Source organism: Ambystoma mexicanum, chromosome 9 (genome assembly GCF_040938575.1).
Source record: "Ambystoma mexicanum isolate Mex_15411 chromosome 9, UKY_AmexF1_1, whole genome shotgun sequence".
NCBI classification, from domain to species: Eukaryota; Metazoa; Chordata; class Amphibia; order Caudata; family Ambystomatidae; genus Ambystoma; species Ambystoma mexicanum.
The window spans coordinates 268835501-269988933 of NC_090931.1; the positions used below are offsets into that span (position 1 = coordinate 268835501).

Here is a 1153433-nt window from a genome sequence, read left to right on the forward strand (position 1 = left end):
CAATGATGGTTTTAGAGGAGTGGAAGGGGGCAAGGAGGGCCTCGCACTGTGTGCCACTATTAATGGGAGAAGAGGGAAAAGGAGAGAGAACAGAGACCATATGAGGGGTCCACAGGCCTGGAGAGGGAACGACAAAGAGGATGTCGGTTAGGGTCGGTCTGGAGGAAGCAATGGTGTAGCTATCAGTGAGAGGGAGGCCTGGGTTGGAGACCAGATGTCCCTTTTGAGATTCTTCCTGCAAGACTTAGTAAGAGGGATAGGATAGTCGATAGAATAGCAGTTAGAAAAGATAGGTGAGACAAAGAGCACCATAGAGGGCGCAGGGAGAAAAGAAGGGGCGGGTGAGGGTAACCCAAGCAGGGGGAGTGGTGGGCAGCGCAGGGGGCAGACAGGATAGGGGAACATGGGAGGCACACAACATGGAGGGGAGCACAACACAGAACAAGAAAACCAGTCCTTCAAAATCAGATTCAATACAGAACGAAATCAGGTGCAATAAAGAACCATCAACAAAGCACTATACACAACATACACAACAAGGAACCTAGAAGTAAAGAGTGCAGGCAATGCAATGTAATGCCAAAACTGTAGGGAACAACACAATGTCGATACAGTAGAGAAAAAACAGCGGCAGTGTCAAAGTACAATGCAGAAACCTAACGCACCGAGGCACAGTACACAACTGAAGAACCTAGAAATAGAGGAAGGCAGGCAATGCAAAGGTACAGCAGTGAAACAAAAACAATGGAATGGCCAGGGAAACAACACGCAAGGCATAGACGCCTTAACTTGCAAAGATACCGTTTGACAAGCAAATAACAACTTTAGCAGTATACCCTGTGATAAAACACAAAAGAAGGGGCACACACATCATAGGGTATTTGTGGGGTTAGTCCGTTAAAAATTTAAATGCAGTTTAAAGAAAACTGGTTGATTTCAGTCTAAGAAGAATGTCTCACTTGTGAAATGTCCTTTGTGTTGTTTCTATAAAATTGTAGGGCGCACATGTAGAAAACAATAGTGTGCCCTGCAAGCGGGAAGCCTGCTTTAACATAGATGGCCTCCATCCTATTGATATTTATGCCCGCCCACGGGGTATTTTCAGCCCAAGACAAAAGGAAACTGCATTTGGCTACGTCGGGGCCTGATATGCAGAGTAATGAAAACACACAGAGATGACTGCCAAACTGAAAAGGCAGCATTTAATTCTCGACTGCCACATCAAAAGGCTGTTTTCAAATAAAGAGAAATACACTTAATAAATTGTACCTTGATTGCAATTGTCAGAGCTCAAAATCAGATGCCTACTTTTCAACACCAGTGACTGATGCTAAAATGCAGCATGTATAAAAGGAATTGTTTACCATTGAAACACCTTGGCCTGAATCCCATATATATATATATCATAAGGTGAAGGGGACATTGATGTCATGATGTGAGATATTCAAAGGCCTCATGTGAGATATAAATATATTCTTCAAAGTGTGAGTTTTCTGTGCCTTCCCCCCACCAGATGCCGAGTTGAAACTCTGCCCTGGACCTTTTGAAGCTCATAGAGATAAGATTAGTGGCCGTAGCTTGGACTAGCAGATGACCCCATAGATAAACAGATGGATTTAAATTTGATTTGCGGTGTGGCCCAGGACTTGAATGACAAATGACATGTTGCAGAACCGCCTCATGATGCTGAAAGGGAAAAGGGTATGCCATATGGCCAGAAAGATAAGGGCACTATATTTTTGCGGGTGTGGCGCAAGATCCATAATGTGTTGCACAATGTAAAGAAGGGGGAGCTGCCTAAAAAGATCTGCTGGAAAAAGTGAAAGATTGTTGCAGAATGTAACCTTGCCTGGGAAACTGCTTGAAATTACCTGGGTTGGAAATGCTGATGAGATTGCAGGAGAAAACCAATAAAGGGGACAGGGGCTAGGATCTATGACCAAGGAGAGGCAAAATAGAGGGATTGAACTTGGAGAATATCCATTACTGGTGGTGGATTCTGATGATCTCTGTCCTGTACCTGTAGATGACCTGAGCCTGATGTCCTTTTTCCTGAGCGCAAACCCAGGGATATTCATGTAAGCACACATGTCCATCCACACCAAGCTGGGTGGGGATCTGATTGATTGAATAATTTTCCCATTTTGATTGAGTGGCACACAAAGTAGATCCTTAGTACTTTGATTAAATAATAACTTGGGGGCGCTGTTGAGCAGCCAAGGAACATGGCTGCCTAGTCGGTGAGCTCCGTCTCTACCCATCTGAATCTTTCATACATCGGCGTTAATCTGCAAGCCTGCCTAAACCTGCTGCCACGATTCTTCTAATCTAACTATCCTATTTGTGCTGCCGAAGTATGGGGAGAAATCGGTGCCTGGAACAGACACAACGGACATTTGGGCCTGTGCCCCGTGTGGCCTCCCTGTGGAGCCTCGCTGCAGCCGCTCGCGGCCGCAGGCATACCTCTCTCCCTGGAGGCACTCCCCCGTCTGACCACTCGAGGGATAGGATCCCCCGCCGAGGCCCTGCGGATAGAGACTTGTGCGGTGCGCCGGCCGCCCGCGTACATGTGCTGCGGCGCCCTGGGCTGCTGTTCCAGCAGCCGCTGGGCTCCTCAGGCTGCCGCTTGATCCTGCTGCCGCGGGCCAGGTCAGAGCCCCCCGTACCCGCATAAAGCCACAACCCCCCTGCCCTGTGGGACGGGGGCCTCTGGAGCTAGACTGTGCCGTGAGACGCCGCATTCATGGAGCGGTCTCAGTCTCCCTGCAGGCTGTAACCTCCTCTGTTGACGCTGCTCGCGGGATGCGGGTGTGGCCCCCGCGTTCCCTTGAGGCTGTGCACCTGCGGCTCCATCAGTGGCCTACCATCACGGCCCCAGGGCCACACCAGGCCAAGGGGTGGGTGTTTTTTTTTTTTCTTTTTCTTTTTTCTTTTTTTTTTTTTACCTCTTCTTGATCTCCATCAACAACTGCCCCGGTTCTGCGCCTGCCCAGGCGGAGTGGGGAGCGCCCCCTGAGAAACCAATCTCGCGCCACGGAACATGCAAGCCTGCCCGCCCGGAAGACTATAAGGTGGGTGTTTGTCCCTGAATTACACCCCTCTGCTCCAGTTTAAATGGTCCCCTGCCCACCTCTGCACTTCATCCTGTGTGCTCGCGCGGGAGCTTGACCGGCTCCCCCCAACTCACGCTACTTTCAGCACCTTTGCCCCCCCACAGACTACACCCTGGACCTCAAGTCCCCATCACCTTACTGGAGTGGCAGTATACCCTCTTGGCCACCGCCCACGAAGATCCACATATCCACGACCCCGGGACCTTATGCGGTTAAGCTGCTGCCTCCACGGGGCGGTTAGGAGCTACAACTCCTTCCCTTCTCAACGTACACTGCCAAACGCAGGTACATCTTCCCGGCCGGTGAGAGCCCCTTATTTGTCTCACTAACGAAGTAACGCCCAGCGTTCCCCACCACACTTCGTGACGCCTATCAAGTAAAGCTTGCTGCCCCTCCCGGGTTCACCTCCACCTGCTGCTCTGCCATTACTGCCTCGTCACGACTTAGCCCCCTCCACCCTGGCTTGATAATACCGACCCAACTGCTATCGGGCTGCTTAGGCGTTGCAACCACTGTCCTACTACCGTCCCCCCCTCTGGGGACTCGCCTGCGGCCACCTTCTATCCCGGCAAATTGGGCGCTACTTTCCTCCACTGCAATGCCCAGCAAGGCGAGGGCTAGCGGCAAAGTGGGCGCCATGGACAAGTTCGCCAGGATAGCGGCCAGGGAGGACCAGACATCATGTTCTGTTGCACAGGAGGGGGAGGAGGACAGGCCAGACACCCCGCAACCAGACTTATCCGCTATGATGGAATCCATGGCCAAAAATTTTGCTGCCTTCCATGAAAAGCTAGACGATATCAACGCGAACGTGGCCTCCCTGAAAGCGAAAATCGACCAACATGGGGCCAGGATCACTGAGGCGGAGCAAAGGATAGGAACCAATGAGGACAATGTCCACACCCTGCAAAACACAGTCACTGAGCTCGTCAGAGACATGAAACAGGTCAAAGCTAAGTGTGAAGACCTAGAATCGAGGTCCCGAAGAAATAATATTCGAATAGTGGGGGTTCCCGAGCCTGCACTAAAGGGCCGCATGGAACTTGCAGTCGAACAACTCATCAAAGACCTCCTTGACAACCCTTCACTCTCACCATTCTTCACGGTGGAAAGGGCACATCGGTCCCTGGCACCCCAGCCGAAGCCGGGAGACTTCCCCAGACCAATAATTGCAAAATTGTTAAGTTATAAAGACAGAGACCACATACTCCGTCTGGCTAGGGAGAAAGGAGAACTTAAGCTGGATTCATAAGTCATCAGGATTTTCCCGGATTTTTCGGTGGCGGTGCAAGCGGAGAGGCGACAATTCAACGGGGTGAAAAAAATGTTGAGAGAAAGACATATTTAGTATGCAATGCTTTTCCCGGCTCACCTAAAATTTACCCACCGTAACAAACTCTACTTTTTCACTGTCCCAGATGAGGCGGTCAAGTTCATCGAGGCACAGATTCCACTGGTAGATCCTCCTGAGGAGCGGATGGACAATGACTAATGCCAGGACTTCCGACTCCCGCAATTGACTCCAATGGATGTGGTGTACCTATTGTAGTCTCTCCCTTTGGGCTCAAGGCTCCCCCCTCTCTGTCCTGATGCAGTCCGCTGTGGCTCAATATCGCTGCGGTGAGCGTACAATTTACGGTGGGATACACCCTTAGTCCAATTAACTCTAACACCACTCTCTGGATCCGAACATTGCAAAGCTCAGCTTAACTGTTGTACACTGTTTTAGGCAGTTCAGTCTATGTCCTTGCTACTCTACAACATGACTGTCCTTGCTTCGTAACCTTAGTTTCATTAGCCATTCAAAGGATTGACTTTGTATCATCCGAATAATGTAATACCTAATATGGGTCCGACGGCAACGGCAGCCCCCATTGCAACTGCAATGCCCTTCAAGGCAAACTGTTTGCATTTAAGCCCCTGTTGGGCGGGTTCTCAAGCGTTGCCAAGTTGGGGACGGCACGCAGTTGTTTGCTCTAAGGGTGGGTACCTATACACTGCTAAGACACACAGGGCGGTGAGGGGTATGGTAGGGGGGGAATGTTACGTACAAAATGGCAGGTTGGTTGTGACGGGTTTCTCAGAGGGGCGTTTTTACGCCACTGCAGTACACAAGATGGGAATGAGAGACAGAATCTACACCAGGGACGTCCCATAAGGTATTTGCATGGCTATTAAAATAATGACATGGAATATTTGGGGACTGACTAATTTTCACGAAATCCCATAAGATAACGGCATACGCACAAAGACATGGGGTCGAGGTACTCCTATTACAGGAGACACACGCTCTGAAACTCTTGTCCTCGAACCTGGCACACACCTGGGGTTCCAATAGGTACTACACCCAATACTCAACTCAAGCCAGGGGAGTACTTACCCTCATTCACAAATCTGTTCACTTCACACTCCACACATCCCATATCGATACAGAGGGAAGATACGTGATTCTACATTGCACTTTGTCTAATGAAGAATGCTTGCTTGTCAACTCGTACGCGCCCAATACTGATTCCCCCGAATTCCTAGATGCAATGATAGCCATCCTTACGAAATACATAGAGATACCCATTATATGGGGAGGGGACTTTGATAGAACAACCACTACTTGCAGGGCCACAACTCGGGCTGCCACACGGCTCTGTAACATATGAGCTCTCTGAATCTACACGATGTATGGAGGACGCTCCATCCCCAGGAAAGAGACTATACGTTCTATTCAACTGTACATGACAGTTCCTCAAGAATAGATCTGGTCCTCCTGTCAGGTAGCCATGTGGGCAGGGTCCTGGAGATTAAAATCCTCCCACACACGCTCTCTGACCACTCCCCTATACTCCTGCAGATCCAACTTGGTAATACACTTTCGGCCCGACCCGCCTGGCGCTTTAAATCTGACGCCCTATCTGACATTGTTTTTAAGGCGGAGATCCTCGCGGACATAAACACATACTTTGAAAATAACTATCCATCCGAACACAGAAAGTACCCGCTGGGAGGCATTTAAAGTGTACATATGTGGGATGTGTATCTCTAGGGAAGCCGGGGTCCTTAAAACCATCAGGCAGGCCCTAAACAACTCCGAAGCAAAGCTCAAATCCCTAGAATGAGAGTACGTCTCCAAGCCGGCTCCAGCAACCCTAGCAAAGATAAGAACTGAATTGGAACAATTTGAGTCACATGCCTTAAGCGAGGTGCGTTACTTTGCCCACCCCATTGCCGCCCGCAGATATGGTGAAGGAGACAGACCAGGTAGAACTCTGGCCAGGCTGGTGGAGGGTGGCAGGACCCGTATATACAGTATAATAGATGAAAAGGGCGTAAGACATTGGACGGATCAGACCATTCTTGACGCCTTCACCAGCTTCTATGCCAACCTATATGGCCCCCAACTTGAACACACAGCACAGGATCTAGACGACCTACTGGAAGGCATTCCCATGACCCTTATCTCTCAGAACACCAAAAACTGTCTTGATGCCCCGTTCACCCTAGACAAGATAGTCCAGGTAATTTCCGACCTTCCCAAGAACAAGGCCCCGGGCCCTGACGTGCTCACATCTGAGTTCTATCAGGAACATGTTGCCATATTAGCACCTGTACTCTACGGGGTCTGGTCTGAATCACTCTGGTTAAATACCCTCCCTCCCTCCTTAAAAGAAGCCGTAATAACAGTCCTACCCAAGCCAGGGAAACCCCCGGATGAATGTGGATCCTATAGGCCCCTCTCCCTCATTAACACGGACACGAAAATCTTTGCCAAGATAATCGCCAACAGGTTCCTCCCATTTATGCCCCATTTGGTCCACGCTGACCAAAGTGGCTTTGTCCCCGGTCGCTCTACGACACTTAACATCTGCCGTTTATTCAACGTGCTGTCCAGAATTGATCCGAATGCTAATGTAGTAGCAGTAACATTGGACGCCTAAAAAGCATTTGACATGGTCTCATGGCAATACTTATGGGCGGTGTTGGAAAAAATGGAAGTGGGTCCAAATATGATCTCCTATATTAAGCTACTATATACGGAACCACTGGCGAGGGTACTGGTCAACTCTATTCCCTCCTCTCCCTTTTCGCTACACAGAGGCACGCGGCAGGGATGTTCATTGTACCCCATTCTCTTTGCGCTTGCCATTGAAACCATTGAAACCATGGCTGATCACGTATGGGATCGACACACCGATAAGGGCATTCGGCTACAGGACACGCCGGAAATCATCTCAATATATGCAGACGATGTACTTCTATATGTCAGAAACCCCTCCACACATTTGGACCCGATCATCCGAGACATAACTAAAATTGGCACATACTCCGGTTTCACTATCAACTACTACTAATTTTCCCTCACACTATAGCAACTCAACAACCGGTGTGCGAATACCCGCTATGCTGGTCCCCAGGCGGCATAAGATACCTCGGGGTGCATGTGTCGCTAACCAGAGCTTCCTTGCTGGCGGACAACTACGAGACAACAGCACAGCTCATTGAGCCCAAGATGCTCAAATGGCGCAATCTCCCTCTATCCCTTGCGGGCAGACTCTCTCTAATAAAAATGATAGTGGCCCCAAGCTCCTCTACATCTTTGCTAACGTGCCTGTGTGGCCTGGGAGGCAATACTTCAAGAGGCTCCATTCTGAGTTTGCCCAATTTCTGTGGTACTCCGGTGTGGTCCACAAGAAGTGGCTACAGATGACCTTACCATATGAAAAAGGAGGTTTCACAGCCCCAGATTTATTACTATACTGGAACGCGCGCAGGCCCAGCATGCTACCCACTGGTACACGCACTTGAACCCGCCCCCACATGTAAAATTAGAGAAACTGGCAGGAGCCGGGACCAACATCATGACCCTGCTACTCCACCGCACACTCCAGACAGACGCTCCATCAGACCCGGTGGCCATGATCAGAGCTTGGAGGAGTATTCTGCACTCTAATCAAGAACAATACCCATACTATAAGTGGCTCACCATATGGCAATTTCCCAGGCTCCCCCCCCCACACATGACCTGCACCTCTCGAAATACTGGGAAAACCTGGGTTATCGAGCACTGACCGACCTATTCCCTGAGGGCACCTTTATCTTTATCACCCCTCAAACATGGCGGCTCGAACACTCCAACTCAGCGCTTGAGATGCTGCAATATTACAGGCTTAGAGCGGCGGTACGGGCAATGTGGCTTTCTTACCCAGACGAACCCCCAGACCCACCCGAGCTCCAATACATAGCAAACTCCGCAGGCAGTAAGGGCATAATATCCTCTTTGCACAAAATGCAGCTGGAAAAAGGAGTAAATATATCCCACAATCCACGGGAAGCATGGGCCAGGGAGCTCGAAACGGAAATCACAGAGGATCTGTGGGGCAAAATGTGTGCACACATGCGCAAAGTTTCCATTAGTGCCAGATTCCGCTGTATACAATACAAACTCCTCAACAGGCTCCACTGTACACCGCACAGAGTTGCGAAATTCACATGCACCCTGACTCACACATGCCCGAAATGTAGATCAGATGAGGCAGATCATATGCACATGTTTTGGTCTTGCACAGTGCTCAAGGCGTTTTGGGTGGAAGTGGCCAAAGCGCTCTCAGAAATAATTGGATCACTAGTAGACCTGAACCCATTAGCCCTATTGTTCGGAATTTGGGTTGGGGAAAATGAAAGGAAAATGTAAAAATGTCTGAATGTAAGCACTATTGTTGCCAAAAGATGCATATTACAATGCTGGAAGCGCCGCTATCCCCCCACCCTCCAAATGTGGCTGAAAGCCCTAACCTGGGTACAAAGGTGCGAAGAAGAGTATATAGGATCCCTGCCTTCACCATCGCGCCCCAAAAATGTATGGTCAGAGTTCTGCACTTTCTTGAATAGTAGAGACGAGGTTGAGTGGAGCTCCACCCCCCCCCCCCATCAGACCAGGCCGACCTACCATGAGGAACGTGACATTTATGCTTTTCTACGCTGATACTTCCCCTCACCCCGAAATGTCTGAAATTGTTTTGATGTACTGTCTCCGTACGCTACTATGATATTTGATTGTCTCTGCTATCTCTGTGATGCACCTGTTTTAACATTCTGCCAATAAACAAAAGTTTAAAAAAAAATAATAATAATTTAACTATTTCCCACATAGCCGAAGAAAACACAGTGATTTTGTTGCAATTCAAACTCAACAACATTGCTTCCAGTGCTAATAAGGTGATAGTCTGTAAAATAATTAGTTACTCCTATTTATTTCTTTGCCAACCCCAGCATTCCCTAAAGGGAGGAGTGCATTAAAAACTAAATTCCCTATTGCTCTCCATTACCCTGAAACCTGCCTTAAAGCAGAGGGGTTCCAAATAGACAACTGAATACCTATTGTATTCTGGGACAAGACCCTGTCTTCCCAACCTTACATAGAGTGGAGTCACTGATTTAATAGTGCACATTCTAGTTGGGTGTGAAAGTGACTCTTAAGAGAAGGGAAACCTGGCATTGTATAGTGGTGAAAGAAAAAAAGGGTTCCAAATAGAAATCCAAAGTGTTTGTTCTGAAAAGCTTGATGTGTTATAAAACGGCCAGCTTTGCTAAAAGTGCAGCGCCAGCCAACATTCCTTGTTACATGTGATTAAGTTAACCTGAACTGCTAGCCTTTTCAAGTGTGCAGGGAAATTAAAAATACAAAGTGCTGCATGTGTGATATTGTTGTCGGGGGGAAATTCTGCCGGGGTCGGCCGGACCGTCCGCAGACCTCCAGGCAGGGAGGCCCCAACTCCTCCCGTGTGTATCCCAGATAAGATGAGATAGAGTATGAGACGCACACAAGGAGCAAGGTGACTCTGCTGTTTATTAGACAAAACGGCAGGGATGGGTCAAGGAGCGCACGCGTTCGTCCTGACACACACACAATCGTGGGGCTCGCAGGCCCTTTTTACTGTATTATGACGCGCTACTTGCGTCACTTCAGAAAGTTAACAAAAAACCTATCGCCACTCTTAATTGGGTGTTCGAGTGGTAGGGTTAGTATAGCACACATATAGAGAAAGATATTAGTGGACAAGGTGTAGTCAGGTGGTATATCTGGGTTGTCCCTACAATTAGATACATGAAAATTGTTACATGAAGGCTCCTGAGGATTGGCTAAATGTGCTGGCGTCAGTGATAAGAGCCCCATGTTCTGATTGGTGCGCCCGTGAGCTTCCCAGCCTGGGACCACCGTCGTTCCCAGCTCTCGGTGTACCTGTAAGTTGCAACAATGTTTCACTATGGGTACATGCAGACAATGTGAGGACTTATTCATAGCTAGACGGGATACCGTTCCCACAGTTGCAGATGTCCATTGAGCCTTTCAAGTGTATCTGCCAGTGTCTCGTAGCGAGGGATCCAGACGCCTCTGTTCTCCCGGGTTTGGCATCTCGTCAGGTTCGGCTTGATCACGTGGGGAGGGACCGTGAAAGAGGCATAATTCTGCACAATTAATATTGTTTTTCTACTGTGCGTCTGGTTTAATTTGTCGGTGTGACTTTAACGTTGGTGCGCGGAGTGCGAGGTTGCAACATCGTGCCTTTGATGATTTGCTCTTGGAACGTGGGTTTGCAACATTGCGACCTTGGCTGGTTGCTTCGCCAAGCTCATTCTGCAGGATCAGCAACTGACTCTTGTCTTGTTGATGTCCACGGGAGCTCTTGTTTGAGGCCTACTTTGGCCCGGTGCATAAATTGTCCGTTTGGTACACAGGTGCTTTAGGTTATAGGAGCATATAATTCCATAATCAGTATTGTCTTTATTATATTTCTCATGGTGGTAACTGGTTTCAAAGAGAAGCGTGAGCAAGCTAGTAAAAAGTTCATGACGCGTCTTGCGTTTCCGCATTCTGAAAGCCTATATAAAAATAATAAAGATGCACGTCCGTGAATATGCCTGTCGCCTACGTCATAGCACTGAGTATATTCTTCGTGTAGGTTGGTGTGGGAATGTCCAGTGTGTATATTTGTACAGATGTGCTTCCCGTTGTCTAGGTCGTCATGGCATCTCTAACGACGTGTAGATTTTAGTCTAGTTGATCCGCGCCGCAGGTGTCGGCATGGCCAGTGCGGGCTGCTGGGCAAGCAGATGGACACATCCGTATGTTCCTGTACCAGGGTATCTGGTCATCTGGTAAATGGGCAAACTCTTCTCGTGGCGGGTGTTTGGGTCGTGACCCTCTAGGCCAAGCGCGAGAGGTGAAGGACGGGAGCCTGGTTTTCCATTCTCCCACTTCAGTCCCCCCTCTGGTCGACTTGTCGACCACAAACATATCCTTCTCGTTATCTCCTCTTACTCGCCATATCTTAGTTATTCCTCCGAGATGTCCATAGTGGTTTACATGATCTTCAAAGGACCAATACATATATTCACAGGTACCCCCAGGAGTACAGTATACCCATCTTCCTATGTAGCTCCTGGGGTTTCTTGGGTTCTCTGTCTTTACTGATGGTGGGTCTAGATGGTTGGTAATTATTTGGGTGCGCAGCTTCTCCCTTTCCTGTATTATTACACCTGTATGCTGGCCGTCATCTGCTGGCATCAAGGGGTGCATTCCCACCATTTCCAGCAACTCGTCAGTAGTGCGTGCCTTTCGTGCCTTCCAAAATCTAATTATGATCAGGGTAGCTTCAGCCAATATAGTACAGCCCACTATTATTTTCAGTCCATCTGACAGCCAGGATGGCATCCACGACCATAATAGTGAAAACCAGCTCTCATCCTTGTTCACACCATTGCTTTCATCCGTCATTTTGGAGTGCATCTGAGCTAATTGCGAAACTGCTTCTGTCAGTGTACCATTGTCAGCATCATTGGCAGGTATGAACGTGCAGCATGATTGTCCTATCTTTGCACAAACTCCTCCTTCCATTGCTGTGAGAAGGTCCAATACATATCTGTTCTGTAGTGCTACCATCCTTACAGCTCGCAGCTCCTCTTTTATTGCATTGAACCCATTTACTGTAGAATTGATGGTCATCATTAGTTCCCATCTAGTTATTTGGAGCCATTTTGCGTTTGCGTAAGCCTGTAATCCCGGGTGTATTATTGAGGAGAAGAACATTGCTGCTCTGCTGAATAGTCTGTGTTCTGGCGGTATTGATGTTAGTGCCGTTTCCGACCTTCCCCACAGGTAATTTCCTGTCAGCGGCTCTCCTTGTCTTTTTCTTCTATTTAGGACAGTGTCATTGCTGTTGGTCCTGTTCCCTTGCTCCTCCCGGAGTGGTGCAGATCTCTTTCTTCTCTCATCCCCTTCATTCATTCTAGGAAATTTCGCCACATCGACGTGCTTCTTAGGTACCACTAGTGATGGTACATTGACGTGTACCATTGTGCACACACCATTCCACAGGGGAGGCAGTGTATGGTATGCCTTTTCTCCACAGGCCCAATAATGGTCCATTATTACTGCTGTTCCCGCTCCCCCCTCAGGTAACTCCGTCACACTTGCGCAATTGGTGTTATATCCTACGTCCACCTCTCCTTTATGCTGGTAACATACCTTGGGCGCAGTCAATGGTAGTATCGTTATTCGGTCTTCATCTTCTTCTACCCACGTGAGCATTGGTACATACTTGATCCACGTCGTCCAACATCGGTGATTGTGTGTCTCGATGGTTGAGATAGTTTCTTTTGTTACCATGTTGCTGCCAATCACTCCTATCTCCCAGCTGTTATCCAGATACACCTTTCCTGTTATTGTCAGTAGCGGCCTCTCCCAGCATCCTTGTTTACCCGGAACTTCAGTGGCGTACCAATCACATGGTAGATACTGCAGTGTTACTTTCTGTGTTTCTCCTTTTGCAGGGCCACTTGTTATATATTTGAATGCTTCAGCATGTAAACTGGTCTTGTGATAACTCAAGTAGGTCTTGAGGAAGTTGTTTTCATATGGGTATGAGTCTCGTGTTTTCCATGTCATGTGCACTACAGTTCCTTGGAATCTTCCTTTCGTCTGGAACAGTGCCAAGTATATTATGCACTGCGCTATCTTCTCATTTATTTCTGTGGCAACAAATGTTCGTGAAGCACTCATGGCGTATGGTATTAATGAGCAGACGTAGCAGCTATCCTCAGTTGTCTGCTTACCAATGCGGGTCATGTGTTGGTACCATATGTTGTTTGTGACGTGTGCTGAATCTTGTACATAATTATCAATACCTTTATTGTCTGAGTATGTGCTGCGTTTAACTCTATTTTTCTTTGGTGCAATGTTACTACTACCACCTGACGTAACACCTGTTGCAGCAAGGAACGGGGGTATATTAGGTTTGGGTGCAGCAACAAAATTGATAGCACAGCTATACTGCCATACAGAAGCAGCCAAAAATCCGGTGATCATCAAAATCCCTATTATTTTTATTACAATTGCTAATCTCACCGGCATTTTGCTCTTACCTTGCTGCAGTCCTGGCAGCTTATTCTTGCGACGTTAAAGTTGCCCGCCTAAAAATTCTCAGAAATGCTCGTTTTTAAATGTTAGTTTTGTTTTGTTTAAGCTCTCCCTATCAAATAGTCATTCAGTGCCCAGGCGAAGAGCTGCTCCCACGCTACTCTAAGTGATTGGTCTCTTAAGACCGGCAAGTATGGGCGGAGGTGGGGCATGTAATATTCTATGGCCAGGAGGAAGGCTGTGTAGTAAACACGTACCCTTCCTCTTTTTAGGTATGTTGGCCTTTTTATTTCGTATACAAATTGGTGTGACAATTCTTCTGGGTAGTTATCGTCTGGGAGTACCATCTACGCCTGGACAGTGGACTTTGTTAGTTAGCTTTCTACTTAATAATACAATAATACGCAGTTCCTGTATGTGCGAGAGAAAAAAGAGAACATTCACGTGTTTACATGTGTATTTGTGCGGCCAATGTCTTTCAGTTTAAGTTACAACTGTCCTTTGTAGTTAATGGGCGGGGGGGGAGATGGCGTAATTATTTTTACTCTTTGAACGTGTGACCATGGGGTGGGCAGTGTAGTGATCACCCCTTTCTTCGTCAGTTGTTGTCTCTGGGGTGTCTGGGTAGTGAGAAGGTAAGGGAACAATTGGGTCGTTGTCTGTGGTAGAACTTCCTTCCGCTGTCAGGGATGTTGTTGCTGTTGTTCCAATGGACCTGTCGTTGGCGCTGGGGCGGGTCTGCAGTTTGTATATCTTTACATCATGTAGATGGTTCCAAGCACGCTTATCCTTTAGTTTTACTGCTCTTGTTGATACGTCTTCTACCAGATGTGGGCCGGTGAACCTTTTGTCGTTCCACTTTCTATTGAAATTGCGAAGTAGCACGTGGTCACCTTTGGCTAGTCTGCACAAGTTCTCTTTTTCTAATTCTGTACTGGCGCCTTCTTCTTTATCTCTGGTGGACCCGCCCCGCGTGCGCTCGTGCTGTTGAGACACAAACACAACACTAGTAATCAAAGACGACACATATTGATACATTTCATCACCTAGTACACTCGCTGAACTTTCGTGGTCAGTGAATGCCCTTGACGTTGGCGTTAGGGGAAGGCGCATTTGACGTCCAGTAACCACCTCGTGTGGGGTGAGGTGGTGGTCGGACCCTGGCCTGTTCCTCAGTTCGAACAAGGCTAACGGAAGGCAATACAACCAACTTTTCTTTGTTGTTTGTTGTATCTTTGCAATTGCCTCCTTCAATAAGCCATTTAGGCGTTCACATACACCGTTAGCCTGTGGGTGATATGCACATGCAAATTTGTGCTTTATGCTCAGCAGGGCTGTGATATGTTGGAACATTTCGTTTGCGAAATGTGGGCCATTGTCTGATCTTAATACTTCGCACACTCCCCACCTGGGGAAGACCTCCCTTACTATGAATTTGGCTGCTCTAAATGCATCTGGGTGTGAACAGGGCCCTGCTTCAATCCACCTAGAAAATGGGCATACTACTACAATCATGTATCTATTACCTTGACATATGTTGATCATATCAACATAGTCAATGTGGAGGTGCCGAAAAGGTCCTTCTGGCCGGGGTATGGTACCTCTTATCACTTTTAGGGTATGACCGGCCGTAAACTGTTGGCATGTGAGACAATTGCTGATAAAATTTGACACATGAGAATTTAACTCGGGACAAAACCAATCATCTCTAATTCGTGCTGCAATTATTTCCTTGCCTGTATGGGCTGGGTGATGTAATTGGCTCAGGGCGGTATTTAAAAGTGCCAACGGTATTACAACTTTCCCAGTACCACTCTGGCGCCATAGTGCGTCGGTTGGTGACATTGTACATCCTCTTTTTACCCATATTTCCTTTTCGGCCATTGGTGCTGCTGCTTGTAATTCCATAATCTGTGTGGCTGGGAGATGGGTATACCCTTCTCTTATTAACATCTCCCTAGCCATTCCCCTCCCTCTCCCTCTCTGTGAGTCTGTGGGGTCCCATATCTCACCAAAGTATGCAGCATATTTCGCATGTGCGTCTGCTGCTGCATTCCCTTTTGAGACGTGGTCTTCACCATTGGTGTGTGCGGTGCATTTTACTAGGGCTAGCTCTTGGGGGTCGTTTATTACTTCAATTAATTCAGCCAACAAGAGGGCATGTTGCACTGGAGTGCCGTCAGCTCTCCTAAACCCTCTCCTCCTCCATTTTGTTAGCCCTGAGTGGACAGTGGATGTAACATATGCACTGTCGGAATATATTGTTACACGTTTGTTAAAACTTTCTTTCAATGCCAATATTAGTGCAACTAGTTCAGCGGCTTGAGCAGAGTAATGCTGTGGTAACTGTACACATTTCATAGCCACACACACCGGAGCCTCCATCATTTTTACCACTGCTGCCCCAGTTCTCCGTATCCCATCTCCTTGATCAATAGTTGATGACCCATCAATAAACAAAAGCTCACCTCCCTCTAGTGCATTCTCTTCAACTTTTCTAGTACATGAATATATTTCATTTAGTTGGGTGCAGTCGTGGGCGTAATCTCCCTCCTCAATTATTTCTGCTAGAAATCTTGCAGGGTTAACAGTGCTACATCTAACAATCGCTAGTTCAGCCCTAGACAAAATGATCTCATAACCTGATGCCCTTTGTGTCGTTAGTGTGGACTTGGGTTTATTCAATATTGCAAATAATGCATGTTCCACAAACAGTGTAGTTGGACACCCCATGGTTATTGCTGATGCCTTTTCTACTGCAAAAGCAGCTGCAGCGAGGCCTTGTTCGCAAGGGAAGTGGCCTAACATCACGGGGTCTAAGTGACCGCTATAAAATGCTACTGGTTTATAGCCCATGCTTGTTTTTTGGGCCAATACTGCTTTCATTACTGCTGAGTCGCAATGTGAAAATATAAAAAATCGTCGCTCATAGTCTGGGGATGCCAGTACTGGAGCTGTTGATATCGCGTCCTTCAATTCGTCAAATGCCTCCCTCATTTCCATAGTCCACCCCAACCTTTTCTCCCCTTTATTTGCTTCCTTCAACCCCTCAAGCAGGGGTCCTATGTATGAGCTGTAATCAAATACCCATGCTCTACAGTAGTTGCATAACCCCAGAAATTGCTGCAGTTCTCTCACAGTCTGTGGCATGGGAGTGCTTGAGATGGCCTGTGCTCTTTGTGGTGCAATCTTTCTTCCATGTTGGGATATCAGTTGGCCAATGTAGAGTACCTGTTCCTGACAGTATTGTATTTTTTCCATGTCTACCTTATACCCCTTTTCAGCCAATATAGTCAACATTTTTAACGAGTCCTCTCTGCATTTACTTTCGTTTATACTGCAAATTATTATGTCATCCACATATTGTAACACTGTGCTTTCCACCTCAACGTTACCCAAATCCATCTGTATTACTCTATTGAAAATTGAGGGTGATTCACAATACCCTTGTGGTAACCTGGTATGTTTCCATTTAGTATTTCGGTAAGTGAAACTTGTTAAATCTTGTGAGTCGGGGTGTAATGGTATTGAGAAAAATGCATTTTTAAGATCTATTACTGTAAATCGTGATGCCTCTGCTGGAATGCCACACAATATTGTGGCCGGGTTTGCTGTTACTGGATATTCTGCTTCCACTATGTTGTTCAAGGGCCTTAGGTCCTGTATGAAGCGCCAAGACCCCCCTTTAGCCTTGCGCACTGGGTACACAGCCGTGTTACATGGTGATTCTGAGGGGACCAATATGCCATTGTTTATAAGGGCCGTTATAGTTTCATATATGCCCTCATCTGCCTCTTTTGACAATGGGTACTGTTTTACTCTTGGTAGTATTGCACCTTTTTTCAATTTTATCCGTACACCCCCTATGCTTTTAATGCATCCTACGTCATAAGGGCTAATGGTCCATAATGATTTGGGCACCTTTGACATATCCTCCTTAAAGAAAGGGACTGGGGTGCATGCAGGTGCCTCAAGTGCCATAGCAATTTTCTGCGCTATTTGTTTGTGAGCCACTCGTAACCATATTTCTACACTCATCATGAACACCATTTCCCCCTCCTCCTTTTCTTCTGGAAACAGTTCCTCATCTGACACCTGGGTCAACCTACATCCTTCTGCTAGTGCTATCACTGCCCTCCATGCTCTTCCTTCTCTGTCTTGGGCGTGCACAGCAATATACTCAGCTGTTGTAATAATGCTTTCAATGTCTATTGCAAACACCTTTCCTTCTTGTTCATTAACAGGTGTTTCTGGTCGGAACAGATAAGCTGCTGGCCTCCTCCATATTTTCCCTTCTATCCCTGGCATCCATGCAAATGCCATGTCTGTTCCATACTGGAATATCTCGCCATCTACTGGTTCCGCCCTAATTGCTGTCTGCCCACAGTATGCTTGCATAATCTGTCGTGCTGCTAGCATGTTAATCCCTGGAGTAGAGCAAATTATACCATCCTCTGTAAAGGAGATTGTCATATTTAACCTATTCATTATGTCCCTCCCCAGTATATTTACTGGTGAGGCACTATAATACAAGAGTGGAACTGACAGATCGTAATCTCCGATAGATAAGGGAACGTTATCAGTAAAAGGAACCAATCCTTTAGCCCCAGAAAATCCTTGGGTGTTCATGGCTTCGCCTGACATCTTAAATTTACCTTCCCTTATGCAAGACCGGGTTGCCCCGGTGTCAACAAGGAGCGATAACTTTTTGTCACCTATCGTTACCTCTATGCGTGGCTCCTCCGCACTATTAGGTGTTACTGACAGGATGGGACACACCAAGGCCGTCTGTGGGCTGTCCTATTGGGGGTACAATGATTGGCCATTTCCTGTGTAAGGGTTGTGTCCCAATACCGTCACCCTACCCAATTGCGTTTGTTCAGTTTGGGGTTGTTGTGTTATCACTACTTGTTGTTGTGGCAGTGGCTGTTGTTGTGTTAATTGCTGTTGCTGCAGTGGCTGTTGTTGTGTTAATTGCAGTTGTTGTATGCCCTGCTGTTCTTGTGGTGGCCTAGGTTGTGCCTGCTCATTCCATGCTGGTGTTCCTGGCCTGACCCTACACGTGCGTGACATGTGTCCTAGTAGTCCACAACTCCAACACACGGGTGGTTCTCTGTTTTGCCATGGGAAGCTCCCTGTGTTGTCCTGGTATACCGGTTGCCCTGTGGGGTAGGAACTTCCAACTCCCCCCACCTGCTGTTAGGTATTATATCCGTATCCTCTCCCTCTCATAAATCCTCCTCTCCCCCTGTTATAACCATAATACCCAGCTCCTTGCATTGGGTACCCTCCTCCCACGTTTGGTGCGTGTAATTGTAGTGGCGGCATTTGCTGTATTATACTTTGTGGAGGTGCTATTAGAGCTGGATCTTGTGCAGCCACTACTTGTGTGGGGCTTTGGGCCATTGTTGTGGGCGCAGTTATTAGTGCCCCTTCCATTGTGTATTTAGTTAGTTTTTTCTGTACTAGTTTGGCCTCTTCTGTTTTCCTGTCCTCTTCCTTTTGTTTCATTTTTCCTTGCCATATCCTGCAGTGATGTACTATTGTCAGCTGTATTTCAGGCCATGGTTTTACTTCCATTCCCACTACTTTCTTTAGTTGTTTCTGAACTCCTTCTGGGAGCCCTTGTACTAGTATATGATAAAATATGGCTGGTGTTTTATCCCATTGTTCTCTAGTTTCCATGCGCCACTTCTCTTGAATATCCTGTATATAATCAACAGGATCCTCATTCTCACGCATCTTACGGGAAGTAATTGCTCCTATGTCTGATGTGTCTGGGTACTGTACTCTCAGTGCCTGCCATAGCGCATGTCTGCAGTTTGCAAATGGCGCCCCATCATGCGATGTGTTCGTTATTGTTATCCCATGGAATCCCGCTCTCTTCCAGATGTCGTCCGCTCTATCCCCTAATATTGATATTAACAGGCCTTTCACATCTCCTACTGCTAGTTTCTGCCCTGCGGTGTGTTTTTCCATTTCATATATCCACTTACCCGCACCTCCACTTAGTGATGGGAGCCTACATTTTATATTTTCTTTATCCGTATGCTTCCATGGTACATACTGCGGTCTAACCCCTCCTCTCTCCAACAGTGGCATTAAGTTGTGTCTTGTGTCACCCTTTATGTTCCATAATATTGAGTCCTCACACCCCTCCTCCTCCCCCGTTTCCTTTACCACTTCAAATTCTTCCTTACTACCCCTCCTCCTACCTACCTCTCCATCCCTTCCCCTTGTTTCGTCATCTCCTGTGTTTAATATTGGTATGTTTATCTGTCTGCCTTGCCTGCGGCTAGGAAGGTCTCTAAGCCGGCATGCATAGGGAGTCACTTCGTCCATGAAGGGCGCAAGCTTTATTGTGCGCAGCGTGCGTGTGGTGGTTGAGCATGTAGGGTGCGATGGGGGAGGGCGTGATGGAGATGGCGATGGTGTGGCTTCATGGGTTTGTTTTTACACTAGTTGTTGCACCCTCTCCTCACTTTGTTCCAGCTCCTCCCTTCTCTTACGGATCCATGGCGAGTCTATGTTTGTTCTAGTGAGGTACAGCTTATCTAAGCTTTCCCTTTCACTCTTTCTTCCTACCCTCTCTACTCCTTCTTCCTCCTCACTGCAAAAATCAGTCATAGATGGTATCCCCCACTCTGTTTTTTTCCCTTTTACTGTTACTGTTTCTAAGTCTATTAGCTCCATTTCTCCTCTTCCTTTGTTACCAACTGTTCCCCCTGGTGTTGATGTTGTTGCTACTTCTCTACTTCTATATACATCCCCCCATTTTTCACTCTCCTTATTTCTCCCTCCTCTTTCCCCTTCACTCCTATCCTCCATTTCCCTACTATTTTCCTCCCTTTTCCTTTTTAATTCCTCCATTACTTCGTTGCTCATCTGTTCCAATATTCTTTCATCTTCTTTCTTTCTTTCCCATTTCACCCTTTCTCTTTCTATTGCTTTCCCTTCTTCATATTTCTTAGCTGCCTCTGATACTACCCTCCTCCTCCATATTTCCAATTCCCTTTCCTTGTCCTCTTCTTCCTTCTTTTTTTCTCTCAACACTACTCTTGACACCCTTTCTGCTGCTGCTCTTACCCTTCCATCTTCTATCCTTTGCTCCTCATTTCGTTCCCTTAATTTGTCCAATTCGTTTTTACCCTCTTTCCTTTTCCTCACTCTCTCTTTTTCCCCCTTCTCAAGCTGTGTTAGTAATTCATTCTGCTCATCCCTTAGCTTTGCCAATTTTTCCTCCAAAATCTCTTCTCTTTGTCGTAGTAGCTCCTCCCCCTTCATCTCACTCTCCCTTGTACTATCCTCGCCTGTTCTCTTTACTGCCTCCCTTTCTTCTCCCGTTAGTGAACCCCGTAATTTTAATAATATCTGTGCAGCTACCCACTCATCATGTCCTATCTCTACAATCTGCTCTTCTCCAATCCTCCCCTCCCCCACTATCTTCCTGTGAGCCACATATGGTGGAGGGCTGTATGCCGGGTTCGAGTATCCTTCAGCCGCCCTTAACTGTCCTTCTATTTCTCCTAGTTCTCTTAAAGGGTACAACCCTTCTCCCTCTGTTTTCACTCCCGGTGTTATGGGTATCTCGTTGCTCGGTTCCTTTTTTATGTCTTCTAATTTATCAATCTTTTCTCTTCCCTCTCCTTCATTCTCCGCATTCTTTTTCCTTTCACACCCCTTTTCCCCATCCGTTCCCTCTTTCATAATCTCCTTTACTTCCGGTGTTTCTCCCATAGAAAACATTCCATTTGGTCCTGGTCGGGATCCCTGGAACATCCTCCATAAGTTAAACACCTCCATATGGCTCGCCAACTTCTTCCCCTTGTATGTATTGTGCAGATGGTTTAGCAATGAATGTTGGGCATATGGATCGAAACTACCATTAGGCGGCCATGGTGTTAACATTTTGTTATCCGTCCCCTGGGTCCACTCTATGCTGTACTTAATTAATTTCTCCCTATGGGGTGGCAGTGTGGTGCATATGTGTTGTAGTGGGGTAGTGAGGGTGTTCCCCCACCCTCCCGACCCTGTCCCATATGACATAGTTGTGCCCCACTTGTTACTCCTCCCTTCGCTATCAGTTTGCAATTTACAACCTTATATTGTTTACCTGGCCCCGTAAGTGTGGGGACTTACGACAATCCTTTACAAAGTATGCAATAATAATAATTTTAAAAAAAACAAAAAATAATAAAACACAAATATATATATGTATAATTTTGTATTGTATATTCCTTCCCCTACGGCCCCCTGCGGCCGAAGCGCACGCAGCCCCCTGTGACTGCGTACCCCTTACGACGATCTTATACAGTCGTCCTTATTCCTCGTTCTCCTCCCCCTTTTACATTTGCCGTGGCCGGCGTTCTCCGTGCTCAGCCACGCCCCTCTCCCCTTCTCCTCTTCCAATCCACTCGTTTATTGTTTATCTTCGTATCCGCTCCCTCATCATTTTTCTCTTCCCCACCACTTTCAAAACTCAATGTTCCTTGTGCTCGTGATATCCTATAAAATCCCTACTGGTGACGTCACCGATGTCTTTACGCTACTAGTACATTCTCATTATTAATTTCAAAATACACTTGCAATTTACCCCCGCTAACCCTACAGCTGTCTTCCTGTCTCTCCTGGAACAAGGTAATCTCATCAATAATATAATCGGACTGCACACGCTGCGTCGCCTCGCGTGTGATACGCCCCTCAACAGGAGGGCTTAACCAGCCAATTATCTTCCGTATTTGGCAACTATGCAACTAGCTACCCCCTACAGGGAAACGTCATCTACCTATCGAGTTTCTTGCTCGACCAATAGGAAACCTCATCTACCTATCGAGTTTCTTGCTCGAACAATAGGAAACCTCATCTACCTATCGAGTTTCTTGCTCGAACAATAGGGAACCTCATCTACTCATTGATCAATAAATGCCAAATCGTAGGAAACCACACACGCCCACCCCTACACGTTAGTCGCGATTTAGGCCAATCAGTGTCTACGAGCGGCCACACGTGATGTTACGTGCTCCGCCCCCCTCTTTCGCGTGACTGCTCTCGCACTCTTTTCACTCCCTTTCATTCCATTGCCAACACTATATTGTCAAACCTTCGCCGCGCACCTGTGCAACACCTCCCTCCTCCCTTATTTAATTCCTCCCCCCTCCCTCACAATTTCGCATTGCTCGTTGTGTGTGTCCTGCTCACCAAGTTCTCTCGATGCAGGGCCGCTCGACTGCGTGCACCCCTCCAAGCGGCTCGCCACCTCCCCTCGTCTGGACCACGTCTGGACACTCGCCAACCGCGGGCGGGATACTTCTCAACCGGCTCCCGAGGGCCAATATCCGGATTGCGCTGTCCGGTCTTCTCGCAGCTCCGCGATGGTCCTGTAGTCCTCAGAAGGGGGCAACGGCAGAGGGGGCCGCGCCGCCGGGCCTCCTCGCAACGGGAGTGCCTGGAAAAAGTAAAAATAAAAGTCGATCTTAAACAGATCTCAGCAGTGCCTCCAACTTGTCGGGGGGGAAATTCTGCCGGGGTCGGCCGGACCGTCCGCAGACCTCCAGGCAGGGAGGCCCCAACTCCTCCCGTGTGTATCCCAGATAAGATGAGATAGAGTATGAGACGCACACAAGGAGCAAGGTGACTCTGCTGTTTATTAGACAAAACGGCAGGGATGGGTCAAGGAGCGCACGCGTTCGTCCTGACACACACACAATCGTGGGGCTCGCAGGCCCTTTTTACTGTATTATGACGCGCTACTTGCGTCACTTCAGAAAGTTAACAAAAAACCTATCGCCACTCTTAATTGGGTGTTCGAGTGGTAGGGTTAGTATAGCACACATATAGAGAAAGATATTAGTGGACAAGGTCTAGTCAGGTGGTATATCTGGGTTGTCCCTACAATTAGATACATGAAAATTGTTACATGAAGGCTCCTGAGGATTGGCTAAATGTGCTGGCGTCAGTGATAAGAGCCCCATGTTCTGATTGGTGCGCCCGTGAGCTTCCCAGCCTGGGACCACCGTCGTTCCCAGCTCTCGGTGTACCTGTAAGTTGCAACAATGTTTCACTATGGGTACATGCAGACAATGTGAGGACTTATTCATAGCTAGACGGGATACCGTTCCCACAGTTGCAGATGTCCATTGAGCCTTTCAAGTGTATCTGCCAGTGTCTCGTAGCGAGGGATCCAGACGCCTCTGTTCTCCCGGGTTTGGCATCTCGTCAGGTTCGGCTTGATCACGTGGGGAGGGACCGTGAAAGAGGCATAATTCTGCACAATTAATATTGTTTTTCTACTGTGCGTCTGGTTTAATTTGTCGGTGTGACTTTAACGTTGGTGCGCGGAGTGCGAGGTTGCAACATCGTGCCTTTGATGATTTGCTCTTGGAACGTGGGTTTGCAACATTGCGACCTTGGCTGGTTGCTTCGCCAAGCTCATTCTGCAGGATCAGCAACTGACTCTTGTCTTGTTGATGTCCACGGGAGCTCTTGTTTGAGGCCTACTTTGGCCCGGTGCATAAATTGTCCGTTTGGTGCACAGGTGCTATAGGTTATAGGAGCATATAATTCCATAATCAGTATTGTCTTTATTATATTTCTCATGGTGGTAACTGGTTTCAAAGAGAAGCGTGAGCAAGCTAGTAAAAAGTTCATGACGCGTCTTGCGTTTCCGCATTCTGAAAGCCTATATAAAAATAATAAAGATGCACGTCCGTGAATATGCCTGTCGCCTACGTCATAGCACTGAGTATATTCTTCGTGTAGGTTGGTGTGGGAATGTCCAGTGTGTATATTTGTACAGATGTGCTTCCCGTTGTCTAGGTCGTCATGGCATCTCTAACGACGTGTAGATTTTAGTCTAGTTGATCCGCGCCGCAGGTGTCGGCATGGCCAGTGCGGGCTGCTGGGCAAGCAGATGGACACATCCGTATGTTCCTGTACCAGGGTATCTGGTCGTCTGGTAAATGGGCAAACTCTTCTCGTGGCGGGTGTTTGGGTCGTGACCCTCTAGGCCAAGCGCGAGAGGTGAAGGACGGGAGCCTGGTTTTCCATTCTCCCACTTCATTGTTTTAGCCAAGTGTTGCCTAGTATATAAATTAAACTCCATATCAAATCGAATTTCGTGCTTATGATCTTGTCATATACAGAGCAACAAGGTAGGGAGTAATACTCAACAGCAATCCTGTCAATCTAAACAAATATTCACAAAAATATACACATTTTATTCAGTAACATGATAAAAATGCACCTATATTTAAAAGATAAAATGCTAGTGACAATAGAAATATCAGGTTTGTATAGAACCAAAATTCATTACTGATACCATTTGGAATCAGGTTTGTTCAGGATCGTCTTGTTATTATAGACTGTAAACATGAACTCTGACATAGCAGGATCTTAATACAAAAAAACCCAGTGTCTACGAGGTCCTGGTATTGTGCCTCGACATGTTTCAGTTCTTTAACTTTCGTATAGAACTTTCTTCAGGAGGTTATAGCTGTAGGTCACTTAGACTTTAACACAAACATTTTGAAGAACATTATTCCTCACAGTCTCTGTAGCTGTACAAATGGCAAAGGATTGCTGTCGGTATAAAATGGATAAAAAGAAAACAAAAATAAGTAACTGAAGTACTTATTTGTATTACATATCAGGCTGATATATAGTTGTCTAGCCTGTGATGTTTACATCCAAATGAAGAATGATGGTATCTAAAGAGGTACATATAAATTGTATCAAATAGCTATCGAGTGGTCAAAATCTCTGTTGGTTCAACACATATAAAAACATGTATGTATATATTTAGGTTCCTGCATACGGGTTGGGATGGCCTCAAAAATAAGTACTGCGACGAGGAAGAGTTGAACTAGGAGCAATGAAGATAACTGGTAAGTAATGTTGGTATTTCATTCTATCGTCACCCCAACTGGCAGACATTGACCCTGTAGCAGAGGAGCCGGGTGGTGGTGGTTCTGGGCTTCAGGTCCCTTAGGGAAGGATCGGTGTGAGGCGGGCGGAAGGAGTCAAAATGTCTCTGGACAGATCGAGGTACCTGGAGAGGTGGGTGGAAGCCAACGGCGAGACACGGCAGGATGGCAGCACCATGAGAGAAAGAGACAACAGATGTTCCATGGTAGGAGTCTGCAGCCGTTCTGATGCACGCGCCTGCAGTTGCTCCTTTTATTAGCTTGGGCCATGACACAGGCATGGTCCATCTTAAAAGGGCAATACACATGGGAGGTTCACGCATAATAGCACATTCTGGAGGGACATTCTTCTTGGCACCGGCATTCAATAAAAACATTTAATATAAAAGCATATCCCTGTGGAGAGGGCCCAGAATTGGCTCGGAATTCCCGTTCTTGATTGACTGAACCTATCAGAATGTTCTAAAAGCTGTGTAGCCCATAAGAATGAGTTCTGTGGCACCAGCACGAGTAAACAAAGGGCACGCTGACAGGCCCAGCCTCTGTTTGGTTTGGTGTAGCTACTGTTTATTGTGAACGGTAGGTGGGTGGCAATTGAACGCCGACCATAGTGTGCTCTTTGTTAGGAAGTTGCGTAGCCAATGTGTATGGAAAGATGCACCACGACCTGCGTCATTCATTCTGTGGTCGATGATGTGAACATGCACGATGTGGTACCACACCGTGGTCTACTGAGATAAGGCGATTTATCACTATCTTTAGGGGAAATCTGGGTATTGCAAAGAAGAGAAACTGCCCATCGAGAAGGTGCGCCTGAAATCTTATCTAGTTGATGTCTTTGGGGGTTTGGGGTACCTCCTGCAGTGAAGCGCATGGAGAGAGGACGTTTGGGTGCTATTAGACTGATGTACTTATTCCACTAAGATTCATTTTTGATGGTGTTTCTCTTAAATGGAATTCGTGTTTATCAATCTATGAAGGATAAAATGCAGAGTATTCTAAGTTGACACCTACTGGTTATTGGCAGATCCATGTTGAAGATGCTGCTCACCCTATTAATGGGACATTGTTACTGGTGTAAGAGGAGAAAAAGTGTGCAGTGTGTCACTGAGTCATTGATGAAAGCATATGTTTAAGACTGTTGCAAATACCTGGAAGTTCTTCGGAATTTTCATAGTACTATCATTTTATGAAAAAGCAATTGATTGATTCAAAATCATACAATTTCTGCTGCGCTCGCTAAAATGTTCTTTTATGCAAACGTTTTACAAAAAGTCTTTTTACAAAACATCAAAGACATGAGAAAATAAGATATATACGCGTTTAAGGGGTAAATCAGCAGTTACAATAGACAGGTTCTCATCCTAAAATCATGTCTTCATCAAACGGTGTGATGCTTGTGGGATTAATGTACCCCAGGGTTCCCCAAGTGTGGTCTCCGAGAGTCAAAGCCACAGCGTGTTTTCAGGGTATGCCCCTAAACTACAGTGCATGCATATGGGGCTATTTATAGGGCCCCCAGTGTGTTGCCATAACAATAATCAGTGCACCAAAAACGTACCACACATAATACATTTTAAACATGAATACAGTTAGACACTTTATTTCAATACGAAGTCAAAAACAGTAAAGGTCGGTAAGGTAAAAAGGGATAAAAGGCGTTTCCACCCATATTTTATAAAACAGAAATTAAAACGTTTCTAGGCATTGAGGGTGGGGTTATTGGGAATTATGACCTGGCGGGCGTGGCTTAGGCCTTCCAGCCAATGAGGATGCTCGGAGCGGGGGCATTACCATACAGTAATCCTGCAGCTCCAAGCCTCCCTAGTGTACTAATAGCAATAATCCCTTCGCTGGGGGCATTATCACTGTGTTAAGGCTCTTGCTTCTCTCGGGCCTGTAACTATGGGCCTCAGGTTATTACCTGAAGCGGTAGTGCCGCCCCCGCCCCCACAGCTCAGGGCTTATTGCTTAAGAAGTGATAGATGGAGGATGCCCGAGTCACAGGTTAGATAGCAACTGTTATTGTCCTGTATTGCTTATGAAGAGTTTTGGGATTTTGCAATGGACTCCGTTCGAGTACAATATGTTAATGAGCAGTATGTTTTGTAGTGATTTTTGCACAGTATTTCAATGTGAAATAAAACTCGGGTACTTATTAAAAGATGGGCGGTAATGTCTGAGGAAATACTGCCAAAGTCAGCTACCGTTACCGCCACAAGGCGGTCGGATTTACCACCATATTACGAGCGTGATAACAGCGCTGTTGGTGGATATCGAGGAACTATTGCGGGTGGTAAATACACACGTGCAGTAATGTCTCCATATTATGTCCGGAGAATGAAGGCGATGGTACATCCTCCACTTTACCACTACACTCATAATTTGGCATTGCTGAACATGTGCGGTAAAGTGGAAGAAGTAGAATTACAGCCGCTTTCTTGCCACATTTTACTGCACAAATGAACTCAGAATGAGCCTCATAGGACCATTGTCGGTGGGTATCCTAAAAACCTGGTGGGTGGTCTTGAGGACCGGGCTTGGAGACTCTTGTATGCATCGTCATCCTGTATCCTGGCTTGCAACATTATGTGTTACTACTGACTTCTGCAGTTGTATTCGCTCTCCACTCTTGCTTCTCCACTCTTTTTGACTGTTTACTCTCTGTTCTCTCCTCCTTTCCCTTCTCCCTTTTCCTATCTCCTCCCCTTACTTTCTTCTATGCACTTACTCTATCAGAATTGTCCCTGGACCTAATATGATAGCAACCTCGTCTGTTTCCTCCACCCTCCCATTACTGTTTTTTTCCTCCCCACCACCCCTCCAGCACTATCTGAAATGTCATCAGGCCTAGTACGATAGTCGCTTGTTTTGTTCGTCCCCTCCCTTTCTGCACCCCTCTCCCTCACCTTTTGTTTTTCTCTGGCTCTACCAGAAATGTCGTCAGGCCTAGTACGGTAGTCGCCTGTCTGTTTCCATTTCCTTCCCACTCTCCCCCTCCCTTCCTTATCTATGTCTTAGCTCTTGCACTATCTGAAATGTCATCAGGCCGAGTACGATAGTCAATTTCACAACCTTACTGTTCATGGCCTGTAAGAATGTGGTTGTATTTTCCCTTGTTCCCTCCCTTGCCTTGAAGCGCTTTGAAACACATTGTGTATAGGCGCTATTTAAATAAACGATCATATATCATATCATACATACTTGCCAACCCTACCGATTTAGGCAGTAGGCTACTGCTTTTTAAGCAGTCCCATCGGCTACAGATTTGGGTGACAGATCCTACTGCTTTTTACAGTGGCAGGTCATTTATGTGACTCTAAGGCAGGCTAAAGGGCAAAGCATGCAACACATTAATTAGTCTGTCTGTGCAGTGAGCTACTAGGTGATTACTTTGATTGGTCTCAAACCAATCCACTGACCTGACAGCTGCGTGACTCTGTCCTGCACTCTTCCCAGGACAACCCTTAGGTGAACCACCAGTGAAGGCAAGTGGCAGAGCGTAACACCATCACACCACATGTGCCTATCAGACTGAGGGGGTTATCAGTCTCCATGTCATTCAGTCTTCAACTTGCACTGCGGGAATACATATGTATTGCCGAGGCTGCTGGTAAAGAGCAGTGGCAAACGTTGTTTAACAGCTCTGTGTGATTACCTTCTGTGAAGTTCGGTAATTGATTATGCATTTTAAACATTTGAACATCTTTCCATGTTGTGCTGTTTGATGGGTTGTGTATTTTAGAATGCTTCAATGGTGCCAACAACGTATGTTTTGTATTTTCCTGTGATGTCATAGTTATGCGAATTATTATTTTTTAAACTTGAAAAATCCTACATCTTTTTGGGCACAGAATATTGGCAAGTATGTGCATAGTACAGGAGCTCACCCTGGAGATGTCACGCTGGTCTGCTCTGTGAGCTCTGTCTGGTGTGAAATTTGCTGGCCACAGCCCTGCTCTTTCGTCATCGTCCTGTGACTTCCTGTCCTGTCGTCATCGTCCTGTGACTTCCTGTGTGGGAGAGCTATTAGCCAACAGGCCTTGCTGAGAGTAGGCGGAGAGTCTGTGCGGGGGCAGAGTGCACTTATACAGTCTTGTGATCTGACCTGAACTCGAGCGAAGGTTTCCTCTCTCTCCTAGAGTACAGGGTTCGCATGTGCCTTGTGATCTCAAGGTCCTGTTGGCCCATGCACTTCTGCCGTGTGAGATCACGAGGACACTTGAACTTTACGTGCACATTTTTACGTCCTAATTTGTCAGTCTGAAAAGTTTGCACCAGTGTTTTGAACATGACCAATCGCTCTAAAAGTTTAATAAATGCCTTGCAACGTGCTGAGGACACAAGCGGAGGAAACAAACAGCTCTCGAGAATGCTTTGGCACGTGTTTCCCATGAGCCCTCACCACTAACTATATGGGCTAGGACTGATGGGAGTTGTAGGCCAAAACCTCTGTAGAGTCCCACATTGCCTACCACTGCCCTAATAGCCACTTCAAAGCACCAAATACCGCTTTTTTCCAGGATGACATGGAAATGAAGAAGCCTAGCTATTGTTTCATTTTTATATTTGACGCATGACCGCGAGGCACCTTGAGAGAATGGCAGGGAGCAGGGAGGTTGGCGAGGATTTCGGAGGGGCTCGTTAACAGGGCAGTATGCTGCAGAGGGTGCAGAATGGTTATTTACCCACAATTATTTTTGAGACAAGAATGCATTAGGTATATGTTTTATAATTTCTGCATAAAGAGTGTTGGAAGACAACCCGTGCGGGAAATGAAGGACAATACACATTCATCATATCCCTTTTCATACACAAACCTCGCATCAAGGACTCCCTGTGCTCACACAGCCTGTATTTCTTCTATGAAGGCCCCACAAGACTCTACTTTGGCCATCTCGTTCTGTCGTGTTGTGAGGCAATGTTTGATGTGAGCTGGACCTCACATTGTGACTATTGGTGGTATGGCCTGGCCTCAAGGCTCACAGCAGCACCAAACTAATGAGACGGGCTCTGAGATCGGCTTAGCAGATTCTTGCTCGTGTGCAGAACAGCCAACATTTTAGTTTCATTGTGACGCGCTATGTTATGTTATGTTAATGGCATTTATAGAGTGCACGTTCACCCAGAGGCATCCTGGTGCTAGGAACATAACAAATCCAGCCAGAAACGAAAAAACTCACTAAAAGAGGAACCTTTTTAGAGATGCTTAAACAGAAAATGGCTTTCAGTAGCCCTAGGCGAGAACAACAGTGAGTTCCAAAGTTTGGCTGCGGACATAGAGAACGCTCGGCCACCAGTCATAGATAGCTTAAAGCGAGGGGTGGAAATAAGGTAGGCTTCCTGGGAGCGCAAACCTCATTCAGGATTATATGGCCGAAACTTTAGTTGCAGATATTCGGCTCCCGGTCCATAGAAAGCCAGATCAATTATGCAAAGGGACTTGAACATGATCCATTTAGAGACCAGGAGCCAGTGCAGAGAGTGCAGTGTGGGCAAGATATGGGTGCCATAAGGGTGGCCAGCGGCCACCCTAGCAGCCAGATTCTGGAGGAGTTGAAGAAAACAAATAAGGTACAAAGGCTTGGCTAGAAGAAGAGAATTACAGTAGTCTAAGCGACAAGAGAGGAGACCACAGGTGCATGAAAGCGAGGAGGGACAAAAGGGAGGACCTTATGAAGGACCCTCAGCTGGAAATGGCCAGCTTGACAAATGGCACTGACCTGGGACTTAGAGGAAAGAGAAGAGGACATTTTGATGCCTAAGTCTTTGACAACTGGTACAGATTTTGGAAAAGGGTCCAGTGTGGGGATCCAAAAGGTGGGAGTCAGCGTGGAGGAGGCCGAAGGAGGACCAACCACCGGCACCTATGTCTTATCTCCATTCAACTTGAGCCAGTTATCACTCAGCCACCGACCCATAGCTTCCAAACATCCCCTAAACTGAGCAGGGGTGTCAGGTGCGGAGAGATTGAGCCGTGTGATGATCTGGGTATCATCCACAGAGGAGTGACAATGGAGACCGTGGGAGTGGATAAGCTCAATTAGAGGTTGAATGTAGATGTTAAATAGGGTAGGAGATAAGGCGTAACCATGTGGAACCCCACAGGAGAGATGAATACATTGAGAACGAAATGAAGAGAGAGAAAGAGATTGACTTCTGCCAGACAGGAAACATTTAAACCATGCCAGGACAGACCCTGAAAGCCCCCGGCAAGGCCAGGCAGTCCAACAGGAGAGTGTGGTGAACTGTATTGAATGCAGCTGAAAGATCTAATAAAATCAGAGCACCCACACCGCCCTGGTTGGACAGCTGGGCCACATCATTCACAACCAACACTATATCATTCTCTGTGCCGCGGGCGGGACAGAACCCAGACTGGAATTCGGTAAGAAGCTGGAGTCTTCAAGAAAATAACTAATCAAAGGAGGAATCAGGGACTCTAGAAGCTTCATGAGAAAAGGGAGAAGGGAGATAGGGTGATAGATAGGTCAAGTGATGGTTTCTTCAGAAGCAGGATTGCCAATGCCTGTTTCAATTCTGTGAGAATAATGCAAGATGAACAAGTAGCGTGGACTGCCTGGGAAACCTAAGGGACAATATCTGGCATGATGTTTTTAAGGAGACTTAAAGGTGTAGGAACAAGCAGTGAGCCCAATTTCAATCTATGAGTAGCAGCTAGGATATCATCTGCAGTGAATAAAGGAAATACCATGAGGGTACATCCCTAGCACTCTGAATAGCAGGAGCAAATGCTACTGTACTTAAACCAGAGGAAGAGATTTTATTACATACCTCAGTAATCTTCTGTATGAAGAAATCTGACTGAATCGCACAGTACTTGCGATGGAACAGTATCTGTAGAGTAGGTGGAGTTCGTGGAAAGAGAACGAACAAGAGAAAACAAATTATTGGGTTGATTAACTGCACCCTCCACTTTCACAGTGTTGAAGGTGAATTTGGCTTCATGAATAGATTTGTGATAGTGTAGAGTGGCTCGCTGAAACGCGATTTCATCATTCTGACAGCGTTCCCCTGGACCACCACGTAGAGTGTGCATGAATTAGTAAAGACTGTATCAATGCATCTAATGTAAAGGGGGTCTGGCGCCCGTTCTTGTTCACCACAACCCTCCCCAACAAACCATGAGACATAACATAAGAGTACAGCAGTTATAGCCATCCATTATTAACAGTTATGCCACCAGAAAATCTTTAAATCTACTGTGTTTACGGTTCTGCGTCCCACCCGGATATGGGAATATCAGTTCAGTTTGTGGTGATTCTTAAAGATTCAGGAATAATGGTCTGATCCTTTTTAGGATATGGTGGCTCATCGTGAACGTGTTCCTCGTTCTCTAAGAGATGGCTATCGCCATCAGCATTTGGATCTCTGCCTGGTGTAGCAGCCCGTGTCCGTTGTCAGGAGTGGCACTCTATTAAGAGTGGCACAGGACACCCAGAAAGGGTTCGGGTGGTTGTGCCAAATAAAGTGGACAGATAAGAACACACACAGCGGAAAGGAAAGAGAACGAAGAGTAGGCAAGAGTAGCAAGGGAAAAGATACAGAATGAATACCCTCTTGGGGTGTATGCAGATATAGGAAAAGAGTATTCCACGAACCTTGGAAATACTCTAGCCTTCTGCACAGTTTGCTATAACAGAGGCCCACGCTGTTTGCTCATGACTTGGAACAGCAGCTCTGGGTGTCTGTAATGTAGAAACAGGACAAGGGAAGGGGCAGAGGTTGACTGATGAGAACCAACAGACACGCTCTGTACAAAAGGGTCTACAAACAGTACAAGAGAAGATACTACAGACAAATCCAGGAAAGGAGGTGATAGCAAACTAGCAGAAGGAAATGAAAGGAAAGTCGTGTAACAGGATAGGATAGCAGAGGACAGTAAGGAACAAGGTTGAGAGCTCAGAGGAGCAGGAAAGCAATGAGTAAGCCCACAGGAGTAGGACTGTAAGGTAGAATGCCCAGAGGAAAAGGCCTTAGGGCAGCAGAGTAAAGCAGACTGCACGGCAAGGATCCCGTAAGGGCCGGGCAGTAAGGAGTGAACCCTGAGGGACAGGGCCGCTGAACGTAGAAGGTAGCAGAGGACTGTAGAGGGCTGCTAGGCCGAGAACCCAGCGGAAAAGGTAGGTAGTAGGCAGCGGAGCGTGATAAGCTGCAAAGTAGGAAGGCCCAGAGGACAAGGGCTGTAGGTAGCCAGAGTGAGGTAGGCTGCAGAGCAGGGAGCCCAGAAGACAAGGGCTGAAGGCAGCCGGAGTGAGGCAGGCTGCAGAGCAGGGAGCCCAGAAGACAAGGGCTGAAGGCAGCCGGAGTGAGGCAGGCTGCAGGGCAGGGAGCCCAGATGACAAGGGCTGAGGCTGGAAAGCAGCAGAGCGTGATCAGCTGCAATGTAGAGGGTCCGCAGGGCAAGGGCGGAGGCTGGAAGGCAGCAGAGCGTGATCGACTGCAATGTGGAGAGCCCGGCAGGGCAAGGGCGGAGGCTGGAAGGCAGCAGAGCGTGATCGGCTGCAATGTGGAGAGCCCGGCAGGGCAAGGGCGGAGGCTGGAAGGCAGCAGAGCGTGATCGGCTGCAATGTGGAGAGCCCGGCAGGGCAAGGGCGGAGGCTGGAAGGCAGCAGAGCGTGATCGGCTGCAATGTGGAGAGCCCGGCAGGGCAAGGGCGGAGCCTGGAGGGCAGCAGAGCGTGATCGGCTGCAATGTGGAGAGCCCGGCAGGGCAAGGGCGGAGGCTGGAAGGCAGCAGAGCGTGATCGGCTGCAATGTGGAGAGCCCGGCAGGGCAAGGGCGGAGGCTGGAGGGCAGCAGAGCGTGATCGGCTGCAATGTGGAGAGCTCGGCAGGGCAAGGGCGGAGGCTGGAAGGCAGCAGAGCGCGATCAGCTGCAGTGTGGAGAGCCCAGAGGAGCAGTGCTGTGAGGCAGGGAGCCTGGAAGTCTATGGCTGGAGGCAGCAGGGTGGAGCAAGCAACAAGGCAGGGTCCAAGCAGGAGTGAAGGTAAGCAGCATACAAGATCCGTAGGAAGATGCAAAAGGTGGAGGAAGGACTCTCAGATGCAAGAGGCTGAGCCACTGCTGGCAGCAGCCTTTATACTGCCTAGCCCAGCACAGGGGCAGGCTAATTGGTTGCACCTGGCGAAGCACACCTGCAGGCAATCGGCCACCTCCCTTTCTGTTCCTGGGCTGGTGGAAGCAGGGCACGTCCCTAGGGCTTCTGGGGGGTGTAGTTCCTGTGATAACCAATAGGAACAGCCAGGAATCGATGCTTGTAGCCAGGTGCATTATGGTATGCGTAGTTTGTTGGAAATAATAATAAAGCACCAAAGTCTCGCAAATGGGAAATAAAGTTCCCAAAGTAAATATAGATGGATCCAAGAGTCTGTTGTAAATAAATGATAAACATATAGTCCAAATTGAGCGTAAATGGATGCGCCCATGGCGCAGGCATGACAGTATGCCCCTCTCCAGGCCCCTCTCCAGGCTCCCTGAAGACCGACCTACAGGAAGAATGTCTGTCACACCGTACAAGAGTCTTAATCCAAAAAGGCACATCATGAAGCACCAGAAACGGGTTGCAAGGTGAGAGTCTTGAATGACGGAGATAGTACCAATGTTCAGAACCTTTGATGTAGCAATCAGAATAGACGAAGTCTTTGGAACACAGACCCCAACTGTGTGTGCATGAAAAGAGGAACTGTGAAAAACTGCTGCAGGTTCCATGATAGATTTTGCTTTGACGGGCAACAATATGGTGCTGGAAAGTGGAGCCATAGGTACAGCAGAGTTGGTAGCTTTAGGAAGGCTTTCCAAGACATCCGGAGCAGCAATGACAACGTTAGGGTTAGCCGCAGAGAGTTCAGGAGTCACAGCGGCGGTTTTCCCATGATTAGTAGACAGTTCAGAGGTTACAGCAGCAGTGAGATCTTGAATGGCTGTAGAGAGTATCAAGGCTGTAGCAACTGGGTGTGTGGGAGTCATGAGAGAACCAGCGGGCTGCAACGCACCTGAGACTGGTAGAGTAGAGTCTGGCAGTCTTAGTGCTATAGATACACCAGCAGGAACAACTGGAGCAGTAGTCTTAACAGGGAAACCCTTCGCTGACCTTGCAACAGTTAGCATGGCGGATGTAGGATCCGGAAGAGAAGGTGCTGAGGGATCAGGTTGTGTAGCAGAGGATTCTGCTGCAGCGAGCACAGCTGCGAAGGAAGTAGAAATCTGGGCATCGGGAGCATCAGAATTAGCAGTAGCTTCAGGAATCACAGTAGCTATCGCAACCTCAAGATTTGCAGCAGGGACTTGAGGAGTCTCAAATGTGGCAGGGAGTTTAGGAACCACAGCAGCAGGAAGATCATGAATTGCAGTTGGAATTTCGGGTGCTGTAGCAGCTACAGACAGTTCAGGTGTTGCAACTACTGGTGGATCGGGTACCACAACCACTGGCGATTCAGGGGGTATCGAAGAAACTGAAGATGTTGATTGCTCAAGAGTGTTGTCTGATAGCACAGCCACACTTTGGCAAGCCCCGCTTGCCAACTCAGCATGCTCGGTGTGAACTGCGCCAGTCTCTTCAGCTGCCATTATCATTTCAGAAGAGGTTGTAAGTGTGAGTACTGGACAATAGGCAAGGGTGAGGGCGGAACCATCCTTTGACTCAGAGGGATTTCCAATCAGAAGACCACCCTTGTTTTGTGGTGTAATGGCTGTGTGCGTGATTTGACCCACCGGAGGAGTTAATTCTTTTCTGTCAGTACAACAACCTGAGTTTCTGTGGCTGGAAGGTGAAAGAGCTGTGTCAGTCTTTAGAAGGGATACATATGCTATATTTAGTTCTTCCATCTGCTTGGTATAAGTCTGTATACCTTTCTGTATGGCAATTCCAGGCCTTATCATGTCGATCTCTAAAGATAAGATGTCAGGTGTTGGACATAGTGTCAGATGGTCTGGTGACTTGTGTCCCTTCATAAGATTCTTATAATGCAAATAAACAAAGTCATCATAGAGGTCTTCGGTCTTTCTTTTAAGGCGTAGGAGTTGTTCGTGTAGCAGGTAAGTATCATTAGTTTGATCTAAAGCTTCAGAAGCTGGTGTGGCAGAAAATTCGGTTGTAGCAATGGGAAGACTGACCTTAGGGTTATTGTGGTTAGTAGATACTGTGGAAGCATTAAGACAACCGATGGTTAGTATAGGTCTTTTGTACCCAGGACCAGATGCACAAACCTCAGGATAATGACTGCCTTGTCCTGTCAAATAAGGGTTTCCAGCATTCTGGGGAGCTTGCCAAGCTGATCTTGCGCATATCACTCTGGCAACAGCGTATTCTGGTTTAGAGTCTCCCACAATGAGTGCTATATCCTTGTCTGTTGCGGTGTTAGAAGGCTTGTCAGAAGACGCAGCAGTTTTTCACTGTTTGGTTTAACAAGATCTGTAAGAATTCATTATCTTGCTGTAGCTCTGCAACAGATAAGGACTGCGGGTCATAGTCGCAAATGTCATAATAATTGTACATGGAAGAAGGGTCAGCTAGCCAGTGAGTATAGTACCGTGCTTGTAAATCTTTGTTTACTAAGGCGAGACTGTCCTTTAGACTAAGGTTCTTGTTTGCTGTCTTTAGGGAAACCTTAGGTTTATGCAAAGGTTTCTTAACCGAAAGGAAAGCATCTTTGTTCTGTGTGCGCCTTTCCGGCCTATGGAACAAGACATTTTTAGCTCTTGCATTCTGTCAGGAGTGGCACTCTATTAAGAGTGGCACAGGACACCCAGAAAGGGTTTGGGTGGTTGTGCCAAATAAAGTGGACAGATAAGAACACACACAGCGGAAAGGAAAGAGAACGAAGAGTAAGCAAGAGTAGCAAGGGAAAAGATACAGAATGAATACCCTCTTGGGGTGTATGCAGATATAGGAAAAGAGTATTCCACGAACCTTGGAAATACTCTAGCCTTCTGCACAGTTTGCTATAACAGAGGCCCACGCTGTTTGCTCATGACTTGGAACAGCAGCTCTGGGTGTCTGTAATGTAGAAACAGGACAAGGGAAGGGGCAGAGGTTGACTGATGAGAACCAACAGACAAGCTCTGTACAAAAGGGTCTACAAACAGTACAAGAGAAGATACTACAGACAAATCCAGGAAAGGAGGTGATAGCAAACTAGCAGAAGGAAATGAAAGGAAAGTCGTGTAACAGGATAGGATAGCAGAGGACAGTAAGGAACAAGGTTGAGAGCTCAGAGGAGCAGGAAAGCAATGAGTAAGCCCACAGGAGTAGGACTGTAAGGTAGAACGCCCAGAGGAAAAGGCCTTAGGGCAGCAGAGTAAAGCAGACTGCACGGCAAGGATCCCGTAAGGGCCGGGCAGTAAGGAGTGAACCCTGAGGGACAGGGCCGCTGAACGTAGAAGGTAGCAGAGGACTGTAGAGGGCTGCTAGGCCGAGAACCCAGCGGAAAAGGTAGGTAGTAGGCAGCGGAGCGTGATAAGCTGCAAAGTAGGAAGGCCCAGAGGACAAGGGCTGTAGGTAGCCAGAGTGAGGTAGGCTGCAGAGCAGGGAGCCCAGAAGACAAGGGCTGAAGGCAGCCGGAGTGAGGCAGGCTGCAGAGCAGGGAGCCCAGAAGACAAGGGCTGAAGGCAGCCGGAGTGAGGCAGGCTGCAGGGCAGGGAGCCCAGAGGACAAGGGCTGAGGCTCGAAAGCAGCAGAGCGTGTGCAGAGCAGGGAGCCCAGAAGACAAGGGCTGAAGGCAGCCGGAGTGAGGCAGGCTGCAGGGCAGGGAGCCCAGAGGACAAGGGCTGAGGCTGGAAAGCAGCAGAGCGTGATCAGCTGCAATGTAGAGGGTCCGCAGGGTAAGGGCGGAGGCTGGAAGGCAGCAGAGCGTGATCGGCTGCAATGTGGAGAGCCCGGCAGGGCAAGGGCGGAGGCTGGAAGGCAGCAGAGCGTGATCGGCTGCAATGTGGAGAGCCCGGCAGGGCAAGGGCGGAGGCTGGAGGGCAGCAGAGCGTGATCGGCTGCAATGTGGAGAGCCCGGCAGGGCAAGGGCGACGCTGGAAGGCAGCAGAGCGCGATCGGCTGCAATGTGGAGAGCCCGGCAGGGCAAGGGCGGAGGCTGGAGGGCAGCAGAGCATGATCGGCTGCAATGTGGAGAGCTCGGCAGGGCAAGGGCGGAGACTGGAAGGCAGCAGAGCGTGATCAGCTGCAGTGTGGAGAGCCCAGAGGAGCAGGGCTGTGAGGCAGGGAGCCTGGAAGGCTATGGCTGGAGGCAGCAGGGTGGAGCAAGCAACAAGGCAGGGTCCAAGCAGGAGTGAAGGTAAGCAGCATACAAGATCCGTAGGAAGATGCAAAAGGTGGAGGAAGGACTCTCAGATGCAAGAGGCTGAGCCACTGCAGGCAGCAGCCTTTATACTGCCTAGCCCAGCACAGGGGCAGGCTAATTGGTTGCACCTGGCGAAGCACACCTTCAGGCAATCGGCCACCTCCCTTTCTGTTCCTGGGCTGGTGGAAGCAGGGCACGTCCCTAGGGCTTCTGGGGGGTGTAGTTCCTGTGATAACCAATAGGAACAGCCAGGAATCGATGCTTGTAGCCAGGTGCATTATGGTATGCGTAGTTTGTTGGAAATAATAATAAAGCACCAAAGTCTCGCAAATGGGAAATAAAGTTCCCAAAGTAAATATAGATGGATCCAAGAGTCTGTTGTAAATAAATGATAAACATATAGTCCAAATTGAGCGTAAATGGATGCGCCCATGGCGCAGGCATGACATCCGTGTCTTATTAATTCTCTTGAAGTGGGAGGATTATTGAGTTATGGACGATGAGAGCCTGCTGGACCTTGATCATGGTGCCTTGAATAGCTGTTACCATAAGAGGTGCCAAAGCAAATGGCATGCTGAACTTCTCTGTACTTTGGCTGTTCTTTACAAGTACGATGTCACAAACCTTAAGTTCTTCTACATTTGTCTTCTCTGACTCTCTTCTTGATTGTGCGAGGTACACCTTCGCATGACTTCAATTTCAGAGTCGTGGTGAGAGGTTGTCTGCCCAATAGAAGGGTTGCTGGAGCAATTCCTGTTGAGCAATGAGGAGCGAATTGAGACTGACTCAAGAATTTATTCTTTTGTTGTCTGAGTGCTGATCCAAAGCAATTCCTAGGACCTTGTCCAGGGTGCACATGAACCTTTCTGTGCCCCCATTGGCTTGCAGTGACCCATGTGTCTGATATTCAGGCCTTCAAGGAATTGGCTAAATTCTGAAATGTGGCCCATTGTCTGTCTTGATGGGTTGCGGTAGTGCATGGGTGACTCGTATTTTCTCCATCACTGGTATTGCAGCCGCTTCTGCTCTGGTATTGATGAATTCCACCACAGAATAGCGAGTGCGTTCATCAATGAAGATCATCTTGTATTGTCCTATTGGAAGAGAGACAATTTCCACACTGAGGCCCTGCCAGCGCTTTCTCCCTTCTGACATCAACCTGGCGGTTGCTGTATGAGGAATGGCCTGATGGCCTAGCATGGGATGCAAGATTTCAATACTGACTCCAAAACATGTTCAAGCCCCAGAAGTCACACCTTCTCATGTAGGCCAGCACTGGTTTTGTTTTGCCCCTGGTGGCAAGCATGTGCCAGTTGGACTATCTTGAATAGCAAGGATGAATCTCGCAAGAGGAGGGCTTCAGGGGTCATGGGTAGCTGATCACAAAGAGGCTTTTAGTGCCGGTTGAGTCTTTGTTGTGCACTGTGCTTTCATAAAGATCCTCCACTTTCTTGTGGTAAATGCTTACCTGATGATGGTGCAGCTCTCATGGTCATTGCGGGTGGTTATTTCCTCAATGAAGAATACCTTTGGGGTGGTATTTGTTACCACAAAGTGGACATGTCGCTCTATTCAGCAGACTTGATTATTGTCCTGCCCGTTGGCAGCTCAGACATGTTGTAAGAGGAAATCTGCTGGGTTTGTAGTCCCTGGCTGATATGTGATAGAGAAATCATATTCCGGTAGGATTCTCTTTCAATTCTCTGCGTTATTCGAAGCACTGATTCATTGAATACTGGTACCAGTGACTTGTGTTCGATGAAGTAGTTGAAAGGGTTTTTGTGCAGGCATACATAGAAATGTTTGCATCCCCGCACCACACCAATGCCCTCCTTCACAATCTGTGATTATCTAGATTCTAGTGGTATGAGCACACTGCTCTCACAGGCCACAGGGACTACTTATCCTGTTTTCATTACCTAGGTCAGGTCTACTACTATCCCATGAGGGCTCGTGTCAAGTACCAACTCTGTCTGTTGTACCAGGTAGAAAGATTCCAAGGTGGTGTCAGCTGCAAGGGCATTTTTTTGTTGCCTGAAAAGCTTACTGCTGTGGGTAGTCCCAGAACCAGGGTTCCGTTGCCCTTGCTTGTCTCTGGAGGGGCTCCATGAGGGAGGCTAGGTCATGATAGTTAGCCATGCCCGGAAAGCTTTTAATTTCAGACAGGTTTTGCAGCAGAATGGCTTATTTGACATCTGACACTTTGCTCAGATCTGTGGATATGTATTGTCTGTGGAAGACATTCCTGAAGAACTCCAGCCTTTCTTTTCAAACTTTTACTTGTTTCTTTCAGTGTGAGCAGTTGTTCACATAGGTGTTGTAAGTCCTTCTTCAGTCGACAGTTATGTCCATCTGTCGATCATGAAAATATTAAAATATCATGCCTGATATTGATGACTCCTTCAGGGCCGGCAAAGAGTCAATAGATTGTGTCCTGAAAAATTTCAGCTGTGGAGAATATGATGAAGCTAAGGCATTTGTAGCAATGTAATATGATCTGTAATGAGAAGATAGTGATGCGCCATGTGTGTTTACACAGGGGAATCTGGCGGTGCCCTATATTGAGGTCTAATTTCAAAAACTGATGTACCTCCTGCAGCTCTGCAATGATATTGTAGATGAATGGTGTTGGGTGTCTCTTGTACTCTACCAGTCTATTAGAGACCTGCATATTGACACAAATGCAGACTTGGTCGGAGTGTTTAGGTTTCCCAGCTACCACAATGGGCAACACCCAGGGTGTTGGTCCTTGCACTTTTTCTATTGATGTCTGTTTCTTCGAACTTTAGGAGCTCCTGCTCTACTTTGTCCCTAGGGTGAAACTGAACCCTTCTGTGTTTTGGGGAAAGGGGTTGCACTGTATCATTAATGTGGAGGTGTACTTCTTGGTCTTCACCAAGGTAATGCCCTGGAATAGGTTGCCAAATCGATTTAAGAAGTCTTTCTGTTCCCCTTTACAGATGGTGTCATTGAAGTGGATCAGTTTCAGGTTTTCGGCTGCAGAGCTAAGCAGTGCAACAATGTCTGCCATCATCACATAAAATGTGTCCTTTTCACTTTCTTACCTGTGTTGAATCTGAGTGCCGAACATGGCCAGCAGTGGTACACATATATATTTATCTGTGTGCTTGCCAGTTGTGGATTCAGCTGAAGAGATGTGAATTGGACATGGCTCATCACCTCCACGGACACCCCTGTATCGGTGAGAGCCGGAGTGGCCATCCCTGATAACAGCAGTTGGCATTAGGATTTTGGGTGGCCTTTCATCCGTCATCCCAGGGGGGGGGGCATTGCCATAATGCAGTTCTTGTGCATTATGGGAGTCCTCTGAATTGTCTGCCTGCAGTGAGACCACATTTTCTGTCAGCAAACAGTGTTCCCTTTTGGTGGCCGATTGCTGGGGACCGATCTGCAGACCGTTGCAAAGCGATTGAGGCATACACACTTGGAACATTCAATGCCACACGCAAAGCATCTCCCACTATGGAGTAACGTTTGCCACAGTAATCTCAGTGTTGAGTGCATCTAGGGTGTGTGGCTGTGCACAGGTCTTGAGGTGCCTTGCCATAGCCACCATAGCTCCTCCATGCCTGTTTCTTTGCAGTTGTGTGTACTTTAGCCACTGGTACTGTTTGGAATGCAGCCTCCATCCTTCATCCATGCACCTTCATCTTCACTCACCAGTTGTTGTGAGGGCTCCTCCCACCTTGGTGTGGGCTGGACCTCAGATAGGGACTATTGAGGCATGCAGCAGCAGCGCTAAAATACTGAGACTGATGCCGTGATCTGGTTGGAAGATTCCTGCTCATGTGTTGCAACACCCTTCATTTTATATCTGTGGTGATGCATACCCCCACGTGACATCATGTGGTTCTGGGGCATGCATGAATGAGGAACGGCAGACCGACGAGTCTAACATGATGTCAATCAGGCATTTGGTTCTTCTTCACCACACACAGCCCACTACATCATGGTGGGTTATCAAAGAAAGCGCACAGTCCCCAAAGTGCAACTGACCATTTGCAAACCAATGCACCATAAACAGTCATTGCCCTTCCACCAAACGCATATCACACAGTCAGAGACGCAGAAGGAAAACTTGAGAGTATCTTAAAGAGACCTATGAGGGTGGGTGCCATCCCAGACAGAAACCCCTCATGCTATAGTTAAGGCCCATCTCACCGGTCAGGGTTCACACTTGCACATACACAGAGCACAGCTCCGCTGTACTGGCAGAACTTGCTTTTGTTCACCTCAGCCCTCCTTTGGATGTGAGTGAGTGTCTTCCCATGAGATGGAGTGTGGTACTTGCACCACGACCCATAGAGGGCCTCCCAGGAGCTCAGCACCCCTCCTTGAGAGGGCCACCATAAGGAAATTTGGGGCCCGGGGTACAACATATTAGCCCCGTACAAACAAACCAATGAAATGATAGGCCCATGACGTAGCTGACTTCATGGATGGGGAGCGCAAGACACCGCTCATGAAAAAGGAAATTAATAGAAAGGCATGGTGTGGCCAGTACATGGAAATAAAGAGAGAATATTTATTAAACAAACCTTATTAGGAATACACCAAATTAATCAGATTCAGTGAAAAGATATTAAGCGAAAGAGGTAGGAGTGTTCCTTGTGGCCGTTATTCTGCATTCTGAGAGCATTCTGTGAGCTGTTGTGACATGCAAGTAACTTTTCCTGCTCAATTGGAACACAGGACTCTAATACCCACCTCCGGACGCGGAGCATCGCGAGTGTGTGGGAGTGTTCCTTGTGGCCGTTATTCTGCATTCTGAGAGCATTGTGTGAGCTGTTGTGACCTGCAAGTAACTTTTCCAGCTCTATTGGAACACAGGACTCAAATACCCACCTCCGGACGCGGAGCGTCACAGAGTGTGTGGGAGTGTTCTTTGTGGCCGTTATTCTGCATTCTGAGAGCATTCTGTGAGCTGTTGTGACCTGCAAGTAACTTTTCCAGCTCTATTGGAACACAGGACTCAAATACCCACCTCCAGACGCAGAGCGTCGTGGAGTGTGTGGGAGTGTTCCATGTGGCCATTATTCTGCATTCTGAGAGCATTCTGTGAGCTGTTGTGACCTGCAAGTAACTTTTCCAGCTCAAATGGAACACCGGACTCTAATACCCACCTCCGGACGCAGGGCGTCACGAGTGTGTGGGAGTGTTCCTTGTGGCCATTATTCTGCATTCTGAGAGCATTCCGTGAGCTGTTGTGACCTGCAAATAACTTTTCCAGCTCTATTGGAATACAGGACTCAAATACCCACCTCCGGACACGGAGCATTGCGGAGTGTGTGGGAGTGTTCCTTGTGTTCCCTGTGTTTCCTGCGTGACAGCGTGTAGAAGAGAAATCAACAACATGGATATAGCAAACACCGCCATAGTGGATTTTCCTTGGGGACAGAGAACCGATGCTGCGGTCGAGAGCCGTGGAGTTGGCGCATAACAACGGACGCCAACATTCTACGTCAGCAGCAATGAAATCTACAGAGCTGAGCGCACAAGTAAGTGAGGTTTTAACCTTGCCCCCGAAACTGTTTTCTCTACTTGAAGGGGCGTATACTAGCCAGGCAATGAGGGCGCCCGCCTGCGAGTCACGTGTGAGCTTTTCTTCATGCATAAACCGGCAGATAAACTCGGACTACGCGGCTGTGGTCTGCGGCAGCCCTATAGAAAACCTGCCGAGTGTTTATACTGTGAAATGTAGCGCTGAACATGCTGAATGTGAACTAACAAACGTTGTTAACTCAGTTAACTCAGTTGGAGGAAACAAATGGGATCATTGGCACTGTAAGACCCCAGCGTGTAATTTGGGGCAACCTGGGTGCACAAATCCAACTTCAGTGAAATCGGCATATTCCGATTTCGGAATATTAGAACTTTCATAAGAGGCAAGTCAGGTTCCTTCTCTGAAAATCTTAACATGGAGTCTGGTTGCAAAATCCCAGCATAACCCCATGGCAAAGAAAAAATACTTTCTTCAAATGATAAATGAACAAATCGAAAAGACATTGGAAAGCACCACAAAAAATGCTGACGAAATTCATGAAAATCCTCATTGCCGTACAAAACCAACTTGGGCAAACTCAATGAGCGAACAGTTGAATGTGCCTTTGGAAAAGAGCTTGTCTCAATTTGCTTCTGTGGGATCAAGTTCTGTGTGCCCCCTGACTGAAAGTCTCGACCTCCAGAAACGACCCGAGCGGCGAAATTCTTTAATGGTAGCAGATCAGCTACTGAAAAACTTGAAGGAAATTAACGCCTCAATGGCTGTAAATTCAAACAATAAACTGGCGGTTCGAGATCCAGAGCAGAGTCTTTCCCCCAGTCGGGGAACCCTGCCTTCAATGCTCACAGATCAGAATGTTTCTGTTACCCAAAGCCAATCAAACATACCACCACAAAGAAGGAAATTGGAGCATTGTATTAAATCCCCAATCATGAGTTCCCAAAACAGCTTTTATTGCCATAAAGACAAAGATTTGTACACAGATCAGAATCACAAAGTAAAAGCCCACACAATAAATAAATTGAGCTCAACAATGTCTGATGACTCATCTGATGAAGGAACTGCAGATGCCTGACTTATTGAAAGGGACTTTCCAAAAATTCAACGAACAGTGCCGGGGCACATCTACAAAACGCAACCAGAATCTGACCGTAAGGCCTGTAACGATTTAGTTGAACAAATGATCAACGAACTGTGGCCAAATATTATCTCTGTACTAACAATTACCGTGATACCACTACTAAAACTATATGAGCATTTAAATGATTCCTGCAAAGACCAAAATAATCTTTTGGCAACAATAAACTCCAAAATAATCAACATGGAAAGTGTAGTCCAAGAACTTAAACAACAGGAATCAAATGGCTCCAAGGAAAATGAAATGCTAAATAATCTACTGCGTGACCAGTTGAGAAACAACTCAGAGGACAAGCGCCTACTCACAGAAGTTGCAAGAGAAGCTCTTCTGATATTACAAAATCAACAACAACAAAAGGCCAAAGCAGCATAGGATGATGTCGACCTGCAGACCAGAAACGGAAGGCATTTGTTGGATTCACATCCAGAAGCCCTAAAAGATGTCGTACCCTTGAGGGTCCCTGATGTACGCCCCCTAGAAATAGGGGCCACAAGTCTGAAAGATCTGACCCCCCTCTCAGATTGGGCAAAGTACTGTCCTGCCCCACTTGGAACAAGAAAATTCAAACCCTCAACAAAGAAGTACAAATGTTCCCAAGTTAGCTGATGCTGCAGCTTTTCGAACAGGGGATCCAGTGCCTATTGCTTTGACATCTGCAAACGCCAAAGGATCTATAATACCATACACTGATGACTGAAATTTTTGTGGACAAACCCCATCAGTGAGGGGTACACATTTTGCTATCTTTGAGAAACAAAATCTTGGAACAATTCCATAAAAAGTGAATAGCAGCAAAACTAAAAATCAAACAAAAAAAGACAAAAACATGAAAGGTAGTAAAAACACCTTTGCCAAAAATTCAAACAATTTTTTACGAAACATAAAAGCGCTAAATTTTACAATTTTAACTGAACAAAAAAAAGACCACAATAATAAAATCTGCAATAATCATACTAGAACACAAAATCCGGTGGAGAATGATGCAGCTTGTGGCGCAGACTTTGTAAAAGCTCCAATTGTGCAAACAAGCAATGATGAACGAATGATCGAACTACTCGCTAAACTGTCAACACATGAAGCAGACTCTGGGAAAGAACAAACTGACTTGGAAACGAAAGAAGATGGGGACCTTGAGATTTTTACAGATTCTGAAACCAAAATGTCTAACGAGCATGTATCCCGGGATCAGCAAGCCTACGATATCTGTTCTGAAAGACAATGCGCAATCATAAGCCCCACGGTTGATAAGACAAACAAATCATAACCGAATGGAGGAGGCAAAGTTCGATTTATCACAATAGCTGACAAAAGGTTTTCTGCCTTGAAAAGATTAGACTTTGAAGATCGAAAAATGGCCCAAAGCGGGGAATTCAGAAAATCTGAAAAGTGTCTCTGAGTTGCAAACATGGAATTCACAAGATTGGAGAGATGATGAAAGATCGCAAGCGAGCTTTTTCCACGCAAAGAGCAGCAAGAGATTGTATGCAACTGTGGAAAATCGTCTCCTGATTGAGAGAATTTTCGGATCTGAGGACCCGCTAATCTTGAATAGACTAAATATTCTGCAGTTGCTTGGACATAAACCCAAACTGAGAGCGGTGTCATCGGACGACATAAAAATTGTCAAATTCGTAGAGGAGACCTCGCCTGATAGAGTTCTGCTGCACATCCCATCGAGAATCATTTATAACCTGATACTGAACTGTGGCTCCGATCTCAATTTGTTAGGTTTTGACGTAAGGGAAGTTTGTATCAATAAAGTATCTTTACCTGAAAGATCAACAAAGTGCCAAGTACTCAAGAAAGACGAGGAACCAAAAAAGAATGTTGAGTCCCAAGCACTGCCGGGGAGAGGAACCTTGTCAGTTCCTGTAGCTACCAGGGTGGACATAAACATCGCCCCGGCCCAAGATTCTCAGTTAGTTCAGATGTCTCGAAAAAAGACAGTGCCTGTAACGAACAAGGAACATGGAGTTGGCTTTCTGGGTCAATAAATCAATGTGGGGATCTCTAATGCCAAAACGAAAGAAATGATGCACCCTTAAGGATTGGATCTTGTAACACACAAAGCTTTAAGCACCTATTTGGAAGATCCGATGGTGTGCTGGAAAAAACTTGACGTAATTTGCCTACAGGAAACCTGGCTTCAAGAACTGCCAAGTGCGTCCGGTTTCGAAATAGTCATGAACCCAGCGATCAAACAAGCTAAGGGTAGACCAATGTCAGGACTATTAATAATGGCGAAAAAATCTAAACACCTCAAAAATAGTAACATTTGCAAACCCATCACCATACTTACAGACAGCCTCCATTGAAATAAAAGGAAGCATTACAAGTGAAAAAACATTCTTCACATTATAAATATTTACTGGCAACACACTGCCTCCCATGAAGCTGAGTTCCTTGAACTGATTTGCGACACCATTGACCACATAATAGAGAACATCCCGGATCCCATTATAATCCCATGTGGCGATTTAAACATGGAATGTCTACAACTTAAACCTGATAATGCAGCCTTAAGTAAAACTAAAAGAAAAGGTAGAGATCCCTATCAAATTATAACTTCCTGGTCTGACGAAATGGAGGCGAGAGAGATCTAACTCTACTAAATGGTAACATCAGAGGCGACATCCCTCCAAACGCCACCTGGTCTCAAGAGACTCGAGCTTCGATACTGGACTATTTCTATGTTTCAAGCACCATCGTTGAGAAAATTGTTAAACTTGTTGTAACTCAGATGGACCAGACTGATCATAAATTGGTAACAATCGAAATCATGAGGCTAAGCAGTGAAGAAAAAGAATCATGGAAAGTTAATTTAAACATGATGGCAGAAAGAAATAGAGTTCGTATGAATGGGGAAAACATCTCATGTATGTCAGCAATGCTCAAGTCGAGTGAAAATTTGAAATCCTGGGACCAAATACCCGAGACTATTGGAGAGGTATACTGAACAACATATTGGGTTGCGGAACAAAGGCTTCCAGCATTATTATTATTATTATTATTATCTACATGCCTATGACCAGGAGATTGTGGCTAGAAAATGGGACCTAAGAAGAGCATTAAGAGAGGCCAAGAACTGTAACATCGGAGAGAGGCTGCTAAAAATGAAAAAAGCTAAATCGATAGATCATGGCTGCGCTGTCATAAGAACTCAATTATACAAAAAGATGCAGAGGAAATGCTGAAAATTCTGATTAACACGAACTCTAAATCCTTTTGGTCCTTAACTAACAACACAGAAAGCCTCATTCCGAGTAGGGCGGTAAGGGTTAATGGTCACCGGTAACGAGACCGGTGCCGTTAAACCCTTACCGCCCTTCTACAAGTTCCCTTTGCGGGTCCTTCCTTAACGCCTGCTTTTAGCAGGCGTTAAGGACGGGACCCGCAAAGGGACTCCGGGGTCAATAACGGTACCGTAATTTACGGTACCGTTATTGCCGCCTTCCCATTGAGCCCTATGGGGGCTAAAATGGGAATGGGGAATGGCCCTGGTAAATGGGCAATTACTGGTCCCTCCGACCTCGGAGGGACCAGTAATTCCCCATTCACCAGTTTGGCCAACTTCGGAGGCAGCCATGCTGCAAATAGCGGCGTGGTTACCTCCGAACTCGGAATGAGGCCCAGATGCTACTAAAGGATCCTTGCAAGTATCTGCGGTTACTGAAAGTCAATGGATCGCGCACTATACAGAGCTTTTTAAGAAACAAGGAAACGTGCATTATTCAGGCTCAGAACATCATAGCCCCTGGGATTTCAAGATTACAAAAGACGAGATCTTGCGAAACATCAAAAGACCAAGGGCCTCATTACACGGTAGGCGGTAAGAGTTTACCGGTACTGGTATTTTACCGGTACCGGTAAACTCTTACCGCCTTACTATGAGGTCCCTTTGCGGGTTGGAGAATTTAACGCCTGCTTTTTGCAGGAGTTAAAAACCAACCCGCAAAGGGACCAGGGAGCTAATTACGGTACCGCAATCTGCGGTGCCGTAATTAGCACCTTCCCCATTCCCATTATGCCCTATGGGGCAAAAATGGGAATGTGGAAGGGCAATGGGGGAAGGGGGAATTACTGCCCCACCAACCTTGGAATAGGGCGGTAATTCCCCTTTCCACCAAGGCGGTTCTGGTATTTTACCGGCATGGACCAAGGTGCTAATAGCACCTTGGTCCACCGCCGTGCGTGAAATGAGGCCCCAAGTCTATCTAGAACTCCAGGCCCGGATGGCCTTATCAACTGGATGCTGAAGCAAAATCCGGAGGAATGGGCCGATTTTTGCTATAATCTCTTTTTGAACATCATAAGAGAAGGAAGGCTTCCAAAAACTTGGAAAAGTGCACTGATCTTCAAAAAAGGTCTAAGATAAGACCCGAGAAACTTCCGACCAATAGCTTTATTAGATGTTGTTAGTAAATTTTTCACAACCCAGGTACTGAGCCATATAACAACTTGGATCCACGAAGTAGATGCCTTCGATATCTGACAAACAGGTTTTGTAAAGGGAGTCAGCTGCTCGCTCAACCTGTTTATATTGAATATCTTAAAAATGGAGGCAATAAAGAAAAGAACAAAGATTTATCTGGCCTTTGTCGATCTGGCACACGCCTTCGACAGTGTTGACCGAGAATTGCTTTGGACAAAAATGACAGATCGTAAATGTCCACTAAGTTTGTTGAAAGCCGTTCAGGAACTTTTCTCGGAAACGAAAGTTAAAATAAGATTAGATCATAACGGAACCCTCTCCTCTCCAATAAACACCTTAACGGGAGTGAAGCAGGGCTGTCTGTTGGGAGCAACCCTATTTAGCTTCTATATTTCCGATGTTCAGAGAGAATTAGGAGAAGTAATAGCTTTCTCACCGAAGATCAATAGAAATCATATAGGTCAGATCCTATATGCTGACAACATCGTCTTGATTGATACAACGCCGGCTGGGTTACAGTGAAAATTGAGAGCCTTAGAATCATACACAACTAAAAATGGCCTTGTGATAAATGCGGCCAAGACTGAGATCCTTGTGCTCCAAAATCTTATCGGATCAAAATCTTCGAAAAGGAAAAAATGTAAGTGGAACATTGGTGGCAAACAAATTAACTGTGCCTGCAAAGTACCATACTTGGGGGTCATGATTAGCTCTCACATAAACGACAAGCCAATGGTCCAAAAGATAAAAAGGAAATGCAACCTCTTGGCAGTCCAAGGCGCCATGATAAACAAAAAAGTATGGCAAATTTTCTATAAAACCAGCTCTTGAGTATGACAAAGCAAAGGTGATTCCATCATTAATATTCGGAGCAGAGACCATGCTGGGGTGTACGTACGCAACATGGTCGTGGTGGGAGAGCATATATTGGAATAAAATCTTACATCTCCCGAAAGGGACCCCCAATGCTTGTATAAGATATGAATTGGGTCTGACGTCTATATTGTCCCTATATAGGAAGATATATGGCGCTGAAGACTTAGCACAATTCAACATCCTGAAACCAGCCGGGGCGATTTCTACAATTGATGCGATTCAGGCAGAATGGGAAAGTAGATGTCTTCATTTATTAGCTTAATTAAATTCAGATAAAGAATCACTATCAAAAAATATGAACCAAGTGAAAAGAAAACTGTGGGAAATTGATTGGTGTGAAACTTGTGACACTAGAAACGCCCATCGCTGTACGTATCATGTGGCTACAGAAGCCAGGGCATATGGTACGATCCCGAAATACTTGGAAATATTCCCATGTCCCATTAAAAGAAGAACCTACCTGAAATTCCGAATTAATCTGTTTCAAACAAAGGAAATTCTGAATCTACGAAAATTGATAATGACCGCGGATGACTGGTGTCGATTCTGTAAAACAGAAAAAGAGACTCTCAAACATCTGACCCTATATTGCACCAAACTCCTTGAACAAAGATCAACATCAGTGGGGAAGGTGCTGGTTGAAAGACCTTGCCTATCCGGAGAAGATTGGTGGAAAAGGATGTTTGAGGGAGTAGATGTAAAATTAGTATATACTTTGGTAACCTTTCTGGAAGGATTAGAAAAGAGACTGATGGAATGTGAAGTGGTAAAGTCGGTTGAAATAGGTTAGCTTGAACTTGAATCTCAAGATTAAATATGTAATGGTCTACCTACCTCCTTCGTGACGTACGAAAAAATCTTGTGAAGGAGGAAACGGATCTTTCATGGACACTTTCTGCGCCTGTAATTTGGTCTCTTTTCTTGTCTTGGCCTGTTTTTCTTTTTTGTTTTCTTTTTAAAAGTTTGTAATGAACTATATAAAAATAAAAAAATAAAAAATATTTCACTTAGTGCTTTTCTTCTTTGAAACCATGAGCAAGAATCAAGAGCTTAATATCTTTAAAACCTTTACAAATATACCTTAATCAGGAATATCCTAATGCATGCAGGTGTGTACAAGCTAACAGTGTTCCATGCCTCACACAGCACATTGTGATAAACACAGATATGCAACCGCTTGTTTACAAATTTACACACTATCTAACAAAAGATGGTCTGGGTGTGAAGGCTCATCTGAGTTCTTTAGTCAGCATCTTTCTCTCTCTGTGCCTCTCATCATATCCTTCCAGTATGGCATCTTTTGAGTATTAAGTGTAGCTTGTGTTCATATCTAGTGCTATTGTTCCTCCACCTGTCTCTATAAGCTGATTAGGAAACTATGTAAATTACTATCTGAACTACCCAGCTTCGCCAGGGATTTGATTCATCAGAGTTTTAAATCTCTGATCGGTAAGTCTCCTTCAGCTTCTTCAGCAATTTCATTGCTTCATTTTTTAGCAGCACAAATTCTCAGATTAGCAAGTGTTGCTTGAGTTTCTTCAGCAGTTTCATTCCTTCGTTGTTCAGCAGCTCTAATTCTCTTCGCAGCAAGTCATGTTTCAGTTTCTTCAGTAGTTCCGTTGCTTTGCTTTTTAGCAGCATGAATTCTCTGATCATTAAGTCTTGCTTCAGGTTCTCCAGCACTTTCATTGTTCTGTCTCAAAGCATGTTGAATTCTATCAGCTTCATGGTCTTGAGATCTTCCTTCTTCAGAATGTTGATCATGTTTCAGCTTCGATTCGAGATAATGAGCACTTCCTACAAATGAGCACTTCCTTCAAATGCCATCTGTTTAATTGCAACATGAGACATTGATAGGTCTCAAAAGGAATATTAGGGGTATAGATAAAGATTGAAAAGGAAAGGCAAAAGAGAGGAACCATGGGGGACAACATACAGGCCCGCTTCTGGTTCCGATAATTGAGGAAAGCTAAAGGTCGGTTGTGTTCCATTTTTAAGGAAGGACGTTATTCATTCAAGAGCCAGTTGTCTAACACGTAGGTCAAAAAGCTGAATCTTAGAATATTGTGGCAGATTAGGCCAAAAGCAGTCACTGTTTATTTTACATTGGTTATTATTTCTGAGTAGAAGCAAGATTTTTCCTTTATGATCTATGAGTGGTAGCCTCTTTGTTTATTAAGGTACATGTTTTTTTAAATTTAATTCCTATTAATTATCCATTTTATGCTCCAAAGCTCTGATATTGAGTTTGGATTTTCAAGATTTTACTGAATCAGAGTGTCTTGCCTATTACTATGCATTTTTAATTGGTCAATGGAGTCCACATTTTCTCTAATTAATTTGTCAAAATGTGTTATGCAATTGAAAGGGTTGGATAGAATGGTAGCATCAGACACAGTGATTACCCGCAAAGAATAGAAATCCTCACTGATGTTAATATTATTCCACATCCTGCAGATCCAAGAGTTCTCGAGCCCTGGGGCTGGATCTGATTTAGGCAATCAATTCAAAAAAGGCAAAATGATAAACCTAGGGTAAATTTAAGTCAGGTAAAGGAGTTGATGGTCCAGAGGGGCAAATATGGCCTCACGATTGTACCCTGCTATGTGTGTTCTATTGTTGATTAGCATATGCAGGCCTAGACTTTCCAGGGTTGTCTGTAGTCTTTTAGAGAGAAATTGTTCTAACTAAATGTTAAAAGAGAGTGACAGGTAGACAGAAACAATAGCTCACTCCTATTCATTCTTCAGCATGATACCACCTGTTCTTTCTGTTCTGTTCTTTAACATGACCTTATAGTATGCAGTGATTGCATTGGGAAAGATGGGACAGTTATTTTCTTTTGGACATGTTTATTTGAGGAAAAGTAGTGCAGTTGTGTGTTTAGAAGTAAAGTCATGTAATTCTTCTTTGTGTTTTCCGATAGACTTCACATTAAGGAGGGCAGAAAGTGAGGAAGCAAAGGAGCTTGGTCAGACTGGTGTTTTTGAACGTTCAGTTCTGGTTGTCTAGCAGGAGGGGAGTCTCTCGTGTTTGTAGGCTCTTGTCACATTCTAGGATCTGCCTCTGGGTGATGGATGTATTCTTATCAGATGGGTCCTTCGGATCTGATTGGAATTTGGAGCCATGACATAGGAAAGGACTGTCCCTTCTATGTCATCATCAGTGAATGAAACTGGCTGCCCACATAGTGGTTCAGGGTCGGTCACTGGGAAGACAGATGGGGTTGTCAGATGTTATGAGAGGTGGCGCCCTGGGGATTGGAGAGGCCTGCTGTTGTATTGAGGGGGGGGGGTAGATGGGATATGTGAAATGGCGAGGAATGAAGTGGGAAGTGAGTGTGGGGGAGAAGGGCAGGTGTAAGTGGCGTCCTGAAGATCGGGCTACTACAAGTTTCTTAAGATTTTATTCTATGGATATTGTGACAAGTCTGGCGATGTAGTCACTACTTTCCCAGGGAAAACCTCCCCTCATGTGCCTAGGGAAAGGACGAAGCTACTGGACTCTGACCCTGGAGGTGGCTGCTGTGGGAGGACCAGATGAGGGAAGACAACCCACAGGGAGGCAGAGTAGACTCGCTAGGTGAAGGCTGGCATTTCCCTGTTTCTTTAGCTTCTGTTAACGCCACTTGCCTCCCTATTCATGTATGTCATACTGTAGTGTGGGTGTAGAACCTCCAGTCATGACCTATCACCAACTGTATTTATATTCCCATTTGCTTGATAACACTGAGACGAGGAAGAGGACTGGAGTAATGAAGATCACTAGAACTGGAAAGCAAACGCTGCACTCTAGTTGTTGGAAAAGGTTAACAGGTGCCGTGAAATTTAAAAACACCACACCTGGAGAGAAGGAGAGACTCACTTCTTCCGATGTCGTTCGTGGCACCGAAGGAGAGCAGGCTGCAGCGTGGAGCAGGTAAGCTGCTGGAGGTGCCGTCCTGGGAAGTTTGGAAGTGAAAGGTTTACTGTGTTTGTGTCATGGACAGCAGGAGCTGTCAGATGAAGGAGGCGGCAAAGCAGTAACCGGAGAGCAGACAGGGTGCCCTCCCAGCCGGCAAGCAAGCCACAGCGAGAGCAGTGAGACCCAAAGGATGCAGAAGCAGCCAACAGAAACCGGTAGCCCACGTACCGTTGATGAACCTGGTAAGCCCAAACAAGGGAGATGGGACACCGGAGCGATTGAGAAAAGAGACTAAGATGAACGAAATGTATAATTAAAGAATCTTGGGACTATATGAAAGAGAAGGTGATTACTGATGAGAATTGCAAGTCTGGGACAAGCACCCAAATACTGAACCAAATAAGAAAGCCCTGGCAGGAGAGTAAACCAGGCATACAACAAGCCTGGGACCCACACCAAATCAAGATTGCTAAACTAGGAAAAGGGGGGAAGCAGTTTGCCCAATTTGTGGAATTTAGGGGAAGGGAAACTCCCTCCCCTTTTTGCTGTGGAAAAGTCAAGGAAACCTGGGGGGAGAAACATACCCCTTGAGCCTGTGAATTGTGAAACCGTGAAGTCTGTAAACTGTGGAAAGTCAGGAAAGCCCAGGGCAAGAAGAATATACATTGAGCCTGTGATTTGTGAAACTGTGAAGTTTGTAAACTGTGGAAAGTCAGGAAAGCTTAGGGCAAGAAGAATATACATTGAGCCTGTGATTTGTGAAACTGTGAAGTTTGTAAACTGTGGAAAGTCAGGAAAGCTCAGGGCAAGAAGAATATACATTGAGCCTGTGAATTGTGAAACTGTGAAGTCTGTAAACTGTGGAAAGTCAATAAAGCTCAGGCGAAAAAGCACATCCCTTGAGCCTGTGAATTGTGAAACTGTGAAGTCTATAAACTGTGGGAAAGTCAAGAAAGCTCAGGGCAAGAAGAACATCCCTTGAGCCTGTGAATGTGAAACTGTGAAATCTGTTAACTGTGGAAAGTCAATAAAGCTCAGGGGAAGAAGCACATCCATTGAGCCTGTGAATTTGTGATACCTGTAAACTGTGGAAAATCTAAGAAGGTTCAGGGGAAGAAGCATAACCCTGGAAGCTGTGAATTGTGGAACTGTGAAATCTGTGAACTGTGAAAGAGCTAAGAAAGCTCAGGGGCAGAGGCATACTTCTTGAGCCTATGAATTGTGGAAGTGTGAAAATCTCAAGGGAAGTGTCATACCCCTTAAGATTGTGCCATGGTATAACCCTAAGGGAGATCAAGAAAGAAATCACATATCTTGAGTTGATGAACTGTGTAAACAGGAGGAAACCTAGGGGAAGAGTCACCCCTTGAGATTGTGGAGTATGGTAACGTGAAAGTGAAGAGCATTGAAAACAGAGAAATCCAGGGGAAGGGAAGAACTCATTTAACTAGTAGAACTGTGTTGGTTTCTTTTACACTTTGGAAAGGAGCAGAAGACATTTTCCCCTTCATGTTACACTAAGTTTAGTGTGTGAGGGTGAGGTTAGGATTTTAGACAAAGGATGAAGAACCTATTGTTTTGGACATTCTGATACAGGTGTTCTTTAGTTTTGTTGAGGCAGGGAAACACCTCCTGGAGTTAGAAATACGTAGGATTTCCCCAACCCTCTCTTTAAAGTTATCAATAAAAGTCTAACAATCACCATAATGCCACTGTTTACAAGTCTTGATCCCTTACACTATTTATAATTTCTGGGAAATTAATCAGTAGAGGGACTAAAGCCTTACCTGGCAACATTAAAATTAAGAAACCGTTGTGTGCATGGTTACTGAAAAGAGAGCCTTGAAGGTCAGTCATTAACGGAGGGTAGTCTTAGACCAATGTAGGATAGGTCTTGAATTGAATGTGAGCAGCAGGGGGTTCCTATGGTGGTGGTGTATTCTGTTCAGGTGACCTTTAATCCTTCTTATCAAAGGTGTGGCTTTATTATTCGCCAGTGGAGTTGAAGGGGCCACTTTCTTGACAGCTAAATACAATGGGGATAAGGAGAGCAAAATATGTTTGCCAGGATGTCTTCAGTGGCTCGCTGCTTGCCATTTTGCAGTTACAGTTCTTTGCTCACTTTCTCTGTGGCTGTTAGGAACTTTGGCCTCAAGAGTAAACATGCAACAGTTTATGATTGAATTACTTTCTTAATTGTGTTGAATTACTTTATTAATGGCCTATATAGACTTTGACCACAAGTTCCAGCATACAACAGTTTTTTGTTGGCTGCCTTTCTCAATGGTCATAAGACCTTTGAACACATGTCCCTATAATCAAGAGTTCTCTATCGGCTCACTTTCTCATTAGTACTTAGGAACCCCGAGTGCAAGTTCCAACATGCAGCAATTGCCTGTCGAATTACTTTAGCAATGTTCATTAGCATGAAACAGTTCTTTTTGATTTACTATCTAAATGGTGGTTATGAACTTTAACTACAAACTCCAAAGTGCAGCACTCTTTTCAATGTGGCTTTGTCAATGCCCTCTAAATTAGCATGCAGTGTGTCTTTACATTATGTTTTTCTCAAGGTCGTGTGGCATCATGGCTCAGTTCCGGTTGTTTCTCATTGGTCTTTGGGCCTTTGGAGGTTTTTCAGGTCTCAGGCATCTGTCCCTCGGTTTTCCCTCCTGTCCTGTAAGTGAGCTTTCCCTGCTTCTTGACACTTTCTCTCTTCTCTATTAGTGTTGGTCCACATGTTAGGACTCCCTGTCGCAGCTTCACTCGGCTGCAGTAGATTGTGGTTCCCCTCACTTCTGCTCTTGCCTTCTTTCTGTTCTGTCAGGTGTCCATATCCTACCCTCACTGCTCCTTGAAGGCTCTGTTATCTGACAACGGTGGGCTCTCTGCAGCTTGGATTCCCTCCTGTCATTCTAAATGGTTCCTCCACTCACACTGGTGGAACAGAGTATCTCGGACTCTCACAGACATCACACCTAAAGGAAGACTCCTACCTCTACGTTTCCTGGGCTTTTTCTTTTCACCTCGGCTCAGTGAACGGGCCACCCGACTGAAGTAGGGGAGACCAACCTGATACATGATCCTCTGCCTTACTACTGAGTGGAAGGGCTGTAAAGTGAGCCCCACCACAATATCTGCACATTGGTATCCTTATTCCTAGACACCCGTACCAACAGTGAATGATGTTAACAAGAGTGACAGATCGGCCAGCCAGATAATGGGCCTCATCACATATCCAGCAGTAATCCAGTGCAATTACCGGCGAGTGGAAATAGCATTACCGCCGGGGCATGCAGCGTATTAGCATTGCATCACAACCTGGCGTGAACATGCACACCACTCCAGCGTGAACGCTATAAGCACCCAGCAGTAATTGCATCAAAATAAGAGTTACTGCAGAAATATCGGTGCTAATAGCGCTACTGCCGCCAATCTTACCACTAGTAGCGCCAGTTTAAATTGCGTCATCGCTGGAGTGGGAAACATTGTGGTGGCCATTTTGAAAAACACACTCCATCAAATATCTCCACTTCCTGCAGCCATCCAGTCCTAGAAACAAGCCAGAATGTCTCAGTAGAGGATCAGAGGCAAGGTGACTGGAAATCGACTTGGGAAACCTAGGTTTACTGAGGAGGAGCATGTGGTACTGACCAATGAGGTTGTTGCTCACAGTGATGAGATATATGGCACCAGGCAATGCAAAACATATGCACACCACAGGACAGCCATCTGGCACTCCATCAGCCAGAAAGTGACAGCTGTGGCCAGCGTACCCCATGACAGGGAGGACTGCCATAAATGCTGAAACGACCTCAGGGTCAGGGTGCGTTGACTGCTGTCCCAACACCACCAGTAGTCACTGGCGACTGGAGGAGGAACTGTAGAGCCACTGGTACTTACCTCCTGGGAGGAAAGGTGCAGCACGGTGCTAGATATGGAGGGAATAGAGGGAGTTGGAGGTGTGGAGGAGGAGCAGCCAGGAGGCAGGAGGTAAGTCACCCCCCCCCACCCTCTGAGCACAACTACATGCACAAATGAAAGTCTAGCATAAGATTCGCCATTGGAAAGGGACACATGTCAGCAGACCCAGAAGCTGGGCCTGCCAACAGGGTGGAGTGAGGGGGTGGCACATCAGCCCCCCTCCACAGCAGCCATTTAACAGGGCACCAAGGGCACTGCTGTGTGTTACAGCAGTGGGAAGGGGTGGCAAGTGACCTATCCAAGTGCCATGAACACCACACCCCTGCTAGTGCACCCTGTGCCAGCGGGATTGTGGTGCATGAGCAACCACGACACTGTGCAGCAGTCACACCATGTTGCGGGCCCAGTTGTCCTGCCCCATGCTGGCATGGCAGACAAGACACAGGGAAGTACAAGTCCACCTACACCAACATGGACTCAGCTAGCCAATCACTGTACACCACAGCGCAACCCTGCTGGCAGTACAGCAGTGACCCAGAGAGCCATACCAGTGCCATGGAGTAAGCCACCACACCTAACCCCACAAGCTGAGTGCCACATGTGGAGGGCATGTGGGGGCATGAAAGAGCACAAGCATGCATGCCAAGCATCAGCTGCCCCAGCATGGACACCCTGCCCTCCCCACACAGAGTCCAAAGACCAACTGGCCATGTGTCACACACTCATTGCTGCAGCCATCCCCATCATGCCAGGTCTACATGCTATCTCCCCAGACCTGGCATGAATGGGTGGGCCCATCTGGGTGTGGGTCATCCAGGCCCTCAAGGACTGCCATCAGCACCACCACCCCACAAAGGCACAGACAGGCTATGTAAAGGCGGATGTCCCGCCGTGACACCCCGCAACTCAGTAGTGCCAGGCCAAAGTCCAATCCACAACCCACCAAACCCACTGCAAGGGCCACTGCACCCATTCCCACATCTGGAGAGTCTCACATGGAGGCCACACCTCCATGCAGGGTGACTGTGGAAACACAGGTGGACACCAGCCTGGTGGCACCACATATAGAATGGCCACAAACCCCTGGGCACAATCGCTGCCACCAGCGTACACCAACACCTGAAAGCCCTCACTGCTGCCAGCGTGCTCAGTCCCCAGAAACCCTGTGCCACCGTCAGTGTGCTCAAACACCTGAGCCGGACATTGACACTCCTTCATATGGCTGCCCTGTGACAACAGCCCAGTGCCACTGCACAGCCGCCCTCCCATACGGCACACACCAACAAGCAGCACAGTACTGCAGAGGCTGTATGAAATGGAGCAGAGACAGAGGAAGATGGAGGCAATGGGGCACACGCACTCTGAACACCTGCAGGCCATACGTGATGGCATACAAGGGTCCACTCGCAGGATTGTGTGGAGCATCGAGAAGAACCGGGCCACAACAACTGCCAGTATGGCCGCCCTGACACTATACTATATGCCCAGAGGGTCAGGGAGTTGACCGAATGTGTCTCTGCACTGGCAGAGGCCATCCGCCAAAGTAACAATTTGACACTCCATCAGATCCAGGGGCCAGGCTCCATCCCTTCCAGTTCTGTGACTCCCACAGAGGAGTCTCACCATAGCCCACCGAGGCGTTAGTCCCAGCACCATCTGCACCCAAGATCACCTGGGAGTTTCAGGGGGGAAGAGGCTATGGTTGTAAACAGCTTCGATACACTTATTGTCCTGAGTGGCCATGCTGGGGAGTTGGTGATGAAGGATGGAAGGGGGATAGTGTGCTAGGGAGGTGGTGGTGGGAGGAGGGAGTGGGGGTAGTGTGCTGGGGAGTCGGTGGTGGGAGGAGGAGGATGGATAGTGTTCTGGGCAATTAGTAGTGGGCGGAGGGAGGGAGGATAGTGCAGTGGGGAGTTGGTCTGAGGAGGGAGGGGGGATAGTTGGGGTACATCATATCATTAAAACTGTTTAACTTCATCAATGCGTGGACATTCCTGATTGTGTCATAGCATAGTTTATTTACAGAAGTGACTGTCACACAGTGGTGCATGGCTTGTACCAGGGAAATTACTTTAAATGAATTGTCAATCAGTGCCTGGCGAGACAGTCTCCCATCCCTCACATCATCTCTAATGTTACCTGTTGTGGCTTCTGCCTCAGAAACTTCATCATCATCATCTGAGGGTGGCATGTCCACGTCAGAGGGTACGGGTACATTCCTCCTTATGCAGATGCTGTGTAGCATGGCACACACAAGCACTATTCTTCCTACTTTCTCTGGACCATACATTAGGGCTCCGCCTGTACGATCTAGGCAGCAGAAACGTGCTTTCAGGAGTCCAAAGGTGCGCTCAATACACTACGACTCCTGCTGTGTGCGTGATTGTAAGCTATGTCGTGCAGCGTTTGTGGATCACGCACAGCGGGTCATTAGCCAAGCCAGCTGCGGATATCCGTAGTCACCTGCATGGGGAGAGGCACAGACATTAGTCACTGAAATGTGTGGGGGTGGACTTACACAGTATCAGGGCAATAGACACCATGTGCATGCATATGGGGCTTCATCCCATGGCATGTGCCTGTACAATGTCTGTGCATGCTGTGTCACTGGTATCATACATTGTTTGGGCTTCACATGCACCCTATTACGTTGAAGCAGATGCTTTGTGATGCGTCTGTCAGTGACATGTGTTCCTGGTGGCTGTCTTGTGGATGTGTATTGCTCTCATGCATGTGACATACTGGGTTGTCTATTGGCCTTCCCTACATTTGTATTTATTTATTCATTTAAATTTGTATAGCACTCAAACAGCCCTTAGGCATCGAGGCGCTGTTACATGTGATGAGCTTAGTTAGAAGAAGCATGTGAGTGGCATTTAAATGTATGTACAAACTTAGTACAGATATGACATAAATTACAGCAGGCAGATATAATGATAGCGTTGTATACAGATTACAGAGTATGCAGGTGGAACATAATCAAGATTAGATGAAGAGTAGCGTTTTAACAGCTTTGCAGAAGGCTGAATGGGAGGCTTCAGCTCTTGGGGACAGTGTAAGGGCATTCCATGGATGGTGAAAGGGCATTCCGCCGTCATCCCACACATCTCTGGGGGCAGTGGGTCAGCATTTCGGGGTCGGTGTACATGGGTACATGAATGTGACACTGGCAGGGCTGCTGTTGTGTGCTGCAATGTGGCACTTTATTTGTAATTGCTTTGGCTCAGGTATGATGCATTGTGGTATCTGCAGTCATGTGTGTGGTTAGAAATGCTTCTGTATGTGCTCGTCAGCATGGCCGTCCAGGTGTGTCCAACATGTGCATGCTCCCTGGGCTGTACTCTGTTGTTGGTGCGGGGGCTGGCCGGGTACTGCTTTTGGATTTATTTCTCATGCCATGCTTTGTGTCATTATTCACCCCCCCATCCCCAGTTTGGGCAGGTGCTTCACAGTGCATACGTGGAGGCAGATTTACTCACCCACTATCCACGTCTGTTGTCCTCTGTGCCTCTCCATGTATACTGACATTGTGCTGTTCTGTAGGACCATGGAGTCGTGGGTGGAACCTGGGTAGCGGGCACAGCAGAGGGTGATGATGAGGTTGGGGTCGCAGGCCACCTGTGCATTGAGGGAGTGGTAGTGCTTGCTATTTTGGTTCACTGCTTTGGGGGCCTGGGGGGACACCAACACAACATGGGTGCAATCCAGGGCTGCAATCACATTAGGCAATTGGGCAACTGCATAGAACTGTGCCTTCATGTCATTGGCCTGGGCTGGGGTGGTGGACAGTGCAATGCTGTGTTGCACATGCCGCAGGAGGGATATAGCACCTGGGCAAGAACTGCACAGAATGTGGGCTGTGCCATGCTGTGCATCATGGTCACAGAGTGCTGGAAGGGGCCAGCACCCAGGAACGGTAATACTGACACTAGCTTAAGCAGTGGGGGAACAGCTTTATGGATGTTACTCCTGCTCCCTATGTCGTCCTGTATTGTACTGAGAAGCTCAGTAATGGTCTCCCTGTTGCGGCAGTACAGGGTCCCCAACTGGGTGTGTGTCAGTGAGGGTCCAGAGTGAGGGCCTGACCCTAGGGATGGGTACACGCCTTGCTTGGCGTCTTCTCTTCTGTCTCCTCCCTCTGCCCCCTCCTCCCTGTGCTCCCTGTAGCCTGGCCTGGTTGTCCTGCATCTCAACTTCCAGGCGCAGCTTGAGCAGCTACCTGTCCCAGTTCACAGTGGATAATGTCATCCCTCTGGAGTGCATTGGGAGCACCTGTGGCTTCATTTCTGAAACCTGTGTCCATTTACCTCCAGCTGGATGCTGGAAGATAATTGCGCTTCGTTTTCGGCAGTATTAGCACTGGTTTTCGGTGCTAATACCGCCAGAAATGGGCTTGTGATGCAGCTGGGATTGCGCTTGGAGTTGCCGACGCAGATACCGCCAGCTGTAATAGCGCTGGCTGTAATAGCGCAGGATGAATTTACAGTTGCCAGTATTTGCGCTGGCCGAAGCTCGGCGGAGTGGTATTGGCAACGCTAATTCCATTACTGCCACTTTTTAAGGTCACCACCGGAATTGTGATGAGGCCCATAGTCGCTTAGGCCTCTTGTTCCGTTGTTGAATATAGAGTTGCATGTGGGAATAGCTTTCTGCCGATAAACAGGACTGTGTTATTATCACCATCTGGAACTTGCAACAGTGCATCCCTGAAGCCTACACTGCAGCTGTTAATTTGAATATGGAAACACTGGATAAAATGTGGGTCTCTATTATAGGTGGGTTGCGTGATTCCTTCTGTAGATCTTGGAATGCCCTCTTACCACATCATTCCACTGCAGAGGATTTGGCTTGCTGTTGGCCAACATATTGGTTATTTGTTATCTGTTAGGGGACTGTCTCTAGTGGAAAATGGTGGATTGCTAAATTGTCAATGTATGCCCATGTATATTACCTGTGATGGTACAAGAGATGATCCATCAGCCTGTGGAAAGTTGTGGATGCTCCACAAAGGCAGATTGGTAATACCTTCAATTGGAAAAGGCATTGTGGAGTGGAAAACATGTCTTTTTCTTTGTCCTTAGAAGTAGTAGCACATTCCATTATCATCTTTTAAGGTCCCATGTGCTCCTGAATCATGACTCCACCAGGCTCTCAATCAGGTTATCTTTGCAGGGAGAATGGAGAGCATCAAACTCTGAAATCAAGTAGATTTTTCTAAAGCCAATACAGTGCCTATCGGTCTCTTCTGGCATTGAGACTCGAGCAATGGGAGAGAGCCACGGACTAAAGGATGTCTCTTACTTGCATATTTAATATAATCTCTGCCATAACTTGGATCTTGGATTTAAAAAAAGAGCAACGGCAATTTTGCGCTTGCAGTGTTTGTCAGGGAGTTCTCTCCTGTGCTTTATTTGTCAGCAAAGTGATTGCACATTTAGTATGAACAAGTTGCAATGTGTCTAGTTCTGACCTAGATGCCAGGGAGCACATTATTGATACCAAAACACAGGTCTCATAAACAGGATGTTTACATAATACGATTCACAACACCATACAGCAATCTGATACATCGAACCATCAGAAAACATTGGCCCATTCTATCATTGGACCCCGATATCAGAAAGTGGATCACACCCCAGCCCAGTATTTCACATTGCAAAGCATCGGCACTTAAAGTCTACTATGTCCCTGCTTTATGCCAGAAAACACAAAACCCAGCACCAACTGTCTAACATCCAGTCGAGCAGCAGGCTTCCGCAAATGCCGGACGTGTTGTATGTGGTCACATGCACTAACAACACAGACAGTGGAATTTGAGAACATAGGCACACACCACATTCAAGAATTCAGCAATTGCAGATCTAAATGTGTGATTTATTGCATTACATGTGTTTGTAAACAAAAGTCTATAGGTAGCACCATAAGGTAACTCAGGGCCCGGATATGTGAACACCTCAGCATGCTGAATTCACAGGATTAAAAATACCCGGTCTTCAGGCACTGCCAAGAATCACACCAAATGGATCGGAAAGAAGATATAAGATTTGCAGGATTCTCAACAGTGCCATGTGGGAATAGACGTGGAAACCCGGGAACTGCAACAGCGCCAGGCAGAAGCACACAGGATCTGCAAATACAGAACAGTTGGCCATGGTCTCAACAAGGACCATGAATTTAGTGTCTTTTTATGAACCATCTTGTCCTGAGTGTAAATGTTGGTTGGCTTTGATGCTTATATGTATTGACACATGCACACCACCAATGATGTCACTGTACTCCAATCATCCCAATAATCCCTGCTTGTTTTAACACAAAGTCACAGCAAGGATTTGCTTTGCACCAATGTGTGAATTATGCAATTATCCACACATCCCATCTCCAACCACTGCAACAAGGGATACACTCACCCACCTCCCTTCAAAAGGCCAGCGCAGTGAAATTAACATTGTTCTAGGGATTATGTCGCCACCCAACCAGGCAATCAGAACAACACAGTGCTGCCCCAGGCACATGCAGACATGCTCCAGCCAGGCCAATGCAACAGCACAACGATTTGCGCCTGCTTGCTCAAACCAGCATTCACAGACTCCAAATTAAGGCACATCAAGCCCTTGTAGCCAATGTTGCTTCAGAGCCAGAACCGAGAATAATGAATGAGGAAAAACACCTTAACATGAATTATTTAATGACCAAATACGCAAACCTTTTTCTAGGTTTTAAATTCATCAAGCAGCGTTTAATCCTGTTCATTGTTAGCAATCCTCAAGGAATTAACCGAATTACCAAAATATATGTGGATCCAACGCAAACCGTTCATGCGGTTCCTGGACCTTATGACTAACACAAACAGTGAGAAAGATGATAAAGCAACATATTTGAAGATGGCGGCCGCCTTAGAATGCAATTGACTACAGCCACCAATAGTATCTTTCCAAATCCACCATGAGTCACCTGTAACACTCACGTGACTCCACCAATCACTAGACTGGCAAAATTGAATACTTAAAATGATGCAGCGGTCATCCAAAAAACAGAAGACCAAACAATTGGTGAACTCACGGAGAACCTGCTCAGGCACATTTTCAACAACCCGAACCCAGGTAATGAAGGTAAGGAATGGCTCCTCGGAGCCCCGCTGCCATACTGCAAGATTTAGATTGAGTAAAAAGTTAAAAACTGCAGCCCACACTTAAAACGTGTTGAGGAATTGAGCGCAAAGTGGTGGTCTGTAGTCATATTACAGACAGTATCAGCAGATGCCAGCTAAGCCGTTAAATACATGAGCCTAGCACAACCACGGATGACTAGCAGCTAACGCCAAAGTGTGCCAATTAGTACACCACAAGGAAAGTTCTCTGTGCAATCTGCGAAGTATCCTTCCCTGTCTAAACCAGTATCTCGCTGAGTATACACCCACGCTGCCTGAACACGCGGAGAAGTAAGCAACATTGTTTTCCATCTTCTTTACTGCTGTAGATAACTAGCTGTTTCAAAAACAGCAGGACCGGAACGATTGAGAAACCTGAACATCAAGAAATTAATTAACCCCTTAAGCGTTACTGTATCTGCAGCGAAACACTGACAATGAGCGCAGAAATCTGCATTCTCAAGACTTTTTTCACCCACCAGTTTTATTACTGGTGAGTAACATCAATATATACTAAAGCGGACACCCCGATATATGTAATCACATCACCAGGTGCAACAGATCCTAATGTAATGAACCCCCTGTTAATTAAATCTTCCCCCAAATTAATGTCTTCTATCATAGATCATCATGCCTCCCCAATGTGTGCAAACCATGGATCTCAGAACCTTATGACCAACCTCAAGCATTGGACCTCCCAGTCACACCACGTTGGTAAGACGGGACGCCATCCATGTCGCCACCACTAGCCTGGAATCACACCCTATCCCCACCCCTAACAAACTCCACCTCATTATAGGCACTCCTCATTTTCAAGCATACCCCAATCGGAACAAAAGACATTGGGCCTCAATACGCGGTATGCAATAAGGGAAAAACGATGCCGGTAAACGATTACCGGCATCGCGAACCACCTGTAAATGGCCATGTGCAGTGTTCTCAACTGCCACAGGTGCACACAATCAGCACAGGTGGAGGTAATGTACACTGGGCCAGCACAAAAGGAGCACACCACACCCCTTCCCACACCCATTCACACACCAAAATGATTCCAATACTAGAAGCATTACTGGGGCTGGAGGACATGCTTGCATTGCAACTCCAGCAACAACAACAACAACAGGCAGCACAGAGGAGACGCAGGAGGAGAACGAGGGTGAGACAGGCACAGCATGCCCCACCAGTGCAGGCAGTTGTACCACTGAGGCAGCCCCCAATCCCTCGAATCAGAGCCAGTCCATTCAACCTAACCCCTGAGCAGATCGATACCCTGTACCGTCTGGACCGGGACACCATCACCACCATCGTGGACATGATACACAATGACATCGTCAGCCTCATAGACATCCGTACCGCCATCCCCCCTCTACTTAAGGTGGTGTCTGTTCTCCACTTCCTGGCCACAGGCACCTACCAGCACACGGTAGGGCAGATGCATGGCATATCACAACCATTATTCTCACACACACTGAACCAAGTGCTCGATGCCCTCCTGAAGCACACAAGCGACTACATATCCCTACAACGGACTGCCCAGGAGAGCTCCAACACCAAAGTTGGTTTCCATTCACTGGCAGGTATCCCAAGTTGCATCGGTGCCCTCGACTGCACCCATGTGGAATTGGTGGTCCCACATGCCATGGAGGTAGTGTACCGCAACCGCAAGCTATACCACTCCATCAACGTGCAAATGGTATGTGACTCAAACATGATCATCACACATTATTGTGCCCGATTTCCCAGATCAACCCATGATTCAATGGTTCTGCGGAACTCTACGATACCACGCTACATGGAGCGACATGCAGGACAACATTCCTGGTTACTCGGTGAGTTGCATAGCAAGCACATGGCAGTGTGATGTGGGGAGATGAGTGGTGGGGGGGAGATGCATACTTCACCTGGCTGAGATGGGGAGGGGAATGCACACTTCACCTAGCTGAGATGGGGGGGGGAAATGCATACTTCACCCGGCTGAGATTAGGTGAGATAATGAACAATGCCCATACTCCAATACACTGTGCCCCACAGCAGGCCAGACTGGACCCGACACCTGAAAGCAAAATGCAAGACCTAAGCTGCACCACAATGACAACAAGCCAGTACTGCATCCATTTCATGGCCATCCACATGTACACTGCACATAATCAGACCGTATCCTCTGCAACACAATGCAGCGACATGTTGTTGGTATGGTGTGAAGCAGCAGCGCCTCGGCTGGTGCCGCGGCGGCCGCGGCGTGTAGCCGGCCCGCACGAGTCGGGAGGCGCTGCCATGTCCGCGGCAAGTGAGGGGAAAGGGAAACCCGCGGGGGTTAGCCGCGCGGCTAAAACCGCTACGGGTGGACACGGCAGGGCCGCGGAAGAAGCCGCTATGTGCAGCCGCGGCGGGGCCGCTCGGCACTCACCTGTTCGCCCCAGTCCGGGGGGGGGGGGCAGTGTTCACGACGGCGCCAGGATACGAGGGAGCAGCGCCCGGCTCGCCGGCCCCGTGCTGCTCATGGCGCTGACGGAGCTGCACGTTGCAGGGGGGGAGGGCCCAGCATCAGGATGCGTCCCTACGCATCGCGGCCACAACCGCATGGCCAACACCACCGCCCTCCACCACCAGGGGATCGGGAAGAGCGACACACTGGGATGGCAACCCTTAAGAGAGGTGGGACCATGTCCCAGGAACCAATGAGAAGGGGGTTAACTCAACCCCTCAGTGATTGGTGGGGGCTTGATACCTCCAGCTGTGATAAAAGAGCGCCCAGGGAGACTAATGGTTGGTTCTCATTACACAGGACATGGGGAGGAGAGAGGAGAGCGAACCAGAGTGGTGGGCCTATCCGGACAGCGGCTCGAGATAGGACCAAGCCAGGCCTAACGCCGTTGTACTACAGGAGGACAAGACACCGGTGAAGCTAACCGGGAGGACTTAATAGTTATTATTTCAGCATCTGCTGCCTTAAGCCAGAATACATATTGTTTCAGCACTTGCCTGTCTCCGACTATAATTCCACCCTTCACACTGGCGACGAAGGTGGGATTTTTAGACAGCGCTATGGAGTCGTTGATAAAGACCCTGTCTGAGGGCCAACAACAATTGCAACAGATGGTACAACTGCAGTCACAACAAGCAGCTGCGGATCGGCAAGCCTTTCAACAAGCTATACAGCTGCAGGGCTCTATATTGACCACCGCACAGGACAACCAGCATGAGGCCATGTCCCGTCTCACCGATGCAGTGGCCAGCACTAGAAATCAACCACTGGTGCCCTCGGCCCTCCTACAAAAGTATAAGGACGGAGAGGATCCCGCCTTCTTCTTTACTAGTTTTGAACGTATAGCCAGAAACGCACAGTGGCCTCCTGACCGGTGGGGTCAGTACATCGCCCCCCTACTGTCCGGGGTGATGCAGGGCGCCTATCAGGCGGTAAACCCCAACGGCAACACGCCGTACGGGGAGATCAAGGCTGCCGTACTAGACCGCTTAGGCCTGGACGATGAGGCCTACCGGATCCGACTGAGGGAAACCAGGCTCAGGACCGGGGAGAATCCACGCCAGCTATACTATAGGATAAAGGACCTAGCAGAGAAGTGGTTGTTGGCTCCAAACCCCGCTAACCAACTCCTAATCGATAAAATCATTCTGGAACAATTCGTCGAAGCCCTGCCCGGCCAGATGCAGAAATGGGTTAGACAGCACCATCAACCCACCCTGACCGAGGCTGTGGATATTGCATCGGCATACCAGAAGGCAGGCCACTTCCGACTACCAGCTACAGGGGTATCAGCCCGCATCGCCATCCCGATATCCGACCCCCATATGATATGGGGTAACCGAGCCTTACCCATAAGATGGAGACCTTCCGATGAGAACAACAGGAGACCCGAAGACAAGAGACCAGGAAGCGAGGAGAAGGCCCCAGCACCGACCCCTGGTTACAAGCAACCGCAGTGCTATGAGTGCAACGAGTGGGGCCACATAGCCCGGTTTTGTCCCAGGAGAAGAACAGTCGAACCCATGGACATCGGCTATCTGACCCCGATAGACGAGAACGGCGTCCCAGGACCATATGTGGTGGACGTTCGAGTCGACGGCAGACCATCACGTGCACTTTTGGACAGTGGCAGCAGGCAGACCGCCATATCACCAACCGTGAGTAACGCTCCCTGCTTACCTAACGTAACCGTACCTATCCGATGCATTCATGGGGACACCAAATGTTATCCGATGAAGGATGTAGTGATTGACTTAAATGAAACCTCCTCTCCCTTGAGGGTTGCCGTCCTACCTTGTCTCCCAACCCCGGTGGTAATCGGAACCGACCTCCCCGGTTTCGGTCAGACATTAAGGGATACAAAAGAGGGGCAGTCCCCGTCCAAATCCGATGTTGCAGGAACCGACCCCGTCTCCCAGGAACCCCCACCCGGCCGAAAGAGGAGGACCCGGATGGCATGGTGTCAGGCCAGTTATATGACCCGGCCTATCGACTGGAAGCTAGAAGGCAACGAAGACACCATAAGGGGGGAGACCCTAACTGACCCCACCCTACGAGTGGCCAGAGAAAGGGCCGCCCGGGAAGGGGAACCCAACATAGCCAGAGGCCCAGGGTTTCTACTGTGACAAGGTCTCCTGTACCGAAGGTATAAGGGTGACGACGACGCCATGAAGGAACAACTGGTGCTACCAAAGAGCCACCGACTTATAGTGCTACAACTGGCCCACAACCATCCTTGTGGAGGTCACATGGCCTCTCTTAAAACCCAACAAAACCTACTAAAGAGGTTTTACTGGCCCGGCATTTATGGGGAGGTTGCCCAACACTGCAAGAACTGCCCCACCTGCCAATTGACTAGCGGGGTTCTACCCGCAAGGGCACCACTACAGAAAATGCCCCTCATTTCAATCCCATTCCAGAGGATCGGCATGGACATAGTGGGACCCCTGGAACCAGCCAGCCGTGGTTATAGATACTTACTGGTCGTAGTCGACTACGCTACTCGATACCCCGAGGCCTTTCCCCTAAAGGGAACGTCGGCCCGGTTGTTATGCGACCAGTTAATTCCATTCTTTGCCCGAGTGGGGATTCCCTCCGAGATAATCACCGACCAGGGGACCAATTTTATGTCGACCCTCCTAAAACAAGTATGTGGACAGTTCCAGATCAACCAGTTGAGAACCTCAGTATATCATCCCCAGACTGATGGGCTGGTAGAACGTTATAATCAAACAATCAAGAAGATGCTAAGAAGGGTGACGGGACCAGACGGAAAGAACTGGGATCGGGTGATTCCCCTGGTGTTAATGGTGTTAAGAGACACCCCCCAGTCGTCCACCGGTTTCTCTCCCTTCGAGCTCTTGTTTGGGAGACAACCTCGAACAATACTAGACCTGGTTAAAGAGGAATGGGAAACCACAGAAGAAGTGTCTTTAACCGAGTATACAGAGGAATTAAAGGAACACCTAACCGCACTACGTACACTGGCCCAAGATAACCTTGGACGTGCCCAAACAACTCAAGAAAGAAACTATAACAAGGGGAGCCGTATGAGAACCTTTAACCCAGGGGACCAGGTATTGGTACTCCTGCCTACCAGCACCAATAAACTGCTGGCTAGATGGAGAGGGCCGTACGAGGTCACTGAGGTACTAAGCCCAGTAACCTACCGGGTACACCAGCCTGATCGTACCACCCCTGAAAAGGTCTATCATATCAACCTTCTAAAAAAATGGAATGAGCCTCTTCTGGGCGCCTTTGTATGTATCGAGGAAGCCAAACTGGACGAGATCCTGAACACCGTTCCTGATACCCTGAATTCAGTCAATTGGGGAGACACCCTAACCCTCGAAATGAAGACGGACATCAGGAACCGGTTGTCCCCTTATGCTGACGCCTTTTCCGCCTTACCTGGAAGAACCGATGTTCTTGAGCATATTATCAAAACAGATCCCGGACCACCTGTGAGGCTTAGACCCTACCGGATACCCGAAGCCAGGCGAACCATCATCAATTCCGAAGTGGACGAGATGCTAAGGATGGATATCATCGAGCCTTCGGTCAGCGTTTGGTCATCACCCATAGTGCTTGTCCCTAAGCCGGATGGCTCGGTTCGTTTCTGTATGGACTACAGACAATTGAACGCGGTGTCCCGATACGAAGCCTATCCGATGCCTCGGATGGACGAACTCCTGGAGGGCCTTGGAGCAGCCAGTTTCTTAAGCACTCTCGATTTAACCAAGGGCTATTGGCAAATACCCCTTCGCTCCCAGGACAGGGAGAAAACTGCCTTTTCCACCCCACAAGGCTTATATCAGTATAAAGTCCTACCCTTTGGTCTCCACGGGGCTCCCGCCACATTCCAGAGATTGATGGACATCATACTGAGACCGCATACTGGATACGCTGCTGCCTACCTGGACGATATTGTGGTATACAGCCAATCCTGGGAATCGCATCTGAACCATCTAGAACAAGTGGTGGCTGATTTACAGAAGGCAGGGCTACATATCAACCCCAGGAAGACTACGATGGGAACCAATGAAACCAAATATCTGGGCCACATAGTGGGTGGGGGAGTGCTGAAACCGCAGTTGTCCAAAACACAGGCTATCCAAGATATACCGACTCCCACCAACAGGAAACAAATACGAGCTTTCCTGGGATTGATCGGGTATTACAGAAGATTTATCCCTGACTTCTCCTCGATAGCCGCTCCCTTGACGGACGCATTGAGGCTCAAGGGGAATCCCAACCTGACCAACGACCCGAAGGCCTTGAACGCCATAGCACACCTAAAACAAAGGATCACGTCCAACCCGGTCCTCTGTTGCCCGGACTTCCAGAAACATTTCTTTTTACAAACGGACGCCTCAAACCAGGGCCTGGGAGCTGTGTTATCGCAGAGGAATGGGGAGGACCTGCAACCGGTGTGCTTCATCAGTCGGAAATTGTTGCCCCATGAAGCGGCTTACTCAACCATCGAGAAGGAGTGTTTGGCCATCAAGTGGGCTATTGACTCGCTCCGGTACTATCTGTTGGGTCGCCGGTTCACTCTGTACACCGACCATGCACCCCTCCAGTGGCTGGCCCAACATAAGGACACGAACCAGAGGGTCCTCCGCTGGTTTCTCTCCCTTCAGCCATTTGATTTCGTCACGTTGCACAGGCCTGCCAGGTTTCAGCTGGTGGCTGACTATCTGTCTAGGTGTTCACCCTGGCCCGAACGGCCTGGGATTGGGGTGGGGATGTGTGAAGCAGCAGCGCCTCGGCTGGTGCCGCGGCGGCCGCGGCGTGTAGCCGGCCCGCACGAGTCGGGAGGCGCTGCCATGTCCGCGGCAAGTGAGGGGAAAGGGAAACCCGCGGGGGTTAGCCGCGCGGCTAAAACCGCTACGGGTGGACACGGCAGGGCCGCGGAAGAAGCCGCTATGTGCAGCCGCGGCGGGGCCGCTCGGCACTCACCTGTTCGCCCCAGTCCGGGGGGGGGGGCAGTGTTCACGACGGCGCCAGGATACGAGGGAGCAGCGCCCGGCTCGCCGGCCCCGTGCTGCTCATGGCGCTGACGGAGCTGCACGTTGCAGGGGGGAGGGCCCAGCATCAGGATGCGTCCCTACGCATCGCGGCCACAACCGCATGGCCAACACCACCGCCCTCCACCACCAGGGGATCGGGAAGAGCGACACACTGGGATGGCAACCCTTAAGAGAGGTGGGACCATGTCCCAGGAACCAATGAGAAGGGGGTTAACTCAACCCCTCAGTGATTGGTGGGGGCTTGATACCTCCAGCTGTGATAAAAGAGCGCCCAGGGAGACTAATGGTTGGTTCTCATTACACAGGACATGGGGAGGAGAGAGGAGAGCGAACCAGAGTGGTGGGCCTATCCGGACAGCGGCTCGAGATAGGACCAAGCCAGGCCTAACGCCGTTGTACTACAGGAGGACAAGACACCGGTGAAGCTAACCGGGAGGACTTAATAGTTATTATTTCAGCATCTGCTGCCTTAAGCCAGAATAAATATTGTTTCAGCACTTGCCTGTCTCCGACTATAATTCCACCCTTCACATATGGTCAATGCAAATGACCGATGAACAGCATCACAACGGACATGCGTCCATTATTGCGTACAAAAGAATCACATTAAGCCAATATACAGAATTTCACTTGTGCACTACCACAGAAGTGAAGCATGCCAGCATGGGGACATCAAGCGTGGAATGGCAGATCATCAAGAGTCTGGCTTCAACGGTGACATATCAAAGCATACGATTAACTACACATCACCTAGATCATGGCAAAAACTGCCGTGGGCAACCACATTGCATGAAAACGCACAAGGAATAGGACACCCCTGCATCCACTAGACGATGCTATGCACACCTGTCGATTATGTGACTACACACATTGCAGTTACTTTGATTAGCTCAATTCATGCAGGTATATGTGGATGAGAACAGGAAATCAATGCATGCTTTTGTGTCATAGGTACGTGTTCCATTTGATGACATCACTTACACATAACCATTGTTGCACCCATGCAGGTGATGCTGGCTATCCCTTGAAGAGGTGGCTCCTCACCCCTGTCCGGAACCCACAGAACAGGCACAAAGAGGACTACAATCGTGCACATACCCGTACCCGTGCGGTGATCGAGCAGGCATTTGGCCTTTTGAAGGCACGGTTTTGCTGCCTCAGCAGGTCGGATGGGGCACTCCTGTACGGGCATGAGAAGATGTCCAAGATCATCATGGCATGTGTCATGCTGCACAATATGTGCATCAGATGGAACGTGCCTCTGCCCCCTGACGTTGAACTGCAACCGCCTGACGAGGAGGATGAGGAGGGAGGAGATGGGGCTGCACGTCAGGCAGGTGGCGATGCACAGGAGGGATGTGCTGTGCGCCAGCATCTGATAGACCAATATTTCTAATACACATGGATGAAGAGGGTGCAATGGATGTGGGCCTCAGGGCACTGGGTGTTGGGGGGACATGAACACTGTGCACCGTTCACCAATAAAGCACACATACACAATAATCAATGTCCAGTCATGTGATTGTACTTGACACAATGGGTGTATTAACTATTAAGTGAAAATGAAGTGCATGAACCCTCCACCACCAAACACACTCTCCCCCCTTCCCCCACAACTCCCCCAAACACCCTCTCCCCCTCCCCCCACAACTCGCCCAAACACCCTCTCCCTCCTCCCCCATAACTCCCCCAAACATGGCGTGCACGTCAGTGAGGCATTAGTGTGCAAGAGTCAACAATGACAGGCTGCCCCTACTTCCCATGTCCTCTGCCACCATTGGGTGGTTGGGAGTCTGGCCGACGCGAGGTCTGCGCAGACCTGCGCAGAGGGCTGGTCTGCCTGGAGCTGGCAGAGGAGGAGGTGCTTGGTTGCTCCAGTCCCTGTGTGGGACGCTGGCTCTCCATCGCATCCGCAATGCGGCTGAGGACCTGCCTCATAGCTGCCAACTCAGCGCAAATGCATGTCGTACTTGTCTCAATGGCGATTTTTATGTCCTTTGCATATTCCCGACACTCCTCCCTCACCAGGGCACCCTCGCTCACATGCTGTCCAACAAGTGCAGTGAGCTCCTCCTGGCGCTGTTGGATGACGCTGAGTCCCTGGTCTTTTTCCCTGCCTTTGGTTGGTCTTGGTGCAGCTTGCGGCATGTGTCCGCCATCAGGTGAGCTGTCCATGGGACTCCATCTCCCTGCAAATGATCCCCCCTCAGACTGCTCATGGGCGCTGCCATTGGATGTGGGGCGTGGGCTGTGGTGGGATGACAGCTGTGGGCTGGGTGTGCGCTGTCCTACAGGTGTATGGCATGGTTCCTCAACATCAGACTGGGGTGCCGTGGCAGCTGCTACTCCAACCGAGCTGTTGGCAGCAGAGAGTGAGCCTTCTGCCAGTGGCTCCTGTGTGGTTGGACTGGCTGGTGTGGGTGCCATTACAGTGTAGGTCGCCCTTTCACGCCTTGGTGACGTTACGACATGAGTGGCTTTGGGCCTCTGTGACGGTCCAGGTTTGCCAGTGCCCCTTGATGTGCTGGGCCTGGTGCCGCCTTCCATGCCCCTGGCCTTTTTCATCGGTGTTGGGGCCTGCGTCGCGGAGTCCTGCTCCTCACTGTCAGATTGTGAGCCTGTGGGGGACCAAGAGAGGGATAGCATCGGTGATGGGTCAACGTGCATCATGCATATGTTGTTATTGATGCAGTCCTGAGCATTTTGACTTCGAGTTTGGACATACAGGTTTCTTGCCATATGGGTGGGTCATACAGGCATACGTCTGGGTGACACATGTATGAGGTGCTGCATGCATGGGGTTGTGATGGGGATGTGCACAGCATATACATGTGTGTGTGATGCCCCATGCATTAGCTAATTGCAAGGTCACATTTGGGAGAGAACTTCGTACTTTGCATTGCAGTGTTTTTTGTGGACAATCACCTCCACCTGCCGATGACGGCACACCGCGCTCCATTTCCCACACTCCCTCGATTGACTCTATGCCAATAGTGCTGGCACATGTCTCCTCCCAAGCTTGCATCTTAATTGGGGATCCTCCTCCGCCTCCTGTACCCATGGCCTGGCTCCTGTTGGCTGCAAGTATGCTCTGGACATGGAGGCGCAGGTCATCCCAGTGCTTGCGGACGTCCTTTACAGTGCGCGGGGTGGTGCCCACCGCACTGACTTTCCATGCCACCTCCTCCCAGATCTCCTTTTTTTTTAATCTGGGCGGGACGCTGCATGTCTTGAGCAAACGCAAGCTCTGCATTTGGAGCTAGTGCATATGCAAGCATGGTTAGTTCCTCATTTGAAAAACGTTCCTAGCGCTGGCGCGCTGCACCTTTCTTTAGGGCGTTGGGCATTCTCAAGTGTTGTGGGATGAAGTTTGGCCAGCTGTAGTGTTGCTGCAGGTCCTGGGGGCTGAGGTTGGCAATGGATTGTGTTTTTAATAATGGCCGCCGTGCTCCTTCCCGTTCCTGTGCAATGAAGCTACTTCCGGTTCCGCTTATTTACGGTCACCGCTATTAACGGTCACCGCTTTTAGTGGTCACCGCTAATGCCGGATTCATGGATGGCGCTAGTGCTATCAGCGCTTTACTTGATGCCGCTAAGGGACATTTTGGGGTCTTTACCGGCATGGCAGTCATGTCCTTACCAGCATGGCGCAAAGCTTGTGCCCGCGGACTCATAATGGCACGCAATTAGCGTGCTGGTTCGTACATGGATACGTTATTTACTCCATGCCGGTAAGGACTGTTACTTACCGCCTACCACGTGATGAGGCCCATTGATGTTAAATAAGTCTTGCATGGCACCAACTCCACCTCTGGAGAGCTCCCCAAAACCCTGGGCACCAATTGAACTACCCCATAATTTGAGGTTTGTAATCTTGCAGTGACCTGACACATAAGCACTATATAGAAATGTCACCTATATGCGGTCAGCACACACGGGGGCCATCAGTGCAACTGTTCTATATCAGTCACCACACAGCACCAGCACCTGTCCACCAAGAACGGAACAGAATCTAGAAACCAAATAACTGGTTGCTAATCCTGTTTTCTTCCCCGCTTTTCTCTCTCTCTCCCTCTCTCCCCTCCTGATGTTCTTAATCATTGTAACATACATAAATATATGTTCATGAATCACGGAATTGAATAACATGTTTCCATTACCATTTTTTTTTCCTCTTTATTTGCATTTGGTTCAATTACATAAAAACACTTTCATGTAAAAACCTTTACAAAATCTTAAAATCATCAATTCAATCAAATCCTATTAAGCTCTAATTCATTCTCAATATAATTACAAAAGCTTACTAGTTCATAAATTAATGGTTTGTGTGATCCTTGCATCATTCTACACCATAATATTTCGAGGCAATCATCATAAATTTTAGTGTCCTTATTTTTTTAAAATGCGGGCAATACAATATTAGATGTTTCATAGTTTCATAGGGTTCATTACATTCATTGAAACGACAACCCACATAGCCGTTTGATTCAATCACTTTCCAATACTTAATTCTCTCTCTTGTATGATAGAGATTGAATCTAAAACGAATGTATGCCTTTCGAGTGCGTTCGCAAGGAAATAGCGTAATATGTTCGTATCGAGGAGTACGATGTTTCAAGTATGTTCGATATTCCTTGTACAAACTATAACTCTTAATTAGGTCAATAGTTATGCACCAATCCATTTCAAAAAGCTTTTTTTTAGCAAAACACGGGCGATGTTGTACATCTTTAATAGTCGTTTCCATTACCATTCTGAACGATGCACTACAGTAATTGGTGCAACAATAACTATTCACATTCAAACTATGCTCTTCATAAATCAATTTAAACGTTCACATTGTCACCCTGGCAAAATAACATCTCTTTAATTGCCATAACCTTGATAAAGACCCATTAGGTCGAAACACGTGTTGGCTGTTCTGTTCCTTCTCCATTGCCCTATTGCTTCTATGATTATAATAGCAACCTTTGAAAGGGACAGGTCGGAACCAGAAACATTGCAACTTGTATATACTAAATGTGCAATCAGTTTGCTGACAAATAAAACACAGGAGAGCGTTCCCTGACAAACACTACAAGAGCAAAGTTGCCTTTGGTCCTCCTTTATCCAAGTTAACCCCTCGGTACACTTTGGTTGTGGCCCCAGACTAAGGCACATGCAGCGTGCATTTGTGAACGCAGAATCGCTATACTTGACACACGCCCAGCACTGGTGATTATATAGTTCATCGCCCACCCTCCTTGCTCCATACCTCAGTTCACCGTTCATTAGGATAAATAAAGGTTGTAGTGTCTTTGATTAATTATTTTTCCTGTAGATGTTTTGGTGAGAAGATTCTTAGAGAAGTTATGAAAATCTTGAAGGAAAGTCTGTAAATCTGTTCCTTGGTTGTCGGGCAAATTCTCAGGGACACAGGGAACATTTTCAGTCTGCGGCAGCATAGGTCCTCCTGATCTTCATCCTGTTTGGTGATGTATGTGCTGCTCTGTGTTTCTTTTTACATAGACTTTCATGAATGCTTTTATGCAGTTCAAAGGATATAATTGGCTTTTATTTTGTTGGGCTGGTTGGTGTCCTCAATTATATAGTTTACCAGCACATTCTATTACCCTTCATGGACCATGCCATTAGGTGCGTTTCTACTCATTATTGAGATTAGAACAAGCACCTGATCTGTTACCTTGAAGATGAGCACTTGCACCTCCTTGTCATATCCTGTTGTCTGTTTCATTTGAGCTGTTTCTAGATTTTCTACCATAAAGTTTTTGACTACCCACATGCATTCCTAGGTCTTGTGTACAAATTTGTCAGAATTTGCACTGGGATTCTCTTAGTATTCATACTCCTTTTGGACCATAGTCAGTACATCTCATTCATTCATCCCATACACGATTTCAAATGGCGAAACATGGTAGAAGTTAAAGCAGGACCCAGGCAACAAGACAACCAATTTCATCCGTCCTGGTGAACAATCTTGTCCAGAAGATCGTTTAGGGTTTTCTTGAGCCTTTCAATGAGAACATCAGTTTGAGGATGAATTATGAAGCTGCGTAGGCCTTATGGTTTTAAATGTTCCTTAATTTCCTTGATTATGAGGGATGTAAAAGGTGCGTCTTGATTTACAGTGAAAAAAACAACCCCAGCTAAATATGGGATTAAAACAATCAGAAGGTTTGGGGGTGATGTTGCTGAATTAAAGGCATGGTATAGTAAAAAATGTTATTGTCCCTACGGGTCGGCCATGTTTTTTTAAGCCTAAGTGGCTCGATTTTAGAAAACTTTCCTATGGACCTTACCCGAGTTTTCGTCCATTAAACGCACGCGAAAACAAGCACCAGGGCGCCGCCATTTTCTGATAATCCTATCACTTGCCGCATTGCCCACGCTGACCTGCTTTTGCGGCACTAAATCAATTCCCCCGCCCCTTAGCCTGACATTATCCAAACATTCATATTCCCCGCTTCTCTCCGTGACGTTACTGTGCTGCGTAGGCAAACGCGCCCAGTCGTCTTCTACGCGACTCCACACAGAACCCGGAAACCAACAAAGACCATCTCACAACACAGCGCGCCACAATTCGGAATATGAAACTGTACTTTAAAATCAAACAGTAACACGGTATATTTGGTAAAGTACATTTATTTTACATTAAATGTTTAGAGAATATTCAGCAATTGCCATATGAACTCCGAAAGCCATTTATTTACTTTTATCTGTATCCGCCATGGTACACAGGGTGTTGCTTTTCGTTAAAAGAAGCACTTTGGAAGCACGGTGAACCGCAAGGCTGTTCCATCAACTAGGCACTAGTCCATCGTAAAGGTTGATATGTTGCTTCTAGCCACTAGTACAGCGTAAGGGCATGTGGGCCCTTGGCGATCGTCCCATAAAATTGTCAGCGTGCTCCAGTTGTTCACACGAAGCTGCAGGTGTCTACTGTAAAAGCCATCTGCTGGTGTCTTAAACCGATGGCAGTAGCAGAAGGGGAGCAAATACCTGTTATGAAAACAAAAACATTATAATTAGTCTCGCCAGCCGATCTTCATTAATATTACTTATTTTATTTATTACAGCCGATCAGAAACTATTTGCTTGCAAGGATAGTTCAATGGAGTATGTTCGGCTCTAAAATCAATGCGAAAAGTAACGAAATAAATCGAGGCCAACACACAATGATAAACGACAGTTAGTCTACATGCGTGAGGAATGATATGATATATGATATGGCATTTGTAACGCGCCTATACTCAAGTGTTTCTAGGCGCGACGAGGCAGGTGGGGAACAAGGGCAGACAGACAATGATCCTACTAGGCCAGGTGTCTTTCTGATCGCGCATGGGGAAGGGGGTGGGGGGTAAAAGTCCTGTACATGGTTAGTTGAATACAAATTAAATAATAGGGCCAGCTGGTGGCAAGTGCAAGGTAAATGCCGGGAGAAGGGGCTGAAGGATACAGAGACAGTCCCGTAGTACAGGTAGGCAGTGCAGGGAAAAGTGGCTGGGCCAAGGACCGAGATCGGTGAGACCAGTGGACCTGCATGCCCATGTGCCCACTACGAACACGTTTTCCTTGCTTTTCCTCGCTCTTCATTCATTCATTTATTCATGCATCCATTCATTAAATCTTCATTCCGGTATAAAAGCGTGTAAAGATTTACTTACATTATATTTGAAATTTCCATTGTGTCTCTTCGTAATGCAGTCTGTAAAACGGACCGTGCTCTTGACAACGATTTTTCGTATACTGAACTAAAATGAAACTCGGTCTAGTTTCTGAATTTTCTGCCTTATCGTCTCTTACGTTATTGCGCACCCCCTTCAAATGTAGTTCTTTAGGCATGGTCCCTGTCTCAAGGTCAAAAAACAATAGACCCTTATACTTCTAGTGCGACTTGTGGGCATCATCTGGGCGCAAGCTGAAAATCAAAGCCGCTGTCCTTCGCATTCTTTATTTGCAACATCACGTAGTATAGGCATCTGTGAGAACTTGAAGTTTAGAATCCGTCTATGTAGTGCGCCTCAATGTGCAAATGCGAACTGGCTTCTCTCCCAAATGCCACGGCCTGCTTGGCTGGCGCGTTCTAAGTGCCCCAATTTTGTCCCTGTTGTCTGCGAGCTTTGCAGCCCAAATTGAGACATTTAATTTTTGGCGGAAGGACAGGGAAAGTATAAAGTACCACAGGAGTTGAGTTAAAAGTGAGATTTATTGTTTGTTTGTTAGTTTTATTATTTGCAATAAGCAAGCCGCCCCCCCGTTAACAGTGCGCAGCATTTACATTTACATGAGATGAGACATGAGAAAAATATATACATACACATATATGAGGTGAATAGAGAGAATTCAAAGATGACACCCAGCTTGTTCGCCACCCATGATGGTGAAGGTAGGGGTTAGGGCTACAGGTGCACTGTACAATAACATTTATTTACAAAAAGACAATCGTATTGCAATTATTTAAACCGGGATTTGTACTTCACAACCAGCTGTGCTTCGGGTGGGCATGGCACAGTCGCAATGTTCGGTGGCAATGGATCACTGCTCTGCAAAGAAACGTCCAAAATTCCATATCTGTGCTTCTCTAACACAGCAACAATAAGGCCTTTCACAAAGTCGAACTGCATTTCATCATAGACTGGTTTGATCACCCATTGCTTACTTAGTTTTGAAAACACCGAGTGTAGCGAGGCATCCTTACTTTACCCCTAGTCCTAGATTGTTCACGTCCGACATTGCTGTTATGGGCCAAGACCGCTAGTAGAGTGCGATGTTTCATGCCCCAAAAGCTAAAATGCAAGCGCTTTGGCCTGTACTGTAGGCACATATTGTGGAACACCTCTAAATCTCCTGTGTGACAGAATTCTGTCAGTCCTCTCAAATCTCTTGATAGAGTTTTGTCGAAAACAATCTTCTCAATGGCTTTGTGTGTCGGTGAAGATGGAATCAATCACTTCTTCTTCCGTTCCTCCTCTGGGGACAAAGGGCCATGTTCACATTGGTGGAAATGTTGATTTGCTGTCCAGCGGTGAACGTTGGTACAGTGGTGCATCAGTGACTGCCATTTTTCAAGTAGTATTTCCACTGACCCTTCACAAGTTTTTGAGCTCCACCAAAGATGGTTGGTGATAGAATGGGACCACTGCAAAATACTTTCAAAACCTTTTTTTTTCCCTGCAGCCGAGATTTTCTTATTGATTGATTTAGCAAGATGCCATACGTCAAATTGATGTTTAATATGTGGGAACTGCTCTCTCATTGTCTTGGCAAATGAAACGTGTCTATCCGTGGCTATGAGGTCGATGTGCATTCCCCTTGATTGTAGATATTCCACTGATTTTATAAATCCTAGTTTCTCCATGGCCACTGACGATGTACATTGTGTTACCTGCACGACCACCGAACTCACAATTTTCTTACTATCCATGTCCTGAAAGTGGTAGGTGCAGTACTTGGCAGAAAATCCAGGGCTGTCGCACTGTCCATCGCCGGCTAGCCTGAATCGTTTGCCTTCGAATGTACTTGCTAGAGACAATTGTTCAATTTTCCAAGCATCACTAATGGCCGGAAACAGATAATCACGTTGGTATATGTAGCACAGCGCTTTAGAAATGAAATGGAGTCCCACAAACTGAAAGAAAGCCTCTAACTTTCTAAAACTGCAGCCACTAAAAAGTGATGCAGCTGCACACAGTAGATTTCCTGCTGGCAGTTTCCCCAGCATCGGTTGTGCAGACCATGAGAACCTATGATTTCATCTACAGGCGGCATTTATTTTGACGTTACTGCCTTTTATTTGACGAGTCACATTAATCAATGGCTTCCCACATACTTTCCCTCTAATGGAATGCACACATTTCAGCATACTTATAATTTCCATCAAACAACTGTCGAATACAATGTATTTGCTCTCTTTCATTAGACTGTCATCCTGCGTCAACGTTGTTTCGGCCTGTGACGTTGTGGAGATTTCAACACATTGGAAAGTAATATTGCTGATATCAAGTTCTGATGCGTCTATGGATGCTGCGGCTGGTTCATTCTCTGTCATTTCGACATCTATTACTTCAACATTGATGGGAGAACACAACAATGTCGACAGGTTTTTTGGTGGCAAATTTTTGGCGGGTGTAGATTGTGTGAATTGATCTGCAACTACTTCAGAGCTATCTTCAATACATTCAATAACATCTTCTTGTGGTGGTGCGGTCGCACTGTAGCTATGGTCCAATGCAACTTTGCTGTAGTCTCCAAACACAGTTAATTCATGTTCTGGCCATTGGACATGAGCATCTCGAGCCTGAACACGCCTCGCCTCAATTAATAGTTCCTCCATAGTGTACACGGTTTGGCAAGCCACATCTCTCATTCGCTTCACTGTCTGTGTATGTATAGTTCTGACCCACGGGTAACTGGAGGAGAGATTGGAAAAGGGATGTTCAGTTTAAACACAAGATAAAGTGTAGTACAAGTGACTGGAAAAAAACATAAAATAGTCCCCAGCACAAACATTTTTTTAAAGTTATGAACTGTTTGTAACTAACCTTTTTTTGTTTTTTTTTCTTTGCAACTTTTTTGACTCGACCTTCAACGTCTGCAAGCTGTAGCTCCGATTCGTTTCCGCATGTCCTCCCTTCCTCTTGCGCTGCAACGACTATATTTTCTCTATCCGCATAGACAGCACGGAATGAGGCTCCATCGTCTCCCTGAAACATAGTACTTTCATTACTATGTATCAAAATATTGTTAGCATAAAACACACGTGAGGACGAACACACGAGTACATCTCAAGAGCCAAACACGATTTAAACATTGTGTGCAACAATCAAACGACAAGTATTCGACCAGTGATGATCTATATCGATGGAGCTGTCAGTATCCAAACCTCTGGCTCTGCATGGACTGCCATGAATGGTTGTATTGGAGAGGAGGCATCCGCATCTCCTTGAAACACAGTACTTGCATTAGTATGCTTTTCAATATTGGAAACACAACACACACTTGGGGTCGACGGCACAGGTACATATAAAGAGATAACCACAAATGATGCATTGTCCAAAAGAATCAAGGAAAATCTAAATATGATCACATTTCATCGACTTATTTCTCTGATTCCTTTACATCTGCATTATCTAAATGAGATGTTGTGATTGTGGTGGAAGCTCCGTCGTCTCCCTGAAACACAGTACTTGGATTAGTATGGTTTTCAATATTGGAAACATAAGACACACTTGGGGTCGAACGCATAGGTACATATAAAGAGATAACCACAAATGATGCATTGTCCAAAAGAATCAAGGAAAATCTAAATATGATCACATTTCATCGACTTATTTCTCTGATTTATTTACATCTGCATCATCTAAATGAGATGTTGCGATTGTAGTGGAAGCTTTGTCGTCTCCCTGAAACACAGCACTTGCGTTAATAGGGAAGAAAGTATAGCAAATGGAATCACGTTATATGATCACGCATGATGGAGCTGTCATTATCCATACCTCGTGCTGCTGAAGAATATCTATGGATGTTGCAAATGTAGTGCGCACTTCCGAAAGCTGTTGCGCCAATTCGTATACGCATGGTCCCGCTTCCACTTCCCCTGGAATTACTTGAATGTCAGGCTCTGCATCAAGTGCAGGGGTTGACGCTCCATCAACTGCCTGAAACATAGTACTTGCATTAGTGAGGATTACAATAGTGAAAACATAACACACACCTGGGGTCGACAGCACAGGTACATATGAACGGCTAACCACAAATGAATCATTGTGTAGAACAATCAAACATCACGAATTCCAGCTCTGATGATGACGCTCGATGGAGCGGTCAGTATCCATACCTCCTGCTGGTGAAGAACATCTAGAAATGCTGTAGATGTGGCGGACGCTTCAGCATCTCCCTGAAAGATAGTACTTGCATTAGTATGGATAACACTAATTATAACTGAAAACAAACACCAGTGGACGATAACTAAGGTGTATATCAATTGGAAAGCACTAACCAAACATTCGGTAAAATAATTACACGATAAAATAAAACTATTACTTGACATGCATAAAACAAGTCTGTACGGATTAGCCTAGTAAGATTACCTGATAGGCGCTAGAAGTGGTTGATAACTGCGACCACGTCAAGGATGTAGAATGTTCTTGCTTCAGATTCAAGGGATAGTCAAGAAGTTGTAAAGGTAAATTAATGATTGATAATGAAATGCCAATATTAAAAATAGCCATGTAAGGCGACAGAATACTTGAAAAATGCTCAATACAGCACAGTTCCCTGTTCCCATATATATAAATTGCGTTTGTGGGTTATGAAATCGAAAAAGAATATATTGATAAATGTCATTATTCAAAAAACTATACACTCATATCAATATCGAAATTATTACAAGGGATAGAACACCTACAATATCAATTAATCCTTTTGGATACCTACACACTACCGCAAGGCCTAAAGCTAAATCCGGACACTTGACTCACCGGTGGTGGAATGTGGACGAATAGAGTGGGAATAGCGTTTTCGGGCAATTTACGTGTCGTTCGCCGTTTATTCTTCTTTGTTACCCAAGATGTTGTGTACATGTCCAAGGAAAAGTGCCGGCTGCAGATGCGGTATCGATCACCCCTCTTGTCCTGTAAGACTTGTTGGACTCTACTTTCCAGCTCATCCAGTGGATATCCGCAATGTCTGACCCATTCTCTTATTCGATCAACAGTTTTCGGGATTTTAGTGCCTTCAGATTTCGCATGGGTCTTCGAAGGGCAACCGCTAATCGAACAGGCAGGCATTGTTGATAAATCTGAAAAGTAAATATCGACATTATTATACAATCTTCAAGAATAAAGATTTGATACAAAAGTAAATGAATCATACAATGATCAATGCAAGGTTTGTTTTGGTCGCAGGAACTATACCAGTTCATTATGTGCGGCTTAGTATTTGCATAAGTTGCAGAAATGTATAAATGATGTGACTAAAATCTGAACATGTGACTCATCCCTTGGATGTTCTGTATTGCACGAGAAGGAAACATGCTTACATTATAGACTGGACCCCCAAAGGATGCAATTCGATGACAATAGACACAGATGAAAATAAATAGATCTATTGATAGCATAGCAATGGAAACTCAAGTCAATAGCAATGAGACCAATGAACATAGCACTATTGTGTACTCTACTCGCAAATAGATAGAAATTTAAAAATCTGCGAAATATGACTAGGATACATGGCCTTACCTTGACCAACAAACAGTCGGATTCAGCAAGCAGAGCAGTATGTTGCAGGAGAATAGGTGGGTGGCCACAGGTAGCACACTGATGGGTTTGCTCTAAGCGGTCACAGAAGTTCACGGATAGCACGACGACGAGCAGATTAGCGTAGATCTCAGTGGTTGCCAGGTAACACGTTCAGGAGTTGACTTGCAAAGCACAAAGATGTTCTCATGAGACATATCAAGTGGTTTATAAAGTATTAGAAACAGGGGTGTGTTTGTTAATGAATGACGTATGTATGTCGTGGTTTTAGGGGGGCGGCCTGCTTCAAGGGGAGGCTTGGCTGGAGACACGGGGTCTGAGGAGGCCATGTGACCGATGGCCCCTTGGCGTGGGATACCTTTTGAAGTGTACATGTACTTTAGCACCTTGGCCTTTCGCGCTCCTGACAGCCCCCCATGCCAGCGCTCATCCACTGGCGCGAACCGCCTTTGATAGAGGGGGGTGGGATGGATGGGCCTGGGGCGTGCAGATAAGGCACAGGAAGACTGCTGAATGGAGACACACTTATGTGGATTGCAGGGGGGCGGCCTACTTCAAGGGGAGGCCTGGTTGGAGACACGGGGTCTGAGGAGGCCATGTGACCGATGGCCCCTTGGCGTGGGATACCTTTTGAAGTGTACATGTACTTTGGCACCTTGGCCTTTCGCGCCCCTGACAGCCCCCCATGCCAGCGCTCATCCACTGGCGCGAACCGCCTTTATATCAATATATAGTATATCGCCTTTATATCAATGATAGTATATCGTTGCTTATCAATAACAAATGCCACATACCAGAGATTCTTGTGAGCACAGACCCACACTTCAACCGGTGTATTATAGTGGTCAAGAACCTAAGGCCTGTATAATCCAATGGTAATTGTTAGTATAGATATATGTGTGACTTTTATAGAGACATAACCTACTGAAAGACTTTGAACAAGTGTTATTTAGTGCATGCATTATCGAGAATATGTTAGGTTAGCTTAGATAAATAGTGACCACCCTGCTTCACAGCGACCAGACCTTCACCCATTCGGAGCACAGATGTCTGACGTCCATCCTTGAATGGAGACACACTTGATTCATTTAAAAAATCGAAACAACCGTTGTTAAAATATATGTGGTGTTTTATTTTGTATCTTATTTTCATGACCCAAAAATACAAGACTTTAAAGATTATACAGGTCAGGTTGCAGCACAGCGAGAGAAAATCCCCTGTACTGACCGCTGTCACTCGGGAACGTTTCTCTAATGGCACGAACGGCACAGGCGGGTATCACTCTTCGAACGCGGTGTCCAAGCCTCCTGTGGAGCCACCATGTAAAGGAACGATAGGCCACCAGCCTGTACCACCTGTGAAAATGAATGAAACAAACTGTTTTTAAATGACCAAGATAAGTTTAATAAACGTTTGTTGTCAATGACAATTCTTGTAACTAATGGCATTCTACACGGACAAATGCTATCTAGACAATGCACACTATTGAACGACTTACATGCGTTACAATGATATGTAGATGTAATTTTGGATATAGTAGAAGAACATGAAATAGGAGTGGCATGACAAGCAGAGTATACTTACTCGTTACTCGGATTACGAGGACGAACAGTTGCGCGAAGTTCGTGCATAAGCACCATCATTATCCTCAACACGGCCCGTGTGAGGCAGGCTGCCCTGAAGTCTGGCAGCTCGATGATGCATTGCGGTCGTGGCTCGCCTTCCTAAATGTAGGCCAGGCATCCCGAGTTTTCTCGGCAGCAGCAGTTCTCCTCCTCGGTCGGCATTAGCTTGCACCGATTGCATGTGCACCAGGTGGAGACGCCGTCCATGCGACTAGGCCCAGGCTGTTCATCTGTTGATTCGTCCTGCCAACTGCCGTCCGAATCCCCATTGTTTTCGCATGCTTCCCTTTCCAGTAGTTCCTCCTCGGTATACTCGGGCTCGTACATGTAGGGCATTATTGTAGCCATTGTGTGTTAAACAAACTAAAATAATTTATAGCGGTGGTACTGGTATCTGTTCACACGGGCTACAAGCAACGAAGGTAGCTGACCAGAGCACTGAAATGAGTCACAGAATACTCAAAGTAACACAGAGAGAGGAATGGAATCGAAAATCTGCTGCTGTGTGTTGTGAAACGGCCTGCTTATACTTATTGAGGAAAGAGGCGTCCTGCAATTTCCATGGCGACACGTCATTAGCTGAGGCGCAGCGATTGTTGACACGAGACGTGCTTTGGCGTTGGGAAATGGGCGGTACGAGTCTGCTGATGACAGGCTCAGGGTCGGGGGATTTGATTTAGTGCCGCAAAAGCAGGTCAGCCAGGGTGATGGGGGAAATGATAGGATTATCACAAAATGGCGGCTCACTCGAGCCACCTAGGCTTAAAAAAACATGGCTGACCCGTAGGGACAATAAAAAATTTTACTAGACCATGCCTTTAAGGAAATGCTTCCAGGTAGCGAGTTCTAGCATTCAGTCTGACCAGGATATACTTCATTCTACTAAGAGGACATCAGTGACATTTAAGGGTTTAAATGTGCATTCGCAATATCACTCTTACAATTTTTTGGCAGATCGCACAGGTCTGACATTATTTCTTTGCCAAACTGCATATCCTCCAGCCAGTAAAAGCGGCTTAATATATGGGGCCTCATTCCGAGTGTGGCGGTACGGAAACAAGGTGACCAGCACCCTTGTTTCCGGGCCGCCATATTACGAGTCTGTCTGCCTACAGGGACCATAGCGCCCAGCAGGACTGACACTGCTGGGCGCATCGGCCCCCAGTAGGCAGAGTCGTCCCAGAAGCACCGGCTCCGTTAGCAACGGTGCCAGTGCTTCCGTCTCTCTACTCCCATGGAACTCCACGGGAATGGGGAGGTACTGAATCTGCCGCCTGACTTCCCGCTCCACCGGGACTTGTAATGTCCCAGTGGTACCGGGAAGTCAGGCAGCGGATTCAGTGTTTCCGGGTCAGCGGCAACCAGCCGGTGGCACCGGTGGGTTACCGCCAACCTCGGAATGAGGCTAACATAATTACAGTGGTGAGAATACAGGTGAGGCGGGGTTAGTGGAACAGCGTGGTTTTGAGTAGTCTACGGAAGGCATGGTATGATTTTTCGCTTCTTAAGGCGGTGGGGAGTGCGTTCCAATTTTTGGGTGCTAGGTGTTGGAAGCTGGACCCTCCGGCTTTGCTTCTTTTGAAAGTGGGTACATAGGTCTGGTTGGTCAGGTGTGACCTGGTAGGTCTAGAGGAGGTATGGAGGGTGATCCTTTCAGAAAGATAGGGTGGGGCATTGGCAGAGAGGCATCTGTGTGTGATGGCCATGGATTTAAATAGTATGCGTTCTTTTATAGGTAGCCAGTGTGCTTCTTTTCTGGCTTGGGAGATGTGCTCCCTTTTTGGAATGCTTAGGGCTGCTCTTAGAGCATTGTTTTGTGTGACTTGCATTTTTTTAATGTTTTGTGCAGATGTGCCCAGGAAGAGGGCGTTGCAGTAGTCCAATTTGGTACCTACTGTGGCTCTGGCTACATTCAGGCAGTTTTTAGGGGATAGGAAGGGTTTAACGGCGTTGATTATCTTAGTGGTTAGTGCAGCAGAGGAGGCTACGGCATTGACTTGCCGTGTCATGGAGAGAGTGGAGTCGAGGTATACTCCTAGCGTTTTTACCGCAGTGGAGACTGTGATGGTGCAGTTATCGACGTTAAAGGATTTGTATAGAGGGGGGAGTTTATTTAGTGTTTCTTTGGTGCCAACTAGTAGGATCTCTGTTTTGTCCCCGTTAAGGCAGAGTCCGTTGGCTGCCATCCAGGTTTGAATGGCTGTGTATATTTTAGTTAGTGCTGCGGCGTCTTGTTCATATAAGCCAGTAAGGGGGAGCAGGACTTGTGTGTCGTCAGCATAGTTGGTGTAAGCTATGTGGTGATGGTCGAGGTCATTGAACAGAGGGAGGGTGAAAATGTTGTATAGGGTGGGTGCAGTGCAGGATCCTTGTGGGACGCCACAGTGGATGGTGGTTGGGGTAGCGTTTGCAGATTCAGAAAAGACTTTCATAAGTCGACCCTCGAGGAAGGATTTGACCCAGGAGACGGCTTCCGGCGAGAAGTGAGCTTCATTTTTAAGTTGTGTGCCTAGAATGTCATGATTGACCAGGTCGAAGGCAGCAGATAGGTCTAATAGTAGGAGGAGAGCCGGTTTGCCTTTGTCCATGATGTCATTAAGTTGAATTTTAAGGTCTAGAAGGGCCGATTCGGTCCCATGCCCTGGGCGGAAGCCCGATTGCCTTTTGCCTAAGATGCGATTTTCTTCGAGGTAGTGCTGTATTTGTGAGTAGGCGACTTTGTCGAGGATCTTGAGCAGGAAGGGAACTGTTGTAATGGGTCTATAGTTGTTGGCGTTTTCTGGATCTAGAGTGGGTTTCTTGAGAAGGGGGCGCACCCAAGCTTCTTTTAGGCTGGTTGGGACTGAGTTAGAGTTGAAGGATGCATTAATGAAGGATTTGAGGAATGGTGCTAGTGTCTCAACACAGTCTTTGACTAGTTTGGCGGGGCAGGCGTCGCCTTTGCAGTTGGAGGGTTTGATTCTGTTAACGATATCGATTACCTCTTTTTCTGAGACTTCTCTAAATTTAAAGGGTGTGATGTGACTTATCTTTTTGTTCTCAATCACTGTTTCCTTAGGGGATGCAGCTAAGATTTGCTGAGTGAGATTTTTGTGATGGTTTAAGATTTTGGCTTGGAGGAGTTCGATTTTTTTTAGAAGGGAGGTTTGTATGGTGTTACACCAGGCTTGGTCCTTGACAATCTCTTGTGACTTAGTGGCCGGTGTGGAGAGTTCCTTGAAGATGGCGAAGAGCTCTTTGGATTCTGAGGTGGCGTTGGAGATTCTTTCATTATATGATGCAGATTTGGCTGCTATGATGCTTTTTTTGTATTGGGTGGCCAGTGATTTGTAGGACGATAGTGAGGAGGCATTGGGTGCTTTTTGCCATATGTTGAGGGCTTTGCGTTTTTTAGTTCGTAGTTCTTTTAGTTCTGCTGAGAACCACGTATTGGAGTGTTTGGAGTTTTTGGATTTTTTCTTTTGTAGGGGGGCGATGATGTCAATGGCAGTGCTAATGGTGGTTTTGTAGATATCTGCCAGTGCAGCTGGGTCAGATGAGGCAGGGAGGTTGTTTGTGAGAGGAACTAGGTAGGGTGTGATGCTTTCTTTGGTGAGGTTCTTGGCGCTCCTAGCCATGGCTGGGGGTGCAGGTGAGAGTTTTTTTACTGAGTTGATAGGTAGGGGGATGAAGAAGTGAATGAGAAAGTGGTCCGACCATGGCGTGGGCGTGGTGGAGCTGATGTCGATGCCGCAGTTGTGGTCAACTATCCAGTCAAGTGTGCGCCCTTTACTGTGGGTAGGTTGGAGAACTCTTTGTACAAAGCCCATTTCTTGGAGAGCTTGTGCTAGCTTAGTGGATGGTTTATCTTTCTGGTTGTGGAGCCCCAAGTTGAGGTCTCCTAGGAGAATGGTTTTGGTAGTGGTTTTAAGGTTTTCACCTGGCAGGTGTGTGAGGTTGTCTTGGAAGTCCAGTAAAGGGCCTGGTGGGCGATATACTAGATTGAGAGTGATGGTGGTGTTGTGAGATAGTGCGATCTTGGCAGATAGAAAGTCGATGTTATCCCCTAGTTTGGAGGGAGTTTGTCTTAATTCAAGGTGGTCTTTGACTATGAGTGCCACTCCTCCACCTGTAGATGATGTTCTGTCCTGTCTGAGGATGGAGTATCCTGGTGGAATGGCTAGTGAGATGGCTGGGCCGGCGGCGTTGTGTAGCCAGGTTTCGGTGATGGCAAGAATGTCAAGGTTGGTGAGAAGGTCATGGATTTCGGTGGCGTGGGCGGGGAGGGATCTGGCATTAATTAATGCACACTGTAAGTCTGGGCGAGGTGTGGGAGTGGTATTGGGCTTTTTGGCTACCTTCTTGGGAGTGGACAGTTTCTTGTGTTCAGGGGATATTTTGTTTTCAGTTTTGCTTAGAGGGGTTTGCTGTGAGTGTCTGGAGCGGAGGTGTCATGATCTCTGCTTCCAAAAGGTCAGGGTTTTCCCAACTCCCTTGGAAGCAGATCCATAACCCAGGTTCCGAGGGCCAACCAGTCCCAATTGGGACCTTTTGGACCCAGTCCTGGCGCCAGTGGCACCAGGCTCATAAATATGCCCAGTCCCAGCGCTGGAAGCGCCGGGCTCATAATGCTTGGGTGGACTTACCTGCAGCAGACCATGCTGCTTACTTGCCTGCCAGTTGAGCCTCTGATCCTCTTCTGTTTGGAACTACTTTTCCTGTTGGGTGGGGCAGGAGCCACTCCCTAGATTCAGAACACTGGAACTCTTCTGGAAAGCAGGAACTCTTTTCTTGCCTAGGCGTGGCTGTGGAAGGAGACACCTAAGCACTACAGGAGGCTATTTAAACCACACCCGGTGGATGAATCTTGCTTTGCGTTATTCTGCATCCTCTGCAGCAGAACGCTCATCGTGTCTTCTGCATCGGATCCTGGGCCTAAGGAAAAAGGCTTACCATCCTGAATCCAGTCTTCAGCAACACCTATAAAGACAAGAAAGAACAGGTTAGCATTCCGCCATCTGAAAGACAAAGGCTTACCTACTCTTCGTGCGCTCCGGGGGTCTTCACACTGCATTCCGGCATCTGAAAGACAAAAGCTTACCAACTCTTCGCACGCTCCGGAGGCCTTCGGCGCTGCATCCTGCATCTGAAAGACAAAACAAGGTGCGTTTAAAGACATTGGGGAACTTTAATACTCACGTGCCATTACTCCTTTCCACATCTAACCCAGTGGGTATTCCGGCACCCTGCAGCCGCTCCGAGCTCGTACCTGCAAAATAAAAGACAGTTAGAGCGCTTCGTGAAGCAGGCAACAAGCGCTTACTTACGTGCTTCCAGGCGCTTCTATTCATCACACGGACTCCATCTTCAACTCACTTCAGCCCGTCATCCGCCATCGCCGGAACCCTGCAAAACAAGAGACATCATTACTAAAGAGTTTAAAGACCATAGAATTACTCGAAACTTACCGTTCGTGCAGTAAACGACGGACAGCAGTCCTCTGAAGTCAAGAGGCCTGCGCTACCTATCCAGTGAAGAAACTGGTTACAGCACCCTGCCCCGAGGCAGATGGAGAGCTCGCCATTCACTTACCTAAGGTGAGAGCGTTAACCTTTGGGGGTCTACAGGAGAGCAAAAAAGGAAAGAGATAGGGACACCCCAATAACCCCAGTTCATTAATCCCATATTTTCTATCTGCAGACATCTTACTCTTGAAGTCAGGCATACAGTGCACAGAGGTCCAGCCCAAAGAGCCAACCAGGTGCTACACATCACCTTTGAAGATACGGTAGTCGCCCAGTCAAGGCCGGCGCCTCTGCGAGAATCAGGTGAGCGTTACAGAACGCAAAGCCTACCGCAAAACTCTCGCCCAGGCGCTATGGAAACCTTGGATACTGACCACCTAGCCCGGTTACTTGGGGAACTAAGGGCAGAAGTGCATGCAGCTCGTCAGGAAACAAATGCTCTAAGAAGGGAACTAATTATTTCCAAGGAGAGAACAGACGGTCTTGCTAGACAATTGCTACAGTCACAAGCCGGACAAACCCCGTTACCCGCATCGGGGGCAAATTTTCCTTCAACATCCTCTATGAATCCAGTGCAGATCAACCTACCTGGGAATGTACCTCTGGCTCCGCCTGAACGATTTTCTGGTGACCCAAAGAGGTTTTCAGTATTTATCAATCAGTGCCGGTTGCACTTCTTATGCCGGCCAGCAGCCTTTCCAACTGATCAAGCTAAAGTAGCTTTTGTACTTTCGTACCTTAGTGGCAATGCGGCAGACTGGTCGATCCCTCTAGTTAATCAAGATGATCCGGTTCTCCATGATTTTCAAGCCTTTCAGCTTAGTATGGAAAAACTGTTCGCAAGACATTCACAGGGGCAGGCCTTGGACAATGAGCTTCTTTCGTTGCGACAGGGTAATCAAGACCTTTTGGCTTATATTGCATCTTTCAATAGACTAATAGTGGAAACTCAATGGCCTGAGGACAAAAGGATTACGCTGTTTTATAGAGGTCTACGTGGAGAGCTCAAAGACGTTTTAGCCCAAGTAGTGAATCCCCCACAAGACTGTTCGGATTATATAGACTTGGTCGTTCAAATAGATCATAGACTGCAGAACAGGAAGGCCGACCGTTCCAAGTTTGATGCTCGAGTATTTTCCAACCCGCCAACTCCTTCCAAAGGAGTAGACTCCGGGGAACCCATGCAAATAGGGGGTCTGAAAGGTCCTCTAACACAAAAGGAGCGGGAAAGGAGAAAACAGTTGCAATTATGCCTATATTGCGGAAACTCAGGGCACTTTCTTCGAGACTGTCCGGTGAAACCTGCCAAGAAGGCAGTAGGAGCTGCAGTTACCAAAGTTACAAACTCTGAGCAGGGAAACGACCTCGCCCGACAAGAATAGAGGTCCTCTTGCCGAGCGTGAAAACCAGTTCCGTGATCTCGCATTTCGTGATACCTATGGTCCTCATTAGCCCTGATAATCCGGAACGATTACATGCAATTGAAGCTTACGTCGACAGCGGTGCCATCGGCAATTATGTGGATCATGAAATGGTTTTGAGGATGAATTTAACTCTTTGTCCCAAGGCTGTAAAGGACGTCATTACTACAGTGGATGGTACGGAGATAGCCTCCGGGCCAGTAACGCATACCACTCAAGAGGTGACGCTAGTAAGTCAAGATGGACACCATGAGAAGATCGTGTTCGATGTGATCAAGGCCCCTCAGTTTCAGATTATTCTAGGAATACCTTGGTTAGAGAAACACAATCCTCTGATCGATTGGCGAGCAAGAACGGTCCAGTTTCCAGAATGTGTCTCTACTTGTCACCCTCCACCTGGTGTTGCACTGGCAGCAATTTCTTCAGAGACTCCCCAGTTACCTCCCGAATACCTAGAATACCAAGATGTTTTCCGGAAGGATCAGGCTAACTCTCTACCTCCTCATAGGACTTATGACTGCCAGATAGACCTGATACCTGGATCTACTCCTCCTTGTAGTAGAATTTATGCCCTCACCGATCCTGAGAACCTTCACCTTCGACAATACCTGGATCGATACCTGGCGAATGGGTTTATTCGTCCTTCCAAGTCCCCTGCTTCTTCAGCTTTGTTCTTCGTTCCAAAAAAGGAAGGAGACCTTAGAACTTGTATCGATTATCGCTCCCTGAACCAGATCACCGTTAAGAATAGATATCCGTTACCTTTGATCCCTGAACTCCTGGACCAAGTCAGAAAAGCATGCATATATACAAAGCTGGATCTTAGAGGAGCTTACCACTTGGTACGAGTAAAAGAGGGCGATGAATGGAAGACGGCCTTCCGCACCAAGTATGGGCTATTTGAATATCAGGTCATGCCTTTCGGACTTTGCAATGCCCCGGCCGCCTTTCAATATTTTATGAACGATGTCCTCAGAGAGCTCATAGATGTGTGTGTTGTTGTTTACATTGACGACATCCTCGTTTATTCTTCATCGGAATCTGAACATCGGAAACACGTGAAAATGGTCCTCGAAAGATTGCGTCAACACAAACTTTTCGCTAAGTTGGAAAAATGTGTTTTCAACGTGACTGAAGTTGAATTCTTGGGATTCATATTATCACCTGGCGGAGTACGTATGGATTCAAAGAAGGTCGATGCAGTTCTCAAATGGCCATCACAATCCTCCGTAAAAGGTGTGCAAAGCATGTTAGGCTTCGCTAACTTTTACCGCAGGTTTATCCCCGAATTCTCTCGAATAGTCCAGCCCATCACTGCCTTGTTAAAGACAAACAAACGTTTTGAATGGTCTACCGAGGCGGAACAAGCTTTCCAGGATTTGAAGACTAGATTTATCTCTGCACCAATCTTAAAACATCCTCGCCCCGAACTCCCCTACATCGTGGAAACTGATGCTTCAAGCCTTGCCATGGGGGCAGTTCTTTCACAAAAGGACCCGGTAACCAATCAGTTGCATCCCGTGGCATTTTGGTCCCGCAAATTCTCGCCTCCTGAAATCAATTACACGATTACTGACAAGGAACTTCTGGCTATCAAGTCTGCCTTTAAGGCTTGGCGGCATTATCTGCTGGGGGCCCGACACACCGTTACTGTGATTACGGATCACCGAAACCTGCAATACTTGAAAACCGCAAAAGCCCAATCCTCTAGACAACTCCGTTGGGCATTATTCTTTGCCGAGTTTGACTTCATAATTACCTATCGACCTGGTACAAAGAACGGTAAAGCTGATGCCCTTTCTCGGATGGGAGTGGAAGAACACTTGATCAACCCTAAACCTGTACCAATCATTCCCGAACAAAGAATTCTGGGTGTAATCGCCACAGAATCCATAGAGGAAGTTAAGGATAAAGCCAGGCAACTTGTAACTCCAGCAGACATACAGAATTGGCATCTGCAGGGAAAGGACTTTGCAGTAAAGGACAACTTATTGTAATTCCCAGAACGATTATACCTACCCAGCACAGATTTACAGAAAAAAGTAATCTCTTGTTATCACGATTCTTTAATGGAAGGTCATCCCGGTATGGCCAAGACCTCAGAAAAGATCAAGCGCTACTTCTGGTGGCCGTCTTGGAAAAAAGATATCAGAGACTTTATAATGTCCTGTGGAGTATGCGCCCAAAACAAGAGTCAAAAAGAAAGACCAGCAGGCCTCTTACGCCCTATTGACATCCCACCTCGCCCTTGGCATACGCTTTCTATGGACTTCATCACCGATCTACCTCCATGCTCCGGATACAATACGATTCTAGTAATCGTGGACTTATTCTCCAAGATGGCGCATTTCATTCCGCTCAAAGGCTTGCCAACAGCAGCAACTCTGGCCCGAGAACTTCTCGAAAACATTGTCCGGCTACACGGTTTTCCTTCGGTTCTAATTTCGGATCGAGGTAGTCAATTTATTTCTCATTTTTGGCGAAGTTGCTGTCGGTCGGCTCAAATTGATGTGAGACTATCGACCAGTCACCACCCTCAGACCGACGGACAAACCGAGAGGACCAATCAAACTCTGGAACAGTATTTACGCTGCATGCTGCAACAAACTGAAAAAACTTGGAAAGACATCCTTTGGATAGCCGAATATGCCTACAATAACTCTGTCCATTCGGGAACTGGGAAAACACCGTTTTTTCTTTTGTACGGCAGTCACCCTCGAACCTCGGAGTTGGATCCCCTCCAAGATCTTGAAACACCAGCAGTAGACTACCTGCATTCTACAATCACCCAAGCCTTTAAGGAAGCTGTTTCTCACCTTCAAAGGGCTAAAGAACAATACAAGAAAGGAGCAGATCAACATCGGAAGGAAGCCCCTCAATATCAAGTAGGCGACCAAGTCTGGTTATCCACCAAATATCTACCTCTAAAAGGGCCACGCACATTCAACCCAAGATACCTTGGTCCCTATTCCATCACTACCATAGTAAACCCAGTAGCGGTCAAGTTGGACTTGCCCCCGCACGTGAAGATACATCCGGTCTTCCACGTCTCTCTATTAAAACCCGTGCAACCTCAAACCCGACTAACTAAATCTCCAAAACCCATCCTAGTTGATGGAGAACTCGAGTTTGAAGTCAAAAGCATTCTGGACTCCAAGATCTCCAAATCTAAACTATTTTACCTAATTGACTGGAAAGGCTACGGCCCCCAAGAGAGATCCTGGGAACCTGCTGAATATGTCCACACTCCTCGCCTAAACAAAAGATTTCACCGAACATTTCCTGACAAGCCAAAACCCCCGGAGAAGCCCGGTTTGGGAGGGGCCTTGAGGGGGGGTACTGTCATGATCTCTGCTTCCAAAAGGTCAGGGTTTTCCCAACTCCCTTGGAAGCAGATCCATAACCCAGGTTCCGAGGGCCAACCAGTCCCAATTGGGACCTTTTGGACCCAGTCCTGGCGCCAGTGGCACCAGGCTCATAAATATGCCCAGTCCCAGCGCTGGAAGCGCCGGGCTCATAATGCTTGGGTGGACTTACCTGCAGCAGACCATGCTGCTTACTTGCCTGCCAGTTGAGCCTCTGATCCTCTTCTGTTTGGAACTACTTTTCCTGTTGGGCGGGGCAGGAGCCACTCCCTAGATTCAGAACACTGGAACTCTTCTGGAAAACAGGAACTCTTTTCTTGCCTAGGCGTGGCTGTGGAAGGAGACACCTAAGCACTACAGGAGGCTATTTAAACCACACCCGGTGGATGAATCTTGCTTTGCGTTATTCTGCATCCTCTGCAGCAGAACGCTCATCGTGTCTTCTGCATCGGATCCTGGGCCTAAGGAAAAAGGCTTACCATCCTGAATCCAGTCTTCAGCAACACCTATAAAGACAAGAAAGAACAGGTTAGCATTCCGGCATCTGAAAGACAAAGGCTTACCTACTCTTCGTGCGCTCCGGAGGTCTTCACACTGCATTCCGGCATCTGAAAGACAAAAGCTTACCAACTCTTCGCACGCTCCGGAGGCCTTCGGCGCTGCATCTGCATCTGAAAGACAAAACAAGGTGCGTTTAAAGACATTGGGGAACTTTAATACTCACGTGCCATTACTCCTTTCCACATCTAACCCAGTGGGTATTCCGGCACCCTGCAGCCGCTCCGAGCTCGTACCTGCAAAATAAAAGACAGTTAGAGCGCTTCGTGAAGCAGGCAACAAGCGCTTACTTACGTGCTTCCAGGCGCTTCTATTCATCACACGGACTCCATCTTCAACTCACTTCAGCCCGTCATCCGCCATCGCCGGAACCCTGCAAAACGAGAGACATCATTACTAAAGACTTTAAAGACCATAGAATTACTCGAAACTTACCGTTCGTGCAGTAAACGACGGACAGCAGTCCTCTGAAGTCAAGAGGCCTGCGCTACCTATCCAGTGAAGAAACTGGTTACAGCACCCTGCCCCGAGGCAGATGGAGAGCTCGCCATTCACTTACCTAAGGTGAGAGCGTTAACCTTTGGGGGTCTACAGGAGAGCAAAAAAGGAAAGAGATAGGGACACCCCAATAACCCCAGTTCATTAATCCCATATTTTCTATCTGCAGACATCTTACTCTTGAAGTCAGGCATACAGTGCACAGAGGTCCAGCCCAAAGAGCCAACCAGGTGCTACACATCACCTTTGAAGATACGGTAGTCGCCCAGTCAAGACCGGCGCCTCTGCGAGAATCAGGTGAGCGTTACAGGAGGCCTAATTTTTGATTTCTAGAGTTTGTGGTTCTGGGGTGCGTTGAGGGTTGGTTGGGTTTGTGTTCTGTAGGTTTGGTGAAAAAAGATGGGAGGAAATGCGTAGGGGCGATGAGTGTGGATGGTGGGGGTGTGGTATTGGCCATGATGGGTGAGCATAGGGTAGCAGTCATCTGTAGGTGCAGTTAGTTAAGGCACAGTGTGGAAGTCAGGTAACAGAGGTTTGGGCCCTGTTTACTAGCAGTGTGGGCACAGGCACAATGCAGCAATTCACTAACAGTGTGGGGCACAGGCACATAGCAGCAATTCACTAGCAGTGTGGGGCACAGGAGTTAGGCACATAGCAGCAATTCACTAACAGTGTGGGGCACAGGCACAATGCAGCAATTCACTAACAGTGTGGGGCACAGGCACATAGCAGCAATTCACTAGCAGTGTGGGGCACAGGAGTTAGGCACATAGCAGCAATTCCCTAACAGTGTGGGGCACAGGCACAATGCAGCAATTCACTAACAGTGCGGGGCACAGGCACAATGCAGCAATTCACTAGCAGTGTGGGGCACAGGAGTTAGGCACATAGCAGCAATTCCCTAACAGTGTGGGGCACAGGCACAATGCAGCAATTCACTAACAGTGTGGGGCACAGGCACAATGCAGCAAATCACTAATATTCTTGGGCAGCGGCTAGGAGTGGGGCCTGAATCAGACGTACAGGAACGAGAGTCACGCTAAGGAGCTGCGTACATTTGAATGCGCATATGTATGCTCTATAGAGCAGCTTAGAATGGCATAGTGTTACTTACAGCTGGTTTTTGTCCATGATGAGGCAGAGTTTGTTAAGGATGTCCTGGGCAACTCGCTGGTTAGAACCTTGACCACAAGTTCTCAATTCAGCAGCTCTTTCTCGCTTCGCTTTCTCAATAGTAGGTGTGGTCACAAGTTTCAACATGCAACACTTGCTTGTCGGATCACTTTCTCAATTGTCGTTAGAAAATGTAACCACACGTTTCAGCACACTGCATTTCCTTTCAATGGGCCACATTACAAGGTTGGCAGTCCGGTAATAACGATACCGGTAAGGCAATACCGGCATCCATTACCGGACCAGTGTATCACGACCCTTGATGACGGTGCTACTGGCATCAGCAGGGACCCGTTGTGACCGGGTACCACCAACCCAGAATGGGCGCAGGCATGCAGCAGCCATGCCAGTAACAACGGAATGCCGCAAAGTAGGGCACATGACAAGTAGCATGGAAAAGCACTTACGGGCATCCAGATGCCGGTAAGAAGGGCTACCACGATGCTGGTAACACCGGCATTGTGAGGCAACCGTTAACAGCAATCTGTTGTGTCCAGAACTGCCACAGGTGCACACAATCAGCACAGGTGGAGGCAATGGAGTCTGGCGCAGCATAAAAGGAGCACACCCACACACCATACCCCTTCCAAGTCCAAAATGATACCACTGGCAATTGCTATACAGGAGCTGGAGGATATGCCTGCACTGCTACTCCTTTAGCAGGCAGTGAACCATGCAATGCAGAGGAGGTCGCAGGAGGAGAAGGAGGGTGAAACTGGGATAGCACATACCACCAGTGCAGGCAGTGGTACCCCACAGGCAGCCACCAATCCCACGCATAAGGGCCAGTCCATTAGACTTAACCCCTGCACAAATCCACACCCTGTACTCTGAAGGTAGTGTCTGTGCTCCACTTCCTGGCCACAGGCACCTACCAGCACACAGTGGGTCAGCTGCATGGCATCTCACAACCATGTTTCTCATGTGTGCAGAACCAGGTGCTGGATGCACTCCTTAAGCACGCAAGGGCCCACATATCCCTGCCACGGACTGCAGAAGAGGTCAATGCCACCAAAATTGCATTCTATGCACTGGCAGGCATGCCAAACATCATTGGTGTCCTCGACGGCACCCATGTGAAACTGGTAGTCCAACATGCCATGGAGGTGGTCTACCGTAACTAGAAGCTATACCACTCCCTCAACGTCCAGATGGTGTGTGATGCAAGCAAGATAATTACACATTGCTGTGCTAGATACCAGGGATCCACGCATGATGCAAGGGTGCTGCGCAACTCCACACTTCCGCTCTACATGGAACGACATGCTGCACAACGTGCCTGGCTTCTGGGTAAGCCTGACCACAGGGCCATGGGGGCTGTTGTTGGGGGGGACCACAAGCATTTGCAACCTGTCTACTGTCTGGGCCATGGGGGAGGTTGCTGGGTGTGGACACCGTCCTCGATGGCAAACACCACTGTGACCCAAATGTATTCAACAGAATGCATGAGACTGACAATGGATGCAGATGTGCCATGGCCGCACCACAATGTGTAAATGGTAGCTACACACACACCGCTCACCCCTGCTCACCCCTGCACATGGTACATCATCAGACCAGAGCCACAGGTACCACAATGCACAATCCTGCAGTCAGAAGGCAGAATTCACATGAGCGCAGCAAAACACATCACAGGTCATGCAGCCATGACTGCATAATATAACGTTGCCACTCAGGGAATCCCCTGTCACTGCCCCTGCCCGACAGGAACACTGCAGACCACCATGCAATCACGTGCAGCTGAAGGGACCCCTATTAATCCCATGTCACATGCATGTAGAAAACATATTCCATCAAGTAGTCAACAGCACCAACATATGTGCCAGTGGGGCATGGACAATACACAGTACCTCAGTTCCACCATGCCAGTTGACACCCTGCGTCATCAAAGGAACATATCCCTACACTGGCGGACCATGCCACCAATTCCATTGTGCCATTGTGACATGGGTGAAGGTGTTGAGGGACATGTGCATGGCGTCATCACATAGTGGAAATCCTGATAGGCAAACCTACATCCATCATGTTGGACATCCGGCTAATGCATCATACAGTGCTCAACATGCATTCTGAATCTTCCTCTGCCACATACCCATCACATGTGAGTACATCATGGACCTTCTGACCTCATCTGTGTGAATGCTGTATCGGATGTCAAGGTCCCTAAGTTGTGTACGTCACCCATGCCCCCCCACCATGAATAGACAAATAGTGCACCGACCTGATAAGTGCACAGATGAAATGGGCAAATCTGGCAGTGTAAACCCTTTGCATTTGAACATGAACAATGCACAGCCAGTGCACACAGCTTATGACAAAAATACTCACATTCCAAATTACTTTTGTTCCCATGCAGGTGATGCTGGGTATCCCCTGCGACCGTGGCTCCTCACCCCTGTCAGGCATCCACTGAACAGGCACTAAGAGGACTACAATCGTGCACATGCACGCACTTGTGTGATGATTGAGCAGACTTTTGGCCTGTTGAAGGCACGGTTTCGCTGCCTCAGCAGGTCTGGTGGTACATTCATTTACGAGCCTGAGGAGGTGGGAAAGATTGTATTGGCATGTGCCATGCTGCACAACATGTGCATCCGGCGCAACGTACCCCTGCCCCCTGGCATGGACCAAATACCACCAGATGAGTAGGAGGACGATGAGGACAATGCTGCACATCGGCCATGTCACGGTGTGCGTGAGAGACGTGCTGTACGCCAAACTTTGATTGCACAATACTTTTGATGTACTGTGTTACAGAAGGTGCTGTGAATGTGGGACACTGGGCACTTGGATTGGGGGATACTGGGCACTGTTGAACAATGAGTTAACACACACTCAAGAAGCAATGTCCAGTCATGTGTTTTTTCTTTTTTGCACACCAGGTGTATTGAAATTAAACTATGTACATGATTAAACATTGCCCTACACCCTCGATACAGTACATACTACCCCTCACCCCACATGCCCCAAAACCCCCCAAACGCCCACTTGTCGCTGTTGAGTGCAGCCCCTAAACATCACTGGCCGCTGTGCATGCACACCTCGTCGACTTGAGGTGTCTGCTGGGGGGCCAGAGTTTCCCTTGGTCTGACCTGTTTGGCCGGTGTGTCTTTTTGCAAGTGTGCCTTCATGGCACCAATTTGTCCGACCTGGGGCTCCTGGCTATCTGTCGCAATGGGCTACTCATCCTGGTCTCTGTCCTGTGCTCCCTGTTGGCGACTGGTTTTTGGTCTTGGAGTGCTCGTTTTCCTTGGGCCGCCCCTAGGCGTCAAAGGCCTGGTGGCGTCATCGTGCCTTCTGCCCATGTGTGCAGGCGTTTTCTTCTGTGATGCAGCGTGGTCTGCATTGCTGTCTGAATCCGTGCCTGTGGGGGATGGAGAAGCAGGGCATCAGTGATGGCTGAACTTACATCTTGCATACATCGATGTTGGTACAATTTCGGGCATGTGCATTGTTGTGTGCATATTGGAGGGGCGGCCATGGTTTTTGCAGGAGTTGGGGGGGGTTTGTTTTGGCATCCTTCTGGTGCAGCCATGATGTCCATGGTGTCCGTTGGGTGGCCTACAGGTGTGTCGTGCCTTGTGTGCTGTAGCCATGGATCAGGGGCTGTGTGGCATGTGCTGTTTGGTTGTTTTTCTAGTGTGTAATCGGTAGTGGATATGTGTGCACCATGCATTGAAATGGAACAGTGGTGAGGCTGGCATCTCGATGGTGATGTGTGTGGGCATGCATATGTTGTTTGGGTTCCATGTCTTAAAATCGTGGCAAAAATGGCTGTGTATACAAAATATTGCGGCAGAAATGCTGTGGTTTTGCCACCACAATCATGTAAAGGATGCAGGTGACACCCCTGCAATCCCCGCTCCCCATAAATGGTATAATGGGGTACACCTTTACCGGGTCAAACCACAGCATTTTTGCCACAATTCTATTTACCTGCAACATTTTTGCCGCAATTTTATTACCTGATACCGTTGTTTGTGTGTACAATTGTGGGCTCATGTGGTTAGTGGCATTGGGGTTTGTTGTGTGTTTTCGTGGCATACATGTGGCATTACTGTTAGAGCTCACAACAGCTGGGGGTGATGGGCCATGCATTTGCTTTCATCTACTTGCCATTTGGGATACATCATTCTACTTGGGACATCAGGTGTGTGTGGTGGCTTTTGCATTGCACAAAGGGTCACTCACCGTTATCGGAAAATGATGGGACTCCTGTCTCTACATGCCCGACTCCCTCTATAGCCTCCATGTTGATCACGGAACTACAGGTCTCCTCCCACAGTGCCAACTTGATGGGTGAGGAGGACCCATCACCTGTTGCTTAGGTTGGCGGATAAGATGTTATGCACACGCAGCCACAGATCGTCCCATCTCTTGCAGCAGTCTTTCACACTGCGTGGGGTTGTCCCCACTGCAGACACCTTCTGGGCCACCTCCTCCCAGATATTCTTCTTTATTTGCGCTGCACGCTGCAGGTCGGAGCAAAAAACTACATCGGCATGCTCAACAAGGCTGTCAGCAAGCATGTTAAGTTGCTTGTCACTAAACCGGGGCTTGCGCAGGGGAGGTGTACCTTTTCGGGTGGCCTTCGACATGGTCTAGATGGCGGTGTTCAGAGCTATCAAATCCCGGTCCTGTATGCAGAGGATTGCAATGGATTGTGTTTTTCATGATGGCAGCCGGCGCAAATCCTGTTCCGGCGTGATGACGTTACTTCCCGTTCCGGTATTAGCGGTACCGGTATTGGCAGTGCCGGTGTGAACGGTGCCGGTCATAGAGGTATCAGCGATGCCGGTGGCGGTGTCTGTGCATTTGATGATGCCGCTATCGGGTTTTGAGGCCCTTAACGGCATGCCGGTGCGGCTGTTACCGGCATGCCAGAATGCGCGCGCATGCTGACACAGAATCTACCCTAGATTCCGGCAGCAATGCTACACTGACACGGTTGCACCGGCATGCCGGTAATGATGGTTTCTTACCGCCAAGGTCGTAATGAGGTCCAATGTAGCTTAAACACATTAGAAACTTGTATTCTGAATTACATCTTAGCCTTTCAATGTAATTTCCTCAAAGTACTCTAGGAACTCGAAATCTGAGATCTAGAATGCAGACTGTCTACTCAATAGGTCTTTCTCAATTCTACACATCCCTAGGGCTGAATGTCAGTTGTTTCCCTTTGGTCTCTGGGTCGTCACTCCATTTCCAGTTAGTCTTGGTTGCCCATACAGGGGGCCTTCTGCCCTGTCCAGATGCTCGTTGTCGCTTGCTACTGGTGTCTCACTCTCCTCTCCTGGTTTTTGTCCGCATATCAGGACTACCTCCACAATTTCTCAGTTCAATGGCTCGCATCTCTCCCTCATCGTCTGCTCCCACCTTCTCTCGCTGTCACACTGGGCGACTTCACTCTGGGAGGTTGTATCATTTTGTCCTGTCTAGCGGCCCCATGCCTGACATCTGTGGGTACTCCATGCCACAGTTTGGCTTCTGCCCTGGAATTCTTCACAGTATCTTCCATGGGCATCATTTGAAGGTAGCCAGGGGTAGCAGCTCTTACCCCAGGCATACCCCTTGGTCCCTCTGCCACTGCGCTTGTTACCCCTTTATAACGTGATAAATCACTCCGTGAAAACGCACTATCTACGTTAAAAAAGAACTGGTTTTGACAGTTTTAATGTGAGCAATCTCATTCATCTTTGTTTGCAGTTTGCTTAATTGTGACTTTTTAATGTTTTCATCAAGTATGAGAAAAGGGGTGGAATAAGCTCAGTGAGTCAAGCTCTTGGTGCTTGTAAAAGAGTTCATTGTGCAGCCTGTTTTACATTTCAATTCCAAAAGCCAACTCAGACGCACATTCTCACAATGTTGATAAAATGCTTATTATCTCTTGGATAACATTAATATCTGTTAATTGCGGGGCTAACACATTTTAAGTTAGCATGCAGAGTTTGTTGTGGCTGGAAAGGAGTGCATTTAGAACAGGGAAAAGTTGTGGAAGTGTAATCGAGTGCTCAAAGTATGGTGGTGTGAGTGTATACGGGACGTTTGGGCGTGTGGGGGGCAGCAGATGTGCTCGGGCAATCCTAATTATGTTACGGGCAAGATTTGAGAAGGTCATGATAGGTGGTCTGCCCAAAGGCCTTGGATACCAGTCCCGAGTGTATGTGTTGGCTGCGTGAAGAAAATTGAAATAGGTAGATAAAAGGAAGCGAAAGGAAGCGGGAGGATGTCAGCCGATATGGAAATAGCTCAAGAGTTGTGAACATATTGTTAGAGGCAGGAGGGTGGATAAGAGAAGGTCTCAAAAATGTGCCCTCAACACGAGGCTCTGGCAAGTAATCAGCGACCCCTAGCGAAACTCTACGCCCTGTGCATTCTGAGAGCTGAGGGGCAAGCAACTGGCCATACCTGGCTAGTGGCTTGCAACTTGAACCATTTACCCCTAATAATAGTGAGTGTCAATGTATGTTTAGCTTATTCATTTATATAGCGCACCAAATCCTCAGGTATCTAGGCGCATTCAGCATGAAACATGGTTACAGATACATTCAAACAGTCACAAAGGGTATACTCAAAATTACAAATAGGTAAGGTAATGTTATATACAATATGTACAGGAAATGTGCAATGTCAGCATAATATACAAATGAGTTATGTACAGTGCTAGCTGATAGGCGCAGCTTAAGACAGCGTTATGGCAGCTCCTGGGTGAGAAGCCAGTTTTTTACTTTCTTCCTGAAGCAAGAGAAGGAGGGTTCTGCTCTTAGGTCCGTAGGTAGAGAGTTCTGAAGTTTCGGAGCTCGGACGGGGAAGCTGCTACCCCCTGATCTCTGCAGATTATATCCAGAGACTCTTAGGCAGTGTTGTTGGGTCGTTCTACTTGGGCGGTTTGAGATGTTTTTAGAGAATTTGCAGGTCACATATTTAGGTGCTGTGTTGGCTAGGCACTTATGAGTTAGGCCTAGTGTTTTGCAAGAGATTCTGCTCTTGATTGAAAGCCAGTGGTGATTACGCCTGGTGTCTGATATGTGATGCGATCTAGGATCTAGGGCCGATCCGAGGGCGTTATTTTGCAATATTTGAAGTTTATTTAGGTTTCTATTGGTTGTTCCAAGATATAGTGCATTACAATAATCCAGTTTTGAGAGAATAAGAGCTCTGGCCAGAGACAAGCAGCTTACTGAGGACAGGAAGGGCCTGCAGGAGTTTATTAATTTACAAGTGTATGCTGTGTCAGAGGCAGTTGTATTGACTTGTCTGTTCAAAGTCAAGGTAGAGTCCAGGTAGAAGCCCAAGGTTTTGACTTCTTTGGAGACCGGTATAATGTTGTGGTCAATGTTGAAGGATTTGAACTTCTTGTCCAGTTTATTTAGTTTTGTTTGGGAGCCAAGAAGAGGTTGTTCCGTCTTGTCATCATTGAGGCAGAGGCCATGTGTGGCCATCCATGCCTGGATGACAAGATAGATTCTATTCAGAAGTTTAGCATCAAGGTCGTAGTTCCCAGTGATTGGGATGAGAAATGGTGAAGGTCGTTAAACAACAGCTTGGTAAATATATTACACAGCGTTGGTGAAACACAAGACCCATGAGGTACTCCGCAAGTCACCTCAGCTGGGTCAGCTGAGGCGTTGGGTGAAAAGACCCTTATTGTTCTCGGTTCTCTGGTTCAAGAATGATTGCATCCAGGCAGTGGCTTTGTCGGAGAAGTGAGCTGCGGACAAGAAGTGGGTGCACAGTACTTCGTGATTGACCGAGTCAAATGCTGCTGATAAGTCTAATAGTAACAGGATGGATAGGTTTCCTCAATCTATTTGGTCGTCCATTTGTGTCTTCAGGTCTATCAAGGCCGTTTCTGTACCATGTCTGCGTCTAAACCCTGATTGCCGTAGGCCTAGAAGACTGTTGGCTTCTAAGTGAATCTGAATCTGAAGATAAGCAGCCTGGTCTAGTATTCTCAGCAGAAAAGGTACTGTAGTAATGGGACAGTAGTCTGTGGGGATGTTTTGGTCCAGGTTGGGTTTTATTCACTAGAGGAAGTACCCATGCATCTTTTAGGTTAGTTGGGACCGTACAGGTTCTGAAAGAGTGGTTTATAAAGGTGGCTATGAAAGGGGCCAGATCTCTCTCTGCCTCTTGAATGATATTTGACGGGCAGATGTCTCCCTTGCATCTGGAGGGTTTGAGGCTGGTGATTAGATTTTCAACCTCTTTAACCGAGAGGGGAGTGAATTTGAATTGGCTGCAAGGATTTACTGAGGAGAGCTGAATTTTGTTTGCCAAAGGTTCAGTAGAGATATTATGTTTTTTGGTTTTCTATTTTGGTTTGAAGCAACAATATTTTATGGAGAAGAGCGTCTTGGATCTTGGTGCACCATATTCTGTCTTTTGTATAAGATTCGATGGGTGGTACAGGTGATTCAAGCTCCCTAAGAATTGTGAACAGTTCCCTAGAGCCTGAATTGGCGTTGGAGATTCTGTTGTTGCAAGTCTCTCTTTTGGATTGGATGATGGCTGTTTTGTAGCAGCTGGCGGCTTTTAAGAAGGTGTCTTTATTAAAGGTTGTAGGATGGTTTTTCGACGAGGTTTCTGTGCGTCTTTAGAAGTCACGTAATGATTTTAGATTAGCGGTGAACCAAGAGTTGAGGTGTGCCCGAGGCTTTGCTATACACATCTTCAATGGTGCTATTGTATCATTGGCTTGGTTGACAGTTGAGTTATATAAATCAGCTAGTGTTGCTGGGTCGGTACTTGTGTTAGTGTAGTTCAAGATGGGTTTTATTAGAGGCAGTAGATTCTCTACTGTGATATTCTTATTGTTTCCTGAAAGGGTGGGTGGTGCCAGGACTCCAGTGAGGTTAGGTAGTGTACTGACCTGCAGGTTAAATGAGACAATATGATGGTCCGACCAAGCACATGGTGTGTTGGCGAGTATCGAGGTCTCACACGTCAGGTCCGCAGTCCAGTCTAGAATTCTACCTTTGTTATGAGTAAGCACAGTGGTATGGTGGGAGAAACCAAGTTCTGAGATTGAGTTGGCTACAGAGGTGGCAGCATTATCAGTATTATCTTGGAAGGCTAGGTTGAAGTCTCCCAGCAGCAGGATTTGGGAGCCGGGTCTGGTTATCGGCCGAGAGGAGTAGTGAGATATCTTCCTCAAACGTGGATACAGGGCCTAGGGGTCTATACATCAGGTGGATTATTAGAGTATGTGTGGCAGAGAGAGGGAGCTTCATGGATAGAAGTTCAGCTGAGGGGAAATGTCCTTTAGGCAGGGCTCTAAGGCCAAGATGATTTTTAGAGATGACGGCGACTCCTCCACCTCTGGAAGATTCTCTGTCTAGTCTAGTAATAGTGTAATTATCTGGAATAGCTAAGGAGAGAGACGGGCCTGCTGCAGCATGGAGCCATGTCTCAGTAATGGCTTGGAAGTCTAATTCGCTGGCTGTAATGAGGTCGATAATGTCTAAAGCATGTGCTATTAGGGACCTTGCATTGATAAGGGCTCCCTTTATAGGAATGATATTCTTAGGCTTCTTAGATGGTGCTGTGGTATTGTTTTGGAGGGTGGTGGCGGTAGTGGGTATGATGAGAAGAGGTTTAGCGGTCTTAATCTTATTATGTAGAGGTTTAGAGTATAGTTTCTCCCTCGGTAGTGGGGATAGTGTAAGCGACTGTTGGATTCTAGATCCTAGTCTTAGGTTCCTTGTTATTGTAGAGCAAGGTTGGTTGGGCACAGGCCGTGAGGCGTATCGCTGGATTCATTGGATGGGGCGAAGCGTATTAGTCGGCTTAGTGGGGGTGGTGACTAGGGTGTTAGGTATAGTATGATGAACTAGCCATGGAGGCAGAAATGTCGTCGGTGCGAAAGTGTCCTGATGTGGTAGTGAAGTGGACATTATAAGGGAGATTCTCCACTTGCTGGGTGAAGAGATACAGGACTGTGTAGGTTGCAGGGTCGTATACTTCTCAATTCTAGTTATAGTACTTGGGTCAGGAGGGAACACGATGACAAATAGGGCTGTTTTGATTATGATCCAAAAATGCATAAGAATGGTCTTCTTTATAGGCATGGCTAGCAGGCAATAAAGGAAAGCTAATGGTTGTTATTAGAGGTGGGTCGGTATGCATTACCACTTTGTCTCACGCCATGCCACCTAAACAAGATGTTCACAAGATTCTTTCTATTTTATCTAGAGTCAACGTATATGATCTGAGCGAAGGCAAACAGCAGAGGCGATGAAAGAGCAGCCCTCCAGCACCACACGTGGTCCGTGTTTCAACACCGGACACCTGAAACCGACAAGTGAGACCAACCCTCCAGTGTCCCTCGCTGCCCGTGTTCCACTGTCTGAGGCATAAAACTGGCGCAGAGAGAGGGACCCAATATTAGGCCTGGCTCCAAGATATGCTGCGTGCCGTTCCCCAGCGCCGGAGCAAACACCTTCAGCTGGCAGAAAGCTCCCTAGACCACCAGGGGCTAAACAAATGGGAAGAGACCTCCAAACAGACTGCACTTACCCTATGGGAGCCCAGACCAAGCTCCCGTAACACGAACTTGGAGAGTCAAATATCACAGATATTTGAACGCGCTCTGGGACTTAATGGTATATCCACTCTTGGGGTGCTTTGTGGTGCTGGGATAGCCCTGGGGGATGGCAGTACCTGGGCACTGATCCTACCTCCATCAGCCATCCTCCTGATGGCGTCCGTCACAGTTACAGACTTTGTTTCCATTCCCAGGCAAAGTCCAGCCAGAAAAGTGAATATTATTAGTCTCCATATATTGTTTAAGTTGTGCAGTAGTAGAAGCTCACTAAGCATTTCCAAGGGGGGGTGTCTAGATATAGGGAGAAAATGCACCAGGCTATCTGGATTCAAGAATGTTTTTTTAAATAATGTAAGAACCATCGGTGTAATAGTTCAGATTGTACTGAGTCGAGCCTCAGTGAGCTTTTAATGGTCTGGACAAGGCTCAGGGATCCGATCTTATTGATAATTGTAGCTGGGCAGGTATCATTGGAGGAGACTCAGCCTCTGCCCTTAGCCACTATCATTTTTGAGTTAGGGAATGTCAGAGGTGAAAAAGAATTAAAACTCGCAAGTGAATGCTCAAAAAGCGGACTATTTCTACAAGTGTCAAAGTCTACTTTAGTGAAGACATTACGATCAAACCGGCTGACAAAGGGGGAGCAATCGTAATCATGGATACATCCTTTTATGTCAAAAGATGCATTGAACTCCTTAGCGATACAGACACCTATGCCATACTAGATAGGGACCCGCTACCAGAAATCAGAGAACTAATTAACAATACTCTGTTAAAAGCCAAGGAAAACGAATGGATTAATGATAAAACACATCAATATCTCACTAATTCCCATCCGATTACACCAGTCTTTTATGGGCTCCCTAAGATTCACAAAGATAAACAAAAACCACCCCTCAGACCGATTGTTGCTGGGACAGAAAGTATCTTCGACCCACTGGCAGTCTACATTGACAGATTACTACAACCGCTTATACAGGCATCATCCACATACCTAAAGGATACAACAGACTTCCTTAATGGACTTAAAGACTTTTCAGCTATCAGTGAAGACTGCATACTATTCACCCTGGACGTATGTAGCTTATATACCTCAATACCCCATAGTGAAGGTATAGATTCTGTCGAATGGTTGTTACTTAACAATTCAGGTGTGAAAGGTAATCCTCAATTCATTCTGGAGCTACTAAACTTAATCCTCTACAATAGCTATTTTAGACATCAGGGCAAATACTTTTTACAAACATCGGGTACCTCGATGGGATCATCGATGGCGCCCGTGTACGCTAATACTTTTATGTTTCAGTTCGAAAGTCAGCATGTACTGGAACATCCCACATGGGCAGCATACATTTTAACCTGGAAGAGGTTTATTGATGACATTTTCTGCATTTGGTGTGGCACACGAGATGATTTGGACCAGTTTTTTGAATACCTCAATTTAGTGCATCCTAGGATTAAATTTACTATTGAGATTGGTAACCCTTATTTACATTTTCTTGACGTTAACTTAAGCATTGTTAACAATAAGATAGCTACGTCTATATACCACAAACCGACTGATGTAAACAATCTGCTTCACTATTCCAGCTTCCACCCGAGGGCGATGCTCCAAAGTCTACCATATAGTCAAATATTACGCCTGAAAAGAATAATTTCTGACCCAGAAGTTCTAGATAAGGAATGCACAAATCTTGTTAGTAAATTTCAGAACAGAGGCTATCCACCAGAAATTTTGGAAATTGCCAAAGACAGAGCTTCAGAGATCCCCCGTACAGATTTACTGAAACCTAAATCGGAGGTTAAAGACACCCCACTTTTATACATATCAAAATTCTCAAGACAGAGTTTTCAGATCACAAAAAGTATAAAGAAACATTGGAATATTCTTCATAATGATCAAACTCTATTGGAATTGTTCCCCACACCACCAATGATGTGTTTTAAAAGGGGTAAAAATATAAGAGACAAACTGGTGAAAGCTGAAAGAGTACCAAAGGAGAAACAACTTTTCCTAGCTACCAAAAAACTAGGCACCTTCCCCTGCTTAGGATGTATACACTGTAATAACACAATCAAAGGTAATGTAGTGACTCACCCCAGGAATGGTCAAAAAATCAAATTAAGAGACTATTCTACGTGTCTGACATCAGGTGTCATATATATGTTGAAGTGCCCTTGTGGCAAAGTGTATGTAGGGCAGACCAAAAGACCTGTTAAATCAAGACTGTCCGAACACAAGTCGAACATAAGATGTAATAATCAATACTCACCGGTAGCTCGCCACTTCAACATGCAAAAACATACAATTGCCCAACTAAAATACCAGGTGCTAGAAGTTGTTAAACGACCTACAAGAGGAGGTGACTATCAGTCACTCTTACTACAAAGAGAAGCTTATTGGATTGATAAGTTAAGCTCTTTACAGCCCTGGGGTCTAAATGAGGATTTCACATTGAACTGTTTTCTGTGATTTGAATTTGACAATAAGGAATGATTGATCTTTAACATAAAATTGAGAGTCACATTGCTATTCCTGTGTCTGACTGTGATCTAAGGCACTACTTTGTTGAGACTAGTAGATGGTTGCCATAAAAATAATTGCCTGTAAACACAGTGTAAAAATTGTTCTTATTCTTAATTTTCATTGTTTGTCATTCTGTTATACTTATCACATTTAATTTTGATCTTTTGTAAAATAAATGCATTTACCCCATTGAGATTGCTATATTGCACTAGGTTGTCCATGCAATGAGAGAGAGATTTAAGGTTTTTTTTCCCTCTCCCTGCATAATGTGAATCCATGTGATCCACCTATTTTGAACTGATAGGTTACACATGGTCATTAAATGACCTTAGCCAGATAATCTGAATATTATATTCATTTTTTCCGTGCTATTTTTTTCCCTTTTAAGATCCGAGCGTTTCGTTCGATTCAAGACCCTTTGTCATTGCTAATTTCGACTCTATTTCACATGGTACACTATTTTTCTCAACTTTCCTCTCCCCGTTCTACGATGTGCGGACTAGTATTTGTTATGTCCGATTTACATTGCACAATAGGTTTCTGTACTGTATGAATTTTTTCTTTTTAATTTATTTAGTTACGCACCTTTACGCTTCCCGATTTAAGTTACTTCTTGTCATTGAATGCCTAGAGATCTACACCTTCATTACAATATAACCTCGTTCCAAGATGGCCGACCTTGAGGCCCATTTACTTCTTAGTCCTTTTTCTTTACCTATTACTTCAGTCCTCTATTTATCTCCATGGTCACATGTAGTCTCCATGGTTTGTGAACAACAAGCCACTCGGCTGACCAGACTCTGTTCAGGATTGCCCTCCTATGCTCCAGGTAAGCGTGAATGCATGTGCATTTATCTATCTAGGGACCAGGGAAATAGTTCCTTAGTCTCATGATTCCTTTTTTTTCTGTTTTCCTTACACTTTCTTTAGTTGATACTTTAACTGACCTATTACTGCCGGATTCTTCAGCTGTTGACCGGCCACACAATCTTGACATCAGTTGCACATCAGCTTTGAGAATACGGTAATTCTTTACATTTTTTGCCTTGATTAAACACCATATTATGTTTCCATTACTTCATATCAGATTGCTAGGTATATTATACTAATCAGGACTTCATTCCTGTTCAGTTTGGCTATTCGTATGACAGAATTCCCACATACTGAGGCACCTCTGTAGTGACGGCGGGATACTTAAGTTCTACATCCTTATGTGGGCCGCTGTATTGATTATTTTCCGCCCTCCATATTCTGGTTAGGTATGTTACTCAATTTTTTTTATCTCACACCTATGACTGTTACGTTTGAACATTGAGCTTGGCATTGATCAGGCTTTGTTTTCTTTAGATTTCTGGTATCTTTTTGGGAATTAGCCATGTTTTAAGGAACCAACTGGTGTACGAAGACTGTCTATCTATTTTCACCGCTCCGTCCGGTTCTCTGTTTCCGACACTTTCTACTCACAGAGGTAACGATTTTTGTATTTCTTCCATATTAGATTGATATAGCCTAAGAACTATCTGTGTGTTGTTTTACCTACATATTTAATTTTCTTTAGCTTATATTTCACCATCCACGTGATAGATCCCATTAGAGGTAGTACTCTACTAAATCACAGTATGATGGACGTTATACAGTTAATTTTGCAGGAAAAGATGCTTCAGTAGACCTTCAACCCCTCTCTCGAGTAGGGGCAACCTAGTTAATCTTATAATGTTGCATGAATTACAATACATATTAGAACATGTTACATTGTTTCAATTCCCTATTTTTTAGGGACAGATTAATGTTCTAAATACAATTAAAACCATTTATTTTTTAACTGTATACATTTAATATGACATGAACAGTCTATGCATTGTGCTTACAAAATTCTCTTTACTGAATTTATGCTTTCCTTTTACATTAAGAGTCCAAGTGTGGCCTTATGAAGAAGAGGAGAACTTCCTCGAAACGCGTCGCTAATCAATTTGGACTCCATTTTTCTTCAATTTGAGCTTTATCTATTGATACTGTTTCTATGCACTGTAAATAATCTTTGTCTGAACTATAATTCTTGCTGAAAATAATACAGCCTGACTATAAAGATATATATTTTTTTATCTCACACTCCTGTGTCTGACCATATGTGTTAGAAACAAATGTATGTACAATGCATATAACGCAGTTTAAACAACTGTATTGGATTAATCCAAACATTTGAAAGTGTGCAGGGGACGGGAGGGTTCCCAAGTTGAATCCTCTTTCTGTTTACTCAAAGTCTACTTCAATCAGAAGTGTCTTGAGCTCTGATGTAATATTGACCACTTTGTCATGAAAGAAAACTGCAATCTCACTGGAGAGTTGTTTTGATGTAATAACATTGTTAGTTGTTGCTCTAGAGAAATGACGTTCATCTAGAACTTTAAAAATTCTTTAGAGATACTGCGAGAAAATAAATGTTTATTGGTACAAAAACGTTTTTTGGCTTTCAGATATAATTTTTATAATTATTATAGCAATTTTTAGAAGAAGCCTATCTCATCTTTATGCAATGTTGATGTATGCCAGCTGTGTTCTAACCTACAGACATCTCATTTTTTATCTTGCTGCTCCTAATTTTATCATGCACATGATATGATAAGTCATTTATAACGCGCCTGTAACAAGTGTTTCTAGGCGCAACAAGACAAGGAAGGGGAAGATGAAGGGGAACAAAACAAACAATCTTACTAGGCCTTGTGTTATTCAGATCGTGCAAGTGCTGGGGGAAGGCAGAGGAGAAGTGCCAGGGGGAGGGAAAGGGAAAGTGCAATAAGCAAAGCTCAAGTAGGTAGCCAGGGACTGTAGGGTTGCAGATATAATCCCTAGTGCGCAGTAGGCCCGGAGGCAGTGCATGGGGCTATTGGTCATGGACGAGCCTGGTCCCCATAAGGTTCAGGGGGAGGCGAGGTAACCAGTTAGAGCAAGAGAGAGAGAGAGAGACAGAGAGAGAGAGAGAGACAGAGAGAGAGAGAGAGACTCACTTGAGTTGTTTCCGGAACTTGAGGTGGTCCTGCTCAAGTTTGAGAGAGGCAGGCACCAGCTGAGGAGAGCGATCTACCCCCACTCTCAGCCTATAGAAGCGTTTGACCCTAAGAGAGTTGGCAGTGTATGAGCGGAGGGCTTGAGAAGGAAAGTTCTTAGGAAGAGAGAGTTGGATGTAGTGCGGTCCCTGGCCCCACAAATCTTCGCAGCCAATGTAGAGGGTCTTGAACTTGATCCTTGCAGCCACCGGGAGCCAGTGAAGAGATTTCATGGCTGGAGAGATACGATCCCTGGGCTTGAGGCCAAGGACAAGTCTTGCAGTCCTGTTCTGGATTACTTGCAGAGGGCAAACAGTAGAGGCAGGAAGACTTAGAAAGAGGCTGTTACAGTAGTCCAGCCTAGAGAGAACCAGGGCTCTGGAGACAGAGAGCTTCTGGGGGAAAGTGAGAAAAGGAAGAATACCTCTAAGGAGGTGCAGCTGGTAGTGGGACTTCTTAGATATTTCTGTGATGTGAGGAGAGAAGGAGAGGGTGGAGTCAACAATGACACCAAGGTTTTTTGCCTCACAGGAAGGAGCAGGTAGAGGGTCCAATGAGGGCAGCCAGAGTGAAACAGGGAAAGCGGGAGCAGGGGTCCCAAAGAGAAGGATCTCAGTCTCACTGACATTCAGGCAGAGATCGCTAGAGGCACACCATTCCTTAATCATGGATAGACAGTCAGGAATGAAAGAGCAAGGAGAGGAGGCTGAGGGGAGCATGAATGATAGCTGAGTGTCACCCGCATAACACTGACATTTAGGAGAGAAGGTTTAGAGATGAGATGGGCAAGAGTTGCCAAGTAAAGGTTGAAGAGCCAGGGTGAGGGGTTAGAGACCTTGGTAACATCGCATGTGGAGAGAGAGGTGGTGGAGAGAAAGGGCCCCAGTTGGACCTGGGAGGATCGATCGCAGTGGTTGGAGGTCAACCAGGCCGGGGCCTGATACATGATGCCCAGGTTGTCAGGGAAATGATGGGTCAGGATGGTGTTGGTGACCATGTCTAAAGCAGCGGAATGATCAAGGAGGATGAGGACAGAAGGAAGGCTGGAGTCGAGATTTGGGAGCAGGTCTTCACGGGTGTTCAGGAGAGCAGTTTCCATGCTTCTGGCTGCTCTAAAGCCAGACCGATGGTCATGGAGTCAATCAACAGATTTGGTGTGGAGAGTACGCTTGGAGATGGCCTTGGAGTTTGTCCAGGAAAGGAGTGATAGAGATCGGGCGGTAGTTTGCCGGAGAGGAAGGATCGGCAGAAGGCTTCTTCAGGAGGCGGTGCTTTAGGGGGGAGCAGAAGGTTCCCATTGTAAAAGAGTGATTGCAGAAATCGGCCAAGGCTGGAGCAAGGGTGTCAATGTGGTCCTTGATGGTTCTGGAGGGGCAGGGGAGCACCTGCTTGGACAATACTTTCATAGATCAGATTTGTCTAGAAACATCATCAGGAGTGAACAAAGGGAAAGAGGAGAATGGAGGAGGAGAGGGGCCATGGAGGGGGAGAGGAAGAGGAGATCGGGTACAGGATGTCCTGAATGTTAGTGGTGAAGTGAGATGCCAGTGTTGGGCAGAGAGCCTGGGAGGGAACAGAAGAGGTGGAGACTGCAGCAGGACTGGCCAGCTCCTTGCAGATTTTGAAGAGTTCAGCCGTGTTTTTAGAGGCCAGAGAGATGCAGGCTTGGAGGTAGGCTCTCTTCTTGGACAGGACAGAGAGTCTGTATGTGTCATGATGCCTACCTCCAAGGAGCCGAGTCCGACCCAGCAACCCCAGAGGCAGGCATCATTCCCCCCAGGGAAGTGCCAGCAGGCCCAAGCTGGTGCCCTTTGGACACAGTCCTGGCTCATGTTGGTCCCCTGTCCTGGCGCCTTAGGCGCCAGGCTCATAAAGCTAGACATGTGTTCAAGTGTTTCAATGTGCACTTACCTGATGCAGACCATGCTGCCTCATCCAGGCCCTCTTGAGGCCTGAATGGAACTACTTTACCTGTGGGACTACTTTCCAACTGGGTGTGGTCGGGGAAGGATACATACCTGATCGGTGGAAGGATACATACCTGGAACTTCTTCCAAAGCTATTTAAACCACACCCGATCAGCAACTCTTGCTTCGCGTTGTTCTGCTCCTCGCAGCTGGACGCTCACCGTGTCAGCTCCTGCATCTGGTCTTCAGCCACGCCTGTCAGCATCCTGGGTCACCTGCTAAGAGAGAATTGAATAGAAAGAAAACCTTACCTGCTAAAGCTGCATCACGGAGACTTCACACCGACGATCCTGAAAGGGAAGACCTCATTTTAAAAGCATTTCGCTTCGATCGCTGCAGCGCTGCATTTCACTCACCTTTCCTGGGCACCTCCATCTTCAGCAGCGATCATCCGGATCCGCAGCCACTTCCCAGAGCCTAGAGAGAAAAAGACAAGAACACAAGGTGAGAGAAGGAAGGGAATAGGAAAAGCTCAGTTTCCTTCTAAGACTTACCAGTTGGGTCATTCCCATTTCATTTCGGGTCCTGCCGCTTCCTGGCATTCCAGACCCCGGCCCCTATGGGGAAAAAAGACAAAGACATTGAATGAGCGAATGCAAAGACATTACCCGAACACTCATCCAGAACTTACCTGTCATTTACTGGAACTGCACGTTTCACTTCGGGTCGGCGCCATATCTCCGGCATTCCGAACCCCGGCCCCTAAGGGGAAAAAGACATAAGCATTAGCGCTTGCTGCAATAAGACAATGAACCTTATTATTAAGCTTGAACTTTTGAACTTGCTACAGAACTCTTACAGCGCCTCACCTGAATAGTCAAGCTTATTTGAACTCCCATCAAACCTCAATCCAGTGAAGTAACTGGGTTTCAACGCGCCCCTGCATCAGAAGCAGGATGGAGAACTCATCCTTCCAGACCCTAAGGTGAGACTTCACAGGGAATCGTGGAAGGGTATCGTGGAGGGTTGGAAGGAAGTGGGAGGCTTGAGCATTATTCCGTCAGTAGGTAATACTCCCTTTTCACGCACAGGCGAATATTCCTACGAGCCAGAGAAGCCAGAGTAGAGGGGCCCTACCTGTCCATCTTCAGAGTCCTGCGCTTCACCATTGAAGAAGCATCAGCACTCGAAGCCAGACCTGCGCCTCCGTGGGAATCAGGTGAGCGTGACAGTATGGCCTTTGGAGCAGGCAGTAGGCCAGTTTGTTAGAGGATGCACCTTATGCCCTCCACTTCCTCTCAGCCACCCTGCACTTGAGGAAAGGATGAAAGCCCTGTCTGAGTTGGCACTGGATTTAAAACATTTTCACTAATGCGGTAGTCGCATGGATAAATGCTGAGACTTGATTGAGCGTGTAGTCTTGGTTTAAAGGGCAAAGGTTTGCCACAGTCTTGAGAGCACCTTGAGTGCCATTCACATGAAGAAAAGCCAACACGTGTTTCGACGAAAGGGTCTTTTTCAAGGCTGTGATGTTGTGGCAAGGTGAGAGTGCCATTTTGGTGAAGTGGTAAGAACCTGCACATCCTGTAACTTTGACTCCCAGCATTCAGTGCACCCCATCTAAACAATTCTCTCACCTTCTTCTCGCCCTTGGTGCAATCATTGTTTACTATAATATGTACCCAACTGGGCCATCTGTAAACTGAATTATTACCTTTGTTTAACCATTAACATATGCATGTATATAATTGTCACACCACATTCACTTCATTAGCGATATGTACGTCCTCATGTCACTTGACAATGTACTTGTTTACTTATCACAACACTGCTCACAGTAACTCACCACTTCACCAAAATGGCATTTTCACCTTGCCACAAAATCACAGCCTTCAAAAAGACCCTTTGGTCGAAACACGTGTTGGCTTTTCTCCATGTGAATGGCACTCAAGGTGCTCTTAAAACTGTGGCAAACCTTTGCCCATTAAAACCAAGACTACACGTGCAATCTAATCTCAAGACTTGTCATTTATTCATGCCACTACCGCATTAGTGAAAACATTTGAAATCCAGCACCAACTCAGATGGGCTTCCATCCTTTCCTCATACCTCAATATATGGGACTTGGGGAGCATTGTCCCGCAGGAACCCTGGAACAGACAGCAGGAGACATTATAGATTTCGGAACTAGATTAGCGCAGGGATCTGTTTTTCCTTAAAACTCTCACCATCAATTTCTACACCCTGCACTAAGGGTGGCAAGGCTGGAGTCAAACCAAGAGTTTCACTTGGAGGTTGGCTTCATACGGATCCTCATGACATGGGCAAGGACATCAAGAGTGTTAGTGATAGAGAGATGCAGGTTAGAGAGGGCTGTGTCAGAGTGTGAGCCAGCTGCAGGCGAAGGAGGAGGAGACAAAGTAGTGTCAAATGCCTCCACTGACACATGCTTCATGGGCCTGATGACCGAGAAGATGGGTGGCAGTGCTGGGGTCGGTATTACCCAATTTGATCAAATATTATTGATCGAATGGTACATTTCACCCAAATTGGCCAGAACCATTCGATCGATTTGATTCAATCAAGTTGAGTAAGAAACACCAAACATGGGGAGCGGGGGTTGCAGGGGTGTCCCTCACTCCCCATGTTCAGTATTTTTGGTTTTCGGGGTGGCAGGGGTGTCCACCGCTTCCGGAAAATTGGAGGCAGGGGGATAAAAAAAAAGAAACAAAAGAAAAGGGGACACTGAGGTGTTGGATCCGACCAGCGTTAGAGGGACGGAACTGACACTGCAGGGTCAGGAGAGGAAGCAGACGGAGAAAAGGTAAGTATAGGGGATGGGCGATGTATTGGGGGTTGGGTGGACATAGATTTGGTGAGTTTGGCCACGATAAAATTGTATTTGTGGCGAAATGTTCTATGGTCAGTTCTGCCGCGAACATTTCTGCCACGGTCAAACAACCCTGATCCCTGGGGTCGGCTTCACCTGGGTGACAGACAGCGTCAGGTGGGAAGAGAGAAGACGGGATGTTATCTATTTCTAGATTTCCTCATTTTTCAAGGGTCCAAAGGGGTGGTAGCATACTGCAGGAATTTGGCAAAATCATTGAGTGGTTGCAGATGGTTTTCTGGTAATGAAGACCATTTATGGAAAAGTACTGACGTTGTTGCAGAGTCTTTGGTTAATCGATACCTGTATATATATATATATATATATATATATATATATATATATATATATATATATATATATATATATATATATATAACAAAAGACTACAACAATGGTAGGTCCAAGCCAAAGAAAGAGGTTGAGTTGAACTAATATATGGGTCAGAATGAAAATCTCAATCAAGAGTTTAGCCAAGGCTATGCGTAGGACTAGAAAAATGCTTAGATTAAGTCAATTACAAAATCCTTTCAAAAAAGATTTTAGTGCAGGGCCAGTAACCTCCTCTAATCAAAAGTTGCAATCACCTAAGAACACCAACGTTCGAGCATGTAATCGAAATAGAAGATATAAAATCCAATAAAAGGTCTATGAACGGAGAGTTAGAAGGAGTGGTGAGAGAGAAAGCAATATTAAATCAGCTGATATAGAAAAAGGAAATTCCAATATGTCATGTAAAATGTTTAGTGTACTTTAAATAGGATAAGTATACCATCCCTTGGCCTGGAAGTCACATTTTGATTGATGGCTTTATACTCTGTTCTAACAATGAAGTTCAATGACACATGGTAGTCTTCCATGTATCAGGTTTCAGTAATGCATGCAAAGTCTGGTCAGTTAGAATCAGATCAGTTATGAAATCATGAATCAAAATACAATGATTTTCCAAAGAGCTCACATTATGTGATATGTTTGCAGTGAAAGAGTGCCTGGGGAATTTGCTCAAGTATGTTTTCATGTTTATTTTTTTATGATTAGGAATGTGTGCAAGAGTTCAAAGGATGGTTTGTCATCTAAAGGACAGGAGCTTCAAACAAAGCAACGAGAATGGAACGTTTGAGTGATTGACAGGATGTTGCTGTGGCTGTAGCTTGGCACTGTCAAAAGTCCAGGTTTGAATAGACCCACCCATGACTAGCAGCCTCTTTAAGGATTTCAATCAGGGGTCCTTTCCCCAGACAGATATCCCAATCGGTATTGGCCTTTGTCTGCTCTTTGAGCAGGATGCCTAACAAAGTGGAGGATGGCCTCTTACTAAATGGTACTTGACCCACTGGTGGAGCTCTGAACATGGTCTCAATCTCAGCACTATACACAAATATCCCACAGGAAGAGGCATTGGCCATAGAGGAATCGGCACTCAATTGCAGAGATATGCCCCTGCAGAATTTCTGAGTCCTTTATGGAGAGTAGCTTTAAGTAAAATTGACTTCATGTTTGGCAACAAACGTTTGAAGGTACTGCCATGGGAGCAGTCTTTGATTCCAGTATTGCAAATGTATACATGGATGCCTTTGAGGCAAAGTTTATTTTTCAATCTCATGACTTCCGCCAAAATATCCAATGTTGGTGGTGCAACATTGATGATATATTTCTCATTTAGCGTGGAAATAATGATATTTGACATCCATTTGTCACATGGCGTAATGGCCTTAATCCTAATTGGCAATTTACCTTGAACTGGAGTACACAGAAAATATCTTTCCTTGATTTCACAGTGCAACATGCCAATGATTCACTGTATACTACGTTACTTAGGAAGCCCACGGACACGAATATCCTTTTAGAATATTCTAGCCAACATCCTAAACACTTAAAGGGTAATCTGCCACACAGTCAGTTTTTGCGACTATGTCGCAATTGTACAAACAGGACTTCAAACTGTACAAACTTTCCCACAATGAGCCAACAACATGATTACCAAATTCCTAGAAAGGGGGTGCCCATTCCGCTTTCTAAAGAAATTTGCCAAAAGGATATGGTACCTTGATAGGAATACCCTTCTCAAGTCTAATAAAACCACGGCTAACACACCCATGTGTGCCTGTGTTACCACTAACTCCCGGTTTACTCCAAAACTGAAGAAGCTTATCCATAAATATTAGACCTCACTGGACATTTCCAGAAGTCCCAACTATTATTCTCACAACCTCAAAGACAAACTGATAAAATCTGCCATCAGACCCCAAGTCCAGCACTTAACATTCTTAGTGTATTTGCATGTGACACTGCAGGACATTACCCGTGTGGCCCCTGTCTTTCTTGTTCCTTCACAATTAAAGAACGGAATTCACATATTATCAATTCCATTGGACTTTGAAAAACATTACCACATGTCGAACTAAAACACCATCTATGCAATTATCTGCCCATGTGAACGTTGGTACATAGGCATGACTACGTGCATTACACTAAGTGTATTGCTGAGCATAGATCCAGAATCAAGAATGCATAATTACAGGCACCTGTGGTCAAACACTTTCATGAATTTGCACATAATGAAAATGGCATTAAGTGGCTCATCATCGAGACAATACGTGCAGAAGCGAGCAATTATGCGGTATCAAACAGACTTCACAAATTGGAGCAACACTGGATTCATTGATTAAATACCCTCAGAATGGGTCTCAATTATTCACTCAATTGGTGTTTGTTGCTCCCGAGATGAAGGTTGTCTATTGAGCCCTTTTGGACATCTATTGCAGGCCTTTGAGGCTCTGTATAGTCACCATGCCAGGAAAATGAACCATCATGCAAAATGGCCACAATCAGTGACTGTAGCCCCTCCAGAACATCACTGCTCTAGTCTAGACTCTAGTATAGAACAACATGGCATTTTCTGGTGATTTATAAAAAGCGACTACATTTCAGTATGATTGTTTTTTAGTGCTGAGTGCAATGCAACCATGAAATTGCCATTTTTGAATCTGTATCCAAATGCCTGATTTGGGACCAAAGGTGAATCCTTATTTACTTTTTTGGCAGCGACTGCGGTCGCAACTTGACTATCGTGTTGTTTAGATTAACATACACAGGTAATTCCAATGGTTGATTTTATTATTTCAAGCCAGCCACACCAGAAGAACACAAGAACACTTCTTTCTGAACTTCAGGGTACGTTTACAGCAACTGTGTAGTGTAGGACCGCTTGTGGTCTCTGTACGTAATGGGGATGTTTCGGTATTAATCTACCATTTACATATTGTGTCAACTCTTTTTAACACCACAAAATTGGGAACATGGCGATGAACCTATTGAGGAGGTTATTGTAGAGGAATCAAGCTTATCCATGAAATATTCAATCGAAGATATTTATGAATACATCATAACAGCAATAATTTGGCTGCTTTAGAATTCATATGAATCTATGTCCCTAATTTGCATAAATAATGTCACTATTGTAGATAGACTCTATTGCACCTACCACTGCTGAGCATTGAAGATCAGTAACTGCTGCCCACACTAGGAATTTCGTTCTTAGGAAGGCTGGGCTATGTTTACAATGTTAACTGTGACTCACACAGCTGAAACTCAACTTTCTTGAGTCCACTTTTTTATGTGTAAATGTCTATTGTATGTAATTATGCTTATTCTCTATGCGTCTTTTTGATTTGTTTCCCATTGTGTTAATTCACTCTGTTGTTGAGTGTATCCAAACTTGGCATACAAGTCTGTTTTTTTATATATCTGCAATTTTTTGTCCCAATATGAAATAGTTTGAACGTCTATTTGAATTAGAGGTGTGTTTATAAATCCTTTATGTTTATGTTTATGTTGGAACTGAGTCATCTCTGGTAGGAGAGTGACGTTGGTGCCGCTTAATACTCACTGGCAGCGCCAGCAAGAATGTTTGATGTTCGTGATTTGATCTGTTTGTGTTTTGAGTATTAGGTATTACATCTCATACTTATAACAACATCTTCTCTTCTCATAACTTACTGGTGAGGAGTGGCCATACTCCTCAGAGTATTTAACACTGAGGCCCAGGGCGCCACGCTACCTGAAATAACTGGAGTCCCACACGGTAGGTACCGGTCTCAACTCCTTCCTTATTTTTTTTATTTTTTTATTGCATCAATTAGTTTCCAAAGTAAAACTTTAAATGCAAACATGTAAAAAGAAAAAAAGTCAATAGTACGGGAATAAAAAGAGAAAAAAAGACATAAACCAACTCTGGGAGGGGAGAAAAAGTGAAAAAGAATAACAGTTCCCGGTATTCAGACAAAGCAGTACAGAAAAACATAGGCGCTGGACCACTATATGCAAAATTACTTTCACAGATCGTCAAAAAACTAAGTTCAAAAGTGCCAAAGTCAAGGAAACTTTTCCTCCCCATCTTAAAATAAACCACCTCTCTAGAGGTGGAGTAAGTTTAAAATTCTCAAAATATTTTGGCAACCATGTGTCTCTAAGAAGTGTTAAAGAGGTGCAATTCATTATCAAATGGTATAGCGTTTCAGTCTCCTCACCACAACCACGACATAACAGGGTCCGATCATCCCTGTTTTTAGTCCTTCTTCCCATAACTTCTCTTGTCGGGTAGAGGTTCAGGCGAAATCTCAGGAATTGGTACCTTTCTTTAGGAGAAGGGAATCTGTCTAAATAGGGAAGCACTGTACCTCTGCAATAAAGGTCTTCCCGTACCAAGGACAAGGACTTAAAGGAATTGAGCTTTTCCTGGGTCGAGATCCAGTCCCAGTCGAGATGTTTTTTCTTCACCTTGGATGGGTTCGCCTCTAACAGGTTTACTGATCGGGCAATAGTAACCTGTTTGGTGGACAGCGCTTCATTAATGGGCAGGAAGCCACTTCTTTCCGGGGGCAGAAGGCATTTGCTGTATAGGGTCAGAGATTTCCAAACCATACCAGTGTAGAGGGAGGTTAGCCCCAATTCTTTCCTCACACATTCAATGGGTAAAGAAGTTGGAAGCCTCAAAACTCTTTTCCAAAACAGGCCTTCTAGCAGCCGGCAGACTTCGGGAGCCAAAAAAAAGTTACCCTCCGCGGCATAGGTCAAAATAGGTGATACTTTTAATTTGTAGAAATCAATCAATGGACGACAGGAAAATGAGCAGTAACGTTGGTTGATCAAGAGAGCTTGCGATGCCAGATTCTTAACTTTGCTTCTTAGCCTCTACACGCCCGGACCATCGTTGATACTGTTGTTTAATGAAATCCCAAGATAAATCATGGATGAGACTACAGGGACAACCTCCCCTGCCAAGGCCCACCTAAATTTCTTGACGATGTTGTTGGTCCCTAGTAAAAGGATTTTTGACTTTTTGGGGTTGATTCTTAGACCATTTATTCATACTGACCACTTCCTTCACTGTCCCTCGTCATATCCCTTTTCCTTATGTGTCCTGCCCCCTCCCTGATCCCAACTTACACATAACGATGTGGATAGAACTCAAACATGAACATGACACTCACTCTCATAACTTGTCTGTTCATGTTGTTTTTTGTTATTATTACTGGAAATGTTTTGTTTCTCAAAGAGCCTTCTCCTTTTCAATCTCACGTGAGGTACCTGGATACTGTACGGGACTGATTACAGCAGAAGAAGAAAACCAGAGGTCCCCCAGTTATGACTGTGTTCTAGCCAATAGAGAAACTCGCTCCTTAAAAGCTTCCAGCTGATAAACTGAGCTAAGCCTCATTTTAGCAGCTTAATTTATTTAGTCCGAGGTGCTCCTCACTCTTAGAAACTATACCCAGGATAAGGATCCCTACCACCCCCAAGATGTTGGGGAAAATAGCTTCCTGGACATGATCTAAGCTTGTAAGTGGCCACTTCTGGCATTCCCCGTTTTGCAGCTTGTATGCTGGGAGTTATAGGTCCATATTCGTAATGGCAAAAATTAAACTACAAATTCCAGAATGCCAAGTGCAAAATAGGACTGACTGAAGGTATCATGTATGATATGCGGCCACTTGGCAGCTATACATGCCCCTGTTAATACCGTGTTTATCACACATGTCACATACTATACCCAGCATACTGCCACCTTCCCTGCAAGTTTCTCGCCTCAGGATCCCTGTAACAATTCTGCCCCATGTTCCGACAGGTCCTTCATAGCCAAAAATTGTCTGCTGAGAGAACTGAGGGGCAAGAGTCAGGATCTGTTCTTTTGCATGGGAGGGAGGCGGTACTGATTGCTTTCACACGCATGCATCCCAGGCCTCCATATCATCCATGTATGGGAGCCCCCAAGATCCAGTCCTGGGTGTAAGAGATTTAGGTCCCGTATCAGTGCCTCAGGAGCCGGGATGATATCCTCTGGGTCATCCACACGTCATATGATATGACATGACATTTATAACGCGCCTATGCACAGGTGCTTCAAGGCGCGATGAGGCAAGGGAGGGGCACAAGGGAGGACAGACAACGATCCTACTAGGCCAGCTGTCATTTAGATTGCGCAAGTGCGTGGGAAGGGGGATGGAACAGTGCAATACAAGAAGGTACCAATAAGGAAGTAGCGTCCAGCAAGTGGCAAGTGCAAGGGTAAGTGCGGACATCCGGTGTCAGGGGCTGGTAGGCGGACTGTAGGGATACAGAAACAGTCCCCAAGTGCGGTGTTGCCAGGTGGGCAGTGCAGGTGTGGCAAGAGTAGCAGAAAAATAACTGACTTTCTCATCATTGCAGCTTTATAAACCTACTAGACCGGGTTTCATGGAATCTGTTCGCATACATGTCATGGAAAGTGTATCAAACACCACATTTTAGGCGTGTAGTTTATCGATTCTTAGAGGATTATGTAACACCACTTCTCCATCACCCTGTCTGTTCCCTTTCAAGCCTACAGTATACACTCACTCATACATTGAAAGAAAGTCTAAGGGTAAGTTAAAAGGCTTCTATCCCGCATGCAGGATCAGACTGGGACATACAACTCTCCCAGGTGCAAATGAAAGAGTGCCCCACAGTTGCAAATAGCAATGCATTCCTTTTGTGATGTACTGTTTGAGTGTTGACTGGGTTGTTTTTTAGTCGAGTGTGTTGCAAATTCTGCATTTTATAGGATAAGTGTTCGATTAACACTGCTCAAAACGACTACCTGCATAGTGAATTAACTAATTAAAGTGGCCCCCTCTGGCTAAGATACAAGCCCATTTTGACTAAAATAAATGGGCCAAACTAGCTTGATGGGCATGCAATTTCGGGCAATGCCTTATTGCCCTATACGCCAGTCCGAGCCTGCCCGCATGGTGCCTTCCACACAGGGAAACAAGATAGCAAGGAGCTGGAAAAGATTTCTCTATTCCTGGCCATGAACATTGCCCTTCAAGGAGGGGAACAAGGGCAGTGAGACCCTAAACCCTAAACAGAAGCCCCTGGGGGCACTGGGAATGTGGTACATTAAAATAATTCCCTAATGTTGTAAACAGACGCATAGTGCATTGGTTGGACCTCAGTGGAACTCTGAGTAGTCCTCAGGAAACTGAGCACGCTCATGGTACATTGGAGCGAACCCTGTGCATTAGTCAGCCACCAGACACAGCACAGATTCTTGAGAAATGTAACATTCATTCCCCGTTAAGGGCCATTGACCAATCAAGCGGCGAGAATATAAATTCTCCGCACAATGTGCCTGGGGTAATACCCAAATTCACCTTTTACAAATGACCTTTTGCACAATGGACCTAATTATAGTGGTCCTAATTGACCTTCTGCACAATTGACCTTTATATTATTTTAGTTATTTTATATATGTATTGGGTTGGTTTTGGATTATAAATAATTTAAGGGGATTGGGTGGGGATTGCGGGGGGTTTTGGATTGGTGGGGGTTTTGGGGGGTTTTCCCCTGTTTTTATGTCCTAATTGACCTTCTAAATTAGGTCAATTCTCCCGAAGTCAATTCTCCCGAGGTCAATTGTGTAAAGGTCAATTAGTATACAACCGTGCCAGCCAACCGAGGCCTTTCCCTGTGTGGTGCCATTTATTTATGTATTATTTATTTTGGATGTGGGGAGGCAACAGGGAGCCTCTCTTTGTTGCCTCCCCACCCCAACTCCCCCAAAACAAACAATAGCTCTCCCCGACCCCCTCCCTCTTCACACTTACCTGTGGGACCAGAGCTTTAAGCTCCTGCCCCCCGCACATCCCACTTCGACCACCACTACAGAAATGGAAATGGGATATGCCTCTTTATCCCTATGGAGGCGGCCATCTTTTTTCTCCCCTCCCCCCTCAGGAGATTGGTGGCACAAGTAGCATTAATCTCCCAAAGGGAATAAAAGAAAGCCATTGGCACCCTGGATGAACACTGGGTAAAATTATGGCACATTGAGCATGACCCAGGGGTATTGAAAAGGACCCTGGGACATTGAGTAGGATTGGGTCGGCCACCAAGAGAATTTGACAGCCATTTGGCAGGTTGAGCCAACCTGTGGCAACTCAAAGTATCTTACCACAGTGATGAGACACAGGACACTTTGAGTAGATATCCTTCTCACTGAGGCGGTGTCTGAGATGTTGAGCAGTAATTGTGTATCCACAGTTAGCGCTCTAAGGCCTATGGGCGATTTAGCGCTATATAAAAACTACTATAGATAGATAGACAGTTAGGATGTGATTAAGGCCAAAGCTCATTTGGATGTGAAGCCACATCCGCGTCATACCTCTGATTTTGAAGGGATGATGCGTGTGCCTAATCTTTGCCTGATTTTGTTTTTTTTAACATTGTAGCACGGCAGCAGAACGTCTTTTGTGCCAATACAGACCACATTGCGCGATCCACATACATGACACCCCCCCCAAAGAGCCTATCTAGTACTTCTAAAATAACCACTCAAACCTCAATTGTTACTTTCGCAACCAATAGTCCAAAAAAGGAAAAGCAGTTTGCAAAGCATAAAGAGTCAATTTAAATCCAAACACTGGGTTCAGCGCGCGGTCCAGTGGCAAGTCTGGTCCATCTGTGCACATCTTGGAGGGTAACTTCCGCTTCCAAGTGACCAGGCAGCCCCTCCCCCACACCCACTGTGGCTATGACTGAAAGTCATGAGTAAAGGCAAAGGGCTGCTTCCTTAAAGGGATGGTCTAGTAAAAATTTTTATTTAAAAAATAGATAGGCCACATAAAAAAAAATACTAGCATTCTCCATTTTAAAACTTCCTATGTAAAATTTTGAGCTATTCAAGCTCAAAATTCGAAAAAGCAAGCACAGGGGCGCAGCCATTTTGTGAAATGGAGGCCCTCCTGTGCTGGCTTTTGCTTTTGCGGCACTAATGAAGGAAAAGCCAGCCAGCTGTAGTAAACAAAGGCTACCGCTGGGTGGCTTTCCCTTCATTAGTGCTGTAGGCGGAGGACGGGGACCGGAGACCAGAGCAGGAAAGCTGCAGCTGAATCTCGGTAAGTGCTATTTATTTTTTTTACAAAAAATAAGCACTAGCTGGGGTTTTTTTCTAAGTTTTCCGGGCTGGAGGAGCCCGGAAAACTTAGAAATAAAACCGCAGCTTTAAAAACGTTGTATTTATGTTTGCGGTCGCCTTTGAAGCGACCGCAAACATAAATACAACGTTATTGTGTTGGAAAACGCTGCGGTTTTTCTTTCCAAGTTTCTCAGGCTCCTCCGGCTCGGAGGAGCCTGAGAAACTTGGAAAGAAAAACCGCAGCATTTTCCAATACAACCGCGTGTGTTTCTGCCTGCTGTGGCTATCACTTTGGGTCTCCGGTGCTCCCAGGGGAGCACCGGAGACCCAAAGTGAAAGCCACAGCAGGCAGAAACACATGCGGTTATGTTTACATGCCGCGTAGTGTTTCTACCTGCAGCTGATTTCCCATTTGGGGCTCTCGGGCTCCCCGTGGGGAGCCCGAGAGACCCAAATGGGAAATGCTAAATGCTGCCTTGTCTGCCTAAATCTGCTTTCCCATTTGGGGCTCTCGGGCTCCCCACGGGGAGCCCGAGAGCCCCAAATGGTAAAGCAGATTCAGGCAGACACAACGCGGTTGTTTTCCGCAATGCCGCGTTGTTTCTGCCTGAATCTGTTTTTCCATTTGGGGCTCTCGGGCTCCTGCTTTACCATTTGGGGCTCTCGGGCTCCCCGGGGGGAGCCCGAGAGCCCCAAATGGTAAAGCAGATTCAGGCAGACACAACGCGGTTGTGTTGGAAAACGCTGCGGTTTTTCTTTCCAGGTTTCTCAGGCTCCTCCGAGCCAGAGGAGCCGGAGAAACTTGGAAAGAAAAACTGCAGCGTTTTCCAACACAATAACGTTGTATTTATGTTTGCGGTCGCTTCAAAAGCGACCGCAAACATAAATACAACGTTTTTAAAGCTGCGGTTTTATTTCTAAGTTTTCCGGGCTCCTCCAGCCCGGAAAACTTAGAAAAAAAAACGCAGCTTGTGCTTATTTTTTGTAAAAAAATTAAATAGCACTTACCGAGATTCAGCTGCAGCTTTCCTGCTCTGGTCTCCGGTCCCCGTCCTCCGCCTACAGCACTAATGAAGGGAAAGCCACCCAGCGGTAGCTTTTGTTTACTACAGCTGGCTGGCTTTTCCTTCATTAGTGCCGCAAAAGCAAAAGCCAGCACAGGAGGGCCTCCATTTCACAAAATGGCTGCGCCCCTGTGCTTGCTTTTTCGAATTTTGAGCTTGAATAGCTCAAAATTTTACATAGGAAGTTTTAAAACGGAGAATGCTAGTATTTTTTTTTAATGTGGCCTGTCTATTTTTTAAATAAAAATGTTTACTAGACCATCCATTTAATCCCATAGTTGATCATGGTTCTTTCCTAACTTCCCCATACAGCTGCCAACAGCGTTGTCTTTTCTATGGGCAAATATGTCACCCATTCACAGGTTTTTAACATTACAACCTACAATACATTACAGTATTATATTACAATATAATCATCATAATACAATGAATAACAATGACATGTTCCTTTTCGTTCCAAAGCAAAACAGTAATAATATGGTACAACTAGTCTACAATTTCTATCTAAAAGAAAAAATAGACAAGGTAAATACTTACATTTAGGGCTTTGGGGTGGGATGGTCGATTGCTTAAGAATCCAGTGGCTGGAGGCACACTTGGTTAGAACGTTTTTTGTTACACCTGAAGCTGCCTGGCCACTGCAATTCACCTAGGTAATAGCTTTGTAGGCAGAACTGGCCAGTCTAACTCACTTTAATGTACATACATTTAGATAACAGTTCATTTGCTCCCGGCCATGGGACTAGCACACACACAGTACTGACCCTTGTCATTGTTATTTGTAATATTGGCAAAGAAATGATACATCCTTTTCCTTCGGCGAGGGATCACTGGTGATTTCATTTCTTCGCATTGACGATAAGTCTACAGCAACCAAATGGCACCATTCCACTGATGCAATTGTGTGGCATACGACAGAAACTGTGCTGCTCATGTGAAAGGTTTTGGCCAAGCAAAGCACATGGTGACCAATGATGATGTGCTCAGGATTACCAGGGTTTCTAAGGGCTTCATAGCTACGGTTATTGGTTATGGAGTGATATGAACACTCGCCTCCAAATAGAGAGCAGCCAGGGGTAGCAAGGGAGACATCAGGGGTCGCTGCTGCGACCCGTAGCCACCCCAAAGGAAGTCCATGGCAGCCAGGGGAGCTGGGATAGAATTCTTATCACCTCAAGTTCCTTTTTCAACTGGCCTTGTTTTTAAAATAATTGTGTTGCTTTTGTTTAACCACTGGCGAATGGAACAAAAATATCCATAGCTAGCGTAGGGGTGAAACTTGCGCCCGCTTAGATCAGGAATTTGCCTCACTAATTGGTAACAAAGGGGTTCTGCAGCCACCTGTGAAAAGATGGATGATCATTTGAGGCACGCTGACCAAAGATGATAGTGCCCAAGCACTTGCCACATGACAATTGCCCAGCATGATGCCTACCGATATTGCAGAGAACGACTGGCACCTGCGCGCCTATGTTCCTGAAAGGACGCCTACGTCACACCCACTTTCTCCTCACACTGTGTGAGCATGTGTGGCGGCCATGTTTTACAGGTTCGGGCTCTTTCCCCCATTGAATAACAACAAGCCACCACATGGCAAAATGATAAACAGTGCCTCAGGCAGCTGTGTCTAGCATGCATCACAGACGAGCTGGGCACAAAATAGTGGCACAATGCATACTTGCCAACATTCTGTGACCAAAAAGATGGAGGAATTTTCAAGTTTTAAAAATAATAATTCCCATAACAATGACATCACAGGAAAATACAAAACATACAAACAGCACAACATGGAAAGATGTTGAAATGTTAAAAAAGGAATAATTCTGAATGCTAACACTAAATTGCCGGCAGATGCTGTGTGATGGTGTTACACTCTGCCACTTGCTTTCACTGCTGGTTCACCTAAGGGTTGTACTTGCAAGAGTGCAGGAGAGAGTCATGTAGCTGACAGGTCAGTGGATTGGTCTGAGCCCAATCAAAGTAATCACCTACGAGCCCACTATAGAGACAGGCTAATTAATGCGGTGCATGCTTTGTCATGGGCTGGTCTCAAGCAGTCTGCCTTACAATCACATAAATTACTTGCCACTGTAAAAAGCAGTAGGATCTATCACTGAAATCTGTAGGCGCTAGGGCTGCTGCAAAAGCAGTAATCTACTGCCTTAATCTGTAGGGTTGGCAAGTATGCACAATGTGTCACTGAGATGTCCAACACGGCCAATAAAAAGAATACGTCGAACTGCTGCTCCCCAGACACAGTATGCATTCCCACACAACTGCCAGAGCAAAGCACCAGGCTCATATATAATTCTATAGCGACATGCGTTCTCATAGAGGTTCCTAGAGCTACATGTGTGAGCCAGATGTAAGGAGATATGTCTGCTTCCAATGACTGGTAATTCAGTGGTGAAAACGTGTAGTGTGATTATAAGCATGTCTGGAGTTGGTTGCGTTCCTGCGCAGAGGGCGCTTCGTCGTCAAACAGGTCAGGCCAGATGGCTCCCACTTGTGGCAGGTGTGTGTACTGCTGCTTTCCTTCTGCCAGGGCGAAAGGTCGAATGAATAGTACTGGCATGGCAGGATGCCCCGAACCATTCCAGTGGTGTTGATTCTTTCAAATACATCAATCTCTCCCTCCCTCCATCTCTTCCTCCCTTTTGGGGTTTTAGATTCTCTCACTCAGAGATGCTATGCCCAGAGCAGTGCGATTTGTTTTCTGCACCATAGCAAACGGGCACTTCACACATAAGACCGAACAGGGTAATACATATGTGTGGTTATTTGTGTTCCTTTGCAGAGCAGGGAAGGCTGAGCAGCTCAGCTGAACTGTCCCCAGTGGACGCAGGACTAAGATTGAATCGCATATGACTGGTTCCCTTTTGAAATGATATGATATGGCATTTGTAACGCACCTATACACAAGTGTTTCAAGGCGCGACGAGGCAAGGGGGGGGAACAGAGGGAAGACAGAGACAGTGATCCTACTAGGCCAGGTGTCATTCAGGTGCATGGGAGGGGGAAGGGGACAGTGCTGTACAAGGTAAAATGATAACAAGCAAAGGAACGGCCAGCATGTGGCAAGTGCATGGGTAAGTGCGGACATCATGTGTCAAGGGCTGGTGGGGGACTGTGGGGATACTAAAACAGTCCCCAAGTGCGGGGGTAGCCAGGCGGGCAGTGCAGTTGTGCGACGCTGGCGGGGGGGAGGACCTGGGCCCGAGATCGGAGGTGTCCTGGTAGCCAGTGCAGTTCCGGTTACAGCGAGGAGGTCAGCAGAAGAGGAGAAAAAGCCGAAGCAAAGAGAAAGGTTTTGAGGTGCTTCCGGAAACAGAGATGATTCTCCTCAAGTTTAAGGGAGGCAGGGAGGCTGCTCCAGAGATGGCACAGAAGGACCAAAAAACAAATCTGTGGATGGTGGCTCAGAGAAATGTCAGCGATTCTCATTAATTACAAATCTTTCACCCATCACTATTTGGTTTAGTCGTGCCTCTATAAAGTTCACCTTCTGAAGTTGGGTGATAAACATCCTCTTAATGCCTTAAGTTGAATAATAGCAATAATTACAGGTGCCTCCTGTCACATTTTCTAAGAGTTATGCAAGTCGCCCCAATGCTGCTGGTATCAGGTTATAATGTCCCCATACATAATGTCACCTGGAAAAGCCATTGGCAACATTATAAATGGTGACATTATGGATGGGGACGTGTTGTTGTTCAATGTAATAATGTCTCTGCAAAAAACTGTGACTTTTCTGTCAGGAGAGACATTTTCCGGGGACATTATCACATGGAACCATGGGGCTAGGCAACAAACTAGTGATGACAATCTAACAAGTGTAAATCGCTTGGGTTTCTTTTTTATATATTGCACAACAGTTCCCCCAAGGTGATGGGAGTCTTGGATGGTCACTTTTCTTGTAGTTTGCTGTCAGCAGATAAGGCGAGGTTGTGTATCAGGCGGAGTTGAGCCTCTCTAGGATGGGTGGGAGTTCCTATTCAATATGCATTGCAGGGGCAGTGCCCAGGTGGTCTGAGGGTTGGGATCCTGGAAGAAAAAGATAATTTCAAAATGGCATTACTGGTCCCCCGTGGAGGTGCCTACGTGAGCACGGAATCTGGTTATCTTCCGTCACCATATACAGGACCTTCTTTAGCCGACGATATGCCAATAACCCCATCACATCTGCACTCAACCACGTCAGACCAGACCTGCTTTGACCTAAAAACCCTTCCCCAAGCACAGTGAGGCCGTTCTGCTGACCATATCACATTTACATAACGAAATGCCAACCGAAGATACCCTCTTGAGTGAGTCAAGCGCCACTCTGATACACTTTCTTGGGACAATCTATGTCTTTAATGTTAGAGTCTTGGAGATCAGGTTGCGTTCATGAACCTTTTTTTTGAGGTTTGTGACTTGCGCCACCGCGGTCGGCTTGCAGTGACAGCCTATGGCAACAAGCATCCCCGGAGCTTCGTCCCTTCCACTGTGGGCCACCGTTTCTGGGACTTTATCAAAGAGGGCCAACATAATTTTGAAAACAAGAAAGTAAGTCAAAATGACAAAGCAGCGGTTACACAGTACATGTTTCTAGACTAACTGTGATGTCACACGTGGAACAGGCCAATGATATTACACGTCTTTTCCAACTCTGTCCCAGCTCTTTGATATGATATGAGATGACATTTATAATGTGCCTATACACAAGTGTTTCAAGGAGCAACGAGGCAAGGGAGGGGGAACAGAGGGAAGACAGAGACAACGCTCTCACTAGGCCAGGTGACATTGAGATCACGCAAGTGCAGGGGAAAGGGGAAAAGTACGGGGGCAAGGGGAGGGGGCAGTGCAGTACATGGGAACGACAGTAAGATAAATAGAATGAATAAATGAAGCAATAAATAAAAGTGCGGCCAGCTGGTGGTAAGTGCAGACATCAGGTGTGAGTGCTGGTAGGGGGCTGAAAGGATACATAAAACAGTCCCCAAGTGCAGGGATGCCAGGGAGGCAGTTCAGGGGTGCAACCGGCTGGCGAGGGGACCTGGGCCTGAGATAAGAGGGTAGCCAGGTGACCAGTGCAGATTCTGCCAGGAGTTCAGCAGGGCAGAGGAGGAGATAATGCAGAAGCAAAGAGAAAGCTTTGAATACACCAAATGCAATTTTGAGGCACGAGTTAGGGCTGAACTCACTATCATCACACTATAATTGACGTCTTCTTACAAACTATTTAAAGAGGCTTTTTCCTCCTAAAAACTCGGTCTATGTAGACTTTGCAAATATGTTGTTTAACAACTATTCGTCATCAATTGTTCACTTTAAAATCAGAATGAACATGATCTTAGAGAAGATCAATATGCAACCCTTGGATCTCCAATTTCAGTTGAGTTTGGAAAAAAAAAGGCATTTTGTAAAGGATTGTGCCGAATTGTGCAGACCGGATTTATTTATACAAGTCATTTTCAGAATATGCAGTATTTAGAATTAACCAAACACCACGCATGCCATATTTGATGTTATGTCCATGCAACAGAGAATACTCTTGCACACCAAATGGCGGACAAAACACTGGCTTAAGAATATAGATCCAACTTACAATGAGGCCTGTAGATTTTGCAATGATGCACTGGAAACAACAAACATCTGTTTCTTTTTTATTCGCATTTTGAGGAAACTCGCTCTAAAATGATGAAAGAATGTACGCATGCACCCACATCCTTCGCTAGAAATCTAATATGGTTGAAATGTATGTGGGGATCCGATAATGCTATTATTCTTGCAACAGTGCGATAAGTAAATCATATAGAATATGAGTTAGAACATAAAGTAGTTTAAGTTGCTCATTCTTATATGAGGATTCTTTTTATGTTTCTTTTATTGTAATTACTTGTGATAAGTGGAATAATTTGTAAGGGTGCGTTAGCACTAAAAACAAATTCTTTTTAATAAAAATAAAAACTTTTTTTAAAAAGAGGAAGGTTTTGAGGGGCTCCTCAAGTTTCAGGGAGGCAGGGAGGCTGTTCTAGAGGGAGGCCTCAGCCGAAGAAAGAGTTCTACCACCAACTCGTTGCTTAGAGAAGCGACTGACCCTGAGGGTTTATCTTAAACTACTTTATGTTCTAAACCCTGAGGGAGTTGGAGATGGATGAGCGAAGAGCTCGAGAAGGAAGATATTTAGGAAGAGAGAGTTGAAGGTATTGAGGACCCTGGCCCCAGAAGGCCTTGTGGACAATGCAGGGAGTTTTGTACTTGCTCCTCGCAGTCACTGGGAACCAGTGCAGAGATTTCAGTTCTGGAGAGATGCAATCCCTGGGCTTGAGGCCAAGGACAAGTCTCGCACTCCTGTTCTGGATGAGTTGCAGAGAACAGAGAGTAGAAGCAGGCAGATTTAGAAAGCGGCTGTTGCAGTAGTCCAGCCTAGAGAGAACCAGAGCTCTGGAGACAGTGAGCTTATGGGGGAAGGAGAGGAAAGGAAGAATTCTTGTGAGGAGGTGCAGCTGGTAGTGGGACTTCTTAGAGAGGTCAGAGATGTGGGGAGAGAAGGAGAGTGTGGAGTCGAAGATGACCCCAAGGTTTTTAGCCTCACAGGTGGGAGCAGGAAGAGGGCCAAGAGAGGCTGGCAAGAGAGTGACAGGAAAGGAGGGAGCTGGTGTGCTGCTGAGGAGAATTTCGGTCTTGCTGGCATTAAGGCAGAGATCATTGGCAGTACACCACTCCAGTATCGCAGACAGTCTGAGATGAGTGAAGTGAAGAATTGGCGGAAGGTAGCCTGAAAATCAGTTGAGTGGCATCCGCATAGAACTGAAAGTTGGGGCAGAGAGCGGCAATGCGGTGAGCAAGAAGTGCCAGGTATTGGTTGAACAGCCAGGGAGAGAGATTATACCCATGGGGAACACCACAGGTAGAGATAGAGATAGAGGAGAGGAAGGACCCAAGTTGGACCAGGGAGGGTCGATCAGAGAGGAAAGAGTTCAGCAACGCCAGGGCCTGATCGGTGATACCCAGGTTATCACAGAGACTTTTGAGCAGGTTGGCATGGTTGACCGTGTCAAAGGCAGAAGGGAGGTCAAGTAAGATGATGACACAGGGGGTGTTGGAATCGAGGTTGGAGAGCAGGTCTTCATGGATGTTCAGGAGAACAGTTTCCATGTTTCTGGCAGTTCTGGAGCCAGACTGATGGTCATGGAGACAACCAACAGATTCAGTGTGAAGGTTAAGCTGGGAGATGGCCAGCTTTTCCAGGAGTTTGCCCAGGAAAGGAGTGATAGAGATTGGGCGATAGTTAGTCGGGCAGGAGGGCTCGGCTGTGGGTTTCTTAAGAAGAGGGTGCACAAGGGAGTGCTTCAGGGTGGAAGGGAAGACACCAGTGGCAAATAAGTGGTTGCAGAAGTCAACCAGAGCAGGCAGAGTCTGACATAAGTCTTCCTTACAGAGGCTACTATGCATTTAGCAAACAGCTGCTCGCCCTGTATTCTCTTGCTGGTCACTTGTCCCCTCATGTGCAGACCACACTGTTTGGTTACCACCCTGCTGGCCACCTTCGTTTCTTTGATGGAAACCGCTCCTGAATGTCCCTCGTTTCCCCGTTAAATGCAAGAGTGGCCAATACATCTTTTTACTTGCTCCACAGCTATGGAATTCTCTAACTTGTTCGATTTAATTAATTTCAAACTATCAGTCTCTGTAAGGCTGTTAAGACTTATCCTTTTCCTGAAAACATCTAATCTACAGCGAGATACAAACAGGTGCATGCACACTCTACAAATGCATACCAATACCTTTACCAAATCATGATGGCTCAGTGGCCTAACATTACAGCTTCCTTGCATATTCTGAACTCCCTTGAATATGGCTACCCTTTCGGGGCATTCCCAGCAGTCTCTCTTGCCTGAAATGTCATGCATTGTCAATGACCAAACACCCACATCCTAACCTCGAGATTCTGAAAGGGCATAGAGCTCTGCATGAAGGAATCAGGTCTAGACCTGTTCATGGCTGGGCTTGACGATTGGAGGTGAGCTTCCCTAATCCCTGCTTCCAAAGAGGTTTGGAACCAGTGTGTGCATGCTTGGGTAAACCAAGCTCTGCACCAAGTACATCCATAGCTCTACGTAGGCCTGGCATATTCCTGGAGGTACCATCATGGAACCGGAACAAGTCCATGCACACCCTTGCAAACACACGCCTGTGGCAGCAGAAGCCCTACATGATCCTACTTTGGTGTAGATCTAGTCTATGCACCATCTGAAGGGTACCCAGTCAATTTAGCGAACACATTACAGAGTGGTACATTTCACTAAGGACAATGATACAGAAAAACCTTTGAACTCTGTGTAAGCAGTTTTTGATGTGGTTGGCAAATAATAATTAAATGGTAAAGTTATGGGATGTATGTAACTCCCGCCCCCCCCCCACACACAGGGAACAATTGCAGACTGCTTCATGGTTTCTGCGGTTTAATTTAATTGCCCTGCGGTTGTACAATTATTGGCATCCTTCCTTCCCATTAATTCCATAGTACCGAGAGCCCAATACCTGGTCTGAAGATTGCTGCTCTATTAACCGTCAACACTTTTGCTTTGTATAATATTGCTCTGCCTATTTTTGCTGGCAGTATTTTGGGAATGTTTTTTTCTTTATGCTTGGGTTGGGATTTCCATGTTCAATTAGTTTTGTCTGTATTCAGCAGGGACTCATTAAACACTTCAATGTGTGTTCCTCCTTGTGCAGCCAGGGAGGTCTCCTCTGGTCTATGGACTCAAACCAACCTCTGCAGGGATTTCCGCGTAGGTGTAGAAGTAGGAGACTGATACAAAGGTGGCATATTTTTGGCTGTAGACTTTTTTTTAATGTAAAATAAAAGAGTAATTCCTACCTGTCCCTATTACCAAGAGGGGTTTCCCTACCTCAAATAAATACTAAGCATTCTGTCCGGATCTCTGTCCGGAAAACAAGTAGTCCACTGTCAAACCCTATTTCCTGCCCTTAAACTCTTAACCAAACTAAGTAAAGTGGCGATCTTCTTGATCCAGAAGAATGACTCCCTTCTTGTGGATGATAAACCAAAGTTCACTTTCTGGTGATGAAAAGAAAAAGTCCTTTAAAAAGGTAAAAACCAAAAAGTCTCAAAAGCTTTCTTGCCTTGGCGCTCCACCAGTGCACATGGAAAAAGGAAGCCTTGTATCTTCACAGGGTTAGGGGGGTGACTTTCTCTTCCCCTAACCTTCCTCAGGTTTCTTAATGCTTTTCACAGCACCAGGATTAACAACTTATTTCTCCTGGCTTTTATCATATAGTTCACAATGCCAGGGTGAATGGCTTCCTTCCCCTCGTCTTTCTCGGGTTTCTCAAAATGCCAAGGGAATGAGTCCCTTCCCTTGGTTTCGCACACAATCTTCACAATAACCAGAGTGGGACGATTCCCTTCACCTAAACCTTACCAGGCTCTTCACAATGCCAAGAGAATTACCCTCTTCTCTTAGCTTCTTTCACAATGTTCATCAACACCAGGGCAATTGACTCTCTTACCCTGGCCCTTCTCAGGCTTTTTACAATGCCAAGAGAATGCCTCCCTTCTCTTGGCTTTTCTTACTATGTTCATCAACACCAAAGGGAATGTCTCCCTTCCCTGGCCTTTCTCAGACGTTGCTTCACAGCTAACCTAGTTCTCTACCCATACAGGTACTGTGACTATGAAGATCAATGGTGACTTTTGCTTTTTATGTGTGTGAGCTCCAGACTTGCCTCTCTTGCTTAAACTTGTTCTTTTATAGGCTTGGTTGACTCTCGTGCCATGTAGTATCATACGACCCAATGGTTAATAAGGTTTCTTCATAACTTCCAGGGACCCCGACCCTGTATTCTCGGCTCCTCTTGATGCTTCTGGCTTGCCACTGCCTTCTCCGGTCCCCAGCGTTTTTCTGGCAACCCGTTTACCTGACTTCTTGGTCCTCGAGGGTTCCGGCTCTTCATCAGCATCTTCATTCCGCTGCAGGGTTCTTGTGGCATTTGGAGACTTCCTTCAGTCTGCAGCGGCTCTACAGTACCAATCTTTCCCTTTGTGGCAAGTTCTCTCTCACCACGCTTCGCAGGCTTTAGGAGCGCCTGGAGCCTTTGTCTGCCCACTCACTGTCTGGCCCTTCCGTTCTGGACTGGCTCCAGACCTTCCAGTTTTTCACTCGGCGTCCCGACCTGCTTCTACTCCATTCTTGCTCTTTCAGTTCGTCGAGGGAGGGTTAGCTTCTATCATGTCTTCTAGCAAGCTTCTATAAGCTTCTATTCCTTTGTTTGTATGCTCCCACAATGTCCAAATAGACTAATATGCTCACTTTGGTTCCGCAGGGTGCTTTTCTCTGCACATCCTCTTCGTCCCAGTATGAATATGGTCACTCTCTATTGGGTTTGCTGGACTCTTCATCGTCCCAGTTTTCCAGCATACTTCAGGCAAGTAGTCCCTACTCTTCCTCGTCTCAGTGGTTCTCACAAGGATTAGACTATCTACTCTACCCAAGTACATGGGTGTGTGGGAAGTGGTGTACTGTGCCGAGTGAAAGAGGATGAGGGAGATTGGGATGTATTGTGGACATACTGCGTTTTCCCTGAACAGTTGTCCCTAGTCCCATAGGGGGATCCCTCCCCATGAGATCCTCCCGCTTAGTACCACCCCCAGAGGGCCTATCCCGTAGCAGCGTAGCTTCCCTGGCCTCATGGGAAAGTGCTCCCTCCAGGGGAGAAAGGACGATATCCAAGGATTTGTCACAGTTCATGGACTTAACCTTCTCCTTCTAAGGTAAACCGGAAGTTGTAGTTTGTGGTTGGAACTTTGTATGGTGCTTTTGTTCTTTTCATAACCAATGTTGTTGTTTTCCAGTCTGCAGCCTGGCAGGGACCCAGAAGGCCTTACCAATTTCCTGGACCATTTTGTTGTTGCATTTCATGAGGCCCGACAGTTTTGCACCAGATTATCCAGCGCACCAAGCATGAAATAGAGACAACGTACATGCTCAGAAGGGACGAAGGATCAAAACAAAATTAAAACTAATGCGCAAAATGAAAAATATACTGCAAATGAACAAAAACATCTGCAGCACCCAACAACCCCACACCTGATGGCTCATTTGTAGTAAGGCTGGAGGGACAAAACAAAATGAAGAATTTCACACAGAACACAACATTAGCTGTGCTCACCCCCACAAACAACACACAATATTATCTGCTGTCCCAACACACTCACACCTCAACACATCACCAAAGATCAACCTCCCTCCAGGCTTTCTTCCAAGAACTGCACATACACGGATCATTCGCTAAATATTTCCGGTACACCAAGTAGACATCTTGCAGAACATCACTGAGACACTTATGCAGGTACTTACAACCGTGGCACTTCCAATACATATGCCAAGGTAACTCAGATGCTCTTACTACCATCTTCATAACGCATTTCACACCCAACAATACAATCACCACATGCAAAGTTCAGACAAACATTCAGTCACAGATTTACAGAGACTCCAGGAAAGTTTCAAGGGCTTGAGTTCTTTTTCAGCAGTTTACTGTAGGAAATTAGCAGATGTTTCAGTGAAATGGCAGACTGGTGTCTCAATGTAGTGTCTGGACTGACAAGGGCTTGGGGGAGTTGGGGGTCTCCAGCTCCCCCCCCCCCCTTCATCCTCTCATATCCCTTGGTATGCCCACCCTGGCCCAGGCATCCTCAATCCCTCATTAGTACTACTGATCGGTAACCCCTACTGCCTAATCTCTGGTTTTATGCTGAGGTATTCAATGGGTCATTGGGCGGTTGGTAGCTCACTAGAAGCCATATGAAATACATTGAAAAAGTTACAGTAGCAGACATTTCAATAAAGCAGGATGTTTTTAAAGGTTTCTAGCAATTAAAAAGTGTGATACTGTTTGTAAAGAGGAGGACACATTCAGCATTCAGCATTCGTCAAGGGGCTCTGAACTGCAATGTTTCCTGCGCGAAAGCCCCTAAAGTGCACAGACAAATCCCCATGGCTAACAAACCATGAGGCTCATTGCTGCCAGAAATGAAAATATATATATATACACTACAGTGAATTGATGGAATTTTTTTATGCACACTTATACTTGTTAGTGAAACATTGATTTGATTGTAGGCCATTAAAACAAATGAATCCAAGGCAAGGTTAAAAGTTGGCTCCCCTGGTTACTCATTTTCCCAAGAAGAGCTGCCAAATCCCAGTGCTAGAGTATGAATGTCGTGGCAATAAAGCCCATTCAAGCCTATTTAAGGGCCAGCACAGCGAGCTGTCATACGTCACCATGTGCCGCCCGAAACCTTGCACATGGGCAGTGCACTTGAGAGAGGCGCCATTACTTCCTTTAACGGTCTATCGATGATGGGAAATCCAGTTTCAAGCAGCTGCCTCCCAGCCCCCGCAAGCTGTCATACGTCACCATGTGCCGCCCGAAACCTTGCACATGGGCAGTGCACTTTCTGCCCATGCCCCACCCTGGAGAGAGGCGCCATTACTTCCTTTAATGGTCTATCGATGATGGGAAATCCAGTTTCAAGCGGCTGCCTCCCAGCCCCCGCAAGCTGTCATACGTCACCATGTGCCGCCCGAAACCTTGCACATGGGCAGTGCACTTTCTGCCCATGCCCCACCCTGGAGAGAGGCGCCATTACTTCCTTTAATGGTCTATCGATGATGGAAAATCCAGTTTCAAGCGGCTGCCTCCCAGCCCCCGCAAGCTGTCATACGTCACCATGTGCCGCCCGAAACCTTGCACATGGGCAGTGCACTTTCTGCCCATGCCCCACCCTGGAGAGAGGCGCCATTACTTCCTTTAATGGTCTATAGATGATGGGAAATCCATTTTCAAGCGGCTGCCTCCCAGCCCCCGCAAGCTGTCATACGTCACCATGTGCCGCCCGAAACCTTGCACATGGGCAGTGCACTTTCTGCCCATGCCCCACCCTGGAGAGAGGCGCCATTACTTCCTTTAATGGTCTATCGATGATGGGAAATCCAGTTTCAAGCGGCTGCCTCCCAGCCCCCGCAAGCTGTCATACGTCACCATGTGCCGCCCGAAACCTTGCACATGGGCAGTGCACTTTCTGCCCATGCCCCACCCTGTAGAGAGGCGCCATTACTTCCTTTAATGGTCTATCGATGATGGAAAATCCAGTTTCAAGCGGCTGCCTCCCAGCCCCCGCAAGCTGTCATACGTCACCATGTGCCGCCCGAAACCTTGCACATGGGCAGTGCACTTTCTGCCCATGCCGCACACTGGAGAGAGGCGCCATTACTTCCTTTAATGGCCTATCGATGATGGGAAATAGGGAAATCAAGTTCCTGGCGGTTGCCCCTCGAGGCATCGCTCATTGTATTCTGCAATTGTGTGCACAGTGTGTTGAGCAATATTGCACATGTAGAAAACAAGCACTGTATTTCTGAAATACATGCAGGCGACATTTCTGAGACACTGCATGTTTGCGACCAGTGCAAAGCTGATTTCTGCATGCAGTAACAGTAATTACCACATGTGGAATATTGCCAAACTTAATGTGGAAAGTGTTTCTCTGCATGCCTTATTTCTGACCTCCCATCCCCTGAGAGGTGAGAACATCTGGCTTATTACTGTCCTGGCTGTGCCGAAAAACATCTAGGGCCCGATTCATGGAATTTTTTGCACGGTTCAAAATGAAATTGGACTGCATAAATAAACTTTGCACAGTTCCATAAATCAGGGTTTGTGTCGCAGTGCAAAGTCACTTTTCAGCAGTGGAAAGTCACTTTGAACTGTGCAAAAGAATCCATGAATCGGGCCCATAAGCTTTCTTACCACCAGGTACTTCCAGAACCAAGTACCTCTGAAATATGGAGATATCTGGGGGGCTTTTCAGGTGTAAGTGGGTGGCGACCATGTAACTGGCATGATATGATGTGATAAGTCATTTATAACGTGACTGTACACAAGTGTTTCTAGGCGTGACAAGGCAGGGGAGACAAAGGGAGGATAAAACAAACGATCTTACTAGGCCTTGTGTCATTCAGATCGTGCAAGGGGGAAGAGAGTGGCGAAGTGCTAAGCGGATGGAGGGAGGAAAGTGCAGTAGGGCAAAGCTCAAGTAAGTGCTGCCAGCAGGGGACTGTAGGGTTGCAGATACAGTCTCTAAGTGCGCGGTATGTCCGGAGACAGTGCGTGGGTTTGCTGGTCGTGAAGGAGCCTGGTGCCCATAAAGCTCCAGAGGGCGGCCAGGTAACCAGTTAGCGCAGCAGACATGTACATCTGTAGGAGAGGGAGGGGGTGCGGAGAGAGGGAGAGAAGGGGAGAGGGAGAGAGGGGGAGCAAGGGCGAGGGGGACAGGGGGAGAGGGGGAGAGGGAGAGAAGGAGAGCGCGCGCATAAGTTAAATGGTCTTGAGTTGCTTACTGAACCTTAGGTGGTCCTACTCACGTTTGAGAGAGTCAGGGAGGCTGTTCCATAGGGAGGCACCAGCTGGGGAAAGTGATCTACCCTCCACTCTCTGCCTGGAGAAGCATCTGACCCTCAGAGAGTTGGAGGTGGATGAGTGAAGGGCTCGAGAAGGAAAGTGCTTAGGAAGAGAGCTTGGATGTAGTGTGGTCTAAGACACAGCAAAGATGTACACTGCTATGAAGAAAGAGTCCAGAATAGAAGATAGTAAGGATAGGGTAAATTGAAGGGCGGGGGGGGGGGTTTCGGAGTCACAGCATGTTTGGTTTCATGCTTTCAGGATGGTTATAGGCAGAGAAGCAGAAGTGTTGGGGGTGGGAGAGGTGGAGTGAAACGCAATAGAGAAGTGAGTTTTATAAGACCCGGAAACTTTCCTTGGCTGCTTCCTATAGCTTCTTTGAACCATCTGGGGTTTCCAGCCATGCAAACTCTTTCGTGAAGTCGGGACAAAAATGTACTGTTCTGAAGGTCACCATCGAATAAAATCTTACCATTCGTGTACAAGGGGGCCCCACAAAATGCTTTGCGTACACTGTGCATGGAGGGCAGTGGGCCTTAAACAAACACTCCTCAATGGACCATGGAGAAAGAAGAAAGACCAGTGCATGTTATTTTTAAATAAAGTTGTTTTGTTTCAACGTGGTTAACAGAAACCCACAGCCTTGCAGCTTACTTGAAATACAATCCACAACCTTTTTCCCAGGCTTTGAATATGGACATGTTGAACTGTGAGAACTTGCTAAAGACTCTTAAACGGAACCCACATTGGGTGAGCCTTCCCCTCTTTAGCCTGTGTGCGTTGTCTATACCTCTCCATATCCGTGTACTGCCACCTTTCATGGCCTATCCTTCTAAATGTATCCATATCGTTGTACCCTATAATGTTTATCTTTTATTGTACAACATTCTGCGGTTTTCCATTACCTATGGACTGGATGTAGGATGAACTTTGACACCTTATATTATTCATCATTTGTAATTTTAATATGAATATAAAATTACATTTTGTGTAGCACAGGTTATTCATTTGTCAAATAACACAATCTAGTCTTGTTAAACTCTACACTTAGCAACTTACTGACTTGAGAATAATGAGAGGATGGGTTACCCATGCTGGGGTTCAGAGCATTAATCTCCAAGTTGTGCACATAGCTCTGTAGAGGACACATCACACCATGGATTCCATTATTGACCTCCTCTTAGCCAACCAGAATGCTTGTAATACAGTCTATAATCACTGGTATCAACCTCATTCGAAACATTTAGATTAGATAAGCAGCCTGACAAGTAGCATAGAAACAGCTCAGTAAAGGCAGGGAGCAGCCTACACAGTTCAATTCCCCAAACTAGCAAACAGCAATGACATTTAAAAACGTCTAATGTTTATTGTTGGGAGTTCCATGTTTATTACATTCAGTTGCATGTGTGTGCCTGTTTTTTTGCTTGCTAGGAGCCTGTCATATATTGGCGTCGGCAGCCATAGCATGTTTGCACTGCTGTCCAGCACCCTTGAAATGCACAGGTCATCTTTGTCATTGCGGTGAGCCATGCATTTCTAAAACAAATGCAAACGCAAAGAGTCCATCCTCTGCGCTTCTTTCATTTGTGTTTGTGGGGATATGCCCTACAATTTCGTTTGGAAAAAAGGGCACTGATAAACACTGCCTTCACCCCTGCACCGTATTGGTTGTGATGTTGTATATTACCCTCCCGACTCGCCCTGTCCACACTCTACACGCATCACATAACATCCTGAATTGGTTCTGGATACTGCTGTATGCTGTACAGCGTAGGCAGGCCTCTTATAGTGCTCACACTCTTACCTTTGTACATACAATAACTTTCAGCACCTCTGCATATATTTTGTTATAAACAAAGACAAGTCTGAAAGCACAGCAGCGCTAGAGAAGGCCCATGTGTAATCCTGGCGCACGTTCCACAGTCTATGCACCACTTTCCATATCTTCACAAGAAACATGGTGTGGAAGGGCATTTAGAGCACGCAAAAGCATTGGCTAAGTCATTTTTATTGTCTTTGTTGATATAAAAGCACAATTCATGTTTATTGCACTACCTTTTTTAACTTGCACTGTCCAATTGTTTCCAGAACCTTGTGGTAGAAAGCTTTGATGCAGACGTCGGATGAAGGGCGAGGCCTAGCACTGCATGCTTGATGCTGGCGGGGCCTGGTGATTGGTTCAGGTGGATCAGGAGCATTTGGTAAGGTCAGCCATGGATTAATCCTTGACATCCTGAACCATAAAATGGGCATGGGGTTTTAGGGTGCTGGACCGGTTATAGTAGTTTCTGGCCAACCAGTCACATTTGCTCAGGCTGGGACCATGAACCAAAAGGTGATGGCTGGAAGGTTTAGAATTAATCTTTACCACTGGGCAACCCTCCAGACCATGGTTCTTCACCTGCCAAGCGACTAAAGATGGGGAAAGACCACATGCAAATCATGCTTTACCCCACCCCAAAAGGGCCAGTCCTGCCCGAACTGCTTGGTGCCCAAGACAACAAGCATCCCCAAACATGTTTCGGCATCATTGGGTGTCATCAGTGAGGAGTAGCTTGGGTCTCTAGGCCCAGCAGGTTCTGGACCCAGGTCTGGGCATACCTCTGAGTGAAATAAGCAAAACCAAAATGGGATGGCTGGAGAGTTTAGAATTACTCTTAATCATGGGCACTGCTCCGGGCAACCCTGCAGACCATCATTTTTCAGCCTACCAAGCCAATACAGAAGTGGGAAAGACCATGTGTAAATCATGCTTGGTTCCACCCCAAAAGGGGTAGTTCAGCCTGAACTGCTATGTCACAACCCTTCCGCACCAGACCACAATCATCCCCAAACATATTTCAGCCTTGTTGGGCGTCATCAGTGAGGAGTAGCTTTGGTCTCTAAGCCCAGCAGGCTCAGGACTCATTCGCTAGGCATACCTATCTCACTCAAGACCCAAGCTACACCTCATTGATGAAGCCCAATGAGGTTGAAACATGTTGGGGGTCGCTTGTGGTCTCATGCAGAAAGGATGTGACCTAACAGTTCAGGGTGGACTGCCCATTTTGGGGTGGGTACAAGCCTGACTGGCATGTGGTCTTTTACCCTTTCTGTAATGGCTTGGCAGGCTAAAAACAATTTGTTGCCCAGAATAATTGCCAGAGGTTTAACATTTATTTTAAACCTGCCAGTCATCACCTCTTTATTTTGCTTTGTCATCCCTAGTGGGACTGGTATGCCCATGCTTAGGTCCTGTGCTTGCTGGGCCTAGAGATACAAGCTACACCCCAATGAGGTTGAACCATGTATGTGGTTGCTTGTAGTCTCGGGCAGAAGGGGTGTGACCTAACTGTTTGGGCTGTATTACCCCTTTGGGGTGAGACCAAGCATGATTTGCATATAGTCGTTTCCCTTTCAGCAATGGCTTGGCAGGCACATAACAATGGTCTGGATGGTTGTCCAGAGCAATTGCCAGAGGTTTACGATTCATTCTAAACCTTCCAGCCATCACCTCTTTGTTTTGGTTTGTCAGGTTGGGATCTGCCTTCTTGGAGCCCCTTCTCATGCTCCGTGGGATGCCCCGGGAGTGGATCCTGGCTCTGACATTGTTTAATATATACATGAAATTGCTGAGAGATCTAATGGACAAGTGTGGTGTCCCCGTGCATCAGTAATTGTATTACACGTAATTGTATTAGACGTATTTGTACCTGTAGGTGCTGTCAATCACATCATGGATAGCCTTCAGAGGATTGAATTGTGGAGAGCTGCTCATTTCCTGGGGCTAAAGACCTCACTGATAGAGTGACCTCCTGTTCGCTCATGCTACTCTGAGGGTTTAATTCATTAAATGGTCAAGTTTATGATGGATGGTACTCACCCTAAAGGGAACAGTTGCTGTACAGACTGCTTTCTGATTTCTGCTCTTTCATTGCCCTGTGGCTGTGCCATTATTGGCAATCTTCCTTCCCATTCTTTCCATAGTACTAAGAGCCCACTTCCTGATCTGAATATTACTGCTCTATCAACTGGCAACACCTTTTCCTTTATTTTGAGAAAGATTTTTCTTTATGCTTAGGTTGGGATTTCCCGATTCCTCTTCTTCATCACAATTTACAGTCTTGAATGTTCCCTACCCATTTCCAGACTTGTACTTGTCCTTGGGGAACTCTTCACCGGTTTCGTCAGGGGTCGCAGGACCGCTTTCACTAGTTCAGTTTCTGCTTTTACACTGCTTATGCACCCTGCTTGTCACCACGGCCAGTTACTGCTGTAGGTCTCAGTGTAGTTGGTGAATCGCTTGGTCGACCCATGACAGGTCATGCCACCACTGCAGTCTCTTGCTCTCTCCACACTTTCGCCTACCCACTTATGTTGAAGGCTACAGACGGTAGTCTCTGCACTGTTATTGGAGCCAACGGTCCACCCAGTACCGGTCACGCCTTCCCCTTTCCGTCTCTCCCAGTTCACTACGCCGGTTACTAAACGGCTCATCAGACGCTTATTGGGTGTCCCACTGTTCCTTTCTTCAGCCTTGGAGGTGTGCCTCGCTGCAGTCTCCGAATGCCCCTCTGGATGTACAATTGACAGCAGCTATTTAGGCCTTTGACCCACTCAATAGCACCGTTTTCAAGCACTTCCTCTTCCCTACACCTATGATATCATGGTGGTTTGATATTTTACAATAATACATAGTTTTGGACGTGAGCTTATGTGTGGAAGATTCTGGCACTGACATCAGCCTGCGGGGTTGCTGTTTAAAGGGGTCTTTCTCCCAATCCCATCCTTATCCCCAGAAGAGGAGTCCCTCTCCATGAGATCCTCCTGCATGGTACCACCCCTAGGGGAACTATTGGTTAGCGGCCTCACCTCCCTCTCCTCATGGAAAGGGGCGCTCCTCTGGGGACAAGTAACGCCATCTGATGGATTTTTACAATATATGTACACAAAACAACCCCAAACAGAAATATACCTGCCTATATGAATCTCACTATTATAAGTTCAAGCAAACCGGTCTCCATGTAAATATACTGTTTACTGTTAAACACTAGATATCCTGACATTTCTGCTTTGCATTGATCTCTGTATAAACATCACTAATCTTTCTCACTAGAACCTTGTAAATGCTGCAAATATGTTACCATATTTGATTTTCTCCAGCATCAAGAGAAGTATGGAGCCGGAGAACATTACATCAATTAACATTAAAAATATGTACAAATGCACCAACTCCCCTGTGCAGCTGTGAGACAGCTAGGTTTTAACTATGTAGCGGCCACTTGGCGTATAGACAATGGCCAGCTAGCATAGGACAATGTGTTAAGCAATGTACATGCAAAAGGTGGCTTGTTTGCATGGCTCACGTAAGTTTGAATTCACAATGTTCTCAGTCCACATGCATCCTATGTTTTCTGTCTGTGTGGACACAGCTAGCTTCCTAGAGACCTGTGTATGTGACTTTCATCAAACCCAGATGTGTTCTTTCATTTATTGGTGTATGTGTATGGCTTTCCTTGCACATGAATGTTTTACTTTCTATACAGACGCATGTACAATTTCATTTTATGCTTTCAATCTCTTTATATTTCTAGGCAGGAGATGTACTATTCTCTAGTAAGACATATTCTGTTTGATACCCTATTCCCTCCCTCAATACATTGGATTCTGCTTATACATTGAAGTCAAGGGAATGCAAGGGATTTACACTTTGTACAATTTTCAGTGGATAGAATTAATTATTTCAGCATGCATTTCGTTGTGGAAACTTGCATATTATGGTGTGGTCTCTAATGGCGGCATTAACTGCGTGAGGTCTCCTCGATTATAGTTGGGCATGATTTCACTATAATCTATATGACGCAGCACCAGCTTCCGCCACAAACTATATTTGCAAATAAAACTTAGCTTTACAAAGGCAATCCCAATTTAAAGTGGCAGCCAAAATGCTTTCAGATTTGGATTTCATTTTTTCACTGCAAATGGGACCGGGCCTTAAAGAAACCACATCTCACATTGTATTAGAACCCAGAATATTGGGATATTAACATCTGTGTCCCGGTTTTCGAATTGCATCCTCTACCTCGGCATCTACACTTTTATTTTACTCCAAAAAAGGATAAGAAGAGGCCAAAAGACATCTCAGGTAAAACACAAAAGAGTGATTGATGGCAATATTGTGGTCAATATATCCAGTAAGTTTTTGAATCAGCAAAAACTAGAGTTGTTAAACAGTGGTTTATCTTTTCTAACATTTTGCACCAATTACTTTTCTGAAAGGATCAATTAATACAAGTTATTACGGAAAATTAAACTCTGGATGTTTTATGATATACAACGCTCAAGGGAGAGTGATTGCATGACTTTAGATTTCCTAGAGATACATCCCAAAAGTACCTTTAGTCCGAGATTCAACAACACTTTGCTTCCAGTGGATCTAAGTCACCTGGCCGAAGCCCCGCCCACCTGGGGGTCTTCCAGGTTGCCGCTCTTCTTCCCTACTTAGCAAGCCCTGCTCACCTGGTGCCTTCCTGGTTGCTGCTCTTTTTCCCTACTTAAGGAGCCCTCCAGCCTCTTTTCCTTTGCAGATGGGGAGCAGGTGCAAGTGGATCTAGGTCACCTGGCCTAAGCTCCACTCACCTTCTTAACCCTGCCTCTTCCTTCCTGCTCTTAACTCTTAAATCAAGGGCATCTCTCGCCCGGGCGTCCGAAGTGAAGGGCTGACGGAGAAAACGGCAATTCCTGTTTGTACCAGGAGGACCCAGGGCCCGACCCCCTGCTCAGACAGCAGGTAAGCATGCACCAACAGGTGTTTACTCGCTCTGTCCCACAGGCCATCCCTACCCACTCTGGTCCCCCTGGGATGTTTCTTTGTGCCCCCTCCCTTCCCTCACACAGCTGTTGGCTGTTTTGCTTGATTCTTCTACTCTGCTCACCTTCCCCCACTTCTACTCTCCAGCCTACTTCTGCAGGAGTCTGTCCTGATACATTCTGGTTTCACCATCACTGTCTTGTGGCCAATGCTGGATTTGACGTTTATGGACTTCATTGATTCATGGTGCGTCACCCTTTCTCAGCTCTCATGCTGGACTTTCCTTGCATCTTGTACTCATGGTGGCCCTGAATCATGCAGTTCCCGTCTTCATCTTGTATCTTGGCTTGCAACATTATGTGTTACTACTGACTTCTGAAATTGTATTCACTGTCCCCTTGTGCTTCTCCATTCTTTTTGACTGCTTACTCTCTGTTCTCTCCTTTCTCCCTTTTCCTATCTCCTCCCCTCCTCTCCTTTCTTCTATGCACGTACTACAGAATTGTCCCTGGACCTAGTATGATAGCAACCTCATCTGTCTCCTCCCCACTCCCTTTACCTGTCCCTCCACCCACCCCCTTCCAGCACTATCTGAAATGTCGTCAGGTCTAGTACGGTAGTCCCCTGTCTGTCTCCATTTCCTTTCCACTCTAACCCTCCCTTCCTTATCTATGTCTTAGCTCTTGCACTATACGAAATGTCGCCAGGCCGAGTACGATAGTTAATTTCACATTCTTACTGTTCATGGCCTGTAAGAATGTTGTTATTTTCCCTTGTTCCCTCCCTTGCCTTGAAGCACTTTGAAACACATTGTGTATAGGCACTATACAAATAAACTATCATATCATATGTTCGAATCACAGGTACTTAACCATATGAGACACATTAATTACAATAGGAGGTCTCTGGGTACATCAAGACGGATCAGTTTACATAAGGAACTTAGCAAGGGACCTTGCACTCACCATTAAACTAGCAGATAACGGGGGAGCAATTGTAGTTATGGATACAGATTTTTACAATGATAGATGTTTGAGCCTTCTAAAAGATGTAATACATACATATGTTGAGATAATGACCCAGTAGAAGAAATTGGTATCATGATTAACATCATTTTGTACCAGTCAGAATCCAATGAGTGGTTAACTCCCAAGACTAAGGAATTCCTTACCAACAGGTTCCCTATAACTCCAGCAAAATACATAAGCACAGCACTAGACCACCATTTTGGCCAATTGTGGCTGGAATGGACAGCATTTGTGATCCCCTATTAATTGGGTTCTACAATCGATAGTACAATAGACAAGCACATATCCACAGGATACGACACACTTTCTTAACTGTTTAAGAGAGGTCTCTGATTTTTCAGTTGATCACATCTTGTTCAGTTTGTACACCGCTCTACCTCACAATGAGGGTATTGAGGCTGTAGAATGGTGATCCTACATGACGAAACATGTCAAGCCAGCAAACAATTCACCATAGAACTACTACAGATCATTATATTGAATAACTTTTCCTGCTACTGCAGGGTTTATTATTCACAGGCATCAGAAGCTTCCATGAGATCTAATATGGCTCAATCTTATGCAAACATTTTTATGTATACCTTCGAAACAATACATGTCCTTGACAATTTAAAATGGTTAACAAGAATATGTGGAAAAGATACATTGATGATATTTTCAGCATCTGGGCTGGAACTAGATTGGAGCTTGAAAACCTTTTCAAATCCCTTAATATGATTAATTCCCTAATTAAATTCACTTTAGATATAGTAAGTTATACATTACACTTTCTAGACATTGAAGTATGGTTGGGAACAGATGGGTTAAAAACCACTATCTTCTGCAAACCAACTGGCGTGAACAATATACTCCATTAGGACAGTTTCCATCCACGTTCTATGGCTAAAAGCTTACCATATAGACAACTTTTAGATTTGAAAAGGATTATTGTTTAACCAGATATCGATCACTTGGAGAATGTCAATCTTGCCACTAAGTTTAGGTCTAGAGGATACCTAGAGGGCACCATAACTGAAGTGCAGCATTATACTTGGGTAATTGAAAGAGAGACATTATTGAAATCTACACCTAAGAGTAAAGCGGTTCAACTTTTATACATGTCTGAATATTCCAGACAGATCATGCAAATATCTAATATTAAGAAGAATTGGAAATACCTGCATTTTGATCCACAGTTTCCAGGCTTGCTCTCTAAAATGCCGATGATGGCATATAAAAGGAATCAGAACTTCAGAGATAAACTCGTTTGCGCCAGAAATCCCACTAGTGGCATATAGAGAACTCTAGGGCAACTCATGGAATATACCCCTCTCAAATGTAGTAACTGCACTAATATCTTGAAGGGTGGTTCGGTTCAGCATCCTCATACTAGCAAATAATCACATTGAGAGGCTATGCTACCTGCAATACAGCAGGTGAAATGTATGCCACTAAATGTCCATGTGGCCTCCTGTATGTTGGCCAAACATATAGAAACACACAGAATTTGAAGTCACCAGTGGCCAGATATTTTATCGATAAATGTCATAGCATCTCTCAAATTAAATTCACCATTTTAAAAGTTCTAGGAACATCTATAAGAGGCCAATATATGTCCAGGAGATTGATGCAGAGGGAAATTTATTGAATAGATTTCTTGAATACATTATTCCCTAAAGGCATAAATGAAGAAATCAGCTTACACTCCGTAGTCGAAAATACCCTACATGGGGTTGGTATTATTCTACATCTTGGAGAATACATATCTATGGTCAGAATGATGACAATAATATAAATGGTCTGATACAAAGGCTTTTCAAGGTTTTAGTATCCTGTATATGATTTGTTATGGTTTATGTGATACATATTATATCTCTTGATTAGCTATGTATTAGCAACTATGTGTTTTTCTATGAAGCTAAGGACTTTTATGTTCAAAGTAGGTGCTGTTACAATCTGATTTGGGAATATTGTATTGTTAGTAGACTTTTCCGGCTTTACTGTTTCTATAACCATATGTTTAAGTTTAGAGATTGGTAATTTGAAGCAATACATGCTTACCCCAGTCTGGTGATCTTCATAATGTATGTATATTGATCATCCGATTGTTAACAGTACCACTTATTTCATTATGTCATTTCAATATGGGTAAATGATTTAATAAATTGTAATTGATTCTCCTGCTTCAGCAACTTCTAGAAGTTTTCCAGTATTTCTGCTCTTCCAAATTGTATTCATTTCCTTTTTTTCTCTTTATTAGATTGTCATTATTGAGCTTGAATCACATATTATATGTTCTTTGAGACATTACACCATATTACGCAAATATCCACTACTGTTTGTAGCCCTGAGTGGGCAAGGGTCCTATGTAAATAATGAAGGATGAAAGTGAGCAAGTGTGCCAGAGAGCCATGGACTTGTCATTAAGAGACTTCTTTTAAGGTTAACATATAGAAGATAGTTTTCTTTTGAACATCGAAGTCTGCAAGAAAGTTGTGAACTGTTGTACGCCACTGAAGAACTTTTTGAACAATCCACAAGATCGAAGTGTTGGGTCAGGAAGAAGACTAACCCTGGGGCTGTTTCCTGGTTTCTCTCTTTTTGTTTGTTTTCTAGTGGTAGGGTCAGTTTGTTGGTTAGGATTCGGATGGAGGACTTTTATTTTGGACTTTAACACCCTTAGTTTTTAGTTTCGATAGGCAGGGAACTTCCCTTATAGAAATAGGGCAAGTTAGGAATTTTCTTAGAATTGAAATAAAACCACTTTGAACAGGCCATTAAGTTGTCCAGCTCCTCCTTCTGGTACACCACAGTGTACCATTAACTTGTGAGGATGGTACCTATTTTGTAATAATAAGGGTCATTTTTGGACTAGTACCTAGTTTTCTGATGGATTGATTTGGTGTTTTCCTTTGACTTCCAACCCATTCTTTGAGCTGGTCGACTTCTAGATTGGCCTGCTTTTGTGTTGTAGTCCTTTGTTTATTTCTGGCTTTTTCCTCCCCCCGCCCAACTCCTCAGCAATTGGCTCAGGCAGTCAGGTGTCTCTTTGTCGCTGTCCTGGCGGCCATCTCCCCCTGTTCCTTCTCCCTCCCTGAATGCAATCTGTAGTCATGCTGCAGCAATACCAGCCCTTCTCTGGATAAGGAGCATATTAGGCCTTTTTACACACGCAAATCCTGTCAATATGACCCTTTTGATTCTTCCTTGCATACCACTTACACAGGCTATTTATGGCAGCACCCCCATGGAGTTCACTGGTGACAGCTTGGCCAGCAGCATCTTGCAAGTCCTCTCTTTACTTTAGCAATCCACACAGTTCCTTGAAAGAAGCATCTGCGGTTTAATTTTTTTTAACACTCTCCTCTGTTAATTATTCTATCAAGATAATACTTTCTGAGTAATGTAAAAGGGAATTTGTGTTTTGTTCAAGTTGTTAAACTGCCTGCATGTTGTAGGTTACAGTGTTTCTAAAGCATCTTGAATCATGAACATGCTTTTCACTGCTATAGGACACAGGTAGTATTGTGTAACATGAACATTGTCTTAATCTGCTTCAATAGTGGCAGCACAGGTGCAGCAGCATGGCCATTTTATACTTTGTTTTCGTTTCATCACAGAAGCACATCCATTGCATTCAATGGCTTGGGGGTTCTTGATCTCTTGACGTTTTTAGGAGAGCCTCCCCAGAAGCAGTTATTTGGCTTTTGTGAGAAGGAAACACTTTGTAGGTGTTCTATATGAAGATGTATTTTGTCTTAAGATTGCATATGTTCACTTGTATGTAAGGGCACTATATATAGTTTGTTTTCTTAGAGAGCAACAAATAGCTATACACGTGGTCTGAACTTTAACTCCCTTTCTGTCCACGCACCGCAAGCAGGTATAATGGATACAGGTAGAAGCAGTGCTGTATATATTTTCAATGGCGCAGGTTGCAAACAGGACTGCTATATATTCAGGCAAAGTAGCCTAATTTACCAATGGAGCTGCTGTACACATGTCATGGCACAATGCCAAATAATCACAGCAGGGCTGATTTCATCATGCCCACATTTCTTAGCAGGACTGCTATGTTTTGGGACAGTACCTGAATCATAACAGAGCTGCTGTTAAAAAAGCACAAACATGTGTTGGCCTTTTCTGTAGTGAGCTAAAGTACTGAGCAAGAATAATGTCTGACCTCTTCGCAATAACCGCATACAGTGTTAGAAGAGGGCATTGCTGTCATATACTTCAATCCTTTCTACTCAGTCTTGCGCTATTCAAAACTTCTGCTTCTCCCACGTCCGACTGCAGAGTCCCACTGCCAATAATCTAGCACATTTCAAAGCCTCATTATGGAACTCCTGACTAATGTAGAATCGTTCAAACAGCCTTAGAGCTTTTGACAAGCCATTTATGTCAGGCAGGCCTCACATGGAACTGCCAGTGCCCTAACCCTATGTACCTTTCAGTGTCAACTGCCTGTTGGGAAAGGTAGCTCAGTGGGTCAATAACTCTGCTGCAGAGATTATTGTGTAACCTGTTGGATCAAATCCTGTTGATAGGTGAGTTAATGAGTCTGCATCAGAGATATGCATTTAAGATGCAGGTAACATTCAATTGTAACAGAGTTGACTTAATGTATGACTTTTCAAACGGGCTACTAAATGTTCAGTGATTCAGAACACACATTTCATCCAGGATGCTCTACTTGTAATGGCTCAGAACACACAACTCATTTGGGCTGCTATGCTTGCAATGGCTCAGAACACATACCTCATCAGTGCCACTTTACCTGTGATGGCTCAGAACACAGCTCTTCAGGGCTGCTATACTTGTAATGGTTCAGAACACACAAACCATCAGGGTTGCTATAGCCGTGATTGCTTAGAACACAAGTCTTCAGGGCTGCTATGCTTGTAGTGGCTCAAAATGCACACCTCACCAGGGTTGCTATACTGCTGATGGCTCAGAACAGACATCTCATTTAGGATTCTATACTTGTAAAGGCTCAGAAGAAGCACATCCTATGATGGCTGTAATATGTGTAATGGCTCAGAACATATAACTCATCAGGGCTGCTATACCTTTAATGGCTCAGAACACATAACTCTTCTGGGCTGCTATACTTGTAATGCCCCAGAATACACACCTCATCGGGGCTGCTATACCTGTAATGACTGTAAGGACGGCATGGTATCAACAGTAAGACAGACACAAGTGTCCAAAGTTCAAGGGTGTTTATTGAACTTACACAAAGGTGAGATAAACACCAATCTAAATCTACAGATGGGAGCAAGATAGGACCATCAAATAATGATAATGCAGTCCTAGTGGAGTCTTGTCAAATTAAAAAGGGCCTATACTAAAAAACATATTGCCAATCTTTACCACTCATTTACAAAATACGGTGGGGTGATGTTCATTAAAAAGAAAGAAGTGTTCACAAAATGATAAGTCAGGAAGTTCGGGCCATTGATCTCCCTGCCACACGTTTTCAGCATGGGACAATGCGGTTCACTTGAGCAAAGTACACACTCTGGCTTCTGCGGCATGAGGATACAGTTCCATTTTCACAGTTCAAGACCTTCTTTGTCTAAGCCTCTTTACTTCATGTAAGTCTATTGACTCAGTGGGCCTGGTATATAAAATCACCACAAAAACATTTTCCTTTTCCAACACTCAATTTGGATGTTCACCCTAGAGCCCCCTCAGCCAGTCTCAGATACTTTTCAAAGCCAAAGGTTCAATACTGGATCCCCCTCTTTCGGGCTCAGATCCCTTTCAAACTATGTTCAGATAATTCTTTCTCGGGTGACTCACGGTTCACCCCAGAACCCCCTCAGTTGGGTTCAGATCCCCTTCTTTCACTCAGTTAGCCTCCAACTGTCGTGCACAGCCCACTTGTGATGTACTTTAAACTATCAAAGACTTTCGAATGTGCACAGGGTTTAGCAAGACCCATTGCATGTCCACTTCGATCTCATTATTCCTTTTTCTCACATTCAACATTAGTTGGATACCTAACAGAGACCGTCGAATGAGTGCCCATGTGGCACCAGACCACTCTGTGTATGGTATCTTGGGTTGCCTCCCAAAGTTCAATTACTTCTTTGGTTCCAATTTCCCTTGGAAGCAGATCCATAACCCAGGTTCCGAGTGCCAACCAGTCCCAATGGGGACCTTTTGGACCCAGTCCTGGCGCCAGTGGCACCAGGCTCATAAATATGCCCAGTCCCAGCGCTGGAAGCGCCGGGCTCATAATGCTTGGGTGGACTTACCTGCAGCAGACCATGCTGCTTACTTGCCTGCCAGTTGAGCCTCTGATCCTCTTCTGTTTGGAACTACTTTTCCTGTTGGGTGGGGCTGGAGCCACTCCCTAGATTCTGAACACTGGAACTCTTCTGGAAGGCAGGAACTCTTTTCTTACCAGGAACTCTTTTCTTACTTAGGCGTGGCTGTGGAAGGAGACACCTAAGCACTACAGGAGGCTATTTAAACCACACCCGGTGGATGAATCTTGCTTTGCGTTATTCTGCATCCTCTGCAGCAGAACGCTCATCGTGTCTTCTGCATCTGATCCTGGGCCTAAGGAAAAAGGCTTACCATCCTGAATCCAGTCTTCAGCAACACCTATAAAGACAAGAAAGAACAGGTTAGCATTCCGGCATCTGAAAGGCAAAGGCTTACCTACTCTTCGTGCGCTCCGGAGGTCTTCACACTGCATTCCGGCATTTGAAAGACAAAAGCTTACCAACTCTTCGCACGCTCCGGAGGCCGTCGGCGCTGCATCCCGCATCTGAAAGACAAAACAAGGTGCGTTTAAAGACATTGGGGAACTTTAATACTCACGTGCCATTACTCCTTTCCACATCTACCCCAGTGGGTATCCCGGCACCCTGCAGCCGCTCTGAACTTGTACCTGCAAAATAAAAAGAAAGTTAGAGCGCATTGTGAAGCTGGCAACAAGCGCTTACTTACGTGCTTCCAGGCGCTTCTATTCATCACACGGGCTACATCTTCAAGGCACTTCAGCCCGTCATCCGCCATCGCCGGAACCCTGCAAAACAAGAGACATCATTATTAAAGACTTTAAAGACATTTGAGTTACTCGGCACTTACCGTTCGTGCAGTAAACGACGGACAGCAGTCCTCTGAAGTCAAGAGGCCTGCGCTACCTATCCGGTGAAGAAACTGGTTACAGCACCCTGCCCCGAGGCAGATGGAGAGCTCGGCATTCACTTACCTAAGGTGAGAGCGTTAACCTGTGGGGGTCTACAGGAGAGGAGAAGAGGAAAGAGATAGGGACACCCCAATAACCCCAGTTCATTAACCCCGTATTTTCTATCTACAGACATCTTACTCTGCACGTCAGGCATTCAGGGCACAGAGGTCCAGCCCAAAGAGCCAACCGGGTGCTGCACATCACCTTTGAAGATACGGTAGTCGCCCAGTCAAGACCGGCGCCTCTGCGAGAATCAGGTGAGCGTTACAGAACGCAAAGCCTACCGCAAAACTCTCGCCCAGGCGCTATGGAAACCTCGGATACTGACCACCTAGCCCGGTTACTTGGGGAACTAAGGGCAGAAGTGCATGCAGCTCGTCAGGAAACGAACGCTCTAAGAAGGGAACTAATTATTTCCATGGAGAGAACAGATGATCTTGCTAGACAATTGCTACAGTCACAAGCCGGACAAACCCCGCTACCCGCATCAGGGGCAAATCTTCCTTCAACATCCTCTATGAATCCAGTGCAGATCAACCTACCTGGGAATGTACCTCTGGCTCCGCCCGAACGATTTTCTGGTGACCCAAAGAGGTTTGCGGTATTTATCAATCAGTGCCGGTTGCACTTCTTATGCCGGCCAGCAGCCTTTCCAACTGATCAAGCTAAAGTAGCTTTTGTACTTTCGTACCTTAGTGGCAATGCGGCAGACTGGTCGATCCCTCTAGTTAATCAAGATGATCCGGTTCTCCATGATTTTCAAGCCTTTCAGCTTAGTATGGAAAAACTGTTCGCAAGACTTTCACAGGGGCAGGCCTTGGACAATGAGCTTCTTTCGTTGCGACAGGGTAATCAAGACCTTTTGGCTTATATTGCATCTTTCAATAGACTAATAGTGGAAACTCAATGGCCTGAGGACAAAAGGATTACGCTGTTTTATAGAGGTCTACGTGGAGAGCTCAAAGACGTTTTAGCCCAAGTAGTGAATCCCCCACAAGACTGTTCGGATTATATAGACTTGGTCGTTCAAATAGATCACAGACTGCAGAACAGGAAAGCCGATCGTTCCAAGTTTGATGCTCGAGTATTTTCCAAACCGCCAACTCCTTCTAAAGGAGTAGACTCCGGGGGACCCATGCAAATAGGGGGTCTGAAAGGTCCTCTAACACAAAGGGAGCGGGAAAGGAGAAAACAGTTGCAATTATGCCTATATTGCGGAAACTCAGGGCACTTTCTTCGAGACTGTCCGGTGAAACCTGCCAAGAAGGCAGTAGGAGCTGCAGTTACCACAGTTACAAACTCTGAGCAGGGAAACGACCTCGCCCGACAAGAATAGAGGTCCTCTTGCCGAGCGTGAAAACCAGTTCCGTGACCTCGCATTTCGTGATACCTATGGTCCTCATTAGCCCTGATAATCCGGATCGATTACATGCAATTGAAGCTTACGTCGACAGCGGTGCCATCGGCAATTATGTGGATCATGAAATGGTTTTGAGGATGAATCTAACTCTTTGTCCCAAGGCTGTAAAGGACGTCATTACTACGGTGGATGGTACGGAGATAGCCTCCGGGCCAGTAACGCATACCACTCAAGAGGTGACTCTAGTAAGTCAAGATGGACACCATGAGAAGATCGTGTGATCAAGGCCCCTCAGTTCCAGATTATTCTAGGAATACCTTGGTTAGAGAAACACAATCCTCTGATCGATTGGCGAGCAAGAACGGTCCAGTTTCCAGAATGTGTCTCTACTTGTCACCCTCCACCTGGTGTTGCACTGGCAGCAATTTCTTCAGAGACTCCCCAGTTACCTCCCGAATACCTAGAATACCAAGATGTTTTCCGGAAGGAGCAGGCTAACTCTCTACCTCCTCATAGGTCTTATGACTGCCAGATAGACCTGATACCTGGATCTACTCCTCCTTGTAGTAGAATTTATGCCCTCACCGAGCCTGAGAACCTTCACCTTCGACAATACCTGGATCAATACCTGGCAAATGGGTTTATTCATCCTTCCAAGTCCCCTGCCTCTTCAGCTTTGTTCTTCGTTCCAAAAAAGGAAGGAGACCTTAGAACTTGTATCGATTATCGCTCCCTGAACCAGATCACCGTTAAGAATAGATATCCGTTACCTTTGATCCCTGAACTCCTGGACCAAGTCAGAAAAGCATGCATATATACAAAGCTGGATCTTAGAGGAGCTTACCACTTGGTACGAGTAAAAGAGGGCGATGAATGGAAGACGGCCTTCCGCACCAAGTATGGGCTATTTGAATATCAGGTCATGCCCTTCGGACTTTGCAATGCCCCGGCCGCCTTTCAATATTTTATGAACGATGTCCTCAGAGAGCTCATAGATGTGTGTGTTGTTGTTTACATCGACGACATTCTCGTTTATTCTTCATCGGAATCTGAACATCGGAAACATGTGAAAATGGTCCTCGAAAGATTGCGTCAACACAAACTTTTCGCTAAGTTGGAAAAATGTGTTTTCAACGTGACTGAAGTTGAATTCTTGGGATTCATATTATCGCCTGGCGGAGTGCGTATGGATTCAAAGAAGGTCGATGCAGTTCTCAAATGGCCATCACCATCTTCCGTAAAAGGTGTGCAAAGCATGTTAGGCTTCGCTAACTTTTACCGCAGGTTTATCCCCGAGTTCTCTCGAATAGTCCAGCCCATCACTGCCTTGTTAAAGAAAAACAAACGTTTTGAATGGTCTACCGAGGCGGAACAAGCTTTCCAGGATTTGAAGACTAAATTTATCTCTGCACCAATCTTAAAACACCCTCGCCCCGAACTCCCCTACATCGTGGAAACTGATGCTTCAAGCCTTGCCATGGGGGCAGTTCTATCACAAAAGGACCCGGTAACCAATCAGTTGCATCCCGTGGCATTTTGGTCCCGCAAATTCTCCCCTCCTGAAGTCAATTACACGATTACTGACAAGGAACTTCTGGCTATCAAGTCTGCCTTTAAGGCTTGGCGGCATTATCTGCTGGGGGCCCGACACACCGTTACTGTGATTACGGATCACCGAAACCTGCAATATTTGAAAACCGCAAAAGCCCAATCCTCTAGACAACTCCGTTGGGCATTATTCTTTGCCGAGTTTGACTTCATAATTACCTATCGACCTGGTACAAAGAACGGTAAAGCCGATGCCCTTTCTCGGATGGGAGTGGAAGAACACTTGATCAACCCTAAACCTGTACCAATCATTCCCGAACAAAGAATTCTGGGTGTAATCGCCACAGAATCCATAGAGGAAGTTAAGGATAAAGCCAGGCAACTTGTAACTCCAGCAGACATATAGAATTGGCATCTGCAGGGAAAGGACTTTGCAGTAAAGGACAACTTATTGTATTTCCAAGAACGATTATACCTACCCAGCACAGATTTACAGAAAAAAGTAATCTCTTGTTATCACGACTCTTTAATGGAAGGTCATCCCGGTATAGCCAAGACCTCAGAAAAGATCAAGCGCTACTTCTGGTGGCCGTCTTGGAAAAAAGATATCAGAGACTTTATAATGTCCTGTGGAGTATGCGCCCAAAACAAGAGTCAAAAGGAAAGACCAGCAGGCCTCTTACGCCCTATTGACATCCCACCTCGCCCTTGGCATACGCTTTCTATGGACTTCATCACCGATCTACCTCCATGCTCCGGATACAATACGATTCTAGTAATCGTGGACTTATTCTCCAAGATGGCGCATTTCATTCCGCTCAAAGGCTTGCCAACAGCAGCAACTTTGGCCCGAGAATTTCTCGAAAACATCGTCCGACTGCACGGTTTTCCTTCGGTTCTAATTTCGGATCGAGGTAGTCAATTTATTTCTCATTTTTGGCCAAGTTGCTGTCGGTCGGCTCAAATTGATGTGAGACTATCGACCAGTCACCACCCTCAGACCGACGGACAAACCGAGAGGACCAATCAAACTCTGGAACAGTATTTACGCTGCATGCTGCAACAAACTGAAAAAACTTGGAAAGATATCCTTTGGATAGCCGAGTATGCCTACAATAACTCTGTCCATTCGGGAACTGGGAAAACCCCGTTTTTTCTTTTGTACGGCAGTCACCCTCGAACCTCGGAGTTGGATCCCCTCCAAGATCTTGAAACACCAGCAGTAGACTACCTGCATTCTACAATCACCCAAGCCTTTAAGGAAGCTGTTTCTCACCTTCAAAGGGCTAAAGAACAATACAAGAAAGGAGCAGATCAACATCGGAAGGAAGCCCCTCACTATCAAGTAGGGGATCAAGTCTGGTTATCCACCAAATATCTATCTCTAAAAGGGCCACGCACATTCAACCCAAGATACCTTGGTCCCTATTCCATCACTACCATAGTAAACCCAGTAGCGGTCAAGTTGGACTTGCCCCCGCACATGAAGATACATCCGGTCTTCCACGTCTCTCTATTAAAACCCGTGCAACCTCAAACCCGACTAACCAAATCTCCAAAACCTATCCTAGTTGATGGAGAACTCGAGTTTGAAGTCAAAAGCATTCTGGACTCCAAGATCTCCAAATCTAAACTATTCTACCTAATTGACTGGAAAGGCTACGGCCCCCAAAAGAGATCCTGGGAACCTGCTGAATATGTCCACGCTCCTCGCCTAATAAAAAGATTTCACCGAACATTTCCTGACAAGCCAAAACCCCCGGAGAAGCCCGGTTTGGGAGGGGCCTTGAGGGGGGGTACTGTCATGATCTCTGCTTCCAAAAGGTCAGGGTTTTCCCAACTCCCTTGGAAGCAGATCCATAACCCAGGTTCCGAGTGCCAACCAGTCCCAATGGGGACCTTTTGGACCCAGTCCTGGCGCCAGTGGCACCAGGCTCATAAATATGCCCAGTCCCAGCGCTGGAAGCGCCGGGCTCATAATGCTTGGGTGGACTTACCTGCAGCAGACCATGCTGCTTACTTGCCTGCCAGTTGAGCCTCTGATCCTCTTCTGTTTGGAACTACTTTTCCTGTTGGGTGGGGCTGGAGCCACTCCCTAGATTCTGAACACTGGAACTCTTCTGGAAGGCAGGAACTCTTTTCTTACCAGGAACTCTTTTCTTACTTAGGCGTGGCTGTGGAAGGAGACACCTAAGCACTACAGGAGGCTATTTAAACCACACCCGGTGGATGAATCTTGCTTTGCGTTATTCTGCATCCTCTGCAGCAGAACGCTCATCGTGTCTTCTGCATCTGATCCTGGGCCTAAGGAAAAAGGCTTACCATCCTGAATCCAGTCTTCAGCAACACCTATAAAGACAAGAAAGAACAGGTTAGCATTCCGGCATCTGAAAGGCAAAGGCTTACCTACTCTTCGTGCGCTCCGGAGGTCTTCACACTGCATTCCGGCATTTGAAAGACAAAAGCTTACCAACTCTTCGCACGCTCCGGAGGCCGTCGGCGCTGCATCCCGCATCTGAAAGACAAAACAAGGTGCGTTTAAAGACATTGGGGAACTTTAATACTCACGTGCCATTACTCCTTTCCACATCTACCCCAGTGGGTATCCCGGCACCCTGCAGCCGCTCTGAACTTGTACCTGCAAAATAAAAAGAAAGTTAGAGCGCATTGTGAAGCTGGCAACAAGCGCTTACTTACGTGCTTCCAGGCGCTTCTATTCATCACACGGGCTACATCTTCAAGGCACTTCAGCCCGTCATCCGCCATCGCCGGAACCCTGCAAAACAAGAGACATCATTATTAAAGACTTTAAAGACATTTGAGTTACTCGGCACTTACCGTTCGTGCAGTAAACGACGGACAGCAGTCCTCTGAAGTCAAGAGGCCTGCGCTACCTATCCGGTGAAGAAACTGGTTACAGCACCCTGCCCCGAGGCAGATGGAGAGCTCGGCATTCACTTACCTAAGGTGAGAGCGTTAACCTGTGGGGGTCTACAGGAGAGGAGAAGAGGAAAGAGATAGGGACACCCCAATAACCCCAGTTCATTAACCCCGTATTTTCTATCTACAGACATCTTACTCTGCACGTCAGGCATACAGGGCACAGAGGTCCAGCCCAAAGAGCCAACCGGGTGCTGCACATCACCTTTGAAGATACGGTAGTCGCCCAGTCAAGACCGGCGCCTCTGCGAGAATCAGGTGAGCGTTACACAATTCTATCTGCGTTGCTCCTTGCAAACACCTCACACTGTTCTCTTTGTACAATGTTGCCGCTTGCAACCTTGGTTCAAAACACAAGCTGGTTTTGTATCAGTCTCTCCAACCCACCGGCTGTGCTGTCTTTTCTAATGCTGCTTGGTTGTAGGAGCCAAGGACAGTACCACAGCGACAATCACTCCTTCCCGCCTTGGTTATCGATGCAGGAGAGCCCCAGATATCTCCGACACACTGTGCAGGTTTGATAAGCCTTAGTTCCTGGTCTTCGGTTTCTTACTTTCCAAGGCTCACAAATGCAAGTTTAGAGGTCATGGGTACTTCCCTCCTTGCGACTCTCTCTGGTCTCGCATCTTTCTCCTTGTATTAAAATGCCATCTTGGAACTGCTGTTTCCTTGTGTGGTTTGCCTCGCTCTGAATGTGCTTTCGTGCTCCAACTTTCATCCTTGTGGGGGAAGTGTGATGGAAGTCAGGTATGTGTAATAATCTGTAATTTCCTGACCTTGCCTGTCCAAGGTGTTGGGACATGACGGGCATATGGCTCTGGTGTTAGTCCATTGTCGCTCACGGTGAACTGTCCGTGAGAAAGCGTGTGTGTTAGTAAAGGGGCGGGGGGTTGAGTTTCTAAATATCCTACCTTTTAGGATGTGGAAAGGTGTTACAGGGAAGGGGATCCTGCGTTTTACCATCTGGTGTCCTGCTTCCACTTCCCAAAGACCCCTCATCCAGGTGATCCTCCCGCACTGGTCTGCCCCCAGGAACTGGATCCAAAAGTGATGGCTGTGTCCTAGCCACCTGGATGATAGATCCCTGGGGACTAATGGGTGAGGCACCTTCTGGTTTCTCACATGGCTCAGAAGTGGAACACGTACATCCCATGAGGACCACTATACTTGTAATGGGTCAGACCATACAGATCTCATTTGGGCTGCTATACTTGTAATGGCTCAGAAGAATCACATCCCATGAGGACTGCTGTAGTAATGGCTCAGAAAAGCTACATTTCATCTGGGCTACTATACTTGTAATGGCTCAGAACACATAGCTCATATGGGCTCTTATACTTGTAGTGGCATACATTGTTGGTAAAGCATCTGCATTCAAGCAAGTGCTGCATCTGGTCAGACAAACCTAACACTATAATTCCCAGCCTAATGGCCAAAACAAGTTTTGCACACATCTAAAAAAGAGCAACCAATGGTAAAGCTGCATTATATTTTTAATTAGAAAAGGCATTTTTCATTCATTCATTTTACATGTTTAAAGCACTCACACAGCCCGCAGGCATCCAGCACTGTGCTCGCTAGCCACGGGTCCAAAGGCTGGTGGGGGAGGGCACTGGGGGGAGGAAGTGGGGCTGGGGGTGGGCGGGCTATTTCAGCTTTTTGGATATTTATTGGTGCTACGTTAAAATACAAACAAAAAAACCGAAGAGGAAGAGAAACTCTGGACCTAAGCAATACAGGAGAACAAAGGTGTGGCAGGGTGGGGGGTCAAGGGACAGAGAACATACTAAACAATCCAAAATAGGAATTAGAGCAACAGGAAGAGCGAGCAATGAACTGCATCTGTAGTAGCTCTTAACAGAGTTTGTGCCCAAGTATCATGAAGATGAAGCTGGGTAGTATGCATCGACAAGGTTCTTGCGCGGGGAAAATGTTTCCCACAGGTGCAATACATTATTTAGAACCACTTTGAAATGCAGCTATTTTATCACTAATGTTTTCGAACAAAGTTTTATTTTACGCACAAATTGGATAGTTGTCAGCCACTTTTTACTCTCTTGTGCTGAAGGAAACACATTTTTACTCTCTTGAAATTGGATTTACTCTCCAATCCAAAAAATCTTGAGTTAAATACTGTCACTCCAAAATCCTATTTGGAGCACTGACAGAGACCACGTGCTATGCAGTCTTAGGGCCTTTCTTCTGATTCTGATCCATTTTTTGGCTTGGTTTTGTGTGCCTTTTGGAGGGGTTCGTGGGTATTTTGCAATCTTTTTTGAGCTAGTACATGCTTTTCTGATGGATTCATTTGGTATTTTCCTTTGACTCCCAACCCATTTCTTGAGCTGGTCGACATCTGGATTGGCCTGCCTGTGTGCTGTAGCCCTTTGTTTGTTTCTGGCTTTTCCCCCCCACCCACCCCTCAGCAATTGGCTCAGGCAGTCAGGTGTCTCTTTGCCTCTGTCCTGGCGGCCATCTCCCCCAGTTCAATCTGCCTGCTCCCATTCACATTCATTGCGATATGGGCGGGAAGCACAACCATTACTGTGCTCCAAAAATCCAGCAACTCTTACACTACTACTACTACGTAAACTGTGCTAACATAGTTAGCCTCTGAGTTGAATTATGTTATCCTCCATAGTCAGCCATTGTGATACACCTCAAAGTTGGCCATTGTACTTTATTGTTGAAGGAAAAGTGCTGCCCCAACATGTATACTAGTGGGCATACGTCATGCAGCATTTAGATATATTTAGCAGGAAACTAAATGTGTTGCTGCCCAAATGTATTTTGGGGCAGGAAATGTGCTACAATAGACATATTGGGAAGATTAGCAATGCGTCTCATTTGGATAGATTTGGGAAGATTAGCCAGTGTTATCAAAAAACATAGTCCAAAACTAATCTTTATACAAAACCAACAGAAACCACAGTACAACGCAGATGTCCGTTCTGCATCTTGAAGAAATATGAATCCAAAGTTAGAGTAATCTGTAATCCAACTTGCAGATACTATGAGAAACCTGAAGCTGTCTCACCAGCTAGTCCCCGGGGATCTGTCATCCAGGTGGCCATGACATGGCCATCACTTTTGGATCCAATTCCTGGGGGTGCACTAGTGCGAGAGGATCACTGTAACGCTCACCTGGTTCCCACGGAGGCGCAGGTCTGGCTTCGAGTGCTGATGCTTCTTCAATGGTGAAGCGCAGGACTGTGAAGATGGACAGGAAGGGCCCTCTACTCTGGCTTCTCCGGCTCGTAGGAATATACCCCTGTGCGTGAAAAGGGAGTATTACCTACTGACTGAGTTATGCTCAAGCCTCTCACTCTCTTCCAACCCTCCATGATACCCTTCCACGATTCCCCGTGAAGTCTCACCTTAGGGTCTGAAAGGACGAGCTCTCCATCCTGCTTCTGACGCAGGGGCGCGTTGAACCCAGTTACTTCACTGGATTCAGGTTGGATGGGAGTTCAGGTAAGCTTGATTATACTGGTAAGGCGCTGTAAAAGTTCTGTTGCAAGTTCAAAAGTTCAAGCTTTAAATAATAATGTTCATTGTCTTTTTTCAGGTGATGAATGAAGATTCCTTTGGAGACTTCTTGCAACAAAGCGCTAATGTTGATGTCTTTTCCCCATAGGGGCCGGGGTTCGGAATGCCGGAGATATGGCGCCGACCCGAAGTGATACGTGCAGTTCCAGTAAAGATCTCGTAAGTCCTAGATGAGCGCTCAGGTAATGTTTTTGCATTCGCTCATCTAATGTCTTTGTCTTTTTTCCCCATAGGGGCCGGGGTCCGGAAAATGCTTGGAAGCAGCAAGACCCGAAATGAAATGGGAATGACCCAACAGGTAAGTCTTAGAAGGAAACTGAGCTTTTCCTATTCCCTTCCTTCTCTCTCCTCTTATTCTTGTCTTTTTCTCTAGGCTCTGGGAAGTGGCTGTGTATCCGGATGATCGTTGCTGAAGATGGAGGAACCCAGGAAAGGTGAGTGAAATGCAGCGCTGCAGCGATCGTAACGAAATGCTTTTAAAAATGATGTCTTCCCTTTCAGGATCGTCGGTGATGTCTCCGTGGTTCAGATTAGCTGGTAGGTCTCTTGTCTCCCTTTGCAGGTGACCCAGGATGCTGACAGGCGTGGCTGAAGTCCAGATGCAGGAGCTGACACGGTGAGCGTTCAGCTGCGAGGAGCAGAACAACGCGAAGCGTGAGTTGCTGATCGGGTGTGGTTTAAATAGCTTTGGAAGAAGTTCCAAGTGTGTATCCTTCCTCCAATCAGGTATGTATCCTTCCCCAACCACACCCGGGTGGAAAGTAGTCCCACAGGTAAAATAGTTCCTATTTAGGCCTCAAGAGGGCCTGGATGTGGCAGCATGTAAAACACTTGAACACATGTCTAGCTTTATGAGCCTGGCGCCTAAGGCGGCAGGACTGCGTCCAAAGGGCCCCAGCTTGGGCCCGCTGGCACTCCCCTGGGGGAAATGATGCCTGCCTCTGGGGTTGCTGGGTCGGACCTGGCTCCTTGGAGGTAGGCATCATAACAATCACGTGGGTGAGGAGTCTTCAGGGAGTGGGACACCAGATGGCGAGACACAGTATCCCCTTCCCTGTAACACGTTTACCCCATCCTACCAGGTAGGATACTTAGGAAGGCCCCCACCCCTTCACAACACAAACACTTTCTCATGGACATCTCGCTATGAGAGAAAATTGATTAACACCTGACATGCCCCAATAGGATAGTGAGGCAGGGTCAGGCAATTACTCACCATCACACACACACCTGACTTCCATTATACTTCCCCACATGGATAAAAGGCGGAGCACGAGAGCACACTCTGAGCGAGGCAAAGCACACGAGAAAGCAGCAGTTCCAAGATGGCAGTTTAATACAAGGCCAAAGACGGTAAAACAGAAGGGGATCGCAAGGAGGGAAGTTCCCTTGACCTTTTTGACGAGGAGCCGTTACTTTCATGAAACCTGGAGAACAGAAAACCTAATACCAGGAAACAAGGCTGAAGAATCCTAAATTGTGTGTTGGGGGTACTCAGGGCTCTCCCATGTCAATAATCAAGGTTATGGTGGTACTATCCTTGACTCTTACAACAAAGCAGCGCCAGTGAAATCAACACAGCCAGTGAGTTGGGGAGGCCATTACCAGGCCTGTCTGTGTTGAAGCCAAGGTTACAAGCAGCAGCATTGAATGGTGAATGCGGAAGTGAACAGTGTATGAAGCGCATGTGATAACCAACGCAAGTAAAATTGGGCAACAGGTGAGTGATTGAACATTGAAACCAAGATACAATACCTTAAACAGAGTGGTTGGGCACTGTGTGCATGCTCATTCGAAGGTCTCTGTAAGGTATCCAAGTGAGAGGTGGCAAAACAAGAGTGACAAAGAATTCTGAATCAAAGTGGTCCTGCAACGGGTCGAGCTAAATCCTGTGCACAATCAAAAGTCTTTGATGTTAAGAGTAAAGAAAGTTGATGATCAAGTAGATAAAGTTGGTCCATGCCCGAACAAGGGTGATCAGCTGAGAGCTTTTGGAAAACAAGTTTTTGTTAGAGTAAACCAAGATTGGTCCAAGCCCGGTGGAGGGAGACTGATTGAACATGGTGTTGAAGCAGATCTGAGCCCAGCAGAGGGGGATCCGGGGTGAACCATGAATCACCCGAGAAATTGGATTGATGAAAATCATACATTGTGTTAAAGAGGATCTGAGCCCGGCTGAGGGGGAATCTGAGGTGAATAGTGAATCACCTGAGAAATTGAGTGTGTGTGAAATCCTGAGAGGAAAATAACTTATGGTTTGTTTGTCGCATCAAGTCCTCTGAAAGAAGAGATTTGGAAAGGCAAAGATATGTGGGAAGAGAAGGCCCTGATGCTAATATTTGAACTGCACCCTTGTGCTAGAGAAGCCAGAAACTGCTGAGCTCTAGTGTGTCGCCTTGCCTGTGCTGAACGTGTGGGGAAGGGAGGCCAATAGCCTGAATATCCTGACTTGTCATTTCTTGAACACTTCTTCCTTTACATAACATTGTTTCCCACACTATTTGGATTTAGAGGTAAGAATTGGCAATAGGTTTATTAGTATAGGTCCTTTATTTTTACAAGACAACACTAGGACTGCATAATTATTATTTGATGGTTGTAGATTGCTCCCATCTTTAGATTTGGAATTAGATTGACATTTTTCAAACATTTTTGAAGTTTAATAAACGCCCTTGAACTGTGGTCACTTGTGTCTGTCTTACTGTTGATACCATGCCTTCCTTAAAATACACAAGTGGAGTTCCAAGAGAGTAGTCAAAAAGCAGCCTGAATCCAGAACTAGAAGATGAACAAGTCTGAAACATCACAACTAGACATACTGGTGCAAAGACTAGGCAGGGTCAGAAATCCAGGAAGTCAGAAAGCCAGAGAGTTTGTAAAATACATACAGAGTACACAAAGTATGACGCAGTTGAGAAGCAGCACCCTGTTTAAAAGCCTATGCTATATTTCCACATTAGAGACCAACATCTTGCACAATTGGTTGGATTATAGGTCAAAGTATTGATTCAAAAGGACCGAAAACAAAAAAGGTACAAACCCCTTTTTTTACCTAAACAGAAACCCCCCAAAAATATATAATTAAAAAAAAAATTCAAACCTTTTGTTTTTCGATCCTATTGACTCTCACCTTTTGCATTCAAACCTTTTGTATTCGATCCTTTGACTGGACACCAATTGGTTGTTTGCACTTGTTGTGCGAGGACTTGCCAGGCAGTACAAATGCCGGGAATGTAGTACAGGTGATGCTGGTTATGCCCTAGTTTCCAAGTGAGCTAACAGACTCACCACTGTGTGGAGTAGTTTCTCTCCTCTTGCACGGGGAGTCCAGACCATGACATGAGGAAAACTGAGGGTTGTAGGTCAAAGGATTGAAAAAAAAAGGATCGAATGGTAAAAGGATCGATTCAAAAGGATCAAAAACAAAAAGGATCGAAAATCCTTTTTTTTAAAAAAAAAAAAAATTGGGGGCTCCCCCGCCAACCCCCGTTTTTGTGGTAAAAAACACTTTTTTTAACTATACAAAGCCCCCAAAAAAATATAGAATTAAAAAAAAAAGATTTGATCCTTTTGTTTTCGGCCCTATTGCGTCGATGCTTTTACATTCGATCTTTTAACTGGACACCAAACTGAGTGCGTTGTGGGACTTCACTGTGCTTCGAAGATAAAACAAGGTAAGACACATTACCTTTCTGAAACAGGGATCTATCTTTGCGTTTTAGCTGTTTGAATCCGGTGATCAGGTAAACATTTGTTAAAAAAAACAGGGGTATATGGGAGGGCAGATAAAAACTACCCCAAGAAACAAGAGCAAATAATAAGGGGGATACAATGGGTTAAGACTTTCTACCTTGCTAGCTGACAAGCAATGTTTCCTTATATTAAACACATACTCATTCCATCACCGACCCCAGGTGACCCCGTTTGGACTCACGGTTCATCTCTATATTCCCAAATTTCTGAGGGCCATACTTTCCCTCGACACCTTTCCACATCTAACTTCTCTCCCTTTGTCTTTTGGTGTTTCTTCCTCCTGCTGTCTTACTCCCAGCCCTTCGTCAGTCTTAGTGGTAATCCCCCTCCTCTCCTCTAGCTACTTCCCAATTACCGCCATAGTCTCCTTGATGTTCAACCTTTCCTTCTCTTGACTTTTCCCAACCACCTCCCTAGTATTATTGGTGTTTCACTTCTCCTGCTCTTGACTATTCTCAACCTGTTCATTCTCCTTGAGGTCCTCCTAACCTGTGCTAAACTCTTCCCAACCACCTCCTTATCTATTTACTGTTACATCTTTCCTCCACTTTACTTGTACTCAATTTCCCCGTTTAGTCTCCTTCATGTTCTTCCTTTGCTTGACTATTCGAATCCACCGTCTCAATACCTCCTTCAAGCTCTCTCCACTTCTCTCCACCTCTCCCTTGCCAAACACTCCTCCAAACTTTCACACCACTGCTTGCGCTAGGCCTCCTTTTACATGATCCTATCCCTTCACTGTCTGCCGGGCTCCCAGAGAGTCTGTGAATAGTTTCACAGTTTATGCAGCATTGGCCAGGCCCCAACCAGCTGCTGAATAGACATGTGTTGGTTTTTGTAATGTAAGTCTCTTACTTACATCTGACCGTTGCCAAGTCAGTCCACCATTTTGGATTCTGTCCCATACAGGTACCGCAAGCCACAAAGCCTTACAGTGATCGAGGGGAGCCAAAGCCGTTCTGGAAGCAGTTCTGCCCGAGGACAACGTGTTCATTGGTTTAGCTTGGCACAGTTGTTGGGGGCTAACGATATCCGCTTTGAAAGGAACCCAAGACCTTTCTCAGCCACATGGTTTTTATAACTGCATCCACAGGGCTTGTATTGCCTGCAATGCTTCAGCCCACATAGGGCATTAAAATGGCCAGCTTGAACTATCCATCAACGTCTGATGAGCCTCTGCCAGCAGCCTGTGGTGTGGCATGGTGGGGCTGAGCAGGGTGTCATTCTCCATTCTGCCCCAGACCTTACATCACATTGAGGGTTGCCGCATCCTGCCCCATGCCTCCCCCAACCCCACCATACACCTATGTTGTGAGACACTTCCTAAGAATTCCCACTGGAGGATCATATTGAAGTTGGACAACCGAAGAGATCTTGGACCAAGAGACTTCACAGAAATTGCAGAGCGTTGAAGCAGTAAGCCTTGTGTATGGAGTGGGACACCTTGCAAATGATGTTCCAGACAAGAACGATCAGTAGGGATGTCAATGTACTTGCTCTAGAAAACTCTGCAGTTCATTATTAAAAAATTCAAAACGAACCTGCCTGGCGCCACCACGCTCTGCTGTTGTCTCTGATAAAAGCATGTCTCTGAAATACAAGTAAAAGCATACTACAGATCACATAAGAAAACATGTTAGTGGGTCCAATTGCTCGACCAGAAGCTGCTCATTTTCTTTTCTCGAATTTTACCACTAAACTGCAGATGGCGGGTTAGGGTCAGGCAACATGAGTGAGGGGTATGGGGGGCACTGTCTCTGGAGGATAGCTCAGGGGCAACGCACTTATATTGGAGGCAAGCCGATGCAGAGCAACACAGGTTTGATCCCCGGGTCCACGCTTGGAAACCGTTGGGTATTAAGCATGTTATAAATCGCCAATTATAGTTATACATTCTGTGGTAAATAAAAGTGAGGGAAAAACATTTGAGCATTCGTTTTTTCGAGCAATTGACATGCATCCGAAAACATTAGATGTATCACTGCTCAGTGACAATAAAACATGGCAAATAGTATAAAACAACCAGAAATCCTAGTGCTTGCAATAGTTGGAGTTGATGGCTCACAGGTTTAGCGCTCACTTCTGACATAGGGCACGTCTGCACTTTGCAAGTTTGAAGCTCTGATTCAGCCCCTAATCATTCCAAATCTGATAAACTGTAATGCATGTCATCCGTGTCAGAGACTCCCCCTCTTTAGGACTGGACTTGTGGGTGCTCATTTATGCACGGGTAGTGGAGAGAGTGGGCAGGCTTAGCACATACTTGGAAAGAACTAACCATGCCATGCAAAGCCCAGGCGTGCTCCTGCACAGGATCCATGGCAAGGAATTGCAGAGCATAACATCTGAAGAAGTATGACCATGAACAGAATAAAGCGTAGAAGGTGGGTGAAACAAGCATGGGCATTCCCAAAGGGGTCATTGAAGCTCTGAATATAACTCCCAGCACAGGTTGTGTGTCTGCATGGTTTACGTGAGGCTCAGCTTGTGACTGATCCTTTGATTCTGTGCTGCAAATACAACTGTTTTTGGGTTCTGTGGCAAACTCCCCTGCCTCTCCCAAGGGGTAGATGATGAGGTGGGCAAGGGCGGTGATGTTGGGCCTCAATCCTGGACTCTTTAATAAATGCCATCAAACAATGCCACACAAGATATTCCAGGCCTCAGCCTGAAGTAGACTCAAACTGGTAATATGGTCATAGTTTGCTCCCATTTTAGATTTAGGATTAGATTGGCATTTAACCAACCCTATTCAAAAGTTCAATAAACGCCCTTGAGCTATGATCACTCGTGTGTCTTTACTATTGCCACCACGACTTCCTTACACTTCCCATGTATGTAATGGCACAGGTAGGCCTGGATGAACTTTCCTGCAACACACCTGTATCCCATTAATTTAGGGTGATCTGTCCAGGACGAACCTTTAGAAAAGTTTTGTGAGCAACCTCATACATCAGGTGAGCAGACTATAGATATGGCTTAAAAATCATGGAACAATGGGGACGCTTTCAGCAGACACATTTCTGACATTTGTATGAATAAACATAACTGAAAATACATAGTATAACTAGGCAAACCATCCTATCAACATTGGTCAGGAAGGTTGCCCGTAATCCTGTCTGGAGTGTACTGGAATGAGGGTCAAAGGGTCATGGAACGTTTATGCTAACACTCCACCCCCCCTAAAGGTACTTCCGTTCCTATCGTGAAACTGAGCTGATCAGAGAGATCAAGAAAAGAGGAAGGTGACCTTTGCTTTGATCTTCACTTCCCTGTGAAAACGGAACTTCCCCAAATAGCTGCCAGTTCAAAAGGTTTGACGTCCTTTCATTGCAGGAAGTTTTCTCGTGTTTTTATTTTGCTGCAAATGTTTATTTTTTTAAACTATCTAATTTTTTAGGTGGTGTTAGTAAATTATATATATGGGGTGTGGGTGTTTGGGAATAGATACAAATTAAAGAAAATGGAAGGGTTGAATTAAAAATAAATTCGATGGGTTTTTTTCATTAAAAAAATAAATCGCAGTAAAAAACCCCGCAAAAAAACATCCCGTGCAAAATGACATGTTACTGTTCAAAAATGGGACAAAAGCAGATACAACTTCTCGCAAGCACCATACTCGCTAACTGGCCATCACTAAAGTTTGTTCATGCAAGAAGATCGACAGAGAAAAAAAAAAGACAACCAACACAGTGAGTGCTTCCAATGAGCGCATTAATTTATTCACTAGAAAGAGTGCTAAATACCCAGATTTTAATTAGCAAAGAGTGCACTTCTGCTGCTTGCATAAACTAATACAGAACTTTCGTTAATACTAACAAGTTTTAGTTAAGTTAACTGCAGTTTTGGAAGACAGACCCAGTCCATAGAAAATATAAAAAATTTAGACTGTACACATTTTTACATCACATTTAAAAAGAAACATCGCCATCACACCATAATACAGGTCGCACTTAAATACACCACAGAAGTCTCCGCGAAAAATGTTGCAGGTATTGTACAGCCAAAAAAAAGCAGATTTCACATTTACAATTATAAAAGAGGTACAGACTTCCAGTGATGCCACTCACTCCACAGCGCTGCTGCGAGAAAAAGGTTACAAACAGTAGCAAAAATGTGGGCCAAGGGCCCAGCTCCAATTCAACGCATATACATGTAGATTTTGTTTTTTTAAAAAAAACAATTTGCAAACCATTTACTCCAAGAATCGATAACGACATACAGTAGTACAATTGAGGCCTCCTACACAATACTGCGCGCGCGCGCACACACACACACACACACACACATCTAGCTGCACCAACGAAAGAGGGAATCATTGGCGGGATCTGAAATCTGTGATATTAAAGATGGGTTTCCAGAGGAATGGACTCAGAATGGGGGATAGCTGGCCTCTCGGAGACCCAAGTATGAAGTCTTGCACTCCTAAACAACAACTGTGATGCGCCTCATGCATTTGTGAAAAAGGGGTTATCAGCCTGAAAATACTAATGTCTCAGTAACAACTACCTTTCCAAATTCCCGCCCTGTAAAGCCTTAGTAAATTAAATGTATTGGATCACAGTGTTTGACATTTCGATATCCTGCGTTCGCTTTATTGAATTCAAACCAAAAAGGAAGTTGTTGGCTGCACATGGACAAGTCTGGTTCAGTTGTGAATTTTGTATGATCTTTTTTTAAATGTAGGAATCGGTTGATAAACTTGGGCAGACATTGATTCCTTAAAACTGGTGGAACAGATCTACTCATTACTCCTGTAGACCAATGAGCAGCCCAGTTAAGGCCTGTAGAACCAGGAGGACTCTTAAAGAGGCCCAGGTGGCCAGAAGATATTGGAAACTGGAATTTTTTTATGTTAAAGGTTGAAAACTGTATTTGACCAATAAAAAAAAAAGTGTGCATGGTACTCTGCAGGTTTGCAGAACACCGGAAGCCCAGATTTGAAAGCTCAGCAACCAACCTAATGAGATGCCCACATTATCCAAAACATTGTGTCTGAATGAGGCAGGACCAGCCAACCTCCGACACCTGTACTTACTTCATCCCATTGATGAACTTTTTCTTTTTTTTGTGAGTTTTGGACTACACTAAACAAGCCAACGGCACTTCTCAGAAGGAAGTTGGCACAGTGAAAGCCAAGGTCATGTATTGCAGTGCAGAACTTCCAGGTACTTCGAAGTTACTTCCGAGGCTTTGGCAGACTTTTGATCAAGCAGAGAAATGTCAAAATGTTTCAGTTTTAATCTCCAATGCATTTACTCCAATTTTATAGCTTTAATTGCATCTGAAAGTACTCCTTCACTTAGTACAAGCAGAACCAAGAGTCTCATCAGAGCCGTCAGCATTGATGCCAAAATCTCTGCATACTAGCCTGCCCCCCCCCCCCCTCTGGAAAGCAATTACAATTCCCATCAGCCCTACCCAGAATAGAGAATGAGGGATCCTGGGAGTCACAGTTCAAAACATTTAAAAAGCCACAGGTTGCAGACCCATGCCATCGTTCATGACTACGGGCAGGAGATCATCCTCTTGAAGGCTTCTAAACACATACTCCGAAGTCTCTTCCAACACACAGAGGACCCCATAATGCACTGATGTGCAGAATGCAAAAGAGCCTAACACTAGATGTATCAACACAATCTTCTTCCTTCAGCCACCTCAGACTACATAGAAGCACTTTCAAGCAACTGTAGTGGGGCAATCGGGACCCAACAAAGGCCTACAGAGCACTTTTGACATCGGCCAAAACGTGGAAACGAGTAGAAGTCATTCCCCTAAAAGTGAACAAAAAGTGAGCCAAGGCAATGTAAATAAAGCATGAATGCTATGGCAGAGAAGGCAGAGGTGAGAGGCACTGTGGCAGAGACAGGAGGGTAGAGGCAAGAAGAAACAGGGATGGTGCTTGTAATTTCATGAGTTGGCAACTGATGCAATGATGCCCAGTTACAGAATGGTGCCTCTAATCTTAAACAGCCCGGGTCTCCGTGTGGCGTGACTGGTTGTAAGACCGAACCCCCCCAACCCCCGCGCACTTGCCAAACCCCAATCTGGCGAAAAGAAAAGATCTGGACACTTGATCCTGCATAAAAAGACGAACATAAGCTCTTGCCCCGAAAGCTCAAAAATGTATACCAACACTGCTGTGGGGTTCAAGGACGAGAAATCTCAGTGGGCGAAGGAAATGCCAAAGGGGAGGGATACACTCTGGTGGACGTACAGCAGACTGTTGCTCTAGCTCGGGAACAATATATATTTTCCTGACCCTTCTACGCTTGATCTGTCCAACAGACTCAGAAACCCCAAGGAAGCCTAATTATATTTTTCTTAATAGAATGAGCCATCTTATAAGTCTAATGGTTATGTTCACCACATAGTGGTGGATTGATATTTCCATCTAGAAAATACACAATCCCATCGACAAAGGAAAATAAACAATATCAGTGTGCCACATAAAACAAGGTGGCACTAAGTAGAGCAGTTTGGAATCTAGATAACCTGGGGAGTGGCAGCAAAGGTGACAAACCACTGAATGAGGTTGAACATGGGCCAAAGATGGAAAATGTGGGTTTCGCCCACAATTCAATCTCCTGTTAAACGAGGCAGTATCGTTGAAAAAAGAACCTTTTTTCAAAACTATCCCGTATGAGTGAATGATTAAGCCTCTAACAGTAGGTATTTTTTTACACCACTCACAGCCGCATTTCTCAAGTCCAAAAGAAATAACTTTTCACTGTTTAAACCATACAATGCCCTTTCAAGTGAAAGTTCAAAACAGCAAACTATGCCAATGCAGTGGCAAGAAACACAATGGAACAAAATGTATAGCACAGCATGAACCTCTACTCACCCTCAGTTTATCAAGAATAAAAGCAAAATTAGAACTGCAACTGATGAGAGGCGTTGGGGTGAGGGGCTGTGTTGTGTGTAGATTATCATACACACAGGCACTTGCCACTGATAAGAGGATCTGGGGTTGGATTGAGCAACTCAACGGTGTGCGGATTATCATGCACAGTTGGATTGAGCAACTCAACGGAGTGCGGATTATCATGCACAGTTGGATTGAGCAACTCAACGGTGTATGGATTATCATGCACAGTTGGATTGAGCAACTCGACTGTGCGCGGATAATCATGCTCAGGTTTGGTTGAGGGGCTCAGCGGTATGTGCATTATCATAGACGCATATACATTCCATATAATACTATAGTTAGGATTGAGTGGTTTGTGTGGTGTATGGGTATCATACACACAGACATTTGCAAATACGGTGGACGTCTATTCCACATACACATAGAAACTTGTCATTGATAGGAGACACTGGGGGTAGGGTTCAGTAGCTGTGTGGTGTATGGATTATCATACACATAGACACTTGTTGTAGATAGGAGACCCTGGTGTAGGTTTAAGTGGCTGTGTGGTGTATGGATTATCATGCACATATAAACCTGCCCTTGATAGGAGACCCAGGGGGTAGGGTTCAGGGGCTGTGTGGTGTATGGATTATCATACACATAGACACTTTCCATTGATAGGAGACCCAGGGGGTAGGGTTCAGTGGCTGTGTGGTGTATGGATTATCATACACAGACACTTGTTGTAGATAGGAGACCCTGGGTGTAGGTTTGAGTGGCTGTGTGGTGCATGGAGTATCATACACATAGAAGCTTTCCATTGATAGGAGACCCTAGGGGTCGGGTTCAGTGGCTGTGTGGTGTATGGATTATCATACACAGACACTTGTTGTAGATAGGAGACCCTGGGTGTAGGTTTGAGTGGCTGTGTGGTGCATGGAGTATCATACACATAGAAACTTTCCATTGATAGGAGACCCTAGGGGTCGGGTTCAGTGGCTGTGTGGTGTATGGATTATCATACACATAGACACTTGTTGTAGATAGGAGACCCTGGTGTAGGTTTAAGTGGCTGTGTGGTCTATGGATTATCATGCACATATAAACCTGCCCTTGATAGGAGACCCAGGGGGTAGGGTTCAGGGGCTGTGTGGTGTATGGATTATCATACACATAGACACTTTCCATTGATAGGAGACCCAGGGGGTAGGGTTCAGGGGCTGTGTGGTGTATGGATTATCATACACATAGACACTTTCCATTGATAGGAGACCCAGGGGGTAGGGTTCAGGGGCTGTGTGGTGTATGGATTATCATACACATAGACACTTTCCATTGATAGGAGACCCTGGGTGTAGGTTTGAGTGGCTGTGTGGTGCATGGAGTATCATACACATAGAAGCTTTCCATTGATAGGAGACCCTAGGGGTCGGGTTCAGTGGCTGTGTGGTGTATGGATTATCATACACAGACACTTGTTGTAGATAGGAGACCCTGGTGTAGGTTTAAGTGGCTGTGTGGTCTATGGATTATCATGCACATATAAACCTGCCCTTGATAGGAGACCCAGGGGGTAGGGTTCAGGGGCTGTGTGGTGTATGGATATCATACACACAGACATCTGCAAATACAGTTGACTTCTATTCCACCTTACACCCTACAAACATTGGTCAGGAACTCAAGAAATGATAGGCTGATTGCGGTGGCTCAGTGTCCCAGATAAGAGATTGAGGTAGGAATATTTTACTTACTAGCTCAAGAAAGTGTGACCAAAACAGAATTTTGAGTCCAAAAGTAACTTCCATACTTGACTGAAGTTTTGTTGTTGCAATCTCCACTTTCTTTGAGACAAGTCAATCCCGTAAATGAATTATTACATTTTTATCTTGAAGGCCCGATCAAGACCAGGAACCCATTTGCAGAGCTCTTCTTTGGTACCGCTTCTAGGGAGGCCACTGGCCTGCACACAACAATGCAGCAGTGCATGCTGGCATCAAAGACGCCTGCGTTACGATTACCCGTAATTTGATTTTAGGAAGTAAATGGACAGCTACGCTGCTCGTCTGGCGTCCCCTTCATATCTGGGGGCTTACCGACGTCTTTATAAAAAAACAAACTCTAAATGTATTTTCAATATTCATGAAAGGCGCCCTAATCATGATAAGTGGGGAGGTGGAGGGAGCCGAGGGGTCATATCAGACGACCCGCTAGTGGACCCTAAGATTTGGCTCAGTCTGAATAGAAAAGGGACCCTCCCAAAGGAGAAACAAAATCCTCTGATTTCACCTGCCTTGGCAACTCAAAAGGTTGAAGAATTAAATAACTAGTTCGTTCATCAATACCCTGGAACGGGCTAGCAAATGACTCTTTCCCCAAACAAAGCCTAGATTTGAACATTCCAATCGCAGTGCTAGGCAAGTTTCCAAGTTAATCATTTCATGAATCTAAAACACGTCCGCTAAAGGTTCCCAGTGAACAAACGTCTCCGAGTTGTTAAAAGGCCACAGTCACGTTTGCAGGCAGCCAATTAAGTTAAAGAAAGTTTAAAGGGGGCAGGTGTGTAGTAGTGGGAGAAGGGACCCTGACTTCCACAGACTAAGCGAAACGGTCGGGTTCTAATATACATACCAGAGAATCCAACACACCACTAACAAAAAGGACCCTGATTTTACATTCAATATAAAACAATTCGTGGGATGTCACTTAATAGAATTATCAATTAAAGAAGCAAGCACTTTGTGGTGTTGCATTAGGAACTACTGTACATCACATTCAAGTGCACATTGCGTGTTGCAGTGAGCTTCCACTCTGGATTCCTGCAGACCATGCGCTTATTCCTGAAAATCTGCTTATTCTCGGGGTTGCATGCGACACATCTATACGCATAGCCTCGTTCAACTGGTGCGCAAAATGGCTGCTACAGCAAATGGGTTGTGTACACATTTTGTCAGCTAGTCACCTTGATCAGTAGAAACCTCCTGTTACAGCAAGGGCTTTCCCTGAAGCAGATGTTGTGGTTCTAAAGCAGGGCTCTGGCCCTCAAGAGCCAAATACATGCCATGTTTTCATGATATTTACACAAAATAGACAGGCGTACAGGGAATCTGAATGGGTTATTTAGCAACTGGTGGTTGTTGAGAAAACTCTGCACATATGATGCTCTTGCGGACCAGACAGTTCATGGTAATCCAGAAAACCAAGTCTGGATGCGGCTTCCCCAAGACCAGACTTGGACACCCACTTTCTATAGAACAGATTGGGAAACTCGTAACGGTTAAATCGCCACCTATGGCACAAAGAGCTGTTCTCAAATACCATGAAGACTGCGCACAGTCAGAACCAAACGGGTGAACGGCTTTGAGGTTGACTGCTCTTTCTCCATGTACGATTTTGCAATAGGTAAAGAAAAGTGCAAATGAACAGTGCCCAAATATTTGTATACAACATTACACATGTCTACATACACACACAACACACGCACACACGATTGAAAACCTACATATTCATTGCTAATCTTCTTACATTCAGAAACTAGGAGGCATCCTGCTGCAAATTAAGTGCGTTCCACTCTAAGTAGTAGGCAGAAAGGATTGGGAAACATAGTTTTAAGCATGTGCAAAGAGTTAAAAGTCTTTGTCCAAACATGATTTGTGCCGGTTTGGCCTCCAATACCATCTCCAGTTGACCTGTACGTATCCAGATGTTCTATACAGATGCTGCTGCCGAGGATCGGCCTGTTCAAAAGCATTAGAGCCCGAGACTCCTGGCTCCACAGCCAACAACCTTGTCACCATAGAACATCTGCATCCCGATTTGGCGGCTCTACGTTGCATTTATTAGGCTTCTCTATTGTTTTTTCTTACACCCAGAGGCGTAGATAGGGTAGGGCCTGAGCGAGCAAGACCCACTCAAAATCTGTAAATGCCCACTCAGCAGCACTGTGTGGGCGTTTACAGATGTTAATGTTACTGCGGTGGGCCCAACTGTATTAGCTCCAGGCCCCACTTGTTAGACAATCCTGGCTACGCCTCTGCTTACACCAACTAATTCAAGTGGGTATTGCCTCTGGGTAAACTAGTCAAGCTTTACGTTGAGGGTGTTTTAGATAATTGTGGCCACATCGACAGAGACATGTAAAATCAGATCATTAATCCACTCTGCAAACAGCTTGAGATGAGGCCTAGAATTGTAAACTCTTGCACAGAACTGTGATAAAGAAAGCAATCTTGCAGTCATGGGGGCTCTCGACTCAATTTAAAACCCATTAGCCATCCCAAGTCTTCTGCCTTACCTTTTGGAAGGTAACTACATTAGTTTGAATTTTTCGCATTGAAAGGCCACCATGGATCTTTGTTTTAAGGCATTTTGTTAGGGAGTTGGAGGGGGGGCGGACAATCTCAATTTGTACACCTTTTATTTTTTATAATGGTCCCCATTCGAGGATTAACCTTGAACAAGACTTAGAGGATCAAAAGGGAGCACAAGAGTTTATAGCAAATTGCACAGTTTACCCAGAAGGACCAAACTTAGTTTCTGGGTTTGATCTCGCTTATTCAGATAGTATTCCTCAATACTTGTAAATCATCTTTTCACACATTTATCGTAATTTTTATATTCTCACCTTCTGGTCAATGTATCCATCAACTTCAAAAGTCTAATGAACTGATTATCATTTCCAATTCATAATCCCTCAACATTCTAGTTTGTGATGCGTTTAATGGCACCATGTCCAACAATTGCATGAGATCGCATTCTAAGGTGTCTTTAAGGCATGACACATTCCTACACCTGTTTGGTGCTCCAATGGATCACTCCATGTGAGATTATACAGCGGATCCATCTATAGGAATATGTTCATTGGATTGATGCAATTCATGGGTAAATTGACCATAAGCGGAGACATTAAAAAAATAGCAACTCGGACAGCTGTCTGCGAGAAATTAAGAGATATAGTGGCGATCAGCTTCGGAAGAAGGAGTTGCGCAATCGGGAACCACGTTTGGCTATTAGGCATATATAGAATGAGTGACCGGTTCTCTGTGGAAATACTCCGGGGTCAACACAGAGACAGGAGTGCTGTCCAAGTTTCTTATTTGTACAGCAAAATACTCTCACATTATATTCTAGAACGGTATCCTTTACTAATCTAAATCCAGCCCTTGCATACGTGTGGGTAACTGCTGGCTGTAAAACACTGAACACTGTGGTGTAAGGGTTCTATCCATTGGTATTATGACTGGGTACGGATTACCCTTGCCCACTATGCATGATGGTTTATCCACGTGTTAAGGCTCAGATGCTAGTAGGACATTTAGGACTAGTGGGACATTTAGGTTATATATGTATTAATCTATACAATACTTCTACATTGTCAGAAGGCTCTTAATGATAAGTGTCACTATTACCAGAATCAATGATACTTTCATCCACCTCCGAAGGGTGGGGCGTTGAGTTGACCAACAGGGAATCACCACTTGCCCGAAGAGCTCTGCAGCAGGTGCCTTAACACACACAGTTACCTTCCACATTAAAGTCAAACAGGTATTTTCCCAGTAAATTCACAGTGGACGACCTTTATTCCTGACAAGCCAGAGAGCATGAAAACTCCAAGTGCTCCCATAACCTTATTTAGCAGAGTAAGGGCTGGAGGATTTGACCGATAACCTCAGTCAGACGCCTTGGGCTCAGACTGCTAACATAACAAGACCGGGCTTACCGACGCACTGACTGGTCAAATCCAAGTTGGTTTGGTGCTAAGAAACTCCACTGAAATTCATGGACAAATGTTCATTACAGGTATCGTTTGCCATTCATTTCCTCAACACGCGCTGCCCTAATTGCAATATAGAAAAACTGGTCTATCCTTGTTGGTCAAGCAACGGGGTCTACGAATGCTGCCAATTGTTCCCAGGGGCGGGGGTGGAATTTCACATTAAGCAAAATCAGACAGCCTGGTCCAAGCAGGAGTGGCAGGGCGTTATGCATGTAAACAAGTTGCAGCGGACATAGTCCCAACAATGACTCGTGTGTGACTGAGGCGGAGAGGGAGGCAGTATCAGAATTCATAACTGTGTGCCAACACCGGCAAGGTGGAAGCTGGGCTTGGGCAGTGTATGGGTGTCGTGCTGAGGTGCAACGTCTTTAAGTGTAAGGGCCAGCCACACGAGGGCCGACACCCTCCCTGCATTTAGAGGACTATGAAATGACATCCCACTGGGGCGGTTTCAAAAACAGCATGAATTATCTATGCAAATGTGTGTGCCGCAAAGATTGGAAAAAATGTAAACCAGTGAGCTTGTGACACATTAGCCGCTCTCATGAGAGCGCAGGATGCTTTCTGAAAGGCTGAACAGCAATGTCCGACAGATTCCTTGCGGGAATTCAGAAAGTAGGTAGCGGGACTACAACAGGGTGTTTTGACTGGTCCTGAGATACCGCACCTCTCAGCATAATCAGCAGCCAAATCAGCATGGTGGATTAGACTGATAACTTCAAACCAATGCAGGCCACCTGAGCTTCTGCCCATTGAAAATAATCAGCCACTTGTATTATCATCTGTTGTTTAGAAATAAGCTTCACATCATTACAAATCATATGTAAACATTCTTAAAATAAATCCTGGCATTGGAGAGTCAGGTGAATTGTTACAAAGCCAACAGAAGAGTCGTTTGACAGTTTCAATTGGCGCCAGTGAACAGCTCCGGCCATCCGGTGACATTCTGCTGGTTTATGACCGTTCTCTGGGTCAAGAAAGTCACGGTTCTGGCAACCAACGTCTAGTGTGGGGGCTAGATCTTTGAATTGGTCTGCTCCAGGGGTCCCATACCAATCCTTTCAAAACGGGGGACAATTTTGTTACTGCTAATGCTGAAAAGAGGAAAAGAAAAACAGAAACAGAACATTGTTACACAAATTCCAGAATTCAAATGCTAAGGCGAGAGGTTGAAGTACTAAACGGTCATCGCTAAGGACACACAAGAGTGCCCCAATAACTATCACATTGGAAATAGCAGTGCTGGGGGTCCTCCCAAGTGTAGCAGGATTTAGAAAAACATTTGTGGATTTGGAATCCCATTCCAGGTTTTCGGATTACCCCTTCACTGGCAAACACAATTGCATGGGTTTCCCTGGCCTTGTGGAATCCATCTTTTTCTGCTTTGCAACGTGCTTTACAAAAAACAAATGCTTAAAACTTGGTGAGCATTTTCTATGGCAAAGGGCCAACTACTGTGCTTTCTTTGGAGGAAAGGCATGCCGCAGCACTGTGTAGTGAACCAAAGAAATATAAACAAGTCCCATATTCACGAGCAAACTAGATAGGGGAGTCAGTATAAGATTCGGCTCTGTACAATCTGAGCAACACTCGTGGTCAAAGGTTTAGCCAAGACTAGCAGAGTCCCTTATACTGCCCGGATGTATTAAAGGAGGACCAATGTCGCTCTGACAAAGATCACAGCATTTAAAATCCCTCGTGACTGACTCAGAACAAGCTCCCCACATGGGTTCCCCATTTGTTTTCAGTTCAAACCATACCCATAAACACATTCTCATTTGGGCTGCCAATCTGTTTTAGTGCCACCTTGTCCCATAGAGATGAAATCTTTCATCGGATAGTTCCTCCTGACGCAAACCAAATGGGTGTTAACCTGAAACAGCCAGTAGAGACTAGGGCAAAAGTGCCAGATGACTGTTTCCTTAAAGTCCAACAGCTCATGTAGCAGGATTCATACCGAATGAAGCATTAATGCATGAGCCTGCATGGATGGACTGTTTCCTCATGACAGCGCACGTTATCGTCTTCCTCCTTAATAAAAAGTCAATTCACTTTCTGCTCCCTGATGCTTAAAACCCCCAGTGAGTTTGAGAGAAATTTGTGGCCCTGTCCTGGTCCTACTCTAAATGATAGGTATCCAAAAATTACTGAACAAATGACTTTACTTTCACTGTGCAGTAAAACAGCAGTAACAGGTACATGAGTAACTACATTTTCTGCAATGACTAGTGCTTTATAACAAGGAGATGTTGCTTGGAATCCACTATCATCACTTCTGTTGTGTAGTGCAACAGCTCATTGGATGTTTCAAGAGTTCAGCTTTTCATTCAATAGGACATCTTGGAATGGGTTTGGAATGACTGACCTCCCACACTCCCAGTTCAAGAAAGCCCTGAAGAAGTATCCGTTTGATTGAGGAGGAGTTTAGGAACTTCTCTTTCTCCCATTGACCCCATCCTACTGATTCACCCCTTGATGCTTCTCCGTTTGTTATGTCTTGTGAGAGCCCGGAGGCCTGCGGGCGCGTTGGCGCGACATACATTATATTTAGAATTGAATAGGAATGCTCATTATGACACTAGAAGGGGTGAGGAACATCTCCATGGTTCCTAACCACACCACCTGTGAGTCCAGAACTCATAAGTGGCATAACATCTTGTGATCAACATCTGACAGCAGCTTCCTATGCACAAAAAAGGACTAGGCCCTAAAAATGTTCGAAAACCCACAACCACACATTTTGTCTCCACACCAACCTTAGATGACATTAACAAGAAGCATCATTTTTTGGACAACCCTCGTTTCTGCAGCATCAGAAATACAACATTGTTAAAGCGCACTGTGCTATTGCTTAGATCCTTGAAGTCCTTATTACAGTGTACCACAAGACAGCCTGTTTAGAGGACACACAGTCTGTGATAAAGAACACAAATCATCTGGCAGACATTCAATATTTGACCAAATTAGAGCGAAGCAGCTTATTGCAGACGAACTTGTTACCTAGACAACTTCTTACAGAGAGAATAGTTAAATCAATTTCTTGCAGCGAGAAATGTGTTATTGAAGCAACTGCATACAGATAGACTTATTATCAAAGCGGCATCTTGCAGAAAGAGGTTATTGAAGCAACTTCTTGCAGAAAGGGATGCTATCAAAGTGACTTCTTGCAGACGTGGGTGTTATCGAAGTTAGTTCTTGCAGATAGAGTTGTTATTGAAGCAGACAGTTCGCAGCAAGTGAGAAACAGGCAGAAGAAGGCATAAGCTACATCCAAACGGCTGAACACTGATTTTATGCTGATTGTTCAAGAAGCCAGGAAGGAGAGACGGAGGCATGCAAGGCAGACCAACTGATTGTACCATTAGTTACAACCTGTAAGGAGTGGAAAGAGAGCAGTTAATTGGCAACAGTTGAAACAAAGCTTTAGAGAAGCGTTCAAAAGTAACAGTTAGTGCATGGAAATCAGAAATAGCCAACATTAATTTCTTTCATAAAGAACATATATTTATCATTTCCAAACATCATAACAGGAAACCTATGCAACTGTTTAACAAATCACATTCTCCTCAAGATACAAATTGTACATTTGAGAAAATGCATATTGCATGTTCTCACAGGTTAATAGCCCCACATTTGAACTTGAAAAAAAAACATTTTATAATGTTTTTTCCTGGGCCCAGACAACCTCTGTGAAGGAATATTAAAAAAAAAAACATAAATGGCTGTCACTAATATTTATTCATAAGGCTAAACCAATGGCAATGTTAGAAAATCGGTGACCCCAGTCCAGTTGAGACCTCCATAGAACAATTAACTATGTCATTTCCTCCTTCCATTGTAATTTTGCTTTTTATTTTAAAAATCTATTTCATTTTGCTTCAAGCTTTACACATCCGACTACAAAAGGAGAAATGAGAGCACCACAGCAATATGACATCTTTGAATGCCACATACATTTAGCACCCAGTTTGATCATGTTAAAGTTTGGAAAATGTCATTTCACAATACAAAAATAAATTGTCTTTAAACTAAATATTGATAATAAGAATAAAGTGACAATAGTGCCTTAAAGTGCATGAGTAATCACAAAGAACAAGTGTTTCAATACAATAGATCTGACATCTATTTCCTGTTTGCACCTATATACAAGTCCCGTGCCTAGCATACGGCCAACCTACAAACATCTCTGTCTAAATCGTCCATTGTTCACCAGATTATCCTCTATCTCAACCCACTAACCTGAAGATTTATCAACCATGTGTCACTTAATAATCAAGTGCTAACTCACCATATAAGGTTCTGTTCGGGGGAGATTTAAATCTTTCCAATCCCCGCTATTAACAAGCAAGTCAGCAAAATCCACTGGGAAATTAATCTCTTCCCTTAATCTCCATCTGCCCATGATCCGCAGTCTATATCCAAACCAACAAGGAAGAGCTGGTCATATTATAGTAATTATTTTGCTAAAAACACCTGATCAATACGTCTGCAGGGCCAGACAATTAGGTCATCATCATCATCATGTTCGCCACATTTTGGGCATTTGTAATGATCAGAATGACTCCATCCGTTTAATCCAGACGGAGTGTAGTACGGCCAAAATATAAACTTAAATTAGTGAACCCCTTATTTATTGGTATGGTGGCCCTTCGAGAGGCATTGCTGTTACTTTCTGGGGCCTCATTTCTCTAATTTCCACAGTATGGAGCCCATTTCCTCAGCACCATCTCCTTCCAACTTGTTGAGACAAAATAGTTAATCTCCCTTCAATTTGTAGGGAAGAAAATTGCTAACTTGCCCCAATCAAACTTGGCACATGACTTACCGAGACAGGAAAGTGCCTGCCCTGCAGAGAGGTAAAAGAAAAATGGTCTTGCAATATGATACCTTTGAACTAGTTGACCAAAAGGCAGAAAAACAACATCTGCCATCAACTGGCCAAAGGCCAACATCTGCCACCTATGCATTATCCTGTTCTGAAATAACCGAGATAAAATATATTTGACTTAGAAGATGAACAGAAGGATGTTGCAAATGCAGAATCAATGCTACTAAAATTAACCTTCAATCCAACAACACCAGCAGAGATGGCACTCTCTATCATTCTGTCCCCATTCACACGTTTCCTGTTGAAACAGACAGGACAATAATGTTACTAGAGCCATTTCACAATAAGCCAGTTCGCCCATGAGTCCAAAATGGGTTGGGAAATGTTGGCCACATCCTCAAGCTGCTTGGCATGGAACGGACTTGTCCCTAGCCCTTACTGATGTAGAACAAGCAGACAACCTGTTGGGAAGTCTTCAGTTTTCCAAATATTCTTTCCTCCTACCAATTTCACATAAAATATCACAGCTCTTTAACCAGATTAATGGGATTTCCCTGACAGCCATTTGTGATGAAGCCCAGTTTCCTTCCTTCCTTCCCTTCCCTTCCCTTCCCTCCCTTCCCTCCCTTCCCTCCCTCCCCTCCCTCCCCTTCCTTCCCTTCCTTCCCTTCCTTCCCTTCCTTCCCTTCCTTCCCTTCCCTTCCTTCCTTCCCTTCCCTTCCTTCCCTTCCTTCCCTTCCTTCCCTTCCTTCCCTTCCTTCCTTCCTCTTCGCATAGGGCGGGGGTGGGGGGGGGGTCTCCCTTGCAGCATCGCTCTCACACCTGCCATTCTTCCTGAGGTCCAGTGACTCCGCTTACACTCTCTCTTATACCCGGTGTAATGAATCTGGAGTAAGAATCAGACACAGAGCCATTATGGTGATTGCTAAAGACTTTTATGAAAGTAAAAGAAGGGTTGGAGAAGGACCTATCTTGCCCCATCAGTATGAGGGGTTTCCCTGCCTCAACAAAACGAAAGGATGTCAGTGACAGAATGTCCATAAATATATAGTTCTCGGTCTTGTGTACACAATCCTATCCTGACCCTTACAGCTAAACTCAAAGAAATGTGTGAAGGGAGAAAGTCTTTCAGCTTGCCATATGTAACTTTTCCAATGTTCCAACACAAAGTTCCCAAAACAAACAAATGATCAAATACTCGGGAGGGGGGCTCCCCTTCCCCCGAGTTTCTCAGCTTCTTCCCAGCTTAAAGTCACAGTTCTTTTCCCAGCATATGTCATTAACCAATCATGGGCATATGGCTCCCTTCCCCTACATTCCACACATGGGCTTCTTTTCTACTCTGCTTTCCACACTTTATTCACCTTTCCAGCCCAAGAGGCATGATTTCCTTTCCTTGACTTCCCATAGGCCTGCCTGGTATGCCCTCCTGCCAGGACCTTTCAATGTTTGCTGTATTTGAGTGCAGATCCCAGACTCACAATCACACTGCCTGGTTTACTCTCCTGCCAGGTCTCTACAACATTCAGTTCCAAGGGGCATGAGACTTCCCTTGAACCTTCACATTCACTGTGCCTGGGATACCCTCCGGTCAGGACTTCACAAAGTTCTCTGTATTTGGGTGTGGGTCCCAGACTCACAATCACACTGCCTAGTTCACACTCCTGCCAGGTCTTTCACAATCTTCATCACCATTAAGGACACAAGGGGGTATGCCTCCTACCCAAGTACCTCTTTCTTATAGTTCTTCACTGTTATTTACTTCTGTGTACTTGTCCTTAAACTTCCGCAAGCACAGGGATTATTCACAACACTTAGTATGCGAACCGTGGGATTTTGTTCACTACTTTCAGTGAGTAATATGTTCCCAGAGCACAATCCAGTGTCCCAACCCTCCAACGTGGGCTCATCAGCATTATGATGCTACCAGGGCTTCACCGCTCTCTCTTGGGTCCTTCTCTGTGTATGGCTTCACGTCATAGTTCGAGAGGCTCTGCCTTGCAGCTGAAGAGTGTTCGCCTGACACACCGGCTTCCCTTGCTGGCGCAAAGCTTCTCCACTGCCTCACATCCCATTTTGGCGTTTCAGGTGTGCTCAGGGATGCATCTCTTAGCTGGCATCTGACTTCCCTTCTATCAACGCCTTGGCTCTGCCTCACTCTCCACTCTGTACTCCCAGCCTGACCTAGGGAGATTTCTCTGCCCTCGTCTATTTTCTCTGTGGTAGACTATCCATCTGACAGTTAAGCTTCTCGACCGTGTAGGGCAAAGTGAATCTCCTTCAATTTTGAAGCTACCTGCTTTTAAACACTGCGCCACCTTCTGGAATCCACAAACAAATAGAGCGCATATCCAGTTCCGTGCTCCCATACTCTTCCTTGTCTCAATATCGTTACACCAGATGCTAGAAAGAGTTCTAATATTGGTATGCAGTGGTTGAACTGGGTTTACACCACAATAAGCCATAAAAGGTATGGGAGTTTGGGGGAGGGGGGATCGTCATGTTCTGATCATAAAGAGGATGCCATGACCTTACCAGTGTCTCATTCACTCCCCTGAGGGTTCTATCCCCATATTATGATCCTCCCCCGGACAGCCTCTCCCAGGGTCGGATCAGGCAGCAACTGCCCTTCCCTGGCCACATGGGAAGAGAGTTCCACTGAGATGGAGTGAAGACATTGCTGGATTCATCACACCTACTCTACATCTCCTCCCGTCCTTTTCTTTCACCCTCAACTTCATCTCCCCGACCGCTCCTTCCTTTGTTGGGCCCTCAAGTGTTGGTCTCCTGGCTGTCTATGGGTCTCCCCGAACATGCAAAAAATTGCTCATTCTGGAATACTGACAGGCGGCCTGCATGACAGTGCCTAGCGGGAATATATTGTTTCTTAAAGTGGGCGTGTCCCTTTCATTGTGTCCTATACTGCATACTCGTACACATCGCTAGACTTTCTCTGGCAGACTGGACAACAGGGGACTTGGAGAGATTTTCCAGCATGAAGATCCTCTCAGAGGCTCCTGATGCTGGGGCATGCGACTCTGCCTGACATACCGCTGCCTATGTCAGTGCTAATGATCTGCACTACCTGTTGTGAATTCAAGTTTCTCCATAGGAACAAACCATGCTCTCCTCTCACTTAGCCTCACCACTCCTCTCCAATTCAAAATCATATGCATCTTAGTCTTCTACTTAATCGGAAATGCTTTCAGACAATATTTAATTCCATTCCCTTTTGCAATATTCACTCCATATTTGCCTGAGAGTTGTGTGAGGCACCTGAGGGCGTCCTCACTTCTTCTCACCCATGGTCCTCCTCGGAGGTGACCAGGGAAAGGCCATTGCTTTTGGATCCCAAACCTGGGGGTGGATCTGCGAGGGAGGATCACCTGGGTGGTGGGCACTTGGGGAGTAGAGAGAGGATGTCTTTAGAAGAGACATGGTATCCCCGTTTCCCTTGTCAAAGTGAACCCTCCATTCCCCATGCCTTTATGGGCTGTTGTCAGTCTTGGTCTCTTTCTTCCACCCACAATGTCCCACAGACAGTTCACCTTCATTCTTGAACGAGGAGGAAACAACCGGGAGTCATGCACACTTCCATTCATTCAAACCTCCCGAAACGCCACTTTGGTACTGAGATGAGGAAGAGGGCCTTGGAGGAATTACATCTGAACTCCTCCAAGGCCCTCATCCTCATCTCAGTACCAAAGTATTGCTATTAAGAAAGGCATATCCAGCTAATAGGTTTCACCATGGTCAGGCAATAAAAGTTAAGGACTAACACCTGCAATCATTTGCCAAGTACCAGGTGTATAAAAATGGGGACCGCCCAGCACAAAGTGAGAGATGGCCTGGAGAGAAGGACACAGCCTGGAGAAGCGGAGTGGGCTGCAGAGGAACCGGCCTGACAGAAGCCGTGCAGAGCAGAAGCGCGAGGGAGACACCGGGGCCAAGGCTACTGTGAGAGGGTCCGCGATCCTGCTGTGCTCCCTGCCCAGTGCTCAAAACAGGAGCTGTGGAGCAACACAGCCTCCCGATCGCCGCAAGTCTCAGAGAGAGCGAGTGGTGTTCTCAGTAGCTTCCACTGTGGAAGAGCGGAGCTACATGCTACAGCATTACAGGACGGTGAGCGCTGCTTGTTGTGGACTTCTGCGACAGGAAGGCAGAGCGAATCGAAGCAGAGAAATCCGAAGGAGTTGCTGTAGAACACCGGTGAGTGAAAAGAAGGGAACACTCATACCGGGGTGCTCTGGCAGAGAAAAGTTATAAGTAATATGGAAGGCCAAAGCCAGTTTATTTGAATACCAAACAAGCTGCACGTTATTACAAGTGCTATTGAAAGTTGAAACATCCAACGGTGAATAACGAAGTGACTGAAAGACTTCAAGAGTATATTTGGATACCGTATAGAACAAAAGCAAGTGATGAGCACTTATGAAGGACATAAAAGCAAGGTGGTAGTAATCAAAATGACTGTAGAATGAGATGTGTGAGCCGCAGCTGGTGTGGCCAAGTTAAAAGATTGCTAAGAAAGATAGCAAAGCACTGGCCACATATAAAAGAATCCAAGGAACTCCAGGTTATGAGAGAAAACCCGTGTTGGCAAAAGCCAAAGAAATACAGAAAGCATACTGAAGTGCAGAGGGGTATCAGTTGCATGACCCGTAATGGGTGGACCATGTGGTCCGACAACTGCGCTTGGACCTGGTGACCTCTACCTGAAAAAATCAAAGAAAGCCAATGTCAAGAAGGTTATGTTTGGCAACAGTTGTTGAATTGAATTGTAAATGAAAGAACAGAGCAATCAATGTGAACTATTGAAAAGTCTGGATGACCAACGATTTGAACTGGTATTGTTTTGAAAACTGGAAGAGTCAAACTCTTGGGGAAGGAAACGCCAAGGTCCTTGTCTGAACTTGGGTAAGGAGAACCCAAGTATAAGCCAAGTGCTGGAAAAAGCTCAAAACGTTATTTTTGAACACTATTTATTTTGCTGCTGACATCCCTACGCGTTGTATACAGTTAGTTGTGAGGGCAAGTAAAGGTTTTGGACACAGACAGACTTTTGATTTGAACTTACTGACCTAAGCTACGCTTAGTTTTCTTTAGGTTGGGATATCCCACCTTAGTATAGGGCAAGTTAGGCCTTACTCGATCCTTACTCCATTAAGAAAAATAAAGCTTTTGTTTAGAAAGTTTAATCTGTTGTCTGTGTCTTACTTCATGATGCCTTCACATTTGTTACATAGCATTAAAATGAGAAGAGAAAACATTAGACTCGAGCCGAATAGCATAGCTCTCAACCATTTGTCTCGCAAAGGCGGGTGAAATCACCCGATTTTGTTTTTGGCGGGTGAGACGCCCATTGGAATGAATGGGCGTGCAGGAGGCTTGGCGGGTTGAGTCAGCCCTTTGCAAGGCGGGTGACACCCGCCAAAAGCGGGTGAGTTGAGACCTATGGAATAGCTACTTTTGCGTCTGAATTCCGCCAACTACTGAAGTTGGGTACACCCCTAATAGCCATTTTGGCATCATGCAGGAGTGCACGCCAATTAAAAACATATGGATGTATAGTTATTGCAACACTGTGGAGAAGTGTATGTGTGTGGTGAGGGCTGTGCGTGTGTTTGGAAAGAAGGGAGGTGTATTATTATAACAAAAGATCCCTTGAGCTGCAGGTAAGTCTTCTTGTAAGTTATTTAATTCAGTTACATTTTTGTAAAGTACTACAAGGAGAAGAAAGACCCACCAGTGCCCAGTGCTACATTCTCCAACTGTCTCCTGATGAAAACAAGGCCCATCACCCCTAAATAAGGAAAGCCCCCATTTTCTTCTGCATCTCCTTTAGCCCACTCATTTCTTTACATTGCTTCTCTGTTATTCCCCTGGCTTATACTGAGAATTAATTTGTGTCTTTTCTGCTCACTTTCTATATATTCTTCTTCTCTCCTCTTCCTTTTGTCACCACTCTCCCTTTAGTGGCCTCTCCCCCTCTTTTGCTTTGAGTCTGTTGGGGTTTCAGCATCTCCTCCTGTGATCTCTCCACTACCTCCTCTTCTTTGTCCTCTTCCTGCCTTCAGTTGCTCCCTATCCCTGTCACGCCTAGACTACTATCGCCTTTCTAATGTTTCTAGTGATTGGCTTCTTGCACATCCTCTGACAAACTGGCCTGTCGCCTGCTTCAAAGACATTACAGACTTTCCATCCAGTCCAAGAAGCGGGCCCATATTCAAGCTTGCATCTCTGGTTTCACCAACAACACGGCTGAACTTTTCAAAATCTGTAAGGAAGTAGCCAATTTTACCACAGTTTCTACTTCTCCTCTCCCCTCCTAGACCCTTTGCACGGCCTTGGCTTCTTACTTCACTACCAAAACTCAAGACATCCTGTCCTCAGTCTCCTCTACTCCCCTCCCTTCTCCACCTGCACTTAGGCATCCCTTGGCCACTCTCTCTCCATCCCTCCTCCTCTCCTACTTTTCACCCAAAGCACCGGCTGAGGTGATCAAGACTGTTTGCTCTATAAAAGTCTCCTCCAAACAGGTGCTTCCCTGCTCTTATAGAACTTTCAAGGACAATATTGCAGCCCTCGCTCCATCTTTGGCTGAGTTCTGTAACCACTTTTTTGCCACCGGCTCCTTCCCTTCACCTCTCAAGCACTCCCTTGTGCATGCTTGCCTCAAAATGCCGTCTGCCGACCCATCCTCCCTGGCTAACTGCCGCCTTATCTGCGCTACCACCCTCCTGGGCAAACTCTTGGAGAAGCTGGTAATCTCCCCACTAATCTACCACATTGACTCAGTCGGCTGTCTCCACGATCACCAGTCTGGCTTCAGGTCAGCCAGAGGCACAGAAACAGCGCTCATGAACACCCATGAAGACTTGCTCTCAAACCTTGACTCCAACTGTTCTCATCCTCCTTGATATCTCCTTTGCCTTTGACACCGTCAACCATGTCACTGGGCATCACGAATTGGGCACTGGTTTAGCAGAACTCTTTCCTTTTCGAATAGTCCCTTCCAGGTTCGAATGGGCCCTTTTCTCTCCACTTCCTCACTCTCTACGTGCAGCGTCCCTCAGGGCTCTACCTCTTGCCATGGCTCTTTAACATCTACCTTGCCCCGCGCACCCATCTGATTTCGACCTCTCCCATTACTTCCAGTGTTATGCGGATTACACCCAACTCTCCTTTAAGCTTCCCTCCTCTTCCCACTCTTGTCCTCTCTCATTCCCGATTGTCTGACTGCTATTCAGACATGGTGTGCTGCTAATTATCTCTGTCTTAATGTCAGAATGACTGAGATCCTTCTCGTTGGAACTCTCCCCCCTTGTCCCCCCCTTACTCTCTGGCCGCCCTCCTTGCACCCCCTTCCCTCACCCTCGTGAGGCAAAAAAACCTTGGGGTCCTCTTCAAGTCCACACTCGCCTTCTCACCTCATATTGCCGACCTTGCCAAGAAGGCTCACTTACAGCAGCACCTCCTCAGAGGCATTTTCCATTTCCTCACTTTCCCCCAGAAACTAAATGTCTCTAGAGTGTTGGTTCTCTCCAGGCTGGGCTGCAACAGCCTTTTCCTTTCCTCCCTCTTCAACTAATCCAGAATAGGACTGCAAGGCTTATGCTTGGCCTCAAGCCCAAGGACCGCATCTTTCCAGACTTAAAATCGCTCCACTGGCTCCCGGTGGCTGCAAGGGTCAAATTGAAGACCCTCTGCATCACCTACAAGGCATTCTGGGGACTGGGACTGCACTACATCTGACTTTCCCTCCCTAAATACCCCTCTGCTATGTTAGCGGGCAATCCCGCCGCCCCCGTGAGCCCCCCACACCCCCGTGCACACAGAGACACACGGAGACCGATGCTGTTCGTGTGGGCTCCCCGGTGGCTCTGCTGCCGCCGGGCGACGCCCCTTTATTTATATGGCACGCGACGGAGTGAACGTCACTCCGTCGCGTGCTTGCCCTTAAAGGGGCCACGCCACACTCCTCCTTTTCCATAACAACAAACACAAAGGAGGATACAATTGTTCTACGTTCTACAGCACACAAAACTGACTAATCACTACTTTACAGCACACACATTAGGAATCCCCCATTTATTGGCAACCACCCTGGATCCCCAGCGGTGCCTTCACACAGTCCGGCGACCCATCGCCAACATGACCCCAGATCAGTCCGTCACATAGTCACTCAGGTGGGCAGGTTTCCCACGCCCTGTTCTCAGGGGGTACCTCCTGCCACTGTCCCTTACCGGAGTACTTGAGTCGGTTCTTCCACGAACAGGCGAGTCCATGGTGGGGACATCTCCTCCACTATCGTCGGGTAGTTCTTCGCCAGCCTCTACTCGATTCGCTCCCGGGTCACCCAGTCTCCTAAAGAAACTGGCATTTCTGGTCACCGACGATGTCCCATCTGATGCAGTCACCATAGACCCCTTCACCGCTACAACATCCAGGGGGGCGGGCTCGTATGTGAGGGAGAGCTTGCCCTGCGGATGACGGTTCCTCACTAATACCTCATCCCCTGGGGCAATGTTGGGTGGCTTCAGACCTCTTCTCATGTTCTCCGCCCGAGTTCTTGCCAGCCGATCTTCCTCCACCTGCTCATTGTCAATGATGGCGGGCTCTCGGGCCCCTACCTCAGGTACGACATCCCGAGGGCACCTCTGGAAGAGGGCCTCCGCCGGTGCTACTCCTGTCGATGAATGGGGAGTGGTTCTGTATCCCCGTAGGAATACATACAGGGCCCTCTGCAGACATTCACCCTTGCCTTGGGCGATCCGGAACACCTTGTTAAGGGTGCGCATCATGCGCTCGGCCTCCCCGTTTGCCCTGGGCCAGAGGGGTGTGACCTTCCTGTGCTGAATGCCATAGTTCTTTAAGAGTTCAGCAAAGCTCTCACCCTGATACGGTGCGCCATTGTCAGTGCACACAACCGATGGAAGTCCATGGGTGGCGAAGATCTTTTCCACGGCGATCACCACGTCACCAAACGCCAGCGACTCCACAAATTCCACCTCCGGGTATCGCGACCACTCGTCGACCATCACTAGGAAGTGCGTCCCTCTAGATGTAGAGCCGAAGTCAGCATGCACTACTTCCCATGGCTTGGTTCCCCTAGGCATTGTCTCAATGGATGGGTCCCGCTGGGCTGGGGATGCGGCCTGACACCACCGACACGAGGCCACAAACTCTTCTACCCTCCGCTCTAGCTCCGGGAACCACACCTTCTGGCGAAGCCGAGCCTTTGTTTTGGGCGCCCCTTGATGGCCCTGGTGGGCGAGAGCGATTATCTGTGGGATCTTCGTCTGTGGCACCACTATTCTGTCGCCTCTCAGCAGGAGTCCCGATTCCGAGAATGCAAGTTCTTCCCGCACCTTCCAGAGCTGTTGCAGTGCCACCCTGGCTTCGCATGTTCGACGGTCAAGCGCTTCAAGCACCGTCTTCCACGCACCTTGTTGCATGGCCAGTCTTAGAATGGCGAAGCACTCGTCATCATTCGACGCCAGCTCCAGCTCCTCCACCTGCATGGAGTTGGGGGTGGCAGACTCAACGACGAGACGAACGTGTTCATCAGCCTCCTCCGCGGACACAGACGCCCAGGCATCCCCACATGGGTGACGTGACAGATAGTCTGCAGCGTTGCTTACACCAGGCCGATACACCAGCGACACGCCGTATTCAAGCAAGGCAAGCATCCAGCACTCTATCCTCACTGGTGGTCTGGAGGAGGAGCCTGCCATGATGGGTAGCAGTGGTTTGTGGTCAGTGATGACAGTCACAGGACGCCCTAGAATGTATAGGCGAAAATGCCTGCAACCCCACAACACCGCCAGGGCCTCCCTCTCGATTTGCGAGTAGCGTTGTTCAGTGTCCGAGAGTGCCTTGCTCGCATAGGCTATTGGCCGAACTTCCTGCTCGCGCCCCACTTGAGTGAGGACCGCCCCCAGACCATAGGGACTGGCGTCCACGACTATTTCCGTCTGCAGGCTAGGGTCAAAGAACGCCATGGTGTCTTCTGCCGCTAGGGCACCCCGGATGTCATCAAATGCCGCCTGCTCGAGGGGCCCCCATTGCCACACGGAGTCTTTCTTGGTTAAAGATCTTAGAGGCTCAGAGCGGGACGCTAGATTCCTGATGAAGCGGCCACAATAAGTGACCATGCCCAGAAAACTCCTCACCTCAGCGACGTTTTCAGGTGGGCGGGCCTCTCTAATGTCCTTCACCTTACGGGGGTCGGGTGACACCCCGTCCGCTTTAAACACGAACCCAAAGAACTCGATTGTTGTCCTGAGGAATTCGCATTTCTCTTTGTGTAAGGTGAGTCCCAAGAGACGGAGGCGCTCAAATGTCTTCGCAAGGCGGGCCATGTGTTCTGCCTCTGACTTGGAGTGTACTAAGATGTCGTCACTGATGTTGATGACCCCATCCAGGTCTGCTAACGCCCCTCTTATGATATTTTGAAAAACTTCCGCTGCAGAGGACACTCCAAAACTCAGCCTCTTATACCGATACAGGCCCCGATGGGTGGTGAAGGTGGTGATGTATCGGGACTCAGGGTGCAGAACCACCTGATGATATCCTGCCCTCAAGTCCAGCTTGGAGAAGAATCTCGCCCCCTGTAGTTCTGCAATGATGTCGTTCATGGTGGGGGTTAGGTGTCTCTCTCTTTTGATCGCCTTGTTGGGCAGGCGCATGTCGACACAAATCCTTACTGCATCTGGTTGTTTAGGCTTCCGTGCGACGACAATGGGTGAGACCCAAGGAGTGGGGCCTTCCACCTTCTCAATTATGTCCAGCTGAACAAGGTTGTCCAATTCCTGGTCTACCAGATCCCTGAGGTGAAACGGTATGCGTCGGTGCTTCAGAGCCACCGGTTGTATGGACTCATCAATGTGCAAGCGGACTGGTTCCCCCACCAACTGTCCAATGCCTTCAAAGAGGGATGTGTGCTTCTCCAGGAGCTCCTGGATGTCGTCAAGATATACGTTGTATGCGAATGTCACAATCCCCAAAGCTTCAGCAGCTGCGCAGCAGAGGAGCGTGTTGGTGCTCACCGGCGTGACGTAAAACCTTGCCCGAATGCCTGAGTTGCCATATTGAGTGTCAGCCACAAACACACCATCCAGTGGGATTGGAAGGTTGCCTCCAAATGTGAAAATGCGCGCTCTCGGTGCCGCCAGCGGTGGCGGTGCCTGCGCCTGCATTGCATCATAGTGTTGCCTGGCCATCACGTTCACGGATGCCCCCGTGTCCACCAACATGGGTACTGAATCCCCATTGACCAGTACATCGCATCTCGGCTGTCTCTTGGAGTGCGATTTCAGCATTCTTACGCATGACACAAAGAAAACATTCTCTTCATCATCTTCTTCCTCCTCACCTTCTTGAGGGGGGCCATCGTCGGCCTGGTCCACCTGGGCAACATTGGATGTTCTCTGGGGGCGGAAAGAGCCAGCCCTGACAGGTCCCCTGGGGACCATTTTCGGGACCGTGGATCTGCACACTCTTGCAAAATGGTCTGTGCCCCCACATCGTCCACACTTCACTCCCGCTGCTGGACAGTCTGCTGGGTGCGGGAGGTCATATCCACATTTTAGGCACGAGGACTGCGCCCCTTGGGGCCGTGGACTTTGAGTATTCATGGGGCGTCTTGATCCGCGACCTCTTCCGACTGCGCATACCTCTTCCACCCTACCAGGGCGCACGCCCGCTTCCATCCTTGATGCCCGCAGCTCCGACACCTCGTGGCACCTCCCCAGTTCTAGGATGCGGGGTAGTGTTATACCAGGCTCGCGCAGGATTTGACGTCTCAGCTTACCAGAGGAACAGCCCTGAATGAGGTGGTTGCGAATCATCTCATCAGGGTCATTCCAAGCACAAGGTGCCGCCAGCCTGCGCAGGCGCCCATAAAACACATCCAAAGTCTTGTCATCTTTCTGTCTGGTGTTGCCCATTAGGAACCGTTCGTAATCCACATTGGCCATGGGCAGGAAGTGATTGTGGAGCGCAGTTTTGGCGGCATCAAAAGACCCATCCGCTGGTTGCAAGGACAAGAAGATCTCGTGCACAGCAGGGCCTGCAGAATACAGGAGAGTGGCCAACTTACTGTCGTCACTCGTCTCCATCGTGGCCTGAAGTACATTTCCAGCCTGTCCATCCACATCTTCCACCTCTGTCCCAGGCTTGATGGCGTGCCCGAGACATCAAACTCTGGCATTGGCTGTAGGGTACCGGGAGGTCTCTGCAATGGTCTTGGTGGAAGGGCAGGCGGGGGTTGGGCTGGAGCAGCAGCCTGCTGTTGGGCCACGGCGGCCGCTGCACCTTGATCCATGGTGTGAAGCGCACAGGCACCCCGTGATGGGGCCGCAACTTGGACACCAAACACAACCAGTACCTTGATGAGGATCCCAGCCCCTCAGATGATTCAGATGATGTCCAGGTTCGAGGGTTTTCCAGGCAAATGTAGGACCACCAGGTTCCAGACTTCAGCCGGTGTAGGATTGAAGAGTCCAAAAATTGAGCAGGGTAGGCCCCAGTGTGCATCCAGTAGGCCTCCAGGTAGCTCCACCCTTAAACTCGATGAAAAACAGTGAAAATGCAAATGACTTGCATTTCCACCAGCACGTGTTGCAAGCAGTGACTGTCCGCCACTGGATTCTCCAAAAATTGGGTCCGGATCTCTCACAGATGCTTCGTTATGAAGCCGTGAGTTTCCGAGGCCTTGTCGTCAAAATGGCCGCCGGCCACGCGTGTCTCTCCCCTCTCCGCGGCCAACATTCACGGATGCGCTCACACGCGATCATCTGCGCATCTCGGAAACGTTGCCACCTGTCCCAGGGATCGATCCGACTTCGTCGCCATTGTTAGCGGGCAATCCCGCCGCCCCCGTGAGCCCCCCAAACCCCCGTGCACACAGAGACACACGGAGACCGATGCTGTTCGTGTGGGCTCCCCGGTGGCTCTGCTGCCGCCGGGCGACGCCCCTTTATTTATATGGCACGCGACGGAGTGAACGTCACTCCGTCGCGTGCTTGCCCTTAAAGGGGCCACGCCACATGCTAGAGCCCTTCAGTCCTCTATATCTAACTCTCTGCAGGTCAGTCGTTTCTCCAAGAAGAGACTGGGAGGTAGATCTGCAGAATAAAGAGGAGCTTCCCTCTGGAATGGTCACCCTGCCCCTCTCAGACTTGAGTTAGACCTCCTTAAGTTCCAGAAGCTTCTCAAGACGTTCCTCTTCTCCTTCCCTCTCCCCCTTCCGTGCTAATATCACCTCTGCGGCTGCAACTGGCAGCCTGGTCCCTTCAGAGTCATACAGGGGCTAGGCCCTCACTTGGTTAGTCTGACACAGCACCCCCCCCCACCTACCTACCAGTACTCGCCTTCGGGTACTCTTGGCCTGACTAGACTACTGAATCTGGTCCACCCCCTCCTCGCACTTGCTTTCCTTACACCGCTCCCCCTGTGCACTTGTCCTCCAGGCTCCCCTCAGCACTTACCCAGCCCCATGGATCCCCTTCCCTCCTTCATTCCGACCCCCTCCCCTTACCTTCGACCTGACCTGCTCCTCCCCCACCCCAGCACTTACTGTTTGCTGCACTTGCCTGATCCGAATGTAACAAGGCCTGGTAGGACCGTTTATTGTTTATCTTCCTCTGCTCCCTCTCCCCCTTAGTCTTGTGGTGCCTAGAAACACTTTCTGCTGTATAGGCGCCGCACAAATGTTCAATACATAAAAATAAACAATGTTAACCTTTCACCTCCTCTTCAATCCTGCCTTTGATGCTCCTCCTACCCTTCTCCATCTCTCTATATCCCCCATCTCTCTACTTTACCCCTCCCTCTCTCTTTCCGCTTTTTCTCCTCCGCTTCACTGTCATTCGCCATTCTCTGGTCCAACCTCTTAGCTTCTCTCTCTGCTTTTCTCTCTCAATGCTCACAATCCGTCTCTCAACTCCCACACCACATATTTGACTAGATCTTTTATAGTCTAACAGGGCTGGTGATTGTTCCTGTGATTAAGAGACGTGTGGTAGTGGGCACTGTGACTGGTCTGGTGCTGTTGAATCAAGACAACCACGATCCGCTCGCGCCGACATTTCCCAAAAACAAAATGTCGGGCGCGATGCGGGATGAAAACGAGGCTCTGCCTCGGGCTCGTTGCTAGGCAACGTGTGTTTGTTTGTATTTTAACAAACACTTCCGCCGGCAGGCGGAATAGCCGGCGGCCACTCCAAGGCCACTATAAGGCCAGCAACCCTGTTTGCCCCTGTTCGCCGCTGGCCGACGCAAGGAGCTACTGCAAATCCGAACGCCACTGTACGAACTGTTCACTCACCTAATTCACAGGCACCTGCATACCGGATGTAAGTACAACGATAAATGTACCATACCTATGCCATACTTTACATTGGACCCCAACATTCCCACAAACTATAGGCCCATCACCACGGTGCCTTTCTTACTAAAAATACTAGATAAGGTAGCATACACCCAAATTCAGAACTTCCTTGAGGTAAACCACCTCCTTGGCGCCCGCCAATCTGGTTTCCACCCTCAACATGGCACGGAGACTGCCCTCATCGATTTAAAGGCCCAAATAGACTCACTTAGAGACGAGGGTAAATTAGCACTCCTCCTCCTACTAGACCTCTCAGGGGCCTTTGACCTGGTGGACCATAGAGTCCTGTGTAATCACCTGGACTCTGCGACCAACTTTTCAGGGGAGGCTATAGTCTGGATACAGTCATTCCTCAGTGACAGGACCATGAGGGTGTTCTCCCCCTTAGCGGCAGCAGACCCGATACCCATCACTTGTGGAGTGCCACAGGGATCATGTGTCTCGCCTACACTCTACAATATCTTCACCAAGCCACTCTTTGACGATCTTGACAATCTGGGTATCACCTATACTAACTACGCAGACGATACCCAGATTCTCCTACCTCTTTCCGGGGATTACAGGGAAGATCTGGCTTTGGTGAACAGAGTCTATAGCATCGTTCAGGCATGGATGGCCAACCATGGCCTTTGCCTGAACGATGACAAAACGGAGCTCATCATCTTGGGCACCGCTGCTCGCATTTCTAAACTCAACCCAAATTACTCTGCATTTATCATCGATGGTATCACTATCAAGGTCACCAGAGAAGTAAAAACGCTAGGTTTCTACCTCGACTCGACCCTATCCCTCACCAAACAGGTAAACTCATTGGCTTCATCCATGGCCTATACATGTAAATTAATACGCGCCGGGAAACAATTCCTATCAGATGACAGCTGCCTAATCCTAGCTAGAGCCCTTATCTTATCAAAATTAGACTATTGTAGTTCCCTCTACATAGGGGCAACTATACAAACCATCAACAGAATACAAGTGCTCCAAAATAATGCACTTAGAGCGGCCCTAAGTATTCCTAGAAGAGTACATATTTCAGAAATAAGACAAACACAAATGGCTCTCTACCCAGGAAAAAATCAACCGCAAAGCTGCCTCCCTCATCCACAAATGCTTAAATAACAAAGCCCCTAGTTACCTAACAGAACGTTTTACTAGAAAAATCTCCACTAGACCAACAAGAACAGCCAGTCCCAATTGCCTGCTAGTGCCCAGATTTAAACTGACCACTATTGGAGGGTCCAGCTTCCCAGTCAGGGCAGCTCAACTTTGGAACTCCCTACCTCATGCTCTTAGATCCGACCAAACGTTCAACAAATTCAGAAAGAACACAATAAAATGGCTCACCGAGAATGCTATGTAACCCGCATTCGCCCCACGTATCCTCTGTATGTACTGTACTTATATAGATTTGCTATCATGTAAAACGTCAGCTATATGATGACCTGCTTTCTGCACACCGTATTGCACATGCACTTTACTGCCTTACCTTCATCCTGTGGAGCCAAGAAAACTGTTTCTACCATGCTCTGTATATTTGTAACTTCTGTAACCAAGCTGTAAGTCCTCTTGTCTTATGCGCCCTGCTACCTCAGGGTCTGGTGCGCACAATAAATAAACAAACAAACAAGACTTTCCCCATGTGTGTTAGATTGCGCAGCAGTCCATCCGCATCTCCATGCATCGAAGTTAGTTAATGGTTGAGCCCTATCTTGGAAGACTTTGCGTCCCACTTCTCCATCTAATTCCATAACTCCATGGGGCTGCTCTGTGTTCTGCTGTCCTGTTAAGAGCTTAGAGTACTCCGAGTTTGAGACTAAACTGATGAATCCTTCACTAGGAATGCACACGGTTCTAGAAAACATGAGCTCTACAAAACTGTGTGTCAAATCCTAGTGAAATTTTACCAAGTTACTATTTCTCTTCATACAGCACACGGCCATCCTTAGTTTGAAGAGCTCTCTTTCCAGGGAATCACAGAAGGTTTTGTCATTGGCACCATTGTGCAACATCCAGAGGGAGGCAAAGGAACAAACAATGCCATTTACAATGTGCGTTTATGAATATGGGATAGGAAGAAAGGGGAAATATCCAACCTGCTTTCCTTTTACCTCAATGAAGTGGGAGCATGTAGAATATTTTGCATCTGTCATTTTTAATCAACATATCTGTGCAAATACTTGTGTTGGTTAACGGACTACAGAATAAATGGGAATAAGTAAAGATATGACAAAACAAATAAAAACCTAATGGATTGCCATCGGAGAGCAAGCTAGCACTCTCATTTTTGGATATGTAATCAGTCATCAGCACAGGGCCAGTGAAATCGGCAGTTTATCTTCATGGTGACTGGGAGGCAAGTTAAAGGCACGAACAGTGTTTCTAGTGTGAAGGTCTCCAAAGTGTGGGGGTCCCAAGATCGATAAGTGCTGATATCCTCAATGATGGGGTACCAGGGTAGGTGCAATTGTCAAGCCCCAAAACTGCCAGCCAATCCCTGCATATGAGTAATATCCAAAGACACCCTCAAGGACATGCATTGGGGAGATGTGTGCCACAATGGCTTACATCCCCTTTCCACATCATTCAAGCCTTACACATACTGTAGTGCCTTTCTACAGATCTATATTGGATTATTCTCCATGTCCTAGAAGTCGAGGAAAACCTACTACCCACACGGAGCGTCCCCCAAACTCCCATTTCTTTTACATCCGAAAGTTTAATTTATCAAAGCTGCATGCAGAGGAGCCACTTCAGAGCACCAGGCAGGGGGTGCAAAATGCCCCTGTACATTTGCCTAATCAAGGGAGGCAAACCCGGGTTCATTGTTGGTTCATGGAATTTAAGCATGTTGGAGAAGTATCAGCCCTGATGCGTCAATGGACACATCTTAATGATGCCCTCCCTCTGCTTAATGGGGCATGGGGGGGGAGGAGGGGGTTTGTGCCTGGTCAATTTGGTAGTTGAAGGTACTTTAGTGTGCTTGGGACTGGGTGCCCAGGCAACACACCACTGCATCTAGTACCGAAACTGCCGCAACTTGAGGTTTTGGCAGAACGCAAACAAAATTGAGCATTATTCTCTGGATGTGAAGATGGTAGTGGACATTCCTCAATGTGGTATTTATGGTTTAAGGGTTACGATTGTGTCCCAAATCGCCCCTACCTTTCTTAGAGTTTACGCCTAGATTGGTGGGGTGCCAGTTGAGCAGGACCTTGGGCATGGTAGTCCGCTAGCGGGTTTTAGAGCCACCGAATATACTTTTTCTTTTATTTATTCCCACTCAGATCCAGGTGGATCTGGATTATCCAGCTCTAGATGTTCAACAGGTGTCCTATGGCTCTCTGGGAGAGGATCACCTGTGCAGCATTCGGGATTCCAATTGGAGTGTTGCCTGCATAGCGTTGGAATGGGGATATAAAAGATTCGAGGAGTGCTGCAAGTTGCCCCATGTACACATTGAATGGGCATGACAGGGCCCAACAATGAGGCACTTATCACAGCCGTGGGAATCAGCAAACAGCTCAGAACTCGAAGGAGGGTGTTTAAACACTTATTTTATAACACCAACAGGCCCAAAGGCCAGGTTGGACTGCGTAAATGAACGAGGGGATTTCAAAAAATTAAGGAGGGAGTTTCAAAGAAATCAAAAGGGATGAATTCCAGTTTGCTTGAGACAGTACTCAGTTTCTCCTTCACTTCCCTTCCCTTGGGCTCCAGCCTCTGGCAATCAAATGGACGTCCCTGACAGTCAATGTGGTTTTAAGTGTCCCCTACTTGTCCCCTACTCTACTTACTTGGCTTGATTGTGGAGTTCCACTATTGTCAGCTTTGTCTGGATGGTGACATCTCAGATGGCTCCTTCTACCTGCCAGGCTGAAGGGGCCAGAGCTTGCTTCAACTGGCGCCACACGTTGGTAAGGCTGTTCCCGATCTCACTGGGTCCAGGCAGCTTCATGATGGAGTTTGGGATACGGACGATAGACTCTGCTGCAGCCAGCACTGGGTGGTCGAGTTCTGTTTCCTCACGTACCCGCAACATCCGTTATAAACCTCCTAGGCTATTATAATCTCATCTGACTTCCTTCTATGCTTCTTCTCAACACCCCGCAATGATCATGCCCTCGTCATACCCCCCTCCCATCCCCTGTCACTCACCATCCTCAAGAGAAAACCCTGTTGAAAATCCCTACCTGATAAAAGTCCCACTACAAAATGTACAAGAATTATAGAGCATCTTTTCAAAATAGATGCCCGGAGCACAATGAATGTGTTGAACATCACTTGCCAAGTTGTGTCGGTCATCTGCATTGTTCACAAGAGACTCAATCTGCGACAGGGAGTCCATAGCCACAGGGTTCTGTGACCTTCCTAAAGAGACATGTAGACTACTGCTTATAAAAGGAACCACAGGATATAGCGGACAGGAGTATGGTAAAAGTAGGACTTAAGATGCGTTTCTTGCTTCTTCCCCACCAGACAGTGTTACCTTGCGCCATAGCCAACAGATAGTTTCCCTTGATTCTGGGTTCCCAGTTCCTAATCTTTGCATTTTTCCCTTACAAGCTGCCTATTGAGCTTGTCCGGAGGTTCCTTAGGAGTCGGTGTGGAGAGGTTTCCCGGTAGGTTGGTGATGGGTTGAAGAGCCTGGCAGAGCCCACCCTTATTTTCCTCTGGCACTACATCGTGTAGCTGGGGGTGGCACCAAACCCCATTACCCCAACCAAAATAATGTGGCTCCACCACAGACCCCACTGGTTAGGTGGTGGAGCAAAGAAGCGAAATGTGCCGCGGAGCCATGGGTCACACAATCTATGGTGGTAGCCAGGCTAGTGACTCCCCTGTGATGCCCATGATGTGTGTGAGGCGGTGGCGCAGAATGGCATGCTAAGAGGTAGAGGAGGATAAATGATGATGATGAAGGGTGGACGTCCAAGGCATCCAGGATTTAATTCCTGGTGTTCAGCAGGGATGCTTACATTCTTTTCAATGGCCCTTTGCCTGACTCACCGCCATGGGTCAGGGTGTTGGATTTGCTGTACTTTGTGTGTTTCAGCAAAACATTTTTCAAAGATCTGCAAGCTGCAGATTGGAAATGTATCAAAGGTTCAATAGGTTTTGTTTTTAGGTCTGAACTGGTTTTCGTTAACGATGGGTAGTCCTTGCTTTTTTTTACCACTTCAGGTAAATGCCACACACTAAAGAAGATCCTGAACACTTAATTTGTCCTGCTGGCTGTGTGACACAGTGCCCTGCCCAACCCTGGGGAAGAGCTGGGAGGCGGCCAATGGTGCCATGGGCAGACTTGAGCTAGAGGATGCTGGACCCGGGTCCCTGCGCCAAGACTGGGGCAGTCACAGGAGCATTCCCATCCCCATCCCTGCTGACACCATAGCCACCAGGGGGAAGAGAGGGAGTCACAGACCATTAAAGGTACCGCTTTCATAAGCTTGACCTGCTTCGAGAGCCATTCCAGCTCCCTAACCAGACCCAAAGACCCAGCATACGAAATCAATTATCCAACTTTAGGAAACCCAAGACACAACATTTCAAAGCCATGCAGGAGTGAGGAAATGCATTTTTCCATGGCATGATGGCCACGAGTCATGGCTGCGATGCCCAGGGAGATTGTCAGGTAAAAGCTGAGCCCCTAAACCCGTCCCTCAAACTTGGGATAGCCGCCCTATCCAGTGGAAAGTCCAACAGTACCCAGACCTGCTGGATTAGACCTGCCGATGATTTCCAGGCTGGGACTGGTAGATCTCGGATTGGCCTGCATCTGGGCACAGTGGAAGAGGGCTCGGAAGTCCTGAAAACCCATAACCCAACTAATGCCAACTACTTGACAACGGAGCAGGAGCAGAACATGCATGAAACTTTGTAAGAGACACTTTCTTTTCATCACAGCTTATTGGAGCATAAACCTGACTTTTTTTTAATGTTTCATGAACGTACACTTGTCATTTAAAAGGCCTATAACCTTGTGCTAGCTTCTTTGTGCTGCCACTCAAGCTATCTTTTGACTGCTGCTTCATAGATTCTGTTGTGGAATGGTTCCTTTTTTTTCTTTTCTGTGCCATAGTGAATTCGGTCTACACTTCACACATTTGATAGACCATTGTGTCTTTGCTTCCTGCCAGAGTTCCTGTTTTCCGAAATTCCTTTTGGAGGTGGCCAGTTCCTTAAGGAACTAATGCTGGTGGTCCATCTTTCTCTGTGGTGGGTTTTGCTAGGCTATCTTGAATCCTCATGGTGGAGTTCCACCAGCCAGGTCACTACTTATACCCGTGTGCACATAGTTACTGATTGTCATGTTCAGGACGAATACAGTGCCCATTGTGAGTTGCTCTGGCTTTGCCCCAGGGACACTGACCAATTGTTTGCACCACATGTTTGGCCTATGACCCCATCCAGATCTAGGTGGATCTTCTTGAGGAGTCATAGATGTGGAGTCCTCTATCTTCAGCGTAAGCGCAAAGGAGCATTACAAGCCGAGCAAATCCATTTACCAATGCAAGCTCTGCGGTTGATGGTTCCATCCGATAACTGTGGGTGATGTGTACATGGGTAGTAGTCATTTAGGGAGGAAGAGGAGTCCAAAAAGCTGGGGAAGAGCGGAGTGGATGGAAAATGTGGGTAAGAGATGTTTTACGAGGGGATATTGTGTGGGCTATGCAATTTTAGTTTGCAAAAGGGACTACACGTGTGTCAAGTTTTAGACTAACACAGGCTAATTAGATGCAAATGTGACCTCTCAATGAAGCAGAAAAAAGTTATTTCATAAATGTTGACAGACCAATCTTTTTGGTGTAAAATCCCCATACTAGTCTGATACAAAAGGGTATTTTTCTATGCACCGGTTATATGTACAAACAAAAGGGGTAACTGTCCTGTACTTTCTGCGCTCAACAACAGAGTCACCAATGAATTGTTCAAGAAGGCACATATGATCATCTAGGAATTTCTTAACTTTAGAAGGCAGGGCTGCCGGATCCGCTGGGCAAGGCCTGCTTTTGTTTACTGTAGTGATTTGGAGGTTTATTATGGCACATGAAATAGGACTTGTGACCCTGTGTCAATGCGCAGTAAAACCTTTTATGATAAGACAGCTGGCTGATGCAGGCTTTGAGACTCGGCTCTTGTGAAATGTTTGGGTAGGAAAGCACCCTTTCACCTACACACTGTGCATTGTAAAAATTGCAATTATGTTTTAAAACAGGGTGGGTGAATGAAAGAACTTTGTTAAGCGGACACGTACCCAAAGCGGACAGGACCTTGAGTGCACCAATGACGCAAGATGTTGAATGTGAGGTGGCACACACACATGCCACTATCACCTGCATACAGTGCACACCTCTCAGCTGCCTTAAAGTCAGAGGTTTCTCTGTGGAGGCAAGACACAGGCAATGTGGGTAGGAAGGAGTTTCACAGAGTAATGCTCACTGATGAGCTTCAGTGGTCCCAAGTGGAAGCAGTTTGCAAACCCAAGGTTCCGAGCTTGTGTTAGGGAGCAGAAAGTGTATTTCCTAACTGTCCATCGCTGCCTTGCTTCCTGGGGATACATCTCCCAAATAAAGTGGTGCTTGCAGACGGATCTATGTGATCACAGCGGACACGAAATACCGAAAATGAAAAAGAAATCCCGATCATTTCCCTGCAAATATGTGGGGGGTGACCCCCGGAGTCCCCCGTCCCATGCTCCCCTTATATGCTTAATAAACCTAACCCCCTCCCCAACATATAATTGCAGGAAAATGTTAATTTCGAAATTGGAAATTTTTGCATTCTGCATGTTTTACTTCGCAATGATGACATGATCCGCTTGCAGACCATAGGGGGTCTGCGTGATCACAAGGAAGGTCTCTTTACCTGGTTTATTTTTATTTTATTTTTACATTTGTATAGCGCACAAACAGCCCTCGGGCATTGTGGCGCTGTTATTTGAGGGGTACTTAGTTACAGAGGGGGGTACAAGTTGAGTATACATTTTCAGGATTACATTTATACCTTTTGCACAAAGATTTAGTATACATTTGTAGTGTACAACATATTTAAGTACACAGACATGCTAGGTGTGTTAGGCGAAGAGCATGGTTTTCAGAATGCCATGTGTGAGCCCACTGCACGTTATGGAGGAGGGAGGGCGTGCCACTGTGAGGATGCCAGGTATGGGAAGCTAGCGCTGGTTGTCCGCAACAGTTGCAGTTTTTGCATTTCCATGTGAAACAGTGAGAAACACCTGGAACAGTGGCGGGACATCCATGATGTGTGGGGAGGCAGAGCAAAGACGAAACAGACCGTTTCCCAGAGCCAGAACTATTGAATTGATCAGCTTTCTGGGGAGCTGTATAGTGTTTGGTTTGCAGGCCCATTTCACACCCAAGGCTCACATGATTACTGGGGTGCAGAACCTGTCCAGTGCCGAGGTGCAGAAGTAAGAATCTGACACGGAGGGGTCATGGTGATTATTAGAAACGTTTATTTAGGTGCAAACTGGAAAATAAAACCCTATCTCGCCCTAACTCTAAGAGGGGTTTCCCTGCCTCAAATGAAATAACTAGTTTCAGAATGTCCAAAGCAAAAGTGCCAATGTCCAATGTCATGATCCTAACTCTGTCCCTCACATCTAAGTTTAAACAAAATGAAAAATAAGGTCCTTTTAGCCCAAGGTTAGTGGCACCCTTCTCCTGGACAAAATACATTTATGGAACCTTCTGAATCTTCAGACCTTGAAGTATTGGGGACCATCTCCTTTTCCCGGCTTTGTTCAGACTTCTTGCAAAGTTCAACAATTGTTGGGGAAAACTCTGTTCCCGAGTTAGCCCTTCTCTGGCTTCTTTTCTGTCTCTGGGTCCCTGACCCTGACTGGCAGGCCTAGTTTCCTTCCACCAGGCAGGTTTGACTATACAGCGTCTTGCTCCGTGATCATATCGTCCTCCCTAAGCAATATCTGGTTGGCTTACCAGTGAGCTGTCGGCATGTTACGATTTATTTCTTGCTTATGGTTGCGACAAACACAGCGTTTGTTTCATTCCAGATCCTGTACTGTTAGCTCTCAATGGGCAAAAACTGGATGACTTCCGGGTCCCTATCTGTGTAATACAGCATCTTTCTTGCTAAGGTGCACATTCTAGAGGAAATAGAGGGTGTATCCCTGATGATGGTGCTTGATAGTTCCAAAACATGTAGGATTATGTGTGTTAACACCCTCATTTGTTAAATATTCTTTGCACCAATTATACATATGAGCTTTATCATATGATGAGCATGCCGGATACATGTGAACATTGTTTTTTTGTACTACGGTTCTTGTGAATTTGTATTTACTACTACCCTAGGTTGGATACCTTGAAGGGACTTGGTTACTATTAAGAAATATTATTCTCTTTTTGAATTGTTTATTTGTGTTCTTTTTAACATGTTGCTATTAAATCCATGTTTGTTATGCTAAAAATGGGTCTTTAGCTGCATCACTGAATTTCTGGAACCTTTTGACTCATCCCTGGGATGAGCGCGTGGGTGTTCAGAATACACTTTACTCAGACATTCTTTCACTGTGTAAATTTTGGTGCAGTGCCCTCCTTTATTTCCTTGTTGCGACAATGAAGAACAGCCTGAATGCACTCCCATGCTTTGGTGGGTCCTGACCCTAGTTGGTAGACCTGGTTTCCTCCTACCAGGAACAGCGACGAAGAAGAACAGCCTGAATGCACTCCCATGCTTTGGTGGGTCGTGACCCTTGTTGGTAGACCTGGTTTCCTCCCACCAGGAACAGCGACGAAGAAGAACAGCCTGGATGTACTCCCAGGCTTTGGTGGGTCGTGACCCTAGTTGGTAGACCTGGTTTCCTCCCACCAGGAACAGCGATGAAGAAGAACAGCCTGGATGTACTCCCAGGCTTTGGTGTCACATACAGACTTGGCTTACTCACCTGCAAGTACTGTATTTATTGCTTTCACTCTCACAGTTCTCTTTATGTGGGTCCCAGACTCTCACTGCAGGTTTTCACCGGTACCCGACTAATCTTGGTTCACTGTTTCACCAAGTATTCGTCACTTGACTAGACCTTTAGTGTCTTTTGAACTTTGATAGGGTCCTTGGATTGGCTCTGCCACTTTACAGGGCCCCCGGCACCTCGCGGATCATCTGCATACCTGGTTTTGTGGTCTGCGGTGTTCTCGGGAAATCCTGTGTTCCTGCTGTCAGCGCATGTGCCTTCCGCAGTTTCCTTCTATCATCTCTGGAAGCAGGCTCTGCCGTGCCTGCTTCTTCCTGGTCGGCGTCGCACCATTCTTTTACAGCTGCCGCCCTTCTGTGATGTCAGGAGCATCCTCCTTGCTGTTCACTGCTCTGTACCTGCACACAGCACCAGCTTGGTAACAACCTTCTTCTTTGGATCCCTGGCCTGCCTTCCTTCTTCCCCGCACGTAATCAGTCTCATGGCTCTTACTAATCGGCTGTCGAGAACCACTAGAATGGGCAAAGTGGTTCTGGCAGGCATCCTGTACTACTCTGCACTTCCTCATCCCAGTACTGATTGAGTTGTGGTGTTGTAACTTACTAGAGATCTTCCTCGTCTAAGTACTATATACTTCTGTGTTACTACCAAAATACATGGCATAGAAGGGTGGGTGGGTGTGGGTGTCATAGGGTTACTGTGTTCTCCTGAAAGGGTCATCACTGGTCCCACAGGGGCTTTCCCATCACATGAGATCCACCCGCTGAGTATCACCTCCAGGGTGACTATAGGGTAGCGGCCTCAGCACCCTGAACTCATGGGAAGGGGCTCCCCTTTTGGAAGCAGTGATGACATCCTGGGATTCATCACACAAGCCACACACAGAAGCCTGCGGGGCTAAAGTCGCTGTGTTCACAGGGGAGGAAGGGGTTGGCGAGTATGGCCCTTAGGAGGCCTTCAAGAAGCTGAAGACGGACAGCGCTCACTTGCACAGACCAGCACATATCTGTGGCTCTCTGACTGACTGACACCTATCTCCCTTCGTCCGCACCAAGGTTGCAACAGGGATGAATAGGATTGCACTGCTCACAAAGGACTTGATTACAAAATGAAAGTAAAAGGTTTGTGCGCATGTTTGAGGCAATTGAGCGAGTGCACCCATGTGTGCCTTGATGATGGAACAAAGGAAACAATGTTGGGGTGGATTTATCATGTGCCAGTTCAAGGAGCCATGCGATCAATGCGGGACACATCAAGGGGTATTTTGGGATAGCACTGGGGGCTATGGTAGAGACAGGGGGCAGATTAGGGGGCAAATGTGGCAATGAGAATACAACTTGTTAAAAAGGGGAAAAGGGGCATGTCTGGGGCAATGGAACAGGTGTGGGCACTAAAGATGGGATGAGGAAAATAAGGGGCAGCGTCGAAACCAGCATGAGAATGTACTTTACTGGTGCAACCCTAGCATGGCAATTTTCTGCAGATGTGCCTCAATTATCACCAGACGATTGTGATGTCTGCTCTACAGTAAACACATCACGCTGGCATGATGGTTTATTTGGAGCAACACAAGCATTGCATTGTTTAGAATGCAATCACTTTTTCCTTAGGACATGTAGATGCAAACATAATATCCGTCAGTGCAGCAACATCACCTGGGTACTGTTGAAACTGATCTATGTTACAGATGGCACAGAAATCATTCTGAATCTGAGGCAGTTGAAAGTTTTTTATTTTCTTTGTGGAGCCTTCCCTCCCTCTCTCTCTCTCTAGTCTTGTTACAACCCTCCCCCATAACCCAGGCATCCAGAAACCCCTGCTCAGTGATACTGAATCTTGACCCCTAATGTCTAAATGGTGTCTTATGCTACAAGTGGTTTCCTGAATGTTGGCTCACTAAGCTCCCTCAAGGACTGTGTAGCTCTTTCTACTCTAACAAAAGGTTAGTGCTCTAAAAGGGGCAACTGGGCTAGTGCCTTACACTTGCACCCGTTTGAGTCAGGTAATTCTCGCGCGTTCACTCCTACCTCTCACTAACTAGTCTGACCACTCCTTCCTCAAACTTTCACTCCTACTGATCTTGCCTCCATCTTTTGATGTCACTTCTCCACCCCCCACTACTCCTTTTTTCCACTACTATTCCCCTTCTCTCCACTACTACTCCCTTCCTCTCCTCTACTTCTCCCAACCTCCACACTACTACTCCCATATTCAACAATATTACTACTCCTCTCCTGCACACTACTACTCTCCTCCTGCCACTACTCAAACACTCTTTCACATTGTACAGTCAATTTACATTCATCCTTACACTAACCGCTCTACTCACTTGTCACCACCCAAACACGCATACTCACACTGTAGACCCACTTCCACTCGTAAGCCAATACCTCACCTGCTCCACCAATCACTGCCTCCTTCCGCCTGGTCTCTTGGTCAATCTCCACCTTCACCTCCACCTATGACCTCACCACAAAAACACGTGCTTTCGGTTTGCTGTCTCCTGCTAAAATACTCCTCCGGCCATTGCCTGTCCAAACTTGCCTTGTCCTCCCCACCCAGGGCATGTATGTGTGAGGGAAAATCTTGAAAAAGGGGGCGAAGCCCCACCTACTCTTCACATGTTCACCATGATCAAAAGATGGCAGCAAATGCAGTCCAGTGTTCCTGCTCATATTACGAGCCCCTGTTCGGTGGGGTATACAGATACCTCTCTCCAGGGAGGGTTGGTTTTGCTCTCCCTTTTTGTTGCTGGGAGGGGGGGGGGCGCAGGGCTCATTTATGACGGGTTGCGGGGCCCCTCTGGCAGCTCTTCGAGACCTTCCATGCTGCTAAGAAGCGTAGCTGCTTCTCTTTCTGTCACGCAATCTCAGTGCCTCCTTCATCCCTCAGTGATTGTGCTTTGATTGTCATCGGCGCCTCTCTTTCGTTACTTGACCAATTTTGACCTGGCGACAGTGCTGCCTTCTCTTCTGTTGGGGCTGTGTTCTTAAATTGCAGGCACTTACAAGTAACAGAACGACACTGGTGCATATCTAATATATATGAGGCGAGGCTGGAGAGAAGGATCTGCAAGCATGCATGCGTGATGGGGCCACAGGAATTTGGGCCTTCTCTGCTACCATCGTTCACTTCAGGGGTAGGACTGGCTTTGGATCTCTCCCTGGTAGGCCTCCCACCCTTGGCTGAGAAGGGTTCCCATCCCCTCTTTATAAGTCCAGATTGCTGGCCTTGTCACACAAAACTATTATTTAACTGGGCAGTTTGAATCAGAAAGGGCAATGTGGAAAATTGGCAAGACGTTTGAAACGGACAGATTGGCACATTAGGCTGAACATTTTGTAGCCTGGAACGTTGTTGCAATATGCTTGCAGCTTATTCCGATTGTGTTTTATGCTCTGGAGGGTCTAGTCATCAATGAGAAGGTAGATATGGTGTGCCTTACATGAGATATCTCAGTGTGTCAGCTGGGCCTGGGCTGTGCGAGATTGAGGATGGGATGGTGGGTGTGCTTTCAACAATGCAAGTAATTGGATAAAGTTTTGGGCAATTACAAGTTTGGCTGTATTCCAGTGGTAAACCTACTGGAATACTGCCAAAAGGAATCCCTTGTACTGCCACTTTATTTATTTTGCATTTGTAAAGCGCACTGGCTTGCTTGAGAGTTACAATAAGTGGCCCAGAAAAACTTTGTTTTGGTTGGTACAGTTACAGAGAAACAGTCTTATACATACAATGTAAGGTGTGAAACATTCAGAGATGGAGCAAATGTCAGGAATCGTACATGGGTAAGCCCTCTAGACAAAGAGCCTAGTTTTTAATGCCTTGCGGAAGGCAGAATGGGATTCGATTGATCTGATCTCGTTTGGGAGGTTGTTCCAGAGAGAGGCTGCCATTGATGGGAAGCTCGAGCCCCCAGCATGCACTCTGCGCGTGTGAGGTCCGGTGGGATTACCAATGGATAGCAATTGGTGGTATGGCGGTGTTAGTCCCCATTTATGGTGTCAATAGGACTCCATGGGGAGTTTTCAGAATTACTGACAACAGTAATTGCGCCTATTTTGCCAATTTTTGGCACTCAGGCAGTTTAATTACCTCAAGCATTTTGCTGGAGGTTGTTCCTCTGCCTCACCACCAAAGTTGTCGTACGGCGGTGCATTACCATGGTTTTTTCCCCACACCACCATACTTTTAATGAGTCACTTTGTGTTTTCTAAATGCCTGGTCCATCTGTACCCTCTGTATAACCTTTCTACCTTTTAGCACAGACAGTGAGCTGGTCTTGAGAAGAACCGTAGGCTTGGTGTGGAGGCGGGACACAATATGGAAAGCACCCATCTAGCCGCCACCTTCAGTGAGACGCTGCACTGTCCTGGCAGAGACGGGAACGGCATAGCGCAATGATTTAGTGCGCTGAAGGCGCCTCACACTAGCTGCGTGTTGTGTATTCCCAGACGGTGCTTCTTTGAAATGTTATGCCTGGTTTTAAGTTGGGTTTTAGCGGAGGATGGGGCAGCAAAGTTTGGTGCTAGTGCTGAGATAGTGAGGTTGGAGATACCTGTACCCCGCTGCCCCGCTCTTACAAAGAAAGCAGTCATGCATGATTTCTGAGTGGTGTCCGGATCTTCATTTGTAGTGGAGATGGGGTGTGCATCTCCATTGTGAGCCAATGTCCGAAGGCTGTCCCTAGCATTCTGCATGGCGGCACTCTCCCAGTAGCTCACTTTGAACGCAATTCAATGTAGACCTTTCCAGCATCCTTTATGGCTCAGTGCTAGGCAGCCCTTTGGGGTTTGTGGCATCAACCTGCGGAGTGCCGCAGCTCCTTACGGGTGGAAGTGGTGAGCTGCCGCGGTGCTTTCCTCTGTCATGCAGCTCTGGAGTAGTGTTCAGTGACTGCAGTGTTCTGCTGTGCACCAATAAGTAATGCCATTTGTAGTGTAGTAACCAATGGCTGCCATTCCTCTTTTGGATTGTACTTGTGCCAGCATGATGCTCACAAGTGCTGCTCCGCTTCAGGTGAAACAGGCAGAACTGTTGCATTGCGGACTTCTCCATCAGTTTGGAGGTTGCATCGTACTTTGGAACCAGTGACTCTGTTGACACCATTGCCCATCAGAGTCTGAGGTCCTCCAGCTTCAGAAGGAATCTGGCAGTGGTGACCCCTCAAGCTTGGAGGGTGTTTTTCAGTCAGGAGTTCAGGAAGATTATTCAAGGAATGAATAGAGTAGGTGATGTGAGTGGTTGAGTGTTTAGCATAAACAGTTTCCTTTTTCTTTTTCCCCACCACCTTCCTTAACCACTTGCTATTACAGTCTGATGGGGCCATCCCTGTCCAAGGTGGACACAAGGGGGCGTAGTGCTGGTTGGTTCACACCAGCTTCAGTTTGGCAGTATAGAACTCGGACAACATTCTCCAACTGCCTTTCATCATTTATCCTGACAGAAACAAGGCCCTTTTTTCTAAAAGCAGGTTACCCAGGGTTTCTTGGCTCTCATAAGATTGTGCTAGGAAAAGAAAATGCAGTAATGAGCAGTGACGTGCATAATTAACTTTTCAGGCAAGAACTACTGTGAGGAGTAAAGACCTGGCAGCAGCTTTGGGGAAGCAGAGCGGGGAAGAGTTGGTAGTTCAGGCCTATGCAAGGACCCTCAGTTCCAAGAGGAGCTTGGAATGTTCCCGTTCGTAACATCAGGCTGGTTGGACCCTGCTGCTGCCATGAGAGAGCGGTTGTCCAGTGGACTTGTGGGAGAAAGAGGCATTGGAGGGCCAGCATGCAGTTTTCAGCTGTCCTTGCCAGAACCTCAACTCAAGGGAACACATGCTGAGGCGATGGTACACTGCTAATCGGACGTTATGGGAGTGGAATTTGGAAGTGTTTACAAGGACTCAGCCATAATGCTATTAAATCACTAAAGAGTTCCAGAGTTAAATGAAGATGAACACACAGAAAACCCATTTATTGTAAATCGTTAGACACGTTTAGATAGGTTAGGAAGCCTTTCAGAAGGAGAGAGTGACTTAAGCCATGTAAAGACTTCTTCAGGAAGATACAAAGACCAAGCAAGTATTTTAAGAAACAGTCTTGGACCCAAGTTCCTCCTCGGGGCACTTAGTGGAGGTGACCAGGCATGGAGAGGAAATTGGGAAGGAAGAAGAAAGGTTGGATGGACGGCACCAGCCCCTGGCTTGGGAGGGCTTTAGCACCCTGCTTTGAGGCAGAGGGCATACATCTGCTGTCATGTCCAGTTGTGTGCTCTAATTGTAAATGGAGTGACTGCAATAGCCTATCAAATTTCTCACCTTGGAGAGCAGTGCATTTACTCATGTTTAAGCAATCATCAACATGATGGACAGCAACAGCATTAAACGTACAGCGGCAGAGGACAAAAGCCTGCCAGGGCAATATCAATAGAACCTCAAAGATAAGCCAAAGGCTTCACTGCTCGGCTCAGCTATTAGATGGCCCACACTTCCAATAATTAGCATCTTTGTGAAACTAAATAGCCTCTGAATTGGGGTGAAGGATGCATCGAATGTGCCAAAGGAATGTTCAGAATGGGCTTAGAGGAAAGGGGTGGGGTTCAATAGTTCATGGGTTTAAGGGCCCCAATAACGCGCAGATTTCAAAACTGCAACTCAACCTCACCAAAATTGAGAGGCTGGGTCTTACCCTGGAAGGAAGGACATAGTTTCGAACGTTTCATCCAGATTCTGTATTGTGCGAGTTACAGATCATGGAAGGGAGGAATTCCTGAGATTTCTAGCGTTTGTTATTTTATCAATTTCCCATTTCACCCCCCTGAAGGTTATTCTTGTAGATGGTACAGTTGTAGGCAGGACCTACTCGGAGGGAGTGCAGTGTTCAACAGCTCTTGCGGGATTTCAATCTGAACCCGACATGGGGCAAGTGTGCTATATTGCATGTGCTCGTAGGGGCAGGAGGCTCTCTCCTGCAGTTGCCCTGATTACCCTATGGCTTCAGCAAGGTACTGTGACAATATCTCTTGGACAATACAGAGATGTTTATGCTTGCATTTTCCTGCCATTTTGGGGAACTTCTCTCTAGACACATTCCTATTCAAAATGTTGCTGTTTTGCCACAGTAGTTAGGTGGTAACTGTAGTTCTCAAATCCTTCCTTCTTTAGAGTTTTGCTGCAAAGCCGCTGTGTGTGGGATCATGCATAGCCACTCCTATTTATCTTGGAATGCATGTGTGGCCGCATTTTAGGGTCCACCATGGTTTAGTATTAGTAGGCCAAGGAACTTCCTTGTGACTGGGCCATGGGCTAGTGGATATTTAGCTAACGTTGTGACCTCTTCCCACATGTTATAGTGCGATGGAACTTTAATGCAATGTATAACATATAGGCTTACAGCTTACATATTGTGACGGTGTTCCACCTCCAGGATTGTTTAGTGTGTAGCTACTTAGCTAGAAAGGATCATACATAATGTATAGTGACAATATTATACAATGTTTTGCTATGCTTGCAAAACATGACCAAGTGCTATTGTGAGGCTGCCTATGCGTTCTCTGCTACCAACACCTGGTGACTGTGGGTATTGGTGGTGGGAATTCCGAGGCGTGTGTTCTTCAGAGTTTTGTTGGCGACGTCCTTTACCTCTCTCAACTGCTTTTCTGGAACCTCACTCTTATGATACTTGTGAGCTCTTTGAGGGTTTTTTTTCTGACTTGGGTCAAGGGCCCACCGACCTTGGCTTGGGGATGTTGGCACAATCCTGTCTCGTTTTTGTGGCACACATGGCCTCAAGTGGTGGTTTGTTGGCATCTCCCTGTGAGTGTCAAGTGGCTCGGTCTTGTGCTGCTTTACTTCTTTGTACTCTGGCTGAATGTTCTTGAGTTGTGTGTGGTGCATGGGTGATTTGTACAGATGTAAAGTAGGGGCCTGGCTCTCTTTTTATATTGTGATAAGGAGGGAGGTTTGTTGGTTCTTGCATTTGTGTGTTTTGAACGGATGACTTGTCTGATGTCTTTGTCCCGATGGTCCTCCATGAATGCAGTTAGAAAGCTGGTTTATAAAACTGAATAACAGCTCATTGAAAGTTGGATGAGTGATCATGAGCGAATGTTCTCTGAATGTCAGTTGGACCTAAACTGTGAACGACTGAGGATGGAGTGGTAGGTGAGCTCTACAATACAAGTAAATGGAACCGGCAACTATGTACAGTAAAGCTATGTGTTTTCTGCATGGCTGGACCTGTGCCACTGAAACTAACAATAATTCATTTAGATAATGAGTGTATGTGTGTGTGTGTGTGTGTGTGGGCAAATCTGGAACCTTTATGCACCAAAATGCATAGAATGCATAAATGTTACAAGTACTCCCATTCTTGTGAATAGTGGCATCATTTCAGGAAAAACTTTGCAAATAGTGGAACAGCACATGCCTTTCGACCACCTTTGCCCCTGAAAATTGTGTTAAACACTTGATGCTGAAACTTGTTAATCCAGGTTCATCGACCACAGTGGCTAGCAGGACTACTCACCCACATAAGAAAAGTATTAAAAGCCAAAGGCATCCTCACTGTTAAATGATCAGTATAGAGAACTGGGGATGCAAACAGCAAAATGAAGGTACTGCCACGGACAGATCATGCCCGTTCTGCCCAACAGTGAATACTACAAGGCTTGGCAAGCCACAGCCATCTGTGATCAATGCACAAAGTCATGATGGGCCAGGAGCATAGCTCAGGGGAGACACGTTTGTCGTGGAAGCACGACAACGCAGAGCAACAAAGGTTCAAATCCCGGTCTGCGCAAAAAGATATTAGTTCATTAAAAACAACATAATGTTGAGCTGGGCACCCTGGAGCCCTGGCAGGTACCCACATTACCCTGCTTGTCAAAGAGGTGATCCTCTGCCCTCCCCTATTACCAAAATATGTCCTGTGGGCCTACATTGGGGCCCTGGACACCCTGTTCATCTCTTCAAAGGATCCCATTTCAAAAAGCGTTGCATGCTCATTGACTCGCCCTTGCTCCCCGTTTCCAAGAACTTAGTTCTATGTCCGTCTCTTCCTCTATACTGCTGTCTAGGAGCATTGCCACCTGTATTTCTCTTTACTGGGTCCCTTTTTCTAGGACCTTTGTTCCCAGCTGGCATCTTGCCCATATGACCAATTTTCCATTAGCTGTGCTGCCTTCTCATCTCTTTACAGCTCCCTTTCCCTTGAGCTTAGCCCCTCTTCATCCTTCACACAATACCCTTTTCCAGGAACATTGTCCCCTGCTTAAAGGCATGGTCTAGTAAAAAATGTTATTGTACCTACGGGTCGGCCATGTTTTTTTAAGCCTAAGTGGCTCGATTTTAGAAAACTTTCCTATGGACCTTACCCAAGTTTTCGTCCACTAAACGCACGCGAAAACAGGCACCAGGGAGCCGCCATTTTGTGATAATCCTATCACTTGCCCCATCGCCCTGGCTGACCTGCTTCTGCGGCACTAAATCAATTCCCCCGCCCCTGAGCCTGTCATCAGCAGACTCGTACCGCCCATTTCCCAACGCCAAAGCACGTCTTGTGTCAACATTCGCTGCGCTTCAGCTAATGACGTGTCGCCATGGAAATGGCAAGACGCCTCTTTCCTCAATAAGTATAAACAGACCGTTTCACAACACACAGCAGCAGATTTTAGATTCCATTCCTCTCTCTGTGCTACCTTCGCCGCTTGTAGCCCGTGTGAACACCTGTACCATCTCGGTAAATTATTTTACTTTGTTTACCACACAATGACTACAATAATGCCCTACATGTACGAGCCCGAGTATACCGAGGAGGAACTACTGGAAGGGGAAGCACGCGAAAACGATGGGGATTCTGACAGCAGTTGGCAGGATGAATCAACAGATGAAGAGCCTGGGCCTAGTCGCATGGACGGCGTCTCCACCTGGTGCACATGCAATCGGTGCGAGCTAATGCCAACCGAGGAGGAGAACTGCTGCTGCCGAGAAAACTCGGATGCCTGGCCTACATTTCGGAAGGCGAGCCACGACCGCAATGCATCACCGAGCTGCCAGACTTCAGGGCAGCCTGCCTCACACGGGCTGTGTTGAGAATAATGATGGTGCTTATGCACGAACTTCGCGCAACTGTTCGTCCTCGTAATCCGAGTAACAAGTAAGTATACTCTGCTTGTCATTCCACTCCTATTTCATGTTCTTCTACTATATCCAAAATTACATCTACATATCATTGTAACGCATGTAAGCCGTTCAATAGTGTGCATTGTCTAGATAGGATTTGTCCGTGCAAAATGCCATTAGTTACAAGAATTGTCATTGACAACAAACGTTTATTAAACTTATCTTGGTCATTTAAAAACAGTTTGTTTCATTCCTTTTCACAGGTGGTACAGGCTGGTGGCCTATCGTTCCTTTACATGGTGGCTCCACGGGAGGCTTGGACAACGCGTTCGAAGAGCGATTCCCGCCTGTGCAGTCCGTGCCATAAGAGAAACGTTCCCGAGTGACAGCGGTCAGTACAGGGGATTTTCTCTCGCTGTGCTGCAACCTGACTTGTATAATCTTTAAAGTCTTGTATTTTTGTGTCATGAAAATAAGATTCAAAATAAAACCACATATATTTTAACAACGGTTGTTTCGATTTTTTTAAATGAATCAAGTGTGTCTCCATTCAAGGATGGACGTCAGACATCTGTGCTCCGAATGGGTGAAGGTCTCGTCGCTGTGAAGAAGGTGGGTCACTATCTAAGCTAACATAAAATATTCTCGATAATGCATGCACTAAATAACACTTGTTCAAAGTCTTTCAGTAGGTTATGTCTCTAAAAATGTCACACATATATCTATACTAACAATTAACATTGGATTATACAGGCCTTAGGTTAAGGGTCTTGACCACTGTAATACACCGGTTGAAGTGTGGGTCTGTGCTCACAAGAATCTCTGGTATGTGGCATTTGTTATTGATAAGCAACGATATACTGCAGTAGGGGTCTAATGTTAATGCGGCATCTGCTAGGTGGGCATCATGTCGTGGTCAGTGGTCTGGCACTTGAAGAGCATACATTGCAGGTACACAGGGTCACAATGGCAGTAAGTTTCCACTGGCGAGGGCGTGTGGGCAAGGACACGTTTATGGAGATGAACGAGCGATGTGCTTAGTTCAGGCTGGTTCACATGCAGGACAGTGATCTCAGAGGAAGAGTCATGCTCAGTGGTCCCATCTACGCGATTGTCAACCAAAGTTATCACATAAGGGCAAGGGGTGAACCCACTACTGGAGGCACTTGGTCCGAGTTTCTACTGAGAAGTAAAGCATGAGAGGGACCATCGAGAGGGGCCTGATGGCCCCTCGTTCCCACACACTTATCTGCACGCCCACCGGCCCATCCATCCACCCCCCCCTATCAAAGGCAGTTCGCACCCGTGGATGAGCACTGGCATGTGGGGCTGTCTGGGGTGCGAAAGGCCAAGGTGCCAAACAACATGTACACTTCAAAAAAGTTATCTTATGTCCAGGGGCCATCGTTCACATGGTCTCCTCAGACCCCGTGTCTCCAGGCAGGCCTCCCCTGAGGCAGGCCGCCCCCTGCAATCCACATAAGTGTGTCTCCATTCAGCAGTCTTCCTGTGCCTTATCTGCACGCCCCAGGCCCATCCAGCCCACCCCCCTCTATCAAAGGCGGTTCGCGCCAGTGGATGCGCACTGTCAGGGGCGCGAAAGGCCAAGGTGCCAAACTACATGTACACTTCAAAAGGTATCCCACGCCAAGGGGCCATCTGTCACATGGCCTCCTCAGACCCCGTGTCTCCAGCCAGGCCTCCCCTTGAAGCAGGCCGCCCCCCTAATACCACGACATACATACGTCATTCATTCACAAACACAACCTTGTTTCTAATACTTTATAAACCACTTGATATGTCTCATGAGAACATCTTTGTGCTTTGCAAGTCAACCCCTGAACGTGCTACCTGGCAACCACTGAGATCTACGCTAATCTGCTCGTCGTCGTGCTATCCGCAAACTTCTGTGACCGCTTAGAGCAAACCCATCAGTGTGCTACCTGTGGCCACCCACCTATTCTCCTGCAACATACTGCTCTGCTTGCTGAATCCAACTGTTTGTTGGTCAAGGTAAGGCCATGTATCCTAGTCATATTTCGCAGATTTTTAAATTTCTATCTATTTGCGAGTAGAGTACACAATAGTGCTGTGTTCATTGGTCTCATTGCTGTTGACTTGAGTTTCCATTGCTATGCTATCAATAGATCTATTTATTTTCATCTTTGTCTATTGTCATCGAATTGCATCCTTCGGGGGTCCAGTCTACAATGTAAGCATGTTTCCTTCTCGTGCAAGATAGAACATCCAAGGGACGAGTCACATGTTCATATTTTAGTCACATCATTTATACATTTCTGCAACGTATGCAAATACTTAGCCGCACATAATGAACCGGTATAGTTCCTGCGACCAAAACAAACCTTGCATTGATCATTGTATGATTCATTTACTTTTGTATCAAATCTTTATTCATGAAGATTGTATAATAATGTCGATATTTACTTTTCAGATTTATCAACAATGCCTGCCTGTTTGATTAGCGGTTGCCCTTCGAAGACCCATGCGAAATCTGAAGGCACTACAATGCATGTATTCCCAAATATTGTTGATCGAATAAGAGAATGGGTCAGACATTGCGGATATCCACTGGATGAGCTGGAAAGTAGAGTCCAACAAGTCTTACAGGACAAGAGGGGTGATCGATACCGCATCTGCAGCCGGCACTTTTCCTTGGACATGTACACAACATCTTGGGTAACAAAGAAGAATAAACGGCGAACGACACGGAAATTGATCGAAAACGCTATACCCACTCTATTTGTCCACATTCCGCCACTGGTGAGTCAAGTGTCCGGATTTAGCTTTAGGCCTTGCGGTAGTGTGTAGGTAGCCGAATGGATTAATTGATATTGTAGGTGTTCTATCCCTTGTAAGTATTCTGGCGCCTTACATGGCTATTTTTAATATTGGCATTTCATTATCAATCGTTAATATACCTTTACAACTTCTTGACTATCCCTTGAATCTGAAGCAAGAACATTCTACATCCTTGACGTGGTCGCAGTTATCAACCACTTCTAGCACGTATCAGGTAATCTTACTAGGCTTATCCGCTACATACTTGTTTTATGCATGTCAAGTAATCGTTTTATTCTATCTTGTAATTATTTTACCGAATGTTTGGTTAGTGCTTTCCAATTGATATACACCTAAGTTATCGTCAACTGGTGTTTGTTTTCAGTTATAATTAGTGTTATCCATACTAATGCAAGTACTGTCTTTCAGGGAGATGCTGAAGCGTCCGCCACATCTACAACATTTCTAGATGTTCTTCAGCAGCACGAGGTATGGATACTGACAGCTCCATCATGCGTGATCATATAACTTGATTCCATTTGCTATACTTTCTTCCCTATTAACGCAAGTGCTGTGTTTCAGGGAGACGACGAAGCTTCCACTACAATCACAACATCCAATTTAGATGATGCAGATGTAAATAAATCGGAGAAATAAGTCGATGAAATGTGATCATATTTAGATTTTCCTTGATTCTTTTAGACAATGCATCATTTCTGGTTATCTCTTTATATGTACCTGTGCGTTCGACCCCAAGTGTGTGTTGTGCTTCCAATATTGAAAAGCATACTAATGCAGGTACTGTGTTTCAGGGAGATGCGGATGCCTCCTCTCCAATACAACCTTTCATGGCAGTCCATGCAGAGCCAGAGGTATGGATACTGACAGCTCCATCGAAATAGATCATCACTGGCCGAATACTTGTCGTTTGATTGCTGCACACAATGTTTAAATCGTGTTTGGTTATTGAGATGTACCTGTGTGTTCGTCCTCACGTGTGTTTTATGCTAACAATATTTTGATACATAGTAATGAAAGTACTATGTTTCAGGGAGACGATGGAGCCTCATTCCGTGCTGTCTATGCGGATACAGAAAATATAGTCGTTGCAGCGCAAGAGGAAGGGAGGACATGCGGAAACGAATCGGAGCTACATCGTGCAGATGTTGAAGGTCGAGTCAAAAAAGTTTCAAAGAAAAAAAACCAAAAAAAGGTTAGTTACAAACAGTTCATAATTTTAAAAAAATGTTTGTGCTGGGGACTATTTTATGTTTTTTTTCCAGTCAATTGGACTACACTTTATCTTGTGTTTAAACTGAAAATCCCTTTTCCAATCTCTCCTCCAGTTACCCGTGGGTGTCAGAACTTTACATACACAGACAGTGAAGCGAATGAGAGATGTTGCTTGCCAGACCATGTACATTATGGAGGAACTATTAATTGAGGCGAGGCGTGTTCAGGCTCGAGATGCGCATGTCCAATGGCCAGAACATGAATTACCTGTGTTTGGAGACTACAGCAAAGTTGCATTGGACCATTGCTACAGTGCGACCGCACCACCACAAGAAGATGTTATTGAATGTATTGAAGATAGCTCTGAAGTAGTTGCAGATCAATTCACACAATCTACACCCGCCAAAAATTTCCCACCCAAAAACCTGTCGACATTGTTGTGTTCTCCCATCAATGTTGAAGTAATAGATGTCGAAATGACAGAGAATGAACCAGCCACAGCATCCATAGACGCATCAGAACTTGATATCAGCGATATTACTTTCCAATGTGTTGAAATCTCCACAACGTCACAGGCCGAAACAATGTTGACGCAGGATGACAGTCTAATGAAAGAGAGCAAATACATTGTATTCGACAGTTGTTTGATGGAAATTATAAGTATGCTGAAATGTGTGCATTCCATTAGAGGGAAAGTATGTGGGAAGCCATTGATTAATGTGACTCGTCAAATAAAAGGCAGTAACGTGAAAATAAATGCCGCCTGTAGATTAAATTATAGGTTCTCATGGTCTGCACAACCGATGCTGGGGAAACTGCCAGCAGGCAATCTACTGTGTGCAGCTGCATCACTTTTTAGTGGCTCCAGTTTTAGAAAGTTAGAGGCTTTCTTTCAGTTTGTGGGACTCCATTTCATTTCTAAAGCGCTGTACTATATATACCAACGTGATTATCTGTTTCCGGCCATTAGTGATGCTTGGAAAATTGAACAATTGTCTCTAGCAAGTACATTTGAAGGCAAACGATTCAGGCTAGCCGGCGATGGACAGTGCAACAGCCCTGGATTTTCTGCCAAGTACTGCACCTACCACTTTCAGGACATGGATAGTAAGAAAATTGTGAGTTCGGTGGTCGTGCAGGTAACACAATGTACATCGTCAGTGGCCATGGAGAAACTAGGATTTATAAAATCAGTGGAATATCTACAATCAAGGGGAATGCACATCGACCTCATAGCCACGGACAGACACGTTTCAATTGCCAAGACAATGAGAGAGCAGTTCCCACATATTAATCATCAATTTGACGTATGGCATCTTGCTAAATCAATCAGTAAGAAAATCTCGGCTGCAGGAAAATAAAAAGGTTTTGAAAGTATTTTGCAGTGGTCCCTTTCTATCACCAACCATCTTTGGTGGAGCTCAAAAACTTGTGAAGGATCAGTGGAAATACTACTTGAAAAATGGCGGTCACTGATGCACCACTGTACCAACGTTCACCGCTGGACAGCAAATCAACATTTCCACCAATGTGAACATGGCCCTTTCTCCCCAGAGGAGGCACGGAAGAAGAAGTGGTTGATTCCATCTTCACCGACCCACAAAGCCATTGAGAAGATTGTTTGACAAAACTCTATCAAGAGATTTGAGAGGACTGACAGAATTCTGTCACACAGGAGATTTGGAGGTGTTCCACAATATGTGCCTAAAGTACAGGCCAAACCGCTTGCATTTTAGCTTTCGGGGCATGAAACATCGCACTCTACTAGCGGTCTTGGCCCATAACAGCAATGTCGGACGTGAACAATCTAGGACTAGGGGTAAAGTAAGGATGCCTCGCTACACTAAGGTGTTTTCAAAACGAAGTAAGCAATGGGTGATCAAACCAGTCTATGATGAAATGCAGTTCGACTTTGTGAAAGGCCTTATTGTTGCTGTGTTAGAGAAGCACAGATATGGAATTTTGGACGTTTCTGTGCAGAGCAGTGATCCATTGCCACCGAACATTGCGACTGTGCCATGCCCACCCGAAGCACAGCTGGTTGTGAAGTACAAATCCCGGTTTAAATAATTGCAATACGATTGTCTTTTTGTAAATAAATATTATTGTACAGTGTACCTGTAACCCTAACCCCTACCTTCACCATCATGGGTGGCGAACAAGCTGGGTGTCATCTTTGAATTCTCTCTATTCACCTCATATATGTGTATGTATATATTTTTATCATGTCTCATCTCATGTAAATGCTGCGCACTGTTAACGGAGGGGAGGCTTGTGTATTGCAAATAATAAAACAAACAATAAATCTCACTTTTAACTCAACTCCTGTGGTACTTTATACTTTCCCTGACCTTCCGCCAAAAATTAAATGTCTCAATTTGGGCTGCAAAGCTCGCAGACAACGGGGACAAAATTGGGGCACTTAGAACGTGCCAAGCGGGCCGTGGCATTTGGGAGAGAAGCCAGTTCGCATTTGCACATTGAGGCGCACTACATAGAGGGATTCTAAACTTCAAGTTCTCACAGATGCCTATACTACGTGATGTTGCAAATTAAGAAAGCGAAGGACAGCGGCTTTGATTTTCAGCTCGCACCCAGATGAGGCCCACAAGTCGCACTGGAAGTATAAGGGTCTATTGTTTTTTGACCTTGAGACAGGGACCATGCCGAAAGAACTACATTTGAAGGGGGTGCGCAATAATGTAAGACGATAAGGCAGAAAATTCCGAAACTAGACCGAGTTTCATTTTAGTTCAGTATACGAAAAATCGTTGTCAAGAGCACGGTCCGTTTTACAGACTGCATTACGAAGAGACACAATGGAAATTTCAAATATAATGTAAGTAAATCTTTACACGCTTTTATACCGGAATGAAGATTTAATGAATGGATGCATGAATAAATGAATGAATGAAGAGCTAGGAAAAGCAAGGAAAACGTGTTCGTAGTGGGCACGCAGGTCCACTGGTCTCACCGATCTCGGTCCTTGGCCCAGCCACTTTTCCCTGCACTGCCTACCTGCACTACGGGACTGTCTCTGTATCCTTCAGCCCCTTCTCCCGACATTTACCTTGCACTTGCCACCAGCTGGCCCTATTATTTAATTTGTATTCAACTAACCATGTACAGCACTTTTACCCCTCCTCCTCCCTTCCCCATGCGGGATCAGAAAGACACCTGGCCTAGTAGGATCGTTGTTTGTCTGCCCTTGTTCCCCACCTGCCTTGAAACACTTGAGTATAGCCGCGTTACAAATGCCATATCATAGATCATATCATTCCTCACGCATGTAGACTAACTGTCGTTTATCATTGTGTGTTGGCCTTGATTTATTTCGTTACTTTTCGCATTGATTTTAGAGCCGAACATACTCCATTGAACTATCCTTGCAAGCAAATAGTTTCTGATCGGCTGTAATAAATAAAATGAGTAATATTAATGAAGATCGGCTGGCGAGACTAATTATAATTTTTTTGTTTTCATAACAGGTATTTGCTCCCCTTCTGCTACTGCCATCAGTTTGAGACACCAGCAGACGGTTTCTTCGTGAGACACCTGCAGCTTCGTGTGAACAACTGGAGCACACTGACAATTTTATGGGACGATCGCCAAGGGCCCACATGCCCTTACGCTGTACTAGTGGCTAGAAGCAACATATCAACCTTTACGATGGACTAGTGCCTAGTTGATGGAACAGCCTTGCGGTTCACTGTGCTTCCAAAGTGCTTCTTTTAACGAAAAGCAACACCCTGTGTACCATTGCAGATACAGATAAAAGAAAATAAATGGCTTTCGGAGTTCATATGGCAATTGCTGAATATTCTCTAAACATTTAATGTCAAATAAATGTCCTTTACCAAATGTACCGTGTTGCTGTTTGATTTTAAAGTACAGTTTCATATTCCGAATTGTGGCGCGCTGTGTTGTGAGATGATCTGTGTTGGTTTCCGGGTTCTGTATGAAGTCGCGTAGAAGACGACTGGGTGCGTTTGCCTACGTAGCACAGTAACGTTACGGAGAGAGGCGGGGAATATGAATGTTTGGATAATGTCAGGCTCAGGGGCGGGGGAATTGATTTAGTGCCGCAGAAGCAGGTCAGCCAGGGCGATGCGGCAAGTGATAGGATTATCACAAAATGGCGGCGCCCTGGTGCCTGTTTTCGTGTGCGTTTAATGGATGAAAACTCGGGTAAGGTCCATAGGAAAGTTTTCTAAAATCGAGCCACTAAGGCTTAAAAAAAACATGGCCGACCCGTAGGGACAATAAAAAATGTTACTAGACCATGCCTTTAACTCTTCACAATGCCCTTGAGTTTTGACCCCCGTTCGTCTTTTACAGACCCCTTTTCCACAAGCGCTGTACAGCAGAACTCCCCTTTCCTAAAAGCTGCTTCGTCAATCTTTTGGTGTTCCAGGCATATCTGCTCTGGCCAGGCCCAGTGAAAGGATTTGGCTGCGTCAATTGCAAAGCGAGTGAAATTTTGGACCCCTCCTCCCCAACAATGAGGCAAGATGGTATGACTTTAGAAGCAAAAGCGCGGCCATTTGTGGCGCTCTTCTGGTGGTGGCCCAGACCCCTGCTTGTAACTGCCTATTGCATCACTGGCCGTGGCTGGGAGGATGCTTCCAGCAGGAGCATAGATTGGAAGTAATCACAACACAATAATCCCAGCTATTACTCACTCAGCAGACTTCCAGAAGTGCCCCGGGTGGGATAACCTCCTGTTCAGCTTCGGGAGCTTCTCCAGCATGTCCATCAGAAGGGTGAAGCTCGGCCTTTCGCCAACATCGAAGGCCCAGCACACGGACAGGATTTCCTGCAGAACACACATTTCCAATGAAGAGAGGTTACATAAGGTACGAACTTCAACAATCAATATCAAACCTGGGCCAGTTAAAGAAGCAAAGTATTCACAATAATGGGTCGTTTGCAAAGCTTTAGCTGTGTGTGTCATTTTGAACTGCTTGTAGGCCCTCGAATCTACACCACCACTTATTGGCCACAGAGTTCAATCTGCTTTTAATTATCTTATAAAGGATTGCTTCCCCAGAAAGTAAGAGGGGAATTCCACAGGCAGGAAACTGACCCGATGCTTCCTGCAATCGTTGGAATTCAAACTGAAGTATTGTGCACCTTTTCAAAACTTCACTGGGGAAGAAGGGGGTTTCCCCAACTCCCTGCTTACAGGAGGCAGTCATTTTCAGAAATCAGAACTTACTTCATCTATCAGCAAACACATTCCATATACCTCACTTCAGTGGAAAACACAAGGCGGCTTATGGCTTTCTATACGTGTGCGTGGAGGGTGGTTCCATGACCTTTGCAGACGACTTTTTAAATGTAAACAATGACACTACAGCAGGGGTCCACAACCTTTGCCTTTCCAGATGTTTTGCACTACAACTCACATCAGCCCTAGTCAGCATGGTCAATGGTGAGGGATCCTGGGCCTCAGTCCAAAACATGCGCTGAGTCGCAAGGCAAAACATTCAAAATAAATAATACAGGGTTGCATCATGAAAGCAAGCAAGCTACACATACTAAAAGCTGAAAGAGACCAAGTGCAGTGCAAGTGATCACAAAAAGACTAAAACAGACAATTTCATTTAACAAGCCACACATGTGACCGAGTCACTAGTCATCGCCAGATGTTCACCTCCTGTTCAGAGCCAAAGAGCAAAGCACTGTGGGTGGGCATCATTGAAGGAAATGCTCACATTGTACCCCAAGTGAGACCAGTGCCATTGTCTTATCGGCCATCACTATTTCATGAATGGCTTTTTGAGCCTGAGCTAGACTGCTTAGGGATGCACCAAGCAAATGAGTGTTTATCCCGAATTGGAAATAAAACGGTGTGGTGGTGGGAACATCCCTGTGACTGGTGCGTTGAAGTTCTTTGGTATTAAAAGGGGGTAATCCACAAATAACCCGGAAGGGAATTCCTCATCCCATGGTATGCGATTTGATCTTTTTTCCCCATACAGGTGGTACCGATAGCTGGAATTATTCTCCGCCACGAGACTCCAGCTATTTCCCCCAGAGAGCGAAATCTAGCCCAATGTTATCCATGCAGCACCGATGGAGCATGGTTACTTCAGCACAAACTGCACCCTAACCTTTAGGTGCATATGGAACCAGGCAGGGTGCAACCTTAGGCTCTCCTGATGCTTTGGTCTACAACTCCCGCTAGTCCTAGTCAGCATAGCTTATACTGTGGGATCATGGGAGTCCTAGTCCAAACATCTGGAGAGCCTCGGGTTGCAGGACCAATGCTCTAAATAATAGTCAAAGAACAATATAAAATGCCATCAATGTCATCACCGACACCATACAGAATTTCAAATAAATGGTACTCCATGGGGGCACTTTACACTGCTATTCGGAACAATTCTACACTTCCTTTTAGCGCAGTATCAAGAAAGAAGAGTTCAGTGAGTTGACGACTCACCGCAGAGATCTGTATTTAAACAATGGACCACAAATTTGAATCCCAGCAGGGCCGATTCGTCCTTTTGTTTTTCAGAGAAAGATACATTGAGACCATTACTTTGGAATACAAATTATATTCACAGTGCTACTGTTAGGTCAGAAATCCATCTTTGGCTCCTTTTCACCAATTTTGGCAGCGCCCTAGATTTTTATGATCTTTTCTGGTGTCTACGTCTTTTTCTCTTCACTGGGACTTAATCAAAAGCCTTGCTGGAGTCTGCAACTCATGTTTAAAATGTGAGACTTGGTATAGATAAGGCTGCCAGGGCAGGGCCACTGTAAAAGTGTTCCATTTGGCCATTTGGGTGAGTTTTGTCATCATGTGGGTCCGTTTTTCAGATTGGGGGCAGCTGTGTACTTGTCGTTGCAAGGCGATGTAGCCTTTTTTACTGCAATGGTAGACATTTGCTCCAGAATCAACATGGCTGCCTGCATTTTATTTTAAAGTCCAGAAACCTGGCAATTTTTCTATTGGCTGTCCTTCTTTATTTATTTATTTATTTGAATTTGTAAAGCACCAAACGGCCCTGGGGCATCGTAGCGCTGTTATGAAGGCTTGCTTAGTTAAAAAGGTGCATTATAGGCAAACATACATACATACATACATGTTGCTTATAACAGTTACAATAAGCACTTGACAGAGACTAATAGAATAGTGTGCAAGTATGTAGTGCCAACCACTTCTTATATGGCGGCAGCTATATAAATTGCAGGTCAGTATAGGTAAGCAAGAGCATGGTGCCAGCCACATGTTGCGTGGCGGCAACTACAAACATTTGCGTTGTCCAGGTTAGTATATATGTAAATGGTCCGGCCCTGAGTTACGGGCGGCAGCAACACTTATTCACATGGTCATAATTAAGGGTAAATGTGTGGTGCTAGCACAGAGGTATAACATTAGTGCAAGGTTAGAGTCAGCATGTATTAGCATGGGGCCAATCTCATAAATAGGGTGGCAGGTGCATACTAGATACATATGTCTGAAATCTACGGGCAATAACGTAGAGCAGATCTTAGAAGAGGTGCATAGCTGGATTTCTGGATGCATCTGAGACTGCTTAAGATGGTGGAGGTATCAGCAGGCTTTGTTCCACTGTGGCATAAGTAACATCACAGTTGCAGCGCGTGATATGCATTAATAGCGCAGCACTGTGTCTGCACTAAGCGCTCGTTTTGTAAGTGCGCTGTGATTATCTGTGGGCCTTCTGGGCCAGGTCTATGATGTGGGGCAGACTAGGGGCCGGATATACAGTATGGGGGTGCAGGTGTGGAGCTGTCTTTAGTTGATTAGCACAGCTAGATTCGTGGGAAGCAGTGGGGAAGCAGCGCACCGCCATGTGCATGCTCCAGGACGCAGAGCTGGCTCCTCCAAGAAGCTCCCAGCTCAGGCGTCCCACGTCCGCCTCACGTCGGGCCCTCTCCCGGTGCGCTCCAAGCACCCTCAGCAGTCCGTTAGCAGATGTGCGCGGTATCCCCGTCCTCCCGCCTGTTGCCCCCACTGTGTACCTTGAGGGGGGGGGGTGTCCGCCGAGGGGGAGAGGCACCAGGTGGAAGCCGCAGCTGCCTCCATATCAACCCATGTATGCAGCTCTTCGGGAGAGCCACCGTGGGGGTGGGCGCTCCGTTCCACCGTTGATGGGTCCTTTCGGTGGGTGTCTCTCCAGAGCTGCTCGCCTGTAACATGGTCACGAGCGGATGCATCCGGACTCCAAGACAGCCGATCGGGGGCTCTGGTGCCTCCGAGGCCGCCGGCCATCGAGCTCCTTCGATGAGGGGGGCGAGAGCACCACCTCCAATATAATGCAGAGCACCCTCCGGGGCACACTGCAGGACTAGTGACTCACGGGGCCCAGAGCTAGCTTCCAGGCAGCCAGGACATAGGATTATTCGTCCTCCGCAATCGGCCCTGTCCCGGGTCCTTGTTTGTTTTCGACAGTGGAAATGACCCAGAGCTCATTAAGGCTTCCCTGAATAAATGGATTCCATTTTATGACGGATGAGGGTCTAAAAGACACGCCCACTATTGTGTTGACCATCCAGTATGCTATAAAAGCCTTGACTGCCGCTGATCGTGGTACACCACCTCCAAAGATCACGAAAAGTTGGGTCGTCTTGCGCATGGCACTAGTTCTGTCCAAACAAAACTTGTGTGCTGGTGCTGCATTGAGGGTATGTAGTGTTTTTTCACCTTCCGAGCGCAGACCGGAAAAAACACAGAGCACCTCATTAAGGTGCAACGTGCTGACCACCTTTGGGAGGGAAAGCCGATTTAGATTTTAGCACCACTTTGTCTTTGTAGAAGCCGACGTAAAGCTCCTCTATGCAGGGTGCTTGTAATTCCGATATCTTCCTTGCTGATGTGATGGCCACCAAGAAGGCTGTTTTTTGCGTCACCCACTTCAGCTGCGTCGAGGCCATGGGTTCAAAAGGCTTATGCATAAGCACTGTAAGGACCACATTAAGATATTGTGGTTTATGGGGTTTCCTCACCGGTGGGAATAGCTTCATCATCCCCCTGAAATGGGGCTTTATGAGAGGGCCCGCTAAAGAGTAGGTTTTGTATCCTTATTTAGATAAGCTCTTATTGCGGCAAGATAGGTCCTACAGGAGTCCACTGATATACCGGTTTCCGCCAGGTCTGTGAGAAAACTCATCACATCATTCTGCGTTGCCTTAAGAGGATCTGAACTGCAGAACACCAGTGGAAGAAGCGTACCCATTTACTAGTGTATTGTTTCCTGGTGATTACCCTTCTGGCTGCTTTAATGATTGGCACATTTTTGTCAGATAAACCAAAGTGACCATCTACTAGCACTTCAGGTATCAAGCAGCCAGGGACAGTGACTGGGGTGAAGCACCTTTCCTTCCTGTTGTTGGAGTAGGTCTGGCCAGATCGGCAACAGCAATGGACCCCGTTGTTTTAGGCTTTATAGGTCCGACAACCAAAACCTTTTCAGCCAATGAGGGTCCATGATTATCATCTTGCAAGCTGTTGATCGCTTCAGCTCAAGCAGAAACGTGGCCATCAGTGGGATGGGATGGAAGGCATAGAGATAGTCAAAACACATCCCCCAGTGAATTTAAACCTTTTCTCTTCCAAGAGTAGTACAGCACACACCTCTCGTTTGCGTGTGTTGCAAAGAGGTCCACAAATGGCGCTCCCCAGGCTTGAAATATTGCATGCAGTAACTTGTCGTTGATCTCCCACTCATGCAGAGTATGAGTTCAATGGCTAAGGGCATCCGCCCTGATGTTATCGTCTCATGGAAGGAGTGACCCAGTACGTTTCTAGTCGCGCCTTGAAACACTTGTTTATAGGCGCGTTCTAAGTGCCACATCATATCATGAAGTTGCAAAAGTCTCATGTGCAACCTGGCCAGAGGTGTCATGAGAATGCCTGATGACCTAAGACCTAGGAGTTGCTAGGAAGTGTCCTTGCTGGTAAAGAGGTCTTCCTGTAAATTGTGCTGCATGTTTTTTTTAGGCTCTCTAGCTTGTCTGGTGGTGGATAAACTCTCCTCCTTGTGCAATCCCAGGTGATTCTTATGAACTGTGATCTTTGTGTTGGAGACATAATTGATTCCTCCAGATTCAGCATCAGGCCCAGTGCATATGCTTGTTGCATGACCAGTGGGAGTGAAGTCGTCACCTGTGAAGGCGTCGAGCCTCGATTCAGCCAGTCGTCCAAATAGGGGTAGATGTGTACTCCCTGTAAGTGAAAGTGCAACATAAAGGCATCCATCACTTTCATGAAAACCTGTGGTGCTGGGTTCAGACCAAATGGAAGTACCTTGTACTGGTAGTGAGTCCCCAGTACTGAAATATCAAAGGAATTATCGGTGCGGTTCCCAAATTGGTATCTGCATGTATGCATCCTGAAGATCCAGGGCCCATAACCAGTCCCCGCCAGCAAAACTGTCCAGGAGTCACCATTTTGAATCCCTCCATAGGGAGGTAATCAAACTTTGAGAAGTCCAGAATGGTTCTTCATCCCACCTTGTCCTTCCTTGGGAGCGCAAAAAAGCATTAAGTGCATCCCTGCACCAGACTCTTCCAATTGATCGATCTCTAGGGCGTCCAACTTCTTTAGCTTCAGTAAACCTAATAGGTTTGTTGAAAAGTGTTGGGGCAGTGGAGATGGGATTGGAAGGAGATAACCTGTCCATCTGTCTGAGGCTATGGTCCTCCAAGCCGGTAAATGGGGCGAAATCCTTCCACCTAAAGGTGTTGTATGCTTCTGGGCCACTGGAGTGTGTGAGATACCCAAGGGTATCCGCACTCCTACTTCCCCTGGATCCTCTTCTCAGGTGGCCAGGGAAAAGCCATTGCTTTTGGATCCTGACACTTGGGGCGGAGAAGCAAGGGAGGATCATCTGGGTGGAGGGTCCTTAAGGATTGGGAGATGAGTAGCATAGGTGAGACATGGAATCCCTCTTTTCCTTATGAAGACCAATCTAGCCTTCCCCTGACCTTTATAGGCTATTGCAACACAGCTCCCCACATTTTCCCTCATTCAAACCACTCTAGTATTGGGGCGAGGAAGAGGAGCTGCCAGTCATCTGTAGAGCGAAATCGAAGAGCGAGCGGGGCTCGCGAACGAAACAAGATGTAGAGGCAAAAGCAGAAGCATGGTGCACAGCTGCCCGGTGGAGTCGCCAAGGACCAGTGAGTGCAGAGGGAAGCCACTCGAGCCGGGGCCCTCCAGGGGCTGCAAGAGAAACCCAGAATTGAAGTTGAATGAACGAAAGAACAAACAAATGAATGAATGAATGAAATGTATTCACATGAGAAACTGAACTGGAGCAAATATTAAACGTCATTTAACCTGCAAGCGGCGGGGAGAAAGATTGTGCAGATTGAATACCAAACTAAATTAAAGCTTTTGGGCTAAGCTATGAGCCTATGGCAAATGTGCATGAACTACAGATGCTGCCCATTTGAAAGCCAATTATGAAACTGTATGAATCACGAAAGAAAGCAGAGATGGGAACAAAATGAACACAAGAACAAAGTGGTAAAGAAACAAAATTGTCATGAAGTGAAATATACGCAAGAACACAGTGTGATAAGGCCAAAACTGGCAAAGGAGTTGTGACACATTTTGTCAAAACCAAGAGGTTAACAAGGTGAACCTAGGGCTCCTAGTTGTGCGACCTGTAGTGGGTGGACCGTGCGATCCGACAACTGCGCCTAGACCAGGGAGCCCCAACTGTAAAAAGCCAAGGAGGTTGCTGAAGCAAAGCAAGGAAAAGCAACCTGATGAACTGGTAAGAAAACCAGAGCAGTATAAATTTGATCTGGAACTAATCTTGAACTTTTAGTACAAGGTGCCTGTTTGAACTTGGGGAAGGGAACTCCAAGCTATCGTGGAAATGTCTTGAACTTGGGGAACGGGAGCTGATGATTAAGCCAGGAGCTGGAAAGAGCTCAGAACATTATTTTGAAAACCATTTCTTTCATTATTGACATCCCTGCACATCGTTTAGCTTTAGTTGTGAGGGCAAGTATAGGTTTTGGAGACAGACAGACTTAAGTGGAACTTACTGACTAGACTTTCCTTAGTTTCATTAGGTAGGGAAATCACACCCTAGGATAGGACAAGTTAGGCCTTCCACCATCATGACATTTGAGTTAATAAAACCTTTTTGTTTGAATCTGTTGTCTGTCTTGCTTCATGATGCCGTCACAAGTGTCAAACGCTAGGCGTGTCTGTCTGTGACGGCGCTGTTTGTAAGAATGTTTTTCCTGCCCTCATTCTTTTCTTGGGGGTCCGGGATGGCTGCCCTGAGGCTTGGTTCCTTCTATCCCTGTCTTGGTTGCGGGAGAGAAATCCTCTGAAACCGCTATTAGTGCGTTGCTGTTTCTGTTGATACACCAATGTACCAGTGTTTTGTGTAGTACTGGAAATTGCCGACAGGCTTTTGCTGTGGGGTTATGAGCGGTTTATTTTCGCTAATTCTTGGTTGGATGGAAAAGGTTTATCCCATCGAAGGGTGAGGCCTGCACCTTTTTTCCTGTACGTCATTGAGTATCTTTGTGCTTTTCAGCCAGGCTCCTCTACCCAAGTAGATCCCCAGGCACATGTCTTTTGAAGCAGTGTCAACGCGGGCTTCCGCCACCGCTGCCTCCAGCATATCGCTGGCTACTAGTTTGGCATCTCAAAGACTGCCAAACAATTACTCCTCTGAAGCGGTAGGTCATCTGCAAACTCCTCCATCTCACGTCACAGCTTGTTGTTGCACACTGCAAGGATGGCGTCTGCGTTTGCTTATCTAAGGTGTGCCAGCACCAAGGACTCTACCGCAGAGTGTGCAGTGGGGTTACTAGCTAAAGTTGCTCGGTCGGTTCCTGCTTGTAGTGGGAGTCCACCTTCTTGTGTATATGTTGCACATTATGTGGTTTCTCCCTGACTTTTCTGGCTTCTGCCACGATATCCTGTTGCATTGGAATACTCACTCTCTCGGCTTGTCTACTTAGTACTTCTGACAGCCCCAAAAGTTGTAAAAATGGCACTATGCCCCAGACCCGGTCATAAAATATTCTAAGGGATGAGCATGTTCCCTCTTGTTCGTCTTCGTCCTCCTCAGCCTTTGCCTTTGCTGGTGCAACCTACGTCATCTGAATAACTGTTTGTCCAGTTGATCTTTGTGAAAATGTGGCATCTGTCAAGGTGGCCTGCTCTGACGTGGTTTGTACTGGAGCTGTGTGTAAACGCGCAGTCACGTCCTGTGTGGGCACTGCTGTTACCATTGGAGTGGGCTAATTTCTTGTATTAGATCCATGAAAGAAAACTCATGTCTGGGCCTTGCAGGAAGTTTTTAAAGCGGGTCATTAATCATTCCTCTGCTTCGCCAGGAAATGTCCTCTGATCCATCCCAGTGGCCATGTAAGGTTGCTGGAGGAGAGGTTGTGGTATAGCCACTGTGAGGGGTCAGTATTGCGAGGCGGACAACTGCTTGTGTTTTTCTCAGAATTAAGCATTTCATTAATAAAAAGGTGCAAATAAATCCTTGCTACAACTACTCTATCAGGGTGTTCCCTAACTAGTCCAAGAACTAAGGGGATCACTATCACATATACAAAACTGGCCCTCACACTAAACAACAAAATATGAAAGTAAATCATATACAACATAAATAAGTGGGTGAATCCCTTCCCCAGGATTGTTCAGAGTCATGTCCCCAAATGTTCAAAATGAAAAGTAAAGTCGTGAACCAGTTCTTGTAAGTTCCAAATGAAACAAAAGTTCAAACAAAAATCCACTGGTACCAGTTCTTCAGCTTTCAGTTGAAAAGTTCCCTTCCAATTCCAGCCAAGAAAACAGCACAAATGGTAATCCTGGATATTCTTTTTACAAGATTGTTTGCCACAGTTCAAAGAATAAATGAACAACTTCTTCGATAACTTTCCAAGTATTTATGACTTTTGCAGTGTCTTTGTCAGGATGCTTCATATTAGGGTGTTGCTTTCCTCTTTCCAACCACCCTTCTATTGCTGTTACTGTGTGAACAGACTCCTTAGTTGCACAGTATACTGCTACTTCAACCACCTTTAATGTAACATGCCTTGACAGTATTATACACAACCATAGTTCTGGTATATCTGCTTTAACTTTGTACTTTATGATTGTTAGGCAACTTAAAGACAAGACTCTTCGACCTCCACAGGTAGGCATGGAACTCTTCTTTCCTATGCTAATGAGAAAAGGGCAAACTCTTTGCCTCTTCTGTGTTCACAGTTCAAGGGTGTTTATTGAACTTCAATTGTGTTTGAAAAACGCACATCTAAAACTAAATCTAAAGATGGGCGCAAGCTATGACCATCAAATAATAACGCATTCCTAGTCGAGTCTGTCAAAATACAAGGACCTATACTAATAAACCTATTGCCAATCCTTACTTCTAAATACAAATAGTGTGGGGAAACCATGTTATGCAAAATAAAAAGTGTTTAAGAAATGATATGTCAGGATATTCAAGCCGTTGGCTTCCCTTCCTCGTGTTTTCGGCACGGGACAAGGTGGCACACTCAAGCTTAGCACCCTCTCTGGCTTCTCTAGCAAGAGCATGCAGTTCAAAACCTCAACCTAAGGGCCTTTCAGTGCCAAGTCTCAGTCTCTTACTTCAGAGGGCCTGATGCAACACAACAAACATCAAAGTTCCTTTCTTCTTATGATTTCACATATACAACTTCTCAGATGATCTACTGTTCACCCCGAGCCCTCCTACGCCGGGCTTAGGCCCGCTTTAACACAAAACCTTCAATTGGTCTCCGTCCGCCGGGCTGGACCAAATTGGTCTACTTTTCCAATCTTTCTCTACGTAATCAAAATCGAAGACTTACGACTGCGTGGGATTTTACTTGGCCCGTCGCAGGACCTCTTTGATTCACAATTACTTATTCTCTTCTTGATATAACTTTTTTCCTCCTTTCACTTTTGCCACTTTTCAGCTGGATACCTTAGAGAGACCTCCGATTGAGCACCCACGCGCTGCCGGAACACTGTCAAAGGTATTATATCTTGCTTTTAAAGTTCAATCACAATGTTCGTTCCAGCGCTCGTCATACAATGTTGCTGCTTGCAACCTTGGCTTCAACACAGACCAGCCTTATACCAGTTTCCCCAACTCACTGGCTGTGTTGATTTCATTGACGCTGCTTTGTTCTTGGAGCCAAGGACGGTACCACAGCGGCTGCTACGTCTCCCTGCCTTTATTATTGACACAGGTTGCCCCGGCGATCTCTGACAAAAAATGCAGGATTCTTTAGCCTGGTTTCCTAGTCTTACGCTTTCTATTCTCAAGGTTTCTGGAAAATAACGGTTCTTTGTCGAAAGGGCTAGGGAAATTCCCTCCTTGCGATCCCCTTCTGTTTTGCCGTCTTTCTTCTCTCGTTCAGCTGCCGTCAAAAAACTGCTGTTTAATTGTGTGCTTTGCCTCGCTCTGTGCTCTCATGCTTCTCCTTTTATCTGTGTCGGGAGGCCTAATGGAAGTCAGGTGTGTGTAATTATCTGCCCATTATATTGAGACAGGTGAAGTATACTGCTCGGGTGTTAGTCTATTTTCTCTCATAGCGGGCTGTCCACGTGAAAATGTTCATGTTGTGAATACTTGGTAGGATGGGGGAAAGGTCTTAGAGGGAAGGGGACACCACGTCTCACCATCCGGTGTCCCACTCCCACTCCCCCAAGACCCCTCACCCAGGTGATCCTCACACACTGGTCCACTCCCCTGGATCTGGATCCAAATGAGATGGCTGTGGCCTGGCCACCTGAATAACAGATCGCAGAGGACTAATGGGTGAGACACCTTCTGGTTTCTCGCAACTGTCACCATTATAACCTGCCTTTGCTTCCAAACTGACTTTCTCTCAGCTTCAACAGTCTCACCATTACAGATTGTTGATCTTTTTATAAGCCCCCAGCTCCTTCCCCAGTTTCATTCACACCCTCTTCATTCCAGTAGCTACCTTGAAGCTGTATTGCCACACTTCCAGCTTTGAATAACAATGTCACACTTGTATCAGAGGACACTGAACCTTCAACAACCTCAGAATTCATGGCTGCTTTCACTATAGAAAGGGTTCGCCTCTTGGCTTAGTTAATACTTGTGCTTCTAGCCAGTTCAATAACTTCTACATTTACTAAATACTTGTTATGAATGTTACAAGGTTCAATCTTCAAAAGGATATCAGATTTAGGTACACACAACCACTCTTTAAAGAAGGTCTTTAGCTGTAAAGAATCGTAAGTAACTGTATTCCCACTATTAAACCAGAGATATTTTTCAACTCCGGTCATAAACTACAATTGTTCACACACAACCTCTCTTTGATGTAATAAGTCTTGTAACAATTTGTGAAAGTCAACTTTAGGGTTTCCGAGTAGTTAAAAAGTGTTCCCCTTCTTAATTGGAGACACGTGACACTCTGATAACATTTACTAGTTTAACTATGGGAAATGAAAACCTTTCCTTTATATGTGAGCACTTCAACTTGTATTAAAAGTGCGCACGATACATTTTCATTGTCAGCAGGACTCTTCATAACAACAAACAGTTTCGACTTGCTCCCACGTTTACACGACTTAATATAGAGCTGGTAACTAATAACGGCAAGGTTCTCAGGGTGAACCTGAACACAGAGCTTCACTCAGCGGCTCTAAGAACAATGCAGTTGCGGGCTGCTTCCACTTGCCGACTTCTTCTCCCTCTGCTACCACTTAGGCACACTTGGCACCCACACCCCTCTGGAGTGTCTCTGGTCTTGTCTTGTTAACGGGGAGTCTCCTTTCCTCCTCCAACCCTCGGCTTGCCTCTTTACACGGGCCTTGGGTTGCAGCACAATCACAGTTCTGCATTCACAGCCACTAGGCGCACCTGGGAAGACTTTCAATCTCAGCACGTCTCTCTCAGTGCAGCCACGGCAAGGCAGGGTTTGTGAACACAGGACCCTCTCAGAACTTGTAGGTGAAATCTGCTTTTCTCGTGTCCCGGTGTCACTTAATTGATCACACCTCATGAATTGCCCGCTTCCTACTTTTCTCCTTCTGCTACTACTGCCAGCATTCCAGATCCTGCTCCAGCGCCATCCATCCATCCATCCATCCATCCATCCATCCATCCATCCATCCATCCATCCATCCATCCATCCACCCATCCACCCATCCCCTCCTGCTGCAGCCTTGTATACCTCTTAAGGAGACAATTGAATTCAGGTGCAGGTCATTATTATTAATTGCCTGTCCCTGGCAAGAGCTGCTGGGCCTACTTACTTGTCCTTTACTTCTACATGCCTCTTCATCCCTCTTCTTTGTCTCAGTCCCTATGGGATTCTGGGATTCATACAGTTTACTTTAGAAAAGTTGGATTTTCCCACTTCTTTAAGTTTGCAAATAGCCATCAAAAGGGAGGGCTTATGGGGAAAGTTAAAAAGGGGTGCCTCCTAGTCTTCCTGGTCTGACCCCCACTCCCTGTGATCCTCCCGCAATACACCACCCCCAGTGTCGGGATCAGAAAGTACCTGCCTTTCCATGGCCACATGAGGAGGTTCCCAGAACAGGTTTCTGGGGGAGAATCCCATCAGATTGTTCACACCACAAAGGTGCAAGTGACAGACCACCTGCCAGGGTTGTTGATCCAAATATGTATCCCGTGAGGGGACCATCCAGAAGATACATGGGTCAAAGGGCCTGTGCTGTGCCTCTTGTCTGGGACAGCTCTTTTCTTGCATCGCATGTGTTTGCACGGACAAAATCCTTGTCATTGTCTCTGCCACACAGAGAGCGATCTGTGTCCGAGTGCCCTGCATGGATGCTACTGTGCTTAGCTCTTCTGGGGGTTTCCCTAGAGCGGCAGACACGTGGCTCTTTCAGGGTTCTCCCATGTTGGCCACTCTCAAGTGGAGACCCATTTTATCTGGGTTATCTTTTCTAATTGGGACAATGTGTGCTTGCACCAGGGTTTCTACCCTTCTCCTTCCTGGGGATCTGCCCTTGTGCCCACACTGAGTATATCCTCACCCCAAGTAGGGGGTTTAGGTGTTTCCACCCTCCCATGCGTTTTGCACAGGGTAATCCAGGGGAGGTTTCCCTGTTAGGCTTGTTGGCCCTCCCGAAAGCATCCTCGCTCAACCACATACCATGGTGCTGCACGCACTTGCATTTTATAAGGGATTTTCCCCATCCCGGGCCTTTGCGTCTTGGGTGCAGTGCAGGCTCTTACAAGAATCCCTCTTGGGACCTCAGATCAAGCCTGGTATGCCCAGCGATTGTGGGGGTGAAGAGGGTGACTCGGAGCCCTCCAATGCCGAGTGAGACCCTTTCAAGCCTCACCAGCACGAGATGCTCTTGTAAATTATGACTGTTCACTTACATTTTTCCTTGACACGAAAACTTGGTCTGCTACCGCAAGGTCTTCGTTGAATGAGGCCTCTCAACGCTCACGTCTGCGCAGTAGTTAATGGAGGGAAAATGAGGCAGACGAGCGGCAAGTATCCCACACGTGCAACTTCCCCAAACAAAAAAGACAAAGGGCCTGTGGAGGAAAAGCTCAATGGGCTCCCCAAACACCTTCAAAACCTGTTGGGCATAAGCTGTGGAGATCAATTTCAATTTAAGTGCACAACTAGGCAGAGCTGCCGCTTGACGCTCCGTACCCATCTGATGCAGAGAAAGGGACTGACGGAGTAACGTGCACATGCAAACTAAAGATTCTATAATGCTGTCTAGCAGCATGCTCTGGTCCGTCCCCCGTTTGAGGGCCATTCCAAGTTTATGGAGGAAAGAGGATAGGACACAAGAGTACTCATCCTATAGCTTCTGCAGTGATCCACTGGTGCCAGGCAGCTTACATAAAGCTAATGGACCTCTGGATATAGAATATGACCTGCTGAGGAATACAAAAAAATACCAAAGAGAGGATTTGATGATAGATCCTTGAGAAGGAATCCGGTTGCTTACAGAAAATTCACAAAGATGTTTTAATCTATACAAAATATGGCACAATGGGTAGAATTTGGTCCATGGACCGAAATGCATTGGACATTATTGACTGACTGTGTCTTTGAAATAAAAAACCTTTTTATGGACTTTAGATCGTTGACTTGAGAAGTTTGTGCAGAGAAAGAAAGAATTGAATATCGAATTTTATGTAAAATATTTGAGTTTAATATGAATTAATACCTTAACGTATTAGTTACACAAGGGGACTTTCCAATTTCCTCGGTTGCCCAACCCAGAATTTACTTCTTATAATTTAAATACCCCATAAAGTGAGGTTTCTTTGGTGACAGGATGACAGATTTGACTTATACTATATCATTGAACTGATTTTCTAATTAAATAAGCAGTGCCCACTCAGTTTTTTCACTTGCACAAGGAGGCAAACACCCTCTAAGGTGAGGGTAGGCACAGAGGTCAGAGGTATTGAAACTAACTGGTTTTAGGACCTGCTGGCGGATATGGAAATCCAGAGACAGGGTGGAAGATACTAGACTCTGCCTCAGAGAGGCCAGAGCAGCAGTTGGCTCCTCCCCTTCTCCAGTCATAACCTCGCCGACATACATCATTTTGCATGCTTGAGCCACTAGGACCCGACGCGTATCATTTGTCCTACCCTAGGGGGTTTAAAGTGCTTAACAATTTGAACACGTTTTCTAAAACGTCTCCAGTTTGGAGATGTGTGCGCACATGGTCTACGTCCTTCTTCAAAAAATAAAAACAATTTAAAAAAGTAAAGAAAAAACTTGGAGGAATCCCCATCTTCTGCCCACAAAATTACCCTCAGAATTTCTTGAATGAGGGGGAACGGTTGGAGCGGTCCTCAAAAGAATTAAAGCACAATGCAAGTCGCATGATACCCATTTGAAACCTCTCTGGCAAAAGGGAAAATGTGAACGTTCGAAAGCACTTTTGCAGGTGGAGAGAGGGCTCAAGAACATGCATGAAAATGGGTGCGTATGGGACCTGCCTGCCGTACTCAGTGGCCGAGAATTCTACTTCTACGGCCCATCAGTTTGAGCAACTTAATCCTTTTAGAAGGCGAGCAGGGCATGCTGATAAGGAGTGCAAAGTGCCTGGACTTACTGTAACTTCTTTCCCCAAACTGATGGTCGCCAGCACTTGCTTCACACCTTCGCCACTTCCGATTTGCCAAATAAGTGCCTCAGCAGCCTGGCTCTGGAAGGGCCAATCCCGGGCTTGCAACTCGTACCACACAGTCCTGCACAAGAAATAAAAAGCACTTATATAGCGCACATATAAGTACACACACACACAATATATTTTTTATCCTATGCCTTGCCCCTCCCTCCCCTTCCCCAGGCACTTTCCCCCTTCCCTCTCCCCTGCACTTGTGCCATCTCAATGTCACTGGGCCTAGTAAGATCGTTGTCTTGTTTGCCTCCTGTTCCCTCCCTTGCCTCGTCGCGCCTTGAAACACCTGTCTACAGGCTAGGCGCACAATAAATAAAATATCATAGGATATCACTAACTCGGAAGCAGCGAGGGCTCAGCCGTACTTGGATCTGCATGTTGCAGAGAACCCCTCTGCAGCAGTTTAACCCACTAACCTGTTCAATACAATACACTAAGGACCAGGGTCAGTTCATATGGTGGTGTGCACACAAAAACAGAGCTGCAAAGCTAATAACTCCTCCAACTATTCCTATTACCACCACACTAAAAACATGTAGTGGCGAAATCGTCCTTCGTTTTTCCTCCAATACTGTTTCATACAGTTCTAGAGTAAAGACTGCATCCTTTTTTCCTGTATCCTAAACATGCATTATAGATTCACACAGTGATATCCACGCCCATTACTTTGCTCCAAAAACAGATCTTATTTTGCACAGTAATCTCATTATTCTTAGCATTCCTGAGCTCAAAAGAAATATCAACCCGCCCTCATTGGTGTGGCTGAACGCTCAGGGGAAATGTAACAAACATTTTCAAAACAAAAAAAGCAGTTCTCAGTCGTTCGGGTGCAGCAATTTGAAATCAACTTCGCACTGAAAACACAAGTAGGTTCTCCTCGCAAATCAGGAAGGTAAAACCACAAGGGTAGAACGGTGGTCTTGCACAGATGAATTCCTGTTACGGGGGTATTACCCAAATTGTTCGTTAATATATATATATATATATATATATATATATATATATATATATATATATATATATATATATATATATATATATATAGTTTGGGGCGGGTTTGGGTTTTGGGTGGGGGGTTTCCCCCCGCATATATGTTACAATTGACCGTCACAATTCGGTCAATTGTGAAAAGGTCAATTGTCATTCGAACAGTTGTAATACGAACAATTCGTATACAACCGTTACGGGCAGGGATGGGGGGTGGTTGTGGGGGGAGCTCGCATTAAAAAAAAAATTAAAAAAAAATAAAGTTGACCTACAAGATTCGGACTAGAAGACCACAAACTAACTGTGGTGGTTCTAATCCCACAGAACCAGAAATCCATCACTGGGGAAGATAAATGCACATAGAATGGCTTACCCAAAGGCATAGACATCGGCGGCTCTGGAAAAGGGCAGCTTGTCTTCATCCTTACCAGGACACATCTCGCGGACTATTTCGGGAGCGAGATAGCACAGCCAGTCATGAGGCAATTTCAACTCATTCTCTCGTCTGGTTAAAAATAATGGAAGCAATATTAAAAAAGGTCACTGTAAAGTTTCACAGACTAATGATCAATTTCAACAATTTACAATCCTATCCAAACGCTGGACTCTATACACGTTGACTTGTTGTACGACAGTAAAACAATTCATCACTCAGTCGCTGCACTGCTGAACCGTCATCAGGTCCAGTACCTGCCATTTACCTTGGCCAGGCTCCAGCTGGCACCCCCCTGTGGCTCCCATCCTTCATCTAGTACCCTCAGCAGCAGGTTCAGGGGCGACCAAGGAGGACGCCGACCCACTGGACCAGCTCTTGCTCCCTCTTTGATGGTTGGGCCAGGGCAGTCTCACCTTGGAGGGGGGACAGCTGGCAGCCACAGGCCGTTAGCAAAAGGTGCCACCTATTTGCCTGCATCCGGGCACCCCCCAACCCCCTCCAGTGGTGCCCCAACCCCCAGTTGAATGTCAGACCGGAAGACAGAGAAGTAATTCCATGCCTGTAAGTACCCTCAAGCTTGTGCCTAAAAAGGGTGGCCTCCTTGTGTAAAGGACCCTAGTACAACTGCCCATGATCAATGCAGTATCTCTTAAGCAGGCACGTACGACATGAGCCAGAGAATCAGCTACCCATCCCTTGAGCACTATATACCTACTGACACCACCTAGCAACTAAACTCATCACCTCCATGGTCCCCGACTGAACTCTCCTGATGAAAACTTCAAGTGTACTTTACTGTTTTTGTCCTCTCAGATGAGTGCCCAGACGGAGCACTCCTCACCCATGCTTCCTTTCTGAGGTCCCCAACAGACATGTCCCTCCCAGCACTCTATTCTCTTACCTCTCTAAAGGATCAGGAAAGCAAACCCTCTGGTACCCCGACCACTGACCATTACCTTTTCTACCCCTCTCCTTCTACTGCCCTCTAGTCAGGTACAAGCACACAGACCCAGAGATTAGCCTGCACTCCCCTCGACCAGTCCCTCCCTTCCTCTACAATGGAGTGCGCAATAAACACCCAAATAAGCTGAATACGACGCACAATGATTGGTGAGAAGACTGTAAAAAGGAAAGCTTGCATATGCCGCCATGAACAGAGTGCCACTATTGAAATATGGTATCATTTGCTGAAAAAGCTTCATTCCTGCAGTCAAGAGAGCGCTGCCCTATCACATGTATAGTTCGGGCTAAGCAAATTTACAATACAATATTATATTAATGAAATTGAAAAGCACAATGTTCCATGGTAAAGGACTCTTCTGAGTGCACGAGGAGATGAGGAGTACCTCGTAATGGCCAATGAAACCCTGACCCACCTAATGCTGGAAGTGAGAATCCGGGATCATTAAGGATGTGGGGCGAGGGAGCACTGCCCGATGCATGGACAGCACAGCATGTAGATTACCACCTGGCGGGGGGTGGGGGGGTTAGGCAGCGTCCCAGTCATTGGGGAGGCTCAGAACACGGGCATAACCAGATGGTAATTCTGTCGCCCTGAGCCTCCTCAAGGCTGGCGGCTATCAGCTCTACTCACTGGGGGATGAGTTAAGTCTTTTAACCCCCCCTCACCTTCCCCACACCCCCCCCGGCCCGACAAGTACCTGCTTTTCAGGAGCAAACACGCTGGAAACACGTCTGTCTCCAATGCATCCGCTCCCGATCTGCGACAGGACGCCATTGAAAGGAAGAAGGGACTTCACTTAGTCCCTTCTCTGCTTTCCATGGCGGGCATTTTTTTTGTTTAATTTTTTCCTTTTTTTTTTTTAATGGCAGCCATGGAAAGTTAGAAGGGGATACCTGTAGTCACTTCTCCCTTTCCAAGGCAGCGAGTGTATTTACTTTTTTTGTAGTTTTCAATGGCTGCCGTGGAAAGGGAAAACAGACTGCTTTCCCTTCTCTGGCGGCAATTTTATTTCCTGTTCAGAAATGCCAGGTCTGTAACTATGGGTCCCGGGGTCATTACCTGAAGGGGTAATGCCCCCCTGCTCGGGGCTTATTGTTTAATTAAGGGCATCGATCTAAAGGGTCTTCGGCCTAGTCGATCCATCACTTACCCCATTTATGTGGCCTGTGGTAGTCAGGAGTTCATGAAAGACCTTCTGAAAAATGTCTTTGAATATCATCTTTTGCAATAAAGTTGTCACAGAAAACAGGCTAAGTGAGGTGCAACCCCTTGTAAAAGAAGAAAGGGGGGAAAAACAACACTAAAAAATGACTAAAGTAAGAAGGTACTATGGTAAAGACATCTTTCAGTAGGGTTTTTTCACGAAGAACTATCTGAAACTAACTCTAATCCCTATTGTACTGAACCTAGAAGTACCAATTGGAGGAGATCCGCCACTCACACTGCAAGTAAACGCTTCAAGTGGGCCTCTCCTGTACCTCTCCCACAGATATGCATTACTCTTTGCAATTAGAACATCTTGAAAATAATATTCTTAGGGTTTCTGAAAAAATTAACCTTGAAACTTTAACAAGCACAACACAATGTCATCTGGCTCAGACTTGGCTTGAAGCGCTAAGGCCACATGACACCAGCACTGACGCTCCGCCAGTGAATGAAGACGTAAAGACCCAGCGCATCAGCCATAACTGCCTTCAAAGGCTAAACAGCAGGTCACGTTTCGAAATTAACTATACAACCATCGGCGATAATTCGGCAGCACTTCCACTCCACTTGCCCCACCAAAAATAACTAACTGGTCCAATTAATACGCTTACCTTCCTTCCTGGACCACACCCGAGATTCCAAAAAGGCCGAAATCTGTGATGATGACCTTGCCGTTCTCATAGAAAACATTCTTAGATTTGAGGTCCTTGTGCACAATGCCCTTTGCATGGAGATAGCCCATCCCCTGGAAAGAAAAAACAAACACGGAAATCACAAAGGGCAATACGAAGTGCCAACAAAAGAACACTGTAGTGTTTATAAATCATTACACAACGCATTCGTTTTGGCTGAACCTGGGCATTGCCATGCTGGAGTTGATCAAGTGCTTCATTCATCTCATGCTGCGGTACCCTTGCACATGCAAAGTAGTGCATTGCATAAAGGACACACATTTTCACTTCCAATCACAGGGTCACAATATCTCGCGAATGATGCGACTCTAGGAAGGCCGGTTTCTAGAACCGGGCAAACCCAGTGATGGCCTGTGGAACAGCAGAGAGCCAGTTAAGCACCCACCCGGGAGAGTAGGGAGCAGTCGCATTTAACATTATTGAGCACTACAGAGACAGAGGCAGGGGACAAAAGTCTGCCCTGGACACAGCCATGTACCTCTAGTGATGCAGTCAATTGCTTATCAAGCTGCTCAGAAGCTTTGTAAGAAGCCTCCAACCTCCCAAACGAGCATCTCTTTGTAAAACTAAACATGCTTAAACATTGTGATAACTTCTGCACAGCACTGACATGCCAGAATGGAGGCTTGGACGTTTATGGTGAACTGAAAGGGCTTATGTTTTTGCTGGTCTAATCAAAAGGGGTAGCGTTAGCCGGCAGGAGTAGTCGGCTGTGGGGGCAGGAGGGGAGACCATAGTAAATGGCCAAAGGGAAGGCATAATATGAGGAGAGGAACTGGTATTCGTGTGTGGTCTTTTATCAGAGGGCTAACTTCATGTTCTTGTTTAAGGGATGTTTTAGGGCAATCTGAACACCACTAGCGTTTCACATGAAAATCATTGTTTTTGGTATGTTAATCCAGTTGAGACAAAAGATTACTACTCCCAGAAAGCATTGATCTGTTACACGAAAGCCCAGGACTGAGAACACGTGGTTGGGTGACGGAGTCACCAAACTATGCTCCTTTACTGGGAGGGAAAAAAGGTTTGACTCAGTAATGACTAAAGCAAGTATATAACTGACTGTATTTGTTTCTGCCCTTACGCTCCTGGCCCCTTTTAGAAAAGGGGACAGGAGCGGAAATGGAAGATGGCAGGCTGAGGGAATTGCACAGGGGATTACTGCCTTTGTTTAGTGGTGTGTGTCTGTCTGTCTGCATGTTTTATTTACTGTGCAAACAATGCATGTGGAAAGGTAGAAAACAATTATCGTAGCAACAGTAAATGACAAAGCCAACTGCTTTGGCGTGTGTAGTGAAAAGCTTTTCTCTCTTGCTACCGTAGGCATAGTAATCGCATGCCCACGTACATTCACGATCCGCCTAGTGTTACGATTGCATGTCCAAGTTACCATAATTTGATGGGTTTTGCCAAGATATGTTAATATACAATCTATTTCAGGTATTGCCATCATACAGTAAACAACTGGGATCATTGCCAGGTAGTCGAACAATTGGCCAGCTTTTCCCATCAAACAACAGCAACAAGCACAATTGACTAGCCTTTTCAATATGTTGGCATTGTGCTTGCATCATATAAATATAATTTGGTGATTTTTATAGAGCTTCATGTAGATGGACTACTTCTAAGCTCTGTATGAAAGAGGCGATATTGCACGAGGCAGCAGGCCGAAGCTGTCAGTAACAGCCCGCCCACCAAGTTATTGCCATTAGCACCTGTGCAGTTACCTTTGCGCGTGCTAATGGGGATTTCCTTTTTTTAAAGAAAGAAACGTCTTCATCCTGTGGCACAATGCTGAGCAGTGTTATCAGCCAGGAAGTCTGTTTTCAATGTTGATGACTGACATCAACATTGAAGAAGGACTGACTGGACGAAAGTGCTGTGCGGCACCCAGCTGCAGGATATAAGTTTCGCTTTTTCATAAAAACTACACGGGTGCTAGGGTGAAGGGGGAGCATGGAAGGGAAGCGTACCCAACACCAATGACAATGCTCATAAAGCAGCCTTTCCCTTGGTGAACACAGCCCACATTTCGAGCATTCTCATTGGTTGACGATGCTCCCAGGGTTCCCCGTTGAGTGCGGTACTACAGGTGCCACCACATTTCTTTTGACAGATTGAAGGCTGCTTCTCCAGAATGTCCAGTTTACACTCACATGTATTTGTTGAGAGACAATACAATGAAGCTGCCATTAAATCCTATAAAAGCAAAGAATAGCAACACATAAATGGAGAGAGCACAGGCCACGATATAGGAGATACTCCTAAAATTAGACAAAGGTATTATAGCAAATTCACATGTCCTGATGAAGAGGGAACCAAGAAGGCAGGTTTTAAATTTGCTGCCATGCCGGGCACTACAGTGTGTAAGGAACTCATGGTGGCAACAGTAAAGACAGACGCAAGTGATCACAGGTCAAGGGTGTTTATTAAACTGGAAATACTGGGTGGAAAAATGCCTAACCTAAACCTCAATCTAAAATGGGAGCAAGCTTCGACCATCAAATAATAATAAAGCAGTCCTAGTGGTGTCATGTTAAATAAAAAGGGCCTATACTAAGAAAACCCCATTGCCAATCCTTACTCTAAATACAAAAAAAGTGTGGGCTAATGTTCTCAAGAAAGCAAGAAGTCTTCAAAATAGTTCCTTCTCTGAATAGACTTTGGGTGATGACTTTTCATCTCTGGATCTCCCTCGGTCGGGCTCGGACCCGAATGACAAGGGGGACAATTCACTTGCCCCGGTCTTACAAGACTTCTGGTTTTCAGGAATCTTAATGTCTCTTTAAACAGCTCCTCAGGGTTCACCCCGGTTTGTTGGCCTCCCCCTGTGCCGGGTTCACTCTGGCCACCTTTTACAAAACAGTTCACTGTGGACATTCCTTGTTCGGGTTCACTCCTGACAACATACTGTTCATAGGGACTTCAGGACTCGCCCATTTCCATTAGCATCCCTCTGCTGGGTTCACTCTTGCCAACTTTTACCAAACAGATGCGCTTGTTTCTTCAAACAGGATTCACTTCCTTAGCTTTGCAATCACCTGTCGGTCAAAGACTTTTGAAGGTACCAATGATTTTACAAGACCCCTGTATGACCACTTTGACCTCTTTTCACCTCTTCCCAAGGCCTCCTGGTTATGGTAGTTTCTACCATTGGGTAATCACCCAGTGTTTCCTGTCTGAGCACCCACGTGGTGCCGACTCCTCTGTTGCTGGTTTTCCCCCTTTCTGCCTTTCAAAGTTCAAATAAGCCGTTGGCTAGTTTTCATTCAACATAGTTTGGTTTCTTATCAACTCTACCCTCGACTCACCGGCTGTGATGAACCGCTTGGCTTTCTCCTCTTTGGAGTCAAGGTTGGTACCACAGAGACATGCATCTCTCCCCAGCTTGGTAATCAGCACAGGAGGGTCTTGTGTACCGTTGACATCTGCTGCAACACATGCTGGCTATTGTTCGCAGTCTTATGATTCCTTCTGCAGAGGTTTCACTGGCCTTGGTCGGAAAGGGCAAGGTTGTTTCTCTCCTTGTCACCCTCTCAGTATGCGCCATCTTTCTCTTCCTCTTCCTCTTGAACTGCCATGCTGAGTTAGCTCTCACATTGTGCGGTCTGCCTTACTCATAATGTGCTCTCTTGCTCCACATTTGATCCCTGTTGGGAAAGCAAAGAGGCGTCAGGTGTGTGAGGTTCTGGTCAATTGCCTGAATTTGCCGGACCCTTGTGTTGGGACATGTCAGGTAAACAGTTTTATTAGTCCATTGTCTTTCGTGGAGTAAGACAGTGTTTGTGTCGGAAAAGGGAGGTGTCAGCGTGTCCGATTGTTTTACGGGGTAGGATGGGGAAAAGGTCCTATATGGAATTACAACCCTCGTACTAAGTGTTTTGTTAAACTCTGAAGGATGAGATTGATGGGGTTTGTGAGACAGACCGGAATGACCGGAATTATCGTGCATGGAACAGGTGAGGTTGTGAGAACGATAGTGTTTATTCAAAGTATACTGGGTGTTCAGAAAAGAATAATCAAAGTAACATGGAAAAAGCATAATGGGGAGCATTCAGGCCGAAAACAGAAAAACAGGGATTCTAGTAGTTGTGGTTTTCGAAGGTAGCGGGTTTGGGTTCCTAGGGAATTTACCAGATATGGAGGGGTCGTTGGATTTGAATAAGGGAGATCCTTTGGGCGGAAGGGAGTTAGATGTGGAACAGACTTCGTCTTCCTCACCTTCTTCTTTGGTATAATATTGCATCTCATCTGGGGCATTCCCCCCCCGCACCTGAGCATTACCTCGGGCTCCCCTACTCAGATGACCCCCCCCTCGCTCATCCACCTCGTATAGACAAAACACTGCTGAATGCAAAGCTATACTGTGATGATGTTTTTTATCAGTTCTCTCTGTTGCACTCTAAATTTATAGTGATACAGTTTGTGAATACTGTGCTTTTATTCCATGTCTTTCTTTTTTGTTTTAGGAGCACAAAACAGAAAACCGTAATATTAGGCTTCAAGTCGACACATGTTTCAGCTCTTTGCTTGTGATGCACTGTACCCTCGTGTTCACGATGTAAGTTTATGGAGCCATCTTCAGGACATATAGCTAATTATGGACTAAGGATCAGTCAGATGACCACCTCACTATTCATATCACCTTTTGTTAAGGTAGTCAAAATAGGGATTTTTTGGGCGGTTATTTCCAGTCAGAGTACTTGGTTTCACCCGATTTCTTCAAGCAGGAGCAACATCTTCCTTCCAGAGTCTTTTCTTGATTCACTGGGAGGCTTGGTATGCCAGGTTGCAACGTGTTCGTTTGTACAGCCCAATGGAAGGATTGAATCTCCTACAGTCATCAAAGGATGCTAGCACACGCTCATGTTGTTGTAAAAACAGATCACAGTACAGCTTTACATTTAGCAGTGTTTTGTCTATCGAGTGTTGTGCTACTGTGTCAAAATATACTATATATAATCACAGTACATTAATCCCCAGTCACAATTGTATTTGTTAAAGTTTTTGTAACAATTATGTGTAATCATTTTTTGTCTTTGAAACATTGTTAATGTTATTTTTGATGTTGTTTGGTCCAGCCGATCTTACGGCCCATTTATGTACACTGGATAAGGATTTCTAGAATAAGTGAGTGACAGGAGATGTTCTGGTCTTCACTCTCTCTTTGGCTGTCTGCACTAGAAGCAGCAATTTAGACATTGTGAGCATGTCTGTTCGCTCTCTTACTAAAGGTGGGCTAATCTTTCTCCAATAGACAGAAATATGTTTAGACTCTTACACAATCGAGTGTGGTCCCCCGATAACAAATAAACAAGTGGAAGCACCCAACAGAATTGTAAAGGCCCGCCGACAAAGAATAGGCTATTTCCTTAACTAGGGTGTCGGTTCCGTTACCGAAATGGTTGGCACGTCGCCGAGGGGCATATCGTCATCACTACATGGGTGCTAATGATGTTTTTTTTAAAGAAGATAAATGTACCTTTCTTGTTTGGTCCTGCGCCTCATAATACTGCTTTGAGGCTATTATCCATCTTGAAAACTGATGCCATCAGCAGGAAAACAGCCTCATCTGACAGTTGCACTGCGCCAGGGCGTGTAAGAAAGGTACGTTTATTTTTGTTTTCTTTTTTTAAAGAAAGACACCATTAGCATCCGTGTATGAAACTACACAGGTTCTCAGTGGTGAAGGGGGAGCGGGGAAGGGAAGGGGCGCAGGCCACCCAGGCTATTCGGAACACATACTTGTACTAGAAAATACAACTGGTATTCCGAGCATCCTGATTGGACATCACCCCCTCCCAGGGTGCTAATGAGGCAATATGGATGCCACTAGGGAAGCAGGAAAACGTTGTCTTCTAATGCTGTTAGATCTCTCTGCTGCATTTCATTTAGTAGACCACGACACACTCTGTGCCACTCTATCCAATGACTTTAATTTCTCAAAGGATGCTACCCAATGGGTAAAATCCTTCTTAGCAGATAGGACAGCACGAGTGTCTACCGGCAAAGAGTCGACCAACCCCATACCAGTTCCCATAGGCTTCCCCAAGGATCCTGCCTATCACCCACTCTCTATAATGCCGACACAAAACTGTTTTTCGCAGCACTGGATGCTATGGGTGTCATCTACACCAACTTTGCAGATGACACCCAGCTCCTTATTCCCCTGTCCGGTAACTACGAGCAGGATACACAGCTTACCAATCAAATCTATGCATTAATTAAAAACTGGATGGCCCACAATAGCCTGTCTCAATGATGAAAAAACAGCTGCTTATAGTTGGGTCCTCAACTAAAATTAACACCTTACAGTCAGACTATGCATCATTCAACATTGATGGCACCATGATACCAGTAATCAAACAGGTTAAAACCCTTGGTGTCTACTTAGTCGCCAATCTAACAATGACAAAACAAGTAAACACCCACTCCTCAGCCACCTCCTACACTGCCAATCTTATTGCCCTAAGTCGCAAGTTCCTCACGCCCAAAAACTGCGCCACCCTAGCAAGAGCCCTAATACTTTCAAAGTTGGACTATGCAACGTACTTCTAGGCATGTTCAGCACCAACCTCGCCAAACTCCAATTTATGCAGAACAAAGCACTGCGGGCAGCACTAGGAATAAAAAAGACCAACCATATCTCCAACACCAGGAGAGAAAATCACTGGCTACCCATCAAAGCGAGAATCCTATTCAAAACCTTATGCATTACGCCTAAATGCATTGCAAATAAAGCCTCTAAATACAAAAATCCAGTCATGAAAAAATCCTCCACCAGAACTCTCAGACCTAGCAATAATTCACTCCTTGTAATCCCAGGTTACAGAAGCTCGAGAGCTGGGGGCGGCAGTTTCAAAGCCTTGGCCCCCAGACACTGGAATGCTCTTCGGACAACTATCAAGAATGAAGAATCCTTCCAGCAATTAAAAAAAAACAAAAAACAAATCATTCAAAACTTGGCTAGTCAACCAATTTTAATAGACCTAGCCTATCCCAACCAGACTTCAACTTTGCTAACTTGATCAATACGTACCTCTGATATTATTACCATGTACTGTATTTTCTGTCTGACTACCTTCTGCTTATTTGTAAAAATTGTAATAGCAAAACTGTCTGCAACTACACCGTGATACCTGAGGGTCTAGGTGTATAATAAATGTATTAAATAAAATAAATAAATATGACCCGAGGTGGCAGACCGACCCTGTAGGTAATGGCCCGCCGCCCAGGTTTAGGGCCCGAGCAAATGTGTGTGTGTGTGTGTGTGTGTGGGAGGGGGGAAGAGGGAAGAGGGGAGTATTCTTGTGTTTTGCCCTGTGCGCAATACTGTCTAGAAACTGCCCAGACTATAGGATGGCAGTAACTAGCAAATATCGAATGCAAATACCTTGGAACTCGTGTCTAGTAACCGGGTAACCTGATAGCTTCCCTAAAATTCATGGCTCCAGAGCTATAGTGTTAAGCAGATGTTGTCCACAGAGTAGCACGGTTATGAAACTAAGGTGCATTCATTTCACGAGAATTAGCTGGGGGATCAGTGGCAACCCTGGCTGTGCTTTGATCTCAGACTCATGTATCCCCCCCCTGACCTAACTCAGAACAGTGGTCGAAGTGGGCGGGAACGGTCGGGAGCAGTGCTCCTCTACTTTTAATTAAGTTTTACTGTTCCCATACTTTTATATTAAAAAGAAACCGTTCTGGAATTAAAATAAAAGTGTAGGAAGAAGTTGAAACTTTCACTTACAGTGTACTGCACTAAACGTTCCGCTAAACAGCAGGTACATGTGTTTTGGAGTTTGGATTGTGGGTGGGGGAGGGGGTAATGGGGTCTGTGGGGAGCGGTGCAGGCCAGTAGGCAACATAGTTCCACTACTTCTTTTCATACACTTCGACCACTGACTCAGAATGGCACCAGCGATGAACTATGCAGCGTCTAATCCTGGGCGTAGGAAAGTCCCATTCTTTTTTATATTCAAATGGCAAAGTCTGTGTTTTGCTTCCTCTTTCTTTTTAACTCAGAAACTAAAACCAGCTCCCACCCTTCCTACCTCATCACTTCCCGTTTTATCAGGGTCGCACTGGGGCATAACATTTTATCGGGCACCAGTGAAAAAGTGGCCCAGAGTTGCAAATGGCAATTCAGTCCTTTTGTGACACACTGAATAGTATCCAAGGGGGAGTTTTTTTTTGATAAAATGTAAAGCAAATTGTGCACTTTAAAGAAAATGTATTCAGCAACATTAGCCACAGTGGAGTAACTCATCAATCTGTACCACATTGGCCAAAAAGTGGCCCACTGTGACCCAAAAAGAAATGGGCCCACATTTTGCGTTTTTGGTTCAGGCATTGCTCTATAGGCGAGTCCAAGCCTGTGTTTTATTAAGATAGACATGAGTCACGAGTCACACAATAATCTCTTTTCACAAACGTATAAATAAGGTCCCCTCTTGCTGCGCTTGAGCCATTCCTTAAAACATCCTTGGTCACTGTATTTAACCCTTTACTTTTTTTTTCATCTTTGGCTAGTAAGTGGTGCTTTAGTTTCACCTATAAGCCCACCGTTGCAGTGGAGTACAGCTAGCAGTGAGATGGGATGAGAGTAGTGACAGCTCGGGGGTGTTGTTGGGATTTTCTTTCACCAATTGACCCACCCATAGCAATGATAATCAATATGGGCATTACTACCCACTACCTGCCCATCCCCACTGAACACACATCCTCCAAAGATCACTTCGCTAGCCATGTCACACGTTAATGCTGTTTAGGGCCTGCCTGTGTTATTTCTAGCAGTCTCCTGGGAGTTAATGGCTTATTTGCAGCTGCAAAGGCACTAGGGGTGGAATACAAATGTCCCTTCAGCCGCTTGCTTTATACTCAATGTGTGTCTCCTCGCATATGTTCTTTACACTGTTAAAAACAAGCATTGTCAAAGCCAACAGAGTTTAGCACGTGTATAGGTATTATACAGGTAGTGGTCTATCCCATGATTACACAAAAGCCGTTGACGTTGCCCATCCGTGTTTCTTAACCTGGATATCATCAAACAGATACAAATCAGGGCTAGTTCTTCAATTAATGCAAAACATTGCGCCATGTCATACTCTGCGTTCCAGTTTCTATAAAATCCCTCATGTGGACAGGACTTCTCTGCTAGCTCCGAGCATGTGAGCCGATGTGTATGCTGCACACCACGTGCCACACCCGCTCCAGACACACTTGGCCTTCCTAGGTTCCGAACTTGAGACCTGGAAACAGAAGTGGGCAGAATAACTCAACCTGCTCCTACTGCCTGCCCAGTCGGCACTTTTGCTTCGGGGAACCAGCAGCAGAGTTCCTAGTCTTCAACTACCCCAACCCCTTCGCTAGGTAGACTCCAATCGCCAGCCATCCCCTTTTGCTTTCTACTGCTTTTGAATCCTTGATGGTTACAGCCCCAGCCTCACGCCATCCGATGGGCCATGGTCACTGAAAAGTGGTGATCGGTCACTCCCATTCCACAAAAAATAGGGACACGTGGGGGTGGGGGGCAAATATACCATGGGGTGGGCACAGGAGGATCTTCGGTCGAGAACAGATTGAGGAAAGTGTTGACATATGTGGGAACCGGGCTGTGCACGGGTGTCTGGAGAGAAAGGTCTTCGGAGAGGGCACCACTGGAAGCGGTAATATGCAATTTGAAAAAGTGTTGTTACTAATATTTGTTTCACACCAAAAACACCTTGCACTGGGGGGATATGCAAAAGGGAAGAGATATGCACTGGCTACTCTTAGTCAGTGACCAGGTGAACCGTGAACGGAAATAACCATTGACCTCTATTATTACTACAGATATTTCTGAAATAACCGGGAGAAGCCAGTGCATGTCTCCTCACTGTGTACGGAAGTCTCCCACATAAAAGACAAAGGCCCTCATTACGACCCTGGCGGAGTGGGTCTACGCCAGCGGTATTCGCGGCGGACCCGTCCGCCCTACTACGAGATCCCGTAGCGCCATGGTGAGTTTTACGCCCGGTTTTTCCGGGCGGAAAAATCCATGGCGCTACGGGACCTCGTCGTTAATTACGCCACCGTAATTTACGGTGGCGTAATTAACTCCTTCCCCACTCCCATTATACCCTATGGGGCAAAAATGGGAATGGGGAAAGGTAAAATGGGGATTGGGGATTTACCGCCCCGCCAAGGTCGGAATGGGGCGGTAAATCCGCCAACCCCCATGGCGGTATCGGCAGCTTTCCGCCGTGCTCCATGGTGCATATTGCACCACGATCTCCGCCAGGGTCGTAATGAGGGCCAAAGAAAGAGGACAGGAGTGAACAAAACACCACAACATTTAAGCATCAGAATGTGGTGCATGTATGCAAAGTGGCACGAAGAGGAGGCATGGGTTCTTGGCAGCAGCTACAGAGAGCCCTGTATAACCTGCAGGCACATGTTCAAATCCCAAAAGGGGAGACACCACTGTCCATCCTTCCAAGAGCAATACAAAGATTACCCTGGAGTTGGGTAATAAAACAGATTAATGAGGGGGCCAAGGGGTAATTAGGTTATTGGTGTGTGATGTTAAACAGTTTATTATGCAACAGTGTCTTCTTGGACTGTACTACTTGGAGCGCCAATCAATGCTGCTCCCAGCCCCAGCCGACCACTCCTCCCTGGCACTCCTGCTTCCGTCAGTTCCTGCTGCTCAATCTTTGGAACTCACTAACATCACATTTCCCTCACTCCTCTACCTCACCCATTCTCTTGGCCAGGGATACAATCTCACCTACAATCTCTCCTTTCCCCCATGCATTTTTAAATGATTAATTTGTCTTTTTTCCAACATTCAAAACACAATAATGACATGCAGACCAGTAACCCTTTTCCAGTTGCATGGAGTACATGTTTACTGTACATAATGCTGTGGTTTGCATTTGCCCCAGGAGCCCTCATGCAGGTCTTGTCCCACCCGTCCCTGAAAGGAACACATGGACACCGATCCTGCCGTATCGGGCTCCCGGCGCGCACCACGTGGGACGTTGCTGTCGCGCCACACGACCACATCACACAACACAGTAAACAAATCTTGTTGCGTCCCTGTAGTGTGATCCCAACACCCACATTCATCTGAATCAACTGCCTGGGCTGAACCTTCAGAGTAGAGGACATTTTGTAAGTGAATACAACAGCATCAAAGTGTAAACATTAGAGACCGGATATGACGGTGTGAACATTAGACCCAGGAGATAGGATGGGGAGAGAAATAAGGCGGCACATTGAAGACTGTCGACTCAGAACCAAATTCTGTGCTCCATATGAAATAAGAAACAGGGCATCCCCGGATGGAACAACACTTTTCTTATTTGCTCCATATTCTGTTTCTATAGTCACACAATATGAAGCAAATACGAAAAGTGTAGTTCCATTCTATTTCTATAGTCACACAATATGAAGCAAATAAGAAAAGTGTAGTTCTTTTCTTATTTTAGGCATCACACTTTTCTTATTTTAGGTGCAGCTCCGAATTAGGCCCAGGGTGAGTAAAAACTACAAACCGCGGGCAAGTCCTAGAAAAAGGCTTAAATGTATGGCACGTCCTCAACACTACTTTTTCGATGCCAAGCAATGGATGTAGGTGTCGTTAACACAGTGATAACTGTCCCTAACAATGTGGTAGAATTCAGAGGATGACATCTATAGAGGAGACATAAACACACTTTAAAGACAGATCGTGGGACAGTGAAAGAAGGCAGTGCAATCATGCGAGTCAGGGGATGGGGCATCAGCTCTTAAATATTGCCAAGGGCCCATTTCTCTTGAGAGCAAGGACCGACCTCCTCTGCCACGCGCAGAAATGAAAAGTGGGTTTGTACACATCTTACTTTAGCAACAGTTCCTTTAAAGGTCAACACTTAATTTACGAATATAGCCTGGGAACGAAATCTTGCCAACCATGCATGCAACCATTGCTATAGTGAATAGCATTTGTACTTTTCCTAGCCAATTGCAGCGTGGATTAAGAAAGGATGATTGCTGACGTCCAATTTATGAACCGGGGCTTACTCGCAAACACTAAAAACTTAAGACATTGCAAAGAAAAAGCTGTGCAAATTGTGGCTAACTATGGGTCACCCTGGTCACTCAGGGACATTTAGATTGGATACAGGGAACCTGCCAACCCGTGACTGGGGTGATCCCTGCAACTAAATTCAAATAGACAACACTGTTGCTCTGACCTCAGGTTGACCAACAAGTGTTGTATTCTACATGCAGAAGACCAATCCGAGCCATGGATACACTGATCTGGTGAACATCAGAGCAGCAAATCTGATGACTGACATCTTTGCCACAGTTTAAAGTCATATGCACCAATGTTGTTTTACATAATATTTTCTGTAAAAATAATCCTTAGTGTGATCTTTGTACCATCGTAGACGTATACGGGAAAAGAGAATTAAAAAAAAGTAACAGACAATTGGAAGGTTTTTCTACGACTTTAGTAATTAATATGTACATGTCAGATTACATAAAAGAGCAAATCAAGACCTTTAAAGTAAGATGAAATGACAAATCCGATTAATTGTAAAGCTTCTGAACCAAAAAATAAACCACTTAATAAGCTGAAAAAATTCTAAGGACTCCCCTGGAAGTGGATTGCAGTGGTGCATTTACAGACATTTGATCTTGTCCAGGAACTCTGATCTTACCAAGCATGTGCCACCAGTTTTTTTTTATTACTCCCCATTTTTAGTTACTCATTTATCTCTCGGGAGAAATCTCTGTTTACACGGTGCTGCATGTGGTTAGTGATTGTTGGCAGTAAATTACAAACTTGATGCAATGATTGACAATATCATAGGCAGCACCAACTGCACACCAAAACGGTTTCTGCAGTAGCTGCTGATGTTGCAAAGGGTCTAGTTTGGGGACTCCTATCTAGAAGAGTAGTCTATCGCATTTTCCAGGAGTTTTTGTTCAAGGTGTACTTGGATTGAGGATAGGTTTGTTCCTAGGTGTTTTCTGCGAAGCTACCTTCTGAAACAGACGATTTTTAGTTGAGTGACCAGAGTTTTTAGACGTTAAGAGATTGCCTATGGGAGATTATTTCCAGTAGACCCTGCACAGTTCTTCAGTAGGGCGTGGCCCCTCAACAAGATGCCATTTTATTTTGGTCATGTCATAAGTGGTGAGGCATTCAATAGGCACCAGTTTACTTAAACAGGCTCCAAGTTACCCAAAACAATGCTTGCTGTGCTGCGCTTGGCCCGACTAAGCATGAACGTATCTCTGAAGCTAGGAGATCTGTCCACTGCTCCCTCTCCGGGAAATATTTCAATTCAAAATCCTCTCAATCATCCATCGCTGCCCGTCAAACAATGCCCCTTCATACCTAGCCCAGAGTCTCAATATACCAACGTCCACCGGACCACCGAAATCCACCCACAGTCACTGCCTCTTCGCCCCGAGATGCAGATGCAAAAGAGCCGGGGGGTACAGCTTCCAGGTGGTGGCAGCCAACCTCTGGAACAATCTACCACTTTACCGCCGATTCGGACCCTCCTACGCTCTGTTCAGGAAAACGCTCAAGACCCACCTGTTCAATTAACCATTTACTGTACGCACCCACTTCTCTGATCATGTCTGCAACCACCGCCTAGCTGCCCAAGGGCTTTGCACGCTTCAAAAAATTGAAAATAAATACAAATTAAATAACGTTTGTTGTGAAAGCCTTTTGATCACAGTAATGATACTGTGGGAGAATGGAGTTCGAGCTTCACTACAGGTTGTATACCAACTGTTCGTATTACAATTGTCAGAATGACAAATGAGCTTCTGCACAATTGACCGAATATAAACTGTCAATTAGGATATATATGCGGAGGGAAAAACCCACCCATTCCCCCCCTAAACCTCCCACCCAATCCCCTTATATTAATTATTATTACCCCATCCTAACCCTATATATATATATATATCCATACGGTCAATTGTGCAGAAGGTCAATTTGGACCACTGCAAAATGGTCAATTGTGTCATTCGAGCAATTGTACTCTAACAATTCGGGTAATACCACACTACACACTCCAATATCTGTCACAGTTGGTTTGGCTGGATCATTGGCAATGGTAGAAGAAATTAATAGGCTTGCAAATAGGATTAGCTGTGCCTCTTGGATTTGTTCCTGGGTAGTATCAGTTCGATCACCTCCATTTTTTTCACATGGGAACCCACTTGCCTAAGCATGGTGTACCAGGTGTATCGGCCCTTAGACGTTTGTAGCTCTAGCTCGGGCTGCTATCACGCAGTTCAGCCCACAGTAGCAGTGATAATCACACAATTATGAATCCTCTGGAAGCTGTGCTGTGGATGCTGGCGCTCGGAACATCTACACACAGGGCCTACGGCTGCCTCTACCATGAAGTGACGTGGGTGGTTTTCTAGTGCACAACTGTGATGGAGCTTTACCAGAGGCATTTGAATAAGTCAGATGTTGGACCTATTCCAGTTGCCACACTCCTACATCCCAGGCTTTCATCTTCATTCGTATCAGACTCTGCATTTCTGTACGAGGTCATAGGCTGTGGCAGAAGATAAGCCATCATTTATAGCACAGCCTTTACCAACCGCTACTATGGAACACCAAGTGCCAAGACGCCATGCAAAAGGCAAAAGCTGGGCTATAGCAAGAGACAGTAACATAACCTCCACCCTCCCTAATCAGATGGTCTACAGTCGATCACTGGCCACCATCAGAAACCTTTATGCCTCGGAAGCCGAATGGTCGAATAAGCCATTACTGCTGACCAACAAATACTCAAGGGGTAGCTCATTCCATACTATCCCCCTGCCAGAATACACACTAAACGCCCCGTACGTCACCATCCAGAAGAACCACAGTCTTTTATGGTTGCTATGAACAGCTGCCACTGCCATATGTTTCTGTTCCTTAGGTAGGTGGGCAAATATTACCGTGGACCTGAATGGACCACCACCAATGACCCTTCAGTCCCTCAAAGAGGCAAGCTACATTTTGTTACAGCTGTCAACTACCAATCGGCTCCACCGTGGACCTTCTACTTAGCAAGCCTGACCCATGCCCATTTACATCAATGACTGTTATACCTACACTAGAAGAGCTCGGTCAGGGGAGGTGATGGGAGGAACTACTAGCCAAGGAATAAGAAAAGTGTATTGCGAGAGAACATAGGTTAAAAAAAAGAACTGAGAAAGAGCTAATGAGGAGCATAACAGAAGCAGAAGGAATGCACTGTGTTAGAGGTGGAGAGTGAAAGACGAACAAAAAAAAAAAAAAGTGTAAAAACTAGAGAAAGAAGCCGAAAAGTAGAAGTAGGAATATGATAGTTAATTTTGTGAGGAAGAAGAGAGACTGCACGGAACCTGCAAAGGAGAGGAACTAAGGGGAAAAGCCCGGAGAACTCCAAGTGTACGATACACACAGGATCCGGGAAGGAAAGAAGTTACATTTCAACATCAAAAAGCTAAGAATGAGAAGAATTGCAAACATGGCCTAGCTTGAAGGATGAACACAAGTGGCATGAATCCTTTGGATGGAAAATAAGGGGTGAGTAAAGTGAGCCCAACATGTCAATTCCCCTTGGCAGGCATGGCACCCTGCATTGGCATCAGTGGTGTCTCATCTTCCTTTTCCTGAACCAAGGATGCTTCTGGATTGGAGTCACTGGTGCCGCCTCTTATTTAGATCTGCCACCGTTTTGATTGCAAATAACCAAACCATTGGTGATCAAACCTCCCTCGCAAAACACCTTTCCATAGCATGTTCCCGGTGCGTCCAGCCCAGGGTTCCACTCCCCCTTTGTGGCTACTCTCTATGTTACGAGGAAGGAGGTAGTAGATATTGATTTTTCGTTGACGTTTTCTTACCTTAATAATCTCTTGTGCAATCTGCCTTGTTTTGTTGATATCCAGCAACGTCTTTGGATCCCTCACAACGGAGTGAAGCGTTCTTCCTTTGCAGAAACTAAAAACATACAGGTAACAAGAACATGAGTCTACTTTTCAGACAAAAACAAAGGTCAAATCAGTGCACATACTTTAGACATTGCAAATACTGGGGCAAATGTGGTTCTGGTTGGGGCCACAAAGTCAACTGTGGCAAGTTGAAGGTAGTGCTCCATGCAGCACCTAGAGAGTGTTATAGGCAACATCAAATCTCCTATTTTACCTATTGTTTGCCCTACTATTGGGTGGCATGAGGCAAGGCTGTTCATCACGCCTGCTTTTAAAGGCCATTGATGTGGGGATCAGGGGGATGCAAGAAGGATTGTCTCAAAGCTTTAAAGGGAGGCTAATATGTGGCTTTGACCCATGAAATAAATGGCAGTCTTCCAACAACAGACAAATAGATCACCACTCTGCAGACCATTGTTCTAAATCAATCAAGAATTCTTCAACTACAGTAATTGGTTTAATTGAAACATTTTCTTCAGGTAAAATACAGAGCACCAGGTCTCTTTGAATTGTCTGGTTAATCCACGATTAGTGATGCTCGGATGTTGGTACATTCAAACGTATCAATATTTAGGTTATTTAATATAAATCTATTTTATTTTAATGTGTTTTAGTTCATAGAGGTTCACACCATATACAATGTACAGAGAAAGAAACACCAAAAATAAAAATAATCACGTCATACAATTCATACACCATTCGATAAAAATAGAAAAATGTACATAGCAAGTTTAAAACTAACAGTGTTGCATAGACATCTTAAATGCAATACATCATCAATCATGAAGTGCCTGATGAGTTTTCAGATACCCTTTCATTTAATGATAGCTCCACCACTAGCCATACACGCAAAGCCTTCTTAAAAGTGTTCAGAAAGTGGCTCCAAAATACGCCATTGTTTAGACTTTCGTAATTATTCATGAAAGAGCCCAATAGGGTCACGTGGAGAGACCCATGTGGCCGACATTCAGTTAGGATGTGGCCTGCAGTCTCCACTTAACTCTTTTTTTTTACAAATGCAGCAGGTTAGATCCAGTGTGGTTGTTGTTTCCAAGGGTGCCTGCATTTGAGAGTACAGGTCATTTGTTCAATCTCAACAGTAAAATAAACCTTTGGAGAGCAGGTGAGGAGCAGAACATTAGGTAACCTTGGGGAGCTTTAAAACGATGCATTACATATTTAAATTCTTTATAGCTGCTCAATTTTTACATATGTTCATAATTTTAGGCCCAGTCCCACCTTTCCAGCTTTGGAACAAATTATTTCTGTAATATGTGATATTCAGATCCCCAATCAGGTTTCCAAGATATATCAGTAATGATCAAGTAGATCGATTGTGCATACTTATTGCACCTATCTATGCTGTTTCCTAAACGTTCTAATAATGGACACACAGGAGGCACTCGTGTAATAAAAAGTAAACATCTCGTTTTTAACGCAAGGGTAGGTAGAGAAGTAAGGCTCAGCTCCAGTCTAAGTGCCTCAGTTAGAACATTCAGATATAATGGACAGGTGTGTGCTATGGAAACTTGCATAACATTAAAATAAGAGTGTGTGCCTTGATGCATAAGAGTGTGTGCCTTGATGCATCGCTAGAAAATGGCGCATTGCCTTTAGTCTAACAGTTTGGCTCTCACAATGGAATAGGTATGCATCCAGTGATTACTGCCCAGCTTGTACATCAGCCAGAGAGGAAGGAGCACATTTCCTGTTTTTTTGCCCTCTCTACATTAAACTCAGAAAATACTGGTGAATATCCTGACTAAAGCAAAACAAAAGAGGTGATGGCTGGAAGGTTTAGAATTAATCTTAACCTCTGGTATTGCTCTGGGCAACCCTACAGACCATTGTTCTTCACATGCCAAGCCATTAAAAAATGGGAAAGACCATACGTAAATCAGGCTTGGTCCCACCCCAAAAGGGGCAGTCCAGCACGAACTGATCGATCACATCCCTTCTGTATGAGACCACAAGAATCCCCAGACATGTTTTAGCCTTATCAGGCCTCATCATTGAGCAGTAGCGTGGGTCTCTAGGTCCAGCAGGCACGTGGCCCACGTCTGGGCCTACCTGTCCCACTCGGGGTGACTAGAGCAAAACAAAAGACATTAGGATTGTGTATGGTCAGAGAAGCTTTGATGATGTAACCTTCGTTCCAAAAGTGGTGCTGGGCACGGCGGAATATTTGAGTTGGGCCTGGATGTTGAAAAGTAAATGTTTGAAAAGTTCTTCCCTCTTTGGGGGCAACTCTTATTGACCATTTAACATGAATTTGTATTTATTTCCCCCATTTCTATCTCAAGGTGTGCTATTGTATGTAGTACCATGGGCACCACTTAAACTAGCTTTACTATGAGTTGGCATCTATTCTGTCTCTTCTCATCTCAGGGTGCTCTATTAAATTTAGTACCCAACACTTTGTGATGACCTTTCAATTCTAATTAGGGTTTTTATGATATATATTGGGGGTGATGGATTCTAATTTTCTACATATTTTATTCCAGGGATTTTTTTTATTGTGATCATTGTTGTTGGTTTAATGGATTACAATTTTGATCTGAATAAACAAACTGAAAACTCAATTGGATTTGTAAATGTGCTTTCTTTTTATATATTGGTGACGGCTCATCCAGTCTTTCCCCGTTACGCGTAGAAGTTCAATAAATGACCAACCAGTATCACTGCACAGTTTCCACAAACATCTTAAACATAAAATGTTGAGGAATCCTTGTAATAATTCTTATTTGACAAATCATGTGGATGCCAAGTAGGGCCATTACTTCTCCACAAGGCCTCCACTTACTAAGGACTGGGCTTTCAGTTGCCACAGCGACCAAGGAGCTGGTCTGGCCGCCCTCTGCAGTCCATACACATCTAAAGACGCGCTCCTTATTCCCTTTGGATGATTCCAGAGCAATGAGACTAGAGTTTTTCTTTTTAGTCTTACTATAAACCAAACAGGAATCAGTGTATGTCCTCAGCTCAAACTTATTTTTACTGCAGTTCTAAAAATAAACTCAAAACAGCAAAAGACGACAGTTCCTCAGCTATTAGCATGTCATGGCCAAAACCTGTGAGGCTCAGACCCATTCACTGACATCTCAGATTCCGTACACAAGTGTACTCTTGGTTCACTTGGAATATAAGGCAACCAGTTTACTTGCCATCTATCAATTGCAAACATTAGCTGGAGCTTACGCGTGTTGACTCACATTTTCACTTCTCTTCGGTTTCATCAAAACAGGGATTGAAAACCTAATTATTCAAGGTGGTGTAATACTGATGCATGCAAAATGAATTCACGGCCCAAGGCACGTACCTAATGTCATGGATGGTCATAACCCTGTCGCATTGAAGAACCTGTAGAACTATATTTTCAATGCTATGAAGTGATCCACTGCCATAGGCAGTATTGTATTGTGGGGAGATAAAACCATTTCCTGAATTCATTCTACCTAACTTCAGTCTTAGGAGAAGCAATCATTCCCAACAAAGTTAAGCCGATAGGTGCAGGAAAGGTATGTTCACTAGCAGCGCATCATATTCCAACTCCTAAAGTGGCACCGGTAAATGTTTTAGTGGAAAAGAACATGCACAGATCTTCCCAGGGATCAGGGTGTTTGAGAAGAAACCGATGCAAAGAAATGGCAGAGTGTCTGAGATGCCACAGGACCTTATTCCTTCCTTTGGCAATCCAGACAGGGAGGCAGGCAAGACCAACTTGAAGGAGAAAAATTAGCAAACCATTGACCCTGGTGTCCCGCAAGGTGGAAAACAACCCAACAGCAAGTTCTGAGAGTGAGTCTAGGGAGGTGAGCTCTGCTACACCGTCCCTAGGGGTCGAGGCAAGTGGGACCTCACCGGGAGAGACTCCGCCATAGGGGACAAGGACTCCCATTCCTATGAGGAACTCTCTAAAGCTGTGCACACCATGCTTACGTGGGATGCTCTAAAACACCCACGACTTTTAAATAAGACTGGGACGAAGAAAAACATAATGGATGTCGCTATCACCTAGAATGAGAACATGTTCCTTTAAATGGAAGTATCCAATCCTCTAGGACAAGTATGTTGAATAGAGAGTACCAGATGAGCAACACAGAGAGAGAGAGAGAGAGAGAGAGAGAAACAGAGAGAGAGAGAGAGAAAGAGAGAGAGAGAAACAGAGAGAGGGAGAAACAGAGAGAGAGAGACAGAGAGAGAGAGAGAGAGAGAGAGAGAGAGAGACAAACAGTGAGAGAGAGAGAGAGAGAGAGAGAGAGAGAGATACAGAGAGGAACGCATACGCAAGCAAGGGATGGACCCGAGCTGCGTAACATCTGGAGGAGGTAGAGGAGGCTGTGAAGCCCACGAGTTTCAAGCTGGCACTACACTGAACAGGGAGGTGCCAGAGTTATGTTGAATCCCCACCGTGAGAAGATGAATGGGCAGGAGCCCCAAGGCAGGTGGTGGCATGACAACAAAGGATACATGGTGGGCAGCCAGCCCAAAAACTATCACTGATGCCACTGCAAGCACAAAGCAACAAGGTGTCCGGTCACTTAGTAGGATACGGGGACGCTGCGAGGCGAAGAGAAACCCCAAGGAAGACAATGCCGGCAAAAGCAAGTCAATGGGCCTCATTACAAGTACACCGGTCCGGAGTTAACGGCGGCGGTAAAACCATACCACCACCGTTTCCACGTCCGCCCAATCATGACCCGCAGCCCCGGAAATAGCACCTCCTCAAACCGCCACCACAGAGTTAAGGGTCCTGTAAAGTCCACCTGCACGGAAACCCCTCCATTACCGGCAACACGAAACACCGCGAGCATCACAACTAGCGCGGACATGGAAACAACGCCAGAAAAATGGAGTTAAAACCGTGATCACAGTGGCGGTACCTCCGCCACCGCGAAGATGACGTTAAACAGTGCCTGCTGAACAGAATCAGGGCACAGGTGCACCAAATCAGCCCAGCTGGACCCAGCAGCACAACTGGGTGCCCACAAAAAGAGCCACACCCAGTCCAACACAACACAGAATCATGCAGGCAGCAGCTCTAGTAGCACTTGGACTGGGCCTACTCAACCAACAGGCAGCACTGCACATGATGACAGTAATGGTGCAGAGGAGAGGCGGAGGAGGTGCAGGCGCCAACCAGCCAACCCTGCACCTATGGCAAACCCCATTGTGCAGCCACCCCTACCCTGCAGGCAGCCTGCAATACCACGCATCAGGGCCTCACCCTGGAACCTTACCCCAGGACAGATCCACACACTATACCGGCTGGACCGCCCAACAATCCTCTACATCACTGCCATGATTGAGGACATCAGCAGCCACATAGACACCCCCACTGCCACCCCCCCGCCCCTCCTGAAGGTTGTGTCTGTGCTGCATTTCCTTGGCACTGGCACCTATCAACACACGGTTGGTGAGCTGCATGGCATATCACAACCCTGTTTCTCGAAAATCCTGGTACAGGTACTGGATGCCCTTTTGCGCCATGTGTCGGAACACATAGCCCTATCCCGTACCCTCCCCGAGGTCATTGCCACAAAGTTGGCCTTCCATGCCAAAGCAGGCATGCTAAATTGCATAGGTGCACTTGACTGCACCCACATTTATCTGACAGTACCACGTGCAATTGAGATGGTGTTCCGCAATAGGAAACAGTATCACTCACTGAATGTACAGATGGTATGTGATGCCACGCTACTGATTACACACTGCTGCGCACGTTTCCCAGCCTCAACCCATGACTCAATGGTACTGCGGAATTCCACGTTGCCACGGTACATGGAACGCTATGCCGGACAAAGCACATGGCTATTGGGTGAGTACAGCTGATAATGCTCTGACCCTGTTGAAGCGTTATGTATGTGTCCAGGCCAATGAGCAATGTGAGTGTGCCGCTGGACAGCACATGCATCACCCCCCCTTCCCATCTACCAAATAGACAGCGGATACCAAACATCACAAAGGAAGACATGACAGATCACCACAGTGTGCCTGTACACATCCTGCCACAGCCCATCCTGTCACTGTCCCATACACCTTGTGCCACTGCAGACACCCACCCACAAATGGAACACTGCCCTCCCAATGCACGAGATGCCTGTAAATGAGACGTCGTGCATCGACTACTTCAGTACAGTGGAGTCACTCTGCCATGTGTGCACATCACTGCACTATGACATACTCACAATCCAATGTCACCCGCAGGGCACAGTACACATGCACATAAATGTGTAGGCCAATATCCAGTTGGGGACATCCACTGTGATGCCCAATGAACACTTCAAACCACTGCATGGCACATATGCATGAATGAACAATGATACAAGATAGCACAACATCAGATTAAGACATGATACCACAAACACTGACATGTCCCCCCATCTTCATCCCATGTAGGTGATGCTGGATATGCACTCACACCATGGATGATGACACCTGTACGGAGACCAAGGAACAGGCATGAAGAGGCATACAATAGGAAACATGTCCGCACACGTGGAATGATTGAGAGGACATTCGGACTGCTGAAGGCCCGTTTCCGCTGTCTGAGCAGATCTGGGGATCACTGCTGTACAGCCCAGTGAAGACGGGTAAAATCACGCTCGTATGTGCCATGCTGCACAATCTGTGCCTGCGCAGGAACATCCCAATGCCCCCAGACGCAGATGAAGAAGATGGGGATGGGACCACCTCCCCCTGGGGGTGCACTTGATGGCCAAAGAGCACGGGATGAGCTGATTCGCATTTACTTTTGAGACACAGCACATTCACAGCAATGCATAGAGTGATGACAATAAATGATTTGTTGTACTGCAAATGAAATGATAGATGTCCGCACATGTATGTTCTGCTTTCAAATGATGATATATTGATGAATTCACAACAGGGAAGGAGGTGAAATGGTTAGGGAAGCTGTACACCCGAGCCCACCCACCACCCAAACGTACCCACCCCCACCCAGGCCCCAATGTTCAAACACCCAAAACAACCTCCCCACCACCCAAACGTACCCACCCCTCACACCCTTCAAGTCCGCGTGTGTCCTGCAGTGCCCCACACACATGCCATCACTTCTGTGTGCGCTTCTGTGCCTGTGCATCCTTGCCTGAGAGCCCTGTTAGCCGACTCGAGCGCCTCCTTGGACTGGCAGTAGTGGTGCTGGATGGGGTGGTGGTATTGGATGGCACAGAATCAGGTATACATGGCATACGTGCAATATTTGCCTGTTGCCCAATCAACATGGCCTCAATGAGCCTGGAGGTGTTGTCGTTACCCTCCCGCACATGGCGTGCCAGGGTGACTATTGTGCTTGCAAAGCGTCCAATAGACCTTGAGAGGCGACGCACTGACGTGCTGTAGTACCCCCTCTGCAGCCTAGATTCTTCAAGCTGCCTCTCCACCAGCTGGGTGAGGGTTGCCTGCTGCGCCTCCATCCGCTGCATGTGGGAATTCAGCTCTGCCATGGGGTGGGTGACCTCATGGGACTTCTGAGTGAAGCGGGGCTAAACTCCAGCTGATGGAAGGAACCCCAGGTCATCAAATGTGGGCGTCGCCCCCTGTGGCCCAGCATCAGAGTGCTCTACCGGGGCACTGTTGTCACTACAGGCTGCATCCTCTTCAGTGCAGCTGCCTTCTGTGTTGGTTTGGGTGGGCATGGTGGGTTCCCGTGGCACCTGTCTTGCCTCAGGCAGCATGGAGACGGTGGGGATGTCAGTGGTGGTGGCCGGCACATCTGTTGCAGTTGGTAGTGGGGGCTGAGATGCAGAACTGCTGGCAGCATCCTCTTGTGTGGGGGCGGCGACTTGGACACGTTCCGGTGCTGATTGCCTGGCCTGTTGTGCAGTGTCACTGTCACTGGATACGGCTGTGGGGACACAGAGGACATGCAATTAGTGTTGTGGTGGTGGCTGATGGGTGCATCACATGCATCATACAGGTTGGTCATTGTATAGTGTTCGTTACATGCATCTAATTGCTTGGGGTATGCATTGTTGTGATATTGGGTGCCATAAAGATCTTGATGGGTCCTTTGGGCCAGTCATGCACTGCCTGGGGGGGGGTTATTAATGGGTCCTTTGGGCCAGTCATGCACTGCCTGGGGGTGCGGGGGTTAGTAATGGGTCAGTCATGCACTGCCTGGGGGGGTAATTAATGGGTCCTTTGGGCCAGTCATGCACTGCCTGGGAGGGGGTTATTAATGGGTCCTTTGGGCCAGTCATGCACTGCCTGGGGGGGGGTTATTAATGGGTCCTTTGGGCCAGTCATGCACTGCCTGGGGAGGGGGGGGTTATTAATGGGTCCTTTGGCACTGTAATGCCATCAACATATTCTTTTATGGCATTCATGTTTGACCACTTACCAGCATCTGCAGGTGGGCTCACTCCTGCCTTAGCCTCCCCAATCCCATGAATGCCCACAAGGTGGAGGACACTGCTGCAACACTCCTCCCATGCTTGCAGCCTCAGTGGGGAAGGGGGTCCTCCACCTGTCCCACTGCTGCGTTGGGCGGTGTGTGGAGATGAGGTTACGAACCCTCAGCCTGAGGTCGTCCCACCGCTTGTGGCAGTCCTTGACGCTCCTCACTGTCACGCCCACAGCGGTGCACTTGCGTGCTGCTTCTGCCCACACTTCCTTCCTCCGCTGCTGTGTGGCACGCTGTTGATCGGCACTGAACAGCATCTCTGCATGCTCCACGAGCACAGTTAGCTCCGCCTCACTGAAGCACTGTTTGCGCTGCCTCTGCGCTGAAATCCTGGCAGACATGCTGGTGGTCCCTTTTGCCTTCTCACAGTTGGATAGTGCTTGTGCTGACTCTGGATGGCAATGGATTGTGCTTTATATGATGGCCGCCTCTCTGTTTCCGTTTTTTGGCGATCATGGTATTTCCGGTTCCGTGGCGACGGAGTCGGACATGGGTTTTGCGCTACTTGTGGCAGCGCTATGTCCATTTCCGTGGCTTTTTCTGTGATGGCAGTAACAACGTTTCTGCGTCTGTGTGGTGCGCACGACCGACAGCACGTAATCGGACGGTCTTTCCGCAACCTTGCGGACACGGAAACTTTATTACCGCCGTCACGGAATCACCGCGATCCGAAGCTGCCAGGATGTAATGAGGCCCAATGGCAATACAGAGCAAGATGGAAGTTCCCAGAGAAACCAGAATCCCGGAGACGTTCTTCACAGTCAGAGGTATCGGGGAGAATGGGAATAACGGGAGGCCTAGAGGGAATCATATCATGCAAGAAACGCGTCCCAGTACAATCCACAAGGAAAAGTTGGACGTGAAACTGATGAACTTAAATTTTTGTGATATCAGAGAAAGAAGTTTTGAAAATATTGAGAGTGAAAGAAAAGAACAGTGCATTACAATATACTGGGAAAAAAGGGAAGTACCCCAGTATTCTACTCAAGAAGGGAATAACATAAGAGAAAGGGAAAATGATGAGCATTATGCAAAATCGAATAGAACAAAACAAAGTGAACCATAACTGTCCAGGAGAGAAGGCCTACCAGAGAAATAGTATTTTTCAAGAATACTTCGAATCTAGTAACCAGAATTACAGATCTCATGAAAGATCCACAAAGGCTATTTACAAGGAGAGAAAAACGAATAGCCCACTTGAAGAGTTACAGAGACTGATACAAGAAATAACGACAGACTATTTGAAGATTATATACTAATAAGTAATCCTAACACTAGTACCAAAAGTACCCTCACGAGAAGGAAGCCATTCGCTTGACCCAAGTTAGTTATCATAGTGGTAAGGTCAGATTAGTTTGGACAGCGGACTTATTCCTTTGGACATTCATGATTGACTGACAAGCACCTTAGTAACATAGGGAGGGACCACTCAGTGATATGGAAAGATAGGCCTTATATTTTTCTTTTAATAAAACCATGTGAGGCATGCCCTCAGAGTGTCCGTGTCCTCCTCCTGACTTGCCACACTTCTCACAGTTCATCAAGTAAACCATACAGAGCACTAATGTATTTGCATGTTTGTATATGTTATCCTACTCCACTCTATAGATAAGAGACAAGTTGGCATGACCATGTTGCAAGACTTTCACCTTTAGACAAGCTGCTACATTTATCAGACCTTGTTAAAATGTTCTGTTTGTTCTTAAGGGAAATTCCCTAAGCGTGTAGGCTAGTAGAGAGGTCTGCCTTTTGCAAATATATAAGCGCTAATATTGACCACTTATGTAGCATGCACTACAATCAGAGTTGTACCTGCAGGTGCCAATGTTCACAGCCCTTGAATGGATGGAACTTTCTATCAATCTGGGGAGGGACAGGAAGGCCTTCCCTTCTCAACATCAGGCTGTAAGAGCGTGATAAATAACCAGAGAAGCAAAGCAAAGAGAGAAAGATACATAAGCAAAGACAGGACGGAGATAGAGAGAACAAGAAATAGAGAAAAAGAAGTGGGGGTAAGGAGAGGGACAAGGGAACAGAAATAAGCAGTCACACAGAGACAACTCCTAGTGTGACAGATATGAGACCCACAGAGGGAGAAGTTAAGATTGCGGGAGGATCAAGGTAAGAGTATGGGGATTACCAAAAAAGCAAGAGCGAAGGAATTTGCGCCAGAGATGTTTGACCCAACAGATGTGTGGCTGAGAGGAAGCTTCTATTACTGAGCTTTATCCTCTTCTGATCATGTCAAGTAGGGTGCTACATCTTTTGGAGTATTGGCACTGATCTCAGATCAAGACATAAAGTTACTCGGAATTAATACATCAAAGTTCTGGGTCTGAGAGGTGGATAGTACTGACACATTTAAAGCACTAGGCAGCCTGGCCTTTCAGCTGAAAGACGAAACACCATGCAGACCCTACAAATACAAACTTGCAACATGCAAGCTGCACACAGAGCTCTGTTGTGATCACTTTAGCCATGTACACTTGGGGCTGTGAAAGACCCAGAACTTTAAAAATCCACCAAATATCAAAGATCAGGAGCAGTCTGAGAGGCAGGACAAAGCCACAGACGACCTAGTACCCGCCAGTGCTATTACATGTAGGCAACTGGGCAGCGAAGAGGCCCCCAGTGTTATTCTGTGAACTTGTAATGCACTGCCCCACTATTTTGATAGCAATAATTCTTTTTATCACCAAATGCAGCCATCTCATACACACCTCTCCGGCATTGTGGTACCAAATCATCTTTTATAAACAGCTGATACAGCTGGGTGAGACATTATCATCTGGATACCAAGTGTCCCCTTGTCATTTAACAGGGTTGCAGCACCTGCACCTCCAATGCCCTGTCCAAAAGGCTTAGAGACAAACCGTCCTGCGGAAAACATCCATTAAGGCACAAGTCAAGGTCAGAGCATTAGGTCCTAAAGGTTAGAAAACGGTGCCTAGGGAGAGTGACCAGTCATAAGTGTTGAATATAAGCCTCATTGCTGCTGCTCTCTTTTATTTTAGTAATTTGTCAAAGACTAGTTGCTAATCACATATCTTTATGTAGTCTGGACCAGTTAATTGACTAGATTATAAACAATTTAAAACACACCACCAATGCCCTTTATTTTTTTATGTAGACTTGTCAATGAATTCCTATAGCCTAGCCTATCATTATCAATAAAGTTGTACTAAAAAAGAAGTGACCACACACGTACTAAAAATAAGGCCTTGTTTACATCAATGCTGTAGGTAGGTATTTAAATTCTGACAAGCAGAGTTGGGTAGGCCACTGGTAGCCTATGGGAACTTCCCTGAATCATAGATGTAATGCGCTTAGTTCAATCTCTCCTAGGCGACCAATGCTCGATGTGCAACTGGCTTATTCATCAATGTAGAATCCCTGTGGGCTAAAGCTGTCCTCATTCGGTCGACGTGGCCAAAGGTCACCCCCATCTAGAGGATGGATGCGCTCTTCTTTTGATCTTGGGCAACTCTGCCTCACAGCCATTTATAAATAATGACACAACAGCTCACATTCCTAATATTTTTTTAAGGTTAATGTCACTGCAGGTCATTAACAGGTCACCTAAAATAAAATAAGAACACTGATCCATCTAGATGAACTTTGCCAAATGCCCGATTGCCATCCTTGGTGTTTCCTGTGAGAGAAGGGCAGCAGAGCACCTGCTGGGGGGCAACGGAGAGTAGTCATGGCTCTTTTACATGAGGTTTGTTAGGGATGGAATAAGGCCCCAACACTCTCTACATGTGCACTTCAAGGGGGGGGGGGTAGGTGTTGATCAGCAGCAACACCAAAAGCATCAGTAAAAGCCATGAAGGTCTCTTAGCTTTAACATAACTATACATAAACAGTCATGTTTTTAATGTTTAAACTTGCCCGTTTTTTCTTTTGATTGATTTGAACGCTTCTGCCTGCAGTCGTCTCAAGAGATCACTTATTGTGGTCAGTTGAGTATGTGTAAACAAATATATTTCGCAGGGACACTGGTGTGGCTAGCTGATGCTAATCTCACAACTCAAGTACTGAAGCAGTTTGGGCTAGTAGTCCTGGCTCATATCAATTGACTACAGCAAGTAATAACTAGCACAGCAATGCTTTCAATATTAATAAACCCGAAACACACCTACAACATACAGTCTCTGCAAAACACTCAATTCTATGGTTGCCTTAACCCTTGCCCCCTGCCCTGAAAGGTGTACATCGCTGCATTAAAAGCGAATTCCCCCAATAGCAATTAAACAGCGGTCTAAGTGTGGACTATTTGCTGTGGGGGAGAGCAGATGCACTCGGCCAATCAGTCTACAAACAGTAACACACATTGCCATCAAGTAGTGCATTTTAAAAGTGGGCCCATGCAGTTAAAAAGAAGGTCGCAGAGCGTTTCTTGGTTAAGATGTAAGATGATATTTTGTCCAACTGAACATAGCTTGTTTTTATTGTATGTTGTAGTTCACAAAAAAGAAAAAAAAAAAGACCTGTGAAGCAGAAGTTTGGTTTAGTTTAGTGTATTTGCTTGTATAGCGCAACGAACCAGGAGGTATCTGGGTGCTTTTGCTTGCATGTACAAAGTTGGTTGCAACAAAAAAAACAGCTCACAACCAGCTCCCATCCTTGCTCACTTTTAAGTCAATTGTTGAAACCTCTACATTACTAACCACGTACAAATGTATATAAGCTTAAGCTCAGATGGCAAGGGACTATGTGTTTGGCACCATCTTGGGGACGTTGTTAAGTGTCCACCGTCCACGACAGTCGAGAATGCGTCATGTTGTGGATGGCCGCGGAGTTTGGCTAACACCACTGCATGATCATTGCAGTTTGTGCAAGATGGAGAGGGACAGTTATTCTTCTATTACGCTTATCAGAGAAAAATAAAAAATAGATGTGATGGAGGCTGCTCGCCAAGACGCAGGATCTTGTCCGACAGCACAGGGTGCATCGCGTGTCGGTCGATATTACAAATCTTCAAGATAGGTACCACTCATTATGCACAAAGCACAATATCACTGCACCCGGGTGCATTTTCTAGATTTTGCGGATCTATGTGATCACTGCGACCCTCACAATTGCAATGGCTGAAAATGGCGACTTTATAATTTTAATTTTTTTAAACCCCTTTACACCACATATATATGTGGGGGAGACCCCCCTCAGCCCCTCCATATTAATATGATATCCTGTACCCCCCCACATATATGTGCGGTGTAAGGGGGGTCTAAAAAAAAAAGAAAAGTCTATTTTCGGCCGTCGTCTTTGTGAGGGCGACATTTTTGGCCATTACCGATTTTGCCATTGTATTCAAAACTCTCTATATTTGTAGTCTACCAAAGAGCTCGGGGGGGCCCTGTGAGGTGGAATTCACTGCACCATTAGTTTTCACACATGCCTCACTAATTACTGGATTCATCCATTGAGCCCTCTGTAGGGCGTGTGGAGGGAATCATGGTGAGGTACAAATATAACACAATTAAGTTGTACACTTCTCTTCTACTGGTTGGTTGTGTTCTTCACTGTAGCAAGACATTTTTTTACAAACAATCTGTAATGCAAACCACTGCATGTTCGAGTACTGAACATCTTTCACTTTTAAACCTAGAAAAATGCACGGCTGGAAGGAAAGTACATAAGGGCAGTGCGTCATCTGCATATGCACTGCTGATGGAACCCGAGGTTCTGAGACTTACCTTGTAATGATTGCCAAGTGAGGTGGGTGCATACAGGCTCCCATGAAGAGCACAACATTTTCATGCCGCGTCTGTCTGTAGTTCATGACTTCCTTTTTGAATAGTTTGAGATGATCCTGGTTATTTCCGTCAATCTCCAAGAGCCGGATGGCCACCTCACCGTGCCACTTGCCCCGGTAAACTTTACCCCACCGCCCTTGCCCAATGAGCTCCCCTAGTTCAATCTGTTCAAAGGGGATATCCCATTCTTGCAGGTAGACGCTGGTCTGGCTGGCCTTGCGGGATATCTTCCCTCGATAGTGCATCCTCGAGGACGGCAACTCGTCTACCTCGTCGTCCTCCTCCTCCTCCTCCTCTTCTGCTTCAGATTTGGTCGCTTCTTGATCTTCCACCTGTTTTGGAGGAAAGGTAAGTGTTACTTTAGTTGGGTAGACCGCCCTAAAACCCTTTGAAAGCAGATAGCATTGTTCAATATTGCGAAGGCTTGCACTAGGCAGTTTAGCGTAACCATTTTTCTCCTTTCAAATTATTTCAAGTTTGTCCAAAATTATAAATTGCTAACGGCAGTGAAGATTACAAAGCAAGTCTATGTGTATTGAAATTACATTTTAAATTATTCAAGTCATTGTAACATTTTTGTATGAATCAAAGTTTGTGAATTCACTGAAATGGAGAAAATGTGTGATGCCCTCAGGATCAGAGCTTATTTTATTAAGCATTTGACTCCTCAGGGCACTCGTCTCAGATCCTCAAACTATGAAATCTGCAATGAGCCAATCAGGCAAACCCAGTTGCCACATTGCAGAAGTGTCTCCATCTAAATCATCGTTCACATTTTCTGCCTACTTGTGCATTCTTGATCGTAGGCACTGAGTTCAATACAAAATCCTCTTGTTTGCCTTAATGTCAAAACCAGGTTTGTTCACTGCGTAAACGTATCATATGTGGATTGTAATTTATGCAGTTATTGCTACTATGACCCGGAAGAAATGGAGGTCACCTAACGCAGGGCGTATCAGTGCCACCTAGGTTCCTCTATGAATAATCTAGAATGCGTTTTAAAATAAACTCTGTACACCAGTAGGTTATAACCCGATATCCAAGTAGAGATGTCCTATAATAATTCTTTGCTTTTTATACAGTACACTTGTTGCAGTTTCCTTAACCCTAAGCAGCAGATATTTATTTATTTAAAAGGCATTTGTGACTTTTCTATCAGCCTTTAACCTTTACTTAAGAGAAAAAAAAGAGCAGATAATATTCCAAAATAATGGTACTGCTAAACGCATCAACTGTTGAAGGATGACGGTTGAGTCGGCCCATCGGTGATTCGAACATAAAACAGATCTCACCAATAAGTGTTTAACTGAATGGGGTAACAAACCAGTGTAGGGTATACTCTTATAGGGTCTACAGACCAGACAAAGCATAGAAGAGGATGGTATGACGAAGACACCCCCAGAACAGACCACTGAGCATTTCCTCACATGTTACGAAGCATCAGTTAGTATGTCAGACGTGAACCCTAAACATAAGAAAGGTGTTGCAACCCTTCTCACTCTGCTTAGGCTTTTGCTGTGCAGCTTGGTGAACTTTGGAGAGGCTGCAGTGGCAATTGACCATAGGAGTGGAGTACTGGCGCTTTCATTTTTCAAACACACCTACCTTTCATAACGTGACTGGAGACACCTAGCACCCGCACATGAGTCCGAGGCGAGTCCAGTCTTTGCCAGTCATCGCTGAGGAGTTGCGAAGCAGTATGGCCTCCGTTTCATCAACTACAGAGGTCGGCTGTCCACTCTACTGTCGGAGGTTCAGCAGCCCGCCCCCATACGAGAGCGACTTCCAGACTTCCACAGTACCAGCGCGAGAGACCTGCAAGGGCGTATGCTGAACCTAAAGAAAGAGGTAAGACTCCTTCCCACTTGAACTCGAACAGTCCCAGAGATTCCGCGACCTCGCTCAGCGATGGTGCTGTGAGACATGAGGCCGGCGGGAGGGAAGGAGGCGTGCCTGACGCCCACAACTAACAAGGAAATAATGTGTGAGAGACGAGAACACCCGTCACAACGGCAGGCACAGGGACAACAGACGAGACAACATGTGTATTACAAATAGGGCTCAGCAAACACAGACTGGAAAACATTGCTTGTACACAAAACGACGAAAACGGTGAAAGCGAAAAGCTGAAGCAGGACACTGACCCGGCTTCGCCAGTAAGTGCAGAAGCTGGAGACAGTCAGCCAGCCAACGGAAAGGACGGAAATTGTGCCATCGGCCCATTTAAACGTGACAGATGCCGAACTCACGGACCTAGGATTGATTATAGACGCTCAATATGAAAACAAACACCCCAAGAGCGGAATCAGCCGCGGAATCAGAAGAGATTAGGGGAAGGAGTATCAACCTAGAAAGCATTGAAGGCGGCACCAACATGACTAAAGAAGTGAACGAAATAAAGCAAACAAGAGAAAAAAATAACTTGTACAGTCAGAATAAGAAAGAAAAAAAGTCCACTGACGAAAAAAGAGAAAAGAGTGGGAATCTCGTGGAAAATGACATGCAGGCTTGCAGTGAAGGTCTGGACGAATCCATCTACTCAGATGCATCGGAAATTGTGATAATAAGTGATGAAGGTGAAATACACGATGTAGGAAACAGCAGAAGTAGTCAAGAGGTCGCGGCCAACATAAAACAAATAGAAGAAAACATGCACAATATAAGTATTGATGACCAAGACCAACCAAAGACATTAGAAGGGAAGAATAAACAGGACGAAAAAACCAACGAGTCATTAACAGAAACAAGGCCAAATGAGAAAGAATACAGAAAGTTGGAATCCTTAATAAAACAGAGGAGTCAGAAAAGAGAAAGCATACAGAAAGACGGGAAGGAATCATATAGACAAGTCAACCGTCTACTTCAATTAGCAAAGTCACCCCTAATAGGGAAAAGGATCATAGAAAGGAGCCACAGTCATGAAATCTCAATTGCAGAAGAGATAGGAGAACAGGAATGGAGAGAACAATTCATTAAAACAATTGAAGGAAAAACAACAAAGGGCACAACAAATGAGAAAGGACCAGTAAACGGCTACGAAAGCAGTCCAATGAAAATAGGAGGCCGAACAAAGGATCTTGGAGAGAGACAAAAGGTGTACGACATCCCACAAACACATCGTTTAAGGAAAAATCCTAACTTGGGAACAGGACCTCGGCTGGTCTTTAACGCTGAAGCAGCAGATCTATCAATGTTGTCACCTCAAGACAAAGGATGTTTGCAATCAACGATTGCCTTGAAGAGACCGACCCAAACAAACCCACTCATGATGGAGAAAAGTCTAAAAGCAAGGGCAATCTTGTTGCAACCTCAACACAAACGGAGGATCGTGAAACCTCGCCACAGAGAACGGGACAAAACAGTGAAAACAACGGAAGTAAGAACAAAACAAAAAAAAAAAATCACAAAAAGTCAAAGAGTCGGTAGAACAAAGACACATCAACTATATACTCGGATTTCTCCATGGATATAGGAACACAACTACAGAACAATGTTATGGCAGCGTTAACCATCTCATTGGCCCTGTACATGAAACTGTATGAATCCATCAGCGAAAATGTAAAGGACAACAATGCACTCTTAGCGCTGATGCTAACAAAGCTATCAGCACAAGAAATAACTGCTCTAAAAATCGAAGCAAGATTAAATCATGAAGCAGAAACCTCGGCAGCGTGGCAACGAAGATTATTCGACCTAGCCAGTGGAGAAAGACACGAGAAAGACCAATTGACCAATGCAATGCTAGAGTCACTGAAATGGATGCGTAAAACAGTAGAAAACGCAGAGCGGAATGAAAAAACATGTAGTCTAGAGAACAAGGCTAGACACATAGATGACAGGGAAGATGTACAAGACTTACGAGGTACACATGCTCAAAACAGAGAAAACCAACAGCAATGCATAGAAAGTACAGCCGACATAAAGGCAAATAAAGATGTGACTAGCAAGTGGAAAGCTCTGGGGAACAACACACAAGTAAAAGATCAAAGCACCAGAAACAAAGTTGAAAATAACAATCTCCAAGAACAGGTTGAGTACTTAACCATCAAGGAAGCCACAAACAACAACGTGAGCTCGAACAAAGACGACTCCTTGATTGAAATGGGAGAAAGTGGAGGTAAGGAGAACAACACGAACAAGGATGAGCTATACTCTGTATTCAGACCGGCACAAGGGCCGGGAATCCAAAAGAAATAAGGGAGAAAGCTCTAAAGGTCCACAAAGAAAAGAAGTCTAGGGACAATAATTGAGTAAGCCGAAACACACGAAAACGGTCCAAGGTAATCTAAAGAAAGGAGCAAGAGCATTTTTCCGGAACATAAAACCAGCAATAGATAACGCAAAACAGCTAGCGAGCAAAGAAAATGGCTGACCATCACATGTGATCCCAAAACAAAGTGAAAGACAGGTCAAGATCGTAAACAACGAGGAAGAAACTGAATCGGAGTCGATCAACGGCTCAAGAGACTTGATTGAAGACGCTTCTTATTACATTGAAGAGGTCGCCAACAGCTCTATGCTAAAACCAATGGAATATGATGAGAAAATTCAAACAAGTCAGAAGGAACCAGGATCAGAACTTTTAGGGAAAAATGATTGTGAGAACTCACAAATTGACTCCGAAGAGGAAGAGTTTGTGGCACGAACAGGGTTCTTAACAATGGATGAGAAAAGAAAATTAATAGAGAAAAGACACAGAAAGAAGAGTTAGAGACGAAGATAGAGACCTCCAGAAAGAACAATAAGCCATGGAATCCAAAGCAACCTCGTACGGAACAGAGTTACGATCATGAAAGGAGAAACATGGAAAAACTAAAAAATTAACGGGGTCAATTGGTGAGTAAGGTCCTGATTGAAAATTTGCTCGCAGAAAACGAGGATAAAAACCTGAATTGAAAAAAATGTGATGCTCTTCACTGTGTGGCAAGATTGAGAAAATTGAGAAACAAAGACATAGCATTGGTTGAATACATCGACGAAGATCGAGTCGATAAAAGTGATTTTACCTCTGAAGTCGACTTCAGACAAAGAGCTAATATTAAGAGAAGGGAAAGAGCTGTTGAAAAGAGGCTATGAAGTACGAGAAATACACAGTAAAACAAACCTGGAGGATAAGAACAAAGAACCAATTACTCAAGAACAGAGGAAGACGACAAAGGCTACACAGGTCACAAAGAAAGCGATGGAAAATCATCAGAAAGAAAACTTTAAAATAACAGTGGCAAATTCCAATTTGAAGTTGAGAGATGAACAAAGAGAAGATGCAAGAAAAAGCGAGGTTAAAATCGGAGATAGAAAAGATAGCCTGAAGAGAGACGTAGAGCTCCAAGAAGACTGGCAATGGCTGGCAAGTTCTTCATCGACAGAAGGGAATCGTTAATAGCAAAAAAAGAATGCATCACCCGAAGTGGAGATAGTGATCTCATGGAACACAAGGGGTTTCAAACACCTGATGAACAAAGAAAACCCCCAACTAAACACTGCAACAATAATATGCTTACAAGAAACCTGGATAAGCGAACTTCCAGTATACAGGACATTTGAGATCTGTATCAATCCAGCGAAAAAAGGACGTGAGGGGAGGCCAACAGCAGGGCTAATCACCCTTATAAGAAAGGGCAGCGGATGGCGGACAATAGACAAAAGCAACTCAACCAATTTTGTACAATGGACACTACTAGAAAAAAACAGTGACAACAAAAAAGAGGCAACAACGTACACACTGGTGCAAAAGGTATAGTGGAATCCAGTAGGAATAACAACAGATCATTTTCTGGAAGTAATTACGGAAACAATAGTTGCCAGGTTGGAAAATAATCCGCAAACTCAAATAATTATATGCAGTGACCTCAACATAAAATGCCTAAAAACAAACGGCACCTCTCGACTGGAAGCAGTAAGTTTGGGAACATCAAATGCTGCTAGATAGATACAAATGTTAAAAGGATTTAACCTGCACATGCTAAACGGTCAAAAAACGGGGGACATTCCCGGAGCCAACACGTGGTCCAATGGCCAAGTGTCATCTACAATTGATTACATATGGGTATCCTCATCCATAGTAAGAGAAATAAAAAGATTTGAAATTGTAGAACAGAACGACAGTGACCACAATATCCTGAAGGCAACTTGGTGGAGTGAGGTAAAGTCAAAAACCCCACAAGAAACCAAAGCGAAATCTCACAAAATGGAGCTGAACCCGTCTGTCAACCGAATAAGGATGACAAAGAAAGACATTCTAACATTGAAAGGTCTAGTTAAAGAGACAGACAACACCCAGACGGGTCATCTAAATTATGAAACCCTGCTGGAGGCATATATTGAAAAGAAGTTGGGGCTAAACCACAATGCCCTCACGCCTAAACACACATACAGTTGTCAACTAGTGGAAAGAAGAAAACAACTAAGAAAGGAAATAAGAGAATTCAAGAAAAGAAACAATGATTTGGTCGAACAAAGACAAAGGAACATCAAGAAAAGTCAAAGCCAATATAAAAACTGGCTAACAGAGTTCAGATACAGAAGACAACAAGAACAAGGTGAGGCAATGCTAAAGATGCTGCAGAAGATGAGCACAAGAGAAACATGGGAGCTAATTAACAACTGTACATTGAACCAACAAAGCAGGTTAATTGGTGGTGTCTATGACCAGGAGTGGATAAAACACTACACCAACGTGTTCACAGCACGGATAGAAGATGTGGACCTACCAGACATGATAACTGAGCACGCCTGGTTGAAAATGATGGACGAGGAGGAAATAGAGATTGCAATTCAGAAACTGAAAGACTCCTCTGCTGCCGGGCCAGATGGGGTATCGAATATCCACCTGATGAAATATCCAAAATCATGGGCAGCGATAATAAACAAGTTGTTCAAAACAATTGAGACGCAAAGAAAGATACCTGAAATTTGGAACAAAAGTATAACTGTCCCAATTTATAAAAAAGTTCAACGCTATATGCCGACCAACTATCAGCCGATATCGCTACTAGCAACAACAGGAAAGCTATCTGCTGCAGATCTACAGAAGAACTTGACAAGGTGGGCAGAAACAAATAACATTATAGATGCCCGACAAACAGGATTTACGAAGAGAACCAGCACGGATCTAAATCTTTTCATTTTGACAATGCTAAAAACAAACGCAGTGGAATTTAAAAGGGAATTGCATCTGGCATTGCACATTTATCGACCTAAGTCAAGCATTTGACACAGTTTATAGAAGGAAGCTATGGGAAAAGCTAAAAAAGTGGAACTGTCCTGCAGAGCTACTGAACCCAATAAGGGCGCTACACCAAAATACAACAACACAAATTCGGCTGAATGAAGATGGAGATCCGACATCAAACATCGAAATTAAGAAGGGCGTAAAACAAGACTGTCTGCTTGCGGCTACGCTATTTAAATTGACTTCAGTCCGAAAATAAATGACCAGGAAGTGGCGACAATATGCTACGCAGACGACATAGTTCTACTAATGGACGAAACAGGAATTGGACTACAGCGACCTCTAACCAACCTGCAAAAATACATGTTAAAGAACGACTTGATTAACGTGGAAAAATCGAAGATCATGACGGTGAGTGGTAAGAACAATGGCGCAATGAAAAAATTCACATGGGAGATAGGAGGAGAAAACTTAAAAAGAGTACCCGAGATAAGATACTTGGGAGTCGGAATCAACATCTCGAAAGTGGAAAAAAACTGGGAAGACGTCTTGATCGCAAAAATCAAGAATCTAAGTGTGCAAGGAAGAGTTGTGAATGGTAAATTTGGAAAATTCTCACTGTTGCCGGTCAGAATGTTCTATGTACAAAAAGTTCTACCCTTGCTAACATATGGGAGCAAAGCCGGAGTGAACCTCTCCCACAAAATATGGCCCAAGTTGGAAAGTGGTTTTTGGAAACCACTATTGAAGCTACCAAGAAACACACCAATAGTAGCCATAAGATCTGAGCTTGGGCTAGAGTCCTTAGAAGCCACCATGAAATGGAAATCACTAGGCATGTTGAGAAAAATCAGTGAAGAGAGCCCGGCAGAGGGCTACAAAATACTGGCAACGAAAGGTCAGGGCATAGTTCAACCTACCTTAACCACTGGAAAGGGGAATAGAATTGGACTCTAACAGACTTGGAATCTTCAGAAGAAAAACTGGTGACAAACCCTAATAAAGTGAAAGAAAAGCTTTTCAGACAAGACTGGATCTCAACTAGAGATTCCAAAATGAAGTTAAAAAACAAAGAACATGGCTGGGGAGCATCGGAAAAGAAACGTGCTCCCTGAATACTTGTCAAGATTTCCCTCAAACATCCATAGAGGTATACTGATGAAAATCCGGCTAGGAGTCTATCCGACCAACGACTACAAAAACAGAACAGGCGGTAGAGGAACGTACAAAGGACTTTGTAGATTTTGCCTGGAAAACGACCAGCAGGAGACACCATTCCATCTCCTTGTGAAGTGCAGAGCAGTTTCAAAAGTGAGAAACCAAATGTTGACAAGTCACATGTCATCAATGACAAACAGAAGCAACGTAGAAAGATGGGATTACTTCATCCAAGCAAACAATCATAGAATCTCCTGTGCAGGAATAAACCTTTTGGAAAAAATATTGAAAGACAAAGAAAGAGTCAGAAGGAGAAAACACGTAAAAAGACATGGGAGAATAGAGGGAAAAAATGGACATCACTCAAGCTGGTCTAAGGACATCGAGATGGTTATGAATTGGAGTAGAAGGTTTGATAAAAGTTTGCATGTAAACTAAATTTTACACAAAAAAAATAAAAATAAAAAATAAGAAATTGATTTTTCGTTTTGATGGAGATAGATTTGAAAAATCCCAAACCTTATGCTAGGTTTTCAAAAAAATGCATTTGACCATGGCCATACCCACCAATATCAGCCGTCGGTTCTGCCTGAAATGGATAGAGTCTGTAGGCCAGAATACTACGCTCAAGTCCCTCTATGGCTGAATTCTGAATTGTGATCAAAACACACACCGAGCTGGGGGTAAACACGCCTGAAAAATGCCAATTTTCGGCGCAATTATCGCCAGTGGTGTTACCACACATTAATTGCGCTGAAAACTCCACATTAGGTCCAATGGACCCAATGCGGAATGGGGACTAACAGTTAGCACCCAACCCGTGATCCGGCGGTAATACCGCTAGACGGATGGGTGCTAACGTTAATAAAGTTGGGCGGTATCCCAGCCGGAATACCTCCCAACTCCTGATCAGGCCCCAAAGGAGGTGTCTGCAACCAGCAGCTCTCCAGATGTTTGGAACAACTCCCATGATCCCTCACCATTGACTATGACTGACAAACCCAGAGCCAATAGGGATGTGGGGGATCCCAATGTTCACTGTACCGTGGTGCCTGGCACATGGCAGGGCAGAATCACAGTGGCTCACCACAGATCAGTCTTCGAGAGATGGAATGCTCCCATCCAATATACAACAGCACATCGGGGGGAATTAGCACTTTCAGCCCAAATGCTTTGAGAACTTCCAGAAAAGAAATAAGGCAACTCTCCCCAAATGAGAGGTCCTGAAGCTCTCCCCGAGCAGCTCGAGTACATAATGGAAATCATTTCTCTTCACTCGAGTATACAAGCATGTTTAGATGCAGTTATAGCCGCACAGGAAACATCAACAGAGTCATTTCAGAGAGTTTGCGGGTCCTGCAGTACATTCCTCGCTCTGTGGCTCTAATGATTCTACTCTGTGGCTTTCCAGACACAGGGAGTCTATTGTAGCAGGAAGCAAAGTATTGTTCCAAGACAAGAGATCCTCACACAGGGCATGCCATATTTCCCATAAGGGAAAAGCCGAAACAGAGTTGTCAAAGCTTACCCAGTGTGTTTCAAGCCTCTAATGTATACATCAGCTCAGGTCAGGCAGCAGCAGCAGCAGCAGAAGGGACAGTAGAGGAAAAACAACACTAAAATGTGTATCAGATTGTGATAGGCTTGGTCCAGCCCACCGAGCCCAAACGTTTCCCCAAGCCAATCCTAGCCATCCCCCCAACTGCAACACAGAGATACAGACCCTCCTTCAGGGTGGAGGCAGTACTATATAAAAGCACCCAGCCACCTGCTCAGTATGCCGGAGGCTCACATCTGGAGAAGGCTGGAGACTGGACAGCAGTGGAAGAAGCAGAGGCTGGACAGATTGAGGAGGGTGGTGAGGTTGCAGCAGTGGAGAACTTGAGGTTTCATCAAAAAGTGACAAAGGGCAGGAAGAAGTGGTGCGATCTAAGGAGGCAAAGTATGAGGTAGAAACTGGGAGAGAGCAGGAGAGAGCGAATGTGAGCACACGAGAGAGAACAGGAAGAGGTGAAAGCCAAGGGGACAGAGAAGATGTGGTAACATTACAAGGCAGGCAGCTACAGGAAGCAATATCATCAGCACAAGCTCTGGGAAACCAAGAGGAATTAGTGTTGGTGAAACCCAAAGCAAAGTAAGAGAATCACAGAGGATAAAAGTGACACAGAGGAGGCAACATCAAGGGGATGTAAGTTATACAGAGGAGGAAGAAACATTAAGTGGTGATGGTAGCAAATGTGGTACAGAGGAGGATGGAGGTGTGACATCTGGAGGATAAGGGGACACCTCTAAGGAGAGGGAGCACAGAGGAGAAGAAGGGTTAGAAGTAACGACAGCAGGTTGAGAGACCCGAGCAGATCAGGTGGTAACATCCTAAGAAATTAAAGGAGAGAAGAGCATTAAGTGACAAAGGAAGGACTGAGGCGGTGAGAACGGTCCTCTCATTTAGCTTGAGCAGGAAGGTTACAGCGGGCCCAGTGAGCTCTAGGCGCTGAAAGCCACTGACCTATAAACATTGCTTTGGGCATGGTTATATGGGGGAACGTAGATGCCCAGTGATTAAGGAGGGTTCATATAACAGGGTTCTTTATATTAAATTCCATTAGCCCCCGGATGGGGGAAGCTAGTGTTGGGAAGGGGGCATCCCCATCCCGCCCCCTCCATGCGCTTTAAAGAAAGGCAAGATGCATTTGAGGCACTGTGACGAGCCAGGGAGGAGGGGCGACAGTGAAAGGAACGCCTTCCCGTTCATGAGGACCCTATGCTAATGTAATCATTTATAGTGTATCCCTATGGTATGGCCCGAGGTGCGGGCGGCATCGCTATTTTTGCATAGACATTAATAATCCTAGTTAGAAGAGAAGGCTAGCTCAGTAAAGGCGGCATTACATGCATTAGGTCCAAGTACACAAGGTTACAGAAATCTCCAGTCATGCCCGAGCTCTCATGAGGACAGTCTGCAACACTTTCAAGAACAATGAATAAACAGTGCGGTGGGTGGGGGTGCAAAGATGTGTCTTTCAACCAAAAGGAATGTGCCCCACAAGGCCGCAATCAGAGGCCGGCGCCTGGTGTGCAGGTTCTCACTTTGGCAAAAGCATGACCCGGGCCACACCTGAGTGACCACGAGTTATAGCCCATATAACTGACCAAACCCTAAGATCCCCGAATTCCATGACACCAGGTGCCCTTTGACCACCAACCCCTAAGTAACAAGCCTTGAAATGTTCAAAGAGGATGGACAGGGTGTGTTGTTAAATTGACAATCATGTGATTTGTATTGCGAGGTGCTGCGAGGGATACAATATAACAAAACGAGGGCAGAGACCTTGGAGCCGCATGGCGCGGAGGGAGTGAGTGAACTGTGTGTGTGAAGGTTAGAGTGCTGGGGAACCTCCTGTGCGTCAGTCTTGAGGCCTGCCAAGTGCACAGTGTGACTGATAAACAAGCTGTATAATAGGAGTATCATTCATTTGTTGTTTGACCTTCAGCGTGAGAAGATAAGCCCTGCAACACCCATGTGATGGAAGACGGACGGACTGGGCTGGGACCAATAAACTGCAATCCCATATGGATAAATGCAGCACCTGTATAGGGTCCATCCAATCAGCCGCGCGGGTTGTCACCAAGTATTGCGTCACTGATGATGATGTTTTGCTTTCAAGGTTTCAGCTTGCACCTCTCTTTGGCAGAACGTTCTTAGCAGCAGAGCTGTTGCTCTCATCTGCTCATGAGATTAAACTTGCTATCCTTACAAGATCAACTTGGGCCTTTCTTCCCGCGCGGGTTGTATTCTCTCTGGTGTGAGCGTTCAGGGGCTTGCTTTCACTGAGAACGCAGGCTGAAACCGGCGATCTCAGCCCGCGTTTGATGCTGCATGATGGCCGATTCCCTCTGCTGCCATCTTCCTCCCACTCTCTACCTCCCATTCCCCCCCCCCCCACTTACCTTATTTCGGCTGTGGCGAGTGCTGCTGCCGCAGCCACTCCTCCCTTTTGGCTCCCGAAGGCCCCCATGAAAAGTTAAGAGGGGCTCCATAAGGAGCCCTGCTTCCCTTTCCATGGCGACCATCTTGGAATAGTATTTTCCTCCCGCGATCAGGACACTGCAAGGCCTCCCGTTCATGGAAGAAAAATACTTTTAATTAGCCCCGTCCCAGACCTTGGGATGTGTGCTAATGCCATTAAGCCCTTACCCCCAAACCCCCGTTCCAAGGGCTGAAATGGGGGGGGGGGTAATGTCCCAGTGCCCTGGTTATAGGCCCTCGCTTCACTCTGGCTGATAACTTGGGCTGCTGGGCGTTTATTCCCACTTCCATCACTTGGAACGGAGGGTTAACGCCACATTCCTTCTATAAGAAGTATATTTACAGCAGTTCTTTGGCCCAGCCTGTTCCAGGTCTTTTACAGCAAATTCGGAAGGATGGCGAGCGTAATCAATGTAAAATAAATGAGTATTATGGCAACAGATTTAGCCAAGCCTACAAAAAAAAATAATAATAATAAGACAAATTAATTAAGGTGAAGACTATGAGATAGGAGACTAATAGTGGGCGCACCATAGAGGAAAACACACATTCCATTCTAACAATGCATGACAAGCGTTCCTAGACAACAGCCTTATGTGTAGCTGACAATCCATGAGAAGAAAGCAATGAACAATGCTTTGCTGTTGAGCCACAGTTTAGTTTTGTTTGGGGGAAACTGAAAGGCATGGGCCAGCTATGCCGAAGCAAGGCTTTTCCCAATTCAGCCTTCCAGCTACAATGGGAAACGGGAATGCAAGATGCCCACATTATACAAGTCTGTTTATATTTGAACCGTTCACATGCGCCATTACCTCGGCATCCTGCTCATCCGTGGCTTCAGTTTCCATCTGCTCCTCCACACTGTTGAAAGAAAAAGTGCTGAATTTCAGAAATTAGGAATTAGAGGAAATTGGAATGGCCTAAAATGCAGGACATTCTTGGGCAACTGACCACCTTTCTGGACAGACAAAAAAAAAACACAGAGTCTTTAAACACACCTAGATAACGCAAGAAGCACCGTAACAGATTAAATGTTGAAACCTACACTCCTAGGCACTGCGTACAACTCACGGGCTACTGCTTGCGAAAACGGAGCATTGCTTTTTAACCACTGGGAGCCTATCAATCTTACTATTGATCTTGAAAAGGTGAATCTGCAAATTTTAGTAGCTGGTAATCTGTGTTTTATTGTCCATCAACAATGTTAAAATGAATGTCATTGGGGTTAAAGGTTGTGCATGGTCACGTTGTGTGATGTTGTCAGGGTTAGAGGGAATGGCATGGGATGTCACACCTGCTTCCTGTCATGAACATGGATCACACAGATGGCACAAAGCAAAGATTTCAGGCTCATGATTATTTTTAAGAAATGGAAATAAGGGGTTATGGCAACTATGATTAAATGGTGGAGTTTCAACAAACAAATTAGTCAGGCTTCTCATCAGGACTATTTTTTCCTCAGTCCTTCCCTCACTCTCTGACTCTCAGGTGGAAAAAAGTCACTCACATTCCTTGGGGTTCAAGTGCCTTGCATTTCATTCTTAGCCTGTGTAAGGGTGTCGATGAAGGAGACTGACACACGGGTGGCATGATTTCTATTTTGGAAATGGAAAAGAGGTTGGCACTATCCCCAACTGGTAAGAGGGGTTTCCCTGTCTCAAAAGTAATACTGAAAGGGTCCGTCAGGATGTCTGTCAAAGTAAAGTCCACCGTCCTGTGTCAAAAGCTACTTCTATCCCTCACACTATATAACTTAAGAGTAAACTAACATTATGGAGAGTAGCACCTTTCTATAGCTTCTTGAATGGCATTTAACAAAATGTTCCTTCAAAACAAAATACACCCATGGGGAATGAGCCCCTTGCCCTGGTGTGCAGGTTTCAACAGTCTTTACACATGTTCTCTCCAGGAGAATGGCTCCCTTCTCCGGCTGCTTCACATTGACTCTTAGTTCAGGGCAGCCCTTCTCTTGGTAGGTTGTGGCACAGTTCAATCACAGCTTCTGCTTGGCTACCAGGAGAATGGCTCCCTTCTCCCGGCTGCTTCACATTGACTCTTAGTTCAGGGCAGCCCTTCTCTTGGTAGGTTGTGGCACAGTTCAATCACAGCTTCTGCTTGGCTACCAGGAGAATGGCTCCCTTCTCCCGGCTGCTTCACATTGACTCTTAGTTCAGGGCAGCCCTTCTATTGGTAGGTTGTGGCACAGTTCAATCACAGCTTCTGCTTGGCTACCAGGAGAATGGCTCCCTTCTCCCGGCTGCTTCACATTGACTCTTAGTTCAGGGCAGCCCTTCTCTTGGTAGGTTGTGGCACAGTTCAATGACACCTTCTGCTCGGCTCCAGGAGAATGACGCCCTTCTCCTGGTATTACTTGAAAGCATCTTTCCTCAGTGCTTCCAGGTTGATACACACCTTTCCTTTGTGACTTGCTTTCAACAATGCCCAAATATCTTGCTAGGATCACAGATCCTTCTCTTATGACTAGTGGACTTATCTCCGCCACTATAGTGAGGAAGATTTCCGCTGAGCTTTAGTCTCTTTTTGTTGGGGTCCCAGACCCTTGCCTGGTGGCCATTGGGCTTCTCTTCGCCGCTGCAGTTGTGGACAGGGTCCCCAGACCTTTCCCTGGTGGCCAGTGGGCTTCTCTCCCCCACTGTGGCTGTGGACAGGGTCCCAGACCCGTTCCTAGTGGCCAGTGGGCTTCTCTCCCCCACTGTGGTTGTTGAGAGGGTCCCTGACCCTTCCCTGGTGGCCAATGGGCTTATCTTTGCCACTGTCTGGAGGACAGTTCCCTCTGGTATTTACTTGACGCTGGGTCAGGTCCCAGACCCTTATCTTGCTTGGGTTCCAAACACTTTCCTTTAGCCCTCTTGTGTTAGGCCCACTTGGTTCACTCTCCTGCTACGTACTGCCATGAGGGAGATTACTTGTATCATTATTTTCAATCAATCAGTGCTTGCTTTAGTGTTCATTTTTATGTCTTCCATTATCTTCTTTGTCATAGTTGGGGAAATTGACATGATGTTACAATAGCACATGTATGCATCAGTCAGAGGGGGCGGGGGTGTTGTCTCACCTATCACCCAGGTGGTCATCCTCATCCCCAGTAGGGGAGTCCTCCCCATGAGGTCCTCCAACATTACACCACCCCCCCTAGCCTCAAGAGAAGAGGCTCACCCTGGGTAGAAGTGACGACACCTAGCGAATTTGTCACACTCAATATAAATGTTTGCTTGGATTGTTTATACTGGAACAGGACGTTGTCTTCCTTGTCGGCTCCAGCAAAACCAGACACCACCAAACCTAGTGTCTTGGGTCGTCAGGCTATGAATCAGGTATCTGACACCAAGATCTTTTCAGATTGTGTTGGGCCTCTGGGGTTAAATCGGATTATCCCCTTACTAGGATTGTTGGAACCTCTGTGGGTGCTCCCCTCCACCAGTCAACAGGCCTCTCCAGACGGAGACCAATCACTCTCCTGCTGCCTCACTTCTTGTGCTCCTCCTCAATTTTCATTCACCAATTTCACCTTTCTGATCTTTACTTTCTCTTCTCGCTCCTCCTTTCTCTCTGCCCTGACAATGTGCAGCACTGCAAGCAGCTATTTTTCTCCCCACACTTTCACTCTTAGCCTTTTCTATCCCATCTTACTCTCTGATGTTGACTCTTCTTCTCAAATCTCAACCTCCTTCCCCTTATTGCTCCTCGCGCCTCCTCCGTGTTATTTCTCTCCACTCCTCCAATCTCAACTCTCCCTCCTTGTCTTTTCTAGTTGTCCACTCCCTACTTGGCCTTCTCCCCTTCTGCTCCTCAAAACTCCACTCCACCTCTTCTCACATGCACCTTTCCTCCTTGCCATGCCATACATTTCCCTTCTCCTCAAGTCCCCAACTCTGAAACCTCCTGTGAGCCTGCATCCCTGTCAAACTCAGGACATCCCATGGGCTCCGAGCCGTTTAATGTCTTTCATGCGTGTGAAAGCTGTAGGTGAGCGGTGTGATAAGCGTGCTTACAAGGGAAATACCAACCTGCCTTCTGGCATTAATCTGGCAGTGGAGCCTTTGTTGCCCTGCTAGTCAAGGCTGCGCCAATGGTAGGTGGCATCTTACATTTCAAACTCTGGGTTGCAGATGGTGCTGCCAATTAGCAGCGCCATGTCCTCCGGGGTTCACATTTCTGGTAAGTTGTTCTTTCTTTGACATGTGCTTCGCTATGCGAATGCTGGCCTCTTGGGTTTGCAGTGAAACATACAAAATACCAACACAAAGCGGTCTCTCCTCAAGCACCAGTCCTCTGCACAACTGTTGCATGCTCCACAGACCTCAGTGCTAGCGGGCTGAGGCCCACAGGGGTTGAAACATCAAATTCTTTCTTTTGGTTTGAACGGTTTTTCCTCCAGGATACTTTGAATTCCCTTTGAGCTATATATGCATGTGCACAGGCATAACATTAGGGCTTTGCGCAGGGTCATAAGTGTAATTCCTCATAGCAGGGAAAAGACTATGTGGGCCATTGTGTGGTTCAACCGGTTTGGGTTTGCCCCATAATGCACTGGAGCTCCTACAGGACTCCACCGAGTCTGCGATAATGGTGGGAACTGGGGTATACCCTTCAGATTTCTTTGTGCCCCTTACCCAAAGGATTCAGCCCTCTGCTTACCATACTTCTTATGGGAACAGTCTCCTGACCTCCAGGCAACTTTTCTTCTTGGGAGATAGTCTCTTGCCTTGTCATCTTTTTAATTTTGTTAGTTCTTATTGGCCAGGGTGACGCAGGAACTAAGGAAGGGACCTTACACAAGGCAGGGGATGGACTGGTGAGCTTGGGCAATACCCTGTCTCCTTCTGTGGGGCCAATGTCATGAAGTGGGTGACAGCTCCCGACCTTCAAGGTCACCCCAGACCTTTCGCCTACTGAATTGACCCCATGGGGGATTCTATAAAGGTCACTAAACGGAGATCATCGGTTCTAATCGCAATGAGGCATTAGCGTCATGTGGAGGTCAAAAAAGGATTGTACGGTGCCTTGCACCACCAAAGGCGCTAGGTTTTAAAAGGGTGGGAAGAGGAAGAGGGAAGGTTCAATGTACTTTCACTGCTAAACACAATGGCTTATTGCAGCCCCTCCGCAACAGGAAGAAGTGGAGTGGGTAAACGTGGAAATATGGAGTGCAATGAGGATAGACACCCACTCTCACCATTGGTTTTGCCACCAGGAATACTGGACTTGCAAGTACCTTCACCACGTGGTACACTGAGGGACACCGGCCCATTATGACCTTGCTTCCACCATTGCAGATAGTATTTATAACAACAAATATATGATTAGGGTAATGAGCGCGAACCCAGCTTCGAGAAGGTGCTCTTTACAATGAGAGGGGGGGAGAACATGGAGGGGAAGTCGAGACACAGGCCGAGCTAACAACCGGGGCGGGTGGGCAATCTGGCAGCAGGGGATCTACCAACAACCAGGGGCGGAAAAGTGGGCAGCAGATCTCCACGTCTTCCCACAATGCATGCAGTGGTTCCTCTCACCCTATATCTCAGCTTTAAAAGTATTTCCATCTGTGTGTAAAGAGGGCAACGCACCCCTTTTATTCGGTGGCATGGAAAACAATGCAGGGCAAAGTGGGCAATTACTATTTTGTACATTGTTTTAAAAAAATCTGATTTGCACATTATTATCCCAGATCCACGCGCTTCTCGGCGCTGCAAGGGGTGTTATCAGAACTAATGTAATAGCATTTAATGTGACCCCCCTTGGAGGGAGGGGACAGAGTAGGGTCTGCATGAACGTGCCCGAGGCGAGCGGTTACCTCATTTCTCCATTCACATGTGGCATGTGAAAGTGCACGTGCTTAGATTCGCTCGTCCTTTGCGAGGCCCACCAGGTAATGCAGCTGTGCCGGCACACCCCTTCACTTGTGAGGCTGCAAAGTCTTTTGGGTGGAGGTAAAGGTGTCGCACGCCTTGGATTGGCTGGTTGTATTGAAAAACCTCAACTTCCAAAATTGACCACAGACAGCGTTTAGAACGTAGAGGCCGGTAAAGGCAAGTGGTATTTTAAAAACAAACTGGCCATTTTCTGAATTAGTGCTATGGTCATAATGGCAATTCGTTCCACCAATCGCATCGCAGACATCAGCCAGTTGTCCGGCTGCATGTGGCACCCGAACTACACAGTGCTTTAGTTGACCCGGAAGTGGCCGTCAGTAGCGTAGCTCCCTTGTGTAGGCTGCTAGGCAGGTGGGCGGCAAACCAAAGCGTCTACTGTTGGAATGTGAAACTCTTGCGGCAAAACACATTGCTACTGCTTTCACAGGTAGGAGGGAATGGGCCTGCGGAGGCGGCCGCACTTCCGGATTAATGAACTGGGATGCGTTTAAAAAATATATATATATTCGAAATGTATTACATAAAACGTACATTATTGCGAAAGGGGAACATTCTTTTCATGTGGTTATATAGGGGTTTCCTTTCTTTATCCTTACAGATGCTGTGACGAAGTGCCATGCCGTGCACAAGGGGACGTGTTTGCGGGCATTGGGCATCGAGAGACCCACATGCCCTCTTGCCCACATACATTACTGTGTAGCTACAGGAAGCCCCCCAGGGCCTGCAGACCATCAGACAACCCGTCTAACCAAAAACAAAGTCTAGAAATTCAAAAGGGCCAAGTGCATCTAAGAGGGCTCGGTATGTGGAGAGGAAAGGCATTGGGCTAAGGCATGAACACAAAGGAAAGACTGTTAGAATGAGGCGAGCTAGGCCCAATCACAGACCAGAAATCCCTAGCCAAAAGACGCACGGCAGCTGCAGGCTTGAGGGAGCATAAAAGGCAAAGAAAGGACAGGGTAATGGAGTTTGAAGAGAGCAGTGGCCAGCCCAGGAGGACTTTGCTGGAGCTGAAAGATTACTTTGGAGGGGGTAGGAGGACAGAGGGGGAAGGAGGACAGGCGAGCAGGTGACAGGGACACAGGGGGAAGAGGCAACTTGGGAAAGAGCAGGGAGGTTAGCCTGGGAGAAGGAAAAAGGCGGTGAAGATCAGACAGAGGCTGAGGAGAAAGAAAGGCCCCTGAGGCCGGGAAGAGAGAGAAAGGCCCCACAGGCCGGGAAGAGAAAGACCAAGAAGAGAGGCAAAGGCCGCAGAGGCCGGGAAGAGAAAAAAAGAACCCAGAGGCCGGGAAGAGGGAAACATCCCAGAGGCCAAGAAAAGAGAGAGAGAAAGGACCCATAGGCCAGGAAGAGAGGGAGAGAAAGGCCCTGGCCCCAGAGGCCAAGAAGAAAGAGAAAGAACCCAGCGGCTGGGAAGAGAGAAGGCCCCAGAGGACGCGAAGAGCGAGAAAGAGGCCGGGAAGAGCGAGAAAGACCCCAGAGGCCGGGAAGAGAGAGAAAAAGCCCAGAGGCCAAGAAGAGAGAAAAAGAGCCCAGAGGCCGGGAAGAGAGAGAAAAAGCCCAGAGGCCGGGGAGAGAAAGAAAGGACCCACAGGCCGGGGAGAGAGAGAAAGGACCCAGAGGCCGGGAAGAGAGAAAGGACCCAGAGGCCGGGAAGAGAGAGAAAGGCCAAGGAAAGAGAAAGGACCCAGAGGCCGGGGAGAGAGAGAAAGGACCCAGAGGCCGGGAAGAGAGAGAAAGGACCCAGAGGCCGGGAAGAGAGAGAAAGGACCCAGAGGCCGGGAAGAGAGAGAAAGGCCAAGGAAAGAGAAAGAATCCAGAGGCCAGGAAGAGATGAAGCCCAGAGGTTGGCGAGGTATGACAGTTACAAGTGTTTGGACACTCAAACGTGGCAAAATAGACCAAAGCAAAAGTACGTTTTAAAATCCTTTCTTATAAGGTTTTTCAGGGAAAGGGTTGGAAACAAACGCCCGGGTGGACTATGGGTGAAGCTAGAAATAAGAGGGGGGGGGGGACAGCTAAATATAAAAAGTGAATAATATGCATAAACAAAGGTGGGGTCCAGAGGGAGAGGTTGCTCAGCATCTACTGGTAGTCTTAACCTCCAGTACTTGTCCTCTGGGACACCCTATCTATGAACACAAGGTGGCAATACAAAACCCTGAAAATCTACTCCCGAAAGTCTGCCAGCCCCCACCTGATCTGATGCTGGTCTTGGAGGATCTTCCAGTCTTCTTGAGTGACTCCTCCTTTTTAAGCTTGTAAGATATGGTTTGGTTTCTAAGACTCCTTTTCAGGGTTTGAGATTCTCTTACTCCGGTTTGCTTCCAACAATTTGGGATAAAGCTTTCTTCAAGTCCCGATAAACGTTTGTTAGCCCTCCACCCATGTCTCAGGTGGATCTTGTACCTCCCCTCTTGGAATCAGATTGATATTAGCTAGAGTCTTACTTGCCCCTTTTGCTGGATGCTTAGGCTCTCCCTTGACCTCTGTAATAAAGGCTGTCTTGCTGTAGGACGAGGATGGACTTCTGCCTGGTATCTACACCCAGCTCTCTCACTCTGGTCTCATCCTGCTTTCTGTGGATCTCCCCTGGACTTTTCTCCCTGTTTGGGATTTGCTGCTACCCAACGGAAGGATCACCTTTCTGCTCGGATCACTTATGCTTTCTCTAGCTTTTCTGCAATGAGATATTGCGCCCCAACCTCGGGGATCCTTGTAATGGGGTTTCCGTTTGCCACCACGGGTTACCTTAAGGCGATGTGCCCTCACTAATACCCCCTCACTTTAGGGTCATTCCTTTGGCATGGTAGTGAATGGCTTCTCTCAAGCTCCACTGCCCAGTGGTCACCGATTAAGGTTCTCTCCTGATTCCCCGGTCCTTGCCATTGGTTAATTCCGGTTTTGAAATCCACTGCCCTTGTGGATTACATAATTGTTTCTCCTCCACAATTGGTCAGTTTCCTGAGGGCACGGATTGCCTTTTATATGTTTGGGAATTTTAAAAGGCTCCACACACAGCAGCGCCATTTTGCATGTCAGATTGGGCAAGGAAGCATCTGCCATGCATGCAGCGTACTCCGCAAAGCTGCTATGGGCCAGGAGGCTTCTGGTCTTCATACTGTGAGATAGGCATTCTTCCTCAGCGACTGGAGCGTTCCCTGGTGAAGCATGTGTAAGCGCTGCTGTCTTGCCAAAGGAACTCTGCTGCAAGTCCGCATGTAGACCATCGTGACTGCAGCATCTTGGGAGTTGAAGTCCCAGCCAGAGGCTGAGTGCCAGGTGACTTTTCCAACCACAGTGCAGTTTCCTTCACCTGCTCGGTCTACACAAGGCCGAAGGCCATCAGCGGGGAGATTGGGACCACTTGAGCGGTAACAGGGTTGTCTGTCTAGTGGTCATATGTGAACATGTAATCCACAGCGATGACAGTCCAAACTGCTGGTTTAGGAATGTCCAGGGGATCGGTACCCAAGACTTCTGGGTTGTGGGCAGGTGGCCCGCCAAAGGGAGCCCTCATCTGCTGCATTGTGTGTGTGCGCGGGGTGATGAAATGGGTAGCAGCAAGGGTCAGACTGGGCCATAAAATTGTCTCGGGCACAATGAAAAAGAGGCCCACCATTGCAAATGGCTATTCATTCCTTTTGGGACACTGTTTGAATAGTAACCAAGGAGGAGTGTTTTGATTAAGTGTGATGCAAATTGTGCATTTCAAAGAATATTTATTCAGCAACACTGGTCAAAACTGGTGGTCAGTCATAATTTCGAAAAAATTATGTCGAATGACAAAAATGTCCCAAAAAAAAATGTCGAATTACGTATTTTAAAATTATATATTTATTTTGGGGTCCGAGAGTAAAAAAAAAGGGGTAAAACAAAAAAAAAAATCAAAAAAGGGGGGCTGAGGGGGAACCCCCATTTCGAAAAAAAACGTATTGAAAAAAAAATTTGACATTTTTTTTTCGAAAAAATGACTTTCAACATTATTGTTTTCGAAATTATCACTATAAACCGTCAAAACTACTAGCCGGAGAGTGAATTAACTCAACAAACTGGCCCAAATTAGCCCAAAAAAGTGGCCCACTTTGACCCAAAAAACTGGCCCACACCAGCATTTTGTGTTTTTGTTTCAGCCAATGGCCTAATGCCCTATAGGCCAGTCCGAGCTTTGTAGCTGCCAAGCGATGTACCCACTATAGAGTAGGGGTAGTTCCTCCAGCTCACCACAGTGCCCAGAGGTTGCCAAGAAAAAGAGACCTCAGAGGTTGGCCCAGAGAGACTCAGGAGGTTGTAAAGACCCAGGAGGCTAGGAAAAGAACAGAAGCTGAACAACTCCAGAACAAAGAGAAGGTGGAAGACAAGGGTGGGGAGATGGATGAATAAAGCAGGAGAGAGACAGAGAGGGCGAGAGACAGCTAGAGAGAGAGAGAGCAGGAAAGAAAGACAGAGCCAGAGAGTGAGAGAGCGAGAGACACAGTCAGAGAGAGAGAGAAAGAGACAGAGCAAGAGCACAACAGAGAGCTAAGCATCCAACAATGTCATGAAAACACAGGAGGAAATAAGGAGATGAGACAGACATCCCAGGATGGGGACAGCAGACAGCCCAAAGGTTTAGTAACAACCGAAGGGAGAGGAGGAAGAATGAGACCGTTATGGAAGTGCCAGGATCACAGCCAGAGTAGGGTGGGGTTGGCGTGTACTCTGTGAGCTCTACATGCAGAGTCCAAGATTCCTCCACCTCTGAGACCCCAGCTACGCTGCCAAAGACCGGGAGAAACTGGCAAGACTTTCTGGGTGATCCTCGCCTTGCAACCAGTGGTCCCCCACATCGAGAGTGCAGCTTGGTGTATCCCTTGGACCAACACTTTAAGGAGCCAGTAAAGATTAAGCTGGGCATATTGTTCTGCCTTTTTCCCAACTGATTGCCTAAATCAGATCCAGCCCTAGGGATGGAGAACTCTTGAGTCTTGCCAGAAGTGGAATAATGTCATCGGTGAGGAGTTATAGCCTTTGCTGGTAACCACTGTGCCAGATGCTACCATTCTATCCAACCCTTTCAACTGCATAACAGATGTTGACAAATGAATTAGAGAAAATCTGAACTCTGTTGACCCATTAAAAACAATTACCAAGACACTCTGGTTTAAAAAAGTCTTCAAGAAATACAGACTCGATATCAGAGCGTTGGAGCAAAAAAGGATAATTAACAAATACTCAATTAAAAAACATTGACCTTTAAAAACTGCGAGGCTACCACTCAGAGGTCAAAAAGGCAAACTCTTGCTTCTACGCCAAATGAATAATCTGCAAAAACCCTCATAGTCACTGCTTTTTACCTAATTGCCCACAATATTCTATGATCTCCACTTTTTGACCTGAGGGTTAGAAAACTAGCTCTTGAAAGATTAACGTCCTTCCTTAAAAACCAAACACAGACTTTTAGCCTTGCTCAGTAATTGGAAGCAGGAGCATGCCTGTATGGTGTCCCCCATGGTTCCTCTTTTAGCCTTCCTCAGTAATCGGAAACAGAAGCATGCCTCTATGGTGTCCCCCATGGTTCCTCTCTAGACCCTGCATCCTCCGTTTGAGACCTATCAATGCCTCATGTCTCACTTAAACAGATGGCACCACTTGACCTTGAGACTCCCAAACACTAATATCACTGACTGTATCAAGCAACTTTTCCCTTAATCGGCTCCATTTCCCTTTTCCCTCTGCGCTTCCTCCGCTGCCTCACTGCTGGTATTTCCCTTTATTGAGCACCCCCTCATCCGATCCAAGCACCCACTTGCAGAACACAATCCCTTTGTGTCACACCCTCTCCTCTCCCATTGCAGTGGATATTTTTCTTCCTGGCATTTTGACCTTTCCCTACAGGCATATTACCCCACACTACTCGCCCTTCCTTCCTCTTTCCCTGCTCGCCTCCCCCACCGCACAACTCCCCCTGGGTCCCATGCCCCCTACATCCTCACGTGGCCAAGGACATTTCTGACCAGGTCCATCTTTCTCACTCTCTAGAGTTGTGCGCCTACGAGAAGTAGAGCATATTGGAAATGTCACTTTCAGTTTCGTTCTGTGGTCTGTGCACTGCAGAGATACAATGTTGCCCCATGTTTCCTTTCAGACAGGATGCAGCCTCAGTGAAACTCATTTATCAAATCTAGTTATGCTGTTACCAGTAGCAAAGATTCACGCAAGCCCGGTTTGGTGGCTAATAATTTACATATTTGCACAATGTACTGTTTTTCTCCAGGGAACCATTGATTATTTCGAAGTTGCAAACAAAGCATGATCCTACTTCTTAATATAATTCTTCAGTAATTGCACATCTGTAAATACTGTAATCCATCGAGGGTGGCGGTCGAGGAAGCAATCGTAAGACTCTGGATTCATCCGGGAGAGGAGTTAGTTCTTAAGGGTGGTATTGAAGCCAGTTACTGTTGACATGTGCATAATGTTTGGGTTTGGAGCGCTGCACTGATGGAGAGCCAGGAGGCTGAAGGAGAGAATGCCGGAGATGGCACAGGGAGGGCTGGGCGCAGCTGGGTTGGGAGGAGTGCAGAGTGTGAGGGGGTAGGAGTACCAAGAGTCATATCCAGCCAGGGTGAACTGCTACCCATGGATGACGTAGACCACGAGAAGGGGTTTGAATAGGGAGCGACTTTACATGGGTAGCTGCTTCTGTATTAAGGTGGTGGGTGGAGGTGAGCGAGGATCATGGGAGGTTTAGAGGCTATGGTTAGCTCCCAAGCTCCCTAGCAGTTCTAACATATGCGCAGGGCCTTCACAGGTGGGCATATAGTCTTCTGAAGTCCAATACTACAGAAGACCAAAGAACTATTTGTGGACTCTGGTGAAGCCTGTGCATACTTGCAAGGTTTGTGGAGTCCCTGCTCAGCAGGGGCAACTGGGGTAGCAATATTGCTAGTAAACAAAATGACGCCGGTTCCTTACCTTGTGTCTTCAGTGGGCTCAGGCGGTGGGATGACTTGTGGCAGGCTCGGAACGTCTAAGATTTAAATAAAAACATATTCTATTAAATGATATGTCAAAGTAGAAAAGGAAGGCAGCAGGAGTTACAATTCTCTATGTGTGTTGCAAACTGGGCTGTCAGACAATTCCCTTCCGGGTTCAGAGCCAGCAGGGCTCGGTCGCTGGTACGCCAAATAGTCAAAAGTGCCTTCATTTCTGCCATGCTGCAGCCCCCCAAAAAAGAGACCGTAGGTTCCTGGGGAAATTCTTCATTTGTTAAAAGAAAATAATTTCCACTAGACTAAGGCAGAAATAAATGCTTTATCAACCCAGAAATTCCAATTGAGGCTGCAAAAACGAGGAAGGTTCTTACTAGTTTTCATTGAGACAGAAAAAAAAGGTCTTCGGCGAAGGCCAATTTAGGAATCCGCACCTGGAAATCTAATGCTGGCCGAGTCCGGGACGAGATTTCACCCCACAATCAAGGCGCAAAACCGCAAACCCGGCTCTGAGAACACGCAACGGCGTGAACACACCCTATGCGAAGGCTCCCAACTCTACACTCTGCACTGGGACACATTCAGAAGAGCGTTCAACTTTGTGCAGTCGTGTCATACTCTACAACACATTTTTTGCTATTTAAACAGTACAATATTTCCCACACTGTATGTTTCACGCAACACACAGGTATACTTGCACAGACTGCCCCCAATTAAATAAACGAAACAAAGATAGCATCGGATATTTCCCTACCAAAGTTTGTAACACTCTCCCCCATCAGCAGAAACAATTACAGGACCGCGTTGTGCCCTCGCGGCCACATAGAAGAAATAAACCGCATTGTGTTCTCCCATTGCTGTTAGGGCAGGAAAGCAAATGATTGCCCTCATAGTTTCAGCTAGTACTCGGTCAATGAGCTCCACGGCGTCTATTCTTGCTTGCTGCCATTGCACTGCTCAGGTTTCTTTACAATGGGCAACAGGAAGCATCTCCATTGGCTGGCGGTTAAGGAGAGAGTATGTTTAAAGGCGCTCTCCTTGGCCCCCAATTGTATCTATGGCAACGCACCTGTGTACCTCAAAGATCGATTGAAACGGCATGACCCTCCGAGATCCCTCCGCTCAAGCAACCTGTGGATCGCTGGCCATCCCACGAATTAAGTGGGCAAGAGACAACGTGCGCTGATTTCCCACACCAACAGCACAGGCCTGGAATGCATTACCCGCTTAGCTTCGCTCCAATAGATATGGATTTTATCCAGGTTTGGTTAACTTGCTAGATCCTGGATCTTCCCCTTGGTTGAAGGTTTGTGTTGCCCCGCGTCACATTGTCTGTGTTTTTATGCGCCATGATGACTGCAGGCTTTTGACAAATGTTTAAATACAATAAAAAAAATATATATCAAACGAAGAGTGCAAGTTTGCTAATCATTAAGCTGTCAATAATGCACAGCCAAACAGTTTCCCAGCCACGGAGTGCATGCCAAAAATAGGCAAGCATGGCGGTAATGCTGCTGAACCACCAAAGGGTCATAAAACAAAAAGATTACTTTTTTTAATTTGTATTCTTATACTCGTCTTTGGAGTATCACATTTTAGGAGTTACCTCACGGCGGGAGAGATGTGTGAATAACCGGATAGCTACACGGTTTAACCTTTGTGGGGCTAACTCCATCTTTCCTCCTTTGAAGGTTAAGCTATGTGTACTACCAAGCTGGGCCACAGTGGCTAAACACGAACCAGCACTGCGTTCTGTGCCTTTCTCTCCATTGTTCAGTCTTGACCCAGACACTGGCCATGGATTAGCCAGTCCAAATATGTAAACAGTTCCGGTTGGTTACATGCTGTGCCATTTAGTTTAAATGCATGCCCCTCAATCCTAGTGTGGCCAAACGTCCTGGGTTTGCCAGGACTGTCCAGGTATTAGATCATCTGTCCCCCCTTTTTTAAATTTTAAAACCCCAGTCCCGGTTTTGTGAAAAGGCAGGGTGAACCGGTTGTTGGGGCCTCATACGCCCCCCCCCCCGACCCCCGGCCAGCATTGTTGTGGGGCCCTCAAACTCCCAGCATTGCACCAAGATGGCAGATGCCACCCACTGAGACCATAACTGTATGACATCACCAAAGTAATCACGAAGAGGCGATATGGCTGAACACGAACACACACACACACAATAAGAAAACACATGAAGTGCTCGCTGACGCCCAAAAGCAACAAACATGAGCAGCCATGAAAATAAAGATGGAAGCCACAGCTGCATTGAAATTAATGGAAGGCATTGGAAAGGCTCAAAACACAGGGAGAGGCCGGACACACTGATTTCCCTGAGAAATGCAGACAGAGCCAGGAGTGCAGTTATTGTGCAGAACTCTGCCAAGGATGCTGGGAGAGAATGTTTCGAGTCAACAGAAAAGATAAAACACCTGCAAGGGCTGGGAGCTGAAATTCTTCGGAAAGGCAAGCAGAGGAACTCAAATCTACAGTCCCTACAGACGTGATTTGAACCTGGGGAACAAGGCCCATTTATATGAGGAAGGCAGAAACTGTTGTTCCCATCAAACTGAAGACAGAAGATGAAAAAATGTAACGCAGCCAGAGGCAGGAGGCTGGAATGTCCTTGCACAGGTCCAGAGGATTCAGAGAAGTGGTAACCTTATTGGGAAAAAGGCGGTATCCTGAGGCCATTCCCTCTACCCATCATTGGCAATTTTCCCAAGCTGACAAAGCTCACGCTGGCCTCTTGTGGATGGTCCCAGGTGGAGCTACCTGATGTGTATGTCTGCCCATACTCTTCACCCAGCCCCATCTCCTATAAGGTCCAGGAATGTACATTTTATAGTCATGTACGTAATGCTGACTAGTCTAACCGAGGGGGTGGCTTAAGTGGCAAGTTCCGGAATTGTATGTTTCTGATGATATGCTAAAAAATTTACGTGTTAAACTAATAAATGCATTTTAAATTACAACAAAAAAAATGTACATTTTGGTTGTGATGTCATTATGGAGTAAAACCCTGTTCCCACCCTGCAATTGATTGAGAGTGCATTGGAAGCTGCAGACATCCGTGTGCCTATCCCTGCTTTTGAAACGTATCAATAAAAGCAGTAATTTGTCCCATTTCTGCACTCCTCTGTTTCTTGGGCACGGAGGATTTCCCTCGAGCCGACCTCTGGTTTCTCGCTCTGCTTCAAACCATTTGAAGAATCACGGGTATGACTGTATAGCTAGCAATTTATGGAACAATAGCGCTATTATAGTTCAGTAATTTTATATTAAGCTCTCCTTCAATGGTTTCGAACCGTTTGGTTAACAGCGACATGCATTGACTGATCGTGCCACAGAGACTGCTTATATAAAGGCTTCATGGCAAGACCTTGAACAGCAATCGGAGCAAAAGTGACAAGACCTTGAACAGCAATCGGAGCAAAAGTGACTGTTTTGAACATGCTTACAAGTCACAACCAAATCTACACAATTGATATCCTGGGGAATGTCTGGACCTAACCTCCTCAACCCACCTCCCCCCCCCCCCCCCCCATCATTCCACTACTGATGCGCATGCATGGTATGCAGGCGCGCAATGCCACTGAGCTGCATGGGTTTTAGCCACCCCCCCCCTCCCGCTGACATTTGAGCTTCCGGGTGGGGCTTCTGCACATAGCTTTGTGTTACTCAGAGACGCAAGAAGCCTTTCCTGAAACCAGTAGCTTTAAAATGTCCTGTTTTCATGCAGAAAAATGTATTTGCACAAACGCAGCAAAACTTTACAGCTGCAGGTTTCAGGAAAGGCAATAGCCAAAACTTCAAATGGACTGGAACAGCTGTACCCCGACTGCGCTTTCCTCAAGCAGACCAGATACAGGATGCCCTAAGCAAGCAGCATTTTAATAGGGATTGTGCCACCAGTGCCAGCCTTAGCGGCGGCAGCGCCCCGGGCGGTTTAAGAAAAATTTGGCACCACCCCCTCTGAGCGCACTCCTAGCCAAAGCTGGGGCGCCCATTTTTTTGTAACTCCCTGCTTCGCCGTCTGAGCAGGGAGTTAATCACTGGAATAGGACGCTCATGCATGCTAATGCATGAGCGCCCTATTCTAATGAAAACCGCCACGGTCCCGCGTCGGAGCAGGGAGGTAATCGTCTCAATTGGGTGACGATGCTGCCGCAGGCGCATTTAATAACAATAGGACAACTGCCGAGGCTTCTCCCACTATGTCAGCTGGTGGGAGCCTTGAAAGACTCCCCCGAGCTGGCGTGGTGGGCGACAAATGGCACCCCGGGTGGCCCACCCCTAAGGCCAGCCCTGTGTGCACCATAGCGGTCCCCTATACTAGTCCGACACTAATTCAAGTCTACACAAGATGCAGGGTGTCTGGAAAATACAGCGCAGATATCCCCCTGCGGCCCTCGTGCAAATAAGAAGACCGAAGCCTGTTACCGCGATAGGCTGCGTTATTACCAAACAGCCTTTCTCTGCAGCACTTTGATAATTAAAATTGCGGTTAAGTGTAAAAGCGATGCTTTCGTATTGCAAACCCTCCAGCAAAAGATGGACCTCGGCGTGTCTACTGACACATCGGTTGTGTTAGCATAATGTTTAGGTGCAGCGTACACTCACGGGGATATGGTGGCATTGTTGGTTCACGGATTCTGTAATGGAGAAACCTCTACGTTGTGAATGGCCTTACTAGTATTGGAACCCTATTGTAGAACAATAGCGCCCTCATGTGTCCACATTCCGAATTACAGGCTATCTCGAAGGCACGTGTTTCACATTTCATACAGTATCAGGTACATCTTTTAAAACGAAAAGTAATATTGAAATTGACCGAGGAATTATTTTCGAGTTAATAGTAACGCCACTAACGTGGACAATACCACCATATTGTATGTTGCACTGTCAATCAGACGAGCAACAGTTTCAAGAGACAATGATAATAAAAATATGCAGTAAGAAAACAAGAGAATTAACATGAGAGAAATGGGGAACTTTGTGGACAAGGACGTGGGGGGAGTTAGGGGCAAACTAAGATCGAAAATCTCTATTGAGGTCAAGCATTAATACCAAATGCCCCCAAATAATGAAGGAAAGAAAAAAAGCCAACAGAAAAGCACACCAAAATGAATGATTAGGTACAGAGATAATTAATCCACATTCAATGTGATGTCAAAAAATCTTTAGGTGCAGGGGAAAAAAAAACAGCAGCTCTGTGACATAAGCCATATAAACCGCAGGATACACACGTGCCGAAAGGTAATGGACACTCCCGACCCCTGGATTTTTTCTTACACATTAAAACTTGTTTGAAATATTTGTCAAAAACATTTTAGTCTCTTGAAGTTTTTTCATTAACTTTTTCTACATCGGAATATTTAATACTCTTTATCTCACTAAGTATGGAGTTGGTTTTCCAACTATAGATAGTGTGTAGAGGACGGGGGGGCCCATTAACTTTGGACCCTTTTGTATCTCAAAATAAGTAAGGCCACCCCCCGCCTGAAAGACGATTCTTTCCACAGTAGTCATGCAGCACATTGGCTCCATCCTACCCTCCCACCTGATTTCTAGTAACAGAGAATTACCCTTTGCCCACTAGTAGGGCTTTCTTCAAGCAGAGCCTGTGCAGTCTCTTCAGGTCAGGCAGAGATACAAGCAGAACATGCAATATGGTCAAGTGTGGAGACGGAGCCACGGATGCGCCAGTGAAGAGCTCTGATCATCTTCCAGGAATGTGAGGGCATAAGAGCATTTGGAGACTTGGGTGCCAGATAGATTGCCACCCTTCCAGTAGCTGGGAGTAATTGCAAGGTTAAGCCCCTGCACCTTGAGAGGGCCCCAGTCTTGCCTACATCATCGTCATGGGCTGGATCAGTTTGTCACTCAAGCTAGCGCTAGTTTTGGGGATTCTAGACAGGATGTGCGCCCATGTTTCTGTCTGGATCTCCATGCCCAGGCTGGCGCTCCACTCCAGGCTACATTTGTCAAACAGGGGCTAAGATACACTATTGCAATAAACATTGCACCGGTTTTTCCACCTGCTTGCTTAGCCCCGGCTACCCTCTATATCTGTCGCAGACGGCTTTCGAAGGCATGGGCGTAATTTTAGGAGGGGACAGGGGCGTTTTTCCCCCCCAACTTTCATGGCACACCATTTTGTACCCTTTCATTTGGCTGGGGCACCTTTTGTTCAGATGTCATGTCCCCCCCAACATTTTCAGCACAGTTACTCCACTGTTTGAAGGATAATCTTTTGACGGCCGAGACCGGAAGTGCTGCGACTCTCCCGCCCCCTGGATAGACTTTCAGACTGTGCGCATATAGCCAAACAACAAGCAGGGTTTGTTCCTTTTCACCAGAGGATCGCATGTTGTTCACTACTTTAGATTCACTTTGTGTTCCCCCTTAAGTGAGTAAGGGAATCCCGGCATAAACCCCTTGTCCCTTGTGCCTAGAGAAGCAGCTGCCCCCAGCGATGATACCCAGTGAGGCAGGAACACATGTCTTGGGTTGCTGGTTGTACTGTTATTCAGAGGAGATTTGTCTCACCTTTCAGGGCGACTGTGAATGGGACCAGACATATGCAAATGGATATTTTTCGTAGCTGGAAGAAGAATGGTGGAAAAACTTCCATCAACAGAAAAAAAACACATACCAAAGACAGACACGACTATACAAAACTGAAATGCACCAAGCAACAACAAAAAAACATTACAATGAATGGATCACAAACTCAAGCAGCACCCAGAAAGATGTTGTTAATGTTAATGTTAAAGGTCATTTGTACTGTGCACTATCACCACCGGAGTGGTCCCCTGGCACTCTGGCGGCTCTGAAAGAGGGAGGGAGGGATGGGTTAGTGGGTGAAGGCTGGAAAAGTGCAAGATTGCAGTGATGTGCTGTTGGCAGCCTCAGCCCGGTGGTTCCGTCGGCTGGGCCTGGGGTCTATGCGGCCGGTAGTCATCGTGTGCTGATGTGCGACTCTATGTGTGTGTTTGTTTTGTTGTTGCAGTGTAGTGAAGTTCGTGCGGTTTGTTGTGCTGGAGGTTTGTGGTTGTGTTTGGTTTGGAGTTTGAGAGGTGTATGCAGAGAAGGAAATTGTTAGTGGTATTGGTTAGTTGATATCTCTACCTTGGATTGACCAGTTGGGCTCGTGTAATCATACACGATGGGGTGCTTGCGCACCCTGTGCCTCAGAAGGTGCCCGTTTTGCATTCCACATCATCAAGATGAGAAACCCAACAGCATGCAACAACACAACGACACCACCACAAAAAACTATGTGATGACCTGGTAGACCAATTAAAAAACGAAACCTCAAACATCCAGCAGGTCATTCTGAGCACGCCTAAAAACACCAACAACCCCCCTCACCAGCCAATGCCAGAACCATCTACAAGACCAAACAACTACCCACCAATTTCAAAAGAGAAATTCAACAGCCTATTGAGCAAAAGCAACAGAGCCAGCTCTCCAGGAAACCCCTGCCCACCAGAAATATACAAGACTATCCGCACCCAGAAAACACCTGCAGAATATTTCCTTAACCTCTACAACCATTCACTAGCAACAGGAACTCTGCCATGAGCCTTCACAATGGCACACATTAAGTCACTCCTTAAAGACCCATCAGGAAACACGGAAGACCTAACCAACTACTGACCAATCGCAAATATCACAAAGTCTACTACCGACAGCACAACAAAGCTCTCTTGTGCTTCTCCTTCTCAATCCCACTAAGCCATCCCCAAACCCTCCATCCTTTTCAGATCCGCCAGAGCGCCTGGACACCATGGAAATGGCAGTGGTGTGAAGTATAAATGAGAATAACTTATCAGATCTTGGATGAGCAGAACCCCAGCAAGGCCAACCCAGCCTTTCATATTGCCACGGTTGATAAATGAGTACCAACTTTGGTTGGGATGTTAAATGTATGTAAATATGTTCTCTGTAAAGCGTTTTGGCTCAAGGCGCTATATAAATAGTAAATCATTATGCCATTCTTTACCATGTAACATTTCAAATGTAAATAGAATATGAAAAGAATGGCCCTTCAGTCGCTGGGTAGGTGCGAGTGACACCAATACACCGGTTTTCCTTCACAACAAGAAATGTCTTCAGGATTGCATGGGAGTAACTCCAGGAACCTGAGGACTGCAGAACGAGACAGGCTCATTGGCACTGCAACCATATTGTGCATCCCCTCAAGATATGACCAGCATTTGAAGAGCACAAACAAAAAGACATCATTAATAACATAAAATGAAATCCCACAAAGTGTATGGACCAATGGCAAAATATGAAACTCAAGAAACAGTTATTTAGAAAAGTTAAAAACCCTTCGGAGTAGAAACGGCTTTAAATGTCCCTTTTTCCAGATATTTTGAGGATTCCATCATTTCATCATTTTTCGATTCACAGAAGGATTAAAAAAAATAAAAATCACTGAGTGGTAGTTATGGTCTCATTTTTAGAGCAGTTTCTAGATTATTTTTAAAGTCTTAGTTTAGGATAATTTCGTTTTTTATCTCTATGCTTCATTTATTTGTACGTTCTTTGTATTTTACGCTAAACGTCCTCGTTGTAGGGAAGTGCCGACTGTTACTCATGCTCAGGATGCTTATGCGGTCTGGAAATGGGCACTAGTATAGGCTACTGTCACCATGGCTGGCTTACGGCACTGGAAGTGGTTCGACTGTGCTAAGCATCTGGTCGAGGTTGCAATCCACTGTGTTGAAGTCGCAGTGTTTGTCGCTGGGGTCACAGGCATCGTGGGTCGAGGTTGCAATCCCGTGTTTGAGTCGCAGTGCTCGTCGCTACAGTGCGAGTTGGCCACTCTTCGTGGGTATAGCCAGGGGGCATTGTGGTATAATAGGAGGCTCTCCGATATGGCCTGCTGATATTTTAATATGGTTGGTTTATCTAGTCGAATGACCAAGCTTCCCAAACCATTATGGTGCTTCCTTCCTGTCATGATCAAGAATGATACATGTTGCATGGAATTCTTGGAATGATAGATCTTTTAACCACCTAACCTGTGACTGGGTGATCTGCTCCCCACTATTTCCTCCCCTGGTTGCTTGTAGATCCCTTGCTGCCAAATTGTCCGCCATCCTCCTTCCTCATTCATTGTTTGCTCCCCTCTCTTGCATGGCTGCTTCCATCACTGTGTACTCCCCACCCCCTATGACTTGTAAAGTGCTTTGCTGTTTCTTGAAGCTACAGTCAGCGCCCAATAAATACACTAATAATAATGCGAAAAATTGTTTAATTGTTCAATGTTTTAACCATCAATAATACAAACATTCGAAATGTTACCACTTCCTATCTTGCGTTTCCCCGAAGGTATGAAAGGGCTGGTGGCTGAAGTGAAGGTGCCTCACAAACCACTGGTTTGGTCGTCACTTGACCCGCGCTTGTGTGTTCCTGGAAATCTGAATAATGAAGTTTTGCAGCTACAGTGTTTTCGGCCTCTGAATTTCACTAGGTCAATGTGAAGAATCCTACTGATTGTTACTGAAACCCTGCCTAAAGTCTCCTCCCAGGTGGCCTGGGGAAGGCAGACGCTTCCTGGTCCCAACCTGGGGGGTGGTGTACTGTGGGAGGATCACCTGAAAGGAGGAGATGGGGTCCAGGGTGGGGAGGAGATTCTGTGGGATGAGACAGTATTTTTTGTCTGGAAGGAAGAATCTTCCCAAAGTACCTAAAAAGTTTTTGCCTTTTTATAATTTTAATATCCCTAAATCTCATTAAATATAGGGTTGTGGACGCCTAGGGTGTAAAATCTGAGCAAACTTTACCAAAAGAAAGATCTTTTGGGGTATCCCAAACTAAACACCTTCCTCAATCCCAAGGATACAGTGTAAAGGAATACGGAAATGCTGTCTTCAGTAAACTACTTTCCTCTAGAACAGCTAATTCTCAAGGCCCATCGGAAATTAAATCTATGCTTAAAAATAACAAATATTTAAAAAATGAACTTTGTTGAAGGGAACTACAAGTCCCAGAATTCCAAATGGGATGAGGAAGAGGACTGAGGAGGCATGCAGTTGTAACAGTCAGGCAATCAAGCCTAACAGCCATTGTAGTAGTCAGGCAATTGGGCCTAATATCCCACTCCTGAGGGAACCTGGGAGGCATAAAAGGCTCCCTCAGGTGCAGACAAGAGGAAGGAATAGAAGGAGCTGGAACTTTAGCTGACGTGCAGGCAGTAGAAGTGGAAGCAGAAAGACGGCACGAGGCTGGCAAATTAAGCAGAAGTGCGAGAACAAGAGTGACAATAACCGGGAAACAGCAGATTTCACCCATGTGTTCTGAGAGAGTCCTGTTCCCACAAACTCTGAAGAGGCTGCGCAGCAGAAGACATGCAGGATAGATCATTTTCCACATGTTATGTTGACAGAATTCATATAGCTCACTGTCACCCAAGCGTATCATGGAGCTAGGATGAGTAAATATAGAGCAGAGGAAACTAATTATAACAGGAGGGTTTTCAAAAGACGTCTGAAATCCAGATTGTTAACTGTGTATCTCAGAGACAGAGGCAGCGTATTCCACAATTTCGCTGCTGACACCGAGAAAGCACAATCTCCAATCCTAACACAACGGGAAGAAGGAACAGTAAGCAGACGTGAAGAGTAGAGTGGGCTGGTAATGGAGAAGTTTGTCCTGAAGATAACTAGCACTGAGGCCATAAAAGGCTTGATGACTTGAATTCAATCCACTTAGCCACCGGCAGCCAGTGAAGGGAGCGAAGAACCAGCGTTAAAGGATTCCCATAAGGGATATTCATTGCTACCCTAGCCACCAGGTTCTGTAATAGCTGAAGCCGATGGATTAGGCACTTGGGCTGGGTAAGCTGGAGTGCATTACAATAATCAATGCAACTTAATACCAGGGCGGCGACCACCGGTAACCTAAACTTCAGTGGGAGCAGAGGAAGGACCTTCCTACGAATCGTCAGATGGAAGTGTCCAGCTTTGCAGACAGCCGCCACTCATAGAAAGTATGGCAGAAAAAACATCCAGGTTCCTGATCATCGCCACCTGTGCCGGAAAGGCACCCAGTGCTAGGGGCCAGAAGGCCGGATTCCACAGTGAAGGAAAGGGGAGTGGGGGGCAACCACAAGAACCTCTGTCTTGTTGTCATTAAGCATTAGCCAATTCTGATTCATCCAATTCCTGAACGGCTGCCAGGCCGAGGCCAAGACGTGACAACACCTCAGCCTGGTCAAGATCTAAATGCACCAGGATCTGGGTGTCGTCAGCATAGGCATAGCATCGGAAGACAAAGGAACGGATGAGAATCAAAAGAGGCTGCATATAAATGTTGAACAACATTGCGACAAAGGCGGAGAGGAAGAGGGGGAAGAGAGAGCGTCTGACTATGCTGCACCAGAAAGGAAGTGAACCAGGCAAGAACTGAACCCGCCACGCCAATCTTAACCATGCAAGATATTAGAGTAGGGTGGTCGACAGAGTCGAAGGTCGCGGAGAGATCCAATAAAATCAGTGCTCCCATACCGCCTGTCAACCAGCTTGGTCAGATCGTCCTGAATAGAGACCAGCACATGTGAGCTGTATTGCCATGGTTGCCAAGCTGCTGGCGTGCAGGAGACTGAGGCAAGAAGCAATTGTCCAGCCGATGGTCTCGGAAGTAAGAGCAACGCCCAAAACGAATGGCCAGACCGGAGACACCTGTTCAGGAGAAGGGTGTGGGTCCCCAGTGAGCCAAAACAAATAGAAGTCATAGTGGAAGTCGGGAAAGCAGGGTGACCTGCAGAGCAAGTGTTTCAGAAGCCGGTGAGTAAAGCATGGCATTCTAAAACACATTGCTCAAGCATTGCAATTAACAGTAACCAGATCCCTAGTCACTTGCGTAAGACTTTAAGAGAGTAGTAGTTGGTAGTTGTAGTGAAAATCCTCTGAACGATGGAATTGTAACACCATATAAATTGAAGAGTTTCTTACTCACATAAGAGGCTAACATTACACAAAACCCATTGTTCTGCAATTCAAAGACTATTACTGTTCAAAAGAGTGGTCGCATGTCCCTAATTAAGAAGAGGGAACGCTGGTAAGACCATTCCGAACATTCAACTTTGAAAATACAAGAGTTACAATTTGTGCCCTAGGAAAACTACATCAAAGGATGGTTGTGTGTGCCTAATTGTGATTTTCCAAGGAGGTCGGATCTCGAGCCTTTTCTTCTACTACAATACAATTACATAACCATGTTTAAAGCTTGAAAACCACACCAAAGAGTCATTGCAAGTGCCTAATTGGAGTTTCTACCGAAAGACTGAATCTTATACTTTGTATAAAAGTGACATATCTTTCATTCACAAGATGTTAAATAGTGTAAACTGTTGAAGAGAAGAACAAGCATTGCACAAGCCAAGAGGCACCCCATTCAAACGGTATCTGCAGAAATGATCAAATACAAAAATACCTAATGAAAATGATCACATATTTTGGGTCAAATTAGTTAGGGATTTTTGTTAATTTTTCTAAAAAGAGATGGGGAGTGGGGTAAGGGGATATGTTAGAGTATGGGGAAGTGGGGCAGGGGTTCAATAAAAAAAAATGGGTAATTTCTCAGTAGGTCTTTTTTTCCGATCATTTCATCGTAATCCAATCAAACAGTGAAACCAAAATTTTGCGGAGTTAAAAAGCAATCCAGCAATACTGTGAAGTTACTAACAGTTAATGGGCCTAAACCAACAGTACGTAAGTATTACCTGAGGCTAAGAGATTGGCACCAAGGCTTCTGGGTAATTGATGGGCTGAAAGCTGGCAGAAAGGTGTAGGTAAAGTTGGGGAAGGGGAATTGGCTCCTTGTAAAGACTATTTTGAAGCAGACTCAACCTGTAATGCAAAAGACTGTGGAAGCCAGAGAGAAGTGAGTCTTAAAGGCAAACCGAGGTTGTTATCGTGGCAGTTAGACGAGAGGCAAAGAGGCTGCCCCTTTGCAGAAAGCTATTCAGAGGAAGAGTGCCTTGCCTACCTGAGGAGGTTTAAGTGCGTTGTGTCTAAAAGTTATTGAAGCTGTGGCAGTAGTCCAAAGAATTGAAACTAAAGAGGTAGATCTGGATGTCAGTATTTGCTACATTGCAGTTGTCGAAACCAAGGTGAAATACTGTGGGACGAAGGTGACTGCTCTCATGGTAACAGAAGTAGAAATATAGTTGTTGAAGTAGACGTAGCAGTATTAAGAAGTCATCCTGATAAATACACCATTTTGAATGTTGAAACTATAATTCAAGGAATCCTAACTGTTAATCAAGAATGTATCATTGATAATGCGGCTATTGTATTTGCTTTTGAACTGTGGCAAAACTTCCTGTCGGAGTGAGAACGTATGTTGGCCAGGATTACCATTGGGGCTATTTTGCTGGAAGTGGAAAGTGGATAACTTCACACAAAAGAAGATTTGTTGCCAGTGGAAATATTGTTGATGAACTTTTTCTCTGACTTTGAATTTTCAAGAACCGAGTTAAGACATTAGGCCTCATTACAACTCACCCGGTATGGAAACAACGGTAGCGGTAAACCCGCCGCCACCGTTGTTTCCATACCGGGTGATCACGACTCCTGCAGGCGGAGGCGTCAATCCCACCAGGTATGACCTGGCGGGTTTAACACCGCCCGCCTGCAGGCGGACGAGGAAACACCAGCACCATCACGAGATGGTGCCAGTGTTTCCATGATCCCCATTGAGTCCTCTGGGACTCAATGGGAATGGGGATTTACACTATTCCGCCTCTGGAATTCTCGGGTCACCGGGGTTGTAATGCCCCGGTAATTCCGGGAATCATGGAGGCGGAATGGTAATACGAGTCCAGCGGTAACCAGGTGGTTTTACCGCCTCGGTTACCGCCGGAATCGTAATGAGGCCCATTTTCTTTATTTGATTTAACATTTACCACAGTGGCTTTGAATCCCGGGGAAGGGAATTCTCCCAGGAAAATAAAAGGTAATTTAGGAAATACGAATGTTGGTTATATCATGTTGAATTGCCATATCTTTTCTTTAAGTATTTGTTGTTTAGTGTAAGGGCCAGTTATCCTGTGTTAAAGTGTATTCCCTTAGCTTTAGGTTAGCAGGGAATTCCCCAGCAGAGTTGGGACAGTGAGGTATTTTGATATATTTTCTTTTATAATACAAATGGCATATTTTGAGAAATCCTCAATCAGTTGTCCATTTCGCATTTGTAAGGAATGCATGGTATCAACAGTAAGACAGACACAAGTATCCATAGTTCAAGGCTGTTTATGAACTTTAATCGGGTTTGAAAAATGCCTATGTAATCCGAAATCTAAAGATGGGAGCAAGCTACGACCAGCAAATAATAATAATGCAGTCCTCCCAGTGTCTTATAAAAAAAGGGCCTATACTAATAAACCTATTGCCAATCCTTACCTCTAAATACAAATTGTGTGGGAAACAATGTTAAGCAAAAGAAAAGTGTTAAAAAAATATGTCACAATATTCAAGCCGTTGGCCTCCCTTCCCACGTTTTCAGCACGGGATAAGGCGGCACAATCAAGTTTAGCACAGTTTCTGGCTTCTCTAGCATGAAGTGTAGTTGAAAACTTCAACATCATGGCCTTCTGTGCCGGAGTCCATTTGCCGTTCAAAGTTTCTTCTTTCAGAGGCCCTGATAAAACAAACAAATAATAAAGTTCCATTCCTTTCAGGATTTTCCTACGTACACTTTTCTCAGGTGATCTACTGTTCACCTTGGATCCCCCTCCACCGGGCTCAGATCCAATTTAAAGTTCGTATTTTGACATATACACAATTGTCTTAGGATTTCCACGTATCCAATTTATCGGGTGATTCACAGTTCACCCTGGATACCCCTCTGCCGTGCTGAGATCCATTCTAACTCAAAATCTTCAATCAGTCACTCCCTGCAGGGCTCAGACAAATGTATCTATTGTACTACAAACTTTCTTTAACACTAAGCTTTCAATTGATCTCCCTCTGCCGGGCTTGCACCAACTTATCTACTTTGTCATCAACTCCCTTTACTGTATCAACATCGAAGACTTTCGATTGTGCACAGGGTTTTGCTTCACCCGTTGCAGGACCACTTCGATTCACAATCCTTTGTCACTCTTTCACTTTTGTCATCTCTGAGCTGGACACCTTACAGAAACCTTCTATTGAGCATGCACGCCATGCCGGACCACTATGTCAAAGATATCGTATATCTTGGTTTCAAAGTTCAATCACTCATCTGCAGTTCAACTTTACTCGCGTTGGTTATCACACGCGTTTCATACCATGTTCGTTCCAGCGCTCGCCATACAATGTTGCCGCTTGCAACCTTGGTTTCAACAGAGACCGGTCTTGTATCGGTCCTCCAACTCACCGGCTGTTGATTTCACTGATGCTGCTTTGTTATTGGAGCCAAGGACAGTACCACGGCAGCTGGCAATTCTCCCCGCCTTGATTATCGACACAGGAGGGCCCCATTTACCTCCCAACACACAATGCAGTATTCCTCGGCCTGGTTTCCTGTTAGTATGCTTTCTATTTGAGGCTTCATGAAAGTAATGGTTCCTTGTGGAAAAGGTCAAGGGAACTTCTCTTCTTGTGATCCCCTTCGGTTTCACCGTCTTTCTCCTATTGTTAAACTGCCATCTCGGAACTGCTGTTTCCTCGTGTGCTTTGCCTCACTCAGAGTGTGCTCTGCCTTTTGTTCGTGTGGAGAAGTGTAATGGAAATAAAGTGTGCGTGATGGTCAGTAATTGCCAGACCATTATATTTTGACATGTCAGGTATCCGGCTCAGGTGTTAGTCCGTGAGAACGTGTTTGTGTTGTGAAAGGGGGAGGGGGATAAGTTCCAAAGTATCCTTGTAGGATGGGGTTAAGGTGTTACAGGGAAGGGGATACCACATCTAACCATCCAGTATGCCACTACCACAAAACCCCTCACCCAGGTGATCCTCCCGCACTGGTCCACCCCCAGGAACTGGATCCAAAAGTGATGGCTGTGCCCTGGCCAACTGGATGACATATCCCCGGGCACTGGTGGCTGAGACACCTGGTTTTCTCAGACCTTACTGACCCCTCACAGTCGATTACCGAGTTGGCAGAGTGGCATTAGTTCTGGGATGCCCCATGTGTCAGGAAACGGTGGCAGCATTTTCTGTGGGTTACGTCCTATGGGGTGTGGGCATACCTGTATCCACGGAAGGAATGGAGGTTGGCATCACAACACATGTAATATGTTCCCAGAAGCCAATAGAAACTATACTACTCAGAAATCCCTATGGAAGTGGTGCACAAGCTACAATGTTACTAGGGAGTAAGATTAATCTGCAGTACTCCTCAAATGACCTGTGTGGAGATCCGCCCTGCTTGCTGCATCCTTGGTGTGTTCTTTCCTTTTTGTTGTCCCAGTGTTTTTCTCATGGTTTACTATTTGGCTGGTTTCCTCAGGGTAGTCCCCATTCCAGATGTGACCTTGCCCTACCTACCTTTCATCTTGTACCATATCCCTCTATGCTAAATTGCTACGCACCGTTGCTCAAAAGTATACCAGACCTTGCCTTCCTCCCCATAGGCTGCTCCTGTACTCGTCTACAGTTGGATGCCCTTGTTGGTGGACTACTCATTTCTGGTTACGATCAAGGACCGTTTACCAGACTTGCTGATGGATAACAGGTGTTGGATTTGGTGAATTTTGTGACTTTCCTGAAATTCCCTTGTGGATTATAAACTCAAATCCGCCCTTAAAACTTTGGGAAAGGTGTATCCTGATCTTGAACCTATTTTTGTGAATATGCTGGATTGGTTATCTAATACTAGGGGGGTTTGGAGGGAGAGAAGGTTCTGCATCCTATTCAGGTAGAGCTTATTTTATTATCATTTGATCAGTCTTAGGGAATCATGTTTAATTGTGTGTCTGTAGTAGTTCTGCCATTACATTTCTTGCAGCCTTCTGGGGGAGTTCTTGGGTGTTGTAATTATATTTCTTCCCACCTTTTGCATACACCAGCAGAGGGAGGAGGTGTCAAGTGTTACATTAGTCGTAGTTTACCCCCCCACAACCCCCTGCTCTCCCTCAGGGTGCTTAAGCTGTCTGTGAGGGCAAGCAGCGACAGCATCAGGTTCCAGATCCTATCTCTGTGCATTATGGAAACAGGGTACCCATAGCTATCTTAACAGGCACAGCCAGACAACAAGGACACATTTCAGCGCAGCATGCCATCCAGGTCACATTGCAGGCCATTCTCAGTCAAGCCTGCGCAGGTGGGTGCCAAGGTGCTGCAATGGGAGTTTCAGATGGAGAGGCAGTGGAACCCATCCTCTGCCTGCGTTCCGCTCCTGCTGAAAAGTCATAAATGGGAAATGAAATTCTACAAGAACGACTGAGGCACTCATCTGCAAAATAAGAAACTTTTAAATTATATATTAAAAGTTCAATATCCCCTCATTTTTCTTTTCCATGGGTTGTTTTATTTTATTTTTTTACCTGGTTGTTCTAGCAAACGGGGCACATAGCTTTGGAAGATTTGACATCTGCTACTAATTGAGCATCGCTATTCATACACAGAGGCAGCTGGCAGCCCCCTCCACAAGAACCCAACCCAGTGAAGAAAGCGCCACACCAAACCAAGGACAAGCTGAAACATGCTGGGATGTGGGAGAAATGTTTCTGAATCAAAAAATTAAGCAATAAGACACAAGGAAGACTCAACAAATGGGGTTTAAAAAATGAAATTGCAGAAATTAAAGTGTTTTATAATGTACACACACATTGATTGTGAATAGTGCGAGTCAAACGTCCCACAATTCACAGAACAATCCGTGGCACAGAATAAAAGAACATGCAATTCTCAGTACAAGGGATACTAATGAAGTATAAGGGGTACTAATGAAGAGCCAAAAGGGTTTATTGTGTTTCTAGCAAATTATGTGTTCACCACAGAAGGCTGTTTGGTGCGAATTTGCACGGCGATACTGCTCCTGATCTTACATCCCTGATCAAGGGCTATATAGAACCACAACTGGGGATGGGTGAAATTGTTTGAGAATAACTATGACCAATAGCTTGCTCTTTTACAATTAGTTGAAGTATGTTAGGGAGAATTCTCAGAAATTTGCTAATTCCCTTCTACCTTAGAGACGCCAGCTCTTTTTGCTGGACCTTAGGACATTAATTTCTAATCTGGAGAGAGAGATCTTTTCTCCACTCTCTCGTGTATTTTTCTGTGATTTGGTCTCTGTGTTTCTTTTGACTTTGGAGTCTGACAAACTCTGTCTGTCTAGCAGGGCAAGAAGAGAGGGAGGTGCCCGAAACTCCCTGTGCTTAGTCTCCTTGGTTACAGGAATGCACCCAAGGGTGACTGGCTGGAGGGCTGTCCTCTGAGGGTGGCAGCAAGGCTGCGAATGAATGGGAGAAACCTGCATAAAAGGCGAGGCTTTTTGCTTGGAAGGCAGAGTCGACCACTGGATGAAGGAATCCAAAGAAGAACTTGGAAGAGACGTCTTCTGCAACTCCTGGACTGTTCGTTAGCCCGATGAAGCCCTGCTGCAGTGCTGAAGCTCTGAATTTGCCTCGACTAGAGCAGACGTGAAAAGGAAGACTTCTCCCTTTGGGTTGGTGGGACCAATCGACCCCAAGACAAGCTCATCTGGAAATCTTCTCGGAGCTGGCTGCACTTTCATTGCTGCTGCAGGAACCGAAGTGCCAGGGAGAGGAACACCAGAATCGAGTGAGTGTCTTTAAGTCGGACCTGAGCTCCAAGAAGATCCTCTGGACTCCCAGGAAGCAGGACTGACCAAGCCTGAGCCACCTCAACAGAGTGCTGGACCCCAGATGCGAGGAAAGTCCAAAGTAGTATCCAAGAAGGTTTATAGTTAATATTTCGAATGTAATTATTTCGAATGCAAAAATGTCGAAAACATTAAGTCGGAATTTTCTTTTTGAAATGTTTCATTTTTTTTTTCCTTTTTTTAATGCGGGGGGGTTCCCTCCTAAACCCCTGTTTTCTTTATACTTTATTTTACTTACCAAAACCCCCAAAACACATATTAAATAAAAAAAATTATACATTCAAATTTATTATTTATTTATTTTTTTTAGACATAATGTTTTCGACATTTTTGCATTCGAAATAATGCGTTCGACATACTGACTGGACACCATCCAAGAACTGCTGTGTTGCTATTTGCTAGAGACACGAGGAGCTGAAACCGCAAAGTGCCGCTGATCTGAAGTTTGCCCATTGCTGCCGCCGACCTTGAATTCGTAGTGCAGGAGTCCCCAGATGTCCTCCCTCTTGTCCCCATGACTGAGGCCCAGGAACAACAGGATCTGCAGACCTACACAGGAACAGAAGCCAACTGGAACTTATTTCTTCTAACCAAAGGTACTGTAAAACTAAGAGGACTTACCTCTTGTTGTGTAGCTTTGCTAGTTCTCAGTTGACACTTGTCTTGGTTGCTTTGCAGAGTTGATTGCAGCTTTGCCCCTCACAAGCCTCCCAGTTTGAGGCCCTACAGTGATTCTATTTTTTCTACAAAGACTTCTCAAACATTGTGCAAGACTTACTTACCTGCAAGAAGTGCTTCAGCTCACCTAGATTTTTGCTCAATTACCATTGGCTTGCCTGGCTTTCTGAAAGACTCCGCTTACCTCTGACTTTGTGCTTTACCCTTCCTCCAGTAAAAGGGTTAATTTACCTTGCATTGGGAGGTTCAAAAGTACTTACCTGCTTCAGGATATTCAGGATTTTATTCCCAAATCCTTTTCATTGACACCAAACTCAGTATTGCTCTAAATATACCAGTGATATATTACTGTCCACAGTGTCCTAGTTATTTAAGTGACCTCTGGGCGTAGGAACCATCTGTGTGCCATCCCAAATGGGTACTTGCTGATTTAGAGAAACTAAGAGTGTGTATTTTGTAGTGTATTTTTGTGTTACTTATATATTGCTCCCTTCTGAAGAAGGCTTATTGAACTGACTGTTAAATTAATAATTGTTTAATCAAGAAACCTTGAGTGTAAGAGTTTATTTGAATACTTGTCACTGAATCTCTGTGTAAAAACCCTGCTGCTCACATTGACCCCTCTTGCGATAAGCCTGGTTGCTCAGCCACACTACCAACCTGTGCAGTACAGCCTTATACCAAAGGTTGAGTTCCTAATTGCCAGGAGGTCAAGGTTGCTGTAGTCTCCCAAAGGGTACTGCACACAATCTTGTGTAACAGAGTACATTTGATTACTGAAATGGGAACTTCATTTCAAGTATATTCTTCATAACACTGGGCCCTATTTATTGGGATCTATTCAGAATACTGGAAAGAGGCATTGCTTCTATACAGACTGCTATAAACTAAAGCTCTACTCACTCCATGGTTCCAAGAAGGCTAATAAAGGTGCATCCACGCATGTTGAAATACACATGTTGCTCTATGGTGGAAATGAAGGCCCCATCACTTCCAGGTTCCAGTGATGGGGCATACATCCCAAAAATGTTGTTTACAGGATTAAGTGCCCGTGTGGAATATATTACGTTGGAATGATTTTGAGAAAAGCTTAAGTGAGATGGAGGAAAAAGGGGCATAAACCCACATGCACTGGGAACTTGAAGTACCGCTGACTATTTAAAAGTTTTTGATGGTTAGGTGTGACGATTCACTAGATGTCACTGCTCCCCGAGGGGGAGCCCTTTTCATGACGCCGGGAAGGTGAGGCTGCTTCCCGATAGTCCCCCTGGGGGTGGTATAAGGCAGGGGGGATCTCATGGAAAGGGACTCCCCCTCTAGGGATAAGGATCACCATCCAGGGTACAGCCCTTGTGATACATCACATCCCAACATACTCTAACCTTTCCTTCCTCTAAGAACCTCTTTGTAGACAGTAGACCTATGTACTGTTAGAAGATCGATTATCTTAAGGTTCTGAAAAGTACTCAGACAACAAAGAACTTGAACCTAGGTAATCCAAAATTTGGGGTGAGTTGGCCCTGCAGAGCAATGAATATGAAACATGGGAAAGAGACGAAAGACTTGGACAATGGGCCCAGACAAAGCTGGCCACATTGTATAAAATTTGACAATGGACTAATCACTTGGTCTCGAGCAGCTGCGGAGGACGGCAGGTGTGCTGTGCACTGAACGCAGGAGATACAGTCCTGCGTTGCTGATCCGGAGGGGGTTAACTGAACGGTGCTGGCAGTCTGCCACGTCTGATGATCGAAAGGTCTGTAGGAGCAGGCCGGTGTACAGCAGTGGCGAAGGGATGCAGGAACGCAGAAGGCAGCCTGGAAGGCTGTCCCACAGTTGCAGGGAAAGCAAGACGCTGGAAAAGCCAGACTGAGTGTCCACCACCTCAGGAAGCCCCGGCGATGTGTCGAAGCCCTCAACAAGGTAAAATCCAGCACGGGAGACCAGTGCCCTTAGGCCCCTTTGCAACCATAACGTTTGGGTGATACAGTAGGGGCAGAAAGCCTACAAACCATCCCCTCATTGCAGTGGTGAAACGAAGGGGAGGACCCCAAGTACCATAAAGATAACTTGAGAGGGAGAGTCCCTGCCAACAGTGGCGGGGATAAACCCACTGAAACGCAAAGAAGGCTCAAGGACACTAAATGAGATATGAGCCATCTTCCTCGTGGCAGTACTTGGCAGGGAAGTGAACCAAGGGGCCAGTTCAAAGAAGAAGAGAAGTCAGGGTCTGGGACCCTCCTAACATGCAGAGTTGGGTGTTTTAGGTGTGAAGCCTAATGAAGAGAAGACCAGAGGAAGGGAGTAATTACCCTGGTTGTAAGAAAATGTATGAATATTACCAGGAGAAGGTAGTCATTCTCCTGGTAATCTGAACTGTGAGTAAGGTCCAAACAAGGCCTGCGGAAGGGACTCACTCCCCCAGGCTATTCGAGACTAGAGGTCAGGAGAAAGGAGGAATTTTACTGGACCACCCACGAAGCAGTGTGAAACTTTAACCATAACCCAGGACAAGGGAGTCATCCTCGTGGTACCAGAACAGTACCAATTTATTCTTGAGTTTCTAGTTTAAGGAACAGAATTAAGGTTTTCTTGACACAGGATGGTGGACATGTTTACGTCGACAGACATCCCGACAGTCAACTTAGATCTTTAGTTGAGGCAGGGAAACCCCTCTTAGGAATAGAGAAATGTAGGTTTTTCTCTTGCTTTACTGTTAGCCCCAAATATGCCACCTTTGTGTCAGCCTCCTCCTCCTCCACCCTTAGATGAGGTAGATGGGGCAATGTTATACACTCCGCACTACTACTATTATTGGAATAGAGTGATCAGGGGGTACGATTTAGCAATAATGAAGTGGAGCGAGTGGGACTCCTTTCAAAGTATTTGTGAACGTATTTGGACTTCGGGAGAATTCTTGTTATGTCTTTGAAGGTAGTTGCAAGTAAACCGTGCAGTTTGGAGAATCTACTGTTTGAGATTGTTGAAGAAAACTAGAAGCATGTCAATAGTAAGAAATATATAGAGGATTTAGTCTTCTTATAATTTGTACTTGTTTGTTTTATTTTGTAGAACTATTTCCGATTTGACCGTGAAGTCTGTACTGGACTTTCTGGAACTAGAATCAGGTTAATGAGACCCTTAGAGTGTGCGACATGAAATGAGTAGACAAATATGACACATATTTAATATTGTTGTTTAAAATGAACAGATATATATCAAGTGGTTAACATCCCTGAAGAAGAATTATAAATTCGAAACGCGGTGGACCTGACATGAACTGCTTGAGAATGGTGAAGGTCAGTCAAGAGGATTTGAGACTAGGGGGCATCTAATGTATCCAATTTATTTTGTGTTTGTAATAATGGATTGTTTTTCTGAAGACCTTATTATGTTGGTTCATGACATCATTAATGCATGTTAATTCTTGAATAATTTATGTTGTTGAAAGTGAATTTTGGATTCAAATAAGTGATTGTATATGAATATAATTGCAACATCTTATGGAAAAAAATAGTTATCAATGTTTTGATATTTTTCAAAAAATGAAGAGAACTTGAAGAGCCATGAGCTCGATGTAGAGTGCAGGGGGTTCAACCTCGAGTGTTGTTGCATGTTGATTTTGCTCTGATATTTCGTTTAAAGGTCTCCCTTCTTTCAACGCTCTTCAGTATTCCCTTGATTTGCTTCAGAAGATCATCCGGTCCGTTTTTTTTTTTTTGCACTCAGGATTATTGTTTACCTCAGAGATACAGGACCTCAAGCTATAGAAAGATCCAGAAAACCAATCCAATGTTGAGGACCTATTCACACATGGCATGTGAAAAACCTTTGAAGCCGGTTCTTTGCACTCACCGGATTCATTTATAAATGCACGCCTTTTGCTCAAAGTGCTCCAAAGATGGGCAGCCCTTAAACGACAAGGATGGTCTCTCTGGCACAGCAATCATTTCTATGCAAAAAAGAGGCTGGACACGGGCCTACCTCACAAACTAAATTCTCTAAAAAAAAAAAAATGAAAACTGCTGTGGCTTCACAGATGCTGAATAAGAGACAACAATAATACAATACAAAATGACAGACAATTACACTATGCCAAACAAAGCTCACGTGAGGTGTCTGAGACAGGTTCTGCCATTCCTATGCTTGAGCCAATCATTAAATGATATTCAACACAGGTTTATGTGAAATTGAAGGTAGTGTACTCTTTTATATTGTATCTAACCGTATGAAATTTGAATTGAGTATCTGATGAAGTTATAAGAATAGACAAAGATGAAATATGTGTATCTTGATAAATGTATATGATGAAGATATTTATTTATATTCTCTGTATTATGTAATTTGATAACAATTTTATGAAATCATGTGTAAAGTTTTTGTTTAAAAAACTATATCACATTAAAATAAATAAATAAATAAATAAATAAATGAATGAATAAATAAATAAATAAATAACATGAGTGGCTCATATCAACCTGGGCAAGGCGTACCAAAGACTTCAAGAAGGCAGATTCTTCAGGCCCAAGTCCACTTTGGGCCTGCATGGATTCTCTGTACTATTCCATTAGAACATTTATGACAAATTATTAAGCAGACGACAAATCAAATGATCTTTTGCCGATTATTAGGAGACGTTTAAGGTCACTCAATGTATGGTCTTGGAAGGATGAAGAACGAAGTCTGTCTCATGTGGTTAGAGTTGCAGTCTTTTACCAAACCCACTAATGTTTTCACAGGTGTTGAGCCCCTGAGCTGACTCACTGGCAGGGCATAGGAGGCACAATGTGTCCAAATCAGCATGCAGTGTGAATGAACATTAGCACCTTGGCGGGGGGATCCAGCCAATCAGGTAGCTAGGAACGCAGGCTTGAACTGCCAGTGAAAGCCTATGGTCCATGCCGCCTGATGTCCGGCAGCCCCCGCCGCCATCTTTCCCCCACCCACTGTTCCATTCTTTTTAAATATATGTTGACCTTTTCACACCCCGACTTACCAGTTATTTGTGGCAGCACAGGCCCCTGCCGCAGCGGCTTCCCTGCTTCTCCGGCCGCCATTGAAAGGGAAGAGGAGCTCTGAAGAACCACAGCATTTCTTTCCATGGTGGCCATCTTGGAAATGAATTTCATTCCTTTTTTGTTTAGCACCCCAGGCTTTGTTAACTTCCCTGGTCCCTCGTTAAAAGCCTGATCTTTGCTTGGGCCGCTAACACCCGTTCCAGCTCTTGGAATGGGTGCTTAACGCCACATCATTATAGAAGTCAGTATGTTGAGGATTTTATCCTAGAAAGTTTGCCATAACCCTATAATACACCATGGGACATAAAGCCACATTCTAAATGTGGTGTATGCGGAGGAAACTGCGCAAACTAAGTGCGCCTAGATTTCCGCCACATCTGCAGCATTCTAATCCCCAGTGGCATGTAAACTAAATGCAGAAACTCAGTAGTGCAGTTTCTGGGTGGAACTCGCACGCCACTAGGGATCACATCATTCAGATCCCAGCAGAATGCCTTCATTTTTATAGATGGTGCACAGATTTCCTGTGCCCTCGTGGGACCTTGTGCAGTCCACAGAAAATCAGGCAAGATGCTCAGGGCAGCCACCATTGTATACATCTGCTGGGTGTGCAGGCTGGGCACGCGTGCCTTTCACATAGTCCATATGGTAAATCCCCGATTGATTTTCACGCTTCAGGATCTCAGATAAGAGTAAGACAGAGTGTGCGTGACAAAAGAGTAAGACAGAGTGTGCGTGACAAAAGAGTAAGACAGAGTGTGCGTGACAAAAGAGTAAGACAGAGTGTGCGTGACAAAAGAGTAAGACAGAGTGTGCATGACATAAGAGTAAGACAGAGTGTGCATGACATAAGAGTAAGACAGAGTGTGCGTGACAAAAGAGTAAGACAGAGTGTGCGTGACAAAAGAGTAAGACAGAGTGTGCATGACATAAGAGTAAGACAGAGTGTGCGTGACATAAGAGTAAGAGTGAGCGTGACATAAGAGTAAGACAGAGTGAGCGTGACGTAAGCGTGAGCGAACGCGCTCATTTCGAGCAGCAGCACCGAGCGAGTCAGACGCCTCTACGACAAGACACAGAGCCACCAGCCAGTCTACATCAGAACAACCTCCTCCAGCACACATTGTGCACAGAGGAGTAACCTGGCCCCGCTTTCAGACATTTCTGAAACTCTCGGATTCATCTTCCCTCCGCTGAATTATGGTCCTGATGAATATTACCCCAATTACGAGTGCCATCGAAACCGGTCGACCCCACAGGTCATGAGGGCTCTCATGACCAATACCAAATATCTATACGGAAAGGGATAAGATATTGCCACATAACTATTCCTGCGCGCACCCAGATGAAAAGAGTGTGCCTTTTTACTTGAGCTTCACCTCATCACCCCGGCCTTCTGGCCCTTTTATCTGTGCATTTCCAACCGCAGAAATTTCTCTGCTTTCCTGTGACCTACGGGAACTATTAAAAATAACATCACAGGACAACAGAATACGTACAGTTAACCTCTCCCAGGTTGAACCATCATCATACAGCCACAGAATCCAATCTCCAGTTCGGAACAGTGATGTACCTACGCCGTTGGATTTGCCGCACTTTTTTGCCATACTTTGCACTCAAGTTTGAGGATATGAACTTTTAGCTTTACCTCAGATATATCGAGTAATAAAATATTTTTCCTATAAAACCGTTGTTTTTGTTGTAAGCGTGAGCGTGACATAAGAGTCAGACAGAGTGTGCGTGACATAAGAGTAAGAGTGAGCGTGACATAAGAGTCAGACAGAGTGTGCGTGACATAAGAGTAAGAGTGAGCGTGACATAAGAGTAAGACAGAGTGAGCGTGACATAAGAGTAAGAAAGAGTGAGCGTGACATAAGAGTAAGACAGAGTGAGTGTGACATAAGAGTAAGACAGAGTGAGCGTGACAAAAGAGTAAGACAGAGTGTGCGTGACAAAAGAGTAAGACAGAGTGTGCGTGACAAAAGAGTAAGACAGAGTGTGCGTGACAAAAGAGTAAGAGAGTGTGCATGACATAAGAGTAAGACAGAGTGTGCGTGACATAAGAGTAAGAGTGACAGAGTAAGACAGAGTGAGCGTGACATAAGATTAAGACAGAGTGAGCGTGACGTAAGTGTGAGCGTGACATAAGAGTAAGACAGAGTGTGCGTGACATAAGAGTAAGACAGTGTGAGCGTGACAGAGTAAGACAGAGTGAGCGTGACATAAGAGTAAGACAGAGTGTGCGTGACATAAGAGTAAGACAGTGTGAGCGTGACAGAGTAAGACAGAGTGAGCGTGACATAAGAGTAAGACAGAGTGTGCGTGACATAAGAGTAAGACAGTGTGCGTGACATAAAAGAGTAAGAGAGTGAGCGTGACATAAGAGTAAGACAGAGTGAGCGTGAGGTAAGAGTGAGCGTGACATAAGAGTAAGACAGAGTGTGCGTGACAGAGTAAGAGAGTGAGCGTGACATAAGAGTAAGACAGAGTGAGCGTGACGTAAGAGTGAGCGTGACATAAGGGTAAGAGAGTGTGCGTGACATAAAAGAGTAAGAGAGTGAGCGTGACATAAAAGAGTAAGACAGAGTGTGCTTGATATAAAAGAGTAAAACAGAGTGTGCGTGACATAAGAGTAAGAGTGAGCGTGACATAAGAGTAAGACAGAGTGTGCGTGACATAAGAGTAAGACAGAGTGTGCGTGACATAAGAGTAAGAGTGAGCGTGACATAAGAGTAAGACAGAGTGTGCGTGACATAAGAGTAAGAGTGAGCGTGACATAAGAGTAAGACAGAGTGAGCGTGACGTAAGAGTGAGCGTGGCATAAGAGTAAGAGAGTGTGCATGACATAAGAGTAAGACAGAGTGTGCGTGACGTAAGAGTGAGCGTGACATAAGAGTAAGACAGAGTGTGCGTGACATAAAAGAGTAAGAGAGTGAGCGTGACATAAGAGTAAGACAGAGTGTGCGTGACATAATAGAGTAAGAGAGTGAGCGTGACATAAGAGTAAGACAGAGTGTGCTTGATATAAACGAGTAAGACAGAGTGTGCTTGACATAAGAGTAAGACAGAGTGTGCGTGACATAAGAGTAAGACAAAGTGTGCATGACCTCAGTCGTGCTCTTACATGAGATAAAGGCCTGGGCATCATATTGAGCCCTTAGTGTTCCAGCACATACTACAAATGGAACACACCTTCATCAGCTTGAAACAGGGATGCTGTGCATTGGAAGAGATTGTTCTCCAGTGTCTTTCATGCCCTCTTCCACCCATGAGACGTGCTGACCCCAATCAATGCACACAATCTTGGTATGCACATTTCCACTCAGTAGCACCCACAAACAATCAGACTACACATCTCTGGCCCAAAATAACTCCAGCTTGTCTTTATTGCACTAACTATCCTTTGCGAAAGGGGTCAGCAGACTGGCATGCAGATGCCAGCCACGCAAAGTTACACGTGCCAAAAGCAGTCGGCATGCCTTGTGGCGCCAAGCAAAAGCTCTTTCATTGTATAGGATGCAAGCAGGACAATGAATGTAGAGGAGTAGAATGAAGGCACTGAACTTACCTGGGAAGATAAACTGCTGTCTATGCTGAATGTAGAAGGCAGCTTTAAATAAAAGGAGGAGAGCAATCACGCAGGCAGAACACATAACATCGGTCAATTACAGGCGGTCAGGCGGCAGTCAGCAATAGCAGAGACGCCCTCAGTGGCCCAGGGGGCTCTTAATACAGGTTTATTGCCAGCCTTCAGCCTACTGGAGGTGAACTCCCTGTGTGTTCCCACTACAAGCAGGGTCTGTCAGCACCCTGTGCGACATTTTTCGGTGCAAGCTCGCTTACCCCCTATTAATACGTGAAGGTATCATGTTACATATTTTTGGTGTTTTTTTTTTAAACACTGTTTGCTTGGAGTGCAGATTTTGAAAATCACGACATGGTTTTAGACTTGTTTTTGACAATGTTTGGATTATAAAAACCAGATGAAAGTTAGTGTACGGGTAAAACGTTTTGTTAACCTTCCCGTGGAAAGGTGTACTGCAGAGTGGCGATGGTTTGGTTTGGATGTGGCCGTCCTCTGCATTGTGGTAGCAGAGTGTTTGCAGAAAAGAAGAGTGTCACCGCCATGGGGGCCTCCCTTAATGCTGCCTCGCGCCAATAAAGCCAACCTATTATAAGGGATCAAGAGGAAGACTAACACAGTGGCATGTTTGTTGTTTGCTATGAACTCATCTCTCAAAACCATAAGAGGGTGGGGGGAAAACCCATCTATCCCTAATAATAAGAGGGGGTTCCCGGCCTCAAAAATAACTAAGGAACATCTGTGTCAGGATGTTAAACAAAAAAAAAAAAAAAACAAAAAAAAAAAGAGGGTCCTCTGTCCTGTGTTCAAGACCCCTAATCTGACCCTTACACTGTGAACCTAATATAGTGTGCAGAAAGGGATTTCTATGGACTATGCATTCATAGCCTTCTTTCAGTGTTCCAAAATATAAAGTACAAGGTATAGAAAATAAATAAATAAAGTTCCACCAGGAAAAGGGATCCTCCCTTCCCCATGTTTCTTCTTATCCTTTTATCTCTATCCGGTGCCTCAGATAAAGTTCCACAAAGTTTCACTATTCAACAAAAGTGGGGCTCCTTCCCTGTGTCTCTCTTCCCTTTTTAAGGCTTCGCTTTACAAGTTCAACGAGAACGACTTGTCCCTTGAGCTACTCTATCTTTCTTTAGGCCTTGAAGCTTTTAAAGGAAGAATTCATCTTTTCCCTTGTATTCCTTTAACCTTCAATGTTAGTATTCATAATCTTAAATTAAAGGAATCTTTCCATGAGTTTACTTTACACATATGGTGCGCTTTAGTTCACTTTCTCAAGGGGATTGGCGTTCCCTTGCATCTCAAGTTTAATTGTTTCAGTTCGTCACATTCTGTATTTTCCGCATATTTTCTGGGGGTATTGCTCTAACCACCTCTGCTGATTCATCTCTGTGTCCCTGGTGTACTCTCCTGCCAGGGTATTTACTCCTCTCCCTGCGATTCACTTTTATTTATTGGTTTGACAATTTCCTCCCAACTTCAGGTTCACTTCCTTTCCCACTCCTCGTTTACGCTCTTGACCGGATAGCACACTATTTCACAAAGTTCACTTCTCCTGGTTTTACTCTCCTGCTAGGAAGTCACACTGTTTCCAAAGTTCACTTCTCCTGAAGGTTGAGCCCCAGACCCACCATTTGCCTGGTTCAATAACCTGCCGGGGCTTTTCTATTCTCAAACTACTTTCTTTGCTATCCACAAAATAATCTTTTCTAAAGAATGGGTCACCAACCCTTTCTCATTAGAGTTCATTTCAGCTTTCACTTCTTCCTTCAGATGTGGAGTCCTCAACCTTTTTCCAGCACTGTTTGCACTCGCCCCAATTCATGTTTTGAAACGTTTTTTTTCGAAAACTGAAACCCCCAAAAAATATATATTTAAAAAAAAAAAATTCGACCCTTTTGTTTTACGTCAAATTGACTCGATCCTATGGCATTTGATCCTTTTGAATTCGAATCTTTGACCGGACACCGTTCACTTCTTCTGCACACAGTTCAGGTCAGCATCGGCAATGGTCTTCTTGTTCTCTGCATTCTGACCGACGTTAGAACAAGTCACTGACAGAGCCAGGATTTGCCTCTCTCGTCGTCCTGGTGTTCTCTCAGCTGTGTCAACGTTAAACTTGCTAGAAGAGTGTAACGCTTTTCAAAGACTAGAACGCAGCATTGGATTACTGCTTCTTGTCATCTTCCTTACTCCATCCATCCATCTTCCTTATCTCAGTACTGAAATGGGGGGGAGGGGGCACGTAAGGTGTTGGACTGCAGTAAGGTGGGATTTCTTCATCTATACCACAATAAGCCATGCATGTATGTTGTAGAGGCATAGATGCATCATTGGGAATTGTGACTGCAAGCCTATTTTGATCTAGTATTCATCTGTCCCTCTGGAGTTTGTCTTGCCCTATGTGGTCCCCCTGCAGATAGCCACCCCCAGGGTCAGAGTCAGGTAGCGTCTGCCTTTCCAAAGCCACGTAAGGGAAGCTTCTCTCCATAGAATCAGTGATGATGGTGCCAGATTCATCACACTATCAAGAGCAAGTTGAAAACAATGAGGCCCCTGCTGTTCTTGATAGTGTGTTTAGGGCCACACCTGACACAGCGTGACACATGAATAAGTGCTGCGCCTCTGGCACTCACTAATAGAATGTTATTGACTGAAAATGTACATGCCACTTTAAATGGTGTTGCCACGGCCATGTGTGACCACAGCGGTGCTCTTTATTTGCCGTACCGGTGTGTCACCGTCTCTGGTGATATTCATGTTTTACTTGGGTAATAGCTGCAGCCTGTTCCCTGGCTACACATGCCACAGATCATCACTGGTGTGGTGGGGGGAGCACTGGCCCATGGGGATAATGGAAGGTTTCCTGACAGCTGCGGGACTGGAGAAGATTTAGTCATGTAAGCCATGCCTTAAAGAGGCAGATGGAGCTATGGAAATCTACCTGTTTCCGTATCGTCCAGCCCACTCACAGAAGGAAGGGTGAACTTCTAGGACTCTTGAGATCCTGCGATATGAAATGAAACCAAAAACCTAAGTAAACCAAAAAAACATCGATGTGTTTATGTTTTAAAGCACATCCTGTGACCACTGAAGGTCACAGAGCAGGCTGTGGCATTATACAAGTAAAGAATGCATAAACTAGTTTCATTGGAGATGCCACACCGCTTACAGGCACTCTACCACCCGAACCTCAGCCACAGGTCCATCCAGAACCTCAGCGATACGTTTCTATTACCGTGCAAGCATGACCATGTTTGGCGAAGAAATAGAAGATGGGCAGATAATGGGGGAGATTTTCCTCCCTATCCTCTACACCACTCCCTTCTCCTACACCCGCTTTCAGGCCTCCCTTGGCCCCCCTCTTCCATTCCCTCCTATTCTCCTCTTTATCTCCAATTTTACCTAATGAGGTCTTTAGACAAGTCCACTCTATGAAAATGTCATCCAAACAGGTGCTCCCCTACTCCTCCAGAACTATCAAGGACAACATCACCTCCTTTGCCCCAGCCTTGGCTGATTTCACAATGACTCCTTTGCCACTGGACCCTTCCCGCTACTCCTCAAGCACTCCCTTGTGTACCCTCGCCTCAAAAAGCCTTCTGTCGACCCCTCCCGTTCAGTTAACTACCACCCTATCTCCATTACCCCCCTTCCTGGGCAAACGCTTTGAGAAGCTGGCCATCTCCAAGCTTATCCACCACACTGAATCCATTGGTTGTCTCCACGATCACAGCCCGATTTCAGAGCAGCCAGAAGCACAGAAACTTCACTCCTGAACACCCATGAAGAGTTGCTCTCTAATCATGATTCCAACTCTCCTTCCATTCTCATGCTTCTTGACCCTTCCTCTGACTTTGATATGGTCCATCATGCCTCCCTGGAACTTACACTACTGATGTTAAGACTGTGAATAACATCTACGCTGAAATTCAAACATGGATGGCCTGCAACTCGCTTGCATTAAACAATGAGAAGACAAAGCTTCTCATTGTTGCCTCTGGCCCTCTTTTAAAGAAAATTGATTCCATGTACTTGCACTTTATCAAGGGCAACCGGATATCTGTCAGCAAGTATTCGAAAAGACCATCAAAACTTTCTTCAACTCAGCAGATTAATTTTCTTCGCGTCTGACCCTACTGCCTTCCCCTAGTGAACAGCTGGTTCTCTGCTGAATGTCGGTCCTTTTTTGTGCACTCTGAGGCCCACAAGTATGTTGCACTTTATAAAAAATTAAATAAATAAAATCGACTCTGCGATGCCCTTGGCATAACGGACATGGCTCTGGACTGGTTGACCTTCTCTGACCAACCTTCCGAGGTTCAACAGGGCCCTTTTTCTCTCCTCCATCCTCAAGGCTCTATGCTCTCGCCTTGGCTCTTCCACATCTACCTTGCCCCTCTAGCCCATTTGATTTCCGCTTTCTCTTCTAACTTCCAGTGTTAAGCTGATGAAACTCAGTTCTCCTTTGAACTTCCCTATACTGCCTCTCTTCTTGCTCTCTCATTCCGTTCTGTCTGCTATTCAGGCACGATGCACTGCTAAAGATCTCTGCCTTAATGCCAGTAAGACTGAGAACCTTCTCATTAGGACCCCAGCTCCCTCCGTCCCTCATACTCTATGGCTGCCTTCCATGGGCCCCTCCCCTCACCCTCCTGTGAGGCAGAAAAAACCTTGGACCTTGGTGTCATCTTCAACTCCTCGCTCGCCTTCTCTCCTCACATTACGGGCCTTGCCAAGAAGGCCCACTTTCAGCCGCACCTCCTCAGAATCATTCTCCCTTTCTTCTCCTTCTCCCAGAAACTCAATGTCTCCAGAACCTCCCCTGCAATCTGCCTTAATTCCTCCCTTTGCCCCTTCAACTACTCCAGAATAGGATCTCTGCAGCCCTAAAATCTCTCCATTGGCTCCCGGTTGCTGCAAGGATAAAGTTCAAGACACTCTGCATCATCCGCAAGGCGTTCTGGTGCCTGGGACCCCGCTACACCCAACTCTCTCTCCCTAAATACCTCCCTGCTAGAGCACTTCAGTCCACTAGCTCAAACTCTCTGCAGATCAGATGTTTTTCCAAGCAGAGAGTGTGGGTTAGATCTCTCTCCTCCGCAGGTTCCTCCCTGCCCCTCTCAGACTTGAGCCGGATCTCCTTAAGTTCTGAAAGCTTCTCAAGACCCTCCTTTTAACCTTCTCTCTTCCTCCTGCCCTCTCCCATGCTAATGTCACCTCTGCCTCTTGACTGGCTGCCTGGTTCCTTCTGATTTTACAGGGCAAGAGGCTCTCCTCAACCAGTCTACCCCTGCACCTGGTTTCCCGTGAACGCCCCCTAACCTGCACTTGCCCTTCCGGGCTCCCTCCGCCTGCACAAGTCTGGTGCGGCCTGCACCCCATTGAGCCTTTCCAGCCCCGTCCCTCCCACTTAGCACATGGACCTTCCTTCCCTTGCACTCTCTGCATTCCCCCTGGCACTTGACCACCTGGCCTCCCCTTAGTACTCGCCTAACATAACCCCTGGGACCTTTTTCTGCCCTGACCGGCACTTAACCCCCCCCCCCTCGCTTTTACCCCGCACTGCTTGTTAGTGCACTTGCATGATCTGAATGACAAAGCCTAGTAGGACCGTTTTTGTTTTCCTTCATCCCTGTTCCCCTGCCCCCTCATTTGTCTTGCTGAGCCTTGAAACACCCATTGCTGTATAGGCGCAATATAAATACCCAATAAATAAATTGTTGGCGAGGGGAGCACATACTTGCTGCAGAGAGCCATGCAGAGTAACATTGCATGTGCCCAATGGAGAAACCTAAGCAGAAGATACCCAGAGCAAGCTTATGGCTAAGATGCCAAAAGACGATCACTCAAGCGAACCACTGATGGAAACCAGAACAAGAGGACCCAGTCTATAAGAGGATTCTGAGAAGGCAACCAAAGTGAGGGAAGGGGAGAGGTAAGCATGGAACCACAAACAAGCTTATGTGATGAAGATCAGCCAGAGCTGGGGGCGAAGGGGAGAGCCCATTCCAAGGACACCTCTGATAATGAAGAGGTGATGAACGAACCTCAACATAGCTACGGTGAGAAGTGCCAGACGAAGACACAGGCTGGGAAATGACCTTGCGAAGGTGGACAACGAGTCAAGAAACTGAAGTAGGTGCCAAAGGAGACCATGGAGAATACATAGAGTGAAAAAAGAACTGCATAGCGGGAGCTGTGGTTCCAACATTCCAAACGCTTCTCACAGTAGCGCCGACAACGCAAAGAGGACCAAAGAAGAATGACATGTCAGGGGCTGTGGTTCCAACACTCAAAAGGCCTATTGCAGTGGCACCGACAAGTCAAACGGAGCAAGCGAGCAATAGCTTGCTAGAAGTTGTGGTTCTAATGCTGCAAAAGCCTACTGCACTGCCGCTGACAAAGGCAAGGGAACTAAACACAAATTGTGTATTAGTTGTGATTTAATGTCCCTAAAAGTGGTGCAGTAGCGCTGACCAGGGCAAGAGCACCAAAGAACAATGCAACAAGCGTTGTGACTTCCGCACTGCAAAAGCCAACCACAGTGTTGCTGCCCATGCCAAGAGAGACAAGAAAAATGTATGTTGAATTGTGGCTCTAATACTGCAATATCTAGGCCCTGTGGCACTGAAAATAAAGTAATGTAATGTAATTTCAAAGTGCTGTAGGCCATCACCCTTGGCGGACTGAAGTCCAAGTATGAGTAATTCATCACAGGAATTTAGAATGCGTGTGTGCATTATGGCCAATATGAAGGAGTTTAGCGTTGGTAAAGTCCCTACTAGCTACCCATATCAAACTGGCATGTGGATGGGTGCTGTGAGATCATCTGGAGAGTATGTGAATGCAGGAGACTCATGTGACCAGCTAGACCACATTTTTGCTGTGGGGATATCTGCATTCATACGGAAGAGGTGTTGTGCGATGTGTCTTAAGTGTGCTTTGTGGCGACAGATGCGTACAGGTGGGTGGCCTTGCGATCGGCTATCTTCCATGAGGATGGAGTGCGATACATACGTACCCGTATGTTCTGGGTGGTTTCTAGGTTTTGTAGATGTGGTGTGGATTCTGTCCTGTGGTCTGATGGCGTTTCTTTCTCCATCACTCTGTACATTTTATTAGCAGATCCATAGCTGGCCCGGCCGACCTAGAGAGGTGGTTGAATAACCCACATTCAAGTAAAGTAAACCAATGAAGAGTTGCCTATTGGGATTGGTCTTTTTAAACAATCCAAAAACCTAGTGCAGGGGCACAGTCCAGAAAAAAGAACCAGAGAACAATCAGATATTTCCCAAAGATGCAGCATAAGGCCACCAACCAGTACAAAGAACCAGAATAGACACTAGAGTTGTGCTTCGAACATTTCAAGAATATAGTGCAGCGACACCAATAAGCTTAAGGCGGTACCAGTTTCACCGACTATGTAACAGCTGATCAAGTGTCTCGACAATTCTCAGTGGTCTAAGGTTACTCGTTTTGCTCCAGCTCCTGGACTCAGGCATTTGTACACAAGAGGATTACTGGGACCGCGCCTCTGCCAAATCTCCCAGACGACGACGCACGCGTGCTTATAGGTTTATGTTCGGATAAAAAAGGCGCCCGAGAGATATCAAACTGCAGTGACATGGATTCAGTTTCCCTGGGAATACACAGCTACAAAGGTAATGACCGCAGTAAGGGACTGAGTAAATACTTTCCACAGTGAGCAGTGGCCATCGTCCCTAAAAAAGCTGCCACCAGCCACACTGTTCAATAACATTTTCATGAAGTTTGTTTCAAATATAGATTTCCAAAGGATTACAGAGGGTCTTAGAAAGTTCACATGGAATTTTAGACAGTCGGCAATCTATACAAATAGCCGTTTTTCATAGCAGTCCTAAAAAATATGGGACTCAAAACGTTAGTTCAATGGAAAAGAAAAAGTAAAGTTTCAGCCTATTGGTTTCTGCAAAACTAGGACTGCGCATGTAGCGGTCGCTGGATCTCCTCGGCGGTCAATGGTTTCGAAGTTATCCACGAGCAAAAAGAAATATTAGCAGATGGAATCCATCATGGACCTTTCGGGCAATAAGAACACTCCATGCAGTCCATCCCAAGGGAGGATAGCTCATCGACAACGTGCTCGCCTTGGAAGCAAGACGGCACGAAGCAACACAGGTTCGATCCCCGGGTCCGCCCTTAGAAACCTCTGGGTTTCATCTCCAATAAAATTAGAGATGAATTAAGGGCATCCTCCATTTTATGTGAACATTTTGATCACAAAAAGGCAATGTGGTAGTGAGGGAGAGCGGGGGGGGGGGTGTGATAAACCCGGATCTCAGTGAGGAAATAGTGTAAGAAATAAAAACGTTAGCCAATGATGAGTTTTTATGTGAATCCAAGCCCATCTCCAGCTTATCCCGCTCGCCTCCCTCTCCGCCCGACCCTACCCAGTTTTCCTGCACGCATGTAAACGGGTTGCTGGCTCCTAGTGCAGTTTAAAATGCATATGGTAAGAAACCAACCAATAGCAAATTATGTTGCACACACACCTGCTAGTTCTACTGAAACCGGAAACACCAGCGGTACACCAAGGATCATCCGAGCACAGCCCAGAGATGGCCTTTCCTTTCATTTAAAAAATGGACTTAGAACTTCCTGAATGCTCTGGAACCGGAGCGACCATGGCGGGGATCTTTCCCAAGTAAGACCGAAGCTTGGTAATCTAGTGTCTTAGGACAGCCCCTGGACCGCCACCAGTGTCAGACCTGTAGCTTGCCTGGGGGACACCCCTACACATTCCTGCCCCTTCCCCTGATCAAGGCCACAGCAACGCCAGCTTCCATCGCTAGTAAAGAACAAACGAAGCACATTGTTAAAGAGCTATTGCCTTGCTTTACATTAGGAGAATATTCGTTTGTACCATTTCCTGGGACTCACCTGGGAAAGTTTTCATTCCCTGGGCCTCGCCTGGGGAAGTGTCCATTCCCCTGGGGAAGTTTCCATCCATTCCCTGGGCCTCGCCTGCGGAAGTTTCCATCCATTCCCTGGGCCTCGCCTGGGGAAGTTTCCATTCCCTGGGCCCCACCTGGGGAAGTTTCCATTCCCCTGGGGAAGTTTCCATCCATTCCCTGGACTTCGCCTGGGAAGTTTCCATTCCCTGGGCCTCACCTGGGGAAGTTTCCATTCCCCTGGGGAAGTTTCCATCCATTCCCTGGGCCTCACCCGGGGAAGTTTCCATTCCCTGGGCCTCGCCTGGGGAAGTTTCCATTCCCTGGGCCTCGCCTGGGGAAGTTTCCATTCCCCTGGGGAAGTTTCCATCCATTCCCTGGGCCTCACCCGGGCAAGTTTCCATTCCCTGGGCGTCACTCGGGGAAGTTTCCATTCCCTGGGCCTCACCCGGGTAAGTTTCCATTCCCTGGGTCTCGCCTGGGTAAGTTTCCATTCCCTGGGTCGCGCCTGGGGAAGTTTCCATTCCCTGGGTCGCGCCTGGGGAAGTTTCCATTCCCTGGGCCGCGCCTAGGGAAGTTTCCATTCCCTGGGCCGCACCTGGGGAAGTTTCCATCCATTCCCTGGGCCGCACCTGGGGAAGCTTCCATCCATTCCCTGGGCCGCACCTGGGGAAGTTTCCATCCATTCCCTGGGCCGCACCTGGGGAAGTTTCCATCCATTCCCTGGGCCGCAACTGGGGAAGTTTCCATCCATTCCCTGGGCCGCAACTGGGGAAGTTTCCATCCATTCCCTGGGCCGCAACTGGGGAAGTTTCCATCCATTCCCTGGGCCTCACCTGGGGAAGTTTCCATTCCCTGGGCCTCGCCTGGGGAAGTTTACATTCCCTGGGCCTCGCCTGGGGAAGTTTACATTCCCCTGGGGAAGTTTCCATTCCCTGGGCCTCACCTGGGGAGGTTTCCATTCCCTGGGCCTCACCTGGGGAGGTTTCCATTCCCTGGGCCTCGCCTGGGGAGGTTTCCATTCCCTGGGCCTCGCCTGGGGAAGTTTCCATTCCCTGGGCCTCGCCTGGGGAAGTTTCCATTCCCTGGGCCGCACCTGGGGAAGTTTCCATTCCCTGGGCCGCACCTGGGGAAGTTTCCATTCCCTGGGCCGCGCCTGGGGAAGTTTCCATTCCCTGGGCCTCGCCTGGGGAAGTTTACATTCCCCTGGGGAAGTTTCCATTCCCTGGGCCTCACCTGGGGAGGTTTCCATTCCCTAGGCCTCGCCTGGGGAAGTTTCCATTCCCTGGGCCTCGCCTGGGGAAGTTTCCATTCCCTGGGCCTCGCCTGGGGAAGTTTCCATTCCCTAGGCCTCGCCTGGGGAAGTTTCCATTCCCTGGGCCGCACCTGGGGAAGTTTCCATTCCCTGGGCCGCACCTGGGGAAGTTTCCATCCATTCCCTGGGCCTCACCTGGGGAAGTTTCCATTCCCTGGGCCTAGCCTGGGGAAGTTTCCATTCCCCTGGGGAAGTTTCCATTCCCTGGGCCGCACCTGGGGAAGTTTCCATTCCCTGGGCCTCGCCTGGGGAAGTTTCCATTCCCTGGGGAAGTTTCCATTCCCTGGGCCGCACCTGGGGAAGTTTCCATCCATTCCCTGGGCCGCACCTGGGGAAGTTTCCATTCCCTGGGCCTCGCCTGGGGAAGTTTCCATTCCCTGGGCCTCGCCTGGGGAAGTTTCCATGAATGTGCTGTTTTGGGTATTTAACCTTTCTTCCCCACAAGTCTTTTTGCAGAGGAAACTTGTAGACACAGTATACGCTGCTAAACTCTCGCTGCTCTCTGGCTCTTCTGCTTTTGAGGTTAACACAACAGATGCAACCCTGTGCTGCAACACATTTCAACAGTGAGACGGGTGACATGTTTCCACCTGATCACAATTAGTTCTACAATTGGGGTGTTGCTTCCGGTTAAGAAAGAATGAGGTTGCCGGAAGTGTATCAGTATAACAGGAGTCCGTTGTATACACAATTCATCCAGCACAATACTATCCCCTTCCTTGGTAATCAACGAGCATGCACAGGCTTCGACCCCAACATCTTTCATCGCTGCCTCTAAATCAGCACTAATATCTTTATGTCCCGACCTACCGACCAATGGCAGTATTAATTCTGCTACTTTTCAGAGTTTGAGGGTGGGTAAACCTCAAATGCCGGAGATAACTGATCGAACTACAAGAGCACTTTGCATGGACCGAAGCAATGTGGTTATTAACATAGAGAAGCACTAGGGAAAGAACCCTCCCACCTGAAGGTCCTACGCAGGGTCGGGCTGGGTGATTGGTGTGGCCGGAAGAACAGGCACTGTGTTTTTGGAGGATGTGGATCCAGGTACCTGCCACTGTTCCTGAGCACGTGTCAATATCTGCCGAGAGGCTCATCGCATTTGAGGCTAGTTCATCTGAAGATAGACTCACATTTTCATTAGGAAGGTGTGTGCAGTGTTTTTCCAGGACTTCCTTAAATATGTTAATTACTTTCTTTTCCCTCTGTTTTTTACCTTCTTACATACTGGCGTATTAGTCTGTCCTGGGTTTGTTTTTGTTCATTGTGTGTTAGCACTCTGAGCCCTTTGATCGTGTGGCGCTTTATAACAAGGAAATTAATCAAATAAATAGTGCCCAGGCAAGTCCTCTCTGCTCCTCGGTGCCCCCTCAATTGCCACACGCCTCATCTGTTCCCCTGCAACTGCACCCAAAAACCCCAGACCCACTCTCCATTGCTCTCCTGATCCCCTCGTCTGCAACAGGACCACTATGTAGGAAAGTAACTAACATGACACTGCTTCCAATTTCAAGTTGACACTATTAAGATATGCAAAAAGGTCCAGTGTCATTTATTTGGGACTACAGGAACCAGTTCATGTTGGTAAGGCGCACATTGTGTATAGGCGCTTTATAAATAAACTATCATATCATATCATTATTTTAGAAAAAGTCGCCCGACTAGTGTCAAGCCAGTACCAGCATTCGGAGCGTTTAATCTTTCTGTTTTGGATCCACCCCATGCCAGGTCCTGATTTGGGACCGAGACAGTCACCCCTTCCTTAAAGTTCAACGTGGGCCCGACCGGTCATCCTGTGTCTTGCTTGTGGGTCTAAGGTGTCTGCAGATAAAATGGGCTTTGCAATGTACCTCGGGGTGTTCCTGGTGGCCTGCAGCACCTCTGCCTGCCACCGCATTTCCCTTGCTGGCCGAAGACAGCAGGAAAACCCCCGGCCTTGGCCTAGAGTTTCTCCCAGGAAGCGTTGGACGGTTCCCTGGTCCCCGATTGATCCGACACATCACGATCCAGGACGGAGAGAACGGTTTGGCTGCAGGGCACCGGCTCGCGGTTTGGGGTGCAAGACAATAATACGCCTCTAGAAACTTCCAGCTTGGATTATCGCTGGCAGGGGGAGCGTGCGTGAGCAACCATAAATAGGACTCAAACGAGGTGGGAGGTCACTCTGGAGGCAGCGACCGAGGGAGTACGGGTCCTGCGCCTGCCTGCAATGCTGCCAGTCGGGAAGAATCCAAGAGGCTGCACACCACATTAACCAGCTCACTTTGATGTCCCTGGAGCTCCGCCTCTTCTCTAGCGGCCACCAGTGAAACCACTGTAAACCGTTCAGAGAAGTGCTTCCCATGGCACTGCAAAGCTGTCGACGTGCTGGAATAGCCCGCCCAGTGCTCGTTTCATCTTTGCTTTCTGAAATTGGTAGTCCTGCATCTATGATGGAGAGAGCAAAACCACACCTACCAGAATGCAGTGGATGAAGCCAGCCCTGGATGTCCAACCAGCCATGACCTGGGAAAACTTGAGCATTCTGCTACTGACCAGATATAGAAGATCCTCCCAGAGCAGCTCCTCTAGTAACAGCCTTGATCTAATGAATACGTTTTAATGTGAATCTTCCCATTACACTCTTTGACCCATGGACCTCGTACTCATTGAAATGGACTTGGCGTGTCCATGCTGTGAAAAGAACAGTAGTGTCCGGAATGGCTTCCCTCCAGTCTTTTAAAACGCTCTCCTGTGATCATCCTAATGCCAAGTGAGCACTTACTCCAATTGGAAAAGAGTTTCTTGGCTTACCATCTTCTGCATAAAAAACATTTTGCACCAGCTGTTTAAAAAATAGATCCTAAATGACAAAAATAAAATAATTGCACAAGAACATTACGGGTAAAGCCGGTGAATTGACTTGAGGACCATTCTAAAAATGTGCTCTGAAATTATGCGATCAAAGTCACGATAAACAGAAATCTTACTATTCTCATAATTTAGGATCTAAAAAGGCGGCACAATGCAACGCTTCTGCGGGGAGAGGTAGGAGAATGTTGGGGTACGTAGGCACGGGGCCGGACTGCAGGCTAGGGGAGGGCGTCTTACTGCTCCAAACACCAGTAAGGTCTTGCCTAGAAAGTTGGGCCTATTGAAGGATTTGGAGAACCTACAGAAGAGTTCTCTGAAGAAAAGGTGCCCTATTCAGTCCCAAGGTTCAATGAGAGACACAAGAGTTGGATTTTTTGTGCACTGAAAAAACCGCCGGCTAGAGCTGCCATGAGTGGTAAAGTGAAGAAATGCTAGAACGAAGGCAACCACAGTAGAGTACTCTTGGAACCAGAGGACCGGACGCGAGTGGGGAGCGAGCAAGCTAGCTGCAAATTAGAAAATACTTGCTTAAGGCAAAGTAAGCATGCAGGGAAAAGGCTGCAAGAAGGTCTCAAAGACGACCTTAATATAAGAACTCCTGAGGATGACACTGGGCTACAGAAGTGCTGGATAATCATGGCTACACCTGTGGTACACCGGACAAGAGTAGGCAGGGAACAGATCAGACGGTGCACGGAGTCGTTCACAGTCAAACTACGTTACCATGCTTACTGACACCTTGGACCTTCCTCCAAGTTAATAGCAGACCGGTCGGTATACTGGGAAAGATCTTTAAAGGCCCATTTGCCTGGATTCTGGGAAAGGAGATATGACCCCACCATGGAAACACACATTCTAAACATGATATCATTAAAGGGGTTCACCCGGTCACTGCTTGTGGTTGAACACCATTGGTCCAGAAGGAAGGCTGGCAATAAACCCAAGAGGTGATGGCTGTTGTGGCATCCCACATGGCACATTAAGCCTCCTCTTTTACTGAGTGTTCCCTTTGCATTAGAAAGCTGGATTAAATACAGCACGTGATTAATACTCAGCAGTTCAGAAGGACATGCAACATGCTTATCAAAATGGCAAGAAAATCATGCTCAAGAATCTACCCATCCCCCGCCCCCCCATTACCCACACACCAAAGCAAGCAGACACATTTTCCTGATACACTTTCAAACTTTTCTAATTTAAATACCACATATCCAGGAACTTGGTATTATCAGACACCCCAAGTCTCCCTGGTGCATCAGAATACTTCCTGATTGGGCAGCGTTTCCTCGGATCTTGTTACCAAACTCTACCACTTCCTAAAATGAATAAACGGGATTCCGCGATATCTCTGAAACCGGTTAGTTTCACAACAGGTCTCCCTCTAATAAACACACTACAATTACTGGGAATGCAACCAAGTCCTACCCTCCTTCACTCCCAAATTCACCATCTTTATGTTAAGCCACCCGGTTTCTTTATCGTGTGGAAACGCCTAGCTCTCCACATCTGCGTCAAACCAGCCAGCTACCCAAACATGCACCACACCATCCAGCTTTCTGCGAAATAAAAGGGTCAGGTCCACCTGCTTTCAAAGCGCACCTGGAAAGTTGAAGCGGCTGTCTCGCTGCCCCATGGGGGAGGGATTTGGGGGCGTTGTGGCACTAGATGGGTTGGAAGACTGGAATGGTGCAGGGGACGACGGGGTTGAAGATGTGGTGGACGACGGGTTACTGCTAGAGTCTAGATGGTTTATTGCTGGTGGGTGCTCCTACGAGAGGAAAAAGGCACATCGTCAAATAAGTGAAAACATCAACATTATATCAACACTTGTTATATATAGTCATATGATTTTATATTGACACTTATCACACCTGGCGTCATAGCTAGAAAAGTCCTTAAACTTTCACTAGACCTGCAGAGCGAGTTCCTTAGTGTACATATTCAAAGAGAAATATTTACAGCTGCTGTCTATAAAATGGTGCACCTTACCATTAGCTCACTTCATAGTTAGTGCAGTGCCTCTAACCAAAGGCCAGCCATAAAGAGTTAAACGTTTGTCATTTACTGCAAAGTGTGTTTGCAGTAAATGTCAAATAAAAGTTTCCAACATTCCCATACACGCAGGCAAGGCCATGCACCATGCAAATGGTAGTCGTTCATAAAATCTCCTCGCCAATGTGAGTGGGCTAGTAGATTTTACAAGCCCTGCCATGTATCATCTACTATACATTCATGAAGCAATAAGTGATTGTGTGCACTTTCCATATTGCCTCCCTGTCCCGAAAGGGGAAGATACAACCCCCAACTGTTAAAAGTCAAGAGTCTACACCAATGACATGGAACAAACATGGCCTAAATACTAGGGAGCTGTTGCACATCTTGCTAATATAGTCCGAAATGGAGTTGGAAGCCACAATACAGGATGTATTTCACAGGGTAACAGGTTCAGGAGGACATGGAGTGGAACAGGACCTTTAGGTATATTTCCCAGGAAAGGCCGATATGATGATCCACATGTCGAAAGTGACGTAAACATTTTGCAATCGCAGGCCAATAGAAACAGGTGAAATGGCTTATTTACAGCTTGTCGAGAACGGGGACAGGGTGTTAACCATCAGGAGGGTTTAACAAGCAAGGACTGTCCAAGGAAATCCAAACAACCAAGAAGTGGGTGCTGGAGGTATCTATTCCGGATGAGCCAGTGATTTAGCTGCAAAGAGTGGACCATAGGATGCAACGAACCCCAGATGTGGCGAGGATGTGGAACATATACAGAGCTCTCAAGTTTCCAGTGGCAGGCATGAGAAAGACCTCCAGTCTTGCTTTTCTCCTCTGATTATGGAGACTTCTAGTTTTTTATTTCCCCATTTCAAATTTAGGAAAACTGCAAGTCCCAGAATCCAAAGCGAAAACAGGACTGGATGGTCTTCTCACGCATGGCCATGGGAAACTAAAGCGCTCTGCATATATCCCCGCTGCACGACCTTAGCCTGAAAGGGCCCATTTAAAGTAACTCCACTTTGCTGACCTTGAAACCCCTGCATATGGGGCAAATTGGTGACTTTGCCTTATACACCTGCTTTCAATGAATCCAACTAGCTTTAATCCTTGCAGATACAGGAATGGGGTTCTGCAGCCAGTAAAGAAAATATAAGCACACAGGAAGGACAGTGGCTGAAAATCAGGCAGCTGGGTTTTTGTCGCAGTTTTGAACTTCAGTGTTAAAATTGCCGATACATTGCAGTGGCCAAACCTCATTAGTTCAGATTGGGAAAAAGAGCACCCGTCTACGCTGGCTTGTTATGTTAATGAACAAACTAATTGCGTCAAATACATGGATTCATGTGCTGCCAGTTGCCATGGATCTGGAACTCCCACTGAGCACTGCAGGACCGCGGGCCCAGTTTCCTGGACTGGTAATACAGCAATGAGCGTCACTACTCTCCATTATGCATGGACAGTACCAAAAAGACGCCAAGACCCGCAGAACGTGCTGTCTGAATGTTTGAAAGAATAGGTTCGCTGGAAACACGTGAATCAATATATTTGTGAGTTGGGTGAAAGATTGCCACAGAACAAGGCGAACCATGTTGGACCCGCACAAACAGAGCACAGCATTTATATGTAAATAGTTAAGATGCTTCTGTGGAGAAAGGGTAGTACAGTGGGGTGAGAAGAAGCAGGCCAAGAAAAGTAAGAAAATTTACTGTGTTGGTCGCGATCGCAGCAGACAACGTTGGTGCTGGTGTTGGGATGCATGCCCAGCTCCACTGCGCGTCCGCCACCCCCCACCAAGCAGTTCAGACTGAGAGCAATACGTTAAGAGTGCGCACACTTAATGGCACGAGGGGCGGCGGGGAGATGTAGGAAGGGGTCATTAGGATATAGACTCTTGTAGGAAATGTCGAGTTGTAGACAGTAGATATCTCATGCAGTGAAACGTATACTGAACCGCTAACATTTTGGAAGGCCTTGTACGGTTGAGGCACAGTAGCAGAGCATAATATATGTAGGCCTCAGCCAGACTGCCCATTTCCATGCCTGCTCCCATCCCCAGTGATAGCCCAGAAGGTCATTGTATCAATTATGAGAGGACCCTCTTTCTTGTCTCACACTGCAGGCCCATGTCATTTGAAAGGAATGTGAACAGCGAAACGTGGTTAGGGTTGTGTCTGTCCCAGAAGGACGATCTCATGGGAGGCAGGGCAGAGGTCTGGAGCTGCCAAAACATGTATCCTAGAATTAGAGCACCCATGCCCCCAAATCTTCAGTCTATTTGCAGCACCAGATAACCACTATCCAAACTCCGAAATCCCTCTGCGATTGATCGATCAGCAGGCAACCCAGGGAGGGGGCAGATTCCAAGAGGGGAGCACAAACAGAATGGCCTGTGATTTTACTCCGAGGTGCGCAGGATGAGGATAACAAATGTAGGCCAACGGTAGGGAGGTATGGTGGGAGCGCCAGAGTGTCTGGGGTCGAACAAAGCTTCTCGCGTTGCTGAGAGCTATCTTGACCTCGATGGTATCCACTGAGCTCATGTCTAATTACCAGGTGCATATCACCTGGTTGAAACGCGAGAAGAAAGGGCTTTTCATCTAATGAGCCAATTGTGTTGCTAGGGTGGGAACTTATCGAGGCCAAGGACCACGTGGAAGAAGATTGACACACGCAACTGCAGCCAATTATCTGGTGGTGAATAAGGGGCTGACATTATGTATATAGGGGCCCCACCAATGAAAATGATGAGATGATATCATATACCGTTTGCGTCATGAGTGACGTTGTTCCTTAAAATTCTTTGTCTGCCTTGAACTAACCAGTGCGTTCCCTGGCAGTAGGGTTTGAATGCCCCTTCTGACAGCTATTTTTCTTTTTGGAAGTAAAAACCTTGTTATCTTTGCAAAAGGTGTTCTGAGCTTTTTACCCTAGAGGGCAGCATGTATTCCTTGTCTGGTTTTCAGGAGGTTTGCCACACTCTGGCACTGGAAGAGACTGCAAAGGCCCAGGCCTTCACTCTATTAAACCAACGTAGAGTAAACATTGCATGGTGCAGACTACACTAGCGAGGTGCAGGAATGTGAACATTTCCAGGCATGGGCAGTCCAAAGCAGATCTGGCATCGATGGCTGGATAGTTGGTGCAGGCGTGCCCAACATTAATATTAACTAAATATTTTAAGGTGGCAAATGTGATTAATTCACCCATCACACAACCCTAGGTAGTGAAGTTGGAGGTACTCCGGGGATCAGGTTGCCCACCTACTCTGTGAAGTTCAACCTGGAGGTAGAACTAAGGTGCGGACCCTGAGCCCTTTCCCATTCCCTGCATGTCCTGTTTCATCAGACCCACCCTTTCCCCCAGTCGATAGAAAGGAAAGGAGACACGAAAAAAATCACGGTTCCCGTTTTGCATCACATTATCGGTCACAAAATCCAAAGTGGATCCTAAAACATCCGGACTGTAGTCAAACTGGAAAAAATTGACAGGAACCCCTATAGGTCAGTAGAGTACTTTTTCTCAACTTAAAACTAGGAAAGCATAAACACTTTGCCACATCATTTCCAAACCCCACATAACAGTTTGAACTACAGCTACCAGAATGCAACATCCTCAAACTCCCCACACCTGGGACAGAATCCCCATTGGTTATAAGCGTTGTCAAAGACCCATATACACACTCACTACCAATCCCCTGGAAACTAGGACTCTTGAAAGGCGTCTGTTTTCAGAGAAAAAAACCTGGACTGGATTGCCAGAACGGTATACAGTCTTTTTTTCCATCAAAATGTATTAATTGAAATGCTTTTCCATCGAAATGCATATTCATTGAATTTTTTCTCATTGAACTTCCAACTCAAACATACCTGAAAAATAGATGTATGATGTTTGGGTTGGAAATTCAATGGGTCGAGGAAAGGGTTACATTTTGAAAATAGAGGTTTGGGGGATACCCCACCCCCCCACACACCACAATAAAAAATAAACAAAAGTTAGAGGGAGCTGTCCAGTGCTGAAATACATTGTAAATGTATTGAATATATTTCAGCACTGGATAGTTCCCTCTGACTTGTGTAGTGTTTGCGAGCAATTTCAGGGCTGGGGAACTTTATTTTATTTGGGGGGGGGGCTTCCATTAAAAAATAAAAGTTTAAGTGCACTTGCTGACACTACACAAGTTAGAGGGAGCTGTCCAGTGCTGAAATACATTGTAACTGTATTGAATAGATCTCAGCACTGGACAGCTCCCTGTAACGTTACAACATTATGCATGTTTCAGCAAATTGCCATTCAAAAAATCTAAAGTGTTCATATAACGAAACTCAATTCGATGAAAGGGTTCCGATGTATAAACACTTTACACTTTATGTATGGCAACTCAATGAAACATCTTTGAATGGAAAAGATTTGATTGAACTAATCCTCGATAGAAAGATTTCCATGGAAAGACACGTAACCTTCCAGAACGTCATTTGAAATGAGGAGAAGTAATGTGAAAATCTACAGGAAGCACGTGGAACTGAGAAGAACCTTAAACACCTTCCTGGGTTTCTTCCAGAAGCTTTACAAAAAACCAAGCCGGACCGTAGCATAGGAGAGGACAGACTGCTGGCAGCCGGCACAAGACCAGTCGAAGCGTGTGTTCAGCTAAGCACACAAGTCCTAACAGACAGCCCAACAAGTAAGCATCCAGATGCCTTCTCTCACCCAAAGAGTTGAGAAGAGGCCCCAATCTACCCTTCTCCATGAAAAAGCGATTTTACACCAACCCACAGTAAAAACACAATTTTTTAGAAGGCAGTGAGACTTTCAGACAGCTAGAGGCACTAAAATGAAACCTCGAAGGAGACAAGCCAGGAACCCAACAAACCTCTACAACCATCCTTAAAACATCGAGTCTTAACACGAAAGCTCCAAGAACTTTTGAAGAGGAGAAGACAATCATCCATCCGAAGCACTAATCAGTAATCCAAGATGGCTGCCTGATGTTATGAAACATTTGCTTCTTGTTCCCTGCCTGTATAACTAGTTAGTTAATCAGGGTACGGGCCAGCCTCCTTTCTCCCACTGGCTGACAGCTATCCCCAACCTACCCATAAAGCCGGTTTGCTACAAGGGTTTAAAATAGTGCTCAGAGTATTCCAAAAGTAGCGCAATACATTTTCACTGCTTCATTTATGCTAGGGGAGGATGCTTGGATGAAGATAGTGTTGCTGCTGTCCACTATACAGCAGACACCCTGGTAGCTACAGGCTGGAGACACAATATTAAGAAGCGATTGGGAGAACCAACCCTGGTAGGAGGGTCACAATATGGGCTGCCTGGAAAGGATCCCAAATGAGTGGGGAGAAATACTTGTTCCTGGTGAATAAACAATATTGAGAATCCAGGTCTAGGAGAGACCTAACCCGAACATATTGAGCAGCCTACCAGAAGTCTTTGAGAGCCCTTAGACATCCTGTTGTGACAACAAGGCCAGGTGAGGCATCAAGAGACAATTCTGAGAATTAGTGGTCCCAGAGAGAAATCGAGAAACCATAGGTTGTGAAGAAACCTCGTAAAGTCCCAAAGCAGTGAAGGCCAAAGTGACGACAGCTCTGCAGGTGCCCCATTAGGGGACTGTACAAGAAACCAGATAAAGAATTCAATTTTAAGTCCAGTTGGCCTTATTTGGAAATCCTTCTTGCATTTTAGATTAGCTAGGAGGCTAAAGGACTTTGGTTTCAACATTTGTGTTGGCCATCTCTTCTGACTGAGTAGGAGAATAGGGTGCCCTTGAAGTGACAGAGGGTTAAAAGCATAGGTTTAAGATGTTATATTTTCAAGACCTCACAATCTTGCAGTGTAAGGAGCACCAGGAAAACCCACACTTTGTTGGTCCATCCTTGACACGTTATTGAGAGATTCCTAATGGGTACAAGAGGGTTCCCTACTTCCTATAGGATTTCATCCAATTCCTAGCTCTATTACATTCTTGAAATAAAGGCGTTAAAACATTTGTCACATTGTGTCTACTTGAGTCTCTCAAGAGCATGCGACACACCATCGCAAAGACAGTATATTTGTCATTTTTGACTGTTCAAAGTGATGTCTGGGCAGGTGAACATCTCGAACAGTTCAGAGATCCCAAATTGTACCCCAACCCTATCTGTAAACTACCTAGAGCTATGAGGCAGGCAGGCACACTGGACTGAACTAGTACAAAGAACCTGGGTGCATGTGGATGGGGGCATGGCAGGCACCACTACCAACATATGGGCATTGCCAGAGTAGCTCCATCCCATCCAACACAGAAGGTGAGCGGTCTGGGAAAATTATTCAGTCATCTTTTCCCATGATAGTATGGGAAGTGCGAAGATTCATGGGATCTCGTCACTTCTCCCCAGAAGGGAGCCCTTCCCTTTGAGGCTAGGGAGTTGAGCCTGCTACGCATCAATCCCCCTTGGGGTGGCGGAATGCAGGACCTCACATGGAGAGACTCGCCTCATGGGGGCAAGGACTCCAATTCCGTGATGGATCTCCCTAACCCACTTACCTTTGTGAACATGCAATCCTTGAAGTCTTGCAAGAACCAACCTGAGAAGACTACAGTCTGTTATTGTAATATTCCCTCTTTCTTTAACATGACATTATCAACACCAGTAGGAACACACAAGTGATCATGAGTCATCTCTGAAAAGTACTGAGAAGGGGAAGATTTAAGGAGTGATGCAAACTACTCCTTTTCTAAGTATCGGCAGTATTGAGAAGAGGTGGCCCCAAGGAAGCATGAAGAATGTCTCATCGACACAAAAAGCGTGACTTTGGTGCTCCACTGGGGAGGACCCAGTTACAGACCATAAAATGCAAGAAGGGACTTAATGAAATGAGAACCTTGGCGTGAAGTCTGTTAAACCAGAGAAGTTCAAACCTGGGAATGAGGAAGAGAGCAGAAGAAGCTGGTCCTCGGCCGTTGAGGAAGTCTCAGAGCGGAGAACCGACCTAGGAAGAAGTTAGAGGAACCAGGACAACGGTGACGTGTCCTGAGGGAGGTGGGATGTGCGATCCTTCAACTACGCCAACACCTGAATGCTTGGTAAGCCACGGAACCAACACAGTACAGCAGGGAGCGGAGAGAGAGAGAGAGAGACTGTAAGCCCTCAACCAGAAGACGTGAGACCAACACCCCAGGAAGAACTGGTGACGTGGCCCCGTGAGAAAGAAGGTCGCAGGAGTCATGGGAGACCCAGTAGGGGTTTGGGCAATGCTGCTAGATTCTACTTTATTTCGGTTTACACCATTTACAAACAAAATTACAATACAAAGTACTCAAGTATAAAATAGTTACTTAAAATACGGAATATTCACCTATAGCCATCCATTTTAATACAAAAGCTGAATTAAAAGTGCTTTACAGACGCTTGAAAGAGGCAATAATATTCTTCAATAGATCATTTACAAAACATCCATCAACACTAGACAAAACAAAATTCGCTGCCTCTGAAACAGATGGAATATTATTGCGGATAAAATGTCTTCTAAACCACTGTTGTCTTAAATCTAGTAGTCTTGAGCAAATGAGCAGAAAACGTGGTAAATCTTCTATAGCACCACTACTGCACGTTCACTACTTTGTATTAAATGGCCATGACATCCGGCCCCTTAATGGTAGAACATTTAATATCAATGTAGCCAAAACAAGTCTCTGGGTAGGAGAGCAAATCAGGCTCAACAAAAAAGTTGGCATGATGGATACAAGGTGCAACCATTAGATGTCCCAATGAGCGCAAGTTTACCATATTATTTATGACTTGATCAAATTCTATTTCCTTGCTTTCATTTTCAGCCGTTGCTTAGTCATCAACCCCCACCCCCCACCCCCCATTCCTCTCGGCTGCTCAATATCAACCCTCACTTTCTCCATAGGAAAGAGCATTTCTTATTGCAAGGATAAATATCATGAAGGATGGCTTTTGTTAACTCTTCCATCACATTCATAATGTACGGATTCTACGAAGGGCTTGAATGTAACTTCCAAAAATAATCAAGAAATCGAAATTCGGCCCAAACGCTTATATTTAGAGCCCCGATTTCGAAGGCAAGAGCTAAGCCTGGGGTACTTGTACCCAGATCTAGCAACTTCCTTAAATAAGTATGTAAAATGCGATCCAGGGTCAGACAACACGTACTGCCCCAGATTTCACTGGAATATAACACAGGTGGATATACCTTTGCTTCAAGCAGCTGAAGACATTGATCCAGATGAAAGCCGACATGTTTGTGATCGAATCTCTTGAGGCCACCCAGACCTGTCCATAGCCAATTTGCCAGCAGCTCTAAATGTGCATGTAGACCATGAGCAATTACTCAAACATAGGACACCTAGATAGGAGTATGAATCAACAACATTAATACTAACGTTGATTATACACCAAGTAGATTTCCTTTTGTTGGTGCCAAAAAGCAGTATCTTAGTTTAATTTAAAGTCTCAAACCGTTTGCTTTGAAATATCCAGCTGCATATCTCAAACTGCTCCTCAGACCCATGGGAGTTGAATCTAATAAAATAGCACTGTCTGCATATAAAAGAGTCGAGTACATAAACCCCTTTAAGAGTGGCAGGGTTAGACCCAACTGTAATGAACCTGGCATAAAATCTGCTAGAAAAATAAAAAAAACAACAAAGGGGCCATTGGACAGCCTGGATGGACACCTTTATTAGTCAAACACTCCCTACTTGCCCCAGATCTAGAGTGGCCAATAACAGAAGCCCTGGTGTTAGAATACAAGCAGATGATTAATTGCAAAAGGGGAATGAGCATGCCAATTTCTTTTAGTTTATTCCACAAAAGAGAGCGATCTATAGAATTAAAGGCCTTTGCTAGGTTTAGGGAGCCCGCGTATCCTAGACCCCCGCATAGTTTTACGTATTGTTGTCTATGATAGTTGAGGGGACAAATACATGATCGAATGACGTAAAACCTTTTCTAAACCCTGCTTGCTGAATGGATAATCTGTTATTTTCCACCGCCTACAGCTCAAGCCTAGCCGATAAACAGCTAGCACAGATCTTAGACGCAGTGTCCAATGGGGCAGTAGCAATGAGGATCGGAACGCAAGCCCATTTTAAAAATTGGTTTAATTAGGCTCTTAGTCCAAGATGATGGAAGAATCAGAGCAGAGGCAATTTGATTTCTACAAAACCGGAGCCCGCCATTCTGGGAACCACTTATCCATTTCTGCCCTGACGCCATCAGGGCCCGGCAACTTCCCCAAGCATTATGCTTTTAATGGCGACCAACACCGCCTCTGTTGAAAGAGTAATTTTAGTGCTATCACTATAAGTTTGAAATACAAAAGCAGGCGATGAGCCAGCTTTAAACAGGATAACCCTATAATGCGATACCCATTCAGATGGTGATATTAGACTGCGTTGTGTACATCTTTGCGAAATCCACATGCAGCAAGGTTCCAAAAACGTTTAACATTTCTATCCCTTATAGTCATGTCCAACTGCTCCCACTGGAGTTCAATAAATTATCTTTTCTTAGCCTTCAAAAGTTTTTTATACTCCCACTTGATGTTATACATAAACCCAGCTGTCTTCAGTCTATTCCTGGCAGTGAGCCAGAAAATTAAATTTAGCTCTCCGACATTCGCCATCAAACCAAGGAGCATCATTTCGTGCTCCAGTTTGGCAACCAGAAGAAAAAATGGAGGGGTATATACACAGTTTGGCAATGGTGACAGCATGTTTCTCATATGCCATAAGAGTGGCCCCCACATCTTCTGTGAGGTCCTGGGCAAAGAAATTCCCCCTTACAGTCTCGGTCTGCTAGAACGGTTATTAATTTATCTTTAGGCAGCTTCATCAATAGCAGTGCTAAAAGTAGTTCATCAGAATTAGCAGAAGGCATAGAGCCAGTGTTTGGCGGAGCCGCATTACGTGAGACACTAAAAGGATTGTGATCACTCTCTGGGCGCTCATAGACCACAAACTCTAGCACTCTCCCAAAGGAATCAAGCAGTAATCAACCAAAGAGCACCAGAACTATACGTTTGAAGAGGAGCAGGTGGACCCATTATCCCTAACTCTCGCCCCCTGACCGCCGTTCCACTGGAACAGCAGGAGACGATTTGCACTCAGGCAACCAGATCAAATGTATTTTCGCACTGAAGGAGTGGAAGGATGTCATGTGGAGGGTTGTTAGCACTCACCACTAGCACTCACCACTGGATATCATGTAGTGCTGGGTGAAATCATATGTGGGCAGAGTGATGTCATAAAGAAGCTATACAAGGACATACTGAAACAATCTGAAAATACTGAAGAGTAAAAATGTAACTAAAGTGATGAGAAACATGTACGAAATGATACATTTCTCATAAAGACATCATATATACAGAAAAGAATGAAGTAACTTGTTGACCAATAAGTGTAAACATGCATCAATGCAAGGTAGATGAGACATATAGAAGCTTGCTATAGAGGAAAATATAACGTGGCAAAGACGGCCATGATAGCAAAATGGACGCCGGCTCGTGCAAAGATTCAATTCAGCTACCTCAGAAACAGACCAAGGCTACAGAGCCAGGCGACGTTGGAGAATTAGCTTTCTGTGCAAAAAGTAGAGGAGTCTATGTTGGCCTGGGTTCACGGGTGATATTTCAAGGAATAGCTGCGAAACAAAAAGGGAGGCAGACGGATAAGCCATGGACGTGAGACATATTTCTCTTAAATTAAAGAAGAAGAAACCATTTGTAAGAGCCAAAGTATTGTACAATTAACAATGAATAAGGGTCCTACAATATGGAGTGATCAAGTCTCTAGAGGCCAAGAGGAGCAATGACACCCAGCATAATTGAATAGCAGTGAATAGGAGGTCGAAATAGACACATCTGTGGTCTCCTCACGCGTGATCCAGAAGTCGAAACAAGGGCTATTCATTAAGCTGTGGATGAAGATAGTGATGTGCTTACACTCCCTTGAATGTCCCAGAACAGAGAGTAGGCTACAAGGTCAACTACAAATGGGAAAACTTGGCTCATGGCCAGACTGATGAGATGATGGACTGATTGGGAAAATGTGGAGTAATCGGACGTGACTGAAGCACCTGGGTTTCGTTTTGCTTACGTGCTGCTAGCCGAGCCAAAAGTCCAAGGTTGTGTGGGAATGCCAACCAATCAGTGGGTCTATGGGGCATCTTGCTATACAATGTTGCATAGGCCAATCTGCTGCCATTGTGTCTGCTATAATCAGTACAATGCGTATTTAGAGGTAGTTCGAGGCGTGCCTCACAAATAAGAGAGACAGCCAATGAGGTACTAACCCATGTGTATTCTATAGGTAGATATGTTCCCCTAACCAATCCCGCCAGTCGATAGGTTTTACAGTTTGCCACCTAGGATGATGTCAGATTATGTATATTGGGGTATAAAACCTCTGTGTAATCAAGTTTGTGTGTGAGTGTGCATGCTTTAGTCTGATGTCTGCTAGTTGACCCTGCTTTATTAAATGGAGAATAAAGTAGTACTTTTGCATATTCTTTGAGTCTGTCCATTTATTTGGTCGGATATCTTTATTGGTAATCCCATCTAGCATAAGATACACTTCAAGATGCTAGAGCACAGGTTTATGTTGGGGGCTCATCAGCAGGGCATCTCCCATTCACTTCTACAGGGAGGTATAATTAAAAAAAGAATCAAGTAGAGTCCCACACAAATCGACACTTGGCATATTTTGATTTCTCATAGGAATGCCACAGGCCACTTCTTGGAGAAGTCTAAATTATCTTTGTTTTTTCCTTCTCGCTCCGCACTCTCCTTTTGTTCCCCCTTCCATGCACTTCTACCCCTTCCCCCTCTACCCTGCACTTGCACGTTCTCAATGTTACTGGGCCTAGTAAGATCGTTGTTTTTGTTCTCCCCTGTTCCCCTTCCCTTGCCGCGCTCTGAAACACTTGTGTATGAGCGCGATAGAAATAAAATATCAATAACCCGGTCAAGCTCTGTGGAGCCATGCAGTTTAGCATTAAATACTGAAGAGTATCTTGGGAGTAATCTTCCTCGTTACAGTAACTACCAAAAAGGTATTAAGATTGAAGAACATCTCAGGAGTAATCTCCCTCATCACAGTACCAGTGTTAAAATTACCAAGAGTGAAGCGGGCATCGGGAGGAAGCTTCCTCGCCAGAATAATTGATAGGAAGATTGCAATAGCAAAGTGCCTCGGGAGAAAACTCCCTCACCACAATAATCATAAGAGACATTGAGAAACGAGAAAGTTACACGAGGGGTCTCCAACAATAGTGCTGTCAATAGTGCTGTTGAGAATAGTGGAAGAAGCCAAGAATACTTAGGGAGTGATCTCCCTTGTTTTATTGCTCAAGGAGAAGAGCAAGGAAGCCTGGAACTGCACATTGTATTGAAAAGAAAGAACTGTTGGACATTTGGTCAAGCCAAGGAGGAACTACAAGGACTCTTGAAGGTCGTCACCAGAGACCATCCGAAAAAAGCCTTTAGACTGATACAGTTAGACCAGGAGAAGGGAGCCATTCTGCTGGTCTCACCTTTTGTTGAATCAGAAGCCATTTCAGAAGATTGTCAGAAATCAGCCCTGAAGCTGAACCAGGAAGTCATTCTCCTGGTGACCTTCTGTTGTTTCTTTTGGAAGTGGTATGGTCAGAGTAGGATAATTTTGGACAGAGAGCAAACACTTTAGTTTAGTTGACAACCACCCTGACTGCGAAAAACCAAGTTAGAATTCAGTTAGGTAAGGGCAAACCCTTAAGTTGTAGGGAGAGAAAGGACTTTTTTCCTTTTTGTTAAATAAAGCAGTTAAGTTGAAATGCTACCTCTTTGTCCAACTCCTTCCGACTTACCACAGAAGCAGTAAGCTGCCTTACGGCAAGTTAAAAGGCAATTTAACTGACCGCCTTACAATATGGTTGAATTCCACCTCCTCCTTTTGTATTTCCTTCCTTTCCTCCTACTCCCCTCTTCCCCCCTAGGCAACAAGGGCACTTTGAAGAGCCTCATAGAAATGGAAATATGTTGCTATGCTTCACTAGTCTCATCTCTTCCCCATCACTTCCTGCAAGTACCTTCACAGGGGCTTAAGCTCTATTTAAGCAGCCAACATATCCACGCTGCCATGGCAGCTCCACCGCCTTCAAGCTGTTGCCTGCGCAAATGTTAGTTTTCAAAGCACCGGGAGGATTTCCAGCTCAATCTATGCTATATTAAGGCACAGCCAGATGCACACTAGTGATGACAATAAACCAAGGGAATCAAACTGGGGGATAAAAACACTACACCAGCCTCTCCATTAGCCCTACTGGCTGCCCACCCAGTGCACAATGTCTCTCCATTAACAATACTTGCCGCCCACCCAGTGCACAATGGCTCTCAATTGGTCCTACCTACTGCCCACCCAGTGCACAATGGCTCTCCATTAGCCCTACTTGCCGCCCACCCAGTGCACAATGGCTCTCCATTAGCCCTATTTGCCGCCCACCCAGTGCACAATGGCTCTGACCTCTCCTTCACCCAGAATGCACTTTATGTAGGGAATATTAAATACATATATAATAGGGGGAAACCCAAAAGCCACTATATGGATGATGGTAATTTCTCTACCTCTTTATGGGACTCGGATAGAGTATATATCAATAGGAGGTAGATACATACACAACAGCACATCCAAATACAAATTTTATAATTCAAAACATTTTCAATTTATTAAAAATAGATAACACACAATAAAACACAATTAGATTAAAAAAAATACCACCACAACCTGAGATAGGCAAGCGTTTTGGACCGAATCTTAAAGACCGGGTAGCCCAAGTAGAATTAATTGAAACTTGACAGACCAATACATACTCACAATAAGATCTGTTTTTATTGAACAAACAAATGAGTCGTTGCTGAGAGTTTTTGAATTTTATCATCAACCACCCAAACTAAATATTGACTCCACTCCTTGGAAGTCCCCATTTGAATTTCAGCGGGGACACGAGGAGGTAAGCCATGGCCCCTTCTATATTAGAAACATGTTGTAGAATGTAAGAAAGCACAGTATGTATGGATACCAATCGGAACCCCATGTCTTATATAATTAATATGCATTTTGCAGAATACTCCGTCCACTTTGGGGACGTGAGCCAAACTGAAGGATTACTGACCAACCCAGTTTCTCTGTATAGACCACCACCACTTCCAGGCGAGGTAATGATTGTTGTCTTTAACCCCACTTAATGCAGATTTGTTTGCTGCTAAGATTTTAAGCATTATTTAGCTTAAATCTTGTTTTTTATCCTTTACCAACAGCGATCCGATTGTATATTCGCACTGAGGGCGCCTTTGGAAAGATCAATTTAGATCAACCGTAAAGTCCAAGTGACCTCAAAACTATCCTCCTGAAGAAAGTTCCTAATGGAAATAGTGAACTGAAACATGTCGAGGGCAAGACCTAGTAACTGTCTGTACTAGCAATATATGTAGATCTTTTACTGATCAAACTTCAGTGTACTAGTCTAGCAATATCTGACTCTGAAGTCTCCTGATGTCATATTTTTATCAGTGTTGAACTCCTGCGATCACATTAGAAGGTTATAGTGTCACAAGTGCTTTATTTAAAAAAAATATCTAATTGTGTTTAATTGTGTTTCATCTAGTTCTAATCAAATGAAAATGTTTTGAATTATAAAATGTGTATTTAGATGTGCTGTTGTGTATGGGAATATTAAATGCCAGTCTTCTACTAACCTACGAAAAAGATGAACCCGTCTCCTTCCTCTACCTGGGCTGTAAGAAGCATCCCTCATCACTTTGAGGTGGACCACCCAACATGCCATGCGGCCAACTGAATCACCAGTCCCAGCCATGTGGCTGGTATTGCCTGAAAAAAACAAACTCCAAAATAGCGAGGCCCAAAACAGTGATTGCAATTTCGCATCTTTTATGCAATAAATGTTATGTTATGCTAGCGGTACTTGTATAGCGCACCGTCACCAACGGAATTGGTCCCCAGGCGCTTTGGTGGATCTGTAATCAGGAAGGGTGGGTAGGGTTAGTCGGGAGGAGGGGAGAAGGAGAGTGGGAGAAGTGGTGTTCTCGGCTTTGGTGCTAGTATCGGATCGGATGAAGGCCTCGAGTGCTGTGGGTGAAGTTTATGTGTTGTTGATGCAGTGTGGTAAAGTGCGTGCAGATTGCTGGGAGGGAGATGGTTGTGTGGTTTTGTGTGGGTTTAAGTATGCAGAAGATTGAGCGTTGGGTTAGTGGGGTCTGTATCCTGGTTCAGGTACTTATGATTCCGTAAGAGTTGTAAATCTGTGGGTTCAGATGTTGCTGGTTCTTCGTGGGCCGACTTGTTTTGGTGGTGATGCACCTGTATCCTATTGAGTATAGTTTGGATTGGTGGGTGTGTCTGAACCTAATCTTCAGGTGTGGGACTGGGTGGGTGGGTGATATTTGTTCTCAGGAGATCTAGTGTGACCCTGGTCGGTGAAGGCTTTGAATGGTTCAGGGTCGGGGTCGTGTTGCAGTGTTGTCCTTCTGTCCTGACCGGTTCTTTGATTTTCGTGGGGTGAACATCCTTGGGACTATTGTTTAGTTGTAGTTTTGTGTGGTGGGGCATTGTGCTTCCTGCTTTGTATTTGGTGGGCAGTGTCTAGTGATGAAACATTCTGTTTCTCACCCATTGTAATAAATAGATGGGGGGGATTTGGGTATAACAAAGAGGGGCTGGGGGGAGGTCTCTCCCACATTTAATTTAAAAATGAAAAAGTTAATAAACGACGAAAAAAATTGCGGAATTCGACAAAAAATAAATTTAAAAAAAAAAAAAAAATCGCTGTTCTGGGCCTCAGTGTTTTGTTCCCGTTATTGTGACATAGAGCCCGTTTGGTTGCCTCTGGCCCAATCCTTTCAGTTGCCACCTTGAGATATCAATCTACTTCCCTACATACCAGTGCAATTTGGCAACTCCAACATGCGTGTCATGAACTAAATACGTGAACTGCTTCCAAGGGGCAAGCTGCTGCTTTTCCAGCAGTTATTTTATATTATACAAAAGGTATGCAGGGTTAAAGGCAGTGGAAAAGAGATGAAAATAGATATTCCATTCGCCGATGACAGACAGGACTGGTGGGTAGCAGCCCCAGTGAAGACCCTCGGCTCCAGGCCTATAATGTTTATGCAAGCCTTCTAAAAATAAGCAAATCTCAAAGCAGACAACATAACGCAGACATAGCCTAAATCCAACAGCTGTCATTGGGGAAGGTGGCTTGGCAAGCGCAGAGACTCCTAAATTAAGCAGAGAGCATCCGCGAGGCACGATGCCTCCCCGCCTACCTTTTTCGTTAGCGCTTTTGGAAGCGTCCCAAACTGCGGCTCCGCCAATCGGTCCACCGGGTTGTTTATGTCAGAAGGCACAGACTCCGTTCTTCTGATTTTTGCCACTGGAAGAGCGAAAGAGAACGTCATCCCACCACAAACTGACTGGACAATCATTGCGCACAATCGGAATGATCACAGCACACTTACTGGGCTGGCTGGGGTGGAAGGTTATTCTACAAGCGGGTGCTTCTTTCGTACATTTGTTGTGACATTTTAATCTGCAAAGGAAGCAAAAAAAAGCCAGAGGTTGGACCAGGCAGCATTTGGTGCGTTAGCACAAGCGCAGCTAATACCCCACACTTCCCAGTAGCCTGCAGCTCCTTTGGGCAGCGTGCAGCCACCCAATATTCATACAAACAGCCGAATGAGAAAATCGCCCCAAAGAAACCTGCTCACATGAGCTGCTTAGATAGTAAGGATGTGGCTATAGGGAGTTTATAGTGATAGCATCGAATGCAAAAGCATCGAAAAAAATGCATTTTTCTCATTATTTTTCTTAATGGGCCCCCAACCCCTGTTTTTCTTACCCCTTAAAACCCATAATAATAAAACCTTTACCTATGAAAAAATTAATTTTTTCGATGCTTTTGCATTCGATGCTTTGCATTCGATGGAATCACCGGATACCGCTATAGGGTGAGGTACTCAACCAGAGACTTGACCCATAGACTAGGGAGCTGTTGACCTCTGTTGGGCACCCAAACAGGAAGAAGCATGGGGGTTGTAGGGCGTCTGTATCAAGCTGCCTAGGGTCTGCACACCTAACCTATGGTCATAGGTATCGGGTAATAAAATCGCAGCAAAAATGTTGCAGTAAAAAAAGAACTGCGCCAAAAATGCTGTGGTTTGACCCGGTAAAAGTGTGCCCGATTATACCATTTAAGGGGAGCGGGGGTTGCGGGGGTGTCCCCCGCTCCCCTTAAATGGTATAATGGGTCCAGGGGTTGCAGGGGTGTCCCCCCGCATCCTTTACATGGATTGCGGCACAAAAACCGCTGCATTTTTGCAGCAATATTTTGTAACCACAGCAATTTTTGCCACGATTTTATCACATGGAACCCTGTCATAGTCTTTGGCAATGCCAGGAAAGTAGATGGTAACATCTGCAAGAAGCGAGAACGCTCTGCATCCGCTTAAAAGCAGGGAGGTGGCCCCCTTTCCGTATGCCCCTACTAGCTATCGATTCTGGCTTTTCTGAGGTCCTTGCTTTATCGGAGCTTACCATACATGGGGACTCTGAATAAGGCGGTTATTAGGGGTCTATAAGGCTCGCGTTTCCACAAAGGCTATGTGCAAAAATAGAAGGTAGTCCAATCACAAGAAATTGCAGTCGATGGGTCAGTAGGAGGGATCTACCCACCATCAGGCTTTTTTGTGGCCAAATGGTAGGTGGAAACAAAGTGTGGCTTACCAGTAGGAGTTCCACATGTAGGCCAAGATCGTGGTGGACTATTGGAAAGTATTACAATGAAGACAAGGGTGTTCGAGGCTCAGATTTACTCTCCATGGGCCCTTCCACATCACACACCAAATACCAGGTGCTACAGTTAGAACTAAAAGAAGCCTAAAGACCATCTAGTGAGCAGTTTTAGTACCCCAAAAATGACAAACCTAAGATTTGTTTCTTTGTTTGTTTATTTATTTCTATAGCGCTCCGGTCCCAGGAGTATAGGGGCGCTTAGTACAAGGTTACAAGGCACGGTACAAGGTAATAAACAGTGAGGCTAGAACAATTTAAATAGAAATTATAACAGGCAGTGAGGGAGAAAGCACCCAATAGTAACATAAGTGAGGAATAATCAATACATTATATAGCTAGGTCTGACTTCAAAGTTGGCTATTTGTCAGAAGCCACCCAATGACCAGTTTCCTAAATGACTGGAAGGAGTTGGATGCTTTTATGCTCAGTGGCAAGGAGTTCCAGAGTTGGGGGACGAGGACAGTAAAGCTCGAGCCTCTGGCTCTTTTGGAGTTAAATCTAGGCACTGTAAGGCATAAGGTGTTGGAGGATCTCGTGGTTCTAACGGACGGTTTCATGGTGAGTTTGTTGGTCAGGTATGGGGGTGCTAGATTGTTGAGAGCTTTATACGTCAGGCGAAGTGTTTTTATGTCAATTTTATGTTGGATGGTGAGCCATCTGCATGTAGTTCTGGTGGCCGAGATGTGCTTACGTCTGGGGATATTTAGCGCTGCCCGTAGTGCATTGTTTTGAAGGACTTGGAGCTTGTTAATAGACGCTTGATTGGCACCTAAGTAGAGACTATTGCAATAGTCTAGTTTCGATTGTATAAGGGCTCTGGATAGTATGAGGCAACTGTTAGGGGAGAGAAATGGTCTACAGGCTCTAATGAGTTTTCCGGTATATGCCGTGGCTGAGGCGGTTGCATTGATTTGTTTGGTGAAGTTAACGTTGGCATCAAGATAGAAGCCAAGTGTTTTCACATTTTTGGCGACCGGGATGGTGTTGCCATCGATTAGGATGTTAGAGTAGTTAGGACTTAATTTTTGTAGGTTATTCGGTGAGCCAACAATGAGCAGTTCGGTCTTCTCGTCATTGAGCCAATGATTTTACTGATGGGGGGAAAACACTGAACACTTTCTTTTGAAACGTGAAAAAGAGTGTTCTGGGTATTGCACTCGACGTGGCAACAATTCCAGCGCTTGCATTCTTGCTTACCAGACCATACTGGGGCAAGGGCATGAAAAGGAAAAAGAAAAAAGACTTGAAGAATGCCCCAGCTGGAATCTAGAAAAAGGTTCAGGGGTGGAATGGAAGCAATGAGTGCCCCATCTCACCCTACCCCATGATGCAGAATATTGCCGGGTTCTCTTGGTACGCATAAAAGTTGCTGGTTGATGCACTGTTGGCAAAGCATCCGACATGTGCCGGATAACACGCTTCAGTCGGTAAGTATTTTGGAATAAGACTACCCAGTGAAACAGAAGAGATGTTCTCACTTTTTTTGTCAAGTCTGTTGCCAATAGAAAAGGATTACCTTGTGTTCAATAGCAGCTGGGGAAGATGAGCTTGTATTTTGAAGTCTGAAAAGACTTCACAAACTCGTTTCTCTGAGGAAAGTTACTCGAGACCTAATCTTGCCTTGTCTACCTGTCTACATTGTATACTGCTGGGCAAAACGCCTGAAAATAGTGACAGAGTGCCATCTCAGAGGGTGTAAAAGCCTTAGCTTTTTTGGTTCTATTAAAGAAAATGATGCTGGAATTCGGTTTCTGAAAGGGAGCTCTGCTAATCTCACCCCTCCTCCCCTGCTCTCCGTAAAACAGCATGCCAAAAGCATAGTGCATTCATGCTCTTTTTCTGTATCAGTCTACTGAAATCTACTGTGCCAGCCCTGCAGTAGCAAACGTGAAGGCTCATAGGCCACATGTGCATTCCTGACATCTGCTGAAACACAAAGCTCCAACAGGCAGGGTTGGCTTTTTAACGGACTGCATCTCCGATTCAAAATAGAACTGTATCATGGTCAGACTGGTGGCTTATTAAACTGTAAGTAGAAGCCATGCCTGGGTATAGAATGGTGGCTACCAGGGTCATACAATTACACAACCACTGCTGTTTACTATCACTACTAGAATCAACTTGCTGAGCAAAGCTCAGCTATGACAGGGATGTGTATTAGCGGTCTGGCCTAGGTGTCTACACAACAGCCATGTTGTGCAATGGCCAGGAAAGGCGACACCTTATTTCGAGGGAGCAGGAACCCTCCACAGGAGATCCCATGCTAATTGGTGCTTCAAAGGCAGCACAGACATAGCAAAGACAATATCAAAACAGGGCGCTGACCACTAGAGTCCCTTGGAAGTCTGTAGGCATGAGAAAAGTGCAGAGTTAGAGTAGCCAGAGGTGAGAGGTAGGCGGAGAAAGGAATTCCATGATCTTGATTTCTGCTAGGTCTCTGTCCTTCCCATTTCCAGCAGATAATGCAGTCTGGGGATGTCAGAAGACAGGAAACACTTGTTACAATAGCCTAGATTGGACCCCTTCCAGCAGTCTAGCTTTGAACCAACCCTTGTAACATGTTGCCATTGTAAGGAGGGGGGAACACTCTCCTTAGTGGATTCATGTTTGGACTTCCAGATAAGAAGGATTTACCTGGAACTCAGTTAGGGATACATTTGAATCCAAAGTCCTTTGCCATAGAGGAGAAGACAGAGGGTGGCAGGGAAGAGGAGATCTCTTCAACCTACCCATTCCAAGGGTACCTTTGGGGTGAAACTGTTGTGTAGGATAGGCCTACTCCAATTGAGGCACTGCTTCTCAGACCTTGACACTGGAGGTGACAGAACCCCTGCAAGGGCACCCTACATATCTTCCTGGTTAGTAGGGGCAGGAGAAAGGCCTTGTCCTACCCCTGGAGATGCTGCGGTGGGTCTGCCAGCTACCCAGAAGACTACACACAGCCCTGGTCCCCAGCTCAATCTGCTTGTGAACTACACCTAGCTGGACATTGTCTTCCAGCCCCAAGCTTCTTTGCGTCACATGCTGTTGCTGCTTGGACAGCACCACTTGTTAAGCCTAGTCAACCAGCCCATGTACACTGTACCTAATCACAGCCTCAAAGAGCACTAAGGCCTGGTTTGACGCTGTTGAGCTCCAAAGACAAGAAACCAAAGATATTTGAAGAGGCACTGTTCCACTCTGCGGTTTAAGAGACATCATTGACTTCTAAGCCCCTTTTCATTGCCTTTGAAAAGCTATATCCTTAAACATTGACATTTGCTGCTCCAAAAAAAATCTGTGCCTGCACCCCTGTCTTCACCAGGTGGCTCCCTTTATTCTTAAAGTCTGTACGTTCTACGTTTCCGTTACAGGGGTGGGTCTTCAGCATTCTTTAATTAGTTGTGCGGATTGATGGTTTTTATTAAGTCCCTATTTTACATACACTTAATTGGACATTCGTTTATTTTGGTACCGTTCTGCTATTGCTGTTTGTGCAGCAACTGTACTAGCTCACACCCCTCCTGAAGATGCAGCCTGCCTTCAGCCCACGTTACCAAAAGTGGCGAAGGAGGTATACCTGTCGGGCTGTTCCCATTTCATGTTTATGATTGGGATATTTGCTGGTGAAGTACGAGTACTAATTGTAGTCAAAGTCGTAGTAGTGCTCGGCTGAGTAGGCTGGTTAGCCCTTACTCATCCCTGTACACCCAGAGAGCAGTAGTTATTTCATTACAATCATTCCCCCTTGTCGCCATACATTGGGCGCCCATCCAACAAAGTTGTACGAAGGTTTTGTAGCAGACATGAAAAAAAGGGACATTTGAAAGAGGTTTTATAAGGAACCTTTTTTGCGAGCCAGTGGTTAAAGTTCAGAAATCATTTAATCAGACAGTGTTGCATGTGATGGGATCCAGCAGGGATTTTGCCCCTGTGGATTTACACAGCCCTTTGGGAGCATCTCAACATGGCAGGACAGAATGTGACCCCTGATTTTAAACTCTCATGAGGGAATTTGATGTAGAGGATAACAGTTAAATGATTGAGCCTGGGTCTAGGAGAGGAATAAGAATTGGCCCGACTTGAAATCTCCCTAGTTAGCAACCATGGATCATGCAGAGGACGGAGGGAGTAATCGGGCTAGCAGATCTCTTTATGACCCAGGAGTTTACCACATCAGGACTCACTTGCAATGCTTGCACTTCACGCCAAACATCATGCTCTTCTGGCACACTTGGCACACCTTCGATAGCCAAGATTTGGTGGAAAACCTGAGCAATAAAAGAAATGAGGGAATGTGAACATTTTAAGAAAAGAGCATGAAACCAGTACAGTGACTTTACACATTTGAATGGCTACATGAGGAATTCAATATGGATGACCTGCCAGTCCTGTCTAATCACCCATTTCTCTACCACCCACTATAGCGCTTAATGCACGAATGCTCCAAGATCACAAACGTCTTGCAACACTAATGCTTGCTTTATACACACAGTGTATAGTGACGAGGATGACAGAGGGATTTTGGTCTTTTCAAAGTGATATCTTTTTCCAAACATGATCCCTTGCCGGGGTGGGAATTAGAAACGTCTTGGGAGGAACGGAAGAGGGCAAGACTGACTGTGGCCATCTGTTTCTCACTCCAATTAAAGAGCATGAAATACTTCTAATCACTACCCTAGCCCTGCACCAGCTCCATCTGGGATGAAGTCAAACAGGGAAAGTTGTCATCATTTCATACTATTCCTAACAAATAGTTTTATGACACAAAGATCCAGAGAGTCCAAAAGAATGAATCAGAGATTAGAAACTATATTTTACAAAAGAATGTGTAAGTATCGGGCAAACTGGTCTATGTTTAAAGGGTTGCAAATTGCCAGCAACTGGGAGCTATTTAGCTGCTGGTTATAACCAAGAGGTAGCTTGAAACCAAGAGCTACCAGGAGCTCCTTTAGGCTCCTCAAGCAAGTGGTGCCATAGAAACATAGCTATGTGACAAGAACTGTATGCTTGGGAAGGAGTAATTGGGAGAATTAAGGACATAAGCAAGGGACCTTTAAGCATAATGGAAAAGAAGTTCGAGTTTGCATCTCAAGCACAAGATAGAATGGCCACACACTATGTATAAGCTCAAGGTTCACAGATGTAGCTCCTGTCTAAGGGGAGATGACAGATCCCCAGGAGATGCTTTTGGCACCCGGTGAACAAATCCTAATTTCGATCCCTGCTTTATGACCCTAAATACAAAGGTATGTTGTTTTTTGTTTGAGGGCGATAGAGCGAGAATTCTGCCATCTTGTTATCAATCTGTGGATGCCCCTGCCCTCAATTTGTCCCTCGCATCTGGAAAAGCAACTTAAGAAAAGGTAGAAGTCAAGTACATCCTGTGTTTGTGCATCACTTGTAGATGGATGAAAGGGAGGGGATGGCGTCAGAGCATCAGCTAAAAGCCCAAGTCCTATAAGAACTTTCTCCTGGACTCTATCCTAGGATTATTCCTTTCATGAAATGGTGACCATAGACACTTTATCTTGGACGGGAATCTTTGCTCACCAGGGTGACTACATTATCTGTAACCCTTTGGTTTGCCCTTATGAGATCTATATTCTCCAATTTAATTTGCCCCTTGGGACATACACAGGACCTCTGAGATGAAGCGCTAGAAGCATCATGGCAAGTTTGCATTTGCACGTATATGCCATCATTGTCTATGGGGCCTGGAATATACTGTGCGGCCCAGAGTGACCTGAGAGAAGTGTTCCAGGTAAATGCTCCACTCCTTTAAGAAAGAACATAGAGCTAGGGAATCAGACTTTCCAGAGGCAAATGACTAGGAGCCGTACAAATATCTAATATGAAGAAAATAATCTAAGGATGTACCTTGGGGAGGGGAGAGGCTCACGTTTCCAATTATGGACACCAAATACTGCATGTTAGTAAGTATGCAAGATGAGATACGACTAAAAATTCAGAGAATAAATTGGACATTGAGAAACATTGATGGAGTATTAATTTGGCCTACTCAGTCTATCCAGGTAATGGAAATGAATGACCTTTACAGGGTCACTCTACATCAGTATGCATTACACAAACATTTGGGATTAATATCCTCAACTAAGTGGCTGATCGTGAATCAGAAAGACTAAAAAGGGGTCATTATAAGTTTGCCGGTCCGGGAAAATTTCTGGTAATTCGGTCATATGTTTGCTGGTGGGGGTTCACTGATTTACCTCCAGCAAAGAGCAAAGAGCTGTAGATAAAGCAGGCCCCCACTGGGGGGAAAAAAACAGCAGTTATTTCCGGCACCAGTATTACCGGTGCCGGAAAACACCAGTAGTCCTCTCCATGAAGTCCTATGAGATTCCATGGAAGGGGGATGAGGGGGTTTACCGGCTTTTCCGCCACCTGTAATGTCCAGGTAATTCCGGAATATCAGACAGTGGAAACTGTAGGTCAGTTTGCTGGTATCCCACCGGAATTACTGGCGGGATACCGGCAAACCTGTAATGACCCGCTAAGTGTCCTGCGCGTTTAAGGTCTTCATTTGAAATATCTTCATCTCGACTTTTGGCAAAGCCATAAAAGTACACACATAACAATAGAGTTTACATTTTAAAAAATCTAAAGTATTGTGGGGGTACAAAGGTTTTGCCATTATAAAATTCAAAATGACAAAATACTAAACATTTTGAAAAATGATGCATACATATTTGCTTGGTCTCTGCCGAAAGAGAATACAAATACAATTCTATTATGACGCAACCTCAGCGTGCTAACCAACATAGACCTCTTTTCCTTTTAGATGTTTGACAGAGGATAATACATTCCTCCTAATAAAAAGTGTCTAAAAACAATTTCTTTCCATACATACGGTAGACTGAGCCTTTCATAATAACCTATTTATTTGGCCCATTCGTGTGAGTAAATTAAACCTTAATGCTTACTTTCCGTATATGGAGTTGGGCCATATGAATAAAACCAGACAACGCGAAAATCACAAAGCCTGTTGCATAAGATTTCGGCTAACAATGTTCTCATGCCCTATTTTGCAAACCGGTTGCAGAAATGCTGTAGTGGTTTTTTGTTCCCTTCGGATAAAATGAACTGACCGTTCAATTGTTGATTCCAGACCGCAATTAATACTGCCAGTAGAAGTAGAGCTAAACTCGTGCATAGGTGGATTCTATATAGGCACAGTAACATTCATTCCCATATGCATTCTTAAGGCCATTCTCCGAATAGGGAACTTCCACAGCATTCCCGCAGTATCTCCTCCAATACTCGCTCCCATGCACCTCATCAACTAGGATAACTGATTTTCCATGAATGGTTAAGTCTTCCCAAATATCCATGAGATCTAAAGCCCTCACTATAAGTCTACCATGCCTCACCGAATATAAATCACCACTTTCTTGTGGTTTGGAAACATCTAGTAGATCACCTTTAGGGCCCGATTCATGGAACGTTTCCTATGGGATTGCGCCATTATAGAACACTTCCATGAATCAGGCCCTTAAACTTTTCTAATCAAGAGCACTACAGCCAAACATTCAGGTCCCCGTCTGATCCTCAGTCTGTTCTTTTGGTTGTTTACCAAAATATTAAGATCACATTTCAGAATAACTGTTGGTTCAGACATGCTGGCCTACCCTACAATCACCCATCCCTGACTCCTACACGCTTCAGTCTTTTTAACCCTTAATTATGGGTTACACTCAAAGAAATGGTCTTAATGTTGGCTTACCTGTGTGTTACCGATAGCTCAAAGTCTCTTCGTACCCGCTGTGGAGATGCATGAGGAACTAGTGAAACATGGTAGGAGGATATAAAGGAGGGAGTTAACATCATATATAGGTTTTGTATAAACATACCATTATTCAAAACAGTGTTAAGAAAAATAAGAGTCATATTTAAACATAAGTTTCAATACAGCATTGAGGTGATTGCAGAGACGGTTGTATTTATTTGGCACCTAATGTATCCCTCAAGTAGTGTCTGCCACCTTCCAATGTATGCTGGAATTTGGCATTAAAAGGTGAACATTGTTATTGCAAGAAGGTTGTTAAGTCAGATATTCTCTCACCCCTCAACATTTATGCTGACTCTCTAGGTGTCCTGTCTCTTTGGCTCCAGTGAGGCTTAATCCAAAGGCTCGCTGGAATCTGCAGCTCTTGTATGTTGCTTTGATAGCACTTATGGCTACCGAGTGTGGAGGACGTACTCCAAAAGTGCCCCTTAGTGCGCCTGGGTGAGTTTTCTCACCCTCACAAGGTATTTTAGTTGTAGTGCGGTGGTATGCGTTACTTTTTCCTGGGCTCCACTGCATTGTGGCAAATGTTACTATGTGTGAAGGCATCATGATGCAAGACACAGACAACAGATTCAAAGTTCAAACAACAATGGTTTATTAACTTAAATGTCAGGATGGTTGAAGGCCTAACTTGCCCTATGCTAAGGTGGGATTTCCCTAATTAAAGAAACTAAGGAGAGTCTGAGTCAGTAAATTCAACTTTAAAGTCTGTCTCTGTCCAAAACATTTAATTGCCCTCAAAACTAAAGCTAAACAATGTGTAGGGATGCCAGTAAAAAAAGAAAGTGTTGCAAATAAAGTTCTGAACTTCTCTCCTGGCTTACTTTCCAACTCCCCTTCCCCAAGTTCAAGACAGTTCCACAAAACCTCAGGGTTCCCTTCCACAAGAAAACACTGTTCAAAAAGGGCCTCAGGATTCTCTTTTCCCAATGCCTCATCAAACTTACAATGTCTCAGGGTTTCCCTTCCCCAAGACGTCAGCTTGTCCCACTTGCAAACTTTTCAGAGTCTCAGTCTCTCGATATTCAAAATCAGTTCAAGTCAAATTTACACTCCTAGTTTCTTGGCAGACTATAGATTGCTTTCTTTCGCTTCACTTCTGGAATCTCTTTCATACACTTGGATTTGTTCTCTATGTTTCTTTGGTTTTCACAGATAGGGCAAGCCCAGTCTAGGCGCACGGTCCACCTATTACAGGTCACATAACTGGTAACCCTTGGTTTTCTTGCCCACACAGGTTCTTTTGTAACTGCACCTGTGTCCTAGTTCACATTCACTTGGCTTTATCCTTACCAGGCTTTTTGCTTTGTCACAATGTGTTTTCCTCTTTGCCAGTCTCTTGACTGCCACAATGTGCTCTCTCATACAGTTCACTTCGTGGTGCTCTTTCCTTCACTGCGTTGCTTTCACACTCTTCAGCAGTATTCCATACTTGCTTTTCCTTGCATTTCATGCGATTCGTTCTAGCTTTCAACATATTGTACTTCTACTTCACACAAACCTGTCATCAGTTCATGGATTTGTCAAAAGCTTTCATTTAGTTCGGTATTCAATAGTTTGGAGATTTTATTATGTTTCTCACAGTTCAACTTATTCATATTATTCACCACAACCTGTAGCTCTGGGTTAATTGTGTCCCGAGCATCATCTTCAATTCATTCAGCATTTACTTTGGCTCTCTACCAGCAGCCAGAAGCGCCTCGGTTCAAGTGCTCCCTCCTGTTCAATCACCGGTCCCTGGCGTCTCCTTCCGGGTGGCTGCTTTCACTTCTTCCGCTGACACTTTTCCTTCTTATTGCAAGCCCCGCTCACACTTTACTCCTCTCTGGGGGTTGCCAGCAGCTCTGCTCGCTTCCCACAAATGCTGTCGGTAGCTTCCAGCTATCAAATCATTTCCGTTTCATGCAGCTCCTGCTGCGGGCACCCGACCAGTGAGGCGCCCACCTCTGTGACCCACTCAAGGCCCGCACGGTCCTCGGCTGCACAGCTCCTTTGGGAAACCGGACAGTATCCTGGCTTCCCAGTAGGACCCTACGTGGCCTTCTACACAGGATTCTCCTCTCAGGCCCTTAACTCTCGGCCCAGCTTCCCTCCTGCTGGTCTCTCTCTGTTGCTTGCCAGCTTCACCTTTTAGGCCCCTGCAACAATTTGACAGGTTGCAGGTGTGAGTCCTCAGGCCCAATTGCCGGTCTATGGTGAGTGGAGTACTCTGGACATGCAACAGTCTGCAGGCCTTTTCCTCGTCTCAGTACTAGAGTGGTGAAATGACATGTTAGTGTGCACTACTCCTAGTTGTCTCTTCCTCAACCCAGTACTATAATGGTATGAATGAGGGGAAATGGTTTGCAACAGCCTACACAAGGAGGATGAGGTTGATTATTAGAAGAAGGGTACCATGTTTTACCTGCGGACCTCCTCTTCTTCACCCTTTTCCTAGTGTTCCTATATTGAGGATGTCTTCTAGTATTATCCTGACCAAAGCTAAAAGGATAACAATATCCCATAAATGCTGTTGGGACGGAGGGTTCATCATGGAATGGAATTGGGGGATACTGTGTCTCACTCAAGAACATCCCCCTACCATTCCCCACGTCTCCCCTACACAGGTGATCCTCCCTAGCATATCCACCCCCAGGGTCGGAATCCAAGAGCAACGGCCTTTCTCTGGCCGCCTGAGAAGATGACGGGGAGAAGGCAGCGAGTAAGCCCTCACCTATGTTTGTAGCCATCTGCTCCCTGAACAGGAGTAAAATAGCAGCTCTGACTCAATGTGACGTTTCAGCTGGGTTAAGGGTCACCTCAATCCACATCCCGACATGTGCCAGCGCTGATGTTCACTGAAATAGGGAGGCTGGCATCAACCGATTGTGAGGCACCAGATGTTTGGTGCAGGGATGTGACTGGAGGGCTACTTTCACACACAACCCTGGGTGTGTAGCTGTGGAGGCCCTGCACCATTAGCTAGTTGACTGCATCTGAAGAACTCACTGAGGATCTTGTTTGACACACTGCTGATTGACTCCTGATCCTCTGGGAAGATGAAGCTTTGCATCACTACAAACCGGTGGAACAATCTGCAGTGATTCGACCCCTCCAACTGGCTGGGACTTTCAGATCCTTCCTCTCTGCAGCTGCTGCTGCATCTCCCCGGAAGTTCCTGGCCATGTGTGTCCCCGAAGTAGGAGCGCCATTTGGCTGCTGGAGACCAGACACTATTACTTCTGCTGTCTGAAGGTGCCTGCTCCAGTTCTAGACTCAGACTGTTGCTATTGTTTCTTTAAGGGAACCTCATCTTTCCGCTCCTGAATCTTTGGATCCAGACTGGAGCATCTGATGGCTCAAACTTAAGATCAGCATTCTGGAAACTCTTCACTACTGGTGTGTCCACTGACTTGGAGCCAAGTCTTGGGAGTTTATCAACATCATCTGCATTGTTGGTCCTGTTCTTCTGTCACCAGACACTCTGGCTGGACATTCTGCACACAGGGAATGTTACTGCATCCACTGCAGGATTCCCCTCAGACTATCCATCTTCAGATCTTTCACCGAACACTCCAGCAGCCTTCTTCACATCTTGGACACCCAATCCATGGTTGCCCCTGTTCACTTGTGCCTAGGGACCAGTCTCCCGGGCACCAGACCACAACCTCTGGCTCTAGATGCATGGTCCACTCTGCAATCTGCTTTCCTGGAAACCATCATCTAAAGATCTTTATCCGGATCTCCTTGGCTTGGGGTCCCTTGTAGATTACAGCACAAAGATCAGCTCCTTTGCAGCCCCCCTCCCTCACAAAGTTAACTTTCGACAGTTCTTACCTACAATGGAGGCCATCCATTGTCTGTCAGTTGGTCTCCTATGGACACAACTTTTGAACCACTCTAAACTCTTTCAAGTACAAATACTTTTATTTATCTGGTATATTTCCTTTACTATTTGTAATATGTCATTTGGTGCCTTCTTTGCAACCACGCGACTATTTATTGCTCCATTACCAGAACATAGTACTGAATTTGAAAGTAGATTCATCTTTTCTGCACACAATAAAAAAGGATAGTTTCAGGGATATTATGCATGAAGATTATTTTCTGAAAAGGAGTGTCAACTGTACCTTAGTGCCATCTCACTCCCCCTTAAGAGTGAAGGACTGACTGTTCTGCCTAGCAGCTATGACTTGGACTCTCAGGCTAACCTTAAGGAATACTCCGATTTGATTTCAGGTATTTGTAAAATGCGCACACGGACAAAATGAATCATATAGAGGCGCAGATGGTATTAGAGCGGCATAGCAGAATAGGAACATTGACCACAAAGGTCAGTTTGTCAGAGGGAGCCACATACCAAGGAAACAGAAGATGTCAGATATCCTTATTGTTTGAAAAGGAGAGTTTTCAGGGCTCTTCGGACCTGGCAGAATGATTCAAGATTCCTGATTTCCCAGGGAATACTATTCCATAGCGTAGGACCATATACAGCAAGTCTCCCCTTGTAACACAACGTACTGGGGTATATGCAGCAGCAGCAGTTGATCCCCTGAGTGTAACACACTAGTTGGTTGTTCTCAACTAAGTTTGTCAGCTAAATATGATGGTGAAGACCACTTCAAACTTTTAAAAATCAAGCAGGTTATCTTAAACTTAATTCTGTCATCCATTGCCAGCCATTGAAGGGTCCAGCGGGCAGTCGAGACATGGGCAGATCTATTCAGAAAACAAACCAGTCTAACGGCTGCATTCTGGGCCCTTGCAGCCTCTGCCACTGCTTAGCTGGAATTCCAGCAAGAAGGCTGTTGCAGTACTCTAAATGTGAATTTACCAAAGAGCCCACTGCAACAGCATGGTTGCTGCTTGGGATAAATGGCAAAACTTGTCAAAGCATGCGCAAGGAATACAAAACTGCCTGGACCTTGGCACTGACCTCGCTGCCAAGACTGTCCTGCCATATTCATCCAAGATATTTTATTTTGCAGGCGAACTAAGTTCAGCCCAGAGGAAGCGTGAGTCTTGGGAAGCTTCCCAGCAGCGAGATGATGTTTGGCCCAAAAAGGGCACCATATTCTTGGGTGGATTTAGTTGTAGCTGCTTTGCTGACATCCAGTAACTAACTTCCTCAAGACAATGGATTGGCCCTGATAAATGTTTTGTCAACATTTTCTATTTTTATGAAAACCAGGGTGCCATCAGCATAAGAGTGGAAATTAATGTATTGACGCTTCAGGATATTTATCAGTGTACGCAAACAGAGATTAAAAAGAAGGGGGGAAAGAGAGGATCCCTGTGGAACTCCACAATCTATATAAAAGGGGTTTGAAAGACCCCCCCCCACCCCATGTGTGCCTGCTGACACCGGTCTGATAGGAGAGAGTCAAACCATTTCACAGCATTGTCCGAGATATTGCCAATTTCTTTCAGGAGAGTGAGCAGTATCGAATGATCATCAGTGTCAAAGGCCGCAGAGGGATCCAGCATTAACAATAATAAAATATCTTCATTTTCCGTGGCTTCCTACAAATCCTCCTGTACTGCCAGTAATGCAGTCTTAGTCCCAAACATAGGTCTAAATCCCCATTGAAAGGAGTCCAACCGGGACTCCTTTTCAACAAATCCCTGTAGTTGGCTGGTGACAACTTTCTCCAACAGTTGGCCTGGCCATGGGATACCTGCCATAGGTCGATAGTTCTGCAACACAGAGGAATCCAGATTAGATTTTTTCAATAGGAGCATGATAATAGCTTTGAGTTCTTGGGGCACGCTACCTTGCTCCAAAGATTTATTTATAAAATCTGCAATAAAGGGAGCGATCTCCAGAGCTTGACGCTTTGCAGCGCATGCTGGCAGTAGGAATATCAAATCATTGGTGGGTTTAAGCTGAACAATTAATGAGAGTACTTCATCCTCCGATACTGTGCTGAAATCAAAAGCCACTGTGCACTCAGCTACTACCAATTATCCAGGGGGACTATGTCCAATCTGATTTGTATCAAAAAAGTCGGGCTCCTGATATGGAAACTATTCTATCCAGGAGGGTTAAATCAGAAACAAAATACACCAATGAATAGGTTCAAGGGTACTCATACACGAAGGGCTCCCACAATTGGTTTGAAAAAATGACTCTTCGAAATTGTTATCATAGAGAAAGATCTCTAGAGGACTTTTTATGCTGTAATTGCGTGAGTCAAAAACACAACAACACAATTTACAGAGAGAGAATAGACATCATCAATGGTTTGTTGGACCATAACAGAACAAACGTAAATGCTTTAAAACACCATTTACCACCAATGCTCGGGACAAAGTTGAAAATGGTGTGTGTGCAACAAACCCAACCTCTGTGGAGGTTTGTCAAAACAGACACAGTTCAATTGTGAAACAATTCAAAGCGGAATTCTAAAGACAACGTAAAACAACTAAGTGGCAACAGATAAGATTTTTCATGTGTGAACAGCAATCAATGTGCTGTGAATTCGGGGAGTAGTATGTCTACACCAGGTGTTTCGGCCGTTTAGAATTGGGCTAAATGAGCCTCATCTTTGGGAAGGCCATCATCAGGACAAGGTTCTGTACACGGGACGTCTAAGCTATGTAGCAATTGATAGGCAATGTATTAGAGATCCATACGCCACACTGGGCTGGTCTCTAGGTACTCCTTTCACCGAATAACTACAGGTGAAAAGGTCCAATGTGTTGTAAAGCGGTCAGCCATCAAAGGTATGGCTTTGGTGGTGGGCCAGATAGGCTGTCAAAAGGCTGCATGCAGAGAGCGGGGCATCTTCAAGTGACTGAAGGAGCACACTGCACAGCGTGAAAAAAAAAATAAAAAAATAAAAAGTGTGCTCCTTCAGTCACTCGATGCCCCGCTCTCTGCACGCAGCCTTTTGACAGCCTATCTGGCCCACCACCAAAGCCATACCTTTGATGGCTGACCGCTTTACAACACATTGGACCTTTTCACCTGTAGTTATTCGGTGAAAGGAGTACCTAGAAACCAGCCCAGTGTGGCGTATGGATCTCTAATACAGTGCCTATCAATTGCTACATAGCTTAGACGTCCCGTGTACAGAACCTTGTCCTGATGATGGCCTTCCCAAAGATGAGGCTCATTTAGCCCAATTCTAAACGGCCGAAACACCTGGTGTAGACATACTACTTCCCGAATTCACAGCACATTGATTGCTGTTCACACATAAAAAATCTTATCTGTTACCTCTTAGTTGTTTTACGTTGTCTTTAGAATTCCGCTTTGAATTGTTTCACAATTGAACTGTGTCTGTTTTGACAAACCTCCACAGAGGTTGGGTTTGTTGCACACACACCATTTTCAACTTTGTCCCGAACATTGGTGGTAAATGGTGTTTTAAAGCATTTACGTTTATGTTCTGTTATGGTCCAACAAACCATTGATGATGTCTATTCTCTCTCTGTAAATTGTGTTGTTGTGTTTTTGACTCATGCAATTACAACATAAAAAGTCCTCTAGAGATCTTTCTCTATGATAACAATTTCGAAGAGTCATTTTTTCAAACCAATTGTGGGAGCCCTTCGTGTGTGAGTACCCTTGAACCTATTCATTGGTGTATTTTGTTTCCAATCTGATTTGTGCCTTTATCAGGAGGAGATTGAAGACTCGAGAGAATATTACTTTGAATCGTTTTAATCTTTTTCCATAAAAAAAATCTTCTCAATAGGTTAGCCTGCTCGATGATGGTTCCATAGAAGAGGAGGTGCTCCTGGGATGATTCTTTGCAGCATACATTTTTGCATGAAAATAGGGAGATTTGGCTTTAAAAATAGCCTTCTTTTACATTTGTAATTCCCTGCTATGATTATCAACAGTGTTGGCCTCTCTCCATTTCTGCTGTGGCTCCAAACTGTTTCCGCAGATGCATTAATTTCTGAGTAAACCATGGTTTGGATTTATTTGACTTTGTAGCTTTAAGTGGTGCCTTCAAGGAACAAACATTATCCAGAACGGTAGTTCCACAGGACAAAAAGTCATCACATTGCAAGAGTGTGATATGGGATAATATGAACTGGGTTCTCAGTCAAGTCTGAAAGGTACTGCATAACTAGTACCGACAGATGATGCACTTTACATATATTTAGATCATGTTCCGAGCCTTGCCAGAGGCAGAAAGCATGCAACTCTTTTGAGATGTACGGAACCCAAATTAATGTGTGCCCTAACAGCAGTAAAATGTGGTTTGAACACAGACTCTGAACTACACGTGTTTATTGAAAGAACTTGAAACATTTAATTTAAGGGTGTTCAGTGTCATCCTAGCTTGTGACCCCCTTTTTGCAATATTTATTCATGTTATTACATGTATATACATTTCGTTGTGTGATATGAGAGTATATTCCACATTCCCAACAGTGTGCATCAGTGTATTGGCCCTCATGGAGCAACCTTGCATGTAAGGCTCTTGTAGAGTGGTTTCAACTTGTGTTCCCTATTCCATTTGTCCCAATGTGGTTCCCCACAGTCACTTTGTTACACAGCCATCCTTGGTTTGGTCACTTTCGACAGTGGCTTGGCATTCCAAGATTACCTACTTTGGATTTTTAGTCAGTGTCTAAAAAAGGCTTCCTGACCATTCTGGCCTCTTTGCCCTGCCTCCACCTCCGCCCCTATTCTTTGCACTGTTTTTCTTTCTTCTTCCACAGATGACAATAAGTCATCTTTTTGGACAAGTTATCGGTGCTATAATACCAGTACCTTAGTGATTGGCACAATATGTATATTTTCCTATGGTATTGTACCTACTATTATTTTGTATATTTGGATCATATATCATTTCCCACCATTTTTGGAAATTGAAGATATCAAGAGAAGATTAGGATGTCAACCTGTAATTCAGAGATACCAAAGGGCACGTTTTGTGTTGCCAGATTTTGTTTTATGTGTATTATTTGATAGATACACTGAAAAGGGCATTTTAATTTTCTTTTGGGATTTGATATTGTGACTTGTACAGTAGGTAATTCAGGGCAAATGCCGAGTTTCTGTCTACATCTAGAAAAAAAGAGTGCAACATTTTTGAATTGTATGAGAAACCATTTTTGATTCATTTCAATATGAAGTCATCTTTTTAGTCATGGTCTGGTGTTTCGTTGTACTATGAGTGTCCAGGATCTCTTCCATATCAAGTGCTATGATGGATTGAAGCCTGAGGTTACTAAAATCTTGCTGTCGAGAAGGGTGGTCCACCTGAAATGCACATCAGTGCTATGCATACCTCATTATGGATATAGAAATTAAGTTAATAATCCACATTATAAGCAAATGAGTCATCACTTTAGTAAGATATATGGATATTGACGGAAGATAGTCGGGCTTATCTGGAGTACTCTGCCCATTGCTTGCTGGAATTCGGAAGGATCAATTTTTTCTTCAGCTCAGTCTTTCCACTAATGCTTTAATTGCGTTGGTCCTGAATCTCCTTCAGGGGCAGAAACTGTCTGCTATGTCCTTTCCTTGACTCTCAGAAGGACGATGCCCATTTCATCCACCATTGTTGGGTACCCGCTTGCCGGAAGAGGGGGAGAATCTTGCATTCCTCAGAGTCCTCCAATCAGCAAGACTATATTTAACTGCCTTCTACTCGTGATCTTAATTGCGAGTCTAAAAGAATGTTTACCACCTGAAGCAGTTCATATTATATTTGTATCCGCTCCATTTTCTTTCCTTCCGTCATGAAGTAACAATGAAAGCTGGTGTGGTCATGACTAATAATAATCTCTTATGTATCGCTTGCTTCCTAGGACTGGAGTAACATTGGGTGCTATACACCAATGTAAGAATAGTAATTTTAGCAAAAATTGATGAGGGCCCAGACGACCAAGATGGGATTGAAACCCATTGCACGCGACAGATCCATGCTTGAAACAATTACTTTTAATTAGCTTAAAATGTGTATATGAACCAAGTAATATATAATATTTTGTATTTGTATTAATTACATTTTTTTTTTTAAAAAAAAGCTATTTCACATACGAAATATGCTGAACAACAAACAGCTGCCAGGCAGTCTGCTATACAATCAGAATTTGATCCATGGGCAATATACTGTGTGATGCAGATGAAAGGTAGGGCAAGAACTGGGAAGTGGCAAAAAAAATAGGGGAACAAAGAGGTGTATGTAGAGGTGTATTTATAGGGAGAGGTCAGCATATTTGCTGTGAAGGATGTGGAGAGAGGACTGTGGGGGGGTTTACTGGGAAAGTGTGGGAGGCCATTCCAAGTGCAGGAGATGGAGTATGCAAATACATAGGTTGGTGGTCTTCTTGATGTCTGTTGGTATGGAGTTCCATTGGGGGACGAGAGGTGGGAGAAGGGGCGTAAAGGAGAGGAGGCACAGGACGAGTGAGGGCAGGAAAGATTGAGGAGGGTGCTAGTTCATAAGGTATGTGAGGAGAGCAGCGAGAGATCGAAGCAGCCAGGTAGGGTGGGAGGGCTGGTCCATTTACAGATTTAAAGACTAGCAGGCGTTACCTGAAAGGACTAGTGGTGCACATGGAGGGCCACTGATTATCAAGGGGATGGGGGAGGTGAGTGATGATGTTGTTAAATTTGTCAAGTGCGGCAAAGAGGAAGAGAGGGGGCCCTAAGAGGAGGCTAGAGCAGTAGTCAAGAGAACCGAGTAGCAGAATGGAGATGGGATTGTGGGCAGTGTGGTAGGTGAGGAGTGGGCAGATCCTCCTAAAGGTTAGAAGGTTGATCATTGCGATACTAGCAGCAGAGGTGATGTCGGTTTGGAGTTCCCCATCACTGTCAAAAAGGACAGTAGTGTTGCAAGCCTCTGGGGTGGGGGGTGGGGGAATATAGGTCAGAGCAGTAGAGGTACGGCTTGGAGAAACTATTTACTCCAATGGGATGATGGGTGAAAAAAGCACAGCAAACCCATGCCCCAGTACTTCTAGGAGACCTTTGCTTACTTGAGAGCCATGCAAGACACTACAGTTTCTTTTCCTGCAACCCTTTTTTCCCCCCAGAGACACAATCCTACCTTTGATTTCCCACTTTCCATCTTGCATACCCCACTCCAAGACTTACTCTTAATCATCGCAAGGTACAAATCATCTACCATGTTACCTGCATTGATCCAATTACAAAGCAGGCAAGGCTTAAACTGAATGGAGCGGGTCAGATGGTGTATGCTATCCAGCATGAGGTTATGTGCCTATAATTAAGGCCTGGTCTCAAGACTGAGCATGATAAAGTGAACAAAGGTGGAAGAGCCAGAGCAAATATACAGGGCTTAATTTGGTCCAGGTGCCACATATTGTCCACTTACAAACTTTCTTGCCACATTCTGCCTCCTCTTTGGTAGGTCCTCTTTTCCATTTTAGCAGCATCCTGGAAAAGCTGCCATCACATACATTGTTTTGGGCACTTGGGATAAGATACAGAGAGACTATAGGACAACAGCTTTTAATACCATAATGCGGATTCCTTTTGTTTTTCGTCTACAATGGAGCCATGAATATCACATGTGCTTGAAAACAGTGGTTTAGGCGACTTTTTGTAATGTCATGATCCACAAGAAAGTGGTAGCAAATCACAACAAACAAACAATATAAAATAGTAGAAAAAAAGTAAAGTAGCTCTATTCTGTTTTAGCCTCCTTCTGTAGGGCATTGTGACGGCTCTGTTATATGAGGATTTGGGATTAAAAGCAAATTAAGCACCCCTTTGCTAGCGGATACAAGCAATGCTGCCACATACGGGTAGAAGGCCAGGCCTGGTAGTGCACTTCCTTAGTAGTGTGCCAAACTCTTACCATTTACTGGAAATCTGACCAAAGCTGCAAATCAATGAATTGGAATTACATGCTCATTTTAGTAGTGAGCTACTATAGGAACGACCATAGGCAATGGTAGCAGATACAAACTGGTGCAAATACCTGGGCATCTAATATCAGTGCCTGGCAAATGCCTAATACTTACACACAAGCAAAAAAACAGTTGGCTTTGCTAATGTTTTTTTTCTAACAGGACGTCAGTGAAGGACACACATTTGTAAAGTATAGAACTATTGCAGCTTTATGGCAACCAAGGACGCACATATGGCTTATAAATCAAGTGGCTGAAGTAAAAACACTGGCAGGCAATTCGAGTGTAAAGTTTGATGGGAAAGCTTGTTTAAAGAGAGAAAAAATAAGTTCACACGAGGAGGTGTTTAAGGAGTCAAGGTGGCAGCATCTGGGTGGGAATGGTCATAGGAATTAGCATGGCCCTGGGCAGGCAATGTGTGTGCAAATAACCAAACACCACCAATCTATTTACGCCTCCTCATATGCCATTTCTCCCTACATGTACTCTAATGCAATCATTTTGGCTTTTAGGTCACACAAGCGACACCTAATACCCCAAACTAAAAACAGTGATCTTAGTACCTCAATAAGCCAAACAGAATTCCAAAGACAGTGGCACGCTATTGTAGTGAGGTGGCCTTCGCGACATTCAACACACAGAGTTGTTGTCTTTCCTTGTTGCCCAAAGCCTTGAGGCACAGTACAGTGAAGTAATAAAAAGCCCATTGAAACTAGTGAAAGAGGGCATAGTCGGCAACAAGGGAGGTGGGATGACTCCTACGGACTCCTCAATAAAAGCCTACCTAAAGTCTCCTTCCAGGTGGCTAGGGTAAGGCAGACGCTTTCTGATCTTGACTTTGGGGGTGGTGTTCTGTGGGAGGATCATCTGGGAGGAGAAAGGGGCCAGGGGAAAGATCACTTTGTGGGATGAGACACAGTATTTGACTTCCTCTAAGGAAGACATCTCCTCAATACCAAAGTATCTAATGGCTTGTTGTCATAAATCTTCTTTTTCCACAAATTGAACATCTTAATATGGGTAAAAACAATCATAAACCCTTATAAATTGAGAGAAATTAAAACCCTTCTCAAACCCTGGAAACTTAGAGCTAGAGGCGCCACTAATTCCTAAAGGTATAGTAAAAGAAAGTCTGGAATAATAAGTCAAACTCTCAAGAACTTTATTCCTCTATACAATACAATCTTGTGATTCATTCTTATGATAGTCCTTTAAAGAATAGTATAGACAACAGAATTGAGTTTGAGACTGAAAATGAAGTTAGAAAAACTGATATATTATGGACTTCAAGCCCCATTATTTTCGAAGTACTGGGACGAAGAAGAGGGCAAAAGAGGAACAAAATGGTAGAAGTCGTCAGCTTTTTAGTGGAAATGACCCACACCTGAAGGAGACGGGGAGGCTTAAAAGAGCCCCTCAGGTACAGGCCATTAGTGAGCAGGGAGAGCAGTGTGCGCAGCAGAATCAGAACCTAGAGGAGGGAAGTGGATGCCAGGACCACTGTTGAGCAGAGAACAGTAACCAGTCCTGAGAGGGTCTTTGTCTCCACAAGCCTTAATTGCAGAGGTCGTGCAGCGGGAAGCATGCGAGAAGGAGGCTTACCCCTCTGAAGGCCAGTTGTGCACAGGCTGCACAGCAGGAAGCGAAAGCGTGGAAAGCGGTCTTCCCATCAGGGTGGTCTCTGTTGGCCTGCGAGCACCAGAGAGCCTACGGGGCGAAGAAAGCTCCTTTTTTGAAATGGTGAGGGCAGCGGCGTACCAAAAGAAGCAGATTGCCGGGTCACAAGGAGCCCCTGATGCTGAGTACCTGGGAGCAGGGAGGGGATCGAATGCGCACCTCTTACCTGCGGATAGTGACCCCGGAGCTCTCAGACATCTCACATGCTCAATGCAGGCCTTTTCCAAAGTAGAAAACACTTGTGTGTGAGTGAATGCAATACAGGAGGCAATTTTGAATACCAAACTATCAGAAATCTAAGAGAACATAATTTTTCCAAAACAAATGACTGGTGTTAAGCATGCAAGTTTGTTGGAAGTTTTGGAAAGTGCAAGGGAGTACTAAAGAACACCATTGTGAATCTTGCTTTCCCTGAAGAATTTCTTAAAGTCTAATGTTGTAAAGCAATGAAAACTGCAAAACTATTGTAAGCTGATTTTGAACCACAAGAGGCAGTACTTGTAATGAATTACTGTTCGGGCAGGGGAGTATACTCGATGAGTGAACCTTTGAAGAATTAGGCCTGGCATGGGAGTAATCCAGGTGAGATTGAAGTAGTAGGCCTGACATGGGAGTAATCCAGGTGAAATTGAAGTGGTAGGCCTGGCATGGGAGCAAACCAGGTAGAAGTTGATGAAGTGGTGCTAAAAATGTATTCTGACAGACCTTCATGGCTGAAGAAAGACCTGTATAAAACGGCTGCAGAATTGTTATATATCTTCAGAAATAATATGTTGTGGCAAAACATCCTGACAAAGACAATTTATGTTGCTATTGATGAACTAAGAAATTCTGCTTATTGCAAGAGGAAGAGAAAGAACCTTTTTGTTGAAACACTGAAGTGTTGGAACGTTCTGTTGTCAAGACTTTCTGTCGCCCATTTGGAGTCACAAAGAACTGTGTTGGAACTTTGTTACAAACTAGGATTTTCTGGTTTCTTTTTGGAACCGTGGAGCAGAATCTTATTTGAATCTGGGGAAGGGGATCTCACCCAGATTATAAAGAGAGACTATTGTAATATTGTGAACTTAACTCTTATAATGTTGATGCCTTTGAACTGAAATGCATTACTTTACCGAGTTACTGTATGTATTACTGTAAGAGGCAGATATCCTTTGTTAGAGTGTTTCCTTAAGTTTATGTAGTCATGGAAATCCTCATCAGGATAGGGATAGTGAGGTGCTTATCCAACCTTTTTATTTCATAAATTGGCATCTTTTGAAAAACCTTCACAATGTTGTCTGCCTCGCATTTCTGACCCCTCACAGAGTCCTAGTGGCGAGGCAGTGCAGGAGAGGCAGAGTCCATGAAGGCAAGATGGGCAGTGGGAAGTAGGCAGATGTTGAACAATGATCCTGTAAGCAGCTGCAAGGACAAGACTAGCACCAAACACAGATGGCCGAAGGGGGTGGGGGCAGCCAAAGGAACCAGAGATGCTGTTGCAATGCAGAACAGTTGTAAGACCACTGGTTTGCGACATCTACATGAAAAAGCATACCGCGACATGGCAAGACATAGGTGGTGAGCAGGCTGGCAAGTCGCTTGCGGATGCCCACCATTAGAGAGAACTGAGCAGAAAGCCACATGGAGCACAACTTGGTAGACGGAATAGAGAGCGCAATTTCAATGGAAGATTGCTGGCTGGAAGTAAAGTTCCCAGAGCTAATAAAGAAACGGATAAGTGAAAGCTACATGCTGGAACTTGTGGCTAATGAGAGCAAGACCAGAATCCCGTTTACATTTTTATTTTAAAAAGTGGCCACACTACTCTGGGAGGAGCAAGGATTCTTAGAGTCTCAATCAATCGGGTGCAATTCTGACAACAGTAGCAAGAAATTAAGTGACGAGCCACACTACTTGAATCAGTCAGGTGAAATTCAGAGCTTGGCAGTGAGACACTTTGGGGGAAGCAAGGAATTTCACTAGTCCACTTTGCAAAGTGAAATTCCAACTGAAGCAGTCAACAAAAGTAGAGAACACTTGGATCAAACACTGAATCAATACCTTATTCTGTGTGTTGAGTGCTATTTTATGCCAACATATTGCATTGTTAATTGTGTCTTTTAGCACCATAATTTCTGGTACATGCATGCACTTAAAGGAATGGTTCGCCCAAAATGTTTTATTGCCCAAAAAGATGGGCAATAATAAAACAAATACTCACACTTTTTTTTTTTAAACACAGTAAATAATTCATGGAAATTGTACCCAACAAAATTAATATATAAAACAATGAGTTATGATGAATATATCTAAAATGGGGAGCAGGGTGCAAAAGATTGTGCTACATTTATTTTAATTAAAAGTCACTTAGGAGAGTTACAATCAGTCAAAAGTTTTCTGATGACAATTTTAGATACAAAAAGGTGAAATGCTAAAAATCCATTGGAAGAAACATTCATACGGCACTGTGTTGTTTCATTGATGGGTTTGCACTCCAAAAAATCCAAATGCACGCATACTAGCAATAGATTCCAAAGATAATGTAGTGCAAGGTCCTACTGTGTGATGGAGACAGGACTTGTGCTGCTCTGGCGATCAACAATATATAGCACAGGCATTACTCTAATCAGTTTTCCTTACCGGGTCTGGAAAAAAAAGAAATAAAATACTCACTAAATGCCATTTACATTATAAATATACAATATGACTGGAATACATGCTGCAAGAATATTTCATTATATCACTGCGAAACTAAATTGGATATTAACAATAAATATGAGCAAATAAATTTGTGCAAATATTTGGTACATTTATGCTTATGATTGAACTTTACATTTTATCTTAAATATTTTTCACTTACTTTAGAAGAAAAAAACATCTCACTTTCTTTTTTAATTATTTTATTGTCAAAAATGTTTCACAGAGAAACCAAAGCTTAAGGCAAATAAGCAAACTATAATTCAAGCAAACAGCATACAGTACATTACTGAACTGAATAACAGATCGAAGCATGTGTCCCTTCAGAATTTAAAAATGCAATACAACTAGTGAGAGAACAGACTTCAAACTGAATACCAGAGTTGGTCTCAGACCTATGGGGATAAATGTGAAAGGTGTTTAAAAAAGAAAAAAGGAAAAGGGGTTATGAGCAGAGAGAAGACAGGCAAAAGTAAGTAGCTGTACGAGTGCAGGGAAAGGGAAGACTTATGTTAAGGTATTTACAAGAAATGTGATATATACATTTCTTTGCATAGTTTCTTTTCACTTATTAAAGGCTAATTACATAAAATGTGTCTATTTCCACAAAGGAAGGGTTTGATTTCCACCCAACCACCCAGGTCTTTCCTCTTGTGCCAACACTGCTGCTTATAATGTACAATCGTACAATCGTATGTACATGAAGTTTCAGAAACTCAAGAATTGTTATCTGGCAGATGAGGATCGCCTTAAATTCTTAGTTGGCAATCAGCAATACAGTGTTTGTTGAAAGCAGTCTAAGGCCATGCCGACCCACATGACCCATTCTGTTGTTGGTTAAATCAGACCCTCTCCAAACATACAACTGTATCGCTACACAGAGACCTGCAGAGAATCTATGCCATTTCATTCCGTCAACTCAAATGAATACAATGCAATGCGTCTATTTCATCGCGTTTTTCAATTAGTTTAGTTTTATGTGTATTTCACCTAACAATTTGGGGTATCAAAGTTATTTGCAAGTAATATTGCTATATATGGATAATCCCTTCACATAGTATCCCTTAGCATGGGAACCCTACCTTCTTTAAGGTTTTATCTCTTGCTTTTTCCTTTTTTTGCCCTTGCCCATGTTTGCCATTTCTTATTTTTTGGTTATTTAAACTTTAGTATCATTTGAAGGAGGATGGTTTATCTGAAATGTACTTTAAGGAAAGGCTTGGTATGATTAATAAAGACAGATAAAAATGAGGCACAGTTCAAGGGTGTTTATTGAACTTCAATCGGTTGGTTAAATGCCTATCTAACACTAAATCTAAGGATTGGAGCAAGATACGACCATCAAATAATAATAACGCAGTCCTAGTAGAGTATGTCAAAATAAAAAGGGCCTAGACTAAAAATAACTATTGGCAATCCTTACCTCTAATAACAAATGGTGTGGGAAAATGATACATGTAAAAGGAAAGTGTTCAAGAAACAGTAGGTCAGGCTAACTGAGTAGTTCGCTTCCCTTCCCCACGTTTTCACCACAGGACAAGGTAACACACTCTAGCTTTGCACATACTCTGGCTTCTCTAGCATGAGGATGCAGTTAAGACACAGATATCCGAGCCTTCTGTGCCAAAGTCGCTTTTCCAATGAAAGTCTCTTATTCCCAGAATGCCTGAAGTAACAAACAAATGCCAAAGTTCCTTTCTGTCTTACTCACCCCGGGTCTCCCTAAGTCGGGTTCGGACCCCTTTCTCCACCAGTTCATGATGGGTCTCCCTCAGTCGGGTTTGGACCCCTTTGCACCAGTTCACTGGGGGCAGGGGGGTGTTCTTCTCCAAGCTTTCACATCAAAACAATCGTCGAGAACTATTGAATGTGTGAGGCTTTAGCTCAACCTCTGCATGACCACCTTGAACATAACAATTAAATATAGGCTTCCCTCTGCCGGGCTCAAGCCTTTCATCCACAGTTTAGGTGTGCCTCTCTGGCACCAATGGGGTGTTGATTTTTGTATGGGTCTTTTCTTAACTTCAATCTCAACTCCCCTCTCATTGAGATATATACTTCATTTTTCATAGTTCACAACTCACAGAGTCTTTCGAAAAGGCATTGTACTTTTAACCCAACCACTCTGTTACTTTTGATGTTTTCTCAAACTCGCTTTTTGCTTTTCTTTTTTACGTTTTCTCCATATACTTTTAACAGTTCAATACTTCTTGGTTGTGATTTCACTCTTTGTTTCTTACCAGAATTATAGCCGTTTCATTTTCAGCACTTCAAGTCCCATCATGCTTCATTCACCATAAGCTTTTCACACTTGGATTTTTATGCAATCACTATCAATGAGGTTTCTTTGTTAATCCTCGCACTAAAAGCATCCCAGTGTTTCTGGTTTCCCTGAAAATTACAGGTGGTTGTGCTTGAAATGAGCATGTACTTCTCCGCACTCCTTTTCTTCCGGGGTTCGTCAGTTTTCCCCTTTTGCATTCCGGCATTCCTGCAATGCCTCAGGAGAGTGAACGCACACTTGGCATGTCAAAGAAGTGGTTTTCTCCAGCACTGCTTCCCGCTGTACCGGCTCTGCACCACGGAGCTCCTGCTCCAGTGCCCCTCACTAGAGTAGACCCTTTCACAACAGGGCTGCATGATTTGGCATCTTCTGGACAGCAGCTCAGCTTCCTGCAGCTCCCCCCAGTGCTTAGCCTTGCAGCATTCAAGCTTGTAGCTTCTGCCTCTAGTGCTGCTTCTTGCTTCTTCTGGACAGCATCCCCATTTTCCTTACAGTGTGTTTTAGTGCTCCATCTTTTATACTGGCAGAGAGGTTTAATAGGAGTCAGGTGTGACTAGTTATTCAGCTCTGACTGACTCTGCCTGACCTTGTTAATGGGACAAAATGGAGATCACCTATACAAACTAATGGTGCATCGGTCTCTATGGGTAATCTTCGTTTTTCTCTGCCTCTTCCTCATCCCAGTGGTTTTAGGAAACAGTAGTGGAGAGGAATTATGGGAGTTGTAGTTATCAGGAGGGATTGCAAGAAAACCCTGGGGCCTCTTGTCAGGGTAAACGGGTTGAGTGTATGAGATTGGTTTTAATTTCCTGGGATGCATTTTCCTTCTTGTTACAGAAATATACTGGGGTATGAGGGAATTTGGTTGACAGTATCCCATAGCAATTGAAGGAGTGTTGGGCAGGGGTACATAGAAAAGGGGGAAATACTGTGTCTTTCCTTTGGATGTTTCCTTGTCATTCCCCAAGGCAGTGAAACACCCTCAGGCTTTAAACACTATTCACAGTCTGTAGGCCATTTTCGAGTTTTATTTCATTGAAGTATACTATACATGCTGGTAAAATGTCCATCTACATGCCGAAACAAACCCTGTGATACAGCAAGGACATTCGCCTTGAATCAAAGCAATGTTTGAAACTGAAATATGGTGGATCAACCTTCTTGTGCATCTCTGCAAATTTCTGGAATTCACTCCACAAGGAACTGCGAGCAAAAGAACACTTACAATTCAGAAAACCACCCAAAACCTGGGTCTTTAACTCACTCACCTAAATAGGAAGTACTACAGAAAAAAACAACATTGATAAAAGGAGAGGCCCCACGGACAATGGTTCCACCAAAACCGACTCAACCAAAGTGGGCAGGCGCTACGAAAAGAAAGCATAATATCGCCACTCACCATATAAGAACTCTCAGCCTGAACAAAACCATGTAGCCTGCAAGGACACGCAGACCTTTCTCACTGTAACTTACCTGTACCATAGTACCAACTCACTATCACACAGAAAACTGCACAATCGTCCCACATCCAACTCCATAACACACTAAACCTCCAGCAATACACCACAGACATAAAATAAAAGAATGCTCTACGGACGCGCATGCCAAAACACCACCAAACCGATGCCACCGAGAAGCAAACCCAACACACAGTGACTGTTTTTTCTGAACTGAAGCTACCAACTGCACATCAAAGGCTCTCTTGCTTGCTCCCTCTATGTCCCACTAGCCAAATCCCGTAATTCTGCTTCCTTTTCGGATCCACCAGATAGCCTGAAGACCATGTAAATGGCAGTGGTGTGCACAATACATCACAATAGCATAACAGAACACCTAACTAGCTAAATGTGGGCTAATAAGATCTTCACACGTATCGGAAGGAGTTGAGAAACTCAAATGGATAAAACAAGGCATCACCCTGTTTAGGTACTTAATTTTGGCTAAGAGAATATTCACTAAAAGGCACAACATATACAACTCACCTGATTTGTCAAGTTCTCCAGTACCTTCAAGTCGCGTCATTTCTCAAGAGCCTTCTTAATTGCTTTGTGGACTACGTACCAAACTTATATATTTTAGTGTGTCCATTTGTGTTTATTTTTTTATTCATTTCTCATGGGGATAGCAAGCCTTGGTGAAACATCTACAAGGTCTGCTGCAGTGTAGACAACCTGCTGCTCTCCATTATGTTTTGTTCTACCATTCCTAAGCACTATATTTAATGATGAGGCATCATGGGAGTTGTATATTCTCGCCCGCTTCACCATGTGAGCCTGCCAGGCTTCATCTATCGCTAACACTTGGAACTCCTCAACTACTTTGGCAAGGGCCCTCCGTGTCGGCTGTCTCTGCCTGGGAATGGCACCTCTCAGCCTCCTCTACCGCCTCCTCTTTTTCCACCAAAGCGTGACCAGTCTCCCAACCTCATCAGATCCAATCACCCAATGCAGTGCAGGGCAATAACATAATTCAACCGGGACTGGGAGTTATGGGTCCTGGAATGATAAGAAAAATGCAGCTTATATGGGTTCAAATCCCACCACAGGTCCAGCAGGCTGGTCGCAGTCAGGAAGGACGCAAGCTTGGCGATGCTCCCTCTCCCTGGAGCAGCGTCCCTCGGGATTGTCTATCCCCCTCCCTGTCCAGAACATTATTGAAGTCCGCACCCACGATAGTGATCTCTGCCCCATAGGTCTCCAACATAGCCTGTAGTTCCACCAGAAGTCTAGATAGGAGTGGCATGGATGCATAGATGCTGACAATGAAAACTGAATCTTCCCACAATTCACCCACAATCCCCAGATATCATCCCTCTCCATCTCTTATCACCTTGGTGACCTGTAGAGGTATGGATTGTGAGTAGAGCCACCCCACCGGATTCCCCATGGTAACCTGTGTGTTCCACCACATTATACTGCCCTTTCCCCAAGAACCGGCACATTGTGCCCATCAAGTGGTCTCCTGTAGACGGATTACCTCTGCTTTCTGGTCTCCGATATAGCACATTATGAGCCCCATTTAATTTGATCTGGCATGCCATTAACCTTCCAAGTTAGGCATCTGAGTGTTTTATGTTCCATCCCTATGCGTATTCCAATTTGTCAACCCTGAGCCTGTGAGACTGACTGCGTATTGATTAGAGTCACCCTCCATTGTGCAATTAGAACATAACTCCCCAACCCAACTTCCCCAACCCGCCCTCCAACTGAACACCTTCTGTACCACCCTATACTTCTCCCAAATCAGAAGCATCTGTCGACCCTTGAACAGTTAACAGTCCCACTCCTCACCCCCAGGGGACGGGACCTGATGCGGGGGTGGGGGGGGATGGGGCTGCGTGAAGTGGTTGCTCCGTGCCCCACTCCCACGTTCCGCTAGCCAACACGTCTGCTGATGTACAGATCTGGGCCAAGTCAAATAGCGAACCATACAGTACTTGCCGTTTACAAACTGGCCCCCTGGCCCAGGGCCTTCTTGTACTCAGTCATTGGTTGTCTGCTGCCCTGTTGCCTCCTGGGGTACCGGCCCAGGACAGGCCTGATCGGGCCTTATTTGGTGTCATCTGCTGCTGTCTGTCTTCCGGCTGGTTCGTGACCATTTCTGCCCAGTCCCAGCCATGGGGGGACTTGTTGAAGAAGCGCACCTCTGTGGACCACAGGCGTGCATCGATGCATACTTAACCCCTTTCTCCCGAAGCTTCCTCTTCACTGCGTCGAAGGATTGCCTGGCCTTCTGGTCTGCTTTATTAAAGGCCGGGTGGACCACCGCTGCTGCACCATTGTGTACCAGGGGCCCTTTCTTCCTTGTCATTTGGAGAACAACATCACCGTCACGATAGTTCAACAATTCAGGGATCACTTTACTGGGTGGGGCCTCCTGCGGTGGTTCCTTCCCCGGGACTGTCTGAGCATTCTAGTGAGAAGAAACATGAGCCCCTGCGGCCCCATCGATTCCTGGATTAACTGCTCCAGGAACAGCTCCTTGGAGGGTACCTCCGCTTTTTCCGGCTGTCCACTCAGGTGCATGTTATTCCAGTGGAATCACCCACTTGCATCCTCCATCCTGCTTTCAAGTATCGCTGTTCTTTTAAGCGGTGACTGTGTGGCTCTTTGCAGCTGTGTTAATGCATCTTGGACTGCCGAGATGCGTTCTTCGGCTTTGTGGACCCTAGCTGATATGTTCCGGAGGTCATGTCTCAGCAGCCCTATGTCTATGCCCACTGTCTCTATTCTTTGCTCCAGTTGTACCCTCAAGTCTTGGATCACCTTTAAGATTTCCTGCCTTTAAGATTTCCTGTGTTGCCGTCAAGGTTTCCTCCTTACTGCCCGTCTCTTCCCACGTGGCATTAGACTACGGCTGCCCTGTTTTGCCACTGGTGGTGTAGGCATGCATCCTTGTTTGGCAGCCAGATTTCTTGGCTTTGTCCTTTTTCCAGGCAATTTCTATGACTCCTTGCGTGCTAGGTTTTCTCTGCCTCGCTGTTGTATTTCTGCAGCCACCCTCATGCCGGTGGCACTTGTGCATTCTCACCCCTTCCTCCTCCGGGTGGCTGCGGCCTCTAGGTGCATGAAGGTGCCTTCAGGTGAAGCGTTCTTCGGGGGAGGGTAGCCAACACTCCTTTGATTGGCTCTTCTGCCTTTATGCCATAGTTGAGGTCACTAAGCAGGGCGAAGTTTGGAGCAAGAGATGCTATTGCTGTCCTGCCAGGCCTCTCTCTGCACCGGTACTCTGCCTGGGGATCCAGGGTTCACCCGGCCATGACGGAGTGTGCAGGCGCTGTGCACCGAGACCTCCAGTTTGTGGTTATCCTTATATCTGGTAACCGTGGAGGAGCCTTCCTTCTAGCAGTGTTATGAATGGCTAAGGTGCTCCCCACCGCTGTCATTTCACTGGCACAGAGTCTGCTGGGAGGTCTGAGGGCACGAGTATGGTCGTGGCTGCCTGGTCCCCCCTCTTTGGGAGCTGGGTGTTCCATGTGGGCCTCGATGCCCACGTGGCTGTGTGGAGCCCTTTGGCTGCAGGAGCGAGCCGCTTCATGTTGCTGATGTTGGCGCACTGGTCTAAGCATCCGGTGCAGCTGGGAGCCTTCCCTTGCTCTCTGCGCTCACCTCACGTGGTAGTTGTGAGAGATCGTGTTGTGCCACTGACCGTCGCAGCCCTGCTCCTACTTTGTATGGAGCGCCTCTCTGCCGCTCCCCCTCCTCGCTTCTCACCGGTCTCTGTGGCCCGCACTGTCTCGCCGCCCCTCCTCCACCTTCATCTGGCAGCCGCCATCTTCAGATCTTCCCCGCCCATTCCGAGCTGCTTCTGACTTCGGGAAATCTCCCGTTCCACACCACGGCAGGGATCGTTACTTGCACAAGATTGTGCCGCTTTCTTCGGATGGCTCCTACAGCAATTCCACAGTCCAGAGTACAATTATTCAGTGTTTCGGTGGCCTTCATCTATGGTTTCAGGGCAGAACAAGGTGAGGAGCATCCAATCCATGCTCCTCGCCACAGTGCCTCGGTCCCTAGCCAGCATACTTAATGCTGAAAGATCATATGAGCTGTAGTGCAAAACATCTCTGTAGACAACAGTTGCAGACACTGGTTTTACTGAGTCTCAGAACACTTGTCTTCACGAAAATGCAATAAAGGTGCTGATACAGCGCTGTCTAGGGAGGCACATTTACCAGTTGCGGGAATAACGGGGGCGGGAGGAGGCAACCCCGGGGTGGGACAAGGTATCATTGAGGCTGTAATACAAGTGCCTAGTGCATGTACGCGGCCGGAGAAGCCAGGGGTTGGGAGTGGGGTGGACGGGACCATGGTGGGCGCGTAATAATATGGTGGCACAAACACATAGGGTGCTGCTGCACAGCTCAAGTCAGGAAAAAAACGCAGGTGAGTGGAATACCTGCGAATAGCTTATTCAGGGCCTTCACATCAGGCCACCTACAAAATTGCATGAACACTCCACGGCAGTGGGGTGGGGGAAGATTCATTCAGGCTAACCGTTCCCAGGAGACAGCAGTCGCTGGGAACAGAACTAGTCGATACATACAAGGTCGGCGAGCCAAATTCACAGGTGCTCGTAGAGATATAGGGAATTAAAATTCACCAAGCTATGTTCAGGGAGACACACTTGCAGCACAATCAGCGGTTTCAAATCGCCCTTTGGCAGGTGGGTCTGGGAAGAAGGATGTGGGATGAAGGGGCAATCCAGGAGGAGCCAATCAGAAGGCGAGTTGTGGTGAACCTGAAAGGCAACAAGTACACCATGTCCTCGATGAGGTCTACGGGGTCCCTCATTGGTCGGATCCCGTGTGAATGTCTCCCTTCACACCAGCTCAGGGTGTCTCGTGTTTTTCCTATTTGTTCTGACCAATGGCAGGTTAATAAAGTTCCAGAGGTCAGCACGATTCCGTAGTTTCTAACAATTAATGAGGTTCAGCACGAAGCAACGTGGCACCACAAGGAGAGGGGACGAGCCAGGAGAGGGCAGGTCCGTTTGCTGCAATGATTTCTAACTAACTCATGCCTAGCTATAGGGGACTGACGTGACTCCATCAATCTGCTTCATTGGACACGCAATAACTCGAAGCATTAAGTTTAACTCTTTCTAACCATGAAAACATTGTATTCTCTGTATGAAAGATCGGACCGCAGTGGGCGGTTTTGTCAGCTCTAATCAATCAGTTCTGTTCCACTGTGCTGTTTGATTTGTGCTTGCTCAGCTGTAATAAACATGGTTACTTCTTGCCTGGTGCACGCTCTTTTTTGGATGACTTTTGGAAAATTACTGATTACATGCTCTTAGAGGACCGCTAATACAAATCAATACAATGCTCTGGCAGGCAGCAGCCACCCTCATTGGCACACCGGAAAGCTTTAACTCATGGGTCTGCACCCTTTGGTTGGCCCAGTTGTTTTGGATGACAACTCCCATCAGCCCTAGCCAGCATGGCCAGTGGCAAGGTATTATGGGAGACTTGGTCCAAAACAACTGGATAGGCACAGGTTGCAGACCCTGGCCTTTGGCACCACGGTAGAGAAAGCAACATGTGTCCACACTGGGGTTTAAATGTGGCTAATGAAAGTGTGGAAAATGTGTGACTCATTTTCACAATCCGTGAAAAATCATAGGCGAGCATTCCATTCTGTGTGTGCACAGTTCTCCATTGTATAAGGATTTAATCACAGGTGTATTATCACCATCAGCATACGATTATGGTGAGACTAGAACATCTGTGTGGATATGTGAAACATTATAATGACATTCTTTTCAAGAATATGTCATGTGTGTCACATGTTTTATCAGGTTTCCGACTTTGGCAATGCGATGAGAACATCAAAATATTGCCTAATGTTATGTAAGCGCATCTCAACTTGCCAATGACTGGCCCGAATTATGTCCGCCCACATGATGGCCACATCATGTGTGCTTAAAGTCAGATGCAAGATCTTACCTGGTCACCAAGTGTTTATTTTTGCAGTTGAGACATTTGCAACTTAAACATCTCATTTAAGACTTTGTGAGTTAAGAAACAAAAGGTTATTTTTCTAAATTAGCATCCACCTATGGGAGTTTATTTAATCACCACAAGCAACTGGGATATTAATGTGTTTGCATAGCTTTATTCGGCCATCAAAGTATATCCTATCAACATTATAGTCATAAAACAGCAGATCAATCCAAAAAATAGGAGAAAGAGGGGAGAGAAAAGAGACAACAATAATCAAGAGCCGATCCTATTCAGGATACCCGAAACCCCGTTGTCCCAGCCACTATTGCCATGGATGTGAGATTTGCCCCCCTTAGGGAGCTTTAAATGTTACAAGTCTTGGTGGGCCATCAGTCTATAATGGGATGCATACTGATCCAGTGAAGGCATTTATTTAACAGGGCATCCTTTGGCTCTAGCTTGTTTGCTTCCAGTCTGGGTACTCCATGGAGATATATTGGGGCGCCTCTATGCCCACCTTGGACTGGTTGAATGAACGTTCTCTTTTTCTTCTATGGGTACATGCGCTTGTCTCCTCCCTTCTAGGGACATCTATGCCCATCTTGTTTGAGGCCAGGGCCACCAGTAGAGAAAATATTGGCCTATAGTTTGGCGCCCTGCTGCACTTCCGTGTCTCGGGCACACAGGGGGAGGTGATGGAGAGTGATCTTCCAGATACCCATTATTTATGGGTGGCATTCTCGTCACAGTTTATCAGGGGCAAGAGACGGGCGGTAAGGAGGAAACATTGACGGTAATCTTACAAGCTTTTGTTTTCTAACTAGTAGGTTTCTGCACGTACATACATACATAATATGGAGGAAGAGAAGAACTTGCTTGAAAATGACCACACGCTCCTGGTGACGCTTCATGGCTTGTAAATATCATCCAAACCCCAATATGGCTGACATTATTGGACCGTAATGCACATTTCACCATTTTTATATTCCATATTAAAACAATGTAAGTTTGGCATTGGATGAAATCCCTAATTCAAGTGAATGATGTTTACGAGCAATCTTCTGATGGGCGGTATCTGGAAATATAATCTGGACATATTGGCTTGCAATTCACAAGTGAGTGGCCTCTGCTGTTTTTTTTTTTTTTTTTTTTTTATAAATGCATGGTTTAGTATGGCTTGAAACATTTATTTTACGCCGAACCAAAACCCTGGCCTTCAAAGCAAGAAGTTGAATGCCCTTAGATATAGTATTTGTCCCATAACGTTTTAACAAGGACTCGCTGAAATATTCTTCAACTAACAAAAGCAAATAACAGGATTATTAAAACTTTGTTTACTGCTGCCTGCGTCCCTTCCATCACTCAGGGCCTCTGGCATGGTTTTCGAGGAAGGGACATAAGTGGACTTCACAGAAACAAAATGTGGAGTCCCTGTTAAAACGCTGGTCGGCCATTTTAAAATAAGACAATTTCCTGTGGTGTCCCCGCTCCCCATGCTATCCTCAGTGTTTAGGTACCCTCCGGTCAGACTGTGATGGGGTGACGCGCAGCAGAGGAGCCGTGCTAGAAGCCTTCATAAAGGGGCAGGCCGTGTAGACTAGCCGTAGCACAGCCGGCCAGAGAGAGAACTTGCTTCCTCTGCCCAGCGGTCAGCAGAGGCTGGAATGCTACACACCCAGCATTCACAGCAGGAGAGAAGAAAAGTTATTCTGAGCTTTACAAGGGCTCAAGAGCGGATTTGGGAGTGGGAGTATTACTCATTTTCGAAGCTGTGAGGCCAGGCAATTTTTTCGGTAGTTCACATTCCAATGGGGCATTTTGATTTCAAGGCAGTACATCCATATGTGAATGCCAAATTAAGTATACTTTTGTAATCCCCAATTCTTCGCACCCAGCAATTAACGTAAATTATGCAACAAAAGATGTTTTTTGCATCGAGTTCCTCTTCAGATCAGACAGTGATAATATTCGAGTTCCTTCCCACATACTGCTCTGCGCTACCACAAATCCAAGAATACCAATGGAGCTGTCTGGGTGGAGTCTTTGGATTTCTACTTTTTTGGTAGTATGTTAAACCCCTATTTTTGTTTTTTTCAGAATATTTGCCTGTGTTTAGGGAGTAAAGGTGGAAGGTACTCCGTTTATCTTAGGCCTGGCGACGTGTATACTCTCCATAAAATGTGTTTCAAAACATTTATTGAGGGATAATCAAAGGGAAACAGGCATGTTTGGATCAATGCTTTGTAAACAGAGCAAAATAGAAAATGTTTACAGTATGCAATAAAGCAAGTATATATTCTTCCCAGGATAACATAAAACACCACTAGTTTCCAGACAAGATTTTATTTTCACACGGAAGTAGCCACCAAGTCGACCACAACCTCAAGCAAGTTTCAATGGAAAGCCTTATTTTATCGATAGTTTAGTTTGGTTTGTTTATTTATAGAGCGTGGCCGAACCCTCAGGTAGCTGGGCGCATAATCATGTGGATATCAGTTACATAGCGTTGCGCGAAACAAAAAGGGTACATACACTCAATGGTACAAAGAGGGGTACAGTGAGTGACATGAAGCAAGTACAATAAACAGTGAAGAACCTCCTGCTGTTTTTATATTGAATTTGGGAATCTTTGGTTGGTGCAAATAGGGAGTTCTAGTAGGTCTGGTGGTGTTGTGGCTAGAGAATTTGTCAGATAGGTGGCGTGGGGCAGTCAGTGACAGGCACTTGTGTGTAATGACAAGGGTTCTTAACCTAATTCTGTCTCGGATGGGGAGCCAGTGGCTTCTTTGCTGGCCGTGGAGATGTGAGCCTTACGCGGGAGGTTAAGAGCGCATTTTAAGGCATTGTTTTACAGAATCCGGAGTCTGTTCAGATTTTTTGTCGTGGTGCCCAGGAAAAGTGTGTTACAATAGTCTAATTTAGACAATATCAGCGCTCTGGATAAGATGAGGCAGCTGGAAGAGGATAAAAAGGTCTTCAGGCATTGATACGTTTATTGGTGTAGGTGGTAGATGAGCTGGTGGCATTTATTTGTTTTTTCAGCGATAGGGCGGAGTCGAGATACACACCTAATGTTTTGACCTCTTTGGAGACTTTTATAATGTTGCCATCAATGGTGAAAGATTGGTACCTGGAGTCCAATTTATTGAGGCGGGCCTGGGAGCCTACGATAAGCAGTTGCGTCTTATCGTCGTTGAGGCAGAGACTGTGTGGCCATCCAGGCTTGAATTTCTAGGTAGATTTCGTTTAGCTTTGCAACATCTTCTTCATAGCAACCAGTGAGTGTGATGAGGACCTGGGTGTGGTCAGCGTAATTAGTGTTGCTGACACCCAGATCGTCAAGACGGTGGAAGAGAAGCTTAGTGAAGATGTTGTAAAGTGTGGGAGAGATGCAGGAACCTTGGGGAACTCCACATTGGATTGGGATAGGGTCAGCAGACACTGAAGGGGCGAAGACCCTAGTCGACCTGTCAGACAGAAATGACTGAATCCAATTGGTGGCATTCTGGGAGAATGCAGCAGCCGAAGAGGGGTGTTGTATAAGGATCTGGTGGTCAACCAGATCGAAGGCAGTGTAGAGATCCAACAGGAGCAAAATGGCCAGATTGCCCTGGTCTTTGGCTTTGTCCATTTGGATTTTTAGATCCAGGAGGGCGGTTTTGGTCCTCTGCCTAGGTCTAAAGCCGGATTGTCGCAGGCCTAGGTGGTTATTGTCTTCCAAAAGTTGTTGTATTTGGAGGTAGGCTACTCTAATATTTTGAGGAGAAAAGGGACCGTTGTGATGGGTCTATAATTCGTGGGGATGTTAGGGTCTAGATTGGGTTTTTTGAGAAGGGGGAGGACCCATGCTTCTTTGAGGTTGTTGGGGACCACTGAATTCTTGAAAGAAGAATTGATCAGTGAGGTGATGAGGAGCTAGGTCTTTGGCTCGGTCCTTGATGACGGAGGCAGGGCACAAGTCACCTCTACAATTGGATGGTTTAAGGCAAGCGATTATCTTAACTACTTCCTCCTCAGTGACTGGGGAGAAGTGGAAAGGGGGGCAGTTGGGAATGGTGAGGTCTTTTTTACTATTAAGGTTGTCTTTGGCGGCAAGGTTGGCTTTTTTGGCTTCAATTTTTGCTTGTAGAGGGGCAATTTTGTTAGAGAGGGCTAGTTGGATATTATTGCACCAGGCCTTGTCCATAGTGCAGTCCTCTGTGGGTGGCAATTGTGATTCAAGTTCTTTTAGTATAGAGAACAATTATTTCGTACCAGATTTGGCGTCGAGTATTCTCATGTTGTAAATCTCTTTTTTGGTGTTTAAGATAGCAGATTTGTAGGTGGAGGCAGCTGTAGAGAATTTGTCTTTTGTGGAGAGGGATGGGGCTATTCTCCAGCTAGTTTCCACAGCTCTTTTGATGTTGCGGAGAGCCTTTAGTTCTGCTGAGAACCGATTTTGAAGGAACTTTTGGGTTGATATCACTTAGAACCCCCGCGACCTGATTAAATGCAAAAATGTGCACTGTTGCATTGGTGTGCCATAGAACGGAGACTTCGAGTTCCTCAACTCTGTTTGTTTAATTAGGAAACCAGGCTGCTGTGGTCACACCTTATTACTGCGCCAGAAAAAATTATGCTGGAGACTAAGTCCAATTGCTGTTGTGTGATAAGAAAGTTTAATTGATCTGCCCTATGGATTACACGTGTTTCGGCAAGGTGCCTTTCTCAAATCAGGGCTTATCCAACTTTATTTCTCTTGATCATTACTGGAAGTGTAATAGCGGGGATCAATCCCAACTGCAAATATCATTGCCGCATCCCACATTCAAGCGAAGTGTTGCTGCAACACTTCGCTTGAACGCACCTTGCCGAAACACGTGTAATCCATAGGGCAGATCAATGAAACTTTCTTATCACACAACAGCAACTGGATTTAGTCTCCAGCATAATTTTTTTCTGGCGCAGTAATAAGGTGTGACCACAGCAGCCTGGTTTCTGCTGAGAACCATTTGTTGGTATGGGCAATGAGTTTGGCTTTACGTTTGAGTGGAGCTATCTGGTTGAGGGCTAGTTCCAACGTGTTGTTGTAAAGGTCTACCAAGGAGGAAGGGTTGTCATTCTGAGTGGGAAGGTTGGCTTTAGTGATGGGCATAAGGAGGGGTCTAAGGTTTTCTATAGTGATGGTGCGATTGTTTCTGGAAATTATTTGTGGTGTCCTGGAAGGCGGTGTCGTTTTGGGAACAGTTCTGGGTAGCGAGAAGGTGATAAGGTGATGGTCGGTTCAAGCACACAGTGTGATGTCTGTCAGTGAGAGGTTGCAGTTGGCATCTGCTAGCCAGTCTAAGGATCTTCCTTTTGTATGTGTTGGGTTGTTAATGTGTTGAGTGAGGCCTAAGTGAGCAATGGTGTCATTGAGAGAGGTGGCGTGATTGTCGTTAGGGTCATTGAGTCCCAGGTTGAAGTCACCCATGATGATCATTTGTGATTTGGGTTTAGTGTTAGTGGTGAGTAGGAGAGAGATAGCCTCTTCAAAGGTGGATAGGGGGCCTGGAGGTAGGTATACAATGTGTAGGAGAATGGTTTGGGTGTTTGATAAAGGAAGTTGCAGTTCGGCTGAAGGTAGGGTTGTGTTAGATGCTTCTCTGATGTTTAGGTTAGATTTAGCACTAATTGACACAACTCCTCCTATTCAATTTTTTCTGTCAGCACAGATGATGTTATAGTTATCAGGGATGGCGAAGGCTAAGGTAGGACCAGCTGCTAAGTGGAGCCACATCTCCATGATAGCAATGAAGTCAAGGTGGTTTGAGGAGATAATGTCTGCAACATTGGTGGCGTGGGCTACCAAGGAGCGGGCATTGATGAGAGCACCCTTAATGGGAATGGAATTAGGGTTAACTTTTGTGGGTGGCGGAGTGTGGGGTGTTGTGCAGTTTTGGCTAGCTATTAAATCGATATGCGGTGTCTGCTGCATGTGGTTCTTGGTCTGGCTGGTGATCGTTCTAACGGATTTGTGGCTCAGGCTAGTGCGGTGGCTCAGTCTATCGTTTGAGCTTGATTGGTGGAATTACATTCAGGTTGATGGTAGTAGGTGGAGAGAGGCGAGAGCCTAGTCGTGTGTTTCTTAGAGGTGTAGGGCATTGTCTGGGCGGGCAAGCAAATCTGTTTATCCATTCCACTGAGGATAGTGGTTCTGTGTAGAGTGGAGTAGTTGTGTTGGTACAGTTCTGTGGTGAGAGATTGTGGAGTAAGGGGAGGAACGTTGCCATGGTCAATGTGGCACCTCTTAGGGTGACCATCATGGGAGGTAAGGCTCCAAGGTACTGGCAGAAGGTGGAGGCAAGGGTCTAGCGAGTTGATAGCTTGCAGGGGATAGCTGGGTAAAGTTAATAAGTGGGTGGAGCTGTCCTATGAGCTACCTATTATCAATATGTAATATATGCAGGGAAGTGAAGGAGTTAGAGGAATTGAATGTGTGGTGCCTATCCAAGAGCCATCGATTTTGCCAGAGAAACATTTCTCGTCATTTGGTATCTTTACTGGCACAGCAAGACCTACAATACCAAAAACCAACTCGAAAAATCTGATTCTTATAAAAGAAATTGTAGTTACTGCCGAAGCACAGAAAACAGCAAAGATGGGCAAAAGCCTGGAAACACAAAGGTAAAGAAATGTATAAGAAACTTATCACCACCAAAGCTCAGCCTATTTCAAAGAGACACTGGTGTCAAAACGAAAAGGTCTGACCTGGCTATAAAAAAAAAAAAAAACCTCTCTAGTCCATAATGATAACGGAAAGCAAAAACAAGCTCAAAAATGAAGAAGAATCATCTCTGACTCTGAAACAAATGGATCCTCATCCGAACCCTCTTCAATAGATCTGTGTGATCTATCCACATATTCGATAAATGACGATCAAGAGGTGTCCATTGCTTCAAGCTCGCATCAACATGCAACAAGGAGGGAAAGTGGCCTGAACTCTAAGGAAACTAAGACGGCCTGCGCGAAAACCATGTCCGAGCATTTGCCCAGAAAGCATGACACTGCAGCTAATGAACCTGATGAACGTGCTGAGGACCAAAGGTTAAACCCGAAATTCATGGCAAATCAACGCAAACAGCGCGTTCACTTCAAAACAAGGGTTCATATTAACAAAGCTACCAAAAGTGCATTGCAATGCTGCAAATTACCATTACAAAACATTCAAAGTGATGAATCGGAAGTCAACCTAAATCGAACGAACATAATGAAATGTATTCCATTGCTGTGCACAATCGAATCAGATGATATAAAGATTGTAGAATATGCAACTGAAAAATACTCAGACCAAGTGCTTCTACACATTGATTCAGCAGGAGTACGAAACACTGTATTAAGAGCCAGTGAAGACCTTCTATTTTTCAGATTTGAGATTTCGGTTGAACCCGATAAGGATTGTGTTTTACGAGAAGAAAAAGGAACAAAGACTTCCCAACAAAATTTGAAGCGTGTTGACTCAGTAAACTTACGGAAATCCATTAGTCTTTCACAGAATACAAGTCAAGATCGACCATTGTCAAACTCACTATCAGCCAAAAAAGCAATCCTAAATAAGCATCGCACTTTCTAGCCATGACTGACAGATCACGATTGTCCATGTACGATCCTATCTTGGAACACACGTGGATTTAAACACCTATTGAATGAATTTAACATCTCTCTGGACAACATGTTTATAATCTTTTTACAAGAAACATGGCTTTGTAATACTCCAATGCGCGATGGGTTTACTCCTTTGTTAGATCCGGCTGTAAGAAACATTAAAGGGCGTCCAAGCTCTGGCCTACTTACGATGGTGAGAATAACTCAAACATGGTCGGCTCCAGTCTCGGTCAATTCAAATCCGTTTGTGCAAGGCACAATCATTCATACGACGGAAAAACGTACCCAGTCCTGGAAGTATCTACTAATCGTCAATGGATACTGGAACCCCGCAAAAATCAGTACAAACGATTTTGTAAATGCAATCACACAGCTAATCGATTAATCTATCCTAGCTTATAACAACTTGTCTGTGATTTGCTGCAGAGATTTAAACTGCACCTGGTTCCAGTACGATCAAAATTCACAGGCCTATAAGCTTTTGCCAGAAGAACTTCTAGATGCAAGAGGTACACGATGGCAAAACGCCATGAGCACTCGCAAACTCTTAATGTTAAATGGCTCTGCAAAAGGGGATGTTCCAGCAAAAGCAACTTGGCACTGTGAAAAATCCCATAGCATCCTTGATTATATATGGCTTTCAAGAAACATTGAATCAAAAACCATTGATTTACAAATCCAACAAATGAAACATAGTGATCACTGTATTTTGAAATTTGGTTGTATGATGGATTTGACCACATCTGACACTACCTACAAATTACCTATAGAAGTGAATTCTGGCGGGAACCGTTTTAGAGTGAACGGAAACCAGATACAAAGCCTTGGCACTAAGCTCATGAATATCCCAGCTGGACAAGGAATCGACTATATTCCTCTGTTGACGGACTACATCATCGATGTAAATTCATCTATGCGTAATGGAAGATCACAAACATCTATACAGCAAAGCCTCGCATGAAGAAAAAAAGAAAATGCTGAGAGATCTGAGAGCAATAAAGAAAGGCTTGCCGAGGAAAGATGTGGAAGAAGCAGTTAAAGCTAGACGCGCGATATATCGAAATTGGGCAAAATCTCACTCCATTATCGTTGATCAAGACCGTGTGGAATTAATGCTAAACCTACTTGTGACAAAGAACACATGAGAAATTTGGCAGATCCTGAACAAGGATTGTTCGAAATATACAGCTACGGCAACAAATACAATCTCAGGAGATGCTTGGGATTTGCATTTTTCCACAGTCTTTAAGAAACCATCAATCGAGACAACGAAAATAAGGAATGTGGTGGGAACCCAATGGTCCGTCGAAATGTCACAGGATGAGATTGTGAGAGCAATAACAGCACTAAAAAACTCATGCGCCGCCGGTCCTGATCTGATCTCAAATGTGGCGCTTAAAAAACATCCCTATGATTGGGCTCGCTTTATCGGAAAGCTGTACTCAAACGTTGCAGCGTTAAGAAAACTACCCGAATCATGGACCATTGCAATAGTGGTTCCAATCCACAAGAAGGGCAATCAAAACGACCCTAACAACTATCGTCCAATTGCCCTCCTTGATACGATTGGAAACATTTTCAGATCGAACCTACGCAAACAACTTGCGAAATGGGCTGAGGCATCCCAGATTATAGACATCCGCCAAACTGGATTCACGAAAGGTGTCTGGGTCAATGTTAACCTGTTAATCCTTACCATCTTGAAATTGGAAACGCTAAAGGCAAAAGGCAAAATTCATCTTGCCTTTGTTGATATGAAACAGGCGTTCGACAGCGTAAATCGTGGTCTACTCTTGGCAAAATTAGCAAAATCGCAATGTCTGGCAAACCTTGTTGAACCAATTATGGCACTTCATAATCAAACCTCTATGAAAGTAAGATTAAATAATTGTGGGGACCTATCAGATGTGATTGCAACGCAAAAGGGAGTCCAACAAGGGTGCCCTCTTGCTGCAGAGCTCTTCAAGTTCTTCTTGGCCGACCTGCCGAACCATCTTGCACAAGTTCATTGTTTCCCACCAATGGTCAATCGGATCCCGATCAGATGCATTATATATGGAGATTATCTGGTATTGTTGGACAGAACCCAAATAGGACTCCAGCGATTACTTGCATCCCTAAACGAGTATATGGTTAGCAATGAGCCAACGATTAATACATCAAAAACAAAAATTGTGTCAATTGGGAATGTAAAAAATAAGACCGACAAATCGTTTAGGTGGACGGTTGCAGGAGAACCTATCGCCTCTGTAGACTCAATAAGATATCTGGGAATCCAATGTAACAACTCGGTTTGCGAATACTATTGGGCAAAAGAATTGAAATAAAAAATGCAGATGCTTGCCCTGCAAGGAGCAAAAATGTATAGAAACTACGGAAAGTTTTCATTGGAACCTGTCCTCAGATTTTACCTGCAAAAAGTTATGCCAATCATAAGCTTTGGTGCCGAGGCAGGGTGGAATGTCAATGAGCAAATCTGGCATTCGTTGGAAGGGCGGTTCTGGCGATATGTGTTGAGACTGCCACAATCAACATCTTTGACGGCCGAGGCAGGGTGGAATGTCAATGAGCAAATCTGGCATTCGTTGGAAGGGCGGTTCTGGCGATATGTGTTGAGACTGCCACAATCAACATCTTTGACGGCCGAGGCAGGGTGGAATGTCAATGAGCAAATCTGGCATTCGTTGGAAGGGCGGTTCTGGCGATATGTGTTGAGACTGCCACAATCAACATCTTTGACGGCACTGAGACATGAACTGTCAATAAATTCGCTACAAACAAGAGTAATATGGAACTCTATTGCGTCAATGCGAAAGATGTCGCTAGAGCTTCCGTCGCCAGCATATCAAATATTTGGAAATAATTACGATCCAAATAGTAAAAACCTACTTAGTCTCTGGTTCCGCCGACTAAGGTCATTCTTGAAGGCAGCTGACATCAATAACCAAGAGCTATTAAACCGCCCGCAATACGCTAAGAAGAGATTTGAAAATTGGGCATGGATTATAAAACAAGAATCTCGACACAAGTTGGATTCAACCCAATCCATGGGACATGATTATAAAAAACTAAATATACACCCACGATATTTACTCCAATGTCCTTCTCGTCACCATCGAGAACAATTTCTGAGGCTCAGGACAAACACCTTGAAAACAAAGGAAATGCTCTGGAAAAGAAAGGACAAGTAAATAAAAGATAATCTTTGTCGTTTTTGTGGAATGGCTATTGAAACATCAAAACACTTGCTAATCGAGTGTGAACAGACTGTAAACCAACAATCACTACATCTTGGAAAGTTTGCCCCATTAGATGGTGACATGAACGGGTGGTGGGCCAGGTGCATCTCAGGGAATAATATAAAACTTGTCTATGCAACTGTAAACTCCATGGACATGATTTTAAAAGTAGATGTCTAATCAAATTCTTCTTTTCGCTTGATTGAAAGACTGCGACATGTATGAACAGAGCGGGATGCGCAACATCATGCTACGATACTTGAAAGCGAATGTTAAGAATTTTGTTTTTGCTTCTTGTCCCCTTTCTGCCTCTTTTTTTCATCTGTTTCTTGTATATTTTGGATTTTATTATTACTATTAGGTGGTGGAAGGATTTCTTTTCTGTCTTATTGAAACAAAAGTTTTTGCCTCGTGTTTAAACTGTAGTTTCTTATAAATAAAAAAATAAATAAAAATAAATATATGCAATCATAAAGGCAGCACTGGGGAAGCGTTAGGCAAAGGCACAGGGCAATATATGCAATCAATATATGCAATCATAGGCAGCACTGGGGCAGCATTGGGCAAATGCACAGGCCAATATATGCAATCAATATATGCAATCATATTGCTAGTGTTGACAACCATATGAACTTATTAGGTATCAGTATTGTTCAGAAGTGGGCTGAAGGTATAGAGGGCCACGCTAACTGAAATACAGTTCAGTGCAGGCTAGTGCAAATTACTAGGTAGGCTAACACAGTTGAATCTGTGCGGTTAGGCTGCTGGGGCAATCAATATATTTGCCACGGAAGCCGTAGGTACCAGAGTGGTGTTATAAATATGCTACAGTAAGGCAGAGGTGCTGGCGCAAATTAACATACAGCCAGGACAACAGTATGCAATGCGACGTCCTGACGAGCAGGGTACAAGGAATTTTAACGTACCAAGGACTTAGAGCATGCTGCTAGTTAAGAAACAAATGGGTACACTCCTGTGAAGCGGATCACTGAGCTAGGACCTAGCTGCAAATGGGAGTCAAGTACCATGGCACAGCAATTCAAAGTAACAAGGCTAATGCAATAGGCAAGGCGAACAGTAGTAAGGCAACATTAACTGATAGATTAAAGCATTGTTAGCAGCATAAACATTGTTAGAGCGGATCATTGGCAAACATACAGTCACATCGGTACTGGTTTGGGGCAGCAAGCGCGGGAAAACTGTGATAAGGGTAGGCCAGGGGAGACCACACGGCGACTAGGAGTGGTGGGGAGACACTTGTTCAGAAAAGTACATATTGGTTGCTGAACGCCAGTTGCGTGTCGCCAAACAGTGGGATCAGGCTGATGCAAGTCAATCAAAAAAAAGATAGCAAGTTAATGCTTACCCGGATCAGTTCAAAGATGGGCAGCGTTGGACACATACTAGGATGGGCTTGGGTGAAAGATGCAGAGATCCTGGCGCTGGCCTCTGTCGACTCTGGACAGGCTCAGGACAGGGCTGCCTTGTTGGGCAGCCTTAGAGGGTGTGCCGGCGTTCGCCTGCCGGCATAGGTGATTAGCTAAAGGGGATTCAGGGAGCCAATCACAGCAAATCCAGCCTGCAGAAGGCTGTGGTTTCAAAGGCAGATTTACGGGTGACCATCATGGAAAGGCAACTGCCTCGTGGAGGCAAATGGAACACCTAACAGACAAATAGGATTTTGAACAACTGGTGTGTGCCACACTTCACATTAGCCCTATACGGATTACATTTTCTGCCTCCAAAACCTCCTGAGTAATATCATCAGAGCTTTGACACCATCCAGAATCACTTGGGATTCGTACCAGTCTATGCCTAAGATTGTACGTAATGTTACATTTGCCACAAACATTCACCCAATGGGTTTAGTCTATATGGGAGTTGGAAGCCTTCTTCCAACCCTCTGAGCCACTAACTGCCTACAATCTTAGCTTTCAACTGGAGAATCTTGTTGATTGCCAGTGGTGGATAGCCTGTGAAATTGCTGCATACCTATACAAGTCACATCCAAGCACAGTGCCTTAAAATCCACCTTTATAACGTTTTGTTTTCCAGCCACTAGACTCACCATGCTTACATTTTGGCAACAGTCTCATAATACCCAATACAGAGCTGTTCTTCAGCTCAAATCAGCATCTCCCTCGTTCCTTGGCAGTCTGGGTTTATTCCAGTGGAGTTAAAACAGACCATAGTTATTCCCCTCCGCAAAAAGCCCATACTGGACCATATTGCTAAATTCTGTCCTATTTCACTTCTACCTCCGTTTATGAAACTTTTGGAATCTCTGGTTGCCCTCTTATTTCCTCCTTCTTGGAAGACACTGGTTTTTGACCCTTTCAGCCAGGCTATCGTCTGGGACATGGCACGGAGAGTGTCCTGGTTTCTTTGGTTGATGATCTGGACAGACTGGTGGATGGCGGTGGAATGGTGGTGCTGATATTGTTAGACCTGTCGGCGGCCTTTGACACAGTCGACCACCCAATCTTGCTTTCTCATTTGGCTTCAGCAGGCCTCTACGGGTCTGTTTTAGCCTGGTTTTTTTATCCTTCCTGACTGATAGGGACCAAACCCTTCCACTTTTTTCTTTCACTCCAGCTTCTTGCTCTCTGTCTTGCGGGACCCCGCAGGGTTCCTCCTTGTCCCCTTCACTTTTTAACAGCTACATACAGCCTTTGATCCGCCTCATCCACTCCCTTGGCTTCACGTGCTACTCGTATGCCAGTGACACCCAGATCCTAGTTCGATTAGACCTGAAGCAGGCAGAGGTGCCATTGTGCTGGAATCGGTGCTTGGTGGCCATTGGGGACTGGATGGGTAGGAACTGGCTGAAGCTGAATGGGGACAAGACTGAGGTCTTGGTGGTGGGCTCACTCCCAAATCCGGCTCTTTCTTGTTGGCCTGCTACACTGGGTGACTTCCCCATTCCTGGGTCGGCTGTTAAAAATCTTGCGGTCACTATCCTCCACTATCATCCACCTTGTCTATGGATTCGCTTATCCAGAGTGGGCGGCCGTGCCTTTTCGCTGGAAGCTGCCAAACTCTGGAATAGGCTCCCCCCGGCCTTGAGATGTACTTCTAATCATCTGCAATTTAAGAGTCTCTTGAAAACGTTCCTCTTCTGAAGCATATTGGACAGCCCAGATGTGTTTGATGTCTCAGCACGAAGAGGCCTTCAGGTCTATGAGCGCTTTAAAAAAACAGTATAACATAACAAAAATAGGGATGAGTCTATGAATTTGCTCAATTGTAATCAGTCATAAAAGTTTTATTACATTTTCTGGTTTTGCTACGGTCACCATACCCGCTGAGTTCCCCATGGGGGGCGGGGAACCTCTGCATAGGCTGATCTGTCCTCACTCGAGAAGGATTAGCAGGGATTTGAATCCAATTTTTGTATTGATTTTTGTTTGCTTAGAGTCGCATAGGGTTCAGACGTCAGTTAACAGAACTTCCTGTCCCATAACCGTAAGTTTTCCGACCAGGAATAAGCACATTGTTTACCCTTCGTCACCAGAGTTGGCGTTGTGGAGAGTTTTGGAGCTCAACCACGAACACATTGCACCATATGCTACAGAGGACCACATCATCCTTCTATTCAGCTACTATTTGACATAGGAATGAAATGTAAGATCTTGAGGTGGATTACCAAGTCCCTGAAAGACCAGTCCACGCTAGTGAAGCTAGGCACGGCTCTTCAAGATCAACCCACTCTTGCGTAATTCCTTAAGGCGCATCCCTTTTTCCCATGGTGGTTTTATCATTTACATTCACCCTCTGCCATTGCTTTTCAAAAATTTCTCCATTCCGTTCAACGTCTATTGGAATGGGACCCAGGTAAGATGATCCTTCCATGCCTATCCAGAATACAGCAGCCTACCAAAGCGTTGTTTAGCACCGGTTGACTGAATCAGTTTCATCAGCAGCAACTCTCCTTTGCTGATGCACCCAGAACTCAATCCTCACAAAACTCTGCCTAAATTTGGAGCTTACCTCTAGAGACCAAAGTTTGTAATCTAGGAATCGTATACAACCATCACCTGTCCATCATCAGACAGATAGTCTCCGACCGACCAGCATCTGCCGCATTTAAATACACATGTTGCAAAGAATTCTCTTTGCACTGGACCTTCAACATAAGCCTTGGTTATTCAAACCCCTAGTAGTGTTTAAAGTCATCTACTGTAATAGCCTGTATGTAAGGTTTCCTATAAAGAAGCTCCCCCAAACTCCAATGTATCCACCTATGACCTGTGGAACCTCCCGGGAGGACAGCTCAGCGGCAAAGTGCTCGCCTTGGAAGCAAGAGGACACGGAGCAACACAGGTTTGATCCCCGGTTCCGTACTTAGAAACCTCTGGGTGTTGAGCGCGTTATAAATAACCTATCATATCATATGTTGCCTGCCAAGTGACACACAGAGTTGGTGTGCGTGATCAGGATGGTAGCTTGGTACACTGGCTCAGATTATATTGCTATTCCCGAAGTACACACCGTACAGGATACCGAGATCTAATTCTGCTAATTGACATATGCAACCAAAAAGCCGCTCAAAGAAACCACGCAACAAATGACAAGCCACCTAGGGGCCTGAACTGTGGAGCAACCTTCCACAGACATATGGCTCCAATCACTTGAAATGACAGAAAGCCCTCAAAACATACCTCATCCGAAGGTGCTTTCCCACATATTGAACTGTGAACAGCCACTTCGGCACACATTCTACTCCTGCAAGCAAGTAAAATTGTAAGGCCCTCTGGGTCCTTCATCAGCTAGATACATTTGGTACTGTGTAACATAATTTGAAAGCAACTATATGAACAGTTGTGGCAATACAACTATTTAAGCAGCCAGTTGTTAATGTACAGTAGTTGATAAACTCAGCCTTTTTCGGTTTCCTCTTCTCGCTCCAAAACCCTGCATGCTCCATCCTTCACACTCTGCTTCCCACCCCCTTCCCTGTGGGCGCACTAAGCCCTCTTAAGCATCCACAAGTGGAAAGCAGCACAGTACAAAAAAAACAAATATAGTGCTTCGAGCAGAAGCACTCAATGGAACAAGTGAAGCAATCACATTTTACCAGGTGCTTCACAGTAGTGAAGGTAGTAGAAATGGTAGTGGAATGTAGTTGGAATATAAACCTGCTGGCTATGGAGGTGAGTGGAACGCCACACATTTCCTTAAAGGGGAGAGGGGGGGAACTTAAAGGGCAGGGGGCGTAGGGATGTAGGTTTAGGGACATGTTTGACCCAGTTGCTACCCGAAGATTCACCCATAGGGTGGGCTGAGTGGTATCCCGCTGTCTCGCCACCTTTGCAGAGACGTGGCATACTGTCCTCAAGGACAGCCTAACACTGGGAAGCTAACTCCCAGAATACATCATCAAGGAACAGGCCAGTCCATGGACCAGAATATAGTACCAAGGATGAGCTACTGCTGGCTCCGTGTGAACCTGCAGAGGTTAAGAAACAAGATGAGCTGGCCGATCGTTCACCAGGCACTCAAACACCTATACCACGGGAGACTTTGCTGTCACCAGAAGTAACTGCAGTTAGTCAGTGCAAGCCTGATGGGGCTGGAAGGAGAGGGAAAGCTTCTAATCCCTGGAAGCACTGGGGAGAAAAGGCTGGCCTGGGTGATACAAGAGCCCCTCTTAAATCCTTGGGGGAACTGGAGAGCCTGAGGGTTTCCATGAACGACACTGGGAGATGGAAGGCAGAGGGCCCAACCCTAAGGTAGGTGAACAAGTGGATATCGGCTGCCTGAAAACGACCCTGAATGAGGGGATGGAGAAATTCCCTGCAAACCCAAGAATCCTAAATTCTCGGAAGAGAGATTGTAAATCCTGAAAACCCTGGGGTCTATGAGAGGGACCTACTGCAAATCTGGAGAGAGCTAATCTTGGTGAGCCAAGACCAGGGTTTCCTTCTCCTGGGGAAACGTGAAGGCAGGAGTCTTCCAATGGTGATAATCAAGCTCAGACAAGCTTTAAAAAATGAAAGCTCGGGTATGCCGGGGAGAGTTCCGAAGAAGCAAGCTGAAAGCAGAGCGGCTGAAGGAAATCCAGATGTAGTGGCTTTTCAAGGAACATTCCTTGGAACACAGGCCTCTGGTTTTTATTAGCTTAGGGGCAGATATCTGAAACTAAGAATAAGAGTCCCCGATTGGCCACACCTTGGGACATTTGTTCAATTGGTTTAGGCTAGCCAGCAGGCTAATAAAAAAAGACTTGTTAAGATCAGGTTGGGGAACTTTTCTTTTGGCTACAGCATGTGTTACATTTGTAAACTAGGATGTTCCAAGGAGGGACAGGGACTTGTAAGAATACGTGTGGACTTATAATTTGGACTTTTGACTCAGAACGTGGTAGACACTCAAGAGAGAACCCCACTGTACATTGACCCATCTTTGATACCGTTTTTTTAAAAAAGAAAAGATTTTATTGAATTATACAAACAATCAAACAATACAAACCAAACAAACTGTGCACATTCCAACAGTTTCATTACACTTTCTTAACTTCTAAGCACTACTTCCCCTAACCCACCCCCCTTTACGAGTCTATTACATTAAACCTTCAGTTTCCACAACGTGCGGTTCGGTCCCCTCTTCTACAGGCTCCGCCGGGTCAGCTAATGACCCAAACAGTTCGGCTATCAGTGATTTCCAGGCCATCAGGGACTCATTCTCCTCCTCCCCCCCCGTGCTACTTGCTTCTTGCCATGCCATGGTTTCGGCTTCCGTCCATTTTTGCAAAGCTCTCCACTGCACCTCTACCTTTGGCACATGGCATGACTTCCATCCCATGGCAATCCTCCTTTTTGCAAGCACATAAGGCAGATCCCTCAGCTTACTTACATGGCTGAGCTTTTGTGGTCTGGGGAACCCCCCCCAGCAGACAGGCCCACACTGAATCCACTAACATCTTGACCCCTTTTTCTTCCAGTTTCTCTTTCACTCCCCTCCAGAATCGCTCTATGATCGGGCATGACCGGAACATGTGCACCATGCCGCGTTCTCATCACACTTGGGTCATGCTTGCCACCCTGCATTTTTAAACCTCGATTTCCTCCAAGGCGTCATTTAGGCCCTGTGCGTTATGTACAGCTGAATCTGTTTCAGCCTCGCGTTTCTAGACACCTTCTTATGATACCCCTGCACCCGTTCCCACATCCCGTCTCCCATCGGTGTCCCAACCTCCATTTCCCAGTCAAGTCTCAACTGTGTGACCTCCTTCCCCACTTTAGCCATCAGCATTTCATACAATCTGGAAATCTTGTGAGCCCCCTTCAGCTATGTCATATATCACGTCTATGGTGGCGTCTGATTCTTCCTCCAACACAGTTTCAGGCCATGTTCACTTAATCCTCTGTACCACTCTATGATATGTAATATACTGGCCTTTGTGCAACCCTGTTTCTTCCCTCAGCCCCTCAAAAGTAATACTAGAGCCCTCCCGCCAAATATCACCCATTGTTGCCACCCAAGCCGGTTCCCAGTGGTTCCCGAGTATCATACGTAGCTGCGTGTCTGCCCCCGTCAATACAACCAGTGGCATCTGCGGTGAGCATGGGGACGGGTCCTCCATCATTTGACATGCCCTGCGCCACACCTTCCACCCCAGTATCATCATTTTAGGGCTCCCCACCATTTCCGCCCTGGGTACCCACATCATCTCTTTTAAATAAAAAAGGTGGACAATCACGCCCAAACAACCTGAATTCAGAGGTCTCTTTGTCAGAGAGCCATTTAGCAACATACTGTAACTGGCTCGCCACATAGTACGCCTCATAGTTGGGCAGCTTTATCCCCTCCTTTGTCATGGAAGTTCTGTAGCTTCCATAACGCCACTCTATTTCGCGTGCCATGCCACAAAAAGTCCCTACACATGCTATTCAATTTGGTGAAGAACTTCTTAGGAATCAGGTACGGTATGTTCCCGAAGAAGTGTAGGAGCCTTGGCAGGACCACCATCTTTAGCATTGCTCCCCGCCCCATCATTGCCAAGGGCGGCTTTGCCCAAAACTGCATGCACTTCTCAATTTTTTTAATGGCTACTTCTGTATTGCACCTATGCTCTTCCTCCAAGGTGTGGTATATATCTATCCCCAGGTACCGAAATGTGCTAACCGCCCACGGCACTTGCAATACAGGTAACCGCTCCGCTGGAATCCCCATGTACCCCACTAATGGGAACAAGCTGGACTTCTGGGGGTTCACTGCTATGCCGGACAGCGCAGCATATATCCCCAGCACTCTTAGAATGTACTGGAGATTTTCTTCTGGGAATCGCAGGTACAGCAGCATGTCATCTGCATATAGGGAGATCAGATGCCGCTCCCCTTTCACCCCGATGCCTATGGTGTCATATTGCTGCCTCAGATATATTGCTAGAGGTTCCAGGGCCAGTACTTCGAGCATTGGAGACCACGGGCATTCCTGTCTAGTACCCCTGCTGAGCTGCCACCTTGCCGATATCAAAGGACCCTGGCTTTGTACTCGATTTGTGCGATCTCTGCTATCATTTCAGGTGATGTGAAGACATAATCCAGCCTCGTTGATAACTGCTGTGGGGCAGAATAATGTGAATATTGCCTTTCCTGGGGGTGCCTCACTCTCCATGCATCTTCCAACTCAAAGTCGTCCAGCAATGTCTGTAACGCCCTGGCTGCAGGGGCCGGTCTATCCATCTTCCCATCCGATCTGTCCACCCTCGGGTTCAATACGCAGTTGAAGTCCCCTCCCCAGATCATCGCGCTTCCTACACATACGCTCAAATTCGCACTCAATGTCCTAATGTACAACGCTTTGTTCTGGTTCGGGGCATACGTGTTAACAATGCTTATTTCCCTGTTCTCCACCAGTGCCCTCAGCATAACCATCCTCCTGTCTGTCTCAACCACCACTTGCAATCGCTGAAAAGGGACATGTGGCGCCACCCAAATAAGCACCCCTCTTGCATAAGAAGAGTACGACAAGCCCACCAACACCCCTTTCCACTTCCCAGCGATCGTGTCCATCCTCTCTCGTGTAGGGTGGGTTTCCTGCAGCAATGCAGTATCTATTTTCTGCCTGCGCAGGTACAACATAACTTTGTTCCTTTTTAAGTAGCTGTTGAGCCCCCGCACGTTCCATGTAAGTATCTTAAGGTCCCCCATAGCCTGTTCCAGTTCCGTTCCATCTCCCACAGGTGCAGTCTGACTTTGAATTCCAATCCAATCTGTATAGGCTCGCAACCCATTCTAAATTCCCTTTAACCAAAAGCACACCAAACTTCCCGTTCCCCCTCCCTCCCGCCTTCCGTCCCTTCCCCAACATCACACCCCTCACTCCCCCCCCAACTGTTGCCCAGCTCCATCCCTGGATCTCAGGCTCCCCCGCAGCTAGCTCTTTCTGGCTCTCGTCTGTACTCAAAGCTCCGCAGGGTGAGACCGCCCTAGTGGCCAACCTACTACTACTACAACTATAATTCGGGGGGTAGGGTGCTTTCGCCCTGCCGCTCCTATGACGCATCAGATTGACTACACATTGCTATACAATTTGAATATATGTACACGCTACTATATTCCAGTCCTTCAAGTCCGTTACAATCAGCAGTATTTTATCAAAATATCAGCCTCTTACAGCCGCGCCCATTGTTCTTAATCTTCGTCTAGGCACCCCTGGGGTGTTCACTCGACGCCTCAACAGTATGCATACCGTATCCCAGTCACTTATCACGTCCCTCTTGGGTCTCTTCCGTGTCTTGTTCCGGGCAGCCCTGCAGATCCAGCCACGTTGTTGCTTCTTCCAGAGTGTCAAAAAAATACATTTTGCTTTTGTGCACCACCTTCAATTTCGCAGGGTACCGAAGCATATATTTTATCCCGCCTGCACGCAGCCTCCATTTGATGGTCACATAGCTGTACCGTTGCCTCTGGACCAACATAGTGTAGTCCGGATACGCCGTGATGGTGCTCGAGTCCCTTTCGATTGTTCCACCTTTCCGAAAGTACGCCAGTATTTTCTCGCGGTCCTTGTAGTTCAATATTTTGGCGATTATCGCCCTGGGAGGGGCCCCTGGTCGCGGCTTCCTCATAAGGGCTCTATGTGCACACTCCTCTGCGAATCCCTGCGAGAGTTTGCCAGCCCCAATTCCTTATAGGTGTAGGTTCTCGACGTAGTCTGTCGGGTCCTGGCCCTCCTCACCCTCGCTCTCCCTTCTGCTTCCTCTGCTCGAGACTCCAAGTTAGCCACCTGTTTGAGTACATGGATCTCCTTTGCATTGTAAGTGCTGGTGTCCGTGTTAGTTTTCACTGCACCTTCCAGGCTGCTTGTTCGTTCCGCCAGCCCCCTGACATCTTGCCTCAGCAGGGAGACTTCTATGCCCACTGCGTCTATTTTAGTCTCCAGGGAAGTGCGCAGGTCCAACATCGCAACCCCCCCCCACCCCAAGAGTCCCTCAGCTCCGTGATGGCCTCTATAATCTGATGATTGTCAGCCACTGTGGTGCCCTCTGCTGGTACCATCGAGCCTTTGGGTGCGATGGCCGCAGGAGAATGTTGCGTTTTGGCAAAAATATCCATTGTGAGTTGTTTATTCTTATTCTTGCCCACGGCCCCACGCGCTGACATTCTGCGGCCTCCGTTGGGCCTCTCTATCACGATTCAGCATCCTCGTGCCTCCCCGACCATCTTTTCCACCCTTATCAGGTGTTAGTAGTAATCTTCAAGCAGTCGCACCGTCCGCCGCCTCTCGCCGCAGCTTACTGCTCATCAATGCCGGGCGAGCGCTTCCCATGCCAGTCGTGGCGCGGCCTATCTGTTCGCACCCCTGCTGCCCCCGGGCTCTTGCCTGCCGGGTCAGCGTGCAAGCCATCGCGAGACAAGGTTTACCGCCACAGAGGTTTTGCTCCGTCTCCACTTCGCCATCATCGTTCTTTCCCCGCGGCTGCCGTCTCTATTCTGCCGCTCTGGGTGCTCCAGTTTCGTTTCATTTGTTGTTGGCCATCTTGTGTGACAATGGACCGAGCGGCCGCCGTCGTTCGCCGAGCAGTTCCTCCAGAATTCCACTCACGATTCTCTCGGTCTTTATACCGCGAGCAGAACACACGTTTCCATGCATGTATAGTCAATCCTGGAACCAGTATCGCGTTTTTGAAGGTAGTTTTCACGGATCATATGTCGGATCCTCCGGAGCTGCTCAGGAAGCACGTCCTACTCCATGGCTGCCCAAGCCACACCCCCCCTTTGATACCGTTTACCTCAGGATCTCCCTCATTGCTTGCAGTTCCACCACTGGACCCTATCGGCATTTTATGCACACACTTACCTAAAACATGAGTGAATAAAGTCTTGTGATACTCACAAATTTGGTGTCTAGTGTGCCACTGCTTGGCCCTGCCACAGTGAGTACGAAGCGGGAACATGAGAAAGGGTAAATGATATTTAAGGAAGACTATAGGGGTGGGGGTGATGACACTGTAGCACGACAGAGTTCTTTGTAGAGATAGCAAGCACTTTTTAATGGCAATGTTGAATCCCCGAGCAGTGGTTAATTTCTGTTCAGGTGGGGGGGAGGGGTCCTTTCAAAGGGGAGGGAGAACCAGCCAAAGGGGGAAGCAGCAAAGGGTGGGGGGGGGGGGCTTGAGATTGTGGGCTATGTACAAGGGTGTAGCCAGATACAGAGTCAGGTATGCAGTGGGTGGCGCATCCAGTGGATGGTTTAAAGACCAGAAGCAGGATTTCTAAGAGGGATCAGTGCAAATTTGATAGATGTTTATTAGGTTGAGCCTGGCTGCAGTGGCCATCGAAGTGAAAGTGCAGGAGGTTATGGTTGCCATCAAAAGGACACACCCAGACTGTGCGGCTTGCGGGAGGGGGGTGGGGGCGGGTGACATGGTTAGGTGAAATTGGGATGGTAGTAGGGAGGAGGAGTAGGACATTAGAAGCTGAGAGGAAGAGAACTCCAATTTTAAAACACTTAAGAAAAACAATGTAGTGCCATCCAGTGATGTATGGGAGGAAGATAGTTGGAATGGAAAATTCTGTGGTGATGGAGGATCCAGGGTTTGAGCCCACAGATGTGGGGCCTGGTAGAAAATTGGTCCCGACAGCCGGTGCAACAGGCCCAATGGAGACCACAAAAAGGCTGGGATCAAAATGAAATGGCTGAAATTCCCAATTCCCTTTTTTCCTTTTGAACCAGGGAGGAGACCAGGCATTCCACCTGCTGAGTGTCCAGAGGCCACCTGAAGGCTCAGCATTGTCCCTCCCATGGCCAAGTCCACTGACCTAGTGGATGGGTGCCTATATCCCACATGACTGGTCCAAAGTGATCAAAATCAAGTGGCCATGCTTCCAAAGCCGCGAGGAAGGGGAAAAGGCCATTCCATCATCCTAGAATCCTATGCATCCGCACTGACTCTGCATCACCCTACAGCGACACCGCAGGTTGATCCCCTACAGCCCAAGCGACCAGCCCAATATAACACTTGGCTAATGGGAACAGGGCATACTCAACCAGGACCAGTAATCCTGCACAAAATAGTGCCAGCCTCACGTCAAGGACTACTTCAGAAAGATTTGTCAGTTTGCTTTTCCTTTATTTACTTGCCAACTGTCTGGACCTCCCACCACTCCACCCCATTTTCTTTTGCAACTGGCCGAGAGCACCCACAGAAAGAATTGCTGTTGTCATGCTCTGCCCTATGTATAGTGTTTTTGATCAGATGACCTTCTGCTACATTGTATCCTTTCAATGGAGGTCCCTGGTAGCTTATAAGCAAATGCTTAGGAGAGTAGGGTAGTCTGTGAGGTGGACCGCGCTGTGAAGTTCTCAACAATTACCATTTTATTATAATAAAAGGTTAGACGAACACCGCACTCGCTACCATGACGAGGATTTCCCTGCCTAAAATAAACTAAAGGAAACACTCTAACAAAGGATATATGTCCCTCACACTTATACATATAACAAATGAATAAGGAAATACATGGCACTTCAAAACCAAAATGATTGAATTCCCAATGCAACCAAAGTCTCTTTTTATAACCTGGGCAAACTCCCCTTTCCCAGGTTTAAATGTGATTCTGCTTCACAGTTCAAGAAAAGATCTCAAAGAAATCCTGGTTTGCAAGAAAGTTCCAATACAGTTCGATGCTTCAACTTGAAAGTTCCAACTCAGAAGATACAAGGCTCTTCCCCTTCCTTGAACAGGTTCTCAGTTCATTAATAGCAACAATAATTGTCTTGGTCAGGATATTTTTTGCCACACTGATAACTTCTAAAGAAATATTGCTTCTTTGGCACAGCTGTACACCCCTTGGTTAGCACCCCAAACAACAGATTGTCTCTGTCAGGACCACCTGGTAGCACTTGACTTCCACCTGGTCTACTTGCATGTAAGGCCCATAACTTCAAAGGTTTGCCATCAAGGTATACTCCCCTGCCCGAACAGCATTTCACAACACCAACTGCTTTTGTGGTTAAGTTCAACTGATGAGAGGTTCACAACAGCTTCAGTTTTCAACAACTTTCAGCTTCAAAACTTTCAACAACTTTTCAGGGAAAAAAAGATTCACATCAGTGCTCTTTAACACTCTTCTGTAATGATGCTCCTCTCCCTCTGAAAACCTTTTCCCAGAAGGGCAGCCTTTTTACCACTCTAGTTTCCCCACAACAAAACATAACCAATGACTGATGGGGATAAGGTCTCTTCCTGCTTCTCCCTTGGTTTAGGCAATGTGTGTTCATCCCAGTGTGTACCATGTATGTACACAATATGGGCAACAGGTTTCAGAGCTTATAGACCCTGCATTCGGACCCTTCTGCTGTTCGCAATAATGGCTACATTGTATTTGCCTCGGTCCAAGTCTCTCTTGGCTTGTGCAATGCGTGTAGTCATTAACTCTCAACACAGTTGTCGCCTCGGGTTGCTGGGTTTTCCACAGACACGCATATTTAAGGATACAGTCATTTGGCTTTGTTATAATAGACTTCTGCTACCAACTTAAGCATTATTTTCACTCATATGCCAATGCTGCTTCTGCTGCTTTGCAATAGCTCAGTATTCAAAATTACCTTCGTAATTACTTTCACTCATATGCGACTGCTGCTTTGCAATAGCTCCGTATTCAAAAGTAACTTGGGAAGAACAAGTTACTTACCAGCTGGTAACTCTCTTTCGACTGGATGTTCCTCCAACGCATTCCATATCTTTGACATGCAATGTCCACAACTGTGCACTTCGGACACTTTTTCGGCAGAGGGCGTCCTGCGTCGATGGCGTTGGGTCCATGTCCCTGGAGGGCCTCAGTCGAGGACGACATCACAGGATGTTATAAATAGGACGCAAGGCACCGTAGCCTCAGTTTAGTTTTTTTCCCCCCAGAACGTGTGACACCATTCTGAAGCCTGCTGGACTGCACTTAGCCTTGTGTAAACGGAAGCTGCAATCGCATAGGAAATTCTCCTGAGGGGCAGGCTGGGAGGGTGATGTGGAATGCGTTGGAGGAACATCTAGTCGAAAGAACGTTACCAGTTGGTTAAGTAACTTGTTCTTCGAATGGATTGTGTCCTTAAAGGCATTCCACATCTTTGACAGACTCCCAAAGCCATACCAGTAAATGGAGGAGGGAAAAGAATTTAGAATACCCAATTAGATTGTGGAATAAAGAACCGCCTTCCCAAAGGCCATATCCTGACCATTGATGGTATCCAGGGAATAATGTTTTACAAATGTATGGCTTGAAGCCCAAGTAGCGGCATCACAGATATTCCTAATAGGAACACCCCACTGGAGGGCGGTGGAAGTAGCCACGCCCCTAGTGGAATGAGCTCTCAACCCTTCAGGAGGGTCCTTACCCGCCAATCGGTAACACTCCGTAATGGTGAGGATAATCCACTTGGACAAGGTCTGTTTGGTAACAGCCTGGCCCAATCAGTGTCCAGCATTTCCTACAAAGAGTTGATCGTCCACTCTGACCCTGGACATCCTAGAAATGTAAAAGTTAGAGCACTCCTAGGATCTAACCGATGGAGACGGTCCTCTTCCTTACCAGGATGAGGAGGGTAGAAAGATGGAAGAAACTTCTTTTGACTCAAATGATATTCAGAGACTACCTTAGGTAGAAAAGAAGGACGTACTTGCAGTACAAACCTGTCCTTGTGAAACACAGTAAAGGGTGGCTTAGCTGAAAGTGCCTGCAATTCACTCACTCTGCGAGTGGAAGTAGCCGCAACCAAGAACACAGTCTTGAAGGACAGTAATCTCAAAGGACAAGAGTGCAAAGGTTCAAACGGAGCACCCATGAGAAATCTCAAAACCAAATTCAAATCCCAAACCAGCACCTGGAAAGGAGACAGCAGGAATACATTAGTCAGTCCTTTGAGAAAATGAGAAACCAAAGAAAACTTAAAGTAAGAACATTCTTCAGACGAGCGCTTAAAGATAGACGCGCCGCCAGGTAACCTTTAATGGTACCCACTTGAAGGCCCCTGTGGGCCAAAGAAAGCAAGAAAGACAAAACCATAGGAACGGAGCACTGAAAAGGATCAACATGGGGATCCCTGCACCAGTCACAGAACTTACGCCAACGGTACAGGGATTTTCTTGCAGGCCGCCTGGCCGAAAGCAACACCTCCATCATGTCCCAATCCTTATATCTCAACCTTTTAGATACCAAGCGTGAAGGTTGAGAGTCTTGACCACTGGATGGAGAACCTGAAGCACCCCCCCACCACCGCGAACGAGAGCAGGTCACATCGGTGGGGAAGACGGCATGGAGGGCAGACAGACATTTCCAGAAGGTCCGGGTACCACTCTCTCCTGGCCCAATCCGGAGCAATAAGGATCATGTGGGAACTGAACCTATGCAACACTTGAGGAATGACGGGGACTGGAGGAAATGCTTACAGCAGTGGGAATGACCAATCCACCATGAACGTGTCTCCTAAGGCTCCTCAGAGGAAATTTCCTTGAGCAGAATCTCTCGCACTTCCGGTTGACACTGGTGGCGAAGAGATCCACTTGCGGGGTTCCCCAAAGGGCGAAGATCTCCTGAAGGACTTCCTGAGCCAACTCCCACTCGTGAGAGACTGCTCTGCCTGCTTAGAGCGTCCGCTGCCACATTTTCATAGCCGGGCAGATGAACTGCCGAGATCGAAATGTCCTGCTGGATGGCCCAGAAACAGAGCTGCATTCCCTCTGTGCACAACGGGAGTGACCCTGCTCTCTGGCTTTTTTGTTGAGATAATGCATGGCCACTGTGTTGTCCGTCATGACCAGGACACACTTCCCCCTTACCGAGGGCAGAAAAGCCTTCAGGGCTATCCTGATGGCTCACAGCTCTAACTGATTGATGTGGAGTCTGGACTCCGATGGAGAACAACGACCGCTGGCGGTCAAATTGTTGGCATGAGGGCCCCATCCTGTGAGGGAAGCCTCCATGACTACAGTCACCTCTGGCCACGGTTCCCAAAACGGATCCCCCTTCATCAGGTTCCCTTCGTTCACCCACCACAGAAGGTCCTGGGAGAGAGAGCGTGGGATCTGAACAAGATCCGTCATCTTGCCAGAGAACTGCGACCACTGCATCTTGAGGACCCATTGCAGGGATCTCATCCGCAGCCTGGCCTCTGGCACCAGAAAAATGCAGGAAGCCATGAGGCCAGCAACCTTAGGAATTCGAAAGCCAGCAGGCTCTGGGCATGTTGAAACCTGTCCACCATCTGCACAATGTAATGAGCCCTTACCTTGGGAGGCGAACACTTCCCCAACAACGTATCCAACACAGCCCGATGTACTGGCGCTGTTGGGAAGGTGTCAGGTGCGACTTCTTGAAATTCAGGGAGAAGCCCAGCCTGCGCAGGGTGCGGCAGGTGACACCAAGATGATCAAAAGCTAGCTCGGGAGAGCGTGCCCGGGTCAGCCAGTCATCCAGGTAGGGGTAGACGTGAATCCCCGCCTCGCCTGAGGTACGCTTTTACCACCACCATGAGCTTGGTGAAGACCTTCTGGGCAGAGGTCAATCCAAACGGCAGGACCCGAAACTGAAAGTGCGAGTCACCAGCTGCAAACCTCAGGTACTTCCTGTGCGCGGAATGGATCAGCACATGGAAGTAAGCATCCTTGAGGTCCACAGACACCAACCAATCCTGAAACTGAAGGGCCTGGAGGACTTGAGAAAGTGACCATCTTGAACTTGTCATTCCGGAGGAGTTTGTTCAACCAATGCAAGTCCATGATGGGTCTCAACCCCCCCGTCTTTCTTTGGGATCAAAAAATAAGGGGAATACCATCCCTTGTTCCTCTCCGCTTCAGGCACCAGTTCTATAGCGCCTTTCTCCAGCAGGGACAAGATTATCTGCGCAAGGAGCGGATCTGGAAGCTTCAAAGAGAGTTTCCCCGGTGCATTGTCGTGAGGCCGCTGAAGGAAGGGAAGACAGTAGCCGTGGGCTATGGTATCCAACACCCACGCAGCTGAAGTAATGGCCCACCATTCTTTGAGATGCTGAGACAGTCTGCCCTCAACCGGCGAACCATGGGACATGGCCTCATGACTGTTTGGAAGTGGCTACGGCTGTGCCTGAAGGCAAAGAGGCAGCTGCCTGAGCGGCTCTGGCACCACGATTTCTCCATCCACCACGGGTACCTTTCTGATTGCCCCCTTCACTGGCGGCCCCTCTCGTACTACCAGAGGATGAGTAGTATCAAAAGGAACCTCCCATTCATTGCTGTCCCCTAGGATGAAAAGGCGGAGGTTGATGCACCGCGGTGCTCAAAGACTTTGCTGCAGCTTTTGAGTTCTGCAACCTCTCAAGTCTCTCGTCAGCTTTGCTGCCAAATAAATGTGTGCCATCAAAGGGCATGTTGAGAAGACGGGCCTGCACATCCGGAGCAAACCCCGACTTCCACAACCACGCAAATCTGTGTATCACGGTGCTCGCAGCCAAGGATCGGCTAACACTGGCGCCCGTATCCAAACCCGACTGAAGGGATTCGCACATGGCATCCTTGCCGTCTTGCACGAGAGCCAGAAAACCATCCTTTTCTTCCCCCTCGGGAATATGCTCAGCTACCAAGGAAACACTTCCACAGAGTATGTGAAAACCTTGCCAAGGCACACATGGAGTTTGACGATTTCAAGGCCATGCCCCCAGCAGAAAATACCTTCTGGGCACAACCAGCGAAGCGCTTGTCGTCCCTATCCGGAGGGATGGTAGGGTACGCCACCTGCCTCGAGGTGGCCATAGCCACCTGAACCACCAAACTCTCAGAAGTGGGGTAAGTAGATAAATAGCTGGGGTCGCTAACAGAAGGGCGGTATTTCGTAGTTAGATTTTTATTCACAGCCAGAAGAGATTCCGGGGACTACCAAGCAGCTGCCACCCTTTTCTGCAAGGTAGAACGAAATGGCATAACAGGGTCAGCGGACGGACCTTGATCCAAGATATCTGTCAGATCATCCTGCACAAAGTCTTCCGGAGGACTAGACCAGCCCAGATACTCCGAGACTTGTGCCATGAGTCTCCTATAAGAAGACTCTGCATGAGCCCCAAGCTCAGGTCTACCAATCTCCACTTCCAGGGAAGTGTCCAGTCCACTTGCATCATGGAGGGTCTGTCTCAACTCAACCTGACTGTCACTAGAAAAAAGTGGATCATCATCAAGGTCACCAGGTTCCTCAACCTCAGACCCTTTCCTGCTCTTCAAAAATAACATCCAGAGGGGGTTGAAACCCAGGTCTGAGGACAGAAGAGGGCCTGGTGGCCAAAACCGGCCTCACCAACATCGATGTAGCCTTCCTTGGAGAATCCACGATGTCTGGGTACTCCAACGGCAAATTTCGAGAAAAAATCCCTGAAGGCGCCAATAGTGGCGACAACCTCGACGTTGTGATCGCCGAAGGCTTCGGCGTCGACACAGGTGCTGACAGCGCCGTGGGATGATACGACGGCAAGGCACCGATGTCCGAATTGGACAGACACAGCGCCTAACGAGTCGCCGCCGGCCCAGAGCCCTCAATAGGTTGCTGCAGTCTCGCTGGGGACGAGTACCGAGACCAAGAGACGTCTCTTGCGACCTTTCGATTCCTTGTCCATACGGGACCTCGACGGCTCCCGATGAGTGTCGCGTCGCAAACACGAGCAAGCCACGGAATGAGACAATCCTGGCTGGCTTCGTCAGAAGGCGCAACCGGACCCGTGTCCTGCGATTGAAAAATCGCCATCACAGATTTCTTAAACGCCACCCATTCCTCCGGAGTAGAGGACTTTGTAGGGCACGAAACGTTCCTCATCCGAGGAGGACGGGGAAGGTGACCGGTGATGGTGCTTCCTGGAGTGCCGGGACAAGGAAGACGAGCGGCGGGAACCACTCCGGGACCGAGATCCCCAGGAATCCTTCCGACGCAGAGAGGCGCCCCTCGAGTCATCCGTGGAAACCCCATTGGACTTGGAAGTCCGGGACTTAACGGGCTTAGAGTCCCTACCTACTTGGAGCTTCCCTTTCTGCTCCCGCAAGGCCTTGGCATTCAGCGAATGGCATTTCGAGTAGTTGTCTGTGTCGTGCGACTCGCCCAGGCACCACAAACAAATGCGGTGGGGGTCGGTGAGCGACATCTTAGGCTTGCAGTCCCGGAGGTCTTGAAGACGGACTTCAGAGTCAGAGGGGTCGATGAGAAAGACATCTTCAATGAAGAAAACACACGAGGAGCGCCGAGTCTCACGAAGTAACACGTTCGTGGAAAAAACGGAACTGAGGCTACGGGCACCGTGCGTCCCATTTATAACATCCCGTGACGTTGTCCTCGACAGAGGCCCTTGAGGGACATGGACCTGACGCCATCGACGCAGGACACCCACTGCCGAAAAAGTTTCCGAAGTGCACAGCTGTCGACATTACATGTCAAAGATGTGGACTGTGTTGGAGGACACAATCCATTCAAATTACTTTTACTTCTATGTGAGCTTTGCTCACTCACCGTATGCCTGCTTCTGACACACGAGCAGAGACTGAGCACTCTGGGATCACTGCCAGCTTGTGAACTCACCGAGTAAGACGTGCGCCTCCATTCCCCTCGTCGCTTAAAGGACTTCTGCTGCTGTTGCTCCTCGCAACCCAGCAAACTGCTTTGGTTAATCCGCCTTCGCCCACGCCACCCACTATTGGAGCTCCTCTTGTTCTGGAGGCCCTGCGGTGTACACCAGCTACCGGAGACAGGTTTGAGGCCCTTGGGTGCACGCCAGCAACCTGAGAGAGCGTCCTGCACGCGTCCTGCTGCGCAGCCTCTACAGAACATATCACAAGGAGCAAACTTCCCTCCTGCACAATTCCCGCTGCGTGATCTCTGCACAGATTTCTGAAGACAAAGGCCCCCTAAGGACTAGCAGTTGATATCTGCCAAACAGTGTTCCCAACAGTCTTCCCTCTCCTCCAGCTTCTGCCTGGACTGCCAGCACAAAACATGCTGCTTCTGCTTCCTGCCTCCTCTGCTCCTCTCACACAATGACGACTCTATGGCCTGCACACGAGGGGGTCCTTTAAGCCTCCGTCTCCCTCAGGTGAGGGTCATCTGCATTAATTAGCTGACCACTCCTGCAACATGTACCACTTCAGCCCTCTTCTTCGTCCCAGTACTTAGGGAATTAAGGGACTTGAAGTCCCTAATGGAAAAATTAGGCTCTCTTATTTCCGTTTTACTTTGAAACCCCAGTCTGTTCTTTATAATATTCTTTAAAGGAACATTATAAGGATGAGTCATTAGCCCGGATTGAAAAGGAAAAGGGATACTCTTAAATCTATTCTTCACATATTTCCTTTTATTCTACCTTTTGGTGTTCGGGAGGTCTTTAGTTTTACAGGTCTCCAGAATTTTAGAGGGTGTTTAATTTCTCACAAGGTCTAGGAGTTTATGATTGTTTTCACCGCTATTTACACGTGTATCTTGTGGAACAGCAACTGCGTCTCATCTCACGGAGTCCTCTCACTCGGCTGGGCTTTTTCTCCTCCCAGGTGATCCTCCTGCAGACCACCACCCCCAAGGTCAGGATTAGAAAGCATCTGCCTTACCCTGGCCACCTCGGTGGAGACTTTTGGCAGGGGAATTAGTGAGGAGTTTGTATGATTCATCACCAGTCTTTTGTGTCAAAGGGAGAAGAGATCCATGAGGATGAGGATGGAGTAAAGTGGGAGAGTTTGGAGTGGTGAGAAATAACAAGGGAGTTTGAGATGTATGCAAGGGCCATTCCAGTGGAGTGTTTGCTACTAAAGGACAGATGGTGAGAAGGGGAGAGGTGATCCAGTTGAATAGCATACCTTCCATGACATTATAGTATTAATGCTTTGGGTTGCTGGGTCAGTGAATTTCAGGATGGGTACGATAGTCACTTCCTCAAAGCACGATGGAAGATCACAGAGTCCAGTGAAAGGATGAAGGGGAGGAAAGATGGAGACGAAAGAAGATAATGGGTGCTTGATCTTGAAATCAACTGTGTTCTGGATAGGCCTATCCAATTAATATGGGGATGCAGTGACAGTAGAACCTAAAATGAAGAACTGGTTTCATTGAGCTAGGGATGAAGAGCGCAAGGTTTATATTTGCAGGTTTAGGAAAAGGCAAAGTGGGGACAGAGATGGAGAAGGGCAGTAAGAAGTGGTAGGGGGAGCTTGTTCAATGGAAGGGGAAGAACTTGTGAGGAGGGAATATTAGGTTAAGGGAGTTGCTGCAAAACTAGGTTTGGAGATTGTGAAGAGATCAGGAATGGGTCAGATAGGATAGAGTCGAGTTGCACATTATGGTCAGAGAAATGTGTGGGGCTGAAGTCACCTATGAGCACAATTCCTCAACATGTAGAAGGTCAAGCAAGAGGTTGGGATCAGAAATGAGTTAAGACTACCAGGGGCAGTAAATACTGGGGGCATAGGGCCATGATTTATAAACATGTTGGGCAATTCAGGTTTTGAGATGAATATTATGGACTGGCGGGGAATGTGTCAATCAAGGATAGGATACCATTGCCTACACCATTCTACTCTACATCCTATCTCACAGGATGAAACTCTCAGACTATCCTCAAACGGCTTACCTGTTTTGTTACTGACAGGAAACACTGTCTCCATGTCCTCTTTTTGAACCAATACCACACTGGTCAAGTACAGGGTTGTGCAAGGCTCTTCCCTGTCGCCACTCTTCTTCAACGTGTAGGTTTAATCCTTTGGACAGACCCCGAGAAAACCCAATGTCCATTTCCACCAATACACAGATGACATCCCCACACAACGCAAAACAAAGAGGTGATGGCTGGAAGGTTTAGAATTCATTCTAAACCTTTGGCAATTGCTGCGGGCAACCCTCCAGACCATCGTTCTTCGCCTGCCAAGCCATTACAAAAACGGGAAAGATCATATGCAAATCAGGCTTGGGTCCACCCTAAAGGGTCAGTCAAAGCCGAACTGCAAGGTCCAAGGGATGTGACCAAGCAGTTTGGGCTGGACTGCCCCTTTTGGGGTGGGACCAAGCCTGATTTGCATATGGCCTTTCCCCCTTTCGTAATGGCTTGGCAGGTGAAGAACAATGGTCTGGAGAGTTGCTCATAGCAATGCCAGAGGTTAAGATGTATTCTAAACCTTCCAGCCATCACCTCTTGTTTTGCTTAGTATCCCCCCACACAACTCCACAGCCTCAAAAGCTGTCCCTCCACCATTACCTCCTGGATGGCCACCAACTTCCTCAAGCTCAACCCATCCAAAATAAAATACCTCATCTGCCCCCTCCCCCCCAGACACAAACCCAAACTCACCCATAGACAACCCACATATACCCATCACCACATTTGTCAAATTCCTTTGCTTTACCACTGACACCCACCTCTCCTTCACACACCACATAGCTGCTGTCACCAAAACATGCAATCTACAAACTACACCTCCTACTAAAAATCAGACACATACTTCCTCCTGATGACGTCTGCCCCACAGTCAGTTAGAAAAGAAGTTCTCTCCAAGTTGGACTATGGCAATTCTCTCCTCACTGGACTCCCCAGCATCAAGTTTGCCTCTCTGCAAGCCATACAAAATGCACTAGTCAGACGACTCATCCTTCAACTACCCAGACATTCACACACATCACCCCAGCTTTCACCAAGCTCCACTGGCTCCCCACACCCCAAATAATTGCCTTCAAAGGACTCTGTATTATGTTCAAAGCAATGCACTGCAAAACGACATCTTACCTTCATGTCAAACTCAAACCCATCACCCACACAAACGCCAAACAAGCAAGCCAGCATATCCTTCACAGTACGATTTGCAAACTAACATGCACTCAAAAGCAAACATGCACCCACTGCGCACCCAGGGCATGGAACACTCTACCTCTTCATATCTGCACTGCACCCCCCACCACCACTTTCAGAAACTGCCTCAACAATTCCTGTTCCTGCACACATAAAAATGCCCCTCCATAGCCCCTGCTACCACTTGTCTATCCTAATCCTGTTATCCTATCCTGAAAACATTTGCAACTTCTGTTTCACTTCCCACCTTCTCAACCTTTGAGCTTTGTAAGGCACTCTGATAGCCTCCATGTAGGGCCAGCACTCAAACATTATAATAAATTGGGCATTTCAGATCCCATGGAAGAGGCCAACAGTAGGGGGACATGAAAAGGTATTAGGCTCCATGGTTATTCCCAGAAGGATTTGGCGGCCAGGTGTATAAGGTCCAGAAAACGGAGGCGTCTGAACAGAATGCTTTTTAGGCAGTAGACATGAGATGAGGGTAGAGAAATTGGACATGAAGGAGATATTAAGGAAGCCCCAGGTGAAGACAAGAGAGAAAGCAGGAGCGGGGGTGGGGGGCATTACAAAGAACATTGTGGTGAAAGGTGGGTTGATGGTCATGCGGAAAGGGTGGCTGCAATCTGCAAGCACCACTTTACCAGTGGTAGTGATCAACTGACAAGGTTGGCATGCAGCAAGCAGAAATGACAATGTAGGGCAGGTAGTGGACACATTAAAAGACAGTAATAACCAATAAATTACAGTACCAGATCGAAAGAATTAAAAAAATAAGAATTAATAAAGCATTAATTCAAATGACGGAGGACAAGTCTTTGCAGAGGAAATGCGTAATTAATGGCACAATGCAGGAGAAAGAGGATGCCTAGAGCTTCCCTTTCACCTTATTCAATAATTCACATGTTCAAACCTCTCTAAGATATGGAGGCTATTTCCACAAAAGCCATGTTTTGCACGACACTGAGCTACAAGGACACAACTGCCAGCTATGGAATAGGTGCACACTGACATTGCGATTATTTGAGAAACAATGTGTATTCTATACTGCCACTATCTGATGATGCCATGGACTGAACCTTCAGTCCTTTATCACTTACCTTAGAAAACTTAAAATGCACACTGTTAATCAGAGGGTTAAAAAGCATTCTCTTCTGACCTCGGTCACTTGGTTCTCATAGGCCTCAATTTAACGATCAAACAATAAGTGGTGTTTCTCAAAACACTCAATGCAATCAATTCCATTAGGAAGAAACAGAGACATTCACATTTTCATCTTCGTGGTTTAAGAATGGATGGCCATTCCATAGTCTAACACAGGGATCTGCAACCTTTGGCTCGCCAGATGTTTTGGACTATAACTCCCATGATCCTGCCCCATTTACTATACTGGCTAAGGCTGATGGGAGTTGTAGTTCAAAACATCTAGTGAACCAACTGTTGCAGACCTCTGGTCTAACAATGTATTTTCCACTATACAGGTGACCCATTAGGATCTTATACTGTATTCCATTGCAGAAGAGCGAAGTGCAGGGACCATCCTGGTGTTCAGGTGTGATCGGTGTGTGTGGTCCGATCCCATCCTTGCGGAGCTCGCTTTCTGGGACCTGCTGGAGTTGTGTCAAAGGCCCCCTGCATCGCTCCCCTCTCTCATTCTTTCACATTGATATGCATCTGTCGATAGACATTTGTGGATACACATTTTGTTGCTATGAAGCCTCCCAAACGCCATTGTTATGGCTTAAGGAGTGGGACGCCCTGCAATGGGAAGCGCCCTCATAGTCCCTCGGCTTTGACTGCTAACATTAAAAAGACCTTGCGTGCCAAGAAAGCCAAAATATCTCAAGTGGATGGGTAGCCCAAAATTAGTGGCTTTTTTGGGCCCACAGCAACACTAGTCGATGATGGATCAAAAGCTGAATATTTATCTTTGGTGGGCGCTCCCAATGCTGTCAAAACTACACCCTTCACTTCCCTGCTCCTCAACAACAACAAATCCCTTTTAAATTGATGTCCTACACTCCAGAGAAATTCATTAGGGATAGCCACTATTGGCTACGATAACATTATTGGCTCGAACTGTTCTGCCAGCCCCGACCTTGAAAAACTGTTCTCTTCTCCTGAAGAGACATACAGTGAGCCCAAGGTCTATTGCGATAATGATGCTGTGAATTTCACTCATGACCGCTCAATGATGCATTCATTTCCAGGGGATACTCCCAGTGGTAGGACGTTAAATGTTCTCACATCAAAATTGGATGCACTTTTACAGTTATATAGCAATCTGGCACAATATGAATGTGAGATGATAAATACTCTAGCAAGGGTGGTAGATGTCATACTTGGTTGCATCCTCGATCTTATTCACACTCAAGCAGTGGACTCAGGGGGCCATAGTGCCCCAACCACCAGAAGCTCCTGTAGTTCCAGCTCCTCTGGGTGTCGTTCAGATGGATCAGGTTCCATCAATCAGCACACATCAGCCTCCCCTTGTTACATTGTCCCATGCATTGAAATCTCTTATTGCTGGTACCAATGCAATCTTGCAGGACCCTGTGAGTTATTGCGGGAACCGGGGAGCATGCCACAGCTGATCTTCGAAATGAATTCTCGATGATGAATAGCTCACCTTGGGCCCGTAAAAGTAAAAGACAACGGCAGAAGTGCCAATCCAAGAACAAATTATCTTCAGCTAGCTGTTCTGCTCCATTTATTGCAACTGTTCCCAGTTCCATACTGCCACATACGAGTACACACTGGTTACCAGAGAGCAGGTTGATGGCACCACGAGGCAGGTCGTCCTACATGGGCCCATAGATAAATGACTCTACCCTTCTTCCACCACTGTAGTTCCAGCCATGCCAGTGCCAACACGTATGGACTCAAATAATGAGAAGTCGGCGTCAAACCTGGAGTTCCCGTTGAGAGTTCCTTCAGGATCCCCTATTATGGCAATCCGCTCAATGCAACCAAGGGACACTTTCGTTTTTGTCTCCTCGCTCAAATTTGAATCCCTTACCTGAAACCTGGAAACCTCCCCATAATGAGTTTGGTAGTGGGTCACACTTCGGGAATCTGCTAAAAATTGAGGAAATTAACCACAAGCATTTCTGCTAGCCTTATGGAAACAGCTGCCAGGTCTCTCAGCTATTACTAGTGCTGACATACTACGTGTCGAACTGCCAAATTGTTTTAGTGCAACAAACTGGGTTTTAATTGAGTTTGTATCACTTGTGGTAACTTATCTATTATACATGTGTTCTAACATATTGCAAAATTTGTGTTTTTGGCTAACAGTAAGTCGTAAGCAAATAAGTAAGATCAATGATGTTGTTAATTTTAGGGGTTCTGTGATTATTCTTTAGGCCCACAACTTTACTACCGATCATTTGCCTGAAAGATGTAGCCTGTTGACCACAGTAGAAAGTGCTCCAGACAATACACATAGGAACAGAGACCACGTGGTGGGCCCTAGAACTCCCTAATATGAATAAGCAATGACAGCGTAAACATCCTGAGTATGTAGCATCGGTTTCATGGAATTCATATGGTCACTTCTCTTTCTTAGAACAGCCAGTTGGTATCTCACACACACACACATTTAAGTGGGGTATTTGACCACAGGAAGTTGGGTCCACCAATGATTCTCCCAGAGCCAATTACATGGTTTCATTAGTCTCTACTAATATGTATGGACCCCCAACAACAGCCCATGAGGTCGTCCACAATTTCAACTCTGTGCCACTCACCTGATTGCACAATTCGAATCGTCGCGCCAATGTCGTAGAACATAGCTGGGCTTCAGAAACATATGGATGATGCATCCTGGCTAGACCTGGTGTGTTCCCACGATATAATTGCCCTGCAAGGAACTTGGTCCCTGGTGACCCATGACATGCAGGGTTTTGCAACTTTTCACGAACCAGCAGTAAAGGGGAAGGTGGGGCGCCCAAGCGGTGGATTGAATCTCTGGGTTAATGTGAAGTTATTCACGTCATTATGCATGCACCCCATTGTCTCAGGAGATTATATGGAAATATAACTGCATTGTCCTGACGGGTCAAAACTTTTGCTCATTCATTTGTATAATCGATATGACAATATTGTTAGTAAATCCTTGTTTCCATTGCTGGACGAAAGAGTAACCAAAGTGAGGGCAAGTCAAACTGGCCCGATATAAATGAACATTTTTAGAGATTTAAAACTCCAATTTGAACCTCTTGAAATTATGGTGGGGATTACGTAGGAGGAGGCTGCAATATGAGTGTGGGGGAACTGGTGGCAGTTCACTCTAAAAGGAATTATAGACTCGCCGAGGTAGCAGCAAGAGTGCTCTTGGCCCTCGGCCTCAGGGCATGAAATTGAAGAATACTGAGTGATCGCCCTCCGGGTAAAACCTTTAGTATGCTCTCCGAATACAGCCCGTTAGACTACATTCTGGTGAATGTCGAATCTTGGGAACACTGGAGGATTTTAAGGTGTTGAAAAGGCCGGAAAGCGATCGTAATCCTATTGTAGCAGGGTCACTGTTTGACATTAGGGGGGGGGACTAGCGGACCAAAAACTATACCAATTGAGATAAAGCATGGATCCAGACATGCCATTAAGTGGCACTTATTAGAGTTAGAGCCAAAATTACAGGACAAATATGCAAACATTCAGTCCCCACTTGAGATGTTTTGTCTCAATGAGGCTGACAATGTAGATCACTGGCTAAAAGTGCATGAAATGATCGTTAGCACTGTGGGATCTGGGCTAAGAAGGGCTCGGTCCATTGCAGGCAGCAGGGTAGCACTCAGTATCCCGTGGTATGATGTGGAATGCCGAGCTGCCAAAAGGGCATTGATTGAGCATGCCAGGGGGCTTAGGGGAGAGGGCACATTGGCCATGGCTGAATCCAGAACCTTATATCGTAAATTACACAAAACAAAGAAGGTGGAGTATGCCAAACATTTGTGGGACAATCTCTTCCAACCCTCTAAGTTGGGTGATTCCAGGGGCTTTTGGCTATGTCTTGGGTGCGGGAGGAGTAGTGATCAAAATTGAATTCAGAACAGCATCCCAGAGGCGGCCTGGATCGCCCCACTTTGGAAATCTTGGTAAGGCAGATAATCTGGCCTCTAGCATGAAAATAAATTGGGGCTATTTCTGATAGGCCTAAGAAGGGGGACAATGCATCCCTGGTGTTGACCATGCACGACATCGAGGAGGCTCATGTCGCAGAAACTGGGGAAAGCGCACGGGCCGGACATGGTCCCCATTGATTCCTACCAACAGGAGGTGGTTATATGGCTCCCTTATCTGTTAAAACATTTTAATGCCTTGTTGTAAGCGAATAAAGTTCTTTTTTATGGACCCAAGCAATACTTGTCCCCATACACAAGAAGGGAGATGGGGCTTACCCCGCTAATTATTGGCCCATCTCCTTCCTTGATGCGGGGAGCAAGGTGTTTGCCAAGGCGGTACTGGGACATTTGGACACTTGGAGTCAGGAGGTGGGGGCTTTGCACAGCCTCCAAGCCAGATTCCAGCGCAATATTAGTACAGTGGACCACATTTTAAGACTCTACCTGATCTTGGAAAAATATGCTACACTGCGGACAATGAACATTTACGCGGTCTTTGTTGATTTAAAGACTGCATTTGACAGCGTACCTAGAGCAGGATTTTGGAATGCATTGATTAAATTGGTTGTGCTGTCTGGAATTTAAGAGCAATACAAATCACTTTACACCAACAACGGAGCATAAATTAGGCATGGGTTGGATGTCCAAACCACCCCCAGAATAAAAATTGATGTTGGAGTCAGACAGGGCTGTGTCCTTGCCCCCGAGTCTGTTTTGTCTTTTTATGAATGGGGTCATTGATTTATTGGTGGGTGCGTGCACTGACCCCCAAAGTTGTCAGATGAGAGAATTCCAATCCTTCTATTTGTTGACGATGCAGTTCTCCTCTCACTGACCCCGAAGGGCCTTCAGAGGCAATTGACAATTTGAGAGTTTTTAACATTCAAAAAACGCAGTCAATGGTGTTCAGCAGAAATAGGGTTAAGAAAACACCACGACTCAAAGTCAGCTTAAGAAGTGAGGCTATTGAGCAAGTTATGAGCTATGACTATTTGGGGGCCCGACTGGCGGCCAATTGTGTATGTAAAGACCAGGTGAATCGGGCAGGATTAAAGTTGACTAGGCACTGGGGGGCTGTGTCCAGATTCATTCAAGCCCATGGGGCGGGCCCGGTAAGTGTGATCTTGCCGATTTACAAGAGTCGGGCCATGCAGGCAGCCCTCTATGGAGCTGAACTGTGGGGCATTTATAATCCAGGTACGCTCCAGGTTGTGTAACAGAAATACCTTAAAACAGCCCTGGGCCTGCCTGTAAACACGCCTAATGCTCTGGTTTATTGGGAGTTGGGCCTGCAGAGTATTGCCTACATATGTCACATGAGGCCAGAGTTTTTATGGGCTAGACTCTGGACAAATGGCAACTTGGGTCATTATAGAAGAGCTGTTAGGGATGTCTTAGCCCAGTCCGGAGGACCCACCTTACCCTGGCTACCGGCTATCAGAAAAGAGTTGTTTGCCATAGGGATGGCGAGTTATTCGGTCCCGCCTGAAGCAATTCCATGAAACATTTAAATGCAATGAATAAAGGCTTTACGAAAGCATGTGGGAGCGAGAAACCCCAGCAAAACTTACAAGTTCAGCTAGACTGGTCTCTTGTCCAGGAAAGAATATCCTGGTTTTGAATGTTATCTGGACAGACTGCAGCTGAAATGAATGAAAGCTCTTTATATGAAGCTGCATATCGGTAATCTTACCCTAGCGATTTAAAGCACAATTGGAACTTGAGTAATCCAGCAGTCTGCCCTGTAGGGAAGGCATATCACATCACAAATATTGACACGGACACAATGGACACAATTTATAAACCCTTTATTGATAATATTGGGGTTGAAGAAACACCTATTCTGCCCTATATCTACGATAGGAGTAGTCTCGACCATCAAACGATAAACAAAACAGTCCCAGTGGAGTCAAAATGGCCTATAGTAACAAAAAATGAATGCCTTCCCTATTCCTTGTACAGAAAGTGTAAAAAGGAGAAAATGTATGCAAAAGGAAAAGTCAGTGTTCAAATGAAAATGTGGCTGAACCAGCTCTCCTCCCCACGTTAGGTCTCACGAGGTAAGGAGATCCTTATAGGCAGGATGACAAACGCTGGCTCAGCTTTCAACACAGTTCACAACCGTGGATCGAGGCCCTCCTGGCCTTCCACATTTAAAGTTCCTTTCTCTGGCTTTCAAAATAATGTTTCAACCAAAACGTTCACAAAGGTTCCCCTCTGCCACGCTCAGACCTCTCACGCTACAGTTCACACAAAGTTGCAAGGGGGCTCCCTTCCCCAATCTTATGTCACAACCGCGGGTTCCTGGCGTTTATGGAAGAGGTGGAAACATGGCGGCCGTCTGACTGTGCCGCCACGTTGTGCTTACAAGCGCTGTTAGCGGTCTAGTCCTTTCCATCATGGCCGCCGCCGAGTGTATTTCCCTGTTTACGCTCGGCGGCTCGGCGCGTTGCAACTTCTGATTCCTCTTCATTGCTAGCGCTCCTTAGTTCTCTCGCTTGGTGGAGTTCCGCTCCTGTCCTCTTTTCCCCTGCTTGCCTCTCTCATTCTGTTGTCTTCTCTTCCCTCTCTTGCCTGCGCCCCGTTATTCTCTTGGGCGCTTGGTTTGCTCGCCTCCCTTCGCTTTCTCCTGCCTTGCCTCTATTTGAGTTTCCTCTCTCTCTCTGGCTCCCCCCCCCCATTTGATTCCATCAGTTCCGTTCTCTCAACTCACCTTGCTGAGCCCTTACCTGCCGGATTTGCCGGTATCCCATATCCAGCTGGTCTTGGATTCTCCTCTCGTACCGCTTCATCGGATTTCTACGCTCCGAAGGGGTTTTGTGCCGTAAGGCTTTTCCCCTTGCTCGCTTGTCTGTCGCAGGGGGGAGTCACCGCTGATTTGTTCCCAAAGGGTCGCGGTGGCTTCCTCCCGAGGCCGACCCTATCTACACAAGAAGAGGAGGACTTTTACTCATCGATCCCGCGGAAAGAAATTGGACTTCTCATCATCATCAGGTGAGGAGGAAGGGGAACTTGAAGACTCTCAGGGTTCGAGTGGGGTGGACAACATAACGGATAACCCTGTCGATACGCTCACAGCATCAGGCATTGTTGATATCTTAATATATATCGGGTCTCCCTCAATCGGGCTCGGACCACTTTCGGATGTCAAAGTCTTTCGAATGTGCATGGTTTTCTTCATAGACCACCGCAGGACCACCTCGATTCAATGTTGACTATTACTTTCACTCTTGCGGTTTGTTCGGCCTTTAGCTTCAAACAATGCACCTTTCACTGAGACTTTTGATTGGGCTACTTCCTTTCACTGGACCACTCTGTTACTTAGTATCGCTTATCTTGCAGCTGTATTTCACTTTAAAGTTCATTCACAGGTCTGCCTTTGTTCGCGTTTCATCTGCACATGTGCAGCCTTCACTTGTGATATATTGTTGCGACTTCATTCACTTTAAGATACAGCGGTCTCTCAGGCCACTTGCCAACTCACCGTCTGTGTGCGCTTCTTTCTTGTTTGGTGCTTTCTGATTTTTGAGTCAAGGTTAGTACCACAAGCTTGACCTCAACTCCCCAACTCTGGTTCGCTGGCATACTTGAAACACAATGCAATCTTCACTTCTGGGATCTGGCCTTCTCCACGCATTTTTTGCAGCCTGTCAGAGGCAACAACCTCCAATACGGAAGCCTTGGGGTTTTCCACCCGCTATGCTCGTCCCTTGATCTGTTTCTCTGTTCCAGTAGGTGTGCCTTCGTCCCAAAGGTTCTGCTCATTGTAGTGTTCCGCCTTGCTCAGAGTGTGTCTTTTGGTGTTGCCTTTTATTCGTGCAAGGAGAGCTAATTGGTATTAGGTGTATTCACTTAGGGTAAAGTGCTTGACTTTGCCTGACCCGATTAACGGGACATGTCCAGTCCGATGTGATAGAGTTAGTGTGGTTACTCTAAGTCACCCTCTTCCTCGGCCCAGTGTTTTTGCAAAAAGGGCGGGGTGGTTGGGACTTTGGCAAATCCTAAAAAAATAAGATTGGGTAGGTGAACAAAAGAGGGGGGGGAATACCACGTCTCAGCATCGGCTATCTCACCCCCACTCCCCGAAGACCCCTCACCCATGTGATTCTCCCACACTGGTCATACCCCAGGGTCTGGATCCAAAGGCAATGGCCATACCCTAGACACCTGCGAGAGATTCCAGCGGCCTAATGGGTGAGATAACCTCTGGTTTCTCACAGCCCTTTCTGTCCAAATGAAATTGAAAACAGTGCATTTTATCCTGTTTTGTCCAAAGTATTCTTATATTAGAAAAAAATATTTGATACCACTTTTCAAACAGTTTTACGTCAGAAGGGTCAATGAGGCACTCCACCTTTGTTTGGCGGGAGACTGTGAAATAGCAACCCATTGTATGGGGAACTATTTACTTCATGCATGGAGAAAGAACAGTGGGGAAAGATCACCGATCACCAGAGCTCCCGCTTTTTGGCGTATTAAAAGGGATTGGAAGGCAACAGATAAGGGGATCTCATTTGGACATCCGATTGAGCTATTTGAGCTTATCACACTCAACATCTAGATAAGACTAGGCCAATCGAAATCACCCAATACCTCTCCCTTGAGTCCGATAACTCAACCACAGGGAGGAAGATCACCTCCACACATGGTTGGCATTGATTCAGGAGAACCTCATCTTATTTCAAGTTGGGCTACACTAATGGAATGAATAGAATTCCCTTTTCTAAGGTTAAGGTGACCAGGGACTGGTCGCTACCCATGTAAACCATTCAGCTCCAGATAGGAGCAACACCTGAGCACTGAAGTGGACAAGATTATGAGGCTATGAAGAATCAACGTCTTGCCAAGACCCTTGAAGAAGAGATTTGTTCTCGAAACGCGTTGTCACTTTATTAAATTTGCTGAACTAAACTGTATTATGAACTATGATTGAGATATTTTATGTTATGACCGCATTTTGACATTGAATTGTTTAACCTAATTATGTACTTTCTGAAGGCATTTCTTTAAATACTTGGACGATTTGTTTGCTTGTGAAAGTGTGCCGGGGACGGGAGTTCCCTTATTATGGGAAATGTTCTTGTTCATTGTTAAGGTTTAGTCCATGTGCCAGGACTGATTTTTCTCCTCTGCACCTTAACTTGTTTTACATTTCACACATTTTGCTCAAAAATCTTCCTTCTTGATACAATTTGAATAATAAGGTGTGCATTGGGTAAGTTTCGCTTATGGAGAAAGAGATTCAAACATGCTACCCCAATGCCAAAAAATCTTTTAGTCCCGGATAGCTAGCTGACTTATACCATTATATTTTATCTGTTTATTTGAAGTGTTACAGCACAATGTAGATGTTGTATTTTTACTCATTTCTTCTACTAATGACATTTAATATTCATTGTGATTTATACTGCTGTACGTTTTTGTATGTGTCGTTTATGATTGGTGTTGGAAGTTGTACACACCTTAAAAGGCACTAATACCCAATAAATTACAGTACCTGATGGGAGAATTAAATAAAATAAAATGAATAAAGCATCCATTCAAATGGCAGAGGAGGGATTTGCAGAGATAATGCACAGTTACAATTTCCACAATGCAGGAGAAAGAGGATGCAGAGAGCCTCCCCTTTAACCTTATTCAATAATGCACATGTTCAAACCTCTCTAAGATATGGAGGCTATTTCCACAAAAGCCATGTTTTGCACGACACTGAGCTACAAGGACAAAGCTGCCAGTTATAGAATAGGTGCGCACTAACATTATGATTATTTGGGAAACAATGTGTATTCTATAGTGCCACTGCTATCAATCTGATGACGCCATGGACTGAACGTTCAGCCCTTTATCACTTAGCTTAGACAACTTTAAATGCACACTGTCCATTAGAAGGTTATAAAGCATTCTCTTCTGACCTCGGTCACTGTGTTCTCATACTCCTCATAACGATCAAAAAACAATTGTTCTTTCTCAAAACACTCAATGCAATAAATTCCATTAGGAAGAAACGGAGACCTTCACATTTTCATCTTCGTGGATTAAGTATGGATGGCCATTTCATAGTCTAACACAGGGATCTGCAACCTTGGCTCTGCAGATGTTTTGGACTGCAACTCCCATGATCCCGCACTATTTACTACACTGGCTAAGGCTGATAGGAGTTGTAGTCCAAAACATCTGGCAAGCCAGATGCTGCAGAACTCTGGTCTAACAAATTATTTTCCACTATTCAGAAAAGTAACATTAATATAGTAAGTCTATACGATTTACAAGTGGTGGGACAGTACCTACACCTGCAGCGCTGCCCAGACTTTATTTTTGTTTTTACATCCAAGGGAGGATTAAAAAGCACTTTCAAAACACCATGAACTCCTTCCAGGTGGTTGCCATTTTTGATGCCGGGACTTCCTGTATGATATACATATGGGTTTGAAAATATGATGTACTCTAACCCATGCATTTTATGTACCCCAACCCATCACTCTTGTGTAATGTCAAGTGCAGGTCAATCCTCCAATCCCATGCTGTTGGTACACTGAGTTTTTATTCTCACTGAACATCACTTGAGAGTTTTAGGGGAGATACGCCGGTATTAAAAATAAAAAAGAATAAATAGAATGATTTTATTATCCCCATTAATTCAGGCTTTAAAATGTCTGACAAAGTAACAGTGACCGCCTGGTGTTTTTAAATGATGTTAAAAATGAATGAATGTTTTCAGCACTAACAGTAGATCAGATCATATGGGTGGTATAATCAAATAATTTCAATAAATTCGAACACAACGTGATTGTCCAGTATTAAAATAAATACAAGTAACACTTACTTATGAGAAGAGACGTCATCTATCCGATTACCGAGCTGGGACTCATGGGACTTGCTTCTCCTTAAGGTTGAAAAACTTGGCAGAAGCTGAAACATTTTCCGACCGGGTGGAGGAGGCGTGCGGGAGGGTTTTACCTTTAACCGCCTCCTTGACAAGGGTGTCGTGGGTGGTGTGACTGCAATGCCCAGAGGAGTCCGGGGTGTCAACCGATTGCAGTGGGCAACGGCTGAGAAGGGATCCAGCAGGTTGTCCGTGGAAATAAATGGTCCATGGCTCGAGGCAATGCAGTCCGAAGAAGGGATTGCAGAGACGGAGACAGAGCGCGGTTGATGGTGGTTAGTCTTTGCAAATTGGGGTAAACCAGGAGTCTGTGGGAGTCCCGTTGAGTAGGGAAGTTCAGCCGGTGGGGTAGAGCCGCTTTCCCGCCGTCCATCGGAAGAATTCCACATCACATCATCTTTTATTTCTCCACCTGTTCAGCAAGATTGACAGATAGTCCAGATGTTAGTAAAGTGACCTACTATTGAAGGCAGAAAGATAAAACACAATTTTCTTTTTGTGATGGAGCAAGAAAGAACTTCACTTGAGAATAAGCACTCCACAAGGTTTTTATTAGAGTCCGGTACCCGTTTCTCCTCGTTAGACGGCGAACTTTCATGTTCAAGTGCGTAAGAAATGTAACCTCAGTTGCACTCTATGGGATGGGGGGGTCAAAAGTTTTCTGGTTCCTGATGCCAGGGCCAGGCCATGATATTTTGGAAATAGACAATACTGAAATGCTGTTATTTATGTGCATGGATAATATTCAATACGGTCTGCATAGGTGTGTATGAGATCTACATTTTAAAGGTGTGACAAGAGATTATAATGTGGGGCACACTTTGTGAGCAGAGCTTCCTTAAAAGAGGCCTACCACAAATCAAACTGAGATCAACAAGGGGTAAAGGTAGCAGGACCACATGATTTAACATACACAGCACGTGCCAATTTAGCACTCATATCCTTAACAAGAATGTCAACCACAAGGTGGTCAACGATGTGGAATCCAGTGGCCGGGAGTAGGCGTAGGTCATCTCTAGTCTCAGCAGGGCAGGTCTCCTCTCTGCCTCAAGCCTGTCCTGGGAGGGATAGGTGTCCATGGCAAGACGTTCTTTGGACCTTACATTCCCTCTTCATGAGATCAAAGGTTCGGCAAGGTAAGATACTCTCAAGGGAACAGCTAAACACAAAAACAGGAAGGGTCGTAAAGGAAGGGTCAGGATAGGTGGTTGGATAAATCAAGTGATGACCAATTCTAATTGAACACAATGTCTCGAGCCAAATGTCTCTCTGCTAAATTAGATCACCAGCACCTGGGGTATCAGCACTCAGGAAAGTATCTTCCAGATCACTCAATCTCTCAGTGTTGTTTCAAGGGCCTCAGCATGCTTTTTGGTCTTTGCCTCGGCAGAGGATACTGATGTCATACAGCATGTAGTCTCCATTGGATGCTGTAGCCTCAAGATGCCTACTGGGGCAAGAACTGCATCTTACTTCTCTTGCCTAGGGTATGGATAGTCATAAAGTCCGCCCTTCCAACCATTTTCTGCCCCCCCCCGCCCTGACCTCAACTCTGCTCTGCTGCTATGACAGGCACAACAGCGATGGAGCTGATAAGGCGTTGCCTCCAGAGTTTAACATTTGCGGAACCTTTGAAGTGTATTCACTTGAACAATCAACTTCAGGATGAAGGCAGAATGTCAAAGAACCTGTTTTGCCATCATAGGGTGTAAAGTGGCAGCATCCAAAATAATTTAAAAAAGAGCACATGAGAGCGGAAGATGCTATTTGAAAAACAGCCAGCATTGATAAAGCCATGTGATGTGGCTTTTGAATGGAATTATTTTTGTGCACTGACACCAATGCTTTTGCTTTAAATGTGCAGCTGTGCAGGTGATGTTAACATATGCAAGCACAGCCTCTCAATGCCAGTGTAATAACATCTAATGCCATATAATATGCCCTATGCATGGTAAAATAACCAAATGAAACGTGCAGCCTCATTTGTCCAGTTGCTGCCACAATAGTAACATTAATTTGTGATTTGTGTGTCTAGGGCCTGCTTGAGCACTGCTCAAGTCCATCATGCCACTACTTTGCAACTATCTACATCTAGTACCATGCTTCGTCTTCGTCTCAAACTTTGTACTCAAAGTTCTAGATAAATTAGCCACACAACAACTGCAATTGTATGTGGAAGAACAAAATGCTCTTCACCAACAGAAATCGGGTTTCAGAGCATCACACAGCACCCAAACGGCGATGTTAGATCTCCAAAACCACATGCTGGGTCTGGTCAACGGCAACAAAATAGGGATGCTAATGCTGCTCGACTTGAGCGCAGCTTTTGATCTAGTGGATCACCAGCTTCTCATCAAAGCCCTTAAAGAAAACGTTGGTTGCTCAGAAGAAGCAATAAGGTGGCCGATTTCTTTTCTCTCAGACCGCCAGGCGCAGATTCACTGGGGTAATACGTTCTCAGACTCCTGCCCCATACTCTTCGGGGTTCCACAGGGGGCAAGCTTGTCCCCCATGCTCTTCAATATATACATGCGGGCACTGTGTAGCATCCTGGTCAAGGCTGGGGTGTTTTTTACAAACTACGCAGACGACACACAGCTCATTGTTGAGTTGAGTGGAAACCATGAGGAAGATAGTACATCAATAGGGAAAATATATGGCATGATTGATGAATGGATGCAATCCAATTGGATGTGCCTGAATAACGAAAAAACTGAATTGATGACTTTTGGCTCAAATCGCCAGCTATCCAATCTAGGAGGCGAATATAAGTTTTTTAAGATAAAGGACGCCATTATAAAAGTTTCGGCACAGGTCAAAACTTTGGGAATGATGGTCAATGCAGAGGTTAATTCTGAAGCACAGACCAATTACCTCTTAAAAAACACAGCCTACTACCTCAAGTTAATAAGAGCAGTTAAACCATTCCTGAATGAAGCAAACCTGGCCACCATAGCCAGAGCCATCATTCTGTCCAGGCTGCACTACGGGAATGCTCTGATGGTGCTACCGTGAAAGATCTGGCGAGATGCCAAGTGATTCAGAATGACGCGGTCAGACTGATCAAAAATTTGAAAAGAAGGGACCATGTTACAGACCAGAGAAGGTCACTGCATTGGCTAAAAATGGACGAGAGGATAAGCTTTAAATCTCTTACGCTCGTTCATAAGTGCATATACGGTAAGGCCCCAGGTTATCTAAAGAACTGTATAGTTCCATACGCGCCACAAAAAAGTCTGAGATCAATGGGTACAGGACTGCTGGTCATTCCCAAACACAGACGAAAATCAGGGCTGGGCAGAGCCTTCGTGGTTCTGGCTCCTCAAATGTGGAACAGACTTCCTGAGACCTTGAGAATGGAGGAAAATCACTTGGCTTTTAGGAAACGTCTTAAGACACTTATCTTCCAGTAGGAATTCTCGGACTTCCTCTCTTACAGCGTGTAAGGATGCTAAGGGCACATCTTACACATGGGATAGGCTAGGCTGCGTTTGTGTTATGTTCATTGTGTGTTTTTGTCTCAAAGCGCCCTGATGCCCGCGGGCTACCAGCGCTATACAAAACCAAAATATATACATACATACATACTAGATACTGCCATCATATTACAATTCTGCTCCAAACTGAGCTGTACTCTCCCGAGTCCTTCACTCATGCTTACACATAACTAATCACATTTAAGAAACTGTAAGAGTGCAGAAGGAGGAGACTGACAGGTGACAGTGATTGCTATAGAATTTTATTTAATGTAAAAATACAAGAGAAAACCTATCTTTCCCTATATCTGTGAGGGGTTTCCCTGTCTCAACTAAAGTGCTAATGAGTGTCAGGATGTGCTTGTGAGTCCACTGTCCTGTGGCAAACGTCCCTCTCTCTGTCCCTTACACTTATAACTAAACTAAAAGTTGAACCAATGTTCTTGGTGCAGGAGAATGACTCCCTCCTCCTGGACCGGATGGCACAGTTCTGGTTGCAAATTCCTCACCAGGGAGAATGACTCCTTCACCTGGTTTTCATACTTCACAAAGGACAGCCGATCCTTTAACACCATGATTAAAAACTCACTATATCTTCACTCCAGGGGGAATGACTCCCTTTCCCTGTATCTTTGGTTTGATCCTCCCTGCAAGCTCAATTATCAAGAGAATGACTCCTTTCCCCTGAGGTCTGGCTCTCATTGTTTCTCCCCAGACTCCCTTTGCCTGGACATTCTTTTCACGATTCCACAATGCCTGGGGAAGGACTCTTGGCTTTGTTCTCCCAGTTCGCAACACTAGGGGGAATGACTTCTGTAGAGAAGCAGACATATACGTCAGTGGAAGAACCCATGCCTTCACCTACCTCATACTGGATGAAAAATCCAAAGGCACTATGGAAGACACCAGGCATAATTCCTATACTGCATTGAGTGTATGAGAGACATTATGCACTCAAACCCCTACCGAATGTACCCTCGAACTGAAGTGGTAGCAGGAGATCTACAGGTACCACTGAATATAGAGGATCTGTAAGAAAACCTGACAAGAGTAAAATGATGTCATAAGGAGAAGAGACGATGACGCATTAAAACGATATGAAAATACTTAAAGTATGAAGATGTAACTGAAGAAACAAAGTAACCATATATAAGAGCGAGAAAAATACATATATACAAAGAAGATAGATGACCAGACTAGTAGTGAATGTATATAGGCAGAAACGCAAGATAGATGGTCACATGCTGCAGTAGAAAACATAACATGGGTGAAGCGGCCATGTTGAAAAGATGGATGCAGACTTCAATGATGGTAAGCAAAGAGATCAAAGGAGAGAGATCAGAGCTGCACAGCTGACAGAGGCTGGGAACACAGAATCCTGCACAAATAAAGAATAGCTGTTGGCCAGAGATCAAGGATGCCACAGCAAGAATCTACTGAAGTGTACAAGGGGAGTCAATGAGGATAATCAACGTACGCAAGGCATATTTCTCTGAGAAAATATTGGCAAGTGCCAAGAATTGACAATAAAAGAAACCTTATGAGAGACGGAACAACCAAGTCTCCAGAGGCCAAGAGGAGTAATGACACCAAGCTTAATTGAATTTAATAGCACTAAATAAAAGGTCAAAATTGACAAAATCGTGGTCTCCCCACACGTGATTCAGAACTCGTAAACTAGGCCTATTCATAAGCCTCAGGTGAAGATAACAATGTACCTTAACTCCCCTTAAGGTTCCAGAGAAGAGAACAGTCCGCAAGGTCAACTACAAAGAGATGGCCATGTCTGAAGGCTTGGCTGATGGGAGATGGTAGATTGGTTGGGTAAGTGGGCAGTAGCCTGACATTGTTCTCCGCACCCGAGTTTCGTTTTATGTGCTGCTAGTGAGCCAAGTGTCCAAGGTTGTGAGAGGATGCCAATCTATCATGAAGGCCTATGGAACGAGGACTATATAATGTTACATGTACCAATATGCTGCTGTTCTATCATTATAATCTGTATTATACATATTTAGAGGGAAGTGAGGAGCATCCAATAAAAGTAACTAACACTTAGACTCCATAAGTAAATATGTTCCCCTAACCAATCCCTAAACCTGATAGGTTTTATTGTTTGCCAGTAGGATGACGTCATAGCTGATGCACTTTGAGGTATAAAGTCTTTGTGTAACCAATCTTCAGTTTGAGTGTGTGGACTGCAATTCGTTGTTTGCTAGATTGCCCTACTTTATCAAATGGACAATAAAGTAGTATTTTGCAATATTCTTTGAATCTGTCTGGTTATTTGGGTCCAGGATTATTTGTTATGGTAATTCCATTCTGCACATTCAAAACGCTCCAGGTGCTACTGCACAATTTGGTAGCGGTGCAGATGGTTCAGATCTAGTGACCTCGGATGCTTGACGTCTTCCACCATTAGCTGGAAGACTGGAGTTTCCTGCAAGGAGCGGGCGCTACAAACGTGTGATTGGAGATGGTGGGCAGGTGCCTCTTTGGTTTTTCATAATTCTAGGGTGGTGCAATTTAAGTGAAGTGCAGTCTATTAAATACATTTGCTTTAACACAATTTTTCTGTACTAACAGAGGTCTTGCAGTGAGCGAAGCTGTAAGCACAGTCTCTCTAACCTTTCCTGGTGAACAGAAGACAGTTGATAAGGCGTGCAGGCCAGAGTCTGTCCCAATAAAGTCTTCTAGTGTCTTCTAGTCAATTAACAACAGGGCAGGGTTAACAGGACCAATAGCCTCAATAGAGCGCCCTAGAGCCTGCTTGGTTTATTAATTGTTCTGTTTTTGCCTAATCTTTTAGGCCAATATGTCTGTGGAGGGACCGCAGGACCGGTTCCACACCTTTGAGGAGGTCCCCAACACCCCGGGTTAAAGCGAGGATGACGACGAAGGAGCACTTTGGGCCCTGTTTCAGGAAAAAATGTGCAGTGAAGGAAAGGGCTGGGCGAAGAAGCTGTTGAAGGGCGCACAGCTCACGCCCACCCAGCCCTTGGTTGACCAGGTGAAAATTTGGCCACACCCTTTGGTGGACACCCCACCACCAAGTGAGATTCCCACAAAGCCTTTACTTGCCAAAAGGAAGCGCCAGCCTAAGGGTAAGAAAGCACTGGATAATGGTCAGGTGCCGGCGGAAATAGCAGCACAGACCACCACAGTGACATGCACGCCAGTAGTTACAGGTGTGCCATCCGTGGCACCGGCACCCACACTGGTGCAAGTTCCGCTTGCTGGCGCAGCAGTGGTGCCCCCAGGTGGGAACATGCTGGGCACTGAACGAGTTTGAGGAAATGTTGATGACCAGGGGAGGTGGGGGCATGCCTGCAATAGCAGCTACACCGCAGGTGGCAAAGAGCATTTGGGAGGGTCCAGTGGGTCCAGCACCAAGCTTGGCAATGAATGAGTCACCTGCTTCTGCACTCAGCACCACAGCCGCCACTCTGAACCAGAGCGGCAGTGCATTGGTGGTCGCACCTATCTCGCCCCCGACATCCGTAAGAATGGATCAACCTGCAGTTACAGTCGCCCCCTTGCTTTCTAGCAGGTCCTCATTAGTTTGGCACATCCCCCTAGAGATGAAAGGGTGTGTATGGTCAAGGGAGTATTTTGATATATTTTGTCTGCTGTCAGTAGCGGACGCCAGGTCTAATTTAACTCTTAGCCCTGAAGAAGACAAGAAAAGGCAGAAAATATATCAGCCTGAGGAGAATATTGCTAATTGGGAAAAAGTGTTTGCTATGTTAACTGTTATATGGATGGAAAAGTTCCCTGAGCACGGGCCAGGATTGGTGAAATATAGGGAGACAATTGTTGGCGAGGCGTAAGCAATATGGGGCAACAGGATGGAGTGATTATGATAAGAGGATTTAGTAAAATGAGGGCTCAATGCCCCGAGATGACCTGGGACCAAAAAGAAATATATGGACGGGTCGCTTTCATCGGAGGCAAGCAGAGGTTCAGCATGGTTTGGACAGACTTTTACAAAGGAGGCAAGAAAGACCAGAGAGAGAATGGTCACCTCTTTCACAACACCCCCCAGGGACGGGGGGGGGCACGAGCTGGGAGTTGGCAGCTCAAACACAAACGGAGTACAACAGGGGGAAGCCAGACGGCAACACATGCCGTTTCTTTAACAAGGGCAACTGCACATGGGGACCCAAGTGCAAGTACCCCATGATTGTGCCAAATTTGGTGGGGTTCATCCGCTGGTCAAATGCATTAGGGGAGAAGGGGCCAGTAGGAGTCAGGACAGTAATGGTTCCCAGGAGAAATGCCCCCCCCCCACACCCCCAGTGGCCAGTTATAGGATACACAGTAATGGTTTGCAAGTTAAGGGGCCCTCTCCGGTTATTTTGCCTGTTTTAGTGGAACATCTGAATAATTATCCCAAGTGCCCTTAAAGATTTGCTTTTTGGGGTTTCTTGGAAGGATTCTGCATTCCTTATGGGGGCCCATTGACTTGCCGGTTAGCAAAGAACTTACCCTCTGCAATGGATCAGCCATGGGATGATAAGAAGAAGATAAGTAAGGAACTGGAATTGTGCAGAATTGCTGGCCCTTTTCAATGCCCCTCCCCCCCAAACTTTGTGTCACCACTGGGCATAGGTCCCAAGAAAGATCCTGGTCAATTCAGAAGTTCAGTCTTATTCACCATTTATCCTCCCCAAAGGGGGAGTCGGTGAATGACTGGTTGAACCATGAACATTGTTCTGTTCACTATGCCTCTTTTGATCAGGCCATGGTAGTAGTGGTGGGCATGGGTAGGAGGGCCACGTTGGCAAAGATGGACATTGAATCTGCATTACGCTTACTGCTGGTGCACCCAGACAGCTTCCATCTGCTTGGATTCCAGTGGGAGGGTAGCTTTTATGTGGATAAACGTATGCACATGGCTTCCTCAGTGTCATATGCTATGTTTGAGAAATTCAGCACTTTTCTGGAGTGGGCAGCTCGCAGGTTAAAGCAAACGGGTGGCAATTTTACACTACCTAGATGACTTTATGTTCCCAGGCAGGGATGGCTCCAATGACTGCGCCTTTGCGCTGTCTTCCTTCCAGTTTTTGATGAAAGAGATGGTGGTACCTTTGGCTCAGGAGAAGATCGAGGGTTCATGTAGGCTCTTAACTTTCCTGGGCAAGGAGATTGATACTGTGGAGGGGACTTGCAGGTTGCCTACGGATAAAGTCAGAGGGTTGGTGGCAGAGATCTTTCATAATCTGGCGAAAGACAGGACCACCCTGCAAAAAATGCAACAACTCCTGGGTAAACTGAATTTCGCAGCCAACGTGATCCCGGCGGGCAGCGTCTTTGTACGCAGGCTAGCCAGGGCAACTGTTGGGGTTGTCCAAAAGCAACATCACATCAGACTAAGTGCAGCCCTGAAGGCAGATTTAAGGATGTGGCTCAAATTTCTGGAAACTTTCAATGGGGTGCAGATTTGGAGGACCACCTGGGAGAAAAGTGTTGAACTACAGTTGTATTCAGATGCTGCCGGTAGCAAGGGTATTGGTGTGATCCTAAGGCCAGAGTAGTGCGCCCAACAATCGCCACAACAGTGGGACAAGAAGGGCCGGACAAAAAACATCATAATTTTGGAAATGTTCCCCATTGTGATGGCGCTGCTGTTGTGGCCCAAGGCGTTGGTCAACAAGAGAGCACCTTTTTGGTCTGACAATAAGGCTGTTGTCCAGGCAATTAATTTACAGTCAGCCTCATGCCCAGCGGTACTGAGCCTGCTCAGGAAATTGGTGGAGATTTGTCTTCACAGTAACATTGAATTTAGGGCCCGGCACATGCCGGCACTGTAAATATTGCTGCTGACGCTCATTCTCTATTTCAGTGGACCAGGTTTCGGAAGGCCCACCCTGGGGCCAGGCTCGAGGGAACGCAGTTTCGGAAAGAGTGGTGGAAGCTGGTAGCGTGGACAGGGCAATCTGTGTGTTAAGCGAACGTTCGCTCACACCAGGCGTCAGGTTTAGATACCAGCAAAATGATGGTAAGTTCAGGAGTGAGACTGTGGCTTTAAATTGCATGGAGCGCACTGCTGATAAACAAGTGCGCGCGTTTGTGTTATGGGTGCACAAGGAAGGTAAATCTAAAAGCTGGGCGGCATCTCACCTGGCAGAGGTAGCTTTTCATTTTAAATTGGAAGGTAAAGCTGATCCCACAAAAGGGTTCCTGCTGCGAACCGCCCTGAAAGGCTGGGCCCGGTCGGATCCTAGCAGAAAAGACGGCTGCAAGCCCAATGACTTGGTGTTACTAATAAAGTTACTGTCTGCCTTGTCAGGCGTATGTTTTGATGAATATGAATTATCCCTATTCAGGCTTGCATTCTCATGGGCTTTTTTTGGGGCTTTCAGGATCAGTGAGTTTGTTTCAGCATCCAGGAATGACATCAGGGAGGGCCATTGCCTTGGGCGAAGTCTTCCTGATCAGTGAGGGCACGGGCGAGGGGGTCATGATCCGGCTGAGAAAAAGCAAAACTGATCAGCAAGGTAAGGCCTTTAGTATAGAATTGCATGGGTCTCCTCTCAAGGTCATTTGCCCTGTTCACCTACTCAAGCTCTTCCTTGGGATCAGGGCCTTGGCTGCCGGCCCCCTGTTAATTCATGCTGACACTTCTCCCCTCTCAGTTTCAATTCAGGAAGGTGTTGTCCATGTCCCTCTGGGTTGTGGGCATGTGTGGTGAGGGGTGGTCCACCCACAGCTTCAGGATAGGTGCGGCAATCACTGCTTTCCAGCAAGGCATGTCTCCCCGGGCTATAATGAGGGTGGGCAGATGGGAATCTGGCCGATACCGGCTTTATGTAAGCCCACAGACAGGCCCCCCGCCCGGAGACTGTTAACATGTTGACTAACCCCCCCTCACATGATGCCATGTTTCAAGGGTAAAGAGGGATGATGGGGGCAGTATGGCTGACTTATGACACTCAATTTGTTCCTACAGATGATGCAGTGTGGATGATCGGCCATTCATTCACAACACGGGCTGAGAAGAAGGCCTTGCAATAGGCAGTTGGCCCGAACCTAGGATTTAGGGGGACCAAGCTGGTATGACTGGGCACACCTGGAATGAGGTGGCACTCCTTGCTGCCCACCATCCATTGGCAATGACGGTGGAGTCGGGCACCAAGGATGATGGTAATTCATTTGGGCAGCAGCGATCTTGCCAAGTTGGGTCGGGGGCGTTTGCTGGCCCAGATACAGGTGGCCCTGCACATAGCAGCCCAGGAGTTACTGGGCACTGAAATTCTTTGGTCAGAAGTGGTACCCAGACATGTCTGGAGGAATGCCAATTCCCCGGCAGGAATGGAAAAGCCCAGGAGGCGCCTTAACAGAAGCGTGGGGAAATTCACAAAAGCAGTTGGCTTGGGGTATGATGGGCTCTGCTGCTTGAACTCCTTACCTACCCATTTCGATACAGACGGTGTTCACCTGTCAGACAAGTCAGACAAGGGTATGGATGTGTTCTTGATGGCTATACAAGTTGCACTAAGACGGGCTAGCTGCAAATAATGGTTATGGTGAATATGTCCTAGTGTGTGGGGGCATTGGTGGTGGCGTAAGCCACCCCCAAAGCGTGGCAGAGTGTCAGGGCGGTCCAAGCCAGTGAGGGATTTGGCAGCAGTGGTTCAGGATTGGCTGGGCTGGAGCCAATCCATTGACGGGCACTGACTCTCCTTTTAGGGCTTTAGGCTAACAACACTCTGTCAGTGCCCCAAAGTGTCCCACTGGTAGTAACCAGTGTTTGACTGGTAGTAACCAGAAGCTGCGTCTGCTTGTGCCTTTGGCAGACAGGGATGACATGGTTCACACTTACTGTAATGTAATTTATGTGGCTGGGACTGTCCCATTTTTATTGTTTGCTCCAAAATAAACGGTGACCTTGTTTCTTCCAAATAACCTTACAAAGTTGCCTGTGGTTATTTCATGTGATTGTGATACACTGATTCAAAAAATGGGCTCCTGGTTATGGACCTATTCTACCCAGGAGGGTTACTTTAAGACAAAAATTACAATTGAATAGGTACAAAGAAGAGTGCTCTAATGAAAACACACTGTTTCACCCCTTATTACCCTCTGCATTAAAGGAGAAAAAGAAAGAAACTCACTTTCTTTGTTGTTTGGAGAAAATAATAGTTTGTTTATCTATGCAGTTGAAAAAATCAACATAGAGTGAACAGTTCTCCAAACAGCATAACATCACACGGTTTAATGAAACCAACCGTACAGGCTTATAGGATATATTTACAAACACATGGGGTCACATAGTTTGACACAACAGTCGTGTAGGTAACGCAAACTCAATCAAAATACATAGTTTGTTATGGTGATTCATATACTTCAGTATAAAACAACACAATTAGACAAAGTAAGCAACAACAGAAAAAAAAGGGGTTCGTGAATTGACAATTGGTAGTGGACAGTGACAATGCACTGTTTTTGGACGCACCCCGAACAACAGTGCATTGTCACTGTCCACTACCAATTGTCAATTCACGAACCCCTTTTTTTTTTTCTGAGGGTAATAAGGGGTGAAACAGTGTGTTTTCATTAGAGCACTCTTCTTTGTACCTATTCAATTGTAATTTTTGTCTTATTGTGATACACTGGCCACAGGAGGTGGGGGTGACCAATGGGGATCTCCCCGCTATGTGTCCATTTATTCCTTGTATTCGGATTACAAGCCAGGGGCACCGTACTGTCCACACAAATCCTCTGTGTCCCTGTTAGGGACACAACAATACCCGCAATCACCACATAATTCATAAAAAGGGCCGATTTTACACTTTTGTAAATTAAAATCATGTATAGTAGCATTATGATCTGGTATTGTACATAAACCATATCCATCCTCAATGCCTACAGGATGGGGGTGAATTTACTGAAATACAGCAAGTGGCATTCTTACCAGCATGTCAACAGCAAACCTGCAATGAGAGGGGGGAGGGGCAGATACCACTGGTGGTAATTCTCAAGATAATGCCTGTGTGCCTGTAATGAAGGCCAGGAAGTAGTATTTAAATAAGGTAATGTTCTATTAATATTACTGGCTCCTGGTGCTTTTAGGAACAACACATTTGTTGTGACTTGGGGACTGATCCACAGTGTTTTCCCATTGTAAAGTATTCATTAGTTTTTTGGGGTGGGGGGCTTTGAGTGTTGGACCGTGACCAGTGATCAATGTGACCGCCAGAAAAAGTTAGAACCAAGGGTTTGGGCTGCTAGAAAATGTTTGAAATTGCACAAGGGGTTCTCCAGTGTCTTACTTGGGCAAGACCTGCTGCTTACTCTTGCACTCTGAGCACTCCAGGTTATGCCATTCTTCCCATGTAACCTCTGCCTTTGGAATGCTCGAGGAATGACGACTCACCTCCCCCGCCCACCAGCCAACAGTTTCTCTGATTTTGCCAACGCCTTTTGTTGGTTCTGGGTACTTTGAAGTTAACCCAAGCATACGGGCTAAAGCGCTCCCCTTTCAGGTTCTGGCTCATGGCAACCTTTGGGCTGACCACCCTGGAATGTTGGCTATGCCAGCCTTCCCTTTCAGCCTGGCCTGTTCTGAAGTGTCTGACACTTGGTTTAACCAGCCCCTTGTCTTCATCTTCTCTACATCAATCCTATTTGCCTCGGCCAATGCTGCTTCTGACCAACTATTCTCCTCCTCTGCTCACTACAGAACCACCTCACACTCAGGGCGCTGTCCAGAAGCGTGTTCCTCTTTTATAGTAAAGACCTTTTCCATCACTGGTCCGACGAGTGCTCTGGCCGGTGGGTCCATTTCCCCAGGAGTAGCCACATTTATTATCAGCCCCATTCTGGCCAGTGTCTTTCCTTTTGTCTCCTAGAACCTGCAAGGTCATCAGCCTTGTCAGCCGCAGCACCACCCGACCACCGTAAAGAGAGAACTGAATAGCAAAGCACCGGAAGAAGCAAAGAATCAACCCTAGAACAACCAGCTTCTATGCAACCTGATCCAGCCGGCGTGGCGGTGCAGCGAGAGGCAGCTGAATCCGACAGTTTTGATCAAAGAAAACCAGTCTTTAACAGCACTGGCGCTTACCAGTTTGTATGAGTTTAGGCTGCAGGTAAGCTGCTAACTGGGACTTGGTCTGGTCCTGGGACTGGTCAGGACTATGAGTTGACTGGAAGAGGATTATAAATCCTAAGTTGCGCTTATGCCTTAAGGATACAATGATGCATTATATTTTGAACACAGTATGATTCTTTATTGATTAGAAATTCTTGCTTGTATCAAAACCGTACAATTCTTTGCCCATTGTTGGAACATTAAGAATGAAAAAGAAAATAAGATTCAGTGGTGTTCACTGATTTAATGTCTAAACCTCTTGGGTTCAAATAAAGTCTGAATGTCTGGACCTCAACCCGTGTTTCCGTGCCTTTTATGTCAAGCGGTTCTTCAGGAGGTGCAGTATTTGAGAAAAAAAGGATTCTTTTAAACTTCTATCAATCACATTATGGATATGTTCAATTCTCATTTGTGTCCATATTGACTCAACTCTTGAATTCATGCAAGATAAACCTATAAACCAAGACAAAACAAAGTTGTGGCGCCACACTTTTGTAATGATTAAAAGAAAGGTATGATGGGAGGAAAATATACTTACAAATGATTCTTGCTAGACTACTGCAGGGATAGAATGCCAGTGCAAGACAGGGCACGTAGGACACACGGGAATATGCCAGCTTCCGGAAATGTCACAAACCAATGCAGGGGCCGCGGTACTGAATCCTCAGCGAACCAGTGATTTACTGCTGGGAGACTTTCACATGAACTGGGACATTGACTTTGGCAGGCTGCTATTGTGGGAGACCGACGGACCCATGTATATAAAAAAAGGATGGGGCAAAAGCACACTTAAATGCTTTGATGTTTGTAATGCCTCTGTGGGGAAATAAGGGGAACCAGTGGTTGGCCAAAGGAACCAGTGAGTGAAGGTAGCCAAAGGGAGGAAAGAGGAAGAATAAAAAGGGAGGACAGGGAACAGGAAGGTGTGAGTTATTCGGGTGAGGTCAAGGGAGGAGCAAGAGGACCAATAGATCAGGTACAGGGAGGTCCGAGTGGAGGAGACTTATTAAAGGAGCGTGCAAGATGATGTATTGTTTGGTGGGTGTGGTGCTGGCATTTGAGTGTGCGTGAAAGATGAGCGAGTGAAATTTGTAGTGGAAGAGTATAGAGTGAACGGAGGCAGACTGGGGAGTGTGAAAGGAGGATGACTGAGGGAGGTGTGGGTGGAGCGAGTAGTAGTTGCGTGGAGAGTAGGTGTAGTCTGAAGAAGGGCATAGGAGTAGTGTGGAGAAGGGAGCAGAAGTGATGTAGAGTTAAGTAATAGAAGTAGTAAGAGAGACTAGCAGGGAGTAAGGTCGGAGGGTGGAGGGTGGAGGTAGACAGAGCGAGGAACATCAAAGGGATAGAGGAGTAAGTGTCTGGTAAAGAAAGGAGGGACAGTGGGTGGTCTAGGTGTGTGGAGCGTATTAGGAGACAAGGTTGAGTGACAGCAAGACCTAGGGAAAGGAGTAGTTAGTCAAGTGTGTAAGGGTAAAAGCAAGTGGGAATAGAGTAACTGAAAAGCACCAATTTAAGTCATCCATGTGTAGCTTGGAGTAGGAATCCCTTAGTTCAGTGGTCTGCAACCTCTGGCATGCTACATCTTTTGGGCTATGACTCCTGTGATCCCTCTTTATTGACTGTGATGGTAAGGGCTGATGGTGTATTGTAAAACATCAGGGGCAAAGGTTGCAGACCCCTGACCTATATTGTTCCCCGGGGGAGACTTAGACAGATACAATGTTTACCTTTAGGCCTACAAATTTAGCAAGATAGGATTTAGATATTACGGGGTCAACCTATCTCCAGTGCTCATTCAGGGATGGAGGGACAGCCTGTCTGTAGATTAGAAATAGAGGGATTGCCCTTAGAGAGCCACTTCACTACTAAACAAATAAAAAGCCTTGAACTTTCTTCGAGAGTTGGTGTGCTCTTGAGCCTGTGGCGAGAGTTGGTGTGCTCTTGAGCCTGTGGCGAGAGTTGGTGTGCTCTTGAGCCTGTGGCGCGTGGTTTATCACCTTCCACTCTCCGATTGGGACTTGCAAATGAGGCACAACATGTCTGAATCACATGTATGCTGAACCTGTGCAGGGATGGGGTTTCTCAGAGTTTCTTGCCCCCGGGACTAGGGACACCTGCACACAATGTTGGACCCCCGCTTTCCTTTCTCGGTGGGCATATTTCCCCTTGGAAGACACCTTTGAATGGAACACCATGGGAAGGCAGGTAATGTCTTAAAGGGAGAGCAGACACAAAAGAGTAGAAGCTGGCGTTTGGGTATACTGCACATCAACACCAGGCCTACCTTCAGATAAATCTGAATTTGCATTTTCATACTGTGTTTCTGATCAAAACAATATTTTGCAGGTCAGGGAACTCAGGCATATGAATGTGAGGTGGCCTGCTAAGGATCACATCATTTGGTCATGCACAGAATCTAGGATTACGACTTCAGTCTTCAGGTTTCAAAGCCACCAATTTAGCCACTACACCAGATCACCATCAGCAAGACACGGACTACGTAATGTACTGCTATTTATTTTTCAAGTGCATTTTGTCTACTTTTTTACATTTTGCCACAATATCAAAGACTGAAAAAGATGAGTTTGTCAATCTAGTTGAACTGCCTTTAGTTATTCCAAACTATGAGTCAAGGTTGATGACGCATAGCAAGGCTATGCAAGCAAATCCCCCTGCAGCATACTGTAGGCTAAACCTGTTCCAACAAGGGATTAGAAACATTCCGCCCTGACCCCTTTACGTGAAGCTAAGATGTCTCCCTTTTTTCGCAAGTCGCGCAATTCTAGAAATGTGTAATTTGTAACCATAAATGTATTTACGAAACATGCCAATGTAGACCCTGTTAGGAGCCTATGGAAACAGGACTATCACAAATGATTATGTGGGCTGTCATAGGCTAGATGTGCTCAGTTACAAAGTGGTGATGTCCTGGGAAGATGACAATTGGGTCCTAAACTTAAGTATTAGGTGCTGTCCATTCTGTAAACCTTAAATATAAACAGCACTTAGAATCTTTATAGTAGCTGGATATTGATAATTTTTGTATGATTAAGATACTTTTTGAGCTGGATCCTAACACTTCTGTTACAGCGGAGTGGTGCCTATTGTACCCAAAGGGGGCGAGGGTGGTAATGGGACAAGGTGGTATAAACACCAGAAGCAACAGGTTCAGAGGAGAGATTCATCGTTTATATGAGATGTTTAATTTCCATGCATTATCAAACAGACATGATGTCTATATTAGTGGGTTGGGAGGACAGATAACAGAAGTACAATTCAGTTCAAGGCTGATGTCTTAAGTTGGGGGGAGGGGTAAAGTCCTTCCTAAATTGCTGCATCGATATGGTGAGTGTGGGCTAGAGGCAGCTCATTCCAGAGTCTGGGTGTGACTAATCAACTTCCAGGGCACCAGTGATCCAGCAATGAATATCGGTTTCTAAACCATCAATCAGCCCCACACCTCTAGTACACCAGAAGGGATCCGAACAGATTGGAAACACAAGCAAATTATAAACCTCCTTGTCCAATTTTGGTAACGTGGGTGGAAGGGCAGGCTTATCTCTGAAAGGTCATGGATCGTTGGTTAGTTGCAACATAGCGAACATACAATTATTACCCAGTGATAAAAGGGATTGTCCAAGGCTGTATCAAAAATATCTACTTTATTTATATCACAACAGACAGTTCTAGCAACACTACGAAATACACTACGAAATACAACCCCAACCTGTGAAGGAATGCTGAGGACAGACAGTTGAAAAGAAGGAAAAGAGAGGCACTCTGAATACTGACAGGAGGTTAGTCGGTATGGTTAATAACCACAACAGTTTAAGGTTACTTGGCTTCAGCACAAAGGAACAATGGGTCATAATATGTCTCATGGGGCCCTCTGGGAAGGACCTTGGCAACGTAACCACAATGTACCTTGTGCTGTAGGTGTTCTTGATCCACGGCAGGGTTGGGTGGGCTTCAGGGTGCTTTGCAGGATTCTGTCACAGAGTTTGTAACAGGAGTCAGCTGAGGGTATCAGGCAGCAAGACAGTTCGTTGAGCGTATCTGGATGAACGGCTGCAGGTTGGCTTACATGGCTGCTCCGGGTCAGGAATCATTGACTCAGTGCTGATCGGTGGTTCTGAAACACTGGTCGAGACGTCTCAGATGTCTTTAAGCGACTGGGGCTTGAAAAGGGTCAGCGTTGCAGTCAGTTGCAGCTTGAGGAACTTGACTGGCTCGAAAACGTCCTTTAAGGCGGATGTCGGTAAATGCTTGTCGAGGCACTTCTCCCAGCTTCTTCAATGGGCTTGTGTTGTCCTTTAAGGCAGACGGCCCAAAGCTGAGGAGTGCGTTGCAGGCAGCTGCCTTGTCCTTTGTTGTAGGTTCAGAGACCTCCTGGTGCTTCCTACCTAGGACGTTAGCAGCAAAGCCTAGCAGGGCACACTGTGTGCTGGCTGGGTACAGGTTCTGGGGTGGATGGATGGTCCTCTGAGGTCTTTTTCATCCTCTGTTCCCTGCGAGATGTTTAGGGGAGGGATCTTGCTCCCCTTTTGGAGGTCCTGGCAGAAGATGTAAGGCAGACTGTACCTTCAGCCAGGGTTCATTGAGGAGTTCTTATTGCTACTCCTTGCAAAGTCTTCAGATGATCTGCAAAAAGAGGGGCTCAGCCCCTTTTAAAGCCAGGTGGGCCACAGTGATTGGTGTAGGCTAACCCTACCATAGTGAACCAATCCTGGAATTCGCTACCAACAATCTCCTGGATACATAAGGTCATAACCAGAGTGCTTTGCAATAGGGAAGGTAAATGGGTGAAAACTTGTCCCACCCATCTTGCTGTCTATTGCTGGTCAAAGAATCCCTATGATTGATGGATCTCTTTGCGGTTCCTGATTAAAACAGCAGATCTCCCTTGAAGCTGCGGCAAGACCGGACTCTCTGGCTCCTGCAAACCACATTCTCATACCAGAAGAATGAGGTCCCCCTACCAGGGAGACATACTGTAAACGCGCAGTCCCAGACATGACAGTTCACTGTCAATGATACTGGCTTTAGGTTGACACAGTTACATTTAAAAGGTTGTTGGGGCTTCCTGCATCCTTTGTTATCCTCTGCAGCCAGGGCCCATGTGGGCCTGTTTGAAATGCACTCTATTTATATGTTAATCGCTGCCACCAGCTGTAGGGCCCAACAAAAGAGTAGGGAGGATCCATGGAGCCTTTGTTAGTTAATCAGACTGGCTATGGAAGGGGGAAGGTTGGGCCTCCCCCTTTCTGGAGATGCCATAGTGTACTCCTGGCTGTCATATCCCAACTAAATATGACAGGGCGGATTGCTATGTAAGTTGTGTCCACCAAGAGTACACAGGTCTATGCGTGTGTCGTGGTGTGAGCATAGGAAAATGTGTGTGGATTAGCCCCACACATTTTCCTGAGGATGGTCTACCATCATTCCATTTAATTAAACATTTAAAAAAAAGCCCATGAGAGTGCACACCCACAATGTGGATGGTCCAATTCCCCACCTTGAGGACGTAAACAGAGAAGATTCATCAACTTGCCCTTTCTTGCAACCCAGTCCTGCTTTTCAAGACTAGTCAAGCCCTTTGCTCCTGCCTGTTCTCATGCAGCACAAGTTCATGTGCTTGTTGGCTAGAAAGGCCGGCCTCTTCTAATGAAGGTCAACTGTTGCATTTTTTAATTTAGGTGGGCACAATTGCTCAGGAGGTTTGTGCATGGTCGATTTTAATTTGGTGATAAAGGTAGATCTCAGCTGGGACCTGTGACAAAGTGACATGCTTGTGTCTAATGGTGAGGACTGGGGTGACCCTGAAGGCTGAGATACAGGCCCAAGAGAAGGTATGTGGGGGATTCCGCAGATCCCCAACCCCACCCCTAGACTCGTATGTATAATCTGCCTGGGAAGCAACAGTACAGTGGTGAAGACACAGATCTGCGAACAAAACCAAGCTGCTCACGGAAATGCTGCTGCTGGCGTCCATGAGCTGCAAAGTACAGTCAGAGAAGCCCGTTTGTGTAGAGACAATTTTGAGAGTGCTCCTCACAGGTAGACCCTCGGATCCCACTCATTCCCAATTCCTCATGGGTGGGTCAGTTGCGAGTTAATGATGACTTACGGAGAATCAGGGTAGAAGAGGAAGCAACCTTCACCTCAGTTTGCACAGGCTGTACCCAGTCACAAGCCACTTTCACACCACTCACACAGCTGAGTGGTGAGAGTCAATTACCTGACTCGAGCCCCACTGTTTTTTACAAGGGGAATACAGTAAAGGGGAAGCATCAGAATTAGGCGTCGGTGTACAAAAGAGCAGGTGCAAATTAGAGCACAGAGGTGAAGGAGAAAGTGAGAAAAGGAGTAGTATAGAGAGCAGGGAGGAGGGAGCGAGTTGGAGGTGAGGAAAGTGAAAGGTAGGGCCAGTTGGTAGAGGAGAAGTGACTAGTTGTAGAGCTCAGAAGGTGGATGGAGAGTAGAAGGAAAATAATGGAGTGGAGGAGGTGATAGCTGAGAAAGGTGGAGGAGAGACAAGAAGGAAGAACAGATGGGACACCTTTAAGATTTGGGACCTACAAAATGTCTCCATTTTGGTTGAGAAGGTGCCCAGGAACCTATCTTAGGCCTGGTTGGGAAGATAGACTAGAGGCCACTGAAGATGTGGCAATCCTCTGGCTTCTAAACAGCAATGCCATTTCCCGGCTCTACCCCATCTGGGACCCAAGGGAACCAGGTATAGTACCTGCTACGAGTGACCAGAAGATCCAACGCTAGGCAACTTCAATCACAGACAAGAAAGATACCACAGAACCAGGAATGATGTGTCAGCCACTACATATCACAAAGACTTTGAATATCACTTATCCTTTAATGTCTATTAAAAATGTTTTTTTCTTTTTGAACTTTCCTTCCATGGAGATCAATAACCATTTGTTTGCTATGACCAGCTTTTTGCCATGTCTTGAGCCCTAACCTGACTTTGGAGGCAAGTAAATCCTTTTAGTTTTATTTACTATGCTCACCTCATTTATTTTGAGGGCACCGGTTACGACACAAGGTTACAATTGCAGAGGGACTTCAATAATGTATGTAACACACATCAACCTGCAGTGAAGTGATCACTTTTTCTTCCTGTAACATTTATGATGTGGCTAGGGCAGGCTGGTGGCAGTTCTTTTTTTCCGGTGCACTATTCGTTTTACTGCATAATCCCCTTTTGAGGGCTTTTCGAGATTCTTCCTACCCTCTTATGTCAGGGAGCAGCATATAAGATAATGCACTTCCTCGGCTAGTGCCTTTGTGTGGGTGAACTAGTCCGGACTGGGTTTAGGACTGTCCAATAGACATTCCTGCCAAAATGTGTGTTTCTGGGTAAAGGTGGAGTTTGAGACTGCCCAAGATTGGATAAGGTCCTTGCCATTGGTGGGCTGGGGCAAACCCTGGCCCGAAATTGGAACAAGAAGAGGAGACCTGATGCCGTTTCTCAGACTGACCACTGGAGCCAAGATTCTGAAGAAGAGGAGCCTGTGGTGAAAACACAGAGGAATGCTGTCAAGAACCACCCGCATTGTTGGTTCTCTCTAGGCTCACTTTCAGCTCTTCTTTCTCAAAGGAATGCTCCTTTTTGTCACTTTCCCCCAGAGGCTCAATGTTACCTGAGCCCTGGTTCTCACTAGGCTCGAGTATTGTAATAGCCTCCTCCTGAATCTTCCTTCTTCCACTCTGCGACCCCTCCAGCTAATCCAGAATAGGGCAGCAAGACTTATACGTGGCCTTAAGCCCAAGGATCACATCTCTCCTGCCCTCCTCCCCTCCTTCTCTCCTCTGATAATCCCACAGTTACTGTGATTGGTGTCCAGGGCCCTTATGCATCCTCGGGCCCCTGACCTCCCACACCCAATCAGCCTAGCTCTTGTCTACTGTCAGTACTTCTCTTGGCACACCCTCCGCCCTGGAAGTTTGCACTTAATCCGAACGTGGTTCAAGGCTGTGTAGCACTCAACAACCCAAGCACTTCATCTGTGGCTCAACCATGAGCGTGAACTCCCCAGCACCCACCCCTGCCCTCCTTGCTGCACTTGCACGTTCTGACTACTCACAAGGGATAGTAGGTACTTTCTTTCTTCCTTTTCCCTCCACTGTTCCTTTAAATATTGTGTTTTTGTAATGTATTTCACTCCCTTGTTCCCTCCCCTCGCCCTGTGGGCGCTTTGAAACAGTATGCTACTTGCTGTATAAGCACCTAACCAGCAAACAAATGCAATAAACAAATTGCTAAAGCCACCTTCAGTTGAAGCCGTGCTGGTTTTGCTGCAAACTCAGGCGGCCCTCATCAGTGCATCATCCTTTGGACTGTTGGAACCGACAAAATCCTGCACATGAAGCCTGCTGTATAAGGACTTTGGAAGTGTCCTTGTGCCCTCCTGGGGGCTGCATATACAAGGACCAGGCTTCTCTGATGTATCCGTCACCTTCCCAAGCTGCTGTTCCTTGTAGGTTGTAGAGATCAGGTCTAGGATCATCCCTCCTAGTGTTTATGCTTTTATGGATAAAGAGGGGCCTTTACTGTTGCTATGATTCCAACCTAAAGGCACTTGACCAGGGTCAAGTATTACTCTTTGTTAGTCTGTAAAGCCTCTACCCCACACCAAAGGATACATGAATCTCCATGCAGGCTGCACAACAGTGGAAAAGAAATGAATGCCCAAAGGTGAAGACCAGAGGATGCATAGCGATGAGCTAGGTGCTGAGTGTAGACATTGAGAAGTACAATGAACAGGGGAGGAGCGTTAGCAAATTACCCCCAAATATGGCAATTTAGTTTAAAATTAAGAACAATATGCAGGTTAGATATGAAATAAGGGAAATAAGTCTTTGTTGATAAGTTGTCAGCCGTCTGAAATTGAAATGCAAGTTCCATACCTGGGCGAGTCACCTTCCTTAAACTGCTGAGAGCGTCGTTCAGCCTTAAGCACTCTTCCGTACTCACACCATATCGCTTCATGGTTTCCTTTACCTTCAACTCATTCATGTCAAGTAAGGCATCGATCGAAAGGTCTTCTGGTACAGTCTACAAAAGCAAAGTATAAATCCATATTAACTATTTTGCACACGGATGCAAGGGTAAAAAGAAAATCGGGAGACCAACCACTATTTTTAAATAATGACATATCAATCACTATTAATCACATAACTAAATTCTTAATAACATCATATAGAGGGACTTATTTCAGATTCATTGATTTGAGCAATTTATTAAATCCTGGTCCTATCTCTATTTGTGTAATTCTCTGGTCCTGGCCGCTGCTGTAGGGAAGCAAATTGAGATATTAACTCTCACGGCACAAAATAAATCTATCTTGTTATGATGTATTTTATCTTAAGGATCTATATTTATGATATGATGAATAATTCTTGATATGATATGTCATTTATAACGCGCCATTACACAGGTGTTTCAAGGCGCGACGGGGCAAGGGAGGGGGAACAGAGAGGACATAGACAACAATCTTACTAGGTCAGGCGACATTGAGATTGTGCGAGTGCAGGGATCCATTTTATCTGTTGTATTTTACCATTAGGAGTCGTCATTAACTGTTGTGTCCAAGTCGAAGCAATGATGTATTAAGTATGTCATACACTAATACAAAAACTAATCACATAAATGGGTGTCTACAACAGTACAAACAATAGCCCTCCCTCCAAAAATGATGCGGCACCGCCATACTTCCTTTTTTATTTTTTATTTTATTGGTTACTTGTAATGCGCCTATACACAAGCGTTTCGAGGCGCAGCGAAGCAAGATAATGGGAGAACCAGTAAGACAAAAAGGTAGCAATCTTTCTAGGCCTTGTAACATTTAGATCATGCAAGTGCAGTAATGAAGTGCAGGGAGAAGGGGGAATTGCAGGAACAGGGCAGAGGGGCCAGTGAGAAGGAGAGTGACAAGGGAGGCCAGGTGGACAGCGCCAGAGGTAGAAGAGAATACAGGGGAAGGGGGACCACATGCTAAGTGAGAGGTAGGGGGCTGTAATGGCTCAAGGCCAGCCAGAAAGTGCAGGCAGGGGTGGGGGGCATAAGGGAAAGTGCAAGAAGGGGATGTGGGTGGGGGATGGGTCAGGAGAGATCTAGTGCAGGGGTAGACTGGACAGGGGGGTGTCTGGTGCCCTGTATGACTCTGAGGTAACCAGGCCACCAGTCTAGGGCATAGGGGGCTATTAGCAGGGGAGGGGGAGAGGGAAGGAAGAAGAGACGAGGAAAGTCTTGGAGTTTCCAGAACTTAAACAGATCCGGCTCAAGTCCGAGAGAGGCAGGGAGGCCATTCCAGAGAGGTGCCTGTGGAGGAGAGAGATTTTCCACCCACTGTCTGCTTGTAGACGTGTCTGATCTTCACAGTTAGAGTTAGATGACCGAAGTATTCAAGAAGGGAGGTATTTCGGGAGAGAGAGTTTGATGTAGCGGGGTTCCAGGCCCCAGAAAGCCTTGCGGATGATGCAGAGGGTCTGAACGCAATCCTTGCAGCAACCAGGAGCCAGTGGAGAGACTTAAGGGCTGGGGAGATGCAGTCCCTGGGTTTAAGGCCAAGGATAAGTCTTGCAGTCCTATTAGTTGAAGTGGGTGAAGGGAGAAGTTAGGAAGACTGAGGAAGAGGCTGTTGCAGTAGTCCAGCCTGGAAAGAACCAGAGCTCTGGAGACATTGAGTTTCAGGGGGAGGGTGAGGAAAGGGAGAATGCCTCCGAGAACGTGTAGCTGAAAGTGGGCCTTCTTGGTAAGGTCCGAAATCTGAGGGGAGAAGGAGAGAGGGTAGATGAAGATGACACCAAAGTTTTTTGCTTCACAGGAAGGTGATGGGGAGGGGGGGCTCAAGGAGGGTGGTCAGAGTGTGAGAGCGAAAGTGGGAGCAGGGGGTCCCAATGAGAAGGATCTCAGTCTTACTGGCATTAAGGCAGAGATCATTGGTGGTGTGTCATGCCTAAATTGCAGAGAGGCCATCAGGAATGAGCGAGGGGAGGGGGAGGAAGCAGTGGAGAATAGCTTGAAGGAGATCTGCGTGTCATCTGCATAACACTGGAAATTAGGAGAGAGGGTGGAGACCAAATGGGCTAGGGGGCCAGGTAGATATTGAAGAGTCAGGGCAAGAGGATAGAGCCCTGAGGGACACCACAAGCGCAGAGAGAGATAGTGGAGAGAAAAGGGCTCAGTTGGACCTAGGAAGGTCCGTCAGAAAGGAAGGTGGTCAACCAACCCAGAGGCAGGTCTATGATGCCAAGGGTGTCACAGAATCGATTGATCAGGGTGGCGTGATCGACTGTGTCGAAGGCAGAGGAAAGGTCCAGAAGGATGAGAACTGATGGAGAGCTGGAATCGAGGTTAGACAGCAAGTCTTCACAGGTGTTCAGGAGAGCAGTTTCTGTGCCTTTGGCAGCTCTGAAGCCAGACTCCCGAAGCAGTGTCAGTTTTGGAGGAGGGAGTAAGAATTTTCAGATTTGCCCTTAAGATATGTCATGGACAGAATGTAAGACTGCCTTTCCAAATCCTCCTTCCTGGCCTTAAGACAAATCCAGGCAGCAATATGTTGTGAAAGTGTGAATAGTAGCCAGGTGGCTACTGCACAAATATCCCTTATCGGCACCCCTGTTTGAAAAGCAGAAGACGCTCCCATTCCCGTTGTGTAATGGGTCCTAAGGCCCTCTGAGGGGTCTTTCCCAGCCAATCTGTAGCATTCTGTAATGCCCAATATTATCTTTCTAGATCAGGTTTGTTTTGTGACTGCTAGTCCCAACTTGTGACCAGCATACCCCACAAAAAGTTGGCCATCTTGTCGTATTTTGGTCATCCTTGAAATGTAAAAGCCAAGTGCTCTTCTTGGATCTAGCCTATGCAGCCTTTCTTCCTCCTTGCCAGATGTGTAGGCGGATAAAATGATGGTAACAATATTTTGAGATATGTGAAATTTGATACAATTTTCGGAAGAAAAGTTGGCTCAGCTTTAAGAACCACCTTGTCCTAGTAGAAGGTTGTAAACAGTGGTTTACTAGATAATGCTTGTAGCTAGCTCACCCTGCAGTCTGATGTTAACGCGAATAATAAGATGGTCTTAAAAATTAATAGTATTAATGGACGCGAATGGAGAGGCTGAAACAGAGTGCACATAAGACATTTTTATGAGATTTAGATCCCAAATTGGAACTTGAAAAGAAGCAGGAGGGAACACGTTAGTGAACTCTTTCAGAAATAGTATGTCCAACAGCGTCTTGAAATATGACACCTCTTCCGCCAAGTATCCTTTGATGGCTCCAATCTGGAGCCCCAGATTTTCAAAATGTAACAAGAAAGACGACACCATAGGTGTCCTGCACGGAAAAGGGTCCACATTCTTTTCTCTGCACCAGCTGCAGAACTTATTCCAACGGCAGCGCTACAAGGATTTCATTGCTGGCCTTCTGGCTGAAAACAAAATCTCCATTACGTCATCTGGGAGGTCCCAATCCTTATATCTCAGCCTCTCAGAAACCATGTGTGAAGGTTGAGTGTCTTGACTTCTGGATGGAGAAACCGACCCTCCTCTCATGAAAGAAGATCCTCTCTTTGTAGAAGATGCATTGGTGGGCAGATGGACATGTCCAGAAGGTTTGTGTATCATGTCCTCCTAGCCCAATCCGGAGCAATTAGGATCATGGTTTTGCCAAATGTTCTCAACTTCCTGGTCATGTGAGGAATGACGGGTCTGGAGGGAATGCGTACAGGAGTGGAAACTCCCAGTCCACTACAAACGTGTCCACTAGAGCTGCTCTTAGGGGAAATTCTCTGGAGCAGAACAGCTTGCATTTCCGGTTGACACTGGTCTCAAACAGATCTACTTGAGGGGTTCCCCAGAGGGTAAAGATCTCTTGAAGGACTTCCTGCGCCAATTCCCACTTGTGGGAGACTGTGCTCTGCCTGCTCAGGGGGTCCGCTGCCGTGTTCTCCACTCCAGCTAGGTGAACTACCGATCAAGAGATTCCTTCTTGAATTGCCCAGAACCAGAGCTGCATTGCCTCTGTGCACAGTGGCAGTGACCCTACACCTCCTGATATGTTGAGGTAGCACATGGCCACTGTGTTGTCAGTGATTATCAGGACATTATTTCCCCATACAGAGGGCAGAAAAGCCTTAGGAGGTAGTATGATTGCTCTCAGCTCTGACTGTTAGATCGTTGGCGTGTGCTCCCCACCCCATGAGTGAGGTGTCCGTAACTACTGTCATCTCGGGCCATGGTTGCAAAAAAGGTTCTCCCTTCAGAATATGGTCCTTGCAGGCCCACCACAGGAGATCCTGTGCGACACTGCTTGGCACCTGAAGTAGGTCTGACATCTTGCGTGAGAATTGTGACCACTGCATCCTAAGAGCCCAGTGGAGGGATCTCATTTACAGGTAAGCCTCTGGCACCAGAAAAATGCAGGATACCATGAGGCCGAGCAACATCAAAATGTTGCAGGTCGGAGGTTGCTGGGCACTCAAGAATTTGGTGACCATCAGCGGAAGGTGTTGGACCCTCCCCTCGGGTGGTTAGGCTTTTCCAAAGGATGCATCCAGGACTCCTCCGATGAACTGGAGTGCTTAAGATGGTATTATGTAGGACTTCTTGTAATTGAGGGAGAAGCCCAGTCTCTGGAGAGAGTGGCAGGCTATGCTGAGCTGTCCCAGGGCGTGTTTAGGGCTTTTTCTCCCGATCAGCCAATCATCCAAGTGGGGGTAGATGTGAATTTCACCCCTCTCCGGAGACTCGCTGCCATCAACTTGGTGAAAACCCTTGGGAGGAGGTCAGCCTAAATGGCTGAACTCGAAACGTATAATGAGAACCGCCAACGGTGAACCTCAGGTACTTTCACTGCTTGTGGTTGATAAGCACATGATGGTGAGCATCCTGAAGGTCCAATGACCCCATCCAATTCTGGAGTTGGAGGGACTGAAGGATCAGAGAAAGGGTGACTATCTTGAACTTGTTCTTTCTGAGGAACTTGCTCAAGCATCTCAAGTCCAAGATGGGTCTCAATCCTCAGTGTTTCTTGGGGATTAGGAAATAAGGAGAGTACCACCTGTTCCTCTCTGTTACAGGTACTAGTTCTATAGCACCTCACTCTAGCAGGCTCAAAATGTCCTGCAAAAGGAGCAGATCCGGAACTTTGAACGAGTGGCTCTCAATGGAAGATCATGGGGCCTTCTTAAAAAGGGGAGGCAGTAATCCTTGGTTACTGTTTCCAACGTCCATACATCTGAAGCAATAACCCGCCATTCTTGCAGATGCTGTGAGAGTCTGCCTCCCACCGGGGTCTTACGGGCTAAGGACTGAGAGAGGTTTTGAGGTGGCAGAAGCAGCGGCTGAGGGTAAAGTAGCTGTTCTTGGGCAGACTTGGCACCTCTCCCTCATCCACCACGAGGGAATTTTCCTTGGCCCCTCTGACTAGCCAGTCTTCTTGATGTTCCAAAGTTGAGTAGTAACGAAATGATCTACCCCTCCAAGTTGGTCCACTGGGATGTGACGGATGTGGCTTTCAGATAGCGGCGCCAAGTGATTTAGCTGCAGTCTTCAAGTTCTACAGCTTCTCCAGGCTCTCGTCAGCCTTGCTGCCAAACAGCTGAGTGCTGTCGAAGGACATGGAGGAGCCTAGACTGCATGTCAGTGTGAATCCAGACTTAAACCATGCAAACCTGCATCACTGTGCTCGTCGCCATGGCTCTGCTGATGCTGTCTGCTGGGTCCAGTCCCGACTTAAGAGACTCACACATAGCCTCCTTTCCTTCTCTTACAATGTTCAGGAAGCCGTCTCCTCCTTCTCCTTCGGGATTGTGCACAACCACCAGTGTCAGAGTGGGCCATAAAATTGTCTCGGGCACCAATGAAAAAGTGGCCCACAGTTGCAAATAGCTATTAATTCCTTTTTGTGACATTGTTTGAATAGTACCCAAGGGTTTTTTGATAAAATGTGATGCAAATTGTACATTGTACATTTTAAAGAATATTTATTCAGCAACACTGGTCAAAACTATTAGCCGCATAGTGAAGTAACTCGTAAACTGGCCCACATTGGCCAAAAAAAGTGGCCCACTTTGACCATTCAAACTGGCCCACACCAGCATTTAGAATTTTTGGTTCGCCCATGGGCCTATTGCCCTTCAGGTCAGTCCGAGCCTGTCAGCCACCATGGATATACAGTCCCACAGGGTGAACGTACATTTTGCTAAAGCGCAAGTGGCATTTGCTGATTTTAGAGCCATGCCCCTGGCAGAAAACTCTTTCTTCACCATTGCGTTGAAAAGCTCATCATCCCTGTCTGGCAGTATGGGTGATATGCAGCTTGTTTTGATGTTGATGTCGCTGCCTGAACTACCAGGCTCTCCGGTGTTGGATGTTTTGATACATAGTCTAGATCACTACTTGAAGGCCTGTACTTCCTGGTGAGGTTTTTATTTACTGCTGGATTTGTTTCTGGTGCCTCCTAGTTTGACTTTACCGTTTTTTGTAGGGTGATATGAAATGGAAGTACAGGGTCCTTCTGAGGTCCATTATCACGTATATCTATAAGGTTGTCCTGTTCAAACGGAGTAGCAGGCCTGCCTCGTCCTAAAAAGTCTATTACCCTGGGCATAAGCTGCCTGTATGAAGCATCTGCATGCTCTGCCGGGTCTGGTTTGCAAATCTCAAGCTCTGGCGATGTGTCTATGCCTCTTGACGACTGAAGGTTTTCTTGGAGGTCCTTTTTTTCTGGACTCCTCCGAAATAAGGGCCTCAGAAACATTAGGTGTACCAAACTCCAAACCAAATGGGGAAGTATCTTGGTCTGATGGTTGATGTTCCTCATAAATGGAGGATAAAGATTTGAAAACATCCTTACTAGGTAGTGGCTTATAGGTTTTTCCAACCTCCTTCGAAATAATCCAAAGGTTTAGTAGGTAAAGGTGTCGATGGCTCTGACGCAGCTAGCAATGATTTCAAAGGTAATGGTAAATATAAAGTAAAATAAGAAAACACAGATCAACAGCAGATGCAGAGAGCTTGAAATAGAAAATTCAGACTAGAGAAAGACAGGCCAATAACATACGAGGCAGTGCATGAATAATAAGCAAAAGGAGTAGCAACTGCAACAGAGAAAATGAAAAACAGATATAGCAAGAGTGATAACATGAGAGAGGAAGAGGAGTTATATCAACCGAGACAGCACAATGTATGAGGGAAACCGCAATAGAATGCAGAGATGGGAGAGGCGGAGTGACAGAAGAGACCTCAAAACGTGGCATAGCTACACTTAAGGGTGAGAAGAACATCAGAGGGATGGATAGAGGGAGCAAAAACAGGGAGTGGCTGTCAAGCGGGCAGTGCCAGGCAGCAACAGTAGGCCTGTGAGGCAGAGAAGTGATGCTGGTAGAGCAAGGGACTTGACTTAGGATGTTACTACCTGGCATCTGTAGAAGTTCTTACCAGAGTTTTAGTATCCAAGTATAATGGAGAGGACGCTGAGTAGTACAGAGCAACAAGTTCTTTGTCAATCATGTTTTTGAACACAGTTTTAATTTTACAAAAAAATAGACAGTTGTCAGACACTTTTTTGCTCTCTTGAGAAGGAGGAAACTCATTTTAACTCTTGAAATTGGGTTTACTCTCGAATTCTAAAAATTGGGAGTAAAAAAACTCCTGCACCAAAATCCTATCTGGAGCACTGACAAGGCCATGTATAAACGAACCAAAATGTCCCAAAGCTTCACAAAAGCCGTCCCACCCACTGTGAGGCATTCAACCAGCGACAAAGTTATGACTCCATCACATATGCTCTGACTAGGACTGCGACCAGCAAAGACAGGTTAAACCCCCCCACCGCCCACTTGGCATAACTGCCAAGGTTATGGAGGGAAAACATTTACCTCAGGAATGTACTGCAATGAAAGCCCTCTACACAGCACACGATACTGCAGATCACCTCTGCTTTATGGTGGCCTTGGGGGTACCGTCAGAGACCTTTCAGGGAGCATTAGAACCAACTGTGTGCTGTCCAGTTGCCAGCTAGCTGGAAACATGTGAACATTCTGGACTAGGAAAAGAATTTACAAACTACACACTCAGGAGGCTCAAGGCAGCATAGGTAAGACGGGTGCAATGAAATAAACAGATCTTCACTAATAGAGTAGACATGCTTCAGTCACGCATTTTGACCCCCAACAGGTTAACTCCTGGGAGACTGTGTCATAGTTAATTTACAAACTTTAGTCCAAGCACTCATCAATTACCAAGTACCCAGCCATTGATAAAATGCCAGCTACCAACATAACGGTTGTGCAGCACACAGGAGTGTGTACTCAGTCCAAGGCCGAGAAAGAACTAGACCGAAGTCTGTGGTCGTGAAAAGTAAAATAGGCCATGGGATGGTATATGGGTAGAAGGTGTGGCGTGGTGCTTAGGTTTCCTGGGGTGTGCAAGATCTAGATGGTGAGAGTTTGAGCGAGAAGAGTTGCGGAAGAAAGGAGGATGGTAGCGAGGCAGTAGTAAGCTTAGGTTTTTTTTGGCATGTCAACGTACTGCTATAAATCTCGCTCATCAGGTGTGTGACAGGTTGCATAATGGGCTCAAATGGGTGCAAGTACACCTGTAAGATATGTTAGCCAGTTTATTTTGGGTTTATTTTAGGTTCCCTAATCACATTGACACTGCTAAAGCCTGGAACTGCCATGGCTTATGCGGGCTATCGCAGCTACCTCAAGATTTGAACGAGTCAGAGTAAGGATGCGGGGGGTGCAAACAGAGGCAGGAAGCGATCCAAGAATGCAGCTTCCAGAACTCAAAGTTGTTCTACCACAGCCCAGGGCAGGAATATATTCTTAGGGCTCTCCGGGTGACGGCACACTTTGCAGAGGTATGTGCGCCTTGCATCGTTTGGAGGCCGGCAAATGGCCACCATTGCCAGGATAAATAGAATACCGAGATACTCCAAAGTTGGATTACTTAACTGCGCCAGGGCGACCAACCAGTGATGAGAAATTTTTAAAACAATACATGAAGTGATTAGGAATTCAAACAATGAAAGGCCTCATCTTTACATGCAAGATGATTCATTCCAAAAAGTCGTTCTTTTAAGGTTCGTGAAACTTCCATGCATGCCACAAGGAGAGCATAACTGAATAGAGATCTGTATTTTTTAAAGAAATTACATTTTTAATTAATATTTAATTAATATTCATTTTCCTTCTTAAGGAACGCGCAAGCAGTTTTTCTTAAATGGTCTTGTATAAGTGGGCTTGGACGCGCAGCTGTTCATGTGAGGCTTCTTCCGCAGTCAGAGGTGCCGGTGAGGGGGGCTGCCATATTTGCTGAACCAAGTTACGCGAGAAGCATCAACAACAGGCTTTTCTGAAACAAACCCAAGGATTAGAGACTAAAATCCCCCTGCACCAGAGTAATGCATGGCTCACACATCATGGTTTGTCCTGCTGGAGCGAGTAAACTGGTCCTTACTTCACTGTAGAACTTGCCAGATTGCAGAAAACGTAATGCCCGTTTTGTGAAATGCCAACTAGAACATAGTCAACAGTTACGAAAATGACTGTGGGTAAACTCGTGTGTAGCTGCTTATAAAGCAGGCCACACAAAGCGCCTCATTAGAAGTTGGGCTGTTTTCCGGTGGTAGTCTGCTGAAATATCACCAAACGGAATTGCCGTTACCGCTGCTTGGTGCCACGGATTTGCCACAGGATTACCAGTGGTGGTAGGCAGTTTAAATCCTTATTTTTCAGAGGAGCATTTTGCTGGAGGCAAATCTTCTACCTTACCAAGAAAGGTGTAGTACGGCGGTGCGGTAATGCAGTGGTAAAGTTACCACTGCTTTTCCATTGTTCTTTCCCACACTGCCATACTCGTAATGAGGCCCAAAGTTCCCTCACCACTGGAAAGTGATAATCACTCGTCGAGTAAGGAAGGGTGATCTGTGTGCCTGCAGAGAACATGCCAACTGGTGGGTGACCTATGCTTCACTAGGAACTGGAAACTTGCCCTTTTTCACCCAGTCATACATTATGGGTAAAAAGTATTTGGAGAAGATGGGGGAGGGGGTTGCAAAAGGTCCACGGGTTCAGGTGTTGCAGGAAACAGGGCAAGGAATTCTGTACCTACGATGGCTCTCCATCCATCCGAACACCACTGGCCAAAAAACGTGACATTACTCTATTTTCTGGACCCAAGGTAGTTGTCGGCTTTAGTGCTTTTTTTTAGAGCATGCCATAGGGTCAGAGAATAACTTCTTCTGCTTAACCATTTTCTTTTAAAACAAAAAACCACCACCACCATTTTTTGTGAGATGATGGTTTTGATTATTTTCTCATTTAAATCTGAGGAATTGTGCCCCTTGATTGAAAGGTGCCTCGAAAGCAATTCCACCAGATTACCACCGTTGGTAACCTTTCTGCTGGTGGCAAATGCCTGACCACCATCAGCGATAGCATTCTCCAGCAACCCACATCACAACAAAATGCCACCCAAGTGCTATGCAGCAATAATAAACAGTTAGGCAATTGCAAACAAGTAGTTTTTTCCGCAGATAACCAAATACTTGCCCCTGAAATGTAAAAAGGTTATGGCAGGCTATATTTTTTTTTACTGCTATCGGAAAATGTTTCTCCAGGGATACTTCTACTTGTTGCAGCCACTGCAAACACAGAAAAATATATTTTCTGGTGGCTAGATTGTTTTTTTATACCACTGGTGGTAACCAACTACCCCAGCGATGTTTACATCACCGGTAGCATTACACAATTAATAATTAATTTTAATAATAATTTGGCATTTTATATAGCGCTACGAACCCTCAGGTATCTGAGCGCTGCCTATTATTACCCACGGTGTGTGGTGCTCATTTATCGACCTCGGAAGGATGAAAGGCTGAGTTTGGCCCCGCCGGGATTCGAACCTGCGTTAGCAGGTTCTACTTGCTGTGCCACTTGACCGGCTATTGACCGGCAATTGCAAAACCGTCAGGTTTACTACAAAATGCAGTGGTAATCTTGGATGAATACTAATTTATTGCCAATGTATGTCGCTTGAAATGACGTCAGGCCCCTTCAAATATTATTTGGAGACGTCAAAGATGGCAGAAAAAAAAAACAACATCGGGCCAAGGTCTTATCCCCTCATCCCTTCCCTCGCCACCCCATTGCAATCGTCACTAAGGAAGCTGGTGATTGCAAATAGCAAACACTGCAAATGGAACTGAAGGTTTCAAATGATATCTAATGCACTTTGCAGGTAATTAGAGGGGATAACGAAAGTAATAAGCGGCTCTTGCATAAGCACGTGCCAGGCAATGCCAGGACATGCACCTTCACAATTTATTAGATGTTGCCATTTTATTGGTAGTAGCACTGTATAGGTTTTGAAATGTCTTGTCAAGATGTTAACATTATGCGGAACATAAGATAGCACAGGTACTACTGGCAGGCAGCTGGCTCGTGCATCCTTTGCCCAGGTATTAATCTGCCACGGTATAGCCATGAAATGTCTATGTGCTCGAATAATTTGTTTAATCCAATTTGCATTAAACTTCTACACTGTATCAATTTTCATAAAAGAAAAGAAAAAGAGACTACAAATGAAGGAGAAGAAAGTACAGGTAAAAAGGAAAGAAAAAGAAAAAAGAAAAATAGGATAAAATCCAAACGTAAGGATAACACAATATCAAATTTCCACTTTTCACAAAACAGGTGCAGTACCCTTTAGAACATTTTCCTATACGGTGCTCCATTTAGGATTGAATGTAATCCATTCATATGCCTAAATCAACACTACGGATTGATCAAAAATTCTGCTTGCCAGTCTATCAGTGTCAAAAATAATTACAATCCCCAGATTGCTCTCCAATCCAATTCTCCCTGTCTCATTCGCTCATTCACGTCCTCAAAGATCTCCGCAAGCAATTTCGCCAGGGCTATTCTCAAGGCCTCATTAGAGGTTGTCATAAGCCTAGTCCAAAGAGGATGTGTCAGTACCAGGGAAGTCGAGTGAATAAACCCGCCCAAAAGGCAGATTCTCCGTTTTGTATAGTAGGGACATTCCAATACAAGATGAAGCAGAGATTCAATAGAGGCTAATCCACATGCACGACAGCCTCGCCATTGTTTCACTAATAGGAGTTTAACTCCCAGAGCTTCCAAGGTGGGAAAAGCATTCAGGCGAAATTTTTAAATATAGATCTCTGTACCTTTTTGATGGAAATTCTTGTATGTAGGGTCTCAATCTAACTGAGGGCATGCGTAGATGTTGGTTAATTCTATAACATTTTAGTCTATTCAGGTCTTCATAGTCAGTAATCCTGTCCCAGGGTGTTATCTTGTTCTTTACAACAAAGGCACTATCTTTTCGACTTGGATCGTACTCAAATAATTCTCACAATTTCGGTGGAACTTGCACAAAAAAGATTTTCGGTTTGGTCCATGCAGTTAATGTTCCTACAAGTAGGAGCTCAGCGTAAAATCCTCTCCCTCCCTTATTTTAGTACGCAATGATAAGGATCTTTTTATATATCGGGCCCACCACAAAGTGAGCCCCTGTTCCAGCCTACCTGCACTGATAGGAGTTGACTTGGGGAGACCCAGAACCGCTTTCCAGATTTTTCCTTCCAATCTGCAGAGAAACCCCCTGTTATGGAAGGGTATCGGCTCACAACCATATAGTATCATCGCTGTGATTTTTAGTTTAGAAAGCTCAATTAAGGGCAATAGTGAAAACTCACACAGCTTATTTTTTAATACTTTCATCAGTGAGATGCAAGGAATGATTTGATTCCATTTTCTCCTCTTGTATGCAGAGATGATTTCTGGACGATATTGGAAAGCCAAGATAGGTTATAGATGTTACTTGGTTTATCACTGTATGGTTTACTTTGCATACGTACTAGCGCCCTTTATGTTTTGTTGAGAGGGTCATCGAATATGATTTGTGTGGTTTAATCATTAACTGATTCTTCGCCAAAAAGGCTTGACCACCGTCTAAAATCCTTTGTAAACCAGCCAGAGTGCAGTCAATTAATAAGAGGTCATTGGCATAAGCAATAATATTCACCCAAAGATCACACCCTTTTTGGTCATAGACTCCCCATTCTAGACTTTCCTTCCACAGATCGGCCAGGTACAAGTTGAATATGGTGGGGGCCAGTACACATCCTGCCTTACCCCTTCCGTGACTGGTATGGTGTGTGACCACTCCAAGAGTGTCAAGTCTAATTTTTACAGAATTATTTTTGTGGAGGACCTGGATCATTCTCAACAGGCCCTTACTTATGCCCCATTGCCTTAATTTCTTCCATAGGGTTGGGGTATCGATGTTATCAAATTCTGCACTCATGTCCAAAACTGCCACATAAGGTTTTGCCAAAGTTACCACCTATGTCAGAAGTGCAAACGGATAGGGCCAGAGCTCTCAAGATCCCAACTCCCTTCCTAAAGCCAGTTTGGAGGTGGCTTAATATTTGCAATCCCTCAGCCCATTTGGTAAGGCCTTTTAACACTAATCTGGCGAATATTTTTGCTGTGGAATTTATCAGCGCAACAGGGCGATAGTTGGCCGGATTTGATCTGTCACTGCTTTTGAAGTTTGGGACAATAGTCGCTGATTGCCAGCAAGAAGGGCAATCCAAGCCGGAAGCAATGTGAGTGAATAGCCTGTATAGAATGTCGGACCATAGGACTGAGTCCGCTTTATAGAACTGGTTGCACACCCCATCGGGTGAGCTGGTTCTAGAGCTTTTCGGGACTTAATTGATATATCAATGTCTGTCACGTCAAAGTCAAATTTTCAGATCTCTTAGTCTATCAACTTATCATAACCAGAGGTGGGGTGTGCCTTACCAGAGTTACATTTCTTGAAGTAATGCTCGGACCACGATTCCTCTGAGACGCAGCATGATTGCAGAGATGATTGGCGATCATCTGTGCCAATTAGGGTCCGCCAAACGGACCGGATGTCTTTTGTTTCCTAATAAGGATTGGTTCTTCACAATATATGACTGGAGTTTGTGGTTTTAGCAAGTTGTAGTATTCCCTTTTAAGAGTTTTTTCCCCCTGCACAAAGTCTGCCATTTTTTGTGTAGTCATCTTTAATGATTTAATAGCGTGCCTTAGTTCTTTTTTTTGTCGTTGAGCAAAATCATTCTCGTGTCTCGGTACAAAAGGGGCTGGATGGGACAGTCGTTGCTCAGTCCCCATGGGCTGTAGTTTGGCTAGTATATATGCAAAATATTTTGGGTGCGTAATTTCATTCTTAAAATCCTCAGGGATTGACGTCCACCAGTGGTTCAGGTTGAGATCAGCTTTGGCAACCTTCCCACTATTACATATTCTGTTTTTCCCGGTAATAACCAAATTGATCGGTCTGCATACAACCATGGCAGTGGGGGCCTCCAAGTTTATAGTTAAGCCAAGCATCAAATGGTCGTTGAAGGACATCTTCAGTACCTCAAAGGAACATATGCTGGTCCGTTCAACATTACCCAAGAACAGGTAGTCAATTGTGGATTCCGCTCCCAAATTCTGCCAGGTGGGCGTGATTGCGCACGTCTCCCCAAAATGTAGATTTGATTGGGAAAACCCCCCCCCATCTAGAAAAGAATTGTGACCATAGTCTTCCGTGTGTCCGCCTCTTCATTATACTGAATGATTGTTTGACATGCAGACCTCATTTTCCCCAAGCCCACCTTCCCCTTCGGACACAGTAAACTGACAATTAAAATGCCCCCTATAACAATCAGTGTCAGGGGATGCACATTTTCCAGTTCGTTCAACACTTCAATTGGCGAGCAAAGAGAATTGAAGTATACATTCACCATCAGCATGTACAGGGTAGACAAACCCAAATTGTCACACAGAGCCATTGCTATTAGGGCTTCAGATCTGCATTGCCAATTCTTTAGGGATTGGCCTTGAATGTTCTTTGCCGCAGTTGGCAAACCTCCATGAGGGCGACCTCGTTCACCTTTAACAGCTGGTTTATGATTTATAATGCAGCCATCAATCAGGGGGCTCTCCAATGACCATGTTTCTTGAAATAGAAAAATGTCATAGATTGACAGTCGCTTGGCCTGGGCCTTGCGCATAAAGGAATTAAACCCTTTAGTGCTCCTGCAGAGAAATTCTACTTTAGAAGCCTGGTCGTTTGCTTGGGCTTGGTGGAAAGGTGCCAGGGAGTCACTCCCATCCTGCATCAGATCAGTGTCTGTGACTAGCTCACTGATGATTGAGTTCAAAGTGGCAGATCACTGTAAGGTTCTGCTCAGGTTGTTCATAGTACTTCAGACCTCTGTTAATGTAGTAACACTCAAACCTTTGGAGCAGGATATCTTCTTGATGGAGATCGACTACATTTTCAATCAGTTTAGAGGCAAAGTGGACCGCACGTTTACCCAAATGAGACTGATCAAACAAGTGGACAAATGTCTTGAAACACTTGTGTATAGGCGCGTTACAAATACCATATCATATCATATCATGAGATGTGATTGAGGAAAGTTGTGAGATTGAGAAAAGCAGGGCGAACATTCTTGCCCTATTCAACCGAGCAGAATGTTCCTCCAAAAGAACAGATTCGAAAATTAGAGGCCTAACAGGGAGAGCAAGGGAATTCCTGTGGTCACACATGTTCAGTCCAAACGACAGTAACAGGCTTTCTCGCTCTTTCAGAGGTGCACACTTGGCCTGAGGGAAGCGGAAGTTGTTCACTGGCAAAGGGTGCAGACTAGGGACCGGACACTGTGCCAGGAGAAGGACTCCTCAAACCCAAGTTAACATTACTTGTGCCCCCAAAATTTACTGCGTCAGCTTGTGGGAGGCGAGCATCAAATTTCTTTTTTTATTTCTTCCTTTCCACCACTTGCCATTCCAGCTCCTTACGATCCATTTGTCCCCACGTATTAGTCGTGGCTCTGGTACAGAATCGCTGTTTGTCCACCACCCAGGTGCACTGTCTGGCTACTTTGCAGTTGCAGGCTCTCCAACCTTGTTGTCTCTTAGCATGATAGAACTCAGATGATTATTTGTACGGAACATAGCTCTTAGACATTTTTGGGACCCAGTATGCCTCTGCTGGGGAGGCATTCGTTTATTTTTAGACTTTTTCTTCAGCTCCCTTGCCAACCGAGCAGTGTGTGTGCTGACGTCAGCGTTGGCGGAATGGATCACATTGTTAGATGAACTTGAGGTCACTTCCGAGTCTGCCTGAGCCATGTTGGATTCAGGTTTTTTCATCTCTATTACTTTACTAGGGACACCATAGGATAGGCTCACTTCGCAGTTTCATTGTGAATATTACTCCAATCTACAAGTAAAAAGTGAATTTCCTTCAGGGACATCAAGTTTGCTCTAACTTCGTGCACTACTGTATCATACAGTCAGGTGAAAGTCTGTAGAACGACGATTAGAGCAGCGTCACTGAATGGTGGAGGTGAGAAGTGACCAGCTCCCTCACCGCGTTCAGATTCTCCATTGGATTTCCCTCTTGATCCAGAGTACTCGACTCCTGCAATCAAGTTTGTTCCAAGGATTCAAACAGTCCCAGAGACCTGCTTAGCCTATCAGCTAATGACTTGCAGGGTATGAGTTCTCTTTCCAAGCTGACCCTCCGTGGGGGGTGGTGAGATACTTAGCCTGTGCTCGATCTCGCCTAAGACAGGGCCCGAGAACTCACAGACTACAATTTCAGCTGAAGTCAGCGGTTCCTGCCCCGCTTCCATTTCTTTTTCCAGGCTGTTAAGCCGACTGCTTCACTGAAGGATTTTGTTAAGCGCGGGGCAAACAAAAACATGGATCTTGGTTTTATGAGGGGCTAGGTGCTTTTCCCCTGGACATGCTGCGCTTGTAGGAGTAATAGACGCTGATGGCTCCATCTGTTCACTTCGCAAGTTAGAACATTTCTTTAAGCCTTTCATTGAGAGGTATTGTTTGGAAATTGGAGCTTAAGGTTGAACAGTACCTGCCCAGAAAGATCGACCTTTACAATTAGTTCAGAAATGTCACAGCCACCTTTTTAATTCACATAGACCGGAGGAGACTCCTCCACGTTCCTCGTACTGCAAACTGCAGACTACACCAACTCGCGGCCACACTTCACACTTTGTGGCCACACTTTGCTGCATTTCTCCCGTTGTGGGAGGAGCTGGGAGACCACTAGCAGCAAGGAAAGACCAAACGCAGTGAGGTAGCAGAAATCCAACTGCAGACTGCACCAACACTTGGCAGCCACACTCTACCTCGAGTAATTGTCACATTTACAGACATCACATGTGCAACAGCTGACAAACAGTTAAGAGTGCCTGTGTGCATATAAAGACAGGGCCTTGCAAATGATGCCTAGTAAAGTCAAAACGGTGGGCTTTGCCACTGATTGTTTCTGGAGCTATTTCTTCATATTGAACCCCGAGATGATTCGGTAATGGCCAAAAATGTCGCCCTCACAATTACGACGGCCGAAAATGCAGACTTTTTTTTAGACCCCCCTTACACCACATATATATGTGTGCGGGGGGGGGGTATATGATATAATATTATTATGGGGGACTGCGGGGGCTCTCCCCCGCATATACATGTGGTGTCAAGGGGTTTAAAAAAAATAAGAAAAAGTCGGCATTTTCGGCCGTCTCAATTGTGAGGGTTGCAGTGATCACATAGATCTGATGATTCTACGAAAAGGGGGCCTTAAACAACTGTACTGCCTAGAAGCTATTTCTTGCCTTTAAGCCTCATGCATGCATATAGGCGCTATGGCACGATGGGGAAGAAATTAGCGCAAAAATAATAATGTATGCTGCAACAGCACTTTGTTTGAATAAAGGGCATACATAATGATGTTGACTAAAACATTTTGTGTTGGATGCTTCGAGATTGGGTTGTTGGAAAAAGTTCCCATTCCAAAATGGCTGCTCCATTTGCTAGATCCATACAACATGCTCAAAGTTTATCCCACCTCATATCCATCTTCCATCTTCGTAAACTCTCATGCCAATAGTTTTGCCGCACTAACGCATACAAAACAAAAAATATTGGTATCTTTCCTTCACGTTACACAAGTTACGGTCCTAACTTGCAAGACCCATTACTTCATGAAGAAGACCCAACCACAGGTCTCAAGATAAGATGTTGAAGTGGGAGCATTTACTACCCATTTCTTAAAGGTGGAAGTACAATTATTTTAGCAGGTTCTTTTTCTTTTGTAGAGGAGTTTATATTTTAACTCCAAAACAGAAATCCTTTTGTAATCTACACTTCTTTGTGCCTAGTAATCCTTGCAAATTAAAAAATGCATTTTCACATTACTCTTCTTATGAGGCAGTAATAATAATAATAATAATAATAATAAACTTCCTTCGGCCATCTTCTGCTGGTATCACAGATTCAAATTGATCTGTGTAGCTACATGGTGGGAGCAGGCGGCATGCTCCATTGTGTCAGTTGTGTCCTATTATTTTGCTGCATGCACTTTTGTACTTCCCATTGTTTGTTCGGAGTATTTGTCCGTTTGGTATCTAGGATGTAAAGGGCCTGGTTTGCTGCTAATAAATTGCACTGCCTACTACTTTTAGACTTTTGTCAAAAAGTACAAGGAATCTGATCACTAGACCTGCTGCATCTGGATTACTGCAAAGACCTGTACGCGCGCCTAATTTAGACAATCATATCAGCCACAAGTGATCCAAAACAGGACAGAGATTAAAAGTGCACTTCAGATGCCACACAGACTCCTCGAGGCTCTGACATACTGAACTGATCGAATCACCCAGATCCAATAGATCAACAATAGCAAAGAAACTCGGACAGATACTGCTAACAAGGTGCAGCGCGCAGAAAAGAGGTCAACATGGCCAACTACCAAGGATCTGAGGCACCCGGAATGTCACTGCAAATTCAGGAAAGCCTTAAAAAGGTATTTCTTTTCAAAGTAGGTTCAACAGAATGATCGTCCCACAGATCAATGGGCCAGATATCGACGTCCAGCGCACTCACGTATTGGTGGATTGTCTTTGCAACTACAACTGCTGATCTTTGCAGAGCATAACCAGGTCAACCATGGAAGGCAACCTCCCATCAAGCGGCTAGCAGGCCTGAAGGTTCCAATGGATTACTGGCTATGCACCTTTGCCTTCACCCTACTCCCTTAGCCACTTGCTGAAGAGTATGGTGAAGGCAACCTCCCATCAAGCGGCTAGCAGGCCTGAAGGTTCCAATGCATTACTGGCTATGCACCTTTGCCTTCACCCTACTCCCTTAGCCACTTTCTGAAGAGTATGGTGAAGGCAACCTCCCATCAAGCGGCTAGCAGGCCTGAAGGTTCCAATGCATTACTGGCTATGCACCTTTGCCTTCACCCTACTCCCTTAGCCACTTTCTGAAGAGTATGGTGAAGGCAACCTCCCATCAAGCGGCTAGCAGGCCTGAAGGTTCCAATGGATTACTGGCTATGCACCTTTGCCTTCACCCTACTCCCTTAGCCACTTGCTGAAGAGCATGGTGAAGGCAACCTCCCATCAAGCGGCTAGCAGGCCTGAAGGTTCCAATGGATTACTGGCTATGCACCTTTGCCTTCACCCTACTCCCTTAGCCACTTTCTGAAGAGCATGGTGAAGGCAACCTCCCATCAAGCGGCTAGCAGGCCTGAAGGTTCCAATGCATTACTGGCTATGCACCTTTGCCTTCACCCTACTCCCTTAGCCACTTTCTGAAGAGCATGGTGAAGGCAACCTCCCATCAAGCGGCTAGCAGGCCTGAAGGTTCCAATGCATTACTGGCTATGCACCTTTGCCTTCACCCTACTCCCTTAGCCACTTTCTGAAGAGCATGGTGAAGGCAACCTCCCATCAAGCGGCTAGCAGGCCTGAAGGTTCCAATGGATTACTGGCTATGCACCTTTGCCTTCACCCTACTCCGTTAGCCACTTGCTGAAGAGTATGGTGAAGGCAACCTCCCATCAAGCGGCTAGCAGGCCTGAAGGTTCCAATGGATTACTGGCTATGCACCTTTGCCTTCACCCTACTCCCTTAGCCACTTGCTGAAGAGTATGGTGAAGGCAACCTCCCATCAAGCGGCTAGCAGGCCTGAAGGTTCCAATGGATTACTGGCTATGCACCTTTGCCTTCACCCTACTCCCTTAGCCACTTTCTGAAGAGTATGGTGAAGGCAACCTCCCATCAAGCGGCTAGCAGGCCTGAAGGTTCAAATGGATTACTGGCTATGCACCTTTGCCTTCACCCTACTCCCTTAGCCACTTGCTGAAGAGTATGGTGAAGGCAACCTCCCATCAAGCGGCTAGCAGGCCTGAAGGTTCCAATGGATTACTGGCTATGCACCTTTGCCTTCACCCTACTCCCTTAGCCACTTGCTGAAGAGTATGGTGAAGGCAACCTCCCATCAAGCGGCTAGCAGGCCTGAAGGTTCCAATGGATTACTGGCTATGCACCTTTGCCTTCACCCTACTCCCTTAGCCACTTTCTGAAGAGTATGGTGAAGGCAACCTCCCATCAAGCGGCTAGCAGGCCTGAAGGTTCCAATGGATTACTGGCTATGCACCTTTGCCTTCACCCTACTCCCTTAGCCACTTGCTGAAGAGTATGGTGAAGGCAACCTCCCATCAAGCGGCTAGCAGGCCTGAAGGTTCCAATGGATTACTGGCTATGCACCTTTGCCTTCACCCTACTCCCTTAGCCACTTGCTGAAGAGCATGGTGAAGGCAACCTCCCATCAAGCGGCTAGCAGGCCTGAAGGTTCCAATGGATTACTGGCTATGCACCTTTGCCTTCACCCTACTCCCTTAGCCACTTTCTGAAGAGTATGGTGAAGGCAACCTCCCATCAAGCGGCTAGCAGGCCTGAAGGTTCCAATGGATTACTGGCTATGCACCTTTGCCTTCACCCTACTCCCTTAGCCACTTGCTGAAGAGTATGGTGTGCGTATGATGCTCAGCTAATCCTACACGGATGAATGAACAGGATGGCTCTGCACACTTTCTTGGATAAAAACACATGAATGATTTTAGCACAGCCATGTATCTCAACACGGTCCTAGAACTTTTCTGGGACATTGAGTTCTATGACCTTAGTTAATAAAATGCGAGATGAGGGTAGAGTGGCGAGGATTAGGGTCTAAGGTTGACCAGGTTTGCAAAGTTTGTGGTCTAGTCAATTGATTTATAGAACCGAGAAAACACATATGCACAACAGAACAGAGATGGTATCGCAACCAGGACCAAGCAGCTAGCAGAAGACGAGCAACACTTGAAACTAGCTGAAAGAATTGATCATTCACACAGAGTTATGGGTAAAGCCCCAGGGTTCAATTAATAACCTGTAACAGCATCATGGTGCTTGGCAACCTCAAACAGCTACTCCTAAAAGCCTGTAGAGAGACATGCAAGATGTCTAAATTCTAGATCACACTGAGAAGTAGCCCCTGGTGCTGGAAGAGAAGCTACATGCAGTGGCTAACAACAAGCAAACACTTAAGAACATAAAATGCTCTTCTGCTGTTATCAGATGCATGAGAACACAACAAAAGCCTAAGATAGGCATTACTTTATCTTTAGGACGACCATGAATTTTTTGTTCCAATTATTCCAATACTATTTTCGTTTTTTTTTTAACATCCGGAGAACTTCGAACATCACAAGACTTGTGGTCGAACGTGGAGCAAATTGATCAGATGCAACTGTGCTTCCCATGATCTGTTTTGGTCATTTTGGTCAGTGCCTATTCCCATACTTTCCAGCATGGTACGGTTAAAACATTCTACGTGACCATATGCTTCAGAGCAAAAAAAAATGCTGACTTGGCATGAGTGATCCCAATGATCAAGACCTCTTCTCCCTGGATTCTATGGCTTGTAGGTTTTAAGTCCCAGAATTCCAAGCAAATCAAGACTCAATGGCATTCTCACATATGACCACAGGAAACTTGAGAGCTCTGTTAACTGACCTTTTATTTACTAGAACAGTTACGATTACCAGCAATGAGAGTACTGTTAATAGAGAGTTCTGGTTAATAAGATGCTGGATAACTAATATCTAATGAAGAAGCTAATGTAGGAGCTTTAAGTTCTGGCTTTGAGGGAGGATGCATTTCACCCAATTGGGGGACGTTTTCCTCAGTTATACTGAATTTAGAATCAGATCTTTCAGAAGTACTAAGCTTGGATATGGTTTAGCCCTCAGAGTGGCTACTGGAATACCTACTGCTCTATAAGCCTGTAACCTTCTCTAATACCTAGTTCATCTCAAGTCCAATGATCATCAAAGATAAAACAAAGAGGTTACAAAATAGCTCAATTGATATTAGTTACACGTTCATTAGCAGAGGGAAGCTCATTCAAGCAACCTAATATCAGATTGAGAAGCCTATTGTCTGGGACAGCTGTTGTGTTGCATAATTGTATGCACCATTACTCACTTGGAGCCTTGCCACTGTAATTGTGTCAAATGAAGTCCCAAGTCAAAAAAACATGTGGCAACAAACTGACGGCCTGATTCATGGAACGTTTTCCTATGGGATTGCGCCATTATAAAACACTTACACGAATAAGGCCCTTAATAATGTAAAGGATAAAATAACCATGTACATGACAATTGTGAACAAAAGAAAAATGTATTAGGACATAAGAAAGAGTGAAGCAAAACCAACACACAACAAGAAAGGTAGCCAAGGCTTAGACAAACAAGAGGATGTGAAAAATCAGAATGACATGACATCATGTACATTCAAATTATATAAGCAGGATAGTCTGGCATGTATGTTCAATTTTCTTCTCATCTCGCTTTGTCCTGATGAAGGCAGGACACCTTAACACTGACACAGCCGAAACCCAAGATCTCAGGTCCTCAGATATTGTTTTTAAATATTAAGCCTTTTTCTATTATGTGCAGTACTTTTGAATTTAATTCTGTTTTTCACAAACATTGACTATGACCATTTACGATGTATTGTGTTAACATCCATTGATATTTTCTGTGTAATGATCAAACATACTAGCCCATCTTGCTTATTCGTTTTGATGTATGTGTACATTTTGTGGCGAGATGGAGTAAGGAGAGTACAAAGCATTATTGTTTTGGCTATAGACTTTCATTCAAATAAAGAAAATAATCTGCCTCTCTCCATTTCTAGAGGGGTTTTCCCTACCTCAACACAGAACAACTTGGCTGCTTGTCAGGATATAAGTCAACAACCCATATACCGTCCTCTGTCCAAACCGACTAAGAAATTAACCAAAAGGGAATCAATGAAATTCTTATCAAAGCCACCAGATGAATGGCTCTCCCTTCTCCTACTAAAACCATCCAGTCTTAAGCTGACTTAACAGCAGTCTCTTGAACCAAGGTCTGATTTACCAAATACACCTAGACCAGGAGAATGGCTCCCTTCTCCTGGTCTATCTGGAAGAGTTTTGGAGACTGCTCATTGATAGTCCCTTGAACAAGTCTTTTGAAGTCTCTTTACTTCCTCCAAAGGATTTTCAAACAACTGAGCGCAGGCTTTATCAACTCTTCTTATTGTTGCCACTTTGTTCTGATTTTTTATATCTTGACTATTGGGGAGATTACTCACTGACAGTTCTTAGTCCTTTTGATATCTTTCACATGTGTTGGGTTTCCCACTGTGATGAGGTAGATCACTTTAGAGGAATACTTGACCATTTGGGCTCCCTGGATCCCACCAGTTTTTCCCACAACTTCCGTTACCTGTATCTTCACTGGGGAGCGCTACCGGTTCTTCCCAGGGTCTCGGGATGCTGTTGGTTCTGCACGCATTCAGCGAATATTCCTGCTTTCCTCCTCTTTGTTCTATGCAGCTCCAGATAGTTATTGCTGCGGCGGTCTCAGCATGTTTTTTGGACCACACTGTCCACCTCGAAGAGGCCACACCACCGCTGGCTAGATTCTTCCTGCTTCTGCAGAGAGTCAGGTTTACTCCTGCTCGTTCTGTTCATTCCAGCTTCTTCCTCCGAGACAGATTGTCTCTCGATCGGGCAGCGCGATCTTAAATTTACCAGGCCCTGCAGGACAGACATCAGTTTCCCTCCTTGCTCTTCCTACTCCCAAACACACCTAGTCCTTCCTCGGTCTTTACTTTATATTGCTGGGACCACCCATCATAGCAACAATGTTGGTCGTCAATGCCTCTGAAGTTATCTTCATGCCTCCTGGTGGCCACCTCATCATAGTACTTTGGTAATCCCTTCTATTGTTGCTCTGTATGCTTGTTTGGTTCTTCTTCATTTCAGTCCTATCTGGTCTTACAGGTGAGATAGTAGAGACTTCACAATAATACACATTTGTAGTTTCAGGTTGGCAGGGAGAAGGTGTCAATAGGGCCATGGTTTCTGGGCACCAGCATTTAGGGATTCCTTTCGCAGTTGTTATCCCCATGAGGGGAGTCTCTCCCTACGAGGCCTTCCCGCTTTTTACACCCCACTCCCTCCCCCGCCTCAGGGGACTATTGGGTAGTGGCATCACCTCCCTATCCTCGTAGGGAAGGGCTCCACACTGGGGAGGAGTGGCGAGAACCAGTGAATCGTTACAATATCATGTCATTCTGATTTTCCAAATCCTGTTTATCTAAGCCTTGGCTATAGTGCTTGTTGTAAGTTTGTTCTGTCTCACTCTTACTTCTAAAATGTTTCTTTTGCTTGCAACTGTCATGGACTTTACGATTTTATTCATGGTCACACTTTTTTGTACTTGGGGTTGCATTTGTCACAATTTTTGTATACTCTCAGTCCCTACCTTTCTCTAATTGAAAGAGTTCTTCCTTCCTTTCCTTCTCGCCTTGCCACTGTAAACCATGGCGGTTATGGTGTCTCGGCTAGTAGATCCGGCAGGAATACCTGCCCCAGCCATTGCATAGCTTGCACTCTGCCTTTATTAGAGCACCCATGCTTATTCAATTGGGACAATTGTACTCCGATCGCCAGTGTCTCTTTGGCTCTTCCCTGTACTTCCAAGGTCGTCTCTACTATTAGACTGTCTTAATGTTTTTCTTCAAGCTGGTCAATCAAATGAAATGTCTCCCATGCATCTCCAAAGCAGCCCCTGAAATACTTGAACAACCTGAAAACCACGCTGTGTAGGCACGCAAGCTGCCAACCTCACCACACAACGCCATTCCACAACCTCTTGTTTCCACCGCAGGATGTTCAGGAAATGCTGCAGGTTTACAAGTGCAAGGGCTTGCACTTTTAACCTTAAAAATACGCGCAGATACCTGAATTATGGAGTTTGTGAAAAGCCAGAGGAAAGCAGTTCTGGAAACCAATGCGGTCTCTTAACCAATGTAACATATAGAGCACCAATCATGGCCTTCCCATCTTCGTTAAGCTGCCAACGCAACACTTTGTAATTTTGTATTGTAAGATAAGGCACGTGGAAGATTTTACTACTAATTTAAATGCCCAGCTGTTCTGTTGGTTTATAAAAATTGAACGTTGTTATTAAACGGCATCATACTCATGTAATTTTTGCCAATTAGAGGAACTGCGATAGAGCTAGAGGGGGAAATCCGAAATTCTACCCCCAGCGATTATATTCAAGTAAAGACATTACAAGTTGCGTATCCCAACTACACAGGTAGTAAATTATCTGCCAGACCCCATCTCATTGCTATAGTAATCTTTAAGTTTTGATCACTGACAAATTGCATGTCAACATTTGATACTGATGTTCACATCTTCATTGTGTGTACAGCTTTAAAAGGCTATTCAAATGAAAATGGTTCTGGGATTATAATTTAATTTGCTCTATAACATCTCTGATCCTTAAAGCTTAATTGTTTTAAATACCTGCTCAAGAACTTAAAAGGTTCCATTATCCTCTCAAAAGTTCGATTTGCTTAACTGTTATAGTCTAATTTTCTGAAACTGACCAAACGGGATACCTTCAACTACATTTTTGAAATGTTAGGTATTAGCCTGCGGAATACATGTATGTTACGGCTACATTTTACAGGTCTGGGTTTCAATAAAAGAATCAATTTGTTTCAGATGTGCCACGAAACCCTACAAAATATTGAAATAGCCTAATAGAAATTATGTTTGCATGTATGAAACACAATCATACAATAGCAATCTTATTACATGAATGCTATGTTTCCGAAAGTCATTCATAAATATTGCCATGGCTCTATTATAAGGCTGGGCAAACAATGCAGCAATTGCCATCTTTCTCATACCCGGTGGGCATATCCCCTCGGAAGCGAAACTATCACTACCGAATAAAAACCAAACTTCCAGCTCTGAAGGGACCAGTTGGATCTGGAAAGTGTGGCATTGTGTGGCACTACATTGGAAGTCCTACAATGCAGTCCCTTTGGGCCTACTTGAGAGTAAATCAAAGTTAGGCACTATACCAAAGTGACCCTCTATGGTAGCTTCCACAAGAGCAGCTCTTGCTTTATGAATATGGCCAATGAATCCATGAATCGTTCACAAGTCTGCAACCTTTGGCTCTCCAGATAATTTTGACTATGACCCCCACATGATTTCTTTTTTTTTTTAAACAGTTTTTATTATTTTTAAAACAAACGAACAATACAAACCAAACTGGCAGCGTTATTTGCAAATAAACACGTGAACATCAATTAGTCAAGACCAATGCTCCCCCAATCCCTCCCCCTTCAAGAGCTTGTTTATTCTTCTTATTCCGTATCTGCTGCGTGTGGCAGGGTATCACCCTCTTCTGAGACTGCAGAATCCGTTATTGTTCCAAACAGTCCTGCTATTAATACTCTCCATGCTAGCAGGGTACTCACTTCTTCCCCACACTTGTTACATGCCTCCTGCCATACCACCGTTTCGGCCTCCGCCCATTTTTGCAAATCCCGCCACCATACCTTCACCCGTGGCTTATGGCACTGTTTCCAGCCCATGGCAATCCTTCGTTTTGCGAGCACATATGCCAAGTCCTTCAATTTCCCAACAGGTTTAAATTTCCGTGGTCTGGGAAACCCTCCCAACAGGCAGGCCCAGGCCGTATCTATAGTGAGCGTGACCCCTTTGTACGCTAGTTTTTGCGCCACTTCTCCCCAGAAACTCTCAATCACTGGGCAAGACCAAAACATGTGTGTCATATCAGCATCTTCCTTATCGCATTTTGGGCACGCTTGTCGTCCCGCATTAACAAACTTCGATATTCTCATCGGGGTCATGTAAGCTCTATGCGTTATATACAACTGTATTTGTTTTAATCTGGCATTTCTGGACACCTTCTTGTGGTATCCCATAGCACTCTCCCACATCCCATCTTCATTTGTGCTCCCACCTCTGTTTCCCAATCCAGCCTCAAATGCGTCAATTCCTTCCCTACCCGGGTCATCACCATCTCATACAATCTAGTGATCTCATGCCCTCCTACCGATATGTCATATATTGACCCCATAGTGGCGTCTGGCTCCTCCGCCAATACAGTCTCAGGCCAGATTTTATGAATATTCTGCACCAGCCGTAGATACGTGACATACTGGCCCCTATGCAAGCCCGCCTCTTCCTCTAGTCCTTCAAAATCCTTAATGGCCCCCTCCTGCCAGACATCCCCCAATGTAACCAGCCCGACCGACTCCCAATAGGTCCTCATTATCATCCTTAGTTTTTTGTCTTCCCCTACCAAGGCCACCAGCGGCACCTGCGGGGAACAGGGGTACGGGTCATCCATCATTCGACATACTCTACGCCACATTTTCCACCCAAGCAACATCATACCCGGGCGCTCCTTCATTTCAGACCTAGGCAACCAAATAATTTCTTTCAGGTAAAACGGAGTGCAGTCCTGTCCAAACAGCCTAAATTCGGGAGTTTCCTCATCAGAGAGCCATTTGACCACATATTGCAACTGGCCAGCCACATAATAGGCCTCAAAATTAGGCAGCCTAATACCCCCTTTTTCATAGAAATTCTGCAGCTTCCATAGCGCCACTCTATTCCAAGTGTCATGCCATAGGAAGTCTCTGCACATACTATTCAGCTTAGCAAAAAACTTCTTAGGTATCGTGCACGGAATATTGCTGAAAAAATGTAAGAGCCTAGGTAGGACCACCATTTTGAGCATCGCCCCCCGTCCCATCATCGCCAACGGCAACTTCTCCCAAAACTTCATACGGATTTTTCCCACAGCCACTTCGGTGTTATGCAAATGTTCCTCCTCTACCGTGTGATACACATCTATTCCGAGGTAGCGGAAGGAGCCAACTGTCCATGGTATCCATGGTATCGACAACACTGGCAACCGCTCCAGAGGGGTTCCTCTGTAGCTACCCAATGCGAACATGCTCGATTTTTGGGGGTTCACCGCTATGCCAGACAGTTCTGCATACCTTTCCATTATCTCTAGAATATATTGAAGATTTTCCTCCGGATATTTCAGATATAATAGCAAATCGTCAGCATACAGGGATATTAGGCGTTTCTCTCCCCCTACCTCAATGCCTATCATGTCATATTGTTGTCGAAGGTACACTGCCAGGGGCTCTAGGGCCAGAATATATAACATTGGGGACCAGGGGCACCCTGGTCTGGTGCCTCTGCTAAGTTGCCACCTCTCGGATATCACCGCTCCTGTACGTACCCTAGCCAGCGGCTCACTGTACAGCAACTTCGCCCACTTAACATAGCCCGGCCCCAACCCGTATTCCCTCAGGGCCTCGAGCAACCATGGCCACCTCACTGAGTCGAAAGCTTTGACTGGATCTAGGGACACAACCGCCATTTCACCCTCGCTCTTGTTCCCCTGTTCAAATCACTCGGTGGAGTCGCCTGTGGTTGTGGGTTATATTTCTGTTGGGGACATAACCTGTCTGGTCCGGATGTATCAATTTACTAATAACTCTACGCAACCTATTGGCCAGGACCGCCGTCAATATCTTGCCGTCCTGATTCAACCTTGACAAGGGCCTATAGGAGCCGCAACTATGCTCTGGTCTGTTAGACTTAGGGAGCGGTATTATTATCGCTTCTCTAAGCGATTCCGGCAGCCGGCCCACCTCAAACGATTCATTGAGCCTTTCTAGCATGGGGGGGAGGGGGAGAGGGGGGGTTCCTCCTCTCTATATGCTTTATAAAATTTGCTAGGGAGTCCGTCCGCACCCGGTGCATCCAGCTCCTCCCTTTCTTCGGCACTAATCTTAGGTAATCCCATATCTCTTAAAGTTTCTCTTATCTCTTCTCGGTTGCCCCCCCTTTGTCCTCATATAGTGCCCTGTAATAGTCTAAGAATGCCTCATTGACTCCCTCTTGGGTGTCTGCTACCTCTCCATCCTCTCTGGTCATCGTCCTAATCGGGGGCCTAGGGGTTTCGCTCTTGTATAACCACGCCAAGAGACGGCCTGTTTTATCCCCCCCTGCATGCTGTCTCTCAACATACTTCTTATAGTTAAGGTTGCAGAGCCTTTCCCAAAGTTCTGCACACCGCTGCTGTAGTTTGAGTACTAGCTCTGCATCCCCTCCTCCCCTATTGAGTTCCTGTTCGAGTTCATCCTCAGCTTCCCCTAACTCCATTAGGACTCCACCCTGCAGGCCCTTTGATTTAGCAATGGCACCACCTTAAAGGCTTCCCAGAGCGTGCCCGCCGAATCCACACTGCCAGCATTCTCCTCGAAATAATGTGTGATTTCATCCCTGATATCCTCTCTAAAGACCGGATCCTTCAGCGCCTCAGCCCGGAGGTGCCACGTCGGTATCCGCGCTCTGGGGCGGCAGTACTGCCAACCCAGGACCTGAGGCGAGTGGTCCGACAGGACCCTCGCTTTGTAGTCAATTTGGGTGGTCTCTATCACCACATCTGGCGTGGCGAAAAAATAATCAAGTCTCGTATGCAGTTGTTGCGGGGCTGAGTAATGCGAGTACTGTTCCTCATTAGGATGTTGCAGCCTCCAAACATCTGCCAGCCCGAAGTCGTCGAGCAGTGTCTGCAATGCCCTGGCTGCTGGGGTGGGCCTATCAATCTTACCATCAGATCCGTCTACCCTGTGGTTTAGCACGCAATTAAAATCCCCTCCCCAAATGACCGCCTCACCCACACATGCACCCAGGTTGGTACACAGAGTCCTAAAATATGCTGCCGTATTTTGATTGGGGGCATACGTATTTACAATGCACACCTCCCTATTCTCCACCAGTGCCTTCAATATGACCATCCTCCCCTCCGTATCCACCACCTCTTGTGTAAGTTGGAGAGGAACTTGCAGTGCCACCCAGACAAACACTCCCCTAGCGTAGGCAGAATACGGAGCGCCCACTACAGTACCTCTCCACTTCTTCCCCACCAGTTCCAAATTTTGCCGAGTCAGATGCGTCTTTTGCAACAGTGCAATATCAATCTTCTGTCTTTTCAAATACATCATGACATTGTTCCTCTTTAGGTAACTGTTGAGGCCCCTGACGTTCCATGTTACGATCTTAAGATCCCCCATGGCTCATAAGTATCCTCTCCCCTTCCATGCAACAAATCCCACCTGCCCACGCGATACAGATACAGCCCTCTGGCTTTTTCTTGTAGCCTCTTGTACAAACTCGAACTCCCCATAACTATACACACCCCAAACTCCCCACTTCCCTCCCCACCCTCTACCCATCCTCTACCCATCCCTTCCCCAACACCACACACCCCAACTGCTGCCCAGCTCCATCCTCGGAACTCAGGCACCCCCACATATTGCCCTGCAAGCACCAAACAATGCCCAGAGCTCAGTAGGGTGAAGTCGCCCTAATGGCCACTTAACTAAAGTTACTAAGTGGGGTAAAGAGATCCGCTCTGCAAGGCTCCCCTAAATACAGCAATAGTCACAATGCTCATAATATCTTGTGCAACAGTCTGACCTTCTCTGCCTAAGGCCGCGCAAAGGACTATAACCAAGTCCCAGAGATCTGTTCCGCGCCATCTTGTAGCACCCTCCTCGTGCACTACTCATCTCCTCCATCTCCTCTTCCCGTCCAAACGTCAGGCTCCTCGGGACATCCCTGCGCGTCGAGCCATCCCATGGCGTCCTCCGGAGTCTCAAAAAACAAAGTTTTGTGTTTATGAAAAACTTTCAATTTCACCGGATACAGCAACATGTATTTATGGCCCGCCTCTCTCAATCTCCGCTTTACCGTCCCAAAGTTCATGCGGCTACGCTGCACAGTCAGGGTATAGTCCGGGTAGGCCGTTATGTTATCCTCGTGTAATCGTTCCTCCCTTGCGGAAGTGTTCTAGTATCCTCTCCCGGTCCCGGTAATTAAGGATTTTGGCAATTACTGGCCTAGGCGGGTTTCCCGGCGGCGGCCTCCTTGTTAGAGCTCTATGCGCACGTTCCACCGCGAATCCTTGAGATAAGGCTCCTCTGGGTATCTCCTGCAACAGCATAGATTCGATGAACTCCGTAGGATCGTGGGCCTCCGATCCTTCTGGAAGGTCCACGATGCGAATATTGTTCCGTCGGGCGCGTCGTCCTTCCTCCTCCGCCCTGCTCTCCAAGTTGCCCACTCTCTGCACCAGAGCATGCAATTCGGCCTTATGGGAGGCACAATCCGCAGTGTTCCGGCTCACCTCTTTCTCGAGGGTCTCAGTGCGCTCCGCCAAGGACCTGACGTCCTGCCGGAGTAAATTCACCTCCTCCTGCACCTCACCGACCTTAAGGTCCAATGCCGTTTTCAGCTCAGTTACGGCCAGTTCAAGCTTAGCTTCCCAGGTTGCCTTCAAGTCCGCAATCGCAGCCAGGACCTCTTGGTTAGCACCCGTCGCAGGCATGCCGCCTGTAGGCGACTTATCTTTACTCTTGGAATTTTCCGGACCAGGGGATGTCTTAGTGAAGTCGTCCAAGGTGGGCTGCTTCGCCTTCGGTCTCACTGTTCTGTTAGACATGACCCAGAGGACCTGCGTTCTGCACAAGTTACAAATGCGCACACAGTACGCTTCTATCGCCCGACCACCGTGCGGCCTGCTCCCTCCTTTGTTCCGGTCATTGATCGGCCATTTTGTTTCGTCTTTCGTCTCCTGCGCTCCTTATCTTTTTCGCACAAAACTCCACCACCGTTCCTCCCACGCCTTCCAAAAGTTCACCAAGCGCCGTCAGACCGTTCACACACCGGCATGTGTGTTTTCAGCAGTCATAGGCACGTTGTTATGCACTATTTCGCCAGGATCATTTCAGGATCTTGGGAGCTCCTCCAGATCACGTCCTCCTACATGGCCCTCGTAGCCACGCCCCCCACCCCACATGATTTCTAACCAGCAGTGCCAATGGTGAGGGATCATTGGAGTAATTTTCCAAAACATCTGGAGAGCCCAAGGATCCAGACCCCTGCCGTTGTTGGTTCAGTGCAATGGAACTGCATTCCTGTGCTGATCCGGAACATCAGCATTTTCATTCTATAAACCATCGCCATTTTTTTTTTTGCTGACCTACATTTTTGCCAACTTTTTTACTGATTTGTGCACTTTTTTAGCAGCAAAATGCAGGAGGGGGTCCTGCAAGCCAGCCTTACTATCCCTAACCCATTTATACCGTAACCCGACTTACCATATGCATTTTGCCACAAATAGATAAAATAGGCAAAAGCACATTCAACAAAAGTGTAGGTCGGCGAAAGTGGCCTAGACACACCATTTTATTATTATGCTTCCAGAAATCACAGAGGACCTGAGCTTTTAAGCTTAACATCTTTACACCCAGACTACTCAGACCCTCGCTCCTCGCTGGTGACCATTGCACTATACTGTTGCCAACATAAGCACACTCTTAAAAAATGTTTAAACCCAAATAGTATGTGTCCATGCCTTTACCAAGAACAGCATGAAAAAGTGGTCCTTCTCATCACAACATAAGATGGTGTGATTTCATGTGTTCTGCCACGTTGCATTGGTAACCAATGCCAATGCTCGTTTTTAATAGGACTTCAGTAATGTGCACATATAGTGCCTATTAATCGTGTGAAGGAAGACCTGGTTAAGACATTTTTATTACACCAGTAACATGTTTACAGCTCAAATTAAGTCATTCACTCTCAGAAGACCGCTTTGAAAAACACTGCCAGGCACTTCAAGCTGTAATGGTAAGGCTTGAAAAGGCTAGCTTCAAGAGATTCCAGGAGGATGTGTTTTGGGAGGGGCAGGAAGTGGGTGGGAATGGCCATAGAGATTAGCATTGCCATGGGCAGTCAATGGGTGGGCAAATAACCAAAAATCACTTACAAGCTTTCTGTCCATCCTCGTATGCCTTTTCTGCCTAGCTGTACTCTAATGCAACAGTTTCGGCTTAAAGAGGGCGCTTTAGCCCCACCTAATGGCCAAAACTAAACATATGTGATATAAAATCACAGTGTTCGTAGCGAATACCACGCGAGGCTGAACTGCTACCCTTTGCACTATATTGCCTCGAAGCAGCTTTGCGTCCCTGCTGCACACATCCGGGGGTGCAACGCCATGTGCTGCATAATCACGGCACAGAGTGCGCAGTACATTCCTGTCAGGGCCCACAACGATGAAACCGAGGTCCTGCAAAATGGCATCAGCATAGCAAAAGCTTCGGTCCAAAACAGCTAAAAACCAAGATGGATCTAGAGTTCGAAACACTGCGCTTATTTCAGTGAACGCCACTGTGTTGCATAATGAAAAGTAGAGGGCGTGCAGTACCTCCTTTCTCTAAAAGTCAGATCGACAGAAATAAAACCTGAACAATACTCCGCAATGTTTTTCGCTTCTGATTTCTAATGTGGCTTTTAAAAATATACAGAATGATTGAAGTGCTCCCAGCTGGCGTTCGTTCATTGACGAAAAGGGACAGCATGCATGTATTGTAATTTATATTTAATTATACATGCAGTGTCGAAATGACTGAAAGTGAATTTCGCAGCACAGAGTAATGGACCAATTTCTAAAGGATATATATAGAAAGGCGGCCTCTTGAGAGGAGAAATGATTTACCCCCCTTCTATATGCTCCTTCTTCAGTCCCCGCTTTCTTCAATGTCCTCACACCTCTGCACTGTAAAATGCATTTTACTTCTTAGTGAGGGTAAGATCAATGGTCTTGAGCAGCAAACATAAATTAACAATGCTCCTAGGCATTCCTCAAAGGTGAAGCCAGAGATCACAGACCTGTGGAGATACCTCGACAGGTGTGGGTTGCAGAGTCTGTCGGATTGAAGCCAAAGATCGCGGACCTGAGGAGATACCTCGACAGGCGTGGGCTGCAGAGTCTGTCAGATTGAAGCCAGAGATCGCAGCCCTGAGGAGATACCTTGACAGGCGTGGGCTGCAGAGTCTGTCAGATTGAAGCCAGAGATCGCAGCCCTGTGGAGATACCTCGACAGGTGTGGGTTGCAGAGTCTGTCGGATTGAAGCCAGAGATTGCGGACCCGAGGAGATACCTCGACAGGTGTGGGTTGCAGAGTCTGTCGGACTGGAGCCAGAGATCGCAGCCCTGAGGAGACACCTCGAGAGGTGTGGGCTGCAGAGTCAGTCGGATTGAAGCCAAAGATCGCGGACCTGAGGAGATACCTCGACTGGTGTGGGCTGCAGAGTGTCGGATTCGACAAGAGCTTATTTGGTTTTGGCACTCTGTGTGGATGACTTGGAAAGGGCAGCCAGCTGATTGAAGGGCGGGAAAAATGCCCTGGCCTGGATATCCTCCACGCCGAGGTCTATCGGGTCCAAAGTGTTGCATGCTTCTAGAATCACAGGGGCTCTCCCTCCATCGATGAGACACGCATCTATCGCTCTGTTTAATAGATGGAAACCATCTACCTCCATGACAAGTTACAGGCCCATCAGTCTTATAAAAACTGAGAACAAGTTAATGGCCAACGCGTTATCAAGGCAGGTAGAGGATACTTTGGCCAAAGCGTTATCAAGGCAGGTAGAGGATACTTTGGACAAAGCGTTATCAAGGCAGGTAGAGGATACTTTGGCCAAAGCGTTATCAAGGCAGGTAGAGGATACCTTTCTACAACTCGTGGACCTGAATCAATCTGGTTTTGTTAAGGGGAGGAATCCCTCTACTAATATGCGCAAATTGAACTAGACTTTGTTGGAGAGCCGTAAACAGGAGTCAGACATGACTGTCCTCTCACTTGCTGCTGAAAAAGCATTCGATTGGATAGAGGGTGGACCTTCGTTTTTATATTGCTGGAGTGTTATAGATTTGGGGCCGAGATAAGGAACTGGATATCATTATTGTATTCAAAACCGACAGCGGCAGCTACCACGAATGGTCTGTCCTGCGATAGATTGGCACTGGAAAGAGGCACAAGGCAGGGCTGCCCACTCAACTGTGCTATTCCTGCTGGCGATGGAGCCGATGGCTATGAAAATGAGGTCTGACTAGGAGATACAGGGAATCCATTACAGGGATGCACTACAGAAGGTATAGCTCCATGCTGATGACCTACTACTCGCAATACGAGACTTGCATTTGTCCATACCAGCTTTCACGAAACAGAGGCCTTCAATGCCTTCCCCGAATACAAAATAACTGGTCCAAATCAGAGGCCATGCCAGCTTCCCCATCATGCAAAAGTACTTGCATCGACAAGTTCAGGTTTCGCTGGTGACTGGATAGGTTGAGATATTTAGGAGCATGGTTAACTAATTAGATGCTAACACTTATGGTGGATGTAAATAGGAGGTGCCTGACAACAAACTTGAACATGGATCTGGCAAGATGGTCAGAACTGAAATTGTCCCTATGGGGTAAGGTCAATGCCATTCAAATGACTTCTGCTCCGTGCGTATTCACTACATATTGAGTATGCTACCTCTTCATGTAAGGAAAATAAGTTTAATGGAAATAGAAAGCCTGTTGCAGAGTTTTCTATGGGAGCACAAACAGCTCTGGAAGCTGCAACTCCCGTGTGAGAGAAGAGGTTTGCGAGTTCCCTACATTGCACTGTACCGTCTGGCTTTTTTCTGTGATCCATTTAATTCCATTTCTTGAAGAATCATCTGATGTTTGGGCGTGGGCAGAGTCTGGCATGAACACACCGCTTGCTTCTGAGGCACTCTTGCCAACTGGAGATGCCACAGGTTGGGCAGTCTTTCCAGCAACACTTTTTAAAGTAAAGTCTGGCATAAGCTAGAGGAACTGACTGGAGGAAAGAAAAACTCATCCTCTAGATCGTCTATTGGATGAATATGAGGGTGCAGATTGACGGGAAGCCTATTTCTGGCAACACTGGTTTTTAAGTGGAGTGCAGTGGACTGGAGATTTATTGGTGGACAACAAATGGATCCCCTTTAACACGTCGTCTACAACGAAAAACCTCCAAGACTGCACCTACGGTGCATACAAGAAACGGAGGACAGTGATTGGAGGGGCAGAAATAGACGAAATTGATGCTCTCAGGAAACAAATGTTGAATCCTAAAGAAAAAGGTCACTTTGCATCAAATGTGCACATGTTTCTAATGAGCTGCAAGAAGTCCAATGAGCAACTCCTCCGTTCCTGGTCAGAGTCGCTTGGCACAGAAGGGACAGGAGGGAGCTGGGAGAACCCGTGCAGGAATGGGGCTTTGGACTCATTGAATCTTGGGGAAAGAGTGTGACAGATAAGAATTCTCAACAATGTTTACTGGACCCCAACTAAACTGTGTGCAAGAGGTTTGGGTGACTTGGATGCCTGTTGGGTTGTGTGCACAGGGCGGGCTCCTTTGACCACATGATATGGGTTTGTTTTAAGGTGAGGCTTGGTCACTGAAACCATGAACAAGGTTTTATTATTTAAGCTGGATTTTGATTGGAGGAAGACGCCATTTGGGAAAATCTGACATATGTGCAAATGTGTTGCTTTTTTAGAGCTGCCCTCTCTGCTAAGAAAATCATACAGGAAGAAAGTAATTTTCCCTTCATGGTCGATTTGTGTTGAAGATCTTCGCAAAAAATGTCACTGCATGAAAGAATCGTTCTATGTAGGCAGAAAAAAAAATGAATGTGTATGAAGAAATTTGGGGTACGTTTTCAAAGTTAAAGTGAATTATTTTGATCAGTGCTCTACTCCCCTGGCACGTTTGTACTGTGTTGTATAAAATACCTGAATAAAAATGTGAATACAAAAACAATCCTCCCAGGCAGTGAAGTAAGCGTGATGGTGCACTGTATACAGGTGCAGTGGTTTAATGGCGACTTGCCACCATCTGATAGCACAGCGTGTAGAGCGCTAGCTTTGACATCTGTGCAGAGCCTGCTGACGCAGGTTCGAATCCCAGCAGGGCCAAACTCAGCCTTTCGTCCTTCCGAGGTCGATAAATGAGCACCACACACTGTGGGTAATAAGCAGCGCTCAGATACCTGAGGGTTCGTAGCGCTATGTAAATGCCAAATTATTATTATTATTATGCTGTAACTGGTAGCTGAAGCGTGTAGCGCTAAAACTCAAACTCTTTCACATACCTCCATTTTGAATAGTAATCTTCAACATACAAAACATTTTGTTATGCAGATTTTAATTCACATGACTTTTGCCAATTCACCAGTTCATGAACATTTAATATACCACTAAGCTGGAAAGGCACTTATCAGGAAGCAGGCGCCCGGCCCTAGGAGGTTCAAAAAGATCATTCTTATAAAGAATTTGGCACAAAGGCCGAAAGCGCAAACCACATGGCACCTCGTAGGTCATTCATGGGAAAGGGTAAAGTGCATAAAACAAGCTCTACTGACATGGTTCAAAATATTGATATGGGGAAAGGTCGGGGACAATGAGACAAGGTTTCTAGGAATAGTATAATTTTTATAGGGAACTTTTTGGGGCAAATCACTCTTTGACCTCCGCGACTTCAATTATGTACACCAAATCTGGTGGTGTCGCAATGGTATGTGCAGCAGAAACGGAGACAATGAGTTCCCCCACTCCGATTGTGAAAAAGATATCGAGGGCTGCACACATCTCTTTACTGCGCCACAAGTGTATTTCAAAAACTTCGACTCCTGGTCATATTAAAAGTGGATTTATTAATAGCCCTTTTTGATAACACGTGTTTCGGCACACTCCTAGTGCCTTCCTCAGATCAGGGCAATGTCCATCGACTTTTCTGTCCGCTACAAATAACGTATTTGGTGGCTGAGTCCCATCAGAATAGCTTTGGCTTTTGTGATAATTATCCATATAATGCTAAAAATGTCTTAAAATCATGTCTGTGAGGCCAAAACATATTCCATTTGACGGCTTTTGGCGCTAGCTTCAATAGTGGAAACACAATATTGATACTTATCCCAGGAATCATACAACAGCGTATGGAATTTCTGGTGATCAACCAAAACACGTGGCAATTACCTGTAGATCCATATGGTTATAGCAGCCGGCACACTTCTTGCTTTACTCCTCAGTCTATAGGGACCAGAGTGCTTCCCACTCTGCCAGATATATTGCACCCAAATTGCTATGCTTACAGGGATATAGCACTCTGCAGCTCCTGCCTTCACCCAATGCCAGCAGGATTGGAGAGCCCACCTTGCTCTGCCACCAGAGATATAGCACTCTGCAGCTCCTGCTTTCACCCAATGCCAGCAGGATTGTAGAGCCCAGCTTGCTATGCCTCCAGAGATATGGCACTCTGCAGCTCCTGCCTTCACCCAATGCCAGCAGGATTGTAGAGCCCAGCTTGCTATGCCGCCAGAGATATGGCACTCTGCAGCTCCTGCCTTCACCCAATGCCAGCAGGATTGGAGAGCCCACCTTGCTCTTCTGCCAGAGATATTGCACCCACCTTGCTATGCGGCCAGAGATATGGCACCCAACTTGCTATGCCGACAGAGATATGGCACTATGCAACTCCTGCCTTCGCCCAAGGCCAGCAGGATTGGAGAGCCCACCTTGCTCTTCTGCCAGAGATATTGCACCCACCTTGCTATGCCGCCACAGATATGGCACCCAACTTGCTATGCCGACAGAGATATGGCACTATGCAACTCCTGCCTTCCCCCAAGGCCAGCAGGATTGGAGAGCCCACCTTGCTCTTCTGACAGAGATATTGCACCCACCTTGCTATGCTGCCAGAGATATGACACTCTACAGCTCCTGCCTTCACCCACTGCCAGCAAGATTGTAGAGCCCAGCTTGCTCTGCTGCCAGAGATATTTCACCCAACTTGCTATGCTGCCTGAGATATGGCACCCAACTTGCTATGCCGACAGAGATATGGCACTTTGCAACTCCTGCCTTCCCCCAAGGCCAGCAGGATTGGAGAGCCCACCTTGCTCTTCTGACAGAGATATTGCACCCACCTTGCTATGCCGCCAGAGATATGACACTCTACAGCTCCTGCATTCACCCACTGCCAGCAGGATTGTAGAGCCCAGCTTGCTCTGCTGCCAGAGATATTGCACCCAGAGATATTGCACCCAACGTGCTATGCCGCCAGAGATATGATAATCTAGAGCTCCTGCCTTCACCCAATGCCAGCAGGATTGGAGAGCCCACCTTGCTCTGCTGCCAGAGATATGGCACTCTGCAACTCCTGCTTTCACCCTATATCGGCAGGATTATACAGCACAGCCTGCTCTGCGTTTAAGGAGATTGTCCCCAGTATGTAGCTCTCACAGGGTGGCTTCAGGGACATAAAACACCCAGCTCATTCTGCCTCTTACACTGCGCCTTAAGCAAACTAGCACCCATCTGGTCTTGCAGCTTGCACTGCGTCTCCAGGGAGCTAGCACCCAACTTACTCTCATGCTCCCACCTCACTCTGCCCTTCCTTCATATCCACCAGAACCACTGATCCTTTACTTCGCTGATGTCAGTCTTTCATATGCTTTTGCTCAGAAGAGATTCCCAAAAGCTGCTGGTTTCTTGCTGCTCCAGAGGCTTCACAAAGGCCCACTGGCCATTTCAAAGTCAAGCAGAAGATCCAACCTTGCTCCCGCTTCTTTGCGGCACCATGCTGCTGTAAATACGTCAGTTTCTGTAACCTATTTTCTTTGTGTTCTGTTGGAGGGTTCATTCCAGAGGTTTGTTTGCTACCAGGAGTTTGAGGTGTAACAGCCTTTATAGTTCGTACTTGCTCCACCTCTGTTGCCCTAATGATTGTATGCCTTATCAGTCTGGTGGCAAGTAAATCTTTAAACATAAGCCATGCCTGGTTGTGGCATAGTGACTACAAAGAGCACACAATTATACAGCCTAAGCAATTTCATATCACACTAGTGTCAGATCTGTGAGCAGGGCTACGCTATGACAGGGCTGATGTGTATTGGTGTGACCTTCCCCACAACTGCCATGTGGAATAATGACCAGGATGCTGCCCCTCTAAACCCCCAGAGGTAGGCCAACATTTTCCTCCAGGTTTCCTGGGAAGCGGTGCCTCAAAGGAAGCACTGACATAACAAAGCCACTCTTACACAAGGGTGCTGACTGAAGTCCCTTAGAAGTCAGCAGACATGTGAAGGGGTGGAGCTTGTGTAGCCAGAAGGGAGAAATGGGCTGAAAAAAGAGTTCCACCATCGTAATTTCTGTTAGGGATTTCTTAGCACTACATTTTCTGTAGGCAAAGCACTCATGGTGTGATGTCAGAAAGCAAAGGGCACTTGTTACAACAGCCTGGATTGAACCGTTACAGCAGACTTTCTTTGGACTAAATCGCCTGTTAAATGTTGCCTTCATAAGTAGAGGGAATCCTCTCCTTATTTGAGTGATATACATGTGCAAGAAAGATTCGCTGGATTTCTGCTACAAATACAGTCTATTCTAAAGTCTCCTGCCATACCGGTGAAAAGAGAAGCTTCCAAAGCAAAGGAGAGGTCTGCCCACTAACCATCCACAGGGAACAGTAGGGATGATATTGCTTTTGCACCAAGGTCTCTATGCTGGCTGTGCACTGGAAACCTTTGGCAAATATCTCGGACCTGCGACTTGCAGAAACACCTGAAGAAGGGGCTAGTATTATAATAACAGTTGACTTACTCTGAATGCCTTGACCCAGCTTGGCATGTAGTAACGGCTATGCCGAGAGCTTCTGCCAAGGCTTTGGAGAGAAGTCTTCAAATAAGACAGGATTTTGAGGCTTGGGACATGGCCCACTTAAATGGTAACACAGGTGGAGTTAATCCACCATGTATTTCTTGGCAAAATGGTTGGGGTAAGTCCAGTTTGGATTACATTTTTGTCTCTCCAGACTTGGTGCTCATGGGGTTTGGGAGGGGGGCATTTGGTTGTCCGCCCTATGGACCGAAGCGATCATTATAGTGTTGAGTATACAGTCTCTTTACCCATAAGTGCAGAAAGAACTTTGCTCAATTTAAATGTGTAAGTTAGGCCCACAGATCATACTGTGCTGTGGAGTCAAAAATTGGCTCCAGAGTTTAATTCAATAGTATTATTTCATCAGTAGATAAATGGTCAACAACTATGTGACCCCACAAGTTTTGCACCATGTGCGCATTATCTTTTGAGGGAGATAGTAACAGAGGTTTAAAACAAGGGGTTGCGGGCCCCGTCCATGTTCACTCTTGATAAATGCGTACAGGAACGTAAGCGTGAATTGTGTGGGAATTTGAAGTTGTTGTGAAAAGTTAAACCACAGCCAGTAAAGGCAATAATTAAAGTGAAAAATAGCTTTTAAAAATTGGTTAAAGGGCCATACATTTCTTATGTCTATTAGAGATGCTGAAAAAACGTTGGCTTGCATTCTTTGAAGAGACGCAAGCTATTTTTGACAGTTGATCAAGCAATCTAATATTGATTCTTACCTTCAAGTGCAACCTTTGAGTGAAGACACTTGGATACAACATTTTACTAAATTATACATAGCAGTGCAGGTGGATGAGACATTTGTTCAAAATGGTTTGAATCGGGTAGAGGCAATCAGACTGGACATAGATCACATTTCTGGTTTGATAAGATGAAGTAAAAAGTCTAACGCTCCGGGGTCCAGATGAATTGTCTAATTTGACTCCGAAATCTGATGCAAGTCTGTGGTTCAAGATTTTGCAGGTTTTATCTGACAATATTTTAAAAACCCAAGTCATACTAAGCTCTTGGAAAGCAGTAGTGTTTAAGTTTTTGAGGTAGGGGATAGATTTCAGCCAATTATAGACCAATTTCCCTTTTAGATTGCAAATATACTCCTAGCAGAATTACAATGCTTAGCAGGTAATTCTGGTTGCCTTGATCTGTACCCATCTGATTTTAAGAAAGGTGTAGAATAGCCCAAAACTGTTATATAGTTAGTCTACTTGATAAGCACTGGAGGGCTCGTGGAGCATCAACCAATCTAGCGTTTTTGGACATTTCCAAAGCTTTTGATTGTGTTGATCGGGCCAAACTTTGGGAGACCATGTGCTATGGATGCCCGCCTGCACTGGTCAGTATTTTGGTTTCCTTACATGAAGATACGCAAATCGAAATTAGGCTGAACAGTCAGGAGGGTCTGAACAAAGTGGATTAACACTAACTGTGGTCTAAGCCAGAGGTGTGTCCTTGCACCGTTCTTATTTAGTGTCTACATCTGTGATATGGGTCAGAGCTTGGAGAAAGTGCGGTTCAACCCTCTGAGCATTGGTCGAAGTAAGATCCATCATTTAAATGACGCAGATGGCATGATTATTTATGATTTGACACCAAAAGCATTACTAAAGTCTTTGGAGTGCCTAAATATACATTTGTTGAACTTTGACTTACATTAGAACATTGTTTAATCAAAAATGTTAATATTGAACAAAGCAAAATCGAAGAGGAAAAAGTTCAAATGGAACATAGGGGGTCAGGACTTGGAAGTGGCTAACAGTTTTAAATATTTAGGGAGTTATATTTATGCCTGAAGGAGTAAATTATTGTATACAATTTTTAGATCATTGTTTTTAGCAGCAGTTAATCAACTGCACCAATTTGATTTTAAATTTGGCCGATTTTCTATTCTACCTGCTCTTTGATTTTACAATAACAAATTGGTTCCTCGATTACTTTTTGGAGCAGAAACACAAGATAAAGAAGTTGAATGGTCCAAATTGGAAGCTCCGAGTTGTCGGAAAGTGCTTTCCTTGCCCATGTCGATTCCAATAGCTGGAATTAGACATGCGATGGGTATATCACATCACTCAAAGCTTATGTGGGTTGGAAGGTTTTACACATGTATGGTCCTATTCCAATTCCTCCACAGGTTTCATTATTTATTAAACTACAGTCAGAGCTGATGAATATGACGAGTAACATTTTGACGACCTGGAAAGATAAATGTAACAGGGACTCAGCCAAACCCTTTGATGGCCATGAGGGCTTTCAACCTAGAGCACGTTGGGATCATACTTATGATGAAAAGCACTTTACAAATAAGGAAATCAAATGTTGTACTTTTCACAAAAGAACTTAATTATAGATGTCTTAACAACAAATGTAATCCAACCAGCATAATATATATATTGCATTGCAATTTATTTGCAGAATATTAGAATACACTGTATGGCTCATTTCTGCAACATGGCTGCACAAATAAACACTCTTAGCTCCAGACATCTGCTGTGGCAGACATCATTTTGTGGCATTTTATCATTATTTGGACGAAAAACCATGCTCAATCTATATTCTTTAGTGAGGTAGGTTTCATTTATACCAAATACCCTTGACCCCCCTTCGACATTCATGTCTTTCAAAATGTACTTCTTGCTTTTACTTTGTCCCCATCTTCAAGTTCATGTTCAGCGTTAGAGAGAGGGTTAGAGTTAGGATCAGCGATAATTTAAGGTAGATTCAAAAGGTAGAGAGTAAGAAAGGGTTAGAGGCACGGGGAAGAATATGGGTAAGAAAAGAGGGGGATTTACCATTGTTGACCCTGTAATGATGCATGATGCATTTTAGAGAAAGTGGGGGTTTAGGGCTAGGATCAGGATTAAAATTATAATCAAGGCTAGGTTTAGGGTTAGCTGTAAGGATAAGCACAGGGTTAGAGGTCGTGGGTTGGGCAGGGAATTAGGGGTGGATTGGGGGTAAGCTTAAGGCAAGGGATATTGTTAAGGTTAGCTGTGAGCCTAGGGCTGGGCAGGATGGACAAATATAGTTTAGAAACCAAGTGTGGTTACAGGTGTCACCCCGGCAATGATCGTGAGTTTTAGAAAAAGTGAAAGAAGTAGTAAAAGGTAAGAAGGAGGTCAAAGTGAATGTCTGGCACTATTTAACGCAGATGGAGATAAAGACATATATCCTTTACAGAGTGATGTGCAAATGTTTGTGCACATATGAATAACATCATTCCTGTTACAGAAGAAATAATTTAAAATGAACAATAAGGGCCACGTTTCAAATGTGCCTTATGGGTGTGAATGGCAACATTCTCAACATAATTATCCATTAGGGAAACATGTAGAACCACTCCAAAAAATTATTTTGGGGAGTTCCAGTGATTGATATATAATTGTGTGGTAGAAATTTCAACATCAAGTTCCCTTAATGGCTCTAGACACATCTGGGTGGCTTATGTATGATAAAATGTACAAAGGCTACCAAAACAGTCAGTGAGGCACAGGTTTCCTTTCATGTGTGGTAGCTGTAAGGGTGTCCAAGAAGGAGGCTGACACAAAGGTGGCATGGTGGTGGCTAAAGACTGATTTATGAAAAGAATACCCATCATCTAAGAGGGGTTTCCCTGCCTGGAACACATTTTAAAGGATTCCATCTGAATGTTCGTCAAAATCAAAGTCTACCATCCTGTATCACAACCTACTTCTTTTCCTTACACTACCGCTAAAGACTAATATTAATCCAAGGGAAAGTTCCTTCCACAGGAAAATCACTCCCTTCTCCTGGTTTTCGGGTGGTGTTACAAAGAACGCTCTTTTGCAAAAAAGGTTACCAGGGTGGTTTTGATTCCCTTCCCCGGTCTTGTGGGTTCTACACAATCTTTGCACACCTCCACATTCTGGACCAGGAGAATGACTCCCATCTCCGTGTACTGGTCTGTACAGTTCACAATAAGGCCAGGGGGAATGACTCCCCTACCCTGGCTTGTGGGTTTTTGTCTTGTCCCCAGGAGAATGACTCCTGGTATTTGAAAAGTTAATTATTGTGTCTTTCAACTTGCTGCATATTTTGCCAATCTCTCTCAAATCCCTTGTATTGGAGTTCCAGACCTTTCTCTCGTGGTCAGTGGGCATATGGCTCTCACTGCAACAAGGAAGTTCTCCTAAGACGCTCAATTTCTTTTTGTTTGAGTCTCAGACCCTTCTCTGATGATCAGTGGGCTTTTTGCTGTTACTGCAATGAGGATGTTCTCCTTGAATGCTTGGTTCACTCTTCCAGTGTCCAGTAGTTATACTTTGTTACTACTGGGACGAGGGAGATCTTCCTTGATGCACTCTACACAGTTCTGTTCCCCAATAACCAGATAGCTGCCACTAGGGTGAGGAACATTATGCAGTGCCCCTCTCTCCACCTCCCCTGTATCCTCACCAGGTCTCCTGTACCTCCCTTTGACTTCTTGTGGGATGTGGTTCTTGTCAGCAGCTTCCACTGCTCTTCTAGCCCCCTCCAATGGTCCCAGTGCACCTTTGCAGTCCTCTGCTTCTTGCAGTCTTGGCTTTGCTCTGGGTCCACGCTGTTGCGATCACGCCACCACTTCTTCCCATCAGCCTCATAGGTGGGTCTGCTCCCGTCAGACCCATAATGGACCGTTGCAGCCTGCTGCCGGTGTCCCCTGCACAGCCTCTTTTCCAGCGCTCACTCAGAGTTCAAAACTCAATGTGCTCCAGCGGGCTCCTTCCTTCCCCGCTATCTGACTCTTCAGTCCCTCTTCTCTTTCCTTTGTATGTCCAAAACTCCAACATGGTACAGCGTCAACACCTGCAGATTATGTCTCTTTGGCATTACTCATACCTCTTGTGAGTCACATCGTGGCAGTACTTAAGAGTTGGTTACTCTTCATGATCGTTGCTCGTCTCAATATGTTCTGTTTTGGCAACATCCCATATGTTACAAAAATACATGGGCTTACTTTCGATGAAATGGCTCGGTATAGAAGGGAAGGCTATGTAAGGTTGAGGAGCGACACGGCTCAACAGACAGTACCCTAGGGGATTGTCCTTGTCCCCAGAGGGAGAGTCCCTCCAGATGAGGTCTTCGTGCATCAAACCCCCATAGGGGGACTATTAGATAGTGGCCGAACCTCCGTCACCTTATGGGAATGGGCTCCCCCCCGGGTAGAAGTGTTGACACCATGCGAATCGTCACATAGCCTAGGAAGCGCACCAAATGTCAAGCCTAGGCACGTTTATGCATATGCCAACTGAACTGTAGATTTATTAATGTTCTAAAAGGTATCACTTTAGTCTCCCCCCTAATTAGGGGTCAGATTGCTCACCAAGACATCTCTGGCACCCTTAATTTGCTCTACAGACTTTGTGAGACTCAATTTCTTAGCACAGATCACTGGCATAAAAGCACAGATAGGCGGTCTAATTCAGTTTGTCCGGCAAACTCTTTCTGGTCCCAGGATGGTCTCAAGGTCTTCCAAAAAGAGTATGCATACTTGCAACCCTTATAAACCGAGTGATATGTTCTTGAACTAATTATAGGACTTCTTGCAAGAAGTGTTTGAGGGACCCTCAAAAAAAGCCAGTTCGATAAATGACCCAGTTTTGCACGAAATTAATTTGTGTTTTCAATAAAATCCTTCCTTTGGTTATTTTCGATTCCAGTTCAATATCCAATGAGCCAAATACCTCAAAGGTCATCATCAGGACAACTGTATTCACTGCTTTGATCTCACAGCAACAGAGCATCCCCTCCAGTGCTTCTCCGCTCTCCCCTACGAAAATAACTCTTGAGTGGTTGAGAAAGGCAACATACAGGTAGTTCCCTTGAGGTAGTTCCCTCAACCAATGATGTACTTGGCAACCCTAGCTGCAATGCTGATATGGTTGTCAATTGCCAGCAAAAGCCTTCTAAAACCATGAACAAAAGGCCTGGTCACCACGCAGTCTAAAGAGCTCCTCTTCTGGACACAAAGACAAGTCTATTCAGTCTTATGCAGTAACCAAACTATTCCTGTCAAGAATACCACCAAGCACAGTAACGCAAGACCAGCCTGCAAATCTGGAAAACTGCAGCAATCTCAAGCCACTATTCAAGTAATTTTAGCAGGAAAATTTAATAAAGCTATGAGGTGATCATGCTTGTCATCTTGTTTTCAAGTTTTTTGTGAAAACAGCAGGACTGTACCAGTCCGACAGGATGTGGGCATCCATTCTAATGTGGGTATCTTGGGTAGGGATTTCACATATTGGAGTGCAACTATCAAAGAGATTCTCTTCTCTTTTGCGGTTTAATAAACACACTATAGACAGACATTCTCTGTTAACCCTAAATGCATCCAGACTTAAATACAATGTCTCACCATCACAAAACACTTATAAACTGGATATTGCAATCACTTTGCGGTTTCTGCCCTCAGTATTCCTGAACACCTCACAAGCCGCCCTTAGTACATTGGATTAGGTCCACAACATTATACAAGCCTGAAAATTAGCATGAAATCCTGTTTCAAAAACAGACTTAAGAATCTACATTATGAACAGCAGAGTCAAACAAGCATTGGCAACGCCAACAGTTTAGGCTTTTGTGTAGGCATGGGAAAGGGATTTGTCAGGCACTGCCGTAGTGGTGATAACTGATCATTGATTGTAGCAGCTGCAAAATGGTGATAGTACCTGGGCATTTAATGGCAGTGCCTGGCAAATGCTTAATACTTAATTGCTGCTTGTTATACTTCTGTGGTATTTTCTTTTTTTCTGCGATAAAACCGATAACAATATTTTTTGAAATTCACTGCTAGGTAACTGGAGTTGGCTCTTTTCTCCCTCTTGTTCATTGGGACAGTTAAATTAAAAGCGTGATTATTTTCCCAAGGTAGAGCAACTATGCCTTTCTTCTGATTTCTGGGGATCATGCTTTGTAGTGTTGGACTTGCACACCTTTCATTGAATAGCATTGCAAATGTGCAGACCTCCAAAGAAAAGCCCAGGCCACATACAGTCATGCAAACAAACCTAGATGATGGCCAACCAAGAGAAAATTTGAGCTGCAGACCCATGCTTTTGTGTGCACCACGATGAAGCATAGCTGGGGGTTTGGTGGTTTTGCAGCACGCTGGCCAATCCGATGGCTGTCTGGTGACGGATAGGGTTAAACCACCATTTTTTGTGTTTACCAAAATGTATGCTAATGCACTTCAAAGCCGTCCGAGGCATAAGCTGGTCGAAATGGAACATGTCAATAGGAGACTTGGAGGTTCAACGTTCTCTTACCTCCCAAAACTCTCTCCACCGCACGTACAGAGCACAGGGGTGCCGTAAGTGACCAGGGGTGCCTTCAGTGTTGCCAGCGGATGACAGACATAATGTTGAGTGTCACCATTTAACGAAAAGACCCACTAGAGCTACATGAAGTACAGCAGGTAGTTGGAATGGACAAAGCTGGCGAGGGACGCGAGGGATCCTTCACAATTACTGTTTATAATACCAGTCAGTCCGTCGCTATTTGGAATGTACAGACCCCAATTTTGTAAGGAACGATTCTGCGAGGATGGGCAGGGGGCTCCTGGTAAGCCGAAACGGCTGTGTGATCTCCAGTCTGCTGCTGCAGTGAAAACCCTTGTTCCCAAAACCCAGTCTGCAAGGCACAAAGACAAGCAGGTTTGGATAAACCATAGAGTTAACACAGTGGTATGGGCCTGCCGAGTGTCCCACGCAGCAGCAGGTTTCCCCAAGACAGTGTGACTCGAGCAAAAGTTAAAGTAGGGCGCGGAAAACCGGCATGCCAAACAATATTGAGCCATCGCTTATCGAATTCAATTCGAAACAACATGGTTTACTTGGAGAAACAAACACTGCACAGCCAATCACATCACCAACTAAACAGTCCATCAGGAGCTGCTTACATCGGAAACACTACACCAACACCACACAATCACTCATCACTAGATGTACATTTTCAGTGGCATTTTAAACCAACACATACTATTTATTACACTCCCTTGTTTATTTTTAATACAAAAATATTCCAAATGTGTAGCATAGCTTGAACGCTGCAGTAAATAATCAAGTTAAGTATCTTTTTTATTACATTAAAACATGGCAGCCGCCATTTTGGAAGAAGAAATGGCTAACAAAATCCCCACACAGTAGAAACTCGGCCAACGAGTGCATAAAGAGGTGTGTTGGGGGAGGAGATTGGTGGGAATGGGAGGCAAACCCTATAGATCTCACTTGGTGATGGCCATTACATGGCTGGGACACATGCATAAACTACATAATATCCACCCTCATATGTCAACCTGCATTGAAAAGCATTACAAACCTGCATCCAAAGCCCTATTTCAAGCTCTCATGTTAAGGCTCTTTTTTTAATGAAAATAGTTTGCTTTATTGGTAGCGTTTTCAGCGCCGCCTAACAGCCAAAACTAAAAAAAGTCCTACTTCCCCGAGATGTGGCCTTTCTGCCCCCTCTTCCTTCTCCAAGTTTGAAACTCTATGATCCCTCGACAGTACTGTTCCCAAGGTTACTCCAATAGAAAAGCAAGAGAGAGAATTGTGAACCAATTTACAGAAAACATTTTCACAAGAGTAACCCATAGCCAAATAGGAACACAATGCAGCACAACAAGGCCCAAATATATAAGCAGATTTATTTGTACTCTATTTATATCATGTTATTTCTTCATAACAAACAAAGTTACAGGCAGGGTACAACATCCACAGCAAAGAACAGTTTTAAATGGTCTATAACTGGCGGGAAAAAAAGCCAATCTTAATGGTCTTTGGCAAAACAAAACGAAAAGTAACTAATTTCTCAGAAATGCTTGAAACAATCAGAACCAGGTTTCAAAGGTACAAAAGCCTACGCTTACCACGTGCCTGTGTGGCCAGATGAAATCTGGCTAGTCCAGTAATATGAAAGAACGTTGGTGTTTACGATTCTGTGTTATACACAAAATATCACAGTAGCAATGTGGACAGACATGCATCCTGTGGACAAACACTGCATTCAAGGACTCTCCAGGGTGGGACATAACCTGGACATATTTAATGAGCGTGAGTGGACACCTCTGATCCAAGCCGGGTGGCGATCTTGGGGATTTATTTAAAGCTTACTAGTAGTGACTTATATTTGCTGATGCCTTACAGCCTAAAATACCAGTATAGTTCTGACAGCCGTCTCAGGGATCCTCCAGACCAGAACATCTTCTCAGGTGCCCCTCACCCCCAAGTCTACGTTCCCCTTGTTAGGGGCCACCAGACTTGCTAGACTTCGCTCCCGCACCTCCTTTCCCTCCCAGCACCCACCACTGATGGTCTTCAGCCACACTGCTACTCTAGCCCCCAGCCTCCTAAGCAACCGGGTGCTCTGAAATGTGCATTAATTAATGTGCACTCTCTACAAGCACATGTAATCAATGTTCATGATCTCTTATTGGAACTCCCATCTTTAACATCATAGCCACCACAGAATCTTGGCTAGACAATGCCTCTGGCCCACTTCTCTCCCTAGCTATCCCCTCTAACTATACTATCTTTAGGGCGGACCACTTTAATGCCATAAGAGGAGGTGTAGCGCTCCTAGCAAAATCCTCTCTGCAGATCAGAACGGCACCCATTCCTATTATGCCGAGGTTTGCAATGTTGCTACTCAAGCTTACCACTAGCCCTCAAACCACGTACAACTTGCTTTACCACCAACCAAATGGCCCAACTGCCCAGAACTTGACATACCCCTCTTGATCACGCCACTCACGAAATCAATGACTAAATTAATTATTCTGGGTGACTTCAATCTTGGATTCAATGCTACTTCCGCCCCTAAAGCATCTGCCCTAGCACTAGCTTTAGAAGACATGGATTTCACCCAAAGGATAGACTCACCTACAAATAAAGGGTGAATCCTGCACTGGATCCTCACAGCTAATGCTACCATCAACATCCAGACCATTAGTGACATACCTTAGTCTGACCAATCCTTCATTCACGTTAACCTCTCTGTTGCCACCCGTCACATTGCTCATCCTCCTATGCCAAGCCCAGTAGATGTTCGCAATACCCGTAAACTGACACATGGAGTACTGAAGTCAACACTCCTGGCGACACGCAACTCCTGCTTGTTGTCCACCAACAGGAACCCACCCGACATAACCAACCATTACCACGCCTGTCTCCTTCATACCATGGACCAGCATGCCTCCATCGTTGCTAAAATAACCAAACCCTACAAGTTCAAACACATCTGGCTTACTGAGTATCTCATCAGCGTACGCAGGAACAAAAGTGCCCTCAAACACGTATGAAGAAAAACACCCCTCCCCGAGCAACTGCAAAGCCCCGGCCACTGCCCCACACTTACAAAACAGCAGTCGTTACCCCAAAAACTAACTCCCACAATGTTCGTATCTCCAATGCAGACTAGTACTAAAGAGCTATTCTCCATCCTGAAACTCGAATCTCCCTTTACCACCAACTCTGCAGACTATAATGGCAAGGCCTGGTGTACCACCATACAAGATACCCTGTTACATAAAATTGAGACACTTTGTGATAGAATCTGTACAAAGAAAGCCTTGCTTGCAGCTAAAACTCCCACACAGTGTGGCCCATTCTCCATCTCCCCCACCATTCAAGTTCAATCAAGTCACACAAGAGCAGGTTCTAGCTACCATCTGTAAGGAACCCATGGTGGCAACAGTAAAGACAGACCCAAGTGTTGTTCAATGGTGTTTATTAAACTGTCTATGCGGGTTGGGAAAACACACAATCTAAACCTAAATCTAAGATGGGAGCAAGCTACAACCATCAAATAACAATAAGGCAGTCCTAGTGGCATCTTGTCAAACAAAAGGGCCTATACTGAAAGAAAAAAAAATGTCAAATCCTTACGCTAAATACAAACAATGAGTGTGGGATAAGGTTCACAGGAAATAATGAAGTGTTCACAAATAAGCAGGAAGCGGTAGTCGGGATCTCCCTTTGCCACATTTTGAGCATGGGACAAGGTAGGACTCCAGAGCACAGCACACGCTCAAGCTTTCCCAGCCCGAGCTAACAGTTCTGCTTTCAACTATCAGGGCCTTCAGTGATATAGTTCTCTTTTCCACAAAAAAATCTCTTGCTTCTGAGGATCTGATGTTTTAAAAAATAATAAACAAAGGTTCCCTTCTGCTTGCACGTAGGGTGATGCCTTTTCACCGTTGGGTCCCCCTCTTCTGGGCTCAGATCCCTAGAAAGTTCCTAGCAATATCAGGTCCTTTGGAATGCAAGCTTCTCGCTGCCAAGCATCTGATGGGCTCCAAAAGATTAAACAAAAAGTCCAACCTTCTTCTCGGCTGGTGTTTGGGTGAATTCTTCACCACTTGGTCCCCCCCCCCTCCTCTGGGCTCAGACCCTTCTCAATTGTTAGCCTCCCTCCGCCGGGTTCACTGTGGCTTTCAACACAATTTCATCTGCAACATCCATTTCACAAATCTTAATGTCTTTGTGTACAGTACACTGTGGACATCCCTCTGACGGGTTGACTCCTGTCAACACACTTAATCAGGACTTTTGGCTTCGCTCCTTCTTTATCGGCATCCCTCCATCGGGTTCACTCTTGCAATTCAGCAAATGTGGGATTCACTTCCCTTAACTTCACCTTCACTTGCCGGTCAACGACCTCCGTACAACCTCTTTGAGCCAAGTCTCTTGGGCCGTTCCCAAGGCCTTCTGGTAACAGTAGTTTCAACCATAGGGTATTCGTCCAGAGTTTCTCAAGCAAGCACCTGCATGGTGCCCGACTTGCCTGTAGTTGGGTTTCCCCCTCTCATATGGAAATAACAGTTCATTGTACTTTCTTCAATTAGCCGGTTTTGCTACTTTTGTTCAAACACATTTTGGTTTCTCATCGGCTGTGATAAAACCACTCAGCTTTGCTTTTCTGTGGATTCAGGGGCGGTACCATAATGTCAAGAGTCTCCCCTCGGCTTGGTTATCAGCGCAGGAGGGCCTCATGTACTGTTGACATCTACTGCAACACACGCAGGCTATTGTGTTTGCTGTCTTACGTTTCCTTCTGTGTAGGTTTCAAAGGTCTGGCTTGGAAAGTGCAAGGTCGCTTCACTCCTCGTCACCCTTTCGGTTCGTACTGTCTTTCTCCTCCTCTTCAACTGACTTGCTGCATTAGCTCTCTCGTCGTGCGGCCTGCATTGCCCGTATTGTGCTCTCGTGCTCCTCCTTTTATCCCTGTGGGGAAGGGAAAGGACTGTCAGGTGTGTGTGATTCTGGTCAATTGCCTGTCTCTGCCTAACCCTGGAGTTGGGATATGTCAGGTAAATGGCTTTGGTGTTTGACCATCGTCTTTCGTGATGGGTGAAAGTTTGTGTGTCGGGAAAGGGGGATTTAGAGTTTCCAAGTATCCCATGTGACAAGATGGGGAAATAGTGTTGTAAGGAATTATAACTCGTACCAGGGGTTTTGTGAAACAACGGGAATGATCGGGATTATCATCGTGAAAGGAACAGGGGGAATTGTGGGAATGATAGTGTTTAATCAAGGTAGGCTGGGTGTTCGGAAAAGAATAATCAAAGTGACTTGGAGAAGAATGATTGGAAGCATTCAGGTCGAAAACAGAAAAAGAGGGATTCTGGGAGTTGTGGTTTTTCGTGTGTAATGGGGTTCATGATCCTTGAGCATTTGTTATATACAGAGGTGTTGTGGGATTTACAGGGAGGAAGGGAGACAGATGTGGTACAATCCACAAAGGTCTCCATGATCTCGTTGTCCTTTAACTCTTCTTCGGTATAATACTGTGTCCCACCTGGGGTATTTCCCCACAAGCACAACCCTGTGCTCCCCTACCCAGGTGATCCTGGCTCACTCGTCCACACCCAGGTTTGGGATCTGCGAGTGTCAACCCTCCCCTGGCCACCTGAATAAGGAATTCTCAAGGTCTACTTGGGAGAATACCCTTCAGTTTCTCACAAATCCTATCGCTAAAACAGTCAAACTGAAAAGGTGACACGTCCCGCTCATTTAGTGAATGCACTCCTACCGTGACACCTATTATCACCGTCTTTGTTAACACATCCTTCCTGTCCAGCGATGTTCTCTCAAAAATCAAAGCAGCCTAGCTCACCCCACTCAAAAAGCCCTCCCTCGTCCCTCCCACAAACTACCAACCTATTACCAGGTCCGACAATTCCTTGAGCAATACCACTTGCTTAGAATGAGAATCTGGCTTATGCCCTTTACATAGCACGGAAACTGCCCTTCTTGACCTGAAAATCCAAATGGCCAATATCCGTGGCTCAGGCAATCTAGGCATCCTCCTCCTGTTAGATCTATTTGTGTGTTTCGACCTTGTCGTTCACAACACCCTTTGTCAATACCTTAGCCAGCATTTCCATTTTTCTCCTGAAACCACCTCTTGGATCGACTCATTTTTCAGTGAACGCACCACCAGAGTGTTAGTTGGCGAGGGTGCGATCAACCCCATCCTTGCGCCTTTAGGTGTCCCACAAGTTTACTGCCTTTCAACCAAACTGTACAATACATACACTAAGCCGCTGTTCGACTTTAGACTCACTGGGGATCATCTACACCACTTTTGCAGATGACACTCAAATACCCAAATACCCATCCCCATCATAGGTGACCACTCTCTGGACACTGCCACAATCAACTCAGTCTACAGCTTCATACAAAACTGAATGGCAACGACCACAACCTGTGGCTAAATGATGATAAAACTGAACTCCACATTGTGGGCTCCCCTTTCTGACTGAAAAACCTCGACACTGCGTTTACCACCCTCTGCATTGATGGCACCATCATCCCAGACCTGAAACAGGGCAAAACTCTGGGTGGCCACCTGGAAGCGGAGCTAACCATGACGAGGCATATCGACGCTCTAGCTTCTGCCACCGCCTACACGTCCAGGCTCATCTCCCTGACTAGGCAATTCCTGTCACCAAACAACTGCCTCAAGCTTGCACAGACACTTATCCTTTCCCAACTGTATTGTTATAATGTTCTCCTCATGGGCACCTCAGCAGCCAATCTGGCTAAACTTCACGTTCTGCAAAATACAGACCTGCGCGCTGCCCTTGGTCTACAACGATCTGACCACATCTCGCAACCAGATGTGAGGCCGACTGGCTTCCTGTTAAACTTCGGATTGACTTTGAAACTTTAGCTATTGCCCACAAGTGCATCTACAAAGAGGGTCCTCCTTACCTCAACAACAATCTCTCTCAGAAAATCCAGGTGCACTCATTAAGAGCCAGTTCCAGCATCTCACTGTTCACCCCTCGCTATAAGAGCAAAAGAGCAGGAGGCGTCAGCTTTGGTGTTGTTGCATCTACACTATGGAACTCTCTCTGAAGCCATCAGAAATTAAGAATCATGCACGGTGTTCAAAAAGCTTGCAAAAACGTGGCTTTTTGATAAGAACTATTAATGCATGTATCATATGCTCTTCTTATCGCTGTTCTGTACTTTACCACACGCCGTGATACCGCAGAGTGTGGTGTTACAAAAATGTAATTAATAAATCAGAGCGAGAGGTTGCATATCACACTCACTGAGATGTCGGCGGTCTGCTTATTTGTTTAATCCTTAATGCATTTCACCTAGGAGATGCTGGTGGACTACGAAAACAGACGGCTGCCTAACATTTGCACCATGCTGCGGGGGACTGCAAATCTTGGCTCTCTAAATGTTTTGGACTTCAACCCCCATCAGTCCTATCCAGCAAATTCGTATAGTCCATAACGTCTGGGGAGCAGTTGGTTGCCCACTCCATCAAAGTCAAGCAAGCCTGACTTCAGCAGGAACCTCTTGTCATTGGCTCTCTACACATACAACATCAAAGTTATGGTGGGTTTTTTTAAGGCCTGAAAAAAAACCTACCTGAAAGTAAACTAAGCAATTTCAAGCAAGTCACATGTACCACAGTGCCGCCTAGTATCCATCACTGGAGGTTCACCACCAGTTCGGGACCACATGAGCAGTGCATTGTGGACATGCAATTTAGCTCAAATGCAAGCCTTGAGTGGGAAGGGAAAGTGCCATAGAAATTCGAATGCAAGGTTAGTTTTGGTCTCTGCTCCGAGGAGGGGGGTGGTTTATGAAAGAGGGGGGGGGGGCTGCAATGAATTACAGGATTCCTAAGGTGGGGGTATGTTAGATTTGGAAATTGGGCTGGTTGTGTTCTAGTCCTTTTAGTTTGCCTATGGTGCTGGTTAATGTGTGGGAGCACGCCCAATGCGTAAGATCCTGAGACATGGATGGGAAAAAGATGGTATAAGGCAGAAACCATGAAGTCCATGTTGGTTGGGCATGAGGGAGATCCAGGAGGGAGTGAGGTATTCAGCGAGGTACAATGAAATGGGATGCAGAATGTCAGGAAGGGAAGAGGATCAAGGTTATTGGTGGAATAAAGGAGGTATAAGGGAGAGGGGAAGAGGTTTCTCCGAGAATCGCTTGTGGATGTGGTAGTAAAAAGGAATCAAGCATGAAATATAGCAGCAAAGGGAGATTGGACCTGTCCTACCACGGTCACTTGTCCGGAGAGGATGTGCCTGGTGGTGGTAGGTGTGATACTGTTAGGTGTAGAGGTGATGTGGAGGGCTGGAGGGTGTTCTTACAAGAGGCCTATGCAGATAGCACACATGATGCAGACAGTGCATGAACAGGTGAAACGGGTGGGGATATTCAGTGAGGGCTAGAGGAGAGCAGAGGGTTCACACCTGTTAATCTCCGAGGCAGAGCGGTGTTGTCATCACAGCTTAATTATATAAATGGTTTCAACGTTGCCTTCCTGGACTAGCTTTTACAATGCCACTGAATTATCCAGCATTCATTCATCCGCCTGGCAGCTGGAGGCTGACTATTCGACCATGCCACAATCGGGCGAAATTTCATTGACTGGTCATTAGACACAGGGCCAATTGAAGATCCTGCCCTTTGTAGTGCAATGGTCATTTTTATAAGCTAGGAACTCCTCTATTGTACTCAAGACGATCATGTTGTGCCCACCACACACCTGGTATCAACACTGCTTTTTTTGTTTGTTGACCCCATATTTCATCAGACTCATAGATGCAGACAGCCCTTTGCATGCTGGACCCTGAGAGGAAGCATGTGCGTCTGTATCTGCGTGCCACCCAGAATCCATGTGTGTGTTCCATGGTGAAATCCCTACATTCTACCTCTTTCCTCTACACCCCATGCCCTTGGCAGTTATCACTTTGATGCATCCAGTGAACAAGGGGTTAAAAAAACCCTAGGCATGTGTATGTGTCATAGGAACTATGGGGAAGAAGGTAGCATCCATCACAGAAAAGTCTTCATAGAACTGTTTCCATAACTAGGGGTGAGATAATTCCTAGGACTTCACTATGGGGAAATTTTGCAGGAAATTCGCCCACTTGCTACATTTCCCCCGCCAAGAAGAACCATTTTTGTGCTCATCCCATCAGCTCCGGGAGCAGGCATCCAGATACTTATTATAGCCCCGCATAGGGGCTGTTTGGGTTCAGTCCTGGTGCCTTAGGAGCCAGGCTCATCATGGAAATCCGTTCTGGTGCCATAGGCACCAGGCTCATAGACTTTACTTACCTGATGAAGACCATGCTGCTAGTGAGTCCAAGCCAACGTGAGGCCTGGGTGGGACTATTGTTCTACAGGGACTATTTTTTACTTGTGTGTGGTTCTAAGGAACTTCTTACCTGGAACTACTTTGGAGGCTATTTAAACCACGCCCCGAACAACAGCACACACTTCACGTTATTCTGCATCCAGCAGCGCAACGCTCACCGTGCCTGCAGTCTGCATCCAGTCTTCTGCCACGCCCGCCTCGAATCCGGAGCTCCTAAAACCAAGAGGAAAGAAAAGGACAAGATTAGAAAACGAACTATTTCGAATTCCTCACCTGATTTCAGATCCATCGAACCTCCGGACCTGGAAAGAACATAATTTCTGTACACGTCGCATCTCCAGCTGCAGCTCCGCGCCATACTCACCAGTCCTCGCAGCATCTTTCGATTCGGCGCTGCCTCCATCATTTCTTCGCCAAACTCTGGCGCCTGAGGGACAAAAGAAAACAACAAGGTGAGCCGAGAAAACCAACAAATAAAACACAATCATAGACCAACCTGATTACCACCAGAGGCATTATTATATAACTCTCCACATCTTCATGTGCCGCACCTGCAAAGGGAGAGAAAACAACACGTTAAACACCGGCAACGTTTACCGGACGGCGTCGGGTAATACATACTCTTACCTGAGCGCCACCAACTGCCACGAGGGGTATCTTCTCACAATCTTAGTTGCAAGACAAGGAAGGAAGGGGGGAACAAGAGTGAATCATCAGACATATTGAACTCTATGAACTTGATGCTTACCGGACCTTGCCAGGAACCTCAGAGTCAATACTCTCCGGAACTCTCCCATGCCTTCAAACCAGTGAAGTAACTGGCATCAACGCGCCCCTGCAATCCACGCAGGATGGAGAGCTCATCATTTAAAAACATAAGGTGAGGTTCCTAAAAGGGGATATTGGAGGTGACAAGAAGGGAGAATGAGAACAGTGGGAGGTGGCCATCACTCATATCCACGGGTGGCTAAATCCCTTTCTCCACTTGCAGGAGAATACGTCTACGGATCAAGCAGAGAAGATTAGGCGGGCCAGTCCAGACAGTCATCTCGGCACTATGCATCACGTTGGTGGAGACCGCAGCTGTCCGGGTCCGATCGACACCCCTGTGGGAACCAGGTGAGCGTAACAGTATATTGCCACTGTAGGCAGAATCTAGTGGAGGTATTCCAAAATATATTACAACTGAAGGCAGAATCTGGTGGAGGTATTCCAAAGTTTTTATTTTATTTTTTATTTTGGTTGGTCAATTAATTAACCTTTTAAAACAAATATTTTAAAGAAACAAAAGAAATTGAAGTGCAATGAAAAGCGAAGAAAAAGATAAATGGAAAAGTGAAAATTGTCACATTAATATATTCACATCACATCATAGCATTAACATAAGTATAAAACAACGAACTGTTAAAAAGTAAATATAACATACATTACAACAATGTTTTCTGGGATGTATAACAAACCCATTTCCTTTGTTAAAGCCACGCATATTGCCTTCCATCCTATAATACTTACAGTATCTAAATTTCAATCAGTAAGGATTGATAAGGCAACAGTAAATCAAGCTTATTCTCAAAGTGCATTGTGTAAAGTGATGTTTAAAAATTGGATGGTCGCTATTCTTAATGAGATTTTCGGTGTTGTAAATAACTCATGCCATAGTTCATCATTTGACCGAGTTATATAGTGTGATCGTGTTAATTTGTTAATGACAACTTCTCTGTTTTTCCAAGGCAACACACTCAATTAGTATATGCCTTAGTGTTGCTTTGGTTTCTGGTACTTTGCAAAATCGACAATGCGAATTTTCCACTTGGATAAGACCTCATCTCAGTAATATTTGATTTGTAGGCCATAGGTTCAAACAAAACCTTAGTATCTGATTTCTTAAATTAAGGACATTTCCAAAGGTAATCAGCAGCCTGACAGAATTTTTTGTGTCCAAAAAGTGCTCTATCAAAATCTTTCAGTTGTAGACATCTTTGTTGAGTAAGGTGCCAATCCAGTTGATGTAATTTGAGAAATCCAACGAGATGTTAGCTTCAGTCATATCTGATATTAAAGCAGATCTCCATTTCGAGGGGAATGGATGCTCGGATCGCATTAGATAGTTTGCCAATACTGTGAGCAAGCTATTATTAGCTAGACCCAATACACACTTTCGAAAAAGACAACATCTCTTCCACGATACTTGCATATGTATAGATAAATTACCTAGCTCAAAACGAAGAAGAGCAATTGGAACCGAGTTAGGAAGATTCATTACCTTTTTCCAAAACTTTGCTTCTATTTTATTCCAATAGCAAAGATTTCGGGGAAGCCAAGCCTCTGCCCCATATGTAATAATGGGGACTACTTTTTGCTGGTAAAATATAAGGATGTGTGCACATGAGAATTTACCATACTTATACTGAAGGATCTTAGCTTGTGAGATTGACTACCTTAATTTGCCATTTAAGTTAATTTGCTGAGGTTTGTTTACGATGGAATTACTGAATGTGACACCAAGATATTTATATTCATTGACTATAGTCAATTTTTGCTTTTTCAGAAACCAGTCATAATGCTTCCTTTGCCTCATTTGATTTTTTCCCATAATTTGAGTTTTCTCCAGATTTAAAGTTAGGTTATTTTTAACGACATATTTGTCTAATTTATTGAGCATATTTTGCAAGCCACTCGGCGTCTGCGATATGAGGACGAGATCGTCTGTATAAAGAAGCCAAGCAATGACCTGGTTTCCAAGTTTTGGTGCATCATGCATTGCTTCCATAAATTCAATTCCTAAGTCAAATATGAACAAGTTAAATAAAGTAGACGCAAGTATGCAGCCTTGTTTCAGGCGCGTTCAGTGTAAGCTAGATAAAGAGGTTGCTTTTTTGTCGCATAGAGCTCTTTAATCGCATTAAGTGTCGTGATGTTGATAGCAGTGCCGAGGCCTGCAACAAATCTAGTTTGGAAAGGGTCATGAAGGTTCTCATTAAGTGCCCAGATATTAAGGTCTCTTAGTACAATTCTACTGTAGATCTTCCCCGGTGCATCAAGGAGAGCTATCGGGCGATAGCTAGCCGGATTTGTTCGGTCACCTTTTTTGTATATTGGCAGAGTTATAGCTCTGCACCATGACGGCGGAACACTTTGTTTTATTTGTATGGCTTGAAAGACAGCATATAAGATAGATGCCCACAGCACCGGATTCTGTTTCAGAACGAAGTTTGATAAACCATCAGGGCCAGGAGCTCTTGACGAGCTGGCCTCATTTATATAAAATAGCACATCTTCTTGGTCGAATTTAATCAAAAAAGCAGTATTTGCCAGATCATAAGATAATTGTACAGTGCTGATTTGTGGGAGGGTATAAATGTTTGAAAAATAACTAACCCAGCTCTTTTCAGATACACCATTGAGCTGTGACATCAACTGTGGAAGTACTGAGCCCACATTTATCAGCTTCCAAATTTGAGAGGATTGTTTGTTCTTAATTGCTTGGAGCCACTGTTCGCCATCATTTTGGTGCATTACTACCTTATGCGCTCGCATCCAATTTTTATACTTTGTTTTTAACTTACGTAGAGCCAACTCACGATATTGCACCGGAAGAGATAAAATCTGTCTTTTTTGTTTCCGAAATAACATTTTTCGGAGTCTAACAGATTGGTCAAATATGTTAGTACGTGTCATGAGACGCCTTGGATATTGGCGTTTATGGCGACGTTGGAGTCGTTACCGCACTTCCTGATTTCCAGCAAGCTTCAAACTACGTACATGCAGCGGTCTAGTTCTTTCACGTCGGATGTACGTAGTACTATTTAAGCACGCCTCCTCTTGACACCTACGCGTTGTAAACTTTCGGTCATCTGTGTTTTTCCTTTGCTGCCGTTGTTGCGCTACGCTTTGTTCTGGTCTCTTCCGGTTCCTTTTTCTTGTATTCTTTCTCTCCCTCTAAGCCGGTTCTCCATTCTGTTCATGCTTCTCTTCCATGCGTGGATCTTATACGGGTTTTCTTTCCTAGCGGCCTCGTCGCATTTACTTCCACTTTCTATCCTGCTGCCTATGTTTTGGGTTTTTGTGGTTGTCCGAACTCCAACTCAACCGCAACTCAAACGTCTCTGTTTCCTGTGTCCACATTGGGACGAACACTCTTCTTCCAACTGAATCCTGCATCTTCCAATACTGCTGCCACATTTCCAAGGGGTTTTTTCCCCTAATTCGTCCCTCCCGGGAGAGGGGTCCTCAGAGAAGTGCTCTCTGGTAGCCTTCACTGTGGCTTCCTCTCGAGTGAGACTCAAACTTCAAAACAAAAAGGAGAAGGACTACAGATCTCATCGATCCTTAAGCCCACTGGAAGAGGACACAATTTCCTCAAGTGAGGAGGTGGAGGAGGGAAAGTGGGACGTTCAGCCTCAACAAGAAAGGAAAGTTGACAGTTTGCAAAGCCAAAATCCCACTATGGCTACTTCAGAGCAAGTAGAAGAATTGGTAGCCACAGTACAAAGTCTCTCATTAGAGATGCAAAACATGAAGGCGGAAAACAATCTATTGAAGCAGATGGTAGCAACACGAGAACCACAGTCTACTGACTTGCCACTGATGGCCCTATCCTCGGGCAGATACAACGGTTCCCCTAAGACTCTAAAAGAGTTTCTTGACGCTTGCAGGGTGTATTTTGCGTTCAGAACCCTCACGTTTGCTTCAGACCATGCAAAGACAGGTTTTCTGATATCTAATATGACAGGCAATGCCCTAGCTTGGGCCACACCTCTTGTCACTGGTAACGATCCAATCTTAAAAGATTTTAGGTCGTTCCTGGAATTATTGAAACAGACTTTTGAGTGTCCAGAACTGTCATTTGCAGCCGGGGAAGAATTGTCAGATGCACGCCAAGGTCAGGCTGATGTTAGGACTTACATTTCTTCATTTAAAAGACTGGCTATGGAGACCGGTTGGTCTAAACAATCTCAGTACATCATTTTTCGTCGCAGTTTTAAAGAGGAATTGAAAGATGAACTGGCTCACTTTCCACGACCTGCTACGTTACCTGAGCTGATGACTGCCGCTCTACAGATGGAAACCAGAATGTAAGTAAGGCGTAATGAAAGACGGAAGCTAAGACCTTCATTCACCGGACCTCCCCCTCCTCTCCCACCTGCTACCAAACGCACAGATGAACCCATGCAGATAGGTTTCAACCGGAGATCATTAACTCCCGAAGAAAGAAAGAGAAGGAGGGAACAAGGATTATGTGCCTATTGTGCTTCTGACAAACATACAGTACGTAATTGCACTGAATTACCCACCAATCCGGCGGGAAACGAAAACCCTCGATCCTAGAAGGGAGGGGAAATCGAGGGCCCTTTCGTAGTCCTTATGTTACCATGACAATTGACGCATCCAACGTACCCGAAGATTCACGACTAATGGTGCTAACTGTTACAGTTACGATCAATGGGTCTCAAGTGGAGACACTAGCATTATTGGATTGTGGGGCAGCCAGAAATTTTGCTGACACCTTATGGGTGAACAAGGTCGGAGCGAAACGCATCGATCGAAGTCACGGACAAGACGTTGAAGGAGTGGATGGCTGACCATTGAGCTCGGGACCTATTCTCCAGACCACAGAACCTTTACCGCTCTGCATTCACGAGCATTCAGAGATCATTATCTTTGATATAATCAGAGCTGCACATTTCCTTCTGATATTGGGAATCACATGGCTACATCAACACAATCCGAGCATCAACTGGAAGACTAACTTTTTGAGTTTTGATTCAAACCACTGTCTCACCGAATGCCTTCACAAGGCAGAGAATAAACCAGTGAAGATTTTTTCCAGCCTGCTCCTCTCTACTGTCAGCATAAATTCTCTCACCCAGGTGTTAGAAGAGTACAATCCAGTATTTGCCAAGAGCACCTCAGCAGTATTACCTCCTCACAGACCAGAGGACTGTGTCATTGATCTGGTGCCCCCGAGCTCTGGTACCTTTTGGTAGGATGTTTGCTCTCTCTAAGACGGAGAAGGAAGTACTCCGGAAGTATTTGGATGATAACCTTTGCAACGATCTCATTAGACCTTCAAAATCCCCTGCCGGTGCACCGTTGTTTTTCATACCGAAACGAGACTCCAGAGACCTTCGGCCTTGTATTGACTACCGAGGATTGAACATAGTAACAGAGAAGGATAGATATCCCATGGCACTCATTCCTGACATCTTAGAGGCCGACCAGGGTGCCTCAGTATTCACCAAAATGGATCTGCGCAACGCCTATCATCTGCTCAGAATACGTGCTGGGGACGAGTGGAAAACAGCTTTCAGGACACCCTTTGGGTTGTATGAGTATCATGTAATGCCCTTTGGGTTAGTTAACGCCCAGCAGTGTTCCAAAGGTTTATAGACAGAATTTTTTCTGATCTCCTGTTTGTGTCCGTTGTCGTATATCTGGACGACATTTTGATTTTTTCTAAAGACATGCCAGAGCACTTGATTCATTTGAAAGAAGTATTAAAGCGACTCAATTAACAACAACTATTGGTCAAGAAAGAAAAGTGTGTTTTTGGAGTCACAACAGTAACCTATCTGGGCTTTGTTCTCTCACCACAAGGTGTACAAATGGACAGAAGGTAGAAGCCATTCTTAAATGGCCTGCTCCATCGTCTGTTAAAGTACAACAAAGATTCTTGGGTATGGCAAATTTCTACAGACGCTTCATCCCGGGTTTCTCCGAGGTTACTCTACCCATAACAAATCTTCTGAAAAAGAATTCTATGCCATTCGTCTGGAACGGCCAAGCAGAAAAGAGTTTTCAACAGTTAAAAAGGAGGTTTTGCAGTGCTCCTATTCTACGACAACCAGACCAGGAGAAACAGTTCATACTGGAAACAGATGCTTCCGCAGCCGCCATTGGAGCTGTTTTGCTTCAAGAAAATGACAACGAAGAACATCCTGTGGCCTATTTGTCTAAGACCCTTACCTCGAGCCAACGAAATTACTCAGTTATCAAAAGAGAACTCTTGGCCATGAAGAAGGCCTGCGAGGTTTGGAGGCATTTATTACAAGGTGGAAGACATCCCTTTATAATCAGAACGGATCACAAAAATCTGCAGGTCTTACAGTCTATGGAATGTGTCAATTCCAGACAGGCCCGATGGGCTAATTTCTTTTCTCAGTAGGTCTTCAGCATCACATATCCCCGGAAGTCATAATACATTGGTTGACGCCCTTTCGAGAAGACTTCCCACTCCGGTGCATTCTCTGTTACTCCAGAAAGACTGTTCCCCAGGAATCGAATCATAGGAACCACCTCTACATTTCTACAACAAGTCAGAGAAGCTACAGCTATGCAAATTGAACCAAAAGGTTTAGCAAAGGCAGAAGGCCTTTTGTTCAGGAAGGGAAGATTGTGGATACCATCCAAAGAATTGCAAAAAAGAAAAAGTGCTTGCCTGGTGCCACGATCATAAGACAGCTGGACACAGGGGACAAGCCAACACCTTAGATCTGGTCAGCCGGGCTTTCTTTTGGCCAGGCTATTCCAGAGATGTTAAACAGTACGTGGAGACCTGTAGCGTGTGCAATCAAAGCAAATACAGCACTAAGCGACCTATAGGTTTGTTGAAACAGGATACTGTTCCTGATCGTCCGTGGAGCCATATTACAACCGACTTTATCGTGGAGCTACCACGTTCTAAAGGTTGTTCCTGTATTATGGTAACCATGGATTCACTCACCAAGATGGCTCATTTTTCTCCTCTTCCAAGCCTACCCACGGCAGATGCTATGGCCGTGATTTTCATCAGAGACATCTTTAAACTTCATGGTCTTCCTGATAAGATCGTCTCAGACCGTGGAAGCTAATATGTTTCCAAGTTCTGGAAATCGCTATGCAAAGCTCTGGGAATTGAACGTGCATTATCGTCTGGGTATCACCCCCAGACCAATGGGCAGACTGAACGTTTAAATGCAACCTTGGAGAAGTATTTGCGAAGTTACACCAACTTGGAACAGGACAATTGGGTGGACTAACTACCTACAGCAGAATTTGCGTATAATAACGTAAGTCACTCTGCAAGTGGTATGTCCCCGTTCTACTGTACGTATGGGTTTCATCCCCGATCTATCATTCCTCACTTTACCTTATGAACTTCTCTTCCGGCAGTGGATGAAGTGTTAACTCGGCTTAAAGACACCCATGAGAAGGCTAAGCAAAATTTGACAGAGAGCCTCAAGGTCTATAAGAGACAAGCCGATAAACATCGACAAGAAGTTCCCGAATGGGAAGTGGGTTCCAAGGTATGGCTTTCGACTAAATACTTACCACGATGGTCTCACCCATCCAAACTTTCGCCACGATTCATTGGACCTTATCCAATCATTGCCAAAATCAATCCTGTGGCATTCAGTCTTAAATTGCCTCACACTTTAAGACGCATTCAGCCGGTTTTTCATGCTTCATTACTCAGGAGCTCAGACCAGACTCGTATTTCTCGACCTCTCTCTGTCCCATCCTCTTCTGAAGCTCCGGAATATGAGGTATCACACCTGAGAGACTCCAGATATCATAGAGGTCGTCTGGAATACTTGGTACATTGGAAAGGGTTCTCGTCTGCAGAAGACTGCTGGGAACCACTGTCGCATATTCACGCCCCCTTGTTACTCAGGAAATTTCACAGGGCTCACCCGGGCAAACCCGGGGGTTCGAGGGGGCATACTGTCATGCGATGCCTTGGATATTGGCGTTTATGGCGACAGAGTCGTTACCACACTTCCTGATTTCCAGCACGCTTCAAACTACGTACATGCAGCGGTCTAGTTCTTTCACATCGGATGTACGCAGTACTATTTAAGCACACCTCCTCTTGACACCTGCGCATTGCAACCTATCGGTCAGCTGTGTTTTTCCTTTGCTGCCGTTGTTGCGCTACGCTTTGTTCCGGTCTCTTCTGGTTCCTTTTTCTTGTATCCTTTCTCTCCCTCTCAGCCCGTTCTCCATTCTGTTCATGCTACTCTTCCATGCGTGGATCTTATACGGGTTTTCTTTCCTAGCGGCCTTGCCGCATTTACTTCCACTTTCTATCTTGCTGCCTATGTTTTGGGTTTTTGTGGTTGTCCGAACTCCAACTCAACCGCAACTCAAACGTCTCTGTTTCCTGTGTCCACATTGGGACGAACACTCTTCTTCCAACTGAATCCTGCATCTTCCAATCCTGCTGCCACATTTCCGAGGGTTTTTTTGCCACGTTGGGCTTTTTCCCCTAATTCGTCCTTCCCGGGAGGGGGGTCCTCAGAGAAGTGCTCTCTAGTAGCCTTCACTGTGGCTTCCTCTCGAGTGAGACTCAAACTTCAAAACAAAAAGGAGAAGGACTACAGATCTCATCGATCCTTGAGCCCAGTGGAAGAGGACACAATTTCCTCAGGTGAGGAGATGGAGGAGGGAAAGTGGGACGTTCAGCCTACACAAGAAAGGAAAGTTGACAGTACGCGGGTTAATGGGCTTATTGGCACCAGATACATAAGAGGATGCAAATACATTTATTTTGTCATTATACTCAGGTGGAACAAGACCCTTCTCTAGAAGGTGTTGATCTTTTACTAAACTGCAAGCAAAAGCTTCCAGCGCAGGATTAGTCCAATGTAATCTGTTTTGTTGAGGATTTATTGTTAGATTCCTCAACTTTTTTTGTTGTGTCCGAGATTCATGTTGGGAATGAATCATAAAGTCAGCCATCAACATCAAATGATCACTAAAGATAGTTGGCAATACAGAAAACTTGGTGATTTTAGCAAATAATCCTCTATCCACGTACATATAGTCAATAGTTGCCCTTTGTGATCCACTTATCCAGATGTGAGATGGTGGATTATCAGTCTCCAAAGCTCCATTTAGCATCATTAGATCCCATGTCTGAACAAACTCAAGCCACTGAGTGACACGTTCCGAATTTCTCTTTTTTCCCTGGTGCTAGAAGATGCATATTCAAGTCACTGGCTAAAATCACATGGTCAATATTTGGAGTAGTGATGATTTTTTCCATAAGTAAATTCAGGTCTTTAAAAAAAAAGTGTGAGTTAGAATTGCCATTGGATTCCAATATATGTTAACTATTGCAATTCTTGTGTTCTGGATCACTATTATTGAACATTGTAAAAAGGAATTCAGAGAGGGACATTCTGCTATATTGTTTGTGGTAACAATGTTAGAGATGGTAGCAAGGCCAGACATGGGTCTTCCTTTTTGACCTTTTACAACAGGAAATAAGTGAACATAATGACTATCCCATAATAGAGGGACACTTAACCATGTTTCCAGCAATAACACTAAGTCGAGGTTTTTTAGCAAACAGTTGGAATTTTTCAATAAGTGTTTATGTCCTCCGGTATTCCAACTCACAATGGCTATTTTGTGAGTCAGAGGACACGGTTCAACAGGTTCTAGTTAGGTTTTCTTGCAAAGACAAGCTAAGGCCGAGGGGCAATCAATATTATCACCTTGTTTTCGAAACTGTTGTAAAGTCTTGCTAGGGAGGCTCTCTTTTGTAGTACGAAATTAATATAAACCCCAAATCATATAGAGTAGATCTTGCAGACCACATTGTGTTATAGATAATACGAGACTTTATCCAGAGACAAGATACATTTGGATCATCATCAGGGAATTCAACCTGCTGAATATCTCCTGTAGATACATCTTCTAGACTGGGAATATCAGAAAAAAGCTGTAGAATACTCATTCTATTCATGGTGTAAGAAGGAAATATGCCACTGCGGCAGCTAAGAAATAATGAGTGCATTTGAGGCAGATTTATGTTCTTAGAGCTCATCTTTGAGCTTACCTCTTTTTTATTACATTTTGTGTCTATGTGCAGACTGCGGTTCTTTTCTTCTATTGGCAGTTTGAATGATACATTCTTGGAGTTCATTCTCTCATCGGGAACAATTATCGAGTCATATTTATTGGTAATCAAGGTTTTCATAGAGGATTTAAGTATCTTCTGTTCCGCGGTTAAAGCTACTAAACAATCTTTAATTGTGCTTAGAATATTATTTTGCAAATTATCCTGAATGTCAGGTAATGCAGATTTTTCAGGCAATTTTCCATTTATAACCTTAATTTCAGGCCTAGTAGGCAACCTCGCAGAATTTACTTTTATTTCATTACCCAGTCCCGGCTTGTGCTTGATTGAAGAAGGCAGTTGGGCTAACGGGCGAATCACAATCGGGGCTGGATGAAATTGACTCATATAATCGTCCACAGCTTTCCTAAGTTCTTGTCTGTTAAGTGTAAATTGTGATTTTTCATCATTGATCGCTGACTTAATTTTGAGCGTGGGAGCAGATCGAGTTTCGAACGACAAGCTCTCTTGGCTATTTTCCAGACCCTCTACAACCTGTACCAATTTATCCAATGGAGAATGTGTTAGGTCAGCTTGGAGCATGTTATCTCCATTTTTTGCATTCCTTTCACTTTCTTAGGTCTGATTTAGATATTTTTTGCTTATGGCATTAGCTGCCAATGTGGAGCATTTCACTGGCTTGGACAGTGATTTGAAAAAAACTGTCTTGTTTGTCCACTCACAATCACACCTTTGGACTTTTGGTTTTTAGATTTCTTCATATTAATCCTATGTTCGGATTTCTGGATTCTGGCATTTTTCACAAAGATCGTGTACACTTCTTTGCTTGGTTTTGCATTTTTTGATTTAGGCAAAACAGCATCAGGCGCCTTAACCGACACATCAACAACACTCGACTGTGGAGCCGAGGGAATTATCGCCGCCACTTCCAAAGGTAGTTCGCGTATAATACCCTCAACACTAGGAACCGCAGACTTTGGGCATTGTGAGTTATTACCGTCTGCCTGTAATCCCAGCCGTAGATCTAATTGTTCAGTTAGACTTTTGTACATTGATGGGATTTCTACAAATTGTTTTGACAAAAGTGCCAAGTCTCTTTCATCAGACACTTGTCTCCGAGCCAAGAAATCGCTGCATGTTTTTTGCCAGCCTGCCATATTTTCTAAATTAGTATGAATTAGATTTACTTTTGAGTCTAGAACTTCAAACAATTTGGCAAGTGACATTAATGCCGTATTCATCGTTTCAAATGTTATCAAAGAGGGTTCCTTGAATTGGGAACCCACAATTACAGCCAAATAATTTCTAATCGGTTTCCTCGGAGTTGGAGGGATGTAAGATATAGAGGATTCAGATTCTGAAATATTTCTGTTCTGAAACAATGCCAGCGATTTAGAGAGATTGGATTCATCTTCCTTGGCTGAGAAACAAGAGTTCGGTGATTCCAAATCAATAACCGCATCATCTATAGCAACATCCAATTTGGACTTATTTAACAATGATGCAACAATTCCAGAACAAGCACTTTGTAATATCATGGTATCCGACAAGGAAATATTACATAGTTGTTTAACTGCCTCATTACCATCATTCACAACCAGTGCAGTCGGTGAGCTCATTAAGGGTTGCTGTACCACTAAACCATCTTGATTATTCGAGAGAGGTTGTGCCTCTGCATTTGAGACACTAAGATTTATCAGTTCTGGCATTCGTGTCAAAGGACAGGGGGAGCGCAATGCAGCAAACCCAAAATTTCGAAGATCACCAGTTAAAATATTGGAGCGTATCCGTTTCTTCACCGGGCGTTTGTCCCAAGGCGCACTCTTCACAATAGGACGTGCCGTTTTTGGCATAGATGCAGGACTCTCTTTTGAGGTAGAGTCAAAAAGGGCACGTAGTCGTCCAGGACAAGGCATGTCCATGCACAAAGTGAACATTTGAGTCCTTTAGTCCCGCACAATATAGCAAAGTGAGCCAATAATAATGCTTATGCTCCACCAACAATAATATAACGTTGAAACAAACAGTTCAAGGCTAAGAAAAGTGGTTATAATTGCCTTCGCTCTGCTAGGCTACCCGCGGCGAAGCAGCAAAGCGGGACTTAACGGGGCTTCACGGGTGCGCGCGCAACCATGTATTTATAGCCCCTCCCAGTAGGTGGATAGCAGAGGGCCTGCTGGGTGTTGATGTTCGTGCAAAATCCACAGTAACGCTGAAACCAGATCGATCCACAGGAGCTCAGGAGTCACCCTCGGCAAAGCGGGACTTAACAGGGCTTCACGGGTATTCCAAAGTATATTACCACTGAAGGCAGAATCTAGTGGAGGTATTCCAAAGTGTATTGCCACTGAAGGCAGAATCTAGTGGAGGTATTCCAAAGTGTATTGCCACTGAAGGCAGAATCTAGTGGAGGTATTCCAAAGTGTATTGCCACTGAAGGCAGAATCTAGTAGAGGTATTCCAAAGTATATTGCCATTGTTTTAACGTAGCGCTTCTTGACAAAGTCTTCTCGCCTACCTCTTGTTTGAAAGCGCCCCCTTCGAGAAGATTAAGCCTAGTGCGTTTACAGTATTTATATCTCAGAAGTATTTAAAATGACTCTAGCAAAACAAAAGCGGTGATGGCTGGAAGGTTTAGAATTCATCTTAGCCTCTGGTATTGCTCTGGGCAGACCTCCAGACCATCGTTCTTCACCTGCCAAGGCATTACAACATGCAAATCAGGCATTTTATATTTGAAATATGTCTGTGATGGTGATTTGGCACAAAAAAAAAAAACTTCAAGAGCAAGTAAGGAAATTTGGGCTCCATGCTCTTTTCATTTGTCACAAAACTCACCCCAACGGAGTGTCCGTAAAGTGCATGACACATATACATACCGATCTGGACAGCTTGCCCACAGGATGGGAGGCTTGGGCCGGCACAAAGCGCATACATGAAACACTCAGTCTGTCTTACATGAGTCTCCAAGGGCTGGCGAGGGAGCGGATTTGGGGTTTTGCGATGGAACGGCTCAGGCAAAACAAACTTTCCTGGCCCTGAGGCCCTGCACGCTATTAAAACGCAGTCTGTTTAGCGGACAACCTTGGTAATTTTGCCCATTAGTGCTGGAAGCTGGGATGAACGCCAAGGGTGGGTGACTGCACGAGGCTCCTCCTGTCAACATGGCAGCAGACACGCTCAACCTAGGACAGTTCCCCCTGGTGGCCACAGCTGGACGTTTAGCTGGATATTCAGTGTTCAAATGGAAAACATTTATTGGGGGAACCGTCACTTCTTAGGAGGGGTGGGGCTTTGAGAAGACAGGGGCGGGCCAATGGGCGAGGCCCCCGACCAGATTGTGCAACAAAGTATCTCTACAAAGAGCCCAATCCTGGCGATTTGCATGGAGCAAAGCATTATGGGAACAACATAATGTCCACAATTTTAAATGTTAAACATGTCTTATAGTTATTCATAAAGAAAACCTTTTAAGCGAATAATGGACTTTTCTGTTTTGATTGGTCACAAATTTCAACCTAAGAAAGAAACAGGGGCGTAATTTTAGGGGGGGGGACAGGGGTGTTTGTCCCCCCCAACTCTCATGGCACACCATTTTGTCCCCATTCATTTGGATGAGGCACCTTTTCTTCAGATGTCAATGCCCCCCCCCAACATTTTCAGCAAAGTTACTCCACTAAAAGAGATGTCTGTACAATGCAGGACATATATACGGTATCAGATAATATTATCCCCAAATATATGGTCGCCTTGCATAATATCGCCGGGAAAAGGTTGTGGCGATATTATATGGGTGACCATATATATGGGGATAAAAAAAGGATTTGGGGGTTGCGGGGGTGTCCCCCGCATGTTCCATGCAATAATGTCCCCACAAAAAACGGCAATTTTTCGGCAATATTTTTGCATGGCGATATTTTTGTGGGGACATTATTACATGGAACCATATATACCAGGTTAAACAGCCGCAAAAATGAAGCTCAAAATAAAAATGCCACTAAGAGCCATAGGATGCAAGCGATTTTTTTGCTGGAGCACCGCTTGTACTCAGCTAGCCAACAGCAACGGAAAGCTTGTATTTTTCCAGTGAAATGTTAGGGTAAAATGAGGTATGTAAGCTCCAAATTGAAGGTTTGTGTGAAAAAATTCAAAACAGCAATGTCAGGGAGGGCGATTTAGGAAGCATGAACATACAAGATGAACTGAAAGCACCCAATCCAACAGACTAAACATTTCACCCCTGCCCAAAATTGGTTCCTGCAGACAAAATGAAAAGCGCCACAGAAACAGAATCCGCAAGGTTCAAGGAGCCCTGGGGGTAAGGGCACCTGTCCACACAGAGAAGTTAAAGTGGGACACAGACACACGGCGCAGGATATTTCGGCACAGCCAGTTCAGCACTGGCCAGTTTGGCACGGACGTTTGGCCACACGACCCGTTTAGTTGCAGGGATCTTTTGTTGGCAGCATGTTTTGGCGCGACAATGCCACTATTTTAATAACTTTAAAAAAAAAAAATCGTTTTACACACTACTTCCATGACCACGTTCTAGTGTTGGTTTAGCACGGAACTTGGGACTGGCAGAATGCCACCAGAACAGGGCCTCCAGTGGCAAGAAGTCTATGCCCAGTTAGTAAGTATAGCATGCACAGGCATTGGGCACTGCATGCCCCTAGCATGGACTGCACCACTGAGCATGGGGTCACTGCGCTTATGAGGGCCATTCAAAGGGGCACGGTAGACCGGACCACTGTGCTCAGGGAGTAGCTAGGTCTACTATGCATGGCATTCCAGCTCGAGGCATTAGCCCTGGAGGGCACTGCGGCTAGAGTGTGAAGGGTCAAACTACAGGACACCACACATTGCCTGAAAACAGTCTGCTACAGGGAAAAATGTGTAGGCGCGACATGCAAGCGGGAGTTGTAGTGAGGCCGATTATTTGATTTGAAAGGCAACGAAGCCCACATGCATCAGGGCGCCGAGAACCCATAAGAGTGGGAAAAAGCCTGCAGCAGGTGGGCATAAGCAACACCTAGGTTACTCAAACAGAATAGTCTGTAGCCTCTTCCTGAATCTCAAGAGGTCTGTCTCAGAGCGTAACTCCCTAGGAAAGTGATTATTTATTTATTTATTACATTTGCTATACGCCCAGACCCTGAGGTATCACGGCGTAGTTGCAGACAGTTTGGTTATTACAATCTCTACAATTGAAGCGGAAGGTACAAGGAAAGGACATGCATACCTGAGAAAAAACTATAATAAGAAGCAGGGTGAATCTACACAGGTAGTAATCAGGGTAATAAGAGGCGACAGTACAAAGGGAGGTCAAATACATAAATCAAATCAGGTACATGAAGCATCCGTGGTGGCATAGATGGGTCAGGTGAGGGTGTGAAGGTCTGTTAGATTATGTTTATACACTGGAAGCAAGTCACTATTGCTACATTGTGAGTCGTGCCAAAGGGTTCATTCTTTTTAAATGAACTCCATTCAGCAAAACACAGCCACATTCTATACAAACAACATGTACAAACTAACCTTAACCAGTTACCCTTAACACGAAGGCTTCTTCCGGTTAAGACTCTGGTAAAGTCATTAATCTATTAATTGCCCAGAAAAACAAGCTGCAAGTAAGGTGTAGGCTCAGTAAAGGAGATTACAGCCCCCTCTCCGCCCCACCGCAGTCCCAGTGACCTTGCACTGGAAGAGCTCAGACCGGCTTTCTGCGTGCACAGAGCGTCACCGCGACACGCGACAAGCAGGGCTAAGCCTCTGAGAAAAACAAGAGGCTTTCTTTCAAGCAGCCATTTATGGGCCGAACAAAGGGCAGCTTTGGCGGTGTAAAGTCCTCCAACCTGAAGCCTTGGAGCTCGGCCTTATGCCGCTGTACACTAGCTGCAACAGATCGCCCCTTCAGCCCCAACCACACAAACTGTTGCACAACACCCACATTCTGACCTTCATTCACGCAAGGCTACGACAAGGTTCCAGAGTGCCGTTCAAGTAGGCCCATGGAGTGTTTGCAAACAAACAAAAGTTTGGTTCAGAGATATATACTTAGTTAAGCAACTCGAACATCCATTGAGCTCAAGAGTAGTGCACACACTTAAGCTTCTGGAACCACCCCAACTTATTCATATCAGAGCCGCTCGACTGGTCTAGGGCTTCAGAGGACATACCAAGTAATGCCTGCCTCTAAAGGTCTACACCGAAACCAGTGCAAAGAGCTCTGTTCAACATGGTGTCCCTGACCTACAAGGCCTGCGGAGGCCACATGCGCCACAAGCAAGCTTACACACCGTCGCAAGCTCAGTCGAAACCTGCAGCCATCACAAGACACTCAAGACAATCGACAAACTGCTTGATTTTCTTGTGTCAGTCCATTTTAAAGATAGCACACCTAACAGAAATATAGTTTTACATAAAACGGTTATGATCAAGCACACCCAAAACGAATTCTACTTTTAAATGAGGGGGTAGAGGGGGTTTGTAAACCCCATCACACACCTCATTCACCCTGCCCAGCTCCTGGATCAACTTTTCCTCATACACAAACATTTGGTAATTTTACAGGAAGTGTATTCTTTTCTTTGTAAACATTTGACTTCATTATATGTTCAACTGGGTATCATTATTATTGCTATTTAGTATTGGTAATTTCCATTATTACTATCTTTTTTCAAGTATATGATTGGAAACAACTTGTAATTCGCAAAATTGTTCTCAAAACAACCATTTCGGTCCGTGTATTTAGACTAAACGCACCCAACACAGGATCAGATACACAAAACAAGCGGAGCATAGCTGCAGCCAGAACAGGGCCACTTCAAACTCAGGCGAACTCTGTTTGTCAAGTCTTCGAGAACTAAGTCACAAAACATGAAGATGTCAGTCCGTCCGTTCAGTTTTCAGAGCTTTGCAAGGACATGGGCCCCTTTATCTGCAGTCTCGTGTGCTGCGTCAGATGGCAGCTTTGTACAACCTGCGATTTTTGGAAGTGATGTGCCTTGCAGAGATGATGGCGCGTCGCCTGATGATGGGAAGCCATTTGTCACCCTCCACATGTGTTGGCCTACAACTCCCCATCATCCCCAGCCAGCATAGTCAGTGGGAAGGGATGATGGGAGTTGTAGGCCAAAACATCTGGAGGGTGACGGGATTCCGATTGCTTTTTCTAGAAGTTTGGAATTCTCTGCCTCTTGCTTGTGAATGCACACACCAATTCTGTCCCAATGGCGGATTCCCGAGACCCTGTTTGTCCACCTGACTTTTCCCACTCACTAATGTTGTGAATATTATAGATTTAGCTTTAGCAGTTGAAGCAGGAGAGATTGCAACAATGCATAGAACACACTGAATTGAAATTAAGCCAAGACACTTTTAGAACCAGAATTATTCCAAAACATGTGCTTAATGGTGCTCTTTTGCCAAATATTTTGGAGGTGCAATCTGCACATTATTCACATTAAGCAGCATAAAATGTGGGGCTAATATAGCCCCGAGACCTATGAGCTGCCCTGGCCACGTTAGGCTCAAAATGCCCAGAAATATGTGCGGCAAGATGTGACTGTCAAGCAAAAAAGGGCAGCGTTTCATTCTCTACTGGCACACATCAAAACGCTGTTTACAGAGTAACAAAGTAAAAACATGAAATGGGCCCGGTGGGTGAATGACAAAGCCCCAAAACCAGAGGCATACCTTTCACTGTATTATGAAACAAATAAAAGCCTCAGATTAAGGAAATTGGTGGCTTGTCAACACTGTTTTAAAAGAAACTGCGAGAATGAAGATGGAAAAATATATTTTGTATTTCAAGTCAATGGTGCCCCTGAAAAAAAGTAAGAATGTAAACGCATCATTTATTTGCTGTTCATAGGGACTGAATGAAGGGCTGTGCTGAGCTCAGTGATGTTTCCACAGCAAGCCAAAAGGTCAAGCCCTGCATATTTTCTTTATCTATATAATGTCTTTGAAGCTCAAAGAGCCAAGAACAGGGGCAGAGCTTATGCTGGACTAAGGGTTTATGAGGTGAACCAATGGCCCCTGTTAAAACGAAAGACTAAGTTAACAGAGGTGAACTATGAATAATTCCCCCAAATTCAAGAGAATGTGTGGTCCCTCCTGGGCTGGCAGACAGACGGCATGTCACAGGAGACCACCACATGACAGAAGGTCCATTAGCCTGGGGAGAAAGAATGTAAGTGCTTTACACCAGGCCAAACTAACAAAAATCCAAATGGCCTGAATTAGATGTGAAGTTCATAAAGAAATATAATGTGTAATTGATGTTAAAAGTATGCATGTCTTGAAATTAACTTATGTGCTATGGGGAAATCATAACTGTTGATTATGTTTGGAACCACAACACTTACAGAAATTGGAGGAATATAATTGAAACAGTTATGAATAGGGCCATCTAATTAGACTATTTCCCTAATGATTTGACTTTGGGAACCAGAGTAATACGCTGCATTGTGATGATAGCTTCCCAGACAATGTCACAAAGTAGAGATTCAGGGAGAGGATAGCTTGTTGAATTAGATATCTGTTTTGAAAATCTTGTGTTGATAACTGATATATTTATTGAAAAATTACACATCATGCCGAAATTAGACATTTCATTATGTACGGCATGGTCAGACCAATTTAGAGATCTAGATTTTATGACTCTTATTTGCAAATTAAAACATTTATTGTCATGTTGGTGTTTTAAAGGTCATAACAGAAGTGGTCAAAGGGGTGGCGTCCTAACTCTCACGGGATGGTGCCTAGTAGCTAAAAGGGACTAACCAGAGAAACAGGGAAGGCAGTAGATGTCCAAACCAGATCAAGAGCCAATATGCTGGCAATTGATAATTTGGGAAGTGGTTAAAGATTTATAAGGAGATGCACAATGGGAGAAAAGGGGAGAGCTGCTCGATATCATCAGAGGGGGACTACTGAAAAATTGCTGGAAAACTAACACTGCCTGGGAGACAGGAATTTGAGGCAACCAGGGAACGACAGATGCTCGGATCAATACAAGGAGAGGCAAATCAAGGGGGATTGATGCTGGAGATATGCATGACTGAACCTAGAGAGGCAATCTGACCAGAGCCCTCTCCTTTCCCATGAGATGATCAAGGTGGCGTTTCTTTTTTCCTCAGCACAAAACCCAGAGATATTCTATGTAAGTAACCTGCCCAACCAATCTGTTCGATTGAATATCTTCCCTTAATGCTTGGACGGGCAGACCAAGGAGATCTTTAATATTTTTACTAAATAATAAATTAATTAATTCCCCTATAGCCAACCAACACAGGGCGATTGTATTGAAATTCGACATAAACAAGACTGCTTCCAGTTTGGATAGAAATATAGTTTGTTAAAGTCATTGTGTACTCCTATTTCTTTTTGACAACCCCAAAATCCCCTAAAGGGAGCTGTGCATAAAAACGAAATTCCCAACTGCTACTTATTCCTCAGACCCTGCCTTAAAGCAGGGGGGGTTTCCATAGTAAACTTAATATCTGGGGTTTGTACTGTGGCAGAATAGTGTTTTCCCAAAGTTACACAGAGTGAAGTCACAGATTTAAAATCACATCTCTGCAGAAAGTGAGAAAGTGACCCCTGATGAAAGAGATGTTGTTCCCTGAATAGGGGTGAAGTAGAAAGGGTTCCATATACAGATTGATATATGTTTTGTTTTTAAATGTTTGTTGTGCTATCACACTGCTGGCATTGCCAAGCGTGCAGGGAGATTTTAGCACTGGAAATCCCATGCACAGTCGAAAGGGATCTGAGCGCAGAAGAGGGGGATTCCCCCTTGTTAATTTGCATATTTAAGTAACTTTGGGTCTCACCCTGAGGTACTAGGGGAATCCAGACGTGGACCCCTTGCTCACTACTCTTAGCGAGGCACAGCTCCTCCCTACTGATGAGGTCCAACCAGAACGAAACACGTGTCTGGGGTTTCTGTTGGTACTCTTGTTTAGAGGAGAATTGCCTAGCATTTCGGTGCTGGACTGCCCCAGGGCAGGACAAAGACTGATATGTTTAGGATATTACTTCTCTGTGAAAGATAGTGAGCTAAAGACTCTGCGTAAGTCTCTTGTAACCAGGACTAATGTCTGGCAGAGGGACTCCCAGGACCCCCCCTTCTATCAAAAGAGCCATTTTACAATATTACTACAATTAAATGATTTTTTAGAAAAAGAGCGTTGTTTATACATTAAAAATGTAAACCCCCTGCCCCCTTCAAAATCAATTTTTTTTCCTGTTGTGCAATGGCTGGGGTGGTTCTAGGAAACACGCACATGTCAACAAAACTCTTACCCATATAGAAAGAGACAGGGGGTGAGCCAGAGAAAGACTGGGGGTGCAGGGGCAGCACGAGTCAGAGAAAGATGGGGGCAAGTGAGAAAAACAGGGGGAAGAGAAAAAGAAAAAAAAAGGAGTATGAAATTGGTCAAGCGAGGGACAAAGCACGAGAAAGGGGAAGGGACAGTGCGAAAGATAATGACAAAGCAAGAGAGAATGAGAAAGACCAAGCAATATAAAGACAGTGAGAAAGAGCAATAGAGAAAGAAAGCAAGAGAGCGAGAGAAAGACAAAGCAAGAGAAAATGTGAAAGAGAAAGTAAGACTGAGAAAGAGAAAAAGTCCAAGCAAAAGAGCAAAAAATTCCAAGCAAAAGAGAGCAAAGCAAAATATAGAAGAGACAAGAAAGCAGGATGGAAAAGACAAAGGGGGAGACCAAGAATGTAAAAGAGAACAAGAAAGACCAAAAATGCATCTAAAAGAATGAGAAAAACAACCAGAGAAGGAATTCATGAAAGAATGATAGAATGTATGAGAGCCAACTCGCATGAAAGCAAATGCGCAAGAGTGAGAGCGAAAACGAGACAGCAAGTGAGGGAGCGCAAGCGAGGGAGACAGCAAGGGAGAGAGGCAGCATGGTAGAGGGAGCGAGCCCTACATCGTATGGTACACTAGTTGCAGTAGAAATTAATATTTCCTTAATACACAATCCAGTATACTATACATTTAGCATTATCTCTGTGTGAGTTGAGGTTTCGTTTGTAGAATGATGGACTTTGCTATGGGGAAACATTCGAGTTGGACAGTGCTGGCATTCCCACCCATTGTAGAATGTATATTGTGTTACCTTTGGACAGAGTGTGTTAGTGCTTTAAATGTTGTCATGCCTAACGTGTGTAGACTACATTTTGTTGCAGCTAGTATGATATGATAGGTTATTTAAAATACCCAGAGGTTTTTAAGCGCAGACCCGGGGATCGAACCCATGTTGCTCTGTATCTTTTGCTTCCAAGGCGAGCATGTTGCCCCCGACCTATCCTCCCGAGACAACAATAGCTACTTTTAAAATGTGTTTTTCTGGTGATTAGATTGAATATATGGAAGGAAGCGAGTAATATAAATACAGTGTATAATGATGGCATTACTACACTTCAGAGCTCACTACTAACCAGAACTAGCTTTTGATGATGAGGATGATGAGACGAATGCTAGAGTTTAATAAAACAGCATCTTTGCAAGCCATTGCAAGTGATTATATTGTGGGGAAGGATTCCAATCATTGAAATTCAACTTCTGCTCTACAAGTGTAGAACCAAATAGTCCTTTGCATGGGAGCGAGTACGAGAATGAGATGATTGGGTGAATAAAACACCCCAATCCGTATGCAAAAGAAGGCTATTGCAAGTCACCTCTTGAGTTCTGAGCCCTTAATAAAGGAACTCACTCTTTGATCTCATCTCTTAACATGGTGACAGGACTTCCCAACAATCATCTCCACTCCTGAATACTCTCAGCCCAGCATCACTACTGACTATGGCAGACCCCCACCACTGGAAGGCACGGGGCAAATAGATACAATACAAAAGAGAGGCTCCCTCCAGGAATTGCTTTATAACCGAAATACATTCAAATCATTGTATTGGTGCTCCTGTTTCCGATGTGCTGGGCAACATTTTGCTAAGACCCGTTCGAATTTTCAAAATCAGGAATTCTGGCAACACATCTATATATTGACCAAGGCTTCCGATTGCTTTTTGCCTTGCATGCTGCACGCATTTATTACTGTAGAGTATAATCTCTTCACTTCATTTAGTTTGCAAAAAAGACAAACATCTATAGTAAAAAGCGTTTACTCAGTGTGACAACATAAAACTGCTTGTATATCATTACAGACAAAAAAAACGACAATTTGTCTGATGATTCACAGAAACCAAGTCTACGTATAGTAGTAGAGTCATGTTCAGTATGACTGCACAGCCTTGCAGAAATATCCACTGCTGATTGTGTTAGGCTATACGCTTCGACGGATATGTGACTTGACTCTACCAAAGGAAACCCCTAAAGACTTGGCTCAATGGCATCACTATGATTGTAGCTGATCCCTAAAATCTTATTCCAACACCAAGGGGACACCCTGTTCCCTTTTAAAGCCAACCCTCTGTGCCACCCCCACAGTTATATGCTCTCCACTAACTGTAAATGTTAACTATTCCTGGCTACCTTAACTGTTATGTTGCAAGGGGTGTTCCCATCTCCAGCCTACAAACGTCTGTTGTGTTATATTAAGACCACCCTTAACCTGGGGAGATTCTTCCCCACCCCCAATCAAGGAGCCCTGCCATACTTGCTTACTTTTTTTGCGCTGGCCTTACTGAAGGCTCATATAGAGTTGCACAAATCTCCCCCTCCACCCCCCCTGTGCACAGTGAGCCAAGAACCAGGCCGGGATATAGGAAATATATTTTTATTTATTTGGATGATGTCCAATAGAGATCACACTAAAACGACACATGCCACCTTCTTTGTGGCTCACAAACTTCTTGTTACACAAATAAAGCACACAAGTTGGTTGGGCAAAACACAAATCCCAATACTTTACACAGATTTCATATCAAGAAAAAAATCAAACTGGTCAATGAACAGCAGCAATTTATGCATGTAGTACTGTGCAATTTCAATTTTCCCGCACACTTAAAAGGCTAGCATTTTGGCTTATAGATTGGTAAAAATGCAAATGGCAATGATGATTTCACCCACGCTTTTGGTTTAAAATAAAGACCCCCCCCCTCACATAAAGGTCTGTGTTGGGGAAGCTGGAGAGTAAACACTGGGATGATTAAAGAATGTTCGATTTTCAGCCCCCTCACACTGTAAAGGGAAAGGATTGTTGCACTCCAAGCACCGCGGAGACCAGGATAACACTTGTGGAGGTGTTTCTTCACAACGCAATCTACTGCTCTCGACTCTGCTGCATTTGCCTGGAGGCAATCCATTCTGCAGCAACTGCTGGCAACCCTCCTACATTCTCAGCGGTTAAAAACACAACTCGAGCGCATCAGCGCGCAAATCAAGTGTGGGCTGAGTGGCTTGTGTGGCTGGAATTTTGTTGTTTCTCCAAGTGCCCCTGAGCCCAGGAAAACACTTGTGGTGGAGTTTTTTCACACTGATCTCCTGCTCTTGACTCTGCGTCAAGTGTGCGCCGAGTGTCTTGTCTGGTGCTCTGGTGGGCGAGGGAAGAGGGGGTTTCTTTTTTCTGCCTCCCCCTCAACACACGTGTTACAACCTTCTGCAGTATGCAAAGGCAAGAACATCATTCTCTTCTACTGTTTACAGAAATGACGCAAAAAGCGACTTTGCGTAGTGCTGCTGGATACAAGAAGCATCATTCCATGAGAAGTCAAACTAAACACGATCTGGTTAACACCACACATACCTTACCTTATCGAGCGGAATTTACAGCCTTTTTTGGGACTAAACTCTCTTCTGCCATCCGCCATTCATCTATATCATTGGATGAGGAACATGAACAATCCCTATCTCAGGCCATTTATAACAACAGTTCTTTGCTGAAGCTCGTAGTAAATCTGAAATGGGCATCTATGAACCGATTTTGCCTGAAATAAATAATTTGGAGGACGCCATTGATATCAATTTATCCAATACACCGGATATGGCGTTTTTTGCTGATCCCGCCAGCAGCGCTGAGTCCATCAGTGACAGCAAGGCTTCCAATCTTAGTAATACATCCAGGAGAGATCAGGGTGGCTCTAAGGGTTACCTCGCTGCATTGGAGATTAAGATTGACGTTCAATCCTCAACATTGGATTTAATAATGGAGGAACAGCATGCTAGCAAAGCAAAGCATAAATTGATCGATGATCTTTCATCTCATACAAAAACTACTGAGCAGCGAACTACAAATGATATGTTGAGGAAATTTGGGGCCACCATCAGCCCGCCATGCTGTTCAGCAAAGAGGCTGATTGAAAAGAAAGGTCAAAAGGAAATAAAACCATAATTGCTACCCAAGAGGAATAAGAAAACGTCCTCTGTGGGTTGGGATTTTGCGCAAGTGCACATTCCTCCCACCTACGGAACTAAAAAATGTTCTCAAGAATAAGCGTCAACTACAGATTCCATACTTGCCACCCGTAACACAAAATTCTGTGGCTACAAAAACTAAGACAAATCAAAATGAAGCTCAAGGAGTGAAGAGCGACTGCTGTTGTAAGGGCACTTGGATTCAAAAATGCACTCCCACGTCACTATCCTTCAGGCATATCGGCACGGCCCTCTGAAAATAGGGGGTAAACGACAGCTTGAAAATTTGCAATCCAAGGAAGTCCACACTGAAAAAAGAGCATATAATTAGGGGAGTCGATGTACCTTCACTTGATCTGTCCATTTCTGTAGTTAGATCTGAAAAGAGTGAACAGGCGAAGACGTTAACAAATCATACGCATCCACAGTCTGCAGAACCTAACATCTTACCAATAATACATCCCAAGACAAGGGAACGTGGATTATTTTGGAAGAGAATGCTCCAACAACGTATACTCCCTTCCTAAATAGGTCAACTCTTTTGTCCATTTTCAAACAACTGCTATATTTGGATGTGATACAATCAATGGACATATTCAAAATTGAGCTAGCTCTATGGAATAGCACCACAAACTGGGCACTGGTTGAGTTTGCGTCCCCTTTAATGGTGGCTCTTTTGAAAACCCATGCAGAGCTCTTGTTGCAAGCAGGATGCGCCCTGATTGCTTGTAGAAAAATGCAAGGCCCCACCCAACGTGAAGATAAACAAGTACCTGCATGGGATAGACCAATCACCATGCAAACCTCTGAGCATGCTGTGCTGAGAGCCATGCAAAATCAAAGTACTCAGCACGTGAGCCCTCACGATGGGGCAAATTGACCAAATGAATCAACATCTCCTTTACGTTGGCTATCCTGGAATACACAGGGTTTCCAATCTTTTTTGGTGCACACAGAGGGTCAAAGATTGCTGGAGGACGCCGACATATTCGTTTTACAAGAGACATGGTGTACTAAATCCATTTTAATTTATGGCTACCAAATATTGTCCAATAATGCTAACCCCTCCTCTAAGAAGGGCAGGGCCAGTGGTGGTCTAGCCATTGGAGCAAAAGCTCATATAAAACCGACCCTATTCCCAAACGTGAAGAATTCCGCTAATGTCTTAATGGGAATGCTGCAATTTCCTTTGTCTCAATTTGAGGACATTTTTATCATGAATATGTATGACCCTCCAGGCGGTGCTCAAACCAGTATCACACAGAATGTTCTGATAAATACCATTTCTTACTGGCTTGGGAGAACACCAAACAGTCATATTATATTAGCGGGTGACTTTAACAAAATGGCCTTACATCTGTCTGATAACTGCTCTATTAGGAGTCATAATTCCTGGCTTAAAATCAGAGTTCTACGACCTAAAGGTCCTGGGTTTGTCACCTACATGCGACCATAAATCCCAATACTCCTGGTGTAATGGAATTGTAAAATCATTTATTGACTATGCGATAGCCAATCTGGAGTGAAGTGCCCTGTGTAGTTCTATTACTATAATTCATGAGAAATTAAGTGATCATGTGGCCTATGTTGGAACATGAAGCTAAAATTAATTCCCCCGTTTGTAGGAAAATGTTCCATGGTGGCGACAAATTGCGCGGGAAATAGACTCTGATGGGATACGAGGAACATCAAAACTATAAATGGGATCATAAACCTAAATGTATCTGGTCTCGTGGCTGCTTTCATTGAAGCCGAGTGGCACCTGGGAAAAATGGTTGTCGCTGAGATGCTATTGCCTGCTAACGTGACGTGGAGAACCAGAATGAATAACATCATCAAATTCAAATCCCTTTGATTACGCCATCTCGGAAAGAAAGAAATTATATTGTAGAGTAATCATGGTTGTTAGAACTAATGCCAGTATGGATCCCTAGTAAAGACAAAAAATGCTAACAAATATGTCCACCCAATATAGAAACTGGCAAAAATTGCATCATCAATAAGAGAAACAAACTGGCTGAAATTATTTCAATGCCTAAAAACGGACACAATTCAGGCAAATGTTGGCGATATTACAACAATTTTCAGATGTCCCTCACACCGATAGAAATTAACCCCATATCCCAGGTGGTATGGTTATCATACATTCATCTGCTATATTCCATTCCAGCAAATTCAGCTATGGAATTTAGGCTGGTTCGTCTTTCAGAGTCTTAGGGGCTGATTCATGGAATTTGTGCGCCAAAAAACAGGGATTTGTGCGCCATTCTGCCACTCAAATCGCCATTTGTTTAACAGGGATTTGCGGGCAGAATGGCGCACAAATCCCCGTTTTTTCGGCGCACAAATTCCATGTATCAGCCCCATAATATTGAGGCAGTGCAACAGGGCCTACCTGCAGCTGAAATTAAGGATTCAATTGGAAATTCTAAAGCATTGCGTGCCCCAAGCCGCGATTTAATTCTGAATATGGTATTTAAGGATGATCCAATTCTGTGGGCGAGGGTAAACGAGGTATTCTTCAATCACATTATTCGAACCGGTAACATACCAGACAGTTGGCGGAGATCCATGCTGGTTCCAATCTTTAAGAAAGGAAATAGACTGGAGCCATCGAACTATCGCCTTCTGGACTCCAGTCAGAAACTGTTTGCAAACATACTTTTGGAGCAGCTTGCCAGCTGGTTGGAGGAGAAGAACATCTTGAGCATTTTCCAAACGGGTTTTAGAAAGAGGTATAATATGACTACTAACATCACCACTCTACAGTTTCTTACAGATCTAAGTACTAAGGGGAAGGGCAAATTATATTGTTGCTATGTGGACTTTTCCAAGGCCTTTGATCTGGTCTCAAGACCTAAACTATGGGCTATATTGAAAAAATGGGGAATAGATCCACAATTGTTATATTTTATACAATCACTTTATACAAATACATCAATCTCAATTGGTCTTCACTCCGAGGGTCATCATTCAGAATTTACATCTGCAAGTCCGGGACTTAAGCAGGGCTGTGTACTGGGCCCCATCCAGTATAATGTTTACACAGCGGATATGGAACCTGCTCTTAAGTCCACACGTAATTTTCCACCAAGGATAAACAGCATTAAAGTAGTCAGCATGTCATATGCCAAGGATATTATCCTATTTGACCAGACTCAAACTGGCTTGCAGAGAACATTTGAATGCATGATCCAACTATGCCAGGGAAAATGAAATGGTCATAAATAAAACAAAGACCAGTACGATGTGCTTAGGGGGTCCTCACAGAGCTGTAGAGAAACTTAAATGGCAGATGGAAAACACTGTGTTGGAAAATGCTCAAGAGGTATATCTAAGTTTTCCCAAAACAACTAGACCATCTCCGTCTTATTACAAAGCTTTTATACATGCGAAGATCTGGAACCGATGGCTGGTGATCAAAAATAATATTGAGCACCGAGGGGGACGGAATATTCAGGGCTTTGTTGAGATTTATAAGATTAGCATTGTTCCTTCTATATTATATGCCCTTGAAGTTTCACCGGCAGTACACGTAATTTGGTTGGAAAAACTGGGGGCAAAATTATTACAGTCAATCATTAACCTCCCTGAAGGAATGACAGTGGAAGCTTTGAGACTGGAATATGGTCTTCAATCCCTGTGTTCAATGTCGTCTGTTAAAAAAGTGCTGTTATTTGCCAAACTGCATAAAAATGATTGCAGTTCTAATGACTTGTTGAAATTGCTGGGTCAAAAGAAGCATGCAGACTGTCAAAATCATTTCATCATGGACCTTCGAACCTTCACTAAAAAGTATTTGTCTGATTTGGATTTACAATTGGAAGAGTTAGAAAGTCATCCAGATTATGAAAAAGTAATTAAAAGCAAAACACGGCAAATGGACCTAGCTATTAGCATTGACAAATTACATAACCTTAAAAGATACAGTGAATATTTGCTCCAAAGTTTCTAGGCTGGACCACCTCATAGACACCTAACCAAATGGCCTAGCCCAGATCTGAGGCGTTTCACAATGCAACTTCGCCTCAATATCTTGCAGACCAAATCTTTTACTAGCCATTGGAAAAATGCTATAATTCAAGACAAATTATGTAGGTGCTGTAAATTGGAGGTTGAGACCAGCAGACATATACTAACTTCCTGCCCGGTACTGAAGAAATACTGTAGAAGGGGGTGTGGGAGATTTGTCAATTCAGTTGAAAATGCAAGTGGGGATCAGTTTTAGGCTACAATGGTGGGGGTGCAATCAGTGGTGATAAACTCAGCAGCTTTCTCTATTTGGAAGCTAGTCACGAACAGAAAAATAGATGGCTAAGTACACAACGTATTATTTATTACCCAAAGATGATTAAATGTTAAAATTGATTCTATGATTTTATTAGTGTGATTAATGAGATCGCTTACGGTTTTGTATGTCCGAAGAAGGTGTTTATATTGGCTTTTACAGTGAGTTGCAAATCACTTGTGGTGCACCCAAAATACAGTGCTTTTTACTACATTAAGGGATCCATAGAAACACTCTACAGTAGAAGGATACTAGAAGCTCAGCTGGTTTTGAGACCGTTGCTGAGATGTCAATTATTAAAAACTGTTTGTTAATCATATGACTTTTTTCAATTCCTTGTAAAAAAACAAGTGTTATAAAATGTGTTTGACCAGGGGAAGGGTTGGGCTGGTCGCTTGCTTATATTCAGGGCAGAGGTGGGGTTATTTTTGCCCCTGTAAGGAAAAACAAAAAGTTGTCATTCGTGATCCCAGCGTTTAATTTCCTTACAACTGCTGTCGGCACAACAGAAGCGTTTAATTGTGATTAAGCAGTTTGACAAGCCTATAACATCTTTATAAATATAACCTGTGATAAAACGCCAAGGACGCAGCACACAAATTACAGAGTATTTGTGTGGTAGTCTGACAAAAAAGAAAGACATTTCAAGGGAAACTAGTGAATGCAAGTTTAAAAACAGCATTTTTGAGTTTGGAAATGACTTTTGTGTGAAAGTGGAAGGTGCACATTTGGAAAATAATAGTGTTCCCAGCATGTAGAAAGCCTGCCTTTTCCCCCCACCCCAGCGATAATAACAGCCCATTGCTTCCCGTGGTGTCCCTTTCAGGTCAGAAAGAAACAGGCTGTGCAAACAAGGCCTGCAAACGCGCGAATGACACGTGAGGAAAGGAGCACAGAGCAGATGGATCACTGACCCCCCAGCTTCCCTCGCGAAGCTGCGGGCTCGGAAAAGCCTTGCCAGGGATGAGGCAGGCCGGGTCCGAGACCCGGCCAGACATCTGATGCCGGATTTCGGACCCGGCAAGAGCCGGCCCATTGACCAGCACTGAACGCATGCATATAAATGCGGAAGTAAATTGTGCATTTTACTTTCTATAAGGCTCAGTGAGATGTTGGATTATAGAAACAAAAAGGGGTTTACAGGGGCGTGGGGGGTCAAAGGAGGCATCACAGAGTCACCAGAGGTCGCATGCACCACCCATGAGGTCTCCCATGCTACCCCTGTGGTCTCCCTTGCTACCCCTAACATTTTGTTTATTTATTTTTGACTTTTTTTTTAATGGAAGCTCCTGAGCTGCGGCCAGCGTCCTGTGGCTCTTTGTTTCTGAGTGCCTGGCTTTCTTGTTCAGCCCTCAGGGGGTTCCACAAGTGTAACACTGAGTAGTGACCCTAAATAAGAAAGAATAGGAATAATAAATAGTCTTTCTGGAATTCTATACAATAATTGCTAGACTCATTAAAGGTTTATTTCAGGCACACTTTAGGGGGCAAGTCACTGATTTAGTCTGTTCTTAAAAACACATCAACTCAGCCTTTCATCCTTCTGAGGTTGATAAGAGTACCAACACAGGTTGGTTGATATTGTTGGTCTATATAAAGCGCTTAAGAGCAAGTGCTATATAATAATACATCATTACCATTTGGCCTTGGACGTCTGATTGCATTCAAAGTAATTTGGGAATATGGGCGTATACACACACCGATATTAACAATGCATATGGCGACCCATTCTTGTGTTAAATGTATATCACATTATAGTGATATCGTAACCAGATTTTTCGTGGTGTACTTAGGAACAATGCTATGTGATGCCACTTCCTGTTATTTCAAGGGGTGAAAGGTTGCGTTCCATCGCTTCCCGTGATGTCACTTCGGGGTGGGGTCAAATGACATCACTTCCTGTCATTTGATCAGCGGTCAAGGGTCGTGGGATAGCTCTAACGTTACCCCTGACATTTTGGTGAAATTACGTCCCTGGGGCAAATGCTCTCTTACTTCAGTAGCAACAGGGCAGGAACTACACTTCCTTCTTAGAGACGTTTTCACTCTTCAGCTTCCGGCTGCGATTCCCAAAGAGACTGCACGCATTGTCAACACTGCAGGAGATGCAAAACGATTCGCTTTTGAGGCGTGCACATAAGCTGCAATGTTGCTGCTGCATGACTGGTCAGTATCAGGGATCCAGCTGCAATGTTGCTACTGCATGACTGGTCAGTATTGGGGATCCAGCTGCAATGCTGAATTCCCTAAAGCTGAGTGACAGTCCCCAAAGACGAATGCTGCAAGGTAGCAAAGGAGGTAAAGAGTCTTCACGCCCAAGCGTGCAACGCGAATAGTCAGGAGCCTGGCATACAGGTCTCCCGTTTGTCTAACTGGCATTCATTGGTAGGATGAATGCAACGCCAAAATCGGAATGGCTCGTCGAGCTCTTGATTACAATAGGCGCCTATGGAATAGCTAGATCCATTCACATATGTACAAGCTTTGCTCTGTGCAGAGCTACAGAAAATAACGCTCTGGGCTTGGGCATAGAATGGCAGACAGGGTCCTCCCTATGCCACCATATTGGCAACTCGATCTACACGTGCAATGTAGGCAACATGTCTGCCCAATACTGGGAGCAGGAAAGCAGCGATGACGGGGGCCTGCTTGAGCGGTAACTCGCACCACAGTGTCTGCTCTATACTGGGAACAGGAGAGCAGCGATGATGGGTGCCTGCTTGAGCAGATGACGGTGCCTGCTTGAGCGATAACTCGTACCACATTGTCTGCTCTATACTGGGAGCAGGAGATCAGCGATGAAGGGTGCCTGCTTGAGTGGATGACGGGTGCCTGCTTGAGTGGTAACTTGCACCACAGTGTGCAATGTAGGCAACATGTCTGCTCTATACTGGGAGCAGGAGAGCAGCGATGACGGGTGCCTGCTTGAGCAGATGACGGGTGCCTGCTTGAGCGGTAACTCGCACCACAGTGTTCAGTGTAGGCAACACGTCTGCTCTATACTGGGAGCAGGAAAGCAGCGATGACGGGGGCCTGCTTGAGCGGTAACTCGCACCACAGTGTCTGCTCTATACTGGGAACAGGAGAGCAGCGATGAAGGGTGCCTGCTTGAGCAGATGACGGTGCCTGCTTGAGCGATAACTCGTACCACATTGTCTGCTCTATACTGGGAGCAGGTGAGCAGCGATGAAGGGTGCCTGCTTGAGCGGATGACGGGTGCCTGCTTGAGCGGATGACGGGTGCCTGCTTGAGCGGTAAATCGCACCACAGTGTGCAATGTAGGCAACATGTCTGCTCTATACTGGGAGCAGGAGAGCAGCGATGACGTGTGCCTGCTTGAGCAGATGACGGGTGCCTGCTTGAGCGGTAACTCGCACCACAGTGTTCAGTGTAGGCAACACGTCTGCTCTATACTGGGAGCAGGAGAGCTGGGAGGACGGGTCCCTGCTTGAGTGGCAACTCGCACCACAGTGTGCAATGTAGGCAACATGTCTGCTCTATACTGGGAGCAGGAGAGCAGCGATGACGGGTGCCTGCTTGAGCGGATGACGGGTGCCTGCTTGAGCGGATGATGGGTGCCTGCTTGAGCGGTAACTTGCACCAGAGTGTGCAATGTAGGCAACACGTCTGCTCTATACTGGGAGCAGGAGAGCAGCGATGACGGGTGCCTGCTTGAGCGGTAACTCGCACCAGAGTGTGCAATGTAGGCAACGTGTCTGCTCTATACTGGGAGCAGGAGAGCAGCGGTGACGTGTGCCTGCTTGAGCGGTAACTCACACCACAGTGTCTGCTCTATACTGGGAGCAGGAGATCAGGGATGACGGGTGACTGCTTGAGCAGTAACACGCACCACAGTGTGCAATGTAGGCAACATGTCTGCTCTATACTGGGAGCAGGAGAGCAGCGATGACGGGTGCCTGCTTGAGCGGATGACGGGTGCCTGCTTGAGCGGTAACTCGCACCACAGTGTGCAATGTAGGCAACACGTCTGCCCTATACTGGGAGCAGGAGAGCAGGGGTGACGGGTGCCTGCTTGAGCAGTAACTCGCACCACAGTGTGCAATGTAGGCAACATTTCTGCTCTATACTGAGATCATGAGAGCAGGGGTGACGGGTGCCTGCTTGAGCAGTAACTTGCACCACAGTGTGCAATGTAGGCAACACGTCTGCCCTATACTGGGAGCAGGCGAGCAGGGGTGACGGGTGCCTGCTTGAGCAGTAACTTGCACCACAGTGTGCAATGTAGGCAACATGTCTGCCCTATACTGGGAGCAGGAGAGCAGGGGTGACGGGTGCCTGCTTGAGCAGTAACTTGCACCACAGTGTGCAATGTAGGCAACATGTCTGCCCTATACTGGGAGCAGGAGAGCAGGGGTGACGGGTGCCTGCTTGAGCGGTAACTCGCACCTGGTCGCCTTCATTCACCCGGGACAACCACAGTTCCCAGAGCAGAGAGTGGGGTGACAGCCTGATGATTTCTTAGGGTGGGTGATGGATATATAGGGGAAAGTGAGTCCTGTACCCACTTTTACAATGGCAGATGCATTTCATTATCCATCTTTAGCTTTGCTCAATTTCTGATGAAAAACGTCGACTCGGGTTCCATTTACTGTAGCTCTCTCTGGATGCTGCATGTGGCAAAAGAATGGTGCTTCACTTATTCACCTTGGAAAAAGTGAAGGGCAAAGTCGGCCGTGCTGGGTCTCGAACCTGCAACAGCCGGTTTGCCAGAGATATCCGAAGTGAACAGTTGCCGGCGCATTACAGGCTGTTGGAGTGCTGACTGTGCAGTGTTATGGGAGAGGGGGTTGGGGAATGTGTCTCATCAGTGTTAAGTAAACATGGTGAATATTACTGATCTAGATCACCCGCTCCCCATAAAAACACCAATTCATTCAGAAGCAGAACCCCTATGATTTCTATGTGCAGCTGATATAAGATAGCCTAAAAAAGACAGCTCAGTGCATTAATGCACCTGTTGCAGTGAACAGTTAGCTCTCTGGCATACCCAAAGTTGAATTGGGGTGAGGGTGTGTGTGTTGACTGTGGGCCATTGTTAATATAGGTTCATCTTAATGAGCTAGTTTCAAGTATTCTTTCTTGTGGACGGCTTTTATGGCGTTTAGAGGTCGGTTTTGCTCTTGCTAAATAGAAGCCATTAGGAAGCACGAGTCATCCAAGCAATGCATTAGTGTGTTCCTTGGAGCATGGGTGTTACGTGTTACATGTGCATTTGTCCAATAAACTAGCAATGTCCAAATAACCCCATCAAATACTAGTAAATGCGTTTGGCAGCTGTCCATACTGGTTTATATGTCCTGCAATTTACAGACCTCTTTTTATTCGGGGGAGGATTGTGACTAATCATAACCGCAGAGTCCAACTTCAATTATTCGCTTAAAAGCGTTTCTTACTGAATCATTATAAAGCATGTTTAACATTTGAAAGTGTGGACATTATGATGTTCCCATAATTCTCTCTGCTTTTTATGCAAATCGCCAGGACTGGTTTCTATGAAGAGATACTGTGTTGCGCAACCTGATCGGGGGCCACACCACTCAAAAATGTAATACATGTAGATAACTGCTCGGGTTGCTTCTCTGATACTAAGGATGGCAGGTCACATTTAAAGTGTGGTTGTGTTTGCAGTGTGTATATGTGGCCAGAAAAATCCCAAAAGATGTGTATCGAGTGTTACTTCCTCCCTCTCGCGCTACCACCTGCTGAGCCTACTCGTTCAAAAGGGTTTCTTGCTTTAGTACCCTCAGACATGGTTCAAATTTTAAATTGGATGTTTTATGTTCCCATAATGCTATTTGCTTTCAGGCAAATTGCCAGACTTGTGTTCTATTAAGACATACCGTGGTGCGTGGCCTGGTCCATGCCCCCGGCCCACTCCCTCATCCCAACAGCCCCCACCCTCCTCCCCATTCAGGAGGAGCAGTGGCGTTGCTAGGTGGGGGACTGGGGGGCCAGTGCCCCCACTATGAAATCCTGAGCCACCCGTTCTGCCCGCCCCCCCTACCTAAGGCAAGCAGTGACCACGTTTTCTGTTCGTGGTGTTATTTGCGACACTCACTAAGGCAAATGTCTGCTCGTCACACTGCACATACTCTCCTTTCTCTCAAAAGCTAGCAGTGATCTTGGTATGCATTCTGGCATAGGTATGAACATGAGTACGAGCCACTTCTCAGGTGGTCCTGCCCGGCTTCTGCACAGCGACCTCCCATCAGAATGTAGAGCAGGAAACTGCTAATGATGGGCCATTAGTCAGTGAATGGTTTCCTGCCTGCATTCTGATGGGAGGGGAGGTGCAGTGGGGTGTGGGTAGTTGGTGTGCACAAACGCCTCTCTGCAGGAGTGCTTGTGACGTCACACATTACCTTTCATAGGCGGCCCCCCACTTTTGTCCGAGCCCCCCCCCCCTTACTTTTGTCTGTGGCCCCCTCTGTGCCCCTCCTACATTTGATTCCCGGCGACGCCAATGAGGAGGAGACGTTGCCCCCAGTAAAGTTTTCCCATTTTTGGCACTGAACATACAGAGAAAGTTGCAAATAATGCCCTGCTCATTGCCTCTGCCAGCCACCTCCTTCTGCCCATATGTCATGCCCACGAGGGGGGCATTACAAACATGACTTTAGTACTTCGCCTCCAAACGGAATTGTTGATAATGCCTTATACTAGACTCTACCCAAAATTCCATCATCTCAGACTGCATCCCCTTTGCCAATAACAAACACACAGGAGCGCGTACACTCAACTCCCCAGCATAGGGCAATTAATCCTGTGTCCCTGGGCACCCTCATGACTGAAATATGCACCAGATCTAAGAAAGAAAATAGCAGCGCAAATTACTCAAGGCAGATTCACAGAGCCTTGGGCTGTTAGTGGCACCTAAAGGCAGATTCACAGAGCCTTGGGCTATTAGTGGCACCTACAGGCAGATTCACAAGGCCCTGGGCTATTAGTGGCACCTAAAGGCAGATTCACAAGGCCCTGGGCTATTAGTGGCACCTACAGGCAGATTCACAAGGCCCTGGGCTATTAGTGCCGCCTAAAGGCAGATTCACAGAGCCTTGTGCTATTAGTGGCACCTAAAGGCAGATTCACAAGGCCCTGGGCTATTAGTGGCACCTAAAGGCAGATGCACAGAGCATTGGGCTATTAGTGGCACCTAAAGGCCGATTCACAAAGCCTTGAGCTATTAGTGGCACCTAAAGGCAGATGCACAGAGCCTTGGGCTATTAGTGGCACCTAAAGGCAGATTCACAAGGCCCTGGGCTATTAGTGGCACCTAAAGGCAGATGCACAGAGCCTTGGGCTATTAGTGGCACCTAAAGGCAGATGCACAGAGCCTTGGGCTATTAGTGGCACCTAAAGGCAGATTCACAAGGCCCTGGGCTATTAGTGGCACCTAAAGGCTGATTCACAAAGCCATGGGCTATTAGTGGCACATAAAGGCAGATTCGCAGATCCATGGGCTATTAGTGGCACCTAAAGGCAGATTCACAGAGCCTTGGGCTATTAGTGGGGGCACCAAATGGAAGATTCACAGAGCCTTGGGCTATTAGTGGCACCTAAAGGCAGATTCACAGAGCCTTGGGCTATTAGTGGCACATCAAGGCAGATTCACAGAGCCTTGGGCTATTAGTGGCACCTAAAGGCAGATACACAAAGCCATGGGCTATTAGTGGCACCTAAAGGCAGATTCACAGAGCCATGGGCTATTAGTGGCACCTAAAGGCAGATACACAAAGCCATGGGCTATTAGTGGCACCAAATAGCAGATTCACAGAGCCTTGGGCTGTTAGTGGCACCAAATGGAAGATTCACAGAGCCTTGGGCTATTAGTGGCACATAAAGGCAGATTCACAGAGCCATGGGCTATTAGTGGCACCTAAAGGCAGATTCACAAAGCCATTGGCTATTAGTGGCACATAAAGGCAGATTCACAGAGCCTTGGGCTATTAGTGGCACATAAAGGCAGATTCACAGAGCCTTGAGCAATCAGTGGCACCTAAAGGCTGATTCACAGAGCCTTGGGCTGTTAGTGGAACCAAATGGCAGATTCACAGAGCCTTGGGCTGTTAGTGGCACCAAATGGCAGATTGACAGAGCCCTTGGGCTATTAGTGGAACATATAGGCAGATTCACAAAGCCTTGGGCTATTAGTGGCACCTAAAGGCAGATTCACAGAGCCTTGGGCTATTAGTGGCACCTAAAGGCAGATTCACAGAGCCATGGGCTATTAGTGGCACATAAAGGCAGATTCGCAGAGCCTTGGGCTATTAGTGGCACCTAAAGGCAGATACACAAAGCCATGGGCTATTAGTGGCACCTAAAGGCTGATTCACAGAGCCTTGGGCTGTTAGTGGCGGCACCAAATGGAAGATTCACAGAGCCTTGGGCTATTAGTGGCACCTAAAGGCAGATTCACAAAGCCATGGGCTATTAGTGGCACCTAAAGGCAGATTCACAGAGCCTTGGGCTATTAGTGGCACCTAAAGGCAGATTCACAGAGCCATGGGCTATTAGTGGCACATAAAGGCAGATTCACAGAGCCTTGGGCTATTAGTGGCACCTAAAGGCAGATTCACAAAGATTTGAGGAATTTGTACTTGTGAATCGAAAGCATTTTACGCGTCTATAAATTGCACATCTTACTTGGGTGCAAATGTTGCATTACTTTTGCGAATACGCTCCAACGTGCCCTCTCAAACCAACAAGCACCCAGGCCAGAACGTGAGAATAATTTTGGACCCCTGAACACCCTGGCCATGGGCAGTGACCTTTGCTTTTCCCGGGAGGGGCGTTATTGGTAGAGAGTGGGGGGGCGCAAAAAAAGGGCCATTGGGTTTACTCTAAGGGGACTTCATGACTTGTGTTGTCGTTATGCAATAGACATTAGATTTAGAAAAATAAACAACACCGCCCCAAGCCAGTCCCTTCCCACCAGAAACCACCGAGCAGCACGACCTGTTCCCAACGAGTCTTGCAACCATGCAGGCATCCACCGAGCGGGCCCCCGCAACCCCACGGCACTCACGTGGCGTCCATTACCTTTCAGAGACCGGACCCGGAACCTGGCGGCGGGGAGAGCATGGAGGAAGGCCAGCCCTCCCAACAGCAACGGCGGCGGAAACGAGCAGCCCTCCACTCCCGTCAGAATAGCATGGGTTTCTTGGCAAGTCGACACACGCGCGCAAAGGCGTGGGGAGGGAGGCAGGCAGGCAGGCAGACTGCATTCTGCCTGCAGCAGCTGGGCCGCGGCCGCCTGCTCCCTTCTTGGTGTTAAAACGGCAGGGGAAAAAAACACCACCGTTTCATCGCGCAATTTAAAGGAACGGCGGGTGAAAAAAGAACACATCCAAAAGAAAATAAATACGACATCGTGGTGAACTGTTTAAACGTCCAAAAATTCTAAGGGCCACATTACCTGACAGCAGCAACGTGGGTTAGGGTGGGGGGAAGGGAGCTTGGACTAATTAAAAAGACAACGTTAAGGTGGGACGTGGGTGGGGGGGGGGTGTAATTACTATCTTTAGCTCTAGGCGATGTGGAATTGTGCAAGCTGGGGGTGGGGCATTGAGAGTTGCTCGCACCTTTTCTGTCACACTTCCTGGTTCCTAGATGGTGTCAGATTCTGACTCTCGCCTCACAGAGTAGCTCAGACGTGTTAGCCACTCGGTTCCAAAGTGCGAATGAGCTTATGTTCTACTAACTACAGTGTGCAATAGTCATACTCCTGGCTTGCTCATTGCTCAGTGACTGTGTGACACTGGGAAAATAACCATTTTCAGAACACCACATCCTTATGTTAAGTGGAATAATAGTTTGCGGTCTTATCCAGCAATCCTCCCACTTGCGCTTCGAAACCCATTGTGTATAGGCGCATTATAAATACCCTGTGAATAAGCAATGCAACAACAAGTGTTATTAGCCTATGTTTTGTTACTTAATTTATCAAACTCAGAATGATGAGGGCGGAGTCACCGGATTTGGAAGAAAACTTGCACCATGTTCGAGGCAGGTGATTAACCCATGAGCTATTCACGTTTACAATCCACCCAAAAATGGAGAAGCTGTCAAGAAATAGGACACACCCACCTGCCCACTAATTGCCCGTCGAGGGGAAAACGTTCAATTATTTACACCCCTCCTCCCAGGTTTATTCCACCTAAGGGAATAACAATGCAGACCTTTTCAGGGATTGGTTTACCTTTCAAGTAATTCTTACTCCATTGTCAGCTAAGCTCCACGCCTTTCGAGGCTCTCACACCTCACGTAGCCCGTAGAGCGAAGAAATGCAAGAAGTCAGTCTCCTGCCAAGCCCCAAGTACCTGGAACTCAATACCAAGATAAGCTTTGAGTCGGAGGTCCAAGTATGGCCCTCATAACCCCCACATGACTCTCAGCCTGAAGACTGAGACACGACAGATGCACCTCAGTCTTAGGCCCTTCAACACCATCGTTGATGTATCGGAGATGTGAGAAACGTTATTCTCTCAGACAGCGATTCGGGCCATGCTCAGTTGATGATCTGGAGGAGATGGAGATGCCGTCAATTGAACAAGTTGACTGACCGCAAATAAAGAAATCAATGACATCATCACCGTCATCACGACATAGCTGCACTTAGGCAGGAAGTACATAGCCATCTACTCACGAAGCTACACGAACATGCATTAGCTTATTGCATGTAGACATGAAACACATGCTTATGACTCACGCAGATAAAGGACAGATACACATACATATCTCTATATAGTCCCATTCTTTGAGAAAGCTGAACCGCAAGACGCCAAAATATACTTATACCAAGCTTGCATATGCTTGACTGTCACCAACATGTACAAGCCATAAGGACAAATATGGAAGCTATAGGCCCACTGAAGTGAATGAGGAAGGGGAGACCAGCTTTGAGTACATTAAGGGCTGGCACGATCGCTGCAGCCAGAGGCAAGCAGAATGATGCACCTAGCCAAGGATGAGTGGAGACGGAAAGTTCCTGGTTACCAAGACGATAAGCCACCTGCAAGAAATGTCAACTAAAATCCCCTAATTACAGGCAAGAGAGCTCCATTTCGTGGTCTCAAATCACGTGACCTAGCAGAACAAGACAATGCCCATTCGATGGAGGTGGATGGAGAGAAGCTGTTGCCACCAAATCAGAGGTGGAAAGATACAAGTGTTGTTCACAAACTGCCAACTGAATGCACTCTGCCAGGCTTAGTTGATCAGAGGTGGCAACATGAGGGAACACAGCCCCTCCATTTTCATTCTCATTGCCTTGAGAAGTGACGCTCAGCCTGGTAATCCACCAGAGTTTCAGGGCTGGGAAGATCCATTCTACCTCACCAGTTGTCCTCATTCTACTTGATTTCTACTTTGCTTTTGACACGGTCAATCACTCCATCCTCATGAAACATCTCCATGATACCCTGGGTATCTCGGAGCGGCACTGGACTGGCTGACCTCCGTCCTCACTGACCATCCGTCCCAGCTTATTCGAGGAACTTTCTCCTCACCTACCTTTTTCTTAACTTGTGGTGTCCCCCAGGGCTCCAAACTTTCTCCCTGGCTCTTTAACACCTTGCTCCACTGGCACACCTCATCTCCATCTTCTCCCCTAACTTCCAGTGTTATGCAGATGACACACAACTCTACTTCAAACTTCCCTCTGACCCACATTTCCTCCATCGATCCGAACTGCCCAACTGCCATCCAGTCCTGGTGCACTTCCAATGATCTCTGCCTCAGTGCCAGCAAGACTGAGATCCTTTCTATTGGGACTCTTGCTCCCTCTTTCTTCCCCTCACTCTGGCCATCCTCTGTAGGCTCTCCATCGCCTTCATCCAAAGCCAGAAACCTTCGAGTAATCTTAAACTCCTCCATCTCTTTCCTCCCTCACATTCAGCACCTTGCCAAGAAGTCCCACTTTCAACTCTTCCTTCTCAAAGGAATTCTCTCTTTCTCACTTTCCCCAGAAGCTCAATGTCGCCAGAGGTTCTCTTTAGGCCACACTACCACAATATCCTTTTCCTGAATCTACCTGCTTCCTCTCTATGACCCCCTCCAGCTAATCCAAGAATAGGGCAGCAAGACTTATCCTTGGCCTCAAGCACAGGGGCCGCATTTCTTCAGCCCTAAAATCTCCCCACTGGCTTCCAATTGCTGCAAGGGTCAAATTCAAATCCCTCTGCATCATCCATGAGGCTGTCTGGGGCCAGGGACCACACTATCTACAACTGATTCTTCCTGAACACTCTCCCACTAGAGCTTTATGTTCCTTTGGTACCAACTCTGTGTGTCAAGTGCTTTGCTAAACAGAGGGCTGGATGCCAATCTCTTTCCTCAGCTGGCTCCGTTTTATGGAACAGCCTCCCCATTTCTCTTCATCTTGAGCCAGATGACCTCGAATTCTGGAAGCCCCTCTAGACTTTCCTTTTAACCTCCTCCTTCCCTTCCTCCCTCTCCTAAACCCACACTTGCTGAGATTGGTGACCAGGGCCCTTATGCGTCCTTCTGGGGACCCTGGCCTCCCATACCCAATCACCATCAGCCTCCGCCCGCTCCCAGCACTTGCCTTTGCACCCACTGGCCTATGCCAGCATAGGCCTGCACTTACCTATTTATTGGTGCTGACCTCTCCCTAGCACTTCCTCCACTGGGCACTTACATCTGCTGCTCATTCACGAGCACGGGCACTCGCAGCACTTACACCCCTCTCCCTATTCCCCTCTCCTCTCTCTGCACCCCTATATAACATTTACTTAGTTCATCCAAACTGGCTAATGTGAATGCCCGATAGGTTTCGGGGACAGAGCTTGGTTTTGTGATGTCAAACCTGGATAAAACCGGATGACATGCTCAGAAGACGAGAACTTTGGAGAACTCATGTTGTTCATGTGTGATCCCTGTCGTTTTGTTAGATAATAAAGTCAGTAAACTTTCCCACATGGCAGAGTCTTCCTTTCTTGTGGTCGGGAGTTTTTGATGGGCCCGAGCGTGTCTCTGCTGGTAATTGTGGTAAAAGTGGTAGCAGAGGGGTGGCCCATAAGACCTTTCAGCAGTAAGCAATCTCATCCCGCTGCATGCCTGAGGGGCTGTGCAGTGACACGTGGAATCCGACGCCTAAAACCAAGTGTGGCCAAAAAGAGAAGTGGTTGACCGGAGTGCCCTTTGGAGGAAATTCCTGCCTGCTTCCCTCAGGATGCCTAGCAGATGGGGCGGCAGAGTGGTAGGTTGTGAGAGAGTCAGTGTCGGAGGGGCTTCAGCGAGCCACAGAGTACAAGTATAAACTCAGCTATATGGCAAATGGGGGTGGGGGAATGTTCTGCTTGATGTTTTGTGTTGCGGGTTTTGTTCTGTGTAAGGATTACCCGTTCTTAGGTGGCCAGTTTGGGCAAAAAGCTTCGACGGTCAGCTTAGCTTGCGATGAAAAAACGTTGAAAAAATAAATACAAATAATAATGGTTTCCCTGTGAGTTTGCCAATTTTGCATGGTTCATGGATAATTATGTATGGTTTACTTGTGTATAGGTTTTAGCGGGAGAAGCTAGCTTATATCACAGAAAGTGGTTACCTAATTTATCTCTCGGATATGTATTCCTATATGGTAATGCTATAGAAGAGGGACAACGTGACTTAATGGTCTACCCCGTTAGTGAGGCAGGAAGACCGCCGTGTATGCGTTACGTCATGTTTGTCATTGCGTTTGGGTAGTTGATAAGTAGACATATATGTTGAAGGGTCTAGCATCGAGAACGTTTCCTCTCTCCATGTTTTGGGGACGTCTCCAGTGAGGTTGTTTAATAGGACTTGAGGTGAACTGAAAGTGGTGGATGTCAGTGGTTAGACTCTTGATTGAGCTCAAGAACCAGTGTTGGGCCAGAGGGCCAGATCTTGAGAAGCGCACAAGTAGAGCTGTGATTTGAGGCTTCAGGGCGAAGAGCCACAGTGGGCCAGTGTGGGGAGCACGCCCGCAGTGATGGTGTTGACCCGGAGAGGCTAAGGAAAAGATTTCATTGCACTGTTTTTATTTGAGTACATGGTATTTGAGAGACAGTATTGAGATCATGAATTGCAAAATAGCTAGGTAAATTTGGATGTGTCGAAATCCCGATTTGAGGTCAAGTAAGTATTGACAAGTGTTACATAAGGTTATGAAATGAGGGATACACCTCTCGAACACTTATGCAAGTCCGTCCCCCGGTATTAAGACAAAATACGCGAGTATAGCGCGGAATGGACTTGCGTTACCGAGGGCAAGTTGCTAAGCCATGGCCCGATGACGGAAGCTCTTCCAAAATTGAGCAGCAACAATTGACCACTTATTTACATGCAGCCTAAAGGGGGAACAAATTAAGCAAACGGCTGGCCATATTAGAGTTATGGAAAATGTTTTAGGACAACGAAGGGGACTTGATCCAGCAGCATTGGATGCTGAGTCAATGGGATATGGAAGGCGAACGGCCTTCGGCTCCCCTTACTCCTTCTCAAACCACAGAGAGGCAGCAACAGAAAGTTATGGATTTTACCACATAAAAGGAGTTAAAATCAGTGGCGGGATACACCAATCCCACTTTTGCACCTCCAGCGTATAGTGGCAGAGATGCACTTAGTGGCGCAAAGCAAGCGGGTAAATAAACGCGAGATATCAGCAGCGAATGTATGGAGCGCAGCAAGCTGCACGCGAAGCTAAAGCAGAGTAACATGGGTAAAACGGTCTTGGCGAGGGCCAAGAATTGATGGTCCCGAATGAATGGGTAGGTGGCCCGATATTGCTCAAAATGGATGGGAAAGGTGCAAGTGAGACATAGCACATGTGGAAGGGACTATCTAGTAGTAAAGACGCGTAGAAGGAAGGTAAAAAATGGGTGCAGATATTGGAGGAAGAACACGGAAGGGAAAGGCAAGAGAAGGAGGAAAGCAAAAGTTTGTGAAGAGACAGTGCGATCATAAGCACGAAAAAGAGAAGAAAAGGAGGAAAAAGAACAGAGCTACAGGGCATAGCAAGGAGGAAAGCGGAAGAAGAGCAGGAAAAGCAATTGCAAATAAAGAAAGAAAATGAGGATAGAAGTTAAGTGGCTCATTAAAGAACGCTGATGCAGGGAAGATGCAGAGATGCGAGTAGGACAGACGAGAGCAGCGAGAGACGCTAGGTCAGTGCAGTGGAGATTAAGACGGATTTGGCATGTTTAGATGATGAGGATGGGGAAGGGAAACGAAGAAGGTTGGGGGAACTCTACAGGAGTAGGAGAAACAGCACGACTGCCCTACGGGCAGATAGGAGTGCTACTGGACCCTCTGTGAGGGGGAAAGTGGGAGTACCGATTGAGCAAAGGGAAAGCAGCAGAAGACACAATGTTAAGGATGCTTAGCTTCGAGGATGAGAGTGAAGGGGACAGTGACAATAGTATTGGGACCATAGGATCAGAAGAGGATCCACAGGGGAGTGAGGATGATGGAGGGAAGTCCCTCTCGCCACTTCAGGGAGGCAAGCTCTGGTAGAGACACATTATGGGGAGGTGAAGAAGACATGAACAGAGGAGAGGAGGGCATTGAAGGGTGACTGCCACACCCTAAGGCTGGATCGTGCAGCAGGGCCAACATCACTCTGTATGCGCAGAGGCTCAGGGCCCTTCCAGGATGGAAACAGACAGGGATGGGTCGGGTGTTCACCGCCACTAAAGACAGGGCAAAGGGACGAGACTGACACAGTTCCCATTATTGGAGAGGGTGGTGGGCGGCCTCAGTATATTCTGTGGCTGGGAACGGAATTCATGAGCTTGAAAGACTGACAGCAGGGACAGCATTAGCAGTGGGTGACATGAAGATGTTATTTTCAGTCATTCTTGGGGAGGCAGCAGCTGATGTATGGAAAAGGACAAGGTATCCCGGAGTAGCTTCACACAACACGGCAAACGACGGCACGCCATTAAGTAACTGCTGAACTGCCTTATGGCAAGCTCTAAGGGTGCAATACTCGACACCTCGGATATAAGCATGATTATGGAACGCAACATGCATGAGGTTGAAGACCTATTTCAATATATTCAAGAGATGAGAGCGCCGTGGGACAAAATGGTGGATTTATTTTACCCCAAGTGATGTCATGGGTTGCCCGAGCAGGTGCAAAAACAACTTAAGAAGCTAGTGAGGATGGAGGCTAAGCCTTGGTCAGAAATTCAGCTAACCATAGTGCACTACTGTAGACTAATGCAAGAGAATGCAAAAAAAAGCATGAAGAAAGAAAATAGGAAGAAGTAAAGTTAGTGCAGAAGAAATTATCCAAGTACACAAGAAGGGAAATGCTAACGAGTAGGGAATGAGTAGTAACTCAGCATGCACAGAGTATAGACCACAAACAGCAGGGGGAAGAATAACAGGGCGGGGGTTAGGAATCTGTGGTCACGGGGATGGGGAGGGACACCTCAGGGCAGATGGTTTGGGTATCAAATGCAACAGGGCACAGAGGGGATTCATAGGGGACAGCAAAGACGGACGGGGGTCCCGTACAATGCTGGGTGTGTAGGCAAATGGGCCAAATATCTCGAGTGTGTAGGAATAGGGGTGGGATGCACCAGAATGGGGGAATGCAGCACCAACCCACACATCAAACAGAGCAGACTGATTTTATGGCCAGGATCACATGCAAGCACAGACATACGCTCTGTGACAGATATACACACAGGACATGCAAATGCAGCTATATCAGACCACGATACATGCATTGCAAACGCAGGGACACATGCAGCAATCACAACCAGCATGGCAGAACGTCATAACAATGACACATGCAGATTCCACGATACTGACTCCCTTGCGAAACCTGGGGGGAGCGACTGTTGTAGTGGGCAATCCATTCACAGGGATGGGAATGTCATTTTATCAACAATAGGACAGCCCACAGTCAGATGTGATGTGTTCAATCCTATCCATCACACCCAATCCAGCTGAGGAACCACGTATAGGGGTGACAAGTCTTTTCTACTTTCTCATGGATAAGGGGGCGACTCAGTACTGTATTAGGGAAGGATGATACCCAATGTCAGGCATTGCCATGAATGCGCAGGGTTTCTGCTACAGATCTGGTTCCTTTAACCAACAAACTTCCACTTTCGATAGGAGAACACAACCTGACCATGCCACTGCTCTATTCCCAACAGACGCCGGTGAACAGAATGGTTAGAGACATGATGAGCCGACTTAACATGACCATTTCACTCACAGACCAAGGGATAGTGTGATTGACACCAGGAATTCATTACATTAATGTGAGGGAATGCATTCAGGCATATTGCGGGCAGACAGTACAGAGAAGCTGCCAGCAGACATTGAGTTGCTTCAATATGGAGTGGAAGTATTGATAGCGCGGCTCCCAGGGATACAGGGCAGGCTGTTACGCATACCCAATGAGTTCTTATTTAGACCAGAGATTCCCTTAGATGAACAGGAAAGAAAGCTTATCCCAGTAGAACTTGAGGCAGTTATAGTGAGAGATGAGAGAATAGCATTGCATGGGACTAATGATACAGGGCGATCATGGAGAATGGTGACTGCAGTGGGGGGAAGGATACAGGTTGACTGACTTGACAGATGAGGAACTATTTCAGGACAATCGATCAGACCATGAGCTGGTGTTTGACATAAGCATTACATACTGGGTGAGGACACATTACAGCAAAGTGCTGCAGAGTGCCGCAGAGAATGGCCATGTTGTGAAAAGCACCACCATCATTTCTTGAGGAAGACTTGGGGCAAACCAGTCGTCCCCACGACGTGGGTCTACTAAAAGGGGGCAGTCAAGAGAAAGCTCAAACCAGGGGCTATTCTACCAAGGGTGAGACAGTATCCCCCATCAAAGGAAACAGACAAAGGTATTCATGAGACAAACGACGCACTAGAAGCAAGGCATTCTGGTACCCTCAGAATCGCAGTCTAACACCACGGTAGTATCCTGTAAAAAATGTTGAAAGGGGGGTCATGGCGTTTTAGTCAGGATTTGCATCCCTTGAACTAAATCGTTGAAACAGAATTTGTTAGTTCATCTTCCAGCGACAATTCTGTGTAGCAACCTGGCGGAAGCTACCCACTTCACGGTAATAGACTTGAAGAACACCTTCTTCTTTATACTGCTCCATGAAGAGTCACAGGACTTGACCTCGTTTCTATATAAACGAGAAGTGGAAGCACACAAGATTACCACAGGGGTACTGTGAGTCACCTATCTTCAATAGGGTCCTCCAGATGGATCTTGGCAACATACAGATGGGGAACACTGTCATACAGTATGTGGACGACATTTTGATTTGGAGAAAGTGAGACGCACAGTGTGAAAATGACTTGGTATACTTGTCGATAATACTGGCAGAAAAGGGTTACAAGGTGGACAAGGCAAAATTACAATATTGCCAGAAGGAAGTGCTATATCTCGGACAACTGATATTGCAGGAAGGGCAAAAAGTGACTCCAGAAAGGGCACAGGCGATCTGCAGAACACCGATGCCAAAGACGGTGACAGAAATGCAGCAGTTTCGGGCCTCTGCAATTATTGCAGAGCTGGGTGTTTGACTATAGTACAAATACAAGACCTTTATTAACCCGACTCACAGAGGCAAAGAGAGGGGATGGCAAATTGCTATGGACACATGAAATGACTGAAGCATTCGAGGAGCTGAAAAAAGCAATGTGCACAGCTCCAGTGTTAGGGATCCCAGACTACCATGACAAATTTAATTTGTTCTCACACTCCAATGGAGTAGTGATGACTGCGGTACTCATGCAGAAAACTACCCTAGGGCACAAGCCATGGGCCTATTATAGTGGGCGTTTAGACCCAGTGATGAGCAGACATTTATGCGAACAAGCTCTGGCTGCTGCCGCATTCGCTGTAGAAAAGTTAGAGAGTATTACAATGGGATGCAGCACCACACTTTACATGGTGCATGCTCTCTTTGCAATCCTCGAAAGACCCAAGAGTACACTGACCATGCAGAGCGCTTCTGGATACAATGTAATTATCTCAAATCCAGCAATAACGGTGGTAAGGTATACGACTGTATACCCAGCGACATTTCTAGCTGAACCAGTGGGAGAGGGAGACTATGTACATGACTGTACGACTTACAAGAACAGTATGACAATCTTCCCAAAGTGAGGGAGAAGCCACTTCAGGTGGGAGAAGTGCTTTATACTGACAGGTCTTCAACAATAGACCAGATAACGGGAGAAAGACATACGGGGATGGCAGTAGTGAGAATAAGGACAGACGGGACAGCCAAAGCAATAGCAAGCGTGAGGTTGCCCTCACATTTCAGCGCAAGCAGCAGAATTAGTGCTCTCATAATGGCATTGGAAGCACGCAGGGACCAGGAAGTCACAGTGTATATTGATTTGGCCTACTTGAAGTCTACAGTAAACTCTGAGTTGTCATAAGGGCAGAGGAGGGGCTTCCGACATGCTGACGGCACACTGGTGCAGCACTATCCCCTATTAGGCAGGCTTCTAGATGAACTCCCATCAGCCATAGCGGTCGTGAGGTGCCAAGCTCACATGAGGGGGGAGGACCTAGTGTCCCTGGGCAACAAAGCTTCAGAAGCGAAGCACGCAGCATATTTCGCTGAAATCACAGACCTTGACACCCCATCAAACACACGTATTTGTGTGTGCAATATGATTCTAAAATAAGGCTATAGTACCTTTCCAGCCACACAGATTATGGAATTTCCGGGAAGGGATCTGATGGAGGAGAAAGAATTATGGGTGAGAAGGGGATGTTCAATATTCCCCATGGATGCTCTGTGGCGACAGGACGGCACAAGCAAGATAGTGATTCCAACAGCACTACTGCAGAATGTGTTCAAGCAATTGCACTATCCTACTCATCTGGGTAAGGAGATACTTGCCACACACTTTGGGCAAGAGTGATTCTGTCCAAATATGGCAGAGCATATAGCTGCATTCATGGAAAACTGTCACCTGCAAAAAATGTAAAGCTAAGCATACCTTACGTGTGGTGGGCAGAGACATACCCCGCCCAATCGGGTCCTTTCAACACCTCCACATAGACTACGCAGACATGATCCAGGTGTGCCAGTGCTACCGCTACATCAGGGATGGAAATTGGGATTTGTTGACCGGGAGCAAAAATCTGCTCCTGGATTTTGGGCATAACCAGTTAGGTAGGAGCTACCGCTGGGGCACCAGGAGCTAGTACACAGTGCACTGCAAATCTAACTTTGTGCAAGATACATACTCTAACATTTTGTCCATTTAATATTATCAAGTATGCTCCAAATGTCCCTTAGGTGTGTACGTTATTCTCCTTTATATACATTCACAAACATACACTGTTCATATCACATAGCTAGGTTTGTAATACACCACTTTCAGCAGGAGTCAAACGTAGCTCCTGGTAGCTGTTGGTTTGAAGTGAACCAGGCTCTCCTTGGCTATAACAAGGAGCTAAATAGCTCCCAGCTCCTGGCAATTTAGAACCCTGCACATGATAGTGGTTGTGTGGCCGTTTTCCCGATAAATCAAAGCCGGCTCCTGCTCACACCCTAATGCTCTCAGAGTAGCAAAATTCCTCATTGGAGAGATGTTCCCATAATGGTGTGTGAGGTCCTGCAGTCTGACATTGGACCTAATTTCGTAAATAAGACTTTTGAGCACATTGCAACTCTATTGGGGATATAGCACAAATTCTCCTGTGCCTACCACCTCCAATCAAACGAGATCTGTGACCGCCTCAATGGCCTACTAAAAGAAAAAAGATTGCAAAAATAAAAACCACCTTAAAAAAGGCATGGCTCCATTGTTTGCCCTTAGCCCTGTTCACACTGCACAATCAGCCCGGATCCGACCACCACTAAACGCCCCCATGAGGTGGTAACTGGATGGTGCTTGCAACTCCACCTGTCTCCTCACACTAGTGCATTTACAGACGCCCATGCCACCTCTGATGTGTTTGGAAATTAAATTAATATGATGCTTCTTTGATGGCTAGTGCCTCTTATTTCTCGCCAACTGCAGGCAAGGCGGGAGAGGTCAAAGAACAGTGAGAAAGATGACACCCCAGAAACGAATTAAGGACTTCTAAAGCTGCCACTACATTACCCTGGGGTCACTGTCCTGTTGAGAAACTTTGTCCGGCCTTGGTATAAGCCCAGGTGCGACGGGCCATACATCATAGAGAAGGCCACAGATTGTGCAGTTAAACTGAGCGGCAACAAGGTCTGGAACTACATTGGAGACGTTAAGCCCTGCCGAGGTTAGACCTCCTCTCACCCAAACGAAGACAATTTGATGCAAGAATAAGAACAAGACAAAGAAGAAGAGCCACAACCTTCTAACAACTAACGACGACTAACCCGGTCCAGGACCAAACAGTAAGGGAAGGACAATATGCACACCTAGATTAGGCACATTATCTTTTACGTACAATATGTATTCATCGAGAAAGTTCAGACTGTCCGAGATATATGGTCCTCAATCGACATATGTCCCTTCAAGAGTTATTTCATTAGATTCACGATACAGTCAGAAACAGAGCAGATGATTTCGTCACAATTGTTTTTTCATGCTTTTCTGCTTAATGTGGTTCAGACCTACCCACCCACAGTTGACCCGCGGGGATCCATCCATCATTGACCTACTCAGTGATTCGAGAATCCATTTAGTATGGGAGCGATTGTTCTACGCAGCACTCGCCCAATACTATAGACAGAGCTTAACCTAACGTACACTAACCTCATAACTATGCATTTTTTAGGCTTTTCAGGTGAGTTCTACAGACCCTTGGAGGTACACACAAAAAGCTCAGTAATAACAAAATGGGAAATGTAATTCAAAACGCTGTGATCATGTTTTGTGCCTTTTGCTGCTCTACCTCTTTACCCTCCTTTACCCTCCTTGTTCTACAAAGACTTATTTCCACATGCACAAATGTTAACCCCTACTAATGTAACCCCTATCCATGCCATCACAGAACTCATATCTGGGCAGGCGATAAACACTGCTAAGGAAGTAAGCGCAGTGCAGACAGACTTCAGCCAGGTAAATTCTTATCCAACTGATTCGACCCATATTTCAAACAACATGTGGTATGAACATATGGCCACAGAAGGCATGCAAACCACCGGAGAGTGGGTTTCGTCTATTCTCTCATTCCCTATGCCATGAGTTTATCCAGGACATCTGAGCAACTGAAATTCCAAAGGCCAGAGGACAATGGCTCATGCATTTATCACTCTGCACCACAAGGGTACGATTCCAAGGGAGACGAACCACACTAAGATGGATGTCCAGAAAGACATTCCTGTATGAAGATAGCTAGATCAACACTCAAGAAATGGACAATTACTGGAGTATAGACAAGACCATAGAATATGTCATTGAGGGCCTGCAAGCAAAAGGGAGAAACAAGGGTAGTGACACAAAAGGAGTTACAGTGCCCCAAGACAGGACCAAGGGAGATAGGAGGAATGCCAGGATCCTGGCAACGATAACAGATGCTAGTATATGGAAAAGTATACACAGCAGATGGGTGGAAGGAAGGAGTGGTTGGGAGAAAATCACATGTGCTCCTAACAGTTGCATTGGAAGTAGTGCAAAAGGGAAAACCACTATTACCTCAAGGAATGGTAAGCAAGTGCAAAACCGCTCACATGGAAAAACTAAGCAGGTCCCACGCCCATCATACAACTTGAAGGCACCTCTTTATGTTTCCATAATGATGGCCCAGTAAAGGTTGGAGACAATAAGGGGTGTAAGCACATTTCTGAGGTACCAGGCATGAAGATTGGAACTGCAGTGCTTATGGCCCACTACTGGCCTGCGGGTCGATGGAATACCTGCAACTGCCACCCAACTGGGGAGGAATATGTTCACTCGTACAGTTGAACACACCAGCATTGATAGTGCCCCGGAAGGACATACAAGCAGATGGATTCCCCAAAATGGATACTCGCTAAAGGAAGAAGAGAGCTACAGTGTTGACCAGAGTGAAAAGAGGGAACTATGCATCATCAAAAATGGAAGAGGCTCTGGATGCGATACCAGCGCACAGATAAATTCTAGACCTCCTCATGGTCATGGATGGAGGCGTTTGTGCCAAGATCGGATCTTCGTGCTGTACATTTCGTGCAGTACATTTCTTCCTGCCCATGATGAAGACAATGGCACCCTGACAGAGGCCATTACCCAGTTATCAGAGTTGAATGATAAGATGGAGGCAGAAATGAATATTGTAGGAAAGGACAAAGGCTGGCTCTCATCTTTTCATGGATACCAACATGGATGGGCAACGGACTGAAGGCACTGGTGGCAGCCCTGGTACTAGTGTTGTTCGCTTTTTGTGTCATCAGAATAGCCATCACGCAATGCAAAAAGACCACTGAAAAGACCACAGGGATGAAAGTATTGGTAGATGTAGAGACTGAAGAAGATGGAGAAAGATATGGAATACGCTGAAATCACAACTGATGCAGTTTCCTCTGTTCCCGGCAGGAACGGTGCTCGAGTTACACATGAACAGAGAGAGTCATGTAGGTAATGTGGTCGACATGTCGACCAGAGGGGGGGGGGTTGAAGACAGAGGTCCAAGTATAGCCCTCATGTCCCTTACATGACTCTCAGACCTAAGACAGAGACACGACAGATGCACCTCACTCTTAGGCCCTTCACCGCCATCGACGATGTATCGCAGATGTGAGAAATGTTACTCTCTCAGACAGCCAGTCAGTCCATTCCCAGTTGATGATCTGGAGGAGATGGCTATGCCATCAATCGAACAAGTCAACTGACCCCAAATCAAGAAATCAATTACTTCATAACTGACATCACAACGTAGCCACACTTAGACATTAAGCCATTCACCCACGAAGCTACACAAACATGCAATAGCCTATTGCATATGGACACGAAACACATGCTTAGGACTCACGCAGGTAGATGACAGACACATACATAGCTCTATATATATATATAATCACATTCTTTGGCAAAGTTGAACTGCAATACGCCAAAATATACTTATGCCAAGCTTGCATATACTTGACTGCCACTAACATGGAAAAGCCATAAGGACAAATATGGAAGCTGTAGGTCCACTGAAGTGATTGGGGAAGGGGAGAGAAGCTTCAAGTACATGGAAGGGCTGGCATGATCGCTGCAGCCAGAGGCAAGCAGAGTGATGCACCTAGCCAAGGATGAGTGTAGATGGAAAATTGCTGGTTACCAAGACGATAAGCCACTTGCGAGACATTTTGACTAAAATACTCATAATTGCAGGCACGAGTGCTCCATTTCGTAGACTCAACACATGTGAGCAGCAGAACAAGACAATGCCCATTCAATCAAGGTGGATGGAGAGAAGCTGTTCCCACCAAATCAGAGGTGCAAAGATACAAGTGTTGCTCACAAACTGCCAACTGAATGCACTCTCACAGACTTAGGAGATCAGAGGTGGCAACATTAGGGCACACACAGCCCCCCCACCCCCCATGTTCATTCTCATTACCTTGAGAAGGGACACTCAGACTGAAAATCGTCCAGGGTCCCAAGGCTGAGAGGACCCACTCCACCCAATCCATAGCCGCCTTTCACTTGAATATATAATATGTTGCAGGAGCCAATGGTCTCCTTGCGACCCTGCAATATAGTAGATTGAAACATGCAGAGCTGGCCCCAGGAGAAGCCACCAGATCTGGCTATCCAATAGTAGAATTAACCCCAACAGAACATATACCTAGTTCACTCAAACTGACCAATGTAAATGCCCGGTGAGACACGCTCAGACGATGCGAACCCTGGAGAACGCATGTTTTTCTAGTGTGATCCCTGTCATTTCGTTAGATAATAACAGCAAACGTTGCCCCATGGCTGAGTCTTCCTTTCTTGCGTTGGGGAGTTTTTTGATAGGCCTGGGTATCTATCAGTTGGTAATTAGGGTGGCTGCTATAGAGCCCTGCCACTACAACCAGCTCAAAAGCACAATCCTCCAGGTCCACAAAATACTAAAAACAATCAACAATACAGGCTGTAAAAATATAAACCCCTCTCTTCCTACAGCAACAGTACTGTGCCACTCTATAAAATGCCAAGCAAAATGCTGGCACCCTCCTGCTGTAAAGCGCTACATTTCTCCGGAGCTAGATTTGCGCTAAGCAATACAATAAATAAAAATGACAGTCTGTTCCCAGCAATGCTCCCCCTTGACCCACCAAGGTCCCCTTCTCAGAGGCCTCCCCACACCACATGTCCCACACTAGGGCACTGTCACTTTTGTGATTGGCTGGCAGAGCCCCGGCTAGGTTGGTGGCATTCCCTCGCTTACCCTCAAACTACCAATATGAAATGTGTAGACTAATTTGTAAACATGAAATAACGAGCACAGACGTGATGGAACTTGGTGTTGGCCAAATAAGGAAGCAAAATATTAACTGGTAATGTGGATAGAGGTAGAGCAGGTAAAAGCCAACGATTTAGTTCACCTGATTGGAACAGGCACTGAATGTGTGATTGTCCGTGTCCGGAAAAGGTGATTGTGTTCACGAGGCATCTCCACTTATAAACCTGTTGACTCACCCAACCTGCTAATGCCTGCAAGCGGGAGCAAGTGCTTGCGCACTCTAAGTGCTCGACCCCAAAGGCCACAATCTTGCTTGTCCTGATTGGATGTCCCCAGCCCTACAGATAAGTGGTGTATCGGCAACTTTTACTCCCCAAAATAGGCAAATACTCCCCAAAAAATAAAAATACGGAGTACAAATACTCCCAACACAAAATTGGAAACTGACATATATCATCTTCTGCCCCTGCTTTCACCCAAACGGCTCTATGGATAGGTTTGGACCAGTAGTGCATGCAGGATCAAAGGAAGAAACTACTATTATTAACCTTCCATCTTTTAATGTGCATGAATAACAAGGTGCAAAGAAATAACTGTTACAAAACATTTCTGTTTTCCAGTTAAAGCATGTTTACTCCCAACAGGAAATGGACTTACATTTTTACTTCCTAAAAAATTATTTTACTCCCCAACTTTAAAAAATAGGGAGCAAACTACTCCCCCTTCAAAATCTTATCTGGAACACTGGCTCTGCCCCTGGAAGCATAAACAAGTTACAAGTTGAGCAAGTCTCAAGACATAGGCCTCCCAAGGTGGCCCCCGCAAGGTGGCCCATTTGGTACCTCCCACCTCTACTTGGCTATGACAATAACAGAGATACCCATTAAGCCATGCCCGATACAGGGATCTGGGTAACAGTCACCCCTGCAATCAGTGCATGCAGGGGAGCCCAAACTACTCAATGGTCCCCGGTTTGCCAAGTCCTGTGTATATGTGTGTGTGGTGGGAATCTGAGGGGCCAATCAGCCCATTTTTCAGGGGGCACCTTTCATTTTGTATTTTCTGGTGGCACATACACCTGCTGCTTTGGTGTCCTGTGGAGGAACCAAGCGACTCAAAAATACTCTATCTAGGTAATGCCATTGTGGGCAGTGCCGGATTAAAAAATAGGCAAGGTAGGTACCGGACTATGGGCCCCACTCCTTTTAGGGGCCCATGACAACGAATCAAAATAATATTGATTTGATCTTGAAATAAAATTACAATCAAGCTTTCTTAAATTGTTTCCAAAAGACAGAAAAAAATGTATCAATGCTAAAGAAACGAAAACTTTACATTAAAGACTCTATAGAGAAAATACTGTATTAATGTAGCCATTAAGTACATAAACCAGTGACATCAGATTCACATAACAGTTTGTCTCCAGCTCATCTTCTGGCAGCTGTCAGTTTGTAAAATAATCTGGTGCAAACTACGTATGTGTAATGTACAGTAGTGATGGTCATCTCCATGTGGCGGCCGACATGCACACTACGTAGTTCAATGTTATCCGCGCAGGGGAAACCTCCAGAAACAAAGCTTTCTGTGAGTTAGTGTGTCGTGAGTACCGACCCACCGACTCCAGACCCTAGTAGAATATTTGCAAGTAGAAGCTTTGAGAACACCAACAAGCATATATACCCAATGTTACTAAGTTAGCTTTTCTGAGTTATGATGAAATTTGATTAACTTCCCTGTTTACCGTAACAGAACGAATATATCTTTTCAGTCACTTTTACTTATTTTTGGCAGAGACTTAAGAATTCTATCATTATCTTGAACAAATTGTAAATATTGTTTGTTATCGCTCTTTTGTACACCCATAATGTTGGCGGCCAAAAAGAAGAGGTACCAGGTGATAAATTGCGAGGGGGGCTCTGAAATTTCGACTGTCTAGAGGCCTCCACAGGGTTTAATCTGGCACCAAATGTGAGATGGCATCACAGTGGCATCACTGTGCCAGTGGTCCAATGCGAACACACTGGCATTGGCCTCTCATTATTTATGTGTGAGGAGAAGTGTACCTATGGATGAGTGTGATCTGGCCCCTATAGGTGTGTACCAACAGTAACTTTTGAAATCTGATACGTGCCATCTGGGAATATAGACGCAATAGCCAACTGAAGATTTAAAAGCATCGACTGCCTGCACTGTGTGCAGGGCCAGCCCCAAGAGTTATGCGGTCCCCTTATTTGCATATATGGTGACATCACACAAAAATGACATCTCAGACTAATTCCGACACTCAAGGGACTCAATGGAGTTACTCCTGGCAACTTCTTTTAATGTAAAACAAGTGGAAAATATATTTTGAGATGTCTAAAATATGTAGCGGCCAATGTTAGTTGAATCACTTGTAGGGACTTCTAATTTTGGCAGGTAAATCAAAGTGAGAAAAACTGCTGGAACACACCGTTTGGTTAAGTGGTGAAGCTGAGATTTGAGACCAGTCTGCAACTCAGACTCTTGGAACGCATCTTCCCAGCTGTAGTTGGTAGGAAAAAATGTTGGCCATCGGCCCTTTCACAAACTTTGGTTTGAAAGCACCATCTGGCTTTGGATTGAAGTCCAAAAAAATGTGATTGTGTTTTGCTAGAACGGAACGGTTTTGCAGCAGTTTCACGATTGCTTTTGTTTTTATGGTCCATATATTTCTCCATATTGTCCAAACTAGTAACATATTTTTAATTCACAAGACACAGATGAGGATTATTTTGACTGCCAAAAGAAATTAACTTTCCATTAAATTATATATATATATATATATTTTGTTTCTTTTTTTATGTTTTATTGGTTAAAAGTCAAACATGTATAAAACAATCATTAACTTAAAATAAACCTTTACCATTTTTGTTCCAAAAAAAAAAAAAACACCCATAAATTACAACAAAAAATCCATTCCACTAAAAATAAAACCTTTTTCCTTTTTCTTTCCCTTTGGTTCTCAAAAAAAAATAATAAAGAGGAAGAAAAATCCATCCCCCAAAATCAAACTTTTAGCATCTCCATTCTAGATACCATCCACAGATACCACAACATCCCCTCCACTGGTTCACAAAACCCCATCCTTTTTCCCCCTACTTGGTTAACACAACCTCCAGCATTTTCATTACCGCTATAACCAATATAGGCTTATCATCAATTAGCATCCACTTCCACCATCCCCTCGAGAGAGAGTTGATTCCATCCATGAAGTCTCCTCTAGATATAGCACTCAAATCTTAGTCAAAGCTTCACAATTCATTACTAGATGCTCCGGGGTTTCCACATGGCAGGTGCTCGACAGTTCGCACTTTCAATCCCCGCCATTTTCCTCTTAAACAGAATCTCTCATGTGTAGGATATTAGGATATTTAAACTACATCTAAGAAGAAGGTCACGATACTTGGGGGAAGGGAATTTCACCATAAATTCTGGTAGTTCGTTAACTCTCCCCCCTCTACAGACAGTGGTTCTTTAGACCTTAAACCACTGCACTGATCCATGGTGGTAATCCAATCTCGGAGCAGCAGTTTCTTTCTCACACTCATTGGGTTACACAACAAAAGATTGACGGACACATCTTTATCCCGCATAAAGACTTCCACCTTATTTCTCCATTCTTCAAATGGTCCGTTAACCACCCTATTCTCCATGGCCAAGATCTTAAACGCTTTCTCAACATTCTCCAAGGCACATATCCTATACAGTTATACCGTCTTCCAAGCAACCAATGACTCCAAGGACTGGAGCCTCAGTTCAAACCTGATAGTACACATTGGGAAATCATTTGGCCTTAATTATCACCCAATCAGCAAAGGGGGAGGACCAGACCCTGGCAAGTCATCATGATCCATTTGCCCGTCCCTCCTTTCGCTTCCTCGCGCCCATGTTTGGCTTTCAACGATAAGCTGTACATAAGTCAAAATAAGCCAATGAGAAATATATAAATCCTTAGAGAATAATGTTTAGCAAAAAGAGTACAATATCCCCCCAGTTTCAATGAAATACTACAAATACCCGAATGCAATTGGGCAAGGGGCTACAAAATGCTCTGCGGGTTTAGTAAATGACAAGAAACTAATGCTTTTTGGTAGACGGAACAGGGACAGATCTCTGTTGGAAGCGCCACGTATTCAAGCTAGTATCACTTCCTTGTGTTCTTCAATGTCCGTGTATTGATCACTTTGTGATATCGTGATGCAGGGAAAGCCAGTAGCCCTGAAACATCCAGGCTGCCCATTTTCTTGCATGGTCCTATAACACTGGCGCCTCCAAAAGCTCCTGTTGCACCCAGAAACGAATTCTGTGATTATACCCCCTTTTTTTGAGCCTTTGTTTTTGCTCTGTGTGAGAAGTTCAAGAATTAATATGGACCTCTAGAATCTCTGTATGTTGGAGAATCAATGTCTTTATGGCATAATAGAGCTGCTTTTTGTATACTAACCCAGAAAGAATGAGTGTAATTATGATATGTGAATGTGTCAACCACAGTGTGTTATATGATTTTGTTTTAAAACAAAATGCCTAAAACATAGGAAACTTTAGGTGAAATGAATAAAATTACGGTTTCCTTTTTTGAAAACGTTAGGTTTTGAGTTTGGCCACTGCGAGTTGAGATTTGTGTCAAATCCATTGCAGCTGGTTTGGGTCTAACAAAAATTCAGTTTTTGCAATACAGGAGTAGGAAGTAGTCTGCGATTCCTATACGTCATATGTACCTCTTCATCACAGATCGCTCGATAACAAAAAATATGCGGGTATGACCTGCTGTATCTACGGAATGTTTATTGGGCCACAGGTGTCAATCTCTGGCAGACCCTCCCTGGCATATCATTTCAAGGCTGAGGAAACAACATTGAAACATAGCCTGATTGGGATGTGTATTGTTTACACTCAACAATCGATCAGTTCTAATATACAGATTGACACATACATCAACGTATTAGACTATGGTTTAGGAAATGCTACAATGATCCGTAATTGAAGTAGGGTCATTTCTTCGCAAGATAGATAACAGCTAATGCTTTGGTTATAAACTTGAGATTAAACTACACTTTTGAAAGTTTGGACTTCCTGTCCAAACCGATTGAATGTTGATTGAGTTTCCTAACATGAGAGTGATTTTTTTGTATATGCCTTCATTGGATCCGTCTTTTTTCTCTTTTTTTCTTTCTGTGGCGGCCAGTTTTAGGCCCTCACACTTGTTTCAGCACTGGGTCTACAGTACCTTTCACAATTTAGCTAGCCACTCTACTTTCTCTAGTGGGCGACTACAATATACTCTTACTGTAGACGCATATCTACAATTTTAGATGTGACATGTTCAGCATTAGCATTTGTAATCCGATTTATACATTTTTTCGAAAGATTCATGTATCTTTCACTTTATATCACATATGTATTAGTAAAACAAAAATGTTTATGTTTTCATGAATACTAGATACTGGTCTGTGCGTTTCTTCTGGCATGATCCAAATATTTTAGTTTGATTGAATCATTGTTTAAATTATAGGATGATACAATAAGGTATCAATTTATGACCGCAGCCTTTCGTTTGTGTCTTTAGAAATTACCCATTCTGCTGCCCGTTCACCACGGCACCTGGATTTTCTGTTTGCATTGCAGGTCGTCTTGTATGCTCTCACTGTCTTCCAGCACTTCAGCCTCCACAACACCCACATGCCACACCACAGTCTTGCAGAAAAGAATGCTACTGTGCCATTAAATTCAGCATAGAGTTGCACGGCAGTAACATTTGGTACTCGTGGGATGGTGTAAAGACTCGGCTCAGATCTCGGTGGCCTAATCTGGGCACTCAGAACCAATATGGAGTTGTGAAGATGGAAGCCGCAACACCTGTGAAAGCAATCTTCTGCTCTTCCTGTGGGCTTTTTATGATCAACACCTAAAAAAGAACCTGCCTTACATTTCCGGTCATGAAACAAATACGACTTGGGAGGATAGCTCAGAGGCAACGTGCTCGCCTTGGAAGCAAGAAGACAGAGCTACACAGGTTCGATCCGCAGGTTCGTGATTAGAAACCTCTGGGTATTAAGCGCATTATACAGAAAAGGACATATTCAGATTTAGTTCCATTTTACAGGCAGTGAATTTCTTTTCGCAATACCAAAATGTGATGGCTGCAAAGCTTGGTCCCACCCCAAAAGGGTCAGTCAAGCCCGAACTGCTAGATCACATCACTTCTGCACGGGATCACAAGCATCCCCAGACATGTTTTGGTCTCATTGGGAGAGTCATTAATGACGAGTAGCTTGGGTCTCTAGGCCCAGCAAGCTCGGGGGCCCACGTCTGGGCATACTCGTCCTGCTCCGAGTGACGAAGCAAAACCAAATGTGATGGCTGGAAGGTTTTGAATCAATCATAATCACTTGCACACAGCTCTGGGCACCCTCCAGACCATTGTTTATCAGCCTGCTAAGCTATTACAGAAGGGGAAAGACCATAATCAGGCTTGGTCCCACCCCAGAAGGGGCAGTCAAGCCGGAAATGCTAGATCACAACCCTTCTGCACGAGACCACAAGCATCCAGAGATAGGTTTCAGCCTTGTTGGGCATCATCAGTGAGGAGTAGCTTGGGTCCCAATCCGGGTGACTTAAAACACATTTCTTTTACCAGGATAGTACATATTTAAAGTGAAAATGACCACATATATTGGGGGCATCACCACTTTGAAAGTGAAATTGATGCATAGGTTGGACTGACGCATCAGCAAATAGGTTGTAAAATTATACCATTTCAAACCATTATTTTAAATATGTTCTTGAAAGGGGTAGAGCCCCTCCCCTCCCCACACTTTTCAGTTCATATGGGCTTTCCCACTATGCTCGGAAGTGGAAAGACCATATGCAAAGCAGGCTTGATCCAACGCCAAAAGGGGCAATCCAGCCTGAACGTCTAGGTCACATCCTTTCGGCACGAGATCACAAGCAACCCCAGACGTGTTTCAGCCTCATTGCACATCATCAGTGAGGAGCAGTCCGGGTCTCGGGGCACAATAAACTCTGAACCCGTGTCTGGGGAGTCCTATGCAGCTTATGGCGGCTAATGCAACCCTGTAGTAGTTTAAATGACTCCACTACTGGCAATGTTCTGGTCAAGCCTTAAACCATTACGATTGATTCATTCAAACCCCAAGTCACAGATGGATACATAAGGGTACCCGGGCAAGTTTCCAAACACTATTAAATACTCTTAGTTCATTCCAAATCTGTATGAGCAGCTTAAGTCCAGAAGGGATCTGCATGGGCCTGAGGTTTAACAGCCATTATGGACCTGGTGCCCATTTCTAGACAGGTGGCCACAACCGAAACAGAGCAAAAGAAAAAGAAGGAAGCAGGAGAGGGCGAGAGAGAGGGAGAAAGAAGGGAGAAAGAAGGGGGAAAGAGGAGGGAGAGGGGAGAAGGGGGGGAGAAGGGGGTGAGAAGGGGGTGAGAAGGGCGAGGGAGGTAGAGAGGGCGACAGAGGAAGGGAGAGAGGGGGCAGGAAATGAGAGCGAGGGGGCGGGAAGAGGGGGAGAGTGAGAGAAGGAGAGAGAGAAGGGAAGAGGGAGAGAAGAAGAGAAAGGGAGAAAAAGAGGGAGATGAACGGAGGGGGGAGGGAGAGAAAAAGGAGGGACAGAGAAAAAGCAGGGAGTTCGAAAAAAGAGAAAGAGGGAAAGAAATGGGTGAAGGGAGATAAGGACAGAGAGAGAGAGCGGGAGAGAGACACGAGCTAGTGTTTGGGACTTACTCAACACCCCCCCTTGCCCTCCCTCCCTCAACGCCCTAACAGCCCTTCCTGCGGGATTTGTTGTAGCCACATTTTCCATGCTTGCTCTGGAGGGAAAGTTAACACGCATCACATAAACCAACCTGCTGGAGATGGGCATGGCAGGTGGTATCCGGTGCCAGATGGGCGACCACAAAGGGCTGGCCCTGGAAAAAAAACCTGTGCGAAATCAAAACGCATCAATGCACGCCCTGCATAGGGTCCCCCTTGCCTTATCGCAACTGGCGGGACAGGCTGGGACGGTGGTGGGGTCGGGCTCAGCACTGCCTTGTTGTTGTCAGCAGAGGCTGCTTCTGGACAGCCAGAACTGCACGGGCCGGAGGCTGCCAGCCAGCTCGCCCTGTATACTGTGCCTATGTGGGCCCTCGTGCTGGAGTTCCCTAGGAGAACATAGTAGCCCAAGGGTTTAAGGCAGGACTGACTGCCTCACGAACGCCAGCATGTCCAGGGTCCATGGGGAAGGGCTTACCCAAAACAGCGTTTTTCTTTTACATTCTAGTTCTTGGAGTCCTGGGTTTATTGTGGAAAAATCGAACCTGAAAGTCTGCGAAAGGCAAAGGAAACAGTACAGGGCGAGAATCTTCGGAATTACCTGTGCGCAGGGGTGTTGCTAGGTCTGGAAAAGATCCGGGGCTAGGCTAATTTTGGAACTTTCGGGACTGAGGGCTATAGCTAGCCTTTTTGATTGTAACCCCTAAGCTTCTATCCAGGGTTACAACCAAAAGACACGGGGCTATAGACCCCTAAACGTCCCCCCCCCCCCCAAAGAAAGCAGTGCCTCTGGTGTGCGGTGTCGTTATGCAAAAGCCTCTCAAAGAAAGCAGGACTTCAAGGTCCGCAACAGTCAGTTCTAGCCAGCGCTGCAGAGGGGCACCCCGAAGCTAGCAAGCGCGGGCCAGTAACCGGAGGGGCAAGGAGGGCCTGAGGGGAGAAGGGGGAGAACTACAAAGTGCTGCAGAGCCACAAGGGAAGCCCAACACCTCTCCCCTGTCCCCCCACAGACACACACAGCCAGGCAGGATTAGGGGCACAAAAGGGTGCTACAACACAATAGCAGGTGCCAAGCACCTAGGATCAGGGAGGCAGGAAATGCACAGGTAGGGAACAATGAGCCCGACAAGGTGCTAACGGTAGTCGGCGGCAGCTGGCTGGGGGTGCGGCAAAGGCCCCCACAAGCAGACATGGTCTAGGGCCACCCTACACGAATATAAGGGGCTGCTCAAGCATTAGAGAAACACAATTCACTTGGTACTCCTCACGGAGCACCAAACAAGTAGTCTGCGTACGCAGAAGACTTTTCTTTTGGAAACATTGTCCTGTTTCCCATATTAGCAGAACAGGAGTTTTGCCTTGCTCCGGTGCTTTTCGGCAGTCCGTGAGCTTTACCTTGCTCTGGGTTTTGTTGTGCGGGCAGTGAGCTTGGCATGGCTCCAGTCACTTTTTTCCAAGTAGGGAGCTTAATCTTGCTCCAAGCCCGTTGTGGAGAAAAGCAACGGTGCAATCCCTCAGTGAACAGGAATTGTGTTTGTGGCATTACACCGTAGGAGCAGAAGTCAGCAAAAAGGTTTGCAGAGCAAAAGAAGAAAGATATTTTATCAGAGTGTCCAGAAGGCAGAGGAGCTGGACGCGAGCCGTACGCAGCAGCAGAGAGGATCAGCATCGCAGAGAGACACAGGCCAGCGCACCGAGGGAGGAGCCTATCGCAAAGGAAGCGAAAGTTCAGGAACCGGCCAGGGTTGCCTCGGCAACATGAAAGAAACTGACTCAAGGACCGCAGCGAAGGAAACGAATAAACATCGAGGCTGTGGAGAAACTTTTGTGAAGTATGGTAAAGCGCATTTTCACACACGGAGCGAAGTGCTCGTTTTTATGACAACACAGGCACAGCGGCTGGAATATTAAAGCGAAGGAAGAGCGAAGAGAAAGGCTTTTAGTTTACAAACTCTACAGAGCGTAGAGCTTTGGTGACCACAAGGAATAGCTGCCACATCAAAGAAGGGGAATACAAGAATGGCAGCCAAGAAGAAGTCGAAGCTCATTGAATGGGCAGATGAAGCAGAGCTAATCCATGGCTGGGCATGGGTGAGAAAGCGTTTAAGTGAAAGTTCAGATGAGGAGGAAGAGGTCAACACTGAAATTGATTAAACAAGGACACCAGCTAAGAAGAAGGTTAAGGGGAACAAAGCTCCAGCTACAGCAGAAAAGCAGACAACGCCGCCAGGGTCCGGCAAAAAGAAAAATCAAGGTCAAAAGAAAGCTTTTCTGGTTGAAATGTTAGATGATTTTGCCAACAATGTATCTAGTGCAGCAGGAGTCAGTAGTAAATGCCAAATTTGACAGATTGGAGAAAATGATGTCTGAATTAAGGGAAAAGCAACTGCAAAGCATGGGATCAGAAGTAGCAGTGGAACAAGGGGGGCGGTGGAGCTGGGCTACTAGGGGCATGTGTAGGCCCTACTCCCACCCAGAGCCAATAGGAGATAGCAGGGACCAGCTCCGCATGGTCCATAGCAACAACACCAGCAATAGAAGTGGGAGAGCCAGAGAGAAACAACATCATAGTCATTCCAACAGCAGCAACACAGGAACAAACCACAATGGTCACAACCACACATTTGGTAGAGAGATTGAAAGGACTAGAGAATGATATTGTGAACATATTTAAGAGGTCCTTGGCATGGAATATTGAACAAGTGGTCAAGGAAGCTATTTGGAAAAGGGACTACATGGAAATATTTTCACTACTAGAAGTACAGCGGAAGGGTTACGATGCATTTAGAGACCCCAAAAAGATCAAAGAGAAAATATTAGCACAGACAGCTCAGGTAGAACTCAAATGGGATAATTTGCTTACGTAGACAAAATCAGAGAAGTAAGAGAAACCTTTGGGGGAGAGGCATGGCTGGCCTATGAGAGGTTCGGAGGGCTATGTCGGAACACCCAGAGATAGAATGGGAAGAGGCCCAGAATGATTTGTACAAACAGGTAGTGAAGAGAGGTAAAGCGACATGCGTGGAAAAGAGCGGGGATCATCCAAAGGCATGACAGTTAGGGGGCACTAAGGTCAACTATCCGGAGACTCAAAGCAAAGGGGAACAGCCCTTTCTGAAGAGGCAGCCATGGGGGGGGGGGGCTAGGTGTTCTGATCTTGATGGTCGTGCAGATTAATGAATACCTCCGTCCCCAAGTACCACACAGGCAGAATGGCCAATCACTGCCTGTGCAATCTTTGAGGCCACAGGTGAAGTGAACCGTCAATCTGGAACCAGGAACGCCGGAAGGACCCCCTGAGCGCTGTAATGCAATAGATGGTTATCAAACAAGGTGCAATGATGATAAAGTCATATAAAAACAAGTTGTAATAAGGCTTACCTAAGTGTAATGTAAACAAGGCCGCAAAGGATGGGATGTATCAGGGGATCAGCAGCAGAGTAAATGGGTCGGTATCCAGTGAGGCTTGGATGACAGTTCAACACGTGGGTCAAGATTAATCTGCACAAGAGTCCAGAATCCAAAAACGAGATCAAAAACAAGTGGTTACAAGGCCAAAAAGTTCCAGGCAAATGGCAGTCCGGAGAGTGTCCGGGGTCAATACCAGTAGAAACAGATCCAGGGCAATGGCAACAGATGCAAGGAGAAGGACGAAGACAAATCCGTGAAGCAGTCCGTGGTCGTAGTGCCTAAGTATCCAATGAGATTCAAAACGCCAAACAGTCCTTAAGAGGCAGCTGAGAAGCACTGACTTCGTGGCTTCCGATGCTTTTAACTGCTAACAGTTACCTGATGCGCATCACAGAAGCGTGAGGAAAATCACGTGCTAACAGATGATGAATGTGATTGGTAGTCATTCACCTCACGTGATGCGTGAATCTCCGTGTTCCTCAGCGGCAATGCAGAAGTTTCCATGGAAGTTGCCACAGCACTGAGGGTCAAAAAACTCCCGGAGTGCCAGTCAGTGCTCTCCGTTGTCGAACGGAATGCCGTTTCTTTGCGCCATGATAAGAGGCGACTGTCGTGCCAGGTAGGTACAGGCTGATCTGTGTAATTGTGGATTGTTTAACAATGCGTGGACTGGGAGACGTGACAGAGCCCACCCCTCCTAAAGGCCCACGACCCCGTGGGCAGGAAGGATGGTCCCGATGGAAACAAGCAACTAGGCGCAGAGCATGAACATCCCGGGAAGGGACCCAAGAGCGCTCCTCAGGACCGTAACCCAACCAGTCCACAAGGTACTGTAGTTGACCCCTACAAAAATGAGACCCCAGAATGGCACTAACCTCAAAGACATTAGGAGAGGAGACCGAACAGGGGCAGGGGGTGAGATGACACAAGTAGCGGCAAGATAAGGCTTGAGCAGGGAGACATGGAAAACAGGGTGTATACGCCATGCAGAGGGGATTGAGAGGCGTAGGGCCACAGGGTTCAGGACCTTGGCAACCCTGTAAGGGCCAAGAAATCGAGGAAGCAACTTGCCAGGGATATGCAAATGGCGAGTCGATAACCAAACGCGGTCACCCACATGATAGTCAGGGGCTGCCACCCATTTCCTGTCCACTTTCGCCTTCATAGACACTTGGGCCTCACGTAAATGGACAAGGGTTTGGGCATGGACCGAGACATGGTTGCGCGCACAAGCATTAGCAGCAGGAGCAGCAGAGGAATCGAAATCAGGGAAAGGAAGGGTTCGGGGATGTTGTCCGTATAATAAAAAGAAAGGGGAAATGCCTGTGGAAGAATGTCGGAGTTGTTGTATGAGAACTCATCAAGATGGAGTAAATTCAGCCAGGTGTCTTGAAACTGAAGGGTCAGGCAACGTAAGTATTGTTCTAGAGCCTGGTTCACCCTTTCCGTCTGCCCAGCGTTCTCCGGGTGGTATGCAGAGGAGAAGAGGGCATCAATACCAAGAAGTTTAGTAAGGGCTTGCCAAAAACGTGACGTGAATTGTGAGCCGATCTGATACTATGACCTGTGGTAAACCAAAAAGACAAAAAACTGACTTAAAGAACTGGGCCAGTGTAGGGGCAGAGGGTATACCGGTACAGGGTATAAAACGGGCCATCTTGGTGTAGGAGTCAACGACTACCCAGATTGTGTCATAACCTGTCTGAGGGGTAGATCCATGACTAGATCCATAGAAACAGTATGCCAAGGTCTGGGAGGAATAGGCAAAGGCTGGAGTAGACCTAGCGGACGGCCATGACGTGATTTGCACTGGGCACATATAGAGTAGGTGTTTACGTAGGCCTCCACATCATGCCGCATCGATGGCCACCAGCACCAACGTTGCAATAACTCCAGGGTGCGTAGCTGTCCAGGGTGTCCATTGATGGCGGCGTCATGTGACCAAGCAAGCGCCTGATTGCATACATCACTCGTGGGAAGAAAAAGTTTTCCTTGAATGAATGGCTGTCCCTCCTGAAGTACCAAGTCCCATTCTGCCAATGAGTGTGGATGTCGTGAAACCAACTGCCTGATGGTAGAAAGCATGGGTAAGGATGGAGTGCACATACAAATGACATGACCTTCACCTAATAAGAGTATCAGGAAACAAAGATAAGGATTCCCCGCCAGGAGAACGAGAAAGCGCATCCGCCTTGCTGTGGGTTGTACCCGGCCTGTGCTTCACCACAAAATCATACGCTGCAAAGAAGAGATGCCAGCGTACCTGTCTGCTATTTACGCATTTAAGGGAGGCCAAGTCTTGTAGGTTCTTGTGGTCTGTATACACCACAGTTTGATGTTGTGCCCCCATAAGATGGTGTCGCCTTGCCTGTAATGCATCTTTAATGGCCAGTAATTCTTTTTCAGTAACCGTGTAGTGCATTTCTGATGATGTGAACTTTCGAGAATGATACGCTATAGGATGCAGTTGTCCCGTGGCTGAACAGGGTTGAGAAAGCACTGCCCCTAGTGCAAAGGAAGAGGCATCCGCTTCCAGGACAAATGGGAGTTCCGGATCAGGGTGTTGAAGTACAGGGGCGGTGATACATCTGGATTTAAGGGCTTCAAAGGCTTTTTGATGCTCCGCCGTCCAACAAAAAGGGACAAGAGGACTGGTCAGGGCAATTAGTGGGGACACAATGGAAGAAAAACCAGTGATAAAACGCCGGTAAAAATTAGCTAAACCAAGAAAAGATTGTAACTGTTTGAGGTTGATCGGGGCAGGCCACTCTATGATAGCACAGACTTTTGACTGATTCATGGCTAGGCCTCCAGGTGTTATGTGGAAACCTAGAAAATCCACCTCCTTAGTGTGAAATAAGCATTTTTCAGGTTTCGCGAACAAGGCATTTTTCTTGAGGCGTGACAATACTTCTTTAACATGGACAATATGTTCTTCCAAGGAGGATGAGAATATCAGGATGTCGTCCAAGTAGACCACTACGTATATATCAAGAACGTCACGGAACACTTCATTGATGAGGCGTTGGAATGTGGCAGGGGCGTTGCATAAGCCGAAGGGCATCACAGTATACTCGAACAGGCCTCGTCTGGTGCAGAACGTCGCTTTCCACTCGTCTCCGTGGCGCATGCGGACCAGATTATACGCGCCCTGAAGATCTAATTTGGTAAATATGGATGCGCGCGTCAATCTGTCTAGTAATGTGGAGATTAGTGGAATGGGATACCTGTTTTTGATGGTAATAGCATTCAGTCGTCTGTAGTCCACACAAGGACGTAAATCATCTCTTTTTTTTCGGCACAAAAAAGATGGGACTTGCAGCCGGAGAACAGGAGGGTCGTATATGGCCTAATCAAAGGCTTCTTGCATGTAATCCTTTAAGGCCTGTTCCTATGATTGGGATAAAGAATATATCCTGCCCTTGGGTATCACTGCATCAGGGACTAGATCGATGGCGCAGTCGTAAGGTCTATGCGGTGGTAAACCTTCTGCTGTGGCCTTATCAAAAACGGTGAGGAAGTCATGATATACATTGGGGATACCAGCCAGTACAGCCCCCACAGTATGAGTGGTGGTAACAGTTGGGACTGATTCTTCCAAATGGGAAGAGGCCATGGCCCCAAGAATACTGGCAGGAGAAGAGAGAGTATCAGGTTTCGTCAGGCAGAAATGTTGGCACACCTCGGATTCAAAAGTGACCTGACCAGTTCCCCAATTGATCAAAGGGTTATGTTGTCTCAACCAAGGGATACCCAGAATTATACCGAATTGAGGGGTGGTGATAAGATCAAACGACATTGTTTCCTTAGGAGTGTCCTGGATTACCACCTCCATATGGGCAGTTTGATGCATGATGGGGCCAGAAGCAAGGGAAGTGCCATCAACTGCCTGTACCGGTTCTGGGTGTTCCTTCATAATGAAGGGTAAGTTGAGATCATGAGCTAACTTAATGTCGATGAAGCAGCCAGTAGCTCTGGAATCAATCACTATGTGTACAGGGTGTCTAAGCTCCCTAGTAGGTTTCAATGAGGCCTGGACCACAATAGGTCTGATGGGGCCGAATACGGGTTCTGTGGGGGTCATGGAAGTGCTCGCCCGTACCCCCGATCTCAAGGGCGAGCCTTCTGAAAACCCGAATTCTTGTTCTTTGGGCGACGGGGACATTCTTTCACATAATGCCCATTGATACCACAGTAATAACAGGCATTATCTGTTCTTCTGCATTCCCGTTCAGCTTGAGTGATGGGACTCGGAATCCCACCGATTTGCATGGGTTCAGGATTAGTGGTCGCCAAAGCTGGGGATGACTGACTGGAAAAACCGGATTCTGCCTTACGCTCAGATCGGCGAGCATCTAACTGCAGCGCGAGGTCCACTAGATCCGAAAAAACAGAGGGAAGGGCCAGAACTACTGAGAGGGCACCTTTCATAGCATAAGATAGACCTCTGTAAAACACAATGGCCTTTTTCTCTTCCGGCCATGAGTTCTCTGCAGCAAGTTGGCTGAAGCGAGTTATATATCAGATAATCGTTTGCCTGCCTTGTGTGAGATCTAATAGTTCCAGGTCTCGAGATTGTGCCTTATACCTAGTATCAAATTCCTTTTTTGTTACTAGAAGATCGAAGTCATATAAGGCCGGATGGTAATTTTCCAATAATAGATTCGCCCAGATAGCTGCCACACCTGATAAATGGGAAACAAGAAAAGCAGCCTTGGTGACGGAATCAGGGAAAGCCTGGGGTCGACATAAAAAGTGCAGTTTACACTGATTCAAGAATGTGCGGTACTTTCTGGGATCGCCCTGAAATCTTTCTGGGGCAGCAAGAGGAAATGAGGTTGGGAGTACCAAATGAGTCATGGTGGAGCGGGAGGAGGCTGGGCTGGAGGAGTGGTGTCTCCGAACTCGGCATCAGCGGGTAAGGGGTAGCGTGAGCTTTGTAAGGCATCGAGACGGTGGTGGATTGCCGTGGTAGCTGCGGCCATGTTGGTCCTAAGGTCTGCAACTGCCTGCATTAAGGCGGTCACAGGGTCCCCGGTGGAGGGATTCATAATCAGGACGACCAGTAGGCTTCTCAGTCTGTTCTGATCTTGATGGTCGTGCAGATTAATGAATACCTCCGTGCTCAAGTACCACACAGGCAGAATGGCCAATCACTGCCTGTGCAATCTTTGAGGCCACAGGTGAAGTGAGCCATCAATCTGGAACCAGGAACGCCGGAAGGACCCCCTGAGCGCTGTAATGCAATAGATGGTTATCAAACAAGGTGCAATGATGATAAAGTCATATGAAAACAAGTTGTAATAAGGCTTACCTAAGTGTAATGTAAACAAGGCCACAAAGGATGGGATTTATCAGGGGATCAACAGCAGAGTAAATGGGTCGGTATCCAGTAAGGCTTGGATGACAGTTCAACACCTGGGTCAAGATGAATCTGCACAAGAGTCCAGAATCCAAAAACGAGATAAAAAACCAGTGGTTACAAGGCCAAAAAGTTCCAGGCAAATGGCAGCCCGTTATGCAGTCCGTTGAATGTCCAGTGTCAATACCAGTAGAAACCGATCCAGGGCAATGGTAACAGATGCAAGGAGAAGGACGAAGACAAATCCGTAAAGCAGTCCATGGTCATAGTGCCTAAGTATCCAATGAAATTAAAAACGCCAACAGTCCTTAAGAGGCAGCTGAGAAGCACTGACTTTGTGGCTTCCGATACTTTTAACTGCTAACAACAGTCACATGATGCGCATCACGGAAGCGTGAGGAAAATCACGTGCTAACAGATGATGAATGTGATAGGTAGTCATTCACCTCAAGTGAATCTCCGTGTTCCTCGGCGGCAATGCGGAAGTTTCCATGGGAGTTGCCACAGCACTGAGGGTCGAAAAACTCCCGGAGTGCCAGTCAGAGCTCTCCGTTGTCGAGCGGAATGCCGTTTCTTTGCACCATGATGAGAGGAGACTGTTGTGCCAGGTAGGTACGGGCTGATCTGTGTAATTGTGGATTGTTTAACAATACGTGGACTGGGAGACGTGACACTAGGTCAAATACCTGCAGAAAAAATGCTAAAAACACAAAACGCCAACAGGAACAACATCACATGTTGGAAATTCCCATGGGGCAGAGAGTGTAGGTACAAGCATGCGTGCACAAAGTGTGGGGGAGAGCATGCCAGCAGTGGGTGCACCAGGTTACCCAAAAGAGGGCCCAAGAAGGAAGAGCACTATGAATTTGAGGGATAAGGTCACATTAACACCAGGGAGAACAACAATTAAGGTCAGGTGTTTGCTGCATTGCTAACAGTATACCCAGACAGGACTAATCAGTTAGCTGATAGAAAACGGTTTCCAGAATGATGTCAACATCCCTTTTCAGGGGAGAGGATCCACTAACATCCACAAGAACTTAAAATCAGCAAGGGAAACCCCTGCTTTAATTAGGAAGAACATTCTGAAAGAACTAGAACCAGGCAGAATTGGGGGGCCCTGGGAAAAATGCCTTTCAGAGAATGCATACGTTCTCCACTGGGCTTTGTGCCCAGAAAAGACCCAGGGCAGTTTAGAATGATGCATCATTTGCCCTATCCCCAGGGGCAGTCGGTAAATGATGGGATACCAGAGATAGCAGTGACGTACACTCACTTTCAGGACGCACTCAGAATAGTTACAAAATGTGGAAAAGGGGCATTAATGGCATAACTGGACATCGAGTCAGCATTCAGACTTTTGCCAATACACCCAGACTCCCAACCCTGGCTAGGTTTGACATTTGAAGAAAAATTGTATGTGAACAAATGCCTACTAATGGGCTGCGCGATATCATGCGCCCTGTTTCAGCAATTCAGCTCCTTTTTTCAATGGGCGTTTAAGAAAATTCCCAGAAGCACAGGTAGTACACTACTTGGATGATTTTATGCCGATAAGTCTTGCGTATAGAAATAGATTCTAGATTAGGAGTGTGTAGGATACCGGGCAAGAAGGTAGACAAATTACTGGACAAAATCAGATCTCTACAGGGAAAGGGCAAAAGCACAATTAGAGAAATACAGTCCTTGGCAGGTAGCTTGAATTTTGCAGCCAGGGTGATCCCGCAAGGGAAAATATTTGCAAGAAGCTTGGAACGAAGGACAAAAGGCTGCCAGAAGCCCCATCTACACATAAGATTGGGGGAAGAGGTTAAGAAGGATTTGTTGATGTGGGAAGAATTCCTTACAAAATTAAACGGAACAACAATATGGCGAATGACATTAAACACGAGCGATAAGAGGGTGCTTTACACCGATGCAGCAGGGAGCAAAGGTTTTGGTGCAATACTGGGCACAGCATGGTTTGCTGGGAAATGGTCAGGCACATGGCATGCAGCGGGCTGGACCAAGAATATTACTTTACTAGAGATCATACCGATATGGTTGGCGGTACACACTTGGGGTGGCCAGGTGGCTAACACAGAACTAATCACTTGGTCCGACAATATGGCGGTGGTTGGGATTATAAACAGAAGAACAACCAATTGCCAGCTTTGTTAAAAAAATGTAAGAGCTCTGACCAGGATAACAGTGAACAGAAACATTGTATTGAGAGCAAAAGACATCGCCGGAACAGATAATAACATTGTAGAGGCATTGTCTCGTTTTCAGTGGAGCAAATTTCGCCAAATGGCCCCAAATGCCCAGAAAGACATGACGGAAGTTCCAAAGGAATGCTGGGAAATGCTGGCAGCCAAATAAGGTCAGCATCAACACCGAACAGCCGGGGCTGGGATGCGCAAACAACACCAACGATGAACGGCTGGGTTGCAGCACCAACACACACCTCAGATATGGGTGAAAGCAACAGGTTCCCTTCGGCACAAAACACAGACCCTGCATCAGGGTTGCTTTTAGATCTGGCTACGAAGGCACTGGCAACCAACACCACCGCACAATATAGTAAGTGTCTGGAAACGGTACTGGATGTAACGGGTTTAGCACATGTGGAGGTGGTAACTACAAAAGATATCAACAAGTTTTTAGAGTGGGCTTACAGACAAGGGGTAAAGAAGGAATGGGAAAAAAGGCATTTGACCGCAGTGGCATATTTTGGCAAACCCCAGGGAGGGTCGGACCCGGCGCGCAGCACGCTAATATCATACACTTTGAAAGGTTGGGGAAAAATAGAGGGTCCCCAGAAAGATAAGAGGCGCCCCTTGGATTTCAAGAAATTGATAGTACTAAGGGGTTTATTAGACACAATATGCACACACCCATATGAAACCCTACTGTTAAAAACAGCATTTATGCTAGCATATTTTGGGGTATTTAGAGTAAGCGAGTTAATAGTCTCAACTACAAAAGCCAGCAACAGGCTGGGAATCATGGATGTTCGGGCACAAGCAGATAGCGTCAGCGTCACCATGGAGGTACAGGCACCCAAACCAGGGGACCAGAGCGTAATTAATATCTACTGTATTGAGGAGATTACCAACTGCCCGGTGTGCACCACCAACTAACGGGCCCAGCACCCACCAGTAGGGGGCCGTTTCCTGGTGCACAGGGACGCCTCTGCATTAAGCCTATTCCAGTTCAAAGTGGTGCTAATGAAAACCATAGATATGGCCGGTTGGGACACAAAGGAATTTGGAACCCATTCATTCAGAATAGGGGCAGCAACTACAGCCTGGCAAGGGCGACGGGGGGCACAGAAGGTAAAACGATAGGGGTTGGAAATCCGTTACAAACGGTACATAAGGTCAGAATTAATATGCATTTTCTTCACAAACAGATCACGGCACCCCCCTCAGATCAGCATGGATAGTAGGACATTCCTTCATGTTCAGAACATGGAGCTGGTCGGAGGAGACAAAAGAAAGTTCAGCTTTTCGAAACACCATCACATCATGGTGGGGTACAGGGGTTTGAAGTGGTCAGACATTCATGAAAGGTTAGCAGAATTACTGGCGTTCAGAGACCCCCCTCCCGGAATTCTTGATTATACATCTGTGTGGCAATGATTTGGTAACAATTGGGAGGAAACAGTTATTGGCAGACACACGCATGTGCCTCGTTAGCGGGCATAGCCCATAATTGGAAGGAAATCACACTTTTACTCTTCTATGCTGCCCGGGAAAACATGGCTGGGAGCCAACTCGTATAAAGCCATCGATATAGCAAGAAAGAAATTGAACAGAGGGATAGAAAATTCTGCACAAGCAGAGGGATCCATTTCATTAAACATAGCACCATGTCACTGGCAAATCCGGAACTCTTCCACAAAGATGTGACCCAACTATCTGAAAAGGGGATGGACCATTTTTACAGAGAAATAGTGGACAACCTTTGTGGAAAGGGGATGAAGGTAGTAACTTTTAGGGGGAACCTGGAAGGCCAGTAACCCCATCCAGGTGTGGCGGCACGGGACAGGGCACACCTCGTGCTCAAAAGTGTACATTATGTAATATATGTACATAATTGTGTTAATACGTGATGTGCAATAAAAACCACAGCCTTTTATTACCAAACAAACACTGCTTCAGTGGTTTCTGGAGAAATGGTAAGTGGGTGAATGGCCGCTGGGGAGATGCAGAATGGGGGACAGTTACTAACCTCTTGGGTCCACAGGTTCTAGCCGGCGCTGCGGAGGTGGCACCCTGCAGCTAGATAGTGCAGGCCAGAAACCGGAGCGACAAGGAGGGCCTGAGAGGAGACGGAGGGTACTATAAAGGGCTGCAGAGCCACAAGGGGAGCCCCAACACCTCTTCCTTGTCCCCTCACAGATACACTGAGCCAGGCAGGATGCCGGGCATTTCAGGGTGCTACAACACAATAGCAGGTGGCAAGCACCTAGGGTCAGGGAGGCAGGAAATGCACAGGTAGGGAACAATGAGCACAACAAGGTGCTAACGGTCAGCGGCGGCGGCAGCCGGCCATGGGCGCGGCAAAGGCTCCCCACAAGCAGACATGGCCTAAGTATATCCTACACTAATATAAGGGGCTGCTCAAGCAGCAGAGAAACGCAATTCATTTGGTACTCCGCACGGAGCACCAAACAAGTAGTCTACGTATGCAGAATACTTTCTTTTCCCAAAACCAACCCACCCAAGGAAAAGGGGAAGAAAGAAGAAAGAAGAGAGGGCAACAAACGGGGCCCACGTTGTCGTGGGAAAAGGAAGGTGGCACAGGCCAGGGGGCACAACCCTGGCCCTCGTGCACAAAAGTGTACCGTATGTATGTATGTAATATATGATAATTGTGTTATTACGTGATTTGTAATAAAAACCACAGCCTTTTATTGCCAAACACTTACACACTGTTTCAGTGGTTTCTGGGGAACTAGTAAGTGGGCTGATAAACGCTGGGGAGATGCAGGATGGGGGACAGTTACTAACCTCTTGGGTCCACAGGTTATTTTTTCAAAATGGACACTATACACCACACCATATGCATCCTGGCCCATTGCTCCCGCTTCCAAGCACTCTGATAGGACCAACACATAATACTGGACCAAGCTCACCGTGTCTAGGGGCTGCACCTGGCCCTCTAGGCTGGGCTGATAGAGGTGCAGCTCCCTTGTCCCTGGAGTGGAGGCAGGGAGGAGGGAGGGGCGTGGGATTCCAGCAGTATATACTGGGAGGGTGTACCGAGTGCCTTAAAATGTCCCTGCTACCACGAGGAAGGCGTCTTTTTTGGTGGCAGAGAAGTCCGAGCCATCCACCCACACCAGAACTAAGAGCCTGAGAGGACTAGGAGTGGTTAGGGATAGGCAGTAGGAATGTACCTTTGCTGCAAATATTTCGCTGAATGCATTCGAGATGAAGTTTGAACTTTTTTTTGGGCTAAATGTGGGGGAGACCCCTGCATCCCATTACTATCCACGAGCCCCCACCCCATATACACTTTACCCACACTTATCATATACATTTTCTACGCAAAAAATGCAAAAATCCCTGGATAAAATGCATTCGGCGTAAGTGGGCTAGACCGGTTAGAAAGTGTAGGTGTTGCATCTTTTGCTTTTCTTCTGATGCAGAGGGCGCAGTTACATGGCAATCCTAGCGGTGGAGGAATGATGCTGTGGCTGGGCTGGTAGCCCGGAGAAGTACGCGCTGGTCTCAGAAACTGGAGGGTTCTAGGTCACTAGACCACACATCCGAGACAGCTCCTCCAAAATACTTCGTTGGTGCAGCCTCCACCGAGCGGGTTTGTGGCTTCACCAAGGTATTCGACCCCCTGCTCCCCCATCCAGCCCACTCACCAAGTCCCCTGCAGCGTCTTGCCCGCCCGGCAACCCGCCGTAATCCACCATGTTACGCACTCCTCGTTCTGCCCCACTCCACCACGATCCTCCCACGCCATGACCCCCACAAAACACTTGCATGCCCCAGCGCCCTGGACTTCCTACTGGCCCCTTCCCTTCTGTTGCAGTCTTCTAAGGGCGGGTTCCCTAGGGGGTATCTTTTAGAGGTGGTCCAGGAAACGCAGCCTGAAAACCCACAGCCAGCTTGGGGCAGGTGTGACGGGTGCTCTTAGCCATGGCAGTTGGACTCCTCAAAAACTGCAGAATGTCTTGGCTACTGCACAATAGCTTGGGTAATGCTCCTTATCGGAAGTGGGAGCAAACAGATGGTTCCCAGAAGGAAAGAGTTTGAACCCAGAAAGACTTTTCCAGGAAGTAATTAAAATAGGAAGGAACATGCATCCCTGGTGATGAACGCAAACAATGGCAAAAGCAAAACAAAAAAAAGGTGATGGATGGAGGGTTTAGAATTAATTTTAATCTTTAAAAAATGTATATTGCACAACCTACGGACCCGGACGCTTATGGGTGCAACACATACACAGACCTATCGGAAGCCGGGTGGAAGGAAACAACTGCAGGAGCTATGGCGCTTCTAAGATTAATTGAAGAGCAGCGTCCTCAGTTTCTTTTTGAAATTCTCAATGACACTAATCATTCCAAATTCCTCTGGGGGAGCATTCCAAGCCATAGGGGCGGCAGCAAAGAAAGCACCCCACTTTACTCGAGAGAGCAAGCATCTCGGCTCCCTGTGCTGCTGTGTATTGTTGGATCTGAGAGGTCTGGTATAAGCTTTAATATGCAGTACATCGCTCAGATAAGTGGCAAGCAAAACGTAGTCCTTGCTTCGACGGGTAACCAATGTAGATCTCTTCTGGTTTTTGTTACATGGTTTTATTTTTGATTTATTTGTTTATACTGCGCCATAAGGCCGCAGGCATCTGGGTGCCTAATTCTAAGGTCTCCTATTCTAAATCCAACAGTCGCTCTCACAGCGCTATTTGAATGACCTGGAGTCTACCTTACTAATGCCCACAAGTAGGCTGCTGAAAAAGTCAATCTTAGACCCCATACTAGCTTTAGCTATTACCTCGCAATTTGCCCTTGAAATATAGGGCCGCATTTGAGTAAGCAGCTTTAGGTGGTATGCTGAGGTCGATAAAAAACTACTCACTTGGGTTTAAGTGTTGGTCCAAGTAAATTTCCAGGGTTTTGAACTTTTTCGTTACCAGATCACAACCAGCCACCTTAAACAGCTCATAGTTTTCTCCAAGCATTTGAATTTTTTTTGCTGTCCCCAGTACCATGAGTTCAGTCTTCTCTTTGTTTAGGGTGAGACCATTCTCCACCATCCAAGTATGAATCGTGTCATTCAGCCTTTTGGTATCCTGATCGTAATCACCGAAGAGTGGGATGACACACGGAGTGTCATCCGCGTAGTTTGTAAACTCTATAGCTTTTTTATCCAGGAGCTCAAAAAGGGGGACAGTGAAAACATTGTACATGGAGGGCGACAACCACGCTGAGGAACTCCAAACTCCAAGACTCGTGGTTCTGATTCTGCTAGCTCACTACAAACCCTGCATAATCTATTTCCAAGAAAGGAATACACCTTTGCTACAGCGGCATCAGAGAATGCCACCGGTTGCCAGTCAAAGGATCAACAGTGAAAGGGTCGACAGGTCAAAGGATCGACACCAAAGGGTCAACAGGTCAAAGGATCGACTTTTTTTTGTTTTTTTTTCACATTTATTTTTTGGGGGTCCCTCCCATCCCCCTTTTTTTGCTAAAAAACATGTTTTTTCCCTAAACGAAAACCTAAAAATAGATACATAATTTTCGATCCTTTGACCTGTCGACCCTTTAGATTCGATCCTTTGACTAGACGCCAATGCCACCACCTCCTTCAACCTGGTGAGAAGCAATGTATGTATTGTCCATTCCATGTAAGAGATTTGACTTAAGGTCCAGCAGCGCAGTCTCTGTGCCATGACCCTGTCTAAAACCCGATTACCTATTATGTAACACCTTTTGGCTGTTAAAATTCTCTAAAATGTGGGTGTAGGCTACGCGATCTAAAATCTTTAATAAAAAGGGGGTGTTGGTGATGGGGCCTATAATTAGACGGTTCGGTGGGGCAAGGAAAATACAAGCATTTTTTTAAGTGATCCAGGACGTGACTTTCTGCAAATGATGCATTTACAAATCTGATCCAGATTCCCATCACTGTAGGGGTGCATGCTTTAAACATTTCTGCTGGACATGAACCCCCTTTACAATTTGTACGTTTCAGTTTATCAATGATCTTTAATAATTCAGTCTGTGTAACTGGAAGGAAGTAAAATGTAGGTTCCCCTATTATAGTAGTCACACTTCTAGCTGGTGTGAACACACAGTCCTCTGCTAGCCTCTTCTCTTCAATGTTTTGTTTTATTCTGTCCAACTTCTCAAACATAGCATCCTAGACAGAAGACAACCACTAAACATTTTGTATAGGACCTTCCCGAGAGCCCTGACATGGATCTTCCAATTTCTTCAAAATCTGGAACAGTTCCTTGGTCTCATGCTGTGCTTCCCGAATTCTGTGGTCAAACGCGCTCGTCTTGGCATCTATAACGGCGGCTTTAAAAGCTCTAGATGCTTCATTCCAATCTTCCCTATCCTTCTCATCTCTCAAATGTTTCCATAAGAAAACGCATTTATTCTTGTTAGATTTTTGGAGATCGGGTGTAAACCAACTACTGCCATTCCTAATGGAGACCAATCCTAGTTTTCGGGGGGCTCGGGCACTTGCTGCCTTATGCATCGTCTCCTGTGCGGCTTTACCAATCTCCTGGGAAGTAATCATACTCTCGGCCTTTATAACTACGGGTGCAAGCCAATCCTCCATGGCCTCAAATGAGACTTCCTTGATATTTCTAGAAGTTTTTATACGTGTTACTGGCATCATGTTGCTCATAGGTTGCTTGCATAAGACGTTCGCGTGAATGAAGCAGTGATCAGACCACGGGCATGGAGATATTAAGATGTCGCTAATATTCATGCTGTACGTGGCAACCCAGTCCTGGGCTCTTTATTTTGGCACTTTAGTTCACAAATACCTTATTTTCCTCTCCAGACAATGTTTATGTCATTTTCCTCTTAGGTTCTGTCCCTGGGTATATACCCACTCGATGCCATATAGACCAATAACTGTAGATGGTTATTCTTTGATCTTTGTTTTATCTGTACTATAGACATATGAACTGTTTCTTTGATATTAGGTTATTTGTGTGATTAAAACCCATAATGAAAAATCTGACTCAACTACTTGGCTAAGCATTCTTTTCAGATCATGCTGCCATGCTCAACGGGATAGCTGTTGTGCATAGCCATAACTGCACACTGTAATTCACTAACAAGTGTCATTTTAGTTATTCTTACCCGTGGTGGAACTCATTGTTGTATGTATATGTACTTTACCCTAGCCACCAATGGGGATAGGGGGTAACCCTATTTACGTCTACATTGGTCACATCCCTTCTGCACGATACCACAAGCATCTCCAGACATGTTGCGGCCTCAAGCTACTCCTCACTGATGATGCTCAATGAGGCTGAAACATGTTTGGCGATGCTTGTGGTCTTGTGCAGAAGGGATGTTACCAGGCAGCTTGGGCTGGACTGCCCCTTTGGGGTGGGGCCAGGCCTGATTTGCATATGGTCTTTCCCCTTCTGTAATGGCTTGGCAGGAGAAGAATGGCGGTCTGGAAGGTTGCCCAGAGCAATGCAGTGAAGATTTATTCTAAACCTTCCAGCCATCACCTCCTTTGTTTAACGATGGAAAAAGGATGCTTGTGGCCTGTTTTTACTCTACACAGGTTTGGTTTCATTTATTTTTCTTCTTCAGTTGCGGCCTTAGTGGGGGGGCTTGGCGCGATTCTGCCAAGCCACTAGTGCCTTGTGTCTGGATGTGAAATTCCCACCGTTGGAGTTGCACACAGCAATTGGCAGCCCAGTTCCCAGACACGTGATTTAGCTACGCAATCACTTCAAATTCCAGGATCTGAGAAATGCAAGCCAGAGAGCTACCGAAAATGACGGCGCTCCACTCACGCAAGGCTCCCCTATCGGCACAGTGGAGGACAATAATAGGTCAGCAATGCAAAGCTACTTTAGCAAAGGCGAGGCACGCGAACGTGACACGATCCTAGAAGTAGGGCTTCCCACGTGACTCAGGCCATGATTCCATGCCGTGGACAGGCGGAAGACCAACAAACGCAGTGCAAGGTTTTTGATTTCATAAGCAGCCCTCACGCCGCCGGCTGTGGACAGAGTGCGGTCAGAGAAAAGGATAAGAAAACGCAGGTACTTAAATAGGAACTATAGGCCGAGTGAAGCTTTCGGTCTTCAACCCTCAACTTCAATAAGTCCAGTTCTTCTTTAGGAAGTACTGGGGGGACTTGAAATGCAGGAATCTTCCCCACAAAAAGCTTAAGAAGACTGGTTTTTAGAGCGCATAGAAGCGGGAATAATCCTGTTTGTTGTGCTATAGGAGAACACAAATGATTATTCTATCTGAGCTGGCAGAACTTGAAATGACAATAAAACCTCTAGACTGATTAGCGGCAAGACTGGTCGTAGCAAAAAATTGAAGTCTTCGACTGTGCCAGACACGAAGGATAGGTGAGCAAGGGTACGGTGTGTGGCTGCTGTGATGGGCGAGCCGGTGCTTCGGGCCGCCCTGTACGAACACGCGCACGCACACAATCACTGAGACATGACACATGCGTCCATGCTTTCCAAGGTCCCGGCGGCAACTGCCACACAGACTCTTTATTCAAAACGCACATGCGCGACCCAAAACGAGGCTCGCGCATGCGTCGTGTACACTGACGTCACATCCCTTTTTTTCTTTAATTAAAACAAACTTCCATCAAACACAACACTACAACATGGAAAACAATAACTGGACCCGGCGTGGGTCGCTGACCTGACTGAAATCAGCTCAGTCTCCCGAGTCCAGGACGTAGTCCTTGAGACGAGCCGGCGGCCTGCAATCATGTCGCACAGGATATCGGTGGCTGTTCTGGGGGATCGCTCTGGGGCACTCCACCCGCGGCAGCACCTCCGGTGGGGCATCCGCTCAGGGGCTCTTCGCCCCCGCTTCAAAGGAGGCTCCATCATCGGGGCCCGCCTCCTCACCGGGAACATCCACTTTCTTAAAAAAGGATTGGTTGCGTGTGATTGTCCCTCGTTCATTGGCCGCTTCACATGGGTAACAGTCATCGGCTGGGGTTCGTATGGCAGTGACAGCTTCCTTTCAGGTCGACGATTCTGCACTAACACCGAATAGGCTACGGCCACCTCCTTGTCTTGAAAACCTCTCCTCACACTCTCCTTCATGTTGCGTGCTGCTCGCTCCTCCCAGACTTTCTCGTTGTCAATAACCCCGGGTTCTGGGCCCTCCATCTCGGGTATCCAACCTCTTGGGCAGCGTCCAAACAGCGCTTCGGCTGGGGTGACCCCTGTGGACTGGTGGGGCGTGGTTCTGTATTCCCTTAGGAACTCTACCAATTTCTGCTGTAGATTACTCCCTCCATTGGCAGATATTCTGAACACTTTATTAAGAGTCTGCATCATTCTCTCAGCTTCACCATTCGCCCGAGGCCAGAGGGACGAGACCTTCCGATGTTGGATGCCTTTTTCCTTCAAGTACTGCGCAAACTGGCTTCCCGTGAATGGGGGTCCATTGTCCGAGCACAACATTTCAGGGAAATCATGCGTGGCAAACATTCTGTCCAACTGGTGTGTTCAGTCGCTGTCGATTCCACCACTTCCACCTCTGGGTACCTCGACCATTGGTCGACCACCGCCAAAAAGTACATGCCCTTCCCGTTGATCCAAAATCGGCATGGATGGTGCCCCACGGCTTCTCACTCCTTTCCATGGAACTGATGGGCGGAGCCCTCTCAACCGGACTTGCCGCTTGGCACGGTAAACACCTTTTCACATACAATTTCACCAGACTCCACATCGAGGAACCATAAGTTGGGTCTGAGCCGCGCCTTTGTCTTGGCGATACCTTGGTGCCCCGTATGGGCCAGTTCCAGGACGCGGTTCCTCAGGGCTTGTGGAATTACTATTTGCCTTCCCTGCAGTAGTAGTCCATCTTCCGATATCGATTGTTCGTCCCTCACCCTCCAGAGCACCTGAAGGTCCTTCTGAGCCCTCTGTTCCCGCCTAGAGTTGTTTTGGAGCACCTCCTTCCAGTCGCCACTTCTCACTGCAGCCTTGACAATCTGGAACACTTCGTTCATCGACGACTCCTCGGCCACGGCTACGCTGGATAGAGCCATGAGCATCGCGCTCTCCACCACGTGGCACACCAACTCTTGGCAATCTAACACTTCACTGGGGCCTTCCGCCCGCTCATGATTCGGGTGGTGTGAGAGGTAGTCCGCCGGATTATCAGTCCCCGGTCTGTAGACAAGCTTGACCCCGCACTCGATGAGTGCTAGCATCCAGCGCTCTATCCTTGGGGGGGGGGTTTGACGACACGCCCGCCAGGATGGGCAGGAGCGGCTTGTGGTCAGTCACAATCGTAACTGGCTTGCCCAGAATGTACAGACGAAAGTGGCGGCAGTCCCACAGAATGGCCAACGCCTCTCTCTCGATCTGCGAGTAGCGCTTTTCCGTGTCCGTGAGAGCTTTACTCACATATGCAATGGGGTGCATGTCTCCTCTGTTATCAGCCTGCATAAGGACAGCCCCCAGACCCACCGGGCTGGCATCAACGACAATCTCCGATTCTGCGGTGGGGTCAAAGTATGCCATCGTGTCCCGATCAGACAGAGCTTTCTTGATCTCCTGAAACGCCTCCTGCTCTCTCCTGTCCCACACCCAGACGGCCTCATTCTTGGTCAATGCCCTGAGAGGCTCGGACAGGGACGCCAGCCCCTTGATGAATCGCCTGCAGTAGTTAACCATCCCCAGGAAGCTACGTACCTCCGTGGGGTACTGGGGCGCCGCCGCTTCGCGGATGTCCTTGACCTTTTCAGGATCTGGCGAGACGGCGCTGGCATGGAAGATGAAACCAAAAAACCCAATCCTGTCCTTGAAAAACTCGCATTTATCACGGTGCAAATTAAGTCCCAACTCGCTCAACCTTCGCAGGGTGCGCTCCAGTCTCTTCATGTGTTCTGCCTTGTACTCTGCAAAAACCAAAATGTCATCACTCATATTGAGTACCCCTTTTCTGCCAGCCAGCGCACCCCTGATGGCATTTTGAAAAACTTCCGCCGCAGAGGAAATGCTAAAACTCAGGCGTTTAAACTGATAGAGACCCTCGTGTGTAGTAAATGTTGTAATATATCTGGAATCTGGGTGGAGCTCTAGCTAGTGGTAGCCCGACCTCAGATCCAGCTTCGAGAATACTCTGGCCTCTTGTAGTTCCCCCATGATGTCATCCAGGGTCGGTGTCAAATGTCTTTCGCATTTAATGGCGGCATTCGGGAGGCGCATGGCCACGCAGATACGTACCGCACCCGGCTCTTTCGGCTTCAGAGCCACTACGATGGGCGAGACCCAGGGCGTCAGCCCCTCCACCCTCTCAATGATGTCCATTTCGACTAGAAGTTGAAGCTCCTTCTCCACTTGCTCCCTGAGGTGGAACGGGATTCTTCGATGTTTGAGGGCGGTGGGCCGGATGGTGTCATCAATATGGAGATGCACTGGGGGACCCTTCAGCTTGCCCACTCCCTGAAAGATACCGGCGAACTTGGCCAGCAGTTGGTCAATGTCCACCTGGTACAACTCAAGGGCAAAGTGCACAAGGTCCAACGCCTCCGATGCAGCGCAACTGAGTAGTGAGTGCGGGCTGACGTCTGTGACGAAAAAACGTTCCTTGATGGTCTTGGTCCCTTTGGTGACAGGTGCCACAAACACCCCTTAAATGGGTAGCGGAGTGTCGCCTCCAAAGGTGAAAATCTTTGCCATTGACACATCCAATGGTGGTGGTCTCGGGATTGCCATATAGTGGTCAGTGGTAAGCACACAGACAGAGGCACCTATGTCTATCAGTACCTGCGTCGGGACACCTTGAATGTCAACCACACACTTGGGCTGCCTCTTTTTCTGTGCTCCTGTCGCAATGTTCGAAATGAAAAAAACCTCTTCTTCCTCGTCCTCTTCTTCTGCGATATTTAGTCTCTGGACATCTTGCTCCAGTGTCGCAACACTGCGTTGTCTCCCAAACCTGCCGCCACTGGTCCTTGCCGGTCCTCTTTGAGTGGCAACCGGTGAGGGAGCACGACACTTCCTGGCATAATGGCCGGGACCATTGCACCTGCCACAGGTTCTCGATTTGGCGGGACAGTCAGAGTGGGGCAGATCATATCCGCAGTACTGGCAAATAGTCGCTGATCCGTGCGCTGGAGCTGCATCCTGGTGTTTCGGGCTCCATCGCGCTTTCGATGAAGCTTGCCTCCCCACTGCAAATGCCTCTTTAGACTTTCCCGGGCGCACAGCTGCATCCATCTTTGCGCCTCTCGTCTCAGCCAACTCATACACTCTGCCACTGTCTAATATCTGGACAAGAGACAATCCCGGCTCCCGCAGTACCTGTCTGCGCAGTTTGCCCGAACTGCACCCTTGAATCACTTGATTGCGGACCATACCCTCTTCATTATCCCACCTACAAGTGGTAGCCATCTGCCGCAGACGTGCATAGAACTGATCAAGCGATTCCTCCTCCCGCCGTTTCTCACCACAGAATAAAAATCTGTCGAAGTCCATGTTGGATAGAGGAATAAAGTAGTTCTTGAGAGCCGTTTTAACGGTATCATACGTCACCACTTGCAGGTTTAGAGACTCATATGCGGAGAACGTCCATCCCTGCCGAATAGAGCAGTGTCGCCCTCTTGGCGTCGTCATTGGTCTCTCTGTTCGCTGCAAAATACATGTCCAGTTTTTTTATCCACAGCAATCATTTTGGGCCCAATTTTGAGGGTGTACCCGAAGTGTCAAATTCCTGCATGGGTAACAATGAACCCTGTTGTCTGCGCACCACCGTTTGCGTCGCCGATGCTTCTCCATCGCTGTCCGTCATCTTCGCCGGTCGCATGGGCACCTCAATGCCGGATTAGAGGCCGCAAACCTGACTCGGACGGATTGCTGGTGTACCTGGTCCCATGCGCAGAGGTGACACGGTGCTGAGACGATGTTCCAATGCCTGGCTGCCTTCTGTGCTTAGATGGCCATGCAGTCCTCTTGGACCGAAGCACTACGGACGCTCCAAAATTTGGCGGTCTATCTTCCGTTAGCATGTGGGCAGCGCATGAGCACCCTTGCGGGCCGCTACTGCCTTCCGCACTGAAGAGAACGAAATCGTCATCACTCGCGTTGGATTCGGGATGCACAATGAAGAAAATGCCCGTGGTTGATACGTCGGTGCGTGTCAAACTGCTCACTCCGTTGGATCCCGCCTCGTCGCCAATGTGATGGGCGAGCCGGTGTCTTGGGCCGCCCTGTACTAACACGCGCACGCACACAATCACTGAGACATGACACATGCGTCCATGCTTCCCAAGGTCCCGACGCAACTGCCACACGGACATTCTTTATTCAAAACGCGCATGCGTGACCCAAAACGGGGCTCGCGCATTCGTCGTGTACACCGACGACGTCACAGCTGCTATGTGCAAAATGGATGCGGCACTTAAAGGGGAGATGACAATTCCTCATAGAATGGGGACCCTGTACTACATTTGTGAGGTTGATAACCCTGGAGTACACAGTGAACGTCATGAGATGGCATCCCTCTCGCTGTTATAGCATCCATATCTTATACTTTGTGCTCGAACGATCTCCACACCATTTCCGGTTTAATTCTGATTTTGATTTGACTTCTGTTATTTGTATGACATGTCTAGATTTATGTACCACTTCAATGTGTGACGTTTTCCGGTAAAATTGTTGTAATGCTGTAATGACCTCCTGTACGTGGAGGTTCTATGCGGTAAAGGGGACTGTGGGTACCATTTGGTTTTATGCTTTAAGAAAATGTAAATGATTAAAAAAATATGAAATCACTTGTCATACACGCGGGTGCACGCCTCCTCAAGGATCTTCACAGATACGACCACATCACCCAGGCCCTCATTGACCAGGGATGTTATTTGGGGGTCGCAACTGTGACCCCAACTTTTAAAAAAAAAATTGCCAAAAAAAAAAACATGTGCTCCTGGTGTAGTGGGCCCTCCCATCAGGGTGAAGGCTGGGCCGGGGAGGCACTCAAATAGGGGTTGAAGCTGATCGTGACATGTGGCACATGTCACGTGCCACGTTCAGCTCCAACGCCTTCTCCCTCGGCTTCCTTGCAAATCAAATACAGAAACCAGAAAGCTCTTGCAACTTCCTGGTTCCAGTTTTGGAAGGATGGACCGAAGCTGCAAGAAAAAGTTAAGAAGTCTTTGTTTTTTGTAATAGGATGTGTGTTTTGCATGTGTGAAGTGCGTGTCAGATGTATGTATGTGAATGGTGGGTGAATGAGAAGTGAAGTAATGTGTGTTTTTGAATGTTCTAGGTGGGTGGGTGTGTGCCTGTGTAGAGAATGTAATGAGTGGATGCAAGAGAAAGTGTGAATGACTGGTGAGTGAATGAGAAGTGATGTGATGTGTGTTTTTGAATGTTCTGGGTGGGTGCCTGTATAGAGAATGCAATGAGTGGATGTAAGAGAATGTGTGTGTGAGTGACTGGTGGGTGAATGAGTATGAATATGATGGTGTGTTTTTGAATGTTCTCGGTGGGTGGGTGTGTGCCTGTGTAGAGAATGCAACGAGTGCATGTAAGATGTGTGAGTGACTGGAGGGTGACTGAGCATACCTGTGGAAGTGTGTGTTTGAATGTTCTGGGTGGGGTGTGTGCCTGTGCGGTGAATCCAGTGTGAGTGAGTGCGAGAGGAGATGTATGGGTGAGTGACCGGTGGGTGAAAGGGGATGCATGTGTGTGTAAGACCCTGGAAGACTGTGGATCGCCGGAGCATTTTTGCCACATCCTTTATTGACTTTACATATTGTACTGGTATTTTTGGGCAACGGCAAGTTCATGTGTGCCCTTCCCGGGCTAGACTGGCATTTTGGTGCATTGCTTACTGTGGCATGACATTTATTACTCTGCATCTTTAAAAAAAAAAAAGCAATCATGATAAGTAGTTACCTCGCTACACTGATGTTTTGGCATAGCGGCCTGTATATTCTTCACTGTAGCATGACATCTTATTAACTGAGCATCTATGATGAATCAAGCAAGATAAAAGTGTTCTTATGGGTATAGACTGGCTTACATTCAAACCAGTTTGGACAGGTTTTCCTATTGTGACATGTCATTTTTAATGGCCAAACCAATGGGAGTATTTACTTACATAGGAGTACTGGCAAATATTGGCAGAAAGCCAGTTTTGTGCCCAGTGGCAGTAATTATACTATAGAAAAAAGTCTTAAAGCAAACATAAGTATGGTCTTATATGGGAATACAAGCATATGTTGGTGGGGCCAGCATGGAAATGGGTGGGTATGGCCAGCATATAAATGTCTTTTATGCTGGCATATATTGCAGGGACCGGCATTATAATGCATTGGGAAATGCCCTGTCCACCTTTGGTGACTTGCATTTATTGTACTTTTTCCATGATGTACCCTTGTTAGGGAGAATTTTTATTTAGTGCTAAATTCCACCCACCTTAGAGACCCCCAGCTCTTTTGCTGAACTTTAGGACTTTGTACTTTCAATCCTATGTGTTTTTCTGTGTTTCTTTTGATTTTGGAGTCTGACAAACTCCATAGGCATCATCTTTTTACATTGTGTCACACAGAACCTTCAGTGCAGTGACACAGGGACGTCTTCCAGATATCCCAAAGGTTTAAATACCTTCTCTTGGTTAAACTACTGTTTCCGCAGTGAAGTGAAATTGACTTTACTTACATTTTGTAACTTTCTCGACCCAGCACACACTATCTTACAATATGGTGCTCGAGGGGTTACTTAGTATCCTCTTTGTCTAGTTTCTCATGTAACATTTTTAGGTTACCCTTTCTACAATTAATGGCTTAGTGGTTTACTTTTTCCGACCATTGTGTGTTTCTACTTTGTTTCTTTTTTCGCCATTTCTTGTTGGAAACGTCTTTCAAGTTACTCTGCGCGCCAAACCAGGTTTGGTCCCTTTGTTCAGTTTGTCTTTGGCGGGATTCACTGGTGAAGCCCGCCTCTGGCTCCAGCTTGTCTGGCAGGGTAGAAAGCGAGGGAGGTGCCCGAAACTCCCTGTGCTTAATCTCCTTGGTTACAGGAACGCACTCAAAGGTGATTGGCTGGGTGGCTGTCCTAGGCCTGCTGTGTGAGGGACAACTAGGCTACGAATGAAAGGCGAGGCTTTTTGCTTGGAAGGCAGAGTCGACCACTGGACGAAGGAATCAGAAGAAGAACTTGGAAGAGACGATTGCTGCAAGTCCTGGACCGTTGGTTTGCCCGGTGAAGCCCTGCTGCATTGCTGAAGCTCCAAATGTGCCTCGACTAGAGAAGCCCTGCAATGGAAACTTCTCCACTTGGGTTGGTGGGCCAATCAACCCCAAAGCGAACTCGTCTAGACATCCACTCAGCACTGGCTGTACTTCCATTGCTTCTACAGGAACAGTTTGCCAGGGAGAGTAACTCCAGAATCGAGTGTCTCGTTTTTAAGTTGGACCTGAGCTACAGGAAGATCCTACGGATTTCCAGGAAGCAGGACCGACCAAGCCTGAGCCACCTCCACACAGTGCTGGACCCCAGCTGCGAGGAAAGTCCATAAAGGTATCCGAGAACCACAGTGGTGCGGTTTGCGAGAGCCGCAAGGAGCTGAAACCGCGAAGTGCCGCTGATCTGAAGTTTGCCCACTGCTGCCACCGACCTTCAATTCGTAGTGCAGGAGTCCCCAGACATCCTCCCTCTTGTCCCCATGACTGAGGCCGAGGAACAACAGGATCTGCAGACCTACACAGGAACAGAAGCCAGCTGAAACCAATTTCTTCAAACCAAAGCTACAGTAAAACTAAGGGGACTTACCTCTTGTTGTGTAGCTTTGCTAGTTCTCAGTTGAGACTTCTCTTGGTTGGTTTTGCAGAGTTGCTTGCAGCTTTGCCCCTCACAAGCCTCCCAGATTGTGACCCTACAATGATTTCATTTTATACAAAGACTTCTAAAACATTGTGCAAGACTTTGACTTACCTACAAGTACTTCAGATCACCTAGACTTTTTCTCAACTAACATTGGCTGTCCTGGCTCCCAGAAAGACCCTTCTTACCTCCGACTTTGTGCTTTCACTTTCCCCCAGGAAAGGGTTAATTTACTTTGCATTGGAGGGTTCAAAAAGTACTTACCAGCTTATTAATATTTGTTAACCATTGTTTTATTCCCTCATCTTTTCCTCTTGACACTAACTTCAGTATTACTCTAAATGTTCCAGTGATATATCAATGTCCACAGTGTTCTAGTTATTTAAGTCACCAAAGGGTGTAGGAAGTGTGTGTGCCATCCCAAATAGGTATCTACTGATTTATTGAAACTGAAAGTGTGTATTTTTTAAAGTATATTATTGTGTTACATATATTTGCTCCCTTCTAAAGAAGGGTTATTCAACTGACTGTTAAATTAATAAATAATTGTTTAATCAAGAAACCTTGAGAGTATTTATTTGGATACTTGACACTGCGGATCTCTGTGTGATAACCCTACAGCTCACATTGACCCCTCTTGAGATGAGCCTAGCTGCTCTATCACTCTACCAACTTGTGTAGTACATGCTTATACCAAAGGTTGGGTTAACTATTGCCAAGAGGACAAGACTGGTGCAGTATCCCACAGGGCACTGCATACAATCTTGCCTAACAACCCTACACCCCACAAACCCGATTGTTAGCCTTTTACCCACATTGTTGGCCTTTTACCCAGAGTTTCCCAGAAAGTGTGCTTTGTAATGCACCATTTTAACACAGTATTCAAAACATTTACTCTGGGGAGGGAGAAGAATGCCCCCGGCCCCTCCCCCATCCCATATTCGTTAGTTTGGGCTCCCACGCTATTCTTAGTCACAATCACATACTTATGGCAAATATTTACACCCTCCAAAAAAAAAAAACAACTCACCAGCCACCACTGGTGGCTGGTATATTTGTGGACCAGGCACTGCCCACTTATCGCTATCTTATGTTAAAGATTTAAGCTTTGATTGAAAAATATAGTTACTTCTTTCACTTGGAGTAGTACATGCCCCTGCAGCGGCATGATCATCATGGGCCTTCCGCACACGTGGTCGTCCGGCCCGGGTTGTGGCGTGCCCTGTGCTTTGTTAAGGAGCTTGGGGGAAAGGTGGGGGGGCCCACAGCATGGCTCGCAGGGGAGCTGCCAAATGTTGTGCTAGGCCATTGGGCACCACTGGGTCTGACAAAGGGGTATTGTGCAGTGCGCGCCTTGAAGTCTGCCAGTGAATCCACAGCTGAGAAACAACTCGTGGGTGTTTTAAATTTTAATTAACTGTGTGGTGCTATGAATTTGTGTGTGCAGCAATGCTATTACATTAAATAGTGTTTTTTAAAGACCTCTGGCAACCAGCATTACACTTCAATAATAAAAACTATTGGGGGGGTCTTGGGTATATTGAAATAACCTTTCACAGGTATTATACTGCAGCAAAGGTAACATTATCAGGTGCACTCACCTCTGTGCAGGCAGACCAGTCTAATAGGTTTCTTCTATCGTAGTGGTAGCTGAATCATATATACATTTGTAACCAGGGAACTTTGTTGATACTAAATCCTGGTCAATGATTTAATTTTCAGGCCTTGCTCGTGCAGCATTTTTCTCCTGGTTAAAAGAGTAGTGCACGCCTCCCCAGGTCAGTGCTTTTTTGGCTTATGTAACACAGCAACGCCACCGATAACACATACTTCTGTGTCCATTGATCTATAGATGTTTCATACAGTAGCTGTAGCCTGCATTACAGATTTCGGTTACTCTGTTAGAAATACTGCATTATGTAGGTTTTAGATGCCACGTCGAATCTGGAAAATGGCATTCCACAAATGTGTGATCGTAAAATCATGCCTCTCTCTGTGCCTCGGTTATTATATCTGGCTGAAATGCGAGCACCTGGAAACACGGGTGCTAGATGAATCTAAAAAATATGAAGGTCATTTGCGATCACTTCCTGTGATGTCACTTGGGGGCGGGGTAAAATTACATTACTTCCTGTGATGTCAAGGGGTCAAGGGTTGTGTGATGTCACTTCCACTACCCCTGGCATTTTGGTGAAATGGCATCCCCGTCATTGACCTTCACTGGATCCCACTGCACGCAAGAATCACTTTCAATTCGTGCTGCATCATCTATAAGGCAGTCAAGTCACCCTTGTGGAGAAACTCAACATCTCCGGCGGGCAGTACACCACCAGAATCCAGTACACATGCAGACTTGAAATACACTGCTGCAAAAAAGTAAAGGACCAGAAAAACAAGCCTTCTCTGCCTACGCCCCAAGACTATGGAACCTCCTTCCTGTCAGACTCACCCCCACACTCCTACAATTCAGATAAGAACTCAAGACCCACCTCTTTAAGGAATATCTCCTCCTCAACAGCTGTCATCACGTCACCACCCACGTCACCTGACTCGCTAGACATGGGCAGGTGACTGGGCCTGCCAACCTTTACAGCTGTACCCCCTCCTCTGTGCCCCTCTGTATCCTACCCCTGCTGTATACCTATTTGGCTGTTAATGATAAAAAGCGCTCTGCTATGTATCTGTACTGTTGTATACCTCTGTAAAGCGCTCTGTTATGTATCTGCTCTGTTGTATACCTCTGTAAAGCGCTCTGTTATGTATCTGTACTGTTGTATACCTCTGTAAAGCGCTCTGATATGTATCTGTACTGTTGTATACCTCTGTAAAGCGCTCTGTTGTGAATCTGTACTGTTGTATACCTCTGTAAAGCGCTCTGATATGTATCTGTACTGTTGTATACCTCTGTAAAGCGCTCTGAAATGTATCTGTACTGTTGAATACCTCTGTAAAGTGCTCTGTTATGTATCTGTACTGTTGTATACCTCTGTAAAGCGCTGTTATGTATCTGTACTGTTGTATACCTCTGTAAAGCGCTCTGTTGTGTATCTGTATTGTTGTATACATCTCTAAAACGCTCAGTTGCTTCTCCAAGCTAGGTCCGCGCTCAAATACAATAATAGTAATAATAATAGTAATAATAATACAGAGCTAGAGCGGTTTATGAAAGGCACATCCAGGACCATAGAAGGAATTATGTACAGCAGGTGTCTGCAACCTTTGGCTCTCCAGATGTTTTGAACTCCAACTCCCATCAGCCTTAGCCAGCATAGTCAATGGAGAGGGATCATTGGAATTGTAGTCTAACACACCTGGAGAGCCACAGGTTGCAAACCCCTGATCGCCAGGAACTCCTGTAAAGAAACTAACCGATGAATTACACTCAGCAGGTCTTTGCAACTTGCAATGAGAGTGGGTGCCGAAAAGCCCCTGCCTCAGCCAGGGTAATTCTTATACGGTTCACACCTCGCGAGATGTCGCCTGCGCGGCGCGAGTAACAGAACCCAGTCCCGGTTCCACTGTGTGCATTCTGCCACTTTTAGTTTTGCCATTCCCGCTATAAGTGCAGCACTTTAAATCCCAGAATGCAAAGAACAAACGCTCCTTTGAAAGCAACTCATACATGACATGGGAGTACATGGGTGCCCTAAATGGCATGCACACACACCCACAAAATGAGAGCGGCTAACCAGAGAATCTGCCCTTTCTTACTGCCAGTGGTGGATCTAAGGCACAGGGCCCCTCAGGCAAGACTGGCAGAGGCGGAGCTTATGGTGGGAGGAGTTAATAGCTATCAGAAGTGGGACATTAAGGAACTTTAGGGACCAAAGTTCCGTGTATTGTAACATGGTAATATCATGACTCACCTCCTATTGTGAATGGTGCGGTTTGGCTTAGAGGTGAGATAGGCAGAGCCGGCAAACGGGGAGAGTCAGTGGGCATATGCCCCTTGTTCGAGTGTTAAATCCGCCTCTGGCTACTATCCGAGTGCGTGCTTTATTTGCCTTGCACACAAACTTCCACAAGAACAAATGCCAACTAGTGGGGTCACTGCACTGTCTGTACCCCACTCATGGTTCCATTTCATACAGCGCCCACTGTAAACCGAGTCGCCTCTAGGCTCAGGGGCTTCCACGCCTGAGAAAGGAGCAGAATGAGGTAGCAGTCCCCGAAAGCACAGTCCACCAACCCGTTACATAGTTGATGAAAGGAGTGTCTTTATTTAGATACCAAGAGCATTCAGTCTGTATCGTCAACTGGATCCAACACAATGCAAAGGAGAGGACGTTTTCCATTTCGACAGAACAAATAGAGGTGCGTTGCTCAAAAACAAGTTGTCAGATAGTGTGCAAGCCCACCCCACCCCGTAGCCGATACTAATCCTCTTTCTTAGTGACAGGCCAAGGCGCCCACACTCGACTAATGGCAGCGGTGTCGGGTGTGAAGATACAAGCCCGGCAGGATTCCTCGCGCAGGGCGTGACCAACCTGTGTGATGTTGGAAAACCCCGCATTTTTCTATGTTTTGTTGTTGCAAACAACATGACGCGTTTCTGAGCCAACTAAATCACTAGGCGCTAGAGAGCATCCCGACGCGCTTACCTCGGTACCCGCCGCAAACTCCACGCAGAACAGTCCGCGAACCCTCTTGAGCTTCACCGGCGGGTCCGCGTCCATGTTTACCTGGGCTCTCGCCGTGGCCCAGCGCAATAGCGCCTGCATGGCTGTCGGACCCGAGGCGGCCTCCGTAGCTGGGCCAGACGACCGGCTTCACATGTTCCCAGGGCGCGGAGCAGCTGAAAGACTGGCGCTCCCGCTGCCCCGCTTGGGACTCGGCCACCGGACGAAAATAGGCTGGGCCGAGGGGCCGAGTCAGCACATATCTGCCGCTGGATGCGGGCTCTAATTCGGCCACGCGGCCCGGGTGAGCGCCGCGGTGCTTTCCCGGATCGGTGACTTATGCCTGGAGAATGCAGCACGCATCCATGCGTGCCCCCCACCGTGCCACCCCAGTTCTCTGCTGGGAGCCGGGCGGTCGCATCTAATCCTGCCTGGAGATCGCCACGAGAACGGGGCTGACAGTTTGTTTTTCACATGCATGTTGTTGTTTCCGTGTCGTGAAACTTATCGCCATTTCTGTTACCGTGGCACTGCGGACATCAAAGTTAGCTCAGTGGGTTGAACCCCTGCTGCAGAGATCCGCGTGTAACCTGCATGCTGATATCGCCTGGGCAGGAATCTGTCTCTATGCGCTTGCTGCTTCTGCAACAAGAATGATTGTTTACATGTTTATGCACTTTGCTCTCCCAGGTGAGAAATTTGACAGGTTCTTGCGATTTCCCATCCAGCCCGCGCTGAGCATCACAGCAACGACTCCCCCACAAGCCAGGGGCTGGCACCACCCGTGCACACCCGACTTTGGGAGCACTGCCAACATTACCATCCTAGCCGTGCAAAGTCATGATTTTAAAGGATGCTGTCCAACTAGCAGGGCACACGCAGCTCTCTCAAACGCCACCCACCTTTGTCTTGGCTTGCAGCCCCAATCATAGGAAAAGTCCGTTGCAGAATCCCAAGATGCGTCTGGTGGCGTGCCAGTAGCCGCTCCAAACCTCGCTTTGTCGTTGGCATTATGGTTCTTGCCGTTTTCTTTTTGCCTTTACAAATGCAAAACTACAAATCCCAGAATGCAAAGAAAAGAGCAGGACGGGACAATTACTCTCGCCTGATAGACAGCTTCACAGCTCATTGTGTGTGAATACTGCTTGTGGAGTCGACTTTCGACAGCAACCTTACCCGTCACCACTTAGCCCAGCCAGCTATGCCACTCACACACAGCAATTTAAAACCCTCCCTAGTGCCATCAAACGACAGAACCGTACAGCCCGCCAACCAACGGGCATACCACCGCCTCAGCCAATGCACTCCAGCACTCTAGCACCACAGGGCGCACAACTGCTCCTGTGTCCTTGGCACAGACCACTTCGAGAACTGCACACAATGCCTCGCAACACCGCAGCAAAGGTATCTTGCATTTGGAGACCATGGACATGGCAGCAGTGCACACTTCAATCTGCACTGCAGCCAGGATCGGAAACCCATCCCCCCCTCACTTTCAACTACACTCCACTCAAGTCCTCCTAGGGACCCTAGTAATCAGTGACAGTGTTGGACTGCCTGGCCTCGCGCTCCACAAAATACTCAACTTTTCCACTCGCGCCCTCTACCTCCTCCCCCTCCCTCATCGCCCAACTCCAAAACACTGCCTCCGCGCTGGCTGGCTGTCCATGGTAACAGGGTCTCTCTCTCACTGCTTCTTTTCAAATCCCCTCGTGGGCCTGCAGCCGGTACCCGATGACTCGCATCTCCCGCCCCCCGCCCCTTATTCTCTGGCCCCCGACCTAGCGGCGCTTGCGCACCTTTTCCTTTATCGTCCGGCACAGCGAGAACTCCACGCCCCCACCCCATGTCAAAAACGGAACTGCAACACACTCCTTGAAATCATCACTCAAGCTGCATACCATCATCCAAGAAGCAGCACCCTCCACTCACTCGGCATTACGCCATATGTGGGCAGCCGCCCATCTCCATTGTCCCAATTGACCAGGGCCGCGGCAGCAGTGGGGGACGGAGGGGTGCAACATGTGTTCTTTTTCTGCCCGGGGCTCTGGAACATGTCCCTCTAATCTGCAGCCATTCCCGCTCACCTGCTCATGCAGGGCCGGCCTTAGGGCAGGGCGGGGCGGGCCGGGCGATCGCCCGAGGCGCCCTAACCCTTACAGGGCACCAGCTCGGGCTTTCAAGGGCTACTCCAAGCTGGCGTGGTGGGAGAAATATCCTTTTGAAATTAAATGCGCACGTGGGAGCGGGTGCATTTAACAACAATAGGATGCTGGTACCCTATTGATATATTTACCTTCCCTACTCTGGTGCGGGAGTGGGGAGATAATCATCTTAATAGGATGTCGCAGCACCCTATTGTTAAATGCACCCGCAAGCGCATTTAAATTTAAAAAGGACACCTTCTCCCACCACCGAAAAAAAAAAACATTTGTCACCTCCACCCCTCACCCCCCCCAATTGACCAGGGCCGCGGCAGCAGTGGTGGACGGAGGGGTGCAACATGTGTTCTTTTTCTGCCCGGGGCTCTGCCGCCACTAAGGCCGTCACTGTGCTCATGATCAGTCGCACACCTAGGCAGCGTTTCCGGAGGAGACGCACAGTATTCGCAATTCATCCATGTAGCATTGCTGCGCAGCAGCACAGCTGACCAGACCCCGGCACGCAGGCCACAATGAGGCAACAGCACTCCCTGGACTGCCCCCTGCGGCAGGTGGCATAGGCGCACCAACAGAGTCTGAACAGAAGACTGGGAAATACGGTTACATGTCATTTCCATGACAGTCAATACTTCCAAGTAATCACCTCACTTTGAGAAAAAAAAAAACCTTGGGGGTCCCTCTCATCCCTTACACTACTACCCCAAACTCTTCCCCACCCCCTTCATGCACAGCCCCTTATATTTATTTGTCGACGTTTTTTTACGAAGTAATTACTCAAATTACTGTCGTGAAAACCACGGGATAGCAGGAAATACAGTCTTCAATCACGAAGTTTACATTTAGCAGGAGGGGAAGGGGGAGGCCAAGAGCCTGAGGGGCACTTCTTGTGGAACTTGACCCCCACCAATAGGTTTACATTTGATGTATTGGTGATTTGTGAAGTTTTGGATGCGAGTGCAGTCACCTCGTATTGCCCCAACAAGAGAGCTGAAGAGGGAACACAAAGAGACCATGAAAGCCATGTAAGATGCAGGTCCTGCGAGTGCGGAGGACTAGGGCGCGAAGGCTGTTTGGAAAAGGAGATGGGTCTCTTTGTGAACGGAGGAGGCTTTCTTCAGCCTGGACGGGTATTGCTGAAGCTCTAGCCATACCTAAAGTGCTGCAGCTAAGCACTTCCTACTCCGCTCCATGGCCAAGGACATGTCGGAAGCAGAGATCAAGTGGCTGGGCGGGCAGTAATTTGTCCCCATGCACTGGAGGTACATCAGGGCAGTGGCCAGGCAGGCCCTAAGGGTGACACGAAATGCCTTGGAAGAGATTCTGGTGGAGCCAGTGCAGTCCTTTTAGGACTGCCGGAATATGGTCCTTAGGTTCCACACCCAGAAGAAGCCTCCCACTTTGTGTTGGTTGACCTGCAGCTGTTGGGTGAGGGACTTTAAAAAACCAAGGCAGACACTCAAGCCATAGTCTAGCCTGGGGAAAATCGAGGCCCCCTCCACTCTGCCTTGTGGGAGAGCTTAAGAAACCTGCAACTATGCTCAAACATGTGAAGCTGGAAACGTGAGCCACAGTGGTGAGGTCAGGTAGCGTGCTCATGGCGCGCGGCCGGCCAGGACAATAGGCACTTAGGATGGGTGGGGAAGGACCAAACATAGGATTTCTATCATCGTGGCATTAATTTGTTATCCAACATCCAGTCCTGGATAAGAGCAGGAAGTCGCAGTCAAGCAGGACACAATCCCAGGGTGGCCTCCCAGCTTGAAAGCCATCTGTGTGTCATCAGCAGCATAGATTTGGCAGGTGCAGGAGAAAGGAGCAAAGCAGTGGTCCAGGGGATGAAGGTGAAGAGCCAGGAGGAGAGGACAGAGTCTTGGAGACCCCGCTGTAAAAACCTTGTGTATCAGAGGAACCAGACTCGGAGGAAGGAAGACATCTACATTGGTGCATTGCCGTGCATGCTGAAGGAATTGCTTAGGTGGTCCTGCCCGGTGGGAGGATTGGCAGCGTCAAAGGCAGCAGGCGGGTCCAGCAGAATGGGTATTGCAGGACAATCAATGGGTATTGCAGGACAATCGGTCTCGCAAGACCGAAGAAGCTCATCACTTATGACGGGAAGGGTAGACTCTGTTCCACTAGCTGGCTGGGCCCATGGTGTTGAGCAAGCAGAGACCAAAGGGGCTGGCATGAGCAGGTGTGCAGCGAGAGCAATAAACAGCATTCAAGCAGCGCTTCCTGCAGGCCCCCTTGGCGCCACATGCAGAATCTAAGTTTCCTTACTCTGCAGTTCTCAGGGGCGAATCCAACAGCATTGGGAGTTGAAGGATTGCAATGCAGTGCAGCCTTGTGATCTTGAACACTGTAGATTCAGAGCTAGAGACTTCTGCATGAACGCCTCACATGGATAATTAAAAAACCTCAGGATTCCAGGTATACAGCTATACCCTGCACTCTTGTTTTTTTTTATATTGGTCTAATTTTATACTTGTATTGCAATGAGGTAGGTGTGTCCTTTCAGGATTTTTCAGGTGCAGAGGAGGAACTACATCCCTGGCATTTGGGATGTTTATAGATAATTGGAACAAAAAAGTTCCCTATTTGGGGAACTTGCGTCCCCTGCACACTGTAATTGACTCAATAAATAAGCCCAACTTTTTAAAGTATTTTGAACCTCTGTTTAGGTTTGTTTAGGAGTGATTTCATCCATAAATAATCATTGTTCGAATGTTCAAATAATACTTGTTCTCAAAAGATTTTTTTTTTCAGAATTACTTTTTTAAAAATTAAAGTTCTTTAATACCCAGCACGTTTCAGAATGTATTTCTCTTCTTCAGGGGCTAGTGTTTTTATGAATAATATAATTTAAAACAACATAGTCAATATTTCTTATTACTCTGTACGGATTTCAAATCATGTGTGCAGTCCTTTTGATTTAGTGTTATATCCATAGTACAAAAATTCATGAATTCAAGTTTTCAAAACGGACTCATGTATCTAGTCATTCATTGTGCTAATGGAGAACCAATTGTAACATGGAAATGAACAACATGACGAAGTGTGATGAGTCTGTTTGATCAATAATAAAGATTACCCCTTAGTTGTATAATGAATGATATCACCAGCTATCTCCATTTTATCATTAAATGCAAGGTGCTGACCTGTGTGGTCTTCTCATCCACATCTATCTAGAAGTGAGGGATCTCTAATTTTCACTGTGTTTAGACTCCTGTGTACATCCAATTAGTCTTTATTCTCTGTTCTCCAAGTTAATATGTATGCTCTAGATAGATAATATAGCATTGAACATGGTAAAACCTAAGGAATATTTCAAAATTGTATTAGATTGGTGTATTAAACTAGTTTGGGTGAGTGTTAAGCAAGATAACCCGAGTGTCGGGGGCATTACCGGCTCAGGTAATGCCCCGGGGCCCATAGTTAAGGCCCAAGCGAAGTGAGGGCCTTACCGAAGGCCCGAGGCATTACCAGAGTCGGTAATGCCCCCGACGCTCGGGTTATATTGCTATTAGTACCCCGGCCCGCAAAAATTGCGTCACTGGGGCACTAAAAGCTTTTTTTTTTGTTTGTCCCGAAACGCTGCAAAAAAAAAATCTTTTGAGAACAAGTATTATTTGAACATTCGAACAATGATTCTTTATGGATAAAATCCCTCCTAAACAAACCTAAACAGAGGTTCAAAATACTTTAAAAAGTTGGGCTTATTTATTGAGTCAATTACAGTGTGCAGGGGACGCAAGTTCCCCAAATAGGGAACTTTTTTGTTCCAATTATCTATAAACATCCCAAATGCCAGGGATGTAGTTCCTCCTCTGCACCTGAAAAATCCTGAAAGGACACACCTACCTCATTGCAATACAAGTATAAAATTAGACCAATATAAAAAAAACAAGAGTGCAGGGTATAGCTGTATACCTGGAATCCTGAGGTTTTTTAATTATCCATGGGATGCGTTCATGCAGAAGTCTCTAGCTCTGAATCTACAGTGTTCAAGATCACAAGGCTGCACTGCATTGCAATCCTTCAACTCCCAATGCTGTTGGATTCGCCCCTGAGAACTGCAGAGTAAGGAAACTTAGATTCTGCATGTGGCGCCAAGGGGGAACTTTTTTTGTTCTAATTTAAAACATCACTCATGTTTATAATTAAACACAATGGGCCTCATCACGAGTTGGGCGGAATCCCAGTGGTAAATCTGCCAGAATACCGCCCAATGCAATTACAGTTACTTTCACTTGGTCTGGTGGTATTACTGCCGGATTACAAGTGGCGTAAATCCCATTTTTTTTTTTTTTAGTCCATATGACTCAGTGGGGCTTTTTTGGCACAATTACTGCAACAGTGATTGCACTGCAGTAATTGCACTAAAAATGGGTGGAAAGTCAGCAGATTTACCTCCAGCTCAGAGCTGGGAGGTGAATCCTCTGACTTTCCACCAAACTCGTAATGGGGCGGAGCGGTAAAGCTATTATCACCACATTTTGACTGCACTACCCAACTGATGACGAGGCCCATTGTCTGGTCTTGAGTATCACAATCCGCTATTGGTCATTCTCCATCCATGCACCTGCCTCATCTTTCATGGTTACTATGTCAGTGGCCTGTTACAGCGGGGAGTTCACAGGCAAGCAACTATTTGGCGGAGAGCGGCCAGGGAGAGGGAAAGGGGTGGAAATGGGGACATGAAAACCATTAACGCAAGAGGAAAAGCGGCGCTGAATCAGATTTCATGATTTTTTAATCAGTTCCCGGCAAAAATCGGGATCGTAGCCACCCATCCCTCCAATCCTGGGACAGGGCATTAAAACACCAAAACTCTCGGGATGCCGGGACTAAGGGGTAAACACTGGGACCATCCTGGCAGAACCAGGACATTTGGTCATCCTTGCCTTTGCCCCCTTTCCGAATTTGAAGATGAAACAATTATACACTTATTTTTTCTGTCCCCGTCTTTGCGTGCTGAGGAGTCTATACCTGAAACGACCGTTTATATCAGCAGGTAATTAATACCATCGGAGATGCCCTAATATGCCAAGGCAAGCATGATATTAATGTTTATGGGGTAGCAAAATTCATCCACCGAGCATGGCTCATAAGGCCTCGGAAGTAGAAGGCGCTGAACTGGGTCAGTAACGCCTTGGTTAGTGTATCATGGAGTTGCTTCCCTATCATGAATTGCTGTGATGGGAGGCTGCGAGAATACTCGCCACCCAGAATGTTATACACATTTTATGTTTTAGTTCAAAGGAATTTTGTAATGATGAATTGTATGTCCTTTTTGTTCTCCAGCCATCAGCCTATAATGGGTTATAATGTATAAAATAATGTACATCTTGTTATTATTGCTCGTTGTATTTTTCTCTGTGTCTTTATGGGCTAGTGCCGAATAAAAGCAAATGATGACAATACTCAATCTAGCCAGACAGTCTTAATTGCCTTGTGTATGGACTTTCCATGCCCTAGAACACGCATGACACGATAGCATTGCCCGGAGACCATGTACCATGCGACGTATGGGATGGGATGGGAATAGTTTCTTACCTGTAACTCCATTTCTCCAGCATTGGTAGCTTTCATGGATTCACATGCTTAGTATATTCCCCGTCGTCAGATTGGGACCCCTCGATACACATATAGCCTTTTCCTATAGGAAAACTTGTGACACTTTTGTGTCCCATCTACGTCCTTTTGGGGCCCGCATACGCATGCCCCGCAGGACGTCGCGGTATAAGAGCCCCGCGGCTCCCTTCAGATTTCGGCCCCTCCAAAGTAGGATTGGTCAAACCTATCAAGCATATACATTGCATTTCGGGGAGGCTGGCGGGCACATGTGAATCCATGAAAGATACCAATGCTGGAGAAATGGAGTTGCAGGTAAGAAACTATTCCCTTCTCCAGCATTGGATCTTTCATGGATTCACATGCTTAGAATAGATTGTATAGCAGTAAACCTGAAGAAGGCGGTGAGAATGCAATGCAATATACACTCACAAAAATACACAATGCATAGGTACACAAGAAATAAGTTTACCCATATATCTGTACCTCCATAAAGCATACGGTCGCCAACAGGTAGAAAAACTCTCCACAGTGTAGAGCTTACCTTATTGAAACAGATGGCGCAGGACTGCTCTTCCCATCTGCACCTCGTCCGCATGCTGCCTCGCAAGGCAGTAGTGGCGGGTAAACGTGTGGGGCACCGACCATGCTGCAGCCTGGCATATGTCCGTTAGCGGAATTCCTGCCCATAATGCTGCTGAAGAGGACGCTGATCTTATAGAATGGGCTCTAGGATGCCCTTGCAGCGGCCTTCCGGCCTTGGAGTGGCAAAACGCAATCGTCGACGAGACCCATCGAGCCAGTCCTTGCTTAGAAATTACATTTCCTCTCGTCGACGGACCATACGCGACGAACAGTTGTCGAGTAGACCTGAGTTCTTGTGTACGATGCAGGTAACATTTTAGGGCCCTCTTAACATCCAAGGTATGAAGAGCTTTTTCCGCTGCCGATGAAGGGGTCGCGAAGAAAGTAGGGAGGACAATTGACGAGAATTTGTGATACACTGTAGGAACTTTCGGAACGAAAGTAGGATTAGTTGCCAGAACCACCTTGTCTTTAAAGAATCTTAGGTATGGAGGGTCTACGACCAACGCTTGCAGTTCCGAGATTCTCCTAGCTGACGTGATAGCAATTAAGAACGCCAACTTCCACTATATGAATTTCATGTCCGAAGTGGCCATAGGCTCAAAGGGTGGTTTCATTAAGCCTGCCAGAACTACGTTGAGACTCCATGTTGGTGGAAAACATTTTACTGAGGGAAAAGTTTGAAATAAACCCCTCATGAAGTGTTTCACTAATCTGTCGCTGAATAAAGGAGACGACTGTCTCTTCCTTGTGAACCTAGAGATGGCCGCCAGGTGCACCTTTATTGATGTGAAAGATAAACCCCCCTCTGCCAAGTGAAGCAGATAAGGCAGAACTTGCTCCGGAGTCACCTTTAACGGGTGTAGACCTTGTTGTCCTCGACACCACTCACAGAACCTTCGCCACTTATAGGTGTAAGATTTGTTGGTAGAAGGGGCCCGAGCCGCTTGCAGAATTTTCTGGCAATCCTCCGAAACGTCTAAGGTACCAAATTCCGAAAAGTCAGGAGCCAGGCTGTGAGGTTGAGACTGTCCGGGTCGTGATGCCACACCGTACCTTTGTCCCGGGACAGTAGGTTTGGCCCGCCTTTTCTGCACTTGGCCTGCTTTTACTCGACTCTCAACTCGTGGTCGATCTATGGTGATCGCCCGAGGAGGATTTCGGCCTTTCCTTGTCATGCTTTTTTGACAAAGATGATGATTTTCTCATCGAAGATTCTCTAGCTGAATGACTCCGAGATGACTCTTTCTCCGCCGGTCGAGATTTCTTGGCCGGTGGTTCCGACGATACAGCGCGGTGTTATGTTTTTGCCGATTGTGTGGAGCCTACCTCCGAAGGGGGGTATGCCCCCGCTCCATCATTCAACCATGCCACCAGCCATCGATTTTCGGTCTTTGAGGGTCTTTTGAGAAAACCCTTTGCATATGTCACAGTTATCAGCCGAATGATGAGGGTGGAGACAGTATATACAATCCATATGTCCATCCCCCTCGTAAACTTTTTTCAAGCCACACGTCACGCACGGACGGACGGAACAGCGCCTTTCCGGACATGAAGGAAAAATTCACCTAACTCCAACTCCAAGTACACAACCTTGTACAAAATAGTAAGACGACGCAAGGAGCTCCCACTACTTTGGAGACGGTTGAAATCTGAAGGGAGCCGCGGTGCGGGGCTCTTATACCGCAACGTCCTACGGGGCATGCGTATGCGTGCCCCAAAAGGACGTAGATAGGACACAAAAGTGTCAGAAGTTTTCCTATAGGAAAAGGCTATATATGTGTACCGAGCGGTCCCAATCTGACGACAGGGAATATTCTATGCATGTGAATCCATGAAAGATCCAATGCTGGAGAATGATGATGATCTTTCTAGGGTAACCCTGTTAAAAAAAGAGTCTCGGGAGGGTAGCTCAGGGGCAACGTGCTCACCTTGGAAGCAAGATGACACGGTACACCACAGGTTTGATCCCGGGGAACGCGCTTAGAAACCTCTGGGTATTAAGGACATTATAAATAACTTGTCATATCATAGCTGTGAAGGTCATCTCCATTGTAAAAGGCTGATGCCACTATGATGAGAAGTCAAGCTGCGATCTTCTGGGAAACTTCAGAATAAATGCATTGAAGGGTGCAAAATGTTGCTGTGTATGTGTGACATCACTGGCGGGCAACATTCTCATGTTATGTTTGGCCGGCAAAGTTCATAAAACCTTTTGCTGCATACCTGATTTACAAGGAGTAGCAGAGAAGTTAGTTATTGACAGGATGTGCCTGCCCTCCCCCACCTAACCCCGTCCCCTTTAACGCAAAATAAACACGTTATGGAGTCCAACATCTTCCTCTTTCTCGTTTCTCTACACAAGCCATTGAAAAATCCCCAACTATTGAGGGCAACGCTCAGCGTCCTTCTTTGGCCAAACCGATTCTTTCAGGCGAGTGGTTGCTTTCAAACAATTGATTGTCTCATTTGCCTCCATGAGATTGTGCATTCCAAAAGTGGATATTGATTAAATTAAGCATCCCGATGGTTTTAGTTAAATCTAACAAAATCGGACCGTATGTCATCTAGAGTCCGAACAGATGCCACACAATGTCACAGAGGTCCTTGCAACCATACAGCCGTTTCCTTCTTTCATGTGATGCCGCCCCATAGCATAGTCCTGCCGTGTCTCGCCCCGGCATTATATATGTGCCAATCACTATATATATATGTATAATAGATCAACCTTTGTAGAATTTGCAGGGGGCAGAAACAGGACACAGAATATTGATGGTCCTACACACTTCAAGAAGGGTCCTGTGTTCTTTGAAAGGGAAAACATTTTGACAACTGATGTGGAGAACCGCTGCCAGCACAATTCTACTTTCTCTTCGACTATAGCGAGATTGGGTATTTTATTTTGGCAATTAAAAATCTCATCTTCATGAAGAATAACTGAAATGGAATCAATTAAAACCCTCATAACAAACAGCAACAAACAGGAATGTTCCCAGAAGGTCATTGGAGCTCGTTCCAGAGTTTTCCATCGTCTACCTCTAAAAGTGTGCCAGAACCTAGATCAAAACATGTGTGCAATCCCTGTAAAATGCATTGTGTATGGTAATCACCAAATCCTCTACCACAAACAAAAATGGATCACATCAACGCATTAGTAGGCACAGGATCCTACTAAAGTTATTAGCAAAGCATCTCTCAGTTCATTCATAAACCAGTGTCTTTATTCATTTATAAGCCGCCAATGTGTGTTTCAAGAACTTGGATCTTCTGGACTTAGTAATCAGTGATGTAAGTGTGGGTGATTTGGCACATATCAATATTAAAATTCAATATTTAATAAATTCATTGTTTCTTCTTTCTTTGATAGTTTATATCAAGGTTCTGACGCAAAAGAAACTGGGAAATATAGGAAGAAATAAAATAAACACATCACTCGACAAAGTTCTAATTCACAATTAATTTGATTAAATAAAGACAAGTTTACTGTATGATCAATGTGCATCATCTTAAACTAAATTCCTGCAAGCATATCATAACTACCAATAGAATGTGTTTTCTAAACGTATGCATATCTGTACATGCTTTCAATCATCACTGGTTGGTCCACACCCAACAAGTTTCCATAAAACAGCTGGAACCATTTTCATCAATTTATATGAAATTAGCTGTTCCCCATCGGAAATGACATTGTGGTGCACCATATCCCTTAACCGTAGGAGTTTAACAATATACTATTCCTGATTAATAATCTTGCTAATTTCTCAAAGTTACACACCCTTTGTATTGATCAGATTATTCCTGGTGCACTAGATTCTCAGCGGTATTCACTTTGCTGCAGGTGCCAATACGATATATTTTCTTCTTGTTGTGGAGTTGCTCTGATTTATCAAATAATATGCTAATAATATTAATATAATCCCAATCACTGATAATTCAATTAGGACTAGATCTAGTTGTCTGCTGTATGAAAAATGCTTTATAATTCTCACATCAACACTCCATTTCCTTCAATGTATGGTAAAGTTTTGTTTCCAAAAGATGCAAATGCTTGCTTCCAGTAAATTATCTTCATGGGTTCCTAAATGCCATTACAATTCCTGCCAAAATAAGAAATTGTCTTTGACCCACCTTAGTCGACAACTATAATCGCAGAACAGAAATTACTCTAGGACCAAAGCAACCTGTACCTAAAACCCGCTCCTACCAGCATAACTGTAGTGGGATTCAATAATGGAAATCATTTCAAACCCTAATAGCAAACTCTGACCACTAAAAGCCACCAGGAATGGGCGGCAAATAAACGATTCCAAAAACTGTGATAATGTATCTTAAACCATCTTCATTACTGGACCTGAGCATTTACTGAAAAAGGAGCATATTTGGAGCTCGTTCCAGAGACTTCTAACTACTACCTCTAAAAGAGCGCCAGGTTGGAGAGCAAATGTGTGTATTCCCAGTATTAATAATATTTGTAACTATATATATATATATATGTTTGCACAAGAGAGGGAGGGGTAACCTAGAACTCGCAGTTCTGTTCTCTCTAAAGTACTCCCCTATTTTGCAAGTAAGGCCCACCGTGAACAAAAAAGAAGGGGCTGACCTCTGTATAAACAATGAAAATAGCCACCATGAAACGAAAAACAAAGGGACTACACATAGTCCCTTCTCCCTTTCCATAGTGGCCATGAAAAATATAGAAAAAAGGTAAACAATGAAAATGTCTGCCATGTAAAGGAGGGAATGGACTACATGAAGTACCTTCTCCCTTTCCATGGTGGCCAGTCGGAGAAATGGAAGGAACTTCGCAGGACGTGGCACGTATCGGGAGCAGACAAGTCTGTGGGGCGGGTAACGGCACAGCTAGGGCCAATCAGATTGATTGTTACAATCTGATTGACCCTTGCCAGGAACTAATAGAAAGTATGTTTCATATGTTGAGTAATCAGGGAAATTGTGGGCTGCTGCTCCTACTGGCTGCCTGATCAGCTCATTGGGTCCTGTGGCCTCCAAGTTCAGTGAAGTGACACAATATAAATCCTAGGTGGTGGTAGCCCTTCCCCACCCCCCATTCTCTAGTGATCCTTCTCGTGGATATCTCATAATGTTGACCGTTTTAAAAAGCTGCACTAAACTATATAAAGTATTCAATGAAGATGGATTTTTGAATGCATGGGGCAGAATGGTCAAAGGCAGAAACGTTCAACTAAAAATATAGTTTTGCTGAGTTGTACATTTACTACGGTGAGCAGACGTCCCGGTTTTTCCAGGACTGTCCCAGTTTTTGCTGCTCTGACCCCCTTTCTCTAGTCCCGGTTTTTGATAGTCGGTCTTTATAGCTGACAGGCATGAGTGCACAATCTCACACAGAAGAAATGTTGCATTTTAACAACTTAAGATAGTATTAGTTTGCAATAAATTAATTATAACATATGTTTATTTTAACAGTAACACTTAAACTGCATTCTCCTCCAACCGCTACTGAAGTGTAGTGCCTTGACAGCCACTTTCAAGAGTTAGTCCTACTTTTATGCTAGTTGCCCTGTCCCGGTTTTTTACTTTTTAAATATGGTCACCCTAACATTTACTGCAGTGGTTTTGGGACTATCCAATAAACAGAATTGCTTTTCTGCATGAAGGCCTGATGTGGACTGTTTTCAAATTGATTAGGATAACTGTTATTTTACTGTTTTTAAAACTATATCTTGAGCCAAACAATTCTGGCCAGGAGGCTGTATTTCTACAGTGGGCGGGGTTAGCACCTCGAGGTGACGGCGAGGGCAGATGCACACCCATGCTTGCTGTCCAGGACAAGTAACATACCAAGCCATCAATCAAACGAGAGTTTCTGCAGAAAATGTTTCAAGCCGAACTGCAGAACTTGGACTGATAACTGCCTGCCAGATGGCCGCAATGTACTGTTCCGAAAGAGACGTTCTGCGGCGTCACCGGGGAAAGCTGTTGCGGTTTAAGCCTCAAGGCTGTCGCGAGAGAGAAGTGGGTCTGCAAGGCTGAGCTCGTTAAAAGCCAGGGCCGCAGCGCGCATGCCTCTTCGGGCGTGGCGTCATTTCGGTGCATTCTGACGCCCTGGCAAGGGAGCCAGCTTCGATGCTTGCAGGGCCAGCCTTCTGCCCTCCTGTGCTCCCGTCGCGTGCATCGGCCAGCAATTGCATTGCGCCTTTGAGGACCGCTACCATGACGTGAAACTGCAACGTCAACCTGTTTTTCCTCTTCCAAGCCTCAGTTAAGCAGCACGTGCAGTGCAGTTGCTCATTTTGCTCACTGTAGTCTCCTGTAAGGCAAATACTGGGCCGCGTGGGTCTGGCGCGGAATCCCTCGCCCAGCCAATGAAGCAGATCTACCAGAGGCTTCATATACGTTGAAACGTTGCCTTATATAGCGCCTTTCTACACGGTTTGCTGGCCACGGTGCACATAGCTAACGGAAACGTTGCTGAGTCCTGTAGGACACCACATGGATTGCACTTGGATGCAAGCATCAGTGCTCCGTTGTGCGGTTCATACTGTCTTAATGGACTTCAATAGGACTGATGCAAAGGCGAATGTACCACCCATCTCCACGAAGAGATGTTTTGGTCAAGGGCGTCACCTGCAGCAGAGAGGTCAAGCAGTACTAACACTATACCTTTTCGTGGGTAGATGTCCTGCTGTAACCTTCCCCTGCATATCCGACAGGCCGTCCTGGAGTTCCTCAGCCTATGTCCCCAAACGCATCAAACTGCGGCTTATTGTCGCCCTTTGAAAAGACCATTGGTGCAGACGTCGATGGTTTGCTCCCTGTCGCTAAGAATGTCAATGTCTAGAAGAACGGACTACGGCACAAGGTGCCGACAGCGCTCGGCTGCACAGGCTCAATCTAGATACACCGATCCATTATCCATTTATTGCAACAAGGGACGAAGCCCTTGTGCGTTAAACATAATCCCCAAAAATGATGTTGCCATTGATTAGCGTTCAGGTGCACTTCCAAGAGGCGCTTCATGCATAAGACAATCCAAGCAACACAGGCCTGAGGGAGCCAGAGTGCACATGCATCATTCGTTAAAGGTTCATTTTCATACCACCAAGAGTATCGCACAGAAGTCCCATTTTACTAAAAACAAGCAATCTCTATGTTATGAAGCTTTTAAACAGCGCCAATTACCACAGAAGTAACTGTACGGCAGGGGCACTTGTCCGAGAAACTGGTGCATCATGCCCCCGCCCGGGGTAACCACACCATTGTCTATGGAGAAAGAAGAAAGGAAAAAGGGGCAAAAGTGAGGGAGAGAATAGGAAAAGGCTGCATGAAACTTAAAGTGGGAAGATACAATGGGAAGGGGGTGAGTTAAGAAAGGGTGATCATGAAAAGACCCTTCAAGACCGAATTCCTACCCGTCACCAACACCGAACACCCAGACATACAGACCTGGCTATCAACCATGAACCCTGAAGACTTCAGACCTAAGCTCACCTCCTGCCAAGTACCTCGGGTTCCACATCGACAAACACCTCTCCTTCAAGACACGCATAACTAAGAAAACAGAGAGCTTGGTATCGTCTCTCCCTCCTGCGCAAAGTCAAGCCCTGCCTCACTGGACACTGCTTTAAATCGAATTGCTCAATCACTGGTCCTATCCCACCTGGTTGGGGGTAACACCCTCCCCGAAGGCCTCCTATCATCCTCCCTTGTGCCCCTGAAAAGTGTCCTACACGTGGCTGCATGCCTCAAAGGTCTACGCAGATATGACCACATCTCCTGGGCCCTCATCAACCTTCCCTGGCTCCCACTGAATGCACTACCTACCTTGCGGAGAAAGACAGCATCTCTGATGGGCAGCGCATGAAAAGGAAAGGACCAGAAAACAAGCCTTCTTTGCCTACATCCCAAGACTATGGGCCTCATTACGAGGCTGCCGCCGGTATTCATTTTTTTCCGGCGGCCAGAAATGGGCAATTACTGGGTCATTCCGACCTTGCCGGACCCGGTAATTGCCTTTTTCTGGACGCCGGAAAAAATTCTTCCCCATTCTTATTTGAGCCCCATAGGGCTGAATGACAATGGGCAAGGTGGTAGCACCGGTACCATTAATAACGGCACCGGTGCTACAGTTCTGTTCTGTTTGTGGGTGCTAGTACAGCAACCAGGTTAGTCCTGGTGGCTGCAAAGGCTCCCACGAGCAGAACTCTTAGTACAGCGGTACGGTAGCAACGGTGCAGTTAGCGCTACCGGCACCGTTGTTGCCTTACCGCCATACTTGTAATGAGGCCCTATGGAACCTCCTCCCCGTCACCATCAGTCTCGCCCCCACGCTCCAACAATTCAGAAAATAACTCAAGACCCACCTCCTTAAGGAGTCTCTGCTCCTCAACATCCAGACCATCACGTCCCCCTTTGCGCCACCCATCTCGCTAGACACAGTTCACTCCGCTCCTCCCCGTTACCCTGTACCCATCCTCCTCTGTGCGCCTCTGTATCCTACCCCTGCTGTATATCTGTTCTGTTAACTCTAAAAGAGCTCCATTATGCATCTGTAGTGTTGTATACCTCTGTAAAGCACTGCGTTCTGTATCTGTATTGGTTTATAACTCTGTAAAGCGCTCTGTTGCTTCTGGAAGCCAGGTACACACTCATTAAATACAATAATAATAATAATAATAATAATAATGAAGAGGGAATGTAAGAAGTGTGTCAACAAGGAGTTTTCCAGTGATGGCTGTTCTTAGTACCGTAGAAGGAAGTACTAAAATGAGTGGAAGCATGGCTGTGTCATGGGCAAGAGATGTGCTTGGAAAGACCTTGAAGTGTGTAGGCCAACATGGTCTTGTAGAGTATTTAGGCACCCCCTGCAAAGCCCAGAGGTGTCATCTGGAATGGCCGGATAGCAACAGCGGCAGAACCAAGGGATGGCTTTATAATGAAGGTGAATGTGGGGGAAGCACAGTGGGGGAGAGGAAATAGGGACCAGGAAGTGAAAGCTGCAAGAGCTGCATCTGCATGGCCTGTCCAGGAGGGCAAATTCACTTACGAGAGTTGTGCAGTATGTGGGAGGAGTATAAAGCACTGTCTGTGCTGTTCATGTGCTGTCCGTTGCCATCTTTGGTGATGTAATGATGCATGGCCCATTTAAATTGTACTACATGAGGGATGCAGAGAAGTTCACTGGGAGAGAAATTAATTTAGTGCTACGGTTGTAAAGTAAATGGCAGACTAGTTAAGTCAAAGTAAATATGCACTGTAGGCCGACCCTCTAGCCAGGCAGCTGTCCAATATAAGGGAGGTATACTGAAAAAGTCTGGCACACTTGTGTGAAATGTCCCATTGATGCCAGAATTCCTTTGGTTCATGGGGGGGCAATGTGAGAAACCTGATGGTATTCTTCCACCTACTCCTCCGGGATCCTCCATTCAGGTGGCCAGGGAAGGGCCATTGCTTATGTATCCCAATCCTGGGGGGTGGACAAGTGAGGGAAGATCACCTGAGTGGAGGGCCATGGGTGATTGGGAGGAGAATACCCAAGAGTGAGACATGGTATTTCCCCCTTTCCCAATGATACACCAACCCACTCTCCCTCTGTCTTAATGGGGTATTTCCAATCACACCCCATCTCCCCCTCCCCATTTCCAATAAATACTGGGGCGAGGAAGAGGCGATTGAGAGCAAGCAGGATTACCCATCGAAACAACATGGGGATACAAAGTGAGGCTTACCATCCAACACCTTTGAATTGAATTGTCCCACTAATAGAATCAGGCAAGGTAAGGCACATTTCACCACCTGTGCACACCTGACTCCAATTGACTCACCTGCAGTAAAAAAAAAAAAAAAAGGGGGTGATTCTGCCAGAATCGGAGAACGAGCTGGGGATATTGACTGGACCAGAGGAGCCAAGGAGAAGGGAGCTGCAGGAAGAGAAGCTTGGAGGATCTGGAGGGGAATGGTGTCGAGACGCTGGTCGGGTGTTCATGAGGGGCTGCAGTGTGGCTAGGGCGCCGTGTCTCCAGGGAACCGTAGTGAGGCAGCCTGTACCCTGCTGGCAGTGTGCAGTGAAATGCTTGTTTCCCTTGGGATGTGTGCCAGTCCCAAGGGTGACTAAGGGGCAGGTTGTTAGACCCTGACCTCAAACCAAACCCCTTTGAGCTGCTCGTCCGCGCCACGCTACTGTTGGTGAGTCTCATGAGACAGAGAGAATCTCAGTAGCGTGCGGGTGGCTAGAGCGGGAGCAAGAGCATTGTTGAGAGAAGAGCCCGGTGAGTGAAAGCAAGAGAAAGCTGGAAAGAGATGAAAGAAAGCAGAGCGAAGCAAGCGAAAGTTGGAAAGCAGTCAAAGAAAGCAAAGCGGAATGTCAGAAAAGGTGCGCTAGAGGCGCTGAAGTAATGAAAGACAGCAAAGCGTGCTGGAGGCGTGGAAACAACCAAGAGTGGGTGTGAGAGAGACTGGAAAGTAAGGAGAAGGGTGCAAGGAACCCGAAAGTGAGAAAGTGGGTGTAAGCGACCTGAAAGAAATACACAGTGTGCAAGAGGCACGTAAATAGGCAAATTAAGGTGCAAGGGAGCATTGTAAAAACTGAAGATGTAAGAGAGCACAGTGAAAAGTAAGGAGAAGTGTGAAAAGGGCACAGAAAGGTGAAAAGAAGGTGCAAGTGTGCACGACAGATAAAGGTGTGCGGGAAGCACAGTAAAGTGGAAAAGGACCGAGTGAAAGAGGAACAGAAAAGGAAAAGGTGCTAGAGAATATGGAGAGGGGTTACAGGTGAGAGTGGTCACGCCTAGGAGGAGCAAAGACGCGGATTCTCGAAAGTCTCCGATACTACCCCCACGAAAGAGCTGTACATTGAACAGTGCACCCTGAAATTAGGAACTTTTTTGTTTGTTGAACTTCATAAAAAGGGTCCCAGGCTTGGGGAAGGGTACCCCAAGAGGCCCACTAAAGACATTGCTGAACTTGTCAAAGGAGGCCTAGACTTGGGTAAGGGAGCCCTGAGAGGCTTAACAGAAACTGCGTCTTTTTTTTGTTTGGAACTGCAAGGATCAAAGCTTGGGTAAGGGAACATCAGGAGGTCCAGGGACATTGTGAACTCTATTGACTTACGACAACAGCCCTGGTTGGAAGGTTCCAACGGCAACCCTTTTAACTTTAACTATTTGGAACTGGAAGAACTACACCTAATGGTAAGACTACCTGAAACCAGCTGTGGTTTACATTTGCTTTCTTTTTTGTTGAGTCTCCATTTTCCCTTTAAGAAAATCCCCTAACACATTTGGTTTAAGAGTGAGGGCAAGCATAGGTCTGGACACAGGCGAACTTTGATTTTGGACTGTTGGACATCGACGGTCCTTAGAAGCATCAGGTGAGGGAATAATCCCCTTAGAGTTAGGGCCAGGTAGGCATTGCACCAACTCCACAAAGTTTGATGATAACGGTTTTCAAATGGTTGCTTTTGAGTCTGTGTCTCTCTTGATACCATACCTGCCTCACAACAAGCTTTGAGGCCTTACACGCAACACCTGGATTAAACCAACTCTTTTGCACACAGGAACAGGCAAGCGACACCTCCTCTCCTTGTTCAACCCTACCACGAATAGCCATGAATGGCAGGGCTCTATAGAAAAGAAAGCTGGGAGGAATTCTGGGAACTGCAAATGAGTGTTGGTCTTAAACTGTGGTTTCTCTGGGAACAATGCAATGGACTGGGGTATCTAAAGGTTCTAGAGGCCTGTGCAGAACTTTACAGGGATGGGGTAATAGAGGTGTGGAAGACTGGATTCCTCTTGGGCTGAGGCTGGGCCCTTCTGGAAGTTAATCTGCAGAATCCAGCCATGACTATCTTTCTCAAGGGGCAGAAAAGAGGCAGAGACAATTCGAACATGAGAGGCATGCCTAAAGAAAATGTTGGTGCAGGTGAACCTCAAAATGCATTGCCCTGATTAAGTGCATTGTGCCTGAAACACGTTTAAGACAAGGACAGGATAGAAATTACACTATATATCTGCGATTACATGTAAGGCACTGGACTTTCAATAAACATGTATTGCAATAATGGATTAGTTTATCTATGTTCAATTCAAACACCATTATACATGAATCTAGAAGGATTTCTGAAATAGTTCTGGTAAAACATGGCCAAGATACCCAGTTTATGAACCAGTGGTCCGATCAACTATCGCTTCTTACATTCTGCAGGTGTCACAAAGTGAACTCACGCTCATCCACAAGAACCTGGGCATGATATCATCAGTTACTTGAAGAAAACAATATCAGGAGAGAATCTTAAGAACACAGAAAAGTTTCCCAGTCCTTTTTGAAGGAGCAAACGAATATGGGCTTTATCTCCCAGAATCCCCCTCTCCCACAAAGAAACCCCAGAGCTGAACTGGAAAACACAACCATAGATCCATGGGGAAGGAAGATTATGGGGAAACCTTAATAAATCAACAGAAACATCTTTCCCATCTAAAAGAGAAGAGTTACGGGAGAGCGGCACCTCTTTCCCATGCAGCATCAGGTGCGACAGGGAAAAGTAATTCTTCCCTGTGCAACAATCAAAGGTAAAGGCAGGGGCTAAGAAAAAAGCAGAGAGAAAAACAGCTGCAGTTCTGAATAAAGAGTGGAGAGAGAAAAGGAAAAACCCTGTCTAAAGAACTAAACTAAAGAACTAGCCATGCAGAAGGCGGGGAAAGAAGGGCGATGCCCTGGCCAAGCAAGCAAAAGGATGAGAAAGTGTGCCAGTCCTTAATACCTGAAGACTATTTGGAGAAGAGGCCTGGGCACAAACCCCAGGAAAAGACAAGCCAGAAGAGAGCAAGACCCTAACACTGCAAATACTGTCATGGGGACAATAAAACACAGACAAACTAACAGCCATCCTGATATTGCAAATAGACCACCTTACACTAGTGTTCTATGTATGTGTAATTTGAAAAGACCTATTACAGAGGACTTAACCAATCTGGTCTATGATGTATTGGGAGGGCTGTGGTAACGGCTACAATAAGAGGGCATTTAATCTCGGGACAAGTTTGCTTGATGATCTAATTCACAGATACAGGTCCCAGGTCAAATGCCAGGTGGGGAACGAGTAATTTGATTTGATTTAATAAAAATAAATAAAGACTACTACTCTTAGGATTGGTACTTGGTATAACTCTGTTTTTCTGGTTGCAAAAAAGAAACCAGCATCTCTCCTGCCTTTGCAATGCATGTAAAAACAGACTGACATTTCCGTAAGAGAATGACTGCACTTTGATTCCCTGTAAAGAAAAGAGAAAATAATGTGTAAACTGTAAGCAAGGTTTTATACTGGTGATTTTGGGTCTATTGGTGGAGGGGTGATTTCATTTTGGACTGCTTGAGAAGAGAGTGGGGCTTAAGGGAGACAGCAGGATAGACCCCTGGGGGTGAAAATGAGCAGGGATTCTGGACCCTGCGGTGAGCAAGCTGACAAATGGCTTCTTGCCCCAAAGGGCAGAATCCTCAGCGGGCCACTGAGCATGGTAGAGTGAGCCTTCAGGCATCTCTCAGCCTGCCAACCACCATGCTAAGCAAAGCAAAATGGGTGACTGAGGCCTCAATTTCAAGTAGCCCTTTCTCTGAACCAAAAGATGTTGCCTCCCAGAATGCTTTGCTGTAGATTATGGGAAATGGCTGGAGCTTATAGACCGCCCCCGCCCCTTCAGCTGCAAGCTCGCAGATGCTCATTTTGCTGCACATGGGATACAATGTACCAAAGAGAGAGAGCAAGAGAAAGAGGGGTTTTGACTGGGGCTACGTGAGCTAGTCCCTCTCTATGCAAGATGCCAGGAGTGGGAGTGAAGGCATACAGGGTTTGCCTTCTAAGACCTACTACCCTGTTCTCCCGACTAACCGTCTCCCATACAGACGGCCACCACAGGCCTAGCTGTTAGCACATCTACACTTACTGAGGCACAAGTAAGCTCTTTTGCCCTGTCGCACGCTCCCAGATCACAGCCAACATACCCAAATCAATATAGTCCATCAGATCTTGGGCTTTTCCCAATGGATAACATAAGTCTACGTTTCTAAGCCAAACACATAGAAAGCAGATTGCCACACAGGAACCGGGTACTTCCGATAGACACCCATCAACACCATAGGTTTCGCATCTGCCTTTCCCACTGTCGCACTATGTGATGGTGAAGAAGTGGCCGCCACCCGAGATAATGTGCAAAGGGAGGGTATGGAACAGAACAGCAGGGAGGGGTGTAAGCCAACTGAACAAACAATGCTACCCTTGAGTGAAGCAAGTGAAATAAAAACCATACGGACTACATATCCCAGAATGCCCCACCAAATACGGTATCAGTATAAAAGCCAGAATAGGGGAAAGGAAAATAAGCAAGGAAGACGGGAAAACACGCTTCCATATTCAGGCAGACCCCCACAGTCAGTGACTAAAACCAAGGCTAACACCTCGAGGGCAGAGAGGGGGGAATTAGCAGCAGGTGTGGGGAAACCGTTGCTGGGAACACCCGGTGGTAATCACTAGGGAGGAGGGGCACCTGGGTTAAAAGCATCACCAAAGCACTCAGAGGGGGGTCTTGTTTTGCAGGTGTGGAAGGAGGCTGACGGAGCTGCCCCGGAGTGGAGCGAGACCAGTCCCGAGTACCAGTGGGCGTACTAGGGCGGAGAGAAAACTGCGGGAGAACGTCCTACCAGACCGGTGGTCAAAGTCGGCTGCGCAGCGGAGGAAGGGCCTGAAGGGAAAGGAGCCTTAAGCAGCGTGAGGACGGACACGGGGAGGTGTCTGTTTGTCTTATGTTTCTTCGATTTCTGGGGCCAGGCGGACCAGTGGGCTGGGTCTCGGAAAGCCTACAGCCGCAAGCCTGGTGAAAGCACTGAAGGAAGTGCGGGACATTTATTTAAAAGAAACGGCCTTGTGAAGACCACGCTTGAGCCGATACGAACTGTAAAGCTGCATTTACTTGGAGAGGAAGTCCCGTATTTTTGGTTTTGCTTACAATAACATGAAGACTGGTGAGCCGTGTAATAAAACCGCTGTTGAACACTTTATTGTCTCTGGCTCACTACTTAACACACTAATAAACTCCACTCCCCTTTTTTCTTACAGAACCAAGCTTAGCGAGGACACCAACAGTGTCGGGCGGCCGCTATGCCAGATACCACACATTGCATATGCAATGTACAGGGATGCCAGTGCCCTGCTCCACAGGGTTAGATTTATGTTTGAAGAAAATTATGGAAACGGGATGCTTTTTTTTTTTACATTATGGTAGGTTATGTAACACAGGACTTAAAACATAGCTCACATTTACAGAACTTTGCAAATATGTCAGAATAGTGGAAGAGGCAGGGCCAGGCTCACTCAGATTTTTTTGTTCATATGGGGTTAGATGTTGGATTTTTTTAAAATTTAAAATATATATTGTGCTTACGAAATCGAACCTCAAACAATAATATTAGTAGAAATATAAAAAGTGGGCCGTAAAAAATGTTAATGGAAAGATATCGTTGAAAACTTAAAAATTCCTAGTAAAGGAACCAGCCGCCCCCAAAAACGAACAAAAATTACTCGAATGCCAAAAGAGAAACTTTAACCATTTGGAAAACTTTTTGGGAAGTTGGGGAAGTTAATTAAAAACCTTATTTTTAAAAAAAACCTGGTCAGTTTAGAGCACTGAAAATGTTATATCCATTTAACTTACTTCACATCTGAGTTTGGGAAAACCAGAAAGGGATGGAGAAATGGAAGTGGGAAAAGCATCAGGAAGGAAAATAAATCATAGTGGTGGGTGTGGTTGGTTTTGGAAGGGAAGAAGAATGTTTAAATGGTGGGTCCAGGGCCCTCCCGGGACATAAAATGGTCTCGGGCCCCAATGAAAAAGTGGCTCACAGTTGCAAATGGTTTTTGATCAAATGTGATGCAAATTGTGCATGTCATGGAATATTTATTCAGCAACACTGGTCAGAACTACTCCCTGCATGGCGAAGTAACTCATCAAACTGGCCCACATGGGCCAGAAAAGTGGCCCACTTTGACACAAAAAACTGGTCCACACTACCATTTTGCATTTCTGGTTTGCCCATGGTCCTATTGCCTTATAGGCCAGTCTGAGGCTGGTCCCATCATCTAATTCAAGACAGGGAGAAAGCAAAACGATGGAGCACGGTGTTGGAACGTGAGGGGTGCCTACACTAAAAAAGAAGCATCATACAAATGGGGTTTCGTTTTTTCATCAGAAAATAGTTGTTGACAAAAAGGTCATAACAAAATCCCCCAAACCGAAGTACATGCATGTGTCTGACTAAGATATTTATCTCCACAGCAACACCAAAAGGTGATGGCTGGAAGGTTTGGAACTAATCTCAACCACGGGCACAGCTCTGGGCAAGCCTCCAAACCATCGTTCTTCAGCCTGCCAAGACATTACAGAAGGGGGAAGGCCTCGTTTATCTCCCATCTAGTAGGAATGGGCTCCACACATGCCCACATGTGAAGAGATGTTCCTCCACCTCTCTCCAGCATTCACTAGGTGCTTCAAGAGGTTCCTGCGCGTTATGAGGAACACCTGAGAAGCATCCAGTGTAGATATCCTGGCCCCACCCTACCAGCTGCCGCACAGAGGGCAGAACTAAGCTCATGAGCCAAGCTAAAGGTCGAGCCTAAATGAAAGCCTGAAAAACAACTCAAGATTTGCAAGGATTGACCTTATATAGAAGGGATGCCTTCAGAATCCCCTGTAAAAGCAAGGTTTTATAGAGGAATTGCGAATTTAACTCAAAGCCCTGACCTGTGGATGAAGGAAATATCTTTGAGGAAAATTCATCCTCAATGTCTCACCAACATAGAAGCCTGGTAGCCCTTTGGCTTTAGTTAATACACATTTAATTGTCTCTGCAGCCAACAATCGCCCCAAACCACTTTGCTAAGAAGATAAAGAACTTACAGAAGGGGGTCCAGCACCCGAGTAAAATCCCTTTGCATCACTATGCCTTATATTTATCAGCTCCAAAAGTGGGTGCATCTGCACTAGACAACAAAGCTCAATTCTCATATGGTTTCAAAGGTATTAGTGTTGCCCCACAAGCAATGTTAACAATGACCATTTATAAAGCAGACACCACAAATGGATGGAATCTTGGCTCAGTCATGGCAGCAACACTTGTGGGCAATGACCTTTTTACGGATTTATGAATGAGGTTACCCAGTTTAGTGCCACCTTCATGCAGACAAGATCTATTCTAAAGCACCACCAGCCTTTGTTAGCCGGCCCCTTAGTTTGGCTTGTGATCTCCCCCAACCACGGACTTCTCCCACGCGAGGTGCACCGTGTTCAGCGCTGTGATCAGATGCAGCTGGGCACATTAACACAGTTCTTAAGTGGCCCAGAGCACGAGTGCATTCAAATGCACAGATGAAACGCAGACTAAATCCCATCTTGCTTTATTTTTTTTAATGTATCACGGTTGCCGTTTAAAAAGTCTTCCAGTCAAGATTAGGCACGTTCGCATTACTCAGCTGTGCTGCAATCATTGTGAGGGTAATTTGAGTGGACTACGTTTTAAAAACGCAGTTTCGCCTCTTGTTGGGAGTCCAGCAATCCTACAGCTGGGGGATGCACACCATGCCTGCCTGACCCTAAAATTGCGTCCACTCCAGGATGCCTCACACCAGCCTGAGACCCCACACCCCGATTCAAAACAGACCCCTTCCCCCTACACAGGGAAACTGATTGGATCAGATATATTAAAGAAACCCTGGTTGGTTGATATGGCAGAGAACCCAAGAAATAATACTTGGTACTTTAGTCCTTACATACCACAAGCGTTGCCAGTTGCCGTGGCAACCATATATTCTGCTTCCCAAACACCCTTCTCTCTTGCCTCTGTAGAATTGGTTTTAGCCATAGGGTGGTGCAAAGCACGCAAGATATACAATAAACAAACGAGGGAATCTCACGGGACAAAAAGGTAGAAACCACTTTAAAAAAAAAATATTAACAATTAGTGCATTACTAATGCTTGGAGACACTTGGGTCTTCCATCACTGCTCTGCTGGAGCCCAAAGGATGACTTGATGGGTCAGCGAGGCGACCCCCTTCAGTGCCTCGCACAGCCAGTTGAGCAGAAAACTAAGTAGTGCTGCTTGCACATCAGAGGACATGTGCAAACAATGACCCAGCGTACCAATGTATCAACGACACTTTGCCCCCTGGGTATTAAGGCCATGTTGAGTTAGCATACAGAACTCACCCTCACAGCCTCCTTTCTGACGCCGACAGTGTGCAGCCAGTCGCAGACTCGCGGGTAGCTGTTCAGTGCGGCTGTTCTTTCCCTTGGAGGCACGTGGAGTTTGCATTGAAGTTGCCTGCTGATGTATTTAACCAGTTTTTCCTGAAAAAAAAGAAAAGGGTTCCATTAGAATTGCTTTTCACATACAGCACTCATATTGATAAAATAGGGTGTGTGCACAAACAAAATTAATAAAAAACATTCTATCCAAAACCTTTCTCCAGAGTACCATTTTCTTGCTGGTTGGCAGATTGCAGTCCTCTAAAAACTCGGATGGAGGAAGTGTAAGAGTGAACTGAGGGCATGCTGGGAGCGACCAGGGTTCGCTTCCGGCTACTGCTCAGCCGAAAGTCACCGAGCTTACATTGGGAAGAAACAGCGTTCAGCTGGATATAAAGGGGTTGTGGGTGGGCGATGAAAGGGATTTTCTTTGTACATCTTTTTTCGTGGGACTCCCCATCAACATGTCTTTTTGACATAGGAGTAACTTTCTGTCTCCAATTCCTTCGAAAAAGCTCAATCCTTTGGCGACCACCAACAAAGTCATGGCCAGTTTGATGCTTTCCATTTGGTTACCAACAACTAAACTCCCTTAAAAGAAGTGCGTATCTTTAGCGCCAATGAGAGCAACGCATTTAGCAGGGGCGCTCCATGGGGGCAATTCCCAATCAGCACAGCCTACAGGACCATGATGCTGCTACCAGACAGAATTCCACCCCCTCACGTTGCAGATGGAGGGGGTGGAATGATCCGTGATTCTCACGCCATGCATAGGAGGGTGGAGCTACAACACATCAAGGTGGCCCTTGGCTGCTACCATTTCCTTTTAAACTCTTCGTTGACAGTTTCAACAGGTCTTCCCCAGCAGCCCGGCCCAGCCCTTAGAAAAAGCGCCACTGGGGGTTCATGGTTCAAAAGAGCTCAGATGGGCATACATTTGGCAGAGCTGCACTTGTTGAATTCCCTCGGCCCCAGAGCTGCCCGTCAATGTGAAGTGCCGTTTAAGGCTGCCAAAAGATGCCCCATATCATACAATATAATAACAGGCCAGACGTATGTTTGTCTGATGCAGTCATGCGCGGTAGAGACTGCCTGCTTCGCCTGTTGTCACCTTTAGAGGGATCTGTTGCCTTATGAAATGTGTAGTGGTCCTATGCGTAAATGAAAATTCAATCTTCTGTATCCCACAAACTGATAACGTATGTTTGTCAGATGCAGTCATGCACAGTAGAGACTGCCCGCTTTGCCTCTTGTCACCGCTGAGAGGGAGCTGCTGTCCTGGGATACCTAGTGTTCCTACTGTGTTAATGAAAACCTAAAAATGTGTTTTTTTCTCTCCTCGCGCACTTGGCCCGTGTACACAGGCGTTCACACTAATTATATATACATATATTGCATTCAAATGAATGTCATGCTAAGCCCTAGGGTGAGCAGAGCGCGAGCAGAAGGGTACCTATCATTTCCTCGAATTGCAGCACATCTTTTGAGGGGTTTCCTCCACCCCGAGTACCCTTTTTTCTGGAGGAGCAATTTGATCGTGTGATTTAAATACTAAGGCTTGAGGTTGGGCGGTATCTGAATACAAATTAAAACAACTGACAACTTGAGGGAAAAAAAAATCTCAAAATTGAAGGGAAATGCACTAAAAAAGTAAAGCAGTGCAATTTGAGGAATACTCAGGGAAAAGGCAACTTGAGGAAAATACAGGGTAAGAATTTAAAAAATCATACCGAGACCATTTACCACGTTATGCGCATTAGACAATCTATCACCACTGAGTAAGGCATTATTGTATTTAATTCAAATTATTTATTTTGAGGACAGCAATTTCACTATGAAGTATGTAAGTGGAATAAATTGGGGTTCGGTTCTTATTTTCTGTATTTTTCATACTTCAGCATAGAAGTCCTGACCGGCAAGGGGGGGGGCACAAAGCAAGATTCATTTACGAACAGAGATCAAAGCCAGGGCCCTCTAGCAGAAGTCTCATTCAAAGGATCCCCAAACCGCAGGATTAACGTTGCCATCTGCTCCTGTAGTTTAGCAGCACAGCTGCTCATTTCAATACGTAGCCTGTTGTCTGTAAATTATATTTGCTGGCAGCGCAATGCCAAAAATTACTTTCCGGGTGTCTGCTGCACTCTCTCTCGTTTCCCAGGGTAGCTGTTCCAGCCAGAATGGCAGCACAGTTGAGCTGGCTGTGGTGGAGGTCTTGCAGAGTCCCTTTTTGTGGGACATAGACGAAGACCTCCATTTCTCAACAAGGGATCAGTGCTCTTACTGAAAGGGTTCTTGCACAGGTCTAGCTGAGCTGACCATCCAACAGTAGACTTGGGTCCGTAGAGAATGCGCTTGGATGCCCAAAGCTGGGACATGAGCTTCATTCCCACTGGGCCATAAAGGGATTGACCTCAGATCCATGAAATTACACCCTTCTGACTTGTAGCAGTACCAGATGATGTCAACTGTTGAGTGTTGGATCCCAAGTCTAATAGGCTCAGCCGGAAGCAAGGATCGCCACTGTCGAGGGCGGGGATATCAGGAGCCCTGCGCTGAAGACCCCAGCAGCCAAGACCGTGCCCAAATATCACTACTATAGAGTAACCGATGGAAGGAACGCAACCAACGGGGCAGTAGCATTGACATACACCTGCATAAACTAGGGCCTCTGCAGCACCCCAGAGCACATACATCATCAATCTCCATTCCACAGATTGCTGCTGCTATGCGCGGTCATGTAATGCACACCCTCCTGAGATCTCATTGGCGGAGGACAGTCACCTCGGCGTAGGCGTAGACAGGATTGTCGAACAAGTGGGTCCTGAAGCTAAAGGAGTTGGGCCCACGGCAGTGACATTGCCATCTGTAAATGCCCACAGAGCGCTGCAGAGTGGGCATTAACAGATTTTGGGTGGGCCTTGCCCGCTCAGGCCCTACCATGCCTACGGCTCTGCACCCCGGTCTACTTGTGGAGTCACCGATAAGAACCTCCATTGTTCAAGCATTCCTGCAGGTCTGTGGCGAGCCAGACATGCAATCCCTAAAAACAGGCAAATATTCACAACAAAAAGCAGGAGGCAACTGATGCATAGGAGTCTGCACACCATTCCATCCACAGAGCTTCACCGGTGTAGGATCAGGCCGGTGTTCTCAGCAGAGCAGTGCCACGGGATGGAGCATAGGAGTCTGCACACCATTCCACCCACAGAGCTTCACCGGTGTAGGATCAGGCCGGTGTTCTCAGCAGAGCAGTGCCACGGGATGGAGCATAGGAGTCTGCACACCATTCCATCCACAGAGCTTCACCGGTGTAGGATCAGGCCGGTGTTCTCAGCAGAGCAGTGCCACGGGATGGAGCATAGGAGTCTGCACACCATTCCACCCACAGAGCTTCACCGGTGTAGGATCAGGCCGGTGTTCTCAGCAGAGCAGTGCCACGGGATGGAGCATAGGAGTCTGCACACCATTCCATCCACAGAGCTTCACCGGTGTAGGATCAGGCCGGTGTTCTCAGCAGAGCAGTGCCACGGGATGGAGCATAGGAGTCTGCACACCATTCCATCCACAGAGCTTCACCGGTGTAGGATCAGGCCGGTGTTCTCAGCAGAGCAGTGCCACGGGATGGAGCATAAGGAGTCTGCACACCATTCCACCCACAGAGCTTCACCGGTGTAGGATCAGGCCGGTGTTCTCAGCAGAGCAGTGCCACGGGATGGAGCATTCATTCATGAAGCATTTCACCTAACATGGCAGGTGGACTAGGAACCGCCTTATTATGGAGCTCTTAAAGCCTGGACTAGTATTAATGAGTTGAACTTCAGAGAGCACTGCTTTCCAATAATAGGAGGGTGAAGGTATGAAAGTGGGGGGCAGCACAGGATAGGTAGGGAGCAGGGAGGGTTAGGAAGGTTCACAGGGTAGAGGGTAAGTGACGATATCAGCTAGGTGGGGGGGGGCACATCCCATTGATAGATCTAAGGAACTGAAAGGGTGAGAGGTGCTGCATAGCCGGCCAACACTAAGGCAATGGGTGTCGGGCGTAAGGGGCGGATAATGGGTGGTTGGAGAGCATGCGTGTGGAAAAGTTCAGTAGGGTGGAAATGGAGTAGAGGGGAGGTCCCATGAGGAGGCTAGAGCCGTAATGAAGCCTGCTGAGGACGAGACAGGAAATCAGGTTTCTAGTAGAGCATAGCGGTGAAGCGGCAAGGCTTTTCAGGTGGTGAGTAGGTTAAGCCAGGCTGCTGTTGCCATGGAGAGGTTGAACTGCTGGAGTTTGATGCCACTATCAAAGAGAACCCTCTCGTTGCAAGTGTTGGGCAATAGGTTACAATAGAATAGGTAAAAATGAGACAGGGGAGGGGTCAAAGGTGGAGATATTGGGAGCTCGGAGGAAGATCACCACAGTTTTCTAAGAGTAGAGTACTGCAGAACGAAGTGTAATCCAGTGGTGACAAGGCAGTAAGCAGTACGATTGGATAGCTCTGGGGTGCAGGAGGAGAAGGAGAAAAACATGTGGGTGTTGTCAGCAAAAAAAGGTGATATGAGAACCCAAAGGTGAAAAAAAACCTGCTGAGTAAGTGCGCGCGCGCGAGAGAGATACTGTGGGAGAGGGATTGAGAGACGGTGTAGAGAGCATCGGGGACAAGGACTGATGCTTGTGGAGAGCTTGGACTGGGAGGCCATTGCAGAGGAGGGGCTGCGGTTCATAGGGATGGAGACAGGGTTAGACAGGTAGTAGGCAATCCATTCCCAGGGCAGCATCATGGAAGCCCATGAGAGCGTGGGATGGAGATCAGGATGGCGAGCAGCACTAAAAGCGTCAGAAACCTTGATTCAGAAGCGAATCAAGGAGAGTTTAGAATGGGAAGCAGTGGTGAGGTACTAGGGGGCATGGGTGCATGCTGTTTCAGTGGAGTGTTTACTGTGAACCCCTCTTTGGAGGCCGCCACTCATACAACTCAGAGGGCACATACGATGAGGCGTCCAGGAGAATAGTTCGACCTTTTGTGTCCGGCTGTCATTGAACAAAGAATGTGTGTACATCGGTTCCACCATTGTGTGTCTGACTGGGGACTGAAATGCCCTGGCACCAATTACAGTTCTCACCTGTTACAAATGGCTTCTCCCGAACCACCCATCCGCATGCGAGTTCATGGAGCGTCTCCCAAACTGAAAGACCAAATTCCAAATAACTCCCATTGCACTCTGCAGAGAGTTAATGGAGCTCAGCTCCCTTTCACGTGTGCTTATGCTGTGGGTTACTGAAGCTCTGCGTGCAGCACAGCGGGAGCTGTACCCACTGCTGAATTAAGGAGGGCAGAGTAGGGAAAACAGATTGCAAGGCTTGGGGGCAGGGTATGGGGAAATTGATAAAGAGCAGAGGCTTGGGGTTGGGGGCGGCGCAATCGCAGCAGCAAAGTCAAGGAGAGTGCCCTTAACAGACTAAAAATTGACACAAAACTTTAAAAACTAAGACTGGTATTTACAGTTTGTGTACTCTGCTTTGTCTGAGGAATGACTGCAAAGTTCTTGAATCACAATGTAATAAAACCGGTTTAATTTGTATAGCAGGGATTTATTGCCGTTGGGTAGGAGTTCCTTAACCCGGGGAGTGTAGTTTGGGAGTGGCACGCATGTCAAGCGACGGGGAGGGGATGGTTGCATTTTAGTGTTTCACCCTGGGCACCAAATGGACTACAAACTGCCCTGCATAGGAGTCACGGCCCAAAACAACTGGAGAGCCAAAGATTGCAGACCCCTACCCTTGACACTGTGACAAAGTGAGGAAAGCGGGAGTTTGGCGGACACCACTGACCCACAATAAAATATGTGGTGGTTCCGACGTAGTATACAGAGGGTATCACAAATGCCTAAGGAAGGCAGATACTAGAGGACAAAATCCTCTTCTCTGCTCATCTGTTACTGGTGAGGCTGCGCAAATATAAGTGGGTAGCACACAAATATAATTGCACTTGATTCAATTTGTCTATGCCACACTCATAGGCCCGACATGTTTCTATCCCTAAAACCAAATAGGTTGGCCATTCATCAGGGGCTGTCCTCTTTAAATCCTTAGTCGAGTCTTTGATTCTTGTATTTTGCGTGTTATTGTTCACATTAAGAACACTTTCTGACATTGCGATTCCCACATGTAAAACATTCAAAGGAATAAGAAGGAAACAAAGGAGAACAGTCCCCATCAATTTCACAGAAGATATTAATTTGTCTATGGGACTAAAAGAAGACCCCACATGCTATACACGCGGAGTACGGTTGTGTATCCGCAGCGACCGTGGAGGTAAATGTTACCCTGTGAAATAGGATGGTGAATTAGCTTGTCAATATGGGGGCGCTACCATGCACAAGAATTCGGTACCTGTTTATGTTTAGTTTTGTGGTTTCACAAACTTACATCAGATGAAACATAAATTGTTTGTTTAGTGGTTGAAAGATGAATTAATATCTTCAATGACATTGATGGTGACTTTTCTTCTTTCTTTGCATGCGGGGTAGTCAACCGTGTCAAAGTTAGCAGAGAGTTCTAGGAGGACCGTACAGGAAGGTTAGACCTGGTGAGCAGAAGAAAGTTTCAGAGGATGCTTAGATGAAGGCTACTGAATCAAGATTAGAGAATGTCGCAGAATTCGGTAGCTTGGCAGGTAACAAGTGATCTTTCTGAAGAGCACTTGTGATAGGATGTTTAAATAGTGATGGAGAAGAGAGAGTCTGGAGTTAACATGTCGGGTCTGGTCTGCCATAGGCTTGTCTAGTGTACGTACAATAGCGGCTACCTTGACATTCGCTGGAAAGATCCAACTGTAGAGGATAATATAAATGAAACCATCTACTGGTGAGTGTTCCTTTTTTAAAATAATCTCCACATTGATCGCTCACAGGTTAAGCACTTGCCTCTGGCATGGGGCAAGCCTGCACTTCGCAAGTTCAAATCCCCAAAGGGCCAACTCAGCAGTCACTCTTCGGAGGTTGGGCCACAGAGGACCATGACATTGCGTAACAGTTGTTGTTAGCTCGGTAAAAATAACAGCTCTCGTCAGAGTGCTTAGACTGGGGATGATTCTGGCATTAACTGCCAAATAAGAACCTGACCTTATTACAGTGGAGAGAAGAAAGCCTAGATCGATAATGCAATGCGCCCACAATCGCGCATCAGGACGCGGAGGACTTTTTCAAACACTCTAGTGACCGGTTTCTCACACTAGTGGAAGTTAGAGGGGAGGCGACTCGGACAGACCGATAAGAGGAGGGGTGGACCCTGAAAAACAACGTGAATTGTGAACCCCAACCTAGCAGCACCACTGCTGGGGCTTCCATTTGGGACGTTGGGGTTGATCCCACCACACCGGACAGCCAACGCTTTGGCAAATCCCAATTCAGAGAAAGTGAATTCGTGTTTGTGACATGTGACGCATGCAGAACGACTGCACAAGCCCAGCACAGCTAGGTCTCGGGGATAACATTCAGAAATCACTTCTTCTTCTGCGCTGTGGGCCATTACATACATGCCAGCATTAGCCATTACAGTCGTAAAATGGCAGTCCAGTCCTGGTTTTAACTTGTTTAAAATCCTGGGGCATTTTAGGTTATGCTACTCTGCTTTTATACTGCGCCGAATCACCACTGTAGTAGCTTCAGAGTGCCCGATCCTTCTCCATAGCATATTCCTCCACACCTTGTTCTGCTGGGGGAGTTGGGGGAAATAGTGAGCAAAACTGAGGAATCAACAGTGCAGAGCGAGAAGAGACGAAGGATATTCAGCAAATTGGGGAAAGGGAACACATGCCTGGAATTATAATGGGGTAATCCAAGACTACACGTCCCAGAATGCAAATTTAAAACAAGGACTGGCCTACTGTAGCCCAAATGGAATGGATAATGATGGCATGTATGCCATTACACAGCGCCGTACACCTGTGAGGGATTGGCCTGCAACTGCTGGGTTGCTACACTTTAACCCACTGAACACATGCATTCGTCTCCTGGGTGTGGCGAGCCCTGCACGTATAGGTGCCTCTAATCTCACGTCTGGCAGGAAAGGGACTGTTCCCTGGAGCTGCAGTCCAACCTGCCCCTCCCATCAGCCCCCAATCTAATCTCTCTACAGGTGCGGTTTGGCTGAGCTTGCAAGAGGTGGGGCTGGTGAGGAAATCCCTTCACAGACGGCTCCTTGACTGACAAGTGCCTACCTCCTTTTTGTGAGCGAACATGTCAGTCTGTGCTCCTCTCCTGATTGGCTGAGGGGAGGCAACACCAGGCCTGCAGTGCTTCAGAACGTAGCAGGACAAGAGAAACTGTAGATGTAACCCCCGCCCGTTCATATCCATACAGGTGACCACCGTATTTTCTGAATTAAATGACATCTGTTCCAAAAGGGGGCGTGCAATGGCTCAGTGGGCCTCATTAGGAGTTTGGTGGTAACCATGGCGCTATTAGTGCCATGGCTGCCTCCAAATCCTTACAGACTCCGCCCTGGCCAATGGAGCGATTACTGCCCCCTTCCAAGGTTGGCGGGGCAGTAATTCCCCATTCACCAGGGCCCTTCCCCATTCCCATTTGAGCCCCTATAGGGCTCAATGGGAATGGGGATGGCGCTAATAACGGTACCGCAAATTGCGGTACTGTTATTAGCACCAAAGTCCCTTTGCGGGTCCCGTCCTTAACGCCTGGTTAGGGAACTCGTAATAGGGCGGTAAGGGATTACCGGTACCGGTAATCCCTTACCGCCCGTGTCGTAATGAGGCCCAGTGTGTAGATGTACCTGCTGCAGTCAACTGGAGAAGTGCAATGCACTGGGTTGGAATCCCGTGGGGTCGGATCAGTCTTTACTAAAGCGACTACCATTACTTTCGGTGATACAGGAGTGCAGGTACTCACTATCCCAGCTGCCTGCTTGCTGTTGAGAAGTGCAGGTTCTATGCCTTTCAAATAAAAGAAGTGCAAGTACTTGGGACCGGCAAGTTCCTGCCCATTGAAAGCACAGTGCCCTGCCAAGCTAGAACTTATACTCCAGTCCCTGGATATAATGAAAAACAAAAAAAGGTACCAACTGAAGTCATGCACACCAAAGAGCCGTAGTGCTCTGCACAGTTTAACATGCGTTACTGGAGTGTACTTTTTTCATGTTTTGGGGGGCGGCTGGCATAAAGACAGCGAGGCCACAGTTGTTCTGTGTTGCTGGAGGGAGTGGTGGCCAAACGTTACTTGGGATGGCAAATTCTAACACGCACGCTACAGGCCCCCTCCTTGCAGCAGGGGCTGTAACACACCCAGCTCAGCTATCTCACAGTGCGGTCAACCTGCACAAACCTACTCCGATTTCATTAAAAAAAAAAATTTATTTTACTGATTAATTCTATTTTATTTTAGACATTTGGATACACGTTTCTCAGCGTCAAGGTATACAGTGGAGCAACACCATTGAGTTGACCGAGCTTCAGATTCCTCCCTCAAAACTTTGGGCTATGTTGACTGGACCTGGCTGACCTACAGAGCCGTGGTCAGACCGAACAGGACGCAAATGTTAAACAGCTCCTGTGAGGAGTCAGAAATGTGAAGCAGACAACTTTGTGAAGGTTTTTCCTAGAATGCCAATACATTAATTTAAAAGGTTTTCATAAATGCCTCCCTATCCCTAGCCTGAAGAGAATTTCCCTGCCTCTCAAAATAACTAAAGGAAACGCTTGAGTAAAAGGAATCTATCCCTCACACTTCTACATACAATAAACATATGAAGGAAATGTATTGCAATTCAAAGTATAACACAATCACAGTTATATCAAACATATACTTAATAACTGTTTCTACTTGTGACCTGGGTAATGTTCCCTTCCCCAGATTCAAAGCAGGAATTTTGTATTTACAGTTCAAAATAGGAAAGGTCTGTTTTATAACAGTTCTGTAAAACAGTATTCTTCTTGCTGCAACAAGTCTTCTCAATGGGTCTTCCCAATAGTTCCAACAAAAATAACAGATCTATGTTTTCAAAAGATAACAAAAAGTTCAACACAACCTACTCTTCATAACCAAAGTACTTCCACCGTTCATTAATGGCAAAAGAAATAGTGTGTCAGGATGATACAACAATGATTCACAATATAAAGGTACTGGCTTTGCCACTTTTTCTTCTCCACGGTTATTAACCATAACACAGTACTTTAATATCTTCCACCTTGTCCACTCACCTGCCAGGTCCAACACTACATGGTCCCTTGCCCTGGTGTGCTCACCTGCCAGGACTGTAAACATCTATACTCTACCGCAAGTACTTCTGTGGTAAAGTTCATTTGGCAACAACTTACAACTTCAGAAAATAAAACACTTCTTCTGTAAAGACATGAACCACATTGATGCTGTTTATGCCACTTGTATTGCAGACTATGCTTCTCTCCTCCTAAGTGCTGACTATCAGGAGGGCAGCTCTTCTGCTACAACAAAGTATTTTATTTTCAGCAAAGTTAATAACAAGAAATTCAGTCTGGGCTACATTTGCAGGTGAACATAAAACTCATTGATGATGTTCATTTCACCCTTGGGATTGCCACCTGCAATGCAGATTCCACTCCTCTCCTCCTGACTGCTATCAAAAGGGTAGCTCTTCTGCCACACGTTCTTCCCATTCTTACATCAACCAAATGCTGATAATGGCTTTTCATCACCCTTGCTCTTTTGGGTCCGGTCAATGCTGGTTTGGGTTTTTCTTAATTATTGCCTTTTCCTCTTGGCGACCATAGAATCTACAATTGTTCCTCTTCACTGCTCTATTGGGGTTAGGGCAATATTGGTTACTGTAAAGGTCTTTTCATATTGCCTTCGTTTGGCTTTGGCAATGGTGGTTTTTATCATCTTCAGAATTATAAATGACCACAAGGTCCTTATTCTGCCACCTTAGCTGATATCCTTATTTTGGTATGCAAGATTAGGCCCAATCCACCACTTCTGCCTCTTATCATTAGTTCAGTATTCAAAATTAATAGCACCAGCCAACGGGCGATCACTGAGCGTTCCAGGGTCACATTCAACTAGTGAACTCACCGGGTACTGCATACACGTCTGCTCACTCTGCTGCCTTCGTGCCTTCTGCTTTCTATGCTTCCCGCTTCCAGGTAGGTCATTTTCTCCAGCTCCCCGCAGTCTGCGCTGGTTAGGGAAAGAGCGGCCCTCATTCCAGAAGTTCTCGGTGTTCGCCTGCCACCGGAGCACACTTCACTTTGGGAAAAGCATTCAAAATGAATGCTTACTGCCGTGCAGCTTCTCCACATGAGATCTTCAGGGGTGTGAGGTGTAATCAAAGGCCCCAAAGTGAAGGTCCATGTGAAAAAGGCCTACTTGTCATTACCAAAGGCAATGTAGCATTTTAATTCACAAAGCAAGAAGACATTCAAAGGTCCCTTTCACATGAAAAAACAGGATTTTTAAACACTGACTCAAAAATGGCTTTGCATGTGTTTTTGCAAGTTTAAACTGAAGGGCCAGGTGAAAAAGGTCTACCGGTCATTACAAAAGGAAAAGTAGCATTTTACTTCACAAAAGTAGAAGATAATCAAAGGTCTCTTTCGTATAAAAAAACAGGATTTTTAAACAGACACAAAAATGGATTTGCATGTGTGTTTGCAGTTTAAATGTGAAAAATGTACCCCTTCTAACATAAAAATGTCACGGAAACGACATGGTGCGTGTTGACAAAAAAAATAATTAACATGTTTCGCATACAGAATACCAGCAAACATTTGAAAAGAAAAGCACACTTTGTTTCCAAGAAAACATTTCTGCAGGCCCGAGGTAAACCCTTTGCTTGCTGTGGGATGAATGTCACAAAGGACACCCCTCACTGAAAGCCTGGTTTACATCTCTCCAGCCATTTTACAACTGCAATAAGATGTGGCCTGGTGTTGTCCCTGAAGGCTGGGCTGTCTCTGCAGTATAATTTCCTTTGTCTGATGCATGACCAAAATGTAAGCATGGGGTGTGAAAACGAGGACTACAATTAAGGGAGGCTGAAACTCCAACTTCAAACGGCAAACTCCAAACACAAAAAGACCAATAAAAACCTCTGGTTTCAGGCTGGCCCAGAGTGGCAAATGGCGTGGAGGAAGGGAAGCTCATATTTGCACATAGGAAGATTCCCCTTGTCTAAAAGGACTATCATTTAGGCATTTTTCTCAGCAACCATATGTTGGATTTTCTTTATTTTTTGGTCATTTTTAGATAATTTCCAGGTGGTTTTTGTGATAAAAATGCATCCACTTATGACTCAGGGAACTGTAATGGCCATCTAAAATGGGATTCTTGCTCATCTGAAAATATTCAAAATTTGGGAGTTGGTGAACGGGTGGAGGGTGAAATTAAGAATATGGGGAATACATTGCATGTTCGTACCAGTTATACTTTTTGTGAAAATGACAGAAAATTGCCACATGGCCTTGCAAAATGGTGCAGACCTGGCTGTTTTATTTAATTCCGCATGATAAGCTGAATCAGAATATGAATATATATATATATATATATATATATATATATATATATATATATATATATATATATATTATGGCAGTTGCGAGTAAAATTATGAAGTTTTGCCACATAACTATATTTTTTGCCAAAATCCGACATGAGAACAAATGGAGATTGCAAATTAAGCTGCCATATGTCTGCTCCAGACCATTAAGCCAATCCATAGAGAGGCTGGAGTTGGGAGGAGAGAGAAGGGTAACTCTCCATTCCTAGTTGCGAGAACTCTTGCAGGGTACTCCCCAAGATTGGAAACTTGATGGTGGCATTGCTGCTATAAAAGGAGGAATGCACTATGAGGAAGGGACACAGCTGCTGAAATTTACCATGACCAGATTCCTGCCATATCCTTCCAGAGGGCCCAACATGCAGCTGGCTTTCCTGAAATTTAAATGGAGGCTTTCTATGTAAGTAGAACTGAACCATGCGAGACCAAAAGGTGGGTGAGTCTGCTTGCCTTAAATCCTTTCCATTTCTAGCTGGTATGGAGTCCTAGGGGTGGGGGGGGGGGGCAAAACTATGTAGATCCTTAGCCTATTCAACTACAAAAATATGAATTTGATTGATTCACTTTGGCAGAACGCTACAGGGTGATGTTTGTTAAAATTAGAAAGGAACTAATCTCACTTCCCAGTGTGCTGAAAAACTATAGCCTATAATTTAATTGGGGAATCCTTTTTGTCCTGTTGACCCGGACTTCTTTAAGTAAGAGGGGTATCTTTGCTCTTAAATCAGTCCAATCTTTTTGTACAAGGCCTTGCAATGGAAGGTGTGTGGGGTCTGAAATACAAAATTCTTCAATCATCCTTATCTTTCCGTCAGACTTCCCCAACCCAGACCAAAGTAGGGTGGAGCCTAAAAACAAACTGCTAAATCACCTTGCGTTTATTTCAAACCAAAAGTGTGGTGAAATAGTTGCCTTATGCATTTGTTCAAATCTGTAAAGCCAAACTGCTAGTCTTTTAAGCGTGCAGGAAAATCAAAATTGCACAGCACTACATTTGTAAATTGTGTTCACTGACCAGTGCTAATTATTTCTTGAAGTGAAATTTGTAGAAAGTAAAGAATTGTGATTTGTGTTCTTTTCAACTCACTTGTGTGATCTATTTATATTGAGACAAGTTTATTGTGGTGTGCCACGGATAAAGCGGTGTGTGATATTTCAGTGTGAGTTTCGTAACATCCAATTCCAATAAATGTTAATATATTTCCTGTACACCGGCCTGGTTCAAGGCTTATTGGTAACTTGGGGGGAGGGGGGAGAGGGGATCCAAGGGTTATTACATGAATTGGAGATAGGGCTGAATAAAAAGAACCAACATTACCCATTTATTCTGTGACCCTTAGCTTTAGCTTGGGGAGGGAAGGAACTTCCTGTGTCGCGCAATCTCTGCAGATGCTGTTCCTGAGGGCAGAGACCCTCACAAAACAAGCATTCACTTTCTATTATTGCTGTGCCACCAACGTCTCTGCTGCCCCTCACGAACAGTACTCCACCCTCTGCTCCTACTACTACAACTGCAACCCTCTGCTCCTACTACTACAACTGCAACCACGACAACAACTCTTAATGGCCTGCCCCTGAAGGGGCTCTTTATACTCCCTAGTCCTTCTCAGGTGTAGGTCATTAAAATCATTAGACTGCACCGTGATGTATAAGGCCTCCAGATCCCTCTTCCTCATCCCAGTACTTTGGGCATTGTGGGACTTGAAGTCCCCAATGTTACAATTGGCTTCTTTCCCCTTCATATCACTTTTAAATTAATGAACTTCAATTCTATAATTAATCATGTTTTTAGGAGGACCTTTAAAAGGAGTTTATAATTGTTTTGAAATAAAATGAGTGCTAGCTCCATTAAAACCTGAGATATGCATGTTCTGATGTTCACATTTAATCTTCTCTTGTTGACTGAAAGAGTTCTTTCCCTTTTAAATGTGAGCAACCTTATGAGGGTGAGCTTTGTGTCTAATAAATAACCCATCAAGACCAGCCTTGCCACCCCCAGGGTGAATAACTTTAGAGCAAGAAATCTCTCTGACAACAAGCCATAAGCTTCTGGCATCACTGACATATCTTCCTTCAAAGGAGAAAAATACAGAGTCTCACCCAACGGAGTCCTACCACTCCCTTGGGAGTCCTTCTCCAAGGTGATTCTACCTGCTAATACCCACACCAAGGTTAGGAGCAGGTAGAAGCAGCATTTCCCTGGCCACCTAGCAGGAGACTTTAGGTAGGGTTTCTGTGAGGACTCTGCAGGATCCATCACACCCAGCAATTACTAACGTAAAGCATTTGTTAGCACCTGCATCGATATGCATAATTTTTTAGGCAGTTGATATTGTGATGCTAGGGGGGTGATTGGAAGAGTAGAAGGGGACAGGAAATCGCTAATTCTCGCAGCAGTCCTTAAGTGGGTGCTTTAGGACTTAAAAAGAGAGAGTTAACTCATTGAAAGATTGAAGTGGCACTAGAATTGTGTCATTAGAATGCATAAAGAAGTTAGATGCCCCCCACACAAATACCTTTTCCCCTCCCGCACCATCTCTGAAGCTGGCGACTCTCCCAATAGTTAAAGGGTTAGCCCCCCACCCGGAAATGTAGGTTTCATTGTGCCCATGATGGTATGTGTATTTTGAAATCGAATCATAATGTCTGCCCTTCTTAGGCCACGCCTCCTTTAACGTTTCCTTGATGACCTCCATTTCTAAGGGTGCAGCAGACTGAAAGCCAAGGCTGCAAGGCTTCAGTAGCTCCCTAATTCAAACATTGTTTTGTCACTTGCTAGTGTCCCCTCTCAATGTTCATTCCCATGTAAAATACTGTCATCATTGTCTGCATGGGTTCAAATATGTATGTATGCGAGGAAACACCTGGAGTCATTGTGCGGCACTCAGCAACAGGGACAGACTAATGTACATCTCAGTTCCTAACCAAGCGGGGTGAGGGTGGGGACACAGTTGCAAAAATAAAATAAAAAGATTTTGGAGAAAACGCAAGGGGAGATAACATTATAGAAAGGGTGATGGGTGCGAAGGATTTGAGAGGGATGGGAAATAAGAGTGACGGTATTGGGTGGTGGAAAAATGAATGGAGGAGGGGGGTACGGCAGCCAATTAGGTTTCTCCAAACCTGGTCTGAATACAACAATCGCAGCCGAGGTTGTTTGGAGCAAGATGGGTCTGCCATCTTCACACCGGCCCACAACTATCTCCCTGGTCCTCTTGCCTTGTCCCATCCACTCCTCCCTCCCTTCTCACTTACCTCTTGCTTTCCTGGGCCACCACGTTGCTCTGCAAAAGCCCCGCCTTCCATTCCCATGGTGGCCATGTTGGGAGAGTATGGGTTTCAATAAATTGTAAGCTGTGCGCACCAGCTGTTTTTTTTAAACCAGAACATTGCCTTCAGCACCCTTTTCTTTAAAGCAAGTGTGGTAAGACCAATAATCACCCTCTGCGGCCTTCACAAGCGGATAACTGTGCTTCATTCAGGCCTTTGGAAGTAGCTTAAGAATTTCAAAAAGTTTACACTTTGGCATAAAAGCAACATATTTGAAAAATCTTTATTAAAGGTTAATTATAAAAGAAATCATGAAGTAGTAGCTCTCAAGCACGCCTCACCAATTCTGAATACAGACGGGCCACTCGGGGACAGGCTTCCAGAGAACCAAATCATGGAGAAACAGGTAATGCCATTTTTAACTGTACGTCGCCTGAACGTCTTGCATATGTGTCTGGTATTCATATAATGTGAATCTAGCTAGGAAGCAGTGGAGTGGATTCTGGTGATGGTATCAATGGAGCAAAACCCTTTAGTAAAAATCAAGGCTTTCAAGTTACTGAATCCTAAATATGAGATTGTATTACTGCAACATAAAACTCGGTCCTAACTATTAGGCGATTGAAAGCGTGTTTCTTAAAAGAGAAGTCAGATTTATTTCAAACAGAAGGTGTATTCGAGCATTTGAAAACCGGTAATAGATTTCAAATTGGTGTCAGTGATTGGATCACTTGTAAGGAGCAGGGTAAGCCCATAGGCCTTTCCACGATAAGCCCTCTAACAGGGGTCTGCAACCTGCGGCTCTCCAAAGGTATTACTACGACTCCCATGATCCCTCGCCATCGACTATGTTGGCTGGGGCTGATGGCAATTGTAGATGATGGCATTGGTTGAACCCTCTCACTCTGACCATCGACGTCCCCATGCCCACCCGAGCATGACCACTCCCACTCTCTCCATTCTGCAGAAAGTATCTGAGAAATGTCAGGTTCAGGAGGATATGGGTCCTGGAAACTCCCCTCCCTTGTTACACAGTAGGGGATGTGGGAAACCGTATGGGTTTGAGAGACAGTGCTCCCCGGCATATGAAACACAGGTCCCCTTTGCAGGAGGCAGTTTGATTGCAATCTCAGGCCAGTGTTTGCCCTTTGGGACTTCCTGGGTCTTTGAAAAATCATTGATCAGATTATCAGAGCTGGAGCATAATCCTGGGCCATTGGCCACAGTGATTCTGGCACTGGCATTGCTGAATCTTCTAGGTGGCCAAAAGTCATGGACTGGAGTTTCAGTTTTCTGTGAAAGGGAAGTAGAATAATGGACAGAGAAAGAGTTGAGGAGTGGCATGCGAAGGGACAATAATAGGCAGGCAAACTGGGTTGAATGAAGAATGCGCGCTGTTACGTATCTGGTCAATTCGTTGCTTCTCCATGGATGTAATTTTAGGGTTTTAAGTGCGTTTGTCCCCCCAACATTTGTGGCACAACATTTTGTCCCACTCATTTGGCAGGAGCCCCTTTCATTTAGATGTCATTTCCCACCCCAGCATTTTCAGCAAGGTTACTCCACTGCCCTTCTCGCCAGCCTGCTCCAGAAGACCTTCCCTAGGGGTCTGGGCAAGTGGGTCCTCACTGGGAGTGACTCCCCTCTTGGGGACAAGGACTCCCGTTCCCACAAGGAACTCCCTGTCACAAAAACGTATCAGTCTAAATCGGAATGGAAAGACTTAATTCTGTTTTGAAACTACCAAACAGTGACATTTCTTCGATCTCTTTGCCTCCAGGTGTCAAACGGGAAATTATATCGTACCTCCTATTGTAATGAATATATGTATATTGGCCTACGCCAAGCTGCTTGTAAGTCACTTGCTGAGAAATCCGTGTTGCAAGGTCCTGACCTTACAATCAATGTAAGCCGCCATTTTAGGTCAATCCGCCATTTTAGGTTCTCTCTGTAAAGTCACCCTGTGTGTTAAAATGGTGGACGATGTCATTCCGAAATACAACATGGCTGTCTTGACCTCTGTGTGTAATTAATACGTAACTTGCCTGCAGGCCACTTGTTAGGGTCGTGAACTGAGACCTTGTCCTTCGCTGACCTGTGTGTAAAGGATTACTCGTGCCAATGAAACTAATCCGCGAGCATATGTTAAGAACAATGTATGCAAATACTGAACTGAGAACATTTGTTTAACTACATTGTATTAATGTTTGAGAAGACCTTTATGAGAAATCCTAAAATACACTGTTACCGTGTAGGCTTGTTGGCGAATGTATTAAAGACAAACCCTATGCATATAGATGTGTGAACTCGCCATGAACCCTAGATCAGTAATGTATTAGAGGAATATTAACCCGCAGTAGGGTTGGACATCATGTTTGCAAACGTATATAAAGTGGGACTATTCTAATGTACAGCCCCACTCACTGAACCACACTGGAGTTTGTTGTGTTGTACTGAGGGCCGATAGCTATCCGTTACTTTTGTACTCTGAATCTGTTCAGTATAAAATAAAAGATCTTTGTATGTTCCTTTGTAACCCGTGTTCGGTGTATTTACTTTTGGGGTACTCAGCCTCGATATTTTAACTTTGTTTTCACACAGGTAATGCAGAGTTTCATCCGAGTGTCCCAGTCAAGTGTCCCAGTCAAGGAAGAAGGACACTCCTTTTTACCGCAATGACATACTTAAGCAACAGAGGAACAGTGAACAAGGATGAATCGCCTACACATGGAGAGTGAATCCCACACAAAGATGAAGCTCTACGGAAGAGAAGTCATGGAGAGGTGGCGCCATGCCAGTCCATGGAGCCAGCGGTGGTGTGGGAAGTGACCCTAACGCTAGCCGAATGTTGGAAGGCTGAGTCCCATCTGACCGAGAAGCCAGGGTTGGAGGGAGGAGGACATGGAGAAGCACCCATTTCCTTTGGTGGCACGACCATGAGTGGTAGGCCTGGGACATAGAAATTGACACAGAGACCCGATAGCGGGGGTTGGGGGGGGTTCGTGAATCCCTGCATGTCCGATGGATGTCAACTGCAGAGGTATGCAGTACCAGGGAAGCGAATGCTCCCACGGAAAGACTACCGTCAAGAAGTATGAATACCATAAACGAAGGCTGGGAGAGCCAACTAGGTCACGGGAGCCTGAGAAACCCCAATTGGCAAGCCCCTGTATGAAGCCTAACAAGGAAAATACGCACTTAAGAGAACCTTTGAGGTTACGGGAGCCTGTGACACCTGAACAGGCAAGCACCCTGTATAAAGCAAAGCAAGAGGAATGTAGACACTTTGTGTACAGATTAAAAGAACCAACGAAGCCAGGGGAGCCCGAGAAACCCAAACGGGTAAGCACCATTATGAATCTGATCGACAGCAACGAAAACTTTGCATATAAACAGGGAAAACCGTCGAAGGTTGCGTGACCCTGAGAAACCTGAAGGGGCAATCGCCTTGTGTGACCCAGTTGCAGTTGAATACGAACATTATGGATTCAAGCTGGACAAGCCAGTGAGGTTACGGAAACCTGAGTAACCCGACGGAGCAAACGCCCTATACAAAGTTTATACCTGAAAGTGAACAACTCTCCCAGAGAGACATAAGACTTCAGGGAGGCCAAGAGCTACAGGCTTGTTCTCAAGAGGATTGGGGTAAGGGGAAAGATGTTGAAGACCCTTTCTTATTAACTAACGTCTGCAAGACTGATCTGAGCTGTTGGTGAACATTATGAACTATTGAGAACACTCAAGTGTTGGGTCTGGCAGAAGTTTAACCCAGAAACCGTGTCCCACTCTCCTCCTTTTTGTTTGTTTTTCTAAAGTAGTAAAACCAGTTAGCGATTAGGATAGAAGACGTCATTTTGCTCTTTGACGAGCACCCTAACTCTTGATAGCTAGGGAACTTCCCTCATAGAAATAGGACAAGTTAAGAGTTTTCCTTTTTATTTAAATACAACCATATTGAACATGTCACCAAGTCATCCGACTCCATCTGGTTCGCCACAGTGCTCAATTCAATAGTTAGGACTAAATGGTAAATAGGAGCTTGACAATGTAGGATGACACTAAAATGAGAAGAGCTGAACACGTGTGAAAAAGGTGGACTGAGACCAACAATGCACATTCCAAGGGAGCTGTGGAGGAGGGTCTTTTGGAGGCCATCACTGGGAAAGTAAAGCAGGCGGGTCGTCACTTCTCTCCCTCTCAAGAGAAGCCCCCTCAACAGCAGAACACGCTCTCAGTTCGGGGTAAGCCTTTACAATCTGAAGACAACACAGCTGACGCTATACTTCAAAACACAGGCATAATAGCTCCCATCAGGAGAGACCCTGCAGCAGCACGTGCCTCTACACCATCAGGACACTTCACAGGAAGCGTCAGCCATTTTAGAAGCCAAAGCTGTGACCCTGGAGGTAACTAAAAAGCTCGCTACAGAGTGCTCTAACCCACCGAGCTAGCTTACCCAAGGGTTTGCCCCGTGAGCAAACTGAATTGCCCCGGTCTAGGCCTATTTAACGTTTACTGCAGAAATCCCGAGACTGTCGAGCATAAGCCATCAATATTTGCCTAATTCCGCAAAGAGTTAAACATGTTCTTTCAGCGCTGCCACCTCCACAGAAAGGAAACACTTGCATAGCAGGTGCGCTCTTTTTAAGCCGCCACAAAGGTTAATACGTGCTATTGAATGGAACGGGGCCTGCGCACAGCACTGCTCACATTTGCCGATTGAAGGTTTGCTCCATTAGAACTCCCCCTTGCCGCTCACACCTTCTTCCTGGAGCTCCAGAAGCGCGCCAAACAAAGAGTGCAGAGCAGCTCGGCAGCCTGCAACAAAAGGACATGAAATGCCACACGCTTTGTGCATGTTTAAAGGATCCCCCCTGGAGGAGGACCTCGAGTAGACTTTATTCATGCCAGAGTCTTCCACAGCATAATGGAAAAGGTTCAGAATTGGAGAGAGCCCTAGGTGCTCATGACAGATGGAGCGCTCACATTAAAGTGCAACTTATAGGAGGGGCAAGACGGCCAAGCCTACGACATGGGAACTTCTATGCCTCCACATTAAAATGGCACCCACTGTGGCATATCCTACTATTCGGAGAGCCAGTAGACTTACGCGAGCCCAGGCTACTAAGCTCAAACATCCTACTTGCTGTAACTAGGCTTCCGATTGCGGCGCTATACACTGGCATTAGCCAAGCATCCTGCCCAGATTCCTGTTGCAGAGGATCACACTTGTTCTAGCCCACGTTCCTGCAGCAGAGCATCAGATTTGCTCTAGCCCACGTTCCTATTGCCTTGCACTAGTACTAGAGCAGGCTCCTATTGCCTTGCCTTTTACCTTATTGTAGCCCCGGTCTCTATTGCAGAGCCAGGCACTTGATCTAGACCGGGTTCCTGGTGCACATGTGTCCTAGCCCCAGTTCCTGCTGCAGAAGATCACAGTTATTTTACCCAAGGTTCCTATTGCCGAGCCCTGTCCTCGTTCTAGCCCAGGTTCCCATTGCAAAGCTCTGCAGTTGTTCTATCCCAGTATGATACGATATATGATATTTTATTTAGATCACGCTCTTACACCGGTGTTTCAGTGCGCGACCAGGCAAAGGGAGGGGAACAGGGGAGAAACAAAAACAACGATCTTACTAGGCCCAGTCACATTGAGAACGCGCAAGTGCATGTGGGGTTTTCTGCAGTTGCGGTGCTGCTTTGACTCAAGCCCTCTCGCCCCGTATGCGGCGGGCCAGCTGGATGTCCTTGGGCATGATGGTGACCATCTTGGCGTGGATGGCGCAGAGGTTCGTGTCCTCAAAGAGCCCGACCAGGTAGGCCTCGCTGTCCTCCAGCAGGGCCATGACGGCCAAGCTCTGGAAGCGCAGGTCGTTCTTGAAGTCCTGGGCGATTTCTCGCACCAGGCGCTGGAAGGGCAGTTTTCGGATGAGCAGCTCCGTGGATTTCTGGTAGCGGCAGATCTCCCTCAGAGCCACAGTGCCGGGACGGTAGCGGTGAGGTTTCTTCACGCCGCCAGTGGCGGGGGTGCTCTTCCGGGCAGCCTTGGTGGCCAGCTGCTTGCGAGGCACCTTGCCTCCGGTGGACTTGCGGGCGGTCTGCTTAGTACGGGCCATGGCAGCACTGCGAGCTCTGCTTTCTCTCCAAGCGATAGATACAACAGATTCCGGCGCTTGTTCTTCTTCTTGCTGATCGATTTTTATCCATCAGCGGTGATTTTTGGATACCGAGGCTTGAGCCTCATTACTCCATCTTCTCGGGTTGAGATTGAAATGCCAGGTGCTTGCTTTGCAACAGGAACCTGATCTAGAACAAGTGCAAGGCTCAGCAGTGGGAGCAGATCACGTTACCGCGTAACGGAGGATCATGCGTGTTCTAGCTTAGGTTCCCACTGCATACCTCTGAACCTTTTCTGTCCCCAGGGAAGGTGAAAACGCAAGACCTGCTTTTTGTGGGGGTGTGAGCCTATTACACTGTATGGAAGGGTTAAGGGCTTGGCGGGTACTGAACTTATTCCTCAGTGGATGAGTGTGAGTTGAGGGGTATGCCACTGCCACACTTCACACTTGCAGTCCAGGTTCAGATTGAAGAGCAATCACAGACTAAACGCAGCCAATCTTTACAGGGTGGAATTCTGAACACACCAAACGTGTTACACAGCATTTATATGCTTCTATGTGACATTTTCGAATATTGAAGGCCGCACACAAAAGAGACCGATTTTTTGCCTGATTTTGTGCAACCTTAAATATATCCATACATCATTCTATACCGCCTGATCCTCCACTGAAGGCGATCCCTCGCTGTTTAAGATCGGTGGGTTCCACCCACGATCCCCCACCATAAACATGAACACACACATTCACCCTCACCCAAACCAGAATACAGGGCTACGCTGTAACGAAGCCTGGCATTTACTGGCTGGTTCTCGGCAAACTTGACCAAAAGTCACTTGCAATTATTTGTAGGTTACCAATCCAACCATTCTGGGGACCCCTGAATATTCACATGTCATTTTGGAGTCCAGAATCCCACTACAAACAGCATATACTCGTAGAGTTATTCGGGAGCGTGGCCTGCGCCGTAAGACACAGATAGAAATATGCTTAAGATGGCTAGCACTGTTTGGGGTGGTGTGATGTTTTCATTTTTTAAAAGGCCATCATGTCTGCAATAAAAGCATATCCCCAGTCATAGATGAATTTCTTTGGGACAAATAAACCAGAAAAAACGACATGTCGCGTACGTCCCCTCTTGAACAAAACCAAAACCCGGATTGGATCCAGTGAGTGGAATCTTGGACTTGGGAGGGGATGGACCACACGGAAGGCTCAGTCAGGTCAACTAGGCAATGAAGAAGGCTGCACAGGTTGCTGGGCCAAATGGCCCAAACCAGGCTAACAAGCCAACAAGAAAGGCACTACACCTCCCGCTATCCCTTGTTCCCATCAGAGGGAAACACAGACTAGCAAAGCATGCTTACAGATTCACACTGAGGAAGATAATGAGGAAACCAGGGTTAACCCACAGAAGTGTTTCACACCCCCAAAGGAGGCAGACTTGGGGAACACGCACCATGCCCCATTTGATATCCAGAGAGGCAGCAGGAAGCACAGTCCTCACCTGTGCAGTAAACGGATACACAGACAGCGCCCTACTTACACCCCCCACTACCAAGAACACTGGGAAGGAGAGAACTCATGACTCCCTCAGACTTGCCAACACAAGGGAGACAGGATCAGCTGCAGTGTCCATTAAACGCAAGGGAAAGGATACTTATCCCGCACCAAACAAAGGAGAAATATTTATTTCTAAAATGTCCACCCCACAGGAGTAACGCTCATTGCATACTGTAAGTGTGCAGGAGGAAGAGACTAACACACAGGTGTCATGCTTGTAGGCATAACATTTTATTAGTATTGAAAATAAAAGGGAAAACCTAGCTTCCCTAACTCTAAGAGGTGTTTGCCTACCTCAACTAAAAACTACGGGCTCGGTAAGAATGGCAGTGTAAATCAATAGTCCACCAGCCTGTGTCAAAAAGCCCAACTTCTGTCCCTTACACTTGCAACTAAACTAAAGAGGTAATGGATCGCCTTGGTCCAGAAGAATGACTCCGTTCTACTGGGCAGCAGATCGCAGTTCCAATTGTTAGGTGGGATGCTTTACATACAGGAATGACCCCCTTCCAGGTGTGTCAACCCCTTTTCAAGGTACAAAATAAATTTCTAGGTTGCAATGTCAACAACGGTAAAGTTCTCAGTTCAATTCAACTGGGTAAAGTTCCAGTGCAAACATCAACATTCCTTACGGCCCAAAGTTGCTTCTTCACTGTGAGGTTTTCTGGAGAATGCCTCCCTTCTCCAGGTATCTTGTAGGCACAACTACCGAAAATGACTCGTGTTTTCCTCCACACACACACGCCGTCAGGGGCAATGTCCCCCCTCACCCTGACCTTCCTCATGATTCTTATTGCAGTTCACAATAGTTGGGGGAATATCTCCCTTCCCCTGGCCTTCCTCAGGCTTCTTACAACTCACAACAGTTGGGAGAATGTCTCCCTTCCCCTAGCCTTTCTCATGATTCTTATTGCAGTTCACAATAGTTGGGGGAATATCACCCTTCCCCTGGCCTTTCTCAGGCTTTAGTTTTGGCAGACTTGGTTCACTGTCCTGACAGGTACTGCCACAAAGAAGATAACTTTGGATTCATCTCTTTTCGTCTTGTTTGGGTAAGAGTCCCAAAACTGTATTTCTATGTCCGGATAGCTTGGCAGGCTTGGTTCCCTCTTCTGTCGAGTACTGCCACGAGGAAGAGGATGTTGGATTTTTGACTTTCCACTATTTCGGCTCAGGTCCTCGACCCTGGTTACCAGTCTCTCTTTGTGGGATAAACTTGGTTCCCACTCTCGCCAAGTACTGTTACGAAGAGGAGGGTCTTTCAAATCTTCATACCCATACAAGGGTTCTGCCTCCCACGTGCCTCTGCCCCTACTGGTCCCAGTGAGTCGCCCGTTACCATCTGGATTTGTAGGATGCCTACCCGGTTGTTCCCGGGGTCTGGCTTCCCTTTGATTCATGGCACTGCGTTCTCTGTGTCCCTCTACCTGTCCCCCCCTCCGTCTCAGGCTCTGCCATCTTCGGGATGACTTAAGTGCCACCCTCGCTTGGTGACCTCCGCCGTTCAGCATACCTTCTCCTGGACTCCATCTGCACCACTGGATATAGGAGCGCTGGTAACCCTGTGATGCTGGGGGCACAGAGTCAAGCTGGTGTCTCCTTTGCGGTTTCCAGGTTTCACGGCTGCACGTCCTGGTTGGCTTCTGCCCTCTTTATTGTGAACCGTCTCTAGTTATGACGGTTGGGAAGCCGTGCTTCCACAGAAGACTATACTGCTCTGGTTCTTTCACGGTTTCATTTCGTTATGCTTCCAATGTCCTACCTCGTCTCAGTACTGGTGTTACTTGGGATCTTTTCACTCTTCTTCATCCGAGTGGTTGTTATAAGAGTAACATCCTCTGCCTTACAACAATACATGGTTTTAGTCCAGAAGGTATTAGATGGAAAACAGGCTAGCGGGCGTGAGGGCTCCATTAGGGCCATACCCTAGTTGGTTGTCGCTGTCTCTAATGAGGAAGGCTCTCCCCATGAGACCCTCCTGCTGAGTACCACCCCCAGGGGGACTGTCTGGTCACCTGCCTGGCCTCATGGGAAGGGGCATCCAAGGATTACTCACACAGCCCTGTCTGATACAGGACGACACCTAATCAAAATTCAGAGAGGGAAAACTCCCCTGCATGAGACAGGAAACCAAACCAGCAGCTCCTTCCCAGCCAGCAACCAACAGACTGAAGTGGAATGCAATATGGAACCTCCCCTATATAAAGACTTTCCCCATGAATTCAGGACCCTAAAGCATCCATGCCATGGAGTATGCCCAGAGCGGGCATGTGGCCACTCTGGCCAATAAGCGGAAGAGTGGTCAGTCCAAGCACTATGGCCCAGCTCCCATGACAAGAGTGGAAAGGAGTTTTGCATTTAAGAGAAGGTGAGTCAGGGAGTGAAAGAGGAAGAAGATTTCTGGAGCAGAAAGGAAGGTTGCTGGGCTGGCTGCAAGACCTGGAGTGGAAGACCAGATTGGAAGACCCAGAGAGGAGGTGACGACGAAAGCTGTGACCAGGGGGGAGACGGAGCAGGAGAACAGGGAAGGAGAAGGAGGCTCTGGCGAAGGGGAAAGCAGAGCTAGAAAAGGGCAGAGGCCCTGACAAGAGAAAGAAGGGGTGGAGGCCCTGAAGAGTGAGCAGGGCGCTACATTCCGAGGTGCAGACTAGTGAGCAGGTCCCTATATCCCTGGGTGTGGATTAGTGAGCAGGGCCCTATATCTGTGAGAGTGAGCAGGGCGCTACATCCCTGAGGTGCAGACTAGTGAGCGGGTCCCTATATCCCTGGGTGTGGATTAGTGAGCAGGGCCCTATATCTGTGAGAGTGAGCAGGGCGCTACATCCCTGAGGTGCAGACTAGTGAGCGGGTCCCTATATCCCTGGGTGTGGATTAGTGAGCAGGGCCCTATATCTGTGAGAGTGAGCAGGGCGCTACATCCCTGAGGTGCAGACTAGTGAGCGGGTCCCTATATCCCTGGGTGTGGATTAGTGAGCAGGGCCCTATATCTGTGAGAGTGAGCAGGGCGCTACATCCCCGAGGTGCAGACTAGTGAGCGGGTCCCTATATCCCTGGGTGTGGATTAGTGAGCAGGGCCCTATATCTGTGAGAGTGAGCAGGGCGCTACATCCCCGAGGTGCAGACTAGTGAGCAGGTCCCTATATCCCTGGGTGTGGATTAGTGAGCAGGGCCCTATATCTGTGAGAGTGAGCAGGGCGCTACATCCCCGAGGTACAGACTAGTGAGCAGGTCCCTATATCCCTGGGTGTGGATTAGTGAGCAGGGCCCTATATCTGTGAGATTGAGCAGGGCGCTACATTCCGAGGTGCAGACTAGTGAGCAGGTCCCTATATCCCTGGGTGTGGATTAGTGAGCAGGGCCCTATATCTGTGAGAGTGAGCAGGGCGCTACATCCCTGAGGTGCAGACTAGTGAGCGGGTCCCTATATCCCTGGGTGTGGATTAGTGAGCAGGGCCCTATATCTGTGAGAGTGAGCAGGGCGCTACATCCCCGAGGTGCAGACTAGTGAGCAGGTCCCTATATCCCTGGGTGTGGATTAGTGAGCAGGGCCCTATATCTGTGAGAGTGAGCAGGGCGCTGCATCCCCGAGGTACAGACTAGTGAGCAGGTCCCTATATCCCTGGGTGTGGATTAGTGAGCAGGGCCCTAGATCTGTGAGAGTGAGCAGGGCGCTACATCCCGAGGTGCAGACTAGTGAGCAGGTCCCTATATCCCTGGGTGTGGATTAGTGAGCAGGGCCCTATATCTGTGAGATTGAGCAGGGCGCTACATTCCGAGGTGCAGACTAGTGAGCAGGTCCCTATATCCCTGGGTGTGGATTAGTGAGCAGGGCCCTATATCTGTGAGATTGAGCAGGGCGCTACATTCCGAGGTGCAGACTAGTGAGCAGGTCCCTATATCCCTGGGTGTGGATTAGTGAGCAGGGCCCTATATCTGTGAGAGTGAGCAGGGCGCTACATCCCTGAGGTGCAGACTAGTGAGCGGGTCCCTATATCCCTGGGTGTGGATTAGTGAGCAGGGCCCTATATCTGTGAGAGTGAGCAGGGCGCTACATCCCCGAGGTGCAGACTAGTGAGCAGGTCCCTATATCCCTGGGTGTGGATTAGTGAGCAGGGCCCTATATCTGTGAGAGTGAGCAGGGCGTTACATCCCCGAGGTACAGACTAGTGAGCAGGTCCCTATATCCCTGGGTGTGGATTAGTGAGCAGGGCCCTAGATCTGTGAGAGTGAGCAGGGCGCTACATACCCGAGGTACAGACTAGTGAGCAGGTCCCTATATCCCTGGGTGTGGATTAGTGAGCAGGGCCCTATATCTGTGAGAGTGAGCAGGGCGCTACATCCCGAGGTGCAGACTAGTGAGCAGGTCCCTATATCCCTGGGTGTGGATTAGTGAGCAGGGCCCTATATCTGTGAGATTGAGCAGGGCGCTACATTCCGAAGTGCAGACTAGTGAGCAGGTCCCTATATCCCTGGGTGTGGATTAGTGAGCAGGGCCCTATATCTGTGAGAGTGAGCATGGCACTACATCCCTGAGGTACAGACTAGTGAGCAGGTTCCTATATCCCTGGGTGTGGATTAGTGAGCAGGGCCCTATATCTGTGAGAGTGAGCAGGGCGCTACATCCCCGAGGTACAGACTAGTGAGCAGGGCCCTATATCTGTGAGAGTGAGCAGGGTGCTACATACCCGAGGTACAGACTAGTGAGCAGGTCCCTATATCCCTGGGTGTGGATTAGTGAGCAGGGCCCTATATCTGTGAGAGTGAGCAGGGCGCTACATTCCGAGGTGCAGACTAGTGAGCAGGTCCCTATATCCCTGGGTGTGGATTAGTGAGCAGGACCCTATATCTGTGAGATTGAGCAGGGCGCTACATTCCGAGGTGCAGACTAGTGAGCAGGTCCCTATATCCCTGGGTGTGGATTAGTGAGCAGGACCCTATATCTGTGAGATTGAGCAGGGCGCTACATTCCGAAGTGCAGACTAGTGAGCAGGTCCCTATATCCCTGGGTGTGGATTAGTGAGCAGGGCCCTATATCCCTGGGTGTGGATTAGTGAGCAGGGCCCTATATCTGTGAGAGTGAGCAGGGCGCTACATCCCCGAGGTACAGACTAGTGAGCAGGGCCCTATATCTGTGAGAGTGAGCAGGGTGCTACATCCCCGAGGTACAGACTAGTGAGCAGGGCCCTATATCTGTGAGAGTGAGCAGGGCCCTATATCTGTGAGAGTGAGCAGGGTGCTACATCCGTGGGTGGGGAAGGGCGAGTAGGGCGTCATATCCCTGGGGCAAAGAGAGAAAGGGACGAGAAGGATGAGGCGGTAAAGAAAAGAAAAGGCCCCCTAGAAAAGAAGAACCTACAGTGTCCCTGTCAAGCGTCAGGGAACACTATAAAACCATCCTGACACCTTAAATAAAAAACCTAACATCCTTGGTGTGTCGTTTGATACAACTTGTGATACCACCCAACTGCCCACTTCAGTGGGGCAAAACTAACAGCAAGGTTGGGCTTGTGGTCCAAATGAACCAAAATGTAACTGGTTTTTCAGGAAATCGACAATTAATCCGTCGGGGGGGGCTGGGGGGGGGGGAACTTTCATAGGATGAATTTCAGTGGAGATTTTATGCTCCAATGATGAGCTTCGCAAAAATCCAACTAAACGTCAGCACTTGCTAAGTCGATGAGTCCAGCTCTAAAATTCAGTGATGGTGTGCTGGAAAGCAAGTGGAGATCTCTCATCAAGACATTCCAACAGCTCGATGGGTCCCGCAGTTACTGCTTCCAATTATGTAGCTTCCTTTTAAGGTATCCAACAGAGATGAAGATTCTGACATCTTTTTAATTAGGCGAGATGAAAATAGGGTTTCGCTCCAGCACCCACCAAGCCTCCAGGCCCCCAACTGAGGAAACAACGAGTGAATTAGCCAAACCCTTATCTGAAGGTCCAGCCTTCATGCCAAGGGTCTGGTCTTCTATCTGCGTGCCTTGTGCAATGTGAACCACAAATTCTTATCTGGCTCAAGTAGCCACCAGCAAAGATAGATAGGACATCATGGGCACAGGCCAGGCAGCACATGCGCGAGGGTGCAAAGATACCCAGGCAGCACATGCACGAGGGTGCATAGATACCCAGACAGCACATGCACGAGAGTGCAGAGATACACAGGCAGCAAATACACGAGGGTGCAAAGGTACCCAGGCAGCACATGCACGAGAGTGCAAAGATACCCAGGCAGCACATGCGCGAGGGTGCAAAGATACCCAGGCAGCACATGCACGAGGGTGCATAGATACCCAGACAGCACATGCACGAGAGTGCAGAGATACACAGGCAGCAAATACACGAGGGTGCAAAGGTACCCAGGCAGCACATGCACGAGAGTGCAAAGATACCCAGGCAGCACATGCACGAGGGTGCAAAGATACCCAGGCCGCACATGCACGAGGGTGCAAAGATACCCAGGCAGCACATGCACGAGAGTGCAGAGATACACAGGCAGCAAATACACGAGGGTGCAAAGATACCCAGGCAGCACATGCACGAGGGTGCAAAGATACCCAGGCCGCACATGCACGAGGGTGCAAAGATACCCAGGCAGCACATGCACGAGAGTGCAGAGATACCCAGGCAGCACATGCACGAGGGTGCAAAGGTACCCAGGCAGCACATGCACGAGGGTGCAAAGGTACCCAGGCAGCACATGCACGAGGGTGCAAAGGTACCCAGGCAGCACATGCACGAGGGTGCAAAGGTACCCAGGCAGCACATGCACGAGGGTGCAAAGATACCCAGGCAGCACATGCACGAGGGTGCAAAGATACCCAGGCAGCACATGCACGAGGGTGCAAAGATACCCAGACAGCACATGCACGAGAGTGCAAAGATACGCAGGCAGCACATGCACGAGGGTGCAAAGATACCCAGGCAGCACATGCACGAGGGTGCAAAGATACCCAGGCAGCACATGCACAAGGGTGCAAAGGTACCCAGGCAGCACATGGACAAGGGTGCAAAGGTACCCAGGCAGCACATGGACAAGGGTGCAAAGGTACCCAGGCAGCACATGCACAAGGGCGCAAAGATACCCAGGCAGGAGTGCAGAGATACACAGGCAGCAAATACACGAGGGTGCAAAGGTACCCAGGCAGAACATGCACGAGGGTGCAAAGATACCCAGGCAGCACATGCACGAGGGTGCAAAGATACCCAGGCCGCACATGCACGAGGGTGCAAAGATACCCAGGCAGCACATGCACGAGAGTGCAGAGATACCCAGGCAGCACATGCACGAGGGTGCAAAGGTACCCAGGCAGCACATGCACGAGGGTGCAAAGGTACCCAGGCAGCACATGCACGAGGGTGCAAAGGTACCCAGGCAGCACATGCACGAGGGTGCAAAGGTACCCAGGCAGCACATGCACGAGGGTGCAAAGATACCCAGGCAGCACATGCACGAGGGTGCAAAGATACGCAGGCAGCACATGCACGAGGGTGCAAAGATACGCAGGCAGCACATGCACGAGGGTGCAAAGATACCCAGGCAGCACATGCACGAGGGTGCAAAGATACCCAGGCAGCACATGCACAAGGGTGCAAAGGTACCCAGGCAGCACATGCACAAGGGTGCAAAGGTACCCAGGCAGCACATGGACAAGGGTGCAAAGGTACCCAGGCAGCACATGGACAAGGGTGCAAAGGTACCCAGGCAGCACATGGACAAGGGTGCAAAGGTACCCAGGCAGCACATGCACAAGGGCGCAAAGATACCCAGGCAGGAGTGCAGAGATACACAGGCAGCAAATACACGAGGGTGCAAAGGTACCCAGGCAGAACATGCACGAGGGTGCAAAGGTACCCAGGCAGTACATGCACGAGGGTGCAAAGGTACCCAGGCAGCACATGCACGAGGGTGCAAAGATACCCAGGCAGCACATGCACGAGAATGCAGAGATACCCAGGCAGCACATGCACGAGGGTGCAAAGATACCCAGACAGCACATGCACGAGGGTGCAAAGATCAGGAAAAAAGAAGAACAGCGAGAAATAAAGAACCGAAGTGAAGGTATCCTTTGCATGGAGTCCATCACACTCTTCGGGTGCAGCAGAATCCCCCATCCACCTCCCCACACCCCAAGGTGAAGCACCAATCAATTCGGCACTTTATCTGCAAATGTATGTTTATTCTCACCCACCGTTCGGAGAAACGATTCGTTTTAACTGCTACATCTAAGCAGCTATATTTACGAGTCCATCTTACTTTGAACACAACCACTGGGAGACCAAACTTTCACAAAGAAACACTGAACAGAGCACCTCTGTGGTGTAAACAAATGATATGGCATGGGAAAAACGTATGCATTTGCTATAAAAACGATTTCCTAAAAAAAACACACACAAGCACAAGCATACGAAGGTTTACAACACCAAAGCTTTGGAAGCAGTACCCCCTTCAACGCGGCCTTTAAAATGCTCCCCTTAAACATTGCCACAAACACATGCCTCTGTGTCGACTGGGCCTCGCAGCTCCTAGAAGCGACTTACTTTGCACAGCGCCTGTTCAATGCAGTGAGTTCACCGGAAAGCAAGGGAATGAGGGCACGGAGGGACATTTATGAAGAATATAAATCCAACTGCAGAGTTCCAGATCCTCAACTCATTACTATGAATAATAAAAACATACAGCGAGGACCATTATACCAGGTTATGAGCAATACAGGCAGGCATTTTGTTCTTTTAACAATTAATACTAGTTATTACATTGAGATGTGCATTTTTTTTTTAATGTCTATGAAAAGATGCTGCCTCTGACACATACGGATTGTATCTTAGTATCTAAGATGTATATAGTGCGCGCCTGTACGGTTCCTGGCCCCCATAGCATAGGGCTGGCGGAGAGGCTGCTTGGCAGTCCCAGTAGAGTGTATCTGAAGTGGCATTTAGATGGTTGTATTAGTAGGACGAGTATGCCCCGCTTCTTCAACCTCCCCTCACCCTTCATCCGGGATGGATGCCCGAGGCCAGACAGTAGCGCTACCTTTGAAGGGCATGTCTAGGGGCATTGAGAGCTGGGCTACCACATGTACGGGGGGGATAACTGGTATTGTCATGCTGGGGGACATAGGCGTAGACAGTGTAGGGCCTGAGCGGGCAAGGCTCAACCAAAATCTGTAATTGCCCACTCAGCAGGCAACTGGAGGTTCCATGGCACTGAGGGAATGAGGGCGAGTACCTCAGACCTCACCTAGGAATATTGAGCATCTCACTGGAAGGAGCAACTTCTGCTACTGTTGGGCTGCTGGTTGGTCCTGGCTGGGCTTGAAAAGAATTAGGAAATAATAAGAGAATTCACGCTTAGAATAACCATTTGACTCGGTGTCAAGGGGACGCCACTTTCCTAGTCTTGTGCTTATATATAACAAAATAAATGCATTCTAAGATGTAGACTTCATGAACTACAAGTAAACAAGAGAGCCATAAGCACCCCCAAATCAATTATTTCAAAAAGGCCAGCCCAGGAAATCAAGGGTGTGCTTCTAATGTCATGGAGTGGTCTGCTTACCCTCGGGTGAACGTAATCCGTATTCTCTTTTGCTTCGTAAAAGCAGGTGCCACTATCGACCAAATCAATGGTGCGCAGAAAATGATCACCATCAAACCTGTGACCTACAAGTTATACCGAGTTCTGTGCAGCAAGCGCTCAACCCACCAGCCAACCCAGACCACTTTTGAGGGAGCATAAGAGTAAGGGGCGCATAGCTTTGGTAATAACCCTCCCCTCAAGGCAGTGAAGCCAAAAACATAACACAATAATAAAAACGGAGCACGTGATTAGAACCTTGGAGTGACAAGTTTTTGTTTCTAAACTTTCTTTTTCAAAAAGAAAAAAAACCAGAATGCCATATACCTTGCATCAAGCAAAGGCACATCCTCAACATCCCAGAAACGTTTACAAAATATAATCGTGGGATAGGCTCACACATTTATCCTCATTACCACTAGATATGATAGGTTATTTATAACGCGCTTAATACCCAGAGGTTTCTAAGCGCGGACCAGAATATCGAACCTGTGTTGCTCCGTGTCGTCTTGCTTCCAAGGTGAGCATGTTGCCCCTGAGCTATCTTCCCCACCGAGCCAATGAAACTCCATCAAGAATGTATGCAAGGCCATGTTGAGTTGATAGTGTATCTTCACCTAAATCATGATAGGGTAACAAGAAGGGAAAAGACGAAAGCAAACCGGAAGAGGACAGATAAGGGATGAGATGATGGGGCGTGAGCAGTAACTTGGTCATCATCCAACCTCGGCACACGTTAACCACTACTCCTATCTAGAATGTCCTTCCAAATGTTCTTCTATCCTTCCAAATGATCCTCCACGTTGACAGATAAAGTCCCCAGCATATGTAGATCCGAGAACCATGTGCCAAAGTCTGGGTTTCTCCATGCTTCCAAAGACTTGGGTCACTCGCTTTCCACACGAGGAACTCCTTGTAGGAGCCATTTAGTTTTATCAGCTTGCAGACAGTGGACCAAGTATTGCAAGTCCAGCATGGACAGATGCTGGGAAAAACCAGGACTAGGCCGATTCTGAGACTTCTACCCAAAAGGAGACTTTACGGCATGACCACAGCATACGTAGCAGATTTATCTGTGGCTTTGCCCGGGTCATCACAACCACCCTAAACATCCAGGCAGGTCCCCAGTATGTCCTGAAAGGGACCTTTGCTGCATAAGTCAAATCCTTGGGCCACTAGAACATCTCAACATCGCCTATTATTCAGTAGAATACTCACCAAGTCCCTGTCTGTTATTCAGACCTTCACCCTCAGGCTGGTATGGTCTTACTCTTAATTTCATAATGCTTTTACAGATCCACGCCCGATAAAGGCCCCATCTGCAGCGGTCCTTCATACCTGCCTAATACTCCCTGCATTGGACCCCTTTCTCGTGTCCGTTCCAGAGTACCAATTGCCCAATTCTCAGTACCTTTGCAGAGCTTCAAACCCAGTTCCCATATCATGCCTAGAGATGTCTTTATTAAGTAAGGCTGCCCTAGGGATACCCCACATGCGGACCCCTCAACTTTCAGGCTAACCTTAAAGTGGCAGACGGACTCATCTTAACCCTTTGTGACAAATAGGGTTTCCTTTGTGTTTTGCTGCCAATGTTTTGCCTTCACTCTGTTCAAATGAAATGCTGTCCAGTCCCTAAATCAGCTTCCTTCTCCTTTCGGGTACTGTGTCTGGGAGCCCATTTACGCTTCTAAAAGCGGTCTCTCCGGGCCTACCATCGAGATTGTAAGATCGTCTGTCCTACATTGGTGCCTGGTGGAAGGTTGCTACGTTGAGATAGCTTTGTGTAGATTTGGCAAGTTGAACCCAGCCTCCTTTACCAGGAGATGCATCTTGTTGGGGCAACCCACCCACTTCTGCAAAAGGACCGTCTGCTGTTTCTGGAGTAGCTTCTACCAGTACTGGAGTGGAATCTTCTGAAACACCATTTGTTGTATAGGCGCCTTACAAATAACCAATAAATAAATAAATAAAATTGGCAGTGCCTGGTGTTTATATAGTAAGTGGTGTAGTGCAGGGGGCAACATTTCAAGCTGCAAGTTAACAACCAAGCATAAAAAGTCACTCGCCACCTCAAGTCTACACAAGGTACACCATTTCCTATGTGCTAGGAGTCAATTATCACTAGCCAATGGAGTGCAAATTCTGAGCCCTGCGGTGTAGCGCCATCATTTTAAAGCAGTTCAACCCGCCGCACAGCTATAAACTCGAACTCGCCCATCTATCAATTCAACTTCCCAGTTCTGCAGTTGGGCTATCCAGGTGTCGGGGGAAGAGCATTCCCAGAGAGTGGGGCATTTCAGTTTTTTCCCATTTCATGTGCCAGGATTCCATGTCAGCGTCTGGAGACTGCCCTTGGGCGCTAGCGGTGCCCACTATTAGGAATTCACATGGAATATTAGCAAATAAATTGGTCCCTTACTGCAAATAACTCCACATTGAACAAGCATCATAAGGGAAGGAAAAGCATAAATATCTTTCTCGATTCTGTGGCGGCATGGAATGAGGAGTCTGACCAAACAGTGGCATTGTGGTTGTTATAGACGTTTATTTTAAAGCATAAAACAAACCTATCTATCCCTAACTAGAGGTGGTTTCCCTATCTCAAAGAAACCAAAACTCGGGCAGTCAGGAAGTCTGTGCAGTCCAGATCAAAAGTTCACCATCCTCGTCCAAACTCCTATTCTATGCCCATCACTTAAACACAAATCCTAGTCTAAGAATCTAAGAAAAAGAGTTATTTCTAAAACCCAAGAGGATGACTCTTTTCCTGGGTATCAGTCTCTCTGGGTGCAGAGTTCTCAAGCTCAGGAAACTGTTCCAAGGTTCACAAACAAAAGGAGAGTTCCCAAGTTCACCACAAAAGAAAAAAAGTTCATGGTGGGGCTAAAAGAATAACTCCCTTCTCCCAGTGTGAGCCCCAGTACTTTGTAAGCCTCTTCCAGGCTATTTTATCTACAACTTCCTTCACAATTTGTGTAGTTCCCTTCAAGGGCTTTCTCCGCTCTCTACTTTCTCTACTATGGTTAACTTGCCCCCACTGGGACGATGAAGAGGTTCCCTAAGTTTTCCTTGATTCCCCGGTACCACACTTTTGCGGAACTGGCCTGGGAATTGCCTCACAACGTGGTTCACTACTTTCTCCTCCTCTTGTTCTGCTTCTCGACTCACAGTCTCAAACTTTACTGGACCCCTCCTAAACTTACTGTTATTCCCGCTACCTTCTCTTGGGGAATGCTTCACCGTTTCGCCAGAGGTTTGTTCCTCTGCCTTCTACTTCTACTTCTCTTTGTAGGCCATCTTGTCTACTCAGCCAGGTACTGCTGGCAGTCTCTGCACAAGTTCCAGACCGGCCATTTCACCCATTACAGGTCATGCCATCACCACAGTTTCTCATGATCCCCATATAGTCACCTACGTGGATCCATGGTAGGCCAGAATGGGCGGTCTATGCTGTTCTCAGACCACATGTACCACCCATGACAGGTTACGGCTCCACCTCTCAATGTGTGTACTTCGAATGAGCCGACTCGCAAGATGCAGTAGGGGCGTAACGCTGCTCGTCTCTGCTGCACTGGAGAACTACCTTGCTGCAGTCTCCCGAAGCCCAGTTTCAATCTTGCAGGCTTCTCGACGGCATCCTAGCGCACCAGGTTCTCCTTCCGCATTGAGACCAGAATACATTTCTTCTTTGCTGTTTGTTTTAAATAGCGTGAACTGCCCCAGCGTAATCTCAGCTCGACTGACAAAAGCTGGTCAAGCACTCTTCTCACTTTATTTCAACGTGCTCGGATTCTTTGTAATCCCTGTACCCATTACAGCTAGATTGTCTGGTTTAAAATAGCACATGGTTTCAGACTTATCCTAGGTAGAGAAAATTGGGTGTTTAACCCTGTGGGGTCAGGAGTTAAAGGGGCCATGTCCCAGACTCACATCCTTATCCCCAAGAGGAGAGTTCCTCCACATGAGGTCCTACCGCATGTTACCATCCCTAGGGGGACTATTGGTTAGCCGCCACACCTCTCTAGCCTCATGGAAAGGGGCTTGCCCTTGAGGAGAAGTGATGCCATCTGTAGGATAGTCAGGATCGGGGTTGAAAGCCTGAGATCCAAAGGTTTGAGGGAGAAAAGCCCGAAGATTATTTTTCCAAAATAACCTCCAGTCTTTTCTCCCCTGAACATTTCCAACTAGGCCTCCGCCCCCACCCATACCGCCACCCACCGACACCCCCCTACTTACCTTGCGGCCGCTGACTCGCAGTGTCCCTGCAACGCGTGTTCCCTTTCACTCCCGTGATCGGGAAATGCCATCGCAGGGTCCTTGCCTATTCTTTTTTGTTTTTTTTGGGATGGCTGCGGGGGAACACCCCCAGCAACCCCTGCTCACAATATAGTGAGCAAGGGTGCGGGGGACCCCAAAGCCCCCCTTTTTTCTTTTTTTCTTTTATTTGGATGGCTGCGGGTAACACCACCGCAAACCCTGCTCACAATATAGTGAGCAAGGGTGTGGGATACACCCCTGTAGCCCCCAGCACCAAATGCGTGATCTGGTCGAACCTTTCAGCCATTTGGAATTTTCAAACAGCTGTAATTCTGCTAAATCACGCATTCGGTCATTTTTGATCTGCCATTTTGGACGTTTCGGGATAGTCACAATGCGTGCATAGAACGCCCCGTTATGCATGTCCATTCCTTGTCGGCTGGATTGAACAATCTCTTTTTCGGAAGGTGTATTCCTTTTGGTTAGTGCCCTTGCTTGGGACAATAGAATACGGGGGGCACGCCCCCTAGTCCCCTTTTACACTACTCCCCTTCTCAAAGCCCCACCAGCCTCTCCTGCTAATCCCCCATTGCATATTGTTCTTTACTCCTCCGCCCCACCCTTCATTTTTACCCTACATGGTACTGTCCACTTCCGCTAGTAATCACTGACCCAACGTGACTGAATTTACATCCGACTACTGTTTTTTGGCCGGGGTGCCCCCACTCCAGCACCAAACTCTGCTCTGCAAGACGATGCCAAATGTAAGTAATGTTCTGAATGGTATGTCGGAAAAACTCAATGTAAGAAAGCGATGTTCAACATCACCAATGTTTAATGAAAATGTTTTTTTACTGCTGTTTCTGCTAACACTGTTTTTCTGGACAATATAATCGCTGGCTACCCTTGCTATCAGATCTCTTTATACTGCAAGATCAGGCCCTCCTTCCCACCCCAGGACGTCCAAACAATGGAGCAGGTCCCAGTGGTCTTGCATTTTGATGGGGGCAAAGCCCTTCTTGCAATGCTCTCAACTGTTCAGCTGGTTCCCCCCTCAAAGCAGCCCAACATGCATTGGCCCACGTCATCAATGTCTTTAGGAAATGTTACCACATCACCCGTACCAATGCGCAAATTACACTGGCTGTCCATCCAGACTTGGAGCTGGTCCATAACCGCCTGCCAAAACTAACCACTGGCGTTAAGATGGCCTAGCTTAACGACAAACTAAAAACATTAGAAAGCAAACAGCCATCTCGCAGGAAGACCATCACTAGACTGGCCTGAAAGGAGAAACAGTCCTGATCATGCTAGACTCTGGTACGCTGGAACTCCATCCCTGAGGCAATCCAGACTGCTCCAAGTCTCTGTCAGTTTAGAAAATAACTAAATGCCTTCCAACAACACCTTGGTTTAATCTAGATTCCAGCTTTCTTGTGCACTCCCCCATCCATAAATTATACTGTGATCATTATTACTAATGTTAACTTTACGCCCTCCTCTGGGCGCAGACCCCTCACAAATCGTATTCAACAACCAAATAAACAGTTCCTTTGCTCAATGAACTTTGGGTGATGACGTTCCACCCCTGGAACCCTGTCGGCTGAGTTTGGACCCCAAATGACAAGAGGGGCACTTCACTTCCCCTTGTCTTGCAATATATTTTGCTTTCACAAATCTTAAGGTTGTTTCAAACAATGCAGTGTGAATCTCCCTCGATTTGGTTCACGCCTGTCAACCCACTGTTCATAGGGACTTCAGGCCTCACACCTTTCGTTAGCATCCCTCTGCTGGTTTCACTCTCCCAAACCTTTACGATACAAAGTTCATTATGGGATTTTAGACTTTGCCCCTTCTCGTTAGCCTCCCTCCGCTGGGTTTACTCTTGCCAATCTTCAATGTCTTTTATACAGTTCATCGGGCTTTGCTCCTGGTTGTCTGCTTCCCTCTGCCGGGTTCACTCTTGCCAAAACAGTTCACTATGGGGCTTTAGACCCCTCTTTGCCTCTTCCCAAGGTCTCCTGGTTATGGTAGTTTCTACCTTCAAGTAATCACCCAGAGCATTCTGCGCGACGCCTCTTGTTGCAGGCTTTCCCCACTTTCTCAATCGTTCCTTTGTTTGCTCAAAGTTGAATTAGCCGCTTGCTACTTTCGTTGAACAGTTTTTTTTTTTTTTTTAAAATCGGCTTTCTCCTCGACTCACCAGTTGTGATAAACTGCTTTGCTTTCTTGTCTGTAGAGTCAAGGTCGGTACCATTGGGCCATGCGTCTCTCCCTTGCTTGGCTGTCAGCAGAGGAGGCGCCCGGGCACCGTTGAAATCTGCTGCAACACACGCTGGATATTATTTGCGGTCCTACGATTCCCTCTCTTGAGGTTTCATGGGTCTCTGTCGATAAGGACAAGTTCACTTCTCCCCTTGATATCTCGAAATGCGCTGTCTTCGCCTCCTCTTGAACTGCCGTGCAGTGTTAGCCCCCATGTTGTGCGGTCTGCCTTGCTCATAGGGTGCGGTCATGCTCCACCTTTTGCTCCACCTTTTATCCCTGTGGGGAAGGGAAAGGGCCGTCAGGTGTGTGTGATTCTGGCCAATTGCCTGACCCTTGTATTGGGACATGCCAGGTAAACAGCTCTGGTGTTAGTCCATTGTCGTTTGTGTTGTGCGAAAGTGTTCGTGTTGGAAAGGGGGGGCAGTGTTTTGGAATATCCTACATAGTAGGATGGGGAAAGGTGTTTAAAGAAGGGGGATACTGCATCTCACCCAACGGTGCCCCACTCCCACAGGACCCCTCATCCAGATGATCCTCCCCCACTGGTCCACCCCAGGAAAGGGATCTAAAAGTAATGGCCGTGTCTTGGCCACCTGGATGACAGATCCCCGGGGATGAGACAGGGAGACACCTTCAGGTTTCTCACACTACTCACGTTGGCTTGTACAGTGATCCGTTTCTTCCGAGCTAGGTTAGAGTACTACTATTACTACTAAAGAAAATTGCAAAATGAACTAGAGCAGCCTCTTCTTTTTGATTGGCAGCCGCATGATAGACAGTGCGCGGAGACTCATCATGCAAGTTAGTATTCTTTACAGGATCTGAAGGGGTGGAGGGATGCAGTGGTTGAGGTCGCCAGCAAGGGAGATGCAGAGGGAAGCTGTGTGGGGAACAGGCGGCACAATGAGAAGAGAGGAGGACTCAGAAAGTGAGATATACCAGTAAGACCCGCACTTCAAAACATTCAATTGGCCGAGTGCTGCCACCTGAGTGCATCAGTAACAGACTGCCACCCTGAGTTAAGGACTACAATGTATGTAAGGGCCTGAGGGCTAAGGGGCATAAGCAGACATTGCCACCTTGGTGATTATCGCCATTACCCTGTGGTAACATCCCAAGGCAAAATAAGTTTAGGGTAAAAAATCCATTACAAAAAAAATGGCCGACATGGAAATGGCAGCTGGACTTCCCTGCGGAACCCCTCCTTCACTTTCACAGCGGACATCGGAGCTGGAGAGGAGTAGAATGCCAGAGCATTGGGGCCCTTTGAAATGGCAGCGGGGGGAGTCTTGATGGGATGCAAGCAAGTGTGTGGAGCAAGTAAAAGCACCTAACAACTTGCTTATACCAAGACCTTACACTGGCTGGCAACGCCCACGATCCAAGCAACCCGATTGTTTGCATGCAACCGTACAGAGGCTAAAGCAGCCTTTAAGGGCCCATTTCATTGTGTTTGACCACTAAAGCGGAAGTGGTTGCACTTCTGCAGTGGTTATGAAACAAACCAACTTGAAGCCTAAAAATAACCATAACAGACAAGAATAATAATGGAGATCAGGTTTTCATATGGCAGTTTATGCCAGATTACGCCCACTTCTAGGAAGTACAAAAATAGATGTTATAACAGAGCAATTTAGCTGTTCTCAGTTTATAAACGTCGGTAGGTAGAATGAAGGGCTTTGTCGGGCCTGCAGTGTTTTGAACTTCTTAAGTGCAACATGGCCTCGTGCCTGAAGCAATAGTTTAACTCGCTCAGCTACCCGCCCGGTCTGCAAAGAAGAAAAATGAATACGAATGAACTGACCACGCAGAGTAATATTTTGCTTGGGTTTGGCAACACAATAAATGTATCCGTCCTAGAAAAAGAAACATATGTTGGTGGGAACTAAGGTGTTCATATATTCTAATATGCAGTCGGGCATCCTCAAACACACACGTGATGTTCACTAGGCCGGGGCCACGCCCTACAGACACAGGCAACAGGTACACAATCAGTAATGCAAGCAACCGTTCCGGCCAAGAAGACCATAGCGCTGCGCGCCACTAGGCGGCGCTAGCGAAAATGTGTGAAGAGAACTCATTGGCCATGAATTAGGAACATCTGCAAAACGGACCTTCCGTTGAAAAAGGGGCAGGGAACCGGAAAGTTGATCTCATCATTTTTCACTGCAACGCCAAACTTAATGTCGTCGATCGGGGGTGGACTGGGGCCTAAAATTGGATACGGAATCAGTGAAAAAGTGGCCCGCAGTAAGAAATTGCCACTTCATTTCTTGTGTAAGCCTGTTTCAGCGGTACATTAGGGGGAGGTGTTTGCTAAAATGTACTGCAAATTTGTTCATTTTAAAGAATATGTGACTAGTAACAGTGGACACAAGTACTAGCTGTACGTTTGGCCCGGTTTGGCCCACAAACTTGGCCCACACTGCCATGTTGGCCTACTTTTCAGGCATTGCCCTGTAGGCCAGTTCGAGTCTGATGCCGAGCACTTATGCCAATACATTATTTGGGCATTTGGGAAGTGCTAACCCACCATACTGTGGCCTTTAGGCAGTGAGTGAGTGGTGCACTTTCACGTTATGTTATGTTGACTTATACCGCACACCGCTCTCACCTCAGGAGCGCTCATAGGTTGACTAACATCTGAAATGTACTACATCTTGCATAATGGCGGAGGAATTGCCTGCTCCAGCTCCCCCGCAAACCCCTTTGCCACACGCAAAACAAAACCCCAAACACATGCGGCTGCTGTTTAAGGGAACGTTTAGTGCAGTGCACTTAAGTGCAAGTTTCAACTGCGTCATACACTTTTAAAACAAAACAATTCCGGAATGGTTTCTTTTTAAAATAAAAATATAGGAATGGTAAAATGTAATTTAAAAAAGTAGAGGAGCTCCTGCCCTCTTCGACCACTGGTGGAGGATCAAAATGTTGTGCACCACAAGTAAAATCAGGTAACAAGAGGGATAGCCCTAGAAATGTGGAAGGAAGAAGAGCTCAAGCTAAGTGGAAAACAAAAAAGGGGGGTCCAACCATATATCAATTTGCTGACACTATTAACACTTTTTTTTCATCTTTATTTAACTTTAATCAACATATCAACAAATTGGCAGTGAGAATCATAAAACAGACAATTTCAAGCAAAATCTCAAATATACAAATATTAATAATCCCAAAAGAAACCAACATATTCCAAAAATGCCACCCCCTGTCCCAATTTTGACACTAAACTCCACAAACTACAACCACAAACAAAAACATTACAACATCAACCCCCACCCCAAAACCCACAATGATCAAATTCAAATTCTCTAAACCCTAGCCAAATAAATCATTAAAAGAATCCCAATTCTCACAATATTCAGTCTCCTGATAGAACTTATAAGCACAAGATTTTTCATATCTTGACAACAAGCGCAGATCTACCAACCATCCTTCAACATGTGGCTTTTTCCGTGACTTCCATACTTTCATAATATGTTTTACTGCCATCATCAATGCCCTATTAACCCAAACAGTACCACCACAGTCCTCAAAATCGCCATTTCCATGCAAGAGGAAAACCACAGACAGAAAAGTCTGAGGCAATGGACTAACCAACACCAAATCTACCTGCTCAAAAACATCTTTCCAAAAGGTAAGCACCCGTTCACATTCCCATAACATATGTAAGTAAGTACCTTTTGAACGAGTACAACCCCAACACAAATCTGAATCCATCAAACCTCTCTCCTTCATTTTCACTGAGTCCAATAAATGCGTCCCAAGATTCTTTCATGAATATATCTCAAGTTCAAATCTATTTTATCTCTCACCGTTGTCCTCCAAGCATTATCCCATTCCTTTCCCGACAAATCCTGATCCAACTCCGTTATCCACTTCATGCGTAAGGTCTCCCAGGAGACCCGCATACATTCTTGAACAGGCAACAATTTAGTAAATGCAGAGACTACATTTGCAGTAGCACCATACAACCCACAAACTTGTGGACAATCCCTCAATGGTTCACTAAGCATCAGAAACCTTTGACAATAATCGCCTCAGGGACAAATACCTATTAATCTCATTATAACCCAATCCATACTGGCTTATTAAATCTTCAAAGGCCACCATCTGATCACCTCTCCACACATCCTCAATTTTCAGGATTCCTTTGTTAGCCCAACCCCTCCAATACAACATTTTGTTCTCTATCTGTAAATCCATATTTAACTAAATTGAGGCATTCTTGTAAAAAAATAATGTTTGATCACATTCCTGAATAAACTAAACCAAAGCAGCTCTCAAAGCTTCCAATGCCTCCAATTTCAATCTGGGTTTCGGAAGCTTCCCATACGAATATAAACAATCGATAGGAAGTGGGGTTCAACTTCTCTTTGTCCATCCGAAGCCAAAATGGATCAGGACACCCAACATCTCTAAAATAATGGGAAGCTTTCTTTATAAGAAACCCCTTGTAGTCATTTACCAATAATGGGTAACCGAAGCCCCCATCTCTAATACTACGCACCAAAATATACCTTGGGATCTTTGGCTGTTTACCTAGCCCCCATAAAAAATCCATAAAAATCCTATCAGTACGTTTCAACACCTTTTTAATAAACTTCAGAGGAAGAGAATGAATGTAATACAACACTTTCGGAAGCAGCACCATTTTAACTGCATTTATTTTAGCCCACAGACTCAAAGTCAATCTATTCCACCTACGTATATCTTTCAATAAAGTATCTTTTAATTGGTCTACATTAAAATCCACTGTCCTTATATCCTGAACCAGATGTACACCTAAATATTTAACTGATACTTCCATCCATTGACAATCCCAATCCAATAATCTTCTATTAATCAGATCCATTTTCAACAGAAAGACCACCGTTTTCCCCCAATTTACCTTATAACCCGACAACTTTCCGACCTCTTGTAACATATTCCGAAGCAGTGTCCCGCCTTCAATTGGATTCGACAACAACACCGTTAAATCATCAGCGTATGCGAGTACCTTTATCTCACCATCCTTCAATTTTCATCCATGAATATCCCTCTCTTGTCTAATATATGACAACAATGGTTCAAGCGCTAAGTTAAACAAAAAGGGAGAAAGCGGACAACCTGGTCTAGTTCCCCTAAACAGCTTAAAGGACTTGGACATCACCTCATTAACCCATATTCTAGCCGAGATATCATATTGTAAGGCACCAATCATGTTCAGAAAATGTGGACCAAACCCCATTCTAATTAACGTGTAATTTAAAAAAGACCAATGAACACAGTCAAATGCTTTTTCAGCATAAAAAAAAAACAATCAAAATCTCATCGACTTCTGTATTCGATAAACCAATTATATTAAATAAGGTTCTAATATTATCATATCCATACCCATTTTCCATAAAACCGACCTATGAATAATCTATCAATTCCCCTATATGCTTCTGTAGCCCAATAGCCATAATCTTCATAAAAATTTTCATAATCAACATTTAAGAAAGAAATAGGTCTATAATTACTGCATTTAGCAGATTATTTTCCTTCCTTTGGAATTAGCATAATAACCGCTTCCCGCATAGAGGGACATAGTTTTCCTTCCGAAAGGAATAGATTATAAAGTATACATAACTTTGGAACCAAGGCTGAACTAAAGGTTTTATAAAACTCAATCGGTAACCCATCTAGACCAGGAGACGTACTCATTTTAAGTTGACAAATAGCCCCAATGACCTCATTTTCACTAATTGGAGCATCAAAAGCCTCTCTCGCCTCTACAGACAAAACAGGCATTTCTATTTTTGCAAAAAATTAATTCAACACCATTTCATCAGATTGTGAATTGTCCGAATACAAGGATGCATAAAAAGCCTGAAAGCAATCACAAATATCCCTACGCTTAACCTTTATATTTCCAGTGTCATCTAAAATCCTATGAATTAACAACCTCTCTGCTAAACAGTTTATTAGCCAATAAACCACCACTCTTATCCCCTTCCTCCCAAAACTTCTGTCGCATACAATACATGCCTTTTTCAATTTGTTCATCCAAAGTCTTTTTCAGTTCGCCCCTAGCCTCATCCATTTTTAACCTAGCCACTTTATTACCAGACAATGCATATTTTTGTTGTATAGACTTCACTTTCAATTCAAGATCGCTGATCTATTTTCTCCCTCTTTTCTTTTTCTGGATGTCCAATTAATCAACATTCCCCTAACTGTAGCTTTGAAAGCATCCCATACCATTAGATTATCCACAGAACCCAAATTATCCACAAAAAAAATCAATAAAACTACTTATGTCGTCACAAACTTTCTCATCCTTTACACTGAACGTTTTCAATCTCCACTTATCCATACCCGACTTAACTATTCCCCGTTCAAGTCTGAACTTCACCAATGCGTGATCCGATAGAAATCTTTCTCCAATGTCTACACTCGCAATATCATCAACCATCACATCAGTCACCAACAAATAATCCAATCTTGAGTAAGAATCATGAACCGGAGAATAGAACGAAAATTCCTTATCAACAGGATGCAGTAACCTCCAACTATCTACTAAATCAAATGTTTCAAGGAAATCACTAAAAACACCACTCAGCGTTGAACCCGAAAACCTGCACTTTGATAACCTATCCAAAGAAGCATCTAATACACAATTAAAGTCACCACCTAAAACTATTTTATCGCCCTTCATCGATTTCAAAGTATCCGTTATCATTTTAAAGAAACTAATACCATTAGTACAAGGGTTATACACTGATCCCAACGTCAAAAGTTTCCCTTCATATATTACATCTACCAAAATAAATCATCCTTCATCCATAACAACATTCTCAACTTTCATACCCAAGGATTTTTGAACTAACAAACCTACTCCCCTTGACCTGTTCAAATAACAGTTCAACAGGACCTTCATATATTTTGAAGCCCCATAAAAGTTTCCTGTTTATTCAGTCAAATGAGTTTCCTGCAAAAAAATGGCATCCGCTTTTTCTCTTCTCAACTTTGACATTATATTTTTCCCCTTCTTAGGACAATTTATCCCCTTAACATTCCATGTAACAAAACTTAATGTCCCAGCCATCAGCAATTCAATAGTTCATATAAATAGAAATTGCAAACATATAGTGGTCCGAATACACAAAGAAAAATAAGGTCTATAACCCTGGCAAGATGATGCAAAGTAGAGAAAATAGTCCCCCACTCAACCGACACACAAACACACACAGAACAAAATAAATCAACCAAATCATCTTGAAAACTGACTGGAATCCAGACAGACCAACAAAGACAAAGAGAAAAAACATTGCTAGACTACAACCCCCAGAACTCATGCCCAATCTATATATAATCATTACCTTTCAATACTCCCTTTTGAGTGTCTACTGTGCTGTGTCAGTTAACATTATGTATTAGTGCTTCAAAAGTAAGCCAAGTACCCCATAGTAGGTTTGTTTTACTCTGGGTTTCAATCCATGCACACACTTTGAGACATCAGTTTTATGCTCAAAACAAAGCTGCTTTTATTTAGCAGATCCAGTCCTTTGGCTGGGCTTACACACATCATATTCAAGTTCCAACAAATGGGTAGAGTATATATATTGTAATGCTTATAACAGTACTTTAAACACAGTGCAATGTTTAAATCAACGGTGTGTTATTACTGTTTGTGAGGTAAATATTACATCATATTTAGACCTTTTATGTATAAAGCAAGAGGCAGAGTAAACAGTGTTGACACATAAAACAAATGCAGAAGTGCGGGAAACGCACACAATGGTATCATACATTTTCCCTTGTACTTATTCACCACAGGGATGTGTTCATACACTTTGTTTGAGGAATAAAAGTAGAAGCTGGTCGGGTGGTTCTAAGATAGCTAGAGGACTGGTGCTATTTAGGATGACCAGTTCTATGGTGGGTTAGCTATTCCCACAGAGGACCAAACCAAGTGAAGTCAGGCGACACTACACAAGCGGAGTCCTAGGAATTGACGTTTGTCACTTTGTATGCAGAGAAAACAGTAGCTTTTCAACCGTATTTTCTCGTATTTTAAACTGCTCTAACTTGGGTAGTTTCAGTAATACATAAGTCCAACATGCCACTCTCACCCGCTGTGCGCATTCATGAATGCACACTCCTGCAAGCAGAGTATTTGCGCCGAAAGAGAGTTTCTGTTAGACTTTGGTTGGAGTACTTGGAGTATGTTCTTGTTTTGTCAACAGTCACTGCGTTTTGTTTCACACGGATGATGTTAACAACCAATAAAATATTCAGAAATAAATCCCTATAGGAGGAAAGAAAATGTTTATCAACCTGTTCCAGTACAATTCCCAGTGCTTAATTTGTGGGGGTGTTTGCCAGGGCCCAGCCCTGGCACTTATCTTTGAGCCCCAGCACTTATTGTCTCGGACTCACTATAATTCTAATCTAAAGTGGTGATAGTTAGTACATCCATCAACCACAATGAGCAGGTGGGAGCTGCAGCGTCACCCCAAAAATGTCAACACTGTGGGGCGCAGCTATGGGTGGAGGCAGCAGTGGGGGGAGGACTGCCCACCCGCAGTGTCACGGGAGTGCTAAAAAATATTTGGACCCTGGCACTTTATTTTTTTTACACAAATTAAGCACTGAGAGGATTCCCAACAGGACAGTCCAGAACGCAACTTCCCATTCGAGGGGTCCTTCATCAGGAAATGTCCACTGTTCACAGCCAAAAGAAACTTAGTAGAAGTAACATAATGAAAAGCAAGATTGTTTTTTCGCGTGGGCACAGGGAGGCTCCGCAGCACCAGCCAATTTGGGTGATATTGGTGAAACTGTGGCCAGGCATGAATTTGTGTGTTCATTGTGCTTAATGACGATGCTATAGAATGTGTCTTAGTTATATATTCGTTATCTAGTGGATTAAAGCCTTCAGCTATCTCATCATTAGATGTTCAAACATTTTGCAGGTTATGTAGGAAAATTGTACTCGCTTTCCTCCCATGCAATCGCTACATCACATTTTCTCTATTTTAAAGGTTGTTTTTTTTTTTTTGTTACAGCTCGAAAAGCCGTTTACGATGGGATGTTTAACGCACCCCGATATTTGCGCCATGTAAACAATTGCGCAGGAACCGGTGCACAAAGTGCGGTAGGATTGCTTTGCCAAAATATAATGCATCCCTCCGAGAAATGCGCCTTCCCCAATTACCATTGAAATCCCCTCCGTGGAATGGCAGAAACATCATGGGAGCTCCCAAGAGGGGCATGCCCGTACTGTGTTTTTAAACGTACACAGTACCCGCCCTGTGAACGTAGGTGCACATATAAATCATTTGGCATGTGTGTTAGCCTGCAGTTGATTAAATCAGAGCATATTATTCTTTTATAACGCGCTTAATACCAGTGTCGGTTTCTAAGTGCAAGCCCGGGATTCGAACCTGTGTTGCTACGCTTTGTCTTGCTTCCAAGGCAGATGCATTGCCCCTAAGCTATTTATTAAAAAAATTACTTTGTGTTCATATGGGCTTAGTATCACATGGTACAAAAACGCCTGCAACCCACTTCCCTTGGCTGAGCTCAGCCTCTGTTGTTTTGCACTTACAGAGCTGGCAGGAAGCAAGACAACACAGAGCAACTCAGGTTCGATCCCCAGGTCTGCACTTAGAAACCTCTGGGTATTAAATGCGTTATAAATAACCTATGTCATGTCATATCACTTGTGAAGGTGTCCTTTAAAAGCAAGGAGAAGCATCCCACCAACTTTCACCCATCCTCATCCCATCACCTGCTCCAAATGATACTGATCCTGGCCAGAAGCGATCCTTTGTTTTGCTTTCCATCAATGAAATATTAAGGTGAGGTGACTTTTGCTTTCATGGTTTTTAGCTCAGTTGCTATCAGTAAAGAGGATCACTTAACTTCTAGTGTTCATCAGTGCAAAGCTATTTCCACTGTGTAGCCAGGCATACCCTGCTCCTGTAGCCAGCTGGATGGATACCAATTCCACGACCTCATCCCACCTCCGTCTCATCTAAGGGACTAGCGACGTCCACTGGAAGACCAGCCCACTGGTCGCTATCCTTCAAAGTCTGAAGCAATGAGAGGTCCACTACTCTGCCTTCAGAATATCCACTACCCCGACAAGGGCTCAACCAAAGGAAGACGTGGCTACATCAAATCCACCATTTCCCAAGGCTACAGACAAGTGTAAATATGAAGCATAGGCTCCGCCTACAAGATCATTACCTTCTGACAGGAAATTAATCTGTGCTATAAGTGGCATGGGGTAATAAGGGGTTATTGCATCCTGCCACCCTAATGGGATCTAGTTCTGATGCAACAACCAAGGGTCGGATGCTAGGCTAAACATGGTGAGAGGAGAGCCTTTACAACCACATGGTCACATCATGGACCGGGGAAGACTGCATGCCCGATTACAGGTATAGCAATGACAGAGTTGAAAAGTCATAGTTACCCGTGGCCAGTGGGCAACCTGCGGGCAATCTGTTGCTTCTGCCCAAGCCAGCATAGTCAAGGCTGAGGGACCATGACAGTTGGTTACCGACCACTCACTGGGTTATATGAATGCAGGGCCGTAGAGGGCTCGGTCTGGGGCGACTGAGGCGGCTATTATGCAGACAGAGGAAAACTGTAAAAAGGAGGAAGGGGAAGGTGGGTTTTTATGGAGGCCCTGAAAGTGTCAGTGTGGTGGGGTGTGTATGGGAGGATTGCTCTACACGCGATGGTGAACAGACGCAAAGTCTCTCCCCCCCCCCACACGCCACCTGTATTTCCCTCCCCCCTCCCATCCCGGTCCACCTAGTCTTCAGTACGGGCATGGACTTGGAACAGGATGAGCAAAGGATGCAGCAGGGTCGCACCACGCCATTGAGATGGTCACAGTGACAGGTTGAATCTTGCATTAAATGAACCACTTCCCCACAGCCCTTTCACTGCATATTGTTGTGGGATATTCCACTTCAATAAAATGCAGGGGTCGGGGAGCGGGCAGAGGGTAAAATAGGGGTGGAAGTTATGGGGAGGGTGTGAGGGGGGCACTGACCAGTGGTGTGTCCAGGCTCTTGACTGAGGTGCCCAAGTGGCCAGGGCTGGCATGAAGTATGAACGCGCGCACACACGTCTAAATAGCATTAATTTAGTATTTGTCTCCACTACCCATATCTACTTTAATTACTAAAATTAGTGTCTTACATTCCTGTGTTTAAAGTTTAATGATCATAGTTTAGGATAATGGGGTGGCACTTGGTGTGGCCAATCAGATTCCAGGGGTAGCACGTGCGACCCCAGGCCACTCCCTGGACACGCCTATGACAATAACGGGTGGCATGGGTGCTGGTCCCCCATAAAGTGATTTTGCCGAGCGGGGATCTTTCATAGATCCAAAGAAGGGCACTGATTCACATCCACATTATGAAGCACAATCACACAACCCTTTAAGTGATTTTCATTCAAATAGGAAAAAGGGCACCTGTGAGAAAGAAAAACTGAATTTTTAAGAATACAAATGACAGTTCTGCACATTACAATGTTTGTAATTTGAAAAATAACCTGTCATGAAAGGATAGTAAATAGTTAATTTCCCTTGTCAATCACTCTTCCAGAAATGATTTGAAATAATTGCCTAGAAACAGCAATTGACGCATCCCAATCGCACAGATTCAAAGTATCCGAACCTGCGTTTTTGATCTCCCACTACTTTCCCCCTTTCACAGAGTCTGTTATAGGGGCCTCACCTGGCTCGCCAGTTTAGCAGCACTGAATTACTACTACTCTGGGGCTTGCCCCAGGGATAAATGTAAAAGGCCAAAACGCCACCATCTTTTCACTAGGTGCCTGGAATACACTGCACGTTATTAACTATCTATTGCGCCTCTAAATTGCTTTACATAGAAAACATATTTGATGCCAAACATGCTTAGAACATACCATCCGATCTAGATTACTGATGTATAGCCCACTTTGTTGGGGTGCATGTTGCTCCATTAATCACAAAACATGCATGTTCCCCTTTTCGACCACCTCAGCCCTGTGTCTGTGCCATTTCTCCTGCCCGGTCTTCTTCTCCTTTCCCCTCGCAGAGTAGGTCTGCGTACCCCGGGCGGGGGCACCATTCACCAATCTTGGGACAACCGGGGTGAACCGAGACCACTACTTTGGGTGATTTGACAATAAAAGCCTTCTGGAAAAACAAAAATCTGTATTTCTAGTTTTGCTATTAATGACCATCCGGATCGGACTGGGGCATAAAAGGGTCTGCACCAATGAATAAGTGGCTCACAGTTGCAAATGGCAATTCATTCCTTTTTTGACAGACTGTTTGATTTGTACCCAAGGGGAGGTTTTTGATAAAAATGTGATGCAAATTGTGCATCTTAAAGAAACTGGTCAAAACGACTAGCCACATGGTGACATAACTTATGAAATTGGCCCACATGGCCCAAAAAACGGGCCCTGTAGGCCAGCCTGAGCCTGAAGCCCATAAGCATGCCAGGAGATGATCTTTCGGGCATTGCCCTATGGGCCAGCCCGAGCCTGAAGCCCATAAGCATGCCAGGAGATGATCTTTCGGGCATTGCCCTATGGGCCAGCCCGAGCCTGAAGCCCGTAAGCATGACAGGAGATGATCTTTCGGGCATTGCCCTATGGGCCAGCCCGAGCCTGAATCCCGTAAGCATGCCAGGAGATGATCTTTCCGGCATTGCCCTATGGGCCAGCCCGAGCCTGAAGCCCGTAAGCATGCCAGGAGATGATCTTTCGGGCATTGCCCTATGGGCCAGCCCGAGCCTGAAGCCCATAAGCATGACAGGAGATGATCTTTCGGGCATTGCCCTATGGGCCAGCCCGAGCCTGAAGCCCATAAGCATGACAGGAGATGATCTTTCGGGCATTGCCCTATGGGCCAGCCCGAGCCTGAAGCCCATAAGCATGCCAGGAGATGATCTTTCGGGCATTGCCCTATGGGCCAGCCCGAGCCTGAAGCCCATAAGCATGCCAGGAGATGATCTTTCGGGCATTGCCCTATGGGCCAGCCCGAGCCTGAAACCCATAAGCATGCCAGGAGATGATCTTTCGGGCATTGCCCTATGGGCCAGCCCGAGCCTGAAGCCCATAAGCATGCCAGGAGATGATGCTTCAATTTCTTAGGGAGAGAATGACAGCAAAGAGGCCTTTTCTAGATTAGTTGCTCTCTGCACTCAACTCTAAAAGACAGATTACGTTTTCTGAAAACCTATTCATAGCCTGGTTCTTACAAAGAGGCAACTGTGAGGAAAGTTCCAGAATACACAAATGCTTCTACGGTCGGACGCACCGCCCTTCCAGGCGTAAGTAATTTGTGCTTAATGAATTTTCCACAGCGCAATTATGCATCTCCCGACAAAGCTGTGACCTTGCACTTTCGAGTGCATTATACAGACCTTGCTGGGGGTAGCTTTTAATGCAGGTAGCCATTGTCGTAAGCACTAAAATGGTAAGCAGATTTGTAGTACCTCTGACGAGGAATACCGACTTTATGCCGTTAACAGATGTCTGTTTTTTTATCACTTCTACTTAAAACAAATATGATTATTATCCCCTTGTCAATTACCATATTCCTTTAAGGGCTTAAGCTAGAAAGCGCTTAGGAGACATTTTACAGTCTGCCAGATATCCCAAGTACAACAATTCCTAGCAAGATCCTCTTTCACACATTAAGGTTATTCAAAGGATGCTCATTCTAAATAAGAATGAACGCTCTCAACTGAATCAGAGACCAAAACTCACAAACGCTGCACTTATACAGTATCAAAACCAGGAAACAACAAAAGCAAACAAGTCAATTAGTCACAATCCATGCACGATCACATGCGACTTGACATAATCCAGCGGAAGCAGGCTTTGTGAATAAAGAACCACGTTTTGAAATGTGACAGAGTCACCACTTATGACACATTAAGTGGTCTCTTGCTTTGAAGAGTTTGCAGAGCTGACTGGCAACTAAACGTTGTTAATATATGTAATGATTCGCTTCTATCCAAATGCTTTGGAAAATATTTTTTTTTTAGGGAAGTCAAATATTGGGCAACAGAGATTGGTCGCCATTTAAACTCCTCTTTCAACTATGTGGCGCCCCTGCAGTTCTCAAGCTAAAATACTGGCAAGGGTAACTCGGCTCTTTATCCATTTATCCTTTAAAGCAGGTAATAGCAGCTGTGAATACAGGAAATGAAAGCAGTATACAAAAACCTTATAAAAACTTTAAAATCATTTACCCTGCCCTGAGTGGCGCATGTTTTCTACCGATAGACAGATATCTGCATGGGGCGTATCATTATTTACCGAGCACACTTTCACATTGTTGCTATCATTTATGGAGCACACTTTCATATTATTGCTATCATTATTTACGATGCACACTTTCATATTGTTGCTATCATTTATGGAGCACACTTTCATATTGTTGCTATCATGATTTACGATGCACACTTTCATATTGTTGCCATCATTATTTACGATGCACACTTTCACATTGTTGCTATCATTTATGGAGCACACTTTCATATTGTTGCTATCATTATTTACGATGCACACTTTCATATTGTTGCCATCATTATTTACGATGCACACTTTCATATTGTTGCCATCATTATTTACGATGCACACTTTCATATTGTTGCCATCATTATTTACGATGCACACTTTCATATTGTTGCCATCATTATTTACGATGCACACTTTCATATTGTTGCTATCATTATTTCCGGAGCACACTTTCATATTGTTGCTATCATTATTTACGGAGCACACTTTCATATTGTTGCCATCATTATTTACGGTGCACACTTTCATATTGTTGCCATCATTATTTACGGAGCACACTTTCATATTGTTGCTATCATTATTTACGATGCACACTTTCATATTGTTGCCATCATTATTTACGGAGCACACTTTCATATTGTTGCCATCATTATTTACGATGCACACTTTCATATTGTTGCTATCATTATTTCCGGAGCACACTTTCATATTGTTGCTATCATTATTTACGGAGCACACTTTCATATTGTTGCTATCATTATTTACGATGCACAATTTCATATTGTTGCCATCATTATTTACGGAGCACACTTTCATATTGTTGCCATCATTATTTACGATGCACACTTTCATATTGTTGCTATCATTATTTCCGGAGCACACTTTCATATTGTTGCTATCATTATTTACGGAGCACACTTTCATATTGTTGCCATCATTATTTACGATGCACACTTTCATATTGTTGCTATCATTATTTACGGAGCACACTTTTATATTGTTGCTATCATTATTTACGATGCACACTTTCATATTGTTGCTATCATTATTTCCGGAGCACACTTTCATATTGTTGCCATCATTATTTACGATGCACACTTTCATATTGTTGCTATCATTATTTACGGAGCACACTTTTATATTGTTGCTATCATTATTTACGATGCACACTTTCATATTGTTGCTATCATTATTTCCGGAGCACACTTTCACATTGTTGCTATCATTTATGGAGCACACTTTCATATTGTTGCTATCATTATTTACGATGCACACTTTCATATTGTTGCTATCATTATTTCCGGAGCACACTTTCATATTGTTGCCATCATTATTTACGATGCACACTTTCATATTGTTGCTATCATTATTTACGGAGCACACTTTCATATTGTTGCTATCATTATTTATGGAGCACACTTTCATATTGTTGCTATCATTATTTACGATGCACACTTTCATATTGTTGCTATCATTATTTACGGAGCACACTTTCATATTGTTGCCATCATTATTTACGGAGCACACTTTCATATTGTTGCTATCATTATTTACGATGCACACTTTCATATTGTTGCTATCATTATTTACGGAGCACACTTTCATATTGTTGCTATCATTATTTACGATGCACACTTTCATATTGTTGCTATCATTATTTACGGAGCACACTTTCATATTGTTGCTATCATTATTTACGGAGCACACTTTCATATTGTTGCTATCATTATTTACGATGCACACTTTCATATTGTTGCTATCATTATTTACGGAGCACACTTTCATATTGTTGCCATCATTATTTACGATGCAGACTTTCATATTGTTGCTATCATTATTTCCGGAGCACACTTTCATATTGTTGCTATCATTATTTACGGAGCACACTTTCATATTGTTGCTATCATTATTTCCGGAGCACACTTTCATATTGTTGCCATCATTATTTACGATGCACACTTTCATATTGTTGCTATCATTATTTACGGAGCACTCTTTTATATTGTTGCTATCATTATTTACGATGCACACTTTCATATTGTTGCTATCATTATTTCCGGAGCACACTTTCATATTGTTGCCATCATTATTTACGATGCACACTTTCATATTGTTGCCATCATTATTTACGGAGCACACTTTCATATTGTTGCCATCATTATTTACGGAGCACACTTTCATATTGTTGCCATCATTATTTACGGAGCACACTTTCATATTGTTGCCATCATTATTTACGGAGCACAATTTCATATTGTTGCTATCATCGAAATTTGGAAAGCATGCTGGGTGGGATGATGTGGCATGGGGAGGCGGAATGGTGTTAGAAACCTCTAGCGTGACCAGATATGCAGATGAAGTTCCCTAGTCGTCTTCTACTGGATGCTCATTGGCCGCTTTTTTAAATTTTGGATTTGTTTTGATGCCACCTCCTGGACGGCTTATATCATATATGCCACTCTGCCCCCTACTCTGTGTGGGAATCAAAGTTCTCTTCAGGATTTAAGTAATTTACAGCTAGATGGTGAAATAGGAGGCGGGGGCAGATAACTGCCCCAGTGATCGATGCCCCAGCCCCATTTTTCTATGAACAATGTGACTAGACCAAACATATATGGCCACCCCCTCTCTCCCCACATAATGTGCGATTCCTGGTCTTAATGTTATTCCAGCACTCAAAGCATTCTTCTTTTGCCAGGCAACGTTAAGACAAAAAGGAATATTTCTGAAATCTGAGTGATTCGAGTACGAAGATGTGAATATGCCATATGACAAGGTGGATGATTCTAGAACATCCCAAGGGTATTGGGTCTTTTCTCCGGGATCCGTTGATCGGGGCAAAAAAAGACGAAAGGAAGAGGGAAAAGAATGGGTCAGGGGGGAAGAGTGTGGGGCCGGATGCACAATGTTTGTGGCAGGAGGGTGAAGGTGAATTGGGTAGGGTGACCAGATGTCCCAGTTTTCCCGGGACAGTCCGGGAAAATCGCTGTGCGTCCCGAGGTCCCAGGAGTTTTTTTTAATTTTAAAAACCCCCATCCGGGGTTTGCAAGGGTGGGAGCTATGGTCCTGGTTTTTGCCGAGACCCGATTTTGAAATCGGGTCCCGCCGTGACTCTTCCTGTGCAAATGGGGGCGTGAAATGCTTTTTACGCTCCCATTTCCTCCCCCTTCCACTGCCTAGCACTCTCCTCCAATGAGAGGATTGTGCCTGGGAGCACAACCACCCCCAGCCCCCTGCAAAAGGCCAGCAGCATAGAGGTAGGACTACCGGTTTATTTGTATTTATGATAGTCCTACTTTTAGGTCTATGGCCTGTCCGGGTTAAAACAAATATAATCTGGCCAACCTAGAATTGGGGAGTGTAACCCAACAGATGGAATGGAAACCAGCCACATCATGGGGAAAAGGTGGGGGAGCTTGTAGTACGGCCACAGAATTAAACAGCACCAGTCCATTCATGAGGTAATTATGTTTACTCTTCCAGCTGCTTAACCTTTGCACATGGATTTAAAAGGGCTGACCATCCCTGAAATCCTTTGAGGTCAGATGGGTATCCCTGGCATCTTATGAGGTGAGAGGTTGGGAAAAAACCAAGGACTGCTTTTGTTTCTGAACGAAGAGAGCTTAAATATGAGATGCGTTGAACTTCTAAAAGCACATTGTTTGCCCCATGTCCGTACAAACTCACTAGCCTACTATATAAAACACAAACCTAGAGTAACTATGGTGCCGCTCGCCCAGTAGTAACCACCCACCCTCATTGCCAAGGGTCCTCAATCCTCAAACTCTCATACCCATTTGGACGCAGTGGCACACTTTTCTGGTCCAGTGCTGCGTTCCAGAAATCCTAGTGTCCTTCACGGACAATCTACTGATATTATGAACCTTGGTTGGAACACAGTTACCATTTTTAATACATCCAACAGGACTTCCACCAAGTGAAATAATAGATCAAAGATTCCTTGGTAGGATAAAGATGGTCGTGCCGACAACACACTGCTGGTGGAAAACCTGAGATCTGCAGTGGAAAAGAGCAATAAAAAATACAGAGCCAAAGCTCATCCTGCAAAGCCCTGAAAGAGACCTTGCAGTGCAAAACATGCACGTTTCTCCAAAGGGCAATTCAATGCAATTATCAACAGGCATTTTGGCGATTGAGCCACATTGCAGTTAGAGCCTAATGCAGGAGTCTGTAACCTGTGGCTCTGCAGTTGATTTGGACTGGGACTCCCATGATCCCTCATCATCGACTATTGTGGGCAGGGTTGATGGTAATTGCAGTCCAAAACATCTACAGAGCTAAAGGTTGCAGAGCCCTGGCCTAGGTAAAACAAACTCAAATAGAGATGTACATTATAGAGGATATCTAGTTTAATTACTTTATCAACCTCTATAATTTGCCTGCCTGCCTAGTGGGAAATCTTTTAAGAGATTCCCTTGGTCCCTTTAGCCCTTCACCAATTAGGTTCAGTGAGGCAAAGGAGGACATCACTCTGATAGTGCAAAAGGGCTGGCAAAGTACCAGGGGTGGATACACTCCAGATTGACTTATTTAAGAGTCAAACCTCTCTTTGGGTCCTCTTTTGATGAACATCTTTAATATTTCTCTATCAAAGATTACTCCACTCAGCTGGAAAGGAACTGAAATCGCCCAGAATACATCCTACCCTATGATTTACTAACCAATTTCAGTAATTAATGGGGTAGCAGAGGGATACGGTGAAGTATTTTGCATCACTCCTAGGAATGGATCGAAAAGGAGTATTTCCAATTACCAGGAGGGTTTTAGAAAAGGACTAGGGGCAGTGAAGTAGGCCATTTGCTTAAATGTGGTTATTCAAAAGTTTGCAATACAAAGAAGGATCTGTATACCTTTTAGTCTGTATAGACTTGGAAACTGCATCTGAGATGATAAACGAGCATACTGAGAACTATGCAGAGGTGTGGTAGGGCCAGGACGAGGGGGTTGATTAAACCCTCCTATCAGCTGAGGGGGCAGGCAAGGATGCGTTTTTGCCCCAATTATTATTATATTTACCCAGCCTCAACCTAGCTCAGAAGCAGAGGAGTTATGTACGGCAGGATTAGGGTAACATTAAAGGGCAAGAGTTTTAAGGGGCAGACAGCAACGCAGTAGCGTGTTTATTCATTAATCAAAACAGTAGCACTGCGTTGTGCGCAGAATGTCAACCGGTGGCTGGTGAGTAGCCTCAGAATCTAGGTAATGCCGACTCCTTGAAGAAGCTGATGCCCCTAAGCTGAAAAATAATAATAAGGTATTTCTTATATAGCACTACACATAGGTCTCCGAGATCTGAAATAACAGAAAACATTATTATCCCACAGAGTGGTACTCAATGTATTGACCTCGGAAGGATGAACGGCTGAGCCAACCCTGCCGGGAATCGAACCTACAACAGCAGGCTGTGCACAGACACCAGGGCCGAGCGTTTAGCTCACTGCTATCTGACTGGCACGTGAAGAGGACCCTAAACTTGATTTTTGCGGATGATACTGCCATAAACCTCTAAAGGTCTTAGAAAACAACTGAAGTTAATACAACATTTTTGTAATAAGGGAGTTGACCATAAATACAGCCAAAACAGTTTCCGCGGTCTGCCATAGGAGGGTGGGATAGTCCAACAGGCGGATCAATTGGTTTTATTTGGTCTCTTTTTCCGATCTTGCAGATAGTACCCTAGAGGCGTGGGGAGCAGAGTGGTCTGGTACGTCGATGCCTGACTCAGACTACAGTTACCGGCAAGCACCACACTCCACACACGGTGATAAAGTCGAGTGAACACCCAGGAGAAGCAGCACCCACAAGCAACCAACGGCAAGAACTACACATACCACAATGCACCATAGTCTTAAGGCCAAAAGCAGCACTCGAAGGAGAGAACCAAAATGGGTGACCCAACAGCTGTCACAGGCTCCGCAGTCTTGCTACCAGGGAACAATGGAGCAGCAGCACTAGAGCGGGAGACAGCGAAGACCTGCACAGCAGCAGCAAAGAGTAGGTAACACATCCCAAAATCATTTTGGACAGTGACTTATTAGATATGGGACAGGGGCAAAGAACAAACAACCCCAGGGGTCAAATGGCTGCCTTGGAGAACATGGAGGCTCAAAAGAGAGAGGGGCGAAAGGCCTTTATGAAGATTCCCAAGGAAGATGCCAGCAAATAAGTGGAGCAGATGGGAAGAGTTTTGGATAAAAATATTTGTTTTTATACATCGCACCGCAGCCTCTAAGCACAGAACCGTGTATCAAACATTTGCTACTCTGCATTGGCTCACCCCTGAGCTATCCTCCAGGCCCGCAGACAAGGCAGAGATAGTCCCAGGGAGACACCTAACCCGAATACCCAAGAAAGAGAGAAAGAAAAAGAGAAAAGAAGAGAAAAAAAAGAGAGAAAAAGAAAAGAGAAAGAGAAAGAGAAAAAAGGATTTGGCCTCTATGCCCCCACAGAGTAGGGAAAAGCTGCCAATAGTAGAAACATACTACATACGGTATTCTGGGACTAAGGGGCCTTGGTTAGGGAGGTGGGAGCCCCTTTCAGGTTTGAGAGTAAGAGACAGGCTCCATCCCCAGATTCAGAACCCCAATTTCCTTGATTTGTAAGTTTTAGCTTAATAAAAACGGAAAATATGCTGATATTGTCAGATAGGTCATTGGCAATCTTGTCACAAAGGGCTATATTTCCCATGGTAGAGGTGTACAGAGAACAGGTGACGTCATCAGCTCTTTATGGGGTTTCCACCAGTTGGCCCATGTGGAAGCTGGAGAGAAGACATTTATTAAATGCGTTCTTTCCCTCTCCCAGAGTGCACTGAAGGAATGACGAGGACGGCCACAGAGGTCTTCGCTATGATGCCAGCTTCAGTCCCATTTTATTTTGGCTTTAATAGTAGGGATGCTTCGAAGCAATAAAGAATCCATGCAGAATTGAGTTCGCTCACAAGGTGGTAATTCTTCCCCCTTGGCACACGCATGCGACACCGGCCCTAGAAATCCTGGTTCTAGGACAGATTTGACCATAATGTCTATGTTTATTCGTTGATTGCTGTTAAAGCCTTGTACAATGACTGAACCCCATGAGATATGGTGGCCACACCCCTCTTACCGCATATAGGGGATGGGGGAAATTTCCACCCGCAAAGCTAAAAGTGCGGTATTCTTAGTGGATTCCGCTTCCACCTGTTCTGCGATTTCATTATTACAGTTCCGCCGCCACAAAAATATCACCCTGTTTTGCACGGAGCATGGTTTTTGGATTCCATGTTGGTTTCATGTAGCGAGACAAGAAACTTTGCAGAGGTCTTTTTTTTTCGATCTGTGCTAATGGATTTTTACTTTTGCCATTGAAGCCAATATTCAAATAGGTGATTTAATGGTAGAACATACTTTTCAATTTAAAATGAGATTCCATAGTCCATGGGAAGAGAACAGAATACAAACAATAAAAACATACAGTGGGCCTCTAAGACGAATGCTGCAGACAACATTGTCACGGTTGCTTACGCGGCACACGCCAACTAGGGAACTCCTTTCCCTACAATGGATGTGACGCACAATAAAGCGCTTTTTATTTTTAATATTCTACAGATTCTTTTGAGTAGGCCTCCAACCCGTCTCGCACCCAACCCCGTCGAAACATCCTGTGACACAATGGACTAGGAACCAGGCCGGTGTGCATCAATAGGATATTATTTAATGAAAAAGGAAAATAATCAAAATACAGCAGCCACCAAATTTATGGCAACACAAAATGCAATGATCTCTACAGAACAACCAGGTTAAGATATCCTATTACAGTTCACTGGGGTCTTTAATGGCAAAACAGAAAAAAAAATGTTTTACAAAGTGATAGCACCAACGGTTTAGCACTCCCCCCTGCAACACTCCCGGCCAAACATCAATTAAACTTGATTCCTTTGAATGGAAGGCAGTGGCAAGGAGTAGGAATAAAGAGAGAACATCGGATTTGGGGTAAAGCTCACCACCACCAGATGGGAAGCCAGCAAAGAAAGGCAAAACACGTTTTTGAGCAAAATGGCAGAATGGGATTTTGATTATTACTCACAACTGCTAGGGGACAGAATAGAAGAAAATCTGTATTGCTTACAAGTTTTAGAGAACACTAATCAGTACACCAGGGTGAAATAGAAATGAAGTAAGAAAATCGGTTTTGAAAAAAAAACAAATGCAAAGGGAAAATACAGTGGCAAATGGAAATTTGATTATACTGGGGCTTACAATGACAGGCAGCTCAGGGAAGGGGTTTAGCTAACAATAAGAAAATCGGTTTTCAGTGACAAGGACAGAGGCACATAACAGGTAGACTTCTAGGCAAAGAGATTGCTCACACTAATGAACCCATTTGGGGTTTAAACTGACAGATGCAAATTGGAATTTGTTTAGTAATGCACACAATACAATGACAAACTCAGTTTTTAGTTACAAGGAGATTAATTATTTTGCAGCAACACTTTAATGACTATAATAATTAAATAAAAAACACCAGAAAGAAGATGGTTGATTTCGAATTGCAACAATCTTGTACTGTGAATTTCAATGGGGGGGAATTAATTGACATACAAAAATACTAAGGATTTACACAGACAACAGAGGTTTTTCAAAGAAGGTATGCTAACTTGCACAGGCAAACAAGAGATTCTTCTATGGGAAGATGACTGGATTACACTGGCAATTTGGGGATTTCAATGGGGTACTGGATTAAATGTACTACTACAAAAATGAAGGGCTTGTGCAATTTAGGGCTCGGGTTATATGCTACTTCCAAAGCAAGCCTTGGTTTAGAAACATGTGTCTGGGGATGGCCCAGGGCAGGACAAAGACTGGTATGTTTGGGATATTTCTTCTCTGTGAAAGATAGTGAGTTAAAGACTAATGTCTGGCAGAGGGACTCCCAGGACCCCACTTGTTAATTAGCATATTTAAGTAACTTTGGGTCTCACCCTAACTTACTAGGGGAATCCAGACGTGGACCCCCTGCTCACTATTCTTACAGAGGCACAGCTCCTCCCTACTGATGAGGTCCAACCAGACCGAAACACGTGTCTGGGGATGCCGTTGGTACTCTTGTTCAGAGGAGAATTGCCTAGCATTTTGGTGCTGGACTGCCCCTGGGCAGGACAAAGACTGATATGTTTGGGATATTTCTTCTCTGTGAAAGATAGTGAGCTAAAGACTAATGTCTGGCAGAGTGACTCCCAGGACCCCCCTTGTTAATTAGAATACAGGAAAGCCAACTGGATCTCAGGATACTCTGGACAGATAGGGCAAAGTTCTGGCCACTGTACTCTCAAAGATGGTAAGATTCAACAGCCTTCTCTCCGACCTCCTTATCCGGTCTGCCCGGTTTTGGAGTCTTCCAGTGTCCTAGTACAGTCCCACTAATATAGCAGAAATGACATCACTAATTGTACAATCTAGGGGGAGTACACTGTAATTATCCCTGCTGCTCGGATAGGACAGTTACCATCCCTCACTCCACCCCCCTCCACCTCCCCTGTCCGGAGTGCTTGGTTAAAGAGATTCCACTGCGTGTTTGCTCTTTACTCAGAAACAAAAAGGGGAGGCAGGCCAACCCAGGCCTCTTTCTGTTTCTGAATTCTGACATCACGCAGCAGGCAGCCCATTGCATTCAAGGAGCCGTGTGGTTAAAGGGTTGTGCCTGGGAGGGTCAGGGACCACTGCATGCATTTCTTTAACCATGGCTCCTTGAAAGCAAGGGCGGGGTGGGGGGTTCTCGTGTTGGGGGCTCTTGTTGGGGGCATGGCCTAAGCACTCGTCCTTAGGCCATGCCCCCTAACGGTCGCACCTCCTCCATTTAAAACCCTACTTAAATCACTGTGTAACAATGCATCCATTTCACTGAAGTAATGGGTGTGAATTGCAAATAGCAGTCAATACAACCTGGTGATAGACGGATGTTGAGCCTGTGCAGGGCATAGGGGCTGGCTGGACCAGTGGGAGACCCGAGTCACATCATTGTGGCCCTATATTCATGTATGATGCAAGGCCAAAGTAGCAAACGTGGCCAAGGAATGCCTCAGAACCACCACGTGGAAAGGAGTGTCCATTTCACAAATGGACCATGCCCTGCATCCAAATTCATGTGCCCAATCACGGATTGTGGGGGCAAGGTTAGGGAAAAATGCCCGTTTCACTTCTCAATCCACACCTATGCTAGACCGAGAAGAACCCTTTCACAGCTTTTGCTCCAGGTTCAATCTGACCCACTGGAATTGGTGGACGGTGCCAAATAGCCCATTCTGTCTAGAGGGAGGAAATGACACACACACACTGACACACACACACAGACTGACACACACACTTCTTGAAGCTGTCCCTCACACTGGGCCTCATTCCGAGGTTGGTGCGAGTCATGGCGCTATTAGCACCATGACTAGCCCCATTACCGGTACCATGTCCGCCCTGGTTCAATGGGGACTTACCGGTCTAGTCCGACCTTTGCGGGACCGGTAAGACCCCATTGAAAATACCATCCCCCATAGGGATCAATGGGAATGGGGAGGGTGCTAATTACGATACCGTTATTAGCTCTGAAGTCCCTTTGCGGGTCCCGTCCTTAAGGCCTGCTAAAACCAGGCGTTAAGGAAGGACCCACAAAGGGACCTCGGAATAGGGCACAAAGGGATTACCGGCACCGGTGTAATTACCGGTGCCCGGTATCCCTTTGCGCCTGGGTCGCAATGACCCCCACGGTTTTGAATGAGATTTGAGAGTTGGCAACAGAAACTCTTGCACTAGTACACAGTGGCCCAACTCATCCCACTCCTACATTCCATTACCATATCATTCATGGAGGAACAGGCAGTGTTTTCTCCACCACCAATCACACTTGCAATTACAGAAACCTTCAGCGGAATCAAGCAAAGTTCTCTTTAACATTTGCCTCTTTGAAAACATTTTTTTTTAATGTTATTGGTCATTTATAACGCTCTAGTGGTTTCTAAGCACGGGATCGGGATTCGAACCCGTGTTGTGCCACATTGTCTTGATTCCAATACAAACGCATTGCCTCTGAGCGATCCTTCCTCTCCTGAGTGCTCCAACTTCAGAAGCATCAATAACCTGGCAGATTGACCTACACAACTATCCTAACTAGCATGTCAAAATATGGGACATACCAACTCCACCATCTGCCCTAAATTCTGTACCAGACAGGCCTTCAGAGTTGGAGCTCAAAGTACGTGTCAGAAGCTGGAATTAGATGGGACTCTGAGAACTAAAGGAACGAGAGCAAAGAAGCAGGGGTCCTACCCAGAATCTGGTGCAGGCTTAAGGATCATGTAATCTGCTAAACCTAACTTCTTAGGTCCCATCAATGCAGACAGACATAGGCATAATCTGAAAGGGCCTGCAATTGGGAGTGAACAGGATCTGCCCACACCCACCGGTCAAGTCATGGCAATTGGCAGAAAGAACACCATTAACATGGGGCAATACGAACACCTGTTATTTCATCGCTTAGAAATGAGAGGAACCCGTCATAAAACGCTGTATACGAAAACATTGTTATTGTAGGTGCAAATGTAGCCCGTGATCTCCAAGCAGGCGCATGCTCCTCTCCATCCCAATGCAGCAGGAAGACCGAAAGCTGTTCAGTAATATTAAAGTGCAGGTCTTATCGCAACATGTTTAGATGCCTCCAAAAACAAAAGACGCTATAAAAAGGTGCTAGGAAAGAGGTGATATTAAAACATTAACATGCTTCCTTATTCATTCCAGGACCGTGAGACTCTGGAAGGAAAAACCGGGAAAAATCTACACGTTTATGTTTGAGAAAAAAAATATATAAGAAACTTGCATTTTTTCTATTGGACACATTTTGATAGCTGCTGAAACCTAGAATATGCCATTTTGGACATCGATGAAATAGAGGTTCAATTATAGGGCAATGTGCGGAGGGGAATGACATTAAAACATTTGAACTTGATCAATGTTTTTTGTTTTCGTTTAAGCCAAATCCAGAACACAAAGAAGCTCTGCAGAGGGTGAAGCAGGCCAGTAGTTTGAGCATCTAAGCAATGTCGCTAGTTGGCCATTTAAAGTGCCATTGCCTTTTAACTTTAAACTGTCATTGTTAATAAATGAAGAAATTATCTTTTATTGATTGATTTATTTCGGCTACGCTCCCAAAAATAATGTACATAAATTAAAATAGCAAACATCATAAAATTCGATTTAAAACCATAGTCAGCAACACAGCAAAAATACAGTCAAATAAGCAAACACTAATAAAACATTTTAAAAAAACACCACCAATAAGCATTTTCAAATGAACGAGCATTTCATATTCATAGGAATCAGAAAAGTGCAGTAGTCCCACGCTTTGTCTTGGGAGGCCAGCTCAGGAGCATCGTGCTCGCCTTGGAAGCAAGACGACACAGAGCAACACAGGTTCGATCCCGGGTCTGCGCTTAGAAACCTTTGGGTATTAAGCGCATTACAAATAACATATCATTAACACCGGAGACCAGTCTCTAAACGTGGGACCATGATTTAAACCTGTGTTGCTCTGTATTGTCCTGCTTCCAAGACAAACACACTGCTCCTGAGCTATCATCCCAGTTATGGGGTTTTTCTTTTTTCTAAATAAGAAAAAAAGGGGGGCAAAGGCCCTGACCTCCCCCCTCAGGTAGATTGTTAAACCTGGGGTAAAATCACCATTTCACATGATCCAATATGTGTGCGGATTCTCCTTGGAGGTTTATCAGGTCTAGGGTCATCCAGCGATAGAATACCAGTAAGAGTAGGACTCATTTGCTGGACGGATTGAGTTTAGGAATATATAAGTGTGTGGTCGCTCATTGCTGGACAACTTCATCTTCGGAGCAGTAGTAACGAACGTTTAACAGACTCGTGCCACAAGGTGTGCAACAAAGTGAAGAAGAAAAGGAAAGACATTTCAGTTTTTAATTAAAGATTTAAGGGCATTGTGCATGCACTGAGACTTTCCTCTAGAATACCCTGCACCAGACCTGTACAGAGCAAGTAGTTCAGGCTGCACATCTTAGCAGTGTTGGCTGGTGAATTTTTTAACTGGATGGTGTTGGGATGGAAATGAGTATATCCCACCCCCCTAAGCGCTTTCAGGTGAGGGGAACACCATATGAGGTGATGTAGTGTATAAGGGGGGAGTAAAACCGCACCAGTAAGCACCAAGTAGAAGCACTGTAGCATCAATAGTAGATGGGTGGCATTAGAAAAACACATAGCATGTGACTCCATTTTGTATTAGGCCTAAAAAGCATAGGCGTGCACGATTGCACTCTCTGCGAAACCAGTTCACTAGGCCCAATTTCATTAAAACAGAATTAATCTGCAGAGCCCCATTGCCACGGAAGTTCACTTCCCCCTCGTGCCTCCAGTGTTGCGAATATTTAGTATCTTCAACAGGAATGCGCCCTGCAAGAGCGCGAGACAATACCAGGCTCTGCGCTGCATCTATTCATCTCCACTAAACTGCCAATAGGGCTGTAACCCCCCCCCCACCCTGCCAGTCCAGAGCCAGCCCCACACCACTCACCCGACCCAAACATCTTTGCATTCCTTGATAAGAAAGAGACCCCCCTGTAACAGCACAAATCAAGGGTCTGCAGAAGATCTAATTATACGCGGCTGTATTGGTTCAAGCATGAAAACACATCTCTTGTAACACGAGGTACAGGGAGGGATAAATTAAAGATGAAAACCCTGGGTGGAGACCTTGAGTGCGGGATCTGCGGTATCAACAAAGCCCTGAATGTGTTGGTCAGCGTGACTATTTTATCCTCCCTGGCACCATTTCCCGTGCCGCCCAGGTGCATACCACAGCGATGGAATAGGGAGTAGGGAGCTTGGCGTGTTAGTTTAGAAGATACAATGTATTATACGAGCAACCCGAACTTCACCCAACACAGCGATGAGCCCAGCTGGACCACATGGATCCTGATCGACGACACCAGCACTAACCAATTGTAGCCTGGCATCCCCTACGGAGCAGGCCCCTCCGTAGTGCCTAACCAATCAGTAGTATTAGTTCATACTGTATATGATGACGCCACAAGGCCTTTTTAACTTCTGCTTTGTATTAGAATAACCAGAGCGCTTTCGAGAAGCAGAATCCTTTGCTGATGTTTGTGTTCTGTACAACTAAACCTTTGATCCTTGCAACGCTATCTACTGGCCTATTTCCATAGAGGGTTTTTCCATTCTGGAGTGTGCGTACAAAGGGACTTTCCTTCAAGGGGTGTAAATATATGTCCCAGATATGCCACAGTGACGGAGTGCAGCGAGGCAGAAAGCACCAATAAAGGAGGGGACGGGGGCTTCTCCCCCAATCATTTTTTTAAAATAATGGGTTAAAATGGTGCATTTTAAAGCACACTTTTTAGAAACATTGGTGTAAAAAGCCAAACAGTTTGCAATTGGTTTTGAAGGGTAACTCATGAAAAACTCCAATAGATGCAAGTCACCAACAGTGCACAGGAGCATTTCTCCAACACATTTTCCATGATGACTTTTCACACAATATGTGCCAGTATAAAACATTTTCACACTGGCCGTGCCTATACATTTTCATGCTGACTGCACCATTATACCCTAGTATTCCCATATAAAAGCATAATCATGTTTGTTTTGCGCATAATGCCAGTAATGATACTATAAGAAAACAGGTCCATGTTTGTTCTGCCCAATATATGGCAGTGTCACCACGTAAGAACATACTCCAGTTGGCCTGCCCAGAAAAAATGCATTGCAAAGTATGAAAACATGTCCAAACTGGCTGTACTAAAAAGGCAGTTGAGCTAAATAATACCACTGATCCAGCTTGCTTTATCAAAGAAGCCCAATACAAAATGTCATGCTTCAGTAAGAAATGGGTAGACTGGTTGCATTGAAATGCCAATCTAGCTACACAGTAACACTTATCATGTTTGCTTTATCAACCATTCCCAGTGAAAAATGCCATGCCTGCTACATGGTGTGCCAGCGCCTTAGATATAATTACATTAATGATGAATGCTTAATGTGATTATGTGCGATTGTGAGGCGCTTCGGGGTGCAGGGGGGATCAGGGGGCAGATGTTTGTCAGGAGTTAGAGTCCCAGGGTAAAGCCATAGCATTTTTAATTGGGCATAGATGGCAAGGAAAAACTGCCTTGCCTGCCCGCCCCCTGAGGCCCAGAGTGCTTCACAGGCACATATTAATTGCGCGTAGGTTTGCGAGGTGCTGGGGAGCCCAGTCATGGTATTTTTACTGGGCCTCTATAAGATGCCGATTAATAAATGGCATTCCTTCCCTCAATGCCCTCAAGTACCTCACATGCACAGATAATTGTGTGTACATGTGAGGCATGGGGGGGGGGTTAGGGCTCAGGATTGACACTGCATGTGAGGCGCTAGGAATCCCAGCGGACTGGGCTGGCATTCTTTACTGAATATACCCAGTAAAAAATGCCATGCCTGCTCCAAGGTGCGGCAGTGCCTTGCACTCATACATAATCGCATTGTGGGATTGTGATGCGCTGGGGGGTGGGGGGGCAGGGAGCAGATGTGTGTCAGGAGCTGGGGTGCCAGGGTACAGCCATGGCATTTTTTATTGGACACAGATACTAGGGAAAAACTGCCATGCCTGCCTCCTGTGGCCCCGAGCGCCTCACTGGCACACATTAATTGTGTGTGTGTGAGGTGCTCGGGGGCACAGTCATGGTATTTTTTACTGGGGATCTATCAGATGGCATTCCTTCCCTCATTGCTCTCCAGAACCTCAATTCAGAAAATAAATTGTGTGTACGTGCAAGGTGCTGGGGGGCTTTGGGGCAGGCGTGGGCTGGCATTCTTTACTGAACATACCCAGTAAAAAATACCATGCCTGCCCCCCTGGGCCCCAGTGCCTCGCACACACGATGAATGGGATTGTGTGTATGGGAGGCGCTGGGGGGCACTGGCGTAAGGCATGTTTTTTTTATTGGGCATCTATCATAGATGGCCAGTAAAAGAAATTACATGCCTGTCCCCTGTGCTCCTCACACACAAACACAATGTGGTTATGTGTTTATGCCAGACACTGGGAGTCCAGGGGGCAGGGATGGTATTTTCTACTTGACACCTATAATAGGTGTCCAGTACAGAAATACCATGCATGTCCCCTGGGCCCCACAGCGCCAAACACACGCACACAAGCAACACGATTATGTGTGTATGCGAGGTGCCCAGTGGGCAGGCATGGTATTTTTGACTACACATCTATGATAAATGTCCAGTAAAAGATGCCATCCGAGTCCACTGGGCCCCACAGCACCAAACACACATACACAATCAATGTGATTATGTGCATATGCAAGGTGCTGGGGTGCACAGTGGGCAAGCATGGTATTTTTGACTACACATCTACGATAGATATCCAGTAAAAAAATGCCATACCTGTCCACTGGGCCCCAAAGCGCCAAACACACACACAGAATCAAAGTGATTATGTCTGTATGCAAGGCACTGGGGAGGACAGGGGGGCAGCTATGGTATTTTTTACTAGACATCAATCAGATGTCCAGTAAAAGAAAATACCATCCCTCTACCCTGGGCCCCACAGCACCTCAGATGGCAAGCTGTTTTTGGCCAGTGGGGAGGGGGATTATGCAACAAAGGTATTTTTCAAATGCCTTTGTTGTACACACCTACTACCCCCACTCGTCAAAATCAGCTTGGACCATCACACACACACACACACACACACACACACACACACACACACACACACACACACACACACACACACACACACACACACACACACACACACACACACACACACACACACACACACACACACACACACACACACACACACACACACACACACACACACACACACACACACACACACACACACACACACACACACACACACACACACACACACACACACACACACACACACACACACACACACACACACACACACACACACACACACACACACACACACACACACACGCACACACACACACACACACACACGCACACACACACAACGTGCTGTCTCATTCACACGAGCACACATCATGCACTCATACCACAAGCATACACGCATCCAATCACATATTTAAATAACAAATGAACATACAAACGCACATTTACACAACATGCACACAGCAAGCACGCTCTCATTCATACCAACATTCATCATCATACATTCATTCACCTAACAACAAGCATGCAGGCACCATACACATAATTTAATTTGAAAAAACATGAATACAAACAAACTTACCTTCTGCCGCAAGTCTTTCCTCTCCAGCGCTCAGGCCCCTGCAAGCATGAACAGGAATCAGGAAGCTTCCCGATTCCTGCACATGCATGCAGGGACCTGAATCTGGGTGATGAGATGCCCCACTCAAGCCTGCCGTCTGTATGTGCGAGGAGGCGCAGGAGTGCCCCCTTGCACATACAGACATGCAGTTCCCCAGCCAGCATTTCCAATGAGCCATGCGCGGCTTGGGAAGCAAATGCCCCCAGCCTTGCATGGCTCATTGAGCTTGCACGGCTAGTGAACTGTAACTGTCAAAGGGCAACTGTGTTTCCCTTTGACATCGAGTGCTCCTTCAGCTGAAATAACCAGCTGAGGGAGTGCTCATATTTCACTGGGCTGGCTCCTCCATAATGGGTGAGAGGGGGTCAAGACCGAGTGGGTCGACACCCCCTCTCCCATTGCGAACGAGCCGCCCCTCCATCTCGGCAGGCAACATGAGGGCTGTCATTACCACTCAGAACAGGATTAACTTGTAGGAGAGATTTTCAAGCTAAATCCTGTTACAAAGCTACTGAAACAAGCTGCATCGGGCAATAGCAGCCAGCACGCACCATCTGAACAGATCTGCACACTCAAAAAAAAAATACGCCATATTGGTTTAGTTATAAAAAGGTGCAAATTGAACTGCACACTATTCTGCCACTTATTACAATTAGAGACTAGGCTAAAGCGACATTGTCCCCTCCTCCGCCTGTGACAAAACGACTGCTGCTCTGTAAGAGTACATGAATGAGTAGTGGTCAAGCTGCCTATTCAACCCCACAATGCTTAAAACAAGCAGTGATCCCAATCATAAAGGTGAAAGAGACAGTCTGACAGGTATAGCTTCTCTGCCTTTTGTGGTACCGCAGACAGAGGGCAGGCTATACTCTTCAGGAGAGGTGTGAAGAGATAGCAGTTGCAACCTAAATAACTTAAGTACATTAGTCCAAAATAAAAAATTCTAATCAAGGTCCAATACAATATACACTTTTAAATCGAACAATTAAATACCAACTAATCAAAAAACTCTAGGAACACACCCCTGTAAAAGAAACAGAAGGTAGTGGCGACTTTTGTGAGAGGGCAGTCTGGGTAGTTCCTGCACAAAGTTTGCACATTGTTACTTTTCAAAGGATAGGTTTTTCAGAACAGCAGCATTAAGCCAGGCTTTTCAGCGTCAAACTAGGAGTCTGCCTGCTTTCTGTGCAGAGCCTGTGTCAAGTTGAGGAGTGGCGGCGCTTGGTCCAATGATGTAGTGTTCACCAGCAACGGCTTGCGAGTCAAAGAGGCTGGAGACAGGCCATGTCGGGTTGGTGGCACTGGAAGTCTCAGCTGCCTCAGGTGTGGAGAAGCGGACGGTCCTGCTGCTGCGAGCAGGCATGGCTGGCTCTGCATGGCATCAGGATACTACAGCAGCTCTGCTTACAATTTGAAGGCGCTAGTGACCAGGCGGCGGTTTGGAGAAGGGGAAGGTAAAAGATTTTAGATTCTGCGGGTCTCACATGCAGAGGCAGCAGAGCTTTGGCATCAAGCGAAACTCTGAGAGGCAGTTGGGCGTCAAGTCCAAGTGGACTCCGGTGGCTCCTGCGCACACCAGCTTAGATGCGCTAAAGGTGCCCAAACCTCTGTCAATGAGGCTCTGAGATGAAGGGAGAGCCATAGATTACTTCCTTGGTTCTGTGGTTGGTGAGAGTCCCAATCCAGGGTCTCCTGGACAAGGCAAGTCCTTCTGGACTCCCACTCAGGACAGCTTAGCTTGCACCTACAGAGGGTACTTCACTGCCAGTGAAAAGGAGTCTGGTTCCAGTGCTGCAGCATAGAGGCCTTTGTGCAACAGCAGTCACCACCACCGTTTCCTGGAGAACGTTAGGGAACAAAGCTCTCTTCGGCCTTGAATGTTTTCTGTTGTCACTTCTATGGCAGAGGACTTGGGAGTGTAGTCCACTCCAATCAGAAGTCCAAACGTGTATCCTTCAATTGATGGCAAAACAATAAAATCAAGTGCCCCTCTCCTTTTAAAGGCAAAATGTCACAGGGTATTTTTCTAAAGCAAGCCTGCTGTAAGGGGTCCAATCCAGGTTGTTCTAAAAAGTGCCTTTTGACATATGACCTCGCATGCAGAGTGTACCTTGCATGCAGGAAGTGGAGAGGAGAGGCATAGGAAGAGAGCCCTGGCCGAAATTAAGATGGTGGGACTTTTCTCATGGCCTACCTCTGCCTTCTGGCTGCTCTAACTGTTCCCACCTCCCATGCCTGCTGACGTCACTGCGAGTATGAATACATATGAATGAGAGGGATCTAGATTGCAACACACTACACAGGAGACAGCGCCAGCAAAGTCAAAGGGATGAACTAGGCTTTTACCAGCATGGGGCATGAAGGGGGTGAGCTCAGATCAGCAGGCCTTCCATCTAGAAACATAAATGCTCACATCATTTTAGGTAATACAAATGTAAAGATAACAATGAATCTTCAGAACTATTTCTCTTTGGACTGTGCCTGGTAGCCTTCTTGCGACACGCAGACACTCAGGGTCTCCAATGCATGCGATTTGAGCGGATAGCTCTGCTTTCTACAACCGGACCCTGGAACTTGTGGACATTGTGTGGCTGTCTATAGCCAGACCCCGTGTGAGTGAAGCCTGCTGTGCTGTGGCTAATGCTGTATCCTACCCAGCATGTGTTGTTGTTCCCTGTGAAGTATAGTCTCTTCATAGGGAACAATAATGAGCAGATACTCGACTTTCCAAGCAGTCAGTAGGGGCCTTGGAGAGCTGAACGTCTGGAAGCTTTTTTGGAAATTCCACTTTTGATCATCACGGGGCTATTTGTGGCAGAGGCCGGCAAACGTCGTATCCTTCCTCTTCAACGTCAACGCTATTATGTGTGTGGAGTGGTCAGCTTTTCAGCAGGTGCAACAGTACAAGGCGAGTTCACAGTGCCCTTGTTCTGCTGCAATCAAGTGGTGCCGTGCCCGCATTAAACACAGTACCCGCTTCTTTGTAGCCTGGCCGGAATTGTACGATCGGACTGAAAAAAAAGGTCCAACCGTACAAAAAGTTCGAAAAATGCTACCACCAAAGGTTCGAACACCAAAAGTTCGAACCTTTGGTGGTAGCATGCATTGAATGCAAGTAAAAATAAATAAATAAATAAATAAATAAAAAAGACTGCGGGGGTATGGTGGTGTAGCCCGCAACACCCCGCTCACTTTAGGCACCCCCGCAGTACACCCGAGAAATATTTTTTTTAAACGGGGGCTTCAGGGGTGTTACTTTAAAGTATATTGAGGGGGGTTGTGGGGGAAACCCCTGCAGCCCCCGTAAAAAAAAAATGTAAAAAAAATTAAAACGACCCTGCGGCGCCGGTTCCTAATCATGGAAGTGAAAGGGAACTGGCGCCGCAGGGAGACAGCATGAAGAAAAGGTAAGTAGGGTATGTTTATGTTGGGGGAGTGGGTGGGGGTGTGTGGAGGGTGTGGGTGTGTAATGTAGTGATTTGCAATGTTTGTTCGCATGGGAAATGTACGCACCTTTGGTGGTGCGTACATTTCCCATGCAAACTTTTCCGTCACTGACTTTTCCGTGAGGAAAGATCACGCAGATCCAGCCTGGCCGGCCCGGACACTCCTGCCCTCAACTGGAACTGAACATGTGGTAAGCGGAATTCAACTGCACACATCCCACGGACAGCAGAACAAGACAGCCCATAGCCACTACATGCACACGATGCCCTGGCAGTGAGCGGGGGAGGGGGCACACCCATGGTTTTGGAATAGTGTTGAAATGAACAGGCATTTATTAGATGGATTGTGGGCACTTTATGAACACCAAAAGTATTGCCTTCCTGTTGGTGGGTGAGGGGGTAAATTCATTCCCAGATGCATCCTTTGAAAACAACCGTCAACTGCCAAAAGCAAGAAGCCCTCAAAAATGTACTGTGCATTACCAAGAAAGAAAGCCCTGGCAGGAGGAATGGTGACAAAAGAGGGTTAATAACTCCATTATCAGGGTTCATATGATATGATAGGTTATTTATAACGCTCTTAATACCCAGAGGTTTCTAAGCGCGGACCCGGGGATCGGACCTGTGGTACTCTGTGTCGTCTTGCATTCAAGGCGAGCACGTTGTCCCTGAGCTTTCCTCCCGAGAGCTGTGCCCCTGGTAGAGTGGGACCAGTAGCAAACATGTACCAGATCTAGAACGGGGCAAGACAAAGGAGCTAAATGCTCGATTACCTGCTTTTTTTCACATTTCTAATAGTGACTTTTTCCCCCCACGCCATCAGCAATGGGTCCAGGTTTTTTGCAGTGTTGAGGAATAAATGATTTATGGAAATTACATTATTGCACTCTACTAACAAGATTGAAATCATTACTAACGTGAAATCCACACCCTTATTGTGGCAGAGGTTATTAAACCGAATATGCAGAAATGGCCATTCAAATATTTGTACAAATATACACACACTTGCCCAAGTTCTTAAAATATTGGATTGGAAACCCACACGGGGTCGGTTTATGTGTACTAGTTAAATCACCCCTCTGTTCTTTAGAAGTTTATCACTCACCCATGAAGGGTGGGGTAGAGGACATTTCAACTCTACTCAAAGAGAACAGGTGGGAAAGCTGCACACAGAGGGAAGAGACGAGGTTTGGTGAGGGGAAAAGAGTGGAGGGGAACAGAGGAGAGGTCAATGGAACAGAACAAGAGCATAAAAACCAGGTGGAGCATGCATTGGATGGTAGCATTCGGTTGCCATCCACCGCTCTGGTTCCTCTTTTTGGGAATTCGACTACACTGAAATTCCTCACACATCATATCAAAGAGCAACTTTAAGGTCCATACGGTACAGGCCAATTAACCTTTTCCGGGATGTGTGGACCAAATCTAGAAGAATAAGCACGTGAATGTGCCACAGCTTTAATCCGTGATTAAAGAAGTCCCCTTTCATTGGGTTTTAAATGAAGCAATGGTTCAAGGGGCGGGGGGAGTAAGAGAATATACTAACATGCCGTGACGAACTGGATTATCTCCAGCATCTTTGACATGTCAGCAGTATCAAGTGATCAATAATTAATAAGCAAAACATTAATATACGTTTGATATCATATGACAGCTGGTGCTTCTGAATCTTGGCTATGTTTGGAGCTCCTCAGGTAGTCTTTTTCTCAAAGGGCCTTAACTGAGAGTTCATATTATCCTATAGGACTATTTGTTTAATGTTCTTAGTTTCCTGAAACTATAACATTAGCAGGGGTATCATGAGAAGAAGAAAGTGCTATGTACTGTAGTCATTGCACACATCAGCAGGAGACGGTCAATGACTAGATCGGTTTCCATGGCGAGAATTGAGGAGTTCAAGTTACACAACATCAGATCAATTATCGTCGAAACACATGTTCTTAAATATTTGAATGCCATCTGAAACCCAACATCTTTAAGAGTGGATCTAGTGCAGGAGAGAGGTCATGGGGAAGTTTACTTTGCGTTGAATCAATTCCACATCAATAGATCTTTAATAACAGGATCTCGCTAAGCATCATCAGGGTTCAGCATGCAGGACCGGGCGTTATTATTAATGTCAGCTCTTGTACTCTTTGCCTTTTGTAATCATTTACCTATGGTTTTGTCTGCAGATATATTCACAGCAAGAACTTCCAAGCCAAAATGGAGGAAAGTCGGACAGAAGGTGGCCTTACCATGATACTCAACGGAGAAAAGAATAGGACATTTGTCACGTCAATTGGAGAAATGCTGGCATGAATTACATCTCCCTAATTGATGCAAATTCAAGAAATCTAAATTTCCATTTCGAGGAAATAGATGGGTATGATGGTTTCCCAATTTAGGTTGACAGGGTTCATGAACCATTACGAAAAGATAATTACAGTACAAAAATATCAACATAGGCTTAAGGAAACAAATGGTAATAGGTTTTGAAGCAGTACATGTTAATGTGTTAAAAATGATCAAAACAAGACCCTGCTTCCCTATCAAACAAGAAAAAGCCATCAAGTTGCATCATTAATTTTTAAAAAGAGCATTGCGTGATGCCTTGTGCACATTGTTTCGTTTAATCCAATCACTCCAAAATCCATTTGGGTAAGGCTGGATGCATTTAGGAAAAATGTGCCTGAACTACCATAATAAGCAGGGGCAACCGGACTGCATGAAGTCGGATTACAAAGAGAATCGATTGCATAGCATTGGCGCTGCTTCAATGTTATGGTGGTCATTAAGTCTTTATTTCTGCATGGTAATGGGGAATTAAAGGAAGTTTCTTATACGTGTTCCTTTATCTTCTGAAGATTCTGAATTAAAACTTAATACACAAACCTAAACTTGTGTTTCACTGTCGTAGAGGGGAGCTTCATCAGGAGGTAATCGTGTGTGCAAGAGTCCACTTTAAAGTGGACCGTCAAAAACAAAGAAAACATAATAAATTAAATAAGCTTGGTGCATTGGACACACGCCACCTTTTCTTTAGTTCCCGAATCGTAGGGAGGGTGCAGTGCAGGCTGCCCAGATTACCTATTCTCTACCCCCAGCCCCATGTCTGATGCATATTGCTGACTAATGGCAATGTACAAAATTGACAGCCCACTTGCCCTATGACAAACAGCCTTAAAGTGGACAGGTATGCAGGATTATCTTCTGTTGAAGCCCTCCTGTAGGACATGGAAATGCACATTGTGGATTATGTGAAATTGGAATAGAAAATATCCTACAGATTTTTAAAAAAAGCACATTTGAGAAGCTTTGGCTTGGCAGGCAAAGAATAATGGTCTGGAGGATTGCCCAGAGCAATGCCAGAGATTAAGATTGATTCTAATCCTTCCAGCCATCACCTCTTGTTTTGCATTTGAGAAACTTGAGATTAGCTCTCTCATTACCATACAAGACTAAAATGTAAATTCTACAGCCTGCACAATAGTTGAAGCAGCCAATGTAGTGCAATGCGAATACCTTATTTCAGTTATACGGACAATAATATTAATGGGCCAGTTACGTTATGAAAAATGTTACTGCGCCGATGGCTGCTTGCAGTTAAGTAGGGACTGGGGATAAAGTGCAATTTTTTTTCCACTGGTCTTTGAATCAGCAAATAAGGATTATTAGTGTTGGTATTTGGCAGAGTATGAACTGGAGTGTTCACTATAATGATTTCCCTATGTTCCAACTAAAGAAAGGGTGAGGGAATTTAATGTGGGTTTACAAGCATTTCGCTCAATATTGCTTAAGTGACATCAGTCTGGTATCTGACATCTATGGTAGACCCCAATGCACTACGACCAGCCACATACGTTACTGCTACATACTCAGAACACGAGCAGGGCTTTGAAGGAGTAAAGCTCTTCCACCTTTAATACGTATGTAATAATAAGTAGCAACACCCATCCAACAGCACATTTCTACATGTGGCTGTAAAGCCCAAACCCTCCCATTTGGGAGTGAGACATCTGACTAACATGTGCCAACAACACGCAGGGCCTAGGTCTTTTAGGATTGAAGGTTCCTTACAAAGAAATGGCTAACCAGGTCCCATCTGGCTTTCTATTTGCAGCCCAGGGAAAATTGTGATTTCCCAGTCAATGGACCTTTGCTCTTCAGTATGGCTGGGCGCCCAGCACAAGAGAATTTGTCCTATTGTCACACACCAATGGAATGGTTATGACCGCAGTACTGAATCAGAAGACGAGCATGGCGCACAATCCTCTAGCATACTACAGTGGGAACTGGACACACTAATGAGAGGACACCATCCATGTGAACAGGCATTGTCTGCAGCCGCATTCGCAGTGTACAAATCAGTGAGTATTACCATGGGACGCAGCACCACTCTTTATGTGGAGCATGCTCCCTTTGCAATACTGGAAAGACCAAAAAGTACATTGACAACACAGAGAGCTTTGGGGTACGAGATACTACTGTCAAACCCAGCTCTCAAGATAGTGAGATGCAGACTTGTCAACCCGGCAACTTTCATCGCCAACGCCTTGCAGATGGGGGACTCTGCACACGATTGCACAGCAAACATAGAAGAATTCAGTGATCCTCGCAAAGTACAGGACGACGCACTTGAGGGGGGAGATGTGCTTTACATTGATGGACCATCAACGATTGACCAAATGACTGGGGAAAGACATACTGGGACAGCAGTTGTGAGATTGAGAGAGGAAGGGAGAAGCGAGGTGGTGACAAGAGCACGTTTATCGTCACACCATTCAGCACAAGCAGCAAAATTAGTTGCTTTAATACTGGCATTGGAGCACAGCAGAGGAAAGGAAGTGACAGTATATTAAGATTCAGCCTACGTGATATTCACAGTGCATTCTGGGCTGTCATGTTGGATATGGAGCGGTTTCAGGCGTACTGATGGGTCACTGGTGAAGCATTCACTCCTATTGGGCAGATAAATAGAAGTAATAGACCTCCCAGAGCGGAAAGCAGTAGTGAAGTGCCAAAAACACACGAGGGGGCAGGATCCCATCTCAATGGGCAATGAAGCAGCAGACATGGAAGCAAAATGCACCACCTACTTTGGGGACATTTTAGAAATTGAGGAATTGTCCCACCTGCGTGAATATGTGCAAACAATGATACTAAAGGAAGGGTACAACACATTACCAGTGACACAGATTATGGAGCTGCAGAGAGCTGCACTCAGGGAAGAAAAAAGTTGTGGATAAGGAGGGGATGTACAGTGTCACGGAGGGACGCCTTACGGCAGAAAAATAACACAGGGAAAGTGATAATGCCAGTTTCATTATTGCACACTGCACAGACACAATTAAACTATCCGACCCATACAGGGAAGGAGGTGCTTGCTGCTCATATTGGAGAAACATGGTTCTGTCCTAACTTGGCAGAACACGTGGCTGATTTCATGACTAATTTTCTAGTGTGTAAACAATTTACTACAGGTCATACATTAAGGGTAATGAGAGTAGCCATACCTTGCCCAGTGGGTCAATTCCAACACCTGCACGTTGACTATGTCGATATGATTCAAGTTTACCAAGGTTACGGCTACAGGATAGTGGTTATATGTCCATTTTACCGTTGGATCAAGGCCGGTCCTTGTTCTCATCGCGACACCCTTAGAGCAGTGAAATTCCTGGTCTGAGAGATATTCCCACGTTGCGTCGTGTGTGATGTCCTGCTGTCTGACAATGGCCCTCACTTCGCCAATGAGATGCTCCAACACATCACAACCTTATAAGGAATCCAACACAAATTATCTTGTGCCCATCACCTGCAAGCAAACTGGGTGTGTGAGCGCCTCAAGGGCTTGCTCAAGGAAAATATAGCCAAAACTAAAAGGCTGAACAAAAAACGGGCTCCATTACCTTCCCTTCGCCTTGTTTGCACTGCACAATAAGCCTGGGTCCAACCACCATTTAACTTCACATGAGGTGGTAACAGGACGGTGCATGCCACTTCCCCTGGCTCCTCCCACTAGGGCAATCAGAGATGCAGAGAGCGTGTCTGATGTATTGGGTCAGGAAATGTCAAGTATACCGCTTCCTTGATTGCTAGTGCCTCTTTTATTTCTCGTCAGCTGCTGAGACAACGGGAGAGGCCTGAAGCAGGAGACGAGCACGACAGCACTGAAGCCAACAAGGAATTACTTAAGCAGCACCATTGTATCCGGGGGACCAAGTCCTCGTACGCAATTTCTCCAGAAAGTGGACGCACCGAGGTTAACAGGACTGCATATTGTTGAACTAATAACTGAGCGAACAGTCAAACTTGTCGGAAATAATACTTGGAACCACCACAGGGACATCAAGCCCTACAAAGCGGCGCCTCTCCTAATGACAATATCGACAGGGCCAACGACCCACAAACGAAAATAGCAAAACAACCATTTGGAATCAGCACAACCCAGCAGAGGACATCCAATGGTTACTTGCTCGCGTGCAGGAGAGATAAGGAAAGGGAAAGTAATCCCCTATGCCATGAGTGCCTCCAGAACGTTTATAGTAACTGAAAGACCGGGAGCAAGAGCACCATGCCTTATGTACCTATCCATGATTACAATCTGAGGAAGATTCCAAGGGAAAACAGCAACATTGAGATGGATGTGCAAGGCAATATTTCCCTATAAAGACAGTTATGTAAAAACACTTGACATGATGAACAATTACTGGCAGCTAGACCAGGCCATACAATACATAACTGATGGCCCACAGAAAGGAGGAAAAAAACAATAACACTCAAGGAATTACCATGCCCTAAGAGAGGACAGAAGGAAATAGGAGGAGGACCGGGATGTTGGGAAAGACCACAAATGCTTGTGTATGGCCAAATATACACAGCTGAAGGATGGAAGGAGGGAGTAGTAGGTAGCAATGCACACACCCTAGTACAAGCAACGGTAAAACACAGTACAAGGAGAAAATGACAAGTGCCTGAAGGAATGGGGGCCAGCACCATGTTACTGACCTGGGTGGACAATGAAGCTGGACCAATGCCCAGAATATCACTGAGGAAACCAGCATTGTGTTTCCAGAACGATGGAGCAATAAAGGTTGGCGAAAGCACAGAGTGCAGGTACACAGAAAAACATCTAGCAATGAAGACTGGGACAGAAGTACTAATGGATCACCATTAAACATGCAGATCTAAAGCGTAAGAGAAGTTGCCACCCAACTGGGGAGGAGTTTGTTCATTGGTACACATCAGTATGCCAGCACTAGTAGTACTGCATAAGGACATCAAGATAGACGATTTCCCTAAAATGGACAATACGAAAAGAAAGAAAGGGTCAGCAGAAGGGAGTAGAGTGAAAAGAGACAACTATTTCTCATCAGCATCACTGGACGATGTGCCACCTGAATACCAGCTGTTCAGTAGGACAGAAATGTTTTTTGCGTCAGTAGTTCCAGCTGTGCAAACATAGCAAACGCAAAATGGTTGCAGATAACGTGATGGGAGCTGATGCAGACAAACGCAACAGTATATGGCTTCAACGCGATAAAAGAGCTCAGAGCAGTAAGGTTGATGCCTCTTCAGAACAGATTATGTTCTATACCTTCTCACAGCAATGGACGGAGGAGTTTGCACCAAAATCAGGGGTTTCTGTTGCATGTTTGTGCCCACAAATGATGGAGAAAATGGTACACTGACAGAAGCAGTAACAAGATTATCAAAAATGCACACCAAAATGGAGGAGGAAGCAAAAGGAACAGGAAAAGAACAGAGCTGGCTGTCATATATATGGTCATGCATGCCAAAATAGCTGGTGGACAGACAAAGTATTACTAGGAGCACTAATATTAGTACTAGTGGGACTGGGTGTGATCAATGTGTTACACAATCACTGTCACAAAACGACAGGGATGAAAACATTAGTGGAAATAAACATTGAAGAAGGAAAGGACAAGATAGTGAAAAAAGAAATAACCCAAGGGGAAAGATAAATAAGTGCCCACTGTTCCCGACCGAGATAATAACATTCGACGATCCCTTTGACACAAGTACTGAGCGAAATGGGTATGGTGCAACCCAGAAGGAGACTGCAGTTACATGACATGGAGTTTCGATGACCATGCAAATTACTACAGACATCTTGGAGGAGTAACAAAGATATGGCTGCCAAAAGCAAAGGTGACCAAGTATAGTGGTTTGGTTGACAAGTTGACCAGAGGGGGGACTGAAGAGAGGGTCCCTGGAATGCCGCTCCTCACCCCCATGAACAGGACAGTCCGAACAGTCCAGAACGTACAAAGCAACTCATTGTTTGGACAACCGCAAGGAGGACCAGCAACATCCACATATGCAAACAGATATTCTCTTAGACAGCCATTCAAACCTTAACCAGTCAATGTCTTTATGGATGCAGGTGCCTCAACACTGATCATGGATCCAACTGCCTTGATGGACCAGATTGAGTAATAGTGAGAATCCAGTTGTGCTGACATCATTAGTGACACCACGACATAGCAACGTTAGTCAAAGCAAACTCGCAGCTATGCAGCAAGTTACACGGACACACACGTGCGTACACGAAGAACATCCTTACAGTTCTGTAGAGGGTAGATACATATACATATTGTCAAAACCTTTTTCTCATTAGCCAAGTGCAGAAACGCTGAAAGCAAGGCAAAAGAAGAGATGCAGAGCAAGCTTACAGACTACGCAACTAACACTACGGAACCACAGGATCATACTAGAAGCCTGGAGAATCCAAATATTACTAACCTATAGGAAACAAAGCATGGTATAGATATATAGAAATCAATATATAACTATAATGAGGTTACATGAGGCCACATGATGAGAGACGAAGGAAAGCAGAACTAGGCTGCACAAAACAGCAGGTCAGGGCTCGCAGCCAAGGTCAGAGACAAACAGCACATTCCAAAGCTGAGAGACAGAGCCATCTGCAGAAGAGCAGAGTAAATCCTCATAAACTGAAGACCAGAAGAGTTTGATTTTGCGGTCCTCAACCACGTGGTGCAGCCAAGCCAGACCATGGTCATTCCCCCGCAGAGGGAAGACAAAGATTTCTCAGCAACACAGGCATGAAATGAAACATGGATTCTTTAACGACCTTGCAATGCTGAGGGCACTCTCACAGGCAAATATGGAGGCACTAATGGTTACATTGGGAACACACAGGGCCTCATTACACGGACGGCGGTGGACCAAGGTGCTACTAGCACCTTGGTCCATGCCGGTAAAATACCGGAACCGCCTTGGTGGAAAGGGGAATTACCGCCCTATTCCAAGGTTGGTGGGGCGGTAATTCCCCCTTCCCCCATTGCCCTTCCCCATTCCCATTTTTGCCCCATAGGGCATAATGGGAATGGGGAAGGTGCTAATTACGGCACCGCAAATTGCGGTACCGTAATTAGCTCCCAGGTCCCTTTGCGGGTTGGTTTTTAACGCCTGCAAAAAGCAGGCGTTAAATTCTCCAACCCGCAAAGGGACCTCGTAGTAAAGCGGTAAGGGTTAACGGTCACCTGTACCATTAACGGTGACCATTAACCCTTACCACCGTCCGTGTAATGAGGCCTATAGTCTTTCTTATCACCTTGAGAAGGTGCACTGAGCCCTGAGAACAGAGCTGGGTCCCAGGCCTGTGGAGATCAGCTACAGCCAATCAGCATACAGAAATCCAGGGGTGGATGGCAGAGGGCACGGGCCAATGGTAATCCTGCGACCCTGCAACAATGTAATAGATATTTTCTTGGGGAAGGGGCAGGAAAGCCACCTTGCAGGTTAGGATCAATAAAGTAGTATCTATAGGCGGTCATGCATAGGCACTACCACCCCAACTATCCAATCCTTCTTCTCATAGGTTTTGGGGGAAGGGCCCCATGTTGTGATGCAGAAATCACACAAAATGGCCCAACACTGGCGTTGGAGCAGTGAGTCCGGGAGATTTCAAATGTCCGGCATGATACCGGTCTGTTTTTGTAATAAACAATAGTTCTAACTTGCCCTTGGCTGAGTCCACCATTTGTGCATGGGGGAGGGTTTGTTGGGCTTGTAGTGTGAACCCCAGTCCCTCTGGTATACCTAAGCCAACACACTGTATGCATGACGGTTCTCATTTGTGTCCCACATCCACAATGAAACCTGGTTCCAGTTCCAAGTTCAACCGTTTAGCGGGGCTAGTGAAAAGAACAACATTACTTAGCAATCATCCCTTTTGCTTTGAAGCCCAATTCAGAGAGAATATAAACGTGGGCATCCCCATGACCAAGTATCAGTACAAGAGTACTTTAGAGTCTCATCAACAGTTGCATTGAAGTGCAGTAAGCGAACCTCCAGATCCGTCCTGCAGCATTTGAGAGTTTTAGGGGCTAAATTATGAGTACTCTGTGCTTTGCCTTACTACCCACTACAGTTTCTCATCCACACCACCCTCCTCCTTGCCCCCTGAAGAAGCTCCCACACCAAACAGGGGAGTGAAATATGTAGGGTCCACAAACACTATTTGAAGATTTCAGGTGCACTTGTAACTTGAAATGTTCACCTCTGCATGCCACGAACGACGGTGTCTTTTGTTTTCATGGATATATATATATATATATATATATATATATATATATATATATATATATATATATATATATATATATATATATATATATATATATATATATATATATATAAAATGCACCGCTCCACACTTTGTTATAAGAATAGAAGTTTGGACTGAGTTGGTTGTCACGATAGGAATGGTTTGTTTTCAGAGTTACTTCGTCCAATTATCTAAAACTTTAGGGGTTCCAAAAGGTTTTATATTCTGGTGCATTTACTTTGATACATTTATTATTTTTTTTGCATTTTTATATAGCTCTACGAACCCTCAGGCATCTAAGCGCTGCTTATTATTACCCACGGTGTGCGGTGCTCATTTATCGACCTCGGAAGGATGAAAGGCTGAGTTTGGCCCTGCTGGGATTCGAACCTGTGTCAGCAGGCTCTGCACAGATGTCAAAGCGAGTGATCTACTTGCTGTGCTATCAGACCAGCTATTAATGTTGCAGGCTAGATCTCGCCCTGAGGAAGGACCCCAGGGGTCCGAACTGCATTGGTCAACTGTCATATGTCTGCATAATGGAATACATTGGCACTTTTCAGCAGACATTCTATCAGATTGCAGAGAATGTTTGTACTACTTTTAGAAACATTTGCAATATCCGAGTTACTATTGTTTATAGCAAGGTTGCTATTCAGTTCAGCGAAGTCCTTACCACAGGCAGAAGGCTCGGGCCTACTCTATAGCTATCTCTCTACTTGGCGCTGCGCCCCAGAGAATACAGTTGAGCCCCCTGATAAATTCCGTCCAATTGTACACATAGCTCCTGTACCTTTTTCTTCTCATTCCTTCCTGTGCATCTCATCTGTCCCTCGACCCTCATCCCAGCTATCTACCCGACTTTGCCCCTCCCTACCACTACTTATTATTCTATCATACTCGTCTGTTGCTCCGAAAGGGAAAGCGCTTTGACACCATGAGGTAGTGTAAGAGGCACTATACAAATACAAGATAAAGTACATGACACCACAAGTAACTTAGCCAGTTCTGATAGGATATGAGGAACAAAAAGAAGAATAAAGCAATAGTATCCAAATTGGGTAATGGCAATTTGATTTGAGGGCCAACACAACACACGGCCCAAAGGAGCTGCCATGAGCCAACTTTCCTCGTGTATATGCTCACCGAGACACATCCTGGGCAGTCAATGGTGATGGAAGAGTTATGTTTGCTCTAGGAACCGGAACAGCAAATTTGGTGGGTGGGGTGGGATGGATTATCATCACACCCCCTTAAAGTTTTTTTCCTGAATATTTTCGAAACACACACGCTTTCACAAACATACCAAAGCGTGTTAGACCACCAAGCTCCTAAGGACACTGCAGTTTGCAATGCAGTGATTTACAAGGCTCCTCACTCATGCCACACAAAGGATATTAAAGCAAGAATGGAAGATACAACTGCACCTAATAGGGAAGGTCTTTTAAACTGGCACCACTGCTTCAGTGGCTTCCTTCCTCGGACAGAGACCGGCCCAGATCCTTGGCCCGGGCAGAGCTGGCAACGGCCCAGGGCGCAGAGCTAAATATCTCAGAAGGGGGGCACAGTAAGGGGGCCAACCCGGCCCACCCAGAAAGCTTACTCTGATCTTGCCGGACAAAAGATTACGCAGCCTGCTCTGCGGGTGGGTGCTACTCTGAAATGTTCGGCTGTCTGCTTCCTGCTGACTTGTGGATGACTGCAATGCGTTCGGAATATGCAAACAAAGGATTGCATTTTCCAAAAACAGCGTGTGAGATGCTCTTGAGTCACACACCCTGTGCCCCTCATTCTTTGTGTTGACAGCCTTTCAAGTGGTGCAAATTATAAGTGAGAGCTCAGTTAACAACCATTGTTTTTACAGGTATGCGCTTAACATTTCAGTGTTAGGAACTGAACATGGGGCATTTTAACTCACCAGGCCAGCACAGGTATCAGTTAGCTGACAAAACCTATTCATTCCTCAAAGAGAATAAAAAATGCGACACCAAAACTTTTTATGTGTATATTACTTTTTAGTTACATATGGCACATCCCTGGGAAGGTTAACGGTCATTTTCTTGCTTAAGTATTCTAGTGACTGCTTTGGGACATGGACTTAATGCTTCCGCTCAGCATCAAAAGGTCTTTTAATTGTCTAAACAAGCCAGCCACTGCCTAGCGCGCACACACCAGATGGCAACTCAATGTCACTTAGCACCTCGATCAGGAAAGTAGAGTTAATTGTGTGTCACCATGCAGACAGTAGTCAATGGCAAATCAATGCAGTGATGTCTGCAGCAACGTTTTGTTTGCTGCACAAACCAACACATTACACACCACACAAACAATTAATGCTTGTGCTGTCCATCTGGTGCTCCCGTATGTAACAGCACATGTGCCTGTTTTTGTCTGATGTGTCCAACATCCATGCAATAGCATACTGGAACGGTTTGTGCATGTGGCTCTGACCAGCATGCCATACTCTTCCCACATAAAGCAATCAAAGAAGTTGCCTCAAATTGTACATCCACTGGGCCAAACTCCCTTTCTACACTGCCACAGCATTTATTTCACTAGCTGCAGGCCAGCACGAACAAGAGCTCTGTTAGATAAAGCACGGGCCTGCCCTTTTTTGCCGAAATAACCAGAGATGTACGTAATAGTGAGGAGGTAGTGGCTGAGGAACTGTGGACCCTTTACCATGCATTAGAAGCTGGTTTAGTTTAAAATGCTTATTCAGCTTATTACTGGTCAGGCTAAAGTTTGTAAGAGGTACAATCCGTTCTGTGCAGCCTTTCTGTGCATTGTTTATTGGGTCTCTCTTCTGCGGTATCCTGTCCTGTCTATAGATATAATTCCCAAAAAGATGTTTCGGTATTGGGGGTTGGGCATGCTCACACTGAGACACATCCCTTTCTCATCTAAAATTCTTCAGAAACAATAAGCAAAAGAGCCATTGTACCCCATTTGAGTGGCTGATGTTGCAGCCATTTTATAATCGCATCCAAAAACTTAAGCTGTCCAAATGAGTATGTATGGTTCATGGTTACAAACATTTTAATGTTAGGGTGAGTGTTGTGAACTGTGATGTGAGCCATTATGAATTAAGGGATTCACACATACAATCCTTTTATCATAGACTTGTTTATCCAATATAGAGATCTCTGATCGCTGTTATAATCCTGAAATGCTCTGTGATTTTATGCAAAGCATACAGGAACCCTCACTGGTGCTATTTGCCCCTTCCCCACACTCCTAGAGGTATTTTGAAAGAGTACAATAAGAGTGTACCAGATTGTCCATCTTGGAATGATAACCTTCCATCAGAAAATAATTCATATGATTAGTCTAGTATTGCCCCTTGCGAAATAGAAGTGAAGTGGTAGTACGAACAGAACACATGCACCACAGGGCCAGTGGTCAGTGGGCCCTCACCCCAAGTAAACTGGTCACACTGCAGTGTGTGTGCCAGTACCGACAGTTTGAAACTGCATTCAGGCAAGGCCTTTCCAAAGAGCAGGTGACAGAAAAATCATTCACTTCAGCAGTAACAGCTGTGTTTCTACAATGTAATGAAACCAGCTTCATTTATATAGCAATTATTTATACTTATTGAGGAGGGGTTTTGTCGCAGGACAGAGATGTAGTTTGGGAGTGACGTGTGCCAGTCTGGGGAGCGGATTCTGGTGTTTCCCCCTGGGCACCAAGTTGGCTAGAAACTGCCCCGGCAGAGACCAACACAAGCTGGTGACCTACAGGCGACATGTGTAGACATTCAGTGGAAACCCCCTCGACGCCCCTCCCTCCCCCCACCCTCCAAAGAGCTTTACAGGGGTCTGAGCATACCTCAGGCAATTGCCGCAAAGGATCCGCCAGCGATGCACACAGCCTGACCGCAAAACATTCAAAGGCTCTCTGGAAATGACGACATGGCGCAGAAGAACGAAAGCCGCGCACGCCACAAGCTCGGTTGGGAGAATGTTGGTGGTCAAATGAGAATGGCAACACTTTTACAGAATGCCATCGAAGGTATAGTCACCTTGCAAGGCCTCTTTGCATATAACTGCAAACGTTCCCACAAGGCAGAAAATATCGAGAAACAGACAGAACTTTGGACACTTGGCAGATTGCCAAGAGAAGATTCGCGCATCGGGCAGGTGTGCTGTTTTGCATTGGGGTGCTTGCTCAGAAGCACAAAGCCGCATTGTCTAGTGACTCACAGCGCGTTCGGCCGGATGGCACCATGCACTGCTGCTCACTCCTGAAATGGTCTCTGCCGAGCAGAATGTGGCTCTTGTGTGGGAGAATTCACAATCCCATTCTGCTCATTAACCATCAACTAAAGGAGGTCTTTTTTCAAATCAATCGCAGAATCCAACAGCAGCCTGTCATTTCTGGCATATTTTGGTTAATACCAAGACAAATTATTTTCCCACAAAGGATCCCCTCCGTGTTCCCTCCCCTCCTTCATGACTCTCGAACCTTCCCTCCTTTGCATCTCTACAGCCTCTCTTCCTGTATGCCACTACAACCTCCCCTCCTGTATCCCTCTACAACCTCCCCTCCTGTATCCCTCTACAACCTCCCGCCCTGCATCATTCTACAGCCTCCCTTCCTGTATGCCACTACAACCTCCCCTCCTGTATCCCTCTACAACCTCCCGTCCTGCATCCCTCTACAGCCTCCCGTCCTGCATCCCTCTACTACCTCCCGTCCTGCATCCCTCTACTACCTCCCGTCCTGCATCCCTCTACAGCCTCCCGTCCTGCATCCCTCTACAGCAGTGGTCTTCAAACTTTTTTGGCCTGGGCCCCCCCTGAGCAAAGATTGGGCAGGCCGGGCCCCCCCCCAAATGTGCAAGATGGTCAGTATGTAGAAATCGCTATGAATTTTGCGTGCCGTCACCGCACCCTACTCCCAGTACAGACCCTGGGCTCTCCCCACGCTACTCCCACCACTATCCCAGTGCTGCCGCCCATCCTGCTCCCACCACAGTCCCATAACACGCATACACACATCCATACACATTTAAATAAAAAATAAATAAATCGCCATAAATGTACCTTCTGCAGGGACCTGCGCATGGTTGCTAAAATGCCCTGCTCCGAGTTGCTCTGCCTGTATGTGCGAGGAGGTGCAGGAGCACCCCCTCGCACATACATACATACATGCAGTGCCCCAGCCAGCATTTCCAATGAGCTATGCAAAGCTGGCGAAGCAAAACACCCCCAGCGTTGCATGGCTCAGTGATCATGTGCGGCTGGGAAATGAACTGTCAAAGGGAAATAGTGTTTCTCTTTGACAGTTCAGCCAGCCCAGGAGCACTCCCTCAGGAAAAAGCAGCTGAGGGAGTGCTCAGTGTTTCACTGGGCTGGCTCCTCGGCTCCTCCATAATGGGTGAGGTGACCAGTGGGTGGACGCCCCCTCACCCATTATGGATGAGCCAGCAGGCTTGGACTGGCCTATAGGGCAATGACCGTACCAAATGCTAGTGTAGGCCAGTCAAAATGGACCACTTTTTTGGCTAATGTGGGCCAGTTTGAGGAGTTACTTCACTATGCAGCTAGTAGTTTTGACCATTGTTGCTGAATAAATATTCTTTAAATATCACAATTTGTTTACATTTGAACAAAAAACAACCCCTTGGGTACTATTCAAAACAGTCTGACTATATATATATATATTTTTTTTTTACATTTTATGCTGGGCTCTGGCGCCCCCCCTGGGATGAGCGTCACAGTTTGAAGACCTCTGCTCTACAACCTCCCGTCCTGCATCCCTCTACAACCTCCCGTCCTGCATCCCTCTACAGCCGTCCGTCCTGCATCCCTCTACAGCCGCCCGTCCTGCATCCCTCTACAGCCGCCCGTCCTGCATCCCTCTACAGCCGCCCGTCCTGCATCCCTCTACAACCGCCCGTCCTGCATCCCTCTACAACCGCCCGTCCTGCATCCCTCTACAGCCTCCAGTCCTGCATCCCTCTACAGCCTCCCCTCCTGTATCCCTCTAGAACCTCTCATTGTACCCTCTACAACCTTCCCTCCTGTAACCCTCTACAACAACTTGTTGTACTCATCTACAACCTCTGCTCTACCCTGACAACCTGCTCTCCTGTACCCCCTTATAACGTCCCCTACTGTAGCCCTCTACAACCTCCCCTACTGTAGCCCTTTACAACCTCCCCTACTGTAGCCCTCTACAACCTCCCCTACTGTAGCCCTTTACAACCTCCCCTACTGTAGCCCTTTACAACCTCCCCTACTGTAGCCCTTTACAACCTCGCCCCCTGTAGCCCTCTACACCCTCGCCCCTGTAGCCCTCTCCAACCTCGCCCCCTGTAGCCCTCTACAACCTCGCCTCCAGTAGCCCTCTACAACCTCGCCTCCAGTAGCCCTCTACAACCTCGCCTCCAGTAGCCCTCTACAAACTCGCCTCCAGTAGCCCTCTACAACCTCGCCTCCAGTAGCCCTCTACAACTTTGCCTCCAGTAGCCCTCTACAACCTCGCCTCCAGTAGCCCTCTACAACTTTGCCTCCAGTAGCCCTCTGCAACTTCACCTCCAGTAGCCCTCTGCAACTTCACCTCCAGTAGCCCTCTACCACCTCACCTCCAGTAGCCCTCTACCACCTCACCTCCAGTAGCCCTCTACAACCTCACCTCCAGTAGCCCTCTACAACCTCACCTCCAGTAGCCCTCTACAACCTCACCTCCAGTAGCCCTCTACAACCTCATGTCTTTTATCCATCTAAAACCTCCTGTCCTGTAGCCCTCTACAATTCCCCTTCTGTATCCCACTCTAATGTCCCCTCTGTTGTATCGCTACTGTCTCCTGTATCCCTCTACAACCTCACCTCCTGCATCCCATGACAACCTTACCTCCTGTCTCCCTCTACAATCTCCCATTGTACCTCTCTACAACCTCCCCTGTTGAACCAATCTACAACCTCCCCTGTTGTACCCCTCTACAACCTCTCCTCCTGTAGCCCTCTAAAACCTCCCTTGTTGTACCACTCTACAACCTCCCCCCCCTTTGTATCTCTACAGTCTCCTATATCCCTCTACAACCCCACCTCCTGTATCCCTCTACAACCTCCCCCTCCTGTATCCCTCTACAACCTCCCTTCCTGTATCCCTCTACAATCTCCCTTCCTGTATCCCTCTACAATCTCCCTTCCTGTATCCCTCTACAACCTCCCCCTCCTGTATCCCTCTACAACCTCCCTCTCCTGTATCTCTACAACCTCCCTTCCTGTATCCCTCTACAACCTCCCTTCCTGTATCCCTCTACAACCTCCCTTCCTGTATCCCTCTACAACCTCACCCTCCTTTTTATCTCTACAGTCTCCTATATTCCTCAACCTCACCTCCTGTATCCCTCTACAACTCTACAACCTCCCCCTCCTGTATCGCTCTACAACCTCCCATCCTGTATCCCTCTCCAACCTTCCCTCCTTTGTATCTCTACAGCCTCGCCTCATGTATCCCTCTAACAAGATTCCTTCTGTATCCCTCTACATCCTCCCCTCCTGTAAGCCTCTACAACCTCCCCAGTTGTACCCCTCTACAACCTTCCCCTCCTGTAACCCGCTACAACCTATCCCTCCTTTGTATCCCTACAGTTTCCTGTATCCCTCTCCAACACTGCCTCCTGTATCCCTCTACAACCTTGCCCCCTGTATCCCTCTACAACCTTGCCTGGTTTACTCATCCATGACCTCCCCTGTTGTACCCCTCTACAACCTCCCCTCCTGTGTAACTACAACCCCGCCTCCTGTATAACTCTACAACCTCCCCTCTTGTATCCCTCTACAATCTCTCCTCCTGTATCCTTCTACAACCACCCCTCCTGTATACCTCTTCAACCTTTCTGCCTTTGCATCTCTACAGCCTCGTCTCCTATATCCCTCCAAGTTCCCTTCTGTATCCTTCTGCATCCTCCCCTCCTGTATGCTCTACATCATCCCCTCCTGTAGCCCTCAACAACCTCCCCTCCTGTATCATTCTACAACCTACCCTTCTGTATCTCTCTAAAACCTTGCCTACTATATCCCTCTGCAACCTTGCTTCCAGCAGAACTCTACAAGCTTCTGTCCTGTGTAAATATATAATCTAATCTCCTGTACCCCTCGACAACCTCACCTCCTGCATCCCTCTATAACTTCCTGTATCTCTCTACACCCTTCCCTCCTGTATCCCCTCTACTCCTCTACAACCTCCCCTCCTGTATCCCTCATACCTCCCCTCCTGTACCCCTGAACAACCACACCTGTTGTACCCATCTACAACCTCCCCTCCTGTATCACTCTGCAACGTCCTATGATGATTCCTCCAGAGGCCTGGTCTGGTACCCTCCTCATGTGGCCAGGGAAAGGCAGACGCTTCCTGATCCCGACCTTGGGAGTGTTGTACTGCGGGAGGATCCCATGGGGGTGGGAGGCACAGACAAGGAAGACTGGGAAACCCCCCTGTTTAACATCCCCCAAAATCCCACACTTTAGATGGCGGTTTGCCAAATTATAGAAGTTGAACATGCTAACTTTGTTAAAGGGGATTACATTTCCCATAATCCTAGAAGTAGTGGGACTAGGAAGAGGGCTGAAGAGTCATGCAGTTGTTGTAGTCAAGCAATCAAGCCAAACACCCCACACCTAAAGGAGCATGGGAAGCTTAAAAGTCCCCTCAGGTGAAGGCAATTAGAAGCAGTGCAAGGAACTGGAACGGTGACTTGAATGCAAGTTGTAGCAGTAGTAGCAGATGAAAGGCAGCACACCGCTGGCAAACCAAGCAGAAGCGGGAGAACAAGAGGGACGACAGAACATGGAGACCGTAGTTTTCACCTGCGTGTTCTGAGAGAGTCCTGTTCCCCCAAACTCTGCAGTGCAAAGGCTGCACAGTGGAATACATGCAGGAGAGAGGTCTTTTCAGGTGTGAGCCTGATTGGTGTGGTGGCCGAGCTGCGGACATGCAGGAGAAACAGGCAAGTTGTAATTGGCAAGCCGCGGGTCTCGGGGGTGGGGGGGGGGGGGAGGAACTCCCAAAACGTTTGGCCGAACCGGAGCTACCTTTGCAGGAGAAGGGTGTGGGTCCCAAGTGAGACATAAGCAGTAGAAGTTCTGGCAGAAGTCGAGAAAGCAGTGCAACCCGCAGACTAAATGTCTAAGAAACCAGTGAAGAAGCACAGCTTTCTAACACGTTGCGCGGGCCTTGCCAGTAACAGTATCCTGCTCCCTGTTAACTCGCACAAGACTTTAGATGTGTAGAAGTTGTTTGTTGCATCTAAAATACTCTGAACAATGGAAATGTAGCACTCGCATATAACAGTAAAACGTATTCGTGTGAGAAGGAAATGTGACTTAAATCCATTGTTCCGCAATTTCAAGAATATTATTGCTTGAAGGCATGGTCGCGTGTCACTAATAGGGATTCCCAAAGGAGGTCTGAAAACTATCCTTTGCTTTCACATGGGAATGCAGTTAAATACCAATCTTTAAACACTGAATAATTATCGACAAGTGGTTGTGTATGCCTGATTCTGAATTTCAAAGAAAGACTGAATTCTGTTCTTTATTCTAACTGAATACTTTTCATTTAAAGAAGTTAAAGTGTATAACAATTGAAGGTGCCCAAGCCAAGAGTCTCCCCATGGTTTATAGTGAAAAAACCGAATTACAAAATATCGAAAACAAAAATCTCGAATCCAAAATATCGAAAACAAAAATCTCGAATTTTTTTTTTTTTAATACGTTTTTATTTCGAAATGGGGGGGTTCCCCCCAACACCCCTTTTTTCTTTTTTTTATTTTACCCTTTTTTTATACTTACCTGAACCCACAAATACATATAAATAAATAAATAAATAATTCGAGATTTTTTTTTTTTCGAGATTTTGGATTCAATATTTTTGTGATTCGATATTTTGTTTTCGGTTTTTTGACCGACCACCTCTCCCCATATTCAAACTGAAACCAACCTTTCCCAGAGTTAAGAAATAATCCAACTGTGTATTGGCCTAGTATACAAGTGTGCACATATTACCTCAAGCTAAGAGACTGGCACCAAGACTTCTGGGTAATTTATTGGGCTAATCACTGGCAGAAAGGTGCAGATAAAGTTGGGGAAGGGAGACTGACTGCTTGTAAAGACTACTTTGAAGTTGACTCAACCTCTAGTACCAGAGACTGTGGAGTACAGAGAGAAGTCTCTAAGGCAATCCCAGGTTGTTATTGTTGTGGCAGACAGACAAGAGAGGCAAAGAGACTGCCCCTTTTTAAGTTATTCAGAGGAAGAGTGAGGTTGAAGTACTTTGTAGTATATCTTGTCAAGAAGGCTGTCTAAAAGTACAAATCCCGGAAGCTGTGGTAGTAGTACAAAGTGCTGAAACAGTTGTGGTATATATGTTTGTCAGTGGATGCAGTATTGGAGTAGTTCAAATCAACATGAGAACTGTGAGACAAAAGGTGACTGTTCTCCTAGTGAATGAAGTAGAAGTGAGGTTGTTAAAAGTTGAAGCAGCAGTACTAGTAAGTCTTCCTGACAAACAAATTGAAGCTCAAAACTGTAACCAAGAGAATACAAACTGTTAACTAAGAACTGTATATCACTGGTATTAGTGGGCATTGCATTTCTTTTTTGAACTATGGCAAGTCTTCTTGAGGAAGGTGACCAAGCATTGTGGCTGGGATTACCATTGGTGCTATTTGGATGAGGTGGAAAGTGGATATTTCACCAATAAGAAAATATTGTCTAGTGAAACTTTGGTTAACAAACATTTCCTTTGACTTTGAAATCTCAAGAATAGATTTGAGACATTTCTTTCTTTGGTTGAACACCAACAGACCTGACCAGGGAAGGAAATCACCCAGGACATTAGAAGGTTATTGAAAGACTGTGAATGCTGTTCGTATGATGTTACATTGCCATATATTTTCTTTGTGGAGCTGTTTAGTGGGAGGGCCAGTTATCCTGTGTTAGAGTGTGTTCCCTTAGCTTTGGTAAGGGAGGGAAACCCTCAGCAGAGTAGGGGTAGTGAGGCATTTAATAATATTTCCTTAGTAAAATGGAAAATGTTGGTAAATCAACAAACGGTTGTCAGCCTCGCATTACTGACCCCCTCACCCTCCCCTCCTGTATCACAGATCTGCAAATGAGTGGTAATTCTGCGGCAGTAAATCTGCTGATTTTGTGGCCTTGAATTGGTGGCATTAACTCTGGCATCTTGCTTTGGGTAAATACACCACTTCATGGATAAATATATAATTCAGTGGTGTAGTAAGAGTTATGCTAATTGCGTTGCTGCTCCAAAAGAAGAAGAAATTTAAGGCAAATTTTAATTGTACCCCAAAACCTTTAATGAGGCACATTGTACAGTATATTTTACCTAACGTTACGTATTTATGATCTAAGGCACAAGGACAGAAGTACTTTATAAAGAAACACATTTTAATTAATTGCCCAAACTGGGATTAATACTCATGTTGGAAAATCAACAGATTAGCCACTTAACCAAAATGAAAAGTAAGAGGAAAGGGACTTGGGTTTCGGCTAGACTGTTCAAATGCTACAATACTGGATGAAGGCTTCCAGCTATCCAAGTAATAAAACTCTCCTTCTTCAGCACATGAGAAATTACAGAATGTCCACACAGAGTGAGGCTCTGGGGAGGTGAACGTGTTTTCCAACAATAACATAATTAATTCATTTGACCGCATCTGTTAGTGCTGGTAGGTTATGTGTCAAAGGTTGGTCCTAAGATTTGAACCGGCAAACTCTTGAACGAGGCAGGTGCTACCTCAACCCAGAGTTATTAGCAATCAAGAATTAGAATCATGTTATTAAACAAAATATCAACAACAATTGAGAATGTTGTGCTGCGGCTGGGCTGGGATGGGGCGAAAATACTCTCCGAAATCCAAGGTGTAGGAAGGAAACCATGAAACAATGTTTAATTTCAATAGTTGAATTGTTGCAGTCATGGCTCCACTGTGTGATCGTGGGCACATTGCTGAATTACACTTATGTTCGGTACATCCAGCACCTATACTTGTTGTTTGACTTCTATACTCGTCATCACAGATTACATGGTTACCGTGGTGGCTTTATTGAACCGTCTGTCTTTGAAGGATGATGAACATCTATTTATGAAATTTCAACAGCATATTCTGAATATATAAATCATTACTATTCTGTTTTTGGGCACTGGTTGAGGCTGGTCTTGCCTACTGGGGATCGAGTTCCTTGTAGGCCTTGCACCCCCTGCCTCCAAAATGTAGGAAACGGGTAGGAAATCAACCTGACATCAGGAAACCTTAATGCAAAACATGTATGGAAAGAGGAAAGGGCTTAAAAGATCACTATTGCATGCAAAATACCCGAAAGACAAATATTCAGTACACAATGTGGATTAAATGCTTTTATGTTGTTATCAAAAGTGCAATGTCAAAGTTAAGGAAGGGAAAACACTATATATGTGCTCACAAGTCCAGAGAAAATGTAAAGTGATAATGATTATATATATAGCATTTACGCCCAAGCGCTATACATAGAACAGATTTACATACATGTATCATGCCAACCGAAGTTGGTACTCTTTTATCGACCTCAGAAGAATGAAAGGCTAAGTTGGCTTTGTCCGGATTCGAACTTGCGACCTATAGATCTCACACAAATCGCACAAGCAAGAGCTCAACATGCTGAGCTATCTGACCATTAGTGGCAACAATAATATGTGGAGCATTTTAAATTGTGATAGAGCGCGGGGAGTAGGAGGGGGACACAAGCGCAAGTGGGCATTTTGCCCCCTTACACTTTTGAGGGGGCAGGGGGCCAGTCAGCAGGCTACAGAGCACAGCAGTTGGGCATGTGTTGTATTTCGACCGCAGCATGCCACACAGGGGACAAGCCTCTAGTACCTACAGAGTAGTGCTGTTGGTTGCTTCTGCAAACATATTATTGGTTTTAACCAGTGGTGGAAGTGGTAGGAAGCGGTGCTCCTCTACTTTTTTTTTTCCCCTCAAAGTTTGACTGTTCCTGTACTTTTATTTTAAAAAGAAACCGTTTCGAAAGGGTTGTGTTTTAAATATGAAAGTGTAGGAAGATGAAACTTGCACTTCAGTTCACTGCACTGAACATTCCCTTAAACAGCAGGTGTGTTTGTATAGGAGTGTGTATTGTGTGTGGGAGGGGGCGTGGTGCCGAGGTTTGTCGGTTGCGGGGGTAGCCAGCAGGGAACATAGTTCCACTACTTCTTTGCATACACTTCGACCACTGGTTTTAACACCCCACCCACTGCCAGAGCTCTGCAATACGAAGGATGCTTGCCGCTCACTGCCAGAGTGACGCCATGCAATGGCGACTCACTGGCCATGATCTGTGATGTATAAGAGGCTCACTGCTAGAGCAGAACAAAATGGCTCACTCATTGCCTGAGCTGTGTTATATGAAGGGTGCTCACTGTGAGAGCGTTGTCCTATGATGTGCACTTAATGCCAGAGGTCTTTGATATAATTGGAGGATACTTGCATGATGGTACCAGCAGGGGCGCCGAGTACTGGGGGGTTGCGGGGTCTGCCCCTCCCGCAGAATGAAGTCGGGGCTGAGGCCCCCCGCCCCCGGCCGAAGAGAAGAGACGCAGTATGGATGGCCCTTTGTTCCATCCATACTGTGTCTCTCTCTCTCTCTGGCGGCATGTGGAAAGACGATGTTTAGAAATTGTGGGACAGATGCAAAGCAAGAGGCTCTTGCTTTGCATCTGTCCCTGGCCTCAATTTCTAAAAATCGTTTTGGGTTGGGTATACTTTTACATCTGTGCATGCAGAGGTACACCCAACCCAAAACGATTTTTAGAAATGGAGGCACAGATGCAAAACAAGTCTGTCCCTCAATTTCTAAAAATCGTTTTGGGTTGGCTGTATTTGTACATCTGTGCACCCCTCTTTGTAAGAGGGGTGCACAGATGTAGAGGTACACCCAACCCAGAAGGATTTATAGAAATGGAGGTACAGATGCAAAGCGAGGGAGGGGGCAGGGAGCAGGGGCAGGGACAGGGCAAATGAGACTGCATGTCTCTGAGTGTGCACGTGGTGAGGGTGAATGCTAGGGGCGGGGAGCGGAGGCATATGAGCCAGCACTTTCTAGTAGAGCTGCCATATTTGAAATGGGGCAATGTTGATACTCCTCAGTTAGCTGGCTATACTCTTGATGGGATAGTACTGCTGTAACAGGACTTCTATAATTGCTGAATCTTCTCAGCGATAATACTATGCTTTTGTTGAGGCAATACTAGTTCATCTTAGTGAGCTGCTATACTTTTGATGGGGCAACATCAGCACCTCTCAGTTGTGCTGCTACACTCTTATTGACAAGGCCCCAGCACTTCTCAACAGGTGTATTTCTTTTTATTTTGATTGGCTATTTATAATGCGTTTACTATCCAGAGGTTTCTAAGTGCGGACTGAGGGAGCGAACCTGTGTTGCGCGGACCGAGGGAGCGAACCGGTGTTGCGCGGACCGAGGGAGCGAACCGGTGTTGCGCGGACCGAGGGAGCGAACCGGTGTTGCGCGGACCGAGGGAGCGAACCGGTGTTGCGCGGACCGAGGGAGCGAACCGGTGTTGCGCGGACCGAGGGAGTCAACCTCTGTTGCGCGGAGCGAGGGATCGAACCTGTGTTGCTCTGTGTCGTCTTGCTTTCAAGGCGAGCACGTTGTCCCTGAGCTATCCTTCCGATACTCTAAAGATCTGAAGTACATTTAATGATACAGAACCAGAACTATTGAGCAAGTATGTCTTCATCAGAATAACTCAACACTGTCGTGGTTATACAAGAGCTCATATATTTAAAGGGATGGAATTACCCAGAATGTAGCAGCACTATTCAATAACCCAAAGTTCTTAAGCATAGTTAATGTGAAAATACTACACTTCTCACCGTTGGCGCAGTACTGCCACTTCTCACAGAGGCTTCTAAACCTTTTATGGGGCAGCACTGATCCAGCCTACTGCTCACATGCTCAGAATTGTCATTTCTTAGCAGGACTGCAACACTATACCATTGTGTTCTGTATGTTGTGTGCTTCTTCACCACCAATGTGGATTCATGGCTCTCTCCCAGTGTCTAAATAGTAGATCTGTCTACATTCAATTGGCAACAGGCATGTCCAGAGCTGACTGCTGTCCATAAGCTGCTGCTCAGGATGTTGGGAGCCGTGATGGGGAAAGGGATAGAAGGCTCGAGCATGCCGGATAGCAGAATCAGCAGGGTCTTAAAACCTGCTCACTCCCGCTAGAGGGGCCATCGGGCAAAATGAGCCTGATCCCACATACAGGGGGCTGTTACCCCTTTATCTCTCCTGAATGAAAGAATGAGCTCTCTCAGACACAAGTTATCACCCCTGCACACACATTGAATGAATATGGTATGGATCTATAGCTCGAGAAAACTGGAGTGACAATTCAGAGTGTTTTAACAGAAATATAATTGTCTTCCCAGATGGGAGACTGACTCCATTAATATACATGGGGTCACTGGGATAACCAAGAGTGAAACTGTACATTCAGTTGTGAGATTACCAGCAACGATTGATACTATGCTCCAAGGAGTGAGGTGCCCACTGAATATATCACACTGTTTATAGGTGTGAGACCCATCCTGAATGCTTGCCCAAAGAGCCTTGGCCAGAGTTTCACACCGAAGAAGTGATCATGTGATCCGGGGTCTGCAGCCCACACACACGCAGGGGATTCCCATGCTCCCACTTGCGAGATTTGCACCAAATTAGTGAGATTGTGCTCGAAGGTAGGAGGCACACGCATAGTCTTTGTTCTGACGTTTGACACACTCACAGGATGGGACGGCATTTCGTTCTCCTATCCTAGTTGTGTTGCTCTGCCTTTTGAGAGCTACTACAACCTGGATGATTATGGAGGGGTGGAGTAGGGGTAGTAATGGCCTACTGGAATGCAACTCGAAGGCGTAAATCTCCTCCTTACTTGACTTTAGTATATGCAGGACATGCTAGCCAATGTTTCCACTGTTCTGTGCACTGCGCGCGCCTCTACCCCCCCGTGCGCCGTTGCACCAAGTTGGCGACTACATGCAAATTTGCAGTCCTTTAACTGCCAGTGATGTCACTTCCTCTATTTGGCCCCCTCCCCCTGGGAAATTCATAAATCGGCTCCCCTGGGCACCAGGAGCCAATGTGGAGTTACAGGGGGTGGCACAGGCTCTTAGTTCTGTATTGCGACAGAGACACCTCCAAAGCTTTATAATATCATTAGCACTCACTGCCAGGACTGAATAATAGGACTGCAGGTTGTTGCCAGAGTGCTTTTATATGGTGAAGACGTACTGTTAGGGATGCATTGTTTGGAGGGCTTTAAGTGGGCTGGGGCTAGCCCGGGCTGCAGTCTAGTGATTGAAACAAAATAAATTGAGCACAAATGACATGGCACAGTGCAATGCGACACTGGCTTGCCAGCAGCAGGGCTTGGGTTCGAATCCCCAGCAGCGAAACAGTAAAAAAAAAGTAAGCCAAGAGGTTTTCTTCTTTATTGTCCCGTGCTAGGGACACTTCAGGCTATGCCCATCATTTAGGCCACACCCCCTCGTTGCAGCCCCACTCTATTTCTGACCCCACTCAAAGCACCGATTATATGATGGAGGCTTCCTTTCAGAACTGTGTCGTATGAGGGAGACCCACTCCCAGAGCAGCGTGATAAATAGGAATACACATTCATAGCTGTGTTATACGTGTGACTGCGATTTAATGACAGAGCTGCTATGTTAATAGGCTTTTGGAATGAGCCCATCATCAGTTAGTGGTCTTTATGGTGATAACAGAGGGGCCGTGTGATACTTTTCTCCTGCACAGAGGGGACATACTCCAAAGGTGTGTATTCCAGCAACGCGTGGGTCCCTGTACTGGCGTTGAGGAGAACGCAGCAGGTCAATTTCGAGTTGATTGGCAGGGCTAGGGCCAGCATGGCTAAAGCGCCGAGTGCAGTGGGTGCGTGCAGCGTTGCACTAATGGAATGGTTTAGCAGACCCAGTAGTGAAGCAGAGAAGGGGCAGAGGACAGGACTTATGTGCACTGACAGAACTGTGTGTGGGCCATAGCTTTGCATCGGCAGGTTTGTTACTGAGATGCAATGGCAGAACTAGGTGCATTGAAAGAGCAGGGGGTGCTCAAAATCAGAATGAGGGCAAGGGTGTGGGATACCCTCGAAGAACAGCATGGCAGCCCAGATCAGCATTGGGAGAGCCGCGCGTGCATCTCCGGGATACACAGGGCTTGATTGACAGAGTGATTTCCTAGGGGATTGCGCCATTATAAAACACTTCTGTGAATCAGGCCCACAGTGTTGCACTCATCTTCACTTTCAAGGCATCACAGGTCCTCTTTCAAGCAGGCACCTTACAAAGGAGGCGATAGAATCTTTTACATTTGATCATTTGTAGAAAGGGGATATGCCAGTATCCTGCAGCTCTGATAGATATGCTAAAGATGGCTTCATAGCCCTCTAGTCTAATTCATAACATATTTTTTTCGGCATGTCATTAAGGCCCATCACTGCCAAGCCCTCTCGCTCACCAATGGTGACTCTCAAGGCAATCGCTTTTCATATGTTTATCAGGGGCTATGACACTGCCAGGACTGGCACCGTATGGCCTGGAGCTGCTCACTGGGCCCTCCGTGACAATGACAGGACCGACATGACACCAGAAACCTCCCACCGCCCACCCGGACACTTCAGGCCCTGGAACTGTTCACAGTGGCACTGCCTGCACATTGACACTACAGAACCCACACTGAGATTGAATATTATTGCATAGCACACTCCACTACTGCAGCCATTCACACTACGACATGACACAAGTATATTGCACACATTCTCGCACCCGTCCTGACCTTGCATGCACAGACAAGAGGATGCACACTGCACACACTCCTGAAGGGTGACTCGACCCCTCTGTTCAGTTCTCACTTCAAGAGCTCAGGGCCCTACTTTCAAGGAATGGCTCCTCTCCAACACCTGGGTCCATAGGACCACTTCCCATCCTACCTGAGACTGGGTGATCTGCTCCCCACCGCGTATGCTGCTGGTTGCTTGTACATCGCTTGCTTGCTGACAGATTTCCCGCCAGCCCTACTGCCACTATGTTAGCTCCCCGCTCCCTTCTGTCTGTGCTTCCCTTACTGTGGCCTTTCCCACCATGATTTGTAAAGTGCTCGGTTGCTTCCCGAACCCAGGTGTGCTCTCAAGAATACCCTAATAAGAATTACACTGAGCACCCGGCAGCGCATGGTGCCAACACTGCAGGCCCTGAAACGGTCTTCTCTGGCATTTAATACACACTTCAACATTGAAGAAATGGACAATATTCAGTAATTCCAACCCATTCCAGCACCCATACATTGACTTAAGGCCTCATGCTGCCCCCACCTAAACCATGTTCACCGTTTTCTTGACATCTGAACGCTGCCCAAACTAACAAATCCACTGTGTGGCTCAGGCTTTCTGGCACAACGGGCCTCATTCCAAGTGTGCCGGTACCAGAAAAAATTCCAGCCATTCTTATTTTTTTCTGGACCAGCACACTTCAAGTTTGCGTTGGGGGTCACGGATCTCCCAGCAGGGCTAATCTGCAGGGAGTTCAGGCCCCTACCAGCAAATAAATGCCTGAATTAACGGTGCCGGTAATTCAGGAAATCCCATCCCGTGGAGTGAATGGGAATTTACCGGATCTCCGCCACCCGTAATATCCCAGTAATACCAGGATACCGGGAGGCAGAGACGGTAAGGCAGGTTTGCCGGTATCCCGCCAGAATTACCAGCGGGACACGGTAAACCTATAATGAGGGCCAATGTCTTCCTGCCAGCACCACCACCACCAGGAGATAAACTAGTCGCACAAACACTCCTTTAGGAATCTGCTGTGGCGGTACAGTTTTAGTTCCCAAAAACCTCATCTCCATACTTCATGAAAGACTCCCCACTTGGCTTGTTTAGGTGCAAAACGAGGCCAGTGCCTGGCTGACTAGACCACTTCGGTCTACCATGGTGGCAGCCATTGGCACTTAGTTTGCCATGGGAACACCTGCCGACTGAGGTGGTTAATGGAATAAGCGAAGGAGCTGACCCGGGAGTGGTGTGCAAATCAGGGACACCTTCTCAGATGAGGAGGGCGACTGCAGAACCCCTCAATATCACACACTGTCCTTCGGGCATGGGTTGGCCCTAGCAACAGTCGGCCCCAGCCTTTATAGCAGACAGCTTAATGCAAACTGCAGTACAGGGCTCAGGTACACAATCATTCAATGTATGTGCAGGTCAGAACTTTCAGGTGCTTAGTGGGGCACGGTTCACAACAGCTGCAACACATTATACTTCAGCTGTTGCGCCGCGCGACCCGCCACTCCAGGGGGGATGTACACACCGGTTCAGTTCCTTACTTTAGGTCTTTTGGGTTTGGGTTTTTCCGCAGTGAATGTTTGCTTTTTATACATAGCGTGTACAAGAAATACTGAGGTCAGTTTCCATCTGCCAGTAAGGGAGCTGAGGTGCCACAGGGTAATGTGCTGAAGCAAACGCACATTGATCATGCAGTGATGCTGGACCGACAGCTACTTCCCCCTGGATTCTCAGTACGGAGCTTAACCTATCTCCCATCTCTATGCCGATTCGATTGCTCAGCGGGTTGAGCGCATGCTGCTGCAATCTGAGCATGATCTGCAGGTCGCAGGTTCGATTCCCGGCAAGGCCAACTCAGCCTTTCATCCTTCCGAGGTCGATAAATGAGTACCAATTTCGGTTGGGTGATATTGTATGTAAATATGTGCTCTGTAAAGCGCCTTGGATTAAGGCACTATATAAATAACATAATTATCATTATACCCCGGTACAAGCACCAAAGTTGCGACACCCGTAGTGGTCTGCGCTCCAATTGCAGATCAGAACTTTGGGATACAATGGACTTCCAATTAAATGCTGATTTCATCCATGCGCCCACCTGGGCCCCAAGTTTAGGAAATGACAGTGCACTCGAACGCTCTCCAAAGGAAAAGGTTGCCTAAATACTTGTTTCGTTTGTTTTAGCAGGGCTGACATTTTGCACTCGGCATAGGCAAGTGATATTTGACGACTGCAGAGTAAGAAAAAGCTGTTCAGAAGAGCTTTAATGCAGCACCGCCTGTCTCCACTAACCCCAGCGTCCCCAGGCCTTTTCTTTAGATTTCTCTGTAAAGCACCATAACATCACCTTTCAGCAGCTCAGCGATAAGAACAGCGCCATGCAAATCGGGCAGTAGGCCATTACTGCAGGCAAATGCGTGCGAAACTTCAATATATCAGAAGTCGGTTGAGAACTGGCGGGAGCTTCTGTGAAACTGAAGGTTTGTAGCAATGGCTCCCGCGTGGTCCAGTAGCCGGCATCACGTGGCATAGGGGGGGGGGGGGGGGGGCTTGCTGGCCCCCACATCAGTAGCAGTATTTCATCAAGGAACGGAGCTTGTTCACACGTTGCTCTGTCCAAGGGAAGCCCGGTTGCATTGCGCCTGGCGTGCGTCCAACATAAACAGAACTGCCGGCATTCCTCGAAGCCACCAGGGCAACAATGGGTTGGAATAACAAACACTCTGTACAATACATCTGCCGAGGCTCTTAAACTCTGGGGGGAAAACAGTAGACCGGCCGTAGAAGTGTACCAAGAAAAGTAGTGGCACTGTGACCTTGACGGCAGGCGCTTAGTGCAACCTGTATCCAGGCCTAGAGATGGCCCAGGGTGAGAGCCAGGTGGGTGGAGGGGCTTGCTTTTCATTTTTCTTCTCGTAGGTCATGAAGTTCGCACACTTAGTGCCTGGGAGATGCAGCGCGAGTAGAGATTTCCTCTTAGTGTTAGAAGGTCACCCTCCACGTTTTCCCGCCTAACATGAAGCCAGCAATATCTGCCAGCCTACCGTATTATATTTTAAAAAAACAATGTATTGATCCACTTTTACAACGCATATAAAAGCATCAAAAATCACATAGAAAACATAAAATGCAGCATTTAACTCTTTCTTTGGGTTTATGCAGTTTGTGTAGCGTACAATGTGAAAAGACAGTGCCCGCAAAGGGGTTAGTACATTGTGCTGTTTGTGTAAATACAATTTGAAAAATATTTCAAAGTATAAGTATTAACAGTCGAGTAACACGATCATCGCCCGTTTCACCTTACACATAGCTAAAGTATGTTAAGAAAGAAAAGAGGAGTTAGTCTAACTGTAAAACTGGGTGGCTCGTTGTTGCTCAGGGATTTGATTTTCTCCCGCCAAAAAATGACTAGCAAGGATGTAATCTACTCAAGAACAGGTCGGCATACTGTTTCGGCCCCACAATTCGGATACGTCCATCCTGAGAAGTTCTTTACAAGAATGAAAGAGGGCCTTCATCAGGACGTGGAATTGCTTTAAAGATGTAATTAATCCAGCCACCCCCGTTTTCCTTAAAGAGATTTTAAAAAAATACTACTAGTCAACAATTATTTGTCCATGGTACAACCAAGAATAAATCACAGCATTGAGCGCCATAAGTGACGCACTCAGGAGAACTATCCTAAAAAACTGGAATATAATCAAATCTCCTAACTTTAATCCAGCAACATCACTTTCAAAAGACAAAGTAATTTGAGACAGTCTTTAGTCCACTCATATGAATATCAGAGACCGGCACCTGCTTCTCTTACGACTATGTGGGTCCTTCCATCTGTCACCGGCCATCATAAATGTGGTCGTTGTTCAGTTTGTCCTTACACAAAAGATATGAAAAACATTGATCTGTATGGTTTAAACCGGACAATTAAGACATTTGCCAACCGCAGAACAGAATGGGCCATATGTAAGGGACAAAGTGTGCCTGTGGACTCATACATTGCAAAACCAAAAGGGAAACTAGACAACGTATCCGCAAACACAAGACTTGCCTTAAAAAGCAAGCAGCAGATAAACCACTTAATGCCCACTATGTAGAAAAGAACCACAAACCTACTGATTTGTTCTGGTTCATTATTCAAACTGTTAACGAGCTGCATTTGGGAGGTGACAGGCACTGTATTGTGCAAAACTGAACAAAAATGGATCCATACATTGGATTCTGTCAGAAGGGGCTTTGACACGACTATCGACTGGGGTCTGTTTACGCAATGATTTTTTTCTTTCACTGCCTTTTTCTTTCACTATATATCACTCTAGTGGATCCGTTACAGATATAACATGTATCCATAGTACTTATATGGACATATATATATATATATATTCTGTTTTCACCTCCTCTCCGTTTAGTGACATGAATGTCTGTTGTCCACATTAAATATTCCTAGTGTAACCTTCTAAACATCTTTTTGACTTACTGTCAAACTTTACACTCGAAGTGCCTGCCAGTGTTTTCTCAAGAGTCTTCTTAAAGTGAATGACTTGATGGGCACTGTAAACACACCATTGGTGTAATAAAAATGTCTTGACCAGGTCTGTCTTCAGCCACTTTATTTAAAAGTACTATGCGTGTCCTTTAGAGAAGTCCTGTTAAAAACAAGCATTGGCAAAGCCAAATGTTTTGGCGTGTGCACAAGTATTAGGCATTTTCCAGGAACTGCTATTAGTTGGGAAGGTTCCCGAACCATTTTGCACCTGCTGCCATTGATGGTCAGTTAATCCCAATACAGCAGTACCTTTCCCATGCCTACACGAAACCCCGAACTGTTGCCATTGCAAATGCTTGTTTCGCTTTACCCCAAATGCACAGGACCATGCATCAAGGGTAGAGCAAATTTAAATGTTACTACATGGCTTATCTGGACCACACTGAATGTAGGCCAGTCTAGCCAGTAATAACATTGATGTGCAGCCAGCCTGGATATACATTATGGGATCCTTATAGTGTAATACTGGCATATATTGGTGCAGCCTGCATGGACATGCATGGGAACAGCCAGCATTAACATATTGTTATACTGGCATATGTATTGGGCAAAGGAGGCATGAAATGCATTTGAAAATGCTCCTGTGCGTGGTTGGTGACTTGTACTATTGTTTTTCCTATGTGCTACCATACAACACAAATTGCCAACCCAATTTTTTTAAAGAAAGTGCTGTAAAATTCACCATTTTAACCCAATGTTTCAAACATTTTCTCGGGAGAGAGAACCCCTCTCAAGCGCCCCTGGTTTGGTTTGGGCTCCCTCACCAGCCTCCACTGTACATGTCTCCCTGGCTGGCTGGCTCCCTTCTACTAGCCAACAGCATCCTGCCGCCCTCCTCTCCAACTCCTACTGTGGTGCAGCCTCCCTCTGGGTGCTCCTTTCTACCCCTCCACTGCTGCTCCCGTAGCCCCCCCCCATTTACTACGGTCCTCCACGTCTTCTAGGCACTTCAGCTGCAGCCCATACTGCTCTACTGCCTTCCAGTACTGCTGCACCTCCAAGTCTTCCTGAGTGACTCCCACTGGCCCTACAGCCCTCCTCTGTCCTGCTCCCCCTGGGTGTGCAGCATCTCGACTAGTAACTACCACTATCCTCGACCTGCCTCTCCAGCCTGCCAGTATTCGGGCCCTCCCTCCACCGACCCACTCTGGAGTGTCTCTACTACCTCTACTACCTTCCAGTACCACTCCCTCCATCTTGCGTGCTCCTAAATTGTTCCTGATCCACTCAACTGGCTGTGTCCTGTCGAGTTTCAAGCTACAACCCCTTAGACCTATTACCCCCATTGAGTATCCTGGACGTCTAGTGCCTTATTTACCCTCCCTTTGCATCCTCTCTAGCATCGCTCTTCCGCCCTCTTGACTTCTCTCCCCTTTATTCCTCACTTCTTACCAACTGGTATTCTAGATAACCATACCTAACACACCTGCCCTTACCTAATTTGTACTCCTTGTTATGCACTGCTTCTCCTCCTTGTACCTCCCCCCCTCCCCTCGCTTCCCCTCGCCCCCTGCCCTCTCCCCTCTCAAAATGCTCTCTCTCATCATCATGGCCATTTCCTCTCTCAACTTCCCCTCCCCTCCCCACACCCACTCCTCCCTGACTCCAAATGCCTCATTCCGACCCTGCAACCTCATCTATCCACAAATCTCCAATACTCCCAATTCCTTTGAAGTCGCCCTCTGGAATACCAGATCCATTTGCAACAAAACCACTGCTGTCCTTGACCTGTTACGCCTCAATCTCCAATTTCTCTGCATCACAGAAACATTGCCCCCCCATAACACCTCTGCTCCCGCATCCCTCACCTCGTCCTCATCTTCTTTCGAGCACATCCCTCGCCCCACTAGCCATGGAGGCGGCCAAGGCTTTCTTTTTCGCCCTCACTTTACCTCCTCTCCCTCTCCTACTTCTCTACCCACTCTTCCTTCCTTCGAATTCATGTATAAAATCTTTAACACTCCTCATGCTATATCATTCCTCATCATATATCGGCCTCCTGGCCCAGTCGGCTCCTTCTACGAAGACATTGACCATCTTCTCAGCCTCCTCTCCCCTAGCCCCACCCCTCTAATCGTACTTGGCGACTTCAATCTTCATCACTCCTCCACCCCCCTCCTCTCCTCTACTATCCATCCTTGATTCCTACCTTCTCACTCCTCTCCCTTCCCCTCCTACTCACCAATCTGGCTCTACCATCGACCTCATCTTTACCTCTTCCTTATCTGCTTCTCCCATTACTTCTCCTCCTAACTATCTTTCTGACCACTCCTTACTCTCCTTCTCCCTCATTCCCCCCTCCCCCTCCCCCTCCTCTCTCTGCCACCCTCTTCTTCCGGCGTGACCTACGTAACTTCAACCCTTCCCTCTTCCTCACTTCCTGCTCTTCTTCCCTCCCCCCCTCTCCCACTTCTCCTCTCTCTCGGCCACTGAAGCATCCTCCATCTTAACTTCCCACTCTTTTCTACTCTAGATCTTCTTTACCCCCTCTCCTCGTTCCGCCCTTCTCGCCGACCTGCTCAACCATGGCACTCAGCACATCTTTCCTCCATGCGCCGCCTTCTTAGGCGCCCTGAACACTCCTGGCTCAAACACCCCTCCCCCTCCAACCAATCTTCATATTTCTACTATCACTCCCTCTATGACTCTTGTCTCAACTCCGCTAAGTGCACTTATTTCTCCGACCTTCTTCACTCTCAATCCTCTCATCCCCACTGTATCTTTTAAATCCTAACTCGACTTCTCTCTCCTCCTAACCCGATCATTCTATTGCCTCTCCTCTCTCTGCCTCTGATTTGTGCCACCTTCTTCTCCAACAAAGTCCTCAATCTCTGACAAACTATCCTCTCCTCCCCTACATACTCTCCTCCTCCCACTCCTCCTCCTCCATGTCCTCTTTTACCCCTATTACTCGGTCTGAAGTTTCCCTTCTCCTTTCTAAAACCCCTCCCACTGCATCTCCCACTGACCCCATTCCTACCTCCCTCATCCCTAAAATCTACCCCCTTTTAATACCATATCTTACCTCCTTTTTCAACATCTGTCTCTCCACTTCCACCTTTCCCACTCCTTTTAAGCTTGCTACTATCATCCCCATTCTCAAAAAACCTTCTGCTAATCCCCTTCTTGCTTCCAATTATCGCCCCATCTCTTCTCCCCTTCCTTTCTAAACTTCTTGAACGCATTGTCTATTCTCAAGTCTCTACCTTCATCTCCAACCATTCTCTCCTCCTCCCACCCAATCTGAATTCTGCCTTCTCCCCTCCACGGAAACTGCTCTAACGTCTGTTCTCAACCTTCTCCTTTCTGCTTCGTACTCTAAAGCATTCCTATATTCTTATCCTACTTGACCTCTCTGCTACCTTTGATACTGTTGACCAGCCTCTACTCCTTAGCTCTCTATCTTCATTTGGCCTTAGAGAATCCGTTCTTAATTTGTTCTCCTCCTATCTTTCTAACCGCACGTTCTCAGTCTCATGGGGTGGCTGTTCCTCCCCCTATCTTCCCTCTCAACCAAGGCGTTCCCCAAGGCTCTGTCTTCTGCCACTTTCTCTTCTCACTCTATACTTCCTTCCTAGCTCCCATTATCTCCTCCTTTGGTGTCTCACACCATTTCTATGCTGATGATACCGAGCTCTTCCTCTCTTTCTCCTCCTTCTCTCCTGACATCCACCATAAGCTTACTTCATGCCTCTCTGCTATTAAATCTTGGATGTCCTCTCACTTCCTTACCCTTAACACTGATAGAAAACCGAGCTCCTATTCTTCCCTGCTAACACTCTCCCTCCTCCCTCCCCTCCTGCTTCCATTCTCTTTCCCCCTCCCAACTCCTCCTCTCCTCACGCACGCAACCTTGGTCTCCACATTCACCCCCACCTTTCTCTATCTAACCACATCTCTCTCACTGCCAGATCTTGCCGCTTCCACCTCTACAACATCCGGAAAATTTGCCCTTTCCTAACCTTTCATGCCACTAAACTCCTAATCTCCTCCCTCATCTTCTCCAGACTCTTCTACTGCTTCACTCTTTTCCTCCGACTCCCCTCCTCTCACCTCTCACCCCTCAAATCCATCTACCACTCTGCCATCCGCTCCCTCTGCCTTCTCTCACCTCACGACTCCATCTCCTCTTCTCTTAACTCTCTAGGATGTCTCCCATTTCACTCACTGCTCAAATTCAACTTCCTCTGCCTAGTTTTCAAAGCCCTCTATTGTCTTGCCCCTCCCTACCTATCCTCCCTTCTTAATTTCTATACTCCTCATTCTCTCCGCTCTGCAGACCACTTCCTTCTCTCTTCTCCTCCTTCACCCTGTGCCCTTTCCCACTTCCGCTCCTGCCAACTTCTCGCACCTTTCCATCGGAACAGCCTTCCTCTCCCCATCCGCTCTATCACCTCCCACCCTTCATTTCACACTTCCCTAAAATCCTATCTCTTCCACTCACCCTGTTAGCTTCTTTTTCTTCCTTTTCTCCTTTGAAGCCACCCCCACCTTTACCTCCCACCCCCCCTCTCTCGCCCTGGTCCCTATCCATTTGCAATTAACCTCATAAATAATGTAAATTGTTCCTTGTACTGTTTTCTGGTTTAGATTTAATGTCATGTATTGTTTGTTATAATTTCTTGTTCCTCATGTAAAGAGCCTTGGATTAAAGCGCTATATAAATTCAAATAAATACAAATACATGTCACTTTGTATGATGTGTGTTGTAATACGCATACAGGGGCTGGACCATCCTTAATGCTGGCGCCTTGCACCACACGTCGGCATGCCATCCTATACATATGGTTAGTCTGACCTAAACCTTTCTTCAGTAGAGAAACCTAACACGCTGTAGTTGATTCACAGTTGTAGGAATAAACCATATTTCGGTTCCTCCAAACAAAAACTCAACGGGATATTTCTCATGTCTCCCGTTTGCGGCGGTGCTGCCGCTGGCCCAGTGCAAACAATCATAAGGGGGCCTCACCAGAATTTTTGCCCCGGGCCTCACCACACCTTGTGACAGCCCTCCCTGAATACTTCATTTTATAAATCACAAAGTGTTTCTAAACAGCTAAAACTAAGCATGAGGGTTTTCTTTAACTCATGCCCGCACTTTCAGTAAGCGGACTGTTGCTTAACACTAGCTAAAGCTTCCCTGTAGCTATTTGTGGCAGACAAAATTAAACTGCTTTACATATCGCGACATCTGTTGTGCAGTCGCAATCACTTAAAACATATTGTTTACAGGACACAAGCTCGCCTTGCGAAGAGCTACGCTGAAAATAATGAAGGTCAGTAGAATCTAGCGTCCCTGATACAATACAGTTACATGTCTACACACATCTTGAGAGCGATAACCTTCGCAATATAATCATAGGCTTCTTTTATTAAGCGGATGATCCAAGCCCTTTTTAATCAAAGTAGATAAGAATCATCACAGTCCTATACGCAACATATTATGATTATGGTCAGTTGCACGGCACAGCTGTCACTAAAATACACATCTGTAGGTAGAAGCTCCCATGGACAACAAAGTGTTGACTATCAGTATATTTTTTTAAAATCTCTTTTCTTTAAGGAAAAACGGGGGTTGCTGAATTAATTACATCTTTAAAGAAATGCCACGTCCTGATAAGGCCCTCTTTCAATCTGGTGAACAACGTCTCAGGATGGACATATTCGAACTGTGGGGGCGAAACACAGTGTGTCGACCTGTTCTTGATTACAGATTACATACTCGCTAGTAATTTTTTGGAGGGATAAAATCCCAGCGCAACAACGAGCCACTGAGTTTTACAGTCAGACTAACAACACTCTGCGCTATGGAAGATTTTCAATTAGCTTGTCATTCGAGGGAAGTCCTTCTTTAGTCTCCATTTCATAACATACTTCAGCTATGTGTATGTTAGGTAAAACAGAGTGATGATCGTGGTCTGTTACTTCTACTTCAAAATATTTCCAATATTGTATTTGCACAATCAGCACGGTGTACTAACCCCTTGGTTTGTGAGAACTGTCTTTACACAATGTGGGCTACACAAACTGCCAGATAGCATAAACCCAAAGAAAGCTTTAAATGCTGCATTTTATGGTTTCTATGTGATTTGTGATGTTTTATATGTGTTGTAAAAGTGGATCAATACATTGTTTTTTAACAGATGATATGGTGCACTAGCAGATAAAGACTATAAACTGTTCATTGAAGTCGTGATTACCACAATTGAATGCGTTTAAGGCAGGGGTAGCACGTTTCCTTGTTGCCTGAGGTGTGTACTTCCCCTGCCGAAACAGGACCCCCAATTAAATAAAACGTGGGAAGTACCCATAGTGATATCTGAGATGAAGCCAGGTACATAAATTTAGGCTGAGAAGAAGCCAGGTACATGAATTTAGGCTGAGAAGTAATCCAGGCTTTTGAAATTTACAGTCAACCAGATTCCACTTTAGCTGTAACTGCTATAGGGTGGTTACATGAAAGGTCCTGCTCCAACTTAAAAAAGGTACGGGTCCAGAATGCTGAAAATGGTTGCGAAAAGTATTGGAACTGTTAACAGTAAAGAATCAAAGTAGTGGAACCAGTCTCCGAGCAGCTACCGCTCACTTTGACCTCTAGGACACCCACATTCAGAGTCTACAGGTAAAACACCTCGAGAGCCTAAGGACACCCCGACACACACTTTTAGAAGAGAGAGCAGAATTTAGGATTGCTAGAGTCTAGCACAATGACACAGGTTGTCAATTTGGCCAAGAACACACGTCAGCCTGAACCACATTTCAAAACTTTTTCACTAGGCAGGAAGAACATACTAATTTCATCTACTTTTCAAAATGCAAAAGACTGGCTACGTTTCTGTTGCACGCTAATAATTCTCATCATTGTTCCCTAAAAAAGCAGGAGAGATTCATGCTATACGGCTACTAGAGCTGGGATTGCAATACGGCTACTAGAGCTGGAAGCGCAATACGGCTACTAGAGCTGGGAGCGCAATACGGCTACTAGAGCTGGGATTGCAATACGGCTACTAGAGCTGGGAGCGCAATACGGCTACTAGAGCTGGGAGCGCAATACGGCTACTAGAGCTGGGAGCGCAATACGGCTACTAGAGCTGAGAGCGCAATACGGCTACTAGAGCTGAGAGCGCAATACGGCTACTAGAGCTGGGAGCGCAATACGGCTACTAGAGCTGGGAGCGCAATACGGCTACTAGAGCTGGGAGCGCAATACGGCTACTAGAGCTGGGAGAGCAATACGGCTACTAGAGCTGGGATTGCAATACGGCTACTAGAGCTGGGAGCGCAATACGGCTACTAGAGCTGGGAGAGCAATACGGCTACTAGAGCTGGGATTGCAATACGGCTACTAGAGCTGGGAGCGCAATACGGCTACTAGAGCTGGGAGAGCAATACGGCTACTAGAGCTGGGAGCGCAATACGGCTACTAGAGCTGGGAGCGCAATACGGCTACTAGAGCTGAGAGCGCAATACGGCTACTAGAGCTGAGAGCGCAATACGGCTACTAGAGCTGGGAGCGCAATACGGCTACTAGAGCTGGGAGCGCAATACGGCTACTAGAGCTGGGAGCGCAATACGGCTACTAGAGCTGGGAGCGCAATACGGCTACTAAAGCTGGGAGCGCAATACGGCTACTAGAGCTGGGAGCGCAATACGGCTACTAGAGCTGGGAGCGCAATACGGCTACTAGAGCTGGGAGTGCAATACGGCTACTAGAGCTGGGAATGCAATATGGCTACTAGAGCTGGGAGTGCCTGGGTTCCCAGGGCTAGATTTGGACCAGAACAGAGCCAGTGGGGCTGGCCTGATTCTTAGGGCCAAACGCGAGTTCAGCCAGGACAACGGCACTTAAAAAGAGGAAGGGGTCGGAGGAGGGGTAGCCAGCACCAGGAATCTTTTTGAATGGTGGCATCGGGAGTGAGGCGAGAAAAGGGGCTGGGAAAGTGATAAGGGAAGGGTGGCGCTCCAGAAGGTGGAGACAGGATTAGACATCGTTTGTGGTTGCTAGTATTGGGATGGTGGCCTTGGGAAGACAACAGGGGATGGTGGAGCTTGAGGGGGGTGGGAGCATAGTGCTTACATAACGAAGCAATATGCTACAAAGTCGTTGCTCCTCTTCGTCATGACAGGAAGTTCATGGAATCCCTGCCCAGCCCCAGCCAATTAATGTGTGGTGGAGGGGCGGGACATGGCCTCATGGTGCAGTACTACTTTCTATCTTTGCTAAAGTCATGGCAGGGAAGAATTTTTAATTTCTCTCTGAAACCTGCTGCGACAGCATTCTGGGCTCGATTTAGGCCCCTGCTTTGGGCAGGCACTGGCCCGAAAGTAGGGTCAGGAGTGGGACAGAGCCCCAGTTTTGACCCAGTGTAGCCCGAGCCTCACCCGACATGCCCAGCTCCAACAGCTATATGTTTTCATGTACCTACTTTGCTACTCCCCTGGAGACTGTGCGTTCAATGAAGCCCAGGGGGGTCTTGGAAACGGCCCTAGTGTTTACGAATATGTTCCACTTTTTGCAAGCTTCGCTATATTTGGCCGCGGTGGACTCCTTGCGGGTAACCAACGGCGACGATCTGGATGGAGACATGGACAGTGTTGGTAGTCGCCGCCACATCCTACAGGGACGTTTCAGAAAATGAGACCTTAGAAGCAATGGTGCTATCTTAACAGGCTCAACTTCTTTCCAAACGCATCTCCTCCAGTATTCGGCCCAGACGCTCGGCATTTTGTCGCAGCCTGGGTTCAGCATTATGGTTACAAAAGTTCAATGGCTGCACCAACTCTTCTGACCAGCAGACGTCATGTTATGTGGATTCTCATCTGGACAGTAGGCCGAAAAAAACCTCGCAAAGGGTTTCTGTTGCTTATTTAGAACCTAGACCCCCCCCCCTCCCCGAGCCATAGGAAAATTGTACACAGGAAACAAATATGGGCTCTTTAAAACACAAACACATGGCAAAAATCAAAAGCAGATATGCTCCTCCCATCTAAATCAATGCCACCACAACATTCCTATAATTGTAAGGAATACTTTTCAAGTTTGTTTTGTTTTATAAAGTGCTAGAATGCGCCTCATGGCTGCTTCTGAATACTTCCACTCCATAACATCAACGCCAGAAATGGCAAAGCCAACAGCTGTGACTTTGTGAGCTCCGTTTGTAACGTAATATGGCATTTGTAAAGCACCTATTGGCGTTGGTATGGCCTCAAAGCACTGTAGGTGAATGCCCTTGGAGGACCAAAGTCTGAGGTATGAGAGATTAGTTCAGGGGTTTCACAATAAGTGTGTGCATTATAGCCAGTACGAGATAGGGGTGCCCAAGTCCCTGCTAGCTGCCCAAGTAGAACATGCTTATGGTTGGGTGCTGTGAGGCTGTCGGCAGAGTATGAGACTCCAGGAGGCAGAGTATGTGTCCAGCTAGACCGAATGTTATCGTGCAACTTAACTGCATTCTAGTGCTAGAGGTGATGTGCAATATGAGATCGAGTACCGGGTGAGTGCCGTTTTTTGGGGTGGGTGGCCTTTGGAGAGATGCAGCTATATTCTTTGAGATCGAGTGCAATACGTACCATGAGTCATGGCTGATAAGTGCCGGTCCAGCCGTGCGGGTCTACAGGAATCCTTTCTGTGCATCCTCTGCACGTTCTGGAGTTTCCTCGCGTGACTCATCGATGCCCCTGCCTACCTCTCAGGTGGTGAAGTTCCCCTAAGAAGCGGATTAAGTCAGTCAAGACGGCGATGGGAGTAGCCAGGTCTTTAGTGCCTTCCGGAAGGCCAGGTGATCCCCTATGCAGCGGATGCTTTCATTTCCAATGGTATTAAGCATGAATAAGTAAAGCTTTGAATTTTAAGTAGGGCATTTTTTGCTTCTCTTTCTGAACTTTGATGTGATTTTATAGTGTGACAATCTTGGAGTACCCATCAGCCCTGTCCAATACCTATACACAAGCCAAAACGGTTGGCTTTGCCAAGACTCGTTTTTAACAGGACTTCCATTCATGGAACAGATGCAAGGACACGCGTTGCTTTTAAATGACCTTATAAATTAAGTGGTTGAAGGCACACTAGTCAATACATTTTATTATTCCAGAAGGTAATTTACAGATACAATGAAACCCTTATTTACCAGAATACTGCCTAGAAATAACAATGGCAGGCCCTATAACATCCAAGGTTTTATGTTAATTTGGCATGTAGCTAAGTCCAAGAGATCACATGAAGGCATGCTTGGGGTGGGAGTGACAGATAGTGGGGGGTCAGGGATTGCTAGACATTACAAGGTCATTAGCAGTCAGCAGGCAAATAAAAAGCTTAAGACCCACAACCTGGGTTTCCCTAAAGTGCCACCTAATAGCCAAATCTGAAAAGCAGAGTGTAGACAGCTGCACTACCCTAAATAAGCATTAGTGCACTACAGAGACTGCTGGGGCCCCAATAGCAGGCCAGATACCCTGGATTGCTTGTCCTACAGTCTGGACTGGTGTGTGGCCCTGAGGACATCCAAGTGAGGGTGAGCTTTATAGAAGGTGCCAATTTGGACCCCTGCCCTACGCCTGCTCTTCCAGCCACTATGTTACCCTGCCAGTTCCCTTTTGGTGTTCCACTGGTGCTGTGCAGACTGGTCCCCTATGATGTAGGGGACCAGTCTGCACAGCATTCCACTCCTACCCAAAATCTTTCCCTGTGCCCCGCTGCATTAACCACAATGCGCTATAAAGATGGCAACAGGGTGAGCGCTGAATAGGTCACCAAAGGACCATAGCAGGGTTGTGGGTGCCCATTGTTTACACAAAAAGCTGCAGAGCTGCAGTGGTTGCAAATCTGCTGGGTGGAACACACCAATCAAACTGGGGAAGCATTGGCCCCAGATGGAAACTGAAAATGACATAGTGAGTGAGTACGAAGTGTGTTTGCACTGCCCTAAACTGCAGGGTGGCAAGGGAGAAAGTGGGAGGGGGCAGCTGTTTGAGTCAATATTTGCAGTTATACCTTTAGGTCTGAAACTCCTTTTGGTGAACTTTATGCAAGAGCCCCTAAATACCGTGGTATAAATCCCAGTAATATACCATAAGATTTGCATGTACAGTGTGTGTGTGTGTGTGTGTTTTCTAGAGTGCTACCTGGCACCATGTCACATACTCCCTTACAACTATAGTCAATTACACGGTGCCCAATGGATAGGGGAGGTTGAACTCCCTCCCCCACGATGATCTACACATTTTCTTTCTGCTTTGGGTTGGAAATTAGAGCGATAGCAAGTGTCCCGTGAAGGCTACCCACTCATATTAACCAAGTAATGTCCCCATGCTTAAACTTCCCCAGAGAGAGTCAACAGGACTCCCTTTCTCCATAGAAATAAATTGACATAAATACCTCCAGGTTATGGCTGCAATACACGAGCAACAGAAAACAATGCATTTTATTTCAACCAGCCTCAGAATACTTGAAGGACTGTGGTGGGTGCACTTATCAGGCACTTGCCCCCATTGGCCATCCTCGGACTGGCGTTGCGATTATACATTGATAGAATCCTGGAATTCATGGCGGGGGCTCTTGATGGGGGTCATTACACAGTAGTTATTTAAAAAGGAAAATCAATCTCAAATTATAAACAGTTTTGAAAAGGACTGTCTTGTAATTTATCCATCTATACAATTTTATTTCTGTAAAAAGTCACAAACGACAAGGTAAATGTACACATTTTTTGCTATTTTGCTTTAAATGGTAAAAAGTTAATAATATTTTTTTTATTTGGGTTTAATTTACAAAGCCATTGAGGTGCGCTGTAGAAAGTGACTTAAGGGTTTATTTCATGTACTTTCACACATTTTTTTTACACGCAAGCTACATGTCTGACTTTAAATATGTAGACTTTGTGGTCTAATCGGACACACAAGCCGGGGCTGAAAGGTGGTGGTGTTGATAATTGTGTTTCTATGGCCTTCATGGAAAGAGTAGAATCGAAGGTTCCACCAAAAGATTTTGCTGGATTTTGGGCGCGGATATGATATGGCATTTATAACGCGCCTATACATAGGTGTTCCAAGGCGTGACGAGGCAGGGGAGGGGGGGGGGGGGAACAGAGGGAAGACAGAGATAGAGATCCTACTAGGTCAGGAGACATTGAGATCGCGCGAGTGCAGGGGAGGGAGCAAGGGGAGGGGGCAGTGCAGTACAAAGGATAACAGTAAAATTAATAAGACAATAAATAATAGATAAAAGTGCGGCCAGATTTGGCAGCTCTTTCAAGTGTTTGGTAGCAAATACCAGGAACGCGCCGAGTAGAATTAAGACTTTGCCAACTTGCTTTCCCCCAGCTCTCGATGTCAAACAGATTTTTGATGAATCGCTGTGTGAGGGTTCACCAAAAAGTCTGAACCATCTGCAAGATTGAGGAAGACTATTGCTTCTCCAACAAGCAAATTGTGAAGAAGCTTCCCGTATATTTTAAAATGAGAGGGGACATGCTGGTCCCCTGAGGGACTCTGCTGGGGTCAAGCATGGAAAAGAAGGTAAAGCATCCACCCAAACGCGTGATGGCCAACCTCTGAGAAATGATCTACTCCCAGGTGTGTCCAACAACCCCACCAGGTCCTTTAGTCTAGCGAGGAGCACGTGGTGGGCTATGGTGTCAGGTGCAGCCAACTAATCCCATCGCATCAGCATGGCGATCAAGTCATAACTTGGCTGATGGAATAAGTCAACTTCTCCCCAAAATCTAAATGGAGGGTCTTCCGTACTTCTATTTGGCCTCAAGTCAGACTGTCAATCTCTCAGTAACAAATTCTTCAACAAATGACTGAAGTCGGATAGTGGCTGGCCTGTCCAGTGTGGTTGGGGAAAAGGCTTGGCACTAAGTCGGCATTTGGTGCGGATGAACGGTCGAAGGACGAAGAGCAGTGTGCATACATGCCAACATTGTCCATTCCACTCGGGAGATGGTTGTCCCAGTTTTAACTTTGCATTCTCCGACTTGTGATCCTGTGCTTAAAATGGGTAAATTCAGGACTACAAGTCCCAGATTTCAAAATTAAAACCAGGACTGCACTACTGCCTCCTGAATGGAATGGATGTTGCTGGCATGTATGTGTGGTCCAGAACGGCTTAATGGCGTCTGGAACTGAGCTATCTCAGCAGGGGATCTTATCATTTCTTTTGATCAATGGAGCAAAGTCATTACCGCTCCCCCTGAATACCGCAGATGGAAATTAGTCTTCCTATCAAAAAGTGAGGTTCCGCTTCAAGCTGATGTAAACGAGTTATCATTTAGGTTAATGGGATTAAAGGAAACCTTTGATTTGGATTTGTGTGAAAGGTATGAGAACAGTCCTCACGCTGCTATAGATCAGTGGTGGGAGAAGTTCTGGAGTAAGGTGGTGGGAGAAGTTCTGGAGTAAGTTGCAATGCTATTCCAAAATGCTGCCTTTTTACTTATGATAAAGGTTTGCCAGTCATTGCACCATGTCTCAGAGGGGTGGGGGGTTGGCACATTCTGTTTTTTGAGAGGGGTAGCAGCCAAGTGCTTTTAGAATATTGACAAATGTCATGGTCTAATTAATACTGCGGTTATCTGGCCAGCCTGAAAGGTTTTGGTTGACTCCAGAAAACTGACCAGGTGCAGTAGTCTCAGCTGTTAGAAGGTAGGTTGGTTGACACCTTTCATTAGGGTGATCGGAATCAATCAGAACCACGAGGTTTGCATTGTACAGGATACCCTGGGTGACCACATACTGGAAGGGATTTAAAATCTACAAGGCAAAGTTCTGGAGGGGCTGATTCGATGAATACAGATCTCAAACGGAGCAGAGCGGGGAGGTCAGAAGAACATTCTGACAACTCTGGAAGCAGATGCTGGGTTCCTGGGGAAGACTTGCGTGTCGATTGCAGAGATCACAGAGCGAGCATGTTGGCGTGAGCTCAGATTATAAATTCCTAGCGAGGCATTTCCTCCCCATCCGGTCTCCAGATTCTACATTTAAATATTAAGACATGTTTTTATATAGAACACTTATTTGCAGGACTGTAACTAACAGGTGGTACGATTACCCAATTTGAAGGCATCCTCCAGCCGTGTGGAGGCATGAAATGATATGATGACATTTATAACACGCCTATACTCAAGTGTTTCAAGGCTCGACGCGTCAAGGGAGGGGGAACAGAGGGAAGACAAACAACGATCCTACTAGGCCAGGTGTCATTCAGATTGCGCAAGTGCGGGGGAGGGGGGAAGGGGAAAAGTGCGACTTCTAAAACAATGAGAAGTGCAGCCAGCTGGTGCCAAGTGCAAAGTGCAAAGAGGCATGAACTGAAGCACGTTATAAAGGGAGATTCTTGAGCTGTAATGGCAGCCTTCTGCAGGAGGAGAGACAGGGCGGAGGTAAGCGTTGTATAGTGCTCTGACCAGGCCTCAAAATGTGCACTCATCACTAGCCATTTGCAGGCAAGAAATGGTGTGATGTGTGTGTATGGAGAACTGAGGGGGAGTGACCTTTCATGCCTAGTAACTTGATTTCTTTTTCCCCTGTGGCATAGGAGAGATGTCAAAGGGAAGGCTTCCAAGAGGTCAGAGTTTGGGCGTCCAGTTCTTTCCAAGGTTGGACGTTTAGCAACCGAAGTACTTGGCTGTTGAATGTTGAAAAGGATGGCAAGTTGATCTGAACAGGCAACGGAATCGGTTTGTCGCAGACACACAAAATGAAGTCAATAGCAAAGTCTTGGTGGTGCGGGAACCACGCAACAGTGTAAATCCAAGGCAATGCTATAGTCAGTAACTGGCTAGGAATGGCACGCAAATATTCAGAGGGGGTTTGTCAGCACTCAGAGAGGGTTGTGCGACGGACGAGTGCATCGCCGCAGGCCATTCATTTATCCAGAAGAACCAATCCAGTATGAAGCGGGTTGCTGCTCTTTATATAGTACACTAAAGCAGTTTACTGTGAAGGTATCTACAAGGTCCGTAGCATATTTTATGGTGAGGTTCTGTTCGGAAGCAGTTACTTTAATGTCAAATGTGGTGCATGGGTCGGGCGGCAGGGTAGGATGAGTGTCATGGTGCATGGGTGGGGCGGAAGGGTAGGATGAGTGTCATGGTGCATGGGTGGGGCGGAAGGGTAGGATGAGTGTCGTGGTGCATGGGTGGGACGGAAGGATAGGATGAGTGTCACGGTGCATGGGTGGGGCGGAAGGGTAGGATGAGTGTCGTGGTGCATGGGTGGGACAGAAGGATAGGATGAGTGTCACGGTGCATGGGTGGGACGGAAGGGTAGGATGAGTGTCGTGGTGCCTGGGTGGGACAGAAGGATAGGATGAGTGTCACGGTGCATGGGTGGGACGGAAGGGTAGGATGAGTGTCGTGGTGCATGGGTGGGACGGAAGGATAGGATGAGTGTCACGGTGCATGGGTAGGACGGAAGGGTAGGATGAGTGTCGTGGTGCATGGGTGGGACGGAAGGATAGGATGAGTGTCGTGGTGCATGGGTGGGACGGAAGGGTAGGATGAGTGTCGTGGTGCATGGGTGGGGCGGAAGGATAGGATGAGTGTCACGGTGCATGGGTGGGACGGAAGGGTAGGATGAGTGTCGTGGTGCATGGGTGGGACGGTGCATGGGTAGGACGGAAGGGTAGGATGAGTGTCGTGGTGCATGGGTGGGACGGAAGGGTAGGATGAGTGTCACGGTGCATGGGTGGGACGGAAGGGTAGGATGAGTGTCGTGGTGCATGGGTGGGACGGAAGGGTAGGATGAGTGTCGGAAGGGGAAGGCAGAGATGTTGCACTGCGCTCTTTAGGGGGAATAAGAGACTCTTTTGTAAATTCAACATGCTTCATTCGAGACAAGTATGTTCCTGCGATTCTGGCCTTGAAAAACATACATTTCTTACTACCTTTAGCAGCCCTCACTAGATGAGGGCAGCTTCATGGTACAGAAAAGGTGGCATGGGTCAGTCACCAATGTCACGTGCCAGCGTAGCTTCACCAAAAAACAGCCACCAAGTATCTGCAGACCGCCCAGGTGCAGGTCAACGACTGATTAAGCATCAGCAGGAACCCGACAGCTACCGTACGCTGAAAGTGTGGGGAAGCCTGCACCCCTCAGAACCTGACCCGTGGACCGTCCCAGAGCCAGGCGCTGCGTGCACCAGGTGTCACCAGGGACAGCCCTCATCGCCAGGCGCAGCAGACACCCTAAGAAACGATTCAGAAGATCCTCATGGCAAGCCAGAAAATCAACGACAGCCGCGCGGCACAGCTCGCGAGAAAACAACAACAGGTAGAGAGGTACCCTGGGAAACAAAACACACAATCCTCTCTTCAAAGGCCGAGTGCATAAAGAGGAGTGCTCCATCAGCTAACACAATTATAAATAATTTAACGGAGACCTCGTTGCACTTGATTAAAGTCTATTGAAAGAAGCACATCACATCAAATTAGGCGCGGAGGGGGCCTGCATAATGATTCGTGGCACGCGCGGCAGCAGATGGCAAGCGGGAGATCCTGGCGGAGCGAAACGCCACAGAAGCGCGAGAGGCAGCAAGAAGCGTTCTGCACGGGCAGGGTGGGGGCGCTGCCCGGATAACAGCGCACGGAACCTGTGCCGGCGGGCGCCACAGCGCAGTGGCCAACGTGCGGCAAGCAAAGGCGTCACTGGGATGTGGCGCCAGTCACAACTTAACATGAACTAGAAATACATGTAAGACACGGTTTGTTTTGAGTTTTTTTTTATAGCCCTGTACATTAAAAGCGATTACACTTCATCGGTGCACGAGACCTAAACATCGTGGGAGGTTCGGGAGGGGGGGAGGGGGGTAAGGGGCAGGGGAGTTTAGGGGATGAGAGATGCTACGTTCACAGCTATACCAACGGTCACACTGATGGAGCCAACGACCAAGCATTAATGGATACCCCTACCCCGCCCTCCCGCCAAAAAACGAATACGAAAATCCCGAGGCCAAAAACACCAACTGTAAAAAAAAAAATAAAAAAAAATCTGATTAATGTGGGATGGTTGCATTTAAAAAAAAAACAAATAGATGGAGGTCGGTAACATGTATATATACATAGAACACTGGTTTTGGGGGCTGCGGTGCCATCCTGTTAGAAAAATGAAAAAAGCGAATTCTGGTTTCGAAATTCGCATTTTTTAAATTCATTAATGGCTTTTTAATAATACTGGAATGCTGTTGCAGCCACTGTGGACATTGGGTGGGCAGTGGGGCCTTAACCTCCATTACAGAGCCTGAGGTTTCTCTCTCACCGTCAGTGGGTTGGTCCCACAAGCACAACGCTCACTGGAATGTTCTAATCAACGACTCGGTTTTCTATTGCTTCTAACCTCCCTTTCAACCTGTGTTTTGTCTTTAGGCCAGATCATGCTATTAAAGCGCTGAAGGAGGGGGCTGTGCCAGGTTTTATAACCCCTCTCCCCAGTGCTGGAATGCATCATGTGTGTTTCATGTGTCAGTAAACTGCCATTCACACATCTGTGTGAGGAAGAGCCAGGCATCGCAGCCCCTGGCAAGCATCTTGTTTGCAAAGGGCCCAGGAGGGGTAGGAAGTGCACACACATTCTGGGATCAATCGCAAAAAGCCCCACGGAACACAGCAGTCTTGAGCGCTTTTCTGAAGTCATGAAACAGTCATTGTTAAGGAAACATACAATTATTCTCTAAAGATGAAACCCCTACAAAAGTCAGACCCCGCTTCAAATGCTTTGCTTCTTCAAAGCACAGGATAAGCAAGCCAACCACACAGAAACCTATAAGTAATCCGACCATAACAGTGCTGGGGCAAACCCCCCTAACAAGCCCACCCGAGACCTGGACACGGTACAGAGAACAAAAAAAGCTCCCGCAGGCTCATGGTATCGCAAATAAATGCAGGTGTATCGTTTTATATCCCAGCAAATCCTGAAACAGTGTCTGCTTTAAATTGAAACCTATGAACCTATGACTTTTGTAAGCATTCTGCTGCTTATAACATGACTCGCTGGAGAGATCTGGCTGTATTTTTTTAAACCTGCCATGGTGCCCCTCCCCACAACCTGAAACTTGGGTCAAACTCAAACGATTCAAACGTTATTAAACGTCCCAAAAATGTACAGAAAGAAAATGAAAGCTATTCTTGGACCAAGCCCATTCATTTTCTCATAGGGGGAAAAGGTGCAACCCTTGCACAGTTGCAGAGCGAAAACCTCTGCGCGGATTTGCGCTAAAAAACAAACAAGACGGGCACAAAGCAGTGCAGAGATGCCTCTTTGCAGTTTGGTGGAAACCCGTCCAGTCGTTTTTAAAACATTTGATGAGAAGTGGATACCCCGGTCACAGTGTACATCTCTACTATAGTGATATGATATGCCATTTATAACGCGCCTATACACAAGTGTTTCAAGGCGCGACGAGGCAAGGGAGGGGGAACAAAGGGAGGACAGACAACGATCCAATTGTCATTCAGATCGCGCAAGTGCATAGGAAGGGGGGAAAGGAAGAGTGCGCGGGGGGGGAAGGGAGAGGGGAAAGTGTAGTACATGGGAAGTGGAATAAATAAGATAAATAAAACACATAAAATAGCCAGCTGGTGGCAAGTGCAAGGAAGTGCAGACATAAGTGCTGGTGGGGGACTGAAGGGATACAGAAAAAAACGGTCCCCAAGTGCAGGGGTTGCCAGGGAGGCAGTGCAAGCAGGCAGTTGACGGGGCCTGGGCCAGAGATCAGAAAAGGGTGGCCAGCACTAAGGCTTTTCAGAAATGAAAAGCCATCAATTTTGGGATCGCTCAATACGAGCCTTTCCGGCAATAATCCTGTAAGAACGAAAATAGGGAAAGTACTCAAGGTGATATTTGGAGGAGGGACAGGGGAGGTTTCATGCCAGGGTAATATTGGGGACGATGAAAGAGGACCTAATGAGGAGTTTCATACTTTGAGGAGGGCCAGGGTGGCTTTCCTCAGTCAGATCGCTTATTGTCTTACCTGTGGGTAAAAAGTCAGGTTATGATGGTAATGGAAGTGCATCATAATGTATTGAAGGTGCTGAACCAGCACTATATAGGGGGCCGGACATATAACCTGCGGGAGTGAGCAAGGGGGGGGTAGGGCACACTAAAGCGGGTGGGGAGAACACGGGACAACCAAGACAGTCATAGCATGGGAAGAAACTACATGGAGGATTGTGGGAGTGGGAGTGGGGATGCATTACGTATCTCAACACCCCAAATGGCCCATGTATAATTAGCACACAATAGAGATTGCCTATCCTAAATAAGAACACACTCAACAGGAAAACCTCATGTCCGGGATATCCCACTCCCAGCACATGAACAACCTTCCGCAGGCCACACTGCACATCACAGGCAGACTGAGCCAGCTGCAACCTCACTGGGTGAGATCAACACAGGGCAGCAAGCCAATCCAGCAGAACATGGGGATGGAGAGGAGGTGGACCTGAGCCAGCGATCCACTCACATGGCTACCAATGCCTATAGTCAGGTGGTTATGCGAAAGGGAGCGAGTGTCGTTCCTGGAGAAACCAATCAAGCAGTATGTTTTGTGTCCCTGGGAGGTGGCCAACCTTCCGAGTATCCGCTTCAAGCTCTGCGAAGACCAATATTCGGAAGGTATTGAGTGACTGTCTCCCTTCCCACCAGAATCTGGGTGTCTCGTGTCTCTTCCGCAATGGTGCTGACCAATGGTAGAGTAACAAAGAAACAGTGGTCAGCACAAATGTTATATTACATCGTTCCTGGGCGTGGTGAGAATCGTGGCACCACACGGGAGGGATGTGTTAGAATATTCTTGACCTCTTTGCACCAATCAAAGGCTAATCACTAATTCTGTATATATGTCTCAGTTCCTTCTATCAGGGTGTGCAGTATATGTAATATTAACATTGACCATTTCTGGTTTAGTCCACGGTGTATGCGATAAACGTGGAAGTGAAACTGGGTGCACTTTTGCATTTTTATTTATTTTTTCATTTTTTCTTTTTTCCTGTGTCTAGTCCTTGTTGAACACACGGAGTGTTTGTTGTTGTCAAAATAATAAAACATTTTTTTTTGATCAAATATTTTTTTTGTTAAAATATTTTTTCTTGTATTTTGTAGTGTGCACATGTGTGCTTTTGTGTTTAATTTTTGTTTTTATAAGTGTTGAACTTGCTAGATCTCGTAACAAAGGTGCTTGTTCAATTTCTCTGAGCTGGCTGGACTGCCCGCTCGGTTTTCTAGCAAGTTAGTCAATTTTTAGTGGTGTTGTAGCTGGTTGGCGTAGGGTGCTGGGCTCCAGTGAGTGAGTCCTTTGTTAGTTTCCAGTGCTAGTGTTTTCGTTTGTAATGAGGTATGGATGCTACAAGTATTGGTCCCCGGCAGCGGTCAGCGCACATTCTTGTGGTCACTGTGTTGATGCCGCGTGTAAGCAGGAGGACCAGACTTGAGGATTTGTTTCCCACTACGCACAGAGCTGGGCGGTACGCTCAGGTAGACATACACGAGTGAATGCCAACTCGTGAAAATACACTTATCTATGGTGAATAGACACGAGGTGTATGCGACGCGGTGTTGGGCTTTTTAGGAACCTTACTACATAGATTGAAAATGGTCATAGCTGTAACCGAGTCCTCGCATGAAAGTGTATGTATTACGCGCACAGGAGGTGTTTGTTACTACATCATACGGGTGATGCCGCATTGACACGCTACATTGTATGGTGCTTTTTGATGGGTTTTAATACGCATTGGGCATAAAGTCCATAACACAATATTTTTATCAGTGTGTAGGCATGAGCACACAGTGGGGTCACCCCTATTGCATGGGCTAGTCTCCTTCAATCATGATATACTTGGTGACGAGTACATAAGGCAGTATGCCCATCATGACATAATCAGTAGCGAGGTCTCGCATTGATATATGGCAATTGTGTTTCCCCTTGTTGTAGTGTTACGGAGAATTTTTTGACCGATACACCACCTGGCGTAACTGTGTTCTTGGGTCTTTATGCACTATAGGAGTCTCCACCAGCTACGTTGTGTTTGTAAGTCCTTTTTCTTAGTTATGTCTAGTAGTGGATGTGTTGTAATGTTGCAGACAGGTGCATTAGTGGGTTGTTCTGCGACAGACACTTAGAGTTGTTCTTGTTGGTTCCATAGGCTCAACATAGATATTGATGCCAATGGAGGATTGATTTCCGTTGTCCTGATTTACCGTCCCGCAAGCCGGAACGTGGGGGCGAGTAGGGCTTTATGTGCTCATTTTTTAAGCATATTGTGACATTGCCTGTCACCTGTGTAAAGAAATAGGGATGACATTCTGGTTTTTTACATTTTAGATTTATTACTGGCCCATATACGTGGAGAACTGGGCGGAGCAATTGCTCCCTGCCCGACGTCCTGAAGAAGGTCTCTGACCGAAACACGTGTCGACGTGATCTCTATGAGGGATATCTGGTGATATTCGAAACCAGCTATATAATGACACCTGATATTATGGACTGGGTCACTACAGGAAATGTTAACTGAAAATATTTTGGAATAATACAAATTGGTGTTACTATTACACTAGGGTGTTTTACTTATGGATGTTTGAATGTATTTTTGAATGTGGATACGTATGAAGGCATGAATTGATTTAAGATTTTTTATGAAATTTTATGTTAGCAAAATGATTGATTATGTGAGGAGTTTTTTCAAATAAATATTTTGATATACATTTAATGTAACCAGTGTCATCCCATTCTACTGATCCACCTTTTTTGATGGTTAGATACTTTACTTGAAGTATCAGGGACTGTGAGTGCAGGTTTACCCCTTTATTTACTTTAAGTGGGCCCACCTCAGACTTCCAAGCCTAACGAGATCAAAAGAAGTACTCATGGTCACTAGGGTAGCAGCAACCAGTCCCTTGTATGGAGGCAATGAACAAGACTTGTACACCTCCCCTGAGTGGAGAAGAAGGCATCACATAGAAGGTGTGGATACAAAAACTATATTTGTACTACCTGTACCCAACACATTATATACCAGTCCCTCAATCTATTTTTCTACCTCTCCCCCCCCCCCTGTGTGAGCAGGAGGGATGCCGTCAGATTTAGTTTTGCTAGAACCACCCCAGCTTTTGCTGACCTCTATGCAACTAGAAACAGGTTTCAGGCCTTGCAAAATCTACTCAACCACTTGCAAAGTCGCAGATTTTTTATTTTTTTTAAGTTAGAGCTCTATTTTCAAGGCAAGGTATTCAATCTTGCTGGTAAATACAATGTAATTCTGGGATGTTGGAAACTACTTAACATTAACTGATAGTGCCAAAAATATGCCAAAAATGAAGTTGGCTAATGGTGACAGACACAATTTTACAGGGAGTGCTAGTATAATGCGTTACCTGTCGCCATGGGAATGTGTTTGATTAAGTAGGTAAACTAAGCTACTCTACCTGCAGGTCTTGCAGGATTTGGAAGAATTTGCAATGTCAGAGATATCTTGAGCAGGGCTGTTCTTGTTGCAAAAGCAGGCACTAATACACAAATAATGTAATTGTACTTCTATTGTAAACTGGCCCTTCTTAAAACGTGACAATGTTCATTTCCAGTGATCACTCCCAGTAAATCTGTTATTCATACACTTATGCCGAGCAAAGCACATTAACCCAACCTAGAATAACCACATACATTAGTAGCTAACTGTTATTTTCCCACAGTGGACAGTCTGGTACGTAACTATAGTATTCTTTCAAAATATCCAGATGTGAAAAGAGAAGGGGACAGATCATACCAGTGAGGGGTTCAGCCTTCTTTGCAAGGAATCAAAGCCATTTTAGTAACATAAGAATGGCCCCACATGTTTATATTTGACAAATGTCTGAGATAAAAGGGTTGTATGTCAAAATCACTAAATACATAATGCACACTGGGCTTGATGCTCATTATATTTTCGGTTCTATGTCTCTTTGCCGACAACAGTTTTTTCGACAGATTTGTACAGAATAAAAATCCATTGAAAAAACTTGAAATTCTTATTTTTCTTTATGTGGAGCCCGCGAAGCCTCCCATTTCCCTATGTTTTTAACCACTCCGATACCCCCTCCTCGCCCCTTTTTATCCCTTACCCCCATGTATATTTTGATTCGTTTTTTCCAATGGAATTATTTGGGATAAATATTCCATCTGAAAAACTACTCTCGGCAAAAGGACGTTGTACCATATTTTCCCAACACCTCAACCCAATATGTCTAACCTTGAACCATACATAGTGATTGAGACAGCCTTGGGATTTGGATAAAAACAGACCCTCCAGCTAATCGCGATCGCACAAAATGTAGCAAAATAATCAGTTTTAAAAACAAAATCGAAAATGGCCGTTTTCCCCAAAAATAGCCATTTATATAAACAGTCTTTTTTAACAAAAGAGAAAAAGCCAGCTTCACAAAAAATGTTTAGGCCCGAGTGATATGTAAATGCATCTGATCACTAGCGCCAAATAAAGGAGAAGCCCAATTCGCTGCCTTTTTTGGAAAAACAGCCATTTTTGCGGTTATTAAAAATGGCAATTTTTCACTGCATTTTGCATGATTGCAAAATCATAATAAGCTGGAGGGCCTGGAGGGCGTTTTACTGTGAAATGCACTCCCAGCGTCTACTTGGATTAGTGTTCGGAGGGCACTCCGACTATAAAGCATTCAACTGGCCGGCCAGCGCGTCATTTGCACTACAGCTCGGCCCCCTGGAAATGCATAGGTCACCTTTGAGAATAAGGTGGCCAGCGCATCATTTGCACTACAGCTCAGCCCCCTGGAAATGCACAGATCACCTTTGAGAAGAAGGTGGCCAGCGCATCATTTCCTCTACAGCTCAGCCCCCTGGAAATGCACAGATCACCTTTGAGAATAAGGTGCCCAGAGCATCATTTGCACTACAGCTCAGCCCCCTGGAAATGCAACGGTTCACCTTTGAGAATAAGGTGCCCAGGGCATCATTTGCACTACAGCTCAGCCCCCTCGAAATGCACAGGTCACCTTTGAGAATAAGGTGGCCAGCGCGTCATTTGCACTACAGCTCAGCCCCCTGGAAATGCACAGGTCACCTTTGAGAATAAGGTGGCCAGCGCATTTCTAAAAAATGGGGCATCTAAAAACATGTGCTCGATTTTTAGTTTCCACACATTATTCAGGAATTGGCTAAATAGCCAATTAAAAAAAAAATAGTCACAATATGAGTGGAAAAGGAGAGGGAGAGAGGAACAAGGAACCATGGACCAGGTGAGGAGTGATGGACAGTAAAGCAGAAGAGCAGTGGGCCAGAGATGGGGCGGTGGGCCAGAAAACAGAAGGAGTGGTTGGCCAGAAAAAAGGCAGCAAGCTGCAAACTGGGAGCAAGGATAGAATGGGAGAAAATATGCAAGATGCAGCAAGCACAAGCAAGAATGAAGGACTGTAGACTGCAGGAGGATCTGCGGAGCCCAAGGTGTGCGTTAGGAACATGGATGGGAGTGTGGCAGGGACTAGGGAGTGTGAGTTTTGACTTGGCCGTGATACCGATCATGTGAATATGTACATGACTGGCAGAGAGAGGTTTGGGATTGTACGTTGTAATGGGGAATTTGTGAGTGTGACGGTTGTTGGCCAGTGGGTGCATGCCTCATTGTAAAACCGAGGGAGAATATTTTCATCATTACAACTGATGATGATCAGTAAAGTAAATAATAAATAGGCATGCCTATTCAACCAAAAAGGCAGAACAAAAATAAACACTGTTCTGTCAAGCCAGGGATATCTGGGACTCTTCTGATCAAATGGTGCAAATGATAACAACCTGGCTCTCTTGAACCCTCACACACTGTCTCTTTCTTGCAGACTATCAATCGAACACTCTCCAGTCAACAAAAAAACAAAAAAAAATGTGTCGCAAAATTGTGCAGTAAATTCAATTTTGTGCTGCAACGTTTGCTTTTTCTTTGCAGCAAAAATTCTATTTTATGCCGCAATATGCTGAAGGTTCTGATTAAATGGCTGTGATATCAGCCACTCCCAGTGGGGTCCCAGGTCCATTCAGAGATCATGTTTCCGTTCCATACACTGGAGGGATGGCTATGTACATGCAAAGTCCCCAGTGCAAACCACCTAGAAGAATGACATTTATGATGAGAAAAGCATCTTGGCTTTAAGGTTCCCAGACTTTGATGCTCCACTCATTTGTTTTCAATGGAATCATAGCTCAAAGCGCCCACATCAAGCGCCAATGATAATCATGACACACAAACTATGTAGAAAGCATATGCTTGGCAATGCATGTGATGTGACGTGTGCGTCGTTATGCTCAGGGAAACCTGTACAAATACTCACAAAAATAAGCCGTGATCGTCCAACTTTTCAAATATTGGATCTTAGTTTGCCATATTGGTTGCGCTTTAAAGCACAGTATAAAAGGAGGGGTATGTTGTGGTTTCATTCACAAAGGTTTGGTCCTAATAACTTGACTCAATGCCTGGCTATAGTAGTCTACTTGGAATGTGCGTCTTCAGGAACGGTCTTGGACTGAGTTATAAAAAGGCACTGGGGGCAATGCCCAAAGAACTGGCCCGATAGGCCAACGAGGGGCAGCTTCATGACAGTGGGTTTTCCAAAATGGCCATTTTAACCGGTTTTACAGGTCTATTTTGCTTCAAAATGCACTATTTGCCACTGAAGTACCCCCAAACCGCCCAACAACTGCTACCCAAACAGCTCTGACAAGTCATGAAATTAGATTCTTAAATTTGCGACTACTTTTTTTTCTAGCACAGTCCCGGTCTGTCCCTGATCAGAGACTAAGGCTGGGCAGGTCCCGTCGGCAGTGTGGCAGGTCGGAAGAAGGAGTCGGACACGCAGAGGACATTCAGGATTATCTTTATTGAAATTATAAAAATAAGACCCAACTTTCCCTATGGCTAGAGGGAAAACCCTACCTATCTAAAGGAATTAAAAAGGTGCTCATCACTTGTCAGAAGCCAAAGTAAAAATGTCCTCTGTGCAAACTAACTCTACCTGACCCGATCACTATATAGAACTAAATTAAATAGGCCAGGAGAATGTCTTTTCTTTCCCTGGTCTCTTCTCTTCTGATAATTCCTTTATCTCTAAGTTTCTCTTTGGTACAGATATTTCTTGACCTAACCTTTTTGGGTAATATCTTTAATCAGCTTGTGTAGTTCTTCAAGCATACTCGTGGGTTTTGCTCTTTCTGTGGTTCTATATGTAGAATATCTTTTCTTCAAATAGTTCCTCACACTCTCGTTATCACTTGCAAACTCTTCCCAGTCTTACTTCCGGCTTTCCTGATATTGGTTTATCTTGGTTCCCTAAACTCTTCTTGTCAAGATTCTCTTTCTTAGGCTGTCTCCTCTTATCTTGTTCACTTGACAGCTTTATTTCTGGTCTTACATCACGTGCATCTAGGTTGGGCTTTCTCTAGCCTTCCACTATGAAGGTATAGGTTATCGTCCCTTCCTCCCAGGGGATTTGTTTCCAGTCTCTGTTGGTTCCCCATCTGGGTTCATTAAATCCCTCTTTTACATGTTTTTCACCTCTCTTGTTCACTGTTCTCTTTAATGATATCTTGTCCTCCAGATTGGGATGAGTTTATCTCCTCAAGATATCCGGCTTCCCCAACTGGATTAATTGTTACTTGATTTCTCGAGCTTTTATAATTCCAATAACACAGTCTTATATTTGATTTCTCGTCCCTAGGACTGGGACAAGTTGCTTCACTCATATAATGATGCCCCGATGACTTCGCGCTTTTCCCGGTTCCCCCAGTAGCTCTCTGTATCCAGGGGAAGGTTGCAGGTTTCGGCTCTCGCTCAGGTGTGGTTTCTCACTCCTTCCGTTCATCAGCTCCCCGTTCTCGTTTCCTCACTGGGTTACTGCTGTGCACAGGAAATGGCGATCGGAAGCTATTCACATGTCCAGCAATGGTAGTCTCTGTGTTATTGTTCGCGCATCTAGCCAACCATGTTACAAGTGTGGTAAGGCCACAAGCAGGTTCCTCAGTCTTCTCTTACTCCTAATGCTCTCTTCACGATTGCACACGCCGGTGCTCGGACATCTTGCACTGGCGTTCTGCCGCTCGTTGAAAGTTGCGGCTCCGCGGCGGGCCTCAGCTTCACAAGGTGTGATGCCAGGTGGCTTACCCTACGCACGGCACTCTCCTTCTCCGCCTCCGCCTCCCCCTCTTCCTCCTCCTCCTCCTCCTCTTCTGCTTGGACTCGTCCCAGTTAAATATAAATCTCTCTTTCAGCTTCCTTTCTTTTTGCATTGCCTTCAGCCAAATGTAAATATGCTACACTATTCTTTATAGGAGACAGTCCCAAGTATGCGGCGATAGTAAGTGGTCTAGGGAGTTCCGCACACAAAGAGGAGTCTTTGACCCCAAAGTGGGAATCCCTCCCGGTGAGGTTCCACTTGCCTCGACCTTTAGGAAGGGTCTTGCAGAGTGGCCTTACCTCCCTAGCCTCACAGGGGGAGGCTCCCACTTGGGGAGAAGGGACAAATACCTGCGATTCGTCATAGCAGCTAAAGCTTTATAGACACTCCATAGAGGCTAAACAATGCTTGATGCCGAGTGGGCTATGTTGCCGTAGGTCTAATCTACCAAGAGTAGGTAAGCTAGGACCTCGCAATTTTCCCGCATTTCTTTTCCAAGATATAGATGCATTAACTGTTTACCTTGCATAATGTGCGCTCTGTGGCTCTGACAACTTGCGCTTCCATTATTCAGGACCCCTTTCCAATCCCCATGAAGAGGCCTGTGCTAAGAGCATTAAAATCATATGAATAACGTACAACATAAAGTCGGTCTTCTGCACCAGTTAGCAAACGTATTGCGAAACCATACATCATTTAAAGGGTCAAGAGACAACATGCCTGCACACTTAACACAATAGCCAAGCTTCACACAATCATTCCACGGATGAATTAGCAGCTTTAGGAAGCCAATGGCCAATAGGGAAAGGTTAACAGAAACTTTAAAATGTGACGTGTTTGTCCTTATCCTTGCGCAATTCCCCCAGTGAATGGAGCCTGACACAGGTCGCTAGTCTAACTTTCGGACTTGCTGGATACCTGCTCATTGGTGCCAGGAACTGGAGAAGGTCTTAGACAGCAAGAGTGGTCAGTGTTTAGAAGGTATGATGAGGTCTCAGGGTTGAAAGGCCAATCGCAGTTGGCTTACCCTCATGGAAATTTCAGTTGAAGGATTTCTACCGGATTGAGTTGCGGGTATACATTTTGGACGATTGGTGGTCCAGCCACCATTTTCTCAAGGTTTATCATTTACATGGTGGGGAGCTTAGGAGACGGGAGTACGCACTCCTGCGTGCCAATTAGAGCATTGCCAGATGCTGCACACAGTACAGAATGCTATGGAGTGCATGCATGCGTGCAAGAAAGGAAGGTAGCACGCTAACCGCACAGGAGATTGGTAGCTGCTGCCGCTGGAAAGGCACAGGTTCACATCCCCCTCCTAATTTTACAATATCTGACCAATTATTGGACTAGATATTTTGGGAACTGTCAAAAATAGTAAACGCAAGTTTGGCAAATTGTAATTGGGACAACTGCAGTTTATCTTGGGGTGCACGTGGTCAACAGGATGTAATTTTACATATTGGCTTCAGTTGATCACTCTTTAACCAGTCTTAATCGTACGGTCAAAATGAGAATGCCACCAAGCAGCCAAATATTTTGAAGAATGAAGCTGAAGTTCTGTTTTTTCAGCATACATTTGTACACCCATCTAGCTCATCCTTACTACTTTACATGCAGCCTATAAGCACGTGATTGCTAGTTTCCAGAAAAGCCACTTAGCACACCACCAATTATCATTACGAAAATTGACCAAATGATCTCATGCTCACTCATCCATTATGCCCAGTTGTCACCTCATTGTGCTTTCCAGTACACTGACCCAGCACATCATCCTGCCTTTACAATGTGCCCACTTGTCACACATGCCCCAGTTTCTGTTGGGCCTCACGTCATTGCCAGATTCCTATGGGACATGTAACAAACCATCCAGTTCAACCAGGACACCCAACTTCAAAGCAAGATGTCAGTGTCTGACAGAAACCTGGGAAGGAACGCCACCCACAAACATCATGGCACAACAAACAGCGAAAGTTCAAAATGGCAGTTCATGGTATTTGTAATCGGACTTGCTCTTCATGTGAAAATGTCGATATGCGGTGGATCTTAGTAAAGGGATGCAGGCCTCAAAAGCAAGACATTACTCTGGTCCCACGACGAAAGGAGGGCCTTAACAATGGTTACATGTCACTATAACGAATTAAATTACAGAGGAGGCTTTAATAACGAAAGATATAGAATGTATTATTTATTATTTTGTTTTCAGGGCCCCCCAAACCTCCCTCTCCCTGTTTCCCTATGCTTTTAAACCCGCCCAATCCCCTCCCCATCCGTTTTAACCCCTTACGCCACCCCCATATAAATTTGAAATACAAATTAGATATGTTTTCGTTATTATTGCTTCTTTATTAAAGTTACTCTTTTTTTTTTATTCATTTCAATCACTGCATACCTTTACCAATCACCTGAAAAGACAGAGATTAAGGCGCACTAGCCCATGGAAAGGGGAGAAGGGGCCCAGAATTGGAATTAAGAAGATAGTGCTACAGGTGGTAAGCAGACCGGTGACTGGCTATGAAGGAGGGAAGGCTGTGGATGAGTCTCTGGTCCAACATTCCTTGCAGGGTCCAACAAACCACTGCCGCTTCATCATTGCTGTTGAGCACGGTTGATTCCAGAAGGATCGGGACAGCTACTGACAAGGATGTCCTGACAAATCCACGAGTCTGTGATGGTCTCCGAGAAGGTCTGCATTCATCCTGACAAACCAGGAGGTTATTGTCATCAGCACAAAGCCAAATGGCTGGTGACGGTCTGAGAAAAGCTGTATTGATTCTGAAACCTCCTATGAAACAAATCTATCCTCGGGATTTGCAGTAAACTTCCAGTCTGGCATTCACAATAACCTCCCAGTTCACTCGTGCACAACATGCTGCACTGAAAGATATTAAATCAGCCCCAAACATCAGGGTGGGAAAGAAAAGCACAAAGTAAATAGACGCAGCACATATCGATACACCCCATATAACAGCGGCAAGCGATGTGCAGATGGTCAGGCGCCAGTGCAGAGACAAGTGCGGCAAAGTAACACAAAGACACAAACAACAAAAAGGGAGTTTCACAACAAACATTTTAGTCTGCATTTGGATAAGGAAGGGGTTGGGCCAAACACCTACAGGTACTAGGGAAATAACTAACTAATAAGGTGGTTCCTAAATGAAAGTGTCAGGATGGGGTAATACAAATTGGGTGTTCTATACCACTAACGATGATAGTTCAAACAGTAAAGATATTAGCCTAAACACATGACCCCTTGCGTCTCCAGGTGCACCCTATGCTTCAAAATGATGTCCAATGAAGTGGCCAGCAGAAAAGACCCCAGTCCAACTCTCGAGTCTGTAGCCTCCTGTTCCAGCCCCAATAAACAACACAATAGGAGACGTGTTCCTGTGAACGCTCCTCCGGGGTTAGTAACAGTCCATTCGTCCTTGGTCTTCCTGCGATCATGATGCCATGCACCTTATCTCCCGGGTTCCAGATTTCAGACTCTGTGGGTTCCTCGTCTCAGGTTTTGACTCCACCTTATAGCTTTCTAGGACACCCTCAGACTTTGGATTTCTCAACATTAATGTGTACACCCCCCCGCCCCACTTAGGTCAGAGTCCTCATCAAGCAGACAACATTATGTGTCCCTCCTGTCAAGGGTATCTTCTTTAATAAGACTTTAGGAAGCCCTTTGCCTTGTGACTGCTTCCTGGTTTTGTCCAGTTTACTCGCAGACCCCTCAAGGGTCCTCCTACGTTCAGCTTCCCTTCTTGTGGGATAGTTCAAGTCGGTGTGGGGGTGGCGAGTCTGCTGGATCCCACTCCTGGTATTATGCACATTTGCCAAATGGCAATTTTGCCAAATTCTTTTTTAACCTCAAAAATATAGATGTGAGTTTGGGTAAACTATATAGAAAGGGGGGTGAGGGGTGGTAGGTGGGGTGCGGGTGGTCTCCCGTGGATTTCTGTGGTAAAAGAAAGTGGTAAAATTGCCCCAAAAACAAGTTGGTAAAATGTCCATTCAGCAAAATGCTCAAATATCCCTCCTTCCACCCCCTGGGAGGCACTAGGAGTAGCTGCCAGGTCAACCCAGTCTCTAGCAGCTATGCCCCTCCCCCCGGCTTAGGATGGAGAGGTTCCTACAAATTTGGAGGGAAAAAGGAGTACCTAGCATCCCAATCACTGATGCCTATGGTGCTGCATGCGGATTTCTTCGAAGCAGTCTAATGATAGATGCCCTTACCAAATGCAATGGTGTTCATCGCTTTATCGCTCCCAGAAGAATTAAGGCCCTATTTGGCTCCGCTGTGATTCAGACCTGAGAATGCAGGCTGCACACAGATATGGGAGGCAAGCAATGGTAACGTAGATTTTCCCACCAGGCCCAGATAGTCCGAAATGGCCAAATAGAACTTCCAGGTGGGTCTTCAAGAACGAAGGAAAAGTCCAAGAGCTCATTGTGAAAAGGCAGTTGTGGGAAGCAGCGTTAAAGCAGAGATCGAAGAGGCGCCCTAGCTGCTGCGATAGAAGAATAACGGGATGACTGGATGAGAATGGTAGTATTGCTCGTACAGTAGTAACAAGTGTATTCGACTAGACTGCAATGCACACCTTACGCTTTATTTTGTGTTTTCTGGCACCAGGTCCAGCCCGAGGCCGCTGCATGGAGCCATCCCATCTATGCAGCTTATATGTGGTCATTATCGAAACGAAGACCGTAATCAGCCTATAGCCTGCATGTAAACAAAATCCCAACTTTGGTTGCATAGTTGCTGGAAGTGCAATTTCAAGAAAAAAAATATTGGGAAAAAGTTTCCAAACCTAGGTTTTTACACCGTACAAGCATTTTCAGCCTCAGCTCTCACCTGCAGCACTGACATGCAGGATACAAGCCCTGGCGTCATTCAAGGAGGAAAAACAGCCCAGACAAAAAATAGAATGGAGCACGTTAGTTTATAATTGTAAGCAGGGATTCCCAGCCATCTGACTCTTGAAAGTGACATCAAGCAGGAGAGGCCATTCATCTGGGTACAAGCCAGGGGTGTTGCTAGTTCTGGAAAAGACCCGGGGCTATGCTAATGTCAGAACTTTCTGGACTGGGGGCTAGCTACCCTTTTGGTTGTAGCTCCTGAGATTCTATCCGGGGCTACAACCAAAAGAACACCCTTAGCAACGCCTCTGGTACAAGCGGTTATTTTGTCCAAATCTGACTCCAGTCCTCGCCTCGCTTTTCAAGCACCATGTTTTGTTTTTAATGCAGCAAACTCGAGATCTGAGGATATTACACAGTGGTACATTTAAGGCAAAGGGTCCCGTGGGCAAAAATGACAAAAGGGCCCCAGGTGGGCGGGTCATGGAGGCAGAGTCTAGAGTGGGCACATTTACACAATGATCACTTTAGGGATAAATGCTACTGTTTTTTTTTAAGTTGTGGTTTTGTTTACAGTGTTCCGTGTTTAGGGGTCTGGCTCTAGCTAGAGACAGCTGGGCCTTCCCAATGTTGGAAATTAAAAGGTCCAAGGCGATGGCCAGTGGGAAAGGACATTACAGGAGGGGATATCATGGGATCATTCCTACAGCATGCAGAACCATTTTGTGCATGTCCACAGTGTTCTTACCCCAGACACTTGAAATGTCATTGAACATCACAGACCTAGAAGAGTTCACCTTTTAATCTCAAAACATAGCACGAGTTAGCATTTTTAGTGGGTGCTGCTTGTTGCCCTTAAAAGACCCATTAACTCCACCCCACCACCTCCATATCTCCTCCAGACCCACACGGCCCTGCTGCAGGGCAGCAAATGGAAATGGAGATGGAATAAGGGCAGAATAGTAAGGGAAGAAAAGTAGAGAAGTGGCAGGTGACATGAGCACTGATGGGACAGGAGAGTGGAGATGACGGAGGGCAGAAAGGTGAGGGAGATATTGAGAGTGGGGGAAGGAAAGAGATAACGCGATTGACGGAGCCATGTGAGGGCAAAGGGGTGAATGGGTACAGAGAATGAACGAGGGCAGAAGAAAGGGGCAAGAGTGAGGAGGAAATGCAGGGTAAAGAGGATTAAAGGGAGAGGGAAAAGATAGCAGGGGTTATGGAGTGTAAGGAGAATGGGCAATAATGGCAGTCTAAAGAGTCAAGGAGAAATGAAGAGTGAGGGAGGGCAGGATACATGAAGAGAAGGGAGGCAATTGAGTGCGGAATGGGGCGCGGAGGGGCAGCAGTGGAAAGGCAAATGGTGTAACATGGGAAAACAAGGGAGGAACAATTGAGTGAAGAAAGGCAGGTGAATATGCAAATAGCAGCAACATGGGCAAAAGAGTGGGATCTTTAGTTTAGAACAAAGAACCGTTGCCAGAAATGGAGAAGGAATAAGCAAGGAGGATTAAGGAAATGAGGCAAACAGTTAAAATGAAGCCACTTAGATAAGGTTGGGCCAAAAAGATCCACATGGTTCATGAAAATGTGTGTGAGATTTCAGTGTTCACCTTATACCAGTGGTCTTCAAACTTTCTTGGCCTGGTACCCGCTGAGCAAAATTTGGGCTGTCGTGGCCCCCCCAAAAAAGCCTAATGGACAGTATGTACAAATGGCTATTGAACTACTGTGCACCGTCACCGCACCCTACTCCCAGTATAGTCCCTGGGCTCCCACACCTGCTCCCATCAGAGTCGCTGGTCTCCCTCATCCCACTGATACCCAGTCCCTGGGCTCTCCCCACCCCATCACAGACCCTGTGCCCCCCCCACTCTGCTCCCACCACTATGCCAGTGCTCCCGCGCATCCTGCTTCCACCAGTCCCCGGGCTCCCCCCACCCCATCCCCAACACAGTCCGAGGGCCAGTGGGAGCTGGTGAATTTTTTAAGTGGAGGGGCATAAATATTTCCCCCAAAAATGCCATAGAGACCAAGGGCAGCGAGGGAGCCCAAACCAATCAAAGGAGATTCGCGGGGTATCTCACCACGTGCATTGTTTTAAAATAATGGGTTAAAATGTTCCTTTTTAATGCATACTTTTTTAAAAAAAAATGGGTAAAAAGCCAAACAGTTTGCCATTGGTGCTGGGGGGCCAAGGGGGAAAGCATGGCATTTCTGACTGGACATCTATGATAAATACCCAGTAAAAAAAATACCATCCCTGTGCCCTGGGCTCCACAGCACCTCAGAAGGAGAGCTGATTTTGGCAGGTGGGTAAGGGGATTGTGCAACAAAGGCATTTTTAAAATGCCTTTGTTGTACAACTCTCCCTGCCCCCTCTACCCTCCACTCACCAAAATCAGCTCAACGGACCAAATCAAACACACACACATTCACACAGCAATCACTATCATTAATACGAGCACCCATCACCATACACTCACTCATAGCACTAGCATACATGCATCCATACACATATTTTAATAAAAAATAATTGAACATAAACGTACCTTCTGCAGGGGCCTGCACATGGGCACTGAAATGCCCCGCTCCAGGTTGCTCTGTCCGTATGTGCAAGGAGTGGCAGGAGCTCCCCCTCGCACATAGACATTCAGTGCCCCAGCCAGCATTTCCAATGAGCTATGCAAGGCTGGTGAAGCCAAACGTCCCCAGCCTTGCATGGCTCAGTGAGCAAGTGCGGCTGTGGAACTGAACTGTCAAAGGGAAACAAGGTTTCCCTTTGACAGTTCAGGAGCACTCCCTCAGCTGGAAAAAAGCAGCTGAGGGAGTGCTCAGTGTGCTGGCTCCTCAGCCCCTTCATACTGGGTGAGGATGCCATTGGGTGGATGCCCCTTCGCCCATTATGGATGAGCCACCAGGCTAGGGCTGCCTATAGGGCAATGCCCGAACCAAAAATGCAAACTGCTAGTGTAGGCCAGGCCATTGTGTCCAGTTTGATGAGTTACTTCACCATGCAGCTAGTAGTTTTGACCATTGTTGCAGAATAAATATTCCACCTTGGGTACTATTCAAACAGTCTGTGACTAAAGGAATATCCATTTGCATCTGCAAGCCACTGTTTCATTGGTGCCCGAGACAGTGTTCTGGTCCAATCTGACCATGTGAGCTGCCCCTGCGCATTTCCTCCAATCGAAATATAAAAACAAAAAATGTTCTTGCACCAACCCCCTCCCACCCCCCACCGGGATGTGGCCCCACAGTTTGAAGACCTTTCCCTTATACCACGTTGGCAGCTAATCAAGCCCAGATGAAACCCAAGGTCAGGGAACAGGGCCGGGTGTGTCTGTAGGGTGGCCAACCATCCCTCATTTTGCGGGACTGTTCCAATTTCATGGGTCATGTTTTGCACAGAGCCAGCTTGGGACATGAATAAGTCCTGACTTTTCGCTTCTAATGCAGGATCAGCTGTCCAAAGTCTTCCAGGCTCACACTTTGCGTGTGACAGTTAAGGAACCACAGCATCTTTCACATTGCTCCCCCAGCATGCCCAGGTTCAGCTTTATGTCAACCTCATTTCAATAAACCGATTAGCGGTTGATAACCCAGACACAGGGGTGTTTGGGTAAGGACGGTTGTCCCTTAAAAGGTGTGATTGGTGGGTGATAATAAACAGGAGGCGATTATAATGCTGCATGCGGTTTAAAATAATGGGTCAAGTAGATTACCTTTGAATTCTCTTTCACTGTGAATACCAATTTTAGAACCAAATGATATTGATTTTAGGTTCACATTCCTTTGCAGGCTGCTACTGCAATCGTACATTCACGTTGTGAAAATAAAGCTGTACATGTATTTTTGCTTGACCTATTCCTATAACAAGGTATATAATGCCAGGTTGGTTTCTTATGTGATTTGTGAACTTTAAGGCATTGATAGAAAAATGAATTGTTTAATTTTTTTAAAACCCAAACCATTAAAAACAATTATGTGACCTATCACTGGGAAGATTTGTAGTCAAGTGCTTGAATCACAGCCTGGGTCCAAATACTGATTTCACCTCTAAGGGGCCGATTCTCATGTAGGAGTTAAGTACCGAAAAGGACGTTAAAAGGCTTAACGACCTTTTCGGTACTTAAGACCTATTCTGAAGGTGGTGCATTCTTCTGAAGTCGGAAGGAATGCGACACTTTCGGAATACATGTGGCGGTTGCTAGGATGGGTTGGAAACCAACCTAGCAACTGCCACATTCGTAAACTGGATTTTTGGAAGCCTATTCTTGTGGCACTCCTCCAGTTTAATATGTGCGATAAACAAACGCACATTTACGGTACCCTTTTGGTGATGTTAAACTGGAGGAGTGCCACCAGTGTAAATAGAAGTGTCCATACACCCATGTTGTAGATGGACACTCATGTACACCAAAGCAAGCAGCTTCAGCGTTGCTGCAACGTTGAAGCTGCTCGCTTTGGTGTACATGAGAGTGTTCATATACAACACACGAGTGTATATGAACACTTTCATTTACAACAAAGCGAGCAGCTTCAACGTTGCAGGATGCAACGTTGAAGCTGTTCGCTTTAAATGAAAGTGTCCATATACACCACACGGGTTTATATGAACACTTTCCTATACACCACAGTAAGCAGCTTCAACATCCTGCAATGTTGAAGCTGCTCACTTTGGTGTATAGGATCGGCAGCATTTTCGTTAAATAACAATTCCCTCGTTATTTAACGAAAATGCTGCAGAGATTCTGCAATCTGCCTGTTTCTATTAGAAACAGGCGGATTACAGCCAAAGCACGGTGTGCATTGCGATGACGCCCAGGCCCACTTCAGAATAGCAGTGGTGCCTGGGCATCATGAAATGGCGCAGTGAATCGTGCTATTTAGCACGTTCACTTCGCCATGATGAGAATCAAGCCCACAATGTGGGATCCTGGGCACATAATTTAATCTCACTGGGCCTGATCTGCTGATATCGGTTGTCACAAGAAGAGAATTAATTTACAATTTCTCCTATGAAGAAAAACCCTCATGGTTTACTAAACTATTGAGTTGTTGCATATTAATGCAAGTGAATATTTATATATTGCAAAGCACATTATTCTCTTGCCTTACACGGGAAAACGTGTTTAAATGTCTTTACGAATGAGTACTGAAGACAGATACAGTATTTACGTGATGTTGCTTCTGATCATGTCAATCCATATCATGCAAATTAGAGTTCTGCATATCTTTTGCTTGACAGGTCCAGAAGATGAATTAGAATAGATCAGCGCCTTGCATGCCTAGCAGTCCCAAAGTATTGTGATTTTGTTGTTCTGTGTTACATGTTCAAGAGCCTCGGGGAAGTGGGGGGCGGGGGGCAAGCAGGTGCCCCTATGTTTGGCAGTCTTACTGCACAGCAACATATGGCTTTCTTTCATGTCATTAAATGTGCACTTTGCCTTGTAGCAGGTTGCAAACTGCCTTGCGAGCATGCAGCAGTGTCATCACCGCGTTGCCTTTAACTCTGGTGGCATGTACATTAGCACTTTGCCGACAGAGCAATTACTTCCGTGGCAGTTTACGGTTTCCGCTTCCCTCTGGCTGCCTGCCTCTTGAGATTAAAGACCATTCCTTTGTATTCATGTTTATTTAAGCAACCCAAGCGTGCCACAGATTGTGTCCAACCCCCCCTAATAGTAGGCAAGGGGGGACACAATCATATTGAAATGGGCCCCCACGAGCCCCGGCAAATGTTTAGCCGGGCCCTGTGAGCGAGCGCGAAGACTGCTCTTATTCCACTATGCCCCGACTGCCAGCAAGGAAGGGTGAGGGCATGGGTGTTGTGGCGGATGCGAAGAGATTGGGAAGGTGGTGGACAAGTCCACGGCAGGGACGGATCGGCCTCTGTCCGTCATCCGATATTACGTCTCTTTGGGGAGGCCTTCAAGTGTTTAGGTGCTATTCTGTTTCTTGTGTAGCCTTCAATTGGAGTAGCTGCAGATTTGCAGACAGACAAATCAAAACGACATCATTTTGGAGCGGGGTGTAATGTAAATGAAAGGTGTAAAAGCCATGCGTAAGGCTTTTATGCCTTTCACTCAATCATGCACCATTTTCATTGATTTGTATGGGGAGACGAGGGGCGGATCCTGATGCACGTTTCTGATGCTCCCTTCCTCTCCGCTATACAAATGCTGCAGCATTTGCACCAGCATGGATTTTCATGCCGACGCAAATGCTGTGTATTTCTATGGAGGCCACCGGCTTTCTGCAGCAGCTCCATGGGAATCCATTGTACGCTGTGCCGGCCATGGCAGGCGGCATTTACTTTATTTGCACGGAGGAGTGCAAAAAGCGGTATTCAAGCATGCACGCCGTCTTTTTCCACTTCGCCATGCAGACGTTGAAAATTCTGTGGTGGGGACCCATGTACGTGAACGTGCAAACGTATCAGGTCCCCACCCCCGAATTACACAGGGACTCAAAATCGAGCTCCAATGTGTGCTCTGGAACAATGGAACAGTCTATGTAAGCTCGGTGCATGGAGATAGAAGATCAGATGCTCACGGTTATCCCCTTGCAGTTTGATATCGTTACCACAGGGGGTATTACATGTTATCCGGAGCTGGAATTTTTCACATTTTATGTTATGGGATTTTGATGAGATTGGTTTAGTCTTGTGAAGATCCTGGGGGCCGCCTTCACAATTGGCCTTTACCAGGCTACCTTTAAGCGCTTTTAAGCAATAAATTAAGGTAAGGTACAGATGTCCCTCAAGAACTACAGATGGCTCTGCGCAGTGATGGCGCTGTTCACTTAACCCCAGAGACCAAGGAGCTGGGTCACCTACAACAATTATGAGGCAATCTAAAATAGTGGTAGTGTGTCAGCCCTTCTGCAAGCCCTGGCCGACACCCACAAGAAAACCTTTAAAAGAAGATGTTATTTTGGAACAAAGACGGTAGGCTTATGTGCATCGATAATACATTGTCCACAGCAAGACTGTGCTAACAGGCACATGGGGGTGGGCTATACCAAAGTACAGGACCCAATTCGTCGAGCAGAACACATGGTGGAAAATCAAGCTGCACAATTAAAGCATTGGTGGTCCAGTGATCGAAGTGAGTGGGAACGGTCGGGAGCGGTGTTCCACTACTTTGGTTTCTGTTTACCATTTCTCTACGTTTTACGACCATATTTACCATTCTATATAGAGGATTTGCCCATTCATGTCCCTGTGCAAGTGTAAAGTTGTAATAGGAGCCTTGGTACTAGTCACTTAGACTATTGCAATGCCCCGGTCGCAACACCTTGTCCCATGTTGCACTATGCTTCCTTCTGCATACCCTCTGCCCTGCCGAGACCACAGTTCCACTACTTTTTCGGTACACTTCTACCGCTGTGGTGGTTGCGACTCAAGCAGATCAAAAAAGGAAGAAGGCTGCAGAACTGGTCTCCCAAAGAAGAGTATAAACAGCCTTTACTACTCTCCTTTCAAAAAGGAGCACCCCCCGGAGTTTCATGCTCAGCTGATTTTATATAGAATATTTCAGCTTGGAAGGTGATTACAGAAGACTGGGTGGATACACCAAGGGAAGCCAACCAGGTAGGTCATGGTTGTGTCTACATATGGGAAAGTTCCTCTTTCTGCAGTGAGTGCATCCATGAGTGAGTGCATACAGTCACTCAGGTCTGACGCTCAAACGAACTGCTTACAATGACCCCTTAAAAGAGCTTCTTACAATCATCCATCCAGATCACGCTAATCAAAGTAAAAAATCAGAGACTGGCCATCTACAATGGAATTAATGCTGATCCTGGGCGATTCCCAGTGATTCGGGGCGAGGAGGAAGAGGGCCTTCTGCTTGGATGATCCGCCTCTAATCCATATCATCATGGCTGCCCGTTACATCGGAGCGCCAGTTAAGGAGGCCTCTGGGCATTGGGCGAGGAACAGCAAGCGTTTAATCACAGGTGGGAGGGAACGGCATCTGATATCCGCGGACCCGGACGGCATACGATGTCTGCGGACCCGGAAACGGCAAACTGAAAGCAGCACTCCCCGTACCTGCTGAGGTAGCGGAGAAGTGGAAAATGCGCAAACTCCGTGAGATAAAACAGGGCATGTGAGGGAGGAGGAAAAGAAGGTTTTTTTAAAGAACATTTTGTATATGGACGAAGTGCGAAGGGCAGCTTCAATGAATAGGGAATTCTCAGTAATCTGGATATGCCTGGAGCTCATGCTTCTAGAATGGCCAGACACCACCCAGATGACGGAGCCAAGCCCAAAATACAAGCCAAAAGTCTGCAGAAGGAATAAGCAACCTCTGGCGTGCCAGATGCCTTGGACTTTAACTACCAGTAGAGTCAATGGTGAGGGATCATGGGAGATGTAGTCCAAAGCAGTTCCAGACTTTGCATAGGGATAGGGAAGGTGCACTTCTTGCTGATTGCCCATTCTTTAAATATAGTGCTTGTTCAGTCATTCCCGAAGTGCTTCTAATCTAAGACAGTCACATCAATGAGATAGGCCCAGTGACTTGGCCTGGCTCACCCCATGCTCCTACATCCTGGCATTTCCAAAGTCCACGGTGGTCTCAACACAATATGCCTCGAAATGTCAAAAAAGACTGCTGCATTGGTTTTTGCTCAATTTAAGAGATGGAGCAGGGGGATTTTTCCTTATATGTTATATGATATACATTATTAAACCGTAGCACTCCATTTCGAATTGCCTTTTTAAGTGTTTGACATCCACAGCCCTCCCGGTCCCATCCTCCACAAATGCCAATGTACAGTCCACTGTTCATGACACACAGTGGTTTAGGGCCTGGTGGAGTTGGGGAGAGGCAGTCACAGCACCCAGTCCCATTTTAGATTCTCAAGCGGTACCAATGGCTGTCCTTTACCCAGCCTGGCAGCAAAACCTGCCTCTGTTTCAGGCAATATTGGGGGGCCTGCGCCCATGGGGTCTAGCTCCGACGGTGATTCCATCAACCACACCCATCCTTAACGGTAGCTTCCCTTTGGACAATAGGTTCTCCTGCTGGAGCATCAGATCCACACGATATCCACGTGATTTCCTCTCGTTCCCAAGTCATTGGTCCAACCCCACCCTCCCGTTGCTCCCCAAACTAGCACGTAGGGTCCTATCATGTAAAAGAAGTTAGCTGCACAGCATATGAAGGGCGCCCACCGATCCTGTGATGCCACACCAGACTGGAGACGAAGGTGTGTGTGCATACCGTGGCAAATCGCAGCAATGGGCAACAGCATGCCACTTGCGCCTTCTCCCATGTAGCGGGAGCAGCGGCTTTTCCCCAAAACTGCACCCACAGGGCTGCCCGCTTCCAGAAGTAGAAGCAGTACTGAAAGCAATGGCAGCCCTAGTAGTGGTGCTACGAATTCTAGTATTAAGAACTAGAAGGTGTACTGGTCGAGGTAGTGTTACGAGAAGCACAGGGAGATATGGTAGCTCTCGTAGCGGGTCTGCAGCAGAAGGCTTGGGCTTTCAGAGACCGATTGTGTAGGACGTGGTGTTTGGGCTTTGTATGGACATAACGGCCTTAACCAAAGCACTGCCCATAGTCCGGGGTGAGCAAAGAGTGCCCACTTGGAAGCGGAGGGATTGCAATGCAGTGCAGAGTTGGGATCTTGGGCAAATATTGTATGTTGCATGGTCTTGCATTCTGTGCCAGAACATAACTTGAGGAAGGTGGCGGGGCACCAACTAGCACTTCCACGTCCACTTCTTGGGTCAGAATTGAATACATTAAAACACATTACCCAAAACTGAAGAGATTGAATGTCCAGCTGGTCAAGGAATGCTGAGGAAAGAATGATATTGATGCAAAAGTTGCTTCAGGTCAAGGAAACTATACAGTTTTCCCAGAAGAACATCAGCCAGAAGGAATTGGTCCAGAGGCAGGGGAGGGGGCAGCTGATCAAATGATCTTCTCTCGGTCTCTAAGAAAGAGCTTGAAAACCCCAGCAGGAGTCAGTTGTTGTGGATGGCAGGCACAAGCAACTCCACCATCAATGTCATTGGCCAACGGCCATCAGCTTGGGATCAGTCACATTAGGAGTATGGGCGAGCTTACCATTGCTCGGAGATCAGGAATCAAAATGCAGATTGCAGACAGGATGACAGCACAGGTGCACTGCTGCAGACCTACTAAGAAATAACGTAGGGGGGCAGGCATTAACACTGTGGCCATATTGGATCAGCCTCTGCCGCTTGTCCATAGGTGGAGTAGAGCATGCCTGCATCCATACATTTCTGACAGGCAGACCTGTAAGTCACTAGTGGTATATTTGAATCTCCTGTATGCCCTACTACACGACATCCCTCTTTCTGCAGGTCATGCCATACAAAAGCTGATGACACCCAGATTCTCACGCATCTTGATGAAACCACCTCCATCTCAAACTCCAACTTTTCTCTCGCTACGAAAGAGTTCAATGGCTGGAAAAATATAAACTAGAAACAGATAAGAATTGAATGCATCAAAAACTGAAATTATTCCATGTAGCCCCAAGATTAACAAAGGATGACTCACATTTTGGCCTTGGCTCTTGGGCTGCTGTTAACCTTTGCCATGCCTACCCAAAAGCCAAAGTTGTTGACTTTGCCAATGCTTGTTGTGTGCGGCATGGGAAATGGCAGTGTTTTGAGCTCTTCTGGGTGCTCTGCATGCAATTGAAAGCTCAGCCTTTCAAATGTTTTAACAGACGCAGCTCTTGCGGTGAGATAGTGGGGAAACAAAGCCATCATTGTGGAGCAGCAGGGGGAGAAAGGGAAGAGAGCCGGGGAGATTGTGGGGTGATTACCTACTGTCCTCTAAGCCGAATGACTGAAGCCACAGGGTCCGGATTCTGAAATAGGCACAGATTCTTGTGCTGGCTATGGTACCAAGCAGCCAACAGAAAACACCTGCTCGGGGAGCACGTGACAACCGAGCACCCACAAGCTAGCCAGGTCCCACCTGCACAGACAGGCTAAAAAACAGTGGTGTGGAAGGTTGCCCATAGCAATGCCAGTGGCTCAGATTAATTCAAAATTTTCCACCAATCACTTTTGCAGTTATAGTTTGAGAGAAGGTATGCCAGACATGGGGCCAGACATGGGGCACTTGCTCGCTGCGCCATAGGGAACCAAGCTGCACCTCACTGAGGCCCAATAAGGCCGAAACATGTCTGGGGTTGCTTGTGTTTCCGTGCAGAGGGGACCTGGCCTAGCAGTTCGGGCGGTGCTGCTCCCATTAGTGGCAGTACCTGACTGATTTGCATATGGCTGGACCCCTTTTGCAATGGCGCAGACAGGCTAAAACACGGTGGTGTGGAAGGTTGCCCAGAGCAATGCCAGTGGTTCAGATTAATTAAAAACCTTTTACGCATCACTTTTGCGGTTAAAGTTTACTCCACCCCAAAAGGGGCAGTCTAGCTCAAACTGCTAGGTCTCGTCTACTGACACACCAGTAGCTGCAATGAGAATTGACAACATGGCAATTGCAGTGTAACAAGTGGCTCCCTTAAACAGCCTGCTGGAATCAGATTAATTCTAACAGCCATAGGCTGCCTTTAAAAGTGCCGGAACCCACGTTCACAATATATTACATTCTCCTCATTTGTCTAGCTGGGGTGCTTTGGTTAAATGCAAATTAGATATAGTGCCACAGAGGAAATACAGTTAAGACTGCCAAATCCAATCTGGTGTCATATTATCCAATTGTTTTCCACTGTGACCTAGTGCTTCAAATGTTTGTGCAATGCACCTGGCCCTGGGAGTTTCCCCCACAACCGATGATGGCTTACCCAGGAAGCCCTGTGTTCTCTGCTGCGAAGCGTGACACCTCGCCCAGGAGAAGAGGCTATACCTCCTCTAGAAGTGAGGTAGTTAACTGGGAGCTTCTAGGGGGGGGTCACTGCAACAAAATGGGGAAGTGAAACCAACGAGAGAATTACTAGACCCCCTTTAATCTGCGGAAGACAGGGGAGGGAAGGCTGGTGCAAGGGGGTCTGGGGAGGATTTACACACAGGAGAAGGAGATGGCCATCTCGAATATGCCCTGGCCCTACTTCCTTCATGAGAACCCCTCTAAATTCCCGCACACAAGGCACTCAGAGAGGACATCCTAAGGAATAACCCTCTTTACAGCAGCCAGAATTGGCCCCTTACAAAAAGGCTTGGCATGGGCCACTCCACTTTGGCAAAAGGGACACTATAAGGGGGTCGCTGCTTGTCGAACTGTACCAATATGTAGGATCTAGCTTTGCTGGTTCACAGCTGAAGCCAAATCTCGGCTTGCGTCACATCGAGACCGACCGCTTCCAGCCTTCGAGCTACGCTGACGCGAACGCTACTTGCCTGTCCCCAGCTTCTTCGAGTCTGAAGCTTTGAGCTTGTCGAACCGCAGTGAATTATTGAATCCCATTGAGCCAGCCCACTTTCACCTGGTAGCCGCAGCTCTTCAATGCCCACAGTGCCTTCCAACCCCAAAAAGTCTGCATTCTCTGTGCATCTCATTACACGCATAGGTTGTTCGTATTGGTCTCCAGTTTTAAAGTCTTATTTGTGTAGAACCTTGTAGGACATTTCTTTTATTTTGGCACAGAGCAGAGTCCGATGTTTTGGAAGCTTCCATGCTGGCTCGTACCCTCAGAGTATAGCCTGCCCTCGGCCAAAGCTACTTTAAAGAGTCGAAGGAGATTTACCATGCATGACCAAGATCGCTCCTACAAGTATTACTGTAGGGCCGAGTAAGAGTTTCGAACCCCTGCTCATCCCTGTACACCTTTGCGGCAGTAGTAGTTTCACCACACTGCACCTTTATGTCCTGTAGAAGCTGATACTTGTTTAGATTGACAGAAGCCCAACCAGTGCTTAACATGCAGAAAATGCAGCATTCTAAGACACCCAAATGGGGGAGGCAGAGATGGGGGAGAAGATGGTGGGTGCATCTTGACAAAATTGTGATTCCCAACCTCTTTGGTAAAGCACTTCTGCAGTGCTCCAATTACTTTACAAAAAGCACAGCTACATATAAAAGTGGTTAATTCCATTTTACCATAACAATTATTGCTGCTGTTCCCCGAGAGCTGTATGCCATCATTTACCGGGTACAGTGCTTTAAGTGGACTGGGGCTAGCCGGCATCCATCTCCTGAAACATTGTTCAAGCCGGGGCTCCTTCAGCTCCCAGCAACCCACCAGTAACCCGACAGCAAGGAAAGACTTTTTATTGTCCCATGCTGGGGGATTAGAACCCGAGCCCTACTGGTGACAAGTCATTGTCAAATCACACTGCCATTTCAGAGGTGCTGGATTTCTTTTGTTTCATTCATAGATTGCTTGACACATAAAGCCTGTTATGTCAAGCCGTCTATTGAATGAAACAAAATAAATTGAGCACCTATGAAAAAGCACAGTGTGATGCAACACTGGCTTGTCAGCGCCAGGCTTGAGTTTCTAACCCCCAGCAAGGCACAATAAAAAAAATGTAAAAACCTACAATGAGGAAAGCCCCTTTTTTACTGTCCCGTGCACTGGAGGACTGCGTCTGTGTCCCACCAGAGTACACTTGACTATGTGTTTATTATGCAGTGAACATAGGAAAATGTGTGCGGATTAGCCCCACACATTTTCTGAGGTTGACCTCCCATCAGTCATTTTCATTACAAAACTTCAAAAAGCCCAAGCGAGCGCACACTCCTCATGCGGATGGTCGATTACCTCACACTCAGACCCTTGTTACAGCCCCCTCCTCGATTGCTCACCCCACATAAAGCACTGGCTGGGTGGATAGCTCATTGGTTAAGCACTAGCCTCTGACAGGGGTGTACTTCGAATGCAGGTAGAGCAATTCAGGCCTTTAATCTGAAGACATTGACAAATCGCGTGCCAGCAAACTGGGAAATAAAATATTGGTTATTACAGCAATTAGAAAGGGGGGGGTTTGCCTACAAAAACTGATATTGGAGGAATGGGTTCAGCAGTTCTGGTCATTGGGCCGGCTCTCGGCGGATCCGAGATCCGGCACCAGATATGGAGCCGGATCTCGGGATCCGGCCAGAGTCAGCCGCCTAAGCCCATGAACGCGCTGGAATACTTAAAAACCAAAAAAAGGGAAAAAAAAAAGTGTCTGCGACGGCAGCATTGCCTTTTACCGCGGCTTTGGCACTGGTGTGTAATGCACAATGCTCGTACATGTAGCAGCACTGTGCATTACACACCAGTGCCAAAGCCGCCGGTAAAAGGCAATGTTGCCGTCCAAGGCACTTTGTTTCAAGCCAGCATTGCTGGATGTCCACTACTTGCCCCTGCCCCTCTAGACCACTCCCCTCAGGCACCGACCCCCAAACTCCTCCCCCACCCCGGCTCTTGTGTTGTGGGATCCCCCACCACATTTTTTCCATTTCCACCACTGGGGTTCAGCCATTCATTTATGCTTAAAATTATGAAAAGGAAAGACAAAAAATGCGAGGATCGGCACGTCCTGTACAAGTGATCAGTGTACACAAACAAGGTACTACAAGGTCTTACCAACGCGCGAGGCTGGGTGTAACCGAGCTGAAGGCCATCATGCACGGCTTCGAAGCAAGGGGAGGCTTGGGTGTGAAGATCAGACATCGTAGACTGCGTCAATAGATGGCCTGGAGCAGCGCGTTGTACCAAGCCTGGATATTAAGCGGGGGTGGGGTGGCCTGGGACAGCCAGGGGCAGCTGGTGGTTGCGAGTACAGAAACGGGAAGGAGTTGGGGAATAGGAGGTCGGCCTGGGTGGTTTGGTGAGGACTGGTAAGGGTCAAGAATAGGCCGCGCTGAGAACCAAGCAACAGGCGGCAAGGTCCGCGTTGCCAGCCAGTGCCAGTGTTTGAACCAGCAATACAATTGTGACGTCAGAGCCTGACACGGCAATGTGTTGCGTGGGCCGTCATACTAAGGGAAGGGTGTAGGCGGCGCAGGCACGACACACCTTCGATGGCAACATTATCTGTTAAATGTTAAAGGTATTTGTACCGTGCACCGTCACCAACGGAATTGGTCCCCAGGCGCACTGGCGGATCTGTAAATAAGGTGGGATGGGTTAGTAAGGTGAAGAGGGAGTAGGATAGTGAGAGGAGTGGTGTTCTGTTGGCAGCTTCAGCTCGGTATACACCAGATACTGAGCTTTGGGGCAGGTATTGGATCGGTGTCAGTCCGCGTGTGCTGTTGCTCCGGCTTATGTATTGTTGCAGTGTTGTGAAGTGCGTGCGGCTTGTGGTGCGAGAGATGGTTGTGTGAGTTTTGAGTGAGATAAGTATGCAAAGTTTGAGGTTATATTGGTTAGTGGTTTACCTGACCTTGGCAAAAGCAAGGCCTCCGGGGCTTTTCCTGGGGGCCGGCCAGTCTCTGCTCTTTCGCCTGTAGGTCTTGCCTCTGTATGTGAAGGACTAGGTAGACGACAAATCCTAAATCGTTACAATGCTATTGTAAAGTACCCACCTGGCTTATCTCGAGACAAAACAGCGTCCAAGGGTGGCTGCCTCCTGTCCTGCGCCAGTGTTAGAATGCGGTTGCAGCATACAGGAATGCAGCAGCATGCAGTCCCACTAAGGGTCCACTTTGGTACCAATTAGTTTAATTTATAGGAGCACATCCATGCTTCTACCTGAACATGTGACATAATATTTACACAACCAGATATACAAAGATGCGAATTATATTTTCACCTCCTATTTAAGTGCACCGGGTTGTGAAAAGGCCCCCATTGTGGCACCCCATCTCCACCCAGCACTCAGCTTAAGATAGTTAACCTTCTTTTAGATATTTGTGTAGGAAACGTTTGGTCGTATATTGGTCTTATTAAAAACGTATTTGTACTTAGAGTTCCTTTGATAAAAATAATTAAAAATCAATCCATTTAACTTGAAATGCAACAAAATGCAGGGCCCCTTACATTGCCATCGACAGCAATTGGTAGCTTTCACTATAGGCCTGGAGGGTGCTCAACGTGACCAGGAAACATACAGCAGGTCGCAGGTGGCAGTAACCACCCCTTCTCTCCTCCACCATAAACCGGTGTTCAATTTCCACCCACCATGCCTCGTGAGAGGAGTTCCCCGGTATTGACCGAACATGGGTTTAATAATTCAGTAGCATTGAAAAGCATTGGTGCTAAACCAGCCGTCATTATTGCCTTTCAAAGACCGAGTCCCAGAATAGACGTGTGATGAGCGCTGCAATCATCGTCCGAGGAAACTGCGCGAGAAGGCCTAGATCTGGGTCACGCATGCGTGGCGACGGTGGCAAAGCTACGCAGAAGCCGCAAATAAGGACACCCGGCCTTCCCGACTGCCCTTTCCGGTTTACGTCACAATAGCTCAAAGTCAAAACCCAACAAAATGTCCACCTAATATTAAAAGGTGCACACATGGCATATTGAATTTATATAATTCTTTTGTATTCATAAAAGATAATTTTCATAAACACCACACTTAAATATGCCAACCTAAAAACCACGTAGAAACACGCAACTAAAACATAATTTATATATATATATATATATATATATATATATATATATACATACATATACACACACACACACCTTCATATGCCCTCTCCCAGATAGTCCTAATAAATGTTTTACAAACCATCATGCTCCGAATCATAGAATTGCAAATAAACGTACAATATTAATGATGAAAAGTTGCCTAAATGTGACAGTACATGCAGCGTTAGTAGAGGACTCCAGCGCGTGACCTGGCCGACTTCAGCAACTCTTCTACCAGCCTGCACCCCCCCCCCCCATAGACCTCTCAACACTCTCAAACAATCAGAACCTCGGCATGTGATCTGCAAGCTGACCAGTAATCATTGTGGCGCAGCCTCTGTAGACGGTCAGGGACCAACTATTGCATGAAAAGCCTGAGCCTTCGGGAGGACATCGCCAGCTGATGGATGGTGGCATCTATGGGATATACCAGCTGTCCACCAATGGAAGTGTGTGTGCCCCAGCTACAGGGCGGCTACATGGCTGTTAATCGATGCGCACCCCCTACTCCAACCTCACAGGCCTCCAACGTGAGACCTCCGAGAGTCTAGGGCAGGAAGGAGGAACTACATGGACCCCTACCAGCAGCATCTGAAGCCAAAGTGTTGGTGGTCAAAATGATCCCAACGCTTTGCCTTGGCTTTAAAGCCAGAGGAGCTCTGTAAATCCTTCCGTCGGAGCACTATACACCAAGAGCTCTTATTGCTCTAAGTCGTAATTTGACGACGGGGACCGGCCGGGTACGTTTGCGCTCAGGAGTAGCCAGGTCCCCGCTACCACATTTTTGTCACTTGCAATGTTGGTTGAAAATGTAAAGGGAAAGTGATGAACGATGCTCGCATTGGTAAGCAGTGTTCACAATTGAAATTAAACAGCGTCCGACATGCGAGCATGTCGGGCAAAGTTTAATTGTAATTGTACACATGGCAGGGAGCGTGTACAATGGATCCCAATGGAGGCTGCCTGCTTTATGCTACGGCATAATGCAGGCAGACCCCATAGGGATCTCCAGGATTTGTGTCTGCATGAAAATCCATGCCAGCGCAGATGCTGCAGCATCTGTATGTCGGAGAGGAAGGGAACGGCATGAATTCAAGCTGCGTTCCGTGACTCCTCTCTGCATACAAATGCCTCAAAATGAGCCGTATCGTAATTGTAAGGCGTTAAAGTCTTACTCAATGCTTTTACGCCGTCCAGTCATGTTACGGCTCTCATGAATATGGGCTGCAATGAGTTAAATTGATCCCTTGGCCCATCTATCCATCAAACCAAGACCAAATACAGGCCCTCTATGCAGGCACACTCTGCTACTGGCCAGCCACAGTAGATTCCAATATGGCAGAAAGCCATTTAAGGAGATTTAAGGGATGAAAAGTAAGACTCAGACACAGTAAGTTTCAGTATCAAATAGACCTTTATTGTCAAAATAATAGGAGGGATTGGGGAAATCCTACCTGTCCCTATGTCCATGAGCGGTTTCCCTGCCTCAACAAAACTAATGTAAGTCTGTGTCAGGATGTTAAACCAAAGAGCATCTTCCGTCCTGTGTCAAAAAAACCTAAACTGACCCTTACACACTAAACTTAAAACAATGTGTACAAGGGGATTTCTGTAAGCTATGCACTTGTAGCCAGGGGTGTTGCTAGGTCTGGAAAAGATCCGGGGCTACGCTAATGTTGGAACTGTCGGGACTGGGGGCTAGCTAGCCTTTTGGTTGTAGCTCCTGAGATTCTATCCGGGGCTACAACCAAAAGACATGGGGCTATAGCCCCCTTAACCCCCCCCTCCCATAGCAATGCCTCTGCTTGTAGCTTTCTTTCAGAGTTCCAAACAAAGTTCTAAGGTGCGAAAACGAAAAGGAATTAAAGATCCATGAGAGGAAGGGCTCCTACCTTGCCCTAAGTTTCTTCTGGTCTTTCACTGTCTGTCTGGTACTTCCGGAAAAAGTTCAAATAATGTTCCACTGTTTCAAAGGGCTCTCCCTTTGTCTCTCTTTATACAGTCTTGGGAGGATAGCTTAGGGGCAATGCGTCCGTCTTGGAAGCAAGATGGTGCGGAGCAACACAGGTTCGATCCCCGGGTCCGTGCTGAGAAACCTTTGGGTATTAAGCGCCTTATAAATAACCGATTACAATTACAATATTTCACTTCACAGTTTCAAGGGGGACGACTTCTCTCTTGAGTTTCTCCACTTATTATGCTTCTGGAGTTTTAAGGAAAATAACCCTTTCCCTTTGTTCCTTCTCTTTTTCAACATCCTATATATTTCTGCGTGTATTTGCCTTCCCTTGAGTCTCTTAAGCACACAATTCTCTTGAATCTTCAGTTTATCTCAATGAACATTAAAGCGGTATGGTTCTTCCCTTTTCCTTTGACTGTTCCTATTTTTACCCCTCGTGTGCTCTCCTGCCAGGTGATTGCAACTTTATAACTGATCCTTAAAAGGGTTTGGGTCTTCCCTTTTTTTTATTCATTATCACTGTTCCACGTTTTCAGGTTTACTTTTCTTACTCCTGATTTACTCTCCTTCCAAGATATCACAATTCTGTTTCTCGAGTGTGGATCCCAGACCCACACAGTGCCTGGTTTACTCTCCTGCCTGGGTGTTATATTTCATGGGTGCGAGACCAAGACTCACGGTTTGCCTGGTTCACTATCCTGCCAGGGCTTTTCCATTCTCTGTTAATTCTTTCTTTCATCCAAGAAATAATGCTTTTCCGGTATTGGGTCACCAACCCTTTTTTAACACTATTTGTATCAATCTCTCTTTCTAAGATTTGGGTCCACAAGCCTTTCTTAACACTGTATTGGTATCAGTTCCTCCAATTGCTTAGATTGGGCTTTCTCATGCTGTTAATGATATGCCACACTCTCTCTCAAGCGCTCCGGTAACCCACCCACTCTCTCGGGGCTTACAAGCAGCTCTGGCATTTGTGGCTTCCTTCCGTCTTCTGCTCCTTTGGTTCGCTGACTAGGGTGTCTCCAGTTAGCCGTTTGTCTCCCGCTTTATCTTCCGCTTTCTCTTCCTTCGCTTCTGAAGGCTCTAGCTGCCTATAGCAATAAAGCTTCTCTTGGCCCGGTTTCTCTTCAATCTGTTCTCGTCAGCGTCTGTGCTGCCTTGCACAGTGTGCTTGCCTCTGGCATTCAAACCAGCATCAGCACAAGCCACGTTCCGCTGCAGTCTCTGCCTCTCACTCTTATTCTGTTCAGCTGGGTGTGTTTTAAACTTCCCGGCATTAGTTAACACTTTCCAAAGACTAGAGCGCAGCATTTGCTTACTGCTTCTGGTCATCCTCATTGTTCCATCCCTCTTCCTCGTCTCAGTACAAAAAAGGGGATGGTAAGTAAGGTTGTTGGTCAAGAAAACTTGGCAATTCTGTATCTGCGTCACAATAAGCCATACAGGCATGTTGCAAAGGCACATGAGTGTCATTAAGAATAACATCTGAAGGTTTATTTTGATTCAGTGCTTTCCTGCCTCTCTGAAGTTTGTCCTCCCCTACGTGATCCTCCTGCAGATAGCCACCCCCAGGGGCAGAGTCAGGTAGCTTCTACCTTACCCAGGCACGTAAGAGAAGCTTCCCTCTAGAGAACCAGTGATGCCATTGCTAGATTCGTCACAGGGGCCACCAACGCCCCAGCATCCACTGACCTATCTCTAGGTATAGTAAAGTGGAATCCATTTCTAAAGCAGAAACAAACTCAATGGTTTCAACGTTTACAGTAAATTGGAATTATATTGCCTATACAGAAGCGGCGAGTCTAGTGATGGCATGTTTTGCCATGTGCCAGCAGACAGAGCTATATTATCTATGCCTTGCCCTGTTTTGGTTCCATGTAATAATGTCCCCGCAAAAATGTCCCCTGACAAAAATGTCACCGTTTTTTACAGAGACATTATTACATTGAATATGTGGGAGACTCCCCTGCAACCCCTGTTTTAAAATAAAATTTAAAATGGGAGCAGGGGACATTCCCACAACCCATCCCCATACATAATGTCACCATATATAATGTCGCCAATAGCTTTTCATCATATAAGGGGACATTATGTATGGGGACATTATTATCAGATACCCCGGTCCTGTTTTGAAGTGCTACACTCAGGTTTGGTGTACTACACTGTGTTATGCTTTGCTATGTCATGTAAACTGTAGAAACATGTTGTGTAATGTCTTGTTCTGCTGGTATCAATGCATTATCTTCCTTCATCTAAATGCACGTTAACTATAATCTACACGAGTGCTACTGTATGTCCTCATTCACTCGTTTCGGGGGTGGGGGGGGTGATGTTGTGATGTTGATGTTGGTTTCCTGTTATACTAGTTGGTTAGGTCATGTTCTATTATGTTGTGGTTTCATTAGGTTTTGCTTTAAATGTCTAATTTTTAAGTGCCTTTGAAGCAGTCATAAGATAGCAAGCTGCAACCCCGTAAACAAGAAAAAAAAACAAGAAAAGGGAAACCAGAAGGGTAGACCTGGAAATCTAATCTCTTAACTAGACCCGGCAGCGCTGCTTTGACCCAACATTTACATGATAGCCTCCATTAACAGGACACAGTAACTGCAGCCCAGGGTGGTCAAAGGCTGGATTATGTAAATTAACTCCCATAAGCGGTCCGCCTAAGAGGATTGCTGCTTCTCACACCAATATAACTTTACCTTAAAAGGTCATAGCAGGGCTAAGGAACCTCTAGGAAGGCCGGCCGGGGCTTCTGCTCCCAGGGAAGCCGTGGTCTAAATCTGACCCACGGTTAAATGTGCCCCCATTTCCTTCTAGTTTTCCCATCTCTAGAACATGGCTGATGGGGGCCCACGGGAGCAAGTTGAGCGGCTTTGCACACTGTTTTCCTGTGGATGGTTACACTGTGGAAGGCTCGAATGTCTGACCACGGCTAAGCCATAGGCAGGCTTTGTGCCCTTAAGCATTTTGCACACAAGCACAAGCCTAGGGGTTTGATAACCATGACATAAATGAAGAAACAAAGATATGGGATTTTTCTTTTGGGGGAGCTTTTCCAAACTTGGCAAGTTCTGATTTCTGACATACAACCTTCCCAAATATTTGGGGCCTAGGGAAGTAAACAGTATGGCTCTGCCATGTGTGCTTTCTTGGGCATGGCTTACCTTGCAGTGAGTACATTCCAGACATAACTCCCCTGGTGCTGCAAACACCTTCTCCAGCCATCTCTCCTTTTGGCTCTGTGCCCCATAGAATACAGTTGAGCCCCCACAATAAATTGGGTCCAACTGCACACATAGCTCCTCCACCTATTCCTTCTCATGGCTTCCTAAGTATCTTCTCTACTCCTCGCCCTCTACCCAACTAAGCCCCTCCCTACCAATACTGAATGCTCCATCATTCTCCTCCTTTGCCTCTCTGGCAGGCAGAACACTTCAACGCCATAGCCCATGGCAGGAGGAGTTATACAAATGCAAGATAACATAACATAGCCACCCAGGTATTCATGCCAACTTACAAGGCCCATCCTCTTAATATCCTTGTATTTAAATAAACCGTGAGTAGTTGTCAAAGTCTTTTTAACAGTGTAATACATTGTCGCATGCCACACCTGAAGGAAATAAACATTAAGACCAATGGCTGCAATAAGTCAAGCAAAGTCCTATGATACAGGAGGATGGACATTCTGGTCGTCTTGTTATGGCTACCAGAGGGTTAGGCTGCCACTAAGGGGCACGCATTTGCAATATTGGCTGAGTCACAAAAGCGGTTATGCACTGAACATTGGGTCGAGTCAATGGAAAATGTGAATATGAAAAGATAGCGTTGCTTCTATATCGGGTAAGGAGAGCAAGGAAATCCGCACCCTGAGGCTGGCACAAACCCAAACAGAATTTCAACAAAGAACATGAAAAGTGTCTCTGCTGAAAAGGAGAGCAGCTGCAGAGCGGCAAAGTCCACAGCTCAAAGGCTGCACCTAAAGCGCTTCTAGCGACCATTTCCCTGCGGAGTGTGATCTTTGCAAAAGTCCTCGATAGTTCTTCGACTAGGAAAAGGCTTCAATGGGACATTCAATTAAGCTGGCATGAAGCTGCACTATGCTAAATGGATGCTTGTACCCAAACAGAAACCACTCCATTTGGATCTCACCACAGTTCAAAGAAACGAGAGAGCACCAGGAGGGATGGACCGGCACCAGGTAACAAGTGGGCTGGCATCAGGCCACCAACCAGGCCGATGTATGCAAAATGAGTCTACACGATCTTACCAATGAAACCTCAGGGGTGGTGCTAAGGAAGGTGGGCAGTATGGGCTGGTAGAATCTAGTCCCAAGAAGTGGTGTACTTTATTGCACACTACACATGTAAAAACCCTTTGGCAAAAATCAGAATACAGGTCCTTGATATATCCCCGAGTATAGAGCCAGGTACTGGGACAGTTGTTGCCGCGCATCTGTGTGTGCCTTGAAGTAGTGCGCTTAGGATAGTTGTTCTGGAGTAGGTCTTCGCTCCCTAATAAATATGTGTCACTGTTGAAGTAAGTGGAGGGTAGAACGCTTGCTTCTGATTGGATGTATGGTAGACCTTGCGAGGTGAGGCGTGTTAGTGCCGACATTTAGTTAATACAGTGGAAGACCGACAGATTATATGCTTTAAATCATGTGTCTCCAACTCCGTCCCACGAGAGCCAAATCCACTCCAGGTTTTGAGGACAGCCACGAAAAATACAACAAAAGGGGAGCTATTCACATAGGCAGTAGCCAGCCTCAAAACCTGGTGTGATTGGGGCTGTCGAGGACTGGACTTGGAATCCACAGCTGACAGATATCAAATAGAGTCCAGCCATGATTTGAGGCATGTCCCCAATCAGGCCTCCCTTAGTCACTGCATCTACACATTTTTATCTGCAGTCGAACCACTTGCTGGCGTCATTTATTTCAGGACTCTTCTGATGGTCAGAGGGCTTGGTGTTGCTTTCAGGGTTGGTTTGAGAGCAACACTGCTCGTGAAGTTGTCAAGCCTTTGCTGCCTGGCCTTCTGATGGCGGATTGTCTTTCGGCGAGTGCACTGGAGGAAAAAGCTTCATACGCGCGGAATCAAGTATTGGGAGTGCTGCCATGGGTGTAATTTTAAGGGGGGACAGGGGTGTTTGTCCCCCCCCTAACTTTCATGGCACACCATTTTGTCCCCATTCATTTGGCTGGGGCACCTTTTCTTCAGATGTCATGTCCCCCCCAACATTTTCAGCAAAGTTACTCCACTGAGTGCGGCGCCTCGAGGTGTCCTTCTGAGGTCATGCTAGTTTCCCCATTCACTCAGGGTATCGGGGGTTAGGCAGTGGTTTGTTGTATGGCCCAGTGGTCGCACCACCTGGGCCAAAGGGGGCTGCAACACTGCGCTGTCAAGATGATGAATAGGGGTAGGGGGAATTAAGCCCTAGACTGGCTGGCTCGGTGGCATTTTAGCGTTGGATTTACTGAGGAATGTGGAGTGACTCGACACACGGTTAGGCAGCGTGAACGTCAAGAGGACAGAGCTGCGATTAGTGGTTTATTGCAAAATCAAACGAATACATGTTTTAAAAAAATAATGATATCAATACAACTGCAAAGTGTTTGCGTTGTTGGGAGAGACGTGAGTGGAAGAGGTGGGTTCTCTGCAAGGAGGTCACCTATGGGAACATATGATGGGGCTCCAAGGGGAAAACCACGGTTCCCAAGTTGCTGGTAAGGCAACAAAAGAACGAGCTACGAAGGTGTTTGCGCCAGTAGGACTACAGGGAGGAATAGTGGCTAAAGCACCCACTCAGCCCTTCCCACTGCTACACCAGCACCAGTAGTGACGCCAGTCATAAAGGTGAAATAGGCATAGCCCAACAGGTGTGCTTCCTTCGTCTTGGAGGGAAGCGCAGGCCAAGGGCAGACTATACACTCGAGGACTGTCAACTGGTACACCTTCCCTTGCACTTGCGCGATCTGAATGACACTTGGCCTAGTAGGATCGTTGTCTCAGTCTTCCCTCTGCCTCCCCCCCATGCTGCGTCACGCCTTGAGACACTTGTGTATAGGCACGTTATAAATGCTCTATCATATCATAACGGCTCTATAAAAGATGGGAACTTTAAAAGGTAGAGAGTGGGGTCTTACAAGTCACTAGGGCCCTTCAAGGTGAGACAAGACAGCTTCAAATTAGATGCTTGTCTTTGGGGCTCAAGAGTGTCGAGACAAGTTTCTGGGTGATTTACTGCAGTCGATCCAGTCGAGTCCCACTTCACAATGACGAGTCGGCGTAAAGACGACTCTGTACAGGTGAAATATTAATTTGATTACATATTGCGGTACGTCTCTACATCCTTTATACATCTTCTGGGCTTTATCTCAATTCTTCCTGCTAGATGTTCGACCTGTATTTTAATTATTCTTAGGATTTCGGACCGTGTCCCTTTGATAATCTTTACACATATTTAACGCCCGTGCAACATCTTGGTGACATCGCGTGATCAACATATTTATGTTCTATATACGGCAGCCATTTTCCGACACACCGCGTGGAGTACTGGCGTTTCATCAGTCCTATTACAGGCTACCAAATAGTAGCATAGATTGTTTGGAGAATTTTGGGTAACGCATGTTTTTCTCTCCAGCCATTTGTGCATACTGTATTGGGTTACATTATAGATATACTACTCCTAATGTAACTTAAAATGTGTTCCTAGCCCTATAGGTTTTACCATCACTCTGCTGGATACTGAATTCCTAGCAACAACGGACTGGCTGAATCTCTAAGGTTAATATGGCATTTTCTGAACTGTACTATTTGAGAACCTTTGGTCCTTTAACCACAATATGTATCACTCACATATTTACCTTGCAGACTTTTGTGGACACACCTGCCCTTTATGACTTTGGACTAAGATCTTGATACTAAGCCTCCTCATTCCATTTCATTGAGAATATAAGGTAGGTTACCCTTATCCTTTATGCACTTACACACCCACGTGCTTATATGGGTTACTTTCCATCACTATGCAGCTACACATCAGCACCTGGAGGGTTCTCTAAGTGAATTACCTTAGGTTTATCTGATCAGGTAAATTACAATCACATTTCACCTACTTTATGATCTAATATAATGTAACTATGAGTTCTACATTATTTTATTTGGTATCTGGTCATTGCATCAAATGCCTTACCATCGATAAAAAAGCATTTAAACATTTTTTTTAAAGGTAAAGTGTTTAGTTTAATTATAATGGGTTTTAAAGGTTAAGAAATCGGAGATGGGGGTACCCCATTCATTTTTTTTAAATGCATTTGATGCTTTTTCTTCAATGCATTTTTTTAGATGGAATGGTATGTCGATGGTAGGAATTCGATTCAATGAGTATAAACCTTTTATTTTAATACCCTGCATGCAACTGAAGAAGGCATTATTGCTGAAACGTGTTGAGCCCCACCTCGCCACCATTCATTGATCCTCATTGGATTTGAACTATGTGTATTATTAAAATTCTACTCTCCAAATTGCTCTAATTGTACTTTCATTGCTACAGTCGTATTTAAGCTGTTGAGATTGAACTGAACATTTGTCTCTTTTCAGTACAGTATTGTGCAGGGGACAGAAGTATCCTACACATTAGGATACCATGCTTTTTCTTGTACTATAACTTTTGGCATGGAGCATTATGAGTGAGCTTGGTTAGCAAAGCTCTCTCTCAGGCAGAATTACCTGCATCATTTCATCACAAAAATAAATAAATCTCACAAAAAACAATATCACAAAAAGCTCAGGTTATAACATCCTCGTAGATAGCCTTCTCTCAGGGTGCAACACCCTTTCTACCCAACCCTGCACCATTCCAACCCCTTAAGCCACAGATGGGTTCCACACTACATGGAGTACGGAGTGCAGGCTGAGAAGGAAAACATTAAAATAGTGCTATGCAACACTGTGGCAAGTGGTCTACAAGCAGCAGAGGCCACAGCCCTGTAAACATCTAGGGCGGAAGAAATGACTTTTCTCTTCAGGGAGGGTGTGACCAGATAACAGTTGCAACACAAACCATACCATCAGCCCTACAGATAAGGGGCGTATCAGCCAATTTGACTCCATAAAAAGTCAAATACTGGCCAAAAATTAAAATAGGGAGTAAACATACTCCTAACTAAAAATATGAAACAGACACGTAGGGCCTTGTGCCCCAATTTCACCCACACAGCTCCATGGATATGTGTGGAACAGTAGTGTACGTTGCACCACAGAAAGGCACTACTATTATTAGTGCCTGATCAGAATAAGAAAACATGTATCTTTTATCTTTTAATATGTATAAATAACTAGGTTCAACAAAATAATTATTGCAAAAACATTTCCGTCTACCAGTTAAAACATTTTTACTCACTTATAAAACACTCCCATTGGGAATTTGACTTACATTGTTACTCCCTAAAAAAGAATTTTACTCCCAATTTACCGCCGAGGTTCTAGAAAAATAGAAATGGCAATTAAAACTATCAATGAGCACAAATAATAAATATGTAAAAAAACACATAATGCAGACTTTGGGAATAAAGGACACTATGGGTTGGTAGGCAGGGGGGATTCAGGCAAAGGATTTCAGCAGCAATATTAATGTTTAAAGGGGCTTAAAAGTCCCTATGGGTCTTTAAAGTGTACCGGGGGGAGGGAGGTGAGGAGGCGCAGCGCCTCCTCAAACCCATTTGTCTATTAGTCTGGCTTGTCCGCTTCCTGCAGGCTCCGGCACAAATAAACAAACATTGACCAACAGCGTCGAGCTGAGCTTATGGGCCCTTTCCTTCAGTCTAGCAGGTGTCGAGGCATTCCAGTTACCTTGATACAGTGGTGAGACATAGTTGAGTCTGCTTAGAGACCGGGCTCTCCAAGAATTGAGCCAGCGCTCAAGAAGGTTCCAGCCAATGGGTGCCAACAGCTCGAGTCAGCGATCGAGTGAAGTCACAATGATGCATTGCATCTGCTGGGTCGAGTTGCTGTGCAAGATGTAAGTCTCGATAGCTTCAAGCTGGCCAGGTCAGCTTGTGAGTTGGGTCAAGACGATGCTTCTGTTGGGTTGGGTCGAGTCGGCACTCTGGGTGCAGGGAGTCTGTTGCAGCCAGAGCAATGAGCCTGTGGTCGAGCCAGAGCAGCGATGCACTTCACTGGGTAAAGTTGGCCAAAAGCAGCACCACAGGTCCTGTAGCCACGCAAAGTGAGTTGAACATGGTCGAGATGCTTTGGAGATGTTTTGAGGTGGTAAATAGGGTTCCAGCTGCTTCTGGACTTCTGAGTTAATGTGAGGAGCATTGCAGGGTCTGCATGCACAAGGCGAGTCATTAGTTCTGCTCTGCCACTCCAGGAAGTTTGCCTGGTGCCAGCAGGGGGCCCTTCACCTCCAGGGAGCAGGATTCTAGTTCCAGTGCACAGGCAGCAGTGAGGCGTTGTCCACAGTAGTTTCACCTCAAATGTGTCTCTGAGGTGGGTAGGGAGAGAGCTTTCCTCTTCCTTGGAAGCTTCTGTCTTTGCCTGTATTGAAGAGTACCTTGGAATAGACTGTACCCCCAACAGAGTTCCTGGTCTCAAAGTTCAAAGATGAATCAACTAAGTGCACCCCCCAGATCCCGTGCACTTTACAAAGGCGAAATGCTTCAGGGGCTTGGTTCAAAGCAAGCCTGTGAGGAGGGTTCCAAGTGTGGGTTGCCTGCTGACATAATACCCAGAGTCCTTTGTCTGTAGGGCGTAGGGGGGCAGGAAGTTGTAGAAAGCTCTAAAAGAAACCAAGATTGTAGAACCCATTTCTCAGCCTACACCTCTCCTGACTACTTGAACGGCAAACCTATCCCTAGTATGCTGATTTCAAAAGGATTCCAGTGATCAGCAACCTGTTGTGAAGTGCTGCTGCTATGCAAGGACTGCATTTGAAGCACTGGTTCCCAAGGGACCTTCTGGCAGGGGCGGGGGGGGGGGGTGTTCTTGTGCTCAATCCCAGAGGAAGATGTTGCCTTCCTCAGAGGGATCAAAAAAGCAGCTTTTTGGGAATTGTTCCATATGGCTGCTGTGGAGACACCCAGGGCAGACAGCTATCACACAACACCCCTTTCATAGCAAAGCACTGCTCACCAAGCAAGACTAATACGATATCTTCATTCTGTGGCTACATAATTCTGAGACCCCCGCAGCTACCATACAATAACCAGGCTTGGCTTCAGTTTACAATTTAACATGACACCAGACTGACTAAGGTACACAATTGTTATGTTTTGAATCGGAAGTGTTTCTCGGGAGGATGGATCAGTTGCAACGTGCTCGCTTAAGAAGCAAGACGACACTGAGCACCACAGGTTCGATCCCCAGGTCCGCGCTTAGAAACCTCTGGTTATTAAGCGTGATTTTAATAACATATCATAGAACTACTGTTAACGTGTTGCTAACGTCTTTTCCTTCATCAATTTCCACTTTCCTCTTCCCCTCTTTTGTCAAACTATGCAGCCTTCTTGTTCCACCTATTTTCTCCTTTCCTCTCTCTTTCTGTTCCCAATTTAGCTAAAAATAGCTCTGCATTTTATGTCTCTTCGTCTCTTTTGCCTTAAGCAATAATATGATTTTGTCCCTTTTCACTCCTCTTCCGGTTGCCATAATCTGACTGTTCTTGGCCCAGAATTTCTACATTTCTGTCCACTCCTTCCGCTGCCCTTCTCCTTCCACCTCTACCGTCTTCATTTTTCACCTGTACCTCACCAAGTCCCGAAAGAGCTCATTTTGTGCAAATAAAAATTGAGCAGCTAAACACCATATCTCACAGTCCATGAGAGACGACGGGTGATAGGAGCCGGCTCCGGCAGCAATGGCATTGTAATGACAGAAGTTCAATTGTAGAAGGTCATTACAGATAAGTGGCGAAGCCATTTTACTATTACAGGTGATTGGAGCCGCCACAAGTAGTCCACAACAAGAACATTAGGTACACATTTTTATTTAGCCTTTGTAGGTTTATTTTACTTGAGTTATTCAGAGGAGATGATAAATAAAAAGTGCAGAATACAGTAGCCACAGTCCTGGGCAATCCAGTGAATAGAGTATCACTAGCAAGTGATTTACTTCAAGATGTTTGGCTGGGCTCCTCCAGACACAAAAGAGAACAAGCACTGGTCCTCTAGAGACAAATTAGATCAAATTCTCTAGCTGCCTTGTGACAACATGTTGATGTTGCAGCTCGATATTACTAGCGCCCAGTCTTCTGTTACCCTTGCACAGACTTCCCCAAGACACTTCCTACAAGACAGGGCGACCAAAAGGAAGAGGCCTCAGAGGCGCCTCCCCACTGCAGGAGGGACCCCAGTATTCAGGAGCCACCAGATTGGTCCAAGCCAAGAGCCCACTCCTGGGTGGCGGGAATCTTAGGGTCCCCATGCCACATTTTTGAGAGGTCCGCTTCATTTTGTGTTTAGCAGCTGCCAATCGGGGGGTAAGGCTGGGATAGAGTCAGTCACCCATGAAGCAGAATGGGTTACAGTACTTTGCTGGATAGGTTAGTTCGTGAAGTGTGAGGTTTTGCCAAATACTAACCATGCAAGACTTCTTATTGGATTAACAAATGTTGCCTTCAAATTTCACGTACCAGCTCTGGTAAATGCATTGCAGTATATCTTAATGTCTAAGAAAACGCAAAGCGTTTTAAGGCAGCGGGGCATCAAATGTTAAAATCCCACTCTTACCTCTCCCCTGGGTTTATTAGATCAACATTGTAAATTATACCAATACTATTAGCAACATAAAATTGGCTCTTTTAGAAATCTGTGTGCAAGTTATTTGCCAGAGAATTTCATGGCAATTCAGGCCCTCAAACTTCCTGACTTCTGGAGATTGAGCGAGATTCCCATCTCTTGGTCCCAGGGGAAAGCTTCCCATTTCTTATATTGCAGTTTTACAAAAGAAGGAAGTGGGCAATATGAAGAGAGATTGGACTGCAACCGAGGTTAAGGATTGTGAGCTGCAGGTGGTGGTCAGTTTCTTCCCGACATCTCCCGGGTCAACATACCCAATTTAGCTCAGTCCTGCGGGGATTGGAACTTGAGACATGAAGGTTGGCCCATGTAAGAGTGGGATTTGTTCCTCCAGGGCCTGTAGGAGTTTCCATTATCCCTCAGTAAACCAAAGACCCAGGGATAGGTCCTTGCTAGTAAACAACCCTCCCTTGCTGCCCAGAAGCACCCAGCCTCACAGAGAGTACCCTCAAAGCAGAGCCAAGGAACTCATGAGATGTGCCAACGGCCTATAAAGAAGCAGGGTTTCTTCAAAAGCATACTCTACGGCACACATTCTGCAAAATCGCTTTCTTCATTTACATGTGCACAGAGTAGATGCAAGAGCAGAAAACAAGTGCATTCTGTAGAAGAACCGAGTCACAAAACTGAATCTGAATGCACACGTCTATGTGCGTGTAGATTCACTGAATGCAGCGCAACAGCAAAACAGAAGAGGTGATGGCTGAAAGGTTTAGAATAAATCTTAAACTCTGGCATCACTGGCCAATCATCCAGACCACTGTTTGGGATGGACTGGCCCTTTAGGTGTGGGACTAAGACCGATTTGCATATGGTCTTGCATCCAAAACGCTCTACCAGACTCCTACTCAAACTATCAGGAAGAGAACCCACTACCCCAGCACTGAAAATGCTACACCGGCTACCAAGAAAACAACAAATAAAGTTCAAATTGATGTGCATAACACACAGAGCAATCCACAGCCGAGGAGCAGTGTTCCTAAAAGACAACATAAACGTCTACCACCCGACAAGACCACTCAGATCAAGCAACAACATCCGCCTAGAACCACAACTGTACAATAAAAGAAATTCGGAGGATCATCTTTCACCTGGCACCAATAACCTGGAATGAGCTACCAAAAAACATACGCAACACAAGGGAGCATCTTCAATTCAGGAAAATACTCAAAACGTGGCTCTCTTCTCCAGAACCAGAAGGAAACGACTAGCAAGCATCTACACAGTGAGAAACAGAATCCTAGAGAGGGAGCCCATAATCCCTTACTTAGTCTTCCATAACCAAAGAGTGGGGGGAGGATGCCATTACCACATACCCTAGTCCACAGAGGAAACCCAGGCAGTTCAGGAAGTCGCTTGGAAATGAACAGGGAGGGAGCAAGAGGGACGACCGTGAAAACCAAACTGAAGTTGCCAACAGGACATCACAGCTCTCACTATCCTATTCATACTACACCCTACTAACCCCCATCCCTCCTTTTCAGATCCACCTTTACCGCCTGGAGACCACTTCGTGGTGACGGTGCACAGTACAAATACCTTTAACATTAACGTTCTATAATGGCTTGGAAGCCTGAAAAAGTATGGTCTGGGAGGGGGGGGGGGGTGCCCGAGCTGTGTCAGTGGTTATGATTGATTTAAAGCCTTGCACCCATCACCTTTTCATTTTGCTAAAGTCACCCCGAGTGGGAGGGGTATGCCCAGACGTGGGTCCAGAGCCTGCGAGGACGAGAGACCCAAGCTACTCCTCACTGATGAGGTACAATGAGGTTGAAACATGTCTGAGGATGCTTGTGGTTTCATGCAGAAGAGATTTGCCCTAGCAGTACGGACCGGACTGCCTCTTTGGGGGTAGGACCAAGCCTGATTTGCATCTGGTATTCCCCCTTCTGTAATGGCTTGGCAGGCTGAAAAGCAATGGTCTCGAGGGTTACCCAGAGCTGTGTCAGTGGTTATGATTGATTCAAAACCTTCCAGCCATCACCTTTTGGTTTTGCTCAATGCTCCTGCTGAATGAGGGCCGGAGGCAGGGACGTCATTTAGGGGTCGCCAGAGGTCGCAAGAGCGACCGCTGCCGATTGGCCAGCGACCTCTGTCAATCTCTTGCGACCTCTGGCATTTCGTCCAATCAGAGGAGGGGGCGTGGCCACAGCAATGCTCATGCCGTGCTGCGTGCTTGTAGTCCTCCACGTGGTTTTGCAAGAAGAGAAGAAGCGCGCTCCTCTTGTGTCCAGAAGACCTGGCCAGCTTCTAATACACGTGAGTAGTGGTCGGGGTGGCAGTGTGTATGTCTGAGGTCAGGGCCCGGGGCAGGTGTGTGCCGCGCGTGTTGCTGGGTGGGTAAGTAGCTGGTGGCATATGTGTGGGTGGACGCCGTGGCCATGGTGCAGTGCAGCCGCAGTGCGCAGCTGCCGCAGGCCTTGGCCTGCCGACCTGGCCCACTGCTGGCAGTTCCAAGCCAGTCACTATTCAGTCAGCTGCAGGGCGAGCGCTCGTCTGCAACCGTGGCAGGCCCAGGCTGACCTCACCTGTGTGCTTCAACTGAGCGAGTTCAGTTGAAGCACAGGAGGTCAGCCTACCTGGTTCTGCCGCGGCTGCAGGAGAGTTGAAATCGCCTGCGGCTGAATAACTTTACTACAGCACACCTGTTGTTTATTAATGGGAGCGCCCAGATAAGTAAAATGCACGGTTAAAAAAAAAAAAAGGTTCATGTCGGCAATACCCGTTGCAAAGCGACGAATGCCTACCACGCTGCATGCACTGCACTCAGCGTGAATCTTAAAGCCGGTTATTTACAACATCGACGAGTTTCATATGCGTTTCGTTGAAAATCAAACAAGGTTTAGCCCGCTTCATAAATGTGTGCTCATTTTCTGAGTTCCTCTGCTCCACTTTTCTTCAATCGTATTATACCTTTAGTTTCCTTAAACGTACGTTTTTTTTCTTCTGGTTTCAGACATGTGCAAAACCGTTCATACTTCGCCTGAGTACTCGCCCCCACTACCCCTGCTTAGCAGGGGAGCTGACCAAATGAAACTGGTGCAAGGCGCGCGCACCCTACACTAGACCAGTAAGTATAGACGGAACCCAAACATTTACTACACTTCACACGTTGGAATTGATTTTAAGTTTGTGTAAGGCACTGCATTGGAAGCCAAAACTCATTTGGACGCAGATCAGGCATTCTGCGATAAGCTATACCCTACGGCCCATGTGCTGCACCTCTCAAGGGAAGGCACAGCTGTGAAGAGTAGGGGAGTTGTACACCATTCATTTGCTTCTCTGCATCGAATACGTCAGAAAAGAGAGCTGAATGAACACATGCTGGCAACTGGAACGAGATGACTCGCTCACTGTACATGAAACAGCCAATGTAAAGACAAAGTCAGGCAGGTACAAACTCAAAGGTGTTAACCAGCACACAAGAGTTGAAAACGTTAGGACACACCCCAATTGATCAGAAGTGCGAGCCCCTGTACAGAGAATGAATAATGCCAAATTAACAGTTCTATGGGATGGCGTTGTGTTCACTTAGGATGGTCTACAATCACGCTTGCGCTCTCACGAGAAATATCCTTTTTAGGCTGATTCTGCCCACATGGGTAGCACCAACAGAAACCACAGACTTGTGCCTCCTACTTTTAGTTGGGTGTGGTTGGGGTGCAGCTTCTCACTAGGCCAGGGTTCTGCAACCAGTTGTTCTCCACAAGTTCTGGGGTAACTAGAGGGATTGCCCAGTTAGAAGGACTAGGGGCTATATAAGTTATGAGGCATTAAGGCATAGGTATTCCATTTCTTTTTTTTGGAGGCCTGCAGTTGTGAATGGCTATTCATTCCATTTTTCACAGACTGTTTGAATAGTAACCAAGAGGGTGCTTTGGGTTAAAATGTAAGCAAATTGTGATATTTAAAGAATATTTATTCAGCAACAGGTAGCAGTATTTGCCAATGCACTAATCAAACCAATTAGCTCTAGATTCTGAAGGAGATGCAAATCATAGACGTCTGGCTGTTTGGTGCAGGAATAATTAAGTCCTAAAACAACTGCAAACAGTACAACAAAACACTGAAGGTAACTTGTCGAATCAGAAGAAAATGGGCTAAGTGCATTTAAGACTGAATGCCATTGAATACATTTTCTCTGGTGAAATATTCTCCCTCTCCTCTTTTATCCTGGCTTTACCCTATTCCCATACCCGCCTACCCGCCCCTGTCCCCCCAGAATGTGATTTCGCTCTGTAGTCCTGTTGAAACCTGTTTGGTTTCATACACTTCCTGTGGCAACATGGGCCTTGACACACCGCTACATATGATGATCCATTCTTGTATGACATGTCACAAACAGTGATATTGTAACCATATTTTTCTTAGTGTACTGAGGGATAATGCTGTATGACGCCTCTTCCTGTGATACCATGTGGGGGCGTGGTCAAATGACATCACTTCCTGTGATGTCACCCTTGGGGGTGTGGCATTGTGATGTCACTTCCGCTACCCCTGGCATTTTGGTGAAATGACGTCCCTGGCCGGAGGTAGAATAGTGGGGAAGGAAGGGCGCAGCTGCAAGCGGATTGCTAAATCATAGGGACACACTTGCAATTGTACTTGGTTTGTACGTGGTCAAAAGCCAGGTGCAGGAGAAGGCGTAAGGCTGCAAGGGCAACTGTGGACTGGCCTATAGGGAACTCTGAAGATTTCCTGGCAGGCCTCTGCACCCTGTACTTCTTTTGTGTGGGAACCCATTGCATTTTTACATGTTCTTATAGGAAAGGGGCCGGGCTCGCTGAAAATGTGTAAAATCATCTCCAGGGCCTGTTTTGGTTCTCGGTCCACAGCCGCACCTGCGCAATCAGGCACAAGCAATGCTTCGCTGCTAAGAATAGAAATGCCGCATGCTTGGAACGGGCTTCTCTTTTTTTGTAAAAAGCGCTCGTGCAGTGAAGGGCCCATTAATGGCTCTGGGCAACCGATGCCTGTCTTGAAACAGAAGGTGCACCGGCGTGGCTACGACCCCAGTAGAGCAGGTAACGGGGGACATCCTAGGCCGTCTTCGGCGTGCATGCGAGCATGTTTAGTGCGCGTGCTCCACGGCCCCCCAAACGGTTTGCTAACCCTTCTAATTCCGCATGCACCAGTACACTACCCAAGAGACCCCCTTTCTCTACGAAACAATGCCCACTGCTAGACACCCTAAGCCCCCTCTACCAATCAGATTGGCCACCCGAAACAGCTGGCAGTGAGTAGAGGGTGTGGTGTGCTCTCTCCCCGCATTTAGCCAGGCCTGGTGGGCAGTAACAATAACTCACAGACAACACGTGTGGGCTGCACAGGAACTCCATCTCTACCATCCCAAGGCTTGCCGATGCCTGCCAGTGGCCAAGCAGCTGACTGGCCCACAATGCCTCGTGCTCGTACACCAGAGGGGCCTCTCCGACCACCGCCCACTCGCCACACTATTCCCAAACCCATAAACTGAGACTCAAAAAACATTCCCTCTGCGGTCCTACACGCTGCCACCACCACAGACCTCCTCGCCTTCCAACTTTATTACAGAATCCCGGCCCCCCACTCATCCCTTCAGGATATAGCGTCCAGCATGTGGACAGGGTGGGAAGGGACCGTGGCAGCCTTGCAGTCCTCCACAAGGCACCCTACAAGAAAAGGCCCCATCCTGCCTCAGCCGTCACTTTCCCCTCAACAACAGACCTCAACGCTTAACCTCCCCCTCCCCCCCCCCCCCCCCTCCCCACCCCCTCCTCCGCCCCTCAACGCCTACTCAGCCTTTTGGACGGCCTTACTGGGCCGATTTCGTCGGCATTGATCTGCAATAAGAAAATACATAGTTCTCTGTAACTTTACCAGCCTGGCACCGTAAGGGTCTAATTCACCAACCAGCCCCTCGTGGACAAACCGCACATTACAGGCCTCGCCTACCACAAGGACACCGCTCTGGCACTAGTCCTGTATTCCTCTCAGTTTATGGAATGCCACCCACCCATTGAGCTCGATTGGTGGGACCATCCAAGCAATAGGGCCAACCTTCATGACGTTTAACAACCGCTCATGTCAATTGCCCAAAGCTCCTTTTTAAGCCCTTTCCCTCTGCAGCCTGGGGACTGCTCCCAGACAATTGATGCAAGCCCTACAACGGACATCTACTCTCTCACCTCGGTTAGCAACCACAGCATGACAATTCTTCGACGCTGCTAACCCTGCATCTCCACCGATCTTGCCCAGAACTGTACCTAAATCTGTGCCTAAATCGTCAAAATGCAGGCTCATCACAGCAAACAGATGCCTAAGCAGGGCTTTAAGTGGGCCGGGGCTAGCTGGCTCCAAGCACTACCCAGACAGACGTAAAAACAACCACTTTTTATTATATTTTTTATACAGAAAATAAGAAATGGAAGAAGGTTCTATGTCGGAGGCGGGGCATCATGAGGTAAGTACTGAGACGAGGAAGAGGGGCGTGGAGGTAATTCTGCTGTGACCATCTCCAGGAACCTGCCTACTCCCCACTCGCCTACACAGCTCACCCAAGTCTACCCCCTTGTGAATGGAACTAATGGTCCGCATCTGCGAACACTAAACTAGCAGAGCTGAAGTATTTATTGCATTCTTGCCTATAAATGTAAAATGCAATTAACAACTGGAAAGATTAACATTTTTTGCTTTGCCACTGCTCTTTTGACCTCTGGTTGGGATTCGATACCTGTTGAGATATTGAGGCAAGGCCCCTTCATGGCACTTCCGTGGAAGCCAGGTATCTGAAACAAGGCGGGTTCTCAACCCAGACGGTATTGACAAAGTCTCCTGCCCCATGACATCACAGAAGCTGCAATAAAGAATCCCCTCTGCCGCCTCGCGAGCGTTGCGACTACCCCATGACATCACAGAACCTGCGATAAAGATTTCCCTCCGCCGCCTCGCGAGCGTTGCGACTACCCCATGACATCACAGAACCTGCGATAAAGATTTCCCTCCGCCGCTTCGCGAGCGTTGCGACTACCCCATGACATCACAGAACCTGCGATAAAGATTTCCCTCCGCCGCCTCGCGAGCGCTGCGACTACCCCATTACATCACAGAACCTGCGATAAAGAATCCCCTCCGCCGCCTCGCGAGCCCTGCGACTACCCCATGACATCACAGAACCTGCGATAAAGAATCCCCTCCGCCGCCTCGCGAGCGCTGCGACTACCATATGACATCACAGAACCTGCGATAAAGAATCCCCTCCGCCGCCTCGCGAGTGCTGCGACAACCCCATGACATCACAGAACCTGCGATAAAGAATCCCCTCTGCTGCCTCGCGGGCGCTGCCACTACCCCATGACATCACAGAACCTGCGATAAAGAATCCCCTGCGCCGCCTCGCGAGCGCTGCGACTACCCCATGACATCACAGAACCGGCGATAAAGAATCCCCTCCGCCGCCTCGCGAGCGCTGCGACTACCCCATAACATCACAGAACCGGCGATAAAGAATCCCCTCCGCCGCCTCGCGAGCGCTGCGACTACCATATGACATCACAGAACCTGCGATAAAGAATCCCCTCCGCCGCCTCGCGAGCCCTGCAACTTCCTCGTCAACATCGTCTTCTTCGGAGTCTGGGATCCTCAGTCACAAGTGCTACGATTCCCGGTAACAGAACAAGATAACTGCTGCTTCAGTGATAAGCCGTTTAAACAAAATTACCAAACATGTCAGGCTTTGTCATTGTAATTTCACCCACGCATTAAAGAATAATGGAGCTGGGCTAGAAATGTTTGAACAAGTCCCTTTACAGCAGTGACTGGCGTGCGGCGCGCGGCAAATGTATCCGTCAAACAGAAACAAGCAGTCAGTCAATGGGTTCAGTAGGCATGGATCCGCTGCAGACTGCAAAAAGGCATTGGTGTGCAAGGGCTGGTTAGCGCAAACCTCCATATAAACACTAGCACATTAGCTTTCTAACCTGTTCATGTGCATTGTAACCATTCACCCCTTTTGCCACCCACCCTGCCCTTATAGGCAGTAGACCTGGGAGAGTCAGGGAATTCATGGGTAGGGCCACACACAGGGGTCTGGTCTGGCTCTTTGGGCCAAACACGAGCTGAGCCAGGGAGAGGGGACTGTGTCTGGGGGCAAGAAAAGGGACTGTTGGAAAAAATGGGCTAAAGGGACTGGGGGCAATAAAAGAGGATAACGGGGCAAAACAAAAGGACCTAAAGGAGGCAACACAAGGGGCTAACCAAGTTTTTACATATCCGCTCACAAGCGGTAGAAAAAACCCTACTAGCAGCAAAAGACAAACTGCTCTCATATGGGTTCGAGGTTTCATTCCAAAGAGATGAAAGTATGAATCAGCGGTCTTTAAACAAGTCTACGACCGAATACAGTCGTACTACCAACAAAAAGAGGAGAGATATCCTAAAAGACGTATTTAACATCCACCCAGCAGGATCTGCCAAATCAGCCCAGAATGAGCTCAGTGTTAACACAACTGGTCAGCGTAGGAAGTAACTAGTCTCGCAAAATGGAAAAGTGCTGTGTGGACTGGTATCTTGGAACACAAGGGGTTTTACCCATCTCTTTCAAGATTCTCCTTTCTCGCTAGACAACAACTTAGCGTTATGTATACAAGAAACGTGGTTACGAGAAGAACCAATAAGAGATGGTTATTCCATAATACTAAACCCTGCAAGGGGGAAAAAAATAAATAAATAAATAAATAAATAAATAAATAAATAAATCGCCTTGGTCGCCCATTCTCAGGGCTGTTAATAATGTTGAACAATTCCTTTGGTTGGGAAATAAAAGAAACCTATATGCCCAACCTATTTGTTTTGGGGATCTTGTTGGAATTCAAACCAACGGTCTCAGATGTCCCAAAAATGTTACTGTTGTTAAACACATATTGGAATCCGAAGATGATATCTCCGAGCTGTTATTTGAAATCATTAACAGCAATCATGGACAACAATCTGGTGAAATGGCACTCATTGCAGATAATCATATGTGGCGATCTAAACTGTTCCTGGTTTGATGACAGCAAGTCTACGTCTTGGTTCACAAGAACCAGCTGATCCTTATGCAGAGAGACGACACCTATGGTCTAGTGCCATGGAATCTCGGGACTGTGAAATGCTGAATGGGAAGACAAAGAGTGATAATCCACCCAAACCAACTTGGCATGGTGGGTCAACGCATAAAACGCTCGACTATATATGGATCTCAAACAATGTATGGGCTGACATTGAAGATCTTGAAATAGGAAAAAGCGCCAACAGTGACCATGATCCATTGGTTTTGCGCTGGATGTGTGACAAAATCACAACAGATAGCATCTATGGAACCGCTGTTTAGGTAAATCAAGGTGGGAACAGGCTTCGAATCAACGCGGCCCAAGTAGATAGGCTATCTCAAAATCTGTGTGAAGGAAATCTGTCACCACGAAGCAAAATACATTTCGCACTAATGCTTACGAAATTTAGTACCGCAAGGAAGTCAAGAGGTAATCTACCTAAAGATCCGAAACACTTCTTCAGCCGGACTGTGCGCAACGAAAAAGAGAGACTGCGAAAAGACTTCAGACGCCTTAAGAAATTACAGTGTCATAACGTTGCCCATGAAATTAAAAAGAGAAAGCTGATTTACAGGAACTGGTTGAAGTCTTTCAAGTGCTTAAGAGACCAAGAAAGAGGCGAAGAAATACTAAAATTAATCTTGACCCATAATTCAAGAGAAATTTGGAAGATCTTAAACAAAGGTACGCTTAATCAAGATCTATCCCAGTCTAATGGCATCTCAAAGGCGAACTGGGAAGATCATTTCCGCAAAGTATTCGGAGACGCCTCTACACACAGTACAGCATTGACACTAGAAAGCAACGTAACTTGGGATGTCATCGAAAGCACGGAGGACATAGCGTACATAATCCAGCATCTAAAAAATTCTAGAGCAGCAGGACCCGATGGCATAACGAACATCATGCTAAAAGAAAAAAAGGAACATTGGTCCAAGTTCATTGTCCATCTATTTGAAATAATTGCATCATTTAAAGAAATACCAGATTCGTGGCGATCAGCGGTTGTTGTACCAGTGTTCAAGAAGGGCAGTCGGAACAACCCCTCAAACTATAGGCAGATTGCGCTTCTCGACACGATTGGAAAAATCTTCGCAACCTGCCTACAAAGCAAACTAACGAGATGGGCTAATGAATCAGGCTTGATGGACTGTAGACAAACAGGTTTTACAAAAGGTGTGGGGACCGAGGTAAACCTGTTGCTACCAACTCTGCTAAAACTGGGGACGTTGAAGAAAAAAATCAAAGATCTTTTTTGCATTCATCGACATGCGTTAAGCATTTGACTCAGTTAATCGAGTCAAATTGTGGAGAAAGCTATATAAGTGGAACTGCCCAGTTTCACCATTACATCCAGTGATTGCACTACATTCGAATACCACTGTATCTGTGCGGATGAACTCCCAAGGTGAGCTAACAAATAAAATACCGACTAAAAATTGAGTCAAACAAGACTGCCCCCTTGCGGCGTCACTATTTAAATTATACATTGCAGACATTCCATCAGCATTTAGAGACGTCAACTGCTTCTCACCAAAGGTGAATGGGCAAAAGATTAACTATGTAATCTACGCCAACGACATTGTGTTAATGGACCTTACACAAATCGGGCGTCAGAGGCTGCTCTGTAGCTTCCAAACATATTGTGAAGCAAATGACTTAATAAATGAAAAAAAGACGAAGATCTTGGCAATTGGAAAGGTCTTTACTAAGAAAGATCGAGCATTCAAATGGTCCATTAGTCGAGAAAACATTGAAACTGTCTCTTCCATACGTTACCTAGGAATACTTTTTAACAGCTCAATAAGAGAGGCAGACTGGATGATGGATCAAAAAAAAAAAAAAAAAAAAAAAAAAAAAAAAAAAGAAGTCGCATGAACACCTACGCTCTACAAGGAGCCCGGATCCATGCTGATTATGGTAAATTCACAACACTCCCGGTGTTGACATTCTACAAACAGAAGGTGGTTCCTGCAATCTGCTTCGGTGCAGAAACTGGGTGGAATCTGAGCGCGAAGTGCTGGGAAACACTAGAAAGCAAGTTCTGGAGACGTGTACTTAGACTCCCTGCCTATGTCTCAGTAAAATCAATTAGACATGAGCTAGGCCTCGACTCCCTATATACAACAATGCTATGGAGATCAATCAGTATGGTAAGGAAAATAGATTGAACCGATCCAGCACCAGCCTATAAGATTTTGTCTGCTCCAATGCAACGACCTCATGAAGGGCTGCTGAGCTGTTGGATCAACAAAATAAAGCAAACTGTTGATGCTGCCGACATCAAGTGGGAAACAGGGATGGCTACTCCACAAATAGCCAAACTAAAACTACGGCAATGGAGCTGGATACAGAACTCAGAAAACCGAGCTGGCTTGAAGACCACGTTGGATTTAGGACTAGCAGAGAACAGCTTAGATCATTTGCCTAAATATCTAAAGCAATTTCCCTCCAGATTCCACCGAAATAAATTCCTGCGTCTACGGCTAAATATATATCATACAAAAGATGTGCTGTGGGTTAGACACGATGAAAAAACAAGTGACAATACTTGTAGATTTTGTCAAGTGTCAGTAGAATCCTTAAAACATTTAATAATGGATTGTGAGGAGTTGGTAGAAGCTCGTTCACTGTTTTTAGGAAAGTATGCTCCTGTAAATGATAATGTTGATGATTGGTGGTATAGGATGTTGTCTAGCATCAATGTTCAGTTAACATGTGCGGTGATTAATTTCTTGGAAAAGATTATACCAAATGAAGTAATGAAACCATCATTAGAATAGGAAGACATTGTGTTGCCTCTGTTGCATCATAATTATCTGCTTTTTTGTTTTTCCTTTTTTCTGAGTTCTGTGTTTCGTGTTGCGTGTTTTGTAATAAAAGTTTGAATAAACTGCAAATTCTAAATAAAAAAAATAAATAAAAAACACAAGGGGCTAACTGGGATAGGGTAGTGTGACGAATCCAGATAATTCGTCCCTTCTCCCCAACAGGGAGCCTCCACCCCGTGCGGCTAGGGAGGTGAGCCTGCTTCGCAACACCCTCCCTAGAGGTCGAGGTAAGTGGGACCTCACTGGGAGAGACATCTTTGGGGACAAGGACTCCCATTCCTATAAAGGAACTCACTAAACCATCCCCTGCGGTGGCATTTATGGGATCATCCACTATGAAGAACTGTATAAAGCTCAGAGACTTTACTAAGGATCATACATCTTGGTACGCACACGAAAAAGGAACAGTCTCTTTAACGAGAGACCTCCATTTAACTTGGACGAAGAAACTACGACACGTAGAGCCGTGGTGAAGCTGAGAGAGGCATACACACCGGAGGAAGCACCCGCACAGCGTAAATCCTGAGGCGGAGGCAACGAGAGCCACGGAGCGGGTGATGTTCAAAAGTGCTTCGGATATAAGAGCAAGACAGGGGTCTGGTGTATAAGCAAACAAACAAGGAGTTGGGAACTGAAGTCCTGCCGGTGACATGACCACGACAGCTTCGTGGTGGGCATTGGGCCCTTATAACAATGCTGAAATCTGAGGAATCAACAAGACAGCTGGCTACAAACAGCGATACCTGACCACCGAGAGGGATTCGACAGAGAGCAGGACATCGGTAGAAGCAAGAAGCCAGAAAACAGGACCGGACAAAGAAAACCCAAGCAGGCAGCGGTCCTGGAGACGTTCCCCTGCAGATACCAAGGGAACGGGGATAACGGGAAAACCGGGAGGTCGCTGGGGAATCGTTACAAATCAGGAGGAACTCGTCCCAGTGAAACTGACGAGAACTGGAATGTAAAGTTAATGAAGTGGAACTGTAATATTCTAAGAAAGAAGCTTCTTCTTTAAACTTGAGAGACTATTGAAACTGAGGCACAAGTACTCTGGGAAGAAGGGAAAACACCTAGTGCTTTAAAATCTGAAGAGCGAAGTGAATCACAGGGAGAAAATACTTCAATTAGAGAAAGAGAATTCTATCAAGCAAAAGCAAGTGAAGTCTATAATAGTAAAGAGCCACAAACCAAAATCACTCCAGGAGAGTGAGAACATTAATGATCAAGAATGCATATAACCTATAAGAAAGTGTCCGTTAAAGAAATTCAAATGGCAGATCAGCCTAGAACTAAGCATAAAACAGAGCTACAAGGGATGCCTGGAAGTCAATCCCGAGGGAAGAAGGAAAACTTAAAGCCCTTACGAAAAAGTTGCAAGAACTTTTACAGAAGGTGACAAAATACTATTTGAGAATAGCCTACCAGCAATACCCTTGAAGCAAAGGAGAACTCTAAGAAAGAGGCCATCGGGAGAAGGGAGGCATTTTCCTGTCCTTATTTTTGGTTAGAATAGTGGTAGGGTCAGTTAGTATTTATTTGTGTACAGCAGACATTTCTTTTTTTGGTAGCCACCCGACTACTGACGAGCACCTTAGTTATTTATATCGGCAGGGAATACCTCATAACAATAGGGAAAGATAGGTCTTTTGACTATTGTTTAATAAAACCAGCTGAACTGGTACCACAGTGTCTGCCTACTCCTTCTGATGCGTCACAGTAGGCAATAAAAGGGCTAAAGGGGCACAGAGCATGAAAAGAGGTAACAGGGGAGTGGGGCAATAAAAGGGGCTAAAGAGGGCAACAAGAGGGGCAAAAGGTAGCAGGAGCAACAAAACGGGTCTGGAAGGCTTCAAAAGGTGTTGTAGGGCTATTAAAAGAGGCTGAGGGTGAGAAAAAGGGGCAGTGGTACTCCGGGGTGAGTATGGCACCGGTAAAAGCCAGTCGCCTGTGGCGCAGGGAAGGGGAGAGAAAGAGGACTGGCAGCACTGAGCTAGGTGGGGGGGGGTGATTGTGGATGGTGGCCTGTGGAAGAGTATGGAGGCTGACAACACTCCAGTTGTGGGAGTGCCAGTGGGTTTTTTCTTTGGAAAGTGGGCTTGAGGCATTAAGGGGAAAGGATAAGGTCATAGACAGTGGGGTGGGGGGGGTCTGGGGCAGAGAACAAGGGAAAGGGGATGATAGCTGGTAGGCAGGGAAAACGCTTGTATTTTTGGGATGGAGAGGGGAGCTGGGACAGGGAAAAGAGGATTGTTGTGCTTGAGGGAGGGGGCCAGTGTTTTTTGAAAGGTACGTGGCAGGGTGGGAGATGACAAGGTGAGAGAGTGTTGGAGGAGCACAAAGAGTTGTTAGGCACTGCATACCCCCTCTCTATGCTCACCGTTAAATGCGCAGCCAGCCGCTGCACACAGTCGCTCCATGAACTGCGTCTGTTCTGTCCCAGCCAACAAGGGTGGCTGGGGTAGGACAGTAAGTCAGGCAGGCACGCTCTTCTCTTTCGAGTGCTGCAGACAAGTGAGGAGCTTGTTATTATTAATTTTCTTTAATCATACTATTCTTTTCCACAGGGTGTTTTTTGGGGCCACGGGGGCAGAATATGGGGCTCGTGGCCAGCTCCTGCTTTGGGCAGACAATGGCCTGGGAGGAGGGTCAAGCCAGAGTCCCACATATGACCTGGGCCGGCGTGGTCTGGCTCTACCTGGCGTGACACAATATTCCACACTCTGGACAAGTCTCATTGCTGTTGGACCACTGTGGTGGTGACTGGCCCAATCTTAAAAAGTTAAATACAAACTCACTGAACTGCTAACATGAAAAGAGTAGCTGCCAGCCTGCCACCTGTCCCATTATGTCCCAATAAACCTGGGGTCAGCAGGGATAGGACAATGCGAGGCATATTTGTTAGCCGTCTCACCTGCGAATTCCCTTGCACGGGTGGGCGTTGCCATTGCTAATGCCAGTTCAGCACCAGCGTGGGTGGCCACGGTTGTTGGCTGGATGACGGTGGCAGCGCTGATGGACCCACCATTAAGGGCCCAAGCCAAGAGGATGGGCCATGGCCAGGCCACCAAGGGAAACGGGATGCAGAACTGCAGTCACCAAAAGCCGGCTTGCCCATCCATGTCACATCAACGTGCAGATATGACAGCTATATCCGGAAACAGCGGCTGCAAGACTAGGCGGAATGCGGCTACCACCATCCTCACAACCTGCGTGGTAGACTCGTCAGACCTCTGGACTTATGTTTCATGGAAATGCATTCTGATTAGCTTCAACTCAGGGAAAGCCGGAGAAGCTCCCTCACATCCGTATCGCCCCGGAAACCGGATTACGCAGCAGAAGCCTTGTAGGCATTTAGACTGAAGATAAGTACCCAATGATGTCACCTGTGATGGGACGTGGTGCTACCAGAGTCTGTCTCTCCTGAGCACTTCAAATCATGGAGCACAGATCCCATTGGCGACCGCAGACACCTCCATCCTTTTACTCCATCTGGCACCCTGTAAGGTGGCCTGTGCCTCGCATTTCGAGTCACCAAGTCCTGGGGCTGTGGGGAGGTATTCCCTGCATTAACCTTCTTCCTGGTCCCTTCTCAGAAGCTGCAGTGAGACAAGGTAACCTCACTGGTTTTCTGGGGCACAGCCCAGCGCTCCTGCCTCAGAGGACGGCATCCCACCCTCGTTGAAGTTGGGGAGGGGCAGCCTCCACAGAGGGTCTGGATGCTCTTCCTTTAGGGTCTGCGAGAGTGGATCGACACCAGCCCAGGCCCAGCCGGACAATATTAAAAGGCCCACAAATGTTTACTGCTTGCAGATTGGACACTCGGCCTGGTTAGCTCCCGGGCTGAGCTGGGAGTTTTGGGGTCCATGGACGAGTCCCTGTTGCTAACCAAACACGTCTTTGCACCTCAACACATCTCCCCAACAAGCAACTCCGAGAACTGTACATGAGTGGCTATGGCCTATGGACAAATGTTCACACATGATGGAGAACAAGAGGGAGGTTAGAGTTGTCCATAATGTGAGGCTAAACCACGAGGTAGAAATAATTCCCTGTGGTCGATAGTAAGCCATGTACAATTGTATGTGGTGTGAGACAAGCATGGTATCATGAGATGATACAGACAACAGAATGTGAATTCTACAATAGGGCTTATTCATTATCAGGATAGATGTAATGCCTAACTTGCCCTATAGCTATAGTGGGAATTTCCCTAAGGAAACTGAAAAGTCTATGGGCCTCATTACAAGTATGACGGTTCAGCAATAGCGGTGTTGGCCGCCCCATACCGCCACCTTTTTCCGGACCGGCTTACTGCGAGTCGTGATGCCGCTAACTCTGGCACTGCAAGTGACCTACCGTATCCGGCAGCCCCGTGAACGGAATCTGCGGAATGACACATCGGCTGTGCCCGAGACACCGGCATGGCAGTAGTATGTGCACACTCCGAGTACCATGTTCATGGAAACACCAGCATGAAAGTGGTGGTAGCACTGTGATGACCACGCCGGGAACACTGGCCAGGTGTTAAACAGTGACAGGTGTGCAGAAACAGGCCAGAGGTGGCCCAAATCAGCCCAGATGGCCACCATGAGCACTGCAAATGCACAAAAGGACCACTCCCACACCTCTTCCAACACTACCATGCTTGCAGCAGCAGTAGCAGTAATGGAGCTGGAGGCCCTGCTTGCAGGGATACAACTTGAAGAGGCAGAGGGAGGGGCGGAGGCACCAGAGGAGAAGGAGGGCCATCGTGGCCACGCAAAACAACAATGGGCAGCAGGTTGCACCCTGCAGGTAGCCACCCATACCATGCATAAGGGCCAAACCATTGAACCTCAGCCAAACACAGATCCACAACCTCTACCGGCTAGACAGGGACACCATCACACCCATAATGGACCTGGTCCATGATGACCTGTCAGACTCATCCAGATCCATACTGCCACCCCCCCCCACTTGCTCAAGGTAGTGTCTGTACTACACTTCCTTGCCACCGGCAACTACCAACACATTGTGGACAAACTGCATGGGCTATCCCAACCCTGTTGGGTCCTCTTTGAGGGTATTGATGCCCTCCTACGGCATGTGTCTGATCACATAGGCCTACCTAAAACATCTAACCAGGTTAATGCCATGAAAATTGCATTCCATGCCCTTGCCGGCATGCCCAATGTGATTGGTGCATTGGACTGCACACATGTGGAGCTGGTGTCCAGGCATGCCGTTGAGGCAGTGTACAGGAACCATTAAATATAACACTCCCTCAATATTCGGATGGTGTGTGATGCACACCACCTCATCATCCACTGCTGTGGAAGATTTCCTGGATCAACCCACGATTCTATGGTGCTGAGGAACTCCACGCTGCCAGGGTACATGGCACATCACAGCAGAGAGCGTGCCTGGCTTTTGGTGGAGTGTAATAAACAAAGCTTGAGCAATGTGGAATGGGGGGGGCATGACGGTCTATACTGCATGTGCGCAAAGGAAAGTCAGACACACAAATTGCATGCATGAGTGAAGGGCATGACTGGCATGTGTGAAATGGCCAGAGGCAGCACGCGAATGCTTAATGACATCAAATCTGGACTGGCTCATGAAATGCACTACAGGTACCAGAATGCCTCACACAAATGGCACAAACCCTTGCCAAAACACACTGTGCACAACACTCACCGCCTCCAGCACAGAAATCATTCCAATGCAGCCCACCACCCCAGTTCACAACCACAATTGTACCCCACAGCAGGTAGCCAGTCCACCTGCCTGTCAAAAGTGCACATACCCATATGCATGGGACATGAATGGTAACAAAAGAGTTGGACATGTGAATAGGTTGGTGTTATAACCATCATCCGACATGCAAATGGAACACACACTGGATCATGCATGTGTCCAAGTTGGTTGCAGCATAGGAATAGGGTCACAGTGCAAGGTGGGCGTGAATGGGTGATGGGTAAGTGACAACAAACCAACCATCCACCACACATAGTGACCAAGCATATTGGCTGCATTGCAATCATTATCCTGCCATCGCCTTCGCAAACAAATAAAATCCTTAAATGCTACCTTACCATGTATACATGCACATTGATCATTTAGCATGATTCATAGATGCACTTCAACCAATACCATGCTGCATATCATTTAATACAAAATGCAAGTATGACTACACGCATGTAGACATTCCCTAAATAAGAGCATGTAGACATTCTCTAAATAAGAGCATTTGCAATCTATGCACATAAACAAACGTCAGCTCCTGTGACAGGTCCGCCTACCAGGCCTGTGGCGCCCGACAAGTTCAGACCAGGCATTTAGCCGGACACCAGCTGAGGCAATCAGATTTGTATTTCGCCAGACCAGTACCAAGCCACCTGGTAAGGCCCCCGTACACTTTGACCCGGACAAGAAAAGATAACATTCGGACTGTGCCATTCAATTGACATTGATGAAAGTATACAGTAAGCCATCAGTTCACAGATACAATGCCTAACTTTCAGTACAATGCGGACACAGCAATTTCCATTGACAATGTGCATGGTACCAGGGTCATCTATGACATATGCTAAGTCTTGTGAATTTTGCAAGCAATAACTTGATTTTCTAAGCAGCCAATATACAGAATGTACCAACTTGATACTGGCATCACAATGATTTTGCCTACTTTGTCCCTCCTGTGCAGGTGATGCTAGATACCCCTTGATCCCATGGCTGATCACCTCAGTGAGGCAACCACAAAACCAGCACAAACAGGAATACAACCGTGCTCACATCAGGACATGCTGCACTATTGAGCAGACATTTGGCTTGCTAGAGGCAAGGTTCCGCTGCCTGAGCAGATCAGGGGGTGCACTGATGTACAGCCCTGTGATGGAGGGCAAGATAGTCCTGGCTGTGCCATGTTGCATAATGTGTGCATCAGGCACAACATAGCACTCCCCCGGACATGGACATGCACCCGCCTGACGCTGAGGATGATGAGGAAGTGCGATTGACACATCACAGGGATGCCATGGATGGGCGTGCTGCACGCAATGCCCTGATTAACCACTATTTCTGAGCACATCACACAAGCACATGGCCTAGGCCTGCTACCTCACTCAGAACTGTACAGGAAATTAAATACTCAATGACACTAAAATACGAATGTCCAGTCATGATTTCTATGCAACACCAAGTGTAATGTGAAAAATGAAATGCAAAAAAAACACCCACCACCCAATCTATCCCTCCACACTCCCCCCCCACACTCCCCAACTATCCCTTCCCACTTCCCCTCCCCAGTTATCCCTCAACAACTCGTGTCAAGTCGTCTGTGTAGTCCCTGCCAAATACACATCCAAGGCACAAGATTCTTGTTGGCCTATTTCCGTGCATGCTTGCCATCTGGCGTGCACATGCGTGGAGTAGCTGACAGGGGCACAGAACAAAGCCTTGGGCTGCTGGGCTGAGAACATGCGGGTGTGGAGCTGGTGGATGGTGTGTGTGCCTGCTCAGTGGGCCACATGTCAAAGAACGCCTGAAGGCACAATGGCATATTCTCGGCTATGGCAGACATAAATACTGTTCCCCTCGCGTACCCACTTGGCCATCAGGACGATGGAAGTTGTGGTACATCCAGGGCATGTGCATTTCGCCGGCCACTAGCCTGTACACTCTCCCGCATCAACTGCACTGCCTGGAGGGGCATCCATTTCCCTGACACTGACGAAGGGTGTGCATTGTGGCTCATTGGGTCCATCAGGCTAAATACTGCAGGCTCATAGCTGCTGTGGTCGCTGGATTCCCGTGTCAACTCCACCATTGTCAGCTGTGTCCTCTGCATTTGATTGATGGGCACGTGCATGTGGCTGCTGTGCTGTTGTTGGTGGTACTACAGTAGCTGGGACTGGCGGGATGGCCGCATCGGTGGTCACAGTGATGGTTGGGGCTGGCGAGATGGCCTCAGCTGCGGTCACAGTGATCGTTGAGGGTGGTGGGATGGCAGCAGTTGTGGTGACTGTGGCAGTTGTGCCAGTGGAGGCTGTGGTGTCCTGGGTGGTGGTGGTCCGTGGTGTACGGTGGCGGCTGGTGCCCCTTGAGGTGCTTGCGGTGCTTGCATGGCCCACTTCACTGTCAGATGATGTGCCTGAGGAGTCAGAAAGGCATGTTGTCAGTGAACAGTGTGGATCAATGAAGCACAGAACCACATTATGTTGGTCGTGGCTGTGCTGTGTCGGGCACATCGCGTGGTACATGGCATGGTGCACACATGCTTGTTATGCGCACTGAGCTGCAGGATGTGTGATGTTTGTACATGGTAGAGTAGTGCACTGGGGATACTGTTGTGGTGTACTGCCACTTGCTGGGTACGGTGTTGGGGGGGGGGGGGTGTTCACGCTGTGGGATGTTGGGGTGGGGAGGGGTGTGGTATGGATGGGGAAAGAATGGGCTTGCCACCTGTACAAGTTACGGGGACAATTGTGCATTTATGCTCAGGGGTCGGGCGAGGGGGGCACATGTTGTGTGCAACAGTGGTCATTTGTGGGCGATAGGGCTTAGTACTGCTGTGATTTGGTGCCAATGGAAGCATGGCAGGCACACATGCAGTTCACTGTGGCAGGGTGATGTGGGTCTGTGTGGGAGCAGATGCATGTTCAGTTGGCAGCGAAAGGTGCCGGTGCTGAGTTCTATGTGTATTGCTGGGATGGGTCATAGTTTGGTGGCCAGGGTGGATGTCCATGTATGCACCCAGGATGTTGTTTTGTTGGGGGGGTGGCATGCAGGGTGTTTTAGGGGTTGTGGACGATGCAATTCTCATTTATGTGATATGTTGGTACAGTTGTGGGTGCAGGGTGGCCAGGGATGTTGATTATTACATTGGGGTTACATGTACTCACCGGCATCTTTGGGTGTCCCAGCTCTGGCCTCCACAGCAATTACCCCTTCAATGGACTCTAGGTGCAGCACACTGCTGCACGTCTCCTCCCAGGGCATCTGGCATATTGCACTCCCGCCACCTGTGGCCATGCCCGGTCTCTGATGGGACTAGAGGAGGTTCCGTACCCTCAGACGTATGTCGTCCCATCGCTTGAGGCAGTCTTGCACTGTGCGTAGGGTTGTGCCGACTGCCGACACCTTCTGCGTCACCTCCTCCCAAATGCTCTTCTTGCACAGCTGGGCTTGCCTGCGCTGGTCATTTCTGAAGAGCTTGGTGCATGGTGGACAATGGTGTCTGCTAGTATGTTGAGCTTGGGCTCAGAAGCATGGTTTCCGCTTGCGAGTCTCACACACTCTAGATGACATACAACTCTGGTTGTGTGGTCAGGAGGGGTGGATGTCGCCTGTGGTTTGAGGATTGCAATGGATTGTTTTTTTGTAAAGGCCGCCAAACGATTTCCTGTTCTGGCAATCACTTTGTTTCCGGTCACAGTAATCGTGGTATCGCCGTTTCCGGTGCCGCTGGGTCCGGTACCGTGATGCATGATTCTGAGCCACTGGCACCATGGACGACAGTGTTGTCCGTTTTTGAGAAGTTTGATGGTGTTTGCGTGATGCCGGTACCGCAGTTTCCGGCATGCCCGAATGTGCATGCCCAACAACCCATAATCATCCAGTAATTTTGGAATCATGGGTTGCCGGAAACAGTGGCACCGGCATGACGGTAACTAGAAATACTCACTGGCATACCAGTAACGAGGCCCTATGTCTGTAAGTCCAAATCAAAAGCCTGTCTGTGTCAGAACCTATGCTTGCCCTCACATCTAATACAACAATGTAGTGTAGGCTTAGTCTAACTCAAATAGTGTTCAACATAAAGTCTGGAGCAGTCTCTACCTCCCTTCACCACGTTCGGGATACAGTTCCAACAATTACAGGCTTCAACTGTTCTTTCATTACTTAAATGCATGTCCCCTCAAAGCGCAGTTGGTTTCATTATACAAAGTTCAGAAGGAGCTTAGGGTTACCTTCTCCAAGCTTCAAGCACAGATTACCAAAACAATGTACCGAAAGAGCTCAGGGTTCCCTTCCCCAAGCTTCAAGTACTGGTTTTCACCAAAACAACATTCCAAAAGAGCTTAGGGTTACCTTCTCCAAGCTTCAAGCAGAGATGCAGCAAAGGTTCAACAAACACTTGATCTTAGGTTTTCTTCAGCAACTTCCATACATTTGGTTAGGGCTCTCTGGTCTGGGCGATGTTGCCGGACCACACATTCCATCCATTGCAGGTCGTGCAACCAGGGGTCCTTGGTGTTATGGTTTGGCTTGAGACCTTGTCCAAGCGTCGTCCTTGGCATTACTTGACCCTTTGTACTTTCATTTGCTAACTTTATATTCAATCGGTCTCTTCCTTCACATGGGTTTGCAGCCTTTAGGTTATCTTTTGCTCCCGCTTCACTGCACCCCCTTCTGCTCTTCGCCCAACCACTTTTAAACACCTTCTCTTTACTCGTAGTGCTTAAATACTTTTAATTCATCCTTAGTTGTTCAGAGACTTTCTAAACTGTGCCTATTTGCCTGCACCTGACCACTCTGATGTCTCCTTTCAAGATATCTTGCCAAAATGTCAGTCTTTCCCCGTTACTCGAAAGACTTTGCAAACTTAGCAAATCTTCTATACGTGATCACTCGGATGCACAGTATCTTTGTACTGCCTCATTAGCATAGCATTCGATTGTTCACACATTTCAGAAGCACTCAAATTAATTGGCGACATGCGCCCGCCCTTCAGCAATGTATATTATTTTCCTCTTGTGCACCGGCTTCTTTACACACAGAAACTCACTGGTCGCGTTACTTGATGCTGTGGCTCCTCCGCTCTCATGGCTTCTCCTGAAATGGAGGTCAGGGTCTCACTACCTGCCCCCCAGGCACTCCAGGGCAGACTCCTCCGGCCCAGGGGAACGAGAAATTGCAGAACCAAATGGGAAGGGCCGACACTGCATACAGCCTCCTTCCTCTGACCTCACCATCTCCCTCGACATGCTTCCACAGATCGTCCTGCTCTACAACAATCAAGCGTTCTCACGTTCCACTCTCCAACAGTCCATCTGAATTCTCTGCTGCTCTTCTCTTTTGCCACTGCCATGCCACCCTTTTATATACACCTGTATCCCATCAAGGGTGTACAGGTGTGCTTCTCTTGACGGTTTTGCCGGATTCCAATTAGTGTTCAGACTCCCTCTTCTTCGTCCAACTACTATAGTGGTGCTTCCAATATGAAGTGTGCGTTACTTTCCGTTGCCTCTTTCTTGTCCAATTACTATGTGTGAGATTCCAGGGAAAAGCTGAAAAGGGCTGAAAATACCCCATAAAGACTGAGGGAGGGCTCAATAGGTCAGTGTTAGTTAAAGGGGATACCATGTCTGCCTTCAGGTACCCTCTCTACAATCCCCAAAGACCCTCACACCCAGGTGATCCTCCCTCGCTAGTCCACCCCCAGGGTCGGGATCCAAAAGCAATGGCCCTTCCCTGGCCACCTGAACAGAATATCCCTGAGTAGTAGATGTGAGAATGGCTACAGGTTTCTCACTGTGGTTTAACGGTATCCGAGTTTCTTCTGTATTTCAAGACAAAGGTACGGTCCTTTACTCTAACAAATTGCTCACTGCCCGTTTCTAGAGTGGACATGCATGAGGCGAGCTGCGGGCTGCTGTTAGGAGTCGGGCAGTGGCATAAGGAGGGGCCCGACGACAGTTTCATTCTGGAACGCTTGTGTGACGTCACTGCAGTGAAATATGATTTTCATATTTCACTGCACTGACGTCATTGTGGGGGGTGTTATGACTTGGAGAGTACTCCGTAGTCACTCAACGGGTGCAGTGGAGCCCATATACAAACCACGCATTTAATCGCACCGATTTCTTTTCAATGAAGTGGATTTGCGTGTACGTTCCACCGCCATTCATCTCAGCAATTGTATTAGTTGCAGGTGTACAATCGGGCCTCAAATTATGCATTTGCCACTAGCCATTGGAGAGTAATAATGGACTCTCTGGAGCAAGACATGTCGTGCTGTGTGCATGCGGAAAACAAAGTGGCTTTTCACGCCTGGCTAGTAGCTTGTAACGTGGAGCTTTTACCCTTGGTAAAATAATGGTTTATTTTTCTATGCAACGCTAATGGCCTTACACATCTAAAAATAATTGCGGAACTGGCAACCCCTTTGGCTATAAGTACATAAAACCAATAAGGCAAAACCCTTTAGATTTTATCTGTCCACTGAGGCACAAACTCAACCACAGATGCACGCACCAGACCAATGAGGACCACACATACATGTGGCTAACACAACCAGTGGGAAGTGCCCAGCACATACCAACCACCGACCCCCCCCCTCCTTTACCTAGATTTTGGTCTGCTTGAAAAACGACTAGACTCGTTTTACCTTGCACATTCCAACGAATCCCCATGGCAACAAGGGCATAACAGCGTCAGTTATGAACTGCGCCAGCAAACTACCCTGAAGGGCATATTGGCGCCTCCACCCAAATACCCGAGCCACCAAGCTTCAAAAAGCAATGTTGCGCTTCTTCACACGCGGCCGATTACCTGATTAGGACGTGCCGTCATTCCAATTGCCCCACCCCCAATATATTTCATCTTTGGTGGTGCAAAAATAACCACCTCTAAAGATATGATCTAGTAACTGCATGAATCACAAAGCAGTTCTAATCTTTGCTATCTCATTTGACCAAATTGTGTGATCCTGGGGCAAGGGGAAGTAAAAAAAAAGCAAAAGGGGGAGGGGGGGAGGGGCGTGGGAGCAAAAGGAGAAAAAAACAAAGCACAAAGGGAAGGAGAAACAAAACAGACAACGGAGAAAGCACACCAATATTATTAAACTAATGTATGGATACCCCACCTCAACACTTTCCTCGATGGATACCCCACCTCAACACTTTCCTCGATGGATACCTCACCTCAACACTTTCCTCGATGGATACCCCACCTCAACACTTTCCTCGATGGATACCTCACCTCAACACTTTCCTCGATGGATACCCCACCTCAACACTTTCCTCGCATGTTCACCTATCGGAATGATCAAATGTGCGCTGTGTAACAGGGTCAGTTACCCGGCCTTGTCTCAACCTGGGCCAGGAGATTTTCCGGATCCACTCCTACCCCAGAGGCGGAGTTCGGAGGCCCCCAGTCTCTGTCCCCCCCCCCTTTTGTGCCTGGCTGCAAGTACAAAGAACCATTTTTGATCATGCCGTACCTGCCTTGCCAAATAGTGCCAACTATACCTCTTAAGACCATTGCCACCAGAGATCCACCTGGACAAGCGAGCAACATGCTACCCACCATAGAGAGTGTGCAGAGCACAGAGGGCTGGCAGAGCATTATCCACTACTGACCGGTGATCAGGGAGCACGCAACTGCCGCATACTGCAAGCAGAATGAGGGCCGCTATCTGAGCGTGCCGTAGGCCTGCGGCTGAAAAGGGGGGGGGGTGCGGAGGGGGTTTAAGGGAGTACTTTTGGATGATAACCTCTGCAACCCAGCACCTGGGGGAGAGCAAGGCAGAGATTGGGTTGGGGAACCATACAAGCCCAAGGACCAATGGAAGAGTGAGGAAGAGTATAAAAGGGGGTAGAGCCCTACAGCGAAGGGTGCATAGGCCACTTTTACCCTCTAAAAATTGGCAAATACTCCCAAAAATACAAATAGGCAGTAAAAATACTCCCAACAAATAATTGGAAAAAGACATGTTTAATCTTGTGCCCCTGCTTTCACCCTCACAGCTCCATGGATAGGTTTGTAGCTGTGGTACACGTACCACAGGAATAAACTACTATTTTAACTGCCTGATTGGAAGAAGTAAACATGGATCTTTTAATGTGTCTGAATAACTAGGTGCAAAGAAAATAAAATTACAAAAACATTTCCGCTTTTCATCTAAATCCTATTTTTACTTGCTTAAAAATACTCTCATTTGGAATTGGACTTACATTTTTACTCCCTAAAACATCATTTTACTCCCAACGTTAGAAAATAGGGAGTAAAATACTCCCACTTCCAAATCTTATCCGGGGCACTGAGGGGATGTGCCAGACAAGGAAGGGTGGGTAGATCAGGCGAGTTGAAGGGGGGGCGAGGAGGTGGACCTTGAGACCTGGTGGGGAGAGGACGGTGGAGCAGAACGTAGAGGAAGACAGAGGGTGTATAAGGTAAGTTATTGGCTGTTGAGAGAAAGTGTTAATTGGGTGCGAGTGCATGTAAGGTGATTTAGTGAGACTAAGTGAGAGAGTAGAAGCATGAGTGATATTGATTGAGAAAGGTGTCTGGGTGAAAGGAGGGTGAATGTTGGAGAAGGTGGGGTGGAATGGAGTGTAGAGTAGAGAGTAGGGGTACTGGAAGTGGAGAGCAGTGGAAGTGTAGGCTAGAGAAGAGTAGATCAGGGAGGTGGGATGAAGCAGTAGATGCAAGATAGAAGGACATTGGGGGACAGAAGACAGCTGGTGGTGTAAGACCAAGTGAAACCTGGGTGGTTAAAAGGCACTGATTGCCATCGTTCAGACCATTCCTATTTCCTGGGATCCCAGGATAGGATTCTACTGGAAGACCCCAGTGAGAGTACGTAAGATAAGGCAATTGCCTTTAGGCCCACACAACTAGCCAGCCAGTCCTTTAGACCATAGGGGTTACGGATCACTAGTGGGGAATCGGGACTACTGGTACAGGGTGGGTGAAGCCCCCAGGGACAGAAAGAGAGAGAGCACCATTAGGTGCACCTCTCTGAAGAGCCAAGTAAAAATCTTTGAAGCTTCTTCGTGAGTTGGTCCATTTTAATGATGGTTCAGGTCACAGACAGTGTGCATCTTCCAGCGCCTCAAGAGAGCACCTCATTTCACAGTGGCTCATTTCACAGTAGCAGATGGTTGAGGTCACAGGCAGTGTGCATCTTCCAGCGCCTCAAGAGCACCTCATTTCACAGTGGCAGATGGTCGAGGTCACAGGCAGTGTGCATCTTCCAGCGCCTCAAGAGAGCACCTCATCTCACAGTGGCAGATGGTTGAGGTCACAGGCAGTGTGCATCTTCCAGCGCCTCAAGAGAGCACCTCATATCACATTGGCAGATGGTTGAGGTCACAGGCAGCAGTGTGCATCTTCCAGCGCCTCAAGAGAGCACCTCATTTCACAGTGGCAGATGGTTCAGGTCACAGGCAGTGTGCATCTTCCAGCGTCTCAAGAGAGCACCTCATTTCACAGTGGCAGATGGTTGAGGTCACAGGCAGTGTGCATCTTCCAGCGCCTCAAGAGAGCACCTCATAACACAGTGGCAGATGGTTGAGGTCATAGGCAATGTGCATCTTCCAGCGCCTCAAGAGAGCACCTCATATCACAGTGGCAGATGGTTGAGGTCACAGGCAGTGTGCATCTTCCAGCGCCTCAAGAGAGCACCTCATATCACAGTGGCAGATGGTTGAGGTCACAGGCAGCAGTGTGCATCTTCCAGCGCCTCAAGAGAGCATCTCATTTCACAGTGGCAGATGGGTTCAGGTCACAGGCAGTGTGCATCTTCTAGCGCCTCAAGAGAGCACCTCATTTCACGGTGGCAGATGGTTCTGGTCACAGGCAGTGTGCATCTTCCAGCGCCTCAAGAGCGCACCTCATTTCACGGTGACAGATGGTTCAGGTCACAGGCAGTGTGCATCTTCCAGCGCCTCAAGAGAGCACCTCATTTCACGGTGACAGATGGTTCAGGTCACAGGCAGTGTGCATCTTCCAGCGCCTAAAGAGAGCACCAGTGGCAGATGGTTCAGGTCACAGGCAGTGTGCATCTTCCAGCGCCTCAAGAGAGCACCTCATTTCACAGTGGCAGATGGTTCAGGTCACAGGCAGTGTGCATCTTCCAGCGCCTAAAGAGAGCACCAGTGGCAGATGGTTCAGGTCACAGGCAGTGTGCATCTTCCAGCGCCTCAAGAGAGCACCTCATTTCACAGTGGCAGATGGTTCAGGTCACAGGCAGTGTGCATCTTCCAGCGCCTCAAGAGAGCACCATTGGCAGATGGTTCAGGTCACAGGCAGTGTGCATCTTTCAGCACCTCAAGAGAGTACCTCATTTCACGGTGACAGATGGCTCAGGTCACAGGCAGTGTGCATCTTCCATCTTCCGCCATCAGTGGCCGCAGCAAAGAAGGGAGGCAGGTGCGCAACAAATTATGAAATCCACCGGAGAGAGCAACATGACTGGTGTGAAGGAAACCTCAGATGATCGGTTGCATGGCGAGAGACTTGCCAACCACCTACAGCAACAACCAAAATCAAAAGCTGTCCGGCAAAGTAAAAGCACACAGCTGGAATTTCCTTTCCATTGTTTTCCAATCGTGAAAAACATTGCTGAACATCTGGAGGAAACCACAGCACAATTTCTTAACACAAAGCACTGCTCTAATCGCAGAGGCAAATGTAATTGGATGGTAAAACGGGTACCATTTAGCCGAAGGGGGACTCTACAGCATAAGAGGGAACTAAGAGGCAAAGAGAAGTGACACCGACCTCGAGCGCCAACGGGTGCAGAGAAAAGGATAGTATATGAGCTCACTGCGCAAAAGTCAGGTTTAATGGAAAGCCAAAATGACTAGTTACGCACCGGCACCCTCTTCAAGCCACATTTTTGTGTTGCTACCAAGAGAACCGGAGTAACAACATTCTGCATTCTATGGAAACCACTTGAAAGAAAAACAAGGGGAGGTCAGACTGACGCTGCCCACATACCAATGTTTAGTTGCATGGTGACTTGTACATCTTAGACGCACCCAAGGGCGGGAGGAGACAACCTTCCATCTATGGTGGGGGAGGGTGTAGGGGGGGCGTACAATGGTCAGTACCAGAGACGCTTCTGCAGAACAGAAGGCAATGCTCAGCTGTCTCCCGGTCACCGCCCATGGTGACCCCATCATAGGTATCAAAGTAGGGCAAGAAAAGGGTACATCACAATGAAGTCATCCTTTGAGAAGCTGCTACAGGTAAATCGTCTTTTATAGCGATCCGGCTCCAGCTATGGTGGTCTTCCAACAGCAAGCTTGTCTACAGGTTGGCGAATTGGGCCCCAGCCTTGAGAATCCTTACCGCAGTCTGGGGCCAGGGTGAAAGAAGAGGACAGTAGCCTATTTAGGGGTCACATATTTCTAATCTGGTAAAATAGTTCCCTTGTTCACGCTACATTTCATAGGTACGATGTGCATTTCAAAACACTGTACCTTCCCGCATCATTAGCATGTGCGTTTTACTGAAGCACACATGTCCTGCTTTAGTCACAAGCTCTTGACCTTACTCTCCTTGCCTACTCGTCGCAACTCAACTGCTCTTTCAGAACAATGGGCTCTGAGCAGCTGCCTCTAACCTAGAGGAGACATCTGCCGGAGGGCGTGGTAGGAGTCTTCTGCGATGGCCAACCAGCCCCAATATGGAGGGATAAATCAAACCCTACCTCTCTGGGGGAGTCATAAGAACATTTAAGAGGGAAAATCCAGAACTGCCTTCCGTCCTGAAAGACCCCACAACCGGAAGAAGCACCAACGACAACATGGCCGCCGATCTTATGAGCTCACACCAATCCCCACGGCTCCCACCATGGACAACTACTCCAAAAAGGTACCCTGCCAGCAGACCATACAACCCTGCCGTAATACGAACCCTACCTAGAGTGGACGAGGAGACAAGACGGAGACGACTACATGGACAGAATCGACTAAAAGCACCAAGAAGCCATGCCTCAAGTCGTTAAGAGACATCATGACGACACAGCTACGTTAGACAGGAAGCACACGTGCAGTCCGCACATCAGGGACACTCACACACCCAATCTACACGAAGAACACATGGATACAGCTCTATGAGTTAGAGGACAGTGACATCTACATACTGTCGATACGTTTATTATTTTGCCATTAGGATTGCTACAGCAACGCAGAAACGCAAGAAGCCAGAAGAGCTTGTGTACATGCTTGAAGATGCTTACATGCAACTAACCCTATGGAAGGGCAGGAGCATTCGAGGGACCTGACCAACCATGACCATGACAAACACAGTAACCTATGGACATTATGGAAAACACACGACAGAAGCCAGAGAAGGATGTAGGAAAATACATTAGGCCACGATTGTCTCAGAATAATCTCAAAGCCACAAGATGCTGTGCGAGCAGAACAGCCATGGGAGGAGCAACAGCTGCCAAGGCCACACTATTGCGAATGACATTCCGCACACAGAGTCAAGGGGACACCGGCCGCAGCAGAGAATATTCCCTGAAAAATACAGACTAATTCAGAGCAATTGAGCCCTTAAGAGTGGTCGCCAACCAAGGGTGTCTGCCGAGCTGATACTGGGCCAAGGCTCGGAAGCTGGGAAATAGCAGCGGTCTCATGACTAGACAGCGGTTTGCAACATATTCGCTACTCTGTGGCTACCTTGTACGATGGGAATGGAACGCTCTGCACACTATTGTATAATGCGGACACATAGTTGGCAATACAAAGATATCGGCAATACAAAGATATCTTGTAAGTCCAAGACCCAGACTCCATATATCATAAATGAGGAGGATAGTTAAGATACCTCCGGTAACAACACAAAGAACTTGCGACTCCGGGAAGGTGTGCACTTTAGAAGCATATGTCAGCACGTAAAAATTGTCTCGTCTTTTGCTTCCTGAAATAATTAGTCACACAATATGTTACAGTGGATATGATTTAGGGCATTTTCATAAGATGAATGTGATTTCTTATTTGTATTTTATGTATATGTTATTGTAAATAATTGGTGCTGCAATATATGCCCTCCTTGATTGAGATTTGAACATTAGAAGATGAATGTGATGTTTTGTTTACACCCCACGTATATGTTATTGTGAATAATTGTTGTTGTACTATACGCTTTTTCTGTTTGATTTTTATCTCATATAAAAGACATATAATTGTATGTTGGGCTTAAGTTGTTTATTCTCTCATCATATGACTCAGGTAGGATGAGCATTAGAAGCGTGAAAAGTTCACCTATAGTTCCCTTGTCCTCAATTGCCTGACTTTAAAAGCAAGGATAAGGAAGTAACAAGATTGTGACTCACTTGAGTAGTGGTGTGGCACAACTAAGTGATTCAATTTATGAAGTGTAAAAACATGGATTGGGGACATTCTTTTGGTTGATACAAGATGCTGTGCGAGCAGAACAGCCATGGGAGGAGCAACAGCTGCCAAGGCCACACTGATGCGAATGACATTCCACACACAGAGCCAAGGGGACACCGGCCGCAGCAGAGAATATTCCCTGAAAAATACTGACTAATTCAGAGCAATTGAGCCCTCAAGAGTGGTCGCCAACCACGGGATTCTGCCGAACTGATACTGGGCCAAGGCTCGGAAGCTGGGAAACAGCAGCTGTCACATGACTAGACAGCGGTTTGCAACATACTCGCTACTCTCCGGCTACCTTGTACGATGGGAATGGAACGCTCTGCACACTATTGTATAACGCTGACAGATAGTTGCACCTCACTGACACATAGTATACAGGTATTACCAACCGGTGTCTCGCAGGCTGGGGACAGAGTTTACCCCAGCCTTGGAGGCCTGCGGCCTGACCAATCAGGACCCTTGGGCTTCCCCAATGGAACAATCACAGGGCTTGCCCAATGGAACATTTTCAGAGTAACAATTTTGGGGGACGATCCAAGCACACCACCTGACACAGCCGCATCCACTAATATCACCCCTCTATAGGTTCCTATGCTGAAACTATTGGCCTATCCTGAGTGGCGTTAGGTTTTGGGGAGGCAGCCTAATGAGTGACGCAGAATGTGACATCACATGTCATGAAAAGTGGCCTGCGAGCCAGAATGCGGCGAGAAGTGCCCGGATCTTACTCCGTGCATATGACCCCTGTGTGTTGTGTTGCCTGTAATAGAGCCACAGTAACCTTTTGCTACTTATGTGGACCTCGACTTCTTTGGGACTTCTTTGGGACAAGGGAAGGAGTTAGGGCCTGGGTGTCCGTGGGCTCATAGCATGGCTCTGCCTCCCTAGACGTCCCCCTAAGAACACTGGCTATACATGACTCTCAACCCTTTCCAGGTGCATGAGAACTGGGTACTAATGCATGGTCAAGGCTCTAGAAGCCCCAAGAAATAAAAGCATGTTGTATGAAGATGCTGCTTAGCTTGAAACAGGTCCGAAAGTATTAGCAACATCAAAAAGTGCTATGTTGTATTCTTTAAGATCAGAAGTAGAAAGAAAATCATGGAACTGTGACCCTCGCAGTGGAGGGGGATATGTAGAATGGAGAAAAGTGAAACACATATTTCAAGGCGCTGTGGCTGGGCCAGGTTGACAGACACGTGGATGGAACTAGAAAAAGAAAGGTCCTTTGTATCGTTTTCCATTAATTTCTCTTAGTTGGAACATTGATATGGCCTTGTGAAATCAATCGCCTCTCTTCGCAGATCTTAACTCTGTTGGAACCCATGCTTAACACCTACCTGAACAATAGCTGATTCAACAGGAGCCTGCCATTACAAACATGTGCGCGGTCATGAAGAGACTTTGGTAAATTATTACAAAGCCTGGATCCCAAGGCTTAACATCTTCCATCTCCTCTGGTCTGACAGAATCTAGGGGAGTCTGTGGTCCTGAAGTATCCCACAGTAGTGCATTATAGTAGTCCAGGTGGCTAGTCACTAAGGCTGCAACTATAACTGCACACTTGTCCAGTGACATGAAGAGACAAATTCCATCTGGCCACATAATGCTAAAATAAAAATGGTATGGAAATGGCCTGGACTTTTATCAATTTTAACAGCTAAGCATTTAAGCCGAGATCACAAGTTGTCCAAAAATCAGCGAAAGATGGGGTGTTGCGAGAGATATTTACGTAGTATTAACACAATGGCTAAGCTGAAGCCAGATAAAATTGGTCCAGACTCGGACGTTATTCAGGCTCTGTGGATATATACGATGAAACAGATTTCAGTGTCGCTGTAAATGCTGTAGGGTGGTAAAAACAAGAGGCATGCTTTATCTGCAAAGAGAACCGTTCTGGAATGTTGAAAATGGTTGTAAAAAGAAGTGAAATGGTTAACAGTAATAATAAAAGTAGTGGTACTCTGCTACCGATAGTTTCCGCTCAATTCAACCACTGTTTTAGATTGGTTTGTTCACTTGGTTGAGTTGCTTCATAAAAAAATGATATAAAAAAATTGTTGAATCTACAACACTGACGCCTCATCTAACCAATAGTCGTTCACCCCGCTACATGGTTTCTGTTAATTTATGTTCATCTGCTTTCATTTCTCGAATTTGGAGCCACTTTGTAACACCGACTGTGTGGATCCCATACTTCAAAAGGCTTTCCTCCATTGGCTTCTCTGCCAAATCTCTTTGGAATGCATGTATCAACCGGATGTACGTTATTATTTCGAATATGAACATTTCAAAGACAAAAATGTTGAATTGTAAATGTTCATATTCAAAATAATAACCCCACAGCTAAATTGCTTTGGTGCACCCCCTCCCCCACCCCCTTACTTACCTTTTGGTGGCACACTTCTCTGTGTGCCGCCAAGTCCCTGTGGTGCCAGTTCCCTTCACTTCCATGGATGGGAACCGGTGCTGCTGAGTCCCTTTCTTTTTTTCATTTTTTTTCTCAAAACTTTGTTTTGGATGCGGGGTGACAACCCCGCCACCCCCCATTCCATTATAGCAAACAAGGTTGAGGGGGACACCCCCACAACCCCCGCTTCCCTTGTTTGCGATAATGAAAACCGAATGGTTAAAATGTTTGGCATTTTCAGCTGTATGTAATTTTGGTACAGCTGAACCATACAGTTTTCCATTTACGATATTTTCGTGCAATACCGTCTCAACCTGCCACGGTCACATCCCTCCCGTCACATGTTCCATATCGGAATACCACTTTGGTCCATCTTCTCCTTAGATTCCCAAATTGGGTCTGTGCACTACCCGGATTTCTAATCATTGTCATTCTGCACTAGGCAAAAAAGACAAGTCCTACATCAAGTACTTTCTTACTGTAGTAGATATTTTGATTGTTTTCCATTTCAGCCTCAAAGTCCTCCAGGAGATTCTCCATCAAAAATGTCATGGTGTCCAGAAGAGTGTGTTCCAGCCGATCAAGACAAAAGGTGAGAGCATCTCTGATGAATTGCTATCTGGCAAGGGTGTGAAAGCCATGGCTTGTTTAAGTTATATTAAATAAAATGACGCAGGTAAGTAATTCCACAGCTAAAAAGGGGCAATCAGCTGTTGGGATTGCCCCTTCATAGGGTCCAGTCCAAAAGCATAGTGTTATCTGCGACCTGCTGCATCAGTATCCTGATTTGCAGCGCCTGCTCTAGCAGTGGCACGGAGCAGGTTCAGAGGTAAAAGCTGCCTATTTGACAGCTGCAGTGACAGACAAGTCTCTGTAGTGCCGTTGCTGCATCTAAGATATGTGCCTTTGTACCAAAACTATAATGAACATAAGTAGCCATGATGGTTACTGAATAAACTGTAAGAATAAAGCTATGCCTGGGTTATGGCATTGTGCATTGGTCTACTTAGGACTATTGCAGCCACATTAAATGGTACTGCACGTGTCAGCCCTGTGGGCCCAGTTCAGGTGTGGAAGGGTTATGTGTGTTCCTCAGCCAGATCAGACCCTGCCCTATTGGCAGGAATGTAGCTTGGTGGGATTGTCTCTCTTTGTTCCTTTGTAAGGGCAGGCAACACTCTTCTTCCAGAGACAGCCATGTCACAGGGCGCTGGTCTGGACACCGGAACCAAAGGGCACACCTATTCACAAAGAGCCAGGCCTCACATCAGGGGGCTGCATTTCTAAAGATCTTTTTAATCGATGCAGGAGGGAAGGGGCGGAGTTTGAGTTGTCAGGGGAACTCTGTTAAATCGAAGAAAACTTTCACCATTTTTTAAATCTGTCTGCCTCTCTTTCTCTTTGATTTGCTTTCCCCTCCACTTCCTGTAGCACAAAGACTTTGCGTGTGAAGTCGGAAGGGTAAAGTCCACTCATTTCAAGAGCAGGGATTGGACCTGTAAAGTGGGCAAGCTTTCGTCCAATCGCCTGTAGGCTTTCGTCTTTTAAAGAAGGGGTCCCACACCACTTCTTTGTAATCATCTTGAAGCTTTTTTGGATCATCACTTGAGAAGATTTTGTGGGACCCTGCTGAAAGAGCAGTCCTTTCTAAAGCCTCCCAGTTGTGAGGTGAAGGCAGGTGATCCAAAGGCAGAGACAAGCTTTGTCCTCTAACCATCCCCAGGGGCCATTGGGGTGAACACTGCTGCTGGTCAATAAGCCTGCCTCACTGCCAGCAACCCTGTTGCCTAGGACCTCACTGTGCTGCAGGTCCCCTGAAGGTGTGTGCAGCCTCCTCGTGTTTAGGAGCCTGATAAGTGGACCGACATTGGCCCTTGAGACCCTGGAGTGGGACTGACAACACCTGGAAGTCAGAACAGCCAAGAACCCGGTTGTCGATGATAATCCAATATGAGCCATGATTCGAGCATGCCTTGGCACTCAGTAATCCAGGAGGACCCTTTGACACTGCCCTTTGGCCCCCGTTCTGTGAACCGCCATCCACTGTTTGAACCTGATCGCTACTGCGCCGCGCCAGCTGAAGCTAGTCATTGCCTCGGCTCAAACTACGAAGTACCAGTGCCTTGCCCTGCTCAAGTTGTCGTCTGAAACACCAGCTTCTTTTTGTCGCTCCTGTGAGTCAATTGGCTCGACCCTGAGGTTTCACAGATCACGACCTTCGAGCATCTGCTTCAAACTGGCTCGCCTGTACATCTTGGTACCAGCTCATCCGCCGTAGATCCACGACTGCCCTCAATCCATGACCGCCGAACCAGACCTGGGAAACACCTAATCCACACAGCTCAAGTAGATGCTTTGAGACCGCTGCTCCACTTCTATTCGACCCAGGCTTGATGCAAGCTTGCCGCTGGACCATTGCAACTCCTGTATCTTCAACCCAAGCCGACACTGCGATCAACAGTGAAAAGCCTGGTTCGACGCCGAACCACCAAGAAATGTGAAGAGGTATTATTGACCAATATCTGGCCCCTAGGTCCATCTTTGAACCCTAAAGACTGGCTAGGCCATTTTAATGCCTTTTGCAACCTCAAGAAATATCTTTTTTGAACATTGTAGTCTTTAAATTGCGTTTTCTCTCCTCTGTCTCATTACCCAGAGTTATGCATCTATTCCATCTTTGCATATTCTGTGTTCCTCTTACCAGTTTGGGTTGTAGAGTATTTTCTAATTAGTTATAATTGTACATGGTGTGTTTAATTAAAGTATATATTTTTATAGATGCTACTGAACCACATTAGCTCGGCCCACATTACCACCAAAGGTGAAGGAGGTATATTTCTTGACTGTGCCCGTTTTACCTTCATAATTGCGTTGGCCTTTGGTTTGTAGAAGTGTGAGAGCTGAGTGGGCATTTTAGCCTCTACTCATCCTTGTACTACTTCAGGGCAGAAGTCAACCTGTCACAATCTCACCAACACCAAAAACAGCTATGGTGGTTCTCCTTTATCTTAGCTGAAAATGACCCCATGTGAGCAGACAAGGCCAGGTTTTAAAAGGGTACGCATTTCCAAAAACACATCCTATGCCACATTGGGATTCATGCCTTCCTTCATTGAAGTTGCTATATCACGCTCTGCTGCCATGAATTGCTGTGCGGTGTGGATGCAACAATTGACCCAAGGTTGGCGCTTCGTGTGATATCAATCAGGCAATTTTATGGAACCTATGCAACTTTAATCTGCAACTAACATCTAACATAATCTCTTCCCCAAATTGACATACAGGCAAACCAACACAAGCACCTTCCACATGCCATTATGTCCTCCTACAAATCATTAACTCCCTGCATCTCCCAACATCCATAAGCGACTCTTGCAACCTCATCATACCCACTTACTAAACCACAGGCCGGTTATGGGTTCCAACACCCAGTAAATACTCTAGATCATGCTTTCATGCAAACAAGGAGAACTCCCAGCTGGCCTCACAAAACCAATCTAATAGCAGCTTCTGCTCCCACAAACTCGCCCAGGAGCCCAGATTCGTCTTGCAAGACCCAAGGGGCCCGGAGGGCATGCAAAGGGCATATGCTCCGATAGAACAAGATATGGCAAAAGTATGCTGCAAGACAAAGGCTTCATGGCAAGTGTTTGCAACCTACCTCTAGTAACCCCACCATGCCCTCAGACAACAAGGAGCCTCCTCGATAATAAGAGTGGCCCCAGCTGTTGGCTATCCCACCTCTGGTCAGCAGAACTTTCACCAATCTTTATAGCTTTCTTAATAATCAAGATTTTATTTTAGTCAATTCTACTGGAAATTTATAAGGGGACTTTCATATGCCCGCCCCCTTGTCTCCTTGTTGGATTCTTACAGATTTGTCAATTTTTCAGTCTCCAGGACGCATAGATGCGGGTCTAGTAGCAAAGGCATACATTGTAGAGCCCCACAGACCCGATTCCCTCTTTACCAAATGATGCCATCTTCCTGTGCGGCCGTTCCCTTAGCAGGCAAAACTCAAAACGATTGGGTTAAAAAAAAAAAAAATGAACACTTCAAAAATGAAATGTAAGATTTCTTGTATGGCATTAAATCAAGTAACATAACCTGCTTCTTTGGGGGCAGCACTTCTGACTTAACACTCACCCTGGGATTTATAAATGACCACATAAGCAGATCAAGGCAGCTTGCGCCGCAGGAGCCTCAACGCAAAGAGATTAAAAGCACCATTGTTAATTAGTGGAAGCTGGAACAAATTAGAATTCAGTTAGTGCCTGGAGGACAGGTTCTGCTTTGTTCCTCTTGATTCAGCGCGCGGCTTTTCAACCATGCCACCATCACCTAGAGTCAAAGCACACTGGCTATTGGAAATGGTGCCAAAAAATGGCCATGACATACACAGATTTCTGCCTGCACTGCTCGTGGGACGCACACAACCATGATGCCCTTGTTTGCATAGTGCGCTGCTTATGTCTTCAGAGATGTTGGTATTGTTTGTGCTGGTTCTATGTGACAATCCATTTATAGATCTCATTTTTTGTTTTTTCTTTTGGTAGATTTTGTTGCAAATATATGTGGGGGGGGGTCTCCCTGCAGCCCACCTGAACCCTCTTACACTCGTTATTACCCTAAACTCACCCCCACACCCATATATGGGTCAAAATTCGATCAAAAGAATTCGTTGAAAATGAATTTGATGGATTCTCCCACGATAAAACCTCCCTATCCTTTGTGCATATGTACCGCCAACATGGCAAGTTTGGCCTGCGTCCCAGCATTGCGAGATGCTGTATAAGCAAGCCGAACCAAGAGAGGGTTCAGGGAGCCGCCTTATACAGCATGATCGTTAGTGCGGAAATGGATTTCAACAGGGGCGCTTGCCCCGAGAATCCCGAACTGCAGAATGACTTGTTCCAGTAGCGGGATGGCGGGGCCACGGCGGACTCCACACTACATGTTTCCTGCAGAGAGCAAAGCCCTGATCCCAGTTCACCTGGCAACCCGGACGAGTCCCGCCAGCATACGTTTGAGGTGCCTGTAGTGTGGTAGAGACGGGTGCCCTTGTTCAGCCTATGCCAGGCTCTCCTGGGAATCCTCTGCATATACAGTGCCATTCAAACCGCCTTCACGGAGCCGCAGTTGCCTCCTTGAATTTAAAGGGGGGCAGGGGAGCAAACCCGCATTCATACACTCTTTGCCTCTCCTGTAGCCACTCTTCGGCTTCCAACATCTCCACGCTTTTCTGTACAGTGCCGAAACGTCACATCTCAGCTGCATTCTTTGCGATGCTCCTCTCGCTCGCCTTACAGACCACGGTCTGCTGGAGGGCCACTCCTCCTATAGTGCTTCGAAAGAGATTATTTTGGACACAAGGTGTTAGACATAAGTAAACATAGCTAAAACGATTTACCGAAGATCTGCTTTTTACTTGGGACACTGGCGGGATAAGATACCCGGTTAGCAGCCATGATCGAATATGCTTGGGGCCATATGGGTCCTTACTGCGCAGAGTGCAATCAAAGTGTACATTCTGGTTCCAACTCCCGCCAACGATGGGGCCAGATTTCATATCAGGCCAAAAACAACCCCCTCGGCCTCTCCCCCAAAATGGGATCCTTTTTTTGTCCCATGTGGGCCAGTTCAAGGAGTTACTGCACTAGTTTAAACAAATGTTACTAACTAAATACATTTTCAAATGCACTATTGTCAAAACATTTTACCCAAAACTCCCCTTTGGGTAGTACTTGAACAGTCTGTCTTCAAAAGTAACGTTTTGCAATCTGCAATGTTATGTTATCTTGCATTTGTATAGCGCCTACTGCCATAGTGCATGGTGCCGAAGCGCTTTGCCTTTCAGAGGGGCAAAGGAGTATGATAGAGCATTCATTAGTAGTAGGGAGGAGCAAAGCCGGGTAGGTAGTTGGGATGAGGGCAAGGGAAAGATAAGAAGAGATGCTCAGGAAGGCATGAGAAAGAAAGGGTGGACGAGCTACGTGTACAATTGGACCGAAAAAAGAGCTAGCCAGAGAGAGGCGTTCGACGTGCCAGGGGGGTATGTCTGGAAATGACTCCCCGCATGTTGAACCCATGCCCTAGAAAACACAGGTGGCAAAATACTTCTACTTACTCCCCTAGGGCCCCCAACAACATTTGGCAGAGGTTGTATGTCAGAAATCCGAATTTGCCAATTTTGCAACAGCTCCATGAAAGCGACCAAAAAAAAAAAAAAAAAACATTTTTTTTCTTTCATTTATTTATGTCAGGGTTATCAGGGTTACCAAAACTCTAAGCTGGTGTGCAAAGTGCTTAAGAACACCAAGCCCGTCTATGGCTCAGCAGTGGTGAGACCTCTGAGCCAATGGCGGGCCGATTTTTCATTGGTGTCCCAGTCCACCTTCTCTGGCAGACGGGGCGCAGGGCAATACTACATCCTTCAACGAAGATTTTATGGAATCCGCACACATTGGATTCGCGATCATCTGTATTTTTGGTTTAAAATTCCAAACACGCAATCTGTGCTAGCACTATGCTCGGGAGTTTGCCATGGCAGGGCCTGGTCTGCACTGGAGCTGCCTTCTAGAAGAACCGTTTGTCCGCAATGTAATCCAGCAGCAGTCTCACAGCTTGTTATTAATACAAATGCGCGAAAAGAAAGGACTCCAACGGGGCGCCTGCTTCCAGCTGAAAAGCAGCCCAGAATTCTTTGAGGCAAACCAGTAGGGCGCAAACAGGCGGGCAAACATTGGCCTTTGTGAAACGTGGTAGCGGATAGCATTTTAAAAAACACCTTGTTTTCTCTTAACGAGAAACTATTGCCTACACATTGCGGGAGTGCAGATTCAGCGGGGATTTTTTCTTCGAGCACGCTGCACGCGCGACCACTTTTCAGCGCCATTTTGGACATGATAGCAAATGGCAGTCGTAGACAATATGCCCAACGTGCGACACCCAAAGAGACGTTTGCAGCAAAACCTTTTCCCCCACATCATGTAATGAAAAACAGAAACCAGTGGGGGTGGGGGTTGCGATGGCACTGAAGGAATAGCTCTACAGGGCGCAGAATAATTAATGTCAAATTACAATGGAGATGAACAAAATTACATGCTTCGGTTTAGTGCTTGCGCAACAGCTGCGACTGGAGTGGCTCTTCGTTAAAGGAGACGCACATATAGTTAGCAATGGGCCACTGGAGAGGTTTAATTGAGAATTCTCAACGGTTTGCTCCCCTTCCTCAGGCTATACCATGCACCCGGTCGAGTGCAGGAGGCAAAGGGTGGGTGTTTTTCTGGGTCCCCGAGGTTGGGCTACAGCTGTAAATGGGCATCAGGGTGGCTTGAATCTCTGTGCCCGCCACCAGATTATACACAGGTTGTATGCCAGTCACCCATGTCTGGACATTAGTGCCCAGGCCTCCTGGTGATCTTTCAGGGGTGGACGGGGAAACAAAAGAGGCCCTGGAAATACATTTCAAAGTGGCCCCATATTACACATTTTCAGCAAGCCCAACCCTTCTCCCATGGGAAAATGTGGAAATACCACACAAAAGAGGCCCGGGTGCAGAGGCCTACGGGAAACCTCCAGAGTTCCCCATAGGCCAGTCCACCCCTGTGATCTTTGCATTGGTAAAGTTAAGTTTCTCATTTCTATATTATTTTTTCAAATTTGTGAGAATCCTCCCATGTCTGCCCCCCTTTTTTCTATTCTCCATTCCTCTTTTTCCAATCTGCTTTGTATTTAAAACGAAAAAGAAAAACTGAAAAATAAAGCTAAAATCCTACCTTTACAATAAGGAATACACATATTGGCAGCCTTGCACTGATGAAGACAAGTCACTGACTTGGGCCATCATAAGGACATTTTGCACCGGAGCAAGTGCAACACTGCACGCCATTTGCACCAGTGACAGACACTTCATTTCACTGATAAACCAGGTGAATTGTTAAGCCAGCTGGCAAAGCACTCCAGCGGCACAGATAGACATGTGTCGCACATACAAGAACGTTTTGCAGTGAACCGCACAATCTTTAATGGCTCACTAACACAACCAAAAGCACATGTGGACACCAATACAACACACTACACAGTGGGGACCTTTGGGCACCATTATGCTGTATGAGAAACCCAGAGCTATTCAGCAATACCCCAACTCACAGCGCTTCATGCTCACAATAACGTTACACACCTGCTATAGGTGCTACACAATATTAATGATTATTCTGGTTTCATATAGCCCCACTGCCACCGAGATCCCAATTTCAGAGTACTTGGTAACAGGTGTCAGGATTAGTACTATGCGTGCCTACACCGTGATACACAATTTGGGACCTCAAAAAGGATGCAAGCGTGAGTCTACCCACATAACTAAGACAATGGAGACATCATGGTGGTCCCTCCTCTGGCCAGGAGCAACCGCTTACTGGAATGGAAACTCTACATTGCTGCTGGCAATCGTATTTCTAATCACTACCTCAGACCGCAAAATTGTACCCAAATATATGAGAGGCCAAGACCCCTCCTGAAGACTTTTTCGGGGGATTAACATTTGTCGAAGAAGTCCATTGAAGAATTCGGACTGAGCACCACATGCGAGGGGCTGTTTATGGGGTAGCTCTCCCTCGATTTCTTGGAGGGTGAAACGCTAAAATTTAATTGGCAGCATCCAACCTCAAAACAAACCTGTTTCCCAAAGAGCAAAAGGGATAGTCGCCATGCTGTATCTACCGAGAGCAGATGGTTCTTGGGTCGTGGTTGGGACTGGTTAATTCTATACCAGGAGTCTGCAACCTTTGGATCTCCAGATGATTTGGACTACAATTCCTCCTCATTGACTCACTGGAGTACAGCTGATGGGAGTTGTAGTCCAAAACGATACGGCCGAATAGGAAACATGCAGATGTGAGAGGTTTTCCCCAAAGCATCGATATTCTGGTACACCCTAGGTGAGCGGGTAAGGAAATCTCCAGATAAGGGGTAGAGCGGTAAACGGCTTACCTTCTTAGCATTCTGATGGGATCCTACTGGCTAATTTGAAAGCCCAATAGTGGTGAATCCAATTATACGGCACTGTGGTTTAATTGCAATAACATTATCTCTTCGATCATGTCCCTGATACCAGTTTCCATCTGTTACTGTGACCTGATCTCAGAGGAACACTGTACTGTAGGACCGGGAAGGGGGTTGGCTTTTAAGATCCCGACATCAATGGTGCCCCCGTGAACGTTTGCAGAGTGCCGCATGGAGGTGCCTGGTTGATGGACATTCCAGAATGGCTGTTACCTATCAACCATGCAAACAGGATTTCGAAAATGAAAAGCACTGGGCCTTCTGAACTTTTAACCTGTCAAGTATTTCCGGGGCAATCATGGCCACGCCAGTACATGGAGCAGCCTAGCTCTATTATTTTGGGTTTCCTTTTCTAGCTGTAGTTCGCACCCGGCATCCCTTCAGAGTCCCGCCCACTCTGCTGGACAGTCTTTCCTTCCTGCTCGACTGCGCCTGCTCACCAGATATCCACGGCGATATCAGTTCAGCGAAAATAACAGGTTGACTAAACGACTCAAAATGGACCCCAATCTGCAAATAACCAAATGCCACAATGTATGCACCCATCCAGCGCCATCTGCAGCCCTGCACGAGCTGTAATTCAGCCGGAGACTGGAGCTGCCACTGACCAATCGCAAAGGCGGAATTTTAAAGACGCTCAAAGCAGCAGAACTCACAAAATTACAGACTTGTACCCACTCAAAGACCACGTCACAGTGTGCATTTATTTAGCAGCGCGGTTCTCCATGGCACCAGACAACCCACTCGTCTACAGCAGGCCCTGCACCACCGCAGTCAAGCAGGAAAAAATAGAATGCCCTTAATAGACGTGAAAAAAAAGGAATAGAGCGGAAAGGATAACAGGAGACGCGATGCGCGTCATGGTGGAGGGCCAGGGGATTGTGCCCGTGAGGGCCAACACAATGCTCTATGCCACGCCAGGAAAAGTGGCATTTGTGCCCCCACTGCCTCGCAACGGGCACCAGTATGGTTTTAGGAGGCAAAAACCGAGCCCAGTGGTCTCGTCCTGTTCGTGGCTCCCTAGGTTACTGCCTAGAGTTGACCATCTGCAGAGGGGACCTATTACTGGCTTTCTAAAGAGTGCACCCTTAAAATATACTGACTGCCTAAGGAAAATCGAGAGGAAATGCCGTAATATCTTGGCGCGCTGCCCTGGCCGTCTCCCGGCAAAATACATACTGCGCAAGCTTGATATTCCTAGTCTTTTGGGACAGCTGCAGCCATGCTGTACGAGTCTTTACTGGAAGCTGGAAAACAGTCAATGTTCAGCATAGTCTCCCGTGCAAGCCAAACTATTCAGCGAGGTACTGGGTGTATGGCACTAAAGACACGTGGTAGAGCCTGAAACGAGTTGCCTTAAATACTCGTTTAGCCCACACAATGTCTCCCTCAAGCGCTCTATCCAGCTACACAAGAGTCACCTATTGGCCTGAGATCGGGAACGGCTTGAAACCGATCACCACCAAATCAGTTGTTCCCCTTGATCTTGAGTTACTTTGGGCTACTTACTTTCAGGGAAACAATTGCGTAACAATGAATCTATCACCTGACAAAGATGTGGCTTAATATCAAACACACGCTGGACTCGCTGATCCATTAACATCTACTTGCTTAAATTGGGCAAATACGTAACTATTTTCTGCTAAGAAATGCCATGGTTTTTAAACTGAATGTACTAACAGAAGGGTTATGCAAATTGCGTGTAGCCTCTTTTCTGTTATTTTGTGTATTGTTTTTAATTGTGTATAAAAAGCCTTAATTGGATGGATTATACTTTTAAAGCTCTGTGTGACAAACCTAGGGGTATTCTCCCATGTAGACCCCAAGAATCCTCTTTTCAGGTGGCCAGGGGAGGGTTGTCGCTTTCGGACCACAATCCTGGGGATGTACGGGCAAGAGAGGATCACCTAGGTAGGGGAGGCTGGGGTTGCCCTCCAGAGAATATCCTAGGAGAGATACGATATTCAAACGGGATGAGAAAGCAAGGTAAAACAAAAGCCATAATCTCAATCCCAACACTTCTTTGTCTTTCTCCAGTTCAGATGATGGGAAGTGTTACACACCAAGACATGCGAGCACAGGCGTGTGTAACATAGGGAGCAATTTAAAGCAACAAGAACCACTTCTTATCTACCAAACCAGGGCCAGGGGGTCCCCCCCTATCTTTCACCAATCACCTTGTAATAACATAGCCTGTAAATGTCAATTCCCATCTCACCCCATCTCCCCCTCCCCTATACCAACAAATACTGAGACAATGAGGAGGTAACAAAAGATCAGTAAAGATTACCCATAGGAAGAAAATGGGGAAAATAAGGGCAACCTACCCTAGAAAGAACTCAAGTTGTCCCAGTGATAGAGTCAGGCAGGGTAGGGACCAAGTACACCTGACTTCACTTGACAGTTTTTTTTCACTATAAAAAGGTGTGGTCTTGCACAGATGGATGAGCGAGTTGGGGATGCAGCCTGCACTGGGGGAGCCCAGGAGCAGAGAGAAGCAGGAGCTGCATGCTGGAGAAGGAGGGCGTGTAGAGACGCTGGCACGGTGTAGTGTAGGGCTGCAGCATGGCGACGGAGCCGTGCCTCCAGGGAGTCGGAGAAACGCACCCTGCACTCTGCCGGCCAGGTTCAGGAGCGTGCTAGTTCCCTTGGGGCCTGTGCTAATCCCAAGGGCGTCTGAGGGGCAGGTGGTGAGACCCTGACCTCAAACCCACATATCCTGGAGGGATCGCCTCTCAACACGATGCCTCCTGGTGAGGTTCGTGAAGAATGCGAGAGAAACTCGGGAGCGTGCGTTTGGATGAGAGCAGAGTGGGAGGAAGGCGTGGACAGTAAAAGCGCCACGGAATTGAAAAGAAAGAAAAAGTATAGAAAAGCTGAAAGTGCAGCTGAAAGCAAGGGTGAAGCAGAAAGTGTATAATTCACAGTAAAGAGCAGAAAGTAAAGCAAAAGGCAGCCTGTAGCGGAAAGCAAGCAAAAGACCGATCGGAGCGGAAAGTGAGGGAAAGTGAAGAAAAGCAGCAGTGGAAGAGTGCACAAGGGAGCGAGTGCCCCGTAACAGAAAAGAGGGTGCAAGGCAGCAGCAGAAGAGTAAAGGAAAAGTGCAAGGGTTACGATAAAAAGGAAGGCAAGTGTGCACAGAGAGGAAAGAAAAAGTAAAGGGTGCAGATAGTGCCTCAAGAAAACAGAAAGAAGAAAGAAATACAGGGAGGGGTCATAGGTCAGAGTGGTCGTGCTAAGCAGGAGCCAATACGTGGGTGTTTTCGAAAAGTCTCCGAATTGACCCCATGAGTTATTATGTATAAAGAAGTGTATGGAAAAGGCAAGGTTCATCCTGACAACTTGAACCGAGTTATTGAACTTGTGTTTTCATTTAAGCTCAAGAGGGGCCTACGCTTGGGGAAAGGAACCCCGAGAGGCCTACCAAAGAAATCAAAGTGCATCCTGATAACATTTACTTTGTGTTTGAATGTTGGAAGGGGCCTGAACATGGGGAAGGGAACCCTAAGAGGCCCAACCAAGTTGGAGACGCATTAGTTTTCTTTATAGTGTCAAAAGGATTGAAGCATGGGGAAGGGAACCGTGAGAAGCTAAAAAAAGGAACCACATTTCTTGGTGTTTGAAACTTGAATAAGCTGAAGCTTGGGGAAGGGAAACCCAACAAACTCAAGACACTGAAGGTAGTTGGAATTACTACAAGAGCCCTGGGGAGAAGGCCTTATGAACAGCCCAGTTGATTGAACTCATTTTTGTGACATTGACCAAACGGCACCTGGTGAGAAGACCACCTGTAACCAATTTTGGTTTCCTACTTTTTTTGTTGAACCCCTATTTTTCTTTTCAAAAGAATTCACATCACATTTTTTTGTAATGAGTGAGGGCCAGAGGCGTAGACAGGTGAGGAACTGAGGGGCAAGGCCCACCCAAAATCTGTAAATGCCCACTCAGCTCAGCCGAGTGGGCATTTACAACTGCCACTCTGCAGCCTGAGTAGCAGGGTTTGCTCTCCAGGAAATCTGTGCATTTTGCAGATGAGCCAGACAAATGGACCCTGCTGCATGCACGTCAGGAACCATGAAGCTATCTCTGCTTCCTGGTTTCTGTCTGTGCAGGAGCCGGAAGGCCTAGGGAGCAGCTGAGGAGGTGGCGGCGTGGAGAGTCTGGAAGGAAACAGATAATGGAATAAAGAAGTGTTTTTGTTTGTGTGTATGCATGTGTGAAAGGATTGTATGTCGGTATGAATGTATTTGTGCATGTTTGCAGGTGTGTGTGTATGTACATAAGTATGTATGGAAGGGGGGTGCATTTGTATCAATTAATGCAGTGTGAATGGCTTATGTTGGCGCGAGAACGGGTGTGAATGAGAATGCAGTATAAATGTTTTCTAGCTGCTTGTGTGAATGAAATGACAGAGAAACTGTATGAGTATATATATATATATATATATATATATATATATATATATATATATATATATATACATACATACATACACACACACACGTGTGTGTGTCTGTGTATGCAAGGCTGGGGCCCAGGGAGGGTCTTGGACCATGAACAATTTTTAACAGGGACATGGCATGTTTACTGGTGTTTATGGGTGCAACAAAGCCAAATTGAGTGTTATTAATTGAAGTAGAGGTTGAAGCAGGGGGAAGGTACTACACTATGAAAATACATTGGAAAACTCTTCTGTGGATTGTTGGTGACTTGGCTCTTCTAATGAATCCCCATTGAACGGCGTGGGCTGCCTATCTATGCTTTGTCGCTCCTGCGCATTTAGAACAAATGCACGCCCTTCTGCAGGCTCCCATTAGAGTGGGCCCCACTACACTAGCTCCAGGCCCCACTTGTTACACAATTCTGGCTACGCCTCTGGTGAGGGAAAACATAGGTTAGACACAGACAGACTTATTTTGGACGACAGCCATTAGAAATATCAGTTCAGGGAACTGCCCCTTTAGAGTTAGGGCCAGTCAGGCATTGCACCAATCCAGGACCTTGGTAAATAAAGGTTTTTAAAACAAACCCTTTTGAGCCTGTGTCTCTCTTGACACCATGCCTGTCTCACAACCTTCAGCAAAGTGCTTTAAAGAGAACATATTTATATACAATTGTCACCGAACTGAAGTTGGTACTTATTTATCGGTCCTGGAAGAATGAAAGGCTGAGTTGGCCGTGCCGGGATGCGAACCGGTGACCTGCAGATCACACACAGATCGCAGCAGTGAGCGCTCAACCTGCTGATCTATCTTACTGGCTGTGGATCCAAGTGATGTTAACTAGCGAGTACATAACGAGGGCTGTCTTACTTCTCAGGGCAGCTTCCCATCACTTCCTAATCCCGGTTGCATTAAAATGTGCCCCACCACCCCCTTTTCTGGCATGCTTCCCTACCCATGTATAGCTCTCTCCCTCACACTCAAACAAAACAAAAACCATACAGGTTTCTATGGAGAACCGAAGGAGGCAGAGACCGGTGAGGTAGCCAGCATGGGCATAGATGCACCATTATGAAAGGGGAATGCAGAGTACCTGGACTCACTGCATCACTTCCACCTCCCAAGTGCCCGCCAGCATGCATGGTCTGTTACTGGTTGCATCCCAAACTTCCATAATAATGTGCTTGGCTCCCTATGGTGCTAAGGCGCTACCAAGGAGCTAGAAAACGGTTACAGCTAGAGCACAACCTGTAAACCAAATCAAATGATGTCAACAAACGTATTGGTGGTACCAACATGCCTTTTAGGAGCCAAAACAAGGTGGCATTAATGCACCACCTGAGACAAATATAAGCAACCTTGGGGCACCTGCAGTCTTTTCTGCTTCAGCAATGGCATCAGACACAAACATAATACCAGTTTTTGTTGCCTAATAAGGGGGTGCTAAAGTTCCACATAGGAAGCAAAACTAAAAAAAGGCCATGACATCAGCGTGCCACGCCACTCTGATATTGTTTTAACACAGACAGAACAAAGACTGGAGGGTGGGTAGCCACAGCCTCCAATCACTCATGGGAGATGGTGATTTGGTGTTGCCTGGGTGGAGGTCTTCCGTTTATTTTTTATAGTGTGAAAATTGCTAAGAGTGTATTTATATTATAAGCTGATCAAAGCAAATCAAAAGAGGTGATGGCTGGCATTGCTCTGGGCACCCTCCAGACAATCTTTCTTCGCCTGCCAAGCCATTATAGAAAGGGGAAAGAACATATGCAAATCAGGCTTGTCCCCACTCCAAAAGCGGCAGTCCAGTCCGAACTGCAAGGCCACATCCCTCCTGCACGAGACCACAAGCATCCACAGACAATGAGGCCAAAACATATCTCAGAAAGCGTGTGGTCTCATGCAGAAGTGATGTGACCAAGCGGTTCGGGCTGAACTTCCCCTTTGGGGGTGGGAGAAAGCCTGATTTGCATATGGTCTTTCCCCTTTCTAGAATGGCCTGGCAGGCGAAGACGGATGGTCTGGAGGGTTGCCCAGAGCAATGCCAAAGGTAAGATTAATTCTAAACCTTCCTGCCTTCACCGCTCTTGTTTTGCTATTATAAGTTGACCTACAGTTGCATCTCAAGGCAAACCTAAAATTGTGAACAAAAACATTCTAATGCAAGTTTGCGGTTAAAGGAGGGGGGGGGGGAAAAGGAAAAGTTTGTGGGTCTTGTTCCTTTTAAAGTGAGTTCAATATCCTTCTGTCTTCAAACGGAATTGGAAGCCTCGGAACAAGCGATTTAATCCAGTTTATCAGATTCTTGGCACCACTGGGTTATGAGAGGTTTGCGCCGGGAGGGCGAGCAATAAGATAATACCCATGACTGGATGATGGATGCCCTTAGCGGTATAAAAGATCAGATTTGCTTCCTTACATTTCATCGAAACACCCCAGGCCACTTTATTCACACGATTGGTGGATGAAAAAGCGACCCCTTCTCTAGCTGTCCCTAGCCTTGAAATACATTTCTTTTCTGCAAGTCTGGTCCTCAAGGCCAAATCCCCTCTGTTTTCAGGATATCCACAAAAGATGCACTGTATCTAAATGGATATTATTTGCTTTGTCTGTGGTTATTCTGAAAACCTGATGTAGAGGGGCGGGTGGACACATGTACCCAGTCGATGTAGAGGGGAATCGGCACGCGGCAGGAGCTAGTCTGCTTGAAAGCACTCAAGAGCTGATCTTTACCAGATCCTAGAAAGTCATGGAAATCATAAGGATCAATCTGACAATGGTCTGTGAAGCATGAACCTCTGCACTCCTTTAAACCACTCTGGAAAAGTTCAATTCCTGAACGGGCTAATATACATGCCGCCATTCACCAAACACTCCAGAAAGAGCCAGTAACAAACAGGCCAGAGGGCAATCAACCGACCAGGCAGAAGACACAGAGAGGGCCATTATGTGCAAGCATCAGCACACCAGCAGTCTCCCATCAATGGGCCAGCTAGATGGAAGGCACCCTGTGCCATACCGTTGCCAAAAGCCAATACCAACAAGCAGCTCACTTTGCAGCCTCCCACACCACATACTTACAGACTACCATAACAATAAAACACCTAAGCACAAAAAACCTTCACCACAACTGAAAAGCACATGAGATACAAGCACCAACACTACTGGGTCACCTCACAAGCTCACACCTGGTACCAAACATACGCACACCATGCCTCCCATAACATGCTACACCAAAAGCCCCTTAAAGCTTGTCCACAGAGCATGGCACCTTCCTATCTGCACACAATAAGACTGTGACAATAGCAACCCGGCTCACCTAGAGTTAACTTTGTACCAAGACCGAATTCCTACTCCTCACCAACACCACCGAACACCCAGACATGCACACCTGGCTATCAACCATGAACTCCAAGGGGTTCACACCGAGCTCACCTCCCACGCCAAGTCCCTCTGGTTCCACATCGACAAACACCTCTCCTTCAAGACACACATAGCTAAGAGAACAGACAGCTTGATATCAGCGCTCTCTCCTGTGGAAAGTCAAGCCCTTCTTACCTCTGGACAACTTTAGATCCACCATTCAAGCACTGGTCGTATCCCACCTGGATGGAGGCAATACACTCCTCAAAGGCCTCCCGTCATCCTCCCTTATGCCCCTGGGAGTTGTCCTACAAACGGCTGCACGCCTCATCAAGGGTCTATGCAGAAACAACCGCACCACCCTGGCCCTCATCGACCTTCAATGGCTCCCACTGCATGCACGAATAAGTCTTGCTGCACCACCTATAAGGCAGTCGCCCTCAAGTCACCCAGCTACTTCGCGGATAAACTCAGCATCTCCGGTGGACAGCGCACCACCAGAAGCCAGGACACGTGCAGACTTAAAATCCACTGCTGCAAAAAGGAAAGGACCAGAAAACAAGCCTTCTCTGCCTACGCCCCAAGACTATGGAACCTCCTCCCATCAGCATCAGACTCGCCCCCACGCTCCCACAATTCAGAAAAGAACTCAAGACCCACCTCTTCAAGGAGTCTCCCCTCCTCAACACCTAGGCCATCACGTTGCTTTCCAAGAACAGCAGGGGGGGGGGGGCAGTTCTGTTGTTCCCCCTGCTGTTCTGCATTTGTGGTGAGGGGAGACTTGGGGGGGGGGGTGCACAAAGCTCGCACAGGGCGCTAGCACACATGGGGCCGGCACTGCATACTGTACCAGTGAAACCTGTCCCATCAGACGTGTTTAGTACAATCGATGCTAGTGCCGCGGAGTCGAAACGTATTGGAGGAAGCACACTGCTAAATTTAGCCCTTAAAATATGGATGAAAAAAAACACTCGCCACGCTTAGGGGTTAATAGACAGCCAAATGCTCATCACATCGGCACTTGTGCATATAATCGTCCTTCACGGACCCACCACTAACACACATGAAACAGTCATTTAATTTGCTCGTTTCGCAGATGAAACGCAGGCATTTCCTCTTGCTGCAGTGGGAAGCGTTCCAAGTCTCAAGGGTGCCTGGAACACGAACAGATTCGCAACACAAAATGGGTGTCGAGTTCGCTTCGCGTCCAAGAACAATCTGATCCGGATTGCAGAGGAATTGAGCTGCACACAGCACTGGGAGTGCGGGCCTGGCTTGGAGTGGGGGATGCATGGCACACTGGCATGTGGAGTAACCGGGGTCAGACCCAGGGTCAAGGGCACGCATGCAGGGTCGGCCTGGGGCGGGGGGTAGGGGCATACAATGCACGGACACCAAAACAAAACAAAAAACACTTTCATGACTTGCGTGAGAAATAGTGCATTTTAAAGTATATTAGGACAGCAATATGGGTCAAAACTTGCACCTGCACAAGGAAATAAGGTACAAAAGGGACCCACATTGGCCCAGAAAACTGGGCCAGACCCAGGCTGGCTGGCCATTCGTGCTTTGCCCTGCAGCACCACGGGCTAGTCTGAGCCTGCGGGCCTGTGGAAAGGACAGCCCCGCGGAGCCGCGTTCGCCAGAGCGCTCCCGGACGCAGGTTCATCGATGACATTGAGAACGATTGTTCTTGGAAATTTCCACGCGGTGGTGGAAATCCTGAGTCACCGCTTGGCCTTTAAGGATGTCACCACTGACTCAGTGTTTCTCCTGCCACGTGAGTGAGCATTCAGTCCCTGGAACAGGCTACCAAAACTTACAGGTGACATGAAAGAAGGCAATTGAGAGTCACAGGCAACATGGCCATCCCTGGAACCAGAAGACAGGGGTTTGGTGTCCGAGCTTTTCAATTGAACAAACTGTGGAACTCTGGGGGGAACAAAAATATTTGCCTTTCTTAAAGTCCCAATGAGCCGGCATTGGGCGCTATTAGAAATAGGCCGACTCCAGTACTGCTAAATAATAGAGATTTACATCTGTAAATGAATAAACTGGAAGAGAGTCTTCATCCGATTTGTTATACCAACAACATTAGAGATGGCACTTTGGATCGGACCTTGTGCTAGGATCGGATCCTGCTTCAGATTCAGACCTTGTGCCAGGATCGCACCTTGTGCTTGGTCTTGCTTTTCCAAAGCTACGGAATTAATGCAGAAACAAAAAGTGTTTCTGGACCTCAGCACATCTGTTGATGATGTCCTAAGAGACAAACTATGGTGACTTTAGAAGGTTTGGGTGTCCCCAAATTACCTGCATTTGCCTGTAAAAGGCATATTTACTGCAGATCCTTACACTGTGTGATCCGAAATAGAGTGCAAACAAACCGCTCCCCTTCCGGTCCCCCTGGCAGTCGGAGACGGATGCATTCTCGCCCCTGCGATTCATTGATGGCTCCTATCCAGTGTTGAGCTTTGGGCTGGAGTTGCCTGGACCTGCGGTCCACCAAAAATGGTCTCCCTGGATCGAAGATTTGGAAATAACCTACATGCAGCCCTCAAATGGTTAAGGGGTTTAAATATGTCTTGACTTCACATTGTGGCGGCATTGAAAGCCAGGTCGTTAGGACTAGGGCTGAGACACTTCGACGCAAGAGCACTTGAACGTCTGAACTTGGTGCCTGTGAAAACACTTAGGATTGTACTTGGCAGGAAACACTTAAATACAGCTTTTAGGTTTCAAAGGTGTGCAATATGTATACTTTAAAGACAAACAAGTTCCCAAGTCGAGAACTCGGGTCCGCTGCACACGATCGTATGTCTGGAATAACAGACCTAAAATTCATCATTTGAGTTTGTGCTATTTTAGGTAAGTTGTGGTAACAACATATCTTGGAGAGAAAACAGTTTAGCCAAAAAAACAGTTAAGAAAAAATAAGCTTTCAGCCAATTAGGACACAATTAACCATCTTCATTTTATTCATGATGATGTAGTCGAAGGGGGCCCAACGCGTTTCGAGTGTCCCTAAAATGGCGGAATACAGGTGATTTGAGGTTTTTTGTTTTGATCTGTGACTTGTGTTCGGTCCACCTTTCCTTGACGCGTCTGCTTGTCTTGCCTACGTAGTATTTACCACACAGGCATCTGATGGTATAGATAACATTTTTCGATTCACAGGTAGCATAGTTTTTCAAAGGGATCTTTTTCCCGTTATTCGGTTGTCTGATGTAGTCACCTTTTAATGATGTTTGAGCAATGCTGACAAACATGTCAGCATTGATCTTTAATGATGTTTGAGCAATGCTGACAAACATGCACTATAGGGGGAACGATCCGCTGCTTATACGGATTTGCCCGCCCGTAAACCGCTAGAGTTGTCGGAATACAGATGTACCCTGAATAATTTTTTAAAGAAAAAAAGACGCAAGGTTAGATCAGTTATTGCTTTACCGGTGTTTGCTACCTCTAATTAGGCCATGCCAGTCATTTCACAACATATTCACCTGTTAGGCTTCATCACTTGATGCATCACCCGCTTTGCACCCATTTGCCATTATAAATACTGCTGTGGTTAAACTGCCCCCACTGATACCGTTAGTGGTTTGGCACAATATGCTGCAACACTGGCACCGACAGTTCTAGGCATTCTGCTGGCTCGGGGCAAATCTATTATCTATATGATATTCCTTAAATTAATGTATCTGCTATGAACAAGTTTTAGACTTTGAATGTTTTTGAGATTTGATGAGATTGTATTCATTATTGTTTTTGCTTAATCCTTTTCTAGAAATTGAATTGCCCCCGATGAAGAGCGTGTAACACTCGAAACGCGTCGGGCCCCCTTCGACTACAACATCATGAATAAAATGAAGATGGTTATTGTGTCCTAAAGTGATTGAAACCTCATTTTTTCTTAACTGTTTTTTTTGGCTAAACCGTTTTCTCTCCAAGATATGTTGTTACCACAATTTATCTAAAATAGCACAAACTCAAATCATGAATTTTCGGTCTGTTATTCCAGACATACGATAGTGTGCAGGGGACGTGAGTTCCCGACTTGGGAACTTGTTTGTCTTTTCTGTATTTAGGCAACCTAGGTGTCAAGGTTGCATCTCTCTCCTCTGCACCTTGAATAGCTTTTTGTATTTAGTAAACCAATTAACCAAATACTGATTAGATTAGATTATATCTCCGACAATAGGGTGTGCTTCTACTGTCCATACTCCTCTTTCAATATGTATACTTTGCCTGGAACAGCCAAGCCGTCTCGGCGGCACAATCAGTTAAATGGATGTGGCTACCAACAGAAAGGTTGGGGATCCAAACCCACTCAGGGATGGCAGAGATCTGGATCGAATTGCGAATTCAAAATGACCAAAAACAAATGACATTTATTTGGTTTATTACGAATATGTTGAATTGTTGGTAAACAAGCATCGGGTTTTACATCGAGACAGGGCACAGACTCATGAGGCTGCGGTCGCAGATGGGATTCTGGAAAAAACCCAAAACCATAATAGGATTTTTCAATTGACAGAAAAAAACTCTGGATAATTGGGCACAGGGGATATCCGGCCAACGTAGAGGTGTTCTCTTTAGGTATTAAAGATTTGGCAGTAGAGCTCCCAATAGGCCGGACGGCTGCTCCAGCTCTCGGCAGAGCGAGTCTAGAGACAGTAGGAATATTGCTCTTCACCATCGATGAAGGTCTACAGATAAATACTTGCAAAATGAAAGTCCCAGCGTGTCACCCCCCAGAAGGGCTTGGGGTTCAAGCAGACACTGGCGGAACGGAGGTAGCAATAGAAGAGGCCATTGCTTGGGTGCTAGTCTTTACCAAAGGGGGACATGGACCACCGACCGAAGAGAATGTCCCGATTTGGGGCTGGAGGGGGAGATTAATAGACCCATTTGCTCAGTGCGTGGATGGCTGTACCCACGCCCTTGCCAGAGTCCATCCTCTACGGAGCCAAAGGCTAGGGTTTAGCCAACCCAAACTTTAGAACCGAGACAAAATGCAATATTTAAATCCCTGTAGCACTGCTGCAGAGTTACCCCAACAATATTCCTATGCCTTGGCTTGGGCACTTGGGGGGTTTGTGCATGCTGCTAAACTGACACCCCCGTTTTACCGAACCAATATCTGGACCTCAATCCCCCTGTTACTATGAAGAAAGGACACTGCTGACTTCCGTAGCCAACCAGGCATATTATTCTGGCCCCGGCTCAGATTCATCAAGCAGGGGACATATAATCCGAACCCCAAGAAGTATGGGGCCACCGGGAGAGGTTAGATCAGGGCCGTAACAAGGAGACATGAAGTGTTTATCAGAGGTAATAGCGCATGTTGTACAAATACCTGCATATTGAAGGGTTGCCAGTCAAAGGATCGAATCTAAAGGGTCGACAGGTCAAAGGATCGACACCAATGGGTCGACAGGTCAAAGGATCGAATTTTGTTTTCTATATATATATATATATATATATATATATATATATATATATATATATATATATTTTTTTTTTTTTTTTTTTTTTTTTTTTTTTGGGGGGGTCCCTCCAACCCCCTTTTTTTGCTAAAAACCACTTTTTTTCCCCTAAACGAAAACCTAAAAAAAATATATAATTTAAAAAAAATTCGATCCTTTGACCTGTCGACCCTTTAGATTCGATCCTTTGACTAGACAGCATATTGAAGGATATGATGATATGAGAATTATTTTAATAAAATCAAAGCTTTTTTGCCAAATGTCTATGTTAAAATGCACTCGAGGACTTTAACACAAGCTTCCACCACAGGGCGTTGGAAGATTTACCTCGATTACAGTTGCTGGCATTGTTGGATAGATATGAAAGACCTTATTAATTGCCAGATAATTTGCCCAGCAAATCTCAGGAAAACATGAATGCGACCAATTTCCTGGTCTTTTCGTATAAGAATAGAACAGGAGGCCCCCCTTTTCAGTCGCGCTACGGTGCTTAGAGCAGTGGTTTCTGGTGCAGCCAGTTAGATCGTCGTGCATTAGATTGAGAAATGCATGGATTTGAATGCTATGCTTTGCAGGATTGTGTTTGACTGTAGGTGTTTTTGATTTATTGTTTTAGGGGGTCACCTTTCAGTGTAAAGGTTTCTGTTCTGCAGCGGCCATTGAAACAAAACGGACAGGGCAGCTTCTATAATGCACCGGGAAGGGTGGGGATGGGTAAGTGGGGAAAGTAAGGGGTGGGGGGGGGTCACCAGGGTGTCCCCTGTTAAAAAGCAACGCCTGGATTAGGAATGGGAGGACACCAGCCTCCCCCACTGCAGTAGGGTCATCCCCCATGCAGCGTGGGGGAGCTGTGCCTGGACTTGCAGAAAAAAATGAAACAAGAAAACAAAAAGCAAAAACAACCAAACAATAGAAAGGGAGGGACAGAGTGGGCCATAAAAATGGGAGCTAGTTGGGGGGAAAATGGCAAGAGGGGGACATTGATAAGCATCAGGAGCCACAATAGGTAAACAAGGACATTGCGGTGCGGTCGATACAAAAACAAAACCTATGAAAAAAAGAAAACAGCAATCTACTATTAGTAGCCTCTTTGGTAAGTATTTATTAGAGTTTTCTATTGAAGTCATGTACTTACAAACTTTAAACTACTATTGGTACCGCAGAGGTGGGGTGGCGGCCTCCAAGCCAATGAGGAGGCTCGGAGCGGGGGCTTTACCACATGCTACAGGCGGGAGGCCGCCATCTTCTCTCGCCCGGTTTTGCAGGTAAGTGCACTTCCCCAATTTCCCGCCCCCCACTCCATTTTCCACACAATAAGGCACCCCCACACACTCTCCCCATTTACATTCTCCTTCCTTGTCCTTTAGCTGCACCAGGAACAATAGTGTTTCAGGCCAAGCTCTGACATCCACAAGGCTGCCATGGAAAGGGAGAAGGGACTACATATAGTCCCTTCTCCCCGATCCAATGCAGCCATCTATTTTTTCATAAAAGATGCAATGAGACTCTTGACAGAGTAGCAAACCAGCCATGCTCCGAAGTGTTCAAATATGTGAATGTTGCATCACAACTCCAGGAAAGATCAGACTTTCTTTTTCTTTAAATGTCCAAGATCTATTGTTAAGGGCAGCATAAATATGTAAAGAATGGCTCTGCGTGAGATGGAGTAAGAAATCTCATACAAAATATGTCCACCAGCAGCTTTACCCAATAAAGCATCTGGACATCCTGGGACCCAGCCTTCATACATTAGATCGAGAACTCCTGGGGAATCCGGCGACTGAACTTTAGGCAAGTCTCAGACACGAGGCTACACAGCTCGTCTCAGATCTCGAAGAACGAGTAGAGCAGAGAAAAAAGGACCCCAATCACACAAACACGCAAGGAGCCGCGCCGGGAAAACCCACTTTCATGCTACCAATGCCAGGCTTCAGCACATAAGAACATTGACTATGATCTGTACTCAAGCCACAAGCCAAAGACGCCACTTACAGCCAGGGTCAGCATCAGGTCGCCACAGACAACACAAACAAAACATTAACCAGGGAGAAGTAAAATATCCCGAGTAATAAACAAGCTTGGGCTTCGAGGAGCCACCCGATGTCTGCAACTTACCACTCATGGTTGGTAGGGTCATCAAAAAGGGAGTGTGTGACTGACATAAGCCCATCCCTGTGGAGGGGACCTCGCCACCCCACCCTGCATCCTAAAATGTGCCGCAGCCAAGGGCATTCAAGTTGGCACCAGGGCTGTTTTCCCTTATATAGGATACAGAGATGGAAAAGCATGTTGCCTCCCTAAACCCGATATAGCACTTGGTCTGAAAAGTACGAAATAGACCATCCCACCACCAGCGGTCGAAGTGGATGGGAACTAAAAGCCACAATGTCCACTACTCTGGTAAAAATCAGCCATCGTTCCAGATTTGTCGACTGAAAACCACCCCTGGACGCAGGCAAAGAGCACATATTTTTTTGCTGCCCCCTTACTGGGGATTCGAACCTCAGCCCTGCTGGATGTGTTCTAATGCCACACATCCTGATGAGCTATCTAGCAGCCGCTGGCTTGCTGCTGTCTATTACAGTAGCCCACCGTCATTTGCATTGGTCTTCTGCATTTAAGCAACAGATTCATGTGAAATTGCTGCAGGCACATTTGTGTGTACAGGTAATGGGTGGGTGGGGTTGGACCCTTTATGTGAATGTTGGGCGATTAGAAAGGGGAGGGTGCATGAAGCTGCCTGCTGTGGGAGGCAATGACAAAGTAATGGTGGTCGTTTAAGGTGCATTTTGGTGCACTGTGTTTCTCAATCTTAGTTGTAAAGAGTGTTGGGTTGGTGGGTGGCGATTAAGTGGAGGAAAGCCAGGACCCAGGCATGGTGCTTGCATTGTGGCCGGGTGATGGGGAAAGCGTGGGGGCAGGGAACTGTCCACCTCCACCCCTGTCTATCACAATGCGTCAATGCCCATTGTTGACCCCACTTTTTTTCCAAATGTGTTTATTAGCTTCTCTAGTGCCTTACGCCAAGGCGCTTTACACAATGTAATGAATTGGTAAATAAATGCAAGGTGACACTTAATATCAGCACATATAAATAAATAAACAAAAAATAGAGAGTAGCAGGAAGAACAGAAAACTGACGAAAGAAAGTGACAAATTCATTGTCCGCATAAACAGTATACAATGATGGTGAAGCAACAAAATGAAAAGTTGCAAAACAAAAATCAAGCACCTCCAAAAGAACAACATTACCAATGGAGGAGGGGGGGGGGCAATCTTAACAATACAACCAATCAAGCACAATAAAATAAATCAGATTAAAATAGTGTGCTGCACCTCTCATTGTGATTGACAAAGCGAAGCACAAACATTTTGAAGCCTGTGACCCGATCCAAGTACTATTTGGTCATTATTGGCAAATGAAGGCAAACCACAAGGGATTCTCGGAGGGCAGTTTTACACAATCATCAGAACAGCATGGCCCTCACTAGTGTTGCCCAAAAGACATGTTGACTGCGGCCTCTTGAAGCGAAAGCAACATCAAGGCGTGGAGACTTGGGCTACAGGGATAGTAGGAGATGCCTGGCTGCAACGCGCCCAGCAGCAGATGCAGTGCAAACAAACTGCACGAGTGGGCGGAGCCTACAAGGATTTCTTATGGGCATTCAGGACAAACATGGACGCCCTTAGCACTTACGGGATATGTGACCTGCTGCTCTCCCTTCAAGTAGATTGGACCTTGCGAACCATAGGGTTAACGCGCACGTACATCAGAGTCAGGACTTCCATTGGGTCTCCTAAAACTCGCATCCTTTCAAAAGTTCAGCAAAGCCAGTGCCAGGTCTGTTGCATTAGGGGAACATTTTTTGGAAAATGGAGACACACATCATGAATAGTGTCCAGCACCACTTCAAACCTATTATTTGAGGCTGTCCCCTGGACACATGATATGATATATTATTTAGAACGTGCTTAATACCCAGAGGATTCTAAACGCGGACCCGGGGATCGGACCTGTGTTGCTCTGTGTGTTTTGCTTCCAAGGAGAGCGCGTTGCCGCTGAGCTATCCACCCATGGACTGAACTTGACTGACAAAATGCGCAAGCGAGAATTATGAAGCTTTCTTTTCTAACTTCTTCAAATGCACTTAATGGTCATCACATGCCTGGGATAAATCGCTTTTTAAAAATACAGACTTATCTCCAATCAAACGCAACCAAGAAGTTGCTGAACTAAACCTTTGGGAAATCTGAGAGACTTTCCTGTGCCACTGCACTGAAGGTGCTGTTTGACACAATGTAAAAGATGATGCCTATGGAGTTTGTCAGACTCCACAACCAAAAGAAACGCAGTGTACAAAATCACAATAAAATACATGAGTGAGGAAAAAGGGTCACAACTCTCTAAGTTAAAAAAAAATAAAGTCCTCAAAATCCAGCAAAGTTGCTGGCGGTCTCTAAAGTAGAGAGAATTAGCACATTTCTGAGAATTGTCCTGAACAGTTAAAAGCAACTGGGCCGGATAGTGAGAGAGAGCTTAGTTGGGTAACCAAGAGAAAAAGGTGACCAGGAACTGGGACAGATCAATTTTGTTAAGTTTTGGACCGAGGGTAGTGCCTGACTGGGTACATACTGAATGTCAATTTAAGTCTACCAAAAACCAACTTTTGTTTTCGAAAGCCTGTTTGCAAGAGATTTCTTTTCTTTCTGAATTAGATAATGGGTGGTGTCACGATATGTAGAGGTTTGTTCTTTGCACGTTTTACTAGGTTATCGAATACAGACTGTCATTGTATTTGTCCTTCCTCACCTTTAAAGCCAGTAGAAAAACTTAGCTGAGCAACAAGTCTCATCACTAAGAGGCCTCCAGCGTGCTGAGCATTGTCTATTTATGCTTCTGCTCATCTTTTGTTTGTCATACTACTGTATATTATCTTCTACAGACCCTGTAAGCAGGGCCCCCCTGTTGTCTCTACACTGGATTGTAATATGCCTGCCTTATCTGTATGTAACCATTGTTTTTTTTCAAGCACCCAGTTACCTCAGGGTTTGGAGCGTGATATAAACAAATACAAATACAGCGTGGGCGCCCCTCGTTTGGTCCCGATACACCAAAGTCAATGCAGGAGAATTGAAGATGTGGGAAGAGACCTAGCCGGCTACCACTGAAAGACCTTCTAAGTAGGAATGTGGGGAGGATAGCTCAGGGGCAACGTGCTCACCTTGGAAGCAAAATGACACGAAGCAACACAAGTTCGATCACCGGGTCCGCGCTTAGAAACCTCTGGGTATTAAACGTGTTATAAATAACTGATCACATCACCCAAGGGTCATTCCTCCTCATCAACTCAGTGGAAGCCCACTCTACCCTTCTCGGGACCTGAATGCCTTGGCATCCTTCCCAACACCAGGCAGGACTGCACCAACACCAAATGCACCACTTGCAAAAAGCCCAGACATCCGCTGCGTGCCACATTTCTGGCCTGAAGAACAGGGACTTTGAGAAGGCCTGACCATGCCACCAGCAGAGCACAACAGTATACAATTGGATCTTTTTTTCAGTTATTCTCGTTTATAAGAGAAAAGAGGTCTACTCCTTGCTCATGAATTATGTTAGTTTACACGCCTTGGAATGTTTTACCAAGCAAAGAATCTTACATTTTGAAAAACATTCTGGAGTCTTGAGGAAGGTTCCTGCAAGCATGAAACCGGAGTAGGCTCATATTCAACGCCCATGTAAATAAAAAATAAAAAACGTGGCCCAGCAGTAATCAATTGCTTTTCTTATAAACGACAACTTTTACTCTTTGTAAAATGTGAGAAGGTTTATTAAAGTTCACAGAGACCTACAAACCACAAGTGTGCATTAAATATGTAAAGAATTCGTGGTCTACCAGTCGAACCTCCTCAAAGACCGCCACTCTCAGGCTACAGCACCTCTTCCTAAAAATGTAACCAAGACCATTTGCCAAGCGGACACAGGCGGCTGCAGGTCAGGTGATGTCCCGGGGCACAAGTTACAGGCACGAGAGAAGCAACAGGCTTAACCTGAGCCAGACCCGGTAATGCCCCCCTCCCTCCCCCCCGATTGAGGGGGGTGGGAGGATTCTTGCTGTTAACACCTAGGCATGCTTTCTGAGGAGCCAATTAATTTTTTTTAAGCTGAGAAACATAGAGGTTGTTGTATCACAATTTAAAAGAAAAAGAAAAAACACTACAAAACAAGATGGCCACTGTGAACAAGGGAGCTATACATAGTCTCCTCTCTCTTTCCATGAGGGCCTTTGAGGTGAGGGAATGGCTGGAGGGTAGGGGTGGCATCCCAAGCAAGATAGGGGGGTCGGGTGGGGATGTGGTGGAAGTTTTGGGGGAGTTTGTTGTGGTTTGGGGGTGCAGGCAATAGTGGAGCTGTACCTTAGGGGTAAGATGGCAGACTTCCACAATTCAGATGGCTCGAACACGGGCATAGAGGTAAAGCCCGTATTTTAGCTCCCGTTGGACTGGGAGGTCCCATGACACCCCTTCCAGGGTGCTTATAAAGAATAAATGAACGTGAATCAAAAAATGAAAGAGGAACTTGTGTGATAAAGTAAATGGAACCCCCATTAGAGCACTGCACTTAGAAATCGGAGCCCTCAAGCCAGACAAACACCCTCGGATTTTGTTGGCAGCTTCTTGGATCCAAAGTCCAGAGAGCGGCCCAGAGCTTAATGACTGGTGTTTATGAACAGAAGGCTTCCCAACAGTAGTGACGGATGCAGTGCTACCGATTCCAGGACAGTACTGGGCAGATGCCCAGTCGGCAGATTCCCAAACGCTCCGTGAATCAAACCAGAACTACTTCAAAGTTCACACGTCGGAAAAACGAGAAGCTATGCTGTAGAGCACACAAGAAAAGGCAGGGTAGTATCGGACTCGGAAAAACAACCACCCACAGGAAAATAAGCCAGGCCATGACGTTGCATTCAGGAATACCGCGAAAAGATTGTGGAGTAGCCTAGCGGTCATTCAACTTCCCGCACACTGCACGGATCTCTACACTGGAAGCGATCTCGTGGTGTCTTCCAAGCATGTGCACGGCATTCCACTTGCAGGACAGTGGGCCTCCTCATGAGTCCGGCAAATGCCCTGCCGATAAATACCGGCACGGCTGCCGCCGGAGACATGAATTTACCGGCACCGGCAATGGGGACTTACCGGGGCATTCCAGCCCCGGCGGACCCAGTAAATCCCCATTGCCGGTAATTATTACTCCCCATTCCCATTTGAGTCCCATTGCACTCAATGGGAATGGGGAGGCCGGATGCACCGGCACCATTCATGAATGGTGCTGGTACATCTGTCGAGCTCCGCTTGCAGGTGCCGGTCAGCCTTGGTGGGCTGAAAGGCACCCGCGAGCAGAACTCGCAGTTTGCCGGTCCGGTAACTGCACGGTGCCAGTAGCTTACAGGCACCGTTGTTACCAGACCGGTAGTTTACAGGCACCGTTGTTATCAGACAGGCAAACTTGTAATGAGGCCCAGTATCCCAGTGCTGTTTTTCACTACATTAGGGGACCTGCAAGCCTACATTTTCCCAATGATAAATTCAGGCCTAAACGTGAAAGAAAGAAAGAAAGAAAGAAAGAAAGAAAGAAAGAAAGAAAGAAAGAAAGAAAGAAAGAAAGAAAGAAAGAAAGAAAGAAAGAAAGAAAGAAAGAAAGAAAGAAAGAAAGAAAGAAAGAAAGAAAGAAAGAAAGAAAGAAAGAAAGAAAGAAAGAAAAATCAGGCCTGCCCCACCATCCCTAGAATGGAGAAAAGGGCACATTGGCCTCTGTGTAGGGTTTTCTGCAAATGCAGGGGGTATCGTGAGCCCGACAAAGTGGAATCGAGAGGGAGTATATGTGGTCTTCCTCAACAACAATATTAAGTTCGACTGTGGCCTGGCGGTATAAACTTTCAGAGTGCCCATTGCAAGTCACTGATACGTGTGCAGCCCTCCACGGGAGTAAAGGTTATAGGGCACGTATAGTATGGGGTTGCTAGAAGGTTTGAAGAAAAAAAATGTAAAAAAATAAAATAAAAAAATGGCACGAGATAATTAAGGAAAGCCATGAACTGTGCTCCATACCCCCCACCGCCCCCCAACCCAGAGTGAAACAGCTGCGATGCATGCACACACCCTTTGGAACTTTGGAATGGCGCATTCCGCCCCCCCCCCCCTCACTACTGCCTTTGCTCTTAGCTTTGGCTCGAAGTAGAATCAAATGGCAAACATGCCACTATGAGGAGCTGCAAGGAAGAGACTTGCCCTCAGTCTCAAAAGTAGAATTCTGGAGAAATACTTTCTTCTCCACAAGAGTGAGCACTTCGGGAAAGAGACCGTGAAGGCGGCCTGCGGACTGGCCTATAGGGAAATAGGCCCATGACTGAACCAAAAAATGCAAAATGCTGGTGTGGGGCCGTTTTTTGGTCAAAGTGGGCCAATTTTTTGGCCAATTACTTCACTATGCGGCTAATAGTTTTGACCAGTGTTGCTGAATAAATATTCTTTAAACTGCAAAATTTGCATCACATTTTATCAAAAAACTCCCCATTGCGTATTATTCGAACAGTGTCACAAAAGAAATGAATAGCCATTTGCAACTGTGGGCCACTTTTTTTATTTGTGCCCCGAGACAATTTTATGGCCCAGTCCGACCCTGGTGGCAGGAGAAGCCTAGCTACAGGAACTGGAGCACTACGTCCCTACAAGTCCCTGCCACGTAACCCCAGATGCGTCCCCTTTTAGAGATTGGATATGCCATGGACGCTCTCTCTTCACCTCCCTGTCACTAAAGCAGGACCAAAAACGAATAGCGGCGCTAAAGTGCATGCGTGAGCCAAAACAAACACTGAGGCTAAAGAACCGCCCATGAATCATAAACCCTACCTTTGTAGCCTACAAACGCCCTGTGACTATTCTGTTGCTACAATTAAATGCATCTCCCTGAACACCCTACACCAGTATGATGGCAATAGGTTGGGCCCGTTATCACGATCATAACAAATGTGTGAAAGATTATACACCTACAGGAAATTGTATAGAAAGACATCTTACATTGATATTGATAGTTTATTTGTATAGCGCCTATACACGTGTGTTTCAAAGCGCTTCAAGGCAAGGGGGAAAGGAAAACACAATAGCGTTCTTACAAGGCCTTGAGACATTAAGAATGTGAAATTAACTATAGTACTAGGCCTGACGACAATTCAAATAGAGCAAGAGCATTGCCAATGATACATTAGATAGTAGGACTAGAAATATACAGTGACAGAACTTTCAGGGTTCACAAACTGGAAACAGAGGTGCACATGCAGAAATAATTGCATTTGCCGATTATCAGATTCGCCCAGTCACAAGTATGACATCATTTTGCATATAATCGAATTCGAAATGGCAGGACGCCACTAGTATTTTTGCAAGCAAGGGTCTAGGATGCCTTTTAAGGCCATTTTTTTGGGCTGCCAACATTTTCGGGACTTTCAGGGGTTTAGGACGCACTATATCCTCTTGAGTTTCCCCACAGAAGGAATTCCTTTATAGGGGAGAAAACATAGGGGTGGCACGTACCCTGCTGCCCAACACTCAGCAGCTTCATCAATGCCACCCAGAACTCTGCCCTAGCCAGGTGTTGCATCTCATGCCCTCCCTTCCTCAGCATGCCCTGCCCTCCCTCTGTCCCACGCTCGATGCTACACTGATATGATATGGCATTTATAACGCGCCTATACACAAGTGTTTCAAGGCGCACACTGGTGTCAAGATACATGCAAGGGGGCAGAGGTTAGTGAGATGGTGAAAGGAGTGCAGACGAACACTGTGCTCTCATCACTTAAGAACACTGCAGTGGTGGGCATACTGGGCACCAGCCAGGTGCCTAAGGCCCATCGCCCTCTGCATCTTCTTCCCGAGCCTCGAAGCATCTTATTCAATGCCACCTCGAGCACCAACCTACAGGGGGTAAACCCACCGAAGTTTCCAAACTCTCCAGTATGTCATAAGTGCCATGGGGCAGTGGAAATCCGCATTTGCAGTGTACCTTGAAGCGATCAATAGTTTGCAATTCACACACACAACAGGAACTGCACCCATTTACTTACAAGTCCAATTCCCAATAAGAGCATTTTATAAGCGAGTAAAATATGCTTTAACTGAAAAGCGGAAATGTTTTTTGTAATATGTATGCCTTTGCACCTAGTTATTCATGCACGTTAAAAGATACAGGTTTACTTCTCCCAATCAGGCAAGTAGTTTCTTCCCGCGGTACTTTGTGCACTACTGGTCCCAACACATCTATGGAGCTGTGAGGGTGAAAGCAGGGGTGCAAGATTCTACATGTCTTTCTTGTTTTTAGTTGGGTGTATTTTTACTTTATTTTAATTTTTGGGGCTTATTTGCCAATTTGGTGGTAGTAAAAGTGGCCAATACCCGCCTTATCTGTGGGGCTGGTTGTTGTCTAAGACCACGTCAATGGAATTCACCCAGAGAGTTGGGGTACAAAGCGTCCTCCGGTTCTGTGCATAGACAGCCCAAAAAGGGCAACAACGGATATTTCCAACAACTTGCACGCCTGCTCCTGAGGAATTACCCATTTCAACAATTTGGCCTTTTCATGAATTCCACAATCAAATTCGAAGTGATGGGTTACGCAGGAGTGCCGCTAGATGCTTGGACTACGAGTGCTCCAATGATCTTGCACCACAGATTTGCCAGCTGGGGTACACAGGAGTTGGACGTCTAAGACATCTGTATCCCCCATAACGAGTTACCATGATTAGATGTACCTGTTTTGGAACTGCCATGCCGAGTCAGAAGGCGGAAACTCAAGAGCAGCTTCACGTTGAGGAAGTTTGGGGAATCCCCTGCAATGTTTGTGGACGATGGATGCAGAACAATCCAGGGAGGCCCTGACGTAAAAGGTTACTTCATTCTTCATGCATTTCCACGCATCAATGAAAAGTTGCCCAACACATTTACAGTCAATTAAAAGCAGATTAGTGTAGCAATTATGGCAATCCTCCTAGAGGATCATAATTCTAAGTGGAAGTCAGTAGGTAAAGCATTAAATCTTTGTTGACATTGCGTCAAAAACAAAAGGCACACAGTAAAGGTACAGAAAACCAGAACATTTGTACTGGATTCCCCAAGAGTAGATTGGTCTGCAACTACCAGCTCTCTGGTTGTTTTAGACTACGACTCCCATGATCTTTCACCATTAAATATGCTAGTCACAGCAGATGGGAGTTGTAGTCCAAAACATTTAAAGAGCCAAAAGTTGCAGACCCTTGGAGAAGTATATGGAAACTATTGAAAAGCCCAACACAAACAACACTGCACATTTCTTGGCTTATTGTATTTATCCATTCATCTACAAGGTGATCACATTTAATTTTGTAAATTTCAAATGTCTGCATTTTATGGATACAAAAAGAGCAGATGCTCTTCGCATAGAACTAGTGTTAAAAACCCATACCGCAGTCTCAACCGGTTTACCTCCCAAGGCAGGTGAAGCCAGATGTTGGCAGTTGATCCCATTCTAGTGAATGAAAATGAACATCTGGTGGGCAGGTGATCAAGGATTGCAGTCAATTTCACTGAAGTCTATGAAATGCATCGGCTCAACAAAAGGAACGAAACTGAGTCCAGGCTGGATGGCACCCTCCTAATGAGAAGGAGCTGAGAGGTATGGGCAATCCCTTGCCAGGCCTCACAAGCGTTTGCAGATTTTAAAGGCCGATTTCATGAAGAAATCAGTCTAAAAACAAGGGCAACAAATATTAGGGTCCTCAGATATTGTACGCGGGTTGTAGCCTACCAGGACACCTGCACCTGGGGCTTATTTACATGGGCAAGAACCCTATTCAAATGAGTTCATCCTTCTGCACACCATTGCATTGTATATTGCACATGATCCAACAGCGACCCAGCCTGGGAAACAAAGCCACACAGCTACTTCATGGGGATTCATGGAATTGGAGCCCTGCAGAAATAAGCGACCACGCCAGTGGCGACGGTGTGTGGTACAAGACCCATTAACATTTACAAGAGCGAGTGGAGTAGATGGGGGCTTGCCTTGTGGGCAAAGGTGGTAACTGCCACTCACCAAGCTCTTTCCCCTCACGGTCCACTGGCTCCGCTAGGAAGGAAGTGCCCCCCCCCTCCCACCTCCCAACACCCACAATCTTAATGTAGGACATACCGGTGTTTCTAAAAACATGTGTGCCCCCAGCCAAAAGAATACCTGTGCATTTTAAATGAAACCAAGGCTTTGGTAGGGTTTTGCATTTGCTGCAGCAATCATCGGGCTGTGTCAGTTGAAGTTGTCATTCGAACTTTGTATGGATTGCGTGCCAGTATCAGTTGAGGTTGACATGCGCGTTTTGTACAGATTACGTGCCAGAAGCAGTATCAGAGAACCTAGTACCTGCTATGCTGTCGTTTGGCGAGGCAGAGCGAGAGGAACTACATTTCCTGGCATGGCACCGGGCGTCATCGGACATGCGAGGTCCCGGCAGAAGACCAGTCATGTGTTTGACACATTGCACAAAATCGCAAAGCTACGGAGAAAGAGGGCATACGAAGACCACCACACTTCTCAACGGACCTTTCAGACAGTGTGACATGTCATTCTTTATTTGCTTCTTACTGGATTTTTCTCCTGTATGTGACCTCTGTGTGCTTGCTGACCAGCTATTTAAAATCTTCCATCATCAACTGGTGACATCTTAGTTTTGTGAAACTCTTCGATTTCTGGTTTTTCAATTCCAGCCTGCTTCAATACCACGTTTCTTATCAAGCCCTGTTCTTCTTCATCGTTCTTGGACCTCGAACCCTGTTTTGTTTTCGCGGGCTTCGTTATTTTTTAAAATACTTTACATTTCTTTATATTATGGTAAGGTGATATCAACAACACTCAACATATAATTAGAAAACCAGGAGTATATCTAGAGTCCAAAAGACCAATCCCCAAAGAGAAAGTACAAATCATCATAATTATATTTTAATTGTGGTTGATATTACCGTACCAGAATATCAGGAAATGTAAAACTTGTGAGATTGGAATAATGCTATAAAGGTTTACATAAAAGCTGCATCTACCGATAGGAAGGTAGGACCTACTTATATAAATTTGTGAATCGATCCTTAACTAAAATATTAATTGAGATCTTTGAATATTGCCCCTGAAGAAGGGAGTTCCTCTCCCGAAACGCGTTGGGGTTTGTATTGAGAGAAAATTCAAAAGAAGAGGATCTTCATGAAAATGATGCATTCGAGTGATTTCTAAGAGTGTTCATGTTCAAATTGAATATCAATACATATTCCCTGTAGAATACAGGACAAAAGGTGAGCAGGGGATGAAAAAAGCAAGAAGCAATAGATAATAATAAATTACTAAAAATGTAAAAAATTACATGATATCCCCTTCAGATGAGGGACTGCCCAATGGGTGGGTGTCTAATCTTAAAGAGACTGGTATAAAACCAAGTAGATCTGACCAGGCATTTCTTCTTCCTCATTAAATGAGCACTCACAAGTTGGAAAAAAGTACCATTGGTTCCCAGATTACAGAAGGTTTGCACTTAGCTCCATTTCATATTGCACAAGTAGAAAATGGTGGCGACAGATTTTGATCCAATCCAGATTACATAAAGATTTTTGCAATGGAGCAACATGGTTTTCCCATTTTTTTCTGGCAACGTGATCGAGAAGAGCAAATGGGACTTGCTCCAAAATGAACTAGGATCATATTATATAACTTTTTGAATGAAGGCACAGATTTCTCACTTTTCTATTTCTGTGCAAAAAACAAAGTTGCTCCACTTTTCCAATGTGACAGATGGGACTTTGAGCAAAATCAGTTTCTTATTATGTCACGCAAAAAAACAGGGAGGATGGGGAACAAGTCAATCAGCCCCTCAGATGCCAGCCATGAACTGAGTGCAAGTCTGCCTTCCAGGGGCCCTGCAAGGAAGCCGCTCACCCGCAGACAGGTGCAATTTCCCTGTGCGGCCCGGCCCACTCACTCTACCAACCCATCCCTCTTTCTCCCCACACCTCCCTTCTCCTCCATGCCACCCTGGACAGCGACAAGAGACTTGCAATGGAGCCCCAGTCGGGCGTCCATGGCAGCCATCTTGGTCTTCCCATTGATGAAGGGGCACAAGGCCAGTGGAACGATCAAGTACCCGTTTGTGGGCAGACTTGGTCATTAATGAACCTCAATTCCATATCAAAATGCATCTCGAGGCTCAAGTTTTTAAAATCAATCCACGTCAATTTTTAAAACTGATATTTTGTCTCAAGTGTTGCTTATACTGCAGAAACATTGTCATAACATAATGAAGCCAAGCGGTCGCGGACCATGGTTTAAAAACATTTAAATCTTTAACGCGTAAAGCAAAGTCAGCACTACCACGAGGCAATTATAAGGGGCTACATAGTGTGCCACCAGCAGGGTCCCTCAAACTGCACAAGATTGGTCCCACAAACCCCCAAATCTGGCACTGCTGCATGTGAGTGGGGGACAAACATTGTACTTCACCTGGGGGGGGGGCTTAAATCCTTGCACCATAGTTTAATTATTGCGTTTACAAATATGTGCCCGTGTGAATGGGTGGGGCCAAGGAAAACAATTTAAACCCAGCATTCCCCAGCACTGATCATGTTCCAGTAGCCACAGGAAGCCCTCAGAGTGATTTTCCATGCGTGAGAACGATCCAGCCAAGGTAAAGAGAAGGACTGCGGAGAAGGTGTGCCGCCCCTCTGGCCCTTCCCTGCATGGCGCCCAGATTCTCTCGAGCCGGTGGTCTTCCTCTGGCAGTCAAAGACCACCATTCATGTATTCATGTAACAAATGTATACACGTTTAAATGCACGCAGGACTTATCAAACCGCAAACGACAGCAATAAAGAAAATTAGAAAGCATTCATGTTCCAGATGAAAATGACTTTTAACATTATGTCCCTGATAACTGCAAGTAATCGAGAGACCAGCTCCACAACCAGTCCAGAAACACGTGGTCATGCCAATCACGAGGCGTCAATCAATGAAATCCAACACAAAACTAAAAGCATCAACATTATTTTAGACGAACACCTGCAGGGGCGGCGCGGAGGAGATACGGTCCCGTGTCAAAATGGGGCGAGCCCAAGGACACTCGTATTAAGGGTGTTCTGACAAAGACTGCAGCCAAAGTTCGGCTAAAGTTGGGGTGTTTGGCAAACACAGTCTCACTGGGCACTTGTTTTCCTGCTGTCCTATTTCCTTTTCTCCGCTCACCGTTTCACTTCATGTTCTTTTGCCTTCCCGTTTCCCCCCCCTCTATCCTACACTTTCCCCCTCCCACTTAGTCGCCCTCATTCAGTTAACCAATGAAGTTTGAACTTAAGGTCATAGTTCAATCAACCCATTAAAAACAACATTTCCAAAGGGTCTAAAAAGAGACTTTTAGAGGTCTAAAATCTGGGTGTCTCGCATACATTCAAATCTGACACAGCAGTAAGATAAGGTTATTTCTCCCCCTTTGCCCCTGGCCGAGACCTAATACTAGTAGGCTGAAGTGGGAGGAGGGGTCTCTGGTGGCAAGTTGTGGCCCAGGAGAGGTGTGGGAGGCGGGTAAGACGCCCTCATAGGCCACCAGACCATACAAGGTCACTACTTCGAGTGCAAGCCGATCTAAAGCAGCTCCGGGCCAAACATTACAAGAACTGCTTCTTCAGCTTAGTGTTTTTTTGTTGTTCGGTACAGAAACTTAATTTTAGCACAGGGGGCAAGAATTCAAGTTGCAAGCTACTAGCCAGCCATACAAAAGTCACTCGCCACCCCCATTCTACATGCACGCAGCACACCATGTGTTACTCGCCAAGAGTCCAAAATCAGCTCTGAACAAGTCTAGAAGACAGTGGCTTGGAGGGAGACTCCAACTATCTTCCCGCGACACTTTTGCAGCCAGAATTTGCATCCTTGAGCAGCTGTGCCCAGGGGGCAGAGTTTATGCGCGTCAGTCTGGACTGCGTGATTGGATATGGGAGGTGCCACCTACATTATCTGGGTTGGTGATGCCATACCCGGGCATAATTCTGTTAACAGGTCACACCCAGTAACCGAAAGATCCCCAACACTGTACACTAATCCGAGGGGCAGAGAGGGGCTCAGTATAACCAATGCAAAGCTTCTGCCCAAGGTGTGCCTGCAGGGATCGGCTCGGTTGATGTGCTTTGGCCGAATGCAAACAGGCAGAATTTCTTTTACCTGCAGGTTTCCCTTTTTTACCTCCAATAGGTAGAGGGTGAGTAAAGAAATGCAGTAAAAGAGAATTCGGCCAGTTCAAAATCGGTCACATCACATAGAACTGATGTAATGACAGCAGGAATGGGGACAGGGGATATGTGTAGGCAACAGTGTGCCCTTTCGATACCAACACCTTTGTTTCTCTTCCAAAATGCTGAACCAGAGGGTCTCCTGGAAACAGAGTAAATGTCCATGGGGCTGCCCTGCTAAGCGCTTCCCTGTAGGTTTCACGGGGGCTCATCTTAAACATCCCCAGGAGTTGAAATGGCATTGGTATTGCCCACATTATTCGACCAATCATTTGACCCAATTACATTTTGCCACATTATCATTGTATCACCGCAAAAAAGATACAAGGCGGGTTTCAGTCAGCTCTATAGAAGGGGGTAGGTGAGAGAGTGTGGGGGTTGGAGAGTGTCTTCCCCCACTTTCTGTAGTAAAAAAAAAAAAAAGAAATTAACAAGATTCTGCGAAATGTAATTCAGCCACAACAGTTGAGGAAACGTCAGATCAATTGAAAGGGGAATCAGTGGAAGAGAATGCAGGTTTGGTTTGTTCCAACATTCAGACATTCCGGTTTATGCCGGGCAGCCGATCCACAGAATTCTCCAGCTTCCTCAATATAAAACAGGGTGCAGGAGTACAAATGGGTAATTTATGCTGGGAAGCTTGAGCTTTCACTTGGAGCGGCTCTCGCACCACCGACAGGGCCAGATGCAGCATGGCTTGTGCACAACAACCCGAGCCAATTGGTCCTGGATATTGAATGTGACCTCCAAGCCGCGCTGTGGAAGGAGGCAGAGGATTAGACAAACCGCTTGCTAGATTTGTGGGTGCATGGACCTGTACGAATCGATGGGGCAGAAAGGTACAGAGGCGAAACCTTGCCGAGTTCAACCAAATTTCTTCTACGAGACATTCTTGGAAGTAGTCGACAATCATCTCGCTAAAGGTATGACTCTCCATCCCAGAAAAGGACCGGAACACAATTGAATCCAGAGGCTTCACTCAAAGGACTCCCTTCAGGATCCACACTCCACGAACGTGAAGCAGGGGTAGTCCACACGCAGGCGGGAGTCCAGTAAATGCAGGGCACGACATTTATTGGAGAAGCAGGAGCGAAAAGCAGCTCCTGGGTGTCCAACATCAACCTGTGACCAGGAGCTACCACTGGGGAACGAGAAGCACTCCATTGCCTTCTGCAAATTTAACTTCCACGCATGGTGGAAAAAGGCATCACCCAAAAAGCAAGCAAAAAAAAAAAAAAGCCTGAATGGGGGAGTTGGCCAAATTTCGGCCGTCTGAACATTCTGAATGGCCAAAAAGTTCAACCAAATCCGCAATCGGTGCTGGGGGCTGTGGCGGGCTGCAGCCTATCCCAAAAAGCAAAACAAAAAAACAAAGAAAGGACCCTGCAGCACCGGTTCCTGATCACAGAAGTGAGAGGGAACATAGCAGGGACACAGCAAGTCCTCTCCCCTGTTTTATGAACAAGCAAAAGCCCCATGTAAGCCTCGTTAATACTGATCCAAAACATAAACACTGTATTTCTGGTATATAATACTGTACTACACGCTGGCTGACATGGCCTACGTCCAATCTACAAATCTATCCAGGGGCTTCCCTCCTACCCACTTTAGGTCACTGACGGCATCTCTTTCCACTCTCCCCCCACATCTCAAACTTTCCACTCTCCCCCCACATCTCAAACTTTCTGCCCCCTGCCCAACTGTGCCTTCTTTCAGCTCCCTCTACTTGCCCCCCTTCACTGGAATCCTCTTGTCCGCATGTACCTTAAAGACAGCCCACCAGCCCACCAATGGCATTGCTCAAGACTAGCCTTAAGATCCACTCATTAGCCAAGGAAGGCCCGTTCCCATCCCCTCACCACATGACTTGGCCCATCCGTCCTGAAACGGTCTCACACACTTATGTATTGAATGTCACCATCTATAGTGATCAAGTGTTATCACATGTTTATCTCATTTGCCTCCGTCTTTAGTCTCGGTCCCAGATCAATGCCTTATTATACTACCCCTACATCCACTGGTATTCTCTCATTCAGACATGCAACATCTATTGCAGGGGTGTGCAACCTGTGGCTCTCTAGATGTTTGGACTACAACTCCCACAATCTCCTACCATAGGCTGGCTGGAGCCCATAGGAGGTGTTGGCCGATCAGGAGAGCCAAAGGTTGCAAACCCCTGATCTATTGTAAAGGACGTACACATGGATAGCCTCCATCATCTCCACAGCTTGCTTTCTAGGCGTCATTTTCCAAAGGACAATCCCAATGTTCAATTAAATACAGTCGGCCTCATTACAAGTTTGGAGGTAGCCATGCTGTTTTTAGCGGCATGGCTACCCCCAAACTCGGATCCGAGTCCGGGTCCTGAAAAATGGGAATTACCGGGGCATTCCGACCTTTGCAGGCCCAGTAATTCCCATTCGTGGACCCTGTACATCCCCATTCACATTTGAGCCCCACAGGGCTCAATGGGAATGGGGAGGATGCTAACAACGTTCCCGTTACTGACGGGACCGTTGTTAGCATCCTGTTCTCTTAGCGGGTGCCGCTCTGCACGTCTGGTCTGACCAGGCGTACAGGGCAGCCCGGCGAGCAGAACTCGTAATGAGGGGAAAGAAAAAAAAAAAAAAAAAAAAAGGCGCTGGTAGCACTACCAGCGCCGTTGTTGCCTTACTGCCAGGGTCGTAATGAGGCCCAATGACTTTACCTCGAGTGGCAGAGCCACATTTTGGTTCCACATGGGGGTGAAGGAAGGGCTCCTCGTGGGGCACCCATGCATACCATTTCCCCACTTTGCAGGAGGCAGGGTGGGGCCACAGGATGATCCGAAAGGGTCCCAGTGAGTGGTGGGCAATTCCCTCCACCCCCCAGGCTCTGCCACAGGTGGGATCTCAGAATCCAATCGCCCACACTTCGGTCTCACTTTCTTCACGATAAAAGAAAACCTTAATGTGCTGAATTAGACTCCCTACGTGAATAACGGCAATCAGCTGCATGCAAAGACACAGACCACTGCCATCTGTTCCACAGACGCCCAATCACGGCAAGGTCCTGTACACATGCAGCCCAATCTGCTGCCCCCAGAGAACAAATCACGCTAATCTACTGCGCAAAGCCACCGCCCGCTACCATCGACTGCACCCAGCGAATAATCACTGCAGTCTGATAAGCACAGACATCAGTCACTGCAGTCATCTCCAGACAGACCCGAAGGACTGGAAACAGGCATTGGCAAAGACACCGCTTTGGCTTTTGTATGGGCATGAGACAGTACCTTGAAATAACCTATATGGCCATGACATGGCAGCAGCTGGAAAATGCTCCGAATATGATGTCAGTGCCTGGAAAATGCCTATTCAATACCCCTACACAAGGTAAAACTATTGGCTTTGCCAATTCTTGATTTTAACAGGTCTTCGGAGCAAGGGACAGATGTAAGGACAATCATGCTACTTATAGATCAAGTGCCTGAACGCACATTTAATGAAGAGATTGTCATTAAACCAGTCAACCCTTTATAGCTTCAATTAAACCATTCATCCCCAGAAGACTGCCTAGAAATAACAATGGCAGGCACTTAGTGCAGAACCTTTGATGGTACTGATTGGTGAATCTAGCTCAAAGAGATCTCAGGAGGATGTGTTTTCAATGGGCTTGGGCAAGTAGACGGTGGCAATGGGAATAGGCACTAGCATGGCTATAGGCGGTCAATAAATTGGTAAATAACAAATAACATACACAAGCTGTGTGTCCCTCCTTACTTCCATCACCTTCCCATCTGTACTCCAAAGGAAAAATAGACCAACACAAATATGTTTAAAAATGTAAGTCAAAGGGAGAAGGAAGAAGGGAGGCATTAACAGAGACTTAAAAAACGTGGCCAAATCTGGTAGGTGTTTGAGAAAGGCATTCCACAAAAGGGCTTCCCCTGCACCCCCCCCGCACATATATGTCAGAGATCGAAACAGAAGGCAAAGCAGATTTTTCAGTATAACAGTTCAAAGCTGGTACTTGGAGGGAGGAACTGAGGGGCGGGGCATTTACATAAAAGAAATTCATGCAGCCACTGTGAATGTTCGCCAGGGCCCCTGTGACGAACTGCCATTTGGCAAGGGTATAGAAACCCTCCTTTTTATATTTATTTAATAAAATGATTCAGGAAATTCCATCTCTGAAAGGCCAATCTGTTTATCAGATTTCCCTTTCATAAGCTCCATGGCAAAAGCACAGTGTATACCTGTGCATGTGCGCTGCTGAATCGGTAGCCTAATTGCAGCACCTGCTCTGCAGTGGCGCAAAGCAGCTTCAGAGGTCAGAGATGCCCTCTTGACAGCTAAAGTGACAGCCAAGGTCACTGCAGCACATTTCAGATATGACACAGCCCATGGTGGTGGCAAGGTGAACTAAAATATAAGCCATGCCTGAGATGTGCATGGAAGTGCTCATAATCATTTCAGCCACATCTAGTTTGATATCACACACTTGCCAGCTACTGCGAGCCAGCTATGCTGTGGAATGTGATCTGGCCAAACAGGCTAGTGCTTCCAAATGACAGGTCAGGAACCTGAATGGTCATGTCTTTTCTTTGATCTCTTTGTGAGGGTAGGTAATACCCTCCGGCAGAGACAGCCACTCAACAAGAAGCTGTCCTGGGCCCAGGAACCAAGGAGAACACCCATTCAACAGGAATAGTCTCACACCAGTGTGCTGCATACCAAAGGGGCCTTTGATCCTATTGAAACAGTTGGGGAAAGGTTCTACCATCTTCTTTCTCTCTGCCCCTGCCTCCTGTCCCATCCACTACCTCCACCACAAAACACTTTGGGTGTGATGTCAAAAGGCAAAGTCCACTTCTTTCAAGAGTAGTTATTGGACCCCCAAAGCAGGCTAGCTTAGTAGTCCAATCATCTGAAGGATTTTGCCTTTAGAAGAAGGGGTCTCACACCTTTTTCTTAAAATCATCGTTTGGACTTCAACCATTGACGATGATTTTGTTGGACCTTGTTGGGAGAGAAGTCCTTTCCTAAGTCCTCCAGTTCTGAGGTGAAGACAGGTGTTCCAAGGGAGAGACAAGTTCTGTTCCCTAGCCAGCCCCAAGGAACATTTGGGGTGGACCTGCTGCTGCCAAAAGACCCGCCTTTCTGCCAGCCACATCAGTACCCAGGGCTTCGCTGTGTTGAAGGACCCCTGCAGATAATGCCAGCCTCCCTGTGTTTGGGAGCAAGAGAAAGGACTTCTCTTGTCCTGAGCCCTTGCATTGGGACTCACAGCACCCTGAGAGCCGCCAAGACAGCTGGGACCCTAGGGTTATTGCCATTGAACTGCTTGGAGCAGTTTCAAGAACTGTTTGACTCATTCATACAACCAGGATCCTCCGGCGCTACCTTTTGCACTCTCCCAATCTTCTATTCACTCGCACAACGCCAAGAAGTATGATTCACTGCTGCTGAACTCCAAGAGCCACAAAAATCTTTGATTGACTGCGAACAGCCTCCTTGGTTCATTGTTGGGCCCTACACACTGGTTAAGTCCCGTTTATCCCTTTTCACCCAAGAACATATCTTTTGAAAGAACATTGTGGTTACTACTTCCCTTGCACCCCTGATTTGTTACTCAGAGTGCTGCATCTTGCTAGCTTTGCTTGTTCTGCGTTCTTTTTTTTAGGGGGTGGTTTTGTGTAGTTTTTTTCTAGTTAGCTATTATGGTACATGGTGCATTTAATTAAAGCATATATTTTTTAATAGAACCTTAATCAGACATTCCTTTGTTTTGGACTATTTGACTTCGTTGATTGGGTTGCTACTGAACCACATTGACACCCCTCGAGAGTATAGTCTTCCCTCAGCCCACATTACCACAAAAGGCAAAGGAGGTATATCTCATAACTGTGCCTGTGGGAGGGCTGAGTAGGCACTTTAGCAGTGCAGAAGACAATTTGTCACAGGTCCCACAACTGAAAACAAATTCAAATACTGCAGCCTATTGAAGACCTTGACTTCCTACCGCCCTCAGCTGCGCACACACACAGATCATACAGTGAGTACACTCAGCTGCACAAACACCACTCACTTAAAAAGATTGCACACAGAACATGCACAATGTGATGTACACAGATCCTAATACTTACAGTCTGCTGTACGCAAGCACAGGTCTCTAACACCTGATGAACCCACCCACCCCACTGTAATCTGCAATACACTCAACCTCCATTGGTCAAATGTGCTGTGCTACATAGTCAGTAAGATGGCAAAGCTAGTTAAGTGTTCGCCTCTTGACAAATGTGTGAAGCCTGCAGTCACAGGTTCGAATTCTAGGCATGGTAGACTCGCCCCTTCATCCTTCCACAGTCGATTAAGGGACTGCCATGGATTTGGAGAAATTTTACGAGTGTTATGTTATTATTGGCATTAACATGTGCTGTAGCACCTTGAAGCGTGTGGAATTACCACCAACAATCTCTGACCCAAATAACCGGACAGACTCAAAGAATATGGCAAAGTACTAGTTTTTTATCAGCACAAAATAAAGCAGGGCCATCTGGCGAACAACAAGCTGCAGTCCACACACTCACACCCAAATGAGGTTATACAAAGGCTTTATACCTTGATGCGCGTCATCTATGACATCATCCTACGTGGCAAACTGTAAAACCTATTGATGGGAGTTATTGGTTAGGGGAACATATGTACATATAGTATGTATAAATGTTAATAACATCATTGGCTACCCCTTATTTGTTAGGCTCCCCTCGAAACACCTCTAAATACATATAATACTGTTTATAGCAGTATAGTGCTGGCAGATTGGCCTATGCAACATTTTATAGCATGTTGCTTCATAGACCCTCCGATTGTTTGACATGCTTTCTCAACCTTGGACTTTCAGCTCGTTAGCAACACGTACGCAAAATAGAACCCAGGTGCACAGAGTAACGTCAGACTACTCCCTGCTGTCCCAATTAGTCCATCATCTCTCATAGGCCCCAAGCCAAGGCTTCTCCTTAGTTGTTGACCTTGCAGCCGGTTCTTGATTCTGGGACTTTTAAGGGAGTGTAGGCAAAAGATTATCTTTCTCTTGAGTTTAATGAATAGCTCTGGTTTTTGTCTTCTGAATCACATGTGAAGAAACCATATTTGTCCATTTTGACCTTCCATTTACTGCTATTTGATTCAATTGTGCTGGGTGTCATTACTCCTCTCTGTCTCTAGAGACTTGCTAACTCCACCTTGCATAGTCCTTTCTCATTTTTAATTGTTCAATACTTGGCTCCTGCAGATTACTTAATCTAAGAGAAATATGTCTTACATACATGGCGTATCCTTCTGTCTCCCCTTGTGCCTTGCAATTATTCCTTTAAGTATCATCCTTGATTGAGGGCCAATAGACTCCTCTTTATTCCCCACACAAAGCTGTTCTTCCAGCGTCTCCCGACTCTGCAGCCCTGGTCTGTCTCTGAGGTAGCTTGAATGGTTTTAATACGAGTCCAACATCCATCTTTCCATCATGGCAGTCCCAGCCACGTTATGTCTTCTTCTGCAGAAAGCTTCTATATATATATATATCTCATCTACCTTGCGTTTCTGCGTATATACACTTATTAATCAGCAGGTTACTTTATCTTCTTTACATATATGATTTCTTCATTCTCGATTACAGGTTTCTCTTGTTACTTAGGTTATATCTTCATTCTTTAAGTATTTGCATATTGTTTCAGTATGTCTCAGTATCTTTCCTTCATGACGTCACTCTGCTCTCATCAGATTTCACTGATAGCTCTATGATGTCCAATGGTGTGTGCCGACATCCTTCCACCCTTTCCGTGCGAGGGTGCATTCTATGCGGTGTCTGAGTGCGTATCGTCTCTCATACACTCAATGTGGTATTGGAATGCTACCTAGTGTCCCACATACGGCTCTTCTACTGTTCCAGTATGACGTAGGTGAGGGGGCCGGTGTTAGGGATGACGTGCCCACCTGCTCCTCTACAAACTAGTGACACAATATACATCACTTAGTGATGTGCTCTATATAAATGATAAACATTGGCATTAAGCATTAGACACAACAACACTAATCGCTGCAAGTAGCGACTCACACCTGTGCACATTCATCCCATGATTAAAAGGACACAATGTTTAAATTAAGAAAAGTGAAATATTTGTAAGTGACCTAGTGGTAAAAGTTCCCTTTGCATAAGTGGCACTTTGGCGAGCTAGTGCAATATAAATTAACATGAATGCATGCATTCATTTTTGTCCCTCTTTGTGCTTGGGGCATTTTGTGTGTGTGATGCCGTCAACCAAAGCAGAGTTGAGGTAAGGAGGAAGGAAGTTCAGAAACCACCGCCGTAAGCACCCTAGCAAGTCCTTGCGTGTGCTCCACTACTCCCCCAGTGACCTCTCCTGCAGTTAGAGCAGGTGGGTTGGGGGGGTGATCTTCACAGGCCAACAACAAAGGAAGCGTCTGAGCGCAAGCCTGCAAGGCAGGCTTCCCCCCACCTCTTGCACTTGGTTTTGCACCCTTTGTGCAACCACCCTCTCCCTCCATCGACTCATGGCAGCGCAGGTGCAGATCGATTTGGAATGCAACAAATGTGCTTCCCTTCTCACTGTAGATAAAAGTCGGACGGGCCCCCTCCAAGATTTATAACACCACGGTTCTACCGTCTGTGAAGCTCAGATGTAATAAGACAGAAGTCAGCAACCGTTGGCTCGCCACATGTTTTGCACTACAACTTTCATTAGCCTTAGGCTAGACTAGTCAATGGTGAGGGATCATGGGAGTTGTAGTCCAAAACAATGAGAACATACATGTTTATTATTCACTTGAGTCAAATTCAAGTTTCAGGGTCACATGTGCCTTTTTTTTCCTGTATTTTTATTTTTTTACTGCTGCTGCCTGACCTCACCAGTGGGTGGTACTGTACTACCAGAGATGCAAAATAGCCCAGTCAGTTGAGCGCCTGTGGGAGACGCTGTATGTCACCTCTAGGCCACCGGTTTGAAGGTTTACTTTTAACTCTATGGGTATCATGAAGTTAACTATTTCCTACGTAAATCAGGCATGTGCACCCACGTGCTATGCATGCACTTGACTTGCATCAAAACAAGCCAACGTTTCTACACATCACAAGGGCAATGAAAGGGTTCAAGTTTGATGTGGGACAAACCGGAGTGTAGAGGGGTTCACATTGGAGGCCTAGTTGTCCCCCTTGGAGAATGTCTTAGATTGTATGTACAGACAGATAGTATAAAATGTAGCTCATTATACTAGTTAATCGCGGTTGATCTTAAAATTTGCAAATCAACAATTGAGTCTGTGCAAATATTATATGTCCAATAGTTTGGATTTATTGTGGTCCAATTCCCTTTTGATTACAGCAAACACATGTTTCGACACAAGGTCTTTCACAAGACATTGGTGTCAAATTAATCTTGCCCATGAGCCGTAACTAATTCTTCATTCTGGGTCAATGGTCGCTTTAACTGGGATTGGAATCATCCTTCTCCAGTTTTGGTGGCATCGGTGTTGCGGGTTGTCACTTCTTAAATATATAATCGTGCTTGAGGATGAGATGTCTGGTTAGGGATCATCACGGCCAATCCGTGTTGGCTATAATCAAAAGAGAATTGGACCACAATAAATCCAAACTATTGGACATATAATATTTGCATATAATATTTACACAGACTCAATTGTTGATTTGCCAATTTTAGGAGCAAGCGCGATTAACTAGTATAATCAGCTAGATTGTATACTATATATGAAGTTAAGGGTACAACCTCATCATACTAGGTACGCAGCACGCTACACAGTATACAACTTGAGCCTAAGCACCCCGAGAAGCAGTTTCAACCAGATGTGTTACCCTGTTTATAAGCAGGGATAGCCTTTTAAACCTATGAGAGAGGATGGCTTCGAAAGAAGTTACAACATAGCGGTCCAGAGGAATTCTGAATGTGTTGCTGGCCGCTGTGTGTGATAATGCAATATGCCAAAAGAGAGGAGCGCACAATCGAGGCCGGAGGCCCTCTACCGCTGACAACCGGATCCCAGAAACAGAAGGTTTATTACAGGCGTTTAGGCAGATAGAGCATGGGCTGCCCACTTCACAGATTCAAGGAACCAGAAAAAGAGGATTTACTATCGGCCTTCAAGCCAATAGAGCATGGACTGGCCACTTCACAGAGTCAGGGAACCAGAGAAAGTGTCAGTCCATTACAAGCTCCGAAGTGCCTGGGAGCCAAGACATGAACTGGGTTCCACCCCTGCAGTGCTCCTTCTTGCTCCCCCGCCCGACACTAGCGAGAAGGTCAAAATCCATAGGTCATTCTGACAGTTTATAAACCATTATGCTGGCCTTGGATATCAGGCCATGCAAATTCTTAAAAATCCCACTAGACCTTCAGGGCAAGTTCCTTAGTTTACATACTCGACCTAAGAAATGCACTTGCCCCAAGGTGGCTGGTGACAAAATATTTACCAGTGCTTTTTGTAAAATGGTGCATGTCGCCATAAGCACACTTCATATTTGGTGCAATGCTGTCACGCATGAACAATGAAACTTGTATTTGCCATTTACTGCAAACAAGGTGCTTTTGCAGTGAATGAAAAATAAGTGTCTAACATTCCCATACTCGCCAGCAAGGTGGAGTATCATGCAAATGGTACTCGCCACATTCATAACAATGACTCGCCAATGCTAGTGGGCTAGTAGATTTTGCAAACCCTGAATATGATATGCTTAATGCAACAGGGGACTTACTACTCCAAACCCCAAAATGAGGACGCAAACGTACACTTTGTGGCAAATTATGACCCCATTTTTGGCTGTAACATCACATGCAAAATTTTAAATTGCCCTATTGTAATTGATGGGCATGTGAAAATGGCACCTCAACACACCCAGAATGTTCATCTAGTGACCAAGTTGCATACCCTCTGTAGCCTTTGGAGGTTGATCGCGCCCCAACCCCCACCACCCCCCCCCTAGATTTGTTTCCAGTAAAAGTAGGACTGGTTGATATCCCAAAAGACAGATTAACCCATGACTGCTGTCTTCCCCAGACTTCTGCAAAATATTAAAACTAAGGCTCGGCTCTACCTTTTCACTTATTTTTACTCATAAACACAGATGCAGATTACTCAGTTTCAGTATTTATTTGTAATGTATAAACGGGTATCTTTGATGGGTCTTTATATTGTCAATCACGCCTTGAAGGCTAATGGTCATACAAAGATACATGACAGAGCGTGGAAAGGGAGAGTTTCCTCTTACACGTTTTTTAAATGATTGCAGGACAGCAGCAACAGCTGAGGCCGCCATAAGGTGACAATGGACCAGATACCTGCTCTACGAGCGCCTCGTTACAGGCATCCAAGCACTAATGTATATTTTTCATTTGAATACATGTCATTCGCAACTTTTTCACTTAGCAAACAGAAGTGTGGATAAATACAGATGAAATGATGGGAATATATAATAAATGATGGTGAAAAGGTGAACAATAAATAGCATGAAACACCTTTTTGCTAATCCTTGATGGGGGTTCTGTATGTAGGGTCCCCGCATCACTGTGCAAGGTAAGCCATTCGGCCGGAATATTTCAGCTGCGAAGATTCGCTTTCCAGAAACCTATCCTAGCGCCGATGGGTAGGAAAAGCAATGCGCAGGGAGGAAGCACTACAGTCTGACTGTCATGAGCAATCACGGGGCCTAGTGAATGCACAGATCTCCCAACAAAAACACGCCCTGGTCGGTAGGCAGGAACCTATACTGACAACAGTCCCCCTTCCCTGGACAGACAGCTGGACAACCTCTGCGAAAAGCCCGGGCCTATGACTGTAGGCCAGATGTCACACACCTAATTCCGCTCTCGGCGTCAGTGGGGCGAGATAATCTTTCTGAGAAATGTTTTGCTGGTGAAACATAAGTAAGTCTGCCAGATTCAAGGATAGGCTACGCAGGTATGCAAAGGGCACGTATTCATGAAAAGAGAGAGAGGGGGAGGGAGGATGCGGACCTGCACTCACACCAGTGCAAGCCCATGACCTTCAGCGCAGAGCTGATGGGCTCAGCCTATCCAATACTGAACTAAGGGTGGGGAAGGTGGATGACTTCCAGTCTAGCGCAGATTGTGTCAGCCTACCCAATACTGAACTAAAGATGGATGGAGCAGAGCCTCCAGCACAGAGCTGGTGGGGTCAGCCTACCCGAGCTGGGCCTCCAGCACAGAGCTGGTGGGGTCCGCCTACCCAATGCTGAACTACGGGTGGATGGAGAAGGCAGGACAGAGCTGATGGGTGGCTGGAGAAGGGCCTCCAGTATAGAGCTGATGGGGGTCTACCTACCCAATACTGAACTAACGGTGGGGAAGGTGGATGACTTCCAGTATAGCGCAGATTGTGTCAGCCTACCCAATACTGAACTAAAGATGGATGGAGCAGAGCCTCCAGCACAGAGCTGGTGGGGTCCGCCTACCCAATGCTGAACTACGGGTGGATGGAGAAGGCAGGACAGAGCTGATGGGTGGCTGGAGAAGGGCCTCCAGTATAGAGCTGATGGGGTCTACCTACCCAATACTGAACTAACGGTGGGGAAGGTGGATGACTTCCAGTATAGCGCAGATTGTGTCAGCCTACCCAATACTGAACTAAAGATGGATGGAGCAGAGCCTCCAGCACAGAGCTTGTGGGGTCCGCCTACCCAATGCTGAACTACGGGTGGATGGAGAAGGCAGGACGGAGCTGATGGGTGGCTGGAGAAGGGCCTCCAGTATAGAGCTGATGGGGCCTACCTACCCAATACTGAACTAACGGTGGGGAAGGTGGATGACTTCCAGTATAGCGCAGATTGTGTCAGCCTACCCAATACTGAACTAAAGATGAATGGAGCAGGGCCTCCAGCACAGAGCTGATGGGGTCAGCCTACCCAATACTGAACTAAGGATGGGGCATGACGATGACTTCCCGTATAGCGCAGATTGCGTCGACCTACCCAATACTGAACTACGGGTGGATGGAGAAGGGCCTCCAGTATAGAGCTGATGGGGTCCGCCTACCCAATACTGAACTAAGGGTGGTTGGTGAAGGGCCTCCAGTATAGAGTGGATTGCATCAGCTTACCCAATACTGAACTGCGGGTGGATGGAACAGGGCCTCCAGTATTGAGCTGATGGATCCGCCTACCCAATAATGAACTAAGGGTTGATGGAGCAGTGTCTCCACCACAGAGCTGATGGGGTCAGCCTACACTATACTGAACTAAGGATGGGGCATGAGGATGACTTCCCGTATAGCGCAGATTGCGTCGACCTACCCAATACTGAACTACGGGTGGTTGGTGAAGGGCCTCCAATATAGAGCTGATGGGGTCAGTCTGCCCAACACTGAATTAAGGGTGGATGTAGAAAGACGTCCAGTATAAAGAACGCAGGTCATTTGTCTATACCATAAAGACCATACATCTCCCCACATCCCAAGCTGAGCTGGGGAGGCGAGGTTCCACATTTCAAATAGGTAGCGACAAACCCACTCCCTCGTGCAGCAACTATGGTGCATGAGAAACTAGGCAGCCTAGCACTAGAGCGCGCAACATGGTCCCCGTCTAATAGAGAGAGGAAGGCCTCAACCGAGTAGATGGCAGATGAAAAGCTGAAGCCCCCAACCTACAGGGAGCATGCCACATAGGGAGGGAGGGGCACGAAAGTGAAATCAGGATCAGATGGAGACACTCTCCAGCCATAGATAACATAGTATTGCAATGCGCTTTATGCGCCCCGCTTTGCGGCTTTGAAACTCAACAGAACCTCTTACGTCGACTCCAGGATGATCGAAGACCGAGTAGATTCACTGCACACGACCAACTAGACATAGCAATGGAAGACGCGTAACCTACACAAGAACGCTACCAATAGTAAGCAGCGATGGGGGCGCCTTTATTCAATAACTAAAGAAGAGGTGGGGGCTATCATCCAATACAAAGTTATGAGAGGGCACATTACCCAAGAGGCCGACCCTCTTAAAAATCACACTGCCAGGGGAATAGCCCCGAATAAGTAACAGAGAAAGTCCTTGAGCACAGAGTAATGATTGCAAGTCACTCCAGCGCGATGGATGGAGGGAGCCCCTGCATACAGAAGGAATGAGAAGAGCCTGAAAAAATAGAAATAAAAAAGGCCTCCACCCTGCAGAGCCAAGAAAGGGAACACCCAATAAAAGGGCCAGCAGAGCCACAAAGAGGGGCAGCAAAGTTCACATGCAACGGCGGGTCAATGAGGGGAGCCCCCCGCCCCACGTGACAATACCAGCAAGGAGACAGAGAAGCTACCCGATAATGGGTATATGAAATGAACTGGCCTGTACTGGGACAACAAAGGGAGTCAGCCCCCAAACCCCAGGGAATCATCCAATGGAGCAGAGCTGACCTACGGGGGTCAACCAAGAGCAACCAATACAAGACCAACAAAGAGATGCCGCCCGAACACGGGGAACCGCCAACACATGGCCAAGGAGAGAGCACGGCATTCTCCACGAGGGAGTTTGCCGTGCTCCACTCCGTACGAACCCCCCACAGGTGAGCAGAACATGCCCCATGCACAAACCCAAAAGGGAGTAGAGGCCCCCACCCCCTGCTGCGGTCACAAGAGGGAGCTGAGCTTACCCCATACAGGGGGTGCCAAAGGGAGCAGAGCTTCCCCCTATAGGGCCCAGAAAAGGGAGCTCAGCTCCCCCCATACAGAGCCCCCCATCCGCCCACAAGAGGAAGAGGAAGCCAAGCACACCCCATACAGGGCCTGCCAAAGGGAGCAGAGCTTCCCCCTACAGGGCCCACAAAAGTGAGCTCAGCTCACCCCATACAGAGCCCCCCACCCGCCCTCAAGAGGGAGCTGAGCACACCCCATACAGGGCCTGCCATAGGGAGGAGAGCTTCCCCTAGAGGGCCCACAAAAGTGAGCTCAGCTCACCCCATACAGAGCCCCCCACCCGCCCTCAAGAGGGAACTGAGCACACCCCATACAGGGGGTGCCAAAGGGAGCAGAGCTTCCCCCTACAGGGCCCACAAAAGTGAGCTCAGCTCACCCCATACAGAGCACCCCACCCGCCCTCAAGAGGGAACTGAGCACACCCCATACAGGGGGTGCCAAAGGGAGCAGAGCTTCCCCCTACAGGGCCCACAAAAGTGAGCTCAGCTCACCCCATACAGAGCCCCCCACCCGCCCTCAAGAGGGAACTGAGCACACCCCATACAGGGGGTGCCAAAGGGAGCAGAGCTTCCCCCTACAGGGCCCACAAAAGTGAGCTCAGCTCACCCCATACAGAGCACCCCACCCGCCCTCAAGAGGGAACTGAGCACACCCCATACAGGGGGTGCCAAAGGGAGCAGAGCTTCCCCCTACAGGGCCCACAAAAGTGAGCTCAGCTCACCCCATACAGAGCACCCCACCCGCCCTCAAGAGGGAACTGAGCACACCCCATACAGGGGGTGCCAAAGGGAGCAGAGCTTCCCCCTACAGGGCCCACAAAAGTGAGCTCAGCTCACCCCATACAGAGCCCCCCACCCGCCCTCAAGAGGGAGCTGAGCACACCCCATACAGGGCCTGCCCGAGGGAGGAGAGCTTCCCCCTACAGGGCCCACAAAAGTGAGCTCAGCTCACCCCATACAGAGCCCCCCACCCGCCCTCAAGAGGGAACTGAGCACACCCCATACAGGGGGTGCCAAAGGGAGCAGAGCTTCCCCCTACAGGGCCCACAAAAGTGAGCTCAGCTCACCCCAAACAGAGCACCCCACCCGCCCTCAAGAGGGAACTGAGCACACCCCATACAGGGGGTGCCAAAGGGAGCAGAGCTTCCCCCTACAGGGCCCACAAAAGTGAGCTCAGCTCACCCCATACAGAGCAACCCACCCGCCCTCAAGAGAGAGCTGAGCTCACCCCATACAGGGCCTGCCAGAGGCAGCAGAGCTTCCCCTACAGGGCCCACAAAAGTGAGCTCAGTTCATCCCATACAGAGCCCCCCGCCCGCCCTCAAGAGGGAGCTGAGCACACCCCATACAGGGCCTGCCAGAGGGAGAAGAGCTTCCCCCTACAGGGCCCACAAACGTGAGCTCAGCTCACCCCATACAGAGCCCCCCACCCGCCCTCAAGAGGGAGCTGAGCTCACCCCATACAGGGGTGTGCCAGAGGGAGGAGAGCTTCCCCTACAGGGCCCACAAAAGTGAGCTCAGCTCACCCCATACAGAGCCCCCCACCCGCCCTCGAGGGGGAGACGAGCATGCACCATAAAGATCCACCTGCCATCCCACTGCCCCCATCCTAGGGCCAAGAAAGGAGTACCCCACAACCCAGAGCAGACCCAACACACAAACCTCCGATTCAGAACTGAAGAGGAGACTACCCCCAAACACAGCTATTAAAATCAGCCAAATAAATGTTGCACCCCATGGAAAAACAATCACTTCAGCCCCAGAAAACAGTACACATGAAAGGTACATGTTAACACATTGTAAGCTGTGGTATCCAAGATTTCCCCACCCCCAATACGGAATCAATGAGGGCTGTCACCCAACAACGAGCTAACGAACGTGGTGGAGCTAATACACAACCAAATTGGGGGTGGGATTGGAAGGCAACCCCAATTCAGAAACACATCGTTACCAACAGCACCAGATACATTACATCTGTACAGGGGCTGTCAAACTGGAACCGTCACATTACATCTGTACAGGGGCTGTTGAACCGTCACATTACATCTGTACAGGGGCTGTCAAACCGGAACCGTCACATTTTTTTTGGGATTGCTGCGCGGATACAGTGGGGGGGGGGGTTATCAACCTAATGAAAAGTGCTTTGCATAGAAGCATTGATCCAAGAGAATGTTGATGGCTGCAGCAGACGCCTTTCTGGGGGCTTAGTTCAGGGGTCTGCAACCTGTGGCTCTCCGCATGTTTTGGACTACGACTCCCATGATCCCTCACCATTGACTATGATGGTTAGGGCTAATGGGCGTTGTAGTCCAAAACATCTGGAGAGGCAAGGTTACAGTCTCCTGCAGTAGTTAACACATTAAATGGGAGGAAGTGGTGGTTAAGAGGTCGGGAAAGTAAATGGGGTCAGCAGACAGGCAATGAATACATCTTCAGTAATAACTGATATTCAATCCAGTTGGATGAGAATGACTGGGCGGGGGATTATACCACTATTAGTAGTATCTGCTCCTCCATACCGTACTCACCACTACCACGCTCAGGACCCCCAGGCAGAATTCTGGTTGGCTCGGGTATGGCTGTTGGCAGCAGCGCACTCTGTGCAGTGGTGTTGCTAGGTCTGGAATAGATCAGGGGCTACGCTAATTTTGGGACTGTTGGGACTCGGGGCTAGCTAGCCTTTTTGGTAGCAACCACTGAGCATTTTTCCCGGGGCTACAACTGAAAGACCGGGGGCTATAGCCCCCTCAGGCCCCCCTAGCAACGCCATGTTGACAGACATACCAATATGCCCCAATTCCTTTCAGCAGGTGCTAGCTCAATCCTGTTTTTTTCCTTGGAATTCTGGGACTTGTAGGCCAGAATGTAACCATTACAAATCCAGGAACGCAGGATCCAAAACGAAAAGGAAAACCCACGACCGGATTAGCAAGGAACGTGGCCTTTTGGCATTTATCTGTGTGGGGAGGGGGGCATCCCTTAAATAACACATGGTCACATATAACAACACTGCTGACCTCACACACCCACTGTGTCAAACGTCATCATGTGGGAAGTACCAGCAGCATTGGGCAAATCCTCCCCAACATCTAGGTTCACACACCTTGCACTGCCCACCCTGCTCTGCTCCCCACTGGCTGCCCCTGGTTGCGTGTAGAGCCCTTTCTGCCCACTGCACCCCCGCCCCCCTGTTAGTGCCCTGCTCCCCTGTTAGTGCCCTGCTCCCCTCACCATGTTCTTCCCCCTAGGATTGTGAAGAGCTCCATTGCTTCCCAAAGCTAGACCCAAGCTCAATGTACCATCATCAGCAAGGCTCTCCAAATATGCACCATGCCTTATATTGACTTCAATAGGGCTGCGGCCCCACCCACTCCTATCCATTGACTTCAATAGGATCACCCTCCAGGAACATCATTATTCACCAATCGCAAAGTGCACACCCTCTCATGGTGCGGATCTCCCGCAGGGCCAGGCTGTAGACGGCCTGCAGCCTTCACATAAACACCCCGTCCCCCCCTTCCTTACACAGTAAGGGGTGACCACTGGGTCAGGTGTTGCCCCCCCCCCCCATCTCACGTGCACCTGCCGCTTCTCTCGCACTGCGCGGATCTCCCGCGCACTGGGCGCCGAGGGCACGCCCGAGCCACCGCCCGCCCGCCCCGCTTACCTCCAAGGTGCGAATCTCCCGCTGGGTCAGGTTATTGGAGGCCGCGCACTGGGTGCGGAGCCCCCGCAGGTTGGAGAGGGAGATGTCGATCATGTCCTGCAGGAGCACGCAGTGCTGCAGCGCAGCCTGCGGGGCCCCCGCCGAGCCCGCGCCGGCAGCGCCCTCTCCCTGCCGCTCCACCATCTCCCCGAGCCTATCCATCGCTCGGCATCGGGAAACGCGCAGAAAGTGCTTCTCGTGTGCAAAACAGTGCCGCGGCGGAGGGCAGGAAGCGGGCTAGCACGCCTTCCTCTGGTGTCAGCGGTGCAGCCGAAAAATCCACGCTGAGCTGCTTCAGGAACTCTTTCCTGCACAGGGGGCCAGGCGCAGAAAATAGCCCCCTCCCAGAATGGCAATTTACTGATCCTCGCTTAAACGGTGATAGCGTTTCATTCCTGGCCAGAATAAGGGGGGCTGTGCCTGCTCCCTAGCGACAGCCCAGGAGAGGAGGCAAAGGATCATACACACACACACCCGCTTCCAGGCAGCATTTAACTGGCGCTCCCAGTTCTACTCTTCCGTTTCCTAGGCGCCCGAAGGGGGTCTGACTGCCCCTATGTTGCAACACTGGAGCCCTTCTAGGTGGCATGTGGCTGGGGCCTCGCTTCAGCGGGGGTGTTGCAGGGTGACGAGTGTCAGAGCTCTGCCCCGCAAGGGGTCTGTGTCTGCCGCCTTGCCTCAGCACCAGCCTCCGGCACAGACACGCAGGAAGGGCTTATTCTAACCAGCGCCTCTGAGCACAGCCACCCGCCCTATCACATGCTCCGCCAAGGCTGCGAGTGGACGCTGATCCCCGAGAGGGCCGATGATCACATTTAAAGAGACACTGCAGGCTCTTTCGCTTTGCCGCCGGTGCATCTTTTACAGCATAGGCCAATTACTGAACGACCGCAACAATAAAGTAGTACATCATGGGACAAGTGTCTAGTGTCAGAGACTTCTGGCTGTCTCCTGTCCGAGCTACTTGTAGCCTTTCCTGCAAGAACACTTCTCACAATACTCACTCAACACAGCCCTGCACACTACACATGCCACTCACCTGCAAACCCCAAAGTTCAAGGCCCGAGGTGGCAATTGTACCAATTGCTCGAAGCCTCTGAAATTACCGCCCAGAAGACATAAGACTGATCCCTGTTGTGTAGTGCGAATAAAGGAGGACGCATACGTACGGAGAGAGTTTGCTTAACCCACTTTATTAACCTAACTTCCACAGTGAACTGGCGCTTTGTGCCTTACCCCAGCATTCCCCGCTTTCCCAACCACGTCATGAGGTCCCATCTCTCCGACAGGCGGGACTGGCGTTAACCCTGCAACGGCCGGGAACACCACCCCCGGACGAAACATGAGCTCAACACTCTTCGACTAGCCTCATCGGCTTCTTGATTATCTGGCGAGGCCTCCCATCTTGAGCTTCTGATCCCACCGTGCTTTGTGATTCTGTGCCCTGCTCTGTCCCTCTGGGATCACCTTCAGGTGGGGTCCACAGGTCATCTCTCGGGACCCGTGGCTCTGGGGTAGCTGGTCTCTCCGGAGCCTCGGTGTATTCTCTCTTGACATAGTGTTTGAACTGCTGGCAGTTCCTCGTGATGGCTTTTTCTTGGTCTTGAGCTGTGACCATCGTCCCCTTTACTGCAGTGACCCTCATGGGGCCCGGGGCAAACCGCGGGTCTGTCTTGCGTAGCATTGGTTGTTGTACCAGAACTTCGTCACCTATTTGAAAGTCTTTTGGCGTCGCTTTGCGCCTGGCAACAGTGTACCGTTTCGCCCTCTATTTCCCCTATGCGTCTCTACAGAGCATCTTGCTGTCTGGAGGCTCTGTGACGGCCGGGTTCCGTGGGATTCGTGTACATACTTCATAGCGAAACATGAGTTCAGCAGGCGTCTTGTTCGTGGCCTCGTGTGGCGTGTTTTGATAGTCTCTGAGGAGTCGACATAGCGCTTGATGTGTGTTGACTGTTTCAATCTTCGCTCTCTGGATTGTCTTTTTGATTGAAGCCATGAATCGCTCCGCCATCCCATTTGCTTGCGGATAGCGGGGGTTCATTTTCATGTGGTTGAACCCTAGGTGCTTTGCCAATGTCCCGAACCCATGCCCGCAGAATGGTGGTCCGTTGTCGGACTTGATTACTCTGGGGATTCCCCATTCACAGAGTATTTCCTCTAGTACCGCCGCCACTTGGGGAAAGGCTGTGGTGACAATGATCTTTACTATCGGACACTGTGAGTGTTCGTTCATCAGGAGTAAGAGGTAGTCACCTGATTCTGTGGGTCCGTAGAAGTCCATGGCTACTCATTCCCATGGGTGATCAGGTATCTGCGTGTGTTGTAAGGGGGCAGGGGTTTCGGCTGGTGACGTGCATTGGCAGGCGTGGTAGTTCTTGACCCATTCATCGACTGCGGCATCTAGGAATGGAAACCAGACGTGATATCTTAGTTGTTTTTTTTGTGTTTTCGGCCCCCCTATGTCCTTCATGTGCAGTACGGACAACCTCATTCCTTAGAGTGGTGGGGATGATAATTCGGCACCCTCTGAGCAGGATGTTGTTTTCTTTTACAGCTAGTTTATTGTGCACTCTAGCCAGTCTTTCGATTTCCTGTTTGCTCACCCCCGGGTGCGCCAGCATTGCTCTCCGGTAGTCTCTCCATTTGCTGGTTGTCGTGAGGCTGATCGCGAGGGCTGTTGTGGGGTCTGCGGCAGATGCGGCAGCAACCATCTCGAGCGATAGGGCCGGTGGCAGCGAATTCGATGCAATGTACTGCACACATGCAATGTCTCCTTCGCGCTTAAACGGGGCCCCAACCGGGTGTCGTGACAAGTAGTCGGCAGGGTTTAGGTCGCCCCCGGGTCTGTGAATAATGTCATAATCATACTCTTGGAGGCTTGTGCCCCATCGCTCGATCCTCGGAGGCATCTTGGTGTGAGGGTTGCCAAATAAGGAGAGAAGGGCCTGATGGTCCGTAATTAAGGTGAATCTTTTCCAAATTTGGAAGTTGTGAAAATGTTCACATGCCCAGACAGCGGCCAGACTTTCTTTTTCTGCCTGGGAGTAGGCCATTTCTGGGGTTGACAGTGCTCGGCTTGCGTACGCAACCACGTGTCTGGGGTAAACATCTGCGCCGCTGGTCTGAGCCAAGATGGCTCCGAGGCCAACTGGACTTGGGTCCACAATTACTTCCATGTGCCACGATGGGTTGAAATAGGCGAGGCGATGAGCTTCAGTGAGGGCCTGCTTGATGTCCGAGAAAGAGTGCTGACATGCTGGCGTCCATGCAAACACTGCCTCCTTCTGCAGGAGTCTTCGGAGCGGTTCTGTGAGGGAGGCATAGTGAGGTATGTACCTCGTGCAGTATCCAGCCATGCCTAGGAAAGAGCGGAGATCTGCGGCCTGCTGTGGTTCGTTGAGATTGGTGATCGTGTCGACTTTTACAGGGTCCGGCATCACCCCCTCGCTGGAGAAAATGTGTCCGAAAAATTTGAGTTTAGCTTTTCTGAACCGGCATTTGGAGATGTTCAGCGTAAGGCCAGCAGCTTGCAATGCCTCGCAGGTGGCGTGGAGTGCACTGTCATGAGACTCCTTTGATGACCCAAAGATGAGGATGTCGTCACTGTAATTTAGGGCACCCAGTATGGGTCTGATGATTTGGCGTATTGTTTCCTGAAAAGTTTCGGCAGCTGACGAGATCCCAAAATTTAATCTCTGGTATCTGAATAATCCATCATGTGTTGCGAAGGTCGTGATTGCTCTGGAGTCAGGGTGCAACTCCAGTTGATGGTAACCCTGGATTAGGTCGAGTTTGGAGAACATCTGGGCGTTGTTCAGCTGTACTAGCATGTCCTCAATGCATGGACCTGGATGTCTTTCGCGTTGAATGGTGGTGTTGGCTACTCTCATGTCCACGCACAGGCATATCTTGCCCCCTTCTTTGGGAACTATGACGAGGGGAGACACCCATGGTATTGGCCCTGTCGCTGGTTCAATGATGTCATCGGGGAGTAGTTGTTGAAGTGCATTCGACACTGCTTCCTGTAGGTGAAAACCAACCCTTCTGATAGGGGGACCTTTGAGTTTCCCCAGACCTGAGCATATTTTTGGGAATTTTTGTGCGATGTCCTCCTGCGTGATGAGCTTTTGGGATTGCCTACATGCAATGGCCCCATTAAGACCGTTCGGACTCTGTCTGTTCGACGTTGCGGTGATGGTGTCGCCGGCTTTTACATGAATTTCAATCAGTCCTAGGCAAGAGGCTGTGTGGTAACTGAGTAGGCACCGACTTCTAGTAAGTGAGCGAATGATATGGATGGTGGTGTCCACCTGACGTCCGTTTAGGAGGAGGCGGCGTGTGAAGTGTCCTATTGTCTGCAACGGTGTGGCAGTTCCCCACTGGAAGATCCACGAATGAGACGGCTCTAGCGTCGATGGGTTTGCCATCTTGGCATAGTCTTGTTCGCCCATGATGTTAACTGTGCCACCAGAATCCACCATACACTGAAATAGGTTGTTTTCCATCTTGATGGGGATTTTGGGGGCTTCTCTGGCTTCCTCATTGTCGAGTATGAGGTTGACATACTCGTCCTGATTATGCGGGTCGTGGTGTGTGCTGTAGGTGGTTGTCAGAGCGTCCTGTTAATATCCCTCATCCCCATAGTCTTCTGGTGGATTGCCATATTCATCTGTTAAGTATCGTGGTTGGTCTGTGTGTTCGGGAGTATGTGTGTACTCGTATCCTTGGTACTCATCGATGGCTCTGACAAATCGCTGTGGGTTCTGCTGGTAGTATCTTGGCTGTCTATATTGCGGGGACGGCGGCCGAAAAGGTGTCCTGGTGCGCGCTTGTGGGCGAGTTGGAGGAAATGATATTCCTTCTCTGCACATTGAGTGAAAATGTCCTTCTCTCCCGCAGTTAGTGCATCTTTGTGATAGAGCTGGGCATGACCCAGAGTGTGGAAATGACATTCCGCAGCAGTAGCATTGTCTCTGTTGACACGGGACCTGTGAGGTTTGTGTTCTGTATGGCTGCTGTCCTCTGTCACCCTGGCGGGGTAGTTGTATGGCTGCTATGAGTTCAGTAGTATCTTGCTTGGGGTTAATGGCACCGCGCATGGAGGCAGCTTGGGCGTCAACCCTCTCATATATGCGGGCGAGCTCGCTGACTTTGGGAATGGTGAGTGGCTTGGCTTCTTCAATAATTACTTTTTGAGGGCGGGCAAGAGGCAGCCCTCTATGACTCTGAGCCGTATTGCTTCTTCAAGGGAAAATGCATCAAACTGGCAATGTGCCCCCTTCACCCTTAGGCGAGTTGTGAATTCATCCACTGTCTCCTGAGGCTTTTGTGTACATTGGTTGAATAGGTATCTTTTTCGTAATCCCTATTTACTTCGATTATGAGGAGTCTGTCTAGTGCTTTGATTAGCTCTGCGAAGTTGTTTTGTTCAGCCGCAGGGATTGTCTTTACAATAGTCTTAATCTCGCCCCCCACCAGATTGAGGAAAATGTCTCTAATGTTGGGGGAGTCACCATCTCCCGACCCTCTCACAAAGTGCTGAAAATCCTCCATCCATTCAGTCCATCTGGGCCCTTTCGTGGCCTGGGGCGTCATTGCGAATGGTGGAGGCATTCTTAATTGTATTGACTTCGCTGCGCGAGCAGGCTGGCGTGATGCAGATTTGGCCATATTGTGGTTTGAGTGGGGTCCTAGACGTCACTTTGGTGGAGATGCACTGTTTGTGGCGCTCGGGGTCGGAGTGTGGGGCACTGGAGTTCTGGTGGGCACAGGTTCGGTTAGCTCTGGCTGCCTGGTCTGACGTGCCCTGGTGAAGACTGCGGTCTGGCACCCAGGGTACGTACAGGGTCCACTCACCGATGTGTGCATAGATTATAGTGGTGGTGACAGGATGCTAGTGTACTCCTCCAGCTGGGCATTCTTGTGTGTCAGGCAGCGTCCTTATCAGAGGGAGTTAAAACCGTCTCATTGGGCATGCACGCGTGTGGTGGAAAACGTTCATATATGCAGCGAGGCGAGGAAGAGACACGGTCAGCCTGGTCCCGAATGCGCCCTCCGTATACTCAAGGCTCTTGGAAGTGAAGGAGGAGGTGGGCCGGCGTATTGCCTGGGCCCGTGCCGATGTAGCGGCTAGGCTGCCCGCGACCTCGTGTCGCGTGTGTGTAGGCAGAAGGAGGAGGAGACCTGGCAAGTTGCCGGGTCGGCACACACTAGTGCTGGGTGCCCACTGATTTGGGCGGAGGAGGAGGCACGGCGGACTGTCGAGGGGAAGGTTCCACACACGCGTACTGGCATCTGCAGCTTTGGGCAGATTAGGAGGAGGAAGCTGGGCGGACTGCCGAAGGAGAGCTGCGTCGACTGCAGCTTCGGGCGAAAGGAGGAGGAGGAGGCACGGCGGATTGCCGAAAGGAGGACTCTGGCGTATGCTGGAAGGATCCTCGCCGCCAATGTTGCGTAGTGCGAACAAAGGAGGACGCATACGCACAGAGAGAGTTTGCTTAACCCACTTTATTAATCTAACTTCCACAATGAACTGGCGCTTCGCGCCTTACCCAGCATTCCCCGCTTTCCCAACCACGTCATGAGGTCCCGCCTCTCTGACAGGCTTGACTGGCGTTAACCCTGCAACGGCCGGGAACAAACCCCAGCATAATGGCTTTCAGAGCATAACTCAAAATGCTTACCTGTTTACTTATGTATTTAATTGTTTTTTTTATAACCCGCTTACTACCTTACCTAAGTTTGGTTGCTAAACGCGGATCCGGGATTCGAACCTCTGCTGTTCTGCGTGGTCTTGCTTGCAAGCAGGTTGCCCCAGTACTATTATTCGAGGGAGGGACTGCTACAATCAGCCAAAAGCAGTATGCAGCAATTAATGTATGCAGTGGGTGCCCTACCAAAACGAATAAGAAATAAACAACATCATTTGTGCCCGGGAAAAGCTCCAAGTACCAGAACGCAAAGGAACCAGGACCGATGAGCTACTCACATCTCACTAGTCATGGGACAACTTGTGAACAATATAGTGCTTTCGATGAAACATGTCTATGTTGAGAACCTTTCAGAAAAGTCTGGAATACTTTTTTTACTTATTTTGTTTTTATTTATTGTCTTATAGTAAAAATAAATCGACTTTTCACAAATTACAAAATTAAAATAAACGTAAACAATAAATTACATATATTTTAACAGCAAAAGTGAAAGTGAAAACAAAGAGCGGAGCAGATAAGAGAAGAAGACACTTCAGTCAATCCTGTCACTTTAGAAAGCCCAATTTGCATAGAAATGTTACTACTTCCCAGGTCAAAAGGCTTTCATGGCCCGAACACAGGCTGTCCCAAAACGATGGTAGTGTCCAGCCACCAATCCTTGTCCACAAATCTTGTGAACTTTTCCACTCTCTATGTGCGTGTGCCTGCGCAGTCAATCAGGACGTGCCTCAGTGTCTCTGCACATGAATCGTGGCACAGACTGTCACTATATAGATGCCTGTGTCTTGAAAAAAGGATTTCCCTCGTGGGTAATATGTTAAGCCGAAATCTTAAGAAGTAATTTTGACCTCTGGCACTTGGGAAACGCCTTAAATAACCAGGTAAAAATCCCTGTGGTTTGTCATGCAATGAGAGGGACTGTGACCGCTTGGATCCAATCCTTTCGCTGTAAGCACTTTTTAACGTAAATTGGATTATTGATGAGGTCGCTTACTTCGCATTCACAGGATCTCAGGATTTTGAGAGCATATTTAGCCAGACCAGACAGAAAGAGATTATCATTCTTAACAAGTTCTATTTTCACATCTTCATACAGTGTATTTAGTTGTGGTACCCAGATTCATCTATAGACAGACAGTATTCTCCACTCAGTATGTGAGTGGAGAGATGGAAGACCCAATTGATGCCTTACAGATGATACCGGGAGGAACTGAGGGAGGGAGAGAATGTTTTTCCATAACAACCCCTCTAACTTATCCCCGTTCATTGTTTTTATTGCTGGGTTAACATCCACTCCGTATGTCAGGATGGGAATCACTTTACTGGTATAACATTTTATCAGGGGAAATAAGAAGAAATTGCAGAAGCTGGAATTCCATTATTTCATTTGACTCCCAAGTTGGATCATTTTGCCCTCCATAATACCCTCTATATATACCTTTGAAGGAAAGGAGCGAATATTGAATCCCAGGTACAGGACATCCATGCCAATTTGTACAACTTGGTCAGACTGCCTCCAGATAAAATGAGGTTCTTTTGCCAAGGGCTGTTTAAAGGCAACTATTTTAGATTTAACGTGGTGATTTATACTGAGGTTGTTAATCACAGCAAACTCACCCAAAGCATCTAGTAAACACTGCAGCCCTATAGGGGTACAATCTAGCAACACAATGTCCTCTGCGTGTGCTACCCAATTCAGGCTCTCTGAGCCCACTATAGCGCCTGAGGGGCCCCACCCTCGCAGACTTTTAGTAGGATGTGCCATATACAAATTGAAGAGACAGGGGGCAAGTACGCACCCCAGTCTCACCCCCTCTACTCATGGGTCAGAATGCGAGGTTGATAGGTTGCCTCTTTCATCCAGCCTTAGCCTTTTTTTTTATTAACATGTTTATTATTTTAAATAAAGTATAACATATATATACTGTACAGAAATAACCAAATAAACTGGATTCATCATATTTAGATTATCTAGTATTCATTAAATAGGAGAAATTACAGAACCATTCCAAACCAGAATTACAACCATTTTACAATTCAACAAATCTGCCCCATATGTGTTCAAAAAGGTTCATTTTCTTATCCCTGTAAAGAATTAGCTTCTCAATTCTTGACACATTTTTCAGATCATCCATCCATTCTGAAATCGTCGGTCTGTCTTCACTCTTCCATTTCCTCAATATGATTTTTTTTGGCAGAATTTGACGCCCTAAAAAACCAACGCCTCTGTGGAAAAGAGAGATCATCCAACCATCCTCTGCTACCAAGTGTACAGGAGAGAGAGTGATCCCTGGCCGGCCCATAGAGTCAGAGCTCGCTCTCAAGTGCTTTAAGACAAGATAGCTGCACCTTGAGGTGGATGGGGGTGCAGGTTTTTACTCCAATACCAATAAATAAGGACAACTCAATGGTTTGGCAAAGGGGAGTCCGTTTAATGACCAGTACAAAAAACAGAGAAACATGGAAAGCAACAGTGATGCGATAGCCCGTCTCGCTTAAACTCCTAACGACTTCATGCAAACTGTAACAGTTATACTCAAAATTCGTCATCATTGATGTGTAACACTCACAAGTTTGTCATGCAATTCTATTGGTTGGAAAAGGTAACTTAAGTATAGGTGCTATATCTGTATATGGTAACGCAGTGTGAGGATTGGATAAACATCATTAGGTGGGCATCTAAGCCCTTCCCTCAAAATGACTAAGGTGGATGTCACTAAAAGTACGACCTCAAATTGGTTCTACTATCTATAGAACCCTAGATTATTTGGTCCACTATGATTGGGTTGGCTTCAACCCCATGCATAAATCTCCACTTTAATTAGCAGCACGCAGAATGGTCAACCAGGTGCAGGATGCCCCAAGATTCACCCAGCCTCCCTTCCATCAATCAGTATTTTAGTGCTATGTGTCAATTAGTTGGCTGTGGTCGGCCTCGAAACTGTAGCTTCTTGTCAGGAAAAGTTATGGTATCTTCTGTTTGGGAGATAGCCAGGCGTAGGTGCCTCTTCTCACTCGGCTGGTCACGTGATAGCACACCGTGAATCTGCTTAGTTTTCCTTCTATTTGTGCATTTAATTCTTATTTGCCTTGCCATCTGCCTGGGTCTCCTTATCTCGACCTTCACGGGGCAGGCTGCTCTGTTCTTAAGTTTCGATTCTCCAGAGCTACTGTCCGCCTCCCTCTCTTGGTTTGACCTTGATTTGCCAGGGACGAGCTGCTTCTTGCTAAGTTTCAATTCCGACATCTCTTTTCTTGTTTTAGCTGGAATACGAATCCTGTCCTGTTTGACCCTTAGTAACCTGGGTTAATTCTGATTTGTATAAAGTGGACTCGCACTTATATAATGTGCTTTGTTGAGGTAGATATATATATAGGTGGCACTTGCGAGTCTATTCTTCTACTAAGCATAGCAAGCTGCACTGTTTTCTTGGCTTCTTGTGGTTACAAGCATATGTACAGGCGTAAGCTAGTTGAATAGCTTCATCCTGCTTTACAGCTTAAGTTTCTTTATATTTCAACATCGTCTTTCCTTCTAAGTTCATGATATCCTTATACATGGCGTTTCGTCTGTGTGTGTCATTTTTTGATTGTCGTTTCTTTCATCTGTGAGTCTGTCTGGGCCCTCGTGACGTCACCATTCATCTTCAATTAAGGCCTGTTGAGTTTCTTCTAGTACAGTGTTTAAGCAATCTTCATTTTGTGTTATTTGCTGGTAGGGTTTTCTTAAGGGATACCTTACTGCCCATGGTTGTCTGGTTATTGGCACTTCAATAGGTATTGCTCTTTTGATGGGCACTGGGCAGAGCCCTAATGCGGCTCTCTGCTGGTTTATTTGCTCATCATATGTCACATATCTCGGTGTGAACGTTCCTGGTACTTCAAAATGGGTGGCTGGAGTGCAGGCTATATTTGGGATCTCCTCTACACTCCCCCCTCTGGTCGGTTCATCGACCACTTCTGCTTCCGCCTTTGGATTCATCTTACTTGGTTCTTCTGTATCCATTTCTTCTTCGTCTTCTGGGTTTGTACATGATGGTTTGAAGGAATGTCTCTTTGGAGTCCATATTTTTATCACCCCTTTAAGGCTTCCTGCTGTCTTTACATGTTCGTCTTTGTTCCATGTCATTAGCTGACATTGGCCCTCATTACGACCCTGGCGGAGTGGGTTTACGCCAGCGGTATTCGTGGCGGACCCGTCCGCCCTACTACGAGTTCCCGCAGCGCCATGGAGCCTTTCCCGCCTGGTTTTTCCGGGCGGAGAAATCCATGGCGCTACGGGACCTTGTTGTTAATTACGCCACCGTACTTTACGGTGGCGTAATTAACGCCTTCCCCACTCCCATTATACCCTATGGGGCAAAAATGGGAATGGGGAAGGGTAAAATGGGGATTGGGGATTTACCGCCCCGCCAAGGTCGGAATGGGGCGGAAAATCCGCCAACCCCCATGGCGGTATCGGCAGCTTTCCGCCGTGCTCCATGGTGCATATTGCACCACGATCTCCGCCAGGGTCGTAATGAGGGCCATTGTCCATTTGGGCTACAATAGATCCATTTTCCTTCATAATTTCTGCGTTTCCTGGGGTAAAGAAACTTCGTACCCTCTGGCGCATGCTCGCGTGCCTTCACAAAGTCTCTTATTTCATCGTCAGTTAGATCTCTAGGCTTCCATCCTGGTTTGACATCAATCATGATTTTCATCCCTGTAGCTTTCTTTGCAGTTTTCTGGCATTGCAGGATTATTATCTTCATAACCCAAATCCTAGTAATATCATTACTAGCAGGGCTACCAAGAACTTGAATGCATTTGCTATCCATTGTGGAACCCATAAAAACAGTGATCCAAACCAGCTGTCATCATCAACTTCGTCGATTTAATTGATCATCTGGTTCTGCAGGTTTGTCAGCATAACTATGACTTCTGTTAAAGTTCTGTTTTCTTCGTCATGAGAAGGGATAAATGTGCAACATGTTTCTCCAATTTTTGCACAAACTCCTCTATCCATAGCTGTGATTATGTCAAGTACATATCTGTTCTGGAGAGTCATCATTCGTATGGCTCTTAACTCTTCCTTGATCGCATTGAATCCTTTTATTGTCGAGTTGATGGTTTGCAGTAACTCCCATCTGGTTATCTGCAACCATTAGTATATTTGCTCCAACTTGGAATCTTGGCATGAGGATTGTCATGAACACTGATGAGGTGAGGCTGAACAGCCTGTGTTCATAAGGGCTTTGCATGAAATGCTGCTTCTGATTTGGCAGAGAAATCATTTTCTCTCTTCACTCGAGTTGGCAGTTCCACAGATCTTCTCTTCCTTAGGTTTGCATCTGCTTTCGGGAAACTGTTGATGTTCAGGTCACCTTTCAGGATCACTAGTGCTGTAACGTGGACATTCACTATTGTACATATGCCTCCCCAGTTTTTCGGCAGTCTGATGTATGCTTTGGATCCACATGCCCAATAATGATCCATGATTACTGCAGTCCCATGAGTCATTCCTGGAGCTTGAGAAATTTGTCTGCAGTTCTGATTTTCTCCCATTTTCCTTGTGCCATTGTTATTGAAGCACAATTTCATGCTTTCTAGTGGCACTATCAGCAAGGGTCCTCATCTGTCTTTGACCCATGTCAGTAATCTTGTAAGCTTTGGCCATAGTGGTTTGCACAATCTCTGTGAGTTTTCTATGGCTTCCTTGCAGGCTCCAAGGATCATCCATGCTCGGCAGATCACTGCTCCTTCTTCCCATCCATTTGGTGAAAGCACTGTTCCCCAAATCTGCATTTGGCCTCTGTTTTTCCAAATTTGAGCTTCTTCTGGAATTTTCCCTTGGACGTCCAGTCTTGGGTTTATTTCCCATCTTGTCCCTGCTTCTTTAGCTTCAGGTTTCTCGTACCTGATCACGTGATTCCTAGCATGAACTCTGTTTCTTGTCTTAATGTCCTGAACATAATCGTCTTCATGGGGATAATCTGTTTCAGTTGCCCATATCAATGAGACATCTCTTCCCATGAACTGGCCTCTGGTGTTGCACATTGCTATGTGTGTGTGACAGACAGTGTGCTGTCGGGACATCAATTTCTACAGCCACAAAGATCTTGGATTTCCCCATGCTGTACGGTAGAAGTGCACAAACGAAGCATTCTCCTTCTGAATTTTGTCTTCCAACTTCTTTTATTTTTCTGGTATCAAATGTTGTTCCCTAGATGTGCTGTGCTGTCCAGGTAATCGTTTAGTTCATTATTATCTTCATGTAAGCTTCTCTCAACTCTTAATGTTTTCCTGTAGTTTGCTATAACTACATCTCTGAATGCCTCCGTATGGCTTTTTCTTGCTGGGGGGTTCTCGGGTATCCCGGTCCATGGTGCAGGCTTCTTCATCTGTGCCGTTTGAGTGGCCAAGAGCCTGGCATGTCTTTCCTGGTCCTCGGGCATCTTTTCTCTGCTGTGTGCAAGTGCCCATGCCAACCAGCCTAGCACTGGTCCGGTATATGGTTGTATTGTAGGCCTGGTACTTGTCCCTTGTGCTGGAATATGTGTGCTGGGTAATGCAGTCGGTGCCGTTTTGTTCTTCAGTTCCTCTTGTCGTTTTCTCGCTCTGGTTAAGTGCGGGAATAGAAGGTCTATTAACATTTGTGTCCTTGCGGAGAGTTTTTTTGAGGCCGCCTCTGTTTTCTTAAGGGCTTCTGACAAGACTGCTTCTGTTGGCCTTCCTCTTAATTCTTCTAGTTTTTTCTCACTATCTCCTGTGAAAGTTTTTGCGGTAGGCAGTCTCTTCTTCTCTGCTGCTTTCGTTTGAGGTTCTTTGGTCGCTTGGCCTCGTTTGTGTGCCTTCAGGGTGTGTGTGCGTGTAGTTGTCAATGATTTCACTTCACTGTCTCCGGCTTTTCTCTTAATTCGTTACCTCAAGTGTGTGTGTATTACCGCTAATCACATTCATTTCGAGTTCATTCGTTCCACCATCAGATCTCATAGGGACTGGAATGACTATATAAGGTCTGGATGCTTTTGTGGGTTTCATGCGAGTATCATCAGGTGGGTGCACTGAAATTGGAATGCTTCATGCACCAATAAAGAATGCAGTTCTGATCGTTAATGACAGTAAAATAATGATAAATACAATGCATAGATACATTATAGTTCGATATGTAAAGCGACAACATTTTCTTTCCGGAAAGCGGGGGTGCCTCTCTGCTTCTGGGAGGACCAGGTTACTGTTCTGGTCCCCCATCTCGATCATTCGCCAAATGTCAATGTTATTATTTCCCCACCCGGTACCGTTCTCAGAGTTTGGTGTCAAAAGCGTTAGGTGCTTCACAAGTGTCCTCCCCTCTTGTGAGTGACAATTGTCTCTTAATGCAGGATTCAGTTCTTTTGCTAGACTATGGGAAAAATAGCTTAAATTAATACTTCGATGAGTCACAGTGCATGTTCAAAGTGTGTGAGTTCCCTGTCCACTCCTCGAATCTGCCTCAGTCCTGAGGACATGTTGGAAATTGGTCAGTATGAAGTAATAGGGAAACAATGACAACAAATATAACAAATAAGGTTCTTGACTCTGCTCCCTCGATCTGTCCCTTGGCGAAAGTCTCTTCAGAATCTCCTCAGAAAATCTCTCTGATGGTTGGAAATTTCTACTTGGATTATTATTCCATGCAGGAGCATTCCCATTTGTGCGATATTGGCTGGATCTCTGATGAAGGTGAGGATGTCAACCTCGATAGGCCTCCCCACTAATTCCGGAAAGTCAGTAACTAGGTGAAAAAGGACATTGTGCACTAGCCTGCTGTCTTCTGGTGATAGGGACATTTGTCCTGTCTTTGTTGAGATTCAGGATTATACGTTCTTTCCTTGACGTAAACAATGTTTGCACTGTCCGGTCGCGTGGAGTGCGACCAAAATACTGATCTTTAACAGATGGCTCAAATGTTCAGTGTTTGCTGGATCTCAAAGGAATGTCAATGTATCAGTTGTTCTCCCGACAAGAGATAGACAGTCTTCGATTATGCGAAAGAAAAGTGTATTGATAAGTTCATCTATTTCCGCCTGTGGTGGAAGCATTTGTTCCCTTCTCACTGTACTCAGGGAGTACGATGAATGTTTCAGCAATGACAGTAAGCAGTTGTCTGAATATTTTTTCTTTGTCAGGATCTTGAAGAAAGTCTGTGACATTGGTGAGCCTCACTACCAGTGACGGATATGATCTTAACATTAGGTGCAAGTATGTAACCACATCCTTTGTGATGTCTTGGTTGTGGGGCACCATAAGTGCTTCCAAACAAAGTCTCAGTTTTGGATGAATCGGGATGCTGTATCTATTTCCAATGTAAATATCCTTGATCAAAGTTTGTCATGGTCATTTTCTCCTCACGGCTTAAGAGTGTCTTCGCTCAAAAGTTCAAGAGTTCAAGTCAACACAACATGTTGTGGCTTATACGCGCAATTTTCTTCTTCACCCTGCAACTAGGATGCACAGAGTGTCCGTTTTTATGTCCTTATCCCCTTTTTTTTTGCTTAGAGGAAGTGTCCAGGTTAACCCACAATTTGCAAAAATGATTTGTCTTTACTTTGCTGGTCATGCGTCCTTCTTCCTCGTCATGGATCTTGTCTGCACGTGCTGTGGTTCTTCCCCGTTGTCTGTAGTCTCTTTGCGGTGGGGTGCTGGCAGGGGGATTCCTCCAATGCATGGCTTGATATCACCCAGGAAAATCCAAGCTCTTCTTCCTTATAGCTTGACTTCGGATGGAGTAACGTCTTCAATGGTAAATGGTCCATTGAACCTTGGCTCGTTCCACTTTTTCCTTGTGTGATTCCTCACCAAGAGGGCGTCCCCAGGGAAGACGAGTGAAACACGTAGACCCTGAGCTGTGTCTCGTGCAGTGTCTCTTTCTGTGTTCTGCGCTGCACTGCACCCTGTTCGTCGTCGCTGCAGCTGGTCTGAAATTATAGTAAGGCAAGATGTCATGCAGTTCAGATAATTTTGCATTTCAAAAAACAGAACCTCTCCTGTTGACTGGGTGTCACATCTAGCTCTATCTCAGGGTGTGAGGGGAGTTCTCATTCTTCTTCCTATGACTATCTTGTGTGGCGTAAGATGATGGTTGGAGCCAGGTTGGTTCAGAGGAGCATACAGTGCCAGTGGAAGGCAGTGCAACCACCCCCTCTTTAGAGTAAGCTTCAACTTGGCTATTCTTTCCTTTAACAAGCCGTTGAGCCTCTCACAGACCCCATTACCCTTTTGGATGATACGCTGACGAGAACTTGTGCTATATACCAAGCAGCAAGCTAATCAGCTCAAAGACTGCATTTACAAAATGAGGCCCATTATTTGATCTCATCACTTCACACACCCCCCACCTGGGGAACACTTCCCTCACTAAGAATGTGGCTGCACAGGTAGAGTTTGGGTGTGTAAATGGACCTGCTTCTATCCATCTAGAGAATGGACACACCACGACAATTAAATATCTGTACCCGTTGCATACTTGAATCATGTCGACGAAAACGACATGCAAGTGCTGAAAAGGCCCATTTGGCCTGGGGATGACTCCTCTCATTACTTTTAATGTGTGCCCAGCAGTGAATTGCTGGCAGATTATGCAGTTCACCATAAAGAATCCAACATGCTCAGCTAAATTCAGTGTGAACCAGTCTTCCGCAAGTGTTGCTGCTAAACTCTCTTTTGTCATGTGCATCGGGTAATGCAACTGTTCCAGCGCTATTTTTAGTAGGGCTGCAGGCATCACTGGTTTACCAGTGTTGTCTTGTCACCACAAGCTGTCAGAGGGGTTTAAAGAACACCCTTGATGTTTCCAGAAGGTTTTCTCTTCCTGTGGTGCCTCCCCTTGAAGCTCCATTAGTTGCGTTTGCCCAAGATTGCTATAGGCTTCTGGTGTGGTTCGTGCTATCATCATCCTTTCATGGGTGCACGCCACTTCCACTTCCATAACCGTCTCATTTTTGGATGCCATATGCTTGGCTTTCGTGTCTGCTGCGTGATTTCAGCATGATACAAAATGTGTCCTTTTCGTGTGGGCGGTGCATTTCACGACCGCTATGCCCACTTGGAACTGTAGTGGCTTTATCAGCCTGTCCAATAAGGCTGCATGCTGCACTGGCGTGCCGTCTGCTCGGAGGTAGCCCCTCCTTTTCCAGCACGCTAATCCTGCGTGCACTGTTGACGTCACATAGGCGGAGTCACTGTACACCGTTACTTCCTGGTCTGCGTGATTCTCAATGGCGAGTATCAACGCCAATAATTCTGCAGCCTGTGCTGAGCAGTGAGATGGTATTCGCGCTCTAATAAGTACTCAAAATTCTCCATTTGCTATGTGTTTCATCACAGCAACACCTGTGTATCTTTGCCCATCGCTTTGGTCGCTCCTCGAAGAACTCTCAATAAAGACGATCTCTCCTCCTGCCAAGGCATTTTCTTTTACCCTGAGGATTTCATCATAGAATTCTTCATAATTCGTGCAGTCATGTATCAGATCTCCTTCAGTGACTGGCTCTGCTATAAACATAGCTGGGTTCACTATCTTACATTGGACTCTTTTAACCAATGGGTTTGATATGATCACTTCATAGGCAGAAGCTCTGTGAGATGTCAATGTGCCCTTTGGTTTCTCTAAAATGGCAAATAATGAGTGCTCGACGTATAACGTCATGGAACATCCCATTACAATGGTTGTCGCTTTCTCTATGGTGAACGCTGCGGCAGCTAAACTTTGTTCACATGGGAAATGGCCTTTCATTACTGGGTCCAGGTTCCCACTGTAATATGCCAAGGGCATGTACCCCAGCAAGGTTCTTTGGATGAGCACTGCCGTCATAACGTTACCATCAGTGTGCGAAAACAGGTAAAATTCCTCTGCATAATTGGGAATTCTGAGAACTGGAGCTGTGCAAATCACTCTCTTAAGTTCAGTAAACCCTTTCTCCATTGTCTCAGACCATTCAATATTTTCCTTTGTCACTTGGGCCTTCTTTAGAGCCTGAAGTAAAGGCTTAGTGTAAGAGCTGTAATCAAAAACCCATGCCCTAACATAGTTGCACAGGCCTAAAAAGCTCTGCATTTGCTTTACCGTGTGTGGCTTAGCCGTGTTCAATATTGCTTCAGCCCTTTCTGGGGTCACCTTCTTGCCTTCACGTGAGATTAGCTGGCCTATGTACAGCACTTCCTGTTGACAATATTGCAACTTTTCCTTGTCAACCTTATAACCTTTCTCAGCCAGTGTAGTCAGTAGCTGAACAGAATTGTGTCTGCATTGCTCTTCTGTGGTGCTGCAGATAAGGATGTCATCCACATACTGCAAGATGGTACTTTCTAATGCAATATTGCTTAAGTCCATCTGCAGGACTCTGTTGAAAATAGACGGAGACTCGCATGTACCCCTGTGGCAGCCTCGTGCTTTTCAGACGCATTTGTCTGAACGTGAATGACGTCAGATCTTGTGAGTCACGGTGTAACGGATTGAGAAAAAGGCATTTTTCAAGTCAATCACCGTGAAATATTTTGCCTCGATGGGTATATTACATAGAATTGTAGATGGATTAGGGACTAAAGGTAACTCGGCTTCAACAATATTGTTTAATGCTCCTGAATCCTGAATTAAACGCAAGACCCCCCCCTTTGATTTCTTGACAGTATAAACTGCCATTTTACATAGTGACTCTGACGTCACTAAGATGCCCTCGTCCATCATAGCAGAAATTGTCTTTAAAAATCCCTTCATCTGCTTCTTTGGACATGGGATATTGTTGGACTCTCTGTAAAATTGCCTTCATCATCGTACCCATCAACCAATGCTACTTCCCTCGTACTGCTGCTGTGTGTATCATCAAGGGAAATACTTGTCCCTCCTCTTCGTGCATAGGTATCCGTGGTCTAAAAAAAAACTCATCAGGGGTTCTCCTGGTTCTCTCTGGAAGACGTGGTAATCCTGCCATAAGCACACGCGTGCCATATGTGAACATTTCTGGCTCCAATGGTATGGCCCTCATGGCTATGTGTCCTGAGTATGCTCTAATCATTTTGCATACATTTGAATAGTGCATTACTGGAGTGGAGCATACTATGCCCTCCTCCGTGAATGAAATTGTCATGTTCAACTTTATCATTAAGTCTCGACCCAAAATGTTTACTGGGGTCTGACGTGAATATAATAAAGGTACATACATTTCGCACTCTCCTACGGAGATTGGGAGTGCATCTGTAAAGGGAATTCGACTGTGAGCTCCTGTAAAACTCTGAGTATCTATGGCCTCGCCGGACAAGGAAAACCTGCCTTCACGTATGCACGAGCGTGTTGTACCTGTGTCCACTAGGAAGGAATATTCTTTACCCCCTATAATGACATTCACCCTAGGTTCCCTATGAGGGTCTGGTGTCACTGATAGGATAGAGCACATCAGGGTTCCCAGTGAGCTGTCTTAGTTTATATATAAGTTTGGCCCACTGTGCACTTGTGGATTTTCCCCATTCCCAGTGTTTCTTCTCGTTCCAGGGTTCTGGGCCTGCCCTGTGTTCATCGTGTGTGACACTTGCAACGGTGCCTGTTGGGATTGTCCTTGTGAGAAATTCCCCATGTTTTGTGGTTGCGCCCCTTGTTGCGCTCCTGGCGCTTGTTGCTGCACCGTGTGATTATGTGCAATGCCCTGTTGTAAGACTGCAGGTGGATTTGCCGTGCCTGCTCCCATTTCTTGGCCGTTCTGCATCATGCCTTGACTTCTGCACGTGTGAGCCAAATGCCCTGTCATTCCGCACAGCCAACATACTGCTGGCGGTCGGAGGATTTGTCCGTTTGACATATCTGGGTTACCATTTTGCATGTTTTGAAAGCCTCCTTGATTGTTTTGGAAGCCTCCCTGATTGCTCTGCCATCCTCTTCCTTTGAATCCTCTTCCCCGTGGGTAAAACCCTACGTTACCCTGGTTATTCTGCTGTGGATTAAACCCCTGTTGCATGTTCTGTTCAGCTGTGTTAGTTAGCATGGCTCCCTCAAGAGCATACTTTGATAATTTCTTTTGCAACAGCTTCACTTCCTCACCTTTTCGAGTTGCCTCCTTTTTACGATTTTGTTCTTGCAATATTCTGCAGTAATGTGCGATAGTCAACTGTATTTCAGCCCAAGGTTTAGCCTGACCTCCTACCAATTTCTTGAGTTGTTTCTGCACTGGTTCTGGCAATCCATGGCACAATATGTGGTAAAACACAGGTATTGATTTTGTCCAAGATTCATGCGTTTCTAGCACCCACGCATCTTGGAAATTCTGGATATAAATTAACGGATCTTCCGATTCCTTCATTTTTCCAAGTCATTATAGCTCCCATATCGGAAGTATCTGGGTAAAGCACTCGTAGCGCTTTCCATACTGCTGCTCTGCAATTGTTAAATGGCGCTCCGTCATGCGCAGTGTTGATTGTGGTTACACCAGGCTATCCTGCCTGTGTCCACACATTGTCTACTCTCTCACCAAGTATGGGTATCAGGAGACCTTTAATGACCCCTATAGCTAGCGTGTTTCCCCCTGTTATTTTTTCTGACTCGTGTATCCATTTTCTGGCTCCCGATGTCAGCATTGGAAGCTTGTTTTTCAAGTTTTCTCGATCCATGTGTGGCCATGGAATATATTGTGGTCTTGCTCCCCCCTTTTCTAGTAGCGGAAATTGGAATGCGCAGCCCTCTTTCTCTTCTCTGTCTATCGCAGGGGTAATATTCCCACACCGCCGTCTATCTGCCAATGTCCTTAGTCTGTCTACATAGGGCGGTGACGACACCCCCCTCTGACCATGAGGTAATCCTTCATGTCAATCAGACTGGTACGACTGACTCTGATGCCCTCGGTGCAGATTCACTAGTGTCTGACCATCGGATCCCTCTTTCCCTTGGGATTCATTTTTCGCGCCGTCTCCCTTCCTCATTTGCCTCGTGATCCACCCCTTCAGAGTCGGGCATGGCTTGTTCGCAATTCACGCAACTCCTTGTGTCATCATCGTTTCTACTGATTTCTAGTCTGTCCAGGGACAGTTGCCTACTCCCACTATTTCGGTTGACATCCTCAGTGTCATTCAACTGAGTGCTTTCCAAGCGCTCGCCCTCCCCCTCTCCTTGGGGTATTTGTTCTAGCCCCATTTCATCATATACTCTATCGATCATTTCCCCAATGCTTCTGGTGTCGAAGTCACCTTCAGTATTCGCCCTAGACGTGCCTGGTACTGAATCGTACGCAGGAAAGAATTCTTCAATGTCTTCCCAGTCTGCAACTGGATCAGGTTTTTTAACTTCCCTCTTCAAATATTTGAGATTGCGTGCTCTCTGCCTTTGATTTCGTTCGATATCGCCATCAAATTCGTTGCGCTTCCTCGCCTCTTCTCTGACCCTATCTTCTTCCCTTCTCTTTTCATTTCTACGTTCATCTGCCCTTTGAATTTCCTCATCTCTTCGTCTCCTTATCCTTTTTTCACGTACCCCTTGCTCTTCTTCTAACCTTTGCTGTTTCTGTCTGTCTTGATCATAGGCTGCTCTCGAATTGCGATCAAGCTGTTTTTCTTGCTCTTCGCGATATAGCTGTTCTCGCCTTAATCTATCTTTGCTTCTTATCCTTTCTTCTCTTAACTCCTTTTCTTTCTCTTTTCTCTGTGCCTCATCTAAACTCTCCTTTGGTCTAACATCATCACTTCCTTGCCCATCGAGTTTCAGTAAGATTTGTCCTCCCATTCATTCGTCTTTTGCGAATGCTATCTCATCAGTTCTGTTTTCACTTCCTTTCCATTTCTTTCCCTCTCTCTCCTTGTTGAGAGATGCACTTGTCTGTACCTGATCCTTTCTTTCGTCATCGCGTCTCCCCTTGTCCCTCGGGACTGCAGAGGTAATATTCTTGTCCTTATCCTTCCCTTGATTTTCGTCACTACTCTATGTAGATGATTCATATGCGGGGTTGCTGTACCCTGTAGCTGCTTTAAGCTCCCTCAACGGGTATAATCCCTCATCCTTACTTTCTTCGGTTTTCGTTTCAGGCGGGGCAGGTGGCGCAGTAGGCGGCACTGTTAGGCCCAAGGGCTAAATCAGAAGTGTTGGCTTGACACGTCGTGAAGCAATTGAGTCTTTATGACAATATACCCCTCAAGAGTACAAAAGGACAGATTGAGGTGAGTATTGCCCGAAAATTGGGTACACTCTCGTACACGCAGCTGGCTGCAAAAGAAAACAAAGGATTAATATAACGTTAAGGAAAAATACCGAAGACCTAAACAAGAATAGGATTAATTACTCACAAACAAAGAATTAGTGGTTTGGCTAATGTTTTCAAACAGGTTTGATGGGTAACCCTGGGAAATAGAACAGTCGGGATTACAGAGGAAGCACAAATAATAGAGGAACGAACACTGCTGATGCACCAATGACCCCAGTGTCTTTGAAGATTCCAAAGCTGAAGTGTAAAGTCCCCAAGCACTGTAGTATTGAGGCGTGAAGAAGTGTGATGACCCGGTAAGTGTTCCCAGTTAGCAAGAGGTGATGGCAAGTGTGCCAAGGAAAACCGTGACAATCCAGTAAGCGTTCCGAGTCGGAAACAGATGGGAGCAAGAGTACCAAGGAGAACCGTGACAATCCAGTAAGCGTTCTGAGTCGGCAACAGATGGGAGCAGGAGTACCAAGGAGAACCATGTCAATCCAGGAAGCGTTCCGAGTCTGCAACAGATGGGAGCAAGTATACCGAGGGAAAAAACATAGCAGTCCGTTAAGCGCTCTGAGTCAGCCAGGTAAACCAAAGTCGAGCCAAATCGGGAAACAAAGCAGGAAATCCGAAATACAGACCATGAAGTCAAGAAACCAGGAATCAAGGGTAACAAAACGTAATGCAGCTTTCAGAGCAAATTCAGAAGCGGCGCCGTGCAGAGTGGGTGGAGTTTATATCAGGGACAGCTGACCGCATGTACAACGCGCCGCCGTAATCCGGAGGCATATGTCTGTGCAATGGTAGCCAGCGTTTCCAAGGCAACCCATAACGTTCTCTGACAGAACGAATGCTTCTGGATGAAAGTGTATTCTGAGGGCTTTGCAATCAGCGTTTAAGTCCCAAAAATTCAGGGATAATAGCGGAGTTGCTGGGAGCACAGGGCTGCTTCCTTCTTTGTGTAGTTTGTCCAAAACATGAGGGGGAAGACCTGAGACCACGATGGGTTTTTTGGAATGGAACCCTGACAGTCACACCCCCCTCTGTGCATACATTTGTATCCAATCTGCTGGCGGCTCTTCCTCCTTTGGCTGTTCATACATGTTCCAAAGTTCTAGAACCGCAAGGTCCTTTTTCTAGCTTCTTGCCTGTGTATGTGGCATGCAAATATGTTGTCATATGTTACAAGACGGCTTTAGATAAAGACCCATTTTGTGGCCATGGCATAAACATCTTGTGAGCGGTACCCTTAACCCACTCGGTGTGATACTTCTTTAGCTTGGGTGCATGTTTTGGCAACTGCTTGCATAAGTATGTCTTCCATGCTTAAATCTGTTCCCTTTCCCTCTTATATAACACTTGTTAATACTTTCGTGTGGTTCAAACACCTTGTGACAATATGAGTGAGCACCAAACACTGTAAGCTCCAATCCAAAATTTCCACCCAATTTGTCTCAGTTATCGAATTGCACACATTTTTTAACCAGTTCTCTTAACAAAAATTTCACATATGACGTCACAACATAACATGTAAGACAGACACTTAACAGACAGACACTTAACAGACTAGACGGGCATCAGCTGGACACAGATATCTCTGCCTCTAATCATTACCCCTTCATGGAGTTTAAACGAAGCCTGTTCATGACGTCTTTAAACATGGTGGTAGCCTAATTGTTCCCCATTACGTGGGACTCTGGGTACACGTTTCTTCTGGCCGCTATATTAAAATGCAGAAATAAGGCAAAACCTCTCACTTCTCAGGTGTCCGCCCTGGTTACCTCTCTCTTCTCGGGTGTCCACCCCGGTAACCTCTATTTATTCAATTATTCTCGAGTCATTATCCCCTTATATATAAACAGTCTTCTCTACTTCTGACTATTTCGTTTTTTCCTCCTCCCTCCGTTCCCTTTTCCCTTTACTTGTTCTTAAGGCGTACACTGCTTGCCAAAGAACTCCTTTTTTTCTTTACTCACCGTTTTCATTGTTCGTCTCTGGATCCTCGGGATCACTGCCTTCGTTACCGCCTCCTTCAGATTTTCGCCCAATCCGCTGCCCACAGGAATGGGAAGGGATGTGTTTGTAAAACGGGTCCCTTCAGTCCTGGACTACAGTCTTGGGTTATACTACCATTGTCTATGGGAAGCTTCACGGTCTATTCAGTTGAATGGCAAAGGACTTGTGATATTGCCAAAGACCTAGAGTTACTTTATGTCGACGGTGAATAGGTGTCTCATTTTAATCAACAATCAATAATCGATGGTCATCCTCTGTTACCAAGTGTACAGGAGAGAGAGTGACCCCTGACCGGCCCATAGACACAGAGCTCACTCTCGAGTACTTTAAGACAAGATAGCTGCACCTTGAGGTGGACGCCAACACCAATCAATAAGGACAACTCAATGGTTTGGCAAAGGGGTGTCCGTTTAATGACAAATATAAAAAACGGGGAAACATGGAAACCAACAGTGATGCGATAGCCCGTCTCGCTTCAACTCCCAATGACTTCATGCAATCATTAACAGTTATACTCAAAATTCGTCATCATTGACGTGTAACACTCAAAAGTTTGTCATGCAATTCTATTGGTTGGAAAAGGTAACTTAAGTATAGGTGCTATATCTGTATATGGTAACGGGGTGTGAGGACTGGATAAACATCATTATATGGGCGTCTAAGCCCTTCCCTCAAAATGACTCAGGTGGACGTCACTAAAAGTATGACGTCCCATTGGTTATACTATCTATAGGACCCTGGATTATTTGGTCCACTATGATTGGGCTGGCTTCAATCCCATGCATAAATCTCCACTTTAATTAGCAGCACGCAGAATGGTCAACCAGGTGCATGATGCCCCAAGATTCACCCAGCCTCCCTTCCATCAATCAGTACTTTAGTGCTATGTGTCAATTAGTTGGCTGTGGTCGGCCTCGAAACTGTAGCTTCTTGTCAGGAAAAGTTATGGTAGCTTCTGTTTGGGAGATAGCCAGTCGTAGGTGCCTCCTCTCGCTCGGCTGGTCACTTGCTAGCACACCGTGAATCTGCTTGGTTTTCCTCTATTTGTGCATTTAATTCTTATTTGTCTTGCCATCTGCCTGGGCCTCCTTATCTCGACCTTCACGGGGCAGGCTGCTCTGTTCTTAAGTTTCGATTCTCCAGAGCTACTGTCCGCCTCCCTCTCTTGGTTTGACCTCGATTTCCCAGGCACGAGCTGCTTCTTGCTAAGTTTCGATTCCGCCGTCTCTTTTCTCGTTTTAGCTGGAATACGAATCCTGTCCTGTTTGACCCTTAGTAACCTGGGTTAATTCTGCTTTGTATAAAGTGGACTCGCACTTATATAGTGTGCTTTGTTGAGGTAGATATATATATATATATAGGTGGTGCTTGCCGCTCTATTCTTTTACTAAGCATAGCAAGCCGCACTGTTTTCTTGGATTCTTGTGGTTACAAGCATATGTACAGGTGTTAGCTGGTTGAATAGCTTCATCCTGCTTTACAGCTTAAGTTTCTTTATATTTCAACATCGTCTTTCCTTCTAAGTTCATGATATCCTTATACATGGCGTTTTGCCTCTGTGTGTCATTTTCTGATTGTCTTTTTTTCATCTGTGAGTCTGTCTGGGCCCTCGTAACGTCACCATTTGTCTTCAATTAAGGCCTGTTGAGTTTCTTCTAGGACAGTGTTTAAGCAATCTTCATTTCGTGTTATTTGCTGTTAGGGTTTTCTCAATGGATACCTTACTGCCCATGGTTGTCTGGTTATTGGCACTTCAATAGGCACTGGGCAGAGCCCTAATGCAGCTCTCTGCTGGTGTATTTGCTCATCATATGTCACGTATCTCAGTGTGAACGTTCCTGGTACTTCAAAATGGGTGGCTGGAGTGTAGACTATATTTGGGACCTCCTCTACACTAGTCAAATAGTCAAAGTCCACATGCATCAGAAGAAATTAATTCATCTTCGTAGTGACCCCATTCCAGAAAGATCTTAGTTCATAACAGTCCCAAATCATATGCTCAAAAGTCCCAGTAGCATGCTTGCATCTCCAACAGGCCCTGGGATCCGTTAATCCTCTTGCATGTAACCTTTGTGGCGTGCAATAAACTCTGTTCAGAATTTTGATCTGTCTACACCTCTCTTCCAGATTTAAAGAAGTTAGAGCCACATTTTTGCACAGATTCCTCCATCTGCCCTCCGATATCTCTGATTCAAGTACATCTGACCATTTTGATAGTAGAGAAGATCACAATTTGGTTCTTATACTGATCAAGATTTTTGTACACTTTCGAAGCCATTCCACCTTCAGATTTATATTCTCTCAGCGATACATGCCAACCCTTGCATCCATCCGGAGTCTTATTCCCCAGAGCTTTTTTCAACTTCCTATACTCCCCCATTGTGCAATCTCTGAGATCTTTAACTAGCTTCAGTCTTTTAAAGTTGATCCACTTCCCTTCCTCAAATAGATCTTCAAGCCACTGTACACTACCCGTAGCCAGTTCAACCAGAAAAGAGTTTTCCCATTCAGTGTAATGTCTGGATTTAACCAGAGTGAAGTATATCATATTTTGACATCTCCTTTTTGCTCTTACTCCAGAGATTGTTCCAGCATGACCTAATAAAAGCAGTTGGTGGAGATGATTTATATCCAGTTCTTTCTACCGTTGATAGAATTGCCTTGGGGGGAAGTGGTGAAGATCTACTTGTTTCTGCCATTGTCCAGACATCAGAAGAGTCTTCTATGAAAGGCACCAGATGACGTGCCCCAAACGCCAAATGATAATTTTCAAAATCCGGGACCCCCAGACCACCACATTCTTTTGAAAGTTGTAGTTTCCATAGTTTTAGATGCAGTGGTTTTCCTTCCCACAGGAAGGACTGGATCAAGCTTTCCATTTTCTTCAGATAACCTTTTTTAATCTGTAAAGGAATCATGCTTAATACATAGTTAATTCTCAGATCTGCCGTCATTTTAATTGCATGCACTCTGCCCCATAGACTTAATCTTAACTCATGCCATCTTTGAAAGTCTGATTCCATGTTTTGGATAACGTGTGATAAGTTCACCTCCCTCATTTTAGCTACATCTTAAGCCAGCCAAATCCTAAGGTAGCACATTTTGTCAGGACACCAATTGATAGCACATTTCTCCAATGTCAAGTTCGAGCATGATTTTGATGCTGGCATTGCCTCTGATTTTGAACAATTGATCTTATAACCAGAAACCTTGTGAAAAAAGGTCTATTTGGTCAATTTGCGCCGGGATGGAAGACTCCACATTCCAGATAATCAACAACATATCATCAGCGTAAAGCTAGACTTTTGACAGACTTCTCCATAATGAATGCTTCAATTGCCCTATCCTCTCTTATCTTCACAGCTAAGAGTTCCATTGCGATGTCAAATAAAATGGGCGACAAGGGGAAGCCTTGTCTTGTCCCCTTTTGAGTTCAAAACATTAGGCAATTAGTATTCACACAAGCTATTGGTAATGAATACTATAGCCTTATCCAGTCTACCATAATTTGACCAAATCCAAAACCTTCCAAGGCTGCCAGGAGATATTTCCATTCTATCCGGTCGAAAGCCTTCTCTGCATCCAATGACAGAACTACCACATCCTCCATCTGATCTTTGCTTTTGAACTAAGTTAACAAGAGTCTTCTCATATTATCCGAGGCATGTCTCCCCTTAACAAATCCGGTCTGGCTCTGATCAATTATATCCGATAGAGAGGTCTCCATTCTCATTGCCAATGCTTTTGCAAATATTTTGTTGTCTATGTTCAGCAAGCTTATTGGCTTATAGCTACTTGTTTTAACAGGAGATTTTCCTTCTTTCAAAAAACAGATATCAATGCCTCATAGATTCCGGAAGACATCCTTCTATTAAAGATGAGTGTAACATGGCCAACATAAGATGGAAAACCTCTTCCATGAACATTTTATACAGTTCAGCCGGCAAACCATCCGGGCCCGGACATTTCCCTGAATTCAGAGCTCCCGCGGCAGACCTGAGTTCCTCCACATTCAAGTCTTTCCCTAGGGAATCTAAGTATTTTGACTTTACAGTTTTCAAATGACAACCATCAACAACCTCTCTCACTTCCTCCTGCGTCATACGAACCTCTGAAGAGTATAAATCTGAGTAATAATCCTTGAAACTATCATTAATTTCCGCAGGTTCAAAGGTCACAATCCCATCTCTCCATTCAATAGCATTAATTGTCCTTTCATTCTCCATAGTCCTTAATTAATGAGCAAGAAGCGGATCACACTTTTCGCCCTTTTCTTAGTACTTGCATTTTGTTCTGAACAGGAGTCTTTTGGTTTTTGACATACGCAGATCCTCTGATTTTTCTTTTTTTTTTGCAGGGAACCACACAAGCACATAGAGAAATTCGGCATATTTTCTTTTTCAAGAATCTCAATTTCCTCATTCAATTTCTTAATCTGAGTGTCCTTTTCTTTTTTCTTTTTGCTCGACAGACCTATCAACATTCCTCTCATGTAAGCCTTGAAGGCTTCCCACACATATTTTTCTTTCACTTCACCAGTCCAGTTTTGATCTACAAAAAACCTTGCTTCCTTTACTACTTTGTCCACAATATCATTGTCACCAAGAAGTGTTACATTCATCTTCCAATGGTTTGACTTTGGTAAAGGGTAGGTAAGTTTTGTTTCCAAAGAGATCGGTGCATGGTCAGAAATTACAATGACTATGGTATTACCCCCTTTGGAAGACTGTGTACACAAGCCAGAAATCAAGAGAAGGTCAGTCCTGGAATATACTTTGTGTCTCGCAGTGTAGAATTTATATTGCTTAGTTAAAGGGTTCTGTAATCTCCACACATCCGCCAGATTCCAATTGTCCATCGATCGTTTTAAGGCCTCTCTTTTTCAATTATTTGCATTGTCCAAAGTATCTCCACTCTTGTCCATATGCAGATTTAAAGTAAGATTAAAGTCTGCCCCCACTATAACATGCTTTACCTTTACCTTCTGCATGAGTTGTGTAAGTGAAGTAAAAAAACTCCCGTCCCCACCATTAGGAGCATATATATTGCACATACAGTATGCTACATCTTGAATAATCATATTAACACAAACTATTCTTCCATTTAGCTCTTTTTCACACTTTACACCTGTAATCGGCAGATTCTTCCTTATCAAAATGCAAACCTCTCTAGAACTAGAAGTGAAGGATGAACAATGGACACTACCAACCCACTCTCTTTTCCACTTATCACAATCCACTTCCAGCAAATGTGTCTCCTGCAACATTGCCACATCCGTCTCCAATTCCTCCAATCTATTCAAAATAATTTTCCTCTTATTCAGACAATTAGCCCCATTAACATTCCATGAAACTACTCTCAAATGACTCTTATATGTTGAAGCCATGAGAGAACTGTCGTGTATTCCTCCTGTGATGAACCCTAGCAATACAAAATAATCAAAAACTAACACGAAAAAACAAAAATAAAAGATGAACCAAAAAACAAATAAAAATAACTTCTTGGATTTACACCACCCAAACCTCTGGAACCCCCCTTCCACACTCACGTTGAAAGGGACTGTCCCGCTACCTCCCATGTCTACTAAACTCTTCACCCCAACTAAATAATTGTACAAAGTAATTCTGAAAAATTATTTGAGCAACAACTCCACCATCTTCTTGGTAATGCTTAATGTGTTACTAAAAGAACCATTTAAACTTCCTATGGATGTGTTCAAAATTCGACATCATCATATACAAATTATCTGATGAGAAGCACAAAATAAGATAAAAATAATGTATAATCTAATCGGAAGTATTCGTATTTTGAGCCTTTAACAACCACATCCTATAGTTTATGTAAGGCAGTCCACTACCTTCAGTACAGGGGAGGGTAATTCCACCAAACACAAACCGGATGTACCTTCAAGAGACTTGCATACTCAATCCATGTCTATTACTTCACCACCAAGGCCACATATCACAAGAGTAAGTTGGAGGAAAATGTTCCTAGACCAGGACAGCCAATCCACAAGCAAATATTTCCAAATACGCCGCCCTCCTCCAGACCCCTTGTTCTACCTACTGACTTGGGCAAGGACAAGAAGGGATACCTCAAACCATTTAAGGGGAAGCCAGCACACCTGAAGTGCTTTGTAGAGTAGAGTATTCCAACAAGCCAGATAACAGTCACAAGGATCTACGCCACTGATCCAACAGTAGAGACCCCATCTGTTCATTTCCACAGATCCCCTCTCATATTCACACAAAGAAACCCTTGAATAAAAGCACATCAGAAATATCAAGAAATGGATGCCTGGCAAGCAATCACCAATCGTGAAAACATCTCAAAAAGTGAACCGTGATCCACCCGCCAAACGTACTGTCGGGGGGAAATTCTGCCGGGGTCGGCCGGGCCGTCCGCAGACCTCCAGGCAGGGAGGCCCCAACTCCTCCCGTGTATATCTCCGATGAGACAGAGTATGAGGCACACACAAGGAGCAAGGTGACTTCTGCTGTTTATTAGACAAACGGCAGGGATGGGTCAAGGAGCGTACGCGTTCGTCCTGACACACACACAATCGTGGGGCTCGCAGGCCCTTTTTACTGTATTATGACGCGCTACTTGCGTCACGTCAGAAAGTTAAAAAACCTATCGCCACTCTTAATTGGATGCTCGAGTGGTAGGGTTAGTATAGAACACATATAGAGAACGATGCTAGTGGATAAAGGGTAGTCAGGTGATATATCTGGGTTGTCCCTACAATTAGATACATGAGAATTGTTACATGAAGACTCCTGAGGATTGGTTAAGGCTATTTGCGTCAGTGATAGGAGCCCCATGTTCTGATTGGTGCACTCGTGAGCTCCCCAGCCTGGGACCACCGCTGTTCCCAGCTCTCGGTGTACCTTTAGTTTGCAACAATGTTTCACTATGGGTACATGCAGACAATGTGAAGATTTATTCATAGCTGGAAGGCTGACCGCTCCCACTGTCGCAAATGTCCATTGAGCCTTTTAATTGTATCAGCCTGTGTCTCGTGGCGCGGGATCCAGACGCCTCTTTTCTCCTGGGCTTGACATCTCGTCAGGTTCGGCTTGGTCACGTGAGGCGGGACCGTGTTTGAGGCAGAATTCTGCACAATTAATATTGCTTTTCCACTGTGTGTCTGGTTTAATTTGTAGATATGACTTTAACGTTGGTGCGCGGAGTGCGAGGTTGCAACATCGTGCCTTTGATGATTTGTTCTTTGAATATGAGTTTGCAACATTGCGACCTTGGCTAGTTGCTTCGCCAGGCTCATTCTTGCAGGATCAGCAACCTGACTTTTGCTTTGTTAATGTCCACGGGAACTCTTGCTTGAGGCCTACTTGGGCCTGGTGCATAAGTGATCCATTTCGTGCATGGGTGCTTTAGGTTATAGTGGCATATAGTTCCATGACCAGTATCGTGTCTTCATTGTACATCTCATGGTGGTAACTGGTTGCAAGGGAAGCGTGAGCAAGCTTTGTAGATAAGTTCATGACGCGTCTTGCGTTTCTGCATGCTGAAAGCCTATGTGAAAATAATAAAGATGCACGTCCGTGAATATGCCTGTCGCCTACGTCATAGCACTGAGTATATTCTTTGTGTAGTTTGGTGTGGGAATGTCCAGTGTGTATATTTGTACAGCTGTGCTTCCCGTTGTCTAAGTCGTCATGGCATCTCTAACGACGTGTAGATTTTAGTCTAATTGGTCCGTGCCGCAGGTGTCGGCATGGCCAGTGCGGGCTGCTGGGCAGGCAGATGGACACATCCGTATGTTCCTGTACCAGGGTATTTGGTCGTCTGGTAAATGGACAAACTCTTCTCGTGGCGGGTGTCTGGGTGGTGACCCTTTAGGCCAAGCGCGAGAGGTGAAGGACGGGAGCCTGGTCTTCCATTCTCCCACTTCAGTCCCCCCTCTGGTCGACTTGTCGACCACAATCATATCCTTCTCGTTATCTCCTCTTACTCGCCATATCTTAGTTATTCCTCCTAGATGTCCATAATGGTTTACATGATCTTCAAATGACCAATACATATATTCACAGGTTCCTCCAGGAGTACAGTATACCCATTTTCCTATGTAGCTCCTGGGGTTTCTTGGGTTCTCGATCTTCACTGATGGTGGGTCTAGATGGTTGGTGATGATTTGGGTGCGCAGTTTCTCCCTCTCCATTATTATCATGCCTGTATGTTGGCCGTCATCTGCTGGCATCAAGGGGTGCATACCCACCATTTCCAACAACTCGTCAGTGGTACGTGCCTTCCGGGCCTTCCAAAATCTAATTATGATCAGTGTAGCTCCAGCCAAAATAGTGCAACCCACTATTATTTTCAGTCCATCTGACAGCCAAGATGGCATCCATGACCATAATAGTGAAAACCAGCTCTTATCCTTGTTTACACCGTTACTTTCATCTACCATCTTGGAGTGCAACTGGGCCAATTGTGAAACTGCTTCTGTCAGTGTACCATTGTCAGCATCGTTGGCAGGTATAAACGTGCAGCATGATTGTCCTATCTTTGCACAAACTCCTCCTTCCATTGCTGTGAGCAGGTCCAGTACATATCTGTTCTGGAGTGCTACCATCCTTATAGCTCGTAGCTCCTCCTTTATTGCGTTAAACCCATTTACTGTAGAATTGATGGTCATCATTAGTTCCCATCTAGTTATTTGGAGCCATTTTGCGTTTGCGTAAGCCTGCAGTCCTGGGTGTATTATTGAGGAGAAGAACATTGCTGCTCTGCTGAATAGTCTGTGTTCTGGCGGTATTGATGTTAGCGCCGTTTCCGACCTTCCCCACAGGTAATTTCCTGTCAGCGGCTCTCCTTGTCTTTTTATTCTTTTTAGGACAGTATCATTGCTGTTGGTCCTGTTCCCTTGTTCCTCCTGAAGTGGTGCAGATCTCCTTTTTCTTCTGTCCCCTTCATCCAGTTTGGGAAAGTTCGCCACATTGACATGCTTCCTAGGTACCACTAATGATGGTACGTTGACGTGCACCATTGTGCACACACCATTCCACAGGGGAGGCAGTGTATGGTATGCCTTTTCTCCACAGGCCCAATAATGGTCCATTATTACTGCTGTTCCCGCTCCCCCCTCAGGTAACTCCACCACATTTGCACAATTGGTATTATATCCTACGTCCACCTCTCCTTTATGCTGGTAGCATACCTTGGGTGCAGTCAACAGTAGTATTGTTATTGGGTCTTCATCTGTTTCTACCCACGTGAGCATTGGTACATACTTGATCCATATCGTCCAACATCGGTGATTGTGTGCCTCGATAGTTGAGATAGTTTCTTTTGTTACCATGTTGCTGCCAATCACTCCTATTTCCCAGCTGTTGTCCAGATACACCTTCCCTGTTATCGTCAACAGCGGCCTCTCCCAACATCCTTGTTTACCCGGAACTTCAGTGGCGTACCAATCACATGGTAGATACTGCAGCGTTACTTTCTTTGTTTCTCCTTTTGCAGGACCACTGGTTATGTATCTGAATGCTTCAGCATGTAAACTGCTCTTGTGGTAACTCAAATAGGTCTTGAGGAAGTTGTTTTCATATGGGTATGAGTCTCGCGTTTTCCATGTCATGTGTACTACTGTCCCTTGAAATCTCCCTTTCGTTTGGAACAGTGCCAAGTAGATTATGCACTGTGCTGTCTTTTCCTCTATTTCTGTGGCAACAAATGTTCGTGAAGCACTCATGGCGTATGGTATTAATGAGCACACGTAGCAGCTGTCCTCAGTTGTCTGCTTACCAATGCGGGTCATGTGTTGGTACCATATGTTGTTTGTAACGTGTGCTGAATCTTGTATATAATTATCAATACCTTTATTGTCTGAGTATGTGCTGCGTTTACCTCTAATTTGCTTGGGTACACTATTACTAATATCACCTGACATAACACCTGTTGCAGCAGGGGACGGGGGTACATTAGGTTTAGGAGCAGCGATAAAATTAATAGCATAGCTGTACTGCCATACAGAGGCAGCCAAGACCCCGGTGATCATAAAAATCCCTACTATTTTTATTACATATGCTAGTCTCACCGGCATTTTGCTCTTACCTTGCTGCAGTCCTGGCAGCGTATTCTTGCGACGTTAAAGTTGCCCGCCTAAAAATTCTCAAAAATGCTTGTTATGAAATGTTAGTTGTTTGTTTTAAGCTCTCCCTATCAAATAGTCATTCAGTGCCCAGGCGAAGAGCTGTTCCCACGCTATTCTAAGTAATCGGTCTCTTAGCACCGGCAAGTAGGGGCGAAGGTGTGGCATATAATATTCTATGGCCAGGAGAAATGCTGTGTAGTAGACACGCACCCTCCTCTTCTTTAGGTACGTTGGCCTTTTTATTTCGTATACAAATTGGTGTGACAATTCTTCTGGGTAACTATCATCTGGGAGTACCATCTACGCCTGGACAGTGAATTCGTTAGTTAACTTTTCTTAACAATACAATAATACGCAGTTCCTGTATGTGCGAGAGAAAAAGAGAACATTCACTTGTTTACATGTGTATTGGTGCAGGAAATGTCTTTCAATTCAGTTTATTACTATACTGGGGGGTCAATGGGTGGGGGGTTTGTGCTTCAGATGGCGGGGGTATTTTTACTCTTTGACCGTGTGACCATGGGGTGGGCAGTATGGGGATCACCCCTTTCTTCGTCAGTTATTGTCTCCGGGGAAGCTGGGTAGTTACACGGTAAGGGGACAATTGGGTCGTTGTCTGTGGTAGGACTTTCTTCCGCTGTCGGGGATGTTGTTGTTGTTCTTCCAATGGACCTGTCGTTGGCGCTGGGGCGGGTCTGCAGTTTGTAGATCTTTACATCATGTAGGTGGTTCCAGGCACGCTTGTCCTTTAGTTTTACTGCTCTTGTTGATACGTCCTCTACCAGATGGGGGCCAGTAAACCTCTTGTCGTTCCACCTCCTATTGAAGTTGCGGAGTAGCACGTGGTCACCCTTTGCAAGTTTGCACAAGTTCTCTTTTTCCAATTCTGTACTGGCACCTTCTTCTTGATTGCTGGTAGACCCGCCCCGTGTGCGCTCGAGCTGTTGAGACACAAACACAACACTAGTAACCAACGAAGACACATATTGATACATTTCATCTCCTAATACACTTGCTGAACTCTCGTGGTCAGTGAATGCCCTTGACGTTGGCGTTAGAGGAAGGCGCATTTGACGTCCAGTAACCACCTCATGAGGAGTGAGGTGGTGGTCGGACCCTGGCCTATTCCTCAGTTCAAATAGGGCTAATGGAAGGCAATACAACCAACTTTTCTTTGTTGTTTGTTGTATTTTTGCAATTGCCTCCTTCAATAGGCCATTCAGGCGTTCACATATACCGTTAGCCTGTGGGTGGTATGCACATGCAAATTTGTGCTTTATGCTTAGCAAGGATGTGATATGTTGGAACATTTCGTTTGCGAAATGCGGGCCATTGTCTGACCTTAAGACCTCGCACACTCCCCACCTGGGAAAGACCTCCCTTACTAGGAATTTAGCTGCTCTAAATGCATCTGGGTGTGAACAGGGCCCTGCTTCAATCCACCTAGAGAATGGGCATACTACTACAATCATATACCTATTTCCTTGACATATGTTGATCATATCAACATAGTCAATGGGAAGGTGTCGAAAAGGTCCTTCTGGCCGGGGTATGGTACCTCTTATCACTTTTAGGGTATGACCGGCCGTAAACTGTTGACATGTGAGATAATTGCTGATAAAATTAGACACATGAGAATTTAACTCGGGACAGAACCAATCTTCTCTAATTCGTGCTGCAATTATTTCCTTGCCTGTATGGGCTGGATGATGTAATTGGCTCAGGGCGGTGTTTAAAAGTGCCAACGGTATCACAATTTTTCCAGTGCCACCCTGGCGCCATAGTGCGTCGGTAGGTGACATTGTACATCCTCTTTTTACCCATATTTCTTTTTCGGCCATTGGTGCAGCCGCTTGTAGCTCCATAATCTGTGTGGCTGGGAGATGGGTGTACCCTTCTCTTATCAACATCTCCCTTGCCACTCCCCTCCCTCTCCCTCTCTGTGACTCGGGGGGGTTCCATATCTCACCAAAGTATGCAGCATATTTCACATGTGCGTCTGCTGCTGCATTCCCTTTTGAGACGTGGTCTTCACCATTTGTGTGTGCGGTACATTTTACTAGGGCTAGTTCTTGGGGGTCATTTATTACTTCAATTAGTTCAGCCAATAAGAGGGCATGTTGCACTGGAGTGTCATCAGCTCTCCTAAACCCTCTTCTTCTCCATTTTGATAGTCCTGAGTGGACAGTGGATGTAACATATGCACTGTCGGAATATATTGTAACTCGTTTGTCAAAACTCTCCTTTAATGCCAATATTAGAGCAACAAGTTCCGCGGCTTGAGCAGAGTAATGCTGTGGTAATTGTACACATTTCATAGCCACACATACCGGCGCCTCCATCATTTTTACCACGGCTGCCCCAGTCCTTCGCATCCCATCCCCTTGATCAATAGTTGATGACCCATCAATAAACAAAAGCTCACCTCCCTCTAGTGCGTTCTCTTCAACTTTTCTACTACATGAGTATATTTCAGTTATTTGGGTGCAGTCATGGGCGTAATCTCCCTCCTCAATTGCTTCTGCTAGGAATCTTGCAGGGTTAACCGTGCTACATCTAACAATTGCTAATTCAGCTCTAGACAAAATAATCTCATAACCTGATGCCCTCTGCGTTGTTAGTGTGGACTTAGGTTTATTCAATATTGCAAATAGTGCATGTTCCACAAACAGTGTAGTTGGACACCCCATTGTTATTGCTGATGCTTTTTCCACTGCAAAAGCAGCTGCAGCGAGACCTTGTTCGCAAGGAAAGTGACCTAACATCACAGGGTCTAAGTGACCGCTGTAAAATGCTACTGGTTTATAGCCCATGCTCGTTTTTTGGGCCAATACTGCTTTCATCACTGCTGAGTCGCAATGTGAAAATATAAAAAATCGTCGTTCATAGTCTGGGGATGCCAGTACTGGAGCAGTTGATATCGCATCTTTTAATTCGTTAAAGGCCTCCCTCATTTCCATAGTCCACCCCAACTTTTTCTCCCCTTTATTTGCTTCCCTCAAACCCTCAAACAGGGGTCCTATGTACGAACTGTAGTCAAATACCCATGCTCTACAGTAGTTACACAGCCCCAGAAATTGCTGCAGTTCTCTCATAGTCTGTGGCGTTGGGGTGCTTGAAATGGCCTGTGCTCTTTGTGGTGCAATCTTTCTTCCATGTTGGGATATAAGTTGGCCAATGTAAAGTACCTGCTCCTGACAGTATTGTATCTTTTCCATGTCTACCTTGTAACCCTTTTCAGCCAATATCGTTAACATTTTTAAGGAGTCCTCTCTGCATTTACTTTCGTTTGTACTGCAAATTATTATGTCATCAACATACTGTAACACTGTGCTTTCCACCTCAACATTACCCAAATCCATCTGTATTACTCTATTGAAAATTGATGGTGATTCACAATACCCCTGTGGCAATCTGGTATGTTTCCACTTTGTATTTCGGTAAGTGAAGCTTGTCAAATCTTGTGAGTCTGGGTGCAATGGTATTGAGAAAAATGCATTTTTAAGGTCAATCACTGTAAATCGTGATGCTTCTGCTGGAATGCCACACAATATCGTGGCCGGGTTTGCTGTTACTGGATACTCTGCTTCTACTATGTTGTTCAAGGGCCTGAGGTCCTGTATGAAGCGCCAAGATCCCCCTTTAGCCTTGCGCACTGGGTACACAGCCGTGTTACATGGTGATTCCGAGGGGACCAATATTCCATTGTTTATAAGGGCCGTTATAGTTTCATATATGCCCTCATCTGCCTCTTTTGACAGTGGGTACTGTTTTACTCTTGGTAGTATGGCGCCTTTTTTCAATTTTATCCTTACACCCCCTATACTTTTTATGCATCCCACGTCATAAGGGCTAATAGTCCATAATGATTTGGGCACCTTTGCCATATCCTCCTTAAAGAAGGGAACTGGGGTGCATGCGGGTGCCTCCAGTGCCATTGCAATTTTTTGTGCTACTTGTTTGTGAGCCACTTTTAGCCATATTTCTACACTCATCATGAACACCATTTCACCTTCCTCCTTTTCTTCTGAAAACAGCTCCTCGTCTGATACCTGGGTCAACCTGCAACCTTCTGCTAGTGCTATCACAGCCCTCCATGCTCTCCCTTCTTTATCTTGGGCGTGCACAGCAATATAATCAGCTGTTGCAATAATGCTCTCAATGTCCATTACTAACACCTTTCCTTCTTGTTCATTAACAGGTGTTTCTGGTCGGAACAGATAAGCTGCTGGTCTCCTCCATATTCTCCCTTCTATCCCTGGCATCCATGCAAATGCCATGTCTGTACCATACTGGAATAGTTCGCCATCTACTGGTTCTGCCCTAATTGCAGTCTGTCCACAGTATGCTTGCATAATCTGTCGTGCTGCGAGCATGTTAATCCCTGGAGTAGAACATATTATGCCATCCTCTGTAAAGGAGATAGTCATATTCAACCTGTTCATTATGTCCCTCCCCAGTATATTTACTGGTGAGGCACTATAATATAAAAGCGGAACTGAAAGATCATAATCTCCAATAGATAAGGGAACGTTATCAGTAAAGGGAACCAACCCTTTAGCCCCAGAAAATCCTTGGGTGTTCATGGCTTCGCCTGACATCTTAAATTTACCTTCCCTTATGCAAGACCGGGTTGCCCCGGTGTCAACAAGGAATGATAATTTTTTGTCACCTATCGTTACCTCTATGCGTGGCTCCTCCGCATTAGGTGTTACTGACAGGATGGGACACACCAAGGCCGTCTGTGGGCTGTCCTATTGGGGGTACAATGATTGGCCATTCCCTGTGTAAGGGTTGTGTCCCAAGACCGTCACCCTACCCAATTGCGTTTGTTGTGTTTGGGGTTGTTGTGTTAGCGCTACTTGTTGTTGTTGCAGTGGCTGTTGTTGTGTCATTTGCTGTTGTGGGTCACTTCCTTGTTGTAAAGTCTGCTGTTGTTGTATGCCCTGCTGTTCTTGTGACATCCTAAGTTGTGCCTGTTCATTCCATGCTGGTGTTCCTGGCCTGACCCTACACGTACGTGACATGTGTCCTAATAATCCACAACTCCAACACACGGGTGGTTCCCTGCTTTGCCATGGGAAGCTCCCTGTGTTGTCCTGGTATACTGGTTGCCCTGAGGGGTATGAATTTCTAAGTCCTCCCACCTGCTGTTGGGTGTTGTATCCGTATCCTCTCCCTCTCATAAATCCTCCTCTCCCTTTGTTGTAACTATAATACCCAGCTCCTTGCATTGGGTACCCTCCTCCCATGTTTGGTGCGTGAGATTGCAGTTGCGGCACTTGTTGTGTTATAGACTGTAGAGGTGCTACTTGAGCCGGATCTTGTGCAGCCACTACTTGTGTGGGGCTTTGGGCCATTGGTGTGGGCGTAGTTATTAGCGCCCCTTCCATTGTATATTTAGTAAGTTTTTTCTGTACTAATTTAGCCTCTTCTGTTTTCCTGTCCTCTTCCTTTTGTTTCATTTTTCCTTGCCATGTCCTGCAGTGGTGTACTATAGTCAGTTGTATTTCTGGCCATGGCTTTGCTTCCATTCCCACTACTTTCTTTAGTTGTTTCTGAACTCCTTCTGGGAGCCCTTGTACTAGTATATGGTAAAATATGGCTGGTGTTTTGTCCCATTGCTCTCTAGTTTCCATGCGCCACTTCTCTTGGATATCCTGGATATAATCAACAGGATCTTCATTCTCACGCATCTTGCGGGAAGTAATGGCTCCTATGTCTGATGTGTCTGGGTAATGTACTCTCAGGGCCTGCCATAGCGCATGTCTGCAGTTTGCAAATGGTGCCCCATCATGCGATGTGTTTGTTATTGTTACCCCATGGAATCCCGCTCTCTTCCAAATGTCATCCGCTCTATCCCCTAGTATTGATATTAACAGGCCCTTCACATCTCCTACTGCTAATTTCTGTCCTGCGGTGTGTTTTTTCCATTTCATATATCCACTTACCCGCACCTCCGCTTAGTGATGGGAGTCTACATTTTATATTTTCTTTGTCTGTATGCTTCCAAGGGACGTACTGTGGTCTAACCCCTCCTCTCTCCAACAGTGGCATTAAGTTGTGCCTTGTGTCACCCTTTACGTTCCATAATATCGAGTCCTCACACCCCTCTTCCCCTTCTGTTTCCCTTCCCTCTTCAATTTCGTCCTTATTACCCCTGTTCCTAACTCCTTCTCCATCCTTTTCCCTCCTTTCGTCATTTCCTGTATTTAATGTGGGCATGTTTATTTGTCTGCCTTGCCTGCGACTAGGGAGGTCCCTAAGCTGACATCCGTAAGGTGTAATTTCGTCCATGAAGGGCGCGAGCTTTATTCTGTGCAGTGAGCGTGCGGTTGTTGAACATGTAGGGTGTGATGTGGGAGGGCGTGATGGGGAGGTGGGTGGTGTGGTTTCATGGGTTTGTGTTTCCCTTATTCCTTTCACTCCCTCCTTACTTCTCTCCAGCTCCTCCCATCTTCTACTCATCCATGGCGAATCTATGTTTGTTCTAGTGAGGTATAGTTTATCTAAGCTTTCCCTTTCACTCTTTCTTCCATCCTTCTCCATCCCTTCTTCCTCCTCACTGCAAAAGTCATTCATAAATGGCACCCCCCACTCTGCCTTTTTTCCTTTTATTGTTACTGTTTTTAAGTCTATTAGGTCTCTTTCTCCCCTTCCGTTGTTACCAACTATTCCCCCTAGTGCTGATGTTGTTGCTACCTCTCTACCTTTATATACATCTCCCCATCTTTCACTCTCCCTACTCCTCCCTTCTCTTCCCCCTTCACTTCTCTCCTCCATTTCCCTACTATTTTCCTCCCTTTTCCTCTTCAATTCCTCCATTACTTCGTTGCTCATCTGTTCCAATATTCTTTCATCCTCTTTCTTCCTTTCCCATTTCACCCTTTCTCTTTCTACAATACTCTCTATTACCTTCCCCTCTTCATATTTCTTAGTTGTCTCTGATAGTACCCTCCTCCTCCATATTTCCATTTCCTTTTCCTTTTCTTCTTCTTCCTTCCTCTTCTCTCTCAGCACTACTCTTGATACCCTATCTGCTGCTGCTTTTACCCTTTCAGCTTCTCTCTTTTGCTCCTCATTTCGTTCCCTTAATTTTTCCAATTCGTTCTTACCTTCTTTCCTTTTCCTCACTCTCTCTCTTTCCTCCCTCTCAAGTTGTTTGATCAATTCATTCTGCTCGTCCCTTAGTTTTGCTAATCTTTCCTCCAAAATCTCTTCCTTCTGCCATAGTAGCTCCTCTCCCCTCATTTCACTCTCCCTGGCACTATCCTCGTTTGTTCTCTTTACCGCCTCCCTCTCTTCTCCAGTTAGTGAGCCTCGTAATTTCAATAATATCTGTGCAGCTACCCACTCATCGTTTCCTATCTCTACAGTCTGCTCTTCTCCAATCTTCCCCTCCCCCATTGTCATCTTCCTATGAGCCCCATATGGTGGAGGGCTGTATGCCGGGTTCGAGTATCCTTCAGCTGCCCTTAATTGTCCTTCTATTTCTTCTAATTCTCTTAAAGGGTACAACCCTCCCCCCTCTGTTTTCACTCCCGGTGTTATGGGTACCTTGTTGTTAGGTTCCCCTTTAATGCCGTCTGATTTATCAATTTTATCTCCTCCCTCTCTTTCTTTCCCCGTATTCCTTGTGCTTTCACACACCTTTTTCCCATCCTCTCCTTCTTTCTTAATCTCCTTTTCTTCCGGTGTTTCTCCCACAGTGAACATTCCATTTGGTCCTGGTCGGGACCCCTGGAACATCCTCCATAAGTTAAACACCTCCACATGGTTTGCCAACTTCTTCCCCTTGTATGTATTGTGCAGATGGTTTAGCAGTGAATGTTGGGCATATGGGTCGAAACTACCATTAGGCGGCCATGGTGTTAGCATTTTGTTATCCGTCCCCTGGGTCCACTCTATGCTGTACTTAATTAATTTCTCCCTATGGGGTGGCAGTGTGGTACATATGTGCTGTAGTGGGGTAGTGAGGGTGTTCCCCCACCCTCCTGACCCTGTCCCGTATGACATAGTTGCGCTCCTCTTGTTACCCTTATCTTCACTGGCAGTTTGCAATATACACCCTTATATTGTTTACCTGGCCCCGCAAGTGTGGGGATTTACGACAATCCTTTGGCACAATATGCAGTAAAATTAAAAAACATTAAAAAAAAAATAAAAAAAAATATATATCTATGTACGATTTAATATTTTATATTCTTTCCTCTGCGGCCCTCTTCGGCCGAAGCGCACGCAGCCCCCTGCGGCTGCGTACCCCTTATGACGCTCTTATACAGTCGTCCTGTTTTCCCCGTTCTCTTCCCCTTTTACACTTGCCGTGGCCGGCGTTCTCCGTGCGCAGCCACGCCCCTCTCCCCTTCTTCTTTTCCGATCCTCTAATCTATCCGTTATCTCCGTGTCCGCTCCCTCATCGTCTTTCTCTTCCTCACCACTCTCAACCCAAAGTTCCTTATGCATGCGATATCCTTGCACGCGATATCCTATTAAAACCCTATTGGTGACGTCACCGATTTCTTCGAGCTACTGGTACATTCTTCTAATGTTCTTTAAGTTCAAAATACACTTGCAATCTATCCCCACTAACCCTACAGCTGTCTTCCTGTCACTCCTGGAACAAGGTAATCAAATTAATAATATAATCGGACTGCGCACGCTGCGTCGCCTCGCGTGTGATACGCCCCTCAACAGGAGGGCTTAACCAGCCAATTATCTTCCGTTTTCGGCAACTAGCTACCGCCTACAGGGAAACGTCATCTGCCTATCGAGTTTCTTGCTCGAACAATAGGGATCCTCATCTACTCATTGATCAATAAATCACAAATCGTAGGAAACCACACACCCCCACCCTTACACGTAGTCGCAACTTGGGCCAATCAGTGTCTTACGAGCGGCCGCACGTGATGTTTTGGTGCTCCGCCCCCCTCTTTTGCGTGTCGTAGCCAACTGCTCTCGCACTCGTTTCACTACCATTCATTCCATTGGCAACACTAAGTTGTTATACTTTCGCCGTGCATCTGTACAACACCTCCCTCCTCCCTTATTTACTTCCTCCCCCCTCCCTCACAATTTCGCATTGCTCATTGTGTGCGTCATGCTCACCAAGTTCTCTCGATGCAGGGTCGCTCGACTGCGTGCACCCCTCCAAGCGGCTCGCCACCTCCCCTCGTCTGGACCACGTCTGGACACTCGCCAACCGCGGGCGGGATACTTCTCAACCGGCTCCCGAGGGCCAATATCCGGATTGCGCTGTCCGGTCTTCTCGCAGCTCCGCGATTGTCCTGTAGTCCTCAGAAGGGGGCAACGGCAGAGGGGGCCGCGCCGCCGGGCCTCCTCGCAACGGCAGTGCTTGGAAAAGTAAAAATAAAAGTGGATCTTAAACAGATCTCAGCAGTGCCTCCAACTTGTCGGGGGGAAATTCTGCCGGGGTCGGCCGGGCCGTCCGCAGACCTCCAGGCAGGGAGGCCCCAACTCCTCCCGTGTATATCTCCGATGAGACAGAGTATGAGGCACACACAAGGAGCAAGGTGACTTCTGCTGTTTATTAGACAAACGGCAGGGATGGGTCAAGGAGCGTACACGTTCGTCCTGACACACACACAATCGTGGGGCTCGCAGGCCCTTTTTACTGTATTATGACGCGCTACTTGCGTCACGTCAGAAAGTTAACAAAAAACCTATCGCCACTCTTAATTGGATGCTTGAGTGGTAGGGTTAGTATAGAACACATATAGAGAACGATGCTAGTGGATAAAGGGTAGTCAGGTGATATATCTGGGTTGTCCCTACAATTAGATACATGAGAATTGTTACATGAAGACTCCTGAGGATTGGTTAAGGCTATTTGCGTCAGTGATAGGAGCCCCATGTTCTGATTGGTGCACTCGTGAGCTCCCCAGCCTGGGACCACCGCTGTTCCCAGCTCTCGGTGTACCTTTAGTTTGCAACAATGTTTCACTATGGGTACATGCAGACAATGTGAAGATTTATTCATAGCTGGAAGGCTGACCGCTCCCACTGTCGCAAATGTCCATTGAGCCTTTTAATTGCATCAGCCTGTGTCTCGTGGCGCGGGATCCAGACGCCTCTTTTCTCCTGGGCTTGACATCTCGTCAGGTTCGGCTTGGTCACGTGAGGCGGAACCGTGTTTGAGGCAGAATTCTGCACAATTAATATTGCTTTTCCACTGTGTGTCTGGTTTAATTTGTAGATATGACTTTAACGTTGGTGCGCGGAGTGCGAGGTTGCAACATCGTGCCTTTGATGATTTGTTCTTTGAATGTGAGTTTGCAACATTGCGACCTTGGCTAGTTGCTTCGGCAGGCTCATTCTTGCAGGATCAGCAACCTGACTTTTGCTTTGTTAATGTCCAAGGGAACTCTTGCTTGAGGCCTACTTGGGCCTGGTGCATAAGTGATCCATTTCGTGCATGGGTGCTTTAGGTTATAGTGGCATATAGTTCCATGACCAGTATCGTGTCTTCATTGTACATCTCATGGTGGTAACTGGTTGCAAGGGAAGCGTGAGCAAGCTTTGTAGATAAGTTCATGACGCGTCTTGCGTTTCTGCATGCTGAAAGCCTATGTGAAAATAATAAAGATGCACGTCCGTGAATATGCCTGTCGCCTACGTCATAGCACTGAGTATATTCTTTGTGTAGTTTGGTGTGGGAATGTCCAGTGTGTATATTTGTACAGCTGTGCTTCCCGTTGTCTAAGTCGTCATGGCATCTCTAACGACGTGTAGATTTTAGTCTAATTGGTCCGTGCCGCAGGTGTCGGCATGGCCAGTGCGGGCTGCTGGGCAGGCAGATGGACACATCCGTATGTTCCTGTACCAGGGTATTTGGTCGTCTGGTAAATGGACAAACTCTTCTCGTGGCGGGTGTCTGGGTGGTGACCCTTTAGGCCAAGCGCGAGAGGTGAAGGACGGGAGCCTGGTCTTCCATTCTCCCACTTCAGTACTCAGAGCCACTCCCCTCTATTTCACCTGGGGCTTCTGACCGCCTGATGCAACCACAGAGCCCGTCCTAAAAATGACATTCCCTGCCAGGAATTCCTGCTCCTCACCCTGGGCACAACCCATGTCTTTCCCGGTTACCTCCCACTGTACCATGACGCCATCCCAGTCTTCCCCCAGCCTGTTTGTTTAGCTTCCCATGTGTTCCAACCAAATCCTGAATAAACAATGGGAATACATTTCTATTTAATTTTAATTGCGTTATTATAAAGTGTTACTGTAAAAGCTATCTCTCTGTAGGCCCCCACTACATCCTAAATCAACATGTCATGTGCTCAAAACAAATCCGTGCCCCTGACAAACAACCAAACGATACGGCACTAAGCAGTAATTACCTTGAATCACACCTCAGCCTCCATGTCTCCCCGTTCCATCACCCCCGAGAATGAAAGGGTAAGCATTAACATTTCCCTCTACCGATCCCTACACTTGCGCCACGACCAGACCCCCTTATCCAACTTACCCAACCTCAGCACCTCACACCCACTCAATCACATATATCCAATATTCCTATCCCTATGCGTACTCACAGTACCCCGTCCGACTTCGGAGCAATACACACTTTCATATATCAGCCTATTGCCATGTACTTCCGCGTATCCATGTACTTCCGCGTATTACGGAACTATGGACAGAAACACCTACATCACAAAGCACCGTCACACGACACGTCTCAACCAATGGCAGACAATCAGGAAATGGAAGTCCTGGAATACCCATCCCTTCGTTCCCTGCTCCCGGTAAGCCATTTTAAAACACTTGTATATTTGCTCTAAAAATAAAACAACTGCAACATTCTGTCACTTACGAAGTATTGGCTCTCAATCAACAATTCTGAGAGTTGAAAGATTCTAGTTTTACCCAGGATGAATGTTCGCTGGTTACCTTAGAGAAAGGCACCCACAATCATCTACACAAGCACGAAGCTCGAGCCTTCAATCGACCGTTAAAAACGGTACCATGTAATGAATTAAAAACATGAATAAACCAAAGGGAAATTTTGTAATTATGATAAATATATATCTAAACCATAACATAACGTAACCATAATAGTGAATAAAACAAGCAAAACATCATGCTGAATGAAACCAAAACCTCCACCCATATGCACTCCATATTAATCTATATTAATCAATATTCTCTTCAATTCTATGTCTCTCCGCTTTCAACCACTTTTCTGCTTCCATAGGATCCTCTGTGGTTTTAATTCCATCATCCAAAAAAATCTTTTTCTCCAGTGCCGGGTTTTTAGCATGTTTAAAGGCTTTCCTTAACTCTACAATTTCTATGGGAAAATCTGGAAAAATGGCCAAAGGATCTGCATCCAATTGAAGTGTTCCCCTTTCTCTTGCTGCTCTCAGTATCTTCTCCTTCACACTCACTCTTGATAACACCAAGATGATTTTTCTGGGTTTTCCTATTTGTATATTGTTACCCGCTCGATATGAGAAGTCCAGGTCTCCATCCTTCAAGATATTATTTCCAAGCACATCAGACAAGATCCCTCTAACTCTTGAATTAATGAACTTGTCCAGGTTTTCTTTCACTCCTAGCAAACGTAGATTTAAATTTCTCCAGTCAGCTTCCAGTTTCAAATTCTTTTTCTTTAGTTCAGAGATTTCATATTTCAGTTCCTTGTATGCTCTATAACTCCCAGTGACTTCTGACGCCAGTGTTGTATTCTCTGTCTACACTTTGGTAACCCTGTTTTCCAAAAGGCTCACTTGAGAGGACAGTTCACTCAGGGTGATCCTCATTTCTCCAACATCCTGTGAGATTTTCAATAGTAAGGCATAGATGTTGCTGATTCCTGGAACTTCCATCCCTCCTCCCTGTTTTGATTTCTTGGGAGTAGGGTTGTCTGGAGTCTCAATTTTTTTCTAGTTTATTATCCATGGGCTGGGGGGGAGCAGGAGCAGTTGGTTTAAGCTGCTGCCCTGTTCACCAACATTCCAGAATCCCCATCCAGCCTTATCCTCAGAAAGGACCACCTATGGAGTTCGATTATTATTGCTAGAAGTGCATCAGGGAGTCTCCGCTGTCTCTGTTTCTGCCATAGATGTACAATATTAACTGTGTCAAAGCCTGGGATAAATCACCCCAAGCCCCGAACAGACATGGCTCTCCCTTCTGAAAGGATTTACTCGATACCGTGCTTAAAATCAGACCATTCAGTGTGGTGGACATGCCCCTGCAGAACCCTATTTGATTCTTTGGGAGGATTCTGTACTTTTTTACCCAACATTCCAGGTCCTCCAGAACGAACCCTGCAAATATTTTGCTGTCGGCATCAAGAAGGGAGATCGGGTGATAATTTATTGGATCTGCCCGTCCGCCTTATTGTAGATGGGTATCACAACAGCTTCCCTCCATGATTTTGCCAAAATCCCAGAGCTGATTACCTCCTGAATACGATTTTATAAGATACTGGACCATAAAATGACATCTGATTTGTGAGCCCATTTCGCCCACAGGCCCTAGATCCCGAGGAGTACTTTATGTCTTCCTTTACCAAGTCCAGAGTAAGATTTAGGCCCCAACTACCTTTATCTAATGGCCCATAGAGGGCAGAGAAGTATTTCACCCATGCCAGCTCGTGTATTACACTACTCTGGGTGGTCACTTGCCAATGCTCTCTCCTGTTCACTATGGCCAAGAAGTTCCTGGAATTGGACTTCCCAATGCCCTTAGCATCTGTGTTCCGTCATTATGTAGACAAATGTACCTATGGGACTTCAACCAGTATCTCTATTTTTGATGTAGCCCTCTTCTCTCTGATTTCAATGCCTCGTTGCTTAGTTGTTTGTTGTTTAACCTACGTAATTCTTTCCTTAATTCCCTTCTTTTTATTTGGGCTTCCTCATTAAAGGATTGCGGGTGATTACACCATGGCCGCTCTCCTACAGATTTGGGAGTTTGTGCATCCCACAAGAAACGTTGTTGGGTTGTGGAGCAGTCTGTACTCTTGGTCTGACATAGACTGTACCCTTTGTGCCTGTCCCAAGTTCAAATGTAACCTGCACCCTGAGAACTTTACAAGTAGATTTTTCCACTGTTCACAATTACGGCCGGCAAGTACCGACCCTCAGTGTTCGTAATAGCTGTTTCAAGGGACCCCATCAGCAGATGATGATTACTCCATAGCGTCTCAAACAGATCTTTTGTTAGAAATAATCAATGGTGTAACCCTGTGTAACCCTCGTCCATGTGGCTACTGGAGGGACATCTCCCTTGATGTTACTGTTGGCCATGAAAGAATTCCATTCTTTTAGGAACGAGAACCACAGTCGGCCATTCAGTGTTGGATCCTTCCAGTGATCTTTATTTATCTGTGATCAATTGCACTGGGCATTAAAGGCCACAGTGAGAAATATGCTTCCTGACCCATGATGGATCCTTAGCTGGGTCAGAACATGTGCCAAATGGTTCAGAAAGGCAGAAAAGGATAATACGGCAGAGTTCTAATAGATGTTAATCACCAAAAGCACCATTGCAACTTTGATGTCCCTGAGTGTAGTTTTTATTACTAGATTTCACCAGCTGTCTCCAAGCCTGAAAAGATCGTAAAGCAGTAGTAGGCCCCCAGCCGGTCTCCCCTTTCCTTGGTGGGAAGCTAACTGTTCTATTATTGTGAACCCACTTACCTTAAATGTTAGCTTTAGCCAGGTCTCCGGCTATTATTTCATATTTGCCAAATATCTCTCTGTTTTCTTTATTTTTAAATGTATTTATTTCTTTTTTTATTTATTTGCACTTATAAAGCGTGCTTTCAGCCCATAAGGCATCGAGGCGCTGTTACAGAAAATGCGAAGATTCAATTTACAGGGGGTGCCCAGTGGGCTCTTGGTTGCAGGTAAAGGAACAAACATGCAAAGCATTGTTAAACGGAACAAAATGCAAGGAACTGTTGAACCACCTCATGATGGATATATTTTCAGACAAAGTTTAGTTTTAATAGCCTTGCGGAAGGCTAGGTGTGATTCAATCCGTCTTAGGTGAGGTGGCAGGGCGTTCCAGTGCGTGGCTGCTTGGGTGGGGAAGCTGGAGCCTCCAGCTCGCACCTTTCGTGAGGTGGGTGTGACAATCGTGTTGACATAGTGTGATCTTAAGAGTCTGGTGGCCGTATGCCTGGTGATTCTGTCGGTCAGGTAGGGCGGGGCGAGGTTGTGGAGGCATTTGTGGGTGAGGGCAAGCATTTTGAAGATAATTCTCTGTTTGACAGGGAGCCAATGGGCTTGCCTTCTGATTTCAGAGATGTGGTCTCTTCTGGCGGTACCTGTGGCTGCCCTCAACGCATTGGTTTGAGCTAGCTGTAGTTTGGCAATGTTTTTGCTGGAGGTCCCAGCGAGGAGGGCATTGCAATAATCTAGCCTTGACCCAATAATTTCCCTGGCAATGGTGAGACAATTGTGGCGGGCCAGGAAGGGTCCAGCCGCGTTGAGGATTTTAGCGTAGTAGGCTGAGGAGGTGGCAATAGCATTGACCTGTCTATCCATTGAGAGGTCGGAGTCGAGACTTTGAGGGTCTTTACATAGTTTGAGACCTTGATAGGAATGTTGTCGATGGTGAAGGATGAGTACTGGTCTCCAAGGTTGCCCAGTGTGAACGGTGATCCAATGAGGAGGAGTTCAGTATTGTCACTGTTGAGGCAGAGCCAATTTTCTGCCATGCACGACTGGATGGTGGAGTAGATAGTGGTGAGGGTGTTGGTGTCGGCTAGGTAGTCGCCCGTGAGTGGGATGAGTACCTGTGTGTCATCCGCGTAATTGGTGTAGGATATGCCGAGGGAGTCCAGGATGCAGAACAGGGGCCTTGTGAAGAGGTTGTAGAGCGTTGGAGCTATACAGGACCCCTGGGGAACACCGCAAGTGAGGAGGCTCGGGGTGGCGGATGCAGACTCCGAGAAGACTTTCATGGCCCTTTCTTTGAGGAAGGAGGTGATCCATTGACAGGCTTTCGGGGAGAAGTTGGCTTGGGTGGCTAGATGGTGGCACAAAGTGTTGTGGTCCACGAGATCAAAGGCCGCGGATAGATCAAGGAGCAATAGGAGGGCAGGTTTGCCTGCATCTCTAAGATCGTCCATTTGATTCTTAAGGTCTAGGAGGGCCGTCTCGGTGCCGTGCCGTGGGCGGAATCCAGATTACCGCAGGCCTAGGAGCCGGTTATCCTCTAGGAACTTCTGGACTTGCAGGTAAGCTGCTTTGTCCAGGATTTTGAGGAGGAAGGGTACAGTGGTAATCGGTCTGTAGTTACCAGGGACTGCGGCGTCCAGAGAGGGTTTTTTAAGGAGCGGGCGCAGCCTATCTTCCTTGAGTCCGGTGGGACGTGGCCTGACTGGAAGGAGGAATTGATAAAAGCTGTGAGGAAGGGGGCTAAGATGGGTGCTGAGTCTTTGATGAGACTAGCTGGGCAGGCGTCGCCCTTGCAATTGGAGGGTTTGATGGAGTTGAGCAAGGTAATGACCTTTTGCTCGGTGACATCTTTGAATTCAAATAGCAGGGAGGCGCTGGTCCTGAGGGGTGTCTCAGCGTGCAATTTGGCTATGAGGTTGGAGAGGGCTTTTTGGTGGCCGCGGATTTTTGTTTGGAGGGTGTTGAGCTTGTTGAGCATGGCCGACTGAATGCTGTTGCACCACTTGTCATCTTTGATGATTGATGGAGGGGGGGGGGCAGATGGTTTTTCGAGTTCCCTAAAGCTGGTGAATAATTCCTTGGACCCTGACTTGGCTTCAGCGATCCTGGTATTGAAGGAGGCGGCCTTCGCTAGGGTAATGTTAGTCTTATAGGATTTGGAGATTGTTTTGAACTTCAGTTTGGTGGCCTCAGAGGGGCTGGCTTTCCAGGCGGAGAGGGCCGTCCTTTTTTGCACACGTTGTTCACGAAGTTCTTGGGAGAACCATGAGTTTGCATGTTTGGCTTTTTTTGCGTTTTTTAGGGTCAGTGGAGCAATAGTGTCAACGGCTGACGTGATGATGTCCTTAAAGGTGTCAGCTAAGGTTTCGGGGTTATTAGAGGAGGGGGCCTGGAGGGCAGGGTTGAGGAGGTAGGGTGCTAGATTCTCAGCCGTGAGAAGGCGAGAGCTCCTGGCGTAGGTTGCTGGGCACGGTGGGGGGGGGGCGAGGGCCACTTTCCTGGTTATGAGGGTGAATTGGATGTAGTGGTGGACCGACCAAGGGATGAGGGTGTTGGCAGTGATGAGAATGGAGCAGTTGTGATGACTAATCCAGTCGAGGGTGCGCCCTTTTACATGAGTGCACCCAGAGATGGAGTGTGTGAAGCCGAGGTTGGACAGGGCTTTATTGAGGGATTTCGCCAGGTGGTCCTTGGGGTCGTTAAGCCCTAGGTTGAGGTCTCCCAGGAGTAAAACCCGTGAAGTTTTTTTGATGTTGTGGGACAGAGCGTGAATAAGGGTGTCCTGGAAGTCAGGGGATGAGCCTGGGGGTCTGTAAACAATATGCAGGGAGATGGTGCAGTTGGGAGAGGTGTCAATTTTTAGAGGGAGGTAGTCGCAGTTAGTGTCAAGCGAGCATCCAGCTTCCGGAGCCCCTCGTGTTCCATCCTAACCAGTTTAGCTCGCGTGGGACTAAAGTGAAGCCTCAGCCAGTCCCAGTTTATGGAAAACCTTATAAAAAATGTCCACTCCCACAGTGTCTGCTTATGCATACATTTTGGGGTGGTATTGCTCAATGGAGGGGTAAAAGAAAGGGCTCCGAGCCAGGTAGGCAATTATTTATTTAAAAGTGGTGTTTATACCTGTATGTTACATGAGTAGTGTTCTTGAAATGCACCTAACCCATTTCCAGTTTCAACACCTAGTTACACTCCTATTGTAATTGCAGTGGTAGTATCCTAAGTATAGCACAGTGGCTAGTCCCCCTTTTAAGACGGGCTGTTTCTGTGCTATTCTGATCATGTTGCACGTGCCACTGATGCTGGATATGTGCTGGATTTTGCCAGATCCAGAATTTGCAAAAATTGTCTCTCTGTTTCCACGGAAACAAATAGCCCCTCTAACCCCGGGTCTCTGTCCTCTGCACATACACAACAGCCCATGGGCCCTCAGAATGCACTAAGAGGCTCGGGCTGCCAGCGATGCATCAGTCGACACCTCATAAACACTTGTGGGAGCGGCACCGTGGGCACTAAGGATCCATGAAAGGTATGCGTGCCAGATGTCATTGGTATGATGTGTCCCGCTATCACAGGAGTCCCTAAAATTTGGCTCCCCAGATGTGTTGGACTACAGCTCCCATCACCGTTGCCAGCATAGTCAATGGTGAGGGATCATGGGAATTGTAGTCCAAAACAGCTACAGAGACCAAGGTTGCAGACTCCTGTGGCCTGAATTAATGAATACAGAAGTAACATAGCTAATAAAGTATAAGGCTCCACTGGATGCAGCATTGTGTCAATACACAGATGCCAAGTGATACAATCAGTATAAAAATGCCCAGAATAGGGCGTACTGTCGTCCTATGAGCCTGTCTTCTGGCTTCCCATCATTAGTCAGTACTGCTGATTAGTTGCTTGACAGCGGTTCTGATTTGAATCGATTTGCCATGAACTGTGGGCACTATTTTGCTCAAGGGTGTCTCTGGAATGCCTAACTAATGGAACTAGTCTATTTTCTCATAAGTATCGCAATCACATGCTGAACAACGCTCAAAGAAAGGTTAGGATGTCCTCCAAAACATCAGGCATGTTTTGGGGAGTGTGTAGGGCAATTTAGAAATAATTGCCTTACCGCGGTAACCTCAGGTTATGGCATTTTAGTATTTTGCCACAAACCTCAGAGAGTAGCCTACCTTTTAGTTTTGGTCACTACAAACTGCCCCTATACCTTGACTTCGGGAAAACAACATGTGTACTGTTCTCTGGGCATTTCTGCTGACCATGAGATTTCAGAGAGCAGTGTGTACTTTGCAGAGTGCAAATTGCAGATTGCACGCCGACCTGCTCGTTCAGCGACTCACTGGTTTTACTCACTTTTTTTAACGACATATTTACATGGTGTCAAAAAAAAAAACCTGCTTAACTTGTACGACCAAGGTCCATATACAGCTGGGTTATCCAAGTCCTTCACCACTCAACAATAAATGCGCTGCATAAGTGAATACATTTTCATCACTACGATCAGCGAATATGCTAGTGTTGTGAATTGTCCCTTCCAAAGGTCTATTGCGTGTCCCCACTGTCATTAATCCGTCACTTAAGATGAGCCTATCCCTTGGCTATTGTAATTGTAATTGGTTATTTATGATACGCTTAATACCCAGAGGTTTCTAAGCGCGACCCGGGGATCGAACCTGTGTTGCTCTGCGTCGTGGTCAACTTGCCTGCAAGGCGAGCACGTTGCCCCTGAACCATGTTTTTAGTCATAGCCCCAAACCTAATCCCACCCGCATCACTTAGGCCGCTCTCCCACATCAGATGGAATCAAAGAGTACATGTTTTCCATCTCCAGCAGTGTGAATCATGCACAGGTCAAAGTGGCCAGGAACTAATGTGAACTGAGTTCCACCACTTCTTTCACTGTTGGCATTTCAATTACTTTTAACGACCAGTTAAGGTGTTATAGAACTGTATTTTACACTGGTGAAGCATATCACTTGATTTAGTTTGATCAGCTATTTTAAGTTATTTCATTTGGGCTTCTGCTGAGCTGTAAGAAGTAAAACACTTGTCACAGAGGGCGTCTGGTACCAAGAAGTATGCCAATAACATATATCGAGACCAAACCTTTATTTGGGGAATAGTGAGACCAAGGGACCAACGCAAATATAAACAGTTTTTTTCTGAATCCCAAAGCTTCTTCTTAGACTCAATGGGCCTCTCTGATAGTGGATATTACTGGGAAGTTCCGTCAAAGTTCACCCCGGTCAGCCAAGGATTTCGGGCCGATCCTGGCCCCTTATGTGTCTCTTCTAGTCCTTCCAGTCCGAGATTGACCCCACGCCCTCCTCTTGGTTTCCAGGCAGTGTGGGATTCAGGGTTTCCTGATCCCGTCTTCAAATTAGTTCTCTGTAGACTTTTTAGTGTCCCGTACCCCAAGACTAATTCGGTCCTATAATATTGCAAGCAGTCAGGTCAGCTGTAGAAGTCAGCAGCTAGAGTGGGAGAGGCATCTTGGGGTCTGCCTTAATCAGGTTTCTTCTGGCGTCTCCCCTTCACACCTCTCTGAACATATCTGAGTCTCTCTAGCCCACTCTTTTCCCCCCACCCACTTTCTGGTCCTGTCTCCAGCCAATCTGGCCCACTGAAATATTCCCGCCCAGTCTGACTATATAATTACGCTCTTTTTCCTCTCAGTTCCACCTTTCCCTCCTGATGTTCCTACAGCTTCCTCCCCTATGCCCTCCTCAAATCCTGAGGTTATTACCACCATCTTCTCTCTTGATTTTGCCACTACTTTTACCGTACCATCACTTGCCGATGCTACTAGCACCAAACCACTGCCCTCCTCCTGATGGCACAACCTTTGAATTATTACCTTCTCCTTCTTTGGAACCTTTTCCACTCAATGTTCCCATCCCCACCTCCTCTGTACTACCCTTTATCACTTCTCCCTCCTTTATATCACTGGTGCCACTTTGATGTGTCACCTCTTCCTTTCTTCTACCACCTTACTCTACACCTCATGTTAGCACCCCCTCATTTTCTGTAACCCCTTCTGCTCCACCTGATGTTAACACCTCCACCTCGTTTGTACCGCGGTCACCACATGGTGTTACCACATCCCCTTCTATAAACCACCTTCTTCTTCACCCGATGTTACCATCTCATTCTGGCTTCGTGACCTTACTACCTCCTTCTGATTGCCTCCCTCTCCTGTTGTTTCAACTTCCTCCTGCACCCCTGATCTTACCACCCCCTCCTTTAATCTGTTAGCTCTCACCATCTTCTCCTAATTTGCCCTGCTGCCACCTCTCAATCTCCGCTGTCTCTCCAGCCTCCACTCTCCCCAACTCTCCAGTCATCGGTCACTGCCAAGCTCAAGTTGGGGTTTACTGAATTTTGGCTTTGAGTAAGTATTCGGATGAATTTCGTCTGAAAGCCAGTTATTCGACTTCGACCGAATACTTACTTAGATACTTACTCGAAGCTGAAGTCCAGTCCACTTTCTGTGATTAGCTATCTCTCTCTGTGTTTGAGTCAGATAGCTAATCATAGAAAACAGGATCAGGCTGCAGCAGCCAAGAAAGGTATTTTCTTATTGGCAGCTGCAACCTGCCCCAGCCCAGAGGCCAAGGTAAGTCCTCTTGCCACCTCCTCTAGCCCTGTTATTATGGGGTCGCAGGGTCTTGCTCTGGAGGGCCCCGCTCATTAATGAGGCAGCACGGCCACCTTGACCCGGCAGCCCCTGGGATTGTTAAAAAAAAGATGCAGCTGTGGGGGCTGCCGGGGCATGACACAGTGATCCCCAACATTGTTGCTGTTGGGTCGCAGGGCCTTGCTCTGGCAACGCCCTGGCTAGTTAAAAAAAATTCAGCTATGGGATCCGCCAGGCTAGACCCTCACAACCCCTGAATGAAATTGTTGCTTGGAGGGTTGCAGGGCCTTACCCTGGAGGCCCCCTGGCTCATAAAAAAAATGCAACTGCGGGGGTCAACATGGAAAGACCTGCCAACCCCCACAATTGTTGCTGGGGGTCACCGGGCCTTACCCATGTCACCACAGGGATCATGAAAGAAATGCACCTGTGAAGGCCCCCAGGGTGAGACGCAGTGACCCCCACCATTGTTGCTGTGGGGTCCCCATGCCTTGCCCTATCGGCACCCTCCTCCCATTTATAAAAAAGCAACCAGCCGTGGTGGCCACCGGGGCAAGACCTAGCGAGCCCCTGCCATTGTTGCAGCTGGGGGGGTCAGCCTGGCCCTGCCCTGTCTGCCCCTCCTCCCATCTACAAAAAAAGTAGCTGCAGGGTCTGCCAGGGCAAGACCCGGCGATCTTTGCAATTGTTGCTGTGGGAGGGTTGCCAGACCTTGTCCTGGCAGACCCTCACTCATTTACAACAAAATAAAAAGTGAGTGGCTGTCATGGCAAGGCATGGCGACCACCACAATTATTGCTGGCTGGAGGGGGTAGCTGTCCTTGCCCCGGCAGCCTCACAGAAAATACAAATAAGACTGCAAATGGGGCAGCTGGGGCAATGCTTGGTGACCCCTGTTGCACACAGTTTTAAAATAAAAAAAGCAATATGGGGGGCTACCAGGGAAAAACTATTCAGCTCACTATTCGGCTCCTCCAAGTACTTGGACCAACTATTCGGTACTCGCCTGAATAGTAAATTCTCTATTCAATATAGCCCTAAACTCACAGCACTTGCTCTTCCGACTCACATCCACAACTCGGGCCTCTGGTTTTATGCTGTTCTCTCTTGGCTGGGCTTCTAGTGCATTTTTGCAGCTGTGTCTGATAATTAAGACAGAGGGGATTGCTTGTTGCCCCTGGTTGCAGCTAGCCTCACTTTGGGTTTAAGAGGCTGGACCAAGCATTCATTTGACCTATCCGCCATCTTGGACTGCATGCTGCCCACTCAGCACCTCTCTGCTGTTGCCTGCACTGGACCCTGCTCCTCGCTTTCGTCAGTGTGTGAACTTTAGGTAAGGCTTTGAAGGCTGTGAAGCTTTAGGTAAGCTTTCAGTTCTTTCTGAGTGTGCAGAGAATGTTGTCTCGTGTGAAAACGAAAACATTGTATACTAGATGAGGGAACGCTTCGTGGAGAATATTGACTAGGTATTTATTGCTGTTCCCAGAAAATTCGGCAATTTATAAAAAAATGTTCGTGCAACACTGTATCTTGCATCAGCTCAAGAGCTCACGAGCAAAGTGTTTGGAGACCTGTAAACTTGCAAAATTGTTTCAATGACAGGTCCCCAGAGCTGCCGGAGAGTCTCTTTTTGAAACAGGTTTCTCTGATACTAATACTTGCATGGAAACAGTAGCAGGTTAAATGTTACCAATTCCGCATTAATGAAATCGACTCTGGTGAGAATGATGGGCTTGTTTTAAAATGTAGGACTTTTGGTCTGCCTAGAAGGAGCTTCAGGCTCATTCAATATGGCAGAGGGTGCACTACAACTGTTCAATGGGACCTTACTGGGGACCTTAGAAGGTCAAGGGAATCAGGCCTGTTCTGTCCTAATTTACAGGGGAGCTGTGGAGAGTAACAGTCACCAGCAATGTCCTACACAGGATCACAGTGATTGTCCCCTCCTATGTGATGGTAATCAAGGGATGATGGCCAGGGGAGTCTCCCTATATCCCACTCTCCCACTCTCAGGCCCAGCATTCACTGGATCACAGTGGCACCTGAGTCACCCTTTGCGTCCCCAAGAACTAGGCAAGGAAATTACATCACACACAGTACACAAGACCTAGTTATGTGCTGCTTTTTATCTCATGCACGATATTGTGGACTGCAGAGCAAGCTTTCTCTGCTAAAAAAAAGACAACATATTTTGGAAGTTTTCTAAATAAGCAAGATCTATGTCATTCCTCTCTAAAGAAGAGTATATAAAGGGGCAAAGGACCCTCTTTTTTATGGATGGGGTCCTTACTCTAGAGGGTAAATAAGGAATATCAGAATAGAGAGTAGAGTCAACGGCTACCCATTTCATAGACGTACAGGGGGTGCACCTGTGTTACAGTGAGGATAGCTTATACATGTGCTAATCCAAGGATCACAAGGAGGGGGTCTCATCATAAAAGGGGGGCTCATCATAAAGCAAAGTTTAATAAATGGCTCAACAATTAAAAAATCAGGCAGAATGCCTAAACAACACGAATAACAAAATAAACCAGGTGAAATAACAGTGGGTTAGTAACAACCAAGTGCAAATTTCATGTACTGCTTTGTCAATAGCAGCACACAATTATTGTCAACACATATGATGGGTGTTTCTGGTTCGGAAAAGAAATGCAAAACCACAGCTCCTTCATTAATTGGGCACAGTTACTGTGGGTGCCGAACTGTCATCAGGACTCAGGTAAGTTGTATAGAGGTGGACAATTGGGGTTTGGTTTACCTAGAGGGTTAAAAATAAAAGGGACATGTTTTAAAATGTGATCTTCCCATAGAGCAATCAGGGAAAGGGAGACATGGTAAAAGGTGACCTACCAGCAAAAAGTGCACTTTGAGCAAGATGAGACCTTGTGAAGCCAGGTAGGCTCTAAGGCTATATATATGTACATTCTTTCGCAATCTAACCTTTGCACCAAACCTCTTGTGCTCTATCTCTGGGCTAATATTAAGCCTTTTTTCATCAGATACCAGCCTCTGCCATATCTAAATTCAACTGCTGCCCTGTACTAGCAACACCAGAAATTACTTGTTATTTTCAAGATGCCACCTGAATTTTTGCTGGTAGGTCACCTTTTACAGTGTCTCCCTTTCCCTGATTGCTCTATGGGAAGATCACATTTTAAAACATGCCCCTTTTATGTTTAACCCTCTAGGTCAACCAAACCCCAATTGTCCACCTCTGTACAATTTACTTGAGTCCTGATGACAGTTCGGCACCCACAGTAACTGTGCCCAATTAATGAAGGAGCTGTGGTTTTGCATTTCTTTTCCGAACCAGAAACACCCATTATATGTGTTGACAATAATTGCGTGCTGCTATTGACAAAGCAGTACATGAAATTTGCACTTGGTTGTTACTAACCCACTGTTATTTGACCTGGTTTCTTTTGTTATTCATGTTTTTTAGGCATTCTGCCTGATTTTTAATTCCTCTCTAAAGCCAGGGCAGAATTGTTATGCCCATAACAAATAGTTTTTTTTTCGTCGGCTTAATCTATCCTTTTTAATGAAAGTGTGCCCCTTTCTGTTTTTTGGTTACTCAAAGATATTCACATTTATTGTTCACAGAAATACAACTAGTCCTGAGCACTTGGGCCCATCACCCTCTCCTCCAAAAGCTTCTTCCAGAGCCTGTATAGAGGAGGAGAGGAGGAATTGACACATATATTGTGCTACATTAACAAATCAAGACTTCACCTCCTTCAACTAAGTTTATTATTAAGCAAGTTTACAAGTGCCACCAAAAGCTATCCAATTAAACAAAAAGATGGTGTGTGCCAGGTGCAATAAAAAACAGCTTCTATCGCTTTATTTTGCAAAAGTAAAAGCTGCGAGAAAAGACAAATAACTCTCTCTCAAACCACCTATATGTGGCCAAAGAATATAAGGCAAAAAATCAAAAGATTTGCATAATTGCAAAAAATGTAATTTCATAAAATTATAACACAGTCATTGACTTCTCTAATCAAGACCCTATAGAACCCTATACATTGGAATCTACCATAGGCTAATCCACCATCTACAGAACCACCAAGTCCAAACCATCAACCATAACACCATCATCATGAACATTAACTTGCTGTTTAATTGGCTGGCAGGCTTCATGCTGACAGCGACACAAAAAAAAATCTATATGCCATTGGTTGGCACTACTTAGGGTGGCCTTGCATGTTGCATCCTTTCAAGACAACCTGATTAGCAATTAATGTAAACAGATACATCCCACCTCCCATACACGGCTGAATGACCTCAGACTGTTCCCTAGCTTTGAGTAGCTCATTCTGCAACTCCTGTCTCGATAAAAGTTGCCAACTATCCTCTCTTCTTTCCTGACCTTGGCAGTCTTGTGTGTTCATCGAATAGAAATCAAAAGAAAAGCTTTTATAAAAATGAATAGATCTATGTAGCAGTGTAGAATAACACATTTTGCAACTTCAAGCAGGGCCTTGTCTCAAAATGGTGATACTCTTGCTCGATGTTACAAGCAAAACTCAACAAAATTAGTGTTCTTATCTCTACCCCGATTAGCTTGTACATGCAATTGTTTTTCTGTGTTGTCTTTGTATTCAGCAACCTGAGGCTTCCTAAAGTGCAGCAAAGCTAGTCCCCTGAAGTGTGGCAAAACTAACTCTGCCCTAATAGTGTGAGCAATCTACAAAACAACATGGTGGCTATATAAACAACAACGTCCTAGAACCTTTACTAAAAGAGTTCCCCTATTTTGTACTTTTGCTCTTGCTTGGGGGGTCTGGGAGGCAGTGTGTGACGGTGCATCAGTTTTATTTACCTGCACCATCACATTCCACCCTCTGGTTAATTTATTAACCAATAAACCTTCATTCATCATTCTATCATAGACATCTTTTGGTATCCATGCCCTGCACACTCCTTTCAAGCTACCTCCACGTGCTTTATACTCTGCCGGTGTGTAAGTCATAAAATAGCATTCTCCATCACAATCTACGCAATGCTTCTGGTTTTAATTTTCAGGTTCTGATGGATGGCTAGAACATGTCCCAGGGGGGCCGATTGGGCATTCAATTCTGGTATTTCTGTTTGCCGTTCCATGGATCTGTCTGCATATGGGCATGTATTGAGAGGAGAATGACACCAAAAGAACAAAGTGTAAGTGACAACATCTGTGCTTGTTTCTTCCCAACCCCCTTAAAATACCCTAAAACTATCTGTCAGATGCAAATACTTATGAGTGATACAATGAGGACAGGAACAAGCACTTTACACATTTTACCCAACCAGTCAGGCACTTAAGAGAACAACAGATGATCCCAATCTTCATCTACTACTTGACCACTCTCTTTCTCCATGGGCCTGATTCATGGAAGTGTTTTATAATGGTGCAAACCCATAGGAAAACGTTCTGTGAATCAGGGCCCATGATAGCATGCAACGGATTTAAGGCAGTTATAGCGTCAGTCAGACTGCCATTTTGTGTGACATTTGCTGGGCAGAATGTGCAACAACTTGTTCCTATATTTACACAAACATCCCCTCCATGGCAGCGAGGATGCCTAATACATATTGGTTCTGGAGAGTGGTCAGTCGTACAGCCCTAAGATCCTCCTTTATTGAATTTAATACTTTCTCAGCAGCATTTGCCAAATGCAGCAGCTCCCACCTGGTGTTCTGGATCCATTTTGAGTTCACTGCAGCGTGTATGCCTGGTGCGAGAAGTGATGTGATGAAAACCGCAGCTTTACTGAAGAGCTGATATATGGTAGTTATTTCCACCAGTCTATCAGAGGATTTGTGTGAGAAGTAATTCTCATGTTTATTCCTTTGTAAAGTCAGATAACAATGGGTCCACTTCTTAAAGTTCACTTCATCATTAGCAGGATGTTCGGCAATAGATTCAACATAACTTTGTAGCACCATGAGTGCTGATGAGTATAAAGTACTTAGTGAGCATGAACCAATCCAGTTAGGTGGAAGCTGTGTATATGCGTGGATGCCACAGGACCAATAGTGGTTCATCAGTGCTGCCGTTCCTAGTCGTAATCCTGGCATGTCCATGGTACATTTACACCCTATATTATTGCCCATATTCAATGGTCCGTTATATCTGAAACATAAAGAAGAGCGTGTAAGTGTCTGTATGTGAAAGGGTTCTTTCATTTCATCAATCCAGCTAGGCATTTGGCATACTTTCTCCATGCAGCTAGACATATATTATTAACGTGTACAATCATTTCTTTTATCAGTCCTACCATTGCCTCTGCTCCATGTTGCTTCTTCCCACTTTCCTTCATGAAAAACCTCCCCTATTATGTGGAGTTGTGGTCTCATCCAACACCAATGCAGCGTCTTCCAAATCTATGCATAGTTTGACACTCTATTTCTTGAAAGTAGTCTCCCCCTATGTGGGCCCTGTAGTTCATAGTACATTGCAATATTTCTTGATCCTAATCTATCTGCCATTTTCATAAGTGATAAAATTGTCAACGAAAATGGAGTCAGCCTTTTTTACCCACTGTCTATGCACAGTGGGTAACCCTGAAGTAACCCTCTCGTCTTCCATAATGCAAGATGGAGCAAACAGTGTGCCTTAGATACTGGCACCTCCTGTGGTATAAACAGCCTGGGGTCACCCATTGCACGGGGAATGAGACTGCAAATGTAGCACGTCTCATTTGATCTCTCCCCTCCCACCACCTGCATGTGGGCACACAACATATTATCAATATCAGAGGGAAGTCCATTGTTTGTACCACACAAAAACCTTTCAGGGTCAAAAAACGTCTCTTTTTGTCCTAGTCACCATTCCACTTATTATCTTTCACATTTATAACATCAATGCTTTTTTTGTGCCAATAAGCACTGAAATTCTAACCAAAGGAAAGAAAGAGAAAAAGGAGAAGACTCAATTATTATAACTATTCAAGACACATTTTTCATAAGTCTTTCACACCTCCTGTGCTGTCAGGAAAAAGATAATGAGTCTGTGTAAAAGGACGGACGGAATAAGAAATAATTACATGGAAGCGCACCATACACTCTTTTGCTTCCCTCCTTATTTTCAGAAAGGGGGCGGGCTCTTGTCCTTCCTGACCTCACTGATAGTAACCCATTGCTACCATCCTCTGAGTTTAACAGCAGCTGGAGTGGGTATTCCATCTTGAAAGGTCCCAAAAATCGAGCCTTGCTCCAGTGACGTACAATATTTCTAACCAGGATGCTATCTCCTGGATAAAGCGGTGGCACTGGTATCGGTGCCGTTACATCTGTTTTTTCTTCTCTGGGTGCTACGGCTGCCATGAGTGTGGAAACTTTACCCGGTCTGATTTAAACTTAAGAGAATCGGTTATGGTCCTAAGATATTCGTGAAACTCATCATCCAAAACAGCTGCAGAGCTATGAGCCTCAGAAAGTGTGCATCTAGGTGTAAGTGGAACATGCATTCTTCTGCCTGTAGCTATCTCATGATGGGTTAAGTGGTGCTCAGGACCAGGCTGACGTCACAGAGCAAAAAAAGGCAGTAGCAAGCAATGAAGCCAATCCTTGTGAAGTGTAGCATACAACTTTTCAAGGTGCTCCTTTAGCAGTCCATTGAGGTATTCCCCAAAATTGTGTTTTATGCCTGATGAAGATGTAATTTCTTTTAAAAGGTCATTGAAACAATGCTGTCCATTCTCAGACCACAATATTTTGAATATTCCCCACTGGGGAAAAACCTCAGGTAGGGGGATTCTTGCTGCTGATTTAGCATTCTGATGAGCACAAGGGCCTACCTCAAGCCAACGGGAGAAGGGGCACACCACAACAATCATATGGTGATAGTTGTTGCATATATTGACCATGTCAACATAGTCAATATAACAGGGATTGGTATACCCTGCAGCATGCTGTAAGGAATAGTGTCCAGGCACAGTCTGAAAAGCAAGGGACCAATAGAGGACAGGAGCAGTGACGGAATGCATGTCTCATTATTTATCTGTGTTACGGTGACCAGTGTTTTTGCCCTCTTCTTCCTCAAACATCTTCCACAGTTCAAGAATACTTACTCTGCTCTTTAACTTTTTGTCTTCATGTGTAGCAGTTAAATGCGTGCACATGCACTGCAATATTTCCCTAGTATGTGTGCCATCTGTGGGCCAGGATTTAAACATTTCGCCTTCTGTCTCCTGTACCCACTCATGGTGGTAGTTAAGTGTTTTCTCCCCATATTACGGGAGTGCCTTACACATGTCAACTAATGGAGTGTTGATGATGTTACAACCTTTTACCTTAGTCTACTAATTAGACTGTGGACACCATTCCAACAGTGTCTCACAAAATACCCCTTTCTTCTTAATAAACTAATTCTGGTTAAGACTGAAGACAGCAGGGAACTACAGTTCTTATGCATCCTATCATGCTCTCTATGATAATTATCTTCACTCTGCTAAAAAATCTTACTTCTCTGACCTCCTACACTCACAGACCTCTAATCCTAGATGGTTTTTGAAATCCTAACCCGTCTTCTTTCGTCTCATACTCCAGATCGCTCAAATAACTCCACCCTTACTGCCGCAGATCTTGCGCTTTATTTCACTTTCAAGGTCTCTTCATTTCGATCGTTGATTGAATCATCTTGTACACAGGTTATTACTCTGACCTCCTCTATCCCTCTGGTATCTCCCATGGAAATATTTACTGGATTTGTTCCCATCACTAATGAAGATACATTTCTGTCTCCTTGCTCGTGCTCACCCTACCTCCTCTCAATACCACACCATCTGCACGTATACCTAAAAGCTATCATCTACTTGTTCCCTATCTCACAATTCTATTCAACTCCTGTCTATCCTCCTCTGTTTTTCCATCCTCATTTAAGCATGCTACTATTATCCCAATATTGAAAACACCTTCTGTTTATGTATCTTCTGCCTCTAATTTCCATACTAGTTCACTCTTATCTTATCTTCTAAAATATTCGAGCGCATTGTCTATTTTCAGGTTTCCACTTTGGTTTCTCGTAATTCTATCCTTCCTTGTTTTCAATCTGGGTTCTGCTCTGGGTGCTCTACCGAGAAGGCTGTTCTCTCCGTCTTGGACACTCTCCACTCTACAGGTCATGCTAAGCAGTCCTCTCTTCTTATTCTCTTGGATCTTTCTGCTGCTTTTAACACTGTTGATCACACTCCCCTACTATCTGCTCTTTCCTCTTCTGGCTTTTCTGGCTCTACCTTAGCCTGGTTTGAGTCATACCTATCTTTGAGGACTTTCTCATTCTCCAGGGTGGGAGGGTGGGGGCTCTTTCTAGAATGTGTCCACTTACCTATGGTGTCCCTCATGGTTTCGTCCTCAGTCCTTTCATTTTTCCACTTTACACCTCCTCATTGGCTGAGGTTATTTCTTCTTTTGGTTTCTTGTATCACTCCTACGCTGATGACACACAGCTCTTTCTGTCCTTTACACACTTTACTGATGACATTTACCATAAACTTAGCGCCTGTCTCCTTGCCATTCAGTCTTGGATGTCAAACCACTTTCTAGTACTTAATGCTGCAAAAGCTGAGGTTATTTTCTTCCCTCCCTCTACTATTTCTCCTTCTTTGTCCCCTCCATTCATATAATTTCCTCCTCCCCAGTTACCTATCTCTACCGTGGCCTGTAATCTGGGTCTCTATGTTGATTCAGATCTTTCTTTCAGTCACCATATTTAGTTATCTGCCTGTTCCTGTCAATTTCATCTGTACAATATTCGAAAAAGCACATCCTTTCATGACCTTTAAAGCCACTCAACCATTGGTGTCTGCTTTAATCTTCTTGCAGCTTTTCTACTGTTCTTCTGCACTCTTTGGACTTCATTTATCTCACCTAGCGTTTTTTCAATCTGTATTTAATGCTTCTATTCGTGTTCTCTGTTTGGTTGCTCCTCATGATTCTATCTCATCTTCTTTGACTGATCTAGGATGGCTCTCTTTCCATCACATTTAAAATTTAATTTTCTATGTCCAGTCTTTAAATCTCTCCATGGTCTTGCTACTCCCTATCTTTCTTCTCTTTTTGCATTCTAGTCTCTCTCTCATCCACTTCGCTCTGATTTCCATCATCTTCTCATAGTTCCTTGCCCCCCCTGTATTCAATCCAGTTTTTGCTCTTTCTCTCTCTTAGCACTCCTGGATTGGAATACTCTCCTAATTTCTCTTCATTCCATCATTGTTTATTTATCTTTTCGGGACGCTCTGAGATTCTACCTCCTCTCAACTGGTTAATGAAGGTTACTGCAAATCACAGGTATATGCTTTGTTTTAAATTCCAATTTAATTTTTATTGTACCGCGCTTGTTCTTAGGTTCAGCGCTTTGGTTTAAGGCACTATATGCAACCAAATAAAATACAAAAAAATACAAATACACATACATTCAAATACCCTCCCAATTTTGTTTATATGCCCCAAAGTGTTTTTGGCCCACAACAAACAAACAAAAAAACATTATATATGCTAATTACAACAATAATCACCTACTATATACAACATTAATCATAAAATAAAACCCACATTTATTTGTAACACTGACTTAAGCGCTTCCTCTTCCTCCTTCTTGAGGCAAGGGCATTTTTCTTCTCCTCTCGCCCCCTTTTCCTTTGACGGAGGGAAATCAGGTGCTTTCCTTATAAATATATATATATTTACATTTATGACTTTCCCTAATCTACACAACCTCTAATCTACACAGCGCTGCCCTTCCCCTTATAAGAGGAGTGCCCACTCTTCAATTCGCCTGAATATTTCACCATAAAAACACATATAACTACACCTTTCCCATACTCTGGGAATACTCTCCTTTTCCTCAACCTGTTAAATCCTCACAACAATAAAAACTCAAACTGTTTACACTGCTGCATTTTTTTTTGCATAAGTACACTCATGTTCTAGATTTCTCTGAGGCGCACCATTGCTGAGCCTCCTCTCTCAACTGCCTGCATCTGGGCACAGCGGGCCGCTCGCAGGATCCGGCAGGCTTCTATAGAAGTCAGCGCCTGCTTACCTCCTCGTTCGTGTGCACTAGAAACGGTTTTGGCAGGCATACGTTTCATCCAAGGTGTGCAGTGAGGAGCCCTCAACCCCTCGGGGACACTGAAGATCTTGCTAGGGCTTTCAAATATGCAAGTGGTACCAAAATCAATCTGATTAAACAAAATCATGGAGCATACCAGGTGCAAGAAAAACCAGCTGTGTTTACATTATTTTACAGAAATAACAGCCAGGAGAAAAGACAAATAATTCCCTCTCATAACCACCCACATTGGGTCAAATAATATAAGGCAAAAAACACAATATTTGCATAATTGCAATAATCATTGGGTACTCTAATGTAAAACCCAATACATTGGAATCTCCTATTGGCTATTCCACTATCTCCAGAACCAACCAAGTCCAACCCATCAGCCATAACGTCATTACCATGAACATCATTAGCTCGCTGTTTAATTGGTTGGCAGGTTGCATGCTGACAGTGATAAAAATAAGTCTTTATGCCATTGGTTGGCACTTCTTAGGGTGGCCTTGGATGTTACATCTCTTCAAGAGAACACGATTAAAAATGAATGTGAACAGAGAGATTGAAACTTGATACAAATACAGATACTGCAATTCCACCTCCCATGCATGGTCTCCAATGATCCTAGACTATTCCCTAACCTTCAATACTCATTCTGCAACTCCTGTCTTGATACATATTGCCAACGCAGGTGCACATTCTTCAATGTGGGTCATGGGATGAATAGATGTTTTACAAAACACATGGGGAAGGCCTCACATGCATAAAATGATTTCTCATATTTATTGTTCTCACCATTACATTCTACCATGGGTGCGATCGCACTCAGGTGTCATAGGGGCGCTGTGAGCACATTGTAGCTCTATGGCTTTGGCAATGTTACTACGTAGATCAAAGCTCTGTGTTTTAATCTAGCTATCATCTGGAATCAAAGTAATTGTTGCATATCTGGTTTCGAGTCCTGGGAACAGCCGATTCTCACAGCTCCAGCTAACACCATCCTATCCTCCACTTTGTCAGGGCCCTGGCTGTCTGATGCTCTTCGAACAGATGTGAAAATAAAAGCCTTTTATTAAAATGAATAGATCCCAGCAGGAGGCTAGAATAACACATTTAACGTCTAAGCACATGGCACTCCTATGTAATGTACAGAGTTAGTTGAAACTTAGGTCTCTTCTCTGCATTCTAGACAATCAGTTCACAACTTCAGGTGCAGAGGAGAAGAGAATCAACCCTGGCATATAGGTTGTGAATCAATACCGAAGAAAAAAGTTCCCAGTAAGGGAACTCCCGTCCCCTGCACACTATCAAAGTGCTCAGAAAATGAGCCCAACTATTAGGAAAAAATATATGAGTTATTTTTACAAAAGAATCCTGATCTCATTAGATGGTAATGATTTCAATTTATAACATTAAATTATTCAACTTTGTTTCAAGGAATGCACATCACAGTTCACTATATGTTTCACGTAAAATTTTAATTTTCCTGTAGCCCAATGCGTTTCGAGAATTTCTCTTCATCGGGGCGTATCATATTTTTCAAAATGTTCTACAGAAAAAAAGTTCAGAAAATATATCTCACTATTCCATTAATTAATAATTACAGTGAATAATTTCTCAATCAAATATACATAGATAGAACAGAGTATGATGAATAGCACATTATTTTACATTCAATATTCAATTGCTTACTAATTTCATACTATTATTCATGGTCAATCAAACTGCAGGGCTTTCCAGGAGCCTAGATTTACCGGTATACATTTCTTATTCATTAACCATTTAACATCCTCCATAATTGTTCAGAACCAGAACTTACAAGTTGGTTTGATTTCTGTAAATAAGTATAATCCTATTTTTGTAACCAAACAATGTCTATGTATAAATAGATAATCCACAATGTTAAACCTACACATTGTTTCAACCATTCTAAGCTTAGTTGGTTTTCATATTATGCTAATGCATTATGTTATTATTAGGAGAGTTACCGAACTTCATCCTATTCCTATTCAAGTCAAGGAATGAGTTAGGAGTGGATTATAGGTTCCAAAAACAGTACGACATCCTTTCATCGTGGCATGTTTTTTCACTGGGTTTTTTTAGCACGAATTTATTTTTGAAAAAAACAACAATTTCTTTCGAAAATGGGGGGTTTGAGGGGGTACCCCCCAAAAAATGTGATGTTTCTTTTTAGAAAAACATCACAGTAAAAAACCCTGTGAAAAAACATCCCGCAATGAAATGACATAGAACCCCAAAAACGTCCAGTGTTCACTAGGGCTACAGGAGTTTCATAACCTGTAGAAATTAGAGTATACAGAGGGGCTTCAGAAATGCAGCTGTCTTTGTATAGACAATTGAGTCTAATCTGATGAAGAAGCCATTCCTACCCTTCAGAAGGTAGGACCTTGTCTGTAGGTTAGATATCAGTAGAACTGAAGGTGGTTGTATCCCAAGATGTCCACTGGTTACAGGCTATCAGAAAAGTCCATTCCCAGATATCTAGAAAATGCATGTGTCCTATTAAAGGCCTTTATTACATATCCAAACTGTGATATGTATTTGAATCAAATAGTTCTTACCCTCTGAATTGTTTGGCTCAGTCGCAGTGTTACATTGCCAGTTATTATTTCAGTCAGTATTTCACTGGCTGCAAGAACCACATGTGTCCTCACTGTTAAGATAAATGATAGTATGGTGCTGAACTTTTTAATAATAAAGGCATGTTAGCTCGTGGGTGTTAAAATAACACCTGATTGAGAGAAAAGATTTAGGGGAGCAAAGGTCTATTCATGGTACTCTGCAATTTGAAGAGCAGTCATGTTTTGACGTGAGTGATGTCACGCTTGAAAATATAACCCGCGATGTCAGTGGGCGAGTTTTAGTTAATATATTCAAAGAAGTGGGATGTCATCATTTAAAACAGAGGATTCAATAGGGCCTGTTAAGGACCAGTATCATATAATTGAGGTCTAGTGAGAAGAAATATTAAAACATATAAAGACATTTTACTTAGTGTGTTCTCACTAATGCTAAAAACATGTTTGTATATTAAAGATGTTGTCCAAAATTCTGGCATGTGGGAAAAGTTAATAGCCAATCTTATAGCCTCACAATGGCTGTGATGCTCTTCCTAGTCCAGGAAGATTTGCCCTAGTGCCAACTAATTCTGTCTCATGTTGACACAATCTAGAGTATCCAATTTTAGATTGCATAGTTCCTAAATGGATCATATTTGGTCAAAGACACAATTTGTTGGCCCTCCACCAATTTTTGTTAATGATTCTCTTAATCTGATAGCTTTGGCTAGAGAATTTCAAAAGTGGATAAGTCTAGTATTTTTCTTTATTGGTTGTTCTTTCAAGAGATTATGTCTCATAAATGATTGGGTTCTCTCCATGGCTTTGTCAATAATCTCATCGGGAAATCCTCTTTTTTTAAAATCTCAGTTTCATGTTGTCCTATTCGTTTTTCAGATGTGTTGTGTCTGATGTTATTCTCTTTAGTCATAAAAACGGACTAAAGGGTAGGTTGTCCTTCAGATGTGCAGGGCGAAAGCTTCTGAAATGTAAAGTATTATTCACATCGGTTGGTTTTCTGTAGATATTAGTGGTATATTATTCTCCTGCTTTATTGATGTTTAAGTCCCAAAAATGGATTTTAGGGTTTCCTATTTCCAGAGTAAGTGTTTTTCTCCCATTACAGTTGTTAAGGTAAATGAGGAATTGTTGATGTTCTTCCGATGTTCCTTGCCAGGCACCAAAAATGTCCTCTATGAAAAGTTTCCAGAATTTGATTTGACTTTCCCATGGTTTTTTCTCAAGTACGTATGACCGTTCAAACTAAAACATAAAGAATGTTTGCATATGAAGGTGCTACCGATGAACCCATTGAGGTACCGGCTTTTTGTTAGTAGAACTTTCCGTCAAATCGGAAGTAGTTATTATATGGTATTATATTGATGAGTTGGATGGCAAATACTTTATGTATCAGTGTTTCCTCATGTTTGAGGAGGAACCATTCTAAGGCTTCAGTTTCCTCATTGGGAGGGATAGATGTGTATAAACTATTCACATCAAGTATGAATAGTATAAGTGTTGGGTCATCAAGTTGTACTTCCTCCAGAAGTCGTAAGAAGTGAGCTGTGTCCTTAAGGTAGGTAGTTGTTGCCTGTACTAAAGGTTGAAGGGTTGTATCTAAATAGATAGCCAGAGGATGAAAGATACTCTCGGTGCCTGCTACAATAGGCCTAAAAGGTGGACCGATGCTGTTCTTATGTATTTTAGGCAGTGCTTTGAACACTCGAGTGATGGGGAATTTTTTAATTAAAAAAATCACTTGTCCGTTCAGTAATCCATTCCATGTCTAAGGCTTTGTCGATTGTTTCCTTAACAATGGGCCTCATTACGAGTTGGGCGGTAAAAATTGCAAATTACTGGCATGCCGGTGCAACCGTGTCCGTGTTGCACTGCTTACTCGGAATCAACCGTTGATTCCGGCAGAAGTGCAACATGGACACGTCAATCAACGTTTGATTCCGAGTCAGCATGCACGTGCATACCGGCATGCCGGGAACGGCTGCACCGGCATGCCGGTTAGGCCCTCTAAACCCCCGATAGCAGAATTATCCATGCCACAGACATGGGCACCGGCATCCTAGATGCCGGACAGAACGGTACTGTTGATACCGATATGTTCATACCGGCACCGGAAGTGCCGGTATCGGAAGCAACGTCATTGTGCCGAAACGGGAAATGCACCGGTGGTCATCTTGAAAAATACAATCCATTGAAATCCTTTGCCTACAGGACCTGGAATTGGAAACTGTGAACCATGCCTGCAACAAAATGACTCAGTCTACCCGAAAAGGCTCACCTCATCAGCGTAAATCATGGTTTAGCGATGACGAGCTAAACATGCTTGCAGACACCCTGGTCCAGCATGTGGATGTGGTGTTCTGCTCAGAGCTGCGCCGAGCCTCCCAAATGCAGAAGAAACTCATCTGGGAGGAGGTGGCCCAGAAGGTCTCTGCAGTAGGGGCAACCCCACGCAGTGGAAAGACTGCCGAAAAAGGTGGGACAATCTGCGGCTGCATGTCCACAACATCCTGTCAGCCAACCGTAGCCAGGCCCAGGCAACAGGTGGTGGACCATCCTCACCCATAAAGCTAGCACTGTGGAGGAAACGTGCAACTCTGTGATTGACATGGAGGCCATAGAAGGATTCGGGCATGCTGAGATGGGAGTCCCATTATCGGCTGATGATGGTGAGTGACCCTTAGCATAATAAAAAAGTGAAGACACACACCACCCCAAATACGATGGTGGAGTCCAAATTACAAGTAGATGATAGCAAATAGATTACCCATCACCTCCCACCTAAAGTCCGCCCTAACACAAATGCTACATACCTGTCATGGAAACACACAACCAACCCCACTGACACAAACCACATGAGTCGCCAATTGCAAACACAAGCACCATCTGCATGCAGACACACACATATGCATCACTGTAGAGATGCAGGCCTCACCACTGTGCCATCTCATTGCATGGTGCACAAATCTCCACTACCGATTGCACACCTGAGCCCCAACCACACAGCACATGGCACACAGCCCCTGAGGCATGTCTACAGCCCGCAATGCCCGACACACCTGAGGCCACCCAACAGACACCGTGGACATCATGGCTGCGCCAGAAGGATGCACAAACACTGCATCCCACCCCCAACTCCTGTAAGCACCATGGCTGCCCCTCCAACATACACACGACAATGCACAGGACACAAAATGTACTGACATCAATGTATGTAGGATGTACCTTCACCCATGACTCATGCCCTGCCTCTCCATCCCCCACAGGCACAGGATCAGACAGCGATGCCGGACACACCGCAACAACCAAGTCAACACCAGCACGCAGGAGCAGAGGGGATGATGACGGCACCAGGCCATCCATGTCAAGGGCTGGCCCGAGGCGAACCACTGCCCCAAAGCCACAGCACCCCAGCCAACAGGGCGCACAGGGCAGAGAACCTGAGGAGCAGCCATCTCCGACACCTGGTAATGTGCCCCAGCCAGGAAACATTGGTGCCATCATGGCACACATGCAAAAAGGAACACCGGCCCCAAACGGCACGGCCAAGAAAACCCCTGCCGCACAGCAGACACCTCATGTGGATGAGGAGGGTTCACCAGCGGGCAGCGATGTTGAGGGGCCGCAGTCAGCGGCCACAAGTGACTTCGGTGAGGTGGCTCAATCCGCTCAACATAGCGCAGAGGAGGACAGGCAACAGGACGAGGCGGACACAGCAGGCCAATGCATGTCAGAGGACATTGAAGCAACATCATCAATGCCACCCAAACCACAGCACTCCTTGGGACATGGATCTAGTGGTCGCATCTCTGGGGAGGAGATGCCCAGAGATGTATACAGCCGTCAAAGGAGTCCCACTCCACCTCCCGTGAAACCACCAGCTGAACCTACTATACGGAACCTTGAGGGGCGCATGAGCCGCATGGAGGAGCGCCAGCAGGCCATGCACGACATGGCGAGACAATACCTCGCAGAAGGGGAAGCCACACACCAGGCCCACCATGACAACACCCAGACAGTCCCCCGTGCTGTCTACCGCGTGGCCAGGCGGGTACGCCAAGGCATGGCATCCGTGACGCAGGCGCTCACACATTTGTCTGCCACCATGGCCCAAAATCATGCTGCACTGGCCGAGCAACAACCCCCACAATCGGCAAACATAACCCTGGCGAGTTCGACCCAGACAACCCCGGTGCGTAGGTTGCTGCGCAGTATGCGCTGGCAACAGGAGCAACACCCTCCATCCAAAAGGGGCCGTCAGAAGCCGGACACATATGCAGGAGGGAGTCCGGTTGGACTTGGATTGGGTGCTGGGGTGTGGGTTTGTGGGGGTGTTGAGGGATGGGGGTGTCAGGGGTGTCGCTGTGTGGGGTCGTTGAGGGATGGGGGCACTTAGTAGAACAACAAAGGGGTGAGGTCCACATTTATACCTGTTTTTTGTACATAGTTCATATTTGATTAATACAACTGGTGTGCATATGAAGAACACATGACTGGACATTGATTATTGACTGTGTGTACATTTATTTCTAAACAGTGCCCAGTGTTCACCATTCCTATTACCTTGTGTAACCCAGTCCATCAGAAATATTGTGCAATCAGTGATTGGTGTACAGCACGTCCTTCAGGCACATTGTGCTGTGGCCGATATGCAGCATCTTCCCCATCATCCTCCTCATCTTCCGGTGGAATTTGGTCCATGTCAGGTGGCAGGGGTACATTGCGCCAGATGCACATGTTGTGCAGCATGGGACATACCAAAACAATCTTCCCCACCTTCTCAGGGCCGTATATGAGTGCCCCACCCGACCTGCTGAGGCAGCGAATCCGTGCCTTCAACAGCCCAAAAGTCTGCTCAATCATCACACAAGTGTGTGCATGCGCACAATTGTAGTCCTCTTCGTGCCTGTTGAGTGGATGCCTGACAGGGGTGAGGAGCCACGGCTTCAGGGGATACCCAGCATCACCTGTATGGGAGCAAATGAAATTTGATTGTGAGGGTTTTTGGCATTCCTTGTGTACACTGGCTGTACATTGTTCGTGGTGAAATGCAAGGGATCTTCACTGCCAGCTATTGTCATTTAATTAGAGCAACACTGAGGTTGGTGTACTTGAAGTTGATCCATGGTAGGGGAGCATGGGTAACGTTCAGGTCTTTGGGACCTTAACACCTGATACAACACTCACACAGATGATGTCAGTAGGTACATGATGTGCTCACATGTGATGGCTGTGTTGCAGAGGAAGATTCAGTATGCAGGTAGAGCACTGAATGATGGATTTCCCTGATGTGCAACATGATACACATTGTTTTGCCAATCATGCTTCCAAATACTTGATGATGCCATGTACATGTCCGTCAACGCCTTCACCCATGTGACCATGGCACAATGGAATTGGTGGTATCGTCCGTCACTGTAGGTAGTCGATTCTGCGATGGTGCTGGGTGTCAACTGGCATGGTGGAAGTGAGGTTCTGTGTATTGGTCCTGCAGCAGTCGCACATGTGTCAGTGGTGTTGACCACTTGCTGAAATCTATTTTCTGCACCCATGTCCCAAACGTTTTTTGGGTCTCCCTTCTGATGCACGGAATGGCATGGTGGTGTGCGGTGTACCTGTCGGGCAGGGGCAGTGTCAGGGGATTCCCTGAGAGGCAGATCGATTTGGCTCAGTAATGACTGCATGACCTGCGCTGTACTTTGTTGCGCTCATGTGAATTATGCATTGTGACTGCAGGTTGGCGGATTGTGGTACCTGTGGCTCAGGTCTGATCATGTACCATGCGCATGTGCAGGGGTGGGTGCTGTGTTTGTAGCTACCATTCACACATAGCTGTATGGCCATGGCACGTCTGCATCCATTGTCAGTCTCACGCATCCTGTCATAATCATTGGGGTCACAGTGTGACAGTCCCGCCAACAACAGCCCTCATGGCCCAGCCAGCAGTGAGGTAACATATGCTTGTGGTCTCCCCCCCCAACAACAACCCCCATGGCCCAGCCAGCAGACAGGTTACATATGTTTGTGCCCCCCAACAACAGCCCCCATGGCCCAGCCAGCAGACAGGTTACATATGCTTGTGGTCACCACCCAACAACAACCCCCATGGCCCAGCCAGCAGACAGGTTCATTATGCTTGTGCCCCGCCCCCCCAGCAACAACCCCCATGGCCCTGTGGTTGGACTTACACAGCAGCCAGGTACGTTGTGCAGCGTGCCATTCCATGTAGCAGGGAAGCGTGGAGTTACACAGCACCATTGCATCATGTGTGGATCCCAGAAATCTGGCACTGCAATGCGTTATTATCTTGCCTACATCAAACACCATCTGGACAATCAGGGAGTGGTAGAGCTTCCGGTTGCGGTACACTACCTCCACGGCATGCCAGACTACCAGCTCCACATGGGTGCAGTCGAGAACACCAATGACGTTTGGCATGCCAGCCAGTGCATAGAATGCAATTTTGGTGGCATTCACCTCCTCCGCAGTGCATGGTAGCGATATGTGAACCCTTGTGTGTTTCAGGAGTGCATCCAGCACCTGGTTGAGCACACAAGAGAAACATGGTTGTGAGATGCCAAGCAGCTGCCCCACTGTGTGCTGGTAGGTGCCTGTGGCAAGGAAGTGGAGCACAGACACTACCTTCAGCAGATGGGGGATGGCGGTACAGATGTTGATCAGGCTGATCAGGTCATCGTGAATGAGATCCACAAGTGTGTATTGTGTCCCTGTCCAGGCGGTACAGGGTATGGATCTGTGCAGGGGTTAAGTCAAATGGACTGGCCCTTATGCGAGGGATTGGTGGCTGTCTGTGGAGTACCACTGCCTGGACTAGTGGTATGTGCTGGCCCAGTCTCACCCTCCTTCTCCTCCTGCGCCTCCTCTGCATTCCCTGGTTTAGTGCCAGCTGGAATAGTAGCAGTACAAGCATGTCCTCCAGCCCCTGTATGGCAACTGCAAGTGGTATCATTTTGGACTGGAAGGGTTGTGGTGTATGGGTGTGCTCCTTTTGTGCTGTACCTGACTCCATTGCCTACACCTGTGCTGATTGTGTGCACCTGTGGCAGTTTGGAACACAGCAGATTGCTATTAACACCTGTCCCGCGATGCCGGTATTGCCAGCATCATGGTGACCGTTCTTACCGGCATCTGGATGCCGGTAGGTGCATGTCCGTGCAGCGCGTAATGATCACTTCCTTACGGCACGCCGGCGTTACTGGCATGGCTGCCGCGTGCCCGCGCCCATACCGGGTAGGCGCTATCCGGTCACTGGCGGTCCCTGCATTTGCCAGTAGCACGGCATCGTGGGTCTTAATGAACCAGTCCGGTATACGATGCCGGTAGTCACTTACCGGTATCATTATTACAGGACTGCCTACCTTGTAATGAGTGTATAACTGGGGGGGTGGTAGCCGCCAGTTTAGAATTTGAACTTATCTTGAGTGTAGTATGTTATAATATTCTGTTATGACTAAATTGGTGTTTATAACAATGACCAAAAACCCAACATGCAAGTATCCTGAATGCTGCTTCCATGCGGTGTGCTTATGAGGCTAGTTTGGAATGAATCACAAATCTGCTCCTAGTCCCATAAATCTCAAAAAAGGTTCATGTGTTTATTTACATATTGTAGAGATAAGATGAAATGATATTAGAACAATTAAGGTAGTACATATCATTTTAAGTATGCAAACAAAAAATAAAGACAGTATGCAAATACATAAGGATCACAACAAAAGTAAACAGCCTTAGAGTTGTGTGGCATAAACTATTTACAAAGAAAGGACATTACTCTTGCCAAAAAAGGAACCAATCCTTACATTCAAACAAATCAAGAAAGGAATCATTGCAATATCATTTTTGTGGTGCATTGATAAACTTCAATGAATGAAAGCAATCTTTCAAAAGTAAATTAGGAAAAGAAAGAGAGAACAAACCAACAGATAATCAATGTGTAAGTTAGAAAATGAACAGTGGCAGACTAGTTAAAATTCTGGAGTACGTGAAAGTACTGAATGTAGGAGATACTCAAAGTCCACTGTCCAAAGTAAACATCAGCTGGATTAATTACTGTAAGGGAACATCCTTATTGTTGTAAAAGGAGGACGGGGGAGAGGGGAGGTGTTGCACACTAGTTTGGTAATGGCCAATCCTTGGTCTACGTTGGGTAGGGGCTTCCCAGATATTTAACTGTCGGCAGGTTGATGGTAGAGCCTGCAACAGGGAAGTTTCGGCTTTCAGATGTAGAGCCTTCTTCTGGGCCAGTTGGATTGTAAAACCCTGCATAATGTGAACAAAAAGCAGGACAAAGTCTACTTAGTTTGGGTCTTGCTTGTAGAATAGTATAGAAAGTCATGTTGGGTCAGGATTGTTAAAAATACAAAAACAAAACCACTGGTTGTGTGTCTTGATACAAAAAGAGAATTCCTCTGACCTTGTGCTTGTGGATCCGGGATGTGGTTAGAGAAGGGGAGGACGTGCTACAATTGCATAGATTTGGGCACCCCAATCTAGTAGGTATTCTTAGTATACAATGTTGTGGAAGCAGTCCAAGGAAAGTCTTGGTATAGGTGAGCCGCAATGTCAGCTTGAAATGGAGAAAATAAGAATTGTGTGTTAACATGTTAATGAATGAAGGAAGGGTGAACCGTTGTAGATGGAACAGTTCTTACCTCATTCGTAGATCGCGTCGGTGACAGTGCGAGAGGCAGCAGTATGTTGGACTGCTGTAAAGCTTGACGAGTAAAACTACTGATCTTGCTGCTGGCAAAATGTATTCTGGTGGATTGCGCTGTAGTGGTCTGGATGTGACTGTGCGGCTAGTGCCAGTTGTGGGGAGCGAAGGCCTCACCTATACATGTGGGTCTGCCTGTGGTACTGGATACAAACACAGGAGGAAAAGATTTTTTAAGAAATAGGAAATTTTAAATTGGAGGGGGGCAGGGAAGGAGAAGGGCAACACAGATATGAGGCTGTGTTCATTAAAGTGAGAAGGTATGCACCAAAGTGGAATCTGCATGGGCGCCTGTGGGAGTCATCTAATGGGAAGGCATACCTGCAGATACAAAAACGCTGTAGAAAACTCACACAATCTGTGCTCCGTGGACCAAACCTGTGTGTATCTTGAAGTGGTCTGCATACCATTTCGGGAGCAGGGGAAGGTTTGCAATGCACATGCGCTAAGGATCAGTATGAGTACCTTGTAATGAGGCCCAATGTCTTTTATAGAAGTAATAGGGTCATTGTCCAATATAAGGTATGCTCTGGAATCCTGTAGCAGTTAAAGACAACCTTGGCTGTAGCGTGATGAGTCCATTAGTACTAATGCACTACCTTTATCTGCTGGTTTAAGGGTTATGGTGTTGTCCTCTGCCAATTCCTTAATTAACTTAAGTTGATGTCTTCTGATATTTATTTTATTAGTTGATGCATATTTGCGACGTCTTAAATGTTTGGTGGTCTTAAGAGTGAACAAATTAATCATAGGATGGTTAATTTGTGGATGGAATGTACTTCTGTTTTTCATTTCCTAAAAGTCTGGTCTGTTCTGTGCATCTGGTCACTCCGGAAGGGTATCGAAGAACATTTTCAGTTCCATCTTCTGAATTAATTTAAATAAATGTAATTCTTCTTCGAAGACGGTTGTGTTTTTCATAGGGGTGAAAGATTTTCCTAGATTCAGTGTGTCCATTTGTGTTTTAATCAACTGTTTTGATGAAATGTTAAGCAATATTGAGTCTGTTATTTGTTCTTTTGTCTTTGTTTTCTTTTACCCTCTTCTGGTCTTCCTCCTCCTAAAAAAGGCATTTCCTCTGGTGTTATTAGGGCAGTGCTTGGTTGTGATATTGTTGCTTCTTCTGGTGGTGGTCTGACAAGAATGATTATTGGTACTCTGTTTGTATTTTTACTTTCTTCACTTGTACCGTCACAGCTGTCAGTATTATTTGTTGTTCCTGAGTTTTTAGGTGGTCTGGTAGGTGTCGGACTGGTGTTATTGTGGAAGTCCTGCCACTTATAAACAATATTGTCAGCGTAATCTAAGGTATCACTGTGAAATTTGAGAATTTTGTGCTGTTCAATGTCCCTTTTGTATGAGTCCAGTTTTTTATTTGTATCTTCAAGGATATTTTTAAGGTCATCACAGTTTTGAGTTTGGACAATAGCTGCGAGAACTCCTCTATTTCTTGATTAATTGATGTTAGAGATTTTGCCAGTTCCTCAATATTCAGTAAGATGAGGTCTAGTGAGCATTTGTTAAGAATATGCTCCCATCTTTTTACAAATTCTTGATTCTCCTTACACAGAGTAGTACGTAGATGTACCTTAAATCCCTCGGTATTCTTTTGGATTTGTAATAATGTTCCAAAGTTGTGGCGTGTAATTTTAGAAAAATTTCTCAGCGGCTTAATCTTTCCAACTTCTGTATTAATCTCTCGGGGTTATCGTCGCCAATGGATTCCTTGTCAATGTCTTTTATAAGGCCCAAAATTCTGTTAGCCTCATCCTCGCTAAATGTTAGACTAGTGGCTGCTTTGTTAGTTAATGCGTTAATTTTGGAAAAAGACATATTTTGGGTTGGGTGCAGGTGAATTTCTATATGTCACCCCACTGAAGGGTAATACATGAATCCAATGGCTAAGCACCTAGCACTCCTATGTAATTTACAGAGTTAGTTGAAACTTAGGTCTCTTCTCTGTATTCTAGACAATCAGTTTACAACTTCAGGTGCATAGGAGAAGAGAATCAACCCTGGCATATGGGTTGTGAATCAAAACCGAAGAAAAAAGTTCCCAGTAAGGGAACTCCCGTCCCCTGCACATTATCAAATGGCTCAGAAAATGAGCCCAACTATTAGGAAAAAATATATCAGTCCTTTTTACAAAAGGATCGTGATCTCATTAGATCTTAATGATTTCAATTTATAACATTAGATTATACAACTTTGTTTCAAGGAATAAACATCACAGTTCACTATATGTTTCACATTACATTTTAATTTGAATGTGGCCCAACGTGTTTTGAGAGTTTCTCTTCATCCGAGGCGTATCATATTTTTAAATTTTTCAAAATTTTCTACAGAAAAAAAGTTCAGAAAATATATCTCACTATTCCATTACTTAATAACCACAGTGAATAATTTCTCAATCAAATATACATAAATAGAACAGAGTATGATGAATAGCAACCTTTTTTACATTCAATATTCAATTGCTTACTAATTCCATACTATTATTCCTAGTCAATCAAACTGCAGGGCTTTCAAGGAGCCTAGATTTACCGGTATACATTTCTTATTCATTAACCATCTAACATCCCCCATAATTGTTCAGAACCAGAACTTGCAAGTTGCTTTGATTTCTGTAAATAAGTATGATCCTATTTTTGTAACCAAACAATTTCTTTGTATAAATAGATAATCCACAATGTTAAACCTACAAATTGTTTTAACCATTCTAAGCTTTGTTGGTTTCCATAATATGCTAATGAATTATGTTCTTATTAGGAGAGTTACTGGCCTTCATCCTATTCCTATTCAACAAGGAATGGGTTAGGAGTGGATTATAGGTTCCAGAAACGTCCAGTGTTCACTAGGAGTACAGGAGTTTCATAACCTGTAGAAATTAGACTATATAGAGGGGCTTCAGAAATGGAGCTGTCTTTGTATAGACAATTGAGTCTAATCTGATGAAGAAGCCATTCTTACCCTTCAGAAGGTAGGACCTTGTCTGTAGGTTAGATGTCAGTGGAACTGAAGGCAGTTGTATCCCAAGATGTCCACTGGTTACATGCTATCAGAAAAGTCCATTCCCATACATCTAGAAAATGCATGTTTTCTATTAAAAGCCTTTTTTGATGCAAACACAACAAATAGACCTGGTTTTTGGATTTTAAGTGTTGACTCTGTTGTGTGTAAAGTCACCTGTTCAATTGTGTTTGTCTAATGTACATTTGTGGTTAGAGAGTATACTCTTTCTCTGACCTGGTGATAGGGTTTGAATTATCAAAAAAGACAAATAGTAAAAATGTTATTATGAAATTGTATTAACATTTCTATTGTACACTAAATGGATTAATACATACAAAGTATAGTTTATAAACAATATTATGGTTTCATGTATGTTGTTTGTAAAAGAACAATTTGTCACCACTTTCAAAGAAAGAATATGAGATTGTTGACCTCCTTGAGTGTATATACAGTTAATTGCACAACAGGGTGGAGCTCCAGAGGAGAAAGAGGATTTATGGACAAGACGGGGGTGTTCTTTATCCCCCACAGAGGCTAGATGGAGACAGAATAGTACTGGAAAACCAGTTATGCCTCTATAATTATTGAAAGTTGCACTGGATCAGCTTCATTATCCTGCACACATAACCAGAGAGAGTCCTGCTGCCATGATTGCAGAAGACTGTTTTTTGCCAAACTTGTTAGAGCACGTTGCACAATTCCTTGTGAACTGCATTGTCTGTCAGTAATTCACATCATGGCACACCTTGCAAAACAGAAAGAGAAGCAATACCCCCATCCCAATGGTCCTCTTCAGCATCACGTGAAGAGCGAAGCATTGCGAGAGCACACAGATGAGAATCACTGGCCTCTCCAAGATATTGAAGGGACCAAATAAAAGGGTTCGTTCTGTTGGGAAATCGATCAACCATATGTCAAGGAATCTTCATTTAACCCAATACATCTGGATTCGGGCGTAGTCCATTTGGATTTAATAACCAGCTGGACTCTCTACACGAAATAAAAAAGCGGAGGAAATCAAGATTAACACTAATCCACAGCATTTTCTCAAATGTCCCTAATTTAGCATTTTTGGACAACAGATCAGAAGATATATCAATTGGGGAATGGATTGAACTCCAAGAATAAACTTTTTTGTCCTGAAGATGGCCCATACACTGAATTGAGTGACAGCATTTTGAGATGGTGCAGTACACACAATAAATGCCAAAATATATGTCGACAAGATAGGCAACAACCACTTGTTTTTCCTTTTCTCTTTTGTAACACCAAATCATGTTTTGCCAGGAATGTAATGTGAATTATGTTTGATACCCCAAAACAGTGTTTACACAGAAAGAGTGAAAAAAACACCACTACTGCAAAGATATGTGGCAAAAGGTTTTTTAGATTTAAAAGTATGTTGTAAGGGATCACATGTCTATTTTTATATTTTTTATAGTAAACGGCAAAGAGTAAATAAAATTGTATAACTTGCAGACAAGTGTCTTAAGCAAAAAGTGTGTATAATCTACCATATGTAAAGAGGTTATATGATTGAACTGCCTGAGGTTGATGAAGGGATTATAGAGAGGGGTAGCCGATCTGTCTATTCTCTTTTGCCTTTTCAGCATCTACATATAGATTATGTGGATATGTTGCAAACCTGCAATGGCTACAGATATATGTTAGTGGTAGTATGTTCCTTTTTCTGATGGATTGAGGCAGGTCCATGCACGCACCCCGATGCCACGTGTGCTGCCAAGTTTCTCGTACATGAGGTGTTTCCTAGATGGGGTGTATGCGAAGTCCTATGGTCCGATAATGGACTGCATTTTCTAAATGAGCTGTTCGAACTGATAACTCTTCTATTAGGCATAAAGCATATGTTTTCATCTGCTTATCACCCACAGACGAATGGTATTTGTGAACATTTAAACAGACTTGTTAATGAAAGGATAACAAAGATAAAAATAACTTTGAAGAAGAGATGGCTATATTGCCTACCCCTTGCTCTGTTTGCATTGAGAAATCAGCCTGGCTCAGATCACTACGGACTCCTCATGAGTTGGTGACTGGATGCCGCATGAGAGTACCCCTTGCTCCTCCCAATGGAATAAAAACTGATGGCCATACTGTAGCAAAAACATTAGGGGATGAGTTGCATGATTATTTAACAAATATGACTGCTAATGTTTCTTTTATTTCCCAACAGATCAAAAATCAGAGCCAAGGGCTGAAGAAGATTGAAGAAGACAGCCAAACAATCAACCCTATCAAGCTTTTAAAGTCATCTAGTTTGTATCCGGGGAGCAAGTACTCATTAAAAGCTTTGTCCGCCCTGGGAAGAAACCCTGTTTCGAAGGACTGTACTTGGTAGAGGAGGTCTCCCCCACTGCTGTAAAAGTCCAAGTAAGATGCACCTGGCTACATCTGAATGACGTAAAGCTCTACAAAGGAGAGACCCCTAACTCTCCGGCACCCATCGACAGTGAAGCAAGAGAAGAATTTCCCTGAATGCAGACTAGATTGGCTACCAACAGCCAACAGAAGTCATATAAATAAAAACAATTTGAACTTTTGATCATACACAAGGGGAGGAAATAACTTTTCAGTGTTCACAGAAGTATTCCTGTTAGGTTAAAGAGACAATGGGCCTCATTACAAGGTTGCCAGTCTGGAAATAAGTGTGGCGGTAAACCTGCCGCCACCGTTGTTTCTGGACCGGCAAACTACAAATTCTGCAGGCGGGTGGTGTTACTCCCGCCAGGTCTGACCTGGCTGGAGTAACGCCACCCGCCTGCAGACGGAAATGGAAACACTGCACAGTGCCGGCATTTCCATGGTCCCCATTCCCATGGGGTTCTATGGGACTATGGGACTCCATGGGAATGGGGATTTACAGAATGCCGGCTCCTTCACTACTTGCACTATCTGTACTGGTGCCGTCATCAATGAATGTACACTAAATACCAGCAGTCCTTCTTCCCATCCTATATTGGTGGCTACTTGTCCGTAAACCAATAGCTGAGGTCTCTCCCAGCATCCTGCCAATCCTGGTGTTTCTCATTACAGCCCTGGTAATTCCGGCGACTCCGGAGCTGGTAAATCACTACGGGTCTGGCGGCAGCCTGCTGGTTTTTCTGGCACGGCTACCGCCGGACTCATAATGAGGCCCAATGTTTTGAAGAGAAGAAAAGCATGCAATACTTTATGTTGCCTATAACTATAACGTTGCGCACATTCTTGTATGCTGTTTTCACATATATACTTTGATCTTATCTAGCTCAAGTGAAACGACAAGTTGATATTGTAACCTTTTTTGCCAATCCTAAAACTGCCCGCATTATCCGCACGATCATCATCGCAATACTGTTACAATTCTTTTTATAAAGTGTAGTTATTATAAAGAATAACAGGAACAAAATGTGAATTAAAAGAAAATGGGGATTTTCCACTCCATGAGATACACATTGCTAGTGAGAAGGCCACTGAATGCACAAAATACAGTTCAAATCATGTTTTATATTATAAGAGTATCCAACAATGAGACAGCTGTTTCTATTCCTAACAAAAGCACTAGTGATATTTTTCCTGATATTTCCAAACAAATCAACCAGCCCATTTAAAAAATAACATGTGATACCAGCACATGAGTAAGGTGGGGAGAGGAAAGTCAGATGAAGGCACTCCTGCCACTTGCTCATGTAATTTTGCAACTCCGCCCTTTCCTGTTTTCGCACGGTCTTCTATGTATCTATGTACCACTTCCATTTAATAATGCTAGCCTCTTGTGCATGCGCTATCCGATGTGTCTTAGGGAGCTCAATACCCACTGCATAATTGGGATTTCCAGTCGGATCAATACATCATGTCCCACCGTCATCTGCTTGGTATTCCCTCGAACTTCTGCACATTCCCAATCAAAGTAACTGCATCTGGGACTGCAGGGATTAATAGAGGGGTGTATGTATTCAACTCACGATAATCTACAGTCATACAGTAACTTCCATCCGTTTTTTAACAGACCTGGGGCCAGATTACAGAAACTTTGCACCAGTGAAAGTGCAAAGTTTGCACGGTATTAGCATTAGGGAAAAGTTTGGCCAATATTTAAAAACACTAGGACCCATTAAAAAACCATTACACGTCGACAAGTGCAGTTTGGCATATTAAAAGCGTCAGGGCAAAAATTACCCTAGTGCAAAGAAGATGCATTTTCACAAAATATTTGCTCCAGGGCAAAGTTTGCCCTAGTGCTTATACGGAATGGTATTAGCACTAGGGCACACTTTGGCCTGGTGCAAAAATGCATCAGAAAAGTATCTTTTTAGCACTAGGGCAATTTTGGCCCAGGTGCTTTTAATATGCCAAACTGCACTTACCGAGGTGCAACACACCGGCTTCCACGTACCCTTTAACCATGTCTGAAATCTCTTTCTGTCCCCCCGTAATTCGATACTGTTTCATTTAGATCCGCTTTGTAGCTAACGGAACTGGCACCGGGGCATCTTCAATTTTCCTACCACAACTGGCATACAAGTCAAAGCACTCACCCCGAACTGATAAAGTTTACCTTCCAACCAGAGAGTTAAACCTTCCAGAATGTCAAATCCAATGATGTATTCAGGTATCGGAACAACTAAAACTTAATAAGTGTTCCTTTTTAAACTGCCAATTTTCAAATAAATTTTAGTCTGCACGGCAGGGGTCTCTTTTCCTCCCAAACAGGTGATTGTGAAATGCCGTCCATTAAATCTTCAAGGATGCCCATGTATCAATGAGGCCTCCGCCCTGGGATCATTTAAGGCGCGGACCTCTTGGATATTTCCTGATTGCCAAAATAATTTCACTTTCACATGAGGCTGTCTATCTACCTTAATTCAGGCAGTTGTCGCCGGCGTTTGGCCACAATCCTATCCGTACTTGGAATGGGCGTATTTAGACTCCATTTCCACCTTTGCATTCACCAGTTTCCTCAAATCTGTATAGGTCAGCAGAAATTGTGGGGACGTACCCGAGGATTCGTCGTCCACATCTTCTGCAGGTGGCAGGGAAGGTACCGAATCTCTGCCGGGTTTCTGCACCTCCTGCCGTTTCACTTGCTTGTACCTCTCTTTTCCTTCCAGCCCTCATTTTTTGTATAGCTTGTACATTTTCCATGTCTCGATTCCGTCAATGTCTTCCCATGGCACCCCATCTTTTAGAAGTTCTAAAAACATATCCTTTATGGATACCCGCGAGTCTCTGCTGTTGAACCTCTTTCCAGGCGTTCGCCTTTCACTTCGGCCCTCTCAATCCCGTTCACAGGGTCTATCCTCAGCCTTTTCCCATTCCCCTAGGTCGGCCAATTGCTGAATGCCGTCTACTACCTCATCTGTCATCCTCCTGTCATTTCGACTAATAGTGTCATTATGACATTCTTATAGGCAGGGGGAGCGGTTTGGATGATGGCATTTCTAGCGAGAACCGACAATACTACCACTCCCATGTATTGGGGTGTCCCTAAATGAATTCCTTCCTTCATGGCATGCTCCCTCACTCTTTGTGTAGCGTCTCTCAAAGTATACCACTTCTTATCCTCCGTAGGCCAGTCAGAGGCGATCGGATACTTGCGGTTACACCCTTGGGCCGCCAGTTGGAGTAAAGACATTTGCACATCCCCCCCATCATCATCACGGAGGCCTACACGTAACATCTCCTGGATGTGTGCCTCCTGTGGCTTGTGCACATAAGATGTAATATTTGCCGTATACTAGGTGCCCTACTCCTGCATTCATTACCTACAGGGCACACTACCTTCATTGCCTTTTGACCTTGTCCTGAGCCCATGCGCTTTGGATAGTGCACATTAATGGTAGGACATGGCAGGAAGCCATGTTCCTGGAGCACTATTCTCTTCCTGCACTATCCACCGGGTATGGGCACCAGCCATGGCCTGAACATATTAACAATGTATGCTGTACCCAAAAGACAATGCCCGCGGCCATGCCATGCGTGCTGTGCACCTCAGACACTGCGTCTCCAGTCACCTGCGGCCATGCCCTAACCTCATTGCTGCCTGCACTAAGTGATGGATATGACCAGCGGGCCGTGTGTCCAGGGCATGGATCTGGCAACACCTACACTACCCCTAGTTCTATGGGGGTTTGGGTGGGTCCAGAGAAAAGATACAATCATTCCTACTGCCCTGCAGGGGACGCCCTTTCCTGCAGGACCCAACATTATACTTTTTTAAACCTTAATACACTTTATTTTTAATTCCACTCAACTTCAAGAGAAATAGAAACATACTATTTCTAAGGAGGTAACCCCTGGTCCTTTACGTTTATTACAACTAGGTTGCTTGGGTGTGTGTCATAGGGGCTGGCTATGGGCATCATGCCGGTCACCTGGGTGCTACAGGCATCAGCCCCTTAGAGGCCCAGTGCCTCAGGGGATTGCCGGGAAACACCTACTCTTATATGGGGGGCAGGGCAGGCCATACCTAGACCTTGTGGACCCTAGCCACCTTGCTGGCACGAGAGTCCCACACCATCATGGCCTGCAGGTCCATGCTCACACGGTGTGGGCCTGCAAGCCTAAATGAGAGACAGACTCAGCAGTTCCTCTTTGGGAGTCTGCAGCCGTTCTGATGCACGTGCCTGCAGGGGCTCCTTTTATTAGCTTGGGCCATCGTAAAAGGGCAACACACGTTGGGAGGGACCCACATCTTAAAGGGGCAATACAGATGGGAGGGTCACACATCATAGTGTGGTAATTTCTTTCACAGTTTCGCCTTGACCCTCTTATAATTCATACTTTTAAGTTTGGCCCAAAGTCGACAAGTAACAAAACAATGCTACAGAGAAGATTAAGGAAAGAAAGGATTTTGAGTGGCAAAATATGTGATTGGCATGGCAAAAAGCAGTTCTACTAGCATGTGTTTGTTGTATCACAAATAGTTTTTTGTGTGAGATTTTTCACACACCAATGTTTCTCGAGTCCCTTGTCATAGCCCTTCTCCTTCCTCTTAGTCCTGACCCATGTCCTTGTCCTTCTCCTTCTTCTTACAACTTTGTCATAATCACTCTTCTCTTTCCTAGTAATTTGCCCTGGGTCTTTTCCATTAAAGACGTTTAGTATTTTGCCCTCGTCCCAGTACTTCTTGCTCATCATAGTCCTTCAATACTGTCCTTCCTTTCCTTCATAGTCGGTTTCCATCTTCTAATGCCTGCATCATCAGGGGCACTAGGCAAGCATGTGCTCAACTGTGATGACACTTCAGAAGGGAGCCATGCTGGCACCAGAGAAAGGAAGTCAATTACCTGTCAACAAGGTCCTTTCTTTGCTGGGCCAGCATGGCACCCCATGTTGTTCAGCTGTGGTTAAACAGGGGCAGCTGCCTGGAAGGGGCCTTGTTTTTAGGCAGAACTCATGTTCTGGGTGTTCTGTGAGAGGGGAACCTTAGCTTGAATCTTGGCATACATCAGCTCCAGGGTCTGGCGGTTGCCACTTCTTCATGTAGGGAGGCCCTTGTGCACCGTTCAGGCCAGACTTCAGACCAGCACACCAACCAGCATAGGGACATCCTTTTAGGTGAGATCTTCTGGGATGTTACGGGCGTGGTGGCAACATCTGAGCTCACAACAGTGCTGTTATTGGTTTTCCTTTGCGAACAAGAACAACATGCATTTACAACCCTTGCAGCATAAGTTTGATACATTTAAATGATGTAAGGATGTATGATATGATAAATTATTTATAAAGCGCTTAATATTCAGAGGTTTCTAAGTGTGGACCTATGGATCGAACCTGTGTGGCACTGTGTCGTTTTGCTTCTAAAGCGAGCATGTTGCCCCTGAGCTATCCTCCGGAGGTAAGGTTGTCACAATATTTGGTGGACAGTGATGTGAAAAACAATACCTCTGTCACACTTACAGACCATATTGCTATATGCTTGCAAGAATTATATTGGCCCCGGACAAACATTGTCAATAGTTTGTATTAGACAGGATGGCACAATCAGGGCCTCTCCCTGAGGATGTCAGTTTCTTGGCATAGATCACTTATTTATATATTCATGCTAGAGTTGTCCCATGTGGACTGGGAATAGTTGTAAAAGGCCCATTTTACAAAAGTGCCGGGACTGTGCCTTGGCTAGCCCCGGCCCACTTAAAGCTTGGAAATATTTTTGCCAGTGTCTATTCATATTTGCTTTGTATTCAGTTTTGACAGGGGGCTTTGGACAATAGAACCAGGTAGCGGAGACTAGTTGCAGGGAGACTGAATGTCTATGCAGACGAAATGTAAAAAAGATGTTCACAATGTAGATCATTTATTTTTCCTAAATATTTGCCTCTTAAATCCCAGATATAAATGGCATAATGATATCAATGACTTTGTACATTCAATCCTCCACTGTGCTGGTGATTTATATCTTGGCATACCAGACCAATATACTGCATACCTTGGAAGGTTCCTGAATACTCCGTCAGAATTATTTTGGGCCTTATGTGCAGGTCTACTGCTGGTCAGGCCCAGGTAGTGGACTCTTGCTGCTTGGTAATCATGACACATGGAAAGCATGGCCAACCCAAAAACGTCTAGCACTAATGTTTTTACCAACCGTGAAGTGCAATGATATGAAGACCCACAGTTGCATGCTTACCAAAGCCCCCCTTGCTTGTACTTCATGTCAATCCTTCCCCTTCATCACAGTTCTTCTCTTTAATAATAACCCTCCATCGCAGTACTTCTTCTTTGTCACAGTCCTTCTCCTTCATCACAGACCTCTGTCACAGTCGTCCTATTTTGCCACAATCCATCTGCTTCATCAGAGTACATCTCCTCTGTCACAGTCCTTCTCCTTCATTACAGTTCTTTGTCACAGCCTTTCTCACTCGCCATCAGGGGTGGACTGGCCTTAAGGGAATTCTGTAGTTTATTTTTAAATGTATTTGTTATTGGTTTGTATACAAAATAAACATTTACAAATAAATCAACATTATTTTAAGATCGTTTACGATTTCGATAATTTCCAATATACAAAGAAGGAAAATAATGTATCAAAATCAAGTGAACTGGTAAAAAAAAGTGCAAGTATGGAAACGTAATAAAGCAAAGCATTACTGCAGTGATGACCAAAACAAATCAATCTGACATCATTCACTAATTCAAAAGCTAATACAGATATATATCGAACTTAGCAGGTACCGAAAAACGGTAATTATATCGCAAGCATATCAGAAGTATATATATATATATATATATGACCAGTAAAATTTGCTTAAAAGAAAAAATGAAATTTTTGATCGCATCCAATACTAGTATCTACATCAGCTACCGTGTACGGTTGCTATATGCTTCGAGCGATTATTACCATGATATGCAAGTTAAAAACTCACACAGAACATATATGTGGCTCGACATATTCCAACATTATACACCTCAAGATTCAATTATGACGGTAAACTTGCATATAGTTAAGCAATTAATTACAGTTAAGCAGCGCGAAAATCTGTAGATTTCCCTGTAGGCCTCTACACCCTGACCCTGTGTTGTGTGGTAACCTATTTTAATTCCAAATTTTCTCAAAGAAAAAAGGGTTGGGCTTGGTGAAAATGTGTAACATGGGGCCACTTTGAAAAGTATTTCCAGGGCCTCTTTTGGTTTCCAGTCCACCCTTGTTCTCCATAAACCTTCTCCTTCATCACAGTCTTTCTTCTTCATTAGTCTTTCTCATTTGTCTCAGTCCTTTGTCGGTCCCTCTCCTTCATCACAGCTTTTCTTCACAGTCTTACTCCTTCCTCACATTCCTTTGTCACAGCCCTTCATCACAGTCCTCCTCCGAAAGTCCTTCTCCTTCGCCTAATCCTTTACCTTCATTTTATCTCTTAACCTTCCCCATAGTCCCCCTTCATATGCCACAGTACTTCTTCACCATCCTCGACCTTTGTGATGGTCCTTCACCTACATCATATTCCTTCATCACAGTACTTTTCCTTTGTCAGTCCATCACAGTCCTCCTCCTTCATCACAGTCCTGTGTCACATTCCTTCTCCTTTGTCAGTCCATCACAGTCCTTCTCCTTCATCACAGGCCTTTGTCACATTCCTTCTCCTTTGTCAGTCCATCACAGTCCTTCTCCTTCATCACAGTCCTTCTCCTTCATCCTATTCCTTATCATTGGTAGTGATCCTTCATATTAATTAAACTTTCTCGGGCACAGTCTCGCAGTCAGACACAACTGCCTTCTATCTGTATGCTCCACTGAATTCCATAATCTATCTTTTCTCATTTCCCCTTCGGTATGTTCCTCACTGTCCTTCTCTCTCTCTCTCTCACTTCCCCATATCTCTCCTTCTCTCTCACTTCCTTTTAATCTTGCTTGCTATCTCTTTGCCTTCCTCACACAGTCGAGTGTGGTGGCTGTTGGGGTAGAATTGGAGCAAGAAAAGGTTATGCATTGTTAGGCATGGAGAGTTTGTAGGACTTCCAAACACATAAAATGTGATGCAATGCATGAGACTTTCACTCTGTTATGCTGAAACAACCCCCATGCCTGCACATGGATTTGCTTGTGGAATGTTTACATTTTGCATCTGGGGGTCTTGCTTGGTTGCAGGGTCTGTGATGTGCATGAACCCTATGCTCCATGTTAAGCTTGAATCTTGCAGGGATGGATTGAATCGAGCAGCTTCTCCCAGTATTCCTGGAAATAGAGTTCAAGACAGAAATGGGCATAAGAGTGCCAGGGGACCACTCCGGTGGTGATAGTGCACGGTACAAATATCCTTTACCATTAACATTAACATTAATATATGACTTTCCCTCTATCTGCTACCAAATCCTCCTTAAATTAAGTCTAACTAGTATATGTTGGGCCTGATTCATGGACGTGGTTTATAATGGCGTAATTGTCAGCGTTCTGTGAATCAGGCCCTTTATATGAATGTTGATACCCTCTTTGCATGGGCACGGCTGGTAAACGGGTGCTGTGTCCTGGTATGGGACACTATTCTCAGATTTCCTCACATGGTAGTTCTCAAGCAGTACATGCCTCCATACACACGGCCTCCTATCATCATAAAAAGATAGTTCAGGGTTACACCATTCTGTTGGACATTGTTCACATCCCTGCATAACTGGGACAAGAATATGCGCTTTTAACATTATTGATGATGCCATGCTAGAGTGCACGCTGATCCAAATTACCTCTGGGCCTTTGTAGCAGGCAGTGTAAGATTCAGGCTTCGCGCCTCAGACGTCAATTTCAAATGTTAGAAGTTTTTAACAGCCCATGTACCAATAGTCACATGATGACTGACCCTACAGTGTGCATGCTTTTTTCAGCTGGGCCTGTTTTTTTATGGGGCCAGGACACCCTTCTTGTAAATGTAAAATGCAATGAACAACCTCTTGTATTGCCATTACTTAAAAAAAAAGTTTATTTACTTATAATGCGCCGGTAGCCCGCATGCATCACGACGCGAAACCAACATAGGTGCAAACGGCAACTAGCGCTCCCCTCGCAGCCTCCCTTCCTCTCTGCCATGCAAACCCGCCAGCATTTGCGCCAGCAAGCATTTATTTCCATGCCGCTGCAAATGCTCGAGATCTCTATGGAGTCTGCCAGCCTTTTACTCCAGCAAAAGTAGGTGGAGTCCATAGGCATCCATTGTAAACACGGCCTGCCATGTGTACATGGCAGGCAGCGTTTACTCAATTTACATGGCAAAGTGCAAAAGTGCACGGCAAAAGGCCACCATGCAAATGACCACTATCCGGGAGCGTGGACCCACCTACGTGTAAGTCTCCATGTAATGGGTCCTTGCCTTTGAATTATAGGGTCATATAAAATGAGCTCCATACGCTTTAAAAACCAAGTTACTAAATGCACACTTGGTTAGGACATTTTACTTACACCAGGGGCTGGTTCATAGCTGTGTTCAAGGTATTACCTTTCAAAAGACTGCTTGTAAATAACATTGGAATTCCCTTAACAACACAGAGCTAGCGCAAAGAAACCTGGGCGATGGGGATGTTTTGAGCGGGAAGGGACAGAAAAATGGGCATAGGGAGAAGCATGGCCATGGCCAGTCCTTAACTGAGTAAATCGAAATAACATCCACAGGATGTGTGTCCCAGCTCCCCCTTTTCTTCACTTCCCATGCCAATAGTTTTGGCTTATAGGCAGCGCTCACAGCACCATGTAACAGCCAAAATTATAAAGACTATCTGCAAAACGTCTGTCCTGCTATGCAACTTCTAACTGGCTAAATGAATGAGGATGTAAACAAATGGAAAGCTGGACACAGGGCCTCATTACACGGTAGGAGGTAACCATGGCGCTATTAGCGCCATGGCTACCCCCTACCAACTTCTGGGCCCGGGTAGGCGGTATGAGGACTTACCGGGTCATTCCGACCCTGGAGGACCCGGTAAGTCCCCATGCCAATTACCATTCCCCATTCCCATTTGAGCCCCCATAGGTCTCAATGGGAATGGGGAAGGAGCAAATAACGGTACCACTATTGGCGGTACCGTTATTTGCTCTGAAGTCCCTCAGCGGGTCCTGTCCTTAACGTGTGGTCTGACCACACGTTAAGGACGGGACCCTCTGAGGGACCTCGTAGTAGGGCGGTAAGGGATTACCGGCACCGGTGCCCTTACCGGTGCCGGTAATCCCTTACCGCATAACGTGTAATGAGGCCCACAGTAACAGATAAGCCTGCATGCTTTTATGCATTTGTGTACCGGTGATGTATACTGTGCCCCAATCCGTGCCAATGCTCTATCAGGTCAACCAAAATGTTGGGCAATACAGTAACAAAGGGAATATAACTTAAAGGCACATGGGCAGAGCATAATGAAGCGCATGAAATCTGGAGTGGGTTGGGATTTGGCAATCGCTTTAGATATACCGAATATTTGGGGTGATACAAATATGAATGGTAACTACTCAAGAAATAAACCCCCGATTAGCTGGGGCTTTTACAGGTTCAGCTAATGCCGAGGGCCAGTAATGTTAGCCTCGCCATTACCAGACCCGGCAACCCCCCCCCCCGACCCCACCCTTAGGGGTTTATTGCTATTAGCATTCAGGCAAGGTTTTCCAGGATGCTAACCATTTTTTTATTAAGTTGAGAAACGGCAGGCAGGACTTACCGGCTTTCCTGTGTGTGGAAAATGGTGGCCTGACACTGCTCAGGGGACTTGGAATGTTTTTTTTGCCATGAAGTAAAGCCTGTGTTCCGAGCCCCCTGATTGGCTGGGAGGCTGATTGCTCGCGCCTCTTGGGGTGCTACTGGAAAATAATATCTATTGAAAATCAATTATGTATATTACAAAAGCTTTAGTTCTGTTTTCGATAGGAAAGGCAGTTATGCTATACAAAATAACTTTGGTGCTTTTTTACTAATCTGCGTAAAACTTTACAAAGAGTCGATCCTTCACTGAACCATTTTTACAGACGGTTTTCTGGTAATCGGTTGGTGGGGGGGGGACAAACATTGAAAACCCTACCATTCACAATAGCAAGCCTTCAACTAAAGGCTTGCTTAAGTGGACTGTGTGTAGTAACCTTATGGTTGGCATCTGCAATGTTTATTGTTTTTGCTTTTTGTAGGTAATGCCCTTAACCTTCTGTATGTATTGAGCGTGGACGAAGATTCGAGAAGCAACAGAGTGCTTTGCAGAGGTGCACACCATAACAGATACATAACGGAGAACTTTACAGAACGGATATACAGATGGGGTTAGAATACAGAGGAGCACAGAGGAGGGGTACAGCTGTACCGGGTGATGGGGTGGAGAGTGGTAGGTGGTATCTAGCGAGTCAAGTGGCGCGAGGGGCAACGTGATGTCCTAGGTGTTGAGGAGGATTGATTCCTTGAAGACGTAGGTCTTGAGTTCTTTTCTGTATTGCAGGAGATTGGGGGCGAGTCTGATATTGATGGGGAGGAGGTTCCATAGTCTTGGGCCATAGGCAGAGAAGGCTTGTTTTCTGGTCCTTTCCATTTTGCACATGTCCTGGCTTCTGGTTGTGCACTGTATGCCGAAGATGCTGAGTTTATCCGTGAGGTAACTGGTTGACTTGAGGGCGACTGCCTTATAGATGATGCAGGAAGACTTGAAGTTTATTAGTGCCTGTAGTGAGAGCCAGTGAAGGTCGATCAGGGCCGGGGTGATGTGGTTGTATCTGCGTAGACTCTTGATGAGGCGTGTGGCCGCGTGTAGGACGCTTCTCAGTGGCCCAAGGGTGGATGATGGGAGGCCCTTGAGGAGTGCATTGCTCCAATCGGTGGGATAGGACCAGTGCTTCAATGGTGGATCTAAAGCTGTCCGGGGGGAGGAATGGCTTGACCTTCCACAGGCGTGAGAGCTGATACCAATCTGTCTGAGTTTTCTTAGCTATGTGTGTCTTGAAGGAGTAGTGTTTGTCAATGTTGAACCCGAGGGACTTGGCGCAAGAGGTGAGCTCGGGTGTGAAGCTCTCAGAGTTCATGGTTAATAGCCAGGTCTGTATGTCTGGGTGTTTGGTGTTGTTGGTGAGGAGCAGGAATTCAGTCTTGGAGGGGTTGAGTGTCAAGTATGCACTGGACATCCAAGACTGGATCAGCGAGAGTCTGGTTTTGAGCCTATGGATGTTCTTGATGGAGTCGATCTTGAGGTATAGCTGCGTGTCGTTGGCGTATTGGTGGATGTGGATATTGTGTGTAGCTAGGAGGGCTACCAGTGGCTCTGTGTATAGATTGAAGGTCACTGGGTAGAGGATGGAACCCTGTGGGATTCAACAGGTGACGGGTAGCATTGGCGATCTAGAGGAGTCCATCTGAACAAACTCAATTGCGAGATGCCTCATATGCCCTGGTGTCTGTGATTTCCACTACTGTACCAATTCATCCTCATTGAAGCGCTTCTGTTTTTGCATGTGTGTGTGTGTTTTGTGCGTGTGTTCGTGTTCTGCATCCTGTGCACATGCCCGAATTTTGAAAGCTTATAATTAATAATATGGTATGTGTGTGTTTTCTGCTCCCTTGTGTGCTTATGCCTGATTAAAAACTGATTAGTGTCCATGTGTATTTCTTTGTTTTTGTGCATGGGTTTTCCATATCTGTATCAGTGTTTTATGGGTCTAGTATATGCGCCCAAAATATAGATACATTTCGATAAGTGAATAACAAAAAAATTCCTAATCTGAATTTCGAATGTATTTATTGTGTGTACCGACTCGTTCCCGATAAGGTCCAGGCGCATGCCCACAATCTCTACCTGGCTGATCCAGCCTTTTTCCGTCAACACTAGGACCTCATTTGTCGACCCCCACCCCTGGTCAGGATTCCCGGAAGGGTCTGTGCTTGGTGCCTTCCACTTCACATTCTAGACCACCTCACATTAAGAACTCGCCCCTCATCAATTTGCAGATAATATCCAACTCTTCCTTATCTCCTCCCTTCTTATTCGTCCTTTTCCTCCTTCTCCGCTTAGAAGTTCACCGCCATCATCACCTGCCTTTTTGCTATCTGTCACTGGTTTGGACGCCTTCATTGATACTCGTCTCCACTAAAAAATGAAGGGTGCTTTCTTCTGGGATCCAATGCTGCACCCCGTACTCCCACTCATACATCCTTTCCTTATGCCATTCTGCAAGCATTGCAATCTGGGGGTCTCTTTGTCAGCGAACCGAAACTGCAGCATTTCATCTCCTCCACTGCTACAAATCCCTTACATGCTGTGATATTATGCAAATCTATGCAAATAGGATGAGCATACTCGTCCTCAGCACTTAAGGGGTTAACATCCTGAACGTCCTTAAAATATGTCACTAACTCACCTATCACTCTACAAAAACCTCATTGCATCTCTGTCCATCAGCAGGATGGATGATTGCCCCATTCTCCTTGTGGACGCCCCTCTGCTCCTTTGTTCCTCTCAACAAGGTATACGCCCTCTACGACCTCCCACGGTCCGCGCCCACTTCATTGAACCGTCTCCGTACAGGGTTGCTATCGATGCAAAATTGCTCACTATTGCAATCCCTTCTTCTCAAAATAAAATCCTTCCATGGTCTAGCCCACCTGCCCCTACCTGGCTGAATCTATCTCTTGATACTAATCCCCCACACTCCATGCCGCAAAGTTCTCTGCAACCTAATCGTCCATAGCCTATCCCTTGCTCGCTCCAGCTTTTTCTCTTTCACCCTCCTGGCTCCACTTCACGGGAACACTGAAGCCCCTGAAATGACACTACATTACAAACTCAACTAATCTAGAGTGCTGGTGAAACCGACCTATTGTTTGAAGTAAGTGTTGTCAAGGAGTGATATATCCTGCCTTTTTACACAGCGTTTTAGGTGTTAGCCTTCACTTACTGTCCTTAGTGATAACCCACCTGGACCTATGCTGCTTCTTGAGGACCTTCTTGCTTACCTTTGATACCCTTTTCTTTTGCCTGCTCCCGCATACTCCTTTCTGCGCTTGGCTTCAGGAAACTACACTGTGGCAATCGTACATTTTACACGTGATGAGAAAAGAAACACAGGGCCTCATTACGAGGAGGCAGTAGGGGGTTAACAGGGCTGGTAGAGCTGCCGGCCCCGTTAACCCCCTACCGTCTCATTCCGAGGTCTCCTCGCGGGACCAGGATGCAACCAACAGGGCCCACATCCTCCCCATCCTCCCCATTCCCATTGAGCCCTATGGGGGCTCAAATGGGAATGGCTATGTACCCGGTACGGGTTCCCTGAATGGGGAAATACCGGGCCCTCCAAGGTCGGAATGGCCTGGTATTTCCCCATTCAGGAAACCTGGACCATGTACCTGGAATGGGGATAGCAATGACGCAAAAAGCGGCACGGCACCCTCCTTCCTCGTAATGAGGCCCACAGTGGTCCTCGTCACGAGTTGGCTGGAAAATACGGCGGTAATTCCGCAGGCAGAATTAGCACCATTTCCATTACCCCTGATTTGGCACGGCAGAAGAAGTAGCAGCAATACCTATACCACCACTATTACTGCATACCCCCAACTCGTAATAAGTCCTAGTGTGAGTTGAAGCCTAATTTGTGGTGTGAGGGTTTATGTTTGAGACAATGTTTAACTTGGGTATGTTGTTAGTAACCTTAGTGTTGCCAATCCCACATTTTTCTAGAGTTTGCCTTTTAGTTGGTAGAAACCTTAAATCTTTTTAAAATATATTTTTTTACTGATTTCTTTTCTTAATATTTTGTGTTGGTGTGTGGGTGTGTGTTATGCATGAGCAGATTGTGCCTACACACACACAGTGCAGGTTCCATCTCTTTGTTTCCACAAGGATGTGTAGGATCTACACTAGTCAGACACAGAGATGTATTATGAAACAGGGCTTATTCCAGACAGTTGCAAGTATGGACCAGTAAAATGGCACCATACAATTTCAAAACAGGATGGACTCTCCTTCAGTTTAATGGTTGAATTGAATTGATATTTTATTTCTATCGCGGTCCTACACAAGTGTTTCAGAGCATGACAAGGCAAGGGAGGGGAACAGGATAGAACAAAACAGCAATCTTACTAGGTCCAGTGACATTGAGAACGCACAAGTGCATTGGAGAGGGAGGGGGGAAAGTGCATGGAAGGGGGAAAAGTGGAAAGTGCAGAGCAAAGGAGAAACAGAGAAATAATAATAAATAAATAAATAAATAAATGATAAAGGCAACAAACAGTGGTAGTGCAGCCAGCAAGTGGCAAGTGTTGGGTTTATGGCAGCAGACAGGGTAGGTCTGATAAGTGCAGGAAGAAAAAGGAGGGGACTGTATGGGTACAGATACAGACCCCAGTGCGAGGGGTGGCCCGGAGGCAGTGCGGGAGGGTGGCAGGGTGGGCAGGTACCTGGGCCCGAAGGACGGAGGGTGGCCAGCTGCACGGTGCCGAGAGAGAACAGATCAGCAGGGAAGAGGGGGAGAGAAGGCAGAAGAAGAGAGGAAGGTCTTGAGGTGCTTCCGGAACCGGAGATGGTTCTTCTCAAGTTTCAGAGTGGCAGGGAGGCTGTGATTTGATTTTGAGTTTTTATCCTGCAAACCCCTGTCTTGGCTCCTCTGCTGGAGAGGCAGATCACTTGGCCACAGTCCCCGGGTGCTCTAAGTGTCCCCTACCCTTCTTTCTTGTCTGTCGGCTTCATCTGCTTGAGCAAGGTGGCAGCCCTTTATGTGGGTCTCTGGGACCTATGTGTGCCTGCACGCTTGGCCTGCATGCCGATGGATGATGGGGTCAGGTAACAGTTGTAAAAACCACACAGCTCCCACCAGATGGATGCCACGCCTAATTTATCTATAAGGTTGATATCACATTTCTCACCAACTTCCTGTCTTAGAGTCCTGGCTGTATTGTCACAAACCCTGTCCTCATACTCTTCCTCAACAAGCCACCACTATCTTGTACCACGGGAAACCGCTCTTTCACTCCCCTTTCTCTCCCACTCTGCCTGTACCACCTCAATGCTTTGGTGCCTGCTCAGACCTCCACCCTTCCAAGGCTCGCACTGGTCAGGCTTCTGCCCTGCCTGTTCTTTCTCTGCTTTCTCACGTCAATTCCCTCCTCCACACTAAGAGTGCCAGCTCCTGTTCCACAAGAGAGCCTGCCAGCCTGCCACAATAACTGTTCTTAGATCGAATAAAACGGTCGGGAGCCGTGTTCCACTACTTTTTTTAAATGTATTTATTGTGCACTTACTTAAATACAGAACTTCAGGCACGTTAAAATGAAATACAAAGTGAGCATCAATACAATAAATAGATAGATGACATTAATGGATAGAATTCATATAAGAAAAAAACAAGATTCAAAATAAAGTTAAACACCATAAATATAAAATCAGCTCGGATCCAATCAAATCAAATCAATTAATTAATTTAAAATGTCTTCAACGCTTCCTTCCATATATTAAAAGCAGCAGCTACTATAACAATTGATGACGCACTGAATAAAGTGGACAAGAAATGATCACTTGAACAATCCTCAAAGTTGATGTAGCCACATGTATAAAGGTTATGCAATATCTCGCAATTGGTCAGAACATGTCGACAAGTTTCTATATGAACCTGACATAGCTGGTGCTCCTGAGACATTTTTTGCCCTGCACCAATGCGATCCTTAGTAGGCAAAAGATTGAGCCACAGATACAATGTAAAGCGTTTCAGTTCCATAGGGCACAGCTTAGTCAGGTAGGAAGACGGGGAGTGGTTATTAAAACTTTGTCGAGCCATCTCTCCATATCTGGCCTTACTGTGCAACTTGTCAACATTTTTTGCCATGTCCCAACCCCTGGCTTTCTTTTTTATTTTAATTTCATAGTTTGAGTCCATTTTGAATCTGTCATTTTCAAGATTTAATTCAGCTATGAAAGTTGATGCAGTTTTCCTTAGCTCTATAATAAAGCTATATTTATCAGCGTGAACAACTCGTCTACCCAGTAGTAGTAGCAGATCATTAGAAACTGGGCTACTATCCAAGAATTTGCCATATAAAAGAGTTCTTTGCACATACCTTAGTGTCTTGAGGGAAGTAACCCAAGCTCAAGCAGCAAAGCCTCAACGGGTACTGAATTTGTCAGATTCATGACAGACCTCAAGAGTTTGCCTTCAAATTATTTTAGCCAAGAGATCTGCTTAGAATTCACGGCTACCATACCATAAAGTATGGAAGGTGCCATACTTACCCGGTAAACCTCCAAGAGCCCTTAAATATTATAAGCACCTTCATGTACAATATAGTGTTTTATAGCAAGCTATTTTCTCCAGGCTTTGGTAATAATCTTTTCCTGATAGTGTGTTGAACTGGGATTAAAGGTTACCGGAAAACCCAAATAATTATATTCAGTTACTCTTTCGAGGCGATTGTCATCAATGTGCCATATAAACTTCCCCTTGTCAATGCTTTTTTTTACTTGTGCACAGAATTTTTTACTTGATTGTATTAATGACCATACTATTGGCACTTGCATAATTTGCTAAAGCGTTGCTCGAATGTTGTAAGCCGATGGGGGTAAGGTCAAACATGATTATATCATCGGCGTAAGACAACCAAGGTATCGGTACACCATTTATCCTTTGCGCAAAGTTGTTGAGTGATCTAAAAACTGAGCTCAGATGCCCTGTAAAAAGATTATACAGTATTGGGCCAAACACAAACCCTTGCTTTAGGCCACTATTTGTCTTTTGATTTTTAGTACAAAGAGCATTGAAGTTCAATCTCACTGTGATTGATGTATTGGTATATAATTGCTGGATGAAATGCAACAGATTAGTGTCCATACCCCACGCAGTACGTTTCATTCAAAGCAATACACGCGAGATAAGGTTGAAAGCCTTACTGAAGGCCACAAAACAGCCATATAAATATGGTCTGTTGAGGTTGGTCGTTTCAGCAATTAGGACAGTGTTATAATTATTTCTAAAGCGCGCCTGAAAAGGACTAAATATTGCATTATCACCAACCCACCTAGTTAATTTACGCAGGAGGATTGAGGCAAAGATCTTTTGGCTTGTATCCATCTTTCCACGTAACCTACAGTTGAGGGGGTTTAGCCTATCCTCTTTCTTGAATATGGGGACCAAGATAGATTTACGCCAACTATGTGGTATGAGTCCTGTTGTTTCAATGTGCTTATAAAGTAGCCAAGTAGCCCAGAATTCCAGAGGATCCTTTAATACTACATTGGGTACACCTTCAGGGCCCGGAGCATGAGAGTTCTTTAATTTCTTAATAATGATCAGCAGTAGTTCCTCATCAATATCTAAGTTAGCCATACTAAAGGCTGCCAACTCTGGTTTGGAGCATACGAGAGATGCCTGAGGGTTGTAGAATAGCTTCTCAATATACTCCAACCATTTACTTTCCGATACAGGATTAAGTTCAATCGAAGTAACACCCTTCTTAAATTCATTAAACTTTGCCCAGAAATCTTTACTGTCATGCGATTTCAGCCATCTAAACAATTGAAGCCAATTTGAATTTATAATTGATAACTTGTGATGTTTATGCCAGTTCCTATATTTAGTTGCCAAGTTATTTATATGGGACCATTTATCCCCGGGCAGAGCAAAATATTATTTTTAATCTCAATTTTTACGACCATATTCACCATTCTATATAGAAGAACTGTCCATTCATGTCCCTGTGCAAGTGTAACGTTGTGAAAGGAGCCTTAGTTACTAGTAACTTAGACTATTGCAATGACCCGGCGACAACACCATGTCACATGATGCACTAAGCTGCCACCTACCCACTCCCCTGCCAAGACCACAGTTCCACTACTTTTCTTCGGTACACTTCTACCAATGATCTCTCTGATTAATATGAGTCAGTGTCATCTCCAAAGGGCACTGTAAAGTGAGGGCTCTTTCTGGCTTTAGCTGTTTCTGCTAATATGATTATTCCTTAAAGGGACAGGAAACCTATTTATGGGACAAGCCACCATCCCTTTGCATGGTATTGGGGTGAGATAAGGTGGTCCAGGGGATCCTCCTGCACTCACTCTGTGCTTGGCATCCAACCACGGTTGGATGCCAAGCTACTTTGACCACCACATCCACAGCAAAGGCAGGGGACTTAATCAAAGTGTGTAGTACATGTTTGGTAGGAAGATTTTCCAAAAGTGCTCTGGTAAGGGTTTCAGAAGATATAAACTGTTAGTAGCAGGCAAGGTTTCCTGAATCCCACAGTGGTACCTGGCAGAGTAATCAAGGCTTCCCCCTTAGGAGTGGAAATGAGGACATTGTAAACTCAAGTGAGCACACTATAAAGGCCTTTCTACAAAGTATTACACTCACAGACATATTGGGTCATTCCGAGTATGGTGGTAGCCATGGAGCAATTAGCTCCATGGCTGCCTCCCATACCGGTACCGACTCCGGTTTGGCACAATGGGGACTTACTGGTCCATTCCAACCCTGGAGGGACCGGTAAGTCCCCATTGACCAAACCATCCCCCATTCCCATTGAGCCCCTATGGGGCTCAATGTGAATGCGGAGGGCGCTAATGACGGGCCCGCTAATTGCGGGACTGTTATTTGCACCCTGGTCCCCTAACGGGACCCATAAGGTATGTTTGGTCTGACCAAACGTCCCTTACGTGTCCCGTTAGGGGACCTCGGAATCGGGCGGTAGGGGATTACCGGCACCGGTCTCCTTACCGGTGCCCGGTATCCCCTACCGCCCAACTCGGAATGAGGCCCATACTCTTTATATAAAGTTCTGAACAGAATATTTACCCAAATGGTAAATACTCTCAATTGGAGGTCAAACAATAACAACAGTCGGGTCACCCCAAAAGGACACCACCAAACAGACCAAACTAATATTGAGCAATGTTTGGCAGCTCTGTAATACTTTTCCACACTTTTGGAAAGATTGGAATAGTTTCAAAGTTTGCCCGTAGAAACCAATATGGCAAAGTCAATAAGCAACTCCTGGTTATTGGGGTAACATTTTCAAAGGTTACCAAGTTCATAGGGAGGTTGCAGCCTCGTTGTGCATCCAGAAAAGGATGCACAACGAGGCTGACATATTCTTTTTTTGATGATGCATGTGAACACATTTTAAAATGTACTTTTATGATCCAAATCCTGCATTCTTTTTTAATCTATGTTTTGTGTGGTGTGTGTGTTTAAAGGTTTGTTTTGACTGCACATCGTTATAACCACCTTTACATTCTTTTTTACTGGCAAAGTTGTGTGCTTAATAAAACATGTACCATTACTATTAGAAAAAAAACTGTTAATAGAAAAATAATGGCAATGGCCCTCATTAGGACCCTGGCGGAGAGGGTTTTACGCCGGCGTAGTGCATGGCGTACCTCTCCGCCAGACTACGAGTTCCCGTAGCGCCATGGATGATTTTTACGCCTGCTTTTTGCAGGCGGAGAAATCCATGGCGCTACGGGATCTTGATGTTAATTACGCCACCGTAATTTACGGTGGCGTAATTAACGCCTTCCCCACTCCCATTATACCCTATGGGGCAAGAATGGGAATGGGGAAGGGTAAAATGGGGATTGGGGACTTACCGCCCCGCCAAGGTCGGCATGGGGCGGTAAGTCCGCCAAGCACCTTGGCGGAGTTGGCAGCTTTGCGCCATGGACCATGGTGCAAATTGCACCATGGTCCTCCGCCAAGGTCCTAATGAGGGCCAATGTCTTTTATCAAAAGTGTAAATAAAAGTCTATCACAACAGTTCCAGTAATGGGTGCATTCATCTCCGGCTCAAACGTTTGACATTGAACCCCTTTCTTTGTCTTCAGGCTGCAAGCATTTGGGGATTCCAAACCCTTGTTCTTGTCAATTGAGTATGCAGGGAGGCCTTGCACAGTCGGTACAGTCTACCTTGGAACAGTCCATAGGTCTCTTCTTGGATGTCAAGACAATGGGTGAGCTTTTGCCAGGACTGCCGCCTTCCTGGCCACTCCCTGGTTTTGGGACTAGTATGCCCTTGGTTGGCTGCCCACCTCCCTACACTAGGATCTTGGTTCCCAAGGCACCCTCTCTCTGTACCAACCCAGCGCAAACGTCTTGGTTCTGGTGAGATAGCACCATCTCCTGTCTCCTCTCTCCTCCTCTGAGTCCTTCTATGGTCCGACCTGGGCTTCCGGAACTTCATGGTTCTTTTTTGCTTGCGGGGTCACCTGTTCTCCTCCCACCTTCTCAGGCCTAGTGAGGATCTCCCCCCTCTAGCTCTTTCCACTGAGTCACAGGTATTACTCCCCCCACCTCCGTTCCCCTTGTGAGGGCTGGGCTTCTTGAGGAGGTCTCTTGCCCAACGTGCTAACCAGCTTCTCTCTCTCTACTGTACATTGTCTGCCTCTTCCACTCTCCACCAGCTCTGCCCTTCCTTCTCTGCCTGATGACAACTTTCTTTTTTCCAACCTCTTCAACTTGATGAAAACCTTCTCCTCTTCTAGCCTCCTCCACTCTCCAACACCTCTCCTCATCCTGTTGACACCTCTCTCTAACTTCAACCTCCTCCAAACTCTACCTCCAACCTCCATTTCTGACCTGCTCCTCTCAGTATTCGTGTCTCTTGTAACTCAAACCCAAGCTCCTTCCTCCTTCATCTGGCTGGGTTTTATAGTAGGGCCTCCTTTCCAATTGGCTGTTGCCCAAAATTATTGCTGAAACCTGTGTCCCGATGGATGGTCTGTTATGTTATTGAGCATGGACTGAGGGTCATGTGATAAGACAGGGGGCCGACCTACGTCTATATGGGGGCCTGCCGATATCTTCGATTTCTCTAAGGTTAAGGGAGTCTCCATATTTCCCTTTGGAGGCCCTTTTGAAAGTTCCTGCATGAACCCAGTTTGTATCCACCGCTACACGGGGAAAATAAAATGTGTTTTCCTCATGCACACATTCTACGTCAGTCAGTTCTACTATGTTGGAGGGCCACTTTGTAACAGCGGAACCTCTGCTGGATGTGCATGTGTGAATTGTACAGCAAAATGGCTCGTCCAACATCAATATGTGAGAAACAAAAGCATTTCCTTGCCTATTGAGGACACAGGAATGATGCAACACTGTTCCCATAAAGGGAGAGGTTTCTTTTCTCAATCTATAGGTTTAAGTCTGACCAAGGAGCTGGAATATCTCTCTAGGTGTACTTACCTCATGGGAAGGATGCTTAGGGCAGGTTCCAAATTGGGATGGTCTGGGGATCTCTATATACCTCCTCAGTGTCCTGTAACGTCTAGCTCAGCGTTTCCCTCAGCACCATTAACCATCCCACTGAGGGTTCCCTAGGTTAGGCAGGGGATTGTTTAAAAAAATTGGCCTGTCGCCTGCTACACAGGCAATACCGACTCTCTGTCTCCATCAAGAAGAGAGTCCACATTCAAGCTTGTGTCTCTGCGGCATCTAACAACTCGGTAGAACTCTTTAAAATCTGCAAGGAGCTGGCCAACCCTGCTGCAGTCTCTACCCCTCCTGTTGCCTCCCAGGCTCTTTGCAATGACCTTGCTTCTCACTTCATTTTTAAAAAAAAACAGGCATCCTGTCCACCCTCTCCACCCTCAACCCTTCTCTCCCCTCTCCATCTGTACTTGCTGACACTCCTTTAGCCACCCCCGCCATCCTTCTTGTCCTTTCCTCTTTTCTCCCCTTCATACCTCAGACTTGTCACTAGACAAGTCCGAGCTATGAAAGCCTCATCAAAACACGTTCATCCCTGTTCCTCTAAAACCATCAAGGACCACATTGACACCCTCGCTCCGGCCCTTGCTTCGGGATCCTTCCCCTCCCATCTGAAGCACTCCTTTGTGCATCCTCTTCTCAAGAAACCCACAGCTGATCCTTCTTGTCCAGCCAACTATCACCCAATTTCCATACTCCCTTTCTGGGCAAACTCCTGGAAAAGTTGGCCATCTCTCAGCTTAACCTTCATTCCAATTCTGTTGGCTGTCTCCATGACCACCAGTCTGGCTTCAGAGCTGCCAGAAGCACGGAAACTGCTCTCCTGAACATCCGTGAAGATCTGCTCTCCAACCTTGACTCTAACATTCCCTCTGTCCTCATCCTCCTCGATCTCTCTTCTGCCTTCGACCAGGTCAACCATACCATCCTGCTCAACCGTCTCTGTGAAAACCTGGGTATCACTGATCAGGCTCTGGCCTGGCTGACCTCTTTCCTCTCAGATCGACCCTCCCAGGTCCAACTTGGGTCCTTCCTTTCATCTATCTTCCTCTCTACCTATGGTGTTCCCCAGGGGTCTAACCTCTTGCCCGGGATTTTCAACCAATACCTGGCAACTCTCGCCCACTGCATTGCCACTTTCTGCTCAAATTACCAGTGCTACGCTGATGACACTCAACTCATTTTCAGGCTGCCCTCTGCCACCTCCTCTCCCTCTCTCATCTCTGATTGCCTAACTGCCATTCAAGATTGGTGTGCCGCCAATGATCTTTGTCTGAATGCCAGCAAGACGGAGATCCTTCTCATCGGCACACCTTCACCATCCTTTCTCCTCACTCTCTGGCCGGCCTCCCTTGGCTCTCCTCCCACCCCTACCTGCGAGGCTAAGAACCTCGGGGTCATCTTTGACTCCTCCCTTTTCTTCTCCGCCGACATCTCTGAGGTCTCTAAAAAGTCAAATTTCCTACTGCACCTCCTCAGAGGTACTCTGCCTTTCCTCTCCTTCCCGCAGAAGCTCATGGTATCCCAAGCTCTGGTTCTCTATAGCTTGGACTATTGTAACAGCCTCTTTCTAAATCTACCTGTCTCTACTCTCCGCGCTCTGCAACGAATCCAGAACAGGACTGCGAGACTTGTCCTTGGCCTCAAGCCCTGGGATCGTATCTCTCCAGCTCTGAAATCCCTCCATTGGCTTCCAATGGTTGCAAGGATTAAATTCAAAACCCTCTGCATTGTCCACAAGGCTTTCTGGGGCCTGGGTCCAAAATACCTTCAGCTATCCCTCCGCAAATGCCTCCCCTCTTGAGCTCTTCACTCCTCTACCTCCAACTTCCTCAGGGTCAGTCGTTTTTCAAAGAAACGAGCTGGGGGTAAATCTCTGTCTTCGTCTGGGGCCTCCCTCTGGAACAGCCTCCCTGCCACTCTAAAACTTGAGGAGAACCATCTCCGGTTTTCCTTCCTCTTTTCTTCTGCCTTCGCTCCCCTCTCCCCTGCTGATCTGTTCTCTCTTGGCACCGTGCACCTGGCCACCCTCTGTCCTCCGGGCCCAATGTACCTGCTCACCCTGCCACTCTCCTGCACTGCCTCTGGGCCACCCCTTGCACTGGGGTCTGTATCTGTACCCATACAGCCCCTGCTTTTTCTTCCTGCACTTAACAGACCTATCCTGTCTGCTGCCTTAAACCTAGCATTTGCAATTGCTGGCTGCACTACCACTGTTTGTTGCCTTTATTATTTATTTATTGTTATTTATCTGTTTCTCCTCTGCTTCGCACTTTCCACTTCTCCCCCTTCCATGCACTTTACCTGTCCCCCTCTCCCATGCACTTGCGTGTTCTCAATGTCAATGGGACTAGTAAGATCGCTGTTTTGTTCTCCCCTGTTCCCCTCCCTTGCTTTGTCGCGCTCTGAAACACTTTTGTATGAGTGCGATAGAAATAAACTATCAATATCAATATCAATTATCTGGCAGCTGGATACAAGGGACGCAACCAGAGGATATCCAACCTGACAGTCATCTCAGAAGAATACCACAGAAGACACTTCAGGAAGTGAAACATAGAATTTGGATTCAGAGTCATCTTTGCAGCATCAACGAGTAAAGCCAGCGAGTGCAGCCCCTATGCACGGAAGAATGAAACCTGCAGTGAATTAGACGGCAGAATACCCCCAAGGTATCAATTAGGCTGCTGCGGTGCGCAGAGGCCAAATCCAATGTCAGGTTTCTACTGGTCATGGGTGCAGTTAACGGTGCAAGCCCTGCAACAAGAACCCCTGGGGGTGGAAGGAAAGGACTGGTGATGTAGAGGAGGTCAGAGGATCCCCACAAGGCACCCTCAAGTCTGTAGACTCAAGCATACCTGTGCACAAAGAGCTGCCAGAGGAGGTAGGCTGAGACCTGTCTAGAGGCTATTTATGTGAATACTCCCTAAGCCAATCCACCTGAGCGAGCAATCACCCAGGTTCCCCTCAAGTGATTGATCCGATATGTTCATGCACAGCCACATCCACACACACTCCACTCCTGCACACGACATACACCCACACGCACAAATCCCTGTAAGTAGGCATACAGACAACTCATGTGTTTGGAAAACTACAAATGCGATGCTCGTCATTAGAGAATGCAAGTAAGCACAATGCACATGCTCAATATACATGGTATATAAGTTAGCACGCCAAGCATAGAATGTGCACGAGCAGGCTACACACCAAAAACATCCACAAAGCATATATATATATATATATATAATATGCTTAGGATAGGAGAAAACACAATACACACATATAATATGCATAGGGCATAAGTGAGCCACATATGCACTTACATACCGTCCAATAGGCTTGACTGTGACTGTTCTATTGCTAAGAAAATGGATCATGAAGGACGAGCAACCTCGTCCTTAACACTTAAGGGGTTGAAGTCTCCCCATTGGTAAACCCGCATGTGTGTTCACGGCTGACACTGTCCGGCTTTTGTTCCCATCCATGGGAACACCCGTGGGGCTTTAGTCTGTAAAGGTGTGTTTGAGCATCCCTTAACCATCTGTCCATATTTGTGCATATATTCCACTGTGTCCTGTGTGTGTGTGTTTGTGTATGTGTGCACGTGGGTTTGAACGCTGTGATTGTGCATGCACATTCTGCAACTGCGCAGATCCGAAATATAGACCCCCGTGTTTGGCTCCCCCGAGTTTGGCTGATCCGATTGTCAAAATGCTGGCATTTAATTTTTATTCACATGGGAATGAAAGGCAAATATAATAACAATGAAGAGAAAGAAAGAGGCGGTCCTACTAGGCTGTGTGAGCATTCAGAGCGTGCAAGTGCAGAGAGAGAGAGAGAGAGGGAACGAGGGAGCGGGGTAAGCGCATTGTAAAGTGATTCCAGGCAAGGACTTGCAAACATCTTGAAAATAGACGCAGACAATGTATACATGTGTATCCCAAAAGCGTGGATATTGTGGGTCTATGGAAACCTGCGTGAGACTTTTTTCTCCCACAACACTTCTTTACATGACAGTGTGTTTGGCAGTTCATTAAACTGGCAGGTCTAGTTGGATGTCACCAGACAAGTTTTATTGTGAAGTTTGGTGAAAGCACACAAAGGAGGTAAAAAGAAACAGAGGAATTTGTCATTCAACCCCAGCTGTAGTACTGCATTCAGGTGGGACCAATGACATTTGGTCAGTTTCCAACATTGCAGGTCTGACTGCGTGCAGTCATTACACCAGAGACGGGACTCGCTTCCTCCTCACTACGCACTGCAACACCCTCTCAGGCATCGGCCATCGTACCCCTCTGAAGAGCTATGTTTCTTATCCCGGATTGCACGGCTTATTTGTGAACTGAAATGCACACCCCTTCCCTGTACTTTTATGCCCCAAACCACATCCACAATGGGCAAAAAAGGCACCCTCTGAAAAGGTTGTTCCCACTCATCGTTACCCCTACCGGGGACCTTGATGTGCACTGGGGTACAATTTAAGTTGCTTGCGCTACTGATGTGTCCAACCCATGCAACTGGCCCCATGTCAGTAGTGATTTTATTTATTTATTTATTTGTACATTTGTAAAGATCGCAAAGCCCAAAGGCAACTAGGCGCTGAGACTTAAGAAGATGGTTACAGGTTTATAATACTTCAAGAAATTGTCTTTTCAAGTGATGCCCCCAACTGCTATTAAAAGAGATGGACCTGGGTGTTCAATTCACTTTGAATCCATCCTGCGTCCGCCAGAGACACGCCATGGCTTAGGGTCACAGCTGGCAGCCAGTGTGCAATATCTCAATTGGATCAATGCCCGGAGCCCCAAGGTCCTTGCTGATGCCGAGCCTGCACCAATGTACTGTTGCGTGCAATGGTCTTCCAAAAACACACACCAGGAAACTACAAAGAATTGAAAATCACGGGGCTAGGATGTGTGTAGGTAGAGTATGGTGGAGTGGCCTCATCCTGGGCTGGGTCCAACATCCAAACTCGAGGCTGTTATTTGGTGTTACATTGGAGCAGGCCTTGGACCAATAACTGGAGCCATACGAAGACAGGATATGGCATCCCTGGGGTGTCAATGACGTTCTTGCTAGGCTCTACACCCCTCCCCCAAACCCTCACATCTCTTTTCCTTGTGTGCCTGTCATGAGCTCACACCTAGGTTGCTTTTTCTTATTCCTTATTCACTATACCTTGCCGAGGCTTTGTCGCATGCTCATTTTACACTTGTTCCAAGATACCACCTTTCCCCAACTCAAGGTTTATCTCTCTCACCCCCCACGCCCACCCTCTCACCAGACTCCTGGATCTCTGTCTCTCCATCCTCCTGGGTCCCTGGTTCCCCACCTCGGATGGGTTCTCTGTATCCAGTCTTTTAGGTCATTCGTCAAGCCTCCTATCTCCTTCATATCAAAGCCTCTGGGATCCTTCTGTCCCTAGTCTCCTGGGTCACCCTGCCAGACTCCTGTCGCCTCCTCCAGCTCCTTCTGCTCTCCTCCTAAGAAGGCACCAAATAAGCCCCTTCTCCAAATTCCCACATCCCTCTATTTTCCCAAATTCCCTTTACTCCAGTCTTGTTCTTTCCCTTGGGGTGGTTTTTTGCTTAATAGGTTCAGGTTAGCGAGTTTGGCGTGGGGGTTTGGCAATTGGTGTTTCCCTGTGCTGGTACAGTTCTGTTGGTACTCAGCATATCCTGGCCCGGCCCACTTTACACCAGTGACCCAAAACTCTTGAAAGGTCGTTTGAAATAATGGATTGTCTGTCTGAAGCTGTTCTGGGAAGTATGGGTGCAGCATAACCAGCTCATGTATATGTGAGGTGGCTGCAAGTCCCTTAGTCTCAGCATACCAGGCCCCTCTTTCTCTCTCACTCTCTCTCTCTCTCTCTCTCTCTCTCTCCCCATACTGCCCCCAGGACTAATAGGATACGGCTGGTGGTGGCACCCCCCTTAGGAAGGGCCGGGGACTTTTCCACATATTCCAGCGGTTTCCTTTGTGCTCTGCCTTTGCTGTTTCTTTTGTGGTGTTCCTCTGAGTCTCACTTGCATGGATGTACCACTCAGTGAGACTAGTGAACACTCCCATGTTTTCCTAAGTTCTCTATATCAACCATTGTACTCTCTGCTTCCTTTGTATTTTCTGGGACTTTTTCCTTTAGTCCAGCTAGATAAAGGTATATATCTGGATGAACATTTTCGGAAGGCCCTCTGCCTTTTCCACAGAGGTCCTTCCATGGGCCTTGCTCCAATTCCGTAAGGATTCTTACTTGGTTGTCCACCTGCAATAGAACCCCAGGAGGTTGTGGCTGAGTGCAGTTCTGGAGGACGCCTTTCTTTGGATTTCCTGTGCATCAGGTCGACATTGCACCCAAATGTGGGGTACCTTTCTTAGAAGGCCTGGCTACCCTGTTGCCATACAGATAGCAGGCTTTCTCGAATGTCTCTTATATGGTTGTCTCCCAACAAGGATCATCCTAAGGTAAGACCTCTTCCTGATCACATGAATACACAAATACATTCACACTGTGCAAATGTCTGAGTATTAGAAGCGTGGTCGCATATTATTTATTGATTTCAGGATCAGCCTGACACGTGTTTCGAGCTACTGCTCTTCTTCTGAGGCTTATACGTTCTTCTATTCTTTGACGTATCACTTGGTATTGGTGGTGATGCTAAAGATGTATTGGTGGGTAGGGTATCTATATTTGCTTGCGATTGCGATAACCAGCCTTTCAGCAATCTGAAGTGTTGTCTTCCTGATCACTGTTGTCACCAGAGTCGTAGCCCAGCAGATCCTTATAATTTCTCCAATGGGAAGCAGATCCAAACAGATCTAGATTTGTGCCCGCCGTGGAGTTCAGGGGCTCTACCGTGATTGCACAAGAGGTTGGATGTTCTCTCCTTTTGTAGATGGTGATGACTTCATGTTTTCTTTCGAACTGGTGGTGCGGAATGGTATTAGCCTATTTGACCTAAGACATTTGACCTTTTGACCAAATTGACCTTTTCTGAGTGGTCCAAATTGACCTTTTTTTGCATCCGGTCCAAATTGACCTTTTCGTTTTATGTCAAATAGGTTAATACCTACTAACCTGAATATGAGGTGCAGGGGTCGCAGGGGTGTCCTGCGCTCCTCATGTTCATGTAAGTAGGTCAAAAGGGGATTGTGGGGGTGCCCCCAGTATCCTTAACAATGGAGGTTTATTTGGTCAAAAGGTCAAATGTTTTTAGGTCAAATTGCCAAGGGCAATTTGCAAAAGGTCAAATATACCCAAACCCGTGAAATAGGATAACAATACTCTGTGCAGTTAAGAACAGGCCGATTTTAAGGAGATGGATTAAGGAAGAGTACACATATGCAGGAGTAATATCACCAGACGCGAGCAAGGACACATCTAGCCAATGGAGGTCTGTTTATTACTAAAAGGGATACATGAAGGAGCAACTATTTCCTCCTTGGAGACTTTGGCAGTCTCTGATAAGAATTGTGAACAGTTTGCTATGAAGTTGATGAAATTCAGCTTCTGAAGAAGAAATAAGATATTTCGAAATGTGTAGAGACTGCGACATCAATAGAATTGTCATCAATGGAGATTGCATTAGATACCATAGAACATTTTGTTCGTGAAAGTAGCAATTGCACATTTGTTTATGAATTTATAGGACTAACGTTTGTTAAATTGAATTTAATTCTAACTTTGGAGATTTTGCTATAATTGGGGTATATACACATATGTTAAATTATGAAGTGTTATGAGATGATAAAGTGATACGTTTTCCAGAACAATTGCCTCTTAAACAGAGATACAAAGGATTGTTAAATAATTGAATATAGGATTATTCCTTGGGAGTGCGCGTTATATTTCCAGCAGAGGGTTTCTGATGGTACAATATATATCTAATTTGTAGAACTGTGTGCAGGTTCTTGAGGCTACGCACCCATGCATTAAGTACTGATATATAAATGGAACACACTTTATTTACTTAAGTATTGCGGCTCTAAGTCCTCTTTTTTTAGACGACTTTGTGGTCCCAGGGTTCTGCATGTAGATTCGCCTAGTGAATACTGCATATCAATCTTGTTTGAATCCAGCTGTCGATCACCTGAGAATTAGGCAGCCAGAGCTTCTCTGAGCTTTCAGGAAACCAGCACTCCCAGAGTACTCTTGACTGGAAGTTCTATCATCTTTTTGCCGCTATCTGTTTTTTCCGTGGCTCACATCTGCATATGTCCCGGTAGATCGGTGCCAGGGACATGGCAACGCTGGAATTTTTCACACTGCGTTTCCTGGTGCTGGAACTATTTCCATGTATGATTCCAGAGCCTTTGTTTGTAGTAAATCTCTAAGCCCCTTTACGGCATCTTCCATGCGGTCCTTATGTATGCAAGGAATAAGGTACCCCTCGATCAGATTTTCTGGGCTCACTGAGGTCACTCAAATCTAATGAGAACCTGTCAAAGTAGAAGTGGAAAATGATATCCTCTTGATTTATTTGGAGGGTTTTAGGCTATTATAAAGATTGAATTGGCACAAATATTTGATTTGCATGGGTTTTTTCCAAATATTTCAGTAGCGATGCTGCCAAGTTCTCTAGGTGTTCAGTGGAGACCATGGCAAAGGGGATCTTGGATCGAGGTCCGAAAACAGATGTTGGCAGTGAAGACATGATTCCTGAGCAACTCGAGGGAATTTCCACATGCATGCCAGTGTCAAGCAAGGCTCCCTCCCTTCCAGGGTCTATGACTCTGTAGGTGGAATACATTTCATAGGTTTGACTCATCAGTGAGTGTTTGATTGGTGTCTGAGATAAGCGGGTCTGGCAGGTAAAGCGTAGACCTGGGATTCCGTGGCATGGCTCGCAAGACTCATCGGTTTCTCACTTTGGTTTGCAGGTCTCATCAGCCTGGGATTGTGTCATCTCCAGATAGGTGGTCTCCACAGGAAGACCCTGGGTCAGTGTAGAACACAAGTTCTTAAAGGGAGGCCAACTATAGAAGGACTTCTTATAGTCTACTGGTGGCGCTCTCTTCTTTTTCCCTAAGCTGAACCTTAGGGTTTGAAACTCCCAGGCCCGTCTAGGTGGAATGGTTCTATGTGATAATGTTGTGGCCAAACATTCTGTGGCAGAAAATTCTGCATTTTCCACACCTTATATGCGGGGGGGGCGGGGGAGGAGACCCAAACACAACCCCCCATTATCCCCTCAATATATATAAATAACCATAACCCCCCACATACAAATGCTTTGGAAAATGCATTTTTTAAAATCCCCTTTTTCTACTGCGGCTTTTTTGCTACAAGATTATCACTGGATACGGGTGGAATGTGGTGCTAGGGAGCCTATTGTGTATAGGCTTTTCAATCCCATTTTTGACACCATATTTTACAAAGTGTACAAGGATCAAACATAGACCAAATGTGAAACATGTTTCCTAACACGTCTTTATTGGTGTTCTTACAAGGTCAATCCAAATGAACTCCCACAAGGCCAGGAATGCATGCAAAAATGTTTGTCCGGGTCTCTTGAAAGACAGGGAAGTCATTTCACCAAAATGCCAGGGGTAGCGGAAGTGACATCACATGACCCTTGACCTCTGATGACATCACAGGTAGTGATGTCATTTGACCCCACCCAAAAGTGTCATCATGGGAAGCGATGGAACACCACCTTTCACGTCTTGACAAAACAAGAAGTGGCATCACGGAGCTTTGTTCCTAAGTAAACGGCAAAAAATATGGTACGACATCACTGTAATGTGATATATACATTTCATACAAAAATGGATCACTGTATTTCTGGTTAATATCAGTATATATAGGCCCATAATGCGAAATTACTGTAAATGCAAGCAGATGTCCAAGGCCAAATGATAATGATGTGTAATTATATAGCATTTACGCTTAAGCGCTTTATGTAGAACAAATATACATACAATATCACCTAACATGTGTTGGTAGTCATTTATCAACCTCAGAAGGATGAAAGGCTGAATTGGCTTTACCGAGATTCAAACCAACAGATCACCCACACATCACAGCAGTGAGACGCTCAACCCACTGAGCTATCTTACAAGCTATACCTATCTTACTGGCTATAGTAAAATGAGCATGTTTGAATGTTCTCAAAGTCAGAAAGCAACTTACACTCTAGTGGATACCATTAAACTTGTAACTGGGATTTAACAGCAGGCCAGTTCATCTGCAGGTGTGGTGCAAAGTTGGCCACATAAGCCTGCGTGGATCTACTTTTCAGGCTTCAGAGGTTGGCAAAATACACACCCTTGTGAGGGTTCATAACTTTTAAAAATAATTTAGCGTAGTGCAAGGAAAGCAGCGCAATCACACGGCATCCCGTACTGTGGGCATGCATTATCTCATACATGCAAACAAACATTCTGAACAGCCTGCCAGGGAGATAGGAAAGATTGACACATTACAACAAAGCATTAATTTTGGCACAATGAAATCAACATCCACTTTATGTGCTCTGATCAAACATTTCTACACTGTACACAAGCTTTTAGGCACTAGGATTTTGTCAAGTGACTGAGGACACCGAGATGGAATGTCTTGTGATGATCATAACAGAGACAACTAATATTAGCAGAAAAAAACTGCAACTTGCGAAAAGCAAAACACATAGTCCGAAATGGAACCTTATTCTATTCTAAATGTTTCTTGGAAGTTGTTGTCTGCATTGTGAATTTGAGGTGTTTAAGAACATACTAAATCAGTGACTCACCCCCTGAAGTGTGCCTGAAATAAAACTTTAATGAGTCTAGCAATGATTGTATAGAATTCCAGAAAGACAAATTATTTGTTATTCCTAATCTTTCTTATTTAGGGTCACTGCTCAAAGACCTGAACAAGAAAGCCAGCCATTCCAGAAACAAAGAGCCACATGGCTCTGGCCACAGCCCAGGAGCTTCAAATTTTGAAAACAAAAATAAATTAAATTGTTTTGTTTAGGGGTAGCCAGGGAGACCTCAGGTGTTGCAGGTGCGACCCCTAGTGACTCCCAAATGACGTCCATGTTTCAAGGTTCAATGCAAATGTTTTTTTCAGTGTTTGCTGAGTTTGGTTCATGCTCCTTCCTGGCAGCATAACATAACAAAACAAGTGTTGGGTTCCAAATTGAAAATGTCTCCCACGGTTCCTCTTCCTATTTCAGTCTATAAGGAACGTCTCCATCTCTGGAATTTGTAGCCTTCTTGACGCTGTTCTTGAGTCTCTAGAGCAGGGGTCTGCAACCTCTGGCTTTCCAGGTGTTTGCACTACACATCCCACCAGTGATAGAGAGCATACACAATGGTGAGAGATTATGGGAACCGCAGCTCAAAACATCTGGAGAGCCAAGGGTTGCAGAGCCCTGCTCTACAGTATGATGGGATGACCTCTACCTAGGTCTCAAATCCAAACTGGAGCCATTTGGCTGGTTCTGTAATTGGTGTCACATTGCAGCTGGCCCTGAACCAAAGCAGGAGCAAGGGAAGACAGTAGGCCAGACTTAGGTGTCTGCTGGTTTCTTGCTATGCATCTCACTGGCTCCTTCCCTCATGGTCCTGGTTCTGCAGCCTCCCAACCCAATATTTCTCCCCATATGGACCCATCACAAGCTTGTTTCTGGGGGACCTTCTCTTAGTCCGGTCTCCTCTTTCGTTCTGCTTTGTGCTTCACCTGTAACCTTTTTGACACTCCCCCCTTCCCTCAACCCAGGGTTCACCTATCTCAGCTCTAGCACTTTAACTCTTCAGGGTCTAACATAGTCCTCTGTTCTCTGCTCTTGTTGGTACCCCCCTCTAATCTCCTCTCTGTTTTCTCCTCCTGCTCTTCTAATCTCCACTTGATCTCCATTTCCTCTTCCTCCTCTTTCCAGGTAATTCTTTGCTCAGCCTCTCCTTTCTGATCAGCCATTTTGGAATTGTCTCTTTTCTGATCGCGGTGCCTCCTCCATAGGCCCCTCCTCCTCGGGTACCTCTGTATTAAGTGCTGGCTTCTTCACCCCTCCCCCTTGACTCCTCTCACCAACGCATCTTTCGCCGCCCCTGTATCCAAAGCTATCTGTGCAATCGCCTCCTTCTGTCGCCAGACTCCTGCGCCCCTCCTTTCCCAGCCTCCTGGGCTATGTTTTCACAGCCTTCTTGTTCACTCTCCAGCCTCTTGTTTCTCTCTCTTACCAGTCTCATGGGTCTCACTCTCCCCAGTCACCTGCTCCCCCCCCATCCCCAATCTCTTGAGGGTTTCTCTCTACACAGCCTCTGGGCTTTTCTCCAGTGTAATACCCCATTCTCACCCCAACATCCTGAGTCCATCCTCCACCCGCCTGTCTCTCATTTCAGCCCCTTCTAGCCTCCTCCACAGCCATCCCCAACTGAGCTACTTCTTCAAGCTCCCAAATCCTTTTTTTTCCGAGCTTCCTTTTATACCGGCCTTGCTCTACACCATGGAGAGATTTTTTCTCTTAGTTTGAGGTGTGCAGATCAGGTATGGGGGAGTTGCCATTGGTTGTACTCTCTGCCGGGATAGTGCTCTTGACACTCATCATGCCCTGATGCCACCCCCTTTTCTCAGATGGACGAAACCTCTTTAATGGCATTTGGTCATTTTGGATTGTCATTCTCAAGCTGTTTTGGGAAACATCAGTGTACATGAGGCGGGCGCTACTCAAACAGCTCTTGTATTCTCCAGCGTGCATCCTCCATGTGTACGTCACAGACACTCAGCGAACGGCAGCTTCCATACTCACACATACACACAGCGGTGTTGCTAGTTTTGCAAAGGATCCAGGGCTATGCTAATGTCGGGACTGTCGGGACTCAGGCCTTGCTAGCCTTTTGGTTGTAGCCCCTAAACTTCTCCCGGGGGCTGCAACCAAAAGGCCTTGGGCTACAGCACCCTCAGCGCCCCCCACCCCCAAGCAATTACTCTGCTCACTCTCTCTGCGTATTTCTCCACAGTGCACAGAGCGGTTCTCATCCCCTGCCTAATGGGAGGTCAGTGTACCTTTTCCTTCACCCCCACATTTGGGAATTCCTGTAAGGGGTGGTATCCCATTGCCCCAGTTCACAAGCAGCTGCCTTCTTTCTGTGACACAGTGGGTGCAGCCACGGAATCCGCCCCCACGCCAATGGCAGGACCAGCATCACGCTGCTTCCGGCGGCACCTGACCCCCTTATGCACCCCACCATCCACCCTCGTGTTAAGGCAGGGGACTTCATCACACACTGCATTCCGACCAGCATTCGCCCTTTATCAGCAAAGGATTCGACTTTAGAAGCCTAGTCTGTAAATTGGGACATCTGACTGTTATTCCATTGGTTAATATGGTGTAAAACCAGGGGCTTTACACCAAAACCCACCGGGACATCTGGTTACCCCCATACCACCAACATTACACTGCTCTATAAAGCACCTGATGACCTCTGCCTCCAGTTCTCTCTATCTTACGTTGTTCATGAGGACCACATACACATCCTAAACTCACCGGAACACTTAGAGGCTAGCAGCATGCTTGTAATCAGCACTACACAAAAAAATGGCCACTCTCAGCTTTAGGTAGAGGCCCCATTTTGATTTTGTAAAACATTTGGTATTTTAAATCCCTCCATTTTAAAACACCTCATGATTATGAATTTGGATGGCATGGGATGTTTACAGCATGGTGGCCATGGAACGTCCTGACATGGCTAAAAACCCATACTGTATCTACTCCATGCAGTAAATATCCCACGAGATCCCAACTCATAGTTATGTGGTGATTTAAAATACCACATGTTTTTACCACTCCACTTGCTATCCTATACTTCGGGAAGGGCTTGAAGACCCTACTCTTCAAACAATAGTACACTGTAAAAATATTTCTGCAAACATGAAGAATACTGAAAATGAAGCGATAAAGACAACTTTTACTGAAAATATCTAAGTTAAAAATGTAGAAAGCAGAAACATCCCAAAGTAATTAAAACAAATCATAAATTAGATCAAAGCAAACAGGAAAGGACTCATGGCTCTATGAGTATGGTTCAGAGCAGGTGAGGGAGAAGAAGGTTTAAATTGTGCTTGAAGAGGCTCTGAGGGTGACCCCTATTTATAAAGCTTTCCTTCAAAGGTGGGAAAAGGTAAGTGCAAATAAGGGGGCGGGGATAGTTGGGGGGATTGCCATGGTATGCTAAATAACTAAGAAATCTAAAACATATCTGTAAAACAAATACATATATTTGCACAGAATTTGCTTTTAAGGACCACATGAAAAACATATTTTGTTTGCTTTCTTCATTTTAAATGTATTTGTTTGTTTACTGTTTATGGTACTTTCAATGTATAATAGGTCACTTTTATCTTTTCATTATTACTGCTTCATTTTCAGCTTTAGATATTATTCCTGGAACATTCTGACATAGAACTCAAAGAACACCTCCCCTGTCTCTGTTCCCTCCACTCAGCACTATTTATTCTTCTATATAGTTTTTACCTTCCCCGTTCCCTCTACCCATCCCAGTTTCTCTGCTACTCATAGACCCTAACGTACCCCCCCTTTTGATTCCCCCCATGCATTTGCTTTGTCATACATTTAATTTGTCATGCCTTAATTTGCCTGCATCTTCACATTGTGAAGAAGGTAACAGATGTGGTTAGGGATAGCGCTAGGTTTGGTGTTCTGGAAGAGCCGGGGCGATGAATTGGGGTAGAAAAGAAGGGCAGGGGGGGTGCAGTGGATCTCGCCCTGCACTGACAATCTAAATGCCTTGGCGAAGTAAATGTGACAAAGTAAATGATGGCGAAGTGAATGCTGGCAAAGAGATGCACCCCATCCTACCTGTAACCCCGCGGTGTGTCCTTTTTGTGCAGCGCTCTGTGGCTTCTCAGCCCGGTTCACGATAATTCCCATGCATACCTTTCCCGCCAGACTCATAATGAGGCCCATAGTCTGTCTTCCTGCGCGCAAAGAATCAGTCGCTCTGTCGACTAACATTTTAATTATCCTAATACGCGCTAGTCAATTACATGAAATTGCCTTGATGTGAGACGCTCTCCGCTTACAGTCTGCCAAGCCGCCCCACAAAACGTAGGGCCCTGGATGGGAATATTTATTGAAGGAAAGTATAATTTCTTCAATAAAAAGACATACAGGAAGGTTTTCTTTACTTGTAAATGCATTCCCAGAGGGCTCTTTCCACCCACACAGAATATAAAATTATTGGTTCTTTTACTCATCCGCTCTGATTACAGACTCCAAGCTTCTACTGTCTTGTGCGAGATCTGACATTACATATGAGGAGGAGTTTCTTTTTTGTTTTGATCAATGTCGGGGGTCTGAAGCTTCGCTGCTAACGGGAAACGTAATAAGGAATAGAGCAGAAACCTGCTCCCACGAGACAAGCTAGAGACATATGATTTAAGTTGTTATTGCCGCCCAAACAAATGTGTTGCAAGAGGATTTCATTGCTAGGCAGTGGCACTCTACTTACATTTAATCTGTACGTTGAGGCAGAAGAGTCGACAATTATCTTTTCTTAATGTCTTCATTTTTTTTATTTACACTTTATAAACACTTGAAACAAATGCCTATAAAATGGTGCCTCTCGGTTTGAAATCTGTAATACTTTGCCTTCACTTGCATCGTTATTGGCTCAGCTAGAGTGGTAGTTCACTAATCTAATACTTAAACAGTTTTTAGGGTCACTGACATGTGAGTGGGGAAAACAGGGTGTCATGGCTGTGATGGGTTTCACTCCGAATGTTGCCTATGAAAATTGGAATCTTCCCAGAGTTTCCCATTTTATTTGTTTACTATGGCCACCACAGAAAGAGAAAACAGACTATGGCTTTCTGTCCACAGCGGCCATTTTTTAAACTTGTTTTTTTACTTGCCGAGAAACAACGCGTCTCGCTGCCGGAAAAAAAACGGTTCAATGTAATTTCATGGCGGGATGTTTTTTCGTGGGGTTTTTTACTGCACATTTCTTTTTAAAACCATCAAATATTTTTTTGTTGGGGGGTTTTCCCTCCTCCCAACCTCCCCATTTTCTAAAAAATTTGATGGGTTTTTTCCCAAAAAAATGTGCGGTAAATAACCCTGCGGAAAAACATCCTGCGACGAAAGAACGTCATACCAAAAAAACAACAAGCCATTGGGTACCCAGGTCTAATGGGCCCTGATATTAATGGCAATAAGCCCCTCAACTGCAGGCCATTACCGCATGAGGTAATGCACAGGGGGCATTACCTTATGCGGTTATGGCCCGCAGTGTCAGGGCTTATTGTCATATTAAGAAACTGAAAGTTGTTGAAAGAAATCTTGCCTGGAAATTACATTGTTGTTTCTCTGTCTGCTTTTTCAGAATGCAGTCAATGCCAGTAGTTATTGACTACACATCAAACATTCTGATTGTCTGAGAAGAGGTCAATCATGATCTCCATTTGCTAATATTGTGCAGCAATGCTTTTTTAAGTGACTAGTGGAGTGGCTTCGTTCCTCTATTGGGCATGGTAACTGAGAATTAAAGCTATGGTAATGCTAGTCTAACACTTCGAATGTTTGTACTGCACTACTTAATCCTATGTTTTCTTAATCTATACCCATACATTGGTCAGCGATTCTGTAAGTCATTTATGGAAGATGTTTTCTTTTTCTTTTAAGTGTTGATTGATCATTGTAATGCTTTTCATCCTGATACGTTAATATCATATTTACCTCTGATAATGTGTATTTTTGATTCATTTTTTCTGATTTGGTTTCATTGATTTGTTTTCCGAATAAACGATATGATGATGAGGATGATGGTGTAAATGTCTGACACTTTGCCTTTACACCATTTCTTTTTGCACTCCTTGTTCACTGATATATAAGTAGCTTGTTTTCATTTTAAAGTCTGCGATGTGAGCCCTGAAGGGTTTGTAGTCTCATAAGTAAATACACCCCATACGCTTTAATAAAAGTAAATAGAACAGAAGAGAGCCACACACACCTTTAATTCTCCAGGTACTTTATTTTGGCTTGCATGCATTTTGTGACAACATGTGTCAGCCAGAATAAGTCATCTTCAAAACTGAAGTCACGTGTGATTCTCCTGCCATGTGTTGCTACTGTGTGTTTCACTCTGTGTACTAACTCTTCTTTGCAGACTATAGCAGCAGCATGTGTCCTAACCCGCTTTTGCATAAAATCAAGTAAGCACAGGACAAAGCAACAATACAACACACACATGCGGCTTTTGCATATCCAAAACCCAACACCCATTGCCTATTCCATTTAACATGTCACGGACTTACAGCTATTGCCAGATGTGATGAACTGCCAGTAATGACAATGTCAAAAAGACAGATTCAATCAAGGATGCGCTGTGCATGTGGGTGCTGAGTGACCCTGTTGGACTGTGGGATGGTAGTTTGCAAGCCCTGGGCATGAAGCATGCCAAGGTGTGTTGCAGTGCTCCTGTTGTAGATGCATGGACTTGGTTGGCTGTCTCTGCACAGGAAGCAGATGCCAACAGAGGGACGGTTTGGCAAAGGTCGTTGAGTAGCAGAGACAAAGAGGAAAAACAACTACAACATGCAGCATACGTTTCAAAATGGCCACCCAGGCTCCCATGTGCTTGTCACAACACATCAGGTGACAGGTTAGGAACCACTGAAAACATTAGGACAAATGATGGATCTAAAATACCGAAAACCAATGAAAATGCTAAAAATAAGTATAGGGAAATGACTTGTCAGTCCGTGGGTATATAACTACAAAAAGAGAGTTGTATCGCTACAGTGCAGAAAGCAATAGTGAAATTACTGGACCACAATGTTTGGCAAAGCTTCAACATGGGAAGGCGTGCCTGACATAGAACTGTGCAATCCAAAGTGAACTTGTGAAGCATGCCAAAGGGACTGCAACATGTCATGGTGCTGAAGTAAATAGCGTGTGTATACCGACAAAACCAAGAGGCATGAGAAGCCTCTGTGAAGCACTGGTCAATCCTGACGATACCAAGTGGGAGGCGAAGCCTCTGTGGAACCTTGTATTAATCCTGGAAAAGCCATGAGGCAGGAGAAACCTCTGTGAAGCAGTAGATGCCCCTGTGGAGTGGTTGTGAATCCTGTGCTGGGCTTTTGATAGAGCTTTAGGAGAGTTGAGGGATTTCATTGGCTGAACACACTGAAGGAATCAACCCACGAAGGCTTTGATTGGCTGAAAAACCCAATGAATAAGTCTGAGGTTCAATCTGAGAACCAAGGCTCCTGATTCAGACATGAATCATTGCTAGAGACCCGCAAGCACCCCCAGAGTTGGACCTGGGATCTGACCTTTCCAGAAAGCTGTCGTACACTTGCGAGATAGGACAAATCATTTCAAAAGGTCTAGAGGCACCCAAGGCCGCCTTTTATGAATTTCGTCAAAGCTTAGTATCAACCATACCTGCCATCGTACCCCATTCCATTAAGGAGCTACTAGTACATTTCTGCTTTTTTCATGCATTTTGTGTTTTTCAGTCTTAGATTTTTCCATTATAGACTCAGTACTGCAAGTCCCCGAGTGCAATGCAAAACAAGGAATGATATGTATGATATGGCATTTATAACACGCCTACACACAAGTGTTTCAAGGCGCGACAAGGCAAGGGAGGGGAAACAGAGGGACGACAGAGACAGTGATCCTACTAGGCCAGGTGACATTGAGAAAGCGCAAGTGCAAGGGAGCGGGTAAGAGGAAAAGTGTGGGGGGAATGGGGAGGGAGCAGTGCAGTATATATGATAACAGTAAAATAAATAAAGAAAATAAATAATAAATGAAAGTGCGGCCAGCTGGTGGCAAGTGCAAGTGCACACATCAGGTGTCAAGTGCTAGTAGGGGCTGTAGGGATACGGAAACTGTCCCTGAGTGCAAGGGTTGCTAGGGGGGCAATGCAGGTGTGCAATTGGCGGGAAGGGGACCTAGGCCCAAGCTCAGAGAGTAGCCAGGTAACCAGTGCAGTTTCAGATTCTGCCAGGATATTCGCAGGGGAGAGGAGGAGAGAAAGCAGAAGCAAAAAGGAATGTCTTGTGGTGCTTCCCGAACTAGAGATGGTTCTCCTCAAGTTTCAGAGAGACTGGGAGGATGTTCCAGAGGGAGGCCATAGCAGACGAAAGAGATCTACCACCAACTTGCTGCTTGGAGAAGCGACTAACCCTGAGGGAGTTGGAGGCGAATGAGCAAAGAACTTGAGAAAGAAGATATTTAGGAAGAGAGAGTTGAAGGAATTGAGGCCCGGGAAGGCAGTCAGAGATGAGAGAAGGAGAAGAGGTGGCAGAGGGAGCCTGAACATGAGTTGAATGTCATCCGCATAGCACTGAAAGTTGGGGTAGAGAGCGGCAATGCAGTGGGCAAGAAGTGCCAAGTATTGGTTGAACAGCCAGGGAGAGAGGTTAGACCCCTGGGGAACACCACAGGTAGAGATAGAGATAGAATAGAGGAAAGACCCAAGTTGGACCTGGGAGGGTCGATCGGAGAGGAAGGAGGTCAGCCAAGCCAGGGCCTGATCGGTGATACCCAGGTTATCACGGAGACGGTTGAGCAGGGTGGCATGGTTGACCGTGTCAAAGGCAGAAAAGAGATCAAGTAAGATGAGGACACAGGGGGTGTTGGAATCAAGGTTGGAGAGCACGTCTTCACAGATGTTCAGGAGAGCAGTTTCCATGCTTCTGGCAGCTCTGAAGCCAGACTGATGGTCATGGAGACAACCAACAGATTCAGAGTGAAGATTAAGCTGGGAGATGGACAGTTTTTCCAGGAGTATGCCTCGGAAAGGAGTGATGGAGATTGGACGATAGTTAGCCGGACAGGAAGGGTCAGCAGAGGGTTTCTTAAGAAGAGAGTGCACAAGGGAGTGCACAAGGGGGAGGGGAAGACTCCAGTGGCAAAGTAGTGGTTGCAGAAATCAGCCAGAGCAGGAGCCAGGGTGTCAATGTGGTCCTTGATGGTTTTGGAGGAAGAGTGGTGAACCTGTTTTGACGAGACTTTCTTAGATCGGACTTGTCTAGAATCCTTGTCTGAGGAGAACAGGGGAAAAGCAGAGAAGGAGGGAGGAGAGCTGGCCACAGAAGGGCCAGAGGAAGAGCAGGGAGTGGAGGGAGGAGGGGGAGAGGAAGAGAGAGAGGACATGATGTCTTGAGTTTTAGAGATGAAATAAGAAGCCAGGGCCGTGCAGAGTGCCTGGGAGGGGACAGGAGAGGTTGAGACTGCAGCAGGATTGACCAGCTCCTTGCAGAGTTCAGCCAAGTTGTTAGATGCCATGGAGACACGGGCTTGGATGGGGGCTCTCTTCTTGGTGCGGACGGAGAGCTGGTATTGCCTTTGGAGCAGGCGTCAGGCCAGTTTGTCAGAGGATGTACCGGAAGCATGCCATTTCCTCTCAGCCACCCTGCACTTGCATTTAAGGGTGACGAGGTCTGAATCGTACCAAGAGTTGCACTTGGTTTGGGCTTCAAGTGGATCCTCATGACAAGGGCAAGAACATCGAGAGTTTCAGATATAGCAGAGTGGAGCATGGAAAGGGCTGTGTCAGGGTGTGAGTCAGCCAAGGGGGGGGGGGAGAAAGTGGCGGTAAAAGCCTCAACTGACACATGTTTCATGTGTCAGATAACCGAGAAGGTAGGTGGCAATGGTGGAGTTGGCTTGGCCTGAGGGGTAGAGAGGGTGAGATGGGAGGAAAGGAGAAAGTGATCACTCCAGGAGAGAGGAGTGGTGAGAGGGATCGAAAGGGGAAGGTCAGAAGAGATCAGACCATCCAGAGTGTGCCCTGCAGAGTGAGTCGGGCCAGAGGTGAGAATAGAGAGTGAGAGAGAGTCACAGAGGTCACGAAAGAGTCCATTGGAAGGACAGGTAACATCCAGGTGGATGTTGAAGTCTCCAAGAAGGAGGAGTTGAGTGGTTGAGACCAGGAGGGAAGAGGAGAGGTCCGCCCACTCAGAGAGGAAGGAGGAGATCTGACCAGGTGGCCGAATGGACAGCAGCTCTGTAATGGAATGGATTATTTTGGCTTGAATGCATTAATAGCAACCAGCAATAAGGATTTCAGACTGTCCCTTTGACAGATGATATCTGTTGGAGCTATGAGACCTATTGTGGCATCATTCACTGGAGGACCTCTTTACCATATGCACACGCTCATTTACAAATTCCACACATGATAACCTTGTAGGGGGCTGACAATCTCATTTATTTATCTTCCCTGGCCATCAATCAAGTTATCCAATCCTTGGGTTTGCTACGGCTCCTACAAGTCAGCCTCTGTTCTGCCTCTCGGATCCTTACACCAGTCGAGTTTGTGAGAAAGTCTAACCAGTGCTGACTCCCTTGTACAAATCTATAATTTATGAGCCTGCATCCCGCGAATGGTTAACTGCTGATACTCAAGATCTTCAACAATAGACATGACAAGCTGCTCAAGAAATGCGAGAAGGCCAGCGCCATCATTGCGCGTCCACAGCTGGCCGAAGTACACCACCGGGCGATCAGACCCATCAGAAGGTAGCACATTAGCACTGGAACACTGAATATACCTTGCGAGTGATGCAAGGAGAGTCATGGCGAGATGATCACATCTCGCCATGACTCTCTAACATTAGACATCCACCTTTATTTTGTATAGTCCCAATGCTTGATTGAAATCTCTACCTTTATAGTATTCCGAATTAATTACATTTTTTGATAACTATGTATTATTTAAATTCTACTCTCATGGACCTTCTTCTGTTCCAAACTAAGGTGTGGATTTCCCATGGGAAATTCCATGCAGCGCCCAACTGCTAAGGATCTTTTTATAACTGCCAGCCAAGCCTTCTCTTTTTGTTTTCATCACGTGTTATGTTTATATGTTATACATTACGTGTAGAAGCGCACTGGGGGAGTTATACTTTGAATGCTATATTTTGGTCGCCAAAGTTGTAGTTTGGGTATTCTACTTTGGTTGTCGAAATGACTTATGCGTGAGCTGTTATATTGTGGGCAATACATTTTACTTGTCAAAGTCATACTTTGAGGCTCAAAGTTACAAGTTGAGTGTTATACTCTGGGTATTACAGTTCACATGTTTAAGCTCACTTTCCATGTAATACATTACACAGTTATACTTTGTGTGTTATACGTTCAGTGTTATATTTTGTGCGTCAAAAGGTATAGTTTGCACCTTATATTTTTGGTGAAAAAGTATAATTTGGGTGCTATGTTGGTACCTTTTCCATTATAATCGTTACAGCCATCTGCACTCTTTGCATCTGCACATTTGGGGCATGTGCAAAGTTGTTTACATGTAAGTCGCATATTAGCACAGATATCAGATATCATGTAAGCTATAATGTCCTGACTAATTTGTTAGGCACAAGTCTTCAGAGGACGAAATCATTATCGGCGTCCATCTTAAGGAATCCAATTCTAACTTAATATCAAAAGGGGGACCAGCTCACCTCATTAATCCTATGCGTTGTGTTATTTAGTGTGCCTGTAGCACTCTCCCTGGCCACAGTTAAGCCGTGTAGACTTATAGAGCAAGGGAGGGGTATACAAGGCTATTAGCACATGGAATTGTGTAACCAAAAAGCAAAGTGTTTGAGTTGTGGGGAAAAATGATCACGCACTAGTAACTTATAACGTTATCATGGTAATGGACTAGGGAACTAATAACAACACACTGTACACAATGTGTGTTTCATTGCAGTTTGTTAGTTTGGGGAGTTGAAACTCCCCAGCTCCTTTCTGCCCCCACAGCTGAAGACAATTGTTTCTGTGCAGCTCGTCAGGCTGCTGCTTAAGTCAGAATATTTTGCATCGGGTACTAACCAGAGAATGTACACTGCATTCTGAGCATTATAATTGGTCCTCGCGCTCCCCCAGCACCCATTTTGCCCAAAAAGAGAAAGAAAAGAAAACTTGCTCCCGAGCGTTTGTTCCTGACCCCAGCTGCCTTCTTCCTACTCCCCCTCCCCATCCTGCCCACCAGCATGGTGATTGGTCATTAGGGCCTTCGAATTTGCAGTGGGGAACTAGTCCCCCTGCACACCAATCCTCCAAATCCTGCCACAGGTAAGGTGCCCAGCCCCTCGATCTTCCCCAGCACCCATTTTTCCCAAAAAGAGAAGAAAAAAAAGCAAATGCGCTCCTGAGTGTTTGTTTCCCGACCCCAGCTGCCTCCTTCCTGCTTCCCACTCCCCCTCCCCATCCGCCCACCAGCTTGGTGATTGGCCACTACTCCATCATAACCCACCTTCGCAAGGCAGCCCTCTGCCGGGCACCCCCTGCGGTTAAGGGCCCGAAGCAAAGGGCGGCTCCAAAAGAAGCGGCTCCAGATTGTGTCTGCAGGTGTCTGCAGGGGAAGCCAGTGAAGCCAGACGCCAGCCGTCAACCAGCAGCAACACCCAGCATAAGTGTGGCATGGGTGGGGAGTAGAGAAATCACTCTACTCCAAAAAGCCCAGCCACTCTACATTACCTTACCTCACAACATAGCTTGCCATGCAACTGTCACAAGCATCACTCTTTTAGGGATCACTCAACACTAGCAACCACCAATTATAAATTTACTCTCAAATATAGATACATAAAACCATCTATGTCTGCTATAAGACTAAACCTACTGTATTATATTCCAAACCCTGCTGCATTATGAAACCTAGGCCTTTCCCACACTATACAGGACTCTCAAATCTAGGCTTATATATGGCTTATATACCATTAACCTTTAGCCTGCGCCGAACCGAGATAGAATTGTGAATATTAGCCTGCGCCGTACCCAGATAGAACTGTGAACATTAGCCTGCACCACATCTAGATAGAATTGTGAATGTTAACCAGTATCAAATTTAGATAGAATTGTGAATGTTAGCCTGCGCCGCATTTAGATAGGGTTGTGATAGTTAACCAGTACCACATTAGATAGAATTGTGAACATTAGCCTGCGCCGCATCTAGATATAATTGTGATTGTTAACCAGTAGCACATTAGATAGAATTGTGAACATTAGCCTGCGTCACATCTAGATAGGATTGTGAATGTTAGCATGTATCACATTTAGATTGAACTGTGAACATTAGCCTGCGCTGCATCTAGATAGGATTGTGAATGTTAGCAAGTTTCACATTTAGATAGAATTGTGAACATTAGCCTGTGCCACATTGAGATAGGATTGTGATTGTTAACCAGTACAACATTAGATAGAACTGTGCACATTAGCCTGCGCCACATCTAGATAGGATTGTGATTGTTAACCAGTACAACATTAGATAGAACTGTGCACATTAGCCTGCGCCACATCTAGATAGGATTGTGATTGTTAACCAGTACAACATTAGATAGAACTGTGCACATTAGCCTGCGCCACATCTAGATAGGATTGTGATTGTTAACCAGTACAACATTAGATAGAATTGTGCACATTAGCCTGCGCCGTACCCAGATAGAATTGTGAATGTTAGCAATGTACCACACTTAGATAGAATTTGTGAACCCTAGCCTGCATCACATTTAGACAGTATTGTAAATGTCGGCAAGTGCCACATTTAGATAGAAGAGCAAATATTAGCATTAACATCAACCTAGAAATTGCTCTTGCTGCATTGGCTCATAAATCCACTCAAACACTCTCATTCCATATCATTATGCTTACTCTATACTCTACACCATCATACAATTAGAATTCAGCTATATCCCTCGATCAATTCGGCCTAGCTGCTCACATACGAACATTACCCCATAAACACATCATCATTCTAATAAAACACAGCTGTACCCCCATGACAAACCGGCCTAGCTGCATACATAAGTGTCCTATAGGCCTAACGCAGCCATAACCCAGTCCTGGTGTCCACCCGCCAGACTGCACACATTGAACCGACATCAATAGCACCACACCTAATGCTAGGATGCAGCTATCATCAGGTCAATACAACAGCTGCACACATAACCGGTGCACCCAAGCACCCTTCGACACCCTACTCTCTCAACTGACCAGGACTACGGTGTCCGAGGGCGTTCCACCAACCAGCGCTTTGCGGTCATGCCAGTGATATATAGAGCTCTCTATAAATGCCAAATAACATAACATAACATAACATATCTTACTCCCAAAAGATAGTGATATAAGTAGGGCTCCCGGTTTTAGGGTTTTTATTTTTCTGCCATTTCCGTTTGTATATATCCATATTTATTTTTTGGCCTTTTTTTCGGTATTAATCCACATTTCATTTTTGTCATGTAAAAAGATCATTTGCAGCCAGTATTTTACTGCATGTAGTCTAATAAAAAGTGATTTTATTAAAGCGCTTTTGCAGCCATATAAGAAAAAAATGCTTGCTCAATCTTTTCCCTAATAACAAATGGTGGATCCTGTGATTGCTGCTGCCTTGATATACACGCTGTCAGCAATTTGAAGAACTTTAAGACTATTAGTATACAACGTTTACACTCTCCATGCTTCCAATCTGCAATGTGATTGGCCTGCGATGTATGAGTGACATCGTAGAGAAACAGGCAGAAAGACCTGTTTTTCCATTTTTTTGCCATTTCGTAAATAAATACAGACAGACAGAACGCAGATTGAGGGCCTCATCACGAGTTGGGCGGTAACCCTTAAATCCGGCGATAGCGCTATTACCGCCGGATTTAAGGGTCCGCCAAATCAGGGCTTCGGCGGATTTCTCCCCAGCTCTGAGCTGGGGGGAAATCTGCTGAAAATTTGCGCTCATACCGCCAGCGGGAAATCCGCTGGCGGTATGAGCGCGAAATTTCCCCATTGAGCCCAATGGGGAATGGGGCATTCCTGAATGGGCTCAATGGGGAATGGGGAATTCCAAATACGCCAAACACGTGATCCGGCGGTGGGTTTGGCGGTATTAGCGCCGGCGTTACCGCCCAACTCGTGATAAGGCCCTGAGTTCTGTCTGTATTAGTATGTCAAAATCTGTAAAAACTGAAAACTGGAAGCCTTAGTTATAAGGTACAAGTAAATAAGTAGTTGGGTGATGAGTGTGTTATGACTTGATCTTGCCGGGCATATATATTTGCTGTAGTATGTTTTGATGTAGCAAACATGTACTCATATGCTATGTAACGACTGTTGGGGATCTGAATTTGCTGACCCAGAACTCCTTGGTAACGTGTAACATGCTTACACTGTACAGTTGCTTTAGCTCATTCTGTATAATCTATGACTTGAAACAAGAACCTATTGACTATTGCCTTTGATTTGTAGTCTCTACAGATTAAATGTAGACTATGCAAATCAAATATAATAGTCAATGGGTTCATGGGTCTATAATATAATTCTATAAAATCTTTCATAATAAATGATAACATGATAGAACATATGTGTGTCTGTACAATAAATAAATACCTGATGATTAGGAGTAACTAAGTGGCTTAGAAATGAACTGGCCGGGCCTGCGGAAAGACAAACTAAGGTGCAAAGCACACAAATGTGCTTCTCAGTCGAAGGTTCACAGGCTGAGCCCACATAAAACCTAACCTTGTTGATCTAACATCCAACATGTCCACTGCATTATGACACAATGCAATGCTCTTGTTGCCTGTTTGTAGATCACAATAAATAAATATTTATTAAAAAAAAAAAAAAAAAAATATATATATATATATATATATATATGATATTCAGTTAAGGTTACCAGCTCCGGCTTCTAACCCCGAAACGTGAAGAGTAATGGCCTTACTCCCCCTCTTTCTGGGTGCACATACATGTCACATAGGAACATAAAATGGAGCAGTTCCTCTCCCCAAAATGCACAGTTAGAGAGTCACCAAGTAGAATTTCATATATTATGGCTTTATAACGAATGGTTCCATTGTACTGAGGTAACCTTCACAGCCCCGGGCTGGTTTGCATAATAGCGAACTTTACAATACGATACGCTCCCACGTTTTGTCACGCATCTTAAAGTACCCAATTCAGAGGGGCGTTGTTTGCAAGCTCTGTACATGATGGCCTGATTTCTAGTGGGTTATCCCACGGCAGCAGCAGGGCAATTTCCCTAAGGATCACTCTAATCCTTCACAACCATGACCATGATAAGACCCCAAGTTATTCTTTAAATCCTGAAGGGCAGGTTTCTAGACTTGCAGCTCTAGATCGCTCCACAACTTAACTCAAAACAATATAATGTTCAGTCTAACTTTGTACACAATCCCTACATGTCCTAATTCAAAACCCAAGTTGGCAGTGCTTCTCAGTAGGGCAAGCGAATTCTAACAAACACGCATTCCCAGTAACCCTACAGTCGAGATATTAAGGGGCCCCAATCTTGATCCCATAAAGGGCTGCTGGCTTTGCTTACAATAAATACATTTCCAAAATCGAGACAGTGGCCCATCGCCCAAAACATCTGGAAAAATGTAGAATGGACCTACCCTCTAGAAACCCACTGGATTAGGGTACACTCAAATTCTCATGAGCTAGGATCCTCTCTTCTTGCAGTGGTGTAGAAAAAAATATTACAACATTTGTCTGCATCCCGACTTATGAAATAGTAGCTCATTATGTTAAATTCTGCAAATATAACTGTGCCATTCTGAGCCTTGCTTCTCTGCTGCCTAGTCAAAAGGGGGAGCCCATGATTTTATTCCAGTATCTGCTACCCTTACAACTCACCAGAAATATCTTCATGATGTTCAACTTCAGAATTCAGACTTTGGGGCTCATCACGAGTGGGCGGTATTCTGGCAGTAAATCCACTGGGATACTGCCCAACGCAATTAGCGTTGCCGCGACTTGGCTTGGTGCTGTTAGCGCCGGATCACAAGTTGTGGTGGCGTTGTAAGTTGTAAGTCCCCTTTGTTTGAGTCCATACGACTCAATGGGGCATTTCTCAATGCAATTACCACAGCGGTAATAGTGCAGCTATAATTGCATCAAAAATAGGGGGAAAGTCGGCGCATTCACCTCCATCTTGGAGGTGAATGCTCTGAGGTTTCCCCAAACTAAGGATTGGGCAGAGCAGTAATGAGGTGGTGATAGCATTACTGTTGCATCTTTACCACTCCACTCAACTCTTGATGAGGCCCTTTGTCTTTTTTCATAAATGGTTCTTGTTTAAGGAGGGAACAGGGAGCGTTAACTGTAGAGTATGCTGTTTTTTCTATGCATGAGGTTGTTGAAAGTGCACACATTCCTGTATATTCTGGCCAAATTGCTGAACTGATTCCATTAACCAGAGCATGTAGTTTATTGCAAGGTAAAAGAGTTGCAATCTACACTGATTCCTATCACACCTTTTGAGTAGTGTTTGATTATGGCCAATTGCAGTGAGAGCACGCCTCCTTAGCGCAAAGGGTACATTCATTAAAAAGCTTTTTTATGTTGATGCCCTTCAAAGTTTTGATGTTGCCCACTGGAATGGTGGTACTGGAATGCAGCGTTCACCAAATCCCAAGGGACGATGTCACCAGAGGAAATGGTAACGCTGGAAAAGCGCCAAAGGAGAGCTGGAATGTACTCTTTTTACCCAGCTGTGAAACTGTTCCCTCAAACCCCAGTACAGCCACCTCCCTACACTAACTTTGAAGAACTTGTCAGGATATTAGACAAAAAATGCAATAATGTAACACACATTCTATACCTCTGATGCAACAATGCAATAATGTAACCACTTCCTTGGGCACCATGGGAAGAGCAGGAGCATTTTTGCAACACCTCAGCCAGATAAGGTTGCTGGTCCAGGCATGAATGGCACAACAGCAAAAACAGCAGGAAGCCCTTCAGCCTGCACCCAGGAACTCCTACATGAAGACCATCAGCCCCGCACCTCACATCTCCCACAGACAGCTCATTAGTATGTATGCCAGTCCTCCCCATAGCAGCATCAGGACAGGCGTAGAAGCGCTCAAAGGCCCTATATACAATATAAGCCCAGGCTCCCCCACATGACCTCACAGACCAGCAGGCCCTTTCTACCTACCACCTGGACAGAGGAGGACTGGCAACCTTTGGCCTCAAGGAAAGTGCAACATAGCGGGCATGGTTCAGCTACCCCAACGCGCAGTGCAGTGTCCCCCAACCATGTATGTGTGATATGCTGATATTTGAAAATACTTTGGACCTGATCACGACTTTGGCGGTAATGCCGGCGGTATTAGTGCTGGATCACGAGTTCGGCGGTAATGTTAATCCCCATTCCCCATTGAGCCCATTCGGGAATGCCCCATTCCCCATTGGGCTCAATGGGGAATTTTCGCACTCTTACCGCTGGCGGATTTCCCGCCGGCGGTAATAGCGCAAATTTTTGGCGGATTTCCCCCCAGCTCAGAGCTGGGGCAAAATCCGCCGAAGCCCTGATTTGGCAGACCCTTAAATCTGGCGGTAATAGCACGACCGCCCGATTTAAGGGTTACTGCCAAAGTCGTGATGGGGCCCTTTGTCAGCAAAAAACACATTGGCAAACATATTTAGTGCTGTTTAATCTAGAAATTTATTTTGAACTATGCCTGTGTATCAGACCCCTATCTAGTGTTATATCTCTGTCTCTCCCTATCACTCTCTGCACTTCTTCTCTCTGCCTCTTTCTCACTCTATGTCTAATTCTTGTTCTCTGTCTCATTCTTGGTGACATCTGCATTGTCTGGTGCACGTTTGCTGAGGCTGGTCCAGCTGTCACTGACAGCTGCCTGCCAAGATGAAAAACATCAAAATCTTGTGTAGTGGAGGTTATTTAATTTGTAAAAGCAGCTATAAAACAAATTGAACTGGGGAACTCGATCCAGCCCTTTAAGTCGAGGTAGCAATACTATGAGATGAATGGGGATGCAGAAGTTACTCAAACATCAATAATCGAAACGACTCAGGTAGTTGGCAAAAAGGTTAACTGTTTTAATATCAATTATCTAAAACAGGGAGTACAACGGACATCAACGGACGTCTCACCACATGGTCTCTCAATTTGCTTCAGAAAAAACATCTTACTTATAGTAAAAACTCATCATTGATGACGTTAACCTACGTATTTACTAACGTCATCCTACGTGGCAAACTACAAAAACCTAGTGGCAAATGTGATAGGCTTAGAGGGAACATCTAGGTATACACTCCATACTAGTCTAAGAAAATGATAGGCTCCTTAACATCAGGAGGGGTAACTAAGCCCTCCCCTCAAACAGGTCACTATGAACATCACTAAATACACAACGTACCATTGGTTACACAAACTATTGGGCCCTTAATTACGCAGCCCCCTACAATTGGTTGCCACTCTTCCATCAGTACTTTTCCACACACGTTAGCAGCACACAGGATAGATTTCCAGGTGCTGGTGAGCTGGTCATAACTATAGCTTCCCACCAATTAGCATATCATCTATCATCACCTCAGTGGTCTGCACGTCAACTAAGGCTTTGAACTTGTCCTTGAAAATGTTCTTTGCTCTGGAGAATTCAGGGGAGTGAAGGCACACTCTGCCTTCATGCATAGTTGTGGGTCGTCATGTTTGTCCAACTTCATCCTTCCATGTGACTGAAGACCACACATTTGAGCTCTAGTGTATTTAAAATACAATTTTTTAATAGACCCCTGATGTCTTCCTTGTTTTTGTCCAGGTCTTCTGAACAGGAGTTTCGTTCTTTCATACGATTTGTAACTAATGTCTGTTCATCCCAGTCCGATAAGACCTTGGCTTCTTGGGGCTCATCCAGCCTCGCCTTTCTTAGATTTGCTCCTGTAATTCAGTTGCTATTCAACTGCGACACACTGGAAAGGCCTTCCTTCTCTGGTCTAGCACTGCTATAACACGTAGTGGAAACATCCATTACTTACTTGCTCCTATATATGTATACGTTGGTGCTTCCCGCAATCTATTCACTACTTAGCTAGCCTCAATAATACTTTGTCTGCTTGCGTTTCTTTGCATATGTACACATGTAAAATGACTTGATATCTTCATTGTTTCTGTAGCATAGGTTTCGTCATTTTGAGCCCAAGATGACACTTATCTTTGATTCTTTCTTGATGCCTTATAGAATATCTGCATTCTCTTGTCCCTGCAGCTCTTCTAAGTACTTCAGGCTTGCTTCGTGTGACATCACCATTCTGCTTGTTCATTCATTGGTCCTGTTTCTTCTGGGATTTCATTCAAATGGCCATCATACTGTCGTGTATGCAGGTATGGCTTTCTCAATGGGAACCTTGCTTCCAGGATTCTCCTCGCTATCTGTATTTTCAATGGTACTGTACGTGTCTCACACCCTGGTTCCCAACATATAGGCAATATGGGTGAGATGGTTGAGGTGGGGGTACTTGGCTCCTTCTCTACAAAATTATTTAATTGTACTAACATTGAAAACTATCTTCTTGTTACCATGTTCATTTCTAATGATAACTTTAACTGGTCAAGCATGTTAACACCCTGGGCTTCCCCTCTACCTGGCCTTTGTGGACTTGAGTTCTGCCTTAAACCACATCGACAGTAATTGCCTGTGGGTAACCTTGAAGATTTGGATGTGCCAAATCCCTCCTACTAATGATAATGTCTCCACACACTCATTCGAGAATGTGAGTTTGGTTTGGGACTAAAGGTGAATTAAGTGAGGATATTAGAGTGTGTAAGGGGGTGTGTCAAGGGTATGTGCTGACCGCCTCTTTAACTTATATATTAACTCGCTGATTTCTTGGCAACTATAAATGCAGATGTACTTAGGTGTGAAAGTAGGAGGCTGGCCATCTTGAGCTACCCAGATGATGCTGTGCTGCTGGCAAGTATGCCAAAATCACTACACTTGTTGATAGATAAACACACTAATTAAATGTCAGCAAGGGTCTAACGCCAGCAAATGTTTTATAATGTGTGTTTCAGGCAAGAGAAAGATTGTTCCCAGAATCTGCATGGATGGCCACCGACTTGAGGGTATTTGAAAACCTCGACTATCTCGGTCTCAGGTTTAACAATAGACTAAACTGGGACTGTCAAATTACCAAGTTAGCTGCAAAGATTAGGCAGGTCTCAGGTGGCATCTTCAGATTCGCTAAAATCACTCAGTACGATCCGGCTGATCATATGCTGGCAATATATGAAGGCAAAGCAATACCTGCAGGGATGTACAGGAGCGAAATCTGTGAATATGGGAGTTGGATTGGCTGCACAAAGCAGAAAATCCATTTCTGACCAGGCTATTGTCCGTTCCCCTTTCCACCTCGGTCTGTATAACACACCTGGAGACCGCTTTGGCTCATCTAGAGGATGTTGCTCGCTCCAGACCGATCTTATTCTGGCATATCCTATGGCAAGATAATGGGAAGAATCTGAAAAAAGGCTTTAATAATTAATAAGTTGCTGTCTTCCACAAATTGGAGCAGATTAGGCCGGCTTGCTTTTGTGAGGTCTCTTCTGAATAAGCTATGTTTGGGACTGTGTTGAAACATACACAACTGCGAGACAAGATATCGAAACTGACTCCTGAAATCAAAGATTCTTTACTTCTTTGCCAGTAATAGAGAAGACGAAATGGCCAATCGATCTCAAGTCGGATTATATCTTCCTCTTGTACCAATGATTGCCACTGCTAAACACCTGTCGTATGTGACAAAGTTGAAGCATAGGCATTTTCTATCTAAGACAAGGTTCAGTGCCTGACCGCTGGCAGTTCTGATGACAAGATGGAAAGTTGGAGCCAAGGCATTCTGCTTATGTGGGGCAGAGGAGACATTGGCGCATGACATTTCCCCCTAATTATTCAGACATTAGGGCAGTTTGGCTACTCTGCATCCTAAGAGATAGCGGTCTAAGAAATTACAGACCTGCACTGACCTTCCTACTCACCTGCTTAGATGTGAGTATGGCCTTTCCTTTAGCCAGCTACCTGAGCAGGGCCTTGTCAAACAGAACATACTTATTGTCGCTTACAACAAATGATATTGTTGTTCAACTAGATGTATACGTTTTAACCTGGTTGGTTGCTAATGGCACTGTATGAACATTTCCACCTGGTTCTGGAATGCGAATTATAATGGATTGTCTGCTGCGGGCAGCTTACTGCACTTTTTGCACTTTTTTTTGCTCTTTGCCTAAACTTTGCTAACAAAGAATTGAATTGGAATCTGATAACTGATAATGTTCCTTTGATCTTATCTATGCACAGGATCACTCTTGGTAATTAGTGGATCTTCCACGATGAACTGGTTATTTTATTCATCTTTTAACAGTTGTACCTGCTCTTATTATAATTTGCGCATTTACCAAAATGGTGTCTCATGGGAACAAAAGATGATTCAATATCATGTATACAAATGTAAATCCTCATGGAAGAGTGTGGCACAAATAACAGTGGCAAACGAATGATGTCATTTTTATCACATCAGTTTAATTTATTATAAAAAAAACATACACCAAACACATCATTAAATAAAAGTAGTACCTGTGCAAAATACAGCATCACATACGTCACATTATATGACATAAAATTTATCAATGATCACTTTAGACCATACATTAGTGTACACGGTCTAATGTCAGACCATTCGTAGTGGAAACTGTGATGTATGTGATGCTGCATTTTGCACATGAATAATGTTTACATAGGTAGGGTGGAACCTATTGAACTTTAATTCAAGTTTGAGTACATAGGGCCTCATTACAAGTTGTGCGGATTGTGTTTAACAGAGCCGGTAATGGTGCCGGCGCCGTTAAACGCATTCCACACTATTACGAGGTTCCCTCGCGGGACCCGATGTGGACGTCTGGTTTATCCAGACGTCCATAGCGAGTCCCGCGAGGGAACCAGGGAGCTAACGACGGGCCCTCTTGTAATGGGCCTGTTGTTGGCTCCTTCCCCATTCCCATTGAGCCCTATAGGGGGTTGAATGGGAATGGGGAAGGTCTGGGTCCGGGTTCCCTGAATGGGAAAATACTGGGCCCTCCATACTCGGAATGGCCCGGTATTTCCCCATTCAGGGAACCCAGACCCCGACACGGTTTTGGAGGCAGCCATGGCACCAATAGCGCCATGGCTACCTCCAAAGTCGTAATGAGGCCCATAGTGTGATGATCACGTACTACTTTTATTTAATGATGTGTGATTAAATGACATTATTCTTTTGCCACTGTTATTTGCTCTCTGCTCTTCCATGAGTATTTACATTTGAATGAATGATATTGAATCATACTTTGGTGCCGTGAGACACCCGTTTGTTGGATGCGCTGATATTGACCATAGGTATCTACGAGTTATGGGGAATATTTATCCAAAAGCTTTTTCTTTCTTATTATAATTTGAGCGTCATCCCGGTAATTTTGATCTGTCTGGTTTTATGGATCATTAATACCAAATAAACTCAGTTGTTGATTGATAACTTACAGTGTATATTTTTGACATAATAAGTACATTATTTTCTTACTGAACAACGCACATTTCAAACATCTAGAATGACTATATAAATAATTTTGGGATGGAAGGTTACCATTCCAAGGAAGAAAGTCTGGTATACTGTTATTATATTATTTTCAAATGACCCTGCCCAAAAGGAAAAGGGGAAAAATCAGCAAGGGTTCTTGGCTGCGTTGCATAAACTCAAGGAGCATTTTGGAAAAATAAAAATTACCACATATATTTAAATTCGACAAATAAGTTTGTGATAAACGAGTTATATGCCAACACACTAAGTGCATAATGAACAGTGGGATTGGGGTGCATTTCATTTTTCACAACTCTCACCTTAGCATTACAACGTTTATAAAATTGGGGCTCATTATGAGTTTGGTGGTATTACAGCAGTACATCTGTGGAAATACCACCAAGCTGTATTACTGTTATCACCACTTGGTCTGGAGGTATTATAAGTGGTGGTGGGTGATGTTAGTTTCCATTAATTTGAGTCCGTAGGACTCCATGGTGGATTTCAGTGGTATTACTGGTTGTGGTAATACACCAAATATGCTGATTTTGGGTGGTAAGGTGTAGGAATTACGTCCAGCTTCTTGCTGGAGGTTTTTCCTCCACTTTACCCCCAAATTTGTAGTTCGGCTGCGCAGTAATGCAGCAGTAACGGTATTAGCGCCACATATTTACAGCACAGCTCAACTTGCAATGAGCCATTGATTTGTTAAGGCTGTAGAAGTATGAGTCTGACACAATGGTAGCATGGTGATGGGCAAATACTTTTAATGCTTTAAAAGAGTAAGGAAACCCCATCAAGCGCTATTTCTAAGAGGGGTTTCCATGCCTCAGCTAAAACTAAGGAGTCTGACAGAATGTCCAAGAACTAAGAGTCCCCATTCTGCATCAAAACCTACTTCCAACCTTTACACATATAACTAAAATAAAAGGGGTTTGCTGTCTTCTTGGTCCAGAAGAAGGACTCCATTCTTCTGGACAGGCACAGTTCCAGGTATCAGAGGATATGGTTACTGAGGGAATGGATCCCTTTCCCCAGGTCTCAATCCTTTCCCAAAGGTTAAAGCAAAATTCCAAAGTAGCAAAGAGTTCTCTGGTTCAAAACAATGTTCCGACTCAAAGTCCTAATGTCAAGAGCATCTTGCAATGTTAAGGCAGTGCCTCCCTTCTCTTGGGTTTTCACAATATTCACAAACAAACGAGAGGGAATGACTCCCTTCCTCTGGTTCTCTCTCAGCTCCTTGCCCTGCCAAGAGAATGGCTGTCTTCTCGTGGCTTTCCTGGCTCTCTCCAGGTTTCTTGCAATACCAAGAGAATGCCTCCCTTCTCTTGGCTTTTCACAATGTTCACAAACGAACCATGGGGAATGATTCCCTTCTCTTGGTCTTGCTGAGGCTTTTCAGACAATACAACGATGGGGGAATGTCTCCCTTCCCCTGTCCTTGCTCATGCTTTTTGGTAATCACAGTCAACCTGGTTCACTACCTTTCCAGGTACTGTGACTATGAAGAATGATGATAATCGTTCTTCCTTTTATGGGTGCGAGTCCCAGAATCCCTTTTCTTGCTGGCCTCTTCTTCTTGATAGACTAGGTTCACTCTCCTGCAAAGTACTATCGTACGACCCAAGGTATGACAAAGTCTCTTTCCCTTGGACAGGCTCCCAGATGCTGCATTCCCGGGTTCCTTCTCCTTTCTGGCCTTTCCATAACCTTGTCAGGCCCCTGCGACTTCCTAGCAACAGGCGTACCTTTTCTCATGGTCTGCAATTGTCCTGAGTCTTCGTTGGCACCACTTACCAGTCGTGGGGCTTCCCCGACTCTCAAGGTCTGCTTTTGGTCTGCAGTGACTGTGCAGTTGCAAGCTTCCGTTGGACAGCGTAGTTATCACTGCTCATGCTCTTCAGTCCTCAGGAACTCGCCGAAGCTTCTCTCACAGGGTTTGCCGAGTGGTCTTCCCTGCCTGGGCCAGCTCTGGACCTTCCTGCTCCGTTCTCAGCTTCTCATTCTCCACTCTTCCTTCCTGAACCATACTGACTCTCGCGGTTCCTCCAAGGAGAATCTGAATTTTGCAGTCCTTCTTTGCTTTTTGTATGCTCGGCATGATTGTATTGAATGGAACGCATGCCTTGGTTCTGCAGTACGTTCCTCTTTCCTCCCCAGTGCTTCTTTGTACCAGTCTCGAAATGGGTACTCTCTACTGGTTTAGGTGGATTCTTCCTTGTCTCAGTATGTTCTTCGAGGATGGGGTTCCCTGTTCTACAAAACATATGGAGGGGTTGGGAATCACAGAGGTCTGTGTAGACTATGAGGAAGGTTGGGGCGCAGGGTGTTTATTCCGCATTCTCCCCTGATAGTCATCCCCGGTCTTGTGTGAGGGATCCCTCCCCATGAGATCCTCTCGCTGACTACCACCCCCAGGGGGATTATCCGGTAGCAGCCTCACCTCCCTGGCTTCATGGGAAGGGGATCCCCCCAGGGAAGCAGGGACAACATCCTGGGATGCGTCACAATTCATACACACAAAGTGGGTTGGCCTTAGTATTTTGATGTGATGGGAGATGGGCTGCAACACCACCGCTCCAATGGGGCACAGTGGCAGAATGTTTCCTTCCCATTGAAGAAGAAGAGGCGCAACATGTAGTGGAAACCTATCAGCAGTTCACGTACCAGTCACATGTGACGCATGTGTGACTGTACTAATGCCCTTCACTGCCCCCCCCACCCCTCTTGAAGTGCCAGAAGCCATATTTTCACAGGCATATCTCAAACTAAGCAATGAGGCTGAAGAGGACATTTCAATTGTGCAGCTCATTAGGTACATGCATAGATTGTGCTGCAGAGGTGTATTTAGACTATACAGAACCTCAGGTGGTAAGTCTTTTCTGGTGCCACCTTCTGTTGTCTGATGTTCATTTTGAAAGACCCAAAACATAATTTAATGTTTAAATAGATAATTTTCGGGCACTATTTAAAACCCACATTTGCTGCAGTGCGCTGAAGCAATTCAAGGTTAACCAATCAAACGAACAAAAAAGACAGAACAGGAAGGCCATCTTATTTAGTTTATTAATTGCACCTAGCTACACTGGTTGCTGTATTAGCTGTTCAAAATATTGCAGCATAAGTGTTCTGAGTAACAGAGCTGGGCCTCAGTACAAGACTGCCGGTCCGGAAATAAGGGCGCCGGTAGTAACGTGCCAGCACCCTTTCTGGACCGGCAGACTGCAACTGTGCCTGCAGGCGCCATTGCGCAAGGCAGGTCTGACCTGCCGGGCACTACGACCCGGTAGGCAATGTTGTCATAGAAGCACCAGCACCGTTACTACCAGTGCCAGTGCTTCCGAGTTCCCATTCCCATGGAGTCCCGGGCAAAGGGACTGACACATAGAGGACGCATTGGGAACTTTGAAAGGGAAGGGTGAGCTCTTCACTCTTCAGACATGATGGGGAACTGGGACCTGGCGTGGATGTGTAGGCACTTCAGATTTCATGGGCAGAAGTAGGCACTGGGTATCTGATTACAGTTGACCTGATGGGGGATGGTGGGCGAAGCTCATGAATAAATGACGCGCATCTGGAAATGTGGTCATAGCTTGACACTGTAGAAGCCGTTAATGTGGACACTCAGTGCGCTTGTTGTGTTAGTCTCAGTGACACATCGCTCAGCAGTCTTCCTATTCAACACAGTCACAGAGGCATAGTGCACAGCATATTCTTTCGCCAAAATTACAGTCCCAAGATTGTAGAACCCAGCACACATTTCAGGGAGTTAGTGCTCAGTACACGCTTTAAAGATCTAGTACCATTCACTCCCCAGGAATAAAGTGCTCGGCTCACTCTTCAGGGATGTAGGGCCCTGCTTACTCTTCTGGAATAATGTGCTGTGCTCCCTCTTCAGGGATATAGTGCTTCTATAACGTTTCTGCAATATAGTAGCCCACTAACTCTTCTGGAATATAGTGCTCAGCTCACTCTTCAGAGATATAGTGCTCAGTTCACTCTTCAGGGACATTGTGCTCAGCGCACTTTTCAGAGATACAGTGCTCAACTAACACTTAAGGGATATGGTGCTCAGCTCAGCCTTCAGGGATATAGTGCACCGCTAACTCTTCTGGGGTATAGTGGCCCGCTAACTCTTCTAGAATATAGTGCCCTGCTAACTCTTCTGGGATATAGTGGTCCGCTAACTCTTCTGGAATATAGTGCCCCGCTAACTCTTCTGGAATATAGTGTCCTGCTAACTCTTCCGGAATATAGTGCTCAACTCACTCTTCAGGGATATAGTGCTCAGCTCAGCCTTCAGGGATATAGTGGCCCTATAACTCTTCTTGAATACAGTGCCTGCTAACTCTTCTGGAATATAGTGCCCTGCTAACTCTTCTAGAATATAGTGCCCTGCTAACTCTTCTGGGATATAGTGGCCCGCTAACTCTTCTGGAATATAGTACCCCGCTAACTCTTCTGGAATATAGTGTCCTGCTAACGCTTCTGGAATATAGTGCTCAACTCACTCTTCAGGGATATAGTGCTCAGCTCAACCTTCAGGGATATAGTGCCCCTATAACTCTTCTGGAATACAATGCCCGCTAACTCTTCTGGAATATAGTGTCCCGCTAACTCTTCTGCAATATAGTGCTCTGCTCACTCTTCAGGGATATAGTGTCTGGCTAACTCTTCTGGAATATAGTGTTCTGCTCACTCTTCAGGGATATAGTGCCTCTATAACTCTTCTGGAATACAGTGCCTGCTAACTCTTCTGGAATATAGTGACCTGCTAAATCTTCTGGAATATAGTGACCCGCTAACTCTTCTGGAATATAGTGCTCTTCTCACTCTTTCGGGATATAGTGCCCCGCTAGCTCTTCTGGAATATAGTGTTCTGCTCACTCTTCAGGGATATAGTGCCCCTATAACTCTTCTGGAATACAGTGCCTGCTAACTCTTCTGGAATATAGTGCCCCGTTAAATCTTCTGGAATATGGTGACCCGCTAAGTCTTCTGGAATATAGTGCTCTGTTCACTCTTCAGGGATATAGTGCCCTGCTAACTCTTCTGGAATATAGTATTCTGCTCACTCTTCAGGGATATAGTGCCCCTATAACTCTTCTGGAATACAGTGCCTGCTAACTCTTCTGGAATATAGTGCTCTGCTAAATCTTCTGGAATATAGTGCTCTGCTCACTGTTCAGGAATATAGTGTGCCTATAACTTCTGGAATACAGTGCCCCGGATTACAGTGCCCCGCTAACTCTTCTAGGCTATAGTGCTCGGGTCATGGATAAAGGGCACAGGTAACTCCTCAGGAATATAGCTTCCAGCTTACATTTTTGAGATATCATGAAGTGCCAAGGAGGTAGCCGTCCCAAGCCCTTCAACTGCCCTCTATAAGAACAAATAGCTTTGTCAAGTGCTTCAGTCTTCGCAGACAAATGAGCTCCTTCATCTCTACTAGTCGGCTTAGTTGGCCCAAATCCATGCTCTGCTACTGCTGCTGAGGTGTCTGGCTGGTAATCTTGCCATCCCGGCATCTCCCTTGATTCTGGCGGACTGCTGCTACTTGCTTAACTTTCCCAAGCCTTGTAAAGGTGTCTTCGTGAAATGGCTGTTCTCTTGTTGCCCTGCTTTGGTTGATATCCTCGTTGTTTAGGCAGAGTCTCCCAAAACCAACTGTGCCATGAGCTTCACGTATTGTATGTCTGCAGCCCCCGGCAGATTGAAAACCCCTGGTTTCTATTTTTATATTAGACGGAAGTCCTGCTTCCCCTCCAGTCTATGCGATGGTAGCTTGCAGCACCTCAGCAGGCTTGATGACTCCCACAGCTCTGGGGTCCTCTGTGTATCATCATGTAACTGAATGTTCACAGGGATCCCATCTGGCATATGGGAACAGTAGGCCCCACAGGTTCTTTCTGCCAGGATACCTTCTAGCATGCAGGAATTCATGGCAATGGGAGCTCTTCAAAGTGTTTTTTGTCAACACTTCTCGGTCTTTGTTAGTTCATCTCTACAAGGCTTCCTTCTGACAAGAGTGAATGTGTGGCAATGGATGATGCTCTGTGGCTCTGTGGTCTTTTCTGGCAGGACCCCCAGGTCTTGGTTAGGTAGTCTCTGCTAAGGTCCCCGAACGGGATGCCAAACACTGGGCAATGGATGGCAATTGGCTTGGACCCCCATGTTGCCTTGTTGTCCTGTTGACCTATGATCTGGCTCTTTTTACTAGTGTGAGGGTCTCCTGCCACTGACCTCTTGAATAGCTGAGGAATAGGTCCTTGGGTCATAGGAATATGTTCCTTACCATAGCCCATTTCCTCAGGCGCTTGGGCATCAATCTAGTAAAGAGGGCAGGGGGTTGCAGAGGGATTGTACTAATTCCACACGGTTCTGCCTCTCAATAGTTGTCACCGGGGTCGGTGATATCTTTGTCCGAAAGTGTAGTTTCTGAAATCTCCCCCTCCCCCGACTCCTCACCTTCTTCTTCCTTCCAAGAACCCTTCTTTTCTTTTCTTCGGCCTGACACCTTTTTTTTATGAAGATAGGGACGACCCCGGAAGAAAGCCACCGTGCCCCCCCCAAGAGGGGAGACCAGGGGGCCCCACCCCCGGGATCGACCAAGAGGGGAAAAAGCCCTAAGGCACAAAAAACCCCTGTATTATAGTTGGGTGTCTTGTATGCGTGGAACCAGGAATACTTGAAAGGTAAGAGCTGGTGGAAAGTGTCTGGAAGCAACACGAGAAGTGAATACTCCAGAACTCAGGCAGTCCAGTAAGCGGTCCGAGGATCTGGTACACAGGCAAGGATTGGAAGTGACTAAAACAGCAAGCAAAGGCAGTCCAGGGGAACAGGCCGGAGTCTGGTACACGGGAGGTCACAGCAAGAATTACTGAAGGTAGGCGAGGAAGAGCGGAAGGAGCTGAACAGACAAGAGGAGAAAAAGACGGTAAGTGAAGATGGGAAGGAGGGAGGGTAAGCAAGTTGGAAGGAGGGCAAGGGAGACGGGTGAAAGAAAGTAAAACCTAGAGAGAGAGAGAAAGGCAGATAGGACTAGCGGAAGGAGGAACGAGGAACAGAAAGGGCCGGACAGGGTACGAGGACCCGACCAGCAGACAAGCGAGAGACTCAGAAGAAAGTCACAGGCAGCAAGCAACTCAGCCAACAGACGAAACCGGAAGCGTTGCGACGCATCCGTGAACCGGAAGTGGCCGGTTAAAACACCGGGCCGCGGAGCGTCCAACCAATAAGAATCATAGGAAGGGAAACCAGGAAACAGGGGGCGTGGCCGAAGCAAACCGAGTTAAGTTCCGCGTCGCCAGCGGCTCCATAGACGCCAGGAACTCGGCGGTATGACAGTATGCCCCCTCCTATAAGCTCCTCCCCCTGGTTTCCCTGGATGAAAGAAATGGTACTTGCGAAGTAGGACAGGTGCATTAATGTGTGTGATGGGTTCCCAAGAGTTTTCTGAGGAAGGGTAGCCCTTCCACTTAACCAAATATTCCAGCCTGCCCTTATGATACCTGGAGTCACAGAGTTGGGCGACCTCATATTCAGCTCGAGTGGAACCCCGAGGAATCGGGGCCTGTCTAACCTGTCGTGCCCATGTGTCAGCATGAAATGACTTGAGTTGGGAAGCATGGAAAACAGGGTGGACCCTTTTTAGGTTGTTGGGTAGCCTTAAGCGAAAAGCCACAGGATTGATTTTCTGTATGATCTCATATGGCCCTAGATACTTGGGAGATAACTTGGAGGGATGTACCCAACGAGGTAAATATCTAGTGGAGAGCATGACTTGGGTACCCACATCCCATCCTGGTACAGGTCTACGATGTTTGTTGGCTTGAATGCAATACCGGGCTTGGGCTAATTTAAGGCCTTCCTCTACCTTCTTGTGTGTCTCTCTAAGGAGTGAGAGGGAAGAATCTACTGATGGCACGTTAGTAGAGAGGCCAGAGACAGGAAGAATGGAGCGAGGGGGAAAACCACAAGTACCAAAAAAATGACTGAACCCCAGAGCGGCATGTGTGGAGTTATTGTAAGAGAATTCAGCTAGAGGGAGTAGCGTGCACCAGTTGTCTTGTTGGGAGTTGATAAAGCACCTTAAGTACTGTTCCAGGGTTCCGTTCAAGCGTTCAGTTTGCCCATTGGATTCTGGATGGAATCCAGAGGTGAGAGCTCTTTCGATACCAAGTCTGATACACAGGGCTTTCCAGAACCGGGAGGTGTACTGACTACCCCGGTCTGAAATTATCTTGTTAGGTAGACCGTGTAACTGGAATATGTCTTGGAGGAACACTTCCGCCATCTTGGCTGCAGTAGGAACGCCAGGCAATGGGGAGAAGTGAGCCAATTTGGTAAATGAATCCACTACTACCATGACACAGGTGCATCCTTCAGACGGGGGTAAATCTACTATGAAATCAGTAGAAATGGTGCTCCAGGGACCCTTGGGTACAGCGTTTGGTTCCAGTAGACCAATTGGTCGTTTACGGGATGACTTACTCCTCAGACAGATGATACATGACTGAACGTACTGCTCTACATCCCTTCTCATTGTAGGCCAGTAGAAATGTCTTTGAAGATAGTCGTGAGTGCCAGCCACTCCCCTGTGTCCTCCTAGTTTGGCATCATGACACCAGACAAGTGCGGTCTTACGAAAAGCCGGAGTGGGTACATAAAGTTTTCCTCCTACAAGGTAAAGGCCGTTCCTGATTTCATAGGTCAGATCTTTAGAGTGTTTTTCAACTTCAAAATGACCTCCAGAATCCTCCTGTACCTGCTGAAGGAATTTAGAAATAATTCCAATAGTCCTGGACTGGGGAAACATCCGTTCAAGATGCGTCTCCGACTCTGGCAGGTAATCACTCCGGCGGGAAAGAGAGTCGGCTACAACATTCGTTTTGCCAGGGATGTAGGTTATGTGGAATTCGAATTGGGCGAAGAAGTGAGCCCATCGGGCCTGTCGAGTATTGTAGCACTCGAACTGTTTGAGAACCTGTAAGTTCTTATGATCGGTCCTTATGGTGAACAGAAACCTTCCTCCTTGAAGCAGATGGCGCCATTCTACACAGGCCGCTTTCATGGCTAGAAGCTCTCGCTCAATGACCGAGTAGTTCCTTTGACTGGAGTTTAGGGTCTTCGAGAAATAAGCCACCGGATGTTCTGTACCCTAGATCTCTTGAAGAAGCACCGCCCCTATTGCAGCTGAAGAAGCGTCCATCTCTAGAACGAAGGGTAGATGTTGGTTTGGTTGTTGTAAAATGGGTGCTGAACAGAAGGCTTCCTTAAGATTTCCAAAGATGTCTTCCGCCTCCGCTGTCCATTTGAATGGGGTTGCAGACTTCTTTAAGAGCGAGGTGATGGGTAGTATCTTTTGAGAGAAATTAGGGATGAATCTCCGGTAGAAGTTTGCTAACCCCAGGAATTTCTGTATCTCTTTGACTGAGGTGGGTGAGGGCCATTCTATGATGGAAGACACCTTGTTAGGATCCATGGAGATACCGTGGTCTGACAGAATGTATCCTAAATAAGGAATGGAGGAGGCTGAAAAAACACATTTGGCGAGCTTAACAGACAACTAATTTCTCTGTAGCCTTCTGAATACTTCCCTGACATGTTCCACATGGTCTTCAGGTGTGCAAGAGTATATGAGAATGTCATCTAAATAAACCAATGTGGTTTGGCACAGGAGATCGGAGAATAGTCTGTCCATAAATCGTTGGAATACCGACGGGGCATTTACCAACCCGAGCGGCATTACCTGGTATTCAAAAAGTCCGAAAGGAGTCCAGAATGCTGTCTTCCATTCGTCTCCTTTCTGCACCCGGAGTAGGTGATAAGCATTCCTCATGTCGAGTTTGGTAAAGATGGTAGCACCCTATACAGCTTGTAGGATATCGGTTATCAATGGCATAGGATATCGGTCTTTTATGGTAACCTTGTTTAGACCGCGATAATCTATACACGGCCTCAACTCCTTTGAGTCCTTTTTTGTGATGAAGAACAGGGATGCCTCTGCAGGGGACTTGGAAGGCCTTATGAGCCCGTTCTCCATGTTGCTGTCCAGGTACGTTCGGAGGTATTGTTTTTCTTCTAATGACAGTGGAAACATCCTACCGAAGGGTACCAATGCACCTGGGGTGAGATCAATGCAACAGTCTTCAGGCCGGTGTGGAGGGAGCTCGACGGGTATCTTTTCAGTTGCCACTTCATTGAACTCCTTCAGGTAGTGTGGGAGACAGTGCACCGTTCTGACTTCGCAGCTATTTGTGGTCTTGACGGTCTCGAATCTTGGTTCTGGCAAGCATTCCGATTTGCATAGTGAGGACTGAAAACTAAGTAAGTTTTTAGACCAGTCAATACTAGGGTTGTGTCTGCGTAGCCGACAGATACCCAGGATAAGAGGGAAGTGAGCAGCCCTGATGATATCGAATGTGATACTTTCGGTGTGTTGTTGGATGGACAAAGTAAGTGCTTCAGTGGTGTGAGTGATCAAACCCGAGCTCAAAGGTTCGCCATCAACTCCTTCCACTTTTTGATCTTCTCGTTTGGCTATCCTCTTGACTCCATGTCGCTCGGCCCAATGGATATCCAGGAAGTTCCCTGCTGCTCCACAGTCGAGTAGGGCTAAAGTGGTTACTTCCTTGGGGCCTACTCTGAGAGAAACTGTGAGCACCATCAACCGGGAGTCCTCAGTTGTTTCTGTAGAGGATACAGAAAGAGGCGCATAGGGACTAAGAGCAGCCCCTCGGTAATGCGTCCCAATGTTTACCGAGGGCGAGCGTTTCCCGACCTTCTGGGTGGTACTTCCGGACAATCTCTTAATAAATGTAATGAAGATTTGCAGTACATACACAAGGAACCCTCCCTGCGCCGTTTCCTTTCTTCTGGTGGGAGCGGGGCTCTGGTGGTTCCAATCTGCATGGGTTCTTCTTTAGTTGTCCGTTGGAAGGGTACAGATGCAGGTGAGTGAGTCTCCACGAGAGGGGGTACACTTAGCCTAATCTTCTTCCTTTCTTGACGTCTTTCCGTCATTCTGAAGTCAATTCGGAGGGTAGCTGTCAGGAGTTCGGCGAAAGACACCGGTCTTTCTATTCGGGCTAATTTGTCCTTCAATTCCTCCCTTAAACCTCACCGGAATATGGCATACTGAGCCTGTTCCTGCCAACCTGCCTCAGCTGCCACCTGTTTGAAAGTGGTGATGTATGTCAGTAGATCAGAATTCCCCTGACGGATGTCAAGCAGGTCCTCCGAGGCCAAGTATGTACTCTCTGTTCGCAAAAAGGTTTGTTGAATCAGGGCCTTAATGGCATTGTAGTCCTGTAAGACCGGGTCTGGCTGGTTTACTAGAGGGGTAGCCCAAGCCATAGCATTCCCGGTCATGTGGGTGATCATAAACCCCACCTTGGCGTGGTCTGAGGCAAAGGTCTGAGGGCGAAAGGAAAAATGAAGATTGCAAGCGTCCAGAAACTCCTTAACCTTCTTTGGGGATCCATCGAACTTCCCCGATACTAGGGGAAGTGGAGGTAAATCAGTTAAAGGTCTTTCTCTGTCTGTAAGACGCTGTTGAAGGGTGGCGTTAGCTGTCTTAAGGTTCTGCATCTCCAGACTTAGACTTTGTACAGCGGCTATGAGTTCTTGTACCTACTGTCGGGTGGCCATCTCTTTTTGGCGTCGCAAACTGTCACCGGGGTCGGTGATATCTTCGTCCGAAAGTGTAGTTTCTGAAATCTCCCCTCCCCCGACTCCTCACCTTCTTCTTCCTTCCAAGAACCCTTCTTTTCTTTTCTTCGGACTGACACCTTTTTTTTATGAAGATAGGGACGACCCCCGCAGGAAGCCACCGTGCCCCCCCAAGAGGGGAGACCAGGGGGCCCCACCCCCGGGATCGACCAAGAGGGGAAAAAGCCCTAAGGCACAAAAAAACCCTGTATTATAGTTGGGTGTCTTGTATGCGTGGAACCAGGAATACTTGAAAGGTAAGAGCTGGTGGAAAGTGTCTGGAAGCAACACAAGAAGTGAATACTCCAGAACTCAGGCAGTCCAGTAAGCGGTCCGAGGATCTGGAACACAGGCAAGGATTGGAAGTGACTAAAACAGCAAGCAAAGGAAGTCCAGGGGAACAGGCCGGAGTCTGGTACATGGGAGGTCACAGCAAGAATTACTGAAGGTAGGCGAGGAAGAGCGGAAGGAGCTAAACAGACAAGAGGAGAAAAAGACGGTAAGTGAAGATGGGAAGGAGGGAGGGTAAGCAAGTTGGAAGGAGGGCAAGGGAGACGGGTGAAAGAAAGTAAAACCAAGAGAGAGAGAGAAAGGCAGATAGGACTAGCGGAAGGAGGAACGAGGAACAGAAAGGGCCAGACAGGGTACGAGGACCTGACCAGCAGACAAGCGAGAGACTCAGAAGAAAGTCACAGGCAGCAAGCAACTCAGCCAACAGACGAAACCGGAAGCGTTGCGACGCATCCGTGAACCGGAAGTGGCCGGTTAAAACACCGGGCCGCGGAGCGTCCAACCAATAAGAATCATAGGAAGGGAAACCAGGAAACAGGGGGCGTGGCCGAAGCGAACAGAGTTAAGTTCCGCGTCGCCGGCGGCTCCATAGACGCCAGGAACTCGGCGGTATGACAGTATGCCCCCTCCTATAAGCTCCTCCCCCTGGTTTCCCTGGTTGAAAGAAATGGTACTTGCGAAGTAGGACAGGTGCATTAATGTGTGTGATGGGTTCCCAAGAGTTTTCTGAGGAAGGGTAGCCCTTCCACTTAACCAAATATTCCAGCCTGCCCTTATGATACCTGGAGTCACAGAGTTGGGCGACCTCATATTCAGCTCGAGTGGAACCCCGAGGAATCGGGGCCTGTCTAACCTGTCGTGCCCATGTGTCAGCATGAAATGACTTGAGTTGGGAAGCATGGAAAACAGGGTGGACCCTTTTTAGGTTGTTGGGTAGCCTTAAGCGAAAAACCACAGGATTGATTTTCTGTATGATCTCATATGGCCCTAGATACTTGGGAGATAACTTGGAGGGATGTACCCAACGAGGTAAATATCTAGTGGAGAGCATGACTTGGGTACCCACATCCCATCCTGGTACAGGTCTACGATGTTGGTTGGCTTGAATGCAATACCGGGCTTGGGCTAACTTAAGGCCTTCCTCTACCTTCTTGTGTGTCTCTCTAAGGAGTGAGAGGGAAGAATCTACTGATGGTACGTTAGTAGAGAGGCCAGAGACAGGAAGAATGGAGCGAGGGTGAAAACCATAAGTACCAAAAAAAGGACTGAACCCCAGAGCGGCATGTGTGGAGTTATTGTAAGAGCATTCAGCTAGAGGGAGTAGCGTGCACCAGTTGTCTTGCTGGGAGTTGATAAAGCACCTTAAGTACTGTTCCAGGGTTCCGTTCAAGCGTTCAGTTTGCCCATTGGATTGTGGATGGAATCCAGAGGTGAGAGCTCTTTCGATACCAAGTCTGATACACAGGGCTTTCCAGAACCGGGAGGTGTACTGACTACCCCGGTCTGAAATTATCTTGTTAGGTAGACCGTGTAACCGGAATATGTCTTGGAGGAACACTTCTGCCATCTTGGCTGCAGTAGGAACGCCAGGCAATGGGGAGAAGTGAGCCAATTTGGTAAATGAATCCACTACTACCATGACACAGGTGCATCCTTCAGACGGGGGTAAATCTACTATGAAATCAGTAGAAATTGTGCTCCAGGGACCCTTGGGTACAGCGTTTGGTTCCAGTAGACCAATTGGTCGTTTGCGGGATGACTTACTCCTCAGACAGATGATACATGACTGAACGTACTGCTCTACATCCCTTCTCAATGTAGGCCAGTAGAAATGTCTTTGAAGATAATCGTGAGTGCCAGCCACTCCCCTGTGTCCTCCTAGTTTGGAATCATGACACCAGACAAGTGCGGTCTTACGAAAAGCCGGAGTGGGTAGATAAAGTTTTCCTCCTACAAGGTAAAGGCCGTTCCTGATTTCATAGGTCAGATCTTTAGAGTGTTTTTCAACTTCAAAACGACCTCCAGAATCCTCCTGTACCTGCTGAAGGAATTTAGAAATAATTCCAATAGTCCTGGACTGGGGAAACATCCGTTCAAGATGCGTCTCCGACTCTGGAAGGTAATCACTCCGGCGGGAAAGAGAGTCAGCTAGAACATTCGTTTTGCCAGGGATGTAGGTTATGTGGAATTCGAATTGGGCGAAGAAGTGAGCCCATCGGGCCTGTCGAGTATTGTAGCACTCAAACTGTTTGAGAACCTGTAAGTTCTTATGATCGGTCCTTATGGTGAACGGAAACCTTCCTCCTTGAAGCAGATGGCGCTATTCTACACAGGCCGCTTTCATGGCTAGAAGCTCTCGCTCAATGACCGAGTAGTTCCTTTGACTGGAGTTTAGGGTCTTCGAGAAATAAGCCACCGGATGTTCTGTACCCTGGATCTCTTGAAGAAGCACCGCCCCTATTGCAGCTGAAGAAGCGTCCGTCTCTAGAACGAAGGGTAGATGTTGGTTTGGTTGTTGTAAAATGGGTGCTGAACAGAAGGCTTCCTTAAGATTTCCAAAGATGTCTTCCGCCTCCGCTGTCCATTTGAATGGGGTTGCAGACTTCTTTAAGAGCGAGGTGATGGGTAGTATCTTTTGAGAGAAATGAGGGATGAATCTCCGGTAGAAGTTTGCTAACCCCAGGAATTTCTGTATCTCTTTGACTGAGGTGGGTGAGGGCCATTCAATGATGGAAGACACCTTGTTAGGATCCATGGAGATACCGTGGTCTGACAGAATGTATCCTAAATAAGGAATGGAGGAGGCTGAAAACACACATTTGGCGAGCTTAACAGACAACTGATTTCTCTGTAGCCTTCTGAATACTTCCCTGACATGTTCCACATGGTCTTCAGGTGTGCGAGAGTATATCAGAATGTCATCTAAATAAACCAATGTGGTTTGGCACAGGAGATCGGAGAATAGTCTGTCCATAAATGGTTGGAATACCGATGGGGCGTTTACCAACCCGAACGGCATTACCTGGTATTCAAAAAGTCCGGAATGCTGTCTTCCATTCGTCTCCTTTCTGCACCCGGAGTAGGTGATAAGCATTCCTCATGTCGAGTTTGGTAAAGATGGTAGCACCCTGTACAGCTTGTAGGATATCGGTTATCAATGGCATAGGATACCGGTCTTTTATGGTAACCTTGTTTAGACCGCGATAATCTATACATGGCCTCAACTCCTTTGAGTCCTTTTTTGTGATGAAGAACAGGGATGCCCCTGCAGGGGACTTGGAAGGCCTTATGAGCCCGTTCTCCATGTTGCTGTCCAGGTACGTTCGGAGGTATTGTTTTTCTTCTAAGGACAGTGGAAACATCCTACCGAAGGGTACCAATGCACCTGGGGTGAGATCAATGCAACAGTCTTCAGGCCGGTGTGGAGGGAGCTCGACGGGTATCTTTTCAGTTGCCACTTCATTGAACTCCTTCAGGTAGTGTGGGAGACAGTGCACCGTTCTGACTTCGCAGCTATTTGTGGTCTTGACGGTCTCGAATCTTGGTTCTGGCAAGCATTCCGATTTGCATAGTGAGGACTGAAAACTAAGTAAGTTTTTAGACCAGTCAATACTAGGGTTGTGTCTGCGTAGCCAACAGATACCCAGGATAAGAGGGAAGTGAGCAGCCCTGATGATAACGAATGTGATACTTTCGGTGTGTTGTTGGATGGACAAAGTAAGTGCTTCAGTGGTGTGAGTGATCAAACCCGAGCTCAAAGGTTCGCCATCAACTCCTTCCACTTTTTGATCTTCTCGTTTGGCTATCCTCTTGACTCCATGTCGTTCGGCCCAATGGGTATCCATGAAGTTCCCTGCTGCTCCACAGTCGAGTAGGGCTAAAGTGGTTACTTCCTTGGGGCCTACTCTGAGAGAAACTGTGAGCACCATCAACCGGGAGTCCTCAGTTGTTTCTGTAGAGGATACAGAAAGAGGCGCGTAGGGACTAAGAGCAGCCCCTCGGTAATGCGTCCCAATGTTTACCGAGGGCGAGCGTTTCCCGACCTTCTGGGTGGTACTTCCGGACAATCTCTTAATAAATGTAATGAAGATCCGCAGTACATACACAAGGAACCCTCCCTGAGCCGTTTCCTTTCTTCTGGTGTGAGCGGGGCTCTGGTGGTTCCAATCTGCATGGGTTCTTCTTTAGTTGTCCGTTGGAAGGGTACAGATGCAGGTGAGTGAGACTCCACGAGAGGGGGTACACTTAGCCTCGTCTTCTTCCTTTCTTGACGTCTTTCCGTCATTCTGAAGTCAATTCGGAGGGTAGCTGTCAGGAGTTCGGCGAAAGACACCGGTCTTTCTATACGGGCTACTTCGTCCTTCAATTCCTCCCTTAAACCTCACCGGAATATGGCATACTGAGCCTGTTCCTGCCAACCTGCCTCAGCTGCCACCTGTTTGAAAGTGGTGATGTATGTCAGTAGATCAGAATTCCCCTGACGGATGTCAAGCAGGTCCTCCGAGGCCAAGTATGTACTCTCTGTTCGCAAAAAGGTTTGTTGAATCAGGGCCTTAAAGGCATTGTAGTCCTGTAAGACCGGGTCTGGCTGGTTTACTAGAGGGGTAGCCCAAGCCAGAGCATTCCCGGTCATGTGGGTGATCATAAACCCCACCTTGGCGTGGTCTGAGGCAAAGGTCTGAGGGCGAAAGGAAAAATGAAGATTGCAAGCGTCCAGAAACTCCTTAACCTTCTTTGGGGATCCATCGAACTTCCCCGATACTAGGGGAAGTGGAGGTAAATCAGTTAAAGGTCTTTCTCTGTCTGTAAGACGCTGTTGAAGGGTGGCGTTAGCTGTCTTAAGGTTCTGCATCTCCAGACTTAGACTTTGTACAGCGGCTACGAGTTCTTGTACCTGCTGTGGGGTGGCCATCTCTTTTTGGCGTCGCAAACTGTCACCGGGGTCGGTGATATCTTCGTCTGAAAGTGTAGTTTCTGAAATCTCCCCCTACCCCGACTCCTCACCTTCTTCTTCCTTCCAAGAACCCTTCTTTTCTTTTCTTCGGGCTGACACCTTTTTTTTATGAAGATAGGGACGACCCCGGAAGGAAGCCACCGTGCCCCTCCAAGAGGGGAGACCCGGGGGCCCCACCCCCGGGATCGACCAAGAGGGGAAAAAGCCCTAAGGCACAAAAAACTCCTGTATTATAGTTGGGTGTCTTGTATGCGTGGAACCAGGAATACTTGAAAGGTAAGAGCTGGTGGAAAGTGTCTGGAAGCAACACGAGAAGTGAATACTCCAGAACTCAGGCAGTCCAGTAAGCGGTCCGAGGATCTGGTACACAGGCAAGGATTGGAAGTCACTAAAACAGCAAGCAAAGGCAGTCCAGGGGAACAGGCCGGAGTCTGGTACACGGGAGGTCACAGCAAGAATTACTGAAGGTAGGGGAGGAAGAGCGGAAGGAGCTGAACAGACAAGAGGAGAAAAAGACGGTAAGTGAAGATGGGAAGGAGGGAGGGTAAGCAAGTTGGAAGGAGGGCAAGGGAGACGGGTGAAAGAAAGTAAAACCAAGAGAGAGAGAGAGAAAGGCAGATAGGACTAGCGGAAGGAGGAACGAGGAACAGAAAGGGCCGGACAGGGTACGAGGACCCGACCAGCAGACAAGCGAGAGACTCGGAAGAAAGTCACAGACAGCAAGCAACTCAGCCAACGGACGAAACCGGAAGCGTTGCGACGCATCCGTGAACCGGAAGTGGCCGGTTAAAACACCGGGCCGCGGAGCGTCCAACCAATAAGAATCATAGGAAGGGAAACGAGGAAACAGGGGGCATGGCCAAAGCAAACAGAGTTAAGTTCCGCATCGCCAGCGGCTCCATAGACGCCAGGAGCTCGGCGGTATGACAATAGTAGTGCAAGGCTCTGGCACAAAGGCCCCAGCATCCCGGCTTTCCGGGTCCGCAGCTTACCGGCCAGGATGTGGGTTGATATCGTATACTCTCATAATATTGATGCTGTTTGTTGGACATGTACCAAGGCTCCAGTCTCAAGCAGGTGATCCCAAGCATGGGAGAGATGCACATGTGGTGGCTGCATCCTTGATGGATGATGTCCTTGGGCTGCTAAAGCTGTGCATAACATTGTGGTGCACTACAAGACAGTGGCCCTCATTACGACCCTGGCGGAAAGGGGTTTACGCCGGCGTAAACCATGGCGCCCCTTTCCGCCTGAGTACGAGTTCCCGTAGCGCCATGGTGATTTTTACGCCTGCTTTTTGCAGGCGGTAAAATCCATGGCGCTAAGGGACCTTGTTGTTAATTACGCCACCGTAATTTACGGTGGCGTAATTAACGCCTTCCCCACTCCCATTATACCCTATGGGGCAAAAATGGGAATGGGGAAGGGTAAATGGGGATTGGGGACTTACCGCCCCGCCAAGGTCAGAATGGGGCGGTAAGTCCGCCAACCACCATGGCGGAGTTGGCAGCTTAGCGCCATGGACCATGGTGCAAATAGCACCATGGATCTCCGCCAAGGTCGTAATGAGGGCCAGTGACATTCATCTCATTTGGATCATTTGGCCTGCTTTTAATGTAATGTCTGAATACTGTGGCAATGCCACAGACCACAGGTGGCACCACCACGCCACCTGCTCTGGGCAAATATAGTTGTTCGATTTTCACTTCTAGGGGCCTCATTACGACCCTGGCAGAAGACCATGGTGCTATTAGCACCATGGTCCATGCCGGTAAGTTACCGACTCCGCCATGGAGAAAGGGGGAATTACCACCCCATTACAAGGTTGGCGGGGCGTAATTCCCCCTTCCTCCATGGCCCTTCCCCATAGGGCTCAATGGGAATGGGGAAGGCGCTAAGTACGGTGCCGCAATTAGCACCAAGGTCCCTTTGCGGGTCCCTACTTTAACGGCTGGTCTACACCAGCCGTTAAGGTCGGGTCCCGCAAAGGGACCTCGTAATTAGGCGCTAATGGGTTAACGGCGCCGCATCCTTTTACGGCACCGTTAACCCATTAGCGCCTGGGTCGTAATGAAGTACAAGCTTCAGCATTTATTTTTGGTAACAATTCCTCTCTGTAAGGTAGGCATTTGTAGAAGCGACTTTATGCTAATTGATATCAGACACGTGTAAATATTATAACATGATTTTAGGGCTGGTATCTTTCTGTTTTTTTAATGGATTTCTTACAAAGTTATTCCCTGAAGGTAATATCTGTTTCTCAGAAATGAATAAGCAACATTTATCTTCCACACCTTACACTGGTGCTATATAGACTTGGGGCCTGATTCATGGAAGTGTTTTATAATGGTGCAGTCCCATAGGAAAACGCTCTGTGAATCAGGCCCTTGATGTCTTAGTAACAGAGGGTCTTGCTTTGAGTGGATGGCCGTGTTTGGTCCGAGTGCAAGATACACATTGGGCAGGTCAGTGCATGAGAATGTTGCATACATACTTAGTTCTATTCTTATTATGTTTGATGTAGGAAGCCCTAAAGTCCTAACAATGGGTGAAAGCTTGAACACAATAGCAAGAGAGAGTTCCTACCCATCACATTATTTTGGCAATCTGTCATTTATTTTTTTAAACTTAATCAAGCTAATAGTATATTCAGATTGTAACTTTGTTTTTTATATATGAGGATTTGACTATGCGCTACTAATTTTGCACTGAGAATTTGTTGCACATGTTTTGTCTTTTACTTAATAAATTGTATACTTGTATTGATCAGTTGGGGTTTCATTTGATCCAAATCCCTACAGACCGAATACGTTTGATTCTGTATTCCTTTTGGACACACAAAAGTGCAAGATCAATTGCACAGATTCTTTTCAGTAGGACACCTGATCTTGCTCTAATATTTAGGGCAAAGACATCACAGGTGTGACCTTGATGGGGCACACGCTGGCAATATTTGGGTAATGACAGCACGGGTGTGTCGTTAAAGGGACAAAGGCTGGAGTTATGGGGAGACACCATCACAGGTTTTAATTAAAATGGGCAAATGCTGGCATTTTGGGGCAAAGCCTTCACAGTTGTGTTCTTCCTGGCAATATTTGAGTAGCGCCATCAGGAGTATGTTCTGTTATTGGCAACATTGCGATTTCTTTTTTATGTCTTCGTTGTATAGCTACACAACCTTCCCAGTGAAAGATGGGCACCTATTTGTTTTTCTGCATGCGCACTGTATGTCTAGTCCTGTTCGGGGTTACCTGTTCCTGTTTGCCATCGTTTTTTCGCTGATCATGTGCTCTGATGCAATGCATTGCACCCTGTCAGTGACCAGTCAGAATAAATTACTTGCACTGAAAAAAGACAAACATTTATACATTACATCATTACATCATTACATCATTACACACGAACTGGTGAAATTGACACATTGTTATTTGTACATTTTTATTTCAGTCAGTTGTTTTACTGCTGAGTCATTATATTGTGTTGTGCGCATCTTCTGTCTCCCTCTCTCATGCCAGGAACACAGCCTCTGCCATTAGTGGGCCACTCCCCAGGCCAGTCAGGCTGCACATCTTTTAACCCCTTAAGTGCCAAGGACGAGTATGCTCGTCCTTTTTCCATAGACTTGCATAATAGCCTGGCACTTATTAGCTACGTTTGATTCCGAAGATCCACCCCCAAATGTTATTTCGTGGCTAATTAGTGCCCCCCCCCCTTGATTTCTTATCCCGCTTAAAGCACTGGTTCCTGGTGGTATGCCTGCACTTCTTCCGTGGTTGCCTAGTCATTATTATATGAGATGTTATTTTATGTGCCACCCTGCACGTGTGTGAATGCCTACTCTCCCCTCTTTATCCTGTTAGCAATACTAATACCTGCCCCTTCTCGCGAGTCTTGTTAAATAGGTTATCTCCCCTTTGTTCTTCTAGCCTTTTGGGGTCGGGTTTGATCAAGAGGGTAGGATGGTATCACTGGCGTCAAGGGTGGTGTTTCTTGTTTTTGTGAGTATTGTCTTTAAGTTACCTTATGTTATGCCATACAATGGTTCTATGAGATATTTCATATTAAAGGCCGAACACAAAAAATATGTTTTTTTCCCAGCCGTTTTCGTGCGTCCTCCAATATGCAGAAATATCACTCTTCAATGACCCCCTCCCCTCCGAATCCGACCCCATGCCTGCCCCCAACGCCTCCTGCGCTGGCTGATTTCATGAAAATCATGGGGTTTAACACCCTGGACCCCCCTTTCCCTCATCACCATCTCTCTTTCCCCGCCCAAAGCCTGCCTCCTATACCCTCGCTCACCACGGACACACTAACACAGCCACACAAACATGCACACAGTCACACAAACACTCACATTTACCTGATCCCCGCCCCCTCCGTTCCCTTCCCCAAACACTGCTCACACACACAGACACACAAACACACACCAACACTTACCTCGGCCCCAGCGACTTTCCTCTTCCGGCTCCTGTGTGCATGTCAGCCCCTGCGTGCACTCGTGTGTGTTGCAGGGGCATTATTAAGACCTCTCTTAGCGGTCTCTGAGCTGTGTTTCTGAATCGGTCATTTCAGATGTCGCTTTGTAATAAGCGATTTCTTCACTTAGCACCTGTACCACGTGTGTCAGCACACAGCCATTGCCAGCGCTAAATAAGAGACCTAACACTGATAGTGCCTGTCCTAGCAATTGCGGATGAGGAGCTTTCTTACCTTCCATGTAATCACAAGGAGCATCTAAGTACTTAATCCACATAAACCTTCATATGATGTGTATACAGCGCCTAGATGCCTTCGGGCCTTAGTTTGCACTCTGTAAGTACTCTACGATTACCCTTACCATACCTTTCTGCTTGCACAACCTGGGTAATAGTGTGCAGGCATCTTGGCTCCCGAAAGCATGCTCTTTGATATATAATTACTGCCTGTGTGATCTTGTGCACATCCCCCTTGCGAATAGCATTTAAACTGTGGCTCCCCTTGACATTTACATCCAACTACTGTACATTGGGAACATGATTAACACTCTCTTTCTGAGCCTCAGAACGCAACAGAGTCCATTTTGCTTAATTTCAACGCCACTCCCTTTTCAATAATTCTGAAATTAGCTGTCTTTGTACAATTCTGAATATATTTAGAATATTCACTTGTCCCAAAGAAAGTCCAAGGCAGTGCTTTGTTGTTTGGCAGAATAACTTTATTTTATTGGGGGCATGGGGGTACGGTAAACAAATGGAAGTCTGAATCAGTACAGAAAATAAACTGCTTAAGGCAGATTACAGCCAATATTACGGATCGCATTTAAAAAATGCAATCAAACAATTAGCTCAACCTTAATTCCACTTCTCTGTCTGTGAAATAAGCAAATTAGCGACCTCAAATATTAACACATGTTCCAAAGTGGGTATTTCCTTTGATAATACACTCTCTCTCCATCATAGGTCTGCAAACTTTGGCTCGCCAGGTGTGTTGGACTACATCACCTATCAGCCCTAGCCAGCATAGTCAATGTTGAGGGACCATGGGAGATATAGTCTATTACATCTGGAGAGCCGCAGGTTGCAGACCCCTGGAGGCTAGACCGATAATGATATTCATTTTACACATCCAATCCTCTTGTGTTAGGGTTCGAGTCTGTTTCCAACTAGTATTAGTTAAACTAGGAGTGACCCCGAAAGTAATAAAGATAGCCACCGCTGTCCTGTATCAATCTATAGGCTACGTCAGCAGGGTCAAAGTGCCCTCACATTTTATTTCTTTGACTAGCATCTTGCCAAACTCCTTATTGATATCAGCCGAGATGCCCCAAATTCCTCGACATGACAACAAAGTTGTTTGCAAGTGCCCTCTCCTAGTTGAAATCTCCAATGTAATGGTGAGGCCTTTTGATGCTGTGCGTGATAAGGCGGGGGTGTGCAGTAATTTCTAATCATACAGAAATATGTAATTAAAGCAATAAGCTCCGGGGCCCACAGTTACAGGCCCCAGCATAGCTGCCACCCCGTACCCTCCCGCCGGGTACAAATATGCAAGAAATTTCCCCCCAAAAACAATTGAATCGGTCATGTTGCAGAAGCTGCACCACTTGCCTGCATCTAGACCTGAAACTACCCGCTTGCCACCAACACTCCCTTATTTGATCACAGTCCTCATTGTCTGAAGATCCTACAATTTGGTAGGCTCCAGAAATGACACTTTTCGTGCTGTTCAAATGTACCAAGGCCAAACACAAGAGGGCAAAAGGTAAAATTCCCTTGACACACTTGCAGGCAGCTACTTTGCACAGGGGTGTAGTCCTGTCCTCAAACATTTGTACTACAATGGATTGTTGTAGTAATGATTCTAGCAGACTTCCATATAAGTGCTAATACATCTACACAAGTATGCATCCTTGGAGGAAGATTCAGATCCAAAAACAGGAAAAAGAAATTATAGTGTCCTTTATTAATTAGGCCACATGTATAGACATTGAGAATCAAATGTAGAAAAATGGAAAATAGAAAATAGAAAATAAACCTTGTCATCAACTGTGCAAGTGGTGTGAAAAGAAGACACATGTATTGCAAATATTTAGTGCATATTTAAATGACATTACATGTTCAATGGTGACAGGTGGTCACTGCATCTGGCCTATATTTGTCCATACAAACCAGAATTCTGCAACTAAACAAATTAATTAAAAAAAGAAAAAATAAACACACAGCCTTTCATGAGATAGCCTGCATCTAAGTAATATTCTGCACAAACAACGAGCCACCCATATACTGTGGCAATAAGCCCCGAGACGGCGGGCCAATACCGCCCCAAGTAATGCCCCCGAGGCTGTAGTTACAGGACGTGAGTGCCCGGTACTAATCTGTGTTAGATCATACAGATTTGCACGCATCGTCACACCCACATCTGTCTTGCACATTAAGAGAATCGGCGCAAGCCACGCTAAGATCTCTGTTGACTCTATTACATTATTAGAATATATCTTGTCCATTTGAACCCCTCATCTTGCGAACTTTGTGCACATTTGGCCTACCCTTTTTTTTGTAAAATAAACTTATGGCAAAAACCCTGCCAAGCCCTCACTTTAAAACACTTTTCTGCGTATGCTTTTTAGCCCCAGGTCTCAAAATCATCCCAAATGATTATTGACTTTCCCACCATGAATTTGTGCTGCTTCTCAGACACATAAACTTTGGTATGCACACCACTCCCTCTAAACCTAATAGTGGATATAAAGTACCACATGATACAATGTTTGCGCATCTATACAAACAGAAACTCACTTATAATTCAGCATATTTGCATGTAAATGTTTTTGGTGATGTTCTACGCTCGCGGAATCATATTTCTCACCCTGCTGTTGATATACACTAGGTTCCACACAACTCACACTGCTTTCTGCTTTTCTCTTCATACCTAGGTAGAATGCCCATATATAACATGAATGCACTTCATGCCATATATTCTTGATGTTAGCAATACATTCAACATTCCAAAACCTTACCGGCTTATCTAGTTTAACCTAACCTCTTAAGTTACCTTTTACACTCACTGTCCGCTTTCCTACTGCTGCACTACTTTCATACTGCCAAACACTCATCCAAAGTGCATTCTCCAAGCTCATGTTCTTATTTTTAGCATTGTTAATTATTTATTTATCTACAGGAGGAACAATGCTTTTTTGAGCACAAAAGAACGTACAATAGATAAGAAATCAGATTTGATGGGGAGCAGTGAGCTTCCTACAATGGGGTGAGCTTGAGGGACATTCGGACCAGGTTGTGGAGGGGAGTAAATAGAACAGTCATCGGGGACAATACATAAGTAGGCATACATGGATTAAGGATAATGAATATTGGACATTTTTAAGTACAGGAAGGTGGTACAGCCAGCTTTGTTCGGGATGTGACCATGATGGGTGAAGTGCTAGAGTAGAGGCAGAGGAAGTGAGGGCCAGAGACAGGCTTGAGGCGAGGGACACATGTTAGCTAGCAGGTAAATGGGAGGTACATTTAGAGGTTAACCCAGAGGCAAAGAGGTAGGCTTTTAGTTTGGTTTTGAACAAATCCATGTGGACTGTTTCTCAGATGTCTGGGGGAAGAGAATTACATGCAAGTGGAGCAAGAAGAGAGAAGGAACGGAAGTCAGAGGATGCACAGGGATGGCGGGGAGCCACAAGGATAGTCGTGGAGGCAGAGAAGAGATTACGAGAAGGCTTGTAGAGGTGGATAGAGGAGGATAGATACAGCGGTGCCTTACAGTGGATAGATTTGTGAACCAGGAGAAGAAATTTTAATCTGGCCCTGTTTTGCATCATCAGCCATCCAGCCTGGTGACGGTATGAGGAAGTAGGTGTGAAGTGCGGGAGTTAAAAGAGAGTCCTGGTAGCGAAGTTAATGATCTTTCCGAGAGGACATAAAGCATAGTTGATGAGACTAAAGAGGATGCTGGCAGAGTAGTCCAGTTTAGAAACGACAAGAGTGGTTAAGAGATGCTTGGCAATGTTGAAAGGAAGGAGGTGTCTTATTTTCCGAAATATTTAGGAGGTTGAGGTGAGATGCTGTTCCACTTTTGGAGATGAGATTACATAAGGTGTGAGAAGGGCCATAGATGCCACTGAGGTTTCTAGCTGAAGGAGAGTAGGGAAGAGTATCAGGTGTGAACTGGATGGTCAGTGGAAGAGATGAGAGAGAGCTTTTCATATGGAAGAAGAGCATCTCTGTTTTGGTTTTGTATTTATTTGTATTTGTATTTATTTACGTTTTATATAGCGTCTTAAACCAAGGCGCTGTACAGAGAACAGGGAATGGTACAATAAAATGAATAAGCAAAACATAATAAGAAAACAATGAATTGAGGATGTTGCAAAAGGTGAAACCTCAGTGATTTAGGAAATAAAGAATAGACAGAAATAGAACAAAGCGAGTAAGGGAGGGTGTTCCAGTGAAGGGGAGCTAGAAGAGTGAACGTACGAAAATTAGATTGAGCACAAGGGGAGTGAGGTGCCACCAAGAGAAATTGAGAGGAGGAGCGGAGAGGGGTATAGAAAGATACCAGGACAGAGAGATAGTCAGGACCAAGACTGTAGAGTCATTTGAAAACGAGGCATAGGAAATTAAATTTAAGTTGAGAGTGAAAAGATAACCAGCAAAACGTAGCATGAGAAGAAGAAGTAGAAGGTTAATCTGGATTGAGTTGGCAAATTGTGCAGGGCCAGCAAAGTAACTACAGTTAAATATTAATTTGAGTGTTATCATCCACTAATGATACAGTTCAATTGTTTGTGAATTCATCCAAAGAAAGATCAATTTATCATGAACACGGTTTATTCATATTGTGGTGGCAATGCTTGCTTGCAGCCGACATGTGTTTCAACCATAGGTTGTCTTCAATGCGTGGAAGATACATTTTGGTTCTCCTCTGTTTGAAAAGTGGTTTCTCAACATGAGTATTGTTACTTGTATCTAGTTACTTTGCTGGGCCAGCACGATTTGCTAACTCAATCCAGATGAACCTTTTTCGGAGGCCTGGGGTGGAGCCTCCTTGTATTGGTGAATCTGCGGTCGAGAACTCATATACCTTTCGTATGCTTTTGAGATACAGAGTGCACCCATCAGCGTCTCTAAGTCACACAGTCTTAATTTAAGAAGAAGAAAAAGTGTCTTGGAAAGGAAAGAGGCAAAGAAGACAAATAGAAGAATGAAAAACAAATTTGAGAGGGGCAAGATGAAAAATTATGATCCCAAAAAGAGCAGAGGAACAGTAAAAGAGTCGGGAAAAGATCAGAGAGGAAATCAACAATTTAGAGGATTGAAAATGGGGAAATGGACAAGCTATTTGGATGTTGTGTAGGTGAAAGCGGCAGGCGCGCAAGGTTAGAGAAATGTGATGAGAGAAGGATAGACTATAGTGAAGGTAGAGCCCAAGATTCCAGGCCATAGACGAGATTAGTAGCTGGGATGGGGGGAAAGAAATAAAGGACGGGGGAAAGAGGGGAAAGGGTGATAGCGGGGAAGAAGAGTACCTCAGTTTTCCCAGCATTAAGTGTAAGATAATGAGAAGACATCCAAGATGTAATGGCCAGAAGACAAACAGAAAGAGTGTGTTGTATCTCAGAAGAATCTCAGCATAAAAGTGGTGTGACAGACCAAAGGAAGAAATAATGGCAGCAAGAGGGGAAGCGTAAAGAGCGAACAGAAAAGGGCCCAAGACCGACCCTTGCGGGACACCATGGGCATTTCTTTAGATGATTTGCCAGCCCGTGAAACAGAAAAAGTTCTTTGAGATAGATGAGATTGAAACCAGGATAGGACTGAGCCTGCGAAGCTGAAGGAAGAAAGAGACTTCAGTAGAAGGGAGTGGTTGACAGTGTTGAAGGCAGCAGATAGATCCAAGAGAATAAGAAGAGATGAGTGTTTACAATACCGTGCAGTAAATAGTGAGTCCAAGACAGAAAGAAGAGCAGTTTCCGTGGAGTAAAGAGGACGAAAGCCAGACTGGAATTGTGGGAAAATATAAGAGTTAGAGACACAGGTAGAAACTTGAAAATAGACCAGACATTCAAGTAATTTAGAGAGATAGAGTCACAGGGAAATAGGACGAAGATTTGAAACAATTAGTGGATCAACGGTAGGTTTTATGGTACATGCTTAAAAGCTGTGGGGAAAGTAGAAGTTGAGAGACAGATATTGAAGAAAGAGGTGAGGTAAGACACTAAAGGAGGGTAGACTTTGCAAATGAGTGCAGAGGGGATTGGGTCAGTAGGAGAGGCAGTGGGGCGAGCTTTAGCCAATAGAAGAAAAGTGTCAGCGTTAGAGATTTGTTGAAAGCAGGAGATGAAAGCATAGGAAGCAGGAGTAAAAGAACTTGTGACTTCACGTGAGATGGAGGCTTCAATGTCAAAGTGAAGAAAAGCTACCTTAGAGGAGAACAATTGGGCGAAGTCAGAGGCAAGGGTGGGAGGAGACAGAAGACGAGACAGAATTTGAAAAAGACGCCTAGGGTGTGAAGACTGAGTGTGGAAGAGATCAGAAAAGTAGAGACGTTTAGCAGAGAATAAACAGTCATCATAGAGAGCATGATGGGAAAAGTATGCAAAGCCATCCCATATTTAATGGCAGAGAGACAGTGAAAATGTTGATAGAGAGATAAGAGGAGAGTTCAGGAAAAGAGAAGAGGATTTGAGTGTTGTCTGCTGGTACAAGAAACCAAAGAAGGAGATTTGTGCTCCAAGAGCAGAGGTGTAGAGTGTACAAAGGAGCAGACCCAAGACAGAGACTTGTGGAACACCAACAGTTAGAGGAGTGAGTTGAGAAGTGTTATTGCTCCAGGAAACAGAAAATGGGCGAGGTGCAAGGTAGGATTGAATTCAGGCAGGGGCTCGATCGTGAATCTCAAAACAAAAGAGAGTATTAAGGAGATCAGAGTGATCAACAGTGTCAAAGGAAGCAGGCATGTCACGGAGAATTAGGATAGAGGATAAGTTGGAGTACTAAGCAGAGGCGATTCATTTGGACACATTCATGAGAGCAGTTTCTTTGAAGTGACAGCAGCGGAAACCTGCTTGTAGGGGCTTTCGAAGGTTGTGGATGTCTAAGAAATGTGTAAGACGGTTGAATCCAACCCTTTTGAGCACTTTAGAGTAGTGCGGAAGGAGAGACACAGGGAGAAAGTTAGCTAGTAGGTTCGAGCTAGCCCCTTGCAGAGTTGAAGGACAGGTGGAAGAGTTCAGCTAGGTGAGAGGCCACTTAAGGGGCAATAGGCTTAAATAGCTGAGGAGCAAGAGGGTCTGGTGGGGCACAAGAGGGTTAGACTTCATCAATAGAGCTATCACTATGTTAGTATTAGTGTGACTAAAGTGGGAGATAGAGGCAGAGGATGTTGGCCTCTATTTGCGCAGTAGCCGATGCATGTCTGTACAGAGAGAGTGTATGAATGGGGTGACCCATGGCTGAGGAGGCTGAGACTTAGGGGTGAAAGTAAGCGCTGGGAACTGAGAGGAGAATGAGTCATATAGTAGGGACTGGAGAATGCAATGCTGGTGGAAGAGGCATTGGGTGTGAAGGAGGAGAGTGAGAACTGTAGGTTAGAGAGAAAGGGGTGAAGTGGAGGGGGTAGAGCCCCAAATATAATAGCAAGAGGTCCAATTCGGGGGAAATCCCCACACCCAAGAAACAGAAAAGTCAACAAATTTGACAAAACCAACTGTTTATTATGAGATCTTGTAAACAGGGACAGAAATGGATACCACAAGATTTCCAATATTCTCTCAACTGGTGAAAGGCTTGTCAACATCTTTTAACGGGTTGTGACGTCGTAAGTGACGCGTTATTCTACAAAAACCTAAGGTAGGCTGGGGTTGGTTAGTGGGGCAAACTACATATGGTATCTATATGGGGTTAATGCTCTGATTGGATATGCCTATTCTGGTGGCTCCACCTGCGACCACCAACTAAATGTTGCAAGTAAAGGCATGTCAGGTTAGTGCATTATAATTGGTGGGTGAAAGAAAGTGTGAACTGGCACAGAAGGTGGGTAGGGATTTGTCAGGGAGGGTCTTCTCAGCCTTGGCACATTGGACGGTTACCAGCCAAGGTTATGAGAAGAGGCACAAAGGTGCTGTCTGTATCAATAAGGTTACAAATTCTAATACTCTAGTCCTTGTCCTTAGTACATTTAGCTTTGATCCTGGTATTATTTTGTATCGTCTGTCCTGAGCTGGAAGGGAATGAAGGTCTCTGTCTGGCTTGAATAAATAGGATTTGTCTCCCAGTCTCAGATCACGTGTGTAGAGACCACTGGCTTGATTTTCCTGCTCCACATTTGCGATGATTTTCTAGTATTTATGCATGCAGTTGTCTTATCAAACAAGACTGTTTCTAATGTATGCCTTTGTCTGTATCCTTGGGTGTCGATGTGAAGCTCTCTCCCTTGTTAGCCTTGGCTGGAACACAAACACCGGCTGCACGACCCACCTTGTCTGCGTTTCCGTGCTAAATCAGCGAGTCAGGCCTCCCCCTGCATTCTCAAGCCTTCTCTGTGCTTTCCATTCACTTCAACGTGGTTGCATCTTTCATTTTGATTTTCATGGCTACCTATGTTAGCTGCATTTGGCATTAAGCAAGCTTCATGTCTTATTCTTGTGCCTCTTGCGTTACAGCATAGCAAATAGTGTATGCCTCTATCTGAGTGGGTCAAAAGCATGTTCTTCGTGTCTGAGAGAGGTTTTAATCTAAGTGTCTGTGTAGCTTCATGCAGGGATGCATATGTGCTTCATGTCTAACGCATCCACGTCTTGGTTTTAGTCATGACATCATCGGCTCTCTGCCTGGTTGCAGACAGTCCACTTGCTCCATCGTCTGCAAGTTTATCTCTTCTATGACATCATCAGAATAAGGTCTGAATTGTTGTCAGAGTGACTAGCATTTCTCACATCTGTGGTACAGCGGTGATGGAGAGGAGGGGGCCAGGAGCGATGTACACCTGTCATTTCTGTATAGTCGGGAGGATCTGGGTTGTTTGACCGAAGTGTAATTATTTGCAGCGGAATTGACCATAGTCAATTTTGCTGTGAATCGATTTGCACTTCAGCAAAACAACCCAAAATGTACATTTCACCATTCCTCCACCCCCCCTACTTACCTGCTTGGTTGCCGCCACTTACCTTGCGATCATGCGGTGTCGGATGCATCCCTCTAACGCAGGTTGGATCCGACACTACTTGGTGCCTTTTTCTTTTCTTTTCTTTTCTTTTCAGTCCCCCGCCTCCAATTTTCAGTAAGCAGGGGACACCCCTGCATCCCCCAAGATCACAAACACTGAACATGGGCAGCGGAGGGAACACCCACAACCCCAGCTCCACATATTTGGTATTTTTAAAAATCATTCGAATGGTACTGGCCGAAAGCAGTCAAATTGTTCCATTCGATCGATTTTTGTTGGTCAAAATGGGTAGTACCTCATTGGGATGAGGGAGGGACATTCATGTGTCCCTTGTTTGTCCTAATGGTGCAACAGGCACACCCCAAACGGTATACCGCCATTGCCTTATTTGGTAGTGCATGCATAGAGCATGATATAACCCTCAGGAGGTGTGTGAGCTGATAACCGTAGCAACCCAAACAACTTAAGTACAATAGTCGACAATGAAAGAATGTTCAAACAAGGTTCTATGAAAAATAATTTGTCTCATTACAAGTGTGGTGGCCCGGAAACAAGGGTGCCGGAAAGCTTACTGGCACCCTTGTTTCCGGACCGCCACACTACGATTCTGTCTGCCGGGGCAGCTGCCCCTGACAGGTTTGACCCTGCCCGGCACAGCGGCCCCAGCAGGCAGAGTTGCCATGGAAGCACCTGCACCATCAGCAACGGTGCCAGTGCTTCCGAGTCCCCATTGCCATGGAGTCGTGTCGGACTCCATGGGAATGGGCACTTACAATTTCCGGCGCCTGTCCTCCTGGCTGCCTGGACTTGTAATGTCCAGGTGGCACCGGGAAGGTAGGTGCCGGAAACTGTGTTACAAGATCGGCGGCAGATTACCACCGACCTCGTATTGAGGCCCATAGACTTTTAATCTAAGGTGGCTCAGAGGGTTAAGCAGTCATTGCTGTGTTTTTTGTTTGATCTGCAGGTCGCAGGTTCAAATCCTGGTAAGGTGACTCAGCCTTTCATCCTTCCGAGGTCGATGTATGTCAATATGTGCTTAGCATTTTGGATCAAATCGATATATAAATATAAAATTATAATTATTATAATCCAACCGTAAAATGCAAACAACTAATCAGAAAGCACTAAGAAAACCCACCCCTGTAAAAGAACACAGAGAATGCAGACTTTTATGAAAGGGTAGATGAGCAGGGGTGTTGAGGCACAAGAATGGCACAATGTCAGTTTCAAAGGATATGTCTTTAGTAACAAGGTAGAGAAGTGGGGCTTGAAAGGCTTTATGGTCCCAAAGGTGGACCAGGGAGTTGGGCGTCTTCACAGTACCTTATGTCCTTGCCTTTGGGGCTCAATAGCATTGAGACAGGCTTGGAACCAAGAGTCTATGTACTTTTGGCACTGGACCGTTGTAAAATCGAGGAGCTGTAGCACCCGGATACAATGATGCAGTGCTCTTCAGAGACAGCTTCCTGGTCAAAGATGCTTGGAATGGCCGATGATGTTGGGCCGGCAGCCTCGGGTGTGTAACTGCAGAGACTGGCCTTCGGCGGCAAGCAGATTCAGCTGGCTCAACACCGTGTCTAGTTACTGCAGTTGCATCAGCTTGGAGCTAGAAGAAGCTGGTAACTGGGTGGTGGTGTCGAGTTGGGGCACTAGAAGACTCAGCTGGTTTATTATACCTTCCTAATTTTCTACTGTGCCTACATAGATCACATATTATACTGTATCATCTTAAAATCATGGCTGCTGCACATTTACGCTAAACTTTGGAAGTCCAATAGTGACCAAAAATGTGTACAACCAATTGCTGTAGTAACTCTTGCACCCTGGTGTGCTTTTGAATACTGCATGTTGCTCTTTAAGGCCCAAAATTCAAGGGGCAATAGTCCACAAAAACTCAAAATGACATTAGAAATTGTCAGCTGTTAATGCTATCCTCCATAGGGCACTTTTGGTTAATGGTATAGTTTCTACTGGCCGTGATAGTTTCAATGCATAGGAGCGTGTAGCGCGTTATACGAATTATAAATGAATGAATGAATAAATAAGAGCAATATATTGTAAACTCACAGGGAAGATGCAAGCACTTTAAGAATATTTGCAGGACTTTATTGATGATGTTAGGGTGGCCCTTTATATTAGTTAGTAGTTGTGGTATATTCCTGACTTATATGATTCATTTTCATTTTATGTTATTGGAAGAAACCCTCAAGATGGAAAAATAACTCAGAGACAAGAACTAGAGATTCCCTAAGGACTGGGACCACCCGCTCCCCCCTCCCACCCTAGTCTGGCCCTAGCCTCAACATCTGCCAACCTGCAGGGACCCTTCCATCATGCCAGCTTTGATGTAAGACTCAACAACTCCGCAACTTCGTTCATGTGTTTCCCATCCTATTTGTTGATTCACATCCTCTCAAAAACACGATCGCTTCCACTTCTCATATAGCGCTACACTCCACCCACACTGGCAAACAGCTGGGCCCTCGATAAGTGCTAATTTCCATCATGTTAACATATTTTATAAAGTTTCTAGCGTGTAGATACTTATTTTTTTGTACAGCCCAACATTTTTTAATCAAATGCACCCTTCTTGACTTTTTTATGGGTGCACACTCTTTTTATTCACTTCCCCCTTCCCCTGTCCGAACAATCATACTAGGGCCAGGATACTCTCCTACAAACACTCTCCTACTTTGCACTTCACTTCCCTGGCTCTGTACATTCTAGGACCACAGACCCAGCAACAACGTCTGTGTCCTCACAGCAAAATATCCCCTCTCTGCCGCAATACTGGAAGGACAAACCATCACAGGCATACCACCACTACCACTCCCTCTGCCTGTCTGAACCAAGGATAGTGCCCCTTTAAGCAGGATTTCAAATCAATACCAAACCGTACGCAAACACTCTGCTTTCGTCATTGTTCTCTTTCATACTAGTGCAGCCCCTGAATCCCAATTCCAATGCTCTAGTCTGTTTCAACAAAACCAAAATCTTCAGTTTCCCTTCTCTAGTGGATGTAAAGGAAAATTCAACAGTCCATGCCAGTGTTTATTTTCCCCAAACCAATGCATTCTGGGAGATGCAGTCCCAGAGTTCAGTTACATTAATAATGGGGATTTTAAGAAAAATAAAATAAAACACAAACCAGGTTTCCCATTCCTTTTCCTCCTTATCCAGAGATAAACCAGATTGAAATATTTAGAAGAGATGTTGTCCCGCAAAGTAAAGGTGTGGGAAATAAAAGGTCCTTAGTACTCGAGAACTGGCATATGCAAGAAAAACAAAGTCAGGGGAATGACTAGGGATAGCTACAGAGTGTCCATTAATTCGTTCCCTACCTCAAAATAAAACAAATAATTAATAATAAAAATAACAATGTTCCTAATTGATCCTGTAGAGAAGGATCTAAGTACCCACACCTCAATCACTTCGCCCATATTGCCTATCTGCTGGAAACCAGAATATGACACACGTACAAAGCCATTTGAACTACAGATAGCATGGAAAATCCTGGAAGCAAGGTTCCCATTGAGACAACCATACCCGCATATGAGACAGTATGATGGCTGTCTGAGTGATAGTCCGGAAGAAAACAGGACAATTGATTAAACAAAGAGAAATAATGACATCATACGGATGCAAAGCTCATGTATGTAGAGAATAGATGCAGAGACCAGACAATGCAGGCAATTCTATAAGGCATCAAGAAAGTATCGAGATCAGTGACATCTTGGGATCAAGATGAAGAAACTTATGTTAGAGAGATAAGGAAGATATCAAGCTATTTCATGCAAAGAAATGCAAGCAGGTGAAGTATTCTTAAGGCTAGCTTTATAGTAAATAGAGTGCGGCATGTGCCAACATGTACATATATATATATATATTGGAGTCAGTAAAAGATGTATGTTCCCACTACGTACCTATAGCAGTGCTGAGCAAAAGAAGGAAGGCCGCTTTTTTATTTTGTCGCAGTCAGAAAACAAGGGAATTACAGGCGAACTCAGAAAAGCGAGGTTGGATGAGCCAAGAAGCTAAGGCCATATCAGACTCGGGTGAGCTGACATTAGATACAAATCATGTGAAAGAATGAAGCTCCTGTTCAAAAGGCATGGACATAAACAAGAAAACGTCAGAGGTCTATTAAAGAATAGTATTTTAATACACTGAAAGCTCAATTTTGTGGTCTTCAGTCACGTGCGGAGATTAAACTGGACGAGCATGATGGTCAAACCTACATACAAGGGCAGAGTGTGCCTTCACTCCCGTAAATTCTTCAGTAGCAAGGAACATTTCCAAGGACGAGTTCAAAGCCCTAATTGACGGCAGATCGCTGAGGTGATGATGGTTGGTCATGCTAATTGTTGGAGAGCATGGTTAAGATGAGCTCTCCAGCACCTGGACTTTCAGCCTGCGTACTGCTAACATAGGTTGGGAGGGTACTGACTGAGGTTAGAAAGTAATCAATGATAGATGACCGCATGATAAAGGGTCCTATAGTTGTGTAGCCAATTAGGCGTCATATATTTAGTGACGTTCACAGTGATATATTTTGGGGGAGGGCTTAGTTGCCCCACCTGATGTTAAGAAACATATCACTTTATTTCACTACCCAAACAAGTATGGATCGTATACCTAAATGATCTGTTTAGACCCTATCACATTCACCATAGGTTTTGAAGTTTTGCCATGTAGGATGACGTTAGTGATACACAAGTTAACATCATCAATGATGAATATATACTATAAAAATGAGATTTTTTAATGAAATGCTTTGAGATCGTGATGAGAGACGTCTGCTGATGTCCATTGTACTCCTTGTTTTAGATAATTGATATTAAGACAGTTATCCTTTTGCCAACTACCTGATTTGTTTTGATTATTGATGCTTGAATAATTTCTGCATCCCCATCCATCTCAAGGGTATAACTATTTCATCTTTAAGGGCTGAGAGATCCAGTTCACGTGGTAGCAGAGATTTGATGGTTAGATAATCCATTGAGATAGGTAAGCTTTTGAAGTCCCAGAAATATCACACGACCTCTGCCATTCGGCTGAAATGATGTGAGGCTCCCCGTAGATAGTGGTTTTTAAAATAACGCAAAGTCTTGCAAGCCAAGTAAGACGGGTCCCCTTGTTTTCATGCAGAAACCCATCCTGGCGTCTACAGGAAGCCGAACGGACGGAAAGTTGAAGAGGCCACTCAGGAGGCGGGCGATCCAGAGATTCGGAAGTTGAAAAATTCGAATGGTGAGTAGAAAACTGAGCGTGGTGGTAAAAGAGTTAATGGGCAGTGAGTGTGTGAAGAAAGTGATAAAAGCGAAAACGAGTAACGGAGGGAGGCGGTGTTAAATATTGAGTAAAAATTGAATTGAGGGGAGGCCAAACAATTGAGAAACATCGCGAGGAGAGGCTGTGATAAAAGAGTATGCCTAAGTGCCTGTGTTTTAAAGAACGTAAAAGAAGGAACAGAACCTAAAATCCCGTAGCGGATGACGTAGTAGATGGGTTCTATTAAAGAAGAACCTAAGGCGGGCTGTTCAAACTCCGTAGGGGTATTTTTAGGGGAAGGATTAGTCTTATGAATGAAGATGAGAATACATGTGGCCGGCCGAGTGTGTTTGTCCGTCTGTCTGTTTTATGTGATTATATAAAAAAATGATGAAATGGTAAAACAGAGTTGATAAAAAACGCGAGTGTTGTCAAGGACTAAGCGTATATTTAATGAACTTAAATTGATGATATTTTTAGCAGATCAAAGTAAAAAACTAAATAATAAAAGGTTTTGAGCCTGCGACGATTGGTGCACACTCATATTATTTTGACTGTATTAAAAAGTATTGGCATAAATTACAAAGAGTAAACAGTGAGTATTGACGGTCATAGAGTGACGTGTCAAAATGGAGGATATTATTCTGCTTATACACCTTTGCAAGCAATTGCCAAAACACGTACCCAAGCTTAGAATGGGTTAAAGGAACCGCAGACAAGATGTTCATGCCGTGGCCACAAGGGGGATCGCTATCGAAGGCAGTCTTGTAGCACATGATGACATATTTGCATGCTGCATATATGGGGAAAAAGTTAGACAAACGACTAGCGAGCTTAGAACTTTGGAAGATGTGCCAGGAGGAGAGAGAAGATCCGCCTCCTGTAGATTGGATACTTAATGTATGCACAGAGGGGGGTTAAGAGCCTTCTGCTCCACCCCCCGTGCCTGAAGCAGATGGTGATAGTAAGAAAGATGACAGGCTGTACCCATTAAGGGAGCTCATGGCAGCAACAGGGTATAGCCACCCGGCATATGAGTCGCCTGCGCAAAGAAGCGACGAGGGCCCAGAGAAAAATACTGAGTGAGATGTAATCTCTAAGGTCCGGAGGGACAAGGAAAGATGCGATAAGGAGAAAAGTGATCGACTGATTACATCTATAGATATAGGACAAGAAATAAAGAGATGGAAAGGAGAAAAGGATAAGAATGATGAGTTGGCACTTATACAGAACTAATGGATGGGTGGTCAGATTTTGCCCAAAATATGTGGTAAGAGCATTGAGGACGTTGGGGAAGGGAAGATCAAGATGATCAGGACAAAAAGGATAAAGAAAGAGAGGAAAGATTGAAAGATGATAGAAAGGATAGACAGAGACGGGAAGAGTTGTACCAAGAGGAGCAACTGAGAAAACAGGAAAGAGCAGAGGAGCAGAGAAAGTATGATAACAGGCAGAGGGTGATCGAAGAACAAGAAAGAATAGAAAGAAAAAGAAGGGAAGAAGAAGAACAGAAATGAAGGGATAAAAGAATGCAAAGATGCAGAGATGAAGAAATACGAAGGGAAAATGAGAGAAGGGACATGAAAAGAAAAGAAGAAGACAGGGTAAGGGAGGAAGCAAAGAGAATTTGATGATGAAATAGAATGAAAGAGAAGACAGAGAGCACGCGATATTGAGCACATGGAAAAGGAGGTAACGGATCCTAATCCAGTAGTGGCATGGGAGAATATATAAGAATTCTTCTCGACACATGAGCCGATAGCAGGTCTGTCCAGAGCAAATCTGGAGGATGAGTTTGACTCTAGAAGCATTGGAGATGCAATCAATAAAGTATACCATGACATGAAAACCCAGAAAGTATTGCAGGGGAAGGGTAAAAATGATCGACTTGAGAATACGCAGCTGCACGATAGGGAAGGAGCCTTATATAGTTTTGAACCAAAGGAGCTGTCTTTAGATAGACTGTCTCTGAACAAAGATGATGAAGAGAGAGGTCACACAAGCTGGGGACAAGAGATGTCAGATGAAGATAACGAACCCGCTTATGAGGAAGAAGGCAATATATGTGGGCCTGAAGGGTGTTTGTCAATGGACAAGGAAGTAAAATGGTTGGATTTAGACCACCCTATATCTCGGGCGTCAGATTCCGTGATGCAGCAAAATCAACCTAAAGAGAGATCCCATGGTCAGAGGGGGGACTCGCCACCATATGTGAACAGGCTAAGGTCACTACCAGGTAGAAGGCGGTGCGGAATCATTGTCCCTGCTATGGACAGGCAAACGATGAGTGACGAATGCGAGTTTGGGATTTCACAGTTTCCTCTGTTGGAGAAGGGAGGAACGAGACCACAGCATATACCTTGGCCACAAATGGATAAGGATAATTTAAGGTGCGAACTCCTGAGTTTAACTTTTGGTGCTGGGAAGTGGATACATGAGCTTGAGAAAATGACAGGAGGAAATACATTGGCTATAGGGGACATTAAAGAGCTGATAATGTTTGGTTGAGAGCAGGCTATTCTAGTGTTACAACGGTTAACCCTGCTCATGATGAAGTACCGTTCAACAATTGCAGAGTGGCTATTTGGAAAGCGCTTAGGGTACTATATCCAGCTACATCAGATATGGGAGCTATAATGACGAAAAAGATGCAAGAAGGGGATGATCCGCTTGTTTATATTCAGAATTTTCAATAGCAGTGGGCTTTGGAGACACCCGAGGCTTGGGGGAAATCTATACCTGTTTTCTATCATATATTTTGCCAAGGGCTGCCAGACCCGGTACAAAAGCAGCTCAAGAAGTTAGTGGGCATGGAAGCAAAGCCATGATCAGAGATTCAGCTGACCATCGCACATTATTGCAGGCTTTTGCAAGAAAACAATCAAAAGAAAGATGACATTAGGAAAGGCAAAAAAGTTGCACGCATGTGTGGAAGTCAAGGATTTGTACAAAATAATACATTTTTGCGAGAGGGGATGTCAAACCCGCCTGAATATTCGCAGCAGAATGGAGATGGGTTTGCTCAATATCAGATAGTGCAGCAGACAAAAGTGATGAGAGTGCAGCAAGACTTTCAAACACAGCAGCTGCCAATGAATCCGCCACAGGGGCAGTCACAGCAGTCACCTTTGCAGATACAGCAAAGCACGAGTACAGGACAGTTAATGACTCCTAGAATAGGAGGAGTCACTGTCGATGGAGGGAATCCTTTCACAGGTACGGGAATGAGAAAGTACCCACAATAGGACAGCTCACTGGGAGACTTGATGTGTTCTATACTATCAATAACGCTGAATCCTCAAGAGGAACCAAGGGTTGATGTTAATTTAGGAGGCACATCTTTTTCAATTTTAGTAGACATGGGTGCAACGCGTTCATGTTTACGAGAGGAGACATTTTCAATGCCTGGAAATGCCAAGAATACTCAAGGTTTCGCAGGAGCTACAAGTAGAGTTCCTTTTACTGATGCACTACCAGTCTCTATAGGAGAGTGTGATATGTCTGTACCGTTATTATATTCAAGATAGACACCTGCCAATATATTGGGTCGAGATTTAATGACCAAGTTGAATATGACAATTTTGTTTACTGATGAAGTGTGTTCAAGGCCAGGAATGTATCATTTAAACATAAGCAAGTTTGTTATGGCATTTGCAGGAAAGGTAGCCATACAAGGAGTGCCATTAGAACCAGAGGTTTTTTACTATGGGGTATGCATTCTGTTGACATGCTACCAGGCTTAGTGGGGAAGACTGTGAGAATACCTGATGAGTTTTTATTCAGGCCAAAGATACCTATGTTTGAAGAGGAAGGACACGTCTTTCCATTAGAGTTACAAACAGCTATAGTAAGAGGAGAACTAGCTATGCTTGATGGAGTTGATTATGATGGCAGACAATGGAGTTCCATAATCGCCATTGGGTAGGGTTACAGATTGACTGATGTCACGGATGAAGACTTGTTTAGAGATCATCAGATGACGAAGTAATCTTTGAAACTAGCATCACTTATCGGCTAAGAGCCATTAAACGAGAGGTTCCTCAGAAAATGATGTTAGCACTAAAACACCCAGAGTATTACGAGGAAGACATGGCGAAAATACCAGTTTCCTTATGGACAAAGGGCCACTATTATGTAGGCCTATTGAAGGGGGCTGGGAAGTAAAGATTAAATTGAAACCAGGAGCAATTTTACCTCAAGCATGGCAGTATACAATGTCTCGACAGTCAGACAAAGGTATTTTTAAGACAATATCTGCCATGACGGAATAGGGTATTTTACTGACATCAGAATCACTGTGCAATACTGCAATCTATCCAATCAAGAAAGGGAAAGGGGGTTTGTGGCGTTTAATCCAAGATTTAAGACTGGCCAACCAGATTGTAGAGGCCGAGTTTCCCCTGGTTCCTAATCCGGTGACAATTTTATGAACATACCTGTTGAGGCACGATATTCCACTGTGATTGATTTGAAAAATGCGTTTTTCTCAATTTCACTGCACAAAGACTCGCAAGATCTGACATCATTTACATTCAGACAAGCCCGCCTGAAAAGTACTTGATTAGCACAGGGGTACTGTGAATCACCATCTATTTTTAATAGGGTCCTACAGATTGGGCCTCATTACGACCCTGGCGGATGGACCATGGTGCTGATAGCACCATGGTCCAGGCCGGTAACTCTCCGACTCCGCCATGGCGGAATGGGGAATTACCACCCCATTCCGAGGTTGGCGGAGTGAGTGGTAATTCCCCCTTCCGCCATGGCCCTTCCCCATTCCCATTTTTGCCCCATAAGGCATAATGGGAATGGGGAAGGCGCTAAGTATGGTGCCGCAAATTGCGGCACCGTACTTAGCATCAAGGTCCCTTTGCGGCATGGTTTTTAACGCCTGCAAAAAGCAGGCGTTAAAATTACCATCCCGCAAAGGGACCTTGTAATCAGGCGTTAAGGGTCGGCGCCGTTTACGGCGCCGTTAACCCCTTAACGCCTGACTCGTAATGAGGCCCATTGACTTAAGCAATATTGATTTAGAAAGTATTGCATTGCAGTACGTGGATGACATATTGGTCTGTAGCACCACAGAGGAGAAGTGCAGATGAGATTCAGTTCAGCTAATGATTATTCTTGCAGACAAAGGATATAAAGTAGACAAGGAGAAGTTACAGTACTGTCAGGAAGAAGTGCTGTACATAGGACAGTTAATCTCACACAAAGGAAAGAAGGTTACTCCTGAGAGGGCTGAGGCTATATTAACGATAGTAAAGTCAGTCACGATAAAGTACATGCAGAGATTTTTAGGATTATGTAATTATGTGAGAGCATGGGTCTTTGGCTACAAGGCTCTTGTTGCAAGCTCTGAAAAAAGCACAGGTAAATCAGGAAAACATTGTTTGGAATGAGGCAATGGAAGAAGGTTTTGATGAATTGAAGAAAGCGATTTGTACAAGCTCCAGTTCTAGGGATTACTCTTTATGCAGAGGAATTCTTCCTGTTTTCGCACACAAATGGCACTGTTATGACAGCTGTACCCACGCAGAACTACAATGGGGGTGTAAGTGTTATGCCCACCTGGTATCCACGGGGACGCCACCCAGCCCTGGTTGCTTGATTCTCACCCTGGGCCCCTTCCCGATCCCGGGTGGTACCTTCAATGGAAGTTGGGCCTGAAAGCACAGGAGGACTGGGTTTAAGATCAGGTACAGTCTCCTCCCTCCTGCCCTGGGTTTGACCTGATGGTCCTCTCCTCACCTTGCTATGATATCTGGCGTACTCTCCATCCTGCCTTCTTTGCAGGGGTGCGTAGTCTTCTGCAGGCTTGAGCAACCGAGTTACTTCACTGGTGCAAGCCCATTCAAGTGTCTTTAAAGGTAGGTCTTATTGCAGCAGTCTTTATATGTTACTGTCCTTGCCTTCCTTTCTTGGTGGTTAATGTCTTTTCTTTACCCCCTTAGGTGAGCAGAGGTTCGGCCTGTCGTGCTGCTTGGATTGAGTTCCTGCCAGAATGGAGGGCGCAAGAAGCGCACTACGATTTGGTAGGTAACGCGCTAAGTGCGGTGCTGTTTTGTCCTTTATTTGCTAACCTGTACGCTTTCTTCCTTTTCAGGTCGCAATGGTCTTCTCTGGTGTGCGAGGTGTTCCAGAACGATGCCGGCGTAGAGGTGCCCAACCAGGTGAGGTTCTCATGATGACTGAGGCTTACGTCGTAGGTAACCTGTTCTAACGTTGTCTTTCTCTCTTTCCCTTCAGGTTGCTTCGTTCCGGTGCGTTCGCAATGTCTCAAAGATGCTGATGGCTGGATGGATGACCGCGAGCAGCAGAAGCACGGACGAGCGTCAGGCAGACGCGGGATGGAATTCGCAGGTAAGTAAAATTCTAATAAAGATGTTCTTTGTCTCCTCTGCAGGTCCGTAGTTTCGATGATCGCCAGTATCAGGACACTGGACACGGTGAGCGTCACACTGCTGGCTGCAGAGTAACGCGAAGCGTGTTCTGTAGCTTGGGTGTGGTTTAAATAGTCTTCTAGAAAAGTAGTCCTGGTAAAGTAGTCCCTGGCTAACACACCCCAAAACACTGTACCTCACAGTCTGGTTCTAGGAACTAGACTGTGTGGGTGCCTCCATGTTGGCTGCAGGCCCCAAAGAAAAGTAGTCCCTTCAAGGATGTTGCCCATTCTGAACATGAGCCTGGCGCCAAAGGTGACAGGACTGACTCCAAGAGAGTCCTGGAAGGTAGTGCAGGGCTCCTGAGGCCCCAATGGAACCCTGAATCCTGACCCCACATGGCACGTGGACACGCCAGTGGGAGTTCGGGTCAAGGGTTGTGACAGTAAGCCCCTTGCGTATTACAGTGGGATTTTAGACCCAGTGATGAGGGGTCACTTCCTGTGCAAACAATCTTTGGCAGCCACCGCCTTCACCATTGAGAAGGCTACCAGCATAGTAATGGGATGTTCCATGACATTATTTGTTGAGCATGCATTGTTTGCCATTCTGGAAAAACCTAAAGGTCTGTTAACATCTGAAAGGGCTTCTGCCTATGAGGTGGTCATATTGAATCCAGCAATCAAAATAGTTCGATGCATAATAGTGAATCCTGCCATGTTTGTAGCAAAACCACTGGCAGAGGGTGAGCACGCGCATGATTGTTCGAACTATGAAGAGTTCTATGACGAGCTCTCAAGGGTGGAGGAAAATGCATTGGCAGCTGGGGAGATTCATTTTATTGACGGTTCATCTAGAATTGATCAAAATGACAGACAAAGATATTCAGGTGCTGCTGTCATAAAGCACACGGCCAATGGAGAGTTTGGAGTAGTGGCAAGTGCACGACTACCGTCTCACTTTTGGGCACAAGCTGCAGAATTAGTAGTGCTGATTGTCGTGCTTGAAAATCATGCAGACCAGGAAGTAACAGTGTACAGCGACTCTGCCTATGTGACGTCAATGGGGCACGCAGGATTGGCACATTGTAAAAGGAGAGGATACCTCTGAGCGGACAGCACGCCAGTGCAACATGCAGCCTTATTGGACAGACTCATTATAGCACTACAACTCCCAGTGGCCATTGCACTCTTAAAATGTGCAGCTCACACTAAACGGCAGATTTAATTTCACGTGGGAAGCAAAAAGCAGATGAAGCCAAACGCATTGCATGTACAGAAGTAATTATGTCGTTTGATATGCCTGATGTGAATGAAAGTATGGTGGTGATGATGAGTGTGCCAAATTGTTCAAGTATCTCTGTCATTTCAGCTCAGCTCAAACGAAAGGGGTGTAGGGCCACGCAGAACACAGAAGGAGATGCTACAGCAACAGGAGCTGATCAATTGTGTCTTCCTAAACTGTTTCCTGGAGATGCAGTTCTAATTCGCAATTTCACTCGGAAGTGGCACGAACCACGTTTCAACAGCCCTTTCATTGTGGATGACGCACGCTTTCTGCAGTCAAAGTGCAAGGCAGACGTGCTTGGATTTTCCTTGGCGATGTAAAGATCTACACTGGAGAAGCTGCATCACCCTCAATCCCACCTGAAGAGAGCATCAGGGAAGAACTACAGCACGTGCAGACTAGGTCTATGATGAGGAAGAAGGATGCAGAAGCTTTTGCTGAGTAAAACAAAGAGTTTTATTGGACTGTGGCTTATTTCGAGACACTCCTTTAAGTCACAGACATCCACGATGTATTAAACATTATTGCTTTAAGTGGTCGTGTTTATGCACAATTTACACATGTATTTTGTTCATAGTAATACTGCTCTCACTCACAGTACAAACGTCCTATTATGTAGACATAAGTAAAGTGAACATTCCTGTGTATTCTCCTGTGCAAGAATAGAAGGACACAGACGTGGCAACTACTAGGCAGCCAAGACCTTATGTGATTATTCCCACTCTAGAAATACACACAAAGCACCTAGTCCTGTGATAAATGAACCCGGGTTAGTTTCTAAAAAGAAGTCACACATGGAGATTTTGTGAGACATTTTTATGCCTAAAGATCATGCTGACAGTATGAAACTTTTAGAACTTTCTCCTACTCAGGTAATACATTTAGGCACACCCAGTTCACTGGCGAATGGTTCTATGATTGGTCCAGTAAGAAGGAACTATGCTGATGTACTTCTTAAGGAAAGAACGAGATCCAAGAGAAAAGCTAGGGAGGATGATCATGAGCTAAATGATTACCTGGACAGTACAGCACACTTGGGAAACATTTGCTATCAGCATATGAAAGATGTGGGAAGGAGGACCTCGAAGGAGGAGTGCTTTCTATGCACACTTCTGCCTTACAGCATGGGGAAGTCTAAAATCTTCATAGCTATTGAGATCGATGTTCAGACAGCACATTGTCTATCACACATGGCACTCTGCAGAACAAGTGGCCAGTTAATGGGTCGAGATGCCTATCTCAAATGGGCCACTGAAAAGACAGATCCAGATGAAGATACAAGATAAAAAAAACAAGAAACAAAGCTCATACCAAGTGAAAGGAGCTGAAATCAGATGGGAAGTAAACAAAAGACTTGAGAGTCAAGGAAAAGCTGAAGAAAACATCTGAAATTGTAAAAACAGAGGCCAGATGCAGATGTGGGGATCAGTGTTATCACCAGATGGATGGGAAGAAGGAGTGGTTATCTGAAGAGCCTGGATGATATATGATTGCCCTTAATCAACTGTTTGGAATGCCCAGGTGCGGTGCAAACCATTGTGGCTGTAACTTGCTAAACTATTGACCTGGGTCGAGGACAGAGGAGGACCCTTGCAGATAATACCGTTGGAAAAATTGAAGCTGTGCTTCAGAAACAATGGCACAAGAAAAGTCGGAGAGAATGAGAACTGCAGTCGGATCTTTGATGCACCAAAGATGATTCTGAGACAGCAGTGATCATGGATCATTATTGGGCTTGTGGATCAACAGCATATATGAGACTACCCAAAGATTTGGGAGGAATATGCAACTTGGTGAATGTTCATGTTCCAGCATTGGTGATTCCTAGAAAGTGATTTGAATATTGACAGTTTCCTGAAAGCAGATGCTTATCTGAGGAAGAAGAGATCTGTGGAGCTGGTTCATCGAATGAAGAGAGAAAACTACTTTTCTGCCAAATCGATAGACGCTTTTGACTGTATCCCGTATGAACACAGACTGTTTAGCCAGACTTCGTCCGTATTTATGTTAATCTTCATGCCGAGAATCCAGGCAGGAGCAAATACTTAATGGTTACAGATAACCAGATGGGAATTGCTGCAAACAATCAATACTACCATAAAGGGATTCAATGCTATCAGAGAAGAGATGAAAGCCATACACCTGAATAGATACGTCCTGGATATGATCACAACTATGGATGTCGATATGTGTGCAAAAATCGGAGAACAATGGTGCACATTAATACCTTCTCTCGATGACGATAATGGCACCTTGACTGAGGCCATAGAAATGCTAACAAAGCTACACGTCCAGATGATATATGAAGTAGAATACATTGTCGATGACAGCTGGTTTGGATCACTTTTTCTTGGGTTCCACAATGGATGGCAGACATGTTCAAGTTCCTTGGAGCCCTGATCATGTTAGGGTTGCTGGTATTCTGTGCGATCAAGATAATAATCACACCGTGCAAGAAGACAGCAAAGACAGCCATAGGGATGAAGATCATGATTGATGTTAAATCAGGATGGAAGGCCAGAGACTTAACAGATAATGAGATCAGAGACTTTGTGAAGGCCAGTATCCATGCACCTGAGGGAACAAAGTTCCTGTACCCAAAGAACCATAAGGAGTATGTGGGAAGATGGATCTATTGTAGTCGAAGTGGGCAGTGCATGCTCATGATTTAGAACAAGGATGAGCATGTGAAATAATCTGGATGCCTGAAAGGAGTCATAAAGATATGGATCCCAAAGAAACATTTCTTAAGCCAAGGATGTCTAGATGTGAAGAATGATGGGAGAGTGGTCGATGAATCGCCCAGGGGGGGAGTGTAGAGAAGGGGCTAAGTACCACCACCTCAATCACTTTGCCCATATTGCCTATCTGCTGGAAACCAGAATATGACACACGTACAAAGCCATTTGAACTACATATACCAAGGAGAATCCTGGAAGCAAGGTTCCCATTGAGACAACCATACCCACATATGAGACAGTATGATGGCTGTCCAAGTGATAGTCCGGAAGAAAACAGAACAATTAAATAAACAAAGAGAAATAATGATGTCATATGAATGCAAAGCTGATGTATATAGAGAATAGATGCAGAGACCAGAGAATGCAGGCAATTCTATAAGGCATCAAGAAGTATCAAGATCAGTGACATCTTGGGATCAAGATGACGAAACTTATTTTACAGAGATAATGAAGATATCAAGCTATTTCACATCTGTAAATATGTAAATAAATGCAAGCAGGCGAAGTATTCTTAAGGCTAGCTTTATAGTAAATAGAGTGCGGCATGCGCCAACATGTACATATATTTATATATTGGGGTCAGTAAAAGATGGATGTTCCCACTACGTACAATAGCAGAGCTGAGCAAAAGAAGGAAGGTCACTTTTTAATTTTGTCGTAGTCAGAAAACAAGTGAATTAGAGGCAAAACTTAGAAAAGCGAGGTTGGATGAGCCAGGAAGCCAAGGCCATATCAGACTGGGGTGAGCTGACATTAGATACAAATCGTGTGAAAGAACTAAGCTCCTGTTCAGAAGGCATGGACAAAAACAAGAAAACATCAGAGGTCTATTAAAGAACAGTATTTTAATACAATGAAAGCTCAATTTTGTGGTCTTCAGTCACGTGGGGAGATGAAACTGGACGAGGATGATGGTCACAACTACGCACGAGGGCAGAGTGTGCCTTCACTCCCCTGAATTCTTCAGTAGCAAGGAACATTTCCAAGGATGAGTTCAAGACCCTAATTAAAGGCAGACCACTGCGGTGATGATGGATAGTCATGGTAATTGGAGAGAAGCACGGATAAGATGAGCTCTCCAGCACCTGGACAAGCAACCTGCGTGCTGCTAACGTAGGTTGGGAGGGTACTGACGAAGGTTAGAAAGTAACCAATGATAGAGGACAGCATGATCAAGGGTCCTATAGTTGTGTAGCCAATTAGATGTCATATATTTAGTGACATTAATAGTGACTTATTTTGGGGGAGAGCTTAGTTGCCCCACCTGGTATTTAGAAACATATCACTTTATTTCACTGCCCAAACGAGTATGGATCATATACCTAGATGGTCCGTTTAGACCCTATCACATTCACCCGTAGGTTTTGACGTTTTGCCACGTAGGATGACCTTAGTGATACACAGGTTAACGTCATCAATGACGAATATATACTATAAAAATGTAATTTTTTATTAAATGCTTTGAGATCATGATGAGAGACGCCTGCTGATGTCTGTTATACTCCCTGTTTTAGATAATTGATATTAAAACAGTTATCCTTTTGCCAACTACCTAAGTTGTTTCGAATATTGATGTTCGAATAATTTATGCATCCCCATCCATCTAAAGGGTGTTGCTATCTCATCTTAAAGGGTGGGAGATCCAGTTCAATCCTGCCAGATATGACAGCACCTGGATTTGTGAGACTTTGGCTTGCATATGATGATTATAGCAGGTATTTGTGAGGTTAACTGGTAAAAGATGGCAGTACTAAGGCATTTGAAGCTGAATTCGGCATATGATGGCAGCACATCGACATGTGAGGATGTATCTTACATTTAGAGGCTATACCAGGCTCATGGATCGTTAACTGGAACAAAATGTAATTGCTGAGGTATTTGAAGAGGATTGGTATGATTTGAATGTGGCATCATTGTTCGTGGTGGATTTGACCGTAGTCAATTTTGCCACGAACCCAATTTTGCTGCAGGAAAAATTATACCAATCCAACCCCCCCATCCTTCCCTCCCTCCCCCCAATATGTCACCACTTCCCTCCCCCCACCTCTCCCTAAAACATCCCCACCTCCCTCCCCACACTTACCTTTCACCATCCGCTTTACATTTGACACTGCAGCGTCATTTCCGTTCCTGCAACGCGGGTCAGAACTGACGCCGCAGAGTCCGTTACTCTGTTTCTTTTGTCCTGGAAGTTGGGGACACCCCCATAACCACCATTATCATTATAGCAAGCAAGGGGAGTGGGGGACACGCCCGCAACCCCTGTTCCCCTTGTTCGCTATAATGGAACCATATGGGCCATTTGACCAAATTTTGGGTTGTACGATCATTTCGTACAGCCTAAACTCGGTCAAATGGGCCATACCGTCAAAAAATTCGGTCAAATTGGCCAATACCTTTGAAGAAGAAATAGCCATGTGATGGCATGGCCTGACATATGAGGCCATCATATGTCAGTCCGTGCCACCATGTGTGATGAAGTTCCTTGAGTAACATCAGGCAAAGCATTGAATCCAAAGCCTTTCTTCCTGGATCATGGTGAGGAGACATGGCCTGTGCCACTACAGCCAGAAGAAGAAGCCGATATAACAGAAATGAAGGAGTCATCATTGGAGGGTGTGGTGGGAGTCTGAAGTATGATGTGGTGCAGGTGTGAGGTAGAAGCTCTCTGTCAGACACAGGAACTTCCAGCAGCAGTGAGGCGAAACCGACAACCAGACATCAGGAGTCTAGGACAATGCAAAGAAGAGGCAGGAGTGAGAGGTGGAGGAGAGGTGCCAGATGCTGCGGCCAAGAGCAGATGTCGAGGGTGCCCCGACGGGATGGTCTACGAAGGAGAACAGACCTAAATAAAGACAGAGTGTGGCAGATGAGAGCAAGAATTCACAAATTACCCTTAGTGGAGAAAAGGAAACATCCGGGAAAAGACCCACAGTATGGAGGAAAACCATTCATAGCCCAAATCCTGGTAGAGTGATCCACTGGGTGGGAAAATAAACATAAAATGCTTGCATGCTTGAACTTGGAGCGAAAGAAAGATGCCAGATGAGGGGACCAAAACGAGTTGTCAAAGGGGGTCCTGAATGGAAGGTATATGAGGCGAACAGACCCAGACCCACAGGATGGAACCGAGATGATAGAGAAGGTTTGCACATGAACACCATGGAGGGAAGGTCGAATCAGGGAGAAGCTCACACGATGAAGAAAAAGCCTTCAAGGCCAAATCCCGGTAGAGTGGGCACTTGAGGAAGTGAACATAAGGAAAATACCTGAAATGCTGACACGTGGACTGCAAGCAAACAAATGTTGCAGGATTTCAGACATTGGAGGACTCAGTAACAGTGAGTACCAGGCGAGATTGGCAACCAGACATCAGGAACCCGGGATGATAAAAAGAATAGGCGAAAGTGAGAGACGGAAGAAAGATGCCAGATGCTGGGCCAAGAGGAGCTGTTGGAGGGTACCCTAATGAGAAGGTGTTCGAAGGACAACAGAACCAAAGACATTGAGAGGGTGGCAGATGGTACCAAGGCAAGAGTGATGGTTTGCAGATGAACATCGGTGAAGAGAAGGAGAAAATGAGATGAAGACCACAGGATCGAGGGAAGGCATTCAAAGCCAAACCCCAGTAGAGTGCACAATTGAGAAAGGGAACATAAGGAAAAGGCCTGCATGCGGGAACTCATAGAGTTTCTACAGCACATTGATTCATTGAACATAAGAGAAGAAACATTGCCACAAGTTGGAACCTGGAGTCAGAGTCCCTAGGATGCATTGAGAAAGTGAGTACAACGAGAAACGCTGGATGCTTGGACCTGAGGTCTAAGGTTACAAGATGCACTGAACGAACGAATGAATTCCAGCATATATAAGGACCAGTGCGACCTGAAGTCCAGCATCACATTGGACCTTGAAGAAGTGAGTGGTAATGGACCTATTGAAAACTTGGGCCTGAAATCCCAAGTCCCAAGAGCCATTGTGCAAGTGAATGCTAAGGGAGGCATTGCATACTCTGGCCTGAAGTTCCCGGTCTCAAGAGACAATGGGCCTCATTACGAGTATGGCGGTAAGGCAACAACGGCACTGGTATCGATACTGGCACCATTGTTACTATGCCTCCATACTAGGAGTTCTGCTCGTGGGTGCCCTTGCCCTTGGAGCCACCAGGTCTGACCTGGTGGCCGTACCGGCCCCCGCGAGCAGAACATGATGGTAGCACCGGTACCATCATTAACGGTACCAGTGCTACCACCCTCCCCATTCCCATTGAGCCCTATGGGGCTCAAATGGGAATGGGGATGTACCGGGCCCGGCATCCGCGAAAGGGCAATTACTGGTTCCGGCTGGGCTGGAATAGCTGGGTAATTGCCCATTTGCGGGTGCTGGGCCCGGCTGCGAGTTTGGAGGTAGCCTTGCTGGTGAAACCGGCAAGGCTACCTCTAACCTCGTAATGAGGCCCAAGACCGTGTGAGAACCAAGACATACATAATGCTGGGAGATCTGCAGTCCACAGCCCCGAACCAGTGAAAGAATTCCTAGACCTTTTTGGTGCACCGCTTAATATGGAGAAATGCTCCCAGAGGTCGATAATGTGCTTCCTCATCTCCCAATACTAATTGCAAAACTGACCCGAAAAAGATAAAGGAACGACCGGATTACCTACCGTTGCTGTTAAAGTACAAGATGCTGCCGAAAGGAGGGAAATCGTCCTGCACGAAGACCAACAACGAGTATGATAGAACTTTGGTCTAAAAAAGAATACTGGTGAGACAATTGAAACGATGAGCCATGACTCATAACACCGAAATGGAGTGGCGAAAGTGGCAAACAGAAGTCACGAGTTATAAATCATGGCTACGAATCCGCCAACACATTGTGTACCAAAAGGATGCTGAGGCAATGCTCAGGACTCTCAGCAGCAAAAAACAAGTGACTTTTGGGCCCTCATTAAAAAACCAGAGACGATCACGGACAATCAACTCTCCAACTCGGTCACCGAAGATGCATGGGTCAAATTCTTTGAAAATCTGTTTGCGACCCCGCCGGATCATAAAACTGCAACTCAACCCGAGTTGGAGGGCCCCTGGATCAACTTATCGCCCAAAGAGGACATAAGATATTTTATCAAAAAACTCAAAAACTCAAGAGCGCCTGGGCCCGATGGCTTAACTAATATATAACTCAAACACAATCTAGAGGAATGGACAAACTTCATCATTAACCTATTCAACCAATGTAGATTATCAAGATCAATCCCGATTTTATGGACTCAATGAGTGGTGGTTCCCCTATTTATGCGAGGTAACAGAAAAGAGCCGGACAATTATCGTCCGATTACGTTATTGGACATCAGTGGAAAAATCTTTGCCATCCTGCTACTCTGACAATGATCCGTTCCAAATGGGATTCTAAAAAAATGGAAGCACTGCAGTTAATATCCTACTACTGAATTGAATAAAATCTAAGGTCAAGCAAGAAGGTCCAGCAGTCTTTCTGGCCTTCGCAGACTTATTGCAGGCTTTTGATAAAGTGGACAGAAAAATCCTCTGGTCCAAGTGCCCAAGCAAAGTTCCTGACGCTGTGAGGGCTTTCCATACGAACACCAAATTGAGAGTTCGCCTAAATTGCCATGGTTTGTTATCAAAAGAAATTCCATTGGAACGCGGGGTAAAGCAGGGATGTCCCCTAGCACCAGCTCTGTTCATCGCGTTCTTGGGTGACTACAAAGAAGCTGAATCAGCCATCAGGGCTTTTCCACCCAAGCTGGGCAATGTCAACGTGTCGCGCATTCTATACGCAGATGATTTGATCCTGTTGGACCAGACCCAAATCGGCCTGCAGCGGCAACTCACCAACCTGGCACACTAAATGGAAATAAACAACTTGAAAATAAATAAATCAAAGACAAAGATAATAATCCTTGACAAACAACATTAAAAAAAAAAGCACAACCCAAAATGGTTCTTGGATAATGTGAGTATCGAAGTCGTTCCGCACTTTAAATATCTGGGAGTGCTTATTGATGATTCTGCAAAAGAGCTAAAAATGCAGGAGACCTTATGGGAAAAAACAAGGAACCTGGCGGGACAAATGAGAGCAATTAACAAGAAATATGGCAAATTTTCATTAATGCCAGTTATTCAATTCTACAAAGGAAAAGTGGTGCCGACCCTATCCCATGGAATGGGTGCGACACTCAACATGCCGGCATCAATTTGGCACAAACTTGAAGGGCATTTGTGGAAATCAGTCCTTTGCCTGCCCAACTCGGTTTCGATTGCAACCATAAGGCGCGACCTGGGTTTGTTGTCCTTGGAATCAACAGTAGAACAAAGTTCCATGCAATTATTCAGGAAAACACTTCTTTCGGACTCACTCCCAATATACAAGATCATCGCCACAGAAATAGCTAGTAGGCATTCAAACACTTTTAACGTCTGTGTAGAGAATCAAAAAGCAAAGTTGTCCGAGATAGCCGGTACTGAAGATGACCTAATAAATAACCCACAGAGAGTTAAGTTTAACATGGAATGTCAAGACTGGATCGAAACCATCGACAAAGCACAAGCAAACAAACTTGCAAAACATTTGCCTCTGAACTTCAACAAATTGAAAACGCCGCTGACGTACTGCGTCAAATTCCCAGACAAACGGTTAAGGAAAACGTTCATGAAGGCACGTTTGAATCTGCTCCCTACCCGTGAAATGTTAGCTATCAGGTTGCAGACAAATAACAAGGAGTGCAGATTGTGTGTCTTGTCAAACCAAAACTGAAACCTTAAGGCACCTCCTTATGCACTGTCCAAAACTGAGTCAGGAAAGAGCTGCGTACTTGTTCCAGCTATGTGGGGACCTCCCAGTCGCTGAAGAATCTGTATGGTGGAATAGGCTGATGTCCGGAGAAAACGTCCTATGGACCATTGCTACGGCGAAACTATTCGAATCTGCCTTCCAAAAGATCAGCTTATCTTCTAACCTGCTGAACTGAGTATTTTCTGGTCACAAGAGTGTTTCTTTTCCCATTGACCACCGGCTTTTGTCTTGCCACAGTACATTGTCCAGTGCATAATCAGCTCTTACCTTGTAAAAATCGCATTGCGATTACACACAAGTAAATAAAAAAATAAAAAAATTGCAAGGCTATCTTGATCGATCTCAGGTAGCACAGCACCTTTAGAGTCCTAGAATGTGGACAAACATCTGAAGCTATGTAGATCATTTTTAAAAAAAATGTTTTCCTGTATCTAAAGCCACCAAGATGCATAAAAGTCCTTCCCTACAGTGATGACAAAGCTGCTGGCGGGCTTCCTAGTTTAATTTCAGAATTAATGGTGTTTCCATGGGGCAGTGCATATAAACAAACATGACACTGCACTACTGTCTGAGCTAAATATACCCAATTAGTACCCAATGCACATCTTGCTGTAAATGTTTAAGGTATGTCAGTGTGGTTTGTGACGTAGGTAGCGCAAGAAATATGGAAAAGAGCCCCCTCATCTGTGCATTACTGTCCATCGGAATTTCTTATGGAGACGCCCATTCCACAGTTAAAGGTTCATTCATTAATTTGCTTTATTCGAAAAATGATTTAAAAATTCCATCCAAGCACTCAAAGCAAATTAATTACATCCAAATTAAAATACCAGATTCTTAGCTCCGGAATATTTCAGATACTTAATTTTTACTGATCACAGGTCTTCAAATAAATAAATAAATCTGACCATGGCACTCTAGTTAAAGGTTGAATTAGGGCTGGCGGAGTGAGTGCCTGAAAGAGCCCGGCTGATATGGCATTGAGTCGGTCATGCTCTTCTTAGCATTTCGCTTCACGCGTCCTGTTTTTGGCCTAGAACCTTGAGGAGTCCCTCACCTCCGAGTGTGCAGGATCCGGTAGTGCTAGTCTAAAACATCTGGATGGTGAAACTTTGGCTAGTCCTGTTTTTGACAATATAGCAACCAGTGTCAAACCCTGCATTGCAGCCCCTACCCCCTCACTGCAACCCTGCCCTCAAACGCTGCTTTTATTAACTTGTAATCAAATAAGCATTTATTTTCGGTGCAATATTTATTTTTCAATGATTTTACTTTCAATTGAAAGTATATGAGCCAATCACCTTTCTTCAACCACTAAGGAGCATACACTGGTTTTTATCAGTTTTTACTGAAACTCCTCATAAAAACAGTAATAGAATTGGAAACGAAACCAAGATCTTCCGGGTGACCCCAACATTTATGTTTCATGTTATGGTGTATTTGTTGCAACAATAAAAATATTTTCACTACCGAAAAGCCATAACTATTTGCTTTTCCATGCTACATTATAGTCTGCTGTTTTTTTTTGTACTATCATACATATGATATGGATAACTTCTAGGGACTCTCAAAAACACAGTCAGAATAAACTATTTGCCCAGGATGACAAACTTGGGTTAAGAGCTGAGATGTGAGACCGTCTGCAATTTAGGCAATTGGTCACTTAACTTTCCAGCTCTAGTTGGTACAGATCTGTCAATGTTTGGGTTTCAAGAGTTAAAATAATACTGGGTTTTATGGAGATGGCATGAAAAGCTTGCATACTATCGGACAAACAAACACAGTGATAGAGCATGTTGAGCAAAACGATTGTTGCTTTATGTTCCTGTGCCTGAATTACAAGTTACAGCAGGCCAAGGAATGTCAGTCTGTAAAAAATATGCTGGGGATTACAAATGTACTTACACAATAAGGTCACCTGTCTGTAGTATTTCTTCCATACAGCATGTTATGCACGACACTCCTTTCTAATCAATCAACATTCACACTTTTCTAGGGGATCTTAAATGCACAATAGTCACACCAATTACCCACACACTGGTATGTCTGCAGCCATTTTACTCCAATCCCTTCCTGTTTTTTAAATGTCCTGCCGATAACAAAGAGGCCAGTTAAAAAACATATTTTAAAGGTCCCAGTGGAGGACCCTGTGCCATCTCACTCTATTTCTTTCTTTGCGCTTGAAATGAAAAATAAAATAAGAAAAACCAGAGCAGACCTCTTCCAATCCCAGTTGGGGAAGATAGCCTCTGAGCACACTGAACAGTTGATTATACCCCCTCAATGTACAAGTGCCCTGGGCAGCTGCCTACTTCTCCCAATCAGAGCGTGTGCGCAGTGGAGATCTACAATGGCGGATGCCACTGCAACCCTCCGAACCTAGCCCCTTCTTACCACAATGCAATCCCACAGATTGTACCTAGTTTCTCCTTTTCTCAGCAAAACCGGTCGCAGTCCGAAGAGGTTTGCGAGAGCACGTAAAACATGGAATCTCAAAATCTTAATGAATGAAGTGCGTTGCAGGTGCGGTGCCTCGGCCACCCGCCCCCTCTTGCTGGATTATGAAAACAATCAAATCTGATCAGAGATGTTTATGGAAATTGACATTAGTCTGAAAGGGGCGGGACACAGACCTAGAGAGATGGGTAGGTTATACTCCTTATGCAGCCACCAGAACACAGTTCATCACTCAGCTCCCGTATTCTTATTATTTTAGTTTTTTATATAGCACCACTCACCCAAAGGTCTCAGAGAGCTGAAACATACAAACGTAAAACACTACAACATTTTAAACCTACAGCATAAACATGAAAGCAGAGCGGGCATCCAAAGGCAAACATCTGCACCCCCAATAAAAAGGCAGGATTGTCCACGAGAAAGGAAAGCAGCAGCAAAAGACCTCAACATGCCGCTTAAGCACTGTTCTTAAATTAGAAACAGCTTCTTATATCGACTCAAAAGTCCCGGCAGATTGCTGTGGCCACAGCCTATTACAGCACAGTCAGTGTTGCTCTTCACACACCAGTCTGGGATTTGCATCCTTGGGAGTAGTCTCAGATGTTGCAGTCTGAAGCAGATCTGGCGCACTCTCACATGCAGCCAAGTTAAAACCTTATATCTTAATGCCTCTCTAGTCTCCAGTCTCTTCGGCTTGTCCACATTATTAAGGATAAAGGCCCCTTGGTCCATAATAAGAGCTTTGTGATATATGTCAGATACGCCAGATATCTCTGTCAAATGTCCCTGCCACAATGAGGAGAGCCTGAACGATATAAGGGGACCGCAGAATTCATAGACATTTGCGGTGGCAGCATACAACACATTGGGAATCTGCGGAAACAGGCTCTAATGCAACACCAGAAGCTGAGCAGGTCGGATTGCTCTGATGTTCATTCATTTCATTGCCGCTGGTTAACTCACAACTAATTTCAACCAAGTCTGTTTGATTCCTGTACCGCAGTCAGGCTCGCTGTAGGCCTTGACATATAAAAGCAGCCAATTCGAGACAGGATCAGATTGGACACAAAATAGGCATAGGCCCCAATAAAAAAAGTGGGCCACAACTATAAATGGCCATTTGTTACTTTTCGTGACAACTTGTTTTAGAACTACTAAAGCAAGTCTTGTTGTTGTAAATTTTGCATTTTAAAGCATTTAAGGGCTACCCAGTGATTCCATCTACCACAATTCACTTGTCATCTTCTACTTCGACTCTTCTATGTTGACTTTCTTTATAGGTATGTGTAAGGATAGTATGGGGTGGGGCAGTGGAAGGGGGAGGGGCTTATAGGGGACAACCTACATTAAAAGCCCCCCCTCCCGAAACTAAGCCCACTTCGAAGACCACAAAGTAAATATGGCCAGGAAGTCACATGGAACTCCTTTTAAGGGCATGGGTCTTAGTTGTACTCACTGTATAAAAAATGACACAATTATTAAAAATATATTTAAGTAAAATGCTTCTGACAACATCTTTGTGGGCTTTTTTCTTCAACAGGTCAAACTCTCATTGGATACAACTGTTCCCCTGATATAACAAGCCAACAAACACTCGTTTCTAGGTAACTGACACCAACATGTATTGCATGCCTCTGATGTGGTCCAGTAAAAAGAACTATATATATATATATAAATATATATATATTTACAGCTAAGGTAAACCAATTTGCATTGACCTTTGTGAAAATTGTATTGTAATAACTTCAGAGTTGTTGGACAGATTTGGCTGAAACGATCTAAAAATAAATGTGTGGTGTGGGCCCTTATAAACTAGAAATGTTGGGGGGAATTTAATAAAAAGTTCAGAATTTATTACAAAAACAAAGGAAATCTGTTTATGACATATTGCCGTTCGTTTTCCCATAGAGAAAAGGGTGCTTCCATTGAATTTAGTGCCAAAGCCACTGGATGGATTTGCACCAAATAAGAAACAAATTGGACACAAAGCTCTATAGATTATTCCTTTTTGGTTTGGGTTCAAACCATGAATTCATTTTTTTTTATTTCTTTGAGAAGTAGAAAACCCCTGGTCCCAAAAAACTTGTATTTATCTTCATGGTGCTTTGCATTACTTGGGCTTTTCACAAATGAAAAGCAAATATTATTTTTCTCTATGAGTAATCCTGAAAGAAGCTGACAAAGAAAAACACTCAAAATAATATTTGGAGGAGGGAAAGGTGGGGGGGTTATCTAAGGGTAGCGATGGGGAGGGCGAAAGAGGACCACGTGTGAAGTGGGAGAGTTAGTGATGGGCTGGGAACCAGGCCATTTTCGCTTTACTGGGGAAATTCTGAAATGTTGCAAGACGTGCTTGAAAACTAAATGTATCACACAAACTGTCAAGTGAAAGGGGGTAAAAGGACATGGTTAGGGACCATCTAGACAGGGCTGGGGATCTAGAAAGGAGGAGAGGGGAACATGAAAAGTTGCAGTAGGAATGGGGAAGAACTTTAAATTGTCGACCGTTTTCCCATTCCCGTGGTAAACCATCTTTTTCATTAATTAGAGCCGTTTTCATGGTGAAATGACAGTAATTTATAATGTAATGGTAAGTTTACGTCAGAACAAAGGGAGTCTCCCCAAAAACTATTTTTTTAAATGTATGTTTAAATTTAAATACCAAGTGAGTAATTTAAGTGGATCATTTTGCAAAAAACGTTAATTACACAATGGGTCCACCAACATGTTGTTGCATCCCCTGCTTGTAATTGTAAACATTTACAAAAATTAGTTTAAAGGTGAAGAGTAAAATTGGACAGCAGTCGCTAAGGGTGCAACAGGCTCACCAGGGACAGCGCCTATGGTTGCTGGGGTCTGATAATTTAATTATGAGAGATAATGACCTCAGCTGTAGGCCCAGCCCTCTGGCCATGTTCATGGCCTTTTAGAATATTTGGTGCAACGGGTGGAAAGTGGACACAAATAAATGCCATGGCCAGCGATCTATGGTATGTTTGGAATGTGGACGTAGATGGCAGAAGACTTTAGCCAGGATCTGATAAGTTATTAGGCAGGGGAATTAGGGCCACGGCCAAAGGCCATGGGCAGTTGGCCTCGGCGTATTTTTTTTAGTTGGTGCAACTTGGCCAGTTTGCCCTGCAGAAAAGATAGCATGGCAAAACCGTTGAAATTGAATGAAAAAACTTTATTTCGGACAGAGTTAAGTTGATCCGATTTATCGCAAGAAAACCCATGTAAGTAGGTGGCTGTGGGAAGTGTTGACCATAATAACTCAGAGTCCCTCCAGTTGCTCAGCCAACAAGCACCTACACGAGATCACAGCAGGGATCAAAAACGGCATCAACAATGAGCTCATGAGAGACAGCTATGGGGGGACTGTGAGTTAAGATGGCCGCCACTTCCCACACCCACTGAATTTCAATGTACACGCCCCTTTGTGGAGGAAAGGCTGAGACCTTAGACCAGCAACTTCTCTGTATTTGTGCCCGTGCCCAAGCTCGCGCCTAGGGGAAAGATTGTTCGGAATGAGCGTCCTGGGTTCATTTCATGACTTGTGAAACGCATGTTCGTAATATGCTGCCCACAGACAAATCCCTCTGTGTGACTGAACAAGAGTGTTATTGTAGGCGAGAGGGCGCGGGTGCCCCTCCGCTGGCTGCTTGTCTGGGCTCGGCTGCATGTCAAAGGCAGCGAACTCAGAAGGTTAACGCTGCAGAAATAATTATGCAAACCATTCTGGCTTGAAGCAGAAATAGTAGGCGAGAAAAGCTTTTAAAAAAAACCAACAAGCCAGGGAACAACTCAAAAGCCTGGGCCTGGTGTTCAGTTGTTTGGAACGGGGTCTTGCTGTGTCTTTTTATTTTTTTGGCCCATCTGGATTTTTTTTATTTTGCATATCTTTGGTTTACAAGAAAACTTAAATACTTTGAAGCATTAATAAAATGTTAAAGAATTAACAAAAAGCATTGCAAAATTCGTCAGTATTATTTTGTTATTGTTGAGTAGTACAGTGCCAACTGCAAAACAAATTTACTTCCTGGTGCCCATAATATATTAAAAATAAAGCGCCCCCTACCCGTATGTTACGTAGTAAGGATATTGCAGGTCGTCAAGGAGCTTGGCCTCATGCCTGTGCTCGGCCACAGGAGGTATTTTCTTGCTTCTAAAACATGGCCGTGTATCTAACTCTTTGGCCCTCATTAGGAGCTTGGCGGTCATTTGGTGGTAAATCCACCAATTTACTGCTGGTGGCAAGGCAGTGTTAATGCCCATTGTTGGAGTCCATGGGAGCGCAGCCCCCACTTCACCTCCGACCTCGGAATTAAACGGTGCGGTAAACATGGCAGTAATTCAATTTCAACCAAAAAAGTGTCTGTAATGGAATTACTGCTACTTTTTTTAATGCACTGCCAACCTCGTAATGAGGTCCTTGATCTCTTGCTTACTCAAATTCTATTATTATTGTAATTGGTTATTTATAACACGCCAAGAGGTTTCTAAGCGCGGCCCCGGGATCGAACCTCTGTTGCTCCGCGTTGTATTGCTTCCAAGGCGAGCTTTGCCCCTGAGCTATCCTCCCTGCAAGAGAACCTCCAGTTGTTGATGCGCGTAATCAATGTAGACTCTGGAAGAAATAAATAACACGCAGATTATAATGTGGTACAAAACCTTGATCTAAGAAGTTTCATATAATATGTTCAAAAGCCAATTTGTGTTCATAATAAGTGAGAACACGCAGATAGATGCTTGCTCTCCAGTGTCATATTCAGGCAGGGCACACAATAAACACACTACTGTAAAGATGTGCTTATCAGTGCATGGAAGCTAGTTCAGAAAAGCTAGTCAGGGCTTTAATGGACTTCCGCCGTTCTTTGGCCAAAGCAGTAGGCATTGGAACGTCTCAACTCAACTATGATAAGTTTTTAGCGCCCTTTACTGAACGTTTGAATTGGCTCAGCCAATCAGAGCTGAGGATTCCATGACCATTACCGGGCCCTAATGCCTGCTATTTGCTTGGAAGGCCGCCATCGTGACTGGCTGAGCCAACCTGAGCATTCTCAGCGCTTCCGCTCCACACCACATCTCCTCCTGCCTCTCTCTTCCGCCTCTGCTTTGCTCGGCTTCTGCCCACCTCCTAACTTGCCTGTCTTAGTGGGCGGGCTACTCTACCATCTGTTTCCCATTCAAGGCACCACTTTTCAGGACTTGTCTTGATGGGGCTGGGAGTAGTTTGCCAATACGGTGCCTGCACTCCACTTTTATCCTTTTTAATAAATATCACAGCACTTGCCTTTAGCATCCTGTTTTCTGTGTTTTTATTACATGCTTGTATTCCTTCCCTTACATGATTGGCTGCCCAAACTCCCCTTCCTGCAAAGGTTCTTCCTGCACCGCTTCTTCTTCCTCCTCACTCTGCTTTGCCACGGTCCCACAATGCCTCTCTTGCCCACTTTCCACATCCCACTTCCTGTTGACTGTCACTTGGCTGCTCACAGGACTCCCTCCACCTCACGTCCCTCCCCTCTCTATGCCCGATACACAAGTGAAACTCAGAGGATCGTGTGTAGACTTCACCTCAGGATGCTCATATGCACCCACCATTACAGTCAACCTCTGTTTTTATCCCTGGCCAGCAATGATATGATATGATATTTTATTTATATTGTGCCCATACACAAGTGTTTCAAGACGCGACGAGGAAAGGGAGGGGTACATGGGAAGACAAAACAGTGATCTTACTAGGCCCAGTGACATTGAGAACGGGCAAGTGCAGGGGAGAGGGCAGCGGAGGAGTGGAAAGTGCTGAACACTTGATCAAAACAACAACAGGTGATGCGGCCAGCTGGTGGCAGGTTCAAGAAATAAGTGCAGACAACAGGTGTCTGATAAGTTCAGGTAAGGGGACTGTAGGGTTGCAGATACAGACCCAAGGCCAAGGGTTGCCAGGAGGCAGTGCAGGAATGCAGCTGGTTGAGCAGGGATCTGGGCCCGAATTCAGAGCGTAGCCAAGTGCCCAGTGTAAAAACAGACAGAGATCAGCAGGGGAGAGGAAGAGAGAAGGCAGAAGCAAAGAGGAAGGTCTTGAAGTGCTTCCGGAACCGAAGATGTTTCTCCTCGAGTTTCAGAGAGGCAGGGAGGCTGTTTCAGATGGAGGCCTCAGCCGAAGAAAGAGATCTACCACTAACTCGTTGCTTGGAGAAGTGACTGACCCTGAGGGAGTTGGAGGCGGAGGAGCAAACAACTTGAGTAGGAAGGTATTTCCGAAGGGAGAGTTGAAGGTATTGTGGACTAGGTCCCAGAAGCCTTGTGGACAATGCAGAGGATCTTGAACTTCACCCTTGCAGCCACTTGGAACCAATGAAGAGATTTCAGGGTTGGAGAGATACGATCCCTGGGCTCGAGGCCAAGGACAAGTCTTGCAGTTCTGTTCTGGATGAGTTGCAGATGGTGGAGAGTAGTGGCTGGCAGATTTAGAAAGAGGCTCTTGCAGTAGTCCAGCCTAGAGAGAACCAGAGCTCTAGAGACAGTGAGCTTCTGGGGGAAGGAGAGGAAAGGAAGAATACCCCTGAGGAGGTGCAGTTGATAGTTTGACTTCTTAGAGACGTCAGAGATGTGTGGAGAAAAGGAAAGTGTGTAGTCGAAGATGACACCAAGGTTTTGAGCCTCACAGGTGGGAGCAAGAAGAGTGCCAAGGGAGGCCGGCCAGAGAGTGGCAGGGAAGGAAGGTGCAGGAGTGCCGATGAGCAGGATCTCTGTCTTACTGCCATTAAGGTAGAGGTTGTTGGCGGCACACCACTCCTAGATTGTAGACAGACAGTCAGAGATGATAGAGGGAGAAGAGGTGGCAGAGGGGAGCCTGAAAACATGCTGAGTGTCATCCGCACAGCACTGAAAGTTGGAACAGAGAGCAGCAATGCGGTGGGCCAGGTATTGGTTGAAAAGCCAGGGAAAGAGGTTAGACCCCTAGGCAACACTACAAGTGGAGAGTGAGACCGAGGAAAAGAAGTATCTAAGTGGGACCTGGAAGAGTCAGTTGAGAGGAAAGAGGTCAGCCACGCCAGGGCCTGATCAGTGAAACCCAGGTTATCACGGAGGCGGTTGAGCAGGTTGGCATGGTTGCCTGTGTCAAAGGCAGAAGAGAGATCAAGTAGGATGAGGACAGAGGGGAGATTAGAATCAAGGTTGGAGAGTAGGTCAGAGCAGGTCTTCACGGATGTTCAAGAGAGCAGTTTCCATGCTCTGGCTGCTCTGAAGACAGACCGATGGTCATGGAGACAACCGATAAAATCGGTGTGGAGGTTAAGCTGAGAGATGGCCAGCTTTTCCAGGTGCTTTCCCAGAAAAGGAGTGATAGAGATTGAGCGATAGTTAGCCAGGCAGGAGACGGCTGTGGGTTTCTTGATAAGAGGGTGCACAAGAGAGTGCTTCAGAGGGGAGGGGAAGGCTCCAACGGCGAAGACGTGATTGCAGAAGTTGGCCAGGGCAGGAGCAAAGGTGTCAATATGGTCCTTGATGGTTTTGGAAGAACAGGGAAGAACCTGTTTTGATGAGACTTTAATAGATCAGACTTGTCTAGAAATCTCGTCAGGTGAGAACAGAGGAAGGGAAAAGAAAGAGGTAGGAGAGGCAGCTGTAGGGGGGCCAGAGGTATCGGAGAGAGAAGCTTGAAGAGGAGAGGACGAGAGGGTGGACAGGATGTCCTGGGTTTTAGAGATGAAATTGGAAGCCAGGGCCGTGCATAATGTCTGAGAGGGCACAGGAGAAATAGAGACTGCAGCAGGATTGGCCAGCTCCTTGCCGATTTTAAAGAGTACGGCCGAGTTATTAGATGCCGCAGAGATGCAATCTTCGATGTGGGCTCTCTTTTTAGTGTGGACTGAGCCGGTATTGCCTTTGGAGCAGGCGGCAGGCCAGTTTGTCAGAGGATGCACAAGATGCCTGCCATTTTCTCTCGACAACCCTACACTTGCGTTTAGGCCTGATGAGGACAGAGTCAGTCGTACCAAAAGTTGCACTTGGCTTTTGGCTTCAAGTGGATCCTCATGACAGGGGCAAGAACATTGAGAGTATCAGAGATAGCAGAGTGGAGCTTGGAAAGGGCAGTGTCAGGATGAGTGTCAGCCAGAGGTGGGCCGGATGACCAAGAAGGTAGGTGGCAGTGCTGGAGCTGGCTTGGCCTGCGGGGTAGAGAGGGAGAGATGGGAGGAAAGGAGAAAGTGATTGCTCCAGGAGAGAGGAGCAGTGAGAGGGTTAGAGTGGGGGAGCTCAGAGGAGATGAGAACATCCAGAGTGTGCCCAGCAGAGTGAGTCGGGCCAGAGGGAAGACCAGAAAGACAGAGAGAGTCGCAGAGGTTTCGAAAGAGTCCAGAGGAGGGACAAAAACATCCAGGTGGATGTTGAGGTGTCCAACGGAGAGTAGTTGAGTGGTCGAAGCCAGGAGGGAGGAGGAGATGTCAGCCTACTCGGAGAGGAAGGAGGCAGTCTGTCCAGGTGGCGATAGATAGTAGCAATGGTGAGAGAGTGGCCAGGAGAGAGAGAAAGCCTGCAGAAAAGGCATTCAAAGGAGGAGTAGGCCTGCATGGGAATCACAGAGGCAGGAATCCACTGTGGGAAGATCAAGGCTACACCCCCACCAGGACGGTTGGATGTGGGTGCGGAGAGGATCTTGCAGCCATCAGGGAGGAGAGTGTCAAAGCTTGTGACAGAGATGGCCGTGAACCATGTCTCAGTGAGACTAAGGACATCGAGGTTGAGTTCTTCCAGGAGGCTGCAGATGTCAGAGGAGTGTTTGACAGCCGAGCACGAGTTGAGTATTGCAATATGGAGAAGGTTGCTAACCTTGTAACACTTCCAGGGAGGGGTACAAATCAGAGATATGCCCTGCGGAGGTGTAGAAGGAGCCGGAGGGGGGCAGAAGAGGAAGTAGGAGAGGGCAAGGTAGCCAAGGAGGAGGCAGAGTTGGGAGACAAGCAGTTCAGAGAGAAGAGAGAGAGCACAGCAGGAGAAGGAAGGAAGTTGATGAGACGCAGGAAGTGTGTATCAAAGAGGAGAAGGATGGCCTGAGGGCCTTGGACCAGAACCGTGCCATTCAGGTAGACATTACTGATTACCTTGGAAGAATGGAAGGGGTCCAGGCGGGCCTCCCACCGGGTACCACCATTAATGGCAGAAGAAGAGAAATTAGAGAGTGCACAGACCACGCGAGGAGCCCAACAGTCTGGCGAAGGAACTTCAAAGAGGATGTCGGTATGGGTCTGTCTGGAGGATGCGCTTGTGTAGGTGTCCGCGATAGGGAGACCAGGCTTAGAGACCAAGATATCCTTTTTGAACTTCTTCCAACCAGTCTTAGTGAGAAGGGTAGGATAGTCAATGGAGAAACAGTTAGAGAAGATGGGAGAAAAAGAGAGTGCCATTGGTGATGTGGAAGATGGGGAAGAGGAGAGAGAGGGGGGAAGGGAAGGGAGTGAGAGAAGAGTAAAGGGATGGGAAAGCAGAAGAGGCGGAGCAAGACAGGAAAAGCAGGACAGTGTAGCACAATGCAGTCAATGGGCACAGCCAAAATCGAAAACACAGTACAGACCGAGGGCACAGCTAGATTCAAAATGTAGCAACAGGTTGAGACATAGCACAGCCACAGGGCACAGCTAGATTTGAATTTTAGCAAAAGGTGAAACTTAGTACAGCCGCAGGCAATAAGAGTGGGAGTCCAGGTGAGATGGAGAGAGGGTGGGAAAGTCAGAAGGGTAGGAGCATTAATAGGTAGAGGTGACTAACCCGTGGTGCAGTGAAGGGAAAGTGTCACGATAGTTCCAGCTTCTCCGAGGAGTGTAGGAGGGCCATCCCCAATGCACTAGTGCAGGGTGCAGCAAGACCTTCCAGACCCGACCACGCAGTGGACAGAGAGCAGACAGGGCCTTACAGTGGGGGCCTTGGTGGTGTGGGGCCAGCTAACGCCTGCCGGTGCCTGCTGGTTGGTTAAGAGGACCGCCAGCTGCCCAATCAGGGAGGCACCCACTCAGCAAGGGAAGTCACATGGCAACACTAATGGGGCAGCCACTTTTGAGGAAGAAACTTTGTATTTGTTAGAGCAAGGCACAATTGCGAATGAATGGGTAGAACCCTCCCAGCAAAACCAATCACTTTGTAGTGCAGTGCAGCAAATCCAATTCAATAGTTATAAGGAGTGCTCGTGTGATCGAGCGTTCGCCACACATTAAAGTTGCAGAAAGATTTTGATTGCAAAATAGCCCAACGGGGCTTACCTGCAGCTTCCCACAATGGTCAGGGGGGGGTGTCAGCACCCGATGCTGGCGTCCTGCCTTCATGGTCCTGCCTTCATGGTGAATGGCCGACGAGGAGCAGACAGGGCCTTACAGTGGAGGCCTTACAATGCACCCAATACCCCCTCCTGGGCCCTCCTGTGTATGCTGAAAGCCCTTTAGGAGCCCTCAGATCCCCATAAAAGCCAAGGGCCTCATTACAAGTTTGGAAGGGCAGGAAAAAAGTGGTGACAATTCCATTACCGCCACTATTCCTGCACTGCCAAACTACTCATTTTCCAGTGGGGGTTGACTGATTTACCTCCAGTCAGGAGCTGGGGGTAAATCAGGCCCCCACTGGAAAAAAACAGCCAGTATTACCGGCACCGGTGTTACCTGTGCCGGCAATAGTGGTAATCCCCCAGGAATGGGGATTTACGTATCGTTGCCAGCATCTGTAATATCCCGGAAATTCCAGGTGCCGTAATGGTAGGTGCGTTTGCCGGTAGCCCGGTGGAATTACCAGTGGGATACCAGCAAACTTCTAATGAGGCACTTTGTTTCGCTCAAGATCATTAAGTCAATCTTCCAGGCTCCTAACGGCCAGGAATGTTCATTACAGGTCCAGTAGTGATATAATTTTCTTATTACTACTAAACTGGTATAAGGACATTATTTACTGGCTTTTATACTGATATTGCAGACTGCCATGAGTATTATAACATAATGATCTGCACTTAGAACAAGTCCATCCAGTGCCATAAAAAATGGACACACACATTATGTTTCAAAAAAATGCACAGATTAATATGCAAATGCACATGGACAATGGTGTGCACCATCAGCCTCCAGGTGCTTTGATCACACCAAGATGGCAGCTGTGAGGTCTGCTAGGAGGGCTCCTGGTAAAGCTGTTGCCTGTAGGCACTTCTACTCATGCTCATAGAACCGAGACGGAGTGGCAAGGCTGATTGGGTCCCAAGCGGTGAGAAATCGGCTCTGGGTTTGCTCTATGCTGCTGTGTCTGTGTTTTTGGCGGTCATTCCGTGGGGCTGTCGTATCTGCAGAGGTCTCCTGGTCTGGGGGTGGAACGTGAGGTCCTGAAGAGTACACCTGGAGGTGTCTCCCATCGCACGGATGGTCTGTGCTCGAGACGACTGGTCGCCAGGCTGGAGGCACGCATTTGGATTTGAGGGGGAAGACGGTTGGTGCGGTCTACCACTGGCACTGAAGCTGCATTATTTGCTGGAAAGATGCGTCTGGTCTTGCCGGAAGACTTTTGCAAGCTGGCTGCAGTGGTGAGTTTGGGGTTTGGTGTGCCGAGTTCATGCTCTAGACAACCTGCCCCCGTGCAATGCTTCTTTTCTTTTAATATTGTCTCGACCAGGTTGCAAGACTTATTAGTCTGTTTTAAGCCCATATCCGTCATTTTTTTTATATCACTTGGATTCCTGGCTGTGTTGGACTGTTTTAATAATTGCTTCTCTCCAATATTACATTTTTGTTTGGGTGGTGGCTTGCTTTTTGTCTGGCAACAACTCATCAAGTTGCTTGACTTTCATTTTTACTGGGTTCTAGGGTCATCAATTAATGTTCTTCTTGCTGCTGTTCTTTTTTCATCTCTCTCTTTCTTTTGTATCCTGTTATATAATTCTACCTTTGCATTTATTTTACTGATTCATAACATTTTTGAAAAGCACCTTTTCGTAAGACATTATAGAAGCAAAATAAATAACAATAAGAAAAAGGGTCAACACATAATAGTCAATACAATCAATTTCAATGTCATCTTTTGTAATGAGATAAACTTCCACCTAAAAACAATTGCAATTATATTTCTTGCAGTGAGAGAAACTCTCACCTAAAAACAATTGCAATTTCATTTTAAGAATCGTAAGGTAATTTTCAGTGGCTCATGTGAACAGCAATGAAAGGTTACGAAAGGCAAATGCAGTTAGTAACCATTTTTGAAGTGGAAGTGCTCCACGGAGGACTGCTTCGACTGTGTGTGGTGCAACGGAGTGCCTAGTGGCTGCAGGCAGGGAACCCCAACAGTATTTTTCCAATGGTGCTATTTCTTTGTAATCATAGTGCAAGCCACTGCGAGCATGCATATCCGTTTGCAGGCTCTATTGCAGCATTCGCTGCCATGTGCATTGAGGTGAAAACACACAGAAACCTACCCTTGACTGTCAATGATTCATGTGCCTCATTGGGCAGATTCCTTTTGCACTGCGTACAAATTGTACATCAGGTGCAGGACAGCGTTCTGGAAGAGTAGCAGCCCATTCTTTGCATGTGGCTGTGACACAACCAGATGGTACACATTACCCCTCCGATTTCTTTTCATATACTATTGCCACCTGCTGCCAAACTCCTTTTGGTCCAGTTGAAGTGAACCTGAAACTAGAACTTCCAGAAGGCATTACATTGTTATGTTAAAGTCCAAGGCTATACACATGGTGTGAGTCGATCCTGTTCGGCACAGTTGATAATAGAAGCATCAGTACAGTACTAGTCATTTGTAATATCAGCAAACACTCAATGAACGTTGGCCAGTTAAAAGGCCCTTTATCTCAATGAGCATCCATTCGTGAATGTATTTATTTATTTGCACATTGCTGATAGGCACAGAGAGAAACTAATGGAACCCCTGCAATCTCTCAACAATGTGACAGTCGTCCACAACTGTGCTGCCCAGATGCACAGATGCATGGTTTTGGCCAAGTTGAGTACATGGGGACACTGGATGATGTGTAAATGCTTATCTATGCTTCCATGAGCTTATATTTTGGCTGTGCTCTAAGGCACCTGTTTGAGATTATTTACTCCCTGATTAAGGAAGATGACGAAAGAAATTGTGACCCACTTCAAATCTCTACTGCCATCTACTCACAGCATTAAAGTGACAAACAGAGTCATCTGCCATATTCGGCGCACACTAGTTTGGAAATTGCACACTGCAAACTGAGTCAGACTTTACAGTTGCCATGGGCTGAAGAGTTGATGGGGAAGCTTTGGGATTAGTTTATGTCATGTGGTCCTACAGCGTTCATACTTGTCAAGGTGATCCTTTCCATCCTGTAGGTGCTTATCCAGTCCAGGTTTTTGCTTAAAAATCTAGAACTGCTAGTCTGCTGCAAGCCCCAGAATGTTCAGAAAAACCCAGGGTTGGCTCTGAATTCAATGGTCTCAACAGGCCAAATAATTGTTATCTAAGTGGGTAAAGAAGCAGCTTCCTTACATTTTGTGCTGATATGCACTGTTTGTGTGTAATACTGTAATGGTGTGTCTTTGGGCAAGTAATAGGTTCCTGGTATACTGAAGTAGGTAGGACTGTAACCCTGTCTGGTGAAAAACGATTCTTACCTTTTGTGCAATATTGATATGCATTGTATGGGTGTGCATTGCAGGAATGCTGTGTTTCTGTTACGGCCTTGGCTGTTATCTATGATCTGCAAGGTGAAGGAGGAGAAGTAGGTTCTTCATGCGAAACAGTGGCCCGAGACAGACAAGGACTTCAAAGAAATGATGTTAATGGACAAGACATCTGTTGCGTTTCAGAGGTTCAACAGAATGGCGTTTCTGAAGCAATGTCACCCGGGTAGTATACCACAACAGAAGCCCCATATCTAGTAAGGCATCTTCAAGCAATGCCCAGGCCGGATAGTCATCTTTGGACGCCTAATGGATACATCCTTTGTCAAGAGTGCATTGTCTGTGGGGTGCTGTAAACACCTGTTCAAAGGATTTATCTCTAAGGCATCCGAACACTGAGGATAATACAGGACAACAATATAAAATAATTATCGGCTGCAGGATTTAGAAAAGCCAGAGGCTTTGTCAGCTCTGGACTCTGCCTCAGTCTCCACACTTATTATTATTATTATAAAATGTATAAAGCGCAAACTAAGGCACAAGGGCATCTAGGCGCTTTTAGTCCAAAACAATCAGTTGCCACAAGTTAAACTAAGAAGACAAGGAGGATTAGAACAGATGAGTCTTCAATGCTCTCCTAAAGGGGAAATAGTCAACCAGTGCTCTCAAATATATTGGTGAATGGAATTCCATAAGCTAGGGGCCAGAACTGAGAAAGAACGGCCACCCATATGCTTACGGTGACATTTAGGAATCTTGAGCACACAGGATTCAGACCGCAGTCCTCTTGCTCGACAGTACCTTTCCAATTTCTTTTTGAGATAATGAGGACCAACATTGTGCACAGCTCGGTGGACAATCCAGAGGATCTTAAACTCGATCTGTGCGTCGTCCGGCAACCAGTGTAAGCGATGTAAAAGAGCAAGAGAAGGAATCAGACGCGGAAGGTTAGGCGCCAAATGCGCTGCTGAATTCTGGAGAACTTGCAGTCTCTGAATCTGATACTTCGCCTGCCCCAAGTAGATACCATTACAGTGATCTAGGGAACCCATTATCATGGATGTTACCAATGTAATGCGGTTTTCAGAGGGAAGCAGGGGAAGAAGTTTCCTCAATGCTTTCAATTTCCCAAAGCCTGCACTGCAAATGACAGAAATCTGGGCTTCACGTGATCCGTTTGGAAGAAGTTTCACTCCAAGACTTTTAACAGAGGCACAGGGCGCTGGACAAGGACCAAGTGACTCAGGCCAGTATTGGGAATTCCAGAGATGATCCCTCCCCTGAGGCCCGACCACCAGTACCTCTGTTTTATTTCCATTCAGTTTCAGCCAATTGGCCGACAACCAGCTAACAACTTTCTCCAAACAGTCTCATAGTTTCTGGGGCGAAACAGCTTGAGAAGAGTCCAGCCGAAATATAAGCTGCGTGTTAACTCTGATTGAAGTGATGCGGGCACCCTCAAGGGATATTTGAAGCAGGTTTATAAAGCCATGAACAAGGCCGAGGTAAGTGGAGTCCTCAACAAGCTAGGTCCCTCTAATGTTGATGAACAGAAATAAATATGTGATCGTGTAAAGAGCACACTGTATGCTACTCTCCATTTAGAGCTGTTTTGAGCAGGTTTGAATGGTGCACAAGGGCATGGCAGGGCTTTTGGGTATGCAAAGTTTGCTTCAACCTTCTTGGAGGCGAGGGGCAGTTGTATTGGAGAAGGATTGCCCTAAAACGTCGAGGAGTTCAGTTCACACTAAAATGATTCTGTGGAAATGCATAGACAGACAGTGCCATTTAAAAGATTCATGTTGCACATTCCATTGCAAATTATCCTGGGAGGCGAGGGAGCCTGCAGGTGCAGGACTTCTTTTAGGGCACCAATAAGACTTTGCAGCTGAGATCATGGTACATGGAAAACAAACATACTGCATGCTAATGACATGGATCCCTGCAACTAGGTAGCCACAAGAATGCAACACACAGTACTTTACCCCCATATAAAACTCTTCCAGGGCCTATATTGTGGAAAGGGATGGGAAACATACTAACACGGTACGGTGCCAAGGCCTTTTTTGGTGATTTTGGTATTTCGCCATTCAATGCCTTCTAACGTTTTCTGTTTCATTAACCTCTTAAGTGCCGAGGATGAGGGATCTCGTCCTTAGCAACAGGGAGGTAATCCCAAGGACGAGATACCTCGTCCTTGGCACTTACATAATGGAGTGGTTAACAGAAAGGAAGACATTGGTAAATATGTGAATACCTGCAACATGGATAAAATAACATTCCTAGCGAGACGTTGGGGGTGGGATAGGGGATTGTTTGCTCTACAGATGAGTCTGTGTAGAAAAACATAGACAGAGAGAAAGTCTCAGTTAAAAGGCACACATTGTTTCTGGCTGAATAGTCCATTGAAAATCAGCTTGGACCATAGGGTGTAGTGGCAGTGCAAAGTGCACTTGAGGGATGGGCTGACTACTACTGTAGAGCTCAGAAGTGTGCTCTCGGCTCAGGGAGTGGAGATTCACAAAGATGGCGAGCTTCTGAGACAGGGGCAGGGCGTAGCAATCTGTTGGTGCTATACTCTCAGGAGCTAAGCCCAAAATTCAGTTTTTACAGTGACACTGGGATAGGGTAGATGGATTTACATTTTATCTTATAATACAGTCCTTAGAACAGGTGCTACAGTACATTATACTGTACCTTTTATGGCACTCCATTGTTGCCATCACGATACATTCAAATCTGTAGACACTTATCCAATCCTGGCGTGTCTGTTGCATTCTGGGATTTGTAGTCTGAGTTGTATAATAGGGAAAGCAGAATCACAAGTCCCCAAAGAATAATACCAGGATTGTAGCACAACAGAGTGGTGGGGAATGGTGAAGCGTGCTCTGCCTCTTGCACTTTAGTCAACATATATTAGGTATAATAATAAGTTCTTTAGATCCTCAAGTCTTCCAATAGATAATTTATTGTCAAGAAAGGTCAGCCGACACGTGATTTGACCTTTGTCGTCCTCGAGGCTGACATGACAAAGCATAAACATATATGTGACCATATTGCAAGGCAATACATTCAAGAATATTTTTGATAACATAAAAAACATAATTATGCGTGTTTGTTATGTATTATTGGAAACAAATGAATATATGGATTATCGTGACAAGTATTAAAGTATTAGGTCAAATGGCTACATACACATGCAAATTGCATCAGCGCTGAGGTAGCTATACAGTATAATGTACTGTAGCACCTGTTCTAAGGACTGTACTATAAGATAAAATGTAAATCCCTCTACCCTGAGAGCACGATACACCATTCCCCACTACTGTGTTGTACTATTATCTTTTCAAGGCATTGTGTGGGTTGACCTTGGGGGACAGGTGACGCAGCCGGCCATTTTCATACTAACTCAGAGAGGTCATAGTGCACATTTAAGTACTTCAACCCATACCTGATCATATCCTAATACCAGGATTGGAACAGCACCTACAGACTGGAATAGATCATGTCGGCTACTGTGCATGTCTTAATGAAACAGAAAACGTTAGAAGGCATTGAATGGCGAAATACCAAAATCACCAAAAAAGGCCTTGGCACTGGGGGGGGGAAACCCATGGCAGTTAAAAGGTTAAGCGCAGGTACCACAACAACTTCCTGTAGTCCTCAGCCAATGCACCTTGACTGCGGAAGCTTTCCCAAACACAGCTCTCCTGTCTTTTATAAATACGCTCACAGGGAGTGCTGTGTTTATATCTGTCTGAAAGAAAACATGAAAAATAAATCAGCGATAACCTTATGCGTGAGCCAATAAAATGATAATAATAGTGTTTATTCTTGCAATAGGGATCAAGACAATATGACCTGTCCCAGCTGAGTGAGGGTTTCAGGAACATGGACCTAGAGCATGATGGGAATGAGAGGCTCCAGAATGCCTATCTGCTTGAAAGTGCTTTAGCGTCACGTGCTTCACTGGAGTCCCATACTCAAATCCTAGTAGGTTGCAGGGGTTGAGCACCCCAAGCAACCCCCACAGATGCAGATAAAGCACAAACAGTGAAATGCAGATGCAATTTCTTTAACTGTGTAGGATTGTACATTCTCCTGAAAAAAGCAAGGAATAATTAACAACGATACATAAATAATTAACTAATAAAGTAGAATGAACAGACTAGCTGCTGCCCTATGCTTGAATCCGATTAGATTTCAGGAGCTGGCTCGCCGAAAACAAATGTAGGCTTAGAAATAATACACCCGAAAAAAGCAGGTACTACCTAAAAACAACTAGTAATAGACACATGACAAAATAAAGTTAGGTCATTAGCGCCCACCAGATAAGACAAAATGGTTTTAATGGAAAAGGTTATCAGGAAAATGTAGTCATGTGAAAATGTAGCCAGCAAGAAGCAGTTTTCCATTCTAAACAAGAACTGTAAAGTGTGAAAATGTTGCAGTGAAAGGTCACCAAAAAGGCCTTTTTAAGCACACAAAAGTACAAACATGCAACCCTAACAATGACCCAAAGCCCTAATAAAAGCAGGCAATCACCAGCTCTCCACCCTTCCGAGCTCTAAAGCATCTTATTTGCATGTGACTGGATCAAAAACACTGAGTAAATACACCGTGACACTAACTATAACCTAACCATTACACCATCATAACCCCTAGGTTTATCCAAACCCTTGCCCTACTCCAACATCACTAGCCCTCGCCAACCTCCCTAGCCCTTTCTTTAACTTTAACCCAAACTCTTAATCTGTGAACCCTACCCTCACAGCAATCGCTAACTTAACACTGCAACACTTACTCTCCGCTAGCCCATAACCCCTAACCAAACCCCATCCCCAGCCCAGTAGCGGAGGCAGCTTTTGGTAATTGGGGGGCAGATATTAGGGCAGCAGCCAGAGGATGGGGGGGCGCACGGCCCACCAGGGGTGAGCCAGGGGGTTGCTGCATCCTCTGCCCCACGGCTCTGCCACTGACCAGCCCTCCACTATCACGCTGACCCCAACCCATATCCTAATTCTAAAAAAAAATCTTTACTCTAACCATAACCCCTATCCTAAACCTGACCTAGGCAATCACAAGCGCTTCATGCCACCCTTAACCCTAATGCAAATCCTAACAGCACAGCATTTCTGGCTACTTTTAAGCTGCATTTTGACTACTTTTTGCTTTACAACGTTTTTACTACAAAGTTATTGTGACCACAATTTTTTCTTTTCACAGGATACCAACAAAATAACATTGAGGGAGTGCCTACAAATAAGTTGTATGAGTTCTCTACCTAATTGATGAGCTGTTCACCAGATGAGTCCCGATTCCCAATATTATATGGGAGCCAGGCAAGTACTCAACCTTTTGTATACCAATGTTGCAGAAAATGATGATGGGTGCTGAATGTCTGTGTGCTTTAAGGAGGACTATGCCATACTTTATTCCTCCTCACAGTGCATTTGTGGCCAAGACCAGGGATTGCAGGTGCTGGTGCTTTTAATCCGGTTGAATGACACCTTGTGATGAAATTATAAACAGCATTTTGGAGTGCTGTGTCAAGTCTGTATCGTAAATAAATTCAGGCCAAAATAATGGCATTATGTGCAAATTATATTGACAATATGGGCAATTAAAAGAGTGATAGGTTCAAATGCACGCATGGTAAGCAGTGTTCACAATTACAACTATGCATGTCGGGTAGGGTTTATTGTAATTGTACACGATGCCTGTAATGCGAGCATGGCAGGCAGCATGTACAATGGATCCTTATGTGATCTGCGATGATTCATCAGGGCTCGTCACTTTTCCCCAGGGGGAACCCTTTCTTATGAGGCTAGGGAGGTGAGGCCGCTACCCGATAGTCTCCCTTGGGGTGGTAACACGCAGGAGGACCTCATAGGGAGGGACTCCCCTCCTGTGGACAAGGACATTTATCTGGAAGAAAATCTCCCCATTTGTCAGTTACATAAAATATTACTACTGCCAACTCCTTCCTTGTCATTAGCAGAAGCTAAGTCTTTGGGCCACTATAACGTTTCTGAGGTTTTGACTTGCAATAGTACTGAGATGAAGAAGAACACAGGAAGCATTGCATAGACAATGGAGGTAATCCAAGATGTACTGTGGACAAGGTGGCCCCAGAGGAAACATGATGATTGTTCCATGGAGGTAGAGTAAGCATTGCAGTGCTCCACGGGAGGACCCAACGGGGCAAGGTAAAAGGAGAAGAAGGACTAAGAGAAAGAAAGCATGAAGAAGAAGAAGCAGAGAGAAGCTGGATATCATCACAGAAGGCCGCAGGAGTACGCAAACGAATCCCAGGAAGTTCAAACTTGGAACGCTGCAGGTGTAGCAGGGCCGTCTCTCCAGGAGGTGGACAGGAAGGACAGGATGCTGCTGGAGAGTCCTGGGAGTCATCAGGGAGCCGACTCACTTTGTGGTAGTGTGACTGCAGAAAGGTGGACTGTCGGGTCCGGAAACAGCATCAAGAACACCAGCAAGAGCCTGCTGCAGAGCCAGGCAGGAGTCAGAAATAATAAAGAGATGCCGCCGCGACCCAGCGAAGAACAGGAGCCGTGTCTTCAAGAGACCACATATAACCGGAATGGTGGGAAGACTGGGTGGATTCCGGGAAGGGGCCCAACTAAAGCAGAGTCCATCGGGAGGCATCTCCCTCATCACAGGATCCACACACTGCCACTCCCCAAGCAGAGTGGTTCGGGAGTCATCTCCCTCATCACAGTGCTTCAACAAATATCACTGGTAGAGCAGATTGTGTCGGGAGTTATCTCGCTCGTCACAGTGGTCCACGTAATACTACTGCCCAGGAAGATCACATTGGGTGCCATCTTCCCATCACAGTGGCTCAGCAAACACCACTATTAAAACAGAGGGGATTGGGAGCCATCTCCCACGTTACAGTGACCCAACAAACACCATTGGAAAACCTGAGTGCTTTGGGATCCAAATCCCTCATCATGATAAAGAAACCAGTAGAGAGACATACCAGAAAGACACAGAGAACCCTGGGAAAGATGCCACTCATTAAAGTGTTAAGTGGAAGCCACATAAACCTGTGAGCTTCTATACTTCTTGGAAGGAGTTAAAGAGACTAATCCAAGTTTTCTGCAAAAGTGCTTAAAGACCACTGTGGAGAAATTTTATAGAAAGACCAGGAGAAGCGAGTCATTCCCATGGGCCTTTGTGATGGAAAATTGAAGGAGTTACTTCTACAAAAAGATGGACGCAAGACACCAGGAGAAGAGAATCCTTCTCCTGGTGAAGGAAACACGACCTTCACTTTAGTTAAGGACTTATGTTTATAGTGTTTGGGTTAGATTAGTTGGTTTCTGACGGAGGACGGAGAACAATTTTGATGGACATTCCGACAACGTACCAAAGTTTACCTGTATCCAGTGAAAATGTCCCCAACAAAAAATTCAGTCATTACAAAAGGTTTCTGGTAAATGGCTGTCTCAGTAACAAGTCGCTGAGTCCCATCATTCAAGGGGAGTGAGTGTTGCGAGGGTGTCCCCTGCTTCCCTCGAATGTATAATGGGTTCGGGGGTTGCAGGGGTGTCCTCCCTTCCATTCCTTGGAATGCAGGGGACAATACAAAACTAAACTCCATAATGATGGAGTGATCACCACAGCCTTTTCCCAACAACGTTTTGTAAAGACTGTCTTTTTGTTGGGGACATTTTCACATGGAACCAGTTTTCATAGGTTCGAGGCAGGGCAAGCCCCTTAGAAGTTAGGAGGGATAGGTTTCTTTATTGATTTAATAAGAGTCTACAGCCCACAAAATGACCCCTCCTTGTCAGTTTCCTCCTTTTATACCCTCACAGGTCCGCCTGCTCAGTGCGGGCGCAAATGTTGGAGAATATGTATGGCGCAAAGGAAGGAAGTGGCGAAAACGCAAGTTGCCCTCCACACCTCCTCTCCTCCAAACAAATGATTGAAAATGTGGCGTGACGTGAATGGAAATAGTAAAACCATCAATCAAGGCTTTTACACCTTCCATTAACATTACGCCACTCTAGAAAATGAGCTCCTATGTGTTTTGATTGGTTTCAGTGAATATTGGCATGTTACTGCCTCTTGGTAGGATAACATTATTGCTATTGAGAAACAATAGATGGGAAAAAGACACGAACCTAAAATATTCCCAGCACACCTTATGTGATTTTGAAGACCCTTATCATTCTTTTGGTGCCCTTTGGGAATGGCGTAGCCTTCCACCTCCACTCACCTTCCCAGCCTGGCCCCTGTAGGAGTGAGAGACATGCGTTAGGCTCCTGAATGAGATGGAAATCTGTTCTGCACTGCAGGACTCTCATGCCATAGCTCATTTTGCTCAACCATTGCAAATGTTCACGGATTCAGTAAACTCCTGAATTCAAAGTGCCAAGAAACGTTGTGGGGTTCTTTTTTAAATACACTGCTAATTGTGTGCAGGGGACCCCGCCCACACAAACACCTACGTGCCGAAGGGTCCTCTGCATGCGATTCTCAACACTCACAAAGTGAAGTGTAAATGTGAAGAGTAAATCAACGTGGCACCACATTTGCTATTCACTTTTTCTCTCCGCTGTGTGAGAAATGAAAAGCTGGCTTCACATTATGCCTTGCGAGCAATAATTTATGATGGATTCCAATGGAGTCTGCCAGCTAAATGCGGGGCGTATTTGATTGGAATTCATTGGTTTTAAGCCTGCATAAAATCCCATGCGGGTGTAACACTGTGTGCTTTTCCAGGATGGACGAGGAAAGCAACGCAGAGACTCCACTTTGCTCCTCTCCTACAATTGGAACAGCAGGAAAATGGGGCACATCATTACATGGAGGCGTAGAAGCAATATTCGATGCTTTTATGCATTCATTTAAAGACAACAATGTACCCCTGATAAACATTGCATGCTGAAACCTGAAAGGCAGTGTTCCTCAAGACATTGAGAACCAGGTCGTACAGAAAAACAGGGCATGCTGGGACTAAAAGTCTCTAGAAACCATCGGAAACAGCTTGGAAGTAGAAAGACTGCACATGAGATAGTGGAAACAATGTTCTCAAAGACTATGAGACTGAAAAACATTGAGGAAAAACACGTTATGAACATTCCACTTTGGACCACATGATAAACCCTGTTCATCTAATGAAATGTTTGAACTCTATTTATTCTCCACGTTCAGCATTTTAAGAAAAGATGGATGACTTGGCAAAATTCAACAACGTCTTACATATAGCCTATTGAAAAATGTGGGCGGGCAGGTACTTTTATTCTGGTCTCTAGATCTCCTTTTGATGCTTTACTGTTATCGTGTGTAAGGAATTTCCATCAAATCCTGCAATCCCACTACTAACACCATGTATAGAGAATCGTAATCAAGAAGAAGAGTCATGCACTTTTGATATTTCTTTTCTTATTCAAATGCATGCCATGGTATGGATAAGCTAATTAGAAAGACACTCTTTTTTATGTTTCTTTCTCTTTCTCACACATATTCTCTAATGGCTCTCACCAACCTCCTGTCCATGTTCCTCAATGGCCTTGGAGAAGCGTTCATGTACCTCTTGAGTTCCTAAGTCAATTCTGACTTGGAGCACCTTACCATGCATTCCACAATATTTGTGCTTTAGCTGGCGAAACCGTCTCTGTCTGAAACCCCCTGGTGTTGTTAAGCCAGCTTTCCTCAGAGACCCCCACCAGTCTCTTGGTGTTCTTAATCCAGTATTCCAAAAATGTGTCCAGTAGTCTCTCTGTTTACTCAGGTAAACTGCAATCAGGGACTTTTATCAGTCTCTTGGCTTTGTCAGCAAGCATTCCTCAGAGACTTTCTCTGCCTCTTAGTTTTGTCTGGAAAGCGTTCATCAGAGGCTTCCACCGATGTCTTGGCTTTGTCAGGTATATATTCATCAGAGACTTTCGTCTGCCTCTTGGTTGTTTCACGCATGTGTTCAGCATAGACTTTCCTCAGCCTCTAGGTTTTGTCAAGTAAGTGTTCATCAGAGAGTTTCAAAAGCCTCTGGGGTTTGTCAGACAATCATTCAGCAGAGACTTCCCCTAGCCTCTTGGCTTTGGTCAGTCGAGCGTTCATCAGGGTGAGCGCTGCGTATGTCAGTGATTAGACAATTCCAACTCCATGGGAGGGCTTCCAGAAGCAGAACTCACAGAGTGTTGCAGAGTGAACCCCTGGGAGCATGGAAGCTCCCAGGATGTTGTCATGGGTCACGTGGCTAGTGCCACGTGACCAACATAATAAAAAAAGCGAGCCGCTTCAGGCTCGCCAGTCACTCCATCTTGAGGCTCCGGTGTTGTCCTTTGTACGCGCCATGCTGGTGCTGCGCCGTGGTCGCTGGGCCCAAGGACGGGGCCCAGCTTGAGGACGGTGCCCCTGCCGGGCAACGCCGTCTGGACGGTGCCCCTGCTGGGCAATGCCGTCCTTGTGTGTCCCCCAGCCATGTGAGGTGGGCTGGGGTGGCGACCCCAGCCTGGGTGCCCCCAGAGCCGAGGCCGCAGTGAGCCGGATGCCCCCGGCCACGTGTGTGTTGCTCCGGTGATCCGGAGCGGGTGGGGTGACCCCCACCCCTTGTGTCAGCGGCGTGATCGCCGCCCCTGTGGGTTCGGTCGGGTGCTCCCCGACATGAGTATGGGGCTGCCCGGTGACCCGGAGCAGCGCCCAACAATGGCGACAAGGGCTGGAGCCCGCGTGCGCAGAGCGGCGTCGGCCGCTGGAGGTGTAGTGGTGCTGGGGTGGCCCGGGGCCCCATGTGTCTAGACGCGGGCCGCCTGGTGCCCCAGGATGGAGTGCGGTGCTGGCCGCACGAATAGGGTGGCGGCGTATGAGCGGCCCCTCTGCCCCTCCTTAGGGCAGGAGAAGAGCTGCCTGCCCCGCCTCTGCTGAGCGGAGGAAGATGCGGCCTTGGCGGCAACAGAGGAATGGCGGGTCGTCGCTACGAAGGGGAAGAAGCCCCAAGGAAAAGACACTGAGCGGCACCAGCCGTGAGCTGCTGCCCCCCTTTTTCCCCCTGGAGGGAGAGAAGACTGAGCGGCATCAGCCCCGGGAGGGTGGATCAGGAACATGCTGGCGGCTGCGCCGCAAGGAGGAGGCGCTGCCCCTCCCCCACCCACAAGACGCGGCAAACATCGCCCCCGAAAGAAAAAAAAGAAAAAAAGAGGAGGGTCTGAATCCGTCTGGGCCTGCGAAGGAAACTAGAGGGAAGCTGCTGCTCGCCCCGTGTGTGGGAGGACCGCGGCGTTGGCTGCACCATGAAGGCGGAGTTCATCCGCATGAGCTGCTGCCCCCCTTTTTCCCCCTGGGGGGAGATAATGTCTGCGGCGTCGGCCACGAGGGAGGTGCTGCCCCTCCCCCACCTGCAAGCCGCGGAGGGGAGGAGCGGCTAACAAACAAGGGATGGCGGGCCCGACGCCAACGGGGCCCGCGAACGAGTGACGGTTGCCGGCCGCTGCCCCCAACCATGTGGGGGAGGTGAGATCTGCGGCGTTGGCCGCGTATGTGGCTGCCCCCCACCAACACCTGAAGGGAGGAAGCTGGCCCCCGCGGGGAGAGAGAGAGCCCAGGACGTCGGCCGTGACGAGGAGGCGCTGCCCCTCCCCCACCCGCGATCGAGAGAGGTGCGGCTCCCAAGAAGAAATGAGCGGCATCCGCCGCAATGGTGAGGGGAGCTGCCCCTCCCCCACGACCTGGCCACAACACATGTTGGCGGCGTCTGCCGCGGAGGAGGAGGACTAAAATGAGGGGCCTCCAAACAGCTGAGGCGGCCTGACAGAGGAGCGGCATCGGCCGCGAGGAAGAGGTGCTGCCCTTCCCCAGTGGGGGGAGGGAGAGGTGTGGCATCGGGGACCGCGAGGAGGGGGAAAGGTGCGGGGCAGCCCCCCCCTCAAAGAAGAGATGGAGCAGCTGCAGCCGCATTAACAAGGTGAGCTGCCTGCTCCTCCCCCACCCGCGGGCCGCGAAAACTAAGAGCGGCTGCCAGGCGGCGAAAGCGGATGAGGAGGTGGAGTTTCTCCCCCCCCACCTCAGCACGAGGCGGGCCCACCCCAATTGGGCCCATGAAAAGCGAGGGATCTCTGGAGGGGAGCAAATACAAGGATGGGGCGCTGCCCCTTATCCAGCAGGCGGCGAACTGTGCCGATGAATAAATCATGATGTCATCACACGCCTCCTCAGACTGTGGACTTGGCCGATGTGGCCCCTGGGTCTCCCCAGGTGCGGCTTTGCCGGTTTGTGTGCTGTGAATGTCCTGAACGAACTCTGGTGAGGGTGCGAGCTGGTTTCCGGCGACTCCATGCGCAAGATGGACATCATAATTGACACTCCCCGGAAGACTGTGAGCCTGCAGACATGGAGTTGCTTAAAATGGCCCAGTTGGTGGGCAATGTAGTGTGGTGCACACCCATAGACTTGGAGTGCTTTATGTTTGTGCCAGTAGCCCTCAGTGGTGCCGTTCAGGGACATGAGAACCACTCACCCAGGTTAATAAAGGGGGTGTAAAATAGTAGAGTGGCTCAAGTAGTAGTAGTGTGTAGTTAGTGTATATGTTGTCTTGTTGTTTATTAAAAAAAATGGAGTGGTGTTGCAGAGTGAACCCCTGGGAGCATGGAAGCTCCCAGGATGTTGTCATGGGTCACGTGGCTACTGCCACGTGACCAACATAATAAAAGAAGCGAGCCGGTTCCGGCTCACCAGTCACTCCATCTTGAGGCTCCGGTGTTGTCGTTTGTACGCACCATGCTGGCGCTGCGCCGTGGTCGCTGGGCCCAAGGACGGGGCCCAGCTTGAGGACGGTGCCCCTGCCGGACAACGCAGTCCGGACGGTGCCCCTGCTGGGCAATGCCGTCCTTGTGTGTCCCCCAGCCATGTGAGGCGGGCTGGGGTGGCGACCCCGGCCTGGGTGCCCCCAGAGCCGGAGCCGGGGTGAGCCGGATGCCCCCGGCCACGTGTGTATCGCTCCGGTGATCCGGAGCGGGTGGGGTGACCCCCACCCCTTGTGTCAGCGGCGTGATCGCCGCTCCTGTGGGTCCCGTCGGGTGCTCCCCGACATGAGTATGGGGCTGCCCGGTGACCCGGAGCAGCGCCTAACACAGAGTATTCTGATGTAGACGGACAGTCTGGCGTTCCTTCTATATTGGGTAGATGGTTCACACTGTGCTTTATGATAGATGTTTCCCTGGCGGTGCTCCCAGAAGAATGCTGACCTTGAACCACTTCATCCTTCTTTTTATACTTCCGATTGGTAGCCAAAAACCCTCTTTATTTTCTCTACATATGATTGGTCTTGAGGCTGTTAGCCAGGTTGTATACTAATTGACCTTTTCACAATTGACCTCGGGAGAATTGACCTTGGAGGAATTTACCTAATTTAGAAGGTCAATTAGGACATATATGTGGGGGGAAACACACAGCAACCCCCTGCCCAATCCAAACCCCCCTGCAATCCACCACCCAATCCCCTTATATTATTTGGAATCCAAAACCAACCCAATACATATATAAAATAACTAAAATAATATAAAGGTCAATTGTGCAGAAGGTCAATTAGGACCACTATAATTAGGTCAATTGTGCAAAAAGTCAATAGTAAAAGGTCAATTTGGGTAATACCGTTAGCCAGGCTCTTTCCCACGCAGTCTATGACATGATTCCCCTTTCGCATGGGGGGTGAAAGAAGGTTTACATATGGGCCGAAAACCGCTATGAAATGCATTATTCCTGTGGTCTGGATATTCGCGGGTGACAGCTCCACCAAAATTCATGATTTCAAGTAAGGGGGAAATAAATACACTTGTTAATTATCTTGCTGCAAGGGGAATTCACTGCATATGTTGCAAAACATAAAATACACTTCAAACTTCATAAAAACTGGATGTAATGTAGAATTATTGGAAATCAGCTGATTCCATAGAGAAATCCTTAATGGTTAAAATGCAGATTTTGCTGCACTTGGTTCCTTACAGGCCAAGGTTTTGATGCTCTACTTTGCGCCTTCCTCCCAGATTTGGGTGTAACATAGCTTCATTTTTCCCAATAGATTGAACAGTGAGTTTTTTGGTGAAACTCTACAATGCCATGAATGATTTCTACCGAAAAACAGTTTTTGAAGATCAGATAACTTTTTAATGAGATCATAATCTGTATTCTGTACTTTATGAAATTAAGCAACCATTTCTGCAAACTACATGTTGTATTAGAAAAATCAAAGTCATTGTACCCACCATTCCATCAAATAAATGTATAATACCTTAAAGATGGGTACACCCTTGTGGCTACTATTAGTATTTTGTATTTTTTATTTTGTGTTGTATATCCAAGGTGAGGGTTGTGGGACATTATCGCCATGTCAGTTCACCCCCCTCCCCCCCTCCCCGCCAGGGGGTGAAAGAAAGCCATTTGCATCCTGGGATTTCACTGGGATGCAAATGGTTTTGGTTTATATTTTTTATCCATCAGGAGAACAGCTCAGTACTGAGTGCGCAATCCCCTCTCCGGACAGAGAAAACATAAAAGGTAAAAGAAATGGCTACCACCATTAAAATGCAAAAGGGACTTGGTCCCTTTTCAGATGACGTTGGCCATAAAAACCATCTTAAAACATGTTAAAAAATGGCTATTGTCATCCGAAAGGGGACCTAGTCCCTTTTCTATTTTATGCCGCGTGTACTGGCAGTGACTGCACAATCGGGCCAGGAAAAGGCAGATTGTGATCGGCAGATAGAGGTCTTGTGCCAGGATCTCAGTTCCTCCCCCGCACCTTTAAAATTTAAATACCATTATTTTTTACGTTTCCCTAAATAATCAGTATACTAGGTTGTGCACCTGCCTTGGTATTTTCTAATAACTGTACAGATGGAGCAATGCAAGTAGACTGAGTAATCTTAAAGGCTGGCTATACGTAGTGAATAGACTGCAGGCGGTGCCGCCACTATATAGAATCTGGACATCGGCGTCACACATTTAGTAAGCTCAGACCCATGGAGAAAGAAAGATCAGTGAAAACAGCTGAAGTTCAAGGAAAGGCATGAAATAGCTGTCTGGCCTAGTGTCAAAGGATGGAGCAGGCCAGAACCGGTTATCTATCCTTGAAGAACAGTGAACGTGAGAAGCTGAATCAGCCCTTGTTAAGGTGCAAGAAAGTACACCATGAGTGTCAAGTTTATTCAATCAAGGCAATTAAATGCTGCAAAAGAGGCCGAAATACGGTCTCCTGTCACATGAGCCAAGCATGGAAATAGGAGTTGGGCTTGCAGACTAGAACTATGATAAGAGTTTACCTATACTCACTGTTATTCTCAGGAGTAATGATAGTTTGCAAGGAAAAGTTCAAAAACAATCTGAATGGCAGACGCCATGAGTGATAAGAGCTGTTGGGCTAATTAGGTGGGGAGACACGGTCATGTCCACCCACTGACACCTGGGGTAACAGCTTACATGATGCTAGTGAGACGAATATTCCAGAAGGGTACAAACGTGCCAACCAATTGCAGAGGGCCATATAATGAAGGGCCTTCTAGTTTGATAGCCAATGGTGTACCGTGTATCTAGTAACTGATGAAGATGACTTGCACTAGGTGTGGGCATAAGTTGTCCACTTGACTCTAGAGACCCAATCACAACCCGATCCCTTCAAGAAAGTATACTTAGATTTTCCATTTAAGTCAATCACAACCCCCTGTAGGTTTTTCTTAGTTTTCCACGCAGAATGATGTAACATATGATGAGTTTTTGCTATAAAAGTATAATTTTTTTATGAAATGTGTTGAGTTCTCAAATGAGATAATGCTGTGTGACATCCGGTGATGTCCGTTGTAAATCCCTGTTAAAGACAATTGAAAATAAAACATTTGGGAGAGACTTTTTGCCAACTTCCTGTGTCGGTCTTATTATTTGGTGTAAGTGTTATTCTGCATCCCATCCTGAGTATGACATGTTACTGATTTAAGGGCCCCCTAAGGGTTCAAATATATTAAGCATCAGCGTGTAAGTGATTCCTTGCCACAGTATAATGAACACTTTCCTAGCCCTAGGCTACTTTGTGAATACCTGAAATTACCATTTAACTTATGACCTACTTTAGGAATTACCAGGACTTGGAGGGGAATTCAAAGAGCAAAAAGAGCTTGCAGGTAGTATGGGAACGAACATTGCTGTGAGACTATTAAACACCAGATAACCGACTGTCAACTTATAGAATCTGAGCGTTGATATAAACTGGGTTCATTTCTTAGGGGTACTACTGAAAAAGAGCATATATTCAACAAGATCAGGAATGGGGAGGTCCACGACACAATTAATGTATTTAAATATATTTAGTATTATAAAGGGTTGTCTATGAATGTACTCCTTGTATTTTATATTTATCCAACCGTATGTTGGATTTATGCTCAGTCCAACGTTCTTTGGGTATTTCTGGACAACCATGCCTATATTTGCACTGTTGTTCTCTACTTGTAAAAATGTAAATATTACCCGGTCTTTGAACGTTGACTTGTTTTTAGTACTCATGAGTATCCTATGATGGAATTTTGAGCATCCCCTATGTTACATTTTGGTTTTAGAGTATTCTGTACTACCTCAACTAGTATGTTGCTCATTCTTACCTCTAGCTAGTCTCTGTATAGTCACCATCGAATCATGGAGAAAAATGATGTTTTTAACACATTGATGCCCTGTTATGGAGACTATGTTAACTCATGATTGAAATTAGTACAATTCTTCCCGTTACAACTGTTCAATAATGGTCTGATATGTTGATGATAATTCCTCACTGTACATGTTAATCTATATATGTCTACTTGGCCATCATGTGTATTGATGAGATATAGTAAGAAGATGTCTTTTTTAGCCCTCTTGTTGAGATGATCAGCTCTGACATTGCCCGGCTTAACTTTAGCTCCCACTTTCTTTAAGCCGTTTTTCATTACTTATTATGAGCTAATATTACTGTCCGTTAATATACAATTCTAGCCATCATGCCTTGTTCACTAATGTTTTCTTTCATTGTCTAGTTTATTTTATTCTATTTTATTTTTCATAGTTTTGTCAACTTTTTGACGATGTATCATTCGGAAATTGGTTAGTTGGTGTACGTCGTATTTAGTGCACTTAGTTTCTATGCAATGCCGCCAGCCAGGCTCCTCATAAGGAACATACTCTAATATGGCCGCTTCACGGTCTCCTAGAAGACATTAGTAGTCCGTTTTCTATTTCTAGCCTAGATATTCTACCATTGGTTGGAACGGCCCACGTGGTCTCATTCCACTTCCCCTTTTCTGGAGGATCGCGTCACTATGGTAACGGTCGCCGATGCCTTCACGCTTTCCACGTTCAGCACTGGCTATCCTGCAGTTACAAGGTCGACTGATCGCTATCGAAGGTACACGACCTCTTTGATTAGAACTCTTCTCTTTACAACAGAGCCGCGACCGCTGCTCTTATTACATACTCTCATGATTACTTCTTTTTAGCACTGCAATTCGATCGGTTCCAGTGCCAGCGCATGGTGGAATCGCCATTATGTTCGCCCTGGACCTTTTTTAGGAAATCTGCTGACTTGGATGAACACCCAGTTCTCTAGAATTGGGTAGGTTAATTGATAATTTCCTTTGTCCATATACATTGCTGACTCTCGTTTGTCGGGCCATGATGGCCCGGGTTTAGCTCACATGGATTTATATTTGATTCTAAATAAATTCTACTTTTAGAGATTCTAATTGGGCTATACAGTGCATTTCACGCTCCTTATGTAGATTGCTGACTCTTATTTTTTGTGTTCAAACACGAGTACGTCTCGACAAGAGTAGATTGTTAATCTTTAGGTTTATATTATTGGTTTGTGACACAAGATTTGTGCCCTGTATTTATCTTTCCTTATTTTCATATCATTTTCTTTCGCTCTCAGATCAGAACAACCCCTCTTGTTAATTCTGATGGAACTCGACTTTGAGCCATTCTCCATTTAATGGCACCTTTGCCATTGAAGCCTGAGCATCGGCCTTTTTGCTTCATCCCGACATACTGGAAGAATTTTCGCTTCTCTGTTTACAGCACTGTCCTCTACTTGATTCAATCAGGTAACTCATACTACTCTAGTTTATGGGCAATGTCAGACTAATCTAGTCACTCCATGTGGGCCATAGGGCTCTATATATACATTTGCATATTTGTGTCCAGGATATACATTTGAACTAACTATTAGCATGTCACCTTAGTGATTGAAAACCATGCAAATTATAATCAGCCATACAATTATGTGGATATGAAAACAGTGACAGTTTAACCATGGGAACCACAGAAACAATGTTTATGGTAATGAAACCAGCTTGAATTGATAGGTATTCTTGTGATAATATATGTTGGCATACTCAAAAAGCCTGCCTTCTAATGTATAAATATTTTGTTTAGAGTCTGTTGAGGCCTATGAAGAAGAGGCGTCCAGCCTCGAAACGAGTCGCCACCCAGAAACAGACTACTGGCAACACTCCTTCATTCTTCACTTGTTTTTTGCAAATGTACTGAGATTGCTTTTGTCTTTGTACCCAAAAGCCTGTGCTTAAAAATAATAACATATGCACTTATGTGCTTTTCAAATAACTTTTTGTGTTTGAAACTTCTTGTGTTTAAATAATATTTAATTACTCATAAAGAATTTATTTCCTCGAGGATATAGTAGCTGGATTATCCAACACACCCTACAGTGTGCAGGGGACGGGAGGGTTCAAAGTTTGAATCTTTTCCTTTTGTTGTCATTATCTGTACAGTTATTAAACAGCTTGCATTTTCTGCAGTGCTCCTTACACATGCAATCTTCATTCCGCATATGAAAGTTTACTTGATTCTTTACTTTGTCATCAGATTCTATAAGGTCTATGCATCTTCTTCTTCGACCATTCTTCTCAGTGCGTCACTCTGATTTCTTGTGATGTCACCAGACTCCTTTTCTTTCATCTTAATTTTCCTTCGGGGATCTCCTCCAAGAGTTTGTCATCTCTACAAGAATACATCACATAGGGTCTTCTCAATGGATACCTTTTCTTGAAGAGTCTCTGTGGAATTGGCACCAACACTGGTGTTGTGCATGTCATGATTTCCAGTTTCCAACATATAGGAAGAATGGGGCAGGACTTCCTCCTCTATACCCCCCCACCACCCACTCTGGTTGATACATCGACCACTGCTTCACCAGTCTCCACATCCTGGGACCTGTTCTTGAAGAAATGCTTCTTCGGAGTCCAAATCTTCACTACTTCCTTCAGGGGTCCTGCTGAGTTTACAAGTTCATCAACACTGCAGGTCAAATAGATGCCCTGTCCATTTAGATTACAGTAGACTCATCTTCCCATATACTTCTTGTGATTTCTTGGATGCAGGAACTTGGTTCCCTCAGGAGCTACAATGCTGGCCTCTATATATTTTCTGATCTTTTCATCTGTCAGGTCCTTGGGTCCAAACCCTGACTTGACATCGATCATGATCGTCATTTCTACTGCCTTCTTTGCTGTCTTCTTGCACTGTATAGTTATTATCCTAATCACACAGAATCCAAATATCACCATCACTAATACTGCTCACAGGAACTTGAAGATATTCGCCATCGATTGTGGACCCATGAGAAGATAGACGCAAACCAACATATTAATCCCCAACTTGTGTCATCCTGGAATCTCTTGGATTTGCTCATTCCCTGAAATCATAGCAGTTTCGACATTCCTCATTTTCACTGCAATTTTAAGGAAGGAAATACACTTTACTCAGGTAACTGTAATAGATTCGGTATTTGTAGTAGTTCCTCTACTATTGCTAGAAGCAGCCTTCTGATTACAGGGCCATTCTTAGGATCCTGTAAACAAGTGTGGATGTACACATCTCTTCTAACAATGGCTGGATAAGCTTGAAGAATAAACACAAAAACATTAAGTACAAGACGATGCACATCACTTTCCAGGAGGACTATAAATTCAGCCAAACAAATATTCAGTAAGAAACGAATCGAGGTACTGTTCAGGTTTCCAATTCTTAGCCAAGTGTTGTAATTTAGGCATAATCGTAATATATCAGCATTTCTCTAAAGTTCATTTTCAAAGATTCCTGTGGCTCAAGCAAAAGAGTTGCACACCTGCTATAATATCTATAAGGAGTGTCCAAGGAGAGCCACAGTCCAAATGCAAACCTGCATTTATTAATCAATTTGTAGCTTTATCGTCCTTCTTCTTTGTCATTGATCGAGTCTGCACACAGTGAAATTCTTCTTCTTGTCTTGCTTCTCGATCCATGTAGGGGGGTGCTGTGGTCTCCCCCTGTATTTAGCTTGATGTCGTTCAGGTGAATTCACGCTCATCTGCCTTGAACTTTTACTATTGAGGAAGTAATATTCTCTACAACAAACGGGCCATCAAACCTTGGCTCGTGCCACTTCCTAGTGAAGTTTTTAATCAGCACGGTATCGCCAGCAAAGAGTTTTGGTGCTGATAAAAGTTCAGAAGATCCGGTTGCTGAATGTTTTTCATCTGTGTTCTGAGACTGACCCCCCCTGGCGCTTGAGTTGATCTGAAAGGAGAGAGATACTAGCGGTCATACATGTCAAATAATCATGTAAGTCATTTCCTAACATTTTTGCTGTACTCTGGGCATCACTTCTACTCCTCGATGGAGGAGTTAAAGGTGTTCTCATTCGCCTTCCTGTCACTAGTTTGTGGGGTGTGAGGTGATGGTACGAACAAGGCTGATTCCTTAGGGCATATAATGCTAAGCTAAGGGCAGACAATATAGCCATCCCTTTTTCAGTGTCAGCTTGAACTTGGCAATCCTTTCTTTAAGGAGGCTGTTGAGTCTCACACATATTCCGTTCACTTGCGGGTGATAAGCAGAAGATAACTTGTGCTTAATAATGAACAATAGTTATATCTGTTTAAACACTTCATTGACAAAATGTGTCCCATTATTGGATCTCAGCACTTCACACACTCCCCATCTTGGAAAGACTTCACATACTAAACATTTTGCTGCACATTGGTGCCAGGGTGTGTACATGTACCTGCTTAAATATACGATGCAGTTTACTGCATAAAATGCAACCTGTTCTAACAAATTTGGAACAAACTATTCTTCCACAATTGTTGCAGCAAGACTTTCCCTAGTTACATGCGCAAGGTAGTGCAGCTGTTCAAGCGCTACCCTTTACATGGCTACTGGCATCACCGGCTTTCCAGTGCTGTCCTGTCGCCATAAAGCCTCAGCGGATGATAAAGAACACCCCTTCACTTCCACGATTCCTATTCTTCCTGTGGTGCACTTCCTTGAATCTCCATTAATTGCATTCTCGGTAAATGATTAAATCCTTCTTTCACTACCTTAATCGTGACTACTTTCTCCTTAACATCTGGAGCATCAAAACTTGAAATATCTGGTGAATACGCAAATATTTTGGCTTCTGCATTTGCGGCTTTGTTCCCGCAAGAAATAAAGTCAGTGCACTTAGTATGCACTGTGTATTTAACTATCGCTATGCCTACTGGGAGTTGTAGTGCCTTAATAAGCCTGTCCAATAAGGAGGTGTGCTGCACTGGAGTGCCGTCCGCTCTGAGGTAAGCCCTCCTTTTCCAACGTGCTAGCCCTGCATGTACGGTTGATGTCACATAGGCGGAGTCACTGTACACCGTCACTTCCTGCTCTTAATGATTTTCGAGCATGACAATAAGCTCTACCAATTCTGCTGCTTTCGCCGAAAAGTGAGACGGTAGTCTTGCACATGCCACAACTTCTAACTCGCCATTTATTGTGCCTCAGTACAGCAGCACCAGAATGCCTTTCTCCACTCGTTTTTTCGAAGAACCATCAATCAAGAGAATTTCCCCTCCTGACAACTTATTTTCCTTTACGTGTAGTATATCATCATAAAACTCTACATAATTCACGCAGTCATGCACATGCTCGCCTTCTGACACTGGCTCAGCTACAAAGGTGACAGGGTTCACTATTTTACATTTAACAATTTTAATCACTGGGTTTGAAATTATCACTTTGTAAGCAGCTCTCTGGGATGTCAATGTACCTTTGGGTTTCTCTAATATGGCAAACAAAGCATGTTCCATAAAAAGCGTCATAGAGCAGCCCATTACAATATTTGTAGATTTCTCAATTGTGAAGGCGGCGGCTGCCAACTGTTTGCAAGGAAAGTGTCCCTTCATAACTGGGTCTAGAATCCCACTCTAATACGCCAGAGGCTTGTACCCCAATGTGGTCCTCTGTGTCAGCACTCCAGTCATAACTGTGACATTTGTGTGTGAAAATAAGAAAAACTCCTCAGCATAATTGGGAATTCCTAAAACAGGCGCTGTACAAATTGCTTTCTTCAACTCTTCAAAACCGCCCTCCATTTCATCAATCCATTCTATTTTCTCTAAAGCCTGCAAAAGGGGTCTTGTGTATGAACTGTAGTCAAAACCCCCATGCTGTTACGCTCACCTGGTATCCACAGGGACGCCACCCAGCCGGGTTACTCGCTGGTATGCTTCTCAGCTTTGCCCTGATGTAGTCTGCGGGGAAGGTTCTGCCTGAAATACAGGAGGACGGTGTTCAAGACTAACCGACTGGGGTAAGTATCCTCCCTCCACCCCGTATGATTTCAGTTCCTCTGGCGCCCCTCCTCACCTTGTGGTAGAATTGGGCGTGCTCTCCGTCCTGCCTTCTTTGCAGGGGCACGTTGTCTTTCATGGGCGAGTGCGGTCCAGTTACTTCACTGACCCCGGCCCGTTTGATATTGTTCAGGTAGGTGTTATTGCTGTTCTTTAGTTTTGTTGCTATCCTGCATGCCTTTCTTTGTTTAAAATGTCTCTTTTTTCTCCCTTAGGTATGCGGAGCTTCAGCGCGGCGAACTGGCTTGGTTGAGCCCCGCTGGTAAATGATGGTGCATTAAGAGCGCTATGATGCGGTAAGTACACGCAATGCGCAGCGCTGCAAAGTCTTGCCTTTGCTAACCTCTGTTTTCCTTCCTTGTAGGTCGTGGTGTTCTTCAGCGCAAGTGGAATGTCCGGAGTGGTGCCAGCCGAGAGGCGACCAGACAGGTAAGCCTTTTGAGCAGTTCGTAATTTGTAAATGTCTCTACTGCTTTCTGTAATGTTGCCTCTATCTTCCTCTTTCAGGTCATTCTGTCCAGGAGGCGTGCAGATCCGAGGAAGCTGTTCTCAGTAGCTGCGAGTGTTTAAAGATGAAGGCTGCAGGTAAGATGCTGCTGCTAATGAGGTTCCTTTTGTCTCCTTGCAGGTTTTGCTTCTCCGAGGTTCGAGGGAATAGCTGGACACGGTGAGCGTCACGTTGCAAGCTGCAAAGTAACGCAAAGCGTGTTGTCTTGCTCGGATGTGGTTTAAATAGCCCCAACAAAATAGTCCAAGTAAAGTAGTCCCTAGGCTACCACACCCAAAACACTAGACCGCATAGCTTGGTTCTTAGGAACCAAGCTATGTGGATGCCTCCATGTTGGCTGACAATACAATAAAGTAGTTCCCAAGCACATTGTTTTTCATGGTGTATGAGCCTGGCGCCATAGGTGCCAGGACTGGCCTCATGAGCTTTTGAAGAGGATGTCAGTGTCATGATGCCTATCCCCGGGCATCCGGATCAAGCCCATCAGCCCCGGGAGCAGGCATCCAGGTATTTAATAAAACCCCAGCAGCCCCGGCTGGGGGCTGTCTGGGTTCAGTCCTGCCGCCTTAGGCGCCATGCTCATAATAGAAATCAGTCCTGGCGCCATAGGCGCCAGGCTCATAGACTTTACTTACCTCATGCAGACCATGCTGCAAATGAATCCAAGCCATCGTGAGGCCTGGATGGGACTATTTTTCTACAGGGACTATTTTTTACTCGGGTGTGGTTCTAGGGACTTCTTACCTGGAACTACTTTGGAGACTATTTAAACCATGCCCGAACAGCAGCACATGCTTCGTGTTATTCTGCATCCAGCAGCGTAACGCTCACCGTGCCTGCAGTCAGCATCCAGTCTTCAGCCACTCCCGTCTCGAATCCAGAGCTCCTAGCAATAGAAGAAAGAAGAAGGAAAGGTTAGAAAACAGATATTATTTCAATCCTTACCTGAATTCCGGATCCATCACGTCTTCGAACTTGAAAAGGACATTATTCTACATGCGTCGCATCGCCAGCTGCAGCGCCGCGCCATACTCACCAGTCCTCACAGCATTTTTCGATCCGGCGCAGCCTCCATCATTTTCTCCGCCGAATTCCACCATCTAGGGGACAAAAGAAACATAAGGTGAGCCGAGAGAGCCAACAAATACAACCTCTCCACCATAGACTTACCTGGTTAACAACCAGAGGCATTATTCTGTAACAAATCGCAACTTCTTACGCCGCACCTTTAAGGAGAGAGAAACCAGCAATTTAAACACATGCATCTTTTGCCGGACAGTGTTGGGTAATACAGACTCTTACCTCAACACCATCAGCTGCCACAAGACAATCTTCCCTTGGACCCAGCTGCAACACAAGAAAGGAATGTACAAGAGTGAACATCGGACATATTGAACTCTTTGAACTTTATACTTACGGGTTCTCGCCTGGAACCTCGGAGTCAATATTCATCCGGAACTCTTCCAACGCCCTCAAACCAGTGAAGTAACTGGTATCTACGCGCCCCTGCATTCCACGCAGGATGGAGAGCTCATCATTTACAAACATAAGGTGAGCTTACAGAAAGTGAATATCGGTGGTGATTAGTGGGGAGAACAGTGGGGTGCCATTAGTAAAATCCACGGGTGGCTGAATCCCTTTCTCCACTTGCAGGAGAATATTTCTACGGGTCAAGCAGACAAGATTAGGCGGTCCAGTCAAATCTGTCATCTCTGCACTACGCTTCACGTTGGAGGAGGTCGCAGCTGTCCGGGTCCGATCGACGCCCCTGTGGGAGCCAGGTGAGCGTAACAGAACACGAAGCCTATCTACAAATTGCCACCCGGGCGTTATGGAAACCTCCGAAACAGACCAACTAGCCCAATTATTAGGGAATTTAGGGCGGAAGTGCACTCTGCGCGCCAAGAGACTAATGCCCTCAGGAGAGAACTGATTGTGTCAAAGGAACGCACAAATGATCTTGCTAGACAACTGCTGCAAAATCAAGCTGGGCAAACACCCCTACCTGGACTCGGGGGAAACCCAGCTCCTGTTTCATCGAGCAATCCTGTGCAAGTAATCCTACCAGGGGCTATTCCTTTAGCTCCACCCGAACGCTTTGCTGGGGACCCAAAAAGGTTTGCAGTGTTTATGAATCAATGCCGCTTGCACTTTTTATGCAGACCTGGAGCTTTTCCAAATGACCAAGCCAAAGTAGCCTTTGTACTATCATATCTTAGTGGCAGCGCAGCTGACTGGTAAATTCCACTAGTCAACCAGGATGATCCTCTTCATCAGGATTTTCAGGGTTTTCAAAGAAGCATGGAAAGACTATTCGCCAGACATTCACAGGGACAGGCCCTGGATAACGAACTTTTATCCCTTCGACAGGGTAATCAGGATCTGCTAACCTATATCGCAACCTTCAATAGGTTGGTGGTGGAAACCAGATGGCCTGAGGAGAAACAAATTACATTATTTCATCGTGGGCTTCGGGGAGAACTCAAAGATGTTTTGGCTCAAGTTGTGAACCCACCTCAGGATTGCACAGAATATATAGACTTAGTGGTCCAGTTAGCCCACCGACTTCAGAATAGAAAGGCTGAGTGAGCTAAGTTTGAGAGTCGGGTATGGGTTAAACCCAATGTCACCCGCAAAGGAACAGATGCATCAGAACCTATGCAGATCGGGGTGGTTAAAGGACCCTTAACTCAAAAGGAAAGAGAAAAGAGACGGCAGATGCAATTGTGTCTGTACTGTGGAACCGCAGGACATTTTCTATGGGATGGCCCTATAAAACCACCCAAGAAAGTAGTAGGAGTTGCTGACAAGAGTCAAATAGAGCCTGATTCAGGAAACGACCACGCCCGACAAGCGTAGAGGTCCACCGAGGTCTGCCGAGCTTAAAGAAGGACACTCAGACCTCCCACCTAATTATACCAATGGTCCTAATTGATCCAAGGCAGCCATCATGTATGCACGCAGTAAGGGCATACATTGATAGCAGTGCCGTAGGAAACTACATGGACCACGAATTGGCCTCAAGGATGAATCTATCCCTTTGCAAAAAGACCGTTTCGGATGTCATCACCACAGTCGATGGAACTGAAATTGCCTCTGGGCCTGTAACTCATTCCACTACTGAGCTGACACTGTTGGGTGAAGATGGGCATCAAGAAACTATTGTGTTTGATTTAATCAAGGCCCTGCAAGTCCAAATAATTCTGGGAATGCCATGGTTGGAAACACATAATCCTTGTATTGATTGGCGAGAAAAGAGAGTGACCTTCCCAGATTGTGCACACACCTGTTACGTGGAAAAAACCTTGAACAAAAGCTTGGCCACCGTTACTAATCCAGTTGTGCAGTTACCTCAGGAATATCAAGAATTTCAGGATGTTTTTCAAAAAGAACAGGCAAATACCTTACCACCTCACAGATCATACGGTTGTCAAATTGACCTAGTACCTGGTGCACAACCTCCATGCAGTAGAATCTACGCCCTTACGGAACCCAAAATCTTCACCTATGACAATATCTGGACCAATACCTTGCTAATGGCTTCATTCGTCCATCCAAATCTCCTGCATCCTCAGCTCTATTCTTCGTGCCTAAAAAGGAAGGTGACCTTAGAACGTGCATAAACTACCGCGCATTAAATCAGATTACAGTAAAAAAACGATACCCATTGCCTCTGATCCCCGAATTACTAGACCAAGTAAAGGATGCTTGTATCTACAATAAGTTAGACCTCCGAGGGGCATATCATCTGGTACCTGTAAAGAAAGGCGATGAATGGAAGACTCCCTTTCGCACCAAGTACGGGTTATTCGAATACCACGTGATGCCCTTCGGGTTGTGCAATGCACCAGCAGCCTTCCAGTATTTTATGAACAATGTCCTTCGTGAACTCATTGACGTCTGTGTTGTCGTATACATAGACGATATTCTAGTGTACTCCTCCTCAGAATCAGACCATGTGAAGCACGTTTGTGCAGTCCTAGAGAAACTAGGCCAGCACAAATTATACGCAAAATTGGAGAAATGTGTTTTTCATTCTACAGAATTTGAATTCCTGGGATTTATCCTGACTCCAAAAGGAGTTCGAATGGACTCTCGAAAGGTGGACGCAATCCTAAAGTGGCCATCACCCAGTTCTGTTAAAGGGGTACAAAGCATGCTTGGATTTGCTCATTTCTATCGCAGATTTATTCCTGAATTCTCACATATTGTACACCCCATCCCACTTTTGCGAAAAAACAAACGTTTTTTGTGGACTGAAGAGGCTGAAAGAGCCTTCCAAGAGCTAAAATCGCAATTCACGTCTGCACTTGTCTTAAAGCATCCATGCCCTGAGCTTCCATACATAGTTGAAACCGATGCATCCAGTTTAGCCATGGGAGCTGTCCTGTCCCAGAAGGATCCCGAAACCGGTCAACTTCATCCAGTAGCATTCTGGTCAAGAAAGTTCTCAGCACCCAAATTAAACTATGCGGTTACTGATAAGGAGTTATTAGCCATCAAGTCGGCCTTCAAGCCTTGGCGGCATTATCTTCTCGGTGCCAGGCATACCATCACTGTAATCACAGATCACAGAAATCTGCAGTATTTGAAAACAGCCAAGGCCCAATCATCGCGTCAACTTCGGTGGGCATTATTCTTTGACGAATTCGATTTCGTGATCACTTATCGACCAGGTTGTAAAAACGGCAAGGCAGTTGCCCTATCCCGAATAAGGATGGGAGAAGTATATTCAAACCCGGAACCGGTGCCTATAATTTCAGAACAAAGAATTCTTGGCATAACTACTCTACAGACTCTAGAAGACATTCATTTAAAAATCCAACAACTTTTCGATCCAGCAGCCCTGCAGGACTGGGTAAAGAAAGGCCAAGATTATTCAGTCAGCAATGACCTGCCTTACTATCAAGGACGTCTATTTCTACCACACATGGAACTACAAGAACTAGTCATCTCCAATTATCATGACGCCCTTATGGAAGGACACCCAGGTATCGCAAAAACTGAAGCTAAAATTAAAAGACAATTCTGGTGGCCCACCTGGCGAAAGGACGTAAAGTCATTTGTGATGTCTTGTGGTATCTGCGACCAAAACAAAAGTCAGAAGAAAAAACCAGCTGGCCTTTTACAACCTTTGTATATTCCACCTACACCATGGCACACCTTGTATTTAGACTTCATTACAGATCTACCTCAGTGCAATGGATTTAACACCATTCTAGTTATTGTGGATCTTTTTTCCAAAATGGCCCACTTTATTCCTTTAAAAGGATTACCTTCCGCTTCGATTTTGGCCAAGGAATTTCTCGAAAACATTGTTCGAATCCATGGATTTCCTTCCGTATTGGTCTCTGACCGAGGTAGTCAATTCATTTCGCAATTTTGGAAGAAATGCTGTCAATTGGTGCAAATCGACGTAAGACTATCAACCAGTCACCACCCCCAAACTGATGGTCAGACGGAGAGGACCAACCAGACTCTTGAATAATACCTACGTTGTATGCTACACCAAACCGAAAGCAAATGGAAAGATATTTTATGGATTTCCGAAAATGCATACAATAACTCCGTACATTCAGGAACCGGACAAAGCCCCGCTTATACCATATATGGACATCATCCTCGAACCTCAGAACTCGATTCGCCTCAACACTTAGAAATGCCTGCAGTGACTCATCTGCACTCTACTATTACACAAGCCTTTAAGGAAGGAATAGAACACTTGAAACAAGCAACAGAGAAATACAAGAAAAATGCTGATCGACATAGAAGTGAAACTCCACAATACCAGATTGGAGATCCAGTTTGGCTAGCTACAAAACACATACCTCTAAAGGGAACTCGACCTTTCAATCCTAGATATTTGGGACCTTACACCATTAAGGCCATTACCAACCCGGTGGCCGTCAAATTGGAATTACCCTCTAATTTGCGGATTCATCCTGTCTTTCATGTTTCATTTCTAAAACCAGTTCAACCTGGGACAAGATTAACCAAACCACCTGACCCCATCCTAATAGATGGAGAACCTGCATTCGAGGTAAAGAATATCCTGGATTCTAAGATGGTTAAATCAAGACTTTTTTATTTAATCGACTGGAAGGGTTACGGACCACAAGAAAGGTCATGGGAACCTAGTGACCACGTTCATGCACCTCGGTTGGTGAAGAAATTCCATCGGAACTTCCCAGACAAACCAGGACCAAGGGGATCAGCAACTTTGGGAGGGGCTTTGGGGGGGGGGGTGCTGTCATGATGCCTACCCCCGGGCATCCGGATCAAGCCCATCAGCCCCGGGAGCAGGCATCCAGGTATTTGATAAAACCCCAGCAGCCCCGGCTGGGGGCTGTCTGGGTTCAGTCTTGCCGCCTTAGGCGCCAGGCTCATAATAGAAATCAGTCCTGGCGCCATAGGCGCCAGGCTCATAGACTTTACTTACCTCATGCAGACCATGCTGCAAATGAATCCAAGCCAGCGTGAGGCCTGGATGGGACTATTATTCTACAGGGACTATTTTTTACTCGGGTGTGGTTCTAGGGACTTCCTACCTGGAACTACTTTGGAGGCTATTTAAACCACGCCCGAACAGCAGCACATGCTTTGTGTTATTCTGCATCCAGCAGCGTAATGCTCACCGTGCCTCCAGTCAGCATCCAGTCTTCAGCCACGCCCGTCTTGAATCCAGAGCTCCTAGCAATAGAAGAAAGAAGAAGGAAAGGTTAGAAAACAGATATTATTTCAATCCTTACCTGAATTCCGGATCCATCACGTCTTCGAACTTGAAAAGGACATTATTCTACACGCGTCACATAGCCAGCTGCAGCGCCGCGCCATACTCACCAGTCCTCACAGCATTTTTCGATCCGGCGCAGCCTCCATCATTTTCTCCGCCAAATTCCACCATCTAGGGGACAAAAGAAACAAGGTGAGCCGAGAGAGCCAACAAATACAACCTCTCCACCATAGACTTACCTGATTAACAACCGGAGGCATTATTCTGTAACAAATCGCAACTTCTTACGCCGCACCTGTAAGGAGAGAGAAACCAGCAATTTAAACACATGCATCTTTTGCCGGACAGTGTTGGGTAATACAGACTCTTGCCTCAACACCATCAGCTGCCACAAGACAATCTTCCCTTGGACCCAGCTGCAACACAAGAAAGGAATGTACAAGAGTGAACATCGGACATATTGAACTCTTTGAACTTTATACTTACGGGTTCTCGCCTGGAACCTCGGAGTCAATATTCATCCGGAACTCTTCCAACTCCCTCAAACCAGTGAAGTAACTGGTATCTACGCGCCCCTGCATTCCACGCAGGATGGAGAGCTCATCATTTACAAACATACGGTGAGCTTACAGAAAGTGAATATCGGTGGTAATTAGTGGGGAGAACAGTGGGGTGCCATTACTAAAATCCACAACGTTGGAGGAGGTCGCAGCTGTCCGGGTCCGATCGACACCCCTGTGGGAGCCAGGTGAGCGTAACAGTCAGGCTCTAGAGGCCGAGTCCTGAATCCACCTGGCCAATGGGTTTGCCAGAGGGGGTTTTGGCCGAGGGTCGTGACAGCACTCCCCCCTAAGGCCCCTCCCATGGTGTTCCTTCTGTCTGGCCCAGGTTTGGTTGGGAGGTTCCGATGGAATTTCCTGATTAGACGTGGTGCGTGGATATTCTCACTGGACTCCCAGGATCTATCTTGTGGTCCAAATCCTTTCCAATCGACGAGATAAAATGGCTTGGTCGTAGAGTATTTAGAGTCCAAGATATCTTTGACTTCAAATTCTGGT

General features: G+C 46.0%; 1 protein-coding gene across 1 annotated transcript; it reads right to left on the reverse strand.

Annotated features, from left to right (window-relative positions):
- Window positions 1–178362: 178362 nt before the first annotated feature.
- Window positions 178363–914396, reverse strand: KSR1 (kinase suppressor of ras 1). Its single transcript, XM_069614610.1, has 20 exons — window positions 913598–914396; window positions 653086–653226; window positions 473805–473952; window positions 451251–451722; window positions 417967–417974; window positions 379184–379241; window positions 375627–375710; window positions 370128–370198; window positions 369936–370042; window positions 353199–353367; window positions 338469–338510; window positions 310401–310455; window positions 298362–298410; window positions 285134–285525; window positions 270923–271019; window positions 254954–255087; window positions 252110–252241; window positions 250681–250816; window positions 235292–235425; window positions 178363–188385 (listed from the first exon to the last, which is right to left on the reverse strand). The coding sequence occupies exons 1-20, from the start codon at window positions 913796–913798 to the stop codon at window positions 188307–188309; spliced, it is 2709 nt and encodes a 902-aa protein (XP_069470711.1). The 5' UTR covers window positions 913799–914396; the 3' UTR covers window positions 178363–188306.
- Window positions 914397–1153433: the final 239037 nt, after the last annotated feature.

Coding starts and splice junctions, on each gene's coding strand:
- KSR1 (XM_069614610.1), bottom strand. CDS start 913,798: ATGGATAGGCTCGGGGAGATGGTGGAGCGGCAGGGAGAGGGCGCTGCC. Junction 338,511..353,198: donor CAGCCGCTTCAACTTTCCAG/GTGCGCTTTGAA, acceptor TTTTATTTAAAG/CTGCCTTCTACATTCAGCAT. Junction 252,242..254,953: donor GGTGTGGTCCAGGAAGGAAG/GTAAGCGTATTA, acceptor ATTTTTAACCAG/ACGAGAGAATGAGTTGAAAT.